Consider the following 1,153,433-nt stretch of genomic DNA (forward strand, 5'->3'; position numbering starts at 1 on the left):
CTGCTGAGTAGCTTAGCTCAGGACAAGGTTTTTTGCCTACACAAACAAGCCCTAGTGTTGAGAATGCTGATTTTTAAGTCATTGCAAGAGGTTTAGTCATTTGCGTTGTGAGGCTGAAACTAAATCTAAAATACTTACCCTAAGTGGAAATGTTTGATTCTTTTATTTGTTGGCAATAAAACAAGTTTGATGATGCTGGTTGTGTTCTGGAGCTATTTACGGCTTTGCAGTGTTTGCCCATGTCATGGGCAAGTCCACTGTTGTACTTTATTGAGGGGTTAGAGCGGGCACTCTCATCCTCTGCAAGGAGCCATGGTAGGGCCGCAATGACGCTATACAGAAAGGGTTAAATCTAAGTGGGGAGCGGTGGGAAAATTAATGTTGAAGTAGTGAACCGTGGTATGGCGTATTAAAATTAAACCGCTGTAACCAACACCGGGCCTAGTGTCATTTATGCGCAGGGCCTCACATGACATTGGTGACGAGGACAGCGTGTTGCTTTGCTCCCCTGCCGGAGACGCGGAATAGGTGGGATCCGTTCCTCATCATCAGCTGCTGGCATGCATGAGGTTGCCGTCCTTATGGCAAGGCCCGCCCCGGACTCACTGCTGCCGCTCAAGATGCTCGCGAGGGCTGCCTGCACCGCGGCTGCTCCTCTGGGTCTCTGCATGAGGATGCCATTGTTACGGCAAGGCCCGCCCCCTGGACGTGCTGCTGCTGCTCCAGGCGCTTGCGGGCGCTGCCTGCCACCGCAGCTGATCCTCTAAGCCACACAGTGCCCTGCCTACCGGCTTGTCAAGCCCATCTGCAGTAACGCTCAAAGAGTGTTCCCTTGACAACGTGAGGCCCAATTTGTCAAGCCCGGTGAAGGAGCTGCCTGACACATGCCACAACATTTTGAGACTGGCTAAGGCACTGTGCCGGCTGTTAACCCCTCGCGCAGCCTGTGAGGGCCCTCCAATACAGTGCATGAAGGTGTGAAGCACCCAATTGACGCCCTAACCACTCACCTGGCACCTATCAGCCCCATGCTGCGTGCGGCGCCTGGGCCCACATCAAAGAGGCCCAAGACATCACCTGTAGGGGAGAAAGAGGCAGACAACTACGCTGGCAACCCTACCCTGCCAAAGGCCCCCCCCCTCAGGTAGCCCACAACAGCCTGCAGCTCCTAGCGACATGGCCAGCATACCAGCGCTTGAACCTTTCACGATTACGGGGACCCCTCCCACACAAGCTGTGAGATGGAAAACCTGGATCGAATGCCTTGAAACTTAATTTGAGGCACTAGAAGTCAAAGATGAACGAAAGAGGCCTTTGCTCTTGCACCTGGGTGGGGCTGACATACATAAATATCCACATCAGTGGTCGAAGCAACCCCCCACAGAACCTTACGTGAACCCAAACTACGAACATTTCCTGCTGCACCAAGCGTGCCAGAAATCGGAGAAGTCTGTGGATGTCTTTTATACATGCCTCAGAGAATTAGCCAGCATGTGCACCCTACTAGGTAAGGAGGACGAGATGAGAGCCCAGGTCATCCAGGGGTGTGCATCCTCAAAGCTCCGTGAGCGCATTCTGCAGGAACCTAATATGCGGATGAGAGATATCCTCACACTAGGGCATTCCCAGGAACTGTTGAAAGCCAGGGCTGCCCACATGGAACATAGGACAACTGTCCAGGTGAAGTCTGAGCCTGTCAATGTGTTAGTCATCGGCAACCCCAAGAGCAAGGCGGCGCACATCGGGCGAGACCGAAAGATTGATTTTGTGTCAGGGAGACCAGATCCTCGGGGCCTGCGCCCGTTCCCAACATGTCCACCACAAGACAGCTCCAAAACTATGATAGAATTGTCACAGAGCCAAAAAGAGTCCAAGTGGGGAAAGGGGATTAGGTAGGGAACAGCTGGGAAGGAGACCTGTAGGAAGCAAAAGGTTAAACAACACAAAATCAGAATATGATCACATTGACTTTCACTAGACTATGGTTCTAAGCATTGTCTTACTGTAACCATGGATAATCTAAGAATTGACTTTAACTAGACCTCAAGAACTCTGGGTACCTGGAATAAATCAAGAATGATTAATGAAATGTTTCATATGAGCTTTTCATAAAATATCACATAATGTCTAGAAATACAAGAACCTTCTAGAATACTGTTTCAGAACAAACACTGCATTTTTTATCACAAAGAACGTCACATTTTGAATTTGTCATCTTCTCATGAAATCCATAGGATCAGGATAAATGTGTGCACTTCAACAAACATTACACATCAAAGCTTTTAATTGCCATTAAACAATCGCGCAAGCCTCTGCTGATCTGAACACCAAGTTTTACGTGCGGGAAATGAATCGCGCACACTGCTGATTCTAACAAGAATATGTAAATGGCATGAAATGAACGCGCAAGGTTTTGCCGATCTGAACACCAAGTTTTACATGCGGGAAATGTGTCGCGCACACTGCCGATTCTAACAAGAATATGTAAATCCCATGAAATGACATCGCAAGCCTTTGCCGATCTGAACACCAAGATTTACATGCGAGAAATGAATCACGCACACTGCTGATTCTAACAAGAATATGTAAATGCCATGAAATGATCGCGCAAGCCTTTGCTGATCTGAACACCAAGATCCACACTGAAAGTTTCACGAGTAGGCCCAAAACTCAAGAGTCTTTTAGAACGGGGTCGGGGGCCCAGCCCGACCTCCGTCTTACCACCCTGCTCAAGGATCACCAAGATAATGCAGGGCAGGCCTGGAACATCAAGGTAGGCCTCCGGAACAGGGGCTCAGGAAATTGCTACTGCTCTGCACAGGGACCTCTGGATAGTGAGCACGTGGAGCTGGGCTGGCTCCCTTATATAGAGTCTGGCCCAGCCCACAAACCACACCCAGTCATGCTGCAGAGAAAGCTTCTAGAAGGTCCTAGGAAGGGACCACACCCCAACACACTCAGTCAGTCTGCAGCAATACCTTACAAATGAACAGTTATTGCAAACGTCATTAATAGTGTTTTTCAAAGTTATAGGGGGTCATTCCAACCCTGGCGGTCGGTGTAAAAGCGGCGGCCAAGCTGCAAACAGGCAGGCGGCCAAAAAAATGGAATTCCGACCCTGGCGGGAACCGCCAACACAGCCCGCCACTTTAACACTCCGACCGCCACGGAGGTACAGACAAGCAGCGCGGCGGTCACTGCCAACAGAAAGGCGGCAGACAATGTACCGCCCACCCTATCACAACTCACCAATCTGCCACCTTTTCCGGGGCGGGAGCCCCGCCGATAAAAACACAGCGGAAACAGACTACGAACGTGAAAACGCTCACCTCTACACACTCCACGAGGAATCTGGACAGCATGGAACCGGAACTACACATCCTACCAGCCATTGTCTACCTGCTCCTCTACCAGGAGCACGAACGCCGGCGAAGAAGACAACGGTAAGTACTGCACCTACGACACACGGGAGGGGGGAGGCAAAAAATTACGGGCACACACATACGCCACACCCCCATCCCCACCCACTACAACACACACATTAATGCAGAGCAACAAGTCAGAGTGACACCCCCCAAACCCTCCGGAAGAATGCAAAGACAAAATAAAATGATCATTAAAAATGAAGTATATTATAGCATACTTGTAGTTAAGTGAAATATGAAATGTATAAATAAAATATATTACATCATGAACAATATATACATAGGTCAAGAGTCCGGCCCATATTGGCTTTCATCCATTGTTTGTGGGCCATTGGGCATAAACACATGGGCAAAGCCCACACACGAGACCAGATTCCATTGGAGAGAACACTGCAGGGGCATCAGATAGTAAAACTACAGGCACCTCAGGGGGAAGGGAAGGGGGGGCACCTCAGCCAGTTGAGTCCACGACGCCAGATCCACGAGGGGCCTCCATGCCCACTGTACCATCCTGGGGAGTGCAAAGCCACAGTCTCTCAAGTCTCTACAGTGGGTGGCTTGCCCACTGATCCATCCTGGGGAGTGCAAAGCCACAGTCCATCAAGTGGATTACAGACTCCACTGGTGCTGGAGGAGGCATGGTGCCCAGAGTGCTACGTGAAGCCCTGGCCGACACAGATCCGGCCCTGCCAATCGCCCAGCGGTGCTTGACAGGAAGGGCCCAGCGGAGCGGTGCTTGAGATGAAGGGCCCAGCGGAGCGGTGCTTGACAGGAAGGGCCCAGCGGAGCGGTGCTTGAGATGAAGGGCCCAGCGGAGTAGTGCTTGAGATGAAGGGCCCAGCGGAGCGGTGCTTGACAGGAAGGGCCCAGCGGAGCGGTGCTTGAGATGAAGGGCCCAGCGGAGCGGTGCTTGAGATGAAGGGCCCAGCGGAGCGGTGCTTGACAGGAAGGGCCCAGCGGAGCGGTGCTTGAGATGAAGGGCCCTGTTCAGCGGTGCTTGACAGGAAGGGCCCTGTTCAGCAGTGCTTGTCTTGAAGGGCCATGTTCAGCGGTGCTTGTCACGGCGGGGCCCTGTTCAGCGGTGCTTGTCTTGGCGGGGCCCTGTTCAGCGGTGCTTGTCTTGAAGGGCCCTGTTCAGCGGTGCTTGTCTTGAAGGGCCCTGTTCAGCGGTGCTTGTCACGGCGGTGCCCTGTTCAGCGGTGCTTGTCACGGCGGGGCCCTGTTCAGCGGTGCTTGTCACGGCGGGGCCCTGTTCAGCGGTGCTTGTCTTGAAGGGCCCTGTTCAGCGGTGCTTGTCACGGCGGGGCCCTGTTCAGGTGCTTGTCACGGCGGGGCCCTGTTCAGGTGCTTGTCACGGCGGGACCCTGTTCAGTGGTGCTTGTCTTGAAGGGCCCTGTTCAGCGGTGCTTGTCACGGCGGGGCCCTGTTCAGCAGTGCTTGTCACGGCGGGGCCCTGTTCAGCGGTGCTTGTCACGGCGGGGCCCTGTTCAGCGGTGCTTGTCTTGAAGGGCCCTGTTCAGCGGTGCTTGTCACGGTGGGGCCCTGTTCAGCGGTGCTTGTCACGGTGGGGCCCTGTTCAGCGGTGCTTATCACGGCGGGGCCCTGTTCAGCGGTGCTTGTCACGGCGGGGCCCTGTTCAGCGGTGCTTGTCACGGCGGGGCCCTGTTCAGCGGTGCTTGTCACGGCGGGGCCCTGTTCAGCGGTGCTTGTCTTGGCGGGGCCCTGTTCAGCGGTGCTTGTCACGGCGGGGCCCTGTACAGCGGTGCTTGTCACGGCGGGGCCCTGTACAGCGGTGCTTGTCACTGCGGGGCCCTGTTCAGCGGTGCTTGTCACGGCGGGGCCCTGTTCAGCAGTGCTTGTCACGGCGGGGCCCTGTTCAGCGGTGCTTGACATGAGTTCCCCGGGATACAGATCGGGCCAATATTTTCCGCTCAGTCGCCATCCGACCTTTCGCTGGCGGGGCCCTCCTGTGCTGGAGTCCTGGGCCCGTGGGTGTCCTCCTTCACACCCGAAATGAGGCTGGTGGGGCCCTCCTGGGCAGCTGGCCTGCTGCCGGACTTGTCCGCCCTGATGCCCTTGCCCTCCTTCGCCGATTCTCTTGGGCCCTTGCCTCCCTTTGTGGATGTGCAAGGTGACGGTGCCAGGGTAGTGACTTTGGGGGCTGCAGTCTCTGGCCTCTCGCGCCGGACCTTCACTTTTTTAGTTTTTTTCCCAGGGGGTGGGCTGGCTGTCCCCTTGCTGCTGGCCGATGTTGCTGCCCTAGGAGCTGGTGGACTCCAATAGCCCTGCACTATGGTCCTTGTAGGTGCAGGGCTTGTGGTGGCTGAGTTGCTGGTTGGACTCTTACGAGATGGAGGGGGTGGGTCAGGTGATGCAAAGAGGTTAAGTTTGGACAGGAAAAACTTCTTAGGAGCAGTGGGAAGGGTAGGTGCAGTGGGTATGGGAGTGGAGGGAGAGGATGCGGTTGTAGGAGAGTCAAGTGTGTTGTCTTTGGGTGTAGGTGCTTGTGACGGAGGCTGTCGTGAGGTGGATGGCTGTTGGGTGGGTGGCTGCCTGCGTTTGTGTGGTTTGGAAGAGGGGGTGACAGACACACTGGGAGAGGACACAGGGGACGTGTAAATGGCAGTGGGGGTGGTGACTGCACGTGTGCGGAGTGTTCTGGTGGGTGTGCTGGTGATGGACGTACTGGCTGATGGTGGTGTGCATGCAGGTGTGAGTGGAGACGTCACTGGGAGGGAGGAGTTAGACGAGGAGGAGGGGGACACAGAGGAGGCAGTGGCTGTTGGCATGTCTGCATGTGGATGTTGCATGTGTGAATGCTTGTGTGATCTGTGGTGCTTATGTCTGGATAAGCTGCCCTTGGGTGTTGATGTGTGTGCAGGCTGGTCTGTAGGTGTGGCTGGGATAGGCAGAGGAACAGGGGAGTGGGACTGGGATGAGGAAATTGGAGGGGGGAGGCAGGAGACAGGGACAATGGCTGCCGTCAGTGCTGAGGCCAGAGCGTTGAATGATCGCTGATTGGCAGCCTGACCCGAATGAATGCCCTCCAGGTATGCATTGCTCCGGTGCACCTCCCTTTCTACACCCTGGATGGCATTCAAAAGGGTAGACTGCCCAACAATGAGCGTCTGGAGGAGGTCAATGATCTCCTCACTGAGGGCAGCAGGGGTAACTGGGGCAGGGCCTGAAGTGCCTGGGGCGAAGGAGATGCCCGCCTTCCTGGCCGAGCGGGCACGGGGCGAACGCTGAGGGGCTGCTTGGAGGGCGGAGCTGGTGCGCTGGGTGGCGGCTGTACCTGTTGTAGCGGTGGGCACGGATGTTTCCGCCACCACAAGGGAGCTCCCTTCCGAGGACGTGTCTGTGTCGCTGACGTCTCCACGGGTCCCCGTTGTGGAGCTCCCCTCGCCCTCCGTCTCACTGGTGAACTCGGAGTCCGTTGCATGTCCCTCCGGGGCCATGTGAGATGCAGCTCCCTCGTGCTCCGATGCCACTTCTCCTCCGCCTGAGGATGCTAATGCACACATGAACAGAAAGACCAAAAAAAAGGGGGGGGGAGAAAAAATGACATGTTGAGTGCATGCATTGGCGACACCGTTGGCGGAGAGGACAGACACAGAAGCCCCCTGCACTACGCTGCGCACTCGGTGTACACTACTCAATTATTGTGACTTGGCCTACAAGCCTATGGACGACAACTGCCCACATAGGTGACCCAGGGCCATGGATAGCTGTACTTAGCACCCTACAGAGGTGGGGGTCGGGGGCACAGGGCCATGCCTTACGGAGGGACTAGCCTACAGAAATCGCCCTGGCCTAGAGATACCCACAGCCCTCCTCCCCCACCCAGACACCTCCACTGTGCGCTAATATAGCAGAATGTGCTGGTACTCAACCCCTTGTGTCTGCTGTGATGTCCTCACGCGCCCATCCAAATCGGGGTAGGCCACCGCCAGGATCCGGGACATCAGGGGGGTCAATTGACGGGAGCCACCCCTCCTACGTTGGGAGGCCATCCCCAGCAGAGCCTCCGCGGTCTTCCTGCTCCCGCGGCGGATGTCCTCCCACCTCTTGCGGCAGTGGGTGCCCCGTCTGTTGTGGACCCCCAGGGTCCGGACGTCCTTGGCGATGGCACGCCAAATGTCGATCTTCTGATGGGCGCTGACCTATGTGACATGGACAGGGTGTGAAAATAAATAACATCATTTTCTGCATGCTCGATGTGAGTGGCCCCCCCTCCCCAACCTTGCCATATGGCACATGCTCTCATCTGTCGTGCGATGCATGCCTCATTCGCTCCCCTACCCACAATCTTTCATCCACCCCACTCAACACAGGCATAGCCCATACAACGTGCTCCCTGTGTACTTACCTGTTGGTCTGGAGGACCGTAGAGTAGCGCATACTGGGGGAGGACCCCATCAACAAGTTTCTCCAATTTACTCAGATGTGAAGGCAGGGGCCCTTTCCCCAGTCGCAGCAGCCATTGTCTCTTCCAGACCGAGGTCACAGCAGCACTTGCAGTATAGGTCCTCTCCTGTGGATGATCAGGTCTCGAGTGATTAAGCAGATAGAAAATGGCGGTCACGCCCGCGGCGGTGCGTACCGCGACCGCCGGCGCACATCGTCATTGGCTCATGAGACCCATAGGGTTTAATGTTAACCAATGCTGCTTTGCGCCGCGGTCTTCGACCGCCTACCGCCACGTTGTGCCACGCCAGCGCATTGACCTCACATCCCATTGTCACACTTCACAGGTCAGGCAGCCGCCATTTCAAGGGCCCACATGGCTTAATTTCTACTGCGTCACACAGGCTTAGGCCTTGCATTGCCAATCATACAAGCCATTCAATGCATAGCGAATTGTGTACTGTGCAAGCTGTGGTTACGTACCTGTGGGTTGCTTGACTCTGTGCTCCATGTTGTCCTTCCTAGGCACCGTCCGCTGGGACTTGCGAGGAGATGGAGGAATCCTCCCGTGTACAGACCGCTGGTGGACCTGTCGACAATGGAAGAAAGACATGTCATACTGACATACAGACTTGACCGAGCCACTATACAGGAACTGTGTGCCCAGCTGGAGCCAGACCTGATGTCCCCCATTCGCCAACCCACAGGGATTCCCCCTCTGGTGCAGGTTCTGTCAGTACTCCATTTTTTGGCAAGTGGATCATTCCAAACAACAGTGGCCATATCATCAGGGATGTCTCAGCCTATGTTTTCTAAGGTTTTGTCCAGAGTGTTGTCTGCCCTGATGAAATACATGCGGAGCTACATTGTTTTCCCTGAGGTGGGCGATTTGGCTACAGTGAAGGGTGATTTCTATGCCCTTGGCCATATCCCCAACATCATTGGTGCCATTGATGGGACTCATGTGGCTTTGGTTCCCCCCAGTGAAAGTGAGCAGGTGTACAGGAACAGAAAAAGTTATCATTCGATGAATGTCCAGGTGGTCTGTTTGGCTGACCAGTACATCTCCCATGTAAATGCCAAGTTCCCTGGGTCAGTGCATGACGCGTACATCATGCGAAATAGCAGCATCCCTTATGTGATGGAACAGCTACAGAGACACCCTGTGTGGCTAATAGGTGACTCTGGTTACCCCAACCTGTCGTGGCTACTTACCCCAGTGAGGAATCCCAGGACAAGGGCAGAGGAATGCTACAATGAGGCCCATGGGCGAACTAGGAGGATTATAGAAAGAACCTTCGGCCTCCTGAAGGCCAGGTTTAGGTGCCTGCATATGACAGGTGGATCCCTAATGTACTCACCAAAGAAGGTGTGCCATATCATCGTGGCCTGCTGTATGCTTCACAACCTGGCTTTGCGACGCCAGGTGCCTTTCCTGCAGGAGGATGGTCCAGATGGTGGTGTTGTAGCAGCTGTGGAGCCTGTGGAGAGTGAAGAGGAGGAAGACGACGGGGACGACACAGACAACAGGGACACAGTGATGCAACAGTATTTTCAGTAGCACACAGGTACGAATCAACCACGCCATTTTACATTTACTTAAAGTCTCCTGCCTCTCTACTGTCTGAGTTTCCCCCCAGTTCCTGTTAACTGAGTTGTGACTTTCCCTTCCGTTTTCAGAGCTGTGGGCCCCACTGCGTGACCTCTGCTTTGTTTGCCCATGGACTACAGCTGTGTGACAGTGGTATGTTGTCATCACAATGTAACTGAACATTTTGGCACCGTTATGTCTAATACATTTGTTCAAAATACAAGCAGACTCCTGATTTTTTAAGTGCAATAAGTGATTTTATTAAAGTGCTAAATTTAGGAACATGATTGTAAAACGGTGATGGGTGATGGTGGAGTAATGTCCATGGCAGAGTCCAGTTTTCAGTCTCACAGGTGCATTGTCCATATGCCTGTGGAAGGATGGAGCAGGGGCAGTTTAAGGTTGGACAGGGTGACAATGTGGGACAGTGGGATGACATCAGGGGGTATCCTTTGCTGGCGGGGGTCTTGGCATCCTACTCTGTCTTCTTCTGAGATCTCATTCACCGCTTGCGGGGTGGTTCTTCTTCTGCAGGAGGTGGGGTTCTGGTGGCCTGTCGTTGTGTGGGGGCCTCCTGTCCACTAGCGCCGGCGGAGGTGGTAGCCTGTTCCTGGTCCATGCTAGTGACAGGGGCCCTTTGTGGTGCCACATGGTCCCGCAATGTGGTGACTATCTGGTTAAGGGCCACGACTATGGTCCCCATTGCGGAACTAATGTTTTGCAGTTCCTCTCTGAACCCCATAAACCGTTCCTCCTGCAGTACCTGGATCTCCTGGAACCTGGCAAGTACCGTAGCCATCGTCTCCTGGGAACGGTGGTATGCTCCCATGATGGAGGAGAGGGCCTCTTGGAGAGTCGGTTCCCTGTGCCTGTCCCCCCCCTGTCGCACAGCAGCCCTCCCAGTTCCCCTGTTTCCCTGGGCCTCTGTCCCCTGGACCGTGTGCCCACTACCACTGCCCCCAGGTCCCTGTTGTTGTTGGGGTGGTGGGTCAACCTGGGTGCCCTGTAGTGGTGGACACACCGCTGATTGACGTGTCCTGGAGACAGAGGCATGGGCCCGCTCGGTGGGAGCTGTGCTGGTGTTCCCAGAGAGTGTTAGGTCTGCTGTAGCCTGTGGCTGTCTGTGGGGAACCGACTGTCCCGAGGTCCCCGATGGGCCGGGCTGGTCATCTGGGTCCAGGGAGACAGAGTTGCTGTCATCACTGGGGGCCTCTTCTGGGGGTGGAATGGACATCTCTGGACCCTCCGTGGTGGTGTGGTGGCGTTCGGGTCCTGCAGGGGTATAAGAGTATGGTTATTGCTTCTGTGTGTGCCATTTCTTGTAATGGGTGGGTGGCCGTGTACCCCAGTGCTGGCATTCCCTTGTGGGGGCTTTTGTGATGGTGGCTTGCGGGGAGATGGGTGTGTGCAGTGGGCATGCTTTGGTGATGGGTGTCCATGCTTTGGGGACGCATGCAGGGCTAGGTTTTGGGATGGGTGGGTTGTGATGGTGAGCCATTTGCAAGGAGTTGGTGTGATGGGGGTGGGGGTGAGGGTGGGGGTATGATTTGACATACAGGTGGGGTGGGGGGAATGGAGTAGTGAAGATTTGACTTACCAGAGTCCATTCCTCCGCCTACTCCTGCGAGGCCCTCAGGATGCAGGATGTGCAAGACTTCCTCCTCCCATGCTGTGAATTCTGGGGGAGGAGGTGGGGGTCCGCCGCCAGTCTTCTGCACCGCAATGTTGTGCCTTGATACCATGGAACGCACCTTCCCCCGTAGGTTGTTCCACCACTTCCTGATGTCGTCCCGATTTCGTGGATGCTGTCCCACAGCGTTGACCCTGTCCACTATTCTTTGCCATAGCTCCATCTTACTGGCAATGCTGGTGTGCTGCACCTGTGTCGCGAAGAGCTGGGGCTCTACCCAAACTATTTCCTCCACCATGACCCTGAGTTCTGCGTCAGTGAACCTGGGGTGTCTTTGGGGTGCCATGTGGTGGTGTGGATGAGGTGAGGGGTGGTGTATGTGTTGTAGAGTGTGGTGAGTGTGGTGGTGTATGGTGTTTTGTGCGTGGATATTGTGTAGGTGATGTTGTGATTTGCCTCTGTGTGATGGTGTACTCTATTCTGTGCTGTCTCTCTCTGTCCTTCAGTCGCAATTGTGGTCGTAGGGGTTTGTGGGTGATGTGGGTGTGTGTTTTATATTTAATTGGGTGTGTGGGAGTGGTGTGTGTATGTGTCTCAGGTGTGTGTATTTTGAATTATCCAATGTGGCTGTGTTTTGTAAAGGTGTGTGTATTTTGAGCGCGGCGGTGTGTACCGCCAATGGAATACCGCGGTTGAAAGACCGCTGCGGGGATTTGTGGGTCGGAATGGTATGGGCGTATTTCTGTTGGCGTGACGGTGGAGGTTTGGTCATCGCCAGTTTCCCGCTGACCTTTGGTGTGGCGGACTTTTGTTGATGTCGGGTTTTTGGCGGTTTGCCAGTTGCGGGTCAGAGTGACCGTGGCGGTTTACCGCGACCGCGGCGGTGTTATGGCGGTCTTCTGATCAGCGGTAAGCGCCTTTTACCGCCGAGGTCCGATTGACCCCCATAGTCTGCAATGCAAAAAGTTAACATACTACATATAAGCACAATGCACAAATTATGCTCTTGCATAAAGGCTGTAGTGGTGGACACACCGCTGATTGACGTGTCCTGGAGACAGAGGCATGGGCCCGCTCGGTGGGAGCTGTGCTGGTGTTCCCAGAGAGTGTTAGGTCTGCTGTAGCCTGTGGCTGTCTGTGGGGAACCGACTGTCCCGAGGTCCCCGATGGGCCGGGCTGGTCATCTGGGTCCAGGGAGACAGAGTTGCTGTCATCACTGGGGGCCTCTTCTGGGGGTGGAATGGACATCTCTGGACCCTCCGTGGTGGTGTGGTGGCGTTCGGGTCCTGCAGGGGTATAAGAGTATGGTTATTGCTTCTGTGTGTGCCATTTCGTGTAATGGGTGGGTGGCCGTGTACCCCAGTGCTGGCATTCCCTTGTGGGGGCTTTTGTGATGGTGGCTTGCGGGGAGATGGGTGTGTGCAGTGGGCATGCTTTGGTGATGGGTGTCCATGCTTTGGGGACGCATGCAGGGCTAGGTTTTGGGATGGGTGGGTTGTGATGGTGAGCCATTTGCAAGGAGTTGGTGTGATGGGGGTGGGGGTGAGGGTGGGGTATGATTTGGCATACAGGTGGGGTGGGGGGAATGGAGTAGTGAAGATTTGACTTACCAGAGTCCATTCCTCCGCCTACTCCTGCGAGGCCCTCAGGATGCAGGATGTGCAAGACTTCCTCCTCCCATGCTGTGAATTCTGGGGGAGGAGGTGGGGGTCCGCCGCCAGTCTTCTGCACCGCAATGTTGTGCCTTGATACCATGGAACGCACCTTCCCCCGTAGGTTGTTCCACCACTTCCTGATGTCGTCCCGATTTCGTGGATGCTGTCCCACAGCGTTGACCCTGTCCACTATTCTTTGCCATAGCTCCATCTTACTGGCAATGCTGGTGTGCTGCACCTGTGTCGCGAAGAGCTGGGGCTCTACCCAAACTATTTCCTCCACCATGACCCTGAGTTCTGCGTCAGTGAACCTGGGGTGTCTTTGGGGTGCCATGTGGTGGTGTGGATGAGGTGAGGGGTGGTGTATGTGTTGTAGAGTGTGGTGAGTGTGGTGGTGTATGGTGTTTTGTGCGTGGATATTGTGTAGGTGATGTTGTGATTTGCCTCTGTGTGATGGTGTACTCTATTCTGTGCTGTCTCTCTCTGTCCTTCAGTCGCAATTGTGGTCGTAGGGGTTTGTGGGTGATGTGGGTGTGTGTTTTATATTTAATTGGGTGTGTGGGAGTGGTGTGTGTATGTGTCTCAGGTGTGTGTATTTTGAATTATCCAATGTGGCTGTGTTTTGTAAAGGTGTGTGTATTTTGAGTGCGGCGGTGTGTACCGCCAATGGAATACCGCGGTTGAAAGACCGCTGCGGGGATTTGTGGGTCGGAATGGTATGGGCGTATTTCTGTTGGCGTGACGGTGGAGGTTTGGTCATCGCCAGTTTCCTGCTGACCTTTGGTGTGGCGGACTTTTGTTGATGTCGGGTTTTTGGCGGTTTGCCAGTTGCGGGTCAGAATGACCGTGGCGGTTTACCGCGACCGCGGCGGTGTTATGGCGGTCTTCTGACCAGCGGTAAGCGCCTTTTACCGCTGAGGTCCGATTGACCCCCATAGTCTGCAATGCAAAAAGTTAACATACTACATATAAGCACAATGCACAAATTATGCTCTTGCATAAAGGCTGGGTTTTTGCATTTTTGTCACCCGTAGAGCGCGCACTGTCCTGATGTTGACACTTTCCAGGTGGTGCGGTGCCTCCCTGCCCCCGCCTAGCGGCTGCCCTGCTCAAAAAAAAAACTGTAGCGCATGTGGCAAGCTCAATCACTTTGGGAAAGTGTGCCGGTCAGCACCTAAGACTCAGCCTACTCCCAAAAAAACCTTCAAAGCCATAGCAGCCCTCGTCGGACAGTGACATGGACGAGGACCAGCAGATTGTCCATGTAGTAAGGGCAGTAGACAAAGGCGCGTCTCACAGTCGACGGTTACCCACTTGTCAGATGACCCTGCAAAGCCAGTCCATTCCAGCTCTGAATGACACATTAACCTCATTGCCGCTGAGGTGTACCACAGCCTAACAACACAACTCCCGCTCAAACCGACCAAAATACTAATATACGCTTTCGGGAACACCCGACCCCTAAAGATAGTGGTCATCTTCACAGCAGATGTCGAGCACAAGGGCACGAGGCTCGCCACAAAGATCTAAGGGTTGCAGGAAGGGTCTGGCTTCCTGCTAGTTTACTTCGCATTCAGCATCCATGCTAGCTGTTTGGAAGACCTCACCAAGGAGTTTGACACCGTCTTCAGCGGCATTGGCTGCCTCAAAGGACCACTCGTCCAACTATACATCGACAACTTTGTGGCCCCAGTTGCCCTCCAGCACCGGTGAGTAGCCTTCCACCTGTGCGCAAAAGTGGAGCAGAAACTACTACTTCTAGAAAGGGCTGGGATCATCAAAAAGGTGTCAGGGCCCATCCCCTGGGTCTCTCCGATTGTTGTTGCGTAAAACCCAAAGCAACCAGGCACAGTCTGCATCTGCATGGACATGCTCCTGCCCAATCAGGCCATCAAGCACGTGAGGCACCTTACCCTGACAATCGATGACATTATAGGGGAACTCTAAGGATCCAAATGGTTCTCCAAAATGAAACTCCGGTCAGGGTATCACCAGATGGTGTTGCACCCGGACTCCCGACCAATCACGACATTCTCCATTCATATGACACTCTGGAGGTACTCGCGCCTGAAATTTGTCATATCTAGTGCCGCAGAAATATTCCAATACACTATTAGAGGAGTGTTAGAAGGGCTTGCAGGAGTTCTGAATGTGAGTGACAATATCCTTGTGCACGCCCCACGCTCGAGAGTCACCTGGCTCACCTGCGCGCAGTGTTCATCCGGCTACAAGAGCATGGACTAACGATACATTGCGAGAAGTGTGAGTTCTTAAAAGACAACATCAGCTTCCTCAGATATCAATTCTCAAAGCAAGGGATTGGCCCGACCCAGCCAAGGTGACAGACATCTAAGAGGCCCGACCTCCGTATCTAGGGTCAGGAGTTTTCTGGGAATGGTCACTTATTGTGGCCGCTTCATGAGGAATCTATCAGATCTCACTGGGCCAATGTGAGACCTCACCAAGGCTGATCATCCCTGGGCATGGGACGAGGAGCAAGAACCTGCATTCAAGAACACCAAGAGAGCCCTTTCTGCCGACACCACGTTGGCTTTCCTCGACCCCAGGCATGAGTCCCAGTTGTCCGTTGGCACCAGTCTCACTGGGTTGGGAGCTGTCCTGGCCCAAAGAGCTGTTCTGGCCCAGAGAAAAGACTGGGGAGAGTGAGCTCCCATAGCCTTTGCCATCAAAACTTTGACATCAACGGAGCAGCGCTATTCTCAAATGGAACAGGAGGCTATTGACATCCACTGGGGGCGCCGGCACTTTCATATCTATCTCTACGGCAAAGCCTTCACAGTAGTCACGGACCATAAGACGCTGCTTCCCTTCTTTAAGGACTCATCATTGAAACCGCCACCGCGGATTGAAGAGTGGATATTCTAGCTGCGGGAGTTCGATTTCCGAGTGGAGTACCAACCAGGGGCTAACAACCTGGTGGATTTCCTGTTGCGTCATGCGCGCCCTCCCACTCCTTGAGAAGCCAAGGAGGCCCTCGAAACTGAGGAATATGTTAGGCTGGTGATCGACCGAGCCAGGCCACTGCCCATGCCCCTTGCCGAGGTAGTAGAAGCCACAAGCCAAGATGGCTGCCTGCTGCTGGCCATGGAAGCCGTGCGATCTGGTGACTGCCCCCCTTTACAACACCCTGCTGGTTTCCACGCGTAGGAAGCCAAGACGGCACTCCAGGTGTTTTTCTACATCCGACATGAACTTTCAGTGAGCGACAACAGCTGCCTACTATGTGGACCCCGCCTGGTGCTGCCTGCTCTTCTAGGATCAAGAGCTGTGTTGTTAGTACACGGTGCCCACCACGGCATCGTCAAGTCAAAAAACAGGCTTCGAAGCAAAGCTTGGTTTCCAGGACTTGACCAACAGGTGGAGGACGTTGTCAGAGGTTGCTCAGTCTGCCAAGCCAGCAGTGCTCCTGATCCCCCTACACCCGTTATCACAGAAGAAGGCCCCATAGCCCACTGGCAGAGGGTAAGCGCTGACTTTGGGAGTCTTCTTGATGGGATCCGCATGCTGGTGGTAATGGATGACTATTCTCGGTACCCCGAGGTGGAACTAGTGCCGTCTACAGCAGCTCATGCAGTCATCCTGAAAATGGAGAAACTGATGGCCACTCATGGCATTTTTGGGGAGCTGTGCACAGACAATGGGCCCCCATTCAACAGCCGTGAGTGGGCTGATTTTTTTAGCTCAAGGAACACACTGCCCACTGCTGGATCACGCCCAGGTGGCCCCAGGTCAACGGTGAAGTGGAAAGATTTGTAAAGGCCCTGTCCAAAATGATCCACATCGTCATGGCAGAGTCACAGAGCATTGAGAGTGCTATCTATATTTTCCTACAGGAGTATAGGGTTACACCCCACGCCACGACAGACGTCACCCCAAGCTAACTCTCCTTAGATAGAACCGTGACTGATCGCATACCTCACCACCCCCTCTGGGCTACTCAACCCAATCCTCAGAGCCAGTCGATGAGAAGGAGATCTTGCAACAACGACTATGCGTCAAAGAGGCGAAGAGCTCGTCGAGTCCCTATCCATGTCGGGGACATGGTGCTAGTGAAGGACCTCCACCCTGGCGCAAGTTCTGTCTACCTTTCGAGGAGGATCTGTGGACTGTGACCGCCTTCAAAGGGACCATGGTCACTGTGACTAAAGATGGCTAGAGTGTTACAAGGAATGTATCCCACTTCACATGGTTTCCCACCTTGCTGTCTACAGACCGCCAGTGGGATGGTTCCACGGACAACCTCACTGTGCGTGGTCAGGAGGGTGCTGCTTTCTCACCTGCAATTCTCCGGCAGTCTGAGCCCACTATCGGGGATGGGGCCACCTCAAGGCAACCTGCCCCAATGCATCGGTCTTCCCCAGCAGCGGAAGATGCGTCAACCCTCGCCGGATGTTTGAGAACTCCCAGTGACACACTGAGTGCACAGTCTGGGAGGTCAGGAAGCGGGCGATATCATCTTCAGTCCAATCCGGGCCCATCCCGGCGCTATGCTGACTTTGGGGGTGATTCTGACCGCGGCGGACGGCGGTCGCCGCCCGCCAAGCGGTTCCCGCCGAAAGACCGCTCCGCGGTCAAAAGACCGCGGCGGTCATTCTGGCTTTCCCACTGGGCCGGCGGGCGACCGCCGAAAGTCCGCCCGCCAGCCCAGCGGGAAACACCCTTCCCACGAGGACGCCGGCTCAGAATGGAGCCGGCGGAGTGGGAAGGTGCGACGGGTGCAGTTGCACCCGTCGCGAATTTCAGTGTCTGCAAAGCAGACACTGAAATTCTTCGTGGGGCCCTCTTACGGGGGCCCCCGGAGTGCCCATGCCATTGGCATGGGCACTGCAGGGGCCCCCAGGGGCCCCGCTGCACCCCCTACCGCCATCCTGTTCCTGGCGGGAGAACCGCCAGGAACCGGATGGCGGTAGGGGATGTCAGAATCCCCATGGCGGCGGAGGGCGCTCCGCCGCCATGGAGGATTCTCAAGGGCAGCGGGAAGTCGGCGGTACACCGCCGACTTTCCGTTTCTGGCCGCGGCTGAACCGCCACGGTCAGAATGCCCAGCGGTGCACCGCCAGCCTGTTGGCGGTGCTACCGCCGACCTCCGCCATGGCGGTAATTACCGCCAGGGTCAGAATGACCCCCTTTGTGTTCGACTGAGCACTGCTTTTTGTTTGCTAATGTTATAGTTGCGTATATTTGGCTGCACCCTTACTTTTCTTTTCCTCCAGGATTTTTCACTTACTTGATTTGATAATATAAAATCTGATGCCCTCATATTTGAAATGCTGCGACCGCTCAAAGAAATGTCTTGGCCTTCTGCTACTATATAGTTGTGAAGCCTTTCCTGGAAAAATTACTATGGCCCTCTTTATGAGTGACCTCTTTATAATCTCTGGCATTGTCCTCACCACGATTATTATTACCGAGGCTCCTGGTATTTTCAGAGGAGAGGCAATAGCGGGTATTGTACGCTTATGATGAATAAAATTCAGGATTTAGATTTGCCACACCTATTTCTGCATGTTGTTCTCCAATAACCTACCTGGGCAGCTTCTCTGGTTGCAGCATGTGAAATATCCAGGTGGAATACTACCTACCAGCAGTGTTACTGCCACACTTCTTCCAATGGACCTAATAACTTGTATTATAGACCCCTCTCTGTGTTAACAGGCCACTCATATTGAGGGCCTAAGTGGCCAGAAGGAGTACTGTGTGATCTGTATAGAGCAGCAGTTTTAACCCGTGTTCTGGGACACCCGGACGTCGGTGGCGCCTGCTTACAAAATTAAATAATGTTAACAGGTTTGACAAAGTACATATAAATACAAAAGCAGAATGTAAAATTGAAAAGTTTCAAATGTTCTGTAAATGGTAAGGAATTTGAAATCGGAAGCTAAGAATTAAGTTGGTATTCTCAGATTGCTTCCTGAGAGCAGTGAAAGTGCATCCAGCAAAATGTATGGGTGGCCTCAATTGAATTTAGAAAAGCTTCAACCTTCCCATTAAAAGTTAGTTTTCTCCCTTTATTTCTGAATTTCTGTGTATTGTTTTGCTGGTCAAGTCATTGAAATTGCTTCAGCTGGGGTCCCCAGCTTCTAGTAATTACTCAGTGGGGGTCCATGGATTCCAATAATGATTCTTTCAGAGTCCATAGAAGTCAAAAGGTAAAGAACCACTGGTTTAGAGGATTATTCTATTTTAAGGGAGTAGTCAGAAAATTAAAATATCCCCCACTTTCTACTAAAGCACTGCTGCCACTAAGTAAGTGAAGTAAGTCAGCTGAGCCCCCCTTGTCTCTTCCATCCATGCATTTATCCATCCATCCTATCACCCTTCTGTTCACCTGCTGATATCCACTATTTCATCTTTACATCATGTTATCCATTTATTCTTTCATTTATCATTCAATCTTTCCCATTCCATCCATCCAAGCTGACATCCATCCATCCATCCTCTGCCATCCATCCATCCTCGGTGCCGCCCATTCATCCATCCACTCTGCCCTCCATCCATCCCTACTGTCGGCCTTCCATCCATCCTCTCTGCCAGCCATCCACCCATCCATTCACTCTGCTATCCATCCATTCAATCACTCTGACATCCATCAATCCACTCTACCATCCATCCATCCTTTCATCATCCATCTTTCCACTGAGGCATGCATCCATCCATCCACCCATCCACCCATCTACTCTGCCATCCATGAAACCAACCAGCCTACCACCCATCTATCCATCCACTCTGCCATCCATCCATTCACTCTGCCTTCCATCCATTCATCCTCTCTGCCATCCATTCAGTCATCTTTTCACCCACTCATCCATCCATCACTTTATGCTGCCATCCTTTCACCTGTCCATCCACCTACCCATTCCTTTATTCTGCCATCCTTCAGAGTGTCCATCCACCTATCTGCTTCCATCCATTTATTCTGACATGTTTTTTTTGCTGCCTGTATGACTACTTAGATAGCTTAGCTTTTTCCAGTTTTCTTGCGCATTGACTATTTTGGTGATTGAGGGTGATTCCGGTAGGCGGGCTGGGTGGGACATGGAGTGACGCCATCTTTTTTGGGCGGCACGCTCTAATGCGCGGGGAAACGTCTTAGAAGGAGGCTTTCAAAAAAATTATGGCTGCAGCATGGATGTGCCTATAAGTTTGAGAGAGTGTTGAAACGTGTGGCGCCTGGTTGCGCTTATCCTTTTTGGCTTGAATACTCTGGTTGTTAATCTTTTAACGTTTTAAATTATTTTTATATTATTTTTTCAACTATAAAGGCCAAATCTGGTTTTGAGTCCGTTTTTAAAGTATCACAATAGAACAATTGTTGTTGCTTTTAAATGTGCTGCCTGTAATTGACTTAAGGGATGTATTTTTTGTACTCCTTTGTTTTTTGTTATCTGTATGAGTGCTCAAATAGCATTGTTTTTTCCCATTTTCTTGGGCATTGACCAGCTATATAATTTAAAGTGTGACGAGGTAGGGACTATTTTGATAATTGCGGTGGTTCTGGGAGGCTCTCATTAACAGTGCTCTGGTCTGACCATTATGTATTGCCCTTTTCGTGGCAGTTTGACAGTGCTAAGGACCCTGGTCCACTGGCTCCCTTAAGTGAGGTTAGATGTTGGGGCAGGGCATCCTCGGCAGCTCCCAGGAACATCCTATTGGAGTCTAAACCAGAATTGTTAGGTTGAGTGTGGAGAGGGACATGGCCATCAAGACATGGTTGAGGAGGGCAGCTGATTCAGTAGCCCCTATTAGAGGCAATAATATGGCTACTAACACTCACTCCGCTTGCTGGTTTTCGTTTGATATAGGTCGGGAAAGAGTGGTATGTAAGAAACTGGAGAGAGTTTGGTAGAGACCCTATCTTGAACAAGAAGCTAACTATAAAGTGGCCTTGAGAAATTATCACAAGAACATTAAGAAAGCCCGCAGCATCTTTTATACATAATGCATTGAAGAGGCGGATACTGACGGGAAGGAGATTTTTAAAATTGTTACCAAGTTTTCTGATCCAAAAACTACTTCTCCCCCACTAGTGCCTAGTTAGGCTCTTTGTGTCCGCCTTAGCGTGTTTTTTTTTATTTTATTTTTTTAGGATAAAATCCTCAGAATTCAGGCCAATTTAACTGGGACAAATAATGTAGCTGTCTCTCCTGCCCAACCCAAATGATGTCTTTACTGGTTCCACCTGTGGAGAAGGTGACATCCGCCATAGCAAAATGTAAATCAGGATCTCCTCTGGACCCCATTCCACATCACATTCTGAAGGTGATTGAGGACACTGTGGACCTGTTTATCAAGATGTGTTCACTGCTTTTCTTCATTTGTGTATTTTTCCAGAGGACTGGAAGCGAACCAATGTAATTCCAGTACTTAAAAAGGCCAACGCTGGTCCGGAATCCCTTGCTAACTTTAGACCTGTCTCCCTACTCCCAGCAGCTGCAAAAGTCTTGGAGAGACTGGTAAAGCAACTTTCCTTTCTAATAACAACTTGCTTCACCCCTCCCAATCAGTGTTTAGAGCTCGCCACAGTACCAAGGCCCTCATTCGGACCTTGGCGGGCGGCGGAGGCCGCCCGCCAAAGTCCCGCCGTCAGGTTACCGTTCTGCGGTCGAAAGACCGCGGCGGTAATTCTGACTTTCCCGCTGGGCTGGCGGGCGGCCGCCTTCAGGCCGCCCGCCAGCCCAGCGGGAAAGAGGCTTCCACGATGAAGCCGGCTCGGAATCGAGCCGGCGGAGTGGAAGCTGTGCGACGGGTGCAGTTGCACCCGTCGCGTATTTCACTGTCTGCGCAGCAGACAGTGAAATACATTTAGGGGCCCTCTTACGGGGGCCCCTGCAGTGCCCATGCCAGTGGCATGGGCACTGCAGGGGCCCCCAGGGGCCCCGCGACCCCCCCTACTGCCATCCGGTTCCCGGCGGGCGGACCGCCGGGAACTGGATGGCGGTAGGGGGGGTCGGAATCCCCTCGGCGGCGCAGCTAGCTGCGCCGCCTTGGAGGATTCCAATGGGCGGCGGTACACTGGCGGGAGCCCGCCAGTGTTGCCGGTCCGACCGCGGCTTTACCGCCGCGGTCGGAATGCCCATTGGAGCACCGCCGGCCTGTCGGCGGTGCTCCCGCGGTCCTCCAACCCGGCGGTCATGGACCGCCAGGGTTGGAATGACCACCCAAGTCTGCTCTATTAGACGCTTCTGAGTCCATTAGGTTTAGTTTGTACTCTGGCCTCAATGTAGCCTTGGTGCTGCTAGACCTATCTACAGCATTCGATACGGGAGATCATAACATTTTGCTGCACAGGTTAGAACACTTGGTAGTGACGGGTTCGACGCTTGGCTGGTTCAATTCCTTTCAGAAGCAATGTGAACAGGTGGTTTGGATTAAACCATATGCGTCGGATGCCGAGAGGTTGAGGTGGGGATGCCGCAAGGCTCCTCCCCAAGTCCCACACTCTTTAATATCTACATGTCCCCTTTGGCATGATTGGTAGAATTCTTTGACATCAGTCATCTCGTATGTGGATGACACTTAGGCCCATATTTATACTTTTTTAGTGCTGCATTTGTGCCACTTTATGATGCAAAAGTGGCGCAAACGTACAAAATACAATTGTATTTTGTAAGTTTGCTTGATTTTGCGTAAAAAAATTACGCAAATGCGGTGCTAAAAAGTATAAATATGGGCTTTAATTCCTGCTCACGTCTGACAGGTATTCCTTAAAGGCCACGGAGGCATATGCTGTTTGTATGGCTGCAGTGTTGGAGTGGTTGAAGGACAATAAATTGTAATTCAACCCAGATAAGACCAAAGTCCTATTGTTTTGTGAAAATCCTCTTTCCCAATGGGCAGGAGCATGGCCTAAGAATGTCTCCCCTCCACCCCCGCCAACAGCAGTGGCTAGAAACTTGGGTGGTGTATTTGACACCCAACTTTCATTTCTGGCTCAGGTGTCAGCTGTAGTAAATTATTGCTTTTGGATCTTCCGCTTGCCCAAGAAATTCTTTCACTATCTGCCACATCGTGCTTAGGTGAATGTGGTGAATACACTGATTCTCTCTAGGTTGGACTATGCCAATGTTCTATATTTGGATCTTCCAAATTACTTGACCCGACAGTTACAAGTGATGCAGAGCATGGCAGTCCAAATATTGTCTAAAATTCCTAGGTGTTCTGGAGTGTCCCCATTTCTGGAAAAACATCACTGGCTGCCAGTGCGGCAACGCATAATTTATAAGGCTTTAACTTTAGCACACTTAGCTTTTCACAATGAGGGGCACAATTACCTCAATGAGAGGATCAAGGAGTATCATCCAGGGAGATCCCTATGGTCTAGCAATGCCAGCTTAATTGTGGTCCCCCCGTTTTAAAAGACACCGTAGAGGTTAGAATCGCCAATTTGTGGAACCAACTGCCCACACATCTAAGAAGTATTGCTGTGGAAGACAATTTTAAAAAGGAGCTGAAAACACTCTTATTCAAGCATTAGGGATGAGCATTTCTGATTAGCCTTAGTTGCTTCCTCCTTCTCCAGTAGTAGAAGCGCCAGGACACTTTTTTTGAGTAGATGTGCGCAATAGAAGATCTTTTTATTCATTCATCCTTTTAACTGTCCATACACTATCCATCCATCCATTTACTCTGTGAACCATCCATCCACCCATCCATCCCTTTACTCTGTCATCCTTTCACCTGCCCATCCATCCCTTTACCTATGACATCCTATCATCTGTCCATCCACCTATCAGTTCACTCACTCATCCATCCACTCATCCCTTTGCTTTGCGGTCCTTTCACCCGTCCTTCAACCTATCATTCACTCATCCTTTCAGCCACTCATTTATCCACATACTTATTCATCCACCCACTCATTCATCCATTATTCCTTCTTTTCACTCTTCATTCTAATATTACTTCTGTCTTTCTGTCTGTCATTTTTAGGTCTCACCTATGGAGTGCATGCGCTGCCTCTGAGACATCTGTATCTCATCTGTGGGCTGAGAGCACGCCCACCGCTTGTAATTCATTCCTTTGTGTGCTCTTCAAAAATGCTTGCTTTTCTGGGGCAATTGCTTACATTTGTCCCTTCTTTGGTGTGTTGGACACGCCCAAGGCGACTGGCCTTGTTACTTGTAGACTTTCACTTCTGGCCATTTGTCTTACAGTTGCACACTATTTTTTTCTTTTTCCGCTCAGCTCACCCTCGGGCAGCAGCAGCAGAAGTAAGTGCTGTTCAACCCAGCATGAGAGCCTCTGGTGGTTGTACACATGTGGAGAGGAACGACTGCAAACTGAAAAACATGAGCAGTATCGTAGCTAAATGTGCTCAGATGATGGTATTTACTGCATGTTTTAGGCAGGGCATGCCTCTGTGTTTTATTGTTTTGTTTCCACGGTAGTGCGTTTCAAAGTAAAAGCGCTCAGTCTATGGTACATTTGAAAACCAAATAGAGTAATTTTTTTTTTTTTTAAATAGCATGTTTCAGTCACAGAAAATGTAACATTTGTTTCATAAAGACTTGGATTGTGTTAACAGATGGTTTGTCATGAACAAGCAGTAAACTAGCAGCAGATGGGACATGTGAGATTGATTTGCAATTCATGGCCTTATCTTGTTTTCCATTGTCTTTGGTTTCACCAGCACTTTTTCACCTTGAGGCTATGTTGTTTTTCACCCTAAAACATTTTTGGTTTCATTAGCTCAAATGTCCAAACATTAAATAATGTACTTTATCTAATGGAAGTGTAGTTTAAGAAGACAACCCATGGTAGGTTCAACCTATTAAAAGTGTGCTTTTCACAGCATGATCATTTGGATACGATAACGGAGATAAACATGCTGTTATTGCTCCTTTTTATGAAAATGGAAGCAGCTTTAAGTTGCACTCCTTCAACTTTTGATGTTTTCTTTTAGGTTTCAATTGTTGGTGAAATAAAAAATATATCAAGGAATTCCTCCTTGTGCTCTCTAAATGCGGCATGTAATGTGAGGTTACTCAACAATATATCCTACTAGTAGACAATGCAACACCACCTCAGCACCACCTCAGCCACAGCGTAGCACCACCTTAGCCCCAGCGCAGCACCATCACACCACCGCAGCACCAGCACAGCTCCACCTCTGCACCACCACCTCACTACCAGTCAAGAACTACTTCAGCATCAGTGCAGCATCCCCACCTCAGCATCAGCACAGAATCACTCAGCACCACCACAGCATTACTCAGCACCACCTGAGCACCACTTCTGCACCTGAGCACCTCCTCCGCACAAGCACACCACAAGTGCAGCACCAACTCAACACCAGTGCAGCACCACCTCAGCACCACTTTAGCATCAGCACAGCATCATTTCAGCATCAGCACAGCACCACCGCCTTATGCGTGCACCACCACTAGTGCAACACTGCCTCAGCACCAGCGCAGCATCATCTTGGCACCATTGCAGCACCACCTCAACATCAGCACCGCACCAACTAAGCATCACTCGTCACCACCTCAGCACCAGCGCATCTCCTTAACCTCACTTAGCACCACCTCAGCACAGCACCACCTCCACATCAGTGCACCACCACCAGCACAGCACCAACTCAGCACCAGCACAGCCCCACCACAGCATCAGTGCAGCACCATCTCAGCACTAGCACAGCTCCACCTCCGCAGCAACTCAGCACCAAAGCAGCACCACTTCAGCATTAGCATATCACTACCTCAGTATCAGTGCAGGTCACCTCAGCACCAACTGAGTATCACTCTGCATCACCTGAGCACCACCAAAGCATCTCTCAGCACCATGCCAGCATCAATCAGCACCACCTCAGTATCACTCAGCACCACCTGAGCACCACCTCCACACTTGATCACCATCTCCACACAAGCACACTAGCAGTGCAGCACCGCCTCAGCACCACCTCAGCACCAGTGCAACACTACCTTAGCACCAGTGCAGTACCACCTGAGCACCACAACAGCACCATGTCAGCATTAGCACAGCACAGCACCATCTCAGCATCAGCACAGCACCACCTCCTTATGAGTGCACCACCATCAGTGCAACACCACCTCAGCACCAGCGTAGCACCACCTCAGCATCAGGGCAGCACTACCTCAACAACAGCACCAACTAAGCATCACTCAGCACCACCTGTGCACAAGCACAGCACCATCTGAGCCCCAACAAAGCATCGCTCAGCACCATCTCAGCATAACTCAGCACCACCTCAGTATCACTCAGCCCTACCTGAGCACTACCTCTGTACAAGCACCCCACCACCTCAGCACCAGTGCAGCACCACACCAGCACCACCTCATGATCATTACAGCACCATATCAGCATAGTCCCACCTCCTTATTAGTGCACTGCCACCAGTGCAACACAACCTCAGCAACAGTGCAGCACCACCTCAGCACTATCACAGCACCACCTCAACATCAGCGCAGCACCATCTCAGCTTCAGCACATCACCACCTCCAGCACAACCCCACCTCAGCACCAGCGCAACCTCACCTCAGCAGCAATTCAGCACAAATGCAGCACCACCTTAGCATTAGCGCAGCACCACCTCAGCATTAATGCAGCGCCACCTCAGCATCAGTGCAGCATCACCCCAGCACAGCATCACTGAACACTACCACAGGACCACCTCATCACAGCACCACCTGAGAACAGTTCCACCTCTGCATCAGTGCACCACCACCAGTGCATCACCAACTCATCACCAGGGAGCCCCATAACAGCCTCAACGCATCACCTCAGCACCAGTGCACCACCACAGCACTATCTCGCATCAGCACAACACCACCTCTTTATCCATGCACCACCACAAATGTAGCACTATCTCGGCACCAGCGCAGCCCCACCTCAACATCAGTACAGCACCAACTCAGCATCACTCAACACCACCTGAGCAGGAACACAGCACCACCTGAGCACCACCTCAGCATTACTAAGCACCACCTCAGCCTCACTCAGAACCACCTCAGTATCACTCAGCACCACCTCCGCACAAGCACACCACCACCTTTGTACCAATGCAGCACCAACTCAGCATGAGCACAGCACCATCTCAGCATGAGCACAGCACTACCTCCTCATCAATGCACGAGCACCATCTCAGCAGCAGTTCAGCACCACCTCAGCACCAGCATAGCGCCACCTCAACATCAGTGCAACACCATTTTAGCATCAGCACATCCCCACCTCCACATTGGTGCACCACCACCACCAGCGCAGCCCCACCTCAGCACCAATGCAACCCCACCTCAGCAGCAATTCAGCACCAACACAGCACTGCTTCAGAATTAGTGCAGCACCACCTCAGCATCAGCACAGCACCACCTCAACTTCATTCAACACCACCATAGCATCACTTCAGCATCAGCACAGCACCACCACTAAATCAGCGCACCACCACCAGTGCAGCACCTCCTCAGAACCATTACAGCACCACCTCAACACCAGTAGAGCATCACCTCAGCACCAGTGAAGCATCAACTCAGCATCACTCAGCACCATCTGAGCACCAGCACAGAACCACCTCAGCATCACCTGAGTATCACTCAGCACCACCTGAGCACCATCTCCTCACAAGCACACCACCACCTCAGCACTCAGCACCAGTGCAACATGACCTCAGCACCACCTCAGCATCGCTGCAGCACCACCTCAGCATCAGCACAGCACCACCTTAGCACCATCACAGCACCACCTCAGCACAGCACCATCTCAGCATCAGCACAGCACCACCTCCTCCTCAGTGCACCACAAGTGCAGCACAACTCAGCACCAGCACAGCACCACCTCAACATCAGCACAGCACCATCTCAGCATCAGCCCAGCACCACTTCCACATCAGTGCACCACCACCGGTGCAACCCCACCTCAGCAGCAATTCAGCAGCAACGCAGCACCATTTCAGCATTAGATCATTACCACTTAAGCATCAGTGCAGCATCACCTCAGCACAGCACCACCTGAGATCCAGCTTAGCACCACCTGAACACCAGCTCAGCATCACTCAGCACCACCTCAGTATATATATATATATATATATATATAGGCCCACATTATGACATTGGCGGTAAATCCCCCTTACAGCCACGTTGACTGCCACCAACTTACCACCGCCGCGGCGGATATCCGTTCACCATATTATGACACACACACCTATCCATCAGTATTCAGCCACATACACAAATCCCTCAGCCCAGAGGTCAGTGATAAAGTGGCGGTATCAAAACCCACACCGTTACACCAACAGAATAACGCCCACCACATTATGACCCACAAATCACCATGGTGGACATTCAATGGTGGTGAACCATTGGCGGTACATACCACTGCGCTCAAAATGGACACACACATACAAAACAACACCATACTGGACAATTCAAACAACACACACCTGACACCCATACACACACCACACCCACACACCACTATAAAACACACACCCACATTACCCACAACCCTTTACCATTTCAAACCATTGCCAGCAGAGAGACATCAAGACCACTCACACAACTAGAGGCACACACTGTTCACACCTATACACCACTCACGCACCACACATCACACACCCCAACACATTACCCAACACACCCTCACCTACACACCTTACACAACACCCATGGCACCACAAAGGCACCCAGTTTCACAGAGGAGGAGCTAGGGGTAATGGTGGAGGAAATTATCAGGGTAGAGCCACAGTTAATTGGAGCACAGGTGCAGCAGATATTGATAGCTAGGAAGATGGAGCTATGGCAGAGAATCGTGGTCAGAGTCAATGCCGTGGGAGAGCACCCAAGAACTAGGGATGACATCAGAAAGAGGTGGAACGACCTATGGGGGTTCAGCAAGACACCAGCTCGCTGTGCAGAGGACTGGTGGTGGACCCCCACCTCCTCCCCCACAACTAACAGCATGGGAGGAGCAAGTCTTGGCAATCCTGCATCCTGAGGGCCTGGCCGGAGTAGGAGGAGGACTGGACTTTGGTAAGTCAACTCTCTACTATTACTACCCCCTACCTGCATCCCATCACGTTCCCTGACCCTTACTCCCATCACTCCACTCCACCTCACACCCCACCATCACATCTCACTCAACCCAATACCAAGCCCTGCATGCTCTACCAATGCATGGACACCCCTCACAGCCCTGCATGGACACTCATCACTAAAGCATGCACATTATAGAGAACTAACAATCCTACCATCCACCAACATACACAAGTGAAAGCTGCCAGGGCAAATCCAACCAAAGAGGGCAAGCCATGGATGCACAATATGTCATATACCGAAACCATAACACATCATTTACATCCCCACAGGTACCCCAGCCAATGTCAGCGGAGAGGAGGTGCCAGCACTATCCAGTCCCCCAACTGAAGAGGCCCACAGTGATGACAGCAACTCTGGTCTTCAGGATGTGGATGCCCTACCTGGCTCATCAGGGACCTCTGGACAGCCGGTTACCCAGGCCCAGTCACACACCATCACAGAGCCTCCCCCATCAGGAAACACCACCACAGCACCCACCCAGCGTACCCACACATCTGTCCCCAGGACACATCAATCAGCAGTGTGTCCACCTCTATAGGTCAGTGGCAGTGGACACACGGTTCAGGGGACAGAGGCACAGGCCAACAGGGAAACTGGGAGGACTGCTGTGCACCAGGGGGAGGACAGGCCCAGGGAACCGACTCTCCAGGAGGCACTTGCAGAAATCTTGGGAGCCTATCAACATTCCTAGGACATGATGGGCCAGATCCTGAACAATGTGCAGGAGAACAGGCAGCTGCAGGAGGGACAGTACGAGGGTATCAGGGGGGACTTGCAGGCCATCAGCAACACCCTGATCTCCATAGCAGGGGTACTGGCAGACATGGCCAATATTATGAGGGAGGCAGTCTCACACCAGCGGGCCCATGCCACTAGCCAGACATCTGAACAGCCTTCCACCTCCGCTGCCGCTAGTGGCTAGGAGGCCCCACAGGACTCACAGGCCACCAGCACCCCTCCCCCTGCAGAAGGAGGACCACCCCACAAACGTTCCCTGTGATCCAGACAGAAGCCAGAGACACTTGCCAAGACACTGCAAGAAAATCTCCTGATTGTCACCCTTGTGTCCCATCCTCTCACCCTGTCCACCTTGAATTGCCATTGCTCCCCTTCCCATGTCCCCTTGGACAATGCACCTATGCTACAAACAGACTGGAGCAATACCCTGGACTTTCATCCATCATCACTCCATCCCATTGCACTTACCTCTCAATATTTTAGCACTTCAATAAACACCCTTGGAAAAAAAGAAGTTTGGAGTATCTCATGTATATCAAATGTGTATTCATTAAAACAGGTACAAACATTGCAAATCAACTGTACAGAAAATGAGCATAGATTAATGACCTGTAGCTGGCTGCAGTTATCACACCAGGAGTATGTGTGAGCTCTCCAACATCTGCAAAATGAATTGCCAGAGAGGACCGGAAATGGGCATGGAAGTGGGAAATATCAGCATGCCAGTGCCACACAAATTAAAACAAATGTCATTGACATGTGAAGTAACACTGTCCTACCTGTGTGTCATTGGAAGTATTGTCTAATCACAGATGTTCTGTTGTCCTCATCCTCTGCCTCGTCATCCTTACTGTCCACAGGGTCCATAGCTGGCACATGGGCATCTCCAGCCTCCTCCTCCTGCAGGAATGGGACATGGCGTCTGAGGGCCAGGTTATACAACATGCAGCATGCTACCACTATCTGGCAGACCTTCTTTGGTGAGTAGCACAGGGATCCCCCTGACAGATGGAGGTGCTGGAACCTGGCTTTCAGGAGGCCAATGGTCCTTTCAATTATCCTTCTGGGTCGCCCATGGGCCTCATTATAACATTCTTCTGCCCTTGTCCTGGCATTCCTCACTGGTTTCAGCAGCCATGATAGGTTGGGGTAACCAGAGTCACCTGAAATATTGAGGGACAACATTTAGCCACACACTATCCCATATGGCCCACACCATACCCATACACCAACATATACTATGTGGGAACCAGGGCTCACCTACTACCCTCACCCTGTGCCTCTGTAGTTGGCCCAACACATTTGGGATGCTGCTAATCCTCAGGACAAAGCCATCATGCAGCGACCCAGGATACTTAGCATTGACGTGGGAGATGTACTGGCCCGCAAGGCCCACCATCTGTACATTCATAGAGTGGAAACTCTTACGATTCCTGAACACCTGTTTATTCTGACAGGGGGAGACAAATGCAATATGTGTTCCATCAATCACCCCAATTATGTTGGGGATATGTCCCATTAGAACCCGGCCTTCACTGTGGCCAAATCTTCCACCTGGGGGAAAACAATGTAGCTGCACATGTGTTTAATCAGGGCAAACAACACTCTTGTCAGCATTATTGAGAATATTGGCTGTGAGATTCCTGCTGCCAAGCACACTGTCACTTGGAAAGAACCAGTTGCCAGGAAATGGAGCACTGATAGCACTTGCACAATAGGGGGGATCCCAGTGGGGTGACGGATAGCAGATATCAGGTCAGGCTCCAATTGGGCACATAGCTCTCTGATTGTGGCCCTGTCCAGTCTATAGGTGAGTATAATGTGCCTGTCCTCCAGTGTTGCCAAGTACACCAGGGGTCTGTACATGGGGGTATGTCTCCATCTCCTATTCATCCGCAGTGGTGGGAATCTAAGGGACACAAGAGTGAGGATCCGGTCACAAACTGAACAATGGAGCTACAACAGAACTTTGCATCCTGTAAACTTGTAATGGGTCAGTGTGATTTGTACAGTATGTCCTAATATCACCAATGATGCAGCATTTTTACAGGGCCTGCCCCCCCCACCAAAATGGCATCCGCCTGTCCCGTGTGTAGGGATAGGTGGAAGTGAGGTAATTCCGCTGACATTGTGCGCCATTGTGGGAGGCAGTCTGGAACTGCTGTGCAACTCCTCATTGGTTATAATTGGGCTCTATCAGGTACAGTGGCCAATGGTGATCTACGCCTGCGTTGACGGTATGCACCGCCGCGGATGTGACTGCCATTTTCTATCTGATTCATCACTTGCTACCTGACCTTCCACAGGAGAAGACCTACACTGCATGTGCTGCTGTGTGACCTGTGTCTGGAACCTACCATAGCCCATGTGACCAGGCAAAGTGCCCCAGCCTTCACTTCAGAGGAGTTGGAGACTGGTGGATGGGGTCTTACCCAAGTACGGACTGCTGTATGGGGCTCCAGAAGAACAGGTGAGTACACTGTGGGCACGATGCATTTGGCATGAATGCATGGAGTGGTGTGTGTGAAGGCCTCGTGTAAGGGTGGGTAGGTGGATGTCCTCTGGGCGGTGTACAGGTTGTGTGCTGGGTCATGTGTGTGTAAATGGTGATGGAAACTGGTATGGCGGACCATATGTTTAACAGGCAGGACTGTTTGTCTAAGTCTATTTTCCTGTGTGCATTGCCTCTGCAGGTCAGCGCCCATCAAAAGAAGGGTATATGGTGTGCCATCGCCAAGGACGTTTGGACTCTGGGGGTCTATGGCAGGTGGAGCACCCACTGTTGCAAACGGTGGGAGGACCTGAGATGCTGGGCACGGAAGATGGCGGAGGCCCATCTGGGGATGTCCTCCCAACGAGGAAGGAGTGCCCATCGAACCCTGACCCCCCTGATGGCCCACCTACTGGCGGTGCCCTACCCAGAGCTGGATGAGCACTTGAGGGTAATACAGCAGCCACAAGGGGGTGAGTACAGTGCCCATCACTACAACTTTCGCATGGTAGGGTGGTATCCTGGTGGAGGAGGTGTGTCAGTGGGTGCCCCGAGGCCAGGCCTGGCATTGCAGCATGGGTCCCCTGGTAGCTAGGGATAAAAAGGGAAAATCTTGCTACCTAGCTTGTAGGTGTCCACTACTGGTCAGGGCTGCGTGGGTCCCATGTGTGCTGCATTTGGCTGTGTGTACCCCTCCCCATGCCTTGGCCGCTAACTATTTCTCTGGTAGTGCAATGGCATATTGTGTATGGTTGTTCCCTGTGTGTGAGGGTGCTGTGTACATCAACGGTGGTGTTGGGGCAGCCATTGACCAAGTCTATCCTTTGTCTCTTCCCCCCCGTTTTTGTTTTGTCATCCTGTCCTTATGTGCATTAGCATTATCTGGCAGAGGAGCAGAGGCACCGGCAACGGAGGGAGCAGCATCCCACAGGACCCAGGAGCCAGAGCCCACCGACGGTGAGGGTACAAGTGGGACGGAAGGTCAGGGGAGCACCACGGCGGACACTGGAGGGGACAGTTCAGACACAAATACCTCCTCTGATGGAAGCTACCTGGTGGTGGCAGACACTTCTGTGACCACCCCAGCTACAGGTACATCCGCCACCCCCTGTACCAGCACCGCCCTCCCAGCAGCCCCTCAGCGAATTGCCTGTGCCCGCTCACCCCGGAGGGTGGGCATCTCCTTCGCCCCAGGCCCTGCCCCAGTGAGCCCTGCTGCCCTGAGTGAGGAGGCTATTGACCTCCTGAGATCCATCTCTGTAGGGTAGTAAACCATTGTGAATGCCATCCAGGGGGCTGGCAGCCCAGATTCAACAATCTAATGCATTCCTAGAGGGCATTCACACTGTATTGGTGGCCCAGCAGAGATCGATTCAGGCTCTGGCCTCCTCTCTGATGGCAGCCATTGTCCCTGTTTCTACCGTCCCCCCTCCAACTTCCTCTTCCCAGTCCCAATCTCCTCAACCCCAAACCATCCCAGGCACACAGGCAGACGAGCATGCACACAAGACAACACCCAAGAGTGTCACAGGCAAACACAAGCACCACACTTCATCCCACAGGCACTCACACAAACACCATCCAGTTGCAGACACACCAACACCCACTATTACCACTGTCTCCCCCTCCTTTTCCTCCACCACCTCCCACCCAGTTCCGTCCACACTCACACCTGCATGCACTACATCATCATCCACTACCAGCATCACCACACCAAGCAGAACACACACCTCACTGGCAGACACCTCCACAACATCCATGCACACGTCCCCTTTGTCCTCTCCCACTGTGTCTGTCCTCCCCTCCTAAAGTACACAAACACAAGCACTCAGACACCCAACAGCCATAAACCTCACAACAGCATACAGCCCATGCACCTGCACCAAAAAGCAGCAGACAAACACCTCAACAACCACTCCCTTATCCTCCACTCCCATTCCTTCTCCCACTTCCTGCCCCAATGTCCCTAAAAAACTGTTCCTATCCAGCATTGACCTCTTCCCTACCCCCCGTCCTGCATGAATTGACAGGGTAGGAAGAACCCAGCCAAGCACCTCAGCCACACAGTCCACGGGCCCAGTCATCCCCACACCCGCTTGTGGAGGAAAGAGATCCAGGTCACATGTCCTGAAGGTGAAGGAGCCTGCACCAGGCAGCCTAAAGGGAAAGGATCCTGCACCAGCAGGCAGGAAGACCAAGGAGCCTGCACCAGCAGGCAGGAAGACCAAGGAGCCTGCACCAGCAGGCAAAAAGGGAAAGGAGCCTGCACCAGCAGGCACGAAGACCAAGGAGCCTGCACCAGCAGGCAAAAAGGGAAAGGAGCCTGCCCCAGCAGCCAGGAAGACCAAGGAGCCTGCACCAGCAGGCAGGATGACCAAGGAGCCTGGGCCAGGAACTGTGACGGAGCCCCCACCACCAACCATGGTTGTGCAGCTGTCCGAGGTTGCAGGGGATGGGCAGGAGCCTCCCCCCACCAGCAGCACCACCACCGTGCATCCGTCACCACCGGCAGACGGTATGTAATCCTGCCTCCATGTGCTGCTTGCGGCCTGCCCCTCCAAAACCAGTGGGTATGACACCCACCTTAGAGACTGTGGCCCATCACTCCCCAGGATCAAGCACAGGGCATGTTGCCTCCTCCAGAACCAGTGGGTATGACACCCACATGAGAGACTGTGGCCCATCACTCCCCAGGATCAAGCACAAGGCATGTTGCCCCCTCCAGAACCAGTGGTCTTGTTACATCTCCTGGCTGAGGTGCCCCGGTCCCCCATCCCCTGAGGTGCCTGCCTATTTACCAACTGATGCCCCTGCAGTGTTCTCTCCGTGTTGAAGCAGGTGACATGTGTGGCCTTGGACTTTGGTCTGTGGCCATGTGGCCTACAAACTTTGTGGACTGGGCTGTGTCCCTTTTTCTGTACATATGTATATATCTATTATCTTGCCTAACATATTTCATACTGTGTTGATCTCATTACATTCACTTTTGGGAAATCGTTTTGTCCTTGCATTATTCAGCCGAGTGACGGGGTAAAATTGTTTTTCTAGTGCATCTAGTTGTGTGTATGGTGTTTGTGTGTGGGGGTGGTGTTGTGCATGTGTGTGTGTCACTCTCTTTTTCCTCCCCCCTGCCCCCTTGTTTGCTGGGTGGCTGTACTCATTGTCGTCGTTGTAGGAGGCTGGCCTGGCTTGTAGTGGGTACCAGAGGTACTTACACCTTGTGCCAGGTCCAGTTATCCCTTATTAGTGTAGAAGAGGTGTTTCTAGAGGCTAAGGCTGATAGAAGGTAGCTATGGCAAGGCAGCTTAGGCTGAACTAGGAGACATGTAAAGCTCCTATTATACCACTGGTGTCATATGCACAATATCATAAGAAAACACAATACATAGAGTTACTAAAAATAAAGGTACTTTATTTTTATGACAATATGCCAAAAGTATCTCAGTGAGTACCCTCAGTATGAGGATAAGATATATACTCAAGATATATGTACACAAACCAAAGTTATGCAGGTAATAGCAAGAAAAGTAATGCAAGCAGTGAAAAATTACAGTAGATTGCAATGGGAGCACATAGGTATAGGGGCAACACAAACCATATACTCCAAAAGTGGAATGCGAACCACGAATGGACCCCAAACCTATGTGAGCTTGTAGAGGGTCGCTGGGACAGTAAGAAAACAGTGAGGGTTAGAAAAATAGCCCACCCCAAGACCCTGAAAAGTAGGTGTAAAATGCACCTACTACCCCCAGAGAGCACAGAAGTTGTGATAGGGGGATTCTGCGGGAATAACAAACACCAGCAATGCAACAACAGTGGATTTCCGGACCTGAGTACCTGTAAGACAAGGGGACCAAGTCCAATAGTCGCGACAGTGTCAAGAGTGGGCAGGAGCCCAGGAAATGCCAGCTGCGGGTGCAAGGAAGCTGCCACCTGTTGGAGGAAGCTTGGAGTTCTGGAAAAAGAGAGCTAGGAACTTCTCCTTTGGAGGATGGATGTCTCACGCCGCAATGAAGCTTGCAGAGGTGTTCCCACACAGAAAGACTGCAAACAAGCCTTGCTAGCTGCAGGGGTCCCAGTAGAGGTTTTTGGGTGCTGCTGTGGCCCAGGAGGGACCAGGATGTCGCCACTTGGATGAAGAGACAGAGGGGGCACCCAGCAGGTCAAGGAGCCCTCACAGAAGCAGGCAGCACCCGCAGAAGTACCTGAACAGGCACTTGGAAGAAGAGTGAACCGGAGTCCAGGCGAAGTCACAAAAGGGAGTCCCACGATGCCGGAGGACAACTCAGAAGGTTGTGCACTGCAGGTTAGAGTGTCGGGGACCTAGGCTTGGCTGTGCATGAAGGAAATCCTGGAAGAGTGCACAGGAGCCGGAGCAGCTGCAAACCACGCAGTGCCCAGCAATGCAGTCTAGCGTGGCGAGGCAAGGACTTACCTCCACCAAAGTTGGACTGAAGAGTCACTGGACTGTGGGAGTCACTTGGACAGAGTTTCTGAGTTCCAGGGACCACGCTCGTCGTGCTGAGAGGGGACCCAGAGGACCAGTGATGCAGTCTTTTGGTGCCTGCGGTTGCAGGGAGAAGATTCAGTCAACCCACAGGAGATTTCTTCAGAGCTCCTGGTGCAGAGAGGAGGCACGCTACCCCCAGAGCATGCACCACCTGGAAACAGTCGAGAAAGCCGGCAGGATGAAGCGATACAAGGTTGCTAGTAGTCATCTTGCTACTTTGTTGCGGTTTTGCAGGCGTCTTGAGCAGCCGGCGGTCGATCCTTTGGCAGAAGGTGAAGAGGGAGATGCAGAGGAACTCTGATGAGCTCTTGCATTCGTTATCTGGTGAGATCCCCAAAGCAGAGACCCTAAATAGCCAGAAAAGTAGGTTTGGCTGCCTAGGAAGGAGGGTTGGCTACCAAGAGAGGTAAGAGCCTATCAGAAGGAGCCTCTGACGTCACCTGCTGGCACTGGCCACTCAGAGCAGTCCAGTGTGCCACAGACACCTCTGTTTCCAAGATGGCAAAGGTCTGGAACACACTGGAGGAGCTCTGGGCACCTCCCCTGGGAGGTGCAGGTCAGGGGAGTGGTCACTCCCCTTTCCTTTGTCCAGTTTCACGCCAGAGCAGGGCTGGGGGATCCCTGAACCGGTGTAGACTGGCTTATGCAGAGATGGGCACCATCTGGGCCTATCAAAGCATTACCAGAGGCTGGGGGAGGCTACTCCTCCCCAGCCCTCACACCTATTTCCAAAGGGAGCGGGTGTTACACCCTCTCTCAGAGGAAGTCCTTTGTTCTGCCTTCCTGGGCCAGGGCTGCCTGGACCCCAGGAGGGCAGAAACCTGTCTGCGGGGTTGGCAGCAGCTGCAGTGGAGACCCCGGAAAGGCAGTTTGGCAGTACCCGGGTACTGTGCTAGAGACCCGGGGGATCATGGAATTGTCCCCCAATGCCAGAATGGCAGAATGGCATTGGGGTGACAATTCCATGATCTTAGACATGTTTCATGGCATGTTCGGAGTTACCATTGTGACGCTGTACATAGGTAGTGACCTATGTACAGTGCATGCGTGTAATGGTGTCCCCGCACTCACAAAGTCTGGGGAATTTGCCCTGAACGATGTAGGGGCACCTTGGCTAGTGCCAGGGTGCCCACACACTAAGTAACTTTGCACCCAACCTTCACCAGGTGAAGGTTAGACATATAGGTGACTTATAAGTTACTTAAGTGCAGTGGTAAATGGCTGTGAAATAACGTGGATGTTATTTCACTCAGACTGCAGTGGCAGGCCTGTGTAAGAATTGCCAGAGCTCCCTATGGGTGGCAAAAGAATTGTTGTAGCCCATAGGGATCTCCTGGAACCCCAATACCCTGGGTACCTCAGTACCATATACTAGGGAATTATATGGGTGTACCAGTATGCCAATGTGAATTGGTAAATTTAGTCACTAGCCTGTTAGTGACAAATCTGGAAAGCAGAGAGAGCATAACCACTGAGGTTCTGGTTAGCAGAGCCTCAGTGAGACAGTTAGGCATCACACAGGGAACACATACAGGGCACATACTTATGAGCACTGGGGCCCTGCCTGGCAGGGTCCCAGTGACACATAGACTAAAACAACATATATACAGTGAAATATGGGGGTAACATGCAAGGCAAGATGGTACTTTCCTACAGTCGTCTTCGCCGGTTTTGGAGTTCGTGGTGGAGCAGAACGTAGAAGATCATCAGGAAAACATGCAGTTCAGGTTCGACGGTGGCGTGGTGGTTCCCTGTGTCTCCAATGGTAAGTCCTTTCCCTTCTGAGCTCTGTTTCCGCCACGCTTTTGATGACGTTGGTACCGCCCCGGAAAAGGTGGTGGTTTGGCATGTCTTAATATGGTGGGTGGAACATTGACTTCCACCTGGCTGTAGGCGGCTACTGCCGTGGTGGCTGTTGTTTCCACCCTGGCTGTCGGTGTGGTACATTGGCTGTCTATCGGAGATCTTTCCGTCATGGTCATAATTTGGCGGCCGTTACCGCCAGCCTGTTGGTGGTATTACCGCCAGGGTCGTAATGAGGGCCACAATGTCTTTTTGGTTATATATAAGGCAAAAATGCTTATTACACTTTTTCATTTGAACTTTTAAACATGCTGCACAGCAGCCACAATGCTCTACAACATAGCTTAAAGACACTGGCAAAGCCAATAGCTCTGGCTAAATACTTATGAGGTCCCAAAGGCGAGAACTATTGGCTATGCCAATGCTCGTTCCTTGCTCCTTTTTCGTGAGGCTGTATTCCGGCATTAATGACCAGCTTTTGCCTGCCAAGTCACAGACTGAAGAGGCCCATAAAGAACCCTCCCAACACCCCAACACCCCCTGTAGCTGCCAAAGAGTGGGTAGGGGAGGCTCACGACGCCCCTATTTGTGTTGAATTATGTCTAACTAAACAGTTGAGTGGATGAAACTCTAAATTCTAGTTCAAATAATTTACGATTTACTTCTCTTTCCAGTGCCTCAGATGCAATAAATATAAGAGCTATCAGGGAAGAGGACATTTCTTTGGTACATTTTGAGAATGTACTTAAAAAGCAATTACAGTTAAAAAGCTTTGAACTAAATTATAAGGAATGCCTGAGAAAAATAAAGAGGTGTGTAGTACTGCAATCTTATCTACTAAGTAATTATCAACCATTACACTTATTAACGAATTATTATACTTATCACCGCCACTTAAAATCAGGATTGAATATGTGTGAGTCTGATTTTGAAGAATTTTCACAATTGTTGAAAAATCATTATAAAATGTATGCCGGATTATATATGCACGAGAAAGTTTGATTCATATTTTATGTTAGCATATTTTTGGAGGAATGTCGTTTTTTAGAATCTTGTTTATGAAGATAGACCTCTTATCAACGTTAAAACGTTATATTATTGTGACATACAACTATCCTGTGTCTTTAATAGTTTATTGAAAGTGATTAAAAGCAAAACAGAAGCATACCTTACAAACCCTGACTATCATATTTTAGCTGTAGTTAAGGATGAGTTTAGAACATCCCACATACATTTGTTTTTGCTTCTCTGGTATTTTCTCCGTAACAACACCTTTTTGGTTGTAGTACTAACTTTACTTATTGAGTATTAGTACTAGAAGGTACTCAGATGCCCTTGGTATGATCTTGTTTGAAACTGTTTTCATTTTTAATGTTTTATGGACAAGTATAATTGTTCATATCACACAAAGAAATAAGATATTAATTCTTTCTGCCTTATGTGTATGTGTTTTTGAGTTTTTGGGTTAGCCAGTGCTTAATTTGAGCCGGTGGTTTCCGCTTAGCCAGTGCTTAATTTGAGCCGATAGTTTCCGGTATTCGGCACTAGCACTTCATTCTCAACACCGGCACTTAGGACAGCTGGCAGTGTGTGTGTATTTAAAGATAGCAGAACAACTGTTATTGATTCAATATGCAACTAAAACAACTACTATCTGCCGCCAAGTCATTCTTATAGCTCTGGGGGACTTGAGACTCTACATTGTCACAGTTGTGGCATTGGATGGTTGGTAATTGAGTAAGTACTGTCGTTAGAAGCGCTGGCAGTAGCAATGGGTGGTGTGAGCTGCCGTGTTCTCCTGAGGAATTCCCTATCACTTATTTTGTTTTACAAATTAAGCACTGGGTTAGCTATCTGTATTGTAGGAGGCTGCCATGAATGTAGAGCAGTGCTACCCCTGGCACTCCTGTTCTCGTGAAGGCAGAACCAAATATTGAGGGTAAACACGTCTCTAAAATCCCTTTTCACTTTCTGCAGTTCGCAATCCTTGCCTTTCCCCTGATGTTTCAGTGGTAAATTAGCACAGTACACGAGTCTAAGAGTAGGGCAGGAGGTCAACAGGGTGCTCTCAATGGGTACGTGATGTCACTTCCGCTTCCCGAGCCATTTTAGTGAAACGACGTCCTTGCGGAGCTTCGTTTGAGATTTTTGGACCTGAGAGTCTCGCATTCTGTCGTCAAAATGCGCCCATTATTCTCCAAATAATGAGCTCGGACCTCCCAGCTCCAATGCTTATACTAAGCACAGCTATTATGAGCACTTCCGCCTCGATGTAAAGGGGCTTTGTTTACAGTCATGCAAACAGTTCAACATTGTATTCAGTTCACAGTAGCCCATTCACACAAGCACTTCTCTGCTGTGATACAAAGTTTGCTTCTAATTGGAAACAAATGTGCACAACAAGTCAATCTCCACCTCGACCTGAATTGAGGGTTCAGCAGTGGCAATTATGATTATATAGGCCTTGTAATATTTTTGCCCCACTCAACAGTGTCGCACTGAACAGAGATGCACTGTGATGGACAGTCTTAGAAACAAAAACCTGAACCAAGATACACATAATGCAAACTGTCCCTGCTTCTAACTGGTTACACCATATGCAATACATTTGCACTGTGCTATTAGATATGTAAATACATTGTGTACTGGCACCATGACACAAAGCCACAGTGCCCTGGAGACACTTGAGCTCCACACTGCCATTGTGTACACGCTAGCAGAACGTACACATTTAGGGCCAGACGTAGGTATATTCCAATTTGCGACTTGCAAATTGCGAGTCGCAAATTGGAATGTAGGATGGTGTCCCTGACACCATCTGCGACTCGCAAGGGGGTCGCAAATGCCTACCTCATTAATAATAATGAGGTGGTCGCAATTTGCGACCCCCTTCAGACTAGCGGTACTCACAGGGATGGTGGCCTTCTGGAGACAGCAGACCACCATGTCTGTGACTGCTTTTAAATAAAGCAGTTTTTTTTGTAATGCAGCCCGTTTTCCTTAAAGGAAAACGAGATGCATTACAAAACTAAAAAATGAAACGTTTTCGTTAAAAAAATTTCAGAGCATAGGACCACTGCCTGTTCTCTAAAAAAGTTTTTACTGCCATTCACAAAGGGGAAGGGGTCCCATGGGGACCCCTTCCCTTTTGCAAATGGGTTAGCATCCATTTGAAATGGGTGCTAACTGCGAATGGTTTGTGACCATTGCACTGCGACTCACAATCGCAAAATGGGTTTTGTGCATTGCATAGTGCAGTTTGCACGTCGCAAACAGTGAAAATCGCTGTTTGCGACTTGCAAACTGTTACCTACATCTGGCCCTTGGTACCTGCTGTCCCCTGTGGTGCAAACTCCAATCTCTGCAGTGTCTACTGGGATTGACCTTCATCTCAAATTAAGGCTAAAATCATAAATTTAACAATATCAATGACAGTGGAGCAGAATGTGCCCCACAGGAATGACAGAAAAGGTAATTGTGCAGGCCATACAATTTTACTAAGAAATTTAGTAGAGTTACAGTCTAAATTCGAATCAGTTAAGCATAACTCAATAGTCACCTGAAAACAGCATGTATGAACATAATCCTGGGAATTCAAAGCGGGAAATGTAAGTATGCGTTAAAGACAGCATTTGCAAAATAACATAACATTCTGTTCCCATGGAGGGAAACTGTCTAAAGCTTTGGGTAAATTGGAAATGTTAAAGCAGCTGGTGTCAGCAAATGTAGCATTGAAGGTAGAACCAAGTGAAGGTTCCAATTCAGAAAAGGAGTAATGAACTTGCTCTAGAAAGTAAGTATATGAGCAGGAATATAAGGAGCATTGGGTCTCCAGAGAAGTGGAGGTAGACAGGAGCAAGTCTTCTGACTAACTAAAATCAGCTTCACACACAGTTAAAACATGAAATTTCATCCAAGTCATACATTTCACAGGTTCCTACCCAGTAAGAAACAATCAAAATTCGGTATTGGTACTCTACTAGGTGTCGGCTTGCTCCTCAGGGATGATACAGTGCCAGATTCTTCTGTCATCACAGCCTCTACAATATCTCACAAAAGAGTATTCACCTCCTCTGTTTCCCATGCAGGTCCTGAGAATCACCGCCACACCAATTATTTGCAAAAAACATGATATTCACACAGTAAGCTAAAAGATTTTTTAGGAGAACATAGTGACAGTGACATTTGTACACAGCAAGCAGAAATGCAAAATTAAATTTAAAATGAATTTGGGTGCATAGAACCACTAATGTCAATGTTAAAATGTGCGTATTCTATAGTCAATGGAAAACATCTAAACCACTTATTTGGCTAAATTTAAGTGTAAATTAACATGTGCACACATATAACTGATGGTTATGCGTGTTACAGGTTCACATTTCATTATGTCAAATACTTGATGCTGACAATGGGTCACCAGCATTCCCTGAGGAAAAAGCTCAAATCGGGTGGTGCATGGGGCCAAGGGCTCTTTTTAGACGGTTCTCTATTTCAGGAGTATGTTTGATTAATCCTTTAGCATGAGATCTGCTGGATGGTAAAGACTAGAAAGGGGTCTGTCACACTCAGAAAAACAATGGTTCATGATGAAGATTAGATGAAGGCTAAACCAAAGTAGTGTTGCAACGTTGAACAATTACTAGAAAGCCAACATAACTTGTTTGCACTTTAATTTGCCCGTCAGAGGTGCTGCATTTGCTAATGTTTGTCATCACTGGCCCAGTGGCTTGATGACAGAGATCCTATGTGTGTGCTGAAAGGGAACTGGCTACACAAACACTCACAAGATGGAGTATTTGGTATAACCACCTTGCATTAAGTCCATAATGCAGCTCAGTGGTAGGATGAAAGGAGCTGCCATGTGCCTTATAAAGTAGCAGCAGTCAGTGTCATGGTAGAAAGGAGATCATATGTGTGCTGAAAAGCAGCATCAGCCCGGTGTCAGGATGATAGTGGACTTTTAAGGAGGCCAATTTCGAGCTATGACTTTCTCATTTAAAATAATATAAGTGTCTGTCTTGGCTCAGGTTCATTCTCAAGGGCTCACAAAATGCATTAATATAAGTGATCATGCAGTAAAATTAATTTAAAAAAGCGCCCACTGCTCTGTCAAACAGCAGTATTAGGAAAGCAGTGAGCCACTTGTCATGCTGAAAGACAGCTTAAACTCTCACAAGATCAAGACGTAACGCTGACCATTTTGGTGGAAATGCATCCTCATTCATGAGCATATAGGTGGCTGTTGTAAGATCCAGCTCATACTAGAGAGCTGACAAAAGGTTTAAATAAAAATTATGATTGTTAGAAAGTAGATTATTATTTGGGTTGAACAAATGCCCATCTCAAGGAATAATAACAATAACTCATCAGGGTGAATCCCAAAAGTCACTAAATTATCCTGAGCTCTACCCACTGGTAGGTATGACATAGAGTAGAAAGGCTTAACTTAGAACAAAATGTAAAGTATTTATGCAGTGTCAAAGCAGTAATAAAGTCGAAACACCAAGCAATAAAATCCACACCAAATTAGAAAACCAGAGTAAATTTTAATAAAAAAAAACTCCAACATGACAAAAATCCAGTCACACAAACCAATAATAGTCAATGGACGAGATAAACTGGGGCTGTCGTGCAATTTCAGGCTGACCAAAATGGAGTGCAGATCCCATAATCTTGTAGCAATACTAGAATGCTTTTCCCTCTATGTCGCCTTTCATGCAACATGGCCATCTGCATAGCATTGGCACCCCTAGCCCTTTGAGGATGTGAGGACCCTTGAAACTTACTATAACAATATAATGCATGCTGCAGAATAAGTGACAGTGACACCCTCTGTGGATAAAATATGTCACACGCTTAGTGATTACACAGGTTAGGTTAGCTTATGGGTCCTCCATGTGTCAATAGTGAGTTTCTTGAGCAGCCAACATGCATCCTGAGAAAGCTAGAGCTATCCTGTTGGTGTTTTCGGCACCAACATATTTAGATTCATACAGCACATTCACTTCAAGTGGGTTGCCACCCTACTCTTTATTTTTGCGTCATGACAAGTCAGAGTTAGACCCCAGCCAGTCCCCACAGTTGCTCAGGATTTCACCTGTCCCTTGAGGGATTAAGGAGCAGTGCCACTTTATCCTAGGCCCTTTCATAATGACTCCCAGTGACCTTAGGCATTCCCTTCTGGCTCCAAGATCTACTATCTGGAGGTATTTGTAGTTGTTTGAAGCTTTAGGCTCACCCTGTAACTCGAGCGAAGCCTAATAGATTACACGACTCAATACCCGAAGCCCCACACCCGGGTTCAGCCCAAATTTCCATTACGTACAGCTGGTCCTTTCTAAGGTATCCCTAATGTTTAGCAAGAAAATAACCATACCTAATTCAGACGAGTGTATTCCATCCAGAGCAAAATTACTGCTCAGATGCCTACTTAGAAAGCTAGGTCTGATGAAACCCAATCCATGCTGTTTTGTAAATTTCTGTAGGGACAGATTCATTATCTCCCTGGACATTTACCTATCCGCAGGTTTTCTATCTCCCTGTCGTAACGTATGTGGGATTATTTCTGATCATACCATTGCACAGCTCCCGATTAGGATGGCCATGTTGGTAAGACTCTGTCTGAAAAGGGGGCCTTTCCCCCAGAAGGTCAGATGAATTCCTCCCCAGATAGATTATCAGAATGGATTATCAGAATGTTTAGGTTAATTATTAGATTCCACTGCGACCCATTCCAGGGTTTCCCATCCAGGACAACCCAATGTTACTGGAAGCATGGTCCCACCTCCTCCTCAGGCAAGGTGGCCTGGCCACAAAGGAGTGACCCATCACCCACACTATGTTAAATCCCAACTAAAACAAGAAATGTACACTTTACCACACCCTTTATTGACATCTGTGATTACACTCAGTTTGTCACATTCTACTACTATTAGCTACGCATAAACAATGTTTGGCATGTGCATTAAATATTCTTTAACACAGTACCACCACCCTTTAACACATACTTCTGCTAAAGTCTGTCGAACGGTGCCAATATTTACAATTCACAGCAAATGTGCTTATTTAACAGCATTCAAGAAGGCTTACTTCTACCCCATTTACCAAAAAGTAAAGGCGTGTTCTGACACTGAGGAGGTTGAAATGACAACCTTCCCCTCTGATCGTCACCTACCAAATTGTTTCATCTCCCCAGCTGGCAAACCCTTCTCTAAAAGCAGTGTTAGCAGACCCAATTCTAAAGGAAATGCTTTGACCATCTGTATCCTTGGAATCTCACCTCCAAAAGCATCCACCCCCAGGATTCATCTGTATTGAAATTGAGTTAGAGGCTGGCCATCCTGGTGAACCAGCAAGTATCCTAATTCTTTGAGACGGAAGGCCATGTCAGCTGAAAGCAGCTCTATCGGGCAACGCTTTGCATCGCTCAATCTTGTCAAACGGACCATTGCTCTTTTCCCCCTTTGGTCAGTTTTGAAATTTCTCACTGTCAGCTCAACAACATACTTACTCATCTTGAGGTCACCACATTTCAGTGCCTTATATGTTGGGTCGTTTTTGACTCTGCCAGTAGCTGAAGTCCTGAAGGCCCAAAAATAGGCTAACGGTGGATAATAGTAACTCCTCTTACTTTGAGCAATAGATGACCAAGAGTGCCCCTAACAACTCTTTAGCATATCAAAACCAATGGGCACCCTCTGATATGGTGCCTTCACCTCTTACCTAGCACATCCCTTCAATGTTGCCCTTACTATAAAACTTGCAGTCGGATCTTCTTCTCCTTCTAGCTTCATAAAAGATGACCCACTGCTGCCAAGTGTCTTTAAACCCATGTATGCGATTTCCATTGTGTTTGGCCCAAAGTACACGCTTCTGCATTCTTCTGACAGGGGGATGACCTTACCCTGATCCAAGGGAATGGGTTATTGACTTGAACATGTTATGACACACAGTATGTGGCTTGCGTTCCAGTGTCCAATGATAATTCCCCTAAAGCCAGTACTCCTTATTCCACCAAAAGTTGTGCCTCCATTTCTGCCTTGAAGGGTGTCACCTCCTCCTTTGCTTGGGGTTAAAACACATAGAATGTCACTCTGAAAACATGTTGTTCAACCCCTATAACATAGGCTGTGAGAATTTCTAAATTTCTCAATAGATAACCATTCACAAACTCCCTCAACAGGCCAACCAAGACTGTTCGACTGTCAGGCAGGCAATAAATGGCCTGCAACACAGCCATGTTGTCTGACCAGAATGTGATCCTTCTATTAGCTAGCACTTGTAGCCACAGATGGAGCGACAATACAATGGAGAACATCTCCAGAACAGTGATGTTTTTTGTAATCCCATGCTTTTGCTATATGTTTGACCCTTTTGCTGCACACCACTCTCTGTCCAGAATGAAAACAAAAACCTTTCTCCCTGATGCATTGGTGAAGAGATGGAGCTGCTGACTGCAACACCATGGTGTGTGCCACAACAATGCAAATTGAACTCCTGCAGAAAGGAAAACCACATCTGCAGGTCCTCTTTCAGTCCCCTACTGAAGCATACTAAGTGATGAGCTTTTGTTATCTTACTATCGGCCTAGCTAACTGCCTGGCAAAGTCTATACCAACTAGTATAATCCTTGTGGCAAAATGTAGTGGGCCCAGCAGGCTCTGATTGGTGGCTAATGTTGCTTTGTTCTTGCTCATACCCTATAGAATGTCATATTTAACAGCATTCACCTTATCTTCCACAGTCTGCAAACCCCTTCTCTAGAATCCATTTCAATGCCTAAGAATGTCAGTCACTCAGTTGGTCCCAGAGTCTTCACTGGCTCTAAGGGCACCTCTAATGACTGACTAAGGTGCTGACAGGCATGGAAGGTTTTGCTGCACTCACAGGAACCTCGCCTCCCAATGAAGAAGTCATCTAGATTTATGTAAAGTGATGCATCTGGCAACATGTACCACTGGAGCTATCACCAAGCCAGAGCACCCACTACACTGGGAACAATAAAATGTCAGATCTCTGCACCTGGCTATCACCAGCTTTTCTAAAGTAGTAATCGGGGACAAACAATAAGGCAGTTGTGACCTAGATACTTACTCACCTTGAACAACAGAAACTGCAGTCCTACTGTCACATCAACCATCCACCACATGTAATGCACAGGAAGAACTAATAAGCAGCCCCTTGCTAAAAAAGTGTTCATGGAATTTGTAAAGCCCTGTCTCCATCCTCCTCCTTTCAGTGGCTAGCTCTAGTCCCTCCAGTCACAGGAATGGAGGCAATACACTTCCACTGACTCGGGAGCTATACCCATTCTCCTTCTTAGTCCATGCTAAAACAGGGGCATCCAAAATGGACCCCACTGGCTTCAGTGTGACTTCCACACACCTAATGTCCTACTACCACATGTGTACTGCATGCATACCCTACATGTGCATGCACTTGACATACACATAGGATATCAGCACAAGGTTATGGGTTGCATTTAACAGTGGAACTTTACACAATGGGTGAGGAGGCCATGCTTTACCTGACACAGATATAATGTGTGGTCACACTACAAACAGCAAAACATGGAATGTTTCCACAACTGTTTTATATGCTACACACAAGGGAGGGACAGTATTTTCAGTTCACTATGACAGCACGCTTAGCGTGCCCTCCAGATCACAGGACCGTTCCTGTACCTCACATTGTCGGGGACCAGCCTAGGGCTCTGTGCACATTCTAGATTAGCATTATGTCAAGGCAAAAAATACGTGAAGATACTAGATTCATAAGCAGTCAGGCAGTCATTACAGTGGTACATCCCATTCCCCACTGGGAAGACATTCCTTCCAACAGATTCCCCTCCCAGATCAGGCTACTCAGATCCTCACTCCCTCATAAGAGAGGTCTGCGTTCTCATGATTCATCATGGCTCATGTTTCCACAGTGAAATCTAGACCTTGTAATGAGATAGACCATTTCAGCAACTTGTCCTTTTTACCGTTTCTTTTTATCAACCACTTGAGTGGTTTGTAATTTATCTGGACCACACACTTGGTACCACACAAGTGCGACTGAAACCTCCTCAAAGCCCTGCTTCAGCAAAGCATTAATTTTCAATGGCCAGCTTGTTCTGTTCTCTAGGGAGTAGTCTGAGGTGCAATAGAACACTATCCTTAGCATTAAGTTGCACCAGTATCATTCCTTTGTCTGAGAGATCAGGCTGCACACTGAAAGGCTGACGCTAGTCAGGTGCATTCAACACAGGTGCAATACATGGTGCTATCAGAAAAAGAAAGGGACTGAGAGAATTGTGGTCCAGTGTACAGTCTCCCACAACCTTAAGTTTTAAATAGAAAGAGTACACTGTTCCAATGTATATGTATGAAGGGATAAGAGATGTCAGTATTTTCAGGAGGGCCCTCAAACATCCACTAGGATGCTGAGCTTCATCATTGGGCAGTCTCCTTGTCAGACTGGTACTGCAATGTCTGGCGGACCACCCCGATCAAGGTGGTGGTACTCAACCGAAGATGGTGTAGCAGAGGTGGTTTAGGTCTGTGGAAACAACTGACAATTTAGGAAAAAGAGGAGAGATAAATGAGTTAAAATTGGCTCTGAGCCTTAAGCATCATAATTTAATGACTCAGGAGAAGGATCAGGCCAAGATTAAAAAAGAGGGGAGTAGATCCGGGGAATAATGTCCCACTGTACTCCAAGGAAGGAAAAAGTTAGTGTACCTAGTCCTAACATAATCGGGTCAATATGTTTTGCGCCTCTCTGGGCAAAAGCTAATCCCTTGGCGCTTCATCAGGACCGTAATAACTACTTCTCCTATTTTATCTACAGAAAAATAAATGCTGGAAAGTCACTTACTGAACGAGGACTACTTGTCACCGTCAATTAGTCAATAGGTCGCCCTGCATGAAAGTGAAAAAATAAACATTCATTAGTGTCAAAAGAAACATCTAAAGAGTGATGCACACAGTCTCACCCTGATCCAAAGTGTGGCACAATGGACATAACAAGGAAGGCTTACCAACCCATAGTAGAGAAAAGGCACCTTAGGAACACGGCAGCCTCAAACCAAAGGAGAGTTACTAGGTGTAAAAATTATTTTTTATATATTATAAAGCATGGATAGAGTACACACTTACAGGTAATTTGAAAGAACACTTAGTCGTTAAAATTGGGTTACCATTCATAGCAAAAACATACTAGTGCAGATACAGTTGTAAATTGTAAACATCATGACCCAGAATAGGTAAAGTTGCTCTTTAATAAACCACTATTTGTGTCACAATATCGAGCATTGTGTAGAGAACAAGAATAAGAATGTTCTTACTATTACCCAAAATAAACTGGTACTCAAGCAGTTGGTAAAATGTTGAGGGAACAACTATTAAAGAGGAAGGCTGGTTCCTGTCAAATCATTGTATTTAACAATAAATATGCAAGAAAAAGTGGTTGCGTTTTAGCCAGTGAAAAACTCGTATGGAAACAAACAGGATCGGAACTATAAACCGGTAAAAACCTAGACAAAGAGGAAGCACTTACTTGCATCTCACTCTGGTCTCTCAGTACACCTGCCCTGAGTAGCGTGCCTGTAGACAATGGCAAAGCGGCTCGGCAGGTTATAAATAGCCGGTAATTGACGCTCGAACACCTGCGTCTAAGCCGGAACTAGTCAATACTAAGTGGAGTCCGATGGCGATCATAGAGATCGAAGACGGACTAACAGTGGACCACGTAGCCGCCATCTTGCTGGTAAAAAAGAATCTATCTATCCAATAAGGAACGAGTAAAGGAAATCTCCCAGCTCATACAGAATGCCAAAAAATTGGTGTTCAATGACAACCATTATGTGTTTAAATGGAAACCACAATGAAATGAATATAATAGCGTGGTTAGTTTTGTGGAACGTAAGATAGTAATGTTTGACCCAGCTGTTATCTATAAAACACGTCCCTAAGAGGTGGAGGACAGGAAAACAGAGAAATGGGCATGATATTGCGAACCCATGTAGATAATAGAAAAACATTCAAAAAATAGAAAAAACAATGCTGGTAATTATCAAAGAACAGGTGAACAGACTATATGGTGGAGCTCATTTACAGGTGAAAAAGTACACCACGGTATCTAATCATTCAAGCCCTCACTAGATGTCTTAAGTCTGAAAATCCAACGCTGTTCTGTACGAAATAGATATTCAGGATCCTGATTATTGTGTCGCGGGACCTGTAGAACGATCCACCATAGATCATCAGGGCTGTGATTGGCTTCCAAAAAATGAGAGCTTAATTTCTTGGTAAAACGTGAACACCTGACGTTACTACAGTGCTCATTGATTCTCTGCTTCACAGGTCTAGTCGTCATGCCCACATACTGCAAATTACAGGGGCAGATAATCATATACACACATTGTCGAGTGTTACAATTGGTATGTGTATTCAGATGCCAGGTCCCAACATATTTCAAGTCCAATTGGTCAACCCGTTTGGTCAAAGCGCAGACATTACAGGAACCACATGGGTAGTGTCCGGTAACTGGCGGTAGGTTCCATAGAGTGGTCTGTTTCGACTGAGCTTTAGGTAGGCGTGGACTAGCATGAACAACCAGGTCTTTAATGTTGGGTGACCTTTTGAAAGCAAAGAGAGGCTTCAGGACCTGAGTCCCACCACACTGTAGAATGCTCCAACGTTTGTTGATGAGTTTTTTCACAGTGTTGGACAGGGGGGTGTATGTAGACACACATGTCAAACGGGCTTCTGTGCCTCTCATAACTGGTGCTAACAAAGTCTCCCTATGGTTGTTCCTGGCCCTATTGTAGGCTGGGTTGATGATGTTTTGAGGATAGGTGCGATTACGTAGTTTACGTTTCAACTCGAGGGCCTGCACGTTGAAAGATTGAACAGAGCTGCAATTGCGACGTAGCCTCAGGAATTGGGCAACAGGAAGATTATCACACAAGGCCTTGGGATGGTGTCTCTCGTACAATAGCAAGCTGTTACTGTCAGTACTCTTATGATAGGTATCGGTAACAAGTTTACCATCAACGATCCTAATCATCAAGTCCAAAAAAGGGACGTGGGTAGTGGAAGTATGCGCGGTAAATCTCAAAAAGGGGTCTAAAGTATTGACCCAGTTAGTGAAAAGATCGACTTGCTGAAGAGGACCGTGCCAAATGATAAGGATATCATCTATGTATCTTCGCCATAGTTTAATGTTGTTATGGAAAGGATTGGATGTAGGTAAAATGAATGATTTTTCTAAATGGTACATGAACAGGTATGGCAGGCTCGGGGCGAATGTACTACCCATAGAAGTACCCTGGATCTGATGGAACAAAGAGTTCTCGAATTGAAAAAAGTTCTGCGTCATAGCTGTAGTAGCACATCGCATCACAAAATGTACAGGGGTCGAGGAAGACCAATTACTCTGGAGGAGAGCAGACTCCACAACTCGTAGGGTAGCGTCTACATTTAAGGTGATCAGTGCCTGGACTTGAATAGTGGCATTGATGGTCTCAATCAGGTTGAGGACATCCTTGGTGTCTTTCAGATAGGTGCTGGAAACTCTCACCAGAGGTTGAAGGAAAGAATCACAAAAAGTGGACAAAGGTTCCAAAACCGAGCCGGTACCGGATACAATAGGGCGTCCAGGTGGGTGGGAGATCCCCTTGTGGATCTTGGGAAGACAGTAGAAGTACGGAGTCCGGGGAGAAGCAGTCTCCAGGAACTCAGCTTCCTTAGTGAAAATCCAAGCGTTGTTAAGGGCCTCTTCAATCATACTTTTAATTTGAGTCTGTAAACTGCTAGTGGGATCACAAGTTAGTGGTGCATAGTATGTAGTGTCACTCAGGAGGCGAAGGCATTCTTGCCTATAGTCAGAGTTGTCCATAATGACTATGGGCCCTCCTTTGTCAGCTGGTTTTACCACTATAGATTAATCTCCGGACAAGGATTTCAGAGCCTCCCTTTCAAGGGAAGGTAAATTGATAAATGGTTGTTTTGGATGAACCTTCTCCAGATCTGATAGGACAGCTTTTTCAAAAGCAAGTACCTCACATGGAAGAGAGTGTGCTGGAGGAACAAAGGTAGAAGGATTTTTTAAACCTGTCATCAATAGTAGGAGTTCTTGGTCGGTCCTTAAAGAAGAAATGAAGACAAACTTTTCTAAAAAATTGAGAAAGTTCGGAATTCAAGTGAAAAAAGTCCTCAGGTGGTGTAGGTACGAAACCTAAGCCTCTGTTGAGGACTCTAGATTCGTGTACCGATAGTTGTCTACTAGATAGGTTAACCACTAGGTCCTCGGTGGGGGAATCTTGCCCTGGCTCCGGGTGACCATTTGTGGTTCCTCCCTGCCCCAGTGAACTCTCCTGCCTCTTCCTCTCCTTCTGCCTCTTCCTCTGCCCTGGCCGCGCCCTAAAAAAGGCCCATACGGTTACATCGGGCAAGGTTGAAAAAATGGATAAGGAGACTGCCAGAAGAAGAGTTGGTTGGCGGGGTATTGTGGAAGGTTATAAAAAGGCTGAGACATGCTATCGTCCGTGCTCCATCCATCGGATGAGGAACTACTGCTGAAATTGCGTGTTTTCTTATTGGACACTGTGGACTCATCTGAAGATCGGGATTGAGCATCAGCATCAAAGTCTTCCTTAATATAGAGATAGACCTCTTCCCGTTCAGACTTGCTGATGTCCTTTTGTAACTTGGAGATTTTGTGCTGGGTGAGGAACGCTTTGGTCTCATTGAGTTTGGAATTAATCTCAAGAAGGCGGCTCTTAAATGCCGCTAGAGTGACTGTTGTTTTAATTGTGCTTTCAACACAATTGATCTGTATGGTGATGGATTCGGCTAAACGTTTTGAGGTGTTGATAACGAGAACCAGCCAGTCCCGGGTGCACTTCCATGCGATCTGTGACCAGTCTTTCCTAAAGGCCAAGTCTTTTAAGAAAATCCTGGATACATTAGAAACTAGTAGGCCGTTCGGGGCAATGTTGGCCCTATATTAAGGAAGACTTTGATGCTGATGCTCAATCCCGATCTTCAGATGCGTCCACAGTGTCTAATAAGAAAACACGCAATTTCAGCAGCAGTTCCTCATCCGATGGATGGAGCACGGACGATAGCATGTCTCAGCCTTTTTATAACCTTCCACAATACCCCGCCAACCAACTCTTCTTCTGGCAGTCTCCTTATCCATTTTTTCAACCTCACCCGATGTAACCGTATGGGCCTTTTTTAGGCCGTGGCCAGGGCAGAGGAAGAGGCAGAAGGAGAGGAAGAGGCAGGAGAGTTCACTGGGGCAGGGAGGAACCACAAATGGTCACCCGGAGCCAGGGGAAGATTCCCCCACCGAGGACCTAGTGGTTAACCTATCTAGTAGACAACTATCAGTACATGAATCTAGAGTCCTCAACAGAGGCTTAGGTTTCGTACCTACACCACCTGAGGACTTTTTTTTGCTTGAATTGCGAACTTTCTCAATTTTTTAGAAAAGTTTGTCTTCATTTCTTCTTTAAGTACCGACCAGGACCTCCTACTATTGATGACACAGGTTTAAAAAATCCTTCTACCTTTGTTCCTCCAGCACACTCTCTTCCATGTGAGGTACTTACTTTTGAAAAAGCTGTCCTATCAGATCTGGAGACAGATCATCCAAAACAACCATTTATCAATTTACCTTCCCTTGAAAGGAAGGCTCTGAAATGCTTGTCCGGAGATCAATCTATAGTGGTAAAACTCGCTGACAAAGGAGGGGCCATAGTAATTATGGACACCTCTGACTATAGGCAAGAATGCCTCTGCCTCCTGAGTGACACTACATACTATGCACCACTAACTCATGATCCCACTAGCAGTTTGCATACTCAAATTAAAAGTATGATTGAAGAGGCCCGTAACAACGCTTGGATTTCCACTAAGGAAGCTGAGTTCCTGGAGACTGCTTCTCCCCGGATTCCGTACTTCTACTGTCTTCCCGAGATCCACAAGGGGATCTTCCCTCCACCTGGATGCCCTATTGTATCCGGTATCGGCTCGGTTTTGGAACCTTTTTCCACTTTTTGTTATTCTTTCCTTGAACCTCTGGTGAGAGATTCCAGCACCTATCTGAAAGACACCAAGGATGTCCTCAACCTGATTGAGACTATCAATTCCACTATTCAAGTCCAGGCACTGATCACCTTAGATGTAGAGGCTCTGTATACGAACATTCCCCAAGACGCTACCCTACGAGTTGTGGAGTCTGCTCTCCTCCAGAGTAATTGGTCTTCCTTGACCCCTGTACATTTTGTGATGCAATGTGTTACTATAGCTATGACGCAGAACTTTTTTCAATTCGAGAACCCCATCAGATCTGGGGTACTTCTATGGGTAGTACATTCGCCCGAGCCTGGCATGCCTTTACATGTACCATTTTGAAAAATCATTCATTTTACCTACATCCAATCCTTTCCATAACAACATTAAACTATGGCGAAGATACATAGATGATATCCTCATCATTTGGCATGGCCCTCTTCAGCAAGTCAATCTTTTCACTAACTGGGTCAATACTTTAGACCCCTTTTTGAGATTCACCACGCATACTTCCACTACCCACTTCCCTTTTTTGGACTTAATGATTAGGATTGTTGCTGGTAAACTTGTTACCGATACCTATCATAAGAGTACTGACCGTAACAGCTTGCTATTGTACGATAGCCACCATCCCAAGGCCTTGCGTGATAATCTTCCTGTTGGCCAATTCCTGAGGCTACGTCGCAATTGCAGCTCTGTTCAATTTTTCGACCTGCAGGCCCTCGAGTTGAAACGTAAACTACGTAATCACCACTATCCTCAAAACATCATCAACCCAGCCTACAAGAGGGCCAGGAACAACCATGGGGAGACTTTGTTAGCACCAGTTATGAGAGGCACAGAAGCCTGTTTGACTTGTGTGTCTACATACACCCCCCTGTCCAACACTGTGAAAAAACTCATCAACAAACGTTGGAGCATTCTACAGTGTAGTGGGACTCAGGTCCTGAAGCCTCTCTTTGCTTTCAAAAGGTCACCCAACATTAAAGACCTGGTTGTTCATACTAGTCCACGCCTACCAGAAGCTCAGTCGAAACAGACCACTCTATGGAACCTACCGCCGGTTACCGGACACTACCCATGTGGTTCCTGTAATGTCTGCGCTTTGACCAAACGGGTTGACCAATCGGACTTGAAATATGTTGGGACCTGGCATCTGAATACCAATTGTAACACTCAGCAATGTGTGTATATGATTACCTGCCCCTGTAATTTGCAGTATGTGGGCATGACGACTAGACCTGTGAAGCAGAGAATCAATGAGCATCGTAGTAACGTCAGGTGTTCACGTATTACCACGAAATTAAGCTCTCATTTTTTGGAAGCAAATCACGTCCCTGATGATCTATGGTGGATCGTTCTACAGGTCCCTCGACACAATAATCATTATCCTGAATATCTATTTCATACAGAACAGCGTTGGATTTTCAGACTTAAGACATCTAGTGAGGGCTTGAATGATGAGATACCGTGGTGTACTGTTTCACTGTAAATGAGCTCCACCATATAGGCTGTTCACCTGTTCTTTGATAATTACCAGCTTTGTTTTTTCTATTTTCTTGATGTTTTTCTATTATCTACATGGGTTCGCAATAATATGCCCATTTCTCTGTTTTCCCGTCCTCCACCTCTTAGGGACGTGTTTTATAGTTAACAGCTGGGTCAAACATTACTATCTTCCTTTCCACAAAACTAACCACGCTATTATATTCATTTCATTGTGGTTTCCATTTAAACACATAATGGTTGTCATTGAACACCAATTTTTTGGCATTCTGTATGAGCTGGGAGATTTCCTTTACTCGTTCCTTATTGGATAGATAGATTATTTTTTACCAGCAAGATGGCGGCCACGTGGTCCACTGTTAGTCCGTCTTCGATCTCTATGATCGCCATCGGACTCCACTTAGTATTGACTAGTTCCGGTTTAGACGCGAGTGTTCGCGTGAATTACTGGCTATTTAAAACCTGCCGAGCTGATGTGCCATTGTCTACAGGCACGCGACTCAGGGCAGGTGTACTGAGAGACCAGAGTGAGATGGAAGTAAGTGCTTCCTCTTTGCCTAAGTTTTTACTGGTTTATAGTTCCGATCCTGTTTGTTTCCATACAAGTTTTTCACTGGCTAAAACATGACCCGTTTTTCTTGCATATTTATTGTTAAATAAATATAATGATTTGACAGCGGCCAGCCTTCCCCTTTGCTAGTTGTTCTCTCAACATTTTACCAACTGCTTGAGTACCAGTTTATTTTGGGTAATAGTAATAACATTCTTATTCTTGTTCTCTACACAATGCTTGATATTTTGACGCACATAGGGGTTTATTAAAGAGCAACTTTACCTATTCCGGGTCATGATGTTTACAATTTACAACAGTATCTGCACTAGTATGTTTTTGCTATGAATGGTAACCCAATTTTAACGACTAAGTGTTCTTTCAAATTACCTGTAAGTGTGTACTCTATCCATGCTTTATAATGTATAAAACATTTTTTTTACATCTAGTAACTCTCCTTTGGTTTGAGGCTGGCGTGTTCCTAAGCTGCCTATTCTCTACTATGGGTTGGTAAGCCTTCCTTGTTATGTCCATTGTGCCACACTTTGGATCAGGGTGAGACTGTGTGCATCACTCTTTAGATGTTTCTTTTGACACTAATGATTATTTTTTCACTTTCATGCAGGGCGACCTATTGACTAATTGACGGTGACAAGTAGTCCTCGTTCAGTAAGGGACTTTCCAGCACTTATTTTTCTGAGATAAAATAAAAGAAGTAGTTATTACGGTCCTGATGAAGCGCCAAGGGATTAGCTTTTGCCCAGAGAGGCGCAAAACATGTTGACCCGATTATGTTAGGACTAGGTACACTACCTTTTTCCTTCCTTGGAGTACAGTGGGACATTATTCCCCGTATCTACTCCCCTCTTTTTTAATCTTGGCCTGATCCTTCTCCTGAGTCATTAAATTATGATGCTTAAGGCTCAGAGCCAATTTTAACTCATTTATCTCTCCTCTTTTTCCTAAATAGTCTGTTTTTTCCGCAGACCTAAACCACCTCTGCTACACCATCTTCGGTTGAGTACCACCACCTTGATCGGGGTGGTCCGCCAGACATTGCAGTACCGGTCTGACGAGGAGACTGCCCAATGATGAAGCTCAGCATCCTAGTGGATGTTTGAGGGCTCTCCTGAAAATACTGACATCTCTTATCCCTGCATACATATACATAGGAACAGTGTACTCTTTCTATTTAAAGCAATACATGGTGCTGTCTTTAGGTCCTGAAAGGCTTTCTGAAATTTCACAGTCCAGATCACTTGCTTAGGCTGCTTTTTAGATGTAAGGGATGTTGAAGTTGCAACTATAATCCCATAGTTGGCTACGAAGTTGCTGTAATAGCTATTCAGTACTATGAAAACGTTCACCTCAGTCTGGGTAGTTAGAACCTCCCACCCAAACACTGAATGGATCTTGTGACTGAAAGAATGGGTCTTCTTGTCACACTCCTAATACACAATTTAGACCACAGAAGACTGTCCCTCCTGGCACTTGGTTTCTTTGATGGTCAGTGTAGCTGTCTGTATCATAATCATTAACTATTCTAGGTACCTTTGATGGTCCTCCCACAAGTTTTTTTAAAGATTGCATTGTCAAATCCCTAGATCTAGGAGAACATAGTTCACTAGGCACCAAAAAGTGACAGGAAAACTCTTAAGCTCAAAGGGCATCATCCTAAACTCAGAAAAAAAACCTCTGGCTTTGAGAATGCAGTCTTCTCCTTGGCACTATGTCTAATGCGTGCTGTCAGTAGCCAATAGTCAGACCTCATCATCTCTGGAAATCAATTTTGCTCCCATTTCCTTACCTCATTAATGACCTGGCGATTGACACCAAAGGGTAATACTATAGATCCTTGCTATACTGTTGCCAATCTTAATTATTTCCAAGTCCAGCATCTTAACAACCTTTACCTTGATGGGCTCCTGGACTAGGCTAGAGATTCTGTGTATGTTGCTGTTCACTAGCAAACTATCCCCTGTTTTCCTCTTCCTCCTCTCTCATCGTCATGACTGTGAAGTCTCTTGGGAGGTATGGCATAAGCAGGTTCACATGAAACACCTTCTTTGACTACCTTGTGGCACCTGTGACCACCAAGTAACCCATTTCAAAAGCCTTCTGCTCCACCTTATATGGTCCACACCACTTACTCTCCAAAGCTCTTGGACAAATGCACTTCAGCATTAACACTTCTTGACCCTCTTGGTACCCAGTCATCGATCTTGTCATATCACTGCATCATCAGATCTTGGCTTGGCTGAAGGTTTTTTCTTCACCAGGTTCATGTATTGAGTCTTCACTTTCCCAAGGCTAATAACATAGTTCAGATCCTTCTGAGGTAACTCTGAAATCCTTCCCACCCTTCTCTAACTAAGGTGAAAGAGACATACACTGGGTGCCCAAGCAACAGTCAGGAGTTGGTGAACCCTATCCCCTCCTGCGGAATTTCTCTGTAGGTGAAGAAGTGACATGGCATGAGAAGATCCAGCTTCCTTCCAAAGTTCCCCTGCAGAGTTCACATCATGTGTTTAAGGGGCTTGTTAAACCTTTTCACCATCCCATTACTTTGTAGGTGGCATACTGTGAACAAGTGGAGGAGTGATAGGTCACACCAACTTGCTCCCACATCTCTAATGTAAGAGGAGATAAAGTTTGTTCCCCAGTCTGAAATCACTGTCTTAGGAAATCCAAGACATTCAAGATCTGGATGAAGGGCACTCTTTTGATGAATTTGCAGAGGAATGGTCTATTGAAGATTGGTTGGTAGCTGGCTGGGTGTGGTGGATTGTGGTTTTGTTTTTTCATTATTGCTCAGCTGGAGGTCTTGAGGCTGTTAGGAAAGACGTCTTTCATTAGGGAGCTATTGATAATTGTTTTAATTGAGACAGTTGAAGTAGTAGAGAATAGGTTGTCCCCGAATGCCTGAGCTTTGCAGAACATTTCATGTGTTTTAGCTAGGCCACTGACCTTGAGTTCTTCCTTGAACTGGATTTTAAATCTTACATCCACAATCTGCTTCACAAAGGAATAGCATCAACCATTTACACTGTTGTTGGGGTAGAACATTGACTGACAGACATGCCAGACTACATCTAGAACAGGATTCTACAACCTTTTCTATAGTGAGAATTAATTGTGCTCAAGGATATTCCTTCCGGGCTAGCAGCAAATTGTATTAATGTAAAACAGTGACCACATATGTTAGCATTACCCAGTAGCCACCCTAAGCAAGATTAACTGTAGTGGTTATCAAGTTCCTTTGGTTGATCAATAGCTTAAAATGTGTTTTGGGAATGCAACCTTTCATTTTCATCATACTATCAGTTTCTGGAAATACACATATTTTTCTATCAAATACCACTTCCCCTGTTCGGCAAACAAACTCAATCTGAGAGTGGAGACAGAAAGTCATGTGGCAGACCCCAATGGCCTACAATGTGTGTTTGAATGTTATCATTAGACCCTGTCATTGATTTGGCTAGCTAAGGGTACTGAGATGAATACTCATTGGAGACCCCTTAAGAAGAGAGCTTGGACACAATCTCACAGAAAACTATCAAAATACATTGGTATGGTATTCTTGTGGTGCAGTGTAATGTTGCTTTAATTGCTGTAAAACAAGGCTAATGAATATATTAATAGGACAGAGATAAACACTGCTTTCTTTCACAATTTCTCTGGTTTCTATCAGGAGAGATGTTATCAGAACAAATTCCCCCACACCTGCAGGTAAAGAGAGAAACCAGGCGGGTTTGAGGGCAACCTAGACCACTGAATGTGTTCAGATAGTGATCCTTCTCAGCTGCTCAAAGGAAGTGCAACCTCAAATAGAGGATGAGAGATTAAGATGCTTCAAAGTAATTCCATAAGTGACTGTGCTTCACTATGGTATGCCTTATACATTTGGTCACTGAAGATGGTTGGCCATCATATTTCATCAGTGCTTAAAAACAAAGCTTTTTGATATAAAAATGAAAGCCCTTTCTCCCACAATGACCTCATTGCCAAATGAATATTGTCTTAATAGTAATGTCATAATATACAATCAGTTGGTGAACCTCCACTTCTAAAACACTATTCTAAATGTTGTGAATAGGGTTATTCTGGAAACAGTAGTCTCTAATAAAGAAAACATATACAGCATGTTAATTCGAATCCCAGTTAGTAAGAGTCGAAGTGGTAAATAAAAACTGCAAAGGTAAACTAATTTTCTGAATCTGAAATGTGCATATTCTAATGTCAAATCTTAAGGGTATGCAATGCTATGAAAAACACCTGACGTCTGGGAGAAATGTGCTACCCTGCAGCTCCCTCATACCTTAGAGAAGAGGTAGGCCACGATGGTAACTGATATCCACAGTTTGTTCAGTGACTGGGCAAAAGAACACTCATAACTCCTGGGGCATTTACTAACTGATATGCTAAAATGACACAGTCTGCAGTCCAGACCATTATACTAATGCTAGGCCTTCAAATAATTCTCAGGGCTTTTGCTAAACCTATGCTTAGTATAGTAAGGGACAATAAACTCATAGCCTAAAATTCATACATTTGCTCAGCAACTGAGAAAAACTTCTCACCTGAAGAAGAAAATATACTAACAGCAATGCAATCATCCATACTGAATGAAAGGGACAATTCACTCTTCTAGTCTATGAGCTACAGTAGAAGGGAAGCTAATAATATTATAGGTGCAGTGGATGTTGTAAATAATGATACCATACTTTATTTAATCCAAGTCACTCCATATAAATGGGTTCAATTAGCCTCAAGTTAGGCCTTTACAGCTGTTGATTTTAATAAATTACCCAACGCAGAGGTCCCTGTGTGCCTACAGTAGCAGTCGGAGCTTGCGGTGCGTGGAAGGGGCGGCATGTGGAGAGGGGGAATAAACATTAAAAAGTTGTTTTTCAAAAACCCCACTTACCTGAATGCCGCTGTGCTGCTCTGCTCCTCCGTCTCCTCTGCTTCATCGCTGCAGGCTGTTCTGCTTTCCTTCTCTTATCTTAGGACCGAGCTTACAAAACTTCTCTGGAATGCACTTCTTAGTTTAAAGAAGACATTTATTGTTATTATTACTTCACCACGAGGTTCCTGAAAGACGAGATTAGTAGGTTGGAAGCACACGTTTAAAAGTAGTCGCAGCAATGAAAGCAAAATATATCAGAGTAATTCTCAGTTGCAATGTACACAGCAAATACATGTGATTCTATTATAGCATAACTTCAAAGCAAAGCATAAAAGTCAAAATGACATCACTGTACGGCCTACCACTCCGCTTCATCTTTCTAAGGGCTGCAAGTTGATGACTCCGGTTCAACTGCAAGAAAGAGATTTGCCACCCAAACGGGAGACAGGCAACTGACGTCCGTTCCTGTCTGAAGTCAAGATCCTTCTCACTGCTGCCCAGGGCCATAGTTAAAAGCAAAAATGCTTGCTCAGTGTGGGAACCGAATAAACTTGGAGAGTGGCCAATTCTCCAAACTTCACTCGTTCCCAGGCTGGATTGAGAGGTAAACACAAAATCTATGCTTTCTTATCAGCTAGGGTTTGGTGTGAATTCAATTTGAAAAACACAGTTTGGTCTATCATGTGGAAAAACACAGCTTGGAAAAACACAGCTCATCTTCAGTGTCTCAACTGCAATGTCTAAGTCCACGTTAAAGCCAATAGGCAGCTAACCTAAATACCAAATGTAATGTCTAATGCCATTTTAAAGCCAATAGGCAGCTAAACTGAATACAGAATGTAATGGCTAATGCCATGTTAAAGCCAATAGGCAGCTAACCTAAATACCAAATGTAATGTCTAATGCCACGTTAAAGCCAATAGGCAGCTAAACTGAATAATGTGCTACTGGTGAACATTGAGCAACTAATATGCGCAGTGGTGAAACACAAAGTCATTGGTCAAACTCAATTAATAGCATAACAAGGCACAGGCCTCCAGCCTGCCCTGCGGCCAGTCCTGATGCTGCTCAGATCAGCATCAGGATTGGCCGGGAGTACCCAGCCAGGGTGCTCCCAGGCAGACTGGGAGCCTGTGCATGCTCTCTACAGCATGGCAACTGTGTTGTTGGGCTGGAGAGAGCCTATTGCGCATGTGGGTTTGGCCGGCCTGAGACAGCCGGCCACACATACATGCGCTCTGAGGGGGACTGCTGTCCACTCCCCTTCACTGTTCGTCACCCCGTGGCCCCTCCCTTTTACAAGAAAACGATAATAAACACAGTTTATTATCGTTTTCTTGTAAAGCTCTTGCAGCTGCCACTGCTGGCAGGGGGGCGACACTCCTCCGCCCTAATGGAGGAGCCGTCCCTAAGTAGGAGATACCTGAAACAACCCACATTATGCCTGTAGCATCAATATTGATTGATCGGCCCAGTAAATAAATAGAGCGCATACAGCTTGTACAACAATGGACGGCAATTCACCAGCACAGGATATTGAAATACAGACCTAACTGTTAGCATTTCGCACCTTGGACCGTAATGCTCTTTTGAGTCTTTTAAATGTGACATCAATACTAGCAACAAAAATGGATTTAAGACACTAAAAGTTTGACAATTTAAGGAAAGGTCAGTTAAGCTCCAATTAAATTTGCCCTCCATATATATGCAACTCACAGAGATGCACACGGAAAATGCAATGCTACATCTGGTGGGCAATCAGGATAGCTGTACTTAACCCTTGAGGATGCTACTTTAATCGAGTCCAACATGAAAGTGGATGCTGATATAAAGCTATAGTTAAACTGTAGATTAATTTTCCTAAGCCAAGCCCACCAAAAGAATAGCATGTGAAGCACATTATGCAATAGGCCGTAACCACACCGCCAGGAATTTGCAGCCTGGGTGGCCAAATTTGTGGGCAAAAAAGCAAAATATGCACCAAAACACCCAAAAAGTGTGGTATTTTTTAGGTAGGCAGAATATATTCACAATAATACCCCGTGACCTGTAGTTTGTCTATGATAGAGAATCTTCTGAGTCACAGTCTGTAACCTGGCAGAGTCTAGGAGCGCCTCGCCTGAAATCTGTTTCCAGAGAGTGCAGATTTTAAATTTGAAAACTTCTGGCACTATATGCACTGGAAATAGAGGTGGTGGGGTGGTTCTGAAGAACCCCCAAAATAAAAATGCTGGAGTTCAGAACGCGAACTAGCAATAAAGATGTCTTTAAATTTTGTTTTTATCTTGTCACATTTGTTTTGCACTCAAAGACAGAGGTCAGATATCAGGCTATGTCTTCTGACAATCTGCTGCCTATTCTTTCAACATGGATCTTGGTGTCTACTTTTCTTTCGCTGGCTGCAAAGATAAAGGATTTTGTGAAATGAGCTATCTGACAAATTTCCCTTTGGCACAGGGAGTGTGAAAGGAAAGGCTGCAGGAAATCATTTTTAACACATAGAAACATTAAAATACCTGTACATGAGCTGCACAGATATTTCAAAATCTTGAGTTATGAAAGCTCAAAGGAAGCACATTTTTTTGTAATTCTGAAGTGTGATGGAAACAGAGATTTTAATAGTATTAAAACAAATTAAGGCACTTTACTTGGTGATATGAAATGTTAATATTTGCAGAAACCCTATTTCACATGTTATCGTTTAAGCACTATACAGTTTTACCAGTAAAACCTGATGTCAATGCAAAATATCTGGCCATTTAAATGACAAATGTTCTGTCTGTAATGGACAGCGCACAACCACACCATGCTTTAGTAATCCATTTGTGGCAGTGTGCTCAAAATTGCTTCATATTACACCATTACCACCCTCTTGATGAATGGGCATGATTCGTTTGACTTGTTCTTTTTGTGATGCTTGTATTTTTCACAACAGTCGTCCTTGTCAAAGAATTAAGTTGTTACCTGTTCTCTAATGGTACATTGGCTCAGGTGAGACAGCAGAACTATTGTCGACAAATGCTACGGTTTTGATTACCGCTGTTGTCCTTTGTGCCGAGCTGCCATTTCAAGTCTTATGACACTTAAATACCCTTATATGTATTATTTCTTGCATCACTTTGACATTTTGAAGTCTTGGTAGATTTCGTGCGGCCTCCATAAACAGTTTGTTAGCGGTTTAGAATCAGTCTATTTTTTTTATTTCAGCATGCTTTTATTTAGTTTCCTTATACAAAAGAGAAAACGTTGCATGAATTAAAACTGAGAAGATAGCATGCTTGGAAAGACTTTAAAATGCTAGATATTACGAGGGTAATACATAGTTTGAGTGGGTTAAGATCAGACTATAGCTGGTGATTATTAATATTAGACACTGATTGGGTAATGGCATTCTTAGGAAAGAAAACTATAGTGTTATGTCTTATAAAGCTATCTCTGCTGTAGAACGAGTGCTCTCCAGTATCTGTCATACTTAAGAATTCAAAAAAGCTTTTACTTTTACATTCGTAGGTGTTTGAAGGCAGGGAGACATTTAAGCATCTACCTAACTTGGTTTTGCAAGATGAAGTAAGCTTAACTTAAGGTTTGATATCTGAGGCTTCCTTTTATAATAATAAATCTAACATTTGAACTTATGATGGTGTGAACTTTCATCTGAAGGCACACATGTTAATAGAGGAAAAGAAACAATCCCCCCCCCCCCCCCCCCAGGACGACTTTCCAACAAGAACTATTTGACATCCTTTATTTTGACAACACCAACAAAGTATACGAAAGGTATAGAAAGGTATAGAAAAGCAGAAAGACAACACATGAAAAGAAATGGGTGAAATAGGGAAGAAATGGAGAGTTTAACTCACTTTTACCAGTAATCTTTTGGCACAAAAACTTCTGCAGAGAGACTGTAGGAGGCTGGCCTGGTGTGTGGTGGACACCTATGGTGTTGGCACCTTTATACCATGTCCAGGCAACCCTTATTAGTAAATGTTACACTGTCTACGAAGCATGGGCGCTCTAGTGGTAGCTGTGTTGAACAGCCAAAACCTATCTAGGAGGAGTGTAAAGCACTTGCAATACCACAGTAGTCACACAGTAACTTATCACACATGAAAGGAACCACACAGTGTTGCAAAAAGAAAGGTACTTTATTATAGTAAGACTGAACTAGAATGCTGTAGGAATCCCCACCTCTCTGGAGGTAAGTACAGACAAAATATACACAGGTAAGTACTGAGAATTAGCATAAAAACATTAGAAATAGCAAAGGCCCTATAAGGGGGCCAAACCATATACAAAAATAGTGGAGTGCGAGAGTGGGTCCCCCACCAAAGGATTTGGAGTAGTTAGCCGCGGGCTGGGAGAGTATGGAACCTCAAGAGGTGAGTAATGAGAAGACCCTCAGTGACCAGGAGAGTAGAGTTAAGTTACCTGGTCATCCTATAGGCTAACATGGGGATTTAGGATTGGAACAATGCAAAAACAGGACCAGACGGGTACAACCCAATGGTGGATTCCAGATGAAGAGCACCTGGAAGCAGCAGAGAGGAGACTGTCCTTGCAGACGTAGAGTGCTGGAGGCTTGAGCTACTTGAAGCCTTTAGATCCCTGGGAGCAGGAGTCAACATGCCTTGGTTGCTGCAACAGTCACTGTGCACAGGGATTCTGCCCTGGAGGAAGACCCAAGGGCTCACCGACTCCCAAGTTAGACTAAAGGCAAAGAGGACCCAGAGGACCCCTCCGAACCACCACCTGTTTTGGAGAATCTTCGCAGATCCAGAGGACAGCAGATCTCAGCATCTGGACATTGTTGCCTTAGGTGCCTGTGGATTCAGGGGAGTGACTCCTTCACTCCAAGGGAGATTCCTTCTTGATTCTTTGGTGGAGCTGAAACCTTGCTGACCCCAGAGGATGCACAGCTGTGGAAATGTTGCAAAGTGCTGACAGGAGCCGAGGAAACAATGTTGCAAGGAGAGGTTGTCTCGGTGTTGCAGTTTTTTATGGCTCCTGTGGAGTCCAGTGGCCAGGAGCATGAGAGGTCATTGCAGAGGAGTCCTGGTGTAGTCTTGCACGTTGAATCTGGGGACCCACCTGCAAGGGAATCCCTAAATAGCCCCAAAAAGGAGGTTGGTCACTTTGCAAGGTGACCACCTATTGGAGGGGTTCACTGATGTCATCTGCATACCCTGACCACTCAGATGTTCCCACTGCCCATCTTGGTTTCAGAATGGCAGAATCAAGTGGCCACCCTGAAGAGCTCTGGGCACCACCACTGGGGCGGTGATGGACAGGGGAGTGGTCACTCCCCTTTCCTCTGTTCATTTTTGCGCCAAAGCAGGGACCAAGGGTCCCTGGACTGGTGCAAACCAGATTATGCAAGGAGGGCACCAAATGTGCCCTTCAAAGCAAGCTAATGGCGTGGGGAGGCTGCCCCCTCACCAGCCTCGTAACACCTTTTTCCAAGGGAGAGGAAGCTGCACCCCTCTACCACAGGAAATCCTTTGTTCTGCATTCCCCTGCTTGAGGTGGTCAGGCAACAGGAGGGTAAAACCCTGTCTGGCAGGCTGCAACAGCGTGGCCTGTTCGCTCATCCTGGAAGACTGCTGGTAGGAGCAATACTGGGTGGTCCTCTAAGGAGCCCCAGAGTGCATTGAATCATGCCACCAATACTGGCATCAGTATTTGGGTATGAGTTTGAAATGTTTGATACCAAACATGCCTAGGTTTGGAGTTATCATTATGTAGCTGGACCATAGGTAGTGTCCGATGGCCAGTACACAGCTAAAATGGTTTTCCCGCACTTACGAAGTCCAGGGAATTGGAACTGGAGTTCTTAGGGCACCTCTGTTCTTGTAGGGGTGCCCACAAACACAGTGACCTGCACCCTGCCCTTAGGGTTGGAAGGGCCTACCATGGGGGTGACTTACAGTGACCCGGTGTAGTGATCAGCAGTGAAAGGGTGCATGCTGCTTTTCACGCAGGCTGCAAATGGCAGGCCTGCAGACACAGTTTGCATGGACTCCCATGGGTGGCATAATACATGCTGCAGCCCATGGGAGACCTCTGGTGTACCAATGCTCTGGGTACCTAAGTACCATATATTAGGGACTTTTACGGGTACATCAGTATGCCAATTGTGGGGTGTAAGGGGTACAAAGACAACCACATTTAGAGGAGAGAGCACAATCACTGGGGTCCTGGTTAGCAGGATCCCGGTAACAAGGGGTCTAAGCCCACTAGACTGCAGTATTCAAGACCAGGCAAGTGTACGTAGATGTGTACAAACGCCTAGTAATTTAATGTGTGACACTATATGCAAATTACAGATCCACTGCAGTCTACCCGCGTCAAGACATATGGACAAAGCCACACTGGGAGACAACAGCCAGAGAGGTACGTAGGGTTCGTGCCTCAATGAGTGCCTAATAGGACAGTTCAATTGGTGGTCTCTGGTGTTATTAAAATCTGCTGAGGCTAGGTATCAATATACACCACTCAAGCTGCACTCAAGCAGCAGACGTTTCAATGAGAAAGGTCAGGAGTTGGTAGTGTCCAGCAACCCGAAGTCAAATGTGGTCAATATGTTGCCCAAAATAGGAGAGTCAAGTATTCAGCAGTTCTCCACAGGTTTATGATGTCTCCTGGGGCCCCCTTCCAGCTTCAGCTCACTTTACCGCCAGTTGAACAATATGTTTCAACTCTGAGGTTGCTGCCAAAACCACCATGTGACCTTCCCTCCCGTTCTGGTGTTGATCACACTTCACCTGGGGCCGGGGCCTCCCCAATGCAGCTCAAAGTGTCCCATGGATCCCAAAGGCGAGCATTCTCCGTGGGCGCAATAAGGCACAGTAATGGCAGTGGTGCAATCAAAGGCGGGAGACGGTCTGTAGATATCAGGTCAGGAAGCGCATGCCATGAGAGGAGGTGGGCTCCTCACAGCAGTGTGCTTATCCAGGTGCTCTGGTATGCTGGCTGCGGATTCTCAGTCAGTTGCTCTCCCCCAGGGTGTCGGTCAGTCATGTGTCCCCCAGGCAGGCACATCTCCACAGGCAGTATGGGCTGAAGGGTGTGCTTCTCTCTCCCCACACTGTGAGTAGCCCAGGCCAGGTCTGACCACCACAGTACATCAGAAGACCCCAGGCATTAAGGAGTCAGCATCTGTGGATGCTACTCAGCAGCGGTGTAGGGCCCTTGTGATTGGTAGGCAGGGGTGCTCCTGCGTATGCTCACAGGAGAGCAACAGTTAAGAGATTCCCAACTCTAGGCCTTCTAGCTGAATCTGTCTGTCCGCTGTGCGGTGGGCCATGGCCGAACGCAATATGTCCCCAGGAGCTGTGCTCAGCGGAATCCCAAGGCAACAGCAGGGATGTCGAGTTTTTAGGGGGGCATGGCGGGGTCAGGCTGTGCAAACAACAGTGCGATGAGAAAAAATTGTTAAGGATATTGCATGCAGCCAGAGGAGCTCATCTAACGTGCAGCCATCTTCAGGACAGACTAGCTCTGCCTCCGCACCCTTTCAACATGTTTGATAAACATTTCATCTTAACAGCCTAGTCTTGAATGAACTTCAACTTGAATTTGTATGCACGCATAACAGATGTAAGCTCATCTTTGTTACTGGGTAGAGGACAAGCGGTAGCAGCTTTTATAAGCCTTAGGCAAGTCTTGATACCTTCTTTGGCGATAACATGGCCCAAGAATTTCATTTAATTCTTCGAAAACTCACATTTGCCTTTTATAAGGAAATGCCTTCCTTGGCATGGTTACCCCCTGCCTTTTTGCCTTTTGTTGATGCCAGTCATGATTTAAAGTGTGCTGGAACCCTGCTAACCAGGCCCCAGCACCAATGTCCTTTCCCTGAACTGTACCTTTGTTCCCACAATTGGCACAGCCCTGGCCTCATAGCTTGTGTGTGCTGGTGGGGAGAAAATGACTAAGTCGACATGGCACTCCCCTCAGAGTGCCATGACCACCTCTCACTGCCTGTGGCATAGGTAAGTCACCCCTCTAGCAGGCCTTACAGCCCTAAGGCAGGGTGCACTATACCACAGGTGAGGGCATATGTGTATGAGCACTATGCCCCTACAGTGTCTAAGCAAAACCTTAGACATTGTAAGTGCAGGGTAGCCATAAAGAGTATATATGGTCTGGGAGTTTGTCAAACACGAACTCCACAGTTCCATAATGGCTACACTGAAATCTGGGAAGTTTTGTATCAAACTTTTCAGCACAATAAATGCACACTGATGCCAGTGTGGGATTTATTGTAAAATACACCCAGAGGGCATCTTAGAGCTGCCCACTGAATACCAGTCCGACTCCTAGTGCTAGGCTGACCAGTTTCTGCCAGCCTGCCACAACCAGACAAGTTTCTGGCCACATGGGGTGAGTACCTTTTTCACTCTGGGGCCAGGAACAAAGCCTGTACTGGGTGGAGGTGCTTCTCACCTCCCCCTGCAGGAACTGTAACACCTGACGGTGAGCCTCAAAGGCTCATGCCTTTTGTTGCAGCACCCCAGGGCATTCCCAGTTAGTGGAGATGCCCGCCCCTCAGGCCACTGCCCCCACTTTTGGCGGCGGCAAGGCTGGAGCAGATAATGAGGAAAACAAGGAGGAGCTACCCACCGGTCAGGACAGCCCCTAAGGTGCCCTGAGCTGAGGTGACTCCTGCCTTTACAAATCCTCCATCTTGAGATTTGGAGGATTCCCCCAACAGGAATAGGGATGTAGCCACCTTCCAGGGCAGTAGACATTGGCTCTTGCCCCAAGACCTAAACACCCTGCTAAGTTTAGTATTTATGGGTGACCCTGAACCAGGAAATCAGATTCCTGCAACTTACAACAAGAAGGACTGCTGACCTGAAAGCCCCGCAGAGACGACGGAGACGACAACTGACTTGGCCCCAGCCCTATCGGCCTGTCTCCAGACTCAAAGAATCTGCATGGCGACGCATCCGACAGGGACCAGCGACCTCTGAGGACTCAGAGGACTGCCCTGAACCCAAAGGACCAAGAAACTCCTGAGAACAGTGGCACTGTTCAAAAACAGCAACCGCTTTGCAACTTTTTTGCAACTTTGAAAGAACTCTCCCTTCCCTCCGGAAGCGCAAGACTTCTCACTCTGCACCCAATGGCCCCGGCTCGAGCTCCAGACAACTAACACCGTAGAGAGGACTCCCAGGTGACTGCAATGACGTGAGTAACCTGAGTCGACCCCCCTGCACCCACACAGCGACGCCTGCGGAGAGGATCCAGAGGCTCCCTCAGACCGCAACTGCCTGGTAACAAGGAACCCGATGCCTGGACCAAGCACTGCACCCGCAGCCCCCAGGACAGAGAGGAACCACCTTCCAGTGCAGGAGTGACCAGCAGACGGCCCTCTTCCTAGCCCAGTTGATGGCTGGCCCGAGAAGCCCCCCTGTGTCCTGCCTGCATCACCAAAGTGACCCCCGGGTCCCTCCATTGCTTCCTATAGCAAACCTGACGCCTACTTAGCACACTGCACCTGGCCGCCCCTGTGTCGCTGAGGGTGTGTTTTGTGTGCCTGTTTGTGTCTCCCCCAGTGCTCTACAAAAACCACCTGGTCTCCTACCCGAGGACACAGGTACTTACCTGCCAGCAGACCAGAACCGGAGCGCCCATGTTCTCCATAGGCGCCTATGTGTTTTGGGCCCTCATTTGACCTCAGCACCTGACCGGCCCTGTTTTTCCGGTGCGGTGACTTTGGGGTTGCCTTGAACCCCCAAGGGTGGGCTGCCTATGCCCAGGAGACTGACTGTGTAAGTGCCTTACTTACCTGAGAAACTTAACCAAACTTACCTCCCCCAGGAACTGTTGATTTTTGCAGTGTCCACTTTTTTTTAAAATAGCTGATTGCCATTTTAACATAAACTGTGTGTACTACTGTTTTAAATCAAAGTTCCCTAATTACCTGTGTGAAGTACCTTGCATTTTATGTACTCACCTCAAATCTTGAATCCTGTGGTTCTAAATTAAATTAAGAAAAAAAAAATTCTATATAAAAACTATTGGCCTAGAGTTAAGTCTTTGAATGTGTGTTCCTCATTTATTGCCTGTGTGTGTGTACAACAAATGCTTAACACTACCCTCTGATAAGTCTACTGCTCGACCACTCTACCACAAAATAGAGCATTAGAATTATCTAATTTTGCCACTATCACCCTCTAAGGGGAACCCTTGGACTCTGTGCACACTATCTCTCACTTTGAGATAGTATATACAGAGCCAACTTCCTACATTGGTGGATCAGCGGTGGGGTCTAAGACTTTGCATTTGCTGGACTACTCAGCCAATACCTGATCACACAACTAAATTCTAAAAATTGTCATTAGAAACAGATTTTTGCAATTGTAACTATTTTTCCAAATTTTTAAAAGTCCTGCTAGGGCCTTGTGTAAGTCCCTGTTAGCATTTCTTTTAGAGTTTAAAAGTTTGTAAAAGTTTGGATTTAAGTTCTAGAAGTAGTTTTTAGAGTCTTAAAAAGTAATCCTAACTTTTAGAGTGATAATGTCTAATACATATGAGATGGTGATGGAACTCAACCTCACCCCTTACCTGCATCTAGCGATGTCAGAGTTAAGGTCTCTCTGTAAAATTAAAAAGATAAAAACTGGGTCCAACCCTACCAAAGTAAAGCTCCAGGAGCTTTTGGCAGAGTTCACAAGGACCACCCCTCTGAAGATAATCCTTCAGATGGGGAAGTTAGTGAACAGGAGGATGAATTCCCCCCTCCTGTCCTAACGAGGGAGAACATGGTTCCTCAAACTCCGACTCCACAAATCATAGTCGGAGAGACTGGTTCTTCCACAGGGGAGACCAGTACCTCTGGAAGCATTGAGGGCAGCCTCAATGAAGATGACCTCCTGTTAGCTAGGAAGGCCAAAAGATTGGCTTTGGAGAAGCAGCTCCTAGCCATAGAAAGGGAAAGACAAGAAATGGGTTTAGCTCCCATCAATGGTGGCAGCAACATAACTAGGGTGAGAGAGAATACTGACATTCTACAAATCACAAAAGGGATTGTAACAAAATATGAAGATGGTGATGATATCACCAAATAGTTCACAGCTTTTGAGAGGGCTTGTGCGACCAGAAAAGTAAACAGATCCCACAGGGGTGCTCTCCTTTGGGAAATGTTCACTGGAAAGTGTAGGGATAGACTCCTCACACTCTCTGGTAAAGATGCAGAATGTTATGACCTCATGAAGGCTATCCTGATTGAGGGCTTTGGATTCTCAACTGATGAGTACAGGATTAGGTTCAGGGGGGCTCAAAAATCCTCGAGCCAGACCTGGCTTGATTTTGTTGACTTCTCAGTCAAAACACTAGATGGTTGGATAACTGGCAGTGGTGTAAATGATTATTATGGGCTGTATAACGCTGTATAACTTGTTTATGAAAGAACATCTATTAAGTAATTGTTTCAATTACAAACTGCATCAACATCTGGTAGACCTAGGTCCAATTTCTCCCCAAGAATTGGGAAAGAAGGCAGACCATTGGGTGAAGACTAGGGTGACCAAGACTTCCTCAGGGGGTGACCAAAAGAAAGGGGTCACAAAGCCTCCCCAGGGGAAAAGTGGTGAGACATTCAAGGGAAAAAGTAAAGAGTCTTCAACAGGGGCCCCAAAAACCTGCTCAGGAGGCTGGGCCCTGAGCCTCTTCACAGTCCTCAAATGGGTTTGATCCCAAGAAGGCCTGGTGTCGAATCTGTAGTCAGCATGGACACCAAACTGGAGATAAGGCCTGTCCCAAGAAAAGTCCCATAACCAGTACTGCTCCAGTTAGCACTAGAATAGCCAGTCTCCAGGTGGGATCAACAGTGTGCCCAGAAGAAATCGGGGTTCACACTTAAGCTACATTAGTCTCTGAGGGTGGGGTGGATTTAGCCACACTTGCTGCTTGGCCGCCTAACATGCAAAGATACAGGCAGCAGCTCTTAATCAATGGGACTAGAGTAGAGGCCCCGAGGGATACAGGTGCCAGTGTCACAATGGTGACAGACAAACTGGTTTCCCCAGGACAGTACCTGGCTGGACAGATATATCCAGTCACTATTTCTGACAATCAAACTAAAGTTCATCCCATGGCAATGATAACTTTAGAATGGGAAGGGGTCACTGGCCTGAAACAGTTGGTAGTCTCCTCTGCAATTCCAGTAGAATGTCTGCTAGGGAATGATCTGGATTCCTCAGCATGAGGTGAGGTAGAGCTCAAGACCCATGGAGCCATGCTGGGTATCCCTGAACTGGTGTGTGTCAAGACAAGGGCAAAAAGCAGGGCTCCGGGTGAAAAAGAAGTGTTGGAGTCTGGAATAATGGCCCAACCTTCCAAGAGGAGAGGAAAGAAGACAGAAGAACCGCTTCAACACAGCAAAAGAAACAAAACCTCTCTTCCAAGGAAAATGTTCTATCCCCTGAGGGAACTGAGTCCATGGAGCTGGAGCCTTACCAGGTTGAGCTCTTGGGCCCAGGGGGACCCTCAAGGGAGCAGCTGTGTAAGGGGCAAGAAACGTGTCCCTCTCTTGCAGGCCTAAGACAGCAAGCAGCTGAGCAAGAAAAAGGAACTGTCAGTGGAACCCACAAGGTCTATTGGGAAGATGGGCTCCTTTACACTAAGGCAAGAGATCCAAAACCTGGTACCACTAGGAGAGTGGTAGTGCCTCAGGAGTTTAGGGAGTTCATTCTGACCTTAGCCCATGACATTCCCCTTGCTGGGCATTTGGGACAAACCAAGACATGGGAGAGATTAGTCAACCATTTCTATTGGCCCAATATGTCCCAGCAGGAAAAGGAGTTTTGCACCTCCTGTGTCACTTGTCAAGCCAGTGGTAAGACAGATGGCCATCCAAAGCCCCCCTTATTCTACTTCCAGTGGTGGGGGTCCCCTTTGAGAGAGTGGGAGTGGACATAGTGGATCCACTTGAACCTCCCGCAGCATCAGGGAACCAGTTTATCCAGGTTGTAGTAAATCATGCTACCAGGTACCCTGAAGCAATTCCCCTTAGGTCGACTACTGCCCCTACAGTAGCAAAAGCACTCATTGGTATTTTTACCAGAGTGGGATTTCCTAAGGAGGTGGTTTCTAACAGAAGTACCAACTTTTTGTCAGCTTACCTATGGCACATGTGGAATGAGTGTGGGGTGACTTATAAATTCACCACACCATACCATCCACAAACCAATGGTCTTGTGGAGAGATTTAACAAGGGGGCTCCCTGAAAAACTCAAAAGGAGATGGGATGTACTCTTGCCATGCGTGCTTTTTCGACTACAGAGAGGTGCCACAGAAGGGAGTAGGGTTTTCTCCCTTTGAGCTTCTGTTTGGCCATCCTGTTAGGGGACAGCTGGCAATTATAAAAGAAGCCTCTCCATGAGCCTAAACCAGATGTGGTGGACTATGTAGTAGGCCTACGTTCAAAGATGGCAGAGTACATGGAAAAGGCAAGCAAAAACCTTGAGGCCAGCCAGCAACTCCAGAAGATGTGGTATGACCAAAAGGCTGCTATGGTTGAGTTTCAGCCAGGGCAGAAAGTCTGGGTTCTGGAGCCTGTGGCTCCCAGGGCACTTCAGGGCAAATGGAGCGGCCCTTACCCAGAACTTGAGAAGAAGTGTCAGGCCACCTACCTGGTGGAACTGGGCACTAGCAGGACCCCCAAGAGGGTGATCCATGTTAACCGCCTTAAACTCTATCATGACAGGGCAGATGTAAACATGTTAATGGGTACATATGAGGACCAGGAAGCAGAGAGTGAACCTTTCCCTGATCTCCTCTCCACTGTCCCTAAGTATGGCTCAGTAGATGGAGTGATCTATTCAGACACCCTCTCTGGCCAACAGCAGGCTGACTGCAGGCAAGTCCTCCAGCAGTTTGCTAAGCTCTTTTCCTTGACCCCTGGTCAGACACACCTGTGTACCCATGATGTGGACACATGAGACAGTATGCCTGTCAAGAATAAAATATTCAGACAGTCTGACCAAGTCAAAGAAAGCATCAAAGTGGAAGTCCACAAGATGCTGGAGTTGGGCGTGATTGAACACTCTGACAGTCCCTGGGCTAGCGGTCTTGGTCCCCAAACCTCACACCAAAGATGGCAAGAAAGAGATGAGGTTTTGTGTGGAGTACAGAGGGCTCAACTCTGTCACCAAGACAGATGCTCACCCCATCCCAAGGGCAGATGAGCTCATAGATAAATTAGGTGCAGCCAAATACTTAAGCTCCTTTGACTTGACAGCAGGGTACTGGCAAATAAAAATGGCACCTGGAGCAAAAGAGAAAACTGTCAACACCAGGGCAGTGCGCGCTCTATTGGCGACTAGAATGCAAAAACCCAGCACTCTCAAGACAACGTAATTTATGCATTGTGCTGATATGTTGTTGTTTAACCTTTTGCATTGCAGAGTTCAATCCTGAAGACTTATTTTTAAGGTGCTTACAAATGCTGTTCATTTGCAATGTATTGCTGCAGGCTTTCAAAGTGTGTTAGGGTATGGTCCCTTTCCAGGGCCTTCTAGAGACTTTCCCTGCAACATGCCTGGGTGTGGTTGTGGGCTGGGCCAAGACTCTATAAAAAGGAGCCAGCCCAGCTCCAAGTGCTCACTATTCAGAGGTCCTGGTGCAGAGCAGCAGCTACTTCCTGAGCTCCTGTCCCGGTGGCCTATTTGATCTTCCAGACATCTGACTTTCATTCTTCATTTGGAGATCCTTGTTCTGGGCGGTAAGACGTTGGTTGGGCTGGCCTCCCGACGCCGTTATCGAGAACTCTCATGTTCTTGGGCCTAATTCTTTAATGATTTGACAGAGTACTTGGCGCGTGTGAAATATGCGCTTGAGTGTTTGTGACATTTGCAGGGTGACTTGCGAATCGGCAAGACGCGCGATTCGTTTCATGATAATTTAATCTTGTTAATTATTGCGCGCTACCATTTCCTAACATTTACATGGTGGCTTAAGAATCTGCAAGACGCGTGATTCGTTTTGTGGTATATTGACTTTGTTGTTCATTGTGCGCTACCATTTATTGACATTTACATGGTGGCTTAACATTCGGCAAGGCGCGCAATTCGCTTTATGGTGTTTTTACTTTGTTGTTCATTGCGCGCTACCATTTCTTGACATTTACATGGTGGCTTAAGAATCGGCAAAAGATGCGCGATTCGTTTAATTGTACTTTGATCTTGTTATTCATTGTGAGCTGTTATTTCTTGGCATTTACATTGTGGTTTACGAATCTGCAAGACGCACAACTCTCTCCTCGAGTTTAATTCATGTTGTTTATTGTATGCCATTATTCTAAGATACTTATCATGTAATATTCGAGTTGACAAGTTATGTGATTTGTTTTTCCTGAATCCATATTGTGTTATTCATGGTGAACAATCCTTTTATGGTGATTAATAGATATATATATATATATACATATATATATATATATATATATATATATATATATATATATATATATCTTCACACCAGTTTGACAATGAAGTAAAAAATGTGACACTCACAGGATTACAGCAGATTGCTTTTATTACATACCAGGACCCCAAAAATACTAACTTTATATATATATATAAATCTACAATATGTGCAATTTGTGTTGAAACATTTTAAGAGTACACAGAAGATCAGAGTGTCTAGATGCAATATTGTATGGTCCTAGTATGCATTCCCAAAAAATAATTTATATAACTGGTTTAAAATGTGTCAGAAAGTTTTTCTGATTCTCATGTAAAGGAAAGTACTTGAATAAGAAAGCTTTCATTTAATCCATCTTGTTTCCCTTACAGGTATCCGGCCATCTTGAAACTTAGTCATTTTAAACTTAATTCTTAGATTGTTCCTGTTTTCAGAATGAATATGCTTAGAATCATAGTCTAGAATTGATTTCAGGAGATATAATTTTCATATTGTGTGTTCTAACCTTTTTCTTACTACAGGTCTCCTTCCTAGCTGTTTCCCTTCCTAATCCCCTCTTCCCCTCTTGAACTCTCTTAGCCTCTGTGATTTATCTATCAGAGTCTTGGAGCTGTTCAGTGGTGGACGTGTTGGGAACGTGCGCAGACCCCGAGGATCTGGTGACTCTGAAAAAAACAGCATTCTCTACACCTGATGGGCACTACCAGTTTACTGTGATGCCCTCTGGCTTAAAGAATATCCCTGCCACTTTCCAAAGGTTGGTGAATCAAGTCCTTGCTGGCTTGGAGTCCTTTAGTGCAGCTTATCTTTATGATATTGCTGTCTTCAGCTCCAATTGGCAGGATCACCTGGTCCACCTGAAGAAGGTTTTGCAGACCCTGCAAGCAGCAGGCCTCTCTATAAAGGCATCTAAATGTCAGATAGGGCAGGGTACTGTGGTTTACTTGGAACACCTTGTAGTTGGAGGCCAAGTTCAGCCACTCCAACCCAAGATCCATACTATTCTGGACTGGGTAGTTCCAAAAACCCAGACTCAAGTCCGGGCATTCCTTGGCTTGACTGGGTACTATAGGAGGTTTGTAAAGGGATATGGATCAATAGTGACACCCCTCACAGAACTGACCTCCAAGAAAATGCCCAAGAAAGTGAACTGGACCGTGAACTGTCAAAAGGCCTTTGACACCCTGAAGCAAGCTATGTGTACAGCACCAGTTTTGAAAGCTCCAGATTATTCCAAGCAGTTCATAGTGCAGACTGATGCCTCTGAGTATGGGATAGGAACAGTCCTGTCCCAAACAAATGATGATGGCCTTGACCAGCCTGTTGCTTTTAATAGCAGGAGGTTCCTCCCCAGGGAGCAGCGTTGGAGTGCCATTGAGAGGGAGGCCTTTGCTGTGGTTTGGTCCCTGAAGAAGTTGAGACCATACCTTTTTGGTACTCACTTCACAGTTCAAACTGACCACAGACCTCTCAGATGGCTGATGCAAATGAAAGGAGAAAACCCGAAACTGTTGAGGTGGTCCATATCCCTACAGGGAATGGACTTTGTATTGGAACACAGACCTGGGACTACCCATGCCACTGCTGATGGCCTTTCCAGGTTCTTCCACATAGAAAATGAAGACTCTCTTGGGAAAGGTTAGTCTCATCCTCTTTCATTTGGGGTGTGTGTGTGAGGAAATGCCTTCCTTGGCTTAGTTACCCCCTGACTTTTTGCCTTTTGGTGATGCCAGTTATGATTGAAAGTATGCTGGGACCCTGCTAACCAGGTCCCAGTACCAGTGTTCTTTCCCTAAACTGTACATTTGTTCCCACAATTGGCACAGCCCTGGCCCACAGATAAGTCCCTTGTAAATGGTACCCCTAGTACCAAGGGCCCTGTTGCCAGGGGAGGTCTCTAAGGTCTGCAGCATGTCTTATGCCACCCTGGGGACCCCTCACTCAGCACATGCACACTGCCTCACAGCTTGTGTGTGCTGGTGGGGAGAAAATGACTAAGTCGACATGGCACTCCCCTCAGATTGCCATGCGCACCTCTCACTGCCTGTGGTATAGGCAAGTCACCCCTTTAGCAGGCTTTACAGCCCTAAGGCAGCGTGCACTATACCACAGGTGAGGGCATATGTGCATGAGCACTATGCCCCTAGTGTCTAAGCAAAACCTTAGACATTGTAATTGCAGGGTAGCCATAAAGAGTATATGCTCTGGGAGTTTGTCAAACACGAACTCCGTAGTTCCATAATGGCTACACTGAAATCTGGGAAGTTTGGTATCAAACTTCTCAGCACAATAAATGCACACTGATGCCAGTGTGGGATTTATTGTAAAAAACACCCAGAGGGCATCTTAGAGATGCCCCCAGAATACTAGTCCGACTTCGAGTGCTAGGCTGACCAGTTTCTGCCAGCCTGCCACAACCAAACGAGTTTCTGGCCACATGGGTGGGTGCCTTTGTCACTCTGTGGCCAGGAACAAAGCCTGTACTGAGTGGAGGTGCTTCTCACCTCCCCCTGCAGGAACTGTAACACCTGACGGTGAGCCTCAAAGGCTCATGCCTTTTGTTACAGTACCCCAGGGCATCCCAGTTAGTGGAGATGCCCGCCTCTCCGGCCACTGTCCCCACTTTTGGCGGCAAGGCTGGAGGAGATAATGAGGAACACAAGGAGGAGCCACCCACCAGTCAGGACAGCCCCTAAGGTGCCCTGAGCTGAGGTGACTTCTGCCTTTAGAAATCCTCCATCTTGAGATTGGAGGATTTCCCCAATAGGAATAGGGATGTGCCCCCCTCCCCTCAGGGAGGAGGCACAAACAGGGTGTAGCCACCCTCCAAGACAGTGGCCATTGGCTACTGCCCCCAGACCTAAGCACACCCCTAAATTTCATATTTAGGGGCGACCCTGAACCCAGGAAATCAAATTCCTGCAACCTACAACAAGAAGAGGGACTGCTGACCTGAAAGCCCCGCAGAGACAATGGAGACGACAACTGACTTGGCCCAGCCCTACCGGCCTGTCTCCAGACTCAAAGAAACATCACAAAACAAAATAAAATGATGGACGGAGTGTTAAAACCTTTCAAACACTCACCCCCAGTCACAGATCTGGGTTTAATCCATTGTTATTTTGCTCGCCACGTCACCCCAGTTTGGACCCAGCTATATGCAAATCAGTCTTGACCCTGTTCCCCATGGAAACAGTCCAGCCCGAACTGCAAGGGCAGGTCCTCCCTGGACAGGAAACAAGCATCCTGGGACCGGATTCAGGGTATCACCCTTCATCAGCCAGGCTAGCTTGAATCCATTGGCGCAGCGAGCAAGGGACCCACGTCTGGGCATACCCCTGCCACTTAGGGCGCACAAAGCAACATCACAAAACAAAATAAAATGATGGACGGAGTGTTGAAACCTTTCAAACACTCACCCCCAGTCACAGATCTGGGTTTAATCCATCGTTATTTTACTCGCCACGTCACCACAGTTTGGACCCAGCCATATGCAAATCAGTCTTGACCCTGTTCCCCATGGGAACAGTCCAGCCCAAACTGCTAGGCCAGGTCCTCCCTGGACAGGAAACAAGAATCCTGGGACCGGTTTCCCAGTCCAGCCCGAACTGCACGGCGACGCACCCGACAGGGACGAGTGACCTCTGAGGACTCAGAGGACTGCCCTGAACCCGAAGGACCAAGAAACTCTGAGAAGAGCTGCACTGTTCAAAGACAGCAACAACTTTGCAACTTTTTAGCAAGTTTGAAAGAACTCTCCCTTCCCGCTGGAAGCGTGAGACTTCTCACTCTGCACCCGACTCCCCCGGCTCAAACTAACACCGCTGAGAGGACTCCCAGACAACTGCGACGACATGAGTAACCTGAGTCGACCCCTGTGCACCCCCACACCGACGCCTGCAGAGAGGATCCAGAGGCTCCCCCTGACCGTTACTGCCTGGTAACAAGGAACCCGACACCTGGACCAAGCACTGCACCCGCAGCCCCCAGGACAGAGAGGAACCACCTTCCAGTGCAGGAGTGACCAGCAGGCAGCCCTCTTCGTAGCCCAGTCAGTGGCTGGCCTGAGAAGCCCCCCTGTGCCTTGCCTGCATTGCCAAAGTGACCCCCGGGTCCCTCCATTGCTTCCTATAGCAAACCTGTCGCCTACTTAGCACACTGCACGCGGCTGCCCCTGTGCCGCTGAGGGTGTGTTTTGTGTGCCTGTCTCCCCCAGTACTCTACAATACCTACAATACCTCCCTGGTCTGCTCCCCGAGGACGCAGGTACTTACCTGCCAGCGGACCAGAACCAGAGCACCCCTGTTCTCCATAGGCGCCTATGTGTTTTGGGTCATCCTTTGACCTCTGCACCTGACCGGCCCTGTGTTGCTGGTGCAGTGACTTTGGGGTTGCCTTGAACTCCCAACGGTGGGCTGCCTATGCCCAGGAGGCTGACTGTGTAAGTGCTTTACTTACCTGACAAACTTAACCAAACTTATCTCCTCCAGGAACTGTTGATTTGTGCACTGTGTCCACTTTTAAAATAGCTTATTGCCATTTTAACCTAAACTGTGTGTACTACTGTTTTAAATCAAAGTTCCCTACTTACCTGTGTGAAGTACCTTGCTTTTTATGTACTTATCTCAAATCTTGAATCTTGTGGTTCTAAAATAAATTAAGAAAATATATTTTTCTATATAAAAACTATTGGCCTGGAGTTAAGTCTTTGAATGTGTGTTCCTCATGTATTGCCTGTGTGTGTACAACAAATGCTTAACACTACCCTCTGATAAGCCTACTGCTCGACCACACTAACATAAAATAGAGCATTAGGATGATCTAATTTTGCCACTATCAACCTCTAAGGGGAACCCTTGAAGTCTGTGCACACTATCTCTCACTTTGAGATAGTATATACAGAGCCAAAGTCCTACACCTTTTTTTTTTTACAAACTCATTATGATCAGCAAAGATGCCCAAAACCTTGTTCAGAACTGTATTATGCTCAGATAATTTATTTTGCAAAAATTAAAGTCGTCTTAAAACGCAACAATCCTGCTGATACCTCTCAGTGGATGTATCAATGATCTTTGAAATACCGAAGCTGCTGATGCCAATTCAAAAAACATATGACAGAACTTAAAGGTATCAATGTGTGAGTTAAAGGCGTTTAGATGTCTGGACTCTTATTTTAACTCAACTTGGTGATAGGCTGCTGCTAAATCAATCTTTGAGAACTACACAGCACCCCCAAGTGCCCCCTTGAAAATCTCTAATGTTAGGCAATGGATAAACATTGATCCAGATTTCTTTGTTAAGGATATGGAAATGAATTAGTATCCTCATTTCACCACTATGCTTATGTGCTATTACTAGTGGTGAAAGCCATAAACTGGATTCTACTGGTTCAATGATACCTTAGTCACAGAGTTTTGTTAACTTCTTATCAAGATCATCTTTCAGGCTGAAGGGTACACTCCTCAATTTGTTTTTAATAGGTGTGGCATTTTTCTTACTCCTGTGATGCTTAAACCCTTTTATCTTTCCTAAACTATCGGTAAACACAGATGGAAATTTGGTCTTCAGATTGTCGAAGGCTTTATCACCTGGTTTAAGTACCATCCCATACAGACTTTGTTGCAACCATACTAGGACTTTAAGGCTGTCTACAACTAGGTAGACCTTTCCATGGATTCTATGATGCTCAAATAAACCTTCAAGTTCAGTGATCCTTCCCTCATTAGAGACAGGTGATCTGTCTGGAGTGAGTAGCTTCCGAATGGACCATGTTTTTTCAAAGAGGTCCTGAGTGATCATAGTCATTCTTGCCCGTGTCAACAAGATTCAAATACTTGCATTCCAACATGTTTTAGGAGTTACCAGACTTTTCAGAAACCACAACCACCATATCCTGGAACTCTGTTGGAATTTGTTGGGAAATGTCCTCCAAAAAATATCCCTGTACTACACAAACAACTTTTTCAGAATGGACAATAGGTCCTTGACAAACGTATGCAAAATGTCATTTTTTGCCACAATGTCTAGTGGTCACATTCTCAGCAAGAGACAGTTTTCAACACTTGAATTGTCTAACATTTATACATCTAAAGTGGATACTTTTCACTGTTTGAAAAAAAAAATTGACAGCCACCTTACTATCCATTGTGACCTTATGTGAAGCATTGTTTTTGACTGCTACAGAGGATGCTTTGTCTTTCGGTGTTTTGTTAAGCTCTTTCACAGGTGCTTGAGACAAATTAAAAACTCTTGGCTACTTTGATTACGTCTTCAAGTGAGGAATTACCCATAGTCAATAATCTCTATTAAGTGAGTTTGTCAGAAGAGTGACCATTAAATTGTTCCTTAGCCAATTGGTCAGTAGAATTTTTAAAGTGGCATGCAGAGACCAGTTTATGTAAGGCTGTTATGAAAGTGTAAACAGATTGATCTTTTAAAAAACGTTTGTCTCACAACCACTAAGCTAGGTTGGATATCAAACCTCAATTTAAGTTTACTTCATCTTCAAGTATGAGAGATGCTGGAGGACACTCCAGTTACCAACATTCTACATCAGAGATGGCTTGAGAAGACAGAACACTACAAAAAGGTAGAAGAGAGTGAGGAAAACAAAATAAATGGTAAATGGAACTGAAAGGGGTGAAATCAAAGAGAGAGATCTTTCTACGCATTATAGACACGTGGTTATCAGCTCTAGAAAATGAAGGTCTATAGCAGTTGAGAAATACAAAAGGCCATGAATGAAGAAAGGAAAGGGAACCGTTTGAGTGATGTGTGATAAGACATTGTAATTTATTAGATATTATGCACTCATGGGTTGTACTCATGATTCACTTTGACTAAATGATATGTCAATTCCAGTCCTACTCTTTGATGACGATACCATTCTAATCTCACATACTCCCATCTGTCTCCCAAATCGGTTACACAAATTTCAATGTTTCTGTGATTCAAAGGGCCTTGAAATTAATATACCCAGGACAAAATATATTGCCATGAATCTGCACAAGACCGTCAAGGGGAGACTAAGGTTTGGGATTATTTGGGTGGAAAGTAGCTTAGCCTAGAAACCTCATATTGAAAAAAGAAGGAATGAATGCTTCACAGAGGTGAAGAATGTATAAAGATACATAGAGCTTCTTCTACCAAACCCATCTCCTGCTTTAGAGAGTTACAGAGCAAAGGTTCAATCAGCTGCCATCTTTGGAGTGGAGATCTGGGGATTTGAAAATATCAATGTACTGAATATAAGGGATAAAAGTTTTACTGGATCATTAGTTAATTTACCACATGGTTAACCCTAAAGAAAATCAAACATGTCACAGTATTTAGACCTCTGTTCTACTGGACAAGACTGTGGGCTACCTATATGATGGCCTTTGGGAGATCTTGAGATCTTGAGTTTGGGCCTTTCCCTGGGTCCACCATGTGAGATTCTGATTGGGTGCCATAGGATTTAAAACCATGTGGTCAGATCCATCTATTATATCTCTACCTTCAAAACCTAAATTTAAAAAAGCAATATTGGAATTTCATTCTGGGCCTTAGTCACAAAAACGTTCTTATGAGCGGCTTAGCAGAAACATTTTTGGAAGTAAAACTAGTACTGGCTTTTGAATTTATTATTATTTAGAAGAGATTTCATTGATTCAGGAGAAAACCTTTTTGCTGAGTTTCGATATGGTACTTCAAGAATCAAGAGCTTTACGAATAAATGGGGAAAAGGTGCCATGCAGGTTAAAGTCTTTAATATATGTAATGAAAGTGCTGTAGAAGATATTGGTCATGTACTATTCTTTTGCATTGCATATCAGGCGGCCATGAGATGGATTCACCCTCTATACCTTTCTCTAGGTTTTAGTAACTATTTGCTGGTGTTAAGAACTTTACAGACCTACACTTCACCTCATTATGGGGGTCATTACAACCCTGGCGGATGGCGGAGAACCGGCAGTAAGACCGCCAACAGGCTGTCGGTCTTACCTTGGTGTATTATGACCATGGCGGTTACCGCCATGGTCAACTGCCGGTTCTCCGACCTGCCCACCAGGGCGGAGACGACAGCCGGGCTGGAGACCTGGGTCTCCAGCCCAGCGGCCGTCAGTATACCGCCGGCGGTCACAGGACATGATTCGCTGGGCGGTGTTCTGTTGGCGTGGAGGTGGAGCAACCTCCACTTCCCTGCCGCCCGCAAGTATGGCTGTTGGCGGCTCTCCATCGGAATAACGACGGAGAGCAGCCAACAGTCATAATACGCCGAGCGGCAAACTGCCTGCACAGGCGGTCTTCCGCACCGAGGTCCCTCGGCGGTCTTGCAAAAAGATCGCCGAGGTCGTAATGACCCCCATTGTGTTTTGTCTGAGCAAATTTTTATATTCCGTATGGATCAAGAGGAAGAGGTATGATATGGATCAGTAAAGATACATTTGTAAGTGCTTTTTTTAGTTTTGGTACTTAGTTTTATGGTTGAATATTTTTTTTTACTTGTAGTTAATAATCTTAGCACCCTTACTTGCACTATGCTTGTTTTTTGTAATTAATATTATGTATTGAATTGTTTTTCTTATGTGTATTCTGGGGTTTGTCCTCGAATAAACATATTGATTTATTATACAGGAGTTTCTCTTTGGAAGGAGTATCTGAATTTATCTTATCAAGGAGACTGATTAATGGACACACTCAGGATTTGAAGAATATAGCAGGTAAGAGAACACAAGGTGAAATGCTGCAGCAGTGTCAGGGACTCAAGGAGGTTTCTCATTTGTGAGGTATAAGTCTATAAGTCCAGTTGATACTCTGTGGGTATTTTAGGGTACCTTAAAGGTGAATACTGAAGAGTAATATTGTCAGTCTCTCCAAACATTAGCCATACTCTCTAGGTGTGAAATAATGCATCGTTTGTGTTTTTCCAGTTGCATAAAATAATTTTGCATCTTAAGTGAGCATCAGGCCTGATAGGTATCTATCAGCCTCTTGTGTGAGGTTCTGATCTAAAGCATCCATGATTAGATAGGAGAAGTCATTAATGGGTTTGATGAGTAGAACTTATTTTATAACATTGAAGATCTTTGCCCAGAAAGGGCCGTTAAATAGCATGCGTGCAAAGTGTCCTATATGACTATTGAAATTTCAACAGTTACGGAGATCTCTTAATTTAATTTTGTAGATGCGTTGTGGAGTCTAGAAGGACCTATTGAACAGCATAAATTTTGTCTGCACCAGTGACAGTGTTATTTTATGTTTATAGAGTGAACTCCAGACCTTCAACCAATTGGTTTGGCAGATCACCGAGGGTCAACCTTTTACCTATTTGGATTGCACTCTATGTAGGATTCTTGTAGCTTTAGGACGGATGGAAGAGTAGGAATTTGAGACTTAGGCCTGATTTAGATATTGATGGACAGGTTCCTCTGTCATGACAGTGACGGATATCCCGTCCACCAAAATCTAAATCCCATTATTTCCTATTGGATTTATATTTCAATAGCCGAGATATCTGTCACTGTTGTGACAGAGTAACCCATCCACCGAAATCTAAATCATGCCCTCCGTCCACCTTTACCTAGTTTAGAGATAACTTGAAGGGCTGATGGATCCTTGTCTAGAACTGGTATTTTGCAAGGAGGCTTTCAGTTTCAGGAATTTATAAAAATTTGAGCTCTCTAAGTCAGATTTCTTCTGTAGATATGCAGACGTTAGTGGGTCTTTCTGGGAACCAAGGTTTTTAATCTAAAGCATACGTTTAGAAGCCTAATGGTGCCAGTCAAAAGAATTGCCCTCTGTTTTAATTTTTTAGGCTTCCAGATTGAAGCTATTTTAGAGCTATTTATTTTTACTGCAAGTTAAAGTGCATTCTTAGGATAGCTTTTCTGTACCCTTTAGTATGTGTTTTGAGAGCAATAGGAGAATTATATTGGATGCGAGATATGAGATTAAGTTGAAATTATGTAAAATTCAGATTTATACAGCTAACCATAGTGGGCAATATGAGTCAACGGGATTAATCCATCCAGTACCTTGTTTAGGCAGGAAGACTGACTGATAGTCATTAAAATTGCCTAGGTTGATAACATCTAGCTCCTTAGTAAGAATTTGTCAGAATGTGATTTGGTGATCATGCTTAAAAAGTAGTTTATGACTGGAGTTAACATTATCTTTATGGTTTCCTTGCTTCACAAACATGATAGGAATTTGGGACACCACACTTCTAACAAAATAAACATGTTTTTTAGTTATCGGTTCATTGTATCTAATCGATTCTAATAAAATGATGTTGAATTAGATACCATTGTATTTTAGGTACTTTGCTTGGTAGGTTAAGCTGAGTTATCGAGAATCTTTTTGGAACATAAATTGTTCAATGATTTGACTTTCAGTTTGCTTATATCATGGTGTAGTCAGAGATAGTTGAGTAAGGTTTTCTAAGTGGGCTTGGATGGATGATTGAGCATTATCTGTCCATATCAAAATATAATCTGCAGCTTTGACCGAGATACTGTCAAACTTTATCCCTGTAATATTGTATTTTTCTCTAATGGAGTGTAGTAATTGCTCAATCGCCAGGAGAAACGAGGGAGTGAGAGTGGACGTTAAAGAAATTTGATAGTGCTTCCATTGCTCTCGCCATAGCTGTGGGCTGAGTATAAAGAGCCATCAGCATTCTTTTGAAGTTTTCCCCTAGTTTACATTTTTGAAGAACTGCTGTTAAGAAAACCTAAGCAACTTTGTCAAGTGTATTTTCTGAATCAAATGTGATTGCTGTTGGGGATGTTGTCAGTTTAGACTTTACGTGGCAAACAAAGCCTAGTGTTGTTGCTGGAGAGGTGGTTCTTCAGAAAGCCTACCTGTGTGGGGCCAATCAGGTTTGGAAGTATGGTTTCTAATCTATTGACTAGGAATGTTGCAGTCAATATGTTTATGAAGGATTTTGGTCTGTATTTTTGGTTTGTTTTAGATCTTTACCTTCTTTAGGCAGAACCACTATTACTACTTCTACAGGTGAACAACTAACTCCCCTGATTTTGAAAAATATAGCAATACTTAAATAAGAGATTATTTTAGGAAAGGCCAGAAGGTTTTGTAAATTTGGGCCATCAAGCAAGCCAGGACAGGTGATATACCAGATTTAGGTTTCCCAATGACTTTACAAATGTTTCCTATTGTTAGAGATGCATTGAGTAATTCTCTCTCTTTATCTGATATTGGTGAGAGGTTTAGGTCGGCTAAGTATGGTTTGCAGTCTTTGAGGTTTATATTTTTGTTATCTGAATAGAGGTTGGCAGAGAAATCATTAAGGGCCAGATGTATCAAAGGATTTTGCATTCGCAAACAGTGTGAATCGATAAATTCCACCGTTTGCGAATGCAAAATTGCCTCTCTCGATGTATGAAAGGCATTCGCTGTGCAAATATAAGCAATCGCTCAAATCAGATTCCTTGCAACTGCGATTCGCAAATTCAGATGTGAATTTGCGAATCGCAGTATGCGAATCACAAATAGCTACGTGAATTTGCGATTCGCATACTGCGATTCACAAATCTTGCCCTGAAATTGCAAATCACATTCTGCGAATCGCAATGCATCAAAAAGTCTCAATTTGTGATTATATGCAGAATGGGTTTTTGCACTTGCAAATTACCACGAAATCAGGTGGTAAACAGGTGCAACCTATACAAAGAGGCCCAGAATGACTCAGCCTCTGTTCGACAATGGCTGCACTCTACGTGATGGCGAGGAGAGTGAGGATGCTGGCAGGTTTGAGGAGAGGGAGGAGGAGACAGGAGCGCATTTTCAGAGTGCGCATTACCCTTTTTGACCAGATAAAGGGGGAGACATATGACAAGTATAGGTTAAACTTAGCCATGATACTCGACCTGATAGCTGAACTACAACCCATACTGCAACAAAATACACACAGGACCAATAGCATACCCGCCCATGTGCAGGTATTATGCTCCCTGCACCTAGGATCCTCAGAGAGCTCTCAAGGGGTCGTAGCAGCAGCTGGAGGTGTGTCACAGAGTGCTCTCTCACGCTTCTTTAATGCATTTCTCAATGCCATGCTTAGTAAATTCAACAGCACATAAGATTCCCCAACACCCTACAGGAATTACTACAAACAAAATTCAGTTTCCACCAGATTGCCCAATTCCCACATGTAATAGGCTTCATCAATGGGACACATGTAGCTATCTGTCCACCATCGGCCACAGAGTATGTTTATCGGAACGGAAAGCGTACATATTCTGTTAACATACAAGTAATAAGCAATGCCTCCAACATTATAACGGATGTAGTGGCCAGATACCCAGGTAGCACACATGACTCCTACATCTTCAGGCACAGTCGAATATACACAATACTACTTGCTGGGGAGTTTGGCGAAGGAAACCTACTTGGTAATGTAATAGTTGACAATGTCGCCTTGATGTATATGTGATGTCACGGATAATAATTACTTATTTTACTCTCCTGGTATTCTAGGAGACAGTGCCTATGCAGTGTGGTCCTTCATACTGATGCGCTATCTGAATCCTGCCATGCCAGCCAAAAGGAGGTATAATGCTGCTCACAGAGCAACACGCAGCGTTGTAGAGAGGACCTTCGGCCTGCTGAAGAGCCGTTTCAGATGCCTACACAAGAGTGGTGGTGCACTACAATACAGCCCCGAAACCACTTTGCAAAATCGTGGCTACTTGTGCCATGTTGCACAACATTGCAACACCGAGAGGCATACCTGTGGAACCCACCGAGCCTGACTCAGATGAGGATGACAATAACTTGCAACCCCTTCAGCCAGCAGACAGAAGAAGTGCAGCAGAGGGCAGACATAGATGTGCTGAGATCACGCGCAACTATTTCTGATGTGATTAATGACAACTCCAGGTATAATTTCATGTATTGCTGCAGGTAGCATCTTTATTGCCTTGATTTCAGGTAATATATGTGTGATTAGGAAATAGGTATGCACTATGCACAAACAGGTGTTAGTTACAGTGCCACACTATTAGCAACATAGTATCACTGCTTTGCTACATGATATGCAAGTTCCCTGTACCTATCAACATTACTTTCTACGTCCGCGCACTCCACTTGACTGATCAGTGGTCCTGGTGGCCCCTCTTGTTGCGGGTTCCAAGACAATACTGTGTCTGGGACTGCGGCGCCTAGGATCCATCACAGGGGCTGTGAGACTGCTAGGCTAGAGAGCTCCTCACTATCCCCACCACCCAGTTCGCTGTTTGTAGCACTCAGTGCTGTCTGCATTGTCTCCAAAACATTGGTGATTTGCACCAATCCTTATGGAACGTCCTGACTGCAATGTGCCATCTCCACTTGTATGTGCACAGCACGTCGTGATGCCAAAGCAGTTGTGGTTGTGAGCCGAATGACAGATCTGCAGAACCCATCCAAACGGCCCATCAATTGGTGATGGCACCTACGGTGGCTGACATGCTCCTGCTGCATCACAGTGCAGAGTTCCCTAATGGCATTTGTCATCTCCTTTGCATTTTCTGCTGCTGTTTGGTGTCCCTCATGCAGCTTGCACATCTTTTCATTGAGAGACTCCAACTGCTTGTGCATTGATCCCATTTTTTTAATTGAGTGCATCCAACTGCTTGTGCGTTGATCCCATGTTGTCATTGTGAGACTCAAACTGCCTGTGCAGTGCGCCCATGTTATGATCGATTGACACCAACTACTTGTGCATTGACCTCATGTGTTTACATTGCAGGTACTGCACTTTCAGCATGGAAGCCTCCAAACAGTGATGGGCCCTCACCTTGCTCTTGCACTGTCTGCCTGCTTCGCATGAGGGAAGTTGACTGACTCTGGGGCAGGGACTGCTGCTGTCAGTGCTTCTAGCCTCTGGGGGTGGTGTGAGTACTTCAGCCGGTATTTCATCAGAGTCCAGGTTATACTCAGGGAGGGGTAGCACTCTTGCCCTGCGTCTAATTGGTGCTTGTATGAAGGACTCACTGGTGTTTGAGTGAGACTGTGGCTGAGTTTCGCCATCCCCCACATTTCCACCTTACGCTGTGTCAGGGCCCAGAACATCTGCAACAACAAATAGTTGCATAATAATATTAAATTTACACTGGCATAGTATCACGGAGAGTCTTTTGTGTTGTTTCTCTGTTTGGTTTTACAATATCATACTATTTATTTGGTAGTTGCACTTTAGGGGAGTGGACTACCACTCCCATAAGGCATTATTCTGTTGTATGTAAGATTTGGCATGGACTACTTATCACACTGCATAGTGCCATTGCTATTTTCTAAGGGACATTTGTACATACACATATGGGGAAACACATAATTACTGCCCTTACCTTTGCTGGTGCTGGGTGTGCCTGAGGTGTCAATGTCAATGACACCACTGACAGCTTCAGGAAGCAGTGTGGACTCCACCATGTCTTCCATTGGTGTAGATGGTGTCTGGGTGGGTGATCCTCCACCGGTGCTCCTTCAGCCTGCTTGCTACCTTCTCTTTGGCACGTGAACGCAAGTCATACCAGCGCTTGCGTATCTCCTCGGCGGAGTGTTGCGCAACATCCACTGTGCATATTTTGGTCTGGATGCTTGACCACAGTTTCCTCTTCTCACTTTCAGATACCTGTAGTGAGTGTTTTCCAAAATGTTTGTCATGGATCCTGACCACCTCCTCTGTGAGCACCTCCAATTCCTGCTCACTGAATTTGAGTTTGCGCTTCCTGTCTCCTTTCTCCTTCACACTCCCATTGGTAGCCATAATCCTGTTTGGTCTTAGCTGGCTCTTAAGACTGCCCCCCTGGTGCTTGGCTGGGTCTCTCTGCCTGCTGCTGTGGGTGGGGCTTCTGAAAACAGCATGGACTGACTCACTTCCTGGTTGTGATGTCATCAGGCTGTTCCAGGTTGCGGTTTTCGCTATTCGCAATTTGCAAATACCGATTTGCTATTTTTTGCAATTCAGTATTTGCAACTCGCAAATTGCAATTGCGAATTTTAAGAAATCGCTATTACCGACTCACAATTTTCATACATCCCATTTTGCATTTCTTAAATAGGGATTTCTTAAAATTTGCTATTTGAGAAATGCAAACTGGGAGCTTGATACATCTGGCCCTAAATATCTTAGCTATCTTTCTGTGGGTTAGTGTGGGAAAGGCCCGAGTTATCTTTGAGGGACCTGTTAAGCTTGTTGTGTTTTTAATTTCAGCGTACCTGCTTTGTTAGCTTTGCAGAGACAAGTGTTTTTTTGTTTATTTACTGAAAATCTTGCTCTGGTACTTAGCATTTTCTAATATTTGTACTTTATGTTATTTAGTCACTGTAGCAGCCAGTTGTCTTCAGAATGTCTGTGTTGGATTTCTAGGTTTTTCATCTTCTCTCTAGTTTTAACAGGGCCTTGTTAGTGTATTTATTCATGCATGATCTAATACAAATATGACCACCTCTAATAGAGGCTTTAAGGCCCTCCCATCAGTGTAAAAAGGTAGATTCTTTTCAGTGGAATTGTGTTCAAAATAGTTGGTTATCACAGGGTTTAGTCTCTCCATATTTTCGTGGGATCTCCTAGTTTCATTGTTCAGTCTCCATAGTTTGTTTTCTGGACTGGATAGGTTCTGTGACAGTGATAAAGTCACATAAATTATCTGAGATTAATCTCAGTTGATTTGTTCTTCCTTCTATGGCCTGTAGGTTGTTTACCTGAGATCATCACATAATAGATTCTTGAGTATGAATTGTAGGATGGGGAGGAAATTCAGAAATCAGGTATCAAGATGTTGCAATCTCCAGGCACCCTTTAGGTTTAAGTTTGTGCAGAGTTTTTCATGGTGTTGTGTGATTATTGGAGGATAAAATTTGGAATTAGAGGATCTAACCATTGAAGAGAGGTCATAGGTAGCAGAGGTTAGGTTACTGTTGACGATTTCTTCCATGAATTTGATAGTTTCTTTTTGGTCAAGGGAGATATGATATTTCCCATTAGCAGTTACTTTTAACTTTGATGGACCTGCAAATGAAAACTGAATATATATTGTTTTAAGTCTCAGTTGCAAGGCTAAAAATCCTTTTCTGGTTTCCATTGTGTATTTTGAGTAGTCTTTTAAGATGTAAATCTTTAGGCACTTCCTGTTGATATGGTTGGTACTTCATACATGATGTAGAAATGCTAATGTGCAGGGCCCTCTTTAGGGCAGTGTGACTGGTGCGACGGCACAGGGTGGTGACCTGGAAGGGGGCACTGATCTGAGGGCGGGCTGCTGTGTTGAGCAATGACTTATAATTTAAAAGCATCTGCTACAGAGTTCTTTGTGTGACCAGATTTCAGGCAGCAAAAACATGTCATGACAACTCTTATGATTAATGTTCCTGCTAGACAAAGAGATCAGAGTTTTATCTAGTGGCAGTTTTGATTTACCGTAAAGCAGCGCAGAGGGTTAATATGCCTGCTGCAAAGAACAGATCTGTATTTTATGTGGATATCTGAGTGGAGTTGTTAAACCAGCCTTTACCAGTGCTTTAAAACAAATTAAATGTATGTGAGAGAGGGGCTATGTAGAGATAGGGGGAACTTTTGGTAGTGAGGTGTCATTGGGGACTCCGAAAAAGATTGTTTCACCAGGCGCCACCAGTGCTAAAGCCGGCCCTGCTAATGTGTGCTGGTATCTGAGTGGTTTCCGTATTATCATTCTGGGGTTCATACTGTTTGATAACTTTTGTGATGGGACTCAATGTGTTCTTTTGAGTTTGAATTCTCTTTTGGAGTTTGTGCCTGCCATTTTTGGAAATAATTTTTTTGAGAAAAGTGATGCATGAATTGAAGTGTCCTCTGCCTTTCCTGAGATGCCAAAGATCTGTCCTCCAAATTGCTGATTCTATTTTTTGCTTCTGCTATTCTATTGGTTAAATATTTCATCTCAGCCAGGCTAGCTGATATTTCTGTTTGTTTGAAGTCCATGGTGGGCTGAATTTCTGCTCTCTATCTGCCATAGTGAGAGTGCCTCTGAGCATTCCCTAAACCCGGATATTGTTCAGGTTTTATCCCAAAGCAGGAGTAGTGGGATTCTACTTCAGCTTGATGTTGGAGCAATGTGTTTAGACTTAGTTCAGAGCTAATTTCCATGGGAAATATCTTCAGACAAGTCAGACGGTGTCTTTATAAGTCTCCAAATTTATGGCTTCTGGCCACATATTCTATTTATTATGGTTTCAAAATTGATATTATCTCAGAGCTGACCCAATATTATCACTACGTCTGTTTTTCATGGCTGCCTGTGAACATTTGGAACTGGGTTGAGCAGTGCCGGATTAAATACTGTAGAGGCCCCTAGGCAGTCGAAATTTGCCCCCTTGCAAATTACCTCCTAATACTTTTTCATTTTACCAAACATCAATTTTAATAAACCAACTTTATTACACAAAACTAAACATTGCAAGTACGAAGATAGCACCAAATGTTTTACAAACTGACAGCTGACAGAAGATGAGCTTTTAAGATACAAAATGTTATGTGAATCTAATGTCTATGTTTTATGTATTTTAAGTTGTTAATGGGTACAATACATTAGTATAGTATTTTCTCTGTATTTAATGGAAGGTTTTCTTTTCTTTGAGTTGATTATTTTTTTTCTATCTTTTGGAACCAATTTAATAAATCTTAATTGTAATTTTCTTCCAAGATCAAATCAGTATACTTTTGATCCATTGTCACAGGCCCCTAAAAAGAGTGGGGCCCATAGGCTGGTGCCTACTTTGCCTATTTGGTAATCTGGTACTGTTGAGATTCTGGTTTAGATTTACATACATTTTCTGCTAGGTTTCTATGGTCTGGAAATATGACCTGAAATGCGATTCAACAGTTTAGGAAGGTGTTAGAAATGGGATCTCTATTTGGCAGTCAGTTTACACTCTGTCCAAGTAGGGACCCTCACTCTAGTCAGGGCAAGGGGGATACCCAGAATAACCTCAGACCTCAGATAACCTCTGCTCACCTCTTTGGTAGCTTGGCCCGAGCAGTCAAGCTTATCTCAGAAGCAATGTGTAAAGCATTTGCACATAACACACAGTAATACAGTAAAAACACTACAAAAAGACACCACACCTTTGTTAAAAAATAGCCAAATATTAATCTGTGTAAAATAACACCAAAACGAGAAGAATCCAACATACAGTAATAAAGATATGACTTTTGCAAGAATTACTTAAAAATACAGGTTCTTGAAGTCAATAGATCCATCTGGGGCTATCATGGTGTTGTGAACAACAAATCGAACAGTCAGGCTACTGTGGGGTTGCAGGCCAGCTATGGGGTTGGGAAGACCCGCAAACAGTATCTTGGAAATGTAAGGCGTTGTGATCCTCGTGATGAGATCTGGAGTGTGGCATCACTGGCATTGGCAATCCATTGGTGGCGTTGGTTCTGGAGGTCGGTGCAGGGGTCATCGGCCCCTTGAAGTCACATGCGTTGCAGATCGAACTCCTGGCTGATGACGAATTCAGGAACACTGGCGTTGATGGTGTTGGGGCTGCGGTGCAAAGCGGGACAATACAACATGTGGTGCCTACAGGTCATGGTGCAGGCAGAGGCTCAGTGATGGTGTCCTGTGGAGTCGGTGAGACCAGGTCTGTGGTGTGAAGCGAGCGGTATGATGTGGTGTCTCCAGGTCGCGGTACAGATAGTGACGTTGTTGTTGCTGAAGCGCTGTCGTCGGTAGGCCCATCGCAGCAGTATGACTCGGGGTGGGCTCCTTGCGGCACCCATGGATCATAGTGCAGGCCGGGATGTCTGTTGACGAGACTGGAGTCAATGGCACTGGTGTCGGTGGACCGGGGCGTCGATGCTGGATGGTGCTCCTTGTACCTCACAAATGGTGTCCTCAGGCCACCGTGCAGTAGTAGCATCGGTGTCAGTGTAGAGTGTCAGCGTCTGGGATACCAAGGCTTTGGTGTGAGTGAAGCTATGCAGAGTGCAGGGCCCACAGGTCACAATGCAAGCAGCGACTTGTGATGGCTTCCTGCGGCGTCGGTGAGATCAGGGCTGCGATGTGAACTGGGGCACGGCTCCGTGTGGTGTTTCCAGGTCTCGGTGCAGCCTGCGCCATCACTGACGGCGTTGGGGTGTTTTTTCTTCTGTTGCAGCACAAAACACACAGTTCCCAGTATTGTAGGCAGATGAACCTTAAGTCTTTGATACCTCTGAGACTTCCAACAGGAGGCAAGCTCTACTTCAAGCCCTTGGAGAAACTTCACAAGCAGGATACACAACAAAGTCCAGTCTTTGCCCTCTTTATGGCTGAAGCAGCAACTGCAGGTCAACCCAGCAAAACACACACAGCAACAGGGCAGTACTCTTCCTCCAGCTCTTCTGCTCTCCTCCTTGGTAGAGATCCCTCTTGATCCAGAAGTGTTCTGCAAGTCTGGGGTTTCGGTCCATTACTTATGCTCTATTCTGCCTTTGAAGAAGGCAAACTTCAAAGGAAAGTCTCTGTTGTTCGCAAGATCCTGCCTTGCCCAGGCCTGGCCCCAGACATATTCCAGAGGGTTGGAGACTGCATTGTGTAAGGACAGGCACAGTCCTTTCAGGTGCAGGTGTTAGCTCCTCCTTCCCCATTGTAGCCCAGGAAGACTTATCAGGATATGCAGGACACATCTCATCTCCCTTTGTGTCACTGTCTAGAGGGAATTCACAAACAGCCCCACTGTCAGTCAGACCCAGACATGGATACCACAGGCAGGCAGAGGCACAGAATGATTAAGCAAGAAAATGCCCACTTTCTGTGGCATTTTCAAACAGACAATTTAAAAACCAACTCTGCCAAAAAATGTATTCTTAAATTGTGAGTTCAGAGACCCCATACTCCATATCTCTATCTGCTTTCAATGGGAAACTGCACTTACAAGATATTTAAAGGCAGTCCCCATGTTAACCTATGGAAGAGATAGGCCTTGCAATAGTGATATGTAAAACACACCAGTACATGTCCTATCTTTTAAATACACTGCACACTGCCCATGGAGCTACCTAGGGCGTGCCTGAAGGGTGACTTGCAAGTGTGTGCACTTTCCAGGTCGACCCGGCAGTTTAAACCTGCACACACTGACACTGTAGTGGCAGGTTTGAGAAATGTTTACAGGGCTACTCATGTGGGTGGCACAATCAGTGCTGCTGGCCTACTCGTATCATTTGATTTACAGGCCCTGGGCACATATAGTGCACTTTGCTAGTGACTTGTTAATAAATCAAATATGCCAGTTAGTAAGTGCTGAGAAATTGTTGCTGTGAGTGTGTTTGTCCTGTTGACCATTGTGCATCGTTTTGTCTGTCAGTGAGAGGAGACAGATCGCAGGGTCAGAGCACAAAAACCAAGTACACCATCTGTTTTCACATACTCGACTGATGTCATGAAACTGTGGCCATTTGCATTGGAATGACTTGTTTGGGCACAGGTCCCATATTGCTACATGCCACCAAGCGTTCTGTGCACACAGTACACGAGCAGCATAGGAGCTTCTTACTTGTGTAGTGCCGAAATTATATGCACACAGCTGCTATGTAGCCTTTCAATTGTGAATGCAGGTTGGTATCGCTCTTTCCATTTTGACCGATAGCAATCCGTTTCTGTCCACACTTCAGCCTGAATTGCAGGTTTATTTTATTAAGTGCAGTAGCAGATTGAGTGTATATTGCTGAATTAAATCTGGGTTATTATTGAATTTATTGCTAGCTTTGTGCTGGTTCTGTGCTGCTTTGAGAATGCATGTGGACATTGTTAAAGAAGCAGAACAAGTTTATACGTGGCCCTTTTCCCTACTCGCTGTGACTTGAAATGTGCTGGCGCGGTTCTCCAGTTGAGCCCTAGAGGTGCGTGGTAAATGTGTTATTAGTCTGTCTGCGTGTGCCGCACTGATCACGTCAGAGCTGATTCTGGAACCGGATTAAGGAGAGCCTTCAGAAAGGCACCGTCATATTGGGGAATAATGCTGCTCCCAGTGGCATCCCTGCAAAATACATGAAGGGGACCAGGCACAGTGTGGGGATCCCTCCCCATACACACTGCTGGGGCTATTGTTATGCAACTGGCTGCTCCCTTAAAGCCACTGTGAGTTTCCTTTTGTTCTTCACAATTCTTAGGAGGCTTTAAGAAGCATGTTGAGCTGGCCTTTCAACATCTAGATGAGAATTGTAGAGTCTTTGCATCTCCTGACTGACATCACCAAATCAGTGCACCAGTGGCACCACGCTAATGCCGGCCATACCCCCACGCTCCGTACCCAGTGAGGCTCTCCCAGGCCAGGGGATACAATGCCTGGAGGGCCCACTGGAGCTCGGGCCCCCCCACACACCGTAAGGGCTACGCAACTGGATGCCCCTTTGAATGCCTGAGGAAAGAGAATCTCCTCTCAGTGGTCATGGTGCCACCCAGCACTTATTAGTTCATGTGAAAGTGTCAAGGGTTTTCTTAAGAGTAGTGGGCAGTGAATTGCGAAGTTGGAGAAATGTTGGCAATTCCACTTTGCTTGTAAGAGAGTTCCAGCCAAATTCCGCCAACCGCCACATGGCGGAACTTTTTCTTGTGTGCGGCTCGCCAATGGTAAGTTGGTGAGTGCGGCACCCCTAGTGTAATTTTCAGGCACTAGGAGGGCACCCAGGGAGATTTTCTGACCGCATGTGGTTGTGATCGTTGACTGTGAGAGCTTCCGCACAAGTAGAAAACTACTCGAACAGCAGCAGAATCAACTTGAGCATCAGCACCCTCTGGTGTGCTATGTGATGCCATTCACGCTGATTTTTCAGCATTGAACGAGCTCCTGGTGCTATAAGTCAGTACAAGCAGCACAACCTGCCAATTTCCACCTGTTAGCTGAACTCCATGGAATCTCATGGAGTTTTTATGTAACTCAATGGAGTGAAACTTCACAAGTTCCGCCCACACCTACTTCGGTGCCAATTAGGAGGAAGGAAAAAGCTACAAGAGTAAAAAGCCTCCTTGGCAGGCTTGTAGCTCTTGCTTGAAAATTAAACAATTCAGAAGTAGATAAGTAAGGCTCCAAACGTCCTATGATATATCAGGAAAGAGAAAAATCAAAGCCAGGGCATCCAACAAAAGATCCAAAGGGAATTCAGCTGCAAGGAGCACGAATCAGGGACAAAAATAGTAGTATGTGGGCAATGATTAAGATGAAAATTAATGCAATGACATGTAGTGATACATCCATTACTTATTAATGCTTCCCTTCTCTATGATTCCATAATGAACTGACATTGTAGGAAAAGATACAACCTCATCTTGGATTTGAAAGTTCAAATCCTTAGATCTTGGAAAGGACATGTCATGAGATTTAACCATGCCCCTTTCTTGCAGACACAGGCCCTCATTATGAACTTGGTGGTTCAGACCGCCATGCCGGCGGCGGCGGAAAAGACCGGCATGGTGGTCTGCGCCGCCATATTATTAACACAGGGAGGGCCTCTGGCCCTCTGCCACCGCCAGGCTACCGCCGACAGGCAGCCGGACGAAGGCGGATTACATTATCCGATTTACGGGCAATGATCTGCTCGACGGGTGCTGCTGCACCCGCCGCACAGCAGCATTGACGGCGGCTCCATGTGGAGCTGTCACCAATGTCCCGGCCCAGCAGAATGTTCTTTATGCAGCCGGCGGGGTCTCAGGGGGGCTGGCGTCTATGAAAAGACCGCCAGCATTAACACAGCAGTGTTTACTGTATTTACTGTGTTTACTGCCGTAAATCGGGTAGTGACCTGCGCAACGGGGCACTGCACGGGGGCCCCTGCACTGCCAATGAAAAGTGCATGGGCAGTGCAGAGCACCCCTTCAGCCAGCCTTTCCCTGGCGGGTTCTGGGGAAACAGGGTACATTATCCGGAGGGCAGCACTGCTTGCAGCACTGCCCTGTCGGATAATGTAATCCGCCATCGTCAGTCTGCCTGGCGGCGGTAGCCTGGCGGTGGCAGAGGGCCACCACAGACGGCCCTCCCTGTGTTAACAATATGGCGGTTCAGAACGCCATGCCGGCCCAGGCTCACCACAAGAATAGAAAAGCTGTCCTGGCCATGCTTGAGCACAGAGTCCTGTGATGCCCTGCATGGCCATGTGATAAATGCTTCCTCATCTACTTGCTCTGTACACCTCTGGCACAGATCTAACATACAACACATTCTGAGAAAATTCCACTTGTTTCCGTTTTGAATGAAAGGGCGTTGTGGCTGTGCTGATAGCCATGTTCACAACACACTAAAAACATGTGATTCCCTGCATTTGATGGGGTTTCTGGAAGTGAAGTATGCTGTAGACCCCAGAGATCCTTCTAGATCTCCAGGATGAGTAGCATAAGGAAAGTAGTCAGGTGGTTAGTTAAAGTAAGTATAGAAGCTGCTCTGTGGTTCAGGAGGTCATTTTTAAGAATTTCAGAACATCATCTCCTTGAATTTGTAAGTCTAATGACTAGGTAGTCAAAATCACAAACCATTTCCAAAGAAAAATCCATAGTTAACATTCAGCCTTTAAACAATTTATGGGGATTAAACAATTTGTTTTTTTATTTTGTGCAGTTAATTTCTAAACTGCAATCATTACAGAACTCAGAAAACCTCTCCAATAAAATGTTAAGGCACACAGGAGTCTTGGATAGTAACAGAGTGTCGCCCACAAAAAGAAGGGCTGGCACTTTTTGGACCATGATAGATTGAGTTATAAATTGGGTCTCGAGCTGGCAGAGGTATGCACTATGTCCAAGCCGGGACCACAATTCAAGTCAGAATAAGTCACAACACAACCTAAATTATACTGTGCTTACTCTCCAGTAGCTTGGCGCAGAGCAGTCAGGCATAGCTTAGAAGGCGATGTGTAAAGTATTTGTGCAATAACTCATACAGTAACACATTGAGAACACCACAAAAAGACTCCACATCAGGTTGGAAAAATACATTTTGCCAATATAACAAAACCAAAATGACAAAAATCAAATACATAGATCCAGAGATATGCAATTTTAAAGAATTAGGTGAAATGATGCATAGAACTGCAAAGCACCAACTGTGGGTATCTGGTCATGCCATACCAGTTCAAAGTCACAAGTTCAGGCAGACCGAAAGGGACCACAGGCCGGCTACAAGGACCCACTTCGGCCCACTGAACACAGTACCTTAAATCCTGGTGTGCGGTCTGAGTGGCGTTGCTTTGCATTGTCTGGCGTCAGTTCAGAGAAACTGTGTAGCGAGGCTTTGTGGGGCTTGGCGTTTCTTTGCATTCATCCGAGGGAGCTGTGAGGTGAGGTTTTTCAGGGCTTGGTGTCCATTTGTGTTGATCCTGGAGAGCTGTGCAGCAAAGCTTTGTTGGACTTAGCGCCTCTATGCATCGGTTCCCCTGCACTGTGAGGCTTTGCAGGGCATTACACCTCCCTGCGTTGAGTCCAGTGAGGCTGGCGTCTGTGCAGCTATGCTTTGCGAGGCTTCATGTTGCTCTGCAGCAATTCCAATGAACACCACAGAAGGTTGAGCACCTTAGGCCCACTTCCAAGGCAGGGCAGATTCACAACTTTTAGAGTTCAGTTCCAGATGGTTCATGTCTTTGATGTCTCGGAGACTTGGGAACAGGAGGAAAGCTAACAAGCCCATGAAGATCACTTGTGGTGGGAAGTTAGAGCCTTTCCAGCAGTCAGGGAGCTGCAGGCAGCAGGCTAACAAGCAGAACAGCAGTCCCTCCAGAAAAGCTGTCCAGTGAGTCCTTTGAGCAGCAATGCAGTCCTTCTGACAGAGTCCAGTTGTAGGTCCAGAAGTGTCTGATTTGAGGGTGGCAGATGCCAAGTACCTATATTCAGATGTGCATTTGATGTGGGGTAGAATTCAAATAGTGGTTTTGAAGCACATTAGTTCCCCTTTCAGCCTAGTCCTGCCTACCAGGAGATCTGTGGAGGGTTATCAGTACTTTGTGTGGGGTCAGGCCACTACCCTTTTGAAGAGTAAGTGAGAGCCCCTCCACCCTTCCTTCCTATGATGAAGCATAAGTATGCAGTTAAATGCAGATGCAGCTGAGTGTCCTTGGTTTATGGATGGAATGCACAAAGGGAGCTGTGACCCAGTACATACAAGACGTGAATTGGAGATCAGCTGTAAGGCACTGAGAGCAGTAAGAGCAGAGAAATGCCTACTTTCTAAAAGTGCCATTTCTAAAATAGCAATGTTAAAAAATCCAACTTTGCCAGTAAGCAGGATTTCTTACTACCATTCCAAACATACAAAACATGACCGCCACTTCTTTCAGATCAGAAATTACCACTTAAAAGTATATAAGGGAGTTAGCAATGCTGGCCTGTGAGAGGAGCAGGCTTCACAGTAGTGAATACGACTTGAGTTTTTCACTACCAGGGTATGTAAAACTTACAAGTACGTGTCCTGGCCTTTACTTACCTAGCACCCTGCCCTATGATCTACCTAGGACCTGCCGTATGGGTGACTGATATGTAATAAAAGGGGAGTTTAAGGCTTGGCAAGTAGTTTTAAATGCCAAGTCGAAGTGGCAGTTAAACTGCACACTCAGGCTTTGCAATGGCAGGCCGTAGACATGCTTAAGAGGCTACGCATGTGGGTGGCACAACCCTTGCTCCAGATCCACCAGTAGCATTTAATTTACAGGCCGTGGGCGGACATAGTGCACTTCATGAGGGACCTATAGGTAAATTAAATATTCAAATTTGGCAGGAGCCAATGTTACCATGTTTAGGGGAGAGAGCAGAAGCACTTTAGCACTGGTCAGCAGCGGTAAAGTGTGCAGAGTCCTAAAACCAGCACAAACAAGATCCAGAAAATGGAGGGAGGCAGGCAAAAAGTTGGGGGAAGACTACCCTAAGTCTGTCAGGTATAACAGAGACTCATTAGAACTGTTCAACAAAAAAACAAAAACGTTTGTTCATAAAAAGTAGAAAAGTATTTGAGGCAAAATCACCTCCATGCTGGATTCCTCTGTTTATATTTATCTGAGATCTCAATGATCCATTCTGCCCCCACGAACTTGTGCATAATTTGATTAAGGTTGGTTAATAATTAAAAAGCACATTCAATGGGACGTCCTGTTTTATAAAACTCCACAATTCTGATTTCAGTACTAGATCAAAAGCTGTCCTAAGGTCCGTAAAAGCGATATATAAGTGCCATTTACTATGGCCAGTGGTCCACTGTACTAACCTTGTCATGAACCCCAGACTGTAACTGGGAGAAGACCTAATTTTCTTCGTCTCACACCAAGAGCTTTTCTAGTACCTGCTTACAGAATATACTTTGCAGGTTAACGATCAATGATCAAGCAGATTGGCCTATAGCTCCCCGAGAAGGAACGTGACCCCTTATTGTGGACTGCAATAATCTCCGCATCTCTCCATTACTGTGGGATAGTGGCACCTTCCCTGTCATATCTCAAAGTTCACAGATATATGGGGCCCAGATAGTTTGTTCCGAAAGAAACAAGTCAGCAGGAATTTTATCAAAAACCAGGAACGTATCATGTTTCTGGGCAGTTATGCCTTTTAGGGTTTACCAAAACTAATGATGGAGTCATATAGAGCGCAGAGCCTATAATTTCTTTACTATTGTGTTCATTTTTATGCTGTATTTGGTGGATTTAAACTCCCCATGCCCTTGGAATTTTACCTGTTCTTGTATTTAAGAATTGCTTGGTTTTAATAGTTTTATAAAGTCTTATTTTATTATGTTTGTTGGTTCTTAGTTATTATTGATTGGTCAGCGCATCCAAGAAAACAAATAAATAGTAATAGTGAAAAACCATTGATGATGATAGAGCCTCAGTTAATGGACTTCCATCTAACATGATCATACCAGCATCTACTATGCCATTCTCATTGCTGGTTGATTCCTCACTAAGTTCTGGGATACCACAACAATTTTAAAGGGCTGGCTGTCAGAGTACAAGGCCTCTGGATCGATGATGGATTTAACTTCAGCAAGCTGATGCAACTCTCAACCCTTTTCACCTATGTTACTTTGTACTATGGACCTCATTCCCATTAAGGCTGTTTCCTAGCGGCCTGACCTTAGGTCACTTATTGGCCTGTTGTCCATTGAACCTCCCTGCTGTCCATTGAACCTCCCTGCTGTCCTTATTCAAAATCTTATGTGACAATCTCACATTGTGGCGTATCTGATGGACTGGTCTAAAAGGTCAGTGTGCAGGCTGTTTTTTGCCTATTTTAGGCCTGTTTTAAGATCTTCTGAGTCGTGTTTTACTGTTGATTTCCCTGACATTAAAACAAACATTGACTGCTGCAAGCTGAAATCCTATGCAGTCTTCCACACCTTTGCAAAATACATATATAGTAGTGATTCTTAACAACTTCAGAACTGACCGTTTACAAACATGGGCACTTTTTTTTTATAGCTAATTTACTAATGAGGGGGCACTTTTATTTTGTTGCCAGACTCTGCCCTTAGTTGCCTTCTGTAGTAGAAGTTCCTTTATTAGAACAAGGAGGCAGATGTTTCCAACATTAATTAATTTGATTAATCTGAATTTCATAATTAGGACATCCTTCCAGACACGTCAGTGGCGTAATCTTGCAAAACTCTATTTCTTATTGAGATAATTCACTTCTTTTTCACATTTGAGATTGTTTTCCCCATACATCTCTAATAATCATACAGATGAAGCTTGCAGCTGCAACCTTTATTAGGAATATAATCCAGAAGGGCTAACACCCAAACAAACTAATGTCACCCAAAATACATAAAACCAAAGTATATGATCCTGTGCTGTCACCTTCATACTATAGATGGCCCTGAATCTCCTGCACTGGTAGATTATTATTGTTTTGGTTGACACATGATTTTCTCATTTATACTTTAACACAGCAGAGTAGTACTTTATTTACTTTGTATTGATAGCAATAATTGTAATCTAGCCTATACCAAATCATGTGTGGATTTTAAATAGTGACTCTGTGTAAGGGCAGACTTGGGGTTAGCATGATGCACATGTGACAGGCACTTCCCAGCAGCCTACACATTTCCAGTCTTGTCCCTTGTTAACACATGTTGGCACTGGAGATAGAGAAAGCTATTCTAAAATTAACAAAAGGGGTCTGAGGCCTGTTCAGCAGGCCTCTCACCCTGGTAGAAGTCCAAATCCATACAATCAAAAGCTAAAATAGATGTGGAGCTATACAGTGAATTGGTGGAATTTTGAACAGCTATATTGCCAATTCTAATAATTTAAATCAATGCATTACGGTTTACGATATTCGTATTAATGGGAATCAAGTGAGGAGCTGCATATTCAGGGTCCAGGGAATCTAATTTCCACTTATGGACAGAAAGGGAATCCTGCCCAAGTGCAAATTCGGGTTTGGATTTCACAAAAAATTTGAATTTATAGTCCTAAAAAAGTGTACTCCCACATAATCTTAAACACGTAAGGCGTAATATGTGGGAGTAAATCTGCTTCTGAAGGTGGGGAGTGAGCGTTGCAGGGTGGGAATTCAAACTAAGTGGTATTCATGAAGTTTTCTAAGGGCAATTCAGACCATTGGTATGATTGGAAATGTACTTCAGGGAGGGAATGGGGCATAACAGAGTTTTGGTATGTGGATAGTAGATGATCCACACTGAAAAATGGTTTCCCCGTGGAGGCAAAAAGTTAGCATGTAGACATACTAAGGATTTACACACACACTAATGAACACATTGTACGTGCATATATGTGTAAATGCTTGGACATGTAGTGCTTCTAGAAAGGTGGGTCTCACAATTTCCTAGGATCACTGGTGTATTTCTTGCTAATTCAAAAATCACTGTAAATTTACACAAAATGCAGTTGTATAACTATGAAAATATGTTAAAATGTAATATGTGAGTCAGTCTGCCCAATTCAACCTTGAGATGAGAGATGTGTATAGAGCATGGCCCCATGGATGGACTAGGATCATGTGCTGCTAAGCGCAGGCAGTGAGACTGCAGGGTACCAAATGAAGCTCGACTTGGACTCCATCCATGTTCCTGGCCCTGCTTGTCTGAATAATGAAGTTCAGAGAGAGGCCAGGGCACCTGGCCAGAAAGGGTCAGCTTAGTATGCCAGTCCAATGCCACATTCCATCGTAGTGCATTTCCACAGAGCAGCAGTTTAGAAAACAGCTACGACCAGCATTGCAAGGGCTTTGTGCGTGACGGGTTCTTTGGACCTGTCCTATTGCAGTGTTGACCATCAACAGTGTGAATCATTGCACGTAGAGAAAACTGCAGACATTACAAGGTGCAGTGTAAATAAGCACATTGATATTATCCGACTTCTACCTGAATCCTACTCATTATACTGTCAACCTCCTCCCCCCATTTGAAAAGTTTCATTAGTCATAATATGTTCAGGAACCTAATAGGGTCAGATGGGCGGTTCACGATCCTTGTTGGAATATTTGGAAGTGAACTGCCAAATTATACATTTTTAGCTTATTAAGAAAGTGACATTTACCACCTACAATATTGCCAAACACATCTCTAACTCTCCTAATCTCTTAACACTAGTCTTCAAAGTCGTATAAGGATCAAATCGAAGGCTTCCTTTCTGATACTCAGGGCCAGATGTAGCAAAGGGTTTTACCCATTCTATGTCTATGGGAAAATGTGTTTGTACATATGGCCCTCAGTCCCAAGAGTTCTCTAATCGCAATTTAAAATCAGCCAAGCAGTACTAAACAGCCCTGTGATTGGGCGGATTCCGGCCCTGTACCTTCTTTCACCCACTCGCTGGAGCGCTTTCTCTCTGAACTTCAAGACCAGCCCAGGACCTTGGGTTTTTGAAATCATACTGAAAAGCCACGTCTTTGATGCTTGAAATCAATGGAGGTTAAATATTCCTACCGAGCGACCCAACAGTATAAATAAATTGATGCCCACAATGCTGATCTCTTAGGGTTGCTTTATGTTGTACAGTATTTTGATGCCTGTTTATCCTTGACCTTCACACAACGGTTTACAAAACGTTTATAGTCACAATGGCTGTTGTAATTTCACTCAATCGTCTATTGAGCAGTGCTTAATTTCTAAAAGAACAAGGACGAGGTCTAAAGTTTTGCTCAGAAGCACGCGACCTAAGCTATAGAAAATCTGGGTGTAGAATACCGAGGCTGCGTAGTCTTGAACCTATTTCATGCCTCTTTAAAACATTAAAACAGCACCATTTCATGCCTACTAAATCCAGCACCAGACACTCCTTGCCACTTTATTTAATTATTTCCCGTTATCACAGTTTGTTTGTCTATCTCTCATTTCCTCCTTTGGTATTTTCTCCCTCTTGCTGTGGATCAAAGTTTGTTGAGTACAAATTAGAGCTAATCTTGAAAATAAGTGCTGGTGGGCCACACCCAAAATCACGATCTAAAGCCATATCGTAATGAAAAGTTGGTCTACTTTACAACATTTCTCTTAAACATGCAACATAATACTTGAAATAAGTAAAAGAAATAAAAAAATTAACTTGATGGGATCAAAAACACATGCTACAGGAGGGTTTGTAGATTTTCCACAGAGACATTAAGTAGTAAATAGAGCATTTTTAATACATGACGGTGGAGCAATGTAGAATTTGCCTCCACCCCTGATGTCACAATTATGACTAAGGCTCCCTGTTTTCCGTTTTTACTGATTTTTACAGATAAATACAGAAAGATCTGTTTCTTTTGAATGACATTCCATACTGTTTTCATGATTTCCAAGCCAACCGCTGGGCAGATAGATGGCATGGAGAGCTAAAAACAAGATGAGATTTCCTTACATTGCAACATATGTCAACATGCATTTGTAGTATAATGATAATATTTACCTGCGGTTGGATTGTTATGTTAAATTTGGCTGCTTAATTTGCTAAAACACAACAGGCGTCAAAGTATAGACGCACGTTTATCAGTTAAATAAATGTGGAAATATACCACTTTACACCTTCATTTATTCACAGAACACAAAATGAATATGGAAAAATCCAGCTAGAATGGCCAAAAAATAAATATGGACCAAAATGTTAAAAAAATAAGTACCATAAAACCTCGAGCCCTAATTATGACCTATATGTATTCATAATAATGGGCATTGCCAAGCGTCTAAGATGGGGGACGCGGCTCCGAACCCAGGCCTGCAAATTATGCTGGCAATCCACCCCAAGATCATCAATTCAATGAGTCCTACACTGTAGAAAAGTGGATCACGCTCTGGTGTGCGCTGTGGCTCGGCACGTCGCTCCGTTCGCAGTGCAGCCACGACGGAGCTGCGACATGGCATGACGGGCTGCAGCCTAAAGCTGGGCCGCTCGCTGGTGCTCCGTCCTCCATCCTGGCAATGCGTTGTCCAGCGGTGAGGTGGTATCTGCTGCTGGAGCGGCCTGACGGTGACGGGCGGTGAGGAGGCGGACTGGGCTGGGAGCTGAACAGGTGAAGGGGAGTGTGGATTTGTGGCGGTGGTGGCGGACGGTGGGCGCTCACCTCAAGAAAAAGTGGGGCGGTGAGCTCGGGTGTCCTGCTGACCGGCACAGGTCTCCACAGTCGACAAGCTGCCGCCGAAGCCCTGGGCGAGAGCATTGAGTTGATCCAGCGCTGCAGTGCCTAGCTGAGTACTGTGGAGAGGCGGCCTGGCCTGGCCTGAGACCTTCACAAGAGTAGATAGCTGGCCACATCTGGACAACGGTGAGACCTGGAGAGGGTATGACAGGGGGGCCACTCCGCGATCAGTCATATTTGCTTGACAGTTTGATGGGTTAAGAAACAGTGTTGGCCACTTACCTTGATCGTGCCCACAACAGTGCAACCCTTCCCTGTCACGTGCTTAGCTTGTGATTAGATACCCCCCGACAGTGTAATAACCGGGACTGACTGACTGGAGATCACGGCCATGTGGTCCCCTGCCTTGAAGTGATACCTGGTTAGCACGATGGGGCGCAATAAAACCAAGTCTCCCGGACTGATGAATGTGCTCAGGCACGCTTCCCACCCTCTGAAGACTTAACTGCCTCAACTCTGTTGGATTGTATTCCCCCCACCTGGGCAGAGCCTCCGGTCGAAAAACTGAATATCATCCTGCAGAAAATACTTGACTCCAGAGCAGCCATGGAACAGAAACTCTGCCTTCTGCTGAAAGATGATCATCATAAACCTGCAGACAGAGTCAAGTTGACGGAAAAAACACTAACTACCTTAACACTGGTGCATGCAGAGCGGGGTTCTGTGATCGTACAGTTGCATAAACAGGTGGAGCATCTTCAGGACTGAACAGAGGATGCCGAAGGCAGGGCAAGCAGAAATAATATCCGCATAGTGGAGCTACCGGAGGGTTCCAAAAGGGATCATCCTATCCAGTTCATTGAAACATGGCTGCAGTTACAGGTGGCTCCTGAGGGTCTGTCCGCTCTCTTCACAATGGAAAGTGTGCACGTCTACCTGCCAGGAAACCCATTCAGCGACCGATAGTGGCAAAAATATTGAACTTTAGCGACCAAGACATGCTACTTTGTGCAGTCCAAGAGCACGTACCTCTCACTGCTGCAGGGTCCAGAGTGCCTCTCTACCCGGACTATACAATGATCGTACAACATAGATGGGCTTCCTTTCAGGAAGTGAAGTGCCAGTTCAGAACCCTTGGTCTTGTGTATTCGTTGATATTTCCAGCTAAGTTTAATATCATACATCACCATCGGCGGTCAGAGAGTGGCTAAATCAGAATTTCCAAGGATCGCATGATGAACAATCACTTGGGTCTGTGCCTCAGGTGTCTGGCCACCAGGCCCGGTGTACCGGGGGGGCTAGGGTCAATTTATAAATGTCACAGGGCATTGGCACAATTGCACAGGTGTCACGCTCATATGGTCTTTCTACAGGAAACTCACTTTACTACATCAGAAGCCCTAAAGTTACAACTCATATGGAGGGGGCAGTTATTCCACAGCTCCTTTTCTGCATTCGCCCTGGGAGCAGCCATATGGATACAGGCGGGGATTCCGTTCTCAGTCCAAGGCACAAAACTCGATACACAGGGCCAATATGTGCTGCTAAGGGGACTCCTAGATGGTGAGCAAGTAGTGTTGGGATGTTTTTATGGACCAAATCAAGAACAAGTCATATTTCTTACATGCCTCTCCACAGTATTGTCAGACTGGGCCCACCTCCCATTGGTTCTTGGTGGGGGATTCTAATGCAGTGCTTGACGTTTTTCTTGACCGCTCCCATCCACCCCTCCCGAATACTGCATCAGATCGATACGCCAGAGCACTGCGACAATGGGTCAAAGGTTGGGATCTCTTGGATGTGTGGGGCAGTTGTAACATTGATTCTAAATTTTGAATATTCCTTTTATTCCCCCAACCCATGCTCAATTCCCACCTAGATCGGTTCCTGTGCACCTCCTGCTTGCAACCCCAATTGTCTACTCCCCCATCTTGAGCAATTATATAATAGGTCACTGGAAGAGGGAATACTTCCTGCTACAACACGTCAAGCAGTAGTGACCTTGCTCCTCAAGCCAAGTAGGCCCCCTGCAAAGATGTCCTCCTATAGACCCCTGTCTATTTTAAATACAGAGCATGAGCTCCAAAGTAAGATACTGGCACGCCGCCTCCTCCCACTCCTGCAGCTCCTACACACGGACCAAAATGGCTTTGTCCCTCGCCGTGGCACGTCGATGAACATTCATCGGCTATTCCAGCTGATGGATGAGACAAAATACCACTATCCTCAGGCCAGCTGCATCTCCTTAGATATGCGGCAAGCATTTGACACTCTCAGCTGGGATTATATGTTAGCATCTCTCGAAGCCTATGGAATACCCCCGGGATTATGTTCGATGGGTGAAGCTCCTTTATACAGATCCTACTGCTAAAGCAAGGACTGGTGCACAGATCTCCGCCTCCTACTGAATATATTGTGGAACTAGACAGCGCTGTCCCCTAGCCCTCATTTATTTGTATTAGCATTGGATCCCCTCACACAAAACCTTCATCATAGTGCAGGGGATTGGGGAATTGTGCTTGGTCTCACCACTCATTCTTGTTCGTTATACGCCGATGATATGATCCTATATTAAAGGGATTTGAGGCAGGACACGGTGAGCGGCACAAATCTCATCTCAGTTCACACTTCTCCCTGGGTTTCAAATTAATCCAGATAAATCCTATGTATACTCCTTTGGGGGCACTTACCTGGAACCCTCGATCCGATTAGAACCGTGACCATTACAACAGCGCCTGTGTCCTTCTATTATCTCAATATCCGGGTATACCGTGATCAAGTAGAATTGCCAGAGGGCAATTTATTGCAGGTGAATACATCACTCCAGTTCCAAATAGATTTTGAATCACTCTGCCCCTTTCTGTGGCAGGTAGGGTAGCATTGGTAAAAATTGTAATGTTACACTGTTTTTCATATGTTATTTTGTTAATCTGCCACTCACAGTACCGACTCGTGTATTTCAGACACTAAATTCCTTGATGATTGACCTTGTATTGGGAAGGGTCTAGCAAAACTACAGTTGCCACACGACATGGGGGGCCCCAGATTTTAAAGTCTATTGCATAGCTGGCCAACTACAATGGTTATCCTACTGGCTGGCTGGCCATAATATGGGGAAATAAATTGTACAGTCGTAATGTTGAGGAAAGGCTTCGTACATCGATTGGTATGTCCAAGCCCACCTAGATTACCTGCAGGTCCTACTTTACAATTGCGTGTTGCGTTAGCATATTGGAAACTAGTGGTGCGATACACAGCCTCATCAGTCCCAACCGCACCAAATGTGCCACTTTGCGGGCTTCCTACCCCCTCAGGGACTATTACGGCTGCCATGCTCCACGATTGGGAACAACAAGGAGCCGGTTCAATGGGAGACCTTTTCGAAGATGGCATGTTAATGCCGCATTCAGACTCTGCCTAAGACTATTTTTGACCCATGCTAAAATACTAGCCTACGTGTGCAGCAACTGGGCTCTGGATGGCACAGAACCGGTAACACATAAATTCCTTCAGGCTCTTCATACGATGGGACACGGTAGACATCTTGTCAGATGGCTGTATCAGGGACTCCGTGCACATCTCAAGCACTCTTTAGATCTGCTCAAAACAAAATGTGCAGTTGATATTGGAAGGGACATCACACCTAAGGAATTGACCTTCTTACTTCAATACGCAGAAAGAGTTTCCCCCAATTCTAGATTCAAACTGATGCAATTTTCCTCTTTCATCGTGCATATCTCACACCGCACAGACTTAACATGATATACCGCATGGCATCGGCCCACTGTCCTCGGTGTCATTCTCTCAATGCTGACCTCCTTCATAAAATCTGGGCGTGCCCTTCCCTCTCACAGTACTGGTCTACAATAGGAGCATCATTAACAGATATCACAGGGGTGGCTATGGAGCTAACACCTGCTTATTTTCTATTAGGACTATACCCTAGAACACTAGGCTCTAAAGTGATTTCACGCTTTGTGGACCTTGCTGCGCTCTTAGCGAAGCAACAGTTAACGAGGCATTGGAAATCATCCCATACTCCATCCATTATCTCCTAGAGAGAGGAAGTATAGCGCTGGGGCCAAGCCAAACGTTTTGCACTCCGAAGCGAAGAATACAGAGGGTTACGACGGCAACCAATATCATTCGAATGGGATGCATTGTTGGAGACATTTAGAACAGAGAGTGAGACTAAGGGGGTCAGAACACTGAAACAAGAGGTGCCACTAACGAAGCATTTTGGGCAAGAAGAAGGCTTAGGTTCTCAGTTCTTTATACTTCCAGACACAGGAAGCTCCATCCTCACCCTCTCCACTTCCCCTCCCATACTAACAAGTGGTTAACACGTAGACAGCCTCATATTGTCCTCAACACGAATAAGCACACAGGCCCCCACTTTGTTTATTTTTTCAGTAGATTAAATTGCACTTGCTATTCACATTAGTTTAGATCCAAATCAGTTGGCAGAAGCGGGTTGGGAGGGTGGGAGGGTGTGGGATGGCTTATATTTTATGGCAATGTTGGATAATGCTGATGATGGTCTGACCCATTTAACTGTCTGATAATCAGAACTGTCTGTTTCTTCTACTATTATGTATACCAACGTACCTGTTGAATACAATGGTTATGGAATTTAATCAAAATGGCAATAAAGTTTGTGTTAACACAATGTATTCATAATGATAATTTGTGTGTTCAACATTTGACTAATATAAAGTGGTGCACTCAGCATCAATAAAAATGCATTCACTGTAGTGTTAGGAAAAATGTTTTCAGTGTGAATGAAGTATAATAATTGAGTGTAATTTTTAACCATCCTTATGTCATTTTAATGTATTTACATTACAAACTATAACAATTTATGTAATGTGTGCAGTAATGTTTCATAGTTTAATGTTGAAATGTTCTTCTCAATCATATACAGACTCATGTATTAATGTTAGCTGCATTTACTTTAACTGTAACATGAAATTCTGAGTGAGAGAATGTAAGTGACATTTATACAAATTTAGAAATTAATATGTGCACAGTTTATAATGAGAAATGAAATGTGCATTGCTGTATAGTGTTTAAAGTTTACTTAACTAGGCCTGAATTTCTTCTAAGGTGAGAAACAGTTTTTCATTTTCTGCTAACATGTCATTTTAGTGCAGATGCATTCACATGAAATATTAGTTTGGGAATAGATGTGCTATTGTTTTACTAATAGAGAATCTGAGATAAAACAAAAACAAGGAGTACACGGAGAGACCAAGAGTGAGATGACTGTCCCGTATTCATACATGGTGAAATGATGTCCAGACTACAAAGGACAACATCATTCTCAGGAGTGTGAATGGGAGTCGATGTTGCAAGTTACACCATGGGACAGGAGAATACAATGGAGCTTGTGATTGTGTGACCAGGTAGGTGTTATCTGATTGGATTTTGTGGTACTAGCTAGGGCTTTCACTGATTGATTGTAGGATACTTCCCTGAGGTCTTTGAGGGGTATAGACCTCTGACTTCCCATCTTATCACAATGTTTCACTAAGTGTGGCTTGGGTTTACTCTTACTCTCTAAGAAGACTCTTGACTGAGCTTCTGAAATGCTGACACCATCTTTTCACTTCCCCCCACTCATTTTTCTCTCATTCCTGCTTATCCTTATGTTTTTCTAGATAGATTTGTTTTTTTAATAGCCTAGACCTTTAGGTAATTTCCCCATAGATCTATAGATATTTAGTGGATTATATTAGCTTCCACTCATGTGTAAGAGGGAAGAAGGACAATTGTTTTTAGAGCATCAGATCCTGCTTTTCGTAGTTAAAACAACTTTATCTCAGCCTCCAGTGTCATAAAAGTAGCAACAGACAAACAGAATACAAAGAATGAAAATAAACATAAAATCCAGTTCAGACAATAAAACATAAACAATTGTTAAGTTATTAGTATAGCCTGCATGCAAATTAAACACCATGTGATCAATGCTTTTGCAAAAAATGTAGCTAATACGATTAGTTAAAAACAATATATAATTACAATACATGAACTATCAAAGGTGCAACAGTAAAGCTACCCAATAACTTCAGACTTTTTGTAATAAGAGGAGGATTTTTCTCCTAAGATGCAACATGGCACCAAGAAAATTGCCAATTGCCGGCTGAGTGTCCGTCCTAAGAATGCGAAGGGCAATTGAGCGGCTGGAAACACCTAAAAGTCTCCATATTTGAGCTAGCTATTTTCTGCAAGGCGATAAATAAACTGGACAAACAAATAAAACATGGGAAAGACTCTCATTATAGATGTTGCAAGCTGGACCTACAATTACTACCCTGTGTGACCAGTAGTACACAATTTTAACAGTAGGGCACAGACTCAAAGCTGGAAATACAGTTTCCTGTCCTTGGCTAGCAGAATCTGATCTCACAACATCTCATATCTGCTCTCACATTTAAATTCAATAAAATCACATGATAGCTTTAAACAAGGAGCACTGCAGAAGTCTTCAGTAGCTACAGCCATCCAATAGTGCTTTTTTAAAATCATCCTTGGATGGAAACTTAGCAACCTGTGGGAGATCCCACAGCTCGGACAGCCCGAGTGAATACAACATGTTTGATGCTCCTGAACCAAGGAACTTTACGAAAGCAGTCAGATTTCAGCACAACCTGGAGGGCTAATACCTAGTGAGCTAACTTGGGAGTAGTCCATAGGCACCTCCAGAACAATAGAGAACGCAATCTTGCTTTGCGCCCCAACCCCTTGATGCCCAAATCCATTAAAAGTGGGTACAAAGGGGTACTCAATGGAAGAGAAATTAAGTTCCTCCCAAAATTGTTTTCTACTTTGGATAACTCCTCAATATTAGAAAATTCCCACAGTTCCACACCATAGAGGGCGGAACCTGAGTCCCTGGCCTCGTAGATCTGGAGGGCAAGTCGAATTGGTTTCATATGTGAAGCAGAGTATTCCTAAATTAAGGCACCCTTGATCTGTTTTTGTTTAATGGAATCCTTGGTGATGTGCGGCTTTCAAGTCATGCCTCCCAAGATCGTTAATTCTAAGTGAGTGAAAGGATTCCTCCCAAATCTATATTCCTTTTGGATGATTTGTGGAGATGGAACAACATTCATTTTGTTTTCTATGTGTTGATCTCTAAGCCATGGACGAGACAGAACTCCTCAAAACGTGTTAGGAGTTTCTGCAGTCCGCTTGGTGCCTTGGAGATCAACAGAGTGTCATCTCAGAGAAATCATATGTGATGCTATCAACTGATGTTAATGACAGTGTGATCCTCCTCTATATGCATAGGTAAGGATTTAAGATCAGCATTCATTGCTCATAATAGGTCAGGATGGGCAGTCACCTAGTGCCATTTTAAATTACGTTTCTCGTTAGTCAAATTTATGTCCCTGACATATGTAGCAGGGCCTAAATCTGTAAGAATATTACAACATAATGCTTACATGTGAGAAAGTAGCCTCTTTCTAGCATGGTTACCCCCATTTGACTGTGTCACGGGGATCCTGCTAGTCAGGACCCCAGTGCTTGTGGTTTGTGGCCTACTTGTCAGTCTGTTTCATTGTTTTTGTCAGTGTGCTTAACTGTGCATTGGAGTCCTGCTAACCATAACTTCAGTGCTTATGCTCTCTCTGGTTCCAAATTTGTCCTTACTTACTGGTAACCCAGTATTTCACTCCAAACTGGCATACTGGACCCCCCTTATAAGTCCTTAGTATATGGTACATGGGTACCCAGGGCATTGGGTTTCCAGGGGATCCTTATGGGCTGCAACATTTCTTTTGGCACCCATAAGGAGCCCATACAAAGGCTTCTACAGGACTACCATTGCAGCCTGTGTGAAATAGTGCATGACCTGTTTGACAGCCATTTTCACTGCACCAGGTCAATTATATGTCACCTATATGTCAGGCCTTCACAATGGTAACTCCGAATATGGCCATGTAAGGTGTATAACCACTGGGAATTGTACCCCAATACTGATTCCAGTATTGGTTTTACAATTCCATGCACCCTCTGGGCTCCACTATGAACCCCCGCCAGTACAGCCATACCAGCCTTCTGAGGTTTTTACTGCAGCCCCAGCTGCTGCCACCTCACAGAGAGGTATCTGCCCTCCTGGGGCTTGAGCAGCTCAATCCCAGGAAAGCAGAACAATGCATATTCTTTAGGAGAGGGGTGTCACACCCTCTCCCTTTGGAATAGGTTTTACAAGCATGGGAGGGTATCCTCCCAGAGCCTCTGGAAATGCTTTTAAGGGCACAGATGGTGCCCTCCTTGCATAATCTAGTCAACACCGTTTCAGGGACCCCCAGTCCCTGCTCTGGAGCGAAACTGGACAAAGGAAATGGGAGTGACCACTCCCCTGTCCATCATCACCCCAGGGGTGGTGCTCAGAGCTCCTCCAGAGTGTCCCTGGGTTTTGCCATTTTGGGTTCCAAGCTGGTGGGGCACTCTGGGAGCATCTGAGTGGCCAGTGCCAGCAGGTGACATCAGAGACCCCCTCCTGATAGGTGCTTACCTTGTTAGGTGACCAGTCCCGCTCTCAGGGCTATTTAGGGTCTCTCCTCTGGGTGCTTCTTCAAATTCAGATTGCAAGACTTCATTAGGAATCCTCTGCATCCTTTACTTTATCTTCTACCAACGGATCAACCGCTGACTGCTCCAGGAACTCTACAAAACTGCAACAAAGAAGCAAAGACGGCTTCTGCGACCTTGTAACTTCAGCTCCTGCCAACAACTGCAACAGTTTCCAGGTCGTGCATGCTCCGTGGGTTGCCTGTCTTCAGCCTGCACCAGAATAACCGAAGGAATCTCCTGTGGAGTGACAGAGTCACTTCCCTGCTTCAGCAGGCACCTCTCTGCGGTAACGACTGGTGGCTTGGGTCCCCTCTCCAGACGACAGACGTGGATCCAGCAACACAAGTGGTGGACTAAAGGGACTCCGACAGTCCCAACGTCCAGCTGTCCAAATTTGGTCAAGACAGTACCCCATGCACTGTGACTTGCAGTTGCTAAGGCTTGTGTGCAACCTTCCATGAAGTTCTTCATGCACGGCACAGTTTAGGCCCCCAGCACTCCATCCTGTGACGCACAGCTTCCTGAGTGGTTCTCTGGGGGCGTGGGAATCCTTTGTGTCGTGCTGCATGGGCCTCCATTTGCACCTTCTTTGTCCCCGTGCCATGGGACTCCTGTGTGTGCTGCCTGGTCTTCTGAGGGCTCTCTGAGTTGCTGAGAGCCCCCTCTGTCTCACCCTCCTACGTAGAGTCGACCTGGTCCTTCCTGGGCCTGGGCAGTGCCATTTTCTGCTAACCGCGAGCAATGCGTTTACCAAGGCTTGTTGGCGGATTCCAGTGATGCAAACCAGACTGCATTCATCCATCCGCCGTGGGACATCTTCTGCACCAACCAGGAACCCGCATCTACCTTCTTTTGTGCAATACTGACTTTGTCTTCTCATCAGTGGTTTTTCTTTTGCACCTTCATCCAGGTTAGCAGGGGCTCCTATTCTACCTGGACTCTTCAGTGCTATATGGACTTGGCCCTCTTCTTCAACAGGTCTTCAGGTCCAGGAATCCATTGTTGATGTCTTGCTGTCTCTTCTGGTTCTTGCGCTGTCTTCTATCCCAACTTCTAGTGTGTTTTAGGAAACTTGCTGTGTTTTATTCCTGCTTTCCTGGGCTCTGGGGTGGGGTATTTCACTTACCTTTGGTGTTTTCTTACACTCCCAGCGCCCTTTTACACACTACACTTGCCTAGGTGGGAAACTGACTTTCGCATTCCATTATTTTACTATATGGTTTGTGTTCCCCCTAGGCCCATTGCAACCTATGTAATTTTCACTGTTTGCACTATTTTCTGACTGTTTACTTACCTGTTTTTGGTTACTAGTGTATATATTGTGTAATCTACTTACCTCCTAAGGGAGTATAGTCTACAAAGTATTTTTGGCCTTGTGTCACTAAAATAAAGTACCTTTATTTTTGGTAATACTGAATATTGTCTTTCATGTGTGTGAGTACTGTGTGACTCCAGTGGTATTGCAAGAGCTTTGCATGTCTCCTAGTTCAGCCTTGGCTGCACTGCTTACAGCTACCTCTAGACAGCTTGGCTTCTAGGTACCGACTACATTTCACTAATAAGGGGTAACTGGACCTGGTACCCACTGCAAACCAGGCCAGACTCCTTCATTGCATAGAAAGAAAGAGTAGATTGTGATCACTCTGTGTCCGGTCTACTACCACCATACCGATAACTGTGGGCCACAGTCTTAAACTGAGTAAACAATATCTATTCTACTTGTGTGATCAACTTTATTATTCAGGTTACATCCCTTTAGATCAGATTTTGTCCTTTTATCAGAGGCCCTTATTCCAAACTCAAAGTTAAAGCTTTTAGTTGGACGACTTCCAGTGACCACCTATTAAAACGAGGAATATCTAAAGAAGGGACAGGCCACAGAGTGTCCTCTTCATGGGTAATATAGAGTAATATAGAGGTCATCCAAGTCAAGGGGCTCAAAGGTAACATTGAAGTCACCAGCCACAAAAGGATGAAAATAATGAAGACACTCCCTAAGAAAACTTTCAAGCTTATGAAGAGCACAAGATGCTGTACCCCTCTGACCCCTCTTGCATGGACATTAACAATGATTATCCCTGAGTTGGGCCCGATCCTGCTTTTGATCGTTTTCATTGTAGTGATATAGGCCCTCGTTGCAACCCTGGCAGTAAATGCCGCCGACCGCCGTGCTGACAGCTGCCAACATACCGTGACCACGGCGATATACCGTTACAGGTATTAGGACCCACACAGAGAAATTCGCCATTATACAGACACCCACACAAGTCCGCCAGCCCAAAGGTCAGTGATAAACTGGCAGTACCAAAACCCACATAGTTTCGCCAACAGAAATACGCCCACAGCATCATGACCCAAGAATCACTGCGGCGGTCATTCAATCGTGGTAAACCATTGGCGGTACACACCGCCACGCTCAAAATACACACACACTAAAAAAACGACACCATATTAGACAATTCAAACTATACACACCTGACACACATCCACACACCCAATCCAATATAAAACACACACCCACAATACCCACAACCCTTTACAACTAAAAAAAATATTGCCAACTGAGAGAGAGACAAGCCAGGAGCACCCACTGAATCTGAGCCACATAACACCATCACCCATACACCATCCACGCACCTCACAGCACATCACAGCACATCACCCCAACACATCACCCCACACACCCTCACACATACCACTCACACCACACCCATGGCACCACAAAGACACCCCGGGTTCTCTGAGGAGGAGCTAAGGGTCATGGTGGAGGAAGTCATCTGGGTAGAGCCACAGCTATTCGGATCACAGGTGCAGCAGACGTCTATTGCAAGGAAGATGGAGCTATGGCGGAGAGTCGTGGACAGGGTCAACGCCATGGGACAGCACCCCAGAACAAGGGATGACATCAAGAAGAGGTGGAACGACCTACGGGGGAAGGTGTTTTCCGTGGTAGCAAGACACCAGGTAGCTGTATAGAGGACTGGCGGTGGACCCCCTCCTCCTTCCCCACAACTAACAACATGGGAGGAGCAAGTCTTGGCGATCATGCATCCTGAGGGCCTCGCAGGAGTAGCAGGACGTCTGAACTCTAGTAAGTCAAATCTTTACTACTATATCCCCCACCCTACCTGCATGCCATCACAAACTCCAACCCCTACCTTCACCCCCATCACTCCACCACCTCACATATACCCCACTATCACAACCCACCCATCCCAATACCAAGCCCTGCGTGCAACACCAATGTATGGACACCCATCACAGACCTGCATGGACACCCATCACCCCAGCATGCACACTAGTGACAATCACTTAGCCAAACCAATAACATCTCACACAACCCAAATGTGCCTTGCTAATAACAACCGTAGAGGGAAACCTATCCATGCACAAGATGGCGCATGCAGATACAATAACACTGCATTTACATCCCCACAGGACCCCCACTCAACGTCACCGGAGAGGAGGTGCCGCCAACATCCAGTCCCCCCACAGAAGAGGCCCACAGTGATGACAGCAGCTCTGCACGCCTGGATCACGATGAACAACCTGGCCCGTCAGGGACCTCTGGACAGTCGGTTACCCTTCCACAGTCCCAACCCACTCCAGAGCCTCCCCCCTCAGGAAACACCAGCACAGCACCCACCCAGCTGGCCCATCCCTCTGTCCCCAGGACACGTCAGTCAACAGTGTGTCCACCACTACAGGGACCCCAGGCAACCCCACAAACCCAAGACAATTAGGGACCTGGGGTCAGTGGCAGTGGGCACATGGTTCAGGGGACAGAGGCACAAGACAACAGGGAAGCTGTGAGGACGGCTGTGCGACAAGGGAGGACAGGCCCAGGGAACCGACACTCCATGAGGCACTCTCTAACATCATGGGAGTTTATCACCATTCACAGGAGACCATGGGCCAGATACTGTACAAATTGCAGGAGACCCAGTAGCTGCAGGAGGGACAGTACCTAGGGATCAGGGAGGGCCTGAAAGACATCCACATCACACTGGTCACCACTGCAGGGTGCTGGCAGACATGGTCAACACCATGAGGGAGGCAGTGGCACACCAACCGGCCCCTGGCACTAGCCACACTGAAGAACAGCCCTCCACCTCCGCCCACACTAGTGGATAGGAGGCCCGCCACAGGACCAACAGGCCACCAGCACCCCACCCCCTGCAGAAAGCAAAACCACCCCCCAAACGGTCCCTGCGATCCAGACAGAAGCCAGAGAACATTGCCAAGACCCTCGCCAGGAAATAAGACTCTCCTGATTGTCACTCTTGTGTCCCACTCTGTCACCCTGTCCACCTAGTACTGCCATTGCTCCCCTTCCTATGCCCCCCTTGGACAATGCACCTGTGATACAAATAGACTGGACTCTATCCTGGACATTCCACCACCATCACCCCAGCCCATTGCACATCCCCCTCTACTTTATTAACATCCATGGAACAAATACAAGTATGGAGTCTGTCAAATGATTGAAATGTGTATTAGTTTAACAAGCTGTAAACATTGCAATTCAAATGTACACTTATATATACATAGATATGATCTGTAGTGCGCAGCCGTAAACACACCAGGAGCCAGAGTGGGGCACTGAGATCTGAAAATAGAGATGCCAAAGGTTACAGTAAGTGGCCATAGACATAGGGAAATCATGCTGCCATGTCCAATGTCTAACACAAAACTGCAATGGAAAGTGAAGTTACAGTGTCTTACCTGTGTGTCACTGGAAGTACTGTTGAATGAGTGAACTTCTGTTGTCCACATCTTCTTCCTCTGCCTCCTCTTCTTCACTGTCCACAGGCTTCACCGCTGCCACAAGACCATCTCCAGGCTCATCCTTCTGCAGAAAAGGCACCTGGCGTCTGAAGGCCAGGTTTTGCAACATGCAGCATGCAACGATGATCTGGCACACCTTCTTGGGTGAGTAGTACAGGGATCCACCTGTCAGATGGAGGCACCGGAACGTGGCCTTCAGGAGGCCAAAGGTTCTGTCAATTATCCTCCTTGTTCACCCATCTGCCTCATTGTAACGTTCCTCTGCCCTTGTCCTGGCATTCCTCACTGGGGTCAGTAGCCATGAGAGGTTGGGGTAACCAGAGTCACCTGCAAATATCGAGGGATACCTGTTAGACACACACTCACCCTTAGGGACAACCCCACACCCATATACCTACATCAACTGGGTGGGGATCATGGACTCCCTATTAGCCACACCCGGTGCCTCTGGAGTTGAGACATCACATATGGAATGCTGCTATTCCTCAAGATAAAGGCATCATGCACAGAGCCAGGATACTTGGCATTCACATGGGGGATGTACTGGTCCGACAAACACACCATCTGCACATCCAGAGAGTGAAAGCTTTTTCTATTCCTGAACACTTGTTCATTTCTCCAGTGGGGGACAAATGCTATATGTGTACCATCAATGGCACCAATGATGTTGGGGATATGTCCCAGGGCATAAAAGTCAGCCTTCACTGTGGCCAAATTCTCCACCTGGGGGAATACGATGTAGCTGCACATGTGTTTCAGCAGGGCAGACAACACTTTGGTCAACACGTTGGAGAACATTGGCTGAGACATCCCTGATGCCATGGCCACTGTTGCTTGGAAGGAACCACTTGTCAGGAAATGGAGCACTGACAGGACCTGCACTAGAGGGGGGATATCTGTGGGCTGCCGGATAGCTGAAATCAGGTCTGGCTCCAATTGGGCACACAGTTCTTGGATTGTGGCCCTATCAACTCTGTAGGTAAGGATAATGTGTCTGTCCTCCATTGTCTCCAGGTCCACCAGGGGTCTGTACACGGGGGATGTCTCCATCTCCTATTCATCCCCAGCGGTTGAACTCGGGTGGAAAACTGTGAGCAGAGGGTCATATTCACACATATGTGAAATTAAAAATGCATTTTTCCTTTTACAGAAACAGCATGTGAATACGAAGTCAGTTGATGTGCCAATGTCTGCTGTGACGCAGTTAGGTGCCATGGCCTGTGCCCCCCTGAAATGGCAGCTGCCTGATCTGTGAGGAGAGACACGTGGAAATTAAGTAATTCCGCTGGCGTTTTGTGCCATTGCGGTCGGCGATCGACAACCGCTGCGCAACTTCGCATTGGTTATCGTTGGGCCCTATGGGTTCCAGGAGCCAATGGCGATGTACACCGGTGGTGACGGTACGCACCGCCCCGGACGTGACTGCCATTTTCTATCCGTTCACTTATTTGCTACCTGACCTTCGACAGGAGAGGACCTACACTGCAAGTGCTGCTGTGACCTGTGTCTGGAAGCAACAATGGCTCGAGTGTCTGGGGAAAGGGCCCCCGCCTTCACTTTGGAGGAGTTGGAGAGACTGGTGGATGGGGTCCTACCCCAGTACACTTTACTCTATGGTCCTCCAGACAAACAGGTGAGTACACTGTGAGCATGATGCGTAGGCCATGAATGTATGGATTGCTGTGTGTGTAAGCCTCATGTGGGGGGGGGGCTGAGGGGTCCTGGACAGAGTGCTGCATGTCTGGTGGTCAATGTCTGTGTGTAAGGGGATGGGAGGGATATTGTGGGCCATGAGTGTAACAGTCTGGACGGTATGACTAATCCCTTTTTTCTATGCATATTTTCCTGCAGGTCAGCACCCATCAGAAAAAGGGTATTTGGCGTGCCATCGCCAAGGAGGAGAAGACCCTGGGGGTCTGTGACAGGCAGAGCACCCACTGCCGCAAACAGTGGGAGGACCTGTGCCGCTGGGCAAGGAAGATGGCAAAGGCCCATTCAGGGCTGGCCTCCCAATGAGGAAGGGGTGCCCGTCGTACACATACCCCCCTGATGTTCCGCATTCTGGCAGCGGCCTATCCGGAGCTGGATGGGCGCTTGAAAGCATCGCAGCAGCCACAAGGGAGTGTTTACAGATTCTGAATCATGACTTTGAGCGCGTTAAGGTTGTACCTGGGTTGGGGATGTGGGCTGTGGGTGCCCGTAGGCCAGGGCGAACTGGCAGGGTAGGTCCCTTGTTGGGCAGGCTCTGAAGCACTCCAACCCCAATAGTGTTGGTGTGCATCTACTATTGGACGGGGTCCTGTTGGTTTCAGGTGTGCAGCCAATGGCATTGGGCAATGTACCCCATGGGCTGCTGACTAGCTTTGTAACTGGTAGTGCATGGCCTAGTGCACAGGGCTGATCCCTGTGTGTTGTGTGCACCAAAGGTAGTGTTGTTGCTGGCACTGACCAAGTGTATCCTCTGTCTCTACCCCCCTTTTTTGTTTTGTCACCCTGTCCTTGTGTGCATTAGCATCATCTGGCGGAGGATCAGAGGCACCGGCAACGGAGGGAGCGGCATCCCACATGGGCCTGGAGGCCCAATCCACCAATGGTGAGGGCACCAGTGGGACGGAGGGCGATGGGAGCACCACGACGGAGACACGATGGGACACTACAGACAGCGACTCCTTTTCCAATGGAAGCTCCCTGGCGGTGGCGGAAACCTCTGTGCCCACCCCAACAACAGGTACAGCCGCCAACCCTTGTACCAGCACCGCCCTCCCAGCAGCCCCTCAGCGTGTTTCCCGTGCCCGCTCACCCAAGAGAGTGGGCATCTCCTTCGCCCCAGGCACCTCAGGCCCTGCCCCAGTCAGCCCTGCTGCCCTCAGTGAGGAGGCTATTGACCTTCTGAGATCCCTCACTGTCGGGCAGTCAACCATACTGAATACCATCCAGGGTGTCAAAAGGCATTTGCAACAAACTAATGCATACCTGGAGGGCATTCACTCTGGCGTGGGGGCCCAACAGAGAGAATTTCAGGCTCTGGACTCCGCACTGATGGCAGCCATTGTCCCTGTTTCCAGCCTCCCTCTCCAACTTCCTCTACCCAGTCCCAATCCCCTCAACCAAAGCCTATCCCAAGCACACCTTCAGACCAGCATTCACCCAAATCCACACATAGAAGTGGCTCAGGCAAACACAAGCACCCCACTTCATCTCAACGGCACTCACACAAGCACCATCCCTATGCAGGCACACCACATCCACTGCCTCCGACTGTGTCCCCCTCCTCCTCATCGTCTACCTCCCTCCCAGTTGTGTCTCCACTCACACCTGCATGCACTACATCCTCATCCACTACCTCCATCACCAGCAGGCCTATCACTACACCCCCCTCACTGGCAGTCACCACCCCCTCATCCATTCACATGTCCCCTGTGTCCTCGCCCACTGTGTCCCAAAGTACACAAACGCAAGCACACACCCACCCAATAGCCATTCACCTCATAACAGCATCCAGCTCATACACCTACACCCAAACACAGCAGGCTGACACTTCCTATAAGCACTCGGTCTTCCCCCACTCCTAAACTTTCACCCTCTTCTCGCCCCAATGTCCCTAAGAAGCTTTTCCTAGCCAACATTGACCTCTTCCCTACCCCTCCCCCCGTCCTTCACCTCGGGCCAGGGTGGCCAGAACCCAGCCCAGCACCTCAGCCACCAAGTCCACGTCTGCTGTGGTTTCTGCAGCTGTGAGAGGCTCTAAGGAGGCACCAGTCAGCCTAGCCAGTGTGCCACCAACACCTGCCAACGCCAAGAAGGTTCCGCCACCTGGCAAGGGCAAAAAGGTGACAGCATCCAGCAAGGAGAAGGAGGCACAACCAGCCGTCAAGGCCAAGTCAAAGACTCCAGCTGTCAGAAGCAAGGAGGCACCTCCATCTGCCAAGGGCAGGAAGGGGCACGGAACACCAGCATGGGCACTTCAGACATCCAAGGCTGCAGGTGAAGGCCTGGAGGCTACCACCACAACCGCCAGCACCGCCACCTGCACCACGGCCAGCACCACCACCTGCACCACCGCAAGCACCGCCACCTGCACCGCCGCAAGCAGCGCCACTGCCAGCAGCAGCAGCCCCAGTGGGCAGCCGTCCGAGGCTGCAGGGGAAGGGCTAGAGCCTCCCCCCACCACTGGCAGCACCGACACCTGGACCGAGGCCAGCACTGCCACCTGCACCGCCGCAAGCACCGCCACCTGCACCACTGCAAGCAGCACCACTGCCAGCAGCAGCAGCCCCAGTGGGCAACCGTACGAGGCTGCAGGGGAAGGGCTGGAGCCTCCCCCCATCACTGGCAGCACCGACCCCAGCACTGGCACTGCCACCACTGTACAGCCGTCCCCGCCGGCGGATGGACTGTAGTCCTGCCTCTATGGAGTGTCATGCATCCTGCCCACAGAAAATCGTGTGGGTCTGACACCCAGGTGAGTTACTGTGACCTTGCATTCACCATGTGCTGCATCACAGGGCACAAAGCCCCCTCCAGAACCAGTGGAAGAAGGCATCCATTCAGCCTCTTCTTGCCAGGATGAAGCACACTGGGCACAAAGCCCCCTCCAGAACCAGTGGAAGAAGGCATCCACTCAGCCCCTCCTTGCCAGGATGAAGCACACTGGGCACAAAGCCCCCTCCAGAACCAGTGGAAGAAGGCATCCACTCACCCTATCCTTGCCAGGATGAAGCACACTGGGCACAAAGCCCCCTCCAGAACCAGTGGAAGAAGTCATCCACTCGCCCTATACTTGCCAGGATGAAGCACACTGGGCACCAAGTCCCCTCCAGAACCAGTGGAGAAGCCATCCACTTGAGAGACTGTGGCTTTGCACTCCCTAGGACCAAGCAGTGGGCAAACCACCCACTTGAGAGACTGTGGCTTTGCACTCCCCAGGACCAAGCAGTGGGAAAACCACCCACTTGAGAGACTGTGGCCCTGCACTCCCCAGGACCAAGCAGTGGGCAAACCACCCACTTGAGAGACTGTGGCTTTGCACTCCCCAGTACCAAGCAGTGGGCATGGAGCCCCCTCCAGGAGCAGTGGCCTTATAACATTTTCTGGCTGAGGTGCCCCCCCCTTCCCCGTCCCCCTGAGGTGCCTGTGTGTTTTCGATCTGATGACCCTGCAGTGTTCTCTCCGTATTGAGGCAGGAGTCAAGTGTGGGCTTGGCCTATGTGTTTTGGCCCAGTGGGCCATGGACAATTTTTGAGTGGGCATTGTCCCGCCTTTTGTATATATTGTATGTATTGTAAATACTGTTTTTGATTTCTGAACGTATTTCTAAGTATTTCTAATATTACACTAATTTGACTCCATTCCTTTTGTCCTTGCATTATTCCAGAGGGTTACGGGTGTATATGTAATGTTGTTTCATGTGTTTGTGTGTATGGTGTTGGGGTGAGGGTGTTGCATGCTGCATGTGTGTGGCACTCTCTTTCCCCCCCTCCCTTGTGTGCTAGGTGCAGTACTCACTGTGGTCGTCGTCGCCGACATTGGTGCTTCTGGTGTATGAGTAGATACACCAGCATGGGAAAGACCTGCAGCTCGGGCTCCATGGTGTTCTGGTTCTTCCTTGAGTGTCAAGAGGTGAGTCGTTTCCCTTCAGAACACTGCTTCTGCTGTGTTTTTGATGGCGTTGGTACCACCCCGGATAGGCCTCTTGTAATACAGTGGGCAGAACCTTGTCTTCCGCCTGGCTGTTGGCGGTGTTTGTTGCTACCACCGTGACGGTCGTAGTGTTAAAGTGACTGCATGTGTTGGCGGTTTCCGCCGTGCTCATGCTTCCATTTTTTTTACCGCCGGCCTGTTGGCGGTGTTACCGCTGCTTTAACACCGACCGCCAGGGTTGTAATGAGGGCCATAGTTTTTAGTTTGTCTTATGCTAAGTCGTCTAAATTTCTTCAGAACAGTTGGTTATCCAATTGCTATTTTGTACCTTTACAGATTGTTTTTGAGATTTGTCTACATTAACCTGAGTGTTAATTTGCAATAAACCCTTTTAACTTTATTTCCAATTTGTTTTTTTCATTGTGTGGCCAAACTGGTTACACTGTAAATTGATGTTGACAGATTGGTGCCTAACTTCTTAGTCCTCTTGCAGGGAAAAATATTGTCAACCTCATGAAAAGAGCCTACAATTGCTCCATCAAATCTGGTAGCGAGAGATGGTTCCCTCAAGGAGATAGGAAGTTAGGTTGTCCCATGGTCTGGTTCCCTTGAGTAGATAGGAATATAGGGAATTATGGTGTCCTATTATGAAATTGCCCAAACCCAGCCCAAAATTCTAAGCCCATGACTCGTTCGGAGGATTGATGGAGTTCCAGCATCATTCCAGCTTAGCAGATGTGTGAGGGGTGAGGCTTGTGCTTGGTATTTGCTTATTCCTAGATTGCAGTGTTTTGTGGTGATTGTGAATTGTTTTGCGGAGAAATATTGCAGTTGTGTGAATGGGGGCTTTATTGCAAAGAAGTAAAGACGGTTATTGCGTCCATCATGGCTTACGATCCTGGCATAGATGAAAGTATAGAAGACACTTGTTGTTCTTCTTGCCTGCTATTTACTGATACTGGTCCTGAGACGTCGACAGTACCACCAAAAAGGGACCTTCTTTTGTATGATGTGAGAGGTTGTTATAGTGAATCGTAAGTGCACAGGGAGAAACTGTTTCAATCCGAATGTGATTCACTGGTCAAGGTTTCTTTCGAAAGTGTTTAAGAGTAGGTCTGAAAGTGAAGCTGTGAACCCTTTTTCAAGTGATTGATTACTGCAAACCTTCAGAGGAGCAGACAAAGTTGTTGAATATTGCTTGCAATTGTTTTTGCTCACAGATTTTTGAGTGAGAGAGAGATCACAAGAGAAATTGTAAAAGAGGGTGTGCCGCTGCAAGGAGTAAGAATAACGTCTCATTATGCTGCGCTGGAATCGGTCAGTTGGTGTAAAGCTGTGATGGTTTTTGTGGACAGTGTCACAGAGTCGCACTGGTATTGATTGTGAACACCAAATGGAGGATTGTTGGTGAAGAATGACTTCCTGATTGTAAACAAAAAGTTATTGTGAAAACTTTGATTTGATTTAAAAATGAAATTCTTTAAGGCATAATGAAGCCTGATGAAGGGAGATGCGTTCATAGCAGTGAGAAAGGGAGTAGAGACTCCACCAGAAGGTAAGCCAGGTAATGATATGGGGTCAAATGTAGGGCTTCACATGTCTTTGGCTTGAACAATGGCACAAGATCACTGAGAAAGAGGGTGCACTGGCATTTCCACATTAAAGAACACATAATTTGATTGACAATTTGAGACAAATTCTGGATGAGATTACACCAACTCCTAGATCAGCACAATTTGAAGCACTGAGGGGTATTTCTAATAAGATCTTACACCATGTTTGTGTCACGAAAGTGAAGCAAATTGCTGCAAAATCTTTTTTCACCTATTTATTTTTCAGTGCAAAACTTGTTTTGCATTGGAAATATCCTAAAAGTAACGCAAAGCAGTGCAAAGCTCTGCTTTGCATTGCTTAGCGCCAAGGGGGCATTACATGGGTGGTACATGGGCATTTCCATGCTACCACTTATGCGTTTTGACGCTAAACCCTATCTACTAATATCAATAGACAGGGTTTAGCACCCACAATTAATGTCACTAAAAAGCAGGCCTTAAAAGGAGAAATTGTTTTCCTACTTTGCATGTGTGCTGAACATATACAACATATACAACATAGGAAACGTTTTAAAGTGAGTCTAAACATAGGATTTTGTACTGGAAGGGAACTCTTCCCCTACAAACCCTACACAAGACTCACACACACACACACACCCTATCACTGTGGCGCTAAGGTGTGTGGGTGGCGCTCAGCAGCTAAAATCAGCACCAGTGCTAGGGAGAGGGGCAGAGAGAGCCATATTTCTGTAAATATGGCGCACTCCTGCTCCCTCCTTCTCATGCAGAGTAGATTTTTTGGCCATTGCGCTGCATGGGAATTTTGTAAATCTGGGCCTTAATGCTTGGAAACACATAGCTCATCAGAGACAGAAAGAGAAATATGAGGGAAAGGTTAGGAAAGTGCTGGGTAGTTGTGCAGATGCTAGATGGGATAGTAAAAAAACCTTGGAGAACAAACATAATTGAAGGGACTAAACTATATCTTCCTGTAACAAGTGAAGAAGAGGGGAAAACTAAATCAAAGGAGAGGAAATAGGAAGAAGAGACTAAATAAACTGAGAATGGGTGAAAACAGTGATCGTGAATCAGATGATGATTCCATGAATGAGCTAGTGTTCAATCATCCACTACCATAACATGATTCAGACAAGAGCGGCAACTGAAAAAATGGGAAATTAAAACTTCAGCATTTCTACCATACCAGTAGAACCAAATTCAAATCAGACATGAGGGAATTTAGAGATAACATTTCCTCAGAGCATTAGTGCTTTAGCATTCTTTAGCTACTTCAGATGTACTGTCTGTTCCTGTTCCAGTTGGTCTTGTTGTTCCATTATATGAACCAGGAGCAACTGGCAATAATACACATACATTGGCTGTTCCTGCAGTTCCTTTAGAAAGGAGTGCCCCAGGTAATGACAATTCAGGGAATACAACAATAAGGAGACTTCCTTCAGTTCCGAGACAAATAAATAATACATGCATTGCAAACTCAGACCCGATGACAAGTCAGACAGGATTTTCCCCCAATGCCCTCAGGGATCACCACCATCATTTTTTGTACCCCAAAACAACAATATTCCAGATGCTGACTGTAGTACTTCTAAAATAAGAATAGCATTGAATATGTCAAATTTTGCAATGTTTGTTGCAAATACACCAGACTATGCTAGTCAGAGTACCTCCCGAGGAGAAATAAGATTGAATTCCCCAGCAGAACAACCAGGTTTTACTGCTCAAGAATTAGTTGATTCGGAATAGACATTCCAAATGAGGCGGGAAGTTCAGGATACATTAGGAGGACATTTCAAACACCAGAGAGAGAAAGGGCAATTGTATTGTATTGTATTGAATTTTTTATAGAGCGCATTCCTGCAGAAGCATCGAAGCGCTAAGCAGACCATCAAAGAAGAAAAACGAGCTCATACTACCCCAAAGATTTAATTTACAAAAAGCCAGGTTTTCAGACTTTTCCTAAAGAGGAAGTGATTCGAGATTTGACGCATCAAGAGAGGCAAACCATTCCAAAACCTGGCTGATTCCACCGTAAAAGCCCGATCACCCCATCTCACTTTTTTACACCTTGGCACCTTGATCATAAATTTAGAAGATGATCTAAGGTGTCTCGGTGGTTGATAAAACAACAAAGTGGATTTCAAATACTCACAACCCACCAACTGAAGTGCTTTGTGTGTAAGGCACAATGCTTTAAACATGATTCTCTTCCTGACTGGAAGCCAGTGTAATGATATCACACATCTCTTCGCAGAGATAGAATGTGGAAGATTTAAAGTTAGACGGGCTGCTGCATTCTGAATAGAAAGGGCAATTGATGTAGCTAAATTGAAATTAGAATTGAATGAGATGATACTGGAAACACTTGACATATCCCAATTAGTCACCCACTGTTTGTATGCAAAGACATTACAAGATGTGCAGGACAAGCTCATGAGAGACGAGCTGAATTAGCCTGGAGATAAGAAGTTGATTTAAGTAAGTCCAAAGCATTACAGAGAAGCTATTATTTGAACTTTAATGATCGAGACCTTGCTAGTATGAAACCGCCAGAACGAAATTACAGATAATGGAATTAATTGGCTACATTCGAAAATGGAGCGAGATAGATAGATGGAAAGGAAGAAGGGTAAAGAAGAAGGGGCCAGATATACGTAGCTATTTTCATGTCACAAATGGCCCATTTCGCAGAATCGGGCTGTTTGGATAGGAAAATTGTATTTTGGCATGCACCAAAGCTATTTTGCGAATCGGTAATCTATCTACGGAATTGCAAAATAGGTTTGTGAGTTGCTATTTGGAAGGGACGTGTCGAGGGCGTCCCTTTTAAACAGCGAGTCGCAGTGGTATGTAAGTTTGTTTTGTGACTGTGAATGCAGTCACAAAACAATCGCAGTTACCTCCAACTTCAAGTTGGTGGTAACCCATTTGCAAATGCCCTATGGGACCCCTTCCCTTTTGTGACTGAAAGCAAAAATAGTTTTCCAGATCAGGTAGTAAACCCACAGCTACTGCCTACCCTGAAAAAAAATGAAAAGAAACTGTTTCATTTTTTTGTTTGAAATGCATCCCGTTTTCATTTAAGGAAAATGGGTTGCATTTTAAAAAAACCTGCTTTATTTAAAAAGCAGTCACAGACATGGTGTTCTGCAGTCCCCAGCAGGCCACCATTCCTGTGAGTGCAGCCATTCACAATGGGGTCGCGAATTACGACCTACCTCATGAATATTAATGAGGTAGGTCATTTGCAACCCCATTGGTAATCACTAAATATGTCTGAGACACATTTGTACATTTCATTTTGTGAGTCTATAACTGCGATTCATAATGAATTTCAATTAGAGACTAGCAAAATGAAATGATCGTACATCTGGGCCAAGGGCCCAAAGAAGGTAAGGCTAGATCTGCCTCTGGCTGGAGCAGATGAGGAGGAAGACATTCAAATTCTTCCAATGAGAGACGTTCCTGGTGGAGGTCATGTTCATGTACCCTGGAAAAGGAGTGATATTGTGCCATTCAGAAATGAGTTCCCAAAGTTGAAAGAGAAGCATGTGGAATGGTATAGACAGGTTCAGCGATTTTTGAAACTTTCAAAGGTTTTGCATTTGGATTTGAACACCTTGCTTGACATTGTTCTAGGTGATTTATGGGTTGAATGCAAATGTCTGTTGATTGGCCTGACAAAAGAACCCATGAGGCATCCAGTGACTAAAACTCCGTCTCCAATAGTGATGAAGAAGTATCATCAGGTGATTTCTTTCTTAAAGATAATGTATCTTTTAAATATATTGATTGGCTTAACATTGACAGAATGACCAAAGAATCTAAAGAGTCCATACATTCCTATAATGAAAGATTGTTGAACGCGTTCAAACAATACAGTGGTACAAAGACTATTGCAGCAAAAGATATGGGACATTTTGGTGGTCATTACAACCCTGGCGGTCGGTGTTAAAGTGGCGGTAAGACCGCCAACAGGCCGGTGGTAAAAAATGAGCAATTACGACCGTGGTGGAAACCGCCAACAAAGACAGCCACTTTAACACTCCGACCACCACGGCGGTACAAACAAACAGTGCGGCGGTCACTGCCAACAGACAGACAGAAGACTCTACCAGGAGCACGAACGCTGGCGGCGAAGACCACGGTGAGTACTGCACCTACGACACAGGGGAGGGGAGGCAAAAAACAGGGACACACACACGCAACACCCCCACCCTCACCCACTACAACACACACACTAAAATGAGTGTAACCATTGTAATATATTAAAAGCAAGCAGGCAGAAATATATATACACCATGTACATAATATATACCAAGCATAGTAGTCCAGGTAGTGCTCTAAGAAAGTCCGTGGAACACTGGGACCACACGGTATGGGCGAGGCCCACACAAGATCCCCGACCATGACGGAGAGAACACTGCAGGGGCATCAGAGAGCAACTAAACAGGCACCACAGGGGGAGGAAGGGGGGGCACCTCAGCCGCTTGAGTGCATGACGCCAAATCTATGAGGGGACCTTATGCCCACTGTTACATCCTGGGGGGTGCAAAGCCACAGTCTCTCAAGTCTCTACAGTGGGTGGGTTGCCCACTGTTACATCCTGGGGAGTGCAAAGACACAGTCTCTCAAGTCTATACAGTGGGTAGGTTGTCCACTGCCATACCCTGGGGAGTGCAAAGTCACAGTCTCTCAAGTCTCTACAGTGGGTGGTTTGCCCACCTTTCAATCCTGGGGAGTGCAAAGCCACAGTCTTAAGTCTCTACAGTGGGTGGGTTGCCCACTGTTACATCCTGGGGAGTGCAAAGCCACAGTCTCTCAAGTCTATACAGTGGGTGGGTTGCCCACTGCCATATCCTGGGGAGTGCAAAGCCACAGTCTCTCAAGTCTCTACAGTTGGTGGGTTGCCCACTGTTACATCCTGGGGAGTGCAAAGCCACAGTCTCTCAAGTCTATACAGTGGGTGGGTTGCCCACTGCCATATCCTGGGGAGTGCAAAGCCACAGTCTCACAAGTGGATAACAGTCTCCCCTGGTTCTGGAGGGGGGCATGGTGTCCAGAGTTCTTCATCCTGCTAAGGACTGAGGTAGTGGATGCTTTTCTCCACTAGTTCTGGAGGGGGCATGGTGCCCAGAGTGCTTCATCCTGCTAAGGATTGAGGTAGTGGAAGCTTTTCTCCACTGGTTCTGGAGGGGGCATGGTGCCCAGAGTGCTTCATCCTGCTAAGGACTGAGGTAGTGGATGCTTTTCTCCACTGGTTCTGGAGGGGGCATGGTGCCCAGAGTGTATCATTCACCCCGTGACGGACTCAGTTGCGTCAGTTCCCTTGCCGCTCATGGGCCAGCGGTGCTTGAGATGGCAGTGCCCTGTCGAGCGGTGCTTGAGTTGGCAGTGCCCTGTTCAGCAGTTCTTGAGTTGGCGGTGCCCTGTTCAGCAGTGCTTGAGTTGGCGGTGCCCTGTTCAGTGGTGCTTGAGATGGCGTTGCCCTGTTCAGCGGTGCTTGAGATGAGACGGCGGTGCCCTGTTCAGCGGTGCTTGAGTTGGCAGTGCCCTGTTCAGCGGTCCTTGAGATGGCAGTCTCCATTGCAGGGTCTCAGCTTCTGGCGGTCCTTCATGGCCCAGCGAGGCTTGTGCTGGCAGTCCTTCATGGCCCAGCGAGGCTGTTGCTGGCGGTTCTTCATGGCCCAGCGAGGCTTGTGCTGGCGGTCCTTCATGGCCCAGCGGGGCTGTTGCTGGCGGTCCTTCATGGCCCAGCGGGGCTGTTGCTGGCGGTCCTTCATGGCCCAGCGGGGCTGTTGCTGGCGGTCCTTCATGGCCCAGCAAGGCTTGTGCTGGCAGTCCTTCATGGCCCAGCAAGGCTTGTGCTGGCGGTGGCCTCCTGGGCAGGTGTGCTGGTGCTGGCTGTGGCCACCTGGGCAGGTGGGCGGGTGCTGGCTGTGGCCTCCTGGGCAGGTGGGCTGGTGCTGGCGGTGGCCTCCTGGGCAGCTGGTCTGGTGCTGGTGGTGGCCTCCTGGGCAGGTGGGCTGGTGCTGGCGGTGGCCTCCTGGGCAGCTGGGCTGGTGCTGGCGGTGACCTCCTGGGCAGCTGGGCTGGTGCTGGCGGTGGCCTCCTGGGCGGGTGGGCTGTTGCTGGCGGGCCCCTCCTGGGCAGGTGGGCTAGTGCTGGCTGGCCTGTCCTGGGCAGCTGGGCTTGTGCTGGAGGTGGGCTCCTGGGCATCGGGGATGATGACGGACTTCTCCGCCGTGCTGCTCTTCCCAGACTTGCCGGGTTTCTTGTGGCACTTCCCCACCTTGGAAGGTGTCACAGCTGACTCCACACTCCCACCGGGACCCCTGGGAGCGGCTTTGGTGGCTGGAGTCTTCCTTCTCTCCTGCCGGGCACTGGCCAACTTCTGATGCTTCACAGGTGGGGGACTGTCTGTGCTGTGGCTCTGTGCCACACTGGCTGCCCTGGTGGCCGGTTCACTCCAGATTCCAGTGACTACAGGCACCACAGGTCCCAGAGATGTTGTGGCTGAGGTGCTAGTTCGGGACCTAGGAGACGGACGGAGTGGGGGAGGTGTGGAAAAGAGGTCAAGGGTGGACAGGAAACATTTTTTGGACACACTGGGAGGGGTAGCTGGAGGGGGTTTGGGAGTGGAGGAAGAGGTGGTGGTTGTAGGAGGTGTACGTTTGGTGACTTTGGGTGAAGGTGCATGCGCTGGAGGCTGTCATGAGGTGGATGGCTGTTTGGTGGGTGTGTGCCTGCCTTTGTGTATCTTGGGAGGGGGCGTCACAGACACACTGGGAGAGGACACAGAGGACGTGTGAATGGTAGTGGGGTGGTGACTGCACGTGAGCGGGGTGTGGTGGTGGGTGTGCTGGAGAGGGACGTAGTGGCTGTAGAGGTAGTGCATGCAAGTGTGAGTGTAGACGAGACTGGGAGGGAGGAGGGAGACGAGGAGGAGGGGGACACAGTGGAGGCAGTGGATGTTGGTGTGTCTGCATGTGTGTGATGCTTGCATGAGTGCCTGTGGGATGTGTGGTGCTTATGTTTGCCAGAGCTTCCCTTGTGTGTTGATGTGTGTGCATGCTGGTCTGTAGGTGTGCTTGGGATAGGCTGAGGTACAGGGGATTGGGTCTGGGTGGAGGAAGTTGAAGGGGGGAGGCTAGACACAGGGACAATGGCTGCCATCAGTGCTGAGGCCAGAGTCTGAAAAGCTTGCTGAAGGGCCACCTGACCAGAATGAATGCCCTCCAGGAATGCATTTGTTTGTTGCACCTGCCTCTCTACACCCTGGATGGCATTCAAAATGGTAGACTGCCCAACAGTGAGGGACCTGAGGAGGTCAATGGCCTCCTCACTAAGGGCAGCAGGGGTGACTGGGGCAGGGCCTGAGGTGCCTTGGGCGAAGGTGATGCCCACCCTCTTGGGTGAGCGGGCACGGGGCAAAGGCTGAGGGGCTGCTCGGAGGACGGTGCTGATGGGGGCGGTGGCTGCTGTACCTGTAGATGCGGGGGGCACAGATGTTGCCGCCACCACAAGAGCGATCCCATCAGAGGACGAGTCTGTGTCGCTGGTGTCAGCTCCTGTCCCCACCGTGGAGCTCCCCTCGCCCTCCGTCCCACTGGTGAACTCTGAGTCTCGCCCTCCAGGTCCATGTGGGATGCAGCTCCCTCGTGCTCCAGTGCCACTGCTCTTCCGCCTGATGATGCTAATGCACACAAGAACAGGGAGACCACAAAAGGGGGGGGGGAACGACAGAAGAAAGACATGTTGAGTGCATGCATTACCGCTACCGTTGGCGGACACGACAGACACAGAAGCCCCCTGCACTACGCCGCGCTCTTGGGCTCCACTCTTCAATTCCTGGGAAATGCCCTACAAGGCTATGGATGGCATCTGCACACATAGATGACACAGAGGCATGACTAGGTGTAGTTGTCACTCTACAGAGGTGGGGTGGGGTGCCACATGACCTGCCTTACGGAGGGGCCTTGCCTACGGAACTCGCCCTGGCCTAGGGAAACCCACAGCCCACCTCCCCACCCAGACACCTCCACTGCGCGCAAAGTCAGCAGAATGAGAGTGTACTCACCCCCTTGTGGCTTAACATTGACAGAATGACCAAAGAATCCAAAGAGTCCATACATTCCTATAATGAGAGATTGTTGAACGCGTTCAAACAATACAGTGGTACAAAGACTATTGCAGCAAAAGATATGGGACATTTTGGTGGTCATTACAACCCTGGCGGTCGGTGTTAAAGTGGCGGTAAGACCGCCAACAGGCCGGTGGTAAAAAATGAGCAATTACGACCGTGGCGGAAACCGCCAACAAAGACAGCCACTTTAACACTCCGACCACCACGGCGGTACAAACAAACAGTGCGGCGGTCACTGCCAACACACAGACAGAAGACAAAGTACCGCCCACACTATTATGACAGGCCAATCCGCCACCTTTTCCGGGGTGGATTCACCGCGGATAAAAACACGGCGGAAACAGGAATCCCGAAGGGAAAACGCTCACCTCTACACACCCCACGAGGAACGAGGACGACATGGACCCGGAACTCCAAATTCTACCTGCAATAGTCTTCCTGCTCCTCTACCAGGAGCACGAACGCTGGTGGCGAAGACCACGGTGAGTACTGCACCTACGACACAGGGGAGGGGAGGCAAAAAACAAGGACACATACACGCAATACCCCCACCCTCACCCACTACAACACACACACTAAAATGAGTGTAACCATTGTAATATATTAAAAGCAAGCAGGCAGAAATATATATACACCATGTACATAATATATACCAAGCATAGTAGTCCAGGTAGTGCTCTACGAAAGTCCGTGGAACACTGGGACCACACGGTATGGGCGAGGCCCACACAAGATCCCCGACCATGACTGAGAGAACTCTGCAGGGGCATCAGAGAGCAACTAAACAGGCACCACAGGGGAAGGAAGGGGGGGGGGCACCTCAGCCGCTTGAGTGCACGACGCCAAATCCATGAGGGGGCCTCATGCCCACTGTTACATCCTGGGGGGTGCAAAGCCACAGTCTCTCAAGTCTCTACAGTGGGTGGGTTGCCCACTGTTACATCCTGGGGTGTGCAGACACAGTCTCTCAAGTCTATACAGTGGGTGGGTTGCCCACTGCCATATCCTGGGGAGTGCAAAGTCACAGTCTCTCAAGTCTCTACAGTGGGTGGTTTGCCCACCTTTCAATCCTGGGGAGTGCAAAGCCACAGTCTCTCAAGTCTCTACAGTGGGTGGGTTGCCCACTGTTACATCCTGGGGAGTGCAAAGCCACAGTCTCTCAAGTCTATACAGTGGGTGGGTTGCCCACTGCCGTATCCTGGGGAGTGCAAAGTCACAGTCTCTCAAGTCTCTAAAGTTGGTGGGTTGCCCACTGTTACATCCTGGGGAGTGCAAAGCCACAGTCTCTCAAGTCTATACAGTGTGTGGGTTGCCCACTGCCATATCCTGGGGAGTGCAAAGCCACAGTCTCACAAGTGGATAACAGTCTCCCCTGGTTCTGGAGGGGGGCATGGTGTCCAGAGTTCTTTATCCTGCTAAGGACTGAGGTAGTGGATGACAGTCTCCACTGGTTCTGGAGGGGGCATGGTGCCCAGAGTGCTTCATCCTGCTAAGGACTGAGGTAGTGGATGCGTTTCTCCACTGGTTCTGGAGTGGGCATGGTGCCCAGAGTGCTTCATCCTGCTAAGGATTGAGGTAGTGGAAGCTTTTCTCCACTGGTTCTGGAGGGGGCATGGTGCCCAGAGTGCTTCATCCTGCTAAGGACTGAGGTAGTGGATGCTTTTCTCCACTGGTTCTGGAGGGGGCATGGTGCCCAGAGTGTATCATTCACCCCGTGACGGACTCAGTTGCGTCAGTTCCCTTGCCGCTCATGGGCCAGTGGTGCTTGAGATGGCAGTGCCCTGTCGAGCGGTGCTTGAGTTGGCAGTGCCCTGTTCAGCGGTGCTTGAGTTGGCAGTGCCCTGTTCAGCGGTGCTTGAGACGGCGGTGTCCTGTTCAGCGGTGCTTGAGTTGGCGGTGCCCTGTTCATCAGTGCTTGAGTTGGCGGTGCCCTGTTCAGTGGTGCTTGAGATGGCGGTGCCCTGTTCAGCGGTGCTTGAGATGAGACGGCGGTGCCCTGTTCAGTGGTGCTTGAGTTGGCAGTGCCCTGTTCAGCGGTGCTTGAGATGGCAGTCTCCATTGCAGGGTCTCAGCTTCTGGCGGTCCTTCATGGCCCAGCGAGGCTTGTGCTGGCAGTCCTTCATGGCCCAGCGAGGCTTGTGCTGGCGGTCCTTCATGGCCGAGCGAGGCCTGTGCTGGCGGTCCTTCATGGCCCAGCGGGGCTGTTGCTGGCGGTTCTTCATGGCCCAGCGAGGCTTGTGGTGGCGGTCCTTCATGGACCAGCGAGGCTGTTGCTGGCGGTTCTTCATGGCCCAGCGAGGCTTGTGCTGGCGGTCCTTCATGGCCCAGCGGGGCTGTTGCTGGCGGTCCTTCATGGCCCAGCGAGGCTTGTGCTGGCGGTCCTTCATGGCCCAGCGGGGCTGTTGCTGGCGGTCCTTCATGGCCCAGCAAGGCTTGTGCTGGCGGTCCTTCATGGCCCAGCGGGGCTAGTGCAGGCGGTGGCCTCCTAGGCAGGTGGGCTGGTGCTGGCGGTGGCTTCCTGGGCAGGTGGGCTGGTGCTGGTGCTGGCGGTGGCCTCCTGGGCAGCTGGGCTGGTGCTGGTGGTGGCCTCCTGGGCAGGTGGGCTGGTGCTGGTGGTGGCCTCCTGGGCAGCTGGGCTGGTGCTGGCGGTGGCCTCCTAGGCAGCTGGGCTGGTGCTGGCGGTGGCCTCCTGGGCGGGTGGGCTGTTGCTGGCGGGCCCCTCCTGGGCAGGTGGGCTAGTGCTGGCGGGCCTGTCCTGGGCAGCTGGGCTTGTGCTGGAGGTGGGCTCCTGGGCATCGGGGATGATGGCGGACTTCTCCGCCTTGCTGCTCTTCCCAGACTTGCCGGGTTTCTTGTGGCACTTCCCCACCTTGGAAGGTGTCACAGCTGACTCCACACTCCCACCGGGACCCCTGGGAGCGGCTTTGGTGGCTGGAGTCTTCCTTCTCTCCTGCCGGGCACTGGCCAACTTCTGATGCTTCACAGGTGGGGGACTGTCTGTGCTGTGGCTCTGTGCCACACTGGCTGCCCTGGTGGCTGGTTCACTCCAGATTCCAGTGACTACAGGCACCACAGGTCCCGGAGATGTTGTGGCTGAGGTGCTAGTTCGGGACCTAGGAGACGGACGGAGTGGGGGAGGTGTGGAAAAGAGGTCAAGGGTGGACAGGAAACATTTTTTGGACACACTGGGACGGGTAGCTGGAGGGGGTTTGGGAGTGGAGGAAGAGGTGGTGGTTGTAGGAGGTGTACGTTTGGTGACTTTGGGTGAAGGTGCATGCGCTGGAGGCTGTCATGAGGTGGATGGCTGTTGGGTGGGTGTGTGCCTGCCTTTGTGTATCTTGGGAGGGGGCGTCACAGACACACTGGGAGAGGACACAGAGGACGTGTGAATGGTAGTGGGGTGGTGACTGCACGTGAGCGGGGTGTGGTGGTGGGTGTGCTGGAGAGGGACGTAGTGGCTGTAGAGGTAGTGCATGCAGGTGTGAGTGTAGACGAGACTGGGAGGGAGGAGGGAGACCAGGAGGAGGGGGACACAGTGGATGTTGGTGTGTCTGCATGTGTGTGATGCTTGCATGAGTGCCTGTGGGATGTGTGGTGCTTATGTTTGCCAGAGCTTCCCTTGTGTGTTGATGTGTGTGCATGCTGGTCTGTAGGAGTGCTTGGGATAGGCTGAGGTACAGGGGATTGGGTCTGGGTGGAGGAAGTTGAAGGGGGGAGGCTAAACACAGGGACAATGGCTGCCATCAGTACTGAGGCCAGAGTCTGAAAAGCTTGCTGATGGGCCACCTGACCAGAATGAATGCCCTCCAGGAATGCATTTGTTTGTTGCACCTGCCTCTCTACACCCTGGATGGCATTCAAAATGGTAGGCTGCCCAACAGTGAGGTACCTGAGGAGGTCAATGGCCTCCTCACTAAGGGCAGCATGGATGACTGGGGCAGGGCCTGAGGTGCCTTGGGTGAAGGTGATGCCCACCCTCTTGGGTGAACGGGCACGGTGCAAAGGCTGAGGGGCTGCTGGGAGGACGGTGCTGGTGGGGAGGGGGTGGCGGCTGTACCTGTAGATGCGGGGGGCACAGATGTTGCCGTCACCACAAGAGCGATCCCATCAGAGGACGAGTCTGTGTCGCTGGTGTCAGCTCCTGTCCCCGCCGTGGAGCTCCCCTCACCCTCCGTCCCACTGGTGAACTCTGAGTCTGTAGTCTCGCCCTCCAGGGCCATGTGGGATGCAGGTCCCTCGTGCTCCGGTGCCACTGCTCCTCCGCCTGATGATGCTAATGCACACAAGAACAGGGAGACCACAAAAAGGGGGGGGGAACGACAGAAGAAAGACATGTTGAGTGCATGCATTACCGCTACCGTTGGCGGACACGACAGACACAGAAGCCCCCTGCACTACGCCGCGCTCTTGGGCTCCACTGTTCAATTCCTGGGAAATGCCCTACAAGGCTATGGATGGCATCTGCACACATAGATGACACAGAGGCATGACTAGGTGTAGTTGTCACTCTACAGAGGTGGGGTGGGGTGCCACATGACCTGCCTTACGGAGGGGCCTTGCCTACGGAACTCGCCCTGGCCTAGGGAAACCCACAGCCCACCTCCCCCACCCAGACACCTCCACTGCGCGCAAAGTCAGCAGAATGAGAGTGTACTCACCCCCTTGTGGCTGCTGTAATGCCCTCAAGCGCCCATCCATCTCCGGGTAGGCCACCGCCAGGATCCTGAACATCAGGGGGGTCATAGTGCGACGGGCACCCCTCCCACATTGGGAGGCCATCCCCAGCGGAGCCGCCGCCGTCTTCTTGCTCCAGTGGCGAATGTCCTCCCATCTTTTCCGGCAGTGGGTGCTCCGTCTGTGGTAGACCCCCAGGGTCCGGACGTCCTTGGCAATGGCACGCCAAATATCTTTTTTCTGGTAGGCGCTGACCTACATGAAATGTACAGGGGAAAGAGAGAAGTTATTACCAACTGCACCGTCAAACTGATTGGCCCCCATCCTTACCCTTGCCATGTGGCACATGCATTCACCGTCTTTCATGCACGCAGCACTGTCCCCCCTTCCTTCTTACATCCAGCCCTCTCCACACAGGCATAGCCCATACAACATGCTCCCTGTGTACTTACCTGTTTGTCTGGAGGACCGTTGAGTAGCGTGTACTGGGGGAGGACCCCATCCACGAGCTTCCCCAACTCCTCCGATGTGAAGGCAGGGGCCCTTTCCCCAGACACTCGAGCCATTGTCTCTTCCAGACCGAGGTCACAGCAGCACTTGCAGTGTAGGTCCTCTCCTGTCGAAGATCAGGTATCGAGTGATTGAACAGATAGAAAATGGCTGTCACATCCGCGGCGGTGCGTACCGTCACCGCTGGCGTACATCGTCATTGCCTCCTGGGACCCATAGGGTCCAATGTTGACCAATGCAGCATTGCGCTGTGGTTTCGACCGCCTACCGCGACGGTGTACAACGCCAGTGCAGTTACCTCACATCCCATTGTCCCACTTTAGAGGTCAGGCAGCCGCCATTTCAGGGGCCCAAATGGCTTCATTTTCAACTGCGCCACACATACCTAGGCCTAGACTCTACACATATACAGGCCACCAGTTCTGTGTAAACTGTGGCTACGTACATCTGAGTTGTTTGACTCTATGCTCGCTGTTGTCCTTCATAGGCACCGTCTGCTGGGACATGTGAGGAGATGGCAGCATCCTCAGGTGTACCGACCGTTGGTGGACCTGTCGACAACGGAGGAGCAACATGTGATTATCACATGCAGGCTTGACCGTGCCACAATCCAGGAACTGTGTACCCAGTTGGAGCTAGACCTGATGTCAGCAATCCGCCATCCCGCAGGAATCCCCCCTCAAGTGCAGGTGCTGTCAGTGCTCCATTTCCTTGCAAGTGGGTCTTTTCAAACAACAGTGGCCATAGCATCAGGGATATCCCAGCCTATGTTTTCCAGCGTATTGTCCAGAGTGTTGTCTGCCCTTCTGAAACACATGCAGAGCTACATCGTTTTCCCTCAGGTGGAGGATTTGCCTACAGTGAAAGTTGATTTCTTTGCCCTGGGGCATATCCCCAACATCATAGGTGCCATTGATGGGACCCATGTGGCTTTGGCCCCACCCCCCACAGGAGTGAACAGGTGTACAGAAACCGGAAGAGTTATCATTTGATGAATGTACAGATGGTATGTTTGGCAGACCAGTACATCTCCCATGTGAATGCCATGTTCCCTGGCTCAGTGCATGACTCCTACATCCTGCGGAATAGCAGCATCCTTATGTGATGGGTCAACTCCAGAGGCACTGTGTGTGGCTATTAGGTGAGCACCTGGAAGCAAGACAATGGGAATGGTTGTCTGGGTCTGGGGATATCCCTCCAGGTTGGTGCGTGTCGAACAGTTGTCTATCACCATTTGCAGGTGACTCTGGTTACCCCAACCTGTCATGGCTACTGACCCCAGTGAGGAATCCCAGGACAAGGGCAGAGGAACGCTACAATGAGGCCCATGGGCGAACTAGGAGTGTGATTGAGCGGACCTTCGGCCTCCTGAAGGCCAGGTTCAGGTGCCTCCATATGACAGGTGGATCTGTATTCTACTCACCAAAGAAGATGTGCCAGATCATCGTGGCCTGCTGTATGCTTCACAACTAGGCTTTGCGACGACAGGTGCCTTTTCTGCAGGAGGATGGTCCAGATGGCGGTGTTGTGGCAGCTGTGGAGCCTGTGGGCAGTGAAGACGAGGAAGCAGAGGAAGAAGACATGAACAACAGGGATTCAGTGATCCAGATTTATTTCCAGTGAGACACAGGTAAGAGTACAGACCTGCCTACTACATGTACTTTAACACTACTACCTCTCTACTGTCTGTCGTTTTCACCCAGTGTATGGTCACTGAGTTGTCACTTTCCCTTACGATTTCAGAGATGTGGGTCCAACTGTGTGACATCTGCTTAGATTCCTCATGGACTAGAGCTGTGTGACATAGGTATGTTGACATTACAATTGAAAGAGCATTTTGTCACTGTAATTGCTAATACACTATTTCGAAATCACAGACAGACTTCAGATTGTTTTGTGCTTTAAGTGTGTTTATTTAAGTGCTCAATATTGGAGGGGGTAGTAAAATGGTGAGGGGTGATGGCGGAGGAATGTCCATGGCAGAGTCCAGTCTATTAGTCTCACAGGTGCATTGCCCATATGGGCATAGGAAGTGGAGCTGGGGCAGTTTAAGTATAGACAGGGTGACAAAGTGGGACAGTGGGATGACAATTAGGGTGGTCTCATTTCTTGGAGGGGGTCTTGGCATCGTGCTCTGTCTTTGTCCTGGATCTCAGGGACCATTTGCAGGGTGGTTCTCCCTCTGCAGGGGGTGGGGTGCTGGTGTGGTGGTCCTGTGGCAGGCGTATTGTCCACTAGCGCCAGCGGAGGTGGTGGGCAATTCATCGTCCATGCTAGTGTCAGGGGCCCCTTGTAGTGTCACAGTGTCCCTCCTGGTATTGAGTACTTCCTTCAGCACCCCTACAATGGTGCCCAGGGTGGAGCTGATGGTTCTGAGTTCCTCCCTGAAGCCCATATACTGTTCCTCCTGCAGGTGCTGGGTCTCCTGAAACTTGGCCAGTACCGTTGCCATCGTCTCCTGGGAGTGGTGGTAGGCTCCCATGATGGAGTAGAGGGCCTCGTGGAGAGTGGGTTCCCTGGGCCTGTCCGACCCCTGTCGCACAGCAGCCCTCCCAGTTCCTCTGTGTTCCTGAGCCTCAGTCCCCTGGACCGTGTGCCCACTGCCACTGCCCCCAGGTCCCTGTTGTTTTTGGGGTGGTGGGTTATCCTGGGTTCCCTGTAGTGGTGGTTACACAGTTGATTGACGTGTCCTGGGGACGGAGGTATGGGCCCACTGGGTGGGTGCTGTGCTGGTGTTTCCAGAGGGGGGAAGGTCTGTGGTGGCCTGTGACTGGGTGAGGGGAACCGACTGTCCCAAGGTCCCCGATGGGCCGGGCTGGTCATCTAGATCCAGTTGGACAGAGCTGCTGTCATCACTGTGGGCCTCTTCTGTTGGTGGTGTGGACATGTGTGGACTCTCCTGTCCTGTGACGTTGGGTAGGGGTCCTGCAGGGGTATAAACGGATGGTTATTACATCTGTGTGTGTCATGGTGTGCAATGGGTGGGTGACCCTGTACCCCAGTGCTTGCATTCCTGTGTGGGACCTTGTGTGATGATGGTTTAGGGGGTTGTATGGGTATGTGCAGTGGGCATGCTTTAGTGATGGGTGTCCATGCTTTGTTGTTGCATGTAGGGCTTGGTGTTGGGATGGGTGGTTTGTGATGTTGGGACATATGTGAGGAGTTGGGGTGCTGGGGGTGAGGGTGAGGGTGGGGGTATGTGTTGGCATGCAGGTAAGGTGGGGAATGTAATAATTAAGATTTGTCTTACCAGAGTCCATTCCTCCACCTACTCCTGCAAGGCCCTCAGGATGCAGAATCGCCAAGACCTGCTCCTCCCATGTTGTTTGTTGTGGGTGCGGAGGTGGGGGTCCGCCGCCAGTCCGCTGAGCCGTCTGGTGGTGTCTTGAGACCACGGAACGCACCTTCCCCTGTAGGTCGTTCCACCTCTTCCTGATGTCCTCCCGATTTCTTGGGTGCTGTCCCACTGCGTTGACCCTGTCCACTATTCTTCGCCGTAGCTCCATCTTCCTTGCTATTGAGGTGTGCTGCACCTGTGATCCGAATAGCTGTGGCTCTACCCAGACGATTTCCTCCACCATGACCCTGAGCTCCTCCTCCGAGAACCTGGGGTGTCTTTGCCGTGCCATGGGGTGGTGTAGGTAATGTGTGAGGTGGAGTGTTTGGTGATAAGTGTGCTGATATATAGTGGTGTGATGTGTGAGGTGCGTGGAAGTTCTGTGGGTGATGGTGTTGTGTGCCTGTGGATTCTGTTGTTCTTGCTGGTGCTGACTCTCTCTGGCCTTCTTTCTGAATTTTTTGTCGTAGGGGTTTGTGGGTGATGTGGATGTGTGTTTTATATTGTATTGGGAGTGTGGGAGTGGTGTGTGTATGTGTATCTGGTGTGTGTATTTCGAATTGTCCAATGTGGCTGTGTTTTGTAAGAGTGTGTTTATTTTGAGCGCGGTGGTGTGTACCCCCAATGGAATACCGTGGTTGAAAGACCGCTGCGTGGATTTGTGTGTTGTGATAGTGTGGGCGTTTTTCTGTTGGTGTGACGGTGGAGGTTTTGTTTTCGCCAGTTTATCACTGACCTTTAGTGTGGTGGATTTGTGTGGGTATCTGAATTTTGGCGGATTCCGAAATGTGGGTCATAATAGCTGAGGTGGAATTCCACGGCCGCAGCGGTGTGTTGGCGGTCTTCTGCACGGCAGTAAGCGGCTTTTACTGCCAATGTTGTAATGAGGGCCTTTGTGTTCAGATTTGTGCAGGGATTGAAGCCTGAAGTTAATAGAATGATCCAGCAGCATTTGATTTGTTGACTAAGTAAGCCGGTTAATGAAATTCTGAGATATGTGAAATATTACAGTAATAAATTGGAGATAAAACATAAAAAAGTGAAAGAAACGTTGATGGTGGCACAAATGAAAGCTGCATAAAGAAGCCATAATCCACAGTTTGTTGGTAATATTGGTGCTATGCAGGGAGTATAGCAGCAGGGAGTTCCGATGATACAAGGAGGTAATGGATTTCAACAGCAGGGTAGAGGATAGGGTGTTCCAATTGGCCAGATTAGATGTGGAAACTTTGAAAATGACAAATCTGTGTCATGTTTGTGGCAAGGTGGGCCATTGGGAGATGGAATGTAATTTGAATCCAAATAATGTGTCAAATGAGAATCAGATACAGAAAGTAGGATGTCTGCAATCTCAGGGAATCAATCTGATTCACTCACAGCATATACAGCTACAGCTAATGTGACATTTTAATGTGCTCTACGGTCAATTGATGAGTTCCACTAGTCTTGATGCCCCAACAAAAGGCAAATGTTCCTAAATCCAGTTTGAATCAAGTCCCAAATGCAAATACAAATCCCCTTGTGAATCAATACCCCATGATCTCAACAGATGAGGATTACAATTCTAATCAATCTATATGACGGTGCCTGAGAGGGGAAGATGAATGAGTACTTGGCGCATCCTTAGAGGTGGACCAGAATGGTCCATTCATTGATGGTGAGGTGAATGGCCACCCAGTGTCACTTTTAATTGACACAGGTGCTACCCACTCTACTTTGAGAACAGCAGAGGTTCCCAACCTACCTTTGTCAGGAAAAAGAAGCCAAATTGTAGGCATAGCGAACAGAAAATGGACTAGCCCTGTCACGGAAGCTGTACCTGTAAAAATAGAGTCATTTTAAGATCATCACCGATTTGTGGTGTGCGATTCTAGTCCTGTCCTGGGAGTCTGCTTGAATGTGACCTCTTGTGCAAACTTAATTGTCCTATCTATTGCATTCCAAGAGGCATAGAGATACTCATGATGAAGATGTTACGTACAAAATTGTGAATCAAACCCCTGTTGTCATACTGTACTCCATGCTGACAGGTGAAGATTTACCTGCAGATCTGAGAGAAACAGTATTACCTGGGACTTTTCAGGAAAATATATAAATCTCATCAAAGGTGTTGAACCTCTATGAACAACTGTAAAGCCAAATGCTGAGTATTCAAGAATCCCATAATACAACATGACTCCTGAAACAACTGATAGGATTATTCTAGTGATCAACTCCATGATTGAGCAGGGAATGCTCGGAGATTATGGGGAGTCAATGTAACTCACCCTTCATGGGACTGTGGAAGCCAATGGAAAATAATGCGTTGTCGAAAAACCTGAGAAAAGTTAACTAAATTGTAGTTCCTTGTTGTCCAATGGTACAGAATCCAGCTGTAATTTTGTTTCATATTCCATGTGAGACAGAGTGGTTCAATGTGATCGACATTTGCCAAGCCTTTTTCTCCATGCCGTTGCATGAGAAAAGTCAATTCCTCTTTGCTTTTCAGTTTGGCAGTCATGTTTTGGCATGGTGCTGTTCACTTCTGATCCAGTATATTGACAACCTATTGGTGGCGACAAATACACGGGAAGCTTGCAGATGAGACACAATTACCCTGTTGAACTGCTTAGCTGAGAATGGACATAAGATATCCTGGAACAAATTGCAGTACTGTTAGAGAGAAGTCCTATATCTTGGACATCACATTAAAAAGGTGCAAGGAAAGTGTATCAAAAGACAGTTTCAGACATTCTGAAAATGTATCCACCAACAACTCAGAAGTCAGGATGTTTCTGGGAATGGTGGGCTACTGTCATCAGTGGATTCCCAACGTTTCCCTTTTGGCCAGGCCGTTACAGAAGCTGGCACACAAGGATGTGTCAGATCCAATATCAATGGATGACACTTGCATGGTGCCTTCTCAGAGCTGAGATAAAGTCTCTGTCATGCCCCTCTTCTGGGAATGCCTGATTACAACAAACATTTTACTTTGTATTTCAGTGAGAGGAAGGGATGCGCTTATAGTTACACAGAAACACTCATAGGCCTGTTGCCTACTTCTCAGCTACACTTGACCCAGTAGCTTCAGCTTTGCCCAACTGTCTTAAAGCTGTTGCAGCGACAGGTGTCAGCATCAAACTGTGTGAAAGCATTGTTATGGGTCGTCCTTTGAATGATTTTATTCCCCTCTCTTTAGAGATTTTATTAATCCGAACAAAAACACAAAACCTCACAAGCAGTAGATTGATGTGCTATGTGCAGATAATATTAGCCACCCCAGATGTACAACATTAAATCCTGTAAACTTGTTGCTGCTTGCCTGTAAATGATGAAAATGTTGATGATGAATTTGAGCATGTCTGTCTAGATGTCACTGAACTGTGCACTAAACTGAGACCTGAAATACAAAATGTGCCACTTTCTGAATCAGATTATGTAATGTTTGACAGTGGCTCCTGCTTAAGAAACCATGCAGAAAACCTGAGAGCTGCCTTCGCAGTCTGTACTGTCTCAGGAGTGATTGTTGCTTCCCCGCTTCAAGGAGTATTTATGCCACAAGTGGCTGAATTGATTGATTGAGAGCATGCTGTGTTTCAGACCAACTGAAGGTGACCGTTTTCACCAATATGTCATCCATGACTTTGGACAGTTATCGTTGCAGAGGGGTTTTATGACCTCCTCTGGCTCTCCCATATGCAATGGTGAGAACGTGTATAAACATTTGAAGTCATTACAGCTGCCTGCCCAAATTGTGGTTGTGGAGTGCTCAGTGTACCCCAAGGGAACTGATTATGTTACTGTGGGGAATAACTCTGCAGATGAAGTAGCCAAATGAAGGAACAGATGAGTCAGATTTTGATGAATCAAAATGAAGGAACAGATTGCAATCTCTTGCTAACTGCAGCAGATACATGGGAGAACCTTAAGAGTAAATAGAAAGAGGTGTTTGAAGCAGAACAGCAAGGTTGGATCAGAGCAGGTTGTTTAAAAAGAGATGAGGATGATATTTGGGTCTCAAATGATGGAAGACCTGTGTTGCCAGATAGTTTGTTACCATCTATGGTGAAACATTACCACAGTCCAGCTCATGTGGGACGTGATGCAATGGTCAGAATATTTAAACAGAAATGGTTTAATCTTAGGTTTAGGCTGATAGCAATAGCATTGTGTCACAGGTGTATTACATGTCAACAGATGAATGTAGGCAAACAAACTGCAGTAACGCTGATTCACAATAACAGATCAGGAGGAACTTTCAACAGTATGCAGTTAGACTTCAATGAATTGTCTGTGTGCAATGGACTGAGATATGTCTTGGTTGTATACATTTTCTCTTGTTGGGTCGAAGCTTACCAAACTAGGAGAAATGACAGGCTCACAGTAAGAAAGTTATTGCTAAGAGAGCTCATTCCATGCTTAGGGTTCCCGACTTCTTTGGAGTGAAACTGAAGGGCTCATTTCAATAATGAGGTCCTGAAATTACTGTGTACAGCATAGCAAGTGGAGCAGAGACTGCATTGCAGCTATAGATCGGATGCTTTCAGTCTTGTTGAGCAGCTTAATAGAACTCTGAAAACCAGACTGGTTAAAGTATATGCTTCCACTTCTATAAAATGGTCTGGTGCATTGCCTCAGTGTTGATGAGTCTTCGCAATTCTCCAAATAAGAGAACAGGACTGACTCCCCATTAAATCATCATGGGACGGGCAACGAAATTACCAATTGTGCCTGCAAATGTGCTTATGAACATTACAGATTACATTGTTCTTGATTACTGCAAAGGACTGGCAGATGTGGTTCAGTCTGTGTCTCATCAGGGTGGAGAGGTTACAGCTCACCTGCAGCAAGAGCAGTGCCATGACCTCTGCCCCAGTGACTGGGTTATGGTGAAGAAGCATGTGCGCAAGACATGCTTGGAGCCATGGTGGAAGGGTCCAATCCAGGTGACATTGGTCATATTGATTGCTGTGAGATGTTGAGGTCTTTCCAACTGGGTGCATGCAGTGCAGACGCATGGAGTCCCGTACCCCCTTGATTATACAATAGCACCTGTCCCTGAAGTGCCGGTTACATTGACACGAAGGGAGCAAATTAGTCAAGATGTTGGGGACGAGCAAGTGACGGGGACAGCAATGTTCGGTCTGAAAGGGGGTCTGAGCAAGTCAACAGTTAAAGTTGCTACAGAAGGGTTGCATCAAGAGACGATGAGTGTGCAAAACTCAGATGCTGATGAAGAACCCAGTGCTATAGCAAAATGAGTTGTGCCTGGAAACCAATGGAAAAGAGAACAGCCTTTGCCTGAAGTACGATTTCCAAAAATGTTTCCAGAAGAGACTGAAGAGTCTGGCCAAAGTGACAGTGATTGTGAAGGTAGTCAGTAGTCTGGAGATCAGAGAGAGCAAGGGTACCCTGTCAGTGGTACACCTCACCTGAATGGACATATCTACCTCCCAATGACTGGGAGAGAGAATTTGGAATTTTTTGTTATAACAATTCAGTTCCAGTCGATCCTCCTTGAATTGAACTTTGTGGCAGAACTGAGCTTTGAAATTGGATTGCCACTAGATAGACTGAGACATTATATCCTGGATGTGATTATTAGTGAGTTTGAACTGCACATATATTAGAAACATCTGATATAATTTGTAGAGCATAAAGAAGAGTACCAAGGTCTGAGACTGCTGAGTTAATCATAGGGTTGTAATTTAGAAGAACATGGAGTAGGGTTAAGGAAGGCTAGTAAAGATTACAATTACATTTTAACTTTGTTGTAAAGACAATTGATTGTTCCTGCTTTGTTAAACTGAGAGACTAAAGGGACTATTGCTATTGCTGCTGCTGCATTTTATAAAACGGTCTCAGTTTAGAGAAATCATGGAACCTAGAAACAGTAATAGTAGATGCAGATACATATGTACATGAGTGTTAGTTGAGACAATTGTAGTAATGATTGCTTTGCTTATAGGATTGAGTTTACCTACACATTTAGAGAACATTAGATCCACAAGTGCCCCTAAACCCTATTTCCTGCTGATAATAGAATGGATGTATTTTACTCGCTTTGAGCATGGAGATTCTCCTCCAAAGCTCTTCCGTCAACTTAGATGGAAAATAATGCATTGTTAAGCCCTTTGTGCCTGCACTATCTGTCAAAGTTGTGTAGAATTTAAAAAACACTTTCTAGTGCATATTTGGGTACTCCTGCAAGCAATTGAGTAGTTATAGGCCTTCATGTCTGTAGTGTTATGAAACCTTAGCCCCCCCTGCAAATTATGGCAAGGAGACCACCATATAATCACTCTGCCACCTGCCATGTTCAAGTACCTCTCCCCTAAATGCCACCATCTGTCATATACACAGGCGTTTCATTGATAAAATTAGCTTCAAAGAGATCAACACAGAAATATATTTTAAATGGTTACTCTCTGAGGACTGTGCAGGTATAAGTCAAGTCAATTCAACAGGAAGTGAAAACTAAACTGCCATCATCATTATCTTCAATCCTGGATTTAAAAACGGGGCCTTCCCCTTGACTTGCCTCACATTTCCTACATTTCCTGCCTTACCTCCCTTTTGCTGATCTATTTTTGTTGGCCTTGGGACTCTAGTCACTTTACCACTTCTAGCCAGTGCTACAGCGCATGTGCTCTCTCTCCTAAAACATGGTAACATTGGTGTGCCTGCAATTGGTATATTTAATTTACTTATACGCTCCTAGTAAAGTGCACTATAAGTGCCCAAGGCCTGTAAATTAAATGCTACTAGTGGGCCTGCAGCACTGATTGTGCCACCCACTTAAGTAACCCTTTAAACATGCCTCTGGCCAGCCCCTACAGAGCCTGTATGTTCAGTGTCACTGACTAGGCATTTAAAAACTCTCCTTTCATTACACATAATACACCCCTAAAGTAAGTCTTAGGTAGCCCACAGGGCAGGGTGTAGTGTAAGTAAACGGCAGAGCATGTGCATCTTAGTTTTACATGTCCATGTAGTGAACAATTCCTAAAGTCATTTTTTACTACTGGGAGACCTACGTCAAAGGATAGCATTGGGGATTGCCTAATACCCTTATTAAGTATAATTCCTGTTTAAGAAGGAGTAGGACTTTCGTTTTTGTTACTAATGGGCTTGTAATAATAAATCCTCTTTAATGCTAAAGTTGGATTTATGATAACAACTTTAAAACTGGCACTTTTAGAAAGTTGGCATTTTTCTGCTTTTAATCCCTGTGTGCCAGCTGCTTACCTCCAATACAGATCTGGGTTGAGTGACAGCTGGACTTTGTGCATTCTCTCTAGACAGTCATGCTTAAAGGGAGCGGAGGTATGCCATTTACATCCTGATTGCCCATCACCAGGATGATGGGCCTTCCTGAGCTTAACGGGAGGGAGGAGCTGACCCTTGCACCTGAACTGGATTGTGCATGTCCCCACACAAAGACCTGCATACCCCCTGTAATGTGTCTGGAGCCATGGCAGGAAAGGGAGGACATGTGTGCACTTCAGAGCCCTCATTTGATGTCATCCCTACTTCAAAGACGCCACTGAGTATAAGAACTAGACTTCTGACCCTACCAAATCAGTTAACTTTTGAACATGAGGATACTCTGCCAGGAAGAAGGACTGCTGTGCTGAAAGTACTACCACTGTTCTGGAACTCTTGTGGACTTTGCGGGATTCCTGCTTTGCTGTGCCTTCCTTGCTGCGCTTCTTTTCTGGGAGCGAGAAGGGCTGGACCTGCATCTTGTGCTCCCCAGAACTAAGTGACTCCAGGAGTTTGCTGGCTTGCCTCTTGTTCTGAAGTCTCAGGGACATCAAAGACTTTTTACAAGTCCTGCGTCAGCTGCTGGACTCTGCCAACTGTGAGTCCTGTCCTGCCAGGAGGTGCCAATCCAGTCCTATTCCTTGAAAGGGGACTGTGCAACTGTCTTTCTACAAAAATAAATGCATTTACAATGTTGTGCTGGTCGATCACTTCCTGCCTTGAGGCCGAAGCATCACCGCTGCTGCTGAGGTCAAGGACTCCACATCACCGGCTCCGGGGCTCAGGATTGACACATCACCCCCAGCCTTGGCACACATTCCTAGCTGCACTGCTCGACGACGATACATCACCTTCATGGGAAAGGGTTTAATGCTGCGCACCTGCTCAGAGATCGTCAACTGCACAGCTCGATGATCACGCATCCCCAGACTGCATGGATTGGAACAGACCCCTCGCCTCCTCTGCTTCTCGCATCAGATCTTCAACGTCGATGCATCCCTCCATCCCAGGTAGTGTTTTAGCAGGACAAGGTTGGACCCTGTAGCCGACCTGTGCTCTATCGGGGTCGGCCTGAACTTTGGATTTATCCCGTTTAATGTGACCAAATAGCCCAGGTTGGCGCTTTAAGTTTCTAAGAACTACACCTGCAGATTTTCTTTAAAAAATCTTATCTCAACTTTTACCTATTGGATTTTTGTTCAGCAAATTCAGATTTATTTTTCAAACCTTGTGTAGATAATTTTTGTGTGGTGCTTTCACTGATTTACTGTATTAAGTTTTTCACAAATACTTTACACATTGGGGGTCATTCCAACCCTGGCGGTCAATGACCGCCGGGTTGGAGGACCGCGGGAGCACCGCCGACAGGCCGGCGGTGCTCCCAAGGGCATTCCGACCGCGGCGGTAAAGCCGCGGTCGGACCGGCAACACTGGCGGTCTCCCGCCAGTGTACCGCCGCCCTTTGGAATCCTCCAAGGTGGCGCAGCTAGCTGCGCCGCCGAGGGGATTCCGACCCCCCCTACCGCCATCCAGTTCCCGGCGGTCCGCCCGCCGGGAACCGGATGGCGGTAGGGGGGGTCGCGGGGCCCCTGGGGGCCCCTGCAGTGCCCATGCCACTGGCATGGGCACTGCAGGGGCCCCCGTAAGAGGGCCCCTACAAGTATTTCACTGTCTGCTTGGCAGACAGTGAAATACGCGACGGGTGCAACAGCACCCGTCGCACCTTCCCACTCCGCCGGCTCGATTACGAGCCGGCATCCTCGTGGGAAGGGAGTTTTTCCCTGGGCTGGCGGGCGGTCTTTTGGCGACCGCCCGCCAGCCCAGGGAAAAACTTAGAATACCCTCCGCGGTCTTTTGACCGCGGAGCGGTATTTCGGAGGGGGGAAGTCTGGCGGGCGGCCTCCGCCGCCCACCAGACTTGGAATGACCCCCATTGTCTGTTAAGTTAAGCCTGACTGCTCTGTGTAAAGCTACCAGAGGGTGAGCAAAGGTTAATTTAGGGAGTGCAACTGACTTATCCTGACTAGAATTGTGGTCCCTACTTGAACAGTGTGAATAATTCTACCAACAAGAGACCCAATTTCTAAGAGAGGGTTTCCTTATTTTAGAAATGGGGTCTTTGGTTGGCAGTCAGGTTACCCCCTGTCCAAGCAAGGTCCTTCACTCTAGTCAGGGTAAGTCACACATAATCCAAATTATCCTGTGCCCACTCTCTGGTAGCTTGGCACTGAGCAGTCAGGCTTAACTTAGAAGGCAATGTGTAAAGTATTTGTGCAATAAATCATACAATAACTCCATAAAGCACCACAGAAATACACCACACAGTGTTTAGAAAAATATACAATATTTATCTGATAAATGCAGGTCAAAACGATTAAAATGTAATAAGTAAATGTTGAGATATCACTGAAAAGTGATATAAAGTGTCTTAAGTCTTTTAAAAGCAAACAAAGTCTCTTTCAAGCACAAAGTACCTGGTTCACATAAAAAATCTCCACAAAGAACCGCAGAGGAGAAGAAGCGTGGAAACAAAGGGGTGTGCATTGATTTCTCGGGCCACACACGGCGATGTATTATTTAGTTTTCATGCAGGGACGGCTGTGCGCCGATTTCCTGCGCTTGGTTGTGGATCCTCTTCGGGTTGCGGGGTTTTCAGACACCCCGGGGACAATGTGTGGATTTCCTGCGCTGGCAGGATGAAGTCACAGGAGCTACGTCAATCCGGTGGGCATTGCGTTAAATTTTGGACCGCACGGCAGGCGCTGTGTCGATTCCTCTCTGGAAGTCAGGCTGTGTTGTTCCGGCTTGGCTGTGCGTCAATCCAGTGGGCCATGCGTTGAATTTCTGGTCGCTACGCTGGCGTTGATCTTTTCATTGCGAAGTCAGGCTGCGTAGTTCCGGTTTGGCGTGCAGTGAAATTTTCACTGAGGTGCAGGCTGTGAGTCGTTTCTGGCAGGCTGTGCGTCGAATTTCGCCACACAAAGACTCCTTCTTGTAGAGATGAAGTCTTTTTGGTTCTGAGACTTCATGGAACAGGAGGCAAGTTCTATCCAAGCCTCTGGAGAGCACTTCTTCACCTCAGCCAGAGAGCAACAAGGCAGCAGGGCAACTGCAGGGCAGCAGTCCTTCACAGAAAGCAGTCAGGTGAGTCCTTTAGGCAGCCAGGCAGTTCTTCTTGGCAGGATGCAGGTTCTGGTTCAAGTTTCTTCTCCAGGAAGTGTCTTTAAGGTAGAGTGTCTACCTCAGAAGTATCTGAGTTGGTAGGGGCTGAGGCCCTGTTTATATACCCAAACGTTCCTTTGAAGTGGGGGAGACTTCAAAAAGTGGCTAAGAAGTGCACCAGGTCCCTTTTCAGTTCAATCCTGTCTGCCAGGGTTCCAGTAGGGGGTGTGGCAGTCCTTTGTGTGAGGGCAGGTCCTCCACCCTCCCAGCCCAGGAAGACTCATTCAAAATGCAGATGTATGCAAGTGAGGCTGAGTATCATGTGTTTGGGGTGTGTCTGAGTTAATGCACAAGGAGCTATCAACTAAACCCAGCCAGACGTGGATTGTAAGGCACAGAAAGATTTAAGTGCAGAGAAATGCTCACTTTCTAAAAGTGGCATTTCTAAAATAGGAATATTAAATCCAACTTCACCAGTCAGCAGGATTGTGTATCACCATTCTGGCCGTACTAAATATGACCTTCCCACTCCTTTTAGATCAGCAGCTACCACTCAAACAATGTATGAGGACAGCCCCAAAAATCTCCACAAAGAACCGCAGAGGAGGAGAAGCGTGGAAACAAAGGGGTGTGCATTGATTTCTCGAGCCACACACGGCGATGTATTATTTAGTTTTCATGCAGGGACGGCTGTGCTCCGATTTTCTGCGCTTGGTCGTGGATCCTCTTCGGGTTGCGGGGTTTTCAGACACCCCGGGGACAATGTGTGGATTTCCTGCGCTGGCAGGATGAAGTCACAGGAGCTACGTCAATCCGGTGGGCATTGCGTTAAATTTTGGACCGCACGGCAGGCGCTGCGTCGATTCCTCTCTGGAAGTCAGGCTGTGTTGTTCCGGCTTGGCTGTGCGTCAATCCAGTGGGCCATGCATTGAATTTCTGGTCGCTACTTTGGCGTTGCGTTGATCTTTTCATTGCGAAGTCAGGCTGCGTAGTTCCGGTTTGGCGTGCGGTGAAATTTTCACTGAGGTGCAGGCTGTGAGTCGTTTCTGGCAGGCTGTGCGTCGAATTTCGCCACACAAAGACTCCTTCTTGTAGAGATGAAGTCTTTTTGGTTCTGAGACTTCATGGAACAGGAGGCAAGTTCTATCCAAGCCTCTGGAGAGCACTTCTTCACCTCAGCCAGAGAGCAACAAGGCAGCAGGGCAACTGCAGGGCAGCAGTCCTTCACAGAAAGCAGTCAGGTGAGTCCTTTGGGCAGCCAGGCAGTTCTTATTGGCAGGATGCAGGTTCTGGTTCAAGTTTCTTCTCCAGGAAGTGTCTTTAAGGTAGAGTGTCTACCTCAGAAGTATCTGAGTTGGTAGGGGCTGAGGCCCTGTTTATATACCCAAACGTTCCTTTGAAGTGGGGGAGACTTCAAAAAGTGGCTAAGAAGTGCACCAGGTCCCTTTTCAGTTCAATCCTGTCTGCCAGGGTCCCAGTAGGGGGTGTGGAAGTCCTTTGTGTGAGGGCAGGTCCTCCACCCTCCCAGCCCAGGAAGACTCATTCAAAATGCATATGTATGCAAGTGAGGCTGAGTATCCTGTGTTTGGGGTGTGTCTGAGTGAATGCACAAGGAGCTATCAACTAAACCCAGCCAGACGTGGATTGTAAGGCACAGAAAGATTTAAGTGCAGAGAAATGCTCACTTTCTAAAAGTGGCATTTCTAAAATAGGAATATTAAATCCAACTTCACCAGTCAGCAGGATTGTGTATCATCATTCTGGCCATACTAAATATGACCTTCTTACTCCTTTTAGATCAGCAGCTACCACTCAAACAATGTATGAGGACAGCCCCAATGTTAGCCTATGAAAGGAGCAGGTCTCACAGCAGTGTAAAAACAAATTTAGGGGATTTACACTGCCAGGACATGTAAACTACACAGGTACATGTCCTGCCTTTTGCTTATACAGCACCCTGCCCTATGGGCTACCTAGGGCATACCTTAGGGGTGTCTTATATGTATAAAAAGGTGAGTTTTAGGCTTAGCAAGTTCTTTTAAATGCCAAGTCGAATTGGCAGTGAAACTGCACACACAGGCCTTGCAATGGCAGGCCTGAGACAAGGTTAAGGGGCTACTTAAGTGAGTGGCACAATCAGTGCTGCAGGCCCACTAGTAGCATTTAATCTGCAGGCCCTGGGCACATATAGTGCACTCTACTAGGGACTTATAAGTAAATTAAATAGTCCAATTGGCTAAGATCCAATGTTACCATGTTTAAAGGGAGAGAGCATATGCACTTTAGCATTGGTTAGCAGTGGTAAAGTGCAAGAGTCTAAAAACCAGCAAAAACAGTATCTAAAAAGTGGAGGGAGGCAGGCAAAACGTTAGGGGTGAGCACCCTAAAGCTGTCAGGTCTAACATGTGTCCCCCCCAGCTGAAAGTGGGGAGAGCTACCCAACCTCCTGGGAGCTCTCATCGCTAAGGCAGAAGTATCTGAAGAGACCATCAGCGTTGGCGTGGTCAATCACTGTAAAGTCCATCCCTTGTATGGAAATGGACCACCTCAAGAGTTTAGGATTCTCACCCTTCATCTACATGAGCCATCTGAGGGGCCTGTGGTCTGTTTGAAAGCGGAAGTGAGTCCCAAACAGGTATGGTCTCAGCTTCTTCAGTTCCCACACCACAGCAAATGCTTCTCTCTCAATAGCACTCCACCTCTGTTCCCGTGGTAAAAGTCTTCTACTAATAAAGACTACTGGTTGGTCTGAGCCCTCCTCATTTAGCTGGGCTAGAACAGCCCCATGCCATGCTCTGAAGCGTCTGTCTGCACAATAAATTCCTGGGAGTAGTCAGGGGCCTTGAGCACGGGGGCCGTGCCTATGGCTTCCTTCAGAGAATCAAAGGCTTTCTAACAAGCCTCTGTCCAATTCACCAACCTAGGTTGCTTTTTGGAGGTAGGTTCTGTCAAGGGTGACACAATTGTACCATAGCCCTTGACAAACCTACGGTAGTATCCAGTGAAGCCTAAGAAGGCTCTCACTTTGTTCTGTGTTCTAGGTGGTTGCCAGGCCTTGATAGTTTCAGTCTTGGCCTGGAGTGGCTGCACCTTGCCACCACCTACTAGGTGTCCTAAGTACACCACGGAACCCTGCCCAATCTGGCACTTACTAGCCTTGATGGTCAGACCTGCCTGTTGCAGAGCCTGAAGCACCTCCTTGAGGTGGAGCAGGTGTTCCTCCCAGCTGGAACTATAGACAGCTATGTCATCTAGGTAAGCTGCGCAGTAGGCATCCTTGCCAGCTAGGACCTCGTTAACCAACCATTGGAAGGTAGCGGGGGCATTTTTCAACCCAAAGGGCATCTCCCGGAACTGGTAATGGCCATCAGGTGTGGAAAATGCAGATCTCTCTTTAGCCCCCTCAATCAAGGTGATCTGCCAGTACCCTGAAGTGAGATCAAAAGTACTCAGGAACTTGGCAGCGCCTAGCCTGTCAATGAGCTCATCAGCTTGGAGATGGGGTGAGCGTCAGTCCATGTGAATGAGTTGAGACCCCGGTAGTCCACACAGAACTGGAGTTCTGGCTTTTCACCGGGGGCAGCCGCCTTAGGTATCAGCACCACAAGGCTGGCCCAGGGACTACTGGACTTCTCAATAACCCCTTTGGTCAACATCTTAGAGACCTCCTCTTTGATGCTGACCTTCACCTTATCCGACAGCCTGTAAATGTTGTTCTTTACAGGGGGACTGTGTCCTGTGTCAATGTCATGGACACACAGATGGGTAAGTCCAGGAGTAAGGGAAAACAGGGAAGAGAACTGCTCCAATAACTCATAGCATTCTCCTCTCTGATCTAGAGTCAGGGAGTCAGAGAGAATGACACCCTCCACTGACCCATCACCTTATTTGGCAGAGAGGAGGTCGGGGAGAGGCTCACTCTCCTCTTCTATGCCCTCATCTGTGACCAGGAGCATCCTGACCCCAGACCTCTCAAAGTGAATTTTGAGTCTGTTATGATGGAGAACCCCTAGGGGGTGCCTAGGAGTCTTGACGTCCACTAGGTTAGTGGCCTCCCCCTTCCGCTCCTTCATCTCAAATAGGCCAGACCAGCAGTCTTGGAGAACCCTAGACTCTACTGGCTCCATTACCCAAACCTTGTCTTCAGGTGAGCACTCCATCAGAGTGGCCTTCCGGTCATACCACTCCCGGCCTCAAGGTTACTCTTGGCCTGCTTCCAGAAGCGTTGGGTTTGGTTGCGGAGGGCCAGCATGTAGCTGATCACATCCTGGGGAAGTGTCTTGGGAGCTTTCTCCCAGCCCTCTTTAACTATGCTTAGCGGTCCCCTGACAGGGTGACCACAGAGAAGTTCAAAGGGGCTGAACCCCACCCCTTTCTGAGGCACCTCCCTTTAAGCAAACAGCAGACATGGCAAGAGGACGTCCCACTTACGCCTCATGGCTTCAGTTAGGCCATTGATCATGTCTTTAAGGGTCTTGTTGAATCTCTCAACAAGCCCATTGGATTGAGGATGATAAGGGGTGGTAAACCATTAGGTCACCCCACACTCATCCCACATGGACTTCATTTATGCAGACATGAAGATCGTGCCTCTGTCAGACACAACTTCCTTAGGGAATCCCACACGGGTAAATATTCCCAGCAGGGCTCTGGTCACCACCGGTGCAGTCACTGTTCTCAGAGGGATTGCCTCTGGATAGCGGGTGGCATGGTTCACCAAAACCAGGATAAACCTGTTGCCCAAGGCAGTTTTGGGGACAAGGGACCAACGAAGTCGATGCCCACCCTTTCAAAGGGGGTGCCAATGACGGAAAGTGGGATCGGGGAGCTGTCAGCTTTTTCCCTGTCTTCCCACTAGCCTGGCAGGTGGGGCAGGCTCTGCAGAACTTATCTGAGGCTACTCTTATTCTAGGCCGATGGAAGTGGTTGACAAGCCTGTCAAAGGTCTTGTCTTGGCCCAGATGTCCTGCCAGGGGAATGTCCTGAGCCAGACCCAGTAGGAAGGCTTGGTAACACTGAGGGACCACCAGCACACGTACTGCCCCTGGGCCTGGACCCTTAGGCTCATTGTAAAGGAGATAATTCTCCCAGTAGATATGGTTAGTGCCAGAGGCTTCACCAACTGCTTGGGCTGCGGCCTGTCACCTCAGTCCCTCAAGGGCGGGGCATTCTTTCTGCGCCTTGCTGATTTTCTGCCCTGGTTGGCCCACCCTCTGCTTGCCAACCAGCAAGTTCAGGTAGGTTGCACAGGTCAGCTATGTCCTCTCCAGTTGGCTCAGGGGCCTCCTCCTCCTCCTCATGGGCCCCGTCCACCACCATGGGAACATCGGAGGCGGGTTTCCCGCACCTCTTGCCCTTCCTCTTTGCAGCTGTCTTGGCCATTGTTCCAGGCTCCAGACACCCTGACTCCCTTCCCGGGCAGCCACGGACCTTGTGGTCATGCAGACCCACTCAGGCAAACCTAACATCGCCAGGTGGGATCTGAGCTCTACCTCCTTCCAGGCACTATGCTCAAGAGCATTGCCTAACAGACAATCTACAGGCATGGCAGGACTCACAGCTACTTTCAGAGTACCATAGACCCCTCCCCCCCCCACTCAAAGGAAACCAGAACCACCGGTAGGTGACTCTCATGATTGTCAGCGACTATGACCTGGTGGAATGTATTAGGGACTATCTGCTCTGCTGACACCAGCTGACTCTTGACGGTAGTCATACTGGCTCCTGTGTCATGCAGAGCCTCAACCCTTTGCCCATCAATGGTGACTCACTGCCTATACTTTGAAGCATTTGCAGGCATGTGAGCTTTAGGCACCATCTCTCTATCTCCCAGGGACACTAGGGAAACCTCTGTCTGCCCCCCAAAGCTAACTGGGGCTGTCTCTTCCCCAAGCGCTACACCAGCCAAGTCTGTCAAGTGGTGTACTGTGCTCTCTTGGAACACTGGAGTCACCCTTAGAGTGTCCATGCTTGTAGCACTCTAAGCATTTGGGGATGAACTTCCCTAACGTTCTGTCAAAGAACCCTGGTTTCTTCCCAAATCTAGAAGAGGAATGGTTACCACCCCCCTCACTTTTGGAATTGTTTTGGGGGCCTTTTGAGAACTCCTTATCTTCAAGTTTATATCTCCACTCTTTCTTCTGGTGGGAACCCTGACCACCTTTGTGGGTGTCCCTTCAGGTGCCTTCTTGGACACTCTGGTGCTAACCCAAAGGTCCGCCTCCTCAGCAAGTTTCCTGGGATCCGTCAGCTTGCTATCTACGTGCTGGCACAACTCGGTAAAATAAATACTGAGCATATGTTCTCTCAGAATCAAGTCATATAACCCTTTGTTATCATCTACTTTGCTTCCCTGCACTTATCCATCCAGTGCCTTATTGGAGAAATCATAACAATCTATCCAAGTTTGTGTGGAAAGTTTGGTGCTGTCCCTAAACCTCTGACGGTATTTCTCAGGGGTCAGCCCAAACTTGGACAGTAAAGCGGCTTTCATGGATCCATAGACATTCCTATCATGTGGAGCTAGTGTAAGAAGCATGTCCCTCCCCATTGCTGGTACATAAAACCACAAGGCCACCCCCCAGTGCTCCTCAGAGGTCCCATGGGCCCTTAGTGGAACTTCATAGGGAGCCAACCACTTGTCACTGTCATCTCCCACCACAAAACTTGGCAGCACATTCTTGAGTATACAAACCTTTTTCTCCCCAACAGGTCCTGCATGTATGCTGCCACCATAACTGTTGGACTCAGACTGTCTCGCCTTAATCTCCTGCTCCTTGAGACTCAGTTCATGAGCCAACAAAAGTTTGTTCTCAGCCAGGGCTCTCTCAGTTGCAGCTTCAGCTCTCTCAGCTTCAATTGTCTTGGCTGCTCTTTCAGCCTCAGCATGTTTGGCTTCTCTCTCTGCCCTCCTTTCCTCCTGGTGAGCCTCAATTATCAACCTTGCCATCTGCAATTGGAACTCTCTCTCCTCTCTCCTTTCCTCTGCGGTCAGGCCTTGATCAGAGACACTGCTCCCTGTTTTGTCAGGGGGCACAATTGCAGTGGTTGCATCATCCACTGATGGCAAAAAATACTCTGAGGGGCAATCCTCTGGGCCCTCTTCCTCCACATCCTCCTCTGAATGGGCTCACGCCCAGGCCCTCAGTGCCATTTGGAATTCCTCCTTCCTGGAGGCACCTTGGGTGGGTACTCCCATATCCCTGTAGAACGCCCTCAGCTGTTTAACTGTGTAGGTCCCCAGCATAGCCAGATCAAAATCTTTATCTCCTGCTTGAGACCCAGACAGAGACATGTTGAATGAGGATTTTAGTCAAACATTGTCAGGAAAAACGTAATTGCAGAAAAAGATTTAAAAAATCTAGTTGACCTTAAACTGTGGGTAGGTAGTGAAATACTTAGCTACTGTAGGTCACTGCACAAATACAAGTCCTATCCTCACCGCTGATCAACAATGTTATAAATGGGGTCTTTGGTTGGCAGTCAGGTTACCCCCTGTCCAAGCAAGGACCCTCACTCTAGTCAGGGTAAGTCACACACAATCCAAATTATCCTGTGCCTACCCTCTGGTAGCTTGGCACTGAGCAGTCAGGCTTAACTTAGAAGGCAATGTGTAAAGTATTTGTGCAATAAATCATATAATAACACCATAGAGCACCACAGAAATACACCACACAGTGTTTAGAAATATATATAATATTTATCTGACAAATGCAGGTCAAAACGATTAAAATGTAATAAGTAAGTGTTGAGATATCACTAAAAAATGTGATATAAAGTGTCTTAAGTCTTTTAAAAGCAAACAAAGTCTCTTTCAAGCACAAAGTACCTGGTTATCGTGAAAAATCTCCACAAAGAACCGCAGAGGAGGAGAAGCGTGGAAACAAAGGGGTGTGCGTTGATTTCTCGGGCGGCACACTGCGATGCGTCATTTTGTTTTCACGCAGGGATGGCTGTGCATCGATTTCCGGCACTCGGTCGTGGATCCTCTTTGGGTTGCAGGGTTTTCAGACGCCCCGGGGACGATGCGTTGATTTCCTGCACTGGCAAGATGAAGTCACGGGAGCTGCGTCAATCTGGTGGGTTTTGTGTCAAATTTTCTACCGCACGGCAGGCGCTGCATTGATTCATCTCTGGAAGTCGGGCTTTGTCATTCCGGCTTGGCTATGCGTCGATCCAGTGGCCCGTGCCTCTAATATCTGGTCGCTACACTGGCACTGCTTGAATCTTCTCGTTGCGAAGTCGGGCTGCATCGTTCCGGTTCGGCATGCAGTGAAATTTTCACTGCAGTGCAGGCTGTGCATCGTTTCTGGCAGGCTGTGGGTCGAATTTCGCAGCACAAGGAGTCCTTCTTGTAGAGATGAAGTCTTTTTGGTCCTGAGACTTCAGGGAACAGGAGGCAAGCTTTATCCAATCCCTTGGAGAGCACTTCTTCACCTCAGCCAGAGAGCAGCAAGGCAGCAGGGCAACATCAAGGCAGCAGTCCTTCACAGAAAGCAGTCAGGTGAGTCCTTTGGGCAGCCAGGCAGTTCTTATTGGCAGGATGCAGGTTCTGGTTCAGGTTTCTTCCCCAGGAAGTGTCTTTAAAGTAGAGTGTCTACTTCAGAATGGTCTGAGTTGGAAGGGACAGAGGCCCTGTTTATATACCCAAATGTGCCTTTGAAGTGGGTGAGACTTCAAAGAGTGGCCTAGAAGTGCACCAGGTCCCCTTTCAGTTCAATCCTGTCTGCCAAGATCCCAGTAGGGGGTGTGGCAGTCCTTTGTGTGAGGGCAGGTCCTCCACCCTCCCAGCCCAGGAAGACCCATTCAAAATGCAGATGTATGCAAGTGAGGCTGAGTATCCTGTGTTTGGGGCGTGACTGGGTGAATGCACAAGGAGCTGTCAACTAAACCCAGCCAGACGTGGATTGTAAGGCACAGAAAGATTTAAGTGCAGAGAAATACTCACTTTCTAAAAGTGGCATTTCTAAAATAGGAGTATTAAATTCAACTTTACCAGTCAGCGGGATTTTGTATCACCATTCTGTCCACACTAAATATGACCTTCCTACTCCTTTCAGATCAGCAGCTACCACTTAAACAATGTATGAGGGCAGCCCCAGTGTTAGCCTTTGAAGGGAGCAGGTATCACAGTGGTGTAAAAACGAATTTAGGGGCTTTACACTACCAGGACATGTAAACTACACAGGTACATGCAGTGCTTTAAATGGGCCGGTACTCACAGGTACTGAGTACCGGCACTTCTTATTTTTTCCACTCTGAGTACCGGCACTTCTCTGCTGCCAAGGAGAGTACCGGTACTCATGAACGGTAGCTCATTAGCTGCTAGTGCTGGTGAGCACTAGGCTGTCAGAGTTGAACCTGCCTCTGACAGCTAAGGTGCTTCTGTAGCCCTAAACTGTCCCCCGCTGAGCTATTCAGCAGGCATTAAGTGCCTAATGTCCAGGTATTCACCATCACGCTGTGTCCATTCAGGCCCTGTGCTGTCAATCACATTTACACTATCGAATGCATTTGTGCAAACACAGGAATAGAGGCAGCCCAGCTGAAAGTGACAACTAAGAAAGCCATGGGAGGAAAGAAGTTTACAATGGCATTAATCCCACCTGAGTCTTTTGAACGAGGGTCTGCTTATGTATGTGTGTTTGCCTGCTTGTATATGCGTGATTTTGTGTGAGAGAAAAGCGAATGAAAGAGTGAGAGAATCGGAAGACTTTAAGGAGGACTGTGTGGAATGCTTTGTGTGTGCGTGTCTGCTTGTTTCTTTCTGTGTGTGCACGTTCAAGAATATATAGTATTGTGCAAAACAACAGCAAATAACAGTATGGTATTAAGAAGCTGCAAATATTACAAAACAAAAGAAATGTTAAAATATCATTGTGTTTAGCTTTCGTTTTGTGTAACGAGTTAACTTGTTTTGTTTATTTAAATACATTTCTCATGGGCCTTTGGGATGTGCTGCAACTGGTATATAAGTCATAAAGTACCCTCGTGTCTTGCTCTAAGCTCCGCTCCTAGCCCCACCCACCACACTACTAGTTCATGCTAATGAGTACCGGCACTTATTTTATCCCATTTAAAGCACTGGTACATGTCCTGCCTTTTGCTTAAACAGCACCCTGCCCTATGGGTTACCTAGGGCATACCTTAGGGGTGTCTAATATGTAGAAAAAGGGGAGTTTTAGGCTTGGCAGGTACTTTTAAATGCCAAGTTGAATTGGCAGTGAAACTGCACACACAGGCCTTGCAATGGCAGGCCTGAGACAAGGTTAAGGGGCTACTTACATGGGGTTGCACAATCAGTGCTGCAGGCCCACTAGTCGCATTTAATCTGCGGGCCCTGGGCACATATAGTGCACTCTACTAGGGACTTATAAGTAAATTAAATAGTCCAATAGTCCATGTTTAAATGGAGAGAGCATATGCATTTTAGCACTGGTTAGCAGTGGTAAAGTGTGCAGAGTCTAAAAACCAGTAAAAACAGTATCTAAAAAGTGGAGGAAGGCAGGCAAAAAGTTAGGGGTGACCACCCTAAGGCTGTCAGGTCTAACACTTATTTTCATGTGCAGTTTCATCAAGCTTTATTTTAGTTTTTTACAGAATAGTTCACGTGTTGTGGTGCCACCAGTTTGCCATTAGTATAGCATTAGTATATCAATAGTTTCTGACTTGGGTAACCTATCAGCTAATAGTTAAAAGGTGTGGGAGAGCTGGGTCCAAATCCTAGCTCATTAATTTACTGTGGGGGGTAATCTTGAGAAATTCAATGCATTTTCCTGTATTTAATTGGGAGTGCCTGGAGTTGATTCAGGTTGTAATCGAGACATAGGTATCACCAACACGTAACTATGAGCGACGCGACATTAGACTTTCCACGAGGTATGTCAGAATTGATGCAAAACGCTGTTGTTTAGAGCAGTTTTCCAAAATAAATTAGCGAGAAATATCTTACAGACTAATGTGTAGAATAAAATACACCAGTACTGGTAGGGCCACGGTGTAGGAAGTGTTGAAAATATGTGGCCACTATTTATTGTTCCCATGCCAGTATTATCCAATGGTACCAAATCTGGAGTTACTTTGTTGTACACAAAAGTTTACACAAGGTTAGTACCATTATCTGCCACAGTGCTTCCAATAACTGTGAGTAGGTTGCCCACATATCCCTGGGTGCTTCTAATCACATAATGCTCAGTGTACTGAACACCCCTTGAAATATACCTTGTCTGCTTACTTTGGCTGGGGATGCCCAGCCTGTCATGGCTAGTGACTTTTAAGATTCAACCCTTGAGAGACAGATGCTACAGATAGACATCAACACGTTACCTCACTGCGACAAACATTCCGGATACCAGTTTACGCGTCATCCTAACACCGTATATTGCCATGCACGCTCCCATAATGTGCACAACGCCCCAGTGGCAGAGGAACACAAAGCCAAACATACAATACAGCAAGGGCCGGACTGGCACACCGGGCACCAGGCATTCCGGTGGGCTGGCAGGGTGGGTGCCGGTTTCACCGCCGGCAGGGGCAGTTTTGATATTGTGGAACTGCCGTGCTTAAAGTACACTTTAGGCGCACTTTAAAACCATTTATTTTTGTGTTCTCAATTTAGAAGCGCTGCGAGTAGTTATTAGCACGGCCGCCAGGCCCCTAGCTGCAAAACCAGGGCTTAATTTGTGCTTGTTGTTTCCGGTGCTGAGCACCGGAACTTATTTTTGAGGGCCGGTGCTTATTCTTCTACCTCAAGCATTTGCTGCGAGCAAAAGACACACGTGGGAAAGACGGAGGAAGGAAAAAACGAACATGGTCACAATGGGAGAAGTTAGAAAACTGCAAGAGTGAGCTGATGGTGCAGGGAGTGGCTTTATATGGATTGAAGAGGCCCGAGATGGCTCCCGCGTGTTTAAGAGGACTTAGGGCACCGGCACCTTTTAATTTACAAATTAAGCACTGTGCAAAACCAACCCCCACGGCAGTGAAACTGACCCCTACCCTGCATATTTGTTCACAAAGGTAAGAGCATTAATGTTCTATGGTTGTTTTCAAGCCTCTCAAAGTAAAAGTGATCTTTGTTCTTTATATCTAGCATATAGGAGCGGAACAAGCCTAAGTATTGTGGAGGCGCTTGATGTGCACGTTTAAAAGTGCTCAAATGAGAAAGCACTGGTGAAGGGATGGGATCCAGGGCACAGGCATGTTGAAAAAATTAACTGCAATGCACAAATACATCTTATGACAAAGCATCTATATCGCTTTCATTTCTCACTTTCATCTTTCCATGTGTACCTTTCATGTAGATCTTCACCTCTCATTATTTCATTACCGTTTCACTCTCTCTCACAATACCCGGACTTTCATTGTTTCACTGTCTCTAACTCTCCCACCAACATCTGTGTTTAAAGCCCCCTCTCATTTTCTTTTTGTCTCATTTCATTTGTTGCCGTCCTCTCACATTCAAGTCTTTCTGTCATTTTCTTTCCATCTCTCCCATTGTTTTTTCTTACCCTGTCCTTCTCTTCTGTCTCTGCGGTTCCCTCAAGATTTCACATATGTTCTCCTCCTAAATCCAGCAGAAGAGTGCAGCCACTCTCACACATACCACAGACTAGTACATGTAGCAGCATTGTAGGCTTCACTCACATGTAACAAACTGCATGGGAAGGAGTGCAAGATCTTTAGTACAAATTGATGGAAAGAGGTGCAAGGTCTTGGAAGGGTTATTTACTTTTTCGTGGGAAAGTTGACCTCCTTTTCTCTGCTAGTAGCTCTTTGCACTGTTTTGTGGCACTTTGCTTCAAGGGGGCATTACATGTCGCGGTGGACGGAACTCGTGAAGTTTTACTTCACGGAACTCCGCAGAGTTACATGAAAACTCTGCGAGATTCTGTAGAGTTCTGTGAATGGGCACAAATCGCCACGTTTCGCTGCTCGTGCTGATTTTTAGCTCCGAGAGCTTGGTCTGTGCTGAATATCAGTGAGAACGGCGCCACAAGGCACACCAGAGAGAGCTCTTGTTAGAGTTCATTTTGCTGCCACTCAAGCAGATTTTTTACTCAAGGCAACTTTCTCACCGTGAACGGTTGTGACTGCCCGCAACCGTTCTTGATGAGAAAATCTCACCTGGTGCTCTCCTGGCACCTGAAAATCACACTAGGGGGTGCCAATTCTTGCACACCAACCTACTGTTGGTGACCTACATGCAAGAAAAAACTGCCATGCTGCGATTGGTGGAATTTGGCTGGAACTCTGCCTTCCAAGCGTAACACGGTGTGGCTAAAATTCCGCAAACTCTGCCAGTGTAGCTGAACTTATCTTCTACTTCCAATTACATGGATGTAGCTTGAGAAGATCAGCATAAGCACTTATAGTTTTAATGCAAAGCCCAATCTACAATGATTGACAGATCATGATTTACATCAATAAGCAATGCCTCCTTGAAGCAGTTTTAAATGTTCACTAACATTTTGCACATTACATGTGTACTGCATTCTACAGCACACTAGCAATGTGTGGAATGCTCTAAACCTTGCCTGGGCATGGAATTTGTTTTGCAAGAGTATGCTTCTAATATAAGTTCTGTGTTATACATCACATCTGCACCATGGTGAAAACATTGTCCTTGGCAAAAGGCAGCCTGTTTGTGCACCAGCACATGTGATGGCAGCAGCAGGCCATTTTTCAAAAATATTGTTCTGGGGTGCTTTTTCCTATTCGCGCAACACAGTGCTGCAACTTTGGCTGCCATCAGTATTAGTAAATCTGACCCTAAGAGTGAGTTCAGCACAGGCAGCAGAAGCTCAGGCTTCTCACACATAAGAAATTCTGCAAAGGCAGTTTCCAGGAGAGCATCATTCTCACGGGAGGGGAATAGCACACAGAGCCTCCCTGGCACTAAAGAGGCACAACAAAGGCAGGACCTGTGCATAGATTACTTCATACACAGAAGATTTACAACATGGGCAGCACATATGAAACCCTTCTCCCAAAAAGTGGTACAACCTTTGAATCGGCTGTGCAAGCCTCCCTAGCAAAGGAAGCATCTCTGCAAGCTTCTTCTGCTAAACTTGATAGCTAAAACAAGTACAGCACATGAAACAATAAGCAATACAAGGCTCTCTCACAAAACGTAGTGGAACATGGGCAGCAATGAAAGAACCGTTGTGCGCAGCTGACACATAAAACAATGATATGTGTAACGCCTTGAAGTCATGGTTTTTAATTAAAAGCGCTTGGGAAAGGGTTTTTTTTTTACTCCATGCCTTTGAAGGTAAAAGTAAAGGTAGGAGTTCAGAAAGCACAATAATATTGACTGAAAAGCTGGAACTGGTTTAGCCAATTAGATGAACAGCGTAGCATGATAGTGCAGCATGGATACTCAATAAAGCTCCAGTGTACATGGGAAGACGGTAGCAGCCATCTACTGAGCACCAAAATTGTAGTGAAAATATCCACATGAGAAATTTGAGAGTAAAGAAGGTTTTATGTAATGCGATATACATCCTCTATAGCAGAGGCTCAGAGTACACTGTCCACCACAGAATGTCAGGAGTGGTTTCATCCAATATTCTGTTGAGATCATATGATTCTAAGATCTGATATGTTATGCTACATCTTCACCACATACTAGTACCACTTTAGGTCACCATTCATGCTACTTCATGTCTCACCCTGGGCCTGAAGAAATATGATCAAATGACCCTCATCCCATTGGAAGTCCACTGTATACACTTAGCAGCCCACACCATCTTCAATCCCAGAGGCATCATTTACAAACCCATCATGTCTAGCAGCTTTACATATCTGGCTAATAAGCTCACCACCTCTGCTGCCTCTTGGAGCACCCACTACCAGGACACTATCAGGCAGGAATCAAGAAAGCGTAAAAAAAATAAAAGAAAATGAAAAGTGAAGGCAACAGGCCTTTGCTGTCTATGCACTTACGATCTGGAACATCAGGCAAGTTTGTTGGATCCCCTCCCCAATCCTGCTCCAAAATAGGAAAGAGTTGAAGATGAACCTCTTTAAGGAGCACTACATCATGATGCGGTAATGGTATACTTCTCCCAGATATCAGCTACCTCTCCAACCACTTTAGTGTGTAGCTATGTGTTATTTACATAACACAAGCGCTCCCCAGCCTTGCGTTATATAAATAACACATAAATACACACTAAATCTGCCTCATTCAAAGTTGGATGTACAGCACATATCTGAAATTCACTGTGACCGAATTCCTTTTACTTTCCAACAAGCAACAACATAAACCTGGGAGCTTCAACTACCAACTATCAACCAATGAAGTCGCTTGGATTCACCATAGATACTAACCTTTGCCTCAAGTAACACATGGTCAGGAAGACTAAGAAGGTATGGCACCAACTCTTGACAAAAGGAACATTGCTGTTTATAAAAATGATTTTAAAAACTACTGTCCGTGCCCTAATATAATTGCATGTGGATAGAAGCAACGTCCTTCTCCACTGACTCTCAGACACCACAATGGCCCCTAAGAAAGGCATTTATACAAAATGTTCTTGGAATAAACACATTTCACCACATCATCCCTACCCTTATGGTACACCACTAGTTCCAGCATATTTAAGAACATCTGCATCAGCTACAAGGCTATCTTGAATGGCACTACTACTTATCTGGCTGAGAAACTATCTCTCTTCAGCAAATTTCAACACACCTGCAGCCAGGACATCACAGAAACAAATAAATCTAAGAAAGAAAAAACCTTTTCCAACATTGCACCCAAGATCTAGAACAACATCTCTATTATGATCAGATCTATGCCAGCCCTTCTCTGATTAAGGAAAGAGATGAGTCCCACTTCTTTAAAAACAGCACACTATGATACCTTAGAAAGTGTATTTTCATTTCCTGACTACAATAGCCTTCCTGCCCCCACTCTGTAAGGGATAGTGCATAGTAACTTTTTCTGCTGCCCATTTGCATCACTCTGTTGTGCTTGGCTAGATTCCCACCTACATGCTTGTATATATGTTTGCAATAAAATTGCAATTTCATGCTGATTGGACTGACAACAGCTAGGTTGGGAAAATTGATGTGGGGTAATCCACATGAGATATAGGGCCTTATTGCAAGTTTTGCGGGCGTTTTAGGCTGTCCACCAAACGTCCGACGGGGAGGTTGCCACCATGTGGCTACCTCCCCACCGGGCCCATTCCGAGTTTCCCGCTAGGTCAGCGGGCAGAAACTTGAGTTTCCACCCACTGGCCTAGCGGAAAACACCCTACAACATTGTCTCCGGCTTGTAATCGAGCCAGTGGCAATGCTGTAGCATGCAGGATGGACCAGCGCCATTGCAATGTTCACTGTCTGCAAAGCAGACAGTGAACATTGCGAGGATGCTGCCCACGGGCACCCCTGCCCTACCCATGTCAAGTGAATGGGCAGTGCTGGGGCACCCCTGGGGCCCCCTGCACCTGTTCTCCGCCAGGCGGTGCTATCGTCATGAAATCGCTGGCAGAGAAAGAGGTCTTAATCCCCAGGGCAGCGTGGCTTGCAGTGCTGCCCTGGTGGATTAGGACCACCGCAACCTCCAGACCGCCGATATTTCTGATTCTGGCAGTGCTGGCGATTTGACCGTGGCATGACCGCAGTGGACATACTGTGGCGCTCAGACCGCCACATTGGCAGCGGAAAGACTGCCACCGTGAGTCTAGCGGTCTAGTGACCGCCAGACTCGTAATCGGGCCCATAGTGTATTTGGTGGATTACTTGTTTCTTGGGATTGTGATGATTGGTGCTAGGATGTATGCACATTTCTTCAGTAACTGTTGCATTTATGTTATTTTTCATCTTATGCTATGGCATGTCACAAAATTACTGTAGCGTACAGTGCTTCCCAAACATTTTGGAACCACAAACCAATTTTTTGAACAGGAACCTTTTGCAACCCACCTAGCTTTGTGAGTGAGGGGATGCCATTTTATATATGTACTGATCATAGGTCACTACCTAGGTCCAGCTACATAATGGTAACTCCGAACCTAGCTTTAATGGACATGAGGTGAGCATTTTTTTATGTGACTAAAACATTGTGTGATAGTGCCCTGTCATTTACAGACAGCACATGTTCCATTGAAATATCCACTAAATGTGCACAGACGTACTATTTTGCTGATAACTATACTGGACACACATGATAATGTGGAAATCATGTTCCAGTGATCATTTATCACTTGTGCGTTAACATCTAAAGTGTTTTGATTTGTTTTGATCCTATTACAATCTTTGTTTCCATCACACTTCAGAATTACAAAATACATGTTCTTCCTTTTTGCTTTCCTAACTGCTGAATGTGTGCAGTTCATTTACAGGAAATTAAATGTTGGTGTGTGTTACAAAAATTACATCCTCTAGTCTTCCCTTTCACACTCCCTGTGATCCAACATGATTGTCAGATAATTCACTTTACTTTTCTTTCTCTGACTGCAAAGTGAGAGGAGTCTGCAAACACCAATCCCCTTGTTCAAAACTAAGCAACAAAAAGACATAGCCTGACATTTGACCTCTGTCTTTCAAGCGAAGCAAACGTCCCAAGATAAATACAGAATTTAAAGGCATCTTTATTTATTGCTTGAACTTCTGCAAACCACCAGTGGATCATGACACTCAGTTTAGGGAACTCAAGTTCAGAACAATATCCACTGTTTCCAAGAGTCATATGGTGCCATTTGGATGTTAATATGAAGGGGATTAGGTCAAGTGATCTTAAACATCACCCTGTGTCTGTAACCGTAATTAAGTGTGTGCTGATTTTGAGATTGTAGGTTTTTCATTGTCCATTGTATATGTCTTGCACATTCTCCCTGTCCATTTGAATGTTGACCTCTGATTGTGGATTATCAACATGGCAATCTCTCTTTTTCCCTTCAAAAGAAGAAAGAACCCAAGACATCATTTGGCTACAGAATTTAAAAACAATCCTCTATTAGGATTACAGCACTTTAGTGAGTCCCAAAAGTGGTTTATCAGTTCAGGTCTGGCCATTCTTCTGTGTGGTTGTCAACCCACTTAACAGAACCCCTTTTCTAATTTTCAGCTCCAAAGCCATATTCGAACTGTGGCTCTGACAGTGTGCTCTGTGTCGTTCTTTGTCCATGTAATTTGTTATTCATTGTGTATATTGTGGGTAAAACAATAGAGGAAGTCTAAATACACGTCACACACCATCGGGTTGACCTAATATGCCAAACTCCAAATACCTCTGTTGAACATGAACAATTGTTCACATAAGGTCTTCAGTGGACAATTTTGAAGTTTTTTAACCTATGTCTTCAGGGGGTAACCTTGAAAAAAGTCACAGCTTGAGGGATTGTGGTCCCATAGGCTCAATATGATAACCAATGGACTCAAAGTGAATACAGAGTGAGAACAACCTATTATAAATTAATCATCAGGACTCATGATAAGCCTTGCAGAATTTCTCTTCTTTGCTACATCTCAACATCATTGTCAATCACAAGTTACTGTGCAGTTGTGCTGTGTGGATGCTTGCAGTGTCATTGATTACTGTATATGGAGAAAGGAATGACTTCCTCAGACCCTGAGATTTTTCTCATCTTTTTCCATTTTTTATTTTTCCTGATTTTAGGTTGCTTTTTTGTTTTTATTTTGTTGCATTTGGTTGCTCTTCTTATCTGACTTTGGCAGCTATTTCCCAATCAGCACTGTTCATATACATTTGACTAATTGTGACAGGTAAACGCCCCTTTAGCCTTTCTAAACCCCTTAGATTTGTAAAATTATTATAATTTCCTTTCTTCCGGCAGTACGGGAGTTATCCTCAGACATCCCTCTCAAACGATGCTTCATCTTTCTGAGGTCAATAAATTAGATAGTAGTAAGTTGGGTAACAGTAACGCGTGATGTTTTCAGTGGTGAGACATTGCAAAACTGTGCTAGTAAGTGCTACAGGAAAAACTGTGATGTGATTATTAAATAGTTGTTGTATCACGGGCTACATACAGCTCCTCACAAGCATCCACTTTCAAAGCCATTCCGATGAACTGCTGTGCCACAATACTTAAGATGCTTGCCTTTTTTCACCCGGAAGGTGTGCTAGGGCGGAAGACTGTGCTAGTCAAATACTTTTTCGTCTTGAATTTTTTTATTATTCCGTTCATTTTGTATTTGCCTAACTATATGATCAAAAGCAGCCATCTCCTGCTTTCTGGAAGTTCGTATGTGTGAGCGAGAGAGCTGGGGGGTGCGCTGCTGAGCACCCAGGGGACAGGGCAGGGACGTGCCCCCCGGTGTTGCACTGCACCATCGGGAAACCTCAGGTGGTTTGTGGTTTTAGTGTCCCCGTGAGGACACCCCGCCGGCGTGGTTCTGTTTGGGGCCGGGGATGAAGCATGCGCCTTCCTGACGGGAGGGATGTTGTGGTTGTCCGTCCTCTGGCAGACTGCAGCATCGCCCAGGCTGCAGCAGGGGGAGAGCAGGTGGAGGCTTCACACACTGCAGTGACGCTGCCCTGGAGACGGAGATGGCGAATTCCTCCTGCCTCTGAATGAGCCGGGGAGCAAGGAGCCCTCCCAGCTCCGCCTGGTGATGCCCCGAGCCACCTAGCCCTGAACGGAGGCCGGGAGGCGATGGCAGGCTAGCGGCCCCATCGCCAGCCCCACCCCGATTCCGCGCCGCGGTTGTCTGCCGGCATCTCCCGTTCACTGCGAGGGGGCGCGAAGCAGCATCCAAGCTGGGAAGGCACCCGCCCGTCACCCTCCCATCCTCTCATCTCTCCATCCATCCGAGGGGGGCCATGGCCGCGGAGGAGGTCCTGCAGACGGCCGAGCACTACCAGGCGGAGATCGAGCGGCTGACCAGGGAGCTGACGGAAACCACCCGCGAGAAGATCCAGGCGGCCGAGTACGGGCTGGTGGTGCTGGAGGAGAAGCTGGCCCTGAAGCAGCAGTACGACGAGCTGGAGGCCGAGTATGACAGCCTGAAGCATGAGCAGGAGCAGCTGAAGGAGGTGGGTGCGCGGCCCCTGCGGGGGCACTGCCCGCTGCTGCACAGCGCCTCGAAGGAGGGCAAGGCAGCGCATGGCATTGCAGTAAAATGCGTGGGCATCTACACAGTACCAGGAAGAGATGCAGCTAGCCGGGGAGGGAAGTCCTGCAAAGCATCCGTCCATTACCAGGACAGTACCTGGAGGCCGGGGCGGAAGGGCTCGGCCCTGCTCTGCTGGTATTGTCTGGTTCAGGGTAAAGCAGTTCTTTACAGGGGAATGCCATGCGTGCCTACCTGCCATTCATTTATTGTGGGCATCTGCCATTCTTCTTGTGTTGTGCTGTCACCAGGGTTGCTGTTTTAGAATGGCAGGTGCTGTCCACAATGACAAAAAATCCTTCATTTAGCAGGCTCAGCGTTCAGGAAAATAATTCGACAGAAATGTGAATTCTATACATTTGATTATACTGAAATAAAGGTGGCTACATTGATGTTGGCAAACAAACACCAAGACTATTCGAAAATCAATAGCAAAATGCGCTTCTTTATTTGTTAAGTCCAGAAGAAGGAGTCTGCCTTTGTTAATGTAGGTTTTATGGTACCTTTGCTGACTTGTGTACGTTTGTGATTTAAGATATTGATTGCAAGGCATAACAGCTAAGAACATGCAACACGATTCGCATGAAACTCATTGGCATCTTTGCCACTTCCTTACCATAGCAAGTACATGTTATGGAGGGCGTCACCCTCGTGTCGAGCGATGCACAGTCGGAGTGTACAGTACCACGGCTTAGTGTGGCGAGCGAGAGTCCATTGTGGGTGAAGTCCGCCCGGATCCAGCATGACTAACACTTTCTAAATATAGACACAGACAATGGTGGACAAGGCCCACTCAGTCTGCCCATCACTCTGGCTGCACTCCACATCCAGACCTTGCACTTGGTAGTATTGCTTCAGTATACCTGATCCATACCTTTATTTTTTCATTTATTTTATTGTTTCATTTATTCGGCTGGGGCAATGATCAAATCCATTCGGTAACTGGTCTAATGTGCTAGAGCCACCCTGGTTAGGTCTCATGTCAGAACCACTCGCTCACACAATACTCTGGCTTTTAAGGAAGTTTGTTTCTCCCACTACTGGGAATGTGAATTTCTCCTTCAAATTCTTCCTTTACCCCCAGTCTGTTCATGTTTACATTTTCAGGCGCCTTTTCCTCTGAAGCATGCATCATTATACCACGCCTTTGATGGACCATTTCCAATCTGTCTTTATTTGCCTTGTGATGAGGCGTCACAAAAAGACACTATAATCATGATGCTGCCTCGCTGGGGTTTTGTTTAGTCACTCAGGTTTTATCAGATCTAAATCGCCATAAAAATAAAAAATAAAAAACATATTTGAAAAAATGTACAGGTAACAGGTGCATACATGGAAGAATGATGTGCTAAAGAAAGATGTATGAAAATTCTTCAATAATTCTTAAATTCAGAAAATTGCTCAGTGTAGCATTCTATTCCATTGTTTTTTGTTTGTCTGTTACTTTACGAAAAAGGGTCAAATATAGGCAAATGCGTCTTGGCATCATCCAGAATAACTAACTGCAATATATGAGCGATGGCTCTTTTTATGGCAATTATACTTCAAGTTTTTTGCCCTTTCCAATGGGCAGTTTTGCACATGATGTTACATTATAGTTAAAGACTGTGGCCCTCCCAGCCTCGCCGTGGCGGTCCTTCTGCCGCAGAGCTGGCGGTAAGGACTGCCACATTAAGAGTTGTGAGGCTTGGCAGACGCCAAGCCTCCACAACCCCGCCAGACTCGCCGGTCCGGTCGCACCGCTGTGGCAGGCGGGGAGCACCTCCAACCCGATGGCAGGTCTCAGCCTGCCATCCAGATTACGATGCTGCAAACCGCCAGGCTTTCTGTGGCAGACACCCCGCCACGAAAACCCTGGCGGTCACGCACCCGGCAACAGGAATCTTCATTCCTGTCGCTGGCACACTCATACACACATGTCCACAAACATGCACTCATCCCCCCACCCGTCCACAACTCACACACACACCCCCACGCCCCTTCAGGCACACATGCATACACATACACACCTATTCAGCATACGCATACATGCACTCAGACACACCCACTCACTCCCATTCATCAACACAGACACCCCCATTCACACGCACATACACACACACATTCAGCACCCCCTCTGCAAACATGCACACAGCCACCCAAACACACAGCCCCATCCCCTCTTTAGATGCCCACTTACCTCCTCAGTCGAGGAGGACATCCGGGAGGGGATGGGTCCTGGCAGTCTTCCCTCACCGCCACCACCAGCCAGCAGGACTCTGCCAAGCCGCATCACAGCTTGTAATTCAGCAGGCGGGGTCCTGCTGGCGTGGCAGTGCCGACGAGGGACCCGCCTCTGCAGCACCGACCACCAGCACAACTGCTGGCTGCTTTCCACCTCAATAATGGTGGAAAGCAGCCAGCACTCGTAATATGACGGTCTGCTGACCGCCAGCACTGGTGGGCGTCTGGCGGGTTGGGCTTTAACGGTCAGTGAAATTGACCGAAAAAGTCCAAATGAGGGCCTGTCTGAAAAAGCAAGCAGATATCCACTGTCATTTTGTAGGACATATTGAAACAGTGCTATTGTGTTTAGAGGGAATATTTATGTATGTTCTACTTACTGCTTTAGCTATTTGTTGTCAAAAGAGCTATTGTGGACACTATCCAAACTGACAGTGAACAGTGGGTTTGCTTCTTATTCAAAGGTTTTCCTTCTTCTTCTTGTGCCTCTCCCTCCCCTGCAGCATGGCTTATTTACAAACCTTTTGGCTGAATGACATCTAACCATCCATTGTTCACATTCAAGGAACAATTCTATTTCCCCTTGTGCTGCTTTTGCCCTCTCACCCTTGCACTTGTGCTGTAAGTATTGTACACACAACCTCTTCTGTTGCTTCCCCTCATTCAGCGTTTCCTTTTTTTGTTATTTAAGCCCCCCCAACTTAGTTCCTTATTGTTGTTGCTGCTCGGCGGTGTTCACTTATCCCTCCACTCTACTCCTCACAGTTGTTCCCTGTCCTCTCTTCGTCACATCGTTTTTTGGGTCAATGCTGCAAGTGCTTTGACCTGTTGTAAGTATTGTGGACTTTTAACCGCACCCACCTTATGCCCATCACTTTCACTCATTCGTGAGCTTGCCTTTCAAAAATCCCTTGATGTCATTGCTAAATGCTTTACTTTTGTCCTGCCTTGGGGCAGGTTTGTTACCGCCTTGCAGACTGACCCTGTTACATGGATAATTGCACGATTGCCGATATACTTCAGCGTGGGTGAACTATTGTTTTCTTTTGTCTCTCCCCTTCATGCTGTATGGCAGTCGTTGCCCTCACAGCACGTATAGCGCCAACAGTGCAAATTCCATCGACGGTATAGGAGCGCTGGTCACATTGTTCACACTGTTACCTAATCAGAGTCGATTCTTTTGGCTCTCCATTTCACATTCCATAGCTTTCACAAAAACACTTGTAATTGATAAATGCTTTACTAAAAAAACACAGAAATCTGCATGGCGGCTGTCCCGGCATAGCAGGAGAGCTGATACTACAATATTCACTGCACTCAGGAAAACCCGACCCATAATGCTTTGCAAGTATTCTTTTTCAAAACATTTTTGCCCATATCTCAACCTGTGGTGGTCCTAGGACAATGGGAGCACCACTAAAGCATTCAGCATGACAGACTCTTTCTGTCAAGGTCAGCTCTGGGTCCCCACACTAGGTTAGTGGGGACCCCAAAATAATAACCCCTCCCACCATTCAGTATCTTTTTATGCTCTCTTATGCTTGGAGCTTTTGTTTTACAGGTTTAAGTAGTTTTTTTTTTTTTAAGGACTTTAGTATTGCAGTATCTTTGCTAGGCCTGAAAATATGTAAGGCCCTATGTTCTCTGGGGTCTAAATATATGGTTGCACTACATTACTTTGTGTTATTTTATTTTCAAGTGGTTATGCTCTCTAGGGTCTAATTATATGGTTACATAAGCATGTTTCTTACAAATTATATTTTTATTGTGTCTGTTCTGAGCATTACAGTCTACATACTATGATATTTCCTGCACTTGGTCATCCCGTAATGCTTTGCAGGGCATTTTTTTACAAATTTTATTTGCTTATAACTCGGCCTGTGGTGGTTCTAGGACAATGGGACCACCTTCAAAATGTTTACCACAACCTACTCCTTCTTTCTAGATCATCTCTGGTTTGCCACACTAGGTTAGTGAGGACCCCAAAATAATACCCCCCATTCAGTGTCTTTTATAACTTCTTTCATGGCTGGAACTTTAGTTTTACAGCTAAGACTAGTTTGTGTTGTAAGAGTCTTGTTTGTAGTGTTATTGCAGTAGACCTGCTAGCCCTCAAAATGTGTAATGCACTACAATCTCTAGGGGCTAAAATATGGTTACATTGCAATGCTTTCAGTTGTTTTCTTTTCTTGTGGTTATGTTCTCTAGGGACTAACTTATAGTAACATGACCATATTTCTTACAAATGCTATTTAATTGTGGTGTTCTGTAGGGGGTGTTCTGAGCATTACAGTCTAATGGCAAATATGATAAAGGTTTCTATTGAGTTTATATAAAAATGTTTTATGTTTTATTAATCTCTCTTTATTGCATTTATGACCAAGATTAAGGCCAACTCAAGATCCTTATCACACTATGATTGCTTGAACACTCTTGATGTGTTTGGATGACCCTTCTAGTTTATTTAATTAGTTACTCCTTCGTAGCTGTCTTGTTTTGGGAATTGTGTTAGCCAGCCAGCCAACTCTGATGGTGGGGTGGTGAAAGTGGTATTCTATTGGAATTAGCATTGCAGACTTAAATTAGGATGCCAAATGGCAACATTTTCATTTTTGGCTAAAGATAGAGGAAGAAGGTAAATGAAAGTGCTTTAGATACATGCAGGTCCACTGGAATTATGTGACAGGAGTCCAGTTATATATTTACAATGCCAATAGCTCTAACTCAAGCAAACGCGAGACCCATTGCATTGCAAATGCTTGTTACAGTTGTTTTTTCTCTTTTAGTGGGTCTGGCAGCTGCAATTTGCTGCCAGGCTGCTCCTTTCTGATACAATGCTTTTGCTCATATTTTAACTTTTGTTTTGTATTTACTGCTCTAAGTTTGTGTTGATGCCATATTTCAAAGATATATAATTGTTTCTAAAATGACAGGAGCATCACAGCATACGCATATTCATGTGGGCAATGCATGCATACGTATGCGTCATTACGCTCATCTGCCATAACTTTATAACTCCTATGATGATGCATTTGCTGTTACGCATCATGTTTGTTTTTGCTAGTGCTGTTCAGTATCATAACCATTTTCCTTATTTTTTTCTGATGCTCAGCTTCCTCAGCAAAAGCATTCCCAAATCTGCAATGGCAAAGCTAAAAGGTGATACCTATTTTTTTTTGTCAATGCTTACTTGCAAAAGGTGTCCCAGAACCACAATGAGCGCTCCAGCAGTATTCTGAATAACATGATCATGAATGGCGTTGATGTTCACTTTTGTATATGACTCCTGGTTTTGGAAAATAGATGAGGCGTGGCACAAAGAGATTGTCCAATGGCACATAATTTTGGTTAAGTTGTGTGTCTAGGATTAAAACGTTGATGTGCTACTGTAACAGCTAAGGCCAAGAAGAGTTTACCCATGCATGGCCACTAAATGACTCTGGCATTCTTTCCTGACTTCCAGGAAATGTGAAAAGATTGTCATAAAATGTCCATCTTTTTCACCTTTCCCGCTGCACCAGATGTTGCTGTCCTTAAATTTCCACTTGAAGTGAGGGGGTATTGTTCTCAGCTAGATTTGGTTGAGTTTCACACAAACTAATCGAATTTGAGTGCTTCAGTAATTCCCATGGGGGCATTAACTATTGTTACTGAAGGGAACCTTAGCGTTACACCTGCAATCCCCGTTAACTTTGCCCATGGAGTTACCCTTGAGGGAACACATTTCCACTGCTTCAAAGGGCTCCTGATAATGGCTCTCATTTTTTTAAATCACATGAAGCAGCGGGTCTTGTGCAACTTGCCACAGTTTATAAAATGTGGGATGTTGCAAGCCTTTGGACAACTCAGCACACCCCTACATAAAATCACAATACTTATTGCGACCAATGGCTTGCAACATCACCTCTACGTATTGAACTCATACCTCAACATTGTTGCCCATTTTGCATGATATACCTCATCAGAAGTTGTCCAATTTTCATAATTCAGTAGCATGCCCTTTCTAGTTTTCAGAATGGTTCAGTTCCTCCCCATTGATCAGTTTCATTAGTACCACCATTGTTACTGCACATTACCCATTTCTGCAATTCACAACATGAAGAAATTGCATATTTTCCAGAGTGCTTCAATAGCCTTAGGTACATATTTTAAGAATGTCTCCGTATGTTCACATTGGTACCTTCAATAATAGTCAAAGTTATCACACCTTGAAATTTTCAGGAACACAGAGGGAATTCCTGCAAGTTTCAGTGTCATGTCCCAGTAACACATAAAACTACATTTACATAATGTCTCAAAGTAAACATATTTTAATATCCCTCTGTAAGCTTGCCACAAAGCGTCTGGCTTATTTTAAGAGGCAATGTGTAAAGTAGTTGTGCAACATTTCAAACAGTAACATAGTAAAACCCCCACAAAAAGACTCCACACTAGACCAGGTTAGAAAACTAGATCTTAACTTAATGAACAAAACAAGACCACAACGGCAAAAATCGAATATGTAGAAGTCAAGATATTAATTTCTAAAGAAGAAACTTAGTTGTAGTGTTTAGAAGCATGAAGCACCAAGCAAGGCTATATGGTGGTGCTATACCTGGTCTAATCTGAAAAGTCCGGCCGACCATGACGTAGTGCAGGTCAGATACAGGAAGCAGCTTTGGCCCACTGAAACAGTACCTTGGTTTAGAGTTGCATCGATGTAGAGAACAAGATGCGAGGAGAAAAGTGAGGTGATGCTTTGGGGCTGATCCTGAAGATGTCAGTGCTGAGCTGCGCACAGTCAAAAATGCTTCAGGAATAGAGAAAATGCGTCATGTAGTCAGCAATGCAGTGCTCCCGATCCTACCAGCAGCAGTGATGCGCCGGCATTGTTGGCAATGCGGCATCCTCACAGCGACGGAGATGCATCAGTGTCGATGGAGATGTGCTGTTCCGATTGGCACAACGTTGTCGATGCCTAGGTTCTGGCAGTTGCAGCACTTTATACCCACTTCCAAGGGTCTAGAACTGGGTTGGCCCACTTGGCAGGGAAAGACTTGCCGCAAGCAAAGTCCAGGTGCTGTTGCAGGATAATGAGAAGTTTTTGATGTTCCTTAGATTTAGAACAGGGGCAAGCCAACATGCCTTTGGAGCCACTCTGGGTTCAAGTGAGATGGGTCCAGTCCTACCTCAGCACAACAGAGGACAGCAGGGCAGAAGAACAGAAAAGCAGTTCTTCCAGAGCAGCATTGTAGAGTTACATTCATTGTAGTAGCATAGCAGTTTTCCCCCGGCAGAGTTCTTCACAGGTCCAGTAATGTGCTGAGTTGGAAGGGCCAGGGGTCCAGTACTTATACTCAGTTGTGCCTTCGAAGTGGGAGTGACTTCAAAGAAGGGTATTTGAAATGCACAGAGGTCCTTTCTTCCTGCCCTGGCTCTAGTCTCACTGCAAGGAGAATACAGCCCACTGTGTGGGCCAGGATACTGCATAGTCATGTATGTCAGCTCCTCCCTCCCATCCTGCACACATAGCCCATCAGGATGTTAATGGCCCATCAGTCACACTTAAGCCACTTTGTGTGTGGCTGTCTAGAGGAAATGCACAAAGTCCAGCTGTCACCAAGCCCAGATGTGTATTGGAGACAGGCTGCAGGCACAGAGGGTTAAGAGCAGGAAAAGGCCAGCTTTCTAAAAGGATCATTTTCAAAATTGTAATGATAAATCCAACTTTACGATTAAAGAGGATTTCTATTTACAGTTTCATAGGTACTAAACATGACCGATCTACTCTTTCTCAATTAGGAATGACATCTTATTAAATTTGATAAGGAATCCCCAATGTTAACCTATGAGAGGTGTAAGCCTCACAGTAGTGAAAAACGACTTTGGGTGTTTTTCACTACCAGGACATGTGAAACTTGAGTACATGTCCTTCCTTTTAATTACACAGCACCCTGCCCTATGGGCTACCTAAGGCCTACCTTAGGGGTGATGTATATGTAATAAAAGTGGAGTTAAAGGCTTGGGGAGGGGTTTTAAATGCCAGGTCGACATGGAAGTGTAACACTGCATTCGGGATGTAATGGCAGACCTGGGACATGTTTTAAATTGCTACTTAAGTGGGTGGCACAAGCACTACTGCAGGCCCAGTAGTAGCACTTCATTTACAGGCCCTAGGCACATGAAGTGCACTTTACTCAGGAATTAAAAGTGAATTAAATATACTGATTAGGTAGCTATCAATCAAACCATTTTTTTAAGGAGACAGCACAAGCACTTTAGCACTGCTTAGCAGTGGTAAAGTGCTCAGAGTCCTAAGGCCAACAAAAAAAAAATCATAAAAATTGGAGGCAAGCAGGCAAAAAGTTTGGTGGTGATCCTGCAGAGAGGGCCATTTTCAACACCATGCTAGAACGCATTGTACTTTTTCAAAATAAGCCCACCTAGCTTAGGGCATAAAAATAGGAACAGAGTTTTCAAACAATATGTGGCCATTACTGTGCCAAAGATGCAGTCAGGAAGGCTTGCCTCTGACCACAATGTTGGCACTACCCAGACCCTGGATTGGCAATGCAGGCAGTTGTCTGTGAGTAGCGCTTGCTGACCTGGCCCCTTTGGTGCTGGATTGCTGGTTTACTTGACTCCTACCTGTGATACTGTCAGGCAGCAGCCTTCTGGGCCCTTCTTCAATGGGGACACCACCAACTGTAGAACCAGGCACTAGGGCTTCTAGGCACAGGAAATGCACATACCCGAGGCTGTGAAGGGAAGGCAGGACTCTCCTTCCTCCACTTGACCTGGTTGGGCAGATAAACTCGTGCCCCAGAAACTGCTGCAAGCTAAGGACAGCCTACATACACCCTTGCCACCAACACCGACCAGTGTTGGATGACTTCAGGGGAGGTGATAAACCCAGCGCACTTAGGCAGTGCAGCCTATCTCTCTCATCACCTCGTGATTTCTATTGCTTTCCATAACCAGTGCAGCTGTAACCCAGTAGAAATTCGATTCAGAAATGTCCCCCAACCCTTAACTTTAGGGAATACAGAAGGGGGCAAGATACTGCACTCGAACATGACCCCTCGCTGTCTAGATGTGCCATCGCTGCTGCTATGCGACCATCCCTAGCAGCTGAGCTTGTTTACCAGCCTTCTTCATTGAACGCTATCAACAGATTTTTATTTTGATGTGCTGATATTGATTTAAAACAGAATTTTAAATAAAATACAGCGTTTTATTGTTACTGGGAATGAAATCTCAGCAGTTTCCGTGCTCTTAAAGATGAAACAGTAGCACTAAATCCTTTTAACAAAAAGCTAAAGCAGACGAGACGAGTGACCCCTGTTTCAGGGAGCGCCGAGCTCCAGGCCACTGATAAACACGATGACCTAATTTTCTGCAGTGCGTTGAAGTAGAAGATGCACACGGGCTTTTCAAGAACTGACTATATCAGGGAAGTGATCGCAAATATAAACTTTAAGCATTAGCAGATTTTACAACCTTGCAAATGCCAGTTGATCCTCAACACAGTGTGTCAGATTCTCAAAGGTTTTTCCTTGGGCGAGCCAGACTGGCACGTGGAGGATGTGTTTTCTAGGCTTAATGTTTATGATCCAAAAATATTCATTCATGTGCTGCTGTACGACATGCACGTGCAGAATATTTGGAGTTGTGCATTGGTAACGCATATGTAGACTTAAACTTAGCGTATTCAGTGGCTGTGTCCATGAGTGTGTCATGAAAGTGGTTACTTAGGACAATGTTCAAGAGTTGAACAACCAGGCGGTTGTAACTGACAAATAGTTTGTTGTGCTTCTTGCACGCTTGACATGACATTGAAGTCACAGTGGCACTTTCCAGGTGAGAGGAGTGCAAAGAGTGAGCGTCTTCTTCCTATTTCAACACAATCTGTGCAAGAAGGGCAGACATTATATAGAAACAACCTTTTATTGAATCAATGTATTTGTGTGAAAAAGAGCAGTCCTTTAGTCTAATTATGTGTATTTTACGATAAGCTTAGAGTGCACACAAGGATGGCTAAGGAAACATGCACGAGTCATCATTCCTGGTGCTGATCATGCACCAATGCCTGTTCACTACAGCAGTGGCGGCTCCTCCACTATGGCGGAGGAGCGTCGCCCCCGCCAGCAGCAAGCACTGCAAATCCTTTAACATCCTTTCATTGTTAAAGGGGCGGGCCATTGGGGATGATGAGCATTAAGGGGAGTACACTCCCCTCAGAGCGCATGTGTGTTTGGCCGGCCGTTTCAGGCCGGCCAAACACAAATACGCAGCGTGCTCTATCAAGCCCGGCAGTGTGTTGGGCGCTCCCCTGGCTGGGTGCTCCCAGCCAATCCTGACTCTGCTTTTAGCAATGTCAGGTTTGGCCGTAGGGGAGGCTGGGAGCCTGTGCCTGCAGCATGAGGAGATGGAAGAGCGACGGTGTGGGAGCAGAGGTAAGTTTTTAATTTTTATTTAATTATTTTAATTTATCAATCTTCCCCCTCATGCGCTGCCCGCCCCCTGCAGCCCCTGCGAGCTGCCACTGACAGCATGCCTAAAGTCGCATGCATAAGATGTCATCAGTGATGTTATTTGAGGTGTCATTGGTGATCTCATTAAGGATGTCCTAGAACATGTCATGAGTCGTGTAATATGTGAGGTCATAAGCAGTGCCTGGCGGGGCGCAAGTTATAGTCAGTTCTGCTAACTGTAACTGGTGTTCCTTTGTTTTTTTAGTTCAAAATGTTAATGTTGTCACTGAGATATTCACCTAACTATAATGTTACTATATCCTTTGTTTTTTCAGTGGATTTCTAAGTTTTCTTTTATAAAACGAAAATGTATCTTTTTATCACACCTAACTAGAACATTGCTTTAACCTTTGGTTTTTTCAGTGAATTCCTAGTTTTTTTTTAACGTACAGTAATATTTTATTACCATACCTAAAGCCAACCCTTTGCCATATGAACTAGGAACCCCAAAAGGTAAGTACCAGGATGTCCCCCAGAGACCAGGAGGAAAGAGGTAAGTACCTGGTTTTTCCTAAACCCAGTAAGTGGACTTTAGAAAAGGACTATGCAAGACCCAGACAAGACTGAGAGAAACCAAAGATTGATCCTGACAGAAAATGACCTGCAAAAGAAGGGGACAATGTCCAGTTTGAGATGGAGTGCCCAGTCGTGGCTGGAGCCACTACCCACCCTTCTGTAAATGCAGGACCAGGTCGACAGTGGACGAAGAAGGTCAGCAGTGCAGCACCAGAGCAGAAGAGTTCCAGAAATGGTGCAGTCAATGTTGGCAGTTGGGTTGCAGTCAGTCAGTCGTGATGGAAAACCACCAACAAGCCTTTGCAAGTGCAAGAAATAATGAAGACGGTTTTGCAAAGCTGAAGAGGACCAGCATGACCTAGGGGACCCGACCAAAGGATGGGGCTCCGGGGTGACCCTCAGCAGCTGGGAAAGTCACAAGAAGAGGAGTCAGCCCCCAAAAGTGACCCACAGACAGCAGGCACAGGAGTCGCATTGAGGCCGACGCAACACACCTGGAAAGGAGTCCCACGTCGCTGGAGCAGCAAGCAGGATACTGTGCATTGCATGGAAGCGTGCTGGGGGCTGGGGCTACACAGAGCATGAAGATACCCTTGGAGGAGGAGCAAACAAGCCTTGGCAGCTGCAAGAGTCATGGTGCATGGGGGTACTGTCCTGCGTGGAGAGGCAAGGGCTTACCGTCTCCCCAGTTGGACAGCTGGTAGAGGAGGTCTAGGGGACCATTCCAGACTATGATCTGTGATGCAGAATCCATGGAGCTCCATAGGAGGGAAGATCCACGCAGCCAGTCGTTGTTGCGGTAGGTGCCTGCAGATGCAGGGGAGTGACTCCTTCACTCCAAGGGAGATTCCTTCTTGCTTCTGGTGCAGGCTTAAGACTCATCACCCTCAGAGGATCCACAGCCAGGGAAATGTTGCAGTTGCTGGAAGGAGCCGGAGAAACAATGTTGCAGAGCAGAGTCATCGCTGTAGTTGCAGATTGTCAGTTCCTTGAGGGTCCAGTTGCAGTTCCAGTGGCCAGAAGGTGAAGTAAACAATGCAGAGGAGTTCTGCTGGAATCTTGCATGTTGATCTGAGGACCCACCCAAGAGGGAGACCCTAAATAGCCCAAGAAGGGGGATCGGTCACCTAGCAGGGTGACCACCTATCAGGAGGGGGCTGTGACATCACCTACCTGAAGTGGCCACTCAGATGCTCCCAGGGGTCTCTGCACACCTTGGATTCAAGATGGCAGAATCAAGTAGCCACGTGGAGAAGCTCTGGGCACCACCCCTGGTGTCATGATGGACTAGGGAGTGGTTACTCCCCTTTCCATTGTCCAGTTTTATGCCAGAGCAGGGAGCGGGGTCCCTGGACTAGTGCAAACCGGTTTATGCAAGGAGGGCACCTAATGTGCCCTTCAAAGCATAGTGGTGGCTTGGAGAGGCTACCCCTCCCAAGCCATGTAACACCTATTTTCAAAGGAGAGGGTGTTACTTCCCTCTCCCACATGAAGTTATTCGTTCTGCCTTCCTCTGCCTGAGCTGGTCAAGCAACAGGAGGGCAGAAACCTGTCTGAAGGGTGGCTGCAGCGCGGGTTGCCCGGAAAACCCCAGAAGACTTGTAGGAGCAATGCTGTAGTGCATGGAATCATACAGCTAATACTGGCAACAGTATTGGGGTATGATTCCAACATGTTTGATGCCAAACATGCTCAGGGCCAAGGTTACCATTATGTAGCTGGACACAGGTCCAGGACACGGGTAAAATGGCTTTCCTGCACTTACAAAGTCCTGAGTAATGGAGCTGCAGTTCGTAGGGGCACCTCTGCTCATGCAGGGGTGCTCTCACACAGAGGTACCTGCACCCTGCCTTATAGGCTAGGAGGGCCTACGATATGGTTGACTTACTGTGACCTGGTGCAGTGGTGGCAGGCCTGCAGACATTTTGCATGGGCTCCCATGGGTGGCACATAAGTGCTGCAGCCCATGGGGAACCTCTGGTGCCCCAATGCACTGGTTACCTAAGTACCATATACTATGCACTTATATGGGGGCACTAGTATGCCAATTGTGGGGTGAGTAAAGTCCCAAGCAACCACATTTAGAGGAAGAGAGCACAACCACTTGGGTCCTGGTTAGCAGGATCCCAGTGAACACAGTCAAAACACACTGACAACATGCAAAAAGTGGGGGTAACCATGGCAAAAAGAGACTACTTTTCTGACTGTGCCTGCCCCTACACAAAGCAGTCTCCGACCCCCTGGAGTGCATCTACGACCAGGGTAGGAAAGGCAGGGTGTTGTGCACTACAAAGACTTTTCTTTGAAGTTTGCCTACTTCAAAGGCAGAAATGTGTATAAGTACTGGACTTTTCACACCAAGAAGTTAGATTCCTTCTGGATTTAGGACATTCTGCCAGGAAGAAGGGCTGGATGCTGTCGGAGAGACTGCCACTCTGCCTGCTGCTTTGTTGTGTTGGCCTTCTGCTTGCTGCGTCTCTTCTGGGACTAAAAGGACCGGACTCTGCTTTCTACATCCTGCTTCCAAAGGTTCTCCAAGGGCTTGGACTGCGTTAAAAAGTCTCAGGGACATCAAAGACTTCATTTGACAGCACCTGAACCCTCTTGCTGAGAACCCTGACTTGGCAAGTGGTGCCAAGTCCAGTTCCTGGGCCCTTTGGGGTGTGTTCTGGTGTAACCAAGAAGAATCAAGCACATCGACTCAACAGTGACTTCAGAACTGGCACTGCTGTCCGACTCCACGGCACTGCCTGCACCGGAGCCGTGGTCCCCACTGAATGCTATGACTGCGACAGATGCCAGAGGCTCGACACCGCTGCAGGGCCTCCGTAGTCCCACCATAGTGTGAGTCCTGAGTGTTGTGTCACCGACGTCTGTGACGCCCCACACCGACTCCTCCGCATCACCTGTGGCCCCATGCTGTGATTGCAGCACCACCAAGTCAATGCCTTGTTGACCTGCTGTGAGGTAAGGAACTGACACTTTGCCACTGATGTCGCAACAGCTCCTCTGCAACCATAAGCATCTGATGCTTCACCGTCCCTGCCTCACAGTAAGAAACCAATGCCTCACTTCCCGCCCATAGCAGTAAGGAACTGACACCACACCAGTTCCAGCGATGCCTCACCACCCCGACTCCCTGCAACGTCTTTGTTTCCTCGTTTTACAAGGTATTGTGCCTGGGGTCCATGCAACTACGTGACTCCCTCGTGACAGACTGCTGGGAACAACTCTGTCAAGCCATCGTAATAACCTCAGCTTTGAACTATTGTGTTTCTAAGCGCTATACTAAGATTTAATCTGTGAAAATTAATGTCTTTGCTTGAGTGTGTTGGATTTTTGTCACTTTGGTCCAGTTTTACTCAGGTAAATATTGGCTATGTTCTTGAACTGGTGAGGAGAACTTTTGCGGTGTTTTCACTGTGTTACTATGTATGTATACAAATACTTTACACATTGCCTCTGAGATAAGCCTGACTGCTCATGGCAATCTACCAAGGGGGTGAGCAGGGTTTAACTTGGTTGTGTGACTTCCTTACCCTGACTAGAGTAAGGGTCCCTACTTGGAAAGGGTGCAAACCACAGCTAACTAGAAACCCCCATTTCCAATATATATATATATATATATATATATATATATATATATATATATATATATATACAAATTAAAGTTCAGAACGGGATTAAGTCCCTGAGTCCTGTTATGGCTGGCAGCAAAAGTTTTCTTTTGTTGCTGGCAGCCAATCAGAGCTTGCACCCAAGGAAGTCTGACTCCCATGGGAGTGAGATGATCCAAGGGAAAAAAAGATCCCTGGGCCACTCAGAATGCTCTGTTTTTAAACTGTCTCTCTCCCAGTAGTCCCTAGGGCAAATATGTTTGTACCTTTATTTTTTATATTTTTCAAAAATTACTGAACGGATTTCCACCAAATCACAAAAAGCACCCTTTCCTGACCAAGGTCTAGCTTCCTGCAAAATTTGGCGTAATTTTGTTACACAGTTTTTGCAGTACTGCTGTCTAAAAAAAAGTCTGTGAAAAATGCATGGGATATTGCATTTTGGTGACCCCCTTTATTCCTGACCCCTATTTGACAGATCACCCTGAAACTTTCCATGCACAAACTAGGCAAAAAAAAGAAAAAAAAGATCACATGTTTAGTGGACGTTCATCAAACGGTGTTAAAAAGTAATATCAAAGTTATTAGCAGCACAAAAAACGCATTTCTTAACCTAACTATAACTACCCAGTAGCGGCTGCCACTCGGTAATATGCATATACAGAATTCCACATTTTTCCTAAAGCTACACTTTTGGAATTTGCATTGTAGGACTGATCTACAAACCTTTCCACCCCTAAGTTAATAAAAAATAATAATCTAATTATAGGAAAACCCGAGTTGCTAATGCAAAGAGGAGGGCTCTATAGACATTCACACCTGCAGACTGAGCGTGTTACTATTAACAGTACTTCTTTATGGAACAGAAGAATGTTAAAGGGCCAGAGGTGGCCATGCAAAGTAGAAATGGGCAGCGGGGCACACAAATAGGATGTGGATCAGCACTAACCTTTAGTTGTGGTTAGACACCTTGGAGATACTCCTACGCAAAGTATTAAAAAGCACACATTCACCTTGAGAAATGAAGAGGAACATTCTGATCTTTTCTTGGTGGAGAAAAAAGAATAAATATGATTTATGAGCCTGCACAGTCCTCTGCATTTTCAGGGATACTCCTGGGAATTGTTGTTAATCGGAAAAATCAGAAGTGCACCTAAGTAGCGTACATACATCTATGGTGCTGCGGTGTCTGTCTTTAATCTAACGTATGTGAAATGGCCCTGGGGAATATTGAGAAAATAGGTAAGACTTCTATGTATGTGAATGGCCTACACGTGCATTTACAGCAGAGTTCCATGGCCTAAATGGAATGTATGTGAATACTCAAACAATATTAATCCACGCACAGGTGTAGGTATAAATTATGCTGGAGTAGTTCATACATCTAAGAACTTACCTTTGGGATTGAACCCGACAGTGCTCAACCAAATATTATTGAAGCACATCTGACTCATGTGCCAGTCCAATAAACAATTGCTTAGAGCACATCCTTCCTGCAGGTTTTTTTGGACTGGAGCTCAAACCGGATAAGATTGCCCTGGAATTTGCAGTAGCTCATAGTTGAAAGCATTTATTGTGCCCTTGGTGCACCACACAGATTGTGCAGTCCCCTTTAGATGAGGACCATCTAGTAGAGTCTTTGCTAATCAGTCCTTTTGGAGTGTAAGCCTGCACACTATACTCCATGTAAGATTGCAGAAGGTGTGCAGGCTTTTTTCACCACCAGAAGCAGGCCTTAAATATGGGAGCCCCGATAAATTCTGATATGTGGGGTCATCACATAATCCCCAAACTCCCTCTAAGGACTCGTAAGGAGGTCATAGGGCAAATTCAGGACCAATTTGTGGCTGTTCTTCATGTTCTGTGCGGGCCGCGCCTTAGATGTTGCTGAGGGATCCACATTGGGTAAGAGAATAGTCTCATTGCTTGCGTCTTCCAATCCACACACAGAAAATGTGCACTGCTTCATATGAGTGCACCGGCGCAATTAGCTTGTTTGAGCACATTCATTAGGAATGTGTGCCTAAAAGAACGTGCATTGGTACATTTTCATTTTTCGTATATAATACATCTACAGGTATGGGGCAAACTTCTGCGACACAGCCTAAACATATATTTACACTTCCTATTTTAAAAAATAGGTGAAACTGCGTTCTGGAAATCTACACCAGTCACAGGTTCCCCAGTGCTCTATTGGACTTTTCATGGGACTTTTATCGGGCTGCCTTTTCGTACAGTTCCACACAGTGGGAAGGGCAGCCAGTTGAGGAAAAACACATTTATTTGTCTTCTTTTTTCCTGTAAAGAAAACCTTTGTATCACTGAAGAAGCATCTTCCCACTACATCTACACCATATCTAGGAGTGATCCATCCTGTAAGAGAAATTATTCCAGATCTTGGCTGTAGTCATTCCAGTGTAGGAGAGGGTCAGATTTCAGTTTCTGAATACCCACAAATATCAATCAATCAACCAATCAAAAAATGTATTAAGCACGCTACTCACCTGCAAGGTTCTCAAGGCGCTGAAGGGGGGGGGACAAAACAGAAGGGGGTGCCATTTTACTGTTCAAAAAGCTATGTCTTGAGGTGTTTTCTGAAGGACAATATACATGGTTATAGACCTTCCCAAAATGACAAGACGGTTCATTCTTTGTTCCACACACTTATGACACTCTGGTGAGATTTACCGATTTATGTGTTCTTGTGGTGGAGACATTCACAGAAATACATAGTGGGAAAATCATATATGCTGCCAGGAATCATTTTTTGTGTGTTCCTGGCCGTTGTAAATTACTGTTGTGCATTGCAAAGAGGCTGGTCTCAAAGATTTTCAGAAATCCAATTTCATCAATATTTATGAGGGGAACTTCCTTTTGAGAGTGTTAGAGCCAGATGCAAATGCCAACCGAGGTGGAGGGCTGAAGGGCTCAGCAGGCCTCCATGTTTATATGCACATTTGCCCTGCAGGTACAGGAGCAAGTCCACAGTTTATGGACTAGGGTAGCAGTGGCAAAACAGTGGCACATTGTAGAGATCATACAGCTGTCTGGGGGCTTACTGTCTGCCCTTTCTAATGCCCAGAGCAGTCATTCATAGAGCGGCAGCTGCCTTTCATGGCCGGCTTAGCTGGGAGAAGGTTAGCCAATTGCCAAGTGCAAACCATTTCCTTCCAAATTCCATGGAAGGTGAGACACGGTCGGACTGGCCTGCTGGGCAGTCAGGGAGTGCCCGAAGGGATGATCTCACACATCAGTGTGTGGGTTCTTTTTTCAGCTGTATTTGGGCCTGATTTATAGCCAGATGGGCCTGTTTTTATTGTTGATTTTTATGATTTTACCACAAACCTTGCCTGCTGCAAACACAAATATATGTAGTCTCCCATACCTTGCAAAATACTCCCATAGTGTCTCTCCGAGTTCAGATCTGGCCTGATTACAAACATGAGCTACCTTTTTATGGGTGAGCACAAAGTGCTCAGCCCATTCTGTAATCTCTCTTTGGGCTTCAAACCACACCCATGCCACGTCAGTCACTTACATTGGTTCGTGGGCTTGCCTTTTATAATCCGCTTGCTTTCATTTGTGAAAGGCATGCATACGTCATGGTTTTTCCGGTGTTTATCCCACCTACACAGCACCGGTAAAGTACCAAAAACATACGAGGCTCGATGTTTTCAGCCTGGAGTCCGGACTACTTTATCTGTTTATTTTCCACGCAGCGCGATTGCGCTGCGTTTTTTTTGCTTTACAACGCTAATAGCTCTAACTCGAATAAATGCGAGACCCGTTGCATTGAAAATGCATGTTTAGCTATTAGGCTTGCTGACCGGGGCTGCTTTTGTTTTGGTGCCTTGTGGCAGCCTAACCGTTGTGAAACGCCCGGTGGCTGCCCCATTTCTGTGCATTTCAAGAGCAATTTAGGATTGTGGTATGCATATTTTGAGTCAGAAAGATGGTTGTGACTTATAATGCCATTTTAATGAATAACATTTCTTTTCTCACCCTTGCAAAACACACGTTCGTAGATGTTAACTTAATTAAGTTAAGGCCAGATGTATGGTTTTCCCCAGAAGCCCCTCACAAACCATTGCAGCCTAAATGTTAATATGTTGTATGTTTTTTATTTTGTAGCAGTATTAGAAGACATCTGACAGCTTGTTAGCTGTAAATAGAATTGTTGTGTTGATTACTTGCTTCCTTGGTCAGGGCTGTGGCAGACGTAGGTGATTAGTGGGGATTATAGAGGAACCACGGGGCTGGCCTCTGGTCATGTGATACAGATGAAGTTTATGTATATGGCAGAAAGGTGACTTATCAACTGAATGTTGCTGTACTGGATGGATAGAGAAATATTATTTTTTCAGCTTGGACTAGTACTCCTTGTGAAGGGCAAGTAAAATGCTGTTTTCCTTTAAGTGGCGTTTCCTGAAAGATCCTTTGTTTGATGAAGATCAACAAACACGGTTTGTGTTTTATTGAATATATTGCATACCTTATTACATACGACAAACGATTGCGTGTAAAACTACATATGACAAACTAATTTGCATTCTGGTGTTTCAGTTATAAAAATAAACAAAGTTTCGATATTTTGGAAGGGGTTTCTAACCGAATGCAGATTCGCGTGTTTGCAAGCAGGGTTCTTGCTTAAGCTCGGCTCTCTTGTGAAAGTAATATCTAGGGGCTGGGCCTGACAGTTTCTAAATACCCCTAAGAAGAACCCCTTTTATTTATTCTCAAGCCCCGTCACATTTTTTACAAAGATTCATGGGAATCAAGCGACCAAGAGATTCATGACATGGTGTGAGTGCTCAAATCTTCTTAAAGGTTGGAGCCACCAGTCAGATGCCTCAGATCCCTGGAAAGATTTGAGACTAGTCAAAGCAGTGGGGTCGCTTGTTCTATGCTGCAGGAGACTTGAGCAGGGGGCTATTTTTATTACCTTTAATAGATACATTAGTTAATGAGTCCCATTTACAGGCTAACAGTAGTTTTATAAAGTTTAACTTAGAATCTAGGGTTTTTTATATATTGTTTGATACGTATGGACGGGTCTATGTTTTAATTTACAGTTTGCTGATCATAAGGTTATTTTACTAAAGTTTTATTTAACTACCTTTGTCATTTGTTAATGCATTTCCTTGTAGCTCATTATTTGCTTTGGGTGTAGGTTATTTTTTGAAGGTACGTCTTTCTGCATTTATAGAAGATGACTGATGGTTGAGGTGGGAGCAAGAGGGTACGGTCTATTCCCTGCCCACTACCTATCGCCACCTGCACAGATCTGTGGTGTACTTCCTAGAAACTATTTATTCTACTTCACTGGCAGGAATGTTTTGAGGTACCACCTTGAATGCTTGTGGTAAGAGGGAATACGGAGCCAAGTGGCAAAGTGGTCTAGGAGCTGGTCGGTGGCAGATGCTCTGAGTTCTAGTTCTGGAGGTGAGCATGATGGAAATTCAGCGTAGGGCTTTTGTGTTCTACATAAAGTACCAATAGCATGCGCCTGTCTTCCAGTTGAACTGTTAGGGGACAGCTGAATCCCAAGGCTGACTAATCTTCATTCCACCACGTGCCTCTTTCATTCCACCACCCCCACTTCATCACTCTTGTAGGTCCTTTTTCATACCTGATTTCCCCTTTAGTCAATTTTTCCCTATCTTTCTCTCAGTCAAAGTCTGATGATGATGTCCTATCCCCAAAAAGAATTGCAGTGATACCACTTGGAACCACTGGCTCAAATTAAGCACAGATGTTGCCCCTTACAAAGCATCGACTCCAGTTGCCCCTGTCATATCTCCATTCCTGCAGCCTCTGGTCACTCTCAACAGATAATCTATTCCACTGAGAAAGCTTTGAAATGCACAGTTTTGATTCTTATTTTAAGGATAACCCTTATGGCCACTTTTCTGAGGAAGTAACTCTGTAATGCAACAAGAGGATGAAAGATTTGCTAAACCCCTAGCAACAAAAAAAATCATTACTTTAGAAGCTCATATCAGCTCCTGTAGAGATCAATAAATATATTTCAAGATGCTGGCAACCATGAAAACTTCAGAATGCAGTATGAGTTTAGTATTGCTAACCAAAGTGTAGAGAAACTCAAGCTTCCCAATAATTTACAGATATTGTTTGACTCATCTACTGAACTCATATTTGTCTGCTCTTTTGTGTGCATGAAGATTTAGTAACAGTAGTTAACTGATGGAGCAGGAACCTTTGGCTACGTATAATTCTGCAAAAGCAGATTTTAAGTAACAAACTGGCCCCTAGTGCAAAGTAAAGACAATGGACTAGTCCAGTGAGACCAGATGATAACACTATCACATATAGGACCTGATTATTAGAGGGGCAGATGGGGCTGCGTTACTTTCAGTACAAGGGATATACTAATACCATGGGAAAGGTACTTAATGGTACTTAATGCTAAATACCTCTAACTCCAAGTTGTCTTGTGGAAATGAAGTATTTTATTCAGATGTTGATAATTCCGCACTGAATTTCAAATGTATTGGTTTATAACCTTCATTTTCCCCCCAGAAAATGTCTAGAAATTTGACCTTCCATAACTAACTTAGGGGACAATTGTGGGAAGTGAAGTAATTCTGATTCTGGCATAAATAGGAGTTTGGTCGGAGATTGGAATATCGCAGTCCACATGTAATCATGATTATACTGTAGTGTAAAATAGCCCTTAATAACTCACATTGATGTTACCTATCTGAACGTGATAGTTTCTTTGGCAGGTCACTGCGACTTTTGCACCTTGAGGCATTGTGCAACTTAGCAATATGGGATCATTTTCATTTGTCAGTGCCTGGCTCTTCTTCCCACTTTGCCCCATCTACATAGGGAAGGAAATTGAGGCTGGAGATTGAGTTATTCAAGGTGTAAAATTCTATGCATCAAACACACAAATAGTGATGGGAAGAAAGCTTTCAATTTGTCTAATCACAGGCAATCATTTGGAGTAGTATTCCATACCATTGTTCTTTTGGCCACTATGCCACCTAATGTTAGACCCAGCTGCATGTAAATCAGTCCTGCTCCTGCCTCAGTAGGAACAGTCAAGCTCGAAATACCTGGTCAGGTCCTTCCTGAACCAGAAGACAAGCTGCTCACGACAGGTTTGCCCTGATTGAAGCTGGTCGGTTGGGTGTAGGGTGGTTCCAGTGGCACAGTGAGCATGGGACTCTCATGTGGGCATTCTCTTGTCACTTTTGGTGGTACGTCAAATACACAAAGGGTGATGAGATGAATGCTTGCTGTTTGTCTACCCACTGGCGATCGGTCTGGGTAGCATTCCAGACTATTTTCCCCACCATGCTAACTCAGTTTGGACCCAGCCATGTGCAAATCAGTCTTGATGCTGCTCCAATAGGAACCGTCCAGCCTGAAAAGCCAAGCCAGTTCCTCCCTGAACGGGAAAACCAGCAGCCCAGGGCAACACTGGCCTTGGAGCTAGTGGCTAGATTAATCGCAATCATTCCTCTCATCCCTTTTTGTGTTTGGTGGGATCCTATATGTAATCTGACTGCTTTATGCTGAGTTCAATAAACAAAGTGAAGTTCCAAAAATGAATTTGCTAAAACAAATGTATTGATTTGAACTGGATTGACCTGGTCCTCGCACTGTACCTCATGATGCAGTGTCCTGGATCACATTACTTGGTATTCACTAAAAACGAAAGAACGGTTACTCGAGGAACTCCAAGCCCATCGTTACCCAAGTAGTATTTTGTCTGTTGTTATTAATGTTCTGCCACAGGGAAAGTAATCCTCGATAACTGAGCACTTACCTCCAGGCTGGAGTGGCACAGAGAAAGGAAGGAAGGGAAAATCCCGTATATTTAACTCAACACCTCAGTATTTACCCAGATCAGCCAAATGTAACCAACCAATCAGTGGAGAATTCCAGATGTCACAGCCAGATTCGCTCACATCCAAGGGTTGAATGACCCGGAAGTGCAGCAGTGGCCGAGAAGGTAGTGTGCTGTTTTCCTGATTGGGCACCTCACCAATCACTATTAGTGTGGCGTCCTGCTCTGCGAGATGCCACTGTTCTTATGAAAGTGGTATTCGTGTTCTGATTGTAAAAGAGGGCGTATAAGTGGCCTCAGACGGGCTCTGCTTTGCATCCAGGGAGCTAATTTCTCCACAGATTGCACAATAATGTACTTTATAATAGAACAGAACTAGCTCAAGCGCCCAAATGAGCATTAGCCAAGCGACACAATACAATAAAAGGAAGGAATGTATGTTCTCTAACGACATGATGTACTGAAGAGTGTTGTGAATACTCGTGGTGTTTGATAATGTGGTGGAGCCAGTGGCAGCCATCCCCGCAAGGGAACCCAGCCGCCCGCAATACCAAGTGTCTCAAATTCATTTTCCATTTGAATGTTAGAAGGTGATTGTACGTGCACTGCATTCGCCCTGTGTCATGGGTTTGAGCCATATCCATAAACGTTCCAATGCAGAAGAGCATCTCTAAGTCAAAGTTGACATTGAAACTCAGAGCCCATCCTCTGGAGGACGTAGAAAGTGAAGAACATCATGTTAAATGTGCACTAAATGAGTCGCCGTGCGTTGAGCACACCACTTCAGTTTAGAGAAAAGTCGTATTACCCCAGAAAGCGAAGCAGTAATACAACTTCATTAATCAAGAAAATAAATCCAACAAGAAGCTGGTGTTAACTTTATGGGCCTGATTCTGACTTTGGAGGACGGTGTTAAACCGTCCCAAAAGTGGCGGATATACCACCTACCGTATTACGAGTTCCATAGGATATAAGGGACTCGTAATACGGTAGGTGGTATATCCGCCACTTTTGGGACGGTTTAACACCGTCCTCCAAAGTTAGAATCAGGCCCTATATCTCCAAATGCAAAAAACATGCAGAAGCCACGTTTCTGCACTTTAATCCCAATTAATACTTATCTGGCAGTAATATCACAATTACAGTGTGGTAATTCAAATCAGGGTATTAAAGTGACCTATCCAACTTGACTTGAAGTGAGTCCTGAGCGCATTGGTAGAGAAGATACTTGTTACATTCCTAGGCCTCGATTGGCTATAACATTGTGTACACTGCACCGTTGTCACTTCCTGTCTCTTTGCCCAGCATTTAAATGGCAAATGTTTTGAACATGGCATAGTTCTACGCATTCAGAGACAAACTACTGCTGCTGGTCCAATAGGCATAGACACATTTGATGTCAGCGAAATTCAGCAAGAATCTCGGAGCTCTTCGATGATCCGTCCAACCACAGGCGTCAAGGTTGCTAGTTTCCAGTGAGTTGATGGAATTGCTACATGGTTTGCAAAGACAGAGATTTTTTCACCTACTAAGCCTTTGGCACAGTTCCTCAGCGAGTAGAATCGTACATAATTTATCTGCATTACAGGATACTAGAATGAGAGCAAAGTCCCATGACAGTCTGCCAGGATTGAGAGTACTGTAATGCATTATGTTAAATATTTATGGTATAATTTAAAGCATGTCACCGTTCAAACGTATAATAGCAGTAATGTGTGATGGTTTCTGTGCCCTGGACATTCAGATTGCTCCAGAACAGAAATCATTCACTGTACAGTAACCTAGATGAGGCCTGCAGTTCTTGTGGGGGCAAGCAAATGGCCTTCTAAATGTAAAGGAAACATCTCATCATTTTTGGAGCTTGTTTTTTAAAGACAAATTTAAGGTTGTCGCTTAGTGTCTTTTAATAATCGTTGTTGCTAAGGTGACATTTCATTTTGCCAAGTAACTGTTCCTCTGGTCACCTACCCTAATATATGATAACAAAGAGGGAGAAGGAGGTTTTGGTGGGGCTGAGTCTGTCCTCCTTATTGCCTTTGTAACATTATAAAAAGGCCAAGCCCAAAGAGATTCCACAGGGTGGACAAGGGAAAGAAAAAAGTTTTTTTGTGTGAAAAAACCTCATCCACCAGGGTTACCTCTTGGTGGCATGCTTCTTCATTGGGTTTCCTCCCGTTCCGCTGCAGAACGGGGTGTGGTACGACCAACGGAATACATTAGAGCACTAATGTAGTTTCATCAATGTGAATTTTGAGAGGGATAGGAGTGGCGCGGTCTTAGGTGAGTTAAAAATACCTGCCTCTGGGTGGTATTACTAATTTAATATGTCTCACAGGGGCAACATGGTTAAAATGTGGCAGCAGAGGTTGGGCATACTATGTACCATGTCTACATGTTTCGTACTCTACGCCTAGACTCCTCTTCAGGACCAAGATGGACGTCCTAATGTCACTCCTTGATTGACTATCACTAGTAAGAGCAATAACAATGAATGCCCTGTGGTATGGTGTAGTACACTTAACTAAAGTAAAATAATACCAAATGGTACTGATGTCCTTCTGAGATACCTGTGGATACGAAAGAGCAAAAGTTATCATGGCCCTTGTATGTGCAGGGCTGCTATTCGTATTGCTTATGGGTGCGGTGCCACTTATTTGTAAACTACACCCCACTCGTGGAAAAAAGCATTTGTGAATATCATGTATTATAAAATAGACAAATACAGGACATACTACACTTAGAAAAAGCGCACATGTGGTACATGCGTGACCTACTTTTTAGTGTCTATGCTCTCATAATATAGATCCTCCGGGAGAGGGGTGTGCTTGTAGTCACACACCGAAAATATATGTAGAATATTAGACTCATCAAATGGCCGCTTCTGTGAAACGTTGTAAAGGGTGGTTAAAGCACTTACTTCGTCAAAGCGACAGTCCCGCCTTGTGCCTAATGCTCACCTTCCCGGGGTCTGAAATACCGTGACTCACATGGGAGTCAAGTTTATAAACTCACTGCAGCTGACATGTCTTGACCTGTTGCAGCGTGTGGGCACTAGACCACTCAATTCCCAAGATGGCGGCCTCCATTAGAAACACTGATACACCCACACACTCACCCATACAGTCACTGACACAGTCACTGACTCATTATTACAGTCACTTACACACACAAACACTCAACTATACAACTATTCATACACAAACTCACTCACATGAACAGGCACTTACATACCCACTCAGTCATCCATACAGCCATTCACACAGCCACTCACTATCCTATATAAAAACTGACTCACCCACTCAGTTTATGATACAGCTTCTGATACACCCACTGACTCTCACATGCAGTCACTGACTCAGCCATTCAGTTATACTTAGAGCCATAAAGTAAATGACTCACCAAGTCTCTCACCAATACAGAGACACCCATTCACTTACCCAGCCAACCACTATGACACCCACTCACTCTCACATGCAGCCAGCCACAGACCCACTCACTAAATGAAATGCAGCTGCTCACACACTTGCTCACCTACACAGAAACTTACACATCCATTCAGTCTCCCATACAGAAAATGATTAAACCACTAATTCACCCATAGACACACTCACACACCCACCGACACATCGATACAACCACTTACACTCACTGGATGATGTCATCTGTGATGCCACTGACCATGTCATGAGTGATGTAATATGTGAGGTCATAAGCAGTGCATTACAGGCGCGACAGTTATAGTTAGCTGAGATACCTATAAGTGCTGAATTTCTACGGTTTTGTACGAGTAAACTCAGAACCTAACTATAATGTCCATGTAATCTTTGCTTTTTTCAGTGAATTTCTAAGGTTTTTTAAATTTTATTTCCTAACTATAACGTCACTCTAATCTTTGTTTTTTTCAGTGAAATTCCATTTAATTACTATACGTTAATCCAACCACCGCAGTGCACGGCCTTTGGCTGTGAGTGGCAGCGGTTGGCCCAGAGACCAACCCCCCATAAGCACCCAACTGTGCACATCCTTCACCCATGCGCACAGGAGATTGCCCGCAAGACTTGGCCTGCAACCAGACCCTGCGGTCAACACTCCTCAACCACCCAACCCATGCTTTGCACAGTCCTTTCACCGTGCGCGAAAGGAGTTAGCTGCAGCTTCTCTTGGTGTGAGAATAGGTGTGAGAGGGTGTATCTGAGGGTGAAAGTGGCTGTCAGATTTGTCTGGGTTTAGGAGTGCGTACATCAGTGTTTTAGTGGGTGCATCAGTCTGTGCGTGGGTCTGTGAGTGGCTGCATGAGAGTGTCAGTTCAGTGGGTCTGGGAGTGGGCGCGTGAGTGTTTGAGTGGGTCTGTGAGTGGGCGCATAAGTGTCTAAGTGGGTGTGTGAGTGGGAGCAATCGATTGAAAGAGAGACAAAAAGAGAGAGCGTGAGAGAGAGTTTTTTTAGGTTTTAATATCTCATATACTTCGAATGAGATATTTGTATTAAAAAATGTAGTGATATATTTAAAAAAGTTAAAAAAAATTCATTATAAAAAAGAAAAAAGGAAAATGAGTCCAGCTGGACTCGCACACCCATAGCTCCATGTGAAGGTCGCAGACCTTCACACTGAGCTATGGGGGCTTTCTATATATTTTTTTTTTAGCCCCTAGAGGGATTTGTAGTGAAAAAAAATATATTCAAAAGTAGGGACCGTGGGAGGAGCCCCTAAGGGCTCTCCAGCGCCCCTACTTTTTTTTTTTAAACAATGCCCTTACCTGGCATTGCGAGGGAAGCCTTAAGGCTTCCCCTGCAGAGCCAATGCCTCCGCAAGCACGGAGCTGCTTTGACAGCTACTCCCTGCTTGCTGAAGCATTTCACCTCTGTCCTCTGCACGCAGATTTTTTGGTATAATTCCATTCAGTAGTTTTTGCGCTATCGCTGTTCAAAATCCCTATCAATCAATCAATCAAACAGGGAATTTGTAAAGCCCACTACTTACCCATGAGGGTCTCAAGGCGCTGAGGGGGAGATGGGGGGGCTGTAGGGCTGCTACTGCTCGAACAGCCATGTCTTGAGATGTCTCCTGAAGGTAAGGAGGTCCTTGGTCTGACGCAGGTGGGTGGGAAGAGTTTTCCACGTCTTGGCGGCGAGGTGCAAGAATGATCTGCTGCTGGTGGTTGTTCTGCGGATGCGTGGGATGGTGGCGAGGGCAAGGTCAGCAGAGCGAAGCTGTCGGGTCAGAGTGTAGAAGGAGAGCCGTCTGTTGAGGTATTCTGGTCCGGTGTTGTGTAGTGCCTTGTGAGCGTGGGTGAGGAGTTTGAAGGTGATTCTCTTGTTGATGGGGAGCCAATGCAGGTCTCTCAGGTGGGCTGTGATGTGGCAGTTGCGGGGGATGTCCAGGATGAGGCGTGCAGAGGCATTCTTGATGCGTTGCAATCTTTTCTGGAGTTTGGCCGTGGTTCCTGCGTAGAGGGCATTGCCATAGTCCAGTTTGCTGCTTACGAGGCCTTGCGTGACTGTTCTTCTGGTTCCAGTGGGGATCCATTTGTAGATCTTCCAAATCATGCAGAGGTGTTGAAGCAGGAGGAGGGGATGGTGTTGACTTGCTGGGTCATAGATATTGAAGAGTCTAGGATGAATCCCAGGTTGTGTGCCTGGTCGGTGCGGTTCCCAGTGTGGTAGGCAACCAGGAGTTGCCCCATGCGGAGGGGGTAGAGCTGCAGATGAGGACCTCAGTCTTGTCGGAATTCAGTTTCGGGCAGCTGTTCTTTCTCCATTCGGCGATGGCCTTCATTCCTTCGTGAAGGTTGGTCTTGGCGGTGTCCTTGACAGGGAGAGGATCAGCTGGATGTCATCGGCATATGAGATGATGTTGAGGTTGTGATATCAGGCAATGTTAGCGAGCGGAGCCTTATAGATGTTGAAGAGGGTTGGGCTGAGGGACGAACTCTGTGGTATGCCGCAGATGATTTTGGTGGCTTCAGAGCGGGATGGAGGGAGGCAGACTCTCTGAGTTCTGCTGGTGAGAAAGGAGGTGATCCAGTCCAGGGCTTTGTCATGGATTCCTGTGTCGCTGAGGCGTGTGTGTAGGGCATGGTAGCAGACGGTGTTGAATGTGGCTGAGGGGTCCAGGAGGATGAGGGCTGCGCTTTCGCTGTTGTCCTGTATGGTTCTGATGTCATATGTGGCAGTGATGAGGGCAGTTTCGTTGCTGTGGTTGCTGCAGAATCCGGATTGGGATGGGTCCAGGGTGTTGTTCTCCTCAAGGAAACTGATCAGTTGTTTGTTGACAATTTTCTCTATGACTTTTGCTGGGAATGGGAGCAGGGAGATGGGCCAGAAGTTCTTGAGGTCCTTTAGGTCCCCCTTGGGTTTCTTGAGGAGGGCATTGATCTCGGCGTGTTTCCAGCTCTCTGTGAAGGTGATGGACTCGAAGGAACTGTTGATGATCTTCCGGAGTTGGGGTGTGATGGCTGAGCTTGCTTTGTTGAAATGTGGTGAGTGCAGGGGTCGGATTATGAGCCGGAGTGGATGGTGTTCATGATTTCAATGGTGTAGTTGACATGGGTGTAGGAGAGCAGGAGGTTGGGGTGTGGTGAGTCTGAGGGGGCGGTGGTTGTGATGGCGGGTTGCCGTTGACGTTGGAGCCGGGGTTGGAGAGCTCCTTCACGATGTTGAAGAGCTCCTTGTGGCTGTGTGCGTTGTTGTCGATGCGTTCTTTGAAGGCAGTTCTCTTGGCGGTCTGGATGAGTTGGTGGTGTCTGCGGATGGCGTTCTTGAAGGCTGTGTGGTTTTCCAGTGTCTTATCATGGCGCCTCTTCTTTTAGAGTCTTCGGCATGTTTGCTTAGATTCTTGGAGATCAGCGGTGAACCAGAAGGCCTTTCTTTTGGTGCATCTGTTGGAAGGATTTTTGATTGTGGCAAGAGTGTTGGCACAGTCGTCGATCCATTGCCTGAGGTTGCGGGCTGCTGTGACAGTGTCGGTGGTGTCCATGGGTGGGTTCCGGGAGAGGGTAGTGATCAGTTGGTCTTCGGTGACCTTGTTCCATCTGCGGTGGGGAATCCGTTGTGGGTGATGGTGTGTTGTGGGTTTCTCGAAGGAGAAGTGGATGTAGCAGTGGTCAGTCCAGTGGAGTTCGTTGGTGTGGCTGAAGGAGACGGGTTTGCTGGCAGAGATAATGGGATCGAGCGTGTGTCCTGCAGAGTGGGTGGGTTTCGTGATGAGCTGTTTGAGGCCAAGGTTGGAGAGGTTGTCGAGCAGGGTGGTGGAATTGTTATCATTGGTGTTCTTGAGGTGGAAGTTCAAGTCCCCAAGGAGAATGTAGTCTGGAGATGCGAGAGCGTGCATGCTGATGACGTCGGTGATGGAGCCGCTGAACTGCTGTCAGGGGCTGGGGGGGGTCTGTAAACGAGGGTCCCTCTGATGGTGGTGTTTGGGTCAGTGTGGATCTGGAAGTGCATGTGCTCGGCGGTGCCGAGGGTGTCTTCGGTGCTGGTCGTGATCCTGAGGGTGTTCTTGTGGATGATGGCGATGCCTCATCCTGGTTTGTTGGAGCGGTCCCTGCGGGTGATCTTGTAGCCGTCCGGGATGGCTATGGTGATGTCGGGTGCTGAGGAGGGGTTCAATTGTTATAAGGGGATTCCCTGAATTAATAAGCGTAGCTCAAGCAGGGAAGTAACCAATGTAGAGAAAAACTACTATAAGAGCTACTAAGATAACCTTGAAGATACCATCATCTTCACATACCAATACTATGATTTAGAATGATACTAACTATATATTACTGACCAGTTATATGCTTATGATGTCAGGCTACTACACTTAGGTACTCGGTTGCAAATAAAGTAATCCTACTATATAATTAATATAAACTTATTTTACAAATACAAATATTTTATTATTCATTAATAATACAATCAGAAAAGATATACATTAAATCAGAAAAATAAGAAAGACATACAAAGCACCTAAATCAAACATACCACATACACACTGGATTATACAAGTGAGAGAACGTGTCTTATTTACAAGTGAAATAACACTTCAAAAAACTAATCCAAATAATAAGATTAAAACAATTTAGAATGATAAGAATATACAGATATAGATTGTTCTAATGTATTAGTATTAATAATCTAATGCACAAACAAAGAAACAATGCTGACATGGTTCTATCCAAGTGGTACCGTAGGGACCGAAGGCCTACGCGCGTTTCAGTGTTATAGGGTATAGTGGACAACCTTCCTCAGGGCCGTTCCCAGTGGTACTATTATATGATACTCTAGTCTTGGCAGCCAAATCTTCTGGTCAGATTGATTATAGGTTTGTTGTGTTCTTTTTGATGATGTAGTCAAGGAATTTGGAGAGTCTTGTCTGACGTTTTTATAGGACAATAATTTTTCCGGCTGTTACTGCTTCACTGCAGGACATGATGCTACCTAAGCATTGACTGATGTCTGCTGCTGAATTAAGGTCCATATAAACCGCTGTATATATGTATGGATCCTCAGAGTCTTGCCGGTACACCAAATAGATTCGGAGAGTAGGTGCCTGGATGCGATGATTTAAACGATCTCGGCGTTCGCTCTTCCCGCGTCTGCTGGCTAGAGTCTGAGGAGGGGTTCAACCAGGTCTCGGTCAGGAAGGCGATGTCTGGGGAAGCTGAGTTGAGTAGATTCCATAGTTCAACGGCGTGTTTGTGAATGAAGCGGGTGTTGAGTAGGATGCATGGAAAAATAAATGGGGTAAATGTGTTTTTGAGACCCCTCTTTTTTTCTCGGCCCCTCTCCTCCCCCTGGACGGATCACCTCAACATTTTTTCATGCAGCAGCTGACTGGAATGGCAGTTCTTTTTGGAAAGTTTTGTGAAGATTCATCAAGTGGTGTCAAAGATATAGTCAAGTAAAAAAACACTTTTTGTATAGAAACGTAATCCTACCTATAACTACCTAGTGGCAAGTTCAGCCAGGGGAGGGGGACATGCGGACCTTCTGCCAACTACCACTGTGCATGGCCAAAGGCTGTGCACATTGTGTTGTTAGGGGTTTGGCCGCAGGGACTAGCCACAGGCCAAGCCCTGCAGCAAAACCCCAGTGCGCACTGCTGGAGGTTGTTCACACTGTGGTGTTGGGTGGTTATGGTGGTTGGTCACAGGGTCTGGCCGCAGCCGTGCCCGGTGGTGGTTAGATTAACGTATAGTAATGAAGATTAAGTTGAAAAAATATCAAAATTCACTGAAAACATCAACAGTTACAGGGATGTTTTAGTTAGGAGATAGAATTTTAAAAATATAGCAATTCAACTAAAAAAACAAAGGTTAGTGGGACATTGAGCTCACATTTTAAATGTATAAAACCATAGAAATTCACCAGTAATAGTTGAAGTTATTTCAAGTAACTATAACGCACGCCTTAAGTAACTATAACTCTTGCCCTAAGGTACCAGTAACTCATGCCCTCGCCATGCACTGCTAATTATCCCACAAATTACGGCACTCATGACATCTTTGATAACATCATTGATAATGTCAGTTGATCACGTCAGTGTAACATCTGCAATAAAATTATTGATCAGATAACTGTGCATGGGGGTGCACGTTATTGTTACTTTAGGGCGAGAGTTATAGTTACCTTAGTGCGCAAGTTATAGTTACTTGAAATAACTGTAACTATAACAAGTGAATTTCAAGGGTTTTGTATGTTTGAAATGTGAGCCTAACTATAATCATGAACAAGGCCCCCGAGGGACCGTAACGTGTTGACGTGTAATGCCTGAATAAATTATGATTGCTGCAAACCTCTGGGTAGAGAGAATGCCGCTTGGTTTACCCGTACAAGGTAACGTTTGGAATAACAATTAGCATGCAGGTGGTCATGCTTAGCGGAGCACCTACGGTGGTTAGAAGCGCGCCAACACTTATGACTTTTACATAAAGTATATATATATAGTGTTTCACTTGCCTGATATGTACTTAATATTTCATTGTAAAGTCATGCATGGTAAAGGCATATGCTTGCTAAAGGCTTGCGTCGTAAGGGCAGTGCATGGTAAACACATTGCATAATAAAGGCATGTGTGTTAATTGTAATTGTATTCATTTAGCGCTTACCACCCCTGACGAGGCGTCAAAGCACTTCTTGGCGAGTAGCACGCTACTCCGGAACCCAAGAAGAATTATTGGTGGATTAGTACAGGGAAATATGAGTACAGTATTAGTATTATTATGAGTTAATTTAAGCAGAGGGTATGTGATTTTGTTAGTTATATTGACTACAGCAATGGAGAGATAGAACAGGGAAGAATCCAGAAGTGTTAACTGGCAGTTTACAGTAATAGGATGAGCCTTGGGATGAGTAAAGAGATGAAGGAGGGAAGAGTCTGTGGAAAGGGTCAGGGAGATCATAGTAGCAGAAGGGGTTTTGGATGAGTCAAAGGTGAGATAAATACGGGAGAATTTAGTGGGGTTGTTTGTGAGATCATGGTAGTAAACTGAGGTTTGGGATGAGCTAGCTTCAATGGAGGAGAGAAGAGCTTAGGCAGGGTTATTTTGGAGATGAAAGTAGTAGAATGGGTTTGGGAGGAGTCAGAGTGGGGGTGGAGGATAGACTGATAGAGACATAGGGTGAGGAGGAGACCGAGTAAACCTTACAAGAGAGCACATTTATATTATTTTATGTACTTATCTGTGTTCCTGGTACTGAATTTTCCACCTCTGAGATCAGGGGTCGCAGAGGCAGTGCCAGGGGTTGCAAAGGGCCCTAAATCTAAATGACCCCTAAATGACGTCCATGACTGTTTTACCATCCTTGTTTTCACCCGTAAATGTCCGTTTCATCTCCACTCTCCCAACAAACAGATGTTTTTTTTTTTAAAAGCGCTATGACATGGCTTGCGATGGCAACTTCATAAAGTTTTTATTTTTTTTGTTGTTCTGCCCCCCCACTCCCCTACTTCTGTTTACCGCCCATCCCGATTGACGAAACCAACAGCTCGTCGAGTCGATAGGGGAGACCTATTTGCTTTTCCAGTGCTTGTATTTTCCTTTGTGAAAAGTAGCTTTAAAGTTCCTGCCCCGCCCCTCTTGCTCAGCTTCGGGTCTTTCGGTTTCATGCCTAATTACCTCCTCTTCACAGTGAGGAAGTGTAAACTGACGTTTCCCAAACAGACAGGCACGGTTGTCTGCATTTACACAGTGCAGCAAAAGGACATGCTCTGTCAAGTTAATGTGTGTAACTTCTGAACCCTTTGGGAGAGGGGCACATTCCTAAATTCATCAGATTTGGGAGCCCTTGCTGCAGAATAATGGCATAATACTCGATTCTGCGGCTTTTCCCGCATAATTATGGACTTGCTACACTCATCATCTTTTGAAAAATTTGCAGAATATTTAAAAAATATTGTTTCGAGCTCATACGGATTAAAAGGTCATAAAAACTTGCTACACATGTTGCTGCACAAGGGTCGACCTTTTCCTAAAGTTAACTGACCATCTTCCAATGGCTGATTGCAGTATTTAGGTGTTAAACTGATACGGAGCTGAAACCTCAGGCCAGAGAGTGTTAACATGTCCAAACATGACATGTTCAAGTAATGCCACTGCCACAAACTGAGCTGCCCTACCCAGCATAATTAACTTATTCTCTCTGCATAATTTATCCAACCCTGCTGTGTAAGTCCAGGGGCTAAGAGTATAATATAAGAATATCACAGGGAATCGAAGGGTTTAGTGACAACTCTGAGTAACAAGGCCAAAGGATAAATAAGTGCCCCACAACGGCCACGGAACACTGAGGTCACATAGTTCCACACAGTAGAGTTTTTTGTAAATAATTTACAATGCATAGTCAAACCATCACCCTGCCACCCACCTGTGCACAAAATTAACACCCTGCTATAAATGTCTGCCTTAACGCTACGGCCTGTGCGCTTTCAGGGAAATTAATTGAGAACAAAGAAGATGTAAACTAGTTATGTCTTTGCATTAGCAGCAGTTCGAATTCTGCCCAGTGACCCCCTTTTCACGCATCTGGCTCTAATAAAACAGCTGTGACAACATCACAACTCAACTATAATATATTATTACAGAAAATAGATGTGTAATTGGAAATGGCCAATGTATAGACTTATGCCTACATTCCTCACAGCCAGGACAGTGCAGAAAGGCTCCCTTCCCTCGGGGAGCTCCACACCAAGGTCATTCTATATGTAGGAAAGTATCCTCCTTCTTGGCATGGTTACCCCCATTTTCTGCCTGTCGGTATGTTTGACTGTTGCAAAAAGAACAAGTGATGGAAGGAATGCTGAACAATGTCAAACATTCACCCCCAGTACAAAGATCTGGGCCTAAATCCACTGTTTGTTTGCTGCCCATGCCATTCCAGTTTGGACCCAGCCATATGCAAATCAGTCTTGACCCATGTTTGACTGTGTCTACTGGGTTCATGCTAACCAGGACCCCAGTATTTTTGCTCTCTTCTCTAAATTGTAACTTTTTCTTCCCACAATTAGCATACTGGACCACACATGTAAGTCCCTAGTATATGGTACCCAGGGCATTAGGGTTCCAGGGGATCCCTAAGGGCTGCAGCAGTTATTCTGCCGTCCACAGGGAGCCCAGGCAAAGGGTTCTGCAAGACTGCCATTGCAGTCTGCGTGAAATGGGTGCATCCACACGTTTTCATTACAGGTCACTATAAGTCACCCGTATGGTAGATCCTCTCAGCCTAAGGGCAGGGTGCAAGTACCTGTGTGTGAGGGCACCCCGCACTAGCAGAGGTGTCCCCACAAATTCCAGATCCATTTTCCTGGGCTTTGTGAGTGCGGGACACCATTTTATTTGTGTACGGGGCATAGGTCACTACCTATGTCCAGCTATATAATGGTAACTCCGAACCTGGGCATGTTTGGTATCAAACACGTCTGAATCATACCTCAATACTGTCACAAGTATTGGAAGTATGATTAAAAGCACTCTGGGGACTCCTTTGCAGCATTGCTACCACCAGTCTTACAAGGTTTTCTGGGCAGCCCCAGCTGCTGCCACCCCTTAGACAGGTTTCTGCCCTCCTGCCGCTTAATCTGATCAAGTCCAGGACGGCAGAACAAAGGACACCCTCTCCCTTTGGAAATAGGTGTGACTGGCTGGGGAGGGGTAGCCTCCCCAAGCCACTGGTTTGCTTTGAAGGGCATATTTGGTGCCCTCTGTGCATAAACCAGTCCACACCAGTTCAGGGACCCCCAGTCCCTGCTCTGGCGTGAAACTGGACAATGGAAAGGGGAGTGATCGCTCCCCTGTCATCACCACCCAACCTCTGTTTCGACATCTGGCCTCCGAGACCGCAACTGGAACCTGGAGGACCAAACAAGCTACTTCCAAGAAGAAAGGACTCTTCAGCAACAATGTTTCCAGGGCTCCTGCCAACAATTTAATGACTTGTAATTTATGCATACTTATCAAGACAATTTATGCAAACTAGCTGAACTGAAGAAATCACACATAAGAGTAGGGCTGTGTCTAAAAATGCCAAACACCCGTTGTGGAATGAATTTCACCGAACATGTAAACTGGAGTCAACATTTAGAGGAAGATCAAACTTCTGTATGTTTATGGTAAGATTACCAGATGACTCCTTGTTACCAAGGACGTGGTTCTTCAATCTTGTATATTCGTTTCAATGCCTAATGCACTCTGGGAGTTGAAGTTCTGGTTCTCTTCAGTTTATCCACTTGAATTAACACATCCGAAAAGTATCTATAAAATACACAAACCAGGACTGGAGTGTTGCATTCTTCGTGATAGGTAGTCATCTGGTAGCCTTAATTTATGGAATGATGTGAAAGCGCCGGGGTGTATTTTAGCCTTCTTGAAGTGTGTGTACGGGTTTCAGAGATTCAGCACATTAACTTTTCAGACGTGTGCATTGTACTCTCATCACAAATTTTGGATACCAGTATAAATATGTGCCAGTTGTTTAAGATTCTCTGAAGGACCACACATCAACAAGACTGCCTGCTTATGAATTCATATCGAAGAATTTACGATCAAGTGACTATGCCCCTTCTCCAGGAAAAAAACTGTATTACATCAACATACAAGTAAATTGTGTCTGATCTACTAGGAGCTCTCTTTACCGGAAATGGAACTGATGATAATACGGACGATATTCAAGGGTAGATTGCGTAACCTTTGACCCCAAGGTCAGAAAGCTCAAATTGACTTTTGCACCATCCTTAGCTAACCTAAATGCATCGATTTTACACAAGGCCTTGTTATGCAAACATTTTTGTACCAAACAAAGAGACATTTTCACAAAAAATGACTCCTCTTATACTTTAAAGTTATTGTACATTTATAAAAAAGTATTCACTAAAGTTGATCTACGACATGGATCAAACTATTTTTGCAGTTTGTGGAAAACTGTAATTGTTTTGTTTTTCTGCTTCGTATGTCAACACAGCACAATAGAAAAATTCAGTTTGATCCATTTCTGTCCTACAGCAAAAATTGTTTATCTAATATGGGCCGAAACAAACACTGTTTTCTAGTGCACAGGGAGAAAACATTTGCAAAAGAGCATTTCTCCATGTTTGTATCAGTCCACAATTGACCTAATCTGGCCCCCGGAGCACACCTATCAGATTTGAAACACTGCCTGCTACACGTTTCAATTAATTAGATTTACTAATTAATATCCCCCCACTTCCAAGTTGTTAAGAAACGTTTTTGCATTTATGCGTATATTTACATATAACATTGATTGCAATTTTATATATAATTTAAAGTAAACGGTGTGCTTAATATTTTTACAAGAAATGTTGGTGGGAAATGTGTATTTTCACTCTTAGTAACAAATTTGGAGGAAACGGGGCAACGTGACAGGAAAAATTAACTGGATAGTAGTAGAGACAGACATATTTAATTAGAGAAATACTTTTTTTAATGCTGCATGAATGTCAATGTAATGTGATGAGTAAATTTCCTTTTCTGAAATGAGAAGTGTAGATGGAAGGTCATAAAGTGCCTGTCAGTAGCGCTGTTCTCAGATTCAGCAAAGTATTCCTGAAGGCTTATGGTTCCAAGATAATTCCATGTCACCGGGTCCTCTAGTTTCCATATCTGGTCTTTCAATTAAACGTGGCAATGCATTCTAGGACTTGTAGTCCTGGGTCACGTCAGCTGCACAACTGGACTAAAACGTCTGACAACAATGAGATGTAAAGACAAAGCAAATGGGAATTGGTCCGGGATCAAAATAGGAAAATCACAGAAATATAGGAAACTATTGTGAATAGGCTAAGGTTTTTTTGTGATGATTATGCTCAGTCTAACAGTAGCATATAGTTTTAATTTATTTAACAGCCTCATGCAGCAGTTTTGTACTTGGAGGTGTTTTGCGATTTTCCATAGAACTCAACTTTTCGCATCATTTTTAGGAGCTGCCTTAGCATTTCCATTAGAAAGACAAGTAGGATGGGCTTAGTTCTGAAACTAAGAGATCGGAAGCTTCAGACAGTTGTCACAAGCTCCAATGAAGGATTGTTTTTGGGCGAGAGATGTTCTGAGTCTCAAGATGCAGAGAGTTTAATCTTTGGAGGCATTTTAGTTCTCTGGACTGGAGATGGGAGGCAGTCCAGAGAGAAAAAGAGGATTGTTTTGATTCCAAACCTTGTGCAGAAGTGTGAATTTGTCCAGATAGTTGGTGTCTGGATATGGCAGAAGAATCCAGGCTATAAACCCGACGCATGAAAGACATCAGAGAGAACGACTGGCATAAGAGCCTTGGGAGGCATGAGTTAATTTACAAAGGCAGATGAGTAAATGGATTTTTGTTTAACGCAAGGCAGACAGGATAGAAGTTTTATGAATTATAAGAGTTCAGTTCTTCAGATTTCATTAGTATGTGAACAAGCACAGACATTAAAGAAAACGAGAATCAGAATTTGAATGATTAAAAAACATCTACCTCCATATTTTTACCCCTCTCGGGATTATCATGTATGAAGGCAAGGTTGCCTCACCACTGAAGATGTAGAAATCTTGAAAGGAAGAGTCTTGCACTCACTGAGAGTTTGCCACTAAAACATGTTAGCTCAAGAAGTAAGACCTAAATGCAGCTTGAAACCCTGACTTTATAGGCAACTCTAATGTATTGGGTGTTTAGAATGTATACCTTCAATTTTAACATCACAGTGTCTCCATTGCACAGAGCGACCACTGGTTATCAACTTGTTTATGGCTGATCTTCATTTGTTATCCTCTCTTGATTTGACAAATCTAAGCAGAGCACAACTACTCCATTCATTTCTGGTAGTTTTCTAATATTAAAACCTTTGTCATCCACAATATTAAATATAATTCATTCCTAATATTACTTTTACCCTTGAGTACAATCAACCTACCAGTTTTATGTATGATAGGGATAGACGGGCACTTGAAAATAGTTAGCTCATCAAATTGAAGTCACATCTTTTCTTGAGTTTGATGTAGTCAAATTCAACTACTCCTAGAAGATGTGTACAAAGCTTGCTGGAAGAAAGGTGGTGTATAAAGGACTGTATGGAGACAAAAACCCCATATCTCTAAATTGTTTGATGAAAATATTTGCAAAACATCCCACCTTTGTTGAAGTTTTAGGTATAGGCTAAAACTGTAAGTGATTGCAATGTATTTGCTTTGTTTATTTGATCAATTTAATGGAGGGAATCTCTTAAGATTATATATATTTTTAAATTACATTTTGATACTAGGTGTGCCAATAATAAATTTAAACTTAATTGCAAATGAAATCAAATTTAACAAATCTGGTGTTAGGCTACACCTAGCCAAATAGGAAAAGAACAACCCACCTCCAGTAAATGCTCAACACAGAGTTGTACGTAAAATAGAACAACACAAAACTTATTGCTGTAGCAAATATGTTTATTTTAATTATTTATAAAACATACGAATATTCCATAATGATTGGAGCATAAACATTTATATATGGTAGCTGCAAAAAAAACACAGCGAAAAAAAAAATCCACTTCACACTAACATGCTGCACACATACCATCCATACCTTGCATACCATCTTTAAAAGGAAAACATTACAAAACATTTAACAGACATTGTACAGCACCATATTGAGTCATGTGAACACCTTTGAATACTCGGGTCTATGCAGTACACTCCCACAGAATCAAAATTAAACATGTATATATGCAATCCCAACTAGTGGATTATCATAATTAACAAGATTATCAAAATTAACAACTGTATACACAGTTTATTTAGACATTATTCAGCAGTCTTTAGGGTAGAGAGAAAAAGAAGGAACATATCATATCAATACAAATGTACACTCTTTTCGTGACCATACAAATGTAGCACAGGTGCCAACACTCGTTTAGGTGAAGAGTAGTCAGCCAACCACACACCTTCTTCAGGGCACAGAAGGGCAAATAAAAACGCGGGGGTGTACAGCCCAACACATATCTTTATACTACTGAAAACGAAAGTAGGTAACGTATCCCAAGTGCGGTCCTAAGAAGGAAAAAGCCTGGATGGATGTATAGAATAAACTCCTGGAATGAAGGTACCGGATACCGTCCTCCTCTCAATCCAGAGGATAGCAAGGCCAAACAAGTAGATAGGGTGCCCAGCTGAGTCATCAAAAAAGGTTAGTAAAGGGGTCAAAAGTATAAGACCTCCAATGTTGATTTCCACATACTACATAGAGTTAGTAAGATGCATACACACATCAGGGTACTTTGGATAAGTCATGGCACCAAGGATGCTGCCTCAAATTCCAAACCTTGAGATTGGGTTTTTGGCAGCTATTATATCTAAATGTTTATACTTCAGTCATTATGGCATATTTTTACATTTATTATTTGAATAAATAAAAGAAATAGACATATATCGTACAGCAGTATGTTTTGTGATGTTCTGTTTAACATACGACTCTGTGTTCAGCGTTTATTAGAGGTGGGTTGTTCTTTTCCTTTTTTTGGCTTGATTTTCCCTGTCCCACTCCATATTGCAATCTTTTGGGGACCCTTTTGTTTGTATTGGCTTAGGTTAGGCCTAACCTTGAGTAGAGTCTAACCTAATTCTGAAACATGAAAACACTGCAACAGTAGTCAAATTACTACTACACATAATGATGTAAGAGGTATTGACTGGTGGTTAAAACATGGTAATCCCTACCACAGCCACTATCACATCATAATAATATAGGTAGTTTGCATGAATGCTCTGTTTGTTTATTTATCTCTCAATGGTACATTAGGAGGACTTTAATTTGCCTAATGTGATATTATGCACTATATATGCAAGATGCACATTTCTCCTTAAAAGCACTGGGATTTAATTTTCCGATTACAGGTGTGTTCTGACATCTATACTTACTTTCAATAATTTATTACAAGCTAGTAGAAATATGACTGCATCACCTACACCACACCTGCTATGTTTGAGGGTACCTCTTCTCCCCTTCCAAAACCTCTTGCACCGGAAGAGGAAGCCATTTCAGTTGGCTGCTAAAGAGAGTGAAAGCTGTGTCCTGCCTGAGTGACCTTTGGACGCCCCCCTACTAAACCTTCTTCAATTTCAACTGCATAGATCTCCATGGTGTGAATCTGACACCAGCCCTTCGTGCCTCCTTCTGTTTTACCAGTCAATAGATCTGCACCAACTAATGCCAAAGCTGCTCTATCTCCACTTCCACCTTTCCTTGAGGAATAGAAATGGTGCAGGAATCTTGATTACCTTTACCACTTCCCTACCCAAAAGCTCTTTAAGCATATTAGGTAAGGCAGCTCGCCTTAAACTGCAGCTCCCTGGTCATTTCTGGTATACACAGGAACAAACCATTTTAGCAATGCTCTTATTTTGTCCCCGGTCAGGCATGAGCTGTGCATTCAAGCATTATTTTTCCTTTGCATTCTGGGACTGTACTCTTGTTTTTGTACAGTAACAACAATACAACAAATCCACAATTCAAGAACAAATATCAGGGATATATTAATTAATGCCTCACCTAGGATGTCTTCCATGCTCTATGCATGAGTGAAATACCCCACATGTTAAAGGGATAAGATGTTTCAATATGTTCATTTTAAAAGGGTATTGCAAAACACCTGAGAGTTGTGTGACCATATAAAGGTTCTTGGCCTGTGGTCACTGACTCTACATGGCCATAGAAAGTCGATGGTGGCTTTTAGTATCTTTATAATGTGCAGTTCTGGGTATGTTATTTCATGCATAAATGTGATCATGTCAGATGCCATTAGGAGCCAGCCAATGGCATAAAGTACCAGATCAAGCCCTCAAGATTAAAAACTTTGCTGAATTCCCCACCTGAGTGTCCAGGGCCGTTCCTGTCATACCAACCAGCAAGGCTGTCTTAGAAAAATCCACTCATAAACCATGGTTGTGTCCAACACAGCCTAAATGGCATGACTCCTAGATTTCCATGCTCGGTTCTAGACTATGGAAAGAGAAGTATAAATATTATATCATGTAAAATGCTTGTCTCTCGTCAGCGTCTTTCACCCTCCCACACATGAACATCCACATCATACATCTCAATCTCACAGTATTTTGGTCAATGTGAAATGCAATTGTTTTTTTTTTACAGCTTTTCATAAAGAAAAGCTATAGCTGTGAGGTAAAACATTTATAACATAAATAAGTAGTCTTTATGTCATGTGGGACTCTAGCACTCCCCACAGATTAAAGCTCTGGTCACTTTCCAGAGAAAAGCATACATTGTAATGTTTAATCTTCAGGCAATTCAGAACTTGGGGCCGGTTGTACTGAACATTTTAATGGTCTCTAGACCCTCTGGTTTGGTGTTTGCGACCATTTAAGTGCTTTTTGGAATGCGCTAAATCCATTTTAATATATATATATTTTGTTACCAACGGCTAAAATGGCTTTTTGAATAGATACCAATTCTCAATTTGGAAGGGGCATGTTGTAGGTTCCCTTTCAAAAATGCAAACTGGTATGTGATGTACCCATGTTTTGCCACCATAATCGGGTCACAAAACATTGAAAAATTACATATTCCTGAGTTGAGGTGGTAATGCTAATGTATTCACAAAAAGGAAGGTGTCCGCTTGGTAATCTATTAAAAAAAGGTAATTTGGGAAGGCAAAAGAATGATTTCTTTATTAGTAGGGAATAACAGAAATGATGGTATGCTGGCTCAAGCAGGCCGCCATCTCTGTCATAGCATCCAATCAGAGTGAGTCTCAATTATCAGCCTACCTCATTAATAATCATGAGGCCGGTCTGATCACGACCCGCTCTGAATCCTTTTTTTTCAGAACCGACCTATACGTACATGGCATACAAACAGTGATGGATGGAATGCTTGAATTAATCTCAGCCACTGGTAAGCACTAGGGCTGCATCCCAATCCATAGTTATTTTGCACACCATGCCATCTTGGACCCAGCTGTGTGCAAATCACTTTTGTACCAATAGGAACAGTCTAACCTGAATTGCCAAGCCAGGTCCTCCGATTGCTGGAACACAAGCAACTTAGGAGGTGGCATAGTGGGTGGAAAATGATGAGGTGGGATGCAGCCCCAAGCGATTGTCAGTGGCTGAGATTAGTTCAAGCCTTCCATCCATCACATTGTTCTTTTTCTATTTGTTCATTGGTCAGTTCACCAAAAACATTCTGGTTGCATGAATACTGCTCTCAAATTGAGACCAGTATAAGGGATCAGAAAGTACATTCATCTGGCCCAATGTGCTTTTTTGATGCTGATGAAAAGCTGTGATCATATTACTTTTGGAATCAAATCATAATAAAGCCGTAGGCGTATCAGCACCATGGCCGTAGCTGCCATAATGCCTTATACAGTAGCAAACTGAGATCACCATCTCTAAATAGATGCAAAATAATGAATAGATACCAGATAAAAGCTTTTTCCTACTGGAGGGGGTGCTCCAATACAAAATTCTATTTTGTCTTGGGCACCAGGCACTAATCTTCCTTGCAGCGTTTCTGATCAGCACAAATCAGCACAATTAGGCAAGCTCATATGTGCAGAAGCAATGTTGCAGTAACAATGACCCTTCACAGAAGACATACTGTGGAATTCTGTGCACATTCACACACGTTGCATTTATTCAAAGCAGGGCGCTTTGCAGAGGTGTTGCAGGCGAAGCATGTAATGCAAGTCTTGTTTTTATTTTCTTGTGTTTCTTTAGACACTTTCAGCTGTTGCTGCTACAAATAAATCAGAAGAGGTCTGGGGCATGCTAGTCCTGAGCCCTGTGGCCTGTCCCGGTTCTAGCCCAGTAAGGTCCATGTAGAATGCCCTTTGTTTTAGAGGATTGTTCGCCCATTAATAGCGGTTGCTCACAACTGCACCTTGAAGGCCACCTCAGCTCTCTGACCCACAGGACTCTTTATCCCTTGATTGTAAAAAGCAGAAGATCCCACACTGATTCTCGTCTTGCTACTCACAGGTCTGCCATTATAGCAAGTTACCCCATCAGCCAGGCCTGTCATTTCAGTCTCAGCATGCTGCATCCTTGGCTTGTAGGTTTGTTCTTAACATTGTCGGTATGGCCTCAGAAAAGGTGAAGCGCCAGAATTGGTAGAATTGGTAGAAGGCGTCACAAGTGGCACAGAGCCAATCTGGATTCTAAAATGATAAATATTCGGCCAATTATGTTAAAATGTATTCCTGTTTGACACACAAAACCAAAGACAAGCTATGTTCAGATGTTTTGTGATGTTCAGTTTTTCTTTCACATCATGCATTTGACAAGTTGACAATCATTTGGGCGTCCCTATAGAGAAAATGCTTGTTCCAGGCTTTATTAACACACAGCATAGTGCAGCCTTCCCTAGCACAAAGGCTAAGCAAAGGACAAGTTGCAGCAGTAGCTGGTGAGGCGGCGCCTACATCTGTCTCTTACACAGAGAAGATACACCACACATAGCACAGTGAAAGCTTCCCTTCCGCTGAAGGTGTGCTGAGTGAGAATCAGCAGTGCAAGCTTCTCTCCCTCACACACCAGGTACAAGATGGGGTAACAGCAGTGAAAACCTCTCTTCTTCATGGAACTTGTACAGCCGAGCAGCAGTAGTGCACGGCTCCCCTCTCACAGAACTGGTACAGTTTGTGCAGCAGTGCTGCAAGCGGCCCTCCCCCTTAAAATTGTTACAAATCAGGGAGCAAGGGTGCAAGCAAGCTGTCGCGGAACAGGTGCAGCCTAAGAGCAAGCTTCCCTCTCTCTCGGGCAACGCAAGAAAAGTGGCACATGGGGACCGATGTGCTACTTTCTCGTAACTATGTCCCAATGTGCCACTTTCTTGTAAATGTGCTACATAGGGGCATATTTAAATACCCCTACGGGGCATATTTACAAAAAAGTGGCGGATCAGTCCCAATGCGCCACTTATCTTGTGTCTCCCATGCCCCACCTAACAATGCCATGGTTGTGCCGTATTTACAATAAGGTGCACCATGGTGGTCGTTAGGGCAATAGCGTCCAACGTTTTGATGCTATTGAAGCGCTGTGCTGCACTAGCTTAAAACAATTGACGCTAGTGCAGCAAAGCACAGGGAGGCCCATTAATTAAAATGAGTGTCTCATTTAAAGCCTGCTCTGAGCAGGCATTAAAAATTATGGAAACAATGGTGCAGTGAAATGTTGGAAATTTCACTATGCCAATGATTCGGGCCTCCCTGCTTCAGAACGCCCCCCCGCATACATTATGCCTGGCACAAGTATAATGTGGTGCAAGGGTTTACAAAGTGGCGCAATGCAAGCAATCTGCCACTTTGTAAATACGGCGTGGGAGAAAGTCCCCCTTAATGCCGCCTTAGAGTAAAAAGAATTATGCTAGTGCGGCGCAAGGTGGCGCTAGGGGCTTGTAAGTATGCCCCTGAGTGTCAAAAATAAACAAAGGCCATGACTGTGCTTCTCATGTGTTGTCTTCGCTCCATTTCGCCTTCTGATCTCTCTTGCCTGTCTATTAGGTATTCCACCCTTTCTCTTTCCCTCTATTTCTCTCCCATCCGTGCTTTTTCTCGTTCTCTCTTTCCGACCCTGTCTCGTGTTCACCTATTCAGCTCTCATTTGTGTCATGCAAGCATCTTCTAACCTTCCTCGTTTCACCTTCACTAGTCTTCTTTCTCATCTTCTTTGCAATTCACATTCCCACCTGCCTCCCTTGACCGCTTCTTCCCCAACTCACCCTCTTACATATACCCTGTCACCACTCTTCCCGTGTTCCCCTCTGTCACTTTTCTTGTCTTCCACCCGCCTCTCTTACTTCATCCAAAGATGTTTACCACCCTAGATGACAGTGCATCATTCTGAACCTCCCTCCAGCAGCCATGCCACATTTGCTGCGTGTAGTGGTGATGGGACACCACATGCTAGTGGCAGTCTGGGGCAATCACCAAAAATTGCCCTGCCTCTCCTCTATTTCGCATACTGACCTTTTTTTCTCAAGCCTCCTCTGTTGGTCTCTTTTCTTTCATTCATCCTTTTTCCTCTTCTTCTGTACATGCCCGCCACTTCTACTTTCTCACCGCCTCTTCCCTTTCTCTACCTCACGTTCTCTTTTCTTACGCCATCTCACACTTTTCGTTTGCATGCTCTGTCCCCCTCTATACTTCAACACCCTGATCTCTCTCTCTCTCCGTCCCTCTCAAATGTCTCCATGACGTCACACACACACCTCCCCCACTCACTTCCTGGCTGTCATCTCGCTATCATGTCACACCCTTTCACTATTTCCTTTTAGATATTTTCTAGGCGTTTTTTTTCTCCCGAAACTGCTCCAACATGTTCTTCTCCCTCACCCACTCCTCTTACCATCACACTTTTAGTAGCAAGCACTGTCACATCCTCCTCTCACCCACATCGCTTTCCATCGCCTCAGTTTTTCTTTCCCTCCCACCCCTACTTCCTTGCCATTCTCCGCACTCTCTTGCCTCTCTCACACACTAACCTCCCCTACGCTCTTCTTTCTCTCATGCAGTATTATGCTATGTGTGTCATTACACTCACACTGCATATTAAAGTGTGTTTTTTTTACTTTTTGCTCATCATGTTGTAACGATGAAGAATTACAAGAAAGACAAATGAAAAGAAAGCTAGACTGAACAAAGAAATGGATTTTGGATGAAAGTTATCGAGATACCATAGCACAGCGGTCTACTCTAAGATCTTCCTTTGAAAGTTGCAAATAAACTGTGAGTGCCCAGGGACATTAAGCAAAAAAAAAAATACATATAAGCAAATGTAATCAACGTTAATTTTACTTTTTTTCTAAGAAAATGAGGACTTCTAGGAAGGCTTGGCAAGCCTTCAATTCATTACAATTTATAATAGAATTTCACATTTGTGTTTGACAGGGTGTCTGAATTTAGGTCCGAATGATGCTAGGTGCGACTGAACGCTTCCATCTAGTCCAAAAGTGTCACCCTTAGCAGATCAGGAATTTCTCACTCTTCCTTGATGCTGTCTTTATTTGTTCATTTTTTTAACGCAAACGTAATTACCTGCATGTTGCAAATATCGACACTTAGCAGCCTATTAAGTCTTCCATGTAGGCCTGGGCAGAGTTTGGGGAGTTCTGCTATGCAGAACCCCATGAAGTACCTCAAAAACTCTGCCACGCTATGTGGAGTTCCGCAAATGGCGGGCTTTGGGTAAGTCACACCGTTCGCTCTGATATTCAGCAACAGGAGTTTCTCCGTCACTGTAAAATCTGTGCGAACGGCATCACATGGACCACCAGAGGGCACTAACTTTTTCTGCTGTTCGAGTAGATTTTGTACTCGAGCAGCAGCTTTCTCAACAACGACAGGCGCGACCTGCAGCTATGGCCCTCATTCACAACTCACGCTCACCAACATAGCGATTTCTCTCGCTTGCCAACTTAATGTTGGCGAGCCCTGTGAGTGAAAAGACTCTGCTCCAGGTCACTTCACTGAGTTTTTGGGAACTCCGGGCACCGGACGGAGTGGGAAAAACTCAACGAACTCCGCTGGCGGAGAGGAATTCTTCACCCACCCCCTACTTCCATGCTCATTGCACAAATTGATATGGCTTGCACACCATTGAGGCCCATGCACTATTGTGTTGTATTATGAAGTATTATATTACATCACTGGGTATTTGTACAGTGCAATGTTTGCAAATTTGTTGGCCTCTTGGTAAGTATACAAACTCTGATTTGTATTTGTGATTCAACCAGAGCAGATTTCCTGCAGGGAAGTATTTTACAGAGTCACTTTTGGCATTCGTATGTGTATGTGTTTGGAGGGTGAGAGGAAATGGGTGGATCTTGCAACCTTCCACCTTGACCCATGTGAATTTGCTGTGTCATGTGGTGATTCTGTCTTTAAGCCCCATGTCTGAGTGGTGTCAGCAGATGATCGCCTGTCTATAGCTGGCGTGGGTAGCTGTACTGTGATAGTTTAATTTGCAAATCGAGTTCGGGAAGGAATTGTCCAGGTGGGAGATAACCATCTAGTCTTTTTATCTTGTGTCCTCTATGCTAGGTTGGAAACACAGTTCTAGGCTATTCCTTGATGCCTGAGTGCCTGATGTTATTCATGTGTGGCTAAATCCTACTACATCCAAAATGCCATAGTTACCATTTGTCAGATTGCCATGTATCCTATAGAGTGCTACAGAGTCACACTGTACAAATCCAATTCAATAAAATACAGTGAAATAAAATATGATACAATAATTAATTGGGTTTGGTGGCTTTGAAACCTATTTAAAGTCTATTTTGACAGTGCAGCTGTTGCTAGACCTTATGTGATCAGCAATAAAATAGCTATTAGAGTACTACTGAAGGAGGGCTAAGACGCCTCCCGCATGTTCCTTTTCCTAAGCACACAAATGGTTTGATTGGGCTGAAGTTGTGTGCTTCCATTGAAATGAGTGCTTGTATTACATCTTTTAGCTTGTGGCAAAGCCCAGACTCAATACAGCAGGTCTAATCTGATTATAGTAGTGTGACAATGAACATGACATTTGGCCTGATCTGCTTATTATGATATTTTATGATACGGGCAGTAGGCCAGTAGTGTTTATTGTGCAAAGCAAAAAATTAACACCAATCAGCATAAGGCGGACTTTTTATTACTCAGTATAAAAGCCTGCAGAGAAGAACTTTTTCACGTGGAATCTCACAGATTAGTGTAGCAGGGAAGGGTTTCGGGCTTGTTATCCCCATTGACAACCCGTGTATATAGAGATTTGCTCTAGGAGAATCCTTGTTAGGCCTTCTTAGGATAGATAGTATTTTTCTTAGCCAACTGTATTTTTATATACCTTTGTAATTTTATGACTGTGTTCCCGATGATTGCACTGTGGGAAAGCTTACACTCAAAACAGTTTGCCAGAATTGGCTATGGCAACAAACTATTAGCCTGATTGGTACACTGGGAAAAATTATGTTCAATGCCACAGTTCTGATCCGCTTATTTGGAATAGTTATAACAAACTCAGCAGGTCTAGCCTATTTATTGTGAAAAGCATTTATTAAGGCCAGTATGCCTTTAACAGTGGATTGTCAAATTTTTTACAGCCTATACACAGGTTTTTTTGTGGCATAATCTCACAGATTACTGTGGAAGGCAATGGTTTTGGTGTTGGTCACCCACTCCAAAAACTCTGGTGGGTTTCAATGTGATGATTCTTGTTGGGCTCTTTTAAGGCGAGGTGAATATTGTTTAGAATAGGCCTCTGTTGGTAATGGTGTCAACCCAATGTTAAAGGCTATAGGTATTTTCATTTCATTAGGGAAAGCAATTCCAGAGTACATAGTTTTGATATGTTTATTATGAAACATTATGACAATGCCAGTGGGCCTGGCTTATTGTGAAAAGTATGTTTTAAAGGAAATGGTCTTTTAAGGATGGATGGTAATTATAGTGTTCTGCCTGCCTGTAGACAGGCATTTTGTTACATGGAAACACACAAATTAGCATAGTCGGCAAGGGTTTTGTTGTTCTCTAACCACTCAAACAAACCATGCGGACAGAATGCAATAATTCTTATTACGGTCTCTTAGGAGTGATTGAGAATTGTTTTGACAAAAGTAATTTTGCACATACTTGTAGTTCTATTTTTGTATACCTGCTGGGTAGCTTGTTGGAAAGTTAATGTCCAATACAATTTGAGTTGTTTATCATGACAACCCGATGATATAGGTTGTATCGTGATGTTTATTATGAAACTTACTATAAAGGTAGTAGGACTGATGTATTTGTTGTGGAAAGCATATGTTTAAGTTCATAGCCATTTAAGGGTGGGTTGCTATTACTCCCTATTAAGACCTACAGAAAAGTATTTTGCTACATGGAATCTCAGAGATTGCCATAGTGGGGAAATGTTTTAGGGTTAGTTACCCCTCCGAACAAAGCGTGATTATGGAAGTTGTGCACTGTGAAAAGCTATATCCAATAATATTCTTTCTCTGCCTCAAAAGATTTTTTATGTATAAACCACAGACTACTTATGTATATGTAGAGATATGTGTATTGCACAAACACACCTAGGAAGCAATGGAAAGTAATCTGTGGCTGGAGCCAAAGAACAAAATTCAAGGTCAGTTACAGAGAGGCTGATAGCAGCTGCCTTCGGACTGTGTGGATACCTGATAGTATTCGAATGAAACGTATCGTATGAGTGTTTTCTGATTGCTTTTGCCACCCTCTGCATGACTTTGCAGCCAATAAATTACTAGAGTCAGTTACATGCTGTGTTTCAGTTGTACTCCCATTCAGTTATATTAAAGACTCTCTAATGCAAGTAAAATACATTTGTACAATTATTGTTATTAATATTCCGTTTAAATATTCTATTTATATCATGTAAAGGCAAAGAGAGAGGATGGTACTGTTTTCCTCAATGTATTCCCTCCTATTCTTTGCAACAGGACCAAAGTGCCTCCAAATCTTGCCTGAAAGAGATGTATTTCATATTTGAGCTTTATCTCCTGTGGCAGCTTGCCAGTCTAGATAAAAAGTGAGCAAGGTCTGTCTGATGATTGTTGTAGTTTAATGAATTTCATCTGACATTACTTGCAATGAAAAAACGTCCTTATCAGACATTATTTTCTGTCTATAACAATCCAATATTGAAATGTTATATTTATACCATGGTTATATTTGCAATTCTTCTACATATATATTCCTATGTGTGGTTGGCTGGATAAGAGAACATCTAAAATGAGATCATTCCTACGTCATATATTAGGAATACATAAAGTGATTGAGCATGAGCATTTGGAATGCAGGAAGAACAGGCAGTAGCAAAGTAAGATCATCCATCCTGCTCTGCCACTATGCCTCGAGAACATGAATTGGAAGGACCACACAAAAGAGGGTTTACCTTACATTCTGTAACCACAGCCAACCCACCTTAGGTAAGACAGGTAACGAATGTGCACAATTGTAACAAACCGGAATGGGGTTCTGTCGGAGGGCTTCCGTTCTGATGAAATGGACAAAGAGCACTTAACTGATTTCACATTCTTTTGAATTCCATTTCAATTGGCAAATACTTTAAAAAAAACAAGAAACTAAATTCAGTCTGGAACAGGTTATTGAGAGGACCATTTGTCAAGTAAATAAATTGTTAGTTTTTTTTAAAGACTTTCCTAAAGGTCTTTCTAATAAAGCTCTTCTTGCGTTTTTTGAAAATTTTAATCATTTACTTAGGTACAGATTCCAAAAGGTATTGTAGACTATGTGAAAATCTGAAGCACATGTTGTCTGTAATAAATTGTTGACCTGGTGAAAATTTCCTAATGCTGTTCCAAATATGTTAAATCTTCCAAGTCCTTAAATGAGGTTCTTTCAACCTTTCTGTTTTTTAGTCTTCCAAATTCCTGTACATTCATTTTCCTCTATAATTTTAATCTATAATAATAACAGCGGTTCCCAGATCAGGTGTTGAGGCATACCCTTCGCTTTAAGAATTGAACACGTAAGTAGAAAGCAGGAAGAACGTGGTTTTCAGATAAGCCCATGAACGTCATCAGTTAGTAAAGGGTATCTATGTCTGCAATTATTTAGATGGACTCACAGCTGCTTCTATCAAAAGAGAATGATCTTCTCTCATTGACACAATGTCTGCTGACACACTGCTTCTCTATGGGTGTCTTCTTATTTGCCTTAAATTATGTTTTAATAACAAATGAATATGGTGTGTAATTTCCCTTCGGACTGACCTTACTCATATCGCATACTGTTTTAGGATCTGGCAGGATATTCTATTTGGCAACTTTGTTCTGTTGATTGATAATTTATTTTTTTCTCTCTTCTCGCACTTTTCTAAATGTATCCAACACTATTATTCCAGGAATAGCATCAACAGTCTCTGTTTCTATCCATCAGTGTAGGAAATGAGGCCCACCCATTATGTAGGAAAGTAGTAAGTGAGTAATATATGTTTGGAGGATGTGTTTTGGAGCAGATTATGGTGTGGTAGTGCCCCATTATTTACCTACAGCACATTTCCCTTTGTAATGGTGTTGCAAAGTCATATTTTTGCCCTGTTCATCCCCATGTTTTTGTTGCTGACTGGTGCTGATGATAACTGACTCTGACTGTGCCCTGGACTCTGTTAGCCAGACCCAGGCCAGTGCTATGTTAAAACACACAGTTGTAGTAGAGTACACTAGGTATTAGGGTACCCTTTTGACTGTCCTGACAGACCCTGTAAGTCCCTAGTATATAATGGGGCAAGGGTGTACAATCAGCCTATAAGCCCCTATATAATAGGGCATGGAGATTAGAGGCCCAGCAGAATTTCTGCACCTGCATGTGTGCACTGCTGTGTGCTTCCTGTCCTTTTAAATGCAGACCTGCCTTGCAGCCTGTCTTTAAAAGTTACATTCCTACCATTTGCATGACAGCCCCTGTAGGTCCCTAGTAAACAATGTGGCAAGGGGGGTGCCAACTACCTATAAGACCCTCATACATAATAGGGCATGGAAGTAGAGACCCAGCAGAATTTCTACCCTTTGCATGTGGGCACTGCTGAAGGTTTTCTGTCATTTTAAAATGCAGCCTGACTCTGCAGACTGCATTTACATGGAAATGGTGTCCCAATTCGACTTTGGTGCTGTGGGCACTTTAAATGTGATGATCCACCTTATTTTCACATATTAGGTACCCCCAGGATCTCCCCTAGGTATCCCAGGGGCAGGGGTCATGTAACCATAAGCAAGGGTCTTATAAAAGAAGTTTTATAAACCCAGGTAAGGGAAAACTGATCATTTCATTTTACCCCACTATAGATACTTGCCTTCATAAGCTATCATTGCTATATGGTATTTTCATGGTAATAATAGTAAGGAAAAGCGCAGAAAAGTAGTTCAAGGACTTAAAAGATTTGTTTTGATAAATCCAGCAAGTGGACATTGGTGAATTTATTACAACTTGTACAGAAAATAAGTTATAAGCCTTTTCTTTCTGTAAGCCAAAATCCAGCCTTCTGACTGTCCCCTCTGATTGGTCAGTGCTAACAAGATTAGCAGAGCTGCTTGATTAAGTGATAAGTGGCTGTCCAGGGGAGAGCACATCTGGTGAAGGGCAGCTCGGGGACTACACAGGAATGCATGAGCAGGGGTAGGGGTAATAAAACATACAGCCTCAAAGGAGAGCAAGACAGGAGAGAATGCCAGATCAATTAACCCCACCTTCTGGACCCCTCAGCCAGATACTAGGCTTAAGGAAGGAATTTGCAGATGTTAGAAGGAGGGGAGCTATGGAAATGAGCCACACTGGAGGATGGTTTAGTCAGCTCTTAGTTTCAGACATCATGGATTTTGGAAAAATTGTGCTTTCTGGGGCAGGAATATGCCACACTTTGCAGGAAGTGGTCATGCATCTGGGCGTCACTCTGCATTCTATTGGTTGGGCGACCTCCTTCCTGATGCCCAGGAGCTGGGAATAAATATGTGAGAGGTGCATAGCCTCTCAGATCTGCTGCCTGAAACTACAAGAGAAAAAAAGACTGCCCTGCTGGAATCTGGATCTGCACCCTTGGCCTGCACTTCTAAGTGAACTGCGCCTGCTGCACAATCTGGTACTACAGCCTTGGGGACAGTGCCTTGCTTCAAGAAGGACTCAGGAGTGGACTCCCTGCAGCTACAGGTTAACAGAGCTTCACCTGCATCATCCCCAGCAAAAGTCCCCAGCCTGGAGTGCATCCAGTGGACTTTTAAGGATTTGGCAAGGCGCATTGCAGGAATTGTGGTCCACCTTTCCAAGGACCATCTAGGAGATTCCGGACCCTTGGATTTGTGTTTTGGACCCTCTGTACCTGCAAGGAGGACTTCAGGGAACGCCTCCTGAAGATTGGAGAAGTTTAGAGAATTTAAGTAAAATTGGCGCTTTGTGTTTCTAAGCACTAGGAAGTGTTTACTCTTTAAAAAATTCATATATCTGGTTCCAAGGACCCACCCGGAGATTCCAGACTCTTGGATTTGTGTTGTGAACCTTTTGTACCTGCAAGGAGGACTTCAGGAAACACCTCCTGAAGTTTGGAGAATGTTGGTAAAGTTGCCACTTTGTGTTTCTAAGCGCTAGAAAGTGTTTATTCTTTTAAAATTCATATCTCTGGTTCCCTACATTGGATTTTTGTCGTTTTGGTGTCAATTTACTCATAAAATGGGATTTCTATTGTGTGTTGTGTCTCACCTATTTACTGTATTGGTGTTTTTGAATGCTTTACACTCTTATCTCCGAAGTTAGGCCTGCCTGCTCGGTTATAGCTACCAAGGGTTGAGCAAGGGGCTAATTTACTGGGACCTGTACTGAACCTATACTTGGTTAGTGGCCTTAGTGTCAGTGGTAGGTTCATAGTTACCACTGCCAGTAACCCACTTTCCAACAAATGACTACTACATTTGCACAGACATGCAGCTTTACTACTAAAACAATATAGGAGATACATAATTGAGATGATTGAAATTATGGTTTCAGTGAATGTTTATCATTTGAACAGCACCAAGTAAAGTGTCTTGATTTGTTCTGATTGTATTAACATATTTGTGTCCAGACACTTCAGAATTTTAAACAGTCTGTTTCATCTCTGCTTTCCTAACTGCTGATACATTTTGAGATATTGCTAGAGTTAATTTACAGACATTTACATTTTGCTGTGTTAAAAACACTAGACATGCTACACGCTTTCCTTTCTTACTTCCTGTGTACACCAGCAAGGCTGGGACATAGTTAAGTTTATACATTCCTGAGAAAGAAAAGTAAATACCAACCTTCATGTTAAAAGAATAAGAAGCAATGTGTCTGTTGGCAGAGCCTGACATTTGACCTGTCTTTGACTACACAACAAATGTGGCAAGGTAAAATCAAATTTTAAAGACATAGTTATTGCTCATTCACCTTCTGAACTTTAGAATTGTTATTTCTGGGGTACTGCATCACCCCCTGTGCCTGTGCCCTTACTTCCAGATCCTATGCCCCAGTTAGGCTTAAAACAAGACCTGCTGGAGCTCAACTGGTTCCCAGGGTTTCAGCTGAGTTATTCTTCATAAAAGCTTGCAGAATGGCAGAACATGCCTGGCACTTAAACAACAGTGAGGATGTCCAGCATTCTTTCATGACTATATACAATGATTAAAAAAGGCCCTTGTTTTGGCCAGACACCATTCCTATTCCTCACAAATCATAGCATCTTCTAATCAGCAAAAGAAAATATTTTAAATTATTGAAGAACTATCTTCATAGTCTGCTTCTTCTGCATTGTTTACCATCTCAGTCACTCCCCTGATGACCTTTCAAAACCTTTTAAAGTGGTAAAGATTTAGAAAGATATTCAGACATTTCAGCTATTGGACAGGCTGTCTGTAAAACAGGAAATGTGCCCTGCCTCCACAGGTCATGAGCCTATTTTCAGTTTCACTTAAAGGCATTTTTTGCTAAATCAAGGGAGGTTCTCCCACTGACTCTTGTCCAGTGGCCGAACAGAAAGTCATCTGTACTATTGCTTCTTTTCTTTGGCATTGGTTATCCATTCCCTACTGTCAGAAACTCTTCCTATGTAGCTGAATTCAACTATGATCACACTATTACTGGCCACTCACATGTTGTCTCACTCCTTTTGCATTTCCTTGAAAGGAAATGTCCTATGAGGTGCCCATGGCTCTTCCTTTTCAGTTCTCGCCTACCTATGTGTCGTCTGCTTGCCAAAGACCTTTTGTGGGCTTATCAAATGATTACAGTGGGATTACACCACACCGATTGCTTATCATGAATTGGATTTATTGCTGCTCTAAAATGCTTCTTATTTGATGGCTTGATTTCATCTTCTTGTTTTTGTTCCTCCCCTGGAGCAAAGCCTCTTTACTATCCTTTTGATTGGCAGACATACCATTCCATTGCTTACTTATATTGAACTACATTTTTCTTTATGATTAAGCTCTCCATGTTATCCCATGTATTTTTCAGCTCACTCCTGTGTGTACTTCTCCCCCTTTGCCAAATCCCAACCCCATGCTACCAGTTGCTGTCTCTCACTTGTGTGATTCTCCTCCAGCCAAGCTCAGCATCTAGTATTGTGCCACATCCTGTGTTGATCTCTCCCTTGTGTGCTGCTTTTCTCCTCCTCCACTCATCGTGTTTTATTTTATCTCTCCCATTTGCTTCCCATTGCTCCCCCTATCTGTTCTCTCCACCCATTCTTTTGGTCCACTCCCCAACCCCGGAGATCCTATGTGTTTTTTTAAAATATTTTAACAGTTTTTTTTGTTGTTTTTTATTTTTGGAAAAAAAAGCACTTTTGCGCTACAGAAATGTCATTTTTTCAATTTACTGTTCCCTGTTGGACCAGTACATTTTAAAAAAATGACACCAGTGTAATTTTGTTGTCGCATTAATGTGTGGTGATGCATGATGACACACGCATTTGCTTAAAGTATGACACGACCAATGGTCGCATCATCATGCTTTAAAAAAAATAATAATAATAATAATAATTTTTCAGCTCGTGGACGCATTGACAAAAAGGCTTGGTCAATGTTTGGTTAAGAATATTTATATGCAGCCCCTAGTTTTCCTGATACGATCCCAATAGATTAATTTCTCTATTTATGCTCAGACACCCACTAGAGCCTCAGCATGGTGGATAATCTGAGTGAGCCAGCTGGCCTATTTTGTGCCCTTTTGTTGATTTGGCAGTGGGTATGCCTGAAATGGCTGCAGGTCAACTTGAGTAAAGCTTTTCAAGGATGCTGTGACTGCCCTCTGGTCTTTGTCTATGTGGCCAGATGAAATGGGTGCTCAGCCTTCTCCTGAATCAATGTACAACTGAGGCTTAGATTGAAAGCCGTCTTTCTCCCCCAGTATGGCATTATTAACATCTTACTGTTTTGTTCACCTTGCAGTCGTGTATAAAATTCTTACTGCACTCATTAAAGGAGACTTTCTGCCATTACTGTACTGGTGGTCTTGGTTATGAGAATGCCATGTATTCAGGCTTTGCCAGCTATATACTCTGGAAGCGATAACAATATTGCTGTAGCAGCCATATATGTCTCAGGAACTTGGTTACCTTTCTCAACAACTCTGTGACTTTCACTGGCTTCTCATGCAACACTGCATTACCTTCACAGTCCTTTGAATAATAATTTGTGAAACTAAAGAGTTGTCTCCTTTTTTGTTCACAGACTGCTTCATTTGTTGTATGTCATTATATTAAGGTCGATAATGAGGATCTACAAATATAGGCATCACTTAGATCGCCTATCACTACAACATAGTCACTATTATATATCCTACACTGTCCACTATGTATTTAGTCACTATTATTAACTCTATAATGACTCACCTAGTGATTGAGTGTTTTGCTCAAAGTAGGGGTGCAATGCTTTTGTCAAGGAATTTAATGCATGCTCTATTGGGGGAGTTCCACATCTACCCTACAGCTCTGCTTGTGGCCTGCATGCTACTATAAGCATTTCCTGAGCTCTATGTATTGCAATGCCAGAGAAGCGGTGTAATGAAATCCTGTGACTCAGATTGTTTGGACACTGTGGTGACTCAGTCAGTGCCCTCTTCAAGAAAGATGCCTAACTCCCAGCGCTTATCATGTAGAAGGATGATCGCTGGAGCTCAGGACTCTGCTTAGAAGCCCAGGGTGGTGCAACTGAATGTCGGTGCACCGAACTCCAACGCTGGATAGTCCTCAATTGACTTCATGCCTCTTTAATCCACTACCAGACACTCCTTGCTCCAGTGGCATAACAAAACGTGAGGGGTTTTCCCTGCAAGGTACATGCCCCCCCTCTGGACTCCTACTCAGGAGCTCCCAGGCCCCAGTTCCGTGCTGAGAGGGACACCTGGAGCTCACCCCCCCCACACCGCAGGAGCTGCAGGGGCCTTTGTTATGCCACTGTCCTTCTTCTTTATTTCACTCTTGTAGGTTCCTGCTTTCTCCTTTTGTGGTGGTTTTTCAGTCTTTCTCTTTCTCCGCCTTTCCATTTTGTGTGTTTTTCTCTCTTGTTGTCTTGTAAATGTCAGATGTGATAAAGAACTGCCGATCCCCAAAAATGAGTGCCACTGGCAACCACTGGTTCAAATTAAACACTGCTAACTCCCCTAAAGCCTAACCTGCCACTTCACTTTAAACCGGGTTTGCTCCAACCCCCCCCGGTTGTCTGAAAAGCTGTTCCTTCCGCTCTCCATGTAGGGCTGTCCTGCTTTACTTCCCCAAAGAAACTAAAAAACGTGCTTCCAAAATACAGACCATATTAAGCTTGCCTACCACCAGCTCTGCTGTTTTTGCACTTCATTAAAAACCCACATAATACAATAAATCATTCTTTAGAACCATGAAGCAAAATATAAACCTGTGTCGGGTCTCCCCAAAAGCAGCCTCTGATTTGTTTGACGTGACTTAAGGTATGTGGATTTCAGGTTACCACGCAACAGTGACATTCCTGTTCTCACTGACAAGGAGCTGTTGCCAGGGCAAGAAAAGCAATCTTTAACTAGTATGACTTTAATTACTGCCACAAATGTAGAATTCAGGCAGCCAGCACTGCTGGTTGATTTTTATGGTCTTCTGTACCTTGCTTTGACAGCCGTGATTTATACACACTAGCGACTGGAGACCTGCATGTGGGCAAAATAGGCCACTATTAGAAGCAGCTGAAAGAAGCAATTGTAAAATGACCAGTTAACCTTTGCAAAGGGCCTTTCACGTTGTAATATTTTTTGTAACTTTTGATCTGTTTGAGGTAGAAACACAGTTTTTGTTAAAAGAAAACTGCAGACTATGCAGCAGATGATGGATTATGTGATGAATCCAGTAAATTCATAATTCTGCAAACAAATCTGCGGAATTTCATTGAATATTCCAGTGACACTATATAAGACCTACTGTTGTGCAAGTGAACAAAAAGAAGCGTGTGCTTTGTACTCCTACCGCCCTTTCAGGGGTTGTACGTCACAATATTGAAGTTAACAATATCGACCCACACATATATTGACTTCAGAATATGAACTTCCAACATATTTAAAATATCATCGAGGTGAGCAATTAATGGGAATAAAATATTTACTCGTCTGACATTGTATTTATATCTAATCCCCAGGCAAAGCATTACTTTCAAAACCTTGATGTGCCCTCTGTGAGGGAAGCACACTTGTTTAGCCTTCGAGCAGCCATTGCCATGTTCAATGAGAGGGGTTAAAGAGCAGCTCATTCTGAACGAAAAAACCCAAAAACATTAGGGCCCATATGTATTATGAATTTTTGCGGTCGCAAACGACCCATTAGGCCTTTTGCGACCACAAAAATGCATTTTGGTATGTATGAATTCCAATGTGTGATTCAGTAAAATGTTACTGAATCACAATATGGAATTGCGCATTCATACCGATTTGGTATTAGGGAGGGGCGTGTTCAGAGCGTACGTTCCCGATACCGAATCACATTGGTATATAGGATTGTTTTGTGACAGAAATGCGGTCGCAAAACATTTGCATTTTACCACCTACTTGAAGTAGGTAGTAACTCATTCGCAGTGAATCGTAGCATGAAGTGCTCTCCAAGGGCTTGGATAGAGCTTGCCTCCTGTTCCCTGAAGTCTCAGGACCAAAAAGACTTCTCTTTTTCATTTGGACGCCTTGTGCGCCGAAAAATTAGATGCACAGGTTGCTCCGCGGTGAAAATTTCACTGCACGCCGATCCGGAAAGACGCTGCTCGACGCGACGCCTGCGGTGCGACCGGAACTTCGACGCACGGCCTAGCCTTCACAAACGCCGCCGACTCCAGAAAGGAAATCGACACGACGCCTGCTGTGAGGGAGAAGATTCCACGCGCAGCCCTCCGGAACGACGCGCAGCCGGAAAACAAGCCTAGGATTCCACGCACAGACCCCGGGACATCTGGTAATCCCACGAACCACAGAAAGAGGCTGTCCGCGCGCCGGAAAACGACGCCCGACTTCCCAGCGTGAAAAATAACAATGCAAGTCCGTGTGTGCTGGGGAGAAATCGACGCACACACCATTTTTCCACGTATCTCTTCTTCTGCGGCCCTTTGCGGAGACTTTCCACTTTAAACCAGGTACTTTGTGCTTGAAAGAGACTTTGTATGCTTTTTAAAGACTTAAGACACTTTAAATCACTTTTCAGTGATATCTTTAGAAATTCACATTGCATCTTTATTCATTTTGACCTGCAATTATCCAGATAAATATTATATACTTTTCTAAACACTGTGTGGTGTATTTTTGTGGTGCGATATTGTGTTATTGTATGATTTATTGCACAAATACTTTACACATTGCCTTCTAAGTTAAGCCTGACTGCTCGTGCCAAGCTACCAGAGAGTGGGCACAGGATAATTTTGGATTGTGTGTGACTTACCCTGACTAGAGTGAGGGTTCTTGCTTGGGCAGGGGGTAACCTGACTGCCAACCAAAAACCCAATTTCTAACAAAATGCATCCAGTTTTCCTTTAGGGAAAAATTCAAACAAGCATTTGCAATGCAATGGGACTTGCATTTGCTTGAGTTAAAGTTATTACCGTTGTAAACTCCTAACCGGACGTTTCTTGCCACATAAACTGAAAAGTAAAACAGTTTCACATAAGAGAGCGCAAAGCAAACAATCAATCAAAGCATTTGTAAAGCGCACTACTCATCTGTGAGGGTCTCAAGGCGCTGGGGGGGGGCTGCTACTGCTCAAACAGCCAAGGCTTGAGGTGTCTCCTGAAGGTAAGTAGGTCCTGCGTCTGTCGCAGGTGGGTGGGAAGGGTGTTCCATGTCTTGGCGGCGAGGTAGGAGAACGATCTGCCACCGGCGGTCATTCTGTGGATTCGTGGGACGGTGGCGAGGGTAAGGTCAACGGAGCGAAGCTGTCGGGTCAGGGTGTAGAAGGAGACCTTTCTGTTGAGGTATTCTAGTCCGGTGTTGTGCAGTGCCTTGTGAGTGTGGGTGAGGAGTTTGAACGTGATCCTCTTGTTGACGGGGAGCCAGTGCAGGTCTCTCAGGTGGGCTGTGATGTGGCTGTGGTGAGGGATGTCCAGGATGATGCGCGCGGAGGTGTTCTGAATGCGTTTACGTTTTTTCTGGAGCACGCCCGTGGTTCTTGCTGATGTCCAGTCTGCTGCTTACGAGGACTTGGTGACCACCCTTCTGGTTCCATTGGGGATCCATTTGTAGATCTTCCGAAGCATGCGGAGGGTGTTGAAGCAGCAGGAGGAGACGGCATTGACTTGCTGGGTCATTGATAGCGAAGAGTCCAGGATGAATCCCAGGTTGCGTGCGTGGTCGGTGGGTGTCGGTGCAGCTTCCAGTGAGGCAGGCCACCAGGAAACGTCCCAGGTGGAGGGCGTGGAGCCGAGGATGAGGACCTCAGTTTTGTCAGAATTCTGTTTCAGGCATCTGTTCTTCATCCATTCGGTGATGGCCTTCATTCCGTTGTGGTGGTAGGTTTTGGCGGTGGCGGAGTCCTTGGTGAGGGAGAGGATCAGCTGTTGGAAACAGACAAAAGGAAACAGAAGTTCACTCTCAGTAAAACATATCGGCAAAAGTGCAATTCTCCATGTAACCAGCAAAAGTACAATTATCCATATAACCTGCAAAAGTGCAAATATCCATGTAACAGGGTCGATGTCATGCAAAGCACTCTACTACTGCCCAACGAGATCGCACTGTCTGTGAAATAAAGAGAAAAAGTAGTGCAGAAACAATATGTAAAACATGGAGCCTCGTATGTTTTCAGTAGTTGGGCGGTGTGCTCGAGGCGGGCTAAGCACCAGAAAAGGCATAGCATATTCATGCCTTTCACTAATTAAATCAAGCTAATTAAAAAGGCAAGCCTATGAACCAACCAAACTTATGGACTTGACATGGGCATGGTTAAAAGCCTACAGAGAGATTACACCAGGGACAGAGCACTTTGTGCTCAAACCTAAAAAGACTGCTGTATTTGAAAGCAATCACAGACATGTAGGTCTGCTGACCCCAGCAGGCCACAATCCCTGTGATTTTAGCATTTCCTAATGGGTCACAAAGTGCTACCTATCTCATTTATATCATTGAGGTAGTTCAATTTGCCACCCATTAGGAAACTCAAAATTAAACTCATGGAGTTTCATACATTTAAATAGTGATTAGCTAATTGTGATTTGCCAAGAATCATAATTAGGTAATCACTATTTAAAATAATGATACATCTGGCCCTTGACCTTTTAAATCATTGAGCGTTCTCATGTGCTGCTGACCTTGCAGAGAGTTCTGTTACTATTTAGACATGTTTGTGCTTATGGCACCTTCAATAGGATGTTTTCAAGCTTGGAGTAATCACAAAGTGAGCAGTTGCCACCAGGGGCATAACACAAGCCCCTGAGGTGCTGATGGGACCCGACCGTTCAGGGTGGCCCCTCATCCCTTGAGAGGGGGTCCCATTCAGCCTAAGGCCAATGAATAGCTGTGAGATATGGGAGACTCAGGGTCCCTCCTTCACAATCTGCAGGGGGGGCTAATTATTTTTTGTTACACCACTGGTTGCCACATATTCCTGGTTACTGGAAACTCTAGGTGTTATTAACAGTGACTCAGATTTCTCTTGGGCTAGAATTTGATTGCACATTTCATTTCTAGTACCTCTAGTAAAAGCACCAGCAAGCAGATGACTGGGCATGACATCACTGACTGGCCCCATAAAAGAAATGCTAACCACCTCCTGGTTTTATATCCATGGCAGGCATGGTAATCGGTGGTTCTTACCTGGTCATCCATATATGACCATAGTTGAACTTTGCTTGTGACTGTGCATTTGATAGGGGTGGCACCTGTGGAAGATCTTTGAAGCAGTGAATTTGCCTCATACATAAGATATCTAAAATGACTAAATCTAAATTTAATTTAGTAAATATGTACATTTACTAGTTTTACAGTAAACCAGCCTTGATGAGTCCGTCGACTGCCACTAATGCAAACCCCGGACTGGCAGGTACTTCTTGGCTGAAGGACACGGTTTACCTCTTTGAACAAACCGCCACCTCTCCTTAACACCAGTAGGACTTAACAACTTCACCTTTTGCATTGAGAGGTCCGGGGAATGCATGAGTCGGGAAAGACACAGGAACATGACTGAAGTATTTGAACAGGGTTTTGTTCACAAAAAGAAAGGTAGAGGTTGTATAGTGAGGACGCTAGGAAACCTAAGAAAACTTAGGGCCCAAAGGTCAGTAAATTCCCACTTAACTACTTCCTTGTCTTGGAGTGAAATAGGAAGAGTGGGGTAATTAGTATTGGTTAAGCACAGGCTAGATGGACTCAAGGCAACTGGTCCACCAATAGAAATAAGCCCTTTGTGGAGGTTTAGATCTAGCATAATAAACAACCCTCGACGACTCACTTGGATTCTGCTTTCCTCTGTGCAGCCACTGCGCTTGCAGTGTGGAGCCCCAATCTGACAGACAGGATCCCTATATAAACTCAGGCCAACTGAACCACAACTGTAAGTCATTCCCCAGCTGCTGTGTGGCTGGCACTGACATGTACACAAACATGAGATACATGCGTAAACAAATATAGTTTATTGACTGCTGGCCTACCACTGACCTATCTGCCTAGACTTGGTCCAGAGTCCCACGCAGTTAAGCCAGCTGTGTAAATTCAACGTTTACAGGCTTTCCGGCAATGCTAGCGTAAAGGCGAATAGGCGTAGGATGTCCAACAGCAGTGCACCTATTCTTTCCTATGATCTACTGGCGGTCCAGCTGACAGCACTGCATGCTTCCTTCACCCAGGCAGAACACGGAGAGCATGGCAGAAGCAATGCAAGCTTCAGTCACACATATACAGAACAGGAAGGGTCGCAGGAGGAGCTTTAGAGGAAGGAGCACATCTTGGAAGAAGGGGCATTGAAAGGGAACAAGGGATCACAGGCAAGATGGACACATGTAAGTGAGGCATTATGAACGGAGAACTGCCAGTGTATATATTTATTTCGTGTTCTCCAGTATTATACCATTTACACAACACGATGGAAGATGAAGTCTGGCCCACCACTCATGCCATTTGCATGCTGTTATCTAACTCCCCTCTGCCTCTTCCTAGGATACAGAAGCTATGTTTCCAGGTACCTGGCCTTTGGCTTTTACTGGGCGCCATTAAGCCGCCATCGTGAGCCCGCTACCAGGCAGCCCTCTAATGGCGTAACTGCTGAGCCTGGTCATGTGCAGAAGAGTAGTTTATTATAGGTCTTCTCTGGTGCTTCTCACCAGCCATCAAATCCATCTTCATATCCCAGCAGGAGGGTCTGTCACCCTGCCAACATACACAACTCAGTTCCAGGCCTGTGCCGCACCTCAGTGGCACCAATGACGAGGAGACACCACCAATGGACGCTGTGGCACGTGGGACACTGGGGGGCAGAGGCAACAACAGAAGTAACCTAGCAGCAGGACCTCCTGTTCAGACAGACTGAAGCATCAGTGCATGTTGGTCTCCATTGGAGGTTTTAGTTTGCATAATTAGAGTCAGTGCTCCTTGAGATCAGCCATAAGGACAGCGACGTCACAGAGAGCAATGCAAGAGCGTCATTCTTTTGCAAGAGAGACAAAACAATGGTAGAAGGATACAAACCTCGACTCACCTCCATGTGTTCAGCCCCCTCTTAATATGACTGCACCGTGGAGTACCACCTAGTCGCCGCAGCACAAGGCTCCTAAATGGAAAAAGCATTGGCAAACCCAGTGGGTTTGCGCTGCTGACTGTGAATGTGTTCTTTTGAAATACAATTAAAAAGCCACAATATATTTAACTTCTGTCCACGCTGAGAAAAGACTGATTTTGGTGAATGAATAGGCATTTATATTTCTTTCAAGACATCTATACTGCACAGTTTCATGGTAGTAGTGTATTTAGCTGTAATAAGAAAGGTTTGGGAATGTAGTTTCTTCTTTGGATTGTATAAAACATCCAGTCCTTTCTGTGGTTTGTGAAATAGCTGCTGATTGTAGAGTTCAGTTTTTCCACTTTCGAATACTGATACGTGTATGAAGCCCACAGGGAGCCAGGAGTATAATCAAGGTTGGATGATGGGGAATCCCGCCCAGTCTACCTTAATTGTTGTAATTGGGAGCCCCTATTACATCTTGGTTCATGAGCTATCACATCCAGAGAGGGGAATTAGGAGCGCTGTGATGGGAATGATTGTTAGCCACTTTGATGTGCACTGAGGAATCATCGTTGCTTCAGTCAAATTAATGTTCAAGGAATGAGAGCACATTAATCTCCAGGAGAGCTAATATGAAGCCGTTCCGCTGCTCTAGGCACCCATTCGCAAAGGTATTTCTACTATACCTTGGAAGATCACAGCCAGTGTTTCAAGAGCTCTGTCTTTTCATTAAGCCTTTAAAGAGAGACATATTTAAGAGAGGATATCAAGAGTGCGCTGCTGGAATATGCAGCCAGGAAACATTGTTTACGGATATTCGGATTTTTCAAATGTTCTCTAATAAGAGCTACTTGTGTTTAATGAAAATCATCCTGAGCTGCTAATATTATTAATGTTGTCATGGTGACTGCATTAGACAAGAATACATGATTTATCACTCAAATATCAACTTCAAATGCATCTTGGAAATCCAACCATATTTCACCAAACGTGAGTTTATGAAAGTACACACAATTCAGCCAAATTAAAGCTTCTAATTTATTAGACTGGGCTGCATGCAGGAGAGCTACGTACAGGTCTCTGGAGGGCTACCAGAAGCTCATGAGCTACTGAGCTAATTGATGAAGAAGCCTGGCTTATGCAAACAACAGAGCAAGCATTGCCCCCTTCATTGCAAGCATAACAGTATTGATAAAAAGTACTGGTACTCAAGTTACAAGACCCTTTGTCTTCTCCATAGCATGCTGAACATTTCTGGTAAATGCAGGGACTGATGCAGTAATTCCCAGAGTGGTTCTGCTATCACAGCTCACCTCAGAGACATTATCAGAGGTGCGTACAACAGCCTTTTCCTGCTAGATGAGTTGAATTGACATAAACAACAGACACAACGCAGGCGGCAGTTATTTCCCAATGTTCTGGAAAAATATCAAATATAACTGTAATGTGGTGACGGTCAGTGGCGTAACGAACCTCAAGGGGGGCCCCTTGCAGAGTACATGGAGGGGCCCCCTCCTCCACTCTCCAGACCTAGTCAGGAGCTCTCAGGCCAGGGGCCCGCTGCTGGTCCATAGTGCCAGCTGTGCTGAGTGGGCCTCCTGGAGCTCGGGGGCCCCTCCGCAGCACAGGGGCTGGGGGGGTCTAATGTTACACCACTGGTGATGATATTACTAGGACCCAGTTAGCTCTTTCTAACATATTTTCTGCGTTTTAAACTTTAATATATCATGCTTTCTATGATTAGCATAGTAGAACATACCGTATTCACGACGTCAGTTATCTTATTTGGGGCTGTTTTGACTGAATTTTAAATATGATACCCAAAGCCCCAGTGATATCGGATTTTAGGATAGAAATGCATGAACATATGTAGTTCTTGCAATGTGCCTGTTATTTTCTGACAGCAGAGAAGGGTTATGATAATTTCAGGAGGGCCCAAAATATCCCAGTTTCATTCCATTTCTAGCGAAAAAGACCCCAGCTGCAAGTGAAACAAGCATTTGCAATGCAATTGGTCTCGCATTTACTTGAGTTGGAGCTATTGGCTTTGTAAATGATAACTTGACTTTTTTGCCACATTAATTGGTCAACCCTGCTGCATATTTTGGTCCTTTCTGCCAGATAAATTCAGTGGCCCTGCATATAACTGAAGAGCTCATGGCCTACTGGAATTTTTTTAAACAAGGCCATTAAAACACAAACTACTACCAGGAGCAAAACATATTTACTTGCCATTTGTTACAGGTGACATTGCCCGTGGGGCAATTAATAAATAATTGTGCTCCATGAATGCATGCTTACTGGAACGCTGTCCCTTTACTGCAGTCTGGGGAGTCAAACAAAACACCTAGGATTTTTCACACGCTTGAGGAGAGCCTTCTCACATGATATTAATGATCCTCAGTTAGACTTGAACTGAAATATTAGTTATAAAATATCGACTGTTGTACAGCATAATCAACTGTAAGCTCTCCTCAAGGTTAGTTTTATAAATACATTCACACAGCTCAGGTTTCGCAGACTCAAACGTGTGTAGTTCATCTAGTCAGGCTTCTGCTTTGTATTTACAGCGTGTATCAAGTTATAAAAATAAAACTACAAGTCCCAGAATGCAAAGCAGAAACATGAACTAAATGAGCGAATCACGCATTAAACTAGGGAGCTGAACAACTCTACGAATATTACTGCAAGGGCTGGTTTCCAGCTTGTATCATGTTATAAAAATAAAACTACAAGTCCCAGAATGCAAAACAGAAACAGAAACTAAATGAGCAAATCACGTTTTAAACTAGGGAGCTGGACAACTCTATGAATACTGCTCCAAGGGCTGGCTTCCAACTTTACTATATTACAGTTGAAATGCCCTCTTGAATAGTAATGCATCATAGTAAAAACACAGGAAAGCCAAGATTTCGGCACCTTACCTGACTGTTTTCGTCACTGATTGCAGCTACAGCTCATGAGCTGGGGTTGGCTGCCTTCACAGGGTTTGGAAGCGGCCGCAGTGCACAATTTTCAAAAGCATTTATTAAGGAGTTCAGTAAAGCTGTAATATTATGCTCAAACAAATAACTCATTATTCCTGGAGGCCCAAAAAAACAAACATCTTCAAAGGAGAAAATAGCTTTAAAGTGCTCTGCAGTAACACGGTTGCTGCATATAAATGTTAAAGCACTAAATACTGAGGCAACTTAATTTTAAAGCTATCTCGGCCCTATATATTCCATGTCAAGCCACTCCCGACCCATTCAGCTCACTGTTACAGCTGTTTTTTTTTCCCATTTGTGACTTTTTCTGTTTAGAGCAGTGGTTCCCAACCTTTTAACTTCTGTGGACCCCCACTTTATCATTACTGGAACCCAGGGACCCCCACTAAATCATTATTGGAATCCAGGGACCACATCGAGATTTGGCGTTTTTTGAACAACCTCCAAAGCATTGACAGGCTTATCATGGTCATGTCTGTTCCACTAAATTTCTACTTGACTCCTACCTAACAGTTTCAAAAAAGTGCACCAATAGGACGTCTTGGTGCATTCGAATTTACTTCTTCAAAACATTTATTAGTTGGAAATTAATTTTCCATTGGCCTTGAGGAAGTCTTGTTGACGAAACACATGTTGGCTGTTATTTCTCTTGATTTATGATGGGCATTACCTCATGGAATTATTTTGGATGAACAATAAATACAACCACACAGCATTTCCGATCTGGAATCTTCATTGATACATACGGAAACAAATTGGATGTACATGGTGTGCCCCAGTATATACGTATGAACCCCCCCCCCACTAAGTCATTACTAAAAGCTGGGGATTTAATCTGTTAATTATATTTAATTTTCTAAGCAGTCATGGGCCCCCTGAGGAGGCTTTGCGGACCCCCAGGGGTCCACGAACCACAGGTTGGGAACCACTGGTTTAGAGTGCTACAATTGTAAAAATGTCAAAATAATTCTGGAGATTAATGTTCTTTCTGGAGAGAGAACATACTTTTGTCTAGTGGAAGCTTGGAGTCATTATAAGGTAGCACAGGGTGTTAATCTGTCTGCTGGGAGGAACGTGTACTACGCAGATCAGAGTGCATATAATGTAAAAATGTAAAAACAAATGTTCTTTCTGGAGAGAGACCGGCTTTGTGTTTCCTCCTCCGGGTCAAATCTCGACTATGAAGTCACTCGAGGTCTCTGTTATGTATCCTGGTGACCCTTTGTTTTGTCCACGCTCCTTACCCCCTGCTTTTGACTCCACAGAGACCTCATTTAGCACACTGGACACAGTGACACCTGCCTACAGCTTGCCTGGGCATGACAAATACATAAATATTTACTAAGAAGGTAATCTGGTAACCTATAGGTCACATAAATAAAAGCCAAAAGCAAGAATGAAATGACTCTTACTAGGTAACAGTGTAAACAATGTGAGCAGCACTCCAATACCACTGATCAAGTTCATGCTCTGAGCGCTGTGAGAGCCATGGCAGCCACGGACTGCAGACAAAAGAAAAAAGTAGTTTGCCCACGCTGAAGTACATCGTCAGTCATGCAATAATCCATTGTGTAATCCATGTAACACGATCAGTCTGCAAGGCTGTAACTAAACTCCCCCAAGGCTTGACAAACATAAAGCATTTACCAATGACATCAAGTGATTTTTGAAAGGCAAGCCCACAAACGAATGAAAGTGATGAGTGTGAGATGGGCGTGGTTAAAAGCCCACAATACTTACAACAGGTCAAAGTCCTTGCGCGCTCAACCTAAAAAATGACATGGAGATGTTTTATATTCTTGACTGAAGGTCCAATGAGACAATGAATGAAGACATACAAACGGGTATTTTAGAGAAATATGAGACATAGATATCCATTCAGAATTGAAAAAAATATTGTGGTAGAGCTCACCATCTTTGAAAACCTTTCTCTTTGCTCAGCTACTTAGCAGTCGACTACCTGTTCTAAATCATTCTTCGGCCCATGGGTTTGCTGTGTCTTGAAATTATTCCTTATCTAAAGTTGCACAATATAAATAAAAAATTAAAGTGCATCCTCTTGATTTGGAAGAGTTTCTCTCATAATACTGGCATGTGAGGCATTCGACTGCATAAATCCTTCTTATTTGGATTATTTTTCTAGTATATGATAAATATCTTTTGATGAACAGATTGCATTGTAAATACATGTCTGGTCTGCAGGACTACCACTCAGAGTACTCAAATTATGCACAAGATTAATTTAAGACATTTCACAAATACAGCAGGCATAGTGCTTGAGCCATTTTGCCCTGAAGTCCTCTTGTGACAGTAAGGATCTCAATAAATTGCCAATTACCACCTCTTTACTAGCAGAAAACCACATCTTATATAGCATCAAGTACACTGTCCAAGTAGGTGTCATTCTTGATAACTTCTGCACACTGTGCTGTCAGCGATGGTGAGCCAACGTCATGAATCTACCTTCCTGTGCTGTATTATTTGTTGAACTATGTTTTGTGTAGAGCCCTGAAGCCAATCAGAATCCACCTAAAACAAAAAAACATCTATGTAACATTATTGCTTTCAGTTTAGGATCGCCAATGAAAACTGTTTACAAACTGCCATCTTACTTTCTAGACATGGAGGCAGAAGTCCAGATCCAACTCTTGTCTTTGGTTGAAGGACGATGAACATGCTTTCCAAATCTTTTATTAGCAGAAAGCCCTCTTCCACATCTCAAATGACTGATATATTGTTGTTTGAGAAGGAAGACGGCACAAATGAGCACCTGCCCGGGAACACAGAGTGAAGGGCAATCAGTACCTTTCAGGAGCAAAGGAATGAGGTGTTCAAATAGCTTTGCTCTTAATATATTGCAAGAACTGTGGAGAAATATAAAGAAATCACATGAATCAATTTTCTGACTTGTGATATAAAGGTTGCAGATCTGATTTCATGTCCATATTATTGCCCAACTTGGTAGATCGTTTGGGGATTTGACCATTTCTTTGCCTAAAACTGATTTATTGACATCCTATGCTAACACTGCAGGGAGAAAATGCCTTCCAGAAGGTGTGCCTTCTTTTCATAACTCCGGTCTAACTTGTCTACAGGGAGTTGGGTTTAGCGTCCAGACTCTGAGCTGGTAGGGCCCTGCACTTCAGTGTCCTAGAGTCTGTGTCATGACAAGACAGCTCAACTCAGTGATGACTCTACTTGTATCTACTGCAGACAAATGAAGGCATGAGTCGAGCCCTCTCGATTCACACGTTTGAGCCATAGTTTACATCCAGATTCCTATAGCAAGGATTCTAACATACAGTAGTGAAGTGCTGTTGGATTAATTGTCAACCTACTATCCTTTATTAAAGTTTGTGGCTGATTATTTGCTCCCAGTTGAAATTGTGAACTTCTAAATAGCTGTTTATGCTCCATGGAAAGAATTAGGAAGGAAAATATATAAACCTATAGCATTGGGATTGTCGATTGACAAAGAAAACACACAAAAACATTTCAAATGACACTGGACAATTGGCCTACACATTACTTCTGAAATTATAAGCAAAACAACCCAATGGCGAAAGCATTGCTTCTCAAATTTACAGGAATCAGTTTGAAACCATATGCCAAGCCTCTGGTCACTCGCCATAAGCTTAATTGGCCCTCATTATGAGTTGGTCAGGGTGAGGTGTGGGAATATTGGTGGGAGATGGCATGGCATCCCCAATTCCGGGTCATAATCTACAAGCCCAAATCCAGTCGTTATGAGTTATAGTCCCCTGATTAGGGAATATGGGGTGAAAATCTGCATGTTTTCCCTGATTCAAAGGACTGTTCCTCTGATACTTGTCAACTGCTCTGAGCAAGTGGTAAATGTCATTAGGGCAACGTGAGTGAGGAATAGGCAACTGAGAGGAGGTGGTTTTCCGGACCTTGACAGTGAGTAGCCTGGCTGGGTGCAGCACTCGCAGCCATTGACCTGCTCTCTATGATTTTTCTGACTGCGAACCAATACACAGAAACCAGGCCCACCATTACCACACCCGCTAATCCTGTGTTCAGGACTGCAGGCCACTTGTGGTCAGCTGAAACTCTGGTCAACTTGTAATGAGAACTGTAGGGTTTATGTTTTCCATTTACACATTAAAATGTAGGAAAAAGGAAAGTAAGACCCTACATACTGTGTTGTGCTCTAAAACACCTTATTCTAGAATAAGCTATCAATCTGGTGGGTACATCACCCGAATAAAAGGACTGGGCTTCCTCAAAAATAATGCGAAAATGGGTTTCCAGAGTGCTTATCCATCATACGTATGGGGCTTAATTCCATACATCCATCAAAGGTTAGTGTGTAGAAGTTCCTTATTTTCTTTTGTCATTATTTTTGTCATAGGTACAAAGGTAGATACATCTCAGCTGAAGTCCTTTAAACAGTATGTCCACACCCAACAATTTCATACAAATGCAAACATCGATTTTATTGTTCCTTTTCATTGGTGCTTATAAGGTACCTTATAAGGTACACAATGAAAAACAGCCAACATCTGTTTCGCTCCAATATGTGGCATGCATGCCTGGGCTTTTCAAGGCTCAGGAGCTCAGTAAATAGTCCGTATCATGGTCATAAGAGATGTCTCCCATGTTTTTGGGCTGATTTATAGTCCGTGAATGAGTGGTCTCCTAGTCAGTCTTCTCGTTCCCAGTCTCATAGTCTCTGTGGTCTTTGGTCTGTTGTCTTTCTGTGGAAAAGTAGAATTAAATTTGATATCCGGATATCAATTGTCAAAACATTTCCATAAGTATCTTGAGCAAAGAATTAGTTCTAGTTTCAGTCACAGTCAATAATATACCTTTTCTGAACTGGCTCGTGCACTGATTTATGGGTACATTTCAACAACTGCTGTAGTACTGAGAACATCACCAGCCAATGGGAAAATAGAGGAGGCAGCCGACATGATGAGCTTTCCAGAAAAACATTGACTAACTAGCCTTGCTATCCTAGTTTCTGCAAAAAAACGTAATAGAATCACAAGGCATGCAGATGATAAAAGTGGAAAAAAACATTTAGGCAAGTCCAGTTGTTAAAGAGGCATATATAGTTTCAGTGTTTTGTTCCTTTTTTACCATAATGTAACATTAACCACAGAGAAAGTGAGATCTAACTTCATCCATGAGGATCAAAGCCCAGCTGAATCTGGGACACCTGCTGCAATGAATGTTATCGGAGCAGCTTCTTTGAATGCTGATGGTGTGAGACCCAGAGGAGATGGCAGATCATCATCATCAAGATTCTTGGTAATGCATTGTCTGCATTTTGAGTCTGTGATGTAAGCAGAACAATGTTTGGCTGATTGAAACTTGTGTACGATTATATTAACTTTGATTCCCAATTATGGTGTTAGACCAGCAGGGTCTGAAGTAGTGAAACGACAGGCTGTTCGGGCACGAGTTATAGTTACTTTATGACACGAGTTATAGTTACTTTATGGCACGAGTTATAGTTACTTTAGATAACTGTAACTGGTGAATTTCAGTGATTTTGTTAGTTTGAAGGTTATATTTTAACAGACAATTTCACCTAACTATAATGTCCTTTTAAACTTTGTTTTTTTCAGTGAATGTCTAAGTTTTTTTTATATAAAGTAAGATATTATTACAATTCCTAACTATAATGTAACTTTAACCTTTGTTTTGTTCAGTGAATTTCTGTGTTTTTTTAAAGTAAGATGTCCATCGACGTGCGCGGCATGGGTTGGGTGCAGGGACTGAAGACAGTGTTCCTAACGACCTGGAGTGAAATGGCCACCTTGGCATCCCCATGTTTGCATGGCAGTCATCCTAACGATAGGTGGTATAGTTTCCCATGGCTCAGTATGCTGGGAGGTAGCAGACTGGAGCTGCTACAGATGGACATCTTTGTAGTCGCCAATGCCAACCGTAACAGAAAAAAGTTAACTTCGGGGAAATGCCACGTGGGGATTATAATATGAACCACACCTTCATTAACACAATGGCTGATAGAGCCTCACCCAAGCAAGCCAATGACCGTCGATATCAATGTACTGCTCATTCTATTCTCAAGATGGTCAACCTGCATTCTGAGCATTTGGGTGTTTTAAGGTGGGTTGCTTTGTAAATCAAGCAGGGACACTTGTATTTACATCTGCAGTCAAATGGGGGACAGTTTAGTATAAAAAGCAGTCCCTGTGTAATCTGATCTTATTTGGGGTGACACAGATCAGCGTGCAGAGTTTCTAGGGTTGCTGGCCAGGTGTTTGGGAGACCAGTGAGAAAGGAGCTCCCTTACACCAGGCTTGGACTGCGACTTTGAAGTCATTCTTAGGGTAGTTCATGGTTCTGTGCGGGCAGAGCTCAAATTGTGTCCTTCTGGGTATGTTTTAATATGCAGGCTATTACCTGCATAGGAGGAAATATACATTTTACTTGATTAATTCAATTTTGTCAGAAGGCTGCCAGCTGACATGCTTTGTATGTTACAGACATAATGCATGCAAGTGTAATGAAGCAATATCCATCTTATCCATAACATTTTGTCAATAGAATTTTAATGGACAGTTGGCAGAAGATGACAAATAAAAAATAATTAAAACAACATATGTATGTAAATGATTTGGAAGTTCTAAGTGTAACCTTGTCATCAACTAAATAAGTGATACTGAAACTATAATTGATAGTTAGGGATGTAGTTTATTTTACTAGTGCTGTCTTTGATAACAAAGAACAAAAAGCAAGGATTGGCAAAGCCAATAGGTCTCGGTTTTGTGATAACTGGCTTTGCCAATGGTTTTTAGATACACTGCGCAGCATCCGGGATACAGGGAGAGAGGAAGCAGAATAGAGGACCTTAAGGGGAAGGGCAAAGCACCAACCAGGAGGTGGGTGTAACGGTGTAACAACATGAGGGGGGGATGGCAAAGCAACACAAAGGGTCAGCAGAGCAACGAAGGGACCGCTGGGGGAAATGCCAAAGCAACATGGGAAGGGATGCAAAAGCAACTGGGGGAGGGCTGGAGGGATGCAAATGCAAATCAGGGGTTGGGGAAAGCTACAAAGAGGCCGTGGGTGGGGCGAGGAATGGGTAGAGTGCCATAGGGAGGAGGGCAGGGAGAAGCAGCCAGGCAACTGAGAACATTACTGAGTCCAGGGAGAGAGAGAGACACACACACACACACAAAGAAGATGGCTTGAAAACACACACTCTAATGGAGTGCTTCACACAAAAGGAAAAAGTAGTGCGTGAAAAGCAAGTAGCAATGCCATCCAATCAAAGAGATTATAATGAGGCAATGCTCTAGGAGAGAGGTGGACACAAGACTAACAAGCTAAGACACCAGAAGCAGGCCATTGAGAGTGACAAGGAAAGCCAACTAATGGGAAATAATGGGCATGCCCCACGCCCCTCTATGTTCTTGGTAACCCATAATATGGGTCACAGCAGCAGACAGAGAATGCACAGTCTAGTCGGCTCAGCCTAATGAGAGGCTGCGTGACCTGTGGCTGGATAATGGAGTCCGGTGCATGTTACCGGCTTGTTACCAGTAAGTGCACACTCTCTTAGGGTGCGCTGGGTTACATAGGAAGGCCCATATTTGTATGGGTGATTGTGCAACATAAGACATCGCAAAAGATAAAGTCAATTTATTTACCATTATGAAGGCCCGCAAGTGCAACTCTAAAGTGTGTTGTGTCATGCAGACTTTGGTAAATTTGTGCTAATGTGTTCTCTCATCTGTTCGTCTGCACTTAAGTAGTGCAGCAGTAAAACATAGAGCAACAGTTCAAACCACTGCATCACCTCTCTGTGCTCTATTGCAGGCAGAATTAGGTCTGCCTTTGAAGAGAGGCATATGAGATGAAGTCAGAGCTTTCACCCTTGTTTGGAGGTGTCCTTGAGACACTCCTAGTACTCGCCCAAACGTCACCAGGTGGGTGCATCTCCAGAGGTGATCTATAGAGGAAGTACCAAGTCTTTAATGTGCCACAGGCAAAACCATTTCCTCATCTGCATAGAGCCTTCACGTCACCGACGCCTTAAATGTGTACCTCTGCAGTGTGTATTAGTAAAGGGGCTGCACAAGAATTTGTGGCCCATTCTGTATTCTGAAAGACCCCAGAGTGCAAATTCCCAACCCAGTAACTTAATCAGCTAATAAGGGATAATCTATTGTGGCACTGCTTTCAAAATCTAAATGATGACATGGAATAGTAAGTTAATTTAGTGATAATGTTATTTACAGTCAGTGAAGGCACACTTTGTACCAAGTCTACAAGGACCGACTGTTATACAGGGCACTCTGGCAGTGCCCAAAGGGCTGGTCTGACAGGTCAGTATTTGGGCCTTTTTTTTTACTGTTTGCAGTCCTGTTTCTTGGTCCGGTGGAATGATTTCTTTCTCTAGTATTACCACAAACATTGCCGGCAGCAAGCACAAATCTGTGCATTCGCCCACATCTTGCATCAAGTATATACAGCTTGTCTTTACAAGTTCAAACTGCTTTCATTTGCAAATGTGGGATACTTTTTTAGCTATCCGATTCTCCTGTGGATGCCACTTTAATTTTGGTGCCCAGGTCTGTTTTTGATCCCAGTCTGACTCTGGTCTGCTGATGTGATACCACAACAACGCAGAGGAATGCACCAGCAGCAGTAGGGGGACCCACACTCTGCCACCTGCCTGCAAACAGGGCAGATGTGTGCAGGTCGTGGATCATCCCAGGGTTGTTTGCCCTCATTTACAAATGTGGGGCTTTTTAGCTATCTAATTTGCTATTGGGAGCTACTTTTATTTTGGTCCCCAGACCTATTTCCTGTCCCAGGATAGCCCTTCTACTCTACAATTAAATGTTACAATTATTGAGGCACAGGATTTACAATTTTTATAGGAGATTCGAGGGGAAACTTATGACCAAATCGATCCATGTAACTAGGAATTTAAATAGTATTTGTGTACATTATTTGGTGGGGAGCCGGTCATAAAAAGGCTGGTAGACAGGTAGTGCAGGGGACCCCAGGGAGGCCCTTGCACTGCCCCGTGTCGTGTACAGTGCAACACCCCCCCTGCCCAGCATTGTATGCAGACAGTGCACATTTCAAGGGTGCTGGTCAGACCCCTCTGTGCTGAGTGTTATCTCGTACAACTGTTCCCGCTGGACTGACTGGCGGGAATGCCCTAGTACAATGTTCCCTCTGGTCAGACCAGTGGGAACATCGTAGTAGGGCAGTAGGGTGGGCTCTACCGCCATGGCAGTAGCATTCTCCCCGTGAGTTTGCCAGCCAAACTCGTAATGACCCGGTTAGTCTACCATAGGCTGCAGAATTCAGAAAAACAAAAATGTCGAAGGGGAAGTGGTCTGCACTTTAGACATCTTGATTTTTTTTGTCTTTTCCATTTTACTACATTATTTTTAGGCATGGTCTGATCAATTATATGGTGGATGCAGTGGCCCATCAACCACCTTTGATGGCCCTACACTGGTCAACTTTGAGGTCAAAAACACGATTAAATCATGTATAAATCTTGGATCAATTTGTCTATACACATACAAACATATTTAACCAACAATTGTTCTGCAATGAATGAAATCTCCGCTAATTTTCTGCGATCCTGTGAGAAGGGATATTTCATTCAAAATCTTCTATCAAACAATCATTACCTGGACCAGAATGACTGCAAATACAAAACAATACTTTTTTAAATCTGTTTATCGAGTTTTGCCACCAACAGACAGATAATAAAACTGTAACATAGGCGCCACATACCCATGCATCCCTCCCTTCTACCCTGCCACCACTTTATCTAATTGTGACTCAGTCCTTTATATGTTCACATTCCCGCAAAGGAGCCCGACAGTTGCGGGGCTCCTTGTGGGGTTTCGCTCCTGCCACAATCCCACAGTTCCTTAATTGAGTGGAGCGCTGCCTCACTCCGGGCCTTCTATAACAATACTTATTGAGTGGAAAGGTATCTATCTTAATTTACCTTGCGAAAAGGAAGGCGCAAACTGACTTACAATGATCTGATGCCTAGTTTATGCATTCTTCATATTAATCTGGCCTCGCGCATTTTGTATTTGCAATGTGAGTTCTGACAAATATGTCTGATACAAAGGTCGATGAACTTGAAAAAATTCCTTTTTTTGCACAACTTCGCTAAAGTTGCAAAGTTTTATGCAACATTTGTATGAAAAGCATGAGTTTTGAGGAACTTTATGTCACAATAGGTACATTTTCAGAAAGAAAATCTGCATATATTTTCCTTTCTACATAGAAAGACACTTTGCAAAATGCACATCTGCCAGACGAAAAATTCCATAAATTTATTTTTATCTTGGTTTGGCGTGATTGGGATAACAATTTTCGTCCAATACAGTGAAACGTTTTGAGAAGGCAAAGTTGAACTGAAAAAAATAAGGAACCTTTCTGAAGGTGAACATTGGAAACCTCACCATAAAAAAAAACCAGAGTTGCTTACCCCTTACTCTGAAATGTACTATTTTTCCAAATTACATCACATTTATCATGTGTAAAATCCATATTTGAAGGGCCATTGTTTTCATAATAATAGTTTGCACTTGCAATTTTTATGAAAAGAGTTTTACAAAAATACAATCCCACCTGGGTAGAACGGCAAATGCTGCCTATTTATGGTTTCTGAATTCCCCTTGTTGTACTGCCCTCTGTGCAAAAAACACTCATAGTGGCAGCTGATTTCCTTGTAAAAGGAGACTATGATGCCTAACTAGATCTACCATCTCCAGACCTAAAGAATACATCTTTGCTGTGCAGTACGCCAACTTATGCGACTTGTGATATTGGCAAGGTAGACTGAAGAGGCTGGCGTGATTTGTGAACTGACCTTAATTCAATACACCTGGGCTATAATCAACATCTTAATTGCATTTATTATATCTAAAATGTAGCTGCACCCCTGTGTTTCTCCTATGCCGCCGCTAAATTTAGCTGCCCACGCAGACTCCCTTGCACCATGTCTGCGTTGAGGGGATGGATTGTTTATGTCCAGGAAGGTGTTCCTTCCTGCACGTAATGTACAATGGCAATTTGGCACTTCATAGAAAAAGCAAAAACGAGGAGGAATAAAAGTATTCCTCCTCATGCCAAGCTAACGTCACCCGGGGGGGAAATTCACAAAAAAGACAAAGGATATAGGGATGTTAGAGTTAGGTTCTGAACTTATAGAAAACCATAGAAATTCAGCAGTTATAGTTAGAATTATTTCAAGTAACTATGACTCACACACTGAGGTCACTATAACTTACTCCCTCACCATGCACTGCTAATTACCCCAGATATTATAGCACTCATGTCAACTTCTGTAACGTCATTAAAAATATAAATGGAACCTTAGCAGTCAAATTATTGAAGAAAAATCTGTGCATGGCAGGGGTGTGAGTTATAGTTATCTTAGGGCGCTATACTCATAGAAAACCATAGAAATTCTGCAGTTATAGTTAGCATTATTGTAAGTAGCTATAACTTGCACCCTAAGGTAACTATAACTCGTGCCGTCATCATGCACTGCTAATTACCCCAGATATTATAGCACTCCTGACAACTTCTGTAACATCATTAAAATATAAATGAAACCTTAGCAGTCAAATTATTGAAGAAAAAACTGTCCATGGCAGGAGCGCGAGTTGTAGTTACCTTAGGGCACCAGTTTTAGTTACATAAAATAACTCTAAGTATAAATGCTGCATTTCTAATTGCTAAAAAAAAAAGTAATTTCAGAACTATAACATCCCTGAAACCTTTGGCTTTTCAGTATATATATATATAGAGCTCTTTCAAGACATCGAGAAAGATGAGACCTAACTTTACGCAACAAGATTGGCAGGATCTAAACACACTGAGGTCGAATTTTTCTATCATCATTAAGCCCTCAGATAAGGGTGGCAACATTGTTGTCATGGATACAATTGATTACACTAAGGAAGCACATCGGCAATTGATGAACAGAGAGCATTATGAGAAATTGAAGATCAGCCCCTTATCCCAATATCAAGGGACATATCATGATATGTTAAATGAATGGTATACAAAGCAATTGATGGATTATGATGAGTTTATGTATTTGAAAACTGACAACCCTAAAATCCCTTGTATTTACTTCCTACCTAAAATTCATAAGAACAAAACCCATCCTCCAGGTAGACCAATAGTTAGTATGAATCGATCATTACTTGAGAACACTTCACAATATCTGGACCTGTTTTTATGCACCTTTGTCACAGAACTATCTTCATATCTACGTGACACCAATGATTTTCTGGCCAAGATACATGACATCCCATGGCATAAAGACTACTTATTGGTCACCATGGATGTAGCATCACTATATACATCTATTAAACATCAATATGGATTACAGGCCTGTAGGTACTTCTTACAAACACGATCCATTGAATTTTTGGAGCATACTAATATGCTCTTATCAATGCTACAATTTTGCCTGACACATAATCTGTTCCTCTTTGATAATGAAAGTTTTTTACAAAAACAAGGGACAGCTATGGGGGCATCCTTTGCTCCCACCTATGCCAATCTATATATGGGCTGGTGGGAGAAGGAGGTGGCATGGTCAGAAAGTAATAACATCTATATGGATAGAGTGATACTGTGGGTGCGATATATCGATGATTTGTTTATTATCTGGGATGGCACAGAACAACTGTTGTTGGAATACATAAATGTTTTGAATAACAATCAATTTAACATTCATCTAGATGCTATTTATAGTAGAGATACTATCTCATTTTTGGATGTCCAACTAAAAATAGAAAACAATCATCTAAAGACATCTATATATCGAAAGCCCACGGCCTGTAATTCTATATTACATGCCAATAGTGGGCATCCTCATGCACTTAAATGGAGCATACCATATAGCCAGCTACTGCGGGCTCGCAGAATATGCTCTGATGAGAACCAATATGATTTGGAATCTAAGGCAATGGTGGACAGGTTTCTAAGTAGAGGTTATCCTCCAAAAATCTTAAATGATGCATTACACAGAGTACGGAATAAAAGCAGAGAAGAGTTACTTTTTAATAACACAGTGACCAGCAATGATTTCCAACATTCAGCACCTAGAATATTCCTGCAGTATAATCAACAACATGATTCACTAAGAACTATACTCCAAAAAAATTGGCATGTTTTACAGAACGATCCCATTATTAATGATCATATAGAGACCCATCCGTCCATAACATTTCGTAAAGCACGTTCTTTGGGAGACTATCTAACCAGAAGCTATTTTTCAGTAAAAACTAATACATCTTGGTTGAGCCAAAAAAGTTTGGGATTTTGGAAATGTGGCCATTGTAAGGCCTGTAAGTATGCTCAAAATACACATAAATACCAAACTTTTGATGGCCGTCAGTGCGAGATCAAAGACCGGATCACATGTGACACTGAATTTGTGATTTATGTCATTGAATGTGGATGCCAAAAAAAAATATATTGGAAGTACCATTCATAAGTTAAAAGTTAGGTTCTTACAACACTTTAGAGCCATAAAAAATCAAGATAAAACCTATCCTCTTGCCAAATATTTTTGGGAAGCACACAAAGGAGAATGTGGTACTCTAGCTTTTTATGGTATCAAACATATTAAAAACAATCCCAGAGGCGGCAATAGAACGCTTGAGCTCAGACAAATGGAATCCAAGATGATTTTACTATTGGGCTCTGAGTCCCCATTGGGGCACAATCTTGATGCTGAGCTCCATGTTCATCTTAGATGAGAATACTTTGTTTATTGTTTTTAGTTATACCTTAAAAAGAGACTCCCTATGTTTTCTAACTTTAAAAACAGTAGTGCTATTTTAGCAGTATGTTACTTACATTGGGTGAAGATGGGTGAGAAGATCATAACTAACTTAGATGAACATGCCATGATGGAATTTGTAAAGTGGATATGACTGATTAACTTTCCTTATTTTGAGTTCATACTACAGTCTGATGAAATTTAGATGGAATAAGTTCGTATACAGATCTGCTCTGTGCCATTGATGATGGCTGTTTGATTTTATTTCCCTGTAACTTGGCGAATGTAGAATATTAAATATCATCTATAGAGATATATAAATATATATAGATTATAATATGGACCAAGAGATTAATAGAACTGGTTGCTTTAATTGGAGTTTTTGCAACACTTTAATGCACTTTATATGCTCTTTTGCACTTATTATTAGTTTAAATTTTCAGCACTTTGCACTTTTTGCTAAGGCCTTTTTTTTAAATACAACCTATCCACATGAGTGTCCATGGAATCACCTATTATACAGATAAGGATAGTGAGGAATCTGATTTGATTATATAGGCATTAGATGTACACTATAGCATTACAATACAATCATTGTTATTGTCAAACATAATTTTAATACAGGATATTAATTAGTTATTAATAACTATTTATACATATAACGAATGATAATTTAAATATTTAAAAATTGAAAAATATGATATTATAGTTCCTTCGTTTATATTTATACGGGCATTTTTCCTGTTATTTGAGTATTGTTCTTATATGATCAAACATTATGAATTATTGGAAGCTATTGTCTTTTTGCCTATTATATTTATTATTTAATATTTATTACTTAGGACTTTCTAATCTTAATTCTGATCTTATCTGTGAAAATTGGTATTAATGTAGGTTCATCCTTTGATTAAGCGTTGTATTTAAATAATTATTATTACATACTTCAAGATGGCCGCCGCTTTTTTAGTACACTATAGTGTTATGGAAACAAATGAAGGACTTAAAAGTTGTATGAAATTGATGTCGGCTGAGTAGCCAAACTGTCCAGTAGAAGGCGTTTTGCCGAAACGCGTTGACAGACATTTTACTTGGGACTCTGGATTACCTGTACAAGAAAATAAACTCATGAACTAAATACGAGCGCTCTGGAATTAATTGATTTCGAGATTTGGGAGATACGTGATGGGATCGGTGCAGCCGTCAGATGGCTAACAGTCCATCTGTTGAAGAAATAATATATATATATATATATATATACATATATATATATATATATATATATATAAGATACATATATGTTGAGATAGGTATAGAAAATCTGTACTTATCTTCAGGTATTTTATTTTTAATATTTTGTCCTTGATATTTCCATACCACTATATTACCATATTCTGTCTTCGATATTCAGGGGGCACTCCCTTGGTTCCACGAGTGGGCTCAGATTGTTCCAGAATGTGGCCTCTGAACCTTTGTTTACTGCAGAGAGGGTCTCAAGGTTGGCTCTTTAGGGTTGGGTGATCGGCTCAAAGAAACTTTGTCGATGATCTCATTGGCTCTGGTTGCTAACAAGGAGGTGCTGAGGTTCTGTCATGTTGGCTGTGACAGATGCTTTTAATAGGTAAAGGTCTCTTGGGGGCTCCTTTGTGTGTGTTTCTCTCTCTCTCTCGTCCTCTCAGGACCATCAGAAGTATTTTCTGAAACTGAAAGTCCATTATGATGGGAAAAAAAATTCTGACAGTGTTCTCTTTTGGTGAGGCAGAGGGCTGCCTACGTTCAATAGGCAGGTGTTTTTCTGCAGTATTAGTGAGCATTTAGCAAATGTTTTTTTGGAAGGGCAGTGGGCGGAAAGTGAAGAGGAGAAACGTGGTAGTGAGTGCCTTTACTTATTCAGGTTAAATTATGCATGCTTGAGAGTTCCGAGTCCAATACATCTAAGGATGGGTTACTCTTTGATTGACTCTGGAGCAGCTCGGGTGTGTTGCAAATTAGATGCGCTAGACTGGAATTCAATTAGAACCAATGTTGTTAATTTCAAAAACAAAATACAGAGCCTATTGCCAATGGAGTTTCAAACGAGTAAAGGAATAAAAGCTCTCTAGTTATGAATGATTTTTAGCCAGAGGAAGACGGACACAGCGCACCCAGAGGCCGATTGAACAGGCTCAAGACCAGTTAGTCTGATTTTATAACATATTTTGCGAACCGTTATGAACTTGTCCTGTAAAGCTCTTTTACAAAAGGGTCATCGTGGCCATGCAGTCATCAGCAAAATCTGATTTGTCTAAAATATACTTGAAAGGACAAACATGGATGGATCTACGTGCACTCCAGCGTCACTTGTGGCCTTTGGCTCTCTGCCAGCTTTGTAGTATTTTTTCAAATTCCTAACAGGGCTTCAGAGGAATAGAAAGCTATCATAACTTCTCAAATGAAATTCAGAGTTTGCAGTATTTCACCGGCATATCTCAGATCTTATCTTTTGTTAAGAGAATACGTAAGCGTGGCATACTGAAGAAAGCTACTAGGTTTTCTTCACTGAAGGCCCGATTCCTAAAACAAATGTTAAACATTTATTTACACATGTTTTCCTACAGTTCAAGAAAATGCACATCTTTTTCTGAAATTCACAAAGGTTGCCAGAAGTACTGCTGTGAATATATGTGCCTCTATCTATTTTCTCCAGAGTACTGTAATCCATTTGTAAATACATTTTTGCATGATAAATACCTGCACATGTATAGTATATATACAGTGTGGTATATGCTTTCTGTCACGATTTTTGATTGTGTGGTGAGACTAAGAATCAGAAAATGCAAACCCTTTAGTGGATTATGAAGCCACTCGCCTTCCTCACAATCATAATAAATAGCATATTTCATTTTATGGATTTGCATATATGGTTTATGGCATGACATATTTTCATGTGTATTTCTTTTTTTTAAATATGGTACTTAAAAAGTGTCTAGATGGAAAGGAAATTGTGTGCAGTATGGGAAAATCACATTAAAGAAGAGTGTTGTAGCACTGTATTGTAAAATACAATTTGTGAGGCAGAAAACTGTGCTCACTGTGCTACTGGGTTCAAGCTAGCCTTGCTGATGAGGGGTGATACCCTGAAACCTGTCCCAGGATGCTTGTTTCTGGTCCAGAGAGGACCTGGTCTGGCAATTCCGGCTGATCTGTTCACATGGAGAGCACAGTCAAGACTGATTTGCATATGGCTAGGTCCTAACTGGGGTGGCATGGTGAGCAAAAGAAAAACAAACAATGGATTAAACCCAGATCTCTGGCTGGGGTGAATGTTTGCATAGTTCAGCATTCTGTTCATCATCTGCTCTTTTTGCTTTTGTCACCCTACGTGGGAAGGGTATACCTAGACTTGGGTCCCGTGCTCACTGTGCTACTGGATTCAAGCTATTCTGATTTACGAGGAGTGATACTCTGAAACAGATCCCAGGATGCCTATTTCTGGTTCAGGGAGGACCTGGCCTGGCAGTTCCAGCTGGACTGTTCCCATGGGGAACAGGGTGGAGATTAATTTGCATATAGCTGCGTCCAAACTGGGATGGCTTGGTGAGCAAAAAAACGATGGACTAAACTGAGATCTGCGAACGGGTGTGAATGTTTGACCTGTTCAGCATTCCATCGATCATCCCTTCTTTTTGCAAACTGCACAATGACTGGAATATTTTCCACAGCAAAATTACAAGGGGGGCAGAACATGTAAAAATGGAGAAAAAATGCATTTTTACTGTTCGAAAAAATCACCCAGGGAAATACCATAATCCGAAAGAGGTGATTGGCGTCTATTACATATGTCTATTTTTAAATAGATGGATAAGTGAGTGCATTTTACAGATGTAATACATATAAATACTATGCTTTTGGCTTGTTCCTTTGTTAACCATATGGATTCATGTCACTTAATCAATGCTCGGAAAATTTGAGCCGTTCTTTTGAAGGAAAGGAAAAAATATATATATTTTTAAGATGGGTGGCTTTTTCCAGTAACATAGTAATACAGAAAACATGTAACTGTTCCTCAAAAAAAAATCAATATTTATCCTCACAGCTCTGAGATGTGCATGGATGGAATTTAATGCCTGCTAAGCATTTTCCGCATTGATTTTTTTCAGCTATTTAACATTTGGGGTTGGATTCCACTGATCTAATGGCGGATGACGATTATTGATATTTTTGTTTATTTATTTCTTAAGTGCTGGATAGAAATTGAAAATGCGGCTGTGCCCCTGACGCAGAGCTTGCTGCTGGCAGACTGACTCGTAGCTTTGTGTCTGAGCTGCGAATAAACGTGTGTGTAATGGATTGGATTCCCTTTGTTGTGCACATCTGCAGGAAGAAGTTAAAGTCTCATACCTTAAGATATCTTTTTATATTATTTTATTTTAGCACACTTCAACAGCACAATCTACGCATCAGAACATAATAAAATCGATATACAGCATCATGGTGACGAGGAAAAAGAATTAATAAAAGGATTTCAAAAACTTTTAAGCATTAATGACAAATCAAAAGTCTGCATTTTACTCATTAGTGTAAAAAATCTAGGCACTAGTAAGTTAACAAAAAATTAAGTCAAAAAGTTTCAAAAGATTCTGACGCAAAACGTTGAGCATTTGAGAGGGAACTTAATTATAGACTCTAAAGGCTATTATGGTTTAAAAACTGATTCCTCCTGTTAATCCCAACGTCTCTGCACCGCCTGCTATGATTCTGGTGCATGGAGGGCTTAAAGGAGCGAGTTTAAATGAGCTGCTGAAATCAGGGGAACCGGGGATGAGCTTTAGGTTTGTGCTTCCCTTCCTCATATGTTTACTATCCTTCAGAAGGTCTATTAAGACCTTCACCATCAATCAACAATTATAAAGTAATTCCTCATCCTATTCTTCAGTTGACAGGTTTCTTATTTGTGAGGGGCTTTGGTCTCGTTTCGGCCCTGGTCCCACTTTGATGCTAAGCCAAGTCAGCATTTTATTTTGAGGTCCTGCAAGATTCACTTCTCTGCGGTCTGGGAACATTTAAAGTAAAAAGACTCTTTTTGTCCGAAACTGGGTTCTCACTAGCCCATCATTTCAAATAGATTTGGGTTACATTTTACACAGGTATAATGTAGTGCAGTTAAGAATATATATATATATATATATATATATATATATATATATATATATATATATATATATGTATATATATCACTTATAAAAACAAGTGTTACAGGGGAACATTATAGTTAGGCTCACATTTCAAATCTATAAAACCACAGAAATTCACCTGTTATAGCTATAGTTATTTCAAGTAAGTATAACTCGTGCCCTAAGGTAACGATAACTTTTGCCCCCGCTATGTAGTTTTTTTGTCAAACGTTTTACTGCAAATATTACATTGATATTATGAAAGATGTTATCAAAGATGTCATTAGTGCAGTAATTTGTGAAGTAATTAGCACTAACTATAACATCCCTGTAGCCTTTGGGTTTTTCAGTGAATATATATACATGTATATATATATATATAGGCGTGTGAATGTGCATTTGAAAAAAAAAATCACCAGGGTTCACAACTTCGTTGAGGCTTTACACAGCGGTGGGGGGGCTGCGCTGAGCATCGGAATGTAGTCGCGGCTCCATGATCATGACAAAAAAAGGGTTTTTAACCTTTTCATTTTTGTGTTGTAAATTTTTTATTCAGAGATTCAATAAGACATTACATAGTCCTTCCACCATGCAAATTATACGAAACTGGCAGCATAAATATAACAGGTCAGAGATGTAAAATCACAATGTACAGAAACACATGAGCCTCCCATCAGGTAAAGAACACAAGAGTCCAACATGGCCTGTAACAGATCAGTCTTGAGGTAGCAGGTGCGGTGAGCCCTAACGCTTTGCACAGTGTTTCCCTAGCTACAACCCTATTCAAGCCAGATGTGGTGCAGGGTCTCCAGAAAGTGGGGAACGATACTGTCAATTGACTCGTCTCAGAACGACACGAGGCTCCTGTGCATTTTGTCTAGGCCCAAGTGGATTTAACAGGGCCAGAGCATACTAAGAAGTAGTTATATAGAGGTGTGGTGGCCAGGTCCTCCAAGGGTCTCTGAGCCTATAAGTGCGGGGGTGGGCAATAGGGGGTTCTACGTTTGCGTTTCGTTGGGATATTAGCACCAAACCATGGGTTTGCGGTAGTTGGGGTCGTGATCCAGCGGCGGGTAAAAGAGCCAGGACGGTAGAAGGAAGGATATAATAAACCAACAGGAGAAAGAAGGAGGGGGTGGAAGAAAGGAAGGAGGAATCGGCAGGGGGCGAGTAGGGGACCAGGGACGGGTGAGGGGGGAGGGAGAGGGGTGCAAGGGAGAGAACTAGGGTGAGGGAAAGACTGGGAGAAGTGCAAGGGGGGAACAAGGAGGGAGAGCGCTCAATCTAGCGGTGTTGAAAGGAAGGGGGCCCACGTCTGAAGGCAGACCTCTACCGTGTCCTGCAGGCTATAGATAATCCGTTCATGAGAGGCAGCTTGATACATTGCAGCGATTCATTTCCCGTGGGTAGGGGCAGTTTCCGAACGCCAATGTCTGAGGATACATAAATTGGCCGTGGCTAATGCTGTGTGTAGTAAACATTGCTGTGGTCAGGACAGGTCACGCAGGACACTGGTATCGTGCAACAATAAGATGGAAGGGGTGAGGGGGGCTGGCAGGGGTAACATCTCCCTAAGGGTGCACCCCACCGATCGCCAGAAGGGTTGGATAATGGGGCAATCATGCAGGATGTGAGGGAGATCGCAGCAAGCGTGAGGGCACCACCAACAGGAGGCGTGGGGCAGTAGCCTCACAGAACGCAGTTTATGAGGGGTCCAGTACCAGTTATGTAGGGTCATGAAGAGGCTAAATTTTAAGCGAGCATCTCGAGCCCCACAAACTCTTGCCTGTATCAGATCCACCCAGTCTTCTAACTCATATTCTATTTGAAGAAGTGTCTGCCACTTGTCCTTGAGAGAGACCAAAGGGGGAAGGAGAATATATGATGGTTCAGTATGGCATTCATTCCAGAGATGACTCCTCGGAAGAGGCCCCAGGTTTGCAAGTGGTGAAGCACTGGGGATTTGGGATGTTGCCAGGGTGGAGTCCCCAAGTGTCTCCCAAGACAGTGATTGAGCTGCAGAAAACGCCACGAGTGATGGGCGGGGAGCTCAAATTCCTCTTGGAGAACTGCAAAAGATTTTAGTTGCCCATCAGTTAGAAGTTGATCAATTCGCAAGAGGCCCTTCGATCGCCACGCCTCCCAAACAATAGTATTTCCCCCTATCTGGAGACCTGCGTTGCCCCAAATCGGGGCATGATCATGAACCAGAGGATTCACTCCCAATAGGCGGTGCGCTTGCCGCCAGGAGTTCCGCATGGCTCTAATCATGGGGTTAAATGACCGAGAGGACCTGGAAGGGCCTGAGTTATAGAACACATTTAGGCCTGGTAGGGTGTGTAAGAGAGTCCGCTCCGTCTCCACCCACAGCGGCGGATCCTGTGCTCCCGGAAGAAGGAAGGACAGTTGCGAGAGGTGTAATGCGAGGGCATAGTGCTCCACGGAGGGAAGACCTAGCCCCCCGCATCCCTGTTGGGCGAGAAGTGTAGTCCTAGGTAATCGGGGGCGTAGCGTCCCCCAGACAATGGTTCGGATGCGATGATCTGTCTCTCTAAGGAGGGCCAAGGGGTTCTGTAGAGGCAGCATGCCCAGGACATAAAGGAATCTCGGCAGTATCACCATGCGCACCGCCTGCGCTTTGCCCCACATAGAGAGACCCAGATGTGCCCATTTATCGAAATCTCTTTTCATGCTGGCTAACAGCAGGTCTAGGTTATCAGCCACCATATTCTCCAATCCTCTGTTGATGTGGATGCCCAGGTATTGTAGACGTGACCGCTTCCACTTGACAAGAAGGCCCTGCACCAACGCGCTTACTGTCACAGGGGACAAGGGCAACGCCTCGCTCTTGTCCCAGTTAATCCTGTAACCCGAGAGGAGTTCAAAATCAGTTAAGATGATTCGTAGTGCCGGTAGGGACCTAGCCAGGTCGGTGAGTGTCAGTAAGATATCGTCGGCATAAAGGTGAATAGTGGAACTACCGCCTGGTATGGGCATTCCGATTATAAAAGGAGGCGTGGGGCAGTAGCCTCACAGACCGCAGTTTCTGAGGGGTCCAGTACCAGTTATGTAGGGTCATGAAGAGGCAAAATTTTAAGCGAGCCTCTCGAGCCCCACGATCTCTTGCCTCTATCAGATCCACCCAGTCTTCTAACTCATATTCTATTTGAAGAAGTGTCTGCCACTTGTCCTTGAGAGAGACCAAAGGGGGAAGGAGAATATATGATGGTTCAGTATGGCATTCATTCCAGAGATGACTCCTCGGAAGAGGCCCAAGGTTTGCAAGTAGTGAAGCACTGGGGATTTGGGATGTTGCCAGGGTGGAGTCCGAAAGTGTCTCCCAAGACAGTGATTGAGCTGCAGAAAACGCCACGAGTGATGGGCGGGGAGCTCAAATTCCTCTCGGAGAACTGCGAAAGATTTTAGTTGGCCATCAGTTAGAAGTTGATCAATTCGCAAGAGGCCCTTTGATCGCCACGCCTCCCAAACAATAGTATTTCCCCCTATCCGGAGAACTGCGTTGCCCCAAATCGGGGCATGATCATGAATCAGAGGATTCACTCCCAATAGGCGGTGCGCTTGCCGCCAGGAGTTCCGCATGGCTCTAATCATGGGGTTAAATGACCGAGAGGACCTGGAAGGGCCTGAGTTATAGAACATATTTAGGCCTGGTAGGGTGTGCAAGAGAGTCCGCTCCATCTCCACCCACAGCGGCGGATCCTGTGCTCCCGGAAGAAGGAAGGACAGTTGCGAGAGGTGTAATGCGAGGGCATAGTGCTCCACGGAGGGAAGACCTAGCCCCCCGCATCCCTGTTGGGCGAGAAGTGTAGTTCTAGGTAATCGGGGGCGTAGAGTCCCCCAGACAAGGGTTCGGATGCGATGATCTGTCTCTCTAAGGAGGGCCAAGGGGTTCTGTAGAGGCAGCATGCCCAGGACATAAAGGAATCTCGGCAGTATCACCATGCGCACCGCCTGCGCTTTGCCCCACATAGAGAGACCCAGATGTGCCCATTTATCGAAATCTCTTTTCATGCTGGCTAACAGCAGGTCTAGGTTATCAGCCACCATATTCTCCAATCCTCTGTTGATGTGGATGCCCAGGTATTGTAGACGTGACCGCTTCCACTTGACAAGAAGGCCCTGCACCAACGCGCTTACTGTCACAGGGGACAAGGGCAACGCCTCGCTCTTGTCCCAGTTAATCCTGTAACCCGAGAGGAGTTCAAAATCAGTTAAGATGATTCGTAGTGCCGGTAGGGACCTAGCCAGGTCGGTGAGTGTCAGTAAGATATCGTCGGCATAAAGGTGAATGGTGGAACTACCGCCTGGTATGGGCATTCCGATTATAAAAGGAGGCGTGGGGCAGTAGCCTCACAGTCCGCAGTTTCTGAGGGGTCCAGAACCAGTTATGTAGGGTCATGAAGAGGCAAAATTTTAAGCGAGCCTCTCGAGCCCCACGATCTCTTGCCTCTATCAGATCCACCCAGTCTTCTAACTCATATTCTATTTGAAGAAGTGTCTGCCACTTGTCCTTGAGAGAGACCAAAGGGGGAAGGAGAATATATGATGGTTCAGTATGGCATTCATTCCAGAGATGACTCCTCGGAAGAGGCCCCAGGTTTGCAAGTAGTGAAGCACTGGGGATTTGGGATGTTGCCAGGGTGGAGTCCGAAAGTGTCTCCCAAGACAGTGATTGAGCTGCAGAAAACGCCACGAGTGATGGGCGGAGAGCTCAAATTCCTCTCGGAGAACTGTGAAAGATTTTAGTTGGCCATCAGTTAGAAGTTGATCAATTCGCAAGAGGCCCTTTGATCGCCACGCCTCCCAAACAATAGTATTTCCCCCTATCCGGAGAACTGCGTTGCCCCAAATCGGGGCATGATCATGAATCAGAGGATTCACTCCCAATAGGCGGTGCGCTTGCCGCCAGGAGTTCCGCATGGCTCTAATCATGGGGTTAAATGACCGAGAGGACCTGGAAGGGCCTGAGTTATAGAACATATTTAGGCCTGGTAGGGTGTGCAAGAGAGTCCGCTCCATCTCCACCCACAGCGGCGGATCCTGTGCTCCCGGAAGAAGGAAGGACAGTTGCGAGAGGTGTATTGCGAGGGCATAGTGCTCCACGGAGGGAAGACCTAGCCCCCGCATCCCTGTTGGGCCAGAAGTGTAGTCCTAGGTAATAGGGGGCGTAGCGTCCCCCAGACAATGGTTCGGATGCGATGATCTGTCTCTCTAAGGAGGGCCAAGGGGTTCAGTAGAGGCAGCATGCCCAGGACATAAAGGAATCTCGGCAGTATCACCATGCGCACCGCCTGCGCTTTGCCCCACATAGAGAGACCCAGATGTGCCCATTTATCGAAATCTCTTTTCATGCTGGCTAACAGCAGGTCTAGGTTATCAGCCACCATCTTCTCCAATCCTCTGTTGATGTGGATGCCCAGGTATTGTAGACGTGACCGCTTCCACTTGACAAGAAGGCCCTGCACCAACGCGCTTACTGTCACAGGGGACAAGGGCAACGCCTCGCTCTTGTCCCAGTTAATCCTGTAACCCGAGAGGAGTTCAAAATCAGTTAAGATGATTCGTAGTGCCGGTAGGGACCTAGCCAGGTCGGTGAGTGTCAGTAAGATATCGTCGGCATAAAGGTGAATGGTGGAACTGCCGCCTGGTATGGGCATTCCGATTATAAAAGGAGGCGTGGGGCAGTAGCCTCACAGTCCGCAGTTTCTGAGGGGTCCAGTACCAGTTATGTAGGGTCATGAAGAGGCAAAATTTTAAGCGAGCCTCTCGAGCCCCACGATCTCTTGCCTCTATCGGATCCACCCAGTCTTCTAACTCATATTCTATTTGAAGAAGTGTCTGCCACTTGTCCTTGAGAGAGACCAAAGGGGGAAGGAGAATATATGATGGTTCAGTATGGCATTCATTCCAGAGATGACTCCTCGGAAGAGGCCCCAGGTTTGCAAGTAGTGAAGCACTGGGGATTTGGGATGTTGCCAGGGTGGAGTCCGAAAGTGTCTCCCAAGACAGTGATTGAGCTGCAGAAAACGCCACGAGTGATGGGCGGAGAGCTCAAATTCCTCTCGGAGAACTGCGAAAGATTTTAGTTGGCCATCAGTTAGAAGTTGATCAATTCGCAAGAGGCCCTTTGATCGCCACGCCTCCCAAACAATAGTATTTCCCCCTATCCGGAGAACTGCGTTGCCCCAAATCGGGGCATGATCATGAATCAGAGGATTCACTCCCAATAGGCGGTGCGCTTGCCGCCAGGAGTTCCGCATGGCTCTAATCATGGGGTTAAATGACCGAGAGGACCTGGAAGGGCCTGAGTTATAGAACATATTTAGGCCTGGTAGGGTGTGCAAGAGAGTCCGCTCCATCTCCACCCACAGCGGCGGATCCTGTGCTCCCGGAAGAAGGAAGGACAGTTGCGAGAGGTGTAATGCGAGGGCATAGTGCTCCACGGAGGGAAGACCTAGCCCCGCATCCCTGTTGGGCCAGAAGTGTAGTCCTAGGTAATAGGGGGCGTAGCGTCCCCCAGACAATGGTTCGGATGCGATGATCTGTCTCTCTAAGGAGGGCCAAGGGGTTCAGTAGAGGCAGCATGCCCAGGACATAAAGGAATCTCGGCAGTATCACCATGCGCACCGCCTGCGCTTTGCCCCACATAGAGAGACCCAGATGTGCCCATTTATCGAAATCTCTTTTCATGCTGGCTAACAGCAGGTCTAGGTTATCAGCCACCATCTTCTCCAATCCTCTGTTGATGTGGATGCCCAGGTATTGTAGACGTGACCGCTTTCAGTTGACCAGAAGGCCCTGCACTGACGCGCTTACTGTCACAGGGGACAAGGGCAACGCCTCGTTCTTGTCCCAGTTAATCCTGTAACCCGAGAGGAGTTCAAAATTAGTTAAGATGATTCGTAGTGTTGGTAGGGACCTAGCCAGGTCGGTGAGTGTCAGTAAGATATCGTCGGCATAAAGGTGAATGGTGGAACTACTGCCTGTTATGGGCATTCCGGTTATAAGACTCGATCTATGGATCACTGCCGCCAGGGGTTCTACGGCTAGCAAAAATATTAGTGGCGATAAGGGGCAACCCTGATGGGTCCGCCTCCTGATGGAAAAGGTGTTGGATAGAAAACCGCCGCAGTTGACCTGTGCTGCTGGTGAGTCATATAACAAACGCACCTTGTTGACAAAGCTAGTCCCAAGTCCAAATCGTTTTAGAGTTTCAAAGAGATACCACCACTCTATACGATCAAATGCTTTTTCTGCATCCAGGGAGAGAGCAAGGGCCTGCTCCCGGGAGTCTCGTGTCACCCAGAGAGCGTGTAGCAAGGTACCTATGTGATTCCTAGAAGACCGGCCGGGTACAAAGCCCACCTGCAGGTGGTGTATGAGGGAGGGGATGACCTTCTTAAGGCGGGCTGCGAGAATTCCCACCAATATTTTGACATCTCCGTTGAGGAGGGATATAGGGCGGTAGCTGCCACAAAGGAGGGGGTTCTTCCCAGGTTTAGATAATACTATTATAGAGGCTTTGTTGGAGAGGGGGTGTAGAGAGCCCGACTGGTCCCCCCCAGGGAAGGCCTCATATAGGGCGTCGATCATATCCGCCCCAGTCCATTTATAGAATTCTGTTGAGAATCCATCCTCTCCGGGAGCTTTGTGGTAACTGAGTTTGGCTATCGCTTGTTGGATCTCTTCTTTACTGATGTCCCCAGCCAGTAAAGCCCTACGAGCCTCCGAAAGACTAGGCAGGTTTGCCTTCTCAAAGAAGGTGGTCAACTTACCCTGTTCTTCCACCGTTTCCGTGGTGTAGAGGGTTTGGTATAAGCGACCAAATTCGCCCGTAATCGCTTGGGGGTGGGTAAAAAATTTACCATCAGTTCCATGCAGGGCCGGGATGGCCAACGCCGCCTCCCTTTGGCGTAGCTGAGCAGCCAATAATCTCCCTTCCTTCTCCCCATGCTCATAGTGGCGACCTTTCAGTCGCTGCAGCGCATATTCCGCTTGTGAGGTAAAGAGAGCATTAAGCTCCATTTGGACCCGTTCCAGGCAGCGACGGATAGTCAGGGAAGGAGTCCGGGTGTATTCACGGGTAGTCTCGACTATGCAGTCTTCCAGTGCTCTTTGGTTGTCATGCCTCTGGGCATTAGCAATGGCAGCGTCCCTCATGAGTTGTCCCCGTATCGTCGCCTTCGCTGCAGCCTATACCAATTGGGGTGAGGAGACCGAGCCCTTATTGTTGAGTTAGTAAGTGGCAACGTGGGTTCGGAGTTGCTCCTTCCTCCTGGGTGTCCTATATCTAGAAGTCTGAAGCCTCCAGGACTTACGTCCCGGGGACGCCAGCCCCAGCTCCAGGACCCGTAAAACTGGGGAGTGGTCAGACAATGCAGCCAGTAAGATCTGGGACTCCCTGACCGTATGCAACAGCCTGTGGGTTAGGAGGAAGTAATCTAGCCTGGATTGGGTCCCTGAACTGGTGAGACAAAAGTGTATTCACGGTCCGATGGATGGGAGAGGCGCCAATGATCCAGTAGACCATGGTCAAAAAGGATATCGCCCATGAGGGCCCGGTCGGCGTTGTAACCTGCATCAAGGCCCCCTGAGCGGTCCAGGATGGCATCCTGTGCTAGGTTCCAGTCCCCACCTAGTAAATATTGGGAGGCTCCGATCTCCGTCAATAGGCGGTTCATAGAGTGGAAAAAAGGACGTTTGGAGCCCGTGGGAGCGTAGAGTGAGCCAATACAGACCGTGGAAGCACCCAGTTTAAGTTTGGCAAGGACATAGCGTCCCTCAGGGTCGGATCGCGTATTGAGAAGTCTGAACTGTAAAGATTGACGAATAAGAATCGCTACCCCACACTGCCTTCTCGAACCCTGTGGCGCACAGTGTACAGAGTACCTTCCCCACCCAGTCTCTACGCAGTTTCTCTGACTCTGAGGAAGAAAGATGTGTTTCCTGGAGGAGGGCGATGTCTGCTCTTTTAAATCGCAGGTAGGATAAGATTTTTTGCCGCTTGATGTAGTGTGTCATGCCATGGACGTTCCAGGAGAGGACCGTTAGTGGAACTGTGGATCCCATGCACAGACTTGTTTAAGCAGATCGGAGTGAAAGTGTAGTCTTCCTAGCTCAGGCACACCTATCAAGGAGTCACTGTGGTTGCGAGGAGACTAAGGACGTGAAGGTGCTGGGGGGGAGGAAGGGACTGAGGGGCAACCCTCCGTCAGGAGAGGGGGGGGCAAGTGACAAGCTGGAGAGATAAAGAGAGAGGGAGAGACAGGAGAAATCAAGATACGATATAAGATACGTGGAGGAAGTAGGGGGCGGGTAGGCTGACTCCGTGGAGAACAAAGTTAGGATAAAGAGGAATAGAGGGGGAGGCTAGGGAAGAAAAGTAGGGATATAGAATAAAAATCAAAGAATACACAGAGGACACAGAAGCGTGGACTATAAAAACCGAGGTGATTACCTCTATTGTAAACCCTATTGAACTGCGGGTCAGAACCTGCATGGCCCGCACGCCGAGCGAGCCCGAGGGGGGAGGGGGAAGGGAGCCCGAAGGGCTACCCACAGACGACTAGGAGTGGGTATCGTTAAGTGGAAAACTCAGACAGCGCAAAGGGGTAGGGAAAGAACATAATGTATCAGGGTAAAAAACAGAGAGAGCATCGAGGAGGGGGTCTATGACAGAACCTGGACGCGTGTAGCGCGGTGTGCCCTGGGCTGGAGGTGAGAGGGCGACTGCCCTATCGGGGACGATGGCATCTGAGAGAAGTTTGGGGACCTCCATGTCGTCGGTATTCCGATTCATCCCATCGGAGTGAAGGTCTCTGAGGGGAGGAAGATGAAGGGGGCCTGCATTAACGAACCGGGGCTGGCAGACGGAGAACCCGGAATGGGCGTTAAGATAAGTTGAGGTAAACTAGGCTAAATGGTGCGAAGTTGGGGGGCTCCGGGATGTGGGGGGTGGGAAGAACTGTGCTGTGTCGCCTGAGGTACTCCCCAGTGTAATAGCTATTAAAGTGGGGGGGGAGGGAGAAGGAAGGAAAGCGGGTCACACAGACTCTAGTAGCAGCCTTCATGACATGGTCTGGTCTCCAGCGGGTTGTGGCAAGTGGTAAGCTCAGGCTGACATGACTGGTGGGGGGCATCGCAGAAAGAGGGTAGGCAGCAGAAGGGGGGTCCCTGCCCCATAAAATAATACTAACAGCAAATTCAAGACAAAAGAGCCCATACACTACTCATAACACTGAGCATATATAAAATACTAGCTGGAGAAAATTGTAACCAGAAATGTAAACAGAGGGGGGAAACAGGAGGCAACTAGCCTGTGACACATCCCCACAGTCCTGTCGTCGACAAAGCCCTAGAAAGGACGGGTAGTGCCCTGCGAGCCAGAAGCGCTAGGAGCTCTGCGCATAGGGCAAACAATATCAACAGAAGCGGTGAAGACAATAGTCACAATGGTTATAATAGTTACAATACTGGCAACTCCTATCATAACGGGGGTAAGAAAAGTTGCAGCTAGTGAACTGGTTGCTTATCTGTCCAGCAGGGAAGTACATGCTTCTGGCAGGAGAGCAGGGGTTCTTGGCTGTGATGGAAGATCATCTCTACAGTCGTTCTGCAGTCGTTAATGGTTTCAGAGGGATCGGGATTTGTCTCTGTCTTGATCTTGGGTGAGGTAATCACAGCCTGAAGAGCATGTTCTCGGCCTTCTTTCAATTTTAGTGTGTGATCGTAGGTCCTTCCTCTCTTCTGCATGGCGCTGTGGTGGTGGGAAGTAGCAACGGGAGAGGGATCCTCCAGGGTCGTAGAATCTGTTCTCGGGTGGGCAGGAGTGTGGTCCATGGGATGCTGAGAGAGGTCATTCAGGAAGAAACTAAGGTCTGCGGGATCAAGGAAGTCTCTTGATTTACCATCCAGGGTAAGTGACCTCTGACCTGCTTTTAGGGTCTAGAGCTCGCTCCCCACGCGCGAAGCTCCACCAAGTTGTGCCTGTGTCCTTCACCCCACACACGCTGCTGTCGCGTGTTCGAGGCCCTCCATCACCCGCAGGCACTTGCCTGCGCCTCATCCCTGGTGTCTAGTGGGCTGCTCTGGTAAGCGTTCCAAGACTTGTGCTTTATTTTCTGTGCTTTGTTTGTATTGTGCCTTATTTCCACAGTTTTTATTTTGTTCTGTGCCCTTTTGCCCCTTGTGCACTCCGAGCCCCTTGCGCTCCGTTGCCGGCTCTCCTTGAGCCGTTTCTGCCTCTCTGCCCCGCCCCCCTCGCGCCCCCATTCGCTCTTCCCTCCCACCTCCCAGCTGCTTCTCCCTCCCGCCTCCCCTTCTTAATGGCGGCTGCTGTGCGCTGCGCCGCTGGCGCACCAGAGGCAAGCCCGTAGGCACCCGTTCGCACCTGGTCTACGGCCAGCGCCAGTCCCCCTGGCCCACGGTGCCCCCGCACCACCAGACGCCGCTACACAGCCAGTGACCTCCACGCCCTCAATCCAGGACGCTCCTCCGTCTGCTTCCAGTCCACTCCTAAGCACACCAAAGGACCCTTCTCCTGCAGACCCTGCAGCTTCACCTACACCCTAACTACCAAGCACCGCTACAGACCCACCAACAACCACCTCAGCTGCATTCTCCTCAACACCCGCTCCGTCCACAAACACGCAGTCGAACTCTGGGACCTACTGACCTCATCAAATCCTGACGTCGCATTTCTCACCGAAACCTGGATGAACTCGGCCTCGGAACCAGACTTAGCCATAGCCATACCTGAATGCTACAAGATCACAAGAAGAGACCGCACCAACAAACCAGGAGGAGGAATCGCCATAGCCCACAAAAGCACCATCAGAGTCTCTACCAGCACCCACAACACCCTCAACTCCGCCGAGCACCTCCATTTCAAAATCCACATCAATGCTAACACCACCCTTAGAGGATCACTGGTCTACAGACCACCAGGCCCGACCTCACTTCTGCAACGCCATCACCGACATCATCAGTGCCCAAGCCTCAACTGACTACATCCTCCTGGGTGACCTGAACTTTCACTTAGAAAACAACAACGATATCAACACCACCAACCTACTCGACAACCTCGACAACCTCGGCCTTAAGCAACTCGTCATATCGCCCACCCACACCGCATAACACACACTCGACCCCATCTTCTCAGCCAGCAACCATGTCTCCTTCAGGCACGCCACCGAACTCCACTGGACCGACCATCGCTGCATTCATTTCTCCTTCCAGAAGCCGGTCACTCACCACCACACCACTCAACCCCCCCGCCGCCACTGGAACAAAATCTCGACAGAACAGCTGATCTCCACCCTCGCCCAAGCACCACCTCCTAGGACCCGGGACCCCAACTCAACCCCACCAACCTGCATCAATGGATAGACGACTGCGCCAACACCCTCGTGCCGCTCAAACAACCCTCAGACATCCACCACAGAACCAAGGCCAGCTGGTTCACCAGCGACCTACAGGCCTCCAAACGGGAATGCCAAAACATTGAGAAGACCTGGCGCCTTGAACCTACCGAATCCAACCACATCGCCCTCCAGGCTGCCATCCGCAAACATCACCAGCTGATCCGCACCACCAAAAGAACCTAGTACAAAAGCTGCATAGACACCAACGCTCACAACAACAAAGAGCTCTTCTGCATCATCAAAGAGCTCTCCATCCCCAGGCCCTGCTCCTACGAACCCTCCCATCACAGGACCTCTGCAACTCCTCAACACTTAATTCCGTCGAAAGATCGAAGACATCCACAACAGCTTCAACCCCCAGACCCACCAGCCAACCATAGACAGCCACGAACTCAGCGCACCAAGCGACACCAACCTCCTATGCACCTGGACCCACGTCAACAATGAAGACACCGTCAACACCATTGCCTCCATCCACTCCAGCTCCCCCTCAGACCCTTGCCCACACCAGATCTTCAATAAAGCCAGCAACATCATCGCCCCCCACCTCCGCGCCATCATCAATAGCTCCTTCGAGACAGCCACCTTCCCGGAGAGCTGGAAACATGCTGATGTCAACGCCCTGTTGAAGAAACCCAAGGCAGACCCAGATGACCCCAAGAACTACTGGCCCATCTCCCTCCTCCCCTTCCCAGCAAAGGTCATTGAGAAAATCGTGAACAGCCAACTATCCCGCTTCCTGGAAGACAACAAAGTGCTCGATACCTCCCAATCAGGATTCCGCAAGAAGCACAGCACTGAGACCGCACTCATCGCTGCTACAGTTGACATCAGGACCATGCTCGATGAAGGCGAAACCACAGCGCTCATCCTCCTGGATCGCTCCGCAGCCTTCGACTCCGTTTGTCACCACACCCTTCGAACACGCCTCCACAGCGCCGGGATCCACAGCAAGGCCCTCGACTGGATCTCTTCATTCCTCTCTGGCACAACCCAGTGAGTCCACCTTCTGCCTTACCTGTCTGAATCCTCCAAGACCATCTGTGGCATCCCCCAGGGATCCTCTCTCAGCCCAACGATTTTCAACGTTCACATGGCCCCTCTCGCCAACATCGCACAAACTCACCACATCAACATAGTATCCTACGCAGATGACACCCAGCTGATCATCTCCCTCACGAAAGACCCTACAACCGCAAAAAACAACCTACACAATGGACTTCACGCCATCGCCAACTGGATGGAATCAAGCCGCCTCAAGTTAAACACCGACAAAACAGAGATCCTCATCTTTGGCAGCAACCCCTCCACCTGAAACGACTCCTGGTGGCCTACCTCCCTAGGAGCCGCACCCACACCCACCACTCAAGCATGAAACCTGGGAATCATCCTGGGCTCAGCACTCAGCATGACTCACAGGTCAACGCAATCTCCTCTTCCTGCTACAACACCCTTCGCATGCTCCGCAAGATCTTCAAGTGGATTCCCGTCAAAAACAGAAAAACAATCACTCACGCCCTGATCAGCAGCCGACTGGACTATGGAAACACACTCTATGCAGGAACTACGGCCAAACTACAAACGAAAATGCAACGTATCCAAACGCTTCCGCCCGACTCATCTTCGACGTCCCACGCCGCGACCACATCTCTGCCCACCTCATAGACCTACACTGGCTACCCGTATCGAAGAGGATCACCTTCAAACTCCTCACCCACACACACAAAGCCCTCCACAACATAGGTCCGGCCTACCTCAACGTCAGCAACCCCCCCAGCCCCTTGAGATCCTGACGGGTGAGTAGCACGCTTTATAAATTACTTGATTGATTGATTGATTGATTGATCTACATACAGGCAGGCACGGAAAGGCCAAACTTGATGTCCAGCTGCCTGGGGCCCTAGTGCCAGGAATGCTTTCCGCTTCTCGTTCGTTACTCTGGAGAAGTCCGCGGCCACCCGTATCTCATGACCCTCTAGAGAGTACAGGCCCTGAGATCTGCCTGCTGAAATGACTCGACGGGCCTGCTCGTGGTGGAGGAAACATGTGATGATGGGGCGAGGCCGCCCAGGGGGTGCTTATGCTGAGGACCAATTCTGCGGGCTCTTTGAAACTCCAACGGCGGAGAAAAATCAAGGCCCGTGAGTTCAGGGAGGAAATTTTTAAGGAAGGCCTTGACGTCCGATCCTTCATTTCCGTTCCGGTATGCCAAAAAAGCAGACATTGTCTCTCCTGCTTCTGTCCTCCAGGTCTGTGATCTTTGTCTGCAGGGAACGTATCTCCTCGTTCTGGGCTGGCAGATCCGCAGAGTGATTCTTGACGGTTGTGAGGCGATGATCGAGGTCCATTACAATTACTTGGAAACGGGCTATAACTGCCCGTATGGAGGTTGAGGCCGCAGAGAGGTCTGAAATCTTCAAGTCCTTTGCCTCCAGACGCCGTCCAACAGCTGTGATTTCCTGTAAGATGCAGTCAGTGGCATCAGCGGGGTGAGAGTCGGCGGGGCTAGGAGGGGTCAATTGTGCCACCATGGGTTTCGGTAATGCGATGGCTTCTGAGAACAGTAGTTGTCGGGAGTGTCTACCCGATGATTTCCCCCCTGGCATCACCACCTGGGAGAAGAAGGGGTCCTGGAGCGGAACTGCAGGAGACCCTCACGATTAAGGGGCTATGTCGTGGCTGTGCAGGAGGCTTAATCGTCTCCCGGGGATAGAAAATCCAGCATAAGAACCCCTCCTATGTGGATGCAGCTGTTCCCGTAGGTGGTAAACCAAGCACGCCGCACTCCTGGGGTGCCTGCTCCCCAACCGTGACCCTCCGCAGTCAGGCCCGATCTTGATGAACAGTGCCAGGCCAGGCCATGTGTGGAGTCATGGGGAGTGAGTGCCCTAGATACGAGCCGGCCACATTTGCAAGCGTGATGTTGAACTGAGGTGGGGTGCTCACACAAAAAGTCAACGCAAAGGGTCAGTCCCTTCAGTAGCACTTAGTTCACACAGGCTGCCACTTCACTACGGTGGACCCCCGTCCCACGGGTTCAGTCGCTCCAGGGGTCAGGCTATATAGGCACAAACCTGCTTAGGAGGCCAGACGTTATCCAGGCTGACAGACGGTCCCTACAACGCGTGTCGTAGATAGCTGCAGCGTGCCTCCTCATGCATGTTGCGACACTCATTGGGCCCCTAGCTATAGTGTACTCCGGTGGCAGAGGAGGATCCGTCTCCCTCTTTCCGCTGCATAGGGCCCACCCCTGCACGGACCGGGAAGCTGCTGATAGTCCCCCTCTGGTACCCCCGTCCCTCGAGGACTCCAGGAGTTCGGGGGTGTCCGACTGCAGGCACTGGGGGGTTGAAAGGTCACAAACCTTGGACGGGCTCCAGTCTGACTTCTACGGCCGGACGCAATCTGTCCCAGCCGCCCGGACTCCTCATGCGCTCTCTGCGCAAGGAGATAATCAAGACCGCGGTTCTTCTGGCATCGGAAGGCCACGAGGCCGCTGCGCTGCACACGCTGGTTTGTGGGGAGAAACGCCCCCTCCGACGCTCGCCGCCAGGGTGAGCAGACTGTGGCCAGCTTGTGGAGGTACTCCCGTCCTCCAATAGCCCCTCCGGCCCCCGGGCTCAGCTTCGGCACGTGGAGCGCATTTACCAGGTGGCCATTTCCCACAACGGGCAGACCACGCCCTGTTTTTAACCTTTTTAAAGTCATAAGGGGTCCCTCAGACACTCATTAATAAATTTCATGGTGTCAGAGTATCTCTACTCTGCCCCCTTTCATTCTTTTCAGCCCCTACTTCCATCCCACAGGACTGTGCACCGGTTCATAAAATGGAGGCCCCCACCTTTCTCTACAGGTTGAGCCCAGCCAATCACATTACTGCTTCTGTCTTGTGGAGCCATGACAGATCCGCATCCTATACATACATATTTTTTTCACTTATCTAACTACAAAACCACTGAACGGATGTTAGAAATGGGGTCTCTAATTGGCAGAGGTACACACCTTTGTCCATGTAGGGACCACAATCCTAGTCAGGGTAAGTCATACACAATCCAAATTATCCTGTGCCCACCCCCTGGTAGCTTGGCACTATGCAGTCAAGCTTAACTTAGAAGGCAATGTGTAAATTATTTGTTCAATAAATCATACAGTAACACAGTGAAAACACCACAAAAATGCACCACACAGTTTTAGCAGTTTTAGAAAAATATATGATATTTATCTGATTAAATTAAGGTCAAGACGATGAAGATTCAATAAGCACAAGTTGAGATATCGCTTTTTCCAAGATTAAAAAGTGTCTTAATTCTTAGACATCAACAGTTGTCTCTTGTTTGCGCAAAGTACCTGGTTTGCATAAAAAATAACACGAACAGAGACTGCAGAGGAGGAGATGCGTGGAAAAATAGGGTGTGTGTTGGATTTTCCGATGCCGCACAGACGATGTGTCATTTCTTTCCATGCTGCAAGTGGCTTTGCGTTGATTTCTGGCATGCAGTCTTGCTTTCTCACTGCGATGCGGGGATCTTTTTGATGCCCAGTGACGATGCGGGGAAATCCTGGGCGAGCGGGAAGGAGTCACAGGCGTTGCTTCGATCCGGTAGGCGATGCGTCGAGTTTTCTGTTGCATGGCAGGCACTGCGTCAATTCTTCACTCGGGAAGTCAGACTGCATCGTTCCGGTTTGGCTGTGCGTCACATTTCTGGACGCAAGGCAGGCACTGCATCGAATCTTCACTCAGGAAGTCGGGCTGTGTCATTCCAGTTCAGCTGTGTGTCGATTTTCACGTCGCAAGGCAAGCTGTGTGTCGTTTCTGGCAGGCTGTGAGTTGGTTTTCGGCGCACAAGGAGTTTCCTCAAGAGATGAAGTCTTTTTGGCCCTGAGACTTCAGAAAACAGGAGGCAAGCTCAATCCAAATCCTTGAAGAGCACTTCTCAGCAAAGTCAGAGGCCAGCAGGGTAGCAGGGCAATAGCAGGACAGCAGTCCTTCTCAGCAAAGCAGTCCAGATGAGTCCTTTGGGCAGCCAGGCATTTCCTCTTGACAGGTTGCAGGTTCAGGTCCAGAAGTGTCTGAGTTGGTGGGGTCAGGAACCCAGTTTCTATACGCGAAAATGCCTTTGAAGTGGGGAAGAATTCAAAGAGTGGTTTTGAAGTGCACAAACTCCCCTTTCAGTACAGGTCTGTCTGCCAGGATCCCTGTAGGGAGTTGGGCAGTCCATTGTGAGAGGGAATGCCACTCGCCTTTGAAATGTAAGCATCAGGGCCTCCGACCTTCCAGCCCAGGAAGACCCATTCAGTATGCAGATGAATAGAGATGTGTCTGAGTGTCCTGTGTTTGTGGTTGTCTGGGTGGAATGCACAAGGGAGCTGTCAACGAGCCCAGCCCAGACGTGGATTGGAGAAAGGCTGTAAGGCACAGATGGATTTTAAGTGCAGAGAAATGCTCACTTTCTAAAAGTGGCATTTCTAAAATGGTAATATAAAATCCAACCTCACCAATAAGCAGGATTTTCTATTACCATTCTGGCCATACTAAACATGACCTGCTTACCCCTTTCAAATCAGAATCTACCACTCAAACAGTATTTGAGGGGAGACCTAATGTTAGCCTATGAAAGGAGCTGTCCTCACAGAAGTGGAAAACGAATTTAGGAGTTTTCCACTACTGTGAGATATAAAACACATCTGTATATGTCCTGCCTTTCACCTACATAGCACCCTGCCCTATGGGTTACCTAGGGCCTACCTTAGGGGTGATTTATATGTAGAAAAAGGGAGTGTAAGGCTTGGCAAGTACTTTTAAATGCCAAGTTGAAGTGGCAGTGAAACTGCACACACAAGCCTTGCAATGGCAGGCCTTAGACATGGTTCGGGGGCTACTTATGGGAGTGGCACAACCAGTGCTGCAGGTCCACTAGTAGCATTCAATTTACAGGTCCTGGGTACATGTAGTGCACTTTACTAGAGACTTACAAGTAAATCAAATATGCCAATTGGGAATGAACCATTGTTACCACGTTTCCGGGAGAGACCATATGCACTTTAGCGCTCGTTAGCAGTGGTAAAGTGCGCAAAGTCCTAAAACCAGCAAAAAAGTCAGAAAGGTGGAAGGAAGCAGGCACAAAGTTGGGGGATGACTACCCTAAGGCTGTCAGGTCTAACTACGGATTTACACCAAAAAACAAAAAGGGCTCTTTTTGGATCAACAGCTACCTTTCTGCCAAATTTGGTGTAATTCCATCCAGCGGTTCGGGCGCTATCACTGTTCCAAATCCCTATTGGAAAATGAATGCGAAAAACACGTTTTAGGACCCTTATTTTCTCAGCCTCCACTTGACGGATCACCCGAAAACGTGAGTGTCATATTTTTTTAGGAAAATTTCATGAAGATTCATCAAACGGTGCCAAAGAAATTAGCAAAACAAAATACACTATGCCTACCTAGTGGCGACCGTTACTAGGTAATATACATATTACCTAGTATATATAGCAGTCACCACTGGGTAGATATAGTTAAGATCCTGTTTAATAACTTTAGCGCAGTTTGATGAATTTCCACAAAACTTTCCAAAAAAGTGCTCTTTTTGCTTGGGTTGCACATGGAACATTTTGGGGTGACCAGTCAAGTGGGCGCCAAGAAAAAAGGAGAGCCCCCAAAACACAGAAATGTTTTTTAAAAATAATAATGTGCCACAAATTCGTGGAGGATCCACAAATTTTCTGCAAAATTTTTAAAAAAATGAAAAATTCAAGCGCAATCTCCTGCACTTGTTTTTTTTAAATCTCCTCTGTTTGGCCAGGTCCCATAGGTACATATATTTCACTTTTGGGAGAGAGTGGTGTGTGTGGCTCCCCTCCCAGGCCGATTTTAGCTTTGGGGAACCCGCCCCCTAGGGTACGGCCATGTTGTTGTTAGGAGGAAGGTGGCATGTGTTGCCCCTACCCAGGCCAATTTCAGCCCCAAATACCACATCCCCTGGGGCCAGGCCATCTTTCAGTAGGGGAGGGGGCACGCCACCCATTCCCCAGGCCAATTTCGGCCCTGGGGAACCCATCTCCTGGGGCCAGGCTGCATCTGCAAAGGGAAGGGTGGCCATGCCCTCCCCCTCCCAGAGCCACTAATGACCTGGGAAACCTAACTACAATGTCCCTGTATTCAGTGAATAGATATATATTTAAAATATTCTAGTGCTCAAGATTATGGATAAAATATTATGGTAGGATGCTATCATGCCACTCGATATGGGAGTATAAATCCACTATCCTTCTCCTCCAAGGTTTTTAAATCCAAATGCTAATGTTTTTGTTCAATGTAAATACTGTTGTAAGAGTTATGATGGTACATTATTTTATTACTAGGATGCATTGAGCATAACATAGTTAAGCACACTCTCTAAATTGGACACAATGAGCAATTGGACACTTGCCCTAATCTTATGCCCGGGGATTATTCACACTGCAGGTAGTCCGTAGGTGAAAGTTTAGGACTAGCAAATTTATACCATCTATGAAAAATATTTAAAAAATTAATTTAATTTTGTAACATTTCTAAAAAATGTATGGCTGTGGAATGTAGAAAACGATGCAATAGTAGCACTACAAATTCATCATCTTCTTATTTTCATGGTAATGCCCTCTGCTGCAACACCGATAGGTCCTGAATCACATTTGGCGACAATCTATTTTGTAGAGTTCTTAGCCCGCCTGTTCTTATGTAGTCATAAAATGCATTTGTACATCGGACTTCCGCATGGAGATCTGTGAATGGTAGACTTTGATTTGAGGTTATTCTTTAAAAATGGATCAGTAGAGCCCCAAAAATAATATAGCATGTCACCTAAAATCAAGTTAACCTTCTAGGCAAACATGGTTGTACATTTTGATTAGGGGCACAAATATGATGACATCCAGAATGTCAAAATTGAGTTATGACATCAGATAATTACACAGCAGGGCAGTAAGTGCTTTTCTGTGTTCTGTGTCCTGGAAGATAGTAGCCTTAGGCACACTTTGCTTTCTTTCTTCGCTAAGGGTTCACATCTATGTTCTAACTCCATGCTGGTGGAAGTCAAATGCCAGTCATTAGGAAAAGCAAACAATGCTATTCAGACTCTGGAGCAGTGTGCCACTGGAAAAGAAGGCATATTATGAGAGATTCAGAAAACTGCAAGAACAAGGTTGAAAAGTATAAATTTAGCCATTAATTTGAGTGTTAACACTCAACCTATTATTTTTTTAGTTAAAATCAATGTTAGTGGCATGTCTTAGATGGAAAAGGGGGAAATAAAAGGGTTCCCTCCATGAACTTAACAGGGGGCCTCCTCAAGTTTCGTTAAACCACTGCTTTACCTGTCAGTTTGTCGTTTTTCACCTACATTTTTAATGCAGTGGGCTAGCTCTGGCAGTAAATGTAGGTAAAAAACACAGGAATGAGTATGTACCTATGTCACAATGGAGATAAAGACATCCTGAACGCACTGTTTGTGTCGCAGACTGAACAAGGACTGTTTAATTAAATTAAACCTATATTAAGAAGCAACCACATTCAGACTAGAAATGCTGCGTTAGGATATATATGAGATGCCAAATGTGCAAACATTTACTATCTACGTTTTAACATGTCTCAGGATTTATAGAGTTTTATTTAATTCATATTTGATCTTACTGTTCTTCACTCAATTAATGTGTAGCAACAAAAAAGTAGAGTATTCCCCTGCCTGCTGATGAAAGGCACGGGTTCACGTGTGTAGTATTTCATTTCTGAACGAAAAAACTCTACACCCTATGTTTTTAATAAAGAGCAACATCATCACGGCTGTTGCTTCTATTCCATATTGATGTATTCAAAAAGCATAATTTGTTAATAATAGCAATTGCTACTCAGCTCAAATCTGGCAGTCCAAAGAATTTCCTTTAATCACTATCTCAACAAGACATACACTCAATTCATATGGTGCATATGTAACAATTTAGCATGACAACACTCAGAGATACAAATTAGCCCCACAATCAAACATCACTCAAATAGTCCTCTTTTTTAAAAACAGGGTCTTTCCTGCAGGACACAGATCTTTTATCTTGTCCGAGAGATACACCATTTAAATCTCTCACCTTTCATATGAAAGAGAGAACATGTTTGCAAATATGAAGTCATAAAAATAGATTCTGTACTTCTAAATCAAACACATCAACAAAGCTTTTAGATATTTGTTGCAAACAAAATTTAAGTCGTTTTAATACAAATCAGTTTAAAAAAAAGACAAAGTAGCATTGAATGTGTAGAAATATACAGAAAGATTCTAGCTGATCAATAAATAATTAAAGAAAGCAAAAAATATGTTGCCATAAATAGCTCCTTTCTGCTTGTCACTGTACATGCAGAAAAACAAAACAGATAAAAGAAAAGCAACATTTTGTTTTCTTTCTTTAAACACCTGCTTTAATTGTGCTCCATGACCTGATTTGCCGCTTCCCTCAGCTTGTGGCTCTGGCAGGCACTGCAACGTCAGAACTCAACTCCAATAAGTAATTACAGTTGAGCATCACAAGTCACCTGTCATAAACTGAGACTGTTTTTTAGATAGGGATAGCAGAATCCCATCTAGTATATAAGAATTCAATATGCATTAATGAATACTCCATGGAGGATTGCAGAATGGATGATTATAGTTATTTCCCATGCAGCATTCAGTTTCACAAGATGACCTATTACTGGCTTTTTATGCCACTGACACTGTCATCATTGTTATGGGAAGCTGAGTATTATGAATAGTGGTATTGTCATTAAAAGTGTACATACTAGAAGTGATGCTATGAAAGCAGTCAGCTGGAGTCCACTGTATATGCAGGGCAGGCTTTGGCGGTGGTGGCCCCCGGTGAAGCAATCTCTTTTGGAGCCCCCACCTCCAACAGTAATCACAAGAGTAATCTTGAAATGTTAATTATTTCCCGCAGGCTGGACGCACAAGGAACTTTTCAGCAGGTTCTTTTAAATTGTAATTTTCGTACGTTATTGTTAAACACAGCGCCCCACTGAGGTCAGCGCCCCCACATCCAGGTCATCACCAGGTGCGGCCGCACCGGACGCACCGCCCTAAAGCTGGCCCTGTGTGTATGAATCTCAGAGGCATGCTGGGTCTGCAGAACCACCTCTTTAGCACTGCTGTCTGATTAAATGCCATTTCCGTGCAGAGAGCTGCTCGTGGTTTTAGGTGTCAATTTATTTGCCCGGAGATATCTGGCCAGAGTTTTGTGAATAGCATTTGTAAGGAAGGCATACAATACTACTGCCGTACTACTTTACATACTCTAAAATGTCTTTGAAAATTTGAGAATAAGTCCCAGAGTTTTCAGGATGGTTGTCATAGGAGTGGGGCAGGTAACTACAAGTACTGGTGCAGACAATCCATTAAATGGTCCCAGATCTGTAGACCATTTACTGTAATACCTGTTTTTCTGCTGAGTGGTGGGCGCTGCGTGTGACCTTTGACTCCCCTAAAATGCATCACTCCATTTTTATGGCCCTATTTCTCCCAGTGCTAGTAAATATCTCACTCCTGCTGATTTGTGCTAATAAATGCGTGGTTGAAATTTACTTGGTTTGGAATAAATCATTCTCCCTTCATCAACACTCTAGGATAACAAGAGGGAAGCCCAAGTCGGACGTTTTACAATCCAAATCACGTAAACCTGGAATCAGACAATGGTGCACCCGTGCTGGTCAATCTTGCAGTTTCATATACACTAAGGACCAGAGAAAAACTACGAATAACAGGGGAAAAAATGTCAGTTCATGCCTATAAATTGGTGCAAATGCCGGTCCAAGAATTTTGCAAAAATGGCCGTAGAAGTGAATAATTGTGCACTGTTGATGAAATAAATGCGATCTGGTCCTAGAATCACTAATGGACACTTATTACTCTCTCTGCCTGCAGGAGCAAAACTTAGTCCCATTGACAGCTTTATCATCACAGTGCACAAACTTTGGAGCCATGTGCTGCTGAAAAATAGATCACTAATTGCACTGTTAATGTTCAGAAAAGCCATCAAGGCGCTACTTTTCATACAATAGGTCTCTGGTTTTCTTGTCTGACTAGCTATGGACACGTCTAGCAGCGCCTATCATGAGCCTGATTGCAGAAACTGTGCTGGGTGGTCCTCATTGATTTTCTTTCATAACAAAATGGTGCAGAGATGTTACTTTTTTATTCCCCAATGTATGATACACTAGATTGGATTGGTATTTATTTTTATAGTTCTATTTCACTACTTATAAAGCCCAACGAGTCTCCAGATTGATGAGCAGTGCATAATTTGCATAACTCTTCATAGCGCATGGAGGATCATGGACGTCCTTTGGGTTCATGGTGGAAAGGGTGTTGGTCATTCTTTCACCTAAATTGGAACATGTGGGTGAAGTGTGTGAGGTTTGAAGGTATGGTATTGTACAATGCTTCGAACTCCACTGCACATAAGCATTGTGTGTTGCAGAATGTGTTAGAATAGACCAAGCCACACTCTTACCATATTTGAATGGGCAATGTTACAAATAAAAGTAGCTGGTGTGGGAAACACTGCAATTTTCACACCTCAAAACTTTATCTCACAAGAACACCCACAATTCAATGCATCAGAGATGGTGTTAACCTTCAGGTTCATGAATCAAGGTGTCCCCAAGGTAAGGCACCTCCCAACACATCGAAATATTAGACAAACAGCCAGTTAAGTAAAAAGGGCCCACTCAATAACTGAGTTCTAGATCAGCAGAATAGTTTAAAGGATTTATTACAAAACTTCAAAAAGAATGTGGTACAGAGTTAATGCCATGAAGACTGCCAGCAAATAGGGCATTAGAGAGAAGTTCAAAAGCAAACACATTCTAAGTCCCAAACGGGCAGCAACATCAAGACAAAAAATGGACAACATCCCTATAAGCACAGGAAAGTTCCCAGGTCATCCCCAAAATGGAGGGTTTTAATACATATGAAATTACTAAAACTGCAAAATCATTGTTGTATGATCAAAAGTGTTATATTCTCAGCAAATCAGAGCACAGTTTTATTAAATGTCATATTGCCTTAGCACCTAACCACTATCCCACTACATGAATATTGATTCTGCTCACGCTATCCTACTGCCATCTGGATTGGTAGAGTAAACTAGATCCACGAACAAGAGCAAGCTATTTTGAATGAGTAGGATACAATGAGCAAGTTGAAGGACTTGAAGTAATGTTACAGTTTTCTGTGTTTTGTGACTAGGCTGGGGAGCGATTCATAGCAAAAAGCATGAACAAAGACAATGGTAATAAAACAAACATTATTCTACTTGACTGTGTATTGCAGAAATAATTAACAATGAAATGTGCAGGGCAAAGACAGAGAAGAGATCCATTTGGTAAAACAGGGCGGCTAGGCCCAAATTGAGGCTCACTTAACAAAGGTAAGGAAAACACACTTCTGCATCTCGTAGGAAATGTGTTTTAAAGACAACAGTATTATATAAGTGTGTACATATAATCAAGTGTAAAACCACATCCGGCACGTTGCTAATAATGCACAAAAACAAGACTGTAAAAAACAAGGGCGAAGGTGTGGTCCACACAGTGAATACTATGTGGGCTGCATCAAGTGGTGAAACATACATTGGCAAAGCTAACAGATTGTGCCTATGCAAGAGCTATTGGCTTTGCTTAAATGTTATAGCCATATTGTACACCAGTGTGGCTGCTGTTTAGCATGACTAAAAGTTAGTGGTATAGAGGAGAGTGGCGTAGATTGGAGTGGCGTAGAGTGGAGTGGTGGGGAGTGTTGTAGAATAGAGTAAAATGTCATGGAGTAGAATGGAGTGGTGTGTCGTAGAGTAGAATGGAGTTGAGTGTCGTGGAGTAGAGTGGATTAAAGTGGTGTGCAGTGGTGTTGAGTAGAGCGGCATAGAGTGGGGGGGCTTATGGGTAGAGGGACGTTGAGTGGAAAGACGTGGAGTGGAGGGACATGGAGTAGAGTGTCATAGAGTAGAGCGAAGTAGTATGTCATGGAGTAGAGTGGTGTATAGTGGCAAGGAGTGGAGTAGAGTGAGTTAAGTAGAGCGAAGCAGGAGTGTCATAGAGTGAAGAGGCATAGAGTGGAGTACAGTGTCACAGTGTGGAGTGGCACAGAGTGAAATAGCCTGTCGTACATTGGAGGGGTGTAGAGAGGCGGGGATTGAATGCAATAGAGTGGAGTATCATAGAATGGAGTAGAGTGTCATGAAGTGGTGTAGAGTGGAGTCCAGTGGTGGGGGTAAAATAAAGTGGAGTAGAGTGGCCTAGAGGAAAGTGACAAAAGTGTTGTAGAGTGGAGTAACGTGGAGTGTTGTAGGGTGGAGTAGAGTGTAGTGGAGTAGAGTGTCGTCGAGTGGAGTGCCATAGAGTGGAGTAGAGTGTTGCATGTCATGGAGTAGAGTGGAATGGAGTACAGTGTCATAGATTGGAGTATCCTGGATTGGAGTATCGTAGAGTGGAGTGGGGTAGAATGAAGTGGCATGGAGTCGAGTGGCATAGTGCCTTAGAGTGCTCTGGAGTGTTGTAGAGTGGAGTGGCGTAGACTCTAGTATGCATTGTGTGGTGGCGCTCTGCCATTACAGACAACACATTTTCAATTGAAATGACCAGTGCATGTGCACAGATATATAGTTTTACTGCTAAAATTCTGCGGTGCAGAAACAATAATGCTGCCTTTTAAGATTACACATTTTCAATTGAAATGACCATTACATATGCACAGTCCTACAGTTTTACTGATAAAATTATACAGTGCACAAACGATAATGTGTGGAATGGCACCACCTAGTGCATTGATTTGTTTTGTTTCCAGTACACTTCAGAAGTACAAAAAATTTGCTTCATTTATGCCTTCCTAATTCTGATATATTCTGAAATATTTTCAAAGTTAATTTGCAGACATTCAAATTTGTTGTGTGCTAGAAAAAGGCCTTCCCTTTCACACCCCATGATTGTCAGACAAATCCTCTCACTTTGAAGTCAGAGAAAGAAATGTAAACACCAACCTGTCTTGTGCTAGAAAAAGGCCATCCCTTTCACACCCCATGATTGTCAGACAAATCCTCTCACTTTGAAGTCAGAGAAAGAAATGTAAACACCAACCTGCCTCAGAAGACAGTCTGATATTTGGCCTCTTTCTTTGAATGCACAGCAAACATAACAAATTAGGACCCACATTGAAAGGCTTATTTGTAGAAAGCAAGCACTCGTGGAAGAATACAGTAAACAGGCTCTACTCCATGTGCGGCACAAAGGTATGTTGAAGAGCTTAAAACAAATAAAGCCAGCAAATAGAAAGCAAATAAATGTTAGTTACAAACCACAAAGCCAATGGTAAGCAATGGGCGGAATGCATTCTTAGGTCAGCTTTCAGAATGTCCCCAAGAGCCTTTAGCAACCGAAGCCATCAATAGCATGTACTTTGCTAATCAGTGCTGCAGGGCCAGCACCTTTTAAAAGTTGTAATTTGTTATGAACTAAACACTGAAAAAGACCCATTATAGCACAAATTTTAGATACACAAAACATTTTACAAAAACGAGAAAACATTCCATGAAAATAACATACACAACACTGGTATCTAAAACTCCTATTGTGGTAATTAACTGCATCATAAAACGCAACACCAAAACATAGTTAAAATCATAACACTTAATAAATATGAGTACTGTTGGCCTGGTAACATTGGTAGCACTGTGTGTGCTGGTTTTATGCTCTCACAATCAGTCTAGGGTAAGTACTGACTACTGGGGTGTTGGTGACACATAATATGCCCAGGACCTCCACTGACATCCTAACATCCCCATCCAAGAGATTTGGCACAAACCGGGCCCTCCCCAACCTTAAATAAAAGGGCAGAGTAGCACAAATTGTCTTGTTATCTGGAGGAAAGGGGCACAAAAACAGAAACCATTGACTTGAACTACACCCTCCTGTATGCTACCATCCTGCTCCAAATCGACAACAGCCCCAACTGAATTCTGACATAAAGGTTACTTACTGCAAGAACCCAAATGTACGAAACGCAGCAACAAAGCCTTGAACTGTAAATAAATCATATCTGGCCCACTGGCGGCTGCTTATACTTTTATTTCTTTTTTCCTGGACTCGATATGCCTCCATCAGCTTTTCACTATTCCCACCTCTAGCGGTTGGCCCTCTATTAAAGAGACCGCAATGGTGGATGCCGGATGGTTAAATCAAGTGCCGACAAAACAGGAACCTATCATTAAAAGGTCTAACCCATTGTAACACTGAGGCCATTGGTAGAAGTAGGTAGCTCAATTTTTCCCAATGTATTGCAGCATGGCAGTTCGTGCAAAGGCCTTTACACAAACCCGTAGAATGCCATTTGTAGAATGGGCAGCCCTTGGACTTAAATACACAGCCTAAGGCAAAAACAGTTTTATATCCATAGGTGTCACTCTCAATTCTGATATATGAGATATAGGGCCTGATTTAGATATTGGTGGAGGGGTTACTTCCTCACACGGGTGACGGATATCCCATCCACTGAAATCTAAATTCCATTATATCCAAAGAGATTTAAATTTCGGTGACATCACCGTTGTGATGGTGTAACCCTTCCGCCAATATCTACTTGAGGCCCATAATGAGGTCTTGGGAGACACGCCAACACAAAAGCACATAATTCTGTTTTCTTCCATCACAATGGGGCTTGTACCCTCACGATCACAGACCTACCTGCCTCCACTGCCCAGAGCTGGTAGTCATGGCATGTTTCTCAAATCACTGACCCTCGAAGCACTGGCCTTTCTATTCCAAAGTAAAGCAAGAACCGCTCCAGTCTCTCTCTCTAAGCCAATGTCTTCCTCTAATTTCCATATCAATATCTGTCTGTCAGTCCGTCGGCCTCCTACCATATCTCTCTCACTATCTCCTTCTTGGCCTCTTCACTGTCATCTCCCCCACTTTTGGCATCTCTCTCATTGCCTCTTGTTCTCTTTCTCACTTGCATATTGCCTCTTTCTATCTATCCCTCACTCTTTCTATCTTTCTTTAATTTCTTTTCCCACTTTCTCTTCCATTGTTTCTTTCTACCCTACCCCTACCGCTACTCCTCCCTCTCTTTCGCTTCCTTTCTCTGGCTCCCGCCCGAACTATTGTTCCAAAGATGCTTCCTGTCACAGTTAAAATAGAAAGTAAAACTGAAGGGATGTTATGTATGTCCAGTGGAACTCCCCTGAAGAATGTGAAGTGGGACTTTTAGTCTCCTATAGCTCACTGATATTGATTGGCCTGAGGGTGAGTGTCGCCCCCTTAGAATGCATGGGGTTCCCCATTCTTTCAAAAACCCTGTGTATGTCATCTAAGGCGTCGGAAGTGACGCTGCTGATTCAAAGTGAGTGAGCAAAATTATATTATGGTTCTACCTGGATAACACTGTTTTTTGTCTGTTGGAACCAAGAGCAGTAGATCTTTAAATTGTACTAAATACCGCCTATCTGTTGTGTAGTTCCAATGGTTAATGGGCCCTAGAGCGACTGGGTTGTATCTCTGGCTTACAGCATAAATAAATATTATGATGTTAGCACCCACTTAAGACAGCTCCACAACTTTGAAAGCATCACAGCCCTTCTTCTGGAGTCAGGAGTGCTTATGAGGTCACTGTTCGCTTGGCCTGGTGCTATTGGTTCCACACTCTCAGGGGCGGGCTTTACAGTGAACACTGTCACTGGTGTCCATCTTCCTGTTGCTTCCAGGAGGGATGGAATTAGGTGGTGTCCTGGATCCACTGGCGTAGCGTTGGGGGTGCAGGGCGGGCCGGCCGCACCGGGCGCAACATCTGGGGGGGGGGGCGCGCTCGCACTCGCGAGTGCTAAAATCCACGGGTTAGGTGGCGCAAATTACTTGCCTTGCCCCGGGTGCTGACAACCCACGCTATGCCACTGCCTGGATCTCCATTAAATTATGTTAGCTACGTCTTCATAAACTCTGCTTCTGCTGAAGATGGGGCTTCGCATGCGGCAATGCATTAATAGCTATTGACATAGTTCGAAGGCCGATGCTATTTTCTTAAGTTTTATCCCGCTTCCTTGTTGATCCAGAATTCAGATAGATGGAAATTGTTTTTTAATGGACTATCAAGTCAAAGGGAATTTACTTATAACATCCCTCCCAGACGAACTAACGTAAACAAGAGCTGCACTGCCGATAGAGGGGACGGAAACTAAATAACTGATTGGATTTATCTTCAGCATGTGTCCAAGGGATCTGAATTATGCACTGCACAACAAAACGGAAAGAACAACCATGTTCATCAAAAGATTAAACGAGCCAAAACACAAAGTCAATAGAGGAGGTGGAAGAGGAGAATTAATGTACATAAAGGAAATAATTTAGAGCTGAACCTAGAATGGAAAAACAATCTTGCCAAGACCCTAGGTAGTTCTTACAGACTTTTGCCAGAGCTGAACTTTTTAAAACTAGCTATAAATGTGCACAGTCGTGTTAAAGCTTAAAAACTAATACATGGTAGAGAAATATGAAAAATAAATGAGTGCAAGAATACACAATTTAGTCCAGTTTTACATATCTAGGAAAAGAGGCCCAAAACGTGATTAAAAAATCTACAGATTTAAATTGAACCAGACAAGTACTCAAAGGTGAACATGAGCATGCACACACCAGAGAGATGAAGTTACCCTGGTAAAACTCTACATGTGTGGCGTAGGAAAAACCTGCTGCAGTGGGCATCCATTGAGAGCCATGTTGGGGACAGCAACTGGGCATGTTGTATGAGGATGTACAAGGCACCACTGGAATGGATGCATGTGGTGGGATGCTAGAAGTGATCACTCCTCTTCTCCCCACCTTATAACGTGTATGCGCGGTAATCACAACATGGACTTTTTTCTGGATTGTTGCAAATGAAGAAATCGTGAGCACAGTCAATTAACTCTCTATAGTGAGAAAAAAATAATTGGCCAAGATGCATGTAGCTGTGCTGGAATAGAGTCCAGGAACACGTATAGAGTCCATGTGAGTTGTACAGTGGGGACCGTGCTTGTCAGCACACTCTTTTCTAGGCACTATATAGCTGTGAGGTTTGGTCCAGCCTACATGCCCTCATCCTCTATGATTTCATTTAAATATACCCCTTGTCAGTGTGGTGCCCTCCTTTTACAGCCTTTTTACTCTAAACTCGATTGTGGCTTGGTCCCTATTCTCATAACTCTCTTTCCTTGAGGAGACCATGATCCCACTTTGTAAAATAGGACAGAAGTGGTCTAGAGCTCTTAAAATTATCAAGAACCTTGCTAGGCACCTCTGCTCCCCCTCAGATAATGTTGTGTAGGTAACTCTCTTTCTTGACAGTGCAGTTATTGTAATTTTCATAGCATACACCGTGAGGTCGACTTCACACAATGGCCCCAAGATCAATTCATGTATCATTCACCCAATACCGTGCAATCCGGGCTATACAGAATATGCATTATGTGCTTTGAAAGCTAGACCCCATCTATTGATCAGGGAAGATTCTGTGTGATAATGACTGATTGTAATGACCAGGAGGCTGGATCAATGCTAAACAGGCAGTCATGCAGAAACTGCAGTGCAATACAGTACTCAATCAGGTGAATCTGCAAAGAGAATTGTGTTCACAGAAGGTCAGCAGCATAGAACATGTGTGTATTATTCAAAAGGGAGGATTTTAATGTGAAGTCAGAAATACATATACTTTCTCACCACTAAGCCTGCATGAGTATTAGCATAGAAGACTATGGGGCCCACTCACACATGTATTTTTCAGTAGCAAAATAGAACTCATGTTGTATTCATTTACTTACTCTTACATCCCTTTGTGAATTGGCCCCAAAGCATCTTAAAATGGAACTAAAAAATGGAACTAAAAAGAGAATATTCTGGAAATATTCGCATAATATTAGTACAAATATGTAATTAGTACAAATGGAAAGGATTGTGCCCTCTTTGCATTTTTAATAAAATAGAGTTGGCTGTTTCACAAGTGCTTCACAAAGGCAGGTAAGTGTGCATAAAAAAGTATACCTATAGTACAACTTCCCATGCTCATAAATACTTTTGTGAATCAACCAGACGTGTACAAAATTAAATCCACTCTCTACAACATAGTGCAAGCCCTTTAGAAATAAATGTAGCACATATCTGTAATGCCTGTAAAAATAAGATACATTTAAATTATTTAATACATTCAACAACCCCAACACTGTTTCCCCTAGCCTGGGGAGGGTGGAGAATGAATTTTTGTTGATTTCTGTTACCGTTTTAACTACAACACCACATGTAAGGCTACAATTTTCTACTACTACTGAAAGCAGCAGAGTTGTTTATAATAAACCTCCTTTGGAGGTGTCCACCAGTTCCCTTGCACCTGCTGATTCTCCGGTTTTCATGCAGACTGCTTCTGGATACTTTGTTGACATTGATGAGTTTTCTTCTGACTCATCTGCCATTTCAGTTCAAGTCACACATAAATGTATTCATTCTTCACCGTTCCCAGCCTAAGGGAAACAACATTGGTGTTATTGAATGCTTAAAGAGATTATTTCCTGTATCGCAGTGAGAAGGGTTGGGGAAGGAGTTAGGGAAGCCTCTTGGCCCACTATTCAGTATCAGCCACATGATGCAAATTAACTTAATCAATGGAGGCAAAGCGGCCAACTCTGCAGCAAGCAGGAGGTGGTAGTACCACAATTCTGGAACCGTGGATTCCAAGGACTGGCACCGGTGCACGATATGAAGGACCAAATTCCTTCTTCACTGGTATTTTTACTTAAACCAAGTCCCCAACTTTTGGAATCCATTCTGTAGATGTCAGCTGCTTCTTCACTCTATCAGTAATGGCTTGTCATAGACCTTGCGTTGTGTAATACCTGTAGCTCCTGTAAGACAGTTAGACGTTAATTTTTGTCAAAAAGTGTTTCTGCTTCCACTGTGCAAGAGCCATCTAGATCTGGGACATACATCTGGACCCCACATAGGTGATGGACCCAACAGAAACCTTAACCTAATACTCTAGCTATTAAGGACTGCTTTAAGTCACAGTTCTTCCTCTCCACAATAGAATTTCCCCCAGGGTGATATGTTGAGGAATAATGCACAGCCCCACCTAAAGTTCCCATGGTGTCTCTGTAAGCTTTGGAGGCAAAAGCGGGGTCCTGGTCTGAGTGGAATGCAGCTACTGCATATGTCCTGATGAAGACTTGCAAGTCTTTAATAACAGTGCGAGCATCAGCTGATCGCTGTGGCCACACCCAAAGGAATCTGGAGCATGAATCTACTGCAGGTAGAATATATCTGAAAACACTATCAGTGTGTAGGGGGCCGCAATGATCCAAGTATAAACATTGAAGTTTTTTGTTGGAAACTAGGAGGGGTGTCTGCGGTGGGCGCTTGATGATGAAACCTTTAATTTGCTGACAGATTTCACAACTAAGGACATACTGCTTGGTCTGTTTATACAGACCACACCACCAATAATGTTTTAGTAATAAAGAAACTGTAGCTGTCACACCAGCATGTGCAGATGCAACTCCCTCATGTGCTGCTTCTATTTATTTCTAGCCTGCGGTCTTGGTTGGGGATAACTCGATCTCCCATACCTGATATTGTTGTATATGGAACGTTTTGTGTACTTAAGTGGTAGGAATATTTTGCTGGATATGCTTTTGGTGATGCACTGTTATTGGCCAAAGCGTTAAAAACTGCCATAATGTCTTCATCCACCCTTGTATGAGAACGAGTAATCACAGCTACTGTAGCAGTCTTGACTTCATCAGCCAGTGAATTCCCTACAGCGTGTATTCCAACATGTTGGTGGTTCAATGTTGGGATAACATGAGCCAGTGGTAGACTAGCATTTAGTTCTGCCACCTTCCCCCCAGAGCATTTTATGCTTGATAGTATTCCCTTTACAGTCTCTGAATCCATTTAGGCACCAGTAATACAAATTTTTGTTTAAAAACTGGGCACAGTAAAATGAATCACACATTACTAAAGTGGGGAATTCAGGGTCTGTATGTTCCAATGCCGGTATTAATGCTTTTAGTGCAACAAGCTGTGCTGTGCAGTCCCCAAGAGACTGTGTGTATATTTGTTGGGAGTGGAACTCACCATCCCTCATTACTCCATATACGCCTGTACAAGCCACAGAGTACTGGTGTTTAGTACTAATAGTAGGTTGTGTGGCCCCATCAGTATATATTATAAATTTATACTGTTTAGGAGGGAAAATGTTTGTGAGTATGGGGTACTCCTGTTCATATTGTGAAACATATGTAAAAGTCTTTAGTGTAGGGTCAAAGACATAATCTACATCAGTGGCAGTCAGGGAAGTGGCTCATTGTATCCATCATGGATGTGGTGCTCTAGCATTTGGTACAATCACTTTAGTAAAAGGCTCTAAGGCTTGGACAGGGGTGACAACAATTATGTGTTTCCCTTGAGCCAATGGTCTTGCCTTTATGTCGGCCGTCTGTACTGCAATCAGTATTTTTTTAGTGGAAACAAAACGCATTTCTGCTGGCGAATGTAAATGATTTATATGCTATCAGCACTGTGTCACCTTCATTAAATGTGACGTAGATGAAGCCAATTGCACCAGGAATTATCTAGATGACTAAATTTGTTTTGTTTACACATATGTGTAGATGTTGTGCTGCAAGCATGTCAGTCTGTGGTGATCTAAGTACTTGTGTATGTTCTGCAGTCCAATACTTACTAGAAAAATCTGGACAAATGGTTTTATGCATTGTGCATAGTCTGGAATGTACGTTCTGCAAAAATTAAAGAATCCTAATAGGGATTGCAATTTTTTTATTGTGTTTGGTAGTTGTAATTGAGCAATACTCTAGGAAGTGTGGTGTCACGCCCTTTTCCTCATTTGATAGAACACTGAAAAAAGCATTTTTTGTTTTTCTAATTTGTAGCCATGTTCAGCAAATCCCAAAACAATGTGATTCACCCTGGCTAAATGGGTGTTTAAGTCATCTTCCTTTAGATTTGTATCATCAACATAGGACAATGCTACTTGGTCAATATCATGCAATATTGATGTTACATAGCAGCAAGCAGGACAGTAATATTACCTCTTGCCCTTGTGGAAGAGTCCAAACAAACGCCAATGGCCAATCCTTCTCAGCCAAGAGAATGTCATGGCATTGTGTTACATTTTCAGAAAATTACCTTAATTGTGCATTTTATGTCACCCTCAATTTGTATATTCAGTTTATACAGTCTATCTGGAGGTGTGACTGGAGGTGTGACCCACTGATCTGGGGTTTCTACTTCTATATAGGCATTAGATGCTGTTGCATGCAAAAACCCTTAAAGATTCTGGTGGGCTATTGTGACCTCTGCTGCACTGTCTAGCAGAGTCACTGCCCACGTCCTGTTCTGAAGCAATGTTCCCAATACGTGTGGCCTATTTTGCCGAAATTCCCGCAACCTTCTTGTTTTATTTATTGTTACTGGGTTTATCCCATTCATAGCCAATTGTGGTTTTACAGCTTGAACAGCCCTCGCTGGTGCTGTAGTTAGTGGGCTCATTACAAATTGTGTTAAGCGTCTGTATAGATTAACTAAATTAGTATATAAAGGACGTAAGTCGGCTGCTGCCAAGTTTTGTTTATTAGGATATGGTTTATAGCCAGCTAACTCTGACCATGTGGCCCCGTCATTGCTGAGGAGACCCAGTCTAACCTGTTCAGTGACATGTGACAGATTCTGTTCCTGTCGCACTGGAGAAACAGACGTGCTAGGATGTGTGCTGATTGGCTGGGGCTTGTCGAATCTGCTGTGAGTTGGGCGGAGACTGTTCAAGCTCAGAACCTGTAAATGAGCTTTGTACACCAGCCATGCAACAAGGCAAGCCCGTCTGCACCTGTCTGTGCCTGGACAGTGCCTGGGGCCGGGACCTCTGGTTGTGAAACTCTGGACTTGGGGCAATATTCCTCTGTGGAGCTTAGGAACTTCGCTAGGTCAGTCCCTCAGGCTTGCTGTAAAACGCTGGACTTGACCTGTTCAGTTTTGAAATGTGATTCTTGTGGGTGTGTGCCTCGGAGTGTATCCACCTCCAATAGTAAGGTGAGCATGTCCTCACTGGCTCCTCCCATGGACAGTTTCTTCTTTGCTAATTGTTGCTCCTTGGTGAAACACAAGCACAAATTGTTTGATTTTATCTCTGATCGGCCATGATGTGCAGTTTTTTAAACTGAAATCTGCCTTACAGAGAGCCCAGAGTCAGATGTTTTGTTAGCTATCCCACCTGGGCATATTATGGTCAGGTTAGATAGGAAAAGTCAACGAGGCAGGGGTATTGCCATCATTTTTAAATAGTCCTTTCCATGCACTTTTACTGAACTAACTATAGCTGGCAGTGAGGCAGCCCTCTTCACTTTAGCCTGTTCCAGTAATTTTTCTCTCTCTGGGATCCTATTCTATCGCCTGCCAGGGTCAGCCTCTAGTTTCATTGCATCCTTGGCTGATGCTCTGCCACCTTTGGTCTTACACTATTCTAACTTAATTATTGTAGGTGACCTCAACCTTCATTCTGAGGATGCGTCTTCTCCAATGGTGGCAGTGTTAGGTGCTGATTTGGGAGACCTTCAGTTATCGCAATTAGTCTCTGCCAACACATATGTGTGGGCACACATTGGGTCCCATTTGCTCCAACTCTAGTGGTTTAGTTGTCGATCCTCCTGTGTTGCTTCCATGGTCAGATAATTTGCTCATTCCCGTTCAGGCACTATGGACATATCGCTGTCTCACTCTGCCCCTGGAATAGGAGTTCTATCTAGGAAAAGGGTTAAGGTCCCTGGGTCTAATGTTACCAGTTCCTTGGCCATGAACTGGCCCAAACTGGGAAATTGTTACATTAGCCAGCTCTCAGGCAGAAGATTTGATATCTGAGGTTTGGGACTTAATTGCTCTGGTAGCTGACAGCACTTAGAACTAAGCCCACCGTGGAATGGTTCAATGAGGAGCTAGCTACACTCAAAAAGAATTGTAAGCAATGTGAGCGTGGTGTAAAGATTTTGCGGAAGCCAGCAAGGACATCTATCGCCCAGCTGTAAAGATTTATCATAGCCACATCAGGCATGTGTGTCAGGAATTTTATGCCAATAAAATTGAGCTGGGTCAAAATTCTTCCCATGAAATCTTTTCTATTGTAGAGTCTTTAACCTCATTAACCACAGGGTTTCTGCACTTATTCTTCCTCTGGAGGACAGATGTAATGCGTTTTGTCTATTTATTCCTCCTTCTAGGAGGCTGTCAGAACTGCTCCATGTTCTGAAGCATGGTTTGAGCCATCTATGGATCATGACAGACTGATGAGCTCCTTCCATTGTTTAGAGAGCTTATCAATAACTCTTTTGTTACAGCTCAAGATGCAGCAAAGTGGAAGCGTGCTTCTGTGGTGCCATTATTAAAAAAGCCTTCTCTTAACCCCATTAAAGCTGAGCATTAGAGGCCGATCTTGTTGCTCCCTTGTCTCTCAAAAGTGACAGAAATAATTGTGAATAAACATCTCTCAATGTTCATTGAAGCTAAGAACCTATTCCATAGAAATCAATCAGGCTTTCCTTCCCATTATCGCACTGAGTCAGCTCATCTGCTCACTTCAGAGTCTATGCGTCAGATTCTGGATCAGGGTGACACTGCAGCACTGCTGCTACTAGACCTGAGTGCAGCTTTCAACACTGTATCCCACAGCCTCCTTCTTGAGAGCTTGTAGAGAGCTCGTGGAACTGCGATGACAGGCATAAGGCACTGCAGTGGCTGGTGTCTTTTTTCTCAGAGCCCTATCCTTTGAGTTTATACTAAATTATTTTCGCTCTCAGGTTCTGTCATTGCAGCAAGGGGTGCCCTAGGGCTCTTCGCTGAGCCCTACCCTTTTCAATCTTAATTTGCACCCCCTGGCTGATATTGTCGAGCATCACAGGTTTGACATCATATTGTATGCCGATTGCCTGATTGTCACCTTGACACAGAACTCTGCCATCGTGGCGGCTTCCCTGAAATCCAGGTTGTCAGAGGTAGCCCAGTGGATGGACCTCAGCTACTTAAAATTAAACGCAGGCAAGACCGAGATCCTTATTTTTGGAAAGCAGCAGTCAATCTGGTCTCCTGATTGGTGGCCACCTACCTTCGCCCCCTTCCTTTTCCAAAGCCTAGGGTTAAACCTGGCATTTGGATTGATGAAAACCTTACCTTTGACAGTCAATTCATGTCCTTGGCAGGCAAATGCTCTAAGATTTTAAAATCCCTGAAGAGTATCATTTGTTTTTGCATGAGTTTCCACAAAAACCTGTGATTCAGACACTTGTTATCTCTCGGTTGGATTATTGTAACATCCTTTACTTGGGAGTCTCTCATTGTTAGCTGAGGAGACTCCAGCGCATGCGTAATTCTGTGACCCGTCTTCTATTGAATCTTTCTGAGCAGGACTCTATGTGCACAGCTCTGAGCAAATTGCACTAGCTCCCAATTAAGAAATGTCTTTCTTTTAAGGATCTTAGCTTCTGCTGCCGAGCCTTTAGGAAGACGGGACAGCTAGTTGCACCCGCTCATCAGGTTTTACTCTCCTACGAGGTGCCTCAGGTACACTGGGACGAATACCCAGAGTTAAGAAGGTCCGCACTGGGGGCAGTTCCTTAAGGTTTTTTGGCACCCAAATTATGGAACTCTCTTCCTCTGTGTCTTAGGCAACCGGAGACAGAGGCTCTGTTACGGAAACATCTGAAGGCATGACTTTTTAGACAGGATATTAGTTCCGTCTAGACTTCCTTAGACTGTCCTTGAGAGTTTCTGACTATGCAGCACAGGGACACTTCTTTGAAGTAGCTATAACACCTTAGAAATCATATTATTATTATTATTATTATTATTATGATTGTTGTTGTTATTATTATTATTATTGTTAACTGCTTGGCAGCCAAGGACGTAACCGTTAGGTCCTTGGCTGCGGCGCTGAGGCGCCAAGGACGTAACCGTGACGTCCTTGGACCGGCTCATGGAGGGAGCGCTATCGCTCCCCCCATGAGCCTCGCCTTGGTGCCCCAAGGGCAGGGGAGGAAGGGGAATCACTTCCCCTTCCACCCCCACCAATCCCCTGTGGCATCTGATGATGTCAGTGCGTGATCGTGCGCTGACCTCATCAGAAGCCTACCCCTCCGCACTGGAAGCTGAGCTGCCAGCGCAGATCGGAGGAGAAATGCTTTTGCACATGGAGGGGGCGAGAGAGGCATGAAAGGAGAGGAAAGGCCTTTCCTCTCCTTTCATGTCTCTCTCAGCATTTCTGCTGCCCGATCTCCATGCAATCGGGCAGCAGAAATGCCCACTAGACAGGGATTTTTTATTTATTTATTTGTAATTGAATAAGGGGAGCAAACCCTTGGGTAAGGGCCGCTCCCCAGTGGGCAATTTATTTTTAGGCCATTTCTGTGGGGTATCATTTTAATGGTTCAAGCTTGAACAACCTGCAGACAAATAAAGGTGCTTCCTATGTAGCTGAGAAGGATACAATCTCTAACTATACAGATGTCTCCGTTTTATGGTGAATAGGGTGCCTTTGGCACACAAGAGAACAAGAGAAAACTACTAAGGAGGCCCATTAAATAACTACCTGACCTAACGTTGGTATCACCTTGTGGTGCAATTCCTATTATGAAAGAGGACTGCACGTGTGGCACTGCAGAACTTCAGAATGTGGAGGACTGAGTCTTTTCACACAGTCAGAAACTGTTGGCCCAGTTCCTTTCTAGCTTGCAGCTCCTCACCTGAACCCTTAACCTTACCTGGAGAAGGTGATTTGTGGCAACCTAAAACATGACACTCCGACTCCCCCAGGGAAGCCTTGGAAACACATCTCACCCTTTTATCATATTACTCCTGCATGCAAAGACAAAATCACAAAGATAGGTGTTGGGTTTTCAAAGCATTTATTGAAACTAATGTAATCTTATATGGAGAGAATGAGCGGCGAGAATGAGGCAGACGAAACAGAGCAACATAAACAGCATTATGAACATGGTGAAACCTATGAACATTCCCTCCATTGTTAGCTGGTTCCAGAAATTCAAGAGATTCCTACCCTAATTCCTTAACTAGGGAGGCTGGTGGGTCAGCGCCAGTAAAGCTGCATTGTCGAGCACAGTGGTCCCAAGCTGGTTGCGTGTGGAGTTCCCCTCTGACCCTTCCGGTCAGTGCACTGCCTACATAATAAAACTGTGCTGTGTTAGAAGATGCAGCTCTGACATGATGCTTTGTCTTGGTATGAGAAGCTATTGCCTAAACTGGCAACACAGCATCCAGAATATCTCATTCTGTATGTAGCCCTGGACCAAACGTTCCTGAATATGAAAACCAACCTGAAGCAAGCGTCCTGTACCCTACCTTCCCAGAATAATATCATGCAAGCTTGTATAAAAATAATATTGCTAAAACTTTGATGTAGCTAAAATATACAAGGTGTAAAATGTGCAGTGTGAAAGGAAGCTTAAGAAACAGGGGAACCAAACTTGATCCAAGACAGACATCACTACACTTGGCAGCATCCTGGGCATACCAGACATGCTGAGTTGATCTTTAAAAGATACATTTTATGTAATTGTAATGACAAAATAATTTTTTTGTTTTTAAATCGAAACAGGTTTTGACAATATATGATTGCTTTGTATAGTTGCCTCTCTGCCATGGAGTATTCAATTATCTTTTGGCCAGCGATGAACCTTCTCTCATAAGAACAGCATGTCTGCAATCTTTGAAAATAATTACTTTAAAGTAAAAACAGATATGTCCCCACAGGCTGTGCTTTCCACTGAGTTGCGTGGAGCTTTTGGGACCTCTGTTAAGTGGCAATGTCACATTCTATGTATTCTGACATATTTTGGTCAATTTGGTGGTAGGCCACAGTGGACCCTGTGGGTTCTGATATATAGAGTACTGTAGTGTATTATTGCAGTAACCGCACAATCCTCTCCTCTAAGGGATTGGAGAAGAGCAGGTTTGGAGATGTAGTGTACAAAAAAGAGCTCCCTCCTTAAGAGACGCAAACGATTCTTCAATTGTGAAGGACAGGAGGAATATTTTGCATGGTTCTTGCTACTACAGAAACAATCAGTACTACCTTTGGCTGGGAGCTCAGAGGCAACTGTATTCAGTAAGACGTTTCTAAAGTGACCCTGAGAGTGTCAGCTAATATTTATGCAAAGAATAGGGAAGCAAAGGGCCCACACTCTTTGAGCCCAACTATGCAATCGATATTTCCTGCACTGTACAATTAAATCTTAAATATATTAGAAACACTATGAAGCAACTATGCTTATACATTAAAAGTCAATTTAATTTATCACATAAGTGTGTTTGGCATCTGTATGCAGCAACAAGAGATCAAGATGTTCACTTATTCTAAACATGGCGTAAGCCTTGTGCTATACTTGCACAAAAATCAGTGAGGATTAAAGGCGATTTAGGGGACTTAAATGGTTGTAATACACCATTTACACAGTTAATTACAAATCAAGAATTTGGAAGAACACTTCACTGTCTTACAACCTCATGCTGCACCAGACATGTACATCCTTTGAACATGTTCCCCCTTTCCATTGCTAGTTCACAACCAGCTTCATGCACCTCTGGAAGATGCTCCTTTACTGTCCACACCTGTTATCGTAAATGCCTGCTCTGCTTAGAGTAGTAAAAAGTATGACCTCACTGCTGATAAATACCATGAGCTAATTTCCAGTATGTAGACACGGTTGGAGGATAAACAAAGATTGGATTGCACTATCAGATTAAAGGTGCCCCAAGACCATGATCTCATCTAGACCACAGGCATATCATTTAACAAGGATTTTAATGATGTAGTATACTTATCCCCTGGGAACCATTCTTCAGAACAGCGCTGGTAAAAATACAAACAAAAGTCAACAGTGCGGTGTTCTGTTTTTAAACAAAACTTAAATTAGGTAAAATAAATTGGTTAAGCCATTTACAAAATTGTCTCTATGATTACTTTTTTTGTTCATCTGTGTTATAATTTAATTCGTATTTGCTAATTGCTCATTGGCTTTGCTCATTCTACTCTTTCCAAAACAAAGTGTGATGTAGCAGTGAGCTCCCATTTCTCCTCTTACACTGATATTGTATTGTTTTTACTGCTATTTGTATATTCTTTTCCTGTGCTGTAGATGGGTGTTCTAGAGGAGACCTTTACTGGAGTGCTAAAAAGTGTATCCATCTTTTTGCTGCTTATAAGCTTGAATTATTAAATTCTCAACTACCCTAGAAGTGCATCTTGATGCAAACTTTTATATCCGGGCAACATTTTCCAGAAACAGTTTCACCTCAGTTGTATAGTTGGGTGACTTTAATGTCTTCATGTCTGGATCCAGGACTCCCTTTGTTAGGCATATGGTCCTTTGTGTCCAGTGGCAGTAAAATTGTTGTATATCAGAACACTGAGAACAAAAACATCAACCTGTCAATATATTCCGGCCAAAATATTGACAACTATTTCACAAAAGTAAATATATATTGGTAATAAAGATATACTATTCTTAACTTCACATCCACATACATCTACATCGATATTAAATTCTGGCTATTTTGGTAAAAAAACAAGTACAGCTAGCTATCTGATCCTTTTTGAAGGCATCATCTGCTATCCATTAAAGGGTCTCTGAAAGACCCACGTGTTGAAGTCAGAGCTGAAAGTGGACTAGCTTGTTGGCTAGAACCCATTTAGAATGGCTCTGGTTGACAGATAATTTTGACTGCCAATGTCTGTCTTTGTTTAATAGATGGTTATAATATGACCTTGTATTGGAGGAAGTGCTTTAAAAGTCTTTACGTTATTTTCTTCCTGGATAATAGCGCAAATCAACAGGTGAATATATCCTAAACTACTGTAACAATGCAAAGACTGGCATTCAGGGTTGGGCGGCAATAAAGCAAATACCATAAAACAGGGCATGTCGGTTGCTAACTTGCTGTTTCCCACCTCAGTTAGTGTTGGGTGGATTGACTTTGTATCTGATGGTGGAGCCTCTGCTGGCCATGGCGTTGGAAGTACTCTTCGGGCAGCACATCCGCCAAATAACTTTTCAGTTTCAACATTAAAAAATGCTTTGGGGGTTACATTTGAGTCAAAATATGCCATGTCATGGCAGCCCAGCCAGGACTGGCATTTAGTGGTGAACATTTACCACAGGTGAGGTGGCAAATTCTGCCTCTCTGGCCATTTGGTGTCCCATACACCAAATTGAACATGTGCACCATGTCTTAATGAAAAGGTGTTTTATTTCCGAAGCGGAAGGATCTCAGGGTGAATCTGCATGATGGATATATTCAACCTGTCCAATTGTTTTTTGCAATATTGTTTGACCATTATTCAAGACAAACATATGTTGGTACTGTAACAAGGGCCAGATGTAGCAAAGGGTTTTTCCCATTCTGTGTCAATGGGAAAATTTGTTCGTACATCTGGCCCCAAATGCCTTACAGTTTCCTACACATTTTTTTCACCAGAGTACAAAATATAAATGGAAGATTGCCAAAATAAACAGTTTGCGCTTGTGCATGAAAATGTTTACCCCAGGAGAGACAGCCACAACTTAGTGATCTATAGATGTTCATTTCTATTATTTTTCAATCTCAATTAACAGTTCTGCCCAATGCACACTATTTTTTGCCACAGGAAATTATTGTATTGCTTACAGTGGTACCAAGTTAGGGTGTGTCACAATTGCAGAATGAGAGGTCATCTGGAAGAAGCTTAATGGACCAGTCCCACAAGTGTTACATTCGTAGAGGTTGAGATTAAGCTGAGCTGAGGAACGAGGACTTTTTAGTAACCAAGGGCCAGATGTATGAACATTTCATTTTTCAAGTTTCTAATTGCGACTTTTTACAAGTCACAATTAGAGACTTGAAAAATGAAATGTACAAATGTGTCTTAGGCACATTTGGCGATTCACAATGGGGTCGCAAAGACCTACCTCACCAATATTCATGAGGTAGGTCGCAATTTGCGACCCCATTGGGAATGGCCACACTCATAGAGATTCTGTGACTGCTTTTTGAATAAAGCAGTTTTAAAAAAACAAAATGCAGCCCATGTTCCTTAAAGGAAAATGGGCTACATTTCAAACAAAAAATGAAAAGTTTTCTTTTCATTTTTTAAGAGTAGGCAGTGGTCTGTGGGACCACCACCTGCTCTGAAAAAATATTTTTGCTTCCTTTCACAAAGAGGAAGGGGTCCAGTGGAGACCCTTTCCTGTTTGCGAATGGGTTACCACCAACTTGAAGTTAGTGGTAACTGTGATTGTTTTGTGACGGCATTCACACAAACCAATCTTACATCCCCCTGCGACTTGCTACGGGGAAGGGATGCCCTTGGCATGCCCCTTCCTAATAGCAACTCGCAAACCTATTCTGCGAGTCGGTAACAGGTTATCGACTTCCAGAATAAAAATTTTACATGGGGAAAAGCCTTTTCCCTGTCGCAAATAACCCGATGGGCCGTTGTGCCCGGGAAAAGGCCCTCATACATCTGGCCCCAAATTTTATACTTGCTTTTTGTATCTGTGGCTGTCTTTTTTACACACCTCGTATCCAGCGTATTTAAATGGTGTCCAACGTATTTAAATGGTGTCTGAGATCCAAAATCAAATTCCTGCACAATAGTGGCAAAACCAGGAAAATCACAGATCAGTTTTTGTGTAAGCTTCAGGAAATATGTTGATTGCAGCAGTCCATATGTATCTTTCAGAGGCAGACTCAAGGAGATCAAACTTTGTTTATATTTTTGGAAGCATTAGCAAATGGAGTGAGCCAGACTAGGAAATTTACCTGCAAAACAAACACATTATATATGTCAGGCTGAACCCTTAATACAACTAACGCCATTATTTCAGCAAGCAGACTAGGGTAAATTCTGCAAGTTAGCACAAATCCACTGTGACAGAGGTCACCGTAATATCACATGAAAAACAGAGTGGCATTCTCCAAGTCCCTGTCATGGTTTTCGCGCCTGTGCCTCCCAAGAATACACTAAAACCATCGCTTACGCTTGGAAAAATAAGCTAAAGGCTTGATTGTATGTACAATTGTACACACAGCATTGTACACACAGCGCGGCAAAGCAAGAACTGACATATTTAATAGTTTCTAAGTACTTTTTTCGCAGGAGTCCAATAGTGACATCTCCACTGACCTCTAGATCAGTGGTTCCCAACCTGTGGTCCAGGGACCCAGAGGGTCCGCAAAGCCTACTCAGGGGGTCCACGACTGCTTAGAAAATGAAATATTATGAACAGATAAGGTCCCCAGCTTTCAGTAATGACTTATTGGGGGTCCCCAGATTCCAATAATGATTCAGTGGGGGTCCCCGGGTCCCAGTAATGATAAAATGGGGGTCCACAGAAGACAAAAGGTTGGGAACCTCTGCTCTAGATTGTAGCACCAACTGCACACTCTAGAATTATTCCACACTGTATCCACACCAAACCCAACATTGCATTTACCAGGTAACCCCCTCAAAACTGTGTTTACCAGACCCTCCCGTTCACCAGGACTTGCTACATAGGTGGCACATTTTTGCAGGAAGGGGGCACACAGAAAACCAGCATAAGCAGGAGTCATTGATTGGGAAAACAGTGTAAAATCCTGGATTTGTAAGCACATTAGAAGAGCCATCAGTGCATTTGTAAGCTCAATAAACCTGTAACATCAGAATAGAATGTGGCAGCAGTAGTGTGAAAAAATTCACTAATCTGAAACAAATTGATTTATACAACACAACTCACCCATGGACCCTTGAATCCCTGTCCACTGAACACGTCCCTTAGAGTTACTAACTTGTGCTTGATAAGGGATTTGTCATAGTGACCTTCTTAGGATTACTACAAGAACTATTCTGAAACCCTTTGGGTGGTGACAGCTTGTAAACATAGTGACCCATCCTTTAAGGAAAACTCTTTTTAACCCATGTTAACAAATGGCTAAATGCTGTGAGGCACACCTCTCTTTGAACTAACTGGACAGAGCACACTTGAAAGCCTTCTGTATCACGCTTGCACAGCATCCTCTATGTCCTTTCTGACATACAGGATTCACTGGACAGAATAATATTGACACCTGCTTCCACTGATCATCATTGCCTTTTTCAGAAGTTAAATCACAGCCGTAAACTTGCCTTATGTCTGACATACAGTTTGCCCAGTCATGAGATAGTTCAAATGGGACTTAAATTCATGGAGAGAAGTTTCCAACTTGGTTAAACACATTAAGGCTAGAAGTGCCTCTGCACGTGTCACTTGTTAAAATTGCGGGTTGTGATAATTTTGCAAAATGAAGAAACTGTTCGCCAAGAAACATTTAAAATCCTTAACACCTCTGCTCAGGAAATAGTACCTACTCAATCAGTAACATTGGAAAGAGGTACTGGGAGCCTGAGGAGAAGAGATGAGTTCCATGAAATAAAGGGAAACTAAATAGATATGTGTGATCTCTAGGAGTGGCTAGTGAACATTAATTAAAAAGCAGACACTATGATCCCAATAATGTAGGTTGGTTGAATAAAAATATTGAAGAATGTAATACTAATTAATAAAAAATGTAAGAAAATAGTGATTTTCAAAGAACAAACTGTCTTTCCTTCCCAGACGATCATTGTCATTGGTACACCTTCCTCTCCTTTCCAGTGGAAATCTGTGAGTCCTCATCAGATCTCCCCTTGCTGTCTTCCACGGCATTGCTTCATTGCCTTGTGCTTTGCGCGTTCAGCATTATAATACTCGGAAAATTGTCAATGCATCATTTCTCCACCAAGGCTCTGATCCTTGCTTTCAGTCTTTCTCACATTGACTAGTGTGCTTCTGTAAGCATGGCTCTTCCTGATAGTTTTTACCCCCTTTGGTAAACATTCATTTCTTTGGTCTGCTTATTCTTTGATGTCTGTGTACCTTGACATTTTTCCACATGACTGATATCTCACCATTGGCTTTTCGTTTGTGTCTCTTTTTCAGTTGTGTTGCTTTTAAAAGCATCCATGGTTTAGCACCCTTTTTAGAGCTCGCCTGCAGCTAGCGCACATTTGCTGTCCCTTGGTGACGATCTATTGTTCCTTAAACAAAAACTCTGAAAATACTTATAGCACACCCATTAATTACCATTGGTTGGCTTTTTCACTCTCATTCCCTTGATCCTCATTGGTCTGTGCATGCAGGTCTGCATGCATCCTCTTTGTGTGTTTGTCCCTCGATGCACTGTCTTTATTGGTGTCCTTCCTCTGCTCAGATTGATGTACTTTTTTTTATTCCTGCATCATGGATGCTGTCTGTCTATGATGCTTCACATCATCAGTTTGCTCCATTGTAACTTGTTCCAGCCTCCATCCCCCTTCATCGATGATTCTGTCTTTGATGCTTCCAGTCTGCAGCTTACCCTCTTGTTACTTTGCTTCCCGTTGTCAGTTTACACCTTTGTTGCTTATGTTCCCCTTGCTTGTTTGATAATGCGTATGTGCCGTGCATCGCCAGCACAGATACGCTTGGAGTTCGGGCTAATAAACCAGACAATAGCCAAAAAAAGCAGCCAACATGAAAACTTGGTATAGAATAAAATCAAATAAGAGAAAGGACCTGTGTCAGGTTTTGTGGCAAGAACTCCACTGAAATAGTGAGCATCCGGCTGCGCTCTATCTGGACAAGAAAATAAATTATTTAGGGCTGCACGAAAGCTGGGACAGTAATCTATCTGTAGCATGTTTCAAAAGAGTAATAGACAACAAAACTAGATGCTATCTCTATTGAATGACAAAGAAATATTATCAGAAAGACCGCATGCCTGGTGGGTACTAAATAATTATAATCGACTAAGACAGCAGCTCTATTTCGAAGAAGGCGGGTCCCCTGCTCTAAGAATAGAATTTCTGTATATTTAACTAAGAAAGTTACCTGGTGATAATAAAGACTACTCAGGGGGGAAGGAGAGCCCTAATGAAACCTGTAGTTTATGTAATAAGGGGAAGAGGAATATGATTCACCTTTTATGTCTGTGCCCTGCCTTAGAGCAAGAGAGAAAATACTTGTTAAAACTGCTTTTTAATCAACGTGGTATAAGGACATGCAGGCAAGCAGTAATAGCATGCCTAAAACCAGGTGACCCAATCCTGAACTCACATATGGTGAAAATTCTAAAGAAGGCTGAGAATACATTTTTTAGGACAATGAACAGAATGATGAGTCAGGAGGGTGACCAAAAAAGACCGAGGTTATGGACTAGTTTCCTTTTAAGCTGTTTTTATCTAAGAGGTGTAATATTTATGCATTTTATATGGAAATGAAATTAGATTTCACACTTGCAAAATGGTACACCATTGTAATGGTTTTTATTAACTGTACAATAAAGATTATTCATTCATTCATTCATATTCATTCATTCATTCACATATTTCAGCAGTGCCTCCAGTCCCTCCTCTTCTGTGTATGTCTCTCTGTCAGTTACTTTGTTTTCAGATTGTGTGGGCCCTACACACGCTGGTGCTGTTCACGGACCATCTTCCCAGAGTATGTCCATATGTCAGTCCGTCCTATAAAGAATGTGCCTGTAACGCATATTGCAGTGCTCCCAGGTTGGCCTCACCTTTCTGTCTGCAGCTAGTGACCCACTCTTCTGTGGCTCAGGCCTGGACCTCAGACATCTGATCATACTGCCTCTTTGTGGGCTATTTTCATACACCGCTCTGAAGGGACACTGCAAGGCTTTCAGATGAGTGTCTGAGAATAGCGCATCCAGTCCATCTGCAAACCAATCCTTTCTGCTGGAGCTGTGTGAAGATAGCTGTCCTTCTTGCCCTGTACATCTCCATCCTTTACCAAAAATACAGATGGTTGGACAAGTGGAGGGGGGTCAAGGGAGAGAGGGGAGGAGACACCAGTGGAAGTGGTGTCTGGTTCTCTTTCTCACACCATTCCAGGCATTCTTTTCCTTTTACCTACCCTTCAAGCTCTTCTTCCTTGCCTCTGTCCAGAACACGCTGAGTCCTGGCTCTTTCCCAAGGTACCTAACCACGGGCCACTCTCAATGCCCTGCTAAGCCTTGGGGTGATCCTTTCCCCGAGCCCACTGAGTGTTCTATTTGGCGTATCCTGCTCCTTGTTTCCTCTGGTAGCAGCAACACAACATGTGTTCTTTCCTGAATAGCTCTTTATTGCATTTTCAGCATTAACACAGGGGTGTAGCTGCCATCAGTGCAGCAGGTGCAATGGCACCAGATCCAAAAGCCCTGAGGAGCCCGTTGAACTCTGCTAATTGTTGTGTTTTACTACCACAATGGCAGTCAAAGTGGACATTTCCCTTTGCTTGCACCAGGGCCCATGGCTACCTTGATATTCTACTGCATTAACAACATGTAAGAGAGTAGTGTTGGTATGAGCCATATTTGAAATTGAGTTCTAACCTTTGAGAAAAAACAGAATGTGGTCTTTTTAATTAACGCTGTCTTTTAGTTGCTCCGTTATTGCATTTCACCTAGACACGTGGGTTTAGTATAATACCGCTGATATCCCTCCCCATGTGTGTTAGTTACACAGTAGTGTGGTTTTGCCTCCTTCCCTCAGAGATCTATTCCTCTTTATTGGGAGGCCTCATTTAACTATTAGTGTCAGATTCTATTGTATTTCAGTGTCTTTCAAGCCAAGCCATAAGAGTCTTGTGCCTCATGTATCTACACTTAAGCAATGGGCATCTGGCGTGTAGTGTTCTCATGGAGTGTGCTCATCTGTTTTTGCTTAAAGAAAAATTTGTATAGTCTCCCATGCCTTTGTGTCTCCCCCTTCCCTTTTTGTTTCTTGTTAAGTATAAATGGGTCATTTTCAGCACTGCCTCTTTTTAGGTCTATATGCCAACAGTGCATGCACTATAGCTGCGAGGAGTATTGTTTACTGTAAGGGGATTGGAGCACGTCCATTGCTTACCATTCATTGACTTTATTGTCTCTTTTATTTGCTGCCTCTTAATTGGTCAGTGCTTCCCGATGTCACTTCCTGTTCAACTACCATGTACTGATTAATTTACTTTTATTACTGTCCTTCCGTTGTCCATCTGCTGCTCGCTGGGCTTCGGGTAATACTGTATTCATATTCTTCCAGCATTGCTTCTACTCCCCTTGGTTCTTCCCCTCCCACCATCCACTTGTGTTGTTCATCCCCACTCTTGTCCGTATTGCTTTATCCCTTCCACCCGCACCATCCTATTGTCTGTGTTGCCTCCTCCTCACCCTCCATAACATAAAAAAGCGGTAAATTGTGGCCAGCATAAGCTACTCTTCCCAAATTTGTCTTGATTAGCGACCCTCACTGCCTTTTTTTCTGTTTCTTATGTTTCTCTGTATTTGCTCCCAAGTACTGGGTTCAACGTCCTTCTGTTTTATAATCTTTCCCACATTTTCTATTTCCATGCCTTCATAAAACAAACATTTCTCTCAGCACCTGCCCTAGTTGATCTTTTGCGGGTTTAAAGCATTGTTCTGTTTGGTATTTTATCAATTTATGTTTACATTTTTATGTTTGTACTTTTTGTTGTGCCATTTTAGGAAGGATTGTATACTGCTTTGCTCTCTGTAATTTTGTACGCATTTGTAATTATATGACTGTATACCAATAGTTGTCTTTTATAAATATTATTCAGACAATGGTTTGCCAGAGCTGATTATGGCAACAAGCCAGTGATAATGGCTATTGGCTGGATTGGTTCATGTGAAAGAGTTATGTCAGAGGTTTTTGGTTTTATATTTTTACTATGTGAATTTACAACAAACACAGTAGGTCTGACCTAATTATTGTTAAATTATATGTAAAAGCCAATAGGTATTTAAGGGTGAATCATAATTACACTGGATTAAACACTGTAGATGGATACTTCACTACATAGATTTCTCACAGATTACTGTGGTAAGCAAGGGTATTGGTGCTGGTTCCCTGCTCTGATATCCCAGCATGATAAACTCTGTGGGTAGAAGATTTGCACTTTGATCATCCTTGTTAATCCTTTTTGGAGAGATTGAATGTTCTTTTGACAACTGTAATTTTGGATATATTTATAATTTTGTGACTGAATTTGATGATTTACAATGTAATAGCCATTATTAGACCCTGTTTAGAGGGGTTAAGTATTGTTTAGCGAATTCTATATTTTCTATAATTTTGTCATTTTATCACTGGTGCCTCATCGTTGCCAATTTACGTGCCATACAGACAGCCTCAGTTGGTAAGGCGATAAGCAAATGATGAAGGCCATATGATTGATTGGTTTACTGGGAAAAAGTATGTTAGATGCCACTGCTCTGATATTTTTATTGTGAAAAGTAACAACAAAGACAAAGGTATGTTAGATGCCACTGCTCTGATGTTTTTATTCTGAAAAGTAACAACACAGGGAGTAGGCCTAACTAACTTGGTGTGAGATATATTTATGGAAGTAAAGCAGTAGGCCTGACCTATTTATTGTGAAAATCATATGCTAAAGCCACTACGCATCACAGGATGAATTACTATTACTCTGTAGTAAAGCTTGCAGGCAGGTATGTTGTTAAAAGGATTCTCACAAATTACCATAGTAGGCAAGGATTTTGGTGTTGATCACCTACTCTAATTCCCCTCCCAACAAACCTTCAAGGTATAAGATTTGTACTTTGATAATCCTTGTTAACCCTCTTAGTAGGAGTTGAATATTGTTTTGCCAACTGTAATGCTGTGAGTAGTTACAATGTTATGCGTCCCTGAGAGCTCCCTTGTGGTAAAGCTTATACAGAGCTCAGTAGGCCTGATTTGGTTTTGATGACAAGCCAATGATAACAACTGTAGGCCTGATTGGTTCTTTTGAAAAGTTTGTTAGGTGCCATATTTCTGATATGTTTAAAAATAAAAGTTATGATGAAGACAGTGAACCTATTGCTAAGTGTTTAGTAAAGCCAATAGGCCTTTAAGGGTGGATTGTAATTACACTGTAATAAAGACTGTAGAAACATGTTTTGTTATATGGAATCTCTCAGATTATCATAGTAGCAAGGGGTTTGGTGGTGTTGTTGAAGAATAGAGGACTGATTTGTTCATTTGGAAACTTTGTCAGATGCCATATCTCTGATGTGTTCATTATGAAAAGTTACAAGAAAAATAGTAAGTCTGACTTGCTTTTGGTGAAATGCAATTACTAACTATAAGGGTGTTTTTTTATTATTTCGCTATAATGAAAGCTTTTGGCTGTCATTTTGTGACATGGAATTTCATAGATTAATTTAGTTAGAAAGGGTTATCCTGTTGGTTGCCCCCTCAGATAAACCCTTGAGGTAGGAGATTTGCACTGTGCTAGTCCTTGTCAAGTAGGGTTTTTAAGGAAGTTGTAGATATTTGTAATTCTGCTGACTGAATTCCTGATGGCTGCCTTATGAGAATGAATATGGTCAATAATTTAGACCTGAATCGCTGATGATGACAAACTAACATAAACCTTTTTGGTTCATTTGAGAATAATATGCCAGATTCCATATCATGATCTGTTTATTTTAAAGTCATATGTTAAACCCAAAAAGGCATTAGTGAGAAGCTTATCACTAGAAAATTTTAATATATGGAATCTCACAGGTTCCTGTAGTAAGCAATGGGGGAAGAAGATTTGCACTGTAACAATCCTAGCCTGAATCTCTATAGAGGGCTGTGCATATGTAGTTGTCTGCTAGGCCATTGTAATAAAAGATTAAAAGAATCTCTACACCCTCATGCATACATAGAAGGTCTTTGGGTTAGCCTTCTTCTGTCTGTTCAAGAATCATTACCATTCTGCTTCTCCTCGTGACAGCTACTGCATGGGGCAATGAGGCCCATTTCTGTCTTTGGCTCTATTACCCTGTGAGCAACTGCATTCTGCCTGGTTAAATGTGCACAGCGGACTGATAATGAAGGTGCTTCAGTGGCTGGGCAATGGCCTTCCTGTTAGTTTGCCATTTGTTCTTTTTAAATGTCTCCTTTTGTTTTGTTCCTTCTTCTTCTTTTTTCTTTTTTTAAAGAGCATCCTGTAGCTTCCCTGACAGTACTACGGACCCCTCGGTTACCACTCATTTCATCTGCAGTGTGCTGAATCCTGTTTGTCCACCATTGCTAAACTGGGTAGAATGTTATTGTCCAAAGTATACCGTTGTTTTACCACTCTACGCTAGCCACCATGGTTAGAAGCATTAGACCTCCTTAGATCAGTACAATCATGATACACTATAAACTTTAACATTTGAAGATAGCTGCCCAGTGTGATGTTTTCTAAGTGGCCATCTTGAAATGATATCGTGCATAGTTAATTATTAGTTTCACCTCTCCAAGATGGCCAACATGTTCCTTGTAAGCCTGGCAGCTATGCTGGATCTTTAAAACAACTATAATCTATTTGCAATGCCATTGCTAGATGACTGCAGCTGCTACATTTCATTTTTGTACCACAAGCATATACTCGCCAAGTTTAGGTGGCGGGATCTTTTCTTTTTCCTACCTTTATTCCTTTATTTTATTGTCCAAAAGCTTGATAGTTTTTTGTGTGTGTTATATTGTAGATGGATACGTGGGTGAATGCAAGAATGAGGCTGAGGGTGGATGAATGATGTATGAGTTCATGGATGAGGGTATGATGCATGTATAATAATGCATTGAGTGCCTATACTCATCAGTTTCTGAAGAGGACTTTCAGTTTAAGGCAGACCTATTGTCTTTGCCAATACCTTTTCATTAGTACTACTGATGCCAGGTGACGTGAAGCAGATGGCATGAAGGGCACAGATGCCTGTGAAAGAAAGACTCTTTGTAGCTCAGATGCACAATCATCAAGCGGTTCTCCATCGCCACACAGTACAGTGTCTGTTCTACTGAGCTCTGATGTCTGCAGTATGCTTTGTGACTCAAAAGCTGCTCATTAAGCCAATTAAAGGCGGCAGGTTTGTCTATTAATTACTTCCCATGCCTGCAGGGATATTTTAGGTCTCATGATGAAAAAAAAAACATGCTGACTAGAAAATCAAGAATAATGCAATGAGACACAGTGCAACTCTCCCGGCCATCAAACAGGGGCTCCCTTCGGGGAACATAAAGCAGTTTTCTTGCCTATGTCCCCCATGCTAGCACCCCTCCTCCCTCAGTTTCAGACGTGGCTCAGTAACTGTACATTTAGATTATATTTTGGGGCATTTATATTCGTGTTATGTGGGACTGAATTACGAGGATATTGGCACACACAAATTATAGAGGTTTAATTAAGAAATGCAGTTCCAGTACAGAAGACCACGATCTATAGCTCATTGAAGCTGTTAGCGGTTGGCTCATGGCGCTGTGTATCGTTCTACAACACGGAAGAGGAGAAAACGTTACCTCAGTGGCCAAATAGGGCCAACGCCACGTGGTAGAGATACTCTATTAAAACCACGTGAGTTGGGGCCAAACAAAGACAAGTGCATTAGTGCAACAATTAGCAAAAGAAAATTGTCAAATTAGGTCATATCCTGTTCTCATACATTTATATATTATCACTCCAGTGAATTGCTCTATTAATTTGATTTCTTACAGAAAAGTAAACACATCTGAAATCCCTGTAAACTAATTCCTTCACATTTCAGTGCATTGTAAAACTGTGTTGTTTTTAAAAATTGTTTTTGTGAGTTTTGGCTTGTGGGTTTGAAATATCATAAACACGGACTAAAATCCACATTCAGTTGACCTTGGGATTGTTCTCGTTGGTGTTCAGCCTGACAGAATGAAAGTGAAGGGTAATTTCATAATTCTTTTTGATGCAGCTTTGTGTAGCGTTGACATGTCCCCTGCCCGAGGGCAGTTGGTTTCAGATAGTCTGATAGTCACATGATAAAAGGATAATGTGTACACGAGCTTCCTGGTGTGAGGCAGCGTCCTGGTGCCCAAGAGAAGGCGGAGAGTAGTGCGCAAGGTTGAGTGATGGAGAGTTTGCTAGCAGGGGTTAAGGAATGTTAAAACTGGCTTCGTCATTCGCAGGATGCTGCATTCTGTTCGGGTAAATTGCTGCTCACCTACTCTGTCCTTGCAGACAGGGTTTGAGGTCAGGTTCCCGTGCGCTTCACTCTTCATTATGTCGCCGGCTCGTGTTTCATGTGGGTCGGTTGTGGCCGTGTGGGTGTCTCACTCAAGGGAGTAGCCAGAAATATGAAATACACCCTACACTGACCCATATATAGTAATAAATGCGCGAGTGAAGTTCGCGATCCTAACCCTTCGTATGGAGTGTCATGAGCATTGTACCCCTGGGGAACAATTTGCAGAAAATGATGTATATTATAGCATGACGTGAAAGGAATTTGGCCAAAAAACTACACACTTACCTGTATTGACCTCTTTCTCTCATTCATCCTATCCATTTTCTTTCTTTCTTAACTTCTTACCACCTTTTTTGTGTTTTATGTGTATTTCATTCTTTCTTTCCTTCTGTCTATTCTTCTCTCATTCAGTCAATATTTTTTTAACTTTCTATCCTTTCTATCTATTTATTCTTTTCACTCCTGGCATTCTTTCACACACTAGTTGCATCTTTTGTTTTTGTATTACTTCCACTCATTAACTCTTTCTTTTCTTTCCTTCAACTACCCATCCTTTCGTCTCACATTTCTTCATTCTATTTGTCTGCTTTCCTTTTTTCTTTTCTTTTCTTTTGTTTTCTTTTCTTTTTCATTTCTTTGATCTTTCATTTTCTTCTTTCCACTCTTCATTCTTTCTTTTCTTTCTTCCTTTTCTCATTTAAACCTTTTTTCCTTATTTCGTGTGTTCACTTGTACCCTCGTTCCTTCATGCCTCCTTTATCCTTTCTTTGTTGTTTGCATCTCACTTGCTTTCCTTTGTGTTGTCTCACTCCATTGGCCTCCAACGTTTTTCTTTGTCATTTTGGTAGTTTGTTCTTCTCTTTGTCACCGTTTAAGGGTTTAAGGCTGATTTTAAAAGGGTTTTCCTTTGGGCCCCCATCCCACAGCTGTGTTATTATAGTTTAGTCTTGCAGTGTTTATTAGTTGTAACTTGTGCCTTGCGATGACCTGCGAACCAAAGATGAATGTTAAGGTGGGCCATACAACAATGTAATGTGCCTCAGTAGCAAGCCCCCTTAAGCTGGGATAGCTGGTGGTTCACTGTGACCTTGGTCTCACTGTTAGATCTCTGCAAAGTGCACAGGATTTTGGAGTTAATCCTGTACTTAAACGAGGGGCTTTCAGGTCTGGCTAACAATGATCCTGCCTTGCATGGTTAAGGTAAAAACTGGCTGCCTGGCTGAAATGTGTGCTCTTGGTCAATAAGTTTGTTTGAGATACAAACGTTATGCCTAGACTTGGAACAGCCGCAGTTGGAGTTGGGAAAGGACCATTGCACAGCGGGTCCAGGGGTGCATGTAGTGCTAAGCTCTGATGCTGAGCGATGGTGGACCGCACTGTCTTGGAATACTCCCACTCTGCACTGTTGTGTACAGAGGCCTGGGAATACCTGCTTACTGCCACAGAGCGCCTGTGGAGCGCAGTGTGGCTGAGCTGTACTGCCATCTCTTCTACTCTACATAATACGTTCACATTCCCGCTCCAGCTTTTGCTTTTGCACTTCATTCCCCAGCATGTTCACAGATGCATATTGTTTTGCATTTTTGGCTTCTTGGCTTCCTCTTCGTCTCCATCTCGTTTACTCCATCTTCATTCCAGGCTGTGTGTGTGCCTGATTCACTTGTAAAGCGTGAAACTCGATAGGGAGCTGGAGTGCAGGATCTGCATTTGTCCTCTGGACCCGTCTGTAATTCTTTAAATTCACCTCTTCACAGTCCCTGCTTTCCTCCCTTCACATTTTATCTTGTTATACATGATGGTCTTTTCGTCTTGGTAAGAATAACTCTTTCATCTCTCAAATTATGTCTAAGGTGGGTGTTGGTCACTAATCAGAATGAGGAGTATTTTTTGTGTTGTATCTATTTGTTGTACTATTAAATCGTCAGTAAACGTAATCCGCTTCCAATAGTCTGAGATAAAGCGGTTATTTGTTTCTTTGGAGTATGTTGTTTCCATACCACAGTCATACCTCTGGGCACATGGCTGGTTGATAAATGCATTAAGATGAGCTCAGGTGCTGCATTATAATTTACAGCCTTTTTGCCATGGATGTTTCGAGAATTATTTTAATGTAGCAGCTAACGCCCATAAAACCTGTATTGAGGGAATCTCATTCACTCATTTTGCAAAGGAATGCTACCTCGTTCTTCCATTTGAAACTGCCATTTCCAGTTTCCCAAGCTAATCTCGTGGGCCCCTGTCCTTTACTCCTGGTGTATCCATTACCACAATCCACTTTTATTTAAATGACCTCAGAACCTATCTGAAACTGGCCAAGCAGCACGCTGCTGGAAGGAATTGTGAACTGCTGCCCATTTCTCTCACCTGCCCACTACCCCCTCGGACACGCAAAGGGGCACACGGTCACTGCACACAAGACATAGCCTTCCTGGCTCTAATTTTATGTGATTCTGCTCCTGTGTGCATTACAATTGCCCCCCTCTTTATGCTACATCATCTTCTCAGCAGTCAGCCCCAGCTCTCTTACAAAGTAGAGTAGAGCTTACCTTCTGATTCTAATTTAGGACTTTTTTCCAATCTTTCCCCAACCTCTTTTCAGGACTTTCAGCCTACAAATTATTCCAATGTCTCTACAACACTTGAATGTTCAAAATGTGGGTCTTCTGACCTCTACTTCTCCCTCACCTGAGCCTTCAACATTCAGACTTCTCACTTCTCCTTAATTATTTACTAAGGATTCCACTTTTTGAATTAATTTCTCCTATTCCTTTTCCAGACCTTTCCACTTAATCACCTCTTCCATTCCCTCCTCCGTCAATTCAACGTGTGGACTATTATCAGTTTTAACAAACTTGTTTTTAATGTTTTACTGTTTCAGACTCTTCCATCACTGTCCAATCTTAGACGTTTGTCACTTGCCCTAAATTTTCTGACTACTGCCAAATTCTTAGTTCACCTTTCACATGTTACAATTGTTTTGCAGCAGTTAAAGTCCAAGGGCTTCCCTCTTCCACTGCTGATTTATTTTTTATCTTACCTAGTAGTTGTTTTGATTTTGTGTATCTACATGTTGTAAATGCACTTTGTCACAATTGTAATGTTTATCTCCTGTAAACGCCATCATCTGAATGCATATCATTGACAATGTTCACAGTCTTATCCAGTCTATGCGTTGGAAGATTACGTAAGCTTTTGATTGGTAATGTGAGGCTTGATTGGGCAAACTGTCAGTTGCAGGCATTGACACAAAGATGTGCACAGTGTACAGCAACATGGGTTGCCCAGGTCGCTGACCATTGTAACTTAGAAACCATTCCTTGCCCTACTGATTTTGTTTTCTGCCAACTGTTTCATAATTTCCAATGTTATGTGCTTCTGTTTGGCCTAGCTTTATTCTGCTTTTGGTGTCTGTTTCAGAGATTCAGAGATTCTTTACTCATTAAAGATGTGTTTTTTGTCTCTACTTCAAGAGGTTGGCTTTAATATTGTGCAACAGATTCATTGTCATAATGTGATGACCTGTTTTACCAGTTCTGTGGCTAATCATCTGATATCATTTTTCATCCTTATCAATGCCTAAGTAGTAGCTTTTTAAGTTGGGAGCACCTATGGCTATATGCTGTTGGCCATCTATGACTTGACTCCTCTACATTCATAGGAGTGTTCTGGTGGGCATTGCCTAAGGCCTTAATTGCATACCAGTGTATTAGTGGCAAGTGGTTATCTGTTAAACAATGATGCTTGCTTTCCTCTTTTGTCTAATTTGAGGTGTTCATTACAAAATGTGTTGGTCTTGTTTGGTGATTTTGTGTTTTGAATGCTACGCTCTTGCTCTTTCTTGCTCAGTCTGCTTAAGCGCTTCCCCTATACTCACACACTAGTCATTGGGCTTCTAAGTAATCCATATAGCTCTTAGTTGCATAACATTTCCCATTTACACAACCTTATGGAAGTAAATGGAGTTTGACTTCAAGGGTACAATGAGAACAAGGAACATATTTTAGATTTTTTTCATGCAGATATAGAAGTGTAAAAAACAAAACAACAAGGCATGAGGACTCTTCTAGCTGTAGCTAAACATCAGGACCACCCCCAATTCTGCTGCAATCCAGTAAAGAGTTGAGGACTCGCCTCTTTAAAAAACACCACATCACAATGCATTAATCATTCACAACACAGCTATCCCTCCATCACAGCACTCCACTTCTCTTTGGCTAGGTTCACGCTATAGAAATACCATATATATCTTTTGTTTTGAGAAAATGATTCTGCTGCAACCATCTGTAGGGGTGGGATGAATCGAAGGTTCCTGTGAAATGCATTTGGTCTTCTAGTGCAGCACTTGGAATAGCGGGTAGCCGTGACCCACTAAGCTCTCACCAAAGAGGGCACTTTGCCAGTGACTGCTGCTACAGACATCAATTCCCTCACAACGACTTCCAAGAATTGGCTTTTTTTGGCAAAAATCCTAGATTTTTGATCAGAGACAATTGAAGCATTGAAAAAACACCTTTTCAAAACCAAGGTGTTTTGAAAGAGGGGTTGTACCATCAGTGCCACTTGAGTGATTGAAAACGAAATGAAACACAGTTGTTAATGTATGGACATGCTCTATGTCTTACAACGTAAGTTTGTTGTTTAATAACAATTACGTGGTTAATGAAAACAAATACTGACTATTGTCAGCTGCGGTGCGATGAATCACTAGTTGGGTCATTTGTTATTCCAGATCTGACCACAAGTGCCGGACTCGTTATTAAAGAGACAGTGCGGCTACAATTCAGAAGTTTAGAGACCCATCCAGCAACACTGGCTTATTCAAATGAAGGCTTAGAAAACTGCATATCACTCTCGAAACCAGCACTGTTTTTTTACATGGTAAAATATTGACAACAAGACAATGAGGTCAAAGATTTTGAGGTCAAAGTGAGCAAACCACATAATTGCAATCCACACAATACATTTCCGCATCATTGCACATAGCTTCAATCAAAGCCATTCCACATAAATCCATCCCATACAGCATAATTACACTCCGGCGCTATTAATTGTCAATGCTCCAAATAGCAAGGTTGCATACTCATGAATCCACCCCTGGCCTCTTTAATCCACTGCCAGACACTCTGTGCCCCTTTAGCTCTCATTTGTAGGTTCCTGCTTTCATCCTTTGTGAGTTTTCCATCTTTCACTTCCTTGGTCTTTCACCTTTGTGTGTTTTTCCCTCTCTTGTAGAAAATGTCTGCTCACTGGCAACCACCAGATCAAATTAGGCACTGGGTGCTGCTCCTCATTCACCAGGTCTGTGCATCTCCAGTGTCGTAAGGTCTCATTCTGATGAGTTTTTTGGTGTGTGTGTATTTGTGTGTGTGTGTGTATAGATATATATATGTATATATATATATATATATATATATATATATATATATATATATATATATATGTTCGATGGCATGTGTAGCTGCAGATACACATGCTATGCATAGTCTGCCATCTAGTGTTGGGCTCAGAGTGTTACAAGTTGTTTTTCTTCAAGGAAGTGTTTTCAAGTCACAGGATCGAGTGACTCCTCTTCTTCGGCTCCATTGCGCATGGGCATCGACTCCATGTTAGATTGTTTTCTTTCCGCAATCGGGTTCGGACGTGTTTCTTTTCCCTCTGATAGTTTGAGTCGGAAAAGTTTTAAAACTCTCTAATTCTCATCTGTATTGTTTCGATCGAGTACCATCTTCCATTGACACTTCGGTACCGTCAGGTCAAACATCTTTACTCGCCCTTCGGGGCGCCTGCGCCCAGCTCGGGCCTGGTTGGGCCAACCGCGTGGAAGCCTCATTGACCGGACCCCATTCCGCTTTTGTCCTCGGTGCCACGCAAAATTTCCCTACACAGACCAACATCTCGTCTGTAATCTCTGTCTTTCCCCAGACCATCGGGAAGAAAAATTGGAGACCTGCAGATCTTTCAGTTCGAAGAAAATGCTTCGAGACAGAAGAGTAGGGAGACTCGAGGTGGCATCCAAGAGCACTGAACGTCTCGACGTCAAGGAGGAGGAGATCATGCACACTGCTGTCTCCGTTCGAGGATCCGACTCCGAGTAGGAGTCCGAGGAGGACAGACCGGTCACGGCAGGACAGCACATGAGTAGGCCTGCCCCAGCCAAGCCCAAACATTAGGCCTTGGGAACGCCACTGCTGGAAGGCTATGGCTCGACCCGTAAAAAGACCTTCGGTGACCAATCAACAACTTCAGCATCGAAAAAGGCCACGCCACCTATGCCTTCGGACTCGAGCCGAAGCTCTGTCTCCGAGTCCACCAAGCATTGATCCTTCAAGTCGAAACCTCGAAAATCGATTTAGAAGCCGAGGCCATCATCCACTCAGAGCCTTTCGATGCCAAAAAAAAACAGCTTTGGAGCTGAAAAGGCCAATTAATACGGAGGAACATGGACTTTCACAAGCACTCAAAGAAAGCCATAAAATGACTGAGGAACATTCACAAATGGAGTCAATAGATGAAAGGCAAGCCAGGATTCACATCCACAAAGACACTGGCAGAATTATAACAGCACCTCCTCTAAAGCCTAAGAGGAAATGAGCCCTTCAAGAAGAATTGGACACTGCTCAGCCACCAGCTAAAGTTCCAAAAACTAAGGAGAAACTCCACCTCCTCAATTTTCTCCTCCTCACTCTCCTCATTTGCTTATCTCTCACCCTACTAGTCCCACACCTGTGCAATCTCCTGTACATTCAATTGATTCACAGCACGACAATGTGGATCCATGGGATCTCTATGATCCAGATCCCATTACACATAACAACCCAGACTGCTATCCCTCTAAGCCATCACCACCAGAGTATAGTACAGGCTACACTCAGGTCATAGCTAGGGCTGCATCCTATCACAATGTCACCATGCACACTGAGCCGTTAGAGGATGATTTCCTTTTTAACACACTCTCCTCTACACATACCACCTATCAGTCGCGTCCCATGCTCCCAGGCATGTTAAAGCATGCAGACCAAATATTCCAGGAGCCAGTGAAAGCTAGAACAATTACTCCTAGGGTGGAGAAAAAATATAAGCTACCTCCCTCTGACCCTGCCTTTATTACACAACCATTGACTCCGGACTCTGTAGTGGTCAGCGCAGCCAGGAAAAGAGCAAACTCGCAGTCATCAGGGGATGCACCCCCACCAGACAAGGTGAGCAGAACCTTTTATGCTGCGGGCAAAAGGGTGGCATCTCAGGCAGCCAACCAGTGGAAGATAGCCAACTCCCAGGCATTGTTGGCTTGATGTGATAGATCCCATTGGGATGAGATGAAAGATATAATACAACTTCTCCCTAAAGAACAATAGAAAAGGGTGCAACAAATAGTTGAGGAAGGGTAAGCTATCACAAACAATCAGATCAGGTCAGCCCTAGACTCTGCAGACACAGCAGCTAAAACAATCAACACTGCTGTCACCATAACAAGACACGCATGGCTTAGGTCTTGATGATTTAAGCCTGAAATACAACAGGCGGTCCTCAATATGCCGTTTAACCAAAAACAGCTTATTGGCCCTGAGGTAGACACGGCTATTGAAAAAATGAAAAAAGATTCGGACACAGCAATGGGTGCTTTGTATACAATGCAATACAGGGGATCCTTTTGTAAGCCCCAATACAGAGGTGGATTTAGAACCCAAACACCCGAGGCATCCACCTCACAAACAAAGTCAGCCGACCAACCTCAAGATCAAAGAGGTGCTTTCAAAAGCACTTACAGAGGCCAGAACCCCAGAGGCAGGGGAAAATATCAGTCAAGCCTCACAACAGCCAAAGCAGTGACTTAATCCATCCCTCCCCAACTCACATCTCACCTGTGGGGGGAAGACTGCTTAGGTTCCACACCAATTGGCTACCCATCACAACAGACAACTGGGTATTATCAATTATCTGCAATAGCTATTGCATAGAATTGGCACAAAATCCACCAAATATTCCACCAAAACCACACAACCTCTCCACACAACATATCGCCCTGTTGCAAGAGGAAGTAAAATCTCTATTACTCAAACAAGCAATAGAGCCAGTGCCACAAAATCAACTAGGAACAGGAGTTTACTCACTGTATTTCCTCATTCCCAAAAAGGACGGAACCTTAAGGCCAATATTAGATCTAAGAACCCTCAATCTTTACATCCTATCAGAACACTTTCACATGGTAACACTATAGGATGTTGTCCCACTATTTCAACAGCACGATTTCATGGCAACATTAGACCTCAAAGATGCGTATTTTCACATACCCATCCATCCAGCGCACAGAAAATATCTGAGGTTCGTGATTCAAGGAAAGCATTATCAGTTCAAAGTGTTACCCTTCGGAATAACAACCGCTCCCAGAGTATTCACAAAATGCCTGGCGGTAGTTGCAGCCTACCTAAGAAGGCAACACATTCATGTCTTCCCATATCTCGAAGATTGGATAATAAAATCCAACAGCCATACACAGTGTCAAAAACATACGCACTATGTAATACAAACCCTACACAACCTAGGGTTCTCCATAAACTACCAAAATTCATACCTACAACCTGCGCTAATTCAACAGTATTTAGGAGCCACACTAAATACGCAAACAGCGTTTGCAAGCCCAAGTCCACAAAGAATACAAACATTTCGCAATATATTGCCACAAATACAGCCAGCCCAACAGCACACTGTCAAATTCGTCATGAAACTGTTGGGCATGATGGCATCCTGTATTGCCATTGTCCCACATGCAAGACTAAACATACAGCCTTTACAACAGTGCCTTGCACAGCAATGGTCAGTCACAGGGTCAACTTCACGATCTAGTGTTGACAGGCCGCCAAACCTGCATATCACTTCAATGGTGGAATTCCACAAACCTAAACAAAGGGCGGCTATTTCAAGACTCTGTGCCTCAGACTATACTTACAACAGATGCATCAATGATTGGCTGGGGGGAGCACCTCAACAATCACAACATTCAAGGACAATGGGACGCCAAAAACACAAACAGTTACACATAAATCACCTAGAATTGCTAGCTGTATTCCTAGCACTCAAAGCTTTTCAGCCTCTTCTCACTCACAAGAACATCCTTATCAAAATAGACAACATGACAACAATGTATTACCTAAACAAACAAGGAGGGATCCATTCATCCCAGCTCTCCCTCCCAGCCCAAAAGATTTGGCAATGGGCAATCCACAACAAGATTCACCTGGTAGCGCAGTACATTCCAGGGATACACAACCAATTGGCAGATGTTCTCAGCCCATATCATCAACAAACACATGAGTGGGAGATTCATCCTCAAGTGCTTCAGCTATACTTTCACCGTTGAGGAACACCAGACATAGATCTATTAGCTACCAGCGAAAACGCAACATGCCAATACTTCGCATCCAGGTACCCACATCCCCTATCCAAGGGCAATGCTCTATGGATGAATTGGTCAGGGATATTTGCTTACGCTTTTCCCCCTCTCCTGCTCATTCCATTTCTAGTCAACAAACTACATCAAAACAAGCTCAAACGTATATTCATAGCACCCACGTGGGCACGTCAACCCTGGTACACAACACTATTAGATCTGTCAGTAGTACCACATATCAAACTCCCAAACAGACCAGATCTGTTAACACAAAACAAACAACTGATCAGGCATCCAAATCCCAAAATACTCAATCTAGCGATTTGGCTCCTGAAGCCATAGAGTTTGGGTATCTACAACAACCAACTGAATGTATGGAAGTAATTAAACAAGCAAGAAAACCCACTACCAGGCAGTGCTATGCAAACAAATGGAAATGATTTGTGTTTTACTGTCAATCTAAACAAATTACCCCTCTTTCAGCATCAATACAAGACATTGTATGTTATTTGCTTCATTTGCAAAAAGCAAACTTAGCTTTTTCATCCATAAAAATACATCTCACTGCAATCTCTGCGTACTTGCAAAATATACAACACAGCTCTTTAGAGTTCCTGTTATCAAAGCCTTCATGCAAGGATTAAAACGCATCAGTCCACCTAGAACGCCTCCAGTGCCTTCGTGGAACCTAAACATAGTTCTCACACAACTTATGGGTCCACCATTTGAACCTATGCACTCATGCCAAATTCAATACCTAACATGGAAAGTTGCCTTCCTAGTCGCAATAACTTAATTAAGAAGAGTTAGTGAAATCCAAGCTTTCACAGTTCAAGAACCGTTCATACAAGCACACAAACATAAAGTTGTACTTCGAACAAACCCAAAATTTGTCCCAAAAGTTATATCACCATTTCATATCAATCAAACAATGGAACTACCAGTCTTATTCCCACAGACGGACTCTGTAGCAGAAAGAGCCCTGCATACATTAGATATTAAAAGAGCATTAATGTATTACATAGATAGAACAAAATGATTTAGGAAAACCAAACAGTTATTCGTGGCGTTCCAAAAAACACATACTGGCAACCCTATTTCAAAACAAGGTTTAGCCAGATGGATAGTAAAATGCATCCAGGCATGTTACCTTAAAGCTGAAAGGCAGCTCTTAGTTACACCTAAGGCACATTCCATACGGAAAAAAGTGGTTACAATGTATTTCTTAGGAAATATACTAATGGCCGAAATTTGTAAAGCAGTCACTTGGTCAACACCGTATGCATTTACCAAGCATTACTGTGTAGATGTGTTAGCAACACAGCAAGCCACAGTAGGTCAAGCTGTATTAAGAACACTATTTCAAACAACTTCAACTCCTACAGGCTAACCACCACTTTTATGGGAGGTAAAACTGCTTTGTAGTCTATGCATAGCATGTGTATCTGCAGCTACACATGCCATTGAACGGAAAATGTCACTTACCCAGTGTACATCTGTTCGTGGCATGTTCCGCTGCAGATTCACATGCACCCTCCCACCTCCCCGGGAGCCTGTAGCCGTTTAAGTTCAACATTCACTTGTACATATCCATATATATATATATATATATATATATATATATATATCCATTTGCATGGACATCTCTTTTCTATATACTCTATCACTCCTACTTTACCCTCTGCCGGAAAACAATCTAACATGGAGTCGATGCCCATGCGCAATGGAGCCGAAGAGGAGGAGTCACTCGATCCCGTTTCTCGAAAACACTTCTTTGAAGAAAAACAACTTGTAATACTCCGAGCCCAACACTAGATGGCAGACTATGCATCGCATGTGAATCCCAGCGGAACATGCCACGAACATATGTACACTGGGTAAGTGACATTTTCCATGTATCTATCTATATAAATATATATATTTCCAACCAAACAATTGTAAACAATTGTAGCCGTTGCACTCCAGGAGAGTTGTATGCTTAATTTTAATAGTGTCCCACACCAAAAATCCACCACCTACACGTTTTGACCAAACGGTCTTGCTCACAGTTTGTGAATACATTTTCAATGTCTCTATTTTAGACTATTTAGTACACATACCATCTTGATGCATTATGGGTAATGTAGTGAACAATAATAAATTAAACTTTAAAAACAGATCTATTAGACCAAAACTTTTCGTGCAAATTCAACGGTGGGAATCACTAAAGATGACATCATTATTACTGTTATCAATAATTCTGATTGTCAAGCAGACTACTAAGATACACTATAACGAGTACAGATGATTACGAACACACCTATCCGGCACCCTGTGAGTGTATGTTAAAAATAGGATATTCACAGTAGATTTTTTTTGATTCTAAGGAACTGAACAACCATTTAAAGATGCATAGATATGAAAATGAGAGCAGCAAAACGAATACAAAGAGCTGAATGTTTTGTTCAGTAAGGAAAAAAGGGAAGTCATGGAAACAACCAATATTTCAGGAGAAACGTGCAGAAAACAATTTGAAATACTTATACATCAAATTAGAAAGATTATTGAAGAAGGAGATAATGAAGAGTTGGGAAATCCTGACACTGGAATATATATAGAAGTGGGGAGAGTTCCAATAGGCTTAAGGATATTTACATTGCCCAACCATCCAGATACTAAATCAGAAATGTTTTAGTAATGGGGTGCGAATAGTATGGAGTGTTAAAAAAAACGATGTGTATTATTATTAAATATGCTAAAAAAGATATTGAAGAGATTTTGAGGAATATAAATGAAGTAGAAGAAAAAATCACATCATTAAGCAAGCAGGAGGAAAGTAATAAGCTAAGAAACGTAATGGAGGCTAACCTAGAAAAATATGAGAAAATGGTGGAAGAACGTAAACAGAGAAAGTTCAAAAGGGATGAGATCAATTATGAGACTGGGAGAATATTAACATTTGCCAAAAGATTTGATGTACTCAAACAACAAACCAGCATTGATGTTGATAAAAAAATGCAATCTCCTGATAAATGAAACTGATCTATATGGATCAGAGAACACCAAAGGGCAGGGGCAGAGGTCAAATATGAGGATGAGGAAGAAAATTCATATCAGATCAAGGAAACACCGAGAAACAAGAAGGGTGATCTGGAAAGAACAAGAGGATATCCATTGAGGAGCAAACAGAAGAGCAAAGTCAACTAGTAGAAGAAAGAATGAGAATTTGATCGTCAATCTCTCGAACCATCAATTGACGAAACAAGAAATTACTCTTTTATACAAAGGCTTAACTTTCTGTCCAGAGAAACATTTTGATTATGTAGAAACTAGGATTGACTTATACAAGTTTGTGCGGAAATTGAAATTTGCTATATTCTTTTCTAAACATGCCCTCAAGGAATGATCACGAGATTAACATGGCCCCTGGATGATTAATTTGACTATTGAACAAAAATCAGATATCAAAACAGTCTATGATCTGATACATGAGTTGGAAGATCATGAGTTATCTGAAACTCAGGTATTAGATGTATTAGAAATCAACACAGGAGGACATTGCCATACTAATTTTAAGCCAAAATCCAAATTTTGTCGAACATTTTCACCAGGCAATAGGATGGACATATTTCATGATCTTGTAGTACAAGAATTAGAAAGATTGGAAAAGATCAAATCAACGAAAAAAGAAAACCTCACCTCACAATAACGGGAGACTCTAAAGGAATTTATGGGGAATTATAATTTGGAAATTAAACCAGCCGATAAGGGTGGCAATATAGTGATTATGGAAAAAGGAAACCACATGGAGGAAGCATATTGTCAACTCAATGTAAAGAATCACTATTTAAAACTTGACAGTAACCCCATAAATGAGCTAACAATGGAGTTGAATCAATATTTGGATATATGTGTTAACGCGTCCGTCTATGTCAATTTATACACATCAGGACTCGTTTTAGGCCAATGAATCTTTGGGCCCAGTGGTGAGACACCGTAGGACGAGATAACTGATCAAAATATCAATCAATATGTCAATAGCATTGTCAACGTTTAACACCAAAATATCTCTTACTTTAGACATCAATAAACATTCGGCGCAACCATGACCTTTCAGTCATGAATAACCACACCTTAATGGAGTTAATAAGTTTTATTCCCTATTGATTACAATCTAGTAGCAAAGGCATTAATCTCAAAGTCAATAAACATATAAGCACGATTACAAGATGGCAACCACAATAAGCTTTTGATAATGCAAAGATCACTAACATAGACAATCAGATAGATATAAGTAGATTATAACACATCGAACTTTCTAAGATACTAGTTCCGCATAGCACCACGTCAGTCACGTCAGTTTGTCAGTCAGAGTTAATACCTCGTCTAACCTCTAATTAGCATTAGCATGTTGGGCGTCATGCAAAACAATTTTGAACACCAATTTGGAAAACATCTAACTAAGGTCTCTATCAAAACATACAGCAGTTGGTACCTAGAAAGAAAGGCAAAATGAATTCTCATTAGCAATTTTATAATTACCCTCCTCTGATTAAGTCAGCATTCAGGATCAGTCTTCGTCTTCAGGACATCAGTCAGATCGCCGTCAGTCTATCTAAGTTAGAGGCAAAAGACACTCTAAACCTTTTTCTAATCTTTCTTTTAATGCTTTGCGTCTATCATCTGTGTGATCTAAAAAACTTTTCTCTACAGGAGACAGTAAGCATGTTAAGTTATTGCGATGTGCATAAGCAGTTCCAAATGTTAGTGTTGGCTCAAAGAATCCTCTAACTAATTTTATATCATGTTCTTTAGCTAACTTATTTAAGAATTCAATAACAGGCACAAAAGAAAACACAACATCCAAATTTGAATAAAAATATTGCACATGCTCTTGATCATAAAATCTTGTTAGTAGCAGGCTACAACTAATCCCATACGTAAGAGGGAGGCTATGATAAGTAACTCCCTCCTGCACAGATGAAGGAATTTTAGTACACACATAACAGTCTTTCGCATTCATAGTTTCCACATACTCATTTAGTAGGCGATAGAAAACATTAGTAGAAAGCTCCCCGTTTGGATTAGTTCCCTCATGCAGATGTTTTGTGTCTTGCTCGAATTTCTCCCATGGTGATAGTTTATTAGTTGTAGTAGTAGTCTCAGGTTTTGAAGTTGCATTAGTAGTTTCACTCTGTCTCCATGGCATTCCTACACTCACTCCCACAATCATTATTGCACATACAGCACCTATCATAAGTCCTAACCAGCCACACACTTTACTTCCCTTGTTACTATAAGCCATGTTTGTATAGAATCAAACAGTAGATCAAGAATCAACTCTGAGTAGCAAACTCTTTCTGTGTAATTTACAGCGTCTTCACTCAATCCAGGACCCTTTTCGTCAATTCAGGTTAGCAGCTTGTCGTAATCAGGTTTCTATAAGTCAAATCCAGGTTTAATGTCACTTTCCGGTAGTTTTTTTTTTTTTCTTCTCTAAGATTCTTTTTTTTTAGCTTTCACAATTTTCAATGTCTTTCTCGATCAAAACAGAACGCTAAGAATTCTTGTTGCCATTCAGCGGTTGTAGCGTATGCCCATTCAGGACCGGTATATCTTCTGTTTGCTATTCTTTTTCTTTTTATTCTTCGTTCACCTTGCTGTTCTCCTTCACTCAGATCGTCTGCTCGTGAGGTATCGCTTTCCTCTATTATTGTTTCATTTGCTATTTCTCTTATTCTAAAGTGTGAATTGTCTGGCCAATTGTCACCTCTGTTCGTCTTACTTCGGCGTTTTCCTTCAGTACCTTGGACAGCACCCTCCTCTGGTAATATGGTGTTTTCTCCTGATAGGCTTGGAACTCGTTCGGCAGATCTTGATTCGTTCTGATTTAAATTTGACACTTCTTCGTCTCTCTCTCCTTGTTCGACACTGTATTCAGTTTCTGAATTGTATTCGTCTGCTTCTGGGAGAACCTCTCCTTGACTTTGTTCTCCTGCTGCCTCCACTGAGATTGGCACTTCGTCACCTCTCTCGAACTCACTGATAGTTTGAGGGACACGGCTGTTCTCAGCGGGCTCTCCTGTAGTCTCAGATCCTTCTTGACTGATCTCTGATTCTGAGACTTCTCCTCTTGAGGTTGCTGCACCGGAATTTTCAAGTTCCTCTTCAACAGGACACGCTACCCTTTTTGTATGACTGGCATGTATCCAGTTGGGAACCCCAGCACTCTTCACAGCAGTAGTGGTCGTCAATATCACTTGATATGGCCCTTTCCAACGCGGCTCAAGACACGATTTTCTTACGTGCTTCTTGACAACCACCCAATCTCCAGCTTGCAGAGAGTGTCCTGGTTCGCCGATTGGTGGTAACGTGTTAGCTTCCACCTGGTGAGAGAAAGAGCGAATCACGTCAGCCAAACTTTTGCAGTAATCCAACACCATATCATCTGTAATATTCACTAGTGCATTTGCAGGTACCGCCGGTAACCTCATTGCTCTGCCCATGAAGATTTCATGTGGGGACAATCCTGTTTTCTTATCTGGCGTGTTTCTCATAGACATCAGCACTAGAGGTAATGCATCTGGCCACTTCATGTTTGTTGCTGCACACATTTTTGCTATTCTTGATTTCAAAGTACCATTCATCTGTTCGACTAGTCCTGAAGCTTCAGGGCGATAGCTACAATGCAGCTTTTGTTCAATGTTGAGTGCGGCACACAGGAGTTTAATCACCTCATTGTCGAAGTGTCTTCCCCTATCTGATTCTATAGAAACCGGAAACCCGAACCTGGGTATTAATTCTCTGAGTAGTAGTTTTGCAACTGTAAGACTGTCATTCCTACGTGTGGGATATGCCTCAATCCAATGGCTAAAAACACACACAATCACCAGCACGTATCTCAGACCTCCACAAACAGGCATTTCAATGAAATCCATTTGTATCTTATTAAATGGACCACCAGCTCTTCCAATGTGGCTCAAAATTACCACAGTTCCTTTTCCAGCGTTCATTTGTTGACAAATGACGCATCTGTGACAAGTAATTTCTGCGGCATGTCTGAATTTTGGATTGAACCAATCAATTTTAAATGATCTGATCATGACATCTCTTCCCAAGTGGGCCTGCCCATGATACAATCGGGCAAATTGTGACAGAAGACTGTTTGGCAACACTAGTTTTCCCTCTCTTGATACCCAAATATCGTCTTCTCTCTGTACACACTGCATTTTCTGCCAAGAACGTTTTTCTTCCTTACCAACGTGGCTTTGTAGTGTCTTTAATTCGTCTAAGGTATCAACCACTCGTAATGCTAGACTTAAGGTTGTGTCATTCTCAGGTTGTGGTAACAGTTCCCATTGTTCTTTAAAATATATACAGTTTAATGCACAAAATCTGGCAACCTGGTCTGCATAACCATTCCCCATTGACACAAAATCTTGTGATCTGGTGTGAGCACTGCATTTCACTACAGCAATTTCAAGAGGCAACTGAATCGCATGTAACAAATCTCTTATCTGTTCTCCATTTTTCACTGGTGAACCAGAGGATGTCATAAACCCTCTTTGTGACCAGAGTTGACCAAAATCATGCACAATTCCAAATCCGTATCTACTGTCTGTATAGATTGTGACCTTTAAATTTACAGCAGCATGGCAGGCTTTTGTGAGAGCTATCAATTCTGCCACTTGTGCAGAAAACACTTTCTCGAGCCAGGAGGCTTCAACTATACCGGATATGGTACATACTGCATAACCAGCTCTCAAGGTTCCTGATGAATCTCTTAGACAGGACCCATCAACAAACATAATGTAATCGTTTTCCTTTAACTGGGTATCTTTTATATCTGAGCGAGGTTTGGTACTGAGCTCAGTTACCTCCAGACAATCATGCTCAAATTCTTCCCCATCTTTTATTTCTGTATTTTCAATGGGAAGTAGAGTTGCCGGGTTCAGTACAGTACACCTTTTCAATGTGACATTTGGTGACCCCAGAATAATTGTCTCATATTTGGTAAGTCGGGCATTTGTCATGTGTTGTGTTTTAGTACGTGGCAGCTGTATTTCAACAGAATGTGGAACCAATACTGTCAGGGGATATCCCATAACTATGCCCTCGCATTGTGAAAGGCTTTGACCAACTGCTGCGACTGCTCGGAAACAACCCGGTAAGGCTGCTGCGACAGGGTCCAAAGTAGCCGAAAAATATGCTACAGGGCGATTTGCATCTCCATGGACCTGTGTTAAAACAGACAAAGAACAAGCATCACGTTCATGACAGAACAACAAAAATGGTTTCTCATAATCAGGCATTCCTAATGCTGGAGCTCTGCACATGCATTATTTCAGCTCTAGAAATGACTCAAGCTCTTCTTTTGTCAATGTGATTGTGTATGGTTCATCCTTAACTTCCTTTCCTGTCAGTTTTGTTAATGGTTTTGAAATGATCGAGAAGTTGGGTATCCACTGGCGACAGTAGCCCACCATTCCCAAGAACATTCTGACATCTCTCTTTGTTGTTGGGGGATTCATTTGTAAAACAACTGTTATTCTCTCTTTGGATATTCTTCGAGACCCTTTCTCAATCAGATGCCCCAAATATTTTACTTCTTTTTGGCAGTACTGCAGCTTTTTAGGTGACACCTTATGTCCGTTTTTTCCCAAATGATTCAATAAAGCAATGGTATCATATTTGCAGCTGTCTTTGGTTTTGGATGCAATCAACAAATCATCAATGTACTGCACAAGAGTCGAATTGTAAGGTAGCACAAGAGGTTCCAAATCCTTCTTCAATATCTGATTGAAGATGGATGGTGACTCAGAAAACCCCTGAGGAATTCTGCACCAACTGTATACCTTATCCAGGAACTTGAAACTGAACAAAAACTGGCTGTCTTCGTGAAGTGGAATCGAGAAAAACGCTTGTGATAGGTCAACTACGGTAAACCACTCAGCATCACAAGGAACCTGGTACATTATTACTGCTGGGTTGGGAACCACAGGGCAGCATTTTACCACAATTTCATTTATTTTTCTCAAATCCTGCACAATTCGAACTTTCCCACAGGGCTTTCTCAAACCCATAATTGGAGAGTTACACGGACTACTCAGGACTTCTTTCAAAACTCCCTGTCTGAGAAAATCTGCAATTATCTGTGTCACTTCAATAAGGACATCCTGAGTCATGTGATATTGTGACATTTGTGGGAACACTGCATTCGGCTTTATCTGCACCTTGATTGGTTTTACTCCCTTTATTAATCCAACCTCCTTTCCAGTCAAATCCCACACTTTCTCTATCACTGATCCTTGCAGATCAGTAGGTAGATCGATCAAGGTGAACACTGGGAAAAGGGTAATTAGAGGGTAATCTTCATTCATCTCTCCTCCTTCTTCCATAAGCTGACCCTCATCTGCCTCGTCATCACTGTTTGTCTGAACCTCTATTCCACCATCGGAACAGGTAATTGAACATTTGGTTTTGCACAATAAGTCTCTTCCTAACAAGGATACTGGACTTGAATCGCACACAACAAATCTATGCAGGCCCTGGAAATTTCCAATTTCAACCTGCACTGGGTCAGTGATTGGATTAGTCAGGTACTGATTAGCCACACCAACCACTCGTATGGTGCGCCCTGAGAGAGGTAATCTTGGTACCTCTGCACTGCGAACAGTAGAGCGTGTAGCTCCTGTATCAACTAAAAATGAGACTTTGTAGCCCATTACTTTTCCCTCCACATATGGGCCTCTCTGGTCTACCTCTAAGGATGCGGCGAGTCTGAACTCTTCACTGTCTGAGCTATCATCTGACCAGTCCCCATTCACCTCATTTTCACCTCTTAATGGGAATTGTTGTACAGTGTTGTTTTGATTTGTTACTTGACCTGTGACCTGTTGAGGAAGCATCACCTGTTGCTGTCCCATCGGAGCTAGGGGTAACTGCATTTGCTGTCTAGGCACCATAGGGATCTGCTGTTGCATTGGTTGTACTGACACTGTTTGGAAACGCGGCATTTGCATTTGCTGCATAGGTTGCACCCCTGTCATTTGCACCAAATTATTTTGATAGTTCTGATTCGGGTGTCTCATTCTTGAACCTCGTGAATTTTGCAATGTACCGGCATTGATACTCTGCTGAACTGTACCATCCTGCATTATATTTGGACAATCCCGTTTCCAATGTCCCACGCCCCCGCACGCATGGCATGGTGACATCTTTTTCACTCCTTGACCATCACCTTGAACAACAACATTATTCATGTCCGCTCCACGGTTCACAAACCCTCGACCTCTACCTCTCGGCTGTGCCTGAAACACACCATTCAATTGCGGTTGTTGCTGTATCATTTGCTGAACACCATTTCCCTGTATTCCAGCCTGTGCAGCTCTTATCTGCATCACCATCACCTTCTCCTTCAACTTTTTCTGCTTTAACTCAATTTCGTCACTACAGTATTTCGCGTACTGTAATACTTCATCAATCGGTTTAGCTTGCCAACAAATCAAATGATTTTTAATCATTTGGCTGACCTCCGGTCTCAGCCCTTCGACAAATCTGAACACAAGATGATTCATGTCCTTCGGCTCAATCGTTTCAGTACCACTGTAATGTTTGAATGCCTTTAACAATCTTTCATAATATGCATGTATTGACTCTTTAACCTCTTGAGAGGTCCGGTCAATTTTCTGCCAATCAGTCACCTTCGGCGACACCTTTTGTTTCAAAAACTCAATTACTTTATGATAATATTTCATCACCTCTTCAGAAGGTGCTCCAGTCACTTTATCCCTTGCTGGTTCCTTTGTGGGCCAATCTACCCCTCTCTTGCATTCAAGCCATAAGTCTGGCGGAACAATAATCTCAAACAAGGTATTTAAGTCTTCCCAGAGACACTTCGCAAGCTTCACAAATCTATCTGTCTGTTGATACCACTCGATCGGTTTTTCTCTTAACCTGGGATAATCATTCGTAAAGGACAAAATGTCTCCCCTGGACCAAGGCACATGCACCAAAACACCACCAGCTGTTTCTCTCATGGGTAGGATTTTCACTGTCTCTAAGTTTGGTGTGACTGTTGTTTCATTAGATACTGGACTATCTCTTTTTCCCTTATCTCTTTTCTTCATCCATCGGCCTTCCCATTTCTCTAGTGCTCCCCAAATTTGTGCGCTTTGCAGCAGCTCTTTCAAATGTGTCTTCATGCCTGCAGATCTCTTGTGCTCAAAATCTTTTGAGTCAAAATCTAATCTGTAACTCCGTTTCAAATGTTTTGTGTTTCCAATGTCGATATTGTATTTGTCTGCCAAATTCGTTAATTTCTGGTGTACTTTGCCTACCTCTTTGGTGATTTTAGGACATAGGTACCTTAATTCTGCCTCAGTGTAAGACTCCAACCTATTTACTCCCATTGTTCCATCCACCAATTCAGCAGCTTCTGCTCCTAGTCGTACTAGATTTAGGTATTCATCGTGTTTCTCTTTCTCAGGTTCGATTGCAGCTGCTGTAGCCCTTTGTGATGTGCAGGTTTTCTCTAACCACTCATTTAGCTGTTGTACTGTAAAACCCTGCAGTGAAATGTTCCCTGCATGTATCATTGGAGTGTATGAGGTATTTGTACTCATAGTTTGGGGAGTCAAGACTCCCAATCCTGCTTGTCGCATTGCCTCAAGAGGTGCCCCTATTGGACTAAGGTCCATTAAGGGTCTTGATTGTTCACAAGCCTGTCCTCCCTGTGTCATTATTTGTGGAGTTATAATAGGCCCTCCTCTTATCGTTTCATGAGTTAGGACTCCCTGTTTACACATCCTTGTTTTCTCCTGTGCATATAACGGCACTGGGGGACCAACTGTAATGGGTAGTGATATAGCGGCAGGTGTCTGGCCTGCTCCCAAGCTTCTTGGAGCTTCAACACCATAGGTCTGATTTAATAATCCTGGTGCAGGTTCTTTTAAAGGACCCGCTACTGGGTTATACCCAGGTATCAGTTTCGGCGGTTGTGACACTAACTGCGGAGTTGATTCAATCTGTATTAACCTTGGCTTTGTATATATCGGGTCTGGCTGCACCACCAAGTTCGTAGTAGTCTCAAGCACTGGAACATCGGGATAAATTCTTTTTATCTGTGGTGGAGGCTGTAACTGTATCGGCGGGTCTGGAGCAGTGGGTACACTGACACCATTCTGTATCAAAGCTGTATCGCTATTCTGCACTGTATCAGTAACACCCTTCTCTTTCGTCTGGTTCCCAAGATCCAAGCTAGTACTTGGAGTATTGTCGTTCACCGCGTAAGGTGGTGGACGATCATGTAACAGCCTATCCATAAACGCCTCATCATCTGAATCGTCCTCTTCTTCCCAAGATCTTTTATTCTCTTTGTGTTTGACTGGCTCTTTGTCAGTTTTGCAAGAAGCTTTCTTTCCCTGTGTTTCCTCTCCCTGGGTTATTGCCGGAAACAGCTTCAACCCATCCACTATTCCTCGTCTCCACATTTTGTTCTCATTATCCCACCTAGCCTCTGCATAGGATTTTTCAGCTCTTGTCAATCTCCTGTGAAATCTTTCTTGTCTATGTTTAAGAGCCATCAGGTCCCAAATTGCCAAAGCCTCATATTGTGCTGGTCGAGGAGGTGGTTGCTGCGTACTTAACATCCACCTCAGATTTTCTAAAACCTTTTGATTAAACGTTCCATGTTCGGGAAACGCTAGACACCCTTCTTTCTCTGTCAGTTTGCGCCATTGTTTTATCCATAAACACGGTGCAACACCCTTTTCCTCCATAACCGTGTAAGCTGGTGTACCCTCAGGTGGTGTAGGTTCCCCATCAGTCGCAACGATATACACATCTCCTTTCAATGTGCTTTTAAATGCCTTAACAAAATTCATTTTATTTTATTTTTTTACTCAGAAACGGCTTTGTTCCCAGGACACTCTTCACCTACCCTTTGCTCAACCTATTGCCTCTCACGGACGGCAGCCAATCCGTGCGCGACCCCTCTCGACATCTGACCTATCCCAGCGCGGCACCACTGACGTCACACTCACACACACTGCAGCTGACAAAGTCTTGCGGCTTGTCCACACCTCACTAACTCCTTACAACTCATACAAACTAATGCAAATTATTGCTAGCACTTGAATGACAACACAAATCTGCCGGTTTACTACAGGAAGGGTAACACATTCGCTTCAGAACTTTACAGAGATTTCACTTGAAGCTTCGGCCGCTACTCTCTCCTTCTCAGTTCCCTCATACGCAAGCAGAATTCGTCCTGCAAATCCTACTCTCGACTTGTCAATGACTCCTTCTAGTGCACTTTAGAACTTGTCAAATCTCCATCGAAGGTTACACGCATGCATCATAACTCGAAACTCGATCTGTCAACCACGCCCGATTGACCTACTAAACCGCACAGATTACAACATAAACCATTTTAACATCATACTCCGGAGTCTTAGACCTCAATAGGCCCGTATACAACAACCAACCACGTGGATAATTTTGAGCAACAAGCGCTGCATTCACATGAAGTACGCCAACTTCCCTACTCTCATGCTGTGGAGTACGCCCACTCCTTCTAAACAACACTTAATTTGGCCTAATCACACTCAAGTATTCACAATCACCTGCAAAGTGCATAAGATTTAATAAGCGCAAAAACCCTATCCACACATACTATGGCGCCGAGAACATTCCCAACTCATTTAGGCAGGCTCCGAGATCCCGGGAAAGCCCATGGCAGATCTAGCAACTCATCATCTTTCCAATTTGCATTATCACAAGAAAACAATTGAACAGTGAAAACTCCGTCCTAGGGCCCCCAAGGGCCAAACCGTACTCTGCTACCAGAACTGTTAACGCGTCCGTCTATGTCAATTTATACACATCAGGACTCATTTTAGGCCAATGAATCTTTGGGCCCAGTGGTGAGACACCGTAGGACGAGATAACTGATCAAAATATCAATCAATATGTCAATAGCATTGTCAACGTTTAACACCAAAATATCTCTTACTTTAGACATCAATAAACATTCGGCGCAACCATGACCTTTCAGTCATGAATAACCACACCTTAATGGAGTTAATAAGTTTTATTCCCTATTGATTACAATCTAGTAGCAAAGGCATTAATCTCAAAGTCAATAAACATATAAGCACGATTACAAGATGGCAACCACAATAAGCTTTTGATAATGCAAAGATCACTAACATAGACAATCAGATAGATATAAGTAGATTATAACACATCGAACTTTCTAAGATACTAGTTCAGCATAGCACCACGTCAGTCACGTCAGTTTGTCAGTCAGAGTGAATACCTCGTCTAACCTCTAATTAGCATTAGCATGTTGGGCGTCATGCAAAACAATTTTGAACACCAATTTGGAAAACATCTAACTAAGGTCTCTATCAAAACATACAGCAGTTGGTACCTAGAAAGAAAGGCAAAATGAAATCTCATTAACAATTTTATAATTACCCTCCTCTGATTAAGTCAGCATTCAGGATCAGTCTTCGTCTTCAGGACATCAGTCAGATCGCCGTCAGTCTATCTAAGTTAGAGGCAAAAGACACTCTCCTCATAAGGAGAAAAGTGTAAGGGGCAGTAATATGGGCAAGGATGGTTTGTCTAAGTCTCAAGTCACAGAATAGTGTGACAGAGTTTCTGGATGTAATCAATATCATTCCCTACCTAATGCACCGTTATTTCCTGTGTCATGGGTTTTTATCCCTTTCTAGTAATTCATTCCCCCAAAATTCTATTGGTTAGTTAATACACCTCATCATTGTTAACCTATCAAATTATACATTAAGTAATGCATTTGTCATCTCTCGATAATATATTGTCTTCTGATTGGTCTTCATAATCAGCCTTCCGTAGGTGGCATATCCGGGGTTACTTCATCAGCTTGGCACACGTCTCAGGTTAAAAGTTCTCGTTCCCTCGTCTCATTGTCCTTGGAAGTATCTACAAATGTTTCGAAGCACAATCATTTTATACTAAAAGATGCTAGCATGCGGATGGGAAGATGTCCCTATGTTTCGAACTAATACAAAAAGAACAATAGCTGGTTCATGATCGTTTGCAAGTTCTGCACACTGAAGAGACAGGAAAAATACGCTTTAATGAGAGCTACACAGCTTCTGCTTGGCTCATGCTAACTTAAGATATACGAGTTTTAATGAATGCAGTTTTATACGTTTTAATGTGCTCAGTTAGGCAAACTATAAACGATTATTCCTTACAGTTGACATTAATTTATACATATGAACGATTCTCCATTTTTATGAATACGCTTTTAATGAATGTTTTATTAATACAGCATTGTTAGACATAAGCATTTCACGTCTATAATATGTAATATCAAAATACGCTCTCTCATATGGTACAAGGAAGGTCTGCTAAATGACGGTGAAAGATCATTTTTGAGGAATCATAGCCTCATTATACCCACAATATACTTTCTTCCTAAAATTCATAAGTGTTTGAAGAAACCACCTGGGTGCCCGATAATATCAAGCTGTGGATCCCTATATGAAAATCTCTCAACATATGTGGATTATTTTTTAGCCCCCATAGTATTGAATCTTAGTTCTTATATAAAAGACACAAGTGATTTTTTGAGATTATTAGCTGGAATAGGATGGGAAGAAGGGTACAAGTTAATTACCAATGATGTAGTATCTCTGTATACTTCCATAAGCCACGAGTTAGGGCTAACAGCAGTACATTACTTTCTACAACAACGAGATATGAAGGAATTGAAGCACTCACAAATGTTTTTGAAGATGATCGAATTATGTTTGAATAACAATGTTTTTCTCTTCAATCATCAAATGTATGCACAAATTTGTGGGACGGAGATGGGAGTTTCCTTTTCACCGAGCTACGGCACCCTTACTAAGGGTTGGTGGGAAAAACATGTACCTTGGGGAGAGGAAAATTAAGACTATGCAGAGAAACCAATAATTTGGCAGAGATATATACATGACTTATTCATTGTCTGGAATGTAACAGAGACAGAATTCATGCAATACTTTGTGAGGTTGATTAAAAATGAGGTGGGTTTGCAATTCACATATAACATGAGTACTAATAGTGTTCAGTTTTTGGACGTACAAGTATATGTGGAGAATAATAAGATTGAAACCACTCTGTATCGCAAAGTAACATCAACAAACAGCTTTTTGCATGGCCATAGTTTTCATCCCAAATCGCTAAAGAAGAGCATACCATATGGTGAGTTTATCAGGATGAAACATAATTGCTCTACGAAGCAGGAAATGGAGCAGAAGTTTGCTGAAACCAAACAAAGATTCATTCAGAGAAAATATAAATATAAAGATGTAAGATCTGGTGAACAAAAAGCAAGGTCTCCAACAAGAATGGAGATATTAAATAGACCAATGATAAAGACAATGAACAAAAAGTCTAATATAAGAATGGTGATCACATACAGTAAAGAAAATCACTTGATTCTCAATGCTCTCAATAAATACTGGGACATAATAAAGAAAGACCCAGACATTGGTAAATTGGTTGGAGCCAGACCGATGATTACATATAATTCCGTCCATCCACTTACGCTATCCCACAGCGTTTGTGTTTTGCTTTGCTTTTGCCGCCCTAAGTGCGCCGGGTATGCCCAGACGTGGGTCCCGGGCTCACTGTGCCACTGAATTCAAGCTAGCCTGGCTGATGAGGGGTGAAACCCCGAAACCGGTCCCAGGATGCTTGTTTCTGGTCCAGGCAGAACCTGGCCTGGCAGTTCGGGCTGGACTGTTCCCATGAGGAACAGGGTCAAGACTGATTTGCATATGGCTGGGTTCAAACTGGGGTGGCATGGTGAGAAAAATAATGGATGGATTAAACCCAGATCTGTGACTGGGGGTGAATGTTTGATTGGTTCCGCATTCCGTCCATCCACTTACGCTATCCCACAGCGTTTGTGTTTTGCTTTGCTTTTGCCGCCCTAAGTGCGCCGGGTATGCCCAGACGTGGGTCCCGGGCTCACTGTGCCACTGGATTCAAGCTAGCCTGGCTGATGAGGGGTGAAACCCCGAAACCGGTCCCAGGATGCTTGTTTCCGGTCCAGGGAGAACCTGGCCTGGCAGTTCGGGCTGGACTGTTCCCATGAGGAACAGGGTCAAGACTGATTTGCATATGGCTGGGTTCAAACTGGGGTGGCATGGTGAGCAAAATAATGGATGGATTAAACCCAGATCTGTGACTGGGGGTGAATGTTTGATTGGTTCCGCATTCCGTCCATCCACTTACGCTATCCCACAGCGTTTGTGTTTTGCTTTGCTTTTGCCGCCCTAAGTGCGCCGGGTATGCCCAGACGTGGGTCCCGGGCTCAATGTGCCACTGGATTCAAGCTAGCCCGGCTGATGAGGGGTGAAACCCCGAAACCGGTCCCAGGATGCTTGTTTCCGGTCCAGGGAGAACCTGGCCTGGCAGTTCGGGCTGGACTGTTCCCATGAGGAACACGGTCAAGACTGATTTGCATATGGCTGGGTTCAAACTGGGGTGGCATGGTGAGCAAAATAATGGATGGATTAAACCCAGATCTGTGACTGGGGGTGAATGTTTGATTGGTTCCGCATTCCGTCCATCCACTTACGCTATCCCACAGCGTTTGTGTTTTGCTTTGCTTTTGCCGCCCTAAGTGCGCCGGGTATGCCCAGACGTGGGTCCCGGGCTCACTGTGCCACTGGATTCAAGCTAGCCTGGCTGATGAGGGGTGAAACCCCGAAACCGGTCCCAGGATGCTTGTTTCCGGTCCAGGGAGAACCTGGCCTGGCAGTTCGGGCTGGACTGTTCCCATGAGGAACAGGGTCAAGACTGATTTGCATATGGCTGGGTTCAAACTGGGGTGGCATGGTGAGCAAAATAATGGATGGATTAAACCCAGATCTGTGACTGTGGGTGAATGTTTGATTGGTTCCGCATTCCGTCCATCCACTTACGCTATCCCACAGCGTTTGTGTTTTGCTTTGCTTTTGCCGCCCTAAGTGCGCCGGGTATGCCCAGACGTGGGTCCCGGGCTCACTGTGCCACTGGATTCAAGCTGGCCTGGCTGATGAGGGGTGAAACCCCGAAACCGGTCCCAGGATGCTTGTTTCCAGTCCAGGGAGAACCTGGCCTGGCAGTTCGAGCTGGACTGTTCCCATGAGGAACAGGGTCAAGATTGATTTGCATATGGCTGGGTTCAAACTGGGGTGGCATGGTGAGCAAAATAATGGATGGATTAAATCCAGATCTGTGACTGGGGTGAATGTTTGATTGGTTCCGCATTCCGTCCATCCACTTACGCTATCCCACAGTGCTTGTGTTTTGCCTTGCTTTTGCCGCCCTAAGTGCGCCGGGTATGCCCAGACGTGGGTCCCGGGCTCACTGTGCCACTGGATTCAAGCTAGCCTGGCTGATGAGGGGTGAAACCCCGAAACCGGTCCCAGGATGCTTGTTTCCGGTCCAGGGAGAACCTGGCCTGGCAGTTCGGGCTGGACTGTTCCCATGAGGAACAGGGTCAAGACTGATTTGCATATGGCTGGGTTCAAACTGGGGTGGGATGGTGAGCAAAATAATGGATGGATTAAACCCAGATCTGTGACTGGGGGTGAATGTTTGATTGGTTCCGCATTCCGTCCATCCACTTACGCTATCCCACAGCATTTGTGTTTTGCTTTTCATATAAGAAGGTACCATCTCTGCAAGATCTCCTAGTTAGGAGCTATTTCCAAATGAAAAACCACCAGATTGGTTAAGGACTCACGCAAACAGGTTTATATGCTGTGGAAAATGCAAAGCCTGTTGTATAGGGATAAACACAAACGAGTATCAAGATCCTAAAGGTAACAAGATGATGATCAATAAAAGGATCACATGTAATACCACTTATGTGGTGTACATAATTGAGTGTTTTTGTGGATTACGATATGTGGGGAGCAAGATATGTCCCCTAAAGAAACAAATTTTGGAGCATATAAGAGCTGTACAAAACAAAGATTTGAATTGTGCCATAGCGAGACATTTGAAGACACCTGATGGAAAAAATTGGACAAATATGAAGTTCTTTGACATCGCAAGTATTGACAAAGATGAGAGAGGAGGAGATTGTGAACTGAAACTAAGGCGATTGGAATCACAGTTAATAATACAGCTTAAAACTAAGACCCCGAGGGGTCTTAATGGAGATGAAGAACTTTATAGTCATTTATAAAAGGAGAATCAGTACACCAAAACTGATCATATAAGATATTTGAATGATCAAAAACAAAAAGTAGTTGGCTGAGTTATAATATAGAGCAGTGATGGAAGAAGAAAAAATGGCAAACAGTCTACTATAATAGGACTAACATCATATAAAATAATAAGGTTATCTTTGGTTAAACAGATATATGAGTGACATATTAAGCACAAAAATGAGTAATGGAAAAATGTCAATGTAATGAACTCCTTGACCATCAGAATTATTGATAACAGTAATAATGATGTCATCTTTAGTGATTCCCCCACTGCTTATATTAAAAGATATATGATTTTCATATTGAATTTGCACGAAAAGGTGTGGACTAATAGATCTGTTTTTAAAGTTTAATTTATTATTTTTCACTACATTTCCCATAATGCATCAAGATGGTATGTGTAACAAATAGTATAAAAGAGAGACATTGAAAATGCACTCACAAACTGTGAGCAAGACCATTTGGTCGAAACGCATAGGTGATGTTTTTTTTGGTGTGGTACTATATTAAAATTAAGCATACAACTCTCCTGGAGGGCAACGGCTACAATTGTTTACAATTGTTTGGTTGGAAATAATGAAGAAGGGAAGGTCTGTCCCTTACGTGTGGTTATGTATAACTCACTATTCATTGTCTTTTTAAGCTCCCTCATGGCTGGAACTTTTGTTTTACAGCTGAGAGTAGTTTTTGGTTTAAGGGCCTTGTTTGTAATAGTATTGCAGTAGGCCTGCTAGGCCTGAAAATGTGTTAGGCACTACACCCTCTAGGTGTTAAATATATGGTTACACAACATTACTTTCTGCCATTCTATTTTCATGTTGTTACGCTCTCTAGGGGCTAACTATATGGTTACACAACCATGTTTCTTACAAGTGCTATTTTCATTATGGTGTCCATTAGGGGCTGTTCTGAGCATTACAGTCAAGAAACTACAATATTTGCTGCACTCAGAAACTTGCCCCATAATGATTTGCTGGACATTCCTTTTACAAAACATTTTGGTCCATAACTCACAGTGTGGTTGTCCTAGGACAATGGGACTACCATCAACATTTTCAGCACAACACACTCTTTCTAGGGCATCTCTGAGTCCCCACACTAGTTTAGGGGGACCACAAAATAATAACCCCCCACACACACAACAGTCAGTGTCTTTTTATGTTCTCTTATGGCTGGAGCTTTTGTTTTACAGCTGGACTTAATTTGTGTTTTAAGGGCCTTGTTTGTAATATTATTCTAGTAAGCCTGCTAGGCCTGAAAATGTGTAATGCACTACGCCCTCTAGGGGCTAAATATATGGTTACACTACATTCCGTTCTGCCATTCTGTTTTCGTGTGGTTATGCCCTTTAGGGGCTGATTACATGGTTACATGACCATGTTTCTTACACATGTTTTTTTTTTATATAGTGGTGCCCTCTAGTGGCTGTTCTGAGCATTACAGTCAAGATACTACACTATTCGCTGCACTTGGAAACTCGACCCAAAATGCTTTGGGCATTAATTTTACTAAACATTTTTGCCCAAAACATCTCTGGTTCTCCACAATAGATTGGGGGACCCCAAAATAATAATATAAAAAATAGAATTAATAAATAATAGCAATATTTTCATTTTTTGCTGAAGATAGAGGAAGAAGGTAAATAGAAGTGTTTAGTTATATGCAGGACCACTGGTATTATGTGCCAGAGAGGACAAAATTATGCTGCAGGGTTGACCAATTTATGTGGCAAGAAAAGTCAATTTATGCATTTACAGCGCCAATAGCTTTAACTCAAGTGAATGCCAGACCTATTGCATTGCAAATGCTTGTTCAGTATCTGCTGAGGCTGGCTCTAGGCTATCAAATGGGTCAATCTGCACTGGTCAAGGGCGGGCCAGTTAATTTTGGAGAACTAGGCAGTTGTTAAGTGGGGCACACAATTTGAGGAGAAAAGTAATTACAAAAAAAGGAAAAGGAAAAGTGGTGACAGCTCCTAGCTCACCTAGGGTGCAGTTTCATGCAGCTGTTCTAGAACTGCTCTGACATGGTCAAGTACATATTTCTCAGGAATATTTTTAATTGAACTTGCACAAGTGCACGATAAACACACAGGAATAAGGCAATTCTGATGGATACAACTACCTGTGGATTCCTCACCTAATGAATACTCCCATGGCGCCAGCATTCGACGGAAATCTTCTTACTAGTCTCTGCACGTCGACGAGGACGTCACTCTAGCCCACGCGACGCCGTCTGACGTCATACAGGCAATAAGAGGTCCTCGACGACGTGCGGACGTCAGTTCCCTTTTTTCCGTGCATTCGAAACGGTTATCTTCGAGGGAGCAACTGTTACTTTTTTGGTTACAGTGTATTTTTGCTGCGTAGTCTTTCGCTGTGGTAATAATGTCGCAGAGAAAGTCTGGATTTAAGCCTTGTCGTGAGTGTGGAGGCAAGATGTCGGTGACGGATCCTCATTCCGATTGCCTTTGGTGTTTGAGCTCCGACCACGACGTCTCGACTTGTGATTCATGCCAGCACATGAATCCAAAGGCCCTCAAGGAACGTGAGGCGAAGCTGTTTATGGCTAAATAGAAGGAGAAGCATCACAAGAAGTCTTCTTCTCCAAGACATTGGCGTCATCGAGACTCCCGGCGCCGTAGAGAATCTCGGCGTCATTCGAAGGAGACTCGTTCCAGGTCTTCGGATCGGCGCCGAAGGACATGGGAGATCAGTCCCACGGTTACGCCGCATCCTTCGACGCCGTTGCCCTCTCCGGCGTCTCCAACTTCACCTGGACAGGCGTCGGTGATTGAGGTATTGGAGCCTCAGGTGTTTTCTCCGGCGCAGACGCCGAGGCCGGCGTCGGGGTCGCCTCCGAGACAGGCACCTCAGTATCCGGCTTTTCCCACCCCTGGAGCCGATAGTTCCGCATTCTTGAATGCGATGTATGCCATCTTCCAACAGATGGCTCCAGGGGGTGCTCCGGCTGGGCCTTTGGCCTTTTCTTTGGGTGATCCTGCGCCTCTTCGGCCGGCACCCTTTATGCCCTTTCTCCCTTTTGGGAACGTGGGCTCGGCGCCAGTGTCGGCGCCGGTGGCCGCTCCGGTGGCGTCAGAAGGATTGGCCCCGGGGATTTCCATCCCGTCGACGTCGAAGTCGGGATTTCGGCCTGTGACTCCGGTGGGTCCATCTGCTTCAGCTGCTCTTTTGTCGGCGCCGAAGTTACCTGTGGCGCCGGACGCGGCGTCGGTGGCTTCTGAAGATCGGCGCCGATCTTCGACTTCGGCGGAGGCATTGTCGACTCCGCGTATTGAACAGCGACTTCATTCCAGGAGACGTGCTCTCCGTGTATTAGAAGAGCAGGAGTACCAACGAGCCCTGGAGGAAGGAGAGCTAGAGGACTCGGGTGATGGGCTGCGTGGACTGGAGTCGGCCAGTGGGCTGGACACTTCCCCTGAGTGGGATCTTTCGTCCCCGGGGGAATATACTGAGGAGGCTGCTTCCTTACATGCAGTGGTACGGAAGGCAGCTAGTTTTTTGGACCTGCCTTTGCCGGTGGTGGAGGCTAAACAAAACCTTTTAACAGAGGTGCTACATCCGGCCTCAGCTGCGGAGGAGCCTCTGTTGCCATTTAATGACGCTCTGCTGGATCCGGTGTTAGAGGTGTGGAAGAGGCCGGCATCTTCCCCAGCAGTTCACAGAGCCGTGGCCAGGAGGTATCGGGCGGCTCCGACTGACCCTGGGTTTCTATCTAGGCACCCTACGCCGGAGAGCTTGGTGGTGCAGGCCTCCTGTTCATCCAAGTCAGCGCCTGGTTCTTTCCCGACGGTGCCTGGGGACAGAGATTCAAAGAAGCTAGAGGCGCAGTCGAAGAAGATTTTTTCATCCTGCAGTCTGGCGTTAAAAGCCACCAATGCAACCTGTATCCTGGGGAGGTATATTCATGCTCTGATGGATGACATTTCCTCATTGTTTACAGAGCTTCCCCAGGGTCTTTTGGATCTTGTCTCAAATGCCCAGGCTGCTGCGACCCAGATTATCCAGACGGGACTGGATACCACCGACTCGGTAGCCAGAGCAATGGGCACAACTGTGGTGGCAAGGAGACAGGCCTGGCTCCGTAACTCGGGCTTTTCTGCAGATGTACAGTCCACATTGTTGGATCTCCCGTTTGCTGGGGACAAACTGTTTGGAGCCAAGGCTGATTCGGCCTTGGAACGTTTTAAGGAAAGCAGGGCCACGGCTAAGTCGTTAGGGCTCCAAGCTCCTTCTTCCACGGCCTCTTCCAGATTTTTCAGGAGGTTTCGTGGATTTGGGCGTGGCTCTTCCTCCTCTTCCTTTCGGGGAAGATATCAGCAACCTGCCTCTTCCCATCCCTATAGATCTTTCAGGGGGAGAGGTAGGGTCCGCACCAGAGGAGCCTCTCAGCAGCACTCTGCCTCTTCCTCATCCTCTGGCGGGGTGCAGCAGGGGAAGCAGCCTTAGGCTTCCACCATTTCCCACTCACTCCTCTCCTGTAGGGGGAAGATTACAGCATTTTCTCACCAAATGGAAGACTGTTACAACGGACACTTGGGTTCTCAGTATTGTGGGAAAAGGCTACACCCTTCCCTTTCGGGAGTTCCCGCCCCTCATCCCGCCCCGCCCTTCTTATTGTTCAGTAGAACACCTCCTGTTGCTAGAACAGGAGGTACAAGCCCTCCTTTCCAAGGGCGCGGTGGAGTTGGTCCCAGAGCAGGAAAGGGGTCGAGGATGTTACTCAAGGTATTTCCTGATTCCCAAGAAGGATGGTCGTTTGAGACCAATTCAGGACCTGAGGATCTTGAATTGGTTCCTCAAGCAGGAAAAATTCAAGATGCTGACCCTACCACAGGTGCTTTTGGCGTTGAACAAGGAAGACTGGATGGTGTCTGTCGACTTGCAGGATGCTTACTTTCATATCCCGATACTCAAGTCACACAGGAAGTATCTCCGGTTTGTGGTGGGATCGCAACACTATCAGTTTGCGGTCCTTCCGTTTGGTCTTACTTCAGCACCTCGAGTCTTCACGAAGGTGATGTCGGTGGTTGCGGCAGAACTCAGAAGGAAGGGGATAGCAGTATTCCCTTACTTGGACGACTGATTGATCAAAGCCAAGTCCCCGGAGCTTGTGTCGCATCATCTGCAGTCAACAACCCAGTTGTTGTTCGACCTGGGTTTTTCGGTGAACGAGCCCAAATCTCACCTAGAGCCCTCTCAGCGCCTCCTGTTCATAGGGGCAGTACTGGATACAACATTGGGTCGGGCCTTTCCTCCGCCTCAGCGGATTCAAGATATTCAGGATTTGGTTCCAATGTTTCAAAATGGAGCGGTAGTTCCAGTTCTCAAGGTCCTTCGTCTGCTCGGTCTTTTTGCCTCCTGCATTCTGTTGGTCACGCATGCTCGCTGGCACATGAGGGCTCTTCAGTGGTGCCTCCGAAGGCAGTGGTCTCAACACAAAGGGGATCTAGAGGGTACTGTCAAGATCTCCAGAGATGCTGCTGTGGATTTGAGGTGGTGGATTGCAAGCAACAATCTTTCACAAGGAAAGCCGTTCCAACAGTCGCCACCAGCGGCCACAGTCATAACGGATGCTTCCACTCTAGGGTGGGGAGCTCATCTGGGGGATCTGGAGATCAAAGGTCTTTGGTCTCCAGAGGAACAGATGTTTCACATCAATCTGTAGAGTTACGGGCTGTACGTCTGGCTCTCAAGGCCTTCCTCCCTTCCCTTCGTGGTCAGTCGGTACAGGTCCTAACGGACAATACTACCACGATGTGGTACATAAACAAGCAGGGAGGAGTGGGGTCGTACCTTCTCTGCAGAGAAGCTCTTCGACTATGGTCCTGGGCAAAGGACCATCAGATTTGCTTGATAGCAAACCATCTGGCCGGAGTCTTGAACGTGCGTGCGGACAGTCTCAGTCGCCATTTCTCGGCAGACCACGAGTGGCGTCTCCATCCAGATCAAGTCCGTTTAATCTTCCAGAGGTGGGGGTTTCCTCGGGTAGATCTGTTTGCCACTCGAGAGAACGCGCATTGTCCGTTGTTCTGCAGCCTCCAGTATCCGATGCAGGGAGCGTTGGGGGACGCGTTTCAAATAACCTGGTGCGGCCAGTTGCTTTACGCGTTTCCTCCCATACCCTTGATTCCTCGAGTATTGAGGAAGATTCGCCAGGACCGGGCTCTAGTCATCCTAATAGCTCCGGATTGGCCAAGGAGGGTATGGTACTCCGACCTTCTCCAACTCTCAATGTGCCCTCCGCTCCGTCTCCCTTTCAGGGCAGACCTCCTCTCGCAGTCGCAGGGGCAGGTTCTACACCCCAACCTCCAGAGTCTGCACCTACATGCCTGGAGATTGAACGGGGCAACCTGAGTTCCTTCTCTCTCCCGCCTGAGGTAGTGGATGTTATATTAGCGGCCAGGCGACACTCCACTAAATCTATCTACGCTAATAGGTGGTCTAAATTTGTTGCGTGGTGTGGAGAGAGGCAGATTGATCCTTTGCATTCTCATCTATCGGACGTTTTGTCTTTTGCTCTGTCTCTAGCGCAGAAAGGTTGTGCAGTGGCTACCATTAAGGGTTATTTATCGGCCTTGTCAGCCTTCATATGTCTTCCAGACCAACCATCTTTATTTAAATCCCCTATTGTTATCAGATTCCTGAAAGGTCTTCTAAATAAATATCCTCCAAAGCCATTCGTTATGCCGCAATGGGATTTGTCCTTGGTCCTGACTTTCCTTATGGGGTCCCCTTTTGAACCTATGCATTCTTGCCCCTTAAGGTATTTGGTTTTAAAAACAGTCTTCTTGATAGCTATAACATCAGCAAGGAGAGTGAGTGAGTTGCAGGCCTTATCAGTAAAGCCCCCTTATACAACTTTTTATGGGGATAAGGTGGTGTTGAGGACCAAGGCTGCTTTCCTCCCGAAGGTTGTTTCACCCTTCCATTTGGCTCAGGCAATTACTTTGTCCACGTTCTATCCTCCGCCTCATCCTTCCAAAGAGGAAGAAAGACTGCACCGTCTGGACCCAAAGAGAGCGTTGAGCTTCTTTATTGATAGAACAAAGGATTTCAGGCTGCAGGATCAGCTGTTTATTGGATACGTGGGCAAGAGGAGAGGAAAGGCAGTCCACAAGAGAACACTATCCAGGTGGGTTGTTCTTTGCATTAAAATCTGTTACTCTTTGGCAAAGAAGGATCCTCCTGAGGGCATTAGAGCTCATTCCACCAGAGCTAAGTCGGCCACTTCGGCCTTGGCCAGGGGTGTTCCTGTGGTCAACATCTGCAAGGCCGCAACTTGGTCGTCCCTTCACACTTTTGCAAAACATTACTGTTTGGATTCTGAGGTTAGAAGAGACGGCCATTTTGCACGGTCAGTGCTGCAGGATTTCTTGGTTTGACCATTTAGGCACCCACCGCCGGGCGTGGTACTGCTTTGGGACTCTATTCATTAGGTGAGGAATCCACAGGTAGTTGTATCCATCAGAAGAACGAGTTACTTACCTTCGGTAGCGACTTTTCTGGTGGATACATTAGCTACCTGTGGATTCCTCACGGTCCCACCCGCCTCCCTGTTGCCTTTCTGGTCTTACCAAGTAATCCTTGAGTGCGCTCCTCTTGGTCTTTGAGGGTGCAATAGATGTTGTAAATAATATATTTATATATATGTATATATGTATATATCTTTGTGTATATACTTGATGTGCATATATATTTTAAAAAGAGAGAGTTATATATATATATATATAAAAGATTTACAGTTATTCATGCAATGTTGTGTATTTTTACAATATAATGGGATGTTGCCTTGCTCTTTCATTGCATTGCCTGGTTGTTCTCATGCACGTAAAAAATAATTGGTACTGACGTCCGCACGTCGTCGAGGACCTCTTATTGCCTGTATGACGTCAGACGGCGTCGCGTGGGCTAGAGTGACGTCCTCGTCGACGTGCAGAGACTAGTAAGAAGATTTCCGTCGAATGCTGGCGCCATGGGAGTATTCATTAGGTGAGGAATCCACAGGTAGCTAATGTATCCACCAGAAAAGTCGCTACCGAAGGTAAGTAACTCGTTCCTCTAGTCTTCATTCCCCCATCATGAAGTCATTGTCTTGGAAGAGACAGCTCTTACAACCTTGGAAACAGCAATCACACTTGAGAGAAAAACAGTACATGCAATTAAGAGTTCAGTGAAAACATCCACACTAGATTTCCAATGTGCCACCAGCTGATCACTAGCTGGAGCCCCAGAATGATGAAGGATCATATTGTTTCTAAACAAACTCAATACTTCTCACTGAGATATTGACTTCACAGCGCTGTAACTGGCCTTTAATGGCAGAAGGTGGTGATAGTCTGAGATCTAACCTCATTCGTTATGTGACATACTTGTGTGGCTTAACTAGAGTGTAGCAGAAGTTATTAAAAAAACGTGCACCTTTGAGTCGAAGATCACACTGTTCGATACAGCAATGATAAGCGATTAGATAAATAGTTTTAGTATACAAATGTGAGAACTGTTGTTGACATGCACTTTATTGGAGGTTCCATTTAAAACCTGTAAGGACAATATAGCCTACGCCAGCATCTCTGATAATCCAGTTGAATATTATATGGCACATTTAAAATAAGGAGGGCTAGCTTTAGCTTTGCCTGATTGTGGTTTCGGGGATCTAAAGCTTCCAGTCTCCAAACAGCTAGTATGCCATAGAAATGAAATAGCTTGTGTAGGGTGAAGTCACAATGACGAGTAAACCAACAGTTCTATGTTAAGTAAAATTTTAATATACCATGACTGTGCACATCAAAGTTACCGGTAAAGCACCCACAAGTCTCCTAAAGCAAACAATACAATAAATCTTGTGATATGGATTATCTTCTGCAAAGAATGATTGTATGTGACAAAATTTGATCATTGTGAACTTTTCACGTGTAAAATAGTCCTATAAGGATGCAGTGGTGCCCGCCAGCTTTAGGGGGGGGCGGGCGGGAAGCACAAACACACACACACACACACACACACACACACTCATTCTTTCACACACAGACATGCATGCACGCACGCACATCCATTAACAACACTCATAACATTCAAAATTGCACGCACGCACCAAACATTAATTTTAAAAGTTCACACACACTCATTCTTTCAGACACGCACGCACATCCATTAACACTCATACCATTCAAACATGCAGGCACACACCAAACATTCATTTTAGAACATCACACACTCATAGTTTTACACACGCACGCAGGCACATCCATTAACACTCATAACATTCAAACATGCACGCATGCACCAAACATTCATATTAAAAGATCACACACACTCATTCTTTCACACACACATGCACTCACGCACATCCATTAACAACACTCATAACATTCAAACATGCACGCACGCACCAAACATTAATTTTAAAACATCACAAACACACACACACACACACACACTTACCTTCAGCCTCGAGGTCCCAGGAGGGTTGGGACTGCTGCCTTCCCTCATTGGCTGACCTGAGGGAAGGCAGCAGTCCCAGCCTCGTCACAGAGTGGGATGGAGTCAGTGAGACTGCTGACCCCACCCCACTCTGTGACGAAGTGTCACTGATTGACACTCGCCCTGGGCGCTTCAGGGCTTAAACCTGAAGCGGCCAGTTCGAAGTCAATGGGTGACGCTTTCCTCGTCACCCAGGGGAGGGCCTCGAGGCACCTTTGCTGAGCCAAGAAGGTCACACCCATAGGAGCTGTGACCTCCTCAGCCCAGCAAAGTTCAGCTCAGGCAGCCAGGAGTCTGCGCAAATGGTGCATGTCTCACTCCTGGCTGTCTGAGCTGAAAATTAAGAGTGTCTGTCAGGCTGACCTTTGTTCAGCTTGACAGACACTGTTCATGAGGGGCAAAAGGTGGGAGGACGTGGCCCCTCCGCCCTAAAGGACGGGCAGCGCCTGTAAGGAGGTGAATAAACAACCAGATGATAGGTAAAATTACATGAGGTATATATTGGCCTCGAGCAGACCCACAATGTGAATGAACAAGACTTAAAGCAATGGCTGAAAAGAGCTGACACAAATAAGCCAATGCCTGTAGGGGCTGACGAAAAGCGCACCTTCTGAATATTGGAAGCAATAGTTAACGGGTAGCTGTGCTGTCAAGCCAGATTTAAAAATACTGCTTTATCGCCACTGTGTTCCTCCAAGGGTGACAAACCGGGCCGGAGATATGTCTTGTTGCTCAGAGCCCGATTCATGAAATTCCAAGCCTGGAAGTCAGAAATGTACTTCTGTAGGCTTACGCTTATCTTTTGAGTGAATTCAAGCTTTTCTGGAATTCTCAAAGTTTTATAGACATTCTCTTGGGAAGTGGTAGAGATTTCCAGTGGAACTCAGGTCTATAGCTGTTTTACGCATAAGAAAATGTATGGGTAGCTTTTCAAGTGAAAATGTCATGCTAAAGTCAAAGTGTTCTACCTACATTTTGTTTTGTTACTCAATGGAAAAACATGTTCTCAGTGGGAATTACCTTGGTCTTACCACCCACCATTTCTGTGAAATGTCCTTCCTATTTGCACACTGAAAATAAAATTACTCATGCCCTTCGAAGTAGTAAGTTTTTAGGGTGGGAAACTGGCAGCAAAAATGTGATAGACACCCTTATGTATTCCAGGTTGTGGGTGTCTACAAACACATTTGGAGGACCCAAGATTAACTGTGAGCAGATTTGTTCATACATAAAATAATTCCACCATACTTGGGGAAAATTCCTTATGGAATCTGCATTTAAAAATGTAGGTATATGTGCACCTAAATGTTCTTTAGGTGCCCCAATTTGTTGTGAATCGAAACATTGCATACTTACTCTGCAACCAAAGGACCATAGCTCTAATCTCCAGTGGCAGCTGGCAGCACTACAGAGAGATGGGGCAGGCAAATGGGTGGTGGGTGGCCGATATATACACTTATTAAATAAGTGTAAGTGAACGTCCTCCTCGCTCCGGTTTTCTTCTTCTCGGCTCAGCCTCCAGAGCGATACCCTCAACCACTCCCCTAAACAATCCTGGCGCTGCTCTCATGCTGTTAACCAGCATGAGCAAAACAGCAGCATTGGAGGGAGCGGCCTCTCTCAGTGCTCTCAAGAGCACTGGAGGCCTGTGCTTTCTCTAACCTAGCTGTCTAGGACAGCTGGGTTACAGAGGTTTAAAATCTGTATGTCTGGCTGGCCGTTGCAAGATAGATGGCCAAAGAGACATGCGCACTTTAAACTTAAGTGCACAGCTCCCTGCTGCCACTCAGCAACAATGGCCCGACCTATCCTGACACTCGGTTAGGGATGGGTTGGTAAGAAATAAAATGGTCATAAATTAATTTTATCACCATTTTATTTTTCATCTCTGAGGCTTTTCTTGGGGGATTGGTAATGGGGCGACGCTCCTGCGCTATAATGGAGGAGCTGCTCATGCTAATCTCTGCTTTGGTACTAATTCTTGGGAAATCATATTATCTCTTTGTGCCTCAAACTGTAAAAAGTAGAGTGCAGAAAATGCACACTGTAAGGCCTAGTACTTTCTCTAGTGAATGTTTCACCCCTTCCTATCAGACCCTTGTTTAACCTTGTATTAAATGAATCCCACACATCATGCTAATATATTTTTTGCACTCATGCACTACTGCTGCAATAAAATTTCCATTTTTAAAGCTCTGTATTGCATCTTGATCCTATACTTGTAAAAGTTTTTAAATTTGCCTGGCAGTCCCCTACCACCATGTCCTTTATCCGTTCATGTGGGACTTGGATATTGCATGAGTGTACTTGACTACACAAGAGGAAGATGCATATATGTGGTCCATGTGGCAATGGCCACAGCATCTTGTATTTTGTATATTTGCACACTCCAAGTGGTACCTAAGATGGAAGGTTTGAGAGAGCCCAGGCAACCATATCAATTGGAGGAGTCTTTTGACTTTACAGGGATATTTGTAATGGGCCAAGGAGAGGATAGGAAACGGTGGATCCCTTTGAAGCTACTGAGTTTCCCCCATCCCATTGCTGTCTCTTTTTTCTCTGGGTGGCTACTCCCCACAGGTTAACAAGTAGCTCAGTTGAACAGCCTGAACATCTTTAGTGCCCTTGTTTTGGGTTTCTCCTGACATTAAATGTCAGCTCCACCACATCTTTCCCCCTCACACTCTAGCCAAAGATCATAGCTGGAACAGTCTCCATGGAAATAGCAAAAGTGCAGAACTAAACAGAACTATCTGCAATTGTAGAATAACATTGGGGTAAAAACGTCCTGTCAGTGTGCCAAGATTTCCTGGCTAGAAGCATGGAATTCCACACCAGTGGAGTCTAGAGTCCTTATGTTGACAGAGTTGGGGTAATTGAAACCAACTCTCTTTCCAGGTTACCTGAGGAACTTTAAAGAGTCTGCCTATAGGGGCTGCCTGAACCCTGCTTCAAGGTCAGAGCTGGTCAACTGCTTAGGATGGACTCTGGAGGTGCCCTCTCATGAGGAAGATGCTCCTGTGAAGGCAAGGGATTTGAAGAAGCTTAGGTAAAATGACTCAATGTCTCCACTATGACAAAGGGAGAGAACAGCATTGCTATCCCATGGGGCAAGCTTGGGGTTGTTGCTGGAGAGAAGTGTCTAGTGCCAAGAAGTATCCAGGCACTTGAGGAAGCAGACTTACATTACGGTTGAAGTGCAAGTGCTATGAATATATTTCACCAGCATAAGTACATCACCTCTGCACCCAATAGCTTATTTTGGTGGAGGGTTGAGACTTGGCCTAAGGCAATACTGGAGCAGTAAGACTGCCAGAACCATAAGCACCAGAACTCTGACACAGCCTCCTCTTCAATGGTGCTGCGGCCTCTAACTTCAATGGCATATGGCTGCACTCTGAATGAAAAAACATGAAACCGTTGGTTGGGACAGGGCAAAGACTGCATCATTGCCACTTGGTGGGCTGAGCCATATGCACATCACTGGTAAAGTGATACCCCACTGACAGTGACACCAGCAGGTGTCCCTTGCTCACAATGAACTACTTGAACCTGGTACCTTTATATTGTGGCCAGATAAGTGGCTATGCATTTTACCACCGGAGGCTGTTTAAATTCATGTGTCTCTCACCCCACATTGCCTACCTGAGAAAGCCTTAGACTTTTCTACACTGAGATGCAAGGCCTGAACACTGGGTTCAAAAATTGGGCTAAACTCAGGACACCAAAGATAAATGGCTCAGATTCACATGAACTGAGCCTAGTAGCCCCTGATTGCCATCAGGAGTCCTAAATAAATTCCCAAAGATGTTTTTGGGTGAAACCATTATTGGTCATGAAAAAGCTGTCTTCGTTTTCCCAGGTCAGAGGATTTGCCACTGCATTTTGGTCTCATCTTCACATTTGTATGATGGGGAGCAGAATGTGGTAGAATCCTTATGTGGGCTTGACCAGAAAATATCATGGGCACTTTTGTGAAGTGTTGAGAGGGTTTGGTACCATAATATCATAACCATAATACTTTCTGACAGAAATATTGGATCTTAAGCATTGTTTAGAAAACTCAAGCCCCGCTGGAGTTGATAGACAATCTACAGATAGTGGAAAATATTTTTGTAAACAATAAATTAGAACTTTAAATTTTTGTCTGACAATAATTTTGTAACAATATTCTGGCATGCAACTGTTGAGAGCACTCAAGCAGAGCCACTCGCCTGAAAAAAAGCCAGAAGTGTTTTGGTAAGCACATAGAGGTGAAATCCTGACAATAAATGAAAACATGCCATGCATAAAACAGTATAGTTAGCCTAAGAGTTGTTGGTGGTGGGTGGTAATTGTTAAGTTCTAAGCTAGGTATTTGTTTTTATTTTTTACAAACATGCCACCTTTCGCCAATTTAGAATGTCATGCATTACATTGGGTAGTAGTGGTGGCTATATCTTAGTTTTGATGTAGTCTAGTGAAAGTTAATATATTGAGGGTTGTAAGTTGGTCGTTGATAGTTCCAGTCAGTGGATCAATGACGGTATCATGCTGTTCTGGCTAGAAGTTAGCAGTGGGTTGTGAGGAAGGGATCTAATGTAAGTGTGGCATTTAGTTTATAGAATAATAGCCTGTGTAAGAAATTGGGTCACTGATTGAAGGGGTGAAACCCTACTCAAGCAGGAACCACAATCCTTGTCAGAGTGACATCACAAGCAACGCTCAAATTACCCTGTACTCAACTCTCTGGTAGGTAAAGGCAGTGTGTAAATTATTTGTGCAACCCTTTAAACAGTTATTAAGTGCAAATACAACACAAGAACAATCTGACACCAAATTAAAAACATAGATTAATTTTTATAAATAAAACAAGATTGAAATGACAAAAATCCAATCGGAAGAACTGGAGGTATGCAAGTTCAAATATTTCAGTGAAAATAGTGCTAAAAAGCACGAAGTGCCAACAGTGGTTATCTGTTTGAGCTGGACTGGGACAAAGTATGAAGTTCAGGATGAATGTGTGACCACGGGCCGGCTACAGGAACCCATTTAGGCTCACTGAACAAGAGTACCTTAAATCCTGGTTGTGGAGCTTTGCGAGGTCCCATATCAGAGATGAGTTGTGCAGCATCAATTCTGGGAAGCTGTGAGATAGTGATACAAGGTCCTGCATCGTTGCCGAGGAGGCTGTCAACAAGGGCAGCTTGTGAGGCAAAGTCCTGTGTCAAGGATGCGTCATGCCCGGCTGGTTCTGACGGAACTGTGGGGCTTGAGGTGAAAAGTCCTGCATCGTCGTTGAGGCTTAGATCAAAAAGGGGTTGGTAATTGAAGGGTCTTGGTAGAGGATGTGTCACTCAGTGGTGGTTCCTATGGGGCTGCAAATGTGATGTGAAGTCCTTGGCTGGAAGACTTCTTGCAGCAGAGGCAATGTATCAGTTCTGCTCAGGGTTGCGCCGTGGAGCAGAGGATATGCGTCAGTTCTGCCGGATCCACAGATGGGATGGCAGAGTACCTTCAGGCCCACTTCCAAGGATCCAGGGCTGGTCTGGCACCAGTTGTAGGATAGGACTCACAGTTGCAGAGTTCAGCTTCTGGTTACAAGAGACTAGCTCTTGGAGTCACTCTAGTGATCCCGGGTACAGGTTGCAGGTCAAGTCTTTCTCAAGCAGGCCTCAGGGCAGCAGGGCAGCAGGGTAGCACTACAGGGCAGCAGTTCTTTTAGAGCATCAGTCTAGCAGAGTGGCAGTCCTTTCAGCCGAACTGCTGTCATTTTTCCTGGTAGAGTCCTCCAAAGATCCAAAAGTGTACTTAGGAATTGGTGTCTGAAGTTCAATATTTATACCTGGTTCCTTCCTTGAAGTGGGAGAAGTTTCTAGAGGATTTCCTTTGAAGTGCTCAGGTTTTCTGTCTCTTCTGCCCTGGCCCCAGACTAGCTACAGGGTGTATGCAATCCTTTGTATTAAAGCAGGACACGGCCTATTCAGGTGTAACTGGGGCTGTGCCTAGCTCCGCCCTCCCACCCTGTCAGTGATGGCCCATCCAGGCCCACCTAAGCTCTCCTTTGTGTGTGGCAGTCTAGGTGCAGTTGGTCTTTCCTATCATGTGACCTAGAGACAGGCTGCAAGTACTAAATGGCCACTTGTAGAATTTAATTTACAGGCCCTGGGTACATGAAGTACCACTTCACTAGGGACTTATAAGTAAATTAAACATGCTGACTGGGGGTAAACCAATGGCACCATGTTTCAAGGAGTGAGCGCACGCACTTTAGTGGTAAAGTGCACAGAGTCCTAAGGCCATCAAAAACGACATCAGCCAAATATGGAGGAGTAAAGCTTTTGGTAGAAGACAACCCTATCCCTGATAGGTCTGACAGCCTGAAGTAGTGGTGGTTGGTAGCCGAGCATCATTTATTTCTTAGAGGAAATCAAAAGGAAATGCAAATCCAGTGGGCAGTATGCCAGGGAATTTCCTCTACCTTAGGGATGGTTAGGTGAAGCAAACACAGCTGGTGGGTTTAGTCTTTTCTCCAAAAATAGGAATATTTTACATTAACAGCCGACTCTAAATCGGGCCCAGAGCACAAAATGCGGTATGGAGTTCGCTTTATGGTTCAGTAGTTTATGTGTTTCACATACACTTCACGAATTTTAACAGTCTCACTTTGCAGAAAAGCGCTGCTGAAGGCCCTCAGTACACTGAATGGAACTATTAATCTAATTTTGTCTTAGAAGGATTACAGCACTCATGTTCTCTTTCTAAACAACTATAAAGAAAAGTAATTAAGCCACCTTCACAATGTTTGTCTCTAGAGGAGGTGGTTGTCAAGTTTGAAGGGCAATCGCTGTTTCTAAATTACAATGCCACATTATTTTGATGAAAGTGGACTGAATTAACATTCAATTACTCTGGGCCCCCAGGCAACAATACTGAAAACACATTGAGTTGATTATTGCAGCATTGCATCTTGTAAATAGGTTGCAGAAATGACCTCCGTGATAATGACAAAGTATGAACTTGAAGTGAATACAGATGTGGAACGGTTGTGAATACAGTTTGTAAGTGTCCATGGATCGAGTAGAAAGGATGTTATGGATTATGGTTATATGTTACGTTTTTATATTTGGACTAGTGGCAGCTTTAGCTCTGTGACCAGCCTCATGTATTCAAAAATTGTTATTTAAAATGATATACATTTATAGATACATAGAGGGGCTTTGGTCGGCCTTCTTCTTCCATTGTCTGTTCAATTCACATTTTACTTCCACCCCTCACTGCATCGGGCTGTGGGTCCGTCCACTTCCGCCATTGGCTCTCTTGCACACTGAGTGACTACATTTTCTCCTGCTCACCAGCGCACATCCATTTAGAAAGTAGTGTACTTCAGTGCCAAGGCTGGTAGACAAACCTCTCCTTCCATGTTTTTTAATTTCCTATGGTTTTTACTTTTGACCTTTTGCTTGCAAATAGAAACGAAAAAAGTAATGCATGCTTTATCCCTTTCCACCCAATCCAGATGCTGCTTTCATGCTATTCCAAGCATGAGAGCAGTGCTGGGATTGGCCTGAGTGGGCTGGTCTGATGCTCACTCAGGCAAAGGGAGCCTGTGCCTTTTATCCACCCGACTGTGTAACACCATATAAATGTGCATGTCTTTTGAGCCAGCCTAAGACTGCTGGCCAAACTGACATTCACACTTACAGTGCCCACCACTCCTCCTCCTTGCCATGGGCCGTCAGAGCCCGACCCTAGATTCCTTCGGCTCAGTCAGTGAGTCGAAAATAAAATGAGAAGCATTTGCAAAGCAATGGATCACGCATTTGCTCGAGTTAGAGCTATTAGCGTTGCAAATTCCTAACTCGACTTTGCTTGCCACATAAATTGAAAATGAAAAGTAAAACAGTTGACATAAGCGTTCTGATTCAAAGCACCACAGCTGCCATGAGCACGAAGGAGACACAAAAGGTAAAAAGAAGTTCGCTCGCAGTCAAACGTATCGGCAAAAGTGCAATTATCCATGTAACAGGATCAATGTCCAAGGTGGTAACAAAGCCGCCCAAAGGAGGGACAAACGTAAAGCATTTACCAATGATAACAAAGGATTTTTGAAAGGCAAGCTAATAAACAAGTGATCGTGATGGGCGCGCGCTGGGCGTGGTTAAAAGCCTACAGATAGATTGCAACAGGTCAAAGCACTTGCGCGTTCAACCTAATAATAAAAAATGTTATTATCATTTTATTTTTCACTGGCTGACTGAGCAGGAGGACTATGCTCCTCTGCTATTACAGAGGAGCCACCCGTAGTCACATCTGAATTTCCATTTTCACTGAAGTATTTTTTTCAAACTACTTGTTGAAGTCTTTTGCACTTCTGCTGTATTTTATACCTGAAGCAAACTGGTCCAAAAGATGTGTTGCTAACATTAGGAGAGTGGTGGAAACCTCTTTCTTTCATCCCTTTTCTCTTACTATTTTAGCCTGTTCTCCGTCGCCTCAGGAACTCCCTTCCCATAATGATGCTGTGGGCTTGACAGAATCTCAATCATTTTTGTGTGATTTGACTAAGGTTTTTTCCCATAAATCACGGACTGAACACATCCGCCTTCCTTTAGGAACAGAATATACCTTGTAGGTCGGTTGCAGTCCTTTTACATAATGTCGCATTAAATACAAAGGACAATCAAACACACTACTTCAGCTGGTACCTAAAGGTTGCTATTGGATAGATAGCAGCTAGCCACTCCAGCACACACATTTGGCAGTGGCTACTGATTATATTTGAACCCAATTCAATCATTTCACGAATCTGGGCTCTAATGACCATAAAAGGATGGCACTCTTTCATGTTGAAGTGACTAACCCTTCCAAACCTGGGGACAAAAGGAGTAGTTTACCATTGAGAGGCAAACATTCAAAGTCATCACATGACACTGAAAGACAGTCTTGTCAAGTCTGCAACCCACCGTTTTTGAACTTCACACTTTTTAGTGTGTAATTTACTGTTTTTACATCACCTCCCACCATTTTAGAACAGTAAATTCATAAGAGTTACATGTACCATGATGCACACGTACGCAAGGGGCACCAAGCATGTGTTGCTACGCCTATGCCATGATACGTATGCATATATCTCAACAGCTCACGCATGCTTCATGACCAACAGGCACTAGGGAATCAGGAACATAGCTGCTCACCTGGTCATGAAGAGAAGGCCCCAGGTTTGCATGCCCAAATTAGCTCTGTGTATGTGGTACATACTGTGTGGTTACCTAGCAATAAACCTCTGACACCACTTTTGAAAAAAGCACTTAGATTTAAATGAATTATTGCACAGGTGCGGCCCATCCTTTAGGGCGGAGGGTCCACGCCCCCCACCTTTTGCCCCTCATGAAGAGTGCCGGTCAGGCTGAACAAAGGTCAGCCTGACAGACACTCTTCATGTTCAGCTCAGGCAGCCAGGAGCGAGACATGTGCGATTTGCGCAGACTCCTGGCTGCCTGAGCTGAACTTTGCAGAGGTCACAGCTCCTGTGGGCGTGACCTCCTTGGCTCAGCAAAGGTGCCTCGAGGCCCTCCCCGGGTGACGAGGGAAGCGTCACCTATTGACTTCGACCTGGGCGCTTCAGGTTTAAGCCCTGAAGTGCCCAGGGCGAGTGTCAATCAGCGACACCTCATCATAGAGTGTGATGGGGTCAGAAGTCTTACTGACCCCACCCCACTCTGTGAGGAAATTGGGACTGCTGCCTTCCCTCACTGGCTGAGTGAGGGAAGGCAGCAGTCCCAACCCTCCTGGGACCTCCGAGGCTGAAGGTAAGTGTGTGTGTGTGATATTTTTAAATGAATGTTTGGTGCATGCGTGTATGTTTGATGAGTGTTGTTAATGGATGTGCGTGTGTGTGTGAAAGAATGAGTGTGAGAGTGCTTCCCTCCCGCCCCCCTCCCTCCTAAAACTGCCGGCCGCCACTGTAATTGCATTCACTATCTCTGCATATCATGAAACTTGAGGGGTGACCAAACCTGCTTGTTCAACTAGTAGGCTCAATGGCTGTCTGTCTTCTCGATTCACCAAAGTGTCAGCATTCTGACACCACCACTGGGCATGTGCCACAATTACAAAAGACTAAAAACTCAATAAGTACAACAAGATTGTTTTTTCTTTCCATTGCTTGCTTTTTTATATCACTATGTTGCAGCAGTGACTTACAGTATACACTTGTCATATCTATGAATGTAAGAATTCACAGTAGATGTACCTACATTGATGCCCAGGATTTACTACTTAACTACTTGTATTCAGGGAGCTGAAATTTGCCCTTTTGCAATGCAAAATAACAGGGCTTCAGTGGCACGCATAGGCCAGACAGCTCTGGAATGACCTTTTAACAATTCAAACATCAGAACTGAAAAACCTTGAACATTTTGGTCTCCTTCGGATATTGATATTTTGGCCTATGGAGGGGATTGATAGATTAAAACAAAACGAGTAGTTGACTGAATTACCACATGAAATTTGGATATTTCACGTGTACAACTTTTAGGTGCACATCGGTCAATCGGCATTAGGCACCAGCATTCAGATGCTAATAGGAACAGAGAAACAGTAGAGACGGTCACACAAATAGAATGAAGACGTTTAGGCCAGTTGTTGAAAAATATATTCTTCAGGACTTGGAGTAAAAGCAACACCAGAGTCAGAATTATTTCAAAAGGTCTCCAGCTACTAGTTAATTTGTCCATCCTGTGCAACCGTTTCACGCTACCAACACGCCAGCCTGTTGTCTGTATTTTGTAGACTCAATAAAAAAGTTAATTTGTCCGTTTGACAAAACTCTTTTTAAAAAATGTGTTGATGTCAATCGATGTCCTCGAGGAGCAATTGCTGATATGTTTTAATAAACCAACAAGGCTGAGAAATAAAGAATCGAAAAAGACTGAAAATTAAGAAGCAACCCGCTGCAACACGTCAGTTTATTTAGATTTTTACACAGCAATACTTCATCTGCTTCCTGAGATATTGAAGAAACTCTGTGGCTTGAATGTAATTTGGATAAAGTTACTCTAATGAGAACCTACAAACGAAATAGTCTCTCCCTCCAGTGCTACATATGCCCAATGAGGTCGGTAATGGCGCAACAGGCCGGCAATGATCTAATTTTGATGGATCACCACAAAATATACTGCGTATCTATACATCATATACTGCAGAAAACAGGGGTTAACTGAAAGGAACACATAATCAATTAGAGCACAGCTCCATAAAAGCTCTTGTTACGGTTATACGTCAGGATAACATATACAAACATAGTGCCTCACATAAATATTATGTCCTAAATAGTGTTTACAAAAATAACATTCCTTTGATGTTTAAGAAGCTGGTACCACACCCCTGGAACAAGTCATGAATCAAGTTCTTTGTCTGATCCATGATACAAGGTAGGACATTCCCTCCATGACCTCAAACCAGTGTATACACAAGTGCAGGACACCCTCAGTTGAATAAAAGCTGGAATTAGTTCACAAGAGTCTGGAATGGTCTCGTTTTCTGTATTGATGGTGTGGCTACTGGGACATACTTTACATCAGCAGTCAAGTTTGTGTACTCCTAAGTCACTCTTTTGTGACTGCACAAGTTAGAATAGTGTATCTTTCTCCATAATGGCAATCCTCATGAGCTACTGGTAGCTCTCCGGGCACCTGTAGGTAGCTCGACTTTGTGTAACCCAGCCCACTAAATGAGAAGCTTTTGCTTAGCTGATTTGATAATTAGATACCGAAATTGAAAAATGTGTATTCAGTATGAAAACATTTGTATTTCCAGAACTCATAAGCTGATGTTTGGAGAAAAATGGTTGAATTTCCAAAATATTTCAATGGCTGATATTTGGGTGATACATCATAGGACGTTGGGGCGATGTGTTACTAATATTGTTACCTTGGTGCCAGGGATATTACAGCTGTGGCTGTTATGTATTGCCCAAGTAGAGACAATCCACATTGACAAAGCCTTTTTTTAACATTGTTGCTGGTCACTGTGCTTGATGCACTGATGTGATCATTGTTGTAATCATGCATGTGAACGTCACTAATGCAACCTTGTGTGATGTGGTCCCTACTACAACACTAATAATAATAGTAGCTCAGGATGATTTTCATTGAACATAAGTAGATTGCAGGCATTGTGGTAAAGAAAAGCAACAAAAAAGCATCTCAGAAAACATGATTTGCTTTGCAGAAAACTAGTGATACTTAATTCCCTCTACCTTGGTTATTGTATGCAAATCACAATGCTGTACCTCCCGTAGCATAAAACAGAATACAGATAGCCCATATAACACCTATCAATGTCATTCAACATATGGATTACAAACCCTGTCAATGTAGTGTAAATAGATGTATTCCATAGGAAATATGAGAGGAGGAAATGAGGCACATTCAGAGCAGTCAAGGGAATACAACTGGAGGGATCATGTCTCAACAAAAGTGACTTTAGATGCAGAAGTTGTGGTATGGAGTTGATGTGGAGTAGGGTATACTCAAGAGGCAAGGTGTGTCAAAAGGTTTTGTGGGGAAGGAGACAAAACCATTTGTGCACTGAAGTGGCAAGGTGTGTCAAAAGCTTTTGTGGGGCAGGAGACAAACATATTTGTTTCTAAATTAAGTAAATGTGTTCTCAGTGGAAAGATGAAAACATAGCCATTTTGCACCACCCAGCAGATGTGCCACATTAGCTGCATTAACAAAGAACAAGATAGGCCTTCTGTTGTATTATTTAACAAGCTTTGGCAAAGCCAATAGGTTTCGCCAATGTGAGATCTGTTGGCTTTGTCAATGTTTTGTAAACATTTTGCACAGCCGTGTTGGCTTCTGTGCAACATGGCTTAAAGTAAAGAAAAAAAAGTTCTATGAGATGGCCAACATTGACTGCATCATAGTGCTTATTTTCTGTAGAGCATTTTACAATAGGTCTCAAAAACATTAAACAAAGATTAATAGCACTTGCATCCACGCAAGTCATTTGGCTGAACTTAATGTTTTTTGTGGTAAACGAGACGAGGCATGGAGGGGGCAGGGGAACCATGTGGGAGAAGCAACCAAACAGACAGGTGGAAGGCAAAAGGGTAAGCACCACGAGGGAGGTGTGGGGGATGAGGCAGGGAGCAGCAGCACAATGGAGAGCTGGAGAAGGCCATGGTTGGTGGGTGGCAAGAGTATGGACGGTGGGAGGAGGGTGGAAATGGAGACACATGCACAAAAAGTGCATATTAAAGTATCTGCAGGAGACTGCAGCCAGTGGAAGGACACTGTACTTGCTCCATGCTCCACGGCAAGGACACACACTGAATCCCCAGGAGGAAGCAGGAGGTGAGCAGGAGGCTGTGACCAATAAGAAGCAAGGAAACAAGAGCGACAAAAAAGCCAACCAATGGTAAGTAACAGTAAGTAATGTGCGGGCTCTAAGCCCATTTAAAGTTTTTTTTGTTTTTTTTACAAACCTTTTGCCATCAGTGCACGTGCTGTCTGAAACAAACCCTAAAATTTGTGGGGCCTTCTGAACAGATACCTAGGAGATGGAGCCCCTCTTGTGACAACCCTGGACATTCCATTAGAAAGAATGAGCTCTCTAATGAGGCAGTAAATCAACGGGACAAGCACATAGAGTTGGAGGGTCAAAACCAAAGGGAGATTGGGAGCTTAAAAGTTAGGTATAGGGGAGTAGTTACAGCGAAGAAATTTGGAGCCCACATCATTATAGTTGGGCTTTGTTGTGGACAGAAAAGATGTCCGTGGATGTTCTCATCTGCTACCGAATTCTGTATACGGAAACCCTATGACGTACATAACCTGCTAAGCTTTTAAAAGGAAACCAGCCTCTGGTTGTTGTCAGGTACATCGCTGGGCTGTTTGTACCTACTATTAATCTTTGTCTTTTGACGTACTGCAGATATAAAATTTTTAATAACGATTTTTTTCAAACATGCCAAGGCCCACATTAGGATGCAATATCCTGAGACGCCACATCCTCTGATAATGTCACTGGGAACTCTAAAAGGAAGTGATATCACTTCCGTTAACCCTAAGATTTGGTGACAACGAGCTTCCTGAATGTTAACACAACAGAACATGGTCTTGTGTGTTTAATATTTTCCCAGGTCTAACAGCTTCCTTGTATGTTTTGGTTGTTCAGATGATATGAATGACTGCCGTGCTCTAATCGCTTTGTTAATTTAATAGCACAAATGAATCAGCCATAAAACTTTCAGCACGGCATCCTTCACTGTCACAGGGTGGCAGCTCGCAGTCCAATTAGCCCGACTCAGGAGTGCCTGCTTCTAACTGCAATCAGCACTTTCCAGTAGAGAGCAGGCTGTCCCAGATAGTTAACCGCCCACGTTCGCAGCGAGCCCTGCTACGCTGCCCATGCACACAGGACATACAGTAGCCGCCACCTGTCACAAAGTGCTTTTTAAGCAATACTGTGGGGTGGGTGATTTACTGAGCCCTGCAGCAGGGACTTGCATTGTAGACCTGGCTCCTTCCAGGGCGTTGAGTTGATTTATGGTCCCTCTAATTGTTCTGGGAATCGCCCCAGCACGAGCTCTGGCTGTTTACGTCCACTCCCACTGCAGCTCCTTCAAACTTGTTCCTGGAAATGAGAAATGGCACAGCAGCCTCCCCTGACCAAGCACACAGAATTGCATTTCACAAGCAAACATGGCCTCACAAGCAAGTGCCTTTTTCAAGACCAGCAGAACGTGTCAGAGTGACTTGCTATAAAGGTTTGAGTGTATATTCATCTTTTGTTTCCTCCCGTTTTATTTCATGTATTTATTTGAATAGTGCTCACTGCTGTGAAGGGACCTCACACGGAGTGGTAATTATCAAGTTAGTGTACTGGAGCCCTCGTGCTGAACCGCTGCCCTCCGCCCGGTGGTGGTTGCAACCGACCCTTTCAAATAGAAACATTCGACAGAACTTTAATGCCCCAAACAATACCAAGAGAAGAGCGCGAGTCTAGTCACGCTCCCAATATTCTGAATTAAGTACTCAACATAACACATCCTTCCCTTAACAAAATGAAACCCTAATTAACAACAACACAAAATCTATTAAAACATTAAACATAACTCATTATGAAGTTACAAATGCATTCAATTGTGAAGATCTTACAATTACACGACCGAATCAGCTGACAAGTGTGCACTCACCACCACCTGCTTGCTCATCCACATCACACAATTACATTAGAATCAACCAATTCACCATCCACAATTTCTGGTTCTTCCATCTACCACATAATTTCCCTTAATGCGTCATTCTCTTTTTTCAAGTCTCTTTTCCAGATAGCATCAAAAATAGGATTACAAACTGCCAGTCTACTGAAGTGCCGTGGCCTGAAATTGCTCAGTTTGAGAGCATTGGTATACACCCACAACATCTAGCGAATGCAAAAACACATTCTCTCCCTTCCAAACCTTACCTGACTTTTTCTAACCTAATCACATTTTTCTAAACATATTCCTTTACTCCCTTCCTTTCATAAACTCACTTCTCATACTTAATTTGTGCCTTCAAGATGTTATCCGTAACAATTTCAGGACACCATTCGACCAACTTGCTACTCAACATATTCTTGGTAAAAGGTGTTCTTCCACACAGAATTGCTAAATGGCTATATGTATTCAGGGTAGGCGTGATACGATAAGCCCAAACCATTTTCTCCACCTCTCTATTCAAATTGAACCCAGTCTTCCTGTCCAACTGCAATGTCTCATTAACGGCTGTATTGAAGCTCTCAATTTCTCCATTACCCTCCAGGTGAAATATTGAAGTATGTTTATGAAAAACATCATTCCTATCTAAAAATTGCTTGAATTCAACTGAGGTAAACTGAACACCATTCTCAGAGATGATTGTTCTAGAGAGACCCTCGCTTCAGAAAAGCTTATCCAAAAATTTCACAACTGCACTGGAATCAGTCGATTCCATAGACTTTACTTTCGGCCACTTTGAAAATTAATCCAATAGTGTAATCACAAATACAGTCGTACCATGAGATTCCCCCACTGGTCCCATAATATCAACTCCAAGCATCTCCAAAATGCTCTATGGGATGAAGCGGTGGTCCTGAAGTAACTTGTGACTTATCTGCTTCTTCACACTCCACACAAGATCTTACTAAAACCCTTTTTTCTTTGTCCAATCCCGGCCACTGTGTCAGCTGGAGACCAGACTCTAGAGACAAATGTTACAGTCACTTTGCTGCCACAATGGTCTTTCTGACTTAATACAGCTCCCAAGCCTTTACTATTTGTGTTAGGCCTTAGAAAGGTTTGCAAGGTATGATCAAAACCTTGTATAGGTTTAGAGGATTAGCAGTGCATAAGTCATTTTTTAACATTAACAATTCCTGTTGGCATGCCTTCAACCACAGAAACTTGTCTCCATTCTTTAGCAACTGTTTCATGGTATGATTTCTTTTCTGCAGATATTCTTAATAAATTTAAAATAATACTCAAGTAACCCTAACAGAGAATTTATTTCATTTTTGTTCACCTGTTTTAGGTCTTATGCATTCATGACTTTCTTCATGACCTAGATAATTTAACTTCTGTGCAGCAAATTCACACTTTGAATATTCAGCAGTTAATCCCTACTCTCTCAAGGTACACTACACATTTTAAGGCATTTAACATGAATATCTTTGTTTTCTCCCATTACCAATATCCAAGGCCTCAGTGTGTTCTATAAACCCATCATTCAAAAGTTTTTCTTTTTTATGATGCACCTCACCATTCACAATCAAAGTTAAGGCTCTTGCTTTATGCACTGTAGATGTTGCATTGTCCTTCAGAATTATTTTATGGGTGAAACCCTTCAGAACACCAACTATGCAAGAGAAAGCACTAGGAGTCTCTTTGAGAAGTTGTTGGTAACATGCCTCTCCTCTCCTTCCCCCATAACCTGTTCTGGACTATTAGGATATACAATTATATCCACAGATCGTTGGCTAGTCCATCCAAGGACTGATGGACGCTTCTCAGCTACATACAATTTCCCAATAGCTTTCCTGTTTTAAACCCAAAAGAAACTGTACGATAAACAATCATAGGTATAGGGTCTCCATTAAAGCTTCCCGGCCTTACATATGACAGTAGTAAATGTTCACCCAGCACCTTGACAAATTTGTCTTTCCATACATTTTTGTCAATATGGTGTACGGAGAGCTAGGATCTGCCACAATAAGCAACTCTACCTACCCAAATTAATGCTACATACAGGTTAATTATGCAATTTCGTATTAAGCACACACTCCTGTTTTCTCAACGCTATTACCTGTGCCAATACTCAAAATACAAAAAGAACAAGTGATGGACAGAATGCTGAACAATGTCAAACATTCACCCTCAGTACAGAGAGCTGGGCCTAAATCCATTGTTTACTCAAAATACAGTCATTTCTCACATTAGATTTGATACTGTCCTCAGAGTTAGACTCTTCTATAATTTTAACCTTATTTTGATTGTTTTTACAAACTCTTGAAAAGTGAACCTTACTGCCACAAAATACATATTTCAGGTTCACAGCTGAACATGTTTTGCAATAAGCCAAATCTCCTTACGCTCACATCTATAACATCTCTATCCATCCCTTCCTCTACTAACATCCTTCATTTTGTAAGTATCTGCAGCGTTAGTAGTGCCTTTACCTTTACTTGTCTCTGCCTTATATTTTACCTTCCCAGAACATACCTTACCAACACAATCCTTACTATCTTTGCTGTCATTAGTAAAGGCCACCTTAGCACATTTGCTTGAAATCTCTGCTTTCCACACGAGAGCCAACACTTCATTTAATTCTTCAATTATGAATCACCATGTACCCATAACCTCGCTTGAACTGATTCATTATTCACATACATTACAATTTGGTCTTCAATCAGTTCATCATTAAGGTTCCATATTTATAGGTTAAGTGCTAGTTTTTTAAGGGCAGATTCATAGTCTTCGGTGCTTTCATCTGGTTTGTGTTTCCTATAAAAATGTGTACCGATATATAGCAATACAAACAGAGGGTGCAAAATAGCCATTTAATGTTGTTTAAGGCAATGGAGCTTAAACATCACGTTTGTGGGGTTTTTCCTATTCTATTGTAAGTTTGTAACCCTTCAGGATCCAAGGACTGCAGTAAAATCTGTTTTTACTCCGGGGAAATTGCATCTTCATCAATTATTTCAATGTAATTAATAAAGTACTCCTTCCACTCAGGCCACTTAAGAGGTGGCTCACCCTTCACTGTGACAAAAGGAAAAGGAGTAGTTAAAGAAACATCCTAGTTACTATAAGGAGTACTATAAAAAGTCATCTGAGCAGCACATGTCTTGTTATAGTAAACCTCTGGGTTTGTAATGAACAGTACAACAGTGCTGTTAAAAACAAGTTCACCATCTTAAGAAAACAGTCAGTGGACATGATTCCAACTTATCAGCCCAGAAGAACAAACCACAAGATGGGAACAATTAAAAATAAACCTTCTTTCAACAATCCAGTTTAACCACTATACATACATTGCCGATTCTGATTGTTCCTGGTTAAAACTGTACAACAATTGCTAAAACTGTACATAAATGGCCAATTCCAATTGTTCCTGGATAAAACTGTACAACTGCTGATTCCAACATCCAATGCTCCAATTATAAATGGCAGACAGAATGACGATTTCCACCTTCTTCAAAAAGACCACCCTAATCCAAGATGGCCACCAGTGAGATGATTGTGACCTTCCAATGCACCGCCACGTGAACCAAGATGGCCGCTCAGGTCCCCAAGGCAACTCGAGTATCCTTTGTTGGCAACACACCACGCAGGCCACCCGATACAGGTTGGCCGCTAAGATCTCTAAGGCAATGCAAGATCCCTTGCTGATGACACAACAAGCAGGCTGCCTTTCGTGTATTACCACCAGTAAAAATATCGCAAATGTGCCGACAAGTGGAGAGTTCTTCCTAATTAATGCATGCCGGCACTTACAGATAGTAGTTAGAAGAACATTCCATCACCAGCGTCACCTCCTGTAATGCCGGACAATTAATCTTGATCTTGATAAACAGTCCAACTAAGGATACAGGAATCTGCATAAATGGGTCCCAAGGTGTTCCGAGGCTGCTGTAGCTCATTGCCAACTTTGCTGTGAAGTAAACTCACCCAAGGTGTTAAGTAACAAGTAAGTTTATTGCAGCCTTGTTAGTGAACTGCTGTCAGCGCAGCAGTGGTAAAGACTGACCCTTTCAAATATAAATATTCTACAAAACTAATATCCATTAAACAATACAGAGAGGGGAGTGCAAGTCTAGCCACACTCCCAACATTCTAAATTAAATACCCAGCATAACACTTACCTAGCCAGAGAGGCAGCAGAGTGCTACACAGTAACTGAATTAAATAACAGGAAGTAGTGTCTGAGTGATAGTAAACATCTGGCAGAGACCAAGAGTAGCTGAATGGATAGTTAGTGTGAGACGAAGAGCCTCTGGTGAGATTCAAGTCCTTCAGAATACCAGGAGATTCTGTTTCAGCCTGTGTTCCAGCATCATGATGCACCTCTGGGGAGGCAAGCCACAGAGCACTTGATTCATTTAAAAAACAATATTTTTATTTAACTGCGAAACAGCCATTGTACAATAAAGCAAGCAACGATTAGACTTCCCATCAATTAGACCCAACTCTGTAAATAGCAAGATGAAGGGTTCACACAGCGCTCAAGCAACTCCCCAGTCTGATGGTCTGGTGTTGTCCAGTATCCGACCGCACCCCCGCCCACACCTGACCCATTCAAAGTCATCCCATGGTTCTATAGGCCTCCACCCATCCTAGATCTTCTCCCATTTCTTGGGGCAGCCCCTGCTCTCATATATTACTTTTTCAGCGCTGCTGCACCAGTCCAGGCCCCTCTGCTAATCATATATCATGGACGGACGCTATTTTGCGTTTGGCTATTATCGCTGCAATGGCTAGCCATAGTGATTGCTGCCTCGACCAGTGTTCCTCCCCTGTCCCATTCAGCAGGAGAAGCTTAGGGTCCAACGGAAACTCCCTCCCCAACACTTGGGCCGCCACCCCAGTAACCCCTACCCAATAGGTATTTATTACGGGACATGTCCATAGAATATGATAGAAGGTGCCCGCCTGCCCACATCGCCGCCGGAACAGTGTGGTCTGCGTGCTGCCCATCTTGTGCAATGCCACCCTAGAGTAATATGCCCTGTGTAGAATCCTTAGCTGGATCAACCAGAGACGTGCCTTGATTGCCACCCCCCAGTCCTCATAGTTCAGTGCTCCCATGTCCGCCTCCCACATGGCGTGCAGGGCCAACATCAGGTCCGGGGAGTTGTTCAATAGTTTCTTGTACAGCAACAAGATGGCCTTCGCCTCCTGAGGCTCTGTCAGGAGGCGGTCCTCGAGGAGGGCTGCCTCTGGCAGCTGTTCTCCCACCGGGACATAGCGACCCAGCGTATGCCTCAACTGCAAATACTTAAACTGTTCTGTTCCCGCCATGGCGTACTCCTTCTGCAAAACCTCAAACGTCACCATTGCCTGACCCATCCAGACGTCTCCTAAATGGTCAATCCCCAGAAACGACCACTTGCAGAACCCACCCATGGTCTTTAAGTCCTCCAACAGGTCGCTGCACCACAGGGGAGTCCTGGCTGTTAAAGTAGTTCCCCACCCGAGGAATCGGATGGCATCACACCACACCCTTACCACAGACACCCTTACCACAGATGCGGTGTGCGCCGGCAGCACCCGTGCGCTCACTGGAGTGTATTGCACCCACTCACATCCACCTCTGCCCATCGTCTGCCTGTCCACCCAAAACTCCGGGTCCCCTTGGTCAGCGAAGGCCCAGTCATTAACCGTCACCACCTGCGTCACCCAGTAGTACCGGCGAGGATCATGAATCGCCAGACCTCCCTATACACCCTGAGTTCCAATTTTTGGAGGGCCACCCGGGAGCAGCCGCCATCCCAGAGCAATGAACTGATGTCCCGGTCGAGGCGTTGGAACACCTCCACCGGGAATCCTGTATGGGGTATTCTGAAAGACGTATAGTAGACGCGGCAGCGTCATCATTTTAAAAAGGGCTGCTCTACCCATAAGACCAAGGCAGCGCCCTCCACTGCTCCGTGTCCCCTCGAAATCCGTTCAGCAGGGGCTGTAGATACTCACTGAGGAAGCGCTCTTGATCCTTTGTCACGTACATCCCCAGATATTTGAAGCCTCCCGTGGAGATCTTTTCATCGCATTCCGGGGGGAGGGCCACTGGGCCGCCGGTCAGTGGGAACAACAGTGACTTGGCCCAATTGATCTGATAGCTAGAATGATCCCTGAATATATGAAATATCTGCAGGATCCTATCGACTGACCAACGAGGGCGGGTGACATACAGCAGAATATCATCTGCGTAGAGGAAGATACTCTCCTCCCATGATGCTCCTGAGTCAATGCCTGCAATCAAGGGGTCCTGTCTGATCCACTCCGCCAAGGCAAACAGTATTGGAGAGAGCGGGCAGCCCTGCCTCGTGCCCCTGTGTAGGGCAAAGGGGCGTGACAATGTCGCCTTGACCCGCATCCGGGCCACCGGGTCACTGTATAACAGCCTGACCCAGGCCAGGAATCATGGACCCATTCCAAACCATTTGAGGACCTCAAAAATATAAGGCCATTCTACACTGTCGAAGGCCATTTTCACGTCCAGGGACAGAAGCGCCGCCTGTCCCTCCGTCCACTGATCTGTCCTGTGTAAGACCCCTTAGAGTCTCTGCAAATTTAAATGCGTTGACCTGGAAGGCATGAAACCCGATTGGTCCGGATGAATGAGCTTAGTAACAACCGCATGCAATCTATTAGCCAGAACATTTGCCACAACCTTGACCTCTGTATTTAATAGGGAGATGGGGCTGGTGGAGGTGCATTTTTCAGGGGGTTTACCCTTCTTCTGGATCACTACAATAGTGGCCGTCCGCTGATCCATCGGTAACACCCCTACCTCCCTTGCCTCCCGAAACATGGCCAACATGTGGGGTGCTATCTTGCTTCCCAGGCATTTGAACAGCTCCACCGGGAGTCCATTGGGTCCTGCCGCTTTACCCGACTGCAGCCCCGCCACGGTGACCTCCTCTTCTGTCAACTCAGCATCCATTGCTTCCCTCTCCTCAGTGGAGAGTCCCGGAAGCGGTATGTCGCAAAGGAGGTCCTAGCAGTCGTCCTCCATCATCCAAGTCACCGAGGTATACACCTCCTCATAGTATGTTGCGAATGCCTCCGCTATGGACTTGTTCGCCCCACCGAGGTCGCCGCCCTTAGTCTCCACCGCCCGACCCATGTTTAGTCCTTGTCTCTCTTGTCCAACAACACAAGCAGTTTATTGGCATTGTTGCCTACATCGTAAAGCCAGCGCTGGGTTGCCAACGCATTCGCCCGTGCATGCTGTTCGGCCAGGGTGCCAAGGTCATATCGCTTGAGTCTTAACTGCAGAAGGTCACTCTCCGCCCCTCTTTCTGGCTCACCGCAGGCCTCAAGAGCCACAATTTCCTGCTCGAGGTCTGACGTTTGCAGATTGTGCTCCTTTTTATGCCCCCCCGATGAAGTCTTGCGCGTGGCCCCGAAGTACATTTTTAAAGGCTTCCCTCAAGATATCCGCTGAGTCCACTGACCCTAAGTTCTCCTCGAAATATTAGGTGACCCTCTCCCTTATTTTATCTGCAAAAACCTTGTCCCACAGGTACCAAGGGTCAATGTGCGGCAGTAGAGTGTAGGACCCCGAAGGCCCCAGCAGGTCAACCCCCACGGGGGAGTGATCTGAGATCCCTTTTGGATAATGGATTGCCTCTCGGAACTCACCTACATGGCCTCCTGTCATGAGTAAATAGTCAAGCCTAGATGAACTACCATTCGGACAGATGAATACGTGTATTGCCGCTTTCCAGGATTGAGTGCTCTCCACAGATCTGCCAAGCCAAAAGAGTCCATAGAGGACCAGAGAGCTGCTGAGGCAGGTGGCCCCTTAGTATGCGAGAGCTTGTCTAACCCCGGGTCAGAGACCAAGTTCATGCCACCCCCTAAAATCAGAAGTCCCGGCGGGAAATCAAGCTGAAGGGAGCCAAGGTCTGTCAGAGTGGCTCCCTGAAGTCTCGGGGGAACATACACCGAGCACAAGTTGAGAACTTGGCAGCCCAAACACCTGAAACTGCCACGTATTGCCCCAAGGGGTCCGACCAAGTGCGCAACAGTATGAGTGGTGTTGATTTTTTTAAGAGAATCCCCACCCCTTTAGAGTCCAATGTATAACCTGCGTGTGCCACCAAAAGGTACCTAAACCTGTCTAGAGCCCTATAATGGTTCCCCTTCAGGTGTGTTTCCTGCAGAAGGACAAGGTGGGGCCGTGCCTACGCAGGTATTGAAGGACTATGGTGCGCTTAATACGACTACTCAGGCCATTCACATTCCATGTCATGTCCCTAAGGGTGCGTGTCATTGTCCCTGCCATGTGTATTCCTTCCTCCCCACCTGGGTCGCTGCGCGGCTAATCAGATCTACTGCTCCTGCCCTGGCCGCTCCATCCCTGGCAGCATCTCTCGGTGGCCCATTGCTGTACAGTGGCTTGGAAATAGCATACAACAAAAAACAGTGTGGTGGTAACTCCAAACTAAACATTCCCCCTGCCCTGCTACCCCACTTAGCAGGCTCAAAATTGCCCACACTCCCAATTAGTGGAGTGCCTGTCGCCCAAAACAACTTCAACTCTAGCATGGGTGGGCCGGCGCCAGCGTCCCACGTCACTTCTAACAATAATGCCAAGATAAAATACATTTCAAGAACCATCCTCCAATGTCCAGTACAGCTATGTGCCTCCCGAAAAATTATTTGCAGGCGCAGCTCCTGCTCCATCCCCAGTGTACACCAGGGACCACCACCACATGAGCCCAGTAGTCACTGCTATGTGTTATGGCCAACATCACCATGTCTGACGACTACTGTCCAGCTCCCTCCACTCAATGTTCCTGTCTCTGGGAGGGGGGTCCTCCTTCCCCCCATCACGGCTGCCCCTGGAGCCCCGGCGAGCCTCACGGCCCACCGATTGGGACCCCTCGAGCCACTCCCAGGCCTCCTGCGGAGTTTCAAATTGCCAGGCCTTTCCCTCTGCGATGACCCTTAGTCTAGCCGGGAAGAGCATCATGTATTTGAATTCACGGTCCCGCAGTGTTTTTTGACCTCCTGAAAGCTTTGACGCCTCCGTTGGACCCTCAGCGTAAAGTCTGTAAAGAAAAGAACAGTAGTGTTCTCATATTGTAGGTCTTCATGTGATCTGGAGGCCTGTAGGATGGCATCTGTCTCAAAAGTAAAAAATTTGTGCAATGATGGTCCTCAGGGGGGCCCCCGGCCTCGGGGGTGGGACCGGAGCCCTGTGCGCTTGCTCCACCATGAAGAACTTAGAGAGTCTCTTGGGGAGCAAGGAGTCTACACTCAGGGTCTCCAAGAAAATCTCGACACCTGGGCCCTCATCACCCTCTTGGACCCCAACCACTCTAATATTGTTCCTCCGGGCCCTCCCCTCCTGATCCTCCAGACACGCCATTATTTTCTCATGCTCCGCAGTAAGGAACCGCACCTGATCCCCCAGCCTCTTAGATGTGGACTGCAACCGGGCAATATCCGTTTCTGCATTAGTGACCTTCTCCGTGACTTTTTTAGATCTGCACCAAGAAGATTTACATCCACTGTGACCGCGTCCAGCTTGGGTTCCAGCGAGCAACGTAGATCCTGGATTGCCAACATTATTGCTCTCAGAGAGGGCTCGTCCGCTGAGCCCCGGTCCTTCTCCTGACCCCCTTCAGCATCCTCCGGTACCACCGCACCGAAGATTTCGGCACTGCATATTTGTCCATTTTGTTTACCTGGAGCAGAGGGCGCCCCTTATTTCTGACCATGCTAGTATGGCGATCTCACCTGCCAACCTCTATACACTTCTAGGACAGGGCCCACAAGTCAGTCAAGCCCCCGCCGGTGCACCGTGGCTGGGTCCGCTCCGCCTCCGGGCACCAGCGCCACCAAATGGTCTTCACTAGCAAGGAAAAGGGGGTAGGAGCCCCTAGTCCGCTTGCACCACACCCCCCAACACGGCCATGGGTCCGTTATCCAGCAGAGGGCCTCATCCGGCCGTTCCACCAAAAGTTCTGCCCAAGGTGCTGGGAAACGGCGGGCCTCCTCCAACCTGGGTCCCGGATGTCTTTGGAGCCACCACCAGTAGAGAGGGACGGGAAGAGGTGGGTCTGGGGAGCGAAGACCCCACCATGCGCCGGCTGCTGTCCCGCCGGCCGATACCATCCCAGGCCAGGCCACACACAAGCGAGCCCCTGACCTAGGGGCCGCCCACGATCGCTGCCCTCCTCGCTCCACCAGCCGGCGTCGGTCCAATGGCACGGCGCACCACCTCTCTGCGGCCTAGACCGCGAGGCGCGCCACTGCCCACAGGCTGCAGGGCATCCCAGCTTTTCTCTGCCGCGAATCTCGGGCCAGGTTCACCCTCAGCCTGGCCGATCCCAGCCCTTCCGCTCCGTCAGGAGTTCGGATTAGATACGGATATGTGGGGGATTAAAGAGCTGAGAGAGGAGCTCTGCTAAATGGCATCCGTCGCCATTGGCACCTAACCACGCCCGAGCACTTTATTCATGGTGCTAGTTTTATTGACTGAGGATATCTCTGGTATTAAGTGGGTATTACTGCCATTTGATCTCTTTCCTCCTGCTGTTTATATACTAGATAAGATGGAGGCCATCATAAAATCCATCAGTGGAATTTCCCCCATCATAGGGATGCATGATGATGTGATTTCACTAGTAGATTCTCCTACAAATGCAGCACCTTTTAGAAGAGTTATTAGCTGTCCAGAAGAAACCTTGGATTTGTTAACACTAGCAAAGGATATGATATCTAATCTTAACCCTGAGTAGGTGAAGTTACATATCTTTTGCCCTTTAAGTAGTCATAAATATCATCAAATACTAAACCTTCATTTTTATTGCTCTCGAACTCTGGCCAGTTGTTGTAATTCCACTGTTTTCCTTAAGTGACACAAAGCAAAACAGCGAACAGGTTTGATCTGAGATTTTTGTTGTGAAATTTCTAATGTGCCTTTTTGGCAAAGTTAGAAACAGTCATGATCAAAATTGTGAAACGTTTTTACCTTTAAAAATATATAATAGTAAGGCAAATAGCCTTTAACTAGTCAAATGCCTCCAAACATAGATAACCCCAATTTCAGCAAACCAACTAGGTGGGGTCATTTTACAGAAAGGTTAGATGACAAATGTTTTTGTAGTTTTAAAATTTTTGATTGTAGAAAAAACCCTCCAAAAAGTCCCTGTAGGCATTGTTTGTGAGCTTCATCTCTAGCTTTGCTTCCATCTTGAGTCACCCCATGTTTGTGTTCATTTTAGGTTTTTTTAATATCTAGTATAATATCCATGAGCACTTAGTTATATACTAAGGTTTAGATTGACTAAACTGTCAGGCAACCCAATGAGAACTTGCTGTGCTGCTTTGAGTGAAAGGGAGAGAGCAGAAATGCTCCATGTTTTAAATGAAATTAAATACGGTATTTATAAAACACAATGTCATTCTAAAAAGAGCATTCTGGCACTTATTCACATAGTCGACTAGTTGCTAAACCTGCTGGTAAAAGGAATGTTAGAACTCAAAAACCAGGATCAAAACCAACCATGAGGTAATTCGGTCAGCCGTTTGAAAACATCATCAGGTAAAGAGAATAGCCAGGTTTTTTAAGATTTCTTAAACGCTGATTCATTCTCAGTGAATATCAATGATCTCAGAAGCTGGTTCCAGGCTTTAGACCCCAATACAGGGAAAGATTTACCTCCTCTTGTTTGAAGCCTGTGAGGAAGAATAGTTATCAAATTAAAATTAGAGGATCTCAAGGTCCTTTGGGTCCTGTAATGCATGAATCTGTCAGACAGGTATTTGGAAGCTTCAAGAAAAAAACACTCTAAAAACTAAGGTCAAAGCTTTCAAAAGAATTCACTTTTGAACAGGAAGCCAGTGCAATTTGTTGAGTCCCGCGAAAATGAACAGTTCAGAGGAAGCATAAGAAAAAGCCTGACTGCAGCATTCTGGACTACTTGGCGCTTATGTAGAAGATGTTTAGTAATACCGGATTAGAGGCTGTTGCAATAATCAAGCCTTGAAGTAATGAGAGGCAGAGCCACTGTTTTCATTGCTGTCAAAGGGAGCAAATGAAAAACATTCTAATGAGAAACAAGTAACTGATACAGATAAACTTTTAGAACAGACGGAAACAGATCAGTCATATTTGGAACCAAAGTTTGGAGCCACCTTAACAGGTGGAGGAGGAGGGGGAAGATTGTCAGGCCATCACATATGCGTGGAAAACAAATTTTTTGAACCAAATAGAAGTATCTTTGTCTTATCTGTGTTCCACATTAGGGTATTATGCTCCATTCAGCTGATGATACTTGAAAGGCAGCTCCTAATATTAAGCTCAGATCCAATTAATTCTTGTTGATTGACAAGATCAATTAGGTATCATCTGCAAAAATTGTGGCAGAAGTACCCAATAAGGCAATCAGTGAAATAAGAGGGGATATATAGATGTTAAATAAATGTTGGCTAAGTGATGAGCCCTTTGGGTCCCATATAACCCAAGGTGTTTTTCTTTTGAGGAGAACTGGTCTAGAGATACCACCTGCCTCCTGTTGGCAAGAAAGTACTGAAATCAGGTGCAAGCCGGGCCACAGATGTCAATCTCCCTTAGATGCTGAAGGAGTACTGGATGAGACACTGTATTGAACACAGCGGACAAATCTTAAGAGAATTATCACTGTGTTCAATCCTTTATCCATTGTCATTTTTATAGTTTCTGAAACTTCTAAAAGAGCAGATGCTGCGGAGTGTCTGGGCCTGAGGCCTTATTAATAGGAATGAAGAATGCTGGACTCTTCAAGAAAAGCCAATGGTTGTTTGTTGACTAGTTTTTCCAACATCTTGATGGGTCTGGGAGGATGGAGGTAGGCCTGAAATTAGAGAGAATATTAGGGCCCACTGATGGCTTTTTCAATAGCGGTTTTCCCACCGCCATCATCCATGTCTCAGGCACCAATGCTGAGAAAAGAGAGGCATTCAAAATGCCATTACTCACCAGATTCATGACCTCAGAGCTTTCCTCAAGATAACCGGACTACATTGGTCAAGAAGGGAACTGGATTTGCAAAGTGATTAGGCACGTTCAATTTGGGCTTAGGATAAGAAGTATACTGCTGGAGGTGGTGAGTAGTATCAATGCAATGCAATAAAGTTCCTTGGGATAGCAATAATTTTCTCCTCAAGAACATTGAGAAAGATTGTCACATAGAGTTTGTGAAAGAGCAATATTCCTCGCAGAAGCTTTGGGTCAAAGAAATTACTTGGAAATCTGAAAGATCTTCTTTGAGTCATTAATAACCAACTCAATTTACGGAGTTAAAACAAGTTTTTTTTGCCTTTTTTTGACAATTTATGATACTGTCTCAGGGCATATTTATATTTGTGTTTGTCTTCCAGCTTATATTGAGTCCCCCACTTCCTTTCAAGCTGCTTGCAAGAAAGCTTAACTTTGAACAAGGCTGTTGTGAGCCATGGTGCAGATTTAGAAGGTTCTTCCAGCCATGCTTCGCTATAGGGGGCAGCTCATTCATTGCTTGCGAAATCCAATAATGGAAGGAACCAACATCCTTCAATAGATCTCCAGAGAGCAGCGGGGGTGACTGATATGGATTTTTACTAAGATATTGCACACCACTGCTGTCTCCTAGCTCTGAAGCACTTGTGGCAGCCTAGTACCAATGCAGGCACCCTTAGGCCATGGAACAAGGGTGTCTGTGATGTTGTCAGAATAGTTTTTTGCAGGTAGGTGCACCTTCCTACACACAAAACTATTCTTAGAGACGCATTTGTCTTTGTGAGTGTACTTCAGAATGCACATAATGCAAAGAGGAAGTAACAAAGAGAAATAAAGACATTTCTCCTTGTTACTCCAGCCTCGGGTAGGCGCACCATTTTGGAGCAAATCCAGGTACACACACTCCAGTAATTCTGGGTTAAATGGGTGCAAAGGACACCCATGCTCCACCTATGTAACGCCTCCCAGAAGTAAAACAACGCACCACAAAACTATTTGTTACATTACTTTTTTTCTGTACAAAGCCATGCGAATCGGCGATGTGCAGCTATATAAATCCTGGTATAAATTATTTGTCAAGGCTGTGCCAAAAAAGTGGAGCATCTGTGATGCCAATGTTAGTAAATCTGGGCGCATATATATATATATATATATATATATAAAAAACACTTCTTAGGAGGGTACTGCCTGGCTTGTGTAATGCTCTATGACTCATATATATACTATGTATACAATTTAATTCCATAGTTAACAAAAACAAAAAAAACTGCACAGGAAGTATAACTTTGGACCAGCTGTGACACACACTAATATCAAACCTTACTTGCATGATAATGTCAGGGCTTACAAATAGGCTGCAATGTGAACACTGAAGAACGGCACAACCTTAATGCACCTTTGGCTTGCTTGTCACATCCCACTCGAACAATGACTTATCCTTCATGGACAGTACTTTCAAAATAATGGGCCTCATTTGGACCTCGGCGGTCTTCGCCGTGCTGAAGACCGCCATTGCAGGCGGTTTTCCGCACAGCGTATCATGACAGCTGGCAGCCCTCCACCCTTTTCCGGACGGAGAGCCGCCAGCAGCCATACTGACGGCTGGCAGTGAAGTGGAGGCTGCTCCACCTCCACCGCCACGTCATCAGAACACCGTCCACCGAATCACATCCCAGGATTTGATGTGGTGGTGTTCTGGTGACGGGGAGCTGGTGGCAGAGCAGCCCCCATGGATCCCTTTCCCTTTCAGATGATCACCGGACAAGGTAAAGTGATTGTCCGCTAGGGGAGGGGGGTCGGGGTGTTGTGTGCGTGCATGGGGGTAGAGGGGGGGTGTGAGTGCGTGTATGCGTACGGGGGATGTGTTGTGTGTTGTGTGTATGGGAAATGTGTGCGTTTATGTATGTGTGCATGTATGTGTAGTAGGTGTGTGAGTGTGCGTGTAGGGGGTGGGGTGTGTGTGTGTGTAAATGTTTTGGGGGGAAGGGATCCTGTCACCTTTGGGTGGTGGTAGGGGGTCGTGGGTATGGGGGAAGGACTCTGGGGAAGGGGAGGCGGGGTTGTGGAGACCCCTATCAGTGCCAGGGAACAAATTCCCTGGCACTGAAAGTGCCTACCACCATGGATTTTGTGGCGGTACAGAACCCCACGAAATCCATGGTGGTATGCAGGGTCATGATACCGCCGGCGGTGTAGTGACGGCCGCCGGGCTGGAGATCGAAGTCTCCAGCCCAGTGGTCGTTACCACCCTGGCGGTCAGAGTGGAGAAGTGGCGGTTTGGCATGGCGGTAACCACAATGCTTGTAATTTCATTTTTTTTACAGCCGGCCTGTTTGTGGTATTACCACCACTTCTGCACCGACCGCCAGGGTTGTAATGAGGGCAATGTCTGGTTCTGGACTAGAGACTATCCATTGCCAAATGTATGCATCTGTGAACAGCACAATTTAACTGACAGAGCACAATGTTAGAAGGGACTATTTATGATAGGATGTATGATGGAACAACGCATGCACCAACCACGCATGCCTGAACACCCGGTCGGAACAACAACCACGTTGTCTCCACGAACGCCTTTACCATGCATGCCTTTACAACGATTTTGGGCTGTAAAGGCATGTGTGGAATGGCATGCGTGGTTTTCGCATGCCATCCCCCTACCCGCCCTAAAAATAAAACTACCCCGACTCCCCCACCCGCCCCTGAAAACTACCCCGATAACCCACCACCCACCCTGAGCCCTAAAACCTACCCTGACCCCCCACCAACCCTAGAAACAACTGACCCCACCCCAAAAATAAAACTACCCCACCCCTAATAACAAAATTCCCTGACCCCCACCCACAAAATAAAACTACCCCAACCCCACCCGCCCCAAAAATACAACACCCGACCCCCCTCCACCCACCCCTAAAAACTACCCCTATACCCCCCACCCACACTGAGCCCTAAAACCTACCCCAACCCCCCCACCTGCCCTAAAAACAACCGACCCCACCCTAAAAGTAAAACTACCCCACCCCTAAAAACTAAATTACCCCGCTCCCCATCTCTGCCCTAAAAACCATAGTACCCGACCCCCCACCCTGCCCCTTAAAAAATATAACATAACCACCCCACCCCTAAAAACTACCCCAAGCCTCTCCCAGCCCAACTTACCTGAGCGTGTCCTACCCCGACCCCCCACCCGCCTTAAATACAAAATTACCCGACCCCCACCCTGCCCCTTAAAACTCAACCCCTCACCCACCCTAATTACAAAATTACCCCAACCCTGCCCCTAAAAACCTGCCCTAAATACAAAATTACCCCGACCCCCCACCCCGCCCCTAAAAACAAAATTACCCCGACCTCCCACCCCACTCCTAAAAATCCACCCTAAATACTAAATTATCCATACCCCACCCCTAAAAAGTGAACTACCTCGACCCCCCACCCCCACCCCAAAAACAAAACTACCCCCAGCCCCACTTACCTGACTGTGTCCTCTCCTGATGCTGACTCCCTTTTTCTCTGCCTTAACTACGCATGTCTGTTGTTGAGCACATGCATTGTTAAGGCAGGGAAGAAGAGAGTCGTTGTTAACGCAAGCGTGATTCCGCTTGCGTTAACAACGACGTCATGGTTCCAGCATCGTTGTTCAGGATGTTTACCTTTATAATGTGCCCGTGCATGTCTGAATTAAGGTTTCTCTAAAAAGGTACTAGTCTTTTGTCTCCTGCTACACTTATCTATAAATAAATAGGAAAAAAAAGTAAAACTCATCGCTCCAGGGAACCTGTGGGTTTTTGTACTGTCCAAGCAATTAACACTATTTGGAAAGAAGCTAGCAAAGATGACAATTTGCTGATGGCACAGAAAGTATTTTCTTGCTGAAATTGTACATCTTGTACTGGTAAGAAATGTGCAGAATAGCTTATTATACAGAAGGCCATTTCAGCTCTATTTTTCCCTGTGGAAATATGCAGCTTCAAATAACATATATTGTTTTATTTATTATACTGTCCCACACATTACCTTATGACTACATCAGGGTGGTTAGATCCTATCTAGTTTTATGTTTTCATGTTTATTCCAATATTCGTCAGTCACCCTTCTTGAAGCCCCGACCCTTAATTAAAGGCAAACTTGAAAATCTCTATATTGGTGACCAGCAGAAACGTAGAATGGTAGGTTCCGCTTTGGACAAGTGTCCACAGTATTTCAGAATGCTGCTCTCAGACATCTACCCCACCGCTCCCTTTTTTTTAAGACTGTACCACAACTGACTGGGCAGTGTTGGATCTCAGCCACAACATAGTAAACTGTTGCTCAACCAGTGTGAATTATGATAAGGGCATTTGGTGATGTTGGCCACGCAATTTGTTCTCCAAGTGAATAGGGACCATCAGATGCTCCTAGACTGCGTGCCGCGCTTCTCTACTCGTTTTTTTCAGGTTTTGACTCAAAGCTCATCAGGGCTTTCTATACCTGTCTTAACCTACGTGCTCAATACTTTGTTCACCTGCTGCTGCTTGGGCAGCCATACTACTCTCAGGTTTACTAATCTAATAAGATAATTTTCACCTAACCCACTTAGCTGATTGTTACCTACCACTCTGGCCAGCCTTGATGAAGTCACCTGTGTGACGAAACACGTGTTGGCTGTATATCTATGATGGCACATTGATCTCTAATACCCACGAATAAAGGCATCATCTACTAACAAGACTTGAGACTCTTCTTCAACCTCATACTTCCTCCAACCTACAACACACCATCAGAGATATTCATCCTTATCATATTATTGGACAATACATTCTGTGTGCTGTGGCCAAATTGTTCCATTTTTGTCCTTGGGTACTTCGATACCCGATTTTGGTGCCTACTGGGTAGTAGGGCACTGGGACAGGTTGCACCAGTCTTTGCTTTAACTTATATACCTGTTAAAAATTATTGTTTTACTGCCTAGAAGTGCGGCATTCTTCACCTTTACTACCCTTGTGTTTCTTTTTCCAGGTTAGGTACTGAAGTGTCATTGGCTTATTTATAGCAGCACCCTCCATCCTGTGCTGGTCGACTCACAGGCCCCCCTCCCCAGGGCCGATCTCAGCCCCACGGAACTCATCCCTCGGGGCCCAGCCATGTGACCTGGGTGCCCCTAAAGCCAACCAGTCACAATGTTGGGAACCATGGGGGGAGCCTGAAGGCCGAGCGGACCCAACCAGCTCCCCACCTCCTGTGAGAGTCGGCATTGCTGTCACAGTGAGAGCAGTTTCCTTGTCTGCATCTCCGCAGGCAGGAAAATGGAGGAAACCTCCAGTTGCATAAAGTGAGAGTCGTGCACGGTGGGGGTGGCCACAGGGCCTGCTGCCAACCCTCTGTAGCACCCAACCCCGTGCCACGCATTGCCTTTGGTGGGAGCTGTAAGCTCCAGTCATGTCACAGCAAACAGCTATGTCCTGGGGGTGGACACCCCGGGACATAGCAGGAGCCGGGCCTGGGTGGTGGCAGTCCAAAGGGCCATCAGTGGCTCTGCGAGGGGGGCTGCGAGGCCCCACCTAACATTTCAAGTAGCCCCGGGAAGGTGGTGGTCCCCAGGGCAGCAGTCCACAATGGACTGCCTATGTTATTTTAATTCATCCCCAGGGAGGCAGCAGTCCCTGAGCCTTTGGGGGGGCCAGGCGGTGACCCGCATTACACATATTTAAAGCCCCAGGTAGGTGGTGGTCCCTGGGGCTGCGGGGTGGGGGGCAACTATGGTCATCAATTCCCCAAAATGCTAGGGGTAGTGGAAGTGACATCATGCGCCCTTTGACCTCCATTTTCATTCACAGACAGATACTTATACCTACACACAAATTCACACTTACAGGCATACACACTCTCTCACATAAATGCACTCTTACACGCAAGCACGCACACAACATACATGTGAAAGCATTTTTGCTTGCCCCATGGAAAGGCATATTCACATTTTTGTTACCCTAATCGTGAATAGTATTTTATTATTCACTGTTAGTGTAATAAAAAATTGACAGAAAACAAAGAGAGCGGAACCCCAACATACGTCCATAAGGAGGAGTTGCCACTGTGTTCCTGGCACTGAATTTGACACCACTGAGGGGGTCACAAAGGCTGTGCCAGGGGTAGCAAAGGGCAAATCAGGGGTCACAGCTGCGACCCCTGATGACCTCTAAATGACGTCCATGCTGGGTACCCTCCCTCATTCTTTTATTTGAAACCCCGGGGAGGTGGTGGTCCCTGGGACTGGGGGGGGGCGTGCGCCCCCACATTCATTTCATTCAAAGCCCCAGGGAGGTGGAGGTCCCTGGGGCTACAGGGGGAGCAGTCGGCTCCACCGCATTTAATGAGATTTTAACCTTGGGGAAGTGGTGGTCCCCAGGGCTTTGGGAGGGGCCGGGCACCCCTCCGCATTAACAATAGCAATGCCCCCTGGACTTGGCCCACCCAGAGGATTCAAAGTTAACAAGCATGGAGGACCGCACTTGTTTTTTTATTATTTGTTGCCACAAATTTGCAGCAAACCTTTTTTTTTAAAGTGTTTTTCTGGCCTTGGAAGGTCCCTCTGGGACTCCACCCCAGAGCTAAGGGAGCAGAGTGTCCTTACCTTTTCCTATTTTTTAACTGAAGCTGAGTTCCAAGATGACTGCCAACACTTCCTGGTTGAAATGTTGGCAGCCAGTCAGAGCTGTGCATGTCTGTGCACGAGCTAGTTATCATTCACGAATCCTTCACACCTCTAGATATCTATATTTCTTTTTCTTTTAATATCTCAAAAACTACTGAACAGATTTACACGAAACAAGAAAAAGGCCTCTTTCTTGACCAAAAGCTACCTTTCTGCCAAATTTGGTGTAATTTTGTTCAGCAGTTTGGGTTGTAGTCGTGTTCAAAATCTCTATGAGAATTAACATGGGAAACGCAACATTTTTGACACCCCCCAATGAATCACTACAAAACTTCCCATGTACAGCAAGATTCCCTGGAACACTTTTTGGAAAATTTGGTGAAGATTCCTCAAACGGCACCAAAGATATCGGCAAGTCAAAAAAACCTTTTTCTATGGAAACATGGGCCTAACTACCTACTGGTGACCGCCAGTAGGCAATATATATATATATATATATATATATATATATATATATATAAATATATATATATATATAACCTACTGTATTGTACTGTATAGTTATAGTTAGGACCTAGTTTATATAGAAAAAGTTTTTTTGTGCTTGCCTATATCTTTGGCGCAGCTTGATGAATCTTCACAAAATGTTTCAAAAAAATTCAACAGTCACGTACGTGAACTGCTGTCTGGAAAGTTTTGGGGAAATATGTCAAGTGAGGGCCAAGATAAAGGGGGGGGTGAAATTTACACTGTTTCCACTGTTAACTCCCATAGGAAAAATTGAACAGGAATAGCGGAAAAACCACTGGACAGAATTACACCACAATTTGCAGAAAGGTAGCTCTTGGTCCAGAAAGAGCCCTTTTGGTTGTATGGTGTAAATCCATTCAGTAGTTTTATTGACAAAATTTAAGGAAATCCAAATTTGTATATCTAGGGGCACAAATGATTTGCAACCCCTCACGATCTTGTGCTGAGATCAGACTGGCTGCCCACACAGGAAGTGTGGCCAGCCAACTTGGGAGCTGGCTTCAGCAGAGTCACACAAAACAATGCAAAAAAAAAAGAAAAGGAGCCAGGGTAGAGTCACCCTGACCCTTATGTCTGGTTTTGGACACCCCCAAGGCTAAAAAGCATTTTTCATTTTTAATGTTTACCACGGAATTACAACGGGGTCGCAAAGCCATGGTAAAAATAAAAATATAATGAAAAAAAAACAAGCGCAGGCTCCCAGGCTTGTTTTTAAAAAAGCCCCCTGGGTAGGCCAGGTCCCAGGGGCACTGTTTACTTTTTAATGGTGGGGCCTCCCTGCCCCCCTGCACCCCAAGGACCACCACTCCCCTGGGACAAAAATGCTTTTGGTATGTGAAGGAGGCCCAATGGCCTCCACAACAGTTCTGGCGACCACCACCTCCCCGGGGCCTCAGTGAATTACAAGTGGGGGCCTGCACTGCCACCCTGTGCCTCAGGGATCACCAACTCCTCAAGGCACATACTAGATAATGTAAAGGTGGGTAATGGTGTTAGGGTGGCAAGGGCATTTTTAGGGTTTAGAGTAGGTAGGGGTATGTATTTTTAGGTTTTAGGGGAAGTAGTGGTTTTGAGGGGAAGGGTATTTGTAGGTTTTAGGTTGGGTAAGGGTATTTGGGTGGCAAGGGTATTTTTTAGGATTTTTGGTGGATAGGGGTAATTTGAGTACCAAGGTTATTTTTAGGTTTAGGGTGGGTAGCAGTATTTGGATGGCAAGGGTATTTTTAGGTTTTAGTGTGGGTAGGGGTATTTGAGTGGCAAGGGTATTTTTAGGTTTTAGGCCCTGTGGTCTACCCCCTATATGCACCCAACTCTGCGCCACTCACAGCCTTTGGCCACGCACGGCGGAGGTAGCCACAGGACCTACTGCCAACCCCCTGTAGCACCCAACCCCGTGCCACGAACAGCCTTTGGCTATGGCAGACAGTGCGCATTCTAAAGGTACTGGGGGCACCGTCTGCCTGAAGGAGCCGAGGCCAATGCCGTTGCACTGCTTCCGCGGCCATCCCGGCAGAAACATTGTAATACGGTGTAATACGGCTGTGGGGAGGCAAGATATACTATCCCCTTTACCAAACCAGGGATCTGAAAATTGCACAACGAGTGGCTGATGTAATTTGTGATGTAATCTGAATGCAAATTGCCCTTTAGCAGGACTGCCTAATGAATATTGATTAGACAGTTCAGTATTTGCAACGCCCTGTTAATGGCTGATAATGTAGGATTGATGGTTGGCAAAGGACAGCAGACCACCATCTTTGAATTTGCTTTTTCAAACAACAAACGTTTATTTTTAAAAGCATCCATGTCCGTTAAAGGAACAGGTTCTTCTGTAAATTACAATGGTTCCATTTATTTCCTAGAGCCTCTGTTCTGTGGCATTTTGCCAATGCCATCAATGCATTTATAATGCTCCATACTTTAACATCAGTTAGATCTACCAATGGAACTGGGTGCATGACATCACTCAGTATCAGGGGTCAGTGTCCATCAGAACTATCACCTGTCAGTATCAGTGTTTCTAGAACCAGTGGCGGCATCTCCGGGCCAGTGAACGCATAACCAGTGGAAAATATTTGATTTCTGTAGCCTTCGTTAGTTCTTTCCAGAAATCAGTTGTGCATCTCAATCCTAAATAATAATGTCTGGTAATCCTTGGACTTTAAAGACTTGATTAACAAACATGTGACCCAGTTCTACGAAGCTGGTATTCCTTTAAGCGGTATAACACATCTTATTATGGTGAATTAATTCACCAAATCCAACAATGTGTGCATCCTCTGTGACATGGGAAGTTCAGCAATAAAATAAAATCCATAGACTTTATTGGCCAAGATTGTGGAGGTGTAGGAAGAGGTTGCAATAATCCAAAGGGTTTGGCTTTCTCTGCCTTAGCCTGCACCTACACTGTACATTGGTGATATGTTCTTGAACACATTTTGATAAAAAAAATATTATCAACAGAGTTTTCATCATTGTTTGTCCTGGATACCCTACATTAGGTGGATCATGGCTTTGTGTCATGACTTCTTGTTGCATTTCTGGATTAGGCAAATATAGCGTATCTTTTTTGACACAACTGGGGTCCCAGTCTCTTCCTGTCTCTAAAAATCGTTTGTAACCATTGTTCTCTCTTGATCTTTTCTTGTCTAGCTTGTGCTTGCCTTAAAAGTGTGTTAATTATTTCAGATTTTTGTGATGTGGCCAGTAAGATATTAGCTTTGGTATTCTTCTTGAGCGAACATCCACCTTGCAATGTTGAGTCCCCAGTCTATAGGTGAATGTATACTGGAATATTGAGAAAAACAAGGCCCATCTTGCATGTCTTATGATGAGACATTCCATTGATTTTAAATATAGGAATTTATATGGTGCATCTAGGTGGTGACCTCATGTGATGCCCCTTCTAAATAGTATTGCCGTTGTATGTAGGCCTCCTTAATAACTATCATCTCCTTATCACAGGTGGTATAGTTTACTTTCAGAGTGGAAACAGTTCATGAATAATAACCCACTGAATACACTGCCTCTGGATCACTTTCCGACAGTACTACCCCAATATTAAATGCTGATGCCTCAGTTTATGCTGTGAAGGTCTTCTGCACATTCTCATATCATATATAGATGCAGATGTAATGCAATATTTAAGAAGTCAATCTAGGCTTCCTGTTATTGGTCTGCAACAACTCAGATCATTACTGTTGTAGATGTCCTTATGAAGGAAAAGCCTTTATGGCTATAAAAGTTTGCAAAATGTGAATATTGATGAACTTCTTTGACAGACTTTAAAATCAACCACGCTGATACCCTGAGCGTGTCTTGAGTCATAGCGATATCTATTTTGGAAAAGCAAAATCACCAAAAAGGTGACCTAATCTTTAAAAAAAATACATTTCTCGGCTTTTGCATATCATATTAAGAGTGCTTTCCCGGTGCTTATGCGGGGTGCTGCGATGGATAGTTGCAAAACTGGTCATAACTGCCACCTGTGTGGGTGCAATAGGTGCAGGTTATTGAGTCCAGAAGTTTAGCGCATCGGTTGTCTCTGATTAATAATCTCATTGTACCAAGGGGTTCTCCATTCTCCAGCATCTCTCCATGTTGGTGGACAGGTGCTGGTGCTTTTGAGAGCCATCAGCTGTAAGTTATACTGTTTCCAGTTTCATTGCTTTCTCTGTTTCATGGACATACCCTTACTGCATACCTTTCTTTGCTATCTTATTGATGCTCAACATCAGTGTTCTTTGTCCGTATTAGTGGTAATGCCCCCATTCCTCCACATTGATAGTACTCCATTGATCCAGGGCCCACATTTTCCTCCTGCTCCACTTTGTAGGACTGCCACCAGATCTCTTTGTTGCCAGTATCTACTGTGCTCTCAGTGCCTATGTGCAACAAACAACTATCAGTAGTGTTTTTCGGTGTCCCATACCAGTCCATCATTTTTTTTACCCACAGCACCATTTTAGATAGAGAACAGCCATTTGCACATCAGTCTTGGTCCTGCTCCAATAGGAACATTCCAGCTCAAACTGCCAGGCCAGGTCTCCTCCGTGCCAGAACACAAGCACCCCCAGACTGGTTTCAACTTACCCAGGCCTCCTGAGTAAGGTTTAGATTTGTGTTGATGTACATATGGCTAGTCTCTTCCTAAAGTGGTATACTGGGCAAATAAATATAGACTGGAATGCAGCCACTGTAATTACCAGTGCCTGAGAATTAATTCAGGTTTCCCTATGTGTCAGAGTGCCCCAGGTTTCCAAAATGCTATTGGCCAATCATATCTTGAAGATCCATATCTCCGTCTAAGCCTGTACCTTGATTGTTGATGAAGTTCATTGCCCAAGGTGTTCCGCAATATAGTGTCCCTCATGGGCCAATGGTCTCAGATGCCACAATGCTCCTGGTCGGGTATCTCTGAACTTCCAGTGAAACATAATCAAACATGCCAATTTTTTCTACTCTTTCACTAGATTCTGACAACTGTTGCCTATTTTTCTTGAAATTGTCTGTGTTTATGTTAGCAGTGATAGAATTTGCATGCCTTCAATCTAATCCACCTCCCCATGTTTCATCCAAATCTTTCATTGTAGATCTGATAATCTTGAAGGTATCAGACCTAATTAAACACACAGTGCCCACATTTGCCAAATGATATAGACACTTTTTGCATGGTCACCCTTTGAAGAACTTATAGCACACTGTCAATACATGGTGAGCTTGAAATGTATTCACTGAGCTTGTGAGTCAGTTCATGTTTGAAGAATGTGTAGGGTTAAAATCAATTATGCATTTTACAACCTCCCCAGGACACTAAAGGCGACTTGAGAAGACACCAAACAGCACAGCTGTCTGGTTTGCTAATGACATCTTGGAGACTATTAGAAAGTTGACCTAGGAATTATTCTGCCTGTTGATTACCACTGGCTTTGTGGTTTGTAACTCACATTTTCTGTCTTTCTATTTATTGGCTTTATGTGCTCTAGGCTCACCAGGTTCAGTTTATCCCTCCAGTTGCCTAAACCATGTTTACAGTATTCTCCCATGAACTCCCTTTCTGAAAACAAGCCTTTAAATCTTGTTCTTATCTTGTCACATTTGCTGTGCAATCAGAGACTGAGGTCAACTTTCACGCGCTGTCTTCTGAGGGCACTTGTTTACTTTTCTTTCTCTGGCTTCTCAGTGAGAGGATAAATGTGAAACTTTTGCCGGATACTGGGGGTAGGAAAGAGGTTTTTTCTAGTGCACAACAACATTTAAATCAACTGTGTATGTATTTCAGAATAAATCAAAATTATGAACACAAATGAAGCACATATTTTGTTATTTATGAAGTGTGTTGGAAACAACTACTTTTATATGATCAAACCAAGTCATTACACTAGGTGATGCAATTTCCACACATTTTCGTTTGCGCACTGCATAGTTTTATTAGTAAAACTATATGTCTGTGCAAATGTAATGGTCGTTTCAATTGAATATGTGTTGTCTGTAATGGCAGTGTGCTACCATACCATGGATACTCTGCTCTACGCCACTCTACATCACTCTACACCGCTCCACTCCACACCACTACACTCTGCTCTGCACCGCTCCACTTTACACCACTCCACTGCACTCTGCACTACTACACTCTACCCGACTGCACTGTCACTTCACGCTACGCCTCTCTACTCTAACCTGTACCACTCTACTCTATTCCAATGAACTCTTTGCCTCTCTACTTTACACCCCTGCACTCCTTGCCACTGCACTCTACACCACTCCAGTCTATGCCACACCAGTCTACTCTGCACAACTCCACTGTATGCCACTATACTTTACTCCACTCTGCAACAATGCTCTCTACGCCACTGCACTCTATGCTAATACACTCCACACCAATTCACTTTACTCTGTAACACTCAACTCAGTGTCCCTGCACTATAGGTCAATTCACTGTATACCACTCTAATCTAATCTGAACCACTGCACTCTACACCACTTTACTCTGTGCCATTACACTCTATTCCACTGCACTTTATGCCACTCTACTCTTAACCACTGCACTCTACGCAACTGTACTCTATGCCTCTGCACTCTACTCTGCATCTCTGTACTCTACACCACTCTACTCCACTGCACTCTGACATTCTACTCTGCAACACTGCGCTCTCTGTCACTGAACTCTACGCCACTCTGCTCTGAATACCTCCACTCTACTCAATTCCAATCTATGCCACTGCACTCTGTGCCACTGCACTATACGACACTATACTCTACTCTGCACCACTCTATGCTACTCTACTCTGCACTACTTTACACCACCACACTTTATGCCACTCAACTCTACTCTGCACTCTATGGTACCCGACACTACTCTGCACTCTATGCCACTCAACTCTACTCTGTGCCATTGCCCTCTGCATTACTCAACTCTATGCCACGCCACTCTGCACCACTCTATGTCCATCTATTCGGCACCCATCCACTCTGCGCCACTGCACTCTACTATGCACCACTCTAATCTACGCCATCTCATTCTATGATGCTGCATTGTGTGCCGCTAAATTCAGTGCACTATACTCACTGCCACTGCAATCTATGCCAGTATACTATACAACACTCTTCGCTAATGCATGCAACACCAGCCTACTCTACTCAATGACACTCAGGTGTATGCCACTCTACGCAATTTCACACTATGCTACTCCAATTCACAACACTCGCTGCCACTCCACTGTACAACAATCTACTCCACTCTTTGCCATTCCACTCTGTGACACTCCACGCGACTCCCTTCTACACCACTTACTTTTAGCCATGCTAAACAGCAGCCACGCTGGTGTACAATATGGCTAAACCACATTGGCAGAGCCAATAGCTCTTGTGTAAGTGAGTCCTATTGTTTGAGTGTGTGCTCAGGTAGGACCTGGCTTAAAAGTCCACCTTCTCATCTGGACCCGCACCCCCACCTTATCTCTTCAATATCAGTGACAGCTCAGAACACCCCCCGAACAGCTTCCTCGCTCATTGCCACAGCTTCCCCTGCCATGCTGAGAGGTCTCAAGGACGACTCAGTAGCAGATTAAAACCTAAATGCAATCAGGGCAAGGGCAGGTTCAAAACTACCTTCTGCACTATCCTGTCATGGGAGGTCATCTCAGAGGCAGAGCGAACATTTCGGCATTCAGGCCTTGCTACCTCCCATGCAAGCATTCATCCGCTACAATGTCTTGCAATGTTCGAGTAAAACCTATCTGCACTAAATTCGCATCTTGATCCAGCACAATTGGTTGTATGAAAATAATTGTTAACTTACGTGGGAAGAATAATAGCTCTTTGACAAATGTGTCGGCATATAACATGCCCACTAATAAAAACAGGCCACTGCAGGCACGTGTGAAAAGGGCCCAGCTCTCTTTGTGATTTAATACCCAACAACAACCCTGCCCTTCATTCTGGCACAAAGTATTGTAAATAAGCACGTGCAGGTGAGAAAGCCGGACGGTTATCAGGCGGGATAGGTGTTCATTCTTTTCCTTTTCCATTCACTAACAGTCTGAGGCGGGTTGTAAGCTGCTTTCTCTTGGGAGTGCTCTAGCAGGAAGGGAGCAGCACTCCCTAAGGGCACATTATCTGCATTGCCAGGTCCTTTGGTGTACTTTTTCAATCAGCAGAGAAATACATCCAGGCAAGGGAATGCATTGCATTAAAGCTCCCCATGTTGAAAATAGGAAATCGGGTTCCACGTAAAAAACAGGTAACAGGAAACAGGAGCAAATTGCTTTGACTGGCAGCTGTGGGCTGATGGCTTCCTTCGCCCGATAGTTGCCACTGCTAAGGTGCGGTGCACAGTCATGAACTGAGCAACCATAAATGATGGAAGATGTATGATTAGCTAATAAATACACCTATCCACATCTTGCTAAGACAGAAGCTTACCAACAACTAACAAACATGAACGGAAAGAAAGCATCCCCTCTATGGACGCAATGCAACAGGGGCAGACACACGCATATGGACTTGGCGAGACGATAGCACTCGATGCTGCCTTTGTTACTTGTTGCTAAGTAACATGCATGCTGTGAGACTATAGAGCGGTTTATGTGATGCTGTGTGTCCGTTACTATAGGACTTTTTTTCCACTGTAAATTTTCATGCCATACTCACTGTGGTAGCTAGCACCTTGTGGTTTGTAGGTACTTGCAGACTGCAGACAGGATCTAAAATGGACGGTAAGTAGACGCAAATGTCTTAAAATACATGGCATTCTGCAATCCCTGTATTAAAAATCAGTTTCTAATTTCTTTATAATCGACGCCTTGAGACACACGTAAATGCCAATTATAAGGATATAACATAGCCACTCAATTGTAATAACTTATTACAGTTGGTTCTGACATCACAATGCCTGCTACCCGAACGAGTAGCTGAGGGGGAAGGTATGTCAGGTCACGAAGCATAATTAAACAGCTATTTAAATTATTTAAAGAATGAAAATAAAATATTGCTCTTCTTTCTTCTGCTCTGTTTTTCTAGCTGCACAGTGACAAGCAACAATACAACAACTTTTTTGCTGTGCTTAATGTTGCACTAGAAATTCTGTTTTTATTCTTCATGTTTGCAAACAGGCTTTCTCATTCATATAACAGAGGTATACGAAAAGGATTTAAGTGGTTTGTGGGGCAGCTGATCATGTTGCCGTGTATTGTAAGGAATAAATACCTCCTGCTGTACATGACAAGGACGTTGCAAGTTACTTCAGAGTTCCAAAACCCTATGAAGGAACTTAGCCTCTGGCCTCAATCCTCTATATAGTCATGGGACTTATCTGTGACATGCAACATCCTTCAAATGTACGCCATTATGATTACCCTGTTCCATCCAGAGCCATGCCTTTAGAAAACTTTTGCATCAGTCAGAGATAATCGACCATTTTGTTTTGGATTGCATCTTATCGTTGATAACATAACCTCCTGGTCAGCGTCTACTCGCTCTCCTCTGCGCAGCTCCACCTGGTGCTGCTGCTGCTGATCGGAATGAGAGCCTGCCTGACTCTCAGTTCGAGGCCCACCTTCACCCGTAGGCACCTGCATGCGCCTCATCCCTGGTGGCCTAGTGACCATCTGTACCTGTCTGTGTGTGTCTCTTTGCTTTCTCTAATCTTTTTTCCTGTCTCCTTTGCTCCTTTTTTTCCACTTTCTGCACCTTTTTCTCCTCTTTTCCACTTTTTGTTCCTTTTTCTTCCCCTTTCCTGCTGCTGCTACCCCTGCGGCCCCATGCCACTCCCTGTGAAGCGCCTTCCCGCCCTCCCTGCTCCCAGCTTACCAGACCCTCCCTCCTTTTCTTAATGGTGGCCGCTGTGTGGCCATGCCACAGGCAAGCCAAAGGCAAGCCAAAGGCAAGCCAGTCTGTGCCCGTCCACGCCTGGACCTCTCCTGGACCACGCCCAGCGCCACAGACCCTAGTTCCCGCACCATCCACCGGTATAACACCAGCGTTCTGCACACCCTCAAACCTAAAAGAACCTCAGCCTGCTACTAAGTGGATCCAAGGAACACCCAGGGACCTTTCTGCTGCCGCTCCTGCTCCCTCAACTGCAACCACACACCACAGCACACCGCACCACCCACAGACCAGACAGACACCTCAATTGTTTACGCCGCAACACCTGCTCCCTTGACAAACACACAGTAGAAGGCTAAGATCTCCTTGACTCAACCGCCCCGATGTCACCTTCCTCACTGAGACCTGGATCACCCCCATCTCACCCCAGACATCGCAACTGCCATTCCAGATGCCTACAAAATCGTCCACAAAGACAGAATCAATCGACCAGGAAGAGGCATCACCATAGGAACACCCTCTGCTTCTCCACCACCATCCAGACGCCGAACCAACCAACCACCACTGAACACCTACACTTCCAAACCCAGACAACCCCAAACACCTCCCTTTGTGGCACGCTCATGTACAGCCCACCCGGACCATGGCCCCAGTTCTTTGAAACCTTCACAGATCTCATCCCCTCCAGGCACTCACCTCCACCGACTACATCCTACTCGGCGACTTCAACTTTTACCTTGAAATCCACAACGACCCCAACACCTCATCCCTCCTGGAGAACCTCACCACCCTTGGTCTCAAGCAACTTGTCAACCTCCCCAGCCACTCAGCAGGCTACACCCTTGACCCCGTCTTCTCGGCAGGAAACAACATCATCATCTCGCACACCTCCAAACACCATTGGACCGACCACCGATGTATCCACTTCACCTTTACGAAGACCACCACACACCACCACGTTGCTGCCCCCCAGGCAGAAACTGGAGCAAAGTCACTGAAACCCAGCTCACTGATGCCCTCCGACACTCCCCCCACCGGATGCCACAAAAGCGAATGACTCAGCATGCAATCTGCACTGCTGGATTACAAAATGCGCCAACTTCATAGCCCTCCTCATAAAACCTGCCGGAAACCAGCACCGGAGGAAACCAAACTGGTTCACAACAGAACTCCAAGGATTCAAACGCAGCTGCAGATGACTGGAACGAAAATGGAGGAACAGCAAACAACTGCAGATCACACAGCCTACAAAGACACAGTCACCACACACCACCAGCGCATCAGAGCCTCCAAGAAAGCTGCCATTCAAGAACATATCAGCACCAACGCACACAACAGCAAGGAGCCATTCACTGTAGTCAAGGAATTCACAAACCCCGGATCAGACACCACAGACATCCGCCCTCCAAAGACCCCTTCAACAACCTTGCCACCTTTTTTCACTGGAAAATCCAGGACTTATACAAAGGATCCAAGAACCAAAACCCACCAGCATCACTAAGGATCCCACGCCGTAGACCCTGAACCTCTGGACCCCTATCTCCATGGAAGACACCCGGAAACTCATTAACTCCATCCATCCAGGGGCACACTCGGACCTGTGCCCACATCACATCTTCAACCTGGCCAGCGCCACCATTGCACCATAGCTCTGCCAGACTATCAACCACTCCATCAAAACTCCCACCTTCCCATCTCACTGGAAACATGCAGAAATCAACCCACTTCTGAAGAAACCCTCCGCTGACCCAAGGGAGATGAAAAACTTGCAACTGATGGAGTTTCTCAAATCAACCCACATTCTGGACTCCTCATAGTCTGGATTGAGGAGCAACAACAGCACAGAGACAGCCCTCCTCGCAGCCACAGACGACATCCGTGCCATACTGAACCATGGAGACACGGCCACCCTCATCCTCCTCGACCACTCCACTGCGTTCGACACAGTCTCCCACTCCACCCTCTGCACCGTACTCCACGATGCCGGCATCAACAGCAAAGCAATGGAATGAATTCTATCCTTCCTGACTGGAAGAACCCAGAGTGTCAGACTCTCGCTGTACACTTCGGCACCCAAAGAAACATGCTGTGGAGTACCCCAAGGATCCTCACTATGCCCGACCTCTTCAACATCTACATGGCCTCACTTGCTAAAATAGTCAGACAGCACAGACTAAACATAATCTCCTACACCAACAACTCCCAGCTGATCCTCTTCCTAACTGATGACCCATCAACAGCCAAGAGAGGTTTCCCCAACAGTATGAGAGAGTCACCACCTGGATGGAAGCCAGTTGCCTCAGGCTCAACTCAGACAAGACAGATCCTCGTACTCTGCTCCACCCACTCTGCCTGGGATGACTCCTGGTGGCCAGACACCCTAAGAAATGCCCCCACTGACCACACCCGCAACTTAGGCATCATCCTAGACTCAACACTCTCCATGACCTGTCAAGTCAATGCTGTCTCTTCTCCCTGCTTCCACACCTTGTGGCTCCTTTGAAAGATCTTGAAGAGGATCCCCACGGAGACTAGAAGGATGGTCACCCATGCCCTGGTCAGCAGCAAATTGTACTACGGCAATGCATTCTATGCCAGCATCACAAAGAAGCTACAAGCAAGACTACAGAGAATCCAGAACGCAGCAGCCAGACCCTTTCTGGACATCCTCCGCCACAGCCACATCTCCTCCCACCTCAAAGACCTCCACTAGCTCCCGGTTGACAAATGCATCTCCTTCAAGCTATTGGCTTACATCTATAAGGCACTTCACAACATCTGACCAGACTACCGCAACCACTGCCTGACCTTCTACACCCCGCCAGGCAACTACGATCCTCCCACCTCGCCCTCGCCGCCATTCCCAGAATCAAGAAAAGCACAGCTGGAGAAAGATCCTTCTCCTACCTCACAGCCCGGACATAGAATACACTCAACCTCAGACAGGCTTCATCACTGAAGCAATTCAGGAAGGATCTCAAGACCTGGCTCTTCCAATGATCAGCATGCCCACCACAGCGCCTTGAGACCCCATGGGTGATAAGCCGCGCTTTACAAGTAATGATTGATTGTTTGATTGATTGATAGCATATGTATCTGGTGGGGTCTACCCACTGATCACGGTGTCATTCCCACGCATTACTGCTGTCATAAAAAACACTAAGGCTGCCCTATTGATTGCAATGTGACACTGCCATTGTTTATTTCATGCATTTATCATAATTCAGAAGTCAGCAGACTTGTACATAAAATAATCTTCGATTTTAACTCATGTCTGTGTATTAAAACTGTTGAATGAGATTCCGCCTAAGAGGTTTGCAGCAGGTTTTCACTCTTTCTACTAAAAAGGCATAATCCAAGTGCAGGGTACGGCAATTTACAAATCAGCATTTTGCATTTCAGGATTTTCAATCAAAACACGTCGGAAAATTTGAGGTCAATTTGCACAGCGGGTGAAACGTCCAAGAGTTTGTAATGAACTCTAATAGAGCAGCATGTAAGAAATAATTGATAATGCGTTAATCAGTATGACCCACTGATGATAATTTATGCACATTCCGTTCAATCTTTTATAAACTCGTATGTGCTATTAAGGAGCTCAGTGAATAATATAGCATTCAGTGGCGGCTGGTGGCTTTTGAAAGTGGTGAGGCATTAATGGCACGGAGTTTTACTGTTGAGTCTCAATCGTGACTTTTGGCAACACGCGCTTAAACACTAGGGATGTGAGCTATAAAGCTGAGGACAGGACTCAGATTAGGTCCCCAGGTTGCAAAGTCAGAAGGTTAGACCAAATCTGCTTCGAGTGCATTGCCAGACACAGGTTGTTTTAGTAAATAACACTTCTTTTACTAGCCCTGAAACGCAGACATTGGTTTCTCTTGCTTCCTATATCTCTCACATGCTTTCCATCTGCTGCCACCCAACCCTTTCACCAGAATGTACAATCTCTGACTCATATGGAGGTTTTGGTAGTTCAGCCTTTGCACAAGTTATTTCGACCATGGCTAGTGGAGACTCTCTCTCCCCCCTCTCCCATGTCCCTTTTTAATGGCAGTTTCCTTCCATGTGACAACGCGCCCATTTCAGGATCGACACTTCCCACAGAAGATTTTCAGGGGCTCATCACACACTTTTGTTCTCTAGGCAGGCTGCAATGCTGGCACTGTTGAGTCAGCATCATTAGTGTCAATCTATGGAATTGTCTCTAAGGAGTTATGTATCAATGAGACGTGGTGTTAGCCATCTCTGAATGCATTCTTAACACCCTTACCCATAGCTAGCCTTCCTCCAAGCTGTTACAGATACTGCCAGGCAAGCAAGTGGGCAGCATTCGAGTCTCTGTTTCTCTCGCAAGCAAGCATGCGCATTAGTGGGTGGGCACTGGGCAGCTCAGGTGCCAAGGCACCTGGGCGTAGCTCATGTAAGGGAAGAAAAAGTAAGTGATCTGTCACAAGGCATAACAAATGAAACAAAAATGGAGTGCTTCTAATGACTAATGGTGATGCTGAGGTGAAGTAAGAAATTTCAATGCAGTCAGAACAGGAAGAGTGTACAGAGGCAACTGAATTATATCAATGAAACACTCAACCTCGGAAGAACTTGTGCGTATTTAGGAGAAATAAGAAACCCTGCTTAAAACTGAGAATGATTGCAGTACCAATCGGATGTCCCATTTGTGCGGATTACCTTAACTGGTGCTTGAGGTGTCAGCGTGAAGAGACAAATGTCAAAAGCCTCATGCACGTATTAACCATCTCCAAACCAGCAAGGGTGCGCTGGAACAAGAAAGGCGGAGCACATCACCTTTTAAGGCCCGTTCCTGATAATTTTCTGCTAGTTCTAAGCGGGAGCCAGGGTTAGCACACTTGCTTCATCCTGTTTTGATCCATGCTGCAGCCTGCCACAATTAGGAAAGCAGCGGTCCCGCTGGGGTTGGGTCTGTCTGCTCCACAGTATAAAAGTGCAGTTTCAATTGGTCATCTAACCCAATCCCAATGCTGCTTTCATGCAATTTGTATTGGTTAACAGTCTGACAGCAGCACCCAGATTGGTTGGAGCAGGCAGACCCAGCGCTCATGCTGAGACCTGGAGGCGGTGTCTAGGTACCCCTCCTAGCTCACTGACACAATGCTAGTGGTTAGGAGAGCTGAAGTACGCATGTCAGGTTGGCCCTGGCTAAAGGAACAGCCCGACTGACACGTGCACTTCATCACAGTGACAGGCAGGTTGGCTGCCAATCATTATGCCTGGAGCAGCCCACGTCTCCACCCGAGTGGAAGAGAAAGTGTAATTTGGAAGAGAAAGTACAAATGGCTATTTTCGTGTATGTGACAGCTTGCTTGCACTGTGCGTAGGGGGTCATCGCCCCGGCATTCCTTAGGACAAGCCGCCCCTGATAGCATTTTAACAAACACAATTGCTCATACAATGAAGCAGGCATGGTAATCACTGGAAGTTTCTTTAAAAAAAACATATTTACAAATCAAAAACATTTTCAGCACTATTCATGAAATATTGATGGTCTCAAACATAAGATAAAAATCGGCCTTGAATTGCAACAGTAATGTTTCCACTACAGTGCAGGGCAGGTGGCATACCACTCATCATCCATGCACAGACCTTTCAGCTGACACGTTGCCGCCATGATCCACACGATATCGGCTATCACCTAATGGTCACCGGGTGAGGAGCGAATATCTCATAGTCTGCACACAAGTAGCTGGAAAGCCCTGTAGGGAGCAGGTTTCTACTAGCTAATTGGAGATTTGTGCAGTTGATGTCCATTAAGGCATCGTCAGCAGCCTCAAAAGCTTTGTTTTATGGAGTTGAAGGGGGAGGCAGTGAATTTAAAATGCCTCGGACTGTGCTGGGCATTAAACCCTGCCCCTTGTTGTCCTCGCCCTGAAATCACATGTTGAAACGTTTTCGTAAGCAGGCAGGTCGCATTTCCTGTTTTTTCCTGTGGTGTTGCGCCCTGTCTCTTATTGCCACTTCCGAGCATCCCAAGGTGACATTTCCAGTTGCAAGGAAAGGAAATGAGGCCGCCGAGTGGTAGCTATTTTGTTTCTTCATGGCTGAGTGCTTAATTTGAGCCGGTGATGCCACCTACTCATGGGGACTAGCACCTATTTTACCGCATCTTTTAGAGATAGCGAGAGGGGAAAAGCACACAAAGCAGAAGGATGTGGATGAGAAAGGTGGGATAACCGAAACAAATGGAGAAAAAAGAAACCTGCAGTAGGGGGACGGGGTACTCGATTTAAGAGGGCTCCAGTGAATTGAAGACTACATAGCTTTGGCATTCGGTGCGTCGACATCTAATTGTACCAGACCTTGGCTTCTGAGCAGATCTTTGAGCACTGGCACTCATGCTTCTATACATTAGGGTCCGGAGGCCCCCAAAACGGCCCATGCTCCCCCGCCAGGAACACACAGAGCGACAACATTGTTATCGTTGGAAGAGGTTATCTTTATTCACAAAGACATATTAATAAAGCATATAATAAATTCAACACGTCAAGTGTGGAAAAATTAATAATTTCAGCAAACATTTTATTTACATGTTAACGAGAATTTATTGTGACCATAAATCAACCTGACAGGATCCCTTCCTGTCCTGAACCACCATTGGACCACACAGGTGACCTGTATCCGTAGGAGGGGCGGTTACCCTGTCTACACTGTACCTTGTCCTCCTGCTTAGGGTTCCGCCCCCCCTCCAACCACCAATCAGCACTGGGGTGTAATGGGAGGAGCTAAGAGCTGAAGCCCTATGTTATCCCCAGAGATCTGAGGTCTCTTACCCCCTGATCTGGTGTATCTATCCGCTGGTTGGCTCAGAACTTCAGGATCCCATCCCAGATGCCCTCCCGGGGGCCCCACCTTGGGGACCCCCTCCTATTGTTTCTAGTCACATTTATATCTCAATTTCCGCCACAAGGGCGACCAGGGCCCAAAAGGTCCTTCGCCCTCCCCACCCAAAAAGAGGCTGCGGGCAAAACCCCACATGTCGCGGATAAACTGATCCGTTCCTTGATCAGACAGATGCACCCGGTCCTTATGAAACATGTGGGCACCCTTCAACAGTTTGTGGGGAATGTTCCATAGGCTCCCTGGCCCCGGGCAAAGCTTTGCCATCTCGGCATTAAGCCGGCGTACTGACACAGTGATGGTCCTGGATCTAATCCCCGGTCCCCATTTACGACGAGGCACCATGTGGGACCAGGCAAATGCAGCCCCTGGGAAATGCTTTGCTACCCTGGTGATCTCCAGGAATATCGTCTCCCTCAGGGCCTTCCGGCCTAAATGGACCAAATCGTTGCCCCCCAAGTGAATGATGATTAGATCCGGAGACTGCAGTCCCACACATCCTCTCGCCATATCAATCAGATGCTGTAATTGCGTCATGCTCCCTCCACCAACGCCGCACCAGCGAAATGCTATGTTCTGCATGTCTGCCGGCTTCGACCCACGGAGCAGTTGCAACCGGTACGCCGCCCGACGAATAAATGAATGCCCCAAAACCCAGACCACGCGTTGAGACATTGAATTGAAAGAGAAAGATAGGAGCGTGAGACATCACCAACAAGCATCTGAATTACCATTACACCAGTTCTGGCCTGATGTATCGCTTGTAACACTCCGAAGACCAGCGACCTATGCCTTTCACCGCGTTCGCTGAAAGGCCCGCTGCCGCCGCTACCGTGGCTGCCCCTATTCTAAATTAATGTGACGAGTATCCTTCTGGGTCCACCCCACTTGCTTTCATGGCTAACTTAAAAACGTCTGCGAATTGGTAGCGTGAAAGGCATTCCCCCCCGGGGTGGACGACCAAGGCCGAGGAGCCTGCCGTCGCACAGACCGCTAGATACCTGTTTGTAAGTGTCACAGGACAGACAGGGGAGCCCGGAGCCGCATATAGCATAATGCGCGTCCCTTTCCTGTGCTGGTCCGTCTTTGATTTGCGCACTGTTATGGATAATGACCCGGCGCCTACCAGCACGTCGCTCTGCTGCAAACCCCCAAGATGATCCCCCTTGGAAAAACCCACCAACTCGCTAATGCGAAAAAAAAGCCCCGTAGAAAGCCAAAGAGAATGCCGTGGAAAAGAGCGCCGCCTCCGCCGGGGAAGAGCAGATTATTAGGGTTTGATATGTCCCCACGCCAGGCGTGCATTGGATGTCTCCTGGGCCGTTTGCTCCATGGCTATGCGCCACCCAAATGTTGGCCATTTTCAGAAAGAAGAACTCCAAAAAGACAGGTAGGAATGTAAACGCGAGACGTGCCAGTTTTAGGCCTACTTCCGTGTGCATATTGAGCACTCAGCGCATGGTCAGTGGATGCCAGGATGCAAGTTAACTTGCAAACGAGTTGGAAATGTCGGCTCTCTTTTGCAAGCTCCAGAGGGGTGCGATCTCCAGAGTGCTGGGAAGCAGCGCTGCGAGGGGCACTAGCTCCAGAGCGCCATGAAACAACTAGGGGGGCGAGCTCCTTAGCGCTAGGAAGCAGCGCTTCTAGGGGTGCGAATTCCAGACTCTGGCTGGGAGGGGTGTGAGGTGCTGGGTCACACAGACCCAGTATCACCCGCATTAGTGCCACGAGCCAGCATGCGAACTAGCGCAGAACATTAACTTGTGTGGTCGATTGTGTGTCTAGAAAATGTGTGTACTCGTTTAACCAACACAGAGAGGAAACACAACGGATTGAAACTTATTTATATACGATTGTAAAGTTGCGATATGTCCCCACGCCAGGCGTGCATTAGAGGGGAGGAGCCACGCGGCCCCGAGATGGGAGTGTCATGTGCACACTGTGCATTGGCACCTGAGATGTGAGTGCAGCACTACTGGCACACTCCGATGCCCTTCACCCAACCCAGCAATGATAAAGCATGCCCACTGACGGAACTAAGAGATATGTACTTGAAATACATACCTATCACCATAAGGGCAAGCAAATGCAAAGGTATCACGTTAGAATGAATATGCGGGGTTCATCAATTCCTGTTCCCACAAAAATCTCTACACCAACTAGGTGCCTGGTGTGAAGCTTTTCATGGATGGGTAGTAACGAATGTTTGAATAAAGTTGAACATCCCCAGCACTGGGGCAGTGTAAAGCGCTTCAGTTCTGTATCATGGTTAGCAATCAATATTTTAAATACCATTACAATACAATATATGATCCATCAGGACCAATACTATGCCACGCAGAGATCATGCTGTTTCTTTGTGGATCATACACCCTGCACAATAATTACCTCCTACTGCTTGCCACTCTCCTAGGAGAACCACCGTTAGTTGGTGGGACCGAAAAAACTGATTCATGCCATGAGGATTCCGCCTTATCAACATCTGCACTTTAACTTACATTAAGGCTGTACCCTGAAAATGACGTAGGTTTTGTTGAACTATACCAGAGCGTATAACCTCAAGAACAGAGGCTCCTGCCACAGAGTCTTGTGGCCCATGGAGGCTGTTGAGAACCCTAATCAAGGCTCCGCCCCCTATTTCAGCAGTCCTAACGGTTCTAGAGTTGGCGGCTCTTTGAGATGCAACCTTCCAGACCCGAAAAACTGAAAAGAGACGTACCACTGCGTAACAAGGTGCTCAAAATTTCATAAAGTTGGGCCCATGCTTTGGTATTAACTGACATACAGTTTTCACTGCAATCTGACCAGTGGTTGAACAGTATGAGGATACCTGGTACTAGCTAGCATGACTAAAAAAGGTCACTGTATCCATTCAAATGCCTTAGTCGATAATGCCAGGAGATGTGAATATAACAATACTTAACACCAGCAGGACAGGCATGGGCAGTGAGAGCAGACTTTTTTGCAGCCCAGGCCACATCTGGGTGAAGTCAGAACGCAAGCGATTTGAAAAGAGTTGCATGCTGCACAACCAAGGAATAGGGAGAAAACATATGTGGAAAAGACTGCTTTAAGAGCATGCAAGACAAAGTAAAAATGTAATAAAACGCGGACTGTATCGCATCCATGGATTACTTCAACGATTCCTGTGTGTGGCTTAGATCATGAAAGGAAGTGAAACAGACTGTTGCACAGAGGTGCGCTCAGGGCGAGTGAATGCCCTACTGAAAGTCAACAGGAGAGGGTGCCCGCACGTTGATCTACAAGAAAAGAGATGTCATAAAATATAAAGTAAACACAAACAAGCATACTAGAGGCGAGGGCATGCACCACCCAAAGGGAAACAATACGAGCAACAAAACACATGTATGAAAAAAGTGGACACACAGTGAGTGCAAGTATAGCCAAAACCGCACAAGACCAACCCTAAGTGTGCCCCCAAGACAGATGTCACCAACTTTAAGAAGGGTCAAAATCCAAAAAACCTCAATGCCATGAGCCAGATAGGACCCGTACACCATGTGTGATTTGATACACTGCACCCACTAGTGGCAGCCTGTGATCCACACTGAGCACACACAACAAACAGGTCTAGGACTAATCAGCCCCGCATGTGAATCAATAAAGGGCACTGCCCAGATCATGCAAGAGGACCACATAAAGTACAGACAAGAGACAGTGTATGAATGAATGCGCAGCGCACCCCATGCTTGCAAGTGCACACCATGGAATACACACAACGGGCAGCACCTGAATCCATGCACGGCACACCCCTGTGCCAGCAGGTGTACCAACCTAAGTACACACGAACCAGTCAATAACTAAGACCCAACAGCAGGGCGCAAACCTCTTTTCAAGGCACACCCGATTCCCAGCCAGGGTACTATGCTATGTACCCAAGACAAACCGGTTCACGACCAAAGAAAGCAAAGTCCTGAGCTGTGCTAGCTCCAAAATGAAGTACCTGAGTTGAACAAAGGCTCAACACGAGCAGATGAGAGGTCCAAGAGAACGTTCAAACTGAGCACGCCAAATACTTATCTCTGGCAGAAATAACACAAGTAGATGTGCAAAAGAGGTAAATGCTAGATATAAACAGCGACAAATGTGCCTTTGCTGAATTGCCAGACAAAGACATCTCCCTTGTATCTACCCACAGCAAGTTTGCACTACATACGACTCATACACCCCTAGAAAAAGGCCCCCGGGGTGAAAAATACCCACATTTCTGATCAGTTAAGAGAAAATCCACCGCCACAGACCAGGCTATCGAGCAGCTCACACACAGTAAATGCCGACCTAAGGTTGCCAATGTGAAAATTTGAAGCATGCTGCATATTTCCAAACAATCCCAGGCGAAACCGAGAATAAAGGAATGCAGTCTTCAAAACATTATTAAACATCTCTGGAGGCCTAAATTCCCAAATGCTACATGTTACGTCCACCAAAAGAGTTTTATTCAATTTTAACCACCGTTTTTTGTTGTGTTTTTTTTTTAAATTATTTTTGTGGACCTTGCACGATGTAAACGTTAATTTAATTTTAGTTAATGATTTAAAGCTTCTGTGCAGCGTCTCATGCTGTCTTCGCCATGATAATCGTTGCATGACATGTGAGTGCCATCTAATGGTTAATCTAAACAAAACATAACTGAACAATCTCACTCTCCTGCACGGACTCCGAGGTCCACAGAAAAACGCGGCATATTAACCACACAAAACAAATAAAATACATAGGCCCTGATTCTAAGCTTGGCGGGCGGCGGTAGCCGCCCGCCAAGCGTGAACCGCCAGAAGACCGTACCGCGGTCAAAAGACCGCGGCGGTCATTCTGGGTTTCCCACTGGGCTGGCGGGCGACCGCCGAAAGTCCGCCCGCCAGCCCAGCGGGAAACACCCTTCCCACGAGGACGCCGGCTCAGAATGGAGCCTGCGGAGTGGGAAGGTGCGACGGGTACAGTTGCACCCGTCGCGAATTTCAGTGTCTGCAAAGCAGACACTGAAATTCTTTGTGGGGCCCTCTTACGGGGGCCCCTGCAGTGCCCATGCCATTGGCATGGGCACTGCAGGGGCCCCCCAGGGGCCCCACGGCACCCCATACCGCCATCCTGTTCCTGGCGGGCGAACCGCCAGGAACAGGATGGCGGTATGGGGTGTCAGAATCCCCATGGCGGCGCAGCAAGCTGCGCCGCCATGGCGGATTCCCATGGGCAGCGGAAAGTCGGCGGTACACCGCCGGCTTTCCGCTTCTGGCCGCGACTGTACCGCCGCAGTCAGAATGCCCGGCGGAGCACCGCCAGCCTGTTGGCGGTGCTACCGCCAACCTCCGCCCTGGCGGTATTTACCGCCAGGGTCAGAATGACCCCCATAGTTCCCAGTGGATCTTGCCCGCACGAAAAGAGGCACAACCACTTCATTACTCCACCTCGCTACCATTCTAGCCGATCGCTGCATGCCCAGCTTAAGAACAGGGATTTCCCAGAAAAGCACTTTCAAAAGTTCTTATTTCCCCAGTATAGGCTCTACGGAGATAACTGGTAATTAAGGCACTCGTCGAATCCCGAGCAAAACACGGCCAAGAAGGCCGAACAAAACAAGAAACTATCACGAAATCTGGTTCTGAAAGGACAAGCTAGACCCACCGCTTGACCGCAAGCCATGCATTACATCATTAAAGAGGCATGCATATGCGCACTCTGAAAAGGCAGAACTCTACTCTCGGTCAAGCCTCCGTGCGTTCGCTCCTCTTCATGTATTATGCACCTAAAGCCCACGTCCGCGCAGAACCGATCAAACCAACAATCCAAAACAAAGGGTGAGCCAACAAGCAAACATTGCGCCACCTCCCCCAAAAGAAACCGCCGCTCTCCCCCGTCGCCCACCCCAGCGCATACCCCCTTACCTCACACATGCCCCCAGCACCAGCCGCCCCCACGAGGGCCCGAGCCCGGCGACGGATTGCACCTCCAAGCAGAAAGGAGGCAAAAAAGGTCCTTCCCCTATCGCCGCATCGAAGCCCCCGGGAGACAGCCCTGAGGAAAAAGGGGGAGCACTCTGGTGCTTGAAGAGGACAAAAATGTCGACGGCGACCGTCAGGGGGGACCCAGGAGAGGTCTAACCAACACGAAGAAATCTGGCCTGACGAAGGGGGGGGAGCGCGTCGATAATCACCAGGAAAAAACAACCACAAAAGCGGGTCGCCGAGCAGGTCCCGGCTGTCGCACGCGGGTAAAGAAGGATTATCCCTCTTTGGGGGGCTCTTAAATAGCCCCCCACCGGTATGCGGCGGCCGGAACCAGCCCAAGAAACCAACGTCGGCCCCACGACGCGCCACCCCTGCCCACTTCCGCCCTAAACACCTTGCGAGGTGTCAGGGCGGAAACGCGGCCGATTCCGCGTATCCCCGGCGAGAGGTGCCGACCGGACAGGAAAGCGGGGGGGAGTGCCCCAGGGCCTTGGAGGCCCCAACCCCTAACGGGCCTCGCCCCCCCACTTCGGGGTGGGCGCTTTTCCCTAAGCACTGCCATTGCCACTCAAGCGACAGCTGGCAAACGCAGCTGCCTCTTTTCCTACGTCTCGACCATCTGACTGCAGCAGTTAAGGGTGAATGAAGTCACACCACCCTGGCCTCTGGTCAAATTCTGCTGTGTGCTAAATTCCCAGACTCTGCCGGTGTAACACGAATGTATCTCTAATTCCAGGTTCTTACCATGGGTCTTCTAAAAGCACTGTTTTCCAAAAAGAAGAATGTCAGAAAAACCGCATGCAATTCAGGCACTTGCCGTGCAAGTGTCCCCTTGAAATTGTACAACAACTTTTAAGTAACCCAATCTTAAAAGAGAAGCACAGAGTGTGGCTTTGTTTTAAATTCTGAGTGCCTTTTAAAGTTACTGCTGCTTGGCAAACATTAAGATGCACAAATGGTAGCTTCATCAGTTAATCATAACAATGAAAGAGTCGAATAACAGCAACATCAGTACAGTATTTCTAATATGTTGCCTGGTCTTTCGCCTTCAATTCATATTAGCATCTGATAGTAGCAGATTTCAAGAATGAGCAGAAAGTGTAAGGGGTGTCATACAAGAGGAGGTCATTTTATGAGCCCACTTTTCTGGGCTTGATTGTGGGCCTCCAGTTCTGCCAAGGTACTCCAACATACTTACTTCACCTTGTGTAGTCTGACAGTGCTTACTCCATCGCATGGATAGGGCATGGTCAGATTGCGCCAGCTGCTTGCGTTCTACATTGGTTTTGATCAAAAAAATATTTTGAGAAAAAAATTGAGGTGATGTTATCATCTCTATACTTCCACATCCATGCGGGTAAATTTTTTATACACTAAGACTGCTTCTGCGCAAGAAGAGTACTTTCTGACCCTAATGCTATCCATACACAAATCATTCTCATACGTTCATACGCGACTGGTTATCCTTCCCTTTCAAAAATGTAGCACTGGCTGGGCCATGGCTCTGTTGGTTGGTTGCATCTGCAGAATAACTTATGGAAGGCCTGGATAAACCCACACTGTATTGAGTATAAATGCGTGATACTTGGTCATGGAGTCACCATTAATATTTTGCAAGGCTTTAAAAGAATTGATCGTCCAGTACTTTGTTGCAAATTATGGGATGGACTCGCAAAGCCATTTATGGGTAGGTGAAGTTCTTCTTGATATACCTATAAATGTGTTTGTGAACTGGCCCCATAGTGGGGGAGTATAGACCAGTTTAAAATGGTTCTCATGCCTGCCACAGCAGCGATCATTAAAATAGGAAGCCATCGAAACGTTAATTTAAGGTTAGTTTAAAGATTAGGAGTAGTACTACTTCACCTACTCATAAATGACTTTTTTGAATTGTTCCCATCTTCAAGGCCGGGTGCAAAGGACGACGTATATTGGAACAGTAGTCCACCTTCAAAGTTATTTGTTCTCAGTTTGTTATAATTTAAACTAAAACAATGTTGGAGTTGAGCAGCTATTTTAATGCTGTTGGATATTATCTCATTGTATGTGTTTTTTATGTGTCTTATGTTATCTTAATGAAATGTAGTAGTTAGATGGGATTTGTGTAGTCCCGAATAAAATAATGCATGATGATGATGGTTCCATTCTCAGTCTTCCAGGATATTCAAAAAATAATGTTGCGAGTTTTGCCATCTGCTTGAATTTATCATGGTATGCCGAGTTACATTATTACAAATCCTGATAATGTTTATCATTGTTGCGTTCTCACTGTGAAATGTTTTAACTTGATTGTTCCATCATCACTTCCCATGAAGTCATTGCAACAAGATGGCTTCTGTGCATCTAGTAGTCGGCACTATGTCTAGTCGTTTAGTAGTCAGCACTAGAACTGAGGAACAGCAATGGGACCTTTTTGTGTGTGTCCTTCACGCTACTAACACTATTGCACAGAAAGTAGATTTCACACCATGGTTTCCATATCAACAAGAGCAAAAAGACATTGCGCTCACTAGTTATTACTACTTTTGGTGACACCAAACATCTCTGCTCGTAAGTGCTCTTGGCCAGCGGCAGGGTGCATAACAATGACCCCTCCTTCAAACTATAGTGAAGCACTTCTGAAATTCCCCACCTGAAGTCTAGATGCACATCCCTGGGAGTATCACACGTTCCACCCGCTCTCCAGCAAGAAATACCCCCAGTTCTAAAGATAGAGGGGGTCATTCCGACCCCGGCGGGCGGCAGGCGCCGCCCGCCGGGCGGAAACCGCCCAAACACCACCCCGCGGTCAAATGACCGCGGGGAGCATTCTGACTTTCTCGCTGGGCCAGCGGGCGATCTTCAAAAGATCGCCCGCCGGCCCAGCGGGAAAGCCCCAGCAAAGATGAAGCCGGCTCCGAATGGAGCCGGCGTATTTGCTGGGGTGCGACGGGTGCAGTTGCACCCGTCGCGATTTTCAGTGTCTGCCAAGCAGACACTGAAAATCTTAATGGGGCCCTGTAAGGGGGCCCCTGCAGTGCCCATGCCAGTGGCATGGGCACTGCAGAGGCCCCCAGGGGCCCCACAACACCCGTTCCCGCCAGCCTCTTCCTGGCGGTGTAAACCGCCAGGAACAGGCTGGCGGGAACGGGGTCGGAATCCCCATGGCGGCGCTGCCATGGAGGATTACCCCAGCCGGGGGAAATCCGGTGGGAAACCGCCAGACCCGGCTGGGCGACAGCGGCTTCACAGCCGCGGTCGGAATACTTGATGTAGCACCGCCAGCCTGTTGGCGATGCTACCTCCGGCCTCCACCCTGGCGGTCTATGACCGCCAGGGTCGTAATGAGGCCCAGAGTGATTCTGGCCTGCTGCCAGGGTCTAATGCCCCGAGGGGGAGTGCCAAGCCTGGGTCCTGGTGTGGTGGCCGCTGGCACTGCATTTTCTGCCAGTCATCTGTAACACTTCTCCTACCCGCTTTTTTTCACTGGAATGTCCAACTATACTGAATGCAGTGAGGAGGTCACTCGGCATATAGCTGCTTGAAGTCTGTGCGGTTCATTGCAGCCTGTCCCAGCAATAGCTCCTAATGCTTTTTCTGCCTTCATTTTAAAGCAGGCAATATCAGCCACTGATATGTTCAGCTGGCTTTATGTGACTTGTGGGCACGGATAACTCTACAATACACATCTACATAAACATTTTTATTTTGTGATTATTAGCCAATGACATAAATCTATACGTTCTGTAAGTCGACTTCCATTTAAGACAATATATAGAAGAATATCCTCATCATTGCAATTTGCTGTAGGATCAAAGGAAGACCATTCTGGTTGTGTTCTCTGGTGTACTTCCCGCCTCCCTCCCCCTTGATGTTTAGTGAAATATAGTCTCACCACCCAATGAATTCTAATAATTGTTTTCTGTGCGTCACACAAAGTATTATCTAATTTTCTCTCTCCCCGGGATCATCTCTTTCTTTGTGTTTCCTTGCACACAGAAAAAATACACCGCACAAATACTAATCTAACACCCACGCTCCAGTCTTAAATATGCATCTGGTTTTAACAGGATTTGTGTTACATCCCACCTTCTCTGCCATCTTGGTCTTATTTTAGCGCTGCTTGTTGGCATTACATCATATCTTGTACACTGTTCTCTTACTAATTAAAACAATTAAAGGTCAAACTGCAAGACATTTAAAGATTTTTCTTTCTCGTTTTCAATGAGCTTGTATAGAGCATCTGGATTATTTAGTATTTCAATATTTCATGCGTGATTTTATTTTTTACAGAATCGGATGGGGTGAAGATGTCCCTGGTATCTGAAACTGGACTGCAGTTTCAGCATATCTTAACTAATTGCCAATTTTTAAGTTAAACAGGCAGATACTAATACAGACTCATCCATGACAAACATATTATGTGGGCAGAGTTAAAAATGTGTGTATCAGCATCGATAGATTTCTATGGGGAAATTGACTAATTTGGCCAATATTTGGCAAAGTATAGTTATTGAACATTGCATCATAAAGATGCCTAAATCCTCTTTTTAGTCAGTTGTGGTCAAAGTTTAATCTAGTCCTTAACTGCAATCCTTTTTTTCCAACCAGAGCTAACTTGTTCTTTGAATTATTGTCTCTTTTATTAAAATCCATCATTCTCAGTAAAATCATTTTTGACGCACCAGAGGGTTGTATGTTTACTTTACCCTAGTAACTTGAGTGCTGAATATCTCTTTAAATAAAGGTTGGCTACAAAGAGAGTGAAAAGTGCTTATCTTATTAAAATCCAATCTATCTCACAGGTCTTTTCTATAATCTATCATGAATCATCAGCTTTGCCACTGCTACAAAATGAGCTTGGGATTTAGGACAGCCAAGGTCATGCCTGTATGGCGTTGTCACTTGAAGGTTTGTCACTGGATAAGTTGCACATTAGTTGATGTAAGTTTCCTATCTGCAATGTATTGTAATGCAATGTTGCTACATCCTGAAATTATCTGGATTAATACTGCTCACCACAATGTCTTCCAAAATGAGATTTTGTTTTTAGGCAGTCCAGGTCCCTTTAATGGGCTTGAAATGCTGTCTCGTTATAAAACCTTCTGGTTTTTAAATACAGTTTATCCCATCTTTTTGACTAGGGAGCCATGCCCTTGTGACAATTTTTCCAAACAAAGTACTTGTCACTTTGTTTTATTTTGTTCACTTTACTCAGTTCCTAGGAAAACTTTGATATTGCCAATTTTGCGTAAACTAAATACTCTTTCTTATAAGGAAGGATTGATTGGTATTCAAAGTCTTTCATCTAAACAAATGTGTAGCTCTGTTTTAAGTTTTATCAAATCAGCTATTACCATCAGAAGTCGATATGAATTAGTTGATGTGACTACCTGTTAATGCAATTTTAAATGCTGTTTTTATTGTTGTATATGATTTTATAAGTATTAACCATTATCTACTGACTTAGAAGGGCTCAGGGATATGTTTAGATTTTTAGTTTTGTAATATTGGCAGATAGAAGAAATTGGCCTTCTGAATTAAGTAACAAGTATTGTATTTTTATGGTGCTATGTTTATATGCACGTGCACTTTTATGGCAATATGTTGAATAAAGATTTTTGACTGACTGACTGATTGACTAGGGAGCTAAATTACTTGCAATTCTCCTGGTACAGACCAGGGATATTTAATTTAGCTCGCGTGATGGCATAGTTCAAATGGACCACGTTCCCTATGCATTTATTACATTTTATCGAGCAATATATTTTTTGCCATTGAATAACCAAACACTTCCTTTAGGTCTTTATTTCAAAGTTTACAAATGTTGGAGTAGTACTCAATTTTGTTTCTAGAGAGCACTGATTCTGCGTAAAACTTGGTAATCAAGAACAATGTTTCTGCATCAAACTAGGAGTGAAGTATTGCTGCTTGAATACCCATAAGCCCTTAAATTACAGTATCCTTGCTACTCAAATGTGCAGTTTTGATATTTACAAATGCACATGTAATGTGTTCCATTACATGACTGAGGATATATTTTACATCTCAAAACTACAATGTACTATCATTTAAAGAGTAGTGGCAAAAACTCTGGCAGAGAGGTGTAGCTCTCCAGCCAGACCTAAAAAGCATTACACTATCACATACTGTTGTTGTTTGATGGTCATTAGTTACAAATAGTGCTGCATGTTCTGAAGTCGGTGAAAGGTATTGAGAAGAAACCGAGGGACGCTTAGGTAGATACCTTTATAGTAATATAACATTGGCAATAATAAGGTTCCCACCACAAAATGATATTTGTTTGCATGCAAAGTATATTTTGTTCATTACAACAGAAAAATGTAATCATGCTACTACCAAATCATAAATTTCTTGTTCTCACTTTAAATGAAAGGTTCTGCATCATTTTATTTTGAGTTGATTAGACCGTGTGTTATCACTAATGATGCTTATCCAGCAGCTTTTACTACCTGTTCTCATGTGTTGGCTGGTTACATTTTCAGGCCTTTGGACAGTCGTTCTCCATCCATCGCAAAGTTGCTGAAGATGGTGAGACCAGGGAGGAGACTCTTCTGCAGGAAAATGCGTCGAAAGAAGCCTACTACTTGGGGAGGATTCTGGAGATACAGAATGAAGTGAAGCAAAGCCGGACGGTGGTGGCCAACATCCAGGGAGAGAATGACAGACTCACAACTGTGGTCCGGGACCTGAAGGAGGTAAATGATTGAAACAGTGGCAAGCAGAGGACCCCACATACCCATGTCTTCCTTCTCAAAACTATTGTAATAACATTTGTGAAAATCCTAGCTGTTCCTCCAGTCTTGGGAAAGCATTGTGCTCATGGTCTCTGAGGCTGGTTTTCCTTCGCTCCAGGTACAGCAGCTCAAAACAACTTGAAGGAATGAAAAAACCTAGCAATACAGACAATGTCAAATACAATTATTCTCCAGTCTTTTTTACAGAGTGTCTGTACGTTAGCATTGCTGAAAGCTCAGTACTTGGTTTTATCTATAAATAAATAGAAGCAGTCATGGATGGGGCAGTCATGATCAAAACAGATTTATAGAAATCTTAAAAACGTTTTAGATACGTACAATCTAGGTGGACAATCTGGTAAAATATAGTTCTTGATAGAATTTTTAATAAATATTAACTTACATGTTTGAATGAGTCTATTAGGTGCCTGGCCTTATCCCCTGTGAGAAAGTGTAATTTGTAGCATTTATGTACTGAGAGATGGTAGGTAAACTTCATAGGTAGATAGACAAGGAATTTGCTGAATACAGCTTTTCACTTCCATTTATTAGGGCAATGGGACAAACAACTGTGCAGAAGGTTGGCTTTACCCGAGAGCCCCAAGCCTGTTATTGCACAAAGTGATGACCTAGTACCAGAAAAGTCATGAAAAAGCATATGTCTATTGAAATATCTCTGTATCATGTCCCATATCAAAATGTTTATTACAGGTGTCTAAAGGTAGTGGTTCTCAGCTTATTAATATGTTAAATGAAGAGGCTGGCTATATGATTACCGTGAACAGATATTTTGCTGTCATATCTTATGTTTGGAACTTGCTAGTTCTCTATATCCTTTCCTTGGCTTTGTGGATTTTGCCCTCACCCCTAGTGCTGGCTCTTTTGCCCCATCTGACCTACCTGTGTCCATCTCGTCGTTCTCTCCCTTCCTCTCATCTGTCTCATTTGCCCAATACACACAGTGGTGTTCAACCTCTAACCATTTTAGCCCAGTACCTGGAGGTACCAAGAAAAGCATTTACAGTTGGTATGGGATTATAGTAATGCTTCCACAAGCCTTACGGGGGCCTCCAGAAACTAAAATGAGTGATTTACCTAATGGTATAACAGCAATATTTGTAAACTTATTTTTGGGCGGTACCCATGACCAGACTGGATATGCTGCCACTCTAGCATTTTCTCTGTGGGTGGCAGGCTAGAGGTAGCTTTCAGAGCAGAATGGGTTGTCATCACCCAACTTTCCCCCATAACCCTATTCTAGTCACAGCCTCTTTGAGTGTGTGGATTTTTAGAACATTTTTGCAAGGATTGTTTTTAATTTCGAGTCCAGTCCAGTCCTGGCCATACCTTGGCACCCACCATGCACCCTGAATTGGATGCTATTATAATGTCTACAGCATGAAACCAACTACCCTCCAACAAGTTATCCCAATAGCAAACTAAAGGTTCTCTGTGATGTTGAGAAGTTCTTTGAAAATAAAATATTTGGGCCACACATAGCTTTGAGGAGAGTGGTTTGCTATTTCAGTTTTCGAAAAGTAGTTATTTTTTCCAAGATCCATGACATACCCATGCTTCATCAACTAAGATGCATCCCAATATCATGAGCTATAATGCAGCCTAGTTCAATCACCAATAGAGGTTCCCAAACTAATTAGCCACAATGTGGTCTAGCGCAATTGACCATAATTTGCGAAGTTCCATCAGCATGACATTTCCTAATGATTATATGCCCTGGTCTTGTAAGCCATGCCTCAAGCATCCATATACTTACTATCTGGTTGGATATGTCCTTATCTCATCAGCTATGATGACTTAATCTCACCTTCCATGACATTCACAAATCCCTTCAACCATGAAATTCCTGACTCCTGACACCCACATGCCTTAGTAGTGGAGTGTCCCATTCTCCCAGCCATGCTATTCCTTATTCCCATTAGCTATGACATGCCCTAATCTCACCATATATGCTATGACTTAATCTCACTGGCTGTGTCATTCACTATTACAATCATCCATGATATGCCACAGTCCCATGCACTTCCCTTCCAGACAGTATTCAGCCATTACAATATCTATTCACATCAGCCATACACTTTAAATCCATTGGTAGTCAGTCACATGTCCCTTCCAGCTCTACCCTTGCCTCTTACAGCATTTGTATTTTTGTAGGTTATTTAGAGTATGACTGGTGTTCAGTCAAGCTGCCGGGACCATATCTTCCACTTTGGCAGGTGAAGGCCATCCACCATACTTACTGATTCCCCCAAAGACTGAACAACATACTTAGTGATCCATGTCAATATGACAGGGCTCTTTTTGGCAAAAGAGCTTTCACTGGAGTAGTACAAGTCCGGTCGGCAAACCTAGAATACAGACAGGCTCTCCCAGCATGTGGGGCGTTGTTGTCTGTTGATGATCGTGAGTTTCCTTGGTGGTCCTGAAAAGGAAAAATATACGGTTGGAGAGCTGACCTAAATAGTGGGGTCCTTATCTCATACAAAGGCTTGTGGCAGATGGGTCATTGGTCAAAGGTTTCCATAGGTTCAGCCAGTTGGGGGTGCTGTCAGAAGAAGCCAGGTGCTCCTCTTACCTCTAAATGGGGCATCCATAATTTTTTAGGGAGGCCTCTCATCTGCCACCCATAAAATGACCTCACTACTTCTTATGTGGAGGTCCTCGGGAATCTTGCAACAGGAGAAGCATGCTGATGGGTCTACATCTCCAAGCTGCTATACTTAATACCTTAGGCCATCTGAAAAGCAGGAGTTTGAGAGGGAGGCAACAAAGACGATGAGCTAAGTTTTCAGCCTGAAGAAGTCTAGTGAGTGGAGCATGGTGCACAAGAGATCTCTTTTCCTCTGTTTTCTTGGATGGTAGAAGTTCTGATTCATAAGAAGGCCAGTTAAAATCCTCCGGCCACCCTATGGCTGGTTTTAGTCCTATGAAAAAGGAGTTGATGATGTTGCACACAGATCATAGATATCCTTCTAAAAGGCACCCTCAGATGTTCTTGCAACGAGCCTTGAACCCACTCAGGTTTCTTTTCTCCCTCTCGCATCGAACACTTCAACAGTCTGACAGCCACTCTCCTATTGTCCATCTGTACTTTCAAAATTGCATCACAGCTGCTTTCTTCCAGGTTTAAATCATATTTAGAGTATGTGTGGCATTTAGTCGCTGGTATTAATTTTACAAATGAATCATCACATCTGATCCCCAGCCAGAAAATGAACAAATGCCAGTAGGCACTCAGCAGATGAAATCAGATTAAACTGGATGCTAAAGCAGTGAAATGATCTGTTTTTGTACACAATGAACATTCACCACATATAAAACGATTAGAGCCTCTCTTCCAGCCAGTTAACAGTAGCATTAGGATTACTAACAGGACTAAAGCATCAATTTAAAGTGCGAAGAATCAATGCAGCTGCTTTACTCTGAACTGACACTGAAGAATGGGAAATAACATACGGAGCAAGACACCAGATCTTAATTGAAAATATATTACATTTGATGTTCTAGAGCACAAGCCCAATGCACTGTAGTCAGTGTTTGAAAGCAAAAGGCTTCCCTTTATCTGTAGGAGAAGTAAGAGGAGTTGCTATTGTTCTGCACATCTCTCTTAAAGGGGAATGTGATTGTAAGTAGCTGGACTGCAGCAGCCATCTTGAAATGTACCAGGAAACAACATGTGGAATTTCAGCACTATTGGCCAAAGGAAATACCTGTGCTGCGGATAACCTGAAAGTACAGTATGAGAGAAGGAATTCAAGAAAAACATTATAGCTGACATTTAAAGAAGATGAATATGGCCATTGCATGCAACCACCTGTCCGAACAAAGCCTCGCTAGCCGTACCTGCGCCGCAGAAAACGTCATAAGACAACATAGACATAATATTGGGAAGCGATTGTTCATAAACAGTCTACAATCAGCAACGATCCTAACATTCGAATATTTGCATGGCTGTGTTTTTTTCTCGTCACAGCTCCACCCACTGGTTCTTGGTGCACTTTGGGGCAAATATCCTTGTTTATCACCTTGCACCGTGTATTCACTTTCTTTACACTGAGCACTTTATTCATTTCCATGACTCGTGTAATATTGTCATTTTGAAGAAAGAGGTTTTCTTGAATTAACTGGCTTAAATCTTTGTCTAGTTGGATGATTGTCTTTATTTGTTCGTTGATCGGTTATTGCTAATGTGTGGCTATTAACATATAAATTTGAAACGTTCCCTGAAATGTACCTCTTGGATACACTCTTGTCATACAAAACAAGTTCTACCTGGTCCCACAGGGGGCCGGTGGGCCAGCTCCGGTATGTGTTTACCTGCCTGCAACTGAAAGGACTCTACTAGTTTGCGAAGTAAATACTATGCAAACGATTGGAGTGTTTTTTTTATGGTCACCAGACGTCATTAAGTTGACACAAAGCACACCAGCAAAGCAAAGCAGTCCTGCATCATCGTCATCGTCCATCACTCTGAGAGGAGGAAGGACCTGACAGAATGACAACACTTTGAAAAGTCCTTTAAAATGTGGATCAGCGAGAGGTGTCCCCGAGGGTAGCTCGAGTATAAAGAAGTACTGACTGAGGAAAGGGGATGATAGAAGGGTGTGAGGTGACCTCTGGCAACTTCGAGGTGCACCTGGAAAAATGCCTCAACTAACTGAACATGGTGATGCAACAAGGTTCCAGCAGGGGCTGCTGTTTAGTGGGGTTGAGCCTTTTGGGGGAGAAGCCGTCAAGGGGTTAACGAGCAGTTTGGAAAGAAACAGCAAAAGGGGTCTTCAGTAGGTTGGCAAAAAAATTTAACATCTCTGGGGAACAACATAGGACAACAGTGCCCCCATCCCGCTTAAGAGGGGGCTGCGCCTGAGCCCCCTAGGCCAAAGAACTGGGGCCTACCTGAACCTTAATAAGTTGTTTATGGGCCGCCTCTGTACGCAGGGCTGCAGACACAGTGCTCGTAAACAAAACTGTCGAGGAATACGGGGACAGAGGGGTGAGAGGTGGATTAACATGAAAAGCAAACGGAGAAAGAGAAGTGAGGAACTGATGACAATCAGAGACTTTACAGAGAAAGAGACAAGTATAAAAAGTGAGCAAAAGAAAATGGAAGGAAAAGTAAATTTGAGAGACTAAAAATGGGTAAAGGAAAGAACAGGAGGAGGAAGGGTGGATGGAGGGAAACGTGAAAGAAATAAGGAAGAAAAGGTGAACACTAGCAAAGAAGGGCAAGAGGATGAATAGATGGATTGCTGAAAGGATAGATGAAAGAGTGTCAGGATCGATAGGCAAAGGAGGGAATGGATGTGAAAGGATGGATGGATGAACGGATCGGTGCATGGATATACTGTATTCATGGGTAATTGCATGAAAGGATGTATGCATATGTGAAAGGATGGATTATGAATGGGTGAGTGAAAAGGAGAAAGAATGGACAAATGAATGGATGACTAAGTAAAAGCGAAAGATGGCTGGACGAAGGATCAGCAGGTGAGAGCAACAGGTTTACTTGGTTCTCGAGCTTTGTCTGTTTCGTGTTATAGTTCAAGTGGGGAGTATTTTACATTTCTGGCCACTCCCTTGTGTGACAATACACCAGGCCATCACCAGATTGAACATAAAGTATAGTTAACAGGAAAATAGCCTGCTTCAATAATGCACGAAGAACATGAAAAATACACCCTCCCCCCACTACAATCAGAATTGCCCCATCCCTCTTGCAGTAGATGATACATGTGATATATTTTCACAATCACCAGTTTTGCCTGGGCAGCTAATATTTTTTCACATTCCTGTCCCTTGCTAACTAGACAATCATGAGTTACCTCGTGCACCACTTACAGCATTCTCATGACTCGGGATATACTCCTTTGCTCTCCGCAACGTTTGACAATATAACTATCTGAAAATTCACATACATCATAAAATAAATCCAAAATATACTTAGATGGACCTGTCAACTGACTCTCCTGTGCACTTTGGGAACAAATAACGGAATCATGTCTATAATTCTATGCATGGCCTTGTAAAGGTGCTTATGTGCTCTGCACCACAACATTTCACAATAGTCATGCAGCAAGCAAAGTCAGAAAGCGGATTATTAATTTGCAAGGGTGTGATCCCTGCCATTCAAATAAAGACAGCTCAACACACAATTCTTTGACAATCTCTGCTCCACCTGTGGTAGCTATGGCAACAGCAGCAGGCAATCCCCAGAGAAGTACGTGTTACTGCAAGCAGTACTAACAATTTCAAAGTAAAGAGTACTACAAAATAAAATTCCATAATCAATTTAGGAATATAGAAAAAAATGTTTTGAGCAAAAGGACACCAAGATCATCATGATTTTCGTAAAGTTTTAAGGCAAAAAGCACCTACAAAAACAGATTGCGATTCAATGAGGCCTAGACACAATTTCACACTGACTATGATTTAGCAGAGATCGAATACACAAAGTGGGTCATCCAGACCCAAGTTTTTACTTTCAAATTTAGGCCCATATTTATTATTTTTGCTGCAAAACTGCGCTAATGCAGTTTTGCAGCAAAAAGTTTAGCGACAGCCTGTGTAATTTAACAATGCCAGCCGGGCGCCGTATTTATTGAATGGCGCAAGCCGGTGCTAAACTTGGGCTAGCATCTTAGAAGAAGACTCTAGCCAGGTGGGGTTGGCAGTAGGGAAGAAGGGGGTTGTGTGTCAGAAAATGACGCTAGCTTGGTTACAGGCAAAAAAAATGCCTCTAACCTGACTAGCGCCATTTCCTGGCACACAACCACAAATAGCATGACTCCTGTCTTAGGAAAGTCAGGAGTCATGCCCACCACCGCAATGGCTAGCTAGTGTCCCCTGGGCATGTCCATTGCACCCTGTGCCATGCAGGGGCCCCAAGTTAGGGCCCCCAATGGCACTTTAAAAAAAGAATAAACAAATACTTGCCCATACTTACCCTACTTACCTGGGATGGGGTCTCCCATCCTCTGGTGTCCCTCTGGTGTGGGTGGGGGTGTTCCTGGGGCTTGGGTAGGACATGGGTCCACAGGTCCCCTAATGCCTGGTCTGACCCAGGCATTAAATAATGGTGCAAAGCAAGCTTTGCACCATTATTTAGCCCCTCCTCGCACCCGTGCATCATTTTAGCACGGGGGTAAATATGGGGCTATGGGGATAGCACCATTTTATAGATGAGAACACCCACCTTGCATCTCATTGACACAAGGTAGGTGCACGCATCCAAAAAATGGTGCAAACTCCTATATTTTGACATTAGACATGTCTAATGTCAAAATATAAATATGGAGTTAGGTTTGTGCCGAATTTGCGTAAAAACAATGATGCAAATTCAGCACAAACAGAGTATAAATACGCCCCTTAGTATCTGTAATGGAAGGCAACATCTCCCAGCCAGGCAAGGATGAATGCTTTTGTCGGTGAGGGTCCTTCGAAACTGGTTACGTAGTCATCGCACTCCTGCTGAAGCCATTGGTTTTGGTGTCAACATTTCTGAGTAGAACAAAGCTGGATTTCATGGCCCCCGTTGTCCTTTATTGGTTGGATAGATTTGATGCCTCACCCCGGATCAAAGTTTTACTTTCAAAATTACTCACTTTTTGGGAAGTCAAAATCCTCCAGTGGGGCAAGTTAGAAACTAAAGCTAGGCAGGGCCCCATGCAGATGAATAGCTTTACCAAGAGGTACAGCTGAACCTATTTTTCAGCACTGCAAAAGAGGTCTGAGTTGGGCAAACCTGCTTTTCTTGTCCACCTAAGATGTGACCTCCCTTTAGCTCCTCAAAGCAGGCTCCTAGGGACAAAGTCTCTCCAACGAGGGCTCCTGCAGGGTTCAGTACTCTGTGATAAGCTGGGCCCTCTTGGGGTCAGGGATCCTTCTGCTTGGTGTGTCCGTGAAGCATGCAAACAGGAGGCTTATCACTTGACTCCTAGAAACCAGTTCCAGTCCCTGAATGCTAGCAGGATTCCTTGAGTGAATCCTCTACTTCCTGCGTAAGTCAGGAGACTTCTTCAAACAGGGTCTTCTTCTTCAAGTGGAGATCTTCCCAAGGCTAGAAATGCCTGAGGGAGGCAGTTGTTGAAATGCCAGATTTATCCTGCGCACTAGCCTGGGATTGCTGGGACCTCACAGGGTCCAAACTAGTACTCTCCTCTCACTGTGACTGCAGCCAGGATGTCTAGTGGGGTCATGGGAAGGAATAGGATTACCCCTTCCTGGTGTTTCCAAGTCCAAAGAGGTAGTGCTAATGCTGTCCTCTGTTATGCCAATTGTTCTTGTCCACTCTCAGACAGCCAAACCAACTAAGTGCTGAGCAGTTAATTCCTCCCTGCCCTTCCTGGGCTCAGAGGCAGGCCATTGTCTTCTCATCTAAGGCTGTTAACTCTCCTAGTCAAGAATGTACACTACAGGTCTAAAAGGATGATGAGTGACAGAACTGTTTTTAGCGAGCTCTGGCCCAAGCAGCCCGAAGTACATTTTCCACAGTATCTTTCCACTGAAGTTATACATCTGATTCCATAAGAACATCAGATATTGAAAATTAATAAGTCCAGGGACATTGCACGCACTGTCCCAAGTGAAGATATAAAATTACATATTTTAGTCCCACCTAGACCTGCTTTATGAAAAATGTAGCTGAACCTGTACAGTGCAATAGCTTTTAGAAATTAGGTTACTGTGAGGGCACACTTTTTAAGTATGGAGTGTGCCATTTTATACATTGAGTACTTTACCTTGTGGAATTACTAGTTAAACGTTAGGGGCGACATAATATACCATAAAGGGTTTTCCTGCATTACAAGACGTTTCCTTGCCATGTATTACTACAGCTCTTTAAAATACAGTAGTGCTCCTGGTAGACAGATAGAGCTGTCATGTATTTGGGAGGTGCAAATACACATTGAAGTCCATGCATGACATTTAACCTTCCCTGCCCTGCATTAGAAAACAAAGCCAAACCAAGAACTTCCTCTCCTCACTCCCAACCCCAGATAGTGGCACATCGATTAGCAGTCTGCTAAGGTCTCTCAAACTTCATAGTACTGGTAGGTTCTTGGCTACAGACCCAGTTGTCTCCCATCTCCATAAGCCACGTAAAGCCCACCCCTATGACAGCTCCTCTTCTAGTCCCCTTCATGAGCCCCAAACTTTGGCAAATTTACCGGAGCATTCCCATTCTGACTATATCTGTTCTTTCCCCATCACACACCAGTCCATATTGGCCTCTCATTGGCTCCCTGCCTTTGTTGAGCTTTGAACACTATCTGCAATGGCCTCGTGGGGAACTTAAATAGGCCAAACTGCTCTAATTGTATGTTTTAGCAGAAAGCACAGGCGCTTTCTGACTGCTTAGAAGTGCTAAAGTACTAGAGACAGCAAAACGAGACAGAAAAAATAGGGGACCTCGATAAAAATAAATTAATTCCTCACATGTATTAATTACTGCAATGACCATTCATATTTAACCAGATATGTTCTGGGATCAATAATAATACATTGTTTTTACACCACACAACATAGCACATCTTCCATTTCTAAGCAATGTACATAATAATTTGTAACAGAAAAGCCCAGGACAGGAAACAATGTTTCCCACCGACGTGGTGCGAGTCTATAAGCCCAGGGAGCAAAAGTACCTTCATGGTGGGGGATCACAAACCTGCTAAGCATGTGCGATCCGTTCTGACCACAGAGGGTGATCTGCGGTCAGGCCCGGAGTGACGCGCGTCGGTCAGCACGCAGGACCGGAGCAGACAGTCACTCGAAGTGCAGACACTGCTGTCACTCCTGCATTGTGTTTAACAAATCCGCGTCTAGGCCAGCAGACTGAAATAAATACACTTGTTGGCAGATGCTGTTTTCATTCATAATTACTGGTTTACACGCTGCACCAGTTCGTGTTTAATTACATAAATAAGTAGAAATTTGCGATAATTAGCAATGCGTCCCAGTTTTGGTAGAGCTGCTTAGATCTGCCAATAAACGAGGCTGCCTATTCATATATAATAATAATAATTGCGACTCATCTGCTCAAAACATTCCTGTATGCCTTGAATCCCAGTGTGCTCTCGCCCTGGAAAAGAGAACACGCAGGCGGATTGTCTGCAAAGTGACTGTGAATATAAAGCAGCCCGAGTAGGGGAAGAAATGTATCAAGCACAGACCATGACTTCATGATTGCTGCAGATGTGGCCAATGGAATACTTAACAAAAAGTGAAATACATTTTAAGTGTGAAGCTGACCAGCAAATATTTGTCCGAAAGACCAAATCAAAACTGGAAAATGCTCTGTGAATGTGCAGAGCCATAGAGAGCACATTTCCCATCATGTACCAGTATGAAATGCGGAAATGATGTTTGTAGTGGACATGCTGTGTTGAATCTTAAAGAATGAAAAACGTGGCGCTATTAGTACTGTAATGACGGTATTTTAAAATACAAGCAAGTCGATAAACCGGCAAGCACATAGATTTGACAACCTTACAGCATAGGCCCAAATGTAGAAAAGTAAAATGCCACTAACACCCATCTGTGTCATAAAAGAAAGTTATTATTATTGTGCAGGGCCCCTTAATCTTATGGCCCCTCATGTTACTTGACCTACTGCACTAAAGATGTCCACGCACCTGCTTACTTGCTTTCACGAGAATGAAACAGAAAAAACAGGTTAAACTGATCATCGCAGGCATACCACAAATGCCTCTCCCACTCGTGATGGCGAAGTGGCCCCAAAAATGATCTAGTGCCCCCAAAATCTGATTTTGGCTCACTACCTGCCAGACATACAAATCCTTGGACCAAGTGCGAACCACTGGTGGGGTGTGGTCCCAACTTTATCGTTAGGTGGGAAGGGGCATTTATGTAAAGCTTCTGCTCAGGATGGGAACCTCTACATTTGTTAGTTCCTGATGTTTGACACATGTGTGCTAGCCTCTCACAAAGAAAAGTTACAGTTGAACCTAATTGAGCCATAGAGAACTCAAGACTGGTCACGGTGGGGATTCTCATTCTGCTCCCAACCCGACAGCTGTCCAGTTTCTGTGGGTGATGATGTGGCGCTAGTGAAAAGAATCCGTTAATGACTTTGTGGGCCTTGGAGACCTTTCAGTAATGAGCTATTAGCGAATTAGGAAACTAGGAGTAGGGAGCCGCAGGAGTAGTGGGCTACCATCTGAAGAGGTGAGTTTCACCACCTCCCAGTAGTGCAGGGTATCTCTCACCACTTCTCAGAGACAGTGTAAGGTGTATTGCTGGGGAAAAGGTTGCATCCTGCTAGAATATGCAAGCCTCAAGTTTTGTTTCTTGAATTTAGGCCGATATTCATTTAGGCAGGTCTTTGTTGTAATTAGCTTGCAGACCTGCCGAGCCAGCACTGAAAAGGACAGCCGGCTTGCAGGATTTATGGAGAATTCAGTTGAATCTGTGGACGAGTGATGACAGCACTGAGCATCTCAACTAGCCTTCGCCAACTTTCATTCACCTTTTTTTTACATATATTTTAAAAACAGACTGCTGTGTGATTTAAAAGATTCCATGGCGAACCCATCATGACATGTTCAGCACATAAAAGCTACCCAATAACTACTAACCAAAATGATGATACAGTTAATCGTGTAGAGTGAGTTGTGCATATGAGTTGAATGAACGGACGCCTGATGTCGGTACAATTGATGCATGCCGTTTTGAAGCCCTGGTCCAAATTCTACAAGTCCTCTTTCCTTTGTGAGAAGTAGATATAGAAAGGGGACAAAGGAACCTCCAGAGCACAATATGGATGGGAAAAAGCTTGGAACACTGGCATCCAGCAGTAGAGGTGCCAAAGCTGAGGATATGGATACAGTTTAGGGGCAAGAAGAGGGGTGGAGGGATCAGAGAGGGAGAATTAAGCAAGATCTCCTAACACAGCTGTAAAAAAAGATGCAATCAAAATATAAGATCCGCTCAGTGTGTATTTGCCAAAGGTTATTTCTACACTGCAGAAATATTTCATTTCACCCACATTCTCCCAAAAAAAAAAGAAGAAGTCTAGTGCTTCCTATAACCATATCTACTTAGGTAGGCAACCATGACAACATTTTCACAAAAAGAGGATTTTTCATGAGCGCTGACACAAACCCTTATACTGGTATGAACAATTATACTATACAATGTAACAAACTTAAAAAAAATACAAGTCCATTAATTTGGACATTGTTGAAAATATAAAATATAGGGCAGTATCTTTTGGTACGTTCAAGTCCATCAAAGCAACATATTTTGAAGGATTATTCTTTATCACGCCAAATCAAACATCGACATTAATGTTGGTTATGTCTAAACATTCATCTTGTGAGATATCAGAGGAAACTGGTTCGAGCTGAAAATGACCCTTGGGCGGGGCACTTTCTCTGCTTTCATGTCTCCTGAGGGTATCTCTTTTTCCGTTAGGTGCACACTCAGGCAAAAAATCATGGGAAACTGTGTAATTCGAAAAATCAAGGACTTTTGTAAATTTAATTTAGTGCAAAAATTCAGGAATTTCACTGGTTCGAATAAAATCTCATCCAGACCTGGTATTTAGGTGTTGTAACTTGGAGCACAAACTGTACACTGTCAATTTTCATGAAACCATGAAATTTCATGAATTTAACCCTCACCTCGCTTTTGCACACTCAGGTTTCAAGGGACAAACACAAAACAAGCACAGTTTACAAGTTTCAGCGATTCAATATTGTTTTAGCTGATAAAGGGCACCAAAAACACCTTATAACTTTTCACATCAGTGTGTGTCCCTTCATCAAATAAAAAACTACAAGATAATACCTTTCCTAACACAGTTATTTACAAATTAGCCAGTAGTGTCCACTATGTGAATGTACCTGCCAATTCTGTGTGCTTTATGGGACATGATTTTTGCACCAAATGTGCGAGGGCATTACAGTGGTGCTCGGTCCCTGTAGGCGCAGCAACACTGAATTTTGTATAATGGTGGTGTTCAAAATAAAACATAACAAATCAGGTAGCCTACAGTACAATTATTGTCTAATGCAAACTAAAAAAAGCACAGCAAAAGGTCACAGACAATTATAATTTCAACTAACTAGGGCTCTCACTAGAAAATGTTAATTTTGAATCCTAAAGTTAAAATATATAGGAAATTAGACGAGAATATATATATATATTCTCTCCTAATACAAGTCAATAAAGCTTAATCAAATTAAAGAAACTTGTTACTCTCAGCGATGACTTAATGTGGCAGAATATTCCCTGAATGGTGTTGAGGAGATGTCATTCACATGTAGGATACTAGCCTAATTGTTAACACAGAATCCCGCTTCCACCTATAACTTTGAAATTGAGGCACAACCCAGAAGCCTACATCTCCGGGCCTACTAGAGTAATGCAATTTAGTAAGCATATTCAGTATTACAGGAATTCTTTAACTACTATCAAAAATATTCATATTTGATTTAAACAGCTGATACATTCAGGGCTATATGTTATTTGAGTTTAAAAGCATACTACAGACAAGATTTAAAACATTTGTTCACTGTGTTTACTGTTTTTGAAGACACTTACAATTAAAATACCAATAATTATAAAGGAAGATTTGATGCACAATAGCCCCAAAAAGATACAACAATGTTTTATAATATTGCATCATGTTAATTTCATTCAGTATATAACAACTGTAACCAATTTTGCTGCTCCTTGAGAACATCTGCACACATATGTAACATGACAGTATTACACCTAGCTTGTAAAATGTAAATATTCATGAAGCCCTGTGGGGTAACACATCAGAATGTCTCAAACCAATAAGGCTGTCTTTCTACAATCCTATTTTGTGAGTCCCATTTTTTTGATGTGCCTTTAAGAGTTCCTGTATCCGTGACCTCAGATGTCTCCCTTCGTTTGTTTTCAATAAAATTAGCACTATTGACGATTTCATATTGATGGCCTTCATAGCAGGTTTTTGTTCTCCTACCCTAGTCATTACCCCGACTTTGAGCTGCTATTTAACTTTATTAGCACATAAATCAGAACACAAGGGGATTCAACAGGCATATTCTTATTTAGGATGGTAATCACTCTCTTTAATTTGGGTTCTTGTAGCTATCTGCAAAGATAAGTTGAATTTATAGGTGCAAAAAAAGTATATTCTTGCTTCTTGGAAGTCAAGCATTTTTCAAAGAGAAAATGTGCAATTGCATGTATGGCAGAATTTTAGCTATCATAGGCATTGGATTAGCAGTGGACCTGAAAAAACTCATCCATGGTTTGATACTGTGAAATATTTCAGGTAGTTTCCCACCGTGGAGATACATGGAAAGTACAAACTGAGGGCCTGATTGAGATCTTGGCAGACAAGTTACTCCATCACAACAGTGACGAATATTCCATCCGCCTAAATATAAATCCCATTATATCCTATGGGATTTATTTTTTGGCAGATGGGAAATCCTTCACTGTTGTGATGGAGTAACTGCCAACATTTCAATCAGGCCCTAAATATCTTTTGATGATGAGACAGGGATGGAAACCCCCCATATTCCATTAAGAGGCAGGAGAATGGGTTTCTCCGGACAAAAACTTTTCCGGTTGACGACAAATATAAGGACTGGCACTTATTCACCATGACTACTTTTTGGATTAGAATGCTTGCAGACCCTTTCTAAGATAACAGATGGAAGAAGAAATCCACAACTTGCTTACATTTCTATGGAAATTAAAGAGGATCTCTGTGAATCCCGGAAATTTCAGTTACCTATGTGAATCAGTGGTTCCCAACCTGTGGTCCGGGGATCCCTGGGGCTCCGCGAAGCCTCTTGAGGGGGTCCGCGACTGCTTAGAAAATTCAGTAATATTAACAGATTAAGTCCCCAGCTTTCAGTAATGACTCAGTGGGGGGGGGGGTACTTGAATTCCAATAATGAATAATTGGGGGTCCCTGGTTTCCAGTATTGATAAAAGGGGGGTCCACAGAAGTCAAAAGGTTGGGAACCACTGTAAATAGTGTACATAACTGTACTACTCTTCCACATTTTCAAGTGAAAGTTTGCACACCAAACCTTTTATCTGGCAGGACAAAAGTTCAGTGACACCTTATGTGTGGGAAAACAAGAACTCATTGCCTTTACATTTCTTCTTACTTGTTTCCATTAAATGTAATTTGCATACCCTGATGATATTCAACCAGGAAAACTGATTAACTTTTGTGTTTTTCTAGGGCCCTCATTGTATAAAAACAGACCCACAAAGATGTGCTGTTTAAGCACAAGCTGGCAGGTTGACGTCTTTCACCTGAAATGTGTAAATTGCTTGGGTACCAGAGAGTGGCCTAAGCTAGTCAGAAACAACAACTGAATTACAACCTTTAAATTATTGCTTAGGGGGCATGGTCTAGCCACGATCAGCGATGGCCGCCTAGGAGACGAGCTCCGCAAGGTGGCGGGTCGCGCGGCGGGGGTGGCGGCGCCAGGGGCGCATCGAGGGCCTCCCAACCACTGCTAGACCGGGCACGGAGGATCGGCGGAGCGGGTGAGCTGCAAGCTCCAGAGGGGGATGCGCGCTCTCCCCTGCGCAACCGAGGAGAGCAGAGGACAAAATCGAGACCTGCGTCGAGACGGTAAGCCACGTCCTCGAGTTGGGAGAAGCGCCTCCCCTTGCAACGGACCTCGGGGGCACCGGGCGTCCGGAGGATCTCCCCACCCACCCTCGCCCACTTACCGCCAAGCTACGCGCCGTGGATTGCAGCATGAAGGAACCACGGACCTGGCCAGAGGACGTGCGCTCTCCCCGAGGAGACGGGACAGAGCGAAGGAAGCACCAGAGGCCCGCGGCAAGCTGGCGAGTTGCAGCCTCGATTAGTTGGGAGATTCGGTCCCGGAGGCGGACCTTCTCCTTTTGTGAACCCTCGGGCGGCGGATGCCCGGGAACACCCCCGCCTGCCCTCACAGCCCAGGGGTGAATTTCAAAACTCTCTTACCCACGAGGGCACCGGCTTGAAACGCCGTGGGCCACGGAGCCCCCCCTCCATAAGGACCCCGGACACACGCACGCTCCTCCAACTGGTCGAGTGAGGGCAATCAGAGGTCAGAGTCGTGACCCTTGCTGCATCTACTCCTCTACCCCTACTTTTTCTCAGAGTGGAGGCCTACAGGGAGGAGAAAGGAAGAAGAAAACAAGAAACAAGACAAAAGATAGTAGGAAAAAAATAGTAAAAAAAAACAAAGACGGAAGTAAAAAGAAAACAAAAAAGAGCGTCAGGAAGAGAGAGAGAGTACGGGAAGGGAGGGAAGAGAGGGGGAAGGGTGCAACATTAACAATTGGGCCTTTGAGCACCACGGAGACTCGACTCAGTGGGTGCACCCCACCTACACTCCTACTCCTTCTTCTCCCCTGCGGACTTTTTCGCTGAGGGGGGGACGATGAGCGACAAGTGGCCTCCTCATCAATGTTCGACCGGACGTACTACTACACTGCCCCTCTTCCTCTCTTAAAAAAGTGAGAGATTACCAGGGACTACCTGAGACTGCACCTAAAAACTGGTCCCATCTTCTGAGGCCGCCCTAGGAAACAAAGAAGCATCCACCTGAACTTGCTAACCACCTGGTGCCCCCCCCTCTCTACTTTTCCAACACTTATCACGTTGGCACGTCAAGGACGAGTATCCTTCGGACTCCTGCCAGCGCGGGGGAACCTGCCATGCCCAGGGGTAAAGCGACGGGCAAATCATCGGGTAAACCAGCCCGCCAACTACTCTTTTCTGAAGCCCTGCGTCAACAGAAACATCCCCCGGCGAAGGACCCTCTACTCCACCCCCACAACACCGGCAACATGGCAGAGGGCACACAAGGAGCGTCAATGGACCATATATTGCAGGAGATAACGGCGGTGGGACACAAACTGGAGGGTATGGACAGTGCCATGGTGGCGCTGACGGCAGAGACAAGATCTATGCGCCTGGAGATAGCGGGTTTCCAGTCGCAAATATCTGGGCTGGACCAACGGGTGACAACAGTGGAAACCCAAGTAGCTTCCTGGACCGACAGAGACCAAGAACTCATGCACCTTCGTAGCAAACTGACTGACTTGGAGGATAGAAGCCGCAGGAACAATATCCGCCTTCTTGGATTTCCGGAAGGCATAGAGGGCACGGTCATACTCTCCTACCTCCGGAACATACTTCCCAAGCTAACAGACATAACATTTGATCCTCCTCTTGAATTTGAAAGGGTGCACAGACTTGGCCCAAAGAGGCAAGACGGAAAGGGACGCCCTCGCTCCATCATAGCCTGCCTACTGCGCCATGGACAGGCTCGCCAACTGCTGCAGGCAGCCCGAGCGCAAGGTCCACTTCGGCTGGGCACCCTGGAAATCCGACTCTCAGCTGATTTTTCCAAAGAGACTGCAGATCGAAGGAGAGCTTTCCTTTCCCTCCGCCCTCGCCTCTGCCATCTGGATGTGAAATTTGGTCTGTTCGAACCGGCCAGGATGTGGATATCTAAGAACGGCAAAGCACGGACCTTTTACGACCCGGAGGACCTGAGAATATTCCTAGAGAGACTTCAGGAACAGGCACAACCCATGGAAACAACAACCCAGACCCTCCAGGACATACGGGGCCTATCCTCGGGAGCCAGCCACCCAGAAACCGCTTCTAACCCAGAGGGAGGAGCAACCATGGATCCCCAATCCAGGGGAAGAGACCTAGTGAGACTCACAAAAAGCCACGACGACAGGGGTCAGGTACTTCAGGCGGTGGCGATGTACACTCCGTTGCCGGACAGGGATAAATCCCGATCCCCTCTGAAGCCCACAGTGGCCTCCACCTGAGGTCGACCGGGCACTAGCGCCCCCTTGGAGTCCTGGTCATCATGAACCTTGGGCTATCATGGTCGCGCCAAAGAGATCCTGTGGCAGAGAAGACCAAACGGAGAGATGAGTACTTGATCTTGTGAACTCATAAGGCACCCTAATACTGTGGGTCTTTATCTCTGATCGGCTCCGCTCAGCGTTGCTGTTGTTTATGACCGTTTTTGATTGCATTTGTTTATTGTCACCTGTTTTTTATGTATCCTTTCTTATTCTCTCTTCACCAGAAGACTCGGAACCCACCCCCCCTTCCTTCTTTCAGTGACACATCCCCCGACCAGACTAGTCTGGTAACTGGAAGGTGCACACCCCCCACCCTTGGTACGGTTGGAATTGTTCCAATGTCCCCATCTCCCGTCAACTCGCCTTGACAGGGTTTGTTTTCAGTGAGTGCTGTGGAAGACCCACTGAGGGCAGCAGAGTAGCGTAGAGTAGAGTATAGTCACAACCGCCTAGCGAGCAGAAGCAGCGAAGCAGCGTAGTGCTCTAGATAAACGTAACAAACACCGCCCCCACGGCTATCCTATCATCCACAAACCCTGCGGATCCACACCCTTCATCCCCTCCCCTTACTTCCCCCTCCCCCCCTTGTTTCACCCCCCTTCTTCTAAAGGCACAATAACATTGCACTCCTGGAACTAAGCTACCATGGGAGCCTCACATGCCCTCTACACAATCCCCACACAACCCCCCCTCGTATCCGTGTCTGTCCATCATATCCTCCCCGTGTCGCCCAGACCCACGCGCAGACAAAAAAATAAGTGCAATGGGGGCTCGGGCGCCGCACGTGTGCTGCCTCCCTCGGCGCAGGCCCCGCTGGCCGGGCATTGGAGCTCAACTGACCTGGGTTTTAGACCCGCAGGTTACAGTTCGAAAACACCGGGACAATAGTCCCGATTTTCTGTTCTTTCCCTTTTCGCTTTCCTAGTCTCCCTCTTCTTTTCAGCCTCGCTCACTTGCTCCTCTCTCTGCAGGTATCTTTCCCTTCTCCTTACCTTCTCTTATCACCCCAAATATCTATTGTCCCCTCCTTCCCCCACCTCACCCTCCTTTTACCCCGCTTTTAGAGTCCAAGCCAAGCCCCTATCATTCTCTCCCCTTCTAGCCCTCCCCGTCCCCCCTGCCCTGCCCTTGGCGGCCACACCTCCGGGTAAGCTTCCTTAATGAGCCGGGATGTCTGATTTGAACAAGGCACCGGCAGTGCCTTTACGGATCATATCATGGAATGTAAATGGCCTCACCCACTTCATAAAACGGGAAAAAGTTCTGTCTTATCTTAACAACAAACGGGCTGACATTGCCCTCTTACAATAGACACACCTGGACAGACTAGAATCCGATAAACTATGACGTGACTGGGTTGGTACCATCCTATTTAGCTGCAGCACACCCTCACCCAATACGGAGAACACCCAGAGAAAATGCGGGGTGGTATTATTGCTACGTAAAACCCTCCCTCACATGGTCACCAAATCATGGATTGACCCCGAGGACCGCTACGTATTTGCCAAGCTAAAGATAGGTGACTCCTCACTATGTGTGGGCTCTGTTTACGCACCAATGGGTCCCAAACGCCTCTTCGTCCTACAAATCAACCGGCTTCTGACTGAGATAGGAGCATCTCGCTATGCAATAGGGGGTGACTGCAACATAGCTAGAGACGCGGTACTGGACAGAACAGGACCCCTGGGCGTAAGTAATAATGCAGACAGAGCCTTACAGACCGATGTCCTTTTGGACAATGGCCTAGTGGATCACTGGAGGCTGACCCACCCAACAGAACGAGAATTTAACTTCATCTCGCCGGTACATGGCACCCAATCCCGACTCAACTACTTTCTCCTATCCAACAGCAAATAACTGGACACCGAAACACCTTAAATACCTGGGAGTGCTAATCAACCCGGGCCTGGCGCATATGGTGGCGGACAACATCGACCCCCTCATTGCACGGATGAAACTCGATTTCGCAAAATGGACCCAACTGGGCCTGTCCATGTGGGGTCGAGTACAGGCGGTCACGATGGTCACGGTGCCTCGCTTCACCTATATTCTGGGACTTCTCCCCTTACAGGTGCCCCTCCATACATAACAAAGCATAGATGCCCTCATCAGATCGTTTGAATGAGGCCCTATGCGACCAGGACTATCGCCCGCCAAGCTCCTAGCCCGCCGCTCCCCTGGGGGCATGGTACTTCCGTCGCTGGAGCACTATTCATTAGCACTACAGCTATCACAACTGTCCCACACTTTGTCCAAAGCGCCTGACCCGCCACAGTGGATCACAATGGAAAGGCGGCTACTATCCGCGAATGAGGGACTTGGGGGACCTTACCGCGACGACCTCCCATCTGCTAACCCGGTGAACCCTATCTTGAAAGTGACCAGAGCAGCCTGGCGAAGGGTAAAAATGTAAATTAGCACTTGTATAGCGCACTACTCACCCATTAGGGTCTCAAGGCGCTGTACTCATACCGCTATGGAACCCCTCCTGGCTTTTCCCTGTGAGGCGCCCACTCCTGAGCACCCCCAGGGTGAAGCCAGGCATCCAAGCGCTGTTGGGGCCGTTGTGGAGATTAAGCAAGCTATTGCCCAGAGTTGCAGAGTGGGACCCATGAATTAGATTAGGCACCGAGGCGAGAATTATCTGGTCAAGGGGAATTGAGCCCAAGACCTGCCGAAGCGGGACTTGAACCCTGGTCTTGAGCCAGATCTCTGCTTCAGGGTCTGCCGCTCTAACCATTGAGCCACACTTCCACCGATTGCTTGGGGTCCATCCTCTCATTCACGCCCAGGCGCCTCTGTGGCGTAATAGCGGACTTCGGATAGGTGGTGAAGTGCTCAATTGGTCACAGTGGAGGGAGGCTGGTATCCACACTCTCTCTCAGATTCTGGAAAACGACGTGCTCAAATCCTTCCCAAGGTTAAGGGAGGAATTTGGTCTACAGCCGAGCCAAGAATGGAGATTCTTAGAACTTAAGCACTGTATCTCCCAAGGGATTGATGCTACCCGACGTGGGTCCCAACCCTCACCCATAGTGGCCTACCTACAGCAGTGAGGACAACATAAGGGAGTTATGGCAGGTCTTTACAACCTAATTACCCGACAGCTCTACTCCCAACCTCTCCTAGATAAACTACACCTACAATGGCAAATCCGGTTACAACAGCCCTTAGACCCAGATGACTGGGAAGACGTTCTGGAAGCTCTGGACAGAGGTACCCGTGAGGCACGATCAAAGTTCTGTCTTTTTAAGGTCTCACACGACTGGTACTGGTCCCCGGCAAAATTGCATAGGACAGGGCTCCTTCCGCATGCGCAGTGTTGGAGATGTCCAGAGACATACTGCGACCTAAATCATATCTTAATTGACTGTCCAACGGTCCGACCACTGTGGGATGTGGTGATCTCCACCCTGGCCGAATCTATGTTACTTCCATCACCGCTCCCCCTTCTCTTATACTTCTACAAGGCACGAAATCTCTCCTAGACCTATCTAGACCGCACAAAAGATTGCTGCATATGGCACTAGCCACTGCAAAAATGTGCATACTCCGTCACTGGGGGCCAGAAATCTCTCCAACCCCAGAAGAATGGATCATAGCTATTACCCGCACGGTCACGCATGAAATAATCATCTACAACTTGCAAGATCAAGCTCAAATATTCACCCAGGTGTGGGCCCCCTTCCTGGCTGGGGGATGACTGTAGACTGTAGACCACCCGAAATCATAAGTCTCTTCCCCACCCCCTCCCCTACTTCCCTTCCCCTCCCTTCCCCCATTCCGTTTCCTACTCCTTCCCCCCTTTCCGTTTTTTTTCCTTTCCCCCCCTTTTACTCCCCCTTTCCTCACTAGTTCCCCCTTCTTTCCCTTTCTTCCTTTCTCCTTCTTCCCAATTTTATCAGAGCAATATTGGGCCCTCCTACCTTCTATTCCCTTTAGCAGACTCCTCTTACAGACTCACCTCCTCGAGTCGCCGGTAGGATACTTGTACTAAGTAGAAGCTGGCTGAGTGCAGACAAAAGATATAAGCCCCATTCTTCTGATGGCGCGATTCCTCCGGCAAATACACTACCGTAGGGTATACTATCGTTTGACGCTATGATCCACATGGCACTGATACCAGGCCTGGCACGGACGCCTCACGGTCCATTTGCCTTGTGACCTATCCCCAATCCAGGTGTCGACACAGCACAGAGCTTGCCCTCTAGCTCTAGGGGGGCAGACGATTTGGTCCTCATTCCCATGCCATCTGGCTAGCTCGCCTATTTGTTTAATTGTTTATCCTCCCTACCATCTCTTATCCCTACCCCGAGGGTCTTATAACTTTATAACTTTATAACTTGATATAACTTGACATTTTGTTTATGCCCCATCTCATATCTTTTATCTCTATTTACATCTTTTCCCTTAACACCCTTCCCTCTTTCCATTTGATTTGATCAGTACAATATGTTTTTTTAAAATCACAATTGACAATATCCCATTGTCCCATCCGTTCCCCCACTTCGTTGATTCATTGTATACAATTGTTGACAAAAGCTGGGACTTCGATCCCACTTGGGTTTTGTACGATATTGTGATGTTCACAATAAAACTTAAAAAATATATATAGATATACATTGCTTAATTTGAGCTGGGGTTTGCAGGGGCTCAGCACTGGCACTTTATTCTCAACACCTGCACTTATTATTGCCTACCACATGGTGTGATTTATCTATCTTTGACGTTAGCACCTCAGCAGTGTTTAACAATTGAATATACATTAATAATGAATAATGCCATCACATACAGGCCATTTTGACAATTTTGATTGGCCTAGAAAAATAGTTTACCTGACAGGAGTTTGCTGATTAGTAGTTGTGTTGGTACTGATATTTGGCAGCACTGGCAGAAGCAGTTGATGGTGCAAGTTGCATTGGGGTCCAAAAAATATCTTGGGCCCTTGCACATACTTTTCTTATTTTTTTTTTTTTTTTACAAATCAAGCCATGTTGCCTTAAAACATATCCCAGATTAAGGGAGCTCACTCTGGCACTCAATTTCAGATTTCACAATTCCTCTGCGCTTGAGTTAGCATCCTATCTATTGGCAGTTTGGCTTTTCTATTTTTTACTGGAACTCATTACTGTTTTTCTCCAGCCTTCTACCAACCCATCAGTGTTGAAACTAATCCTGTGAGGGGATAGTGGAGCTGACATCAGCGTTTAGTAATCACATGGGTATTGATTTTGCTTCCTTTCCCATAGCTCCTCTGAAGCCACCGCACAGTTATTGCAAAGGATAAAAACTAAAAAGAAATCAAAGAAGACTGCCTGAGACTCTGTCGCTTTCTGGGAGGGACAGTCACTGGCCCTGATTACGAGTGGGCTGGGATGAGGGCTACGTATGGCACATGGTAAATACCAGCACTATTCCAAGATTTCCACCGGAAAATGTGGAATTACATGTTTTACCACGTGTTTTCTAAGCTGGTAGAGTTCGGCAGATTTGAGTTCCCAGCATTCACCAGAGTAAAGTTGTGGAGGGGAATTACTGCAGAACTAGGAATTTAGATCGCTGAGCAAACAGGGATTGGGATGTATTGCGTTACTCCTAATTAGAAAGATCTCGATCAGATCCCAGGTCAAGGGTTTGGCAGCATCCTGTGCTGGGTTACAGGATTTCAGTGAACGGCATTGCCCTGTGTTGTTTTGAATAGCAGATAATGCGACAAAAGAATGGTCTACCAGTCTGCAGTGCTAAAGTAGCAATTTCTTTTTCTTAAACCTCACAGATTTGAGGTGTTTTCGTTGTCGCTCGAGAATTGCGTTATTTCGAAGTGAAAATCTCATCAGTGAGATCCATATGCTGTGAATTTGCAGCCTAAGTGTTTTTTTTATTTTGCCTATTAGAGCCGTGTTCACTGATGCCTGTCTGCCTTTCTGTAAATGATCGGTCATCATAGAAATGGACAGAAACAGAAAAAGAGAGAGAGAGAGAGAGATTAAATAGGAGTCAGGAGAAAGCAAAACGTTGCCTTTTTGTGACTTCACACATTTTAACTCCGTTTAGGATTAAATAAATAACTCATTCACTTATGAGTACTAGAAATATCAGTATAAGTAAGTCTATTTCAATGATCTAATGGGAAGAATGCAGCACCAAAAACAATAATGTTCGCAGAGTGTAGTATGGCACCATTATTGAGTGTGGGGAAGGGTCATGACTCCTGAGAGATGAGTCCTCAGTGGGTCATGATGCACATTCCCTCCCCTTCCTCCACAGTGGCATTAAATAGCATATTCTACTCTGCATCCCTGTATAGATGGTTTATGGCACAGGATTTCATGAAGTGCATTTTTTTAACCACAATGAAGAAGCGAGGGGTTACATTTGGGCAATAATCTGAAATCACATCGAAGATCCCTCCTGGCTTTTGGGATAGTTGTTTCCCTGCATAAAGGAAGGAGTGCATGTAATATGTGAGGTAATATATAAATAGTATATATATGTAATATATAAAAAGTATATATATATGTATATATATGTAATATATAAATATATATATATATAAATATATATATATTTATATATATATAAGTATATATATGTAATATATAAATAGTATATATATGTAATATATAAAAAGTGTTTTTGTCAAATCAGTTTTACCCCTCTGTGGAAATAAGCTCGAATTTTACCTTTTGCACTCTAGCAATAAATGTGTGAATGTGCTTTTATTAATAGAATTGCTCTAAAGAATGTGTTATTGGTCTACAATAGTTTTCACTGCCATGGCATAAACATGATATAGTATTCAATCAATCATTGGATTTATAAAGAGCGCTACGTATCCGTGAGGGTATCAAGGCACTGGGGTGGGGGGGGGGGAGAGCTGGTGTTACTGGTCGAAGAGCCAGGTCTTGAGGAGTCTTCTGAAGGTGAGTAGGTCTTGAGTCCGTCGCAGGTTGGTGGGGAAGGGGGTTCCAGGTTTTGACGGCGAGGTATGAGAAGGATCTGCTGCCGGAGGTCTTTCTTCGGATGCGGGGGACGATGGTGAGGGCAAGGTTAGTGGAGCGGAGCGGAGCTGACGGTTGTGGGTGTAGAAGCTGAGTCTGTTGTTTAGGTAGGCTGGTCCGGTGTCGTGGAGCGCTTTGTGAGCGTGGGTAAGAAGCTTGAAAGTGATCCTTTTGTCCACGGGGAGCCAGTGAAGGTTTCTCAGGTGGTGGGAGATGTGGCTGTGGCGGGGTACGTTGAGGATCAGCCGGGTGGAGGCGTTTTGGATGCGTTGGAGGCGTAGTAGGTCTTTTGCTGGGATGCCTGTGTAGAGTACGTTGCCGTAGTCCAGCCTTCTGCTGACGAGGGCCTGTGTCACTGTTCTTCTTGTTTCTTTCGGGATCCACTTGTAGATTCTGCAGAGCATGCGGAGTGTGTTGTAGCAGGAGGAGGAAACTGCGTTGACCTGTTTAGACAAGGTGAGGGAGGAGTCGAGGATGAAGCCCAGGTTGCGAGCGTGGTCGGCGGGGTTCCTAGTGCCGTGGGCCACCAGGAGTCGTCCCAGGCGGAGGGGGTGGGTCCAAGGATGAGGACCTCCGTCTTGTCCGAGTTCAATTTCAGACGGCTGTTTCTCATCCATTCGGCGATGGATTTCATTCCCTTGTGGAGGTTGGTTTTGGCGGTGTGCGGGTCTTTGGTGAGTGAGAGGATGACCTGGGTGTCATCGGCGTAGGTGAGAATGTTGAGGTTGTGTTGTCGGGCCACTTGAGCGAGGGGGGCCATGTAGATGTTGAACAGCGTCGGGCTGAGGGATGAGCCTTGGGGGACGCCGCAGATGATGTCGGTGGCTTCGGAACGGAAGGGCGGGAGGCGGACTCTCTGGGTTCTGCCGGAGAGGAATGAGACGATCCAGTCGGGGGCTTTTCCTTGAATTCCGGTTTCGTGGAGGTGTGATTTCAGGGTGCGGTGGCAGACTGTGTCGAAGGCGGCAGATAGGTCCAGGAGGATGAGGGCTGATGTTTTGCCGTTGTCCATTTGCCGTCTGATGTCATCTGTGGCGGCGAGAAGCGCGGTTTCGGTGCTGTGGTTTCATCTGAAGCTGGACTGGGAGGGGTCTAGGATGCCGTTGTCTTCGAGGTGGCTGGTTAGTTGTGTGTTGACGATTTTTTCAATCACCTTTGCTGGGAAAGGGAGCAGGGAGATGGGTCAGAAGTTCTTGAGGTTGTTGGGGTCTGCTTTGGGCTTCTTGAGGAGGGCACGGATTTCGGCACGATTTTTCAGGGAATGTCGCTGTTTCGAAGGAGATGTTGATGACCTTCTGTAGTTGTGGGGGGCGATGGTGGAGTCGGCTTTGTTGTATACGTGGTGGGGGCAGGGGTCTGACGGAGATCCTGAGTGGATGGAGTTCATGATCTTGCGTGTCTCTGTGTCGTTCACGTTGGTCCTGGAGGTCAGGTGGTTTGCACAGGTGGAGTGTTCAGGGGTGGGGTCTGGCGTGGGAGTGGCGTCAAAACTGTCGTGGATGTCAGTGATCTTCCGGTGTAAGAAGGTGGACAGTGCGTTGCAGAGTTCTTGGGATGGAGGGATGTCGTTGATGTTGGCGCTGGGGTTGGAGAGTTCTTTCACAATGCTGAAGAGCTCTTTGCTGTCTTGTGCATTGTTGTCCAGGCGGTCTTTGAAGTGGGATCATTTGGCTTGTCTGATGAGTTGGTAGTGCTTGCGGGTGGCGTCCTTGTGGGCTGTGAGGCTGTCAGGTGTGCGTTTGAGGAACCATTCCTTTTTTAGCGTCGCGTTTGGAATTTAGGAGCTCGTCGGTGAACCAGGTAGCTTTTCTTCTGGCTTGGTTGTCGGTGGTTTTTTTGAGTGCGCAAGGGTGTTGGCGCAGTCGTTGATCCACAGGGTGAGGTTGTTGGCGGCGGTGTCTGGGTCGGTGGAGTCGGGGGGTGGGTTCTGGGCGAGGGCGTTAGTAAGCTGGTCTTCCGTAACTTTGCTCCAGCATCGGCGGGGTGGTTGTTGGGTGCAATGGTGCTCGGTATGTTTCTTGTAGGTGAAGTGGATGCAGTGGTGGTCGGTCCAGTGGAGTACGGTGGTATGGTTGAAGGTGACGTGGGCACTTGAGGAGAAGATGGGATCAAGCGTGTGGCCGGCGATGTGGGTTGGTGTGTTGACAAGTTGTCTGAGGCCGTGGTTGGTGAGGTTGTCGATCAGGGTAGTGGAGTGGAGTAGTATTGATAGCAGAACAGTCAGAGCCATTAATCTTCAATTCTACTGGGCTATGAACATTGTTAAAGAGCTGTTATATGGAGGTTCCAGTTGGATAAACTATTGCAGGCAGCAGAACATGTTACAGGGGGCTGGAAAGAAAAGGGCACAGCTGGAGACATTGGATCTGATTATGACCTCGGCAGATGGGATAATCCGTCACAAACGCAATGGATATCCCGCCCGCCATTTTACAAGTTCCATAGGATATAATGGAACTCGTAATACGGCGATCCCATCCGCCAAGGTCGTAATCGTGCCCAATGTGTCACTCAACACATAATGGGTTTATCTTGCTTAAATGGCAATGAGGGCTTACAGTTTGGCAATGAAAATGAAAGCCTGTGATAACGCTGGTTACCATTACATAACTAACAGCAGCACCCACCCATCCTCGTAATGGAATGGCCTCATTCAAGCTGTGAGAGAAGAGTTCAGTTACTGCCTCTGGGTGACATCCAACCTCTAGTCCACTTGTCATGGCTCATCTGGCAGTATGGGACCAAGTTAAGATGGGCAAAATGGTGGTAGCATCTAAATTCAACTATGCTTTTGGAAAGCTCTCCTTAAGTACTGTGCACAGATCACTGATGCATCTAAAACCTACTTACTTGCTCTAACCCTAGGTTGAACATGTTTAAGCTGCATGCTGCTGCTGCTGCTGCATCATGGGAGCTGCAGATGAAGTCACTGCTTGGCATCTCAGCACTTGCAAGTGGCACCCCAACTCTTGCAATCCTTGTACCTCTTTGCAACTGTGCATGCAAACTGACAAGGCAGCTAACTGAAGAGTACTTGGTGGGTGGGGCTAAAGATCTCCTTCTCCTTTACAGCATGAAAAAGGTGACAGCACTGACATATAATTTGATCATGCAGCAATGAAAACACTGGAAGCATGTGCAGCTTTCTAAATGTGCAAGCACCACAGTAGAGCAATGCAAAGCTGTGGTTTGGTGGAAGGTCCAAAGACCGGCCTAACTGAAAGCCTGATTGAGTAAACAGCATAGGAAATATCATTAAAGATGTTCAAGAACTCATTGTCCTCATTAATCTTGCTAACTCTCAAATGTAGAGATACAGCTACATAATCGTCTTCTTGACAGACTAAAATCAGCACAACTTATTGAGAAGACTCCAGTGATACATGCCTTTGTACTGAAGCAAGGCGACTACAAGTGTGCAGTCACTTCTCTATACGACACTCATTAAGGGACTATTTTCCACACCTGCTAATTGTTTCCACACAGCGTGATTAAGAATTCTGTCCATAGAAATCAAGGATGGAAATCTGAACATGCTCTTACAAGAACATGATAAAAGAGTTAGAGAAGCTCGAAGCTAGTTTGAATCTTGGCTACTTTAAGATCCTACATAAGTAGCACTGGACCCTGTTATGGCTGTTCATTTCAGCACTGAAACCAGACACGAATGGCAGAAGCTATAAACCTGATTAGTATATTCTTTGTTTTCAAGTTTTAATAATGTTATTGCAAATATAACAACAGACAAAGTCATGTAAAGAGAGACCCAATAGTCCTGCCAATCAGAAGACGCACAAGTGCAGAACAGTGGATAGCAAACATAGGCACGGTGTTGAATTGGCATCGGCACAAAGCAATGCAAAAGTAGAAACTACCTGTACATTGGTCAGTAGGACAGCATCGGCAATAATGGCACCTAATGACTAGGTACACCCTAAAATAATGTACGGGAACTATTGAGCAAGGCAATTATTCAGATTCCACCTGTGTCTGGTCCTCCGCGTCATCCGATGTGTTATGGAGGAGATAAGACCGATAAGTCCCCGTGTGTCTTATGACCGAGATGTAGATGGCTGCAGCAAGGTGTACGTGCAAACCACTATATCGTGAAGTCAATCACGATGTCGCTCAGCCAATCAGCGCCAGTGGTGACTCTAACCCACCCCCAGCTCATAGCAAGTCTTCACTTAGCCAAGAGTAGAGCTATTGCGGTGAGGCATCGGCCCCCTGAGGAACTTTTTTTTAACATAGCCTAGTAGACCTATAGTTGAATCAGGTTTTATCATGTTTTGAGTCATGTCAGCTATGACGAGAAGGACTGCCCTCCAGTAACTAAAAATAAAGGGACATTCCCATGCAAGGTGAATAAAACCAGCATTGTCCTGTCTGCGGCAACAACAACTATAGGGGAGGCATCATTTCTGTGTTGCCTCCGGTAGTACTGTAGGCCCAATACATGAATTTATAATGTATTAACTTATGTCTGTGGTTGATGGTGAGGGTGCCTGTTTGCATACAGCAATGTGTCCAGTGGGTCTCACCTACACACAGTTCTAACTCTCAAGCCATTCCAGCCAATCCGGTCCTTCCACGTTGGAATTGTAATATGGAGCTATACAGCTTGAATCTGGTAATATCTGCTGAATTCATGAGGTGCATTAATGGAAGTAAATCAGCCGGCTCCTGCGGAAACCCTGGTAGGTAGGGCTCCTTTCACAATGTTAAGAAGGTGGGCATATATATAAAGATGTCTAGTGTGGTGACATTGCTCCAAAAGTGGAACAGGTCCAAAGAAAAAAAGTACTATTGATATATAGATGATGTATCTCAAGTATAGCCATCTTTGACAAGGTATTCTGAACAGTGCATTCAGTTGTAAGTGGAAGGTTAGAAAACAGTTTATTAGCTGGGAAATATAAAAAGGGTCCACCGATTTTACAACAGAGGGATCTCTAGGCCCAGCAGGTGATGGTGAGAGTTTTAATTTCCTTCTGTGGTTTAGAAAGACCCATAGGTAAAAGAGAGGCCAGTGGGATCCCATTGGTCTGATTATGCTCCGGAACAAGAAAGGTAATACAGGCATCAGGGTTATACCAAATTTTGGCAGAGAGACATTGCGCTACCAAGTAATACATTTCAGGGTCTAGTATCTGAAACCCCCCTCACACGTATGGAAGAACCAACAAGTCCCATGTGATCCGTAATGGTTTAAGCCCAGATCAATATGATCCGTAGGGATCACAGTGCAGCACAAAAAGGATACTAAGAGGCATGGGGATATTTGTAAAGATATATAATAATTTAGGAAGGATTATCCTTTTAATTAAGACTACTTCGCCTGCTAAAGACAGTGGGAATCGAAGCCACAAGTCCATGTGTCATGATAGTCTAGCCATTACTGGGCCATAATTAAGCTGGGCCACTTATTTCAGCAGCTTTTGTAGGTAGCTACCAGGGTATTTGATGGATTCAGTAATCCAGCCAATAGAGTATTCCAGGGTGACCAGTGCAGTTCTATCGGTGAGTGGGAACACGTTCGATTTAGAACAATTTATGGGACCCCATAATATGTGCCGAATCTAAAATCTTCACGGATCAGCAGGACAAGGCTAGCTTCCAGTTCCTTTACAACCCATAGCATATCATCTGCATACATGGGGAGCAAATGGGTACTCATGATGAAAAGTAAGCCACTATGCATCAGTTTTTCTTGAAGTGCCTGGCTTAACGATCCCTGACCATTATAAACCCTAGAGGAGATAAAGGGCAACCCTGACGCGTACCCCATGCCAAAAACAATTTATCCAATGTGAGGTCATTGACAGAAATACAAGTGACCAGGTATGCATACAATAGAAGAAAAGAGCCAAAAGAATTTTAGGTATACCATATCATCGGAGGGTTTCCAACAAGAAGGGTCATTTGAGGGAGTTGTACACCTTTTCAGCATCAAGCAGCTCAACCGCAGCCTTGACCTCAGGTTTGATCTAGTTAAGCACCGCAAAGACCATATGGGGACCTGTGCAGCACACACCAGGACTATGCAGGGTAAATTATATGCTCAAGTAGCAGGGAGAGTCTGGTGGCAAGTATCTTACCTAGGATCCTATTACCACAATTTATTAATGGAAGGAGCAGTGGGAGGCTCATTTAACAGGATTTTTCCCTGGCTTGGGAAGCAGAGAAATGAGTGCCTCACGCATGAAGCAGGGTAATTCTCCCATCTTAAGCGCCTCCTTGTATAATTGAATAAGATGTGGGGCAAGACTATGTTCATACACTTTATAAAAGTCAGTGGTGAGCCTGTCAGTACCCAGTGCTTCTGATCTGGCTAGAGAATCAATGGCAGTTATGACCTTTTCAGAGATCGGTTGGCTCAGAAACTGCCTATGAGAATCCTCAAGCCACACCAACGCAAATGCCCATGTGATATAGATATCTGTAGGCACAATCACGCTATGTGTACCTATGAATGAACCTCACTGGACATTTTAGCATAGTACAGCTCAGTTGCTCTGGTGTAGTTTGGGTTTAAGGGTTGTGGCTCTTATTCTAATATCTGTGCTTGATATTGACAGAGCACAAGAAACTCGGAGATAGAGCTATTTATTTCATGGTGTACTAAAGGCCCGTCTCTATAATGCTAGTAGGAATTAAGTGTACATAGTGCTGTGCTCAATTTGTAAAATAATAACAACAAAACAGGAGTCCAAAGTTGTTTCGAACCACACCATATTGGTGCTAAATGAACAAGTCTCCCTAGTGTTGAATGCGCCTCATGCCTCTTTCTTCCACCACCCTGCACTTCCTGTCTCTTCATCTCACTCTTGCAGGTTTATCCATCCTGCGTTCTCCCTTTGGCACGGTCTTACTTTCTCTCGGTTCTCCCATCTCTGCCTTTCTCGCTCTCTTTGCGGATCACACTTTGATGAAGAAAAAGAAGCCCTGGTCCCAGAAGAAGAGTGCTGGTGTCCACCACATGCCACCACTCGCACACATTAAGCACTGACTGAGCCAAGTACAGGAAGGCCCAGCCTTATCCGTATCTGCCATTGCAGGTTGGGATGGAAGGTGAGAGTGGACTGAGCAGTGCACGTGCAGTCTCTTCTCAGAAGGTATCTCAGGCAGCTGGCCTTCAAGTGCAGCATTGTGGTGTTCTGCCAGTGGGGACCCTGGGGCTTAGCACAACAGATTCATTATCTTATCTTTTCACTTCCAGGGCGGTTTCAGCCTTGTCAGGGTTTGCATTGCAGGGCCTATAGTACAGCCTGCCGTTCTTATCAGAGAACTCGTGGCTGTTCCCTGAACTGGAGGTCCAGGGTGGATATACTTGGCTGTTGCTGTGCTCCTAAGTTCTAGTGTCAGGAGAATGAAATAATATACCCGATTCTATACCTCTTACTGCAGGTTACTCCGAAGGTTGTATTGTTCAAGTGTCAGTGTTTTCATTTTCTGCAGTGTGGTACCTTAAAAGCAACAGCGCAAGACTTGCTGGTAATCATTAAATTAACACTATGTGCAGAAGGAGGCCTTGGGCTACTGGTACCATGGAATATCCTAAGTTCCTGCTGTTGCTTAAGTCTGGCTTGAAATTTCTGGTAAGAAATTAACAATATGTAAGGGATCTACTCGTTTGGGGAACTCGGCAGTCTAGTGACCAACAAAGCTTAGTGGACTAATGCATCCGATGTAGAAGTCTGTGTACACCATAAAGTTTAAAGGTGTAAAACCTGATAGAGACAACCAGACCCTTCAGTCGTTTATTATATCTCTGAGACTGCTAACATGAATTGCATTGCTTTGAATAATAATAGACAAAATGAATTTTATCGAGTTGATTAATAATAATGTATATTATTATTAGTAGTAGCAGTATTAATATTACTGCTACTAAGTAATAATTCATCCGATACTGGCAAACCTGCTCCTTCCGGAGTTTCCTGCTGATGTCCACCCTCAGTGACACTACTGCCCTTTTATGTACAACTGCCCAACCCAATCCATCTCCTTAAACTAGGCTTCTCGCTTCCTTCATAGGCTGCTTAGTCGTGTGCAAGGAGTAGTCAAAGTGAGACCCTAGCACGTGCATGTTGGGAAATAAAGTGATAAATATTTATTATTCAGCATATGCTACTTCCGGTTTCCCACTGTGTCACGCTGCACATTACAGGTGTTACTGTAACTCTTGCTGGGTCACCGGGAGGGTTATACCTCAAATGGTGACGCGGTGGTGCTGACTGTGCATGGAGTCCAATCACAGCCTTCATCAATCTGCATCACTTCACTGATCACCTGCATTACTCTGCTACAGCTGGTCCTCACATTTAATGGTGAGTGATGGCTAAACCCTAGAAAACCAATACGAGGCTTTAGCGTCGGTAGCATTCTGATAACGTTCTGCTCCACTGCAATCTTATTCCAGGACATGTGGAATCCATTGGCCAGCGGGCAGCACGTCAATAATGCATTACAACTGTAAATTGGTAATTTACTCTGATAAAGAATTCCACGAGGTGATCTATCATTCCTTTTATACTGTTGCAGAATATAACGTGTGAAAAATGTCCTTTGACAAGACAATGGTCAGAAACATCTTGTAGGCACAAAAGGTTAATAAAACGAAATATGTCTAAGGGAAGAAAGATTTCTAAGAAACCTAAAGAAGAACTATCGAATAAAATGTCCAAGAAAGATATGTGCTCACGTATCTTCTTCACACTCACTGCTTAGGCTCTCTTGCAAGAGCCATGTGGATCAGTCCGGTAATACCACACCTGTGAATGCTGATAGTGCAGTACTACTCATCTTTTGCTGTCTGCAGGTTAATGCAGCAATACTATATACGTACCCACCCTGCGGTGAAATTTTTTGAATATGTCATATTTTACCAATGTAAATTCCACCAGATTGTAGCTGTCCAAGATTGTGCGGGGGAATTTCTGCTAGGTGCAGCACTTTTCTAAAAATTGGATACCCTGGTTTGTGGGCAAATTCCCATTTATGATCCACATATTACTTATAAGGGCAGCAATTGCGGCCTGAATCGATACGTTTCCTTTGGCCCTCATACCAAGTAACTCAGCCAGATAAACCACTGACCACATGTATGTCCTGACTTTCTTGGTTTACCTTGGAAAATCACAAGATGTGTCTCTAAGCCACCACCTCACTTCTATGTTAGGAGAACTCTGGCTTGCCTCACATTGGCTCATTTGAGCAAGGGAGCCCACAGTCGGCACTCTCTTGCACACTTCTTGCAAAATCATTCAGTTGTGGGTGACCTGATGGCTGGTCTTGAACTGGGGTGGTGACTGTTAGACCTAACAGCCTTAGGGTGGACCCCCCACAACTGTTTGCCTTTCTCCCTCCATTTTCTGACCTTGTTTTGCTGGATTTAGAACACTATGCACTTTACCACTGCTAACCAGTGCTAAAGTGTTTGTGCTCTGTCCCTTAATTCATGGTAACATTGATATAACCACAATTGTCATATTTAATTAATGTACAGTCCTTTGTAAAGGGACGTATATGTGCCCAGGACCTATAAATTAAATGCTACTATTGGGCCTGCAGCACTCATTGTGCCATTCCCTCCAGTAGCCCCTTAACCATGGCTCATGCCTGCCATTGCAGAGCCCGTATGTGCTGTTTTACTGCCATTTTGACTTGGCGTTTAAAACCCTTTGCCAAGCCTTAAACTCCCCTTCTTATTACACCAGGGCGCTGTATAAGCAACTAGTGGGACATGTACTTTTTAAAGTTTTGTATATCCTGGTAGTGAAAAACTTCCACATTCATTTTTCACTACTGTGAGGCCTACCCCTCTCATAGGTAAACATTGGGAATTTCTTATTACACTCTTAAGCTGTAATTCCTGATACCAATGGGACTATAATGATAAATCCTCTTTACTGGTTAAATTGGATTTAACATTACTATTTTAGGAATGTCACTTTTAGAAAGCAGACACTTCTCTTGCTCCTACAGCTCTGTGTGCCTGCAGCATGTCTCCCATACATGACTGGGGTGGGTGACACTACACTTTGTGCATTCCCTCTAGACAGTTACAAACACAGGAAGGTTAGGTTTGTCTGAGCACTCATCTGCATTCCGATGGCTCTACCTGGGCAGGAAAGGATGGTGATGGCTGGCACTTACACCTGAATAGGCATTGCCTGTCCCCCATGGTCTGATTACCCCATACTGATAGTCTGGAGCCAGGGCTGGGAAGAAAGTACCTCTAAGTATTTCAAAGACCCTCTTTGCAGTCTCCCTCACTTCAAAGTACTGGGTATAAGTACTGGGTCTCTGGACCAAATCAGAACACTTCTTGACCTGTGGATACTCTGTCATGAAGAAGAGCTGCTCTGCTGCTACACAGTCTGTCACTCTGCTGGACTTCTGCCTGGCTGAGCTGACCCTCTGCCTGCTGACCTCCTGCCTGGGAGTAGGAAAGGAATGGACCTGCATCTCTCCACACCAGAACCAAAGTGACTTCAGAGGCTTGCTGACTTTCCTCCTGTTTTCTGGAGTCTCAAGGATAGCAAAGATTTCCAGTACTCCCGCTACAGCTCCTGGACCCACCTTTAGCCAGCTCCTGATCTCCAAGAGGCACCACTCTAGTCTTGGGAACTTAAAGCGGTTTTGTGGCTCCTGAAATCCAGTGTTTGGTCTCTTTGAGAATGCAAACGGGCCTGCTCGCACTGAAATCGCACCGCCTGCATGAAGAATCCGCACAAGTCACTGCAAGTTTGTCTCTTTGCACAGCAAGCATTGCTGCTCACGACCGTGAGGCTCCAGTCTGTCCATCTGCATCAATTGGCTGACTCTTTGTGCCTGCGGACCACCACCAGTGATGCTCTCCTTGCTCTCAGCAAACCTCTTCCCTGCGAACTCTTGGCTCAATTCTAAGAAGGTAAAGGTAAAGCTTCATAGGGTTGGCATGAACTTTTGGATTTACCCAGTCTAGGTCAACCAGATATCTCCTGCTGGCACTTTATGCATTAAGCACTATATTGCATTTTATTCTTTAAAAATTCATATCTCAACTTAGTCGTATTGAAGTTTTGTTGTTTTGGTTTTGTTATATGCATAAAATGAATCTCTCTTTTTCTGACCTAGTGTGGTGTCTTTTATGTGTGGTGTCTTCAATGGGGTACTGTTTGAAGTGTTGCACAAATACTTTACACATTTCCTCTTAAGTTAATCTTGACTGCTCAGTGCCAAGCTACCAGAAGGTGAGCACGGTTTAACTTTTTTTTATGTACTGTCTTACACTGACTAGGGTTTTGGTTTCTGCTTGGACAGGGGACATACCTCTACCAACCACAAACCCAATATCTATCAGCCACATTCAGAAATCTTTTTAAAACTAATTGGAAGTGTCCAACTAATCAATCCCATCATGCATTTACACTACATTCTGGTGACTGTAGGTTGCTATTTTGTTATAAGTGTTGGACTACAAATACTAGAACGCAATGGAAAATCGGCATTGGACAAACTATTTATACTAAACATCATACACCTCAGAGTGAATCTATCAATGAATACTGCTGTTTGTTTCAAATAAAGGGCATATTCTAATGTGCATACTGGTATTTCACATCTGTGGCGAAGCGCCGGAACCAGCGCCGAACGAGGAGTACCCCGGGGGCACTCCAGAGAGTACAGACTCTATCTTGGAGGAGGCGGGACCTCATGGGAAGTGTGACCGCCAGGATGACCCGGAACCAGTAGGAAGCAAAGAGAGTTCAGCCGGAGAGGGAAGTCGATGGAGGACGGCGAACAGGATGGACAGAGGAGTGGTGAAGGCGGGAAAAGGAAGAAGACTGCGAGGAGCGGAGGCTCTGACCGCTACAGAAACAGCGATCGCAGAGGATGCCTTGGAGAGAGGAGATGCGGCAGGGCAGGCCACATTCTTGGAAGAACGTGGCCCATCCAGGTACGAGGTACAGCCTGAACGGGATACGGGGACGTGGGAGATTTGAGAGTTAAAAAAGGAAGGGGGAGTGGGGACTGAGAAAAACCACGGGAAGGCACAAAGCTTATTTTGTTTTATTATTTCCCTCACTGAGCACCGGACATGTTAAAAGAAAAGAATAAAACAGTTATTATTAGTAATAAAAAAAGAAAGAGCAAGTCAAGGCAACCAAGATAATACAAGGAGAGAGATAAAGAGAGAGACAAGGGGCTACAGGACAACCCAGAGTAGGAAGAAAGGAAAAAGGAAACCAGAAGGAAAGAGAAGGAAGAGTATTGTTGTAAAACAGGTCATAAAGAAGGAAAAGGGGAAAAACGAGAAGAGACAGCAGAGAGAAATACAAAGGTCAGAAAAAGAAAGGGGAAAGAGAAATTAAACGAAACATACCTTCTAAAGGCCTTTTCTTCTCTCCTTTTGTCCTATAATCCTCCACGGCTGGTCTGTGAGACATCCATCTGAAAGCCAAGAGAGAAGAAAGAAGAAACAGAGTCAAGAACCAGAATAATCCCGGAAGATATACAAACAAGATATAGTAAAAGAAAAAAACATGAGAAAGAAAGAAAGATAACTGTGTAGAAAGAATATATTTCTAAATAAAAGTGTAGTAGCCCATAGCGATACACCTGAAAACCTCCATTATTACTGACCCTGTCACAGAGGTGTCAGAAGTGGGATTTACTAACTCCCATCTCAAGGACAGACGCAGGCAATGGAGGAGAAACCACCCTTAGCAGATATCATTGCTCAGTTAGCAGAGGGTCAGAGACATTTGCAACTTGTCTGGGAGGAACAGTTAAAAGAGGCGAAGGAGGAGCGTGAAGCATTACAAACCTTGAAAAGTCAGGCAACTATAAATGCCAATAACCAGTTAGTGCATGAAACGGCCATCGGGAAACTGACTGAAACAATAGCCATGACGAGGGCACATCCAAATGTACCTAGTAGCGTTCTACAGAAATACCAGAAGAATGAGGATCCTGATGCGTTCTTTACAAACTTTGAACGAGTGGCCAGCTCTGCCAATTGGCCTATGGATAGATGGGGCCAATATACTGCTCCCCTTCTAACGGGAACTCTGCAGGCAGCTTATCAGGCCATGAATCCAGGGGGTGTAACCCCTTATACAGAAATTTAAAAAAGTGATTCTAGAACGGGTAGGTCTAGACCAAGAAAATTACCGTCTTCGCTTTCGCCATGCGAAATGGGTCAGTCATGAAAATCCCCGGACCCTTTATTATAGGGTCCATCATGAAGCCAGTAAATGGTTGAATCCCACCAATACCACCAAGGAAGAAATGTTCAAAACAATAGTATTAGAGCAATATCTAGATGCATTACCCTCCTCTACGAGGAATTGGATTCGCCAGCATCCTGGTCTCATTAATACCACCGCCATGGAACTGGCTTGTGCATATCACCGAGCACTGGATTTTCAGGGCTCCAATTTAAAGCCATCCCTATCGACAACACAAACAATTCCACCAAAACCTTTCCTGTCTAAATCAATATCAGGTTCAAGCACAGAAAAATCTAGTTCTCCTCGTAGCCCTTCCAAAGAATCCACGATGGGGCCCCAATGTTTTCACTGTGCAGAATGGGGACATATTACATGATATTGCCCTCTAAAAAGAGATCAAGATGAACCCATGGAGATTGGCATGACCAAGAGGAGGGTATTATGGTTAGGACAGTCAGTGACTCAGTACTCCGCCTTTCTGCCGGTAAACCAAAAGAAAAAAAAGACATTGATCGATCCTGGTTGCAGTCAGAGTGTAATTAAACAAGTATATGTCCGGCTAGACCAATGGGAAGCAGATGAAAAAGTGCTGATCACCTGTGTTCATGGAGATAGAAAAATCTATCCTGTCGCTAATATACAAATACATTGGCGAGGAAAAGAAGAATCTCTTTTGGTAGGAGTGATCCCAGACGTAGGTGAAGACCTCATTCTCGGAGCTGACTATGAATCGTTTCCTGAACTCTTAGATACGGTGAATCACAATAACCGAATTGATTCCTGGTGGAGTGAGGCCCCGTTCGTATCCTCAGACATAGAGAATCAGATACCAAAGATAAAATTATCCAGATCCCAAAAGCGAGAGCAAAAGAAACTGTTTCTCAGGGACCCTAGTCAAGCACCCAACCCCCAACCAACCTCCACAAAATAGATTCTATCCATTGCAGGACAGTTTCGACAATCACAGAGGGAGGATCCCATGTTGAAAAATGCCTGGCATGTAGCCCTGACCCACAATGGCCCATCAGTAGGTCCGACTTTCCAAATCAGTAACAATCTTTTAAATCGAGTGTGTCCTTCTTCCACTAGTCGAGCACCTCAGTTAGTAGTTCCCCAAGATTATAGAGAACAAGTACTTAATTTAGCACATGGTGATACCGGGGAAGGGCATTTAGGAAGAGAAAAAAACAGAGGAATCCGTAACCAGGGGTATTTGGTGATATACGGAAACATTGTCAGCGCTGTCCCAAATACCAACTGGTCAATCCCTCCACAGATCCTAAAGGTCCCCTCCTTCCCTTACCAATTATAGAGGTCCCCTTCACCCGCGTGGGCATGGATCTGGTGGGACATCTGATACCATCCAGTAGAGGTCATCAATACCTTTTTGTGCTTGTAGACTATGCAACTAGATACTCGGAAGCTATTCCTCTGGCAAGTATGACTACTAAAACAGTAGCTCAGGCCATGATTGAGTTTTTTTCACGAGTTGGATTTCCAAAAGAGCTCCTAACGGATCAGGGGACTCCCTTTATGTCCCGATTAATGTCCGAGGTGTGTCAGATTCTCAAAGTCCAACAAATACGGACCTCGGTTTATCATCCTCAGACCGATGGTCTGGTTGAACGATATAACAACACCATCAAAAATCTCTTACGCAAAATCATTAACAAATCCGGGAAGAACTGGGAAAAAAAATTACCTTTGGTATTATATGCCCTAAGAACTCACATACAATCGTCCACGGGACATGGTCCCTTTGAACTCCTCTTCAGGAGACAACTGTGCACCTTGTTAGAAATGCTAGCAGAACCATGGGAAGAAACAGAAGAGGAAATAAAAGATGTATTGACATATATCAGTGAACTTAAAGAAAGTTTACACACCATTTTGGAGGAGGTACATAAACATTTGGGAGAAGCTCAACAGAGACAGAAAACCTTTATGATGCCCGAAGTAAAACCGGTGAATTAGCAATAGGGCAACAAGTATTGATTCTTTTACCGACTACTGAGAACAAACTACTGGCTCACTGGCAGGGACCCTATACCATAATAGAAAAAAGTAACTCCAGTGAAATACAGAATAGATATACCAGCTGGGTTGAATCGAAGCCAGATATATCACATTAATCTCTTGAAAGTATGTCATGGAAAAGAAGGACAGGCCAGTAACTTGTACATTTCTACCTGTTCTGAGACAGAAATACCCATGTATCCTACTAGTCCGACAGAGGAAAATGGAATTATTATGCCCCATTTTGGTACCAACCTCACACCTATGCAATATTCTCAATGAGAAAACATAGTACATACTAACCCCGACTTCTTTTAAAAAATACAGGGTAAGACCCATCTAATAAAACATTATATTCGTACTTTAGGCGATCGCGTGTCCCGACAAAGACCCTATCGGATACCAGAATCCAGAAAACAGATGGTTGAAAAGGAAGTTACGGAGATGTTAAAAGCAGGTATTATTGATCCCTCATATAGCCCCTGGTGTTCTCCTATAGGCCTGGTCCCGAAACCGGATGGTTCTATCCGGTTTTGCATTGATTTTAGACAGGTAAATGCCCTCTCCCATTTCGATACATATCCCATGCCTAGGATAGATGTCCTCCTAGAACGGTTAGAAAAGACATGCTATATTACTACTTTGGACCTAATTAAGGGTTATTGGCAGATCCCACTAGAGGAAAGTGATAAAGCAAAAACCGCCTTTGCGACACCTTCAGGTTTATATCACTTCACGGTCCTGCCTTTTGGCCTACATGGAGCACCGGCCACTTTCCAAAGATTAATTGATATGGTATTATGACCCTTTCAAGATTATGCTGCTGCATATTTAGACAATATCGTCATATATAGTGAAACATGGGAGGATCATATTTCACACCTGTCCAACATATTAAAAGCTATCAGACAGGCGGGCCTAACAGCACATCCAGAAAAGTGCAAACTAGGACAGGATACCATCAACTATTTAGGATATGTGATAGGACACGGAACCCTGAAACCACAAATAGAAAAGGTGTACGCTATTAAACAAATGCCTTTTCCAAAACGGAAAAAAGATGTCAGAGCTTTCCTGTGTATGGTAGGGTATTATCGGCGTTTTATTCCCCATTTTTCTGGCATCGCGGTTCCTCTGACTGCATTACTTGAAAAGAACAGACCTAATCAAATACCCTGCCTAGTGGAGTTGGAGATAGAATGATTTCTACGGTTGAAACACTTACTGATACCTGAACCTGTTTTACGTTGCCGAGATTTCCACAAACCCTTCCAAGTCCAAACCGATGCATCCGACCAAAGGTTACGAGCTGTTTTGTCTCAGAGAGGCGAGGACGGATAGTATCATCCCATTGTGTATCTTAGCAGAAAACCTTTGCCCCAGGAAAGACATTATCCCACCGTAGAACAGGAATGTCTCGCAATAAAATGGGCCATTGAATCGCGTAGATATTATTTGTCAGGACGATTCTTTACTTTGCTTACGGATCATGCCCCCTTGACCTGGTTATCTCAACACAAAGACACGAATACATGTGTAGTGAGCTGGTTCTTATCCTTGCAATCTTTTTCCTTCCAGATACAACACTCCACTGGATCCCTTCTTTCCAATGCAGATTACTTATCTCGATATCCATCCGATAAGTGGCTCCAACAGCCACTTTCTAGGGGGAGTGGATGTGGCGATGCACCGGAACCGGCGCTGGGCGAGGAGTACCCGGGGGCACTCCGGAGAGTACAGACGCTATCTCGGAGGAGGAGGGACCTCATGGGAAGCGTAACCGCCAGGAGGACCTGGAACCAGTAGTGGTTTTAAACCCCGTATGGGAAGAAAGCAAAGAGAGTTTGGCCGGAGAGGGAGGACGGCGAACGGGACAGATGGAGGAGTGGTAAAGGCGGGAAAAGGAAGAGGACTGCGAGGAGTGGAGACGCCGACTGCTACAGAAAACAGCGACCGCGGAGGAGGCCTTGGAGAGAGGAGAAGCTGAAGGGCCGGTCACGTTCTGGGAAGAACGTGGCCCATCCAGGTACGGGCTACAGCCTGAACGGGATACGGGGAGGCGGGAGATTTGAGAGTTAAAAAAGGAAGGGGGAGTGGGGACGGAGAAAAACCACAGGAAGGCACAAAGCTTATTTTTTTTTTTTTTTTTTTTCCCTCACTGAGCACCTAACATGTTAAAAGAAAAGAACAAAACAGTTATTATTAGTAATAAAAAAAGAAAGAGCAAGTCAAGGCAACCAAGATAATACAAGGAGAGAGAGAGAGAGAGACAAGGGGCTACAGGACAACCCAGAGTAGGAAGAAAGGAAAGAAGAAAACACGAATCAAAGAAAAGGAAAGAGAATGAAGAGTATTGTAAAACAGGTCAAAAAGAAGGAAAAGGGAAAAACGAGAAGAGACAGCAGAGAGGAATACAAAGGTCAGAAAAAGAAAGGGGAAAGCAAAATTAAACGAAACATACCTTCTAAAGGCCTTTTCTTCTCTCCTTTTGTCCTATAAACCTCCACGGCTGGTCTGTGAGACGTCCATCTGAAAGCCAAGAGAGAAGAAACAGAGTCAAGAACCAGAATAATCCCGGAAGATTTACAAACAAGATATAGTAAAAGAAAAAAACGTGAGAAAGAAAGAAAGACAACTGTGTAGAAAGAATATATTTCTAAATAAAAGTGTAATAGTCCATAGCGATACGCCTGAAAACCTCCATTATTACTGACCCTGTCATAACACCGCTTCACCAATAGCTCATTATGGGAGCACTGTACGTTGCAATGGCGTTGACATAGAAGCTGTGTTTGAGAAAGCATCATAAAATAGTGTGGTATTATTGCTGGCAGAGGGCAGCAATCTACGTTTTATGCCCTGGCCCTTGTTTTCTTTAACACAGATTAAATAGTTGTCTGTAGTTTAAAAGGGACGTTCCACATCGTCCTTCCCAAGCACATATCTCTCTAGCTCAGCTACCTTACAGCGCCTGTAAATGTGCAAGTAAATCCTTCCTTGGTTTGCACAAACCCTAACCTCAAAAGCATGATACGTGCACTTTTCTTGTTTGCGTGAGTGCTCTCCCCTTGCTGTTGATTGAATGGTAGATGAGGTGCCATTTGGGTGTACGCAGATTAGCCCGAGGTAAGTAAGACATTTTACCATAGTTTTTATTTACAAACCATGTTTACATTGGTGGAATTGAGCTGGAACTCTTCCAAGGCAGCTTGGAACTCCTGCCTGCTTAGTTCACACTGCCCCCTCCCCCCCTCCAGCTCTTCCTGTTTCTCATCTCCAATGGTCAGCAGCCCTGGCATCTCTGGAGCCTGCCTCATAACTGCTGAATGTGCCCGTTGCACAGCGAGAGCTAAATTTAAAATGTACCATATAAGCGCTAAGAATCACATGATTCTGCTGCTAGACAGACTTTTTGGGGATTTAAGCACAACACTCAACACATACAAAACAAGCATTGGCAAAGCCAGTAGGTTTTGCCTAGACAAACTCTATTAGCTTTGTCAATGTTTTTTCCTTTTACATGTTGCGCAGCAGTTGAGCTTCTGTTCAACATGGCTTAAAGCACAAAATGTGCAATAAAATGGCCAGCATTGACTGTGCACAGTAGATGTGTATAAATGTATTCCAGTCATTCGCCCTTGTATGCTGCAGTGAGGCTGAAATAACCTGGATTCAACAACATACACGAGTGGGAGGGGGACCAGTGAAACAGCGGAAATGGGAGGATGGTGGGAGGTTAGGAGACAACGAATAGTGCAGGGGATGGGCAAACAAAAACACAACTGAGAGTGGGAGGAGCACAGGGTGCATATCTAGAAGAGATGGCCAACATATTGATCAGACCGTACTGTCATCCAATTTACTGCTTTCTAAATGACAATTGATAGGTGCAAATGATTAAACTTAGTCAAATGCCAGACTTCTCTAATATGTAACTCCTGAATCACACTGGACATAGCATGCTCTCAGAGACACCGACGAGTTGTATGCTGCAAAGGGCGGCCATGACAGTGCCTCTTGTCCCACCAAAGTCCCCAACATGTTCTAACGCTGTAGCCAAATCTCCTAAATAAAAATTCTCATTAACAGCTTATTGCCAAGTTTCCAATATATTTTCAAATCCAAAGGGCTTTTCAGTACCAAACCTTTGTTTTTAAGAGTCTTAGTTTTTATTCAAGCAAATTAATAAAGTTCAACAGAACATTATAACACTCAAAAGCCGTATCACTGTTAAAATGTTTTAGAGAAATCTAAATAGTCTACAGCATAGGTTAACTAATCGAGCCCTTATAAAAGTCCAATAGAATCCGTTATAGAAAAAAACATTCCCACCCTTAGCCAACATTAGTTTTAACAGTAACGTACTGTAATTATACAAAGCATAACAAAAGTATGCACTAAAACTCTGAAGTGAATTTACAGCTTTAGCATCTTAATCCTATATTTATACTCTTCTAATTACCCTCACCAAGAGAGAATTTGAGTCCCATTGGATGAACTGAAGTGCACCAGGACTGCATCTCCCAGAGTGCATTAGGATGTTAACATTCCAGACTTAGATCACAGTGTCCTTAGTGACAGGCTCATCTTGTCACCTTAACTTACAGGCAGTGTTTGGAGAATGGACAGTTGGCGCACAGTACTGAAAGGCCTCATTTACAGCTGGAACGTTCAGCAGTGGTTACGCATGGCTAGACGCTGTGCAGAGGCCATTTTAAATTTAAAAAGTATGTCGAATTGTGAAATAGTTATATCTGTGATTCCAACACCTAACAGGTTTTACATCAGAGCAAAGATGTAGCAAGCATGGTAACATTTACTCAACAGCAATCCACGCTCACAAAAGGACAAAGCAGCTGAAGCACAAGTTCACAGGCCTGCCACCACTCACGTATAAACACCTCTGCAGCAGTACTATCACTGGGAGGCCTTTCTTGGCTTAGTTTTTTGCCAACGTATTTATGTAGGATGTTTTAAACAAAGCTAAACTGCATATTCAGTAAAGCAGTAACAGATATCTGAGCCCAACAACGACTGAAGAGAATACTGAAGGGTCTCAGGAAACCATTACATTTCCAACTCGACAACCTACTCTCAGGCTGTTTTGTTTTTATTTGGTTCTCAACTGCGAAAAATCCAAGCATCATACCCAACAACAATCAGAGGGGGAGGTGATAGGCAACACAAAAGCACAAACAATGTGCAGCGGAAAGACAAACTCATCCATTTGTATGGAGTGCGGTGATAAAATGAAAAAAAAAGTACCTCAAGAGGCGTGCAGCCAGGGGAAAGACACTGGCGGCCATCCACTGACCGTCAGCTGGAAACGGTTCTTGGTCCAGGCTCCAGGGAACAGCAGCCAAAGCCGGGGAAAGAGAGAATGTGCAGCCTAATGACATTAGAAGCAGCTGCTGACCAGTGAGAAGCAAGAAAAGAGTGGCAAAGTCTACCAATGGTAAGTAACATGTGGTCTGTGGGCAGGCTGGAAGCCCCCTTTAAGATTAGTTTTTAACTCAAAAGACTTTGCAAGCACAGCGCAAGCACTGTGCAGGCAAAATCTAGCAAGGGCCACACATGCATCCCGGCAGATGCAACATTCTGTCACCATGTACAGGTATAGCTGTAAACTAGCACCTTTCTCGTGGGAAAATAAGACTGCTGAAAAGCAAATCGACGTGCATCTGTTGTGACTCATTATTTTAAGATCATCAATAACTGTTGTTTATGTACGCTTCATCACACAGTAATTGTGCTTCATAGCAGCGTAGATACATCTTTGTACTGTTACAACCTTCAATATGTTAGCCATGGATAGGTGCAAGGCTAAGGGGTTCACAGACTGATTTCATGTATCCCTCAGCAACTTGCACACTGAACTCTGCAGCACTTGCATTAAAATGCTGGGCTCTAACGTCAAGACAGAGTGATAATAAATGTTATTATATATTAGCTACTTGAATTCCGTGCGCCTTAAAATAAAGTGTTTCACTTGTGCTTTCAATATGGCTAATATTATTACGAAAGTCAATGCTACACAATTTATCGTCACTTAAGTTCAGAGAAGCAATCACGCACTTCAGGATTTCAGCCTGTGAGTCACAGACTACACATGGCAACTGGGCTCGAAGGCACCCTATGTCTTATCGAATTCACAGTTAAATACTGCTCATCGATTCTTATGGCTGGCTGCCTATGAGGTGAAACAGGCGCGTGCATTTTGAGCAGTTTATTCTGGTAGAAATACTCTTTCATTATCCGTACGTGAAGACTGGTGCACCTTTTACCTTTAACCCTGTCCTTGCTCGGCTCGTCGCAGGGCAGGGTTAAATGGGCCTAGCAGCATGGCTTGTTGATCTATCCGGATGCTAGCTATCTAGGTGAGGGAGGTCCCTCAACAAGAAAGCCAAGGGCTCCGCCGAGCGGATGATGTCACAAACCGCAGGGCTGTGAGGTTGTCAGCCCGGCTAATGTTAGGTTGCTGGCGCATGCTCAGTGTGAGAGAAATATGCCTGCTGGAAGCCTGAAGTCTGAGCACCGCCTGAAGTCAAGGTCTGCATGACAGACAGCCTGAGGCAGTTTATCTGTAGCATATTTTGCTGCAGCCTATTTTCTGGTAGTAGCAGTATCAACTAAACAATCAGGGGGCAGAAAAAAGAAGGAGGGTGGGCCGCCCTCAAAGAACTGCTACTGGAGCAACCTACAACATGCTATGTTCATGCAAAGAGGGATACAATGCATCCCAGCTACTAAAAACGAATCTAAACCTTTGGGCAGTTATTTTTGCAATATCCTGTCCAGGGATATCTTAAAGATTTTGAATTTATTAGCCATTTTCAACTCATTCAAGCCCTCACTAACAATGGTCCGATCATTGACAACCCTCTATGTTGGCTCCCAAACTTTCAAAGTGACCCCAGTCCTCAAGGGGCCCCTATTCAGTGCAGAGCCTTTTTGGTATATTTATAAGATATTGGAGACCTGGGAGCCCCTTTTCATATTGTACGGGGGAGGGACATCATTTTTGCATTAAGCCACTGTCTGGGGCTGTCCTGAAAGCCTAATGAAGGGGCCCCTAGAAAGGTGTGGGCCCTGGGCTAGAGCCCACTGTGTCCATGCCTTGAAGCTTCTCTGATCCTGTCTGTTCAGTCTATCATTGCTAACCTCATCCACATTATCAGTTCATCGTTGCGGCTACTGAAGATTTCAGCACTGTGCACAGGTCTGGGCAGCCTGGGACTGAACCTTCAAATCTAATCAACTACCATAGGTGGACGTTACAGTACTATGGATGAAATACTCATTTTCCATAATATTGTATCCACAATATCACCTACCACTATATAGTTAAAGTAAGCAGATGTGGATATGATAATAGTAAATCTCTACGTCCCTATGTATGCTTGCCTTGACAAAATAATGGTAGTCAATTGTGTGGATGGTTTAATTTTGCACGGCGATATTTTGACCACGATATTGAAAGATAGAACCCTACATGCTCACTATCTTCCTGAGAGGAATGGTGTTAAGCACATTCAATAAATAAATGTTTGGCAATAAATAACACAAGACAGCCTGGCCTTCTTTGTTCACAGCAATGAGACTGCCTTGTTAGAAGTCTTCCGGAAGCCTTACCGTGTTCCACTGAACCCTCCCAGGCTGTGCTTGTTCTCATACTCAACGTAACATTCGACCCAGGTGTCCACATGAATCACTTGATCACCATTATCGGGCATGGATCTTTCCTACCCAAATAGATAAAGTTTTGATCACTGAATACTTGAAATCACGCAGTTCTCTAGTGGTGGTTCCACAGGCTTCTTAATGTCCCCCTTGTGTTTTTAGCGCTTACCTCATCCTGCGAACTGACGACATACATGTGCACTGACTCTCATGGCACTTGTACATAGGCAACAATCAACAATAGCTTAGTGTGGGGGCGGCAGAGGACGTAAACCCTCCATATAGTCAATACATATGTTGTTCTCAACTGTTCGGCTTCCCAATGTGAAGATCATCTCTGAATGTCTTGTTTCAACTCTCAGGTACAAATGTGTGCCCCAGATCTGCCTTATAAACTTAGGTAGAATACAATGGTTTACCCCTCTCCTTAATTAATTTATGTGAACTTTGCTATGTAGTAAGCACCAAACATGATTGCAGAAAAAGAAGTACTTGGTAGTGGGGCAGGCACCACACATCGTTTGAGACACTGTCTCCAGTCCTTAACATTTCACTTACAAAATATTGATTTCGGGTGTGTTAATCTAACTAGTTACGTGGTAGAAAAACAAGACTATAACACCCAGATTGCATTGGGCTACTACCACACAAAAGTTTATAACAGGAAATACTGTTGGTAATTATCCAGAGGGAGGTGGTTACTGCTCTTGGTACAGTGTATGCATATTACAATCTGTAATTAAGGTTACTTATCTGTTATACATGCGGTCATTTTAAAGAGAACAAGGAATGGATGAGCCTGAGACTCAAGTCATCAGTCGGCCAGTGAAAGTGATTTCTCCATAGGGTCGCTTATGGTTGAATAGACAGCGGCATCTTTCTCTAGCTTAAATGTGACTCCCTCTGTATGGTAGTTAAATATTAATTGGGAACAGGCCCAAAGTTTAACCTTCACTTTTTTAGTTATATTGTTCCACTGTGTCACTATGAAGGATATTTTTAACAATATTTTAAGGTACTTTCTTTTTTGAATTACTCCTGAAGATTGGATTTCTCCGAGAAAGGTGAATGAACTCCTTGGCACCTCCCCCCACCACCACTGATGTATTCTGCCATCTAGTTTTTAGAGTCCATTGCCACTAAAAATGCAGCCTCCATGCTCTGGCAATGTCCATGCCCACATCTGTGCCCAGGTATCACGGCGTTCAGAAACTGTCAGGACTACAACTCATGCTTTAGTAATTGTTTCGACAAATATACCCTCCATCTCAAGGTAAACTCTAGGGCATGCACAGATTCGTGATGATCCACTTGGTGAGTCCTCTAGGCAAGAACCGCCTTTGGCCTGACAAAAGACATACCAACTTGCAGCAGTGTGGGATGGGTGACATGGACCCTTATGTGTAAAAGGAAAATAGCCCCTCCAGTTGTGTTATTGAAGACAATTGGGTAACAGCGGGGCTACAATGGAGCGTAAAGGGGCAGTGGCCCGCTCAAGCGTGTGGCCTCCAGTGCCACAGTGCCTGTTGCACCAAGGTTAGAAATAAGTCCAAAACCTGCAACTTTGGGGACAGTGTCCCTCCATGTCCATTGGGATTGGGAATGTTTCTGGACCTTAATTAAAACAAGAATTTAGAGCTCCCTCTGCCACCTCCATTGAGGAGTAAAAGACAGCCGCCATTAGGGTGGGTATCACCTCACACCTCAGGGTAACTACCCCGTCTGCACTAATTATAGCTGCGCCCTCACAATTTCCCGTTCATCTGTTTTTCTAACAGATTCATCTTTCTTCTTACACGTCGACTATTTAAGTATTCCTTCGTCCAAGTGGAAACCAAGTAGGAAATAGATGTGGATATTCCCCTTTTGTGTTAACCCTAAATCTCTTGTGCTTAAGGGCCACAGATCTGATGTCCACGAAGCCTGCGATAATCTGTCTGTCCATCCCTTGGCTGTCCTTCCTTCACAACGGCCACTTATGTATATTGTTTTGTGTGAATGTCGGTGTGTTTGTGGATTGTGTATGTGAGAAAGGAGAGCTTCTCTGTGTTGGTCTGTGCCAGTGGCCTAACAAAGGCCCCTGCAGCCCTAGCGGTGCGGGGGGTGGGGGTGGGGGGGGGGCACGAACTCCAGGGGCCCCCTCAGCAGAGTACACTGTGCACGGGCTGGGTCCAGGTACGAGGGGGCCTCCTCAGGTTACGCCACTAGTCTCTGTACAGTCTGTATGTTTGTGTTAAACAACTTGCATGGGTGGCTGCATGTCTGATGTCCTGTATGACCGTGTTCATGGATACAAGTATGTCTACCCTCTGTATGAATTATTGTATCTGTAAATGAGTTGGTCTGTGTGTGCACATATGTCTATTCATGGGTAATTGCGCTTGTTCCTGGATGTTTCCGTATATGTGCATGTATCCGTATATGTGCATGTATGTGCAATTTATCTCAATGCAAGCACGGATGTTGAGTGTCTCTGTGTGAGCACTTTTAAAACAACAGAACTATTGGCGTTGCCACTGCTTGTTTCATTTTCGCTCTAATGTGTGCCAAATGAGAGGGCAGACATGTCTCTGACAGCAAAAGACCTATCTCTGAACACGATACCGGATGGCAACCCATCTGTATTCAAAATAATCCTGCCTTTCTGAAGTTTTGTATTTCAAAATGTGGGTCTTCTTTTTGTGTTTGTGAGGATAATTATATAAACGTAGGTTGAGGGCACCGTGTCAAGAGCAGTGCGTGACCTTGTCCTCGTGCATTGCCCTCGACCAATGTCCAGCAACTAGCAGCTTAACAGGTTCATCTCACTGATGCTCATTCAGCACCTTCCTTCCCGCCTCAGGGTTCTGTCTTTTACATCAATCCCAACCTTCCTCAATGCCACAGCTCGGCTCCTGCATGAGAGCATCAAGGCTTATGTTAGATGTACATTTTCCAAACTTCATTTAGGCTAATCAGTTGCGAGTTATTATTTTGCGCATTCAGCGGATTCTGAGAAGAGCTGTGCTCCTCCAGCTACTGCAGAACTAGCTGACAGCGCTGGTGCCCATTCTACCACAGTCCTTCAATGTATGGCTCAAATGATGAACTGGAGCTTGGGGGAGCCTGAACTCCGAGCCCCGCTCCACCAACCCTGCCCCCCCACCCACCAAACCTACGGTTTTCCAGCCTCATTTAGGGCCAGATGTAGCAAAGGTTTTTACCCATTCTGTGTCTATGGGAAAAAGTGTTCGTACATAGGGCCCTTAGTGTTTTTGAGAGCAGAGCTTCGGCTAGCTCCACCATCGGAAAACCCTTGACATGGCGACCTGACATAACAGGTCAATCAGCCGCTACTTTATTTGTACAAAGATTACTGCAGGGCTCAAAGTTGTTCTTAGGAGTTTACCACTGCTGACTGCGAGGGATGCTGAACAAAGGCTCCATAATCTTGATTAAATCTCATGGCTATTTCTTCCGTTCCATCAACCTACACTTTCAGTCTCTTTATCACGATCATGCAAATTCCCTTTCATCCATGCTTTCTTCTCTGTTTTTCTAAAATAGTTTTCTTCTTCCTTCATCCTTCTCTAGAAATTAAGTATTGACCCCAGGTCACAGTGGTATTAGGTTAGCACTAATAAGGCTACTTAAAGGCTACTGATTTTCCCTGCCCAACTCTATTGTGTGATGCATTGCCTACTCAGATAGGAAAACAGGCCAATGCACCTACAGACAGGGAGAAAACTCCCTGCACTTCATGGTCATGGTTTTTTGTTGTTGTTTTTCTCTGACTCCCATGTTAGGAGGTTGTTTCAATAAAACAAAAACAAACTGCATAGAGAGCCAAAGAAACAAATGGCTGCTTGGCATTCATCGCCATGACTGAGTCCGCTACACCGACCTTGCAGACTAGGATCTCTGCATACGGAGGAGATCCCCATCAGGTTCACTTGGTGAACTGGTAGGCCACCTAATTGACACTCTGTGTTAAAAATAACTAGTCAATTACTTTCAGCTACTTGACAGCTGGAGTTTCTTAAAATGTATCTTTACAATTGTGCATGACCATCATGAAGTCCTTAAATATGTCAATCTCAACTGCTTTGTTTACAAAGGGACCCACCTACCAATACTGTTATTGCTTCCATGGGATTTGTCTCACCTTGTGTGTTTTTTTATTACGGGTTTAATATTTTGGTAACTTTTTTTGTTCTTTATCAGTTTGCGTACAACAGGTGCTCATGACACCCACACTCAAGTCACTTCTGCTCATTCTTATAAAAGTACTCCGGAACGTTGTTGGGATAAAATGGCTGCAGTTAATTTTGTATTTCTTCCCGCGTCCAGGTGGGCTCAATCTTAAAATTCTGTCCTGTCCTTTTATCAAACAGATGTACCCACTAGGAGGTGGTTTCCACAATCTCACTCTTTTTGCATTTCTCCAAGTCATTATTTTTCATACTCAAGATAATAATTTGCTCTGCTAGCTCTTCTCATCTTTCGACGCGGGTGAACACTTGCAGGATTCTAGGCTCCACTTGCTTCCATCTTAGTTTGGGCCACCACTGTAACTTGGCTGCAAGTGCTGTGCCTGCGCCACGGCCCCCTGAATGTCCTTGCAGGCTCCCTGCGGTTGCGCTGCCATTTGACGCCCCAAGACCTGTGGATAAGGGTGGACCGTGTTTCCTGGCCGCCCTTGTGGCCCTTGTCCATTGATTTTGTTCGGTGGCAATCTGTCTTTTCTTTTGCCCCCCTGCACAGCGCCTTTGATTCGTGCCTTGCCATTTCTGTTCCTGGTGTGGGTGGGTGCGATTAAGGTGGCAACAGCTTCTAATATGGCGGTTGCCACTGCTACCTCCTTCTCTTTGTCCTCTTGGCCCTTGAAAATTGGGCAGGTTGGATGTCGTCCCAGCCCCACATTGGCCGTTTTCCTGAGCCCTTTTGTTGGCTTTTCTTCCACTGTGGCATCTACCTTCCTTCCCCTCCCACGGGAAGGGGGTGTAGTCACCCACCCGCCCATATTAGTGTTGGGGGAAGTGGAGACGTGCTGAATTTCCGGCGAGGTTACCACCCTGACCCTCCCATGTCTTTATTTGCCCCCCCCGACCCAGTATCCTTTGCCATTACCGAAAAATTTGCAAGCTATGCCACAGAGAGAGAACCAGTCAATTTGGTTACTGCATTTGCCAAACTACAGAGGATACTAAGACTAATCCCAACTTTCCCATTTAGCTCCAATAATGTGGTTTTGGGCAAATAAGATGTACATGCATATACCTCTCTTTCGTATGTGCCCATACAGGTAAGGCTGAAAGCACGGGGACCGCAAATATTATACACTAAGTAAAGGAACTGAACTTTAACTTACCCTTATATTACCAAAAAACACAGAAATTCCAAAGAACAATAGAGTGGAACCTGTATGATCTTTAACCATGTAGGTCATATCATTCTATATTGTCAATTGTAACACGCAGTCCGTACTTGAGAACATGTGTTATATTACACAATCAGTTGTCTGATTTCATGACCAATTATTGATCACTGATGAGGTAAAGACGTCAGAAAATATTGAGAGCAGGTTATTACTTTAAGAGAAGTTCTGCGCGGGCTTCCTGAACCTAACCTGATGTTGTTCAGCCTGGATGTTGATTGGTGGGCAGTTCTATAGCTGGACTGGGGAGAGGCTTGGACTGAGGAAGCCCTCCTTCTCAAAAGAAGCTCTTGTTACACGAGCTCCAAGCGGAGATGAGTTGCAAGCCTCTAATCTGATGGTAACTGTGTAATGAATAAAGACTGGACCAGAGACATCATACACCAGATGACTAATTCACGGTGTCCTGATTTTTTTGATTTTTTCACCAAGAGCTGTGGAAGACTGCATTAAAAGAAGATGGGTGATAAAATTTTGAGCACAAAACAGGGAGACAAGCAATAGCTTTAATGTGAGGGTGCAAACACAACTGGGGGTCCAGGAGGAATTAAAAATTCCTGGCCATGACCCGTGCCCCGGACAAGGTACTTAAGTTAGCGAGCCAAAAGATGGAGAACCGTGGATTGTGGTTTTTGAAAAGATCACCCAGGATGTAACTTCCTGAAACTGTACTTCTGGCAGTTGTAGATTGCACAATTGAGTACTTAATCTGTGCTGGTGATTGTAGGTGGTGGGCACTTGGGCCCGGGGGAACAGGTCTTATTTTTCACCACTGGGCTTTGACCCAGAGAAAGAAAGAGAAATCCGATAAGCAGAGAACAAAAGGAAGAGAAAGAAAGGAATAGAGTGGCAAAGGGCTTAAGGCTAGAAAGGTGAAAAATGAGAAGAAAGCGAAGGATAGAATAGTGGAAAAGAGGGAATGCTCAGCAATGTGTTTTTAAACATCATCATTTTAAGGTTGAAAGTCCTGCCGAACCCTGCTAGCAGGACATTTGTCCTACTAGCAGGAATTATGTGGGGTGCTTGGAGTTGTTTCATCTTGAGAGGCCCCACTAACTCTTATACCAAAAGAGGAGAAACATTAGTGACCTCTGCTCCAAACCACTCTCAAGCTTCCAAAGGTGGATGAGGGCCAGTTTGGTGAGACCTAGTCAGCTTGTAGCCCAAAACCTAGCCAGATTGGCTCCCTGCACATGCAACGGGGAAACATGAAGTGTTTGGTTAGTTACTGACTCGACAGAGGAAGACTGCATCATGCTATCCTGTGTTACCCTCCTATCCTCGCCCCACCAGGCGAGCCCAATACTATGTTTAAGATCTTCGAGACCTTTCATGATCTTACATGAACAGTGATCCCCTAAGAACTCCAGCCAGATGTTTTGCACGTTCATCATTACCAGGGATCGCTATTTCGGGTTAGTTTTTGGGTAGTTGAAGAAACAATGTGGCGAAAGACTATTTACCAACATAGCATAGATTTATAAGGGGCTTACTTTTTCAAGCCTCACCCACTCCTTTTCTGATCTTTGAGTCTTGCATAACAAAACTTCTAAATACCTTTCCGCAAATTAAGTTTCATTCCTGCACACCTTTCCTGTCCAAATCTACACTAATAATTGCATCCTTAAAGTGTAGTTTACAACAGTTTCTAATTTTTTGTAATTTCTACTGGTGTTTGTGGTTAGTGACTGTATTCATCATGACATAATTTCATAGAAGACGCTCTTTTCACACTATATGAGTCATGTGTTTTGCTAATCCTCTGTCAAGGAGCCCTTCTTAAATCCACTATTGCTATTGGTCCAGAGAGTTTGACTTCCTCTCTGATTGGCTGTGCTCACGACCGCATCGATTTTCGCATAATTACAAATATGTCACATTTGCCACATAATCCATCATCTGCTGCATAATCTGCAGATTTTAACCCCAAAAAATGTTTCAAACGGTTCAAAATATACTAAAAATGCAGCAACACTTGTTGCCGCATGGTGGAAGGCCCTTGGCAAAACTGACTGGTCACCTTTCTGTCGCTTATTTCTATGCTTGGGAGTTAAACTTGTACTATTGAGGTGCAACCAGTGCCCAGACCAAGTTTAAAAATTATGAAATAACCAGTGCTTGAAATGGAAAAATTAAAGTGCCCGGTACTCTGTGCCAGAGTACCTGCTTGTTTTTTAAGAAGTGCCGGTACTCTCCAATTGAAAGTATTACATTTTTCTTGAGATAAGCCGGTACTCTCCCTCTCAAAATAAAAAAGTGCCAGTACTCAGTACCGGACAGTACCGGCCCATTTAAAGCACTGGAAATAACAAAGTAACAGTATTTCAAAATGTGTCCCATCATGCCGCGTAATTTTTGTTTTCTTGCTGCATAATATAGTCAACTCTGCCGCAAAACTTGGCACTCTCCTGCCGCATAATTCCGGTGCCCTCGGCTATGCCCCCAGCCTGACGCGCTGTCCTCTGCAGACACCAAAACACTCCTGTCCGTCCATAGATCATCCCATTTCTGGACCCTTTGCTCTCAGCGCTATATGGAGGCAGTCGGGGGGGGGGGGTGGAATCTAATATAAACAGGGGCTGGGTACACCCAAGGTGCAGCAGACGTGTCAGAGTAAAAGGGCAAACAGAGCACTGACCAAAGGTTAAATTGTATGAGAGAAGCTAGCACTTTATTCCATGTTTCTGGAGTCAATAAAGCACCATTCCCATGGACTATAAAGTGCGTCTGTCCAGGGGGTGGGGAAACTGCATTGTAATATTTATTATTTGTAATAATTGTTTGTATTTTTATTATTTTTTAATACTACACTGTAGAGATAAGCTCTCCATTTCCATCCTGGCAGTGCAATCATTTGCCCCACGAAATACAGTGACATGTTTTCAGAACGAGGCGCTATACTGCGGTGCACAAGAATTTAAACTCTGGGGTGTTTAAACACTTTGAAAGGAGGGGGCCCTCTAGCGGGTACGATTCGAGTTTGCCAGGAAGGAACAAGCCGTGCCTTGTTCCTTTGTAAGTACTCTTCTCTACGAGGGCAAGCAGTGGTAGATGTGTTAATGTGGCCCTTCACTCCCACGCCTTCTGTGCCCTCCTACACTGACATCACTTTCTAGCAGCTGCAACACTAGACCCCAAAAAGTATTATCAAGATTGACTGAACTCGGTTTTTTCATACGAAACATGGCAGGCTGTAGCCCTTGACGTGTTACTCTGCACTTACAAGAGCCACAATTAGCAATGAGACATAGTATGAAACCAATAACAGTGATAATAAACAGAGCAAATTAGTCTGAGGTCAGATTTGAATGCAGATGGAATGGACATTGCATATTCTTGTAAAAGGGTCTGCCAACAACATGGCTGCGGTACTAGTGCTGCAAAGAAGCCGGGGTGCATTTACTGCAGCATCTTATTGTGAATCCGAGGCTAATCATCCTAATACCACAGGGGGAGATATTTCTATATAAAGTGTTCCCTGCTTCTTTGGCCCCAGCTGGTAATAGCTACATTTGCCCTGCCGACATTTCACGGTTCTCTTGAGCTGAGGGAAGCATGAAAAATGGACCCACTTATCTGCCCCAGGAGTGGAACTAATTGCTTGTTCTCCCTGTTTGGAATTGCATTTCTTTATTGGTAATTCATGAATACTCTGCCATCATCTACAGTGCAGCTTGAAGTCTATGGACTCAAGTGCATTAAATCCTAGCATTATTTATTCAACATACTACACCTTGTTTCTTTGAAAGAATTATGAAGGATATTACATTTATAAAAATAAAACATGTATTCTATTAGTTTGATGGAGCTCCCAGTTCAGATAAGTATATTCATTGTTTGTGCCGTGACATAGTGCCCAATCAGAATGGGATGTAGAACTCGGGTGCAAAAGGTATACACACTAAGGGCCTGATTTAGAGTTTGGCGGATGGGGTTACTCCGTCAAAAACGTGACGGATATCCTGTTTGCCGTATTACGATTCCATTATATCCTATGGGCATCATAATACAGCGGACGGGAGGTCCGTCACGTTGGTGACGGAGTAACCTGTCTGCCAAACTCTAAATCAGGTCCTAAATTCCAAAAGTGAAGGCAGGCACATTAGCAGGCACACAATTTGCACTTGAATATAAGTTGTGCACCTGGGATTGAAGAATAATGTGCTAATAGTACATGTTATTCCCCAGAGAAGGATGCATACCTGGAGAAAGAGCAAGTAGGAGGGCAGAGAGGGTATTATGATACTGGCCCCTTGCTTCTCAGAGCCCACATTCCTGCAACTAAGTTCATTGTTAGATTTTCAGGTCTTGATGACAGACAGCTTTAGAGGTCAGTTGTCAAAAGCCCGATATTTACAGAATCAATACTCGAGTGTGATTTAGGTTAGCCCATTCCTTATCGTTGGTTGACTTTTTTGTCAATCTAACTTCCTTGTTTCTGATTTGATGGCTTTCTGTTTACCCCTTCACTGGATCATACCTGGTTTATAGTATTTCTGGTTGGATGAGTTCTGTCATTCCACTGGTTACAATCATGGACCAGTCTTTCCTTTTTATTCAGCACTCTATTGGAGCTCATGTGTTGTCCCTCTCTCTTCCTTGTGTTGCTTTTCATCTACCCACCAGTCGCTCTGTTGATCTGCCACACTAGTCCCTAGATTGCGCTTAGTCCCCCACCCCACTCCTCAGAATCTGGCTGCTAGTACCCTGCTCGTCTCTATCCCCTGGCCTTTCTGTAACCTGAGAGCCTGGCTGCTAGTACTGCTATTGGGGCACTTGCGCATGCATTGGCAGCCATCTTAGAATGTTTATTATTTCTGGAAACCTGCATCATAATGACTGCCCATGAGTGCACATGCACCATCATGCACTGGCAGCCATGTTGGAAGGGGTTTTTCTCATAAAGACCAGACCTTCCAAGGTGACCACTGGTGCATCCCATGTGACGCACTACAAGCCATTTCGATTTTTTTGTCCATATTTTTTACTATACATTACAAACTATCTCTAAGAAAGCGAATTGCCTAGGCCTCACATTTTAAAGGTGAGACCTATGTGCATTGCCAATGATTTCTACTTGGATCATTCCCTATTGCCACAATATCAACCTATTTTGGCACTTGCTTTCCATCCTACTGTCCGCCAGCTATCTTCTAAATTTTATACTATTCTACACCCACCTCCAACCATTTAACAGGGTCATCCCCAAACATTTTGCCTCCTTCCTCCTATTTTTTCTGACCTGTTGTTGGCTTTTGACCTCTGGGCACTTTTCCACTGCTAACCAGTGCTAAAGTTCATATGCTCTCTGTGCAAATTGTACTATTGATTGGTTTATCCATGATTGGCTATTTAATTTACTTGTAAGTCCCTAGTAGAGTGCACTATATGTGCCTAGGGCCTGTAGATCAAATGCTACTAGTGGGCCTGCAGCACTGGTTGTGCCACCCACTTCAGTAGCCCCTGAACCTTGTCTCAGGCCTGCCATTGCAAGGCCTGTGTGTGCAGTTTCACTGCCACTTCGACTTGGCATTTAAAAGTACTTGCCAAGCCTAGAACTCCCCTTTTTCTACATATAAGTCACCCCTAATGTGTGCCCTAGGTAACCCCTAGAGCAGGGTGCTGTGTGGGTAAAGGGCAGGACATGTACCTGTGTAGTTATATGTCCTGGTAGTGTAAAACTCCTAAATTCGTTTTTACACTACTGTGAGGCCTGCTCCCTTCATATGCTAACATTGGGGCTGCCCTCATACATTGTTGAAGTGGCAGCTGCTGATCTGAAAGGAGCAGGAAGGTCATATTTAGTATGGACAGAATGGTAATACAAAATCCTGCTGACTAGTGAAGTCAGATTTAATATTACTATTCTAGAAATGCCACTTTTAGAAAGTGATCATTTCTTTGCACTTAAATCTTTCTGTGCCCTTCAATCCACGTCTGTCTAGGTTTAGTTGACAGCTCCTTGTGCATTCACTCAGACACACCCCAAACACAGGGTACTCAGTCTCACTTGCATACATCTGCATTTTGAATGGGTCTTCCTGGGCTGGGAGGGTAGAGCGCCTGCCCTCACACAAAGGACTGCCACACCCCTTACTGGGACCCTGGCAGACAGGATTGAACTGAAAGGGGACCTGGTGCATTTCTTAGACACTCTTTGAGGTCACCCCCACTTCAAAGGCACAATTTAGTATAAAACAGGGCCTCTGCCCTACCTCATCAGACACTTGCTGGAGAAGAAACCTGAACCAGAAACTACATCCTGCCAAGAAGAACTGCCTGGCTGCTCAAAGGACTCACCTGTCTGCTTTCTCCAAAGGTCTGCTGCCTTGCTGTTGGCCTGCTGCCTTGCTGAACTCTTGTCTGTCTGTAAAAGTGCTCTCCAAGGGCTTGGATAGAGCTTGCCTCCTGTCCCCCGAAGTCTCAGGACCAAAAAGACTTCTCTTTTTCATTTGGACTCTTCGTGCGCCGAAAATTTCGACGCACAGCTTGTTCCGCGGCGAGAAAAACGCCGCACACCGACGCTGATCAACGCGACGCCTTCGGGGCGACTGGAACTTCGACGCACGGACTCGCAAGGACAACGCCGCCCGACTTCCAGAGGGGAAATCGACGCAACGCCTGCCGTGAGAGCGAAACTTCAACGCACAGCCCCGCGGAACGACGCGCAGCCGGAAAACAAGCAGGAGAATCCACGCACAGACCCCGGGACATCTGGTAATCCCCGCGACCCACAGAAAGAGACTGTCCGCGCGCCAGAAAACGACGCACGACTTCCCCGCATGAAAAATAACGACGCAAGTCCGTGTGTTCTGGGGAGAAATCGACGCACACACCATTTTTCCACGTATCTCTTCTTCTGTGGCCCTTTGCGGAGATTTTCCACTCCAAACCAGGTACTTTGTGCTTGAAAGAGATTTTGTTTGCTTTTTAAAGACTTAAGACACTTTAAATCACTTTTCAGTGATATCTTTACAAATTCATATTGCATCTTTGATCGTTTTGACCTGCAAATACCCAGATAAATATTATTAATTTCTCTAAACACTGTGTGGTGTATTTTTGTGGTGCTATATTATGGTATTGTATGATTTATTGCACAAATGCTTTACACATTGCCTTCTAAGTTAAGCCTGACTGCTCGTGCCAAGCTACCAGAGGGTGGGCACAGGCTAATTTTGGATTGTGTGTGACTTACCCTGACTAGAGTGAGGGTTCTTGCTTGGACAGAGGGTAACCTGACTGCCAACCAAAAACCCAATTTCTAACAACACTCTACCCCACTCCTATCATCTATAGCCATTTCTGGACCACATTTTCACAATGAGCCCACCCACTTATCCAGCTACCACCGCTCCAATTATTCAGAAAACCAATCAAACTACTCATAGATTCCTATATGGCTAGTCTTACAAAGTTTAACTTTATTCTCTATTTTAGGGTTTTTTCTCCTTTCCTTATCCACTCCTTCATCTGGGATATTGCATCCTGGAGCTCAGCCTCTCTTAGGAGTTACTTTCCCTCTCATCTTAGTCAGTCCATCTGGGATCTCACTTGCTAGCTCTTGTGGAGCTCTAATCTTATTCCCTGAACCCTGCCCCTTTCCTGAGTAACTACACCTCTGCCACTTCCAGGAACTATCTTCCAGAGCTCTTTCTCTCACGCTTGCCTTCACTGTCTTCCCCGACTCCACCACCCCCTTTATCCTCCAACCTCCCAAGGTTGTTCGCAGCATAGATCACTGCCTACCATAGTGTACACTCCTAAACATTTAGTTCAGTCGCCCAGTTTTTTTGCACCCCTCTACACTCTTTTTTCATCATTACTTCTCTTCTCTTTTTCCTCCTCATTGCTCCCACCATTCAACATATGTCTCCGTCAGAGTCATAGAAACATTTGAATCTTAAGGCATCAGCCTCACCCACTGCGAAACCATGTCAAGCTGTCTGTTACCTCTATCTTAATTCACATCCGGCACCTACCCTACTCTCTCTCTCTTCAACCTCAGCTGTTCGTGACAATCTGACTTGCATTCTTCATCATACTAGATCTGCCAATGCTCACCACGCTACGTCATTGCACCTTATGGCCTTGACGTACTATACGTCACTATGTGTTGGTTAAATTACTTCTTAAGTTCCACTCTGGACTCTCTAGTCCCCCAAAACTATATTATTATTTGTAATAGAAGCAATCCCAACTCGACAGTGGCATTCTAGTCATTTTATAAATGTACTTCCGTGCTCCCTGGTACCAACCATAACATTTTCACCTTTTGAGCACTTCAAGGTCTCTTTTCAAACCTCACGTTCCTCTACACCCTATCTACACATGATATGCAACCCCTTGGCCTGCGTACTTTTTAGCCTCTACATAAAGCCCCTCCCTAAAGGCACGGCTGGAGTCTTTATCCATCAAAGTGTGGATGACACCTAAATCTACCTCAAAACGTCCTCAATCTTCGTTCTGCTCTTGTCAGCATTTATTCCTGGATGACCATGAAATCCCTCATTGTAAATTCCTAAAAATAGAATTCATCCCGTTCTCTCTCTCAAGTTTAAAAAGTCTTTTAACCCAGATCTAGTAAACAATCTGAATATCTCTGAGGTCTGCTGATCACTACCTCTCATATTTTATTTGCTTAGGATCACTTTGGAATCATCCTTAGCCGTGTCCCCCTCCCACCCACTCCCCAAAATCAGCAACTCTAGAGGAGCTAATTTCTACCACTGTGCCCTGAAAAGAATGTAGCTGCATAAGTTACCTGTTAGAAATGGGGTCTCTAGTTGGCAGTGGTGTGCACCCTGTCCAAGTAGGGAGCCTCACTCTTGTCAGAGTAAGAGAGTCACACAGCTAAGATTACCCATGCTCACCCCCTTGACAGCTTGGCACGAGCAGTCAGGCTTTTATTTGTATACACACACACACATATTAACACAGTGAAAACAAAAGTACTCCACACCAGTTTAGAAAAATAGTCAATATTTATCTGAGTAAAACAAGCCCAAAACAACATAAATTCAACATATAGAAGCAAAGATACAAATTTAAAAAAATTTAATCTCAGTAAAGCGCTTAGAAACACAATAGCTCCTACTAGGGCTATCACAACGTCTTGACAGAGTGGTTCCCAACAGTCCAACGTCACTCGCGAGGGAGTGCAGGCCAGTCACGGAGTCACAAGGACAGTACCTTTGGAAAACAATGAAACCAAACCGTTGCACAGAGTCGGGGAGGTGAGGTGTCGCTGGAGCCGGTGTGGCGGCAGTTCCTTACTGCTAGCGGGGAGGTGACACATCGGTTCCTTACTGCTAGGCAGGGAAGGTGAGGCATTGGTTCCTTATGGCTGCATGGGGGGTGATGCAGGGTCGGTGGCGAAACGTTAGTTCCTTATGATCCGGCGAGGTCGATTAATCCAGCTGGTCAAGACATAAGGCGTCAACATCGCAATGCTGCGATCACACCACGGACCACAGGTTCTGCAGTGAAGTCAGGTGTCACGGACGTCGATGGCCTGGCACTCGGGACTCAAGCTTTGGCGGGACTTCAGATGTGCTGCAGTGGCATCAGGCCTGTGGCATCGGCCATTGTTGTTGCACTCAGCGGGAACCGTGGCTCTGGTGAAGGCAGCGGCACGGAGTCAGACAGTGGCACCGGTTCCGAAGTCATTCTGGAGTTCATGTACTTGGTTTCTTCTTGGTTACACCAGAGCTCACTCCCAAGGGCCCAGGAAGTGGTTTTGGCACCACCTGGCAAATCAGGACTTTAAGCAAGAGAACCCAGGTTCTGGCAGATTAAGGGGGTCATTCCGAGGGCCGGGGACGGAGGAAGCACCGCCTACAGGCTGGCGGTGCTTCAGGGGCAATTCTGACCGCGGCGGTAAAGCCGCGGTCAGAAAAGGGAAACCGGCGGTTTCCCGACGGTTTTCCCCTGCCCCAGGGAATCCTCCACGGCGGCGCTGCAAGCAGCGCCGCCATGGGGATTCCGACCCCCTTCCCGCCAGCCTGTTCCTGGCGGTTTACACCGCCAGAAAGAGGCTGGCGGGAACGGGTGTCGTGGGGCCCCTGGGGGCCCCTGCAGTGCCCATGCCACTGACATGGGCACTGCAGGGGCCCCCTAACAGGGCCCCATTAAGATTTTCAGTGTCTGCAAAGCAGACACTGAAAATCGCGACGGGTGCCACTGCACCCGTCGCACACCAGCAACTCGGAGCCGGCTTCATCGTTGCTGGGGCTTTCCCGCTGGGCGGGCGGGCGGCCTTTTGGCTGTCGCCCGCCTGCCCAGCGGGAAAGTCAAAATGACCGCCGCGTCATTTGACCGCGGTACGGTCTTTTGGCGGTCTCCGCCCGCCGCCCGCCGGGCTCGGAATGACCCCCTAAGTCTTTCATGTCCATGACTTCTAACAGGATGCAAGTTCAGTCCAAGCCTTTGAAGAACCTTTGAAAGTAGTATGTATAAAGGAAAGTCCAGTCCTTTCATTCCCAGGACAGAAGCAGCAAGCAGCAGGCCTGCACAGCATAGCAACAGGCAAAGTGGCAGTCCCTCCTACAGCTTCTAGCTCTACTTCCCGGCAGAATGTCCTCAGTCCATAAGGATTCTAAAGTTGTGATCTCAGAGGTCCACTACTTACACTCATTTCTGCCTTCGAAGTAGGCAAACTTCAAAGGAAAGTCTTTGTTTTTTTTCATGAATCTGTTTATTTGCTTTTTATTTCTACATGACAATAAACATCAAACATTAGTGCGCGAGGAGATAGTGTTGTGTAGTTACAATGCTCAGAAATATCCATTCAAACCGAGACGATCAAGTAAAGAAAAATGTGGGCAGCTTGGCAAGCTGCTGCTCAGCCTTCAGTCACACCATTGGTCCATGCAAGGACTGAGCTACAACAGTATACTGTTTTCTAGAGAACCATACTGATACAGAAATAAATGCTCACTCTCATGGCCTCAAGTAATGGACAGCAATGACAAAGGGTTAAACAAAGGCAGAACATGGTAAGACAAGTCAGTATGCCAGTTTCCTCCATTCACACTATAGCACAAACGTGGCTGGCTGGTAAGCTAATGCTGTAAACAGGTTACAAACAAACAATATAAACAATAACAATTGCTAGTTGCTAAACATACATGCAGAGAACTGTCATGCAGGCACATCCCGGCTAGACTGAGGGACACTCTGCTTCAGTCCGGCACACCGGCGGGGGGTTAGAGCCCGTCACCAACTCCAGTCAACAACACACTGTCTAACTCCCGCGCTGCATCAGGCTCCTTCAATAAGCACGCACAATGTCCCATCTCCGTGCACCACACACCTAGCGAACCCCCATCCATGCTAGACTAAGCTCTCCCCTTCCGGAGCCCCATTCATCGTCCGTAATCGCGACATCAGCTCCTCCCAGCTAGCCGACAACGGAAACTGACACAGCCCCAGCACGTCTTCCCTCCTCAGCCCCGCACCCTTAGCCCTGGCCCACACCTCAAAGGGGCATCTCCAAGCCTGCAACTGCGGGGGGTCAGGTGACTTCCATCTGCGAGTCACCAGCCTCTTTGCCGTAATTAGTCCCAGATCCGTGAATCGCACCGCAGCTCTATGCCTCTTTCCCCTAGGAAACAGCCCCAGAATGCACGCCTCCCAAGTACATGGAACCCGCCGAGCCGTGCATTCCGACAGACAGGCGACCACAACTCTCCAGTAGGAGCCCAAAGAAAGGCAAGACCATAACATGTGTAACAAATCCACGCCCACAGCATGACAACGGGGACAAGCGGCATCCTGACGAGCAAAGTATTTATTCACTCGGGCCGGGGTGAGATAAGCTCTGTGGACAATGTAGAACTGAATTAAGCGAAATCTGGAGTTGCGGGGTATGTTACTGTGACCAGATAAGGCTAACCTCCACTGCGCTTCCAAAATTGAACTACCCGTATCTTCCTCCCAGACCATACGCAGCGCATCACTCTCCAGGACCGCATGCGTCCGCAACACATCCGCAAACCAGCTGATCAAGCGACGACCTTGACCCATCACATGTAAGTACTGGGTCAGCAAATGCGCAGGGGGAGCCACCGACACATCTCCCCACTTGGATCTCAGGGCTCTCAGCAAGGAATTATATAGCAGGAACTGCCCGGACGGTAGCCCAAGCTCCTGAAGGCGAGTGAACGACAGCAGCTGGCCGTCCTCATAGAGATCGTCCATTGTGCACAGCTCCACTTCGTGCCACGCGCGCAGCTCCAACTCCGATGTGATCCTGGGACCTCGTGGCGTTCCCAGCAGCGCTAAGGCTGGTGCAAATGGGACCACCCGCACGGTGAGTCGAAGGGATCTATGAAAGCATCTGTTTGCCACCCTGAGGAACACCTGTCGCGGAGTCGGCGCACGCGTAAGCGGATGAAATAAGTGCAGGATCTGCTGCGCTGACCAGGGACCACACTCAGATGCCGTATCAGTGAGGTGGGCACCCACCAACCACCTAGACACCCACTGAAGCTGAGCGGCCAGGTAGTAGTGCTCTAGATTAGGGACCGCCAGCCCACCCCTTTCAGGCGGTAAATACAGCTTCTTCAGGGCAACCCTCCATTCCAAATAAAGTCCTGCAGTTGTGACTCCAGAGACCTAAAGAAGCCTGGAGTGACATAGTACGGTAGGTTTGAAAAGAAGTACAATAATGGCGGCAGAACCACCATCTTTAAAAGGGCTATTCTACCAGCTACCGACAGCGGCAGCGTCTTCCAGAAGGACATCTGTGACTTAATCGAAGACACCGCTCTTGTGAGGTTGCCGTCAATCAGGTCCTTCTCACAATGGTAAACACGAATACCCAGATATCAGATCATGCATGGCTGCCACGGAACAGGACTCCCAGCTAGTATAAGTCCCGGATCCCAGAGCCCCAGGTCAAAGGGGAAGAGACTCGATTTGGACCAATTGATTTTGAGACCGAATATCATCGCGAAGTGCTGTAACAGAGCCCCCACCCTTGGGGGTATCTGCGTGATATCACGGAAGTACAGGAGAAGGTCGTCATACAACAATACTATGTGCATACCGTCCCCCAGAGCGATGCCCCAGTCAGTCCCCTCTCCACGCAGTGCTGCCGCCAGGGGCTCCATGGCGAGAGAAAACAGCAACGGTGAGAGAAGGCAGCCCTGTCTCGTGCCCCTGCACACATTGATCGGCTGCGATATCACACCCCCAAGCTTCACTCGAACCTGCGGCCTAGTATACAGCAGCCGCACCAATCGGGCAAAGGAGGGTCCCACACAAAACCACCGCAACAGGTAAGGCCACTCCAGAGAGTCGAAGGCCTTCTCTAGATCCAGGACTAGGCAGCCCGCCCTCGGCCAGTCCCGCCCGCATACTGCATGACGCGAAACAGCCGTCTAATATTATGCGAGGTGTCTCTGGACGGCACAAACCCGTTCTGGTCAGGGTGGACCAGGTCCGGCACCCTCGGGGCAAGACGCACCGCTAACACTTTAGCCAAAATTGTGTAATTGGTGTTCAGCATCGCCAGGGGCCGGTACGATCCCAGGTCCGCTGGATCCCTCCAGGCTTAGGAAGAGACACCAGCAATCCCTCCCTCTGAGAGGCTGACAAGCAGCCCCTCTGAATAGCTTCTTCATACATGTGAACCAACCGGGGCGCCAACTGAGGTGCAAAGGCCTTGTAATAGTCAACAGGCAAACCATCCGGACCCGGGGTTTTCCCGGATGCAAGCTCACCTATACTGGACTTTATTTCCTCAAGGTCGAGAGGCTCCTCAAGTGCCTCCACCTGCTCCTCCTCCAAACATGGAAGCTCCCCACCAGCGAGAAAGTCGTTGCAGAGACCCTCCGCGGGAGGCGTGTCCGAAGCGTATAGCACCTCATAGTGCTTCGTGAACTCGTTGTGTATTTCCTGGGGCGTATGCACCATCCCCCCACCCGTGATTGAATCTCCACAATCGGTCCCCTATCACAGTCATGGCGAATCAGCCAAGCCAGTAGCTTACCCGACCTATCGGCTGAGGCATGGGTTCTCGCGGAATGCGCGGCATAGTTCAAACAGCGCAACCGCTCAAGCAACGACAGGTGCTCTGCGCGAGCCTCAGACAACCTCGGATCTTCTGTCAAGCCACCAGCCACCTCGTCCTCTGGACGCAGCACAGAACACTCCACTCAGATCAAGTCACGCTCAACTGAGCGGCGCAGACTACACTGGGTCCCCAGGCAGTGCCCGCGAATAAAAACTTTAAACACATCCCATTCCAACAAATCCCGACGAGGCTGTGCTCTCATTGTGCTAAAAATATTCCGGGATCGCAACGCCCAGCGACGCCCGAAAGTCAGCATCTTCCAACAGTACCGGTCTCAACCGCCAGATGGGAACGGCCGGAGGAGCACAGTCCCAGCTCAGACTCGCGAGTAGCGATCTGAGTGCGTACGCCCGAAGTAATCTGTGTCTACGATCACTGGGGCCAGGTCCTGAGTGCAAAATATCCTATCTAAATGCACATGCAGGGAGTGCGGAGCAGAGTAGAATGAGTAAACCCTGTCCCCGGTATGGCGCTGCCTCCAAATATCAACCAACTGCCAATGCTGGGCCCATGACCTCAGGCCACGCGCAGCCGTCACAACCGGAGACGCAGGTAATGGAGGGAAGGAGCGATCCAGATCAACATCAAGGACAATATTGAAGTCCCCGCCTAGCAACCATAGAAACTCACTCCAGCCCGCTAAGAGCTGGGATAATCCGCATAGGAAAGAGGTCTGGTCTGCGTTAGGAGCATAGATGGAGCCTAATACCACAGCATGACCCGCTAGTCGTCCACGGATCAGTACAAATCTTCCCTGCGGGTCTAGGATCTGCTCCTCCGCCGCAAGGGGGAACTCCCGCTTGAATCCAAATCATGGCGCCACTAGCGTACGCCGAGTGACCCGTCGCATAGAGCTGCCCCCTCCAGCGTCTCTGCAATCTGGGGATTTCCGGGCCCACCAGGTGCGTCTCTTGCAGAAATGCCAAATGGATTGAGTGCCTTCTAAGATAGGAGTAAATAGGATATCGGCGCTTAGGGGTGTGTATGCCTCTCACATTCCATGTGATCGCAGTGTATGAAGACATGGCATAACTAACCAACCACCCCCCTCCACAGACACCCCGCCCCGCCGCATAGCGCCATAGCCCGTATTAACAGTGGCCCAACCTCCGACCGGATGCTCTACGTATGTCTTCCAGCATAACCAAAACATATCCAATACCATCAGGGCAGTTAAACAACAGGTCGCCGCCCAAACCCAACAACAAAAACCGTAGCGTGCAGCAACACAACCACTCATTTTGGAACTCCACTGTGAGGTAGGCCAATCCCACAGGCAGACAGTCCCTACGTGAATCGCACTGCCCGGCTATGGCAGATAATAGTGAGGGGGACAGAAAGAGGAAGATCAGAATAGGGGGAGACCACTCTCATCAGCTATAATCATGAGCAGGGAGCGAGGGCAGACTCACACTCAGCATCCACCTGCACAAAACCCCGAGGCCAGGGGTCCATATTCGGCAATCAAGTCCGCCATGTGATCACAACTTCAAGCACACTGACTGGTCTCAAACACATACAAGCCAGGTGCACAACCCTAGTGGTGCATAATTTCCCAACACAGTTCAGGCCACTTTTAAAAAAGTTCATCCGCCATAGCAGGCGTGACAGGTGGGCCCTCAACGATGCCCAATTCAGAGAGTTGATCAGGCGTGGTAGGTCGGTCACTGGGTGGCTGCGAGATTTCAGTCTCCGATTCCGACGCCAGCGGGGAGGCACTAATAGCCGCGGCCGAGTGAATCGCCTCTCTCCCCTCCTGTATGAGCTGCTCCAAGTCTGGTGCATGTTTCGCAGGCCCCGCATCAGCTTCACCTCTCTTCCAGGCTCATCTAGCCCGAGTGCGTTTACCACGCGATACCGGGACTTTCCGTCCCTCCGCACGGCCCGTAGACTCGAGCCACTCCCACGCTGCCTCAGGTGTGGAAAAAAAGTGCGACTTGTTCTCGGCCACGATGCGCAGCTTGGCGGGAAATAACAAGGAGTAATTTAGGCAGAGAGACCTAAGTCTGTGCTTCAAGGGCAGATAAGAGGCCCGATCTCTCTGCACCGCTAGAGTATAGTCCGGAAACAGCAAAATCTGCGCATCATCCACCTGGGGGGGCGGTAAGGCATGCACAGTACGGAGTATGACATCTCTGTCCGCATAATGAAGTAGGCGGATGATGAAAGGACGAGGACCACTTCCCGGAGGTCTGGGCCGTGTGGGTATCCAATGTGCTCGCTCCACAGAAAAAAAGGAAGTGAGCGTGCCCGCTGGCATCAGTTCCCTCAGCCATCTCTCCGAGTAGGCCACCACATCCTGGCCCTCCGTGCCCTCCGATAGACCAACCACCCGAATATTATTCCTCCTGGATGTCCCTCCGCGTTCTCTACTCGACGCTCCAATTCGGCTACACAGGCCAGCACATCCTCCATCTCCGATTTCAAGCGGGAGGTTGTCGGCTTCAGATCGTCCACCTTTGCCTAAATTTCGCCAGTTCTGACCACCAGCTTACGGTGATCAGCATGCAGTAGTACAAGGTCGCTGGTCACCTTGTCTATTTTAGCTTCTAATGACGTGCGGGCATGCTCCAACGAGTCTCCAATGCGCTCCACCGCAGCAAGGACTGCATCTAGCTTCTGACTGTCCTGCACCGTCGTGTCCTGTGTCTTCCCAGCTCCCATACCAGAATGCAAGCGTCCCGTCCCCGCCATGTTCCAGGCCTCAGGTTGATTATACTTGCTCACGGGGCGACGCTCGCCGTCTCACCACCAGTTGCACCTAAAATGTTCCTTCAACGGACCCCGATTGGCACAGAGGGTCCAATGCAAGAATTTGCCACGAAGGGTGCAGCTGTCCGACACTGATTGGTGCAGCCAATGTCCACCTCCAACACCGCACCCCTGAACCCCAGCGACAGCTGGGTCCGCAGCAGCAGGTACCAAGGGTGTTCTTCCACACGGCACCTTCGTCACCGGTAACTGGCGGCTTGCCCAACAGGGCTCCACAGCTTCTCCACTCCCACAGCTGCGCAAGGGGATGTGTCCTGAATCAGGCCGGGCCTACTTGCCGGGGTCACCAGATCCTCACCACCCGGCAGCACGAGCAGCCCGGCCCTCGGGCGCTGCACCCCTGGGGTCTGCACACCCCCACCAACTCTGCGGGTTCCACCGCCTGCCTCCAAGCCCGTAGAGGGATCAGCCAGGTCCAGGGCAGGCATGGCTCAATGCAGCAGTCGTCTCCGGGCCCGACCCGGCCCGATCACCTCACGACCACCAGCAGCATGGGCGTGTCTCAAAAGAGGCGCTGGCCCCGTAAAGCGTCCTTCCTCCTCCAACACCCCTGAGCAGGCCTCACCCAAGGTCCACCGCGTCCTCACCGGGCCCCAAGGAGGCCGCACAGGCCCGGCACAGGCCTCGGGCCGGCCCCAGGTGGGGTGTCCACCAGCAGCCCGCTGCTCTCGCTCACCTCTCTTCCTTCGGGCTGTCTCCCTCTCCTCCAGGGCAGCAGCGGTCGAGCAGCAGCATCTCCACGGGGCCGCTCCAACCCGCAGCTCCCGTCTATGCCACGTGCGCCACTCCACTCAGCGCGGCAACACCGCAGCGCGACCCGGTTCGGCGGGCCCCGGCCCACGCGGCTCTGGTCCAGGCCACTCGCGATCCAGCCCCGGCAGGCGAGCTGCTAGTCAAAAGCAGCCCAGCCCCATCCCGGTCCGAACCCGCGGGGTCACACAGGTCCTGTGCCCCCTGGATTGTGCCGGATAAACCGGGCGCGGCGCAGAGCTCATTCAGCTCGCGTCCGCCATGTTTAGCTGCTCGGCCACGCCCCCCTTCAAAGGAAAGTCTTTGTACTACATAAGACCCTGCCTTTCCTGCCCTGACCCCAGACACAGTCCACGGGGCTGGAGACTGCTTTGTGTAAGGACAGGCACAGCCCTATTCAGGTGCAAGTGTCAGCTCCTCCCACCACTCTAGCCCAGGCAGACCCATCAGGATATGCAGGGCTCACCTCAGCTCCTTTTGTGTGACTGTCTAGAGTGAATTCACAAAAGGCCAAAGTGTCATCCTGACCCAGACGTCTATTCCACAGATAGGCAGAGGCACACAATGGTTAAGCAAGAAAATGCCCATGTTCTAAAAGTGTTTTTTTCAAACTTACAATTTAAAACACAACTTCACCAAAAGATGTATTTTTAAATTGTGATTTTAGAGATCCCAAACTCCATATTTCTATCTGCTCCCAATAGAAAATTACAGTTGAAAGATATTCAAGGCAGTCCCTATCTCCATAAGCCTTGCAATAGTGAAAACCAAATCTACCAGTATTTCACTATCAGGACATGTAAAATACACCAGTACATGTCCTGCCTTTTAAATACACTGGACCTACCTTAGGGGTGACTTACACGTAGTAAAAGGGAAGGTTTGGGACTGGCAAGTGGGTGCACTTGCCAGGTCGAAATGGCAGTTTAAAACTGCCCACACAGACACTTCAGTGGCAGGTCTGAGACATGTTTACAGGGCTACTCATGTGGGTGGCACAATCTGTAGCATTTGGTTTACAGGCCCTGGGCTTACATGGTGCGCTAGATTAGGGACTTAACTAGTAAATCAAATATGCCAATCACGGATAAACCAATCACCAACACAATTTACAAGGGAAGCACTTGCACCTTAGCATTGGCCAGCAGTGGTAAAGTGCCCAGAGTCCTAAAGCCAGCAAAAACAAAATTCCACACAGAATCAAAAACAGGAGGTCAGAAGCCAAAAAGACACACGAAACCCTACAGAAAGGGCGATTTCCAACATTGCCATCTTCTCCAAAATCAACAGCCCTTGTTTTTTATTCTTTTGAGACTGCAACTTAGCATTGATGTACTTCTGAGCACCCCTCAAACACATCTCCTATTCCTATCACTGAAACCTGTTCTCCATGCTGTGACCAAACTTGTATCATCAGCCAATACATTGGACTACATCACTCGAGTCATTGCCATGTGTTAGAAATTAGGTCTTTGGTTGGCAGTCAGGTTATCCCCTGTCCAAGCATGGACCCTCACTCTAGTCAGGGTAAGTCTCACACAATCCAAATTATCCTGTGCCCACCCTCTGGAAGCTTGGCACTGAGCAGTCAGGCTTAACGTAGAAGGCAATGTGTAAAGTATTTGTGCAATAAATCATGCAATAACACAGTAAAAACACCACAAAAATACACCACACAGGTTTAGGAAAATAAATAATATTTATCTGGATAGATTAAGGTCAAAACGATCAAGATTTGATAAATACAAGTTGAAATGTCACTTTTGTAACAATAAGATGAGTTTTAAGTTCTTAAAAGTAACAATGGTCTCTTGCAAGCACAAAGTACCTGTTTGTGTCAAAATTACACACATGAAGACCGCGGTGGAGGAAGTGCGTTGAAAATGGTAGGGGTGCGTTGGATTTCTGCCTGCACACAGACGATGTGTTGATTCTTTTCCACACGGCAAGGGCTTTGCGCCGAATCCCGGCACGCAGGCTTGAATCCTCTTTGGGTTGTGGGGTATTTGGACGCCCCAGGGATGATGCGGAGAAATCCTGGCCATGCAGGACGAAGTTACAGGAGCTGCATTGATCCGATGGGCGATGCGGGGAAATTTCTGTCACACAGCAGACGCTGCGTCGATTCCTCTTGCAGGAAGTCGGGCTGTATCGTTCCGGCTCAGCGATGCGTGGATCCGGTGGGCCGTGCGTCGAAGTTCCTGACGCAATGCTGGCACTGCATCGATCTCCACTCGGGGAGCCGGGCTGCGTTTTTCCGGTTCGACTATGCAGTGATTTATTCACTGCACGGCAGGCTTGCGTCAATTCCGACAGGCTATGTGTCAATTTTCACCGCACAAGGAGTTCTTTGCAGAGATTACGTTTTTGTGGCCCTGAGAGTTCAGAAAACAGGAGGTAAGCTCCATCAAAGCCCTTGGAGAGCACTTCTCAGCAGAGCCAGGGGGCAGCAAGGCAGCAGGGCAACAGCAAGGCAGTAGTCCTTTACAGCAAAGCAGTCAGGTGAGTCCTTTGGGCAGCCAGGCAGCTTCTCTTAGCAGGTTGCAGGTTCTGGTTCAGAGTTCCTTTCCCAGTAGGTTTCTTGTCAAAAATTTTATGAGTTGGTAGGTTCAGAGGCCCGGTTTAAATACCCAAATGAGCCTTTGAAATGGGGGAGACTTCAAAGAGTGGCTTAGAATTACACAAGGTCCCCTTTCAGTTCCATCCTGTCTGCCAGGGTCCCAGTAGGGATTTTGGCAGTCCATTGTGTGAGGGCAGGCCACTGTCCTTTGACACGTAAGTGTCAGGCCCTCCAACCTCCCAGCCCAGGAAGACCCATTCAGTATGCAGATGTTTGCAGGTGTGACTGAGCATCCTGTGTTTGGGGTTGTCTGAGTGAAATTCACAAGGGAGCTGTCAACTAACCCAGCCAGACGTGGATTGTAAGGCACAGAAGGATTTAAGTGCAGAGAAATGCTCACTTTCTAAAAGTGGCATTTCTGAAATTGCAATAATAAATCCAACTTCACCAGTCAGCAGGATTTTGTATTACCATTCTGGCCATACTAAATATGACCCTGTTACTCCTTTCAGATCAGAATCTACCACTCAAACAGATTATGAGGGTAGCCCTAATGTTAGCCTATGAAAGGAGCAGGCCTCACAGCAGTGGAAAATGATTTTAGGAGTTTTACACTACCAGGACATATAAACTACACAGCTGTATGTCCTGCCTTTTATTTACATAGCACCCTGCCCTATGGGTTACCTAGGGCCTACCTTAGGGATGACTTATATGTAGAAAAAGTGGAGTTTAAGGCTCGGAAAGTACTTTTAAATGCCAAGTCGAATTGTCAGTGAAACAGCATGCACAGGCCTTGCAGTGGCATGCCTGAGACATGGTTAAGGGGCTACTTATGTGGGTGGCACAATCAGTGCTGTAGGCCCACTAGCAGCATTTAATCTACAGGCCCTGGGCACATGTAGTGCACTTTACTAGGGTCTTTTAAGTAAATTAAATAAGCCTATTGGGTATGAGCCAATGTCACCATGTGTTAAGGGGGAGAGCACATGCACTTTAGCACTGGTTAGCAGTGGCAAAGTGTGCAAAGTCCTAAACCCAGCAAAACAGTGTCAAAAAGTGGAGGGAGGCAGGCAAAAAGTTGAGGGTGACCCCCCTAAGGCTGTCAGGTCTAACACCATGCTACATTGACTCACTATTGGGGTAAATAATATGTTTAAACTGGGATGGCTGGCCTTTAGTGCTGTCCATACCAACTTTCCAACCCATCTCTCTAGCCTGTTGGAATGGCAAGGTAGCTTCAGAACTTCGAGAATCAAAAATTAGCTACCCTAGTCACCCTATTTCAAACCTGCTCATGCTGTGTCATGCTCATGCTCATCTGTCCTTCACAGGAGCAGACTCCCTTCTATGAAAGCTTTTCAGAGGACTTAGGAACTAACCCCATGCTGCTGTCTGGCACAAGCACATAAGTGTTTAGTTATTTAGACTGTTCCTATTTCATTAAGCCTTGCTAACATTTCAATATCCAGTTTGCTTCATTTGATCCAGGCTCCTCACTATCCTATCTCAATTGGCTCATCCTTACTTTTGTTTCTCTTTACTTCATCTATTCTATGTTGCCCTCTTTTTTCCCATGACTCCGTCCCCTTCTCCCTTCGCCTTACTGCATACTCTCTTCCCACTAGACCGCCCTACCTCCCCTCTGCCTTTAGTGCTTTGACTCCCTCACCTCTCCTTTCTCTTTTCTCCAGCCTTTCCTTAGCTAATCCTTTTTTGTTGCCTTACTTTCCCATTGGGACTTATTGCTCTTTACTCCTTCTCTCGTGCGTTAACTCTCCCCATCTTCTAGGTCCACCGTCTCCCTTCTGCTCCTTGCATCTTCCTTGATTCCCTCTTCACCTCAATACCTTTTCTCACTCTCCTGCTTCCCTTTTGCTTCTTCCTTCCCCACTTCTCTGCCCTTCTTCTAGGCCCATGCACCCGGCTTCCTCTCCTTTCACCTTACCTTTATGTTCCCCTCTTTCTTCTTCACCTCAGTCCGCCCTTGCCTGTTCCCCTCTTACTCCATCCTTTCCTCATTCCTCACCCCTTGCTTCTCCCTTTTCTCTCCATCCATGCCTGTCCAAACCCCTACACTCTTTTCCCTTCCTTCCTCCTCTCCCACCTCCACTCCCTTCCGCACCTTTCACCCTTCTCTCTCCCATTCTTCTTCTTCACTTCCTTGCCTTCTCCCACTCTTACCCACTCACTACCTATCTGTCCTCTCCCGAGCTCTTTTTTCTTTCTCTTTCTAACCTTCTCTTCCCAACTCCAGTTCTTTCCTGTGTTATCTAGTCCTCACTTCCTCGTCATTCTTCCCTCTTCCTTTCCTTTTTGTCTCTCCCCTTGTGTTATCCTTCTCTCTCCCCTGTCTTTGTCTCATTCTTACCACTGTGGACCCTTTTACTTTCTTTCTTCATTCTCTACTTTTGTCCCCTTCTGAACCTCCTTTCGCTTTCTCTCCCTCTTCTTTCTCATGTCTACTACACCTTGGTTGCTGCCAACGTCTCCTACCTGCTCACTCCCTCTTTGTTCACCCTTCCTCTGCTCCCTTTCTCCCCCATCTCCTTCCTCTCACGCCTTCCTCTCACTCACTCTTTGTCTTTCTCCTCCCTGTTCCTCTTGCTCTGTTCTCTGTCACTTTCACCCCTCCACCATCCGCCTCTACTCAAGTTCCCTCACGTTCTCTTGCTCTCAGATTCTCACTTCCTCTTCCTCTTTATCTATCTCACTCCTACTCCTCGAATTCAAGTGAGCGAGCCTGAGTTCTACTCAGAGGGTTCGGGGTGGGGTGTTCACTCACACTCACTTGCACTTGGTCTTACTTTCTCACTCCTTCTCACTCCTTCTCACTCTGCCTCAATAACTAACTCTCATTCACACTTGTGCTCGCTTTTACTTTCTCTAATTCACTCAGTGTCAGTCTGCCCCACTCATATTCACATGTGATTCACTCAATCTCACTCTGAATCATTCATTCGAACTCACTCAATCTCGCTGTGACTCACTCATTCTCACTCAGTTTTAATCACTCTCACTGTGACTCACTAATTTTCACTCAATCTCACTCACTCCCCCTGACTCACTCATTCTCCCTGATTCACTCAGCCGCACTCATTTACATTCACTGAATCTCACTGTGAATGACTCATACTCATTCAGTCTCACTCATTCTCACCCAGTCCCACTAACTCTCACTCATTGTGACTCACTCAAGCTCAGCCTGACTCACTCAGTCATCCACTGTCATTCTAACTCATTCTCACTCCTCAGTGATTTACTCAATACCACTTGCTCTGATTTACTCAGTATCACTCTGACTGACTCATACTCACTCAGTCTCACCTAAACACTCATTCTGACTCAGTCTCACTCTGTCTCACTCAGACTCTATCATTCTTATTCAGTTCACTTATTCTCACCCAGTCTCACTCAGACTGCCTCACTTGTTCTCACTCTGACTCACTGTGCCACTCATTCTATGACTTAGCCATACAGTGACTCACTCAGGGGGTCATTCTGACCCCGGCGGTCTAAGACCGCCGGGGCCAGGGTCGGCGGGAGCACCGCCGACAGGCCGGCGGTGCCCCGCAAGGCATTCTGACCGCGGCGGTTCAGCCGCGGCCAGAAAGGGTAAACCGGCGGTCTCCCGCCGGTTTACCGCTGCCCTTAGAATCCCCCATGGCGGCGCAGCTTGCTGCGCCGCCATGGGGGATTCTGACACCCCCTACCGCCATCCTGTTCCTGGCGGTTCGCCCGCCAGGAACAGGATGGCGGTAGGGGGTGCCGCGGGGCCCCTGGGGGCCCCTGCCGTGCCCATGCCAATGTCATGGGCACGACAGGGGCCCCCGTAAGAGGGCCCCACAAAGTATTTCAGTGTCTGCCTAGCAGACACTGAAATACGCGACGGGTGCAACTGCACCCGTCGCACCTTCCCACTCCGCCGGCTCAATTCTGAGCCGGCATCCTAGTGGGAAGGTTGATTTGCCCTGGGCTGGCGGGCGGCCTTTTGGCGGCCGCCCGCCAGCCCAGGGCAAATGTCAGAATCACCGCAGCGGTCTTTCGACCGCGGTGCGGTGTTCTGACGGCGGTACCTTGGCGGACGGCCTCCGCCGTCCGCCAAGGTTAGAATTAGGGCCTCAGTCTCTCACACACAGTAACAATCAGTTATACTCACTTTCATGCTCCCTCACTCTCATTCTTTCTCACTTGTACTCACTCTTATTTTTTAACCTGTGTTTGTTGGCTTGTAGGATTCTGTGCACTTTACTACCCCCTTGGAGTATTGTACTCCTCTACTTCCCTTTACACTTCTTTCCCACATCTCTGTGTCTCTGTCTCACTCTAAAACCTTACCTATTTCACTACCTCTCTTTGTCTACCTACATCTTCCTCTTTGTATCTCCCTTTCTGGTTACCTCACCTTCCTCTATATTTTTATGCCTCTCTCTACCTCACATTTCCTTCTATATCATTCTTATCTCTATCATTTCCCCTTTACTTCATGTCTATCATTATACTCTTCTCTTTATACCTCTGTCCTTCATAGATATCTTACCCTGCCAGATTTCTCTTACTCATCAGGGTCACAGGCACTTGTCTGGCCAGAGTAGATCACACAGACAAGGAAGAGAAGAAGCACAAGACAGGGAAAGGGAAATTAGGAGACAATTATCTGATTTTAACCAGTGCAATGGTGAAAATCCACAGAGCAGCACTTTAATTTTCACTGTTTGCTGCAAGAATGCTAGTACAAGAATGCCAGTGAAGAAGGGGATATATTTGTGAATATAAATATCCGACAACTGAAGGTCCAGTTCCAAGTGCTGTGTCCATACAGGGAGTGCAGAATTATTAGGCAAATGAGTATTTTGACCACATCATCCTCTTTATGCATGTTGTCTTACTCCAAGCTGTATAGGCTCGAAAGCCTACTACCAATTAAGCATATTAGGTGATGTGCATCTCTGTAATGAGAAGGGGTGTGGTCTAATGACATCAACACCCTATATCAGGTGTGCATAATTATTAGGCAACTTCCTTTCCTTTGGCAAAATGGGTCAAAAGAAGGACTTGACAGGCTCAGAAAAGTCAAAAATAGTGAGATATCTTGCAGAGGGATGCAGCACTCTTAAAATTGCAAAGCTTCTGAAGCGTGATCATCGAACAATCAAGAGTTTCATTCAAAATAGTCAACAGGGTCGCAAGAAGCGTGTGGAAAAACCAAGGCGCAAAATAACTGCCCATGAACTGAGAAAAGTCAAGCGTGCAGCTGCCACAATGCCACTTGCCACCAGTTTGGCCATATTTCAGAGCTGCAACATCACTGGAGTGCCCAAAAGCACAAGGTGTGCAATACTCAGAGACATGGCCAAGGTAAGAAAGGCTGAAAGACGACCACCACTGAACAAGACACACAAGCTGAAACGTCAAGACTGGGCCAAGAAATATCTCAAGACTGATTTTTCTAAGGTTTTATGGACTAATGAAATGAGAGTGAGTCTTGATGGGCCAGATGGATGGGCCCGTGGCTGGATTGGTAAAGGGCAGAGAGCTCCAGTCCGACTCAGACGCCAGCAAGGTGGAGGTGGAGTACTGGTTTGGGCTGGTATCATCAAAGATGAGCTTGTGGGGCCTTTTCGGGTTGAGGATGGAGTCAAGCTCAACTCCCAGTCCTACTGCCAGTTCCTGGAAGACACCTTCTTCAAGCAGTGGTACAGGAAGAAGTCTGCATCCTTCAAGAAAAACATGATTTTCATGCAGGACAATGCTCCATCACACTCGTCCAATTACTCCACAGCGTGGCTGGCAAGAAAGGGTATAAAAGAAGGAAATCTAATGACATGGCCTCCTTGTTCACCTGATCTGAACCCCATTGAGAACCTGTGGTCCATCATCAAATGTGAGATTTACAAGGAGGGAAAACAGTACACCTCTCTGAACAGTGTCTGGGAGGCTGTGGTTGCTGCTGCACGCAATGTTGATGGTGAACAGATCAAAACACTGACAGAATCCATGGATGGCAGGCTTTTGAGTGTCCTTGCAAAGAAAGGTGGCTATATTGGTCACTGATTTGTTTTTGTTTTGTTTTTGAATGTCAGAAATGTATATTTGTGAATGTTGAGATGTTATATTGGTTTCACTGGTAATAATAAATAATTGAAATGGGTATATATTTGTTTTTTGTTAAGTTGCCTAATAATTATGCACAGTAATAGTCACCTGCACACACAGATATCCCCCTAACATAGCTAAAACTAAAAACAAACTAAAAACTACTTCCAAAAATATTCAGCTTTGATATTAATGAGTTTTTTGGGTTCATTGAGAACATGGTTGTTGTTCAATAATAAAATTAATCCTCAAAAATACAACTTGCCTAATAATTCTGCACTCCCTGTATATCTTATTTTAATGTAAGCACTAGTCCACTAGGCATCTATCAAGTCATCCTTGGCATGTTTCCCCACAATGAAAGTTTTAATCTGGTATGCGACTAACCTAACTTAAAAAGAATTGACTTTATCCATGTTTCTTCAAATTGATGGGCTAATAATTTCAAAGTTATTTTCAAACAGAGGGCCCTAAATAATATTTTCCCCCGAACCTCACAAATCCTTAAAATATCCCTGCTCGCAGCAAGCTATAGAGTTTGCCCTGCCTCGAGCCTCCTCACCCCCACACCTCCTCCCCCGCGGGGGCTGGGTTGTGGTCCCACTACCTCCACAGGTCAATATGCGGGCACCGATGTTTACAAACACACTTTATTTAACCCCTAGGGTGCCCAGGACGAGCTAGTCTCGCCCTCGGCAACGGTTGCCCGGTGTCGAGGACGAGACCAGCTCGTCCTGCTATGGGCCCCCGGGGGGAGTGCTAGCGCAGAAGTGGGCAGAAGTGGAAGGGGAATCGCTTCCGCTTCCACTCCCGCCCCCCACCTCTGACCCCCCCTTGGCATCTGATGACGTCAGCATGCTTTTGCGCACTGACCTCATCAGAGGCCTTCCCCGCTGCGCTGCAAGCTCAGCTTCCAGCGCCAGTTGAAGGAGAAATGCAAAAGCATTTCTCCTCCGATCATGTGAAGGGGCAGAGAGGCATGAAAGGAGAGGAAAGGCCTTTCCTATACTTTCATGTCTCTCTGAGCATTTCTGCTGCCCGATCGCGATGCGATCGGGCAGCAGAAATACCACTAGACACCAGGGAATTTATTTTTTCTCTTTATGAAATAAGGGGAAGAGGCCCCTTGGGCAAGGGCTGCTCCCCAGGGAGGCAATTTATTTCTAGGCTATTTCCGCCCCCCGGGGGCAGATCGGCCTATTATAATTAGGCTGATTTGCCCCCAGGGGGCAGAAACTCCTAGACACCAGGGATTTTGTTTTCCTGTTTGTTTTATTTTTTTATATGTGGGGAGCGACCCCTGGGGGCAAAATTAATTCTAGGCCGTTTCTGACCACCCTTGGGGGCAGATTGGCCTATTGTAGTTAGGCCGATCTGCCCCCAGGGGGAGCAGAAACCTCTAGGCACCAGGGATTTATTTATTTATTATTATTATTATTGTATATGTGGGGAGCGACCCCTTAGACAAGGGTCGCTCCCCTGGGGGCAAAATTATTTCTAGGCCGTTTCTGCCCCCCTTGGGGGCAGATCAGCCTATTTTTTTTAGGCCAATCTGCCCTCAAGTGGGGCAGAAACCACTAGACACCAGGGATTTTTTTTTTGGTCAGTTTCACATGAGGGGAGCGTCCGCTTAGGCAAGGGTCACTCCCCTGGGGGGGGCAAATTTGTTTTAGGCCATTTCTGCCCCCCCTCGGGGGCAGATTGGCCTATTGTATTTAGGCCGATCTGCCCCCAGGGGAGGCAGAAACTTCTAGGCACCAGGGATTTTTTTTTATTTTTTTTTTATATGTGGGGAGCGACTCCTGAGGCAAGGGTGGGTCCCCTGGGGGCAAAATTAATTCTATGCCGTTTCTGCCCCCCTTGGGGGCAGATCGGCCTATTTCTCATTTCTATTAGGCCGATCTGCCCCAAGGGGGCAGAAACTACTAGGCATCAGGGATTTTTTTTTGCACCAAATTCACGCAAGGGTCGCTCCCCTTGGGGGGCAAATTTATTTTAAGCCATTTGTGCTCCCCCTGGGGGCAGATCGGCCTATTTCCATTAGGCAGATCTGCCCCCGGGGGGCAGAAACCACTTAGGCACCAGGATTGGTGTGTGTGTATGTGTGTGTTTTGTTTGGGGGGGCAGCCCCTTGGGGAAGGGTCGCTTCCCATGGGGGCACATTACTGTTGGCCATATCTGCCTCCAAGGGGCAGATAGGCCTATTTTTGGAAGGCTCATCTGCCCCCAAGGGCCATACCCCCACCCCAAATAAATGGGGACAAAGTTGTTCTGTCCACCAGTGGGCAGATGGGGCAGTTACCCCCGATCCACAACCCCGGGGGGCAGAAAGTCCACTAAATAGCTGGGAATTAAAAAAACAAAATTGTGTGGTGATGGCTACTAACCAGTATGGGCATGGTTATGCCCCCACCCCAACTGAAGGGGGTAACACTCTTTCAGCTCCCCCCGCATACTAGAACATCTTATCCCACAGCAGGCAAGTGGACATTTGATTATTTGGGGTTTTGGTTTTGGTTTTACATTTGGGCCCTGAGAGCTTGGCTAACTCTCAAAATCGTCCCACTTGGAATGGTGAGGGCTGCACTTTTTGGACTTTGGAATGCTGCCATGTAGAAAAATCCACATACTTTGACACATCTGAAAACTAAACATCTGGGTGAGTCCAAGGTGCTGTGCTTCACATGCAGCTCGCACCATTTTCTTACCCACAATGCTCTGCAAACCTCCAACTTTGCTGGAAATCACAATTTTATTCCGCATTTTTTGTGATGGAACCTTCCGGAATCTGCAGGAATCCACAAAATTCCTACCACCCAGCATTGTCTCATCTATACCGATACAAATTCTGCTGCACTTGTCAGCCTGTTTTGGCTCTTCCCTGTTACAAGCACTTGGCCGACCTATACAAGTGAGGTATCATTTTTACCGAGAGACTGAGGGGAACGTTGGGTGGTAGGAAATTTGTCTGGGTGCTTTTTTGTGATTTTTTAGCTAAATTTGAGGTTTGCTGAGGATTCTGGGTAAGAAAACATTGGGGGATCCACGCAAGTCACACCTCCCTGGACTCTCTCGGGTGTCTAGTTTTCAGAAATGTCTGGGTTTGGTTGGTTTCCCTAGATGACTGCTGAGCCCAGGACCAAAAACGCAGGTCCCCCCCCCCTGCAAAAACAGGTCGTTTTGTATTTGATAATTTTGATGTGTCCAGATAGTGTTTTGGGGCATTTCCTGTTGCGAGCACAAGGCCTACCCACACAAATGAGGTCCCATTTTTATCGGGAGTCTTGGGGGAACGCTGGGTGGAAGGAAATTTGTGGCTCCTCTCAGATTCCAGAACTTTCTGTCACCGAAATGTGAGGGAAAAAGTGTTTTTTTTAGCCAGATTTTGAGGTTTGCAAAGGATTCTGGGTAACAGAACCTGGTGAGAGCCCCACAAGTCACCCCATCTTGGATTCCCCTAGGTGTCTAGTTTAAAAAAATGCACAGGTTGGTAGGTTTCCCTAGGTGCCGACTGAGCTAGAGGCCAAAATCCACAGGTAGGCACTTTGCAAAAAACACCTCTGTTTTCTTTGGATAAATGTGATGTGTCCACGTTGTGTTTTGGGGCATTTCCTGTCGCGGGCGCTACGCCTACCCACACAAGTGAGGTACCATTTTTATCGGGAGACTTGGGGGAACGTAGAATAGCAAAACAAGTGTTATTGCCCCTTGTCTTTCTCTACATTTGTTCCTTCCAATTATAAGACAGTGTGTAAAAAAGACGTCTATTTGAGAAATGCCCTGTAATTCACATGCTAGTATGGGCACCCCGGAATTCAGAGATGTGCAAATAACCACTGCTCCTCAACACCTTATCTTGTGCCCATTTCGGAAATACAAAGGTTTTCTTGATACCTATTTTTCACTCTTTATATTTCAGCAAATGAATTGCTGTATACCCGGTATAGAATGAAAACCCACTGCAAGGTGCAGCTCATTTATTGGCTCTGGGTACCTAGTGTTCTTGATGAACCTACAAGCTCTATATATCCCCGCAACCAGAAGAGTCCAGCAGACGTAACGGTATATTGCTTTAAAACATCTGACATCTCAGAAAAAAGTTACAGAGTAAAACATAGAGAAAAATGGCTGTTTTTTTCACCTCAATTTCAATATTTTTTTATTTCAGTTGTTATTTTCTGTAAGAAACCCTTGTAGGATCTACACAATTCACCCATTTCTGAATTCAGCCTTTTGTCTACTTTTCAGAAATGTTTAGGTTTCTGGGATCCAGCATTGATTTCACACCCATTTCTGTCACTGACTGGAAGGAGGCTAAAAGCACATAAAATCATAAAAATGGGATATGTTCCAGTGAAATGCTAAAATTGTGTTGAAAAATTGGGTTTTCTGATTCAAGTTTGCCTGTTCCTGAAAGCTGGGAAGCTGGTGATTTTAGCACTGCAAACCCTTTGTTGATGTCATTTTCAGGGAAAAAACCACAAGCCTTCTTCTGCAGCCCTTTTTTCCCATATTTTAAAAAAAAAACGAAATTTTCACTGTATTTTGGCTAATTTCTTGGTCTCCTTCAGGGGGACCCACAAAGTCTGGGTATATCTAGAATCCATAGGATGTTGGAAAAAGGACGCAAATTTGGCGTGGGTAGCTTATGTAAACAGAATGTTATGAGGGCCTAAGCGCGCCCTGCCCAAAATAGCCCAAAAAAGGCCTGGCACCTGAGGGGGAAAAGGCCTGGCAGCAAAGGAGTTAAAAACCAAAAAGATTTAATATATTTTCCGATTTTTATGAACTAACAGGATATCACATCACAAATCTTGGCACAACGTTCCAGCATGCCACAATTCAATACATCGTGCAACAAAAAATAAGTCAATATTTTAAAACACACTACAACAAACAAAATGTCACAACGCCATAAAGCATGGAACGGCACACAACATGCAAAACATATCATTGTTGACTTTTTATTCAGGTAAAGTCAAACCAGTCCTAAGGAACCCCTCCAAATGTTCCTTTTTGCAGAAATCCAACTTCTGGGTCATCAGGGAACCCCTGGTTCTCTTATACCTTGATAGCAGCAAGACCCTCCTTTCCTATATTGCTGACATCCCCGTGGAACCCCCGGAGATCACCCTACATGCATCTTCGTACCTCATCAGGGGGCCAGGGCAAGTCACGTATACTGCAATAACATAAAAATTGATTGGCTGCTCCCATAAAACTGCACAGTCAATACTTGGTGCAGCACCAGCAAAGCCATAAGGGCAAAGTCATCTACATAAGAGGCCAACTCTGGTAGGCAGCATCAGAGGCAAAATCAAAACGAAAATGGAAAGTGCAGTAAAGAAAAACCCAGAAACATTCCACGCTGTAAAGTCTCTGCAGCTATGTGACAAATAACTCAAGCCCCACAAAAACAACATTCTCCACAGTCCCTGTTCAGTGGAATCCGGTGGTTCCCACATCAAAATAGCACACTCCCCTACTTCCTTGCCTGATGCGACTTCTGAAGCCTTCCATTACATGCTTCCACCTCAACGAACCCTGTTCTTGTGGTTACCTGCACCTTATATAAATACTATGAAATAGGGTACACCTGATATCAATAGTGTCAGTTGCCAGAACAGCCAACATCTGTTTCACTTCCCTGAGAGCAATGTGGAAGGCAGTGCACTCAACCTCTTTATTATCAAGGTGTTCGTAAAATAAATATAGAAGGAGTGCTGGAACTCCGACCTAAATCTAGTCCTACAGATGACCAAGAAGTGTGGTAAATCACCTTTCTTCTCCCCTCAGCAGTAGCTGCTGCTTCTTTCATGTAAAGAACATGAACGTAAGAACTCTGGCAGCACTACCATGACCAGCTCTATTTTACACGCACCCATCTTTTGTGTATCAGTGACATTCACCTGCCAACTCATGCCTTTATCGATGCTCCACATCAATACATGAGAATGGTCCTTGATAACATTATGAGTGAGATGCTGATGAGTTCAGTGACTTCTGTCACTATCTGTGCATGCATTGTGATAAGCAGCAGTGCTGTGGTGATATTACACCTATCTAGTTCAATATTTTTTCAATACTAGTTTCTATGTACAAACTTTCTTGACCATACTTTTCCCTACAAAAACCTACTGAGTACATAAATTAAATTGTAAGTATTCAAAAATGAATCTGTACTGTTCCCAAAGCACCTGTTCTCAAATGGATCTGTTCCTTCTTCCCGGGAACAACCCAAGGGGTCAGTCTGCCACCCTTCACATCAGAGACCAACAAACTGATATGCGGAGTCCCTCAGGCATAGTCCCCCAGCCCCACCCTATTCAGCATATACAGGACACTCCCCAACATCATCTGATCAAAAGACCTCACCATCATCTCTTACGCTGATGACACCCAACTCGTCCTCATCCTCTCCCTGATAGACAAGACAACTACCACCAGAACCAACTTCACCAACTGCATGACCATGGCAGCAGACTGGATGCAAACCACCTGCCTGAATCTCAACTCCGATAAGACAGATGTGCTGGTCATCGGCAACAAGATCTCCCCAGGGGACTCCTCCTACTGTCCTTCAGAGCTAGGACCAACACCCACAGACCAAGCAAGAAATCTAGGATTCATTCTAGACAACCAGCTCAAGTTGATGGCTCAAGTTAACTCAGTGTACACTTCTTGCATCCACATCCTATGCATGCTGCGAAAGATCTTTAAATGGTTGCCTCAGAACACCAGATGGACCATCACAAAGCACTCATAGTCAACAGGTTGGACTACAGCAACACTCTCTATGCATGAATCTCCAAACAACTCCCACACAGACTCCAGACCATCCAGAATACTGCTGCAGGACTCATACTCGACCTCCCGCACTGCACTCACATCACACTGCACCTCAGGAAGCCTCACTGGCTCCCCATTACAAGCACAGCAAATTCAAACTTCTAACGCACAGATACAAAGCCTTACTCAACACAGGACCAGAAGACATAAACAGCTGCATACACATCCACAAAAGCGAAACTGGAGGGTGCTCATTCTCCTACACCGCACTCAAGACATGGAACAACCTCCCTCAGCGTCTCCTCCTCACTACTTGAGTTCCACAGGAAGCTGAATACATTGCTGTACATAGTTTACAAATATCAAGAAAGGGTTGGCCCCCAACTCCATTTTAGAAGCAGAGTTAACATCATAATCTCAATAAATATGACTTCCAGCTGTCACCACCTCCTCTTTACACACCTGCACATCTCCGATAGTGCGATCTGGCTTCAGTCTGTGCGATATTTACACATTACGCCATTACAATATTGATTTTTGTGAATCAATGCTAGGAATTATTGTTTTTTAAATGGCCCTTTGGAAGTTGATTAATTTAGTAATTTTCCCATTACTTGTGATGTGAAAAGGTTGTGTTATCAACCAACTTACTATCTTTTTTATATTTTGATTGATCGATGTGCCATCCTGCCAGCTTAGGGCACTCTTTTTGAATGTAGTGTATGTGGGGGTTGTTTTTCTACTATAATGATACTACAAATTATTATTTATATAGCACTCTACCACAGATGCCATTAGCTGGTCAAATGACAGTAATAACCAACCTAATGTTACTCCTTTCATCAAATTTAGAAAGATAAAAGGCCAGCCACTGACACCAGGATTTGAATATGGGACCTGGTCTCCTGCTGATTGGCAGCATGAAAGGCAAACACTTTATAGCATAGTTTTAAAAGGTGGAGATGGTAACGTGCTACCAGAATACTTGTGCATATTTGCTATGTGGCATTTGTTGTGATGGTAATGTGTTGTGTTTTTGTGGTGTATTTTGGCCTACATTACTGCATCTTGCTGTTCTTTGTACTGTAATTGTTGTGTTACATTTTGTTTTGATCGTTACGATTTTCTGTTACTTTGCTGTGTGCTATGTCATTGGGACATGTTCTCCTGTTTGCTTTAGAGATGTCAACACATGCTGCTACATTTCCAACAAAAAGCAGCATATTCCTTTAAAGTTTCAATGACAAATGACTATTACCCACTGTCAAAGGTTCTAAAATAGTTCTGCTCCAGGCCTTCAGCAGCTTAAGACACCAGTGAGCTCAATACTGCCAGGGACTATGCTGTAAATTAGAATATTGGAATGCTGAGAGCTCCATTAAAGACAAAGGAGCAGCTTTAGACTTATAATGGCTGGTATTGGCATGGTGGTCCAACATTCCAATGTTTGTCTTCATGTTTCTCCCTTTTTAATTTAGAAGATTGTACCTTTAAGTGGGTGGAATGTTCTAATAGCCTTATAGCCCTTCTGGCTCCGGCTATACCGGTTGCTAAAGGCCCTCTCCCTAGTTACAGGCCCTTGTCTGCGGCTCGGGCTTATAACTCGGGTTCAGGGCCTTTATCAACTGATACAGCACTTGGCAGTAGGCTGCAAGGCTGTATTAGCACTTCGGGTGCTCACTTTATGTGATACAGTTCTGCTCATCTTACCACACCACTGCTCCTTTTTCACGACTACTAGAGCGTAGGAGGAGCAAATACAGTCCTTCGGAAGAGGAGGCAGGCTGCTGAAAGGTTCTGTTTTACTGAAAATCTTCATAGCTCAATTTAGTGTAGATCATTGTCCGATGAAATAATTTCATAAGGCCCGAGATACAGCTAAACATGTTGTACCAGACCTAAATAAAAGAAAGCAGCAAGGTGGGCAGGAACGGGGAAGAGAGAATGCATTTGTTGATGTTATTGGTAATGAGAGTGCCGCAGGTATTTTTCAGCTGAACTATACTTAATGGAAAGTCATGCATGGATCTTTTGCTGATACTCTCTTTGGGAAGTAGAATATAATATTCTATCTGTGTTTTTGCATGTTGGAGCCTCATTGGTAGGAATTCCGTAAGCACATTCCACTGCATTTTCAGTATAGAACACATTTAACTACTTCATTAATTTGAGTCTTTTGCAAAGGGCCGCACATTTTATTGCAGGACTTTGCGGCACTAGGACAGATGCAAGATAGTCTTCATCTCCACAGACAACTTCAGTAAAACCTTGTACAACCTTTGAAATCAACCAACTTATGGGGCATGACCCAGAAGAAGGCTAACTGTGGGCAGAACATTAATGAATGTGGGCTGTATCAAGGGTTATGTTTAATTGGTTGATATAGTGCTACTAACCTGGAGTATCAACGCACTGTATCATCTTCTTCATGGACCATAAGGTTTTAATGCAGAAAGTGATAATGGCTTAGTAATTCTATTAATAAGGGTATTTAGGCCACTTCCTTAGCACAAGAGGACCCTCCACATTGAAGGTTTCTCACTCATGGGAATGGTGGAATAAATGAGCCATGCAGATTTGGCCATACGTGGCACAGCATGTAAGTCCTAGAACCTGGCATCAACTGAGGAGTACTTGATTGAGGAAGGAACTAGATCTCTCCCATAGACCAGCAATTGTGGTCTCCTAGTGTTGGCTTATCAGTTTGCATAACAGAATTGTTTCGTTCATCCCTGCTCCTCATGCAGCAGCAGTTCCAATGGCTTGTCTGGGGTTCTATGGACAATAAAGTGACCTACTATGTACCTCGACTCTTGTAGGTTGGTAAAGAATTTCAAACAAGAAACATATTGTTTGGAGCTGCCCTCACCTAGGATGTTGGAAATCAAGTAAACATATCACATAACAGGCAGGTTTGTACAGTCACTCCCAAGAAATATTGGCACTACCCGCTGATAACAAATGTATGTTGTTACTCCACTCAATGGTAATCATTTTATTGGCCTGTATATAATAAAAGGGTGAAGGACACACACCGGTGATCATGGGGTTCAACATAGATTACTCAGGTAGTCCACCAGAGCCACCAGACAGCTCAGACAGAAACAGTTCCTTGATAAAGAAGCATTAGCAAAGCCAAAAGGTCTGGCTCATTGTCTGGACCAATAGAATGATAATGTCTTCATGGGAACAGGACAGCTTCAGTTGATTTAGCAAACTTAGCAAAGAATGTCCTTGACATAAGATATGTTTGACTACAGCTCGTAACACAATTACCAATTTGGTTCAATCTCTCAACACTTCTTTCCATAAATCAAAATAAGTCAAGGTAAGCATAGCACTTAACTCTATGAGATTACTACCATTCTAATACGCTTCTATTGCCAAACCCTATTCAGAAAGAAACAACCTTTAAAGATTAAACTAACATTTCAATACGTCATTATATTTTATGTAGGTCAAATGAGTAAGAAAGATGAATCTTAACAACTTCTACATTCATTCTGCTGTTTCAAGAATGCATTAAATTCATGAAAAGGTATACCATTATGATCATGACACAGGGCAGAGCAAAGCTAAGCAAATAGGAAAGAAAGAGAAAATTGCATTTGTCAGTGTTTTAAGCTTAATACACATCTTCAGGAAAACTAAATGTGCAAAGCCATTTTTTAGCAGCGTTTAATTGAAGTCTACATGACATATCATGCCGGTTAATTATATCAATATCTGATTAGCAAAAATGCTTCCACCAGACAGCTTATACAGAAACAGTGCCTTGATAAAAAACACATTAGAAAAGGCAAACGGTCTGGTTTTAAATATGCCAACATATGGAAAAACAGGCATTCACAAATGCCATTTACATGCCTTGAATGCACAAATACTGTAAAAGCCTCCACTGGCTTTGCAAGTGCTGGGAAAAGAGTACTAAAAAGGATTGCTTTCTTCATAGAATGCATACAGGTGATAAAAACAATTGACAAATGGTGCGATGAGTGAGTGTACTTTCCAGGTATGAAGTAGTCCATCATACAGTGAAATGTTCTGTTACTTACCGGTAATATTAATCACCCCGATTAGGGGTCCTCCTCGTCCCAGTCCTAACAAATGAGGCTTGTCCTCCACCCGACAGTAGTAACACTGAAGTCCTTCTTTTTTATATATAAATATATATATATATATATATATATATATATTTATTTTTTTTATCATAAAACAGCTCCTCCCCCTGCCTCTTCCTGTATGTTATCAAGCAGAGCCAGACAAGGTGCACAGGGAGGAAGGGAGGGAAGAGGACTAGGACGAGGAGGACCCCTAATCGGGGTAATGAATAAGTAAGTAACAGAACATTACCCCTCATGGGGTCCTCCTCGTCCCAGTCCTAACAAATGAGGAAGTAACCAAGCAGAAATAAAACACGGATACAATAATGTGTCACCAGCAATCATGTTTAATGAGTAAAACAGAATTACTTAGCAGCGGTAGACACACACACACAGAAGGACGGTAATGAGTGAGGAACGTAAGAGGAGACGACCAAGTGGCTGCCCTGCAAATCTCCAAAAGGGAACCCCCTCCCCAGCCTCCACCCAGGAGTGGACCTTCCTTGGATATCAGCAGAAAGAGATTCCCCCACAGCAACATAAGCAGCGGCAATAGCCTGCCTGACCCACCTACTCAGAGTCTGGGTGGAAAACTTGGAACCTTTGGAGACAGAACCACAAGCCACAAACAGGGACTGAGACAACTGAAATGGCTTTGTACGATCCAAGTAAATCAGAAGAGCCCTTCTGACATCCAAGGAGGAGGGAAGGGACGAAGAAGAATCAGAAAAACCAGGCAAAACCACCTCCTGAGAAAAATGAAAGGATGAAGACATTTTAGGAACAAACCTAGGATCCAACCGGAGAACAACCGGATCTGGGAAGAATTTCAGGTAGGGAAAGACTGCCATAAGAGTACCCAACTCACCCAACATCTGGCCAAAGTAATGGCCAACAGGAAAACCACCTTAGCCAAAAGCCAAAGCAAATCAGCCTCTTCCAAAGGCTGAAAATGAGCCCCTTGCAGACCCCTCATGACAATGGACAAATCCCATGAAGGAATCAACCGACGGACAGGACAACTCTGCAACCTAAAACTACAGAGCAAGCGTAACACCAGGGGAGACAAGGAAGACAAGTCACCAGGAAAAGTGCGACAAGCACAGATAGCAGCCCACTGGGCAGACAGAGTGCTGGGGGCCAAACCGTTCAAGAAGCCATCCAGCAAAAAGTCCATGATCCTAAAAGGATCAACGACAGCGGGGTCCACAGAATGGGAACCGCACCAGGAGGAAAAAGACCTCCAGTGCCTATTATAAGACTTCAAAGTAGACTGCTTCCTGGAAGACTGAGGCCCTCATTTTGACATCGGCGTTAAAAACCACCTACCGCTGTGGCGACGGCCGCCAAAAGACCATCGCTGCGGCTACCATCCGCCACCATAATATGACCACAGCCTGATTTCAGCCACAAGAAGGGTGGAAATCCAGCTGTGGCCATACCGCTGCCAGCCGTATTATGACAATAATGGTGGTAGCAGCGCCCCATCCCGTCTCCTGCTGGAAGACCCCCTGGATCCAGGTAAGTCGTGTCTCCGATGGGGGAGGTGGGGGAGGGGTGTTGTGTGTGTGTGTGGGGGTGTGTGCATGTATGTGTGAGTGTGTGCGTGAATGCGGGTGTGTTTTTAGTGTTGATTGCGTGCATGAATGTATGGCAGTGTGAGTGCGTGTATGTATGGAACTAGGAATACATGTCTGCGTGCATGTTTTGAAGTGTGTGCGGATGTGTGTGTGAATGGAAGAATGAATGCATGTCTGTATGTGTGAATGAGGTGTGTCTGCGGGTGTGTGATTGAGGGGTATGGATGTAGGGGGGTGGGGGGTGTCTGGAGAGGTGGGGGGGTGGGGACCTCCTATCAGTGACAGGGAAAGAATTCCCTGTCACTGATACAGCCTACTGCCATGGTTATGAACGCCACAAAAACCATGACGGTGGGCAGGGTCATAATCCCACTGGTGGCACAATGGCAGCCACCAGGCTAGAGATGGTTATCTCCAGCCCGGCGGCTGCTACCGCCATGGCGGTCGGAGTTGTACATTGACGGGTTGGCTTTAGCCAACCCGCCAATGTCATAATGTGGCGGTAAGTACCACCGCCAGCATGTTGGCGGTACTACTGCCACATTAACACCAACCGCCTGGGTCGTAATAACCCCCTGAATGTCCAAAGCAACCTGACAAGAACATCCCAACTGAACCAAACCTACCCGTTCAAGAGCCAAGCAGTCAGACATAACCGAGACGCCTACAAGCCCGTCAGGAGAGGAAGATGAAGGGGAGAGGGCCTGTGAGGGAGTACCAGAAAGCGCCCCCATGCCAGAGAAAGTAAGATGGGAAACCAGTGACGGTGAGGCCAGTACGGAGCACTAAGGATCACATGAGAGTGCTCTACCCTGCAGAACCCGGGGCAGGAGAAGGATCACAGGAACAGCATAAAGCAGCCCCAGCGGCCAAGGGACAGACGGAGCATCCATCGCCCAGGCCAGAGGAGATGGAAGTTCTGTGCAAAACTGATGGCAATGGCCATTGTGCAGGGATGCAAACAGATCCAGCCAGGGAACCGCGAACCTCCGGCAAATCAAGAGGAACAAAGGCCGGGCAAGGTGAAACATCACAGAGGACGGAAGGTTCCGACTGAGACTGTCCACCCACCCCCCTGATGTATACTGCTTTCAGAAGGAGAACATGAGCCTCTGAAGAAGCAAAAATCTCAGATGCAACCTGATTGAGGGACCCGCACCTCGTACCCCCTTGTCTGTTGAGGTAAGCCCTGGCCACCTGGTTGTCCATCCATCCTGACTACCGCATTATGACCCAGCGGATGAGGCTGAAAAGCAAAGAGGGTCTGCATCACTGTCATGAGTTGTGTAATAAAGATATCCGTAGTCGATGCGCTCTGTTGTCTTTTATTGAATCCAAGATAAATATCTCATCCACAGAAAATCAGCCCACAGCTCTCCTCACATCATCTTCCTCCCATCCACCGTCTTAACCATCTCCTCTAGAATCTCCATCACCACATTCCATGTAACAAGAAGCATTCCATGAAAAGAGATGGATGAGCTACATAAACTGCAGATGTAAATACCACACACCTTCCCCCAAAAGAAAACAAAAGAGAAACATGAAGTAAACATCACAAACTATATACATTGAACAATAGAATAAACTATCCCTTAAGATGTGATTAAAAACTATAAAACAAGATTCAGTAAAGAACCCATTGAAAAATCACATATTTTTCCTCTTTGAGATCACAATACGATTGAGATTCCATATACGGCCATCATTAACTTTTACAGCATTTTTGAACAATTTCGTTACACTAAACGGACCCCAAAATTTGGTTTCGCTCTTACCCAAAACAGGTCTCTTAACCAAAACTTAATCGCCAACATTCACTTTCACATCACATACGCGTTTCGTTCTGTCAAAGTATTCTTTTCTTTTTTCCACTGAATTTTTCTCACGCATCCTATAATACTCCCCATGAGACCAAGAGACAGCTTTATCCTTACCCCCGGTGACCCAACCAGGAACAAGCATAGTATTGGGTTTCCTTCCCCTGAATAACTCAAAAGGAACGGATCCTGTAGTAAAATGTGGAGTAAAGCGATAAGCTATCAAGAATTTTCTCAGGCCTTCCTTCCAACATCTCCCTGCAGCTACCTCCAACTGCACAACCTCCTTCACACACCTATTAAACCTTTCAACAATACCATTCCCTTCAGGATGATATAATGAGCACAATTTGTGCTTTATACCCAACTTCTTCAAATAACATTCCATTTCCTTGGACACAAATTGTGGACCATTGTCTGTTAGGGTGGCATTGGGAAAACCCTCTCGAGCAAAAACTTCTTCCAGAAGATTGATTATTCTTTTGGTTTCAACACTATTAACTATACCAATCTCCACCCACCTGGAAAATTGATCAATTAAAACCAAAATATAACTGCTCCCACCTTTACCATAAATTGGTCCAACAATATCCATAGCCTCAACATCCCATGGCCTGCTCGACAAACTCCTGACACTCATTGAAGGTACTCTCGTTTTGTAGATTTTATCGCTATTGCAACAGTCAGGGCAGTCTCTAATTACTCTCTCTATACATAAATCCATCCCAGGCCACCAATAGTCCATACGAATCCTAGCTTTAGTTTTACTTATGCCCTGCTGGCCACTATGACCAAGTTGAATGATTTTCTCAACTAATGTATTCGGTACCACTAATCTCCCCCCACGGAATAGTAAATCATCTGAAACTGACAATTCATCTCTTATCTTACAGAATGTTTTTAAAATATTAGAACTCCTTAAATCTTCAAAGTCCCATTTGTCCTTGAGGAAATTACATACTCTTTGCAAAATGGAATCATTCGCAACCGCACGTACCCAGTCATCATGGCTAATAATCCCTTCTGTTACGCTACACACACTGAAATTGTTTTCCTGGTTATCACACAAATTTTCTTCTGAAACAGATGCAAGTCTGGATAAGCAGTCAGCTGTATTATTATGCGCTCCCGGAACATAAAACATTTGAAAATTGAAATCTTGAAGATTAACCACCCACCTACTTATCCTGGAAGAAATTTGGTCAAGACCTTTTTTCATGAAAACTTCAATTAAAGGTTTGTGGTCAGTATAAACATGGAAGAGTCTTCCCCATACAAAATTCTTAAATTTGTTTATAGTCCAAGAAACACCTAATGCTTCTTTCTCAATTGTAGAATAATTCACTTCAGACCCTTTCAAAGTTCGCGAAACAATACACAACCGGTTTCCAATCATGTCCTTCTCCTTTCTGTAAGAGTACACCCCCTAAACCTCTTGTGCTAGCATCTGTCATGATCACACTCAACTCATTGGGATTGAATGATTTCAGACAACCCACACTAGACAGTTGATTTTTAACAATCATAAACTCATTTTCACACAACTCGTTCCATACATATTCAACACCCTTTCTGAGTAATCTTCGCATATTTTCTGTTTTCATAGCTAAACTAGACAGAAACTTTCCATGAAACTCAACCATACCAAAGAAAGCCTGTAATTCTTCTTTGTTCTTTGGCGAATGTAGTTTTAAAATACTTTCTATTAAGTCTTGTTTCGGGTACAGACCAGTAGAAGTAATTCTATGTCCCAAATATTCTATCTCCTCCTTACCAAAATGACACTTACTGAGCTTTAACGTGAGCCCATGACTCTTTAAGATATTTAACACTCTCCTAACTCTTTCTTCATGTTCTTCTCTAGTTCGTCCAAATACCAGAATATCATCTTGAAAATATTTCACACCTTTCTCAGAACCAAATAGATCATGCATTAACCGTTGAAACACTGATGCAGCCGATACCAGCCCAAACGGCATCCTTATAAATCTAAACGTTCCAAAAGGCGTGATAAACGTAGTGAGATTCCTTGAATCTACATGAAGCATCACTTGTTGATAGGCTGAAGCTAAGTCTAATGTACTGAAATACTTGGCACCATGCAAAAGAGTTACCATTTCTGTGATATTAGGAAGTGGAAATAGATCACTCACAACAGCCTTGTTAAGATTCCTTTAGTCGACACACAGTCTGATATCCCCGGAGGGTTTACGTGCGACAACAATGGGAGAAACCCATTCTGAAGCCTCAACAGGTTCAATGATCCCATTCTGACACAAATTATTCAACTCTTTCTCCACATCATCCCTCACAGATATCGGTATAGGCTGTACCTTACAAGCTACAGGAATTGCACCTTCTTTGAGTTTGATGTGATGTACATATTTGGTGAGACACCTTAGAGTGTCACTAAACACATCCCTGAATTCATGCACAAAGTTTGGTACTCTTTCCTTATTAACGTCCGTAGATATTTCACACACACCACTAACACTCTTAACAAAGTCTTTTTTGAGCAAAACAGGTGTAGAGTTATTAGGATCTAATATGACCTTGAGTTCTCTTTGATGAGGCCAGCTTAAGACGCTGTCCCCTTTTACTGGAACATAGATCTTAGCAATAATGGAGCTTGACCTGAAGATAATTTCAGATTCAAAGTATCTCCTTAGCTCTATGGTTTGACCTCCATAGCCCCCTGGGATTACATCAGGATCCTCCAATTTTATATTGTGACTCAAATACTTATCAAATACCTAATTTGACATTAAGGTTTACCACGCTCCAGAATCAAAGAGAACTTCACACTTAATACCACACCTTGTTACAGTGTCTCTCGGATAATTCTTCTTCTTTCCTTGCTCCTCAACCATCAATATGCAGTCCTGTACCATTTTGACTGCAGAATCCTTCTGTTACCTACAACATTTGGCAAAGTGCCCACGTTTTCCACATACTTTGCAGATAGCATTGATAGCAGGACACTTTTTAAAAGATGCAAAATGCCCCAAATTTCCACATCGAAAGCACTTGGTATCCTTGAATTTAGATCTTTGAATTTGTGTTAGTTTTGTGTCATCCTTTCCTCCTTCAGCTTCCGATGCATGGCTTTCCTGTTGCTCATTTTTAGGAGATATTTTATTTACTGGAGGAAATCTGTTTTTTTTTCAATTCCCCCACACATGCTAAGGTATGTTCCACACTTTAGGCAATTGTCACAACTTCTTGTAGAGATGGATCATCCTTACTCCAAAGCTCTTGTCTAATTTTGTCACTTGAGCACTTAAGCATAAATTGATCTCTTATACGTTCTTCAAGCGTTAATCCAAACTTACATGTAGCCGCTAATTTCCTTAAGGCAGTAATGTACTCTTCAATAGATTCATTATGGCCTTGTTCCAGCATACCAAAGTGATATCGCTCTAAAATCGTGCTAATCTTGGGAAGATAGTGTAGATCTAGTTTTTTCATACAAAGTTCAAATTCATTTCAATCCGTTCCTTCATCTTCCGGCTCAGGTAAAGTTTCGAAAATCTCCAGCCCTTCACATCCTAAACAATGCATGAGAAGAGAAACTTTCCTTTCATTTGATAATGAGGAACCACATACTCTTGTATAGTGCAGAAATGACTTTTTCCATTTTGACCATATAATAGGCGCTTCACCAGGTACTGTCAAGAAAAACGGAGGTGGAGGTATATTTTGCATTATAGTGGTTTTGTAGAGAGAAAAGATAAAATAAATAAATAAATAAAATAAAATAAAATCAATGTTCTTCCTTATATATATTATGTTAAAGTTATTCCCTTATGTGCTTCCTTTCAATTACTATGAGATGTTTTGTAGAATATCACACTCATTAGTAAAGTTCAAACGAGAAGCTCATTTTCTAAGGGCAGTTCATCTTGTATTGTGTGAAAAAAGGCTTCAAGCTTCAGCTGTGGGCTGATGTTAGAATAGCGCCGGTGAGACTGGTGAGTTATTTTCCTGCTTTCCACTTCTCCTCAAGTACGCACTTAAATGTCCAGTATCGAGTATTGGGTATTCCTACAGATACAGCAATTAACGCGCTTACAGTGTCAAGCTGAAGTACGCGTTAAAACTAATGAGAGGGAAGCGCGCGGCTTCAGAGTTTCAGCTCGAGGCACAGACTGGGTGCCGCGCGCTGAAACAACATGAAATCGAACGTGTGAACGCACAGGCTTACATAAAAAAAAAATTATGCACGAAGTGTAATGGAGCGTGACAGCGCTCGCGGGAGGCATCCAGTTTATTTCAAATACCAACAAAGCGCAGAGGAGTTGCACGCGCTTGGAAGGATTAAAGAAAAGTAATTTTCTTGTTTAAAACACGTAATAGGAAATCAGTAATAGATCCAACCTTACGCTCCAATATGCTTTACAACACCATACAGATAAAACTTTTCCACAGGAACTGAGTAGAATAATTGGATCTCATAGTCCCTTAAGACCCATATTTTCTTCCTCCTCTTTCCTCAATATATTTTCTCTTTAGTATATGGAAAGATCCAAAAGATGAGAGAAAAAGGAAAAAAAAAAACTGGAAGAACTCACCAAAAGTAAATTATGAAATTAGTAAGGTAGGATCCAACTGTCAATGTAAATCCAACGATCCAACTGCTGTGTTGAGATATCCTATTGAGCACATCCCATCCTCGTCGCCAGTGTAATAAAGATATCCATAGTCGATGCGCTCTGTTGTCTTTTATTGAATCCAAGATAAATATCTCATCCACAGAAAATCAGCCCACAGCTCTCCTCACATCATCTTCCTCCCATCCACCGTCTTAACCATCTCCTCTAGAATCTCCATCACCACATTCCATGTAACAAGAAGCATTCCATGAAAGGAGATGGATGGGCTACATAAACTGCAGATGTAAATACCACAAGTTCCCTCCAATTCGAGGACTGCCGGCTCTTGCTCGGAGACCAAGGGGCCCTCCTCTCCAGGTGACCCAGAACCGCACCCCAACCCCACTTACTGGCATCCATTGTCAAGAGAACAGGGGGTGGAAACTGGAAAAGGACACCCTTCAACAGATTGACCCTGACCAACCACCAGGACAGGGTACGAGTCTCCTGATCAGAAAGAGGAATCAGAATTTTGTAGTCTTTGGAGCAGGGATCCCAGTGAGTGAGGATGTGATTCACAATCGGCTTCAAATGAAACCGCGCCCAGACGACCACATCAGTGGAGGCCGCCAACAGGCCTTGTAGAACTGTGCAAACAAGTCAACAAGTCTGACACTGCCAAATGAAGAGAAAGAATCCTGTCATCCGGTAGGAAGGCAGCACCCAGGCGAGTATCCAAACGAGCGCTAATGAATGTCTTCAACTTGGAGGGAACAAGGTGAGACTTCGGAAGATTCACCAGGAAACCAAAGTCATGTAGGGCTCCCAGCACCAACTCCGCATGTTGCAGTGCCTTGAAAAGAGATGAAGCAGAAAGTAACCAATCACCCAAATAAGGATGAAGAACAACACCCTGCAAATGCAAGAAAACAACAAAAGGGGCCAATACCTGCGTGAACACTGTGGGTGAAGTGGCCAAGCCAAAAGGGAGGACCTGAAACTGAAAGTGCTGGTCGAAGACCATGAATCTCTGGAATGGCTGACCCTCCACATGGATCGAGGCGTGAAAGTAAGCATCCTGAAGATCCAGCGTGGCCAAGAAATCCCCCCCTTCATGAGAGGAGGAATGATTGAAGGAAGGGACACCATTCTGATTTGTTCCACAAGCAGAAATTTGTTCAGAGCCCAGAGGCTCAGGATGGGCAGAGTAAAATCCCAAACCCCTCTGCAACTCGGGAACTGGAACAATTGCCTGTTTCAACAGCAGCAACTCTTTGCCCACCTGGAGACTGAGACACAGTTCTGGAGACTTTGGAGAAGGAGTAAACCGGAACCGAGGAGGCAGAATGACATCTTTGAACTGCATCTGAAAACCATGTTGCACTTGATGAGACTGTGCTACCACCAGCTATGCAACAGAACACACCACCTCTACTGCAATCACACCAAAACATGAATATTTCAACATCACCAGGAGCCGGAGCAGCTCAATTGACTCAAAGAAGTCAGAGTTTACAAGAGCATGCAAATGGAAAGTCTCCCAGGAATTTTCCCCTTAAGTGGGGGGAATGTTCTATCATCTTTTGTTAAGAAAGATGGAGAGATGTGTAATTTTGTCTAAGGAGGAGGGATATGTGTTGTGGTGACCCTGCTGGCAGCATCCCAGATTTGAGTTGAGCAGGGGACAGCATGGGTGGAGACAAGCTCCCCCAGAAGTAGAGGAGCAACAATGACGGAGAGAGTTTAAGTAATATAGAATAGACTATCAAGACATCTGTGTCAGTGTTTTTATTCACTTGTGGATCCTTGCATCAGGACCTGGCTTTTTGAGTAAGCCCTCTACGACTGGCCTCACACACTGGCTACAGGGTGCCTGGATATCCTCATGGATTATTAGCATGCTATAAAAACACATATAACGTAAAGCAAAGTAAGTAATGTAGGCCATTTTAAACTGTGCTTTTGCTTTGTGGGATGCTAATGAAGTGAGGGCTAGTGCCAGAGTAATGTGATTCATTTTTGTGACATTAAAAGATAACAAGCATGTATCATTGCCCTAAGGAGAGCTTGATAAACATTAGGAAAGCCAGTTAGGAGAAATGTCCGGTAGTCTATTCTGGGAAGCATAGGTGTCTGAACTAAAGTCTTAAAATCCTAGCTATTGATGAACTGTCTGATACCCAAGATTAGTTTGAGTTGATAGTATGCTCTTATGGTTATTGCAGATATTTGTTTTTGTTGGTTAGGTTTGCTGTCGAGGATGATACCCAGGGAGTTGACATTGTCTGTGAATGCTGGTTTACAATAGAGAAGAGTACAACTCAATCCAAACCTGTACTCGCAGTTTGGGCTTTTTGGGTGAGATTAACAGAAACTGTTTTTTTGAGGTGTGGGGTGTTTAAGTGATGGCTCAATATCGAACTTTGAAAGATTTTGAGAGTTTTGTAGAACAGCTAAATGTCATTTAGGGATGAGAGCTTCTTACAGATCTGGTTATCGTCAGCATATTGATGGTACAGTATCCCAACATCTCTGAGGAAAGCCTGAAGATTGTTAAGAGTCAGCAACAGGATGGAGTCTGAAGGGATCACAAATTACCTGTACGGCGGAGTAAGCACACTGGACACGTAAATGCATACAGTAGACTGAATGCAAATGAGCTATTACACTCACACCTCTATCCAGATTTTACGTCTGCCACTTTTGGTTGTGTCTTTGCCATTTAACCCTGGTTGGGGAAGGTCCTTAGTGGATTTTCCATAGGATGTTTTCTTCAATTTATATTTGTTTGAGTGCTTTGTGGGAATGTTTGCACCTGCTGGTACCTTTGATATGTTGTCTAGACAGTTGTTTCTTTTAAGGAGCAGGGTCGCTCCATAAGAGGCATGGTGTGTCATGGGTGCAGCTGGGTCTCTGGCTGTAAAACCATTCAATCACCCATAAGACTTATTAAGACAGGAGTTGGTTTTAAACTATGAAATGCGACCATATGATGCTGTGGTGCAAGGTAACCTGTTGTGGGAACTGTGGTACCATTAGTAAAAGGACAGTGCAGATGAGGTGTCTGAGAGAATGAATTATATTGGTCATCATTTTACCACCATATGAAGAACCTCCTTCTGCAGCCATCAGTTTTTTCTGTATGGAGCACCAAGTTGTGGGGAAGCAGACCCTGGCTGAGATTGAAGCCCTCCCTGGCGGGGTACCCAAAGTTACCAATTGGATTCAGAGATGAGTGAGGGCTCAGGTAATACTGGATGGGCATAGGGCAGTGTCCATTGTGCAGCTTCAATAGCATGTGAATGGAGTTATTTGTGCAATACTCTGTTGACTCCATTTATTGCCAGATGTGTTGTTCCTGCCTGACAGGGTTTACATGTGAATGGGGATCCTGCAACTTAGATCCCATAAATGTCCCCGCAGGTCTTCACTGCATGGCAGTCATACAGACCTGGGACCTTAAGGAGTCAGCTCAGAGTCATATCTAGAGTGCTGAGTAAGGCTCCGGAGAACGTTAAAGAATCCTTGGTAAGAACATTTCATTCAGTGGGCTGGGCAGGTCTTTCCTTCAAAATAGAATAAAATGCATTGCGAAACCCATTAGGTCCGGCTTTGGCAGGCCTTGGTAACTTGGTGCAATGGTTATTTTATTTTATTTTTTTAATGGAAGGATATGCCACAAACATAAATAGAATAAAGAAAAGATGTAGTGACCAAAACATGGCTGCTATATGCTTACAGTGAACATTTAAAAATTTAAAATATTCACTGATGTGGCCATTTTATTGCTGATATTTTTAAAATATTGTGTTGTTGTTGTGCTACGCAGTTTATTGTTATTAGTTTCTATGAAGAATTAGTCACCACCTCACAAAGTACTGAGATCGCAGGCTGATACACAGGCCCTCATTAGCCAGCAAAACTCATACAGCAGAGAGACCGCCAGTGCGGTCCCAACACCACCGGCCCTATTTGGAGTTCACTGCAGGGCCGGCAAGTGGAAACAGCGTTTCCGCCCGCCGGTACTGCGGTGAACATAACCTTAACATTCCCTGCGGCTCGTAATCAAGCTGGCAGCAATGTGGCAGTGCGTCAGGTGCAACAGCACCCATCGCACATTCCAATGCCCATAATTTGGGCAGGGGAATGCACGACGGGCAAGTGCATGGGCAGTGCAGGGTCCCCCAAGGTCCTCCCGAAATCACCATTCTGCCGGCCTTTCCATGGCAGTGAAACTGCCATGAAAATGCTGGTGGTATGGGGACTTGTAATCCGGAGGTCAGCGCTGCAGCGCTGCCCTAGCGGATTACAACCACTGGGACCGCCATGCTGCTGGCTGATGGCAACCTGCCAGTGTTGGCGGTCCAACCGTGGCAGCTCCGCTACGGTCGTAATGTGGCGGTCTGACCACCACGACTGTGGCCGTCCCACCAGCACTACTGCTGTGGTCTGACCGCCACCCTGAGTCTGGCAGACTCAAGAGGGCCAGACTTGTAATGAGGGCCAAAGTCACTATATCACTTAAACATTTTATAATTGCATTTTAAAAAGGAGATAGAACATAAAGCCTCATTTAACTGGGAACCCAAAGGCAAGCAAAATAATTAGCTAGTATTTAAAGTTAATATAAAAAGATAATAAAAAAAAAACACTTTAAACTAGATTTGTCACTGAAGAGGAAGGAACTACTTTTCAGTGTGTGTAAATATTGTGTGTAAGCTTTGTGCGGCCACTCAAACTGAAAGGAGTCAGAGGACTAAGTTGGCGGACCCGTTGTCTGCTGTTGTCTGTTGTTGAGAGCTTAAGCAAAATGTGGGTGACTATTTAGCAGACCAGTGGATGAAGCCTGCTGACCAAAAACCACTCTATGCACTATAATATGTATGAATTAGCTGGAATAATAATAGTCTGGAGAAACTACCACAGTGGCCATACCTAATAACAAGGGGTCTAAGAGCTAAGAGCAGCGATGGCTACAAAGTATGTCTAAGGTTCTTTCAGTTACTCATGAGGTAGGAATCTCTTTGAAAGGGAGCTCACTAAGGTGAGTTAGCCAATGCTTTTGTTGAACATCTAACACCTTTTTTATAACCAAATTACTGAAATATGACATTTATTTATTTTATTGGCAAAACAACATGGACTAATAAATTGATTTGTACACAAGAAACGTGTTTGCCTAGTGGATATGAATGGTGTTTGATTGACAAACTTTTTTCGTCATGTGGTTTGACTGCTTTATATATGTAATAATGAGGCTATTCAATTGTATCCAATTACTTTTTTCACTGCCGTTTGAAGTAATGGCAAAATATAGGCAACAAATCTTAACAAATATTAAATATATTTCTAAATTAACTGTGTATATATTGTCTCAATTGTGTTGTGTCAACAAATAAACCGAATTCGCAATTTTCTTAAAACAATTCTCATCCTTGTTTTTACTTTAGTTGTGGTGGTTCTTTACAATAATGCTATACCAATCTGTAATTGTACTTATTACCTCCTCAAAGAAAAATGTATTAGATTTTGCAAATATTACTACAATTATAGTTAATTTTAAATTCATGTAATTGGTTCACTTTCATTCAGAAACTCGTTAGTTGGTCTAAACATTTTGAAATAAAAGTAAAGGAGGATGTTCCCTCCCTGTATAGAACTATGTAGGTGTTATTATACTAAGGCCCTCTTTTTTGGGTTGCGACTGGCGCCCGATAGTGACCATGGTGCCAGTTATAGCTAAAAATGAAACATTGTGGCACACTGGTAGAATGGCAGTGCAAACCGTGGTACACCTGTCCTTAGTTTGTGGTTTGCATGTTGGGTCCTGCAGATAGGAATATCTATGGCAGCCGAATTGCAGGAGAACCTTTTGAAAAGCCAGGTGCCCATAAATGGACACTCGTTGGTGCCAGAGGCAGCGGACAATTTTGTAGGTCTGGTGTTGGCCAATACCTTTTGATTGTACTAAAATTAAATGTATAACATACTTATAGGGGCTTTCAGCCATCACTCTTTAACCTTTAGTCATTGACTAAAGTATCTGTAAATGACATAATTCTACCTTTTCGAAGGAGCACATCCACTCACAAGGTAGTTCCCATCAGTGCCAGAGACTACTATGGCGCTGTGTTTTTGATACTAAAAAGAATTTTGCTTTTAGCCATTTTTTTGATTTATGAGTGTTCAGTAGCTTCCCCAGCAATAAAGTTCATCAAAATACACGGAAAAAAAATAATAACATTGCTAAAGCCAACGCGAGACCAGTTTCCTTTGCCGTGTTTTTTACACTTCCTAGTAAATCGAGGAGGTTTATACTTACCGAAAGCTATGCCAATTGTCGGTCATTGCTCTTCCTTTATCATTCAGGTAATGTGCTCATGCTCGTGATCAAGGTGCCATTGATAACATGAGATCTGTATTAGGCTTTCCCAGCATCAGCTGAAGGTTACTGGTGTGGCAAGACATGAGCAGCAGTAGTGGTGCCAGAACGGGTAGGAATTGTAGCTGATTTCACTGCACGTTGGCGAATAGAATAGGAGGAGACTGGTGGCGAGAAGGCGGTGCTCCTGAAATATAAAGTTACACATGGGGACTTCTGTCCGTAAATGACCGAGGGTATCCCAGAATTATATGCGTTTCAGAATTTATTTTGAAATATTTACTCCTTAATTCTGTAGCAAAATTGTAATTCTAAGCACATTATTAGCAGCTGTCGCATTACAGAGTGTACACAGATTGCAGTTGCATTGCAAGTGTACATAGCATATTATCCTGTTGTAACTAAGCTCACATCAACCTGCCTCCTTGCCTTGCTATGACCTTCACTTGTCTGGTAGCCATCATCTGCTTCACAGAAGAAAGCCAATCCTCTAAACCCGGATCTTGGGTAATACCAAGGCCAGACCTTTGCCATCAATTCTCTTCACATTTGGAATTCTCGAGCAATCAAAATCCTCACTGTTCACAACTAAGGCTCCTTCTGACATGGTTTGAGAACTTATTTCTAGAAATAACATATCCTTTTTTGCAACCACTTCAGTCTACATTGTAGCCAACTTTATGATGCTCCAAATTTGTTAATTCCGAATGGTACTAATTAAGGTGTAGCCCTCATTTATCCTCACCTTAAAAATAAAATAAGGTATTGTTTCATCAGCGTGAAAAGGCCTTAGATTAAAACAAAAGTATTGTTTATAGTGTTCCAATCCACTGATTCGGGATCAGTCCTTGAATACACAAATTATAATTATACTTAAAGGGATATTGAGATAGTTTTTGTTTTTTAGAAGCTAATATTGGGGAGCATACTGATGCAATTTTGTAGTTTTGTATTGCTCTGAGAAATGTTTCGACAGTACAAAAGAGCTGTAGCATGACCTGATATGCAAATAAGAATTTATGTAGTTTATTAATATATTCATTGGAAATTCTCTGAGCAAATTGAATTTCGTGTGCCTACCATGAGATACTAACCCTGCGGCATTTGCTTTTTCTTGCAGAATAATGAAATATTGGAACTCCAGAGGATACGGATGAAAGATGAAATCCGGGAATACAAATTTCGTGAGGCTCGACTCCTCCAGGACTACACCGAGCTGGAAGAGGAGAATATCAGTTTACAGAAATTAGTCTCCACCCTGAAGCAAAACCAGGTGAGCACGAAGCAAAAATCTGTAAACGGATAGAAAGGATGGAAGATTTTCAGCAAACAAGTCCTTTGCTGTTTTCGTTTGAGCTGTTGATTCTGAAATGCCTGTTGGCCACCTTTAGGATCACCAGCACCGAGGAGAACAGATAGGTCATGTGGGTCAGGGCTGGCCCCATTTTTCTTTCAGAACACATTTTAAAACTTTTCTGCATCTCAACAACCTGTTTGTCTTCTAGTTCATAAAGACTGAAAAGGCTAACACAATAATTAACTATAAAACAAATACCACAATGTAGCAGGAAATAAGATGAATTCTCATGGTATGTACAAAGTGGGGTTTGGCAGTGGAAATAGCAGAGCCTGCATATCCTTTTAATGAACTAGCACTGTCGCTCACTCACCCATGCACTCACTCCTCAGTCACTTGCTTACTTGTGAGTGACTGGCAGATGGGCAAAAGTAAAAAGAGGAGATGCACTAGGACTGAACCTTGGTGGGGTTTGACAGTGACACTGGAGAACACCAGGAGAGTGAGTGACTGAGGAGATAAGGATAGGTCCAATCCAGTCTAATGATTACCACTGATGCTAGAGGAATCTGCTGCAGTGATCAACCACCTCAACACTACCAAAGGCCCCATTACGATTAGCCCGTGGAGGATGTGACAATTATTGCACCATTTAAATCCAATACAGTGGAGATAATTTAATCGATGTGATATTGAACCCCTATTACACGTTTTGCCCTTTAAAATGGGGCACAGCATGCAGATTCCTGTTGCTTTGCACCTGTCCACATTTTGTGGAATATGGAAACTTGTGATTTCAAGTTGTAGTGTGAATGGACTGCTCCTAGTGACGGTCTAAGAGGTCGCGGGGAATAGTAACGAGAGATGTGTTTGGGTGAGGGCGTATAGTCGGCTGAGGAGACTGAAGAAGGACAAGTAAGCAGCTAGTGGGCTAAACATTCTCTTTTATAGTCTTGGCGTAGATGGTAAAAAAGAGAAAGGGGCAGTAAATAAATGAAGAGCAGCAGACGTCTCTTAAAGGTCGAACAGCTGGAGATTAGAAGCATCTCCGCACGGAAAGAAATGAAAAACGGGACGGAGAGGGGCAAGGCAGAGAAATAGTGTAAGGGAGAGGGCAAGAGTTATCAGCCGAGCCAGGTAGGATGGGTTGGCGTAGAGGAGGACAGAGATTCATTCAGGTTCTTACGTTAATGGAGATACACTTTTTATATGTTGGGAGGTAAAGAGCATAATACTTTAATGTCAGATTCAGAACTTTTGTATGGTTTTAACTGTTGTTATGTATTTTTTTGTATTGGTTTGTTTTTTAGTAATCAACAGTATTCACTAGTGGAAATAAGCCCCACTGCAGAGAGTTGTATGATGCTAATCAATTCAAAGAAACTGGAGGAAAAAGAGAAGAAATATAAAAAGAAAGGCTTTTAACATAAACTTTTTATTAACAAGATGGCTCATTAAATAAATGCAGGAAGTTCTATTTCACTTTTCGATGTTGAAAAAAATATGGAAAAATATTATGAGAAGGCATCGACGAGGATGTTTCTGATGCATCTATCCATGCACATTGGATGGCAAACATAACTCTAGCGGTATCTCAACCAAATGATATAAAACAATCTTTAATCCATATACCAGAGCAACTGCATTTGGTGTACATTGTTATGGCGCATGTACAACAACTCTAACATAACATATTTTCATAAAAACTGAGTACATCCCTGGGCGATGATAAGAAGTGAAAAATAAAACAGAAAACATCTATTTTTGTGTTACATTAATAACACTTTTTAACCACAAACAATCTGTCCACTCAGGCAAAACTAATTTCACGGTTGCTGAACACCTTTCATGGTGTTCTTTATTTTCATGTATTACTTATATTGTTTTGTAAGATAAGCATGTGCCAAGTGGATGTTGTAAGGAAATGGGGGAGGAGAGACTACATATAACCCGCTAAACTGATTTAAGACCAAATACTTGGTGGAAGAGGTGGGTCTCCACTCTTTAGGAAATGTTCTGATGTTAGGCTTACGGCAAAGATGAAACGGGGTCCCAGAGTGAGGAGTCGTGATGATGAAAAGATCTGCCCAGCTACCATTAGTATCTCTGTGGGAACATGGTGAGACCTCTAGCAGGCCAATCTTAGCCGTTTGATTAAGTGGCAAAGTGGGACTAATTTAACAAGGTAATCAGGGGCCTATGAGTACAACGAGTTGTTTGATATTCAAAGGTTTTTGAGTTCAGTGCTATATGTGACTAGCAGCCAATTGAAGCAAATGTGAAGCTGAACCATGTGATCAGTATTTTCAAGCCAAAGAATATCCGAACAGTGAAGTTTTGATCTCTTTGCTTTTTAATTATGTAATTTTGGCCTGACGTCTACATGCACTCCATTGCAGTAATCAGAGCATGACAGGGCCACCACTAGGATGAGTATTGTTAATTTCCGAGGTATAGAAGTCCTAGTATCAAATGGGGTATGTAGATCAGCTTCAGGGTTGGGCGCATCAGGAAATGAATAAAAGTAGCTGTCAGGGCTATGACTCTATGGAAAGTAGGAGTAGGTTACAAAGGAGAAGCGTAGGGGTTATATAGTGCTTTCCTGAACGGTGGCAAATAATTGGCCAATTTAGAGGTGAGAAGGGAGGTTTTATATCATTGATGGGGTAGCAGAGCAGAAGACACGTTTCCATTTCCTCTCTTTCTAGCTTTGAAAATTGTTGAGATCAGCTGAAGTGTGCTTAAAGTGGTGTGAGTATTCCCTGAGAAAGAAAGAGAAAGACAGCAGAACACAGAGAGAGAGAGAGAGACAGATCAGAGAGACTTTGTGTTAGATAATGAAGTTAGCTGGTGTTACATTCATCTATGTGTGCATGAATGAGAGTAGGCCAGTAGGTGTAAGCAGAGAGGAAGGCTTTTGTCTACATGGGTTGCTGATCTGATACCAGACTAGATGGGTTTGCCTTATTGCACCATTTTAAAAGCGAAACAGTAGTCAATTTGAAAGGCTAAAGATTTTGTCCTGATGGCAAGGGCCGAAGAGAAACCTGTGAGCTCCATAGCATCATCAGCTAGATCTCTATCTGGTCGGAATTTGATAGACGTGAGGTCGGTTCTCATGGGGTTCAGTTTTTGATATTGCGGTTTACAAAGCAGGTGCTCAGGACTTCGATATTGATGATACCTGTAGATTTAACTTCTTATTGTCTGTACATCAGTGGATTGTAGTGTCTTGAGTAGAATATGGGGTTCTACATAGGAGTTGGCTAACAAAAGTGCAAGGTTGGTAGTTTGTAGGATCTTGTGTTTGACTGGGAGAAGAGAGAGTTTGAGGAATCCTTGGGTATACTGCTGGATGCCTCTTAAGCCACTCAAGGGCAGAGTTAAAGATGTTTGTGAAGGGTTATAGCTCATTAAACAGAATCTGGTTCTCAATGGAATAAGATGAGGTTACCTTGAGTAGCAGTCTAATGAGTATCTTCCATGACGCTGTAGAAGACTGTAGCGACCAATGAGGCTTTGGATTTGGAAGGCTACTACACTTTTCAGACCCTTGCAAAGGGAGGGAGTGTGTGACGGACAGTAGCTGGCTAGATCATCCTGCTTCAAATGCTTTTTGTGGTGTGATATTGAAAGGAGGATGTGCGTTAACCTATATTGGATAGGTCAATGTTGTGAATGGTATCAGTTTTGCTGTGGAAAAAAAGTCTTGATGTTTAGTATAATGTAGTATTTGCCTATGTGAAGAGAGCGTTTACCTTCATGCTCAGCTCCTGTAATTGTGTCGGTGTGATGATCTGATTTGGCAATTTTGATTGTGTCTTTACTAGTGGAGCTTGTATATTGACAAAGAACCAACTCCAAGGACTCCGGAGACTCAAAAACAAACCAAAGCCTGTAAATCTCCTTAATGGCTGGCTAGTGTGATTTAGACCTTAGAAGAAGCAAATGGGCATTGAATTTGACTGAGATAAAGTGGTATGTGGGAATTAACAAGTAACATGAGCACAGTATTGGATGTGTTAAGAAGACAATTCACATTAGATCTGGTTGCTTTTGGAGATACATGGAGTGTTTATTCAAGGAGCCTGGGGCGTGCTACAAGGATGATCTATCCCCTATTGTAGATTTGGTGAACAAGAAGATCTGCAGATTGGTTTGGGCAGTGCAGGCCATGTTCACTCTGGATTGGTGGATATCCCTCTAAGAAACATTTGGATGTTTCTAAAATGGAAATGATGTACTGAAAACACTGTTTATATGTGTTGCCCTTGGGAAGAGCTGTGAAATCTGCTTACATGTTAATGGCTAGCTCTTCCCGATATTAAGCATTATATTTACCAGTGCAATAGTACTAAACCATCAACATGGCTTGCTGTGGGAAGGCCATGATTTATTGCTACAGCGTGCATTAATGTTTTGTGTTTTGTTTATTTCAGGTCGAGTATGAAGGGCTAAAACATGAGATCAAGCGTTTTGAAGAGGATACGGTATTGCTAAACAGTCAGCTGGAAGATGCCATTCGGTTAAAGGAGATTGCAGAGCATCAGCTGGAGGAAGCCCTTGAAACCTTGAAGAATGAGAGGGAGCAGAAGAACAACTTGAGGAAAGAGCTGTGCCAGTACATCAACCTGAATGACAGCATGTACAACAACCACATCAGCATCTCAGTGGATGGGCTAAAGTTTTCAGAGGATGGGAATGATCGTGAGCCCAATAATGATGACAAGATGAATGGACACATCCACGGGCCCCATGTGAAATTAAATGGGGACTATCGGACTCCATCAGTAAGGAAGGGGGAGTCTAGTCTGCACCAGGTCTCTGACCTCTTCAGTGAACTTAATATTTCAGAAATGCAGAAACTGAAGCAGCAACTCATGCAGGTAAGACTTGCTTGAACACCCTATCCCATTTACATGCTTGCCTTGACTTCCTCTCTTTGTATTTTAAGAAATACATTTATATTGTAATTTGAATATTGTGGTTTATTTGTGTTATGTAGTTAGTAACACAGTGGCACCTCATCTTTGGGCTTCTCAGTAGTCAAGAAAGAGATTTGGTTGGCTTTTAGGTTATTGGTTAGTATACCTGTAAAGATCCTAGCACAACCAATGTGCTCATCCCTGGTGTTAGTGAGTGAGAAAATGTATATAGCGCTCACTACATACTTAGGAGTGTCTTGGCACTATTCAACTGGCACTAATCAACACTAATCAACCAAAGCTAATAGGATAGTTAACAAAAGACGTTTTTCAGAGTTTTCCTTTTTTAGATTGTTAATCTCACTGCACAGAGCCCCAGGAATAGGATTCTAGAGCTGGAGTCCCCATACAGAAGAGTCTCCCTCCAAGCACTTTAATTGTCACTGACAGAATGACAAAATATTATAGAGAATATGGGCCTGGCAAAATGGTACCAGCTGACCTTTTTGAGAGAGGTAGATGCAGAAAATGGTCTGGAAGTTTTTGTGAACAAGGCACAAATCCTTAAATTTCTAATTTATTGCCACCTCATCTGGTGTTGTGAACATCTGGTTGTGTTCTTCTTAGCCTAAACAGCAACAGGACAGCCTCACTTACAGTCTGGAAAGGGTATACAGGAGAAGTTAGCGTATTCTAGCTGGTTCCCTGAAAATTATGCGGCATGCATTGGCTGAAAAGAGCAGGAGTAAGGGCTGCCTTCCTAACGGATTTAATTTGTGGAAGAAGTTACAGTGCTGACTTCAAGAGGACACCTACATTGAACATCAGATTATGCACAGGGGTGCAAGAAAGAAAGAAGCATGGTAAGGGCTTCCCTGATAGTCCCTTGTATGAATATTTTTGTTTTGCTTTTTAAGTCAGTTGGAGTAGCTCATTGGCATTCAAGATTTTACATCTTGAATTGATCAGGTATGCTGTACAGGTGGACCAAATTGCTGAGTGGTAATAGAGTGACAAGTCACTGTATTTCTGACTTACTGGTCTGCATGCAGCTCTACCCAAATATTCACTCCTGGAACAGGCCCAGGCCTGATCTTTAAATTCAAAGAAAGAGCATACCTTACAGGAACTTTTCCCACCAAAAGCAATTATGCAGCCCATGTGGCACAGACAGTCTTTGTCATTCTAAATTCCACAAAGCAAAACAAATAGAGATCTCAACCTTTATAGAGGGACATTTTTAATATAACACACCTCCACTCTTTCCAACGCTTCTAGTCAGAAGTGAAAAACCATCATTCTCAGGAAACTAATGTGCCACTCAACAACCACAGAGAGCCAGCACACATCCTCATGAGCAGCAGTTACATCTTCCAAAAAGAGCTCAAACAAAACAGCTTGATCCACAGACATATTATTTCTGTATGCAGCTTGGATGCAATCCACTAGCACACAATTAAAAAGTTCCACTATCCCATTGCTTTGTGGATGATATAGTGGAGTTCTAATATGTCCAATACCACATTTGCTCAAAAACTGAAGCATTTCTGTTGACACAAATTGAACCCCATTATCGATAAAAATTTGTTATGGAAATCCCTCACGAATTAAAATCTTTTTAAAACAATTAATAACACTTTGGGTAGTTGGAAACCTTACAGATTCTACCTCAACCCATCTCGAAATTGATCAAGAATCACTACAAAATATCTCATGTCAGATGGTAATACATGATAAGGACCCAAAATATCAAGACCAATTTTCTGCCAAGCTTTAGCTGGTGATGGAACAAATGATTCCACAACACCCTCCGTGACTAATACTTTATCACTCATACAGCATCTTGTACAGCTTCTGACATATTCATCAATTTCTTTGCCCATTCTAGGCCACCAAAAATGGAATCTCAACTTCCTTTTGGTAATGGTGGCACCCAAATGACCAGAATGAGCCTTAGCATCTAAATCTTTCCTAAGACACTCGGGAGGATAAGCTTGTTACTTCTAACCAACTTATCTCCTTCAATGGATGTTTCTTGGTTCGATTTATTGTCTTCTTTTAAAGAGGGAAGAGTTGTAGTGATGTGGTTTAGAATGTGTTGAAGGTCAACTGAAATCTCATGACATCGCTTGTCTATGATGTCATATGGTTCCATAGTCCTTCACTGACGGTTATTCAGCAGCTGTACTCTGTGCCCTCGTTCATTGGGAAAAGTCGTCGCAACGTCTTATTAATAAACTATTGTGGAATTCACCCGGTGTCTCCATCACTTCACACTCATGGCCGGGATATATGGCTGCCACAGTTTGGGCCAGGAGCTATGGAAGGGGGAACCTGATAAATGACAAACTCTCAGACATACAGTCTATGGTCTCCACTGCTGTGTATACATATTTAAACGAGGGTGGCTTGCACTAGAATATGTACAAAGAAAATCTCATTGTGATGAGCGGGGTCAGTCATTCAGGGCTCTTTAAACTAGGGAGGGTCAAGGCATCCAGTAGGTGTAGCTGAATATGGTTGCCAGTCTCCAGGCCCCCCCCTGGATATTCAACCACTTAGCGTCTTCCAAAGGAGTCTTTGGTAGTATTCTTCTCTATGCATAGCCTCAAATGAGACAGATCTTACTCTTGCTTTTCAAGCTTCATTGGACTAGACAGCCACACTTGCAGTCACTTCCAGCTTCTAGTCTAACAGGAGAAATAAAATATTTTCATCCATCTTGCGGGTTCAGTACTGTTACTTTTTCAGCCGTGCCTGTAGGCGAATGAATAACTCTCATTGTAAAGAAGCACAACTCCTCTACTTTTGTGTTAGGGCCTTCAGTGGGCAGTTATTATTTATTGCTTCCCCAAAGGTCCTTCTTACTTCCATAAACACCCAAGAGAACACATAAGGTTGGGACCACCTCTCCAGTAAGCGCATATTTCTCCATGGAAGGCCGCCAATGCAGCTTTGGTGTTTTCTGCCATCAGGATTTGCAGATTCCTTTTGCCTTGCATAGTAACCCCATTGGTTTGCACATTTCCTGGATTTCCTCAGACCCTAACATGTTGACCATATTTTTTTTCCTGGTATACAAAATCTGGACAACATTTACCCAATAGGTTTTTGGTTTGGGATGTGTGTCTCTGTATGGAATTGATAATATTGTCCCAGAAACGACTTGGCCAATGGCCAAGGTATAAATGCCTTGACTGGTAGACAACTGTGGCCCTGACTGTGTCCCACAAAAGTGTGTAGTGCTGGTTCCTAGACAGGTTTTGATTCATGCTCTACCAATAACACAGTGATAATAAATAAATAAAAGATATATTTGCCCAAAAGTCTTAGTTAGTCAAACACATTACAGATTCTAAAACTCAGAGAACTGTGATTTTGAAAATGTATACAAATTTTGTTTCGGAGGCCTCTTGCTTTTGAGATGTAGCTATTTGTTTAATTCTCAAGGCCACACCTTCCCCTTGTCTTAGGTCCTTATTTTAAAGAACGTTTACACTGTTTACACAAGCAGACCATTTCACCATTATTTACCACGCAGGGTGTATCAATGGTGTTGGAGTTGCACAAGAAATAGAACACAAACTCCTTTGACGGGTGTATGGTATTTTATTGATAAACCAACACATGTACGCCCTCCCCTCCTGAAAAGCTCTCGAGAAGTAATCAGCTATGTGCTGTAGCATAAGGGTCAGCAAATGATGAGGGAACAATGCTGTGAACTAGACACATTGATGAAAGCACTCATACAATCAGGCCTGGCTCAGGTGTGAGGTCTAGGTTGAAAACTGTCATCTTTTGGTGGATGGCAAACTACATTATACTGAAAAGGTTCATACTACGGGATTTGCTGCAAGATACATAAGTGTGCAGGAAAGAAAAAAAGGTGCTGGTCTTAATTGAATTGACATAGCATAAATATGCATCAAAACACAAGCATATCTCTTGATGCAGCATAGATTGACATTGTTTGCCGAGAAATCTCACATCAGCAAAGAGTACGGATCCACTTTTTTGTACATAGCACTCCTTTTATGACAATCATCAAACAAGGATTGACAAAACCAATAGGCATCCCCTATGTAAAAGCTATTGGTTTGCTAATGTGCTTTAGCCATGTTGTTCACCAGCGTGGCTGCTGTTTAGCATGGCTAAAAGTTGGTGGCATAGAAGAGAGTGGTGTGGAGTGTTGTAGAGTGGAACGGAGAAGAGTGGAGTAGTGTGCTGTAGAGTGGAGTGGCAGGGAGTGCCGTGTATTGGAGTGGCATACTGTGGACTTGAATAGAATGGCATATACTCGAGTGGCATTGAGTAGTCAACTGGTGTAGAGTGCATTGTCATAGAGTCTTGCAGAGTATTATGGCATAGGGTGCAGTGGCATTCGGTGCAGTGACATTGAATTCAGCTGCATACACTGCAGGGTTGTAGAATGCAGTGGCATAGATTACAGTGGTGCATTGTACAGTGCAGTGGCGCAGAGTGGAGTGGCGCAGAGTAGAGTAGAGTGGGACAGGGTGCAGTGACATAGAGTACAGTGGTGCAGAGTGGAGTGGCGTAGAATTGAGTGATGCAGAGGGAAGTGCTGCATAGTAGAGTCAAGTGGCATAGAGTGCAGTGGTGTAGAGTGCAGAGTACAGTCGAGTGGCATGAAGTGCAGTGGTGTAAAGTGGTGTAGAGTGGTGCAGAGTAGAGTAGCACAGAGTGGTGTAGTACCATACAGTGCAGTGGCATAGTAGCGTAGAGTGGAGTAGTGCTGAGTAGAGTGGTGTAGAGTTCAGTGGCAGAGAGTACAGTGTTGCAAAGTAGAGTGTCAGAGTGCAGTGGTGTAGAGTGGAGTAGAGTGGCGTACAGGGATGCAGAGAAGATTGCAGTAGCATAGAGTGCAATTGTGTAGAGAGCATTGGCGTAGAGTGCAGTGGTTAAGAGTAGAGTGGCGAAGAGGGCAGTGGCACAGACTAGAGTGACGAAGATTGCAGTGCCACAGACTGGAGTGGCATAGAGTGCAAAGGCGTAGTGTAGATTGTTTCAGAGTAGAGTGAAGTGGCGTAGAGTGGAGTGATGCAGGGTAGAGTGCAGTTGCAAAGTGATGTGTGCATAGAGTGCAGTGGTGCAGAGTAGATTAGAGGGGCATAGAGTGCAGGGGCATAGAGTTGAGTATTACAGAGTAAAATGCATTGAAGCAGACTGTATTGGCATAAAGTGCTGTGATGTAGAGTGCAGTGTTGCACAGTGGAGTAGAGTACAGTGGCATTGAATGGAGTTGTGCAGAGTAGATTGGTGTGGCCTAGACTGGAGTGGTGTAGAGTGCAGTGGTAAAGAGTGCAATGGTATAGAGTAGAGTGGCAAAGAGTGTATTGGCATAGAGTAGAGTGGTACTGGGTAGAGTAGAGAGGCGTAGCGTGCAGTGGCGTAGAGTGCAATGGTGAAGAGTGGAGTGGCCTGGAGAGGTGTAAAGTGGAGTGTGGTGCAGAGTAGAGTGCAGTGGTGTGGAGTGGTGCAGAGTAGAGTGGAACGGCATAGAGTGGATTCCTAGTGTGGTAGCACACTGCCATTACAGAAAAGACATTTTCAACTGAAATGACCATTACATTTGCGCCGACATACAGTTTTACTACTAAAACTATAGAATGCACAGACAAAAATATGTGGAGATTGCATCACCTGGTTTAATGACTTATTTTGATCATATTGAAATATTTGTTTCCATCACACTTCAGAAATGAATTTGATATATTCTGAAATACTTACACAGTTAATTTAAAGGATGTCGTGTGCCAGAAAAAAATCTCTTTTCTACCCCCAGTTTCCAGCAAGATTGTCACATAAATCCCCTCAATTTGAAGTCAGAGAAAGAAAAGTAAACAAGTGCCCTTGGAAGACAGTGCCTGACATTTGACCTCAGTCTTTGATTGCACATGAAAGGTTACAATATAAGAACAAGATGTAAAGGCCTGTTAATAGAAAGCGAGTATGTGGAAGAATATAGAAAACACAGTCTAAATCATGAACACCATCCACTCCTGCTCTCCATCTGACTCAGGCCTTCACCACATCCTCAACAAAGCAAGCTCCATCATCGCACCCCAACTACGGAAGATCATCAACAGCTCCTACGAGTCCGCCTCCTTCCTGGAGAGCTAGAAACATGCCAAGATCAACGCCCTCCTCAAAAATCCCAGGGCGGACCCAAAGGACCTCAAAAACTTCCGGCCTATCTCCCTGCTCCCCTTCCCAGCAAAAGTCACCAAAAAGGCTGTCAACAGACAACTAACCCACTTCCTCGAAGAGAACTGCACCCTGGACCCTTCCCAATCCGGATTCTGCAGCAACCACAGTACCGAAACCACCCTCATCGTCACCACCGACGATATCAGAACCATACTGGACAATGGCCAATCTGCGGCCCTCATCCTCCTGAGCCTCTCAGCCGCGTTTGACACCGTCTGCCACCACACCCGACGCTCACGCCTCAGCAATGCAGGAATCTGCGACAGAAGCCCTGGACTGGGTCACCTCCTATCTCACCGGTAGAATCCAGAGAGTCCGCCTCCCCCGTTCTGCTCGAAGGCCACCGAAATCATCTGAGGCATTACCCCAGGGTTCGTCCCTCAGCCCGACCCTCTTCAACGTCTACATGGCCCCACTCGCTAGCATCACCCGATCCCACAACCTCAACATCATCTCATATGCTGACGACCCCCAGCTGATCCTCTCTCTCACCAAGGACTCCGCCAAGACCAACCTCCACGAAGGAATGAAGGCCATCACCAAATGGATGAGAGCAGCTGCCTCAAACTCAATTCCAACAAGACAGAAGTCCTCATCATCGGCTGCACTCCCTCCGCATGCGATGACTCCTGGTGGCCTGCCACTCTTGGAGCTGCTCCAACTCCCACGCACACAACCTAGGATTCATCTTGGACTCTTCATTATCCATGACCCAGCAAGTCAACACCATCTCCGCCTCCTGCTTCAACACCCTCCGCATGTTCCGAAAGATCTACAAATGGATACCCACCGAAACCAGAAGAACAGTCACCCATGCCCTCGTAAGCAGCAAACTGGACTACGGCAATGCCCTCTACGCAGGAACCATGGCCAAACTTCAGAAGAGGCTGCAACGCATCCAGAACACCTCTGCACGACTCATCCTGGACATCCCCCGTCACTGCCACATCACAGACCACCTGAGAAACCTGCACTGGCTCCCAGTCAACAAGAGAATCACCTTCAAACTCCTCACCCACGCTCACAAAGCACTGCACAACATCGGACCAGAATACCTCAACAGACGGCTCTGTTCTACACCCTGACCCGGCAGCTCCGCCAACCTTGTCCTTGCCCTCTCAACCGTCCCACACATCTGCAGAACTACAACCAGCAGTAGATCATTCTTGGACCTCCCAGCTAAAACATGGAACACTCTTCCCACCCACCTGCGCCAGACCAAAGACCTCCTTACCTTCAGGAAACTTCTCAAGACCTGGTTGTTCGAGCAGTAGCAGCACCTCCCCCCCTCCTCAGCGCCTTTAGACCCTCACGGGTGAGCAGTGCGCTTTACAAATTCCTGATTGATTGATTGATTGAGTTTAGGCAACAGTGGGACAAACTGAACCTGGGGAGCTTAAAGCAAATAAAGCCAGCAAATGGAAAGCGAGAAAGTGTGAGTTACAAAGCCAATGGTAATCAACAAGGGGAATGCATTCCTAGGTCAACTTTCTGAAAGTCCCCAAGATGTCTTTAGCAAACCAGCCAGCTTCGCTGTCTGGTAGACTGTGGCCTAAAAATTTTGTACAATCCGGCTACTTACAACTAAAGGAGAAGGTGGAAATAAATGTACCAAATTAAGAAACACACTGATAGAGGACATTTGTATCTGTAGATAAGACTATCCCCTCTCCTCGAGTCTCCAATAAAAGAGCAGCACTTCAAAGAGCACCAATAAAATATGTTGACAGCAAAACTCCATGAAGTCCATGTCTCAAACCTCGAGATTATCTCACTCCTTTCAAAACCAGAATACAGTTCAAAGGAGCTTCATAGTCCCCATGCTTCATAGTCGTCATTTGTCAGTCCAGATAAACTCTATCACACCTGTAAAAATACAATCACTCAGGCCCTTTTGAACACTCTTTCTCTCCTCTGCCCCTAAAAGGCATGGACAGATTCTAAACTGATTGCACTTTCATCTTGACATTCCATGCCTCCAGGCTGAGAACCTTCTAGAAACTCCCCCACTTCGATTAAGAAATACAAGTATGACTCTTCTTAACACGGTTCTCATTTCAACCTTCACCTGCCTAAGTTTCTCCCAAGTTTACAGGAGGAGACAGTTGAGAAGCAGCTATCCACAGTACAGCTGGTATAGTGAAAAAACGAACTATAAGAACACAATTATGTAAATGACTATCGGTCTCTGCATTTTCTTAGGAAGCAATGTTAACAAATACAAACCCTCTGTGACTTTCTCCCAAATCAGTTGCACAGTCCCATTTATCCTTGAATAGACAGGGAAGGAAGGTTCTGAAGTTTGAATTTCAGACAGCGTTGCTGCTTTCCGTATGGAAAAATTGTGCGTCTGACAAGTATTAATAATAATCATTAAAACATTGAAATGTTAACAGCTCCATTGAAAGCAATGTAGCAGTGCTTGTCTTTCTGTTTCTTCCTGTTTATATTCGAACATTTTGTGGTGGAGTGTTCTAGTAGCATTACAGCCCCCTCTGCCTCGGGCAATAACAGTTGTTAAAGTCCTCCTTGCCTATGACTCAGGCCTGTAATTCAGGGATTTTAACCATCATGCAACCCTTTGGGAGCAGACTATAATGCTATATTGCGCCTGCAATACTGAGCACACATCTGTACAAGCAGGAGTGCCCCCCCTTAACCAGGTCAAGTACAGCCCCCCGCTGCTGATAAACGTAACCAATGCCTGTCAATAGTATCCTGTGTTAGGCTAATATGAGTTATGAGGGTACCTCGAGTAAAATATTCAGGAAAAGGGATGTTTGTGATATGTTCAAGTTATCAGCAGCAATTGATTGCCACCATTATTTACTGCTATTAGACCAGATTAGCACTGAGTTACTGGTCAATGCTTTGATTAAAAAGGGATCTTATTTAGAGAAATATTAAATGAGTTCAACCTAGTTAATTGATGTCTTCTATTGACATCTTGCTTTAGTCTGATGCAATTTAAAGTCAACACAGTTTCTTTAGAATCCGCAAAAATATATCCTCCCCTACATGCGGCAAAATTGACATATAGTGTGACACAGCCTAGTTTATCAGGAAAAGGGACAGGATGGCTCAAGCCAAGCCCCCATTTAAAGCATCACATTATCAGCCTGTAGAACAAGAAGAACAGAAAAGGTTTAACACAGTGCAAAACCCAGACCACACTGCAAACCGCAAACAGTAACTGTTAGAAATGGGGTTTTTGGTTGGCAGTCAGGTTACCCTCTGTCCAAGCAAAATCCCTCACTCTAGTCAGGGTAAGTCACACACTATCCAAGATTATCCTGTGCCGACCCTCTGGTAGCTTGGCACGAGCAGTCAGGCTTAACTCAGAAGGCAATGTGTAAAGTATTTGTGCAATAAATCATACAATACCACCATATAGCACCACAAAAATACACCACACAGTGTTTAGAAAAATATATAATATTTATCAGGATAATTGTAGGTCAAAAAGAATAAAGTTGCAATGGAAAATTGTAGAAATATCACAGGGAAGTGATATAAAGTGTCTTAAGTCTTTAGAATGCAATAAAGTGTCTTTCAAGCACAAAGTACCTGGTTTCTGGTGGAAAATCTCCTCAGAGGGCCACAGGACAAGAGATGCGTGGAAAAAGGGTGTGTGCGTCGATTTCTCCTCAGCACACAAAGACTTGCGTCGTTCTTTTCCACGCGGGGAAGTCGGGCGTCGTTTTCCGGTGCGCAGACAGTCTCTTTTCGTGGATCGCGGGGACTACCAGATGTCCCGGGTCTGTGCGTGGATTCTCCTACTTGTTTTCCGGCTGCGCGTCGTTCTGCGGGACTGCGCGTCGAAGTTTCGATCTCACGGTAGGCGTCGCGTCGATTTCTCCTTGGAAGTCGGGCGGCGTTGTCCTTGCGAGGCCGTGCGTCGAAATTTTGGTCTCACGGCAGGCGTCGCGTCGATTTCTCCTCGGAAGTCGGGCGGCGTTGTCCTTGCGAGGCCGCGCGTCAAAGTTTCGCGTTCACGGTAGGCGTCGCGTCGATTTCTCCTGGAAAGTCGGGCGGCGTTGTCCTTGCGAGGTTGTGCGTCGAAGTCTCGATCGTCCCGAGAGCGTCGCGTTGATCAGCGTCGGTGTGCGGCGTTTTTCTCGCCGCGAAACAAGCTGTGCGTCGAAATTTTCGGCGCACGGAGCGTCCAAGTGAAAGGAAGAAGTCTTTTTGGTCCTGAGACTTCAAGGAACAGGAGGCAAGCTCTATCCAAGCCCTTGGAGAGCACTTTCACAGCCAGACAAGAGTTCAGCAAGGCAGCAGGGCAACAGCAAGACAGCAGTCCTTTGTAGAAAGCAGACAGGTGAGTCCTTTGAGCAGCCAGGCAGTTCTTCTTGGCAGGATGTAGTTTCTGGTTCAGGTTTCTTCTCCAGCAAGTGTCTGATGAGGTAGGGCAGAGGCCCTGTTTTATACCCAAATGTGCCTTTGAAGTGGGGGAGACTTCAAAGAGTGGCTAAGAAGTGCACCAGGTCCCCTTTCAGTTTACTCCTGTCTGCCAGGGTCCCAGTAGGGGGTGTGGCAGTCCTTTGTGTGAGAGCAGACCCTCCACCCTCCCAGCCCAGGAAGACCCATTCAAAATGCAGATGTATGCAAGTGAGGCTGAGTACCCTGTGTTTGGGGTGTGTCTGAGTGAATGCACAAGGAGCTGTCAACCAAGCCCAGCCAGACGTGGATTGTAAGGCACAGAAGGATTTAAGTGCAAAGAAATGCTCACTTTCTAAAAGTGGCATTTCTAGAATAGTAATATTAAATCCGACTTCACCAGTCAGTAGGACTTTGTATTACCATTCTGGCCATACTAAATATGACCTCCCTGCTCCTTTCAGATCAGCAGCTGCCACTTCAACAGTGTATGAGGGCAGCCCTAATGTTAGCCTATGAAGGGAGCAGGCCTCTCAGTAGTGTGAAACCGAATTTAGGAGTTTTACACTACCAGGACATATAACTACACAGGTACATGTCCTGCCTTTTACCTACACAGCACCCTGCCCTAGGGGTTACCTAGGGCACACCTTAAGGGTGACTTATATGTAGAAAAAGGGGAGTTCTAGGCTTGGCAAGTACTTTTAAATGCCAAGTCGAGGTGGCAGTGAAACTGCACACACAGGCCTTGCAATGGCAGGCCTGAGACAAGGAAAAAGGGGCTACTTAAGTGGGTGGCACAACCAGTGCTGCAGGCCCACTAGTAGCATTTAATTTACCAGCCCTATGCACATAAAGTGAACCTTACTAGGGACTTATAAGTAAATTAATAGTCCAATCAGGTAGGATTCCAGGTTACCATGTTTTAAGGGAGAGAGCATATGCACTTTAGCACTGGTTAGCAGTGGTAAAGTGCGCAGAGTCTATAAACCAGCAAAAACAGTGTCCAAAAAAATGGAGGGAGGCAGGCAAAAAGTTAGGGGTGACTACCCTAAGGCTGTCAGGTCTAACATGTGTCCCCCCCAGCTGAAAGTGGGGAGAGCTACCCGACCTCCTGGGAGCTCTCATCGCTAAGGCGGAAGTACCTGGAGAGACCATCAGCATTGGCGTGGTCAACCCCTGGGCGATGTTCCACCGTAAAGTCCATCCCCTGTAGGGAAATGGACCACCTCAAGAGTTTTGGATTCTCACCCCTCATCTGCATGAGCCATCTGAGGGGCCTGTGGTCTGTCTGAACCAGGAAGTGAGTCCCAAACAGGTAGGGTCTTAGCTTCTTCAGTGCCCAGACCACAGCAAAAGCTTCTCGTTCAATAGCACTCCACCTCTGTTCCCGTGGTAATAGCCTTCTGCTAATAAAGACTACCGGTTGATCTCTGCCCTCCTCATTCAGCTGTGCTAGGACTGCCCCTATGCCATGCTCTGAAGCGTCTGTCTGCACGATAAATTCCTGGGAGTAGTCAGGGGCCATGAGTACGGGGGCCGTGCACATGGCTTCCTTCAGGGCGTCAAAGGCTTTCTGACAAGCCTCTGTCCAATTCACCAACTTAGGTTGCTTCTTGGAAGTGAGTTCTGTCAAGGGTGTTACAATGGTACCATAGCCCTTGACAAATCGGCGGTAGTATCCTGTGAGGCCTAGAAAGGCTCTCACCTCCGTCTGTGTTCGGGGTGGTTGCCAGGCCTTGATAGTTTCAATCTTGGCCTGGAGTGGCTGCACCTTGCCACCACCCACTAGGTGTCCTAAGTACACCACGGAACCCTGCCCAATCTGGCACTTACTGGCCTTGATGGTCAGGCCTGCCTGTTGCAGGGCCTGAAGCACCTCCTTGAGGTGAAGCAGGTGTTCCTCCCAGCTGGAACTGTAGACAGCTATGTCATCCAGGTAGGCTGCACAGAAGGCATCCTTGCCAGCTAGGACCCCGTTAACCAACCGTTGGAAGGTAGCGGGGGCATTTTTCAACCCAAACGGCATCACCCGGAACTGGTAATGGCCATCCGGGGTTGAAAATGCGGATCTTTCCTTGGCCCCCTCAGTTAGGCCGATCTGCCAGTACCCTGAAGTAAGATCAAACGTACTCAGGAACTTGGCAGCGCCTAGCCTGTCCACAAGCTCATCAGCTCGGGGGATGGGGTGAGCATCAGTCCGTGTGACTGAGTTGAGACCCCGGTAGTCCACACAGAACCGGAGTTCTGGCTTCGCACCTGGGGCAGTAGCCTTAGGGACCAATACCACTGGGCTGGCCCAGGGACTACTGGATTTCTCAATGACCCCTAGAGTCAACATCTTGGAGACCTCCTCCTTGATGCTGGCCTTCACCTTATCCGACAACCTGTAAATTTTGTTTTTCACAGGGAGACTGTCACCGGTGTCAATATCATGAACACAGAGGTGGGTCAGCCCAGGAGTAAGGGAGAACAGGGGGGAGAACTGCTCCAACAGCTCATAACAGTCTCCTTTCTGATTTAGAGTCAGGGAGTCAGACAGAATGACCCCGCTTACTGACCCATCACCTTCTTGGGCAGAGAGGAGGTCGGGGAGAGGTTCACTCTCCTCTTCCGTTCCTTCATCTGTGACCAGAAGCATGTTGATCTCCGACCTCTCAAAATGAGCTTTTAGTCGGTTCACATGGAGCACCCTTAGGGGATTCCTAGGGGTTTTGAGGTCCACTAGGTAAGTGGCCTCCCCTTTCCGCTCCTTTATTTCAAATGGGCCAGACCAGCGGTCCTGGAGAGCTCTGGGCTCTACTGGCTCCATTACCCACACTTTGTCTTCAGGTTGAAACTCTACCAGGGTGGCCTTCTGGTCATACCATTGTTTCATCACCTCTTGACTGGCCTCAAGGTTATCTTGGGCTTCTTTCCAGAAGCGGGTCATCTGGTTGCGGAGGGCCAACATATAGCTGACCACATCCTGAGGGGGGTGTCTTTGGAGCTTTCTCCAATCCCTCCTGGACAATGCTTAAGGGTCCCCTGACAGGGTACCCATAGAGAAGTTCAAAGGGACTGAACCCTACCCCTCTCTGGGGGACCTCTCTGTAAGCAAAGAGAAGGCATGGTAAGAGGACGTCCCACTTACGCCTCATGGCCTCAGGGAGGCCACCAATCATGCCTTTCAGGGTCTTGTTGAATCTCTCCACAAGACCGTTCGTCTGGGGGTGATAGGGTGTGGTGAACTTGTAAGTTACACCACACGCATCCCACAGAGACTTCATGTATGCAGACATGAAGTTAGTGCCTCTGTCAGACACTATTTCCTTGGGGAATCCCACACGGGTAAATATCCCCATCAGGGTTCTGGCCACCACCGGTGCAGTTACTGTCCTTAGAGGGATTGCCTCTGGGTAACGGGTGGCATGGTCCACCAAAACCAGGATGAACCTGTTGCCTAAGGCAGTTTTGGGGTCCAAGGGACCAACAATGTCAATGCCCACCCTTTCAAAGGGGGTGCCAACGACAGGAAGTGGAATCAGGGGGGTTTTAACCCTTTTTCCTGCTTTACCACTGGCCTGGCAGGTAGGACAGGATCTGCAGAACTTGTCTGAGTGTGACCTCATTTTGGGCCAATAAAAGTGGGTGACAAGCCTGTTAAAGGTCTTGCCCTGCCCCAAATGTCCTGCCAGGGGAATGTCGTGAGCCAGACCCAGTAGGAAGGTTCGGTAACATTGGGGGACCACCGGCATACATGCTGCCCCAAAGCCCGGAACCTTAGGCTCACTGTAGAGGAGATCATTCTCCCAATATAGGTGGTGATCGCCAGAGGCGTCGCCGGCTGCCTGGTTTGAGGCTTGTTTCCTCAACCCTTCTAGAGTGGGACATTCTTTCTGCGCCTTGCAGAATTCCTCCCTGGTGGGTCCACCCTCAACTTGCCAGCCAGCAAGCTCAGGTAAGTCACCTAGGGCGGCGATGTCTTCCCCAGTTGGCTCGGAAGCCTCCTCCTCAGGAGCCCCGTCAGCCACTGTGGGAACAGCGGGGGCCGGTTTCCCGCACCCCTGGTCCCTCCTCCTGGCAGCTCTCTGGGCCATTGTTCCAGGCTCCAGATGCCCTTGACTTCCCTCTCGGTCAGCCATGGACCGTGTGGTCATGCAGACCCACTCAGGTAACCCTAACATCTCCAGGTGAGACCTGAGCACCACTTCTTTCCAAGCAGTGTGCTCAAGGTCATTGCCTAACAGACAATCTACAGGCATGGCAGGACTCACAGCTACTTTCAGAGTACCAGAGACCCCCCCCCCACTCAAAGGGAACCAGAGCCACCGGTAGGTGACTCTCGCGATTGTCAGCGACTCTGACCTGGTGGAATGTATTAGGTACTATCTGCTCTGCTGACACCAGCTGACTCTTGATAGTAGTCATACTGGCTCCTGTGTCACGCAGAGCCTCCACCCTCTGCCCATCAATGGTGACCCACTGCCGGTACTTGGAAGTATTTCTGGGCATGTGGGCTTTGGGCACCATTTCTCCTTCTCCCAGGGACACTAAGGAAATCTCTACCTGCTCCCCAAAGCTAGTTGGGTCCATCTCCCCCCCGAGTGCTACACTAGTCAACCCAGGTGCCTGTCCGGTAGTGGACGGTGCCCTCTTGGGGCACTGTGGATCGCCTTTGTAGTGACCATATTGGTAACACTCCATGCATTTGGGGCTAGATTTTCCTGACCTGTCAAATGTCCCTGGCTTTCTCCCAAATTTGGAAAAGCAAGGGTTGCCACCCCCTCCCTGGGAATTCTTTTGGGGGCCTTTAGAGAGTTCCTTATCTGTAAGTTTATCTCCCCCCTCTTTCTTCTGTTGGGAACCCTGACCACCTTTGTGGGAGTCCCCCCCAGGTACCTTTTTGGACACTCTGGTGCTAACCCAGAGGTCCGCCTCCTCAGCAAGCTTCCTGGGATCAGTCAGCTTACTATCCACTAGGTGCTGGCGCAAATCGGTATAAGTAACATTAAGCATATGCTCTCTCAGGATCAAGTCATATAAACCTTTATAATCTGCTACTTTGTTGCCTCGCACCCATCCATTCAGTGCCTTACTAGAGAAATCAAAGAAATCTACCCATGTTTGTGTGGTTTGTTTGGTGCTGTCCCTGAACCTCTGACGGTATCCCTCAGGGGTCAGCCCAAACTTGGCAAGTAAAGTGGCTTTCTGGAGTGGGTATGTGTTTTGATCCGGTGGATCCAATGTGAGAAGTGTGTCCCTCCCCAATGGCGGCACATAACCCCACATAGCTACCCCCCATTGCCCTTCAGGAACCTCATGAGCCCTTAGTGCAACTTCATAAGCAGCTAACCATTTATCTATGTCATCTCCCACCACAAAACTGGGCACCACATTTTTGGGTATACGAACCTTCTTTTCTCCAGCAGGTCCTGTCTGTATGCTGCCACCATTATTGCTGGATTCAGACTGTCTTGCCTTGATCTCCAGCTCCTTGAGACTCAGTTCATGAGCCAACAATAGTTTCTTTTCAGCCAAAGCTCTTTCAGCTTCCACTTGTTTGGCTGCTCTTTCAGCTTCTGCTTGTTTGGCTGCCCTTTCAGCTTCTGCTTGAATCTGTTTGGCTGTCCTTTCAGCTTCAATCTGTTTGGCTGCTCTTTCAGCCTCAGCTTGTTTGGCTTCTCTTTCTGCCCTCCTCTCCTCCTGTTGCGCCTCAATTTTCAGTTTTGCCATTTGCAATTGGAACTCCCTTTCCTCTCTCCTTTCCTCTGCGGTCAGGCTTTGCATGGAGACACTGCTCCCTGGTCTGGAAGGGTGCACAATTGCAGTGGTAACACCATCCATAGATAGTGAAAATCCTTCTGAGGGGCCATTTTCTGGCTCCCCTTCCTCATCATCCTCTAAATGGGCTTCTGCCCAGGCCCTCAGCGCCACTTGAAAGTCCTCCTTTCTGGAGGCCCCTTGGGTGGGTACCCTTAATGCCCTGCAGAATCCTCTTAGTTGTTTGACCGTGTATGTATCCAACTGGACTAGGTCAAAGTCCCCTGTCTGAGACCCAGTCAGAGACATGTTGAGTGAGGATTTAGTTTTTGAAAATTGTCAGGAAAAAACGGATTTTCAAAAAGAGATAAAAACCAAGTTGACCTTCAACTGTGGGTAGGTAGTGAGATACTTAGCTACTGTATGTCACTGCACAAATACAAGTCCTATCCTCACCGCTGCTCACCAATGTTAGAAATGGGGTTTTTGGTTGGCAGTCAGGTTACCCTCTGTCCAAGCAAAATCCCTCACTCTAGTCAGGGTAAGTCACACACTATCCAAGATTATCCTGTGCCCACCCTCTGGTAGCTTGGCACGAGCAGTCAGGCTTAACTCAGAAGGCAATGTGTAAAGTATTTGTGCAATAAATCATACAATACCACCATATAGCACCACAAAAATACACCACACAGTGTTTAGAAAAATATATAATATTTATCAGGATAATTGTAGGTCAAAAAGAATAAAGTTGCAATGGAAAATTGTAGAAATATCACAGGGAAGTGATATAAAGTGTCTTAAGTCTTTAGAATGCAATAAAGTGTCTTTCAAGCACAAAGTACCTGGTTTCTGGTGGAAAATCTCCTCAGAGGGCCACAGGACAAGAGATGCGTGGAAAAAGGGTGTGTGCGTCGATTTCTCCTCAGCACACAAAGACTTGCGTCGTTCTTTTCCACGCGGGGAAGTCGGGCGTCGTTTTCCGGCGCGCAGACAGTCTCTTTTCGTGGATCGCGGGGACTACCAGATGTCCCGGGTCTGTGCGTGGATTCTCCTACTTGTTTTCCGGCTGCGCGTTGTTCTGCGGGACTGCGCGTCGAAGTTTCGATCTCACGGTAGGCGTCGCGTCGATTTCTCCTTGGAAGTCGGGCGGCGTTGTCCTTGCGAGGCCGTGCGTCGAAATTTTGGTCTCACGGCAGGCGTCGCGTCGATTTCTCCTCGGAAGTCGGGCGGCGTTGTCCTTGCGAGGCCGTGCGTCAAAGTTTCGCGTTCACGGTAGGCGTCGCGTCGATTTCTCCTGGAAAGTCGGGCGGCGTTGTCCTTGCGAGGTTGTGCGTCGAAGTCTCGATCGTCCCGAGAGCGTCGCGTTGATCAGCGTCGGTGTGCGGCGTTTTTCTCGCCGCGAAACAAGCTGTGCGTCGAAATTTTCGGCGCACGGAGCGTCCAAGTGAAAGGAAGAAGTCTTTTTGGTCCTGAGACTTCAAGGAACAGGAGGCAAGCTCTATCCAAGCCCTTGGAGAGCACTTTCACAGCCAGACAAGAGTTCAGCAAGGCAGCAGGGCAACAGCAAGACAGCAGTCCTTTGTAGAAAGCAGACAGGTGAGTCCTTTGAGCAGCCAGGCAGTTCTTCTTGGCAGGATGTAGTTTCTGGTTCAGGTTTCTTCTCCAGCAAGTGTCTGATGAGGTAGGGCAGAGGCCCTGTTTTATACCCAAATGTGCCTTTGAAGTGGGGGAGACTTCAAAGAGTGGCTAAGAAGTGCACCAGGTCCCCTTTCAGTTTACTCCTGTCTGCCAGGGTCCCAGTAGGGGGTGTGGCAGTCCTTTGTGTGAGAGCAGACCCTCCACCCTCCCAGCCCAGGAAGACCCATTCAAAATGCAGATGTATGCAAGTGAGGCTGAGTACCCTGTGTTTGGGGTGTGTCTGAGTGAATGCACAAGGAGCTGTCAACCAAGCCCAGCCAGACGTGGATTGTAAGGCACAGAAGGATTTAAGTGCAAAGAAATGCTCACTTTCTAAAAGTGGCATTTCTAGAATAGTAATATTAAATCCGACTTCACCAGTCAGTAGGACTTTGTATTACCATTCTGGCCATACTAAATATGACCTCCCTGCTCCTTTCAGATCAGCAGCTGCCACTTCAACAGTGTATGAGGGCAGCCCTAATGTTAGCCTATGAAGGGAGCAGGCCTCTCAGTAGTGTGAAACCGAATTTAGGAGTTTTACACTACCAGGACATATAACTACACAGGTACATGTCCTGCCTTTTACCTACACAGCACCCTGCCCTAGGGGTTACCTAGGGCACACCTTAAGGGTGACTTATATGTAGAAAAAGGGGAGTTCTAGGCTTGGCAAGTACTTTTAAATGCCAAGTCGAGGTGGCAGTGAAACTGCACACACAGGCCTTGCAATGGCAGGCCTGAGACAAGGAAAAAGGGGCTACTTAAGTGGGTGGCACAACCAGTGCTGCAGGCCCACTAGTAGCATTTAATTTACCAGCCCTATGCACATAAAGTGCACCTTACTAGGGACTTATAAGTAAATTAATAGTCCAATCAGGTAGGATTCCAGGTTACCATGTTTTAAGGGAGAGAGCATATGCACTTTAGCACTGGTTAGCAGTGGTAAAGTGCGCAGAGTCTATAAACCAGCAAAAACAGTGTCCAAAAAAATGGAGGGAGGCAGGCAAAAAGTTAGGGGTGACTACCCTAAGGCTGTCAGGTCTAACAGTAACATTTAAGATGTTCAAAGGAAGAAGTAACCTAAGAGCTATTAAAATGGATCATCTATAGAAATACTGTAACATCTAAAGTGCTTGCCTCATAGTAAACTCTCCACTGCCCTGTCCAATGTGACACCAGAAGGGTGACCTAGGATTATGGCCTAAAAGAAAGGCTGCGAGAGGACACAACAGGGAGGGAAATAGACCTTACTTCTAATGTTAACAGGAAGGAAATTTCAGATATTTACAGAAGAGTCTTGGAGCCATAGGTGTAAGGATTGTAGAATGAGAAAGGAAAGGTTGCCTGACAGAAGCATTTAGTCCAAATGAGAAGATAGGGCATTTCCAAGTTTAATTAGGGAGTCTGCTTTTGACGCCTGTTGGTGTGGCTAAAGTTTCCTAAATGTTGCGTAAGTGGTAGCATGAAGTTAGAAAAAGGATTAGAAAGGATTCACACGAAGAGAAGCAAGCTCTCCTCCCAGTGATTACCATTACAGAGGAAAGCCTTATTCTGCTCTCATTGCTGGAGCGAAAGAAATGGCATATGAGTGTGCATAGTACTGTCAAGACTGGAGGTGGCATCTCAATACAGTAAATCTAGGTTTTCAGGAGACCAGAGGGCTGACCACAGTAGATGTAGGTGAAAGAGAACTGGGGGCTGTCCACAGTAGATAAAGCTAAAAGTAAACTGTTGAGACAACTGATTTATTCTCTGGGAGTCATTTTGGGCTTGCATCAGAACGTTCCTTCATTACAGGTAGAGTTATAAAAGAGGTTGACTCGTCAATAAAGGAGACACATGTTCATCAACACCCAACCACTTACATACAATAGATTTCTAACAAGGGGTGAAATAGCGCTGGTTGATTTCTGCATTGAAAAACATAATTGCTATTAGTTTCAGTCCTTCTTTAATCAGAGTCCGCACCACCTGGAAACATTAAAGAGCCAACATTTGTGAAAAAGGACAATGGCAATTTTCTATTACTAGACTAGCATTGTTGTCGCAATTCCAAACTGGTTTGTCATAATCATTCTCACTTTAAGATCTTGTTTCCTTAGCCAAAATGATACAACTTACAAAACGTTTTACATGAGCTTTCCATCTACAATGGACCTGACCATATGATCAGGAAATGTATATATCCCTCTTCCAGCTAGCACAATAATGTCACTACTGCAGGATTCTGTCAACTAATTTTTGTAAAAGAACCTTGGAGGTCATAGCTGAATGAATATAGAACAGTTATCTGCAAGCTCTGCATTACAGAAACATGCCTGAACATCTTGATAAGCAATAAGGAAATGTTTGCTTTACTAATAAAACTCCTAGACAAATCAAATTATCTCTGTTTTCTGTGGACGAACCATGCAAACTCTGTGCTGTGCATCTACTATTAGCATAATGTTACAGAGTACAAACCAATTGCAAAATCTCTTTCCAAGGAGATATTATATGCAAAAATGTTTCCACTTTCCCTTTTCTCTGTACATTCACACGTGGCCTCCTCGAAGAAGGACAAGCAGGCGCCATCCTAATGTACTCAGCAATACGATTATGTCACATTTTCTGTGGGATAGATATTTAAACTGTTTTCTGCTAGAAAGGACTCCTTGAAAGGTCAAACATCAGCACTACATTGAAACCTACGCCAGCCTGCGTGAGGGCACACGTCTCTAATGTGAATGATTCCAGAGGGAGTATTCCAGTGCACCGTCAGGACTTCGATTACATGTCTATGCTGATAAAAAGCGTTCGCTCAGCAGTTCTCAGGTTCCTATTTTTGTTGTGTCCTTGCCTTATTTCACACACAGGGGCACATATCAGGATTCAGGGGCACGTGCCTTTCCACAGCACAATTGGTACTTAGCCAAAGACTAAAGAATTGTAAAGGACGTCACCTGGAGAACCTTGAGATGGTGGCTGTCACATCTTGCATGATCTGTCACTTTTTGCACTCGGTTTGTATAGAAGAAGTCCATTAGCGGCTCTTTGAGAACACTTGATACAGAGCTGCAGCCAGGGTAATTGCAAGACAATTAAATTATGTTATGAAAAAAAAACGAGATTGTGAGTTAACTCGTTCACTATTTGAGATACCCCAAGTAAAATAAGATTTATAAGCATGGGTCTCTTGAACAAATGTCTCTCTAACATTGTGATGCATCCTCGAACAGTAATACAACATTTTTACAGTGGTTGTTTTTCTGTTAGTTTAGTCGCTCACTTTATTGCCATTCAAGTGATGGTGCATCTGCTGAGAAATAATTCATAGGCATATAATCTAAGGATTTAGCAAAGCAGGAAAACTGTGTTAGATCACAATTATTATGATAGAGCGAATAAATGGTCCCAGACAAAATGCCTATACAAACTTTCAAGCTCCTTCTCATTCAGAAATATTTTAACAAAGGGATACAATATTTATGTACATCTGTCCATTGATAGAAGTCTCTGATTGTTCAAAAACATGACCTATCTTCAAAGTACTTTTTCATCAAATATTCAACAAATGGTCATCTGGAATAACATATGCCTCAGAGGAGGGTAGGCAAAGTGCTACCCTGGGACTTTATCATGCCATGGTGAATTGTTACAATAGGACCTAACCAGTAGGTGCAGCATCCCAGGACAGATCACAGACGACTTTCATACAGAATCCCTTGTTGAAAAATCAGGGTGCCACAGAAGTTCTCAGCCACAAGCAAGTGCTGCCTAAAGTATTCACAGATCAATGATCGATGTGCCTGGAGCTTGAAGTGATGTATCTCATTCTGGACGCCTGGGTACCTTAGGGGTAACAATGCTTCCTGAAATTGCCTCATATTTTTTAAATACCTTTTTTAACTGGAAACCATGGGTACTAGCCACAGACAACCAAAACCAAGGGCATTTAGGCATGTAAAAGAAACTACAAGCAGTAATATTGTATTCAGACACTTTCTTTGGCATCAGGAATGTCCCTGTCAACTACTATCTCTCATTAATGTGATATAAAACCCTGTCAATATGCCTACAGAGCATGGAAACTAGGAATGATATTCAGGAATGGTGCATCACAATTTATGGTAACATTCAAATATGCAATTAGCAGCATACCTTCCAATGGCAAAAATTTCTTGCAGAAGCTAAGAACTGTAATGGGTACACAAATAACACCACAATGTGTTTCATTATGCCTATCATTGAGGACCTCTTTGCAGTCTAGCAACTCACCACCATTATATTGTTGACATGTTCCTCATTTGGACAGATGGGGGCCTGCCATTCAAATGATTTAATAAAGACTTCAGTAATGTCCACCTTGCATAATGTAAACCAAGGGACATAAAATAGAAATCACTCATCATCAGATGGGTATCCAATGCTGTCACTTCATTTTTTTATTTTTATCATATCAACATTATGCAGTGCAGCACAAGCAATATATTTCACCACCTATTGACTTGACCACAGCATGTAGTCTCTGCCTCTTATACCTTAGAGCTTGACAAGTTAAAGATCATCATGATTTCACATTAGTAGGCGAAAAGCATAGACTGCCACACTGCTGTTTGTATCCACAATGGAACAGTACTGTATTACCAGCCACTACCAGGACACCACGTATGTTATTGCTAATTAACAGAGACTATCATGAAAAGGTGTGGAACGAAGGATTCCTTGAAATGGACATATGAAATGTATAAGAGGCTGGAACATGGATCTGTAATGGGCAAATGTTCATACTTATGTAACGTGAAAGATAATATAATTGTCTCTATGCTATGTCTACAGTGAAGACTTGCTACACTAATTGATTTATTGTGAGCACTGAAAATACCTAGAAAAAAGGTTCAAATACAAACATAACAAAACAATGCAATACAATATTCATACAGCTGCCTGTGATTGTTTACAGTTATTAAATCTTTCAAGACCCAAATTGAAAACAATATTTCTTTGCAACAGACGTAGCTACAAACTGGACCTTACTTTCCTAATGTAACTCAATTCAAAATATACCAACTTGCATGTTCTCAATCCAGTATCGAAGCATTTAAATTAATTTTTTATACTACTGTAATGTTTTCACTCTAGGCAGCCTTGGGTTTGCAATGTTTATTTGATATATTCGTTGATATATATATTAGTGCTTTCTTCTAACACACAGCTCCACTTAATGACTTTTACTCCCCAACACCGGGCACTTTCACTGTGTGATGTAGGTGGCTGTGCTTTATGTTTTTGATCTTCCCTACTTTGACTCTTCCATTCACCATTCATTCACTTGTAAAAAAGGTTATTATTTTTTGTGATTCTGATTGCCATACTTTTGCAAATAAGTGTAGCATTGAAATTATTTGAGCTTGCCACTCATTAACACTCCTCATAGCCAGCACTTAATCTGTGCCAGTGATTGCTGGTGGGGGCCATTAGCACTTATTTCTGAGTAACGGGTCTCATTTGTGCCTCTAGTATTCAACCACAGGACTTCATTTTGAACTTTGTGCAGTGCATAGTGTGCAGGGAGCATTAAGGAGATGCTCTATCAGCCTGACATCCGCTGCTCCTGTACCTGCCCTGAAAAGAGAAGGCAGTGATAGACAGCAATCTGAATGTGACATGGATGCTGCTTTAAGAGGAAATCCTACTGATGTTCACTCAATAACAGCCCTTTAATAATGCATTCAAGAAAATCTTAATCTCACATCTGCAGCCTACCTACACTATAATACACATTTGCTGCTCTCATCTCATGGTCCATGGCAACGGATAGAGGACTGTATATACACGTTCATTTTTAGGTGGAGCTTAGGCTTACAACCTCAAGTATACTTTAGTATACATATCTGTGGACCTAAAGCCTTCCCCTGATTCTCATTTGTTTGTTTTGTTTGTTTCAGTGTCCTTTAAAAATCCTTGCTTGCAAGTGGTCAGTCCTGACTCTTTGTCTTTCCTTTTTCTCTTTGGTCCTCCCACAGAGCAGGGACTAAGTACAATATCATTACGCTTTGTTGTGTTTATCAGTTCATGGGGAGACTATTTTTTTATTTTTCCCAGCACGTGTTACACCGAGGGTGCTCAGGCCCGTAGCTGCTTCCATTCCTCCCTTCGTTTCCCCCAGGTGGCTGACATTCTTTTGTATTCATCCAGAAGGCAGCTCCCAGGCTGTGCTTGCAATTGAGAGCAATTAATTCTTGTGGCTTTAACTCTTCCCCCTTTAATTTCCTCGTTGCGTCGGTAGCCAGAAAAGACTAGCTGCTGTGCTCCGATCGGAGCTACTTTGATGGGGGTGCTCTGCTGCTTAGTGACTGCAGGTACGATGTTGGTATCAGCATGATCCCAAGAGCCTGCATTTAAAAAGAACACCAAAATGCAACCCACTGTTTAGTAAGACAAATATTTCCTGTGAAAAACGAGAAAGAGGCACACAAAAATACTGTGATGGTAGCTCTGGGCCCCACAAGGATATAACTGGCATTGCCTCTAACCAGTCCCCTTGAAACTGCCCTCGCTCTCTTCGTCTTGTTTTCCACAGTAACTTCAAGTTTGTTTTACATGATAGATTTATGTAGTTACTGATTTTCGGGTGTTTTAAGAGTTCTAATTGTTTTGAGTATCTAATTGTGGGCTCCAAAGGATAGGTATTGTAAATCATTTTCTGCAGGGTACAGATTGGTACTGAAAAGTACTGCTTCAATACTGTTTATTAGTACTGAAGGACATAAACTGTAGAATACTGCATGATACCTGTATCCAATATTGATAACTAGGTACGTGGTAATTAAGGGCGCTGAACCTTCATACGGATTGCTGGGTTGTAAATGGCCAGCAACTGGATGGCACTGAGGGGTACTGAATGAACCCTCTCTCACCTCGCAATTCAACTACTCCCTCTCATCCCTACCTCACACTCCCTGTCTCCTCTTTGTACTGCCTGCTCACACATGCTACCTTCCTGTACCACTCTGAGCTGTGCAAAACTCCACCTCTTTCCCCCCGCCCTCTGGATGTCCCCTCCTACTCATCCCTCTCTCTCTCTCTCGCTCATATTCTCTCCCACACCTCTCTCTTCCTCTCTCACACACTCTTCCTGCCACTCTCACATCAGTTCACTTCAGGTCTTGAAGCACAATTTCTTTCCAGTGCCTTTTCAACATTTCCCTCCCTCAAACCCATGCTCTCCTCCTCTTCTTAGGGTCTCTTCTGCATACACCGGCGCTCCCTTTTTATGCATCTGTGGCCTTCTCTCCCCTTCTTTCTCACACACTCTTTCTACTCCTCTGTCTAGAATTCATTCACCACTTCGTGCACAAACTACCTATCCCACTCTATCTTCCTTATTATCTATTCTGTGCCACTCTCACCCCTATCTATTCAACATGTCACATAATTCCACTACACAAATACACTGCACACCACACAGTTCCTCCCCACACAATTCCACAACTAAGAATTCCATTTCAACCCACATAATTCCACACCAAACCACACCCATCCACTCCACTCCAAAATACAAAGATAAAAGACATTGGTGGTCATTACAACCCTGGCGGACGGTGTTAAAGTGGCGGTAAGACCGCCAACAGGCCGGCGGTAACATTTTTGCAATTACGACCGTGGCGGAAACTGCCAACAAAGACAGCCACTTTAACACTCCGACTGCCACGGCGGTACAGACCAACAGCTTGGCGGTCACCGTCAACAGACAGACGGGAGACAATGTACCGCCCACACTATTATGACAGGCCAATCCGCCACCTTTTCCGGGGCGGATTCACCACGGATAAAAACACGGCGGAAACAGGCATTTCAAATGAAAAACGCTCACCTCTACACACTCCACGAGGAAGGAGGACAGCATGGAGCCGGAACTTCAAGTTCTTCCAGCGCTAGTCTTCCTGCTCTTCTATGAGGATCACCAACGCCGGCGGCGAAGAGCACGGTGAGTACTGCACCTACGACATAGGGGAGGGGGGAGGCAAAAAACAGGGACACACACACTCAACACCCCAAACCCCACCCTGACCCTCAACCACTACAACACACACCAATGCTTATCTATACATTACAGTAACACCCCCCAACCCCCCTGGAAGAATGCAAAGACAAAAGGAAATGAGTGTAACTATTGTAATATATCAAACATCAGTAAGCAAAAATATACATACATATATATATATATATATATATATATATATATATATATATATATATATATACACAATATAAACAAAATATACACCACGATTATTAGTGCAGGTTTTGCATCATTCATAGTCCGTGGACCACTGGGCCCAAAATGCATGGGCGAGGCCCACACAAGATACCTGAACATGACAGAGAGAACACTGCTGGGGCATCAGATAGAAATACAACCGGCACCTCAGGGGGAAGGGAAGGGGGGGCATCTCAGCCAGATGAGTGCACGACGCCAGATCCACGAGGGGGCTCCATGCCCATTGATCAATCCTGGGGAGTGCAAAGCCACAGTCTCACAAGTCTCTACAGTGGGTGGTTTGCCCACTGTACCATCCTGGGGAGTGCAAAGCCACAGTCTCTCAAGTCTCTACAGTGGGTGGTTTGCCCACTGTTCCATCCTGGGGAGTGCAAAGCCACAGTCTCTCAAGTCTCTACAGTGGGTGGTTTGCCCACTGTACCATCCTGGGGAGTGCAAAGCCACAGTCTCACAAGTCTCTACAGTGGGTGGTTTGCCCACTGTACCATCCTGGGGAGTTCAAAGCCACAGTCTCTCAAGTCTCTACAGTGGGTGGTTTGCCCACTGTTCCATCCTGGGGAGTGCAAAGCCACAGTCTCTCAAGTCTCTACAGTGGGTGGCTTGCCCACTGCCATATCCTGGGGAGTGCAAAGCCACAGTCTCACAAGTCTCTACAGTGGGTGGGTTGCCTACTGTTCAATCCTGTGGAGTACAAAGCCACAGTCTCACAAGTGGATGACAGTCTCCACTGGTTCTGGAGGGGGCATGGTGCCCAGAGTGCCTCATCCTGTTAAGGACAGAGGTAGTGGATGACAGTCTCCACTGGTTCTGGAGGGGGACTGGTGCCCAGAGTGCTTCATCCTGTTAAGGACAGAGGTAGTGGATGACAGTCTCCACTGGTTCTGGAGGGGGACTGGTGCCCAGAGTGCAGCACTCACCCCGTGACGGTCCCAGTTGCGCCACTGCCCCTGCCGCAAATGGGCTAGCGGTGTTTTCCATGGCGGTCTTTGCCCTGTTCAGCGGTGCTTGACTTGGCAGTTTCTGACCTGTTCAGCGGTGCTTGCCCTGTTCAGCGGTCCTTGCCATGGCGGTCTTTGCCATGTTCAGCGGTCTTTGCCCTGTTCAGCTGTGCTTGCCCTGTTCAGCGGTGCTTGCCATGGCAGTCTTTGACCTGTTCAGCGGTCCTTGCCCTGTTCAGCGGTGCTTGCCCTGTTCAGCGGTGCTTGACTTGGCAGTTTCTGACCTGTTCAGCGGTGCTTGCCCTGTTCAGCGGTGCTTGACTTGGCAGTTTCTGACCTGTTCAGCGGTGCTTGACATGTCGGTCCGTCATTGCCCAGCTGGCCTGTGGCTGGCGGTCCTCCATGGGTCAGCTGGGCTGTGGCTTGCGGGGCCCTCGTGGGCAGTGACGATGGGGCTGGCGGTGGCCTCCTCCTGGGCAGTGACAATGGGGCTGGCGGTGGCCTCCTGGGCAGTGACAATGGGGCTGGCGGTGGCCTCCTGGGCAGTGACGATGGGGCTGGCGGTGGCCTCCTGGGCAGTGACGATGGGGCTGGCGGTGGCCTCCTGGCCGGCGGGGATGATGGCGGGCTTTCTCTGCCGTGCTGCTCCTCCCAGACTTTGCAGGTTTCCTCTGCCCCTTCCCCACCTTGGGAGGAGTCATAGCTGAATCCACACTCCCCCCGGACCCCTGTGAGTGGCTTGGCTGGCTGGAGTCTTCCCCCTCTCCCGCCGGGCACTGTCCAACTTCTGGTGCTTCACAGGGGGGGACTGGCTGTGCTGTGGCTCCGTGCCACACTGGCTGCCCTGGTGGCCGGTGCACTCCACATACCTGTAACAACAGGCACCACTGGTCCTGGAGATTTTTTGGCTGAGGTGCTAGTACGGGACCTATGAGTTGGAGGGGGGTGGTGGGAAATAGGTTAAGGGTGGGCAGGAAAGGTTTTTTGGACACACTGGGACGGGTAGCTGGAGGGGGTTTGGGAGTGGAGGAAGAGGTTGTGGTTGTAGGAGGTGTAAGTTTTGTGGATTTGGGTGCAGGTGCATGTCGTGAGGTGGATGGCTGTTGGGTGGGTGTGTGCCTGCAGGGTGTGGTGGATGGTGTGCTGGTGCGGGACGTAGTGGCTGTAGTGGTAGTGCATGCAGGTGTGTGTGTAGATGAGACTGGGAGGGAGGAGGGAGACGAGGAGGAGGGGGACACAGTGGAGGCAGTGGATGTTGGTGTGTCTGTATGTGTGTGATGCTTGCGTGAGTGCCTGTGGGATGTGGGGTGCTTATGTTTGCCTGAGCTTCCCTTGTGTGGTGAGGTGTGTGCAAGCTGGTCTGATGGTGTGCTTGGGATAGGCAGAGGTACAGGGGATTGGGTCTGGGTGGAGGAAGTTGGAGGGGGGAGGCTAGACACAGGGACAATGGCTGCCATCAGTGCTGAGGCCAGAGTTTGAAAGGTTCGATGAAGGGCAGCCTGACCAGAATGAATGCCCTCCAGGAATGCATTTGTGTGTTGCAACTCCCTTTCTACACCCTGGATGGCATTCAAAATGGTAGACTGCCCAACAGTGAGTGACCTGAGGAGGTCAATGGCCTCCTCACTGAGGGCATCAGAGGTGGCAGGGGGTGAGGTGCCTGGGGCGAAGGTGATGCCCACCCTCCTGGGTGAGCGGGCACGGGGCGAAGGCTGAGGGGCTGCTGGGAGGGCGGTGCTGATAGGGGGGCTGGCGGCTGTACCTGTAGTAGTTGGGGGGCACAGATGTTGCCGCCAGCACAAGGGAGCTCCCATCGGAGGACGAGTCCGTGTCACTGGTTGCAGATCCTGTGACCGCTGTGGTGCTCCCCTCGCCCTCCGTCCCACTGGTGTATTCTGAGTCCGTAGTGTGGGCCTCCGTGCCCATGTGGGATGCAGCTCCCTCGTGCTCCGGTGCCACAGTACCTCTGCCTGATGATACTAATGCACACAAGAACAGGGAGACCACCAAAAAAAAGGGGGGGGGGGCAGTAGAAAGACAGGTTGAGTGCATGGCTTACCGCTACCGTTGGCGGACAATACAGACACAGCAGCCCCCTGCACTACGTTGCGCTGTTGGCCTCTACAGTGCAATTCCCGGGAAATGGCCTACAAGGCTATGGACGACATCTGCACACATAGATGACCCTGGGGCATGAATAGCAGTACTTGGCACTCTACAGAGGTGGGGTGGGGGGCCACAGGTCCATGCCTTATGAATGGGCCTAGCCTACGGAACTCGCCCTGGCCTAGGGGAACCCACAGCCCTCCACCCCCACCCAGACACCTTCACTGCGCGCAGTCAGCTGAATTAGAGGGTACTCACCCCCTTGTGTCTGCTGTGTTGCCCTCAAGCGCCCATTCAACTCAGGGTAGGCCACCGCCAGGATCTGGAACATCAGGGGGGTAATGGTTCGACGGGCACCCCTCCCACATTGGGAGGCCATCCCCAGCTGAGCCTCCGCCGTCTTCTTGCTCCAGCGGCGAATGTCCTCCCATCTCTTCCGGCAGTGGGTGCTCCGTCTGTGGTGGACCCCCAGGGTCCGGACATCCTTGGCGATGGCACGCCAAATATCCTTCTTATGGTGGGCGCTGACCTACATGAAAAGTACAGGGGAAGAAGAGAAGTCATTAACAACTGCACCGTCAATGTGAGTGGCCCCCATCCCTACCCTTGCCATGTGGCACATGCATTCACCGTCTTTCATACACTCAGAACTCTGCCCCCTTCCTTCTTACAACCAGCCCTCTCCACACAGGCATAGCCCATACTACATGCTCCCTGTGTACTTACCTGTTGGTCTGGAGGACCGTAGAGTAGCGTGTACTGGGGGAGGACCCCCTCGACGAGCTTCTCCAACTCCTCTGCAGTGAAGGCAGGGGCCCTTTCCCCAGACGGACGAGCCATTGTCTCTTCCAGACCGAGGTCACAGCAGCACTTGCAGTGTAGGTCCTCTCCTGTCGAAGATCAGGTATCGAGTGATTAAACAGTTAGAAAATGGCGGTCACGTCCGCGGCAGTCACGTCCGCGGCGGTGCGTACCATCACCGCCGGCGTACATCGCCATTGGCTCCTGGGACCCATAGGGTCCAATGTTAACCAATGCAGCATTGCGCCGCGGTCTTCGCCCGCCTACCGTGATGGTGTACAACGCCAGCACTGTTACCTCACATCCCATTGACCCGCTTTAGAGGTCAGGCAGCCGCCATTTCAGGGGCCCACATGGCCTAATTACCAACTGCGTCACACATACCTAGGCCTACTCTCAACACACATACAGGCCACATTTTGTGTATGATTGGTGTTCTGTGTAGACTGTGGGTACATACCTCTGAGTTGTTTGACTCTGTGGTCGCTATTGTCCTTCATAGGCACCGTCCGCTGGGACATGTGAGGAGATGGCGGAATCCTCCGGTGTACCGACCGGTGGTGGACCTGTCAACAATGGAGGAAAGACATTTGATCATCACCTACAGGTTTGACCGTGCCACAATCCAGGAACTGTGTAGCCAGTTGGAGCCAGACCTGATGTCAGCTATCCGCCATCCCACAGGAATCCCCCCTCAAGTGCAGGTGCTATCAGTGCTCCATTTCCTTGCAAGTGGGTCTTTTCAAACAACAGTGGCCATAGCATCAGGGATGTCCCAGCCTATGTTTTCCAACGTGTTGTCCAGAGTGTTGTCTGCCCTTCTGAAACACATGCGGAGCTACATCGTTTTCCCTCAGGTGGAGGATTTGCCTACAGTGAAAGGTGATTTCTATGCCCTTGGACATATCCCCAACATCATAGGTGCCATTGATGGGACCCATGTGGCTTTGGTCCCCCCCACAGGAGTAAACAGTTGTACAGAAACCGGAAGAGTTATCATTCGATGAATGTACAGATGGTATGTTTGGCAGACCAGAACATCTCCCATGTGAATGCCATGTTCCCTGGCTCAGTGCATGACGCCTACATCCTGCGGAATAGCAGAATCCCTTGTGTGATGGGTCAACTCCAGAGGCACTGGGTGTGGCTATTACAGGACTCTGGTTACCCCAACCTGTCATGGCTACTGACCCCAGTGAGGAATCCCAGGACCAGGGCAGAGGAACGCTACAATGAGGCCCATGGGCGGACTAGGAGGGTGATCGAACGCACCTTCGGCCTCCTGAAGGCGAGGTTCAGGTGCCTCCATATGACAGGTGGATCCCTATTCTACTCACCAAAGAAGGTGTGTCAGATCATCGTGGCCTGCTGTATGCTTCATAATTTGGCTTTGCAACGACAGGTGCCTTTTCTGCAGGAGGATGGTCCAGATGGCGGTGTTGTGGCAGCTGTGGAGCCTGTGGACAGTGATGAGGAGGAAGCAGAGGAAGAATACATTGACAACAGGGACTCAGTCATCCAGCAATATTTCCAGTGAAACACAGGTGAGAATACATTTCTGCCTACTACATGTACTTTTACACTTCTGCCTCTATCCTGTCTGTCGATTTCACCCAGTGTATGGTCACTGAGTTGTCACTTTCCCTTACGGTTTCACAGGTGTGGGTCCCAACGTGTGTCATCTGCTTAGATTCCTCATGGACTAGAGCTGTGTGACATAGGTATGTTGACATTACTAATTCCAAGAAAATTTGTCACTGTCATTGCAAATACACTATTTCAAAATCACAGACAGACTCCAGATCTTGGTGCTTTATGTGTGTTTATTTAAAAGCAAAATATTGGAGGGGGAAATTAAATGGTGAGGGGTGATGGTGGAGGAGTGTCCATGGCAGAGTCCAGTCTATTTGTCTCATAGGTGCATTGCCCATATGGGCATACGAAGTGGAACTGGGGCAGTTTAAGTATGGACAGGGTGACAAAGTGGGACAGTGGGTTGACAATCAGGGTGGTCTCATTTCTTGGCGGGGTCTTGGCATCGTGCTCTGTCCTGTTCCTGGATCTCAGGGACCGCTCGCGGGTGGTTCTCCATCTGCAGGGGGTGGGGTGCTGGTGTCGTGGTCCTGTTGCGGTGCCTCCTGTCCACTAGCGCCGGCGGAGGTGGTGGGCAGTTCATCGTTCATGCTAGTGTCAGGGGCCCCTTGGAGTGCCACAGTGTCCCTCCTGGTGTTTAGTATTTCCTTCAGCACCCCTACGATGGTGCCCAGGGCGGAGCTGATGGTTCTGAGTTCCTCCCTGAACCCCAGATTTTGTTCCTCCTGCATGCGCTGGGTCTCCTGAAACTTGGCCAGGACCGTTGCCATCGTTTCCTGGGAGTGGTGGTATGCTCCAATGATGGAAGAGAGGGCATCGTGGAGAGTGGGTTCCCTTGGCCTGTCCGCCCCCTGTCGCACAGCAGCCCTCCCAGTTCCCCTGTGTTCCTGGGCCTCCGTCCCCTGGACCGTGTGCCCACTGCCACTGCCCCCAGGTCCCTGTTGTTGTTGGGGTGGTGGGTTATCCTGGGTTCCCTGTAGGGGTGGACACACTGCTGATTGACGTGTCCTGGGTACGGAGGTATGGGCCCGCTGGGTGGGTGCTGTGCTGGTGTTACCAGAGGGTGGAAGGTCTGTGGTGGCCTGTGCCTGTGCGAGGGGAACCGACTGTCCCGAGGCCCACGATGGTCCGGGCTGGTCATCTGGATCCAGTTGGACAGAGCTGCTGTCATCACTGTGGGCCTCTTCTGTGGGTGGGGTGGAGATGTCTGGACCCTCCTGTCTGGTGATGTTGGGTAGTGGTCCTGCAGGGGTGTAAAAGCTTAATTATTGCATCTGTGTGTGTCATGGTGGGCAATGGGTGGGTGACCGCTGTACCCCAGTGCTTGCATTCCTATGTGGGGACTTGTGTGATGATTGTTTAGGGGGTTGTATGGGTATGTGCAGTGGGCATGCTTTAGTGATGGGTGTCCATGCGTTGGGGTTGCATGCAGGGCTTGGTGTTGGGATAGGTGGTTTGTGATAGTGGGGTATATGTGAGTTGGTGGAGTGCTGAGGGTGAGGGTATGGGTAGGGGGGTGTGTTGGCATGCAGGAAGGGTGGGGGATATATTAGTAAAGGTTTGACTTACCAGAGTCCATTCCTCCACCGACTCCTTCGAGGCCCTCAGGATGCAGAATCGCCAAGACCTGCTCCTCCCATGTTGTTAGTTGTGGGGGAGGAGGTGGGGGTCGCCGCCAGTCTGCTGAACCGCCAGGTGGTGTCTTGAGACCACGGAACGCACCTTCCCCCGTAGGTCGTTCCACCTCTTCCTGATGTCATCCCAATTTCTTGGGTGTTGTCCCACTGCGTTGACCCTGTCGACTATTCTTCTCCATAGCTCCATCTTCCTTGCAATTGAGGTGTGCTGCACCTGTGCTCCAAATAGCTGTGGCTCTACCCGGACGATTTCCTCCACCATGACCCTGAGCTCCTCCTCCGAGAACCTGGGGTGTCTTTGCCGTGCCATGGGGTGGTGTAGGTGATGTGTGGGGTGGTGTGTGTGGTGATAAGTGTGGTGATATGTAGTGGTGTGTGGTGTTTTGTGCGTGGAAGTTGTGTGGGTGATGGTGTTGAGTGCCTGTGGCTGCTAGTTTGTTGATGGTGGTGTCTCTCTCTGGCCTTCTCTCTGTAATAGTGGTCGTAGGGGTTTGGGGGTGATGTGGGTGTGTGTTTTATATAGTATTGGGTGTGTGGGAGTGGTGTGTGTATGTGTCTCAGGTGTGTGTATTTCGAATTGTCCAATGTGGCTGTGTTTTGTATGTGTGTGTGTATTTTGAGCGCAGCGGTGTGTACCGCCAATGAAATACCGCGGTTGAAAGACCGCCGCGTGGATTCGTGTGTTGTGATAGTGTGGGCGTATTTCTGTTGGCGTGACGGTGGCGGTTTTGTTTTCGACAGTTTATCACTGACCTTTGGTGTGGCGGCCTTGTGTGGGTGTCTGAATTTTGTCGGATTTCGAGATGTGGGTCATAATTGCTGTGGCGGAATTCCGCAGCCGCAGCGGTATGTTGGCGGTCTTCCGCACGTCATTTACAATGCCAACAGCACTAACTGTCGCAAATGCAAGACCTATTGGCATTGCCAATGCTTGTTATCAGTGCAATCGCAGTCCTTTGTCTACTCCTTTTAAATAAAATGGACACAAAGAATGTCTACTGTACTTCCTTTTCACAAAAATAGGAGATAGCAGAACGAACAAGCACCAGAGTGCTTGGGAAGTGAAGAGTGTGACTGCTCACTCTCAGATGTTTGCGATCCAGGGTCTCACCAACCCCTCAGGCAGTTCTCCATGGGCGCCTCAGTGCACCATTGTATCATGTTCATGCTCTAGTACAACATAACAGCATCCTATTGTTTTTGTGCAGAACATACCATGCTCACTGGGTGGAGTATGAATTTAAAGACACCCTTTCTGATTTTGTGTGCAAGGTTTTGTGTGCGTGTTAGCTGAGCATTGGTTGTAACGTTACCCTTCTTGTGTTGTTAACCAATGAGTCAGAAAATGACAATTTCCCAGGTAGCAGGGATTGGGCATCGTTCTACTAACAACTTAGAGATCAGAGGTGAGTATTAAGTTCCCATTATTTGAATTGTCCTGTGCTTACTTTTCAGATGGCAGTATGTTTCAATATTTTGAAAGGGCACGATTTTGGGTGTTGTATGTCTGTTCATTGGGTACCTGCTGCCTTGAATGTGGATTTGTATACTGTGGAGTTCGTAGTACTGGTCCCCCCACTGATTTATCTAGTTGTATTATGTTCCTTGCAGTAGTGTCTTGTATTTCCATTGAAGGACATGAGTTCCTACTGCTCTCTTATTTTATTCTACTACATATGCCTGAATCCTGAACATACTTATTTCTGTTTGGAAGGGATATTTGTGATGCTCTATCTGTTTGCTTGTTTTTCAACTCTCATCATAACTTGTAAGTTGACCAGGAACTAGATGTAATCATAGCAGAAAGCAAAACTAACAAATCTCTCCTCTATTATTCCATCTGGGTCCTTGTCAGCTAACAAGTTATGATGTGAGATTAATTTACTGAGAAGCATTGCAGTTGGGCCTAGAGACGAGAGAAAATTGCATCTCTGAGAGGAGCATCCTTTTCAGGTTTGGCTTAACAGTGCAGCTGTTGACCTTATGTGATCAACCTAAATAGAGTGTTAAGGATTAGGACAGCTTGCTTTTGCTCCAACCACAAGTTGGTGGACAGGATTTCATGTTTTGTGGTGCGCAGAAGTTGTGTGCTTCCACAGAAAAAGTGCTTCCCCTCCACACAGCTGTAACTATTTTGTTTGTTTATCCATTTGCCTGAGCCAGCAGCAACATAGCTTGCTATAGAGGGCTCACTAACACAGGGGCATAAACATGACGATGTAATGTTGTTAAAGTATCTGAGAAAAGTGGACCCTTTACTGTGTTTGTTTTCCTCTGGGCACAGCACATATCCCCTTCTCTTTTGTACATCATCTTTGGATTTAAGAGTGCAGTTGTGTGTTTGAGAGCAGTATGGAATGCCTGGGCTTCAGTAATCCACATGCATTTGATGTCTGCCTTGACAGCGAGATATCATAGGACTCGTGTAATCAACAAAAAAAGCTCTTGTTTTACAACTGAGATAGCGGGTTAGGTTCCAAACACATGCATGTTTACCTGGGTAGAAGATTTGATTGGCTCAAAGTTGTGTGCATCCACTATAAAAGAATACTTGTATTGCACCTTATTGGCTTGTTAAGAATGAGTTGGTTATGGTAGCAAGCCAATGATCATGGTTGTAGGTATGATCTGTTTATTATAAAATATTATTATAAAGGCAGTAGGCCTAATGTATTGTGAAAAGCATATGTTTCAGTCAATAGGCATTCACAGATGGATTGTTAATATTCTATATTAAAGCCTACATATATGCATTTGGTTACATGAAATCTCATAGATTACCAAGATAGGCAGAGTTTGGTGTTGCACCTGCCCCCAACAAACAGTAGGTATAGATTTGGTCTGTAAGAATCCATGCTGGGTTGTTTTAGGAGCAAAAGCATTGTGCTTAGACAACTGTAATTTTGTATGGTTTTCTAATTTTATGACTGTGTGTCTGATGGTAGCCTTATGGAAAAGCTTACATTCAAAAAGTAGACCTGAGTTGGTTATGATGACAGGGTATTTTGTTACATGTAATCTCACATATTACTGTAGTAGGAAAGGGTTTTGGTACTGACCACCCACTTTTACAAACCCTGTGGGTTTTCATTGTGTTGACTCTTTGTAGACCTTATTACGACAGTTGTATATTGTTTTACAAACTGTATTTTTCTACATATCTATAATTTTATAACAATGCCTGGTGGTTGCCAGCTTACGTGCGCTTGAATAGGCCTGACCTGGTGATGGTGACAAGCCAGCAACATCTTTAAGTCGGATTGATGTGAGGAGAAAGGTTATGCCAGAAGCCATGAATATGATCTGTTGATTGTGAAAAATTATGACAAAGACAGTAGGCCTGGCTTTTGTGTGAAAAGGAGTCATTAAGCCAATGGGCCCACAACAGTGAATTGTTAACACACTATGCTACAGGCTGTACAAAAGCATTTTGTTACATGTGAGTTTAGAGATTACCATATTAGGCAAGGGTTTCGATGTTGGTTGTCCACTCTAACAATTGTTGGGAGTATAACATTTTCACTCTGATGATTATGGTTAGGCCCTAATGAGAGGGGCTATGTATTGGTTGGCCAATTTTCAACTCTCTACATATTTATAATTTTATAACTGTGTGCATGACGGTTGTTGTCTTATTTGCACCTTAATAGGCCTATGTTGAAATATAGTGTGAAGCCAATAGTTGTTTTTGCATTTGATGCCCTTAGTGAGAAAGGTATGCCCAGACGTAGGTCCTGTGCATGCTATGCCACCAGATTCAAGCTAGCCTGGCTGATGAGGGGTGATGCCCTGAAACCAGTCCCAGGATGCTTGTTTCTGGTCCAGGGAGGACCTGGCCTGGCAGTTCGGGCTCGACTTATCCTATGGGGAACAGGGTCAAGACTGATTTGCATATGGCTGGGTCCAAACTGGAATGGCATGGCAAGCAAAAATAAAATTATGCATTAAACCCAGATCTGTCACTGGGGTGGATGTTTGATTTGTTCTGCTTTCCGTCCACCATCTGTTGTTTTCGGATTTGTCACCCTAAGTGGGAAGGGTATGCCCAGACGTTTGTCCTGTGCTTGCTGTACCACCAGATTCAAGCAAGCCTGGCTGATGAGAGGTGATACCCTGAAACCGGTCCTAGGATGCTTCTTTCTGGTTCAGGGAGGACCTGGCCTGGCAGTTTGGGTTGGACTGTTCCCATGGGGAACAAGGTCAATACTGATTTGCATATGACTGGGTCCAAACTGGAATGGCATGGCAAGCAAAAAAACTGATGGATTAAACCCAGGTCTGTGACTGGGGGTGGATGTTTGATTTGGTCCGCATTCTGTCCATCATCTGTTGTTTTTGCATTTGTCGCCCTAAGTGGGAAGGGTATGCCCAGTCGTGGGTCCCGTACTTGCTATGTCACCAGATTCAAGCTAGCCTGGCTGATGAGGGGTGATACCCCAAAGCTGGTCCCAGGATGCTTGTTTGTGGTCTAGGGACGATCTGGAGTGGCAGTTCAGGCTGGACTGTTCCCATGGGGAACAGGGTCGTGACTGATTTGCATATGGCTGGGTCCAAACTGGAATGGCATGGCAAGCTTAAAAACTGATGGATTCAACCCAGATCTGTGACTGGGGGTGAATGTTTGGTTTGTTCTGCATTCCATCCATCATCTGTTGTTTTTGCATAGTAAAGGTTATAGGCATTATCAATTCACTGGGGAAAATCATATCAATTCCCTGGCTGTGGTCTGTACATAATGAAAACATATGACAAAGCAAGTAGATCTGACTTGCTTATTTTAAAAAAACATGTATTAAAGGCAATAGATTTCTAAGAGTGAATTGTTACTACACTGTGTTAGAGCCCATAGCCAGGTATTTTGTTACACAACATTTTTCAGATTACAGTAGCAGTAGTTTTGTTGTTGGTGACTCACCCAAGCAAAACATGGAGAGACAAGACTTGCATTATAGTAGTCCTGCACCGGCTTTATTAGCTTGTTTTTATATTGTTTTGACAATTATAATTTTGTACATATTTGTGATGTCATTACTATATATTTGATTGTTGTCTTGTGGGAAAGCTTATGCCCAACACCATATGTCTCAGGGGTCTCAGCTGGTTATGGTAACAGGTCAATGATAAAGGTTATAGGTTTGATTATTATGAAAAGTTATGATGAAGACCCTTGGCATGCCATTTTGATGGTGAAAAGCATATGTGAAAGTCAATAGGCATAGAAGGATGGGTTGTTATTAATCTGTATAAGAGCATACAGATAGGTATTTTGTTACCTGGAATCTCAGATTTTACAATATTAGGCTAGGGTTTTGGTCTGGGTTACACCCCTCTGACAAGTTCTGGGTTTAGAAGATTTGCTACGTGAGTATCCTTGTTAAGCCCTCTTATGAACACTGGTACTTTGCTTTCCCAACTATACTATTGAATACATCTGGATTTGTATGACTGTTGCTTGGTGAGAAAGCTTAGGCCCAATACAGTAGACCTGAGGTGATATGGTGACAAGCCTATGATGACATCTACAGGCCTGTTTGGTTCACTAGGAAAATGTATTTCAGATGCCATAGGTTTGGTCTGTTTAATTTTAACGTTAAGACAAAGGTACATTTATTTACTATGCAATATGTTTTTGCAACTTGCTAATCAGCAGTCAACATTTTGTTACATTAAAGCTCACAGATTATCTTTGTAGAGAAGGATATTGGTGTTAGTTACCCCCCTCTGACAAACTGTAATAATTTTTGCTACTGTCCTGCCTGAAGGCCTGACAGGCTTACCTGTCTCCCAGAATCTTGTAATAAAAAATAAATAATACATACATCCTTAAATATAAACGTATATCTATATAGGTACGTAGGGGGCCCTTGGGGCATCCATCTTCTGCCATTGATCTGTCTGAGTATCGTTTACACTCCGCTTCCATCCATGATAATGAGATAGTGGAATGGCTGCATAATCACTGCTTAAAACTAAATGTGGAAAAAACAGGTTCTGCTGTATAATTTTGGAGTGATTTGTGGTGGCCAGCGTTGGTAGGCTCCACACCAAAACCCAAAGAAGTGGTCAAAACTGTGGGTTATCTTATTGATGATGCCCTGTCCCTGCAAGAACAAGTAACAAGGGCTTTGTTTTGGACTACTACGTACCCTTTGGAAATTATTCTGATGGATTCCTGTAGTGTGGAGAAGCAACATAGTTCATGCCTTGATTGTGAGCAGGCTGGATTATGGAAATGTGCTGTACGTGGGCAAAGGCTGGGTACTTGTTCACACGGCTCCAGACTATTCTGAATACAGCTGCCAAACGTATTTGTAACAAAAGCAAAAGGAGCTTAGCCTTGACCTGCCTCAAGGACCTATTTTTAAGTTAATGTGCCATACCACAGAGCACTTTACTGGAACAGTACAACAATACTGCTGAATGGAGTTAACTTTCACAAACCTTTACGGAATCTTAGGTCATCCAATCAGGGTCTAATATCTTGCAGAAGAATCAAGAAATCTTGAATGGGTGGCCATTCCTTTAACTTTCTGGCTTCTACCCACTAGAACAAGCTCCCTCAGAATCTATGCACTGTCAGATCTGGTGAAATTTCTTGAAAAAATCAAGACACGGTTATACCCACTTTACGTTCATGATCAGAACAGGTAACAAGGTCTAGCGCTGGGATGTGCCTCTTTGGGGATGAGTGTGTGCTCTAAAAATACCTAATACAATACAATGTACTGTGTGGGGTAATGGGTCAGTCCACGTCAGTCATTGGCTCGCTTGCGCTCTAAACAATGGTATTTTTTGATGACATATGTACATCCGCCTGAAAATGAGTGTGTTTCAGTGTCAGTGCTGGTTGGCCATGCCTTCAGTTTTCAATTTTGTCATTCCTTTGTTTCTCCTCTTTTTCTTCTAATTTTGTGTAAAACGATACTACATCTCCCAGGCAATACTAACAGATACCTTGCTTGCCGCTCAATTTACCTGCACTTGACCACACCCCATGTGACAACTTCCTCTAAATCAGGAGACCATTATGGAAGACTGTTGGTCATAGTGTATCATTGTTTCACCATTCCATGATGGTCAACACGTTGGTTCTAAACGTGGCAGCCTTGCTGGAACTTTAGAGCAATGATAGACTACATACAAAATCTCTGTAAGGCAGACACCCTCTGCTATGAGTAATTTCATTATTGCAAACAGATGCCCACCTTATTAAGATGGCAGCATGTTCTACTCATATGTTTTTTAAAAACTTTTTTTACATTTCTTGCATATGGTGAGTTTGTGGGTATTTTATTGTGTCTGTGTCAGAGGGTGAATGTAATATTGAGTCAGTGCATGGGTGCATGAGTACAAAGCTGAGTGACCTGGTGCATGTATGATGACCTATTGAGTGCCTCAACCAATCAAAACACAGAAGGCACTTTCATTTGTAAGCCAGATCTATCATTGCCAATGCTTGTTTTTTTATGTATTCTTCAAGCTAACAAAGAAGAATGTAGATTTTTATGCCTGCTGTGATCTGTCTTATTCCTGTACATAAGAAACATTCTTTAATTGGAAAAAAGGCAAACTGACCCATTCAGACATGATCCCAATAAAGGCTGATTTTCATATTAGGTAAATTTGTTTACAGTGTCTGAAGTTTCACCTTAACAACAGCAACTAGGGCGAAATATGATAGATTCCAAATGGAGCATGAAAGCCTTCTGTGGTACATTAAGTAACTTTTTTAAAGTAGCCACAGGTGGTTTTGTTGGGTAGAACAGGGGACTCCAGTGACAGGGTGCTGCTTCTCGTATTGTGGTATTGTGGTAGTGTGGCAGGATGGTATTCCTGAAACCCAGTGGAATAACAAAACATGGGCCTTCACCCTCGCAAGATATGCTGAAAGGGGCCTCACACTCACATCGGTAGGGGCTAAGGGGGCACCCTCCAATCTGGGTAAGCCCGGGGCCACCCCCGCGGGGTCTGCACAGGCCTCTGTTTCACCCCTGCTGAAACCTGCTGGTAGTGTGGCGCTGTTGGTGGGAGTGGGCTGTGCAAGTGGTGGAGGTGGGTGGTGTCCCCCTAAGAAAAAGTGTGGCCATCTTTACCAATGTTTTTTTTTTTTTTTTAACAACTTAAGCACTGTATGGGCATGAAAATACATGTATCAACATTTAACATTCTAACACTTTCCTCTATAAAATGCATTCAAGCTCACAATGCTGGGCATACTTGCTCCAAAATGTTTTTTTTAATATGTACTCCCTAAAACTTATTGCAAAATGCTCACATTATTCTTGTCAGAACCATTCTTTATAAGATTTAGGGATATTAAGAATAGTTATAATAAATGCGTTATCATAAAGCATGAAAACAAATCAGTTAAGGGCGTTCGATCATGCTGCTCTCACTAGAAGGAATGCAACCAACACATATTTACATCAAGTGTGCAACGAGAGTCCTTAATCTCTACATTCATTCATTTGTTCATTCATTCAGTCGCGCATTGCTTTATCAATTAATTTGCTAATTTGTTCATTTAACTTTTAATGTGGGACTTTCAAGTGTCTACACCAACCAATGTCAAATTTGTAATCATTAAAGCATTGGGGGGAACTAGAGTGCAACTTTTAGTAAACCTTTCATATGGGCAGCTATACAGCCCGCATATATACAAGTACAACGCTGTTCCCTATTGAGCACCCAGCACTTTCTTGTTGCCTGAATGCACGCTTGCAGCGTTCCATGAAGGCCTGTAAACCAGCCTTTTGCATCAAACCAAGAATATCCACCGTAGCTAACAGCCAGAAAAGCTTTGAATAGTAACAAGCGGTGCAAGACAACAGTCTGAGTGATTACACTTTTAGATAGATGAGATACTTGATGACTTATAAGTGAGACATCAGCAGATCATACACAGTAACAAATTCTACATAATTACAAGCTGCATATTGCCTGGAGAGATCCGGGGTGAGGTTAATAGAGTGTGGAGATAATAGCTGACAAAGAAAATAGCACTAGTACTGTAAATGAAGTGAAATTGATCCAGAAGGTTGCATCTATCATAATGCATTGCTCATACATCTGGTGTCACGTGTTGGTGCTGCCTGCCAGTTGACTTTAGGGAGAGGTTCTAGTTGGGAATGGAGGGTGCAGTTGGTGATTTGGAAAGGGTAACTGTTTAGTATGTGAAACAATACAATCCCAAGAAGTGCTGATGACATAGCGATTATGAGTGGGTAAAGGGAAAATAAAAATTACATCATGAGCTTCGCATCACACCAGGACAAACACCAACACCCACCCAAAGAACACAATTAGACCGCCAACACCAACGTCGCCCAGAACAACAGCAATGACAGCACCACTACTATCAACCATAGCATCCTCAGCAGAGACAAAATAGGCACCTCCAAGCACGAAAACACAATTTCGAACTTTCAAAAAGTGGTCCTATCATGATTGGTTGGGTGAAATCACATGACAACAAGAATGAGTTGAATTATTTTCTTCTCTAGTACCCTGCATGCTCTTTATATTTTAGGTCTCTCTACAGAGCGTTTTCTGTGTCTGTGAAACCTTTTGTTTACAATTCTTTAAAATATTCAGAGTGTAGTTTGGGTCCACGAAATTGAATGTTTTCACTACCAATACTGCTATCAATCACCACCAACACCTATACTGGCCTCTGCACACAACACCATTATTAACACCTTCAGCAGTACCACTAATATTACCACCAGCCAATACCACCAATATCGTGCCACTTGCACCATTTACAATACCACCTATGTCATCACCACAGTATCAACATCAATGCCCCCACCAGCAGCAATACCACACATCTTTACCAAGAGCACTAACACTAAAACCACCATCAACACGTCCACCATCAACATTACCGCTGCCATCAACATTACCACATTTATACAATAACCACTACCAAGCATTGACAAATTGAATAGGTCTGGCTTTTATGGGTTATGTCGTGGAAATATATTTTTGCATGCCCGCATTTGCCTGTAGTCTCATGTTTAAAGCCAGGGCTGATGCCTGGTTAGTGGTCTTAGAGATACAGTGTGCTTAACCTTATGTTAGATCACAGTTGGTTAGACCTATCATTGCTCATCCGATCAACGTTTGGAAAACAGCTGGAATGCTCAATACTCTGCATGCTCAGGTGTGTTATGGTTAAACCTAAAAGCACCATTGTAAACTCCCTTTGAATGTAGCAAGTTGGACGCTCTATCCGCCATCTTGGGACTACTATGAGCTATAAACTCTGCACACATAAGCAATAGCGAAGTCAGGTGGTCCTCGCTAAATGGGAGGGATGACCTCTTGGAAACCTACAGAATTTCTTGTGTTACCTTCTGACCAAAAAAAGTCTCAAACTCTGTTAGACCACTGACTCTACACACACACAAGTGGAGGATGGGCAAATAAACACTAAACAGCTGTAATAGGTAAAACAGTGCTCGGCATCAGCACACTGCTCAACTGTCACTGCTTTGGGAGCCAATGAGCAGACATGAGACTTTCAGTCAAATATTTGTGAAAATGGTGCAATGATGAGGAGAAGAGCTCAGGTAGGGGGTGCTTATCATCCGAGGAAGGCAATGGTTTATGGTTTAAAACTCCAGGGGTAACAGCCAATCAAGTAAACGGGCTGAGTGCCCGTGAAAGGTCTGTTGTTGTGACCGTCAGAATCATGTAGGTCAAGAGACGATCGCAGGGTGAAGCAGAGGATCAACAGTGCTCTTGTGAGAAATTACTGCACAGTGCACCGCATAGGCACAAGGGGATGGGAAAGAACATCAACTGAAACAGAATATTAGCCTGTCAAAAACTCTAAAGGTGGTGCAAGTAACCATTAGGTTGAAAATTCTGTTCCACCCTTTATCCTCCAGTACCGGCTAGTAAGCAAAAGGGTATTTTTGGGTAACAGGAGCACTGTTACAAACTGGATACATGGGTTGACAACACATAGTGAAAAATCCATAGTGGCAAATTATTTGTTACATTAGAATGACAATGATGAATTCACAAGAATGTCATATTGGCAAAAATACCTCTTGACCTACCTCTGCACCCACCTCTATATCTATACTTACCTAGACCCCTACTTCACCACCTACCTCCACAGCTACATCTACAAATATATTTATTCCTCCCCACTCCAAACTACTCCACTCAAATCCTCCCCACTCCAGTCCACTCCACCACAATCCACCCAACTCCAATCCAGTCCATCACTCCACTCCACCCCACTTCAATCCAGTCCACTCCACTCCACTCCTCTCCACCCCACTCCAATCCAGTCCACCTCACTCCAATACAATTTACCCCATCCAATACAATCCACTTCACTCCAATCTACCCCAATCCAATCCAAACTAATCCACCTCACTTCACTCCACTTCACTTCAGTCTAATGCAATCCACTCACTCAAATCCAAGCCAACCCACCCCACTCTACTCCAATCCATCCCGCTCCATTTAATCCACGCCACCCTATTCCACCCCACTCCACCCCACTCTCGACACTCTGCAACACTACACTCTACGACCCTCTCTGCCACTGAACTACTGAACTCTACTCCACTGTGCGACACTCTCCTCCCCCTACTCAGCTCTATGATACTTTACTCCCTCTACTCCACTCTAGGACACTCCACACCACTAACTTTTAGCCATGCTGAACAGCAGCCACACAACATGGCTAAAACACATTGTCAAAGCCAATAGCTCTTGCATAGACAAGACCTTTTGGCTTTGTCAATGCTTGTTAAACCATGTCCTATTGTGTCGTCTATGAACCCTAATGCAGACTAGCAGTCAATCGGTTTATATGGTGATGCATGTAGAGCTTCATGTACAAGTGTATTAAGGGTTGCAAACCCTCAGATTTGGTAAAAACCTATTTAATGAATCAGAAAAGGTTTCCAAACTGTTAAATGGATTCAAGAAGCAGTAAGCAATCCTTCTTTGGAAGGAACATTTTAGGGCATCCATTCTAAATCCCAATTCCTGTTTTGCAACCAAAGTCCTGTTGCAAAACATTAATATTTTACCACCATCTCATTAAAGGTGGCAACCTGTTCGCAAAGAGAAGGGATCAAAAATATTTTTTGAGAGTAGGTATTGGGCCCAGGGACTAAGCATGTGTGTATTAAAATAGTACAGGGAACATTAGCAAGTTTGAGCTCTATGACTGAAATCTATGTGCCCTGAATCTAGGCTGCCTGGAAAGTTCAGAGAGTTTTGCAAGTATAGTGGGCAAGTATTATATATTTTGGTCAGTGTGCAACATTACTGAGAGCATTGGGCGACAGTGCCAGAACACATGGATAAGAGTGAATTTGGAGTGGGGCGACATGCTTGATGTGTGATGAAATTGGCTAACCTAGGAAATGGCCAGCAGCACAGTACAGAAGACAGGAGGTTGTACTAACTGGGATTGCAGCAGTAGAAGTGGTGCTGCCTCTTAGCAGTGCTCGGGGTAAAGCAATCATTGCGGTTGGGCTGGTGGCAGATCCAATCACTAGGCAAAGCAAGGGAAGCCTGCAAACATTGTGGGCCACAGAGACAATGGGGATGATGGTCACAGAGAAAGAAGGGCACCTCAGCACACTGTCAAAAGGTAGTGGCCACAGGGAGGGTCTTTAGTTCTTCCCGTTCACCTGGCAGTCTTTGTACATAACAAAGATGGGACTCTCTTGCAAAGGAATACGAGCAATAAGTGGCAGTGATTGAAAAATGAGTTTAGTGCATCTGGCCTGGTCTCAGCATTCTGGTCTTTTCAAGGGCACATAAGTAAATTCCCCATATCTATTTTCAGCCATCTCCAAATGCCGGCCATGACAGTTCCAGAACATAGGGACAATAGACACCTATGTTGAGAGAAGGTTTGCCTTGAGTGATCACCATCTCCAGAAGAATTGAGAACTCTGGTGGAGAGAATTCATGGTACAAACCCATGCAGAACACCACTCATGCAATGAAATTAATTCTGAAATGTGAAGCTTACCAGATTCAGGTCAACCAATAGGCGACATAGATCTTTTGTGGCATGGAATGTTGACCCTACCTCTGGCAAATGCAGCTCTATAGACATCAGACTGTGGATCAATTCACAAACAACCAAGAGAAAGGTATACATCCTCATGAAAGGAATCAGACTTTGAGAAGAGTTCCAAAAATTCACAGGGGCTCGTATGTAAATCTACACAGTTATTTTCATGTGTACTGCTATCACCATACACCTACTTCTGCATATAGCCTCCAAGTGGACAGTCTGCAGGAATGGGATTGTTAGTACCAAACAACAGTAACAAAAACAATCTGTACCTTCTTCTTCTTTTTTTTTCCACAAGGGCATTTTCCATTTGGAGAAATGTTTTCTTCTAGACCCCCAGGAAAATATGCAGGGGAACGTTTCTACACCATCAGAAAGTAGGTTATTTTGAAAATATGCATCCTAATCAACTGGACAAAGGCAGCCTGGAAGTTCTTCTCAGCCTGTAGTAGCTATGGCACAAGCAAAAGGCATTTCCTTAGAGAATTACCTTTTAGGTTCACGTAGAACCAACAATTTTACTCCAAAATCAATTTGCCAAAAAAGAGAAAAAAATAATATGTAAAATTCAACAAAAACATTAAAATCAAATATAGGTAATAAGAGCTATGATTGTTTTTCTGAATTCTAAGGGGAAAAAGCTATAGAAAATATAAAGCGCTATTGAAAAGTATCACTGTGCAGCTGACTAGGTTGATCACCATGGTCAGATACATAAGGCAGGTCTCCCTGTCAAACCCTTTACCATCTCACTTTTGGTAAACATTATTACTAATTTTCATTATAACAATGAGGTCAGAGGAATTACAGTTACATATACACAACATGGGAAGGCCAGTCATTGTACAATTGATGAAATCCATAACGGATTGTTGTAGCGGGCACACTACAATAAGAGGTAGAAGGGACTCTACCACAAGAGGCACCCAGAACTCCCTTAAGTGGCAATGCATCTCAGGAACATTGTGTACACTGTTTAATATGACAAGATGTAGGTTGTTTCTTGGGGAACGCATGTGAAGCAGCACACAGTGGGGTTCGCCCCATGCAAATCTTTGGTACAAATTCAAGTACAAGCTGCACTCCTTTGTCTCGAATTGAGGTTTGATTTTAACAGTTCAACAACATATCAATAACAGTGAAGCATATTTTGCCCCACAAGGATGACAGAGAGTAGTAGACTTGCAAACCATTAAGGTTTAGTTGCAGATTAGTAAAATCAAATAAATCAGAATGATCACCTCATTACATCATGGATCAGCATAACCCAAAGCAAGACAAAATCACAAATACAATGGCAAGCTAGTTAAAGATAGTCATATGCAAATTGAATAAGGTTCCATTCCACTGAGGAGAAATTCCCTAATGCTAAGCGGAGGATTCAAACGAGGTTGGGAAAGTCAAGCAGCAGGTGTCAGCAAGTAAAGCCTCCAAAAACAGAACCAATTAAAAGTTCTATCGGACATGGAAAATTTAGACTTGCTTGGGGGGTTAAGCCTATGAGCAGATAGGAAAATCTGAAACTAACTCAGTAATGCACAATTAAGCTTACAAATTCAACTTTGAAGAACAACTCGCTACAGTTCCCAGGAGGTAGGAATACATCTAGCCTTTCTTGGCAAGGTCCCTCTTTCCTTACTAGGCCTCGTATAAAGGAGGCTTACGTCTGCACAGCCTTCAGAAGACATCTAGTAGGGAGTGGTACATGGCAATCAGACCATCCCCAACACAGGTGCCAGAACCCAATTATTCAGTTTCTGTTAAACTTGCAATGATAACAGTTTTCAGGGAAACTAAACAATTTTAAAGCAGTTAGCCTATTCAAACTACTGAAGTTCAGCCCTTGCAGTGAGAGAAGGAGTTAGAGAATCACAGCAGCAAAAATGCGCATTCTAAATGTCAGCATGAGTCGTTCAACTGAGGCTTACATTATCGTTAGCTACCTTAATGTGAACATTCTTTAACTATGGTTAATTATGACACATGAATCCTTAACTATGATGAAAATGAAAAATAGTGACAAGGTGTCACGAAAGAGCTCCTCCAAGCGTCTTCCAGTCTGAGCATCCATTATGTCTGCTCACAGGCATACACCTGTCTAAGTGGGTCTCACATTCTACCATAGTTGGAAGGTCATCCCACCCCATTTCTACACCTCATCTCGCCTTGCCACCACCAAGTCACGGTCCAAGAACAAATTTTGTATACTTGAACAGTGCCGGCCCACTATCTGGATACCTTTACCTTCTGACTTAGGGCCTGAATATGAGTTTGGCAGATGGGAACACCCATCCGCCAAACTCCTGACGGAGTGATTGCCACCGTGCTGGCTACCTCCCTGCCAGCCCCATTAAGACTTTCCCACCGGGCTACCCCACAGGAAAGTGGCAGCAGCATTGTCGCTGGCTCGTAATGCACACTCTGCACCTGTTCTCTGCCAGCCTTTTCCTGGCGGTGAAACCACCATGAAAAAGGCTGGCAGAGAACCAGGTTGTAATCAGCAGCTGATTCCAACCTGCAACAGCCATCAGCCCGTCGGGATCTCCAATCCCGGCGGAGATTGTGGTAGTTTGGCAGGGCTGCCCGCCAACCTTGTAATGTGGTGGTCAGACTGCCACAACCGCAGCAGTTAGACCGCCACTGTGAGTGTGGGGGTCTGAGAACTGCCACACTCAAAATTTAGGACCTGCGCTTTTTTTCTAGAAGTCAAAGTCCTCCAGCCATGCAAGGTCCAAAGATGAAGACCAGTTAAGTTATTGTCACACTCCAGCTGAAGCCAATGGTTTTGGTGCGAAAAGCCTCCAACAGGACAAAGCTGTACTTTGTGGCTGCTGAGGGCAATTGGTCACGGGGATAGCTTTGCCACCAAGCCCTAGTTCAAAGATTACCTTCAGACTTTTTTGATGCTCAGAATTCTCCATTCGGAGAAGACTGGAAGCTGTAGCCAGATAGGGCTTGCAAGGTCATATAACTATTCCACAAGTTCCAGCTGACCCCATTTTCATCATGGCAACAGCTGTCAGTGACCAGCTTTCTTGAATTTGGGACCCTTGCTTTTTGTGACCTGTAGCAAGCAAGCAGAAGGTCACCGACCTAACCCTAGGAGAGCGGTTCAGGGCCTAGGTGCCAGCAGAAATCAGGAGCCCTAGCCTTCTATAGAAGAGCCTTTGTCTTCACATGTACTCTTCTACGTGCAGGAATGTTCTGCGAAGGTAAGGTGCTGCTTTTAACATGTGCACCAGCCAGTAGCTGTAGAATTTTTCCCACCCAATTCAGTTCACTTTCTCTCCCTCTGACCCCTTCTTTGCAGCACTTCCTCTTTCCTTTACTGTTTTTGCTAGAATCCTTAAATTTAAAATCGCTAACCCTTACTTTCATAAGAATTGTCCCTGGCTCTCCATTAACTACTCCTTTACTTAGCGGAGTTTCTTTCTTCTATCAGGGTCAAGAACGTTTTTCAGCCCTCTTCTTGGACTGGAGCCAGAGAATCTAGGAGGGACATGGTAATGAATGGGATCAAACTGTAACAAATCCATTTAACATCTCCAAGTAAAAAGAGGTCATGTGAAAAGGCTGTCCCTTGTCCTGACAACTGTTCCTGTACTGATCCCAGATGATTAATTCATGTTAAGTAACTGGTTGTTGACAACATTCCTGTCTTACCTTCCTGGGCCCAGATCCATTGCTCTCTAGAGAGGAGAGAAGGGCCATTCACATCAGCCAGGAAAGTGACAAATTACATTTCCACTATTCCCAGGTGAAGATACATAGTAAGGATTTTAATACCTAGGCCTTTACATGGAGAACACAGCTGAACTTAAACAGAGAAAACAGCTTTTGGACATTTATGGCCTGATTTAAATTTAGGCGGATGGCCTGCCATTCTGCCATGGGGGATGGAGTAAATTACTCTGTCCTCATGGTGTAGAGAACAAACACCTAATTTATAAATGACCGCCAAGCAGGCAGTCATTTACAAGAGCATTGTCAGGAACCGCCGTGATGGCAGATCCTGTCAGTGCATTTTACTTTTTAGTACAGGGCTGCATCAGAACAACACAGCCCTGTAGCAAGCTGTAATCCTTTTTTCTTTTAAAAAAGAAAATCAGGAAACAGGATTTTCTTTTTGAAAAGCAAAAAAACTCATGTTTCCCTTACCATGGGAGGCTTTTCCCAAGGAGGGAAGAGCATTATAACTATCTTACTGTTCCATACCCCCAGGTGTTACCTGGGGGTAAGGAACAGTAAAAAATGACTACATGTCCACACATCTAAAATGGGTGAGCAGACATGTAGCCATTTCTCTGATGGCCCTTACTCCCAGGGCCATTGGAGAAGTTTGGCCTAGGCAGAGACAGAGAAGTCGCCGCCATGGCCAAACTTAAGGTCCACCCACAATTAAATTTGGCAACAGATCACTATATCAGGCCTTTAGTCACTACGAGGGCACCCTATTCCAAATATGTAGCTTGCCATTTTTGTATATATTAAGCCCCCTACCCTGTGGTTTTGCCTTTCAATATGTCTGTTAGACTTGGCATCCTTGCTTCCTGTGTTTTTTACTGTGTGCTGGACTACGTTTTTGCTGGGTTTTGTACTCTGGGCACTTTACCACTGCTAACCAGTGCTAAAGTGCAAGTGCTTCCTGTGTAATTTGTGTTCATGATTGGTTATCCCTGATTGGCATATTTGATTTACTATTAAGTCCCTAGTAAAGTGCACTAGAGGTGCCTAGGGTCACACCAACCTCCTGCTCTCCTGGACCCACGTCAACGATGATGATACCACCAAAGTCATGAACACCATTCATTCTGGCTGACCATCCGACCCCTGCCTGCACTACATCTTCTACAAAGGGAGCTCCATCATCGCCCCCCAACTCCGGATGATCATCAACGGCTCCTTCGAGACTGCCACCTTCCCGGGAAGCTGGAAGCACGCCGAGATCAACGCCTTACTCAAGAAACCCAAGGCGGGCCCAAAGGACCTCAAAAACTACCGGCCCATCTCCCTGCTCCCGTTCCCGGCGAAGATCATCGAAAAGATCGTCAACAGGCAACTGACCCACATCCTTGAGGAAAACAACACTCTGGACCCGCCCCAATCCGCTTTTCATAGCAACCACAGCACCGAGACCGCCCTCAATGCCGCCACCGACGACATCAGGACTCTGCTGGACAAAGGCAAAACCGCAACCGTCATCCTCCTGGGCCTCTCGGCCACCTTCGACATTGTCTGCCACCACACCCTACACACACACCTCCACGACGCAGGGATCCGTGACAAAGCCATGGACTGGATCACCTCCTTCCTCACCGGCAGAACCCAGAGAGTCCGCCTCCCTCCTTTCCGATCTGAAGCCACCAAGACCATCTACAGCGTACCCCAAAGATCTTCCCTCAGCCCGACCCTCTTCAATATCTACATGGCACCGCTCGCCAACATCGTCCGATCTCACAAACTCAACATCGTCTCATACGCCAATGACACCCAGGTGATCCTCTCCCTTACCAACGACCCCGCCACCGCCAAAACCAACTTCCATGAAGGAATGAAGGCCGTCACCAACTGGATGAAGAGCAGTCGCCTAAAACTGAACTCGGACAAGACAGACGTCCTCATCCTCGGCTCCACCCCCTCCGCCTGGTACAACTCCTTGTGACCGACCACACTGGGACCCGCACCGATGCCCACCAACCACGCACGCAACCTGGGGTTCATCTTAGACTCATTGCTCTCCATGACCCAACAAGTCAACAGCGTCTCATCCTCCTGCTTCAACACCCTCCGCATGCTCTGCAAGATCTTCAGGTGGATCCCCACCAAAACCAGAAGGACGGTCACCCAGGCCCTCGTCAGCAGCAGACTGGACTACAGCAACGCTCTGTACGCGGGAACCACTGGCAATCTCCAGAAAAGACTGCAACGCATACAGAACGCCTCCGCACGCCTCATCTTTGACACCCCCCGCCGCAGCAACATCACAGCCTACCTGAGAGACCTACACTGCCTCCCCGTCAACAAGAGGATCACCTTCAAGCTCCTCACCCAAGCTCACAAAGCACTCCTCAACGCCGGACCAGCATACCTCAATGAACGGCTCGCCTTCTATACCCCGAACCGACAACTCCGCTCCACCGACCTCACCCTCGCCACTGTTCCACGCATCCACAGGACAACAACCGGCGGCAGGTCATTCTCCTACCTCACCGCCAAGAACTGGAACACCCTCCCCATCCACTTACGGCAGACCAAGGACCTGCTGAACTTCAGGAGACACCTCAAGACCTGGCTGTTCGAGCAGGGGCAACTCCCCCTCAACCCCCCCTCAAAGCGCCTTGAGACCCTCGCGGGTGAGTAGCACGCTCTACAAATGTACTGATTGATTGATTGTAAATCAAATGCTACTAGTGGGCCTGCAGAACTAATTTTGCCTCCCACATGAGTAGCCTTGTAAACATGTCCCAGACCTGCCAATGCAGTGTCTGTGTGTGCAGTTCTGCACTGCCAATTCGACTGGCAAGTGTACCCACTTGCCAGGCACAAACATTCCCTTTTTCTACACATAAGTCACCACTAAGGTAGGCCATGGGTAGCCCCATGGGCGGGGTGCAGTGTATTTAAAAGGTAGGACATGTACTGATGTGTTTTACATGTCCTGATAGTGAAATACGGCCAACTTTGTTTTTCACTATTACAAGGCCTACCTCTCTCATAGGTTACCATGGGAATTGCCTTTAAATATATTTTAAGTGTAATTTCCCATTGGGAGCAGATAGAGATTTGGAGTTTGCGGTCTCTGAACTAACAATTTAAAAATGCATCTTTTGGTAGAGTTGGTTTTTAGATTGTTTGTTTGAAAATGCCACTTTTAGAAAGTGGGTATTTTCATGCTTAATCATTCTGTGCCTCTACCTGCGGGTGCAATCCACGTCTGGGTCAAACTGACAGTTGGGCTGTTTGTGAATTCCCTCTAGACAGTAACAAAAAGGGTGTCTCCTGCATATGCTGATGGGTCTTGCAGGCTAGAGTGGGTAGGGAGGGGCTGGCACCTGCACCTGAAAGGGCTGTGCCTGTCCTCACACAATGCAGTCTCCACTGGACTGGAGTGTGTCTGGTGCCAGGCCTGGGCAAGGCAGGATCTTGTGAACAACAGAGACTTTCCTTTGAAGTTTGCCTAATTCACTGGCAGAAATAAGTAGAAGTAGTGGACCAAAAATCCCAGACTTCTGGATCAAGAGGAACCTCTGCTAAGGAGAAGAGCTGAAGAGATGTGAGGAGGAGTACTGCCCATTTGCTGTGTGTGTTCTTTATTTATTGTTATTATTGACTAATGTCTCTAATGACTTGTTGATCTCGCTTCACTTTGTGAAACAGTGAGCAGGGCATTTAGAGCGACAAGAGTGCTTATGCTGTGATTCAGTCAAATCAGGATTTCCAAAATCTCTAGCTGAAAAACATACTGAGATAATTCTATTTATTGGGGGATTCAAAACATTTGGAAAGTTGGGGGTGAGAGGGATGAAGGCGAAGTCCAACCCACAAAGTTCTGCCTGGAAAGGCACCTGTTACCTCACCGGGTTGTTCAGGATTTACAAGGGTGCTTATACAGAATATTGGAAACAAGCATATCATCTGACAAAATATTGTGTAAAGAATATCGAGGGCAAAATTATTGTGAAGGTAAGTTTCTTTATGTAAGCAGCGTTTTGCTAATTACAACTCCACATATATGTACCTTAACCGTATATATATCTTCAAGGTACATAGATGTGGAGTTAAGAATAGAAAATCTATAATGACCTATTTGCACAGACCGTCTCAATATTTTGGTCCTTGATATTTTTGAGACGCTATTCTATCCACACAATATTTTTGTTTCCAATAGTCTGTGATACTTTACAAACAAAGCAGGCTCCTACAGTGATTACCAGTCACTGAACCAGATAAACTCAAATGGTATGTTGGAAGGTCTCTCAGTTCTCACGTTCCCATCCTGTGGATCTGTTTTCACACCAACCTCAGACTTGAAGGCAACCTCCTGAATTCCTTAAATGTTTGAAGACCCATTTATTCCTGGTTGTGTGTGGCTTGCAACCTTCCTAATTCTTGAAGGCTCTATCCATGACAAGTCCACCTTCTTCCCCCTCTTCATGCACTCCGATGAAGTTGCAAAGTGGCGTCACTTCTAGAAATCCATTTATGAGCCTGTTGAGCCACCATTTCATTTCACTATTGTTTAGCCTGATTTTAGGCGTGAGACCTGAAATAACATTATATTTGCATTTGCACATGGATACATGAGATGACTAACAAAGTAGCATGATAGAGAACCTAGATTTTAAGATTAAAGAGACCTGTGTGAAAAAGCATGCATGTGAGCGTCTAACTATGGGAGTCATTACATAGAGCAGGACACAGGAAAACAACATGAGGCTGATTCATAAGGGTTGTGAACTAGACATAGAAATCACGCACAGCTTAGGTCATGCACATACATCGAATATAGTTTATTCTCAAGCCATAGACATGTTTTCCAAACCATACTTAAAGTATGCATGTCATGATATAGGAATTATGTATAAGATATTCACTTATAACAGTGATTCATGCTCTTCTCCCAACCTTACATGAGTGGAATGCATACTTGTACATAACACATGTAAAGTGTTCGGAAAATTTAGCTTTGTTCAAACCACCAAACTCTTCCTAATTCACCCTCCAAATCGACTTGATTGGGGGGGTACTCCCCTTACCTCTTGCTTCTTCTTAGTTCCAGTTTGATTCCTCTCTCCCTTCACTCTTTATTTTTCCTTCACCCTATTCCTTTTTCATTGACCTGTAATGCAATACCTCTACCCCCTGTCTAGGCTAAAGTACTGCTTACCTCTGCCTTTACCAGTGGTAGCTGGGGGCCATTAAAAGTGGTGGCGGTGTAATTCTTGGGTCAAATTCTAATGAGCGAGCCTGATGACTTCTCCATGGTAGATTCAGGGGGTTTGCTCACACTCGCTTGCTCTCACTCTTACTCAATCTCATTCACTTTCTCTCATTCACACTTGCACTCACTTTTATTTACTAGGTCTTACTGATTCACACAGTCTAATTCATTCCCTCTCTGATCCGCTCAGTCTCACTCATTCTCACTTACTCTCACTCATTCCCATTCATTCTCACTCTGACTCACCCATTCCCGCTCAGTCTCACACATTCTCAACTAGCAGTGTTGTATTATGTGATATGATGTTATGTTATGTGGAGTACCTGGAGAATCACTTACCGAAGAGTGTTTCACAGCAACAATCCCTACCTTTTCAATGTTTACTGAATAACAGGTTCAGCAGACTAGCATGGAATCTTGTGGGTGTCGTCTTGAAGTCAGGGAGGTCAGTTGTATTTTCTTCAGTGCTGTGAGAGTGTTTTGGTTCCTTGGGCGGTAGATGGACCAAAGGCCTGAATGGCCATTCTGCCACTCTGAGTTTGATCCAGTGGGCTGTAACAAAGGAATTGCCCTCAGCAATGGAAGAGTTGCCATGAATCAACCTGAAAACATGCCCCGTATTCCCCATTCTTGTTGCAGCCACCTGAAGTCTGGGAAGAAACCTTCCCTGTCAAAAAATGCTTTTTATGTTGTCTGATATTCTGGAGCTTTAATAACTTTTTGTTAGAGCACATCTCTGCCCACAAGAACCTCTCTACTCTGGCGTGTTCATGAATTGGGGAAAGGCTGAAGGGTCATGCCAACATGCAATTAAATGTGTTCCAATCTGTTTAAAAATCAGAAATTGTCTGGAACGTGTTAGACCTTTTTAATGTTACCGCAGCCTGCGATGGAGGACAGAGACTAGGGACGGGGAACTGATAGAAGAGATAAAATCAGATGTCTACACTTTGGCGCTCAGACGTTCCCCCTTTTCTTTCAGGCAGTGTGCTGCTCTGATGATCTTGCTGGTGGGGTCATGCCAGATCACAATCGTGACTCATAGCAAGGATGGAATCCAGTATTGATGTATTGGTTGCAATTAAAATTGTACTCCTCTGGGACTCAGAGCGATAAGATTCAAAATGGCAAAATGTAAATGCGACCCGATGTGGAGTTTTCATGGTCTGTGATGTTCAGTCTCAAACACCCTTAATCCAACCCAGCAAGGCTGATGCTGTAAGGGTTTGTATCAAAATGCTCGCTGCTTCATCTCAATAGTGGGTGCTTTCTGAGTTCCCCAAGTATCGCATGCCAGGGCTGGCACCATTGCGGGAGGATGCTTAACTTTCACCACAACCAAACCCATCTCACTAGCGAATGTGCCTCAGGAAAATTGCATGTCCCCTTGTCATCCGTGTTAGCCAGCGCCACATCAGACATGTCAAGGCGCTGCTTTCTAAGAGATAAGTGGATGGTAATTGCTTTTTGCAATTACCATCCACATGGCTTGTAAAATTGGAAGGGCGAAGACCCTCCACCAGCATCAGGAGCCGCCCCTGGCCATTACCTAAGGTCATATACCCCTAGTTTTAGCTTAGTACTGCAACCGCTGCTTATACCTAGTGTGTTTACCTATACCTTAACACCTATTCGTTTATGTATACCCTAGTACATCTAGCTCTACTTATACCCAAGTACCTCTAGCCTGGCATGTACTTCAGTACTGCTATCTGTACATTTACCCAAGTGTATCTTCCCATACGTATAGCTTAGTAGTGCTACCACTGCTTATACCTATTACATATACCCTAGTACTGACACCTATATTTATACCATAGTACATCTACTTCTATCTATACCCTAGAATGTATACCCCGTCTATACTCTGGTACTGCTATCTTTACCCAAGAACTTCTACCTCTACTTTTAGTTTAATACTGCTACCCTGCTTATTCCTAATACCCCCACCTATACCCTAGTACCTACACATATACTTTTATCCTAATACATCTTGCTGTGTAAATACCCTAGTACCTTAATCACTACCTATACTGCAGTACTGCTACCTCTACCTTTATACCAGTACATCTACCCTACTTTTGGTCAGTAGCGCTACCACTGTGTGTACCCTAGTATAGCTACCTATGCGCTAGTGCATATACCCTAGTACATCTACCTCTGCTTCCACACCAGTAGCTATATCACAACCTATACTCCCGTAGTGCTACCTCTCGCTTTACCCAGTACACCTACCCCTACTCCCCTACTTTTGACTTAGTAGAGCTACAACTACTTATGCTCTAGTATTTCTGCCTATACTCTACTACATATACTTATACTCTAGTACATCTACCTCCACTTATACCCCAGTACATTTAGGGGGTTATTCCAACTTTGGAGGAGGTGGTAATCCGTCCCAAATGTGACGGATTTACCACCAGCCGTATTACGAGTTCCATAGGATATAATGGACTCGTAATACGGCTGGTGGTATATCCGTCACTTTACCGTCACTTTTGGGACGGATTACCACTTCCTCCAAAGTTGGAATAACCCCCTTAGTGTCTTTACTCTAGTACTGTTGTGTTTACCTTTAACAAAGTACATCTACCACTACTTTTAGCTTAACCCTGCTACCCCTGCTTATAACTAGTACATCTACCTATAAAGTAGAGCCTATAGCTGTACTTTTACCGTACTACATCTACCTCTAATTATACCCTAGTACATCTGTTCCTGCTTATATGCTAGCACTAGTCCTTCTACATTTACCCAAGAACATCTACTCCTACTTTTATCTTAGTAGGTCTACCACTGCTTATGCCTAGTACCGCTACCTATGCCCCAGTACCTATACCTATATTTGTATGCTAAGACATCTACCTCTCCTTACATTCTACTACCTCTATTCCTGTCTACACTGTAGTACCTGTTCCCCCACTCAGTACCTTAGTGCCTCTGCACTAACCTATACCTTAGTACTTCTAGCCCTACCTACACTATATTTACCCATACAGTAGCATCTTTATCTTTGTACCTTCTACCGCTGCTTGTACGCTAATACTTCTACTATTGCTGTTACTGTAGTAACTCTTCCTTTATCTATTCCCAATAGTACTACTAGTACCTATCCCATGGTGCATTTACCATGACATACGCCATAGGGATTCTACCCCAACCTATACCGTAGTACGTCTGTCACATCTCTATATTCTACTACCTTTCCCTTCCCTTCTTTTCTTCTGACCCCTTTATCCTTCTACAGGGAGTGCAGAATTATTAGGCAAATGAGTATTTTGACCACATCATCCTCTTTATGCATGTTGTCTTACTCCAAGCTGTATAGGCTCGAAAGCCTACTACCAAATAAGCATATTAGGTGATGTGCATCTCTGTAATGAGAAGGGGTGTGGTCTAATGACATCAACACCCTATATCAGGTGTGCATAATTATTAGGCAACTTCCTTTCCTTTGGCAAAATGGGTCAAAAGAAGGACTTGACAGGCTCAGAAAAGTCAAAAATAGTGAGATATCTTGCAGAGGGATGCAGCACTCTTAAAATTGCAAAGCTTCTGAAGCGTGATCATCGAACAATCAAGCGTTTCATTCAAAATAGTCAACAGGGTCGCAAGAAGCGTGTGGAAAAACCAAGGCGCAAAATAACTGCCCATGAACTGAGAAAAGTCAAGCGTGCAGCTGCCACGATGCCACTTGCCACCAGTTTGGCCATATTTCAGAGCTGCAACATCACTGGAGTGCCCAAAAGCACAAGGTGTGCAATACTCAGAGACATGGCCAAGGTAAGAAAGGCTGAAAGACGACCACCACTGAACAAGACACACAAGCTGAAACGTCAAGACTGGGCCAAGAAATATCTCAAGACTGATTTTCTAAGGTTTTATGGACTGATGAAATGAGAGTGAGTCTTGATGGGCCAGATGGGTGGGCCCGTGGCTGGATTGGTAAAGGGCAGAGAGCTCCAGTCCGACTCAGACGCCAGCAAGGTGGAGGTGGAGTACTGGTTTGGGCTGGTATCATCAAAGATGAGCTTGTGGGGCCTTTTCGGGTTGAGGATGGAGTCAAGCTCAACTCCCAGTCCTACTGCCAGTTCCTGGAAGACACCTTCTTCAAGCAGTGGTACAGGAAGAAGTCTGCATCCTTCAAGAAAAACATGATTTTCATGCAGGACAATGCTCCATCACACGCGTCCAAGTACTCCACAGCGTGGCTGGCAAGAAAGGGTATAAAAGAAGGAAATCTAATGACATGGCCTCCTTGTTCACCTGATCTGAACCCCATTGAGAACCTGTGGTCCATCATCAAATGTGAGATTTACAAGGAGGGAAAACAGTACACCTCTCTGAACAGTGTCTGGGAGGCTGTGGTTGCTGCTGCACGCAATGTTGATGGTGAACAGATCAAAACACTGACAGAATCCATGGATGGCAGGCTTTTGAGTGTCCTTGCAAAGAAAGGTGGCTCTATTGGTCACTGATTTGTTTTTGTTTTGTTTTTGAATGTCAGAAATGTATATTTGTGAATGTTGAGATGTTATATTGGTTTCACTGGTAATAATAAATAATTGAAATGGGTATATTTTTTTTTTTTTTGTTAAGTTGCCTAATAATTATGCACAGTAATAGTCACCTGCACACACAGATATCCCCCTAACATAGCTAAAACTAAAAACAAACTAAAAACTACTTCCAAAAATATTCAGCTTTGATATTAATGAGTTTTTTGGGTTCATTGAGAACATGGTTGTTGTTCAATAATAAAATTAATCCTCAAAAACACAACTTGCCTAATAATTCTGCACTCCCTGTATGTTTTCTCCTGCCCCTATTGGTTCAAAAACTGTGTGTTTTTTTTTGTTTCACAATTCTTTATTTAAGGAGCAAAACAAAACATTACAACAGAGGTATGGAGCGAGGCACATAAGATGTCAATCGCAAAACAATAATACAGTACCGGAGAATACAGTTTCAGAATAAAGCAAACCATTGGCCAAATGGCAAGCTGAGATGGCCAAAAACAAAGACCTTTGAGTGTTGAGGAAGAATAATATCAAGGAGGGCACGCAGGTCCACAATTACATGACATACAACCAAAAAGAAGTGGGGTGGGGTTGAAAAGGGTATGGAAACATGACAAGAGAGAGTTAAGGGAGAAAAAGAAACAAGCAGGGAGTCCATAATCGCACCGACACGTCAGGAGAGGAAGGTGTATATGGAGGGTGGGGGGAAGAAGGAGAAGGGGGTAACAGGGAGTGAAGGAGAATGAAGAGAGAGGAAGGGAAAAGAGAACAAGGAGAGATAAAGAGATGGGAAAGGTGAGTACATAAGAGAAATTGTAAAGCCATGCATCTGCAAGGGCTATGACCAAGCAGGCCCACGTGGTTGATACCAATGGGGTGTAATTTAATGTAGTAACCAGTCAAACTGTTGTTATGGGTGGATGCGCACACTTACACGGACTAGCGGGTAGCGTCGTGGAGAAAGGGCGCCCAGGTGTGGCGAAAGGCCTCTGTTTTGTCCTGGAGGTTGTAGATGACTCGCTCGTAGGAGGCTGGCTGATACTTCGTTGAGTGCCACCCATCCTGGAAGGGAGAGAACGCCAGGCCAGAGAATGCATATCTTAGCTGTTGTGAGAGCTGTATGCAAGAGAAGGCCCTGTGGGCTGGAGAGGTCTGGGGGGGTCTACAAGATCATGCAGAAGGATCAGAGGGTGAGAAAAGGGGGTCATAACAGCATATTGCCAACCGCCTCCCAGAAAGGTCGCATTGAGGGGCAGTCACAGAGGATGAGCAGCAGATTAAAGCGGTCATGGGGATAGAGTCAGCAGGTCAAGTGGGGTAGCAGGCCTGTTGCTCGCAGCTTCACAGGAGTCCAGTGCCAGTCGTGCAATGATTTAAAAAGACAGATTTTTAAGCGTGCCTCTCTTGCCCCATGGTCAAGAACCTTCAGGAGTATGGCCTAATTCTCTGGTTTGTAGTCCACCTGTAGCCTGGTTTGCCTTCAAATAAATGTTATAAGCCAGTTCTAAAGATATTGCCCTAAGTTCAGGTAGGACAGTCCAGGCGTGTTGGTCAGATATGAAGTATGCTCAGTTCTAGCCACACAGCACCAGCAAGCCTCATCATTTAACCCTTATGTGTTTACGTTCAGTACAAATCAAAAGGCATGAACGTGAATTGTGTATTTTTGCTAATACATTTTTCGTAGTATGAAAAACATGATGTGGTCTTTCTTGTGAATCTTTGAGCAGAAACTGCACAGGGCTATATTCTTTACTGACGAACACTTTTCTCATTGTCTCAAGTGATTGTATTTGTCACTGTAGAAAGCAATTCCAGTGCTTCACTCGTGAGATACCCTGAGGGTTACACGTCCGCAAGACTTTAAATGAAATCCATGTCCTCTCGAGTGCCTTCTGTCAGCAGAGGACCTGGAGCAGAAGCTGCATTCCATGCAAAGTTCGAGTTCATCAGCACTATTTCCAAAGAGTATTAAATACTGATTACATTCCTCACATATACCCATTAGCATCCAGAAATAGTGCTTAATTTGTAAAATAATAAGTGCCGGTGCCCAAAGTTTTTCTCAGAAGCCAGCGGACAGTACTGCTGTTGGTGGGGTTGCCAAATACTTCTGCTGTCTAGTCTTCCCCCTTCTTTACTCCATTTCTCTCTTGTTCTGGGCCAAAGTCTGATGAATAAAAAATATGTCCAGGTCCCCAAAAATGAGAGCTGATATGTCCCTCTGCAGCCACCAGCTCAAATTAAGCACTGCCTAGAATAATTTCTTTAGGATCAAAGATCGAATGTTGACCCTTTAGGAAGATGTCTATCACAGGGAGGCCAGAACGTTGTCAAGGAATTAAAGATGTGATTGAAAGTGCAGTTTCTCGAGGAAGTTCTAAAAACCAGGAAACCATGATCACACATGAAATTTATGTTGGTGCAGAAGACTTACTGCGGTTAACTAGTATGACACAACTTATCAGAAATTCAATGTAGGAAATAATCACAGAGCAGCAAGTTGCTGGTGTAACATTCAGGGCTTTTCTAGTCAAACACATGTGGCTGACAAAGGCACCTGGGTTCCGAGGTGCTGGGATCCCATGTGGCCCTCTTCCAAACATCGGCCACTAGACGCTCTCTCTCAACACGGCAACCATGCAACTTTGGAAAGCCGATGCCAACATCTTACCACTTTATTCTCCTCTGGTGAGTTCAAATAGAACCAGTTGTAAGCTTAGCTACTCTTTTTTGATATTGTGTGATCCTCGATTAATTCAAAGGTATCACAGCAAATACAATGTAGGCATGCCAACCACAGAAGACGTCATTGGTGGTTGTTCGATTTCTTCTAGCGAAAGCGAAGAAGTGTTGTTCTTTAATGGTGGAGCAGTTGAAGTTCTAATAAAAGCATTTTTGAGTAGGCCTCTAAATAACTAAGGTTTTAGGTCCTGCTCTAGGTAGAGACTCCCACAGATATCCAGAAAATAGCTCATTGAGGCGGTCTAGCTCGTATTATTGCACTATATGTCACCAAAATCGTGAAACTGAAATGATACGAATCTTCAAACATAGATTTTAGTTGAATAAATAGTTACTGTTTATATTGGCTAATTCCAAACTTACACAATTATAACTGTGTAGCTTATGCTGAATCCCAGAGGGTCGGTTGACCAAGATTTATATAGAACTGTAGCATTCAAGAATGAGCTGTGCAGGTGTGATCTGTATAGAACTACAGCATTCAGGTATGAGCTATGCAGGTGTGATCTGTACAGAACTCCAACATATAATGATTCACAGGACCAACCCCTTATGCCCAATGACAGAACTGGGTAAATATGTAAACAATCAGCATTGGTTCTGTTTGAATCAATGTAGCTCTCTCTCTTTGTATATGAAATTGTTCCATTTATTCTCAGACATATGTATGAAATAAATATCAACAGATTCGAAGTAAGTGCATCTGGCGTAGTGCTCAAAACGTGCAGTGGTGTGCAGTATTTACAATGATACATATATACAATAGGAGGTCTCAGAAATTACGTAACCAATGAACAGTCCGAAATATATCCTCAGGTTACAGTCCACAATTTAATTGAACATCAGACAATCCCTTTTAAAGTCATCAGTGTTTGGACCCTCCAATCAATTTAGAAGCCCTGCTTAGTGCAGAACATAAGCAGGGCTCCGAGGGCACGAAAGCCTCTGAACGAAACGCGACGTCTGGCATTCGCCGGGATTTGAGCTGGACACCAACTAACTTGATCATAACCATACATTACTGAATAACATGTCAAACATCTCAAAGCCATTACAGCCCCTTCGGCAGTGTTGATCCAGACATCTACCAGTGTTTACTACCCCAGCATGAGAAGAATGTACACTGTTTGCAGGTGAAGTATCAGACGGCAGGCGTTGTCCCGAGGAGACTCCTGTGACCTGATTAGAGGGTTTAAACATCCTATTGAAGTCCTATGGAACTGCAGCATTCAGTTATCAGCTATGCAGGTGTGTTTTGTATAGAACTGCAGCACTCAGGTATGAGCTATGAAGGTCTGATCTGTATAGAACTGCAGCATTCAGGTATCAGCTATGCTGGTGTGGTTTGTATAGAACTGCAGCACTCAGGTATGAGCTATGAAGGTCTGATCTGTATAGAACTGCAGCATTCAGGTATCAGCTATGCAGGTGTGGTTTGTATAGAACTGCAGCATTCAAGTATGAGCTATGAAGGTCTGATCTGTATAGAACTGCAGCATTCAGGTATGAGCTATGCTGGCTTGATTTGTATAAAACTGCAGCATTCAGGTATGAGCTATGCTGGCTTGATTTGTATAAAACTGCAGGATTCAGGTATGAGCCACGCTGAGGTGATTTGTACAGAAGTGCATCATACAATTATGACCTATGCTGGTGTGATATGTATAGAACTGCAGCATTCAAGTATGAGCTATGCTGGTGTGATTTGTATAGAAGTGGATCATACAATTGTGAGCCAAGCTGGTGTGATTTGTAACGAACTGCAGCACTCAGGTATGAGCTATGTAGGTCTGATCTGTATAGAACTGCAGCATTCAAGTATGAACTATGCAGGTGTGATCTGTATAGAAGTGGATCATACAATTGTGAGCCAAGCTGGTGTGATTTGTATAGAACTGCAGCATTCAGGTATGAGCTATGCTGGCTTGATTTGTATAAAACTGGAGCATTCAGGTATGAGCCACGCTGAGGTGATTTGTACAGAAGTTCATCATACAATTATGACCTATGCTGGTGTGATGTGTATAGAAGTGCATCATACAAGTATGAGCTATGCAGGTGTGATGTGTATAGAACTGCAGCATTCAAGTATGAGCTATGCTGATGTGTGCAAAACGCAAGCAGCTCACCCTCTACCTGCCAGAGTGAACTCATGGTAGTGTATGTATATGTAGAGCAGTTTACTCCCCGGATTCATCCGTCCCCCTCTCCTTGCTCCAGGGTCCTTTACTTCCTGCCAGCCACTAGTTATTCCAGTGGACCATTGATCTTATCAAGTGAAGGACTAACTAGGCTGAAGCCGCCTTTGATTCACATCCTTGATTTACAAAGTTGTGAGGACCTGTGCAGTAAGTCAGAGTCTGGCGTCTACGGTGAGGCATGTCTCGGGCTCCTGCATGGTATCGTATATGAACGGCTCGCACAGCCCCCCTGAAGCAGGGCGTAGGTGGGTGGGAAGGTGACAGGGGTGGGAGGGGTGCAGTTACCGAATGTTTAATTCTATGCTTGTAAGCTGGCAGTTCACGTTCAGGGACATTGTTAGAAGGTAAACATATCCTGTGCTGTGTAATTATTTTATAAGATTTCTTACTATTATGATAAGGGTAATTTACGCTGCCCTATTCTGTTGATTCTGTCTGTGATTCTCACATTTACATCTCTTTCTGGGATTCCATCCTCCCTACTCTTCTGAAAAAGGCAAGATTGCATTTGGATGTGTTTTTTATGTCACTCTACATACACCGCCTTCCACTGCAATGTGCTCAGACTCCCACCGTATCCAACAAGTGATGAAATAAAGATACAAATGTGGGAAGTGCCTTTCAGCTGAGCAGAGTGCAATATCGGGCACAACCCCCGCCATGCCAGTTACACGTGGCCACGAACCTGCATTGTCCTTCCCCTCATTTCTAAAACTGCAAATAGCGTGTGCAGACGAATCGGGTCCTGTCTTGGGTGCATTTTTAGAGCATTTCTTTAAATGTTGCTCTCCCGTTACCACCAGCTAAAAGCTGGTAACTACAGCGATCCCGTTTTCTCATTCACACATCTCCAAGGCTGAAAGAGGTAGAACTAATAATCAGATCATAGTAACTCAGCATCCCTCCTTTGATTCCCACATTAAAATTCGACAATGTGGGTCTTCGTGTAGGTGTTCAGCGTATTTTCATGTTAAGCAGCCTCTCACAATACTCACAGCTGTGTTTCGGGTAATTCCTTCTCCTCTCACTACAAACAGCATACCTAGGTTTTTAGTTTTCTGCTGCACTTTTATCTATTTAGAATCAAACCTAAAAATAGTTCTGCTGACTGCAGTTAAATGCAAAGGAGGCTTCCAAGCAAATTAAACTTGAATAACATAATAGGTCCTGTCTGATGTGCTGCACCACAGTCTGGCATTTCTAACTGAATATGTATAATAGCACATGCACTTCTGCAAGGTTAAACAGAGCCATATAATTATCTAATGATTTTCAATTGTTTCCAACATCTCTGATTTAAGTGGTTCCTGACATGTAAAGCTTCAGTGGAATTGCCAGGAAAAGGCTTGTGAAATATAACTTACCATCCTACAATGTATAATAAATGAATCTGTGTAAATGCTCCCCTAATCTCTTTTAAAGTGACCACACCACAATGTGCTCTTCAGCCTGTGAGCTCTGTGGTATGAGACAACACCACAGGAGTTCAGGAACACGATCTCCACCAGGATCAAACAATCAGTTGATCAATAGGCTACAGATCACTGAGCGGCCAGAACTGTTGTGCAGCATACCTCAACAATCGCATCTGCTTTCACAAACCTTCCAGATACCTTGCTAGGTCGGACTGCGACTTGCTCACATCCCAGGCATTGAGAAAACAAGATCTGGTGGTTGAACTTTCTCCTGCATTGCTGCTAATACGTGAATGACCTCCAGCTAAACATTGCAACTAAACATCTGTGCCCCCTACTCTCTTGAAATCTGCAAAAAGCTGAATACCTGACCTTTCGACTAGTCATTCTTAGCCCTAGGCTGGCTAGACTCACATCTGCTCAGCACCAACATATCCTCCCGGGAGATAGTGCGCTGTACAAATCAACATACCATAACATATAACATAACATATGACATGACATATGATATGATGTCATATGACATGACAGAAACATAACCTTTCCGTGTATGCATGGACCTGGTGACGCTGCACTGTGTCTGCCTTGTCTACTCTATATGTTGAGACGTGCTAACCAGGTGCTGTATCACTCAGTGTGCTCTGAGAGCTTATTCGTCACTTGCTGCTGGGGTTTGAGACATCCGCCAATCAATCTTCTTGTTCTGCCGATGAGGCGCTATCGAGAGGCCTTGTGCACTGTCATTTCCCATCATGATCCTCCCAAGATGAAGAATCAGGACCAACAATCCCAGCCAGATCTCTTTATTCCCTACAATCAGAAGGATTACATATCACAATACAAAGATTCAAGCATGCACACACGCAGCGTATTATACTCTTTGGACCAGATGGAGGTATAAATGGGATTGTGACTCGCAAATTGAGAGTCGGTGACTCGCAATTTGCGAGTTGCAATCCCATATGCAGAATGGTGTCCCTGACACCATCTGTGAATCGCAAGGGGGTCACAAAGATCCACCTCATTAATATTAATGAGGTGGGTCGCAATTTGCGACCCCCTTGCGATTCCTTGCGCTCACAGGGATGGTGGCCTGCTGGAGACAGCCGAGCACCATGTCTTTGACTGCTTTTTTAATAAAGCAGTTCTTTTTTTTTTTTATTGCATCCCGTTTTCCTTAAAGGAAAACGAGTTGCAATACACTCAGGAAAATGAAACCATTTGGTTTAATTTTTTCAGAGCCATTCACAAAGGGGAAGGGGTCCCATGGGGACCCCTTCCCTTTTGCAAATGAGTTAGCACCCACTTCACATGGGTGCTAACTGCGAATTGCTTTGCGACCGCGTTCGCAGTCACAAAGCAATTCGGCATCGCAGTGCGAATTGCAAATAGGAAGGGGAACACCTCTTCCTATTTGCGAGTCGCATTCCCATTTTGCGAATCAGTACTGACTCGCAAAATGGGAATGTGCATCGCAATGCGTGTTTTGCATGGCGAAAACTGCAAATTTCGCAGTTTGCGCCATGCAAAACGTTACCTACATCTGGCCCTTTGTCTGTTAAAGTCAGTATGTGAAGGCAAAATCTGACTTATCTGCCACAGGTTATCTAATTTTTGATACAAATAGAAAATTGTTCTCAGCATTCGCCTGGGTAGTTTCTGACCTAAACAAAGAAGGTAATTAGGTGTTTTTCTGGCGAGATGTTGTAGAGACGGAATACTCAACAACCCAGGAGGCAGCAGACACTACAGAAATGAACGTTCAGCACCATACAGATACAGTCAAAGCATCTGGAATGCCTGTTGAGCTCAGATGCAGCCAGTTCTAAGTCCAGATCTCAAATTGCTCCTCATAAGGAGCTACATTCAACTAGGCCAGAAGATCATAGTATATTATTTCTAGGATGTTTCCCTAATTTGCTGTCTTTACCAATATGACATTTAAATGTGCAAGATATGTGTTGTACGACCTATGGACCAACCCCATATATCACACATTCATTCAATAATTTAGTCTGGTTGGCACTCAAGAAATCTATCAAGTAAAGAAATCATTAATCTAATTGCTACTTTTAGAGCATCAAAAAATTCGAATCCAGGCAAATTCTGTTCTGCTTGTCATTGAAATAGTGAATAATGTGATTAGCATTGTATCTGTATATCTGCTGGGATTTAGTTGAGGGTGTTCATTTTTCACAATGATTGTAAGCACTGTTGAAGAACATGGCTTGTGAACCACACAACTAAAATGAGTCTGAAATTTCAGTTTTGAATTCCCTTATTTTTACATTTGTCTTTTCTTTGTGTTTCAGGTTGAGCGGGAAAAAGCCATTCTCCTAACCAATCTGGAGGAGTCACAGACTCAGCTCGAGCACACACAGGGGGCGCTAACAGAGCAGCACGAGCAGGTGCACCGGCTGACGGAGCACGTCAATTCCATGCGGAGACTGCAGAGCAACAAGGACCTCAAGGAGGACATGGACTGCGGCAGGGCCGCAGACTCAGGGGAGGGCACTCATGACTATGATGTCGACATCAATGGTTTGGAGATTCTAGAGTGCAAGTACAAGTTGGCTGTCACAGAAGTGATTGAGCTGAAAGCTGAACTCAAAGCCTTAAAAGAAAAGTATAATAAATATGTAGAAAACTATACAGAGGAAAAAGCAAAGTTTGTGAGTAGAGTTCAAATGTATGATGAGCAGGTATCACGAATGGATAAAGAAAGAAAAGAAAGCCATGAGAAACTCATGAACATGGAGCAAGAGCTGCACTTGATGACCAGTGTCGCAAACGAAAACCATAATACCCTCAACACAGCCCAGGACGAGCTGGTCACGTTCAGCGAGGAGCTGGCACAGCTCTATCATCATGTGTGTCTTTGCAACAACGAAACTCCAAACAGGGTTATGTTGGACTATTACAGGCAAAGCAGAGGGACCCGCAGCGGAAGCCTTAAGGGTCCTGATGACCCCAAAGGTCTCTTGTCCCCACGACTCACCCGAAGAGGCATGGCATCGCCAGTCGAGGCAAAGAACCTATCCGACCTGGTCCCAAAAGACAGCACAGAGACCAGTAAAGAACAAAGCTCACCAAAAATGCCTATCATTTCTCCTGTCATCAGTGCACCTCCATCTTCCCCAGTTTCTGATGCGAGCGACATTCGCAAAGAGCCCATGAATATATATAACCTCAATGCTATCATAAGGGACCAGATCAAACATTTGCAGAAGGCAGTGGATAGGTCCTTGCAGCTCTCCCGCCAGCGAGCAGCAGCAAGGGAACTGGTGCCTCTGATTGATAAGGACAAGGAAGCCTTATTGGAGGAAATTTTGAAACTGAAGTCGCTGCTGAGTACGAAGCGAGAACAAATTGCAACCCTAAGAGCCGTTTTAAAAGCCAACAAACAGGTATCTAGCTATTCCACTTCTAACTTGTCTGTATTAATCTAGACATTCACTTTTTTGCAGCCAACAACACTTTTCCCAGTCACAGACATTAGATTTCTCTTTTACTGGTGTAATCCTTTCATTTCCCTATTGTAATTGTGAGGGAAGAATGAAGGTGGAGGACAGCAGGATTCCTAGAATGTTCCGATAAATAATTTTTATAGTTAAAATATCACAGCCTACCATGTGCTTACTCTCTAGAAGTTGTCAACAGGTATTATTTGTTTTCCTTACTCACTGATACTCCTTTTACCAACACTGAATGTTAAAAAAGTAAGTAGAGGAGACAGTTTTCGAACCTGTGCCAGACCTCTTCAATTAGTTCATCAGTCCTTCTCCTAGTGCACTGCTGTACAGTGTGTTGTCTTTCTGGCCGCAATGTCTCAGCCCTGGAAACATCTGCAGATGCCCTTTCATCCTTCATAGGAATAAACGTTTCACTGAGGTCAACGGATCTTTGACCCAGAAAGAAGTGTGGTGAACCACACAAAAATTTACATCAACACCAACCCAACACTCTGGGCATCTTGACCAGTGTGGCTGCAGAAGGAACACTCTATTCAGGAAAAAAGTTCAAAGCTTTATTTTACAGCCACAAAGTTAGTGTCATAAAGACAGTGCGTAATATCAAAGTATAAAGGTACATAAGCACCATAGGCTGCCCAAAGCGGTGAAACAAGTTAAAATGAATTAGCATTGACATAATTAGTCATTAAAGAAGAATCATCCATATCATTAACGAAATTATCTGAGATACAGAAATATATCTTAGGTCTGATTTTATCAACATTTATCAACTTCAATTAAGCAGAATATGACATTTTGGGCTGGACGCAGGTGGTCCCTACAGCTAACCAAATTAGGAAATGCGCGTGTGGGGACAGACATGTCCACAAAAATACAAAAGGAGACAAAAATCATTTTAAAAAATTTATCTCGGACTACAGAATGCTAGCTAGAAAAATAAGAGTGCGTGTCAGCACGATAGGTTCTATTCTAGAAAAAGGGACATGTCAAACGGGCAATGGCAATGAGCTGAGAAGGGCATACCTCTTGAAGGAACAGTATTCAGGGATTCTTCATCAGTAAAGCGTCTGGATCAGCAGCACAATTCTGTCAGGAAATATGCACAGAGAGAGAAGCAAGGGTCTAAAAGTCTGATGAGATTCTGAGGATCTGATCTAAACTTTCAAAGTCTGTCCCTAATATAAACCACATAAATCATCTTGATTCGCTGGATTGATGGTGTCAGGTCACGCAAAAGGGGCATCATCCAATCATTGGCAACATGTGATATTGAAGTTGCAACAGTCCATCAAATTCTCAGACTTTTCCTGAGACTCATCTTCCATCCTTGTGACTCCATACAGTGATGGGAACATTTTATTTCACGTTCAGTATATAGGCCAGGGTGTTCCTTTCAAGCTCACTAAACTAAAAGTCTCTGTACAGTTGAACAATGAACCTATTGCTACTTGCAAAGCTACTTATGCAAACCGAACCTGGTATGGCAGAATCTTGTCCATTCAATGTAAATTCCAGAAACACTCTTAGACAAAAATACATGACTACATTCACTAGTACCAACAAAATGTGTGTCTGTCTTTTACTTAGGTCTATAGATATACATACTTTTTCCTATGTGTTGCCAGTCTTAAGTTAAGTATTCTTCGTTACTGCTACCTGAAGCATGTACAGGGTCTTTTTGTCAGTCGTTTAAAACTACTCCTTTTTCTATCTCAGTTTTCACTGCTTTCCTTCTGTCATCTACGTGTTCAATGAACTCCTTTTCTACTGATGTTAAGAATGCAGGTTAAATTGTTCTTGTGTGCATATGTGGTTCCAAAAGTCAGGGTTGGTTCAGATAAAACCTCCCATAATTTCAGTGCTTTTAGCTTTAGCCACATTACTGAGCGGCTGATTAATAGGCACAGAAGAACACAGTAGGTCATAATTGGAAAATAAGTATTTGATATACCCCTGCTGAGATAACAGTGTTAATAGCAAACTACATGAAATTCTATAGGCGAGAGGAAAGCTGTGATAAGTTATTCCTTCCTGAACTGATGAAGGGATCAGGGTACAAACATAGCAATCACACACTTCCATAGTTTTAATATACTCATACAACAATTTATAATACACATTAGATGTCAAATCTCCCTTAAAACCGACAGTGTGTAACAATCCATCATTCTCATATAAAGGGATCTCGTTCTGCAGTTGAATCTCTAAGCATTGGTGTAATTGTGCTTCAATCTTCACTGGCAGACTCAACCCAGTTATCAATAAAATGCTCACAAATCACACATACTGTTGCTAATCCTACACACACATACTTTCATTTACTCCTTTTACCTGGATGAGGTTTAATGACTTGTCTAGACTCAGAACACATTGTTACTCAAATCTACAAAAACAAAAATTCAAAAATCAAAAATGCAAAAGCGACTCTCAGTTAATTTACGTCTTTTGTTTTTTTCATGTGAGCAAAGCAAAAATTTAAAATGTATCTTCTCAAACATCATTGCGCTTATTTACAAAGTTCTTGATTTTCTAGAAAGATCATCAAGATTTTTCTCTTCTTGCAAATGTTCAAAAATTACTACTAAAAGTTTCAAATGTATCTAATAAAAAAAACATCCAAGTACTTACTTCCAGCAAATAATGTCTCTTTTCATCAAGTGGTGATGAGATTTCAAAGTTCAGTTTCAAAGCAATTGCAAGTTCCAAAATGTTCAGTTGAAGTCAAATTGTTAGCACAAAAGGCAATGAACTCCTTCTCCCAATCATCAGCTGCGTAATAAGTCCATTCGGGAGCTGAATATCTTCAACTTGGCACTCTTTTCTTTTCAACCTCCTTGTCGCACGACTTTCAATATCACTGTCACTTTGATCTGACTCTTCAGTTACTCCAGCAATAGTAGGAGGCACATTTTTCACTTCGTCTGGACTTTTTTTGGGCCACTGTTTTCCAATCACAATTCTTTCCGCAGGAACGACTGAGTCAACTGACTCTGACTCAGTCTTCTGCACCTTTGACTGCAACAGACTCACTCAGAGTTTCACCAGACTGTGCATTTTCCATGACAGCCACTTGTCCAGTCCCCTCAGCTTGGCTGACCTGGACCCCTTCTCTCACTCTACCTTACCCAGGAACAGGAGCTGTTTGGTCAATGGGAGCTGAAACTTTGCAAGTGTGACTCACGTGTATCCAGTTTGAGAGACCATCACACTTCACAGCAGTCATTGTGACTAGGGCAATCTGATGTGGCCCTTTCTAACGCGGCTATAAGCATGACATGCTTCTCCACCAGAACCCACGTTCCAGGACTCAGGTCATGACACAGTTCTTCTTCTTCCTGCAATCTTTTGACTTTAAGTATCAATTGCTGTCATAAAGAAGTTTTGATTTGTCTCATTGATGCTGCTTCCATTTCTACATTCCTCATTGCTTAATGAGATGTAATCACTTGACTTTTGATGTGCTGCACATATGACAACCACAATTTTTGTAGGTAACTGTAATGCTTTCAAAAATTGTTAAACTGTGTCACTTTTTCGAATAGGTGTTCCAGAAGAAGTCATGAAGCCTCTCTGGGACCATAAAGGTCCAAAATGTCCGAAATCATGAACAACACCAAAACCATACTGGCTATCAGTGAAAACGGTCACTTTAAGCTGTTCAGAAGCACAACATGATCTAGTAAGAGCAACTAATTTGGCAACTTGGGCAGAAAAGAGTCAATGAAGCCACAAAGCTTCTATCATGCCTGAGACTGTGCAAACTGCATAACCAGATCTCAGATTTCCATCAGTATCTCTTAAACAGGAGCAATCAACAAACATGACATGCACAGTTCAGTCACATCGAGACAGTCATGTTCCACCTTCTCCTTACCGTTATTTACATTTTCAACAGGAATTGATAAGAGCGTTGCCACATTTAAGACATTACATCTTCTGATGTTGGCACTGGGTGAGCCCAGGATGACCTGCTCATAGTGAATTAAACGAGCATTGGTCAGGTACTGGGTCTTTGTACGGGTCAAAAGGACTTTGATGAAATGCAGCACAAAAATATTCAGAGGATGGCCAATAACAATGCCTTTGAACTGTCCTGCACTGACACTCACTGCAGCCACAGCTTTTAAACAGTCAGGCAGCACGGAAGCTACAGGATTAAGTGTTACTGAACAATATGCAACTGGATTGTTTCCATTTCCTTGCATCTGTTTCAAAACAGAAAGCACTCAACCATCTCTTTCGCAACAAAACAAAGAAACGCATTTGTTGTGATCTTGCATTCCCAGAGCTGGGGCTCGGCACAGGCTTCCTCTCAGCTCAGAGAAGACATGCATGCATTTGTCATCAAATAGTACCGGATCAGGCACATCCTTGTGTGTCAGCCTCTGTAAAGGCTTGGATAAAAGGGAAAATTTCAGAATCCACTGGTGACAGTAGCCAACCATTCCCAAAAACATTCGGACATCTCTTTGTGTTACTAGTGGGTTCATTTGCATTATTGCTAAAATTCTCTCCCGGGACACCTTACTTGCACCTTTTTCTATGTGGTGACCTAAGTATTTTACTTCCTTTTGACAACACTGCGACTTTGCTGGGGAAACTTTGTCTGTTTTCTCTTAAATGATTTAACAGTGCAATTATATCTGTCCAACAGGCTCACATGTATTTGATGCAACCATCAAATCATCAATGTACTGTACCAAAGCTGAATGAAAAGGCATTTTAAGAAATTCCAAATTCTTTTTCAAAATCTGATTAAAAATGTATTGTGACTCCGTATACCCTTGAGGCTTTCGACACCATGCAAAAACACAGCTTCTAAATTTAAAGGCGAAGAGAAACTGGCTCTCCTCGTACAGGATAATAGAAAAGAATGCCTGCCACAAATCAATAATGGTGAACCATTCGACTTCACACAGGATCTGAAACAAAATCACTGCAGGATTCAGTACCACTGGCCAACATGGGACAACAATTTCCTTCACTGTTCTCAGATCCTGAATTATGTGGTATTTTCCATTGGGCTTCCGCAATCCTAAAATAAGGGAATTAAATGAGTTCCTAAGATTTATTTTAGAACACCTTGTTCGATGAAGCTATCAATTACGGGAGTTATTCCTGCAATTACTTCTGGGGTCATGTTACAAGACGGTATCCTCTGAAACAGTGTTTGGCTTCACAGTTATTTTTACTGCCTCCACTCCTTTTATGAGTTCTGTTTTCCTGAAAACTCCCAAACTCCTGGTAAAACTGTCTCTCACAACTCATCAGGCAAATTTTCAACTGTCATCACTGGAAACAGTGTGACAAGTGGGTACTGTTCCATTATTTTACACGGCACACCTTCATCATTTGTTTGAATTTCTGTTCCTTTGGGTGTGCAGCTAATGGAACAATTTAGCTTACACAATATATCACGACCTAACAGACTAACAGGACTTGAATCACAAGCCACAAATTGGTGTCAGTCCTCAAAGAACCTATTATCACTGGGATAGGATTTGTCAATTGCTTATTTGCTACTCCTACCACCTGAATTATTTTTCCTGACAAGGGCAAATTTGGAACTTCTGTGGTTCTGACAGTGGAACTTGTAGCTCCAGTGTCAACCAGGAATGAAGAATTGTGTCCCATAACGTAGACATTTACATAGGAACCACATTGATCTACCATTAAGAATGCTTCTAACATGCAATCCTCATCATCAGAACTGTCACTATTAAATGTGTCTGAAAACTCCTCATCACACAGAGCAATTAAGGGAAACTGTGACACCAACTGATTTACATTTGCATTTGCTCTCTCATTCATGTTTTGCTGAGGAACAATCATTTGCTGCTGTCTCATTGGGGCTTGTGGAACCTGCATTTGTTGTGGGACCTGTATTTGTTGTGCATCTATGGAAGCAATCACATTTTGTACTCAAGGTTGTTGAATTCTCTGAATTCCAACTTGATTATTGCCAATAGTCTGAGAAACACCACCATTTTGCACCAAATTATTCACGTTATTATAAGGGCATTCCTGTCTCCAGTGTCTATAATTTCATGCATGACATGGATGTGTTTTCTTCATTGACTGCATATCAAGCACATTTCTACTCTGATCTGTCCGAACACTGCATCCTCTACCTCTAAACTGAGGCAGGTTGTTAACCTGCTGTTCCACACCTTGCATTCCATTAGTGTTCTCCCTCATCTGCAGACTCTGATGTCCTGTCCGAGCAGCTTTCAATTTCAACGCCATTAACTTCTCCTTCAACTTTTTCTGCCTCAATTCAGTGTGATCACCACAGTACCTTGCATACTGCACGATGTCATCAATTGGATTGTTCTGCCAACAAATCAAGTGCTTTTAAATCATTTCACTAACTTCTGGTTTCAATCCTTGCACAAATCCAAATACAAAACGACCCATGTCTTTCGGCTCAACGTTTTCTGTACCACTATGCTGTTTGGAAGCTTGCAACAACCTTTCAAAATAAGCATGAATTTACTCTTTTGCTTCCTGAGTTGCTCTGTCAGTTTTCTGCCAATCAGTGTTTTTCAGGGACACTTTGTTCTTGAAAAAGTCAATCACCTTATAATAATTTTTCAACACCAATTCAGATGGCACACCTGTTACTGGATCTCTTGGAGGTTCACGATCAGGCCAATTAAGCATTCGCTTGCACTCGACGCACAAATCAACTGGAACCACAATGTCAAACAATGTGTTAAAATCTTCCCACATGCATTTTGAAAGCTTTACAACCCTCTCTGTCTGCTTGTACCACTCTCCTGTTTTCTCTCTCAATCTCGAGTTGTCATAATTTTTGCATTGTCATTAGCTCGATTTGCTCCTGCCGGACAAATTTTACTTTGCGGTCTTCTGATCTCTTTTTTTTGCCCACACCGTCTTTTATGCCTGCTTCTTCACTTTGCACATGCTACGTAAGATGTTCAAGTGGCTACCCCTACACACGAGACACACCGTGACACAGGCCCTCATCACCAGCCGATTGGACTACGCAAACGCCCTCTACATAGGAATCACCACACACCTCCTTCAGACCACACAGGACGCCACAGCCAGACTCATCCTTGGCCTTCCCTCACAAATCCACATCACACACCAACTCAGGCAACTCCACTGGCTTCCTGAACAGAAGAGATGCCAATTCAAGCTGCTGATCCATGCACACAAAGCTCTACACAACCATGGACGGGCGTACATTAACCACCATCTGAATGTCCACCAACTGTTGAGAAGACTGCCCTCTGGCTCCCTTTCCCTTGCCCATACTGCCTGCATCTACAGAAGCAGAAGTGGAGACCGCTCCTTCTCTCACATCACAGCAAAAACCTAGAACAGCCTCCCTACACACCTCCGGACTATCATGTCACTTCCGGAATTCCAAATGGCTCTCAAGACCTGGCTGTTCAGATGAACCTCTGGGACCTGCAAGTGCCTAGATACTCATCAGGTGATTAGTTGTGCTTTATAAATCCTGATTGATTGATTGATCTCCCTTCCCATTTATCTAATGCACCACACGTTTGTATTGATGTAATTAATTCCTTTACGTGCATTCTCATTCTGGGTGATCTCATGCTATGAAAATCTTTGCTACTGAACTCTAATCTATTACTTCCCTTTAAAGGTTTAGATTTTTCTAAATCTACCTCATATTTTTCGGCTAATTCTGCTAACATTCACATTCACATAACATTGTGCACATCTTTGCACATGAATCGCAATTCATCTTCTGTGCATGTTTCTAATTCCTCCATCTTTAGCGTTCCCATAATCAATTTATCTAATTTCAATCTGGGCAAATTCACTCTTCTGTCTCTCACCAGTGTCTCTTCTGATTTAACATTACCATTTGTTGCACCTGTTGCTCCTTGTGGACTCAGATTGTTTAACCAATGAGTTAACCACTGAGTTGAAAGACCATGCAAACTAATATTATTTCTCTGAGGCACATTTTGCAGGGTATTGCAATGTAAATTTGTGATCTGATCAGGTGTGGGCATGTAAGGAAGTGGGGTTCCCTATGGAAACCTCGCATCACCAACTGGTCCTGTATGATTTAACATCTGGTTAGGATCTCCAATCCTTGTAGGAATCAAATGTTGAAAAAGAGAAGCTGTCCTCTCCATTTCTGAATTATTGGAAAAAAATATTGATCTCTGCATACCAACAGGTGATATTCCTGCAGATGTAACTGGAATTTCTGAAACAGTTGTGGTATTTACTGAATGAACATTGCTTCCATAATTACCTGTAGCATACAAGGAAACAATTGGACATATAGTTACAGGAACTGTTAACACATCGGGTACTATCAAGTTTGTCTAATTCTACGGAATTGTCATTCCAGCACTTTGACCGGATAAGGTGGGGGTCAATTCATTAATAATTGATTTATGAATTCATCATCTGAATCACTCTCGTTTGTAATTGTCTTTTTATTCTCATCTTCTGCTGTCTGCTCTGCCTTCTTCTTCACCTGTAAAAGCTCAAAACATTCTCAATCCATCTACTATGTCTCTGCTCTTCATATTTTCTGCTGTGCATCCCATCTAGCTTCTGAAAGTGTCTTAACCTCTTCCCCGCCATGGACGTAATGGTTATGTCCGTGTCTGCGGTGCTGAGGTGACACGGACATATCCATTACGTCCTGGTACCGGCCCTCTGGGGAAGCGCTAGCGCTCCCCTCCAGGGCCACCCCTGCACTCCCCCAGGGCAGGGCTGGAAGGAGAATCGCTTCCCCTTCCACCCCAACCCTCAGTGACGTCTGATGACGTCAGCACGTGATCTCGTGCTGACCTCATCAGAGGTCACCTCCCATCATGCTGGAAGCATGCTGGAAGCATGCTTCCAGCGCGTTGCGGAAGAGAAATGCTCAGCATTTCTCTTCCACTCGAGAGGAGGGGGCCGACAGAGGCATGAAAGGAAAGGAAAAGTCTTTCCTTTCATGTCTCTGCAAGCATTTATGCTGCCCTCTAGACACCAGGGAATTGTTTTGGGTGATACTTACACATAAGGGGAGCGGCTCCTTGAGTAAGGGTCGCTCCCCGGGGGGCCAAATTATTTTTAGGCCATTTCTACCCCCTCCGGGGGCAGATCGGCCTAATATAAAAAAAGGGATATATTTTTTTTGTTTTTTATATATGTAGAGAGCGGCCCCTTAGGCAAGGGTCACTCCCCGGGGAGCAAAATTATTTTTAGGCCATTTCCATCCCCTGGGGGCAGATCTGCCTATTTTTGTTAGGCCAATCCACCTCCTGGGGGGCAGAAACCACTAGACACCAGGGATTTTATTTTTTGTGTCAATTTCACGCAAGGGGAGCGACCCCTTAGGCAAGGGTCATTCCCCTGGGGCGCAAATGTATTTTACGGCATTTCTGCCCCCCTTGGGGCATGATCGGCCTATTTTTATTAGGCCGTTCTGCCCCCCTTGGCGGCAGAAACCACAAGGCACGGGGGATTTTTTTTGTGGCAGTTTCACACAAGTGGAGCAACCCCTTAGGCAAGGGTTGCTCCCCTGGAGGGGCAAATTTATTTTAGGCCATTTCTGCTCCCCTTGGGGATAGATCAGCCTTAGGCCGATCTGCTCCCGGGGGGGCAGAAACCACTTAGGCACCAGGGATTGGTGTGTGTGTATGTGTGTGTTTTCTTTGGCGGGCAGCCCCTTTGGCAAGGGTCACTCCCCATGGGAGCACATTACTGTTGGCCATATCTGCCCCCTTTTATAGGCATATCTGCCTATTTTTGGAAGGCCCATCTGCCCCCAAGGGGGGCAGAAAGCCCACCAGAGACTCCAGAGTGTGGGGGTATGGCCAAAACCCCACCCCAAATAAATGGGGCCAAAGTTGTTCTGCCCACCAGTGGGCAGATTGGGCAATTACCCCCAATCCACACCCCGTGGGGGGAAGAAAGTCTACTAGATGCCAGGGAATAAAAAATAAAAAAAATAGTGGGGTGGTGGCTACCAACCAAAATGGGCCTGGTTATGCCCCCACCCCAACTGAAGGGGGTAACAGTCTTTCAGCTCTCCCCCGCACACTAAATCATCTTATCCCACGGCAAGCAAGAGGACATTTGATTATTTTGGGTTTTGGTTTTACATTTGGGGCATGAGAGCTTGGCTAACTCTCAAAATCATCCCACTTGGAATGGTGAGGGCTGCACTTTTTGGACTTTGGGACGCTGCCATGTAAAAAAATCCACAAGACTTAGACACAGCTGAATACTAAACATCTGGTTGATTCCATGGTGGTGTGCTTCACCTGCACCATTTTCTTACCCACAATGCCCTGCAAACCTCCAACTTTGCTGGAAATCACAAATTTTTCCCACTTTTTTGTGATGGAACCTTCCAGAATCTGCAGGAATCCACAAAATTCCTACCACCCAGGATTGTCTCATCTATACCGATAAAAAAATCTGCTGCACTTGTCAGCCTAAAAATGTTTTTTTTCAAACTGCCCTTTTGGACCCGCTTTTGTTCCCCCTCAATTCCAACATGTTTTTGGCTCTTCCCTGTCACAGGCACTTGGCCCACCTACACAAGTGAGGTATCATTTTTACCGGGAGACTGAGGGAAATATTGGGTGGTAGGAAATTTGTCCCGGTGTGGTGATCCCTCACAGAAATGTGGGAAAAGTTTGATTTTTTAGCTAAATTTGAGGTTTGCTGAGGATTCTGGGTAAGAAAACATTGAGGGATCCATGCAAGTCACACCTTCCTGGATTCCCTTGGGTGTCTAGTTTTCAGAAATGTCTGGGTTTGGTAGGTTTCTCTAGATGGCTGCTGAGCCCAGGACCAAAAACCAAGGCGCCCCCTGCAAAACCAGGTAGTTTTGTATTTGATTATTTTGATGTTTCCAGATAGTGTTTTTGGGGTATTTCCTGCACGGGCACTAGGCCTACCCACACAAGTGAGGTACGATTTTTATCGGGAGACTTGGGGGAACGCTGGGTGGAAGGAAATTTGTGGCTCCTCTCAGATTCCAGAACTTTCTGTCACCAAAATGAGTGGAAAAGGTGTCTTTTTGGCTAAATGTTGAGGTTTGCAAAGGATTCTGGGTAACAGAACCTGGTGAGAGCCCCACAAGTCACCCCATCCTGGATTCCCCTAGGTGTCTAGTTTTGAAAAATGCACAGGTTTGGTAGGTTTCCCTAGGTTAAGGCTGATCTAGAGGCCAAAATCCATATCTAGGCACTTTCCAAAAAACAAGTCTGTTTTCTTTGGGAAAATGTGATGTGTCCACCCCAACTCTCTCAACACCATGACCAATGTGGGAAAACTCCAATCAGGAATAAAGTTCCAAGCTTTATTTTACAACCACAAAGTTAGTGTCATAAAGACAGTGCATAAAATCACATTATAAATGTATGTAAGCGCAATAGGCTGCCCAAAGCACCTAAACAAGTTCAAACAAATTAGCATTAACACAATTAGGCATTCATGCATATCATTAATGAAATTATCTGAGATACATAAATATATCTTAGGTCAGATTTTAACAACATTTATCAAGTTCGATTAAGCAGAGTATGAAATTTTGGTCTGGACACAGGTTGTCCCTTCAGTTAACCAAATTGGGAAACGCATGTGTGGGGACAGACACATGCGGACAAAAACACAAAAGGAGACAAAAATAAGTAAAAAAATATATATCTCCGACTACAAAATACTACCTACAAAAATTGGAGTGAGTGTCAGCATGATAGATTCTATTCTAGAAAAAGGGACATGTCAAACGAGCAATGGCAATCAACTGAAAGAGGGGTATACCTTTTCAAGGAACAGTATTAACGGATTCTTCATCAGAAAAGCATCTGGATCAGCAGCAAAAGTCTGTCAGAAAGGATGTAGAGAGAGAGAGAGAAGAAAAGGTCTAAAAGTCTGATGAGGGTCTGAGGTTCTGAACTAAACTTTCAAAGTTCGTCCCTAATATAAAACACATAAATCATGTTGATTCGCAGGATTACTGGTGCCAGGTCACGCAAAAGAGTCATGATCCAATTATCAACAACAGATGAGCTTGGAGATGCAATAGTACATCAAATTCTCAGATATTCCCTGAGAACCATTTTCCATCCATGTGACTCCATACACTGATGGCAAGATTTTATTTCACGTTAAGTTTACAGGCCCGGGTGTTCCTTATAAGGCTACTAAACTAAGGCCCTCATTACAACATTGGTGGTAATTACCGCATACCGCCACGGCGACGGCCACCAACATACCGCCGCCGTGGCTACCAGCCGTCTACGCGTATCATGACCGCCAACGGTATACCGCCAGAATGCTGGTGGAACACCGCCGACGGTCATGGTGGCGGACGGCAGTAGGGCGGCGCTGCTGACAGCAGCACAGCCATGCCAGCAAAACACTGCTGATGATACGGCCTGGCGGTGTTTTGCTGGCGGACGCTGCTGCTGGCAGCAGCACCACGGACCGTCTTCAGCCAGAGGATCCCCTGCAAGCAGGTAAGTCGGATTCTCTGACCGGAGAGTGGGGTGGGGGGGTGTTGTGTGTATGTGGGGTGGGGGGTGTGTATGTTTTGGAATGCATCCATGCGGGTGTGAGTCACGTTGGATGCATGTGTGAATGAGTGATTGTGAGTGTTGTGTGTTGTGAATGCATGTGTGCGACAAGGTATGTTGGTGTGTGTTGCAGTGTGTGGGTATGTATGTGTGCATGCGTGGGTGGTGGTGGGTATGTGTGAGTGCATGTGTGTAATGGGAGCGAGGGGGGCAGGAGAGGGAGTGGGAGGACTCTAGGGAGGGGGAGCGGGTGAGTGAGTGTTTGTGGATGGGGAGGTGAGTGAATGCGTGCGTGAGTGCGGTGTTTGTGTATGTATGTTAGTATGAATGGGGGTGTATGAAGCAAGGATGAGTGAGGTGTGTTTGTGTGTGGGAGTATGTGAGTGCATGTGTGTGGGTATGTGTACATGTGTGCGAGTGTATCTTGGTAACAGGAATGCTTATTCCTGGAGTCAGGGTGCAACCTCCAGATTTTTCTGGCGGTGCGACCGACAGAAAAATGCTGGCGGTCTCCCGCCTCATGATACCACTAGCTGTATCACGCCTTCCGCCGTACTGGAGGTGCTCACCTCCAGCCCGGCGGAACACGGTAATGTGGCGGGACAGGTGGAGGCTTGGCAGTTTGGCTTGGGCCAAACAGCCAAACTCCTAATTTGGTGGTATTCACCCCGGCCCATCGGCGGTGAAACCGCCATTGCGGTCCTGGCAGTGTTGTGACTGCCAGGGACGTAATGAGGGCCATAGTGCTGATGGGCTTTTTACAAAAAAAAATATTGAGTTTCAAACTGTATAATGTACAAGTAGTCAATAAATTAGGATTTGTGCGGGTACAGCTGCTTGCGTTACAGCAGGTAAATGCCAAGACAGTCAAACATATTCATTACGCCATTTAGTATGTAGCTGATGGAAATGAAATAGTCTATCACATCTAATCACAAACTAGAGATCAATTCAAAATCAAAGATAAATATTCTATCTACTAATACACTTTATGTTTTTCTCTTCAGTAACAAGCAAAACTTGTGCCTATCCACTTCCACCCCCAACCATCTGTCCCTTCTCTTCCCTATATAAGTGATAACATTAAGAAATAGTGAGTAGAAACTCTTCCAGCAAAATAGTCTAGGGGTGGACGGGATTCACAGAGTTCTACAAGATTCTGCTGAATTCCACCAAAAGGGGCAGAAAGTATGCAGCTTGTGCTGAAATTTAGCAGTGGTAGCAGGAGCAGCGCTGAAAATCAGTGCAAACGGCACCAAAGTTCCACAAGAGCACGGAGCCATTTGATTTGAGTTTGTTGTTGCTCAAGTAGAAAATCTACTCTAGCGGCATCAAATCTACTCGAATGGCTGCCCTCTAACTACAACCTCTTGCAAATGCCGGCGACCTCCCGCGTTAGAAAATCGATGTATGGGATGCCAAACTCGCTCACCCCCACCAGCTTGCAAATTCTGGAGCCTCGTAGGAGTAAATTTCTGCCACATGGTGACTGGCAGAATTTGCCCAGAACTCCGTGTTAAAGAATAATGTGGAATGGCCCAAATTCCACCAATTCCGCAGATGAAACTGAATATTTCACCCCCCTAAAAAATACCCTGCTCCAAGTAGCAGCAAATGTGCAACAATGTCTTAAAGTTCATAAATTAGATTAGAGAATAAGTATTAATCACTACATTTTAGATATATTCCCCTTACTTTCATTGTCCATGAATAACAATATCTATCGATAAGTCACCGTGTAGGGTCTGCTATTGTGATTGTCAGTGTGTCTTGAGGAGGTAGCTCCAAATTTTGTTGACAATAGGTAGGCAGTCTTCTAGTTTGTTTATGGCTCATTCATAGGAGGCAGAGACCACCATTTCTCTAAGCCAGCTTTCAAATGTTGGAATAGAATCAGTTTATCAAAAACGAAAGGCACACAACTTGGCAACTGCTAGAGGCATGGCAAACCATGGCTCTAGCAGCCATGGCTGTGTGACTTGCACAGTAACAAGGGTCGTTTTGAAGTTTAATTGTGACTGCTATTATCATTTTGTTGGCATATGTAAGAGGAGAGGAGCCTTTGTGTATTTCATTGAATATCTTGCACAGAATGGGGAACTATCATTTTTTGTTGATTTTATAGTATTCTGCAAGGTTGTCGTCTATGCCCGGAGCCTTGGAAGAGGGAAGTTTGTCAATAGCCTGTTTCCTCTTCAGTGACGTCTTTAGCTAATTGAGCATCCACCTCAGGGGATAGCTGGAGTATCAGCATGCTGAAGAGGAATGCCTCCTCCCCCTGAGTCGGCTCAAAGAATTCTGCCATATACAGTGCTACACAGAAAGAGCGAAAGGCAAGCAACATATCAGTTTGATGAGCAAGCACCTTCCTTTCTTCATTCCTAATGGCTGTGATAATGCAGGCACGCAGTCAGGCAGGTAGGCCGTCGACACTGGAAAGCCACTAAGCGTCCTGCCTTTTCACCCCATTTGTCGTGTCTCTGTTTTAAACTATAAAAATAGATTTTTCTGCTTGATAAGAGTATAGCTCATCAAGTTCAGATTTTTTTCTGCAGAAGTACCTCGTGTGTCTTGTGAGTGTGATGCATTGTAATGTTTAGGTAGGTAGGCTAACTGGTTTTCTAGAGCTATATGGACTTCAAGCGCCTCTCTTTTGGCAAAGGCAGAGTCCTGCATCATCTCCACCCTTATACTCTCCTTTTCAGCCCTGCATAACACATGGAAGGAGGTCACGGAGTGGCAGTTCTTCATTTAGTATGTGTTCACCAATCCTTGCACTTTCTGTTTGGCTACTGGAGTTTAAAACCCAGATTCTTTGAAACTCCATTGACCTAACAGGGGTGTTAGTATGCCTAATGCGAGTTAAACCTGCAGAGCATTGTGAACGGAAGTACCATTCCGGATAATCTCTACTTCTTCAAGTAGTCAATCCCAGTGCAAGTTCCATGTGAGGTAAATGTGTATTTGTGGCTTGAGGTATGGGCCAACCACCATGGGTGAGTCAATTCATTAAGGAAGCACGCATGAGTCTCTTAGAGCATCTAGAGATAATGTGATCATCTGATTTGCATGAGTCTGTTCCAGCATCTAGAGATAATGTGATCATCTGATTTATCCAGTACCATGTTCAAAACTTAATTCCAGTCACCTCCCAGTAGTACTTTATTCCCCAGTATAGAAAGGAGGAAATTAACACGTGCTCTAAGGAATAGCTCCTTATTACCAGTCACTTCGTATTTTGAACCAATGAGATCTTGGATACTACCTTGATGAGTATCAAATGTCCCACTGGATCGGCCCATGTTTAGTGTTTTGGTAGTGGCACCCCTTTTCAGATTCAGATAGCCACACCACCTTTCCGGTAGGGTTTGGTTGAGGGTGCCTCATCCCCCTGTTGCAAGCCCTTGCAAGCTTGGTATTTTCTATCTACCCAGACTCACCTGAGTTTCTCACTTTCTACCTGTGAGAGTGACATTTCCTGAATTAGTGCCATGTTGGAGTGTGGGAAAGACAGGATTTCTTTTCAGTATTTGTAATGGGTAAGGCTGTTAACATTACGGGACATTACTTTGACATTTCTGGTTTGCTGCATAAAGGTACCATTCAAGGTGCATTACAGGGTGTATCCCTAGGGCAATATGATGGCATCTGGGAATCCAAGGGTTCAGGAATTTTTGTGGGATAAATGGAAAAGAGAAAGGGTGAGGTTCTGCTGAAGAGATTATAGTAGGAAGAGGCAGCACTCTGGATGAGAGGGTCTTGAGAGCACTGCCTCTGGATGAAGCAGTAGTCGGCAACAGTGTCAACCGACCTATTACCTTAGCCACTCATGGCCCTGATTGTAAGGGAGTGTACGAGGCAGGGCCAAGTGATGTCTGTCATAATTTAGTTTTGTAGAGGGGGAGAGTGACTGAAGGAGACAAAGGACACAATTGTCTCACTACTCCTTCCAACTTGATCAGTCCAGTCAGGCGTGTGTACAGTTGTGAGGAGTACTCTGTCTGTCAGGTGCTGATGGGCTCTTAACTGGCAGAAGAGCTCTGCCTTGTCATTATTTGTTTGCACTCATCCTATTAGGTGTGAATTGTTTTTAATAATAGTCATTTATTATGAAGTGTATTATAATATGGTTTAAGATGACAACAATAGAGGTAGATCGATTGACTCTGAAATGAAATCTGTTATATGTTTCAGTGTAGGATTTCCTGTTGAAATTTATACAGTGAAATCAAATGTACCAGCTAGGCGATGCATCCCCCAAGGAATAAATATTTGTTGTGTGTTCATGTAGACTTTGATACCTGACCTATAGATTCTATTAATTCGGCCTATTAATTCCATACAGGATTTTTTGCTTTGGTGTACCCTATTAAACCTGAATAAATCAATAACACCCTGGCTGAAAAACCTGTAACTTTGTAGCATGTATTTTTGGATAACTGTGCTGTGCAATGTGCCACCAAAATATCTGGCATGAGTTTTTCTGGCTCCCAAACATCCACTGGAGAGGATCAGTTGCAATTACTATGCTCGCTTGCATAACGTCATGGGAGCTGGTTTAAAATATTTGCTAGGGATGATATGGTTTGTGATCTGGGTCAGGTGCATAATTCTCTTCAACAATTTACCAAAAAGTGAGCACTCAGAAGGGTAGTTGAAGAGTTGAAGTTCACAGAATAGTTGACAAAGAAGCTGTTGTGTGCACTCAGGGTAGTGTGCACCTTAAATAATGTTGTTAGTCATTCAGTCAGTCGCACAATAACTCATACCTCTTCCTGCTCATACCTCCTCCGCAGCCCATCCCACTTCACACATGATCCCTTGCAATAGTCTTGTGTAAATGCACTTTTCACTGTACCTCTCATCACACAGATATTTTTATGAGTATTTCAGCTATAAAATGCTTCATGCAAGTACCCCAGTAGTCACATATGCTGTCCAGTATTGGAGTGAAAACCACCCAATTAGGTCAGCGGGAATATTAATCCAGTTGTTTAGTGCTGCTTCCATACCTTTGACCTTATAGACCACATAGACACGTCCATGTACATTGCCTTCCTCTTTACTGTTATGTGACGCACACACAGGCCATCAAGTTGGCCCTGAAAACCATTCCAGTTACACAAAGAATCTGAGGAGCATTTTGAGGTGTTTTACCTGTCGCTTCCCCACAATGATTTTTTCTCCTGTTTCTTCTAAAAATGCCCACTTTCTGGTTTTAATCCCTTTACCACTTGAGCATGTCTGGCTGATTAGTTATGACCTGCGGACACTGAAGAAACTACAAGGTTGGTATCCTGAAACCATCCTCAAAGAGGAATAGATGTGACGACCAGAGGTGACAGCCAGCTCAGACTAATCTGGAAGGTTTGGAAGACGTTTTGAGGCTCATCTTATTTACACATTGTTACATAGCAAAGGGCTGTTGAAGCGTGCATAGGGCTGAGGCCCTCAAGGAAGAAGGATATGATAGAACTCCCAGCAAGCTCCAGCATAAACTAGGAAAATGAATAGAGCTGCAACAATCCTTATCCAAAGCAGGTTTCAGAAAGTGTGGAGCAAATAACAGTTCAAGACCCAGAAGATTGTCTTCCATGTTGACGATCAGAGAGACGGCGTCTTGCAAAGGGAGAATGACAAGTCATCCATGGTGGCTATCTTAAATTGTGTTGCAGACCAACCACAGTCATGTATTCAGTCGACTATGGGGCCTTGTGAGGTTAACACCAGACAGAGCATGAAGGTCTGGATGCCTTCAGCACCAGTAAGTTACCTTGGAATGTCTCACATGGCGATGCTGGAGATTGTCATGCAGGAAACACCCCCAATGCAATTGTGCCTCAGCACCCATGTTAAGGGCAACCAGTGTCTCCACTGACAATGATCCACAGGCAAGGTAGTGGTAGGGATTGCTTCCCACCAAAAGCAGAAGCCTAAACAGAGGCCGAGAGACAGGAGGATCATGAAATATGTAGGTAAAATTCTTAAAACAACACCTGTGTTGAAAACTTCTCTCTTCAGAAAACGGTTGGTGGGCTTTCTGCCTGAATCTGAAATATTTCCACCAACACTTTATCTACCATCATTCTAAGATGAGTTTCATTTGGATTTCTGATTGTAACAGAGACATTCTCTAGAGTCTGCTATGCTGGGAAACTATGGCCCATATTTATACATTTTAGTGCCACATTTGCATCATTTTTTTACGTAAAAGCGGCGCAAACTTGCAAAATACAATTATATTTTGTAAGTTTGCGCCGTTTTTGCGTAAAAAAGCAGAGCAAATGCGGCGCTAAAAAATTATAAATATGGGCCTATATGTATTAATGTCAGGCAGGCCCATGGGACAAAGGCGTATGAGGGAGTGAGGAATAGGCAGTAGCTATTGTTTCCCCTTTCTTTTTATCAGCCATCCTCCATCTGACAGTCAACATGTATGCAAAGAGGTGTTTGTGTTTTTCTAAGGGTAACTGGAATAAGAGGTGCAACAAAGATGATTGCAATCTGTTAGAAATGGGGTCTTTGGTTGACAGTCAGGTTACCCCCTGTTCAAGCAAGGACCCTCACTCTAGTCAGGGTAAAAGAGAATCACCCTCAGCTAACCCCTGCTTACCCCCTTGGTAGCTTGGAGGAGCAGTAGGCTTAACTTCAGAGCGCTAGGTGTAAAGTATTGGTACCAACACACACAGTAACTTAATGAAAACACTACAAAATGACACAACACCGGTTTAGAAAAATAGGAAATATTCATCTAAACAAAACAAGACCAAAACGACAAAAATCTGACATACACAAGTCAAGTTATGAATTTTTATAGATTAAACTAAAAAATAGCGCTTAGAAACAAAAATGCTTCGATGAGATGTTAACACGGCGTCGTGACGGAGTCGTTCCCAACAAGCCGACACCAGTGACTCCTGCCCTGACAAGTGGTGCCCTATCCAGTTCCGGAGTCGTGTAGACCCCCAAGTACAGTACCTTTAGTGAAGAATGGAAACAAGCCGATGCGCGAAGTCGGGGATCTCGGCGTCTGTGCGAAACGTTGAATCCGTGCACTTCGAGTGGCGTCGGTCACAACGTGGTGCGGCAACTTCCACGGAGTCGCGGACTTCAGCGAGGCTGCTGCGGCGTCGGGCTTGCGAAGAGCGTCGCATTCCAACGAAGGTCACGGCATCGGGTGCAGGCGGCGTTACCGGATTCAGCAGCGGCGTCGGTCCAGAGTCGTCCGAAGTCAATTTCCTTAGATTTCCACCAGCTTTCCTTTCAAGGGCCCAGGAACTGGATAGGGCACCACTTGTCAGGGCAGGAGTCTCTCCAGAGACTCCAGGTGCTGGCGGAGAGAAGTCTTTGCTGTCCCTGAGACTTCAAACAACAGGAGGCAAGCTCTAACTCAAGCCCTTGGAGATTTCTTCACAAGATGAAGGCACACAAAGTCCAGTCTTTGCCCTGTTACTCTGGCAGAAGCAATACTGCAGGAAAGCTCCACAAAGCACAGTCACAGGCAGGGCAGCACTTCTTCCTCAGCTATCAGCTCTTCTCCAAGCAGAGGTTCCTCTTGGTTCCAGAAGTGTTTCTAAAGTCTGTAGATTTGGGTGCCCTTCTTATACCCATTTTAGTCTTTGAAGTCACCTTTCTTCAAAGGGGACTCACTCCTACTTGTGAAATCCTGCCTTGCCCAGGCAAGGCATCAGACACACAGCAGGGGGTTGGAGCCGGCATTGTCAGAGGCAGGCACAGTCCTTTCAGGTGAGAGTGACCACTCCACCCCTCCCTCCTAGCAGAGATGGCTAATCAGGAAATGCAGGTTACACCCCAGCCCCCTTTGTGTCACTGTCTAGTGCGAGGTGAAAAACAACCCAACTGTCAAACTGACCCAGACAGGGAATCCACAAACAAGGCAGAGTCACAGAATGGTTTAAGCAAGAAAATGCTCACTTTCTAAAAGTGGCATTTTCAAATGCACAATCTTAAAATCAACTTTACTAAAAGATGTATTTTTAAATTGTGAGTTCAGGGACCCCAAACTCCACATGTCCATCTACTCTCTAGGGGAATCTACACTTTAATCATAATTAAAGGTAGCCCCCATGTTATCCTACGAGAGAGACAGGCCTTGCAACAGTGAAAAACGAAGTTGGCAGTATTTCACTGTCAGGACATATAAACCACATTACTATATGTCCTACCTTATACATATACTGCACCCTGCCGTTGGGGCTACCTAGGGCCTACCTTAGGGGTGCCTTACATGTAAGAAAAGGGAAGGTTTAGGCCTGGCAAGTGGGTACACTTGCCAAGTCGAATTTACAGTGTAAAAATACAAACACAGACACTGCAGTGGCAGGTCTGAGACATGATGACAGAGCTACTTATGTGGGTGGCACAACCAGTGCTGCAGGCCCACTAGTAGCATTTGATTTACAGGCCCTGGCACCTCTAGTGCACCTTACTAGGGACTTACTAGTAAATCAAATAGGCCAATCATGGATAAACCAATTACATACAATTTACTTGGAGAGTATATGCACTTTAGCACTGGTTAGCAGTGGGAAAGTGCTCAGAGTTCAAATGCCAACAGCGACAGGTCAGAAAAAAATAGGAGGCAGGAGACAAAAAGATTCAGGATGACCCTGCATAAGCAAAAGTCCAACACAATCAATCACCCATCCACACTCCTGCAGACATCATCTATGAACACAGCTATTGCACCCCACACTGCATATTTGTTGCCACCAGTCACGAACATGGCAAAAATGAAGAGGTGGAAACCCCTTAATTCTACAGAATGGGGAGACAAGGTTGGAGGTTTTAACTGTCTCAGGGTACATCAGGGAATGCTATACATAACTAGGTATTCAGTTTGGTGCTTCCTTGAGATCTGTGGTCACTCAAAGTCAGCCTTAAAAGAAAAAATACAAGGTATCATAGGTATAAAAGAGAAAATGTTGTGGATGGACAGTAGAACAGTCAGTTGATGACTTTTGTTATCTTCCTTGAAACAGCTATAATTATTTACTTACCTCATGCAAAGTTGGCCAATGTCAGAAGACTTCACCCTGCTTCACCAATACCTTGCACACTCTAGTTTAAAGTTGCACTGTCCTTTCACTTCTATTTGGCCTTTCATTTCTAGTTGCTCTGCATTGCCTATAGAGAACCCCATAATGGAAATGCAAAATGTAGTTGCCATGGTGTATTTGCTTACAACAAACTATAACAATCATGGAACAGAGAACTGAGAAAGTAAGACGAGATGCAGGACATTGAAAGAACTCTAAAGGACATCAACTACAACTTGACCAGATAAATTTAAAAAATAGATGTACCTCTAGTTTTACATAATTATTGAGCACCCATTACATCTGCATATGATATTTGATCTGTGGTTGCTTAGCATTCGGGTTGATAGGTCCTGTTGGGGCCCAGTAGGTCAACATTTTATTTTGAAACCATAGGGGGCCTCAATTAGAGGCAGCACTAATGGAATATCCTCCAAAAAAGTGCAGATATCCTGATTACCTCCTCTGCAATACATACCCACCTTGGTGACCGGTTGGAGAGAAGAAGTTATACAATGGGGCACGAATGAGGGGAAAATGCTCCGTAGAGAGGAATATTGGGGTCTCAGCAAGAGATCAATAGCAATGGTCATTTCGGTCTTGTTGAAAATGGCCTTTCTGCAGGGTCATCCCCAAACATTTTGCCTTCCTTCTTCTCTTTTTCTGACCTCATTTTTGCTGGCTTTAGTACTCTGCACACTTTACCACTGCTAATCAGTGCTAAAGTGCATATGCTCTCTCCTTAAAACTTGACATTTGCTCATTCCCAATTGGCTGATTTAACTTACTTTTAAGTCCCTAATCAAGTGCACTACATGTGCCCAGGGCCAGTAAATTAAATGCTACTAGTGGGCTGCAGCACTGGTTGTGCCACCTACATAAGTAGCCCCCTAACCATGTCTCAGGCCTGCCACTGCACGGGCTGTGTGTGCAGTTTGACTGCCACTTCGACTTGGTATTTAAAAGTAATTGCCAAGCCTTAAACTTCCCTTTTTCTATATATGTCACCCCAAAGATAGGCCCTAGGTAGCCTACAGGGCAGGGTGCTATGTAGGTAAAAGGCAGGACATTAACATGTGTGTTCTATGTGTCCTGGTAGTGTAAAACTCCTAAATTCGTTTTTACACTGCTGTGAAGCCTGTTCCTTTCATAGGATAGCATTAGGGCTACCCTCATATACTGTTTGAGTGGTAGATTCTGATTTGAATGGAGTAACCAGGTCATATTTAGTATGGCCAGAATGGTAATAGAAAATCCTACTTATTGGTGAAGTTGGATTTAATATTGCTATTCTAGAAATGCCACTTTTAGAAAGTGTAAACAAACCCAAATGATGGACGTCAATTGTGTTTATTTGCTTTTGTCACCATAAGTATGCCGGGTATGCCCAGGCATGGGTCCCGGGCTCACTGTGCCACTGGATTCAAGCTAGCCTGGCTGACGAAGGGTGATACCCTGAAACCGGTCCCAGGATGCTGGTTTCCAGTCCAGGGAGGACTTGGTTTGGCAGTTCGGACTGGACTTTTCCCATGGGGAACGGGGTCAAGACTGATTTGCATATGGCTGGGCCAAACTGGTGTGGCATGGTGAGCAAAAGAATTGATGGATTAAACCCAGATCTGTGACTGGGGGTGAATGTTTGATTGGTTCCGCATTCCGTCCATCATTTGTGCTTGTTTGCTTTTGTCACCATAAGTGCGCAGGGTATACCCAGACGTGGGTCCCAGGCTCACTGTGCCACTGGATTCAAGCTAGCCTGGCTGATGAAGGGTGATACAACCGGTCCCAGGATGCTTGTTTCCGGTCCAGGGAGGACTTGGCCTGGCAGTTCGGGCTGGACTGTTCCCATGGTGAACAGGGTCAAGACTGATTTGCATATGGCTGGGCCAAACTGGTGTGGCATGGTGAGCAAAAGAATTGATGGATTAAACCCAGATCTGTGTCTGGGGTGAATGTTTGATTGGTTCCGCATTCCATCCCTCATTTGTGTTTATTTGCTTTAATCGCCATAAGTGCGCCGGGTATACCCAGACGTGGGTCCCAGGCTCACTGTGCCACTGGATTCAAGCTAGCGTGGCTGATGAAGGGTGATACCCTGAAACTGGTTCCAGGATGCTTGTTTCCGGTCCAGGGAGGACTTGGCCTGGCAGTTCGGGCTGGACTGTTCCCATGGGGAACAGGGTCAAGACTGCTTTGCATATGGCTGGGTCCAAACTGGTGTGGCATGGTGAGCAAAAGAATTGATGGACTAAACCCAGATCTGTGGCTAGGGGTGAATGTTTAATTGGTTCTGCATTCCGTGTATCATTTGTGTTTGTTTGCTTTTGTCACCATAAGTGCGCCTGGTATGCCCAGACGTGGGTCTCAGGCTCACTGTGCCACTGGATTCAAGCTAGTCTGGCTGATGAAGGGTGATACCCTGAAACCGGTCCCAGGATGCTTGTTTCCGGTCCAGGGAGGACTTGGCCTGGCAGTTCAGGCTGGACTGTTCCATGGGGAACAAGGTCAAGACTGATTTGCATATGGCTGGGTCCAAACTGGTGTGGCATGGTGAGCAAAATAATTGATTAATTAAACCCAGATCTGTGACTGGTGGTGAATGTTTGATTGGTTCCGCATTCCGTCCTCATTTGTGTTTGTTTACTTTTAGAAAGTGAGCATTTCTCTGCACTTAAATCCTTCTGTGCCTTCCAATCCACGTCTGGCTGGGTTAGTTGACAGCTCCCTTGTGCATTTCACTCAGACAACCCCAAACACAGGATGCTCAGTCACACCTGCACACATCTCCATACTGAATGGGTCTTCCTGGGCTGGGAGGGTGGAGGGTCTGACACTTACATGTCAAAGGACAGTGGCCTGCCCTCCCAAAACGGACTGCTAAACCCCCTACTGGACCCTGGCAGACAGGATGGAACTGTAAGGGAACCTTGTGCACTTCTAAGCCACTTTTTGAAGTCTCCCCCACTTCAAAGGGGTATTTGAACAGGGCCTCTGACCCTACCAACAGAGACACTTCTGAAGCAGACACTTCTGGACAAGACACTTCGTGGAAAGAAACTGTGCACCAAAACCTGCAACCTGCCAAGATAAGTTGCTTGACTGCCCAAAGGACCAACCTGGCTGCTTTTCTGCAAAGGACTGCTGCCCTGCTGTTGACCTGCTGCCTTGCTGCCCTCTGGCTCTGCTGAGAAGGGCTCTCCAAGGGCTTGGATTGAGCTTGTCTCCTGTTCCTTAAAGTCTCAGGACCAAAAAGACTTCATCTCTGCAAAGAACTCCTTGTGCAGCACAATTTCGACGCACAGCCCACTGGATCAACGCATAACCAAGCCAGAATGACGCAGCCCGACTTCCTGCAAGAAGAATCGACGCAGCTCCTGCCATGCACCAGAAATTTCCCAGCATGCCCACCGGATCGACGCAGCTCCTGTGACTTCGTCCCAAACGCCCAGGATTTCTCTGCATCGTCCCCGGGGCGTTCAGATACCCCACAACCCAAAGAGGATCCAAGTCCGCGCACCTGAAATCGATGCAAGGCCATGGCCGCATGAGAAAAATCGAATTATCGTCTGTGTGCACCCCGAGTAACCGGCACACACTTCCCCTGTGGTCCCTTGCATATAATTTAGATGCAAACCAGGTACTTTGTGCTTGCAACAGACACTTGTTGCTTTTAAGAACTTAAGACTATTTTTATAATTTCCTAAAGTGATATTTCTACATGTACTTAGCAAATTTTTATTCTTTTGACCTGCATTTAATCAGATAAATAGTATATATTTTTCTAAACCTGTGTTGAGTATTTTTGTGGTGCTATACTGCTCAGTGCGAAGCTACCAGGGGGTGGGCACAGGATAATTTAGATCATGTGTGACTTACCCTGACTAGAGAGAGGGTCCTTGCTTGGACAGGGGGTAACCTGACTACCAACCAAAGACCATATTTCTAACAGGTCTCAAACAGAAGAGAACTGAACATCTCTCTGTAATGGCCCTGGGTCCACCAACATTTCCTCTCTGAACCCTTCCGCTGGCAAGCCACTACACTCTTGTCATATACCTGAACTGGCCTTTCGAATCTGCAACACTCTGAGAAAGAGGATAATGCCTCAGAGGATTGTTTCTGTTCAAGGAGGCGCATCTTCTTGCACAAAACAATCCTACCTGCAACACAGGCACCATTGCATCATGGTGCAAAGGTACCTACAATAGTGCAAGGCAGCACATTGTGTGCCAGCGCAAGGAAAGGACAGGAATGCACCATATCATATTAAATACGGTGCATTCCTGCCCTTTGCCTTTCACCCAGCACAGTGCAGTAAGGTGGCTTGCTGCGCTGTGTGAAATAATGATGAATCTGCACCCATGTCTCTAAGTTACATAGGCATGGTTAACTGAGAGGAACCACTGAAAGAGTGTGTCCCAGAGAAAATGTTACAGCCCTACCTCCACAAAGGGGGAATGGGTGACTAGTTGTAGAATTCCTTCTGTAGGTCACTAAAATGGAAATAGTCTCTCTTGCAGTAAGAAAGGATACTCAGAGATTCATCATATTTAAAGGAAGTCAGTCCACATGGTCTGTCGTGGTTTTAGAGCTACCAACGAAAGTGGAAATGAGTTAGATCAGACCTTGTCCATTTTCCATAAAGTTGAGGCTGTCTTGTACACTTGCTTCTTTTTGGGGAATATAGAGTTTAACAAGGCTAATTGTCCACACTCGCCCACTAGACCCAGTTGAACCTCATTTACTACGATCACAAAGATACAAGACAAAGTTCCACAAGACCCGACAGTTCTGTGTTTTTTTTGTGAGAGGTGTGGTGATCGAGACTGTCCATAAATAACTGGGACATTACCATCTTACCTGCCTTCATTGCCACAGTTCTAACATATGAGAGGTACAAACCCCTAATACTATAGTACCAACAAGAAAACTGTTACATCACTTACACAGTGCTTAATTTGAGCTGGTGGTTTCTGGGGCTCGGCACCGGCACTTAATTCTGAACAGCGACACTATTGATAGTCCACCACACAGTGGCGCTGTCTGTCCAGTTTAAAGATGAGCATAACAACAGTGTATAATGCTTCAATAAACATTAAAAATTAATAATACCTGCCGCTAACACTATTCTTATAGCTTTCGGGGGCCTGGAATAGACTGGATTATCACAGCTGTAGCACAGCGATGGTTATTAGCAGTATTGATACTGCCATTGGCAGCCCTGGCAGGAGTAATGGGTGGCAGTAGCTGAAGTGGCCTCCTGAGAAAGGCCCTGGCACTTACTTTGTTTTACAAATTAAGCACCTACGTATAGTGTATGGCATATACGACACATAGGGTTTTGCACTATGTAGTTAGATAACGAAGATTGTGAGGCCGCTTAGAAGTTGGTGGCAACAATTTTGAATTAAATACTATACTGCCCACTTGAGCACTTGGGACATCTAATCTGGAGTCCTGTAATTAAACTCAGAAGCATGGAATCCACAGTATGACGTATTTGATTTCTATCCAATTTCTAAAATAAATGACTCATACAAAGCAACAATAAACAACTCTATACTTTGCACATGTAACTTAGGTAGACTATTTAATCACCAAGGGCGCATTTCTAAATGTAAATTATATATACAGAATCATTAATAACATAAAAGCGAAAATGGAATGTGTGGAATACATCCATAGTGCAGTGATTATCAAATCGATGCTATTTCACAATTTAATTATGTGCCATGTACACATAATTGTAAAATCCATCCATTGGCATGAGGCACTAAAATGTGTATAAAATGTGTATAACACATTCAGTTTAGCCAGAGGCTCTGAATGGGCAATGCATCATCAGTTTTTACTAGAGCGTCTGAAAGTGTGTATTTTACATTTAATTTAAGCTGATTGGTGGCTCGAAGGTAGACTTATTTTCACTTTATTTCTACTTTTAACAAGAGGCTTTAACATTTATGCTGTACATTTAATATTACCCGAGGCTATAACACCACTTTGAAGTAACACAGGTTTTGGGAATACACAATTTGCGGTCATTTTATAAAATGGGATTGCAAGTCTTTTTAAGGGGGGACTCCATAGCTTCGTACTCAAATGTTGTACATCCACTGGACGTGAAAAAGCCTGGGAGCGCCACCCACTGTAGTTTTGAGAAAATGTGGAACTCAAATAAATTAGAGAACTTTGTATTAACGTTAATCCTTTTGTTAAACATAGATATTCAGAAATAGAAATTAAGCAGATTATACAAAGTATTACTTTTGAAACTATTGTTTGCAATAGACGACTTAGATAACAGGCCCTGGGGGCACCAAACACTTGTCACCATAACAGATACAGTTTAGCAACACTGGGCTCTATCACTACTTCAATGTTTGCAATACCTAAAAATCTAGGGAATTCAAATGTTAAGGTACACTTTTACTCTCAGCTTTCACCACCCACATATAATTTTACCCTTTCCTCCTCTCGCCTGTATTATACAGTGTTTAGAACATGAAATTAAAAATGTTAATGTACATTTCTGCTGTGTTTGTGTTAAATGTCAGAATATCGACTACAGAAATGTCGTCTGATGTAAATATTGTGTCCTAAATTTTGTTCACAAAATTATCGTCCCTTGGATGTCGATTTTCTATTAGTAACTTCAATGGGCAGCTATTTTTATGAACAATGGGAAGGGCACAATATTCATGCCCGATGATATTCTGACACTGATTGTCTGGTTATTCCACCGCCTTGACTATGAATAGGGAATAATCTCCTCCCCTTACCTTGTTCAAGCACAGTAGGGAACTGCCTTGGTAAGGGTAGTGGTGGTGGTTAGCAGCCCTTCCTTGCCCAAAGGGGGGTTGTTTCACTCCCCACCTCCTCTGTCCACAGGCAGGTGTGTCAACGTTTTCACACTCAACCAAGGATCGAATGGCCTGTACCCTCCATATTGCCCACATCAACCTTGTCAAAGGATGTGGGTATTTTCTGGCATACACATGTATTGGCCAGGGGTGCATGGGGCTTTATATGTTTTCTCTACCTTACCCAAGGGTGGGAGTTGTGGAACCTCCTCCGTTTGCAAAACGCCGTGTGGTGTGTTTTGCCCTGCCTGCTCTAAAGGCAGGGGGGCTAAATATTGTTCTTGCCCAAAGGTGATCTTAATGTGTAAACTCCTCCATATCACCTCGCCCAAAGGCAAGGGGAAGATTTTTTCGCAACCTTGCTTTGGCCACAAGTGGGAGTGATATGCATCGCCCTACTTTGTAGGAGGAAACCGGGGTACAGTTTCCCCTCTCCTGTATTAGTACCGTCTGGGGCATGTTTCTCTTCCTGCTTTAGTAAAATGTAGGAGAAATACATATTCTCACATCCCCATCTTGGCCAAGGGTATTTCTTGCCCATCAACAGTACAGCAAAAACATGCAGTTTTCGATCAAATTGCAATTTCATCATAAAACCGACCATTTAATTCGAATTTTGTTGAAAGTACATAATACCACGTTACTTGATGTCTGGATGGATAACATTTTGAGACACCCCACAGCCTCCCCCCACACACACACATACCTGGCCAAGGGTTTGTGCTTTAGAAATTTGCGAACTTCAAGAGTTCTAAAAAAATATGCCTCCATTAGGAGCTTTGAAAATCCCCCTTACCGTGGCAAAGTTTGGTGAATGTTATTTATCTCGACTGTTGCGATTGGATGGGTGTAACTTGTAAGAGTACTTAATCAAATGCCGTTCCAAGGACGTGGATCATTTTATCAGGGCAGATTTTGCTGTGCACTCATCCATGGCCAGCAGCAGCACAGAGGTGCGGGCCAGCTGAGACATCTGAAATCTGCCCCTTGCCTATATGGCATGCAAAGTGCTGCTGGCCATGGAGCTGCGCACACAACTGTGCCCTGCTCACTTCCCCGCTTCTTGGTGACCCACGGCATTTCATAGGACATAGAGGAGATGGCAGCTAACACTTCATAGAAATCACAGATATTTTCCCTCAAACTTACAAATGGTTATAGATACCTGAGGCTTCCCCTTACGATGCAGCTGTTTCTGTGCCTATAAGGGTGAACTCAATTTCAATAAACGAATGGTTGATGAACACCAGCTAATTTCAGCTGTCATTTTCGAACAGGCTCCAGAGGACGTCAATAATCCTTATTTTCCATTAGTACATTTCTTTTATCCCTTCAGTGAGCTCCATTATTTGTCTACTGTTAAGTCCACTGAGAGGTACCAGGACTGGAATTAACAATTCCACAGTTTCTTCTCATGGATTAATGAGGATTATGAGTTAAACCTCCCAGAATGGTGAATAACCTGCAGATACCAACATTAGTGGGCCTTTTGCAGGGGTTTTGCCCAATTCTGGAGACTTTAACTCTCCAATATACTACCTTCTCTGGACAGGTGGTAATCGGAGTGGGAACCACAGTGGGTTGTTGTCAGGGGGCCCTAAGGTAGGGAGGGTGGCATGTGGGAGGGCAGGTTCTTTGCTGCTGGGCGGACACTTTCCCTGCTGGTCACTACAGTGGTGAAATGGAGACCTGCCTCAGCCCCTAATCTCTGCTGGCCCAGAAGAATCTTTTCAAGAGCAGATCTGCACCCGGTTATCTTGAGTGCAGGAACTCAGAGTCACTGAGAAGGTGCCAAAATGATACCACCTCGCTTCCCCACTACTCCAGAATGACAGAGTACAATCTTTCTACAGAATAGATGCACTGGCAGCCTTTATATTTCATCTACATTCATCAAAGAATTACAGTGATTCAAGTTACCCTTCATGAAAACCTTTGATATGTAAATCCACAGTACACAACCCAGATTCTCCTCTGTTAATCTAAGCAGCATCTCTGAACTTCTCACACCGTTGATTGATTTGTTCTCCTTCACCACAGTGATAGCAGGCAATCTTTAACTTCTTTAAGATTTTAATCAATGGGCAAATTCCACTTCAGACCCTGCAACAAAGATCTCAAAGTCCTATGACCATGCCAGTAGGTGGAAGATGCAATACACAGTCTTAGGCATATGTTTAGCCTCCGCTTTCAAGCAAAATCCACAAAGACAAGACAAGACAAGATCTGTAAACAAACTGCTGTCTCATTCTTACAAACCACTATCAACGTCAATGTCTCTGCATTGTCTCGCAATAGTTGACAAGGACATTTACACTCTCTAAACAATGACATACTACAAACTAAAAAGTTGGCTGCCACATCAGGAAGAAAGCATAACTACAGCTTGTTAGCCCCTCGGGTGCCCTGGAAGAGGTGGTCTCGCCCTCGGCCAGGCCCATCTGCCCCCAGAGGGGGCAGAAAGCCCACCAGAGACCAGGGAAGGTTTTTCTTTTAAAAAAAGAGGGTGGGGTTATGGCCATACCCCCACCCCAAATAAATGGGGACAAAGTTGTTCTCCCCACCAGTGGGTAGATGGGGCAATTAGCCCCGATCCACTCCCTGGGGGGGTAGAAAGCCTACAAGATGCCAGGGATTTTTTAAAGAAAATAGTGGGGTAGTGGCTACCAACCAGCATGGGCGTAGGAAGTGTGGGGGACGCAGGGGATGTATCCCCCCCCAGATTTTGGAGGGTGGGGGACACGGGGGACGAAGGTGGGGGGGACAACGGGACAAAATAATTTTTCCTCTCACATCTATTATTCAGAGGGCCATTACCGCACAAAAGCGCTGTACCGACCATCCTCCAATCTGATGGGAACAGAATGAAGGTGAGTCCCGAGGCCCCTTGCGCTCTCTGCCCTTTTGTTAGTCCTGTTTATAGCTGTGGGCATTAAGGGTGCTCATAAGAACAAAGGGCGTGAGGAGGAGAAAAGAGTTTTGGATGATTACTGTCTGCATCACCTGCTGCCGCCTTGAAGAGGAGCACTGCAGGATGCCTTCAAGAGGAGCTGCAGGACAATGAGGAAGATCTATAGAGGAAACAGAGTCCCACTCAGCCTGGTGCCTGCAGGCTAGAAAGGAGACTATGAAACACAGTATTTGTATTTGCCTAAGATAACACCAGTTGGTGAAACAGTGAAGTCGAGATTGAGCCCAGATTTTACCTTTTCACACAACAATTTAGCTATTAGAAGGGTATATTTTTCTAACATTTATGTTCAATGTTTTGTTATCTAGGTAATGAAGGGCTTGATTACAGCGTGGCTAACAGGGAGAAGCCATATTTCATTTCGGGCTGTTATGCCTAGCGTTAATATTTATGTTGTTGTTATCGTTACATACTTAAGCATATTGAAGTATATTATCTTTTCTTTATCTTTTATTCACTCTACTCTGAAACAATCTACCCTATGCCACTGCACCCTACACTACTTTTCTCCACTGCAAATTATGCTGTACCACTCCACTCTACACCACTCTTCTCTGCAGCACTCTACACTACGCCACTGCAATCAATGCTTTTCTACTCTAACCATTATACACTACACCCCTGCACTCTGCCAGTGCATTCTTCACCACTTTACTCAAAACCAATACACTCTATGCCACTGCACTTTATGCCAATCTACTCTGCACCACAGCACTCTATGCCACTGCACTCTATGCTGCTCTACAATACACCACTGTACTCTGCGACCCTCTAATTTGCAACATTGCACTCTCTGCCACTGAACTCCACACCACTGTACTCTGCACCACTGCACTCAATGCCACTGTACTCTGCCCCGCTGCACAATTTTCCGCACCACTCCACTCTAATCTACTCTACACCACTCCACTGTAGGGCACTTCACTCTACTTTGAAATCATCTCCTCAATGCCACTGCAATCTATGCAACTCCACTCTATGCTATGCCAGTCTAATCTACCCTGCGGCCCTCCAATATGCTCTTCACCGCTCTATGCTACTGCACTCTACATCACTATGCTCCACTCTGCAACAATCTACTCTTCACCACTATACTGTACTCTGCAGCAATCTACTCTATGCCATGGCACTCTATGCAACTCTATTCTACTCTGCGCCACTGTACTCTAAGCCACTCTTCTCTACTCTGCATCACTCTACATCACTGCACTCTACACCAATGCATTCTATGCCACTCTACTCAACACCACTGCCTTTTATGACACTCAACTCTGCAACACTGCACTCTGCTACTGAACTATACTCCTCTCTACTCTACACCACAGCATTCTACTTTGCACCGCTCAACTATATGCCACTCTACTGCACTCTACACCAATGTACTATATGCCACTACACTCTATGCCACTCTACTCTGCATCACTGCACTCCACCACTGCACTCTACACCAGTCTACTCTACCTTGCACCACTCCACTCTACGATGCACCGCATCACTCTATGACACAGCACTCTGAACCACTGCAATCTATGCTGTGCCACTCCACTCTGCTCCCCTCTACTCTTCACTACTCTACGCTACTGCACTGTACGCTAAACCAGTGCACTCTTCGCCAATGCACTCTACACCACTTTACTCAAAACCAATGCACTCTAAACCACTACACTCTACACCAATCTACTTTGCACCACTGTACTCTATGCCACTTCACTCTAGACCACCCAACTCCACTCTATGACACTTCACTCTGACATTACACTCCATGATACTAGACTCTGACACTCTATTCCATTCAACTCTAACACTTTCTCCACTCTGTAACTCCCTACACAACTCCCTATATGCCACTCCATTCCACTTTACTCCACTCTATGCCACTCCACCCCACTCTATGCCACTTCAATCTATGATACTCTACTCAACACCACTGCACAACCCTCTATGCTACTCCACTATACAACAATGTACTATGCTCAACAACACTCTACCCAACTTTCTCTAAGCCACTTCACGTTACTTTACTCTACTCCAGTTCACTCTTCTTTATGCCTTTCCACTCTATGACACTTTGCCACTCCACTCTATGACACTGCCACTCCACTATACAACACTCTGCCACTCCACTCTACTACACTCTGCTCTACGACAGTCTGCCACTCCACTACGACACTCTGCCAATCCACTCTACGACACTCTGACACTCCACTCTACGACACTCTACTACACACTGACACTACTCCACTCTACCACTACTTTATGGCATTGGCGCTTGATTAGAGATTCAGATCTCCATTGATTGCCTTCTCACTCATATGAGACATGATTCAGATTTATTTTCGCCGTTTTGGTTACAAGCACTCTGTAACCCTTTTAACTCAAGCTTAACAAAGGCTTAGGATGATCTTGGTACTTGTGTAGGGGATCGAAATATCGTCAGCCAAGGTACCTTGACTTGAACTTGTGATATTGTACATAAGTTGGCAGAAGCATAGGTACTATGAGCTAATGACTTCTTGATTCACTATTTGAGTCATTCATGTAAAAGTCAGTGTACAAAAAGCTTATAAATCATTATTGTGGATGCTAACTTTGTAGGAAAGTAGCCTCTTTCTAGCTTGGTTACCCCCACATTTGGCCTGTTTGCCAGTGTGTTTGAGTGTGTCTACTGGGATCCTGCTAATCAGGACCCCAGTACTTATGCTCTCTCCATTAAATTATGGTTGTTGCATACTGGTAACCCATTATTTCACCCACAATTGCCATACTGGTGCCCCCTTATAAGTCCCTAGTATATGGTACTTAGGTACCCAGAACATTGGGGTTCCAGGAGATCCCTATGGGCTGCAGCATTTCTTTTGCCACCCATAGGGAGCCCATGCAAAGGCTTCTGCAGCACTGCCATTGCAGCCTGCGTGAAAAGGTGCATGCACCCTTTCACTGCCAGTTACACTGCACCAGGTCACTTATAAGTCACCCCTATGGCAGGCCCTCCAGCCCTGAGGGCAGGGTGCAGAGTACCTGTGTGTGAGGGCACCCCTGCACTAGCAGAGGTGCCCCCGCGACCTCCAGGACCATTTTCCCAGACTTCATGAGTGAGGGGGTGCCATTTTACATGTGTACTGGAAATAGGTCACTACCTATTCCCAGCTACATGATGGTAACTCCGAACATAAGATTGTTTGGTATCACACATGTTGGAATCATACCCCAAGGCTTTTGCAAGCATTGGTTGTATGATTTCATGCACTCTGGGGGCTCTTTAGAGGACCCCCAGTATTGCCATTCCAGCCTTCTGAAGTTTTCCAGGCAGCCCCAGCTGCTGCAGCCTCTCAGACAGGTTTCTGCCCTCCTGTTGTTGAGCAGCTCAAGCCCAGGAAGGCAGAACAAAGGATTTCCTTTGGGAGAGGGGTGTTACACCCGCACCCTTTGGAAATAGGTGTTACAGGCTTAGGAGGGGTAGCTTCCTTCCCCAGGCTATTGGAAATGTTTGAAGGGCACATTTGGTGCCCTCCTTGCATAATGCAGTCTACACCGGTTCAGGTTTCCCCAGTCTCTGCTCTGGCACGAAACTGGACAAAGGAAAGAGGAGTGACCACTCCCCTGCCCATCACCACCCCAGGTGTGGTGCTCAGAGCTCCTCCAGAGGGTCCGTGGGTTTTGCCATCTTGGATTCCAAGTTGGCAGCGAACTCTGGGAGCATCGGAGTGGCTAGTGTCAGCAGGTGGCGTCAGAGCCGTCCCCTGATAGGTGCTTACCTGTTTAGTTGAACAATCCCCCTTTCAGGGCTATTTAGGGTCTGTCCTTTGGGAGGTTCTTCAGATTGCAAGACTCCAGCAGGATTCCTCTGCATCCTTTACTTCACCTTCTCACCAAAGAAACTGCATCCGGACCCTCTAAGAACTCCACAAACTGCAACAACGAAGCAAAGACGACTTCTGCAACATTGTATCTTCAGCTCTTGCCAGCAAATGTAACTTTTTCCCGGTCGTGCATCCTCAGAGGACAGCCTGTCTTCAGCCTGCACCAGAAGAATGAACGAATCTCCCTTGGAGTGAAGGAGTCACTCCCCTGCTTCAGCAGGCACCTCTCTGCAACAACGACCATCTGCGTGAGTCCCCTCTCCTGATGAGTTGCATGGATCCTGCATCACGGGTGGTGGACTGAAGTGGTCCCGACGGTCCTGACATCCTACTGTCCAACTTTGGTGGAGGTAAGAGCTTGCCTTCCCACGTAAGACAGTACCCCTGTGCACCACGTGTTTTTCAGTTGCCAAGGCTTGTTGGCATCCTTCTATGAAATTCTTTGTGCACAATGTAGCTCCGGCCCCCAGCACTCCTTCCTGCGATGCACAGCTTCCAGAGTGGTTCTCTGGTGGCGTGGGATCCTTTGTTTTTGTGCTGTGTGGACCTCCTTTTGCAACTCCTTTTCCCCGTGCTGGGGGATTCCTGTGTGCGCTGGCTGGTCTTCTGTGGGCTCTCTGAGTTGCTGAGAGCCCCCTCTGACTCCTCCTCCTGGGTAGAGTCCACCAGGCCCCTCCTGGTCCCGGGCAGTGCTGTTTTCCGCTAACCATGAGGAACCGTAAGGCTTGTTGGCGGAATCCAGCGATGCAAACCAGACTGCAATCATCCATCCGGTGTGGGATATCATCTGCACCAACCAGGAACCCGCATCCATTTTCTTGGGTGCAGTACTGACTGTTGTTCTTCACCAGTGGTTCTTCTTTTTCACCTTGATTCGGGTTAGCAGGGGTTCCTGTCCTCCCTGGTCTCTTCTGTGCTTCTTGGACTTAGTCCCATTCTTCCATAGGTCTTTAGGTCCAGGAATCCACCCTTTGTGTCTTGAAGTATCTTCTGGTTCTTTCATTATCTTCTTTCTCGTGTTCTAGGAAAGTTACTGTGATTTACTCCTGCTTTCCTGGGCTCTGAGGTAGGTTCTATTACTTACCTTTGGTGTTTTCTAATACTCCCAGCGCCCCTCTACACACTACACTTGCCTAGGTGGGAAACCGACATTCGCATTCCACTTTCTTAGTATATGGTTTGTGTTTCCCCAAGGCCCATTTGTAACCATTGTGATTTTCACTAATTGCAATGTTTTTTAACTCTTTTTATGCCTATTTCTGCATAGAAGTGTATATAATTTGTATATTACTTACCTCCTAAGGGAGTATAGTCTCTATGGTATTTTTGGCATTTGTGTCATTAAAATAAAGTACCTTTATTTTTGTAACACTGAGTATTTTCTTTCATGTGTGTGAGTACTTTGTGACTACAGTGGTATTGCATGAGCTTTGCATGTCTCTTAGATAAGCCTTGGCTACAGCTACCCCTAGAGAGCCTGGCTTCTAGACACTGCCTACATTTCACTAATAAGGGATAACTGGACCTGGTGTAAGGTGTACGTACCATAGGTACCCACTACAAACCAGGCCAGCCTCCTCCAAATCACTGTACTATATAGGTTACTTTTTACATTTTTCTCGTAATTGGTGACATTGGGTCATCCAGATAACTTGTGTAATACCAGTCTTTCTCGATTTCCCCTGTTGATGTTTTCCCACTACATTTGATCTTTTATATTTTGATTGAATAAATGCATGAAACATTCCATTTGCATACTACTTTAATATCATTGTTTATGGGAGTGGTGTTGCATTTTATTCAGGGGACCCCTGTTCCTTTAAAGGTAGTTTACTGCTTCATTCTAGGACACTCTACTTACTCCATGACACTACGCCACACCAGTCGATGAGACATCATTCTCCTTTATGCCATTAACTTTGAGCCATGCTGAATAGTAGTCTCACTAGTGTACAGCATGGCTAAAACACATTGGTAAAGGCAATAGAACTTGCATAGGCGCGACCTATTGGCTTTGCCAATGCTTGTTTATAAGGTATGAACTTCAAGGTGACTTGCAATATCCTTACGCAGGGGGTATTTTACCTGGTCACACCACCATCTTTCCCACAAACCACTTAAAACCTTAGTACATAGCTTCTGTCATTCCAAGCTTTAAAGTAGAGCAGAAGAAAGAAAAGCAACATTCAATATTTTGCATTAAACAGCTGCATTAATTATGCTCTGTGACCTGATCTGCCTTTTACCTTGGCTGCTAGCTCTCGCAGAAGGCATTGTAATGTCAGAACTCGACTGTAATAACCCTATCATAGTCATTTTCTGATGTATTTTCTTTATAATCAGTGAATGTCTTTTCTTTATACACAGTGACTTGGTGCATCACAACTGACTGCAGTTTATACAGAGATTAGATAATCCATGTTTATATAGCCTGTAACTCCAAGAATGTCTTCAGTTGAACTGCTTCTAGTTATGACTGATGTGGAGCTGAGCTGAGCTGCCCAAGATCACACACAGGAGTAGAAGTGTTATTAGAACTCTGGTTTCCGAGCACAGTTTACAGCTGTTGTACCTGATCGCTTTTGATATCTCCAGTGCGGTTCCAATTGGCATGAGGTGAAGGGCATGATGGGTGTGGGGGCACAAAGGCTATGTTCTTCCTTTTTACCTTCCTACCTTTATTTGCTTGGTGCATGAAGATGCAAGGTTAATCAACATGTTATTTTCACATTTGAGCTAATTACTTTGTGAATGTAAATAACAATAAAAGATACTTTCAGATTGTGAAAACATGCCTTCCTTTCTCCCTATTTCACTTCCAATATATATGGTTGTGTCTATTTATCGGAGCCTGCAGTTCGTAAACAACGAGCGATTTGTATAGGGTTGATTGAAAGTCCCCAAGGCTGTCCCTGTCCCCCCCAGAAATGTATTGTCTCCTACGCCCCTGCCAACCAGTATGGGCATGGTTATGTCCCCACCCCAACTGAAGGGGTTAACAGTCTTTCAGCTCTCCCCGGCACACTAAAAGATCTTGGGCCACATGTAGGAAAGTCTGAGATTGCGACTCGGAAATTGCGAGTCAGTCCGACTCGCAATTTCCAAGTTGCAATCTCGGATGTAGAACGGTGTCTCAGACACCGTCTGCGACTCGCTATGGGGTCACAAAGATCCACCTCATCAATATTCATGAGGTGGGTCGCATTTTGCGACCCCATAGCGAGTCCCTGCACTCACAGGGATGGTGGCCTGCTGAAGTCAGCAGACCTCCATGTCTGTCACTGCTTTTTAAAAAAGCAGTTTTTTTTTTTTTCATTTTGCAGCCCGTTTTCCTTAAACGAAAACGAGTTGCAAAATTAAAAAAATACCGAAACCATTTGGTTTCGTTTTTTTCAGAGCAGGCAGTGGTCCATAGGACCACTGCCTGCTCTGAAAAAATATTATTGTCGACATTCACAAAGGGGAAGGGGTACCATGGGGACCCCTTCCCTTTTGCGAACTGCAAGTTGCTTTGCGACCGCATTCGCGGTCACAAAGCAATTCTGAATTCTGAACACCCCTTCCTATTTGCGAGCCGCATTCACAAATTGCGAGTCGGTACCGACTCGCAATTTGTGAATGTGCATCGCGTGAGGCCGTTTGCACGGCGCAAACTGCGATTTTCGCAGTGTGCGACATGCAAACGGCTTGCTACATCTGGCCCCTTATCCCAATGGCAGGCAAGAGGATTGATTATTCTGGGTTTTGGTTTTACATTTGGGCCATGAGAACTTGTCTAACTCTCAAAATCGTCCCACTTGGAATGGTGAGGGCTGCATTTTTTGGACTTTGGGAGGCTGCCTTGTAGAAAAATCTACAACACCTGAACACATCTGAAAACGAAATATCAGGGTGAGTCCAGGGTGGTGTGCTTCACATGCACCCCGCACCATCTTCTTATTCACAATGCCCTGCAGACCTCCAACTTTGCTTGAAATCACACATTTTTCCCACATTTTTGTGATGGAACCTTCTGGAATCTGCAGGAATCCACAAAATTCCTACCACCCACCATTGTCCCATCTATACTGATAAAAATTCTGCCCCACTTGTCAGCCTAAAAATGGTTTTTGCAAAAACCGCTTCGGTTCCCCCTCATTTTCGATATGTTTTTGGCTCTTCCCTGACACAAGTGAGGTATAATTTTTTACCGGGAGACTGAGGGGAACGCCTCGTTGTACTCCCTCGGGTGTTTAGTTTTCAGAAATGTTTTGGTTTGGTAGGTTTCCCTAAATGGCTGCTCAGCCCAGGGCCAAAAACGCAGGTGCCCCCCGCAAAACCAGGTAGTTTTGTATTTGATAATTTTGATGTGTCCACATAGTGTTTTGGCCCATTTCCTGTCGCGGGCACTAGGCCTACTCACACAAGTGAGGTACCATTTTTATCCGGAGACCTGGGAGAACGCTGGGTAGATGGAAGTTTGTGGCTCCCCTCAGATTCCAGAACTCTGCAGCACCGAAATGTGAGGAAAAAGGTTTTCTTTTGCCACATTTTGAGGTTTGCAAAGGCTTCTGGGTACCAGAACCTGGTAAGAGCCCCACAAGTCACCCCATTCCGAATTCCCCTAGGTATCTAGTTTTAAAAAATGTATAGGTTTGCTAGGTTTCCCTAGGTGGCAGCTGAGCTAAAGGCCAAAATCCACAGGTAGACACTTTCCAAAAAACATGTCAGATTTCAATGTAAAAATGTGATGTGTCCATGTTGTGTTTCCTGTTGCTATCATTAGGCCTACCCACGCAAGCGAGGTACCATTTGTATCGGGAGACTTGGGGGAATACAGAATAGAAGAACAAGTGTTATTGCCCCTTGTCTTTCTCTACATTTTTACCTTCCAAGTGTAAGACAGTGCGTAAAAAAGACGACTATTTGAGAAATGCCCGGTAATTCACATGATAGTATAGAGACCCCGGAATTCAGAGATGTGCAAACAACCACTGCTTCTCAACACCTTATCTTGTGCCCATTTTGAAAATACAAAGGTTTCCTTGATACCTATTTTTCACTCTTTATATTTCACCAAATGATTTGATGAATACCCAGTATACAATAAAAACCCATTGCAAGGTGCAGCTCTGGGTAACTAGGGGTCTAGATGAACCTACAAGCCCTATATACCCCCGCAAACAGAAAAGTCCAGCAGACGTAACTGATATTGCTTTTGAAAATCTGACATGGCAGGAAAAAAGTTACAGAGTAAAATGTGGAGAGAAATGGCTGTTTTTTTAAACCTAAATTTCAATATTTTTTTATTTCAGCTGTTATTTTCTGTCGGAAAACCTTGTAGGATCTACACAAATTACCCCTTGCTGAATTTAGAACTTTGTATACTTTTCAGAAAGGTTTAGCTGTCCGGGATCCAGCATTGGTTTCACACTCATTTCTGTCACTAACTGGATGGAAGCGGCTAAAAACACCAAAATAGTAAAAATGGGGTATGCCCCAGTAAAATGCCAAAATTGTGTTGAAAAATGTGGCTTTCTGATTCAAGTCTGCCTGTTCCTGAAAGCTGAGAAGATGGTGATTTTAGCACCACAGACCCTTTGTTGATGCCATTTTCAGGGGAAAAACCACAAGCCGCCTTCTGCAGCCCTTTTTCCCATTTCTTTTTTTTTAATGACATTTTTGCTGTAATTTGGCAAATTTCTTGGTCTCCTCCAGGGGAACCCACAAACTCTGGGTACCTCTAGACTCCCTATGATGTTGGAAAAAAAGGACACAAATTTGGCATGGGTATGTTAAGTGGACAAAAAGTTATGAGGGCCTAAGCGAGAACTGCCCTAAATGGCCAAGAAAGTCATGGCACCTTAGGAGGAAAAGGCTTGGCAGCAAAGGGGTTAAATGACTCCGCCAGTGCTTTTCAAATCAACCTTGAATCAGCCACCATCCTCATCTAAGCCTGTACAATACCAACCCACTTCCCAAAAATACCATAAAACTATCTGTATTGTAAAACAGAACAATTTCCCCCAAGCTCATTAACATCCAAATTTCCTCTGTGAGATAGACAGAATTATGCCATAGTGTCTTAATTCCAGATTTTCAGCTCAGCATTGAAAGACTTGTAACAGGGTTGGAATAAATTTTCAACCTTCATCATTGAAATTGCTAAAATCCAGACAAACGTGAATTAAGTTAGAAATCCCCACACCAAAGAACTGACAAAACAAATATGAGATGAACAGACCACCAACCCATGCAGTCTTGCACACTCACACCAAAACCAATTGCTAAAACATATTCAGCAACTCCTCAGTCAGAGGCATCATACTCACCAAATTACTTCAAATATATACACACATCTTGCCCCCACCTTTTACCAATCTCATAAAACAATCCTTCAAAAGAAACAGATAAACCCAGCTTCGGACTAGTCATACATACTCCATACTGTAGAAAGCTATATGTGGCCTAGCCACCAGCAATAATTACAGGCCCACCATCTTCACTGAGAACATTTTTGTTGTCTTGCTAAAGATAAATCACATCCATCTCAACATTTTGGATCACCAAGTCCACCTTCCACCCAAGATATTGCAGAGCCAATATGTCCTTGAAGTTCAATCCTGGGACAATGGCTTTGATACTGTAGTTTAAATTATGACACATCTGGTCGTACACCCTGACCGCAGCATTGGGTTCACCACAGTAGAGTGATAGCTCTGTTGCCCTGGTACTCAAGTTAATAGGCATTTTTAATTCCTTGTTCCCTGGTTTGTGTAATTGCTCTTCACTCTATCTCATGGTCTCATACTATACCCTTTAATCTCAAAACTCCTTTCAGACCTCATGTGGAGTCGAAGGCCCTCAAGAATTCTACCTGTCAACAGTGCTCTTCATTTTGTATGACAGCTCAAACCTGAAGACCATACCTGCCTGTGACATGTTTACCTCCGTGCTTAATTTGTGCTAGTGTTTACCAATGCTTAGCACTGGCACTTATTTGTGACAGTCTACTGTGTGGTGGTGCTGTCTGTATATTTTTAGCAGAGCTTATGAACAATACATTCTGTAGACTTAAAAAAATATAAGTACAATGGGCCCAGGCCACATTTAGACCATTAAGTCAATCAATCAAGCAACCAATCAACCTTTACAGCACTTAAGTGACCTGAACTAGTCAAAATGTTACACTTGTATTGTGTGATAGTTGGTATTTGGCAATGCCTGCTGGGACAGTGGGGGAGTGTCAACCACAGATGCCTCCTTAGAAATACGTTGGGCCCTGGCACATAACGTTTCTTACAAATTAAGCACTGGTTTACCTCATCTATGTGAAGGACACTGAAACTACCTAAGCACCATAAATAAACAAAACAAATAGCAATTCATGCATTCTTCCATTTCCCTCAAAGGGCCAATCATTGTTAGTGGGAAAAGCCATGAGCTCCTGACTCTACTATGCCCGCTCAATCCATTCTACCAAAACTGCAAATTACCTATTTCTATTGGTCCTGATCAGTAAAACTGGTAGTTGGTATAAATCCCAAAATGACTTCTACCTGACTCTGAAATCATTGTACAAGCTATCTGTAAAGGCAATATCACTCCCAGGGCATCTACTTCACCATTTAAGCCCCAAAACATTTCAGCATAAAAAACTGCAAACGAGACATGGGCTAGAGGCTAAGCTGCCAACTCTAAAATGGAGAACCTGAGTTACACCCCATCCTCAGACAGTGATTGAAAATCATGTGACTGAGGGCAAATCTCTTAATCTCTCTATGCCTGAAATAAACATATGCAAAATGTACTGTGCTCCAAGGCTCCTCAGCTTCATTTGTGCTACATAAAGTCTATATCTATGATCTTACACTTGCATACAGTGTGATGTATACAAACATGGTGGATCTCAATGGAAAGCAGGCATTTTCAGGTCAAGGACCACGCCATGGAAAGCAGTGTCTATGGCTATTTATTTGCTGTGAATCCTTTTTGCTTTAAAAAACATACCTGAAACGTATCTCTTCTGAACTTCAGTCACTCCTCTCAGTCAAGATGTTCCTTGACGCAACTAGCATGACATTATAGTCATGAACTCCATAAAAGCATAAAAGCATATAAAATAACACAATTATATTAATTCTTAAAAATGCTTGCAGGGTAAATTCACTAAGACGTCTGCTGCAATTCATTAACTTTTCATGATGCCATCAAAAGCACTGAAAGTCAATGCAAACTCTGGCAGCCCCTTTAACTAAAATAATGTGGGTGCCTAGACTTCATCTCATCATATAGTTAGTAATGTTTCACACTCTCGCCTTCCCTGAAGCAGTCTCCGGTGTTCCTCAAGACTTGGAAGAGATATGGAATAAAGTCACAAAAAGTGACAGAATCCAAGAGTGTCAGTGTGGGAAGGATAGCACTTATTCCCCCATCCTTTCATTCAGCTTCCAAGAGTATACCGTTCCATTTTTTCACACATTTCGCTGAATTTCCATTGTCTGAGGGCTCATTTGAAAATAACCTTTAAATTGCTAGGAAGAGGTGTTCATAGTGATTAACCTGAAAGCAAAATTATACATTTTCTTTCTTCCTACATAGGTGAAATCCCAATTGTATTTAATGCTATTGACTGATTTACATGAAATGTGAAGATTTCATATCTCCATGAAGTGACACTAAATCCTAACAAACAATTGTAACCAATAAGCAATTAGCTGCATTTGTAAACACTTTAAATACTTTCTAAAATATTGATAGACTTGTTAAAAGGTTAACAAAATATTTTAAAAACCTGTACAAAAAAGCTAACCTTTTGGGCTTGTTTAATTAAAAATGATCTACAACGACATGGCACTGTCCTGCCCTCTACCTAGCACTGGCAAACCTTTGGCTGCCTTGCACCACCGCACAACGGTATTTGCGTCATGTCTAACATACATTTTGTACTGGAAGACTACCCCTTCAGTACAAATTACGATGCCAAGTCAAGCCTTTCCCACTTAGGATGTGTGCTGTACAGTGCAGTACATGTGCAAAGTTGGAAATGTTTGGAGAAATTATAACATTTCCACAAGTTAACGCCAACCTCAGTGAGGCATTATTTTCTGGCACAATGTCCAATGTTAGAAGAAAGGGCTTTGTATTACAAAATCATGGAATATTGCTTCGGACCGTACAGATACCACCCAATGTACACACCCTTGATGCAAAGCAATGCAAAGCTCCGCTTGCGCTACTTAAGGATTATATCCCAGTGTAAATGAAAGTTTGAGCTGGAAAGTAAATCCAAAATGATCATTTTGCACCATTTTGTTTGTGTCAGTTTTGTGGTGAAACCTCAATGCATAATATTAGTAAATGATAAATGCAGACATTTGGCACAAGTGGCCCCGTGGAATTGAGAATAGTGTGTGGTTTTACGACCAGCTAAACATGATAATTCAGTTTAACTTGTAATTGCACACGATTAGTGGATTTACCACATGGTATCGGTAAATTTTCATGAACGTTTACTGCCCTGCGAGGGCCATGCAACTCAGAACCAGGGCCCAAGGGTCCTTTCTTCGTAGCTTCTACTTGGAGTGTGTTACAATGTTTACACCCTTACAAAATGCTGAACATAATGTTTTACTATTTGGGGTAATCTTTCACTTGGATTCTGACTTTCACAGTGAATTCTACCTTGGGTCTATATTTGGTCACTAATCACAAGAAGATCTAAAACAGAAATGCAAGTCTAGCTCTATTCTATACGCCATAGAACCCCAGTTCTAAATCTCTTTACATTGGGATTGGTAGGGGGAACTATCTGGCACAATCTCTTCAGGTTGGTCTACATAATGAAGTGAGACGAAGCTTCTGAAAGCCAAGTCCTCGCCTCCATTATTTTCCATCGGAGGGTGTTGCAGTACAGGCTGTTGGCCATGTGTGGTGCTGGACTTTCTCCAATACTGAGCTGTACTTTTACTACTGTGTCGGGTTCTTTTAGGCTTTAGTAAATGTAGTAGTGGAGTTTGAGAATAGCAACAGTCTTACTCTTTTATGAGGTTGTCCCTCTCTAACCTCCTTCCTAGCCTGAAACCCCCCTACTCCCCTAAAAACCTCTCCCCTTAGTCATAAATACTTTTTTCCAGCCGCTCTCCCGTTCCTTCCCAAAGTAACTACTAAAACGTAGACGTACAGGTGCAGAGATCTCCATCCGCAAATAAAGAAATGAGGAGGTGAATGCATTGACCTCTGCAGGTGGGTTTGTGAACAGCATTTTGTAGTACATTAGTAGTCCTATTGTAGTGCTACTAAATGTACTGCAAACGCAGTTTATCAATAGACCCCATGCTGTCCTGGTGAAAACACTGACCCAGATTTACTATGGCTTAATCCCAGTGCTCACACAATGGCAAGTGGCACTCGCACGCAATGGCAGCACCAATCAACTTTCACTCTTAAAAGCTATTTAGCACCATCAGTGGATGCAAATGCAGCACCAACTGCCATTGTGTTGCTTAAAGCCAGATCCATAGTAGTATATGGAAAGTGAGCGTAAGGTGGTGATAACCATGTAAAACCTCATAGGCTTCCATATGAAAGCATTCTAGTGCCAAATGGAATCAGGAACAAAGAAAGAGCAATCTGAACAGTGCATGATATTTGAATGTTCAACATGCAAAATCACACATTTACGTAGCATGCCCTTGGATGATTGTGTGTACAATTGTGTACTGGATGGTGTGTTCTGAGTATAAATCTCCCATAAGCCACCACTTGTCCACCTTTATGCCTTTGAGCTACACCTTACGTTTGTGCGAAGACAGCATTATTAGTGCAACCGTAGCCAATTGACACTATCGGTTTGTGACTCTTAGCAAAAGCAGTGCTCCACAATTTACTCCTGTTTTTGCAACAGTGCAGTGCAAGCTCACACAGCGCTGTGATACGCAATTTTTAGTAAATTAGAGCAGCAGTTCCTAACCTGTGGCCCGCTGACCCCTAGAGGTCAGTGACGCCTACTCAGCAGGTCCGCAATGTTTCAAAAATCACATATTACCAGATTAATAACATATAACGGCAAATTTAGAAATGTTCAAGTACCCTGTAAATGTGAAGGCATTCGAGTTGAAGGCTCTTAAGTTCGTATTGAAACTCGAGTCTGGAGAGCAGCTGTAGGACAGCAAACAGAATCTACTATGGGTAATTGGCGACTACAACTGAAGCACCAGAGTGGGTTGGGAAAGAGAGGGCATCATTCGCTTTGGCTTTTAAAAATGATACCAAATTTTGAGAAGCTCTAACCTTCCCATTAAAAATGAAATTTTGATGTTGTCTATTTTTTGTTTGTGAATTCAATCAAATATTTCATAAATTGTGTATTTTGTTTGTATGGTTGTTTCTGTATGTTGTGCTTTGATTTAAGGATCAAATAGTAGGGGTTACTAGGCTGTAATCCACAGCTTCCAGAAGTCAGAAACACTTTCTTAAAAACTTTCACACACTATGCAAGAGTTTTATCACGTGTATCAGTTCAGTTACCCCAAGGTCACAAGTACACTTTGCAGTACCGAAGTATATAATACCTGAATTATTAGCTATTACCTGCCCTCAATATTAAACCTGTTCTCCACCTGACACCACATTTTGTCACTTTTTACTTTCATGTTTATCTCAGACAGCGGAAGTGGCTCTGGCCAACTTGAAAAATAAGTATGAGAATGAGAAGACCATGGTGACAGAGACTATGACGAAGCTGAGGAATGAGCTGAAGGCTTTGAAAGAAGATGCAGCCACATTCTCATCCCTGAGAGCAATGTTTGCGACCAGGTAACAAAACAACATTCTTGGATTAGTATTGACTTTTAAAGATAATATGTGCTTTATAATTGGGACTGTGTTTTAGTTTGTTTAATAATGTCCCCTTAATCAAGGCAATTTATTCTCCGTTCTACAATCCATTAATTGACTAGCTTCATCTATATAGCTCACTTTATTGTCCGGGGCTAAAGCGGGTGCAAATACATCTTGCCCAGGTACCTGAAGGACTTCAAGTTAGATACCCCACTATAAATTGCCTTCCTGGTTGGACAAGCTTTCCACTTCTTAGACTGAAGCATCAGGTAGTGCAGGGTGTAATATGTTATTTATTACCATTGTAGAGAGTGGGAAGAGGTCCTGATGCATGGGAGGCAAGGCCTCAAGTGAGTCATTATTCCCCAGTCCTCCCTCAACAATGATAATAAATAACATATTAATCTCTGTACACTTGCATTTATCAGTCATGCCTTGCTCCAGTAGTTGTAAACAGAGGTGCTTAGCAAACCAGGACACAAGGGGCTAAATCCACGCATTGAGTAGGCCGTGATTATTAGCAGAACTATTTTCCTCTGTAAGTAAATGTAACAGGCATTCTGTGAGACAATATGTAGTGTTTCATCTTGTCCATTATATTGTTCTTTGATAATAACATGACATAATACCTTTGCACTCTAATAATAAATCTGTTAATGTGTATTTATTAGTGCACTTGTTCCAAAAATGCATTATTAGCTCACATATATTTTCACTGGCTTCCAGTCCCGATGAGCTGCTCTGACAGGTTAGTGTTTGGGTCGTGTTTTTTTAGGTTCCGCGTGCACAGCTCTTGTGTTGTGCTTGCGAAGACTTGTGTTATTAAAAAAATATTTTTTTTTTAGAACCCGCCCCTACTTCACCCCTTACTCACCTGAACTTCCTGTTTATTAATTCAAACATCACCCCAACGTCGCTGGAATTTACTTGCTTTTTATTGGCTAGCAGGTCACTTCCTGCTCTTCTGTTCTGCTTTTGCCATCGCGTGGCCGAAGTACACCTTCCGGTTTTTAGTGATTGGTTACTTGTTAGTATTTATTTGTGAAAGATGAACTAAACGCAAGTCAATTCGCATTGATATGTGTGTAAACATGTCAGCCATCTTGCAATGGAGTATTGAGTGCAGATGTAAAGCAAGCAGCGAGTGGGCTCATGATGTTATATTTTTCATTACTTAATAGTTAAATTTCTGATGAATAACAGTTGTAAATATTAAAATAATTTGTGTGCTTATTTCTTAAATTCCCACTCACTCATTTTTAAAGAAAAGTCATTTGTATAATTGGGTGATGTTTTATTTCGAATTGTTGTTCTCTCAGTGACTTATTAACAGGCAGTCAGTTACAAGTGCAGCTCTCTTTCAGGCGTTGGGGTCAAGAGTTGAATGGTGCAACAGGTGCAGTGGCACCAGGGCCAAAAGTTGTCAGAACTCCTCCCAACACCAGATATTGATATATTTTACTACTAATCAGTCACAAGTGCAGTTACCATCCATGCATTAAGGTCAGGATTTGAATGGTGCAGCAGGTGCAGTGGCACCAAGGACACTTGGTGTCAGAACCCCTCTAAACCCAGATTGTTGATAAATTTTACTACTAAAGAGGCTGACACAAGTGCAGATATCTAGCAGGTACTAGGGTCATGATTTCAATGGTGCAGCAGGTGCAGTGGCACTGGCGAACAAAAGCTGTAGGCACCCCACTTAAGATGTATTATTGCTATATTTTACAACTAAACTGGCAGTCACAAGTGCAGTTATCTTGCAGGCAACAGGGTAATGATTTGAACGCTGCAGCAGGTGCAGTGGCACTGGAGCCAAACATTGTCATAACTCCTATCAGAACCAAATATTACAATATTTTGCAACTAAACAGGCAGTCACAAGTGCAGCTATCTTCAAGGCACTAGGGTCATGATTTGAATGGTGCAGCAGGTGAGGTGACACCGGGCCCAAATGTTGTCAGAACTCCTCTGAACACCAAATATTGCTATAATTTACTACTAAACAGGCAGTCACAAGAGCAGTTATCTAGCAGGCACTAGAGTCATGATTTAATGGTGCAGCAGGTGAGGTGACACCGGGCCCAAAAGCTCTAGGAACCCTCTAAACACCAAATATTTCTATATTTTACTACTAAACAGGCAGTCACAAGCGCAGTTACCTTGCAGGCAATAGGGTCATGATTGGAACACTGCAGCAGGTGCAGTGGCACCGGAGGCAAAAGTTTCCAGATTTTGTAATATATTACTACTAAACAGGCAATAGCAAGTGCAGTTACTTTCTAGGTACTAGAGTCATGATTCCAGTGGTGCAGCAGGTGCAGTGGCACCGTAGCCAAACGTTGTCAGAACTTCTCTAAGCACCAAATGTTGCATTATGTAACTACTAAACAGGCACTCACAAGTGCAGTTATCTTGCAGGCACTAGGGTCATGGTTTTAATGGTGCAGCAGGTGCAGTGACACCAGAGGCAAAAGCTCTAGGTACCCCTCTAAACACAGATTATTGCTACATTTTACTACTAAACAGGCAGTCACAAGTGCAGTCACCTTGCAGGCAACAGGGTCATGATTTGTCATAACTCCTCTAGGCACCAAATATTGCAATAGTTTACTACTAAACAAAGGCAGTCAGAAATGCAGTTATCTAGCAAGCATTAAGGTCATGATTTGAATGGTGCAGTAGGTGCATTGGCACCAGGGCCAAAAGTTGTCATAGCTCCTCTAAACACCAAATACTGCTATATTTTTCTACTAATCAGGTAGTCACAATTGTGGTTACCTTGTAGTTAAAAGAGGGATAATTTGAATGGTGCAGCAGGTGCAGTGGCACTTTACTAACCAGACATTACTATACTCTAATACAGTGAATTATTAAATAAGGTACAAATTACGAGTTTGGAACCCTGGGATATTAAATCAACATACATCACAACATAAACAACTATTAATGGTTTATCGAATTTAAAACAAACATTATAACCTCTTTCTAATATTTATAATCCAGTTAGTAAGATAGAATGCAAAAGAAAAAACAAAGGCGAAACCTATTGGCTTTGCCAATGCTTGTTGGATGTTTGTGGGCTTGTTTTATGGTCTTCTGGGCCGGTTATTACTGTTCATTTCCCTGTTATTAAAACAAACATTTCCTGTAGCAAGCTCAAATCCATGCTGTCTTCTATACCTTGAAAAATACTTATACAACATGTTTTTATAAGGTGAAAAAACTGTCTCAGTTTATAAACAAGTGCCACTTGTTATGCTTCCTAATGAACTAATGGGTGCCACTTATATTTTGGTGCCCAGGCCTACTTATTGTCCGATCCAACCCTGCCGGCATTGCGAGGTATATGTGTATTTACAGAAAGAAACAGACAAAATAAAGATACGCTCAGGTGGCAAAACACTGTAACATTCACTGAAAAAACACAGTTAAATTGATGTTATGGTTCCAATGCCAAACCTAAATACCCCATGGACCCTGCTGCACAAACCATAACTTGAAGATACAGTATGATTTCTTTGTACAGATATGTATTGATATTAAAAATGATGTGCAGTTAAGTCCAGTTACTTCTTAATATGAATCATGTGAGTTCAAAAGCAACCACTTTGAGTGTGGGTTATTGCGAATTACAGCAGAGGTATGAGTCGTGGTTTGTGTGACAGATCATAACTGGCAAATGTACTACCTGAATCATAACTTTATTTAACTGTGTTTTTCAGTGAATTTTAATGGGTTTTTAAACGAAACATTAGTGGATCAGGTATATGTGAAATATTAGGTTGCTGTTACATAGAAAAGTATCTGTTAACGGTGGGTTCAAGTAGACGCAAAATGATGGACACCTGTATGTGATGTAGACCAGTGGTTCCCAACCTGTGGTCCAGGGACCCCTGGGGGTCCGCAAAGCCTCCTCTAGGGGTCCGCGACTGCTTAGAAAATTCAATAATATTAACAGATTAGGTCCCCAGTTTTCAGTAAGACTCAATGAGGGGGTCCCCAGATTCCAATAATGATTCAGTGGGGGTCCCCGGGTTTCAGTATTGATAAAGGGGGACCCACAGAAGTCAAAAGGTAGGGAACCACTGATGTAGACGAAAGATGTAAATGAGACAGACAGGGCAGTTGCCCACATAGCAGCATTAAGTTTTTGCTTTCGTTAACACATATATTTACAGTTTAAGTCGCACAGAGATAAAGCAAATTGCTCAGAATAACAAGAGTTTTTGATCAGTTGCTGAAACTGGATTAGAACACAAGCCTTGAGTGCCAAAGTCGGAGATTAAACAACCAAGAGTTGTTTTTTTATTTTGAGTGAGTGCCTGCAGATTACCCACATTGATCATGTTCTCTTTTAAAGATAAAATAGAGCCCAGTTGATATCCCGAAGAGTTCAATGAGAAAGTAATTGCCACCCTTAAAACAATTAATGCAACCCTGTCAGCTAGCATGTTTCAGAGAAATAGAATAGTGTTCCTCTGAAGAATAGTGTGGTCATTTCAAATCACACCGAAAGAACAGACCACGCTTAAAAATAGCCCATATGGAGGGAAGGAATTTGGTGGCGGCTGGGTCACTGCCAAGAATGGATGGAAGCCACGACCCAGAACTGCTTCCTTAAAGCCACAAGGTGCACTGGGCAGGGAGGAGTTTATCCCCAGGATGAGAGCTGGCAAAATCTAAGATAAAGTGACCAAAGCCTGGAAGAGGTAGTTTAGGCACTGCTTCATCTAGCTGAACGGGATACAGCGTGGGACAGGTATGAGTAGGCCAAAGCAGGGAGCAAGAGGTCTTAGGCAAGAGGGCACCACAGGACAACATATAGAACACAGGCAGAAGGGTGGAAGACCTTGACGATCTCCATGGTGGTAAAATGGAGGGCAGACTAAAATAGAGAGCAGAGTACACAAATAAGGTCCACCCTACCCCGAAAAGTAGTGGTGTCTTGTGTGACGCTGGCTCTGCTCCCAAAATCACACATAGACACAAGAACTCATTGATTTCCTGTGTTAGGTGTTAGGTGATGTTTTGGCTACCATTACAAATGACAAAACAGATATTTGTAGATAGGTAATGATTCCTCAGATAAACTGATTGAATGCTTTAAGTCCATGCATTGCAGCAGAAGCATTAATTTGGTAAAATAAGGGTATGACTGGAACAGAGTGAAAAGAATTTGCAATGAATCAACCTTTTAGTTCTTTACAAGCAGCTCTCAAAGATACACTGCAACAATTTTCAACTAGTGTTTCTAAAGTGCCACTATGGATACATTTTGACAGTGAATATCCCTCCACTGTACCCTGATGATAGCCTTGAAAGTGGCCTTCGTACTGCCAAGGCTGATGATGATCAAGCCCACGAGCACAATTAAAAAAAATAAAAAGCAAAATGGCCAAATCATCATCAAATTAACAAGAATGCAGCACGCTAGCACAAATACATACTCATAAGAGGCTACCGCACCTCCCAAGGTTACCACCAACGCTGTGCTCCTACAAGAGCTAGGTGACACTTTGTCAATGTCAATCCGGTGTCAATCCGGTGTCAATCAAAATATAACATAGATTTTTGCTCTGCCCAAGCAACAAAAACGTGAATCGTGCCACAGTGGTCCCAGAAGAAGGGAGGCCAATAGCTTAACAGGCAAGGATGTAACGCAGCCCCCTGCAGTCCCTGCGGTGCAGGGAGGTCCCTGACCACTAAATGCAGCATCCTAGAATGCAGTGGCGTAGATTAGACTGGTGTATAATAGAGTAGAGTGGCGCAGAATGGAGTGGGGCAGAGTACAGTGGTGCAGGATAGAGTAGTGCAGAGGAGGAGTGGCTCAATGTGGAGTGGACTGGCACAAAACGGAGTGGAGTGGTGCAAAATGGAGAAGAGTGGCATAGAGTACAATGGCACAGAGTAGATCGTTTCTGAGGAGAGTGAAGTGGTGTAGTGCTGTAGAGTGGAGTGGTGTAGGGTAGAGTGCTGTTGTGTAGAGTGGCATAGAGTGCAATGGTGCAGAGTACATTAGAGTGGTTTACTGTGGATTGGCGTAGAGGGCAGGGGCATAGATTTGAGTGTTACAGAATAAAGTGCATTAGAGTAGAGTGAATTGGCATAGAGTGCAGTGGTGTAGAATGGAGTGTTGCAGAATGGAGTAGTTTGGAATTGTGCAGAGTAGACTGGTGTGGTCCAGACTGGAGTGGTATACAGTGCAGTGGGGAAGAGTGCAGTGGTGTAGAGTAGAGTGGCAAAGAATGCATTGGCAAAGAGTAGAATGGTGCATGGTAAAGAGGCATACCATGAAGTGGCATAGAATGGAATGGTGAAGAGTGTAGTGGCGTAGAGTGGAGTGGTGCAGAGTGCAGTGGTGTTGAGTGGTGTAAAGTGGAGTGGTGCAGATTAGAGTGCAGTGGTGTGGATTGGTGCAGAGTGGAGTAAAGGGGTGTAGAGCAGAGTATGTATGGTATGGTAGCTCACTGCCATTACAGACAAACATTTTCAATTGAAATGGCAATTACATTTACAAAGACAAACAGTTTTACTAATAAAACTATACACTGCGCAATGTGTGGAAATTGCATTACCAAGTGTAATGATTTGTTTTGCTCATATTAAGGTATTTGTTTCCAACACACTTCAGAAATAACAAAAAAATGCTTCATTTGTGTTAGGTATTCTGATATATTCTGAAATACTTACAAAGTTCATTTAAATATTGTTGTGTGCTAGAAAAAATATTTTTCCTACCCTCAGTATCCAGAAAGATTGTCACATAAATCTTCTCACTTTGTAGTGAGAGAAACAAAAGTAAACAAGGGCCCTCAGAAGACAGCACCTGACATTTGACCTCAAATTTGAATGCACAGCAAATGTGACAAGATAAGATTACAGAAAGGAAGTCTGTGGAAGGATACAGTAAACATGGTTTAGGGAACGGTAGGAGCAAACTGAACCTGGAGAGCCTAAAGCAAATAAAGCCAGGAAATAGAATGCCAGAAAATGTGAGTTACAAACCACAAACCCAATGGTAATTGTTATAAACTGCATTCGCTAGTTGGCGGAGGTATGCACCCGCTCCAAGTAGGGACCACAATTCTAATCAGGGCAGGTCACAAATCAAACTAAAATAACCTCTGCTCAGCTTCGGGTAGCTTGGCATAGAGCAGGCATGCCTAACTTAGAAGACAATGTATAAAGTATTTCTGCAATATTCTTACAGCTACACAGTGAAACACTACAGAAACCATCTCCACACCAAGTTAGAAAAATAAAAGTGATTTATCTGAAGAAATCAAGACCACAACCATACAGATCCACTAAACATACAACGAGATAAACTTTGGAAAAATTATCCCCGCAATGCTTTGCCAATTGGTGCACTCCTTTAAGGAGTGTTAAGGTAAAAGTCAGAGTACGGGCCCAGAGGCTAGAAATGGGTGTCGGAGAGAGGGACGGTGACAAAGCAAGTGGGCCTCGAGTAAATTAGTACCTGTGTGGGCAGTGCGGCCACACTCATTACTTTGCTCTGGACACGATTGGTGAGCAAACACACTCCTCCTTAGATGCTCTTCACAGTCCACCAGGTGGGGTCGCAGCTGCAGACTGGTTCCGAAGGTGCGGGCGGCATCATGTTCATGAAATGGGACTCAGGGTCAATAGGCACCACAGCTGTAGAGCCGTGCAGGGCAGTGATGAGGCACCGCGCTCAATAGCGGGAGACCACACGAGTAGACCCAACTCTTGGGCAAATGGCTTACTGACTGCAGAGAGGCCTGCACTCAATGGCGAGGCTCCGGGGCAGTAATTTCAGCAGACCGGCACGGGGCAGCAGAGAAACTCCATGCTCACTAGTGATAATCTGTGACAAACTTTCAACTGGTGAGAGTGGCACTGGGGCTGATGGAGCACCGTTCACAAGATCTTTGATGTCCCTGAGACCTCAGAGAAAAAATAGGGGAAAGAAAGCAAGGCTTTGAAGATCATTTCTGGTAACAAAACGTCAGAGTCCTTCTTGCAGGGTCAGAGAGTGGCAGGCAACAGGGCAACAAGAAGCAGAGCAGTCCTTTCAGGAAAGCAGCCCGGTTGAGTCCTCTAGGCAGCCAGCAGCTCTTCAGACTAGGTCTTCATGTTTGATCCCGTAGAGTCTGATATGACGAAGGGGTCAGAATCCCAATACTTATACCCAAATGTGCCTTTGAAGTGGGGAAGACTTCAAAGAGTGGTTTTGAAGTGCACCAGTTCCCCTTTTATCCCAGTCCTGTCTGTTAGGAGATCTGTGGGGGTTAACAGTCCTTTGTGTGGGGTCAGGCCACTTCCCTTTGAAGTGTGAGAGCCCATCCACCCTTCCTGCTCAGAAAGACCCATCAGTATACAGATAACTGCAGATGCAGCTGAGTGTCCTGCGTTTATGGCTGTCTGGACGGAATGCACAAGGGGAGCTGTCACCCAGCACAGACCAGAAATGGATTGAAGACAGCCTGTAAGGCACAGACAGCAGTAAGAGCAGGGACATATGTAATTTCTAAAAGTGTAATTTCTAAAAAAGTAATGGTAAATCCATCTTTACAATAAGCAGGATTTCACAGTACCATTCCAAACATAACAAACATGACAACGCGACTTCTTTCAGATCTGAAATTACCACTTAAAAGTATATAAGGGAATTCCAATGTTGGCCTATGAGAGGAGCAGGCCTCACAATAGTGAAAAATGACTTTGGGAGTTTTTCACTACCAGGGCATGTAAAACGTACAAGTACATGTCCTGCCTTTTACTTACGAGCGTCCTGCCCTATGGACTGCCTAGGGCCTACCTCCGGGGTGACATATATGTAATAAAAGGGGAGTTTAAGGCTTCTGAAGTAGTTATAAATGCCAAGCCAAAGAGGCAGTGAAACTGCACACACAGATTTTGCAGTGGGAGGCCTGAGACATGGTTAAGGGGCTACTTATATGGGTGGCACAATCAGTGATGCAGACCAACTAGTGGCATTTAATTTTCAGGCCCTGGGCACACATAGTGTACTTTATGAGGGGCTTATAGGTAAAATAAATATGCCACTTGGGCAGGAGCCAATGTTACCATGTTTAGGGGGAGAGAGCACAAGCATTTTGGCAGTGGTCAGCAATGGTAAAGTACGCAGAGTCCTAAAACGCTGTTTCCAACTGTTGGACAGTAACAAGAGCCAAAGGGCAACAACTGGAATTTGTAATGGCCCTCAGGGGTTGAGAATGCTGGCCTCTCTTTTGCTCCCTCAGACAAGGCGATCTGCCAGTACCCTGATGTTACATCAAAAGTACTGAGGAATTTGGCAGTGCCTAGGCTGTCAATGAGATCATCAGCTCCGAGGCTGGGATGTGTATCAGTCTTGGTGATGGAATTGAAGCCTCTGTAGTCCACGCAGAACCAAAGTTCTGGTTTGGCGCCTGGTGGGGCAACCTTTGGTGCCAACACCACAGAGCTGGACCAGGGACTGTTAGATGGTTCAATCATCACTAAAGCTAACATCTTGGACATCTCATCGTGGCTTCTGGGTCTCACCGTATCTGACAACTTATAAATGTTGTTCTTTACAGGGGGACTGTTTCCCATGTCAATATCATGGACACACAGATGTGTGAGCCCAGGGTTGAGTGAGAACAGTGAGGCAAACTGTCCCAGACACTAGTAACAGTTACTTGGGGTCAGATTGGCAGAGAAGATGACAGCAACCACTGACCCATCATGTTCCTGCGCAGAGAGGAGATCAGGAGATTCACTCTCCTCCTCCACACCCTCATCTATCACAAGGAGCATGCTCACTTTGGACCTCTCAAAGTGAGGCTTGAGTCTGTTGACATGGAGCACCCAAGTGGCCTCCCCCCTACACTCCTTGATTTCATATCGGCCAGTTCAGCGGTCCTAGACAGCTCTGGACTCTAGTGGCTCCATGACCCATACTTTCTGGCCAGGTTGAAACTCTACAAGCATGGCCTTCCGGTCATACCAGTGTTGCGTTACCTCCTGGCTCTCCTCAGCGATGCTCTTGGCCTTTCTCCACAAGCGGTGCATCTAGTTCCAAAGGGCCAACATGTAGCTGACCACATCCTGTGGGGGTTTCCTGGGAGCTTTCTCCCCACCCCTCCTTAACAATGCTCAGAGGTTCTCTGACAGGGTAGCAATAGAGGAGTTTGAAGGGACTGAACCCTACTCCTCCCTGAGGGCAAAGCGAAGGCATGGTAAGAGGACCTCCCACTCATGCCTCATAGCCTCAGGCAGGCCTTTAATCATGCCCTTCCAGGTCTTTTTGAATCTCTCAACGAGACCAATGAATTGAAGGTGTTAGGGTGTGGTGAACTTGTATTTTATACCATACGCATCCCACATGGACTTCATGTACACAGAGATGAAATTAGTGCCCCTGTCAGACACTATCTCTTTTGAGAACCCCACACGGGTAAAGATCCCCATCAGAGTTCTGGTCACCACAGGTGCAGTCACTGTCCTTAGAGGTGTTGCCTCTGGGTAGTGTGTGGCCTGGTCCACCAAGACCAGGATAAACCTTTTGCATAGGGCTGTCTTGTGGTCCTAGGGACCAATGACGTTGATGCCCACCCTTTCAAAGGGGGTGCCAATGATGGTGAGTGGGATCAGGGGAGCTCTTAGCTTCTTCCCTTTCTTCCCATTGACCTGGCAGGTGAGACAGAAACTGTAGAACATGTCTGATGCTGTCCGCATGCGGGGACAGTAAAAGTGGACAGCAAGCCTGGCGAAGATCTTTTCTTGCCCTAAAAGTCCTGCCATGGGTATGTCATGAGCCATATCCGGTAGAAAGGCCTGGTAACAATGGGGGACCACCAGCGCCCATGCTGACCCACTACCCGGAGCCTTAGGCTCACTAGAGAGGAGACATTCTCCCAGTAGATTAGGTGATCACCAGAGGATTCACCTGCTGCATGAGCAGACGCCTGGCACCTCAAGCACTCAAGAGTGGGACACTCTTTCTGCACTGTGCAGAACTCCTCCCTGGTAGGCCCACCCTCTACTTGCCAGCCAGCAAGGTCAGGTAGGTCACCGTAGGGAAGCATTGTCCTCCCCAGTTAGCTCATAGGCCTCCTCATCAGGGGCCATGTCAAACTCCACAGCGGGAACTTGAGGGCCTGGTTTTCTGCACCACTTGCCCCTCTCCTTGGCAGCTGTCTGGGCCATTGTTCCAGGCTCCAGACACCCTTAACTCCCTTCCAGAGTAGCCAGGGACCCATGCAGGAAATCCCAATATCTCGAAGTGAGACCTGAGCTCTACCTCTCTCCAGGAAGATTGCTCCAGCTCATTGCCTAACATACAAATCTACAGGCATGGTAGGACTCACAGCAACTTTCAGAGTATCTGAGGACCATCCTCCCCACTCAGAGGGAACCAGGGCCACAGGTAGATGGCCCTCACGGTTGTCAGTGACTATGACTTGGAGGAATGGGTTCTGGAGGGCCTGCTATGCTGACACTTGACAGTTGTCATGCTGTCTTCTGTGTGCAGAGCCTCCAGTCATTACCCATCAATGGTGACCCACTGCATTTACTTGGAAGTATTGGCAGGCATTTGGGCCTTTAGCACCATATCTTTATCCCCCAGGAACACTAAGGTTACCTCTGTCGGGAAACATCCTGAACAACTAGGTCTAAACCACTGCTTGCCTGAACCACTACTGCTAAACAACTAAAAAGTCTCTACAACTAAGTACTGAACAACTACTGTCTAAACAACAATTGTGCCTGAATAACAATAGCCTGAACAACTAATTTTAAGGTAAGGTTTTCTTTTGGGTTTTTATGGTTTATTAGTTGTTTAGAATATATATATATATATTAGTTGTTCAGGCAATTGATATTCAGCCACAATTGTTGTTTAGACAGTAGTTGTTCAGTACTTAGTTGTAGAGACTTTTTAGTTGTTTAGCAGTAGTGGTTTAGGCTATAGTTGTTTAGGACCCAGTTGTTCTGTCACATATTCCATCTGTTGCCCAAAACCTGCTATGCTAGGAGTACCTCCTCCCCAAGCACTAAACTGGCCAACCCAGGTGTCTGCCCACCAGAGTGGAGGCTGTGTCCGCTTAGGACATTTGGAGTCACCCTTAGAGTGACCAAACTTGAATCACCCTGCACACTGGGATACAAACTTCCCTGTCTTATGGTCCAAGAACACGTTCTTTTTCGAATCAGACTGGGACTGGTGGCCATTACTCCCTTGGGAAATATTTTGGAGGCTTTTAGATAACTCCTTATTTTTCTCCCCCCTTTCTTCTGGTGGGAATCATGCGCCCCTGTGTTGGTGTCCACCCCAGATACCTTTTTGGGTGCTCTGGTGCTAGCCCACAGATCCGCCTCCTGGGAGAAGTCCACTAGCTGTCAACTAGGTGCTGGCACAACTCTGTAAAAGAGATATTGAGCATATGCTCTCTCAAGATTAAATTGTACAACCCAACATAATCAGTGACTTTTGTGCCCTGTACCCAGCCATTCAATGCCTTACTGGAGTAATCAATAATATGTACCCAAGAATGGTTGGGCAGCTTTTGACTTTCCCTGAATCTTTGGTGATAATTCTCAGGAGTCAGTCTAAATTTAGCAATCAAAGTGGCTTTCCTGGGTGTGCACCCGGTCTGATCCCCAACCTTTATTGTTAGAAGTGTGTCCCACCCAAGTGTTGGCATGTGTTTCCACAGACCCACCCCCAGTACTCCGCAGGAACACTGTGTGCCTTTCATTGCAACTTCATAAGCAGAAAACCATTTATCAATGTCATTTCCAACCACATAACTGGGCACCACATCCTTTTGTATACAAACCTTCTTCTCTCCATCAGTTACTCTATGTATGCTGCTACCATCACTGCTGGAATTTGCCTGTTGGGCCTTGAGTTCATGCTCGTTTAAACTCAGTTTGTGAGCCAACACAAGTTTCTTCTCAGTTAAGGCTTTTTCAGCCTTAGCTCACTTGTCTTCCCTCTCAGCCTCCAGTTGTAATTTTGCTAACTGCAGCTGGAGTTCTCTCTCCTCTGTCCTTTCCTATGGGGTCAGTCCATGACTAGATACACTGCTTCCTACCTAGACAGGTAGCACAACTCCAGGGGTGTTCCCCTCAACTGCTGCAGGTAGATCCTCGGAAGAGCCATTCAAATGATCCCCCAACTCATCATCCTCTTGGGAGTGGGACTCTGCCCAGGTTCTAAGCGCCATTTGAAACTCAACCTTCTTGGTGGTTCCTCCGGCAGGTACCTCCATCCCTTTTCAGACGTTTAATCAACTAGTTAACTATGTACTCTTCCTGCTTAGCCAGCTAAAACTCCATGGCTCTACTTGTAGAACCAGCCAGAGACATGATGTAAAGGATGTATTAAAAATGCAGAACAGGGAAAATTGCAGATGAACAAACAAATTGAAATGGTTGTTAAATGTGGACAGGTAGTGTACAAGTAGTTATTGTATGGCACTGCACAAACACAAGTCCTAACCCACCGCTGATCACCAATGTTAGAAACTGCTGTCTCTAGTTGGCAGAGGTAGGCACCCTGTCCAAGTAGGGACCACAATTCTTTCAGGGCAGGTCACAACACAAACTAAATTATCCTGTGTTCACCCTCGGGCAGGCAGGCTTAACTTAGAATGCAATGTGGAAAGTACTTGTGCAATATTCATACAACAACACAGTGAAACACTATAAAAATGACTCCACGCCAAGTTAGAAAATTAGAAGTAATTTATCTGAAGAAATCAAAACCAAAAGGATACAGGTCCACTAAGCATACAACAAGATAACCTTTAGAAAAAATACCCCCCAATACTTTGTAAATCGGTGCATTCCTTTTAGGAGAGTTACCGTAAAAGTCAGAGTACGGACACAGACGCTAGAATTGGGCGCTGGGGAGAGGGTCAGTGATAGAGCAAGTGGGCCTCAATGAAATCACAACCTGTGCGGGAAGTGCATCCATACTCAGCACCCAGTTCCGAACACGATCAGTTAGCAAACACACTCCTCCTGAGATGCTTGTCACAGTCCACCAGGCGCACCCATCTGCAGACTGGTTCTGAGGGTGTGGGCAGCACTGCTCTCATGAGATGGGACATGAGGTCAGTAGACAGCACAGCTGTAGAGCCGCACGGTGCAGCGATGAGGCACCACACTCACTAGCAGGAATCCACAGCACTGGACACAACTCTTAGGCGAGAGGCTTAAGGGCAGCAGAGCAGCCTGCACTCAATGGCGAGGCTCTGGGGCAGTAGGCACAACTTTGGTAGACCAGCACGGGGCGGCAGAGAGGCTCCGCGCTTGCTAGCAATAATCTGTGATAAAGTTTCACCTGGTCAGAACAGCATTGGATCTGATGAAGCTCCATTCACAAGGTATTTGATGTCCTTGAGAGCTTGGGGAAAAACTGGGGGCAAGCCCTTAAAGATCACTTCTGGTAACAAAAAGTCCTTCTTGCATTGTCAGAAATCAGCAGGCAGCAGGGCAATAAGTAGAAGAGCAGTCCTTTTAGGAAAGCAGTCCAGTTGAGTCCTTTGGGCAGCCCAGCAGTTCTTCGGACCAGGTTTTAGTTTTTAGTTTCTGGTTCAGTAGTGTCTGATTTGAGTGGGTCAGAGCCCCAGTACATATACAGAAATGTGCCTTTGAAGTGAGGGAGACTTCAAAGAGTGGTTGTGAAGTGCACCAGTTCCCCATTTAGCCCAGTTCTAATTGCCAGAAGATCTGTGGGGGGTATCAGTCCTTTGTCTGGGGTAGGCACCAATGTTACCATGTTTAGGGGGGAGAGCACAAGCACTTTAGCACTGGTCAGCAGTGTTAAAGTATGCATAGTCCTAACACCAGCAAAAACAAGATCAGAAAAAGCAAAAAGTTGGGGAAAGACCACCCCAAGCCTGTCAGGTCTAACAATCATCAATGGGCGGAAAGCATTCCAAGGTCAACTTTTTGAAAGTTCCCAAGATGTCTTTAGCAAACTGGACAGCTGTTCTGTCAGGTAGGCTGCGACCTAAAAACAGAAAGTGAGAGGTAGGGTTTCCTATGTGTGGGTAATTAAGTGGATGTCTTTTTGACATTCTTAAGTACCGACAACAGCTTGACAAAGGGGTCTTGATATTTGTAGGTGAGTCTAAACTCACATAAGAAAGACTGAGACAAAGACGACAATGAAGTGATACCAAAAATGAGCTTTTTGTCTCCTTTATTGCTAGTCCACTTGCCTAAACAGGAGCACTATCGCAGATATCCAGTGAATGCATTCTAGCAGTCAATTTCACCCTAAATACAAATAAATGTCTTTCTTTTCATCGGTGTGCATGCCCTCTCCCAGACGAGCTTTGCCTTTGCGTTACCTAATTAAATTATTCATCACCAAGACAAAAATCAATACCTGTCAAAGAGCTGACCACTCAGACCGACATTGCTGGTTATCAAATTACTACATTGTTGCTTTTTCCTGCTTTTTACTTTCAGCTCAAGCAGCTGTTTTAGGACTGTTCTAGCCCATTTTTTGCCTTGATGTGGCATTAATTCATAATAAAATAGTTTTTATTTTGTGAGTGGAGTGTCTGTGCAACATTTAACTCTTGGTGTACTTATGAATACACCTACAGTTCAACATAAAGACATATACCCTACAACTGATCTTAATTCAGTCCTTTTTTTATGTGGTTTGTAGGTTCTCTGTCTATACTCCTGCAGCACCGTCAAAGTTTAATGTTCTTTGTGTAGTATTTGAATGTATTTACCATGGAATTTAGATTTTTCTTAAGCTGTGTTTCCTGGAAATTATGTTTTATGTTTGCTTTTAATTGCATCCTCACATAAGTGTTTTTTGCTCCTCGTGCCCCAAATGTCTGTCTGACGCAGAGCAAAATTTCTTTATGAAGTACAAATGTCTGATTCCCCATCAAAGTAACTTACTAGCAGTGTTCGGCCTTAGCATACTTCGTGAACTTTAACAGATTTACACACTTCTGTACAAGTGCTGAATTAAATTTGTTCTTCCTGAAAGCTGGGTCTTTGTTCCTGGCTTACAACTCTCCATCTAAGTAAATATGGACTGTGAGAAGGTGAATTGTTAATTTAGGAGGGCTTGGCCACGCCATCCTAATAAAACACTATCTTGTTCCAGCACAGTTAATTGTAAAAACTCTACTCAAAGCCTAACTATGTACAAGTAGCAGGATTCTGTGCAGAGAAATGGTGCGGAGGTTCAAGCAGAACCTGAAAATATTAGTCATGAAAATAGCACAATTAAATTCCCAAATCTATCTGCAAAAGTAAAGGATTTATACACACTTAGGCCCTCATTTCGAGTCTGGCGGTCCTTGGACCGCCAGATTAGTGGTGGCGGTCTTACCGCCGCCGGACTGGCGGTAAAGACTGCCATATTACAACTTTGCTGGTTTGGCTGAAGCCAAACAGTCGAAACGCCGCCCATACCACCAGGGCGGTTGGACCGCTGGGCTGGAGGTGAGCACCTCCGGCCCGGCGGTGGCTGCAATACTGCCATCCGCATTATGACTCGGCAGTCCGCCAGAATTTTCGTGGCGGTCCAACCACCATGAAAATACTGGCGGTCATGCATCCGGCGAGAGGAATCTCTATTCCTGTTGCTGGCAGACACCCCCCCAAACGACCACACACCTACATGCAGACACCCTCACTCACCGACGCATTCACTTACAAACGATTATATGACGGAACACCGAATTAAAAACAACTACTAACCTTAACAACGAGGTCGGAACACCGACCTCGTCCTTACTACTAATGATTTTACCACGAATGCCTTAACAACGATATTTCATTGTAAAGGCATTCCTGATAAAATCATTAGCAATAGGCACCATTCACCCTACATCCCTCACCCCACCCCACCCCCCCAACCCCACCCCAAAACCTAAAACCCCCTGACCCTCCACCCACTCCCCAAAACACCCCACCCTAAAACCTAAAACCCCCTGACCCCCCACCCACTCCCCAAAACCAAAAACGCCCCACCCCCCCAACCCCACCCCAAAACCTAAAACCCCTGACCCCCCCACCCACTCCCCAAAACCGCCCCACCCCCCAAACCCCACCCCAAAACCTAAACCCCCCTGACCTCCCACCCCCTCCCCAAAACCAAAAACGCCCCACCCCCCAAACCCCACCCCAAAACCTAAACCCACCACTTACCTTCGCCAACTCCCTTCTTTGTACCTTAACCACGCATGTTCGTTGTTCAGAACATACGTAGTTAAGGCACAAAAATACGAAGTTGTGGTTAAAAAAAGCGTTGTTACGCTTTCGTTAACCACGACTTTCGTAATAAAAAAGTCGTAAAAAAGAATGTTTCCCCTTACAAACACCCCCACACACTCACACCCATACACTCACTCAGATATACCCATTCACTCTTACACACGCACTCGAACATACACATTCACTTGCACACACTCACTCGAACATATACATCCACTCGCATGCACGCACTGAGACATACATATCCACTCGCATGCACACACTTAGACATACACATTCAATTGCATGCATGCACTGAGACATACACATTCACTCGTACACATGCCCTCAGACATACACATTCACTCGCACACACGCATTCAAACATACACCCCTTTCCCCCCGCGTTCACACAAACACGCACTCACACACACACACAACACCCCCCTCAGCATTCACGCATTTACACACACACACACAGGCCCCTTTTCCCCCCTGCATTCACACAAACATACACACACACAACTCTCCCGCACCCCCTTGGCATATATGCACTTACACACACACACACAGAAATTGGCACAATGTTGTAATATGGCGGTCTTCAGATCGCCAGCACTGGCAGTCGTTAGGCGCCCGCGGCTTCGGCGGTCTACTGAACAGACCGCCGAAGTCGAAATGAGCACCTTCGTTTTTATAGGATTATGAGTACCAGAGAGATTAAAGTTTAAGACAAAATGTGGCAAGAAAACACAAAACACCAATTGGTGGCAATGTTTGAGATAGACTGGGAAATAGGCCCATGGAGCAGGGGTAGGCTAAACCTTGTGGGCCATACCAGCAAAAAGAATTAACCTGGGACTTCTTTTCTGGAATTCAAACTCCTCCAGAGGAGCAGGCCAGATGGGTGGTTGGCGAGGATCCCTAAAAATCAGACTTATGGTTCTCGAGCACCAGCTGATGCCTCCAGTTTTGGCTCCAAAAGCTCTGAGTGTGTCAAAATTGGATTTCAGATAGGGTAAGGTTGTTTTCACAAATATGATGAATATATTTCATTGCCCCCCTGGTCCCTAGTTATATGTTTGAACTTTATTTTCTCTTTGGTTCTCAAAATGTTCCAATGGAGCAAGCCAAGAGTCTGTAGCCAAAGAGGGCTCCACATGGTCAGATGCTTCTTTTCTGTGGTCCTGCAGTATCCTCAAACTTTTTCACAGGCATGTTATGCATCCTTCTTTGTTCTGATGATTCTTCCAAGTTCAGGCGTGTAGTAATGTCACATTTATCCAGTGTGCTAACTAGTTCACAGACCTAAATTCTGGCTTTTTCTACTGACTATCACCCAATTTAAAACTTATTTGTGAGGTGTGAAACCAAATGGAGATAAAAATGGCCACCCCTTTTCGGAGCTGTGTACACCTCTACCTTGCTGCTGCTGTTGGACACACTTTCTGGTGGTGTAGAGAGTCCATGTAAGCCTCTCTGAGGATTCTGTTATGGCAGAGTTCAGGGATAGGAGGATTCTCCAAGTCACCTGCAATGGACAAACTGGTACTTGGCCACCCATACTGGCAGCCCCGTCGCCCCCCTCCAGGTACTCAGTGTTCCAATTAATTATTATTATTATTTTTCTAGCAACAGGAGGAAGGTAGGGGGAAATGTTTGCCTAGAAGGGTGACAAATGAGACTGAGCCAAGGCCCCCCGTCATCACATGGTAGTAGGACTCCTTTTTGTTGGTGTTTGCCATGTTGAGAAGGCACATCCAGGAGAAAATGATGGACATTTCCAGCCAGTGTGGAAAAAGAAGGGGACCCATATAGAGGGCAAGGCAGAGATGGTGGCTGGAAACCTCATGAAAGATCAAAAGGAAATGAAAACAACCTTCAATGCTATCATACATATGTTGGAAAGGAATGTAGAAATTGAAGTTGATAGTGAAAGGTCATTAGTGACAACGGATAAGAGGATCACATGGATAGAAGCTGTGACAACAGCAATGGATGCACTTTTGCAAACACTGTGGGGGTTGGTGGGTCACACGGAGGAAGAGGCTTGGACCCATATGGACTGCCACACTAGAGTGGCCGGTTACTGCTGGTCTTGGATGACAGGGTGGAGTCTTTGAAGAATACCCTAATGGCAGCTAATTTCAGAGTTCTGAGCAATGCAAGTTGTTTTAAGAACAGTTGCTCCCTGAGTGCAGTCCTTCAGCAGAGATGGTAAAAATAGCCCACAGGCTGTCACCAGGAACCCTAGCTAATTCAGATGGTGGCACCACCATGGTGACCCTCTGCAATGCTGACGTGAGGAAGCAAGTCTTGAAGAAAGCAGAAGTGTTGAAACATACTTTTCAGATACAGGGACAATGGGTTCTTGTCTTCCTGACCATAGTGCAAGTACACAGACACAAAGGAGAGACCTTCAGGAGATGCATAAAGAGCTGAGCCAATTAAGTACTAACTTGTCACTCTGGGACCCCATTTGAAAGAGACAAAAGATGGTAAGACAATTATGCATAGAACATTCTAAGACAACAAAAACACCTGTACAGTATAAAATTGACTTAAAACCCACAAGCCCCTGCAAACATCATTCCCTACTGAAGCCCATCCAAGAGACTCTGTTTGACAGTACGTATAAAACCTGCAATCCCTCCTGCCACATTAAGGTAGTGCATTTCAGACAAAAAATCTATCATCTCCAACCTTTGTAATGTTCTGTATTTTAAAAGCAGGGGTCTTAAAAACTTAATACGAATGGCAATATAAAACCCACAATCCATGAGTGCATGTGATAAGGAGCATTTTACATTCAGTGTCAGGGGCAGAGACAATTACCATCCCAGATCATATTTCACCTGTTGCAGGACAAGTAGATTGGGTTACATCTCACTCGCACCTTACAAATTTTGTTCTGCAATCTGGGATCATGCATCGGAGCCAGGTAGAGGAAAACCGTGTCGAGTCCAAGTGTATTTAGTGAGAAGCTGATGCAAAGTTTCTTTCTCAGACAGGCCAGGACAAGAGACCCAGCAACCATTCCCACAGATTCTTTCAGCTCTTGTTTACTAGGAAAAGGGGACCAAGGGGACCGATTGTACACCACTCGGAATGCTTGTTTTCAAGATTGCTTAACCTTTTCCTTGCTTCCCTTGCCTATCCTCTTTTACTACTCTGGATCTCATCCCAACACAGTTTAGACACCTTTGGGGCTTTAATAGCCACCGAAAGCTTACCGAAAAGTTTTAGGAACCGGTATTACGCCACCAGGTTCCAGGAAATCATATTCAGTTCCCTAAACTCTTCAGCAGTGACAGGAGTCTTCTAGGAACTGCCCCCCAACCGACCCCAATCACGAGAGGGATCAATGGCAAGTGCCTCAACTCCATACAGCCTCATGGGGGCAAGCCTTCATTAAGGGGGTTATGGCTAGGCCTCCATATTTTCAATTAAATTTGATCAGGCAACTTACTTGCAACATGGACCTCTGCTTGATACAACCTACATGTGTGTCCCATTTTAAATTCCTGCTAAAGGACAGACCTAGGTATTTTTAGGAATTCACTATTTCACCTCTCAATGTTTTTTCTCTTACTAGACTGTCCGATGATCAGTGGAAATATTCTCCTTCTGCTTCCAGCATTTCTTTCACCTAACCCACATCCACTTTTACTTCTGTGCCTGTCTTCATCCATGTTTACTTTTCTTCCTTCCCTTTTACCTCCCCACTCTTCCCTTTTTGACTGATGGTGTTGCTATAATGTGGCTAGGTCCATCCTGAAAATGTTTGATAAAATAATATCTTAAACAAATAATACATTCTTAGGTACATAGCTCATCATTGAAAACAAATTAGCACATCCTGTGCTGACACAAATTAGTATGTGTCCCCAATGAAGATGCGTTTCGGAGCCACTTCTTTATCGAGAGTGGTTGCTTGTCTGCCTTAAGTTTGTGAGAAGGAGTCTTGAATAACTGATGGAACATTAAGGTAAAGTTCAGTCATCATGACAAATAGTAGCAGCCCTGGGAACTGCTTCATGGAATAAGCTTCCTAATGACCTCTAGATGCATAGAACCTACTATTTCAGATGACTATTGAGGATGGTCATGATCAGCAGGTTAGATATTTATAAATGTAGATTAGGCAGCAAATATTTAAGCATTGGCTATTAATTTCCTGTTTCTGCTATAACTATTGAATAATGAGGGACCACCACAGTGCCATGGGCCAACCCTCCTGTTTGCAATGGTCCAGGACCGAAAAAACAGACCAGTTGGGACGGCACGCTCAGCCTCTACGTCTCTTCTCGGATCTCCACCTTCTTAGGCAAATCTACTTCACAGTCTTCACTTAGCCCAGGATTGATGTACCTCTTAATAAGTATTAGGTTGCGGTGTGTTCTGTTCAGGTCTTTCACAGAATCGTCTTCTATTTAGGGTAAATGTTATGTGCCAGGGTTCCATATTTTTAAATTCATCATAAGAGTCACTTGCCTTAACTTTCATCGATTGTTAACAATATTTTGAAACAAAGTTCAGACTTATGACAACTTCTGGGAAGAATTTGACTTAAACTAGTGTTGCAAAAGTAAACTAGTGTAAACAGGATTAGATTAAGGTAATTATTGTAGACAATTTAAGTTGCCTCTGAAACAATAGTTATATAATAGTCATATCTCTGTGCCACATTCCAGTTCATCGTTTTTCGTCCATGATGCCACTCTAAACAAAAGTCCTTCTTATGCAAATCTTACTAACTCTTCTCATGGAAACAGTCTGTACCAAACTGCCAGGCGAGTGCCTCTTCAGAAAGGACCACAAGCAACCCCAGACTGGTTTTGACCTACTTTGATCTCATCAGTGAGGTATAGCTTGGGCCTTATGATGCAGTAAGCATAAGACAGCCGTCTGGGCATACCAGGTGCATTTAGGAACTAAACTGCAAAGGCAACAAGGTGATGGATGGAATGCTTGAATTGATCTCTGCTTTTGACAATTGTTCCAGGCCTCATTTTAGTTAATTTTTTGCCCCTCATGCCACTCTAGACAAAGGCCCGCTTTATGCAAATCAGTACTGTCCTTGCTGCTCATGGGAACAGTGTGCCCCAAACTGCTAGTCAAGGGCCCCTTCAAAAGGGACCACAAGGAACCGCAAATCAGTTTGGCCTACTTAGGTCTCATCAGTGCTTAAACCCTATGGCACGGTGAGCTCCGGACCTGTGTCTGGGCATACCCATTTCACTTAAGGCATAAACTACAACAAGAACAAGGTGATGGATGACGTCAATGTTTACTTTCTACCAGTGGTTGCTGGTGGGGCCCACTGGCACTCATTTTTGGGCACTGGCACTTATCTTTCCCTTATTTTCACCTAGAGCGAGAGAAAGAAAAGCACATGAGAACAAGAAAGAGGAAGAGAAAGGCAGAAAATAGTGTTAAAGGGGGAAGGTGGGGATGAAAAAGAACCTGCAAGTGTGAGATAAAGGACCAGGGAGTTTCTGTTTGTGGGAGAAGAGTCATGATGTGGAATCAAGACTATGCAGCCGCGATATTTGGCACAAAGACCTTTGATAGCGCCTGTCACTGGCTCCTAAGCAAATCTTTGGCCCCTGGCACTTATTCTTTTAAAAATTAAGCACTGGATTCCAGCTCATCTTTTTTCAACCACCATGAAATTTTAGATACAGACCCGTCTTGTTCAAATCAGTACTAATCCTGCTCGATTTACTCAGCTTTCAACAGAGAGGTAGCTGGAGGGGCGTAGGCCATGTTATATGGAGAAAATCCTTCTTCCTGTACATGCGCCTGTAGAATATAGGGCCATATTTATACTTTTTGACGCACAACTGCGCCAACGCGCATATATATATAATAATAGGTATAGATATATACACACACACACAAATAAACACACACACTTACCATAAGGCTTTACAACTGCTAGAGTCTTTCCTTAGGCATAAGATGAGTACAGACAGTTGTGGAGATTTTAGAACCTGCACTTTTCAAGTGATCTGTGGGGTGCCGCAAGGTTCATCCCTCAGCCTGACTCTTTTCAATCTGTATGTCACTCCACTAGCACGGCTGATACGGTCCTGGGGCTTTCAGGTGGCATCCTGTGCGGATGACACACAGATCATTGTGACGGTTGGTAAGAATTGGACAGAGGTGGCTACGAGATTCGATTCCTGCATGGCGGAGATTAACTGCTGGATGAAGCTAAATTGGCTCAAAATGAATGGAGAAAAATGGAAATCTTGTTTTTCAGTGTCAACAACTCCATTTGGAATAATAGCTCGTGGCCGGGGGCCTGTGAACCTTTTCCCTTTCCTGAAAAAGGAAGAGAAGAACCTTGGAATTGCTTTTAATAACAAATTGACTTTTGAGTGCCAGGTCAGTAGGACAGTGAGTACCGGCCACTGGATACTCAGGATGCTACGAAATATCCTTCAGTTCATTACAGGGGAGGGGCTGTAGTGTTGGCCCTTATCAGCTCGCGCCTGGATTATTGCAACACCCTATATCTAAATGTTGCTCAATATTCCCTTAATAAACTCCAATTGATTTAAAATGGGGGGGGTACGCTTAGTCTTAGGACTACCCAATAGCCATTCGGTGAGGGAGGGCCTGAGGGCCTTACACTGGCTTTCAATTAGGAAACGGGTTAAATTTAGGGCATTTCATCAGCAGACTTTTGAGATCTGCGATATCTGCAATAAGAGGGTGCCAGATTTAAGAAGGCCAGATGTGGGGATCAGTGGCAGCTTCCAGGCTCTGGGGCAAGCTGTCGGATGACATCAGAAGGGTAGACTTGTATATTGCATTTCCCAGGGCAGTTAAAACTTGGTTATTCAGGGTAGATTAGTATGACTTTGGTCTGGTTTCTGTTGGGATTTTTCTGTACAAGGCTGCCTTTTGGTTGTTTGTCTCCAAACCTAGCGTTTAGATACCTGTTCGGGTTAAATGCTTTGTATAAATGCAAAATACAAACCACAAATAAAAACATACACACTCAGATAAATAAACGCACACACTTGCCATAGAAACACACATACATGTGCAGCACTCACATACACCCATAAATACTACACTAGATAAATACATTTCTAACTCATTAGACAGCTGTGTCTATAAAAGGTTAAAGACCGCCACCATCTTAGTAGTTGTTTGTGAATAATGAGTGAGGGACATATAAGCCATGTGCAAAAGGATAATATGCCCTAAGAAAGGTCAGAAAGCCAAGCAACAAATTGCTGAAAAATCTATGAAAAGGTAAATCTGTTAATAAATTCCCAGCAGAAGGCTATGCTAAATCTGGATCACTTACCTTTCTGGATGAGGAGTTTTGAATCAGGCCAGGTTCCACTTTTTCGAATGAATTCATTTCTATCTACAAATTCCAACAAGCATTTACAATGCATCGGGTCTCGCGTTTGCTCATGTTAGAGCTGATCGCGTTGTAAACTCCTAACCCGACTTTTCACCTATCGGGCAAAAGTGCATTTATGTACATAACCCGAAAAAGTGAAATCAAGTATGTAAAGCGCTCAACTTCTGCCAAGCGAGATCGGGCTCGTAAATTAGAGAAAAAAAAGTCCACGAGCCCGATGGAAAACAGCGAGCCTCGCATGTTTTCTGTACTTGGTTGCTGCGCTGGAGGAGGGCTAGCCACCGGAAAAGGCATGACATATGCGTGCCTTCGACTAATGAAAGCAAGCAGATTTTATTAGGGAAGCCCACCAACCAATAAAAAACACTCATGTGAAGTTGACAGGGTTCCGAGCCCTTTTCTAAATACAAAAGAGTCTCGCTGCTAAACGCATGCTCGAGCGCATGCAATGCAGGCTCAACCCTAAAAAGCACTAGGACGATTGTGGCACAGAAATGTGGTATCTACTTCAGAGTCACAGTAACCTAGAAGAAGCTGCCACCTTGTGGTGGCAATGTAAAATAATGTCTTGAAATAATGTAAAAAGACTACTGCTCTGCCAAGTTAAGCAGCCCTTACAGGTGCGTTGTTTCAGAATTGCTCAGCAGGGCTGGACTGGGAACCCAAAGCAGCCGTGGCAAATGTTGTCACACCAGTCCCCCTTATGGAACATAGGGCCACATGTACAAAAATCAAGTTTGTGACTTGAAAATTGCGAGTCAGAGCGACTCGCAATTTGCGAGTCGCAAAACCTGATGTACAACAGTGTCAATGACACTGTTTGCGATTCCCAATGGGGTCGCAAATGACCTACCTCATGAATATTCATGGGGTAGGTCACAATTTGCGACCCCATTGGGAATGGCCGCCCTCACAGGGTTGGTGGCCTGCTGGGGACAGCAGACCACCATATCTGTGACTGCTTTTAAATAAAGCAGTTTTTTAAAAAATGCAGCCTGTTTTAGTAAAGGAAAACGAGATGCATTTCAAAATCAGAAATGAAAAGTTTTCTTTTCATTTTTACAGAGCAGGCAGTGGTCCTTGGGACCACTGCCTGCTCTGAAAAAATATTTTCACTACCATTCCTAAAGGGAAGGGGGTGAAACTGGTGCTAACTGCGATTGTTTTGCGACCCCATTCTCGGTCACAAAACAACCATACATACCATCTGGATTCAGTATTAGGAAAGGACGCCCTGGTCACGCCCCTTCCTAATACCGAATCGCAAAACCCAAACTGCGATTCGGTAACAAGTTACCGAATCGCGGTTTGGGCTTTGTACATTCCAAATATCATTTTTCAAGTCGCAAAAGGCCCGATTCGCCGTTTGTGACTTGAAAACTGCTTTGTACATCTGTCCCATAGTGAGCAAACTTGACACTACTATTGGGCTTGGGAGGGTTCTCACCTCCAAGAAAATTTAGGGAAAAATGGCAAAAACGGAGCATTCTACAGCACATTTTTCATTATATATATTTAATTACAATAGTTTTTTTTTTCCAACTCTTTTTATTAAACATTCTGGGGTGTCACTGGTACAATCAATCACAAATTGATCAGTCCTGGACAAACATGTATATGCTTCTCATACGTACAGACAATATTATTCAGTATACACAGGTGTTTGTTGTGGCTTGTGTCAAGAGATTGTGTCATTACAATAACATTCCTTAGAATTAAACTCGCGTTGCATTGGTGGTGTCCAGCTAGAGCCCGCTCGGGTTAAGAAATATAAGTGTGATCGTATAAATATGTGTTCCCTTCTGTCCTCACGCCTAGGGTACACACCAGTGCTCTGTTATGTAGCACATGATTTCAAGGGATAAGAATGTGTCAGACGGACCTTGCTCTGTGTTTAGGCTGGCCCCTGCCATGATCATGGGACCCACATGCATGCTTGGTGGACCGCCCGACTGGCCGCCCCATGTGCTCCCAGAGGAGCGCCAGACTAGATCTGCGTTCAGGCCTCTCCAGGGTATAGTTAGTCTATGGGTGGGGAGAAGTCTGTCATTTGTCCAGTGTGGTGTGTTATGCAACCTATTTAAGGAGGGTGTATATCATTTTTGGCCTCCATAGTGACGATGAAGGCGTCCCATGTGTCAGAACCGCCCTGTGCTAGTCCACGTCGCTGGAGCAGACGCAGTGTAGATGCCTCTGCCTGCGCGCTTTTCAATTGCAATAGTTTTTAAATCAGAGTAAATGAAAAGCTTACCGGGCACCCTTTATTGGGGCTTTTCAATGATTCCCTCACCATCACCCTGAAACTGGGCCTCTCATTTCTCCATAGCCCCTCTCCCACATGTATTTCATTTGTTTAATAGCACCTCTCTTACCAGCGTAGGGTGTTTGAGCACTTTACATCACACACACATACAGAGACAATGAATCATACATGCATAAATCATTGTATAGAAAACAAGACTACAAGGTGCAGGATTCACATGTAATCCATACTGGCAGGCATTTGCTTAAGAGTGCTTGGCCTAGGGAGGCATACATTCAGGATTCAGAACATAACATAGTGGTTAGGGTTGACTTTACTAATACCATTTTATTTCGTGATCTGCATAGTACATGGTCTTTGCATCAGGAATATTAACTCTCTGAGCTATCTTAGATGAGTCAAAACTGCCATAAGCCAAATCCTTGGTCTCTTCAGCAGGTACATTAATCACCAGAGTTTGTATTTTCAGCAGTGTATTTTATTTGGTTATCACAACCATCAAAGTGTACATTAAGATCATAATAAAATATTAAACATTTAAAAACATGCAGTAATCCAATTCTCATTACATTCATCATCATAGCAGTTTCGCTGCGAGTGCTCACAGAGTAGCACAAAGCACAAAACAGCTTCATCCACTGGCTCAAGAAGCTAGGCCTACTCAAACTGTGGAAGGACCCAAGTAATATCTGTCAGACTGAGATTGTCCGTCTAAAATCAACGTACAGGGCTTATGTGTGCCAGCTCCCCCGCTGCCTGGTGCCTCTGCCCACTCTGCTAAGTAGGTCCAGGGTGCTGTAGGGCATGTTGCTGCTTTTGCTGCTCCTTGTTGTGCTTCTCTTCCTTGCCCATGCCCCTGTGCCCCCCGCCGCCATCCCACTGTTTTTGCCTATGCTCCCTTGTGCCCCTCCCATCCCAGGACCTACTTAATGGTGGTCTCACAGTGACCTAACTGAGCAGGTCCCTTGCCAGCACTCCCCCCACTGCCTGGTGCCTCTGTCTGCCTCTGCCCACTCTGCAGAGTAGGTGCAAGGTGCTGCAGGGCATTTTGCTGCTTTTGCTGCTCCTTGCTGTGCTTCTCTTCCTGGCCCAGGCCCCTGTGCCCCCTGCCTCCCCCACCGCTACCATACCACCATTTTTCCTGGGCTCCCCTGTGCTCCTCCCTCCTCAGAACCTACTTAATGCTGGTTGCACACAGCGGGCACGCAGCCAGCATGTAGAAGGGGCACCGAAGGCAAGCCCATCTGTGCCCATCCGCACCTGGACTGTACCCACACCGGGTATCCTGGTTCTCCCATCATCCACTGATACTCTGTCACTGAACTCTGCCCCCCAGGAACCGGGACAACAACTGCTGCACCTCCTCCATCGGATCCCAGTCAGACCCTTCACATGCCTCCAATGCCACTTCGCCTGCAACACTGAGACCAGCACCGCTCCCGCCACCCTCCAAGCCTGAGAAGCAACTCCAATGCCTGATGCTGAACGCACAATCCCTCTACAAACACACCACGGAAATCTGGGGCACCCTATCCACACTCAGACCGGACCTCATGTTCATCACCGAGACCTGGCTCACACCCACCTCGGCCCCCAACATCACATGCGCCACCCTGCAGGGATACAAACTGATCCAGAAAGACCGCCACAACAAGCACGGAGAAGGCATCACCATTATGCATCGGGACAAACTCTTGTGCACCAACTTCGAAGCAGAGACATCCCACCGCATGGAATACCAAAACTTCCAAATCCAAACCGACCCCAGAACAACCAACAGGGGAGCTCTCGCATACAGACACCTGCGGCCCTGCATTCTGCAAGGCCATTGCTGACCTCATCGCCCTCCTATCCATCAACTCAAAAGACTAACTATTCCTAGGAGACCAGAACTTCCATCTAGACGACCCAGTGAGCACAACACTATCAATCTCCTGAGCAATCTAAGCAACATTGTACTCAAACAACTAGTCACCAGCCCCACACACACCGCATGCCACACCCTGGACTCCCATCTTAATAGCAAGCAAAAAAAGCAAGTTTACTTCCCATTAACCAGCAGACCAGAGCTGTCCACCACACCCCCACCTCCCTGTCTCTGCAGATTGGGAAAAGTCATAGAGACTCCATGGACCACCACCGTCCAGTCCAGCAAGGTGGTTTACACATGAACTACGCACACACAAGAGATTATAAAAAGGCTAGAAAGACGATGACGTTGTAGCAGGGACCCCACTGACTGCACCACCCTCAAAGATGTGCTGAATGAATATCATCTCCACCTCAGAGAAGCAAAAAAGGTCACACTACTCAGCAGCATTGAGGAGAACACCAACCACCCGAAGGAACTCTTCAACAGCTACTGAACCCATCTGGGGACTCCCCCAGCCACCTCATCACAGACTGGAAGCCACTATCCATTGAGGAAACAGTCACCTTAATGACTTCAACCCACTCTGCTCACCCAATGACTGATGCCTACATTACATCTTCAGCCTGGGTCAGAAGGAAATTAGCAGCATCCTCTCTCCCAGCTACAACACCTCCATCAGGACTGCCACCATCCCTGAAAGAAGCAAAGGTCACACCGCTCCTGAAGAAACCCTCTGATGACCCCATAGAATTAAAAAATGACCGTCCCATCTCTCTGCTCCTCTTCCCAGCCAAGGTCCTGGAAATAACCATCAACAAGCAGTTCTCAGAACACCTGTAAAGACACAACCTACATGACTCCTCCCAATGTGGTATCCGCTCCAACCACAACACCGAGACTGCCCTTATCGAAACAATGGACATCGGGTTCTTTCTTGACCGCGGAGAGCAAGCAGCCTTGAACCTCCTAGACCTCTCTGCCACGTTCAACACCATCTCTCACTTTACCCTTATCGCCAGACTCCACCACATCGAAATCCTAAGCAACGCCCTCAAATAGATCCATGCCTTCATCACAGGCTGCACCTGGGGGTCAGCCTCCCACCTTTCACCTCAGAACCTAAGAGCAACATATGCGGCATCCCCCAGGGATCCTCTCTCAGCTCCACCCTTTTCAAAGTCTACGTGATGCTGTTGGCCATCATTGTTCGTTCCCATGGACTCAACATCATCTCTTACGCTGGCGACACTCAACTAATACCCTCCCTTTCCGAAGACCACACCACCCCCAGAGATAACTTTAGCAACGCCATGACTCACATCGCCAAATGGATGAAATCTAACTGCTTAAAACTGAACACAGAGAAGACAGAGGTGATCATCTTCAGAAGCAACCCTCCCCTTGGGATGACTCCTGGTGGCCCTCCACGCTTGGACAACCCGTGCCCCAACTGACCATGCCCGCAACTTTGGCATCATCATCATCATCAACAGCAAACTCACCTACAAACAACAGATAAACGCAGTGGCCACCCCCAGCTTCCACAACCTCCGCATGCTATGGAAGATCTTCAAATGGATCTCCTTTGAAACCAGAAAGATGGCCATCCAAGCCATCATCACCAGCAAACTAGACTACGAAAATGCCCTCTATCGCCCAGCTCCTTCAACACCCCCAGACCATCCAGAAGACAGCAGCAAGACTCGTCCTAGACCTCCCCAGAAGGACCCACCTCAGAGGTCAACACTGGCTGCCTGTGCACAAGAGGTGCAAATTCAAGGCTCTCACAATCACATACAAAGCCCTCCACAACATCAGACCTAAGCTAATCAACTGTCCAGCACAGCGGAGGATGCTCCTTCTCCTACCTCAGTGCCAAGACCTGGAACAACCTCCCCCGCACCTCGCACACCCTCCTTGCCTTCAGTGAAAAGCTTAAGACATGTCTCTTTGAGGAGTAGCTCTGACGCACAGCAACAACCCAGAGTGCCTGGACACCCTCCAGGGTGACAAGCTGCGCTTTACAAATCGATTGATTGATTGATTCACCAACAAGCCACAAAAGGGACTTCTGGGCAATTAGCTAAACTGTTTCTTGACTTCAAAATAAGCCCACATTTTGAAATATGTATGGACACTGTTAGAAATTGGGTGTCTAGTTGGAAGAGGTATGCACCCTGTCCAAGTAGGAACCACAATCCTTGTCAGGGTAAGTCACAACACAACCTAAATTATCCTGTGCTCACCTTCCGGTAGCTTGGCACAGAGCAGCAGAATTAATTTAGAATGCAATCTGTAAAGTATTTGTGCAGTAACTCATACAGTCACATAGTGAAAACACCACACAAAGTTTAGAAAAATAGATAATATTTCTCAGAATAAAAAAAGACCAAAACAACAAAGGTCCAATATGCACAGGTCAAGATATCACATTTAAAGGTTTAAGTAAGTGTTAATCCATAGGAATTAATGGATGTATCTCTTTTATGCACAAAGTACCTGGGATGTGTAAAAAAAAAAAGCATTGCGTCAATTCCTTACTGCGCAGGGGACGTGATGTGTTGATTCTTCCCACAGGGTTGAGATGATGAGTAGGTTCCTTACTGGCAGGGTAAGTGATGCGTCAATTCTTTCCTTGCAGGAAAGGCGATGCATCGATTTCCGGACACACAGCCTCGGGTCCGCATGGCAGTGCAAGAATGATGAACAATTGATGCACAGGGACGATGCATGGAAAATCCTGATGCGCTGTGATGATGGAACTGCGCTGCAACAGGCGCTGCATCAATTCTGCAGGCATTGCATCAATTTTTAACCCGCAAGACAGGCATTGTGTTCACTGTTCAGGCGTGGCACATTTAGGCATGGATTTCCCTTTTAGGTCAAGTCTTTGATGGCCTTGAAACTTCTTTACAGGGGGCAAGCTGACAAGCCCTTGGAGATTAGTTGGGGGGGGAGGCAAAGTCCCTCCAGCAGGGTCAGGGGGCAGCAGGGCAACAGGAAGGAGAGCAGTCCTTCCAGAAAAGCAATGCAGATGAGTCCTTTGGGCAGGACCGCAGTTCTTCTGACAGAGTCTAGTTGTACGTCCAGAAGTGTCTGATTTTAGGGGGTCACAGACTCACTACTTATACCCAAATGTGCCTTTGAAGTTGAGGAGACTTCAAAGAGTGATTTTGAAGTGCACCAGTTCCCCTTTTAACCCAGCCCTGCCTGCCAAGACATCACAGCGGGCTTATCAGTCCCTTGTCTGGGATCAATCCCTACCCTTTGAAGTGTAAGTGCGGGCCCCTCCACCCTTCCTGCCCAGGAAGACCCATCAGTATGCAAATGAATGCAGATGCAGCTAAGTGTCCTATGTTTATGGCTGTGGGTGAAACGCACAAAGGAAGCTGTCAACCAGCACTGACCAGATATGGATTGGACCGGCTGTAAGGCTCAGAAAGCAGTAAGTGCAGATAAATGCCTACTTTCTAAAAGTGGCATTTCTAAAATACTAATGTTAAATCCAACTTCACCAGTAAGCAGGATTTCTCACTACGATTTAAACCATACCAAACATGACAATGCCACTCCTTTCAGATCAGAAATTACCACTTAAAGATATATAAGGGAGTTACCAATGCTTGTCTTTGAGAGGAGCAGGTTCCACAATAGTGAAACATGACTTTGGGAGTTTTCCATTACCAAGACATGTAAAACTTACAAGTACATGTCCTGCCTTTCACTTAAATAGCACCCTGCTCTATGGGCTATCTCAGGCCTACCCTAGGGGTAACATCTGTAATAAAAGGGAAGTTTAAGGCATGACAAGTAGTTTTAAATGCCATGTCGAAGTGGTAGTGAAACTGCACACACAGGCCTTGAAATGGCAGGCCTGAAACATTGTTGAGGGGCTACTTATGTGGGTGGCACAATCCCCGCCACAGGCCCAAAAGCAGCATTTAATTTACAGGCTCTGGGCACATACAGTGTACTGTACTAGGGACTTATAGGTACATTAAATATGCCAGTTGGATAGGACCCATATTACCATGTTTAGGGGGGAGAGGACAACCACTTTAGCACTGGTCAGCAGTGGTAAAGTGGGCAGAGTCTTAAAACGAGCAAAAACAAGATCAGAAAAATGGAGGGAGGGACTCAGGCAACAAGTTGGAAGAAGAACACCCTAAGGCTGTCATGTCTATCATGTGTCCCCAACAGCTGAAGGTGTGGAGAGCTACCCAATCCCTTGGGAGCTCTCTTCTCTAAGGCGGAAGAATCTGGAGAGACCATTAGCATTCACATGGTCAATCCCCGGGCAATGCTCCACCGTAAACTCCATTCCCTGTGCGGAGATGGACTACCTCAAGAGTTTAGGATTTTTACCCCTCATTAGCATGAGCCATCTGAGTGGCCTATGGTCTGTCTGAAGCCGGAAGTGAGCCCCAAACAGGTATGGCTCAACTTCTTCAGTGCACAGACAACAGCAAATGCTTCACTTTCAATGGCACTCCACCTCTGTTCCTGTGAGAGTAACCTCCTGCTAATGAAGGCTACCAGTTGGTATAGGCCCTTCTCATTCATCTGTGCTAAGACTGCCACTATGCCATGCTCTGAAGCATCCATCTGCACAATGAATTCCTTGGAGCAATCAGGGACCCTGATTACAGGTGCTGTGCACATTACTTCCTTCGGAGAATCAAAGGCTTTCTGGCAGGTCTCTGTCCAGATCACCAACCTGTGCTGCTTCTTAGAAGTCAGACCAGTTAAGGGGGGGCAACAATGATGGCATAGCCCTTAATGAATCTTCCGTAGTGGCACGTGAGGCCTAGGAAGGCTCTCATTTAGGTTTGGGATTTAGGTGGTTGCCAGGCTATGATGGTTTCTATCTTGGCCTGGAGGGGCTGCACCTTGCCACCACCTACCAGGTGTCCCAAATACACCACAGAACCCTGCCCAATCTGGCACTTTCTGGCCTTGACTGTGAGGCCTGTCTGTTGCAGGGCCTGAAGCCCCTCTTGGAGGTAATGCAGGTGTTCCTCCCAGCTGGCACTGTAGATGGCAATATGGTCTAAATAGGCGGCACAGAAAGCTTCCTTGCCAGCCAGGACCCTGTTAACCAACCATTGGAAGGTATCAGGAGCAGTTTTCAAGCCGAAGGGCATCACCCAGAATTGGTAATGGCCCTCAGGGATTGAGAATGCTGACCTCTTTTTTGCTCCCCCAATCAAGCTGATCTGCCAATACCCTGATGTTAAATCAAAGGTACTGAAGAATTTGTCAGTGCCTAACCTGTCAAGGAGCTCATCAGCTCTGGGGATGGGGTGGACATCAGTCTTGGTGACAGAACTGAGTCCATGCGGAGCCAAAGTTATAGTTGAGTATATATACCCAAATGTGCCTTTGAAGTGGAAGAGACTTCAAAGAGTGATTTTGAAGTGCAGAAGTTCCCTTCTTCTCAACCCAGCCCTGTCTGTCAGGAGATCTGTGGGGGGTTATCAGTCCTTTGTGTAGGGTCAAACCACTACCCTTTGAAGTGTAAGTGAGGGCCCCTCCACTCTTCCTGCCCAGGAAGACCCATCAATATGCAGATGACTGCAGATGCAGCTGATTGTCCTCTGTTTATGGCTGTCTGGGTGGAATGCATAAGGGGAGCTGTCAACCAGCACAGACCAGACATGGATTGGAGACAGGCTATAAGGCACAGAGAGCAGTAAGTGCAGAGAAATGCCTACTTTCTAAAAGTGGCAGTGCTGAAATACTAATGTTAAATCCATCTTCACTAGTAAGCAGGATTTCGCACTACCATTCAAACCATACCAAACATGACAATGCAACTCCTTTCACTCAGAAATTACCACTTAAAAGTACATAAGGGAATTTCCAATGCTGACCTATGAGAGGAGCAGGCTTCACAATTGTGAGAAACAACTTTGGGAGTTTTTCAGTATCATGACATGTAAATATTACAAGTTCATGTCTTGTCTTTTACTTGCATTGCACCCAGCCCTATGGGCTACCTACAGTCTACCTTAGAGGTTACTTATGTGTAATAAAAGGGGAGTTTAAGGCTTGGCAAGTAGTTTTAAATGCCAAGACGAAATGGCAGTGAAACTGCCACACAGGCCTTGCAATGGCAAGCCTTAGACACGGTTAAGGGGCTACTTATGTGGGTAGCACAATCAGTGCTGCAGGCTTACTAGTAGCATTTAATTTACAGGCCGTGGGCACATATTGTGCACTTTACTAGGGACTTATAGGTAAATTAAATATGCCAGTTGGGTAGAAGACAAAGTTGCCATGTTTAGGGGGGAGCGAGCACAAGCACTTTAGCACTGGTCAGCAGTGGTAAAGTGTACAGAGTCCTAAAACCAACAAAAACGAGATAAAAAAATGGAGGAAGGCAGACAAAAAGATGGGGGAAGACCAGACTAAGGCTGTCAGCTCTAACAGACATTGGCGGTCATTCTGACCGCGGCGGGCGGCGGTTAGCCGCCCGCCATGCGGTCACCGCCAAATGGCCGCTCCGCGGTCAGGAGACCGCGGATGCCATTCTGGCTTTCCTGCTGGGCCGGCGGGCGACCGCCAAAAGGGCGCCCGCCGGCCCAGCGGGAAAGGCCCTGCAACGAGGAAGCCGGCTCCGGCAGTTGCACCCGTCGCGGTTTTCACTGTCTGCAAAGCAGACAGTGAAAATCTTCATCGGGCCCTGTTAGGGGGCCCCTGCACTGCCCCCCAGGGGCCCCACAACACCCGTTCCCGCCATCCTGTTCCTGGCGGTAAGAACCGCCAGAAACAGGGTGGCGGGAAGGGGGTCGGAATCCCCATGGCGGCCCTGCAAGCAGCGCCGCCATGGAGGATTCCCTGGGCCAGGGGAAAACCGGCGGGAAACCGCTGGTTTCCCTTTTCTGACCGCGGCTTTACCGCCGCGGTCAGAATGGCCCTGGAAGCACCGCCAGCCTGTTGGCGGTGCTTCCGTGGTCCTCGGCCCTGGCGGTCCATGACCCCCATTATCACACCACTGCTTCCAAAGAGTTTATATGTGAGGTTCTGCTTAAGTAGCTTGCCCTTGAAGGCATTTAGCAGCAATGGGGGAAAAGACCAGGCATCTCTGACATGTGCCTAGCTTGTAATTTGCCCCCTGACACAGAGAACCATATTTTGTTATTTTGCCCTGTGTATCGTGGCTTGTGCTGAAAGTGGTCCGACGTGTCTGAACCTGAGGATTATCACTATTTAGCTGCCTCGCGAATTTTAAGAACTGATACTACTGACCCAGTTGTATTCTCGGTCAGTTGCTTCACCAGAGTTATCTTGACACATTTATTGATGCGTGAAAACTGTTAGATACACAAGAAACTCTGCAGTTTTAGAACTGCTGCACTGCTAGAAAACTACCCCGGTAACAAAAGCAGTCCCCCACCCTTCCAGCCTCCCGGGGAAACACCTGATGCCTGGTACGACCAGTCCGGCCTTTTTGCTCAGCCACTACACAATAGTGAGTGTCTGAGAAAGGGAGCATAGTAAAACAAATTACTACTTCAAAAGTATTTATTCAACTACATTGGAGGTTTGCATTTTGAAGTAGTGACTCATGAGCAAAGCCTCTTGTACTTTGAGACCCCCACAGACCTTGTAACCCAGCAACATCTTGCTATATTTATTGAAGTGGTTATATGTTACCATATTGCAGAACACTACATAGCCAACCACTATGAATACTGCATTTTATGTTTTTTTAATTTTAATGTTTATATATTTACTATAGTTGGCCACAATATTACAAGCAACTGCATTGCCTTTTTACATTATTTCCTTATGTTTTTGACTGTATTTAATTTATTTGTAATTAATTTAATTCGGTAGCCTAAATCGCACCATTTAATAATGTTATATTTAGATGTACAACCTAAACCTAACCTTTAAATAATTTGTGTTTAAAATATATTTTAGCTCGTTTGTTAACCCATTCTTAACTTTTATTTGCTTTTTATTACTACTTTTCGTCGTGTACAGCGTTTCATTGTTTTTGATTATATTAAATTAAGGTTAGAATAAAATCTGTAAAGAATAAATATTAGCGGGGTATCCCCAAAATATTCTTTTTTTATGACATATTTATACGTTTTTAATCAGTTAAGTTTAATTTCGATACGTTTTATTTGTGTACATCCTCAATTTAAATGTGTTGCATTATGTATGTGGTGACTGGTCATGCCTTGGCCACTGCAATGCAGTGACCACGACGGAGTGGTCAGGTGACTGTGTTGTGAAGGTGCACCAGTACACCTCACCTTTTGATTCGCATTTCCTGCTGACATGGGTGATACAAAGCCAGTGATTTTAGGAGGTGATGGACCTGCTTATGTAAAAAGGGACTGCAGTGGCTGAACATAAATAAACCAACTCGCTCATATGCGCCTTTCATCTTGAGGTACATGGTATTGGCAGTGATTAGGTCACAGCCTGGCTACCATCTGCCTCACTAGCTCACCCTACTCCATCAATTTGATAAATTCAGAAAATGTATTGGTTTGTTGGTGCTAATAGAGCATTTATCTTTTGATAGCTTCTAGGGGTTCTTTCCAGTCACTAGGCCTTGCAGCAGCAAAACCTTGAGTGTCTTTAGCCATTGCCACTGGAAATGTGGCAATGTGTATAGCGGCATTCACTATCTTTTGTGCTCCCATAATAACACTCGAATCACAAGGGCATGCAACCTCTCAACACCTGTGGCAATAGTTTACCTGTCGCCTTTAAAACAGTGGCTTTGTAGAATAACATTTGGAAATTGATTGATCCATGAAATATTATGATAGACCCTCTAGTTAATGGCTAAAGCCATTTTTCTGTTCCTCTTCGTCAAACTGGTAGTAGACTCTGTCAGCTTGTTTGATTGTTTTAATTCTCTATTCCAAAAAACACCCCGCCTCCTGATTAGACCATTGTATGTAGTTTTCTTAAATCCTTGCTATTCTCCCGAACTTGACTTTAAATTGAATCGTTTCATATCCATGTACGTGCTCTATGATCATGGTCTATCTTTACATTATTTACTCATGTTTGTTTAACGTCAGTAGAAATTAGAGGCAATGACGTTCCTGTGTTTGGTCTTGATGGAAGACTTCTTTGTCACTAGATTTCTACTTTGTTCTTTTGCTTGAGCAGATGTGATGAATATGTGACTCAGCTGGATGAAATGCAGAGGCAGTTAGCGGCAGCAGAGGATGAAAAGAAGACTCTGAACTCCTTGCTGAGGATGGCGATCCAGCAGAAGCTTGCCCTCACTCAGCGACTGGAAGACTTGGAGTTCGACCACGAGCAGTCCAGGCGGACCAAAGGCAAGCTTGGAAAGACTAAGATCGGCAGCCCTAAAGTAAGTGAGGAGGGGCCACCCAGGGCTCCAACCATTGACATTACCCCATGGCATAGTCAGCACTCCCAGTCCCCAAGCTTTTGTGGCAGCAGTGGCACTCAGAGGCAAAGGCATGCTTCTTGCAGTGAAGTTTATGAGCTAATTCAGAGGCCAGGCTTCAATGAAAGCCGCTTACCCGAGGGTGATGGAAAGAGGACAAAAGACACTTTTTCACAATTCACTAGTATCTCAAAATAGGAGCCATCTAAGCTCTGCCCCTAAGATCTTAGTGGGTGGAAATGGTGTCTAAGAACTACATTGATAAAATGTGGGCACATTATTTTTACTCATACACCTTGAAGGTTTCCCAAATGGTAGCTCACTCCAGCAAATTTAAGGACATGTTTCCACTCTCTTCCCCATTTCGAAAAAGTATACTACTGAAAGTGTCAGCTCTCACAGGTTGACTTGGATGTACAAACAAAACAAATAAAACTTTGACATAATTCATAATAATTCAATCCGTTTTAATTTATTGATATGTTAAAGACCTTCCTGTTATTAACAATAGGTGCATCGCCAAAGGAGCAGTCATTAACCTTATACATTGCAAAGGGATCTATCGATGGGAATCCACATTTCTTCTCAATATTTTAGGCTATTTGTGTAATTTCCAAACCCTCAAACACTTTTGTCACCCAGGAGTAGCTATGTAATCATTAAGTTGCCAGATAGTATATAAACAATTACTTTGAAAAAGAGCACTGTAGGAACAGATAAAAACAAGATCATTAAAACAAAAATTCAGTTTCCCAAATTTGAAAAAAATGTCAATATCGTCCCTGTACTATGGAACAAAATGGAATAGCTAATCTGCTGCTACTGAAGTCACAATAGGTCACAGTCGGAAGTGATGCCTGTGGTTGGTCATTGAAGATGGAAGTACCCACAGAAACAATCAGAAGGTTTCACAAAAATACATGTGGTAGTGCAGCCAAGAAGGATCTCATGTTTACAGAAAGGCAAAGCACAGATTTAATTCAAGCAATAGCAGCATAATACACCTTCTTCAAGGCTAATTTAGTGTAACAGAAACCCTTGATTTCCAGTCCATGTTTCCGCGCCCAGAAAAAAAAAACCACAGTATGTTCTAAGTCACTGATCGCATATCTGTGCTACAAAACAAAGACAAGAGGTCACAAAATATGAGCAAATGAAATGACTTCTGATAGAGCGTTCCGTATTAATAATTTACCTATATTCGGACGCTCTTTAGGCCGATGAATCTTTTGGCTAAGTGGGACCCACGACACCCTTAATCAGTCAATTTCATTAAATCAATAATCAATAACGAACATAAGCAATACCCTGATCAATATAACACTTAACAATTAATCCAGAATACATTTCGGCAAACCCTGACCTTTCAGTCAGGAATAACCACACCAGTTTATTCAAAGTTAGTGAATTTATTTCCCTATATTAACAAAGCTAGCACAATATAGATGTGTCTCAACACCAAATGATAAACATAAATGAACATTAATAGCTGTCCATAACGGCGAAACAAGTGCAATCTATGCAGCATTTGAATAACAAGGCATTCAATAATAGCAATGCAAATCACTAAAACTATAATCTGTAATGAACTAATTGCATACATTTAGTCAGCATAACAAGGTCTCAAATTGCATCGTGCAACAAAAGGAATCCTCATCTAACCTCAGATTAGCATCAGCATGTGGGACTTCATGCAAAACAATTTAGCAACATTAATTTAGAAAAAACTCCTAACTAGGGATCTTATCAAAAATCAGCAGTTGGTTACCTAAAAGAAACACAATGCAATTGTACAATTTCCTTTCATATTTACCAATTACGATCAGCATACAAGGAAGTCTTCGTCTCACAGGTACCGTTTCTCGATCAGCATGGGACGGGGCAAAGGGGCAGGGGTGGACGGGGCAATTGCCTCACGGCGGCAAGGTAAAACTACTTCTTCATGCAAAGGGATCAAAGTTAAAGTCTCTAGGGCAAGAATCATATAAAGTCTCTTTCTCTCGATTAGAGAAAGCATCAAAGTCTCTTTCAAAATGGCGTCGCAGCAAGGTGGGCCATAATAGCTACGAAGTCTACAAAATGGCAGGATGTCCGATAATGGTTGCAATGGCAATAATGGCTGGTAATGGCTGCAATGGCTGCTTTCTTCTCGTGCACCTGGTTTAAATAGACAACAGTTCAAATCCAGTAGGTTCTTCCATTGGAGGGTTCATAGGTTGGCTTCAAATTGTCCAATCAAAAACGACAGTTCTCAAGCTTTTACTTAAGCATACATTATCCTTGGAGATGGGTACGCAAGTTGCAACATTTTATACCAATTAACTCACTTTCAGAGCTTCCATTGTCCGCACCTGCAGATCGACCTTGGAGCAAAGAGAAAAATGCCAAGCTGGCACGAAACTTTAAGATAAGCATGTGAACGATCTCAGTGGAAAAGTACAGCTTCAAGCAAAAATACACGTTTAATAGCACATTGGAAAAATACGAACATCTAAACCGTGAGACCGGGCAACTAGGCCAAAGCCTGCACTAAAGTTATGCTAAGCTAAAACATTTCAAACAAGCAAATCGTAGCACACGTTTATGATTATGTCGGATTAGTGCAATTCTAATACATCACGTTATATAAAGCACGCTTATAAATGTTGGCAAACTACTCTGAGGGCACATTTTGTCCCCGTACAATCTTTATTAGTTCGGTTAAAGTCACACATGATTATTTCACACTACGTTTAAGCGCTAATAAATGTAAAACCTTCATTTTCTGCTTCATCAATCCCTCCTCTGATGACTACTTGTCATCACACAAACTATTCCCACAAATTTTATTCCATTAAAATTCTGTCAGTTCTCTTTTCCTTTTAATTCCCCTTGTTTTCGCTTTGTATTCTTCTGCCATTCTTTTCATCATTTTCTCTTCCTTCCTTCTTTTAATTCTTTCCATAATCATTATTATTTCCCTTTTTATTCCCCAAATTCCAAATATGCAAATCAGTACAATTAATATTCCCTGTATTATTTTTAGCAATATTCCATTCCAAATGCCCCAAATCCAATTTCCCACTGAAGCAAGTCCTTTTCCAACCTTCTCCCACACTCCTGGTTCTTTCAATTCCTTCAAATCTGCACTCTCTTTTGTTACATTAGCAAGCATAGTTTTAATTTTCACACTGTTATCTGGAATATACGTACAACAGTGTCGTGCACCAAGCATTTTGCAAACGCCGCCATCCTTTGCTAAAAGAATGTCTAAAGCAAGCCTATTTTGAAGAGTCATAGCTCTTTCCGCTGCAAGTTCAGCATCTATCAGGATTATAGCACCTGAAAACTTTGTCAACATGTTATCCACTATAGTAGACAACTTTCTTATTTTGATGGAATTCAACACAACTCCCAATGAAGGAATCATGGCTCCAAATATATCTCCTACCACAGCAGCTGCGGTCTCTCTTTTCTGGATACGATGGGATCCAGATGTCTTTTGAATCATCGATAGGTCATCCAGTTGATAAACCTTTGGGAACACTATACCCAAATAACATCTCCCCCACCATCCCTTTGGAAGACGATAATAGGCATTATACCCACAAATGTAATATACACCTGGAATGACAGGGTCAAGTCCGTTCATCATGAATGTCCATTTGGCCTTAAAGATAAACGTATGTTTACACTCACTCGCTCCTACAAAAATGTTATCATAATAAGATTCACCTCGATATATACAAAACTTCCCTACATGCCAAGCATCTAAAGCTATTCTCCCTTGTGTTTTTATTGCGGCAAAATCATAATTATCTACTGAAGCCCTTTTATGTAGCTCCTTTTCTAATTTCGCATTCATTTGTGCCCTTCTATCATCTGTACGATCTAAAAAGCTTATTTCTACTGCAGAGAGCGAGCAGGTAAGATTTTCCCTATGAGCGTGAGCCGTTTCAAAAGGTTGCATTGGCTCGAAAAATTCCCTCATTATTTTAGCATCCCAATCTTTAGCAATCTGGCTTAGCTGCGCTATTATAGGAACATATGCAAAGGTAACATCATAATTTGAATAAAAATACTGTATGTTAGTTTGACCATAAAATCTAGACATTACTATACTACATGTAATCCCGTATGTAAGAGGCATGTGGTGATATGTCACCCCTTCCTTTACTGATGTCGGTATCTGTGTACACACATAACAATCTTTCGCATCCATAGTCTCAACATATTCTGTTAGCAGGCGATAGAAAACATTATACGAAAGCTCTTTCTTATCATGCAAGTGTCTCTCATCTAATTCTAGTCTTTTCAATGCAGTTAGTTCAGTGACAGTAACAGGAGCAAAAGTAGAAGCATCGATTTTCTCATTCTCACCCTTTCCACGTGTAGCAAGCACTATTCCCACTATTATTAGTACACATGCAATTATCAAGCCTATACACGCATATTTACAATATTTCACTCTACTGTTTTGTGTAGCCATGATCTCTATAGAATCAGAGAGCTAGAAGCACCTATAAAGAAACTATTTAGCAATTCAGTTACAAAGCTGCACGAGCGCAATGTTCACACAGTTTTCTTCAAGAGGCCAGTCACTTATCGGTTAGCAGCATTTGTCTCAATTCAGCAATAACTCAGTCTTTATCAGTTCAGCAAGTGTCTCATCCGGTTTTGCAATGTCTCAGCTGGTTGTTTGTTTCACGTTATATTGTAGCAAGCGATATCATTTATCACCCTTTCAATCAACAGAGTCCATAAAACTTTTCTTTTCTATTGGTATCTCTTCTTCTTCGTTCTCGAGGCTTAGAGATACAAACTCGTCAGTCCAATCGTCATTGACTGCATATGCCCATTCTGGACCGGAATATCTTCTGTTTGGTATCCTTTTCCTTTTCAATTTTGCTTCTCTTTTCGATTCTGCCTCACTGGTACTTTCCTCTTTGGCCAAGTCTTTTCCTTCACTTGAGGATGGTACCACGACAGTTACTTCTTTTCTTTTCTCTTTCACTTTTGGCCTTTCTCCGTCATTCAAACTTTCTTCAGTCCTTTGTTTTACTGGTGATATACTTAGTCTCCTCTTTGCATCATGTCCATTTGATGTGGAAGCTTGAACCTTTTCGTTCTGTCCTGCCTTGTCCCCTCCTTCTGGGGAATCGATCACGTTCTCTTTTTCTTTTTCTGTATCGTCTGCTTCTGGGAAAGCCCTCCTCTGATCAGGCTCTCCTGCTTTTTCACCTTTTTCGAGCCCTTCGTCACCGTTACTTTCGTCAGGCTCTGTATCACTTTCAGCTGCTTCAGGTTCTTTGTCACCTTCAGCTGCTTCAGGCTCTTTGCTACCCTCAGCTGCTTCAGGTTCTTTGTCACCTTCAGCTTCTTCGTCGCTGTCTGAACTTTCTCCTTGGTCTTCCCCAAGTGAGTTGGTCTCTTCGTCCTCCAAGAATATCTCTCTCTCTTCCGTTCCTGCTTGTTCACTTTCAGTTCGGTTTTGTTCTGCCTCAACACTCAGCACTGTTTTATCAGGCACTGGCAGTTTCAGCGCTTCAACTTCCTCATCTGTGGGACACAACACTTTCTTTGTGTGACTGGCGTGAATCCAGTTGGGAACCCCCGCACACTTCACAGCGGTAGTCGTCGTCAGGATCACTTGGAAAGGGCCTTTCCAACGGGGTTCCAGACACGACTTCCTCACGTGCTTCTTTACCACGACCCAGTCACCTGCTTTCAGTGCGTGTCCTGGACCTTGGATCGGTGGCAAGGTGGTTGCTTCCACCTGGTGAGAGAAAGAGCGGACCACGTCAGCCAGACCTTTGCAGTAGTCTAACACCATATCATCTGTAATATTCAAAAGCGCGTTTGCGGGAACTGCAGGAAGTCTCATGGCCCTGCCCATGAGAATTTCGTGCGGAGACAATCCAGTCTTTCTATCAGGGGTGTTTCTCATTGACATTAACACCAAGGGCAATGCGTCAGGCCATTTCAAATTTGTCGATGCACATATTTTCGCCATTCTTGATTTCAGTGTACCATTCATCTGCTCCACCAGTCCTGATGCTTCAGGGCGATAGCTACAATGCAGTTTTTGCTCAATGTTCAGCGCTTCGCAAAGTAACTTTATCACCTCGTTATTGAAGTGACTTCCCCTATATGATTCTAAAGAGATCGGGAATCCGAAACGTGGTATCAACTCTCTCAACAATAGCTTTGCAACTGTAAGGCTGTCATTTCTACGTGTGGGGTACGCCTCAATCCAGTGACTAAAAATGCACACAATCACCAACACATACTTCAGACCTCCATGCACAGGCATCTCAATGAAGTCCATCTGCATTCGACTAAACGGGCCACTTGCTCTACCAATGTGGCTCGCGTTCACAACTGTTCCCTTTCCTGGGTTCATCTGCTGGCAAGTGACACATCGATGGCAAACTGCTTCTGCAGCTTGACGAAATCTGGGATTAAACCAATCAGTTTTGAACAATCTTATCATGGCATCTCTCCCTAGGTGAGCTTGCCCATGATAGAACCGCGCAAGCTGTGATAAGAGACTATTTGGCAAAACAAATTTTCCCTCATTTGAAACCCATAACTCATCTGGTCTCTTTATACACTGTGATTTAATCCAGGAATCTCTTTCATCCTCCCTGACGTTATTCTGCAATGCTTTTAGTTCATCTATTGTATCTACGACCTTTAAGGCAAATGCTTCAGCTTGTTCGAGTTCTGGCTCACTTATCGAATTCCATTCATCCCTGAGTAATATACAGTTCAAGGCACAAAATCTTGCAACTTGATCCGCATATGCATTTCCCAGAGAAACATAGTCCTGTCCTTTTGTATGAGCACTACACTTTACCACTGCAACTTCGGCTGGCATCTGAATGGCGTGTAACAATTCCCTTATTCTCTCCCCGTTTTTCACTGGGGATCCTGAAGAAGTCAGGAAACCTCTCTGTGACCATAGTTGGCCAAAGTCGTGCACAATCCCAAACCCGTACTGACTATCAGTGTAAATGGTGACTTTCATCAATGCAGACAGTTGACATGCTCTTGTAAGGGCTACAAGTTCTGCTACTTGTGCAGAATAGACTCCTTGAAGCCAGCCCACTTCCAAGACACCTGTTACAGTACATACAGCATATCCTGCTTTCAAAATTCCCATCCCATCTCTTAGACATGAACCATCAACGAAAACAATTTGGTCATTTTCATCAAGCTTAGTATCCTTAATGTCAGGTCGAGGTTTTGTGCAAAATTCAGTCACCTGAAGGCAGTCATGCTCGACGTCTTCAGCGTTCTCAATTTCAGCATTTTCACCAGGAAGTAATGTTGCTGGATTCAACGTAGTGCACCTTTTCAGCTGCACGTTCGGTGAACCCAGAATTACCGTTTCATACCTTGTGAGTCTTGCTCCAGTCATGTGTTGCGTTCGGGAGCGGGTCAAAAGTATCTCAACTGAGTGAGGGACCATGACTGTTACTGGGTGTCCCATCACTATTCCTTCACTCTGAGTGAGGCTGATACCAACTGCTGCTACGGCGCGCAAACACCCTGGAAGTGCTGCTGCGACCGGATCCAAAGTAGCCGAAAAAATACGCTACTGGTCTGTTTATGCCACCATGGGCTTGAGTCAAGACAGACAAAGAACATGCATCACGTTCATGGCAAAACAATGTGAAAGGCTTTGTGTAGTCAGGCATACCTAAAGCTGGAGCCCTGCACATGCATTCTTTTAGTTCAATAAAAGCATCCATCTCATCTCCTTTCAGCTCAATTTGATCCAATGCATCCTTCTGGGTCAGTTTCAGTAAAGGCTTTGCTAGAGTCGAGAAGTTGGGAATCCACTGGCGACAGTAGCCCACCATTCCCAAAAACTTCCTCACCTCCCTCCTTGTCTTTGGTGGACTCATTTGAAGTACACTTGTAATTCTTTCCTTCATTATTCTCCGTGACCCTTTCTCTATTTGGTGACCCAAGTATTTCACTTTCTTCTGGCAGAACTGCAATTTGGAAGGAGACACCTTGTGTCCATTCCTTCCCAAATGGTTCAACAGGGCATTGGTATCGGCTGTGCAGCCACTTTCTGTCTTTGATGCAACCAGTAAGTCATCAATGTACTGTACTAGGGTTGACTCGAATGGCAATTCTAATGCTTCCAAATCTTTCTTTAGAATCTGATTGAAGATGGACGGTGACTCAGAGAACCCTTGAGGAATTCGACACCAACTGTACACTCTGTCTAGGAATTTGAAACAAAAGAGGAATTGGCTGTCCTCATGAAGAGGTACAGAAAAGAATGCCTGTGACAAGTCAATGACTGAGAACCACTCGGCATCGCAAGGGACTTGAAACATTATCACAGCTGGATTTGGTACGACAGGGCAACACTTGACTATGATGTCATTTATTTTCCTCAAGTCCTGCACTAGTTGGACATTTCCACTTGGCTTTATTAGTCCCATTATTGGTGAATTACATGGACTGCTTAACACTTCTTTCAGTACTCCCTGTTTTACAAATTCGTCAATGAGTTGGGCAACTTTCATGAGGGTGTCCTGTGCCATGTGGTATTGTGGGGTCTGGGGAAAGATTGCATTGGGTTTCACAGTCACTTTCACTGGTTCCACTCCTTTCATCAATCCCACCTCTTTCCCTGTCATATCCCACACTTCCTTTCCGACTGTTTCCCGTAATTCAGCTGGAATATCTTCTTCAGTTATCATCGGGAAAAGACAAATCAGAGGATATTCTTCATCGACTGTTTCCATCTCATCCCCCTCTACACTGTCCTCTTCTTCCCCATCACTGCTCGTCTGAATTTTAATTCCCTCGTTCGAACACATAATCGAACATCCCAATTTGCACAACAAGTCTCTCCCTAACAGTGCTATCGGGCTTGAGTCACATACCACAAACTGATGTACCCCTTGATAGTTACCGATGCTGACTGGTACCGGATCTGTTATTGGGTTCGTCAGGTGCCTGTTTGCTACTCCCACCACTTGAACTGTCCTCCCTGAGAGTGGCAAATTTGGTACTTCACTGCTCTTAACGGTTGAACGTGTTGCTCCTGTGTCAACCAAGAATGAGACACGATGACCCATCACTCTTCCCTCTACGTATGGACCCTTTTGATCAACTTCCAAGGATGCTGCAAGCACACAATCTCCTTCTTCTTCTGAACTTTCACTCTCCCATACATTGTTTATTCCACTCTCACTGTGTAGTGGGAACTGTTGTACGGTGCCATTTGTACTCATTACCTGACCCGAGACCTGTGGAGGAACCATCACTTGCTGCTGACCCATTGGTGCCAAAGGTATTTGCATTTGCTGATTAGGTACCATGGGTAACTGCTGTTGCATTGGCTGCATTTGCGTCATCTGCATACGAGGCATCTGCATCTGCTGCGGCTGCATAGGTTGTAATCCCTGCAACTGATTTACGGTCTGAAAATTTGGGTTTGGACCTCTCATTTTTGGTCCCCTCATTGTCTGAAATGCATTGACATCATTGTTTTGCTGACTAACACCTGCACCTGCACCTTCCTGCACCACCATCGGGCACTCGCGTTTCCAATGACCGACGATTCCGCACACGTGACACGGCATCACCTTCTTCATTGCCTGCACACCATTCACAACAGTGTTCAAATCCGGGCCATTATTCACAAAACCTCCTCTACCTCTGCCTCTCGCCTGTGGCTGAAACATCATATTTCCCTGCAACTGCGGCTGCGGTTGCGGTACCTGCTGTTGGAACCCTTGCATCCCTTGCAAACCTTGCAGACCTGTCTGAGCTGCTTTAAGTTGCATCATCATCACTTTCTCCTTCAACTTTTTCTGTTTCACTTCAATTTCGACTCTTTAGCCTCTTGGGCCGTTCGATCGATCTTCTGCCAATCCACATTTTTCGCGGCAACCTTCGTCTTCAAATGCTCAATTACCTTATAGTACAAGCTCATCACCATAGGTGATGGTGCACCCGTCTCCCTGTCTCTCTCTGGTTCACTTGTCGGCCAACCTACAGCTCTTTTGCAATCCTCCCACAAATCTGCTGGAACCACAATCTCAAAGAGGGTGTTCAGGTCTTCCCAGAGACATTTTGCAAGCTTCACAAACCTGTCAGTCTGTTGATACCATTCAATCGGCTTCTCTCTCAGCTTGGGAAAATCACCCGTAAAAGACTGAATGTCGCTTCTGTGCCATGGTACATGTATTAATTTTCCCCCTGCTGTCTCCCTCATTGGTAACATGGTTACTGCCTCGCTACTCTGTGGTCTTTTCTCGTTGAGTTCTGTAGCACTGTCCCTCCTCTTTTCCTTTCTCTTTACCCACCTGCTTTCCCACTTGTCTAAGCACCTCCACACTTGTGCACTCTGCAGCAATTCTCTAAGGTGCGCCTTCATGCCTGCTGACCTCATGTGTTCAAAGTCTGTGGTCCCAAAATCCAACCTGTAGCTCCTGCTCAAGTGCTTCGTCTTGTCTATATCAACCCCGTTTTTGTCAGCTATTTCTTGCAAGCTTTTATGTACCTTGTTCACTTCTCTCGTAATCCTGGGACATAGATACCTCAGCTCTTCTTCCGAGTAGGATTCTAACCTATTCACACCCATAGTCCCTTCCACCAATTCTTGTGCTTCCATGTTCAACCTCATCCTATTCATATAATCTTCTCCCTTCCCACTGGCTGAGCTTTGAGTGGAATTCAGACTGTTGTGCATTCAACCCCATCAGTGTAGCATTCACATCGACTGCCATTGATGGTTGCGGCAACTTTTCAGTATTCGATGACAGCGGTATCATCAGTGGGGGACTTGACCTCACCAGTGTCGACTGAGCACATATGGGACTAAACTCCATCAAGGACCCAGATCCAGTTGGTTGAGCCGCTATCGGAGTTATCCCTGGAGTGTTTTCTATGCACCTCCTTTCTGTCCCACTCTGCAGCATTGATCCCTGACCGCTCATACCCAAGTTAGGCTGACTGTACAAAGGTACCGGTGGACCTACAGTAATGGGTAGTGATATCGCATCTGGGTTCTGTCCATTTCCCATGTTCTGAGACATGTTCATTCCCACACTATGGGTCATCATTGCCGGCATGCCCATCTGACTCCCCGTCATCTGAGCATGTGCATTTCCCCCTTGCATCTGCTTTTGAGGCATCAAAAACTGAGTTGATTCGGCTTGTGCCAATGTCGGGTTGTGACCACTCTGTACTCCCCTTACGGTTGGATCTAGAATCATTCCTGCACTGTTGTCATTGCTATAATATCCTGGGATCTGCGGCTGATAATTTTCTGCTGGTTTCAACATGGGCACATCTGGATATATTCTCCTAACCTGCGGTATCTGCGGGGTGAACAGTAGACTCGGGTCCTTAGATCCCGATGATGCTCCTGAACTCTGAGTTTCACCGTTCTGTACCGATGCCGGAGGGGCAGAACTGGTACTTGGACCTTGTCCACTCTCTGCATAAGGTGGTGGACGGTCGTTCAGCAATTGCATGATTAACTCCTCATCCTCTAACTCCTCTTCTCTTCTCAACTTTTCTTCGTCCTCTCTATCCTTGGAACACCTTCTGTTTGTCTTACAGGTAGCTTTCTTACCTGTCTCCTCTTCTTCCTTAGTAATTGCGGGAAACAATTTTATCCCCTGCAATACATCTGACCTCCACACCTTCTGTGCATTATCCCACCTAGCGTCCGCTAGTGTCTTTTCTACCTTTCTTATCCTTGTCTCGAACTTATTTTGCTGTTGCTGTCTAGCCATCAGTTCCCAAATTGCTAGAGCCTCAAACTGTGCTGGCCTTGGAGGTACCTTCATGTCGTACATCGTGAATCTCAAATTCTCTAATTTCCTTATATTGAATGTCCCATGAATCGGGAACGCTACGCTCCCATGTTTCTCTGTCAGGTTGTGCCATTGCTTTAGCCAAAGGCACGGAGCTACCCCTTTTTCCTCCATTACAATGTAAGCTGGTGTACCTTCGGGCGGCGTCTCCTCTCCTACGCTCGCTTTAATGTAAGACTCCCCCTTCATCGCACTCCTTAATGCTTTAAAAAATTTCATTTTCTCGTCTTTTATTTCACAAAATTTGTAATCAATAGGTGACTTTAATTCCCGGAATACTCTTCGCTTGCCTTTCCCCTTCCAATCGAGCCACACGGACTGCGTCCAATCCGTGCGCGACCCTTCTCTACAACCAACCTATCCCAGCGCGGCTCCTAGTGACGTCACACTCACACACTGCGGCTGACAAAGTCTCGCGGCTAGTCCTCCTTCACTCAGCTCCTCTCGTAACAACTTCTTGCATGTATCGCGAGCTACCAAAAAATAAAACAGATCTGTCGGTTTACTACAGGAAGGGTAACACAATTGCTTCAGGACCTTAGGGATTTTTCACTAGCCTCTGCAGTTATTCCATCTTTCTCGGTCCCCACTTTCGCAAGCAAATCTGACCCGCAGACCTACTCTCAACTTGTCAATGATCTATTCTAGTGCACTTAGAATCTTGTCAAAGCCCGAAGTCGAAGTTTCTTTTACTCCCTTAACACACGCGTACCGACTCGTTGACCACGCCCGATCAACCTACTAAACCGCCCAGACCACAACATAAAACAACATACTCCGGAGTCTCTTGACCTCGCAGGGCCCGTCTCAACAACAACAACCACGTGGACCTTTTTATGCACAAAGCGCCACACGCACATGAAAGTGTTATGTTGATCAGGGTATTGCTTATGTTCGTTATTGATTATTGATTTAATGAAATTGACTGATTAAGGGTGTCGTGGGTCCCACTTAGCCAAAAGATTCATCGGCATAAAGAGCGTCCGAATATAGGTAAATTATTAATACGGAACGCTCTATCAGTAGATGGTAGCAGAGGACGGTTACGCCTTTTGGGACCCCGTATTGTTAAAATACATGGTGTTGAATTAACGGTTACGCACATGAAGTTCGACGACTTCCCTACTCTCACACTCGGAGTCGCACCTCCGCTATTTCTATGAAGTTCGACGACTTCCCTACTTCTACACTCGGAGTCGCACCTCCGCTATCCTCTAAAAAGAAAAAAATTCCTCGCAACCTTTTCACACAATCTGCGGCAATAAGCTGTGCAAGCGCAAAACCCTAATTTCACTCATACCATCACTAGTACCGCCAACGCTGATTCCACACCTCCATTCTCTTCATTCGCAAGCTCCGAGATCCCGGGAAAGTCGCAGTGGACCTAGCCCATCATCATTTTCTCAATCAGTTTTATCCAAGAAAAATCTAATTCAACTTCTCGAGTGGGGGTCTCAAAGGGCGTAACCGTTAATTCAACACCATGAGGGTCATTCTGACCCTGGTGGCCACCGACCACGGGAGCACCGCCAACAGGCTGGCGGTGCTCCAACGAGCATTCTGACCGCGGCGGTTCAGCCGCGGTCAGAAGCGGAAAGTCAGCGGTCTCCCGCTGACTTTCCGCTGCTCGTGTGAATCCTCCATGGCTGCGGAGCGCGCTCCGCAGCCATGAGGATTCCGACTCCCCCTACCGCCATCCTGTTCATGGCGGGAAAGCCGCCATGAACAGGATGGCGGTAGGGGGGGTCGCGGGGCCCCTGGGGGCCCCTGCCGTGCCCATGCCAATGGCATGGGCACGGCAGGGGCCCCCGTAAGAGGGCCCCGCAAAGTATTTCAGTGTCTGCCTTGCAGACACTGAAATACGCGACGGGTGCCACTGCACCCGTCGCACCTTCCCACTCCGCCGGCTCGATTACGAGCCGGCATCCTCGTGGGAAGGTCGTTTTCCCCTGGGCTGGCGGGCGGTTTTTCAGCAACCGCCCGCCAGCCCAGGGGAAAACTTGTAATACCCGCCGCGGTCTTTTGACCGCGGCGCGGTATTTTGGAGGGCGGCATCCTGGCGGGCGGCCTCCGCCGCCCGCCAGGGTCATAATGAGGCCCCATGTATTTTAACAATACGGGGTCCCAAAAGGCGTAACCGTCCTCTGCTACCAGCTACTGATAGAGCGTTCCGTATTAATAATTTACCTATATTCGGACGCTCTTTAGGCCGATGAATCTTTTGGCTAAGTGGGACCCACGACACCCTTAATCAGTCAATTTCATTAAATCAATAATCAATAACGAACATAAGCAATACCCTGATCAACATAACACTTAACAATTAATCCAGAATACATTTCGGCAAACCCTGACCTTTCAGTCAGGAATAACCACACCAGTTTATTCAAAGTTAGTGAATTTATTTCCCTATATTAACAAAGCTAGCACAATATAGATGTGTCTCAACACCAAATGATAAACATAAATGAACATTAATAGCTGTCCATAACGGCGAAACAAGTGCAATCTATGCAGCATTTGAATAACAAGGCATTCAATAATAGCAATGCAAATCACTAAAACTATAATCTGTAATGAACTAATTGCATACATTTAGTTAGCATAACAAGGTCTCAAATTGCATCGTGCAACAAAAGGAATCCTCATCTAACCTCAGATTAGCATCAGCATGTGGGACTTCATGCAAAACAATTTAGCAACATTAATTTAGAAAAAACTCCTAACTAGGGATCTTATCAAAAATCAGCAGTTGGTTACCTAAAAGAAACACAATGCAATTGTACAATTTCCTTTCATATTTACCAATTACGATCAGCATACAAGGAAGTCTTCGTCTCACAGGTACCGTTTCTCGATCAGCATGGGACGGGGCAAAGGGGCAGGGGTGGACGGGGCAATTGCCTCACGGCGGCAAGGTAAAACTACTACTTCATGCAAAGGGATCAAAGTTAAAGTCTCTAGGGCAAGAATCATATAAAGTCTCTTTCTCTCGATTAGAGAAAGCATCAAAGTCTCTTTCAAAATGGCGTCGCAGCAAGGTGGGCCATAATAGCTACGAAGTCTACAAAATGGCAGGATGTCCGATAATGGTTGCAATGGCAATAATGGCTGGTAATGGCTGCAATGGCTGCTTTCTTCTCGTGCACCTGGTTTAAATAGACAACAGTTCAAATCCAGTAGGGTATTCCATTGGAGGGTTCATAGGTTGGCTTCAAATTGTCCAATCAAAAACGACAGTTCTCAAGCTTTTACTTAAGCATACATTATCCTTGGAGATGGGTACGCAAGTTGCAACATTTTATACCAATTAACTCACTTTCAGAGCTTCCATTGTCCGCACCTGCAGATCGACCTTGGAGCAAAGAGAAAAATGCCAAGCTGGCACGAAACTTTAAGATAAGCATGTGAACGATCTCAGTGGAAAAGTACAGCTTTAAGCAAAAATACACGTTTAATAGCACATTGGAAAAATACGAGCATCTAAACCGTGAGACCGGGCAACTAGGCCAAAGCCTGCACTAAAGTTATGATAAGCTAAAACATTTCAAACAAGCAAATCGTAGCACACGTTTATGATTATGTCGGATTAGTGCAATTCTAATACATCACGTTATATAAAGCATGCTTATAAATGTTGGCAAACTACTCTGAGGGCACATTTTGTCCCCGTACAATCTTTATTAGTTCGGTTAAAGTCACACATGATCATTTCACACTACGTTTAAGCGCTAATAAATGTAAAACCTTCATTTTCTGCTTCATCACTTCTAATACCGTAGTATGGCCCAAAGTTTGTTAGAAGGCTTTGGCCCATGATATGAACATGTAAATGTAGGGATTAATGACAAGTGGGTAACCTACACCATTCCAGCTTCCTGTGTATTACAAAGTTCAGCAAAGTCTCAAAGGATAGAAGAATTGTTTATAGTGTGGACTGCTAGTAGTAGAAGAGACCTTGTGCTCTCTTGGGCTCGTCACACGCAGTGTACTTAAAAAGGAGAAATAATCTAGAAAACTGCTTTTACTCTAGAATATACAGTCCCACAGTTTTTGACATGTTAGTGTGTTGTTCGTAACGCACGTTCATAGAAATTATTTTAGCAATGACAGGGTTCTACAGTGCCCAAGCTTGGGAAATTAATTTGTTTATTATTTATTTCTTTGTTTCGGATGTGAATGGCCCATAAAAACATAAGGAAACTACAATTAGGAAATCACATTAAATCAGTACATGGAAAAGCAACTAATAAAACTGCACAGCACGTAATTAAATTTAAAAGAACAAGATAAGCTGAAGATAATGTGAGATTGCATTAGATATGTCCATCTTGTAAAGCTTGATGCAAAAATTAGAACGTCAAAGTATTGAAATAAAAAAAACTATGAACGGGGCATTTATAAACTAGAGGACGAAACCCCTGAATACATAAAAGATAAGAAAAAAATAATGCAAAGGTGCATCAAAAAACATCGTTCCACAGCAACAATACTGCAAGTGGTTTTGGGCATAATGTCTGTAATGTGGTTATCAGAGCCACAGCAATTAGGCAACATATGGATAAAACACGACGTGCCTTATTTGAGATTCAATCAGTATTCTAAGGTATACTCAGATAATTTTGACCATCACTCACTTTAAATATTATGGGCCTGATTCAAGAAGATAAATGCAAAAGTCTAGACAGAGTTCTAAATCTTGGCCCAAATGTAATTTACAATTTTTCACAATTTACAAATCGGGTGCAATAGAACGACTTGGAAATTCATGTCAGGCACAGGTTTGCAGGTTTAATATTGCAGCTGTCGTCCAACTTTTTATAGACTTCCTTTGCCACAGGAGTGGAATTGTAACACCCATTTCCCATACTTTGAGTGGAAGTTACTATTGCCTCTTTCTCCACAATCATGGCAGAAAAAGCTGCAGTAACAATACCATTTACGCCAGCCAGGAATGCTTATGTAATTTGTGAATCAGGCTCAATGTAGATGTGTCACCTTTAACCAGCTTAGTTTATAGAATATTGTATTAGGAGTGTCACGCTCACCACGGCTGCCAGGCATGGTGGCGCGCTTCCTGTGGCCCTGCCTCTGGGGATGGGCAGGCTAGCGACTTCCTGAGGTAGACATTTCGAGTCCCCAGGGCCAGTGATGGTGTCATAATAGAAACAGTCACCATGGTCTATCATTTTAAAGATATATCATATTCAGTGCAGAAATGTCACTGTTATCAAATTAAGAAGATTCAAACATCATTAAGATAATGAACCGGCAATGCTGGACTATTATAACTATATCACTATATTCATGTCACCCAGCCCTTACTATAAAGTATGTGGTCGGGTCAGTTACCATAATTTGATGATTACCACAGCAAGTCATGATGCAACTGTTTCCTCTAACATGTCAACTTACCACTTCTTTCAAACTGACCAAGCTGCTGGTGCCCAAAACACATCCACCTGCAGTTTCATATCACAAAGAATGCTAGAGGAAACAAAATCAATAAAATGAATACATTTAAGATAAGCCATGTGAAAAACATAGCGTCCCCCCAATAACAGTACATTATGGCTGAACTGTGTTTGAAAAGATGCCCATTGTTTGCTTTGACATCCTTAGTAAGGCATTGAGCATCTAGGCTTGTGATTGACCCTAAGATATAGTAATAGATGGCATGACTGATTTCTAGTAATTTCACCCATGACCGGCGGGCTACCGGACAACTGGGGATGAGTCCCCCGCTGCCAGACATTGGCAAATATGTCCCATTCTATGACACAATAGCTGATTGGAAACATTTATAGTCATATTTGTTTCTCAGATTGATGATACGATCCACATTGGTAGTTCAGATTTGTTGGTAGGTACTCGATATCATACATAGACTGCGATGCACACTTGCTGTTTTCAAAGTACTAAAGAATACTCATGAATCCATCAGATGTCTGATTCTTATAGATACCAATACATGTTTGCCATCTCCACTTCTTTGACTATACAAAAGCTGTTGAGAGTATGAAAATATTTCACAAGAATGATTGTGTAATTGGTCTTTCTGTTTGACTCACAAAAGGAGTAAAATGGATAAAATAGAACAATGTTTTCATGAGCTTACAAGTTCTCCTTCAGATCTAAACACATGGGCATCTGCCAGGGGGGAGGGGAAAGTGGCCCAGGAACAACTCAGCAGCATCATTATTTACAGACTCATTCCTGGTCACAGGATGCAATACTGATTTTACATGAGCATCTACCCATGGCTTCAGACATTTCACATCTGCAGATGTGTTTTCCAATCTACGAATAAATATGTAGTCCATTTTCTCTAAAGATGTAAATTACCCTCTTTCTTAATCATTGTGGATATCCTGAAAATCTGACTGGATTTTACTATTCTTTTGGTTACTGAGCCCAAGACTATCTAGAAGGTGGGATAAAGCACAACATATGCGGCTTACACAGAAATACCTAATCTACACCAAAGGAAGTTCCAGCCATTATCAGTGTAGTAAGTGTTGCATCGTCATGCAGAGTGAAACAAAAATAGTAATAAATGTTTGAATATTGTATTTGATAGATAGTAAAAAACAACTTCTAGTCATAGTATTGAAATTCCAATAAGACAGATTCTGCTGTTTGGGACATCGACTTGCTTGAGGTGGGAGAAATGTTGGACACTTCTTCCTCCACCACTGGCCATGGTAGTTTAGAAATTTGGGAGCCAAATTACTTTGCCATTTATCGTTTAAACCTCACATCAATGCAGTGGTGGGATCTTGCTTTTGTCCTTAAAAAAACTCCTGCTGCACTCCAGAAGATCAGTGGCTCATGCCCTGATTATGCCGAGGCTGGACTATGCAAATGTGCTCTACTCAGGTTTACCTGCATTAGTGCCTGTGTGCAGATGATACAAAATGCACCAGCATATTTGCTGTTAAACATTCCTTAACATGATCATAGTTCCCAGCATCTCACTTTTCTGCATTGGCTCACAATTAATAAAAGGATTTTGTTCAAGACGCTGGTGTTTGCACACCAGGCCTATTATGGCTCCAGTCCGCGAAACTTCACAGAGAGATTTATACACTACCATCCCACGACATATGTTACTTGTTCTGATCCCTAAGATCAAACAGACTAGGAATGGGGGCACTTCTTTCTTGGTTCTTTAGGTTGTGATGTGGTTGCTCTTAGACTGGAGTCATTTTGATCCTCACGCTGGGACACTCCTAAGAGTAGCTGTGTGTGTTCATTCATGTAGGATATGACTATACAAAAAAAATAGGATACTTGATAGCTGAGATGTTTAAGTTACCACCGATGGTGGACATTGTTGATAACATTTTAAAATAAAGTGGTGAGTGAGAATTCTAGAATAGCACCAGGGTCACATAGTTGTATTCACATCAGCGTCAACATAGAAGAGCTGCTCAATACAGTATTGATTGTTTTAGTGTTGGTCAAAAAATCAAAGCTTACCTTCACGCTTGAGAAATGGTGTAGGTATGAAGTTTCACCTAGTTTCATTAACACTGACTGATACAGTGTCTCAATCAACATGAACAGACTTTGTAGAACTACCTTACATGCATTGTTAATATTTAAGCATTTTAGGATATGAACAGTAGTCTTTTTTAGTTTTTCATTCAGTCTGAATCTTGATGACATGAAACTTGGAGATACATTAAAGTTCTGAACATGGATTACATTTGTAATAATCTTTTCAATCCAAAAACACAGTTATGGTAAGTTTTAAAGACAGTCCATCGAGCCTCAAAACAATACATATGGGTGAAACATTAGCATTAGTAAGTTTAGATGTTTATCATGTGCTATGCATGATTGTGCCTGGCAGCCATTTATTGCTTTGTTGTTTGTCCAAGGTGTAAGTCTTGTCTTTACTTCTTGTGTAATGGACAATAATAATGGTCTGTGATGGAGCAGTACATTTGGGGGCCCATAAATATCTCTGTTTGATGGTTGAAATTTAGTTTGCTTTACTTTTGGCATGGAGTTTGGCACATAGAAGCAGGCACTTGGACTAAACCAACAACAGTAGTCAACAGTAGGCATTGATGACTTTTGTTGACTGAATGCCACACCACCACAGCATGCTGGAAGAAGGACGATGCCAGTAATTTCATGATAAATGACAAATTTGCAGACCTCAATCCATCATGAACAGTTCAAAGTGCAATGTGATAAATAAGTGGACGTGACTACAACCACAACAAAATGGATTACTACTGCCGCCAGCAGCAGAAACTGATTAGATAGCCCAAGAAAGAAGATTGAGTTAAGTAATGAGGAGATTATGTTGATAATCCACAACTGTACACCACATAAATTACCAGGTTTAGGAAAATGTACAAGCAGATTGACAGTATCAAACAGTTTAAGGAATTTATTCAGGTTAGTCATTTTGTGCAAGGGTGAGTGTGTAGATAATAGAATGGAAGAGGAGATATGCCTGAATGGTTAACGCTAAATTATGGTCCCAACGTCTTGTTTGTCTGGAGCTTGATTTATTTGCTTTTAATTTCTTTGTGTTTGTGATTTTTTTGTCAATGATTGGTCACGTTCTTATTTACAATTTGCCATTGTATGTTGTGTCTTCCATCAACATGTCCCAGATAAGCATTGTGCTTTTTGTTTTATTTTTTGCATAGCTTTGCACATTTCTGAAATACGTCCAGGGCCAGCTAACACTTCATGGGTTAATTTAAAAATCAAGTTGGCAATGTGAAGAATTTTACTTGGATTTTGTCTTAATTTCAGATGTTAATAGCACTGTATACATACTGAGACCTTGCTCTCAATCTCTAAGACAATAGGCTTTGCATTGAATTTGCTAGCAGCATTTCTGACTGGTAGTAGCAAAATGACAGTGCAGGCATTGTTTGGCTTCCAGTTTGGTTGATACACCTTTTCGCCCTGTCCGTGATCTATGTCCAGACCATTCTGTGCACTCAGCATTTTTGTATGGAAAACAGCCAATTATACTTGGAGGTTCAGCTTGCTGAAATATCTTCTATTGTCTGATTCACACAATGTTTTCAGGATTGTGCAATATTGGCTTCCAACCCAATCATTTTATTTGTTTTCATAATTTAGTTAAATGTTTTCTATTCCCCAAATCTGAAGCAACGCATATAATTAACTTAACAAAAGAGAAATACAGAGTCAGTTTCATGTGTGAGCATCATTTATATTATTTGAAAGAGTGACCTCAGGAGTATACATCATTAAAAACACGAGAAACTAGATGGAGAGTGCTTCAAGAGTTAGCCTACAGTAGGTGTTTGCTTCATATCAAGGCAGGGTCTCTAGCTGGGTGACTATTTTTCTAAATGTTTGGGGGGTATTGCCTCTGAGGAGGAGCTTTCAATTAAGTTGATTGAAGTGGATGTTATTGTCGAGGAGGTAGTTTGTCTGAGTAATTTGCTAACTAAGGGAGTCTCTGTAGATGATATGTAGATGATATGGTATGTCCAGGTATGAACACTGATCTGACTATGCAATCAGGGCTGAACTTACGTCTCACTGAAAATCATTCCGTTCCCAGTTAGTGGGGTGGTAGCTTAGCTGTTTGGGCTTTACAATCCCTATTGAGATGTGGGCAAACATATTTGTATGTGGGTGGGTCCTGTCTGTTATGAAACAGACAACTTAAAAATAATATCGTGGAATGATGTCCAAAATAATCAGAAGTTGTTAGGTTTGGTTGGATGTTTTCATCATTTACTTTCATGCTTGCTGTGATGCTGGCTTCGAAGGTAGCCAAAGAAGTGTGGGATAACACAGTGTAATCAATAGCTCCAATGCAGCGTCCTGGGGTGGATTTGACAGGGAGTTGCCTGGAGTTTGGGCAGAAAGGAATGCGTTGATATAGTCCATCCTTGAGTGGATGTGAGCTTGTAGAAGAAGTCAGTTGGGAAAGTGAGGTAGAATTTGTTTGGCTTTTAAAGAAAGATATAGAATGAGAGTTTTGATCTCCTAATAAAACACAAAGTTTGATTTAGGCAAAAGAGGAGGTTGGGGTATCCAGGATGTTGTGGATTTTGAGGCCAGTTTGAATATTTTGGTAAAGGATGGTAGAGGTTTGTATAACAGCTCAACAATAATCACTAATTGATGGAAACCATGATGAAAAGACATTCATATGTTTAAAGTTTACTGTAGAAAAGTAACTGCTTCCATCCAGCAAGACCCTCAGTAGTAAACTACTATGGCTAGAACATTCCATACACAGTATGTTGAATGTGTGGTACCTGCCTGGAAACAGAGCAACATAACTACAGAACATAATGCATCCTCTTTCACTAATAAACAAAGAGTAAATCAAAACACTGCAAACTGAGCAAATATACCAAAATCTAGTGTATCAGCGTCAGAGTACGCACTTCATATAAAACATGGGTAAAGTAACTTACTAGGCATCAACTTACATAATTCTAGTTTGACTCGTCCCCTTACCCTTGCACTTTCCGCCGCTCCTTTGTCCTTCACCCACCTATTTAACTAGTGTTTAACTTACACATTCCTAACTTCACCACCTCCAGCCACCACAGTATTAGTATACCTACAAACTTCGACACATCCTTTTTTGGCTTTCATGCTTAACCTGAGCTAAACCATCTTCCCTTTTTCAAATCTCGTATAGCGAGCCAGACATTTCCACATCTCTAGAACTATACTTCTCCAGCCTTACTTTCATTTTCTCTGTAATATTTTCCCAGTCACATGCCATCTTTCCATACTTGCCCGTCCATGTTGAATACAGCTGTGATTTCTTCCTCTTAGCAAACAAGGTGATTTTCCAACACATCCATCCTTGAGCAAGACTTTCTTTAAAAATATTATCTCATCACGCTATTCATAAATTTAAGCTGAGGGTATTTAGAAAAATAGTCCACCAACTCTTTGACATCTTCTCTGGGGATATTTATATGATACAGTGTCTCTCTCACCACAAGTAACTTATTGCTCATAGCAAAAGTTATACATTTCCTAAAGAAGCTACCAGTTCACCTTTCCTTTCAGTGCCATCGTGCATTGATGACCTGAGAGATACAAAGACCACCAACTTGTCTTCTTTAAGCACTGCTTCACCCTAAAGAGGCAACTCTCACAATATGGTATTGTACATCTGATGCACACTATTCTTTTACAGCACTCTTGGCCATTCCCTTGCAATAAATGTCTTCACTCCAAACTATTCATCATTTCCAGCTATTCTTTCCATCTTCTGTGTTATTGCATCTATGCCGCACACTATAACCCAATCTTCATCCATCTATTCTTCCTTACCTTTCACTGGAAAACACAATAAACAATTTGCTTTCACATTTCTTCGATCATAGAATGTTGTGCCAAATAACTCTTGAATCAAGTAAAACTACGTCACAATACTAACATCCATGGAAAGAAAAATTCCAAGCAATGGCTTATAACCATTTCTAATTTAAAATTTTGAATAATCACACATAACTGGTGAAAGACTGTACACCAACCCCCCAAAAAAGTTGCCTTCTTCACCCGCCCTTTCCTGCATCATAATCAGGCATAATATGTAAGCACTTTCACCTGTAATTGCCTCGGGTTTAGGATCAATTGGTTTCAAATTCACTGCCTCCACATTACATCTTTTATATCACACAAAGTCCTTCACATTTTGTAGACCATATATACTGCACTGCTTCCTTTCTTTAACAATTTCCTCAAGACTTTATTTCTGTCAGCAAAATGATCAATAAAGATTGCATAGCATTCTGACAACCAGAGAAATGATTTCAACTGCCTTTTAAGGACTGTAACCAGCGACTTATCTATAGCCTCCACCAACTTCATCTTAGGAAGAACTCCTTCACCAGATAATACATGAACAAATTATACCAGGTCTTCAAAGCAAATTTACGATTTTAAATGCTTATGGTCAATCCTGGTCCCTTCAGTGGAACAAATACTTCTTGTGGGATCTAGCCAATTCCTAAAGCCTTCACCTCACTCCATCCTAATAATATTCTTCTCTACATACACCTTCCTCTGTGGACGCTTCCTTTATACTCAAGCATCACTTCAAAGTACTCTACAATGTGTAGCTTTATCCTACAATAACGTTCTGGGTTTGAGTCTGACTTCTTCTACTCCACACCCTTAAATTTTTTAATGCATCTTTGTCTAAGGCGACCATGAGTCAGCCCGAATGTTTATCTCCGTACCATGTGCCATGACTATGGTTTGCAGGGACCATTGCAAACCCTGCACCCTGTTTAAAATTGATTTTGTTGATCCTCCCACTCATCACAAACACTTAATCATCATCATCACTCTGTCTTTCACTATCATGCACATTGTTGGCCGTTGTGTTGTCATTATTTACTTAATCCTTGCACACTTGTGAGAAATGTTCTACCTGTTTACACTTACAACTCTTCTCTTTAACTGTACAGCAGTTTGCAAACACTGACAGTTGTCTAACACTTCCACAACAATAACTAGCATTCGCACCCTCCTTCTATTATTCTCTTACTCACTGTTCATTTAATCTTTTCCCTTGTTCTTCACAATCACGTTTGCAATTTTTATCCCCACTTTGCCCTCACTTTTGATAGGTTTTACTATGTTTTAACTTTATCCAGCACTTGTTTCTTCACACAAAAATATATCTTGTATTTTTAAGTTATTGGTACAATTTATAATTGATTGCCTGTTATTTGTTTGAGCAAGATATTAAACTTGCAAGCCTCTGTTACATAATGCTATATGCGACATATTGTTCTACACTTTTTCTGGACATCAGTGCACTGAACAAAAATATATGCTTTTCCAACACACTCATCATTTTATTGCCGGTTGAGGGAGGTCTTGAAGGCTGCTCTGTCAGAGGTGTCTTTGCTGGTGTGCCATCTCCTCTCCAGCTGTTTTCTGTCTCATTTTGCTCTTGGGTGTACCAGCTGGCCTTTTTGGAGGACTTTCTCTGGATGTTGCTCTTGATGGGGACGATTATGTCAGTACTATTGGTAATCCAGGTGTTGAAGTTTTTCACTCCCTGTTCAAGGTTAGTGCGGTAGTGTGGTTGAAGGTGTTGAGGGCATCCACCCAGCTTGTCTGTGAGATTCTGTTCCACCTCCTGTGGGAGGCGTGGGTCATCTTGGGGGTGGAGGTGCGGGGCGGGGAGATGCTGAAGTGGACAATGGAGTGATCGTCAATGTGAGTTCTGTAACATGGCTGTATTTGACGCAGTTGCTGGAGGTGGAAATGGGGTACAGTGCAGGGTCATGGACGATCTGGATCAATCTGAGGCTGCTCATACCATCGAGGAGGTGTGCAGTGTTGTTCTTGTTGGGGTCATTGATGTGGAAATTTAGGTAACCGAGGAAGATGCAGTCCTTGGAGTCTAAGGCTAGGGGCACAATTAAGTCTAGGATGGTGTTGCAGAAGCTGTAGCGTGGGCGTGGGGGTCTGTATGTGATGGTTCCTCTATTGGTTGTTTTGTCATCCATGTGGAGTTTGAAGTTGAGATGTAACATGGGGGTGGTGGTGTTATCGGGGGTGGTGGTGCACTGTATGGTCTCTTTGTGGATGATGGCTGTTCCTTCTCCCGGCTTGTTGGTGCAGTCTATGTGAGTGATTTTAAATGTGTCAGGGATCGCTGTGGCAATGTCTGGGGCAGATGTGGGGTTGAGCCAGGTCTCGGTGAGGAAGACAATGTCCAGTGCGAGGGTGGGGATGAGGTCCCATAATTCAGTGGAATGCCTGCATAGTGAGTGTCTGTGGTTTATTCGGGGTGGGGCTGGTCGGTCAGCTGATTTGTGGGCTTTGGCAGGTGAAATGGCAGTGGGCACATGTTAGAAATGGGGTCTCTAGTTGGCAGTCAGTTTGCACCCTGTACAAGTAGGGACCCTCACTCTAGTCAGGATAAGGGAGATATCCCCTTGGTAGCTTGGCACGAGCAGTCAGGCTTATCTCGGAAGCAATGTGCAAAGCATTTGCACATAACATACAGTAATACAGTGAAAACACTACAAAAGGACACCACACCAGTTTTAGAAAAATAGCCAATATTTATCTATGTAAAACAAGCCAACAAATAAGAAAATTCCAAAAATACATGAAAATGAATTTTGTAAGAATTAACTTAAAAATGCATTTCATTGAAGTCAATAGCTCCATCTGGGGCTATCACAGCGTTGTGAACAACAAATCCAACAGTTCCGGCTGGCCATGTAAGCGTGGGCCAGCTATGATGTCGGAAAAAACGCAAACAGTACCATGTAAATGTAGGGCATCGTGATCCTTGCGATGAGATCCGGAGTGTGGCATCACAGGTGTCGGTTACAGAAGTGCGGGGGTCGTCAGGCCCTTGAAGTCACACCCGTTGCAGATCGAACTCTGGGCTGATGACGAAGCGTCAGGGCTCCAGTGCAAAGCGAGGCTGTGCGACATGCGGTGTCTCCAGGTCACTGTGCAGGCACTGGCATTGTTGTTGCTGACTGCTGTCATCTGTAGGCCCAAGATGTCACGGCGGCATGCGGTGGGCTCCGTGCAGCACCCACATGTCGCGGTGCAGACATGGGTGTCTGTTGACAAAACTGGAGTCAATGGCGCTGGCATCAGTGTACCGGGGCTGCAGTGCAGGACGGGACGATACTCCTCTCTCACTCTAGCCCAGCTGGCCCATCAGGATATTCAAGCTACACCCCAGCTCCCTTCGTGTCACTGTCTAGAGGGATTTCACAATAGCCCAACTGTCAGTCTGACCCAGACGTGGATTACACAAGCAGGCAGAGGCACAGAATGGTTTAAGCAAGAAAATTCCCACTTTCTAAAAGTGTCATTTTTCAAACAGACAATTTAAAAACCAACTTTACAAAAAGATGTGTTTTTGAATTGTGAGTTAAGAGACCCCAAACTCCACAACTCTATCTGCTCCCAAAGGGAAACTCCACTTAAAAGTTATTTAAAGGCAGCCCCCATGTTAACCTATGAGAGAGATAGGCCTTGCAACAGTGAAAACCGAATTGGTCATTGTTTCACTGTTTGGACATGTAAAACACAACAGTAGATGTCATACCTTCTAAATACACTGCACCCTGCCCAAGGGGCTACCTAGTGCCTACCTTAGTTACATGTACTAACAGGGAAGGTTTGGGCCTGGCAAGCTGGTGTACTTGCCTGGTTGAATTATCAGTTTAACACTGCCCACACTGCAGTGGCAGGTCTGAGACATGTTCACAGGGCTACTCAGGTGGGAAGCACAACCAGTGCTGCAGACCCACTAGTAGCATTTGATTTACAGGCCCTGGGCACCTCTGGTGCACTTTACTAGGGACTTACCAGTAAATCAAATATGCCAATCATGGATAAACCAATCACCCATATAACTGACATAGGGAGCACGTGCACTTTAGCACTGATCAGCAGTGGTAAAGTGTGCAGAGACAATAAACCAGCAAAAACAGAGTCTAGCATTCCATAAAAACAGGAGGTCAGAAGGCAAAAAGACAGGGGAAACACACCAAAAGATGCCAGGTCCAACAGTGCAGGTAAAGGGTCCTAATGTGGAGTGTGGGTCAACGTGGTGGCAGTGTTTGTTGCAGCATCTGGGGTCGATCGTGTAGAGCTCGGCGATGGTGTATCTTCATGGGAAGGGAGGGCCAGGGGTCGTGCAGTGGGTGCGGTCCAAGCACGGACGAAACAGACAGGTTTGCCTTTTTAAATCCATCGGCACACCAGAAGCACACCCGCTGCGCGCGTCTCCTGCACGGTCACATTGCAGCCTGCATTAAGTAGGTCCTGGGGTGGGCGGGCTTCTGTTGCAGAAAAAACAGTGAGTGGGAAAAACCGGTCAGGAAAACCCCAGCAGGAAAACCCAGGCAGCAGCGGTGTCATTGGATCAGTCTGGAAAAGCAGGAACTGGAAGCCAAAGGCAAATGGCAGGCTAGGTGTCCTAGGGCCAGATGTAGGTAGGTATAAAATTGCGACTTGCAATTTGCGAGTCATAGCGACTCGCAAATTGCAACTTGCAATACGAAATGCAGAAAGGTGTCTCAGACACCTTCTGCGACTCGCTATGGGGTCGCAAAGACCCACCTCATGAGTATTAATGAGGTGGGTCGCATTTTGCGACCCCATAGCGAGTCCATGCACTCACAGGGATGGCGGCCTGCTGGAGACAGCAGACCACCATGTCTGTGACTGCTTTTTTAATAAAGCAGTTTTTTTTTTCTTTTTGCAGCCCGTTTTCCTTAAAGGAAAACAAGCTGCAAAAAGAAAAACTTCCGAAACCATTTGGTTTCGGTTTATTCAGAGCAGGCAGTGGTCCATAGGACCACTGCCTGCTCTGAAAAAATATTTATTTTGGCATTCACAAAGGGGAAGGGGTCCCATGGGGACCCCTTCCCTTTTGCAAATGTGTTACCATCCACTTGAAGCATGGCGATGCGGTCGCAAATAGGAAGGGAACACCCCTTCCTATTTGTGAGTCGCAGCCTCAAATTGCGAGTCGGTACCGACTCACAATTTGAGGTTGTGCATCGCGTTAAGCCTTTTGCGCGTCGCAAACTGCGTTTTTCACAGTTTGCGAGGCGCAAAAGGCTTCCTACATCTGGCCCTTAGTGCCTTCCATGAGATTTTGGGAATCATCTCTTGTCCTCTGATGGAATGGAGCATCTGAGGCATTAAATGTCAACTTCCTTAATTCCAAATCTTTCACATTCCCCTGAATGTAACATGATATTGGTTGAGGTTTCTGGTCTGTTATTGTTTGTTATATGGTGACTGAGGGCCAGATGTACAAAATTTTTTGCACGTTGCAAACAGCGAATTTTGCTGTTTGCGACGTGCAAAAAGCACATTGCAATGCCCAAACCCTGTTTTGCAATTCGGTAACCTGGTTACCGGATCGCAAAACGGGATTGCGAGTCGCAATTAGGAAGGGGACCACTGCCTGCTCTGAAAAAATTAAACGAACACTTTTCATTTTTTAGTTTTGTAATGCATCCTTTAAGGAAAACGGGCTGCATTACCAAAAAAAAACCTGCTTTATTTAAAAGCAGTCACAGACATGGTGGTCTGCTGTCTCCAGCAGGCCACCATCTCTGTGAGTGCCGCGATTCTCAAGGGGATCGCAAATTGCAACCCACCTCATGAATATTCATGAGGTGGGCATTTGCGCCCCCCTTGCGAGTCGCAAACAGTGTCAGGGACACTGTTGTGCATAAGGTTTTGCGACTCGCATATTGAGAGTCGCAAAACCCAACGTACCTACATCTGGCTCTGGGTGTTTTCCCTGCCTGAAGGATTCATAGATGGTGAATTGGCATTCGATTAAAATCTTGGATGGAAGCTCTCCTGGTCATTTTAATTTAGCTTTTTTCAGTTTTGATAATTGCATAAGTATTGTCTGGTTTATAAATGTGTTTGACCCACCCTCTTCTACCAGTGGGTAACCCTTCCCAAGGCTTTTGTAATCTAATAGCTCACTACAGAGTATGGAAATGTCTTTCATTTTGGTTTCTCTCAAGGTTATAAACTCTCTACCTAGGTTCATATTTTGCCATGAATTATCAGTTTGGGTATCCCTTGAAGATAAGGCTGGTGCATTTACTTGAGACTGGGCTTCTCTGCACAGCCATTTTCTGAATCTCAGACTGAGAAGAGTTCTTGGGAAAGGGTAGCATTTATGACATTCCAGGTCCATCTTTTAGGTTTGATTAGAGTGCAGCCATTACTCAGTTGCTGAACCTCTTCACCACCTCTGTCTGACTGTGCCAACAGATCCCTTCTCTTTAGCAAATGTTCTACAACAACAGCTCAGGTGTTAGTAACTTTTCTATGTTTTCATGCCTGATCTCGTTAGAACAATATTGATACATAGTATAACAAATCTCTATTTAGATGGGATGCCCTAAACATGCCTGTTCCAAAGAGCCAATTTTTGCGCTGTTCCAAACCCATTTTATGCCATTCTAAACTTGTTACTGAAGTGCAAAATGGGTTTAGTGAGTTAAAAAAAATTGCTCGTGCACACTCCGTGATTTTGTGAACCTCCGGCTTTGTGGTCGCAAAATAACTTTGTACGCAAAGCCCTTAGTTAAATTCCCATTGTAAAGCTATTTTACCTTGGATCCTTCAAACTACCCTTTTCTAGTTTAACTTCTTCTATGATTTGAGACCCAATGGCAGGCAATTCTAAGTGTCTCTCTACTTCTGTCAAAACACAGATATTCTTACCCACTTCCTCATTTCATACACATGCCTAAAACAGCTTTTTCCTTTTTCTTCATAGCTTTTTCTGTTTTCTCCTTTGTGCATGAGTCTTCTTTCTGGCTTTCCTGTTTCTCGCTGCCTTGACTTATAAAGATTAGTGTTTATCAGCTAATGCAATTCATGGGAGGTCAAAAATGCTGAATGCTTTGCCATTTCGGACACTAATCTTGAGTCAAATTCTTTTTGTACTAGCTTGCTTGCTAAGCACCAGACTTTAAAGCTTCCACAGCCACTACATTCTAAGAGAACTCCCAGGTTTGAAAAGCTTGATGTCTTTAAATCTAACTGGCCTATTCACAAACTGCATTTTGCAATACATTTTGTAGTACTACAACAGTACTACAAACATACTGCAAAATGCTTTTTACAAACCTACATGCGTAGTTTCAGCTTCCGTCTCTCCTATCTTTTTCTGAGAGAAAAGGTTAGCCACGACTGCAGAGTTTCCACACACGTAGGTATACATTTTAATAGGAAAGCTGGGAGGGACAGAGGAGAGTAGATGGAAAATGGGGAATACTTACAATTAAGGGGGAAAGGAATTAGAGAGGAACAATGAAGATTTAAGGGCGGTTTAGGGAGGTGTTAAGGAGCAACATCTACCCACCCTCAAAAGTGTAAACCTAATGCTAGCACTTCTAAAGTTTCTACAGACAAAAAGAGACCTAAAACAACAAAAACATACCCCAGTTCAGAACTGAAGTGCACCACACACAGTTAATGACTCCCATAGAAAATAATAGAGTTAGGTACTTAAATTTAAACCCCATAAGAAATAATGTAAAATAAGTAAAGTTATTTAAATTGATAAACAAATATAAATAATTATAATTTAATGTAAAAAAATACTACATATATTTACTCATAAAATAGTGTGATAATCATTTTCTAATTTAAAAGTCAATGTAACAATAACTTTTATTAAAAAATAATTAAATTACGTTTTAATTAATTATATACATCAATCCTAATAATTAAAAACGTTTCAGTAAACTTTTTGTTTTTTTTAAATAAATATATTTTGAATACAAACTTCAGAAAAATAAACTGAATTTAATATATTTACGTTAACTAAATAGTTAACATTAAAGATTCACTTCCAAATTAAGTTAGCAGTGCTGAAGCAATTTTTGCTTTAGTTCTGCATGTAACATAAATATATAAAACGTATTCACGTTAATGCTTAACATAAAAATATTTTTACTAACTATTTCCAAGTTTTTCAGTGACACTAAAAGTAGCAAAGTTAATCTAATATGTATAAGTAAATTACATGTGTAAATTGCTCAAACCACAGTTCTTAACTTAAAACACACTGTTTAATGGCCACAAGTCCATTAGTGTTTTCCAACTTAATAATCTGTTGCACTGGCCCCTGTTTCAAGAATTAAGTGAAGTCATTCCACTATGAACGGGCTCTGGGACCAGTTACATGAAGAATACCTTTTGGCTGTAGTAAAGCATATACCTGTCCTAAATACTGAAACAACAAAGTTAGTTAATTATTTAACAGGCAACTTGAACTTAATTACCTGCAGCTCTTCTTTAAATGATGTATTATAAAGAACTCCCTACTCAATCTCTGTCCTTCTGCTCAATTTTAAAGATAGCTTTTATGTTGAGGAATATGAATGACATTCCTTTTGTCATGCTCTTAAGCAAGGCAGTGTCTGTCTCTTCTGGTTTCTCTTGTGCCATATCTCAGTACAACATCCAGCCCATCTCTTCCATCAAGACATGCCGGGTCAGAAGTGCATTACTAGGATTATGAGCATTAACAACTTTATTCAACTAGTTTCTTCATAAAACTTACGCTTGAAAGAGAATGTCCATGAATCATGTATTTAACAAGTTATTTTAGGAAAGATGGCATAGTGAGTTAAACACTAGCTACTGACATCACTTTACAGAGCTAAGTCAGACTGTTTTTCTTGTGTGTCATTGGGCTCGGAGGGATAACTCCATAAGGTTAAAAAGTAATGTTAAACTGCAGAGCAGGGAGATGGAGTGCAGGTACAGTGGAGCAGACAATGGCATACACCAGGAAACAGCAGGCATAGTAAGGTTAACATCAGAATCAGATACACAATTTGAGGCAATCCTTATGTGTACAAGCAGCAAAAGGAACCAAAAACGGATAAACACAATGAGTTACAAAAAGGGTTATACACAGAGAAGACTCAAAACTTCCAACGGCGAAAGGAAAATTCAGCATCTCTGTGCATATTTTACTTAGAGCTACTCACTCTTCAGACCTCATAGGAAAGGGGTAAAAGAGGTGATTCCATATCTGGAACCTATGGCACAAACAAAGATTGTATTTACATAGTCCAGACAAGCCCCTTTAGGTCCAGCTAGAAATACAATGGAGATTCCTAAGAAAAAAAACAATCTCACACTGTTATAATTAAAACACTTAAGGCTGAATATAATACACAACAAAGAATAGAGCAGTGGTTGTCTCCTAGAATGCAGTACCTTACACCTGCGAAAAGGAAAACAGTTAATCCCAGGTGAAGAAACAGTAGCAGCAACACAAGAAATACAAGGAGAAAATTAGAGAGGGAGCCTCCCGTGACTGCAGACTAAAGACAGAAATTAGAGTGAAGAAAATTCTGTGCAGGGCTGGAAGTAATCAGCAGCTAGCTGCAAATGGAATACAACACAGACTCTGGCAAATGCAAGGTAGGAAGTGGTCAACAAGCATGCAACAACAGTTTCAGTACAAAGAGGTTGGCCAATCAATGTATGAACAATGATCTGTAGATATTGCCAGTATATAGGCACTGCAGGTCCGGTCAGTAAAAAGTCCCGGAAGAGTCACATGAAAAGGGTTAATCAAAACTAGTCAAAAGTGTGCATAGTTCCTCATTCTCATTCACAAGTCTTGGAAGAGAGAATCTAGTGCTGAGTAATAGTAGGATTGTTAAGAATGGAAACATTGCACATTGATATTCCGTGACCCGTACACCACAAAAACAAGTGTAGATTTTCAAAAGACTGAAATGACATGCAGGCAGAAGTCATATTGGGGTTCTGGGTGAGTTCTATTGGTGATCCAAGCAGCAGTTGTGCACAACATCTCCTAGAGGCAATGAGTTAGAATCGTAACAATATCAGCTTTAAACACTCAAAACCATTATATCAGCTAATATTAACACCTCCTATTTAAAATGCTAAAAATCATCTTACAGTAGAGATGATAGCCATACAACATATGAAAATGGCAGAAAGGAACATACAAACTGTTTATTATATATTTGGATAGCCTACCACATGATAAAATGTAATGGTTCGGACATGTAAAGAACACACTGGACACTGTTCCCTATGAGCGCTAATCAAATCTACTGGCAATTATAAATCCCATTGTTGCTTGGACCCAATCAATGAAGTCTGATCCCAGAAAGACTGCCTTTTCCACACTTAATTACTCTGAGAATTGTGGATTGGATCCCTATCTGGACCAGAGTGTACCACAAGCTGCCAAAGTACTCTTCACTAAATTTAAGTTAATATTTCATCCCTGGCTAGTTTTATAGCATGATATTTTGGTTGCATTCTGCATCTGTTATTGTAATTTCTTGGGGAAATTATTTAAACTGATGCTCACTTTTGAGAGAGTGACTAGTTTATATCTCTTGTAAACAATGTAAGTGTAGCCAATCAGTTCCATCCATTTAGTCCACCAGGCTTTATCACAAATGACTGGACCCTTTTTGGACTTTTACTGAGTGTCTCTCATGGTAGCCTAGTGCAGAAGAGACTGTGCAGTGATTGGTGTTGGCCCGGGGTAGGCCTCATAATATGAGTGGGCATTCATAGAAGAGGTCTGCAGTGAAAACACACATTGGTGAAAACTGCCCTAAAATACAGCTTTGCTTCACTTAAGCCTACAGGGTCCAGCAAGGTCCCAAACTGGGATAGAATATGCACACCAGGTTTGAATTTGCAGTTCTCAGTAATGCACATCTGCATCAAATAGGACTTCAGGATTTGTCATATTTCTCTAGCTCAACTCATTTTCAGATTACATTTCTCTGTCCCTCCTACTGGGCCAGGTTAATTACTCTTCTCCACAGTTGAGCGAACAAAGGACTCCCCACACAAAAAGAGCAATCAACATTGATTGACTCAGTTCCTGGGAAAGGAAGAGTCTGCATCTTATAATTACCTATAATTATCTCGTTGTACTGCACCTGGGTTAGGACAGCAGCTCAGTCCCACCAGGTTAACAGAGGGAGCCCAGACCTCTGGAGCCAACAAGATAAGGGGCTCACCTTTGAGTTTTTGGCAGAGTTAGGCCTCTCAAGAGACTCCTTACCAGAGAAATGTGAAGTCCTCGTTTTGGATTGACCCAGAATGCTGTGCAGGAGGGTTGGGTCATGGGTGAAGGGATAATATGGCATCACAGGATTGGTCATGGGTGCTTGGCCCTTAAATCTTTCCACCCCACTTACAAAAAGCTGCACGATATCCTGCAAGGATAGACTAAAAATGTGACTCCAAATGACCACTCAGAACTAGAATGGGTCTCTCCATGGCTAGTGGTGCTGGCGTCATATGCCACCCCAAGGGCTAGTTGGGGGAAACGTCTTGGATTCCACTGCCCCTCCCTCAGGTGTTTTTCAAAATGCTGGGAGGCTTTGGGTCCTGGGGAGTGTGGCAAGGTTATTCTGCTGGCTGGTTGTATAGGGCCTATGCAAGATGCCTCCGCCAGCAAGAGGAGAGACCCAGGAGCCAGGCAGAAGAGAAGGCTGGTGCAGGGTGCCAGAAAAATGCACCCCTTTGAAAACCAGGAGGCCCCATGAAAATGTTCCTGGTGTTCAGACCTGACCACCAAAAATGAGCCAAAGATGAAGAAAATCAAAGCAACAGGGCTCAAAATATAAGGCTTCCAAGATGTGCCCTTTGTTGAAAAGAAAAAAACAATATAAACAGGCACATAGTCCTATGCTTCAGGTTTCAAAAAGATCCCACATGGTGAGCCAGGGACATGGGGTTGACAGAAACCCATATTAATTATTTAGACAAGTAGGGGGAGTTTGTGGGGCCACACCCTAGGCCAGCTTCTGGTACTGTTGTCCATGGGACCCCAACCTCAGGACATAACAAAAAATCTGCTGAAATGCCAACATGTTCCACCCTGAGCAGTGTGGTACCTTTGTCGTGGGATTCCTCCCATGGGGATAAGACTGCTTGGTTTGGGGTGGCAGCACCACCGCATATGGATGGCTGAATCAGTCCCACACTGACTGCAAGCTGTCAGCCTGACCTTCTTGGCTAGCTAGCAGCACCTCACCCAAACCTAGAAAGTAAAGGTGATTTCTGGCAGCCTGTGACATGACACTCTGACTCCTCAGGGAAGTCATGATAGAAGACATCTTACCCCTTTCTCTCATTTGCACAAGTGTCACACATGCTAAAACAGACAGAGAAATGCAGGATAGGTTTCAATGAATTTTATTGAAGCAACTGCATTCTATGTAAAAAAGGCATGAGCTGCGATTATTAGGAAGATGAAACATAGCATAATGATGATTGTCACCATTAGAGAAAAACATAAAATAGTACCAGAATCCTGGCATAATCATAGCCGTGAGAATTTCTACCTACACTCTAGCATCTAACATGAGAGCATAGCAGTGTTAGCCCTTTCTGCCCATAATAGTCTATGGAAGAAGCCCCAGACTCCGTACCTGGAGAAGCAGGCGTCCGCCTGTTGTTCTGCAGGCAGTCCTCCCGGTTGGCTGAAGAGACAAGGCCAAAGTTAGCAATGCTGAAACAAAGTGGCACATAGCATAAGATGGCTGGCTGGAGTGTCTCCTTTGCCATCCTGTGGCCTGTGTAACATGAGAGCATAGCAGTGTTAGCCCTTTCTGCCCATAATAGTCTATGGAAGAAGCCCCAGACTCCGTACCTGGAGAAGCAGGGGTCTGCCTGTTGTTCTGCAGGCAGTCCTCCCGGTTGGCTAAAGAGACAAGGCCAAAGTTAGCAATGCTCAAACAAAGTGGCACACAGCATAAGATGGCTGGCTGGAGTGTCTCCTTTGCCATCCTGTGGCCTGTGTGGTGTTTTTAGAACAAAACATGTTCTGAGAACAGGCCTGACGTGATAATATGTCTAGGTTTAGAAGGTTGGCTAAGTAACAATCTCTGCCTGGCAATACTAAGTAAACTATCATGTACAGCCTTGAGGAGAGGCACTGGATGAAATGTTGTGCACAGAAACTGACAACAATGCTTTTGCAGAGGGGCAGTTGATTAGAATATAAAAACAACCCTGCTGAAAGCAAGCCATGCTAAAATATATTAAAATGAATAAAACAACATGAAATATGTATCGAGTAAAAGGGCACAGGCTGCAGGCCTAGAGCTAAAATAAGTGTGCTCAAACACGGCATAAGATGAACCCAAGACACCATCACCTCGTGCTGACCAGGGGCAGGGGAGAGGAACACAGAGCTAGCTCCCACATGTTACACAAGGAGTGCAGTGCACATAGGGAGCTAGTGGAGCTGTGTTGTCTTGGGGCTCTGCTAGCAACTTCCAGTGGAAAAAAACGCACATGGGTGCCCCAGCTGGGACTGAGGCACCAAAGGAAAAAGCCAAGTCCCTAAGAAAAAGACAGCGGCACGAGGCAGAACAAACAAAGAGCGGAGGGTAGGCAAACCCACTCATCAGGTATACAGAGCTCCTGGTAGAAGGCCTCATAATGCCCTGTGAGGGGCTATTTTAGATATTGACTTGAATCTGTGGTGCCCCAGAATGCACAGGAGACGCCACCAACAATGGCCATGTGTCTTGTAGGAGCTGCAGAAGGTGCAGCAGCCAACAAGAATGGTTGCCCAGAAGTTGCCCTACCTCTGCTAGGGAATTGAATCACTAACCCCAGGAGAGGTTTATGTTGTTTTCAAGTAGTTCCAGAGCTGAACCCTTTGCGTTTGGGTGCCGGAGTGTGGGAACCCATAGTGGCTGGTCTAATGGCTATAGATACATGTTCATCTGAATTCAAATGCTGTATTGACAATTTGGAGTTTGAACAATGAACATCTACCGCTATAATGAATGCCTATGACTATTAGCATTGGTTCCTTTGATTTACTACCATGATAGAGTCGAGTTTTACAATGGGGTACTTGGTTCCCAGTAATAGGATAATGGCAGACTGATTACTTGTGAGGAACTCGCATTCGTCTCAACTAATGTCCCAGTTTCGTACAGTAGGTTCTTGGTACCTTTATAACCTTGGGGCAATAAAATTGTGAACTTCCCAGTTTTAGCATGTAACCAACCAAACAATGTCTATTTTATCTCTGCTGTAGCTCTATACCTTTTGTACTTGTGGGAGAGGTGTGGACATGTTTTAATATAATGCAATGCAGTAGTGTGCACTACTGCCTGATGGAATGTGTTTTTTAATATAGTGAGATTGATGAATATGAACATTTGTAAACAATATACTACTGTGTAAGGATATTGAACCAATGACATTTTTGCCCATTTTGATTTTATTGTTTAGAAGTTAGTTTTACTGAAAATTAATAGAATGAAAGGGGATTGGAATAGCATTACACTGTTCTTGTACATAGTTCAGCAAATGTATTTTATTGATAAATCCCAAAATAGTCTAGCAGTCTTAGGGGACATATTCTATCCAAAATAACAACTGTCTCTCTATTCATTTCTCCTGAGAGGGGACCAGTTTTGACCTTCATACTCAAAGTATCAGTTACTTAACAATGAAATATATCTGTTGTAACCATATCATTTACCCTCTAGAGGAATTTACTGAGGATGGGACCAGGTGGAACAGCATTACTTAAGGAAGTGCCAAGTATGAAGTTAATTGTGTGAAGGAATCTGAACTACAATTTTTTGACTCTAACACATTTTCATATTATGTGGCTGCCAGGAGGTCGCTCATTAATTTGATAGGGGCGAAGAAACCACAATTGTGTTAGCTTACATTGCAGTTCACCGAACAACTCTAGTCAATCCCCAATAGCAAAATCAGCAGCCATTTTCCCAGAAAAAAAACAAGTCAATACATTTCCCAAAATAATTTGAAGGAACAAGAAAAATGTAAGATACAACATGACACACAAAATGGATAACAACAGTTTAAGGAAACTGTGAGTTGGGACTGAGACAATGCTATAAGGCAAGGGTCCTGCACAGATATATGCTGTTGTTGAGCTCCTGCTGAAGGCTTCAATTCTGGTGTTTCAGTACCCTGATTGGGACAAAGTTGGATTTTGTAACTGTCCAGTGCGCTTCTCTGCTGGGATGAATTCATCACCTCAAGCCAGTCTCAAGTCCTAGCTTCAGACTTAGGGCCTGATTTACAGTCTGGTGGAGGGTTAGTCCTTCACAAACGTGTCGGATGTCCCATCTGCCGTATTACAAGTTCCATAGGATATAATGGAATTGTAATATGGCGGACGGGATATCGGTCACATTTGTGACGGAGTAACCCCCTCCGCTAAACTCTAAATCAGGCCCTTCGTCTTTTTCTGGCTGTCAGTTTTCTCCAGTGGGGAAAGTAGGAAACTTGAGCTCATAAGGGTTTCATTGTTTTGAATACTTCTTTTCAGCAGCCCCCACAGTAAATAGAATTCCAAACAAAAGCATCAGACTGTCTAATAATCATTAACCAGTGAGGACACACCTTTCCTGGGGAGCTTTTGGTGCTTTGTCCTAGTCCTCAAAGTCATTAAAATTAAAATTACTTCAAATAATTGGTGAAGTTGAAAAGACAAGTCTGGTGTCTCCCAAAGCTATCACATCCTCAGCGCGGGCTTCTAGGATACAGGTATCTCTGCATCTAGAGCTCCTGTGCGGTCCAGTGTAGATAACCCTCAATATAAAAAGCAGGTTCTTCCACACATCTAAAGCCCTTCTTCAGCCTTCATGGCCTTGAAAGAGTTACAGAAGGCCATCTATCTGGCCCTTTGAATTCAGTTACAGTCCCTAGATTAGGCAGTAAGCGGTAAAAAATGAACTTTAATCAACTTCATAATATTTCGTTGATAGGAATAGTAAGATTAGATTTGTATTCATATTCAGGGCCCTCCATAGGAAAGTGCCACTTTACATATAGCATAACAATAAAAACTGACAGCTATTCATTGCAGGGACATAGTTTTCTTTAATATTTAGCATGTCCCACTTTCATACATTATGCACCAAATCCTGCGGTCATGCATGGTACACTTTGGGAAGACTTACCTAATGCATTAAAGTAGTTTTTCCTGTATGGCCAAATACTTTTCTCTGTGTTATAGCAGTGTTTTAAACTGCAGCCCGCCAAGCCACAATGGTGTCTTTGGACGAATATGTTTTAGTCATACTTGTGAGTGGTGTAAGTATTCACTGTAACCCACATGTGAACTTAACCTGTGTAATTTTACCATTGCCTTATTAGAGCATTTAGTAAGTATATTTGGTATAACCAATTTTAGCTGATATTTTTAGGAGTCCCACACATGTACTCTGATAGTTAATGGCAGTTTCACAGTGATCAGAGTGCTAATTCCTGTAAAAATACATTAATGTAAAATATAGAAAGACCAAACAGAAAATGTGATATCGCTATAGTGTCCCAAAGTACCTGTAACTCTACAGATGTAAATCATTTATCAGGAAAACAAAACAAAAAAATAATGTCCTCATTTGCACTTGAGTCCAAAGTAATTGAAAAATCATTTTTGCTGGAGGTATTTCAGATTTATATCTAGCTTCATTGTAGCAATAAATTTCCTTGTGGTTGATCATTTGGCACATTTAATAGCATTATTCATGTCCACTTCTCTATAATCAAAACTAGAGCTATGGTTATCACATATTATTTTTACAGCTGGCAGCCTCTTGTGTTTGTAATTTTGTACCACCGATCCACTTAAAAAACATCTTTAATTGCAATTATTTGTCACCATTCAACATTTCCAGTAGAAACCTTTGTTTTTACTTTTGGGTGCAGGATAGGAGCCAAGCACAGCATGTTTGTATTAAAAGTATGATTCCATCTTTAACTGTAAAGCTTGCTTCCAAAGGCACTTGGCATTCATAGCTGTTGCTAGACATTTCCCTTTCTCCAAGTATGAACGCAACACTAGTTGAAATATTAATGAAAATGGATTGTAAAGCCATGAAAGTATGTCATTTTCAATCCTTTGTTCTTTCAACCAATATTTGTTTAGATCAAATACCTTGTAATGTAAACTTATTGGAAGAAACGTTAACTCTCTTTTATGCCCAGCTCAGGAAGAGTTCACAGAACTCTTGCCTTCATTTATTTACCACAAAAGATTACATGTGCTTTCAGAAACCAAAAGCGGACTGGAAGAAGCATGTTTTGAAACAGACATTTTAGGTGACACAATTATCTTAATAGGGTTTTTAGCTCCATATTTTAATTGTAATTGTAACTGTATTTATATAGTGATTGGTAGACCTGGCAGCTTTTGGCATGTTTCCCGTGTCTTTTTGCTTTCTGACCCTCATGTTTTTATGGTACACTGGAGTCTGCTTTTGCTGGTTTATTGTCTCTGCGCACTTTACCATTGCGAAACAGTGCTAAAGTGCAAGTGCTCCCTATATAAATTGTATTGGTGATTGGTTTATCCATGATTGGCATATTTGATTTACTAGTAAGTCCCTAGTAAAGTGCACCAGAGGTGCTCGGGCCTGTAAATCAAATGCTACTAGTGGGCCTGCAGCACTGGTTGTGCCCCCCACATGAGTAGCCCTTTGAACATGTCTCGGACCTGCCACTGTAGTGTCTGTGTGTGCAGTTTTAAACTGCCAATTCGACCTGGCAAGTGTACCCACTTGCAAGGCACAAACCTTCCCTTTTTATATATAAGGCACCCTTGAGGTAGGCTCTATGTAGCCACATGGGCAGGGTACTGTGTATTTTAAAGGTGGGACATGTACTGATGTGTTTTACAAGTCCTAACAGTGAAATACTGCCCAATTCAGTTTTCACTGTACAAGGCCTATCTCTCTCATAGCTTAACATGGGGGCTGCCTTCAAATATTCTTAAAGTGCAGATTCCCTTTGAGAGCAGATGGAAATCCGGAGTTTGGGGTCACTGAACTCAAAATTCAAAAATACATCTTTTAGTAAAGTTGTTTTTTAAACTGTCTGTTTAAAAATGCCACTTTTAGAAAGCGTGCATTTTCTTACTTAAACCATTCTGTGCCTCTGTCTGCTTGTGTATTCCATGCCTGGGTCAGACTGACAGTTGGGCTGTTGTGAATTCCCTCTAGACAGTGACACAAAGGGAGCTGGTGTGTAGCCTGCATATCCTGATGGGCCATCTGGGCTGGAGTGGAGGGAGAAGTGGTCACTTCCACCTGAAAGGGTTGTGCCTGCCCTACCTCAAAGCAGTCTCTGATCCCCTGGTGTGTGTCTGGGGCCAGGCCTGGGCAAGGCAGGATCTTGTCAACAACAGATACTTTCCTTTGAAGTATGCCTACTTCAAAGGTAGAAAGGAGTATAAGTATTGGACCCAAAACCCCAGACTTTTAGAATCTTTCTGGATCAAGAGAAACCTCTGCTAAGGAGAAGAGCTGAAGAGCTGGAGGAGGAGTCCCTTTGCTGTGTTGCTTTGCTAGGTTGGCCTGCAGTTGCTGCTTCTGCCTTAAAAGAGAGCTAAGGGTGAACTTTGCTGTGTATCCTGCTAGAGAAAGTTCTCCAAGGGCTTAGGGTAGAGTTTGCCTCCTGGTGGAAGTCTCAGGGATATCAAAGACATCAGCTTCATCTGCCTACAGCACTGGGAATTGTGTGTTTTGTGCTGCAACAGAAGAAAAACCACCACAACGCCGCCAACGACACCGCTGGCCTGCACCGTTACCTGCTGACGCTGCACGGAGTTGCACCACCCTACTTTACACCACAACCCTGGTCTCACCGATGCCGCCATCCGCCGCCGCCACCGTCACCGAGCCACTGCTTGCACCATGACCTGTGGGCCCCACACTCTGGCATCGCCTTGCTCACACTGCAGCCTGGGCATCCCCGATGACACCGTTCCTGCTGACACTGGCACCGCTGCCTACACTGTGGCCTATGGACACCGCTCACGAGGTACACAGAGCACCGTCCTGTCCCGCACCACAGCCCCGGTCCACCGACGGCAGCGCCATCGACTCAAGTGTCGACAACAGATGCCCCTGTCTGCACCGCGACCCGTGGGCACTGCACTGAGCCCACCCCATGCCGCCTTGGGCCTACCAATGACAGCACTTCAGCAACGCTGATGCCGCTGCCTGCACCGTGACCTGTGGGTACCACACGTCACATCCTTCCGCTTCACACTGCAGCCCGAAGCGATCCACACCAGCGCTCCTGTCTTCATCATCAGCCCGGAGTTCGGTCTGCAGTGCATGTGACTTCAAGGGCCCGATGACCCCCGCACCGACCTCTGGAACCGACGCCAGCGAAGCTGCACTCTGGATCTTATCGCCAGGATCACGACGCCCTGCGTTTCAATGGTACTGTTTGGGGGTCTTCCTGACACCGTAGCTGGCCCATGACACCACAGCCAGTCTGAACTGTTGGATTTTTTGTTCACGATGCTGTGATAGCCCCAGGTGGAGATATTGACCTCAAGGAACTGTATTTTTAAGCTAATTCTTGCAAAATTCATAACTTTATTACTGTATGTTGAATTTTTCTCATTTTGGTCTTGTTTTAAATCGATAAATATTGGCTATTTGTCTAAAACTGGTTTGGTGTCCTTTTATAGTGTTTTCACTGTATTACTGTGTGTTATGTGCAAATGCTTCAAACATTGCTTCTGAGATAAGCCTGACTGCTCGTGCCAAGCTACCAAATGGATGAGCAGGGGTTATCTAAACTGGGTATCTCCCTTATCCTGACTAGACTGAGGGTCCCTACTTGGACAGGTTGCAAACTGACTGCCAACTAGTGACCCTATTTCTAACAGCGCTTATTATCCCTGACAAGGTGTTGAAGCACTTTTTGGTGGGTAGCACGCTACACCAGAAAACAAAAAGGATTAGTGGTGGATTAGTATAGGGGAATATTAGTTAATCTGAGCGGTGGGCATGCAAGTCTGTTAATTGGATTGAATAGGATAATAGAGGGATCGCAGAGGGAAGAGTCTAGAAAGTGTTATTTGGGAGATCATAGTAGTAAGATGAGGTTTGGGATGAGTAAATGCAGAGATGGAGGAGAGAAGAGGGATTGGGGGATCATAGTAGTAAAATGAAGTATGGAGTGAGTCAAAGGAGGGATACGTTAAGGAAGAATTTAGAAAGGGTTGTTTGAGAGTTCATAGTAGTAAAATGAGGTTTGGTGTGGGTCAAGGAGGGATAGAGGAAGGAAGAGTCTAGAGAGGGCTATTTTTGAGAGCATAGTAGAATGAGGGTCCAGATGAGTCATATAGTGGAGGTAAAGGATAAACTGAGAGAGGTATAGGATGAATTATGGAGTAGCACATTGGAGAGAGTCAAAGTTGTGTTTTTCTTCTACAGTAGGAGTAAAGTAAAAAAACGTAGAAAAGGTATACATATATAACGAAGATAATATATCAAGATTTAAATTTGTATTGTACAAACTCAGACTTTCAAGTGTTGCTGTACCTTAAGCTAATTCATGTTTGTATATTATAACTTTTTTATTTTCCTTTTTTATTTCCTCAATGTTTCAGTAGTGAAGCACTTGTAGAGAAAATAGTTATACTATTGTGATATATAAATAGACCAGAGACCCATAAGCATCTAATCAAATCACTTATATGAATATTTAACCAGACGTGGTGTATACATTTGCTAATCTGGCCTAAGGCATATCTATATATTTTAAAAACCATTGTTGTTATTCATAATTGTATAAAGAAATACACATATCTAGATACATACATATAATCAAATTATAAGTGTTTACATATACAAGGGTATTATGTACATTAGTGTTTGAATATGGTTGTTATGTAGGAAAGATCTACTTTTGAGTAGTCTTCCAAAAATAAGATAGTTATCCGTGGATCCTATGTTTGGGGTAATGAACTTCATAGTTTGGCTGCTTGACCTGAGAAAGATGTACAGCCTATGTTTTTTTCTTGTATGGTGGGGTTTTGAGGCGAGGTGCTAATCTGGACGGGAGTTTCTTTTTTTGAATGTATTTGGTAATTGTATTCCTGATGAAAAGTGGTCCTGCTCCATGTATTGCTTTATAGGTGATATAAAGAAGTTTGAAAGTGGACAACTGGTAGGTCCCTCATGGCAGATGAGATATGGGCTTGTGGCTTTACATGTCTGTCAGTAGTCTGACAGCAGAGTTATGAATCTGTTGTAGTCCTTTCATAGTTGCTAAAGATGATCCTTGGTAGAGGACATTGGCATAATCAGGTTTAGACAGTAAGAGAGATACTAGCCTAGACCTTGTGTGATAATTCCAGGTGGGGAAAGATATGTTGCAGAGTTTTCAATAAATGTTGCGCTTGCTAATTTTTCCATTCATTGATAACTTGGGGTCCATAGTAGTTCTAAGGTTTCTTACGCCCTTAGATACTTCAGGGGGTCGTTCCAGATCGTCAGGCCAGGCGCAGAGTGGATCATCATTTTTCCAATTGGCATATGTGAGTATTTTAGTTTTAGAAGCATTCAATTTGAGATGGTTCCATGTCATTCACTGATCATCGAGGCAACTGAAGATTTTTCAGTTTCCAATGTCTTTAGATCATTCCAATTTAAGGAGTATTTGTATGTCATCTGCATAATTATAGCATGTGTGCTGAAATTCATTGATCATTGCCGGGAATGATTTCATGTAGATGTTGAAAAGCAGGGGTGAGATGATAGAGCATTGAGGGATGTGATTTGTTCTGTTTTGAAGGTATAATATGATCCAGTTGAGAGGAGTCCCCTCGATACCGGCCTCGTAGGGTCTTTGTATTACAGTGTCATGGTCAACTGTGTCGAAGGCAGCTGAGAGGTTCAAGAGAAGTAGTGCAGTGACCCCGTTCCAGTCTACTGTGTATTTAAGTTCATCCCAGATGGTGGTCAGGGCAGATTCTTTGCCTCTTCCTTGGCAGAATCCTGTTTGGTAGTCTGAAAGTATGGGGTTATCTTCACTGAATTGTGACTTGACTTCTGGGTGAATACTTTTCTTTCTATCAGTTTGCCCAGGAACGGTCCATTTGTAATTGGTCTGTAGTTGTTGGGGGTCCTGCGGGTCCAGGTTGGTTTTCTTTAATAATGGGTGTATGTATGCCTTTTTTAGATTTTAGGTCTTCTCGAAAGTTTCCCATACTTTAAGAATTATTGATGATTCTTCTTACTGGTGTGGAAGCAGAGGTAGTTAAAAGAATGTTCCATTAACAATTAATAAGATTTGTGGTGGACAAGGGTCAGAAGGGCAGCCGACTTGACAAGATCACTAAATTCAGTTTGTGATAGTTGTTTGAAGGATAGCAGAGCCTGGGTTAGCCTACTCTTGGGGGGATTTTTCAAAATGGGTTGGTGCCCGTGCTTTTCCTTTATTTTAAATGGGAGTGAACCGTGTCTGCTTTGTGTGTGTAATATTTTCCAGTTTATCCGTGAATTCTTGATTAAGGGGATGAGTTTGTTCTGTGCATTTAGGTGTAGAAATTCAGTGAGAATTGTAGAAAATTCTTCATTTGCACATTTAGCATTTTGAATTCTGTCTGAATAGTACAGTTTTTAGCTTTTTGATTGTTGACATGTAAATTATTTTAAGTTTCTGTAGGTGAAGTTTGTCTTGATTGCTGTTTGTTTTGAGCCACGTGTGTTGCAACTTTCTAATTTGTTGTTTTATTTTTAGTATTTCTGTATTTCTCTAAGGTGCTCATCTTCTTTCGTCTTGTTTTGTTGTGTCTTGTGCTATTAAAATATCAAAAGCTTCCTGTAGCCACTCATAAAGTTTTTTAACAGAATTTATGTCTAGATCTGCATTGGATGTTAAGGTGTAATTGGTCCCATCTAATGCAATCCGACTCTATCTAGGCTGTGTAAGCAGACTGCTGGTTTCTCTTTACAAAAAATAGTAAGTGGTATCATCCCTTGACCAATGAATAGTGCAACCTTGAAAGTAGAATGATAAATAATTTAGGAATACTGGGTAGAGTTATGTTATACATCAATTATTGTGTTGGCTTGTTGATCATACAAATTATCATGCTTCTTTATTATATCTATCAGAGCAGAGACAGAAATGTCCGATTTAATTAAACAGATGAATGTAATTTCCATGTCTAGAACCTTTTGCTCTCTATATTTAATTTTGAGCATGCCAGGGCACTGTCAAGTATTAGCTGTTGTACATTTTGTTGCCTGGTAAAATGAGCACATGGCCTTAACATAAACACGTTTTTAAAAGGGAACAATCAGATATCACACTGTTAATGCTCAGCCTTCCCCACTCTAAATAACTTAAGAAACAAAGTAAAATTTGGCCAGAGTAAATTCCATATTCTTCCAACTGTCTTACTGACGTCTTTCTTTGAGTCCACAGAAGTTATGGCCATAAGTACATTTTTGCCTGTATAAAGCACACTTAAATATATTAACAGCATATACTATCACTACCATGTCACCATTTTATAAATCCAGTTTGAGCCATGTCAGTTCATTTCCATATAACATTTGATTAGTGATTAGGCATGGTAGGTAGCAACTAATCTTCCATTAACAATTAAAAATGAATCTTGCCTAAGGGCCTTATTATGAGTTGGGCAGATGAACTGCCACAACTCCAATACGGTGGTGGTGAGGCGGCTGTCAAGCCGGCAGCCTCACCAGCATCATATTACGATGTTTCCACCAGGCTGAGCAGTGGAAACATCGTATTACAACATTTCTGCCGGATAGCCTGGTGGAAACAGTGCGACGGCATTGGCCTTGGCTCTCTCAAGGAGCAGAGGTCAATGCCGCCGCTCACAGCACCCTTGGAGGGTGCTGACAAGGGGGGCCCCTGCACTGCCCATGACTTTGCTGTGGAAAGTTCAGGGGCCTCTTGTGGACCCCAATGCTGCCTTTCTGCTAGCCTTTTCATGACGGAGACCCTGGCGGAAAGAAAAATCGTGATCAACACAACGGTGTCAAACTCAGCACTGCTGTGGCTGACCACGACTTTGACCGCTGCCAGCCCTTCGGGATCCCTGATCCTGGCAGAGGTTGTGGTGCATACGCGAGCAGAAGATAGCAGTTTTCTCCCAGTCCACCTCGCATATAAGAAGGTGGTGCACGCCACCTTCATCCCTAACATAATATTGAATTAATTTCCAGGTTTTTAAAAACGTTTTATGAAAAGAGGATATTCATATTGGGTAAAAAAGTTTATCCTGTCTGTGCTGGATGTAGGCAATATTGATAATGGTTTTGTTTGGGTCTGGAAATTAATTTTGTGGCAGTGGACTGCATGCATTCACAAAGATTTGCTTATGTGATTTTGAGGAACTTTCAGGCATCTCACGTTTGTGCCAATTCATTTCTTCCAGAGCAAATGTTTGAGATTACAAATATGAAATCCGAAAATACGTATTTGCTGTAACTAAATTCTATATTTGTTTTTATTTGATTCCTGAATTTCTAATGTTTTGCTTTGAAAACATACCGTAGATCATGGGTGTATTGTCCAATGCAGGTCACAAAAGGGCCTGATCGTTGTTAGTATTTTTGGACAACCATTGGTATCATAAATGATAGCCTAAAACGTTGGCATGGGTCAGTCCCCCTCTGACTCTATTTCACCATCGCTTTAAGAAGAGGTCCATTGACCACCATGCAAATTAACTCTCAAAGTGGGAAAGCCAATTACTGAATTTGAGACCATGGACCCCGAGGGGTATGTAGAAGCTTGGAATGTTCAGAAATACTTTTTTCTGCTTGATGCTTGTTTAGAAGGTGGAAACAGTCTGTCGTTCTGCTCTTTTTCAGCAAACATATTTTTGTTGGTGAGAGCTCGTCTCCTTATAGTGTCCAGGACATCTATGATTAACCAGCTTAAAGCGCTTAATGAGCTTATCCATGCTGTAGGCATTGTATCGTCAGTTACGCACTCTTCTTGTACAAGAAAGGACTCATTGATATATGAGTGGAGCCCCCACCTCACAATCCAGATGCATATCACTTGAAGTATTCACATGCAGATTCCCATCCCTATAAGCCATATTTTTAGGATGTAAATGGCAAACTCACCTGGTACCACTGAGAACTATTAAATCAGTGGGAATACAGCAATTTGGTATTCATGGTTTAGTCAGCTATTTTGTATGTTTGCAGCAGGCTGGGCGCCCTAACCCACTTAGAATTCAGGCTGTTATTGGCATGATTGTCATCATACAATTATCTTACTGTTTGTTTATGTAAACTTCAGTAATGTGTTTCTAGTAACCATGAAAACAGTACTTTCTTGCAGATAACCAGTGCAGACCCCTGTAAACGGAATGCTTTTTGGAGGTTGTTTTTTGATCTTCAGGTACACATTTTCCAAATTGGAACACAAACCTGCTAAAGCTGCTGTGTCACTTCCTGACTGTATAGTAAATGTCCTCATTACGATGGACATGAAATGGGCTGGTAGTTCCCCTAGCACAGAGTTGACAATTCCAGTAGTACTAGTAACTCCAGTGATCCAGAACATTCAGTTCATAATAAGCTGGAGTCAAAACCTCCACTAAGAAATAAGAATTTACCAGAAAATGGCAGCACCTCATTTTTGCCCAGACTACCACTCCAAGATTTTGGCTGCTTTTACATTTGAAAATCTCTGAGTAAAACTAAAGAGATCTACAGTGTTTCCATGGATTTCATAATTCTGATGTGGGTGGTAACTGCTGTTACTGCCCCTTCAGAATTAAGTGACCGCTCACAATGAAAGCCTTAGTTTCTAAGAAGATAATATCCACTAAAGTGAGGTAAATTTCAGATGTGCATTTTATTATGGATAGAGCATTAAGAACATTATAATATTTGGGAAGATGGGGGCACAAGTTTCTGCTGAACACCCACACAATTTTCCTGAATAGGAGACTGTTTAATTGTTACATGAAAATATCTTCAGTTTCAGCAATATGTTCAGTTTTCAAGCACACTTTCAAAGACAGTTACCTGAACGCTAATCTGTAGATGCCATACATTTAACAAACAACAGCACATTCTGCCTACTTTAGTAAAATACACCCTCTTCAAAGCTTGTGTCTTTGCCATCTTTTTCAAGCAAAGTTTAATGCAGATAAAGAAGATTGTGGACGTAAAGAATACTGCCCACTGTAGAGACCGGATGACACACCCAGAATGGAGCATGATAACTCAAGAGCAAAAAAGGACATGGAGTTCAAAGCATTATACAAAGGAAAAACAGCTCTTACGTGAACATTGACAGTCTGAGGAAGTCCCAACATTCATATTGGATATCTCACCAATCTTTATCATATGAATACAATGCAGGAAAGAAGTCAAGTTACCATCTACAAGAACTTTACATGTCTTTTGTGTGGAAGAGTCGTTCTGAAGTTTCAACCCAAATGGATCCTACAAAAAGACACAGAAAATCTTATTCCGGCACCTGTGGCATACATAGAAGCCATCACATGCCAAATGTCAAGCATTAGACCGATCTATACCATATTAATTTAATTCAAGAAAGGGGCAAAGCCACCATCTGCAAGAACTTTCCTATTGTGCAGAAAAGTCCTTCTAAAACGTCCAATACAATGAAATAATATCTGGATTCTACCTGGCCATTCAAGGAGACAAAAGAAGGTCTTTGACTTAGGGCCTGATTTAGAGTTTGGCAGTTCGGGTTACTCCATTGCAAGCTTGAAGGATAGCCCATCCACTGTATTATGATTCCATTATATCCTATGGACATCATTATACAGTGGATAGGATATTGTCATGTTTGTGATGGTATAACCCCTATGCCAAACTGTAAATCAGGCCCTTAGTCTAGTATCTGTGGCATTCGTAAGAGCATTCACAGGAGCCATCACATGCCAAATGTCAAGCATCAGACCAATGTACCATATTGCCATTCATGCAGGATCTAAGATAAAATTTGATTCAGCAAAGGGCAATAAGTAAAATGCCTTGTAAAATCTGCCCATCTACATTTGAGACCTGTATTATTGTCCATTCAAGCTGTGTAAATGTAGCCTACGTGTGTGTCATTTATATAAATGTATTCTGTTGTTAGTTATCATCACTCTGACCTTTGTTATTAAGATTCTAAACAATTGTATACACGTATTTACTTGTTTCATATTTGTTTTAATGAGCCAAAACACACATCCCTTGACAGGCACCCGTGAAGCAGTTCCCGGTCCCGATTGACTGATCACCCCTCCCAGAAGACACACTCTTTTAATGTCATAAAATTCTCTATTTTAATGGCATCTTGATGACTCTCGTCCTTGTCACACAAGGCTCATCCAGCAATCTAACAATATTATACTTTTTTTACAGACAGCAAGTGGATATCCTTTGTAGGACCTAAGAGCACATATAGAAAAAAATTGGTTTAATGCCATGGACCTTGGACTAACAAAGGTTCAAAGGTTCTAGAAAGCTTAATTAAAGCACATTGGAGTGACATCTTGTGTCAAAGAGCTAATTAATAGAGAAGCGTAACATATGAATAGGCCAAGAGCACACAAAAAAAGTGCTTCGGTATAGTGAGGAGGTGCAAAGCAGCTTTAAGATCAAATCTAATGCAGCAAAACATTTTGTTGAGAAAGGCTTAAAGTAGTTGTAAAGGCCTTCTTTCAAAAATATTATTGTGCCCATTTTAGATGGTGAAAAAAGGGGAATCTATTAACACAATGTTTCTTTTTTGAAACTTTATCAACGAAATACTGTTAACTTATGTTTCCATCTCATCTTCTGTAGCCAGTTACATTTAAAACAACATTTGAACAAATGTATCAATCTAATTTTTACCAAAACATTTCCTTTAAGCACTGTCGTTAGATCAATCCTTCATAACACTTTTAATGGTTGTTGCTAGTGCATAGGCTGTTCAGCTAGGAAAAAGGGAATTTGATTTTATTCATCATCAGTTCCCAACTAACCACATTTTGTGATACTAGAAAACGCTTTTCATTTGGTGTCTTCATTTCCTTTACTTATAAAAATGGTTTTGCTTGGCATAACCCTCTCCCCACCTCACCCACCAAACATGAACAACTGCAGAAAAAGAACTGGACACTGGCATGTTAAAAGTTATAATATTAAATAGAAGAGCTAAATTGGAAATTGGAAATAAAAGAATAGTGCCAATAGCAAGGTTAAGAAACTCTTTTTGAAACATCTTATATTTTTAGAAAATTGAAATTTGACATTTGTGAAAATGTTCACAAAAGTTTCAAAATGTCACTTTGTCCCATGTTCTCTTCATGGAAGGTGAAAGTTCATAGTGACATAAAGGTGGTAACCCAACAATGATAACTGCTTGATGCTGTGCAGTGGCCTATAAAACAGTTTCCCTGAACTTTTTGTCAATCAAAATCCTTAGGAAAAAAACTAAAAAATCCTTTGGCCCCTGAAATCCAAGATCATCCAAGCTTTCCAACTGACCTACATTTTGTACACAACCATTTCTGTGGTTAATTGACAGATCTGTTGGCCTTAAAGTTAGCTTTGAAATGACCATCAGTTTGTACTATAGATACATTTCCTTCACGTTAGTCATCAGAGAAGATAGGAGAGCCCCACAGACTTCTCAGCAAATGTGAAGCTGCTGGCAATGTAGCTGGTCTTTGGAGACATTTGCACAGCCAACCACCACATATCAGCTTTACACTACATACTTTCGTGAACCTACACAGCAAGCCACATTCTCCAGGTTGTTTCAGATAATGTCAACTTCATGCCTCAGATAACATCTTTACTCTGACAGCAAGGCTTCCTTCCACTGCAGATGCCAGGTAACACATTTGCTGTCTTTGCAGCAGTTCCCAGCTCCAGTTCCACGGACGCCGCTTCCATCCTATTGCAGCAGCAGCAGCAACAGCGGCCACCCGTTCCAAGCAGCACAAGACACCATTCTTCTCAGGACAGCAGCAGCAGCAGCATCACCATCATCATCACCCCACTCCAGCCCCCAGAAGACACCTCTTTCATTTCACTCACACCAGTTTGGAACAGCAAGCAGTCCAGGGCAGCATAAACCCTCTTGCAGCAGCTCTCCGCTTCACTCATCAACAGAGCACAGCTACTCACAGACTGCAGCAGCAGCTAGATACAGATCACAGAAAACCATCTTCAATTTTCCTTCAAGAGCTCCTCCCAGCACCAGAGACCCTGGTTCTCTTTCCGCAGCAGCACTGTGCTCCAGGCAAAAAGGTAACAGTTACTATCTTGCTGCAGAAGCACCCAGATTCATGCTGCAACATCCGCAGCGACCCAGTTACAGCCTAAACTCAGCAGCTCCAAGATCCATATACCAGGTACAATCCGCATTTTCTCCACACACTTATGCTCTTCCAAATTTGATAAACCGCTCACATGTTACTTCAGATGCTTCCCATACTGAAAATCAAAGTAAATAATTCAATATTTTTGTAATTGAAACCATTTATCAGAATATAGAGACCGGGTCTTCTCTAGTAGGTTGACGTACATTATGGAGTTTACAGCAGGTATCCTAGCACTGGCAAAACCCACGCCCCTCAATGCAGAAATATAGGGTTCTGCAAGAGGAACTTGCACAAACGGGGTGGGATTCATCATGTTGCTACTTTAAGGTATTGGTAGGCAGAAATCTTAAGGACCAGTTGGACAAATATGCTGCAGCTTTTCTAATTTACATTTTTTAAGTATTTAAAAATAAGAAAATATTGATGGTAATGAAAACTACCCAAATCTGAATGTTTTGTTATAAAGTGTAATTCGTTAATATTTTATAATCAATAAAAGAAAAATACTTATATTTACCAGAAGTATTTACTGTTTGTAATATTGTGAAGTAAATTAAAAATGCTATTTACTTTGAGAGGCCTTAATCCTAACAACTGTTTTTGATATGTCTCTAAAGCATGTGTGTATTGGGAATATTGCAGCGTTTTTTAATTTTATTGTGACATATTGCGTAATAATTCAAATATCTATGCATATTACTCAAACTACCTGGGTAACAACATATGTGATTTGATATTTGTACATGTGTCCATTGAATGTGATATGTACAATATCACAATAGCATGCCTGTTAATCAATCAATGTCTAACACCACATGCAATTGTGAAGCAACACAATTTCTGGATATAAGGACATTGTCACACCACTAGTTATATTGTGCTTTCAAAACAGGTTATCTAGGTGAGAATGCTATGAAGCAATGACTATACAAGAGTTCTACTGTTGTCAGGGAGATGGTGATGAGGACACTCTGTATAGATCAGGGGAATTCAGGGGACACATGTCCATATGTGTCAATGTGTAGAACACAGGCACAACGTTTTAACGGTGTCTTACTTTACTCACCTTCCCACAAACTTTGAACGTTAGCAACATATTGTTCCCTTAAAAATGTTGAAAAGAATTTACATGTGATACCTTTGCCACAGTGTAAGGGTGGTAATAATTTTCTATGTGCCGATTGCCCATAAAAAGGGTACAGGGTCAATGAGACCTATGTAAATGCAATTACTGCACAATTCAAGGCACTATGAAGAGAAGGGAGAGTGGTGTGTGCACAAGGTAGCGCATGCCCACACGGAGCTGTGAACAGCATGAATAGGACACTCTGCCACAGCGGACACTATTGCCCTTTTTGAGGACAACAAAGCTAAAATCCACACCACTGGGAGCACACTAATGCCTGAGATTACGCCTGATGCTGACCACGCATGAAAGAAGATGTAGAGAAAGACACGCGAGGTTGACAAATATCCATGATGGTTTATCATTTCTATTGCATGCTCAGAATTTAAGGGCTTGTGAGAGAATGCAAAGCCTTACAAATCTGTGCACTTTTGTGCACAATTACAGCAGATTTGGGTTAACTGCCTCCTCTGTGATTTTCTCTGTTGATAGTCTACCTTTGAAAAGTGTATTTCATGGTCACGTTATGCCTTTAATAGCCTTTGAAGTGCACAGGTCAGTAGAAGCTGGTGCTAGGAAACGTTTTCCACAGTCACATCCCTGGTGTGTCAGGCATGTGCTCTGTGTGATCCCCACATTGTCCCTCCCACAGTGTGTGTGTGCTGTGATTTACAGATGACGTCAATCTGCGCCTCATCAGGTTAAAAGAAGAAAGATATGGATCACAAGGGTAGGAATGGAGGCCAGGAGAGAAGACACAAAGGCCCTGATTCCTAATGATGTGATATGTAGCAATTCTTGTTAATTTCTGAAACGTGTAATGTTGGCACAGAGGTATAATTTCATATCTCATAGTAGCTAATGTTGGCACACTACAATTGTAATTTAGTATACCATTGCAGGCTTCTTAATTTACAAAGAAAGAGTAGTTGACAATACTTACACGCACAAACCTGCCGATTAGAGCAAATTACGAAGTAGAAAAGGTGCCTTCATTCCTTTAATCAATGCAAATTGCTGGTGAGATGCAAATTGTTTCGGTACAGCTTTGATTTACCATAGGGGTGCAGGCTGGTCTGCTCGCCTGATATTTAACGAGCCAGGTACTAGTAACTGGGAAGTGGAAAGCCAGCTAGGTATGAAAAATCTAGTGAGAATTGGCTACAGCAGGTTCCTGGAGATGCCAGTTTCGTGAGTTCAGATAGAAAGATAGGGCTAGGCTCAACTGCAGGCCAAACAAGTTCCAATCTCATCAGGCACTCAATGGAAAACTACTCCGTGGTTAAATGTTTGCTTATGACCATGGTGCAACGGTGCCTGCATTGGCGCTAGGCATTCAATTGTGCGCATGGCAAAGGGAAAGGACAGGAATGCATGGTATTTTATGAATACCATGCAGCCCTGCCCTTTCACAGTGGGGTATGGCAGCACAGCAAGAAGACTTGCGCTACCCTACGCCAATTCTTCATAAATATGTGCCACAATCTCCCTGTGCCTCAAAAAAAGTGTAACATATTCTGGTGATCATGTAAAGTGCTCTAATGCCCTCTGGTCAGTTTCATGCTATAAAACTGCAAGAAAAGCTTAACGCTTCACCATGCTTTATAAATGGGGCCTATCTGAAAACAATGTAAATATAGCATGGTATGGATATGAAGAAGTGTAATGATGGAGCATATAATTAGAAAATAGCTCATTGGTTCAGGTTGCATTGTAAACCTAGTTCCCTGACTGTCCAAGGATGGCGCGCAATCTGCGTCCATGATATTATTCGCCAGATCATTCTAATCCTCTCTTTTTAAGTCTGGCTACTCTCTGCCAGTACTCTTATCAACAGGCAGAGGAGGACCTTGGGTCAGCCCCCAATAAACTATTGCTTGTGTATTGCTTGTGTAAAGTGTCATTGACATTTGCATCACTGTGCTGTGATGCTTGGAAACCAAGTGCCTCACCAGCATACCAGATACAGTGCAAAGTGAAACTGGGCAACATTGGAAAATGCAAATGCAAGTCTTGTTCAGCAACATACTTGAAGAGAAAAGATGGGATTACAGCTGAAGCATGCACTTTTCCATATCCAATTACACATTTTAAATACATTATTTGTGAGAAAGAATGGCAATTTACCGAAGGAAAAATACAAGTGTGTAATCCAGCCCAAGGCATCATGAGTAATCACATAAACCCTTCCTTGGATGCTTTATTGTCTTGGGAACTGCTTCTTTCTCGTCCTTTGCAGTTTACAGTAAAGTAAAACCAGAGTGCGAAAAGAAATATTATTTCCATGTTTTGCTTTTATTTTATTTAGTAAACAACTAATTTTTTTCTTTTGTGGCTAAATGTGTTTCAACGCTCCCATTTACGTTGCAGGAAAATGATTTTGCATCAGAAAGTAATTTTGCACCTAACTGTATCTTTCGGACACACAAGTGTTTGAAGGCCCCCTGTTGACACTGCAACAAAGATGATTGTGAACAGAAACGTGGTTTTACTCCTAAAAGTTATTTTGTACCTAAAGGTGGTTTTTCGTTTAAGTTTGATTTTGCACAAAATTTGAGATTTGTGTTCTGAAATGGTTTCCACACTCACACTGATGTTAAGTCAAGGATAATTTTGCACTTCAATGGGCTGTCAACCTAATGTGATGTCAGACTGATGCACATCTTTTACACCTGATGTAACATTTCACTACCACATTTCCCATCTGTACTAAGGGACTTTTCACCTGAAGGTGATACTAGACTCTTACTGACTCTGCTTTATGGGTAATTTTGCACTTACATCGGATTTTGCACCTGAAAGTGAATTTGCATCTAAATGTTTTTTCACGTACATAAAATTCTTGTCATAAAATTGATTTCACTTGCACAGAGAGTGATTTTCCACTTAAATGTGGTTTTGCTAGTAAATGTAATATGCACTCCTGAAAGGGTGCCCACACTCTTGCTGATGTTAAAGTGGGAAAGAAATTGCACCGAAATATGATACTCTACATACATTTTATTTTGCACCTTCATGTGAGACTACGGTCCTGCCAATTGTGCATACAATGTGACTTGTGTTACTAAGCATTTTAAAAACTCATGCTTATAGTGCACCAATGTTGATTTTGCATCTTGGTGTGCTCTCAAACACATGTAATGTCCTATTGATGCACATGTTGTATAAATCATGTAACATTTTACTACCACATTTTCTCTCTCAAAATATTGTTTTTGCCCAAAAATGAAAAATCACACAACTACTGAATTTGAACGTAAATGTTATTATGCACCTTCTTGTGATTTGATCTGCTCCTTAATTCGCCAATGGTGACTTTGCACCTAAATGTGTGTTTGCAGTTATGTGTGATTCTTCCTTTTACAAGTGTTTCCAATCATCCGTTAGTGTTTAACTAGGGTGTTTTTGAATACAAATGTGGATACCACCATCCTGCTTACTTATAGCAAGAGTGATTTTGCGCTAAGGAATTTTTGCACCTAAAAATGCAGATGGTGGATGTTTCTCCAGGAGGAAGTTTGCATCTCACTGTGCTTTCAACCAAATATGCTGTGATACTGGTGCACACATTTTAGACCTAATGTGCAATTTAAGACTGCATATACTTTCTCTGCACCGATGTATACTGCCTGACTAGATATTGAGGCCGTCTGTACTTAATCTACTTCTCAAACAGAAATAGCCTACAATTCCACCAAACCTAAACCAAAGAGAGCTTTGTATCAAATCATATTGCACAATGCAGTTTGCAACATCGCAAAGATATTATTTACCCCTAGTCTTACCACCAAACATACTACTGAGAGCTTCATGTTGCAATCGAAGACGTATACTCATAGGTTATAAAAGAAGTAGGTTTATTGACTTAGTTGTAGGTTACAGATACGCCCCACCAGGAACAGCATCCTGCCGCTCAGCCCTTCTCAGTCCAACTGTCCACTCTTCCAGGCACAAACACTCTCAACATTCCAACCATACAATGACCTCACTCACTGGCTGAGCAGCAGAGAACATTAGGTTTGTGGGGAGAATGCATAAGATAGCAGGAGGCCACAACACATCTCCCCCCTTATGAAAACAATAAATAAAATCAGCAGAACAAAATACGGCAAGACACCCTCACAAAACGTCCTACAAAACTATAAGTACCACCCCAATTAAATAAACAGAAAAGGTTAAACAAACACTCACTACATAACTTCAATACTCCAGTGGGATGCAAGATGTTAAAAACACAGGCAATTAACACATTATACACATTACAATATAATTGTACATATAACCCAAAACCACCTTGGGCATCCAATAGAGAACACTAACTACCTGTTGCCCTCCACATCACATACACTCTAACAGTACCAGCCGGTTGCCCTCCACAATCAAACACACAAACAGAACTTAGGCTTCTTCCACACTCTACTGCATTGTGGTGTAATCACGTGCCCCCATCACCATACACTCAAACAAGACCAGGGTTTCACTTCCCCTCTACTGCTTCAGGGTATAACACGTACCACCATCACCATTCACTTAAGCAGAACCAGTGTTTCACCTACCCTCTACTGCATTGGAGTGTAACAATGTGCCCCTTAATCTGGGGCTTAACACACTGCCCCCACATCCTTAACCACTTAGGAAGGATTGACATATATCACAGGGGTGTAAAACACACCCCTTTAAACATTGGGCTAAACCCATTGCCCCTTCATCCTACACCCCTTGTGAAGAATTGTAGTTCAAACCTCTGGGCTTAACACATTGTCCCTACATCCTAAACCCCTTAGGAAGGATGGTAAAGTGAAAAGTCTTCGTTTTGAAGGTAGATTTATTGAATTAACTGGACAATACAATTAACAAGTCTTCCCCGCACAGCTTCCTCCAACCGTTTCCTCGCCGCATCTCCATTCCAATTCTGTTGAGTCTCGTACCTGATGGTTTGACAGCAAGCATGAGACTCAACAGCACGGGCCCGCAAATATAGACTCAACACATCTTCCCTGCATAGCAACGAATACAATGTGATAAGCACAATAATAAATAATGACATAGAAATATTTACATTAACTATATAAAATTACACAAAAATACATTTTAGTGGTAACACATTCTTCTAGAAAAATAACATTGAAAGCTTGAAACGCATCTAGTCAAATGAATAAAATGAATATTTGGAACACATCTAGTTAAATGAATAACTCATAATCTCGATATTTGCTAGGGAACCTCCTATCCCTAGAAGATGCCCTCAGTTTTAGATCTTCATCTCGTCTTCAACCTTGCTTGTACCTACACTTTTTCCTTTATCCTTGAGACCTTTAAGTTCCACATGACGAGCTATGGACAATTTCTCCTTATTCCACCAATTCCCATCATTTAATTTAACTGCATTTTTGCAAATTTTTTCAACTTTCTTGGGTACAGAAAATGTTGATTCTCCTTTCTGAATGAAATGTGCACTCTTAACCATTTCATAATCTCCCACCTTCACACTAACTGTCCTTCCCGGCTCCCTCTTATACTTATTTTGAGCTAACTCTCTTATTTCATTAACCTTCTCAATCAAGTTTCCGTCAATGACAAACTCACCCATCCAATGTCTTGTTAATTTGGTTGCTGGAACTCTACCTCTCAATAATACAAAAGGAGATACTCCTGTATCAGTATTGGGGGTGGTACGCACTGCCCACAACAATTTCTGCAATTCTATTGTGCAATCCAAATGACTGGCCTTGGCTAACTGCCCATTCTCCTTAATCACCCGTTAAATCGTTCTACAAGTCCATTACTTCTAGGATGATACAGCAACGTTGTGGTATGCTTAATGCCCATGTGTATCAGGAAATTGGCAAATTGAGTTGAAGTGAACTGACAGCCATTTTCAGTCAATATTTCATCAGGGATTCCCTCCCTATCAAAAACAGATTCTAAGAATTCAATGATTGTTTTTAGAATTCAGCACTTTAACAAATTTAAGCTCGGGTAAAACTGTAACTGTAAAAAATCAATTAATACCACACTGTATTCAACCACTCCACTAGACAGCACTATTGGACCAATAATGTCTATAGCAATTTTACTGCATGGTTTACTAGGTACCTTTATTGCCTAAACAGGAGTAGGTAAAGTGACCGGAGACTTGTCACTGATAGCACACATTAAACAATCTCTCACAAAGTGTTCACTTTTATCCAACCCTGGCCACCAAATATTCTCACAAATTCTCCTCTTCATAGCCCGCATTCCTATATGTCCTTCATCGCACAGCGTTAGTATCTTGTTCTTCATGCTCTCCGGCACAACCAGAACATCAGATTGCATCAAAATTTGATTAATGACTGATAATTCTCTAAAAACTTGTTTGTAAGCTTCACTTACTTTTTTACTAGTTTTACACACAGACCACCCTTGAAGAATGCCTTTTTTAACTTCACTTAATTGTTCATCCTTTTCACACGCTTCTCTCCACTCAGCTTCTGTCACAGCCCCATCCAGTTGGCAATCTATGGAGCACACCAACTCATCATCCTCAGCCATTCCTCCCTCATCCTCCTTATTTTTACATTCACTAGGAAGACAAGAAAGGCAATCTGCAAGTACATTTTTAGGCCCAGGCACATATTCAATGTGGTAGTCATACATTTGTAATCTGTACTGACATTTTGCTATTTTGGGAGTAGCATGTTGTGCACCACTAGTGGAAAACAACTGCACCAGAGGTTTATCATCCACTCTGACTGTAAAATGCACGCCCCACAGGTACATTTTAAAATGCATAATCCCCCACCAACAAGCAAGGGCTTCCCTCTCTATGGTTGAATAAGTACATTCAACCCCTCTCAAAATTTGTGACACAAAAAAAGCAATCACATCGTCCTTACCAAATTTACGTTGCAGCAAAACAGCACCTAATCCTTTCTGGCTAGCATCAGTCATAATTACTATTTCATCCCTTGTGTTAAAAGATTTCAATGGAATGGCATGTGAAACATCCTTTTTTATGATTAAAAATTCCTGCTCACACTTTGAACACCAATCAAACTTGACATTTATTTTAAAGATTCCTTATGTTATAAGTTTTTTCTGCACAATTAGGAATAAATCTGGCATAAAATTTGATTAATCCCATAAAATACCTATCTTGATCCTTATTACATGGAGATTGGAAATCCTCAATAGCTTTAACTAAACTTGCCTTCTGTTCTACACCCCGTTCTGATATCTTGTAACCTAACTAATCAATACATGTTGTACTATATTTACATTTGTTTACCTTGAGAGTGATACCCTTGTCTTTTAAATGTGCCAAGGCTTGCCTCATCCTTTCATCATGTTGTTTTTGATCCTTTCTAAAAATCAAGATATCATCCTGAAATGCCATGATTCTCTCCAGATTTTTGAACAAATTATCCACAACTCTTTGAAATACGGCAGAAGCCGACACCAAACCAAATGGCAAGCGTTTGAATTGGAACAAACCTTCAGGCGTAATAAAGGCCGTTGGATGTCTTAACTCAGGATGTAAATTGATTTGGTGGTACACAGAAGCCATATCCAACAAACTAAACCTACTAGCATTCTTAAGGGTTGACAACATTTCAGTAATGTTAGGTAAGGGGTGACGATCTACCCACATTTGTGCATTAAGATCTCGCAAGTCCACACACATACACATTGATCCGTTAGCTTTGCGTGCAATCACAATTGAAGCAATCCAATCAGAAGCTTCTATTCTTTCAATGACATCCTGCTCCCACAACTTGTCAAGCTCTTTTCTTAACTCCGCTCGTAAAGCTAAAGGTACTCTCCGAACCTTATGCACCTTAGGCACAGCATTCGCTGCCACTTTAATCTTGTGTGTGAAACCCTTGACCATCCCAAGCGCACCGGTGAATACGTCAGGAAATTCATCTTGCCATGCGTTATCCTTGACAGAAAGTACATGTTTGTAGTTCTTGCTCAAGATTACTTGCTCAGGGTTGTAAGGATCAAGTAAAATTCCCAAACTTTTTTGATCGTTCCAACCTAATAAACATGTATCATCCTTTGCAACATACACAATTCCTTTTGACGTACTTCCCTGAAAATTGAATTCGACTTCACACTCACCCAACACCTCTGGGTTTTCCTCCATATCCCACCGGTCTTACTTCAGACTCCTTAAGTTCAATGTGATCAAAATATTCCTTCAACTTCCTTTCACTCAAGAGAGTATATGGTGAACCTGAGTCAGTCATAACTCTTACTTCATTCCCATTAATGAACGAGTTACAAAAAGGTCTCCCAGACTTATTGGAAGACACTCCACAAATATTTTCCTCGCTCAACTCAGACAAGTTTGTAATGGTTAGTATTTCATCCTCCTCACTGGTGGTTGACTCCAAACCACCACCAACATTATAATTAAGTATCCTGAGAACTTTGCCACTTGTTTTACACACCAATTTACCTTTAGCTTTGCATACCCTAGCAAAATGACCTTTTTTGAGACACTTGGAATTTTTTTCATCCAATGCCGGACACACACTCGCATTTCCCAAACGGAACAGGCTACCTCACCTATACTATTTAGATTTCCTAAAATTCTCTCTTTTACTAGATGTCTCTGGTCTAACTCTTGCGTGACTTTCCTTAGGTCTCTGCTTAACCAAAGATACACTCTGGTGTGAGCCTTTGTCGTCAGACGTTCATTTGTTCCCTATAGGCTGTCGTATTTTCTATTCTAGTTGCAATTTCTACCGCCTTATCTAATGTTAAATTCGGTGTTGACAATAGAGTTTCCTGCACCTTTCTATTGTTTGTTTTTTCAACAAGTTGATCTCGTATCATTTCATCCTCACATGCCTTATAATCGCACAACACAGCTAAAATTCTCAAGGCACCTACAAAACTTGCGACAGATTCACCAGAAATTTGAACTCTTTTGTAAAATTTGTGTCTTTCCATAATGACATTCTTACATGCTTTAAATCTAAGATCAAGAGACTTAATAGCTGAAGAATATTCATCAATTCCTCTTCTCCCTCTCCTTCCGCCAAAGGTACAACTACTTGAGGAAAGTGTTTCAAGATTTTACGGCCTTCTGATGCTAAACAATTTAGAAGAATGGCAAACTTTTTCATCCTCTTCGCCAATAAAAAGTCTTCGATTTGAAGGTAGATTTATTGAATTAACAGGAGGGTACAATTAACAAGTCTTCCCTGCACGGCTTCCTCCAACCGTTTCCTCGCCTCATTTCCATTCCAATTCTGTTGAGTCTCGTGCCTGCTGGTTCGACAACAAGCACGAGACTCAACAGCACAAGCCCGCAAGTATAGACCCAACACAAATCTAACCTTCTGGCTTAACACATTGCCCTTGCATCCTAAACCCCTTAGGAAGGACACATCACAACTCTAGGGTACAAACCAAACACTTACCCTATAGCGCACACCTAACAGGACCAGGGGGTGCATACTCATATAACATCCCTACCGTCAGCATGGCAATGCTACAAGCATTAACATATACAGGCTACACGGTATACCCCCTAGAGTGTTCACCTGGCACGACCAGGGGTACATAGCCATTCTCCCCCCTCCTTCTGCCTAATCACAGTACCAGGGTAAATACTCATAAATACACTTCACTCACCACCAAAACCCTTGAGTCACAACCTTGTAAAACACTTCTAAGGTTCAGCATGGCAATAACAAAAATATACATATGCAGCAAATTCAGAGTAGCACTGTAAATCTACTCGGGCAGCAAACTCAACATGGCATTGATAACATCCACTGATAACACTAAAGTACCCGGAGAGCGATCTCTCCCGAAATTACATTCAACTCTCAGACAACTGGAGGAACTTCAGAGTTCTTCAGGTTTGTAACAGAATTTCCAGACAAATCCTTGTGTAGCCACAAATTCAGTGGAAACAAAGATATTTTTTTGAAAAATGACTTCCTTACTGTCAACCTCCTGCTTTGATGATATACTGCTCGCTGCTTAAAACGTTACTTCTATCATAGGAGTGGTATATTTCCACCAAAACCACAGGTTGAAGAGTCATGTCATGCACTTTGATGTGTTGAGGCAGATGCCGAAGCATTGCCAAGCGCATACTCTTCAGGAATTAGAACTTGTTTGGTGAACGTGCTGTCTTTCATCATGCCCCAATTTCCAATGACATGTTGTCTACACAGGCGCCTGAACCACTCTACCAGTTCTGCCACATGCGCGCACACCTCCATGGAAACAGCTCATGACAGCCTCATGGGCCATTTAAGAACCCTGCAGGTCCCTTGTAATGCCGCATGACCCCTCGCGCACCAACAGCCTGCATAATGAGGTAAGAGGCTTGAAACTGTTTCCTGATAATGGTGAACAGTCTCACGCGCCAGGCCACACAATCAATTGTGAAATTTGGCAGAGACTTCCATTTTGGCACATTGTTTGGCCCAATTATCTACTTATAAATCATCATAAATACCCAGTCTTTGTGCTAATGACAGTGCCCTGCACAAGTTAATCGTTGTTTCATGCATTGGTCGCTTTCCCTTCTGTGTTACCTTCACACATGGCACCGCTTAAGGAGGTCTACTGGCTCTTCTCTTATCTTCATTACACACACTGGCAAGGTGTCTTTTAGAATAATAATAGCACCCACAGCCGGAGACTTGCATCTTAGCGTATGCTTTTACTGTCACTTGATTTACAGTTTGTCAGTGTTGCGGTCTTTTTAAACTTTAACCTCAACTGTTGTAAAGTGCTTGTGGCAAACAGTCACAGCACATCAGGGGATCTACAATCCTGCCACTATACAAAACAACTAGAGGGTTGCACTAACATAAGCCCCCTCATGTCCACAGACTCTCACTGCCATTCCTTAAGCCCTTCAAATGGCTGCTGTTACTCACTTCTGGTTCATTCATCGCCATGAATGCTGTACAGACAGTTGTTCTGTGAACGTTAATCAGGCCATCCTCACAGTCTGCAGGCTGTCAGATTGTTTGAGACACTAGTGGGGTTCAGGGTGTCAACGTTTCCTCTTTAAATGTCTATTTTCCTCTTAGATTTTCAATTTCTCTTTTCTTGGTGTTTCTCTGTAATCTACTTACTCCTTAGTTTCTCTGTAGGTTTAGTTTCTTTCTTTTCACTGGCTGGTTCTTTCTTAAATCCTTGCCAGTGTTGCAATGGAAGATGGATATTTGTAGGTTATAAAAGAAGTAGGTTTATTAGATTAGTTGTAGGTTACAGATAAGCCCCACCAGGAACAGCATCCTGCTGCTCAGACCTTCCCTGTCCAACTGTCCACTGATCCAAGCACAAACACTCTCAACAATCCAACCATACAATGATCTCATTCACTGGCTAAGCAGAAGGGAACATTAAGATTGTGGGGAGAATGTATAAGATTGCAAGAGGCCACAACACTTCATTTGAAATCATACTGCATAATCATGGTTTTAACATCTCAGAGATCCTATTCACCCCTGACTTATCCACAAGTAACCTCAAATGCCACAATTATACAGGCATGCAACTATCTAGATTGTGCACACTTGCACCACCACTGTATACAAATTCAACTGCTGTTACATTCACGGTAGGAGCTTACCTAAAATGGCAAGTATTTGGAAGACAAAAGTGCACTTAACAGTCAGTCAGCTCTGGATTCTGCATTCGGCATGTGACAGGGTGTCATTGCTGCCTATACCTTGTACATGTTCTCCATGACTTGTGTGGAGGTTTGGAGGAAAAGGTCAGGGATTGGAGTACAGAGATTTGCATTGAATTAGAGATGTCCGTCTTGTGGGTGCTCTTTCTGTACCTAGTTCAATGCCACGTGTTAGAAGAATGGAACATGGCCAAGCCTTATGAATGGCCCTTTCTAAGATGATGGTTTTTCTAGAAACTATTACCTGAAGTTCACAAATAAAGATGAGGTTTTGGTGTTTCCTGTGATGTCAGTTCCCTTTTGAACCATATACATACAGGCATTATCAATTGATGAATGTTTCACAACACATCTGTTCCCTAATTTTTCATCACATGCTTTACCCATGTGTACTATTTTTGTCCCTGTTGTTTGCACCTTTCAGCTAGATTGGATTTCTTCTGGATGGTTTTGCTGAGCTCTCCTCTCTGCCCTGTTGTTCAGTGTTTGATGTTTTGCTTATCTACTTCTGCATTTACCATTATCTTCACTCCAGTTCTCAAGATACTCTTTATGGCTTTTTCCTTTTACTTGGAGCCCTTTACTGAGAACTATGACACTTTGTGCACGTACTAGTAAGTATAGGGTGACACTTTGGCTGCCTGGAGCAGTCAACCTTTCGTCAGAAAAGGAAGTAGGAAAATTGAAAGGCCTTCAGCGCATTCAGTCCATGTTACACCCACTATGCGCACAAACATCCACCATTTGATAACGCTTAAGTGTCTTAAACATTTATCACACCATAATATACTTTTTAACGGACACTCATCTCATCACAAGCATAATCAAGCAGAGTTGGAAGTTAAGGTTAAGTTAGGGTGTTGAGGTTGGGATATGAAGTGAAGGTATCACCTTCACCTAGGGATTTCAGTTTTTTTGTTAGTTCCCCTTCCACTGTAGTTGTTAGGGAATTTATTTTGTTTGTTTTTTAAAAGAAATGTTGTAAAATAAAACCACTTTCTCCTTTTATGACACATTACTATGGCAACCTCAATTGCTACATTTTGTATTACTTTCAAAAGCTTAAATTGAAATACGACATTGTAGAGCACTGGTAAATGCTCGTTGTGAGTAGATGACAGTGTATTTGCATATCATGAGGGAATGTGAGTGTGTGATGCTCTATATGTGTATCTGCAGTGGTGGGTGATTGGAAATATGATGGTAGGTGTGTTGGTGTATGATAGTAGCTGTGTGGAAGTATGATGATGGTTGTGTGGGCATTTGATATTGGGTAGATATGTTGGTGGTGTGGGCATTTTAACATGACTGGGTGGTTGCATGGTAGAAGGTGTGTGGATATATACTGTTGGTTTAACCTGAGATATGGTGTGTGTGTATTGGTTGTGGTAGGTAAGCAAATTTGATGGAGGTTGTATGAGAGTATGCTGGTGGGATTGTAAAAGATGTGGCTATGTTGGTCTGAGAATATGTCTGCCTGTATAGTGATGGTTGTGCAGACATGTAATGGTGGGTGTGCTGTCATATATGAGGCTGTGTGGGTGGCTGTATTATGGTGGTGTGTTTCCATATAGGAAAGGTGGACATAAATGTGAAGTGAGTGTGTTGGCGTATATGATGTGGTGTGAGTTGATACATGAGGTTGCTGGGTGGACATATGAAGGTGGGTGACTTGCCATATAATGGAGGATAGGATCATGGACATCATTTAGGGGTTACAGGGGTTGCAACTGCAACACCTACCTTTGCTTTTGCGACTCCTGCCCTCAGAGGTGGCAAAATCAGTGCCAAGCACACAGGAGCAGCTCATTTATTTGTCTTTGGGGATCTGCTCTCATTGTTTTCTCCACTTTTTTTCTATAACATTAAAAGTGAATAATAGTATGTTATTCACTATTAGTGTAATAGAAAATGGAGTACAACGAGCGGAAACAAGACTTTCATTGGCAACGGAGGCGGTATTTCGAAAAATGCGTTTAACTGTTTGTTGTGTGCATGCTTGCAGATAAGAGTTTGTGTGTGAGAGTCATGGTGTGTGTATGTGTGAGCATGTGTTTGTGTGAGTGAACTAGTGAGTCAGTTGCAACTAGTGAGCCAGAATTAGTGGGATTGAAAGTCAGAAAGTCAGTGAGTATGAGCAAGTCAGAGTATGATTTTACTGCAGTTGTGTGAGAATGTATGAATGAGAAACAATGAGTAACAACGAGTGTGAGGGAATGTTAAAGAATGTGAGTGAAAGTGAGCAACAGAGAGTGAGTGCATCTGTGGGTGAGAATTAGTCAATTCGCCTGATTTGGAACTCATCAGACAGGCTTCTTCATCACAATGGATATCCCATCTGCCAAAATCTAACTTTCAGAGTGACTGAGAATGAATGAGTGTAGCAAGTGTAAATGAGTGAGAGTGAGTGAGAATGATTTTGAGAGATTCAATGTAAGTAAGCATGAGTAAGAATGTGGTGTTATGCTTACAAGTCTGCCATTGGTCTGGGGATACTGAAGGTTTGTGGAGGCTACCATGGCAGAATACTGGCATTGGCATACTCAAGGCAATTCTTAGCATGTCATGCACCTGCAACAAAATACTGACACTGGCATAGTAGGCAAACTTAGCATAATGAGCAACCATGGTAAATACTTGTTCTTCCACACTAGAGATAATTCTTACTATATTAGCCACATGGGAAAAAGTTCTGGCTTTGACACACTGGAGGTAATTCTTGTCATAAGGGATGACAACTATGGCATATGGGGGGGGGGCATGACAAAATACTGCCACTGTGATACTAGAGTTAATTTTTGACATACAGTACTCTTATAATACACAGATGGCATTAATGATGAAATCCTGTCATTTGCTTATTGTATTTAATGTTTGGCATAAGGGACACCCACAGCAAATGAATGCCATCCATGAAAACATTCTGGCCCTGGCAGAGTGGAGGTCATATTTGGCATACGGGTTGTAGACAGCACATTTTAGAAAAAAATGGACTCAACTCGTGGGACACCATTAAAGAATTTGATTATTTAATGAGTTCCTTGCAGAGCCCAGGCTCTGCCCTTTTAGCAAATTCATGTGAAAACTGTGCTTTAAAATGCAATATATCACCCACTTTTTTCTAAATGTTGTTGTGAGGAAACTTCCTTGAGACCTCTAAAAGAGGCCTGGCTCACTTGCTTCGCTCATTCACTACAAATCAGGATAAGTATAATGTCCCACCAATTCCAAAGATCATGTAAGTGCCCTAATATACGTGGCATCTAAAGCACACCTTTGCTGTGTTATGTTGTTATATTAAGCATAGAGTTATTATGGAACTTCATCAGTGAACATTATCTGATTTCAGACCATGTAAAATCACTTTCTGGGATGATTCTGGGTTATATGGTTCACTTTCCCTAGATGTTATAAAGGTCAAGGGGTGTGTGAAGCCATTTCCACTACCCCTGGTTCCATATTCCATGTTCCATGATACGGCCTGGCATGTTTTGCTGCCGGATGCTGCTGCTGGCAGCAGTGCTGCGTCCCGTCTCCTGCCGGAGGACCCCCTGAAAGGTGGTAAGTCGGGTTCTCTGACAGGAGAAGGGGTGAGGGGTTGTGTGCGTGCGTCAGGGTGTGTGTGACTGTGTTTGAATGTGTGCATGCGTGTATAATGCGTGTGTGCATGAGTGGGTTTGTGTGTGTACGTGCATGTTGTGTCGTGTGAGTGTGTGTGTGTGCCTGGATGTATGTTTGTGAGTGTTGCTGTGAGTGTGTATGAATGTATGCATGCGTGGGTAAATGTGTGTATGCTTGTGTGTATGGGTGTGTGTGTGTATGTGTGTATATGTGGGGGGTCATGAGGGGGAGGATGCAGGAGGACTCTGGGGAGGGGGAGCGGGCGGTTGTGACCCCTATCAGTGCCATGGAAAGAATTCCCTGGCGGTACAGAAACCACGGAAATTATGGCGGTGGGTGGGGTCAAAATGCCATGAGCGGCCTAGTGACGGCCGCCGGGCTGGAGACTGAAGTCTCCAGTCCGGCGATCATTACCGCTGTGGCGGTCAGTGTGTTGACTTGACGGTTTGGCTTTGGCCAAACTGCCAATGTCATAATAGCGGAGGTAGGTACCGCCAGCCTGTTGGCAGTAATACTTCCACTATAGCACCAACCGCCAGGGTCATAATGACCGCCTAAGTGCCCTAACATGGAGCTCTTTCTAGAGGACTGGAACCGTACAACAGTGCTGGGGGGGCAAAAGATCCACATTCTTTTCTGTGGAAAGGGGCAACAGAGTTCTGTGCTGAGGCCCTCCACCATGCCCTACCTAGGCCAGTGGTAGACGGCCTTTTCAACCACAGGGACCATGACCATATCCTGCAGGTACCACTGACTAAGGGTCCCTAGCACCTGACAAATGGGCTGGTGAACATTTACCCATACTATACTGCTGAAGTGCAGAGACTTAGCTGCTCCTTCATGCCAGTCAAGTAATTGTTGCAACACTTAGACCTAAAATACTCCCTCATGTTCCCAGCCAAATGATAGGAGGTGAACAATGGTACTATGCACTTCTTCACGACACCGGATGCTGCCTGCGAATGGCTAGAGATGAAAGTAGTGTCCATGTTGCCTCGTGCGACCCGTCTGACTGGGGGTGGAGGTAGCTGTGATTGGGACATCGTATGCACAGGGCACCCAAGAGTAAGTCCACCAGTGAACAGGCAGTGCAGGAACACGCATTGGCTGTAGCAGGAGTCTTGCTGCTGTTTGTCTCAAGCATCAGCCAGCCATGGAACTGTGTCCCCTGAGCATGGCTTGGCTCTGGCCATGGCGCACCTCCCGGCAGAACTTCAAACAGGTATTCAACTCACTGCAATGATGTCCAACCATGTGATTTGATGCCCTGAACCGAGGTCTTTGACTTTGAGACTCTTCTCATTGTGGTATTGGATTGGAAGGGTGGGAAGGTGGAAAAGTGTACTAATTAAATGTAGGCTTGCCATGGTTACCGTATATCGAACTATTTACTGCTGCATATATTGCCCCTGTTTACAGATGGAAACACTTGCTTGGTTACTTATTATGGTGTCAATTTTGGTTGAGGAACGTTTATGGTCTTGAGCAGAGAATGGGAGTTTTGAGTTCACATGCTGAAGAGCTATACTATTGTGATACTGTTATAATCGGGGGCAGGAGGGTCTTCACTGGGCTCAGCAGAGGTTGGGCTACTAGGGGTGGAGTGAGTTGGACATTTGATGTACCATGTCATCGCCCACATTACACCAAGTACCCTCATATAATATTATCTCCTGAAACATGCAGGGAACGCCCAACCCCGGGCTTCACCATTTGATCTAAGCCTACCTGCTATGCCGTCACACTCATATTGCTCTCCAGCAGGAAACCCACATGACAACACCATAACTAACTAAATTGCAGTAAAGGTGGAGAAAGAAAATTGTTGGTACCTCCTATTCGGCAATATGCTAGAGGAGTTCTTATTTGGTAGCCCCAACGGTCCCAATGATCGTACACTAGTGAATCCAGAGGGTAGATACGTGGTAGAGGGGACGCTGGATGGAATACCAATTGCCTTGGTGATGCTTAATGCACCCAGTAGTAACCAACTTCAATTCCTAACACAATTACCTCAAATATTATTGCAAGATCCGGAAGCCCCATGCCTGTGGGTTGTGAGACTTTGATAATATCCTCCTCACATCTCTTTGCAGGTCCTCCCCGCTCTTCAATCAATCAGAACATTGATAGAGCGTGCTACTCACCTGGGAGGGTCTCAAAGCGCTGGAGGGGGGGGAGTTACTGCTGCTCGAAAAGCCATGTCTTGAGGAGTTTCCTGAAGGCAAGATGGTCCTGGGTAGTTCTTAGGTGTGCGGGGAGGGAGTTCCATGCTTTAGCTGCCAGGTAGGTGAATGATCTTCCTCCGGCGGTGGTTCTGCGGATCCGTGAGACGGTGATGAGGGCGAGGCTGGCTGAGCGGAGCTGACGGGTGGGCGTGTAGAACGAGAGGCGGCTGTTGAGGTATTCGGGGCCCATGTTGTCGAGTGCTCTATGTGCGTGGGTGAGGAGCCTGAAGGTGATCCTCTTGTTGACGGGGAGCCAGTGCAGGTGTTTCAGGTGGGCGGATATGTGGCTGTGGTGAGGGATGTCGAGGATGAGGCGTGCGGAGGCGTTCTGTATGCGTTGTAGACGTTTCTGAAGCTTTGCGGTGGTACCTGCGTATAGGGTGTTTCCGTAGCCCAGACAGCTTGTGACGAGGGCCTGGGTGCCTGTCTTTCTGGTTTCGGCGGGGATCCATCAGAAGATTTTTCGGAGAATACGTAGGGTGTTGAAGCATGATGACGAAACGGCGTTGACTTGCTTGGTCATTGTGAGGAGGGGGTCCAGGATGAATCCGAGGTTGCGTGCGTGATCCGAGTGGGTTGGTGCGGTGCCCAGTGCCGTGGGCCACCAGGAGTCGTCCCAGGCGGATGGGGATTGTCCGAGGATGAGGACCTCCGTCTTGTCTGAGTTCAGTTTTAGGCGGCTGAGCTTCATCCATTCCACGATGTCTTTCATTCCTTCCTGTAGATTGGTTTTGGCGGTGGTTGGGTCTTTGGTGAGGGAGAGTATCAGCTGGGTGTCGTCGGCGTAGGAGATGATGTTGATGTTGTGTTTGCGTGCGATGGCGGTGAGGGGGCTCATGTAGATATTGAAGAGGGTTGGGCTGAGCGAGGATCCTTGGGGTACGCCGCAGATGATCTCGTTGGGTTCTGAGCGGAAGGCAGGGAGGTGGACTCTCTGGGTTCTGTCGGAGAGGAACGAGATGATCCAGTCTAGGGCCTGTCCTAGGATTCCAGTGGTGCGGAGGTAGATTATTAGGGTGCGATGGCACACGGTGTCGAAGGCAGCCGAGAGGTCCAGGAGGATGAGGGCGGTTGTTTCTCCGTTGTCCATCAGAGTCCTGATGTCGTCGGTGACTGCGATGAGGGCGGTTTCTGTGCTGTGGTTGGCTCGAAATCCAGATTGGGAGGGGTTGAGTGAATTGTTAGCCTCGAGAAAAGTGGTCAGCTGCTTATTGGCGGTCTTCTCGATGACCTTGGCTGGAAAGGGGAGGAGAGAGATGGGGCGGAAGTTCTTCAGGTCATTGGGGTCAGCCGTGGGTTTTTTCAGGAGGGCGTTGACTTCTGCGTGTTTCCAGCTCTCGGGGAAGGTGGCTGATGCGAACGAGCTGTTGATGATGTTCCAGAGATGGGGGGGGCGATGACGGAGTCGGCTTTGTTGAAGATGTGATGGGGGCAAGGGTCCGAGGGGGAGACGGAGTGGATGGTGTTCATGATGCTTCTGGTATCTTCTGAGCTGATAGTGGTCCAGTAGCTGAGTGTAGTGGTGGGGGCTGCTGGTTCGGTGGTAGGGGGCAGGGTCTGGGGTCCGAAGCTGTCATGTAGATCTGTGATCTTTTGATGGAAGAACGTGGCGAGGGAGTTGCAGATTTCTTGTGAGGGTGTGATGTCGTTGGAGCTGGCGCTGGGGTTGGAGAGCTCTTTGACGGTGTTGAAGAGTTCCTTGCTGTTGTGGGTGTTGTTGTCTAGTCGCTCTTTGAATGAAGTCCTTTTGGTGGAGCAGATCAGCTGGTGGTGTTCACGGGTGGCGGTCTTGAGGGCTGTCATGTTTTCTGTGGTTCGTTCCCTGCGCCAGGTTTTTTCGAGGGTTCGGCAGGATTTTTTAGATTCTTTGAGGGCGTCCGTGAACCATGGGGGTTTCCTGATGCTGGTCCCGCTTGGGGGGCTTTTAAGTGGTGCGATGTTTTCGGCACAGTTGGTGATCCACTGTGTGAGGCTGTGGGCTGCATTGTTGCCGTCAGTGATGTTGGCTGGTGGGTTTTGGCTCAGTGTTGAGAGGAGCTGCTCTGTGGAGATTTTGCTCCAGCGTCTGTGGGGGATTTGTTGTGTGCGATGGTGGTGAGTCTCCCGTTTGAAGGTGAAGTGGACGCATCTGTGGTCGGTACAGTGTAGTTCGGAGGAGTGGCTGAAGGAAATGTGGTTGCTGGCGGAGAAGATGGGGTCGAGTGTGTGGCCAGCGGTGTGGGTGGGGGTGCTTGAGTCCGAGATTGGCGAGGTTGTCGAGCAGGGTGGCGGTGTTGTTGTCGTTGTTTTTCTCCAGGTGGAAGTTCAGGTCCCCAAGGAGGATGTATTCTGGTGAGGCTAGGGGGTGTGGGCTGATGAAGTCTGTGATGGTTTCGCTGAATTGGGCGCGTGGGCCCGGGGGTCTGTAGACGAGTGTTCCTCTGAAGGTGGTTTTGGGGTCGGTGTGGATCTGGAAGTGTACGTGTTCGGCAGCGAGGGGGGTGTCTTCGGTGGTGGTCGTGATGTTGATGGTGTTCCTGTAGATGATGGCGATTCCTCCTCCGGTTTGGTTGACGCGGTCCTTCCGGGCGATCTTGTAGCCGTCGGGGATGGCTATGGCGATGTCTGGAGCCGAGGAGGCATTCATCCAGGTTTCTGTGATGAAGGCGACGTCTGGTGCTGTTGTGTCCAGGAGGTCCCATAGTTCGACGGCGTGCTTGTGGACGGAGCGTGTGTTGAGGAGGATGCACTTGAGATGGTTGTTGTTGCGAGGGCCGGTGGGTGGTCTGCAGGTTCGGCGGAATGTGTATTTGCAGGCTTGGCAGGTGAAGGGTCCATGGGTTCGTTTAGGGCTGGCTTGGAAGCAGGTGGCTGTTCGTCCGGTGTTGAGGGCGTATAGGGAGGCGGCGGCGTATCTTAGTCGGGTGTTTTGAGTGCGGTGGGGGCCAGGGGTTCTGCCGCTGGGTGCGGTCCAGGCGCAGACGGGCGCAGACGGGCTTGCCTTATGGCCACTTTCACAAAATTGGCGTTTTCCTGCCCTCAACTGTCTGAAGCCTCTTATGAGTTTCTAGCTGCCTAGGCTTGTTAATTTATCCCTCATCAGGAGTCCATATTGGCTTGAGACAATGAACAATAGGATCTCAGTGTAGATGGAGAAGGCCATCCTGCCACAATCGGAGGGGCGGACATGTTCCATGATTCACTTACATTTAAAAGGAGCTGCCTCGGCACACTCACAAAGAACTTCACACTAGGCTTTTGTCATCCTAGACATCTTAGGACCTGAGCAGGGAAGAAGAAAATTCCAGAACCATCTGTGGGTGGGGGAAACTCCAGAAGTTTCTTCCACTTCAAATCTGGCACCAGGTATAAATAGGGGACCCTCAGACCAACACACTTCAGCACATTCCTGGACCTGTGGAAGACCACAGAAGAACTGCATTGTGCTCCAGCTGACTGCCCTACTGCTACCAGAGGTCCTGCTTCAGACCTGCCATGTCCTTTAGTCGACTGCCCTGCTGCTTGAGGCCTGCCTTGTTTCTCCGAGGAATGCCCTTCTGCTACCTACTAGAGGACTTCCCTGGTGCTTAAGGCCTGCCTTGTTCGTAAAAGAACTGCCTTGCTGCTTGAGGCCTGCCTTGTTTCTCGAAAGACTGCCCTGCCGCTACTAGAGGACTGCTCTGCTTCGTGAAGCCTGGCTTGTTCTTCAAATAACTGCCCTGCTGCTTTAAGCCTGCCTTGTTCATCAGAGAACTGCCCTGCTGCTTGAGGCCTGCCTTCCTGCTTGAAGGAGAAAGGATAATTTCCTTGAATCCAGAGCTTCCAGAGGGGCTCCAAGGGTCAGTTGGCTGACCTCCTGTTCTGAGCTATAGAGACACTACAAGCTCCAGAGGCCTTCCTGCAACTGCCTAGCTGACCTGCTGCAACTGCACCTCAACCTGCAATTGTTACTACCTGATCCATGCTGGCCCCTGCTGGAGTGAGTTCCTGATCCCCAAGAGGTGCCTGCCCACGTCCTGGACTCTTGGCTGGAATCAGTTGAGATTGTCCTGTGAAATGCTGAAGTTTTGAACTCTGCTTGCGTGAAAGTAACTTTTTGAGTGGGACTAACCTGGCCCTTGTATCCGGTCCGCACTCCATAACGGTCGACCACAACTTGTGACTTTGTGCCAGATGTATGAAAAAAAACCTTTGCGAATCGCAAATAGCGATTTTTAAGAAATCGCTATTTCTGAGTCGTAAAATGCAATGTAACAAAATTGCGAATCGGAAATAGCGATTTCTTAAAAATCACTAATGCAATTTGCGGGGCCCAAATACTGAATCGCAAAAACATTTGCAATTCGGTATTTGAAAGTCGCAAATTGCGAAAACGCACACCTGGTACAGCCTGATGACATCACAAGCAGGAAGTGAGTCAGCCCAGGCTGTTTCCAGGTGCCACACCCAAAGGAGCAGTGAGAGAGACACAGCCTAGGGAGCAAGTCTGTGAGCAAGGCAGGACTTTACATCACCATGGCCAATGCTGCAAATGGGAAGGAGAAGGGAGAGAGGAAGAGAAAACTTAATTCCAGTGAGCAGGAACTGGAGGTGCTCACTGAGGAGGTAGCGAAGAGCAATGACCGGCTTTTTGGGAAAGCTCACTCCAGGTCCCAGAGAGTGAGAAGCTCAAACTCTGGGCGGACATGCAGACCAAAATCTGCGCAGTGGGGGTTGCGCAGCGCTCAGTGGAGGAGATAAGAAAGAGGTGGTACGACCTGCATTCCCATGCCAAGGAGAGGGTGGCCAGCAGACTACAGGATGCAAGGAGCACAGGAGGCGGACCATCCACCCTGACACCCTCCACCCCCATGGAAGACCTAGTGGAGTTGACACTGCTCCCAGAAGCTGTCAGTGGGGTCACTGACATAGACACATCCGGCACACCCAGCACCAGTAAAGGTAAGTGCAATAATGAAATGTAACCCCATATGTGTATGTACAAATGCCCCTTAGGAATTAGCAAGTAGTGCAAAGCATTGTGATAAGTAGTTCATTCCACATCTTAGAAGTTGCACAACAATGCCTTATGGGAGTGGTAGTCCAAAACCCAGAGCTGAAAGTAGCACATAGAATGTAATTGCGTAGAGCGACACCCAGAAGAACACTACACCCACTACATAGTGATACGATGTAACTGTACATTTATTAGCATTGTGCAACATTTGGTGATGCATACATAAATGACATGCTGTACATTGTCGTTGCAGATGGCCTAGGCCCAGCAGCATGTGCCATTGTGGCGGATGCTGAAACACAGCCTCCATCAGACTTCAACACCAGTGAGTCAGTGAGTCAGTGAGTATTGCGCCAATCAGACGCAGGGCAAGGGTTGTACCTCTCCCGGATTTGAACCAGGACTCGGATGACATGCGGGATGAAGGCCACACTCCATCCCCAGAAGTCAGATCCACCGTAAGGCAGCAGTCCCTGCCCCAGCATCACTCAACACCCCGCAGAAGGCCTCAGGATGCAGGCACACAGCACATGGAAGTAGGTGAGGGCCCATCATTCTTCGGTGGCCTGGAATCATCTATGCTTAAAGTGCAGCGCCTGCAAAACAAGAACATGAGGGCAATGCACAGGCAGATGCAGGCCCACAATGCCAACATGAGAGGGCTACATAAGCAGTTGGAGTGCCTTAATACAAACATTAGCAAGCTGCATGAGGGACAGCTTACAGCTGAGGAGAACACCAGGGAACTGACCAATGCAGTGAAGGAACTCTGTACAGAGATCAGGCATGAGAGAGTCAGCCACTGCAGGCATGAAAGGCGATTTATGGGGATGTTTAGTGGATTTTGTAGATCTGTCAATCGCCTTGCGACATCTACTGCCCTCATATCACGGCGTGCTGCGGCCGCACAGGTGGAGGCAGCCCACAGCAATTGGGATGTAACCCAAGGACTGGTCCAGATTACAAACATTCTGGATACTATGCTGGCTAATCGCAGTGCTACACCCAGTGAACTTGGACAAGGGGATTCTGAGGAGTCATCTAGCCTCAGCAGCCATGCAGTGCCCACGACGGATCCTAGGCGTCGCAATGCCAGGCACAGCACTGTCACTGAGGCAGATACAAGAGGTGCCGGCGAGGCCACTGCGCACTCGAGTGGCATGCGTGGCAGTAAAAAGTGACTTCGATGGCCACAGGGAACTGACTGCAAAAGTTGATTTACAGTAAACTATGAAGACAATAGTGAGACACTGTAAATGGCTCATTTATGACACGTGTTTTTTTTTTCCTAGTGATACGTATGTTACCTGAAGTTAAGGTAATAAAAGTGCTAACTACCAGAACACATGTCAGTGAGGTTGTGTTGTTATTACTTACATCTGAAATGGTTGTGCATGATGTCAGCACACCTTTGCCTGCCCTCTGCTGCCCTGGTCCTGTCTGCTGGTTGTAAGGGTGGTATGGGATCCTCATCCTCATCTGAGTCTGGATCTGATATTTCCACAGGTATGCCCCTGGTGTTAGCTATATTGTGCAGGATCGCACATGTGGCCACTATTCTACAGGTCTTGTCCGGGCTGTACTGTAGTGCCCCTCCACTTTTGTGGATGCTCCGGAAGTGACTCTTCCGCAGGCCAAAGGTGCACTCCACCATATTGCGGGTTGCCGTGTGTGCTGAATTGTATCTCCGTTCTGCTGGTGTTGTAGGATTTAGGTAGGGCGTCATTGTGTAGGTGCGCACTGCGTAGGCACTGTCTCCTGGAAGGAACAGAGGGTATAATGAGTAGCTGAGCCATCTGACCTCACACTGCCATCTATGCACCAGTGTACAGAGGAAAAATACCTAGTAGATATCCTTCACCAAACTCCCCAGCTAGCAGTCTTGTGTGAATCCCGCTGTGGCGAAAGATGTACGTATCATGTGTGCTCCCTGGGTACCTGGCCACGAGATCAGTTATGATGTAGGAGGTATTGCATATCACCTGTATATTCATGGAATGTTTGTATTTACGGTTGTGGTACACATACTCTGTGGCCGATGGTGGACAGATTGCAACATGTGTCCCATCTATGGCACCTAGGACGTGGGGGAACTGTGCTATCTGGTAGAAATCTATTTTTGTCTGCTGTATATCCTGTGGAGTGTGGGGGAATCTGATGTACTGGTGTATCCTACTCAGCATGACGTTTAGAAATGCATTTAAAAATCTAGAGAGGGCACTCTGTGATACCCCTCCAGCTGCTGCTTTGACCCCTTGATAGCTCCCTGAGGCAAGTAGGTGCAGGGAGCATAATACCTGCACATGGGTGGGTATGCTATTAGTCCTGTGTGTTGTGCGCTGCAGTATGGGTTGTAGCTTAGCTATCAGGTCAAGTATCATGGCTGAGTTCAACCTGTACTTCTCATATATTTCCTCCTCAGTCTGGTCAAAAAGGGTAATGCGCACTCTGAAAATGCGCTGCTGTCTCCTCCTCCCTCTCCTCAAACCTGCCAGGATTCTCATTCTCCTCACCATGACGTAGAGTGCAGCCATTGTGGAAAAGAGTCTGAGGCATTCTGGGCCTCTTATATAGGTTGCACCTGGTTACCCCCTGGTTTCACTCCGTGGTAATTTGCATGTGCAAAAGGCCATTCTGCGAAAATCCGCTATTTGCAAATTTTTGGTGCATCGAATTGCGACATCGTTTTGCGTGTCTCATTTTGCGTCTCGCAATTTCCGACGTGAAATACCGAATCTGTATCTGCGAGTCGCTATTCCGACTCGCAATTTGCGAAATGCTAATAGCGATTCGGTATTTCATGTCGCAAATTGCGAGACGCAAAATGCGACACGCAAAACCTTGTCGCTTCGCAAAAAATAGCAAATTTAGCGATTCCTTGTTTTTGGCCTGCGAATGCCTTTCATGCATCGCAGACCACGTTTTTGCATTCGCAAACGGCCAAATTCTGCGATTCGCACCGTTTGCGAATGCAAAATGGCTTGATACATCTGGCCCTTTGTCCCATTCTAACATGACCAAATATCTACAGTTAGCGCCTTCTGCTTAAACCTTTAACATTCTATTTGTCTGGTTCTATTGACTGGATTTTTGTCATGTTGGTCTCATTCTATTTATTAAATGGTAATCTATTTTTATAAATTGGTGTGGGATATCTGCTGTGTTAGGTTTTCACTTTATTGCTGTTTGTGTACAGCATAAATACTTAACACAGTGACTCTAAGTTAAACTTGACTGCTTTTGTGCCAACCTACCAGAGGATTAAGCAGGTTAATATTTTAACTTTTGTGGTTCACCCTGACAAAGATTGTGGCTGTTGCTTGAGTAAGGTTTTCACCGCCCTCAATCAAAAATCCAAGCCCTCACAAACACCTAACTACATGAGGCCTAACACATTTTTTGGATCAAGTGTAGTAATAAACACGCATTTATAATGCAAAGGAATCACCACAGCAGAATGTAACTGGTTTAAAAAAAAACATTGACTAATGCCTTAGAGATTCCATTCCACAATCACTGCCCTCCCCTTCCTCTACCACTTCCTGGCATTTATAAAGATGCCTAGTGTTTTCTACAGCTGGCAGGCGTATTGGCTGCATGGGAGAATGGGCAAAACCTGACATAGGGAAATGTTTATCAGCAACGAATTCATCACTAACGCTTGAATGGTATGAGAGTGCCACCTCGTGGTGCCATACAGTTCTGTTCGAAATTGTTCAAATTAAACAATTTCGCCTGTATTTTTTAATTTGTCGGTCCTAGCTAACATTTGTGTTTAAACTCTGTTGTGAACAGTGATTTCGTGTGAACTTGTTGTGTTTTTATTAATGTGTCGTCAGAAAATGCTGGCGCCCTGCAGCATTTAAAAAAAAAAAAACTCCATCTAAGTATGACTTTATTTAGATCCGAACCTATACGAGTGATTAGCCAATAATTTAAAAGCCGTTTTCTTTGAGTTCCAGAGACACGCTGGAAATAGTATTGAACATATCAGTTCTAGCCAAAAATTGTGGAAGCCCCAGGTAAAATGACATTTGGCCCTTAGACCTTCCATCTTCCCTACCGACAAGAACATTTTCGGCTCCATTTGCAGAAAACGAGTATCCTTCTGTGGCGTCCTGCAGCAGCCGCGATGTAAGAAAGCTGCCTGTAGCGCCTTTAATATATAGTGAAAAACACAGTTAAAATGTGGGGTATGTTTGTTGCTTAAATGCATAAAACCACTGAAATTCTCCAGTTATGGTCCACAGCACACACAACGCATGCCATAATTAATGTCACCCGCCATGTATCACTTTTATTAGACTACCTTATGTTTTTTCCTGGTTGTTTTGAACATAGCGGGTGGTGCAAATTATGTTGTTTGTTGTGTGCATTGCTAACAGTAACTGGCAAATTTTAGTGGTATGAGCCAGAACCATAATTCACTTTTTTAAATTGTGTATTTCCCCTGAATTTCACTGTTTTCTTATGATTTACTGAATGTTCAATCCATATATATATATACATATAAAAGTCTCGTGCCCTAAGGTAACTATAACGTGCGCCCCCGCCATGCAGTTTACCCATCAATACGTTTTCTGCAAATGTTACATTGATATGATAAATTTTGTTTTCAAAGACGTCATGAGTAATGTCATATGTAATATGTGGAGTGCTTAGCAGTGCACGACAAGAGTGCAAGGTAGAGTTACCTTAGGGCATGAATAATAGTTACTTGAGGCAACCATAACTATAACTGCTGAAGTTTTATGGTTTTATGCGTGTAAATTCAGAACCTAACTATAGCGTCCCTGTCACCTTTGTGGTTTTTTTATTGAATTTCTATGGGTTTTTTTAAATTCCATTTCTTAACCATAACATCCCTGTAACCTTTGTTTTTTTCAGTGAATTTGTATGTTTTTTTTAAGGTTTAGTCATTTTAATTAGTTTACGTTAATCCAACCACTGCCGCAAACGGCCTTTGGCCGTGCACAGTAGGGGTGGCCGCAGGCCCTGCATCCAACCACCTATAAGCACCCAACCCTGCACCACACGCAGCCTATGGCCAGGCCCTGTGGCCTACTCCCTATAAGCACCCAACCTCGCACGGCCTTTGGCTGTGTGTGGCGAGGGTTGGCCACAGGACCTGGCCTGGGCCAGGCCCTGCGGGCAAAACCCCATTAAAAAGTCAACCCTGTGCTACACATGGCGCTGGAAAACAAAAGAAAGGGGGACAGGGTAGGAATATCCTAACAGTCAAACCTTGGTGCTGGGGTCCCCCTGGCATCCTGCTATGGCAAAAAAATGTTTTTTTTTTAAAAAAAGGTTTTGCTGCGAATCCACAGTGAATTTGCAAATCCAGGGCAAAAAAAAAAAAACAGGCACATGGGCTCCCCCCACTTCTGGGGCTCTTTTTGGCCCTGGGGTACCCCCACCTCCCTGGAGTATTTTTAAGAAATGTGTGTGGGGGCTGTGCAGATCCCCTTCCATTGGGCTTACTGAGCCCTGGGGATCACCACCTCCCCGGGGCCTTCTTTAATAATGGAAGGGGGGGCACATCTACCTCCCACTTGGGGCATGGGCATAGTTTCAGGGTATTAAACCCCCTAATAAATATATTTTCTGATAAATAGTTGGGTACAAGTGGTTTCAGTCAGGTATGCTGAGGTGCCTGTCGGATTTCACCCTTTTGTACATACACACACAGACAAAAGCACACATGTGCACTCTTTCTCTTGTCTGTACTGAAGTTCTTAATAATATTGCTTACTTTGCAAAATATTGTGTTTTAAATGCCCCTAATAATCTGCACTCCTCTCGCTCTCCCCTAATTCGTAAGCCCCATCATGCCCTGATTGTCACATAATATATTTTAATGTGATATGCCAATATGATTGCTGGGAAATTTGAAGCTCAACCCCCCTAATCTCACACACTAAGCTATGACTGTGGTTGCTGGCAGATGTCTGCGATATGGGGTAAGCTTGGAATTTCTTGCAGAAGACGCAAGGAGACACTTAATGGATTGTGTTTGTCTTCGTCTCTTCTGGAAGGTTGTAGTTTCATAACATTACTCAGTGAATATATGGATCTGTTGTGCTTGACATGGAAACATAGGGGGTCATTCTAACCCTGGCGGTCCAAGACCGCCAGGGCTAAAATGACGGGGGCACCGCCAACAGGCTGGCGGTGCCCCGCTGGGCATTCTGACCGCGGCGGTTTGACCGCGGTCAGAAGTGGAAAACCGGCGGTCTCCCGCCGGTTTTCCGCTGCCCATTTGAATCCTCCATGGCGGCGCAGCTCGCTGCGCCGCCATGGGGATTCTGACAGCCCATACCGCCATCCTGTTCCTGGCGGTTCGCCCGCCAGGAACAGGATGGCGGTATGGGTTGTCGTGGGGCCCCCGTAAGAGGGCCCCACAAAGAATTTCACTGTCTGCATTGCAGACAGTGAAATTCGCGACGGGTGCCACTGCACCCGTCGCACCTTCCCACTCCGCCGGCTCCATTCGGAGCCGGCGTCCTCGTGGGAAGGTAGTTTTGCACTGGGCTGGCGGGCGGCCTTTTGGCGGTCGCCCGCCAGCCCAGTGCAAAACCCAGAATACCCTCAGCGGTCTTCCGACCGCGGAGCGGTATTTTGGAGGGGGAAGTCTGGCGGGCGGCCTCTGCCGCCCGGCAGACTTAGAATCACCCCCATAGTTGCAGAATTTCAGTACTGAGCCACGGTCGGCTTCAACTACTCTAGTAGTTAATTGTCTATTTGCTACAGCAGACATAGGCTTTTTAATCATGCAATCGATTTTGTCCAATTCTATCAGTAAGGTGCTTGCCAGTGCTTAATTTGAGCCATCAGTTTTTGGTGCCCAGACCCAACAATTCATTCTTAACACCAGCACCTATACCAGTCTACCACATGGTAGCGCTATTGCCTAATTTTGAGATGAATGCAACACAGTGTTTAATTTTATTATAACATACATTAAAAATTAACAGTAGCTGCTGTCCACATCATTCTTGCAGTTTTGAGTGGCCTGGATTAGTCTAAATGATCACAGTTGTAGAAGTGCGATGGTTAGCAGTTGGTGGTACTGTCATTGGCAGAGCTGGCAGCGGTAATGGGTGGTGCAAGCTGCAGTGGCCCCTTGAGAAGGGCCCTGGCACTTACTATTTTTTAAAAATTAAGCACTGGTGCTCACAGACCTTTAGCACACCTCTAGGTCCTTGTTCAAGTGTCACCATTATTAATGACTTCGAATAGCAGCATCCTTGAAATGAAAGTTGCTGCCATTACTCATATGTAATTGTAACAAGCATTGACAAAGCCAATAGGTCTCACCTTTGAAACTATCAGCTTTGGCAATTTGTTTTATTAGTGCTGCACTGCCATCAGCAAAAATGTCCATGCTGTACAGCATGAACCAAAAGGTGGAGCATTAATCACCTCTTACAGCACACAGACTCTCAGTTGATGTGCAACGTACACAGCGGCACTCTGTCTGAGACACCTGTGGCAAAGTGCAAGGTGGAGAGCAAAGCCATGACTTTGTTTGCATTACTTTTACTGACCAGAAAATGAAAATGCAGTTTCTCATGAACCTTGCTGCAATCAAATTCCTTCAGGGTCTAGACAATCTTTTCTTTCATTTATTTAAACAACACGATGGTGAGGGGCTTGGACGCAATCAACACAAGAGTGGGTGGTTTCCAGGAGTGGGGAGCGGGTGGGACAGCAATGAAGGATTCTCTTGAACATGAGGTTTAAACCCAGACAAGGGTTGATGGGGGAGTGGGAGAAGCAACATGCAATAAGTAATTTTGTAAACAGACCACCAGGCACCTAAGTCTGCTCCCCAGTGCTCCCGAGTGCCTTATGAACCACTTTCCAGCACGTTTGTGGAAACAAAGTGTATGCTTCTATTACGAATTTCCTTTTTATGAAAGAACGCCAGCTGCAGCTCTGGAGCCCATTCAAAAAAAAAATCAGAAACAGCAAAAGTCAAATGCTGTGGCACCCTGCAGATACAAGGAGCAAACTTCAAACACGGGCATGAGCTCATGGACTCTCTTCATGCTGTTCCTGAGTTATTGTGGGGGCAGCCCAGCTGTACTGTTGCTTCCCCAAGCTGGGCAGCAACTCTGCGGACACATGCGCTGTTTATCAGGCACAAAAAAGGTAAAAGAAAATAAAGATTGTGGGAACCAACACCCAATGCAAGAATGCTGACAACAAATTCAAAAGCTCCCTTCCTTTGTCGGGTCAAATAGGCACTCATTTTCGACCACAGCAAAAATAGGAAGGATGGTCAAAGGTACTGACAGTTGAAAAATACATAACAGCACACATCAAATTGTTCTAGAGATCAAGTAAGCCCCGCCTAGACTGGTGCATGAAAGCAACAGGGAGAGTAGAAGGAGGATGGAAAGCGTACTAGGGAAACATGCTGAAAACACGTGCACTCTTGTGGACTGAATAACCATACCGAAGAAAAAGGTAATTCCCTAATAGTGAGCAGTGGAAGGACACAAGTAAAGAGGCTATGCTCCAGGGGCGGGACAGTCACACGTTGGGCACGGCAAGCCATTGAATAGGAGGCAAGCAAATGACAGTAACAAATCTAACCAAAGGTAGCAATGGGTGAGCTGCACGCTCCTCTATGTTATTGGTGAGCCCACAATATATCTTTAGTAACCAGACAACCTACGCTGTTTGGTAGGCTGGACCTAAAAAGTGCTGTATAAGGAGAATGCATTAACAAAGTGTTCAATTGGAAAACACAATAAGCCCTTGCAAATAAGTAATATTAGAAGTAGAGTTTGGGAATTTGTTTACAGATATGCGTTGCCATATTTTAATGTCACAGTTAAATCCCTCAGGCCCACTTGAAGAACATTAAAACCGTTTGTGTGCTAAAAAAAAGTAATAGTCTGCACAGTACCAGTGTTGATGAGGGGTGGACAGACTAGGGTGCTGAAATTACAAAGCATTTACAGCAGTTGCAGTCACTGTTGTTGTGACAGTTGTTGCTGCTGTTGTCTTCTGTGTCCCGCTGTGGTAGCAGACGTGTTTACTCAGTGCTTAATTTGTAAATTAAATCTGCCAGTGCCCAGTGTTCTCCTCTGAAACAGCGGCTGCTGCAATTCAATGTCCCAGCACAGAATACTGTGGCAGCTAATCCTAAACCATCTCAGGCCTCTTCAATCCAGTTAGAGCCACTCCCTGCCCCTCCAGCTCACTCTTGCAGCTTTCTGCTTTCTCCCTTTGTGACGCTTTTTTGTTGTTCTCTTCCTCCGTATTTCCCATATGTGTCTTTTGCTTGCAGTAAATGCTTGAGACAGAAATATAAGTGCCAGCCCTCAAAAATAAGTGCTGGTGCCCCGCACCGGAAACCACTGGCTCAAATTAAGCACTGCTGTTTACTGCTGTTGCCCTGTTGAGGTTACAGCTATGATCGGTGCTATGACCGTGCTCTAGTGACAACTGTTGTTATTGATATGGGCCCTGCCGTGTTCAAAGATGTTATTGCTACTGTCAATTTCTACGCTTTGGTCACTACCGCTGTCCCTACCCAGGTAGCAGCTGTTGGTTTTTGTGGTGGTTTCTGCTGTGGTCACTACTTTTGTACCTTTTATTGCAGTAGCTGATTGCTACTGTGTTACCTACTGCCATTAAAGCTGTGGTGGAAACTGGCAATCATGTGGTCCCTGTTGTGCTCAAACTATTTCTGTATTTGTAGTTGCTACTGTGATGGTCGCAGTGGTTACTCTTGATGTTGCTGCTGTGATCCCTGCTGTGACAGGCGCTATAGTTGTTTCTAATACTGCCACTAGTGTGTCAGCTCTGGTTGATGCTGTGGCCCCTGCTCTGGTTGATGCCGTGATGGAAGTTGTAGCCCTACTGGCAGAAACTTTGGTTGGTGCAGTAGTGAATGCTGTTGTTGCTGCTGTGGTCCTTACCTTACTGTGATGGTAGATGTGGTTTGCTCTGTAGACTCTGATGTTGGTGCACACCAAGGACACGGGGACAGCTGGGTGCAGGATTGTGCTTTGGGAAGTTTGAGTTCAAGTGTGAAGTGAGGTTACTTTTTAGCCACTTCACAGATGCAAAAACATAATGGAAATTTTATTTGCTCTTTTTACATTGCAAAATATGCTACTAAAACCCACTATCTATATTCTGTTTCATCTAGCAGATGAGTTCTAGCAGACAGCTAATGTTGTCTGTAAGGAGACCTAAAAAGTATCTCCTGCATTTTCTGGTACCTTAAATGAATGTCAAAAGATATGTTGTTCTAGAATAACCTGACACATCAACATCTCATGTAAAGTAGATAAAGCTGTCGCAGTAAATAGCTCTAAATTACGGTGCTACAGACCTCCTGGGACCTTACCCTACCTAAAGTCTGGTAGGTTTACTTTTCTACTTCCATAATATTGTTGCTCTTTATCGTAGTTCTGTCTGAGCACAGCCTTATTGAAAACAATTGCCCCTGGTGTCAAAGTCCAGAACAGGAGGCAAAGGCTTGCCGGTGCCCTCGAAGAACAATGGGAAAAGGTTAGGACTGTTACCATTGCTGTGGAATGCTTTGCCATTTGGGAAAACTCTGAAGACCTAATTGAAGTAGTGTATATGCTCGTCTACCTCAAACTTCTCCTTCATACCTGTTGACTGCCTGTTTCTGGCTGTTTGCCCCTACAAGCCATCAGTTGACTGCAGAGTAGGGCAACTTTCTTGTTCGGATTTCCTCTTGTTTCATGAATGTTGTGAATTACTTGAGTGCAGGTGTAGAACTGCAGTGCTTTGTTGAAGCTCTTGAGGGGAGGCAGAGGTTGGTGGGTAGTGGAGGTGGGAGAGGAAAACAATTGTACCTTCTACAGTCAAGCCCAGGGTCTTCACATTACTATCCCAATCATGCACCAGATATAGGAGGGCAAAGGAAGTTAATAGAGAAATATTTGCCTCTTTGTGGAGGACAAAGATTGTGAAGCTTCAATGATTTTGAAGTCCTCTACTGATGAATTCATAAATTGCCAAACGATTGATTGCAATGGTGAGATGAAATAGGTAAAAATAAAACAAAAAGTACAATAACCCTTCAAATTACAATTCCATTAGTTTGGGAGAAACAAAATGTGGGCATACATATATTGAGCATATCATGGTTGAGGAAATGAAGTGATCCAAAACTGAAAATGAAATGTTTGACGCCAAACTCATCATTGTTCAATACAGCCTTAAATCATCACCCCAATCGTGTTATCTGTATTTGCAAGTCATCATAATATTGAAGGAAGGAAACCTATCATGAAACATTTAAAAATGTTGATGGCCTCTCATCTAAACATTCTCTCTTTCTCACTCTCTTCTATATCACTACCAACACTTAGAAAGTAAGGACAGGTCCGAGTATAAAAATATAAGGGTTAAATATTTAAAACTGTATTGAATTACGTACACACTGGTAATGGGTAGGACTTGTATACCGTGCATCATTGTGCATTTAAAACGAAGAAGCTACACGTACCAATGTCATTAATTATGGAGACAAAATGTATTGGAATGAGTTGGTTGGCACGTCTAGACCAACAGTATCTAGCTGTGGCAGTGGATTTGGGGGATAGCGCTTCCAAAGAATGGAGTAGGACTTATTTTCCATCATCCAATTTTGACTCCTAGGTAGGCAGAGAGAGGCAGAAAATGGAGAAGGATGGTGAAAGAAAAACATAGGTACTCAGTGACAAAAGAAGAAAGGAGGGGTGAAGAAAAACCTGTAAGAGTGAGATAAAGAGACAAGAAGTAATACACATGAGATCAAAACCAGGCCCTCTGCTGCATCAACAGTGGACTTCTAAGTCCACTACGCTAAAAATTTTACAGAGTAAACACTAGCTACTGGTTAACGGCCCCTATTAAACGACATCCTGATAATGACTAACCAATGCAGTCTATTTTTAGGCCTTGCCTACTGGACAGGTTTTACCTGTCAGTATAGGGCATACCCAAAATTCACAGAGGCGTACAGCCCTCCCATTGATTACTATTGTTTGGCTTTATTGTCAATATAAATTGCTTGCTTCTTCATTGATGACTTGTCTTCCTCTTCTTGATTTTGTCCTTTTTTGAAGCATAGCCTCTTTACAGTTCTTTTGATTGGCTTACATGTATCCACCCAGTGCTAAATTTCAGGGAACCACTTTTTACTTTTTCTCTAAGGACCCATGACAGTGCATGTGTTTTCCAGCTCTCTCCCCATGTTCTCCTCCACCATATACCTACCCCCCACGTTCTATGCCGTACTTTTTCTCCTGTTCTGCTCTCTCGCATGTGATTCTCCCCCACTAAATTTCCCGTGCCGCGTGTTCATTTCTCCCTTGTGTGCTACTTTTACCCTTCTTATTTTTATTTTTATTTAATACTCCCACCCCCTACTGTCTGTTGCTTCCCTGCACCCGTTCCTCCTTTACTCGGCACCCTCTCAGTCCTTTGAATTGTTTTGATTTTTTTGATTTTCTTGAGGGCCTGGCAGCTCCTATTTGCTTCCTGGCCGATCCACATCTAGAAATGTTCTTTCGTGTAGTTGAAAATGTATTTATCTATTGCACAAAAAGGAAGCTGCCATTCTGAATCAGTAAATAAAATAGACAAAATGGCACCTGTGTTATTTAGCAGGTGAGCATATGGATGATGCTTCATTCATGTACGTCATTACACTTGCACACACCTACTGAAAGATGCAAATATCAGTAACCTCATGACGTATGCACACTATGCGCACATTGAGCCATAATGCATTTTTTTTCTTCTTTTCTTTTTAAAAATGCTGCACAGCATCGGCAAAAGCATGTTGCTTTTCCAAATGCTATACAGCATCACCAAAAACCACTGGCAATAGAAATAGGTTCTAAAGGCAAGACCTATTGCCTTTGCAAGTAAGTTTTCCTTTTAGGATGGGTCACTCACACAATTTCATGCACTTAGTTCATTAACTTGTAATGAACAATAACATATTTTTGGACTTCATCAAGCCAACTAAGAATCTTTCTTGCAAGACCGTTCTAGCAGCCGTATGGCCGACAGTGCTCAGACTATGGTTTTGAAACTTGAAGTACGAGTGTTTCTGACTTTTATGGTTAGGAGGCAAGAGCACCCAGCTACGTCAAAAAGTCTAGAGTTAATATTTTGTTGGTGAGAATACTCCTCCTTTGGAGGAGAGATAGAGGAACTTGATCGTATGTAATTGTGGGTTAAGTTTCAGAAAACAGAGATATTTTAAATGGAGTAGAAGGTAGGCTTGATATTTGGAAATGTCTGTAGTCTACTGTGGCAGAGTGATGCTTGCAAACAACAAGGTCATGTCATATCAAGTCACAAGATATGGAGGGCCAATATTGATCAGGACAATCCAATGCCATTGGTCTATCAATCATCTTTTATTTTAGTTTCTATAACTATGAAAAATATAGATAATTTCATTCACATTGCTTCATTAGTAAAGATTTACAAGGAAAATTGTAATTATAAATCAATGGCACTAAATCTCAAGGATGAAGGTCTGCTGGTCCAAAGGGTGAAACGTCAGCGGTGTGCTGCTAAAGTGGTTTTTGCTGCCTAGCATCAAACTGCAATCATGCATAAGTCAGCACTGTGAGGTTTCAGTGCATAGCAACGAACAGAAGCCATCTAGAAATTCTTGTAAACAGAATGAGAGGTAATGTGAGTTAGAACTTTATCAAGAAAGGCAGGAGTGAGAGAGTGATTGAAGAGTTGATCTGAAAACCGGTTCAAGTATCTACCTTGCCCGTCAGTTAGCTGATGGTATGATAAGGGCATAGATGTATGCCAAGTCAAATTTCCAGGTTAGCTATGGTTCAGTTAATCACTCAAAATGGTGAACTTCTTAAGTAACTTTCTCTCACAATTTTGGAAGTTGACCAAACACATGGCTGTGTCCATAGAATGTGATGAGAAAGCAGGCTCAATACACTTCAGTGTTAGTTCAGCGGTTGCTTAGAGAACAATTGTTGAAATGTTAGCGCTCTGTGAATTTCAGGTAACATAAAATCACAAAACATGGCTCACTGTGAGTCGCTTTAGAAAAGAGCATGCGGCGCACCACAAGGGCACGGCTTGTCCCTCTTGATGCCCACCGCCTGCACACAGCATAAATTGTCAGAGATTTTCAGTTTGTGAACTGTTACCTCCTATGGTTAGAAGTCTACTACAAACCCATGCTTCGTGACTGCAGGATCAGTCACAAAGCACTTGTGCAAGACTTGAGCCACAATCGGAGGGACACCCTTTAGCCACTCGCTGCCCATTGGCACTAATAAGGGTTTGCTACGTTTGCATTCTGACTCCCAATGATAATTTTGAAGTGTGGGGCATGTTAGTTCATTGTAAAATGGTACTTTGCATTTAAATATTGTGGCTGTTTTTGCAATTGCAAAGTGCCTGATTAACAATGAAAGGAAGGACAGAAAGATGAGAGAAGGCAACTTGGAGTTGGAATTCCCATGAACCAGGAAACAAAAGCAAAAAAAAATATATGAAAGAAAATGATTGTTTACTTGGAGACAGCACTATATTCTGAGTGAATAAGGAAGGCAAACAACAAATGAGCGACAGAACACCCCAGAAAAGGTGAATTGGTCCGCTGCGAGTAGTGACAGTCATTTACCTGCCGGAGACAAGGAAGAGGCTCCACATCAAGGCTCTTTCTTTGGGAACTGATTCTTACTGGGCAGAATTAATGAAAGGGTCATTAAATCTCCCATAAGATGAATCGCCTATGGCTTCAGAGTGGGGACCTCCAGTCCGCCTCACATACCCACAGAAATATTCCCATTAAATTTCTCTGTAGGGGATTAGATCACGTGCACACGCATCCTTGTCAGGCCAATAACCAGGGGTCAAGCACAAGATTTAATCTATCCATACTAACACGTAACAGAAACATGTAGGATTTAAGGCTTGTAAACAGATGAAGTACACAAAATTGAAATGTTCTACGAATTAGGAAAAGACTAATGCAATGTTAGAAGCTTTGGCATTACCCTTCCTTTTCAAAAACAAATGCGCCCTTGATGCTATTGTAAAACGTCAAATAGCCTGAAAGGTGGTTTCATTCCTATGAGCTGTGTGAATGTTTGTGGTGGGTCACTAACACAATACAATGGAAAAAATGTCACTGATAAAAATACTGTATCAAGAATATTCGTTACCACAATATTGTGCTCATATACGTATAATGGTAAGTACCAAAATGTTGCAAAAAGTATCGTTGGCACTAATATCATCCAAAAATATACAAAAATATTGATTAAAAAAAATATATAAATAGAGTTTAAAGTAATAAATGTTAAATACTTAATAACTAACTTTAATATAATGTACATTAAATGAATTCCACTAATATTTAATACTATATATAAATATATACTTATATAAACACACAAACGCACATATATGTATGTAGTGTAAGACAATAAAAATATTTATCTTACATGTGTGGCTATATATACATATATATTCATAGTAATGAATTTAAAATAGTAAATACATTTATATAATCTAAAATTCATTAATTATATTACATGACAAATAGATAACATACACTATAAAACCATACAAATATAAAAAGTATATTAATTAATGTAGACAGTAAATAATATATTAATAATTGAAACTCCTAAAAACAAATTTACTAAAAAATACTATAAGCATTGAAAACATTTAAAAATAAAAACAAATAATATAAAATAAAAAAAATAAAAACGTAATGCTACAAAATCTAATTAACCAATAATATGAAAACTATTGGTATCTAAGAATATTAAAAATACTATTTTCACTCTATTTTATGCAACTGTAGGGGTATTGTTGGACTTTGGAGGGGTAGCTTTACAATTCCTACTCAAGTCACTGCTATAACAGAGAAATTATTGTACTTCAGAGGAGTTATATTTACTATTCCTTCTCCAGTCAGTGCAACAATACCGAAAGCGTTGGGCTTCAAAGGTGTGATGTTTACTATTCCCACTCCAAACAGCACAACAATAGGGAAAGTGCTGGACTTCAGAGGGGTAAAATGTATTATTCCCACTCCAGTCTGTGCAACAGTAGGGAAAGCGTTGAACTTCAAATGGGTTACATTTATTTTTCTCACTTCAAACATTTCAACAGAAGGGAAAGTGTTGGATTTCAGAGGAGTAAAATGTACTATTCCTACTCCAGTCTGTGGAACAGTAGGGAAAGTATTGGATTTTGGAGGGGCGAAATACATCATGCCCATTCCAAACAACGCAACACTAAGGAAAGTGGTGGACTTCAGTGGGGTTCATTTTATTATTTCTACTGCAATCTAAGCAAGAGTAGGGAAAGTACTTCAAACACATTACACATTTATGAGTAACAGTAGAAATGAAGAAAACAAATAAAAAATAAACTTTTAATATAAAGATTATTCATTAACATATGGAATATATATATATATATATATATATATATATATATATACATATTTATATATTAAACAATTAAAACAAGTAATCAATGAACATCATTACTATTCAATAATTATCAAATAATTATAATTGTTATACAGTTATTAATTAACTTCTCACCCTATACCTCTCCAAACCTAGCATCGCAAATATAAGCAAAATAAATTAGTATTCCATGGTTTACATAGTTAGGTCAAATAACTAATTGACAATTAGTAATTGTTAATTAATTTTTAATTAACTTCTCACTATAGACCCCTGCAAACCAAGCAGCCTGCAGCCAAAATATAAGAAAAAATAATAATTATTCAATACATTATATAATAAAACATCAATTGAATAATTAATTGATGATTATTAATTCACTTTCAATTAATTATTAATTAATTAACTTCCCAAGCTATATGGTCAGGCACACATATGATGTCTTTCCATGCACTCCAACAAACCCACACCCTGCCCACTACACAATTGTCATACAATCTAACAACTACATCACAAACTGAAGACGCACATCCCCAAGGATACCCTGAATTTAGCCTGATGGAAGCGAAGGTGGTTATGGGAACATTGGGTGGGGGGAGTTTCTCACATATATCGATCCCTGACATTGAATGCCTCTGGGACCCTCCAGCCCCTGAGATCCTGCTCGGAAGCATGGCTTGGTCCTCTAGAGGACGATGACTGGCAGGATGCATTAATGGCACCACGCAAAGTCACTATCTCAGCCAAGTTGCGAGTGGTGCAATTATATTACCTGCATTGTGCCTATCTTACCCTGGCCAGACTGCACCGAGTCAGACTCTGGCCATCACACCAATGTAATTGATGTTCTCACTCACCTTCTGATTTTTCCATGTGTTGTCGGCTTACCCAGTCATTGCACACTATTGGACATGGATCCTGACTGAACTTTCTACAGTGCTGGGTCAAACAATTGAGCCTTCCCCCTTGGTGGTTCACCGGGTGTCATGGAAGGGGTAGGGAATTCACGAGCATCAAAAGCCTTGATGGGCATGGCCCTTCTTTTTTCTTTTTTTTTTTTACTAGTCATTTATAAAGCACACATTCACCTCACATGTTTCTTCACGCTGAAACCATTAACAAAACAACCGGAAAATGCAGCACAGCAGCCAGAGCTCTCCACTTAAGATCTTATCTCTGCTAGTTTTTAAGAAAGAGCCAGGTGTTTAGACTTCTGAAACTAAATAGTTTTTCTTCCTTCTTAAGAGTAAGCCATAATTTATTCCACAATTGAGCAGCTTTCACCTAAAAAGACCTGCCCTCATACTTCGGCTTCCTGAATCTGGAAACCAGGATCAGATTTTCCAAAGCCGAGCATAGCTGTCTCTGCGGTCCATAGTGGAACACCTTCTTCTTCAAAAGTGCCGGGCCACTTCTCTTAACAGCTCTATAAACAATACACAGAGTTTTAAACACAACTCTTTCCTTTATTAGCAACCAGTGCAGCTGTCTCAGGGATTTTTTAAGTGCCAGATTTGCCGCCATTTTTTGTACCCTTTCTAATCTTTTCAATAGATAATCAGGAATTCCTAACAATAACGCATTACAATAACCTAGTCTACTGAGTATCACACTTTGTATCACTAGCTTCCTAGCTGGTTGGGGTAGGAGGCCAACAATTGTCCTCAAATTCCTCAGCAGCTCAAAACAAGTTGCCACTGTTTTATTTATGTAGGTTTTCAGTGTAAGGTTATTTTCCATTTGCACTCTAAGATTCTGTACACTTTGTGCAGTGTCCAGACTTTCCTCCACATTCCAAGGCCAGAGACTTCCTGGAAGAGGAAGGGTCAGTTTTGCCAGCCTGCAGCATAGAAATTCAGTTTTGTTCTCACTGAATTTTAATTTGGTCTGTTTGAGCCATCTAGCCATTTCAAACAAGCAATCATGTAGTCTCTGTTTTTGAGAAGTAATTATACTATTCAGAGATAGGATAATCTGAGTGTCATCAGCATAATTAACAAAGGAGATCCCATGTGATCTAATCAATTTCAGTAAGGGCTGTAAATGTATATTAAAAAGAATAGGACTTATCGCTGATCCCTGTGAGACCCCATATTTTAATTGTATAAACTTAGATTGAAAAGGGGGTAGTGAAATGGCCTGGGATCTGTCACTTAGGTAAGACTCCAACCAATCCCATAATTTGCCTTTCACTTCAATTTCCTTTAGCTTATCCAAGAGAATCCAATTGGTTGACAGCATCGAAGACTGCTGACAGATCTATTAAAATCAACACTGCCACTTTTCCCTCATCAACTGTCATTCTCATCTCATGTAGTGCATGAATTAATGCTGTCTCAGTCCCATGTCCAGGTCTGAAACCTGTTTGTTAAATTTCCAATATCTCATTGGTCTCCAGGAATTTAGCTGATTTCCTGCTAACCTATTTCTCAATTTCTCAAGACTTTTTACTGAATATGGCAGTTGAGAATGCGTCGATAGTTACTAGTGTCAGTGATAACAGCTGTTGCTTTTTTCAATAAGGTTTAACAAGTGCTTTTTTCCACATGAGCAGGACCTCACCTGCAGTCAGAGATTGATTACACACCTTTAATAGACCCGGGAAGAGGTCATCTGCCTTACCCTTCCAGACCCAGTGTGCAATAGGGTCTAGCGGGGAACTGGAAGAAATGGCCATGGTGGCAAAAAGAATATCGTGGTGCAGTGGACGGCGAGCAGCCCATTCACTCTCTCAAATGGAGGTGGGGGTGGACTGGTGTGCCCAGATGGAATGGCCCGTGTACAGGTCATGGGGGTGCCAAAACAAATGCTAAGATTTGTTCTAGGTGGAGGGGGGATATCCAGTCTGGAATAGACTCATTTTAACTCTGGATTGGACTGGGCAACATTGAAGCCAGTACTGACTGGAAAATAATCTGGGCTCTTCTGGGCATGCAGGATATAAAGATGTTATGCTTTACTGTTTTAGCTCTGCCAATGTGACATAATAATGTATGTATAAAACAATAAAATGTGGTTATCAAAAACAGTAGTAACAGAAAATTAACATACCAACTAAAACACATTAAAATACAAACACTATTATAAAATCAATATTATTTAAAACAATATTACTTGCCTCAAAAAACAATATTCTTGTCAACAATATTCTTGCATCACAATATTATGTTCCACAATATTTTATTTATAATATTTCTGTCTCCCAATATTTCCAACTCTTTATTTTGTCCAAACACCATTTGTTGCTATTAGTCTTATGTTTCTGACTATGAAAGCATTGAGTAGTGGTTGTGACAAGAGGGCTACGTGGAGGTGGAACTGCAGAAACTTGAGGTGAAATTGTGTGCATACACACCCCATGCATAAGCGATTTGTGTTTGCACTTTATTTGACCTATACAATAGTTCATGGGTAGATTTTCATACATTATTGTCTTGTTGATCCACATATCCCACAGGAAGTTACCTTCTAGCAAAACTTGGTGTGTGCCTGTCAGCCAAAAAACAAAGCTACTGCAATGTGCACTTGCCTCCTACCACCCTGAAGTTCCAAAATGAGTGAAAGTTGCAATAATGCTTCCTGGAAGGAGGTTTTCTGCATGAAGATGGGCTCCAGGCTGTGAAAGCTGTTTTTATGAGTCTTGCCTACTCATGAACCTTGTTTAAAAGAAATTGTTTTAGCAGATAATGTTGATCCTATTCAGAAGTTGCACAACTTGTTACCTCTCGAAGTTAGATAGAAACGCATCAGTCTCAAGTTTTGGACATCAGTAAATACCCTGTTTTCAGTCTTTTTCACTCTGTCCCAGTACCATCCCTATTCCTGCTGCAATACAAGTATGCTTTTATGTAGCTTTTAGTTGTGTTAGTGCCAAAAGGCAATTCATTTTTCATTCACACCCTATGAATGAATGAAGGAAGGAAGCGCAGGATAAAGCCATAGTCCTAAATGGTAGCAGAGGATGAATCCAACCAAATGTATTTCCCAAAATAGGAGTTTAGTACTTTGGGTTGAGGTGGACCAATGAGGAAGCCATTTGAATGGAAGGGGCCTTGGATCAACAGTGCTAAATGAGAATATCTACAATGTTTGTTCTGTTCAGGTAGAAGTGGTGCATTTCTCCACCTGAGCAGTAAAAGAGTGTGCAACTAGATGACATTTCCAAACATCCTCATGTAGCTTGAGAGAAGGAAGCTTGGTTTTGCCAAGATATATGTGGTACCTTGACTTCTCCGGCGGAATCGCAAAGCCAGTTTGGCCTTCTGCACATTAAAGTGGACAGGTGACAAGGCTGTCCCATGGTGCATTCCGAAGGTGATGGTCATAAGTGAAGTTGTGTAGGGTACAAGTTTTAGCTGGTGGATATGGATGCCATCGAAGGATGCCAAGGACTTTGGAGCGATGCTGCTCAAGTAAGTGTTTCCGCTGGTTGATAAAAATACTGTGGTCAACTGTATGGAAGAGCTTGGAGAGGCGGAACAAGATCAGGACCGAGGAGAAATCCTGTTTTCATTCTCGAGATCCATGAGCGTGACTTCTGTGCTATGTTTGTGGCAAAAGTCTGATTTCTAGTCACTCGAGAAACGGTTTTATTCAAGATGAGAAGAAAAATTGTTCTATCTTATTTTTTACGTGAACTTGCGTTATGGGAGTTTCCGGTGTTAGCAGGGAGGCAGATGATTAGAGTCTGATCTTGATCATCTTTGTATTGCTGATGTCGTAAAAAGGAGGTGAGGTTTTGTAGGACTCTATTGTTTTATCAACATTTTATCTGTTACAGGAGTTCTGTAACTAGGATCAGTTCATATTTAATTTTCCAAAATACAATATGTGCCATTATGCAAAACTTAACACAATGACAAATTCATTCATGGATATACACCATATGAATCTGTAAAGAGCTATTTTTCAGGTATACCTCTCACACAGTGCTTTGTGCAAACCACAGCAGATGCCCAGACCTCCGTAAAATGGGAGAGTGGGAGTAGTAAGAGTGTTATGAGTTTGCTTTTATTCCACAAAATACAGGCATATAACACCCCGTATTTCACAGGAAACTATGAATCATGGAAAATGTTTAATAGTTTCCTGTGAAATACAGGTTTCATCATCTTCATTATTACAGTCCCAAAATCACATTGGAGAGCTTTACTATTGTCAGGGCTACTAGGATTATGCAGCAAAGTTATCTAAATTATATGGCAAAAAACGTCTACTTATGTAGTACATTCTACGACACTAGTCTTTTCATCGGTATGAGCTAGAAACAGCACCTAGTAAATGGGCAGACAGCACTAAGGGCAAGAGGTATTGAGTAAAGACTAAACCACCTAAAAGGACAGAGTAAAGATAAAACCACCTAAGTAAATAAGGGGAACTCAACAGTAAGATGCAGTGGCAGCATTAATGATCCCAGTTTATTTGCATATTTTATCTGAGAATATTCCATTAGATTATTGGTTTCCACCATTAGTAGACAGATACCACAACCAAGCCAGATTTTCAGGATAACCACTCGCTAAAGCAATGGTATCTATGCAAATTTGTTGCATGGAAATTTATTTCATGAGGAGATCCTGAATGTTGGGTATGAATCTATAGCCTTGTGGATCAGCCTTAGATGCTCCTGCTTTAAACAATCCTGGAACACTGCTTGCATTTCATTTTTATTAACTCAGCTGCCAATCAATGCCTTGCCTCTTAGCACAGAACATGGTTTGTCATTGATTTGAATCAAGTAAAGTTCATTTCAAAGTCACTCATTCAAGAATCTAATTTCAGCTGCCTGTGTCCTGGATCTGTTCTCCAGACCGTAAATGAGGACAAGCTTGTAGACCATTGTGAAGACAAGACATTAACACTGGCTGACCCGTCTGTGTCAATCTGTAAACCTCTCCATGGTTGTCTTAGTCCTCTACAAACTAGTAATACTTAAGCTTCCATAAACTCTGGAACATGCACCTCCTCTGAGCAACTAACTATATGTACTGTTTGCTTCCAGACAGAACATTCTTTGGTACCATATCCTCCAGGCTGGTCCCTGATTTTCATCAGACATGTAAGATGAACATATAAACCACTGGTTTTTCGGCACAAATGTTAAGTTTTTTTCTTTGAACAATGAATGCACATTTGATGAAGAGACTCTACACGTCAGTGTTGCTACAGTCTACATGTGTGATGGATTCAAATGTACAGTTGGTCAAATGAATCAATTAGCCCTGGATAAGATCAGCTAAAAACGTCCAAATTCCCCACTTTAGTCTTAAAAGCAGCATTATTCGGGACTGCGGAGCGCACACAGGGTAGAATAGTTAATCTACAGGACAAATCACATTATAAAAGCATTGCTAGAAGGTGAAGATTGGGAAAGCAGGCCTGGCACCTTCAAAAACCTGGGAACCCTTTTCAATGAAGACTGTGGCATGTCCTGGAGGTGTACCGTCTAGCATGGCTGCAACATTATCTTTTAATTGTAAACAGCAATACCCATTGCCCTTTGCAAAGAAAGACCAAAGACAGCTTGCACAGCTACTTTATAGAATTAATAAACTAATCACAGGGATGAGCACTAAACAGTATTTAACTGATACCACACTTTTGTGGGCTTTAAACCCTTGCCTTAAAGTATACTGGAAAAATGATCTTCAATGCATTTGGAAACATGTGACCCAAATCTCAGTCTTATGTGTTGATCATTTACCATGCCTTTTTGCACTGTTACTTGCATACATGTTTTTGTATTTATCAATGTATTGTCTGGTGCTGTTTAAATGTTCTGTGGTTTTGCATTTTTTTCTTATTTACATTTTCATCCGCTTTGTTCCTTTCCTCTTATTATGAGCAGATGGGATGTAGTAAATTTGAAAATAAAAGATTTAAACTATACTGAAGAAGCATTTGACTAGATCAGCATGTTAATTGGAGCAGTCATTTTGATTAGCAACTCATAAGCATTGGCAAAGCCAATAAGTCTGGCTTGCATTTTGTCTGGTAGCTAAAATATTCTCAATACACCTGCTGCAGTGAGAGCAAAGTAAAAAGCAATTGATTTCTGTATACAATGTAACTATGGGATAAGAAATTCTATGTTTGATGATTAAGAGAACTTTTGATATGTTAAAACATCTAAGAGCTTCGGCTGAGTGTTATACTCGTGAAGGTTGGAGCAAAAGCCCACTCTAAATATATGTTAAAGAGTTGATAACAATAGGTACTGCACATAGGAGAGCGTTCAAGCCAAATCTAAAAAGGAGTTGACTATATCTGTCATAAGAGTAAAAAGACAAATATCACATATGACCCATATTCGTAGCCTTTCCATCAGTAATAGTAATTGGAGTGTGCTGAAGACTTCAATCACATTTGAAACAATTTTAATTACACTGGGTAAGATGTACAATCCCAGCCAGGCACTGGCACCCTATTTGCTTGTTTATTTTTATTTTCAGATTTGTCTACAGTATGGACATAACCAAAGAAGGAAGTTAGAGTACACATAGCTTATATGAAAAGTATATGAAGTTGAACACAATTGAGATACATAATAAGCAATGGTCAGGGCGTACATATTTATCTTCATCTATGTTACATATGGAGGGAAAACGCAAGTGAAGACTGGAGGACCAGGTAGTGAGAAAGGCAGTAATGAATTCTAGGGGTTAAGGGAAATAGGCAAATAGCTGGGTTTAGCATCATTACAGATAGGTTGAGACAACCATCACAGAGGGTAACAGAGATACATTTTGACTGAGTGCAAAAGTCCATTAGCAGGTGGTTGGTGGCATTCAGAATTGGTGTTTTTTCAGGTTAATATAGCAGATATATAGACCAGCAGTTCCACCTTGGGCCAACCAGTGCTTTCATGACCACTGAAACCAGCGGTGACAAGGATTTTGGCAAGGATCCTAAAGGGTAGGCTGTGGGTAGCATATGTAATGGCTGGCTGAACTGAAAGCCACCTACGTTATCTGTGCCAAAAGAAAGACCAAATAATGACTGTTATTATTCTTAGTGTTGTTAGTGGCAGCTTAAGGTAGGTCAAGTTCAGAGTCATCCATTTGCAGGATGGCTGCAAGAGAATCCATTGTCTTTACAGAAATTACTGATTGATCAGTCTAAAAAATGACTTTCAAAAAGGTCAAGTGGAAATTTGTTAACATGATTGCGAATGACAAATCTTGTCTTCTAAAATCACGCAAACACCTTTTTCTACTAAGTGCAAATAGTGCAGGTTGAATTATTATATAAAAATATTGCCAGCAAAAATATTGTCTGGCTGAAATACTATGTACAAAAGTGTCATCTGATTTGATGTATTTGGTGTAGATTTGTATTAACTCAGACGGGACAATATTTTTGTAAAATAAGTTTAGAAAACACTATTATTGCCAAATAATATTTTTGTTAAAATATTCTGGTACCATTCCAATGTGTGATCAGACAAATGGCAGAAATCAAGGCATAAGGCCAGATGTCCTTAGAGGCTGGTCATAAAAGTGGTCACAGTTGCGATCTGACTTTTTGTGATCATTATCTAATTTTGCAAACCAAAAGGGTTTGCATAACGAAAGGCAGGTAATTGGTGACCTCAAGTGACTGGCTGCAATAACAGTGATGGGGGCCTGCAAGGGTGAGCAGGCCACCAACCTTGTCATTTTATTTCAAAATTTAAATGGATCTGCCTTTAAGAGAAATGTTTACAATTTTTTAATTCTTTTGTGAGTGTTGGCAGTGATATGTTAGACTACTGCCTACTCCCTCTGAAGTTGCCACCCTGATATAAAGGGAAAGTGTTAGAAATGTTAGAAATGGGGTCTTTGGTTGACAGTCAGGTTACCCCCTGTTCAATCAAGGACCCTCACTCTAGTCAGGGTAAAAGAGAATCACCCTCAGCTAACCCCTGCTTACCCCCTTGGTAGCTTGGCAGAGCAGTAGGGTTAACGTCAGAGTGCTAGGCGTAAAGTATTTGTATTAACACACACAGTAACTCAATGATAACACTACAAAATGGCATAACACCAGTTTAGAAAAATAGGAAATATTTATCTAAAGAAAACAAGACCAAAACGACAAAAATCCACAATACACAAGTCATCAATTAAAAATCAAAAAGAGTCCTTAAGTAGTTTCAAACACACACTAACGCTGTCAGCGTGAAAAAAAACCTTGGGTGCATCAAAAATAACCCTGCACGTGTGAGGGCGCTTCAAAAAGGGCTTGCGATGCGTTGATCCCGCTCACGAGCGGGACCTTGCGTTGTTTCTCCTCTCGCCGGGTCGGGGTGCATCATTTCTTCTCTCCGCAGGAGAGCGATGCGTCGATCCGGTCAGCACTCTCGGGTCCGGGCAGGCCTTGCATTGTTTTTCCATGGCCAGCAGTACTTGATTCGGAAGTCCCGCTGTACGATGATCTGAAAACCCCACAGTGCAGGTTGTGATCTCCAGCCTCTGTCAGCGATGCTGCATGTGGTTTCTCCTGCTCTGTGCGTTGATTCTTCGGTTGCGTTTCCTGCGAATGTCGTTTCTCAGCTGCAGAGCTGGCGGCGCGTCGTTTCTTCAGCCGCAGATCGGAGTCGCGTCGATCTTTTCCCCGCACTGCACTCTGTGCTTGGATTTCCTTATCTTTAGGTTGCCAGCTTCTCCTTTTAGGGTCCCAGGAACTGGATGGGCACCACAGGGCAGAGTAGGAGTCTCTCCAGAGACTCCAGGTGCTGGCAGAGCGAAGTCTTTGCTGTCCCTTAGACTTCAAACAACAGGAGGCAAGCTGTAAATCAAGCCCTTGGAGATTTCTTCTCAAGATGAAAGGCACACAAAGTCCAGTCTTTGCCCTCTTACTCTGGCAGAAGCAGCAACTGCAGGATAGCTCCACAAAGCACAGTCACAGGCAGGGCAGCTCTTCTTCCTCAGCTCTTCAGCTTTTCTCCAGGCAGAGGTTCCTCTTGTTTCCAGAAGGGTTTTTAAAGTCTGTGGATTTGGGTGCCCTTCTTATACCCAATTTCTCTTTTGAAGTAGGCCTACTTCAAAGTAAAGTCTCTTTTGAATGTGAAATCATGCCTTACCCAGGCCAGGCCCCAGACACTCACCAGGGGGTTGGAGGCTGCATTGTGTGAGGGCAGGCTCAGCCCTTTCAGGTGTGAGTGACCACTCCTCCCCTCCCTCCTAGCACAGATGGCTCATCAGGAAATGCAGACTACACCCCAGCTCCCTTTGTGTCACTGTCTAGTGTGAGGTGCAACCAGCCCAACTGTCAAACTGACCCAGACAGGGAATCCACAAACAGGCAGAGTCACAGAAATGGTATAAGCAAGAAAATGCTCACTTTCTAAAAGTGGCATTTTCAAACACACAATCTCAAAATCAACTTTACTAAAAGATGTATTTTTAAATTGTGAGCTCAGAGACACCAAACTCCACACGTCCATCCGCTCCCAAAGGGAATCTACACTTTAATTAGATTTAAAGGTAGCCCCCATGTTAACTTATGAGAAGGGCAGCCCTTGCAACAGTGAAAAAGGAATTTAGCAATAATTCACTGTCAGGACATATAAAACACATTACTATGGGGGTCATTACAACCCTGGCGGAAGGCAGAGAACCGGCGGTAAGACCGCCAACAGGCTGGCGGTCTTACTCTGTGGAATTATGACCATGGCGGTTACCGCCATGGTCATCCGCCGGTTCTCCGTTCCGCCCGCCAGGGCGGAGATGACCGCCGGGTTAGAGACCTGGGTCTCCAGCCCGGCGGGCGTCACTATACCGCTGGCGGTATTTGGACCCGGCTTACCGCCGTGGATTTCCAGCGGTTTGAACCGCCATGAAATCCATGGCGGTAAGCACTATCAGTGCCAGGGAATTCCTTCCCTGGCACTGATAGGGGTCTCCCCCACCCCCACCCCAAATCCCTCCCCTACCCCCCCACCATCCCTGCCACCCCCCAAAGGTGGCAGGGCCCCCCTCCCCACCCCGATCCCCAACATCACTTCACCCATACCCACACGACACGCACACAGGCACCACCTACATACTTACACGCACACACGCCGACATACATGCCTACATCCACACACACAGTCATACACGCACACCCACATTCAAACATGCACGCACACATCCATACAGACATACCCACAGACATACACGCACTCATTCCCATACACACAACACCCCCGCAGGCATACACGCACTCACACACCCCCTCTACATACACACACGCCCACCCCCATGCACCCACACAACACACAACACCCCCCACCCCCCTCCCCTCACAGACGATCGACTTACCTGGTCCGACGATCCTCCGGGAGAGGACGGGAGCCATGGGGGCAGCTCCGCCGACACCACACCGCCAACAGAACACTGCCACGGCGAATCACAGGATGTGATTTGCTGGGCGGTGTTCTGTTGGCGTGGCGGTGGAGGTGGAGCAACCTCCACTTCCCCGCCTCCAGCCAGTATGGCTGTTGGCGGCTCTCCATCCGTAAAAGGAGGGAGAGCTGCCAACGGTCTTAATAGACCAAGCGGCAAACCGCCACCAATGGCGGTCTTCCGCACTGCGGTCCCTCAGCGGTCTTCAAAAAAGAGCGCTGAGGTCAAAATGACCCCCTATATGTCCTACATTAACCATACACTGCACCCTGCCCTTGGGGCTACCTAGGGCCTACCTTAGGGGTGTCTGACATGTAAGAAAAGGGAAGGTTTAGGCCTGGTAAGTGGGTACACTTGCCAAGTCGAATTTACAGTTACAACTGCACACACAGACACTGCAATGGCAGGTCTGAGACATGATTACATGGCTACTTATGTGGGTGGCACAATCAGTGCTGCAGGCCCACTAGTAGCATTTCATGTACAGGCCCTGGGAACCTCTAGTTCACTGTACTAGGGACTTACTAATAAATCAAATATGCCAATCATGGATAAGCCAATTACATACACATTTTGTAAAGGAGCACTTGCACTTTAGCACTGGTTAGCAGTGGTAAAGTGCACAGAGTAACAAAAACAGTAAAATCAGAATCGAGCACACATCAACAACCTGGGGCAAAAAATTAAGGGAGACCACGCCAAGGATGGAAAGTCTAACACGTGTCCCCCCAGCTGACAGTGGGGAGCAACTACCCAACCTCATGGGAGTCTCATCACTAAGGCGGAAGAACCTGGACAGACCACCAGCATTGGTGTGCTCTGTACCAGGACGGTGTTCCACCGTAAAGTCCATCCCCTGTAAGGAAATGGACCACCTCACCAGTTTGGGATTCTCACCCCTCATCTGCATTAACCATCTGAGGGTCCTATGGTCAGTCTGAACTCGGAAGTGAGTCCCAAACAAGTAGGGTCTTGGCTTCTTCAGTGCCCAGACCACAGCAAACGCTTCACATTCTATGGCACTCCACCTAGGTTCCATGGGAAGTAACCTCCTGCTAATGAAGGCTACGGGTTGATCTAGGCCCTCTTCATTAAGCTGTGAGAGTACAGCTCCAATACTATGCTCTGAGGCGTCTGATTGCACAACAAACTCCTTGGAGTAATCAGGTGCCTTCAGCACAGGTGCTGTGCACATGGCAGCCTTCAGGGCATCAAAAGTGTTCTGGCAGGCCTCTGTCCAGATCACTTTCCTGGGTTGCTTCTTAGAAGTCAACTCAGTTAAGGAGGTAACAATGGTACCATACCCCTTAACAAACCTCCTGTAGTATCCTGTGAGACCTAAAGAGGCTTTCCTTCAGTCTGGGTCTTGGGAGGCTCCCAAGCCAGAATCGTGTCAATCTTAGGCTGGAGGGGTGCCACCTGGCCACTCCCAACCTGGTGTCCTAAGTACATCACAGAATCCTGCCCTATTTGGCACTTTCTCACCTTAATAGTGAGGCCTGCCTTCTGCAGGGCCTCTAACACTCTCCAGAGGTGTTGCAGGTGTTCCTCCCATGTGGAACTAAACACAGCAATGTCATCCAGGTAGACGGCACTGAACTCATCCAGTCCTGCCAACACCTGGTTGACCAACCTCTGAAAGGTGGCAGGGGCATTCTTCATCCCGAACAGTGAGGGAAACTGTCCCACCACGTGGCAACACTCACCTTGCTGCTCCTCAGTCAGGGAGGGGGAGAGGATCACCCCCTCCACTGACCCATCTTTTTCTCCTGCAGACAGGAGGTCAGGAAGAGGCTCGCTCTCTTCCTCTACCCCATCATCTGTCTCAAGGAGCATTGACAGCTCAGTCCACCCAAAGTGTGGCTTGAGGCGGTTGACATGCAGGGCCCTTAAAGGGTTCTGAAAAGTCTTGGATTCTGGTAAGTATTATTTATTTTCAGTATGATCCACAATACGCAGAACAGCAATTCATAGCTCCGCCACCGTCGCCCATCCAACCGTTTTCCCCGTCCTATGTCGAGTCTCGAGACAAGGTTCTCGAATCCTCACAAGACTCGACATAAGAACAGAGAGACAACCCAACATATCCTTCCCCTTAACACATACAAAGTTACATCCAAACCTTCACAAAAACACAAAACACATTTTGTTAAACTGAAAGTACAAAGTCACAGAACTTCGTAGGAAGCCTCTTATTCCTAGTTGAGGATTTTCTTTTCATGTCCATCGACTCACATTCCTTCTTAATAGGACCTTCCAAAACCTCGTCCTTCCGTGGGTCCATTCTTGCTTCTTGATTTACTTTGGTGGACTCCTTCAAAGATTTGTTCAAAAGTTCCACATCACGAGCCAAGGACAACCTCTCCTTATTCCACCAATTACCATCTTCCAATTTAACAGCATTTTTACAAATTTTTATGACTTTCTTAGGATAAGAAAATCTTGATTCACCTTTCGGAACAATGCGGGCACTCTTGATTTTGACATAATCACCCAACTTCACACAAACAGTTTTTCTAGGATCACCTTTGTATTTATTCTGAGCAGAAATCCTTTTTCCACTCACTTTCTCAATCAATCCCTCATCAACTCCACTTTCACCCATCCACTTCCTTTTCAACTTAGTTCCTGGAACTCTTCCCCTCAATAATACAAAAGGAGACACACCAGTATCTGCATTGGGTGTGGTCCGCACAGCCCACAACAATTTTTTTAGTTCACCCTTACAATTTAACCCTCCAGCTTTGGCCAACTGCATATTCTCTTTTATCACTCTGTTAAAGCGCTCAACAAGACCATTACTCCTAGGATGATAAAGTGAAGTCTTAACATGTTTAATGCCCATGAGCACTAAAAAATCAGAAAACTGAGAAGATGTGAATTGACTACCGTTGTCGGTAAGTATCTCATCAGGAATACCCTCTCTGAGAAATACAGATTCCAAAAATTCAATGATCTTATGCGAATTAGGTACTTTCATAAACTTAAACTCAGGCCAACGACTATAAAAGTCTATTAACACTATACCATACTCTACTTGCCCATTGATCAAATTGACAGGTCCAATCAAATCCATTGCAACCTTACTCCAGGCTTTCCCAGGCACTTCAATAGCTTCAACAGGGGATGGCAGGACAACCTGAGACTTGTCACTGATAGCACAGGTCAAACAATCTCTCACAAAGTGTTCTACATCTCTGTCCAGTCCAGGCCACCAGAAATCCTCTCTTATTCTCCTTTTCATAGCCCGCATACCTATGTGTCCTTCATGTCCCAAGGATAATACTTTGTATCTTAAATCCTTAGGTACAACCATTGCATCCGCACGCATTAACACGTTATTTATAATTGATAACTCCCCAAAAACATGTTTGTACACTTCACACTGTTCAGACTTGCATACAGACCATCCCTGTGCTATGCCCTTCATGACCTCCTTCAATTGATCATCATTTCCACACGCTTGCCTCCACTCATCTTTCGACACCGCACCACCCAATTGAAACTCCATAGAGCATACCAGGACATCATCTTCTTCCGGTTCCTCCTCATCTGGCCCATTCTTGCAAGGAAGACGGGAAAGGGAATCAGCAAGTGTATTCCTTGCACCCGGAACATATTCCACATGAAAGTTATACATTTGTAATCTGTACTGCCACTTAGCTATTCTGGAAGTGGCTCGATGCGCACCAGAGGTAGAAAACAACTGCACTAAGGGTTTGTGATACATCCTGACTGTAAAGTGCACACCCCACAAATACGGTTTGAAATGTACAATGCCCCACCAACATGCAAGGGCTTCCCTTTCAATAGTTGAGTAAGTTTCTTCGGCACCTCTCAGACTACGCGAAGCAAAGGCTACCACTTCATCCCTACCATTTCTCTTCTGCATTAAAACAGCACCTAATCCAAGTTGACTGGCATCCGTCATTATTACTATTTCGTCCCTTGTGTTAAAAGACTTCAACGGAACTGCCATTGCTACTTCTTTCTTAATGGCTGTAAACTCCTGTTCACACTCCAGACACCAGTCAAATTTGACATTTTTCTTTAAAAGAGACCTAATTTTATGAATTTTGCTTGCACAGTTAGGAATGAACCTTGAATAAAATTCAATCAGACCCATAAAAGATCTGACTTGGTCTTTATTACTAGGAGACTGAAAATCTTCAATAGCTTCAACCAGCCTTCTCTTTGGGTCCACTCCACATTTAGAAATTTTATACCCTAGATAATCAATACTAGACACACTAAATTTACATTTGTTTGCCCCTAGTACAATCCCTTTTTTATTCAACAAAGATAATACCTGTTCCATTCTTTCATCATGCTGTGCTTGATTCTTGCCAAAGACTAGAATGTCATCCTGGAAAGCAATTACACCTTCCATACTTCCAAATAAACTATCCACCACCCTTTGGAATACCGAAGAAGCTGAAGCTAAACCAAATGGCATGCGTCTAAATTGGAACAAACCTTCTGGAGTAACAAAAGCTGTCAAATGTCTTGACTCAGGATGCAGATTAATTTGATGATAAGCCGATGTCATGTCCAACAAACTAAACACGCTGGCCTCATCTAAAATGGATAGTATTTCAACAATGTTAGGCAATGGATGGCAATCCACCCAAATTTGTGCATTAAGGTCACGCAAATCGATACACATGCGAATAGAGTTATTGGCTTTACGAGCAATTACTATGGGGGCCACCCAATCTGATGCATCCACCCTCTCAATTATGAGTTGATCACATAATCTGTCTAGCTCCTTTTTCAACTCTGCTCTCAAAGCTAAAGGTACTCTACGTACTTTATGAACCTTGGGAACTGCATTCTCCTTTAACCTTATCTTGTGTGCAAATCCCTTGAACACACCAATTCCTTCTTTAAAAACACCTGGAAATGCATCGACCCACACAGAACTAATAGATAACACTTGGTTATAATTCTTGCTCAGTATAACTTGTTCTGGGTTATTTGGATCTAACAAAATACCTAACTTTCTTTGATCTTCCCAACCTAAAAGACATGTATCATCATTAGCCACGTACACTATCCCCTTAGTCACATTACCTTGGAAACTCAACACAACTTCACACTCCCCCAAAACTTCCACTGGTTTGCCACCATATCCCACAGGCTTGATGCTCGACTTCCTGAGCCCAACATGGCTGAAATATTCCTTCCACACCTTTTGACTCACAAGTGTATAAGGTGACCCAGAATCGGCTACAACAATTATTTCATGGCCATTAATTGACAATTTACAGGTAGGCCTTTTAGTGTTGTTAAGCATAACAACGTCTCTCTCATTAGAATAACATACAACAGTAAGAATTTCGTCATCCTCATTAGAGGAAGAATTAGATCCATCCAAATCGTCATTGTGTAACTTAAAAACCTTGTCCCTAGAACTGGAACTTGACATGTTAACAGCCCTACACACTCTGGCAAAATGCCCAACTTTGGAGCATTTTGAACATTTTTTACCTACTGCAGGGCAATTACTTGCATTACCTAAATGGGTGGAACTACCACACCTAAAACATTCCCTTTTCTTGTAATTATCCTTCCTAACTGATGTTTCAGCTCTGGTAATTGCTTGAGATTTGTTAGATTTCTGTTTAATTATAGCTACTTTCTGATGAGAATCTTTCTGACTAATTATACTCATCTGTTGCATATACGTTGTTGTATTCTCGATTCTAGTGGCTATTTCTACAGCCTTTTCTAATGTTAAATTCGGTGTAGACAATAGTGTCTCTTGAACTTTCTTATTACTGGTTTTCTCGACAAGTTGATCTCTAATCATTTCATCCTCACATGCCTTGTAATCACAAGAAACCGCTAACATCCTTAAAGCTCCCACATAGTTAGCTACTGGTTCACCAGGAACTTGCACCCTTTTATAAAATTTGTGTCTTTCCATAATAACATTTTTACACGATCTAAATCTGTTATCAAGGGACTTAATGGCAGAAGCATATTCATCCATACCGCCATCACCTTCACCCACATCTAATGCAACAGATATCTGTGGAATATGTTTTAAAATTTTGCGGCCCTCCGGACCTAAACAATGACGTAAAACAGCAAACTTTTTCCTATGAGTAAAGGAGTCACCGTCAATGGCATCTAAATATGCCTCGAAACCTTCTTTCCAGGAATCCCAATCCGCTTCTGATGAAACAGGATCCGGAGAGAATACAGGAGGAGGCAGAATGGATTGCTGCATTTTAAATGTAACCACAATAAATGTTAATGATATGCGTGTCCTCTTAATTTTTCAAGACACACTGCTCAAGGTGTTTGAAATGCTTGGAAAACGTATCTTTTTTCCACTCGTTGATGACTGATGAATACTTGACCCAACGAATGAAGGAAGCGAGTAAAAGTGCACTTGAAGTATTATTGGACTAGTCAGCTATACCTCAGCTGTGCTGCTCCAAATATTTGAAATAAATGTCAGATTCACTCGTTTCCTGGCGTCTCCGTTGCCAGGAAACGAAGTAACACATAAGACGCGTATTCGGCGTCTTCGTTGCGTAGCGGTACACGAGAATAACAACAGGAGGACGCGCGCGCTGATCCGACACGCGCAGAAACCTCCTGTGTTAAACTGCCCCAAAAACAGCCCAAAAATCGATAAAAGATTAAAAACAGGATGTAGGCTCCTAGACGAACGGAGCTGCAAAGACTCCCCTCAGCAGGGTCGAAACACTGAAGGCCGGTTGAAGACGCCGCGCGATGAACTCCTCACAAGGTGCACACATAGGTCCAGCTGTCCTGCAGTCCCTCGTCGCCAATGAAAAGTCTTGGATTCTGGTAAGTATTATTTATTTTCAGTATGATCCACAATACGCAGAACAGCAATTCATAGCTCCGCCACCGTCGCCCATCCAACCGTTTTCCCCGTCCTATGTCGAGTCTCGAGACAAGGTTCTCGAATCCTCACAAGACTCGACATAAGAACAGAGAGACAACCCAACAGGTTCCTTGGAGACCGCAAGTCCACCAGTTAGGTGACTTCGCTCTTGCGCTCCACCACCTCAAATGGTCCAGTCCACTTATCCTCGAGCACCCTAGGCTCCACTGGTGCCATCACCCACACTTTTTGTCCAGGTTGAAACTCGACCAGAGTGGCATTCTGGTCATACCAGCGTTTCATGTCCTCTTGGCTTGCTTCCAGGTTCTCCTGGGCGAGACTCCTGAAGTGGGCCATCTGGTTTCTTAGAGCCAGCATGTAACTGAACACATCCTGGGGGGGTTTACTAGGAGCTTTCTCCAAAGCTTCCTTAACCAGACTCAAAGGTCCCCTTATAGGGTGGCCATAAATCAGCTCAAAGGGACTAAACCCAAGTGCCTTTTGAGGCATCTCCCTATGGGCGAACGGAAGGCATGGCAAGAGGACGTCCCACTTCCGTCTCAAGGGCTCTGACAGGCCCATGATCATGCCTTTCAAGGTGCGGTTGAATCTCTCAACCAGACCATTACTTTGGGGGTGGTAAGGGGTGGTGAACTTGTAGGTTACCCCACACTCCTTCCAGAGGGACTTCATATACGTGGATATGAAGTTGGTACCCCTATCACATACCACTTCCTTGGGGAACCCCATGCGGGTAAAAACCCCCATCAAAGCACGACCCACCAAAGGGGAAGTGATTGATCTCAACAGAATGGCTTCCGGGTACTGGGTGGCATGGTCCACCAAAACCAGGATAAACTTGTTGCCCATGGCTGTCTTGGGATCCAGAGGCCCCACAATGTCAATGCCTACCCTCTCAAAGGGAGTACTGACAAAAGGCAAAGGCTGGAGGGGAGCCTTACATTTCCTTCCACTCTTGCCACTTGCCTGACAAGTCTGACAAGACCTGCAATATGCATCTGAGTGTCTGCACATGAGGGGCCAGTAAAAGTGGGTGACAAACCTCTCTAAGGTCTTGTCCTGTCCCAAATGTCCAGCTAAAGGCACATCATGAGCCAACCTCAGTAGGAAGGCCCTGAAGCACTGGGGTACCACCAGCACATGGGCTGACCCAGGCTCAGGATCCTTAGGCTCGCTATACAGGAGGTCATCCTCCCAATATATCAGGTGTGGTCCTGGCTCCTTGCCAGCAGCCTGGTCTGCAGCCTGCTGCCGCCAACCCTCCAAAGTAGGGCATGTCTTCTGTGCTGCACAGAATGCTTCCCTGGTGGGCTCCCCTTCCTGCTGCCACTGCGACAGCTCAGGGACCTCCCCCAGTTGAGCCACCTGTTCCCCTGTAGGCTCCGGGGCGTCACCCTCAGGCTCTTCCTCCTCCTGGACCGTGGGAACTTCTGGGGCCAGTTTCCCGCGCCCCCTGCCCTTCCTCTTCTTAGCGGTCCCCTGGGCCACTGTTTCAGGCTCCAGGGGCTCTTGATTACCCTGACGGGCTGCCATTGACCGGGTGGATACGCATACCCACCCAGGCAGACCCAACATCTCCAAGTGAGACCTGTGCTCCACCTCCTTCCAAGGGGAATCCTCCAGGTCATTGCCTAGCAAACAATCAACAGGCATGGTTGGACTCACAGCTACCTTCAAGGAACCTGAGACCCCCCCCCATTCAAAGGGAACCTGCGTCACTTTGCACAGGCATGCTGATTTGTCCACTGCAACTACTTGGTGAAGTACCCGGGGATCTATCTGCTCTTCAGACACCAGCTGACTCCTCACTGTAGTCACACTGGCTCCTGTGTCTCTCAGAGCCTTCACCCTCTGTCCATTAATGGTCACCCACTGCCTGTACTTCTTAGTGTTTTCAGACACTAGGGTTCTCTGGACCATCTCACTGTCGCCTAGTGAGACAAGGGTCATCTCAGCTGGTTCCCACCCACCTGAAATCAACTCCACCCCAAGAGCTACACTGGCCAAACCCCGAGACGACGCACCAGTGGGTGCCAGTGTACTTTTGGGGCATTTGGGGTCCCCCTCACATGACCCACCTGGTCACATGCATAGCACTTACGTGGGGGACCACCTGCCACTGGTTTCCCTTTGGAGAACCCTGGCTTCTTTTCACTGGGGGGGTTGGGAATCCTTACCCTGGGAATCAGTTTGGGGCCCTTTAGAGAACTCCCCCTGTTTACCCTTCCCCCCTTTCTTCTGAGAGGGACCCTGCGCACCCTTGGCGTGGCCTCCCCCATACCTCTTCTGGACCCTGGTGCTCTCCCAGCAGTCCGCTTCCTGCGCAAGCTTCCTGGGGTCAGTCAGCTTGCTGTCAATCAGGTGCTGGCGCAGCTCTGGAAAACATAAACTGTACAAGTGCTCCCAAGCAATCAGATTGTAATGCCCCTCATACGTAGTTACATTACTGCCCTTCACCCAACCATCCAGTGACCTGCAATAAGAATCAACACATTCCAACCATGTTTGGGATTCCTTCTCTTTGTAGGACCTAAACTTATCCTTGTACTGCTCAGGGGTAAGACCATACCTTGTAAGCAAGGCATCCTTCATGCTAGAGTAGGTGAGATTCTGAGCATCCCCTAAGGCTGTCAGTGTATCCCTCCCCTCTACCTCAAAGTGCTTCCACAGACCGGCCCCCCAATAAGCTTCAGGGATCAGATTCATGTGGAGAGCAGACTCATACCCCTTGGACCACAGGTATGTGACATCCTCCCTCTTGTAATCTTTCACAAGGTATTTAGGAATGTTCACCCTCCTCTCAGGCTGCACTGTAGGGTTGCTGCCACCATCTCAACTGGCCTCGCTTCTATGATCCATCTCTCTCAAGCTAAGCTCATGAGCCATCGCTAACTTCCTCTCCTCAAGGGCTAGCCTTCTCTGCTCCAATTGGTACTCCCTTTCTGCCTGTCTGTCCTGTAACTCCTCAGGTGTCCGACCCTTAGATGAGACACTGCTACCTGACCTGGAGACCTTCTCACTGGACATGACAGGCCCACCCGCAATACCATTGTGTACGGAACACTCTTCCTCCTCCTCCTCATCTCCCTCATCCTCTGTGTGCCCTTCAGTGCTCTTGGCTGTCACCCAGGCCCTCAGTGTCTTTTGCAGCTCCTCCTTCCTGGATGAGCTCTTAATGGGACAGTCAAAACTCTTACAGAACTGCTTCAACTGAGCCTTGGTATAACTCTCCAATTTCTCAAGGTCAAAGTCAGCTCCAACTGATGCATCTCCTGCTTGGGACATGATGAAGATTCAAAAACAAATGCAAAGTTCCAAAGGCAGAAAAACAAGTTCCCAAATGAAGTATCAAAGAAAGTCAATCAAGGAATCATCAAACGAATGGAAGTAGAACAAAAACAGTCCCAAAGAGAAAAAATCAAAAGGTCACCAAACAAGTAGTATGTGTCACGCTGCGACCGCCGCGGCTCCTGCGGCGGCCGCGGCATTCTTTACATGCCGCGGCGTGTGTGCGAGCCGCGGCAGAAGCCGCGTCTTGCACACAGGCCGCGGGGGAAGCCGCGGGGGAAGCCGCGGTTTGCGCGCAGGCCGCGGGAAACACCATAAGCCTGGTCAGGGGTCGCGGCACTCGCCGCACCCCCTTCTTTCAGTTCTGCCGCAAAAGCAGACGCGGCAGGGCTTGAGACCCCGAGTGGGTTTCAGGCCTGACCGCGCATAGCGCATTTAGTGCGCTTTACATTTCAGTCTACATTAGGTACACATCTGCTCACCACTTACCAATGTTCAAAGGCAAAAGCCGAATACTTGCACATGGTGGTGTTTTTATGCCTGCCTTTTCCCTTTCCCAGCATGCTGCCCACTTCCTCTCTTCCCAGCATGCATTGTTTCTTTTTGTTTGGACACGTGTACTTTTATTCACTATGATATTCTTTTCCCCAATCCAAGATGGTGGTGTTTCTACTTCCTGTTTCCTACTTCCTGTCTAGAGGTATATAAGGGGAATTCAGCTGCTTGTTCATTGCGTTGCAACACTCCTTTGGTGGTAGTTACGTTCCGGCTGGTTTCTTCTTGTGAATCCAGTATTTCCTGACCTGTCTTCGTCTCCAGTCTTCCTGTACCCTCGGATCTTCAGCTCTAACGCCTTGGTGTCCTCCTTCTGTTTCAGGGAGTTCCTGTTGGAGGTTTTTTACCCTATTGGGGTTTTTCCTCTGGGACTCCTTCTGGAGGGCACGGACTGTAGTGGCTTGCTATTGTCAAACAGCACTCTGGCTACCGGAAGGGGTCGCCCCTACCTCGGCCAGAGCAGAACCTGCCGGAACCGGGGTCGTTCCCTAACCCTCATCAACTTCGACGGTAAGCCCATTGAAAACCGTGACAGTATGTGGTCACGTGGTGGTCTGCACTCAAAATAGTAGCGTACACTTAATCACTGTATGTCAAGTACAAATACAAGTCCAAATCACATCCGCTGATCACCAATGTTAGAAATTGGGTCTTTTGTTGACAGTCAGGTTACCCCCTGTTCAAGCAAGGACCCTCACTCTAGTCAGGGTAAAAGAGAATCACCCTCAGCTAACCCCTGCTTACCCCCTTGGTAGCATGGCAGAGCAGTAGGCTTAACTTCAGAGTGCTAGGTGTAAAGTATTTGCACCAACACACACACAGTAACTCAATGAAAACACTACAAAATGACACAACACCAGTTTAAAAAAATAGGAAATATTTATCTAAACAAAACAAGACCAAAACAAAACAACACAAATCCACAATACACAAGTCAAGTTATCAATTACGATGATCCGAAAACCCCGCAGCACAGGTTGTGATCTCTAACCTCCGTCAGCGATGCTGCGCGTCGTTTCTCCTGCTCCGTGCGTCGATTCTTCATTCCTATTTCATGCGAGCGTCGATTCTCAGCTGCGGAGCCGGTGGCGCGTTGTTTCTTCAGCCGCAGATCGGAGTCGCGTTGATCTTTTCCCCGCATGGCGCTCTGAATTTAGAGTTAAAACTGCACACACAGACACTGCAATGGCAGGTCTGAGACATGATTACAGAGCTACTTATGTGGGTGGCACAATCAGTGCTGCAGGCCCACTAGTAGCATTTCATTTACAGGCCCTGGGCACCTCTAGTGCACTGTACTAGGGACTTACTAATAAATCAAATATGCCAATCATGGATAAGCCAATTACAAACACATTTTATAAAGGAGCACTTGCACTTTAGCACTGGTTAGTAGTGGTAAAGTGCCCAGAGTAACAAAAACAGTAAAATCAGGGTCCAGCACACATCAACAACCTGGGGAACAGAGGCTAAAGATTAAGGGAGACCACGCCAAGGATGAAAAGTCTAACAGAAAGGGATCCAAATTACCACCCCAACTTGGGAGACAGTAACTGATCAATTGTTTGCTAAAGGAATTACAGTCTCAAATCAATGATCTAGATGGCACCAATTTGTAACTTGGAAGGAATGCCCTAAACATGCCCCTTTCAAATTTTGAATCAGTAATCATCTATAAACCCATTTTGTGAAATGAGAAACATTTTCAGACTCACAAAATGGGTTTAGTAAATAAGAAAAAATAATTTAGCAGTACCAACTCTGTGTACGCAACAGATAAATAATGTAGTACATCTGTGGCAGGGCCCAAATGGTGCCTTCTCTGATTGAATTTATTGTGAGATCAAATTGTTAGGGTATGTAAGACAATTCTTGCATTATATAGTGTAAGAAAATGTCTTTAATGTGCTCCTAAACAATTAAACAAAAATACCTTACCCCTGGCTCAAGATGTGCTGGTTGTTTCTCGAATTCCCTTTCTTGCTGATTGAGCAAGTGTCCCATGTCTTGATTGGGAGTCTCATCAGGACCATATTACTGCATTCAGGTTTCTGGTGGTTTCTGTAGGGTGTCATGGGGATGGGAGTCTGCCAGGGCTGTGGCAGCTTGTGGGTAACAGGCAGCGCAGGCCCCTCTCCACCTGTAACAACGCAGGGATGATTACCTTTTGAAGAAGTACCTGTAGTATAACTCATCAAACAGCATTGAGTTTCCTTGTAGTTTATTCAAATAAGAAAGCACGCCAACACCAGTGTCTGCCTGTTCTCCACCCTGGTCAACTCCAACTGCCCCTTACTCCAGTTCTACACATCCTCCCCATTCCATTCTTTCAACTACAAACATTCCACTAACTCTACATTCTAAGTGAGAACAACATTACACAACACATCTTCCCCCTTTGGAAAATAAGCAATAAGTAAAACATAAATCACAAGGAAAGGAAAGGAAGGAAAATGATACAAAGTAAACTAATTTACAATACAGATCCTAATTTACAATGTAGTCATTTAAATGCAAAGGTTTCTTAATCATTCTACCCAATCTGCTCCTGTAGGTTACATTCCTTCCAAGATTGCTCCAGAGAAAGGGGGTCATTCTGACCGCCAGGGCCAACGACCACGGAAGCACCGCCAACAGGCTGGCGGTGCTTCCTGGCCAATTCTGACCACGGCGGTAAAGCCACAGTCAGAAAAGGGAAACCGCCGGTTTCCCACCGGTTTTCCCCTGGCCAAAGGAATCCTCCATGGCGGCGCTGCAAGCAGCGCCGCCATGGGGATTCCGACCCCCTTCCCGCCAGCCTGTTCCTGGCGGTTTACACCGCCAGGAAGAGGCTGGCGGGAACGGGTGTCGTGGGGCCCCTGGGGGCCCCTGCACTGCCCATGCCACCGGCATGGGCAGTGCAGGGGCTCCCTAACAGGGCCCCAGCAAGATTTTCAGTGTCTGCTTGGCAGACACTGAAAATCGCGACGGGTGCCACTGCCCCCGTCGCACCTCAGCAAATCCGCCGGCTCCATTCGGAGCCGCCTTCATCTTTGCTGGGGCTTTCCCGCTGGGCCGGTGTGCGATCTTTTGCAGATCGCCCGCCGGCCCAGCGGGAAAGTCGGAATGCCCCCCGCGGTCATATGACCGCGGGGCGGTGTTTGTGCGGTTTCCGCCCGGCGGACGCCGCCCGCCGCCCGCCGGGGTCGGAATGACCCCCAAAGTGTCTTCATAAACAAGGTCTAGCCACAAATAATTCTTCATAGGTACAGTGGAATTAGCCCCAACAGCATCACCCAATAACTTAGCACTACGACTCATATGCCACACACGACCATCACTTAATTTGGGAGAGTTTTTGTATACTTCAAGAAATGTTTTAGGCTCTGAAAACTTAGTATCACCTTTTTTAACTTTAACTGGTAGTTTAACTCGAACAACATCACCTTTCTTCAGACCAACATCTCTTGCCCCTTTTTTTAAATCCACATAGGTTTTATAAAACTCATGTGCTTTCTGAATATTCTCCTTAATTTCAGCAGGTGACCATTCTTTTACTCTAGATTTGCTTAACCAACCCTGATTATCCTTTGTAAATGGAATTCTACCCCTCATAACTGTAAAAGGGGTATAGCCTGTTACCATTGGGGTGGTTCTGTACATCCACATCATTTTCTTAACACTAGTTTTCCAATCAACATTTCTAAATTTAGCTAGTTGTACAGAATTTCCAATAACCCGATTAAACCTCTCCACTTCTCCATTTCCACTAGGATGGTAAACAGAAACTAAATTGTGTTCTATGTCATTTCTCTCAAAAAATTCTTCAACCTCCTCACTCTTAAATTGCACCTTATTATCAGTTATTATCTTCCTAGGCAGCCCTTCCCTTTGAAACAGTTCATCCAAGAATTTCAGAACATTCTTTGAATTAGCTTTAGAAACAATTTTAATCTCTGGCCACTTTGAGAAGTAGTCTACTGCTACTATAATGTACCACTGCACATTCTCCTCTACAATTGGTCCCATTATATCCAGACCTATAACTTCCCAAGCCATCTCAGGGCAAGGCACGGGATGTAAAGTAGGTTTTAAGGTCACCAGCGATTTGTCAGCATTCATGCATAAATCACAACTCCTAACAATTCTTTCAATATTGACATCCATACCAGGCCACCAATAGTTCTCTTTAACTTTCTTTTTAGTTTTGACAATGCCAAGATGTCCTTCATGATTTATTTTAATAATTGAGTCCCTTAATTTCTCAGGTGGAATTATCATATCACCCCTCAATACCTTATCCTGTTCTACAGATAACTCATCTCGTAACTCAAAGAAAACTCTGAGTTCTGCTGGCATTCCATTTTTCCCTGGCCAACCTTCTTGAATATACTGTTTAAGCGTGGTTAATGTTGGGTCATTTGCAACAGTTTCATTCCAAACCTCAGAACTAATGGCCTTCCAATCATAACTCCCTGACCAAGCGACCATGAACTCTTTGTCATCACCCACTAATTCTTTAAGTGGTAAGGGCAATCTGCTCAAACAGTCCGCTACCTTATTTTTAACTCCTGGAACATATACCAAATTGTATTTGAAGTCCAACAATCTTATAGACATTCTAGCTATTCTTGCCGTTGCCTTTAACAAACTTTCTGTAGTCAACAACTTGATTAGGGGTTTATGATCGCATCTGATTTCAATGTCAAAGCCCCACAGAACATTTCTGAAATGTTCTAATCCCCAAACAACCTCCAGAGTCTCTCTCTCAATAACTGAGTACCTCTCTTCTGTGGAAGAAAGCAATCTAGAGGCAAAGGCTATAGTAACTTCCTCACCAGTGATACCTTTCTGGCTTAATACAGCACCAATACCTCTATTTGATGCGTCAGTAGTGAGAATAGAAGCAAGGTTAGGGTCAAACCCTGACAACGCTTTACCCTCACAAATCTCTCGTTTTATACATTCAAAATCTTCTTGTAACGCATCCGTCCATGCAAATTTACATCTTTCTTTCAGCAGTTGTCTTAAGTTAAACGTTTTCTCAGAGAAACTCCTGACAAACCTTGCATAGAATTCTGTTAACCCAAGGAACAACCGTAATTCATCCTTATTGCTAGGAGCTGGGGCACCCCTAATGGCTGATAACAACTCCTTTTTTGGTTTAATCCCCCTCATAGTGATTTCATGTCCTAAATAATTTAAGCATTGAACTCCAAACTTACATTTTGAAAATTCAGCTGTCAGGCCATTCTCTTTTAAGATACTTAATACACAATTAACCCTCTTATCATGTTGCAGTCTGTTCCTTCCCATAATTAAAATGTCGTCCTGAAAGACAACTACACCTTCCATATTCTTAAACAGTTTGTGCATCAGTTTCTGGAAGACCGCTGCCGCTGAGGCCAGTCCAAAAGGCATACGAACATAACGGAAACAACCCTGAGAGGTCATGAACGCAGTCAAATTCTTACTATCTTCGTGTAATCTCACCTGATGGTAAGCGGACGATAAGTCAATGGAAGTGAACCATTCCATGTCCTTTGTCAGGGCAAGCATTTCAGAAATTTTTGGTAAAGGAAACCTCTCCACTACTATGTTGTTATTTAGGTACCGCAAGTTGATGTATAGACGAATCTTCCCATTGGCTTTGCGTACTGCCACCAAAGGTGAGATGCATTCAGAGGCATCCACCTCTTCAATAATACCCCTGCGTAGAAGAGACTCTAATTCTTTATTCACTTCGTCTCTTATCACCCAGGGAATATCACGTGATTTGTGGACTTTCGGTACAGCATTATCCTTCAACACAATTCTATGTGTAAAATTCTTAAGGGCACCAATATTCCCCAAAAAAAGTTCTGAAAATGTGTTCCTCAAAGTAACACTATAACTTTTATAGTCACCCACTACCTTAACCTGTTCCACACCGTTCCAAAACAATATTCAGGGCCCTTTGATCCAACCAACCCAATACTGCTGGTCGTTCTTCAGCACCATATAATTTGCCCACGGTTCTCCTGCCCTTGAATTCAAAAACCACTTCTCTAAAACCAATCATAGGAATGGATTCACCTGTAAAACTCTCTGGAGACACATCTGTTGGATTTAATGTGGAGCCCAGAACCTTTTGAAATGTATGCTCCCACATATTCTTGTTTATAATTGTGTACGGGGAACCAGAGTCTGCTACGATCAGTACACGCACTCCACCCAAGAGAATTTCACAAACAGTCTTATTTCTTGATTGTAAACTTAAGTGTGATATACAAGAATTTTCTGTTTGATTTACTTCCACACAATCTTCTACATCAAAATCACTGTTAATACCTAAGACATACTCATGGCCCTTTGAATCGGCACTAGAATCAGAATTCCATTCCGAATCTGATTTACTGATCACCGCTGCAACTTTTCTACCTCTCCTACACACTTTAGCGAAATGGCCCTTAATGCCACACTTAGCACACTGTTGGTCTCGCGCCGGACATTTCTTGTAAAATGCTAAGTGCTCTTTACTCCCACATTGAAAAAAATGTTGTTCAATATTCTTTGTTTCCACCTGTTTCCTATGTGTTTCTTCCTTATTCCTTTTAAATTTAACCTTGCTAACTACTTCATTCTGTACTTCTGTTTTTTCACAATAAATGGCCTTTGCACATTCATTCGAAATTTCAGCTTTTTTGACTAGAGCCACAACTTCCTCCAACTGTGACTCTCCATGTACCCACAATCTCTCTTGAATGTGAGAATTATTAACATGCATAATGATTTGATCCCTGATAAATTCATTATGCAACCCACCAAACCTACAAGTAAGTGCTAGTTTTTTTAGCTCGGAAACATATTCTTCAATAGATTCTGTTTTCTGTTGTTTCCTACTGAAAAAAAATGGTATCTGTCAATTGCAATACAGACTGATGTTGAATAATATCTGTCAAGGTCTTCTAAAGCATGAGAAAACAGATTCAAATCCCCATCTTGTTGAACTTTTTTTTCTATTAAGTTATACACCTTCAGACCCATAGGACCCAAGCAGTGTAATAACATTTTCTTCTTTTTAGTTTGAGTCAAATCTTTGTCATCAATGGTATCTAAATAGTTCAAAAAGTATTCTTTCCACTCTAGCCACTTGACATGTTGATCTCCAGTGGAAGTCAGAAAAGGTTGTGGAGGAGTAAGAGTAAATGTTTGAGCAGCACTCATTTTTGTTTCTTTACTTTACAAAATTATGAAAGAAGTCTCTCAAAAAACAAAAAGGTACATCCAATATGGCCGCCGAAAAGACACCTCAAAGAGTTCTAGTGTCCAGGAGGACGTAGCATTTAGTACACGCCCTGATCACATCACCAAGATCACAGTGAGTGCGAAGGAGCGGGCGTGTGAAGTAGAGGAAGGTAAAGCAGACACTTGGGCTTCTTTCCTAGCTATTGCTGCAGAGCTTTGTTGTGGACTGAGCGCTGTATAAGACCTCTTTTATTGCCTCGGCGCGTGTGTAGCGGTGGGAGCAGCGCGCTCCTCTTTAAAAAAAACACCTCGCGCCCTTCACCGAAGCTTGAGCGTGAGCATTGTATGTGCACGTGCACCACAACACAGCCGAGAACGCACAAGAGCGACGGTTGATGCCTCGTGGCATTTATGTCTCGCGACTTGAGACAGCACAGCGCTAGTCCGTTCGTCCACAAAAAAAAAAAAACACACGGTGCAGCGCAGCGGTACGGGCGAGCTAAACTGCTGGCTATTCTGCTTTAGAGATGCCCAGTCACAAAAAGGGGAAGGTGTTGGCACGCTACTCACTCAGGGTGGCCTCAAAGACGAGAAGAGTCAGCAAGGGTTTCAGACTTGAAATGTAGTCGTCGCCAAAATTCTTGTAGTATAACTCATCAAACAGCATTGAGTTTCCTTGTAGTTTATTCAAATAAGAAAGCACGCCAACACCAGTGTCTGCCTGTTCTCCACCCTTGTCAACTCCAACTGCCCCTTACTCCAGTTCTACACATCCTCCCCATTCCATTCTTTCAACTACAAACATTCCACTAACTCTACATTCTAAGTGAGAAGAACATTACACAACAGTACCATCCAGAGGGTTACGCAGTGATGCAGTTTTAGGGTAGTCTTGGAACTCAGGAATAAATGGGAGGGCAGGTGGCATTATTTCCTCATTCAGCTTACTGGCAGTTTTGGCTATTGGCACCTGTCCTCCAGAGAGTACCTTTCCCTTTTTATTACCTTGCACGTTGCTCATACACCAGGTGTATGTCCTCTGGGTGGTTATGAAAAGCTTTACAAGAAGTCGTAATGTTCTGTGACCTGACTTGACAATCTGGTAGCCCCAGGACCAATAGGCCAAGCTAAAAATTGGGATTACGTCAAGCCAATTATTATCATCTGCTCCTCTTGCTTTTCGTTTCTGGGGTTTAACTTATTTACGAAAGAGTGAGTTTTTGTGCACTATACCTCGAAAGGAAGTGGCAGTAGGTAAACAGTGAAAAGTGTGTTACATTGTAATTTCATGGTCTTTATGTACTGCAGCATCTCTATGAAGGCCTCCTTCTGGTGGTTGATAGAACTAAGTCTAACCTGCGATTGCCATCACATAGGTTTTCCAACAATGTCAGCAAAAGTGCCTACCCTCAACCCTTGAACTGAAAAATGGCCCTGGTTTAGTGGAACAGGGGCTGACTTTATCCAACCAAACGCTTCCAGTCTATGCCTGATCTTAGAGAGGTAATTGACATGAATAATGAGTAATGAATATGTGAATTTAAAGTTAAATACAGTACAGTCCATCTCCTCTTAGCGTTTTCTGGAAAAAAGACAAACACTATTTGCCCTGTCTTCGGAAATAATTGAGTTAGGGCCCGATGGGAAGTACTAACCACTTTATTTTCTAGGAAATATTTTGATATTGTAATTGCAGTGGCAAGATATACAACGCCGATTCCAGAAACATAACGCTGTTGCTTAATGCTGGGGCTTGTTTAGTTGACTATATACCAGATACCACGAGCACTCTACCTGTGTGTTATTCTAGATGGATGGCACGCTGAACCATTGCATTGTTTAATTTTATGTTGATTTGGTTCCAAAGGAAATTGTATGTGTGTATTATCTTAGATTTATGGCACTCTAACCTACTAAATTATTTATTTTATGGTGAGTTGACGTTGAAGGAAATTGTTTTATACATTGCATAATATTTTAATGTTTTATATTTCTGTAAAATAATTTTTGGGGGAGAAACTTCACAAAAAAATAATAATAATTGCCATTAAAGATAGTGAGATGATGTACTCTTGAACTCACCCCCAGATGCAGAATTTGGATGAAAATTAATAAATTCAAACTCTGATTTACTGTGGATATATGAATGATGAACTCTTGTAATTAACCCACACTGTTTGATTCCCAGTAAAAAAGGCTTCATTTTGACTGCAAGGCAAATCCAATTGGACAAGGTAACCTAAGCACTACTTTCGAGAAAACGCCAACATTAAGCCATAACCCACCTTTTTTACTGTTCAGAGCTGTCTGACGCTTCTTGTTCTGCTCTTCAATGCATCCTTCCATCCATGCCCTCACCTGTGCCCACAGATTCAACTATCTGCCCGCCCATGTCAGTGACAGTCTCTCTGCTTTTGTGTCTGCGATCTCTGTTATTCCTTTGCCTTTCAGCAAGCCGGCTCCTTGGTGGGCTGGCTGGTTTTCTGACTGGCTGTCTGGTGGGGAGTTTGCCTCCTTACAATTTTCTGGCTGACTGACAGGTCTGCTATCTGTCTGGGTGGCTGCATGCTGACCTGACGGGCTGATAACCTCGGATAGGAAGCCTGTCTGGTTTTCTGGCTTGTTACTTTCCAGGCGTCTTTCCTTATGTCTCTCTGACTGCCTGTTTATGTTCTTCTGTCTTCCCATTGGTCAGTACAGAAATGTCCGCAACTCCGCTTCATTTAGTTACCCTGCAATATAGTTTGAGGTAAAATTCATAACATTTTACTTTGAAGATCCGGGAGTAGTCTCAGTCAATCCATTTCACTATGTTCCTCAATCCTTCTCATTCTTTGTAAAGCATGCGTACACTCTCTGGCCCAAAATGTGACGTCACTTAGGTTTACGGAAGCTGGACAGGAAATGAAAGGTTGAGTATGAAGAGTATCTGAAAAATCTTGGCTCAGAAATAGTTTAACATGATTGCACTGAGGCGGGTGACAACATTGCAAGAACTGATGAGGGAGCTTTAGTGTCCCATGTGCAAAGCATTTCAGGGTCACAAAGGTGAAATCAGAGCCTTTGCAACTGTAAAATGGCATTTTGAAATGTATAGAACTCAAAGAGTGGTCCGATAACAAATCAAATTCAGGTTTGAGAGTAAATAGCAAACTGGTATTTGGGAGGGACATGTAAAGGACATCTTTCAAACATCAGTTCCTTAAGTTATGTATTAGTGTTCTGGGACTGAAATGTGGTTCTATTTTACACTCTTCAAAGGAGGTGGTTAGTCATGCGCAAACAAAAAGGGATCCCCAAGCGACCCTTCCCTTTTGTGAATGTGGACAGAAAACATTTGTTATCAGAACACAGGGCCCCTGGGCCCTTTCAAGAAAATGTATTCCATTTAATAAGATAGGAATGGTTTATTTGAAAGCAATCATAGATATGGGGGTCTGCTGACCATAGCAGGCCACCATGCCTGTGACTCTAGTCAATCATAGAAGGCAGTAATTTCTAAAATGCCAATGCATTCGGTGGAAGTCACTGTACAATTTGCAACCATTTCTACATAAAACATTCCAATTTAGAAATTGCACATTGTGAATTACTGTTATTGGCAACTTTCGGTTTCTTTTTTGGAACATCAGCAGGAGAGGCCCCCTATTCCTCAAAAGGACTCCATATGATGCACGTGACTGCTTTCTTATCCTGTAGACTTTCCTCCCAGAAATGAATGTAATTTAGTGTCCTGCGAGTGCTTTCCCTGTGCCATGCTGCTGTTTGAGAGGCTCGTCATTACTGCTTTGCCGGACCACGTGCTTTTTTATGATTTGCCCTGTGAAGTTTCGGCCACATCCAAGTGCTCTGTTGTTTCCTTGTACAGCAATGTGGATGTGCACCCAATGTCCCTGCTTTAAATGGAACAATGGCAGCATGAGTCACACAACTGTTTGCCATTTCATCATATTGTCAAGATTGTAACCTTTTGAGAACAAAAATAGGCAGTGGTAGTTGTGTTTTGTTTACATTTTCCATGTAAAATGTGTGGGCTAAATGTCCCTTTAATTTTACCGTGTTTTATAATGAATGCTTGAGATAATTCTGACAGAATGGAGAATTATGTTAGCTCAGCAGTAGTTTGTTCTCAGCTGCAGGGACAGGAGTGCTTATGTCATGTTTGTTGCCCCTGGAGACCATCTCAAAAATAGTAACTGAATGCGAAATGCAAAGTATATCACGGAATTCACTAAATTCTGCATTTTGATTGGTTGATAACTTGAGCTGACCTGTGGAGTACAACGCCAAGTAAATCATTCATACGCACTCCATCTCTGCAAGTGGAGGGCAAGAGGGAGTTTCAAACAACCTTGTGCATTAGTACACGAAAAATGCGAGATTCATTCTGAACTGTGGGTAGGTCTGGGATAGATTTCACTGGGTGGGCACATCTACAGCCGACGGCGCGTGACAGAGCTGAAAACCTGAAGCCGCAGATTGAGGATTGAAGCACATTAGTCTCCGAGTGAGGCACAGGATGGCAGGTGATCACACAAAGTTAAATACTTTTCAGGTAGTTTGTTGACTCGTAAAGCAAAATTCTGAGAAAATGTGTGAGGGTCTTTTTTTAACAGACCAACAAAACATCAATACAAAAAAAAAATAATAATATACAAGTGTATGCTACACCTAAGTGACTGGCGGAAAAAATATAATGAAAATAAAACAGGACTGAAGAACATAGAGGTGCTAACATTTTAAGTTAAAAAAAAGTCCAATTGAAAAGACATGTAAAACATATTGCTTTAAAGTGAATGGAAAATGCAAAAGAAACCAAATTCCTCCAAAACTAAGACATAAGCCAAAAAAAAGTGTAACTGACGTTAGTAGTTGGGCTCAGTCAAGATTTTGATCTAATTTTGGAGCAAGAGGAAGCAAGGGGCACTGACCTGGAAAATTAATCTGAGCAGGGTTCCCACCTAGCCTGACATGCAAAGTGGGAGGACTTGGTGAACAACAGCTTATCAATCAATCAATCAATCAAACATTTATACAGTGCTGCAAATCACCCGTGAGGACCTCGAGGCTCTGGAGCTGTATGCTGCTGAGTGGAGGAACAATCATTCCAACATCCAGGTCTTTAGTTCTTTTCTAAATCGCTGGAGTGATGGTGCGGTCCTGAGGTGCAGTGGAAGGTTGTAATTATGATTTGTACACCAAATTCCGTTGCCATTTCAAAAATTCAAATAAAAAATAATAAATATTTTTCTTATGAGACCTGGGCCCTGCAGGAGAACTGCTAGATAATCAGTTTGAATTGTGTGGAAAAACATTCTGCACCACCACGTCTGCGTAGCTGTCTAAGATGCAATGGACAGGGTACCCTGCTATTTTACTGGGTCCCTTCTTGGGTTAGTTAATAATATTTTACTATTAGGCAGAGCTAGCCTGAACTCCTGACAGTCTCCCATGGCAGTCCCTCAGTAGCAAGAGCTGCAGTGGGAGAACAAGGGGGTGATGTGTTAGCAGAGCACATGAGGATGAGGTTTGCTTAGCAGGCCCTGGTCCACAGCAGAAGTCATCATTCCAGTGGATCAAAATGAAAACGCAGGGGAATCACACTATACAGACAGCATTTCTTTCCACATAGTGCTTGTGCATGAAGTATAAGACCTTGCCTGGGTATGAAACTATATTGGGATGGAGTGAAAGATCTTAATGATACGAGGAGCTGAATGAAAGCTCTGGTCCTGGTTGTACTGGGAAGTTTGTTGCATCTGCCTGGACCTCTGCATCTTGCTGTATTAAACGGAATCTTGGTGATGCACAATTGGAAGGTGGCTGTGTTCAATTTGCTATGATATTGTTCTTAGTGTGGGGTTTTCTAACTTGTCTTCTTTGTATGTGAACTAATGAATGACATTTAATAAGAATAAAGCACATATATTATAGTACAAGACCTGAATAGACATTAGGCATGAGAAATTTACCAGATATTAGCAATGCCTTTCTTGTAATGTACAGCTATGCAGTAGGAATGGGGAGCATGTGTTCGTATGATGTAATGTAACTAAGTGATGTAACTAAGTTAACATATGTACTAGACTACAATAGTTCATTCAACATTCCCCAATTTGTTTCCATTCACCGAATAAGTAAGCAATTTACAGGCAGGCCTTTGTTCTCCCAGGGCAGATGTGGAATTTGGCAGAGTCAAGAATACAAGCCCGCCCAAACATTGTATACTCTTGAAGGAGTTCCATAGCTCAGTGGAAATTGAAGGGGAATGATGAAACCTGCCTGTATAGGTTTGTTCTCCTGGTTGGCGGGGCTTCTTATTGTGAAAGGATGAACTGTGTCAGCGTTGAACTAATTCGCTTTTGCTCACTGCGTCTGTCATTGACCTGTACTGTCTGCTTACGACTGACCACTGTCTCTGTCATCTCTCTGTACACCGTATATGTCTAATGTATCAGTCTCTCGTAGATTGTCAGCAGCCTGCTGCCTCCGTACCGCCACACCTCCCACAACTAGCCAGAGGGCCAGACTGCCCGGCCGCCAGGTAAAGTTCAGCGGACTCTTTGCTCTCTACTGCATGCCAGCTCTGTGGTCCTGCCCCCGGCATCCACCCGTCCTCTCTGCATGCCAGCCCTCCATGTCACAGCAGCCCCCTGCACACAGACTGTAGGGAACCGTGGCTACAGAAAGCACCTGTGCTGGCTCAATGCGTTCAGACACAAGACCTACAGCTCATCCTCTAACCTAGCATTAAACATGTGTAAAACATGGAAAGGGAAAATGGTGAGCAATGATCACAATTGTGTTGGTAATAGTGAACATATTAAAAGTAGTGAATATGCTGAAACCAAGCAGGATATATATATATTTCCTCCAAATCCTAGATATAACTGTAACTAAGTTCAGCCATCAGTGGAAATGAGATAGAGACTTTCATACCTGGACTAATCTATGTACATCGTTTTGTCTGCTTGGCCAACTTGCAAAGCCGGGCGATGTCTTGGGTGGTTGCTAGATGTGCTTGCCAACTCCCTAGATGCTTATGGTCCTTGCTCTCACCATATGTGAGAAGGATTGGTTTCTTTGTATTGTTTCTCATGGAATTCATGAGAGGTTATCCTACAGCGTAGCCAAGTGTGGTGAGAACAGCATAAGAATTTGTAGCCTAGGAATTTGTTGCGCGTGTGATTGACTTGGGAACTTAATATATTCGTCATGTATACCTTGTAGGGAGAGTGTCAAACTGTATCTGCAGTACCTGATGTTACCACTCATATGTTGTGTACACATGGTGCATTATCATAGGTAACATTAGTTAACAACAATGAACATACGCATTCCAATTGTGCATAGTATAGATCTTGTGTATGACCTTGCAAACAAGAAAATAGGTCAAATGTTAGAAATGAAGGCTTAAGTCATACATCAGAGAGTACAAAGGGCTCAGCCATCATAAATAATGCTGAACAAGCCTCTAGGCATATTACATGCCCCCTCTAAGACTGCAAATGGCAAAATCGCTATTGTACTTGGAGCATGCCATTTGTGTAGTCATATAACTAGCTTTTCACATTCAGTGCACATCTGTACACACCAGAACACATCTGATCAAGCTACCCTCTTTGGCCATTGATAGTAGATTATTCTGTATTTGAAAATCGTTGCTCAAGTGTGGACGCTTTTAAAGTCCCTATGTGTTTTTGTTGTTCTCACAAAGTTTTGGCACCTTCTTATTAGTAGATGTCATGGCTTATTTTGACACAGAAACTCCAGGTTTACTGCCTAAGTTATGAGCATGGTCTCCACACATCCAAGCAGGTGATCCCAACCATCATACTTCTCAGGAGTTAGTCCTGTCTGTGGAGCCATACTAAGCTGGTACAATTGTTTTCACAAAGTTGTAGTACCTACTTATTAGTAGACATCATGGCTTACTTTGACACAGAAACTCCAGGTTCACCGCCTAAGTTATGTGCAGACACCAAACATCCAAGCAGGTGATCCCAGTCATCATACTTCTCAGGAGTTAGTCGTGTCTGTGCTGGTAGTCAATACTAATAAGTGCCCCCCCTAATCTGATATCCATGGCTTCGACTTCGAATCTACACCACTTGCTCCTCCTGAGCGGTCCAAATTCACTGGGCCCAGTTCATGGCATATGGCATATTGTTCCCTTCAGGTCATCAGAATTGTTCAGAGGCTATGTTCATTTATTATTGAGCCACCTAAATGAACAGTCAGGCCTCTCCTATCACCCTGCATGCAGTGATCCCAGCCTAAGAGAATCACCCAGGAGTTTTCATCTGTTCTCTACTCAACTAATTGTCTTTTCTATCCCCATGTGGACAACTTTAAGATGTTGTACCTACGAGCCCTGGTCTTGTTGGGGTGTGTCATTTAATGCACATCTAGAGCACCTCTTATCACCTCTGCCCCCCTACTTAGGATGCCTCTTATGTGCCTTAGCCAGACATGCTCTCTTATCCCTCGGTGCAAGTTTACAGTGCTGGGAGTGAAATGAGCAGCTGTCAGCAAATGGTTAGACAGGTAGGTTCTTCTTCATTAATCTATGCGCAGTCTGTTAAGTCAGCCCTTTCGGTGTCCTTTATTTATCACAGGTTCTCGCACCACATTATACTGCTGTTCCATCACACAACAGCCCACAGTAGAGTGCACAATATAAATAGGAGGTGTTGGAAGATCTGCATCTCAGAACAGTTAGATTTTGAAACATCAAAAAATATTGTAGCTAAATGAAACGTTTAGTAAAGTGTAAAAATGACATGATGAATAACAGGCTTAGGATAAAAGCCAACTTTATTTGGCTCACCAATCCTCAGCTGTCTCCTTGTCCTGCTTTACAGAACATCGGTAGAACAATCCATTAGAACATTTATCAATTCATTTGTTTTGCTTAAAGTGAACCAATGTGTCAAGCAGTGAAATAAAATATCAAAAAACATTGTGTTTGTATACAATGTAAGCATCAGCTAAAGAACTCAATGTGAGAAAATCTGTGATGATTCAGTTTACTTTTCAGATGTAAAATAATCTATCAAGCTTAAGAGAACCACCCATCAGTAATGGATAGTTCCTAGCTAATACATTTCCTGGTGGCAGAATTATACTTATCACAACCACTAGCATAATGGTGATGACTACAACACTGCTTTGAGCTGATCCAAGACGTGATTGACAATGTCTCAAATTAGTGGCTGAAGAGCACTCACTCACGAAAGCCAATGGCTTGTAGGGGGCACCCTTCAAAGTTACTATCTGAGTATTGAATATAAGAGGCTGGCTTTGCCAGACCAAAAAATACTAATCAACATTTCAATTTCAATATTATAACAGAGAAATTAGGGAAAACGAGAATCCTATTATTACGAAAATCTAAATATGAAATATTAATAGAAAATTAATACAATGTGAATTTAAAGATAGAAATAGGAACATCATTTGTGGTTATGATATATCAATATATGTCACAGTACTAATGCATAATAATTAAATGCTCATGTTACCAGGAGACACAGAATTAAATGCCCACTGTCTGTGATTTGTGAGTCGGCCCAGTAAAAAATAGAATTTGACCACTCTTGCAGTGCTTATCCCCTTCTCCATAACTTCATAGCTGATATTATATGACATCACATATGCCATCACCAATCAAGATATGATATCAAAGAAGTAAAATACTCCTCAGATAATTTTTTAATGAATTATGTATGCTTTTGTCCATGACTAATTCTCAGTTAAATCTCTTCGAGAGAATGTAAGGTGTATCTTTATAAGTATTAATAGCTCTGATGTTACATTACCTAACTGCTTTCTATCAATCAGATGTCTTAGTCTTAGACTGTAGTGTTTTCCAAAAATTATACAGCTAGTGTAACCATAAAATTACATCAAGTAAGGTCCCAAGTTTAATAATTTTAATAGCTTTCTATTTTATATCTTTGTACCTTGATGTGCACCAGAGTCAATATATTGACACATAATATTGTGCCTTTCATCACACATTCAAAGGGACAGAGCGGTGAACCTCCAATAGACAACTACGAGGCCACTTTGTATCTCACCACTTTGTGTCTCCAATAGACATTTCGCTTTCTACTGGTGGCTCTAATGAGGTCTTGTCACTGAGACCTACTGAAACATGTATTAAGGTATGTAAAAGGGCACTGCATGATCCCTTCTCCTTGCCTTATACAAGATTTACTACATCCTAGATCATAGAAGAGGGGAAGAAATGGCCTTCTTTGCTCCTCCAGTTAAATTGCTAGTTTCAATTGATTATCAATTGACTTCCTCATCACCAGGTGAAAACAAATTGAGATGCTACAGTAATCTTTCTCCTACATTTGTTGGGCACCTCTGCCTCATTGAACCCTAATCAAGTGGTATTCAAGTATATGCTGGACCATCTATCTGCTGAACATAGTATCACTGATTACCATTCCTATATTAATGGACTAGATTTTAGTAAATGGAGAGTCTCCTCAATATTTAATTCTTAATCACAGTAGTTTTATATTCCTCACCATTAGCAAAAAGGAAGTCAGAGATAACATCCTTAGTGGGCCCTACAGCACCCCACCCACCAAAGGCAACTTGAAGATGTCATGGAACAGAGATATGCTTTTCTAGCCCCTGACTGCATCCACACATTCTCTATTGGTGACCTGTAGGAAAGTACCATCTTGCCTGGCATGTTACCCCCATTTTTCACTGTATATATGTTGTTTTAGTTGTATGTGTCACTGGGACCCTGGTAACCCAGGGCCCCAGTGCTCATAAGTGTGCCTGAATGTGTTACCTGTGTAGTGACTAACTGTCTCACTGAGGCTCTGCTAATCAGAACCTCAGTGGTTATGCTCTCTCATTTCTTTCCAAATTGTCACTGACAGGCTAGTGACCATTTTTACCAATTTACATTGGCTTACTGGAACACCCTTATAATTCCCTAGTATATGGTACTGAGGTACCCAGGGTATTGGGGTTCCAGGAGATCCCTATGGGCTGCAGCATTTCTTTTGCCACCCATAGGGAGCTCTGACAATTCTTACACAGGCCTGCCACTGCAGCCTGAGTGAAATAACGTCCACGTTATTTCACAGCCATTTTACACTGCACTTAAGTAACTTATAAGTCACCTATATGTCTAACCTTTACCTGGTAAAGGTTAGGTGCAAAGTTACTTAGTGTGAGGGCACCCTGGCACTAGCCAAGGTGCCCCCACATTGTTCAGAGCCAATTCACTGAACTTTGTGAGTGCGGGGACACCATTACACGCGTGCACTACATATAGGTCACTACCTATATGTAGCTTCACCATGGTAACTCCGAATATGGCCATGTAACATGTCTATGATCATGGAATTGCCCCCTCTATGCCATCCTGGCATTGTTGGTACAATTCCATGATCCCAGTGGTCTGTAGCACAGACCCTGGTACTGCCAGACTGCCCTTCCTGGGGTTTCTCTGCAGCTGCTGCTGCTGCCAACCCCTCAGACAGGCAGCTGCCCTCCTGGGGTCCAGCCAGGCCTGGCCCAGGATGGCAGAACAAAGAACTTCCTCTGAGAGAGGGTGTGACACCCTCTCCCTTTGGAAAATGGTGTGAAGGCAGGGGAGGAGTAGCCTCCCCCAGCCTCTGGAAATGCTTTGTTGGGCACAGATGTGCCCAATTCTGCATAAGCCAGTCTACACCGGTTCAGGGACCCCTTAGCCCCTGCTCTGGCGCGAAACTGGACAAAGGAAAGGGGAGTGACCACTCCCCTGACCTGCACCTCCCCTGGGAGGTGTCCAGAGCTCCTCCAGTGTGCTCCAGACCTCTGCCATCTTGGAAACAGAGGTGCTGCTGGCACACTGGACTGCTCTGAGTGGCCAGTGCCACCAGGTGACGTCAGAGACTCCTTGTGATAGGCTCCTTCAGGTGTTAGTAGCCTTTCCTCTCTCCTAGGTAGCCAAACCCTCTTTTCTGGCTATTTAGGGTCTCTGTCTCTGGGGAAACTTCAGATAACGAATGCATGAGCTCAGCCGAGTTCCTCTGCATCTCCCTCTTCACCTTCTGATAAGGAATCGACCGCTGACCGCGCTGGAAGCCTGCAAACCTGCAACATAGTAGCAAAGACGACTACTGCAACTCTGTAACGCTGATCCTGCCGCCTTCTCGACTGTTTTCCTGCTTGTGCATGCTGTGGGGGTAGTCTGCCTCCTCTCTGCACCAGAAGCTCCGAAGAAATCTCCCGTGGGTCGACGGAATCTTCCCCCTGCAACCGCAGGCACCAAAAAGCTGCATCTCCGGTCCTTGGGTCTCCTCTCAGCACGACGAGCGAGGTCCCTCGAATCCAGCGACACCGTCCAAGTGACCCCCACAGTCCAGTGACTCTTCAGCCCAAGTTTGGTGTAGGTAAGTCCTTGCCTCACCTCGCTGGGCTGCATTGCTGGGAACCGCGACTTTGCAAGCTACTCCGGCCCCTGTGCACTTCCGGCGGAAATCCTTTGTGCACAGCCAAGCCTGGGTCCACGGCACTCTAATCTGCATTGCACGACTTTCTAAGTTGGTCTCCGGCGACGTGGGACTCCTTTGTGCAACTTCGGCGAGCACCGTTTCACGCATCCTCGTAGTGCCTGTTCCTGGCACTTCTCTGGGTGCTACCTGCTTCAGTGAGGGCTCTTTGTCTTGCTCGACGTCCCCTCTCTCTTCAGGTCCAATTTGCGACCTCCTGGTCCCTCCTGGGCCCCAGCAGCGTCCAAAAACGCCAAACGCACGACTTGCGTGTAGCAAGGCTTGTTGGCGTCCATCCGGCGGGAAAACACTTCTGCACGACTCTCCAAGGCGTGGGGGATCCATCCTCCAAAGGGGAAGTCTCTAGCCCTTGTCGTTCCTGCAGTATTCACAGTTCTTCAGCCTAGTAAGAGCTTCTTTGCACCAACCGCTGGCATTTCTTGGGCATCTGCCCATCTCCGAGCTGCTTGTGACTTTTGGACTTGGTCCCCTTGTTCCACAGGTACCCTCAGTCAGGAATCCATCGTTGTTGCATTGCTGATTTGTGTTTTCCTTGCATTTTCCCTCTAACACGACTATTTTGTCCTTAGGGGAACTTTGGTGCACTTTGCACTCACTTTTCAGGGTCTTGGGGAGGGTGATTTTTCTAACTCTCACTATTTTCTAATAGTCCCAGCGACCCTCTACAAGGTCACATAGGTTTGGGGTCCATTCGTGGTTCGCATTCCACTTTTGGAGTATATGGTTTGTGTTGCCCCTATCCCTATGTTTCCCCATTGCATCCTATTGTAACTATACATTGTTTGCACTGTTCTCTAAGACTATACTGCATATTTTTGCTATTGTGTATATATATCTTGTGTATATTTCCTATCCTCTCACTGAGGGTACACTCTAAGATACTTTGGCATATTGTCATAAAAATAAAGTACCTTTATTTTTAGTATAACTGTGTATTGTGTTTTCTTATGATATTGTGCATATGACACTAAGTGGTACTGTAGTAGCTTCACACGTCTCCTAGTTCAGCCTGAGCTGCTTTGCTAAGCTACCATTATCTATCAGCCTAAGCTGCTAGACACCCTATACACTAATAAGGGATAACTGGGCCTGGTGCAAGGTGCAAGTACCCCTTGGTACTCACTACAAGCCAGTCCAGCCTCCTACATTGGTTGTGCAGTGGTGGGATAAGTGCTTGAGACTACTTACCACTCTTGTCATTGTACTTTTCATAAGAGAAAAATATACAAAACGAGGTCAGTGTATATACACATAGCCAAAAAGTTTTGCATTTCCTCTTTTCACTCTTTTCTAAGTGCTGAAAAGTACTTCTAAACTTTCAAAAAGTTCTTAAAAGTTTAAAAAGTTTTTTTCTGTCTTTCCAAAAAGTTCTGAAAACTTTTTTCTCTTTGTCTATCACTTTAACTCTCTCTAAAAATGTCTGGCACAGGCCAAAAAGTTGAACTGTCCAAACTTGCATATGATCACCTTAGCTGGAAAGGAGCAAGGAGTCTCTGCATAGAGAGAGGTTTGAGTGTAGGGAAGAATCCTTCCTTAGAACTGTTAATTAATATGCTTAGAGTACAGGATAAGGCCATAAGTGCCCAATCTGTAGAAAAAGTAGCTAATGGTTCTCAATCTGATCCAGGGACTCCCCCAGGAAAAGGTTCAGGAAAGAAACTTCTCAGCCTGCCCATTACTAGACAGTCTAGCATAGTTGGTACAGAGGTTGAATCACATCATACTGATGATGTGCTCTCACATTATACTGGTAGCCAAGCTGTTAGGGTGCCCTTGGTAAGGGACAGGTCTCCTTCTGTTCATTCCCATCATACCTCTGTATCTAGAAATGTCCCTCCCACCCACCCTGATGACAGATTGTTAGAAAGGGAGCTCAATAGATTGAGAGTGGAGCAAACCAGACTGAAGCTCAAGAAGCAACAGCTGGATTTGGATAGACAGTCTTTAGAAATAGAGAGGGAAAGACAGAAGATGGGTTTAGATACCCATGGTGGCAGCAGCAGTATTCCCCATAGTCATCCTGCAAAAGAGCATGATTCCAGGAATCTGCATAAGATAGTTCCCCCTTACAAGGAGGGGGATGACATTAACAAGTGGTTTGCTGCACTTGAGAGGGCCTGTGCTGTACAGGATGTCCCTCAAAAGCAGTGGGCTGCTATCCTATGGCTATCATTTACTGGAAAAGGTAGGGATAGGCTCCTTACTGTAAAAGAAAATGATGCTAACAATTTCCAAGTTCTTAAGAATGCACTCCTGGATGGTTATGGCTTAACCACTGAACAGTGCAGGATAAGGTTCAGAGATACCAAAAAGGAGTCTTCACAAGACTGGGTTGATTTCATTGACCAGGCAGTGAAGGCCTTGGAGGGGTGGTTACATGGCAGTAAAGTTACTGATTATGACAGCCTGTATAACTTGATCCTGAGAGAGCATATTCTTAATAATTGTGTGTCTGATTTGTTGCACCAGTACTTGGTGGACTCTGATCTGACCTCTCCCCAAGAATTGGGAAAGAAGGCAGACAAATGGGTCAGAACAAGAGTGAACAGAAAAGTTCATACAGGGGGTGACAAAGATGGCAACAAAAAGAAGGATGGTAAGTCTTCTGACAAGGGTGGGGACAAATCTAAAAATGAGTCTTCATCAGGCCCACAAAAACACTCTGGTGGGGGTGGTGGGTCCAAATCCTCCTTTAATCAGAACAAGGAAAAGAAACCATGGTGCTATTTATGTAAGATAAAAGGCCATTGGACAACAGATCCCAGTTGTCCAAAGAAAGGCACCACAGCTCCTACCACTACAACCCCTACTGCTACACCTATTGTCCCTACTAATAGCAGTGGTGGTGGGAGCAAACCTACTAATAGCCAATCCAAGGGAGTAGCTGGGCTCACTTTTGGTAATTTAGTTGGGGTTGGTCTGATTAGGGAGACCACAGAGGCTACTTTAGTCTCTGAAGGGGCTATTGATTTAGCCACTTTGGTTGCTTGCCCCCATAACTTGGAGAAGTACAAGCAACTAACCCTAATAAATGGTGTTGAGGTCCAGGCCTACAGGGACACAGGTGCCAGTGTCACAATGGTGATTGAGAAACTGGTGCACCCTGAACAACACATACTTGGACACCAGTACCAAGTAACCGATGCTCACAACATAACACAAAGCCACCCCATGGCTGTTGTAAATCTCAACTGGGGGGGGGGTATCTGGTCCAAAGAAAGTTGTGGTAGCTTCAGATTTACCTGTAGACTGTCTATTAGGGAACGATTTGGAGACATCAGCTTGGTCAGATGTGGAGTTGGAGGCCCATGCAGCAATGCTGGGCATCCCAGGGCATATTTTTGCTTTGACAAGGGCTCAGGCCAAAAAGCAAAAAGGACAGGGAAGCTTGGATCCTGGAACAATGGACCAAGTGCTCCCTAAAGCTAGGGCTAGTAGAAGCAAACCACTTCCTACTATCCCTCCCTCTACAGTGGATTCTACTTCTGAGGAAGAAGAATTCCCTCCCTGTGCAGAACCTACACCAGAGGAGCTGGAAGCAGACACTGCTGAGCTTTTGGGTGAAGGGGGGCCTGCCAGAGAGGAGCTGAGTGTGGCACAGCAAACCTGTCCCACATTAGAGGGTCTCAGACAGCAAGCTGTCAAACAGGCTAATGGGGATGTCAGTGACTCACACAGAGTTTACTGGGAGGACAACCTCTTGTACACTGAGCATAGGGATCCTAAACCTGGAGCTGCCAGGAGATTAGTGATTCCTCAGGAGTACAGAAAGTTCCTCCTAACACTGGCACATGACATTCCCTTAGCTGGGCACCTGGGTCAAATGAAAACTTGGGACAGATTGGTACCACTGTTTCATTGGCCTAGGATGTCTGAGGACACAAAAGATTTTTGTAAGTCCTGTGAAACCTGTCAAGCCAGTGGCAAGACAGGTGGCACCCCAAAGGCACCCCTTATCCCACTGCCTGTGGTTGGGGTTCCCTTTGAAAGGGTAGGGGTTGACATAGTTGGCCCCCTTGACCCTCCTACTGCTTCAGGCAATAGGTTTATCTTGGTGGTAGTGGACCATGCCACAAGATATCCTGAAGCTATTCCTTTAAGGACCACTACAGCTCCTGCAGTGGCAAAGGCCCTCCTGGGAATATTTTCCAGGGTGGGCTTCCCAAAGGAAGTAGTATCAGACAGAGGAAGCAATTTCATGTCTGCATACTTAAAGGCCATGTGGAAGGAGTGTGGTGTAACTTACAAGTTCACAACACCCTATCATCCACAAACAAATGGACTGGTGGAGAGATTTAATAAAACTCTCAAAGGCATGATTATGGGACTCCCTGAAAAACTCCGCAGGAGATGGGATATCCTTTTACCATGCCTCCTTTTTGCCTACAGGGAGGTACCCCAGAAAGGAGTGGGCTTCAGCCCCTTTGAACTTCTTTTTGGACACCCTGTTAGGGGTCCACTCACACTTGTAAAGGAGGGTTGGGAACAACCTTTAAAAGCTCCTAAGCAGGATATTGTGGATTATGTACTTGGCCTCAGATCAAGGATGGCTGAGTACATGAAAAAGGCCAGTAAAAACCTTCAGGCCAGCCAAGAGCTCCAGAAGCAATGGCATGATCAGAAGGCTGTTTTGGTTCAGTACCAACCAGGGCAGAAAGTGTGGGTCTTGGAGCCTGTGGCCCCAAGAGCACTCCAAGATAAATGGAGTGGACCCCACACAATTGTTGAAAAGAAGGGTGAAGTCACCTACTTGGTTGACTTAGGCACTGCCAGGAGTCCCCTTAGGGTGCTCCATGTCAACCGCCTGAAACCCTACTATGACAGGGCTGATCTCACCCTGCTCATGGCAACAGATGAGGGACAGGACGAAGACAGTGATCCTCTACCTGATCTCTTCTCTTCCACAGAACAAGATGCTCTTGTGGAAGGTGTAGTTTTGGCTGATTGTCTTACTGCTGAGCAGAAAGATAATTGCATAAATCTCCTAGGACAGTTTTCAGAACTCTTCTCCATTGTGCCAGGCACCACTTCTTGGTGTGAGCACACTATAGATACTGGAGACAGTTTACCTGTCAAAAGTAAGATCTATAGGCAGCCTGACCATGTCAGGGACTGCATAAAGCAAGAAGTTCAGAAGATGTTGGAACTAGGAGTGGTTGAGCACTCTGACAGTCCATGGGCTTCTCCTGTGGTACTGGTACCAAAACCCAATTCTAAAGATGGAAAGAAGGAAATGAGGTTTTGTGTCGACTATAGAGGTCTCAACTTGGTAACCAAAACTGATGCTCACCCTATACCCAGGGCAGATGAGCTCATAGATACACTGGCATCTGCCAAGTATCTAAGCACTTTTGATTTGACTGCAGGGTATTGGCAGATCAAATTGTCAGAAGATGCTAAATCTAAGACTGCATTTTCTACCATTGGAGGACATTACCAGTTTACTGTAATGCCTTTTGGTCTGAAAAATGCACCTGCCACTTTTCAGAGGTTGGTGAACACAGTCCTGCAAGGGCTGGAAGCTTTCAGTGCAGCATATTTGGATGATATAGCTGTCTTTAGCTCCAGCTGGGATGATCACCTGGTCCACCTTTGGAAAGCTTTGGAGGCCCTGCAAAAGGCAGGCCTCACTATCAAGGCTTCAAAGTGCCAGATAGGGCAGGGTAAGGTGGTTTATCTGGGACACCTTGTTGGTGGGGAACAGATTGCACCACTTCAGGGGAAAATCCAAACTATTATTGATTGGGTTCCCCCTACCACTCAGACTCAGGTGAGAGCCTTCCTAGGCCTCACTGGGTATTACAGGAGGTTCATTAAGAACTATGGCTCCATTGCAGCCCCTCTTAATGACCTCACATCCAAGAAAATGCCTAAAAAGGTATTATGGACAGCAAACTGTCAGAAAGCTTTTGAGGAGCTGAAGCAGGCCATGTGCTCTGCACCTGTCCTGAAAAGCCCTTGTTACTCTAAAAAATTCTATGTCCAAACTGATGCATCTGAATTAGGAGTAGGGGCAGTCCTATCACAACTTAATTCTGAGGGCCAGGATCAACCTGTTGCTTTTATTAGTAGAAGGTTGACCCCTAGAGAAAAGCGTTGGTCTGCCATTGAGAGGGAGGCCTTTGCTGTGGTCTGGGCTCTGAAGAAGTTGAGGCCATACCTGTTTGGCACTCACTTCATTGTTCAGACAGACCACAAACCTCTACTTTGGCTAAAACAAATGAAAGGTGAAAATCCTAAATTGTTGAGGTGGTCCATATCCCTACAGGGAATGGACTATACAGTGGAACATAGACCTGGGAGTAGCCACTCCAATGCAGATGGACTCTCCAGATATTTCCACTTAGACAATGAAGACTCATCAGGTAATGGCTAGTCTTATTGTCCTTCGTTTGGGGGGGGGTTGTGTAGGAAAGTACCATCTTGCCTGGCATGTTACCCCCATTTTTCACTGTATATATGTTGTTTTAGTTGTATGTGTCACTGGGACCCTGGTAACCCAGGGCCCCAGTGCTCATAAGTGTGCCTGAATGTGTTACCTGTGTAGTGACTAACTGTCTCACTGAGGCTCTGCTAATCAGAACCTCAGTGGTTATGCTCTCTCATTTCTTTCCAAATTGTCACTGACAGGCTAGTGACCATTTTTACCAATTTACATTGGCTTACTGGAACACCCTTATAATTCCCTAGTATATGGTACTGAGGTACCCAGGGTATTGGGGTTCCAGGAGATCCCTATGGGCTGCAGCATTTCTTTTGCCACCCATAGGGAGCTCTGACAATTCTTACACAGGCCTGCCACTGCAGCCTGAGTGAAATAACGTCCACGTTATTTCACAGCCATTTTACACTGCACTTAAGTAACTTATAAGTCACCTATATGTCTAACCTTTACCTGGTAAAGGTTAGGTGCAAAGTTACTTAGTGTGAGGGCACCCTGGCACTAGCCAAGGTGCCCCCACATTGTTCAGAGCCAATTCACTGAACTTTGTGAGTGCGGGGACACCATTACACGCGTGCACTACATATAGGTCACTACCTATATGTAGCTTCACCATGGTAACCCAGAATATGGCCATGTAACGTCTATGATCATGGAATTGCCCCCTCTATGCCATCCTGGCATTGTTGGTACAATTCCATGATCCCAGTGGTCTGTAGCACAGACCCTGGTACTGCCAGACTGCCCTTCCTGGGGTTTCTCTGCAGCTGCTGCTGCTGCCAACCCCTCAGACAGGCAGCTGCCCTCCTGGGGTCCAGCCAGGCCTGGCCCAGGATGGCAGAACAAAGAACTTCCTCTGAGAGAGGGTGTGACACCCTCTCCCTTTGGAAAATGGTGTGAAGGCAGGGGAGGAGTAGCCTCCCCCAGCCTCTGGAAATGCTTTGTTGGGCACAGATGTGCCCAATTCTGCATAAGCCAGTCTACACCGGTTCAGGGACCCCTTAGCCCCTGCTCTGGCGCGAAACTGGACAAAGGAAAGGGGAGTGACCACTCCCCTGACCTGCACCTCCCCTGGGAGGTGTCCAGAGCTCCTCCAGTGTGCTCCAGACCTCTGCCATCTTGGAAACAGAGGTGCTGCTGGCACACTGGACTGCTCTGAGTGGCCAGTGCCACCAGGTGACGTCAGAGACTCCTTGTGATAGGCTCCTTCAGGTGTTAGTAGCCTTTCCTCTCTCCTAGGTAGCCAAACCCTCTTTTCTGGCTATTTAGGGTCTCTGTCTCTGGGGAAACTTCAGATAACGAATGCATGAGCTCAGCCGAGTTCCTCTGCATCTCCCTCTTCACCTTCTGATAAGGAATCGACCGCTGACCGCGCTGGAAGCCTGCAAACCTGCAACATAGTAGCAAAGACGACTACTGCAACTCTGTAACGCTGATCCTGCCGCCTTCTCGACTGTTTTCCTGCTTGTGCATGCTGTGGGGGTAGTCTGCCTCCTCTCTGCACCAGAAGCTCCGAAGAAATCTCCCGTGGGTCGACGGAATCTTCCCCCTGCAACCGCAGGCACCAAAAAGCTGCATCTCCGGTCCCTTGGGTCTCCTCTCAGCACGACGAGCGAGGTCCCTCGAATCCAGCGACACCGTCCAAGTGACCCCCACAGTCCAGTGACTCTTCAGCCCAAGTTTGGTGGAGGTAAGTCCTTGCCTCACCTCGCTGGGCTGCATTGCTGGGAACCGCGACTTTGCAAGCTACTCCGGCCCCTGTGCACTTCCGGCGGAAATCCTTCATGCACAGCCAAGCCTGGGTCCACGGCACTCTAACCTGCATTGCACGACTTTCTAAGTTGGTCTCCGGCGACGTGGGACTCCTTTGTGCAACTTCGGCGAGCACCGTTTCACGCATCCTCGTAGTGCCTGTTCCTGGCACTTCTCCCGGTGCTACCTGCTTCAGTGAGGGCTCTTTGTCTTGCTCGACATCCCCTCTCTCTTCAGGTCCAATTTGCGACCTCCTGGTCCCTCCTGGGCCCCAGCAGCGTCCAAAAACGCCAAACGCACGACTTGCGTGTAGCAAGGCTTGTTGGCGTCCATCCGGCGGGAAAACACTTCTGCACGACTCTCCAAGGCATGGGGGATCCATCCTCCAAAGGGGAAGTCTCTAGCCCTTGTCGTTCCTGCAGTATTCACAGTTCTTCAGCCTAGTAAGAGCTTCTTTGCACCAACCGCTGGCATTTCTTGGGCATCTGCCCATCTCCGAGCTGCTTGTGACTTTTGGACTTGGTCCCCTTGTTCCACAGGTACCCTCAGTCAGGAATCCATCGTTGTTGCATTGCTGATTTGTGTTTTCCTTGCATTTTCCCTCTAACACGACTATTTTGTCCTTAGGGGAACTTTGGTGCACTTTGCACTCACTTTTCAGGGTCTTGGGGAGGGTGATTTTTCTAACTCTCACTATTTTCTAATAGTCCCAGCGACCCTCTACAAGGTCACATAGGTTTGGGGTCCATTCGTGGTTCGCATTCCACTTTTGGAGTATATGGTTTGTGTTGCCCCTATCCCTATGTTTCCCCATTGCATCCTATTGTAACTATACATTGTTTGCACTGTTCTCTAAGACTATACTGCATATTTTTGCTATTGTGTATATATATCTTGTGTATATTTCCTATCCTCTCACTGAGGGTACACTCTAAGATACTTTGGCATATTGTCATAAAAATAAAGTACCTTTATTTTTAGTATAACTGTGTATTGTGTTTTCTTATGATATTGTGCATATGACACTAAGTGGTACTGTAGTAGCTTCACACGTCTCCTAGTTCAGCCTGAGCTGCTTTGCTAAGCTACCATTATCTATCAGCCTAAGCTGCTAGACACCCTATACACTAATAAGGGATAACTGGGCCTGGTGCAAGGTGCAAGTACCCCTTGGTACTCACTACAAGCCAGTCCAGCCTCCTACATGACCTTAGATCCCGCTCACACCTATGAAATGAACCCCAATCTGTTTAATCTAATAGCAGCCTCAGAGTCAGCTGCTCTGAGATTATGCAGGAAAGATACAGACAACAGCAATGAAAGCCTTGTCTGTAGGTGCTTACAGGGCAGCAGTAGCCCTTCTCTAAATATTTAAATTAAAATAACATATATACCATACTTACTACCCTTGATGAGGCATTGAAACGCTTTATGACAAGCAGCATGCTACACGGGGAGCCCAAAGTTAGTGGAAAGTCCAAAGTTAGTAGTGTGGCGCTCTCAAAGAAACCATTCTACACATTTACTCCAGTTTCTTTGTGGTACATTAATGACTTTGGTGTGATGATTAAAGGTAGATATGTGAGAAGCAAGTGGTTGAGGCAACTAATAGATATTGTTAGGTTGGAGGGATATAGTTTAAAATGAAGAGAAAATTAAGTACAAGGAAACTAAAAAAAGAAAGCTAAAGTTAAGGTCAATTGTTTATGCAGGATTTTAGGAATATAGCAGTGATATTTATTGGCCAGAGCATGCAATTTGTGGATGTAAAACTGTGAAAACAGCTTTTGAATTGTACACTAAAGGAATGTGGTTTTTAATAGTCTTTGAAGAGACTTTTTAACTTTCAAAGAGGTGGCAGATACTTGCTTCGGTACAACAAGCAACCTCAGTGCTTGTGGAGACACCATTACGAGTGACCTTCAGGCATTTTGTATTTATCTATTTATTTAGCAGTTGTATATAGCACACTGGCACCACACAATCATGACACCATCAAACTGGAGACAAAGAAGTGTTAAAAAAAGTAGAATCTAGGTAACAGGCTTCTTCTGACTGTGTACCCAGGATCTGGAATACTATCCCTGTATCCATCAGGAACACCCCAACATACCTTCAGTTGAAAAAGAGTTGGAGACGCACCTTTTAAAAGAATCACTATGCAGTAACAGTACACGTCTCCACCCAGTAGTTAGCTACCTCGCAATCATTGGTTCATTTTATTGCTGCCTTTGACCAGAGGCTTTTCCAAGAAACCTAAATTGAGCACATCATAACTAATTTAGTAAAGTTAATTATTTGTACAGCACACAAATACCTTAGAAAGAAGTACCTTGGTGCTACTAAGGTAACCATGAAACAGTCAAACACAAATACTATGTAAGTCGTGAATAAGTGAGCCTTTAGCTATTTTCTGAATATGATGAGAATAAGTTGAGCCCGAAGGAACAGAGGCAGTGAACTTCAAGCTTGGGATGTCACCACTATACTAACCAACCTCCAATCTTGGCCGTTTTGGAACTAATTAAAACCATCTGATTATGCGATTTGGAGCAAAGAATCCACACAGAAAAGAACCAGGAAAACAAGAAAGACATTTAGCTTCCTCGTGTATGAGCATGGAGGGCCTTTTTACACATACAGAAGGCCTCTAAAAGACTTATTTTAGAAAAAGGAAGTTAGTGAAGCTGGTGCAGGTGCCTAGAAATAGGGCATCATCTACTTAAAACAAAGATTAGGCAAGCTGCTGCATTTTAAACCATCTGTAGCATTGCAACAATTAACCAGGAAGGTATACCAGCACAGAGCTGCAGTGATCAAGCCTAGATATGACCTGAATGAGACTTTTCCTGGTAGAAGATGGCACATATGGAAGACATTTCTGATTATGCTTGAAAGAAGGAAGCAAGTTGAGGTTGGGACATAGGAAAGCTTTGGGTCAATAATGACCCCAAGATCTGCTGTGTTGGGCAGAGGTGGAAAGGCTATTTGACTACCATTCAATTGTCCACACAGAAAGGTTAATAAAGATAAGGACCTCTGATTTTTTGGCATAAAGGACCAGAGAATTCCTCCAGAAGGCCACTTCTTTAATACAGACCATATGGCACCCCTTCCCCTTTGTGAATGTCGCTAAAAATAATTTTTCAGAGCAGGCAGTGGTCCAATGGACGCCTGCCTACTCTGAAAAAATGAAACCAAATGGTTTCATTATTTTTTTGTATTGCAACTCGTTTTCTTTTGAGGAAAACGGGCTGCAAATAAAATTTAAAAAAAACTGCTTTATTAAAAAAGCAGTCACAGACATGGAGGTCTGCTGACTTCAGCAGGCCACCCTCCCTGTGAATGCATGGACTCGCTATGGGGTCGCAAAATGCGACCCGCCTCTTTAATATTCATGAGGTGGGTCTTTGCAACCCCATAGCTAGTCGCAGAAGGTGTCTGAGACACCTTTCTGCATACAATTTTGAGAGTTGCAAATTGCGAGTCGGTTTGACTCGCAATTTGCAACTCGCAAAATTTTCGGTTGCTACATCTGGCCCCAAGTTTTGCCATTCAGTCCAAAAGGATGGAGTGGAAAATAGTATTGTAGGCATCCAACAGGTCAAGTAGTATCAAGAATGATACTGCTCCATCAGTAATAATTAGAAGGATGTCATTAGTGACTTTAGCCACAACAGTCTAAGGACGTACGTTTTTGCAAAACCCAGATTGTCCATGGTGTACAAAATGGTGCTTTAACAGGTCATAAAATGATGATTAACTATGTTAATTTAGCGAATAGAGGGATTAGGGAAATTGGCTAATTTGAAGGACTTGAGAGAATGGCAGATGAGCCTTAGACTTTTTCCACCAGTAGGTAATCAAGGTTGCATTACAGGCCATTTGTACCATCCCAGAACAGAGTAAGGAGTTGCATAGGATGGCCTTTTCTTGGTCGGTATTGTTAGGGGCATATTTACAAGAGGTGCGCATCACTCTTGCACCACGCAAAATGGTACATGCATGATGCAAACGTCTAAGTCAGATTTTGTAAGCCACACAGAACCACTTTGCATGAATGACTTAAAACCTAGAGTAGTGCAATGCAGGACAAATTTTTGTTGCATTACTCTGCTCAAGGGAGGCATTCCATGGGCATTGTGTTGGTGTTCCCATGCTTTTTGATGTAGTTCTAGATTTACCAATCTTTGTGATCATGAGAATGCGCCACAAAGATACGCCTCCCCAGGCGAGGCATAACAAGGAGAAATATCCATATTTCCCCTCATTACTATCTATTTCTATTTCTACGCATTCTGCAGCACACATAGATAGAGGAATATGCCTCTAAGGATTGTTTTTGTGCAGGAAGATGTTATGTTATGTTAGGTTATGTTAAATTGCTTATATAGCGCATGGCTACCCGAAGGCCTCCCAGCTCTAAAAGACAAATCTCTACAACAATGTTTGAGAACAGGCCCTAGAACAGCCAAGTTTTGAGTGCTTTCCAGAAGTTAAGTTCATGACTGGTGAGCCGAAGGCTGCGGGGAAGGGAATTCCACAATTTAGCTCCGAGACATGCCATTGTAGTACCTCCCCATCTAGATTTTTTTACTCTGGGTATATTAGCAAACACCACTGATATGGACCCGAGATCTCTGACAGGTATTTAAAAAGATGCTTTAACAGAGGAGGACCTCTATAGTGTGATGACCTATGGATACAGCAGAATGTTTTGAACTCTATGCGCTGTTCCACTGTGAGCCAGTGAAGTGAAGAAAGAGCGGATTTAACAGAAGCATGCCTAGGTATCTCTAAGAGAAGACGAGCCACAGCATTTTGAACCAGTTGTAACTTCCTTTTAACATACTTGGGGGAACCAAGAAATAGTCCATTGCTGTAGTCCAATCAAGAAATAATGAGAGCCTGGATGATGAGTCTTTTTGCCAAGAGCAGGAGAATTGCAAAAACCTTCCTTATAAGTCTCATTAATCCGAAGCAAGTAGCAGAGACTTTGTTAGCTTGATGTTCCAAAGTAAGTCAGGGATCTTGCCACACTCCTAAACTTTTGATATAATTCTTAGGAGGAGGCAGCTCCCCCAAGGAACTAGGCAGCAAGGAGTTTGTGCCCGGACGGACACAATGTCCCAGTATCATTACTTCTGTTTTGTCTCCATTTAATTGGAGCATGCTTTCAGTCATCCATCTTGACACTGCCTGTAAACAGATAGACAATGAAAGTCCATCGGTACCTGAATTAGTAGAAAACAAAACCACTAGCTGTGTGTCATCTGCATAAGAAACTAGTGAAAGTCCAAATGGCTCCACTATCTTAGCTGGGGGGGCATATAGATATTAAATAAAGTAGGACTAAGGGAAGATCCCTGTGGCACACCACAGTTACATTTAATCCAGCTGGAAAGGTAAGAACGGTCAAGGACCTAAAATGATCTCCCCCTCAGAAACGATGAAAGCCAACTTAGTGCCCCTCCCTCGATTCCAATCTCCTTCATCCTCTGACGTAGTAAATGGTGATCAACTGCATTGAAGACAGCACTAAGGTCGAGGAGTACAATCGCCGTTATGCACCCCTGATCCATACGATTCCTGGCCTCTTTCATGACGCCGATCAAAGTGGATTCAGTGCTGTGAAGAGGTCTAAAGCCCATCTGGGTAGGATGAAGGATGTTATTGTCCTCAAGAAATGTCGAGAGTTGAGCGTTAATGTATTTGTCTAATATTTTAGAGGGGGATGACAGCAGTGAGTTGGGTCTATAATTGATGAGCACTGTTGCATCCAGATTAGGTTTCCTAAGCAGGGGTTTGACTATGGTATGTTTCCACTGATCAGGATCTGTGCTCTTGGATAGTGAGGAATTTAACAGTTCAGTCAGGACAGGGACAATGACTGGCGCCCCAAGGGCTGATATCGAAGGAGGAGCAGGGTCCAAAGGGGATCCTGACTTGAGAGTTGAAAGGAGGGAGGCAACCTGGTCCTGTGAGAGAGGGGAAAATTGCGAGATAGTAGCAGCACAATTGTGACGGTGATCCACCGGAACTTCCGAGTGGAGCCTACCATTTGGAAAATTCTAATAGATATCGACAATTTTTTGCTGAAAAAACAATGCCAGATTGTTACTGTGCTCTTGAGAGGCTTCGAGTTATTCGTCATCAGAGGGTGATTGTAAAATTTCTTTAAGTAACTGAAAAATCTCTTTGGAAGAGTTGCAAAACTGTTCAATTCCAGCAGCATAATCGGTACTTTGCGCTGATTTGATTTCAGTGTGATAAAATCTAATAGCCTTCCTGTATTCTTCCTTTAGTGCAGGGTCGTAGGATTTTCTCCATCTTCTTTCCTAGACATCTACATTTGCTTTTGAGAATTTGTAGATGAGGGGTAAACCACAAGGCGCCAGCTTTCCGTCGACTCCCAGTTTTCGTACTGTAGGGGAGTAAGGTATCTGAACAATCGATGATCCATTCACTGAATTAATCTATCCCAATGTCATTCCTATCAAGGAGGAAGGGTTTACGACTTTTCAAGATACTGATCCAATCGCTGGTGTTAAGTTTGTGCCAGCGCCTAAAAGTTTGAACTATTGACTGAAACAGACTGCATATGGTGGGATTGGCTAGACTTAAAGAGATCTGACCAGGCCAAAGGGAGAGGAGGCATGGAGACTAAGCCTGCTAGATTACTAAAAACTCAATGTCAAGTCAATGGTGTGTCCTTTATCATGAGTGAGGCCTCTGACAAATTGACCCAGTTCCAATGCCTCCATGTCAACAAGAAGGATTTTCGCAGCCAAGTTATCTACATGAATGTTAAAATCACCTAAAATAGTAAAATTGTATCTTTTACATATTAATTCAGCAAGCTGATCCGAGAGAGAGTGTAAAAAGTTATCCGAAGGGCCAGGAGGACGATATACTAAGACTCCAGAGAATGTAAATTGGAGATTTAATGACATCGAAAAGAACATACTTGCACAGTCGGTTAGCTGAAGAGGCGGGAAAGTAAGCTTAATTGATTCCTTGTAGATAATAGCAATTCCACCCCCCTTTGAGGTGGCTCTATCTAACCTCGTTATTAGATATCCTTGGGGTAACGCCAAGGTCATATCAGGGGAAGACCCCTCATGTGGCCATGTCTCAGTCAAGAACAAGGCTGTTGGAGTAACATCACTTATGTGAATATTAATGTTCAGTTTATGAGCCGACAGCGAATGACAATTTGCCAGCAGAAAAACACTGTGTGGATCTGCCTTGGATGATGGGCCCACCCTCACTCCAGGATGGGGAGGTCACTGGCAGAAAGAGCAAAACCACTTAGGCCCATATTTATACTTTTTTAGTGCCGCATTTGTGTCATTTTGTGACGCAAAAGCAGCGCAAACGTACAAAATACGGTTGTATTTTGTACGTTTGCGCTGATTTTGCATAAAAAATGACATAAACGCGGCGCTAAAAAAGTATAAATATGGGCCTCAGTATTACTTGGTTCTAAACAGGGCTGACAAACTTCGGAGGGAGGCGGCCCTAAGTGAATAAAGAGCCTTGGAAGAGTAAAAGAACCCCTTTCTCCTGACGTGACTAAGGGGTCTGGCTAAGATGTCCCCTCCTGCACAAAAACAATTCTGCATTCAATGTAGGCACCCTTGCACCATGTTGCAAGGGTGTCTGTGGTGGCACTAGGCAGCCCATTGTGCACCAGCAGAGGTGGGAAAAGTCAGGAATGCATTTTATGCCTTAAATATGACGTATGCTTGTCTTTTACCAGTGACGCAGTGCAGCACAGCAAGGCTACTTGTTGCATTGCACAACTATTCATATAACTATGCCCCTAAGTGACTTTCTTCAGGAAGAAGAGGTGAGTCAGACCAATTTCTGGTTGATGATATCTAATGTGAAAGAAGGACAGGAAAGAGAGTGTGTGCCAAAAGGAAATACCATTTATGGGAACATTTCAAGATTGTCATCCAGGTAGAACAATGCCCCAGTAAGCTTGACTAATTTATTGTGAGAAAAATCAGACAGGTTATTACAGAGTTTCTGGGAGGGTTCAATGTAGGAGGCATCTGTTCATCGGCGACCATGTTTATATAAATAATGAACACTACTCAGATGGGATGTTTTGTACTTAGAATGCAATTCGGAAAGTAGGTAGCCCTTGCTTTCTTAACCAACTTTTTACAGGTGCAATTCTATTACTACAGGTTGTTTTTTCTGATAGGTTGTAGTCCTTCCTCCATTACCTTTCTAGATTTCAGAATACTCGCCTTGAATCATCTCTGGAAAATTATTACATTTAAATTTGATGTTGTAAAATTTGTTTGGGTAGTGGGTGAAAAACCCTCAGTCAAAAGGATGGTCTGTAGTGGAGTAGCAAATAAGCTGACGCATCCTATCTGGTATGAGCATCATGGATCTGAGTGTTGAATTGATCTAAGGAATTTCGGATACAGGATAAGGATGTTGGATGAGTCGTTGGCATCATTATGGTCATTGACAGCAGTCATGTCTATGTCAACGTCTAGTAGTTTACAACTTATTTGATCCTATTAAGAAATTGTGGAAGACAACTGCTTGGTTTCCAATATAATTAAAAAAATCCTACCTTATCTTGCTCAAACTGAAATGCACTAATTTATTTAAAAGTGTACAGTCAATACCATCAGGAAACCGTCGTTGTGAAACCCCATCTGTTGCATACCAATATATTTTCTCATGTACAATTATTCACTGCTTGCATCTTTTATTCATTTACCACTGTAGTACTTATTCCAACATCATATAATGACATTGGTGCTATTCTCCTTCCTTTGTTCATGCAGTCACATTTGCAGACTTGTGCAGCAGGGGTAGGCTGAAAGATCTAGCCTATTACATGTCTTGCTGTGAAGTCTGAGTGCAACCCACCACTGGTGGCAAGCTCCCACTGCACTTGGGTCCTCCAGCTGTATGCAGCAGGAATGGCCGCAGGGCCTGGCTGCAGCCAGGTTCTGGGCCCACCTGCCATCGGCGGTCAACCCCTTCAGGTAATGCCTTTACGAGTTGGCTACAGACCATGCTCCCAAGCCACCTTTGTGTGGCAACCACTACATGTGGCTTCTGGCCAAGCACTGCCATTTGCAGTGAAATATTTTTTTTTTCCATTCCATGTTTGTAAGTCCTATGCAGGATTTCCACATTCAAAGGCATGGCAGGGTCTGCAGGAACCATGGTGGGCCCAGGATTAGTAAATCCTGCTTAGAATTACAAATCCACAGTGGCAATATTTTTTAAGACAATTTATCTTATTGCTGGAGATCTCTTTGCGTTTACCACTCATGAGCATGGGGGCCAGGGTGGTTCATCCTGCCGCTTTATACCCTTTTTCTTTTTCCCCAACATGGTGCTTGGTGATGTCCATCCAGATCCACAAATCCACTGCTGGTTTCACAAACCCGCAAGGCACGAGTGAAGAAAAAGTTCCTTCTCCAAAGGTGTGCCTTTATGCTTTTAAATGGATTTGTGAATTTCACAAACCCTGAAAGGTCTTCAAATTAACAGTCTAAATATCTCTAAAATGTAACATCTTCATGCCCACAATGGAACACTTTTTAACCCTAATTTCTCAAATATATTCAATGGACTCACACCAATCCAAGCAAAAGCACTTCCTTGGCCAAAGTTCTACTTCATGCCAAGCTGATGTTATTCCATTCAGTCATTTTTCTGTATCGAGGAGCATAGAACACTATGCAGTTAAAATAGGAAATGTCATTTTTAGGATGCCACATTTTTTGTACCCTGCTTGACAGAGCTGCATGAAATTTGCCAAGAAGAACCTAAGCATACTCTGTTTTAGAAAGTATTGTACAGATTCTTTCAATGACCCCCAAATTTATTCAGAAAGAAAACAAAGCTTGTAAATTGAAACTCGGAACTAACCATAACCACCTAACAATAGGTACAGACGCTCTATTGCCCACCTCTGTGTGTATATATATATATGTATATATATATATACACACACGCATAAATAAGTAGATGGATAGATAGATTGATAGATAGATAGATAGATAGATAGATAGATAGATAGATAGATAGATAGATAGATAGATAGATAGATAGATAGATATGAATCTTCATGAAACTTTCCAAAAAAAACACAATTTTCATATGCTGTTTTCCATAGGAAATTCTGATTTCTTGTGAATACGTTCAGTAACCTGTGAGGACTAAGATTAAGAAACTTAGTATATCTGGACAACCTGGTTTGCAAAAGGCTTACAAGACTTTTGAAATCATAAGTTAGAGCAGTCAGATTGACGAAGGGGGCTTTTTTCACTTTGTCATCCTCGCTATTGCAAAGACCCCCAGGAGAGCATGTTCTGGTTGGTCGCAACATCAATAGAAATGCTATGACCATCATTTCAGGACACGGGACCTCATTCCCTGTGTCCTGAACATTAAAAAACAAAAAGATATAAGGTGACAGGATAGGGCTACCCTGACCCTCTAAATCTAGTGGGCCAAGTTTAAATAATATATTTTTTGAGTTTCCATGATCCTGTTGGTGTCCTTTGGGAGCCAGTGTGGCCACCTGGACTCCTGCACGAACCCCCAGGGGAGCACAGGGGTCCATGCTGGCTCCCATGGAACACCCGCGGGATCTGATTTTTTTTGTTTAAGGCCGTGGCGGCCTGAGTGTGCTGTGAGTTGCCACGAACACGTAAAGGCCATGCACGGAGAGAGGACTGGCTGCTTGCAGGGGGCTGGCCATAGCCTTGCGCAGCGTGGGTTGGCCTTACATATAGTAATAAATCTTACTTTACATTTAAAAAAACCTAAGAAATTCACTGACCAAAACAAAAGTTAAAGAGGCTTTATACTTAGGTATGGTAATAATATCTTACTTTGCACTAAAAAGAATGAAACCTCACAAAGCCACTGGAAAAAACAAAGGTTAAAGTGGTTTTATAGTTAGGTAAAAATTTGGAATTGCATATATTCTTTAGTAAAACGCTACTTCCTCCCAATGCGTTTCAGCCATAGCCTTGTTCACGGATGGGATGGCTGTTTAATTTACATATTGACAAAAACACAAACAACAGACTAACACAAAAGTGTTCACATATTATATTGAAGGGCGGCCGCCATCTTAAGATGTCAAACCCTCTTACTGTTGTTACTCTTTACCTAATGTTTATCTGGTGTGATAATCACAAACGATCTAGCCGGTACAAGATCTACAAATATTTTTTTATATAAAGGCTGCTGTGTATTATTATAAAACTAAAATATTTCCACCCATAATGTTCCATCATACATACAATCTCAAAAACTACCTTACCAATATAAATAAGTGTCCTCTGGCAAATTACATATTGCCTAAATGTCACAATTTGCTTGAAATACAACTTCCTTCAATTTAACATAATTTTCAAAGAGTTCTTAGTTCCTATACCATATATACACAAAGGCCACACACTACAACCATGTTCCTAATGCTAGTCTCTTCGATCCTACGCCTAACTGAGCTGTTGTATAACCATACATTACTTGTACCTCTATAGACAGGATTCTCAACGTACTTCTATGTCATGTGAAGTATAATGTAAACAATTTGACTTGCCTTTCTCCACCCAACTGTCTATGCCAGACCTAAACATACCAACAGCCACACATAAAAACACCTAAATCAATAAGTGCAAAACTAACAATTCATAAAACCAAATCGAGGTCCAAATATGAATTTTTCTTCCTTTGTTTATTTTAACCCAAGTAGACACTCATTTCCTCACTCAAGTTCAACCCCAAGGGAATTAGAGTATTAAACCTAATTATCAGTGTAGACTCTAATATCCGTAACTTTCTCTCTCTATCTCCCCCGCGTACACTGGGTTTGATCTGGTCAATTACCACAAAGCTAAGCAACTTTTCATTTCCTTTATGCATTTCATGAAAGTGCCTAGCCAAAGGATAATTACGATCATAGTTACAAATTGCTCTTAGATGTTCCAAAACTCTCTTTTTACCCTTGTGTATCGTACTCCCTACATAGATCTTATTACAAAGACACCTCAAACAGTAAACACAGAAATAAGTATTACAGTTGTAATGACCTGTGATCTGATGGGGTTTATACCCATTATTAATTAGCACATAAGTGCAATTTACACTTTATTTACAGGATTTGCACTGAGTGCAACAGTAGAATCCAGCCGGATTATTTAAAAGCGGCCTTGTATCCTGTGTAATTGTCACTAAATTCTGACGCAAATTGTTTCTTATAGACCTACCCTTACGAAAGGTCACCAGTGGCATATTGGTAATATGTGTGTCTAGGATGTGACCCATCTGCAGGATATGCCACCTTTTAGTAAGAATCTGTCTCATTGATCGTGCCTGATTAGAAAATGTTGTAATAAATCTTAAACCCTCATCCGGTTTGTATTGCTTATGTGTTTTGTATAAAAAGATCCTCTCTCCTGATGTTATCAACCTTACTTTTGGCCTGCAAAATGACCTTATTACTATATCCACTTTCTCTGAATCTTTTGCACATCACAATACTCTCATGTTGGTAATCTTCCCATGTACTGCATATCCGTCTAACTCTTAATAGTTCTCCATAGGAGATACTCTCATCAGTCTTGGTGGATGTGCACTCCTAGCATTAAGTAAACTGCTCCCTGCAGTAGCTTTCCTGTGTAGCCTGGTGCTTAAGGTGTCCTCGTGAACTATAACCTCTACATCCAATAATTGGATTTGCTTATTAATTTGTTGCTCACTCAACTGTAAATTATATTCATTGTCATTCAGATAGACAATGTGATGAATTGAGATAGACAAATCTTGTCCGACTCCTTTTAGATCAAAGTCTATGTTTGTGCCAAAAGTACAGTGCGATGACATAGAGGTTTTTGAGAGGGATGTTATAAAACAATTGAAAATAATTAGATATGAACCAAGGAATAGGAAACTTGATAACCTTTCTACCTCTCAGAAAGTGGCTCTACAGAGTTTGAAAAAAGGCACTAATATAGTGATTCGCCAGTCTGATAAAGGAGGCAATGTGGTGATCCTAGATACATGTCAATACTTAATGGAAGGAAGGAGACAACTAGAAGATCACAAATGTTATGTACAAGCTAGGCTATGTGATGTGAAGTTAGCTAATGCCCTATATCACAAGTTATTACTTGATTGGAGAGAAAGGGACCTATTGGAATGGGAGGAATATCGATTTTTGAAGTGTGAATATCTTATAGTTCCAATAATGTATCTCTTACCTAAGTTGCATGAGAACAAAGAAACTCCTCCGGGAAGACCAATTGTGTCTGCTATGGGCACTCTACTTGAGAATACTTCAAGATACATAGATTTTTTTCTTAGACCATTTGTAGAGGGCCTTCCACCTTATGTGAGGGATACTACTGATTTTTTAAAATGTATTGATGGTTTTAAATGGGAGGATGAATATTTGCTCCTAACATTGGATGTTACAAGTCTCTATACATGTATTCAACATGATTTAGGGCTAGCAGCTGTTAGACATTTTATGAGAGCAAGATCAATCTCATTCTTGCTACATACCGAAAGGGTCTGTGATATGATCAGTTACTGTCTCAAACTTTTTCTTGTTTGATAATCAAGTATACAGACAGGTACAGGGGACAGTGATGGGTATCTGCTTCACGCCCAGCTACGCAAATTTATTCATGGGCTGGAGGGAGGAGCAGGTATCCACGAATATAGCAGACTTTGATGACAAAGTAGTGATGTGGTGCCAGCACATTGATAACATCTTTGTGATTTGGAAGGGTGATGAGCGGTGTGCAATGCGTTTTGTGGCAGCCCTGAATGACAATTAATATAATTTACAGTTGAGTGAGCAACACAGTAATAAACAAATCCAATTTTTGGATGTAGAGGTTATAGTTCACAAGGATAACTTAAGCACCAGGCTACACAGGAAAGCTACTGCAGGGAACAGTTTGCTGAATGCTAGGAATGCACATCCACCAAGACTGATGAGAGTATCCCCTATGGAGAACTATAAAGAGCTAGACGGATATGCAGTACATGGGAAGATTACCAACATGAGAGTATTGTAATGTGCAAAAGATTCAGAGAAAAGGGATATAGTAATAAGGTCATTTTGCAGGCCAAAAGTAAGGTTGATAACATCAAGAGAGAGGATCTTTTTATACAAAACACATAAGCAATACAAACGGGATGAGGGTTTAAGATTTATTACAACATTTTCTAATCAGGTACGATCAATGAGACAGATTCTTACTAAAAGGTGGCATATCCTGCAGACGGATCCCATCCTAGACACACATATTACCAATATGCCACTGGTGACCTTTCATAAGGGTAGCTCTTCAAGAGACATTTTGAGTCAGAATTTAGTGACAAGTACACAGGATACAAGACCGCTTGTGAGGAATCCGGCTGGATTCTACTGTTGCACTCGGTGCAAAGCCTGTAAATAAAGTGTAAATTGCACTTATGTGCTAATTAATAATGGGTATAAGCCCCATCAGATCAGGGGCCATTACAACTGTAATACTGATTTCTGTGTTAACTGTTTGAGGTGTCCTTGTAATAAGATCTATGTGGGGTGTACGATACACAAGGCTAAAAAGAGAGTTTTGGAACATCTAAGAGCAATTCGTAAATATGATCATAATTTTCCTGTGGCTAGGCACTTTCATGAAATGCATAAAGGAAATGAAAAGTTGCTTAGCTTTGTGGTAATTGACCAGATCAAACACAGTGTACGCGGGGAGATAGACAGAGAAAGTTACGGATATTAGAGTCTAAACTGCTAATTAGGTTTAATACTCTAAGTCCTTTGGGGTTGAACTCGAGTGAGGAAATGCGTGTCTACTTGGATTCAAATAAACAAAGGAAGAAAAATTGATATTTTGCCCTCCAGTTGGTTTTATGAAATGTTAGAGTTGCACGTATAGGTTTAGGTGTTTTTAGGTGTGGGTGTTGGTATGTTTAGGTCTGGCATAGACAGTTGGGCGGAGAAAGGCAAGTCAAATTGTTTACATTATACGTCACATGACATAGCAGTACGTTGAGAATCCGGTCTATAAAGGTACAACTAATGTATGGTTATACAACAGCTCACTTGAGCATAGGATTGAAGAGACTAGTATTAGGAACATGGTTGTAGTGTATGGCCATTGTGTATATATAGTATTCATTCCACTAATAACTCTTTGAAACTTATGTTAAATTGAAGGAATTTGTATTTCAAGCTAATTGTGACATTTAGGCAATATGTAATTTGCCAAAGGACACTTATTTAGATTTGTAAGGTAGTTTTTGAGATTGTATTTATGATGGAACCTTATGGATGGAAATATTTTAGTTTTATATTACACAGTAGCCTTTATATAAAAAAGTATTTGTTGAACTTTACCTGCTAGATAGTTTGTGATTCTCACACCAGATAAACATTAGGTAAAGAGTAACAACAGTAAGAGGGTTTGACATCTTAAGATGGCGGCCGCCCTTCAATGTAATATGTGAACACTTTTGTGTTAGTCCGTTGTCTATGTTTCTGTCAAAATCAGTATTTATTATGTATATTAAACAGCCATCCCATCCATGAACAAGGCTACGGCTGAAACGTGTTGGAAGGAAGTATCATTTTACTAAAGAATATATGCAATTCCAAAGGTGTCAGAGCATTCACTTTTGATATATGACGATTTTGTGTGATATTTATTTGGAATTCCGGGTCCACACTCGGACCGCCACAGTTGTAAGCTTCGGGTTTTCCGCATTTTGGCTTGGCAGTAGAGATATATATATATATATATATATATATATATATATATATATATATATATATATATATATATCCTCCCTGGGGGCTCCTACCTAGGTCTTAATTGTGTGCGGGCGAGGCAGTCCGCACACACATATAAATTAAAGTTTGACATCATTAGATTGATAATATCACCCTGCTGGTGTTTTAAAGCGTGAGATTGTTTCATAGGACAGAGAAATATTGGAAAGCATTTTCCCAAAATATCTTCTTTTCTTGTGCTATATCAATTCATATAGGGACATTAAACATACGGATTGGATTGAAATTGTATCTGACAGTGACATCCTCAAATCGATGATATCCTGGTGATGTTATCAAGTGTATTCATTCTCTCATGGTGTTATCAAGAGACTTATTGGAAAGCATTTTTTTGTAAAACAACTTTGGCATTTAAATGTGTATATTTTGAGTTCACGTTATAGCTTCATTAATGATCTGAAGGAGCAATGTGTTTTCCCACAAAAGCTTGCAAATAAATGATTGAACTGTCTATTTGGAGCATTTGGACAGAAGTGACTTTTTTGTGTATTTACGGAGAAAATCGTAAGCGAGACATTTCAATAAATGCACATGCAAACAGATGTTTTATCATTGCAGATCCCAAAATATAGAACTAAAATAAAAACACCAGTATCTTCTGTGTAGTTAACTGACCTTTGCTCTGCAATTCACCACCAGCGCCAAGGTGATATCCATGCTTTCAGAGCTGAATTTTTGTTGCATGTGCTTGAGTGAGTCATGAGCGTATATTTTTTATAGTATTTTTCTTCCCTTTCTCTTTTTTCAGTCCTAATGTAGCTCTACAGGAAGAGACACCACATTCCAGCTCTCCGTGTGCCCCTCTCAACTGTCTCTCCAACACTCCTCCTTGTCCGTAACCTTCCAGTGCCATGTAAGAGAACTGACAAAGTAGCGACTGGCAACAGTTCACAACACCGAGGTGCTATATGGTCTGACGATAAGGGCTCTAGGCCTGGGCATTCCTTCTCCAAGGTTCCAGTGGTGAGTTGGGGACTGACTGCAACACCATGTCTGGCGACCACAGAGGGAAGGTTGAGATGAAGAACACAAAGCACAGAGCCAAAGTATCAAGGAAATTCTTTTTACAGTTTTCCTACAAACTTTGGAATTACAGAAACACTACAAGGATGGACAAAAAAAATGTCTGGGCAGCGGTGAAGCTTCAGCTCTGATATACAGTGTTACACCAGACATTGGCCAATATGTCTGACATGAACAATTGTTTCCATGTTTCCGAGGTCAGCGATAAGAATTTATTTCAATTGTATATTTTCGTTTGTTTCATTGAAGCATGATAGATATTTATTATTTTATTTTCTACCACTATTTGCATTATTTTAAATGCAGTTTGTTTATTTCATAGCAGTTCTGTTGAATGTATTTATCAATTTATAAACATACCGACAGAGCTCAGTGAACAATAGTTTTCAGTTTACTGTAGTGTTCACTACAAGGCTCACATTGATGGCCGGGGTGTCACCATTTCTATTGCACAAATGTTGAAAGTAAGATGAACTGGATATTTAACAAATGCCTTTGTATTCCAATGTTGCTGCACTGATATAATTATGCACTTATCTCTCATTAACAGTAATGCAGCTGCTGGTTTTGTTGCAGTTCTATTATGATGCTCTTTACTAAATGTAAAGATATTAAACAACTAACAAAATGCATTGATTTGCATTTGATTTTTTAATCAACTTTAGAAGCTGGTTTTATTTACAGATGTTGAAACTTTGGATTAGGGTTTTCACCCATCTCGCGACGTGAGTTGTACCAGCCTCCCTTTTAGAAACATGCTTTTGCCAATCAGTGGTAGCTTTACAAGTCATTAATGTGTTATTAATGACTACTGGTACCCAGATCCATTATGTGTTGCTGGAGATGGCACGATGACAGAGAATTCACTTCTCCCTCCCTTTGTGTCCTTCTGTTTGTTTTGCCCCTGTACTTCTGATTTGGAGGTACATTATAAGCTGAGAATGACCTTTCGTTAGGTCAGTAATTCTTGAGCATAGAGAAAAATATCAAACTGGCATGGGCTAAGGTGCTGCATATAGACACATGGGTATTAAAATGCTAATCTATATATGTTTCAATATATCTTTTTTCTCAAGTCTTGGCAATAAAATCTTCATGCCTAGGATTGAAGTGCCGGGTGCAAAAGTTTAGTATACTGTGCTAACGTGGGGAGTCCCAAAGTTCTTAAAAGGCGATGTGCCTTTATGTCCTTGGTGAGGAAGAGATGTTAAAACTTAATGTGAGATTTTTGTGGCATTGTGAAATCCAACAAATTTCTGTTTTGATCTCTTAAATCTAATAGACTAGTTTAACCTGTGGAGGGTTAGTCTATGTTGTGTTATTGACGACAATACGCAAATGTGTGCTGGATTTGTACATTAAAATAATTAATGGAAGGAGAGACTTAAAAATGTATTGTCTCGATTTTATGCACCATATGTTTCTGTCGACCTGATAATATGTACTCAGGATACTTTTTAGTACCTAAACTCTATTGTGCAAGAGCACTACCTGCAATACTCAATTTATAAATTTGAAGGAAAATGTTTAACTATGCTGTGCTGAAATTACTAGGATTTTCCAAGATTTTGAATAGATGGGTGATTAACGTTTCGAGAAGCTGGAATTGGAATTATGGTAAATATATCTGACAACTTCTGTTTTCAATCATCAAATAGGAAGAAATGTGAATAACTTCTCTTGCTTGCCAAGATTTCACTTTTTTTCAGGAAGATGCCTAATGTAGCTTTTGAACACACTGCTGACATTACAATGACGTGCCTTGATAATGTCCTAATAGTCGTATTACAGCCTAAATGGTGCAGACAGTGACAACTTAGTTACATACGTACTCTTCCAGTTCTCCCGCTTTCATCACATTTTCTATCCCTGATCTCTGGTGTGGCAATATGATTCTCTCCCCTTCTTAGGTCTAGTCCGTGAAGTTCCAAGGGCCCACCTGTACAGCTGCATGCGATCCACTGCTCCAAAAATAAGGACCATCTAATTTTAAAGAGCATGCGTCACAACCTCCATACTGCCCCGCTTATTATGCCTGACCCACGTGACCAAGACAGGCTCCAAGAGTGATTAACCTCAAAATATGTATCCTTGCATCCCTGCTCTTCTGCTGCAAAGGAGAAGAACGTAGAAGTTGTAATGTGTCTTGCATGGTGCAAACCCTCCAATTAGAAAGACGGTCTCCCAATAACTCACAAGCATGATGTGGAATTCCAAAAATTATAGCAGTCACTCTACGTCGTTAATACAGAGGAAAGTTGATTTTCCATGAGGTACTTAAGCACTTAAACGGACTTAATGTTATCCACTTGCTGTGCTCCCTAAATGAATGACTGTGTTGAAGAAATGACTAGCCTATAAAATATTGCCTCAAATCAGTAAAGTATAGTCATGGGTTACAAATAAAACACAAATACCGTTTGAAAATGTGTTTAAAAATGACAATCAACTGTGACGTTTTGATATAACAGTGTGTACACTTCTTTAACAGTGTAAAACAGTGTATGTCACGCGAGTCAAAACACTTTAAACATAAACCACATAGCTAACCTTTCCCTAGAACTAAATAAGCCCCCATTTTAGAGAAAAAGAATCGACAATTTAAATTCAAGAAGTTTCCTAGGAGTGATGGTGTCTCATGTTCAGACTAGAAGTGAGAAGTGTTGGGGAAAAAAGTGTCAGGCATTTCTATATCTACCACTTTTAATTACATTCATTTTCATGGTGCAAACGTCCAAGTTTGGCCATCACGTCTTAAGACAGACATTGTGAACAGTGATTTGTAAATTAATTTTGTTGGTTATCAAAACAGTTTTATTTTAACTAAGTAGAGTGGTGCTAAGCACACACAATCTACTTAATTGCAATGGAGAACTTGAAGTATTTCACATTCTGTGACTGGTTTAATTTGAGTGTTGCGAGCAGGCATCATCGCTACAGAAAACAGTCAAATCAGAACAGGAGCATATCTACTGTCAAATCTATTTGGTGGCGGAAGTATCAGTTTTGCATGTAGTCTTTCATCGTGGTCAACAGACACTTGAGCGGAAGTATGACAAGTCATTAATATAATTGTATTTCTCAGTAACTAGATGGAAAGCTATGTTAAACAAAAATGTTCACTGAATACGTAAAATTAGCCTTCATTACGAGTACATTCATATTCTAAAAATAGTTATTGAAAGAAATTATCAGGTTTAATAAAAGAATGGTTAAATTTGGATTTTGGTCTAGTAAAGTTCAATAAGGAACTCTAAATAATGATGGAACACTGTTTTTTGCTTCTTGTTCCCAAGTTTCATATAACCCCAGTGTTTTAATTCAGGCCATAAAAATAGGATAGGCATTGAAAAAAAGATCTAGTTTCTTTGTAATTGTCAAATACTCTATGTCAAATATAATCATTTTTCATGATTGTATGTATTAGCTTACTAAAAGGTGTACTGATACAGGGGAACTTGGAAAGATGTAGTCACTGCCCAACCTGTGGAAAACTCAATTTGCAGCGACCTGCCCCAGTGGAGTGATGCTTTGGTTAGTGCAAATCTCAGTGAAAAATGCTCAAGCGCATATATATATTATGTATTTTGACCTGTGCTCTTTTAAAATCAGACACAATAATTATTGGAGAGTGCAGTATAGAATACACTTTTGTTGTATTTGAAGATTATTTTATTCCTTTATAATAGAAAAAGCATCTTTAACCAACATGCTGCACTATGCATATGTGTATCATCGCAAAATATGTGTGCATACACAAACATGCCGGGCAATGCACTGGATGTTGACTTTGACTTTCATGGTCTCTTAATGCAAATTTAATTATGTTTGTTTACAGTGTATTCATTTTGAAATGTCATTTCTAAAACATTTATGTAGGAAATCTGACCTATTGCACTGGTATATGCTGTACACTAAGACAAATATACTTTAGAAATCTTTCATAATGTACAATCAATTTAAAAACTATGCCATGTAACACAGAAATAAATGTGTTTTCAAATGTTTTGGGATTATTTCGTTGCTTTGGAGGGTTGCAAATGTTTTCAATTCCAAAAAATTACCTTCTATTAATTTGCAAATAAAAACAGGGCAGGACATAGATTAAAGATAGCAATGATTTTTATTATGGAATTTGTGTCACAATACACACAATGTATTTGGAAACAATTAAAACAGTGTCAGAACCCCTTTTAGAGGGCCACAGGGCAAGCAGTAGTTACTGGGCCAAGCCATGGGGGCTGAGGCCATGTACTCCTGATGTCCCGGGGCCTGGCCTACTAAGGATCCTGAGCAACTCGACCAAATACCCATTCAGCACTTGACTCTCAGTGATAGCATGGTCTGAGCAGTGCAAAGTCCTCTCTGGGGAGACTGATACAGGTGGTAAGCACAGGTTCACAACTCAAAATACAAGCAGCAAAAGCCTTAAATTATCATTCAGCCAAATACTTACTTTTATGAAAAAGGAGATTTATTTTTTAACCCATATTACAAAGATAATTATGACATTCACAAACAACTAGACAGTCCCCATGAGATCGGGGCTCTAGTGTTTCGTAGAAGGTTCCCTGTGACCCACACCCTCCTTGCTCTAGCAATATTGGTTATTCCCTAGTCACTAAAGGCAACATCCAGGGTAAGCCCCACTAGTGATTCCACTCCAACTCTGCATTAAAGTCAAAAGTGTTCCAGCACCAAAGTACTATCCAGCAATCAAGCTCCTCAGTGGCAGACTGGCCTGAATCTGTCATACTCGCACCTACAGGGTTAGAGCCTCCAGAGTTCCTGAGTGTGTCCCCTCTAAGGGTGCTGGAGTGGCAGTGACTTGTTCAGGTGAGTTCACGCTATGCTGCCCAGGTGGGCTTCATTTGGGTGTCCTTGAGTTCCTCACACACAGTGGTACAGCTGCAGTGAACAGAGGTTCTTCGCAGCTGCTTCTTGCGTGTAAGTCTTTTGTCCGTCTCCACAATGGGGAGGGTGGAGGAAGTGCAAAGGTCCTGATGCTGATCTCTCCTTCTGGTGAAGTTAGTAGGGGTCCCTACAGAAGCCTCACTCTTCTGGTGACGATCACAATCAGGTCACACTCCTTGCTGTTACTGGTGCCCCTCTCTGGCATACAGGGTCACCGTATCTCCATTGCACAACCTGATTGACACAGCAGATTCCTTAACGCTGGCCCTTTCTGGCACAGCTCTTCTACAAGCAAGGACTATGGTCCGCTCTGCACAGCAATCTATTTATGGCGGCTCCTCCTAACATACAGGATCACCGATTCCTTACTGAACACAGGCTCCATCCCGATCGGCACAGCGACGATTATAGTTAACTTTGCGGTGGCCCCTTTTGCATACAGAGTCGCCGATGCCTTACTGCCCAGTGCTCCAGCCCAATTGGCACAGCGATGTCCACGGCTCACTTCTCAGTGGCCGTTGTCTGTTATTTAAGGGTCACCAACTTTTGGCTGCACAAGGGCCATGACCCAATTGATGCTGCAGACTTCTCCTCATACCTCGCAAAGGTATTCCTCACTGGACCTTGTTCCATACAACGTTCTACTTTTCCTCACAGGGCACCCTGGTCTTGGCAAGCAGGTAGGCGCTGGAGCTCCAGTGCACGTGGCCTTGGATTTCCTGAGTGATGTCCACTACCCAGCTAGGAGACTAGCAGGCTTTGGCATTGAGTCCTAGTAATAGGGAGAAGCTTTGCAGACCTTCTCCTTGCGCAGCTCAGCTGGCTGCATGACAGTTGACAATTTTTAGGGTCTCAAGCTCCCTTTGTATAGTCCATTTGCAGGCACCAAATATTATCTAGAGTCTGAGACTTTAAAGTTTATGTTGGGGGTCTGCTTCCTTTTGAAGTGCTCACTCCTCTGACCTCTCTTCCTCCATAAATGTGTGTGTCACAGCATCAGTAATTCCAAAGCTGATAGCCTCCCACCACAAAGGCCATGGGAGTGACTAGATTTAACACCTTGATGTCAGCCACGGTGATATATGGATCAAACGGTTAGCCCAGGGCCTCAGACTTACTTGTTATGATACTTTAATCAGCCCCACCTCTTTCCTGAGCAGTACCAAGTCCCCCTCCTTTTCACCTCTCTCTGAATCAAAAGGCACCCGTTGAACTGTACTGGTGGAGGTTGGCTCTCCCTTCTTAAGTGGGGCCCACCCAGCTTACAGGAATTCAACAATACACAAATCTGCCTTGGGGATTCCTCTACCTTCACACCTTATGTTCCACCATGCAGCCCTGGGTCTCCAACAGTGGAGCCCAGAGTCCTCCAAGCATTGTACCCTTTATAGGCACACATGCACCCAGCACACATATTGAACCTACACACACTGCACAGCAGTGTATCCTTCATGAATGATACTACTCACAGACACACATCCAGCACATAGATTCAATACAGAGTACTACACCCTTCATTTGTTGTACCATTCACAGGCACACATACACCCAGCATATGCATATAACATTCATGCAATACCCAGAACTGCATTATCCCTTCCCGGGCACACACTCAGCTCAGGTATACCACTCATGCCCTGCACAGCACTCCAGACCAAACCGGTGTAGGCCAAGAGTGAATTAAGCTTTTAGCAGCAGAACATTAAAAAGGGAGGCCCCAGGCCTCACTCCAGTGACACATGTTAAAAAGGACTTGTTCACCCCTACTGATTACTGCATTGTATGCTGCCACCACCAAGCTGGTGCTGCTTAACTCCTGGTAAAGGTGGTGGCCTTTCACCACTTTAAGGGTAGAACTTTGGGCTCCACATGAGGTAGTACTGTGTTATAAATCAGACTCTGTGTTTATTCAGTCATCTATGTATATCACGTATACCACAGAGAAAGAAAGAAAGTGTTTGCATGTGTTGCCATTGACTCCTTCCATTCATTTTATTGCTTTCTCTTAGTGCTGCACACCACTTCGGCCACTGAATAGGACTTTCAAGGAGAGGCTACAGGCTGGGAATGCATGGGTGCTATATTTCTTGCCAGACTTGATTCAAGATGCTCTTTGTAGAGTCAGGGTGTAAGCAAAACAAATGTTTTAATCAATACTGTCACCATACTGAGTAGGAAGGATGGAAAAGCCTTCATAGTGGCGGCCCAGAAATGCCTCTCTAGTGTGTGGCTGTGTGTGTGTTTATCTGGAAATAATAATATATGCTGATTATAACTTGCTGATATGCAGTGCTAAGATAAGTGTGAGTATACTGCTTCAGAGGTTTTGGTAGATTAGGTTTTGTCAACATTTTTAAATATATCCTGTGAAGTCAGTGGAGATTCAGAAATTAACCTATTAGTTACTGGTAATGAAAATTACCAGTATGTAATACTTGCATTACCCTAACGTCACATTCATAATAATTTGAGGAGTTACCCAAGCAAAAAGTGTATGCACTAAGATACAATTATGCAATGTCAACAAGTACCATTTATTCAATATCTGATCAACTTAAATGGTGGTTTTAATATGGAACCTCCTAAATTATCATACCCATTTGAAAATAAATGTAATCAATTATGAGACAAAAAACTTTGTGGTGTAGCCTGTGCCGCTGCACCTCATATTTCTTATAGAGAAACCCAGATGCTTCTGCCAACCTATGGCTAAGGCCTGTCCTGATCATCCCTGTAAGTTATCAAAGGCCTCCTGTCCTGCGGGTACCTAAAAGTGAGCTATAGCTTGCCTCACCTTTCTGATGAGTGTTGCTGAAGATCCCTTTTTACTTTTTTTGGCTGGCCCACCAAACACAAATAAAGAGCAAGTCTTTTTTCACAAGTAGAATAACAATTCTCTTCTAATATCCAAAGATAATGGAACAGCACTATCATCTGTACCATTAAGAGTTGGCAAGACAATCTTTTATACATCGTGGAACTTTGACTGAGCCTTAGGTTGGTATTTAGGGTTTGTACAGAACACTACCCTGTCTAGGAAGAATGTTAAGCAGAGATACATTGTGAGCTACTCTCCCAGTTCCCTAAACTTTCTAGATTAAGTAATGGCTAGGATGGAAGCCATATTTGCTAACAACTAAGGGCCTCATTACATGTTTGATGGACTTCAGACCACCAAACTCGCAGTGGTGATTGGACTACTGCACTCCTGGCAGTCCGACCACCAGATTACGACCCTGGCAGTCGGACTGCCAGGAGACCACCGCCAGGATCACGGATCCCGATGTGGTGGAGGTGGTTGAAGTCGTGGTCAGCCACGGCGGTGCCCATGGCAGCATCGCCATCCTGATCATGACTAAACTTTCCACCAGCCTTTCCATGGCAGTTTCACCGCCATGAAAATGGCTGGCCAGTGCTGGGGACCACACAGGGGGCCTTCTCTGCCCAGGACCATGTGCGACAGCATTGGCCTCTGCACCCTTACGGAGGTCAATGCCGCTGCACTGTTTCCACCAGGCTGACTGGCAGAAATGTCATAATACGAAATTTCCAGCAGTCAGCTTGGTGGAAACATTGTAATACGATGGGAGTAAGGCTGTCTGGTTGACGGTGGCCTCATCCCAGCGGCTTTGGCTGTCTGACAGTCAGACCTCCAAAGTCGTAATGAGTCCCTAAGTGATCCAAGGTTCCTTCAAAGGTTCAAAAGACCTCAAACACCTGTGAAAGAATCCATGAAGTAAGGGGAGAAGCAATCTCCAGTTGTCTTCATCTGAAGCTCTTCAATACACCAGCTGCTAACAGAATTGTCCATGAAATGTTTCATCTCGATTCTCTACAACCTTGGCTTGCTGACGACTGAGCCGCTAAGGTGGAAGGAGACAAACCTTTCATAAAATCTTCTCTTAAGAATTGTATTATTTGGAAATTAGATCCCATGAATGCTTGAATTCCTTTCTCTTTAGACCATAGCTCAAAATTCTTCCAATGTTTAGCATAAAAACAGTGTTGATTGTTTCCTGGAAGCCTGGATATCACAAGCACCTTGCAAGTACTTCCTCACTCTTGCAGTGCAACCTTCAAAGCAAAGCTGCAAGACATAGGTGAAGAAACTGCTTGTGAGACATTGCTGAATATTGTTAAAGAGCAGGCTGTATTTGAAGTATAAAATGATGGTCCACTGACATCAGTGTCAAAGTAGTGACTTTAGGATAGTTTTTGGACTCTGACACATCTTGTATTCTATGTTATCCCTTGTAGTGACAGTCTAGACAAGGTAGCTGAATGCTAGCCAGCCTCTTGCAGACACGGCAGAGTTCCTTTCTGAATAAAGTGCCTTGCTTCATCACCTTGACCTGATCAGTAATAGAAAGGACGGCACTGGCAGCAGCATGTGGGTATTGACTATCTTATGACATACATTTAGGGCGTAAAATTCATTTTCATTTTCAGGACAGACCACAAAGCACTGCTCAGAGTTATAAAGTCTAGTGCCAAATATAGTAGTTCTGCAAGGCTAGCTAGACTGGCAGCCAGGTTGCAAAGCATAAACTGTGACGTGGAATACATCATGGGCTGGCAAAATCATCATACTGATTGCCTTTCCAACCTACCTGACACAAGTGTAATGCAAGATGAATTTGAGACAAATGATACTGCTGCCACTGTCTATGATGTGATAGGCGTTTGGGTGAAATACATTTTTGGTGGAAAAGGGTATTAGCCATGAGTAGTAGATGAGAACATGAGAACATGAAGGTTGTGACTGTTTAGACGCGTAAAGGATCAAAAAGGACCTTGTGTGGTGAATTTGTGGTTCTGAGAGAAGATAGATGAGTGCCTCTTCAGGCTTTGTGGGACAAGCTCATCACTTTGGTCCATTAGGGGCACTTCCTGTAAACCACGATGAAGAGGCGGATAAAAGAGAAATTGTGGTAGCCTAGTCTTAAAGGACAGATTTCCATGACAGTGAGTGATTGCAGAGTATATAAGGACACAAAAAAGTCTAAGAGTAGTGTGGGGAAGAGTTATACATCACATTCAACACCCTGGAGCCTCCTGAGCCAGGTTGTGTTTAGATTTCATTGGGCCCTTTGTGGGCTTCCTGGATCATCTATAGTGTGCTGCTGTTCTGGTGGGCTTACACTCCAAATGCTTAGAGGTTATTTTCTTTTGTTCCATAACCAAAGCTAGCACCATCATGATTCGTAAAAGGTTTTTTTTTGTACAGAAGGGATTCGGTCCTACATTTTTATCAATAATGGAACTCAGCCTCAAAGGAAATGAACGTTTTTGGAGGGGAGTGGGGCAAGCATGTGATGACATCTCTTTATAGTCCCCAGCTACTGATTAAGAAGAAAGATGAAATAGAATGGTTAAAAGTGTAATGGAAATAGCTTTCAGAAGCGAGCTGGATGTAGAGCATGTTGATAGAGATTTGGTCTGGGGTTATTGCACCACTGTTTACAAACAGACACAGAGGTCCCCTTTTCCCTGTCTGGGAGGGGGGGCTCCCGCATTCTAACCTCTAAAGTCTAAACTTGTACCTCACTTTTCGAGGGTGCAGGTTAGTGTACATGTTGTCAAGGAAGTTGAGCTCTATGATGATCACAGAAAACCTCAAGATGTTTTGGTGAAGGTCACGCTAGTAAGAGTTACTGGAGTTCCTCCAAGTTCAGGGGTTCATGCAAGAACTGGGTTGAGTTGACAAATTGGCAAAAGTGCAATACAAGGCATGTGGCACTGTCTTAGGGACTGTGATTGTTTGAGAAAACCAGAGAAGATGGGTGCAGTGGGTGGATGATGTCTGACAGTAAGATGAGACAGTGTCTGTTCACACGTCAGTGAGACTTGACCTGGAAATGGCTTGGTCACTGTCTACAATGTTAGCAGAAGTCTTTTTCCCATGATAAGATTGATAAGAGTCCCTACATGGATGTGGGATTATGGCCCTCTTTATTACAAAGCCGCCCGCCAACATCTGACCGGCGGGTGGCTGCCAATGCGGCCACACTCCCACCGCGGTCATTTTGAGATCCCCGCTGGGCCGGCGGGGATCTCAGCCGCAACACAGGAGCCGGCTCCAAATGGAGCCGGTGGTGTGGCGGCTGTGCGACGGGTGCACTTGCTATGCAGAAAGTGAAAAGCATCACGGGGCCCTGTCAGGGGCCCCGCGACTCCCCGTACCGCCAGCCTTTTCCTGGCGGTTCAAACCGCCAGGAAAAGCCTGGCAGTCGGGGACTCGTAATCCCCTGGGCAGCGCTGCCCTGGCGGATTATCACCGCCGGGGCAAATGTGGTGGGAAACCGCCGGCCCGACCTTGGAAGCACCGCCAGCCTGTTGGCGGTGCTTCTGTCAAAACAGCCCTGGCGGTCTTGGACCGCCAGGGTTGTAATGACCGCCTATGTTTGGTAAGCACCCTCCATTTGGTTGAACTCTGGCAATACTTGCATATCCGCTGCTTAAGGAAAAGAACAAACCAAAGGAAGGCCTCTTGTACACATTCTCATTTATTTGAAATTGCCCCAGTTATTTTCATTTCTTGTTTTTGTCTCCTTTATTTCATTTTAAGGAAAGGTGACAGGTTTAGACTTTAAGATTGCCCTGGAGCTCTGCTGCCTCCTGCATTCTATTCTATTGGTAAGATAGTGGCATTCTAGATGAAGCAGATGAATCTCAGCTAGCTTCATAGAGATACCACAGAAACCCTATTGCAATAAAATGTATTGCTTCATCACCCTGCCCCGTGTGTGAACATCATTCAGACCACAGTTATTGTCTATGTGACCAGAATGGAACTATAAGACTTCTGTAGCACCCTCTGACGGAGGGGAAGTGAAGGGAAGACATACAGAATCCTTTCTGGTCACAGAATTGGCAAGGCAGCCATCCCCCAAGCTTACTGACACCAATACAAAACCAAGGGCATAGAGCATTCAATTGGGATGCGAGTAGGTCTAAGCAAAGTTGACCCAAGTGCTCCACCACCAATTGAAATGCCTACCAGCTGAGATGGAACATGGAACAATACTGATAACTTAATGTTTTGAATTTGACTGAAAATTTGGTTCCCCGGGAATAAACAAAGCTAAAAGATAAAAGATGTGTTTCCTCCCAAGCTAATCTAACCTGTACAGAGGTTTGTTTTTTGACCCTCACTGGTGATGTATGTAATTGTTTGCTTCCCGATTGTCCTTTCTGATATGACTATCTTCTTGAGAAAGTCTGCCCTCCAACTCCTTATCTCTAACGTGGGCACCCGCAAAGACTTGTTAGAACTAAAGGGAGTGGATTTTGAATGGGATAGTTTTTTTGTTTTTTTTTTGCGTGTTCTCTGGCACCAACCACCAACAGAGATCCCAAACCATCTCCAATGAGGCTGGAATTATCATTTTGAAGTGTTGTGATACTGGTGACCAGTGTTCCAACAGATAAATTGCTAGTGGCATTAGATGGTAGGGAGTCCACAGAACAACTTCCATGGTTGCTGGCATCAGTCCCTTAATACTTAACCAAAAATTTTAGCGACTCAGAATTGAAATAACTATTTACAATTTCAGTCTTCTCTCCTCTGGCAGAAATATTTGACCCATCTTTGAACAGGGCACCAATAAACAATTATTCCAGACACTGGCAAGGCATCTTCCTGCTGGATTCGAGAAGAAGCAGAAATTAACAAAATGCAAACATTTGCACCCCTTCTAACTGCAAAGCTGCCACCACTGGCACTAATGCCTTTGTGAACATCCTTAGGGTTAATGAATAGAAACAGGAGTGCTTTAAATTGGAAGTGTTGCTACGCCATCACAAAATAAAGAACTCTTTGACTGTTCCGATGGACTGGTACATGAAAGTACACATCTTGCAGATCCAGTGTTATTACATAATCCTCTTCTGAGACCAAAGGGGTTACAGTCTGCAGAGATATCATTTTGAAAGGAATGCATTGTATGTATTTGTTCAGGTTTTTAATGTCTCAGACTTGGTAATACTTGCCATCTGCTTTTGAAAAGTCAAACTTTACAATCGAACAAACCAGTTTGACTCTTATTACTCTTTCCCAGTGGGCAAAAACCTTTCTGTTTTTTCCCCACCATGGTACATTGATTGCCAGGACTTATTGGCCTGGTGCTGAGAGTGAGATGATAGAGGCTGGGTTTTCTCAGGCACTGTGGGCCTCCTTCTTCAAATCCTTACATGGCTCATTTTTGAATGAAGGCTTTTTATTTAGAAAAAGGCTGAATGGCTCCACCATCACCTTCTCATCTGCAAACTTTTACATCAGATCATTCAGCTGTGAATCAGTTTATCCCCTAAAAAAGAAAGTCTATAACAAAGTGCTGTTTGTGAAGGCTCTAATCTACAAACTTTCATCCATAACAGTCTTTTTCGCGGTATCAAGGCTCCTGCAGAAGTATTAGATGACCAAAGAAGGTTGAACCTGGTGTCAAAAGGAAACTGGGCTAACAGTTCCATGTTCCTTGATATAGCAATTGGATCACTGCCTTCTTGTTGACCATCGAATAGCAACTGAAAATCCAGCACAAAAGCATACGTTGCATAGACCCCATACTGACAATCTTAAGGAAAAATGAGACGCTGCATAAACTCTTTGAAGAGTATCTTCCACTTTTCTATCCACAGAATGCAGAAATGGGGAGACTTCTGAAGCTAATGCCGTGTTAGCCAGAATTGTGTTCGCCTTTGGAATTTGTTCTCAACATTTTCCAAAGGATATCTTTTCAACAGAAAATGAGTAAAATGGAACTTATCAACATCTTTCAACACCGTAAGTACCATATATGTTATGGCCTCAAACATAGTCACATCATCTGATGAAGAAGAATAGTTTTCAGCAAAGAAATGTTCTTGTAAATTCTGCTCCTTAGACTAAAATCCCAGTAGTTATCAGATGTGCTTAAGCATATCGTATAGCTGAGGATCCTCTGCATATATTTTTCTAGTGCTTCCTTCTTGGTCCTCAACTTCATCAGACCTAACATTTTGCCTGTTTGCAGCTGTGTTTGTTAAAACTGCACTCACTGCAGCCAAAATCGTAGTTTGAACATCAGACCTACTTACGGCCAACAACTCAACCTCCTGAGGCTCAGTTTCAGGTGAGGTATGGTGGCACCTCTCCTGCACATTTCTGCCTTCATTCTACCTTACAGGCCTGCGCTTAAGCAGCGGTTTCCTGTTTTTATATGGTCTAAAAACCTCTTTTATTCTTCTCCCAACCATAGTGCATTGAATGTCAGGACTTAGGGGTTTGCCACTGTTGCAATATCGACTCACAAGATTGCCTCTGTTGTTAAGAGATCATGTGCATGCCTTCTGCTGCATATGAGTCTAAACTGGCACAATATAGGAGCAGAGAAACTCTAATCATTTACTTGTCACACAGTGCGACACAAATGCTCTCTTCAGTCTCCCACCCCAACTAAAACTCTTAAACTGGAAGAGCACCAAAATTGCTGCACCAAGTTAGTGGTTTGCTATAGCTGATGGCAAATACAAGTGAGTTTACCTTACTGCTAAAAGCATGTTGGTCCGTTCTTGAGACAACAAAAGCAGGATGTTAAGGGAAGGGTAGTGGGGTATTAAACGGAAACCATGTGGTGAGATAGTGGAAAACTGGATCTGTTTTAAGGGGTGGGGCCACATCAAGTTGTTATGGCTGTTGAAGGGGTAATGAATTACCAAGTAAATTCCGGATGTTCACTGTCTCATTTTTGTTGTCATGACCCAATCAGTTCTTTGCAATAGTCAATTAACTGCTAACAGTGACCCACTGACAAATATTGTTTTCAAGGGTTTATGTTAGATAGTGATAAACATTTCAGTTCTCATTCACACCAAAGCCACACCAACTGCTAAAACCTTCACTTATTATATTTGCATTTTTATGATGAGGAAAACATTCATTTCCATGAATGATTCAGGGTTGTGTTTTATTTGCTTTAAAATAATAATTTGAAATGTTATTCAACTTAAAATACAGCAATACAAAATAGATCAGAAATATGAGTGTTTGACTTAAATATTCATGTTTATTAGTGTTAGACCTGACCCTATTTACAGGGTCATCCACAAAATTTTGCCTTCCTCTTATTGCTGAATTTTTTAGTGGTTTTAGGACTGCTAACCAGTGCTAAAGTATTTGTGCTCTCTCCTTAAAACATGGTAACAATGACTTATACCCAACTTGCCTATTTAATTTACCCATACGTTCCTAGTAAAGTGCACTACATATGCCCAGGACCGGTAAATTAAATGTTACTTGTGAGCCACAGCACTGATTGTGCCACCCATTTAAGTCGTCCTCTAACCACGTCTCAGGCCTGCCACTGTAGACCCTATGTGTGTGGTTTTACACCGCACGGTGACCTGGCCTAAACCTTCCATTTTAAAACATATCAGTCACCCTTAAGGCAGCCCAGATGGCAGGGTGCAATGTATTTAAAAAGAAGGGCATGTACTTTTAAGTTTTGCATGTCCTGCTAGTAAAAAAAAACTGAAAATGTCTTAAATTATTTTTTACTACTGCAAGGCCTATCTCTCCCGGAGGATAACATTTGGATTACCTTATTACACATTATAAGTGTAATTCCCAAATGTAAAGAGATAGACTTTTGAAGCTTGGTGTCCTTGAATCATAATTTAAAATCCAAACATATGCTGAAGTTGGATTTTAAATTGCAATTCTGAAAATGTCATTCTTAAAAAGTTGGCATTTTCTTACTTTAGCCATTTAGGGCCTGATTTATATATTTTTTGCATCATTTTTTGACGCAAAAGCAGCGAAAACTTACAAAATATAATTGCATTTTGTAAATTTGTGCAGCTTTTGCGTCACAAAATGACGCAAATGGAGCGCTACAAAAGTATAAATCAGGCCCTTAATGTCTGCTGCCTGTCTCTCATCACGTCTGGGGTGGGTGACAGCTGGGTTTTGTATATTCTCCCAAGACAGCCACACACAACAGAAGGTTAGGTGTGACTTGATGGGGGCCATCCTGGCAGAATGGGAGGAATGAGCTGGACCTCACTTACACATGTATAGGCTGTGTCCTGCCCCATTCAAATGGCTACATACCAGCTTAGTGAGTCTGGAGTCATAGCAGGAACGGCAGAACCGCTGAGCACTTCAAAGGTCTGTCTTTGAAGTCGCCCCCACTTTAAAGGCCCAACTGGGTGTAAGTACTGGAATTCTGACACCACCACTTCAGTACACATCTGGACCTGTGAATACTCTGCCAAGAAGAAGGACTGCTGTGCCGCTGAAGGACTGCCACTCGGCTGGACTGCTACTGTACTGGACTCCTGCCTCGCTATGCTGCCCTGCTGTCTGCGATTTCCCTGCCTGGATGAGAAGGACTGGACCTGCATCACTTGAACATAGAGTGACTCCAAGAGCTAGCTGGCTGGCCTCCCGATCTGAGGTCTCAGAAACATAAAAGACTTTCAACCATCCTGCTTCTGCAGCTGGACTCATACTTCTGTGAGTCTGCCCTATCAAGTGGTGCCACCCCAGTCCTGGACCCCTAGAAGTGGGTCTAAGGTGTTTGCTCCAATGGAACCAACACATCCTCTGCTGAATCAATCAATCAGGATTTATAGAGCATGCTAATCACCCATGAGGGAATTCAGATGCTGCTAAATGATGCATCTCCAAGCTGAACTGACGTATCGCCCCAGCTGAGCGGCGAATCTTTGTGTAGAACTGATGTATTGCCGCTGTTGTGTGAACAGGACCAGACATATCTCCTTCAAAACAGCCACTGTGCAACACTTTTCCTGGCACGAGGTCCTTGCATACCCCATCGACAGCAACCTCGATTACAACGCCTGAACACCACATCGCAGCTTCACTGCTCATTGGATCCAACACATCACCTCGACTGCACAACGTATCCTCAGTCTTCGCATCGCAGGCCCTGCCGACAGGATCCTTGATGCATCAGGATCTTCCACAAAGACGTTCCACATCTTGGAACCAGTGCATCACCTCTGGAGCACGACCACACTTTTGACCGGAATCTACGCAATGCTCCACGACTTCAGATTAGGGTTCCTTTGTTCAGCGAGCCTTACTGGGGCTCCGTAGCTGGCCTGCACTCTATCTCAGTCAGCCTGAACTTTTGATTTTGTGCCGATCCAGCGCAACCAGATAACCCCTTTTAGTGCTTTACACTTCTTAGTGCAATTTTTGCATAAATCCTTTACAAATTAATATCTCAATTTCACTGCTCTGTACCACGATACCAGAGGGTGAGCAAGGATTAATTTAGGGTCTCCATGACACTTACCCTCATTAGGATTGTGGTTGCTGTTTTACTAAGGTTCTCAACCAACAATCCCAATTTCTAACATTGGTGCTCAGTGGTGAGATAAGGACTTGTATTTTTGCAGGGCCATACAGTAAGTTGGTGTACACTAACAATCCACATCCAAGACCAATTCAAATGTTAAATTCTCCCTAATTGGCTTTTTTGATTTTTCTCCAAAGTTATGTCTCTGGTTCTACAACCGGAAGCCAACCACCTCAGAGACTTCTGCAAGGAGTTTGGGCTTCATGCCGAAAGTGCTGCCAAGAAGAAGGGGTTAGAAAATGCGCAGATGGCATGGGCAGAAGCTCAATCTGGACAGGATGACAACACAGTTGAGGATGATGGATTAGTGGAGCCTTAATTGGTTATGAAAACCCCCATAAAATAACGCAATCACATAAATGTACATTTCAACTAATCAAATGTTTCTCTGTTGCCTCAAAGGCAGACACAACTAAATCCAGAAATTCGATTATCTTCTGCATCAAAATAAAAAATGTTAAATGGTTTTAAGTTCAACCTCACAAATCTTCAAAGAGGCTAATACTCATTTAATCCTTCTACTGCCCACACTTTGGTAAGCTCAAGACCAAAGAGCAGGAACCACATTGATTCTGTTGGATAGCTATGGCCTGTTAGATACTTTTGCTGATGCTCCAAATCAGAGTCAAAGGTGTAATGTACCTGGGACCTTTTTCATTAGGTTATCAACATCACACTTTTTGATTACCGGTGCACTATTGATGCATTTTAAAGGGGAGGCATGGTAAGTCTTATCGTTTTACCATGTTTGTAAAAAATAAATAAACTTTGATATGAATGACAACATGAAATATTGAATGACCCTCTAATCCTTAATCATCCACTTTGCAATGTCACGAGTTTAAATATGATCCCTCCACTATGCAGCAAGTACTTCCCACTGAAAGTTAGGTAACTCTGAAAAAGTTTGACCCCGCAGCACAAAATATGTAGGTGAAGCTGTAGGGCAGCCACTGGAGTAAAATTACAGAAATGTAGTTCATCACACTTAAGACTTGCATTTATACTGCACATTGACATTTCAGTATTGTCGCCCAAATAGGGAAGACTTGCAATATACTAGCTGCAGTCGTGTCATTATGTTAAAGATAGAGGCAAGATATAGCTCTTCCTCAATACTCGTTATTAAATACTGCAAATCATACAGATTTGTAGTAGCCACAGCCCCTTGGAAGCAAAAGTGTGGTCTAAGTTATTTTTCTTGATGAAAATAAACAAAGGGTATTTGTATGCTTTCAGTATCCCAGCCTTCTTGTCATACTTTTCAAAACATTGTAACCACCAGACCAAACCAAACACCATTATTTTCTTTGATCGGTTGATTTTCAATACCCATTAGACAACACTCAAGAGTGGCCTTATAACTTCCTCAGAGACTAACTTATGGCTGTTTAGGATTGTATCATAGGCATACATCACATATGAGATGTCTTTACCACATCTCCACCTTAGGAGAAAATACATTAACCTTAAATAGATACATAGGAGCTTACGCATGGGGCCACATTTACTAAATATTCATACAACACAGACCAGAAAGCAAAGTTGCACTGCTGCGTTGCGTGATAGGGAGAAGAGAGAAATGTACCATATTTACAAAGATATGGAGAATTTCTGCTCTCTTCTTGCACTGGTGCATTGTTTGCAGCCTAGCACCAATCCAGGTACCCTGACACCATAGTGCAAGGGTACCAGCTTTACAGGCAGGACTGTTTTGTGCATAAAAGGACTCCTTCCTGCACAAAAATAATCTTTAGAGTCATTTTCTTCTTTGTATGTGTGCTGCAGAATGCAGCACACGTGGAAAGAGAAAATACGGAGGAGAAATAAAGGTATTACTCCTTGTTATGCCTCACTTGCGAAGCCATATAATTTTAACACATTCTCAGGATAACAAGTCTTTGCAAATCTGGGAATGTACCAAAATCCATGCATGAATACATGGGAATGCCATGCTTCACCCATGGAATGCCTCCCAAGTTGAAATGTAACATAACACAGCACAAGCAGCTATCTTGCATTTAATTTCTTTACGAAGTAATGAAAGGCCACGCAAGTTAGGTCTTGCGTGGCTTTGTAAATATTATTCAAGCCTTATCATTGGCCTTGCACCACCTTGCATGACGCAAGGACAATGCAAAGGCTTTACAAATATAAGCCTATGTATAAATTAGAGTGGGGGGCGTGCCTTGGCGCCATGGCAGTAGCAGCTTCTTTTTGAGGCTCCCGCCTTTCTCTCCTCGCCCCCGGGCTATAATACTCAATTTGGCTCCAGATTCCGCACAGAGGGAGCGGAATACGTGGTGCCCCCCCGGGCTATCGATGTTCGGCTTCTGACCCCCAGAAACCGCCGCTTGGGCTACGATACGAATGGGCTAGAATCGGAAGAAGGCGCGAGGGGACAAGATGCCGGCGGCCATGCACTCCGGGACCTGGGCGGCCGGGAGAACACCCTTGGGCATCACCTCGGCTGACTGAGAGAAACACAGAGACCTAGACCGAACCATACTGAGCCAGAACGAGTAGAAAGAAGGAAGAAATCGGCTGATGGGCAACGCTGGAGGAGACGGCCCGGCACAGCGGTGTCGTTATAAGAGGAGGTGAGGAGGCCTGGCGCCAAGAGGGGATCGAGGGCGCAGCAATCCGACACAGTAAACCGTGATAGGCTCATCGGGGGGAGATGGCCCGGGGCGCTGTAATCTGGAGACCCGAATAGCGAGAAAGCAACCGAAGATGAGAAAGGGCCTGACGTAACGAGGCTGAAACCTAGCGAGGCCGCTTAAGAAGGGGTGGGAGATCGGCCGGACCAGTGATACGGGGAACCAGAGCAGAGGGACGCCTCCCCAAGCCAGAACATTGAGAAACGGCCACTAGGAAGACACCGACCTAACAATATCCAAATCAGACTTTTCTAACAGATAAATCGACTAGCAGTCGAATAAAGAAAGGAACGGTGGCGTAACTTAAAAATATAGCCCGGCCCCACGCATTACCCCTAAACTCCGACAAGTAACACAGATTATTCGCCAATCCAGCTTAATAATCTAAGACATTTGGCTCAATAAAAGACAGGCCTCCACCCCCCAGGTGCAGGACCCAGGTGGGCCCATCCAGCAAATTTTGGAAAAACAGATAAACACTATGATCGGCTCTATACTGCCTATACACTATCAAGTGATCATCAGCAAAAACGCCGCACTACGCCAGAGATGGGCAAACCAAATAGAAGACGAGAAGACGATAATACTAGGGATATAACAGACAATGCACCCCCAGAACAGGAGGTTGCGGGGAGATTTTCCTCTGTAGAAGAGGGAGCCACAAAAGAGCCTACTCTGCAAGATGTAATACAGGCTATCGCGGCCTCCAGAAACGCTCTTGAGATGAAAATAGACTCCCTCGCGTCAGACCTTACAGTACTCAGAGACGATCACCGGCGCCTAGCAGAAAGAGTGACCTCGACAGAAAAACTGCTGAATGAACTGGGTCCAGAGCTTCAAGGCGCTTCCAAAGCAACTGGACAAATGGAGAAACGAATAAAAGACTTGGAACTGAGGGCGGAAGATGCAGAAAACAGATCGAGAAGAAATAACATCAGAATCATGGGATTACCGGAGAAAATCGAAGGAAACAACATGGTTGACTTCCTTGAAAAATGGCTGAAGGAAAATATAGCGAACGAGGGACTGTCCCAATTTTTTGCAGTGGAAAGAGCACATAGAGTCCCAGCACATCCTCCTCCGCCGGGCGCTCCTGCTAGACCGGTGGTGGCCAAACTATTGCACTATAAAGACAGAGACCATTTACTCACCCAAAGCAGGAAAAAGGGAGACTGCTTACTGGACAACCAAGTGATTCGGATCTTCCCCGATTTTTCGCGAGAAGTATTAAGGCAGAGGGCCTCTTTCAGGGAGGTCAAACAGAGACTCAGAAATCTCGGGGTCCAATACGGGATGCTATTCCCGGCCAAACTCCGAATAATAACCACAACAGGCACACAGTTTTTTTAACTCGGCGGAGGAGGTTTGGAACTGGATGGACAAGCAACATCTCAACGAGAAACGAATTAACCTTGAAAAACACCAACTAAACCTTAAAGGAAAATCTAACAGCAGAAACACTACAAGACGCACTAGTCCATCCCCTCTGGAGATTTTAAATGACCGTCAAAAAGCAGTGGAGGCGGCTGCGTCCCTCGGCTGTTCTGAACAGAGTTCACCTAAGCAAACGCATAGTGACGTAAACCAATCAGACTCGGAACATGAATCAGATTTGTCGCTCACGCCTAACCAAAAGGGCCCGGAAGTAACCCCATGGACGTCAGACACCATAATATGAAGTACATCCTTGAAGTACAAACAGAACTCCTGGGAGATCTGATGTATGTAAACCTCAGGGACAACTAGGAGTACACTTACGGATTCTAAAACCGAATTAAAAGTCTGCATGAAGAAACTAACCCACTGACGCCCGATAATCGAAACCCTGGAGCCACTGAATTTCAGTCCTTCTTCCACCCGGAGGCTGAGGAGAGATCGCCCTGCTGAGCTTCGGTTTGCTAACTGAGGCACCCCCCACGTGGTTGGACAGTTAACTTTTTCTTTATTTCACACAAGTTTGGGCGAGAGAGGTTCGACTTTTGTCCTAGGGATGGGGAGTTGGGTAGTTTTTATGTTGGGGAATTTGCTAGGGTTTAATATAGGTCCGAGAATTACCACAGAAAGTGCAAAATGGAGCAGGGAGCAAGAAATTACCAGGGAACCTATCATACTACTAGGCTACCAGGAATCACCCCCCAGTAGAACCACAAAACACTACTATGGCTACACCAAAATCGTATAAGGTCCTTACCTGGAACATCAGGGGTATGAACTCTTTAGTCAAGAGATATAAGATATCTTCTTATTTGCAGAGAAGGGGTATTCAAATAGCTATGTTACAGGAAACTCACTTAACATCGAAAGAGGGCAAAGCCTTACAAAAAAGATGGAGAGGTCAAGCATTCTATACTACTTATTCAGCATACTCGAGGGGCACTCTGATTTGGATTCGAGCAGGGGTCCCGTTTCAGTTGACAGATAGCCAGGTGGACCCAGGGGGGAGATTCGTAGCGATCAAAGGCAGACTGGAGGGGAAGGACATAACACTAATCAATGTATACGCCCCTAACACTGGACAGGGCGACTTCTTCACTCGACTATCCAATACACTACCGACATTCCTGCAAGCACCGGTAATAGTGGGTGGTGATTTTAACTGTGTAAGTGACGTAGGTGCAAATAGATCACATCCTCCCCTACCACACTCTCCATTAGTGAAGATAGCTCAACAGTTCACCACATGGCAGGCAAATTGGGGCCTCATCGACACCTGGCGTAAACTACATCCTAGCGCTAAAGACTACTCCTTTTTCTCTGCCCTCCACGAGCTCCATGTTAGATTAGACTCCTACTTGTGCTCACCAGACATACACTTACTTGTATTAAACACAGAATACTTGTCTCGCACAATATCTGACCATAACCCCCAGTTGCTGTCATTAGGATGGGGTCCCTCACCCCATGCATACCCACATGGAGACTTAGACCCGAATTACTCGAAGACCCCCCCTTCCGAGATGATATCCGACAAGCCATAGAACGTTATTTCGAAGAAAACAGCAACTCCACGACTAGCGGGCTGATATAATGGGATGCCTTTAAAGTAGTAATAAGAGGGAAATGCATTGCTGAAACAGTAGGGATACGTAGGACCTTACTGGGAGAGACTGTGAAAGCAGAGGATGTATTAAGAGAAACAGAGAAAAATAGACCTGGAAACCCTCATTTACAATCCCAAATACAGGAAAACAGATCAAAAGTAACACACTGTGTCGAACGTCTCAGATGCTTCGACCATAAGCAGTATCTCGCAAGAGTGCATGGCGAAAGAGATAAAGTGAGTAAACTGCTTGCCTGGGTAATATCGCAGTCAGAACCCCCCCACCCCCTATAATGAGCCTGACCACAGGAGATGGGACCCAAATACACGCCCCTAAACAGATTAATGCCCAGTTCCTGGCCTTTTATGAATCACTATACCAAAAAAGATCTAACCTAAGCAGAGACCTAACTGAGCATTACCTATTAACATTAAACTTAAAACCCTGGGAACCAATATCCACCGATACATTAGAAGGAAACATCACACCAGATGAGATCAAAGGGGCTGTGAAAGACCTGGCAAGGGGAAAAACACCTGGAACTGACGGCCTGCCTGCCGAATTTGACAAAACCTTTACTGAGATACTTGCACCTCGCTTGGAAAAAATGTTTAAATGCGCCAAGGATCAGGGCCTATTGCCTGAAACCACTAGGGAAGCCATTATAGTCCCGCTGCTCAAGCCCGGCAAGGACCCAACTGGGATGGGGGCATATAGGCCCCTCTCCATGCTGAACCTCGATTATAAGATACTCAGCAAAGTCTTAGCAACTAGACTCCTTCCTCTGATGCCTTCTTTCATCCACCCAGACCAAGCAGGCTTCATTCCAGGCCGTAACACAGCGGGAAACATACGCAGGCTCTTCGCAGTCATGAACGGAATAACTCCCTCGACTGAATCTCCGGGCATATTGGCAGTAGACATTGGAAAAGCCTTTGACAGCCTAGAGTGGGACTTCCTTTATAAAGTTATGGCCCAAATGGGAGTTGGCCCTGATTAGATTGCATGGGTGAAACTGCTTTGCACTAACCCTGCACCTAGAGTCCGTACGGGACGAATTATATCATCCAGATACGCAGTGGAACGCGGGACGAGACAGGGTTGCCCCCTTTCCCCCCTATTGTTTGCTCTAGCCATGGAACCTCTGGCTGCGGCGGCCAGGGCGGGACAGGGAGGACCTGGAATACTGATTGGAAATGTAAGACATTTCATAGCCTTATATGCAGACGACCTTCTGATATTTTTGGGTGACATGCAGAGGGATCTCCCAGTAGCTCAACTAATGCTGTCCAACTGCGAAAAACATTCAGGCCTAAAAGTAAACTGGGACAAAACAGGTCTATTCCCCCTAGTGGAACATCATCAACCCCCACTGACTTTGGGAACGGTTAGATGGATACCTGAAGGGCTTCCATATCTAGGAGTAAAAATATACCATGAGACTAGAGACATTTTTGATGGAAATCTGGGCGGCGTATTCCGCTCCATAAAATCCTGCATGACATTCTGGCAAACACTCCCTCTTTCGGTGATGGATAGCATCGCGATTCTTAAAATGATAGTACTACCTAGACTGTTATACCATTTCGCGGCCCTTCCGATATGGATTCCTAAGTCCTTCTTCAGGGATATGAATTCGGCAGCAAGCTCATTTATATGGGGTAGCGGCAAGAAAAGGGTGGCTTTAATAAAGCTCGAGAGACAGCTGTCAAATGGGGGCCTAGCAACTCCTGACTTTGAGTCATATTACATTGCGGCTCAACTACAGTGACTGGCGCTTTGGATCTCTAACAGTCTGGTGTCACAACCTAATGCAGAGTCCTCCGTGCCACAGAAAACAAGACTGTTTGAAATACTGCTGGACCCCACAAAAGAAGAAAAGCAGGACAGCCCAGAAGTGAAAATAATAGCTAAATGCTGGAAATCATACTTGCACAATACTAAAACTAAAACTCCCTACTCAGCGGAACTTCCTCTCAGCGCGCTGCAAGCAATAACTCAGAAAAGGGCTGAACTTGAACTTAGAGACTGTCTGGAAGCCGGGGTTAATACGTTAGACACATTATATTATTCGAGAACAATAAGTTGAAATCGTTTGAGACCCTTAGAGCACAATATGACATACCGGCGAAACACTTTTTAACTTACGGGACTATAAGGGCTAGCATAGGCAACCACTGGCGAACAAAAAATTCTGAACCATCAGCGCAGGGTATGTGCACGTATCTGGCATCCCCAACTCCCAAGACTAGGGTTATTTCTAATTTATATGCATTGATTAGAACAGATAATACAGCCCCCCTTCCATACCTGAAACAACAATGGGAAAAAACCTTTAACAGAGATATCTCTGAAACAGAATGGGAACATACATTACAGAACTTACCTAAAGCATCACAGAATGCCAGATTTAAACTGATCAATTTCTATGTCTTACATCAAGCCTACCTTACACCCGCCCGTATTAACAAATACTTCAACAAAACCGCAGAGTGCTGTCCAAGATGTAGGACAATAGATGCAGAATTCAACCACATGCTTTGGGAATGCCAGACACTGACATCTTATTGGTCTGAGATTTGCCAAAAATTATCCCAGATACTAGGTAGGACTGTGTCATGTTCAATTGACACCTGCCTCTTGCACACATTTACACATTCTACTAAACATAAAGCCTCAGACAGATTCCTAGACCTAGCTCTAACCCTGGCGAAAAGAGAAATAGCCAGCAACTGAAAAAACCCGGGGGTCCCTAAGCTGACAAGCTGGAAAAATGAACTACTTAGGTGGGCTGCTGCTGAAGGCACTCTGCTACAAAAAGAAGCCAGAACCAGGATCAGACCCCCTGAAGTATCAGCTAACTGGGAACTAATAATGGATTCACTAAAAACCTAACTAACCATACAGCACCCCCCCAACACTCCATAATAACACCCAAGTTGCCTATACAAATACACCAGAGCAGTCAGCTATCAAAAACAAAACATAGCTTTCACACAGACAAATTCAGCAGACCCCTACACATGCAAACTACCCCCAGAGACACAATTAAGTTAATTGAAAGTCTCCAACTTTCCTATTGCAGAAGTACTATCATTGAATAAGCATTTGGACCGAGGGGTTAGGGTGGGAAGAGGGAGGGGGGGAGTTGGATTTCGATAATACCAAATAAACAATGTTTATTAAAATTGAATCTCTACCAGTTTAAGCGTGCAAATAAATAAAACTAATGTGATATACAGAAAGATGGAGAAGAAGAAAATACAATGTAAACTGTTTTGAATTATGTATAAAATCAATAAAATTTGTTTTAAAAAAAAATGTATAAATTAGAGTGACAAAATCACATCCCTGCCATATACCTCATATGTAGTCACCCTAATTAATTAAATCTTGTAACCAAGCAGGATCCTCAGGTATCAATTTAAAGAGCCTTCAATATTAACAATAATGGCAGAGGTATATACTGTGGCAGTAGCTTTACCCAGGTGAAAATGTAATTACCGCAAATTAATACTCTGCTATTCTCAAAGAAATCTCCCTTGTATAACCTGAATGTCTAACAGGATAAGCATAGAGATGATTTATAACTGAATTTGCCAGAGTCCTGTCTGAAAGATTATTATATTTTTGTTAGCTAAAGCTAAAAGCTCCTCCCAGAGAACTGTTACAAAGATTTTGCTAACCACATCCAGAATTGCTAACAGTTTATAAGTCAAAAGATTAGTAGCATCTAATTTTTTTAATATAGGAATCAGTACAAGTATAAATAGAAGAACAGCAATCGGAATATTTTTTAAGAAAGAATCGTTTGTATATGCACAATAATAACCTATGTGAAATACTTAATCATGTCAAAGGTGTAGTTTCACGAGTGGCACCTGCACCTAAGACAAAAAATTTGGAAGTTAAAAATAAAGGTGCCTCTAACAAAGTCTATTATCTATCCACAAGAATTTTCAAATCGCTCTGATATTAGGACTGCCGTAAACAAACCTTGGAATAACAGTAATAGCAATACTGAATTAATGTTTTGACAATCATACAAGGATAAAACACAGAAATTGTATACTACATCTTAGTTTCCAATGCACAAGCGCAAGAAAACACACAAAACAATCCAGATGAAGGCAAGACACCTACACAAGAAATAGAGAAGACCTACTAAATGTAACAAGGAGATTTACTGAAGCATTGGTTTTCAGAGCAGCAAAACGAAAACAAGACTTTGGGTCTCATTACGAGGCTGGCGCTCTTGAGACCACTAGCCTTGCAGTGGCATGGGCAGTGTAGGGGTCCTCCTGCCCAGCATGCCGCAATGTTCACTGTATGCTGTGTGGACAACTTCTGTTTTCAATCATCAAATAGGAAGAAATGTGAATAACTTCTCTGGCTTGCCAAGATTTCACTTTTTTTCAGGAAGATGCCTAATGTAGCTTTTGAACACACTGCTGACATTACAATGACGTGCCTTGATAATGTCCTAATAGTCGTATTACAGCCTAAATGGTGCAGACAGTGACAACTTAGTTACATACGCACTCTTCCAGTTCTCCCGCTTTCATCACATTTTCTATCCCTGATCTCTGGTGTGGCAATATGATTCTCTCCCCTTCTTAGGTCTAGTCCGTGAAGTTCCAAGGGCCCACCTGTACAGCTGCATGCGATCCACTGCTCCAAAAATAAGGACCATCTAATTTTAAAGAGCATGCGTCACAACCTCCTTACTGCCCCGCTTCTTATGCCTCACCCACGTGACCAAGACAGGCTCCAAGAGTGATTAACCTCAAAATATGTATCCTTGCATCCCTGCTCTTCTGCTGCAAAGGAGAAGAACATAGAAGTTGCAATGTGTCTTGCATGGTGCAAACCCTCCAATTAGAAAGACGGTCTCCCAATAACTCACAAGCATGATGTGGAATTCCAAAAATGGTAACAGTCACTCTACGTCGTTAATACAGAGGAAAGTTGATTTTCCATGAGGTACTTAAGCACTTAAACGGATTTAGGGGCATATTTATACTCCGTTTGCGCCAAATTTGCGTCGTTTTTTTCGACGCAAATTTGGTGCAAAACTAACGCCATATTTATACTTTGGCGTTAGACGCGTCTAGTGCCAAAGTATGAGGAATGAGCGACATTTTTTTGCGTGAACGCCTTCCTTGCGTTAATGAGATGCAAGGTAGACGTTCCCGTCCAAAAAAATGACTGCGACACAAATGCGTCGTATTTATACTCCCGGGTAAAAATCACGGCCGGGAGTGGGCGGGGCAAAAAACCCCGCATTTGCGCCTCTTTTTAACGCCTGGGTCAGGGCAGGCGTTAAGGGACCTGTGGGCTCAAAATGAGCCCACAGCTGCCCTCCCATGCCCCCAGGGACCCCCCCTGCCACCCTTGCCCACCCCAGGAGGACACCCAAGGATGGAGGGACCCATCCCAGGGACATTCAGGTAAGTTCAGGTAAGTATAATTTTTTATTTTTTTTATATTTTGTTTTTGGCATAGGGGGGCCTGATTTGTGCCCCCCTACATGCCTCAATGCCCAATGACCATGCCCAGGGGACATATGTCCCCTGGGCATGGCCATTGGGCAAGGGGGCATGACTCCTGTCTTTACTAAGACAGGAGTCATGTAAATGGCGTCTGGGCGTCGTTACAAATGGCGCAAATCGGGTGGAGGCGATTTTTTTGCGTCAACCTGACTTGCCCCATTTTAAGACGCCATAACGCCATTTTCCCCAACGCCGGCGCTGCCTGGTGTACGTGGTTTTTTTCCACGCACACCAGGCAGCGCCGGTCTGCTAGCGCCGGCTAACGCCATTCAATAAATACGGCGCCCGCATGGCGCTTCAGAATGGCGTTAGCCGGCGCAAAACTTTTTGACGCTAAACTGCGTTAGCGCAGTTTAGCGTCAAAAAGTATAAATACGGGCCTAAATGTTATCCACTTGCTGTGCTCCCTAAATGAATGACTGTGTTGAAGAAATGACTAGCCTATAAAATATTGCCTCAAATCAGTAAAGTATAGTCATGGGTTACAAATAAAACACAAATACCGTTTGAAAATGTGTTTAAAAATGACAATCAACTGTGAAGTTTTGATATAACAGTGTGTACACTTCTTTAACAGTGTAAAACAGTGTATGTCACGCGAGTCAAAACACTTTAAACATAAACCACATAGCTAACCTTTCCCTAGAACTAAATAAGCCCCATTTTAGAGAAAAAGAATCGACAATTTAAACTCAAGAAGTTTCCTAGGAGTGATGGTGTCTCATGTTCAGACTAGAAGTGAGAAGTGTTGGGGAAAAAAGTGTCATGCATTTCTATATCTACCACTTCTAATTACATTCATTTTCATGGTGCAAACGTCCAAGTTTGGCCATCACGTCTTAAGACAGACATTGTGAACAGTGATTTGTAAATTAATTTTGTTGGTTATCAAAACAGTTTTATTTTAACTAAGTAGAGTGGTGCTAAGCACACACAATCTACTTAATTGCAATGGAGAACTTGAAGTATTTCACATTCTGTGACTGGTTTAATTTGAGTGTTGCGAGCAGGCATCATCGCTACAGAAAACAGTCAAATCAGAACAGGAGCATATCTACTGTCAAATCTATTTGGTGGCGGAAGTATCAGTTTTGCATGTAGTCTTTCATCGTGGTCAACAGACACTTGAGCGGAAGTATGACAAGTCATTAATATAATTGTATTTCTCAGTAACTAGATGGAAAGCTATGTTAAACAAAAATGTTCACTGAATACGTAAAATTAGCCTTCATTACGAGTACATTCATATTCTAAAAATAGTTATTGAAAGAAATTATCAGGTTTAATAAAAGAATGGTTAAATTTGGATTTTGGTCTAGTAAAGTTCAATAAGAAACTCTAAATAATGATGGAACACTGTTTTTTGCTTCTTGTTCCCAAGTTTCATATAACCCCAGTGTTTTAATTCAGGCCATAAAAATAGGATAGGCATTTTGAAAAAAAGATCTAGTTTCTTTGTAATTGTCAAATACTCTATGTCAAATATAATCATTTTTCATGATTGTATGTATTAGCTTACTAAAAGGTGTACTGATACAGGGGAACTTGGAAAGATGTAGTCACTGCCCAACCTGTGGAAAACTCAATTTGCAGCGACCTGCCCCAGTGGAGTGATGCTTTGGTTAGTGCAAATCTCAGTGAAAAATGCTCAAGCGCATATATATATTATGTATTTTGACCTGTGCTCTTTTAAAATCAGACACAATAATTATTGGAGAGTGCAGTATAGAATACACCTTTGTTGTATTTGAAGATTATTTTATTCCTTTATAATAGAAAAAGCATCTTTAACCAACATGCTGCACTATGCATATGTGTATCATCGCAAAATATGTGTGCATACACAAACATGCCGGGCAATGCACTGGATGTTGACTTTGACTTTCATGGTCTCTTAATGCAAATTTAATTATGTTTGTTTACAGTGTATTCATTTTGAAATGTCATTTCTAAAACATTTATGTAGGAAATCTGACCTATTGCACTGGTATATGCTGTACACTAAGACAAATATACTTTAGAAATCTTTCATAATGTACAATCAATTTAAAAACTATGCCATGTAACACAGAAATAAATGTGTTTTCAAATGTTTTTGGATTATTTCGTTGCTTTGGAGGGTTGCAAATGTTTTCAATTCCAAAAAATTACCTTCTATTAATTTGCAAATAAAAACAGGGCAGGACATAGATTAAAGATAGCAATGATTTTTATTATGGAATTTGTGTCACAATACACACAATGTATTTGGAAACAATTAAAACAGTGTCAGAACCCCTTTTAGAGGGCCACAGGGCAAGCAGTAGTTACTGGGCCAAGCCATGGGGGCTGAGGCCATGTACTCCTGATGTCCCGGGGCCTGGCCTACTAAGGATTCTGAGCAACTCGACCAAATACCCATTCAGCACTTGACTCTCAGTGATAGCATGGTCTGAGCAGTGCAAAGTCCTCTCTGGGGAGACTGATACAGGTGGTAAGCACAGGTTCACAACTCAAAATACAAGCAGCAAAAGCCTTAAATTATCATTCAGCCAAATACTTACTTTTATGAAAAAGGAGATTTATTTTTTAACCCATATTACAAAGATAATTATGACATTCACAAACAACTAGACAGTCCCCATGAGATCGGGGCTCTAGTGTTCCGTAGAAGGTTCCCTGTGACCCACACCCTCCTTGCTCTAGCAATATTGGTTATTCCCTAGTCACTAAAGGCAACATCCAGGGTAAGCCCCACTAGTGATTCCACTCCAACTCTGCATTAAAGTCAAAAGTGTTCCAGCACCAAAGCACTATCCAGCAAGCAAGCTCCTCAGAGGCAGACTGGCCTGAATCTGTCATACTCGCACCTACAGGGTTAGAGCCTCCAGAGTTCCTGAGTGTGTCCCCTCTAAGGGTGCTGGAGTGGCAGTGACTTGTTCAGGTGAGTTCACGCTATGCTGCCCAGGTGGGCTTCATTTGGGTGTCCTTGAGTTCCTCACACACAGTGGTACAGCTGCAGTGAACAGAGGTTCTTCGCAGCTGCTTCTTGCGTGTAAGTCTTTTGTCCGTCTCCACAATGGGGAGGGTGGAGGAAGTGCAAAGGTCCTGATGCTGATCTCTCCTTCTGGTGAAGTTAGTAGGGGTCCCTACAGAAGCCTCACTCTTCTGGTGACGATCACAATCAGGTCACACTCCTTGCTGTTACTGGTGCCCCTCTCTGGCATACAGGGTCACCGTATCTCTATTGCACAGCCTGATTGACACAGCAGATTCCTTAACGCTGGCCCTTTCTGGCACAGCTCTTCTACAAGCAAGGACTATGGTCCGCTCTGCACAGCAATCTATTTATGGCGGCTCCTCCTAACATACAGGATCACCGATTCCTTACTGAACACAGGCTCCATCCCGATCGGCACAGCGACGATTATAGTTAACTTTGCGGTGGCCCCTTTTGCATACAGAGTCGCCGATGCCTTACTGCCCAGTGCTCCAGCCCAAATGGCACAGCGATGTCCACGGCTCACTTCTCAGTGGCCGTTGTCTGTTATTTAAGGGTCATCAACTTTTGGCTGCACAAGGGCCATGACCCAATTGATGCTGCAGACTTCTCCTCATACCTCGCAAAGGTATTCCTCACTGGACCTTGTTCCATACAACGTTCTACTTTTCCTCACAGGGCACCCTGGTCTTGGCAAGCAGGTAGGCGCTGGAGCTCCAGTGCACGTGGCCTTGGATTTCCTGAGTGATGTCCACTACCCAGCTAGGAGACTAGCAGGCTTTGGCATTGAGTCCTAGTAATAGGGAGAAGCTTTGCAGACCTTCTCCTTGCGCAGCTCAGCTGGCTGCATGACAGTTGACAATTTTTAGGGTCTCAAGCTCCCTTTGTATAGTCCATTTGCAGGCACCAAATATTATCTAGAGTCTGAGACTTTAAAGTTTATGTTGGGGGTCTGCTTCCTTTTGAAGTGCTCACTCCTCTGCCCTCTCTTCCTCCAGAAATGTGTGTGTCACAGCATGAGTAATTCCAAAGCTGATAGCCTCCCACCACAAAGGCCATGGGAGTGACTAGATTTAACACCTTGATGTCAGCCACGGTGATATATGGATCAAACGGTTAGCCCAGGGCCTCAGACTTACTTGTTATGATACTTTAATCAGCCCCACCTCTTTCCTGAGCAGTACCAAGTCCCCTTCCTTTTCACCTCTCTCTGAATCAAAAGGCACCCGTTGAACTGTACTGGTGGAGGTTGGCTCTCCCTTCTCAAGTGGGGCCCACCCAGCTTACAGGAATTCAACAATACACAAATCTGTCTTGGGGATTCCTCTACCTTCACACCTTATGTTCCACCATGCAGCCCTGGGTCTCCCACAGTGGAGCCCAGAGTCCTCCAAGCATTGTACCCTTTATAGGCACACATGCACCCAGCACACATATTGAACCTACACACACTGCACAGCAGTGTATCCTTCATGAATGATACTACTCACAGACACACATCCAGCACATAGATTCAATACAGAGTACTACACCCTTCATTTGTTGTACCACTCACAGGCACACATACACCCAGCATATGCATATAACATTCATGCAATACCCAGAACTGCATTATCCCTTCCCAGGCACACACTCAGCTCAGGTATACCACTCATGCCCTGCACAGCACTCCAGACCAAACCGGTGTAAGCCAAGAGTGAATTAAGCTTTTAGCAGCAGAACATTAAAAAGGGAGGCCCCAGGCCTCACTCCAGTGACACATGTTAAAAAGGACTTGTTCACCCCTACTGATTACTGCCTGGTATGCTGCCACCACCAAGCTGGTGCTGCTTAACTCCTGGTAAAGGTGGTGGCCTTTCACCACTTTAAGGGTAGAACTTTGGGCTCCACATGAGGTAGTACTGTGTTATAAATCAGACTCTGTGTTTATTCAGTCATCTATGTATATCACGTATACCACAGAGAAAGAAAGAAAGTGTTTGCATGTGTTGCCATTGACTCCTTCCATTCATTTTATTGCTTTCTCTTAGTGCTGCACACCACTTCGGCCACTGAATAGGACTTTCAAGGAGAGGCTACAGGCTGGGAATGCATGGGTGCTATATTTCTTGCCAGACTTGATTCAAGATGCTCTTTGTAGAGTCAGGGTGTAAGCAAAAAAAATGTTTTAATCAATACTGTCACCATACTGAGTAGGAAGGATGGAAAAGCCTTCATAGTGGCGGCCCAGAAATGCCTCTCTAGTGTGTGGCTGTGTGTGTGTTTATCTGGAAATAATAATATATGCTGATTATAACTTGCTGATATGCAGTGCTAAGATAAGTGTGAGTATACTGCTTCAGAGGTTTTGGTAGATTAGGTTTTGTCAACATTTTTAAATATATCCTGTGAAGTCAGTGGAGATTCAGAAATTAACCTATTAGTTACTGGTAATGAAAATTACCGGTATGTAATACTTGCATTACCCTAACGTCACATTCATAATAATTTGAGGAGTTACCCAAGCAAAAAATGTATGCACTAAGATACAATTATGCAATGTCAACAAGTACCATTTATTCAATATCTGATCAACTTAAATGGTGGTTTTAATATGGAACCTCCTAAATTATCATACCCATTTGAAAATAAATGTAATCAATTATGAGACAAAAAACTTTGTGGTGTAGCCTGTGCCGCTGCACCTCATATTTCTTATAGAGAAACCCAGATGCTTCTGCCAACCTATGGCTAAGGCCTGTCCTGATCATCCCTGTAAGTTATCAAAGGCCTCCTGTCCTGCGGGTACCTAAAAGTGAGCTATAGCTTGCCTCACCTTTCTGATGAGTGTTGCTGAAGATCCCTTTTTACTTTTTTTGGCTGGCCCACCAAACACAAATAAAGAGCAAGTCTTTTTTCACAAGTAGAATAACAATTCTCTTCTAATATCCAAAGATAATGGAACAGCACTATCATCTGTACCATTAAGAGCTGGCAAGACAATCTTTTATAAATCGTGGAACTTTGACTGAGCCTTAGGTTGGTATTTAGGGTTTGTACGGAACACTACCCTGTCTAGGAAGAATGTTAAGCAGAGATACATTGTGAGCTACTCTCCCAGTTCCCTAAACTTTCTAGATTAAGTAATGGCTAGGATGGAAGCCATATTTGCTAACAACTAAGGGCCTCATTACATGTTTGATGGACTTCAGACCACCAAACTCGCAGTGGTGATTGGACTACTGCACTCCTGGCAGTCCGACCACCAGATTACGACCCTGGCAGTCGGACTGCCAGGAGACCACCGCCAGGATCACGGATCCCGATGTGGTGGAGGTGGTTGAAGTCGTGGTCAGCCACGGCGGTGCCCATGGCAGCATCGCCATCCTGATCATGACTAAACTTTCCACCAGCCTTTCCATGGCAGTTTCACTGCCATGAAAATGGCTGGCCAGTGCTGGGGACCACACAGGGGGCCTTCTCTGCCCAGGACCATGTGCGACAGCATTGGCCTCTGCACCCTTATGGAGGTCAATGCCGCAGCACTGTTTACACCAGGCTGACTGGCAGAAATGTCATAATACGAAATTTCCAGCAGTCAGCTCGGTGGAAACATTGTAATACGATGGGAGTAAGGCTGCCTGGTTGACGGTGGCCTCATCCCAGCGGCTTTGGCTGTCTGACAGTCAGACCTCCAAAGTCGTAATGAGTCCCTAAGTGATCCAAGGTTCCTTCAAAGGTTCAAAAGACCTCAAACACCTGTGAAAGAATCCATGAAGTAAGGGGAGAAGCAATCTCCAGTTGTCTTCATCTGTAGCTCTTCAATACACCAGCTGCTAACAGAATTGTCCATGAAACGTTTCATCTCGATTCTCTACAACCTTGGCTTGCTGACGACTGAGCCACTAAGGTGGAAGGAGACAAACCTTTCATAAAATCTTCTCTTAAGAATTGTATTATTTGGAAATTAGATCCCATGAATGCTTGAATTCCTTTCTCTTTAGACCATAGCTCAAAATTCTTCCAATGTTTAGCATAAAAACAGTGTTGATTGTTTCCTGGAAGCCTGGATATCACAAGCACCTTGCAAGTACTTCCTCACTCTTGCAGTGCAACCTTCAAAGCAAAGCTGCAAGACATAGGTGAAGAAACTGCTTGTGAGACATTGCTGAATATTGTTAAAGAGCAGGCTGTATTTGAAGTATAAAATGATGGTCCACTGACATCAGTGTCAAAGTAGTGACTTTAGGATAGTTTTTGGACTCTGACACATCTTGTATTCTATGTTATCCCTTGTAGTGACAGTCTAGACAAGGTAGCTGAATGCTAGCCAGCCTCTTGCAGACACGGCAGAGTTCCTTTCTGAATAAAGTGCCTTGCTTCATCACCTTGACCTGATCAGTAATAGAAAGGACGGCACTGGCAGCAGCATGTGGGTATTGACTATCTTATGACATACATTTAGGGCGTAAAATTCATTTTCATTTTCAGGACAGACCACAAAGCACTGCTCAGAGTTATAAAGTCTAGTGTCAAATATAGTAGTTCTGCAAGGCTAGCTAGACTGGCAGCCAGGTTGCAAAGCATAAACTGTGACGTGGAATACATCATGGGCTGGCAAAATCATCATACTGATTGCCTTTCCAACCTACCTGACACAAGTGTAATGCAAGATGAATTTGAGACAAATGATACTGCTGCCACTGTCTATGATGTGATAGGCGTTTGGGTGAAATACATTTCTGGTGGAAAAGGGTATTAGCCATGAGTAGTAGATGAGAACATGAGAACATGAAGGTTGTGACTGTTTAGACGCGTAAAGGATCAAAAAGGACCTTGTGTGGTGAATTTGTGGTTCTGAGAGAAGATAGATGAGTGCCTCTTCAGGCTTTGTGGGACAAGCTCATCACTTTGGTCCATTAGGGGCACTTCCTGTAAACCACGATGAAGAGGCGGATAAAAGAGAAATTGTGGTAGCCTAGTCTTAAAGGACAGATTTCCATGACAGTGAGTGATTGCAGAGTATATAAGGACACAAAAAAGTCTAAGAGTAGTGTGGGTAAGAGTTATACATCACATTCAACACCCTGGAGCCTCCTGAGCCAGGTTGTGTTTAGATTTCATTGGGCCCTTTGTGGGCTTCCTGGATCATCTATAGTGTGCTGCTGTTCTGGTGGGCTTACACTCCAAATGCTTAGAGGTTATTTTCTTTTGTTCCATAACCACAGCTAGCACCATCATGATTCGTAAAAGTTTTTTTTTTGTACAGAAGGGATTCGGTCCTACATTTTTATCAATAATGGAACTCAGCCTCAAAGGAAATGAACGTTTTTGGAGGGGAGTGGGGCAAGCATGTGATGACATCTCTTTATAGTCCCCAGCTACTGATTAAGAAGAAAGATGAAATAGAATGGTTAAAAGTGTAATGGAAATAGCTTTCAGAAGCGAGCTAGATGTAGAGCATGTTGATAGAGATTTGGTCTGGGGTTATTGCACCACTGTTTACAAACAGACACAGAGGTCCCCTTTTCCCTGTCTGGGAGGGGGGGCTCCCGCATTCTAACCTCTAAAGTTTAAACTTGTACCTCACTTTTCGAGGGTGCAGGTTAGTGTACATGTTGTCAAGGAAGTTGAGCTCTATGATGATCACAGAAAACCTCAAGATGTTTTGGTGAAGGTCACGCTAGTAAGAGTTACTGGAGTTCCTCCAAGTTCAGGGTTTCATGCAAGAACTGGGTTGAGTTGACAAATTGGCAAAAGTGCAATACAAGGCATGTGGCACTGTCTTAGGGACTGTGATTGTTTGAGAAAACCAGAGAAGATGGGTGCAGTGGGTGGACGATGTCTGACAGTAAGATGAGACAGTGTCTGTTCACACGTCAGTGAGACTTGACCTGGAAATGGCTTGGTCACTGTCTACAATGTTAGCAGAAGTCTTTTTCCCATGATAAGATTGATAAGAGTCCCTACATGGATGTGGGATTATGGCCCTCTTTATTACGAAGCCGCCCGCCAACATCTGACCGGCGGGTGGCTGCCAATGCGGCCACACTCCCACCGCGATCATTTTGAGATCCCCGCTGGGCCGGCGGGGATCTCAGCCGCAACACAGGAGCCGGCTCCAAATGGAGCCGCGGTGTGGCGGCTGTGCGACGGGTGCAGTTGCTATGCAGAAAGTGAAAAGCATCACGGGGCCCTGTCAGGGGCCCCGCGACTCCCCGTACCGCCAGCCTTTTCCTGGCGGTTCGTACCGCCAGGAAAAGCCTGGCAGTCGGGGACTTGTAATCCCCTGGGCAGCGCTGCCCTGGCGGATTATCACCGCCGGGGCAAATGTGGTGGAAAACCGCCGGCCCCGACCTTGGAAGCACCGCCAGCCTGTTGGCGGTGCTTCTGTCAAAACAGCCCTGGCGGTCTCGGACCGCCAGGGTTGTAATGACCGCCTATGTTTGGTAAGCACCCTCCATTTGGTTGAACTCTGGCAATACTTGCATATCCGCTGCTTAAGGAAAAGAAAAAACCAAAGGAAGGCCTCTTGTACACATTCTCATTTATTTGAAATTGCCCCAGTTATTTTCATTTCTTGTTTGTTTTTGTCTCCTTTATTTCATTTTAAGGAAAGGTGACAGGTTTAGACTTTAAGATTCTGGAGCTCTGCTGCCTCCTGCATTCTATTCTATTGGTAAGATAGTGGCATTCTAGATGAAGCAGATGAATCTCAGCTAGCTTCATAGAGATACCACAGAAACCCTGTTGCAATAAAATGTATTGCTTCATCACCCTGCCCCGTGTGTGAACATCATTCAGACCACAGCTATTGTCTATGTGACCAGAATGGAACTATAAGACTTCTGTAGCACCCTCTGACGGAGGGGAAGTGAAGGGAAGACATACAGAATCCTTTCTGGTCACAGAATTGGCAAGGCAGCCATCCCCCAAGCTTACTGACACCAATACAAAACCGAGGGCATAGAGCATTCAATTGGGATGCGAGTAGGTCTAAGCAAAGTTGACCCAAGTGCTCCACCACCAATTGAAATGCCTACCAGCTGAGATGGAACATGGAACAATACTGATAACTTAATGTTTTGAATTTGACTGAAAATTTGGTTCCCCAGGAATATACAAAGCTAAAAGATAAAAGATGTGTTTCCTCCCAAGCTAATCTAACCTGTACAGAGGTTTGTTTTTTGACCCTCACTGGTGATGTATGTAATTGTTTGCTTCCCGATTGTCCTTTCTGATCTGACTATCTTCTTGAGAAAGTCTGCCCTCCAACTCCTTATCTCTAACGTGGGCACCCGCAAAGACTTGTTAGAACTAAAGGGAGTGGATTTTGAATGGGATCGTTTTATTTTTATTTTTTTGCATGTTCTCTGGCACCAACCACCAACCGAGATCCCAAACCATCTCCAATGAGGCTGGAATTATCATTTTGAAGTGTTGTGATACTAGTGACCAGTGTTCCAACAGATAAATTGCTAGTGGCATTAGATGGTAGGGAGTCCACAGAACAACTTCCATGGTTGCTGGCATCAGTCCCTTAATACTTAACCAAAAATTTTAGCGACTCAGAATTGAAATAACTATTTACAATTTCAGTCTTCTCTCCTCTGGCAGAAATATTTGACCCACCTTTGAACAGGGCACCAATAAACAATTATTCCAGACACTGGCAAGGCATCTTCCTGCTGGATTCGAGAAGAAGCAGAAATTAACAAAATGCAAACATTTGCACCCCTTCTAACTGCAAAGCTGCCACCACTGGCACTAATGCCTTTGTGAACACCCTTAGGGTTAATGAATAGAAACAGGAGTGCTTTAAATTGGAAGTGTTGCTACGCCATCACAAAATAAAGAACTTTTTGACTGTTCCGATGGACTGGTACATGAAAGTACACATCTTGCAGATCCAGTGTTATTACATAATCCTCTTCTGAGACCAAAGGGGTTACAGTCTGCAGAGATATCATTTTGAAAGGAATGCATTGTATGTATTTGTTCAGGTTTTTAATGTCTCAGACTTGGTAATACTTGCCATCTGCTTTTGAAAAGTCAAACTTTACAATCAAACAAACCAGTTTGACTCTTATTACTCTTTCCCAGTGGGCAAAAACCTTTCTGTTTTTTCCCCACCATGGTACATTGATTGCCAGGACTTATTGGCCTGGTGCTGAGAGTGAGATGATAGAGGCTGGGTTTTCTCAGGCACTGTGGGCCTCCTTCTTCAAATCCTTACATGGCTCATTTTTGAATGAAGGCTTTTTATTTAGAAAAAGGCTGAATGGCTCCACCATCACCTTCTCATCTGCAAACTTTTACATCAGATCATTCAGCTGTGAATCAGTTTATCCCCTAAAAAAGAAAGTCTATAACAAAGTGCTGTTTGTGAAGGCTCTAATCTACAAACTTTCATCCATAACAGTCTTTTTCGCGGTATCAAGGCTCCTGCAGAAGTATTAGATGACCAAAGAAGGTTGAACCTGGTGTCAAAAGGAAACTGGGCTAACAGTTCCATGTTCCTTGATATAGCAATTGGATCACTGCCTTCTTGTTGACCATCGAATAGCAACTGAAAATCCAGCACAAAAGCATACGTTGCATAGACCCCATACTGACAATCTTAAGGAAAAATGAGATGCTGCATAAACTCTTTGAAGAGTATCTTCCACTTTTCTATCCACAGAATGCAGAAATGGGGAGACTTCTGAAGCTAATGCCGTGTTAGCCAGAATTGTGTTCGCCTTTGGAATTTGTTCTCAACATTTTCCAAAGGATATCTTTTCAACAGAAAATGAGTAAAATGGAACTTATCAACATCTTTCAACACCGTAAGTACCATATATGTTATGGCCTCAAACATAGTCACATCATCTGATGAAGAAGAATAGTTTTCAGCAAAGAAATGTTCTTGTAAATTCTGCTCCTTAGACTAAAATCCCAGTAGTTATCAGATGTGCTTAAGCATATCGTATAGCTGAGGATCCTCTGCATACGTTTTTTCTAGTGCTTCCTTCTTGGTCCTCAACTTCATCAGACCTAACATTTTGCCTGTTTGCAGCTGTGTTTGTTAAAACTGCACTCACTGCAGCCAAAATCGTAGTTTGAACATCAGACCTACTTACGGCCAACAACTCAACCTCCTGAGGCTCAGTTTCAGGTGAGGTATGGTGGCACCTCTCCTGCACATTTCTGCCTTCATTCTACCTTACAGGCCTGCGCTTAAGCAGCGGTTTCCTGTTTTTATATGGTCTAAAAACCTCTTTTATTCTTCTCCCAACCATAGTGCATTGAATGTCAGGAATTAGGGGTTTGCCACTGTTGCAATATCGACTCACAAGATTGCCTCTGTTGTTAAGAGATCATGCTGCTGCATATGAGTCTAAACTGGCACAATATAGGAGCAGAGAAACTCTAATCATTTACTTGTCACACAGTGCGACACAAATGCTCTCTTCAGTCTCCCACCCCAACTAAAACTCTTAAACTGGAAGAGCACCAAAATTGCTGCACCAAGTTAGTGGTTTGCTATAGCTGATGGCATATACAAGTGAGTTTACCTTACTGCTAAAAGCATGTTGGTCCGTTCTTGAGACAACAAAAGCAGGATGTTAAGGGAAGGGTAGTGGGGTATTAAACGGAAACCTTGTGGTGAGATAGTGGAAAACTGGATCTGTTTTAAGGGGTGGGGCCACATCAAGTTGTTATGGCTGTTGAAGGGGTAATGAATTACCAAGTAAATTCCGGATGTTCACTGTCTCATTTTTGTTGTCATGACCCAATCAGTTCTTTGCAATAGTCAATTAACTGCTAACAGTGACCCACTGACAAATATTGTTTTCAAGGGTTTATGTTAGATAGTGATAAACATTTCAGTTCTCATTCACACCAAAGCCACACCAACTGCTAAAACCTTCACTTATTATATTTGCATTTTTATGATGAGGAAAACATTCATTTCCATGAATGATTCAGGGTTGTGTTTTATTTGCTTTAAAATAATAATTTGAAATGTAATTCAACTTAAAATACAGCAATACAAAATAGATCAGAAATATGAGTGTTTGACTTAAATATTCATGTTTATTAGTGTTAGACCTGACCCTATTTACAGGGTCATCCACAAAATTTTGCCTTCCTCTTATTGCTGAATTTTTTAGTGGTTTTAGGACTGCTAACCAGTGCTAAAGTATTTGTGCTCTCTCCTTAAAACATGGTAACAATGACTTATACCCAACTTGCCTATTTAATTTACCCATACGTTCCTAGTAAAGTGCACTACATATGCCCAGGACCGGTAAATTAAATGTTACTTCTGAGCCACAGCACTGATTGTGCCTCCCATTTAAGTCGTCCTCTAACCACGTCTCAGGCCTGCCACTGTAGAGCCTATGTGTGTGGTTTTACACCGCACGGTGACCTGGCCTAAACCTTCCATTTTAAAACATATCAGTCACCCTTAAGGCAGCCCAGATGGCAGGGTGCAATGTATTTAAAAAGAAGGGCATGTACTTTTAAGTTTTGCATGTCCTGCTAGTAAAAAAAAACTGAAAATGTCTTAAATTATTTTTTACTACTGCAAGGCCTATCTCTCCCGTAGGATAACATTTGGATTACCTTATTACACATTATAAGTGTAATTCCCAAATGTAAAGAGATAGACTTTTGAAGCTTGGTGTCCTTGAATCATAATTTAAAATCCAAACATATGCTGAAGTTGGATTTTAAATTGCAATTCTGAAAATGTCATTCTTAAAAAGTTGGCATTTTCTTACTTTAGCCATTTAGGGCCTGATTTATATATTTTTTGCATCATTTTTAGACGCAAAAGCAGCGAAAACTTACAAAATATAATTGCATTTTGTAAATTTGTGCAGCTTTTGCGTCACAAAATGACGCAAATGGAGCGCTACAAAAGTATAAATCAGGCCCTTAATGTCTGCTGCCTGTCTCTCATCACGTCTGGGGTGGCTGACAGCTGGGTTTTGTATATTCTCCCAAGACAGCCACACACAACAGAAGGTTAGGTGTGACTTGATGGGGGCCATCCTGGCAGAATGGGAGGAATGAGCTGGACCTCACTTACACATGTATAGGCTGTGTCCTGCCCCATTCAAATGGCTACATACCAGCTTAGTGAGTCTGGAGTCATAGCAGGAACGGCAGAACCGCTGAGCACTTCAATGGTCTGTCTTTGAAGTCGCCCCCACTTTAAAGTCCCAACTGGGTGTAAGTACTGGAATTCTGACACCACCACTTCAGTACACATCTGGACCTGTGAATACTCTGCCAAGAAGAAGGACTGCTGTGCCGCTGAAGGACTGCCACTCTGCTGGACTGCTACTGTACTGGACTCCTGCCTCGCTATACTGCCCTGCTGTCTGCGGTTTCCCTGCCTGGATGAGAAGGACTGGACCTGCATTACTTGAACATAGAGTGACTCCAAGAGCTAGCTGGCTGGCCTCCCGATCTGAGGTCTCAGAAACATAAAAGACTTTCAACCATCCTGCTTCTGCAGCTGGACTCATACTTCTGTGAGTCTGCCCTATCAAGTGGTGCCACCCCAGTCCTGGACCCCTAGAAGTGGGTCTAAGGTGTTTGCTCCAATGGAACCAACACATCCTCTGCTGAATCAATCAATCAGGATTTATAGAGCATGCTAATCACCCATAAGGGAATTCAGATGCTGCTAAATGATGCATCTCCAAGCTGAACTGACGTATCGCCCCAGCTGAGCGGCGAATCTTTGTGTAGAACTGATGTATTGCCGCTGCTGTGTGAACAGGACCAGACATATCTCCTTCAAAACAGCCACTGTGCAACACTTTTCCTGGCACAAGGTCCTTGCATACCCCATCGACAGCAGCCTCGATTACAATGCCTAAACACCACATCGCAGCTTCACTGCTCATTGGATCCAACACATCACCTCGACTGCACAACGTATCCTCAGTCTTCGCATCGCAGGCCCTGCCGACAGGATCCTTGATGCATCAGGATCTTCCACAAAGACGTTCCACATCTTGGAACCAGTGCATCACCTCTGGAGCACGACCACACTTTTGACCGGAATCTACGCAATGCTCCACGACTTCAGATTAGGGTTCCTTTGTTCAGCGAGCCTTACTGGTGCTCCGTAGCTGGCCTGCACTCCATCTCAGTCAGCCTGAACTTTTGATTTTGTGCCGATCCAGCGCAACCAGATAACCCCTTTTAGTGCTTTACACTTCTTAGTGCTATTTTTGCATAAATCCTTTACAAATTAATATCTCAATTTCACTGCTCTGTACCACGATACCAGAGGGTGAGCAAGGATTAATTTAGGGTCTCCATGACACTTACCCTCATTAGGATTGTGGTTGCTGTTTTACTAAGGTTCTCAACCAACAATCCCAATTTCTAACATTGGTGCTCAGTGGTGAGATAAGGACTTGTATTTTTGCAGGGCCATACAGTAAGTTGGTGTACACTAACAATCCACATCCAAGACCAATTCAAATGTTAAATTCTCCCTAATTGGCTTTTTTGATTTTTCTCCAAAGTTATGTCTCTGGTTCTACAACCGGAAGCCAACCACCTCAGAGACTTCTGCAAGGAGTTTGGGCTTCATGCCGAAAGTGCTGCCAAGAAGAAGGGGTTAGAAAATGCGCTGATGGCATGGGCAGAAGCTCAATCTGGACAGGATGACAACACAGCTGAGGATGATGGATTAGTGGAGCCTTAATGGGTTATGAAAACCCCCATAAAATAACGCAATCACATAAATGTACATTTCAACTAATCAAATGTTTCTCTGTTGCCTCAAAGGCAGACACAACTAAATCCAGAACTTCGATTATCTTCTGCATCAAAATAAAAAATGTTAAATGGTTTTAAGTTCAACCTCACAAATCTTCAAAGAGGCTAATACTCATTTAATCCTTCTACTGCCCACACTTTGGTAAGCTCAAGACCAAAGAGCAGGAACCACATTGATTCTGTTGGATAGCTATGGCCTGTTAGATACTTTTGCTGATGCTCCAAATCAGAGTCAAAGGTGTAATGTACCTGGGACCTTTTTCATTAGGTTATCAACATCACACTTTTTGATTACCGGTGCACTATTGATGCATTTTAAAGGGGAGGCATGGTAAGTCTTATAGTTTTACCATGTTTGTAAAAAATAAATAAACTTTGATATGAATGACAACATGAAATATTGAATGACCCTCTAATCCTTATTCATCCACTTTGCAATGTCACAAGTTTAAATATGATCCCTCCACTATGCAGCAAGTACTTCCCACTGAAAGTTAGGTAACTGAAAAAGTTTGACCCCGCAGCACAAAATATGTAGGTGAAGCTGTAGGGCAGCCACTGGAGTAAAATTACAGAAATGTAGTTCATCACACTTAAGACTTGCATTTATACTGCACATTGACATTTCAGTATTGTCGCCCAAATAGGGAAGACTTGCAATATACTAGCTGCAGTCGTGTCATTATGTTAAAGATAGAGGCAAGATATAGCTCTTCCTCAATACTCGTTATTAAATACTGCAAATCATACAGATTTGTAGTAGCCACAGCCCCTTGGAAGCAAAAGTGTGGTCTAAGTTATTTTTCTTGATGAAAATAAACAAAGGGTATTTGTATGTTTTCAGTATCCCAGCCTTCTAGTCATACTTTTCAAAACATTGTAACCACCAGACCAAACCAAACACCATTATTTCCTTTGATCAGTTGATTTTCAATACCCATTAGACAACACTCAAGAGTGGATTATAACTTCCTCAGAGACTAACTTATGGCTGTTTAGGATTGTATCATAGGCATACATCACATATGAGATGTCTTTACCACATCTCCACCTTAGGAGAAAATACATTAACCTTAAATAGATACATAGGAGTATACGCATGGGGCCACATTTACTAAATATTCATACAACACAGACCAGAAAGCAAAGTTGCACTGCTGCGTTGCGTGATAGGGAGAAGAGAGAAATGTACCATATTTACAAAGATATGGAGAATTTCTGCTCTCTTCTTGCACTGGTGCATTGTTTGCAGCCTAGCACCAATCCAGGTACCCTGACACCATAGTGCAAGGGTACCAGCTTTACAGGCAGGACTGTTTTGTGCATAAAAGGACTCCTTCTTGCACAAAAATAATCTTTAGAGTCATTTTCTTCTTTGTATGTGTGCTGCAGAATGCAGCACACGTGGAAAGAGAAAATAACGAGGAGAAATAAAGGTATTACTCCTTGTTATGCCTCACTTGCGAAGCCATATAATTTTAACACATTCTCAGGATAACAAGTCTTTGCAAATCTGGGAATGTACCAAAATCCATGCATGAATACATGGGAATGCCATGCTTCACCCATGGAATGCCTCCCAAGTTGAAATGTAACATAACACAGCACAAGCAGCTATCTTGCATTTAATTTCTTTACGAAGTAATGAAAGGCCACGCAAGTTAGGTCTTGCGTGGCTTTGTAAATATTATTCAAGCCTTATCATTGGCCTTGCACCACCTTGCATGACGCAAGGACAATGCAAAGGCTTTACAAATATAAGCCTATGTATAAATTAGAGTGGGGGGCGTGGCTTGGCGCCATGGCAGTAGCAGCTTCTTTTTGAGGCTCCCGCCTTTCTCTCCTCGCCCCCGGGCTATAATACTCAATCTGGCTCCAGATTCCGCACAGAGGGAGCGGAATACGTGGTGCCCCCCCGGGCTATCGATGTTCGGCTTCTGACCCCCAGAAACCGCCGCTTGGGCTCCGATACGAATGGGCTAGAATCGGAAGAAGGCGCGAGGGGACAAGATGGCGGCGGCCATGCACTCCGGGACCTGGGCGGCCGGGAGAACACCCTTGGGCATCACCTTGGCTGACTGAGAGAAACACAGAGACCTAGACCGAACCATACTGAGCCAGAACGAGTAGAAAGAAGGAAGAAATCGGCTGATGGGCAACGCTGGAGGAGACGGCCCGGCACAGCGGTGTCGTTATAAGAGGAGGTGAGGAGGCCTGGCGCCAAGAGGGGATCGAGGGCGCAGCAATCCGACACAGTAAACCGTGATAGGCTCATCGGGGGGAGATGGCCCGGGGCGCTGTAATCTGGAGACCCTAATAGCGAGAAAGCAACCGAAGATGAGAAAGGGCCTGACGTAACGAGGCTGAAACCTAGCGAGGCCGCTTAAGAAGGGCTGGGAGATCGGCCGGACCAGTGATACGGGGAACCAGAGCAGAGGGACGCCTCCCCAAGCCAGAACATTGAGAAATGGCCACTAGGAAGACACCGACCTAACAATATCCAAATCAGACTTTTCTAACAGATAAATCGACTAGCGGTCGAATAAAGAAAGGAACGGTGGCGTAACTTAAAAATATAGCCCGGCCCCACGCATTACCCCTAAGCTCCGACAAGTAACACAGATTATTCGCCAATCCAGCTTAATAATCTAAGACATTTGGCTCAATAAAAGACAGGCCTCCACCCCCCAGGTGCAGGACCCAGGTGGGCCCATCCAGCAAATTTTGGAAAAACAGATAAACACTATGATCGGCTCTATACTGCCTATACACTATCAAGTGATCATCAGCAAAAACGCCGCACTACGCCAGAGATGGGCAAACCAAATAGAAGACGAGAAGACGATAATACTAGGGATATAACAGACACAGCACCCCGAGAACAGGAGGTTGCGGGGAGATTTTCCTCTGTAGAGGAGGGAGCCACAAAAGAGCCTACTCTGCAAGATGTAATACAGGCTATCGCGGCCTCCAGAAACGCTCTTGAGATGAAAATAGACTCCCTCGCGTCAGACCTTACAGTACTCAGAGACGATCACCGGCGCCTAGCAGAAAGAGTGACCTCGACAGAAAAACTGCTGAATGAACTGGGTCCAGAGCTTCAAGGCGCTTCCAAAGCAACAGGACAAATGGAGAAACGAATAAAAGACTTGGAACTGAGGGCGGAAGATGCAGAAAACAGATCGAGAAGAAATAACATCAGAATCATGGGATTACCGGAGAAAATCGAAGGAAACAACATGGTTGACTTCCTTGAAAAATGGCTGAAGGAAAATATAGCGAACGAGGGACTGTCCCAATTTTTTGCAGTGGAAAGAGCACATAGAGTCCCAGCACGTCCTCCTCCGCCGGGCGCTCCTGCTAGACCGGTGGTGGCCAAACTATTGCACTATAAAGACAGAGACCATTTACTCACCCAAAGCAGGAAAAAGGGAGACTGCTTACTGGACAGCCAAGTGATTCGGATCTTCCCCGATTTTTCGCGAGAAGTATTAAGGCAGAGGGCCTCTTTCAGGGAGGCCAAACAGAGACTCAGAAATCTCGGGGTCCAATACGGGATGCTATTCCCGGCCAAACTCCGAATAATAACCACAACAGGCACACAGTTTTTTTAACTCGGCGGAGGAGGTTTGGAACTGGATGGACAAGCAACATCTCAACGAGAAACGAATTAACCTTCAAAAACACCAACTAAACCTTAAAGGAAAATCTAACAGCAGAAACACTACAAGACGCACTAGTCCATCCCCTCTGGAGATTTTAAATGACCGTCAAAAAGCAGTGGAGGCGGCTGCGTCCCTCGGCTGTTCTGAACAGAGTTCACCTAAGCAAACGCATAGTGACGTAAACCAATCAGACTCGGAACATGAATCAGATTTGTCGCTCACGCCTAACCAAAAGGGCCCGGAAGTAACCCCAGGGACGTCAGACACCATAATCTGAAGTACATCCTTGAAGTACAAACAGAACTCCTGGGAGATCTGATGTATGTAAACCTCAGGGACAACTAGGAGTACACTTACGGATTCTAAAACCGAATTAAAAGTCTGCATGAAGAAACTAACCCACTGACGCCCGATAATCGAAACCCTGGAGCCACTGAATTTCAGTCCTTCTTCCACCCGGAGGCTGAGGAGAGATCGCCCTGCTGAGCTTCGGTTTGCTAACTGAGGCACCCCCCACGTGGTTGGACAGTTAACTTTTTCTTTATTTCACACAAGTTTGGGCGAGAGAGGTTCGACTTTTGTCCTAGGGATGGGGAGTTGGGGAGTTTTTATGTTGGGGAATTTGCTAGGGTTTAATATCGGTCTGAGAATTACCACAGAAAGTGCAAAATGGAGCAGGGAGGAAGAAATTACCAGGGAACCTATCATACTACTAGGCTACCAGGAATCACCCCCCAGTAGAACCACAAAACACTACTATGGCTACACCAAAATCTTATAAGGTCCTTACCTGGAACATCAGGGGTATGAACTCTTTAGTCAAGAGATATAAGATATCTTCTTATTTGCAGAGAAGGGGTATTCAAATAGCTATGTTACAGGAAACTCACTTAACATCGAAAGAGGGCAAAGCCTTACAAAAAAGATGGAGAGGTCAGGCATTCTATACTACTTATTCAGCATACTCGAGGGGCACTCTGATTTGGATTCGAGCAGGGGTCCCATTTCAGTTGACAGATAGCTAGGTGGACCCAGGGGGGAGATTCGTAGTGATCAAAGGCAGACTGGAGGGGAAGGACATAACACTAATCAATGTATACGCCCCTAACACTGGACAGGGCGACTTCTTCACTCGACTATCCAATACACTAGCGACATTCCTGCAAGCACCGGTAATAGTGGGTGGTGATTTTAACTGTGTAAGTGACGTAGGTGCAAATAGATCACATCCTCCCCTACCACACTCTCCATTAGTGAAGATAGCTCAACAGTTCACCACATGGCAGGCAAATTGGGGCCTCATCGACACCTGGCGTAAACTACATCCTAGCGCTAAAGACTACTCCTTTTTCTCTGCCATCCACGAGCTCCATGTTAGATTAGACTCCTACTTGTGCTCACCAGACATACACTTACTTGTATTAAACACAGAATACTTGTCTTGCACAATATCTGACAATAACCCCCAGTTGCTGTCGTTAGGATGGGGTCCCTCACCCCATGCATACCCACATGGAGACTTAGACCCAAATTACTAGAAGACCCCCCCTTCCGAGATGATATCCGACAAGCCATAGAATGTTATTTCAAAGAAAACAGCAACTCCACGACTAGCGGGCTGATATAATGGGATGCCTTTAAAGTAGTAATAAGAGGGAAATGCATTGCTGAAACAGTAGGGATACGTAGGACCTTACTGGGAGAGACTGTGAAAGCAGAGGATGTATTAAGAGAAACAGAGAAAAATAGACCTGGAAACCCTCATTTACAATCCCAAATACAGGAAAACAGATCAAAAGTAACACACTGTGTCGAACGTCTCAGATGCTTCGACCATAAGCAGTATCTCGCAAGAGTGCATGGCGAAAGAGATAAAGCGAGTAAACTGCTTGCCTGGGTAATATCGCAGTCAGAAACCCCCACCCCCCCTATAATGAGCCTGACCACAGGAGATGGGACCCAAATACACGCCCCTAAACAGATTAATGCCCAGTTCCTGGCCTTTTATGAATCACTATACCAAAAAAGATCTAACCTAAGCAGAGACCTAACTGAGCATTACCTATTAACATTAAACTTAAAACCCTGAGAACCAATATCCACCGATACATTAGAAGGAAACATCACACCAGATGAGATCAAAGGGGCTGTGAAAGACCTGGCAAGGGGAAAAACACCTGGAACTGACGGCCTGCCTGCCGAATTTGACAAAACCTTTGCTGAGATACTCGCACCTCGCTTGGAAAAAATGTTTAAATGCGCCAAGGATCAGGGCCTATTGCCTGAAACCACTAGGGAAGCCATTATAGTCCCGCTGCTCAAGCCCGGCAAGGACCCAACTGGGATGGGGGCATATAGGCCCCTCTCAATGCTGAACCTCGATTATAAGATACTCAGCAAAGTCTTAGCAACTAGACTCCTTCCTCTGATGCCTTCTTTCATCCACCCAGACCGTGCAGGCTTCATTCCGGGCCGTAACACAGCGGGAAACATACGCAGGCTCTTCGCAGTCATGAACGGAATAACTCCCTCGACTGAATCTCCGGGCATATTGGCAGTAGACATTGGAAAAGCCTTTGACAGCCTAGAGTGGGACTTCCTTTATAAAGTTATGGCCCAAATGGGAGTTGGCCCTGATTAGATTGCATGGGTGAAACTGCTTTACACTAACCCTGCACCTAGAGTCCGTACGGGACGAATTATATCATCCAGATACGCAGTGGAACGCGGGACAAGACAGGGTTGCCCCCTTTCCCCCCTATTGTTTGCTCTAGCCATGGAACCTCTGGCTGCGGCGGCCAGGGCGGGACAGGGAGGACCTGGAATACTGATTGGAAATGTAAGACATTTCATAGCCTTATATGCAGACGACCTCCTGATACTTTTGGGTGACATGCAGAGGGATCTCCCAGTAGCTCAACTAATGCTGTCCAACTTCGAAAAACATTCAGGCCTAAAAGTAAACTGGGACAAAACAGGTCTATTCCCCCTAGTGAAACATCATCAACCCCCACTGACTTTGGGAACGGTTAGATGGATACCTGAAGGGCTTCCATATCTAGGAGTAAAAATATACCAATATCTGGGCGGCGTATTCCGCTCCATAAAATCCTGCATGACATTCTGGCAAACACTCCCTCTTTCGGTGATGGATAGCATCGCGATTCTTAAAATGATAGTACTACCTAGACTGTTATACCATTTCGCGGCCCTTCTGATATGGATTCCTAAGTCCTTCTTCAGGGATATGAATTCGGCAGCAAGCTAATTTATATGGGGTAGCGGCAGGAAAAGGGTGGCTTTAATAAAGCTCCAGAGACAGCTGTCAAATGGGGGCCTAGCAACTCCTGACTTTGAGTCATATTACATTGCGGCTCAACTACAGTGACTGGCGCTTTGGATCTCTAACAGTCTGGTGTCACAACCTAATGCAGAGTCCTCCATGCCACAGAAAACAAGACTGTTTGAAATACTGCTGGACCCCACAAAAGAAGAAAAGCAGGACAGCCCAGAAGTGAAAATAATAGCTAAATGCTGGAAATCATACTTGCACAATACTAAAACTAAAACTCCCTACTCAGCGGAACTTCCTCTCAGCGTGCTGCAAGCAATAACTCAGAAAAGGGCTGAACTTGAACTTAGAGACTGTCTGGAAGCCGGGGTTAATACGTTAGGCACATTATATTATTCGAGAACAATAAGTTGAAATCGTTTGAGACCCTTAGAGCACAATATGACATACCGGCGAAACACTTTTTAACTTATGGGACTATAAGGGCTAGCATAGGCAACCACTGGCGAACAAAAAATTCTGAACCATCAGCGCAGGGTATGTGCACGTATCTGGCATCCCCAACTCCCAAGACTAGGGTTATTTCTAATTTATATGCATTGATTAGAACAGATAATACAGCCCCCCTTCCATACCTGAAACAACAATTGGAAAAAACCTTTAACAGAGATATCTCTGAAACAGAATGGGAACATACATTACAGAACTTACCTAAAGCATCACGGAATGCCAGATTTAAACTGATCAATTTCTATGTCTTACATCAAGCCTACCTTACACCCGCCCGTATTAACAAATACTTCAACAAAACCGCAGAGTGCTGTCCAAGATGTAGGACAATAGATGCAGAATTCAACCACATGCTTTGGGAATGCCAGACACTGACATCTTATTGGTCTGAGATTTGCCAAATATTATCCCAGATACTAGGTAGGACTGTGTCATGTTCAATTGACACCTGCCTCTTGCACACATTTACACATTCTACTAAACATAAAGCCTCAGACAGATTCCTAGACCTAGCTCTAACCCTGGCGAAAAGAGAAATAGCCAGCAACTGGAAAAACCCGGGGGTCACTAAACTGACAAGCTGGAAAAATGAACTACTTAGGTGGGCTGCTGCTGAAGGCACTCTGCTACAAAAAGAAGCCAGAACCAGGATCAGACCCCCTGAAGTATCAGCTAACTGGGAACTAATAATGGATTCACTAAAAACCTAACTAACCATACAGCACCCCCCCAACACTCCATAATAACACCCAAGTTGCCTATACAAATACACCAGAGCAGTCAGCTATCAAAAACAAAACATAGCTTTCACACAGACAAATTCAGCAGACCCCTACACATGCAAACTACCCCCAGAGACACAATTAAGTTAATTGAAAGTCTCCAACTTTCCTATTGCAGAAGTACTATCATTGAATAAGCATTTGGACCGAGGGGTTAGGGTGGGAAGAGGGAGGGGGGGAGTTGGATTTCGATAATACCAAATAAACAATTTTTATTAAAATTGAATTTCTACCAGTTTAAGCGTGCAAATAAATAAAACTAATGTGATATACAGAAAGATGGAGAAGAAGAAAATACAATGTGAACTGTTTTGAATTATGTATAAAATCAATAAAATTTGGTTAAAAAAAAAAATGTATAAATTAGAGTGACAAAATCACATCCCTGCCATATACCCCATATGTAGTCACCCTAATTAATTAAATCTTGTAACCCTAGCAGGATCCTCAGGTATCAATTTAAAGAGCCTTCAATATTAACAATAATGGCAGAGGTATATACTGTGGCAGTAGCTTTACCCAGGTGAAAATGTAATTACCGCAAATTAATACTCTGCTATTCTCAAAGAAATCTCCCTTGTATAACCTGAATGTCTAACAGGATAAGCATAGAGATGATTTATAACTGAATTTGCCAGAGTCCTGTCTGAAAGATTATTATATTTTTGTTAGCTAAAGCTAAAAGCTCCTCCCAGAGAACTGTTACAAAGATTTTGCTAACCACATCCAGAATTGCTAACAGTTTATAAGTCAAAAGATTAGTAGCATCTAATTTTTTTAATATAGGAATCAGTACAAGTATAAATAGAAGAACAGCAATCGGAATATTTTTTAAGAAAGAATCGTTTGTATATGCACAATAATAACCTATGTGAAATACTTAATCATGTCAAAGGTGTAGTTTCACGAGTGGCAACTGCACCTAACACAAAAAATTTGGAAGTTAAAAATAAAGGTGCCTCTAACAAAGTCTATTATCTATCCTCAAGAATTTTCAAATCGCTCTGATATTAGGACTGCCGTAAACAAACCTTGGAATAACAGTAATAGCAATACTGAATTAATGTTTTGACAATCATACAAGGATAAAACACAGAAATTGTATACTACATCTTAGTTTCCAATGCACAACTGCAAGAAAACACACAAAACAATCCAGATGAAGGCAAGACACCTACACAAGAAATAGAGAAGACCTACTAAATGTAACAAGGAGATTTACTGAAGCATTGGTTTTCAGAGCAGCAAAACGAAAACAAGACTTTGGGTCTCATTACGAGGCTGGCGCTCTTGAGACCACTAGCCTTGCAGTGGCATGGGCAGTGTAGGGGTCCTCCTGCCCAGCATGCCGCAATGTTCACTGTCTGCTGTGTGGACAGTAAACATAGCGAGGGTGCTGGTGCACCCTGCAGGCAACAGCATTGCCGCTGGCTCGATTACGAGTCGGAGACAATGCTGCTGCCACTTTCCTGCTAGGCTGACCGGAGGAAACCTTGGTTTCCACCAGTCCGTCTAACGAGAAAGTCTTAATGGGTCTGACGGGGAGGTAGCCAGTGTGTTGGCGGAAGTTTGGCGGATGTATCCATGTCATGTTTTGGGGCATTTCCTGTTGCGGCCACTAGGCTTACCCATACAAGTGAGATACCATTTTTATCAAGAAATTTAGGGGAATACTGAATAGTAGAACACGTGTTATTACCAATTGCATTTCTCTGCATTTGCACCTTCCAAATGTAAGACAATATGTGAGAAACAAGCTGTTTAATAAATTCCCTCTAATTTACATGCTAGTATGGGTGCCCACAAATTAAGAGATGTGCAAATAACACGCTTCTAAACTCTTTATCTTGTGCCCATTTCGTAATTACATACGTTTTCTTATTTTTCACAATTTATATTTAACCATATGAATTGCTCTATGAAAAACCATTGCAAGGTGTAGCTCAGTTATTGGCTCTGGGTACCTCTAGTTCTTTAAAAACCTACAACCCCTTTTATCTCCACAACCAGAAGAGTCTAACATATGTAATAGTATATAGGTTTTGTAAATCAGCCATCGTGATGAGAAATGAAAATGCACAAATACCTGTTTTTTCCTACTAATTTTCAATATTTTTTTATCAACATTTGATTTCTTTGGGAAAACCTTGAATGATCTACACAAATGACCCCTTGCTGAATTCAGAATGTTGTCTGGTTTTCAGAAGTGTATAGCTTTTTGGGACCCACCATGGGTTTCACAACTGTTTCCGCCACAAACTGAAAGAATGTTGAAAGCACGAAAAACAGGGGGAAAAATGGGCTATCTCCCAGTAAAATGCCAAAACTGTGTTAAAAATATGTTTTTCTGAATCAAGTCTGCCTGTTCCTAAAAAGCCAGGAAGATGGTGATTTTGGCACTGCAAACTATTCATTGATGCCATTTGCAGGAAAAAACAGACACTTTCTCCTGCAGCACCTTTTCCCCATTTTTGCCAAATAAAACAAAATGTAGTTATATTTTACCTAATTTCTCAGTCCCCTCCAGGGGAACCACACACCCTGGGTAGTTTTAGAATCCCCAGGATGTTGGAAAAAAGGACACACATTTTGCTTTGGTATCTTATGTGGACAAAAGTTATGAAGGCCTAAGCGCGGACTACCCCAAATAGCCAAAAAAACGTCTTCACACTGGGGAGGGTTGTTGGTTAAGGCCTAGCAGCGAAAGGGTTAACCGAACTAAAGTTTCGGAGCTCTTTTATTATTAACCTGACAAAGGATGGTCATGATCTGCTCTTGCTTAACTGCAACTTTGGATCTTTCCCAAATAAGAAATGCATATCTCATAGTTTACTTATTCTTGTTTATTTGTCTGCATGACAAATGATCTGTCTCATCCCTATTGTGCAGAAGGTTCTGTGATCAGGCAGTGACGAAGCACCTGTGAGGTCATCAATAAAATGTTGATGCTGAGGTGAAGAGAGTGTGGGACAGTTTAGAGTAGGGAGCAGAAAGGATAGCATTTAAAAGTGAAGTAGGAAATGGGCCAAAGTTTTTACAGGTAGGCCTGCCAGAAAGAAGCCTTTGTACAGATATCGCCTGAGGTGACTTGCATTTTGAAAGCTGTCCAGAGCTTCTTTTAGGCTTCCCCTGAAAGAGCTGCAGGATTCCTGAAAGCTGAGATGGTTTCAGTGTACGTATCTTACTCATCAAAACATATATGCAGATGAAAAAACACCATTTAAATGGTATTTCACGTCACCTACAAGACTTGAAATGACCATCTAGTAAGCATCTTTGAAATAACAGCATAATTTCCTTGTTGCCTGTAGTAATTGCAGTGTATTTCCATGGGTTAGGAAAGGTATAAGGATTTCAGAATGGGGTCTCAAGAAGACACCTGTATGAACAAGTACCTATAAATCCACCAAAATGATAAGGAAGTATTCAAGCTGAAGCAGTTTTGTTAAACAAGATCCTGTGCATGACAGCTTTTTACCTAGCAAAGCCACATATTAAGTTCTAATTCACAATACGTATGTAGTTGCTCAAGTCAAACGTGGTAACATTATGCTCCACCCTGATTGAGGTGCACACAAAAAAGAAATTAGAGTCTTGAAGAAATGTAGGTCCACCATGGTTTGTAATCTGTATCTTTCAGTTACCAGCTAAACTTTCAATAAACAAACCAATGTTTACACCTATGTTATGTTTTCTAAAATGATTGGAGTCAGGGGCCCGGCCTGACTGCCAAAGACAGCAGACACAAAGATCTGAGCTCCACTTGCCATCCCACCAAATATTTGTCTTGATCCGTACAAAGACCGCAGATTTGGGGCCAAGGAGAGGAGGTGACAATCCATCACCCCCTGCACTGCTCTCCGATACGTGCCAGCCTAGAAGACCTCAAATGTTACTCCCAACTGGACCGTGGTCTGCCTGGAGGATGCAGTGTGGCCCAGGGAAGTACAGGGACAGGAAGGGTGACGGGCACTGCAGCTGGCAACAACACCCGTGACAATCTGGGAGGACAGGATGCTTCCCGTCACCTGATCACCTACTGGTCACTGACCACCTACTGGCCTAAGGGACTTCCATATGCCCAGGGGGAGACATGCTCAGCCTGGGAGGCCCTGATCATTGTCACGGACTGGGGCTGCCCTTAGCTGTATCGAGTGGTGTGGAGTACCTGCCTGCTAGCCAGAGGCGCTCCCATATGCACCAGAAAAGAGGTGACCTGCAGGGAGTGGTAGGGCTGAGGAGGGGCCCTGTCCATCTGCTCTGATTGGGGGCTGCCCCTGTGGTCACAGCTGCACTGAGAGGTGTGGAGTGACCACCTGCTGGCCTGTGGCTCCTGGGTACTCCTTTACCGCAGTGGGGGCTATAGAGCCCCATTGGGATGCTGGGTGCCCATGACCTGTCCCCACACCAACTGTGCAGCTAAGGCTCCCAGATCAACTTTGGCCTTGGCCTGGCCCTTTGATGGCAGATTGAGCACCTATTGCTTGTGGGGCTGCTGGGCGGCAGCTGGGCCTTCTTTGCAGCTCCCCCTCGAACTGCTCATACAGCACCACTGATCTAGGGGACCACCCATTGGCAAGCAAGGTTAGTACCCACGCTATGCAGATCTGTATGACATTGGGGTGGCGTGAGGGTAGTCCGTAGGGCTGGTGATTGCTGCCTGTTTGGCCACAGAGGAGTGGGAGAAGGACATCAACCCAACGGTGTGACCATGCAGACGATGTTTCAGAGGAGCCCCTGTCTGCCATGGGGTAGGTGAGATGTTGCAGCCCACCCCCTGACACCTGCAATAAGACCTAGGGGCCTCCATTCCAGCCTAGATTGTGGGGAAAGACAAACCACCACTACACACGGGCTAGGGCTGTATCAAATAGTTCATAAAACCCTAAACACTGGCCAGGGGTGTATCGAATAGTTCACAAAACCCACACGGGGACCCAAGTGAGACCCACCCACCCTGCCACAATCCCCTGTAGACCAAAAAGCAGGCTCCACAGCAATGATACTGCAGGCAATCCAATAATCCAGAATGTCCTTGGAGGGAAAAATAATGGAGCTCGGTGTTGATCTATCTATTGCGCATTTGTCAGGATTTGTGAAACACAGTGGACAGAGTCACCAGAGCCAAAAGCAGCATTTCTGAAACAGAGGATATTGTCCATACGCTTCCATAAAATGTCATGCAACTCCAGAAAACAGTTCATATACAGGAGAGCCTGGCAGAGGGCTTCTCCAGGCAATAAGATCCGCCATGGTGGGCTTCCCTGAGGGAATGTAGGGGCCCGACCCCACATACTTTATCACACAATGGCTGAGATCCTGGTTTCTGGTGGACCACTTGTCCCCATGCTTCCTGGTTTAGTGAGCCCATAGGTCAATGCCTCCCTTTCCGCTGTGACCGGGGGCCCTGCCACATCAAATAATCACATGCATCTTCAACTTTGCAGATAAAGATGTAATTCTCCGGGCCTCGTGCAAGTGTGATAGCCTTTCTCACGACTCCTCAAAAACCACGTTATTATCCGATTACACACTGAAGGTGCAGCAACATCATCGCTCCTTCCTCAGCATCAAGCAGAAACTTGAGAGCCTTGCAAATACAATATAAACTGCTCTTCCCAGTCAGACTTAAAGTTCTATTTGCAGAGAAAACCCTTTTTTGACTCCCCAGAGAGTGCGTTGTATTGGATTGAGGAGCGCTTGGACTGGCGTAGGTGGTTTATTTATGGGTGTGTGTGGGGGAGGAAACCCATATCTGGCAGATGCCTCGGGGTCTGGTCACAGATGCCACATAGGACCAACAGGGCCAACAGGTGGGCCTGGACACAGAGAACCATGCCCCTGGTGCCAAAGATCATACAGTCATTGTATCCGATGACCCATAGACCACAGGAGGCTCACCACGCTCTCTCCCTGGGCGTGTGAACTATGGATTGTGTCACTGTTATGTTTCCTTTCTCAGTGGGATATTCTCACCCCGACTGACTATTGTTTTGTTGATGAGTTGTTTCCAGAGACTGTTAGAGCGTTGAAAGATAGGGATGGATTAGTCATTTAACTACTCTGTGGGCAGTGTCTCTAACACTATTCGCAACAGATGCTTCCAGTTTTGGGTGGGTGGTGGGGGGTTTTCTACACACTGTCCAGCAACTTTCCACTACCTGGAAACAAGCCAAGGAGGCTACACCACATGGCTACACCCGTCCCCGAGGCTCAACCAGAGACTACCCCACGCACATGACATCCCCCCTTCACCACCTCGGGAGCCCCACCTGGTGACCAGGACCAACATAGGCCCCTAACTTGGAATGTTAAAGGCCTCCTGGATAAATGTAAGAACGGGCAGTCCTTAAAGTCGCATGACATATTGGCTCTGTTGTGCTTATGCTTACCAGGCAATCACTATCTCTCCCTGACCCGATTTGGGTTTTCGCAAGTCTTTCACACAGGCTTCACCCACATTTCCGATAGTGTAGCTATATTATTCTGCAACAAATCATGGGTCTGGGGAGATAGGTGAGGAAGATACGTGGCTGTTTCGGGACAGCTACAGGGGATATACATTTCCTTCCTCAGCATCTACACTCCACCTTAGTGTTCCGCAGAATTTCTCAAAACCCTAGGGAGGTCCTACTACAGATTCCTCTGGGACCATGGGTCTTAGGAGTACCTTTATGGAAAGCGATGGACAGGTCCTCAGGAGCGAGAACGTCCCATACTCCCCGACACACCTTTCCACCTTCCTAGACAACAGGAAACTGACAGATGCAAAGAGACTCCACCACCCTGACATATGATGTCATAGCTTCTTTTCAGGAGCGCATAAGGCATTCTCCCATTCTGACTACTTCCTACTCCCCTCCTCTGAGGCAGCCAGGATAGTAGACTCACGCATCCTGACCCAGGGTATGTCCGATCACTCCCCCAGTTGAACACACCTCATGGCTTGGGCAGTGAAGTAAGTACACTGGCTCTTCTTGTTCTTTCCTTAAAAGTTTATTTCCAGTTATAATGTACAGACAGAGATACATGAGCTTGCCATCCCCAAACCGGCACAACTCTGACCTTTTTCACATGAAAACATTCCAATCCCCAGTCACAGCCTGCCCCAACATTCCACTGCCCCAACATTCCACTGCCCCTGATGTCATAGCATTCTTCTTTTACATACAAACCAATACATCACTACACATCCCGTTCCCTTAAAAAAAAAAAAAAAAAAAAAATAATAATATGTATATAAATATATATATATATTTTTATTTAATCACACACAAAATTTTCTAATACCTTAGGTTTTCTCAAAACCCTGCCGAAACAACGTTTCTTCACTTCACCACAAACTACATTTTTATTCTTTTCATGCTCATTCACATTACATTCAAATTCTCCCATATTAATACGAGTCTGGACACCTTCCTGACAGCCCCTAGCTCCCAATTCCCCAATAACTCTAGAATCTATGTTACCATCAATATCACACTCCAACCACCAATATTTGTTATTATTACCTTCCAGCAAATCATACTGCACAAATTGTTGTTTGCAAGGCTTAGCAATAGCAATGCGACTCATGTGACATACACTGCCATCATCCAAAATGACAGTATTTCTCATCACTTTCTTAATTCTTATAGGCTCGCCAAACTTGCTCTCACCTTTAGCCACTTTCCTTACGGATTTCACTCTCACCCAATCTCCCACATTCAAATGTGCTTCTTTAGTGCCATATTTATTATTAAAATATTCCTTGTTCTTTTCTTGTGAATTCTTTATGCACTTTCTTACATGTTCCTTGCTCCAAAGTACTTGTCTGCTTCTTTGCATCCAACCAGGGTTAATCTTCGAAAATGGAATTCTACCTCGCATTATATCAAACGGACTTTGACCTATTGTCTCATGAGGTGTCACTCTATAAGCCCATAACATTTTCCTTAACTCAGAATCTATATTACTTTTGTTTCCATGCTTTGCAATTTGAATGATGCCCTTGAAAATCCTATTTATACGTTCCACTACAGCATTCCCCCTGGGATGATATAAAGCTGTAAACCTTTGTTCAATACCAGTCATTTTAGCAAAAGTTTTCATTTCCTCAGATTTAAATTGAACACCATTGTCCGTCAATAAAATTCTGGGAAATCCTTCCCTCAAAAATATTTCCTCCAAAAAATTAATCACTGCCTTGGTATCAATTTTTTGTAACACAGAAAATTCAATCCACCTTGAAAACAAATCAACTAAAACCACAATAAACTTTGAAGTCCCATCATGCCACGTAATAGGACCCATAATGTCTAAAGCAACTTCTTCCCATGGTATATTAGGACAACTTGAAGAAGAAATTGGCGGGTTAAGTGTCTTTTGAGATTTGTCACTATTCTCACACTCCATGCAGTCACGTACATATCTCTCAATTTCTACATCAATTTTTGGCCACCAATAAAGTACTTTAATTCCTCTTTTGGTGCGAGATATTCCTGAATGACCTTCATGTCCAATGGCAATAAGTTTATTTCTAATACCACAGGGGGGAATAATCTACCCACCTCTACACACAAAATCACCTTCAATGCTCAATTCATCTCTCACTTCCCAAAAAGCTCTTAACATATCACTGCTTTTGACTTTCTTGTCATTATACCAGCCGAACATCACTTTGTTTTTAACTTCTTTCAACACTTCGTCTTTCTCATACTCCATGATCCATTCTTCTTTTTGCAATGAGCTTAAAGTATTCTCATCAAACACACCAGCTACACACCAGTCATTCCATGGATGTTGATCCAACTCTCTTAAAGATAAGGACATTCTACTTAAAAAATCTGCAGTAACATTTTTTACCACAGGAACATACTGCACTTCATATAAGAAATCTTGTAGTCTCATAGATAGTCTAGCTATTCTCGCAGATGCTCTACATAAACCTTCTGTAGTTAACAATTTAGTAAGAGGCTTATGGTCAGTCCGTATGATGCATTTTTGCCCCCAAACAAATTTCCGAAAGTGTTCTAATGCCCATACACATGCCAAAGTTTCTCTCTCTATTACAGAGTATTTTTCCTCTGTGGGAGACAAAGAACGGGATGCAAATGCAACCACATATTCTTTACCCCCATTGTCACTTTCTGTTAATACACTACCAAGGCCCTTACCACTCGCATCCGTAGTGATAATAGAACAAGCTTTCGGATCGTACCCATGCAACATTGGAGCACTCACAATTGCATTCTTAATTTCCTGAAAAGCCTTCTGACAACTTACATTCCATTCAAATGTCACTTTGTTTTTTAGTAACAGTCTCATTTGGTAGGTTTTAGCTGAAAATTTTTCTACAAATTTCGAATAAAACTCGGCTAGACCTAAAAAGGATCTCAAATCATCTTTAGATGTGGGGCATGGGGCATTCTTAATAGCTTCCACCAACTTTTTTTAGGTCTTATGCCTTCATGATCAATCTCATGTCCTAAATACGTTACTTTTCTCTGTGCAAATCTACATTTACTGATCTCTGCGGTCAAACCTTTTTCTTGTAAGATGTTCAAAACATTCCTCAATTCCTTATCATGATGTTTCTTGCTACTTCCCATAACTAAAATATCATCCTGAAAGAATGTAACATTAGGCAAATGTCCAAATAACTGCGCCATCAACCTTTGAAAGACGGCAGCCGCCGACGCCAAACCAAATGGCATACGTTTGAAACGAAAACAACCCCATGGTGTACAAAAAGTTGTAAGATGTCTGCTATGATAGTCCAACCTAACCTGGTGGTAAGCAGACGACAAGTCCAAAGTGGAAAACCATTTAGCATCTCTCGTGGCAGACAACATCTCATCAATACGAGGCAAAGGAAACTGATCTACTATGATATTATTGTTCAAACCTCTCAAATCCACACACAAACGCACTTTGCCATTAGCTTTACGCGCAACAACCAAAGGTGAAACCCACTCAGAAGCTTCAACTGGTTCTATAATCTGTGAATTTTGTAACCTGTCCAACTCTTTTTTTACCTCTTCCCTGACAATAAACGGAATATTCCGTACCTTATGAATTTTTGGTTTGGCATCCTTTTTGAGTCTAATCTGATGTATAAAGCCTTTCAGTTGACCTACTTGCCCATTGAACACTCCTGGAAACTCTTGTGTGACCCATTTCTTTGTGTCTTCTTCATCACACATTACTAAGACTTGCTCTACACTGTTAGGTTCAAGCACAATATGCAGTTTCTTTTGGTCTTTCCAGCCTAATACCGACGGACCATCCTTAGCCACATATAATTTACATACGGCTTGCCTTTGCTTAAATTTGAATACCAGCAATCTAAAACCAATAATATCTATTCTATCACCAGTGTAACTTTCAGGCGAAATGTCAGAGGTTTCTAAATGTTCCCCTAAACTATGTACAAAATGCTTTTGCCATGTGCATTCTGAAACAATACTGTATGGGGAACCAGAGTCTGCTGCCACCTGCAACATAACTCCCCCAAATGATATCCAACACAAGGGTTTGTTTGACGTTTGTCCTGAAATGTTCAAAACCACAGTTTTGTGACCCCTCAGTTTATAATTTACGTCTTCATCACTGTCATCAGAACAGTCTTCCACCACTTCCTTAATGCAGGCCACTTTACTGTTCACCTTCTTCAGTTGTTTCTTCCTGCACACCCTAGCAAAATGGCCTACAATTCCACATTCCAAACACTTAGCATTTTTAGCTGGACACCCATCAAATTTTGCAGAATGAAAGGAACTCCCGCAACGGAAACACTCATTTCTGGATCGATCAGGCATGTTAGATTTTTGATTTTTTGCAAAAGTTTGATTTTTCTCTTTTTTAAAGTCATTATCCCGCTTATCCATGGACCATTTGTTGTGCTTGCGATCACTAACTTTGGCAACGACTTCTTCAAAGTTCTTATCCTGTGCCAAAGTGATTTTCGCACATCTTTCGGATAATTCTGCTTTCTTTACTAAAGCAATAATATCCTTTAGACTGGATTCGCCTTCAATCCACAACCTCTCTTGAATAGATTTGTTTTTAGTATACATTACAATCTGGTCCCGTACCAGTTCATCATGTAGACCAGCAAACCTACATGAGCTAGCTAAATGTTTTAAAGCAGAAACGTAGCTCTCTATGTCCTCGTGTTTCTCTTGTTTCCTGTGGAAAAATGCGTGACGAGTAACCGCAATGCAAACAGCAGGAGAAAAATGATAATTTAAATCCAAAATAGCACTTTGAAACACATCTTCATCGCCTCTATCGTGTTTTTGTAGTTGATTGTAAATACGAAGACCTTCAGGGCCTAAACAGTGCATTAAGATCCTTTTTTTTCTTTCAGCAGAGATTAAACCATTGCAATCTTCTAAGTTTGCGATGTAATTAAAAAAATATTCCTTCCACTCCTTCCATTGTACAGCTGGTTCACCAGGAGACGCTAAAAATTCCTTTGGTGTACTCAACTGCAAAGAAAGCGACGTCCCTGTATCAGAAGAATCTCCACTCGAAGACATGGTGTACTAAAAATTATAGCTGAAAAATATAACTCTTTAGCTTACTTCTTCAGCAAGACATGTATCTCTGTTATAATAATTTCTGTTAGTATTCCTTTGTGCCGGATAAACTTCAGCAATGAAGTTGCTAAAAAAATTAAGAATAGTAAAAATAATACCATGTACTTGGTACTAATTAACATTAAAAGGGCGCTGTTCCTGCTCCCATGTAACTTCCAGCGCAAGAACCAGCACGTTCACAAGACATTGTTATTAAGCATTATGTTGTCCAGACAACCAGTAACCAAGCGGGGGTGCACGCGAGGACCGAGGCGATGAAAAATCTAACGTTTGAGCAGTACACGCGCGCCTCAAACAAAGTAAACAAACGGCAACTGTATTAGAGAAAGAGAAAAATAAATAAATAATAATAAAAAATAAAAAAAACTTCCCTCACTTGCTTAAAATAAGTTGCCTTTAACAAAGCAGGTCCGAAAATAGCTGCTCTCCAATCCTCAGTCTGATGTCTGTAGCGTTGCCTTCCAATAATTGCAGTTTTCTCAGTCCAATGCTTGCTGCTTTACGATCCTGCTCGTCGCCATGTGAAGTAAGTACACTGGCTCTTCTTGTTCTTTCCTTAAAAGTTTATTTCCAGTTATAATGTACAGACAGAGATACATGAGCTTGCCATCCCCAAACCGGCACACAACATTCCACTGCCCCAACATTCCACTGCCCCTGATGTCATAGCATTCTTCTTTTACATACAAACCAATACATCACTACAGGCAGCTACAGACCAGGTTTGGATGGCACCTTATTGCTTGGCTGTTAAAGAATCCACATGGAACTTCGGAATAGAAATAGACTTTTCACATAATAGGGAGATTGTTACCTCATGTAAGGTTCTATGGGAGAGGTCAATGCCACATTGAGAGGGGTAATTCTAACTTACCAAAAAGGGGGGAAAACTGAAAAAAACTGGCAAGAGGTCGCAGACTGACAAACACACTTGCTTGAAATGGAAAAGAACTACATGGTATCTTCAGACCCGACCCTCATATGCAACATCACACACACCCAATGCCTGTTAAGACAGACCCTAAAGGACGAGGCTTGACTAGCATAGTTTGCAATGCAAAGTCACATCCATCTATCGTTGGGGGGACAAGGGCAGCAAAATTCTCCACCTTTTCTGCTTCTTTACTGTCACAAGGATATCTATAGGCCATTTAGTGGATGAAGTGTGCACCATATCCATGAAGAGTCATTAATGGCAGACACATTTTCTGCCTACTATGCTAAGCTTACTTTTTGGGCAGACGGACCCACAGATCCAAAAATGGCCCCTTTTATGTCACACCTACCATCCCGCCATCATAGCTCTGGAGACAGGACAGAAGTAGAAAATAGAAAGTAGAAAATCTGGGGGAATCCCTCTCCCAGCTTCACTCTGTTAAGACCCCAGGCCTCAACGGATTCCCGGTGGAGTTCACAAAAGCATTCTGGACACGTCTAGCTCCAGTGATTTTAGAGGTTGCACCTGACCTATGACTGGCCGACCTTACAGTCGTCCCCAACCCAGGTCTGCCTCCCACCTGCTGCTCCTCCTACTGTCCAATTTACCCCCTAAATGTAGAGGTGAGGCTCTGCCAACTAGTTGCTAAAGGTGGTGGTATCGTTGGTCCTTCCTGACCAGTCGCTATTTATGCCTAGCCAAGATACAACACATAATATCCAGTGGGTCCAAAATGCCCTGGCACTAGCACCAAGAATACCAGGGTAGAAGGTGCTGCTCCTGGTCAACTTCCACAAGGCATTTGATGCAGTGGGATGGGCCTGCTTCTTTATCCTTCTTACTAAAATGAACTTTGGCCCCGGTTATATCAGCTAAGTTAAACTACTTCACACAGACCTCATGGCCCAATTCCATGTAGGAGGAGCAATCTACCGTACATTCCCTATGCAATGGGGTAAGCAGCAGGGGAGTCCTCTGTCCGCTCTGTTCTTCATGCTGACAATTGAGCTTCTGGAGGAGTGATGGCCATAAACACATTGGTCGGATTTTGAGTGGACCCCGGGAGTTTCGGAAGAGATCACTTTGTATGCAGGAGATGTCCACATCTTTCTTCAGACCCGTAATAGTCAAGCCCACGAGTTCTCCCATCTTGCAGATCTGCAGTGATCACTCCGGCCTGCACACCAACTTTATCAAATCCTCCCTGTACTCACTAGAGCAACAGATGCAGTCATCTAAATGGGCGGATGGATCACAGGTGTGTCTAACTGGCTTTAGATACCTAGGAGTTTACATTACTGAAGACTGTCAGAGGTCCTGGGATGAAAAATATCTAACCAGACTATATAGGTTCTTTGACTTTCGGTCCTCACCTCCACTCTCCTTTATGGTTAGTTCGGTGATCTATGAGATGACTGGGCTCCTCTGCCTACTATATCAATTGCAAAACTTCCAGTACCCTATACCTGCAACCTTCTTTACCCATCTGAATGAGGCTCTATGGCACTTCCTCTGGAGTGGACGACCATCACACTAGCCAAATGTTTTAAGACTATGGGGCATATTTAAGAGCCTCTAACGCTACCGGAGCACCACTTTTAGTGAAGCTCCGGTGGCACTATGCACTGCACTGCACTGTATTTACAAGGTTGAGTTAAGTCACTTTTTGTGGCTTAATGCCACCTTGTAAATATGGCCACTTCACACGCAGCACTTTGCGTGAAAGGGGCATGCAATGGGTGTTGCTGTGGGCATGCCACAGCAACACCAATTGCAGTTTGACGCTGCCCCAGATTTATGAGTTTTCACCAACCTGAGTCAGCCCCAAAATCTAACGCCACTCCAGGGCTGGCATTAGAGTGGCACAACAAGGAGAAATGCTTTAATTTCTCCTCGTATTTTGCTCTTTCTTTGTATGCTGCATTTTGCAGCACACATAGAAGGAGCAAATTACCATTGAAGATTTTATTTTGTAGAGGAAGGTGCCCCTTCCTGCTCAAAAACAATCTCCCCCTCAACGCAGCCATCCTTGCACTATGGTGCAAGGGTAGTTGCGTTGGTGCACAGCAGCAAATTTTACACCGGTGCAGGGGGAAACACAGGGCTACGCCGTATTATTGTAAATACGGCGCATACCTGCGTTTTGAAAATGACAGTGCACAACGCTGCCAAATTTGGTGAAGCCCCATGCACCATAATTCCATAATTGTCCATTAAATCTGGCCCTATGTTTGATGGTAGTTTGGCCATGTTAGACATCCTTTCATATTATGGAGCTGCAAGCCTAGTGGGTCTTAACGAGTGGTGGTTTGGGGGTCCTTAAACCCTAGTGTATTTCTCAGAAAAATGGGCCATGCAGGACACCCCCAATCGCACATGCCCTGTATGGTGGTGCACTTCCTCCTGCACTCTCTCCAGCAATGAGGATGGTGTTTCAAGTTTGAGGTGACACTCTTCAGGTGCAGGGTTCGAACAACCACCTACCAAGGGAAACCCCGCTGTGGATCGGGTGCTGGCTTCCACAGGTAACTGAACTGGAGACTTTTGGTGGCTGGATACTCATTGAGATCTTAATTCTGGCGGACATTATGACAGGGCCCACTATTAAGCCATTCACTGACCATTCAACATAAAATATTTTCAGGTCTCCTGGGGGACATGGATGTGAGCAGATAGATGACTACGACTGTCATGAAACCTTGAGTTCCCAGAGGGAGGCGGCTATCGCCGTTCAATGTCATCTCATGCAGTTTAAATACCTACGCAGAGTCTACCTCACATGCGCTATACTATGGCACGTGGGCGTGATTGACTCCGTGATGTGCTTGCATTGCTCTGTTCATCAGGGAGACTTCTTTCACACAGTATGTGGATGCCCAGTGCTTGCCCCATTGTAGACAGGGGTCTTGCTCTGCCTGGGCAAGATTTTGGGGTGGCCCATTCTCAACGACCCCAAGTTGGTTGTATTACACATCTCTGATGGAGTTGGAGGCAACTGATATAAAAAAAAAACATTTGTGGATCAGGCAAGTGCTGGCAAAGCGGGATATAGCCAGACACTGGATGACAGGGGATCTCCCACCCCTGGCAGAGTGGAAAAAAGGCCTAGACAGATGCATGAATCTGGAGAGGCCAGTGCTTAATTTGTGCTTGTTGTTTCCGGTGCTGAGCACCGGCACTTATTTTTGAGGGCCAGCGCTTATTCTTCTGCATCAAGCATTTGCTGCAAGCAAAAGACACATATGGAAAGAAGGAGGAAGAGAAAAACGAAAAGGCGTCACAATGGGAGAAAGCAGAAAGCTGCAAGAATGAGCTGAAGGGGTAGGGAGTCGCTTTAAAATGATTAAAGAGGCCCGAGATGGCTTCAGGATTACGTTGCCTCAGTATTCCGTGTTCCCACATTTAATTGCAGCAGCCGCATGTTTAAGAGAAGGGCTTTGAGCACCGGCACGTTTGTATTTAGAAATTAACCACTGGGAGAGGCTGATCTATGTCGCCAGACGTGGCCCACAGAAATATAGGACATTTTGAGGTGACTGGGCCTCTTACCAGAGGATCATACTTGCACCACACACCACTCTGTCCAGGCCCAGAGAAGACGAGGTGCAGACCATCAGGGCTTGATGAGGGTATTACTACAAATTCTAATACTGGAGAGTAGGACCCAGGCATCTCTCACCTCGTCAGGTAGGGGGCAGGGGTAGAGTCGCACAACAGTCATTCTCTTGCTCCTTTGTGATCAATGTGGCAATCGGGGATGTTGCTGTATGGATTCATGATTACTTTGCTGGACAATGGACTATTATTATCTTTGAAATGGCAATAAAATATTTTAGAACAAAAATAATGGGGTCACACTCTGTACATTTACTACCCCCCAAAATGAAACTATTATATATATATTTATTTATTATATATATAATATAAATATCTTATATATAAAAGTGGTTGGTATCCTTTACCACAGTTGAAGAGCTAGTCAAAGATCTCACATCTGCAGTTAATATTGCAGAGCCCCAACTCAAACCCCAAAATGAGTATACGCATGCATGTGTTGGTATTTTACAACACACTCATATTTATTATGTGCTATTCTTCCTCAAGTAACTGAATAATTGATATCATAGTTATTAACAAAAAGTTTTTTAGGCAGAGTATACCGTCACATAAGTGATGGAGTACACTGTCTGCCAAACCCTCAGTCTCTGTAAGGACAGACCTTACGTTTTCTGTTGATGGAGCCCCTGTTGGTTCTGTCAACAGACGATTTCCTCTAATAGCCCAAATATGTAGGGTCTGTCAGGAGTAGGGCATTACATCACTCACCCTAATTAGTGTGGGCAGTGAAATAATGTCTTTCTTCTCCTCTCCGTCACCACCTGGAAAACCAGGGGCGAGGGACAGAATAAAAATGGCCCCCACGCCCTCGGTGTGGAGGTCACTAGGGGGCATATTTATACTCCGTTTGCGCCAAATTTGCGTCGTTTTTTCGACGCAAATTCGGCGCAAAACTAACGCCATATTTATTACTTTGGCGTTAGACGCGTCTAGCGCCAAAGTATGAGGAATGAGCGACATTTTTTTGCGTGAACGCCTTCCTTGCGTTAATGAGATGCAAGGTAGGTGTTCCCGTCCAAAAAAATGACTGCGACACAAATGCGTCGTATTTATACTCCCGGGCAAAAATCACGCCCGGGAGTGGGCGGGGCAAAAAACCCCGCATTTGCGCCTCTTTTTAACGCCTGGGTCAGGGCAGGCGTTAAGGGACCTGTGGGCTCAAAATGAGCCCACAGCTGCCCTCCCATGCCCCCAGGGACCCCCCCTGCCACCCTTGCCCACCCCAGGAGGACACCCAAGGATGGAGGGACCCATCCCAGGGACATTCAGGTAAGTTCAGGTAAGTATAATTTTTTATTTTTTTTATATTTTTTTTTGGCATAGGGGGGCCTGATTTGTGCCCCCCTACATGCCTCAATGCCCAATGACCATGCCCAGGGGACATAAGTCCCCTGGGCTTGGCCATTGGGCAAGGGGGCATGACTCCTGTCTTTACTAAGACAGGAGTCATGTAAATGGCGTCTGGGCGTCGTTAAAAATGGCGCAAATCGGGTGGAGGCGATTTTTTTGCGTCAACCTGACTTGCCCCATATTAAGACGCCCTAACGCCATTTTCCCCAACGCCGGCGCTGCCTGGTGTACGTGGTTTTTTTCCACGCACACCAGGCAGCGCCGGTCTGCTAGCGCCGGCTAACGCCATTCAATAAATACGGCGCCCGCATGGCGCTTCAGAATGGCGTTAGCCGGCGCAAAACTTTTTGATGCTAAACTGCGTTAGCGCAGTTTAGCGTCAAAAAGTATAAATACGGGCCTAGGTTTGTTATTACTCTGAAACAAGCTCCTGCACTGGGAGAAAAACATAAAGTTTGAAAGGTTTGGTGATTGGCCGTCAAAACCGATGGCAGCCATCTGCATTACATTAAAAGCAACCAAAATGACGGAGGTGCCTTTCACTGAACAGACATCACCCCTGGCTGGAGGACATCTCTAAATTTGATGTATAGTAGCCCATCAGGATGGTGGAGGTATGCCTCTGCCATCCTGACGGACAGCTTACCGTCGGGCGCATCACAAATCAGTCCCTTAGTGAAGAACACTGAAAAAAGAATTAGCACTAATAACATAATAACACCCAATCATATTTCATCACACATTCCTAATCAATTAGTGTAAATCCGACCTGTGTTACAATTAGCTGATTTACAGCTTGCTTACTTCGGGTTATGTTATGCCAAGTCATGTAAATCCCCTTCATACCTATATCCCACTAGGCCTGAAGTCAGAGACCTGTTTTCAGCATTCATGTAGCAACCAGTCTATCTGCCTCACCCCACTCCAATGACTAGTGTATTTTGTAACTTTTACAAATATGGTGCTTTATGGCGCAAATACGGATCTGCTAATGCTCTATTCCTGTGTTGTTTACATTAGATAGTAAATAATGACATTCGTGTTGTATAAAGTGTACAGACGTTGCTGCTGTTGCATCTCTCTAGATCCTCTTTGAAGGGAACATGCAAGGTCATTTATACTTGCAAATCATATCTACAGAACTCTGAAATGGAAGATTCTGCAGTGAGTGAAACAAATCTCAACTCTGGCTTGTAATCTGAGCAAAAGAAAAATATCTGACAGATTGAGCTCTTCCAATTTCTAAATTTTCATAAAGCTGTGACACTCACAGTAGTAATGTCCAGGTCTCTATTCCAGTAGTAATGTCCAGGTCCATTGTCCCCCAATTAATTCAATGTACAATGACCATGTTAACATACAGCAAGGCATGTTTCATATGTAACTTTATCTAAATATATAATACAAGCCGTGCTACATATGTCACCAAAATATATGTTATGGACATCCATTTCCCATATTGAACACACTATGGTATGCAATTAGGTTGCCTGTCTTGCATGAAAACAGGGGTCAATAGATGTAGGGGTTGGTTATGACTACAGCGGTCTCAAGACCACCATACCAACTTTGGCAGTGCGACCGCTGGGACCTTGGCAGTCCCACTGCCTGATGTCGGACTGCCACAAGACCGCTAACACTGCTGGCTCCTGACCTACTGCGGTGGCTGCGGTCGGCACAGCAGCAGACAATAGAGAAGGTGCCAGCAGTGGCACCGCCGTCCATACTAAGATCTCCCTCGGGGCGTGGCTTCGGGCGTCAAGATGGCGGTCGCACTCTAAGAGTGCTCTGGACCCCTCCGTCATCCGCCCTACGAAGCTGCCGCTATTCACACTACTGGCGCTGCCCTGGGGGTGCCCATCGGCTCCTGGACCCCAGAGATCCCCCCTGGAACCACCTACGGCATATTTGAGCCGTAATAGCACCAGCCGCGGCTGACTCGAAAAATTCAAGATGGCGGCCGGGACCGCGGCGCTCGGCCGAACCCGAGGTGGGAGGCTCCCCTGCTGAGGCGGCCGCTCGGTGGAGGACGCCGCAGACGCCGGCCCTGCGATCCGGGGCCCGGGCCCCTTGTGGGCCGATGTGAGGCGAAACGTGTCTGCGGTGAGGAGAGAGGCTCCTGGCGGCCTGGACCCCGCTGCGCATTTGCGCGGGGGCCCGGGAGAAGTGGGGGATATCCCGAGACGCGAGGAGGTCTCCTCCGTCCGGATTGAACGAGGCCCGGGAGTCAAGGAGGGGCCGTGAACGCGACTCCGGCCGCGCTCCTGAGGGGAGCTGGCTCGCCCGGCGGCCGTCCCGAGTGGAGGGATTGGCGCCGGGGACACCGACGCTGTGCCCCGGGATCCGGGCCCCGGAGGATTGGACCGTGAGCACACGAGCGGCGGCTGAAGGACTCTTGGGGGGTCGGACCCTCTGTGCAGGTATGCGGGGCCCCGAAAGATAAAACTGATCTCAACAAAGAGGCTGCCAAGTGAGACATTCCTGCTCCCAGTCATTGACTTTGAGCGCCTGGGGCGGAGTAGGTGGCCCCCCAGAGATCGCTGGCGTTGGGCCCTGGAAGGCGAGGGAGATCCCCCGCCTCTCGGAAGAAAACAAAGGCACCCCAGCACGAGCTTGGCGGGGAGGGAACTCCCGATCAATACAATACAATACAATACATCACAATGGGCGCTTGAATCCAGGAAAGGACTAACCCCACCATCCTGACTGATACCGAGAGACCTCTCAGGCCCCCTGGGGGCGCAGTGCAGGCAACACTTTTCGACTGGCCCCGGACGAGGGGGAGCCGCCGGAGACGCCCTGGACTGCAGGGAGGGCAAGGAGTCCTGCGAGCCCCCGATGACCTGGAGGCACGAGGCGAGACCCGACGCAATGCTGGGCAGTCGCCTGACGGTGTGAGTTAACGGAGTGGAGAGGATCGGTTCCCGTTGGACCCCGGGGGGGTGACTGGGCTGTGCCCACCAGCGTGTGCTCTGATACCCTGCCGGTAGACCCCCTCCGAGGCGGTCCCCTGTCGAAACGGCCCGGATGCAGGAACCTGGACGAGGTGGATCTGGGTGACAACCGGACACCCCCAACTTCCTGAGACAGAATGGGAAAGGACAAAGCAAACAAACAACCCCCGACCTCCCAGCAAAAGATTGACCAGTTCACGATGCCAGCGGGCCCCAGAAGAGAAGGGGAAACCGCCAGTGGCGGCCCAGCGCTTGACGGAGTGAGCGCCATCCTCCAAGCAATTCAATCGTCGCAATCGGCTGTGGAGACCAAAATTGGGGAAGTGCGTGAGGACATGGGCCTTATCAGACAGGACCTCAGAAATGCAGTGAGCCGAATTACTGAGGTGGAGGGCCGGGTCTCCCAGACCGAAGACGAGCTGGCCGATCTTAAAACGAAAGTGGCCCAGCTACAAACACGTACCAGCGAGCTACACCGCCGTGCCGAGGATGCAGAAAATCGATCAAGACGCAACAATCTGCGTTTTATCGGATTCCCGGAGGGCACGGAGGAGGATAAAGTATCAGAATTTTTGGAGCGCTGGATCAAGACCTGGATACCAGACCAGGCCCTCTCACCCTGGTTTGCAATTGAACGCGCTCACAGAGCCCTTGCACCGCGCCCCCCTCCGGGCGGCCCGAAGCGCCCAATGATCGCACGTTTTTTTAACTTTAAAGATCGAGACAACATCCTTAAAGAGGCGAGACGCTTGGAAGATCTTAAATGGGAGAACCACAAGATCCTGATATTCCCAGACTACACACGGGAGGTTCAGACCCGCCGCCGATCGTATGAGCAAGTCAAACAGAAACTCAGAGCAATGCAACTCTCATACATGCTCCTCTTCCCGGCACGGCTTAAGGTCATCATGGCTGGTTGGGCGTATTTCTTTGAATCTCCGGAGGAGGCATGGGACTGGCTGACCGAGGAGGGTGTTGGAGCCCGAAAGGGAGCCCTGAAACAAGGAGGAGAGCCCGCTCGGGATAGACCCCCCCTTTTGGGGGGAACTCGAAGGAGCCGGAGGCGCACCAGATCTCAGAAAGGGATGCGAGATGGTCTGGCTGCTCCTGGAGGTGGAGGGATGGCTGGAGACTCTGGCTCCCGGGTGGGGGATATCTCCATCGAGTCCCCAGAAGGGCAGGAACAGATACAAGCCGAGGATGATAGACGTCTGAGCCAGTCCCCGGTGCTTGGCTGAACTGTTACACTGAGTTTTTGCTGTGACACATGGAGGGGATCGGGGAGAACGATCCGCCCTTGCGGGGCCCCTGGGGCGCGTCGTCGGATGACTCAGCGGCCCCCCGGGGTTCGCCAAACAAGATTTGAAGACTTTTCACTTATGATTGCAGAATGATCCGACTGAATGGAGGGGTCCACCACTCCACTCCCAAGACAGTCTTACTGGCTGTTATGTTCTGGTTGGGGTTAGGGGCGACAGATGCTTCCGGGGTGGGAGTATGGGGTGGGGGGCAGTTGGGGGGTGAGAAGTTTGAGTTGGGGTTAGATAGTAGCACTCGGTACAGGTTTAGTACCTCAATGTTATGTTTTAAGCGGTCATCCCTGTTTCCACTGACAGCCACCCAACAAGATATGATACCCGCGCAGCCCACGCCTGGTCCTCACTGACACAAATCATCTCCTGGAATGTAAACGGGCTCTTAGATAAGATCAAACGATCTGCAGTTTTTAACACCCTCCGCAGATACTCCCCCTCAGTGGTCCTACTGCAGGAAACTCATCTCCTGGGAACTAAATGCCCTATGCTCACACGGGGAGGATTTGATAGGGTTTACCACGCAGGTTTCTCCAGGGGATCCAGGGGAGTGGCCATTCTACTCAGCCGCTCTCTACCTATGGTGATAACATCTACGCTGTCTGACCCACAGGGCAGATTCGTAATTGCTTCAGGGATGCTTCACGGTACACCGCTGAACCTTGTATGCGCATACGCCCCCCCAGCGGGATTCGACGCCTTCCTACTCTCACTCCGCCAGGTGGTAGCGGGACTCCCCCAGGGAACCACATTGATAGGAGGGGATTTTAATGCTGTTCTGGACCCCAGACTGGATATATCCGGGGACATTACCACTGGTAGGGCCTCTCGGGCTGCGAGTCTTAACGGATGGGTGGAGAGCCTCGGCCTCTGCGAGGTATGGAGAACCTGGCACCCTAAAGAACGTCAATACACACACACATCAGCCGCCCACTGGACACATTCCAGAATTGATTTAATATTTATGCCTGCATTAGACGTCATCGGTGTCACAGGGGCTGATATACTGCCACGAGGGGTCTCAGACCACGCACCTGTACGAGTCCGACTGGGTGGGACGGACCCCACCAGGCGCCCATTGTGGCGCCTGAATGCATGGTGCTTACAAGACAACGAATATACCCTTGAAATAAGAGACCGCCTTGCTCAATATTTTGAGTTGAATTTGGGAACGGTCCAGTCCCCAGGTATAATATGGGCTGCCGGCAAAGCCACACTAAGAGGGCATGCCAAGTGTCTTCTTCGTGCACGTGAACGCGCTCGGGACTCAAGAGTGTCTGAGTTGGAGGCTGAGGCGCTGAACCTGGAGCGCCAACAAACGACCTTATCCTCGGCCTCTATTCTGAGGCAACTTACTAGGACCCGAGAGGAAATCAGACATTTGGTCCTTGAGTCAGCAAAACACATTTGGAGAGCATCGGCCGCCCGAATATATGGCTGGGGGGACAAGAATGGAAAACTCTTGCATTGGCTAGCCACACGCCCCCTGGCCAATAGAATCATACCTGAGATTAGAGACGACTCAGGGGCTCTTTCCAAAGCGCCCATCGAGATAGCTCAGAGCTTTGCCTCTTACTATGCACGCCTATACGCAGAGCACCCTCGGCCCACCACTGAAAGGGAATCCCCCCTCCTGAACGACATAACTCTTTCCAGAGTCTCCCAGACGGCCAGGAGCAGTATGGATGAGGCAATAAGCATCACAGAAATAACCAGCGCGATTGCCAACTTGGCATCAGGCAAGACCCCAGGTCCTGATGGATTCCCACCAGAGTTATATAAGAAATGCAGCGATATTCTGGCTCCACATCTGCTCAACATGTGCGAAGAAGCTGAGCGGAAGGGCCACTTCCCTCCTGGGATTGACCTAGCGACAATAGTAGTGATCCCCAAGACACAACCCCCGTCGCAACACTGCTCGGCATACCGACCCATTTCACTCCTGAACACTGAAGTCAAGGTCCTAGCCTCAATCCTCGCCTCAAGACTAAGAGACGCCATACCCACACTGGTGCATCCTGACCAATGTGGCTTTATGCCTGCCCGTAGCACTAGACACTGTATTAGGAGATTACACCTAGCGTTGGCGCATCAAAAGACCCTGTCTCGAGCCCCTCTGGCTTTGCTTCTACTCGACTTCGAGAAAGCCTTTGACACGGTAGACTGGTCTTACCTCGAAAACGTCCTACAAAGCAACAGCCTTGGGCCCAGATTCCGAGGATTGGTGAAGCTATTTTATTCTAATCCCACAGCACATGTCCAAGTAAACGGAGTAATCTCAGACCTATTCCCTATCGGCCGTGGCACCAGGCAGGGATGTCCATTATCCCCCTTGCTTTTTGCATTAACAATAGAGCCTCTGGCGAAAATGTTAAGGGAAGATCCGCTGATAGAGGGCTGGTCCTGGCCCGTCTGCCAAGAGGACCGCGTGGCACTGTACGCGGATGACGTCCTGCTGTACATCTCAAACCCAGCCAAAAGTGGCCCCGCATTCTACAAATTCTAGATCTCTTCTCGGATGCCTCAGGACTGACCCTGAACCCTAGTAAGTCCTTGCTGGTCCCTCTCCATCAATCTCGAGACTGCATAGACTGGCAGCAAAACATTCCAATACGAAGAAATAGTTTTAAATACCTGGGCGTGCATGTCTCCTTGCTCCCTGAACTAACATGGGAGCTTAACATCACACCATTAACCAAAAGAATAAAAAATGACCTCCAACGTTGGAGTGACCTCCCCCTTAACTTGTATGGGAGAATCGCTCTTTACAAGATGATGGTTCTCCCCAGACTTCTTTACCTCCTCCAGAACTTCCCTTACCCTATCCCCATGAGATGGTTCAGGGAAATGGACTCACAGGCACGCCAATTTTTATGGAATGGCTCCCGTCCTCGATTGGCGCTTAAAACATGCCAGAGGGACGTTTCTGAGGGGGGATTGGGAATGTCCAACATCCATTATTACCACCTAGCAACGCAAATACTAGTGATAAATGATTGGGTAGGGGGTGGATGGACAGATCCGGCGTATCGATTAGAACTTCAGACCATGAGTTATCCAAAGATCTTTGATGCTCTGTATGGAGGCCCGATCTCGCGTGGGACCCCGGAGGTGACCGGAGTGGTACTGCGGGGTTGGCGGACGGCCCAAAAGGTGACAGGGTGGTGGGGACGCCTCACCCATCAGACTCCACTATGGCAGGGAATACACTTAAGAGAGATAGCGAGATTGGAGGGATTCCAGAAGTGGGACAACATTGGTATTTCTACACTAGGCGATGTATGGGATGGTTCACATATGCGCTCTTTTGAAGACCTCCAGAAAATTTTCTCACTAAATAAGACGCAATTCCATAAGTATCTCCAGATCCGCCACGCCTTGCTGACAGAAATCCGGACAGGGGATAACATACCTGAATATAGCCCTATGGAGGCGAAAGCCCTGATGGGGAGCCTAGGTAGAGGAGGTGTCTCCCAGATATATCGCTCGTTGGTTGCCACCACTGGTGCTGCCATGGAGGGACTCCGTCAGAGATGGGAAGGGTGGGTGGGTCCTATGGAAGAGGTAGACTGGAACGAAGCATTGGCAGCTCCACACACTTTAACGATGACGACTCGTCTCCGTCTAATACAGACTTACTATCTCCATACTGCTTACCTAACACCCGTCAGGTTGTTCAGGGCAGGTCTCCGTGACGCAGCTGACTGTCTACGATGTGGGGACCCAGACGCTGACTTTTTCTACATGGTATGGTCCTGCCCAATTATTAAAGCTTACTGGGGGGCTGTTATCATGGAGATCTCAACGGCCTTACAATCTGACATCGAGTTGACGCCAATGCTGCTCCTATTGGGGATCATGGGTGACACTGGACTGAGGAGAGCGGAACGGACCTTTCTGGGGGTGGCATGCTTAGTGGCCAAAAGAGACATAATGACGGACTGGAAAGCCCAAAACGCACCAGCTTTGACTAAATGGAAAAGAGGAGTGGATTGGTGTGCTCAACGTGAAAAACTCGTTTACGAGGCCAGAGGGTGCCCGAATAAATATGATAAGGTTAGGGGGAAATGGGATGCCACTACACTCAACCTCCCTGCATTGTCGACTGGCCCAGCACCAGAAAGAACCTAAACGGGCTTCCCCCTCCCCCCTTTAAAGGGTGGTAACAAGCATGGGATACTTTACGGAGAGATGCATAATCTTCACACACAGTGTATTGTCTGAGACTAGGGATTGACCATTGTTTGGTGCACGTTGGCACCCAATTACATGTATGTATTTCGCCTTATTTTTTGCAAAACCAATAAAAATGTCTTTATCAAAAAAAAAAAAAAAAGATCTCCCTTTCCGCCAACCTTTTCATGGCAGGGACATCGCCATGAAAAGGTCGGTGGAAAGGCCGGGAAGAAGCCCCAGGGGGCCCCAGAACAGGAACTGCCCATGACGTGGGCAGTAGACTCTCCCCCTGGGCCTGAGCTGCTGGCGGCGCAGTCAGTGTGAGCTCTGTCTGCCGTGCATGACATTGTGCATGGCAACAGTGGGCCCGACCTGCTGGCGGCGCAGTCAGTGTGAGCTCTGTCTGCCGTGCATGACATTGTGCATGGCAACAGTGGGCCCGACCTGCTGGCGGCGCAGTCAGTGTGAGCACTGTCTGCCGTGCATGACATTGTGCATGGCAACAGTGGGCCCGACCTGCTGGCGGCGCAGTCAGTGTGAGCACTGTCTGCCGTGCATGACATTGTGCATGGCAACAGTGGGCCCGACCTGCTGGCGGCGCAGTCAGTGAGCTCTGTCTGCCGTGCATGACATTGTGCATGGCAACAGTGGGCCCGACCTGCTGGCGGCGCAGTCAGTGTGAGCACTGTCTGCCGTGCATGACATTGTGCATGGCAACAGTGGGCCCAACCTGCTGGCGGCGCCGTCAGTGTGAGCTCTGTCTGCCGTGCATGACATTGTGCATGGCAACAGTGGGCCCGACCTGCTGGCGGCGCAGTCAGTGTGAGCTCTGTCTGCCGTGCATGACATTGTGCATGGCAACAGTGGGACTGACCTGCTGGCGGCGCAGTCAGTGAACGATCCGCCCTTGCGGGGCCCCTGGGGCGCATCGTCGGATGACTCGGCGGCCCCCCGGGGTTCGCCAAACAAGATTTGAAGACTTTTCACTTATGATTGCAGAATGATCCGACTGAATGGAGGGGTCCACCACTCCACTCCCAAGACAGTCTTACTGGCTGTTATGTTCTGGTTGGGGTTAGGGGCGACAGATGCTTCCGGGGTGGGAGTATGGGGTGGGGGGCAGTTGGGGGGTGAGAAGTTTGAGTTGGGGTTAGATAGTAGCACTCGGTACAGGTTTAGTACCTCAATGTTATGTTTTAAGCGGTCATCCCTGTTTCCACTGACAGCCACCCAACAAGATATGATACCCGCGCAGCCCACGCCTGGTCCTCACTGACACAAATCATCTCCTGGAATGTAAACGGGCTCTTAGATAAGATCAAACGATCTGCAGTTTTTAACACCCTCCGCAGATACTCCCCCTCAGTGGTCCTACTGCAGGAAACTCATCTCCTGGGAACTAAATGCCCTATGCTCACACGGGGAGGATTTGATAGGGTTTACCACGCAGGTTTCTCCAGGGGATCCAGGGGAGTGGCCATTCTACTCAGCCGCTCTCTACCTATGGTGATAACATCTACGCTGTCTGACCCACAGGGCAGATTCGTAATTGCTTCAGGGATGCTTCACGGTACACCGCTGAACCTTGTATGCGCATACGCCCCCCCAGCGGGATTCGACGCCTTCCTACTCTCACTCCGCCAGGTGGTAGCGGGACTCCCCCAGGGAACCACATTGATAGGAGGGGATTTTAATGCTGTTCTGGACCCCAGACTGGATATATCCGGGGACATTACCACTGGTAGGGCCTCTCGGGCTGCGAGTCTTAACGGATGGGTGGAGAGCCTCGGCCTCTGCGAGGTATGGAGAACCTGGCACCCTAAAGAACGTCAATACACACACACATCAGCCGCCCACTGGACACATTCCAGAATGTATTTAATATTTATGCCTGCATTAGACGTCATCGGTGTCACGGGGGCTGATATACTGCCACGAGGGGTCTCAGACCACGCACCTGTACGAGTCCGACTGGGTGGGACGGACCCCACCAGGCGCCCATTGTGGCGCCTGAATGCATGGTGCTTACAAGACAACGAATATACCCTTGAAATAAGAGACCGCCTTGCTCAATATTTTGAGTTGAATTTGGGAACGGTCCAGTCCCCAGGTATAATATGGGCTGCCGGCAAAGCCACACTAAGAGGGCATGCCAAGTGTCTTCTTCGTGCACGTGAACGCGCTCGGGACTCAAGAGTGTCTGAGTTGGAGGCTGAGGCGCTGAACCTGGAGCGCCAACAAACGACCTTATCCTCGGCCTCTATTCTGAGGCAACTTACTAGGACCCGAGAGGAAATCAGACATTTGGTCCTTGAGTCAGCAAAACACATTTGGAGAGCATCGGCCGCCCGAATATATGGCTGGGGGGACAAGAATGGAAAACTCTTGCATTTGCTAGCCACACACCCCCTGGCCAATAGAATCATACCTGAGATTAGAGACGACTCAGGTGCTCTTTCCAAAGCGCCCATCGAGATAGCTCAGAGCTTTGCCTCTTACTATGCACGCCTATACGCAGAGCACCCTCGGCCCACCACTGAAAGGGAATCCCCCCTCCTGAACGACATAACTCTTTCCAGAGTCTCCCAGACGGCCAGGAGCAGTATGGATGAGGCAATTAGCATCACAGAAATAACCAGCGCGATTGCCAACTTGGCATCAGGCAAGACCCCAGGTCCTGATGGATTCCCACCAGAGTTATATAAGAAATGCAGCGATATTCTGGCTCCACATCTGCTCAACATGTACGAAGAAGCTGAGCGGAAGGGCCACTTCCCTCCTGGGATTGACCTAGCGACAATAGTAGTGATCCCCAAGACACAACCCCCGTCGCAACACTGCTCGGCATACCGACCCATTTCACTCCTGAACACTGAAGTCAAGGTCCTAGCCTCAATCCTCGCCTCAAGACTAAGAGACGCCATACCCACACTGGTGCATCCTGACCAATGTGGCTTTATGCCTGCCCGTAGCACTAGACACTGTATTAGGAGATTACACCTAGCGTTGGCGCATCAAAAGACCCTGTTTCGAGCCCCTCTGGCTTTGCTTCTACTCGACTTCGAGAAAGCCTTTGACACGGTAGACTGGTCTTACCTCGAAAACGTCCTACAAAGCAACAGCCTTGGGCCCAGATTCCGAGGATTGGTGAAGCTATTTTATTCTAATCCCACAGCACATGTCCAAGTAAACGGAGTAATCTCAGACCTATTCCCTATCGGCCGTGGCACCAGGCAGGGATGTCCATTATCCCCCTTGCTTTTTGCATTAACAATAGAGCCTCTGGCGAAAATGTTAAGGGAAGATCCGCTGATAGAGGGCTGGTCCCGGCCCGTCTGCCAAGAGGACCGCGTGGCACTGTACGCGGATGACGTCCTGCTGTACATCTCAAACCCAGCCAAAAGTGGCCCCGCATTCTACAAATTCTAGATCTCTTCTCGGATGCCTCAGGACTGACCCTGAACCCTAGTAAGTCCTTGCTGGTCCCTCTCCATCAATCTCGAGACTGCATAGACTGGCAGCAAAACATTCCAATACGAAGAAATAGTTTTAAATACCTGGGCGTGCATGTCTCCTTGCTCCCTGAACTAACATGGGAGCTTAACATCACACCATTAACCAAAAGAATAAAAAATGACCTCCAACGTTGGAGTGACCTCCCCCTTAACTTGTATGGGAGAATCGCTCTTTACAAGATGATGGTTCTCCCCAGACTTCTTTACCCCCTCCAGAACTTCCCTTACCCTATCCCCATGAGATGGTTCAGGGAAATGGACTCACAGGCACGCCAATTTTTATGGAATGGCTCCCGTCCTCGATTGGCGCTTAAAACATGCCAGAGGGACGTTTCTGAGGGGGGATTGGGAATGTCCAACATCCATTATTACCACCTAGCAACGCAAATACTAGTGATAAATGATTGGGTAGGGGGTGGATGGACAGATCCGGCGTATCGATTAGAACTTCAGACCATGAGTTATCCAAAGATCTTTGATGCTCTGTATGGAGGCCCGATCTCGCGTGGGACCCCGGAGGTGACCGGAGTGGTTCTGCGGGGTTGGCGGACGGCCCAAAAGGTGACAGGGTGGTGGGGACGCTTCACCCATCAGACTCCACTATGGCAGGGAATACACTTAAGAGAGATAGCGAGATTGGAGGGATTCCAGAAGTGGGACAACATTGGTATTTCTACACTAGGCGATGTATGGGATGGCTCACATATGCGCTCTTTTGAAGACCTCCAGAAAATGTTCTCACTAAATAAGACGCAATTCCATAAGTATCTCCAGATCCGCCACGCCTTGCTGACAGAAATCCGGACAGGGGATAACATACCTGAATATAGCCCTATGGAGGCGAAAGCCCTGATGGGGAGCCTAGGTAGAGGAGGTGTCTCCCAGATATATCGCTCGTTGGTTGCCACCACTGGTGCTGCCATGGAGGGACTCCGTCAGAGATGGGAAGGGTGGGTGGGTCCTATGGAAGAGGTAGACTGAAACGAAGCATTGGCAGCTCCACACACTTTAACGATGACGACTCGTCTCCGTCTAATACAGACTTACTATCTCCATACTGCTTACCTAACACCCGTCAGGTTGTTCAGGGCAGGTCTCCGTGACGCAGCTGACTGTCCACGATGTGGGGACCCAGACGCTGACTTTTTCCACATGGTATGGTCCTGCCCAATTATTAAAGCTTACTGGGGGGCTGTTATCATGGAGATCTCAACGGCCTTACAATCTGACATCGAGTTGACGCCAATGCTGCTCCTATTGGGGATCATGGGTGACACTGGACTGAGGAGAGCGGAACGGACCTTTCTGGGGGTGGCATGCTTAGTGGCCAAAAGAGACATAATGACGGACTGGAAAGCCCAAAACGCACCAGCTTTGACTAAATGGAAAAGAGGAGTGGATTGGTGTGCTCAACGTGAAAAACTCGTTTACGAGGCCAGAGGGTGCCCGAATAAATATGATAAGGTTTGGGGGAAATGGGATGCCACTACACTCAACCTCCCTGCATTGTCGACTGGCCCAGCACCAGAAAGAACCTAAACGGGCTTCCCCCTCCCCCCTTTAAAGGGTGGTAACAAGCATGGGATACTTTACGGAGAGATGCATAATCTTCACACACAGTGTATTGTCTGAGACTAGGGATTGACCATTGTTTGGTGCACGTTGGCACCCAATTACATGTATGTATTTCGCCTTATTTTTTGCAAAACCAATAAAAATGTCTTTATCAAAAAAAAAAAAAAAGATCTCCCTTTCCGCCAACCTTTTCATGGCAGGGACATCGCCATGAAAAGGTCGGTGGAAAGGCCGGGAAGAAGCCCCAGGGGGCCCCAGAACAGGAACTGCCCATGACGTGGGCAGTAGACTCTCCCCCTGCCAGCACAGTCAGTGTGAGCTCTGTCTGCCGTGCATGACATTGTGCATGGCAACAGTGGGCCCGACCTGCTGGCGGCGAGGTCAGTGTGAGCTCTGTCTGCCGTGCATGACATTGTGCATGGCAACAGTGGGCCCGACCTGCTGGCGGCGCAGTCAGTGTGAGCTCTGTCTGCCGTGCATGACATTGTGCATGGCAACAGTGGGCCCGACCTGCTGGCGGCGCAGTCAGTGAGCTCTGTCTGCCGTGCATGACATTGTGCATGGCAACAGTGGGCCCGAGCTGCTGGCGGCGCAGTCAGTGTGAGCTCTGTCTGCCGTGCATGACATTGTGCATGGCAACAGTGGGCCCGACCTGCTGGCGGCGCAGTCAGTGTGAGCTCTGTCTGCCGTGCATGACATTGTGCATGGCAACAGTGGGCCCGACCTGCTGGCGGCGCAGTCAGTGTGAGCACTGTCTGCCGTGCATGACATTGTGCATGGCAACAGTGGGCCCGACCTGCTGGCGGCGCAGTCAGTGTGAGCACTGTCTGCCGTGCATGACATTGTGCATGGCAACAGTGGGCCCGACCTGCTGGCGGCGCAGTCAGTGTGAGCTCTGTCTGCCGTGCATGACATTGTGCATGGCAACAGTGGGCCCGACCTGCTGGCGGCGCAGTCAGTGTGAGCACTGTCTGCCGTGCATGACATTGTGCATGGCAACAGTGGGCCCGACCTGCTGGCGGCGCAGTCAGTGTGAGCACTGTCTGCCGTGCATGACATTGTGCATGGCAACAGTGGGCCCGACCTGCTGGCGGCGCAGTCAGTGTGAGCTCTGTCTGCCGTGCATGACATTGTGCATGGCAACAGTGGGCCCGACCTGCTGGCGGCGCAGTCAGTGTGAGCACTGTCTGCCGTGCATGACATTGTGCATGGCAACAGTGGGCCCGACCTGCTGGCGGCGCAGTCAGTGTGAGCTCTGTCTGCCGTGCATGACATTGTGCATGGCAACAGTGGGCCCGACCTGCTGGCGGCGCAGTCAGTGTGAGCTCTGTCTGCCGTGCATGACATTGTGCATGGCAACAGTGGGACCGACCTGCTGGCGGCGCAGTCAGTGTGAGCACTGTCTGCCGTGCATGACATTGTGCATTGCAACAGTGGGCCCGACCTGCTGGTTGCGCAGTCAGTGCAGCCGGCATTGGTTTTGTCTCTCTCTTGGAGCTGAAGCCAATGCCGCCACACTGATGGTGCTGTGAGCCCCGCGGGAACATCGTAATGCGGAGTTTGGAAGGCTGCCACCTTGGCATTATGGCGGTCCGACTGCCAGGGTAATAATCAGGCCCGTAGCTACCCAGGAAGCCAAAGTGGAAGCACTAGCTATATGTTCTAACAGTGCAAGTTTGATATGTCCAATCCAAGCTATTTTATTTTGCTCAGCAATATACATAGCTCTTCGCGTGGGAGTTTCCAAGATTTCTGATCAATTTAGCCTTAGACATTTTTCTGAGAGAGAGAGAGATCCCATCTATTCTCCTGACATCAAACACCTAGGAGAAAAATTGGATGGTTCATGTTCCATTGCTGTATAACACATATGTGAAAGCACCTATATTTCAGTGAGAAGAAAGCTGCTGCAAAAGGAAGTAGCAAATACTGCTGAGATAGGGCTTAGAGTGTGTAATCTTGCTGTAATCTACACTTTGGAAAAATGTACAGTGTTGAGCAGAGAGAATGGTACTGGAAATGTTTTAAAGGCTAGCATCCCACCTCACAAAAATACTTCCTGTTGTAAATCTACAGACATCCACAGCTAAAAGTATCTTCATTTACGCCTGCCAGGAATTCACATAAAGATTCCATGCAGGTGTAAAAGGGTATACTAATACAGAAATCCCCACTGAGTGTAAGAACAAATCTGCGGGAGTAAACGCTATGCAAATAGCGAGAAATCTGTGTTGCAAGGTGCAGTTTGCCTAGTAAGTTTGTGAACACCCACAAACATACATTTGGAACATTTGCATTTCTGATTTATCGCTTTTCCACCCTGGAAATGGTCAGAAACTTACTCCATAATTTCCATTTCTGATGACAAGTGCAACCTGTCACGACCAGATTTGTTGGGGGTTAAGGAGGGGGACATTCTCCAGTTGGGGAAAATGTTTTTCCCATGGAGAAAAAAATATATTGTAATGTAGTTGATAACAACTGCATTTATATTTCATGATGCATAAGAGCTAGTTATAAGTTGTGTGGAAGTGGTTATCTACTGGCTCCTCTTGAGATTTCCTGTGGAAAAACTGCCCCATTTTGTTTCTACCAGGAATGGAATGGCACCTGGTAAGAGCAACTGCATGCCCAATCACATATTTCACCTAATACAGGTGAAATAGAGGGCAGAAAAGAGCCTGTAAAGTGGAAGACTACATGGTCTGATCATTCTGTGAAAAACATTGTTCACCATACTGGTCCTCAAAAGTGTTATTGTTAAATACAGAAATGGTGATGACAATAATAATTGACAGCAAAGCAGTGTGCATTCTCGTGGTGCTGGGTGGGGGGGGGGCTGTGGTCCCCTGCACTTGTTCTCTACCAGCCTTTTCATGGTGGGGAAATCACCATGAAAAGGCTGGCGGAGAACAAGGTTGTAATCAGCAGGGCGGGCTGAGTTCAGCGCCGTCCTGGCTGATTACAACCAAGACTGCTGTCCCCCCATCGGGATCATGGATCCTGGTGGAGACAGCGGTCAGTTGCCGGTCCAACTGCCAAACTCATAATGTGGTTCTGATGCAGACTGTGAGGCCGATGTCGAGCCCTTGTATCAGGAGAACCATCGCAGAAGAGGTGATGTGTCAGCTCTGCTCTGGGTTGTGTTGCGGAGCAGAAGAGATGCATTGGTTCTGCTGGATCCAAAGATGGGCTGGCAGAGCCCATTAAGGCCCACTTCCAAGGGTCTAGGACTCGGGTGGCACCATTTGGCAGAGTAGGACTCACAAATGGCAGAGTCCAGGTGCAAGGGTCAAGGTTGTTGGAGCCTTCTGTCCCAAGGCTCTAGTCAGGAAGCCAGCAAATTAGCCCTTGAAGTCACTTTGGAGTCCTGGGTTGAACAAATGTAGGTCCAATCCTTCATACCCAGGCAAGAGGGCAGCAGGCAGCAAGTAACCACAACAAAGCAGCAGTCCTTAAGAGCAGCAGTCCAGAAGAGAGAGTGGCAGTTCTTTCAGTAGCACAGCTGGCTTTCTTTCTGGCACAGGTCCAGAAGTGTACTGAAGAAGTGGTGTCTGAATTACAATATTGTATACCAGGTGCTCTTCCTCTGGGAGGTGGAAGGAGCTTCAAGGAAATTCTCTTTAAAGTGTACAGGCCTCCTGCATTCCCTACCCTGGTTCCAGACTAACTACAGGGGGTAAGCAACCCTTTGTATAGTGGCAGGACACAGCTTATATAAGTGTAAGTGGGCTTGTGCCCAGCTCCACCCTTCCATCCTGCCACTGATAGCCCATTCAGGCACATCTAAGCTCTCTATTGTGTGTGACTGTGTAGACAGAATACACAAAGATCAACTGTCAGCTACACCCAGTCATGTGACCCAGAGGCAAGGTAAAGGCACTAAGGGCCATATGTACGAACACATTTTCCCATAGACACAAAATGGGTAAAACCCTTTGCTACATCTGGCCCTTAATGACTAAGGCAGGAGGAAAACAGCAACATGACATTTTCAAAAATGTAATTTAAAATCTGACTTTACGATAATAGGAGATTTTTCATTACAATTCCAACACACTAAACATGAACTAGTCACTTGCTCCCATTTGGAGATTATCACTTATAAAATGTGATAAGGTAACTCCAATGTTAGCCTATGGCAGATGTAGGCTTTGCAGTGGTGAAAACGTATTTTAGGAGTTCTTCACTACCAGGACATGTAAAACTTAAAAGTACATGTACAACATTTTGAATACTCTGCACCCTGTCATCTGGGCTGTCCAAAGCCTACCCTAAGGGTGACATGTACACTAAGAAAGGAAGGTTTGGGCATGGGAAAAGGTTTATTATGCCAGGCCAAAATGGCACGGGCTGCAATGGCAGATCTGAGACACATTATAAGGCTACTTAAGTGGGTGGCAACATCAGTGCTGCAGGCCCACTAGTAGCATTTAATTTACAGGCCCTACATGTAGTACCACTTTACTAGGAACTTACAAGTAAATTAAATATGCCAGTTTCCACTCGTAGAATTGGTGGAATTTGGCCAGAACTCCACATCTTAAAAGTAAAACAGAGTGGCCAAATTCATCCAGTGAATCAAATTACCGCATGGTGGAATTTTGCTCCCGTTCGAGCAATACGATGACAACAAGAACAATGCGATGCTCCAGCAAGCAAGCTGGCAAGTGCTAGCGACATTTGCTGTTCCCTAGCTCAATTTATGGTCACTATGAAGCTTTCCACTACCACTTTCTAACACAGATAAATGCAAGGTGTCCCGGTCAGACAGTAGATTCTTGAGTAGATTTTCTACTCGAGAAGCAGCAAAATGAACTTAAAATTGGATTTTCGAGTAACTATTCTGAATTGATGGTTTTTTAGAATTAACTCTTTTTTATTTTCCTTTTTTTTCAACAGGAAGAAAGTGTCACATATGTGTCAGAGTCACCAGATCCTCGGGGTCTGTGCACGTTCCCAACACTTCCACCACAAGACAGCTCCAATACTCTGATTAGAATTGTCACAGAGTCTAAGAGAGTCCAAGTGGGGAAAAGGGGATTAGGAAGGGAACAGCTGGGAAGGAGACCTGTAGGAAGCAAAAAGGTTAAAACACACAATATCAAAATTACATCATATGAATCAGTACTAGGCTATGACTCTAACCATTGTCATTCTGAAAACATGAACAACCTAAGCATAAACTTAAAATGACTAGGCTTCAAGATGACTGGATAACTGTGAGGGAATCAAGAAAGGTTAAATGCAATTTTCAGATTCAAGTATTATCCTTTGCATGAGTATTAGGAAACAATCTGAATGGTTTTCTAAAGCATCATATGAATCGTGTTTGAGAAGCATATTAAGAACACATAACATTCCATCTAGAACTCTGGCTTTTTGTTCTCTCTAAATTGCCAGAACATGAATTGAGCACTTTGCAGATTTTCACATTAATAGTAAATACTATAGAATGATTGTGCACCATGAATAACACAAATTAGACTCATGGAAAAAATCATGCGACTTGCCAACTCGAAAGCCACCAAGTAAATGCCTTAAAATAGTAGCGTACAATGAATAACATGAATTACACTCAGGAAATGAATTTCGCGTGTTGCCGATTCGAATATCACCATGTAACTGCCAAGGAATGGTAGCGCACAATGAATATCAAAGGTTGAAGCACAAGAAAACGAATCGCACGTCTTGCTGATTCGAAGGCCACCAGTAACTGCCAAGGAATGGTAGCGCACAATGAATATCAAGGGTTAAGGCACAAGAAAACGAATCGCACGTATTGCCGATTCGAAGGCCACCATGTAACTGTCAAGGAATGGTAGCGCTTAATTATTTAACATGAATTAAGCACGAGGAAAGAATAGTGCGCCTTGCCGATTCGAATGCTACAATGTAACTATCAAGGAACGGTAGCGCACAATTAATAACATGAATTAAGCACAAGGAAGGAATCGAGCGTTTTGCCGATTCAAACGCCACCATGTAACTGCCAAGGAATGGTAGCGCACAATGAATAACATGAATTAAACCCGAGGAAAGAATTGCGCGTCTTGCTGATTCGAATGCCACCATGAAACTGCCAAGAAATGGTAGCGCACAATGAGTAACATGAATTAACACACAAGAAAAGAATCGCGCGTCTTGCCGATTCGAACAACAGCATGCAAATGCCAAAAAACGACCAAGCGCACATTTACACGCACAAGTTGTTTTGTCATGCAAGATTAGGCCCAAGAACTTGAGCGCCCTCGATAACGGGGTCGGGCGCCCAGCCCAACCACCGTCTTACCGCCCTGCTTAAGGATCACCAAAGTAGTATGAAAGGCAGAGGCGTGGAGGATCAAAGTAGGCCACCGGAACAGGAGCTCAGGAAGTTGCTGCTGCTCTGTACCGGGACCTCTGAATAGTGAGCTCGTGGAGCTAGGCTGACTCCCTTTTATAGAGTCTTGGCCCAGCCCACAACCACACCCAGGCATGCTGCAGGGAAAGCTTCTAGAAGGCCCGGGAAAGGGACCACGCCCTGACACATTCTGAAAACCTGCAGCAATACATTGCAAAAGCACAATATTTATAAGCACCTTAAAAATAGGTCTTCAGGATTGAACTCTGCAGTGCAAAAGGTTAAACAACAACATATCAACACAATGCATAAATTAAGTTGTCTTGAGAGTGCTGGATTTTTGCATTCTAGTCTCCCGTAGAGCGCGCACTGCCCTGGTGTTGGCAATATGCTCCAACTTTCTTTTCATCTTCCCGGTACTTTGGTCGTCCCTTGGTTACTTTTCAGTTGGATTTTGAGGGTAAAGAATCACTCTCTTCTTTGTCTGCTATTTCTGCTTCACATAGCATTGGATTTTCAATGACTGTTTTTGAGAAATCAAGTAAGTTAAAGAACATTTGTGTATGTCTTTGGTTTGATGGATGATGTATTTTGTACGTAATACAATGGCTGATTCTCAAAGGTACAGTAAGTTGCACTTTTGATGGTACTTTACTTTTGCAGTCTAATTATTCGACTAGCAACTTGTCCATCAGTAACTTTACGAGTAGTAAATTTGCAACTAGTAAGTAACACTTATTACTTTAAAAGGAGTTACTTTTACTATTAGTTAGTTACTACTCATAAAGTTATTGGTAGTATAGTTACACTGCAAGCAGTGCTTAATTTGTGCTTGTTGTTTCCGGTGCTGAGCACCAGCACTTATTTTTGAGGGCCGGAGCTTATTCTTCTGCCTCAAGCATTTACTGCGAGCAAAAGACACACATGGGAAAGATGGAGGAAGAGAAAAACGAAATAGCGTCACAAAGGGAGAAAGCAGAAAGAATCAAGAGTGAGGGGAGGAGACAGGGAGTGGCTGTAAATGTATTAACGAGACCCGAGATGGCTTCAGGATTACACTGCCTCAGTATTCTGTGCTTCCACACCTAAATGCAGCAGCTGCGTGCTTAATAGGAGAGCTCGGACACCTGCACGTTTTTATTTATAAATTAAGCACTGACTGCAAGAGTAAACTTACACCAAAAATGTAATTTTACCTTTGTGAATCAGGCCCCATACTGCACACTGGTGCTACCTATCATAGGATGAATATGGTTCTAACTAAGACTCTGCACGATGATGATGATGTCCCTTTCATGCCTGGGTAAGTAAGTAGGGCTGCCATGGGCTATTGTTTAGCTAAGAAGATCCTGTACAGTCTTTTGGCATTTCTTTCACTACATCCGTGCTGTCAAGTATTTGGTCCATTTATGGTGTAAATTATTAAGTCACACCTCAATAGGTCACACAACCTGGGGGGAGAGAGTTTGGGGTTTAATGAATGGAAGTGAAAGGGGAATTGGGGAAAGGTGAGACAAATACAACATGAAAGTCAATGAGCAGCACATCATCATCATCACAAATGTGGTGGGAGGAAATCAAGGAATTACATAGTTCAGTTACTAAATGCATTACAAATAGTCCTTCAGCCCCAGAGTCCCATGTTATCTAATCGTTCTGTTACCAAGGTTTGAAAAATACAAAATAGAGAGGATCCACACAGTTCAACACATTGTTATTGTTAAGAACAGAAAATAAAAATTATACTATATAAATGCCAAAATAAACAATGCCTCTGCATTTTTCTTCTTAAAATGTCCTTCTTGGGTGCAGGGCGAAACAGGTCCAATAAGCAGGTGTGTTATGGAGCTTTCGTGCAGAAGAAGATTACGCCTGTGGAATGCAAAATGTAAATGTCGATATTAAAGAGTCAAGGAGAAAGTAAGCTTCACGGTGAACAAAGAAATAGCAGTCGTGCAGAGGCTTGTGCTGTCATGTGCGATTAACTGAGAAGTGACAACTATCTTTTACCATCAATCCCAGACAAGTAGCTGCATGTATCCGGCTGGTCAATCTCACAAATGCCAATTGTCATAACATTTAGCTGAGTACGTCAATCATGTGACATGTGTCCAGTGACAGTCCCCCCAAGAACACAACCACTTAATTAGAGGGGGCACACTACTCAGAATTTCCCAAATCAACGTACCTCACACCAGCCCACCGGACCGAGAAGGCCTCTTTGAGGCATGTTGTTTCCCATTGAAGTAAATAGGCATTGCCCCTCTTATTCTGGTTGTTGGAGTAGTCCCGCTCTGACTCTGAGTCCCCTCCCAACCCAAATGAGATTGAGTGAGGTAGACCTGTAGTGGTGATGAACAAGAAGAGCAAAATATTTTGAGCATTCTGTGTAGTTTTGTTGAATACACTGACTGGTCTCTGAAGAACCTGAAATACAGAGGTACAGGAAAGGAGTGGGCCGTACAAGTAAAATTATAGTGAAGTATGAAAGCAAGGCAATCATTCAGGCAGAATCATCCATCGAGTGCCAAACTTTACAAATCACACTTAAGTTAGTTGAACATCCTCCCAGCCACCACATGGAACACCACTCACTCAATATATCACTCATTGGTACAACAGTTACCTGTTCCAGGCATGGTGCACATTTGTCAATTGTATCTTATATTTTCCCATGGAAGCAACAAACATGGTAGCCTTGTATAATTAATACTATTTAGTGGCAGACCAGCTAGGGAATGGAAAAAAGCATAGGGATGGGAAGCATTGTCGTCAGGTCCTTTAAGCGAATGGGAAGGCACACACCGGTCTACCTCCACTCCATATATGTGAATAAATGGTATAGCTGCATAATTCAAACACAAAATATATAAATGTTCTTCTGTGTCCCTTTTTCTTTTTTGTCTTTTCTTTTGCAAAGCAGTTTGATGATAATAGATGAAAGTTCTGCTGTGGCCTACTTACTCAGGGAGGTAGAGTTTGTCCTCAAACCCAGGTGGTTGGTCTAGAAGTTGATCAGCTAAAATACTTTAATCTGACCAATCACCTTCATCCTCCTCTTGTGCTGTTTCAGGAACAGTGTAATATTGTGGTATCAAGTGTTGGTTCATTTTGATCATGGTCAATCTCTCCATGTTTTTGGGGAGAGACTCATCTTTCTAATTGTGATAACTGCGCCAGCTGCACTGAACACGTTCTCAGGAGAAAACAATGGCTACTGAACAAGCCAGATACTTTATCGCCAGCCTGCTGAGCTCTGGCCTTATCACACCTTCCCCTACCACTAGACCAATGGGTGTTAGTCAAGGTAAACCTCTTTTAGGTTATCCAGATAGTCTTGGACCATCTTCTGAATGGTCATTGTTTCTGCAACTTGCTCGATCTCTGTTTCTTTTGCTTCCATACTTGACCTAAACCCTGCCACTTGAAACCAAGCCATTGCAGAGGTTGTGTCTGATTCTTCTGTTGCTGGTGTTGCTGGTGATAATGATGATGAATGTAAGACAGTAACACTGCCCTTTCTGGAGGCTGCATGCCAGAACTTCTGCCAGGGCCGGTAACTTCCAGCCATTTTTTTCTAGGTCTCTTGCTTGATCAACAGTACAAATCTTGTAAAGTGAAACATCCCATGCTGAAAAAGGAAAGAAAGTGGCTAGTATTTTTTTGTACCATCAATGAAGAATTGTGGCACATGTGTGCTCTTTGGAGGACACAATCTCTCTTTGCAGCCTTGGATTAATGACCAAGCAAAGGATTAATCTCTGAACCAACTGATATGCTCCTTCGTTCACACCAGCAAACTTTTGCAACATGCTTTTCAACTGGTCCTATAACATATGTAGAAAGAGGATTGCTTGGCTCATCATACTGTCCTCGTTGTTTATTTCCTGTGTGAAAACCTCAAAAGGAAGTATCATTTGTGTCAGGCATTTGGCTAGTCCCTATTTGTCTACCTCCATTGTCATGTTTTTCCCAGTTGCATCCCCTCCTCTTTGAAGGACATTGTTGGCGATCGGTCCATACTGCTCAAACTAAGGTTACAACATGTAGTAGGTTGAGTTCTAACATGTTGGCACCTCCTGTATGACAGCTTTAACTGGGACTCTGTTAGCACACTGAATGATCCTAAACTGCTTCCAGTCTTTAAAAGAATGACTGAAATGAGTGCAAATTCTTTGGTTGATGGTCAGTATGTTGCTAACTATGTCTTCTTTTTTCCGGGGAGAACCAGAAGGTGGTAGACTTAGTGTGCATCTTGGGGGAATCCCTGAATGTTTCTGCATCTGAGTCTTGTGTCATTTGGAGGTTGCAAATACAGCTGTTGCTGGCACAGTACAGAGACAGTGTTGCCTTGTGTAACACCATCATCATCTTCTTTCACTTGACCACCACCTTCTATCACTGTGCACCCACCTGCTTTCCCTCTCTCATCACCACAACCAACTATGTTTTTAAGATGTGTTAATATTGGAATAATCAATGCTGCTGCGCACAACAATACATTCACAAAATAGAACAAAGGCACATCACCACTATTAATGTCTCCCGTCATGAACTCCCCATCAACCCCAGCATGAAAGTATGTGGTCAGGCAGGCTCTGAGGCCTAAGCCAGAGTTTACAGATTGACAGGTCACAAATAGGGTGATGTTTAGCCAGCAGACAAACGCGCGAACAGGAATCTTAGATCAGTCCCACAAATAGATGCAGAAACACAACAATGGTCCGAGGAAATTGGCCCCAATTAAACACATATGGTCAGAAGAGTGCACACATTCCCTAAGACACCATAAAATCAGATGCCACATGAAGTTAGGAACACTTAGCCAATCAGAACACAGCATGCACAGCAACATGCAGCAACCATGCACCCCTCAGGCCGGACAGCTGGACACGTACTCGCTGGCCCACATTGCGTCCACACAAGGACCCACCTGCATATGTTATCAGGACCTTATTTATGATTTACCCCAGAAAAGAATGTTATAATCATTTTATTGTACCCTACCCAGAGAATTGTATAAAACACAGCTCAAAACCACTGTATGTTGAGACAGTCCTCCGACCCCGGTTCTGTAACTGTTTTCTTGCCCGGAATGTTTAATTAAACTATCTGTTCCTGCTTTGCCAGATGCCTCTTGTCTTTTGTTTTTTAAAGGTAAATTCACATTTGAGCAACAGATGTTCCTCCCACTGGATTATGTGATGTCTTCTCAGATGGGATGCTAGGCCTAAAGTACCATATTGCGAAACTGCCATACCTCAATGAACATTCACGTGACAAATGGAGCACATTGCAATGTTATCCTCCTGCTTGCTAACCATAAAAAAGTCCCAAACTGGGAAGAATAACTTTTTTAGTGTGTCATTTGCCCCTCTTTGGGGCATGCTTTGAATGTGGTAGTGGTAGATACAGATTTCGACGAGGATTTTACAAATATGGATGGCAGCGGTGGTGGTGGTAGAACCACATCCCTCTGAGTAGGTTGACTGAGAGAGGTCATCTCTGTGTTCTCTGAGCTGCCAACCATACTGACAATCACTGGCTTGTCATCATCACTGTCACTTTCCATAATTCTAAGGCTTTCAGGAACTTTCCTTTTCCCTTGTGTCTTGGGACAGGTCTCTGGGTCAGCGGGGCCAGTTCATGTCCAGATCAATAGAAGGGGGGCTTGGAAAAAATGATGGAGTAGCCTTTCTTTTTCTTGCTGGAGATTGTGAAACCAGTGATTGAAGAGCAACGTCTTGCTCAGGAGGAAGCTGAACTTCCTGTTCTGCTCCTACTTTATGAAGAACTATTCATAGCTGTGGTTCCTGTTGTCCACTTTCCTGCAATATTTCAGTACTAGTTTGTGGCTGGGACAAATCCAGTTCAGACTCACTGCTCTTCATCGTGACTGCAGTGGCTGTATCACTAAAAAACATGGGCTTGGGCTTAGCCTTAGTTTGGGGTGCTAGTGCTAAGGATCCAGGAGTGCTGCCTCCAGCCTTTTGCTGCCCAGTGGTGGGTGTAGAAGGTACACCATGTATCCTGAAAAAGGTGGAGGATGGCAAACCAGTGGTGGCGATATCTTTCTTCTTCTCCTCCTCACTGGCCACTTTATTGGTAGAAAAACCCTTCTTTGGGGCCATCATCTTCTTAGCTCTGGCTGTTTCCACTTAGCTGCACAAACGGAAGGAAGGGAAGGACTCAGGTAGTGTGCGTCACCACCTGGCTGTACTGTAAGTGATGATATCTCTTGTGCACCTAAAATCAAACAAACAAGTACAAAATTCAGTGAAACGTGCCATTTGCAGTTTGAATCTACAGACAATATAATTTAGTGAGGTCACATCACAAATAATTAACAATAGCGTATCCATTACAAAACATAAGATAATATTTCAATAACAAATAGATGAAAACGATTACTTTATGTGCCTCTAAGGCATGTTACACCTGTGGCAGGCAGGGGGTGCATCGGAAAAATTGAATAATCCCTAACAAAATATTGCTGGTGTGCACCTGTGGCATATGGCAAACAATAGGTGCAGGGGGGAAATGGATTCATTCTTAAAATAATATTGCTGGTGTGTTCTTATGGCAGAGAAGGGCAGAAGGGGAAAATTGAATGATCCTTAAAATAATTATTGCTGGTGTGGTCTTATACCCTATGGCAGGTGGCAGGTGCAGGAGGAAAATTAAGTAATCCTTAACAAAACTAGTGCTGGTGTGAGCCTATGGCAGGCAGAGGGTGCAGGGAAAAATCAAAAAATTGAAAACAAATATTGCTGTTGTCTCCGTAGGGACTATGAGAAATCCTATGGGAGGCAAGGAGGCACAGGGGAAAAGCTATGAAGTGCATAAAAACACTCTACCTACATACTACAATCATCATTAAGTACATTAAACTTACATCAGGAAACAAATTTAAAAATAAATGTCATATGCTTTCTAATGCCTTAAAATGCCTTTGAAAAGTGGAAAAAACACACTGGCTACACAAAATGAATGCAATGTCGCATGGTCACCAAAGGCAAAGGCATGGACAACAAAGAACACATTGAGGCCCAATGCAGAAGCAAAGCACACTGACTACAAAATGGCTGCTGGACACATGTCCACCAAGGGCAAGGACAAGGACGAGAAAGAACACATGCAAGACTATGGCAAAAGCAAAACACACTGACTACAAAATGGTTGTTGGCCACATGGCCACCTAGGACAAAGATATGAACAATAAAGAAAATATGCAGGCTTATGGGAAAAAGCTGACTACAAAAAATGAAATGGCCACCCTGCCACATGGCATGGAGATCAAAGACAAATGGTTGCCTACGGCAAACACATACACACAAAAAATGGCGTGGAGAAAAAGAAGGCATGGAAAACAAGGGAAAAGCAATGCTATTAATTCAGCAATGCCAAAAACGAAAATTATCTGTCAACTTTAAAAATTCACCAACCACAAAAAGCTTGCTGCATCAGAAATTACCCCACCAAAATACTTTAACACTTCTCAGAAAATCGTTAAATACAAAAAAACACATTTTGCATTTAATCCGAGGCCACCCCTAAATCAATAGATGTCTTTGAAAAAATGTACCACATAAACAGTTATTTAATATCTACCCAATGCCCAATAATAGCTGGCTGGCCATGGCCCTTGGGGAGAAAAGGCCCGACAGTAAAATGAGGAAAGTATTGATACAAAATTCCCAAATAACACAAGAAAATAGAGAAAAAGTGCTTTAAAAGTTTTAAAACTAGGCTCCCAGCCCACTTAAACCTGGGCAATTGTTTTCCCTTAAAAAAAGATACAAAATACCGGTTTGTTATGGTGGACTGGTCTCAGTTTATGAGTACCCACTAACTCTATGTTCTTTCAGTCTAGCCTGTGGTGGTTAATCCTTCAGTTGGAATTCACCTCATTCAGAATAGGTGGGAGTGCGACCTCGCTTTGTGATGTCTTTCATATTAGCTCTAGCTCACTACTACCACCAGTATTATGAAGCCCGTTTGGGAAACCTTGCAATAAGGTTTGAGAAAATAGGAGAGGTAGAAGACATTGCTTAGTCAGAATGATGATGAGAAAGGGGTGGGTGGTGTGCCAGGTGAAAGTGGGCCCCAGCTGCAGGTGGCAGCAATGCTGATGGTGGTGTGGCCCGGTTGGAGAAAGACCTGGTTAGCAGCCAAATTTACTATAGGCTTGTGACTCCTCCTCTTCCTCCCCTAAGGCCACCTGCCAGCGATGTTCAACTGCCAGGGCCTACAAATTTTGGCTGGCCAGCTCCAGCAGCAGGGGTAGCAATATAAAGAAAGCAAAAACAAAAACACAAATTGTGATGCTCAGCACAAACAATTGTTTATACTATCTATAGTCTATCCAGGGCCGGCTTTAGAGCGCTGCAGCCGCACCGGGTGCTGACCTGGATTGGGGGTTCTGACATCAGGGGGGCACTCTTTTTATTAATAACTTTGAAACTTGCGATTTAAAAGCACCTGCCAAAAAGGTATTTTTGAATCTAACCTTCAGGAAACAATTAAAATGTCAAGATACCTCTTGTGAGTAATGTTCCTGCTAGGGAGAGAAATTGGAGTTTTGTCTAGCAGCAGCTTTGACTCGCTATAAAGTAGCGCAGAGGGTTAATATGCCTGCTGCAAAAAACAGAACTATATTTTATGTGGATAGTGTGTGGATTAGTAAAGCCAGCTTTTACAAGCGCTTTAAAACAAATTAATGTATGTGAAAGGGGGGCTATGGAGAGATGAGGGACACATTTGCCGGGTGGTAGCGAAGGAATCCGAGGAGGTGGTCATGGGTTGCGGGGGCGCCAAAAAAGACTGTCGCACAGGGCGTCACCAGCACTAAAGCCGGCCCTGAGTCTATAATCAGTGAGGTGTATATATGTTGCACATTAATGTTGACTATGCAACATTAACTGAGCAATGCTGGCAGTCTGATTACTCTGCAACATGTTTTGGAGCAGCTGTAGCATATGCTGCTAAACTTATAATTCCAATGGCCCTGCTCTTCTCGAATCCCTCTTCGATTCCTTGAGTCCAAACTTAGGGGCTGATTGAGTCTGGAAGATGGGATACTCCTTCACACATGTGGTGTATAATGGATATCCTCTATTCTGTATTACATAGGACAGTGCATAGAATGCATAGAATAGAATAGGTGCATTGAAGTTGAGTGAACAGGAAATGCATTGTATTTTTCATGTTTGTCACAGAGTATCCAATCTGCCAAACTCTAAATCAGGCACTGTTCAACAAATACCTTCACTTGACAGTGGGGAAAGTTAGTCTACAGGAAGGCAAGGTATTGGAGTTAGGCTATGTAGAGGTGTAGCTATGGAATGGTGTCACTGATCATGTACTACATTTTTGCTTAGTCACATTGGTTGGCAGAAGAGAGATTGGAACCGTCAATTCGTAATGAAAGCCATGAAAGTCACGTGGGCAGAAAAATGTGTCACATACCAAGATAGAATGAACATTTTTGGGTAGGCTGGGACATAAAGAAAGAATGCTGAAATGAAGTACTAGTAGGTGGCTGAGTAGGCACTGGGAAACACATCTTCACTTCAGTTTGTATGCATTGCAGACTTTGTCATGCCACAGCAGATGCACATTTCACCACCTGCACTGCAGCGCCGAATTGAACTGTGCTGCAGTTTTAGGTGGTGAAATGCTGTGGCAGGGCCTGGAGGTGATGGGTTGGATATCTGCCTTGCTCAACAAATGCAATACTGTCAATAAGAAAGCTAAGTGACTTACCACTTGTCCCTGCCACCACTGGGACTACTCACCCTCCCTCAACCGGCTGGGCCTCTTCCAAAGTCCCTGGCTGGATGAGGCTTGCTGTTGCGGCACAGGTGGTCTGTGTGCCTACAGAAAAAATGTAAGGCACCTATTTTAGATACCAAATTAGACACCTAAGTATTTATTTGTTACCAGGCACAATAACAATACCTCACTACAGCTAGGTTAGCTAGCTATCAATATCTTCTATCAAAATTATCAATTTGGGAGGTTTGTTTGTTGGTTGACAACATTGCAAAAACCGGGAAGTCATTGAGTCCACCAAAAAACTTTTTCTCCTAAGGGAGGGATAAGGGCATAAGGCTACGAAAGGAGAAGAGTGAAACCCAGTGACAGGGTAGGAGGGAATGCAAAGCACTTACGGTATTGGTTGGTAATGGTATATATTCCTGACATGCTGCCCTGTCATGGAAACTGCTAATGCAAGACAACATTGGGGGACCATGACTACTTATATCTCTGTACCTTTTGACTGTTTGATCAAGAAAGCCTTCTCAACCAACATGTTTGATGAATAGAATACTTGGACCTGGCTGTGATCCTCTTTACGTTACCAAAAATCTGTTAACTGTACTACACTAGGCATATAAAAGAGGGGCGAGGGAAAGCTTACTCAAAAAGGGAGAAGAAGAAAGCTACAGACAAGAGAACGTCAGCTGTGGAAACAGAAAACATAGAAAACACTGAGAAATAAACATTAGAATGGGAGTTGAAAAAAATAAATAGTAAGTATACACAATGCCATAATTTTACTAGTGGGAATAGAAAGTAAGAAATAATAAGCATGACTTAATGTGGTCGTCCCACCAGCAGCTCCACTGGTGGTGGTGGCAGCTGCTTACCCAGGTGCCCTTTTGCCCTCGGATGCTAATGAAAGAAAGAACTTAAATAAAACAATGATTGGTGGTACTCTCTACAAACCATTTTGACAGGCACAGGATTATACTTTTAAATCTGACAGCCTACTCCTAGTTTCCTAATCCTAACCTATTCATGCATTTCAACGTATGATCTTTGCTTCTCCACTCCCTTTCAATGGGTCAAGCCGGTCTTCCTTTGTGTACTGCACATCAAGGAGATTGGGACTAAGAGCTATATAAAGCCATAGAGAAGAAAGCTAACACCCCTGCTAAATTACTATTGTAAGAATGAGTGACAAGAGTTGACATCCCTTAAATCAGCCCAAGTGAGTACCTGGCTAGCTTACAGTGGAACAGAATCCTGGCAGTATTATTCACTTGACGTCCACTCTACTCCTACATTCCTACACCCTCTCTGTGAGGCTGGCACCATGCACCACTACTCTTATCAAGGGTTTGTATTGCCCTTGTCTCTAAGGGTTGTTTTTGTGGAGGGAGGTGTCCCTTTCCTCACAAAACTATCCAGAGTGCTATGTAACCTGCTGCTGTTGCACCATTGCGCAAGGGTACCTGCATTGTTGCTAGACGGCACTTAGTGAATCAAAGCAGGAAGAGAGCAGGAATGCGACATATCTTCACAAATAAATATGCTGCATTCCTGCCCTCAGCGCAGCTAGTCGTCTTTCTGCCCTGTGCTGCATGAGATTGTAATAACTCTGGGCCCAGATGCACTCAGCAGAGTGTATAGATAAACCCTGGTATATTCACATGTCCACTCCTTTTGGAACAAAGACGGTGGACATAAATGCAAGCACTCTAAGGGGCAAAAACGTGCATGTATTTAAGTGAGTGGCACACTCTAACATTAAAAAACTTCTTGTCTGAACATGGTACCATGCTCATATAAAATGTCTTTTTTGCACCACAGGGCACACATGGCAACAATCATTTCTGTAAATATATATATATACTGGAAGATGCAGGATCACAAGAAAACAACAGCCAGCCAGGGCAAAAATCTGGATCCCAAAGGATACAATGAGCCACAAGAAAATATAATATCCAAGAAAGAAGTGACTCAAACAGATGATCTCACTAAAGAACGAAAAAAAAATATTTCTACTACAACGTTTCAGCTTCCGCCTTCCTCAGGTAGTACAAGATTGTTTGCTCAGTGGCTGCACAGCTGACACAGCATCTTCCAGTATATATATATATATATATATATATATATATATATATTTATATTTATATATATTTACAGAAATGATTGTGAGCCACTGAGCAAACAATCTTGTACTACCTGAGGAAGGCGGAAGCTGAAACGTTGTAGTAGAAATATATTTTTGTTCTTTAGTGAGATCATCTGTTTGAGTCACTTCTTTCTTATATATATATATGTGTATATATATATATATATACATATACATATCTATGTATATACACATATATATGTATATGTATATATATATATATATATATAGTCATTGGGAAAAACAAAGGTTACAGAGGTATAGTACAGGTTCACATCGTACCCTCACAAAACCATAGCAATTCAGCAGTTACAGTGAAGTCTGCTTTCTGACAGCGGGAGCACTGGTTGGATTAAAGTACAGTAATGAAAATTACTCTACATTAAAAATATCCATAAACATTCATTGAAAAAAACAAAGGTGGCAGAAAGTGGAGTTTTCATCTGTTTCCCTGCACGCATATTTGATATTTGCGTGCAGGGAAACAGATGAAAATATTGCTCCTGCAAGCAGGGAGCTGCTATGTAAAGCAACTCCCTGCTTGTGGGAGCAACTCTGGCTCCCTCATGATGCAGGGAGCCAGCTAGGACCGTGTGGGCCTTAAGGCCCCCACCACGGTCCTGTCATTCTTTCTCTCTCTCTCTTCTATCCCATAATGGATGACTAGCAAGATGTTTGGTAACAGTGTTATACTTATGTTTGAGGCAAAGGAGAACAGTCACTACTGGCCCAATTATCAAGGTCTGGTGCTGTCACTCAGTAGGCTGAAGGCTTCAATCTTAGTATGGCTTGGCAGTGTTTTTGTTTATTTACTAGTGCTTTGACTGTTAAACCTTCCTAAGTGATGGACCATTCATGTTTCTTTCCAATCACATGTGTGGGTTGACTGTCATAGGTATGTCTGGAAGCATCACAGCAAGGAGCTATTTATGGCCTAAGGGCTAAGGTCACAGACCTTCACGCAGAAAATTAAGGGTTCTATTCCAAGTGTGTCTGTGATAATTTTCCTTCTTTAATTTGTTTTAAACTTCAAAAGTTTAAGGTTCATACTGAAAGGTGATCTCACTCTTTTTAATTGACAAATGCATTTTTCAACTCAATTTCTCAAGAAATTTCTCATTCTAAGTATATCATTCATCAAAGCCTAAAAACTCTCTCTCTCTCTCTCCTCACTCTCTTTCTCTCTCTCTCTCTCTCAATCTTTCTCTTTCAATCTCTTCCTTCCCCCCACGCACCCACTCATAACCTTATGCACCCACTCACAGACCCACTCAGACCCTCACGCACCCACTCACAGATCCACACAGACTCACACACCCATTCACAGACCCACTGAAATTCTCACGCACCCACTCACAGACCCACACAGACACTGACTCACCCACTCACAGACCCACTAAGGCACTGATGCACCCACTCTCACTCAGACAGACACTTTCACAGCCACTCTCACACCCAGACACACCCTCTAACACTTACTCTCACACCCCTAGAGACAGGCCATGCCCAACTTTGCCACAGACACCCAGGGCCGTGCGCAGTGTGGGGTTGGGTGGTTAGGGGGATTGGCCTCAAGATCTGGCTGCAGGCCAGACCATGCAGCCAACCCCCTCTGCACACAGCCTTTGGCCATGCTTGGGGCTGGGTGGTTATAGGAGGTTGGCCGCAGTGCCAACTCCCACTGTGCATGGCCTTCGGCCCTGCACAGCACTGGTTGGATTAAAGTACAGTAATGAAAATTACTCTACATTAAAAAAATTCATAAACATTAATTGAAAAAAAAAAAGGTTACAGGGAAATTATAGTTAGGAAATATAATTTTTTTTAAACACAGAAATTCAGATCCTCTCAGACACTCACGTACCCACTCATAGACAGTGGGTGTCTGAGGATCATCTCATCAATGATTTCCTAAGTGAAGCCATTTGTAATGTCATCAGTAATATCACTGACCATGTCATGAGTGATGTAATATGTGGGGTCATAAGTGCATTGTCCCCAGAGCCATCAATGGTTTCTTGAGGAGGGCCATGTGGCCATCACCCAACAAGCATAGCCCCAGGGACGTGGTGGTCCCTTGAGCTGCGGGGGTCCTATACGGACCCCCTTCACTCTTTTATTATAGCCCGGGGGAAGTGGCAGTCCCAGGGGGAACCGTGGCCCTCATCATATTTGTTTTGAACCCTGGAGAGGGGGTCGGTGCCCTGAGGCAGCGGGGACCCGTGGCCCCCTGCATCATATTACTTAATAGCCTGGGGAGGTGGCCCCCTGCGTTGAATCCCTAGGGGAGGGCACTAAAATAACAATGCACCCAGTACCTGGCCGACCCAGGGGCTTATTAAAGTACAAGCGCGGGAGCATGCGCTTGTTTTTTTTTGTTTCATTTTCGGCTGATCCGCTGCAACGTCTGCCAAGTTTTTAAAAAAAAAATGCTTTTTACCCTGGGACCAAACCACCAGTGCTAAGGGGTCAGGGTGTCCCTACCCTGGCACCTTTTGTTTTTTTCACATTTTTTTCTGGGACTCGACTAAAGTCGTGTCCCAACATGGCTGCCAACACTTCCTTGTTGAAGTGTTTACAGCCAATCAGATCTCAGCACGAGATGGGGAGGGTTTGCGATGCCTTTGCATACCTGTATATAAAATTTGGATTTTCTTTAATTTCTCTAAAACTACTGAGCAGGTTTACACCACATACCAAAGAGGCCTCTTTCTGGACCAAGAGCTACCTTTCTGCCAAATTTGGTGTACTTCTGCCCAGTGGTTTGGGCACTATCGCTGTTCAAAATCCCTATGGAAAAATGAATGGGGAAAATGCGTCTTGAGACCCCCCTTTTTCTCAGCCTCATCTTGATGGATCACCCCAAAACTTTCTAGACAGCAGCTGAAGTGAGTTCCATTTTTTCTATGAAACATTTTGTGAAGATTCATCAAATGGGGCCAAAGTTATTAACAAAATAAAAGACTTGTTTTCTATAGAAACTAGGGTGGTCATTACAACCCTGGCGGTCGGTGTTAAAGCGGCGGTAGAACCGCCAACAGGCCGGCGGAATTTTTTTTTTTTCAATTATGACCGTGGCAGAAACCACCAACATAGACAGCCACTTTAACAATCCGACTGCCACGGCGGTACAAACAAACACCGCGGCCGTAACCGCCAACAGACAGGCGGAGGACAATGTACAGCCCACACTATTACAACCCACCAATCCGCCACCTTTTCCGGGAAGGATTCCCCGCGAACAAAAACACGGCGGAAACAGGACTTCGAAGGGAAAACGCTCACCTCTACACAACCCACGAGGAATCAGTACGCCATGGAACCCGAGCTCCAGATCCTGCCAGCCTTTATCTTCCTGCTCCGCTACCAGGAACACGAACGCCGGCGGCGAACACAACGGTGAGTACTGCACCTACGACACAGGGGAGGGGGAGGGAAAAGAGAGCGACACACACACGCAACACCCCCACTCCCACCCTCACCCACTACAACACACATGCTAATACATATTGATACATAACAATTACACCCCCCAAGACCCCTGGAAGAATGTAAGGACAAAAGGAAATGAGTCGAAAAATTGGGATATATTCAATTACATACATCAAAAATATTTACAAATACATACATTTATACTATATACATTCATATACAACAAGAACACAAGTCCAAGGGATTCCACCATCATAGTCCGTGGATCACTGGGCCCAAAAGGCATGGGCGAGGCCCACACTCCATACCCGATCAAAACGGGGAGAACACTGCAGGGGCATCAGATAGAAATAAAACAGGCACCTCAGGGGGAAGGGAAGGGGGGGCACCTCAGCCGGTTGAGTGCACGACGCCAGATCCACGAGGGGGCTCCATGTCCACTGTTCAATCCTGGGGAGTGCAAAGCCACAGTCTCTCAAGTCTCTACAATGGGTGGTTTGCCCACTGTGCAATCCTGGGGAGTGCAAAGCCACAGTCAGTTGGTGGTTTGCCCACTGTGCAATCCTGGGGAGTGCAAAGCCACAGTCTCTCAAGTCTCTACAGTGGGTGGGTTGCCCACTGTTCAATCCTGGGGAGTGGAAAGCCACAGTCTCTCAAGTGGATAACAGTCTCCACTGGTTTCTGGAGGGGGCCTTGTGCCCAGAGTGCTTCATCCTGCCAAGGACTGAGGTAGTGGATGTGATACTCCACTGGTTCTGGAGGGGGCCTTGTGCCCAGAGTGCTTCATCCTGCCAGGGACAGAGGTAGTGGATGTGATACTCCACTGGTTCTGGAGGGGGCCTTGTGCCAATAGTGCTTCATCCTGCCAAGGACAGAGGTAGTGAATGTATCTCTCCACTGGTTCTGGAGGGGGCCTTGTGCCCAGAGTGCTTCATCCTGCCCTTGGCAGACTCAGTAGAGTCAGAATCATTGGCGCTGACTGGCCTGTGGGGCTGCTGGCGGCAGTGTCCTGGGCAGCGGTTCACAGTCTTGTCCTGGCCTGCGGGGCTGCTGGCGGCGGTGTCCTGGGAAGCGGCTCAGCTGGTGGCATTCTTGTCCTGGCCTGCGGGGCTGCTGGCGGCGGTGTCCTGGGCAGCGGTACAGCTGGTGGCGGTCTTGTCTGTGGCAGTGTGGCTGCTGGCGGGCACTTCCTGGGCAGCGGGGCTGCTGCTGGCGGTCCTGTCTGTGGCAGCGTGGCTGCTGGCAGTCGCTTCCTGGGCAGTTGGGCTGCTGCTGGCGGTCCTGTCTGTGGCAGCGGGGCTGCTGTCGGTTGCTGCCTGGGCAGCCGGGCTGCTGCTGGCGGTCCTGTCTGGGGCAGCGGGGCTGCTGGCGGTCGCCCCCTGGGCAGCGGGGCTGCTGCTGGTGGTCTTGTCTGTGGCAGCGGGGCTGCTGGCGGTCGCTTCCTGGGCAGCGGGGCTGCTGCTGGCGGTCTTGTCTGTGGCAGCGGGGCTGCTGGCGGTCGCCTCCTTGGCAGCGGGGCTGCTGCTGGCTGTCTTCTCGTGGGCAGTGTGGCTGCTGGCGGTCTTGTCCGCGGTGCTGATCTTCCCAGACTTGCCGGTTTTACTGTGCCCCTTTCCCACTTTGGATGGTGTCGCAGCTGTCTCCACACTCCCAACTGTACCCCTGGGAGCGGCTTTAGTGGCTGGTTTCTTTCCCCTCTCCCACCGGGCACTGGCCAACTTTTGATGCTTGACAGGTGGGGGACTGTCCGTGCTGTGGCTCCTTGCCACACTGGCTGCCCTGCTGCCTGGTGCACTCCAGAATCCGGTGACTACTGGCACCACTGGTCCCACCGATGTTGTGGCTGAGGTGCTAGGTAGGGACCTGGAGAGTTGGGCCCTAGGAGACTGACGGGGTGGGGGAGGTGAGGAAAAGAGGTCAAGGCTGGCCAGGTAAAGTTTCTTAGGAACACTGGGACTGGTAGCTGAAGGGGGTTTGGGAGTGGAGGAAGAGGTTGTGGTTGTAGGAGGTGTACGTTTGCTGACTTTGGGTGAAGGTGCATGGGCTGGAGGCTGTCGTGAGGAGGATGGCTGTTGGCTTGGGTGTGTGGCTGCGTTTGTGTACCTTGGGAGGTGGCCTCACAGACACACTTGGAGAGGACACAGGGGACGTGTGAATGGTAGTGGGGGTGGTGACTGCACGTGTGCGGGGTGTGGTGGTGGGTGTGCTGGTGATGGACGTAGTGGCTGAGGATGTAGTGCATGCAGGTGTGAGTGGAGATGAGACAGGGAGGGAGGAGGGAGATGAGGAGGAGGGGGACACAGGGGAGGCAGCGGATGTTGGTGTGCCTGCATGTGTGTGATGCTTGCATGAGTGCCTGTGGGATGTGTGGTGCTTATGTTTGCCAGAGCTTCCCTTGTGTGTTGAGGTGTGTGCATGCTGGTCTGATGGTGTGCTTGGGATAGGCTGAGGTACAGGGGTGTGGATCTGGGTGGAGGAAGTTGGAGGGGGAGGCTAGAGACAGGGACAATGGCTGCCATCAGTGCTGAGGCCAGAGTCTGAAAAGCTCGCTGAAGGGCTGCCTGACCAGAATTAATGCCCTCCAGGGATGCATTTGTCTGTTGCTACTGCCTCTCTACACCCTGGATGGCATTCAAAATGGTAGACTGCCCAACAGTGAGGGACCTGAGGAGGTCAATGGCCTCCTCACTGAGGGCAGCAGGGGTGACAGGGGCAGGGGCTGAGGTGCCTGGGGCAAAGGTAAAACCCACCCTCCTGGGTGAACGGGCACGGGGCAAAGGCTGAGGGGCTGCTGGGAGGGTGGTGCTGGTAGGGGGGGTGGTGGCTGTACCTGTAGATGCGGGGGCACAGATGGGGCCACCACCACAAGGGAGCTTCCATCAGAGGAGGAGTCTGTATCGCTGGTGTCAGCTCCTGTCCCCGCCGTGGAGCTCCCCTCACCCTCCGTCCCACTGGTGAATTTGGAGTCTGTAGTGTCGCCCTCCAGGGCCATGTGGGATGCAGCTCCCTTCTGCTCTGGTGCCACTGCTCCTCCGCCTGATGATGGTAATGCACACAAGTACAGGGAGACCACAAAAAAGGGGGGGGGGAAACAGAAGAAAGACATGTTCAGTGAATGCAATACCGCTACCGTTGGCAGACACGACAGACACAGAAGCCACCTGCACTACGCCGCGCACTTGGAGTCCACTATTCAATCACAGGGACATGGCTTACAAGGCTATGGCCAAGTTCTGCACACATGGATGTCACAGGAGCATGACTAGGTGTAGTTGGCACTGTACACAGGTGGGGTGGGGTGCCACAGGGCCTGCCTGAAGAAGGGTACTTAACTAGCAAACTCACCCTGGCCTAGGGGAACCCACAGCCCACCTCCCCCACCCAGACACCTAAAATACGCGCTGAATCAGCAGAATCAGAGTGTACTCACCCCCTTGTGGCTGCTGTGATGCCCTCAAGCACCCATCCAAGTCCGGATACGCCACCGCCAGGATCCTGAACATCAGGGGGGTCATGGTGTGACAGGCACCCCTGCCATGTTGGAAGGCCATCCCCAGCTGGGCCTCCTCCATCTTCTTGCTCCAGCGGCGAATGTCCTCCCATCTTTTCCGGCAGTGGGTGCTCCGTCTGTGGTAGACCCCCAGGGTATGGACTTCCTTGGCGATGGAACGGCAGATGTCCTTCTTCTGGTGGGCGCTGACCTACAGGAATTGTACAGGGGAAAAGAGAAGTAATTACCAACTGCACCGTCACAGTCATCGGCCCACATCCCTACCCTTGCCATGACGCACATGCACTCACTGTAGTTTCATGCACGCCTCATTCTCACCCCCCACTATCTTTCATCCACCCCACTCCACACAGGCATTGCCCATACAGTATGCTCACAGTGTACTTACCTGTTTGTCTGGAGGACCGTAGAGTAGCGTGTATTGGGGGAGGACCCCATCCCCGAGTTGCTCCAACTCCTCTGTGCTGAAAGCAGGGGCCCTTTCCCCAGACACACAAGCCATTGTCTCTTCATGACTGAGGTCACAGCAGCACTTGCAGTGTAGGTCCTTTCCTGACGAAGATCAGGTATCGAGTGATTGAACAGAGAGAAAATGGCGGTCATGTCCATCACCGCCGGCGTACATCATCATTGGCTCCTGGAACCCATAGGGTCCAATGTTAACCAATGCAGAATTGCGTCACGATCTTCGATCGCCTACCGCGACGGTGTACGTCAGCGCAGTTACCTCATATCCCCTTGTCCCACCTTACAGGTCAGGCAGCCGCCATTTCAGGGGCCCACATGGCTGTATTTTTGACTGCGTCACACATACCTAGGCCTTGCCTAACCACTCATACAGGCAAATTTAAATTTATGAATATGTTCAGAGTAAGCTGTGTTTACGTACCTCAGAGTTGGTTGACTCTGTGCTCGCTGTTCTCCTCCATAGGCACCGTCCGCTGGGGCATATGAGGAGATGGCGGCATCCTCCGGTGTACAGACCGCTGGTGGACCTATCGACAATGGAGGAAAGACATGTGATCATCACCTACAGGCTTGATCGTGCCACAATCCTGGAACTGTGTGCCCAGTTGGAGCCAGACCTGATGTCAGCTATCCGCCATCCCACAGGAATCCACCCTCAAGTGCAGGTGCTGTCAGTACTCCATTTCCTAGCAAGTGGGTCCTTTCAAACAACAGTGGCCATAGCATCAAGGATGTCGCAGCCTGTTTTCCAACGTGTTGTCTAGAGTGTTGTCTTCCCTGCTGACACACATGCAGAGCTACATCGTTTTCCCTCAGGTGGAGGATTTGCTTACAGTGAAAGGTGAATTCTATGCCCTGGGACATATCCCCAACATCATAGGTGCAATTGATGGGACACATGTGGCCTTGGTACCCCCCGCAGGAGTGAACAGGTGTACAGAAACCGGAAGAGTTACCATTCGATGAATGTGCAGATGGTGTGTTTGGCAGACCAGTACATCTCCCATGTTAATGCAAAATTCCCTGGCTCAGTGCATGACGCTTACATCCTGCGGAATAGCAGCTTCCCTTATGTGATGAGGCAACTCCAGAGGCACCGGGTGTGGCTATTAGGTGAGCACCTGGACCCAAATCAGTGGGAATAGGTGTCTGGGTCTGTGGATGTCCCTATGAGTTAGTGTGTGTCTAACAGTTGTCCCTCGCCATTTGCAGGTGACTCTGGTTACCCCAACCTGTCATGGCTACTGACCCCAGTGAGGAATCCCAGGACAAGGGCAGAGGAACGCTACAATGAGGCCCATGGGCGAACTAGGAGGATTATAGAGCGGACCTTCGGCCTCCTGAAAGCCAGGTTCAGGTGCCTCCATATGACAGGTGGTTCCCTATTCTACTCACCAAAGAAGGTGTGCCAGATCATCGTGGCCTGCTGTATGCTTCACAACTTGGCTTTGCGACGACAGGTGCCTTTTCTGCAGGAGGATGGTCCAGATGGAGGTGTTGTGGCAGCTGTGGAGCCTGTGGACAGTGAAGATGAGGAAGCAGAAGAAGAGGACATCGACAACAGCAACACGGTGATCCTGCAATACTTCCAGTGAGACACAGGTAAGAAGACAAACCTGCCTGCTACATCTAATTTAAATCAACAACCTCTCTACTGTCTGTCATTTTCACCCAGTGTATTGTCACTGAGTTGACACTTTCCCTTACGATTTCACAGACGTGGGTCCCACTGTGTGACATCTGCTTTGTTTCCTCATGGACTAGAGCTGTGTGACATAGGTATGTTGACATTACATTTGAAAGAGCATTTGGCACTGTAATTGCTAATACACTATTTCGAAATCACAGACAGACTCCAGATTGTTTTGTGCTTTAAAGGAGTTTATTTAAGTGCTCAATATTGGAGGGGGTTGTAAAATGGGCTGGGGTGATGGTGGAGGAATGTCCATGGCAGAGTCCAGTCTATTAGTCTCACAGGTGCATTGTCCAAAGGGGCATAGGAAGTGGAGCTGGGGCAGTTTAAGTATGGACAGGGTGACAAGGTGAGACAAATGGATGACAATCAGGGTGGTCTCATTTCTTGGCGGGGGTCTTGGCATCGTTCTCTGTCTTTGTCCTGGATCTCAGGGACCGTTTGCGAGGTGGTTCTCCCTCTGCATGGGGTGGGGTGCTGGTGTGGTGGCCCTGTGGCGGTGCCTCCTGTCCACTAGCGCCGGCAGAGGTGGTGGGCAGTTCATCGTCCAGGCAAGTGTCAGGGGCCTCTTGTTGTGCCACAGTGTCCCTCCTGGTGTTGAGGTGTTCCTTCAGCACCCCTACAATGGTGCCCAGGGTGGAATTGATGGATTTGAGTTCCTCCCTGAAGCCCAAATACTGTTCCTCCTGCAGCCTCTGGGTCTCCTGAAACTTGGCCAGTACCGTTGCCATCGTCTCCTGGGAATGGTGGTAGGCTCCCATGTTGTTGGAGAGGGCCTCGTGGAGAGTGGGTTCCCTGGGCCTGTCCTCTCCCTGTCGCACAGCAGCCCTCCCAGTTCCCCTGTGTTCCTGGGCCTCAGTCCCCTGAACGGTGTGCCCACTGCCCCCAGGTCCCTGGTGTTGTTGGGTTGGTGGGTTAGCCTGGGTTCCCTGTAGTGGTTGGCACACTGCTGCTTGACGTGTCCTCGGGACAGAGGTATGGGTCCGCTGGGTGGGTGCTGTGCTGGTGTTTCCAGAGGGGGGAAGCTCTGTAGTGGCCTGTGCCAGTGTGAGGGGAACCAACTGTCCAAACGTCCAAGATGCGCCGGGCTGGTTGTCTAGATCCAGTTGGACAGAGCTGCTGTCATCACTGTGGGCCTCTTCTGTCAGTGGAGTGGACATGTCTGGACCTTCCTGTCCGGTGACGTTGGGTAGGGGTCCTGCAGGGGTGTCAAAGCATGATTATTGCATCTGTGTGTGCCATGGTGTGAAATGGGTGGGTGACCATGTACCCCAGTGCACATTCCTGTGTAGGACCTTGTGTGATGATGGTTTAGGAGGGTGTATCGGTATGCGCAGTGGCCATGCTTTGGTGATGGGTGTCCATGCTTTGGTGTTACATGCAGGGCTTGGTGTTGGGATGGGTTGTTTGTGATATTGGGACATGTGTGAGGAGTAGGAGTGATGGGGGTGAGGGCGAGGGTGGGGGTATATGATGTCATGCAGGTAGGTTGAGGGATGTAATAGTAAAGATTTGACTTACCAGAGTCCATTCCTCCAGCTACTCCTGCGAGACCCTCAGGATGCAGAATAGCCAAGACCTGCTCCTCCCATGTTGTTAGTTGTGGGGGAGGAGGTGGGGGTCCGCCGCCAGTCCTCTGTACCGCGATGTGGTGTCTTGAGACTACGGAATGCACCTTCCCCCGTAGGTCGTTCCACCTCTTCCTGATGTCATCCATATTTCTAGGGTGGTGTCCCACTGCGTTGACCCTGTCCACGATTCTTCGCCATAGCTCCATCTTCCTTGCTATGGAGGTGTGCTGCACCTGTGATCCAAATAGCTGTGGCTCTACCCGGATGATTTCCTCCACCATGACCCTGAGCTCCTCCTCAGAGAACCTGGGGTGTCTTTGCCGTGCCATGGGGTGGTGTGGGTGATGTGTGGGGTGGGGTGTGTTGTGATGTGTGGGGTGATATTTAGTGGTGTGTTGTGTGAGGTGCGTGGATGTTATGTGGGTGATGGTGTAGAGTGCCTGTGGATGCTCGTTTGTAGATGGTGGTGTCTCTGTGTGGCCTTCAGTCGCAATTGTGGTCGTAAGGGTTTGTGGGTGATGTGGGTGTGTGTTTTATATTGTATTGGGTGTGTGGGAGTGGTGTGTGTATGTGTATCAGGTGTGTGTCTTTCGAATTGTCCAATGTGGATATGTTTTGCATATGTGTGTGTATTTTGAGCACGGCGGTGTGTACCGCCAATGGAATACCGCGGTTGAAAGACCGCCGCATGGATTCGTGGGTCGTGATAGTGTGGGCGTATTCCTGTTGGCGTGACGGTGGAGGATTTCTTATCGCCAGTTTATCACTGACCTTTGGTGTGGTGGACTTGTGTGGGTGTCTAGATTTTGGCGGATTCCAGCCTTTGGGTCATAATGACCATGGCGGAATTCCATGGCCGCGGCGGTGTGTTGGCGGTCTTCTGCACGGCGGTAAGCGGCTTTTACCGCCAATGTTGTAATGACCCCCTAGGTCCTAACCTTAACTGATGTTAGATGTTTTCATTAGTATGAAGTAAGAGACATGAATTGGATTTTTTTTGCAAATAGGAAAAGGGGTCAGCAGTGAAAAGAGCAATCCACAACCATTACCACACCACACGTTTGCTTCATAAGATCAGAGCTGGTCTCACTAACAAAGGAAGACTTATTTGGCTACCTCTCTGACCTCAGAGAGATACCAAGTATGGGTTTATCAGACTAACTGCTAGCCATGACATCTGAGCTGTTCTCCAATGTGATAGAACTCTCTACCTACGTGGCTCTCGATGATACTCTTTCTACTGTGGAAGACATGTTGGAAGTAGTGAGAGAACTGAAAAATAAACGTGGCAACCTAGAAGCTAGATCACTCTGACATAACATAAAAATCAAAAAGGTGAGAGAAACTTCAAAAGCATGATAACGTGGAGTGATTCTGTCAGACTCTCTTTAGACACATTTTGAATTAGAAATAAGACTATGGCCCTCATTACAACCCTGGTGGTAAATCCCACTTTCTGCCGTGCAGAAGATCGCCAACATACCGCTGCGGCCGTGGTATTCCGCTACAGGTTTTACAATCCACAGCTTGGAATCCGCCACAATACAGACACCCACACAAGTCAGCCACACCAAAGGTCAGTGATATACTGGCGATACCAAAACCGACACCGTCATGCCAACAGGAATACGCCCACACTATCAGGCCCCTCAAATCAATGCAGCGGTCTTTCTACCGAGGAAATCCATTGGCGGTACACACCGCTGCACTCAAAATACACACACATTTATAAAACACAACCCCATTAGACAATTTGAAATACACACACCTGATACACATACACACAACACACCCACACACCCAATCCAATATAAAGCACACACCCACATCACCCACAAACCCTTACAACCAGAAATTTGAAAGAAGGCCAGAGAGACACTACCTCAAAACAACACCAGCATCCACAAATACACAACACCATAACTTACACAACATCCACGCACCTCAAACAACACACACCAACACATCCCCTCACACATCACAACAGACACCACCTCACACATCACCCACACCACATCATGGCACCTCAACAACACCCCAGGTTCTCTGAGGAGGAGCTCAGGGTCATGGTGGAGGAAATCGTCCGGGTAGAGCCACAGCTATTCGGTTCACAGGTGCAGCAGACGTCCATTGCAAGGAAGATGGAGCTATGGCGCAGAACTGTTGACAGGGTTAACGCAGTGGGACAGCATCCAAGAACACGGGATGACATCAAAAAGAGGTGGAATGGCCTACGGGGGAAGGTGCGTTCCATGGTATCCAGACACCAGATTGCTGTACAGAGGACTGGCGGTGGACCCCCACCTCCTCCCCAACAACTAACAACATGGGAGGAACAAGTCTTCGTGATCATGCATCCTGAGGGCCTCGCAGGAGTAGTAGGAGGACTGGACTCTGGTAAGACTTATCTTTACTACTTTATCCCCCAAACCCCACCTGCCTGCCATCACATACCGCCACCCTTACCCTCACACCCATCACCCCAACAACCCACAGATACCCCACTAACACAACCCAGACATCCCAAAACCAAGCCCTGCATGTAACACCAATGCATGGACACCCATCACCAAAGCATGTCCAGTACAGAGACTCACTCATGCCCCAAAATCACCAATCACACAAGGACCAAGCCAATAATGCAAGCACAGGAGTAGAGGGTCACACACCCATTGCACAAGATGGCACACTATGCATTTACAACCCAACAGGACCCCTACCCAACGTCACCGGACAGGAGGTGCCAGACATATCCAGTCCCCCCACAGAAGGTAACCACAGTGATTACAGCAGCTCTGCACGTCTGGATCAAGATGACCAGCCCGGCCCATCAGGGACCTCGGGACAGTCGGTTCTCCTGACACTGTCACAAATCACCACTGAACCTCCCCCCTCAGGAAACACCAGCACAGCACCCACCCAGATGGCCCATCCCTCTGTCCCTAGGACACCTCAATCAGCAGTGTGTCCACCACTACAGGGAACCCAGGCAACCCCACTAACACAGGACAATCAGGGACCTGGGGGCAGTGGCAGTGGGCACACGGTTCAGGGGACAGAGGCACAGGAGAACAGGGAAGCTGGGAGGACTGCTGTGCGACAGGGGGAGGACAGGCCCAGGGAACCCACTCTCCACGAGGCACTTTCCAACATCATGGGAGCTTACCACCATTCCCAGGAGACCATGGGCACGGTACTGGCCAAGTTTCAGGAGACCCAGCGGCTGCAGGAGGAACACTACCTGGGGATCAGGGAGGACTTGAAGTCCATCAACACCACCCTGGTCACCATTGCAGGGGTGCTGGCAGACCTTCTCAACACCAGGAGGGACACAGTGACACACCAATGGGCCCCTGACACTAGCCTGGACGATGAACAGCCCTCCATCTCCGCCGGCGGTAGTGGACAGGAGGCCCTGCCACAGGAACAACAGGCCACCAGCACCCCACCACCTGCAGATGGAGAACCACCCCGCAAACGGTCCCTGAGATCTAGGAACAAGACAGAGAACCTTGCCAAGACCCCCGCCAGGAAATAAGACCCCCCCCCGAATGTCACCCTTCTGTCCAACTTTGACACCCTGTCCACCTTAAACTGCCATTGCTCCACTTCCTATGCCCCATTGGACAATGCACCTGTGAAACAAATAGACTGGACTCTGCCAAGGGCATTCCTCCACCATCACCCCAGCCCATTTTACAACCCCCTCCACTTATTTGCACAGAAATAAACACACTTGAATCACAAAACAATCTGGAGTCAGTCTGTGCTTTCACAAATGTGTAATTGCAATATCTATGGAATATAGCAATGTCAAGTTACTTGTTCCCATACCAATGTAACACAGCTGTAGGCCAGGAGTAAGCATAGCAGAGGGCACAAAGTGGGACCCAGATCTGTGAAATGGAAAGTCAAAGTGACATGCCAGTGTCCATACACTGAGTGAAAATGACAGACTTATGCTAGCTCCAGCAATAGTATGAGATGTGGGAAGCAGTGACATCTTCTTACCTGTGTCTCACTGGAAGTATTGCAAGATGATGTTGTTTCAGTTGTCGATATCCTCTTCTACAGCCTCCTCTTCTTCGCTGTCCACAGGCTCCACAGCTTCTACAAGACCACCATCTGGCCCATCTTCCTGCAGAAAACGCACCTGGCGTTGCAAAGCCAGGTTGTGCAGCATACAGCAGACCACGATTATCTGGCACACCTTCGGTGAGCAGTATAGGGAACCACCTGTCAGATGGAGGCACCGGAATCTGGCCTTCAGGAGGCCGAAGGTGCGTTCTATTATCCTCCTTGTTCGCCCATGTGCCTCATTTTAATGTTCCACTGTCCTTGTCCTGGCATTCCTCACTGGGGTCAGAAGCCATGACAGGTTGGGGTAACCAGAGTCACCAGCAAATGTCGAGGGAAAACTGTTAGACACACACTAACCCTTAGGGACAACCCCATACCCATACACCTATGACAACAGTATTGGGACCTTGGCCTCACCTATTAGCCACACATGGTGCCTCAGGAGTTGACCCATCACAGAAGGGAAGCTGCTATTCCTCAAAATGTAAGCATCATGCACAGAGCCAGGATACTTGGCATTCGCATGGGAGATGTACTGGTCTGCCAAACACACCATCTGCACATTCATCGAATGGTAGCTTTTCTGGTTTCTGTACACCTGTTCATTCCTGCGGGGAGGGAACAAATGCCACAGGGGTACCATCAATGGCACCAATGATGTTGGGGATATGGCCCAAGGCATAGAAATCACCTTTCACTGTGGGAAAATCCTCCACCTGAGGGAAAACGATGTAGCTGCACATGTGTTTCAGTAGGGCAAATAACACTCTGGACAACACGTTAGAGAACATTGTCTGGGACATCCCTGATGCCATGGCCACTGTTGTTTGAAAAGATCCAGGAAATGGAGTACAGACAGGACCTGCACTAGAGGGGGTATCCCTGCGGGATGGCGGATAGCTGACATCAGGTCTGGCTCCAACTGGGCACACAGTTCCTGTATTGTTGCACAATCAAGTCTGTATGTGATTATGATGTGTCTCTTTTCCATTGTCGACAGGTCTGTACACCGGAAGATGCCGCCATCTCATCACCTGCCCCAGAAGACGTGCCCTATGGAGGAGAACAGCGAGCAGAGAGTCATCCAACACTGAGGTATCACAATGTGTTTTATTGCAGAAACGTTAGTAATCCGCAATGTGCTGGTATCTGTCTGTATTCCCTGCCTAGATAGGTGTGACGCAGTTTTCCTCCGTCCCATGTGGCCCTCTCAAATGGTGGCTGCCTGACCTGTAAGGTGGGACAAGGGGATATGAGGTAACTGCTCTGGCGTTTCTGCATTGGTTAACATTGGGCCCTATGGGTCCCAGGAGCCAATGACGATGTGCGCCGACGGTGGCGGTACGCACCGCCGCGGACATGACCGCCATTTTCTGTCTGTTCACTCACTTGATACCTGACCTTCAACACTGCAAGTGCTGCTGTGGCCTGTCTGGAAGCAACAATGGCTACAGTGTCTGGGGAAAGGGCCCTTGCCTTCACTTCGGAGGAGTTTGAGAAACTAGTGGATGGGGTCCTACCCCCTGTACACACAACTGCACGGTCCTCCAGACAAACAGGTGAGTACACTGTGAGCCTGCTGCATGGGGAATGCCTGCTTTGAGTGGTGTGGATGGAAGATACATGGGGGGGGCTGAGGCCTGCATGTGCGGATTGTGAGTTAATGTGCGTCAGGGCATGGGTGGGAACTGGTGAGCAATGAGTATGACAGTCCGGATGGGTGAGTAATTTCCCTTCCCCCTGTACCATTCCTCTAGGTCAGCGCCCACCAGAAGAAGGGTATTTGGCGTGCCATCGCCAAGGACGTCCGAACCCTGGGGGTCTACCACAGACGGAGCACCCACTGCCGTAAAAGATGGGAGGACCTGCGCCGCTGGAGCAAGAAGACGGCGGAGGCCCAGCTGGGGATGGCCTCCCAACGTGGAAGGGGTGCCTGTCGCACCATGACCCCCTTAATGTCCCGGATCCTGGCAGTGGCCTATCCAGAGTTGGATGGGCGCTTGAGGGCATCACAGCAGCAACAAGGGGGTGAGTACACTCTCATTCAGCTGACTGCGCACATTACGAGTTGTCTGGATGGGAGAGGTGGGCAGTGGGTTCCCCTAGGCCAGGGCGAACTTGGTAGGCAAGGTCCCTTGTGAGGCAGGCTATGTGGCACCCCAACCCCACTAGTGTTAAGAGCCATCTACACCTAGTCAGGCTCCTGTGACTTCCAGGTGTGCAGCAATTGGGCTTAGGCCTCGTACCCCATGGTCAGGTGAATTTTTTAGGAACTGTTAGTGCATGGCTTAGTGCTGAGGGCTGCTCCCTGTGTGTTGTGTCCGCCAATGGTAGTGGTGTTGCATGCACTGAACATGTTTTTCTTCTGTCTTCCCCCCCCTTTTTGTGGTCTCCCTGTTCTTGTATGCAATAGCATCATCAGGCGGAGGAGCAGTGGCACCGGAATAGGAGGGAGCTGCAACCCACTTGTCCCTGGAGGGTGAAGCAACAGAGTCTGAAGCCACTAGTGGGACGGAGGGCGAGGGGAGCTCCACGGCAGGGACAGGAGCATACACCAGTGACATCGACTCCTCCTCTGATGGGAGCTCCCTGCAGTGGCGGGCACCTCTGTGCCCACCGCATCAACAGGTATAGCCACCACCCCCACTACCAGCACCGCCCTCCCAGCAGCCCCTCAGCGTGTGTCCCATGCCCGCTCACCCAGGAGGGTGGGCATCTCCTTCGCCCCAGGCACAACAGGCCCTGCCCCAGTCAGCCCTGCAGCCCTCAGTGAGGAGATTATTGACCGCCTTAGATCCCTCACTGTTGGGCAGTCTACCATTCTGAATGCCATCCAGGGTGTTGAGAGGCATTTGCAACAAAGAAATGCATACCTGGAGGGCATTCATTCTGGGCAGTCGGCCCTATAGAGAGCATTTCAGGCTCTGTCCTCAGCACTGATGGCAGCCATTGTCCCTGTGACCAGCGTCCTCTCCAACTTCCTCCACCCAGACCCAATCCCCTGTACCTCAGCCTATCCCAAGCACACCATCAGATCAGCATGAACACTCATCAACACACAAGAGTGGACCTGGCAAACATAAGCACCACACATCCTACAGGTGCTCACACAAGCACCATCCCCATGCAGACACAGCAACATCCACTGCCTCCACTATGTCCCCCTCCTCCACGTCCTCCTCCTCTCTCCCTGTCTCGTCTCCACTCACACCTGCATGCACTACATCCTAAGCCACTACCTCCATTACCAGCACGCCCATCACCACACACCGCTCACTTGCAATCACCACCCCCACTACCAGGCACACGTTCCCTGTGTCGTCTCCCAGTGTGTCTGTGAGCCCTTCTCCCAAAGTACTCAAACGCAGGCACACACCCACCCAACAGCCATCCACCTCACAACAGCCTCCGGCCCATGCACCTTCACCCATTTTCAGCAGACGTACACCTCCTACAACCACTACCTCTTCCTCCAGTCCCAGTGTGTCTAAAAACCTCTTCCTGGCTAACATTGACCTCGTCCCTACACCTCCTCCCCCCCCGTCCTTCCCCTAGGGCCAGGCTTTCCAGGTCCCAGCCCAGCACCTCAGCCACCAAATCCCCAGGCACAGTGGTGCCAGCAACTGCGGGGTCATCGAGTGCGCCAACCATCAGGGCTGTCACTGTGCCAAGTAGCAAGGCCAAGGACATTCCGCCACCTGCCAAGGTGAAAAAGGTGCCCACATCCCAGAGGGAGAAGCCGCACCTACCAGCCACCAAGGGCTCAGCAAAAACAAAAGGGGATAGTGGCAAGACAACTGCGGCGCCATCAAAGGTGGGGAAAGGACAAAAGCACAAGAGCAGGTCAGGAGAGGGCACGCTGGCACCGACTGAGAGACCAGTGTCACACCTTCTCTCCACAACCATACCAACCTATACGGCGGGGAACACCGCAAGCTGCCCCGCCACCTGCACCGCCACCTGAACAGCCACCGGCACGTCTACAGCCTCAGTGACAGTCCCCAGCCTCTTCCCCAGTGGGCAGCCGTCCGAGGCTGCAGGAGACGTCCTGCTGTGTCCCTCAGCAGGTGCTGACCCATGTGACCCATGCACCACCACCAGCACCGCCACCAGCTCCGCGATGTGCTCGGACAGTGGCACTACCGCTGACATGGCTACCTTACCCAGTGGTCAGTCGTCCGAGGCTGGAGGACACTTCCTGGACCCTGGCCAGCTTCCATGAGGCATGACTTCCATCACTGTTTGCACATGCAGGTGGAATGCGAAGCCGCAGCAGTCACTGCCTCCATGGCGTATCATGCTACCTGTACCTCGGCAATCTCGTAGCACACACACCCAGGTGAGGGAATTGTTCCGCCCACACTACATGTGGAGCACTGTGGGCACCAGGCCCCCTCCAGAACCAGTGGAGGTTGACATCCACTACCTCAGTCCTTGGCAAGATGAAGCACTCTGGACACCAGGTCCCCTCCAGAACCAGTGGAGAGATACATCCACTACCTCAGTCCTTGGCAGGATGAAGCACTTTGGGCACCAGGCCCCCTCCAGAACCAATGGAGAGATACATCCACTACCTCAGTCCTTGGCAGGATGAAGCACTCAGGGCACCAGGCCCCCTCCAGAACCAGTGGAGATTGACATCCACTACCTCAGTCCTTGGCAGGATGAAGCACTCTGGGCACCAGGCCCCCTCTAGAACCAGTGGAGAGATACATCCACTACCTCAGTCCTTGGCAGAATGAAGCACTCTGGGCACCAGGCCCCCTCCAGAACCAGTGGATATTGACATCCACTACCTCAGTCCTTGGCAGGATGAAGCTCTCTGGGCACCAGGCCCCCTCCAGAACCATTGGAGATTGACATCCACTACCTCAGTCCTTGGCAGGATGAAGCATTCTGGGCACCAGGCCCCCTCCAGAACCAGTGAAGAGATACATCCACTACCTCAGTCCTTGGCAGGATGAAGCACTCTGGGCAACAGGGCCCCTCCAGAACCAGTGGACATTGACATCCACTACCTCAGTCCTTGGCAGGATGAAGCACTCTGGGCACCAGGCCCCCTCCAGAACCAGTGGAGATTGACATCCACTAGCTCAGTCCTTGGCAGGATGAAGCACTCTGGGCACCAGGCCCCCTCCTGAACCAGTGGAGATTGACATCCACTTGAGAGACTGTGGCGTTGCACTCCCCAGGATAAAGCAGTGGGCAAACCACCCACTCGAGAGGCTTGAGAGACTGTGGCTTTGCACTCCCCAGGATAAAGCAGTGGGCAAACCACCCACTAGAGAGACTTGAGAGACTGTGGCTTTGCACGCCCCAGGATAAAGCAGTGGGCAAACCACCCACTGGAGAGACTTGAGAGACTGTGGCTTTGCACTCCCCAGGATACAGCAATGGGCATGGAGCCCCCTTGTGCAGCAGTGGTGTTGTGCGTTCATCTGGCTGAGGTGCCCCCCCCCCCTACCCCTGAGGTGACTGTATATTTTTGACCTGATGCCCCAGGAGTGTTCTCTCCATTTCCAGTCAGGTATCTAGTGTGGGCTTCACCCATGCATTTTGAGTCCAGTGGCCCACGGACAATGATTGGTACACTATCTGGACTTGTGTAGATGGTGTACATATTTGTATATACTGAATTTTGATTTGTGACTATCAGATTTTTAATGATTACACTTGTTACAATCATTTCCTTTTGTCCTTGCGTTCTTCCAGGGGGTGAGGGGGTGTATATGTAATGTTGCTGCATTTATTTGTGTGTATGGTGTTGTGGGTGAGGGTGGGGGTGAGGGTATTGCATGTTGCGTGTGTGTGTGTCACTTTCTTTTCCCTCCTCCCCCGTGTTGTAGGTGCAGTACTCACCGTGGTCGTCAACGGCGTCAGTCCTGCTCCTGATAGAGAAGGAGGAAGAGCAGCATAGGCAGGACCTGTAGTTCGGGCTCCATGTCGTCCTGGTTCCTCGTTGGGTGTCGAGAGGTGAGTGGTTTCCCTTCTGTGTACTGTTTCTGCAGTGCTTTTGATAGCATTGGTTCCGCCCTGGAAAAGGTGGCAGATAGGCCTCTTGTAATACAGTGGGCGGTACTTTGTCCTCCGCCTGTCTGTTGGCAGTTACTGCCACGGTGTTTGTTTCTACCGCCGTGGCGGTCTGAGTGTTAAAGTGGCTGTCTATGTTGGCGGTTTCCGCCATGGTTGTGATTCCATTTTTTTTCCTGCCATCCTGTTGGCAGTATTACCGCTACTTTAACACCGACCGCCAGGGTTGTAATGAGGGCCTATGTACTGCTAGGTGCCCACCAGAAGGATATGCATGAAGGACCGACTCCTTAAAGAAGCGTGATGATCTGACAACATAACTTAATATAGTTGACTGCACTGTCTAGCTATATCAGGACTTATCCTAAACACATTGAACAAGAAAAGGATCTTACATGAAATCACAATGGAAGTGAGAAGGAAACAGAGTATGTATGTATGGGCCTTTCTCTTAGCATTGCCGTATCAATGCAATTCAAACAATTATACATTTACATGCCCTGAGGAAGGAAAACATGTTTTGGTCATGTTGAACAGCATTCCCCTGGAAGAGCAATACAGCAATGACAAAACATGACCTAGGAACAGCGGAAGAGTCAAATGTGCTGGAAATACTAACAATAAGGAACTTTGAACCTCAGTAACTAATTGATTTGAGTAACAGGCAGCTTCAAAACGGTATTCTAATGTTTCTAATGTTGCAGCCAAAGACAATAAGAAAGATGCATAGACGGAGGCGAATGGGGCGAGAGAAGGGCCCTTTTTGTTAGACATCATGTTTCTGATTATTGTTCAGATTGTTGGGAGCGTTTGGGGTGGTGAGACAATGAGGCCAGGGAAAAACAATAGAAAACATCACAAGCCCACACTGAGGTGTCAGGGACGTTTGTGGTAATGCTACTAAACAGGTGTACTTTTCTTGAGGCAATGTGACAGCCAAAATCTAGAGCACAAAATCACAGAGGAGGAAGTATGTAAAGTTATTAAAAAATATACTGGTAAATAAGGCTCAAGGGCCTAATTCATTGATTTCTCATTTTTTGATTTTGTTATGATTGACTGTAATACCACAATTAGTGCAGTTCTAAAATAAATGTAAGAAACTAAGGGTGGTTACGCCTTCAATGTTAAAAGCTGATAGATTATTGATACAAAAAGTTGGGACCCTAGGGAGGGATGTTAATCCCATAGACCGACTAACTTACTTAGGGCCTCACTACGAGTTTGGCGGGCCATGGACCGCCATAACGTAGTTGGTGGTCTGACTGCCGTCTGGTTGGCCGTAGCACCGCCGTATTACTAGTCATTGGGGCCTGTGGAGCAAAGACCGCCGCAGTCCCGTCGGCACCGCCAAGCAGCACAAAACACTGGGGTCACAAACAGGCCAGCGGAGCCTGTGTTGCCACTGGACACATTATGAGGTTGCACATTGCCAAAGTGACCGTGGTGGTCCAACCACCATGTATCAGCAAGCGGAAACAGGGAGTATAAAGGGAGACACTCAACTGCAGGCAGCCTTACACATCAGGTGCCCCCATAGAGCCCATCACGCACGTTCTGCCGCTGCTGATGATCATTGATGAAGCACAAAATCCACGCACTGTGGGCACAACTTACTGTAAGTACACACACCTACCTATGTCATTACGCTCAACAATAGATCGTCGTGCTGTCAGCCACATCATATGGGGGTCATGCTACAGGCACGAAGTACACTTGTCATTGTGTCCTGCATTGGAATCAAGCATAAAGAAGGACACATTCACAGTCACCAAATGCCCCCCTTGGGCAGGTCACTCACACAGCACTGCAACACCACACAAAAACAGATGTCTGCTCATCTAAGGCACAGGGACGGTGAAGTGTACACAAAATTGTCTCACTCAACACCAACAACACACCAACATCACATCTACAAATACAACTCACACATTCACATTCCTCACGTGCCATGGACTGTCATCATATTCAGCACACATATGTATGGAGGTGGCATGGAACACAAACACCACTCCTAGTAAACAGCCCTGCAATGGACACACACATCACACTCATTGCAACACAATGAAAGGACAATGGGATGCACAATAGTCAGAGAGACAAGTATCCCAAGTTCACTATGCAAACAATACCTGCACAATACGGATGGGGCCATCAGGAGCGCTCAGGGAAGGAGGCTGTACTGGGTCACATATCACTTTGCACATGCCCCTTAAATAACATTTGCAAAGGGACTGGCCCTACATGTATCTCAGAGACAAACAATACTAGACCTAAATGGCATGCCTACCTGCACAATGTGGAAGTGCAAGTCAACAAAGCACATACACCTCTAACTGCAGGGGACATACCTCTACATGAAGTATCTGTAATGTACACACAGCTAAATGGACACATGCACAATCAAATGCAAAGGAAGCTAGCACAATTGAACACACTCCATGTCTGCACAAACAAAACTCAAGCTGCCACACATTAGATTAACCCATATCAGGGGGCTCATATTGGACCACACAAGATGAAATACTCACCATAACAAACAGTACATAATGCCATGAAACCAACATTGCATTTATACCTACATATTCATACCGTCAACATATACCCTTGTCTTGGGGGACACCACCACAGTCCACAAAGTCAGATACTGCAAACAACAGCCGTCAGTAAGCAGGCTGAAACACACACAACTGTAGGCAGACAACACAAGTCACTTAGGAACAACATAAAGGTAGAAAAGGAATTCCAGGACAAATGTATACGCACAAAAAAACTGTTTGGGTTTATTAAAGTCAAACTTGAAAACTCCAAGGCCATTAGCCAGTCCATTTTTTTCACACAGGCACATCACTGTGCTGTCACTTGACTCCTTACTGCCAGGGAACCTCCATGGGAAGTGGCATCAAGTGGGTGGGCAGGCACCTCAGGGTCCATTTTTAGGGGCACAGAGGGGAGTAGGATTTGGGAAGAGTGGGTTGGGGTTAGGATTTGGGAGGGATCAGGGGTGGAGGGAACAGAGGAAAGGTCAAGTCAACTTTCTTAGGAATTCGGGAACAGACAGCAGAAGGGGTGGGGAGTTGGAGCTTGAGAGAGTGGTTGTCTGCTATGTCGGTGTGGATGTCGTGGGTGAGGTATGCTTCTGTTTGGGTAGTGTCTGTTGCGTGGGTGAGTATGTGCATTTGTGTGTCTTGGTGGCTGGGAGGGGGAGGGGTAGGGAGATGGACTGGTGGATGTGTGTGTGTCTGTTGGAGCGATGTCTGTGGGTATGTTTTTAATGGTGGATGTGTGTGTGTCTGATGGTTCTGGTGGATGTCTGTGTGTCTGTTGGGGTGGTGTCTGTGGGTATGCTTGATGTTGTGTGTGGGCCCGTGGAGGTGGGGGGTAGTCTTGTGAAGTATTGACTGATCCTATGTGTGTGGGTGTCTGTTGTTTGCTTGCATGCCGTGTGTTTTGTGGTGCTTGTGTCTGTGTGTGCTGCTCTTGTATGTTGAGGTGGGTGCATGCGGATCGGTAAAGGGGGTAAAGAAGATGAGGGTGACTGGCTGCTGTCAGTGTGGAGGCCAGAGCCTAAAAAGATCTCTGTAGGCCAGATATTGCACCATGAATGCCTTCCAGGAATGCATTAGTCTCCTGCAGTTGGGTTGCTAATCCCTGGATGGCATTCACAGACATACTCCTCAGAGGTGCCTACGGCAAAGGAGAAGCCCACTCTCTTGGGTGAGTGGGCACCGCCAACTAGGTGGGGAGCAACAGGGAGGGTGGTGATAGAAGGAGGATGGCAGACAGGGATGGTACAGGGGTATGCCACAATAGGTCAGCCACCAATAGGGAGTGTCCACTGGAGGAAGATTCTGATGATGAAGATGATGTTCCAGTTTCCCCTGTGGCACTCCCCTCACCCTGCGGGCCACCGGGTCACTCTGTGTCTGTGGTGTCTTGATCCAAGGTCCCGTGGTCTGATGCGTCCCCACTCAGCTGGGCCCTGTCTCCTTTGCTTCCCTGGGCTGATGCTGCTAATACAAAGGGAAATAGGTTCATCACATGTCCATCATCACACTTGAACAACAGCTCTGATTAGCAAACATTACAATGATATCAAGTAGGCCCCAGCAACAAACTCCACCTAAGTGGCCCCTACATGTGCCACAACATATGCATGCATGCCATCTGAACTGTCGAAAGTTGCCCACAGGAAAATCAGAATCTCAGACAACTACAATTGTCTGAAGCTGAGCAAACACGGTAACCATTGAACTAGCAGGAGACCTCATCCCCTTCAAAGCTTTGCACCATGGAGCAAACCTCAGTTACATGTTGTCATACAACAGTAGGTCAATGCCAACTGCATTCCCACAAATCCCCCACAAGGCCATGCACTCATCTATTTGTTACATACAAAATGACCGGGCAACAAGAAATGATGCTCCAAAATCCAGCCATTTTGCTGGAAAAAGTAAAATAGCCTGGAGAAGGTGACATGGAAATACTCATGTCACACACTGAAAGCAGTTCCACAATGCACATTTCACCAAGTGATATGTGTCCCAATGGAGTCATGGAGGTAGTAGTAAAATTCATAACACAACGAATCAGCAAGCCCCAAGGAAATCCCCACTAGTGACTGGAACCCCTCACAATGACATACTCTGAGTGCATCAGTAGATGTCGTTAGTCCCTTGGATTTTGGAGAGGCCCAGGGATTTGTGAGTACGTGTAAAAGGCCCTCAACATGTTGCCCAATTGGCAGCTACCTCATTGTCTCCATTATGGTCATCCAGATGTATGTGGATGAATGGTTTTACCCAAAACATGTGATTTCAACATAACTGAAAGTCACTTCCTAATGCATGCCAACATTCAGGTTACAAACCTTACCCATTTCACATGTGCAGTACACTTTGCTACATGATGCCACATCAGTGGAATAGAAATTCACATTGTGGCTCAAAACTCTAGGCATATCTGCCATGTCCCTCATTGCTACTGCAGTTGTACATGCCAAATGACATGCAATTAACCATGAGGGTATGTGTCAGGCAATAAACAATGGTGATACACTCCGGTATGTGGCACAACATTAAATGTACCCCCATTGTAAAATGTCTTATTCCACACACAGGTTGCCATGCACCTGTGTGAGGGAATACAGACATCAACCCATCAATACAGGTAGACCATGCATGAAACAGCAGCTCACAAATGTTTTGCTAATGAGAAAGAGACACATGCTGACATGTAGACACAAAGAATGTTGGCAACAGTAATGGCACATTAATCATGTCAATGGATGTCCCCGCTTACCAAGAGAAAGTATTGATTTGTATCTGCACCCAAGGTACGATGAATGCTCTGTCACATGTATGATGGCCAACTTCACATTACAGACTGTAGTGAGGCGCCAGCACACGTCATATGCTGAAGACAAGTAGCCAAAATACTCATTTACTCAGATACATGGCTGAGGACAATGACCCATCACTTCCTTACCTTTGGCCTTTAACATTGAGGAGTAGTAGTCTGTTGCATAGAATTTACACCCACTACCACAACAATCAGTACTTGATTGTTTACTGTACACAGCCATATGTTGTCCTTGGAAAGCAAGTTCTATGTGGAGTGTACACAGTTGTGTCCTGGGTCTCTGGGCCAATAGGCAAGGCACATCAATCAGTCATCTACTGTGTTACACATGGCTCATCCCTAATCATAAGGAGGAGCTGTCAGAACCTAACACATTCACTTGGCAATGTTACAGGCAGGACTATGCCCCGTACTCACCCCCTTGTGGCTGCTGTGCTGTCCTCAAACACCCACAAGGTCTAGGTAGGCCACCACCAGAATGTGGGCCATTAGGGGGGTCATTGTCGGACGGACACCCTGCCGACGTTGGGGGAACTTCCCCAGATGGACCTCTGAAATCTTATGGGCCCACGTCTCAGGTCCTCTCACCTTTTCCTGCAGTGGGCACTTTGCCGGCTGTGGACCCCCAGGGTCTGCACCTTCTTGAAAGTGGCTCTCCATAGTGTCTTTTTGTGATGGGTGTTGACCTGCATGGATGCAAAAGACAAATCAAGAGATTACAATCACAAATTTGATCACAAATGGTTCAGTCACATACATGTCAATGACACAAAGCTAGGACTTTTCTATTTGTTGATACTCCCAGCTAGGACTTTTCTGTTTCTTAATACTCCCCAAGAGTGAAACACACAAGCCAATAAGTACAGGGACCTGACTACAGACATTGTATTTGCATCTGCAGACTAACCCGCTACCTGGCTCATGGCCTACAATGACTAAGTAAGCTTACTGACATCAGGTAGCACATGCTCTAGCAACCTGTTCTATGATGTGAGCCACAGTGAAAAACTACACACCTTTGTGGCTTATGAAGGGTAAACTCCTTAGGCACGAATGGTCCAACACATTCACACTCTCTGAGATTGACTTACTGCATACAGTCCCTACAGGCAACTGCCACAGTACAAACTACAACATTACACGAGTAACAATTAAGGGGCTGGCATGGTGGGTACAGAAAGTGTCTTCCTTGTGCATGTGTGGAACATATGGCCTACCAAATTCAGACTCATGCCACTTCAGGGGGTGGGGTTCTGTGTTATGTACCTCTACATCAGAACACTCCTTTGGACATATATGTCTATCCTACAGAGATGGCATCCAACAAACAAAGGCATGCATTGTATAGTTTCTGCTATGTGACCAAGCTACTCAGTCACATATCATGGCCGCCCAGGAATCAATACACTGTCTGCACTGTGGGACTGTCATTTATGTAATACACCTGTGCAGGACAAATATGAGCTGTGTGAAGGTGACAATAGAGCTGTGTGAGTAAGGGATATGTCATGAGTCTAAGACACACATTGACAATGATGGTAAATACACGTATGGACTAGATTAATGATTTACCTATGAACCCATTCCTAGTCTAGTCAAAGGAATGAGGCATTCAAGGCAGGTTTTGCCACCAGAGCCTTATAGTGGCCACATGACAGGATCTGCTAAGGTACAGGGATTAGGCACGGTGCCACAGTTGCATTGCCACAGTGACTCTACCACAGTCTAGACTAGGTCCCATACTGGGAGATACATTTTACAGGCAGTGCTCTCTGCAGGCTGAGCAGACAGAACCTACATGACACTCCATTTCCATCACTTCCACTCATGACAGCAGATCATGAAGCCAACAGCAATTTGACATGTGGTGTGTGTGGTAACCTGAACAGCAGAGTGACTCATGATGTGCCTTCCACACAACTGTTTAGCATGGCCAGAAGTGGTTTGAAAGATCTGTAGCTCTATACATAGGGTCACATGACTCTCAACTGACTCATACGACATATATACACAGCTCATGCTGTCAAGCACATACATGTTGTCTGACATTTAGAACAATCATGAGGAAAGAGATGCCCGTGTTTATGGCAGTAATGTCTCCTTACCTAGTTATGTGCATCCAACACAAGGAGGATCTGGTCCCCAAAAACCTCACACAACACAATGTGACTGAACTTAACATATGGCATTAGCCACCAATACCTGCACATTGACATCCCAATAATGCCACACTCACTGCAACAACAGGTGCACAAGAAGTCTAACGGCACACATGGGCACATTCTAGCATGTGAGGAGGGAAAAAATGGTGAAGTATAGACAAAATGGTGCACATGAGGTACTTACCTGTTCCTCTGGTGAGCCGTAGAGCTGTGCATACAGGGTAGGATCTGTCACCAGCCTCTCCAGCTCCTCTGGTGAGAACGCAGGCACCCTATCACCTGCTAGATGTGGCACGATTGCTCCCAGATGTGGCAGACAGCAGCTCAGATCATGGAGGTGTTGCTTGCAGCAGTGTCAAGAGTCAAGTGAGTGAATCTGCAGAACATGGCAGTCGGATCCACCACATAAGCGTTCGTCACCGCCTGCAGACACAGCCATTGGCCCGCTACCGCCCATTGCAACAACTTTAGCCTATGGCTGTGTCTGCTGCAGTTGCAATCACCTACCGCCATGACGACTTCTGCCGGTGGTCACAGGCGGTTCCTAATGTCCAGATGAGTAGGTCAGGCAACTGTCATTTTGGCTGCTTGAAATGCTATATTGGGCTTTAGAAACTGTGTCATACCTGCAAAAAAGGATTTTTGACCTCACAAACATTGTTATCCTGTCTTATCATGTAGGTCCTATTACTCAAACACCATTGTAGTATGTTGCAGGGCACATATGGCATTTAACAGTGGGGCACAGCACACCACTGCCAACGGTCAATTTGGTGGTCAAGATATTTCGAGGGGCAATTGTGTTGCACATTTTTGAGTTTGGTCCATATACATGTTGTGGACGCATGTGGAAAACCATGGGGGTCACATGTGACCCTTGTGTTATTTGCTGCTGTAATGTGTACTGGTTGCCATGTCTATCCATTTAGAAATGCCTTGTTATATGATATCATTGACATGCATCATGTATGTTGCTGTGGACACACTGACTAATGTTAGTAATTATGTCTTGTCATACATAGGTACGGAGGGAGAGGGAGGATGCAACAACCTCCTGTCTACCGTCCACTGCCAGACCTTCAGACCATGGAGCAATGCCACATAATAACATACTACTGCCTGGATAGGCAAACAATAGTGGACTTATCTCATCAGCTAGAGCCAGATCTGATGGCAGCTATCAGTTATCCGACCAAGATACCACCCATTGTACAAGCCATGTCAGTATTGCACTTCCTAGCCACAGGATCCTTCCAACATACAGAGGCCCTATCTTCTGACATGTCCCAACCTATGTTCAGTCTGATGTTGAAGGATGTCCTCTCAGCAATGTTGAAACACCTTGTCAGCTATATCTGGTTTCCCCGCTGTGAGGATTTAGCCCATGTGAAGGCTGACTTTTATGGTTTTGCACGCATTCCACATGTGGTGGGGGCCATTAATGGCACACATGTTGGCTTGGTCCCACCACAAGTCAATGAACAAGTATATCACAACAGAAAGAACTTCCATTCCATCAACATGCAAGTTGTCTATTTGGCAGATCTCTACATTTCACATGTCTGTGCCTGCTATCCGGGTTCAGTCCAGGATTCCTTCATAGTGCAGAACAGCACCATACCCCAGCTGATGTCACAACTGTACACAGAGAGGGCCTGGCTGGTTGGTAAGTCACATCTGTCCTGTTTGTGCGATTGCAATGTCTGGTGCTATAATCATGAAGTGAGTGACTCATTGTTGCACATATGTCCTATTACTTAACAGAAGTCTCCGCATATCCAAACCATCCTTGGTTGTTGACACCACTAAGGAATCCAACTACGCCAGGGGAAGTCAGCATCATGGAGGTCCATGGAAGAACACAGTGGGTAGTGGAGTGGGCATTTGGGCTCCTGAAGGTCAGATTTAGGTGTCTGGACAGGACTGGTGGAGCCCTGCTCTACTCACCTGGAAATATGTGTCAGATAACTGTGGCATACTGCATGCTTCACAACATCGCCCTGTGGAGAAATATCCCATACATCCCAGAGGAGGGTGGGCCTGCAGTGCCATCAGGTAAGAATCCTGAAATGCCAAGTGAGGATGACAGTGGTGAAGAGGAAGGAGCTGACTTGCGGGAAGATCTCACCAACAGCTACTTTTCATGAGTGTATGTCATGTGATGTCATGCCTTTGACTGTACAATGAACTGTAGTTGTGAGAATGTTTGGAGGTGAGTGTTTTAGCATCAACTAAAGAGCTGATACTCTGCAATATTCAGCCAAAGGCTGCTTTAAGAGTTACCCTTTGACATATCCCCACCTTGATGATGTTGCTTTGTTTGTGTCAGTTTCCTTGCAATGTAATTACATGTTCAGTTGTTTGCTGTAGGAGTCTGACCAAGTGTGTGGAGGACACCTATGGTGTTACACCTTATACTGGGTCCAGGCAACCCTAAGTAGATAGTGTTACGGTATCCATGCAGCCGGGGCGCTCTAGTGGTAGCTGTGGTAAGCAGCTAAGACTTATCTAGGAGGAGTGTGAAGCACTTGCAACATCACACATAAAAGGAACCACACAGTTTTGCTAAAATAAAGGTACTTTATTACAGGAACACCAAACTAGATTACTATAGGTAAATGCCCTTCTGGAGGTAAGTACACACACAATAGACACAGGTAAGTATTGGGAAATAGCATAAAACAGAAAGGGCCCTATAGGAGGCAAAACCAAATATTTAAAAAGTGGAATGAGAGAATGGGTCCCCCACCGGAGTATATGGAGTAGTTAGCCAAGGGCTGGGAAAGAGTGGAACACCAAGAGGTAAGTATCTAGAAAACCCCCAGCGACTGGGAGAGGAGAGGGACGGTACTTGGTCGTCCCATAGGCTAACATGGGACTCGTAAATGGAATATTGCAAAACCAGGACCAGGCTGGTTGAACACAATGGTGGATTCTGTGTGACAAGGAGCTACAAAACAAGGGGACAGAATCCAGTCCACACAGGAGTGTCCAGGTGGGGCAGGAGGCAATGCCCACCCTTCTGTGGGTGAAGATAGGGATCAATGGTGATGGATGAAGTCCAGCTACGGTGCCCAAGAGTTGCAGAGGAGTCTCTGAAGTCACCTAGGATCTGTCCCTCATCGGTCGCCTGACTGCAGATGGGTCAGTGGTCAGGAAGACCAAAAACAAGCACAAGCAAATTCAACTGGAGCTGCTGGAGATTTGCAGAACTAAAGAGGACCAGGAAGATCCTGGGGACTTGACCCTTGGAGGGGAGTCCAGGCTTACCCTGAGAAGATAGAAGAGCCAGCATAAGCAGTCAGAACCCCCACGAGCAACCCACTGGCAGCAGGCACAGTAAGTCACAGTGAGGCCCAGTAAGGACACCTGAAGAGGAGTCCCATGTTGCTGAAGCAGCAGACAGGAGACTGTCCTTTCAGAGGTAGAGTACTGGGGGCTGGGGCTACTTGGAGCCTGAAGATCCCTCGAAGCAGGAGTCAACAAGCTTTGGTTGCTGCAACAGTTGTGGTGCACAGGGGTTCTGTCTTGGAGGAAGAAGCAAGGGCTCACTGTCTCCCAAGTTAGACAGAAGGCAGAGAGGACCCAGAGGACCCCTCAAAACCACCACCTGTGTTGGAGAATCTTCACAAATCCAGGGGACAGCAGATCCCAGCAGCCAGACATTGTTGCCCGAACTGTCTGCAGATGCAGGGAAGTGACTCCTTCACTCCAAGGAAGATTCTTTCTTGCTTCTTTGATGAGCTGAGGTCTTGCTGACCCCAGAGGATGCACCGTCATGGAAATGTTGCAAGTTGCTGACAGGAGCCACAGAAACAATGTTGCCAGGAGAGGTTGTCTCGGTGCAAGCCTGTCCACGCCTGGATCAGGCCCGGCGGCACGAATCCTGGTTCCCGTGCCATCCACTGATACAAAGGCCAGCACCCTGCATGCCCTCAACATCAGATGCTCCACCGCCTGCCACCGCGCTTCGCACAATGAAACCCAAGGCCCGTTCTGCTGCCACAACTTTACCTTTTCCTGTCCTCACACCTTAAACACCACCTCCGCTGGACCTCCCAAACACTTCAGATGTATACTACTCAATACTCCTTCATCAAACATGCAGTAGGAATTTGGAACTTCCTTGACTCTATCGCCCTGACGTTGCTTTCTTCAGGGAGACCTGGATTACCACCTCCTCAGCACTAGACATCGTCACTGCCATCCCCGACGGGCACAAGACCATACATCAAGACCATGTCAACCGACAAGAAGGAGGTGTCACCATTATTCACATAAACTCACTTCTCCTCATGACCATTGTCGTTGTCCAGACCCCCGTCGCTGAACACCTGCACTTTCAGATCCAGACTAATCCAAGCACCACCCTCCGTGGTAACCCCAGACCCTGCCCACCCTTCAGCGAAGCACTGGCCAACTTCATCGCTCCCTATGACTTCACCTCAACAGACTACATACTCCTCGGCAACCTCAACTGTCACCGCGACAACCACAGTGACCCGAACACCTCCACCCTCATGAAGAACCTCGCTTCCCTTGGACTCAAGCAGGACACAGCCTCAACACTGTCCTCTTCACCTGGAAACCACATCCCCTTCTCACACACCTCTGAACTCCACTGGACCAACCACCACTGCATCCATTTCTCCTTCAACAAGATGGTTGAATGGCACCACACCTACCGCCCCCTCACAGGAATTGGACCAAGGTCACCGAAGCTCAGTTCACTGCCACACTCCTACACTCCCTACCACCAGACACAGCGGATGCCAAAACCTCAGCACACAACCTCCACCAATGGATCACCGACTGCGCCAACACCCAAGCCCCCCTAAGGAAATCTGCCAGCAATCAACACTACAGGAGACCAAGCTGGTTCTCCCCGACCTCCAAGAATCCAAGAGCTCATGCAGCCGACTTGAGAGAAAGTGTCACGACTCACGTGCTGCTTGCGCCTGGAGTTTGCAGATCTTGAGGCGTGGATCTTGAGGGTTCGACTTTGTCCCAAAAAGGGGCGACTCTTTCTGGTAGCCACGGTGCTGTAGGCGAGGAAACGCCAAGGACAGACCGTGACCGTGAGAAAGTAGCGCCAGAGGGAAAAAACCCCTTCAGAAGAAGAGGAAAAAACCTCCCAGAAGATTCGCAGGGGATTCCTGGAACAAGAACAGAGGAACAGGAATCAAAGGAACTGACGTAACACAGAAATGGCGAAATCCAAAGCCAAGGGCTAGGAAATCAGGAGCGAGGACACTAACTGAAACAGAGAGTGTTGCAGCGCAAAGAGGGAAAGAAAAAACACCCTTAAATACCATAAAACAGGAAGTGACCCACAGGAAGAAAAAGGACACCATCTTGCATAGGGAAAAGTAGATAGAATAGACTGGAGCAGAAACCATAGAGAATAGGGAAGGAGGAATGCTGGGAAGACAGAGGTAACCTGGGAAGGGGAAAAGACATAAAGGACAGAGGAGAAAACAGACCCAAAAAGAAAGAAAGACAGAAAAGAAGAAAGAGGAGTCCCCAAACAGGTAAGAGGGGTCAGGAGACCCCAACAAGACGGAGGGAGAGCGCAGCGCGAGGCCCCTAGTAAGTCCTGGGGCCTCGCAAGGTGCAAGAAAGGCTCGGGGCGCGCCGCGTCTTAGAGACGCGAAGCGCGGCCCGAGCCGAACGCGCGGCTTGTGCCGAACGCTCGGCTCGCGCCGCGCGGTGCGGCGCGACAGTAGGCCCCCCTCCCGAAGGCCCTGGTTTGAAAGGAAATAAACGGTGAAAGCGCTGAGTCAGAAGAGGAGCATGAACAGAAGATGCATCTTCCCAAGAACACTCACTGAGAGGATAACCCTTCCAATGAATCAGATACTGCAGACGGGTGTGAAAAAGACGAGAGTCACAAATCTCCTGAACCTCATATTCAGGAACATCATCCACTAAGACAGGAGGAGGACAGGAAAACTGACGGGAGTACGGATCTGGTACATAAGGTTTGAGTTGGGAGACATGGAAGACTGGATGAATCTTCCATGTGTGAGGCAAGTGAAGACGGACAGTGACGGGATTAAGCAACTGGAGAATACGGAAAGGCCCGTAATAGCGAGGTGTGAATTTGTTCTGAGAAAGACGTGAGGGTAAGAATTTAGAAGAAAGCCAAACTTTATCCTGTGGAAGGTAGTCCGGAGTTGCCCTACGTTTCTTGTCTGCTACTTTCTTCATATATCTCTTGGTGTGTAAGAGATTAGAACGAATCAGTCTATGGATTTGTAGAAGACGTTTGGAAAAATGAGTAATAGCGGGTAAGGGAGTGGGAGACAGAGAAGAAGTAGGAAAAGAGGTAGGATGAAAACCATAAGAACAGAAAAAAGGAGTGGTCTTGGAGGCACTATGGACTGAGTTATTATAAGAGAACTCAGCGATAGGGAGATAAGTGTTCCAGTTGCTTTGAGTTGAGTTGCAAAAACAACGAAGGTATTGTTCTAAGCCCTGGTTCAGACGCTCGGTCTGTCCATTGGTCTGGGGATGGAAGCCCGATGACAAAGCTCTATCGATGTTTAGTGTCTTACAAAAATACCTCCAGAACCGGGAAATGTACTGAGGACCTCTATCAGATATAAGAGTATGAGGAAGTCCATGAAGACGGAAGATATGTTCAATGAATATCTGGCTTAATTCTTGGGATGTAGGTAGTTTTTTCAAGGCAGTGAAGTGAGCCATCTTAGTAAAAGAGTCCACAGTGACCATGATTACCCGGTTTCCTGCTGAGAGTGGTAACGAACACATGAAATCGGTGGAGATGGTGTGCCATGGAGTTGGCGGAACCGGCAAGGGCTGGAGTAAACCCGCAGGCCTGGTTTGGGGAATCTTGACTTGAGCGCATGTGGGACAAGCCTGAACGTATGTTTCAATATCTTTTTTCCAAGTAGGCCACCAGAAAAATCGGGATAACAGTTCTTGTGTGGCCTTGATGCCTCTATGACCAGCAACCGGTGAATCATGACACATTTGTAATGCCTTTTCTCTCACTCTGTTAGTGGGGATGAATAACAGATCGTGATAATAATAGTATCCTTGTCTCTTATGTAAAAGAGGCCTTAAGTTCTATATTTCATCATCAGATAGATTGGGGTACTCCAGTTGTACCTCCTCCAGAAAAGACTGGGCTACCCCAATGATCTTACTAGGTTCCAGTAGGGGTTGAGCTGGGACAGGAGTACAATCTGGATAACGACGCGATAGAGCATCAGCCAGAATGTTTTGGGAGCCAGGAATATATGTAATGTAGAAATCATACTGGCTGAAGAAGAAGGCCCAACGAGCTTGACGACTATTTTGGCATACGAAATTTCGTAAACATTGTAAGTTTCGATGGTCTGTTCTCACTTCAAAAGGTTCCTTGGAACCCATCAGAAACTGCCTCCATTCAATACAAGCTGTTTTCAGAGCCAACAATTCTCTTTCCAATACTGAGTAATGTTGTTCTGCAATAGAGAGTATATGAGATAAATAGAAAACAGGATGTTCAAGACCATCGTCTTCTTGTTGTTGGAGTAGAACGGCACCAATGGCTTTTTCAGAAGCATCGGTGACGACAATAAATCGTTTGTTGGTATCTGGATGTCTTAAGATGGGAGCTTGTGTAAATGCCTTCTTTAATTCTTGAAAAGCTGTTTCAGCAGTTTTAGTCCAGACAAACCCTTTAATAAGATTTTCCTTCTTTAAAGTGTGAGTTATGTGGCTAGTTTGTTTAGCAAAGTCTGCGATGAATTGTCGATAGAAGTTCGCCAATCCTAGAAAGCATTGTGTTTCTTTAATGGAGGATGGAGAAGGCCAATCTAGGATAGCTTGCACCTTTTCTTGATCCATGGCTACTCCGGTGGTACTTAAATGATATCCTAGATATTTGACTTCCGTCTGGTCAAACTCACACTTTTCGGGTTTGCAAAACAGTTGATGTGCCCGGAGTTGTTGAAGAACTTGTTTAACATGGGAAGAATGGAGTTTGGGATTTCTGGAATAAATAAGAATATCATCAAGGTAGATTACAACTGTCTGATTCAGGAGATCCGAGAATACTGAGTCCATAAATCTCTGAAAAATTGCCGGGGCATTAGTAAGACCGAAAGGCATTACCCTGTATTCAAAATGACCAAATGGAGTCCTAAAGGCCGTTTTCCACTCATCTCCTTCTTTAATGCGTAAGAGGTGATAGGCTCCCCGTAGATCTAGTTTGGTAAACCGTTGAGCCCCTCTGACTGCCTCTAAAATGTCCCTTATGAGAGGCAAAGGATAACGATCTTTAATAGTTATTTTATTCAGGCCTCGAAAATCCAGGCAAGGGCGAAGGTCCTTTGTCTTCTTGGGTACGAAAAAAAGAGAGGAGCCCCAGCCGGAGAAGACGATGGAACAATAAGCCCACTTTGAATATTTTCATCCAAATACTCCTTTAGTACTTCCTTTTCAGTTTCCGTGAGGGAATACATCCTGCCAAAAGGAACGATAGTGCCAGGTTCCAAGGGAATAGCACAATCGTAATCTCGATGTGGAGGTAACACAGGTTTGGAAGGTTTTTGGAAGACATCTTGAAATTCCAAATAGTGTTCAGGAACTCCTTGGACTGTATTTATGGTCGAACCGGTGGTGCCCTCCGTGATAATTGACCTCTTAGGCGACCAATACTTGTCTGAAGCAAAACAGTGCTCGTGACAGAACTGTGAAGACAAGGAAACCGTCCGGGTAGCCCAGTTCACATATGGATTATGTCTGATGAACCACGGGATTCCAAGAATGATGGTATGGTTGGGGGAAGTTATAAGATCAAAGGAAATGTGTTCCTGATGGTTACTGATCTGTAGATTTAGCATCAGGGTAGTTGTATCTACTGGACCCGATGATATCAAAGATCCATCCACCGTGTGAACTTGTTCTGGAACCTCCTTAGGTTGTATAGGAACTTGTTGAGTGGTGGCCCACTTCTTATCCATATAAATGCCACTAGCTCCACAATCTAGTAGTGCCATAGTCTTCTCTAGACGGCCATCAGGTAATTGTAACATTACTGGTAAAGTGAACAAGGATGTGGTATTGTCGTTGAAAGAACTGATGGAAGGTATGGCTGCTAATCCCGTCCCCTCCCTTCTTACAGAGGACGGGAAGCGGCGTTTCCCGATGGCCTTGATGGACGTACTGGACAGGTACGCAGTATGTGGCCGGCAGATCCGCAGTATAAACACAACCCCTTCTTTCGTCTTTCTTCTCGTTCGCTAGGGGAGAGAGGGCCTCGAGTTGTATCCACCTGCATGGGTTCTCCTTCGGTGTCTCTGACAGGAGGGCGAGGTTCCTCAGAACGATGTGGAAAAACTCGTGAGGTGCTTGGTTGAAAAGACCCTCTGCTTTTTCTCTTCTCTGCTCTCCGTTCCTGAAGGCGATACTCGATGGAGAGGGCTTGATCCATCAGGCCGCGAAGATCCTCCACTCTGGTGGAATGTACTAGTTCGTCTTTGATCTCTTCTTTGAGTCCTCTACGAAACAAAGTCACCAAAGTACGTTCCACCCAGGTGGTCTCTGCCGCTAGTTGACGAAAGCGTGTAATGTATTGAAGGACTTCTTGTGAACCTTGATGAATATCGCATAAGGCCTCTTCTGCTGAAGCCTCCAATCCCGGACGACTAAACATCAGCTTGAAACGGTTCACAAAGGCAGAATAGTCCGACAATACCGGATCGTTAGATGATACCATCGGGGTTGCCCAGGCCAAGGCAGGACCAGATAGGGCACTGATGAGATAACCCACCTTTGTTCTGTCGTGGGAGAATTGGGTGGGTCGGAAGGCAAAGTACACTGTCAAGGAGTCAAGGAACTCTCGCAGCTTGGTTGGTTCACCCGAAAAACGATGGGTAGAGGCGGAGAGCGTCGGAACATCACCACTACGGAAGGCCAAGGCCTGTCGCAACGCAGCATTCTCACTGCGTAGTTGCTGTAATTCTTGAGCTTGTTGCTGAATTGTAGTTAGCAGAGCTTGATCCGGATCCGCAGCAGCTACCACAGTGTCTTCCATGGTGTTAGAAGACGTCGGGATGGTTGGGCGCTGCAATCTGTCACGACTCACGTGCTGCTTGCGCCTGGAGTTTGCAGATCTTGAGGCGTGGATCTTGAGGGTTCGACTTTGTCCCAAAAAGGGGCGACTCTTTCTGGTAGCCACGGTGCTGTAGGCGAGGAAACGCCAAGGACAGACCGTGACCGTGAGAAAGTAGCGCCAGAGGGAAAAAACCCCTTCAGAAGAAGAGGAAAAAACCTCCCAGAAGATTCGCAGGGGATTCCTGGAACAAGAACAGAGGAACAGGAATCAAAGGAACTGACGTAACACAGAAATGGCGAAATCCAAAGCCAAGGGCTAGGAAATCAGGAGCGAGGACACTAACTGAAACAGAGAGTGTTGCAGCGCAAAGAGGGAAAGAAAAAACACCCTTAAATACCATAAAACAGGAAGTGACCCACAGGAAGAAAAAGGACACCATCTTGCATAGGGAAAAGTAGATAGAATAGACTGGAGCAGAAACCATAGAGAATAGGGAAGGAGGAATGCTGGGAAGACAGAGGTAACCTGGGAAGGGGAAAAGACATAAAGGACAGAGGAGAAAACAGACCCAAAAAGAAAGAAAGACAGAAAAGAAGAAAGAGGAGTCCCCAAACAGGTAAGAGGGGTCAGGAGACCCCAACAAGACGGAGGGAGAGCGCAGCGCGAGGCCCCTAGTAAGTCCTGGGGCCTCGCAAGGTGCAAGAAAGGCTCGGGGCGCGCCGCGTCTTAGAGACGCGAAGCGCGGCCCGAGCCGAACGCGCGGCTTGTGCCGAACGCTCGGCTCGCGCCGCGCGGTGCGGCGCGACAGAAAGTGGAGAAGCACTAAGAGCTCAACAGACCACAAAGCCTTCAAAGATGCCATAACTTTAGACACCGGCTCATCAGATCAACTAGAAAATCAGCCATTCAGGAGAGAATTTAATACCAAACTGCACAACAGCAAGGAACTTTTCACCATAGTCAATGAATTCACAAAACCAGCCACGGAAACCACAGACATCCCACCCTCCCAAGACCTCTGAAACAGCCTTGCCACCTTCTTCCACCAGAAAATTCAGAACATCTATGAAGGATTTGCAGGCAGATGCCCACCCCTCCCCACCAGCACCACCACAGACGCCAATCACCAATCGATCCTGAAGCATTGGACCCTCCTCACCCTGGAAGACACCCTGAAGCTCATGAACACCACCCACTATAGGGCACCTTTGGACCCATACCCCCACCACATCTTTAATCAAGCTAGCGCCGTCATTTTACCCAAACTATGCTGTACCATCAACCTCTCCATTGAGACTGCCACCTTCCCGGATGCCTGGAAACACGCGGCGATAAACCCCCTACTGAAGAAACCTTCTCCAGACCCAACGGAACTGAAAAACGACAGACCTATCTCATGCTCCCATTTCTAGCCAAGGTGATTGAAAAAGTGATTAACACACAGCTCACCGAGTTCATCTAAGCCAATCCCATCCTCGACCCCTCCCAATGTGGATTCAGGAGCAACCATAGCACTGAAACCGCACTCCTAGCAGCAACGGATGACATCCGCACCCTACTGGACCGTGGCGAGACAGCTACCCTCATCCTCCTCGTCATCTCCGCCGCCTTCAACACCATCTCCCACACCACCTTGTGCACCAGACTACATGATGCATGCATCCGCAGAAAAGCCTTAGAGTGGATCTGCTCCTTCCTCAACAGCTGAATCCAGAGAGTCAGGTTCCCATCTTTCACCTTGAAGCCAACGGAAACCCCAGGGCTTCCCCAGAGTTCCCCAGGGCTCCTCGAGAGCCCCACCTTCTTCAGTGTCTAAATGACCCCGCTTGTAGGGTCACCATGGGCTCAACATCATCTCATACGCCAACAACCCACAGCTCATTCTCTCCCTCACAGACGAACCATCAACAGCCAAAAATAACTTTCACAACGGAATGAAGGCAGTCGCCGACTAGATGAGGGACAGCTGCCTCAAGCTCAAATCGGACAGGATGGGGATCCTCATCCTGGGCCCCACCACTATCACCTAGGACGACTCCTGGTGGCCCAGTGCCATCAGAATTGCCCCACCTCTGACTGACTACGCACTCCACCTCAGCATCATTCTCCACTCATCACTGTCTATGGCCCACCAAGTCAACGCTGTCTCCTCCTCATGCTTCCTCACTCTTTGCCTGCTCCGGATGATCTTCAAGTGGATCCCCATCGGTGCAAAAAGAACAGTCACCCCAGTACTCATCAACAGTAAACTTGACTACAGCAACGCACTCTATGCAGAATCAACAAGAAACTAAAATCAAGACTCCAGAGAATACAGAACTCCTCTGCCAGACTGATCATGGACATCCCTCGCCACAGCCACATCCCTGCCCACCTGAGAGACCTACACTGGCTCCCCATCAACAAACGCATCACTTTCAAACTCCTGATCCACACATATAAGGCCCTCCACAACATCAGACCTGCCTACCTCTACCACTGCCTCTTCTTCTACACTCCCTCCAGGCAACTCCACTCTGCTCAACTGGCCCTCACCACCATTCCCAGGACCCAAAAGAACACGGCTGGAGGAAAATCTTTCTCCTACCGCTCAGACCTGGAACACGGTGCCGTCCACCTCAGGCAGTCCCCATCGCTGGCTCAGTTTAGGAAAGACCTCAAGACTTGGCTCTTCAACTGACCCGCGTTCCCCTGCTAGCACCTTGAGACCCCCTGGGTGAGAAGCTGCGCTATATAAATGATGATTGGATTGATTGTAGGAGCAGTACCGAGGGGTCCTCTAAGGAGCCCCCACTTGTTATGTGGTTTGTGTAATAGGTATGTTTTCAAGCCTGTACTCCTTGTTTTGTCTTTGTACAGGTGCCTTCACCATGACATCCTCATGTGGGCATTTCAGAGTTGTGACAATGACAGGTATCTGATGCTGTTATGACATACAAAGTGGACATGGATTGTTCCAGGTAATGTAGTTCAGAGATTTGGGGTGTACGAGATCTGTCCAAGGCAGTTTTCACAGTATTTAGGTAGAAGGTCAGAAGTCCACATTGATAGAAGAAGGTGGTAAAGTCCCACTAATGATGTGTGTCATCATGTGGGCATGAAATATGTAGTCATCGATTGCGAGAAGGTTATTCACCCTTCACATTGGCTAAACACTATTCTTGTATGACCTGTATGTAGCTGTAGACGTGTTTCATCATTGTAGGCCACAGTGCTGTGCCGTAACACTGACATATGTTTGTGTCATACCACCAGGTGCATGGTCATTGGATTATGATGGGACTGTGATCAAGGACTGTTGTACTGCCATCTGTCTGTATTTTTGATTATGTGATGTTGGATTACTTTGGTGTGGTATGTGATAAGGCTCACACTGGTGACATCATCCACTTTAATGTTTGCCTATTCCACAGGACAATGTCTGACAAATCCCTCCCTTCTGTGATCTGGGTGGCTGTACCCTGGAATATGTACTTAGACTCAGTATGAGTCTCATATTCTGATGTCAAAAAGGTCCAGACATTTGGACAGCCTATGTGCTGTATACTGGATTAAAATGTTTGGTGTGACCAGACACTTGTATGTATGTGTTTGTGTGTAATGGTTGTAATCCTGAGCACAACACTGTGTACCTGTAACATATCCCTCCTTGCACAAGTAAGTTATGTCTTCATCATATGGTTCACATGGTCTTACATCTCTACATAGCAAAATGCTGAAATTAAGCAAGCAGACAATTAGTTTGTGATGGGTGAATTTATAACAGTGCTAATGCAGTAAAAAAATGTTGACAGAAAAGAAGAAAAATAAGAAAGTTAAGGTGTCAGTCATGGTGAATGAAATCATTTGAGTAGATGCCACACGACTGTGAATCCAAAATCCAGAGTACTCCTCCCATTGGAGCTGGTAGGTAGTTCAGGATCAGTCAACAGAGTGAATGTGTGACACAAAATCCCTTAGGAAGAGATCACTTGCTGGTAGTGGTGGGTGTCTTACCATCTACATCTCCTGGGTTCTTCGCTGGATGTCCCCACTTGAGTGGTGGCAGGGATCTGCTGCTACAGAGACAGAGGTGTCTGGGGCTTGTTCCTCTGGCAGGGCCTCCCTTCCAGTGGCTGGCATCGATAAAGAAGGGCCTGGTGTTGATGCACAAAAGGAAAGAGTAGAGTGATGTTGTAAACCCCTGCCCAGGGCGGTGTTAATGTTCCTCATCACCCCTGTTGGTATTGTCAGCCACCCATTGTTCACGCATATCCCTATGGATGTCCCTCTGTAGCTGCTTGATTTTCCAGAGTTCAGTCAAGACCTGGCCCATCACGCCTTGGGACTTCTGACAGACCCCAAAGATCCTGCTGATGGTGTCCTGGCCAGGAGCAGCCCCAGTGGCCTCACCCTGCTGTCCATCAGCTTCCCCCCTATGCACCCTACCCCCACGGGCTTGTACCCTAGTCACAGGGTTTCCTCTCCCACTGGGTCCTGTAACCTCATTGTCTGAAGTGTTGCGCTGCAACTCAGGATCCAGGACTGGGTGGCATGAGATGGTAGACACTGTGCTAGGGACACAGTTTGGGGGACAAGTAGTTGCCTGTGATTTTGCATCAACTGTGCTGGGAGGTGTTTATGTGGCCACAGTGAGACTCAACGTTGGAGTCTGACCAGATTGCCCAGATGGGCCAGAACCGTCTTCCATGTCCAGGAGGGTCTTCTTCACTGAGGGCTTCATCCAGGGGCGTAGTGGCAGTCTCTTCTGTGGCCTCTGCGTGCCTCGTGGCAGCTCGACCTGTTAACGTAAAAGCTACAATGTTGATGGTTGTATTGTGACATCTACCTCCAACACTTTCGTGGTACATTAAGCATAGATCTTGTACAAATTTATTTAGCAGGTAATCTTATGTGGCAAGAAGCCATGATATTGGTTGTATTGACATGACATTTGTGAAGCATGCCAATTCCATCTAAGTCAAGCAACTGCTAAAATGTGCAGATCATTAGCACTTGGGAGGATGTCCTGAGAATGCCATCTTGCCAACAGTGCTGGCAAAACAGTGGCTCTGCAAGATATGTCTTTGGCCATATTGTGGCGTAGTTGATTATTATTCAAGTAGACCAAGGAGTTTGTTGTAAATGTGACTAGAGTTATCATGTGGACAGTGCACTGTGAATGGGTCTGCTGCCAATACCATTCTGGTGATGCAACTTGAGGCTTTTGGGATCATTGCTTTACGTACTGGGCAAGCTGCCCTTCCAGTCCTCAATAGTTACATCTTGGGTTAGTTGGTTAAGATGGAGCTAGGTGGCCAGACACATTTCAGAGTTGAGCAAGATTTGAATCTTAGTCACTCACAGGTGAGTAAACCTAAGTTGAGGGTTAGCGGGCAAACGTATTTGGACACATGACCACTAGTCTGGTGTTTGGAGTTACTGAAACAATGTCCTGGGAGCTGCAGTCAGGTCACTTTCTATACTACACACACTTGACTAATGGTATCCAGGTGAGTAAACCTCAATTTAGAGTTAATAAATAGATAGACTTGGGCAAGTGAACATTGTATTTGTGGTTGAAGTTAGAGACACAGGGCCTATTGGGCTTAGCATTTCGGTCACTCCCTCTACTTCCCACCACCATACAAATGCATGAGCATGAGAACACTGGGCTTGTGTTTGAAGTTAGAGAGACAGAGCCTCCTGGCCTTAGCAGGCATGTCACTCCCTCTACTTCATACACTTGATAAATGTCATCCCTATAGGTGACTACACTTCATTTGTAAGTTTTGAAAGAAGGGTATTTGGAACTAAACACTGCACTGGTGCTTTGAATTAGTGAAACAGTGCCTCCTAGCCTTACCAGTCAAGTAACTCCCTGTACTACACACACTAAACAAATATCAACTTCGCAGGTGAGTACACTTCAATTGAGAGTTAAGACACACAGGTCTTAGGACAAGAGTACACTGGGCTGGTGTTTGGAGTTACAGAAACAGTGCCTGCTGGGAGTTGCAGTCATGTCACTCTCTCCGGTATACACACTTGACCAATGTTCTCCCCAGGTGCAGCTCCTCCGCTAGGGCAAGGGAGCGTCGCCCCACTGTAATCAGCAACATCAGAAAAACCTTTTCATACAAAATGATAATAAACCATGTTTATTATCATTTTGTATTAAAAGCGGTGGGGCATTGGGGGTGATGAGCACTGAGGGGAGTGCACTGTGCACTCCCCTCAGTGTGCATGTATATTTGGCCGGCCATCTCGGGCTGGCCAAACACACATGCACACATGGGTGTCCCCAGCCCGGCACTGTGTTGCCGGGCTGGAGAGAGCCTGCACAGGCTGTGGACTCCCAGCCAATCCTGATGCTGCTGTGAGCAGCGTCATGATTAGCCGCAGGGCAGGCTGGAAGCCTCTGCCTGCAGCCTGGAGCGACCATGGAGGAGCGGAGAAGCAGAGCACAGTGGTGCGGCATGTAATTAAGGTACTTTTTTCTTTGTTATTTTTTTATGTTATCCTTCCCCGCCACTGTGTTGCGCCGCGCCACCCTTTTTACCTCCAAGAAGCCGCCACTGGTTCTCCCCCCAGGTGAGTACACGTCAATTGAGGGTTAAGACACAGGGGTCTTTGGACAAGAGGACACTGTGCTAGTGTTTGGAGTTACAGAAACAGGGCCACCTGGCCTTAGCAGTCATGTCATTACCTGTATTACACACACTATAGAAATGTTATCCCCCAGGAGAGTACATTTAATTTGTGAGTCACCAAACAGGAGTCTTTGGAGGAAAGGACACTAGGCTGGTGAGTGAAGTAACACTGACGGACCACTCTGGCCTTACCAGTCATGTCAATCCTTCTACTATACACACTATATAAATGGTATCCTCCCAGTTGTGTACATTGAGGGTTGCCAAACAGGGGTCTTTCAACAAATGAACACTGTTCTGGTGTTTGAAGTTGGAGAAACAGTGCCTCCTGTGAGTTGTAGTCAGGTAATTCCATCTAGTTCACACTCTTTTCCAATGTTCTCCCCATAGGTGAGTTAACAAACAGGGTTGTGTAGGCAAGTGACCACTGTGCTGGTGTTTGAAATTAGAAAAACAGGTCCTGTTGGGAGTTGGGGTCATGTCAGTCCCTGTACTACACACACTATACAAATATTATCCCCCCAGGTGAGTACACTTCATGTGTGAGTTACCAGACAGGAGCCTTTGGATGAGAGCATACTGGACTGGTGTTTGGAGTGACAGTAACAAAGCCTCCTGGGAGTTGCAGTCATGTGACTCCCTGTACTACACACACTAAACAAATATCATCCTCCCAGGTGAGTACTCTTCAATTGAGAGTTAAGACACAGGAGTCTTTGGACAAGAGAACACTGGTCTGTTTTTTGGAGTTACAGATACAGGGCCTGCTGGGAGTTGCAGTCATGTCAGTCCCTCTACTTCCCAACACTTGACACATGGTATACTCCCAGGTGAGTGAAGAGCATTGGTGAGATTACAGACACTTGTATTTGGGCAAGTGAACCCTGTTCTGGTGTTTGGAGTTACAGGCACAAGGGTGGCTGGTAGTTGCAGTCAAGTTACTACCTGTACTACACACACTATACAAATGTTATCCTCCCAGGGGAGTCAACTTCAATTAAGAGATCACAAACAATGGTATGCGGACAATAAAACAATGGGCTGATGGTTGGTTTTACAAACACTGGGCCTTCATGGCCTTAGTAGTCAGGTCACTTCCTCTACTTCCCACAGTTGACAAATGGTATCCTCCCAGCTAAGTAAACTTAAATTGTGAATTGCCAGACAGTGGTCTTTAGAGAAGTAAACACTGTTCTGGTGTTTGGAGCTGCTGAAACAGTGCCTCCTGTGAGTTGCAGCCAGTTCACTCTCTCTACTACACTCACTTGACCAATGTTCTCCCCCCAGGTGAGTACACTTCAATTAGGAGTTCACTAATAGATGTATTGTAACATGTGACCATTGTGCTAGTGTTTGTAGTTACAAGAACAGTGCCTGCTGGGAGTTGTAGTCATGTCACAGCCTGTACTACACACACTTGACAAATGTTATCTCCCAAGGTCTATCCCCTTAAATTGACAGATACCAAACAGGGGTATTTGGAGAAGTGACCACTGGTATGGTGTTTGGCATTATAGAACAGTGCCTGCTGGGAGATGTAGTCATGTCAATCCCTGTACTACACACTATACAAATGTCATCTCCCCAAGTGAGTACACTTCCATTGTGAGTTGCCAAATAGAGGTCTTTGAATGGGCTGGTGAGTGGAGTGACAGTAAAAGTGGGTATTGGTGAGCTGTGAGCATGCATGACATTGCATTTTAGTGACTTGTTTGCATTGTAACTTACCAGACTCCACTCTCGCAGGTATTTCCATCAAGCCCTTGGGATGCACAGAATGGAGACACTTTCTGATGGGCTCGAAAGAACCCTTTGAAGCCCGGACAGACCACAGAAATCTACAGTGCTTAAGAAACTTTCAGTGTCAGAATAGCCGGAAGGCTCGATGGGCTTTCTTTTTCAGCCAATCTGACTTTTATATCACATACATCCCTGGTTCTCAGAACATCCTGGCGGATGCCTTGTCCCGACGTTACCCTGAGTGCAGCGATTCTCCTGTACAGAACCTAGTTGACAATAACAAGATCATTGGTTTAGTACAGACTTCTTTAGACCAAGTCAAGTCCGAATATGCCCGGCTAGAAGATACAGAGCTGAATAAGTTGCGTCCGCAACTTCATATAGATCAAGGGTATTATTATCATGATAAGGCCTTGTTCTTACCCACTAAACTAGTACAGACTGAAGCCTTACGTATGTGCCACGATTCCCCCATCGCAGGTCATCGAGGAATGAAAGCTACCCAAGAACTTCTGCTTCGCTCCTTCTGGTGGCCAACTCTCAAGACAGATACTGAAGAATATGTATCATCCTGACCTATATGTGCTCAAGCCAAGACACCCCATACTAAACCAGTAGGATTACTTCGCCCACTACCAGTTCCCCCAGGTCCATGGCACACTATCTCCACAGATTTCATGTGCTCATTACCCTCTTCAATGGGAAATCACGTAATAATGGTAACCGTGGACTCCTTCACTAAGATGGCTCACTTCACGGCCTTAAGAAAGTTACCAACGGCAAAAGAATTAGGTCAAATCTTTACACAAGAAATCTTTCGACTTCATGGATTACCTCAGGTCCTTATATCGGATAGGGTTCCTCAATATATCTCCCGATTCTGGAAACAATTCTGTAAGACCTTGGGAATCGAAGTGGCCTTATCATCAGGGTTCCATCCTCAAACTAACGGACAGACGGAACAACTCAATCAAGGTCTCGAACAATATTTACGTAGCTTCTGCAATGCTACGCAGAGTAATTGGGCTACCTATTTACCGCTTGCAGAATTCTCCTACAACAACTCAATACACAGCGCCTCGAAGGTCTCCCCTTTCTATAGCTCCTACGGTTTCCATCCTAAGGCCTTTCCAACTCCCCTGAAAGATACTTCCAATCTTCCTGCCATCTCCTCCTATGTTCGACAGCTCTGGGGTGTCCAACGTGTTATCCATTCCAACCTTGTGGCCACTAAGTCTTGCATGAAAAAGATAGCTGATAAGAGACGTTGTGCGGCTCCTCACTATCAGGTCCATGATAAAGTTTGGCTCTCCTCTAGATTCCTACCTCTCCGACTTACTCAGAACAAATTCAAACCCCGTTTTTATGGTCCCTTCCTGATTCTCAAAAAGATTAACCCAGTGTCTGTGCGTCTTCGCCTGCCCCCGGACTTGGAAGATACACCCTATATTCCATGTCTCTCAACTTAAACCTTACCTTCCTGATCCTTTTCACAGACAATTCTCCTGTCCTCCCACTCTGTTGATTGATAATTTGCCCGAGTACGAGGTCCAGGAAATCTGTGACTCTTGGTTTTTCCATGGACGCCTCCAATATCTTATTCATTGGAAAGGCTACCCTATGAGTGAGTGTTCCTGGGAGGATGCCCCTTCAGTTCATGCCCCTCTTTTGGTCCGTCGCTTTTTTCGGCTCTTACCTCACAAACCTGGGGCCTCGGGGGGGGGACCTACTGTCACGCCGCCGCCGCCGCAAGCACAGGCCGCCGCGGCGCGGCATCTGGTGAACACCGCGGCCTGCATGCAGGCCGCGGGGGAAGCCGCGGCTTGCGGGCAGGGAGCGGGGCAAGCCGTGAGTCCAGCCAGGGGTCGCGGCACTCGCCGTGCCCCCTTCTTTTGTTTCTGCCGCAGGGGCAGACGCAGCAGGAGATAAGACCCCGAGTTGGGTCTAGATCCTGCCGCGCATAGCGCATTTAGTGCGCTTTACATTCAGGCATTAATGTAACCTTCTGCTTCACCACTTACCAGTCTTAACAGGCAAAAGCCGGACCTGCACATGGTGGTGTTTTTATGCATGCCTTTTCCCTTTCCCAGCATGCTGCCCACTTCCTCTCTTCCCAGCATGCATTGTTTCTCTTTGTTGGACGCATGTTCTTTATTCAATGTTACACTCTTTTCCCCAATCCAAGATGGTAGTGTTTCTACTTCCTGTTTCCTACTTCCTGTCTAGGGGTATATAAGGGGAATATTCAGCTGCTTGCTCATTGTGTTGCAACACTCCTTTGGTGGTAGTCACGCTCCGGCTCGTTTCCTCTTGTGGATCCAGTATTTCCTGACCTATCTTCGTCTTCAGTTTTCCTGTACTCTCGGATCTTCAGTTCTAACGCCCTTGTGTCCTCCTTCTGTTTCAGGGAGTTCCTGCTGGAGGTTTTTTACCCTTTTGGGGTTTTTCCTCTGGGACTCCTTCTGGAGGGCACGGACTGTAGTGGCTTGCTATTGTCAAACAGCACCGTGGCTACCGGAAGGGGTCGCCCCTACCTCGGCCAGAGCAGAACCTGCCGGAATCGGGGTCGTTCCCCAACCCTCATCAACTTCGACGGTAAGCCCCGTGAAGACTGTGACAGGACATTTGGAACAGACCAAGATCTGGAACAGGCTTTTCAACCATTTTTATTGGCCCCAAATGTCAGAAAACGTCAAGGAGTTTTGCAGCTCCTGTGTCACCTGCCAAGCCAGTAGCAAGGCAGGGGTCCAGCCAAAGGCTCCCTTGATATCACTGCCAGTGGTTGTGACTCCCTTTGAGAGGGTGGGGATTGACATTGTTGGTCCCCTAGACCCACCAACTGCCTCAGGCAACAGGTACATTTTGGTGGTTGTGGACCATGCCACTGGGTACCCTGAGGCAATACCCCTCTGGACAGTCACTGCTCCCACAGTGGCTAGGGCCCTACTTGGTGTGTTCACCACAGTAGGATTCCCAAAGGAGGTTGTCTCAGATAGGGGCACAAATTTTATGTCTGCCTATCTGAAAGCCATGTGGGATGAGTGTGGTGTTACTTATACGTTCACCATCCCCTATCATCCACAGATCAATGGTCTGGTGGAAAGATTTAATAAGACCCTGAAGGGCATGATCATGGGTTTGCCTGACAAACTCAGGAGGAGATGGGATGTTCACCTCCCATGCCTGCTGTTTGCCTACAGAGAGGTGCCACAGAAGGGGGTTGGATTCAGCCCCTTTGAGTTACTGTTTGGGCACCCTGTAAGAGGCCCATTGTGCTTGGTGAGAGAGTCATGGGAGAAGCCTCTCAAAGAGTCCAATGAGAATGTGCTGGATTATGTGCTGGGCCTGCGGTCACGCATGGCTGAGTACATGAAGAAGGCAAGCAGAAACCTGGAGGCCAGCCAAGAGCTCATGAAGCTCTGGCATGACCAGAAGGCTACCATGCCTGAGTATCACCCAGGACAGCTAGTGTGGGTTTTGGAGCCCATGGCTCCTAGGGCACTTCTGGCCAAATGTACTGGGGCCTATCCAGTTGTGGAGAAAAAGGGTGAGGTCACCTACTTGGTGGACCTTGGCACCCCCAGGAATCCTTATAGGATCCTGCATGTCAACAGGTTGAAACCCCACCAGGACAGGGCAGACATGGCCATGCTGATGGTCACTGATGAAGGGAAAGAGGAGGAGAGTGAACCTCTGCCAGACCTCCTGTCTTCAAATGAACAAGATGGGTCAGTGGAGGGAGTGGTACTCTCTCCCAAGTTGACAGACCAGCAACAAAAAGACTGCAGACAAGTTTTGGAGCAGTTTGCTAGTCTGTTCTCCCTGACTCCTGGACTCACCAATTGGTGTGTCCATGACATTGACACTGGTGACAGCTTACCTGTCAAAAACAAGCTGTACAGGCTGTCTGACCAGGTCAAGGCCAGCATCAAAGCTGAAGTGGCTAAGATGTTGGAGCTCAAGGTAATTGAGCCCTCTGATAGTCCTTGGTCCAGTCCAGTGGTACTGGTGCCCAAACCCACTCCCCAAGGTGGGAAGAAGGAATTGAGATTCTGTGTGCACTACAGAGGTCTAAATGCAGTCACTAGAACTGATGCTCACCCCATACCTAGAGCTGATGAGCTCATTGATAGGTTGGGGGCTGCACAATTCCTGAGCACATTTGATCTGACCTCAGGATACTGGCATATTGCCTTAAGTCCAGGAGCTAAGGAGAGGTCAGCATTTTCCACACCAAAGGGACACTTTCAGTTCAAGGTGATGCCCTTTGGCCTGAAAAATGCTCCTGCCACCTTCCAACAGTTGGTGAATAGAGTCCTGTCTGGGTTGGAATCTTTCAGTGCAGCTTATCTGGATTATATAGCTGTATTCAGTTCCACCTGGGAGGACCACCTGGTCCACCTGAAGGAAGTGCTTCATGCCCTGCTTCAAGCAGGCCTGACTATCAAGGCAAGCGAGTGCCAGATAGGGCAAAGCTCAGTTGTGTACCTGGGCCACCTTATTGGTGGAGGCCATGTACATCCTCTCGAGCCCAAGATCCAGACTATCCTGGATAGGGAGGCTCCTAAAACCCAGACTCAGGTCAGGGCCTTTCTTGGCCTGAGTGGGTACTACAGGAGGTTTGTTCAGAATTATGGGACCATAGTGGCCCCTCTGACTGAGCTTACCTCCAAGAAACAATCCAAGAAGGTAATTTGGACCCCAGAGTGTCAGAAAGCTTTTGACACCCTAAAACAGGCTATGTGTTCAGCAACAGTGTTACTGGCCCCTGACTATAGCAAGGAGTTTATAGTGCAAACAGATGCTTCAGAGGAAGGGATTGGGGCAGTGTTAGCACAAGTTAATGAAGAGGGTCAAGATCAACCAGTTGCCTTCATCAGCAGGCGACTACTCCCCAGAGTGAAAAGATGGAGTGCCATTGCGAGGGAGGCCTTTGCTGTGGTCTGGTCCCTGAAGAAGTTGAGGCCATACCTGTTTGGCACTCACTTCAGTGTACAAACTGACCACAGACCTCTCCGATGGTTGATGCAAATGAGGGGGGAGAACCCAAAACTGTTAAGGTGGTCCATTTCCCTACAGGGGATGGACTTCACAGAGCAGCACAGACCTGGGACTGCTCATGCCAATGCAGATGGCCTTTCCCGGTTTTTCCACTTAGCTGATGAGGACTACCAGAGTGTAGGTTAGTACCCATCACCTTTCATATGCCTCTCCTACACCTTTTCTAACAGTCAGTATTCGTTTCAGACCTAACTGTATCTGCCATACAATCTTCGGTATAGTACCACTGCCACAACTGGAGTGGTCCGCCAGACATTGCAGCACCGGTCTGATGAGGAGATTGCCCACTGATGAAGCTTGGCATCCTAGTGGATGTTTGAGGGCTCTCCCGAAACCACTGACTCTTCCCAACCCTGCATGCATTTACTCTTTGGAACAGTGTACTATTTCTATTCATACGCCATGTAACTATAAACAGGGACCTTATAAAAATAGTTTTATAAGCCCTGGTGAGGTAAAACAGCCAAATTCGTTTTTCCCTCATTGTAGTGAATGGCCTCCATAGGCTAGAATGTGGAGACTTTATTTTAATTTTAAAAGTCCCCTTAAATGACAGATACCAAGAGTTTTGAATCAAATTAATTGTTATAATAAATCCCACAACTTCTATTTGTTGGATTTAATATAACTTGTTCAGGTAAAGAGTTTTAAACTTTACCTAAAAAGTTGCCAACTTTAGCCCTGCAGTGTTTTTGCTGCTGTGCTCTGATTGGCCTGCCTCTGGCAGCCTGGCCAGACTGCCTTGATGAGGTGTGAAGTGGCCTGGTTTCACACAAAGAGCTGTGCCTGTGGGAGGGGAACTCCCCTCATCAGATGGTGAGGCAGGAAGGGGGAGGGCTGACAAACTGGTCTTCAAAGACAGAGAAGGACATTTGGAGCAACACAGCAACACCCCCACATCCTGCAAACCCAGACAGTTAGGTGCTCCCTTGATTAGATTAGGAGAGGGCAGGAGAGGGGTGTGTTTAGGATTTTTAGCCACATCAGTGGGTGGGCTCAGCCAGATGTTAGCTCCAAAAATCATTTTCAGCCATGATGGATTTTTGAGGAATGTTGCATCCTGGGATTGATTTTTGCCACGCTTCCCAGGAAGTGGTCATCACATGGGGAAGGACCCTACAACTGATTGGAGAACCAGGACCCCCCTGTTTTTCACCCAGGAGCAAGGATAAAACTGGCAGACCTGCACCCACACCTCAGATCCCTATCAGATTCCAACAAGGAAGACCCAAAGGAGAAGAAGGACTGCCCTGCTGGACCCCTGGCCTGCACCTGGACCCTGCACTCTGAAGGACTGCACCAGCTGCACACTTGGGCTTCACCACAAGAAGGACTTTGCCTGGCTTCAACTGGTTCAAGGAGGGACTCCCTGTTTACTACAGATGAAAAATTGCTAACCAGAGTCCCCTGCACCAACTCCTGAAGAAAACAACCAGCTGACCACTGTCCAGTGGGAAAAATTGAGTTTGCGCCAGGTGCATTCTGGGAGTTGTAGTCCACACCCCCAAGAATCATCTCAGAGCTTCTGGAACCTTGGGGTGAGCTGTGGACCCCAAACTAACCTTAAAGGAACATCTTGGAGAAGATCCAGAAGTTTGTAGAAGTTTGGATAACTTTTGAAAAAAAGCTCCATAGAGGGACCGACCCACCGCGGCAACTCTAGCCGGCTTGCCTCAACCGCAACTCAGCCTGACTTGCAGGTTCATCCCGGTGAAGAAAATCTCCAAAAAAGAGACTAAGGGCCTGATTACAACTTTGGAAGAGGGTGTTAATCCGTCCCAAATGTGATGGATATCCTACCCACTGTATTATGAATTCCATGGGATATAATGGACTCGTAATACGGCGGGTGGTATATCCGTCACATTTGGGACGGATTAACACCCTCCTCCAAAGTTGTAATCAGGCCCTAAGTCCGAATGTAGGAAGTTGACTGGGACCTCCCAGCCAGCGTATCCGAGGAGGGCTCCAAGGACGTCGGATCAAGATCCAGGTTTACCCCGGTCGAAGGATTTTCACCTCGAAAAAACGACTAAGTCTGAAGGTAAAAATCTCCACTGAGGGCTCCCGCAACGCATATCCGGAGAAGATTTCCAGGAGGTCTGATTGGACTGGCAGGTTCATCCAGTTGAAGAAAATCTTCAGAGAAACAACTGAGTGCGAAGGTAAACTTTTGACCGAGGCTTCCCGCGGGCTGTAGTCGAGCCGGGCTCCATCGCGGTCGAGGTGCAACCAGATGACCCGAATGGTGCTTTTTTGTTTCTAGGTTCTAGAAAACAATAATTCTTTAAAAAATCATATCTCTGGTTCCCCTTACCCGATTTTATTCTTTTTTTGTGTCATTTTAAAGAAAATAATGTAATCTATTTTTATAAGATGGTTTTGGATTTTTAAACTGTTTCCTGTGTTTTATTTAATTACTGTTTTGTGATATTTGAATGCTTTACACTCTGTTTCCTACGTTAAGCCTTGTCGCTCGTTGCCAAGTTACCAAGGATTGAGCTGGGTTTAATTTACTGAGACCTAACTGGGCCTAAGTGGAGGTTAGTGGCCTATTGCTAAGTGTAGGTATGTACCTGCCCTTACCAATAACCCATTTTCCAACAGATGGACAGAAGTGATATTATGCTGGATTGAGAAAAACTCTCAATGTTGTAGAAAGGATGTTTGGTATTTTGAAATCTTGTTTTAGATGGGTGGATCAGTCAGGCTGAAGACGGCTGTACTCACCTCCAATGGCGTGTAAAACCATACGTGTGTGCCATTCAGCGTAACATCTATTTGAAAACTCACTCCAAAGGGACCTAGACTTTCAAATTACATTTGAGAATGAGGAGGAAGAACAATCACTATCTGAAATAGTACACTCAGTGGCAAGTCGTGTCAGGAAGGATGAACTAATATAAAACATTTTTGCATAATCAAATAAAAAAGAAGCAAATATCTTAAGGTAATTGTTAAATGTGAATAAAGATTATTTTTGAAAACAACAAATACAAAGTAATGGTATTATGTCTCAGTGAATATCAACCTATAATAATTGATAAGTATGTTCAAAACTACATAAACACTTGTACAAAAATTACTCAGGTTGCAAAACTTAGTTAAAATTATTGTTTGTAGTGTTCTTGTTGTAATGTCATATATCAGGATCATGAGGCAAATAAGTGTAATCTGTGGATGTATGATGACAGATGAATAAAGGTACTTTACAAACATCAACCTCAGTATGGAAAATAATGTTTCAAATTACAATGGCATTACAGTACTGTACCTCACAGTGCCACCATATATATTTAAAGTTCATAAAATAATTCACACTTAATGAGTTGAGTAAAGCACAATGGCCATTACAATTGCACAATTGTAATGGATGATAGGTGATATATTAGTGTTCATATATCAAGTATCCATATTAAAAAACAACAAATAACATGTTTAACACATAGGGGGTCATTATGAGTTTGGCGGACTCAGGACCGCCATGTCAATGGTGGCGACTGTACTGCTAACAGGCTGGTGGAGAAGACCGCTAAATTATGACCATGGTGGTATTCACAATAGAATACAGCCAAACCACTGCCGGCGCAGCCGCTGCGGTCAGACTGCCACGGTCGACGGTAGCCACCTCCAGGCTGGCGTAGACCATGTTCCCGTCAGACATATTACGAGGCTACATACTGCCAAGGTATTCGCAGAGGTCGCACCTGCCCGTCCAGAGCTGCCACACCCGCACAAACATGGTACACACACTACAGCCATCACACACACATATATGCCAATAACACACACCCACCCCTCAATACACAGCACCGGCAAAGTCACACACAACAACACACAGCACCACCAAACGACACACCTACTCCACAACCGCAGCACCACCAAAGCACCATTAAGCACCCACAATACACACCACCACTTGACTAATCATACATACAACACAACGTAACACCAGAGAACTAACACACACAATCACATATCCAAATGAGGCATACGTTATACCCCGCAAACACACCTCACAACGGATCTGACATACCAATCCCCATACACACTCACGCAGACAGTACAAACACACAAAGGCACACCACACTGCAAATAACACGTCAATACAAACACCACACAGTACCAATACAATAACATATCCCCAACATACACATGCCCATCACACAATATACACCCATCACTGGGGGACAAATGGTATGCACACAACCACACATGCTGCCCAGACACAACTGATAGCACAACCACCACTCACACAAAACTTAATCAACTTACTCAAACACAAACAAAATCAGCCAAGACCAAAACTCCCCTAAGAAACTACAAGCAGGACAAACTTGTAACCTTTGAACCAACAACTCGTTGGCCGTGAAATATAATGAGTAAATATAAATATATAAATAAAAATATACTAAGAATACGGCCATAGGCCAGTCCAAATAGAGAAGTGCAACTTGCACATATGGAAATAGTAAGGAAGGTGGTGGAGGTGGAAGAGCTGGACTTGGGGAGGGACACAGACCATTTGGGGTCACATGGGGTGGGAGAGGAGTAGGGAAAAGGTTCAACTCCAAGAGGAAAAAATTCCTAGACACACGGGCGGTCATGGCAAAAGGGTTGGGTGTGGAGGGAGAGGGAGTGATTGAGGTGTTTTGGTGGATGTCTTGGCTGCATGTGTGTGTGTGAGGCATGCTTGTGGGTGCTGGGTGTCTGTTGGATGTGTGAGTGTTCATGTGTCTTGGTAAGAGGGGGGTTGAGGAGCTTGGAGATGCTGTGGTGGATGGGTGACTGTCTGTTGGGGTGGTGACTGCAGGCATGTGGATATGCTGCATGTAGGCATGTCTGTGGTTGTGGTAGCTGCGGATCTGGTGAGCGAGGTGAATGTCTGAGGGTCTGCTGTTGTGATGTCTGTGGGCAAGATAGGTGTAGTGGCTGTATCAATGTTTGTGTGGTGACTGCAGGTGTGTCGGGTGTTGTGTATGTGATGCTGAGGTTGGTGGGGGTGTCAGGGCAGGTAGTGACTGTTGATGTGTCTGCAGGTATATGTTGCTTGTGTGCATGCCAGTGGTGGGTCTTGTGATGCTGTGTTTGTCTGCGCTACCTTTGAATGTTGAGGTGGATGCATGCTTTTCTGTTTGTGTGCTTTGGCTGGGTTGGGGAAGAGGTGTTTGGGATTGGGAAGAGAAAGTTGGAGGGGGGACGGAAGACAAAGGGTGACTGGCTGCCATCAGTGTGGAGGCCAGAGCGTGAAAGGATCTCTGTAGGCCAGCCAATGTACCATGAATGCCCTCCAGGAACGCATTACTGTGCTGGCCTTGAGTTGTCAGTTCCTGGATAGCATTCATGATGGTCGACTGACCTACAGAGATCAACATCAGGAGGTCAATAGCCCCCTCATAGAGGGCAGCAGGGCTGATAAGGGCAGGGGCAGAGGTGCCTGCGGCAAAGGAGACGCCCACCCTCTTGGGTGAGTGGGCACGTACAACTGGGTGGGAAGCTACAAGGATGGCAGTGGTGGTAATTGGGGTCGCAGGCAAAGATGGTGCTGGGGTGGTTCCAGATGGGTCCACCACCTCCAGGGAGCGTTCACTGGAGGAGGATTCCGAAGATGAAGAGCAGGATCCTGTCTCCCCCGTCGCACTCCACTCACTCTCTGGGCCACTGGGTCTGCTGTCGGTGGTACCAGCACTCCAGGTCCCTTGGCCGGCAGCATCCCCACTCACCCGTGTCCCGTCTCCTTCGCCTGCTGATGCTGATGCACACAAACAGAAAGAGAGGGAGGGAGAGATCGAGAGGGGGAGAGAGTCATCACATTCTTCACATACACACATTACAACATGCACAACTGTAGGTATACATCTCCTGGCTAAGGAATCATATATAGAAAAACACAGATCCTACATCATGTCAAAACATATTACTTCTATCCACCCCTTATTGTCATCTCTCTCACCAACATCATTATCCATGTAAGGTAGCACAACTGGTGCATTCCAGCAAATGACCTGTATACCTGTGTCAGCATGCTCATGATGCCCTGGCTAAAGCTAATATTCTGTCCTAATCCAGGTCATAACTCTCCATGATCTTATCACCTTTAGGACATACAGTTGACTGATAACACCATATCATGCATGTTCAGAATCAACACATGACCAGTCCATGTCCACAAGTCATGTTCCATGCAAGTAAATACAACTCTATTCACAAATGACACAGCACCTGCCATTGCAATTACATGCCTAGCTGATCTCTCAATACATAAATGACACAGTGGATACTATCTCTGATGAGAACACAACATGTGGCACTCCCATACAGGTGCCATCACAATTTTACATTCCATGTCTGGAGAACAGCTATTTCACAACATGTACCAAATCTTGGAGGAATAGCTGCAGTCACTATTCACAGATACTCCATATCACACCATACATGCATGTACAGCTACAGTGGCCTGCCTAGCACACATGAGACTTCCACTGACTATCACAGAGAGCAGTGTTACAATAACTAAACAAAGGACAGCCTGCTAATTCCTAATTGGACACATCACATTCCACCTGACATGCTGATACAGAGCCATGTCATGACAACATGAGTACACCAACATCACTCACACCCTTCCTGACGTGATTTCCAGTAGCCAAGTCCAGACAACACACGTCCCACTGAAAAGACATGTACACATGATGTACACATGGACCTACATGACTGCCTTTGCACTGACAACATATCCCACAACATCTGTGTAATAAGTAGTGGTACAGCTAAACAATGACATCTCGAAATATGAGGTGAGCCAAAACCAATTCCTGTCCAAACTGGCCACATTAGCTAGACTGAGGAAGGCAATGATTGTCCCACCCAACAAGATCTGCCCCCAAGTAACCATTGTGACATGATGTAGCCCCATGTTGCACTATTATTGGTAGGGAATTGGCACATATAGGATGGACATTGCACATTGTCAAAGGGTAGGACAGCCTAACCACTTACCTTTTCAAAGGCATTGGGATAAAAGTGATTTGCCCACATTTCGATGACATGGAAATGCATGCTAAGGGCAGATAGACAAAATCAGACACCCATAGTTGGATGTCCTTTCGTTACAACCTTCATATACCCCATTGTATGAATATGAAGGGACAATGGGGACACCTCCACAAACCCACATGAACAGCCCAATACTGGCCATACCTATTTACTGAATGAGATGCCAGCCTCACATGGATTCAAAACATGTACCAGGTGTACCAGAACAAAAGGTAACTAGGCCTTGTAACAAATATGTCAGGCACTATGCAGCAAATACAGCTGATCTTCACAGATGGGAGTGGTCAGACACCAAAGAGATATATATACATATATTCAGAATAATGGCCCTGGAAATACTAGATGGGTAGGATGATACAGCAGCTTATATACATATATATGGCTGGGTAAAGTCACACATGTGGCACTGGGAATTGTGCATCTCCACATGCAGTCATAGGAATTCCTTGTCACAGGTGATCTAAATATACACATGTTCAACCCTGAGGCCAGATCTCCATCTTTTAGTCAGGCAACTTGAGTACTATGTATTCCCAGTAGTCAACATACACATACTACAGTGTCACAGCTGCTAAAGTGTGACAGCAGACACCTAACCACCAGAGTAAAGTACTTGGAGTCAGTCAGTACTTACCCCCTTGTGGCTCCTGTGCAGCCCTCAAACGTCCATCCACGTCAGGGTAGGCCACCTCCCTCATTGGGAGAACATCCCCAGCTGGGTCTCATCGGTCTTCTGGGCCCAGCATCTCAGGTCCTCCCACCGCTTTCTGCAACGTGTGCTCCGCTGGCTGTGGATCCCCAGGGACCACACTTGCTTGGCGATGGCACGCCAAATCCCCTTCTTCTAATGGACGTTCACCTGCATGGATGACACAGACAAAAGGAGAAAGTCATGTACACATGCGCCATACCAATATGAGTGTTCCGCACACACCAGTTTCAGCAAGTAGGCACATGTACCCATCGTATCGGAACACATGCTTTCATATCATACCATCTGCATGCATCAACACTCTCACAAGTTCACATGCCAATTGCAACGTCACACAGAACACCTATCACACAGGGCTAGGACATTGGACTACCCTGCTCCTCTGGTGCCCCATATAGCTGTTCATACAGGGGTAGGACCTCCTCCACCAGCCTCTTAAGCCCTTCCAGGGTGAAGGCAGGGGCACTATCACCTGCAGGACATGGCATGATGGCAGTACAAAGCAGCTCACATCGTGGAGGTCTTGCTGGCAACAGTGTCAGGAGTCAAATGAGCAATTGTGCAGAAGATGGCGCTTACGGCCGCCACGTACATGACCGTCACCATCGACGGACATCGCCATTGGCCCAAGTCCTCCAAAGGCAGCAATGTTTACCAATGGCAAGTTACACGGCGGTTGCGACAGCCTACCGCCATAACAACTTTTGCCGGTGGACTTACGTCACGTCCACCTGTCCAATACAGTAGGTCCAGAGCCTGCCATTTTGTGCACTTTTCATACATGGCAGTGTATACTAATCTGCGTCATTCACTTACTCCCCTAAAATGCTGTAAATCTGTATGTACTGTCATCATGGTTATGTAACATATTGTGCAAATGTGAAGTAAAAGTTGCATTGAGTGAGTCCATATTGGTGATAACTTTGTACATCTACTCAGAGGTACATAGTTAATGGGAAGATATTGATCTATTCAAAGACGTATGTGTGATTACTGCTAGACAGCTAAGTCTTACACACATAGGGCCTGATTCTAACTTTGGAGGACGGTGTTAAACCGTCCCAAAAGTGGCGGATATACCACCTACCGTATTACGAGTTCCATAGGATATAATGGACTCGTAATACGGTAGGTGGTATATCCGCCACTTTTGGGACGGTTTAACACCGTCCTCCAAAGTTAGAATCAGGCCCATATTCTCTAACATTAGCATCATATGTACAATCCCATTGTCATAGTTGCCAATGTACACCAAGGAGGGTGAAATCATTGCATATCTATGGGCTGTACTGTATATGTCAGATGTGCTAGGCATCCTCCACAGATGTTACGTCTGAGATAATGAACAAAGTGCACATGATTTGTGCATACTGCATAACTCATTGTATTTTCATTTCTCCCAACATAGTTATGCTGCAATGAGGAGAGTGAAACAACCACCAGTGTATCATCCACTAGTAGGCCTGGACACCATGGAGGAAAGGCATGTCATCCAGACCAGACATATTGGCCCTCATTCCAAACCTGGCGGTCGGTGTTAAAGCAGTGGTAAACCGCCAACAAGCCGGCGAAAAAAAAAATGGAATCACGACCATGGCAGAAACCGCCAACACAGACAGCCACTTTAACACTCCGACCGCCACGGTGGTACAAACAAACACCATGGCGGTAACCGCCAACAGACAGGCGGAAGACAATGTACCGCCCACAGTATTGCAACAGGCCAATCCGCCACCTTTTCCGGGGCAGATTCACCACAAACAAAAACACGGCGGAAACAGGACTTGGAAGGGAAAATGCTCACCTCTACACACCCCACGAGGAACCAGGACGCCATGGAGCCGGAACTCCGTATTCTACCTGCCTTTGTCTTCCTGCTCCTCTATCAGGAGCACGAACGCCGGCAGCGAAGACCACGGTGAGAACTGCACCTATGACACAGGGGTGGGGGGAGGGGGGAGGGAAAGGAGAGTGACACACACACACGCAACACGCAACACCCCCACCCCACCCTCATCCACTACAACACACACACTAATACATGTTGATACATTACAGTTACACCCCACAGAAGAATGCAAAGACAAAAAGAAATGATTGTAACAATTGAAATTAATTAAAATCCAGTACTCAAAAATGTATGTACACTATTAACAAATATATACACCAAGAATACAAGTCCAGGTCCTGCACCATTTATAGTCCGTGGACCACTGGGCCCAAAATGCATGGGCGAAGCCCACACAAGATACCCAATCAAAACGGAGAGAACACTGCAGGGGCATCAGATAGAAATACAACAGGCATCTCGGGGGAAGGGAACGGGGGCACCTCAGCCGGATGAGTGCACGACGCCAGATCTACAAGGGGGCTCCATGCCCACTGCTGTATACTGGGGAGTGCAAAGCCACAGTCTCTCAAGTCTCTCCAGTGTGTGGTTTGCCCACTGCTTTATCCTGGGGAGTGCAAAGCCACAGTCTCTCAAGTCTCTCCAGTGGATGGTTTGCCCATTGCTTTATCATGGGGAGTGCAAAGCCACAGTCTCTCAAGTGGATAACAGTCTCCACTGGTTCTGGAGGGGGCTTTGTGCCCAGAGTGCTTCATCCTGCTCGTGGTGGCCTCAGTAGCGGAGGTGCTTCCGGCGCTCATTGGCCTGCGGTGCTGGTGTGTGGCTCAGTGAGCGTGCTGCTGGTGGCGGTGTCCTGGGCAGTGGTGCTGATGGCAGCGGTGTCCTTGTCAGCGGTGCTGGTGGCGGCGGGGCCCTTGGCAGCGGTGCTGCTGGCGGTTGTGTCCTTGGCAGCGGTGCTGCTGGCGGCGGTGTCCTGGTGTCCTGGGCAGCGGTGCTGCTGGCAGCGGTGTGGGTAGCGGTGCTGGTGGTGGCGGTGTCCTTGGCAGCGGTGCTGGTGGCGGCGGTGTCCTGGGCAGCGGTGCTGCTGGCGGTGGTGTCCTGGGCAGCGGTGCTGGTGGCGGCGGTGTCTTTGGCAGCGGTGCTGCTGGCTGCGGTGTCCTGGTGTCCTGGGCAGCGGTGCTGCTGGCGGCGGTGTGGGCAGCGGTGCTGGTGGCGGCGGTGTCCTTGGCAGCGGTGCTGGTGGCGGCGTGTCCTGGGCAGCGGTGCTGCTGGCGGCGGTCTCCTGGGCAGCGGTGCTGGTGGCGGCGGTGTCCTTGGCAGCGGTGCTGGTGGCGGCGGTTTCCTTGGCAGTGGTGCTGGTGGCAGCCTTGTCCGCCGTGCAGGTTGGCTGCGACTTTCCTTTCTTTCTGTGCCCCTTCCCCACCTTGGATGGTGGAGCAGCTGTCTTCCCACTCCCAACTGTAGTCCTGGGCGAGCCCTTGGTGGCAGGTGTTTTGTCCTTCACCCTCCGGGCAGTGGCCAACTTCTTATGCTTCGGAGGTGGGGGACTGTCAGTGGTCTGGCTCTGTAGTGTGGTCATTTTTAATGTAGCTTTTTGCGCGTTTGCTTAAAGTAATAGGCCTCTGTGCACTTTGCCCTAGATGAATTTTATTTAGCCTCGCACTGTTATTTTACAATAACCAGTTTCACTGCCTTGTTTTTTTTTCTTCTATAACACTGTTTAGCTTACTTCAGCACTGTAGTTCTCAAACAATACATTCTTGTTCACTCTGTGCTTCAGTCAAGGATACAGTCTGGTACAATGCCGATAGACGTGGTAGAAGGTTAGTCTTTATGGTTCGTAGACAGTACACATTCTTACGCAGGAACATCGAGGTGTTAGTTCACATCAATAGTATAAAAACACTTTCTAGTCCCAGTACACGTAAGAGGGAGATTCCGACCAGGAACCCACAACTAGATGCTGACTGCCCTATTGCTGATCCAGATCACAGGCTTTTGCTAAGGTATGAGGGTTGATGTCCTCACGGGGGAACCTGAAAGGCAGGCTTAGAGCTTAACATGCTGTGCTCATAATATAACTTGGAGAGAGAACGTAATCTAGTTGCACTATGATAGCATTATTCTTATGTTTCACTCTCCTTGTTACTATTTCAATCCTACTGTGTTGTATGGTTCTGGTTATTGCGGCTCACGTCTTGTTATCTAAAATGCAGTTGTTTTATTAAACCAATCTTTAAAACTCAAACTGCCTTTGTCATTTATATATGAGATCACACTTTGTACAAGAGAACTGGTTGTGACCTGAGTGACCACGACTTCCCTGGGAAGCACTAAGATGTCATGCGCTCGGCTGCCCAATTGTCTCTTCCCTCTGAGAGAGATAGGGCACTGCTAGTTGGCTGGACCACAACCTGGATTCGGGGTGACAAGGGTCCTTCGCCGTGGGTCAGACTTAGTCCCCCACACTGTGAACGATCTTGCCACCCAATAATCCAGTAGTCTCCTTAGGATAATGAGAGCCTACGCAACAGCTCCTTGGCACACTGGCTGCCCTGCTGCTTGGCGCACTCCAGAAGCCGGTTACTGCTGACACCACTGTTCCCGCTGATGTGGTGGCTGAGGTGCTGGGCTGTGACCTGGAAAGGCGTGCCCTAGGAGACTGAAGGGGTGGGGCAGGTGAAGGAAAGAGGTCAAGGTTTGGACAGGAAACGTTTTTTAGACACACTTGGACGGGTAGATGGAGGGGGGTTGGGAGTGGAGGAAGAGGTAGTGGTTGTAGGAGGTGTAAGTTTGTTGACTTTGGGTGAAGGTGCATGGGCAGGAGGCAGTCGTGAGGTGGATGGCTGTTGGGTGGGTGTGTGACTGCGTTTGTGTACCTTGGGAGGTGGGCTCACTGACACACTGGGAGAGGACACAGGGGATGTGTGAATGGTAGTGGGGGTGGTGAGTGCACATGAGCGGTGTGTGGTGATGGGTGTGCTGGTGATGGACGTAGTGGATGAAGATGTAGTGCATGCAGGTGTGAGTGGAGACGTGACAGGGAGGGAGGATGGAGACGAGGTGTGTGCATGATGGTCTGATGGTGTGCTTGGGATAGGCTGAGGTACAGGGGTTTAGGTCTGGGTGGAGGAAGTTGGAGGGGGAAGCTGGACACAGGGACAATGGCTGCCATCAGTGCTGAGGCCAGAGTCTGAAAAGCTCGCTGTTGGGCTGCCTGACCAGAATGAATGCCCTCCAGGTATGCATTCGTCTGTTGCAACTGCCTCTCTACACCCTGGATGGCATTCAGAATGGTAGACTGCCCAACAGTGAGGGATCTGAGGAGGTCAATGCCCTCCTCACTGAGGGCAGCAGGGCAGACAGGGGCAGGGGCTGAGGTGCCTGGGGCGAAGGAGATGCCCACCCTCCTGGGTGAGCGGCCACGGGGCACACGCTGAGGGGATGCTGGGAGGGCGGTGCTGGTAGGAGGGGTGGCGGCTGTACTGTAGATGTGGAGGGCACAGAGGGGCCCACCACCGCAAGGGGGCTCCCATCAGAGGAGGAGTCCGTGTCGCTGGTCTCAGCTCCTGTCCCCGCCGCTGAGCTCCCCTCGCCCTCCGTCCCATGGGTGGCTTCAGACTCTGTTGTCTCGCCCTCCAGGGCCATGCGGGATGCAGCTCCCTCCTGCTCTGGTGCCACTGCTCCTCTGCCTGATGATGCTATTGCACACAAGAACAGGGAGACCAAAAAAAAGGGGGGGAAAGACAGAAGAAAAACATGTTGAGTGCATGCAGTACCACTACCGTTGGCGGACACTACAGACACAGAAGCCCCCTGCACTACGCCGTGCACTTAGAGTTCCCAAATTAATCACAGAGACATGGGGTACAAGGCCTATGCCCGATTGCTGCACACATGGAAGTCACAGGAGCCTGACTAGGTGTAGTTGGCTCTGAACAAAGGTGGGGTGGGGTGCCACATCGCCTGCCTTAAGAAGGGACTTTGCCTACTAAACTCGCCCTGGCCTAGGGGAACCCACAGCCCACCTCCCCCACTCAGACACCTACAATGCGCGCTGAATCAGCAGAATGAGAGTGTACTCACCCCCTTGTGGCTGCTGTTATGCCCTCAAGCGCCCATCCAACTCCGGATACGCCACTCCCAGGATCTGGAACATCAGGGGGGTCATGGTGCGACGGGCATCCCTCCCAAGTTGGGAGGCCATCCCCAGCTGGACCTCCGCAGTCTTCTTGTTCCAGCGGCGAATGTCCTCCCATCTTTTCCAGCAGTAGGTTCTCTGTCTGTGGTGGACCCTCAGGGTCCGGACTTCCTTGGCGATGGCACGCCAAATATCCTTCTTCTGGTGGGCGCTGACCTACAGGAATAGTACAGGGCAAAAGGAGAAGATATAACCGTCCAGACCGTCACAGTCATTGGCCCGCTTTCCTACCCTTGCTATGACGCACATGCACTCACTGTCGTTTCATGCACGCCTCATTCTCCCCCCATCTTCCATCCACACCACTCCACACAAGCATTGCCCATACAGCATGCTCACAGTGTACTTACCTGTTTGTCTGGAGGACTGTAGAGTAGCGTGTACTGGGGGAGGAACCCATCCACTAGTTTCTCCCATGGTGAAGGCAGGGGACCTTTCCCCAGACACATGAGCCATTGTCTCTTCCAGACTGAGGTCACAGCAGCACTTGCAGTGTAGGTCCTCTTCGAAGATCAGGTATCAACTGAGTGAACAGATAGAAAATGGCGGTCACGTCTGCGGCGCTGCCTACCGTCACCTCCGGCGTAAATCGTCATTGCCTCCTGGGACCCATAGGGTCCAATGTTAACCAATGCAGGATTGCGCCGCGGTCTTCGACCGTGACGGTGTAGAACGCCAGCGCAGTTACCTCATATCCCCTTGTCCCATATTACAGGTCAGGCAGCCACCATTTCAGGGGGCCACATGGCATTATTTTTAAATGCGTCACACATATCTAGGCCTTGCATACACATTAAGACAAGGACATAGCGGATTGAAAAATGTGTGCAATAAAGTTGTGTTTTCATACCTCAGTGTTGGCTGACCCTCTGCTCGTTGTTCTCCTCCATAGAGCATGTCCGCTGGGGCAGGTGAGGAGATGGCGGCATCCTCTGGTGTACAGACCACTGGTGGACCTGTCGACAATGGAAGAGCAACATGTAATTGTCACCTACAGACTGGACCGTGCCACAATCCAGGAACTGTGTGCCCAGTTGGAGCCAGACCTGATGTCAGCTATCCGCCATCCCACAGGTATCCCCCCTCTAGTGCAGGTGCTGTCAGTACTCCATTTCCTGGCAAGTGGGTCTTTTCACACGACAGTGGCCATAGCATCAGGGATGTCCCAGCCTATGTTCTTCAACGTGTTGTCCAGAGTGTTGTCTGCCCTGCTGAAACACATGCGCAGCTACATCGTTTTCACTCAGGTGGAGGATTTGCCTACAGTGAAAGGTGACTTCTATGCCCTGGGACATATCACCAACATCATTGGTGCCATTGATGGGACACATGTGGCCTTGGTCCCCCCCACAGGAGTGAACAGGTGTACAGAAACCGGAAGAGTTACCATTCAATGAATGTGCAGATGGTGTGTTTGGCCGACCAGTACATCTCCCATGTGAATGCAACGTTTCCTGGCTCAGTGCATGACGCTTACATTCTGAGGAATAGCAGCATCCCTTATGTGATGGGGCAACTCCAGAGGCACTGTGTGTGGCTATTAGGTGAGGACATGGACGCTATACAGTGTGACTAGGTGTCTGGGGTTATCCCTAAGGGTTAGTGTGTGTCTAAAAGTTGTCCCTTGACATTTGCAGGTGACTCCGGGTACCCCAACCTGTCATGGCTACTGACCCCAGTGAGAAATCCCAGGTCAAGGGCAGAGGAACGCTACAATGAGGCCTATGGGCGAACTAGGAGGGTTATAGAGAGGACCTTCGGCCTCCTGAAGGCCAGGTTCAGGTGCCTCCATATGGCGGGTGGTTCCCTATTCTACTCACCAAAGAAGGTGTGCCAGATCATCATGGCCTGCTGTATGCTTCACAACTTGGCTTTGCAACGACAGGTGCCTTTTCTGCAGGAGGATGGTCCAGATGGAGGTCTTGTGGCAGCTGTGGAGCCTGTGGACAGTGAAGACGAGGAAGCAGAAGAAGAGGATATTGACAACAGAAACACGGTGATTCTTCAATACTTCAAGTGAGACACAGGTAAGAAGACATCACTTCCTGCTACATCTGATACACTTGTTCTACCTCTCATCTGTCTGTCACTTTCACCCAGTGTATGGACCCTGAGTTGTCACTTTCCCTTTCGATTTCACAGATGTGGGTCCCACTGTGTGACATCTGCTTTGTTTCCTCATGGACTAGAGCTGTATGACATAGGTATGTTGAAAATACAATGGATATTGCATTTTTCCTCAGTTATTGCAAATGGACATTTTCGAAAGCACAGACTTACTCCAGATAGTTTTGTGATTTAAGGGTGTTTATTTAAGTCCTAAATAGTAGAGGGGGTTGTAAGATGGTCAGGGGTGATGGTGGAGGAATGTCCATGGCAGAGTCCAGTCTATTAGTCTCACAGGTGCATTGTCCAAAGGGGCATAGGAAGTGGAGCTTGGGGCAGTTGATGGATGGACAGGGTGACAAAGTGGGACAAAAGGATGACAATCAGGGTGGTCTCATTTCTTGGCGGGGGTCTTGGCATTATTCTCTGTCTTTGACCTGGATCTCAGGGACCGCTTGCGGGGTGGTTCCCCATCTGCAGGGTGTGGGGTGCTGGTGTTGTGGTCCTGTGGCGGTGCCTCCTGTCCACTAGCGCCGGCGGAGGTGGTGGGCAGTTCATCGTCCAGGCTAGTGGCAGGGGCCCCTTGTTGTGCCACAGTGTCCCTCATGGTGTTCACAAGTTCCTTCAGCACCCCTACAATGGTGCCCAGGGTGGTATTGATGGTTTTGAGTTCCTCCCTAAACCCCAAATACTGTTCCTCCTGCAGCCGCTGGGTCTCCTGAAACTTGACCAGTACCATTGCCATCATCTCCTGGGAATGGTGGTAGGCTTCCATGATGTTGGAGAGGGCCTCGTGGAGAGTGGGTTCCCTGGGCCTGTCCTCCTCCTGTCACACAGTAGCCCTCCCAGTTCCCCTGTGTTCCTGGGCCTCTGTCCCCTGAACCGTGTGCCCACTGCCACTGCCCCCAGGTCCCTGCTATTGTTGGGGTGGTGGGTTAGCCTGGGTTCCCTGTAGTGGTGGACACACTGCTGCTTCACGTGTCCTGGGGACAGAGGGATGGGCCCGCTGGGTGGGTGCTGTGCTGGTGTTTCCAGAGGGAGGAGGCTCTGTTGCTGCTTGTGCCAGTGTGAGGGGAACCGACTGTCCGGAGGTCCCAGTTGGGCCGGGCTGGTCATCTAGATCCAGTTAGACAGAGCTGCTGTCATCACTGTGGGTCTCTTCTGTGGGGGGAGTGGACATGTCTGGAACCTCCTGTCCGGTGACGTTGGGTAGGGGTCCTGCAGGGGTGTTAAGGCATAATTATTGCATCTGTGTGTGCCATGGTGTGCAATGGGTGGGTGACCCTGTACCCCAGTGCTTGCATTCTTGTGCAGGACCTTGTGTGATAATTGTTTAGGGGTGTTGCATGCAGGGCTTGGTGTTGGGATGGGTGGGTTGTGATAGTGGGACATATGTGAGGAGTTTGAGTGATGGGGGTGAGGGCGAGGGTGGGGTATGTGATAGCATGCAGGTAGGGAGGGGGATGAAGTAGTTAAAGCTTTGACTTACCAGAGTCCATTCCTCCAGCTACTCCTGCGAGGCCCTCAGGATGCAGTATAGCCAAGACCTGCTCCTCCCATGTTGTTAGTTCTGGGGGAGGAGGTGGGGGTCCACCGCCAGTCCTCTGAACCACGATGTGGTGTCTTGAGACCACGGAACGTACCTTCCCCCGTAGGTCGTTCCACCTCTTCCTGATGTCATCCCTAGTTCTTGGGTGCTGTCCCACTGCGTTGACCCTGTCCACGATTCTGCGCCATAGCTCCATCTTCCTAGCTATTGTGGTGTGCTGTACCTGTGATCCAAATAGCTGTGGCTCTACCCGGATGATTTCCTCCACCATGACCCTGAGCTCCTCCTCAGAAAACCTGGGGTGTCTTTGCCGTGCCATGGGGTGGTGTGGGTGATGTGTGAAGTGGTGTGTGTTGTGATGTGTGGGGTGATGTTTAGGGGTGTGTGTGTTTTGTGCGTGAATGTGTATGTGTGATGGTGTTGTGTGCCTCTGTATGATGGGGTTGTCTTTGCTGTGCTGTCTCTCAGGCCTTCGTCTAAATTTCTGGTAGAAAGGGTTTGTGGGTGATGTGGGTGTGTGTTTTATATTGTATTGAGTGTGTGGGAGTGGTGTGTGTGTGTGTATCAGGTGTATGCATTTGGAATTGTCCAATGTGGTTGTGTTTTGTAAATGTGTGTGTATTTTGAGCACAGCGGTGTGTACCGCCAAAGGAATACCGCGGTTGAAAGACCGCCGCGTGGATTCGTGGGTCGTGATAGTGTGGGCGTATTCCTGTTGGCGTGACGGTGGAGGTTTTGTTATCGACATTTTATCACTGACCTTTGGTGTGGCGGACTTGTGTGGGTGTCTGGATTTTGGCAGATTCCGAGCTGTGGCGGTGTGTTGGCGGTCTTCTGCACGGCGGTAAGCGGCATTTACCGCCCATGTTGTAATGACCCCCATTGTCTTAATCGTCATACAATCATGGATCTTTGTACTCGGTTGGAGCCAGATCTGATCCCTACCATTTGCAATCCCTATGGCATACCTCTCATTGTTCAGGTCATGTCAGTGCTACACTTCCTGGCCACAGGCCCCTTTCAGAATACAGTGAAAGCCAACAGTAGGGATGTCTCAGCTATGTTCAGTCTGATTTTGAAGGATGTACTGTGTACATTGTTTAGACACCTGGATAGCTAAATCAGGTTTCCCCACTGAGCAGATTTGGCCTATGTGAAGGCAGACTTTTATGAGATGGGACACATTCCACATGTGGTACGCGCCATTGATGGCACCCATGTAGCCTTGGTGCCTCCCAGTGCCAATGAACAGGTGTATAGGAACAGGAAGAACTACCAATCAATCAAAGTTCAGGTGGTGTGTCTGGCAGCCCAGTACATCTCACAAGTCACAGCCAAGTATCCAGGATCTGTGCACGATTCCTACATCATGAGAACAGCAACGTCCTACAGCTAATGGCACGGCTCCAAAAAGAGAGGGCCTGGCTGGTCGGAAAGTTTCCATTGTAATGTGTGTTTGTGAGTTATGTCTCATGTCATCACAATATAGCCAGTACCACATATATATTTGAGAAGTTCAACCATTATGTTCACAGGTGACTCTGGCTATCCAAACTGTCCTTGGCTGTTGACACCAGTGAGGTACCCAACCACGCCAGGGCAACTCCGTTACAATGAGGCCCACAGGAGGACAAGGCGTGTAATCGAGCAAACATTTGGACTCCTGAAGGCAAGATTCAGGTGCCTGGACCTATCTGGAGGAGTCCTTCTCTACTCGCCCTACAAGGTATGCCAAATAATCGTTGCCTGCTGCATGCTCCTCAATCTAGCCCTGAGATGTCAGATACCACTGATAGCTGGACCAGTGACTGGAAATGCTGATATGGCAAGTGATGAAGAGCCTGAGGAAGAAAAAGTAGGTGACTCTAGGGCAGATTTCATCAATCAGTACTTTAACTGACATACAGGTATGTGAAGTAGTGAATGTGCACAACATGAAGTAGATGGCTGCCATTACACCTACTTTCTAGCTTCACCAGTGGGGGTGTCATGTTCTCCAATACCTATGTGTGAGTTGTGGTTGCAGACTGATAGTTTGTAATGTGTACAAGACAGTATGTTCTGCTTTTCATATATTGTCACAGCAGATGCTAACATACACTACTGGTAATTACTTCTCAGATTTGAGGTGTGTTTTGTGCACTTTCCTGTCCTCTTTTCATTCCACACATTGATTTAGCTATGTAATGTTTGGCTCTGCAATCTAGTCTTGAGGTGTTCACTGTCAGTAGCCAATGGTAATTGCTGACAGACATGAGAGGTGTACCTGACAGATACCTGGTAAAATGAGTTTAGTTTCAGTGGTGGTACCTTGATAGTTTTTCTTCCATACAATTGGCGAGGTAAATGCTTAGTCCTTTTCATTTACCTGTGGGGTTGAGGAGGATGTAAAAAGGTGTATGACGTGTCAAGTGAAGTTTGTGGCACATGTGTGAAGGTTAGATTGTGGCCTCTCGCTTCACAATGGGTGGAGTACTTTATGATTGCCATGGGACGAAACCATGTTTGTGTTTTAAAATTGCTGTCGAAGGTTCATGTAACTGTATACTGACTGATATAGGTGACTGACAATCCTACAGGTAAGGGGCCTATGTAAGTGTATGTTTTGAGTACTGGGTTCCTCTGTCATGTTCTTTGTGTGTTCCATGGGATATGTGAATTTGTAGCTATGGTATGGGTATGTGAATAGCCACTACCTGGTGAGATGGAGGACCTATCTGCGTGCCCCTACTTTGTAGGTCGTTTACCATAAGCCTGACTTCTAAACCCTGTATACGTGCATTGTATAATACCATTGTTTACACTTGATGGTACTCTCTGTCATGCTCTATTTGCAGATTGGAATACTGACTAAACAATTGTGATGACCTGGATTTAAACCTCTCTGACATCTGTTCTGTGACATTTCTGTTGTAATGTGTCTCCTGCTGAAGGAGCCTCAGTCTGATGACATTACACTGGCTGTTCGATACAGTAGGGCATGACAAGACCACAGTTGGCAAGCATGACTATTGTACATGCATTATAAAGGACACATACACAATAGTTGTGCTTAAGTGTGATTTATTGTGCATATCAAAAGACTATCAGAAACAATTAAAGTGCACAAATGAAACTAAAAGTGATGAGTGAAGCCATGGTTGATGTATTCATCAGGGTAGCTACTACACAAGTTGGTTACATAAGTCCTGTGTCCTTGTACCATAGGAAAATGGAGTTTGGTCTCTGGACAGTCAACAGGGTATATCTGTGGCACACAAGGGTGACAAATCAGGAGAGGTTCACTTCCTAGCCGTGGGTTTGCCCGTGGCATCTGCTCCAGATGGATGTCTGGAGGGACGTCTATGTTTGCAGAGGGGTTCTTCAGCTACAGAGGGAGAGGGGGAGGGCTGTCCGAGGCATGAGGTTCCCCTGTCAGGGCCTCCATTCCACTAGCTGCCACAGATGTAGAAGGGGCAGATGTAACATTGCTAGTGGAATGGGCCTGATGTTGTGTAGAGAAGATCATCAGGGTGGTATTGATGTTCCTCAGTAACCCTGCAATGGTAGTCATGTGGGCGTTTTGTGCCTACCAATGCTGTATGACTTCCTGATGGTGTTCCCTCTGCAGAATTTGATTTTTCCCCCAGCATGGGGATGATTTGGCCCATCCTGTCTTGGGAATATTGGTATGCTCCCAGGACGTGAGAGATGGTTTCCTGGTCAGTTGTGTCCCTTTGCGGCCCCATCCTCTGGCTCAGAGTATGCCACCCACACATCCTAACCCCACGTGCCTGTGCCCCTGGCACAGTGTGCCCACTCCCAGTGGTTGCAGGTCCATAATTGTCAGGCGTGTCAAGGTTAGGCTCAGGTCCCTGTACTGTGGGGCACACAATAGATTGAACAGTCCTCGGGACATAGGTTGGGGGGAGAATGGTTGCCTGTGATGTCGATGCAACAGGGATGGGAGGGGCTGGGGTGGGCAGAGTGAGCCTGAGAGTCGTAGACTGACTGACCAGGTATCCCAGATGGGCCAGGTTGTTCGTCAGTGTCCAGACATCCAGAGGTGTTGTCCTCACTGGGGCCTTCATCCTGAGGGGGACTGATAGTTTCAGGTAGAGACACAGAGTTCAGGTTACAATGAGTGTTTGGTTGCTTATTTGCAAGATGCAGACAGTGGCTTTACATGATTCCCTGCAATGACATTGACAAATGCAGCACAGCAGACGTTAGTTATACATACGACTCTGTGACTTGTTTTCATTAATCCATGTTCTGAGCTGTCATACTATTTGGGTAAGGATTTTTGTGCTGATGCAATTTGATTATGTCTGAAATATGACAAGACTGTTCAGCTCTATCACCTAGTGAATTGTCAGGCTTGCTAGTTGTCTCACATTAGAGCTGCACAATGCACCATGGTGTCCTAGTGGGTACACAATATGTGAGTATGCAGGGGAAATTGTCCAGTAACTAGATGTTGTGCATGTGCATGGAGTCTGCCATCTTACTTTCCAAACCAGGTCTGTATATTTCAGGTTTGGGATCTCTCATGTGTGGCCATTGGGAATGGTCACTGAGCTGTAGCTGTATTTAGCTTTGGTTGCTATGTATGTGCCATTGCATTGCTGCCATTGCCATGTACTGGTCCTCAGTAGAACAATCTAGTTGGTGTAGCTAGCACATTAGTCATACATGCATGAAATGTGATTTAAGGTGCACAATCCAGGCTTTCACAATGATGGATAAGTGCATTATGGGAGTCGTAGTGATCTGATCAGCCTGTAGTTAACGTCCCAACATGCCGGTCTTTTGACGGCCGCCACTGTGGCGGTCTTCTCAAAAGACTGCCAAAGTCATAACAAAGCCCAAAATCAAATGGATGCCTGACAGAATATCAGAAGAATAAATATAGAGACACACAAATATTGAGTCAAAAATATTGATTACAAAAATATTGACTCCCTATACTTATAACGGTAAGTACAAAAATATTGTTAAAAAAATATCATTTACACTAATATTGTTAAAAAAAATACAAAAATATTGATTTGCATCATATATATAGTATAATAATAATAATTAATAAATCTGAAATATTGTAACATATACCATTAATATAATGTAAATTAAATAATGTTAACCCCTTGGGTGCGGCCACTGGTCGACGCCCGCACTACCTCCATGGTGGGGGTCACGACCAGTGGGCGTCACCAGGGAGGGTTTTCATTTTCTTTTTTACAAAAATCCAGGAGACATGGAAGAGCTTCCATGTGTCCCCTCACCCGCACCTTTATGACGTCACTCTTGTTTACCCCACCGAAGCAGGAAGCAGCAGGTAAGGCCCCTTCCTGCTCCAGTGGGGAAAACAGGCCCAAATGTCCACCGTTTGGGGAGGCCTCTTTTGAAAGGGGAGGTTCTCCCCTTTCAAACGAGCCTTTCCTGAAATTGTTTCCAGCTGAGATTGAGGGCCAGGAAACCCCACTAGACTTCATCTGGAAACAGGCCGCCGGGGGGGGGGGGGGCATATTTTTATTAAAAAATTATGTTTAACCCTAGAGGGGCGCAATTCCCCCTCCCCCCCCCCCCCCCAGGGTTAAATAATGTTTTGTTTTTTTTTAATTGTTGTTTTTTAAATGAAATTGACAGGGGGTCGCCCGTGGGCAGGGCGACCCTCTGTGGGGGCAATTTTGCTTTAATAGTTGTATGGTTTCCCTGGGGGGGCCACTATGGCTCCCAGGGAAACCATACAGCTATTAAAGAAAATATAGATCTATGGGGCGTGGCTAACCCAGCCAAGATGGCAGACGTATATTCCATCGGCTCCGTCGGGGCCTGCTACAAGATCCTGAGACACAACTCTCCCCGGGGACCAACAAGGGAAAATACTCAGACCAAGACGGTCTGACCCGGTGAGAATCGGCAAAGCCGGATTTGAGTCCCCCGGGGCATCTCTGTGCGGCAGAGGAGGAGCAGTCTCGGCCCGACCGGGGCATGACCCTGAGGCCGGGAGCGTGCATAGAGCAGAGCATGGTGGAGTTCCTCGAGGAGTGGCTACGCACAGTGGTAGCGCCAGAGCGCCTGACTCAGTTTTTCTCCTTGGAGCATGTACACCGGGTGCCCTCGAGACCCCTAGAGCCAGGGAGGCCGCCACGGGTGGTTGTGGCCATACTGCTGCACTACAAGGACAGAGACGCACTGCTTCAGCGTGCCAGCGATGCTGGACCCTTCAGGGTAGCGAATGGTGAGGTGACGCTGTTCCCAGATTTCACACTGGACGTTCAAACTAGACAGGCCTCCTTCCTGACTGTGAAGAGGGCACTCATGGAAGAAGGGATTCAGTACTCACTCCTCTTCCTGGCCAAGCTGAGGGTGAATGTCGATGACAAAACCATGTTTTTCCAGAAACCGGAACAAGCATGGGAATGGCTGGAGACGCGCGGAATAGAGGAAGGGCACCGAGGCAGAAGCGACCAGGCAGAGCGCGGACACCGTGGGGGACAGAGGAGAAAATGGAGCAGGCGCCACCCACGGGCTGAACCGACCCAGGGCCCAGAAAGACCTGGCCAGGAGAGCGGCACTAGAGGCAGCAGCATCCATAAACAAGAAGGCGTCCTCGCGGACGGTAGCTGAGGAGAATCGGACCGTGCCTCTGTGTCCTCGGTGGAGGGCTCGGGCTGCTGCGCGCCCGCCCCGAGGGTGACCCCGCAAATGGCGGACGAACTGGGCTGAGCAAATCCATAGTCTGGACCCGAGGTGAGGAGCACAGCACAAACAGCAGGCCCGGAAGGGCATGGAGTCACCACCCCCACAGGTGTTTCGGCCAATCAGCTTAAGATGGCGAGATCTATACCTAACTTGTTGACTAAGTTGCACTGTTGCACATTTCTGTGGACTACCCACAATTGGAGAGGTGCCCTGGGGACAGGGAGTTGGGAGTCACAGTTTTATGTTTTGATGGTGATGTCGAGGATGAGGGGCACATTTCTACAGGAACTGCAAGTGAGGGATGGGGTACGGGGTCCGGGCGGGTGGAGAGGGCATGGCTCGCTGCAGATACATCAATATGACAGAGTATAATTTACTAACATGGAATATAAGGAGGATGGGGTCACCCACTAAATGACATAAAGTATTAGCCTACTTGAAAAGACAGAGTATTCATGTGGCCCCATTACAGGAAACACACCTCACCGCAAGTGAAATTGAAAAACTGAGACGCAGATGGAGAGGGCAGGTATTTGCCACCAAATACTCGGCTTACGCTAGAGGGTCACTGGTGTGGGTTAGGGCGGGAGTCCCTTTGAAGCTACTTCGACTGACATAGACCAGGAGGGCAGATTTGTAATAGTGAAAGGGAAGCTACATAGCGCCCTGATTTTCATGAGTAGTGTAAATGCCCCTAACCAGGATCAGATCCCCTTCATGCAGCGCCTATTGAGTCATCTCACCCACCAACAAGGCGAAGAGCTACTGATTGGGGGGGACTTTAACAGCATAATGGAAATAGAGCTGGACCGTTCAACTCACTTGCTGGCAGGCGCAGTAACACACAAAATAGCTAAGCACCTGAGGGACTGGCTGCGGGCCTGGGAGTTGGTGGATGTTTGGCGCAACCAACACCCGGGGGAAAGAGATTACTCCTACTACTTATGCTTGCACCGGGTCCATACCAGGATAGATAGGATAGTATGTTCGGCCTCTGTAGTGTAGGAGATGACACACTCAGAATATTTAGGACGCACCATCTCTGACCATAACCCTTTAATGCTTACATGGAGGGTGATCAACGATAGACCCCCCCCCATACCAGACGTACAGGGAAACGCTCCGCTCTTACCTAGCGGGCCACATTGCTACTAATGAGGGATCCGCCTCGGATAGACATGTGGAGTGGGAGACACTTAAGGTGGCGACCAGGGGTTACTGCCTAGGCCAGACAGTTGGAATTCGACACACGCTGGAGTGAAAATTAAACAAGATAGAGAAGATCATACATGAAGGAGAAAGGGGGGGAGTGTAGAAGCGATTGAACACGACAGCCACGAGGAGGCAAAGAGGACCCACTCACTGATCGAGGAGTAGTTGAGATGCCATAGTATACAGAGACACTTAGCCTCCGTACAGGCGGAAGTAGGCAGATCAGGCAAGATGTTAGCTTGGTTGGTGAGACCGAGAGGGGGGGCACCCATCATGAGAGTGAGTGATATGAAAGGGGAGAGCAGAAACACACCGGGGGCCATAGATGACGCCTTAAGGGATTATTATACTTTCCTGTACAGGAGTCCAGATGTACATGAGACAGAGCCATTGGATGCTTATCTGCACCCAATCCCCTTGAATAGACTAGAGTATGAGGAGAGGGACAGACTGGGTGGACCAGTGACCTTAGGTGAAGTCCAGGAGGCCACGGGCAACTAGCATCAGGGAAGACCCGGGCACAGATGGTCTCCCGATGGACTTTCATAAGAGGTACTCTGCCTTGCTGTCTCCCCAGCTGGTGGAAATGTACACGGAGGCGTTCCAACGTGGCTTCCTACCAGACTTAATGAGGGAGGCCCTGGTAGTCCCTCTCCCCAAGCTGAAATCGGGGGATGTGTCTGTGACGGACTTCCGCCCACTGTCAATGTTGAACAGTGACTTCAAGATTCTCAGCAAACTTATGGCCAACCGACTGCTTCTACATATCTCCAATTTGATCCACCGGGATCAAAACTGGTTTGTACCGGCACGCAACACCTCGCTAAACATTGGACGCCTCTTTGCCATCCTGCATATGCCACGTGAAGAGAAGCTCCTTGCAGGGATGCTCCTCGCGATCGACTTTGAGAAGGCCTTTGACTCAATTCGATGGGACTACCTGAGAAATGTAATGCTTTGAATGGGATTGGGGGAAAGATGGGTGAGATGGGTGGACTTGCTATACACAGCTCCCCTGGCAAGAGTAAGAACTGGCAGGACGGTATTGGAGGTTTATCCCATATGTAGGGGCACTAGGCAGGGGTGCCCGTTATCCCCATTGTTATTTGCTTCGGCTATTGAGCCTCTAGCGGCCTGGCTACGAACGGAGGGCAGGGGCAGAGGAGTGGAATGGGGTCAGGATGAACATATTATCTCACTCTATGCCGACAACATCCTAATCTACTTAAGGGAGGGTAAATTGGGGCTGCTGTGGGCTCTAGCTAATCTGGACCACTTTGGAGGCCTGTCCGGCCTGCGACTCAATAGGGGCAAGACCTTTGTATTCCCCTTGATAGCTGGGGGGGGGCGCCCCTCATCCTGTCTGGAGGATATGGTATGGGCACCACATACTTTCAAGTATTTGGGCATACAAGTGTTCCATGACCTCAACGACCTCTGCAAGGGTAACGTAAGGAGGGCGCTTCGATCGCTTCGGGCATCTGTAGGGTTTTGGCGGTCTCTTAGGCTATTCATAATGGCCAGAGTATCATTATCCAAGATGATTATGCTGCCCCGCCTCCTTTACTATTTCACCAACCTACCGGTGTTAATCCCTCTGACATGGTTTAGAGAGCTGAACAGCCTTCTCAGGGACCTTGTTTGGGATGGGGGCCGCAGACACACCGCGCTAGCGATCATGTGTAGACCGACTAGTTCAGAGGGATTGGGAGCCACAGACTTCTAATTTTATTATCTGGCATGTCAGCTGCAGTGGATCTCCAGATGGCGCGCTGGGGAAGGTCGCTTAGACAGGTACACTGCTAATGGCGAGAAGAATAGTGAGTGGGTCAAAGCACAGATGATAGGTCAGCGAGTGGAGGTGCAGGGGTGAAGTGTCATGACGACTGTCCTCCCAGACCTAAACACACCCGTAAATTCAGTATTTAGGGTCTCCCAGAACCGAGGAACTTTCTGCAACAAAGAAGAAACTTTTAAAGACCACACATTTCCCGCCGGAAGCATGAGACTTTCCACTCTGCACCGATGCCCCCGGCTCAACCTGCGAAAAACTAACACTACAGGGAGGACTCCCCGATGACTGCGAGCCCGTGAGTAGCCAGAGTTGACCCCCCTGAGCCCCCACAGCGATGCCTGGAAAGGAAATCCAGAGGCTCCCCCTGATCGCGACTGCCTGTAACAAGGAACCTGACGCCTGCAACCAGCACTGCACCCGCAGCCCCCAGGACCTGAAGGAACCGAACTCAAGTGCAGGAGCGACCCCTAGAAGACCCTCTGCCTAGCCCAGGTGGTGGCTACCCCAAGGAGCCCCCCCGTGCCTGCCTGCATCGTTGAAGAGACCCCCGGGTCTCCCCATTGATTCACATCAGAAACCCGACGCCTGTTTGCACTCTGCACCCGGCCGCCCCTGTGCAGCTGAGGGTGTGTTTTCTGTGCCTGCTTGTGTCCCCCCCCCGGTGCCCTACAAAACCCCCCTGGTCTGCCCTCCAAGGACGCAGGTACTTACCTGCTGGCAGACTGGAACCGGGGCACCCCTATTTCCATTGAAGCCTTTGTGTTTTGGGCGCCACTTTGACCTCTGCACCTGACCGGCCCTCAGCTGCTGGTGTGGTAACTTTGGGGTTGCCTTGAACCCCCAACGGTGGGCTACCTTGGACCCAACTTTGAACCCTGTAAGTGTTTTACTTACCTGTGAACTTAACATTTACTTACCTCCCCCAGGAACTGTTGATTTTTGCAGTGTCCACTTTTAAAATAGCTTATTGCCATTTTGGTCAAAACTGTACATGCTATTGTGATGATTCAAAGTTCCTAGAATACCTGAGTGAAATACCTTTCATTTGAAGTATTACTTGTAAATCTTACACCTGTGGTTCTTAAAATAAACTAAGAAAATATATTTTTCTATATAAAAACCTACTGGCCTGGAGTAAGTCTTTGAGTGGGTGTTCCTCATTGATTGCCTGTGTGTGTACAACAAATGCTTAACACTACCCTCTGATAAGCCTACTGCTCGACCACACTTGCCACTATCTTACCTCTAAGGGGAACCCTTGGACTCCGTGAACGCTATTTCTTACTTTGAAATAGTATATACAGAGCCAACTTCCTACACCCTGCAAAGGTGAAATGTTGAATAAAAACTCAAATTTTTCTTGCATTTCTGTCACACAAACTACAGGAATATGCTGGGATCCACAAAATTCCTACCATCCAGTGTTTCCCCACCTATCCTGATAAAAACGAGTGCCTGCACGTGGTGCCTGCGTCAGGAATGGATCACCCCAGTGTCAACAATTGCCCTTCCTAACATGGGCACTAGGCCTACCAACACAAGTAAGGTACACTTTTTATTGGGACACTTGAGGGAATGCTGGGTGGAAGGAAATTTGTGGCTCCTCTCAAATTCCAGAACTTTCTGTCACCAAAATGTGAGGAAAAAGTGTTTTGTTTTTTTTGCCAAATTTTGAGGTATGCAAAGGATTCTGGGTAACAGAACCAGCTGGTGAGAGTCCCACAAGGCACCCATTCTGAATTCCCCTAGGTGCTAGTTTTCTGAAATGTCCAGGTTTGCTAGGTTTCCCTAGGTGCTGGCTGAGCTAGAGGCCAAAATGCAAAACTAGGCACTTTGCAAAAACAGGTCAGTTTTATTTGGGAAAATGTGATGTGTCCATGTTGTGTTTTGGGGCATTTCCTGTCACAGGCACTAGCCCTATGACAAGTGAGGTATCATTTTTATCGGGAAACTTGGGGGAATGCTTGGTGGAAGGAAGTTTGCTGCTCCTCTCAGATTCCAGAACTTTGCAGCACCAAAATCTGAGGGAAAAGTGTTTTTTGCCAAATTCTGAGGTTTGCAAAGGATTCTGGGTAACATAACCTATTGACAGCCCGACAAGTCACCCCATCCTGGATTTGATTCCTCTAGGAGTCTAGTTTTCACAAATGCACAGTTTTGGTAGATTTCCCTAGTGCCGGCTGAGCTAGAGGCCAAAATCCACAGCTAGCCACTTTCCAAAAAACAAATCAGATTTCAATGTAAAAATGGGATGTGTCCGTGTTGCGTTTCCTTTCGCGGGCACTAGGCCTACCCACACAAGTGAGGTATCATTTGTATCGTGAGACTTGGGGGAACACAGAACAGAAGAACAAATGTTATTGCCCCTTTTCTTTCTCTACATTTTTTCCTTCCAAATGTAAGACAGTGTGTAAAAAAGAAGTCTATTTGAGAAATGCCCTGTAATTCACATGCTAGTATGGGGACCCCGGAATTCAGAGATGTGCAAATAACCACTGCTTCTCAATATCTTATCTTGTGCCCATTATGGAAATACAAAGGTTTCCTTGGTACTTATTTTTGACTACTTATATTTCACTAAATGAGTTGCTGTATACCTGGTATATGATGAAAACCCATTGCAAGATGCAGCTCATTTATTGGCTCTGGGTACCTAGTGCTTTTAATGAACCTACAAGCCCACAACCAGGAGAGTCCAGCAGACATAATGATATATTGCTTTCAAAAATCTGCCATAGCTGGAAAAAGTTATAGAAAAAACATTTTCCATCTCAATTTCAATATTTGTTTTATTTCCGCTGTTATTTTCTGAAGGAAAACTTTGTAGGATCTACACAAATAACACCTTGCTGAATTCAGAATTTTGTCTCCTTTTCAGAAATGTTTAGCTGTCCAGGATCCAGCATTGGCTTCACACCCATTTCTGTCATTAACTGGAAGGAGGCTAAAAGCACAAAAAAATAGTAAAAATGGGGTATGTCCCAGTAAAATGCCAAAGTTGTGTTGAAAATGTGGTTTTCTGATTCAAGTCTGCCTTTTCCTGAAAGCGCGGAAGTTGGTGATTTTAGCACTGCAAAGCCTTTGTTGATGTCGTTTTCAGGGAAAACAACACATGCTTTTCTCTGCAGCCCTTTTTTCCAACTTGTCCGAAAAAAATGAAATTTTAGCTGTATTTTGGCTAATTTCTTGTTCTCCTCCAGGGGAAAACACAAACTCTGGATACCTTTAGAATCCCTAGTATGTTGGAAAAAAGGACACAAATTTGGCCTGGATATCTTATGTGGACAAAAGGTTATGAAGGCCTAAGCGCAAACTACCCAAATAACCAAAAAAGGGCTCAGCACTGGGGGGTTAATATTTAAAAATATATATCTATACTCATAAAAACACAAACATATACATATGTTTATATATACTATATATAATGTAACACTATTAATTAAAATGTATATTTAATTTCTATTGAATATTTAGATTTTTTTAATTTACTACTATAAAGATCATAAATATATATGTACACATATATATTTATATATATTAAAATTAAACATAAAAATAATAAAACACAAGTACAAGACATTAAAATAAATTACCAAATTAATTAAATATAAAACCTATAAAATTAAAAAAATTACAAACATTCTAAAAAATCTACATACAAATAATATAAAATTAAACAAAGATATTATAATAATATATATATTTAAACAATATTAAAAATAAGTATTTTAGTCAGACAATTAAAGTTACACAATTCCCACTTCTGTCTGTGCAACAGTAGGGTAAGCATTGGACATCAGAGGGGTAACATTTACTATTCCTACTACAGTCTGTACAATAGTATGGAAAGCGTTGGAATTCAGAGGGGTAAAATTTACTGTTCCCACTTCAGTCTTTGCAACAGTTGAGAAAGTGTTGGACTTGGGAGGGGTAAAATTCACTATTCCCATTCCAGTCTGCACAACAGGAAGGAAAGCTATTTACTTTGGAGGGGTTAGATTTACTATTCCGGCTCGAGTCTGCTCTATAGTAGGGAAAACATTGGAGAGGTAAGATTTACTGTTTCCACTCCAGTATGTGCAATATTGGGGAAAGTGTTGGACTGTGGAGGGATAAAATTTCCAACTCCAGTCTGTGCAACAGTAAGGAAAGCGCTGCAGTTCGGAAGGGTTACATTTACTGTTCTCACTCCAGTCTGTGAAACAGTAGGAAAAGTGTTTGACTTCAAAGGGTTAAATGTACTATTCCCTTTCCAGTCTATGCAACAGTACCGAAAGTGTTGAACATCGGAGGGGTCAAATTGACTATTTCTACTCCAGTCTGTACAACAGTACGGAAAGTGTTGGACTCCAGAGGGGTAATATTCATTATTTCCACTTTAGTCTGTGCAGCAGTAGGGAACGTACTTCACTTCAAACACATACCATATTTTATTGACCCTATTAGTTGACCAGAAATATAAAACTCTTATTAAGAATAGTATATATAGAAAAATAAAAAACAACTAAACAATTTACATGATTATTAAAAAATTTAATAATTATTTATTAAGTAAAAATGTTATTAATTTATTATTTAATTAAGTTCCCACACTATACTCGCACAAACCTAGAAGCCCACACTTAAATTATTATTTAAATAAGTATAACACAATTGACAAATGTAATAATCAATTCAATAATTATTAACGAATGAGTAATTAATTGTTCAGTATTATTGAAATACCTTCTCACCCCATGCTCCTACAAACACAACAGCTAGCACCTAATATAGAGCTTAAAAATATAATTATTGCACAAGTTAGATAATTAATAATTAAAATCAAATTAATAAATATCTGTTAATTATTACGTAACTTCCCACCCCACGCACATACAAACCTAACAACCCGCACCTAATATTTAACCTAAAAAATATAATTATTACACAGTGTATATAGTTAACAATCAATTAAATAATAATATTGAATAATTGTAATAATTAACTATTGATCAATTACTTTATAATTACCTTCCCACCATATAGTTCTACAAACCCATCAACCCAACTAATATATAACTTACAAAATATAAAAATTACACAATTTACATAATTAATAATCAAGTAAATAATTAACAATTAAATAGCAGTTCATTAAGTCCCCACCCTATACTCTTACAAACCCAGCTAATCAGACCTAGTATATATAACTACACAAATTACACAGTTGATAATCAATTAAATAATAAATATTTATTTGATAAGCAGTTGTTAATTACTTATGCTTAATTAACTGCCCACCCTGTACCTCTACAAACCTCACAACCCCGTATAAATTACTATTAGCAATTAATTACAAATTATAAGTGACATACAATTTAAAAATGTCAACAATTATACAAATACTAATTAACAGAAAATGAATATATTAACTAAAACACATAAAGATAATTAAAAAATGATTTTTTACAACTATAGTATTGAAAACTATATTAACAACACAGATATCGTCGAAAACCACATTACTTACCTAAAAAAATGATATTCTTGTCAACAATATTTCTGCATCACAATATCTTTGTATCTAATTTTTTGTTTTCTGATACTTCTGGATCTCAATATTTAAAACTTAATAATTTATCCACATATCAATGTAATAGTTGTTAGAAATGGGGTCTTTGGTTGGCAGTCAGGCTACCCCCTGTCCAAGCAAGGACCCTCACCCTATTCAGGGAAAAAGAGAATCACCCTCAGCTAACCCCCGCTCACCCCCTTGGTAGCTTGGCACAAGCAGTAGGCTTAACTTCAGAGTGTTAGGTGTAAAGTATTTGTACCAACACACACAGTAACTTAATGAAAACACTACAAAATGACACAACACAGGTTTAGAAAAATAGGAAATATTTATCTAAACAAAACAAGACCAAACCAACAAAAGTCCACAGTACACAAGTCAAGTTATAACTGAAAATGCAAAAAGAGTCTTCATGTCATTTTAAACACATACTAACACTGTTAGCGTGCAAATGTACCTTGGGTGCGTCAAAATAACCCCGTAAGGGCGAGTGCATCGAAAAGGGCTTGCGATGCGCCGATTTAATTCACGAGTGACACCTTGCGTTGTTTCTTCTTTAGTCGGGTCGGCGTGCGTCATTTCTTCTTGCCGCAGGAGAGCGATGCATCGATCCAGTCAGCACTCTCGGCCCGGGCAGGCCTTGCTTGGTTTTTACAGACCCAGCGGTGTTTGCGTTGGAAATCCAGCCGCACAATGATCCAAAAACCACGCAGTGTGGGTTGCGATCTCACCAGCCTCCATCTGCTATGCTGTGCGTCGTTTCTCCAGCCCCGGGTGTCGATCTTTGGGTCGCGTTGCAGGCGAACATCGATTTTCACCTACAAAGCCGGCAGCGCGTCGATTTTTCAGCCGCAGATCGGAGTTGCTCCGATCTTTTCCCCACACAGCGGTCGATGCGTAGATTTCTCCCTCTTAGGCTGCCAGCTTCTCCTTTCAGGGTCCCAGGAACTGGATGGGCACCACTTGGCAGAGTAGGAGTCTCTCCAGAGACTCAAGGTGCTGGCAGAGAGAAGTCTTGGCTGCCCTGAGACTTCAAACAACAGGAGGCAAGCTCTAAATCAAGCCCTTGGAGATCTTAACAAGAAGGAACAAGTCCAGTCTTTGTCCTCTTTCTCTGGCAGAAGCAGCAACTGCAGGATAGCTCCACAAAGCACAGCCACAGGCAGGGCAGCTCTTCTTCCTCAGCTCTTCTCCAGGCAGAGGTTCCTCTTGGTTTTCAGAAGTGTTCTTAAGGCTGTGGTTTTGGGTGCCCGTCTTATACCCATTTTCTCCTTTGAAGTAGGCCTACTTGAAAGCAAAGTCTCTCTTGATTTTGAAATCCTGCCTTGCCCAGGCCAGGCCCCAGACACTCACCAGGGGGTTGGAGACTGCATTGTGTGAGGGCAGGCACAGCCCTTTCAGGTGTGAGTGACCACTTCCCCCCCAGCACAGATGGCTCATCAGGAAATGCAGACTACACCCCAGCTCCCTTTGTGTCACTGTCTAGTGAGAGGTGCAACCAGCCCAACTGTCAAACTGACCCAGACAGGGAATCCACAAACAGGCAGAGTCACAGAAATGGTATAAGTAAGAAAATGCTCACTTTCTAAAAGTGGCATTTTAAAACACACAATCTTCAAATCAACTTTACTAGGAGATATATTTTTAAATTGTGAGCTCAGAGACCCCAAACTCCACATGTCCATCCTCTCCGAAAGGGAATCTACACTTTCATCGTATTTAAAGGTAGCCCTCATGTTAACCTATGAGAGGGACAGACGTTGCAACAGTGAAAAACGCATTTAGCAATATTTCAATGTTAGGAAATAAAAAACACATTACTATATGTCCTACCTTAACCATACACTGCATCCTGCCCTTGGGGCTACCTAGGGCCTACCTTAGGGGTGTCTTACATGAAGGAAAAGGGAAGGTTTAGGCCTAGCAAGTGAGTACACTTGCCAAGTCGGATTTACAGTTAAAACTGCACACACAGACACTGCAGTGGCAGGTCTGAGACATGATTAAAGAGCTACTTGTATGGGTGGCACAACAGTGCTGCAGGCCCACTAGTAGCATTTGATTTAAAGGCCCTGGGCACCTATAGTGCACTGTACTAGAGACTTACTAGTAAATCAAATATGCTAATCATTGATGAACCAATTACATACACTTTTTGTATAGGAGCACTTGCACTTTAGCACTGGCTAGCAGTGGTAAAGTGCCCAGAGTAACAAAAACAGCAAAAACTGAGCCCACACACATCAACAATCTGGGAAACAGAGGCAAAACGTTAAGGGAGACTACGCCAAGGATAAAAGTCTAACAATCAATAACTTCCTACACTGTACAGGAGGGCTAAAGTTGATGAGGATGTTCTAGTAAAGTCGAACTGTGTGTCAACAAAGAGAGTCAGGCAGCACAGTATGTCCATATTGGAAATCATTCTTCCTTCATTCTTACATTGTAATATTATCTCTATTAGGTACCTTTCCTGAAACAGAACAAAACTTAAACAACATTCACATATCACACAACATATTGAAATATTTGTCTGTGTCAGACACTGTCATGGCGTTGCCACACCATTGAATAGCCAATATTATATATATTCTGCTAAGGTATATAGCTGCCCATCTATAACAAAGAGATGCAAGAAATTTAAAAGCTTCCACCTGCTGTGATAGGCAGGGTACTAGGATATTGTTTGAATGCACCGTATATGTACATATATGGCTCATTTCACACAACTTACTGCACTGTGCCAATGAGTTACAGGTATTGGCATTGACGGACAAATTTCTGTTTCTGGCAGGATTATCTTTTTTGTATGAAGGGACACCTACCTGCACCAAAACCAAAACAGAGGCATATAATTATAACCACAGGACTGCCAAAACCACGGGAAGGACGACACCATCATACCAGTGGCGTCCCCCCAAGTGTATTACAATGTTCCCGCCGGGCCGACCGGTTCGAACATTGTATTACATATTCCCAGCAGGCTAACTGGGTAGAACAGTGCTACGATATTGGCCTTGGCTCCTTTAAGGAAGCCAAGTCCAATATCGTAGTATACCAGCGCCATCGGAATGCACACTGTCTGCAAAGCATTCCGATGGTGCTTGGCATGGGGGCCCTGCCATGCCATGGAATGGGCAGTGCAGGGGGCCCGTTGTGGCCTCCAGCACTGACTTTCCACCAGCCTTCCCATGGCAGGGGCTCCACCATCAAAAGGCTGGTGGGAAAGCTGAGTTATAATCAGCCAGGTGACTCTGAGTTCAGCGCCGCCGAGGCTGAGTACAACTCAGACTGCCGTCAGCCCATCGGGAACCGTGCTCCTGGCGGGGACGGCGGTCTCCTGGCGGGTCCCCTCACTAGGGTTGTCTATTAGGATATGGTGCATTCCTGCTCTCTCATGCACATTTGCAATGAGAGCTGGCTAGCGCCAATGCAGACACCCTTGTACCATGGTGAAAGGGTGCCTGTGTTGCAGGCAGGAATGTTTGTGTACAGGAAGGGACACCTTCCAGCCCAAAAACAATCCTTAGAGCCGTTTTCACTTTCAAAGTGTAGTGCAGAATGCTACACACTTAGAAAGAAGAAACAAACAGGAGAAATAACTATATTTTTCCTTGTTGAGCCTCTTTAGAGAAGGCGTACTAATTTGACACATTCCAAGGTTTATCAGTCTTGGTAAATCTGGGATGTGACTAAATGTATGGGTGGAGGCATGGGAACACCACGCTCCACCCATGAAAATCCTTCCCAGCGCCTTTCCCCACATCCACCCATCAATTTTGATGCATATTCTGGTGTGCGTGTGTGGGTGTGTGTGTGCGTGAGTGTGTGTGTGTGTGTGTGTGTGTGTTTAGACAGTGAGTGTAAATAATATTCTTAGTATTGGTTAGAAGTAGTTTTTGTTAGGTAACCTGTACTTTATTTTCTATTTTTATTATTAGTAGAAGTAGGTTGGTGAGCTGGGGGACTGATGTTATATGTTTATATTTATTAATAATAACAAAATAAAGCATTCAAAAGAATCTTTACAAAACTATTACCAAAAATATACATTTGTTTAGTTTATTAAGTGTACTGAATATATGTTTAGGAGATACGTCATGTATGTCTTGTGCCTATTCAGGTATACTAAGGGGGGCAAGAAGTTAATGTGTATCATGTCATGTCCTATTAATAGGTTAAGATTTAGCTTAGTTGTGATAAGGTAGGTTTTAGAATAGGTAGCATAGGTTAGATTGTGGCAGTTAGGTAGTCCGAAGTGTGATATTTTGTTTGTAATAAAGTTTAATTTTTTACAATATTTTAGACTTTTTATTATGCCTTTCTATTTGAACATGCATGTTTAAAGAAATGTATCTATTACCTTCTATAAAGGAAGTTATTGTGATGAAACATTGCTTTGTCACAAATAAATCTGCTAATATGCATCTTCTGTACTTTCAGGCATCTGTAAACACATATTCAGGCATTAAACACATGGTTAGATTTTTAATACTATGGGGCAACACAGCCCGGTTCATCATGTTAATAGCAAACTTTATGTGACCAATTGAGCAAATAACTTATGTTTTCATTGTAAGTTAAGTACCTTCTCAACATAGTTTTGGAACAGTTACACTAGTGAAGTTTTAACCTCTACCTATCTGTCAATCCAGATTAAGTTGACAGTTGATATATTCAAAAGTGTTTTAGGGCTCAAATATGTACTATGGGGGTCATTACAACATTGGCGGTAAATGCCTCTTACCGCCGTGCAGAAGACCGCCAACACGCCGACGCGGCCGCGGCATTCTGCCACAGCTATTATGACCCACAGCTCGGAATCTGCCAAAATTTAGACACCCACACAAGTCCGCCACACCAAAGGTCAGTGATAAACTGACGATAACAATACCGACACCGTCACACCAACAGGAATACGCCCACACTATCACGACCCACGAATCCAAAAGGCGGTCTTTCAACCACGGTATTTCATTGGCGGTACACACCGCTGCGCTCAAAATACACACACTCTTACAAAACACTACCACATTGGACAAATCGAAATACACACACCTGATACGCATACGCACACCACTCCCACACACTCAATACAATATAAAACACACACCCACATCAGTCACAAACCCCTACAACAAAAATTGCGACAGAAGCCCAGAGAGAGACACCACCAGAAACAACACTAGCATCCACAGGCACTCAACACCATCACTCACACAACATCCACGCACCTCACACAACACACCCCTAAATATCACAACACACACCACCCCACACATCACCCACACCACCCCATGGCACCGCAAAGACACCCCAGGTTTTCTGAGGAGGAGCTCAGGGTCATGGTGGAGATAATCATCTGGGTAGAGCCACAGCTATTCGGATCACAGGTACAGCACACCACCATATCTAGGAAGATGGAGATATGGCGCAGAATCATGGACAAGGTCAACGCAGTGGGACAGCACCCAAGAACATGGGATGACATCAGGAAGAGGTGGAACGACCTACGGGGGAAGGTGCATTCCGTGGTCTCAAGACACCACATTGCAGTTCAGAGGACTGGAGGCGGACCCCTACCTCCTCCCCCAGAACTAACAACATGGGAGGAGCAGGTCTTGGCTATACTGCATCCTGAGGGCCTCGCACGAGTAGCTGGAGGAATGGACTCTGGTAAGGCAAATCTTAAATACTTCATCCCCCACCCTACCTGCATGCTATCATATACCCCCACCCTCGCCCTCACCCCATCACTCCAACTCCTCACAGATGTCCCACTATCACAAACCACACATCACAAACCCAAGCCCTGCATGCAACACCAAAGCATGCACACCCATCACCAATGCATGGCCACTGCACCATTATCAAACAAGGTCCCACACAAGAATGCAAGCACTGGGATACAGGGTCACCCACCCTTTGCACACCATGGCACAAACAGATGCAATAATCATGCCTTTACACCCCTGCTGGATCCCTACCCAACGTCACCGGACAGGAGGGTCCAGACATGTCCACTCCACCCACAGAAGAGGCCCACAGTGATTACAGCAGCTCTGTCCAACTGGATCTAGATGACCAGCCCGGCCCATCTGGGACCTCGGGACAGTTGGTTCCCCTCACACAGTCACAGGCCACTACAGAGCTTCCCCCCTCTGGAAACACCAGCACAGCACCCACCCAGCGGGCCCATACCTCTGTCCCCAGGACACGTTAAGCAGCAGTGTGTCCACCACTACAGGGATCCCAGGCAAACCCCACACTCCAACAACACCAGGGACCTGGGGGCAATGGTAGTGGGCACAAGGTTCAGGGGACAGAGGCCCAGGAACACAGGGTAACTGGGAGGGCTGCTGTGCGACAGGGGGTGGACAGGCCCATGGAACCCACTCTCCACGAGGCCCTCTCCAACATCATGGGAGCTTTCCACCATTCCCAGGTGACGATGGCAACGGTACTGGGCAAGTTTCAGGAGACCCAGCAGCTGCAGGAGGGACAGTATTTGGGGTTCAGGGAGGAACTCAAATCCATCAATACCACCCTGGGCACCATTGTAGGGGTGCTGAAGGAACTCGTCAACACCAGGAGGGATACTGTGGCACAACAAGGGGCCCCTGACAATAGCCTGGACGATGAACTGCCCACCACCTCTGCCGGCGCTAGTGGACAGGAGGCACCACCACAGGACCACGACACCAGCACCCCACCCCCTGCAGATGGAGAACCACCCCACAAATGGTCCCTGAGATCCAGGAGAAAGACAGAGAACAATGCCAAGACCTCCGCCAAGAAATGAGACCATCCTGATTGTCATCCTTTTGTCCCACTTTGTCACCCTGTCCATCCTTAAACTGCCCTAGCTCCACTTCCGATGCCCCTTTGGACAATGCACCTGTGAGACTAATAGATTGGACTCTCCCATGGACATTCCTCCACCATTACCCCTGACCAATTTACAACCCCCTCCACTATTTTGCACCCTATCTGGAGTCAGTCTGTGCTTTCGAAAATGTGTATTTGCAATAACTGTGGAAAAATGCTATACCCAATGTATTGTCAACATACCTATGTCACACAGCTCTAGTCCATGCGGAAACAAAGCAGATGTCACACAGTGGGACCCACATCTGTGAAATGGAATGGGAAAGTGACAAATCAGGTCCATACACTGGGTGAAAGTGACAGACAGATGAGAGGTAGAAGAATTATATCAGATGATGCAGGCAGTGTTGTCTTCTTACCTGTGTCTCACAGGAAGTATTGAGTAATCACTGTGTTCCTGTTGTCCATGTCCTCTTCTTCTGCTTCCTCGTCTTCACTGTCCACAGGCTCCACAGCTGCCACAACACCTCCATCTGGACCATCCTCCTGCAGAAAAAGCACCTGTCCTCGCAAAGCCAAGTTGTGAAGCATACAGCAGGCCACGATGATCTGGCACACCTTCTTTAGTTAGTAGAATAGTGAACCACCTGTCATATGGAGGCACCAGAACCTGGCCTTCAGGAGGCCAAAGGTGCGTTCTATAATCCTCCTAGTTCGCCCATGTGCCTCATTTAAGCGTTCCTCTGCCCTTGTCCTGGGATTCCTCACTGGGGTCAGTAGCCATGACAGGTTGGGGTAACCAGAGTCACCTGCAAATGTCGAAGGACAACTGTTAGACACACACCAACTCTTAGGGACATCCCCAGACACTAGTCACACTGTATTGGGTCCATGTCCTCACCCAATAGCCACACACGGTGCCTCTGGAGTTGCCCCATCATATAAGGGATGCTGTTATTCCTCAAAATGTAAGCGTCATGCACTGAGCCAGGGAACTTGGCATTCACATGGGAGACGTACTGGTTGGCCAAACACACCATCTGCACATTCATTGAATGGTAACTCTTCCGGTTTCTGTACACCTGTTCACTCCTGCAGGGGTGGACCAAGGCCACATGTGTCTCATCAATGGCACCTATGATGTTGGGGATATGTCCCAGGGCATAGAAGTCACCTTTCACTGTAGGCAAATCCTCCACCTGAGGGAACACGATGTAGCTGCGCATGTGATCCAGCAGGGCAGACAACACTCTAGACAACACGTTGGAGAACATAGGCTGGGACATCCCTGATGCAATGGCCTCTGTTGTTTGAAAAGACCCACTGGCCAGGAAATGGAGTACTGACAGGACCTGCACTAGTGGGGGGATTCCTGTGGGATGGCAGATAGCTGACATCAGGTCTGGCTCCAACTGGGCACACAGTTCTAGGATTGTGGTACGATCAAGTCTGTATGTGACAATTACATGTCGCTCCTCAATTGTCGACAGGTCCACCAGCGGTCTGTACACCGGAGGATGCCGCCATCTCCTCACCTGCCCCAGCGGACGTGCTCTATGGAGGAGTACAGCAAGCAGAGAGTCAACCAACACTGAGGTACGTAAACACAACTTAATTCCATAAGTTTTTTAAATCGATATATGTCTGTATTAGTGTTTATGCAAGGCCTAGATAAGTGTGATGCAGTCAAAATTAATGCCATGTGGCCCCCTGAAATGGCGGCTGCCTGACCTGTGAGGTGGGACAAGGGGATATGAGGTAACTGCGCTGGCGTTGTACACCGTCGCGGTAGGCGGTCAAAGACCGCGGAGCGATCCTGCATTGGTTAACATTGGACCCTATGGGTCCCAGGAGCCAATGACGATGTACACCGGCGGTGACGGTACGCACTGCCGCGGACGTCACCGCCATTTTCTGTCTGTACATTCACTTGATATCTGATCTTCGACAGGAGAGGACCTACACTGCAAGTGCTGCTGTGACCTCAGTCTGGAAGAGACAATGGCTCATGTGTCTGGGGAAAGGGCACCTGCCTTCACATCGGAGGAATTGGACAAACTAGTGGATGGGGTCCTCCCCAGTACACGCTACTCTACGGTCCTCCCAACAAACAGGTAAGTACCCTGTGAGCATCCCGAATGGGCCATGCCTGTGTGGAGCGGTGTGGATGAAAGATAGGGGGGGGGAATGAGGCGTGCATGAAACGACGGTGAGTGCTTGTGCGTCATGGCAACGGTAGGGATGCGGGCCAATGACTGTGACGGTGCAGACGGTTATATCTTCTCCTTTTCCCCTGTACTATTCGTGTAGGTCAGCACCCACCAGAAGAAGGATATTTGGCGTGCCATCGCCAAGGAAGTCCAGACCCTGGGGGCCACCACAGACGGAGAACCGACTGCCGGAAAAGATGGGAGGACATTCACCGCTGGAGCAAGAAGATGGCGGAGGCCCAGCTGGGGATGGCCTCCCAACGTGGGAGGGGTGTCCGTCGCACCATGACCCCCCTGATGTTCCGGATCCTGGCGGGGGCGTATCCAGAGTTGGATGGGCGCTTGAGGACATCACAGCAGCCACAAGGGGGTGAGTACACTCTCATTCTGCTGATTCAGCACACATTGTAGGTGTCTGGGTGGGGGAGGTGGGCTGTGGGTTCCCCTAGGCCAGGGCGAGTTTAGTAGGCAAGGTTCCTTCTTAAGGCAGGTGATGTGGCACCCCACCCCACCTTTGTTCAGAGCCAACTACACCTAGTCAGGCTCCGGTGACTTCCATGTGTGCAGCAATCGGGCATAGGCCTTGTACCCCATGTCCCTGTAATTAATTTGGGAATTCTAAGTGCACGGCGTACTGCAGGGGGCTTCTGTGTCCGTAGTGTCCGCCAACGGTAGCAGTATAGCATGCACTCAACATGTCTTTCTTCTGTCTTCTGCAAGCATCATTCCGATGCAGACATACCAACATCTACTGCCTCCACAGTGTCCCCCTCCTCCTCGTCTCCCTCCTCCCTCCCAGTCTCATCTCCACTCACACCTGCATGCACTACATTTTTAGCGACTACCTCCATCACCAGCACACCCACTACCACACCCCGCTCACTTGCACTCACCACCCCCACTACCATTCACACATCCCCTGTGTCCTCTCCCAGTGTGTCTGAGAGCCCACCTCCCAAGGTACAGAAACACAGCCACACACCCACCCAACAGCCATCCACCTCACGACAGCCTCCAGCCCATGCACCTTCACCCAAAGTCAGCAAACGTACACCTCCTACAACCACCTCTTCCTCCACTCCCAAACCCCCTCCATCTACCCGTCCCAGTGTGTCCAAAAAACTCTTCCTGACCAACCGTGACCTCTTCCCCTCACCTCCCCCACCCCTTCAGTCCCCTAGGGCCCGCCTTTCCAGGTCCCAACCCAGCACCTCAGCCAGAACATCTGCAGGAACAGTGGTGCCAGTAGTAACCAGCTTCTGGAGTGCGCCAAGCAGCAGGGCAGCCAGTGTGGCAAGGAGCCAGACCACTGACAGTCCCCACCTCAAAAGCACAAAAAGTTTGCCACTGCCCGGCGGGAGAGAGGCAAAACATCTACCACCAAAGCCTCACCCAGGAGTACAGTTGGGAGTGGGAAGACAGCTGCACCACCATTCAAGGTGGGGAAGGGGCACAGAAAAACAGTCAAGTCGCCGAAAAGCTGCACAGCGGGCAAGACCGCCACCAGCACCACTGAACAGGACACAGCCGCCACAAGCACTGCTGCTAAGGACAAGACCGCCACCAGCACCACTGAACAGGACACTGCCGCCACAAGCACCGCTGCCAAGAACAAGACCGCCACCAGCACCGCTGAACAGGACACAGCCACCACAAGCACCGCTGCCAAGGACACCACCGCCACAAGCACCGCTGCCAAGGACAAGACCGCCACCAGCACCGCTGAACAGGACACCGCCGCCACAAGCACCGCTGACAAAGACACCACCGCCCCAAGCACCACTGAACAGGACATCGCTGCAACCAGCACCGCAGGCCAATGAGCACCAAAAGCTCTGACGCTACTGAGGCCGCCCGAGCAGGATGAAGCACTCTGGGCACCAAGCCCCCTCCAGAACCAGTGGAGACTGTGATCCACTTGAGAGACTGTGGCTTTGCACTACCCAGGATAGAGCAGTGGGCAAACCACCCACAGGAAAGACTACTTATGAGACTGTGGCTTTGCACTCCCCAGGATAATGCAGTGGGCAAACCACCCACTGGAGAGACTTGAGAGACTGTGGCTTTGCACTCCACAGGATACAGCAGTGGGCATGGAGCCCCCTCGTGGACCTGGCATCGTGCACTCATCCGGCTGAGGTGCCCCCCCTACCCTTCCCCCTGAGGTGCCTGTTGTATTTCTATCTGATGCCCCAGCAGTGTTCTCTCCGTTTTGATCGGGTGTCTTGTGTGGGCCTCGCCCATGCATTTTGGGCTCTAGGCCCAGTGGTCCACAGACTTTAATGGTGGAAAACCTTGGACTTTTATTCTTGGTGCATATATTTGTTTATAGTGTGTATATATATTTTTTATTACTGTATTTTAATAGATTACAAACGTTCAACTCATTTCCTTTTGTCCTTGCATTCCTACGGGGGGTTGGGGGTTGTGAATGTAATGTATCAACATGTACTTGTGTGTGTGTTGTAGTGGGTGGTGGTGGGAGTGTTGCGTGTTGCGTGTGTGTGGCACTTTTTTTCCCTCCCCTCTTTCCTGTGTTGTAGGTGCAGTACTCACCGTGGTGTTCGCCGCCATCTTTGATGTTCGTGGTAGAGGAGCAGGAAGACAAAGGCTGGCAGTATCTGGAGCTCGGGTTCCATGGCGTCCTGGTTCCTCGTGGGGTGTGTAGAGGTGAGCGTTTTCCCTTCCAAGTCCTGTTTCCACCATGTTTTTGTTCGCGGTGAATCTGCCCCTGGAAAAGTTGGCAGATTGGACTGTTGTAATACAGTGGGTGGAACCTTGTCTCCCGTCTATCTGTTGGCAGTTACCGCTGCGGTGTTTGTTTGTACCGCCGTGGCGGTTGGAGTGTAAAAGTGGCTGTCTATGTTGGCGGTTTCCTCCACGGTCGTGATTCAATTTTTTTTACCGCCGGCCTGTTGGCGGTTTTACCACCACTTTAACACCGACCGCCAGGGTTGTAATGACCACCTATGTGTGTACACACATGTATACAGAGAGGATAGTAATGTGTACCAGTTTATAACCAATGTTTTTACCCTTAAGAACATAATGAAGTAATGAATTGTGATTTCTAAATTTCTACAATGTAGCTCAGATATTTTATAGACAGATGTAGCCTGCTCGCATATGTTGTATACGACTATGACTAATATATAGTGTGTCCAGGAGTAGGAGATGCAGAGTCTGCTATTTAAGTCACACTAAGGGGCTCATTACGAGGCTAGTGGTCATGAGACCGCCAGCCTTGCGGTGATGGTTATATCGCCTTACTCCAGGTGGTCCAACCATCACATTTCGACCCTGGCGGTCAGACTGCGATTACCCACAAGGAACATGGTTCTCGATGGGCTGACAGCGATCTGAGTTGTGGTCAGCCACGGTGGAGCTGCACTCAGCACCGCCGTGTGGTTACAGCACAGCTTTCCACCAGCCTTTTCATGGCGGGGAACCCGGCATGAAAGGCTGGCAGAAAGCCAGTGCTGGGTGCAACAGGGAGGCCTGGCACTGTCCATGGCATGGGCAGTGCAGAGGCCTCCCTGCCCAGCTCCCTCAGAATGTACAATGTCTGCATTCCAAAGGTGCTTGTCTGCTATAGTATTGGCCTTGGCTCCCTTAGGGGAGCTGAGACCATTACTGTTGTACTGTTCCCACTGGTGAGCCCGGCAGGACATCGTAATACATCGTCCCTGCCGGTCAGCCCAGCGGGAACATTGTAATACAACGGGGGTAGGGGGGGACACATCCAGTATGACGGCAGAGGCTCGTTCAACCACCAAACTCATAATGAGGCCTTTAGTTAGGACTGTTCAATAGTATCTTAAGGTTGAGCTGTGTGGAATATAGTAGGTCACACTGATATTTCATATGTTTATTCATTAACTGTCTAGGACCTGACATGGAAGTGGGCCATAGAGCTGGCATGTGGGTAAAATATAGTGTATTCTTTATAAGGTATTGGTATATTTGCCGACAGAAGTGTGTAATATTTAGTAAAGAATTATTACTTCCTGTGAGGGACTCCAAATTAACACATTATAATTCAAACAACATACTTGCACATTTTAGTGATGTTTAAAACATCTAAACATTTATTCAAACATCAAATATATCTCTACACTGTATTTCTGCCCCTTAATGGTACAGGGTTAAATTCAATGTTGATAATGAGTATTAATATAATACAAAGAAAATGTTCGTTGGCTGAGAGCTCAGCATACTTTACACTTTTTTTGCAAAATTACCATTTGGATACAGGTCACTTTTGGCAAAGAACAGAAAACTAAGATCAACTACATGTCACCAATAGAGGACTGCTGTTATTTGCAAATTTTGGGGTCATTACGAGTTTGCCATTTGGAAACATCCGACCGCCAAACTCCCGACCAGGATACTGCCACTGTGCTGGCAGTCTTCCCACTGGCCACATTACAACTTTCCCACTGGGCTGATGGGCGAGAATCAAAGTTCCCACCCATTAGCCCAGTGGGAAAGGTGTGGCAGCATTGTTCCCGGCTCATATCTGAGCCGGCGGAAATGCTGCCGCACGCAGATTGCACCAGCACCCTTGAAATGTGCGCTGCCTGCACAGCCCCCTGCACTTGTTCTCCACCAGCCTTTTCATGGCGGTCAGACCACCATGAAAAGGCTGGTGGAGAACAAGCTTGTAATTAGCAGTTCGGCCCCGGCTTCAGGGCCGCCCACAGTCTCTGCCAGGATCTATGATCCCGATGGGATGATGGCGGTCCTGGTTGTGATCCCATCGGGATCAGAGATCCTGGCAGAGACTGTGGTCCCCTGGCGGGCAGCCAGCAGTGTTGTAATGTGGCGATCAGCCCACCACAGCCACGGCAGTCCGACCGCCACTGTTAGTCTGGCAGTCCATTTGATTGATGACACAGATACAACTATCAATGCAACATTTGTCTGAGTCTAATGTCTATTTTTCACAATGTCAAGGTTAAATAGGTACACATTCAGATTTATATATCCAAAATAGTGTACCTGAATTGATATCCTGTTACCTAATATGTACAGAAGAAAGCCTGTAGGACGCACACCTTCATGGACATAATCAATGTTAGACATTCTTAAGCTTAGATCACAAATTCCAGTTTCTGATAATGTTTAGTATATAAGGACAGCTACTTAACCACTTGTCAGGAGATGTTCTTTGCCCAGATTATCACCCAAAATTCTGCAAGAGATTGTTTCACCTACTGCCAGTGCACTATGCAGATGCTACATCTCGCCTGAAGCTGATAAAACTGAGTCTAGGACGAAGACAGGAGCGTGTGTTTGCCCTTCGCTTGGAACACATTCTGTCCCAGTTGGACTCTCACTCCGAGGCGAGACTGCTTGTTTAAGGATGATAGCACTTTTGTTTGTAGGCAACTGAGTCACTCCTAGAACAAGTCGCAACGGTGGGCCCAACCCTCCCAGCTCACTAGCAGTACCTCACCAAAAACCCAAACAGTGAAAGGTGATTTCTGGCAGCCTTACGCATGGACTCTAGATTGCGACATCTCAGTGGAGTTGTGGTTGAACGGAAGTTATACTTTTCTCACAGTACCAATAAGTCACACACAGGCAATGAAGGAGATAGAGGAAAGTTTTCAATAGGTTTATTAAAAAGACTGCAATCTACGGTACAATGCATGAGCTGCAATGATTAGGATAAAGAACAACAAAAGAAGCATAATTGTGAAGATGAGAGTCGTGAATACAAAGAGCCCACCATCTTGCATTAAACATGAAATGTAAAATCCCTAACATAGAGAACACAGGGGTCATTACAACCCTGGCGGTTGGTGATAAAGTGGCAGTAACACTGCCAAAAGGCCGGCGGTAAATACCGCCAAATTATGACCCTGGCGGAAACAGCTCAGACACACAGCCACTTTAACACACCGGCCGCCAGGGCAGAATCAAAAGGCACCACAGCGGTAACCGCTTACAGCCAGGCGGAAGACAATGTTCCACCCACCATATAATGAGAGTCCAATCCGCCACCTTTTCTGGGGCGGTACCAACAACATCAAAAGCCTGGCGGAAACACTGCGCAGAAGGGAAACGACTCACCTGTGGAGACTCAGGGAACAACCATACCGCCATGGAGCCAGAGCTGCATGTCTTCCCCATGCTCTTCTACGTGCTGCTTTACTACGAACACCAACGACAGAGAAGACGACAACGGTGAGTACAGCCACCTAGCACACAGGGGAGGGAGGGAGGAAAAAGAGAGTGACACACACACGCAACACACACCCCCAACACCACACACACAAGCAGATGCTGCAACATAACATACTGACCCCATACCCCTCAGGAATAATGCAAGGACAAGTACAATAGAGTAAAAAGTGTAATAAGGTAAAATAGTAGCAATACGTGCATCCAAATCAAAACGTACATACATAGTTACAAATGAAGGGCCACTGCCCAGTCCTCGATGTTTGTGGGCCACAGGGCCACATTACCAAGTCCAAGGACCCACTTCACTCCTGCAACAACACGGAGAGAACACTGCAGGGGCATCAGTTAAAAAATAGGCAGGCACCTCGGGGGACGGGGAACTGGGGGGCACCTCAGCCGGAAGATGGTACAATACCACTGGTTCTGGAGGGGGCAAATGCCCATTGCTTTGTTCTGGGGAGTGCAAGGCCACAGTCTTTCCAGTGGGTGACTTGCCCACTGGCTCTGGAGGGGGCAACATGCCCTGTGCTTGGTCCTGGGGAGTGCAAGGCCACAGTCTCTCAAGTGGATGGCTTCTCCACTGGTTCTGGAGGGGGCATCGTGTCCAGTGATCTTCATCCTGAAGAGGATGCGGTGAGTGGATGGCTTCTCCACTGGTTCTGGAGGGGGCATTGTACCCAGTGATCTTCATCCTGGAGAGGATGGGGTGAGTGGATGGCTTCTCCACTGGTTCTGGAGGGGGGCATCGCGCCCTGTGATGCAGATCTTGGGGAGTGCAAGGTCACAGTTTCTCAGCTGGGTGTCATACCCACAGGATTTGCATGGGCCAGGCCGCTCAATAGCCCATGGACGCAGGACTACACATTGTCCGCCGGCGGTGATGGCTGTTCAGTGGTGGCAGTGGTGGTGCTGCTGCTGCTGGTAGTGGTGGGGGGAGGCTCCAGCCTATCCCCTGCAGCCTCGGATGGCTGCCCACTGGTGCTGCTGCTGGTGGTGGTGCTTCTTGAGGAGCTGGTGGTGGTGGGGGAGGCTCCAGCTCATCCCCTGCAGCCTCAGACGGCTGCCCACTGGTGCTGGTGGTGCTGCTGCTGGTGGGGGGAGGCTCCAGCCCATCCCCTGGAGCCTCGGACGGCTGCCCAATGGTGCTGCTGCTGCTGGTGGTGGTGCTGGTGGTGGGGGAGGCTCCAGCACATCCCCTGCAGCCTCAGGCGGCTGCCCACTGGTGCTTGTGGTGGTGCTGGTGGTGGGGGAGGCTCCTGCCCCTCCCCTGCAGCCTCGGACAGCTGCCCACTGGTGCAGCTGCTGCTGGTGGTGGTGCTGGTGGTGGTGCTGCTGGCGGAGCTGGTGGTGGTGGGGGGGAGGCTCCAACCCATCCCCTGAAGCCTCGGACGGCTGCACCACCATGGTTGGTGGTGGGGTCTCCAACCGAGTACCAGGCTCCTTGTTCTCACTGCCTGCTGGTGCAGGCTCCTTCCCCTTCCTGCCGGCAACCGGGGCTGGCTCCTTGCCCTTCCTACCTGCAGCACCTGGGGCTGGCTCCTTGCCCTTCCTTCCTGCAGCACCTGCGGCTGGCTCCTTGCCCTTCCTTCCTGCAGGACCTGGGGCTGGCTCTTTGCCCTTCCTTCCTGCAGGACTTGGGGCAGGCACCCTTTCCATCTGGCTGGCTGGTGGTCAGGATCCTTTCCCACCTGGAGTTACTGGGGACACTACTGTGCCCGTGGACTGGGTGCCTGGGGTACCTGCCTGGGATTTTACCACCCTGGCCTGATGTGTAGGGCGAGGGGGGAGGGGCAGGGAAGAGATCAATAGTGGAGAGGAAAAGATTCTTAGGGACATTGGGGAGGGAAAAGGGAGATGGTTTTGGAGTGGAGGACTAGGGAGCAGTTGTAGGAGGTGTCAGTCTGCTGTGTTTGGGTGCAGGTGCATGGGCTAGATGCTGTTGTGAGGTGGATGGCTGCTGGGTGTCTGAGTGCTTGTGTTTGTGTACTTTGGGAGGAGGGGGCACATACAAAGTGGGTGAGGACACAGGGCACATGTGCATGGATGTGGGGGTGGTGACTGCCAGCGAGGGGTATGTTCTGATAGGTGTGCTGGTGATGGGGGTAGTGGATGAGGGTGTAGTGCATGCAGGTGTGAGTGGAGACGCAACTGGGAGGCAGTGGATGTTGGTATGTCTGCATCTGGATGGTGTTTGTGTGAGTGCCTGTGGGAAGAAGTGTGGTGCTTGTGTTTGCCATGTCCACTCATGTGTGTTGTCTTGGGTGCCTGCTCGTCTGACTATGTGCTTGGGATAGGGTGGGGTTGAGGGGAATGGGAAGTTGGAGGGGGATGGGTGGAAACAGGGACAATGGCTGCCATGAGAGAGGAGGCCAGAGCCTGGACTGATCTCAGTTGGGCCGCTAAGCCAGTGTGAATGCCCTCCAGAAATGAATTGGACTGTTGCATTTGGGCCACTAGCCCCTGGATGGCATTCACAATGGTTGACTGCCCAACGACTGCCCAACAGAGATGGATCGCAGGAGGTCAATAGCCTCCTCACTCAGGGCAGCAGGGCTCACTGGGGCAGGGCCTGAGGTGCCTGGGGCGAAGGAGATGCCCACCCTCCTGGGTGAGCAGGCACGGGCAACTTGATGAAGGGCTTCTGGGAGGGCGGTGCTGGTACAGGGGGTGGCGGCTGTACCTGTAGCTGGGGTGGGCACAGAGGTGTCCGCCACCACCAAGGAGCTTCCATAGGAGAAGGTATCCATGTCCAAACTGTCCCCTCCAGTCTCGGCCATGGTGCTCCCTTCGCCCTCCGTCCCACTGGTGCCCTCACCGTTGGTGAATTCTGTCTCCTAGGTCCTATGGGATGCAGCTCCCTCCGTCGCCAGTGCCTCTGTTCCTCTGCCAGATGATGCTAATGCACATAAGGACAGGATGACAAAACAAAAAGTGGGGGGAGACAAAGGATACACTTGGTCAATGGCACCAACACCACCGCTGGTGTACACAACACACTCACACACAGAGAACAGCCCTACACACTAGGCAATGCACTACCAGTTACAATGCTAGTCACCAGGCAATGGGTAGGGACAGATACCACCAACTGCAGCATACCTGAGACCCACACACCCCTGCCCAGTAGTGGATGCCTACTAGCTAGGTTGGAGGAATTTCACATCAGAACCCTTCCCAACATGGGACCTACTCTGCAATGTCAGGCCTGGCCTAGGGGCACCCACAGGCCCACATCCCCCACCCGGCTACCACCCCGCCAGGCGTAAGTAGTAATGAAGGGCACTGTACTCACCCAATTGTTGCTGCTGTGATGCCCCCAAGCGCCCATCCAGCTCCCGGTAGGCCACCGCCAGTATGCGGGCTGTCAGGGGGGTCAGGGTTCGACGGGCACCCCTTCCTCGTTGGGAGGCCATCCCCAGCTGGGCCTCCGCCCACTTCGGTGCCCAGCGTCTCAGGTCCTCCCACCGTTTCTGACAGTAGGTGCTCCACCTGCCGTAGACCCCCAGGGTCCGCATGTCCTTGGCGATGGCACGCCATATACCCTTCTTTGATGGGCGCTGACCTACAGAGGAAATATACACAGGGAAAGGTATTAGTCCGACCGTCCTGCCTGTTACTCTCATGGCCCACCATGCCCCTTCCCATCCCCATTAGCACATCCATGGCCCAGCATACATGCTGCACACTGCCCAGGGCCCATCTACCAACCCCCCTATACGAGGCCTACACACACAGCACTCCATGCATTCATGCCCCATACATTGTACCCACAGTGTACTCACCTGTTGGTCTGGAGACCCATACAGCAGTTGGTACTGGTTAGGACCCCATCCACCAGTCGCTCCAACTCTGCTGAGGTGAAGGCAGGGGCCTTTTCCCCAGGCACACGCGCCATGGTAGGTTCCAGACATAGGTCACAGCAGCACATGCAGTGTAGGTCCTCTCCTGTTGAAGGTCAGGTAGCAAGTGAGTGAACAGATAGAAAATGGCGTTCACGTCCGCTGTGGTGCGTTTTGTCACTGCTGGCGTACATCACCATTGGTCACAGTATCCCTTAGGGCCCAATGATAACCAATGAAGAGTTGCACAGCGGTTCTCGACCGCCTCCGGCAAAGCCACACAGTGTCAGCGGAATAACCTCATTTCCACCTGTCCCTCCATACTGGACAGGCAGATACCATTTCGGGGTGGGGGGGGGAGCAGGCCATGGATCCTAACTGCGTCACAGTTCACAATTTCACATTCTGGACATATGCCACCAAAATATTGTAACAATCACAATATGCATTGAACTGTAGTGGTTACAATGTACAGATGATGACCAGCTGCTCACTCTTTTACCCCATAGAATGGAACTGCTGAGGATGAAAAGGAGATGGAGTCATCCCCCGTGTACAGACCCCTGGTGGACTTGGCAACAATGGAGGACAGGCACATTATCCTCACCTATAGACTGGACAGGGCCACAATCACAGAGCTGTGTGCCCAATTGGAGCCTGACCTAATATCTGCTATCCGTCACCCCACTGGGATCCCCCCTCTTGTTCAAGTCCTATCTGTGCTCCATTTCTTGGCAACTGGATCTATCCAAGTGACAATGGGCTTGGCAGCAGGAATGTCACAGCCAATGTTCTCAAACGTGCTGCCCAGAGTGTTGTCTGCCCTGATTAAACACATGTGCAGCCACATTGTTTTACCCTAGGTGGAGGATTTGGCCACTGTGAAGGCTGACTTCTATGCAATGGGACATATTCCCAACATCATTGGTGCGATTGATGGGACACATATTGTATTTGTCCCCCCCCCTGCAAAATGAACAGGTTTCCAGAAATCACTAAAGTCATCACTCTATGAATGTGCAAACAGTGTGTTTGGTGGACCAGTACATCTTCTATTCAATGCTAAGTATCCAGGCTTGGTGCATGATGCTTTGATCCTGAGGAATAGCAGCATCACAAATGTGATGGCCCAACTCCAAAGGCACAGAGCGTGGCTAATAGGTGAGCCCTGGTTCCCACCCAGTGGATGTTGGTGTATGGGTATGTTGTGGGCCATAAGGGTTAGTGTGAGGCTAACAATTGTCCCTCGATATTTGCAGGTGACTCTGGTTACCCCAACCTCTCATGGCTACTGACCCCTGTGAGGAATCCCAGGACAAGGGCAGAGGAATGTTTCAATGATACACATGGGTGAACCAGAAGGATAATAGAAAGGACCTTCGGCCTCCTGAAAGCGAGGTTTTGTTGCCTCCATCTAACAGGTGGATCCCTGTGCTACTCACCCAAGAAGGTCTGACAGACCATCGTGGCATGCTGTATGTTGCACAACCTTGCCTTGCGACGCCATGTGCCTTTTCTGCAGGAGGAGGCTGGAGATAGCCGTGTGGAAGCAGTGGACCCTGAGGGCAGTGAAGATGAGGAGGCAGAGGATGAGGACAACAGAAGTGCAGTTATTCGTCAATACTTCCAATGACACACAGGTAAGACAGTGTTATTTCACATTTCATTGACAGTTTGATGTGTGACATTGTCATTGGCAGGCTGAGAATTCCTACTTCTATGCCCACTCACTGTACCCATTGGCATCTCTTTTTGCAGATGTTGGTGCCCCACTATTGCTCCTGGTGTGTTCAGTGCAGCCAACTACAGGTCTTTCCTATGTAAACATTACTGAACATTTGAATTGCAATGTTTGAACCTTGTTAATTGAATACATTTTGAAATAATTTCACATACTCCATACTTGTATTTTTCCAAAGTGTGTTTATTGCACTGCTCTGATGACAAGGGGAAAGTGCAATGGGCTGGGGTGATGATGGAGGAAAGTCCAGGTTAGAGTCCAGTCGATTTGTAGCACAGGTGCAGTGTCCAAAGGGGCATAGGAAGGGGAGCAATGGCAGTTCGAGGTGGACAGGGTGACTGAGTGGGACACAAGGGTGACAATCAGGAGAGTCTCATTTCTTGGTGGGGTTTTTGCAATAGTATCTGGCTTCTGCCTGGATCGAGGGGGAACGTTTGTGGGGTGGTTCTCCTTCTGCAGGGGGAGGGGTGCTGGTGGCCTGTTGGTCATGTCCTGTCTCCTGTCCACTAGCGGCAGCAGAGGTGGAGGGCTGTTCAGTGGTCTGCCTAGTGTCAGGGGCCCGCTGTTGTGCCACTGTCTCCCTCATACTGTTGGCCATGTCAGCCAGTACCCCCGCAATGGAGACCAGGGTGGTGTTAATGGCCTTCAAGTCCTCCCTGATCCCCAGGTACTGTCCCTCCTGCAGCCACATGTTCTCCTGCATCTTGCCCAGGATCAGGTGCAGTGTATGCTGGGAATGTTGGTATGCTCCCAGGATCGTGGTGAGTGCCTCCTAGAGGGTCGGTTCACTGAGCCTGTCCTCCCCCTGTCACACAGCAGTCCTCCCAGCTTCCCTGTTGTCCTGTGCATCTGTCTCCTGAACCGTGTGCCCACTGTCACTGACCCCAGATCCCTGATTGTCCTGGGTTTGTGGTGTGCCCTGGGGTCCCTGTAGTGGTGGACACACTGCTGATTGACGTGTCCTGGGGACAGAGGTATGGGCCCGCTGGGTGGGTGCTGTGGTGGTGTTTCCTGAGAAGGGAGTCTCTGTAGTGGCGTGAGACTATGAATGGGTAACAGACTGTCCGGAGGTCCCTGCTGGGCCAGGTGCGTCATCCAGATCCAGGCGACCAGAGCTGCTATCATCACTGTGGGCCTCTTCTGTGGGGGGACTGGATGTTGCTGGCACCTCTTCTCCGGTGACATTGGGTGGGGTACCTATGGAGATGTAAATGCAGTGTTATTGTTTCTGCATGTGACATATTGTGCATGGGTAGGTTGCCCTCTATGGTTGTTATTTCCCTGGCAGCTTTGCCTTGTGTAAGTTGTTATTTGGTGGGCTAAGTTATTCTCTCTAGTGTGCCTGCTGTGGTGATAGGTGTTCATGCAGGTCTGTGAGGGGTGTCCATGCATTGGTAGAATTTGCAGTGGGATGAGTGGGTTGTGATGGTGGTGTGTGTGGGAAGTGGTGGAGTGATGGGAGTGAGAGTAGGGGTCGGGGTATGTGATGGCATGCAGGTGGGGGGGTGATAATAGTATAGAGTTGACTTACCAGAGTCCAGTCCTCCTGCTACTCCTGCCAGGCCCTCAGGATGCATGATTGCCGAGACTTGCTCCTCCCTTGTTGTTAGTTGTGGGGGTCCACCGCCAGTCCTCTGTACTGCGAGCTGGTGTCTTGCTGCAACCGAATGCACCTTCCCCCGTGGGTCATTCTACCTCTTCCTGATGTCATCCCTTGCTCTGGGGTGCTGTCCAATGGCGTTGACCCTGTCCACAATCCTCCGCCATAGCTCCATCTTCCTAGCAATGGATATCTGCTGCACCGTGATCCAAATAGCTGTGGCTCTATCCGGATGATTTCCTCCACCATGACCCTTATCTCCTCCGCAGATAATCAGGGGTGTCGTTGTGGTGCCATGGGTGTAGTGTGAGTGATGTGGGTGAGGATGTGTAGGGTGATGTGTTGGGGTGTGCTCTGTAAGGTGCGTGGGTGGTGTATAGGTGATGGTGATATGTGGCTCTGGTTGTGTGAGTGCTCTTGCTGTCTCTCTCTCTGCTGGCAATTATTTGTATTCGTAAGGGGGTGTGGGTAGTGGGGTGTGTGTTTTATAGTGGTGTGGGTGTGGTGTCTGTATGTGCATCAGGTGTGTGTACTTTGAATTGTCCGATGTGGCGTTGTTTTGTATGTGTGTGTGTGTATTTTGAGCGCAGCGGTATGTACCACCAATGGTTTACCACCATTGAATGTCCGCCGTGGTGAGTCATAGGGAATATGTGACAGAACAACTAGGTCTTAAACAACTATAGCCTAAACCACTACTGCTAAACAACTAAAAAGTCTCTACAACTAAGTACTGAACAACTACTGTCTGAACAACTATTGTGTCTGAATAACAATTGCCTGAACAACTAATATATATATATATTCTAAACATCTAATAAACCATAAAAACCAAGAGGAAAACCTTACCTTAAAATTAGTTGTTCAGGCAATTGTTATTCAGGCACAATTGTTGTTTAGTCAGTAGTTGTTCAGTACTTAGTTGTAGAGACTTTTTAGTTGTTTAGCAGTAGTGGTTCAGGCAAGTAGTGGTTTAGACCTAGTTGTTCAGGATGTTTCCCATTCATAGGTCATAATGTTGTGGGCGTACTTCTGTTGGTGTAACTGTGTGGGTTTGGATACCACCAGTTTATCACTAACCTTTGAGCTGGAGGATTTGTGTGTGTGGCCGAATAGTGACGGATTGGTGTGTGTTTCATATGGTTAACGGATATCTGCAGCGGTGGCAGTATGTTGGCGGCAGTCAGCATAGCAATAAGTGGAATTTACCACCAATGTCATAATGAGGGCCATAATCTCTAACCTAATGAGAGCTAGGTGTGAAAATCATAATCTGACTTTAGCATGTCCATGAGAAGCGCCCCCCAATGCTCGTTACCTTTGAATAAAGTCTCTAGGTCAAACTCTGTGGTGACACAAAGGCTGATTTCTGCAGAGAGGTGACATGCAGCATAGATGGCATAGATGACATCTGGAAGGACTCTCTCTGATAACCTTGTCTTTGTGAGATGTATTTATACAGATCATGTAGGACCCCTGACGCAATGATAATGAGGCAGACTTGTGGTGGCAATTATGTAAACAATCCCCAACAAGTGTACATTGTGTTCCTGTCACACATAAGTAAGAAAGGGACATGATGTGAATACCTACGTACATCACTTGATTATGACAGTGATAGTGACACCTTCACAGAGTGGCAAGGATAAAGCAAATCAAAACATTATTATAACTATAAACAACGGCATCCATCTTAAAATAAATAATAAAATTAATGGACTAACACAGGTTAAAAGTCACTAGGTGACGGGGGCACAGGCCTGCAAGCCAAAGGGCTAAGCTAACAGTGGCGGCCTATCCTTTAGGGCGGAGGGGCCACGCCTCCCCACCCCATGAAGAGTGTCTGTCAGGCTGAACAAAGGTCAGCCTGACAAACACTCTTCATGCTCAGGTCAGGCAGCCAGGAGCAGACATGCGCGATTTGCGCAGACTCCTGGCTGCCTGAGCTGAACTTTGCTGGGCTGAGGAGATCACAGCTCCTATGGGCGTGACCTCCTCAGCCCAGCAAAGGTGCCTCGAGGCCCTCCCCTGAGTGACGAGGAAAGCGTCACCCATTGACACTCTCCCTGGGCGCTTCAGTTTAAGCCCTGAAGTGCCCAGAGCGAGTGTCAATCAGTGACACTTCGTCACAGAGTGGGGTGGGGTCAGCAGTCTCACTGACCCCATCCCACTCTGTGACGAGGCTGGGACTGCTGCCTTCCCTCATTGGCTGACCTCAGGTCAGCCAATGAGGGAAGGCAGCAGTCCCAACCCTCCTGGGACCTGGAGGCTAAAGGTAAGTGTGTGTGTGTGTATGTATGTGTGTTATGTTTTACATTGAATGTTTGGTGCGCACGTGCATGTTTGAGTGTTATGAGTGTTGTTAATGGATGTGCGTGCGTGTCTGTGTGTGAAAGAATGAATGTGTGTGATCTTGTAAAATTAATGTTTGGTGCGTGCGTGCATGCTTGAATGGAATGAGTGTTGTTAATGGATGAGCGTGCGTGCGTGTCTGTGTGTGAAAGAATGAGTCTGTGTGTGTGTGTGTGTGTGCCCCGCCTGCCCCCCTCCCATAGCTGCCGGCCGCCACTGTAAGCTAATCTCCTGAGTCCCAATAAAAGCTAATATATATTCACTACAGTTCTTCACACCTCGATCTCGATTGATAAAGACAGCCTTAACTGTCAACAAAGTATGCAGTGCATCCCTTTTCCCTCAGAAACTCTAGACCTCAAGTTACTCTGCCTTGCATGCTCTCCTGATGTAGTGGTGCATAGAAGTAGGCATTGGGGTGTTAGGTTTTAGATGACATTTTAAAACATGCTAGAAATGTTCCTTTTATCCTCGTTATTTATAACATGCCTACTTGCTTTTTTCATAATATTCTGTGTAGTTGTTTTAGATGTACTGAGTAACAGATTGTTCCTGTAGTAATAAAAACTTTGAACTTAAAAGTATTTTCTACTTAGTACAGTTTGTGTGATTCTGTGAGTAACGAAATAAGGTTTGTTTCTGTTTCCACGGTGCCCCAGATCCCTCCATGACATTCATGGGATGTGATTGTTACTAACCTAAAAACGATTCTTCTGTCTCAGTTACACATTAAATGGGGTTTTGTGGGGCTACAATCACTTGTCTTTCACATTCATCGATGGTGCACTGAATCAAGTTCTGCTGTGTCACCCGTGAGTTGGAAAGCACACCTTTGGAGTTACACCAAAGTCAATCCTTATGCAACAATGGATGCAAGGGTAGTACATTTATTACCAATGTGATTTGAGAGTGCTTATACATTACATCAACAATTGTAAATTGTATTCATAGAGAAGTTGTAAGGTGTCATCCAACATCCACATTTACAGTACACTGACACTAATTTTCAAATGATATACATATGTCATATATCTCAAGTATCATTGCCTTTGGTAAAAGGAGAGTCTATGTTTCCTTGCATCACATCTATGTAAAATCCACCTCATAAATGTAGCAAGCTGTATGTTTACTTCTAATGCACACCCATACTTGTGTCATTATGTATATGTCACACACATGTAGGTAGATAAGTGTTTTGTGACATGAGTGAAGATAAGTGAATACATTCTTTGGTTCTTAGACGAATGCCATCTGTGTATCTTTGACACATGTGAGATGCGAGTAGGTATACACAAAACCTACACACACATACAAGCATGCATGACAATGACTCTTGTATTTTTGATATAGGTGGGTTTGAAGTGTAAGATAGCACCCTAAAATGCACAGTGTCTATTGGCTTGTAGGACTGCTGCCTATATATTTAATGGTGATTTGGAAAGAATCTCTATTTTTCAAAGGCAGTCACACTCCAGTTGTACTTGCTGGCGCACATTACTGGTGTATTTGCTAGGTAGGCCTTAAGTTAGCTGGAAGGCATACTTGTATGCCTCACTGATGGCCTGTGGGATGTACATAAGTGACACAGAAAACCTACTAGTCTGTCATGTATGTTTGCATACCGCCCTAAATATACAAAGTTATTCACTGCGGATGGTATTTCTACAGTTTATTAGAAGACAATCTCAGTAACAGGCAGTATATGTTTAGGCAGACATTTTCACTCACTACGTTGGCCTATGTGTGCTTAGATGTAATGTTTATTTTACATCATATTTTTATGGAGGTTTTGCCTTGTCGTTGCGTGACACTTCAGTAGTCAAGAACACCACAAAGCCTTACTTTATGTTTACAAGGCCATGCAAGGTGTGAGTTGCATGCTTGTGTGTATGTAAATGTTTACATATTACAATAGCCACTTAATTGTACTTCATTACAATAACTTTTCAATGGCAATGTGTCCCGTTGCTCGTTCAAAAGCATGCACCCATTAATTCTGACAGTTTTGCAGGTTTTAACATATTTATACAAATTATATTGCATTACGTTGCTTCCTTTTCCCAATGAACCAGTGCAAGCAATATCTTACAATACACTATATTGTCTTACTTGTACAGTCAGCATTATGGTACAAATGTCTGTCCATGTGAAGTTGTGAGCAGTTAGGTTTACCTTTCAAAACAAACACTGCAACCTGGCCCACTTATACTATGATGCACAATAACTGTGTTGTCCCTAGTCTTCACACACTGCTGCAACACACAACATAGTGTGTTTATGATCACTTTTTACCAGACATGTAGCCTTTGTTCTCTTTATCTTTCACGCAGCACAGTAACACACTTTAAATGGCCTTCTTGCGTTGCGTGAAATATGTTAAGACCCACCCTGCACGTTTTATTGGCCCTCTCTGTCAGCACTGTCCTGGCCCTTGAGTCCAGCAACCAACTCAGTTGGAATGAGGGATGCCACTTGCTGCTCCTGGAAATCCGGTTCTCATTACAACCTTTGTGTTCTGTCGGTTCTTCTTTTGTCCTGCATTTGCGGTCGTGTAAACTCTTTCTGCACTCCACATCAGCCCTTCTTGTTGGTGCCACACAGTTGGCCTTGTTCACTATGCGTTTGTCATAAAGCAGCCTTCTTTACCAATGGTAATGTTGAGGTGACAAATAATGAATGCTCATTTTTAGTCACATCACGTATGAGTATTTCGCTTTCCTTCTCTGTAAAGGCAGACTTCCTTTTGCGAAGGAATTCTGGTAGATCTTCTGGGATGGTGGGCCCCTGGTTTGCTGTTGCTTCTCCCATAGTGGAAACTATTTAGAAGTGCCACAGTGTTGCGCACTGCGATTTTTTTAGACATTTCCGCAATGCGTTGCACTCCTGCTTGACGCAATGCTGATTTGTGGCACATAAAGGTGTCTTACGGCACACAATTCAGTTGTGCGTCATGCAGGTTGTAGTTGCGTTGAGGCGCATTGCGCCAAAACAACCACTCTGTGTCACGTTGTGTGACGCATCTCTGACCTTCGTGTCATGGTCGCCGTATGGTAAATACGGCACATCCATGATGCAGGAATCTGCCGCAACATGGCCTAACCATCCTCACACAACACTGCACAATGATTTTGACAACAGTGATCGTACATTGAGCGACACTTATGTTGTTATAATTGATATACAGATTGTTTGCTGTCTATACAGCTCCACTAACTAATTCTGGCCTGGCTGTACAAATGAAGAGATGGACCTCACTTCAGAATAGCCCCTAAATTGAGGAGGTGGTCTCTGCCAAACTAAGCTACTTTCTAGTGTGTAATTTCTAGACTCGCTCACTCTGTGTAAGATGGATATACTTGTTGTGCAGGGTGTATCCCAATCTTGGCAATTAAATATTCTAGAAAGGTTTGACTTCACATTGTTGGCAGTTCATTGTGTGAGGATAAGTTGGGGCAAGTTTGATTCCTCATATATAATTTTTTTCACTTGTTATCCAATACTGCGTTGGCTGCGTTCATATCTGTAAATATTTTTTGTTTTAATTCACAAAAATAATATTGTTTTTTTTTCTTTATTCGGTTACTTAGTGGAACCCGCAACTGGGAACACTGCCCACACAGATGAGACACTGACTCACATGCTGCAGGGTTCTTTTACCCCTCCCATGACTTGTCCTTTCATGTTGACTATGCTCAATTTTGGAAAAAGCTAAGTCGTAGTTAATTTGCTAAGTGTGAAGTAAAAGTTTCGCAAATTGCTGAAAGAAAAAGACCCGATGGCCATGCAGGCTCCACTTTTCATCAGCTTTTAAAAACATGATTTTCTCACATTTTATTGTGATTACTAGGACGTTGTGTAAATGTGCAGGTTAGTGTCTCTATAAATTATAAATCAAATCATTAAACTACATCAAGTATACTTATACAACGTAGCTATTTGTCTGGTTTTGAGGTGCTCACCACACGTGATCCCCCAAATCAATGGTACTACAGTTTTCAATAGCGGAAGGATGAAAGGCTGAGCAAACCCACCAGGAATCTAGCCTGGGAGATTATACGCAGGCCTCTACAATCGCATGTCAGACTTATTACATGTACATGAGCACAACCAGGTGTCACAAAGTATGGCAGTTTAAATAAAAAAAATAAACAAACTCCATATAAAATATCTTGCATATTGCGCAGTGCATGTTCACCCTTACGGGTATTTTGACACCAAATAACAGATATTTATGGTTACTTGATGTATTGGTACTCATGAGTGGCTTCGCAGAGATTAGAATCCGGGAGCAAGGGCTCAAGCACAGATCACTGTAATAGATGCATTAGTGCATTGAGCCTTCAGACAAGGCTGTTCATTCAAAAACCAAAGCATCCTGCTGTGTCTGCTCTACTGGGCGCACACATCTGTCTTCGACTCTGGTCCACCGAGATGCAAGGCTACGCGATGCGACTGGATAGACTGAAAGAGGTGGCAGGGTTCTTAGACAATTCCATTGAGTGGTTTCGATATGTTCAGGCTAATATTGGATGTCAGGTCCAGCAGTAAGGTTTAGTGGCCTCTCCATCAGAACGCAGAGTAGGTCCGGGCTCTTGACAATGGTGTGTACTGATTGTTTTTTTGCATGAAATTCATCCCAGGAGCTTCTGGGAGGATGGGGAGGGGGGCGGGGGGTGGGTAGAAGATAGTATCTAGTTCTTCATCCTTATGAGCAGCACAAGGCCCAAGGTACCAAATTGATAAACAACCCATTGAGTAGACGGCTTCTATGGGATAGTGCAGCCTTTATGGAGAGATAATTTCTGGGAGGAAGTCCCCCGCAAACTGAAATGTTTTCCAGATGTCTCTGTAGGATGAGGTAGAACATTTCACAGGACCAACCACACAATGTATCTGACCCAGTGCACTTGCAGGCCAGCCATGGGAGACTCCCCGGTGGACACTTAATAATAAACCTTTTCATTATTTATTCACTATGATTAGTTTTCAATGTAAACGTTTTTGGATTTTGGACTGTACCCAGAAAGTGTACTCAGTGCTTTGCTGCCTGAACTGGGACTGGTGGATAGGACTGGCCTTGGATGACTGAAGCTCTCCTCCTGCCATTGTTACCATTAGAGGTTGAAACGACTGGCCCAAGCCAAGCCTTGTTACCTTCCTTTTATGGTGGCTATTTATTCTGCATAATAACTTGGTTTTGATTGCCAAGGGTCATAAAAGCACACATAAAAACGCATTAAATCTATCACATCATTCTACAGAGAGAGTCACATTAATGAGAGCATCAAAAATATAAATATCGTAAACGAATTTCAGATTTATCACATGCAAAACATCCCAGTGATCCCCTGATCTGCTACACAAATAGAACTGTGCAAATTGGCAGTAAAACGCAGGCTTCATGTATTCTCCTCATGAGCTCGGACCATCACGTCATTCTACATAAAAAAGTTATATAAATTAAAACGTCAAAAATGTAAACTTTGCACAAAAGGGTCAGATTAATCCCATGCAAGGCATCCCACTAATCCCCTAGTCTACTTCAAAGATAATCGTGTGAAAATTAGCAATAAAGGCATATTCTTCATATATTCCTCATAACAGCTCATCCTAATAATCCTTGTAAACTCTAGAACCATGTGGAAAATAGCAGTAGTCAAGTTAGGAATAAAGTGCAGATTTTTCAAACTGGCTCAACCTATCTATCCATTTAGATCCTATGAACAAGTGCAAAATAGCAGCATTCTTGACACCTTTGTAATAAAAGATAATATCAACAAATACTTTCTGGCTTGAAAACACTTGCTTCACCAAATCCAAGCCAATCTCAAAATGGAGCATACCACAGATCTAGTAGTGTCAGTGCTGAGAACCCTGTAAGTCTCAGTATGCTGGCTTGTGCCCAGTTTCCTACAAAGGGCGCCATCCATTTTGCTCTTGATATCCATAGGCTGGGCAAAAGGATAGTATATGTATTATTGACTCAGAAGCCACTTCACAAGCAGGACAAATGTCTCTGGTAAGCACTACATCGGCCCACTTGCTACAAAAGGGATTTTTTCCTAAATTGCATATACAATTTACTAACAAGTGGAGGAGTAATTTCATCAATCCTACTCTCAGACAAAGGAAATGGTTTAAAATCAATAAACTCCACTAACAGTGATCCTTTACAACTGCAAACAGTTTGAACAGACACATATTCCCAGTACACTGCTTATGAAGCCACATTGGACAGTAAAGTTTACTCTTCTGAGGTTCTTAAAATCTCTCCAGGCCTCCTTTTCCCAATAATGCTTTAACAAAGCCAAACTATAGTATTTTCTGGACACAAGCAGGGGACATGAGATCACTTAGACCCTCTTGATATACTCCTAAGCCGTCGAGGTCCAAAAACAGTGCCAATAAATTGAACGCCTACACTCAACTTTCTGTCTGATTCTCTTGATTGCCATCTAATACATTTGTTTTTTTACCACTGTCAAAATTGTAGTGTTCACACCCCACCAAATTTTTGACCCATTCAGGGCTGCCCCCAAAAGCTTTACCATTATAAATCTCCATGGCCGGAACAACTATCTTAGATACAGTCTTTTTGTGAATCTTCGATATGTTCGCAGTATGCTGGATTAAGGATAATTGTGATGTTTGCATTTGCAAAACCCAGTTTATATTATAGGTTCATCTTAACCCTAGTTATTCGAAACTGGAGAAAAGTTCAATTGGATCCTCACTCACATACATACTGCGTTTGCGATTCTTTAACTTTGCAGGGCTAAAAATCATACCTTTGGTCTTTGACCTATTTAGCTCTAACCCACACTCTACACAGAATACATTAAAAATAGTCAAGAGCTGCTGTAAACCCTGAGGGGGTTTAGAGAGAAAACCGGTGTCATCACCAAAGAGCAGGACAGGCATCCTCTGCCCAGCCCATTTTTGGTGAATCACACTCATCTCTGTCCAGCCATTTCACAACTCCATTTATATAAATGAAACCAGGGTAGGGACCAGGACACATCCTTGCCTAACTCATTGCTTGATCCTTATTGGGTCAGTTAGTTGGCTTTGCCACTCCCCCGACTCCCCCTCTTGACTCATGCAAAGTTTTCTGTTTGTAATCACACAAGGATAGCCAACAGATCTGAGGGAATATCCATCCTATCCAAAATCATCCAAAACTTTCCCCTGGCTACCAGGTCCAAGGCTGCATGCAAATCAACAAAGGCGACATACAGACTTTAAATCTAAAGACCTTGTCAATAGTACTTATATCACCTCCGAAACCCGCCAGGAATTCCATCAACACATCATTATTCTTCATCCACTCTTGGAAATTAACTAGCACCTGTTTGCAAAAGATCTTCTTTAGCGTTTCTACCAAACTAATTGGCAAATAGTTACTTGGATCATTGTGTTGGCCCTTCTTATACATAGGTATAATCTCCCAAGATAGTAGTATCTCCATACCTTTCAAGATTGCATTAGATAGGCGCTTAATATAAGGATCCCACACATCCGGATGGGCCAGGTAAAGGTCATATGGGATCTTGTCAGGCCCTGATGCTCTGAATGGCAGGCTAGTCTTAATGGTCACCAAGGTTTCGCTTAGCTCAAATTTTTAAGTATTTTGATTCTCCAATTTGGTAGCCAGGGACGGATCTATAACATCCTAACATGACACCTCTTTACCCAAATATAGGTTACTAAAGTGGATCACCCAATCCTGGGGTTGACCAAAATATTCCAGTTTCCTCCGGGTACCATTAGCCCTCATTGCAGCTATTTTCCAAAATGTTTTGCTATCCTTTGTGTTCATGACACAATGTAAATGTTCCCATAAGGTGTTCTCCCAGTCTCTCTTGGCTTTAGCCAACTCCCTCCTATATACTGCCCTCAACAACACCAGATCACTCATACACTCAGTTGTAACTGCAGCTATTAAGCCTGCTTTTGCTGTCCTTCATGTTTTATTGTACCATTGTACATCTTTCAAGTTTTTAGTATCACCCCTTCTTCCTTGGGCTAAAAGATCTTTGATCAATGAGAAAAGTGCCTCACGGTCATCTTGAAGGGATATTACTCTGTCCTTGACGGAGCGGTCATTCAGTTTCCATGCCTCCTTCTCAAATCCTCAGCGTTCTTAACTACCCATTCCCGTCTGATGGCTTTTCAGTTAATTGTATGGGAAATGCCTCCTAGCGATGAACTTCCTATAGTTAAAGGTCTTTTCATTGTTTCCCAATAGAGTCAAGCTGAGAGCATTCTGATCGCTATTGAGTCTGTCTATTACAATCAAATCATATAAAAAAGCTATAGCTTCATATAAATTAGAAAGTAATCTATTCAGCTACAGTGACTCAGTCTATTAAAAGTATACCTGCCTTCGCTATCTGAGGGCGTTCTCTCATTTGCTGCTCTTAGTCCACAGCTTAATGCCAGAGCCAGCCATTGCACTGGCTTAGGCATCCATTTCACCAGAGGCAGCTCTAACAGGGGAATTCTCTTCTTACTTGTTACGTCTGACGGGACAGCCACCAGCAGTGTATTTAGATCTCTGGCCATTATTAATTTTCCTTTCCCAGTGAACTCTAGAAGGGTGTTCTTAAGCATGTTTATAACCGTGGACTCAGAATTGTTACCATCCACCCGGTTATATACATTGAATATTTTCAGAGAGTTGCCCAGGGGAAGGTCCACCCTGATGGCTATGACATCTGGAGAGTCAACAAGGATAGGTCTGATTTTCCATCGGAGTGCTGTCTTAACCCAAATCATCAGGCCCCCCAATGGTCTTCCCCTGCCTAACTGAACAGCCTATGTACAATATGATGTAAACCCATTCCTGAATATAGGAGCTGTAATCAAAGTCCCCTGAAAGAAGCATACATCGTGGCCATCTATGAACAGCCAGCTTTGTACTAATCCCAGCTACATTCTCAGACAAAACTTTGATCTGTTTGGACGGGCCATCTTTGGGAATTAAAGGGTTAGATAGAATAGAAGCACAGCTACTAATGACACTGTTTTCATTCACCACTGGATATATACCATCAATATTCACCAAGAAAGTTCCCTACCCTCTCTACGTTCTGCAAAGTTGCTCTTACATCCTCTCTATGTGGCCAAAGCACTACTGCTACCCCTAAACTCTGGATCCTTCAATTACTCCCCAGCACTGCTCATATCCAAATTTTCTCTGGATTCACTGGTTGCACACAGTCAATCAACTTCACTAGCCCCTCTTTTGCTAGATATCCTCTGATCATCTAGATTCTCCCTGTATTGGTGCTTTAGCTTGGACTTTATACTTAATCTGAATTTGGGTTTTAGCAGTACAGAGTTTATGTGCATCAATAGACAAAAGGCCATTCACCAAGTCTTTCTGCTTGAAAACAACTCTCAGTGAACTCACTAGGGTTTTTAATCCTCTCATCTCTTAAAATGTTACACCTCATAATCGAGTAGCAGTTCCTAACATCCTGTAACAAAAGAATTACTTTGCTTATGAGGGAGTCTTGACCTTTCCTTGAACGAGCTGTAACTTTTGGCAACTGAATTAAAATTATTTGGCCTGGGTTGAATACAGCCAAAAGAATGTAAATCCAACTATGCACCCTCCCCCTGTGTGAATATGATTGGGAACGATGTGAATAAGGTTTTTCAGGGATGGACCAACTGTCACTATGTACACCACTCTGTCTTTCAACTTTGGTCCTTTTTTTCCACCTCATAAAATTTCTCCTTCTCTTACATCCCCCCATTTGTCACCCCGAACACCTCCTCCCCTGTTACATCAGTCTGCTTGGGGGATGGCTCCATCAGCATATTAAAATTTGGGGTTATGTACTCTCTCTGAGACAGAGGTTGCGTTACATTAGATCTTTGGGCTGAGGTTTCCCTTTGATGCCTTTCTACAGGAACACCGCTGAACCCACTTGTTACCAATCCATTCTGCCTAGTTTTATTTAGCCCCAATGCTTCAGCAACATTTCCCTCTAAAACATTTATGACCTTCTTTAGATAGTGGACTTCATCCCTTAGGCCAAGTTTAATATCCACCAGAAACAATGGGTCACCTAGGTTCTCATTGGTTCTCTCACTGGGTATAATATCTTTTATCCCCTCCTCCAGACCATGTCTGCCCTCCTCTAATACATAGAAGGCGGGAGTATCTGTTTTGACATTGGATAATAGGATTGACATACTCAGACAACTGTCTCCCTAGAGTTATGTCTGGGATAAGTGCCTTCTGACAATTCCATATTTGGACTGCTTGCATGACTCAAACAGGTGCCTTTAACGTCTCAAAGATTTTCGGAACACACTTATTTTCTTTGCCCAGCAGTGTACAAGGGGGAACAGTGAGTGGTACAGTGGGGGAGGGTACAGCAGTGGTGTTAGACTAGTCAACTCCAAACAAATTGTCAAGCCTATTCTTCACAGAAATTTTCCCTGACGGCGTAAGGGGTTTGTTCACTATAGTAAAACTTGCAGCCACCAAACTGGGTCCCTGTAGCCTGCCCATGCTCGATCGCGATTGGGCTGAACTCTTGACTTTTCTCCTGGTCCAAAGCGACCAGATATCCCAGGTAAGAGGGTAAAGTAAGACAATGCTACCTTTCTAAAAGTGGCATCTTCAAAATTACAATTTAAAATACAACCTCACCATCAATTGTGATTTTAACTTGTGATTCCAGAGACACCAAACCTGAAAAACATATCTCTTCCAGATTGTGAATTACACTTATAAGATGAAATCAAGTAATACCAATGGTAGCCTATAGAAGAGATAGGCCTTGCAGTAGTGAAAAACGACTTTGAGAGTTTTTCACTACCAGGACATGTCAAACTTAAAAGTACAAGTCCTACCTTTTACATATACTGCACGCTGACTCAGCCTACCCTAGGTGTGACTTACATGTATGAAAAGGGAAGATTAGGACTGGTAAAAGGGTTATTTTGCCAGGTTGACATGGTAGTTTAAACTGCACCCACTGGCTCTGCAATGGCAAGCCTGAGGCATGTTTAAAGGGCTACTTAAGTGGGTGGCACAATCAGCACTGTAGCATTTAATTTACAGGCCCTAGGCACACTTGGTGCACTTTACTAGGGATGTATAAGTAAATTAATTGTGCCAACTGGGGATAATCCAATTTCATCATGTTTTAGGGAAGGAGCACAAGCACTTTAGCACTGGTTAGCAGTGGTAAAGTGCACAGAATCCTAAGGCCAGCAAAAACAGGAAACCTGAAGGCAAAAAGTCAGGGGAACCACACCAAGGATGCCAGGTGTAACACATGTCCCCCCAGCTAAAAGAGGGGGAGAGCTACCCAACCCCTTGAGAGTTCTCTTCACTAAGGCAGAAGAACCTGGAAAGACTATCATCACTGGTGTGGTCTGTTCCATGATGATGTTCCACCGTAAAGTCCATTCCCTGTAGGGAGATGAACCACCTCAACAGTTTGGGATTCTCACCCCTCATTTGCATCAACCATCTGAGGGGTCCGTGGTCTGTCTGAAGCGAGAAGTGAGTACCAAAGAGGAATAGCTTTAGCTTCTTCAGCATCCAGAGCACAGCAAAGGCTTCCCTCTAATGTACTTCACATCTGTTTCCTGGAGGGTAATGTCCTCCTGATGAAGGCTACAGGTTGCTCCAGGCCCTCTTCATTAAGCTGTGAGAGCACGACCCCTATGCCATGCTCTGAGGCTTCTGTCTGCAAAATGAATTCTTAGGAGGGGTCAGGGGCCTAGAGCACAGGTGCTGTGCATTTGGCCTTCTTCAGGGAGTAAAAAGCTGTCTAGCATGCCTCCATCTGGGGCCCGTTGTGCTGTGGGTCTTACAAGCTGGGCTCATGTCATCATTCCCTTGTACTGCCTCCCTGTCTCGAGCACTCCATGGTCCCTCCTCCCAGAAAGCTTGAACCACTGAACCTCCTGTACTGTTGCTATGCACGTTTAGTCTGTTTTTGCACTTGCAGTTTAATCACGTCTTTTGAGCAGGTAACTATATCAACTCTGACCCACTAAATTGCATCATCCTGCTCTTGGGGTTCCATTACATTTTGTTAATTGTTTCCAACTGTCATTTGCACCTGCCATCTGCAAGGCCTTTATCCATTGTATGTAACACATGATTTTCTCCAGGTTTATTCCACTCTTCCATGTGGGACACATGCCTTCTAGAAAAGTCTCTCTTTCCAGAATAAATACTCCATCTGAACCTGCATCGGCGCTTGGCTCATCCCAGTCCTGTGGAAGCATCATCCCTGTGCTTACCTCCTGAGTAGGCCCGAACTTCCAGAACTCTAGTCTTCCAAGCCTTCTTGATGATCCTGTAATACTGGCTTCTGTGACACTTCTGTGTCTTCCTCAATGATCTACGATTCCACCTCCTCTTAGATAATTCCAAGGCTGATTCTCATGAAGGAGTGAACTCGTCTTTGGACATTGTCCCCCATAAGTATTAACCCCCATAAGGCCCAGTGCTCTAGACTCTTTTCATTGCAGTGCTATTAACTTTATTATACCCAAACTGAAAGTTTTGCTACTGTCTTTCTTGACAAGTTGTATCTAGTATTTTTGGAGAAATGTCTAGAGCTTGAAGTTGTATCTGAGTTTTATCTGAACATTGTCTGTTACAGAGTGCCAGAAAACTCCAGTTTATTCTTGAAATGGTTTCTGCTCTTTCTCATGAAATAGTTATGATGAAGTCTTAATTAGCACCTGGATCAATTATAATGCTGTCCAGGGAATTATGCCACTATTAGGCAGTAGTGCAGGACAGAGGAGCAGCCCCCCTCCCTCCCAGTGAACCAAGTTCATATTTTTGTGTTTTAACCCATCCCTCTATCCCCCTGCAGCCAGAGTGCATGTGAGGGTGGATGTTACCTTTGTTAATTTTCTATCTTGGGAGGGAGAGGAGGTCCAGCATTGTCTCCGGGGTTGTAAAAAGGTGAGTGTATGAGAGCTTCATGGAAGTCAGTCTGTCAAGGGTGCAACAATGCTGACATACCCTGTGATAAATCTCCTGTAGAAGTCGGTAAGGCCGAAGAAGACTCTCACCTCTGTCTGGGTCTTGGATGGTTCCCAAGCTAGAATTATTTAAATTTTGGCCTGGATGGGCTGCATCTTTCTTCCTCCTTCTTGGTGACCCAAGTGGACAACTGAGCCCTGCCCTATCTGGCACCTAATTGCCTTGATAGTCAGGCCTTCCCTCTGCACAGCCTGTAGCACTTCCTTGAGGTGGCACAGGTGGTCTTCCCAGCTAGAACTGAAGACCGCAGTGTCACCAAGGTAGGCAAAACTGAAGTTCACAATCAAGCCAGGACCTGATAGGACCTTTGGAAGGTGTCAGGGGTGTTCTTTAACCTGAAGGGCATGACCCGAAACTGGAAGTGCCCTTCTGGGGAAGAGAATGCAGACCTCTATTTAGCCCCCTCAGTCAAGGCAATCTGCCAGTACCCAGACATTAGGTCAAACGTCCTGAGGAACTAGGCTGCTCCTAGCTGATCCATGAGCTAATCAGCTCTGGGGGTGAGGTGTGCTTCAGTCCTGGTTGCATTGAGCCTGCAGTAGTCCACAGGGAACCGCAGTTCTGGAGTGACACCTGGTGGTGCAGCCTTGGGGACCAATACTACTGGGCTGGTTTGAGGACTCAATGGCCATAACTTCTACATTTTGGAAACCTCATTGCTGGACCTCACCTTATCAGACAACCTGTAGACTCTACTCTTCACAGGTAGGCTGTCCCTTGTATCCACATCATAGTGAGTCCTGGGGTAAGGAAAAATAGAGGGGCAAACTGCCCCAACAACTGGCAGCAGTCCCTTGTGTTGATCTAGAGACAGTGTAGGGGAGAGGCTGACACCTTCTACTGACCCATCCTGCTCCTTGGAAGAAAGGAGGACGGGTAGAGATCCACTCTTCTCTTCCACCATATCATTCATGACTATGAACATGATTACTCAGACCTCTCTAAGTGGGACTTGAGGCGATTGACATGCAAGGCTCTTAAAGGGTTCCTGGGAGTTTTGAGGTCCACCAAGTAGGTGACCTCATTCTTGCATTCTTTCACCTCATAAAGCCCAAACCAGCGGTTTTGCAGGGCCCTGTGTTCAATGGGCTCCATCACCCACACTTTTTGACCAGGCTGAAACTCAACCAGGCTGGCGTTCTGGTCATACCACACTTTCATGTCGTCTTGGCTGGCTTCCAGATTCTCCTGAGATAGCTTCTGTAAGCTCCTAGTCTGGTTTTGGAGTGCCAGTATGCAGCTGACCACATTCTGAGGTGCTTTCTTTGGAGCTTGCTCCCAGTTCTCTTTCCCCAAGCTAAGAGATCGTCTCACATGTTGCTCATACAGAAGTTCTGAGGGGCTGAAGTCAACCCTCTTCTGTGGTACCTCCCTGTGTGTAAACAAAAGGCATGGCAGGATGCCCCACTTCCACCTTAAACCTTTATCATGCCTTTTAGGGTCCTGATGAACATTTCAATAGGCCCATTGGTTTGGGGGTGGGAAGGAGTGGAGATTTTGTAGGTTATCCCCCACACTCCTTCCACATGCCCTTCATGTACCCTGACATGAAGTTGGTATCCTGGTTGGACACCACCTCCTTGAGATCCCTACACTGGTAAAGATCCACATCAGTGCCTTGGCCATGGCAGATGCAGTCACAGTTCTCAGAGGGACTGCCTCAAGGCACCAGGTGGCATGGTCCACCAGGATCAGGATACATTTGTTCCCCATGGCTGTCTTGGGGTCCCGAGGAACAAAAATGTAGATGCCTACCCTCTCTAAGGGCCTACCAAAGATGAGAAAATGTTGCAGGAGAGCCTTGCTCTTCTTCCCTGTCTTGCTACTGGCCTGGCAGGTAGAACAGGACCTGCAGAACGATCTGAAGTCTTCCTCACTTGGGGCCAAAAAAGTGGTTGATCAGCCTGTCAAAAGTCTTCGTCTGCCTTAAATGACCTCGAAGGGGCACATCCAGGGGCACATTATGAGCCAGTTCTAGCAGGAAAGCCCTGTAGCACTGGAGGACCACCAACACACTACTGCGCCAGGATCAGGAAGCTTAGGATCACTGTATAAGATATTGTTCTCCCAATAGATCAAGTGATTATCAGAGGTGTTGTCAGATGCCTTAGCCTCAGCCTAAAAGGGTAGGGCACTCATTCTGCACCGTGCAGAACTCTTCCCTGGTGGGACCCCCTTCATGCTGCCAATTGGACAGCTCAGGTAGGTTCGTCAGATCAGAAACCTCCTCCCCTGCAGGTTTCCGGACATCCCCCTAAGGGTCCATGTCCGCTATGAATGTGGGAGTCTCAGGAATGGGTTTCCCACACACCTTGCCCTTCATTTTCTGGGCAGGCACCTGAGCCATTCTTACAGGCTCCAAGATCTCCTGACTACTCTCTCGGACAGCCATGGACCGAGAAGCCAGCCTACCCACACAGGCAACCCCCACCATCGCCAAGTGGGAGCTAAGATCCACCACCTTCCATCTGGTGTGGGTGTCAGCTGTGCTCCTGACTATTCTCCCCAGATAGCCACACACAAAGGGAGTTTAAGTGTGATGATGGACCATGAACATCCTGATGGTCCATTCTGGGCAGGATGGGAGGGAGGAGCTGACACACCTGAATGGGCTATGCCCTGATCACACACAAAGGGCTGCATAACCCCCTGTAGTGAGTCTGGAGTCAGGGCAGGAAGGGCAGGGACTGTGTACACTTCAAAGGCCTCGCTTTGAAGTCTCCCCCACTTCAAAGACACCACTGGGTATACGAAGTGGACTTCTGATCCCACCAAATCAGTACACTTCTGGAACTGAGGACATTCTACCAGGAAGAAAACAGATGCGTCGCCTCCTCTGCTCCACGCGTCGGGCCCCGATGACAGCACAACAAGGTATTTTTTCAGCAGGACAAGGTTGGTGCCTGTATCCGACCTGCGCTACTTCGCGGTCGGCCTGACTTATCCTATTTCACCCAGACTAGTGTGGCCAGATAGCCCCAGTCACTGCTTTTAAGCACTATGTTGCCTTTTAATCTTTAAAAATGTATATCTTGACTTCTACACGTTTTTGCTGGTTTATTGTCTCTGCGCACTTTAACACTGTTAATCAGTGCTAAAGTGCAAGTGCTCCCTATAGAAATTGTACTGTTGATTGGTTTATCCTTGATTGACGTATTTGATTTACTGGTAAGTCCCTAGTAAAGTGCACTAGAGGTGTCCAGGGCCTGTAAATCAAATGCTACTAGTGGGCCTGCAGCACTGGTTGTGCCACCCAGATTAGTATCCCTGTAACCATGGCTCGGACCTGCCACTGCAGTGTCTGTGTGTGCAGTTTTAAACTGCCAATTCGACTTGGCAAATGTAGCTACTTGCCAGGCCTAAACCTTCCCTTTTACTACATTTCAGGCACCCCTAAGGTAGGCGCTGGGTAGTCCCAGGGGCAGGGTGCAGTGTATATTTAAGGTAAGATATTCTAGTGTGTTTTATATGTCCTAACAGTGAAATACTGCCAAATTCAGTTTTCACTGTGCAAGGCCTAGCTCTCTCATAGGTTAGCATGGGGACTGCATTTAAATATCCTTAAAGCACAGATTACCCTTGAGAGCAGATGAAAATGTGAAGTTTAAGGTCTCTGAACTCACAATGTAAAGATACAACTTTTATTGAAGCTGGTTTTTAAATTGTCTGTTTGAAAATGCCAGTTTTAGAAAGTAGGCATTTTCTAGCTTAAACCATTCTGTGACTCTGCCTGTTTGTGGATTGTCTGTCTGGGTCAGTTTGACAGTTGGGATGTTCACACCTCTTCTCCAGACAGTGACACAAAAAGGGGCGGGGGTGTAGCCTGCATATCCTGCTGAGCCATCTGAGCTAGAGGGGAGGGAGCAGTGGTCGTTCACACCTGAAAGGACTGTGCCTGCCCTCCCACAATGCAGTCTCCGACCCCCTGGTGTACGTCTGGGGCCTGGCATGGACAAGGAAGGATCTTGCAAACACTTGAGACTTTGCTTTGAAGTTTGCCAACTTCAAAGGCAGAACAGGGTATAAAAAGAAGACCCAAAACCCCCAGACTTTTAGAATCTTTCTGGAATCAAGAGGAACCTCTGCCCAGGAGAAGAGCTGAAGAGCTGAAGGAGGAGTACTGTCCCTTTGTTGTGTTGCCTTGCTGGACTGGCCTGCAGTTGCTGCTTCTGCCTGAAAAGAGTGCAAAGGGTGAACTTTGCTGTGTGTCCTGCTTGAGAAAGTTCTCCAAGGGCTTGGAGTAGAGCTTGCCTCCTGTTGGAAGTCTCAGGGACACCAAATACAGTTTCCTCAACCTGCAGCACTGGGAACTGTGTGTTTTGTGCTGTTCAAGAGGAGAAGCTACTGCGACGCCGCCAACGAAGCCGCTGGCCGCACTGTGACCTGCCGATGCCGCACAAAGTCGCATTGCCCCACTTCGCACCGCGACACTGGTCTCACCGATGCCATCATCAGATGACTTCACCGAGCCGCTGCTCACACCGCGACCTGTGGCCCCGCACTCCAGCATCGCCTGCTCACACCGTAGTCCGGACCTCCCCAACGATGACACTCCTGCTGACACCAGCGCCGCTGCCTGCACTGTGGCCTGTGGACACCGCTTGTGAGGAGCACGAAGCACCGTACCGTCCCGCACCGCAGCCCCGGTCTACCGATGCCAGCACCATTGACTCCAGTGTCGTTACCAGGCATCCCTGCCTGCACCGTGGCCTGTGGACACTGCTCATGAGGGTCACGAAGCACCATCCCGTCCCGCACCGCTGGCTTGGGCCTACCAGCGACAGCGCTTCAGCAATGACAACGACGCTGCTTGCACCGTGACCTGTGGACACCGCATGTTGCACTGCCCTGCTTCACACCGCAGCCCTTGTCTCACTGACACTGCTGGATGCCATCACCAAGCCGATGCCTGCACCGTGACCTGTGGGCACTGGACGTCGCATCGTCCCACTTCGCACTGCAGCCTCGACACCATCCAAGCCAGCGCTCCTGAATTCATCAGCCCAGAGTTTGATCTGCAACGCGTGCGACTTCAAGGGCCCGACAACTCCTGCATCAACTCTGGAACCGACACCCCGACGTCAGTGACGCTGCTTTCCGGAGCTCACCGCGAGGATCACCACACCCTAAAAATCCAAGGTACTATTTGCTGGTTTTCCCGACACCCTAGCTGGCCCGCGACGCTGCAGCCGGCCTGAACTGTTGGTTTTGTTGATCACGATGCCGTGATAGCCCCAGGTGGAGCTATCGACTTCAAGGAATTGTATTTTTGAGTAAATCTTGCAGAATTCATATTTTTATTACTGTATGTTGGATTTTATCATTTTGGTCTTGTTTTACACAGATAAATATCGGCTATTTTTCTAAAACTGGTGTGGTGTCCTTTTGTAGTGTTTTCACTGTATTACTGTGTGCTATGTGCAAATGCTTTACATAGTGCTTCTGAGATAAGCCTGACTGCTCGTGCAAGCTAGAAAGGTGGTGAGCAAGGGTTATCTGAGCGGGTATCTCCCTTATCCTGATTAGAATAAGAGTCCCTACTTGGACAGGGTGCAAACCAACTGCCAACTAGAAACACCATTTCTAACAATTGCTTCTTAAGTAAAGTCTGCCTGCTCTGTGCCAAGCTACCATAGGGTGAGCACAAGTCAATTTATGGTTTGTATCTGACTAGGATAGTGGTTCCTGCATGGAATAGAAACCCTATTTCTAACAGTAACAATAAATTTACCATTAAATAGGATTTATCATTACAATTCCATAGGTACTAAACATGATATGACCAATGGGGAGTTACATCACATTAAATGTAATATGGAGTTTCCAGTGTTATACTATGAGAGGCGTAGGCCTCACAGTACTGAAAAACAAATTTGAGAGCTTTTCACTATGAGGACATGTAAAACTTATAAGTATATATCCTGCCTTTTATTTACACAGCACCCTGCCCTATGGGCCACCTAGGGCCAGCCTTAGGGGTGACATATGTAAAACAAATGGACATTTAGGGCGTAGCAAGGGGTTTTAAATGCCAAGTTGGCATGGCAGTGCAACATTGTATTTAAGCTGGAATGGCAGGCCTGGGACTTGTTTTAAAGTGCTACGTAAGTGGGCAGCACAAGCAGTGCTGCAGGTCCACTAGTGGCATTTAATTCATTTAATTTACACGCCCTGGGCACATGTAGACTTTACTAGGGACTTATAAGTAAATTAAATATGCCAATTAGGTATCTGCCTGTCAAACCATTTTTTAGGGAGAGAGCACAAGCACTTTAGCACTAGTTAGCAGTAGTCCTAAGGCCAACAAAAACAAATTCAGCAAAATAGGCAAGCAGGCAAAACGTTTTGGGGAAGACCACCCTACGGCTGTCAGGTCTAATACAGTACCTTTGTAGGTGACCCAGCCTAGCCTCTGAAGGGCTCCAACAGGCGTGTTCGGGGCCCACCCGTGGCCCAGGCTTTGCCCGGGCATGGCCTGGATTTGTCCTGCTCTGCAGCATTCCCTGAGGCTTTTTGAATCTCTGAGCAGGCTTCCTGCAGCCGCCTCCTGGCAGAAGATAGAGCCTGAGGCTTATGGGGCTTATAGTTTCTCTCTGCCCTGTCAAGTATCGCATCCCATGCTGTGGAATTCCCTGAGGCCTTTTGAGTCCCCGAGGGGGCTTCCTGTAACCACCTTCTATCGGGAGATAGAGCCTGAGGCTCATGGTGCTTGTCGTTTATCTCTGTCCCATCGAGTATACATACCCCATGCACTCACCATCAATGACTTACCCACACTACGGCAACTGAGGTTACAATATACGCTTTCACCAACAACAAGGATAGTCTTTTTAAGGTGAGGCCAGGGACTCCACGGATTAAACCACGAGACAGGCGGGGTTGTCCAACAGGAAGAAGAACAGAAGAACATCATGCAGCACGATAAACAAACTCAAACATGGTGAAGAGCTATCAAACTTAGTTCTCAACCTAACAAACTGTGAGATCTCATCTGCACAACAAAGTGTCCTAAAGAAAGGTCTGGGTTTTGTACCAACACTCTGCTTCAACAACTTCAAACTGTTGAGCGAGGCGTAAGCATAAACTATGCACATACCAGATGAAAACAGAGGAGATACTAGACTACATAACAAGTCCAAGTTTGTACCAGCTACTTTGACCATCCAGGTACAGATTCTGATATTTGAAAAGGCAGTGCTAAAGGATATTGACAATGTTGACATGAAAGATAGGAAGACCTTCAAAGCCATAGCAAGGCAGGAGAGACAGGCTCTCAGTGAGCTCAAACTGAACCAAACAATAACTACTAAACCCACTGATAAAGGGAGAGGGATCATCCTTCAGAATGCCACAGATTACATGGCAGAGTGCTGGCGACTGTTGGGGACACAAATCTGTCTAGTACTCCATTCTAACCATACTGTGAGCTTGATCAAAATAAATGATAAAAATGATGGTAGATAAAGCAAGTGGGAACCTTTGGGTGTCCAAAGGGGAGGCCCATTTTTTGGTCAACACTAGCCTCACAATACCATACGTCTATGCCCTTGTGAAGGTGCATAAAAATGCTACACCGCCACATGACGACCCTTTGTGTCAGACAATGGCTCTGCAGTAGAGCCATTCTCAAAGTTTTGTGACGCATTTCTGCGTCCAAACTATAGGAAACAAAAACACCTACCTGAAGGATACAAAAGATGTCCTCGTACTGTTGAGAGACTTTGCTTTCAATCCAGAGACAGACTAACTTATCAGCCTAGACATTGAAAGCCATTATAATCATCTGTCCCATGACGAGGCCCCGGAGGTACTGGAGAAAATCTTGTTTCAAAGCATTTGGCATTACATTCCCCCCACAATATTTTGTCCAGTCTTGCGCAAAGTTAGCCTTGACAGAAAACTACTTTAAATTTGAGGAAACCCTGTACCTCAAGAGACACGGGCCCAGCATGGCAGGTACCTTTGCACCAGGTGTGGCTGGCCTTTATGTCCACAATTTGGAAACCAGCAAAATCCTGACACCTGACAACCTCTTATATAAATATATATAGATGACATCTTCATCATTTGGGTAGGCGCACAACAAACAGCTGATGATTTTCTTATTTGGTGAACTACCAAAACCAGCATCTAAAATTCACCCACTCCACCTCCCCTGAGAGCATGGTTTTCCTAGACCAGTGGTTTCCAACCTTTTGACTTCTGTGGACCCCCACTTTATCATTACTGAAACCTGGGGACCCCCACTAAATCATTATTGAAATCCGAGAACCCCTCTACTGAGTCATTACTGAAAGCTGGGGACCTAATCTGTTAATAATAATTAATTTTCTGAGCAGTCGCGGACCCCCTGATGAGGCTTTGCGGACCCCCAGGGGTCCGCGGACCATAGGTTGGGAAACACTGTCCTAGACCTTATTATCATTGCAGATCAGGGAGGCTGCAAACCACTCCACACTTTAAGACCTTGTTCAAAAGCGACCTACTGTTTTTTGATCTCCAGTACGGCCTGTTCCTGAGATTGCAACAGAACTGTAGTAGCATCACTGTTTATAAATTGCAGGCAGAAGCTCTCTGTCTGAAACTGAGAAACAGACACAAGCGACAGTCCGTCATTGCTAAAGCTAAGAAAAGGGCCCACAACAACAACAGGGATGCCCTTTTAGAACCACCTGTCAGGAACAAGGAAGACCAATAACTGATCTGCATGACCACGTACAATTACCACTAACCCAGTTGGAAAAATTATCAACAAGCACAGGGGCATACCAAGTGAAGGTGCATTGAAGTTTAAAAAAAAAAAAAAATCAACAAATAAAAGGATATCAAGCCTCAATGATTGTCTAGTTCACAGATGCCTAAGACACAAATCTGTCTGGGTACCTTATGGGGTCTACCAAAACCTTCTGGGCACTACCCCTGTGGGTTATGCAGTGTCTGTAACTCAACAAAAGTAACAAAAGAACTAGACCTCAGTCTGCCTTCCAAATCGGAATTAAGTAGCCTGACAAAATGCAATTCAGAGAGATTAGTTTACATGGCTACATGCCCATGTGGACTCCGTTACTTTGGCATGACCTGCAGGAGGGTGAAAGCCTAAATTTGTGAATATGGCAATAATAAAGATGTAAAAGACAAAACTTTCTACACATTTCATTAGGCACCCTCACACAACCGAGGACTGAACTGGTTGTTTTGAAACACTTGGAAAACAGTTGCAACTCAGAGAGTATCCTCTTTGAAAGAGAACAGCCCTAGGTGCATAGACTACATACACATAAGAAGGGCCACAATGATGAGGAACCATAGAGTTACTTTAGCTAGCAGGACCTATTGTTTTTTACGCCACCTGATGTACTCAGCATTAACTCTCTAGACCATAAATATTCTGCTCATCAACGTTTTTATTTATTATAAAATGTTTCAATTCACCTTTATCCATCATCTTACCCACTAATTTTTAACACATGAGATTCGATTTAATTTGCCAATTATGGGTCAGATGTTTTTATCTGCCACTTAGCCAAAACCTAGAGGTGTCATCTCCTCTGCCAGAAATTCCTGGTATTGTCGGTCTGTTTAGTGTTTTTTATGTTTTTGTGCGCTTCTAACATTTTATAATGTTTTTACATTTTAGGTGCTTGGAGAGTTTTCGGAATTTTATGTACCTTTATGTACCTTTCAGACTCTTTGATAACCGCCGTTTTTCAGTTTTTAACCAATGCCTCCTGCACCATATAACATTTATGGCGAGCCTGACTGGGAACCATGAAGTGGTTCCATCCCTGGTGGCCATCTTGTAATGTGCGCGGTATAGTGTTTGACGTGCTCGCTCCAGGAAGGCTGTTTCTCCCTGCAGTGTGTGACCACTGAGGACACTACCCATCAAAGATCCCGATGAGGCACCATGCGTCCACTAAATAAGTAGGAATTTAACTATCCATAAGGTTGTACGTCTGAAGTATGCATTGCACCTCTCACATATTGCCTGTGCTTGCAGTGTTTTCACCTTGTATTGGCAGAAAGACAATGACACGCACCAGCTTCTGTTTTAATGTTATGGTCTCACGGTACATACAGTACCTATCTCTTTTTTCCCACTTATACAGGTCGTACCAGAACAAACGACTGGACCATAATTATGGTCCCCTGCTGTGGCTAATTGCGTTTCTTATCCTCAGGTGGACTCTCTTCTGAGAAAGGTTATTACAGTAGTGTAAAGTGTATGGCATGGTATGAATGACTAAATAAGTAACCAGGCATTCTTTGCCAAAAGGGGATTAATCAGGACATACTGATCCTGACGAAAGCCACTGGATTTGGGTATGAGGCAGAAACCAGCTGATCAAACTTAAGGGCCTATAAGTGATAGTAACTCCAACTAGCCCATTTTGCCCAGTTTTTAACCTTGTCAGAGTGACCCATCAATAAACACTGATTTGGGTACCGCCTAGGCAATTTTTGCAAGATTACCTCATATAGATCCCACACCCTTCTTCTTTAAAAATTGCTCCCTTGTAAGGAAAGAGGTTGGAGCAATAACTTCAGAGGCGGCTTCTCCGCTATGGTGGAGGAGCATCACCTCCCCCCCGCCCCACCAGCAGCAGCAGCAAACCTTTTACTATGAAAAGATAATAAACTAAGTTTATTATCTTTTCATAGTAAAAAGGGTGGGGCTATGAGGCTGTGACAGGGACGAGGGGGAGTGACAGCACTCACCCTCAGTGCGCATGTATGTTTGGCAAGCAGTCCTGGGCCAGCCAAACACACGTGTCCTGGGCTCTCTCCAACCGAACAATGCAGGCACTGTGTTGCTGGATTGGAGACAGCAGGCTGAGACTTCCACTCTGCCTCGGAGTGCCCTGGTGGGTCGCTCCGTCCAATCCTAACAGTGCTTTCATGCTGCCAGCAGCATGAAAGCAGCGTTAGGACTGAAAGCAGGGCAGGCTGGGAGCCTGTGCCTGCAGTCCAGTCGAGGATCGGAGAGGCGAGCCTCGGCGTGGCACAAAAGGTACGTTTTTAAACAAAATATTATTATTATTTTTTTTTGTCGTGCCTCCGCGCCACGCCATGCGCTGCCCCACCCCTTTTCCCTCCTGCGAGCCACCACTGAAGAACTTGATGATGAAGCATGTCACTGGATAACATTCAGTGAGTGAGAGTTTCTATAAGAAAAAGGTATTTTCCCTATATCCAGTGAGTCTATCCTAGATGATTCGAGGTTGACTCTCTATGATATCCTGAAGACGTGAATCAGATGCAGCTTATGAAGTAACAGGGGCAGATTACATACTAACTGTCCCCTGTTCCCTATGCTCCATCATATCTACAAGATGCAGCGCATTTCTGTTCTCACCCCCACGATGGCGCACAATGGGCTGCCTAGCATCAACGCATGCACCTTTGCACCATGGTGCAAGGATGCCTGCGTCGCAGACAGGATTGTTTCTGTGCAGGAAGGGAAACTTTCCTGAACAAAAAGAATCTGTGGAGGCTTTTTCCTCTTTTTATGTGTGCTGTAGAATGAAGCACACATAGAAAGAGGAAAACCAAGGAGAAATAAAGACATTCTCCTCTTTGCACCTAACCTAGGGAGACATAAGATTTTGACACATTCCTAGGTTTACAATCTCTTATAAATCTGGAAATGCACCACAACCAATTGGTGTTGCATGGGAAAACCCACCTCAACGCCCATGGAAAGCCTCCCTGCCGCAGTGTAAGGCAATGCAGTAACTTGCTCTGCATTGCCTTATATCACATCTACAAGGCCATGAAAAGCCATGCAAATTGGCTTTGCATGACCTTGTAGATATGGGCCTGCATAATGCGTCACTGGTATGTCACAAAAAGTGACGCACCAGTGGTGGACAGGGCTTCTAAATGAGCCTGAGTGTTTACCTACTAAAAGCAATTGGTTGCTAGTGACTCGATGTATGTTAATTGTAAACATCTATAGCTCATAAGGGTAGTATTATTGCTCTATTATAGTTTCCATTAAACAGTTCAGCTTCACTCATATTGCATTCTAAAAAGCTCACTGGCTTTGCTAAATTCATCACAGAAAATAATTATTTTCTTTTTGATGGTCAATATTTTTATACAGGGAAGCAATGGCACTGCCTTTACACCTTAATATGCTTCCCTGATGATAGGCTTATTTAAATTTACCTTTATGTGGTGTCCTGAACTACAAAGACAGAATGTTTGTGTTCCATCAGATGATCTACCAGGGCCAACCACTCGCTATGGTGAGTCATATTTCATCAGGTCCAGCTATTGTTTGGACTTAATCACCCCTTGACAAAGAACAGGTGTTCATCAGAAAGTGGAGTGGCAAAAAAAGATGCCTTTAAATCTTGTTCTTGTATGTCACATTTGCTCTGTTTTCACAGACAGAGGTCAAAATTCAGTTTGTCTAACGATTAATTTTTCTTCTGATTGTAGAGTTCCAGGATTTTGTAAAGGGAACTGTCTGACCTGCTGTGTATAGAGTGAAATAAAAGGCAACAGGGTGTCAGGTTTCCCCTAACACACAATATTTAAATTACTAAGTCAACTGGACAAACATTTCAAAATATATATCAGTAGTTTTGAAAGGCCATTTTTTGTATTTCTGTGTGATGAAAAAATATTTTAATAGGATGAAAAAAAATCTGAATACTGTACGTGTTGATGTGCAAAGGATCTGTTTTCTGAAACCCAATTTTCACAGAGCGTTAATAGACTATATAGTTTTATCAGTACAGCTGAAAGTTAATGGAAAGGGTTTTGGACATTTCTTGGAAATGTACTGTGTGTAGATGACAGTATGCTACCACATCATGGCTTATTAATATATATTTTTTTAAAGTGAGTGTTTAAAACTTATGGCAATGCTATTGGTAAACTAAAAGCAAGTCATAGGTCATGTGTCCCCTATATGTGGGCTAGATTCTTGTGATATATGCAGCAAACTTTAGTCTACTTAATCAAACAAAAGAGGTTTTTTGTGCTGCAGAAATGCTGAGCTCACATATTTGAAGGTGCAGTCATATGTGAAAATGAAGAAAAAGGCAACTCTGTAAACTATTTGTCTACGATCACACAATTTGAGATCCGTTCACGGGTCAAGTATATTACAGTTAGGTCGAGTAGATTATTCAAGTTACTGAACCTGAAGGTCTAGTAACTTTTTTATGATTTTTCAAGGTCTGTCTACTGATTATCTGCAGTGGAACACAGGAGCTCCCACTGGAGTATAATACATAGGGTCTTCAATTGCGCACCATGGCCCATGACAGTACAAATTTTCGGGGTCTAAAAATCTCTATCATTAATCAGAGTCTTTTCATGCCTTTTTTCATGAAATGACTGTATTTAATTCAAATTTAGGGACAGAGAGTGACCATGCTCACTGTATCATCAACGCCATCCCGTAGAGATAATTCTTTATGGCTAAGAGAAATTACATTTATGAATCAACATATAAAGCAACAGCCGATGATACTAATTAGAAATTGTGGGTAATCAGCAAAAAATTGAAACTAGTCAGAAAAAAGTCAGATGTAAAAAAAAAAACTGTCTGAGTTATTTCCTTCTAGAAATACGAAGGGAGCGTACAAATGGAATTTCAGATGTGAAGACTAGACTTCTCACACAGTATTCTAAAAAAAAGTCCTAAATTGTGGGAGATCATCAATAAACACTGGTATCTGTTACAGGCCGACAATGTATTGAAGAATTGCTGTCCGCATGAACCAATATGACCTTTTTGAGAGCAGAGAATATCAAAGACAAATAAACTGGTGGTCTCTTTATATCCATTATTCAGACAAAAAAAGTGGTTGACCTGTACAGGTCCCTTAAAATGCAATGAGTGCAGTATCTATGACTGCCATTGAACAGATGCAACCAAAACACTGGAAATAACGCAGAGATTTTTACTAGACCCTTCATCATCTGTAAAAGCATGTTTTCATGTATGCGTTTGAGTCCCTTCATATCACAGACTGGACCTTGTTAGATGGCTCAAAGGTGCACTCTGTCTATGTTTTATAATTGATCGCCCCAGCTACCAGTTATGTTATGTTGACTTTAAGTAAGCCACTAAGCCTTAAAAATTCTACATTGGAAGGAACAACGTTGAGTTTTGAGTGGCTTCCATCACTCACTCTCTTTTCTTTTTTGCGCATGAGAACTAGCACCTTATGCAATGTATTTTCCACAGTGAAGGAATTAATTTTTTGTATCGAACATGGGCTCCTATTAGTTTAAACTAATTAGAGATTTGTGAGATGGTGAGGATTACCTTAATGACTTTCTTTCACTCTGTGGTCTACTTGTTTTCTTTGTTAAACCATAAATGGAATAATGTTAAATATGTTCAATGTAACAATATACTATATTTAAAATCTAACATATTTAATAATATTTAATTTTGCAATATATATCTATATATATATATATATATATATATACCAATGATACCGTTGTCCTGTAAATCTGAGAAATCTCTGAATGACAAAAACCGACGAGCCGTAACTCCGTGTGTATACAACGTGCGCTTTTATTATTGCTCTGGCAACAAAAGTGATACAAAAAACCTGACATGTTTCGGAGCAAAAAGCTCCTTGATCACAGGTTACCACATTTGCGTCTTACAACTACGTTAAATAGCCACTTGCACTTTCTTATCTTATAATAAACATAAACAAAGGACTTACAAAAACAAAGCTCTCAGAAGACACACATAAAAGTATTTAAACAAATAGTGTTGAAGACAATAAGAAGTTAACATGGCAACAGAAAGAGAACTGAGAAGAAAAACAGCAGCAGAAAAATTATTTATACCTTCTACTGGAAAACAAACGTTTTCCGATATGACTGGAGGACAACAGGATGAATTAATGAAGAAACAATTATGGGACAATCTATGGAAACTTTCAAAAAGAGAACAAGCTAAATAGTGGGAGGCCACCACGTTACAGAAATATGTTGATGTGGACCGAATTCCACGTGGTTTAAGGATTTTCTTATTACCAACAGTGTATAATCCAGACCCACAAATGATAGAAGAATGGGCAATGAACAATCATAATTGCTCTTTAGAAATGCTTAAAATATTGATTAAATATGCTAAGAAAGATGTTGAAATGACAGCTGCCGAAATCTATAAATGTACCTCAATATTGAAGGATAAATGTAATGCAGAGGAATTCAGAAGTGAAATGGAAAATATACAAAAGAAACTTGAGAAAGTAGAGGGTGAAATTATGGCTAAAAATAGCGTATATTATTTAGGGATGAATGTGATTATGAGAGAGGCCAAATGCTAACATTTGGAAGGAAGTTTGACAATTTAAGAGGCAACATTATGGAGAAGAGCCAAAATAAACAGGTATGGAACTCAACGAGTGCATCAACATCAGCAGTTTCAAGTGAGATCTTGAAACAGGTGGATACTACGGAAAGCAAGAATAGCGAAAGTGATATATCAAACCAGTCAGAAGTGGAAGGAGTAAAATCCCAAATTTTAAAGGAGTTCGACCTGATGGCAAAAGGAAGAAGGAAGGCCCAGCGAGGCAGAGGTGCCCAAGGTTTCAAAGGTCGTGGAAGAGGAGGCAGAGGAAGTGGACCGCGACAAAGAGATATCGAAAGCTCATGGGGATACAACAACTACAAATGTATGAACAAAACAGTAGTCAATTTATCTAATATTATTTTGTCTACGACACAGGAAGAAGTCTTATCTTTAGGACTATCTTTTTGTCCAACTGCATCGTTTGATTTCACCACCGTTAGAATTGATCTATTTCATTTTATCAGAAAACCTAAATTGGAATATTGGCATGCAACAAAGACTGTGGGACCACAGATTGCAGCAACAGTTGTGAGAAGTCCATCCAAACTCCAAATAGGAGATTTAGAAGTATTTCAAGCTATGGGTCAATTAATGGAGGATGATAGTTGGGTTAATGATCCTATTGCAGATTTGCAACAAGAAGGACTAGAAACCGATTGGGATAGTGGGACAGCAAAAACTTTTAAATCTAGATCTACATTTTGTCCCCAAATTATTAATGCATCCATCGACGTATTTGAGAGATGTATGATTAAAGAATTCCGTCAGATTGAAAAGAAGAAAGAATTCTGCCACAAAAACCTCAACAAGAAACAAGTAGAAGCAGTAAGGGAGTTAAACAAAAATAAAAATACAGTAATTAAACCATCTGACAAGGGTGGCAATGTTGTTATTTGGCCACTAGAGAAATACCTGCAGGAAGGATTAAGACAGCTAAACAATACAGAGCAGTATGAGAAAACATCCATACATAAATATTGTCAATCTAACAAAGAGTATTTAATGAAATTACAAGGCTGGTTAGATAAGAAAGTCATTGAAAAAGATGACCATCTATTCTTGAAATGTGATCATCCTAAACTCCCGGTGTTATATCTATTGCCCAAATTGCACAAGAATTTGGTTAACCCTCAAGGTAGACCAATTGTTTCTTCAAGAGGTAGTTTGTTGGAGAACACGTCAAAATATGTGGATTATTTCTTGCGACCATTTGTAGAAACATTGCCATCATATGTCAAAGATACCTGTGATTTTTTTAAACAAATCAATGGTGTTTGTTGGGGAAAGCAATATTTACTGTTGAGTTTAGATGTAGAGAGTCTGTATGCATGTATCCCGCATGAGTTAGGTATCAAGGCATGTAAACACTTTCTGAGAGCACAGTCTATTTCTTTCTTACAACATATGGACATGTTACTACGGATGATGAAAATTTGTTTCAAAAACAATTTTTTCATCTTTGATAATGAAATTTACAGACAAATTCAGGGGACAGTGATGGGGACTTGCTTTACCCCCAGCTATGCAGGACTTTTTTTAGGCTGGTGGGAGGAGCAAGTTGTATATAATAATTACCTTTTTAAAGAACACGCTGTCCTATGGGCCTGATACATTGAAGATATTTTTTGTATCTGGCGGGGCAATGAGAATGAAGCAAGAGCTTTTGTCCAAAAATTGATTGTGAATCAATTTAATCTTAAATTTACAGCACATGTCCACATTTCGGAAATTTCGAAAGTTTTTAGATCTTAAATACAGGTAAAAGAGACAAGATTGGCTAGTACATTATATCGTAAGTCAACAGCAGGAAATAGCTTGCTTCATGCAAATAGCTGTCATTTCAGTAGTCTAATTCGCAGTATTCCGTATGGGGGAATTACTGCGAGCTAAGAGAAATTGCAGTGATGAAAAAGATTTCCTTCAGGAAGTAGAAATCATGACGAAGAGATTTTTGGAGCGAGGGTATTCGTATAAACTTATAGACAATGCATGTAGAAAAGTGTTACCCATAAATCGAGAAAACTGTTAGTGCCCCAGTTTAAAGACAAAACTGAAGAACATCAACCAGTAAGATTTATTACAAATTTTCATAACAAAACGTGGGAAGTTAGACGTGGTTTAAGCAAATAAGGGGGGATTTTAAGAATGTAAGAACAATTAGCAGATGCTATAGCCAAGAAACCTCAAATAACTTTTAGGAGATGTAGCTCCCTGAAAGAGGATTTATATCGAAGTTTAATCCAATCTACAGGCAAAACAAGACAGTCATCAACACGGGGTTTCTTTGTTTGCGGAATGTGCAAAGCTTGCAAGGGTAGTAACAACTGTCAACAAGTCCAATTATCTCCACAAACATTACCATTTATTATTAAAAAAACATTTGACATGTAATACAGATTTCTGTGTTTACGCTTTAAGTTGTCCGTGTAAAAAGTATTACATAGGCAGCACAATCCACAAGACTAAGAGGCGTTTGTTGGAACATATGAGGGCTATCTCCAAGGAGGACAAAACCTATCCCGTTGCAAGACATTTTGCAACGGGATATTCCATCAGAAAAATGTGAATCTTTTAAACTTTTGTGTTGTAGATAGCATTCCAATTTGTATAAGAGGAGGTAACAGAGAACAGGAGTTAAGAAGACTAGAATCAAAATGTATAATAAAGTATGCAACTACTTAACCTGGGGGTTTAAACCTTGATAAGGAACTCTCAGTACATCTGGGATAATATAAACAGAAGAATTTTTGAAGCATTTGGGTGGTATATAAGGGAATATGTGGGTCAGTATTCTCAGATTTAAAATGTGTTCTAGTTTGGTTAGTCTCACTGATTAACTTAACAAATAGTGTAAAGGAATGGGATCTTGTAAATTATCCTCCAGTCTTTAGAAAATAGCATTATAGGTATTAATCCTGGGTGTAGGAATGGGTATACATATGTTTATATATGCACAGTTGTGTTTGGTAGTTTGTGAAAACACTGAGGTATTTAGAAAATAATAATATATATCTTTTTATTTTCTTTTTATCTTTTTATGATTTTACACGCTGATTTGTCGGCACCTGGACAATAATATGAAAAGCATAAGATCTATTATATTCCACTTGGGTTAGTGCCATTTAAATAATTTATAATTATGGTCTAGTTTAAATCAATATGGAAATTGGGTAAAATATGTAAAATATGTATTTCAATTTGATATTTGACGATAATATTTTTGATGGTATAGCAAGGATAGATGTAAACAGGATAAAATTGTTTAAGTTTATTTGTTTAGGTTAGTAAAAACAAATTGTTGTTGTTATTTTGTTATAATTAATGTTATATTTACTTTTTATTTAATTTTTATTTAATTTTTATTTTGCACCATTATAAGTGTATTAGATGAATGTGGTATCAATAAGATGCCAAGATAGATGATTTGTGTATTGTTTTAAGATGGCCGACACTTTTCAGCAGTGCTGCACTGTTTTTGTAAGTACTTTGTTTATATTTATTATAGGATAAGAAAGTGCGAGTGGCTATTTAACGTAGTTGTAAGACGCAACTGTGGTAACCTGTTATCAAGGAGCTTTTTGCTCCGAAACACGTCAGGTTTTTTGTATCTTTTTTGTTGCCAGAGCAATAATAAAAGCGCACGTTGTGTACACTCCGAGATTTCTCGAATTTACGGGCCGACGGTATCAGTGGCATTTTTAATAAGGGTCGCTCCCTTGCCGTGAACTCACCGCTGTAAAGCGGCCGGAAATTCAGCGTATATTACTTGTGTGTTTGTATATATATATATATGTGTGTGTGTATATATATATATATATGCTTCACACTTCTGTCAGTTCATCTGGCTTCATCCACCAAGCGAGGTCGTTGCACAGCACGGGCGCAGGACCCGCTCAATATTTTTAGGACACCTTTCTTACTGATATCAAGAAAGGAAAAGCGGCACTGCAGACAATATAATCAATATTGTTTTATTTCGAATCGGCTAACGCATTTCAACCATTACTGTCTTCCTAATAGCCAGTGTCTAATTCCAATGCCCCATCTCCCTTAGAAACTATATCAAGCAGTTTCATAAACATAGAAGAAAAGCTACACTGCTTCAGATATGGAAGGTCGTTAATAATTCCTATTTACATTTATACTTAATAAAAATCAAATCAAACTTTATGATATTTTGCAAAATCATAAATGAACAGAAGTTAGCATTTATTTAACAGTTGTTGTAAACACACCTTGGCAAAATAGCCATTGTATTTAATTTTTAAATCACATTAAAGGGGTCTTAATATATATCACTCAAATGTATACTGCCCAATGGCAATTAAACATCCCTACCCTCAAATTACCTTACAAGGGAAAGAATGGAACACTGTAATTATTACAAAATATATAACTCAATAATATTGAGAGAAAAGACCAAAAATATAAGCACATTTTCTATTGTCCTCCATCCTTAAACCCACACCATCTAATTTTAGTTCTGAACCCACAAGTACAAAAAGCTTTTCAACCTGGTTCAGTCCATCTGTATGTCTACTGTTTAATCTGATGATGTATTCAGATTCCATCTTCCTAAGGGTGGATTCCCTGTCTTTTCCTCTCTGAGTCAGCATCACCCTGTCAATTCCAAAAAAATACAAGCCATCAATTTTTCCATTATGCACCTGTCTACAATATCGTGCCACAGGATTAGATTACATCATTGTTCCTGATGGCATGCCAATGTTCCAAGATGCGTTTTTTTTACAGGGAAGGTAGTACTCCCCATGTACAGGAGTCCGCACGGGCAAGTTATAACATAAACAACAAAATCAGAATTGCAATTGATGAACTTTCTAATCTTCACTTCTCTGCCTGTGGGTAAATTAAAAGTCTTATGTTTAGTACTGTGTACGCAGGCCTTGCATTTAGTACATCTATAAAAGCCCTGCTGCCCTCAGAACCATGTATCCTTCTGCTTAGTCAAATAACTGTGTACCAGCATGTCCCGCAATGCACTACTCTTTCTATATGTGATTTTAGGACTGGGACTGACCAATTGACCTATAACTCTATCTGCTCTGATCAGATGCCAGTACTGTTTCATAGAGAACTCTGGGTAGTTCCCAATTTCTCTTTTTTGCATAATTTATGCGTCACTCTAACCCTGAAAGGGACTTGTTTTGACTTATACTGGGTGCTCCCTTGTGTCTGGACAAAGCTATATCTCTCTGACGAGCTCTAATGAGAGCGAAACACGTGTCAGGGGTTGCTTTTACTCATTGCAGGTTGGTTTGGACGGTACTTTACCAGTCCAAAGCTGTAATACTGTGCCTGGAGTGGTAAATGGCTTTTGTCATTTTACAGCTCGGCAAGGCTGACACTGTGTCAAACCTATGCTTAAAGACTTTGCTGTACAAATGGCAAAAGACTTTGTCACTATCCAGCTCGGCGTGGATAGCACTGTGCTGATCCTATGCTTAAAAACTTTGCTAGATAAACAGACATTTGAGTTGAGCAAATCTAGAGTTTCGCTGGTGCTGCAGGGTGCTCCTTACTAGAGCTGCTCTCCACCTAAACTTGGGAACTACCCAGAGTTCTCTATTCTTCTTTTTTGAATAATTTATGCGTCACTCTAACCCTGAAAGCGATTTGTTTTGATATATATATATGTATGTGTGTGTATATATATATATATATATATATATATATATATATATATATATATACATATTTAATCATGCGTAAATATACATTTGTTAAACAGGTTTAAAGAATATGTGTGTAATTTATTGTTATGACATAGTAGCGATACATATTTACTAAAGAACTATACATTTCTAGAATATACACATATTCAGATTGAAAATACTTATCAACACAGGCATATGCAGTCCATTGCTGTTTTAATATGGTGGTTATGAAGTAAAGAACCAACTCTTGAGTAGTCTTCTGAAGACAAGTTAGTTATCCGTGAATCTTATATTTGGGGGTAATGAATTCCATAGTTTGGCTGCTTGAACGGAGAAAGGTGTACCACCTATAGTCTTTTTCTTGTATGGTGGTGTTCTAAGGCAGGGTGCCAATCTTGAGCGGAGGTTTCTTTGTTGAATGTATTTGGTTATTTTGTTTCTGATAAAAAGTGGTCCTGTTCCATGTATAGCTTTGTGGGTGATACAAAGCAGCTTGAAGATGGATCTTCTGGCAACGGGTAAGCAGTGTAGTGCTCTCAAGGCAGGGGGGATGTGGGCTTGTGGCTTTACATCTAATAGTCACCTGGCAGCGGAGTTTTGAATACGTTGTCGTTTTTTCATAATAGATAGAGATGATCCATGGTAGAGGCCATTGGCATAATCCAGTTTGGATAGTACAAGAGAGATAGTAGCCTACACCTTGTGTGGAAATCCAAGGTGGGGGAAGAGGCATAGCAGAGTCTTCAAGGTGATGAAGCCTGTTCATGCTAATTTGTCCACTTGGGCATTCATTATTAACTTGGAGTCCATGGTAATTCCAAGGTTTTTAACTTCCTCGGATAGTTGAGGCGGTGGTCTGAGATTGTCAGGCCAGACACACAGTGGGTCATAATTTTTCCATTCACCACATATGAGTATTTCCGATTTGGAGGCATTTAGTTTGAGATGGCTCCAAGTCATCCACTGATCAATAGCTCTGAGGTAACTGAAGATTTGTGAGTTTTCAAAGTCTTTGGGGCATTCCACTTTAAGTATTACTTGTGTGTCTTCTGCATAGATGTAGCATGTGAGGTGAAAATCATTGATGAGTTCTGATAATGATATCATGTAGATGTTGAAAAGCAAAGGTGAGGTGATTGATCCATGTGGGGACCCCTGCTTTTGTGAGGTAGGGTTTGGATGAGATGGGGGAGAATAGATAATATTAGTTCTGTTTCGAAGGTAGGATGTAATCCAGTCGAGAGCAGTCTCTTCTATGTCGATTTCGTGGAGTCTTTGAATCAGGGTGTTATGGTCAACTCTATCAAAGGCAGCTGAGAGGTCCAAGAGAAGTAGTGCAGAAACTCCATTGCGGTCGACCAAATTGCTATGAGCGCCAATTCAGTGCCTCTTCCTGGGCGGAATCCAGTTTGGTAGTCTGAAAGTATGGAATTGTCTTCAATGAATTGTGACATCTGGACGAATGCTGCTCTTTCCATCAGTTTGCTCAGGAAAGGTCAATTTGTGATTGGTCTGTAGTTGTTGGGGTCCGCAGGTCTAGGTTTGTTTACTTTAATAATGGACGTATGTATGCCTTTTTCAGGTCTTCAGGAAAAGTTCCTGTAGTTAAAGAGTTGTTGATGATTCTTCTTACAGGTGTGGCAGTAGAAGTAGATAAAACAATGTTCTTGAAGATGTGTGGTGGACAAGGGTCAGAAGGGCAACTGGAAGGCCTGCTTGCTTTGACTAAATCCATAAATTTACCTTGTGATATTTGTTTAATGGACTGTAGAGGCTGGATTGGTTTATTCTTAGAGGGGATTTTAGGAAAGGGGTTGGCGCTGATGGTTTTCTTCTGTTTTTAATAGCAGTCCAATGTGTCTGTCTTGGTTGTGTAATGAGTTGCCAGTTTGTTTGTGAAATCTTGAGTAGTGGAATGACTTCCTTCCATGCATTTAGGTTTTAAAATTCATTGAGAATTTTATAAAATTCTTTGGTTGGAGATTTAGCATTTTGTATTCTGTCTGAGTAGTAACCTTTTTTTTAGCTTTTTTGATTGATGATTTGTATATTCTGTTAAGTTTGTGTAGCTGCAGTTTGTCTTGAATGTTGTTTGTTTTAAGCCAGGTCTGCTGCAACCTTCTGATTTGTTGCTTTTTTTTTAAGTCCTGTGTTTCTCCAAGGTGTTGGTTTGCTTTTGTCCTGTCTAGTTTTTCTGAGTGGTATTAGGATATCAAAAACTTCCTCTAGCCATTCATAAAGGTTTGGAACAGAATTAATTGTATCTAGATTTGTGTTGGCTGTTAGTTGTGTTTCTAACTCATCAAAATTGAGTTTGCTCCATGGTCGATATGTGCATGTACATAAGTAGTTGTGGGATATGTTGATTTGTGGTATTTTATGTCAGAAAGTTATCAAATGGTGGTCTGACCATGTGATTGGCGTGATGCTATAAACAGTAACTAGTTCAGGTTTAGCAAAAATGACATCTAGGATGTGTCCAGCTATGTGTGTGGGATTGTGTACAATCTGATGTAGGTTCAATGCAACTAGGCCAGTGGTGATAGCTTTTGGATGGGGCATATTGGGTTTGTTAAACCAGATATTTAGGTCCCCAAGAATGCATAGGTTTGTGTATAATTTAATACGGTTTGAGACTGTATCTAGAAAAGCATCTGGGAATGTTGAGTTGTTAGGTGTAGGTCTGTAAAGGAGGAGAAAGTTACAGGAGGAAGTTGGAGTAGGGTGGCATCTGGTGAGGAGGGCTTCACAACCTTATGGAAATGTTGTCCGTTTTACTGAGATGTATTGCTTGTTTGAGTATAATTGCTAGTCCACCCCCTCTCTTGCCTATATGGTTTTGTGTGATGGTTTGATAGCCCAGAGGAATGGCTTTGTGCAACACTGGGGCCATGTCATCTCCCAACCATGATTCTGTTCTGAATAGTAAGTCAGGTTGCGTGTCTGTGAGCAGGTCGTAGATGTGGTGCTTGTTTTTTTAGAGTGATCGTGCATTTATAAGCTGGCAGTTTAGAAAAAGTGTGTTAGTGGTGGGGTTGTTTTGTTTAGGAGAAGGGTGAGCATTATATTTTGAGCTTGTAGCAGGTGTGTTGTTAGTTTTGAAAACTGTGTGAGGGTCACAATAGTCCTGTTTTTCAATAAAGTGTTCCTCTTTCAGCAGCCTCAGTAGGCATTTTGTCGGGTCTGTGTGTGTTGGTGGTGGACTTAGTGTCTGAGAGAGACATGAAGAGTGTACATTTTTTGTAGGTTAGCTTTATTATGTAACAGACAAGGGGATGTGAAGTTGTTAAGAGTGGCATGTTGTTTATATGGTCTGCGTCTGTTTAGTGTGGAAGGAGTATGGGTTAGGGGTGGTAGAGGAGCATGTTGATCATAATGTAAGGCTCTAAATTGTGCAATGGATGAGAGGTGGGTGAATGAATGTTGCTGTGTTGGGGTGCTTGTGGTAGATGTTTGTGAAGAGTGAGAAAGTAGGGGTAAAGATAGGTCAGGATTAGTATTTTTTGTGTATTCAAGAGGGTGGGAGTGGGTGTGACGGAAAGTATGATGAAAATGTGTGTTATTTTGATGTACTGATGTGTGTGGTCTGTATTGTTTTGTGGAATAGTGAGAGGGGATATTGATGTAGTGGTTTTCTGTGAAGGATTTGTATGAGAGTTAGTGCTGGTGATTGGTATTAGAGTATAACAGGGGGTGTTGCTGTGTTTTGGAGATGAGTGTATGATGTGTGTAAGAGGGGATGAATGTGTGTCAGGGGAGTTTGTGTTAGTTGTGATGACTCGAAGAGGTAATATGTGTGGTGGAGTGGAGTGTGAGGATTGTATGGTTGTGTGTAATTGGCAAAGAGAGGGGAAGGGTGTTTGTAGATGGTGTGTTGGAAGGCTGGGTTTAGGTATTGTCATGATAAAAGGGGGTCTTTGTGGAGCAAATAGAGGATAGTGCTGTTGGTCTGTATGAATAGGGAGTGTGTACCTGGATGGCTGAAAGTAATGAATAGTGTGGTTTTGTGTTGTGTGGGCGATGGCAGGTTGTGTTAGTGGAAATGGACAGAGTTGTGTTTGCTGTAAGAATGAAGGTGTTTTACTGTTGTAGTTGTGGTGGATATGTGTATAGGTGTGGTATATGGGGTTTTGTAGCCTTTTATCTTATATCATTTAAGAACTGAGTTTGCTTAATTTCAGCAAACCCATAATAAATCATGTGTGAACAACGTATTATTACTAATTCCATAATGAGTCTAAACTGATCAGTTCTGTCTAAAAGTAAATTCCAATCTACATGCTGTGGAAATTGGTGTCAAAACATTATTGTAACAGACATTCACACATTCTAAATGATCCAGAGAAAGTTAAACAAGTGAAATATTTTTAAAACGGCGTAAATGTAAACAAGAGGCAAGCTATGAGACTGGGAGTCAGAAAGCTAAAGAGTGGGACAAGAACTGATAATGTCCCTGGAGGAAGTGAGGCTGTACACTTGGCAAGCCTGGAGAGAGAGGTCATGGAGCTGGGTCAAGTAGAAATGTCCTGGGATGCTTGGAAAAAACACATCATCAGAGCAGTGCTATGGGTTGTGGTTAAGGAAGGACAGCTGCCACCTGCTGATGGAATGACTGTGGGAACTAAATGTTCAGTAATAGACAGGAAGACAGATGTTTAACAAGCAGAAGATTCCAAGGACCCTCTCTACGGGCTTTAAGATCCGCTTTGAGGCCTACTCCAGTGTTAAAGGCCCGAGCCCTAGGCTCGGGCCTTTAACACTTTAGCAATCGTTTAATGGCTGGTATAGCCTACTACAGCAGTCTCTAAGGCTATAGCAGTGATCCAGTTGAGTTGATCAATGACTGCAGATCTTATATGTTACCACACATAGGCCCTCATTACGCGGACCTGGCGGTAAAGACTACCGCATTGCGAGTCTGGTGGTTTGGCTGAAGCCAAACCACCACAATGCCGCCAGTCCCGCCGGTCCGGTCGGACCGCCGCGGCCAGCGGTGAGCTACTCCAGGCTGGCGGCAGGCCTAAGACTGCCGGTCATAATAGGAGGCAGCAAACCGCCAGGCTTTTCGCGGCAGTCCCTCCGCCACAAAAACCCTGGCGGTAATGCACGTCCTGACAGGAATCCCCATTCCTGTCGAAGGCACACACACACCCACCCGTCCACACACTTGCAAACACCCTCCCACCCGACCGCACGCATACATACAAACACCCCCACCCGACTGCACACATACAAACACCCCCACTTGCTCTCACATTAACATACATGCATCCCCACTCACTCTCACACTGACATACACGCACCCCCACGCATCAACACACCTTCAGACATGCAGCCCCACCCATCAACACACCTTCAGACACACACCCCCATTCATCAACACACCTTCAGACACCCCCCCGACTCATCAACACACTCCCTGACATACACCCCCACTCACTCACACCTGTACAAACACCCCTACTCTCATGCATCCTAATACCCACACCTACTCACTCGCACCCCGACACCTCCCCTCCCGTCTGTTTCCATTCAGACACACATACCCTCCACACACACATACATAAACACACGCACTCACGCACACCCATTCCCCTACACATACACGCACACACCACACGCATGCACACAACACCCTCCCGTCCCCCCTTTCGGATGGTCCACCTGCCTGGGTGAGATGGTTGTCCGGGAGGGGATGGGTGTCAGCGTTTCCACTGCTAGCCCCGCACCGCCGTGCAGGAACTGCTGTGCCATATTACATCTCATAATATGGCGGGTGGAGTCCTTTTGGCGTGGCGGTGCTGGCAGTGGAACTGCCTCTCACCTGCCGTCAATCAGGCCGACGGTGTCAGATTTCCATCCTTAAATAGGTGGAAATCCTTGGGTGACTCCAAATTCAGCAGGCTTTGGGCTGCCAACAATGGCGGCCTTTTGGCGCCCACGACTTCGGTGGTCTTTCTAAAACACCGCAGAAGTCGTAATGAGGGCCATAATGTAGAATATGGACTCCAAGGAATCTGGATTCAAATGTTTCAGTGCTGGTCAGACAATCCGATGAAAAGAAACAAAATACACATAAAGTATATTTTTCACACAGCTACAAGATTGGGAATTAGTCCAGAGAATCTGGCTTCCACAGTCTTACACGGGTAGTAAAGTACATTGCCATATGCCCAGGCTTTTCTATGATAGTGCCAGTGTCAGTTCTATTCGACTTAAAACAAGATTTGGTGACTTGATATATTGAGTGCTAGTATTTTTTACCTTTAATGTCTAAGGACCATCTTGGTGCATTGTCAAGACAGCTGTACCTTCCCAGGTCCAACACAGTTGCATACAAGTGGTGAAACGTTAATGCTAGTTATAATTGCTGTAATAAAATGTTTTGTTGACAGAAAATTATCCTTCCGTGGTGGCTCCTGGATACATGATTGGTCCAGAAATGAAACCTAAATTGGTTGTGTTAACATTTTATCTGGATTTGATCCATTTCTTTCACAGCACATTCAAGAAATGCAGGAAGCAGACAGGTTTTAAATAAACCCGATACATATATTAAGGTGTAAGGATTCCAGCATAATAATTGAAATGAAAAAGATAATGTAATATGGACTAATACTGAACTCCTGATATTAGTGACAGCGATCAGTGGTTTCTCGTTTAGTACTTAGTAATTGAAATGTGGCTGAGCGTATTTTACTGTTCATCCCCATTGAGCAAAATGCCTGCTTTATCTTTCTTAGTGCCCTCTCAAAGTTCAAGGCATAGTGCTTGCAAGCTGTAGTGAACATATGATAACACTAGAAACACGAGTGCCATTTATTCAGGGCTACAAGCAAGGTTTAGTGAAACGTACAGCTTGGTTGAAATGGTTCTATGCATGGGTGCTATTGGCTGCCTCTGGTCTGGATGTGATTTCATCATCTGCTACTGGGTGTTGTCTTAGCCGCCAGCCTTATTGCTATTTTGCAATCACTTTCTATGATCATTTTCTGCTTCGCCTCAGGGTGCTCTAAATGCGTTGGGAACGTGAAGTAAAATAGGTTTGTTGTACTAAGTGCAAGGTTTCCTCAGACACTGCCGGAGGTTCATCCAACCACTCCCACGTGAGTTTTCACTGCTTCCTTCTCTATTCATGCCGTGACTCAACCAAAATGCCATTTCTGTTGTGCCCATGGCCCTGCTGTCTGTGCAAGATTGAAAATTGTTCCTATCGTGAGGACACAGAGGAAAGAATAAATGCTTCTTTCCTTTGCTTTTTATTACAGTAGCCATTTTTAAACATCTTCAACATTCAATCAATCAATGCTTATAAAGCACGCCTACTCACCCTTGAGGGTCTCAAGGCACTGGGTGGGGGCCTCAACTGAAAGCCACCAGGGGTCCTGGAGCTGGGCGTGGTCTAGGAGCTGAGAGGCGCAGATGGGCTTGCCTTTGGCACGCCCGCTGAGGCTGCCATTAAGAAGGGGAGGGGGCAGGGGAGGCAGTCAGCTGGGAGGCCGGAGGGCAGGAAAAATGCTTCGTGGGTGGGGGGCAGAGGAAGAGGGGAGAAAGGAAAGAGCACTAGGGAAAAACGAGTTGTGATAGAAGAAAAAGGCAGAAAATACAAAAGTGAAAGAGCGACAGAGAGAAGAAAAGAAGAGGCAAATGATAGAAGAGAAAGGCAGAAAATGCAAGAGTGAAAGAGTGACAGAGAAAAGCAAAGAAAAGGAAAATACTTAAATGTGATGGCCACTAGACCACCAGGGATGAGGTGCAGGGACGAGTATGCGGGTGGAGGAGGGCCTCGAACTGAGAGTCAGGAGACTCTCAGTTCATGCCTGGCAAGAGGCAGAGCCAGCAGCAGCCCGAGGAGCTGAGGAGGGCAGCAGCCACTGACCAGGAGGTCAGTGCAGCTGCCCTCCTCAGCGCTGCAGCCGCCATTAAGAAGGGAAGGAGGGTGGGGGAGCAGTCAACTAGGAGGCGGGAAGGCGAGAAAGGTGCTTCGCGGGGAGGGGAGCAGAGGAAGAGGAGAGAAAGGGAAAAGCACTAGGGAAAAACGAGGGGTGATAGAAGAAAAAGGCAGAAAATGCAAAAGTGAAAAAGCGACAGAGAGAAGAAAAGGCAAATAATAGAAGAGAAAGGCAGAAAATGCAAGAGTGAAAGAGCGGCAGAGAGAAGAAAAGAAAAGGAAAATACTCTCTTGTAATGGCCACTAGACCATCAGGGATAAGGTGCAGAGACGAGCCTGCGGGTAGAGGAGGGACTCAAACTGAGAGTCAGGAGACTCAGTTTGTCCGAGGCAAGAGAATCAGAGGCAGCAGCAGCAGCCCGAGGAGCTGTGGTGGGCAGACACCAACCATGACGTCACTGCAGCTGCCCTCTCACAGCGCTGCAGCTGCCATTAAGAAGGGGAGGGGACAGCGGGAGCAGTCAGCTGGGAGGTGGGAGGGCAGGAACGGTGATTTGCGGGGGAGGGAGGGGACAGAGGAAGAGGGGAGAAAGGAAAAAACACTAGGGAAAAACGAGGGGGTGATAGAAGAAAAAGGCAGAAAATGCAAAACTGAAAGAGCGACAGAGAGAAGAAAAGAAAAGGTAAATGATAGGAGAGAAAGGCAGAAAATGCAAGAGTGAAAGAGCGACAGAGAGAAGAAAAGAAAAGGAAAATACTTACTTGTGATGGCCACTAGACCATCAGGGATGAGGCACAGGGACAAGCTTACGTGTGGAGGAGGGCCTCGAACTGAGAGTCAGGAGACTCAGTTCATCCCAGGCAAGAGGCAGAGGCAGCAGCAGCCCGAGGAGCTGGCGAGGGCAGCAGACATCAACCAGGAGCAAATAACTACCAGTCCAAAGTGTCTCTGGGAATGGTTCAGAACAACCAATCATGTAAAAATAGTAGTCCCCAACTGTGAGAAAGTCCTTTTAGCAGTTCACCCCATGTTTTCTGACTGATACTGGTGGTAACTGACCATGACTGTGCCCTGGGTTCTGCTAACCAGGCCCATTGCCAGTGCGCCGAATTAAAGGTACATGGTAAAAGTGGTAAAATTACAATTGGCAGTAAGTCCCTAGTAGATAATAGAGCAAGGGGGGTGCAAACTACCTATAAGTCCCTAGTGTATAACAGGGCAGGGACATTTAGAGGCCCAGTAGATTTCTTGCTATGGAGTTTGCACTGCTGTGTTGCCTACTGTCATTTGTAAAGGCAGCCCTGCCTTGCAGACTGTTTTTAAAAGTAAAATGTGTGTAAATTTGAGTTTGGAATTAAAGGGATTTCCAAAGCGATAATCTACCTTACTTTTACAACTAAGTCAGCCCTACAGTCTCCCCTAGGTGTCCAATGGGTAGGGTGCCATGTAACTATGAGCAGGGGCATTAAAAAAGATGTTTTATATGCCCTGGTAAGGGAAAAACAGCGACTTTCATTTTTCCTCATGGTAGATACTTAGCTCAATAGACAAGGCTAATGCCTTGAGACCCTCACGGGTGAGTAGCTGCGCTTTACAAACAGTGATGGATTGATTGATTGAATATTTTCCATAAGCATACGTATTGCTAGAAAGGAAGTCAATTTATCATGAAAGGACTCACATGATTGGTAATGATAAATTCAACAACTTGCCACTGTTGAATTAATCATAACTAATACTGAAAATAAGTTACACAACTTTCTTTTCTGTAAGCCAATTTCCAACCTGCTGGTGGCCTCTGCTTATTGGTCAGCTTTAACAGGATTTGCCAGGCTGCTTTGATGAGGTGAGAAGTGGCCTGCACTGAGCAGAGATTACCTGATGGGGGAGGTCTGCAGCTGCAGAGGCCAGGCCAGGAAGGGGCTAGGTAAATCAAACTGGGCTTCAAAGGAAGCAGGACAGAAAGGAATGCCAGCCAGGCCTACCCCCTCACCCTGTACCCCACAGATAGATAGGAGGCCCAGGAAAGGAATTTGCAGATGTCTAGAGGGAGAGTGTTAATGAAAATGAGTCACACCGGTAGGTTGGTTTAATCAGGTCTTGCTCCTCTAGAGGAAAATCATCCATCTTGGATTTTAAAGTGAAGTGTTTTATGAGACAAGAAAATGTCATACTTTGGAGGAAGATGTCATACATTTGGGTGGCACCCTGCAGCTCATTGGATAAGACTGCCCCTCTGCTTATCCCCCAAGATGATTGAATAAAAGTGGCTGACCTACATTGTAACTCATATATGCTGTCTGAAATTAAAAGAAGAAGAAAGACTGTCCTGCTGGAACCCTGGTCTCCAACACCAAGGACTGCACTCTGAAGTACAACAGCCCTAAGGACTTTGCCTTGTTTCAAAAAGGACTTAAAAAGGACTCAGGAGTGGCCTCCCTAAAAGCAACAGGTTAACAGAGCTTCACCTGCACTATCTCCATCAAGAAGACCCCAGCTGGACAGCTTCAAGTGGCCTTTGAAGGAAGGGTACTCCCATTACTGAAATTAAGATACGTCCAGATTCCACCCTATACTCTCAAGAAAAAATTGATGGGACTTTCTATGGATCCTACAAAACCTATATAAAAGCATGAAGAGACATTCCTCCAATGTAATGGAAGAATCTTTAAAGGGGTGGGGAGGGTGAGTTTGCCACAAGTGTCCTCGGGGCACAGCGAGGAGATGGATGGAAATGGATGGATCGATTACTGTTCAGGAAATGAGGAGCCCTGTGGGAACTGGCAGCCAGGAAGAAACTGGGTTTGGATGGGCTCAAAATAAAACTATAATATAATACTTAAGCAGACTGGCTGGCCCCAAAACTCATCTTTATATGGCAGCTTCTGAGTCAAAATATTTACTTCCTACCACAAGTGAGGCTCATTTTGTGTCACTGCCAAAACTAGTGCAAGATCCCATGGACATTCCTCTTCATATTAAACACAGATTATAAAATCCTGAGTAAGATATTAGCTAGGAGGTTACTACCGGGGCTGCCCGAGTTCATCCACTCAAATCAAAATAGATTTGTTCCAGGTTGCATTGCTTCCCTAAAGATGAGAAGTCTATTTCCGCTGCCTGATGAAGCTCCACCTCTTTGTCCTAACTGAGCTGTTTTCACCCTCAACCTAGAAAAGCCCTTGACACCTTGAGCTGGCAATATAGGTTTAAAGTTCTCAAAAAAACTGGCTTGAGAGAAATATGATAAAATGGATACCATTGCTATATGACGGGCCAGTGTATGAGTAGGTAACCAGGTCATTGATTGAATAGGTAACCAAATATCTTCTCATACCGGGTAGAAAGTGGTATGGGACAGGGATGTTTGTTGTCTGTCTATGCTATTTGCCCTAGCAATATTGCCCTTCACTGTTAGAATGCAGCTAGATAGGTAAAACGGGGATTCCCATTCTCAGGGGCATCCAATCAGTGTGCTAATAGCATGCTAATTATAGATGTGAGTACTGACCTGGAATTGATTGCCCAGTCCTTGTAAGACTTTAAATAGGTTTCCAGAATGGGGAGATGTGAGGCGGTAACCAGAGAATGCAGACCAAGATGAACACCTTTCGATAAAGCTCCAACGACTGGAGGTGCCACCGCTTCATACTATCTCTTTATAATGCTCATTTAACTCTGAAATAGCACAGCCCAAAATCCAGAGGGGGCTAGGACCACAGTGTTATGGGATCCAACTTATTCACTGGTGGAGGAGCTGTAGGGCAAGCCAGAGGACGTGTTGCTTGATTTAGGCCTGCAGGCTCTCTGTGTCCGTATGTCCAGGAGCCTGGGTTTAGGACTAGGAGCTCTGTGACACGCACAGCCCCTGTCAGAAGTAGAGATCTATGCAAGCCAGAGTTGGACCATATCGGTCAGGGGGAAGCAATTGCCAGCCAAACACCAAACCCCTGTGTTGGCACCGGTCATTAGATCAGGCTGCAAGATCTTCATTGCTGTAGCCCTCTCAATGCTCCTTGCGAGTCTTGCTGCCAGCACACTGGGGGATTCTGCCAAAATGGCTGTGAACTCTGCCCAGTAAGACTGGTCACCACAGCAGCCCCTTTCATCACATCACAGCTGTTCTGTTTTAATATTACCTGAGGCCCCCAATTTGTTCATATTATCTCCTCTAGATTTTACAGATTCGACCTGCCCTCCCTTCATAATTCATTATACTCACATTATACAATGAAATAATAGAGTCCCCAATTCGTTCATATTGTCTCTTTTAGGTATTGCAGATTCGACCCATCCTTCCAGATGCTCCAAAATGTCTGCATTGCCCCTATTGTACGTGCATAGAGTTTCTCCCTTAACTGTAGTTTTTTCATGTTGCTTTCCTAAAGCTCATATGATGTGGGTAATTACAGTTCTCCATCTTTGTAATATTAATGACTATGCTATTAGGGATGCTATGAAAAAAAGGCTGTTTATGGTGTACAGAAAGGTTTTCGCATCTCGGGGTTCTGAAAAGAGCCCCCAGGGAGTCTGGAGTTTAGCGCTCTGTCACTGAAATACTTTCTCCCAAAAATCTACTAGTGTAGGGCAGGTAAAGCATACGTGTAGCCAGTCTCCCATATTATGGCTACACTTGAAACATTCTCCCGAAACAGATGGGAGCATTTTGCTAATACGAAAGGGTGTATAGTACAGCAAACTGTTTGCGAAAAATGCCGTTCTTTTAAAATTGCCCCCTTATAGCTTTATAGGCTCATACATTATACTGTTTCTAAAGACTATGGTCGATCTTACATCCTGTGGGGGTCTCAATCTCACCCAGAGCCCTGGGGACACTTTTCGTATAAAGTTGTTGCAGCAAAATACGATATCAGTTACCCACCCGAATTAGACCCTTCAGATAGTATGCCTGAGTAATGATAGCAGCTAGTGCATCTGTTGATATCTGAACTGATTGAATAAAATGGTGTACCTGTAGGTACAAAAATTATAGGGAATCCAGAATAGTCGAATTATTTGCCTTTAACTGGTCCCATGATTTTATTTTCCCAGCCAATAGAAGGTCGTTGAACTGAAGAATTCCAACCTTCTCCGATGCTTTAGTAATATTTAAGCCCACCTGTAAACCCAACATCTCAGATTCATGTAGCAACATAAAGGGATGAAACTGAGAGAAGTGGTACTCTTCTTTTATCTGGTGGTACCTGAAGTATACTAAATGGGAAACTTATACCTAGTGCGCTTTGGTAGCCTCTGAATTTTGAGAAAATGGGGAATCTGTATATTATCCTCTATCAGCATCTGTTTGAGATAGAAATTATTGCCAAGTTTGTGGGATGTTGCGGCTCTTACAGCTCAATCTAAAAATGCAGCTTCATAGTGTTTTGTGGGGAAGTGCTAGACCACCGTCCTCAATGCCATAATGAAGTGTTTCCAGTTCAGTATGGGGTGTCTTCCTTGACCCTATAAGCTGACAAAACATCAGATCCATTTCCCCAAAGGATTTTAATGATGATATTCGAAAAAACGAAAAGAAACAGTAGGAGGATCATCATTTTAATTAATGAAGTGCGCCCAATGTCTGTTAATGGGAACGTTTGCATTGACGAAGGAGATTTTGCACTTTGTTAAGAGTGGACAGATAAGTTAAATGATAAGAATCTGAGAAATCATGAGAAACATATATGCCCAGATATCTAATGAAGCGTGAGGCTTGGTAGTGAGCCCGCATATCAGCTGGCTGGAATCTTTTCATGCTGTTAAATAAGAGAGTCTCTGACTTTGAATGATTCACTGTATACCCTCCTAGGTCCGTGAATATTTTCACCTTTATGAATGGTCTATTCATATTTTGTTCCACTGCTTTTAGACACAGAATCATATCATCTGCGAACAATTAAACTTTGGGTGCATCCTGTAGAGGTGGCTGTATCTGGTAATCTTGGCGTAGTGCGGCCGCTAAGGGCTCTATGAAGAGGGCAAATAGAATTGGGGACATAGAACACCCTTGAGGAGCCCCTCCACAAATTGACACAGTTCCGGCTATACCTGTGGGAATTTGAATTTTAGCCTGAGCTTTCTGGTACAAATTTTGTATTAATCTCACCAGTTTCTGAGGAAATTTAAACCGGCATAAAATTGCAAACAATACTTCCTATTGGACTAGATCAAAGGTTTTCTCGGCGTCCAACATGATAATAGCGGTCTTGACCGTATTCTTTGTGAAGTAAACTATCACGCAAAAAAATTGTGTTGGTCGAAATTGTTGTACCCAGAAGAAATCCACACTGGTCCCTATGGACTACTGCTTGGACTAGTGGGGTAGTCCTAAAAGCCATAATCCTCATTCATAATTTGTAATCCTTGCTCAAGAGACTGAGAGGGTGAAATTAGCTTGGCTTATCAGCCAGTATGTCCTTCTTCAAAAAGCTACTGATTACCACCTCCGTAACGGAGCTAGGCACCTCACCCCTATTTAATATTTCATTAAACAAAGTAACTAAAAAACTACTGATCTGTTCCATCAGAACTTTATATATCTCAGCAGGCAGTCCCTTACTCCCACTAGACTTCCCATTAGGGGAGTTTTTAATAGCCTCTTTGACTTCAATCAATGTGATTGGCACCACTGCAGATATCTGAATCTCTTCACTAACAGTAGGTAAATTTACTGACCCCCAAATACTCATTTATTTGCTCTGCAGTGGCCAGCAATATAGACATATAAAGATTAGTACAGTGTCTTAAGAATACCCTCCCTATTGTGTCTGTTTGATCAACTGCATCTTATCAAAATTAGATTTAATGGCCGCATCATTTCTTCTCTTCTTGACCGACCAGGCCAGGAACCTCCAAACATGTTTGTTCTCTTCATAATATTGCTGGAAGCATGTAGTCTGATTTACTATTTCCTGGGACATGTAATATTCCCTCAACTTCTGTCTTGCCTCAACCATTCTATCACGGGAGGCCTGAGTATGGGCAAGCTGATGAGCCTATGTTGCCTTGGCCAATTCCTGTTGCAAGGCAATAGAGTTGTCCCTTCTCAGCTTGGATATTTGCATTTTATAGGCGATAGCTTCTCCTCTAATAAAGGCCTTGCATGCCTCCCATATCACAAATTTGGGGACCGAGCCTGCATTTCTAAAAAACAATTCAGGCACAGAAGACCCCAGAGTCACTATCCATCCTTCATCTGTCAGTAAAGACCGGTCTAACAACCAATGCAGGGATTCAGTTAGTATAGTTAGTATATTTAGTTCAATCAGGGGGACTGTCAGAGTCACCAGATCCTCGGGGTCTGCGCACGTTCCCAACATGTCCACCACTGAACACCTCCAAGACATTGATAGATAAGTCACAGAGGCTAAGAGAGTTCAAGAGGGGAAGAGGGGATTAGGAAGGGAAACAGCTGGGAAGGAGACTGGTAGTAAGAAAAAGGTTAGAACACACAATATGAAAATTATATCTCCTGAAATCAATACTAGACTATGACTCTAAGCATAGTCATTCTGAAAACATGAACAATCTAAGAATTAAGTTTAAAATGACTAAGTTTCAAGATGGCCGGATACCTGTAAGGGAATCAAGATGGATTAAATGAAAACTTTCTTATTCAAGTACATTCCTTTACATGAGAATCAGAAAAACATTCTGACTAAATTTTAAACCAGTCATATAAATCCTTTTTTGAGAATGCATACTAGGACCAGACAATATTGCATCTAGACACTCTGAACTTCTGTGTACTCTTAAAATGTTTCCACCCAAATTGCGCATATTGTAGATTTATATATATATATATGTATATGTATATATATATATATATATATATATATATATATATAGTAAACACCATAAAAGGATTGTGCACCATGAATAACACAATATGGATTCAGGAAAAACAAATCACATAACTTGTCAACTCGAATATTACATGATAAATATTTTAGAATAGTGGCATACAATAAACAACATGAATTAAACTCGAGGAGAGAATTGTGCGTCTTGCCGATTCGAGTGTCACCATGTAAAAAGCCAAGAAATGGTAGTACGCAATGAATATCAAAGTCAAATCATCATTAAACGAATCGCGCGTCTTGCCGATTCGTAAACCACAATGTAAATGCCAAGAAATAACAGCTCACAATGAATAAGAAGATCAAAGTACAATGAAACGAATCGCGCGTCTTTTGACGATTCTTAAGCCACCATGTCAATGTCAAGAAATGGTAGCGCGCAATGAACAACAAAGTTAAAACACCATAAAATGAATTGCGCGTCTTGCCGATTCTTAAGCCACCATGCAACTGTCAAGAAATGGTAGCGTGCAATGAATAACAAGATTAAATTATCATGAAACGAATCGCGCGTCTTGCCGATTCGCAAGTCACCCTGCAAATGTCACAAACACTTAAGGGCATATTTCACGCGCGCAAAGTACTCTGTAAAATCATAAAAGAATTAGACCCAAGAACAAGAGAGTTCTCGATAACGGCGCAGGGAGGCCAGCCCAACCACGTCTTACTGCCCAGAACAAGGATCTCCAAATGAAGAATGAAAGTCAGATGTCTGGAAGATCAAATAGGCCACCGGGACAGGAGCTCAGGAAGTAGCTGCTGCTCTGCACCGGGACCTCTGAATAGTGAGCACTTGGAGCTGGGCTGGCTCCTTTTTATAGAGTCTTGGCCCAGCCCACAACCACACCCAGGCATGTTGCAGGGAAAGTCTCTAGAAAGCCCTGGAAAGGGACCACACCCTAACACACTCTGAAAGCCTGCAGCAATACATTGTAAATGAACTGTATTTGTAAGCACATTAAAAATAAGTCTTCAGGATTGAACTCTGCAATGCAAACAGTTAAACAACAACATATCAGCACAATGCATAAATTACGTTGTTTTGAGAGTGCTGGGTTTTTGCATTCTAGTTGCCAATAGAGCGCGCACTGTCCAGGTATTGACAGGGACTGAATGGTCTGAAAAGGGGTTTAGCACAATACAAGAATTCCCCCTAGCCCATTGATGAGATATAAGAAAGAAATCAATCCTAGAGGTGGAGTTATACCTTTTAGAGAAACACGTAAATTCTTAGCTCTGGAGATGATCCATTCTCCAGTGACCTATTAAAGCTAAACCTTTGATGATTATTGCTAGGAAACAAGAGGCCCTAGGTTCATTCTGTGACTCTTTCTTGCACGATGTATCCAGCCTTATATCCTGTATAACATTAAAATACCACCCTACCACTAAAAGACCTGGAAATGAAGTCAAAAGATGAAATAAACCCTGTAAGGAGGTTTTCTTATCTTCTATTGGACCATAGAAACTAGCTAGGTGTAATAACTGACCTTCAGCTTTTATGCTAATGACTATCCACATGATGTGTGGATCTCTGAAGCATGGTATATCTCCCGCTTAAATTCATATGTAAACAAAACAACCACCCCTCACACTGCTTCACTGGCTGATGCGAAGAAGGCCTGAGAAATATAGCTAGGAGTTTATTCAGATTTGCCGGCTGCTTAAGATGGGTTTCTTGAAGTAGAATTACCTGAGCCTGAGATGTCCTGACACATTGAAGTACAGCCCTAAATTAAACTTGATTATTTATCACATTCACATTGCAAGAAGCTATTCTAAATATTTTGCTGACCATTTTACTGGAACTGAATAGTCTGTATACCAAGCTCCCTATCGATTTTCCCCTTAAAGCCTTGCCTGTTAACCACTACCTCTTCTCCCTGCTGGTCAAGCCACCTAGGATTTGTAGACTCTCCTAGTCTCGTATACACTAAGGAAATAAAACCGTACTCATTCTTCCTACTTGAATTTTCTCCCACCCCCAAACTCAACTTCTGAGTGATCCAACCCATACCTCCCGATACCACAATCTCTGACGCCCCACCCGTCATGGGCTCCATCCCCGGTTCCCTCCCCAGCAGTAGCGATCCCCCCTTTCGCCCTTGATCTGCACCTCCCACCTCGCCCCCCACCTCCCCTGAAGATGAGTGCCTTGACATGGCCATCCTTGAGCCTGCATTTTGCGCTAGCAGCAGAAAAACATAGTTATGTTGAGGGCGCTACTTCTCTTATTAAGCTTACATAATCGTATGAAAATCTTATGAAAGAAGGACCTTTCACAGCCTGCTAATTCACTATAAGGTCTCTCTCAGCCTCCATATCTATGGTTTAATTGAAGAACAGGAAGAAAATTCATTGAAAGTCTAGACACATCATTTGACCTGCTGGAATCCAATTCATCTTGAGTAAATAGTCTTATAGCATTTGTGCTTATAGTGATGAATAAAAAACATCCCAATACAAACTATTTCGTCCTTTACCCCCTGCCCCCTCCCCTTTTTATTGACTGTAGGAATCTTTTGGCTTGATTGACTGATTGAAAGATATGTGCTTGCCCTTTAGAGAACACCTTGAGTTTTGACTGCTATATGATACCGGCAGGTGCCTCTTGGTGCCTAAATTCAGGGATCATGCTTACAAATTCCTTACGGCGCTGTGCTGTCATTATTGACATGTCAGAGAAAATCCAAAATGTAACATTATCAGATGTGTTGCAGTTTCTGGCTTTATTAGCATGTGATAGAATTTGCTCTTTAATTCTAAAGTCACCAAAGTTCACCAGTATCATACGTGGGAATTTTGCATTTGAGGATCTGTTTGCTAGAACACAATGTGCAGGTGTGTTTGTTAAATCCATGGCCTCTGAACTTTTGTCCGGAAGAACATACTTCTGAACAAGGTCTGAGATCTCTTTATTTACTGTGGATCCTGCCTCATAATACTCAGGTGCCTCTATGAACCTTAGAATAGAGCATCAAGATCTGTTCTTGATATCATTCAATTTTAACTGAAGTTCTTCCAGTTCTGTTTGAATTCTAGGGATTCCAGTTTCATGTTGATTGTTAACATCTTCCAGATCCGACACCCTTTCCTAAATCTGGGACATGCAAGAAGAGAGCTGCAGAATACAACCATTTATTTGTCCTAACTGATCATTGGTCTTTCTATGTGCCTCTTCCTGAGATAGTTTCAACTCGCGAAGTTCCTTTAAAATCTGATTGAGTGTTGTGATTCATGATATAGCTGATAGATGTTCTAGGGGTGGTAGAGTAGTTGGTCTCCTTTTGCGTGAGTCAGGCTGTATTAACATTGGTGTGGCTTGCTTTGAATTGGTTGTTGCCTCAAGCACCTGACCTAGGGCGGTGCCAGATTCGTCAAGGATGCCTCCCCAACTCACAATCTGATTCTCCTGCTTATCTGGGGCTTGGTCAGTTAGTCCTGTTGATACACTTTATTTTGACTGCCTCTTAGAATTACCCATTATAAACAAAGGATACGTTGGATTTTCTTTAGGAATTTCTCTGATTATGGGACTGGATGTTCGGGGGAAGTTCCAATGCCTGCTCGCAGCTTGGAGTAGTTTTTGGGAGTGAACCTATCCTCCTCCAGTCCGGGGATGCACTGACCCTGGGGTGGTTCTGGGCTACTAACATGGGATAATTCTGGAGCTTCCTGGGACACAAGGAAGGGACATAACATGCCGGCCCACCTCCTGCCCCAGCTCGCCTAGTATAATAGATAAGAGCACATCCATATTTGTAGAGGTTCTAGGATTTTGGCTTAATGTAGGTGGTTTCCAACTTGTAATAGGCTTAGAGGGTTTGCCCACAATACGTGACTTAATTGATCCGTCTCTGGAGAGGCAACTCATTTCTTTGAGTCTGATCACTTGATGTGGGATGCTGAAGAAATCACAAGAGGGCAGCAAGCCACATCTGTGCTGCACAGACCGCTTCTGCTGCACCCCTTGATCCTCTCCAACTGTGGGATGCCCTAACGACCCCCCATGGGCTGCACCCGACCTCTGTTGTTGTACTGTTGAGTGAAATTGCTTGCTGGACCCCTGTTGTAATTCTGTTCGGTGCAATTGCTTGCTGGAAAAGCTGACTGGAAGTTATACTGATCATTAGTACTTAATGCCACCTATGACCTGTGCTTTTTGTTATGGTGAGATTGTGGCCAAAATAGACCTCTCATGATCCCTTACTTTACAGGTAAAGAGTAGAAAGATGTACATCGCTTCTTGTAAAAAATGTCTTGCTTGCAAGTAGGGCTCCTCAGCCATTCCCACCTTCCGAGGTAATCTTGCAGTGGTGCTTCAGTGACTGCCACAATAGAATCACTGCAGCAGCTATGGGCCAAGCACCATATTTGTTTTGCCCACCGTGCCTCTCTCCCTTCCCCTCCTGCCAGTCACGCTCCTGCTCTCACAGGGGCCCCTGAGGGATACGCTCCTGTCCATAAAGTTTTGACAAGCGGTTAAGGACTCTAGTATTCCTGCTAATGGCACAAAGTGAGTATGCAAAGAAAGGATATGTCTCTGTTTCCTAGGCAATGCTCCTGAGTGGAGATCATGCTGTTTTGATGCACCAGTCAATCTCCTTCTCCTGCCTTGGATTAGGCTCCCCCGTCTCCCTCCGTCTGCCTGTTACCTTTCACAAAATGTGCAGGGCATGTACCAGCAAGGTGTCCATTCGACTGGGCTGTTGTCTTGTTGCTGTGCCGGTGGAAAGGCGTCATTCACCCCCTTATTGCGGACTCTGTCTCAGGAGCTGTCATCTTGACTCCTTGCGACGAGCTCCGATGCAGGGTTCTGCCTCACCGCATCACTCCATAGGAGGTCGTAAAGGCCGACCGATTCTGCCGGTGTCGACACTCACACCTCGGTACTTGCCCAGAGGCAGCCTCAGCCACAGATAATGACGGGAGCCCTACATGGCTCACATCACAGCTATTCATTGAAGTTGCACAGAGGGCTCTGTGTAGCAAAAGATACATGGTGTTTTTTTTTCTACCTTCCTTGCCTGTAAATGCATAAAAAGATGTGCAGACTGTAGCACACTGAAAATACCTACCTATGCTCAGAGGTGCTGAGACCAACTCCTGATATCTTAAAATTGTGGTGACCACTCTGGTGTATAACTGGCCTCAAGCGATCCATGATAGCCTCCATGAGCTGGCAAACCTGAATACACAACATTGCGCAGTGAGTGAGCTGGTGGCAATATTTCTGTTGTTATGTGGGAGCGGAGCACCCCGGTGTGATTGGTGCTGCTGTGGATGAAGGGCCCACAGCCCCTTTGTTGGAGCTCATTACCATGCGTAAGCCAAACACCAAATAATCAAGCCTGACCTTCGACCTTCACAGAAGTGTATGTTGGGACAGGACCCTGCTTCTATGGAACTTCAGAGACAAAGTGCAAGTGATGCAGGGAAAGGGCCTCCACTTAGAAACAAAAAATGAAAAATAGCCTGGCCACAACTAACACTATGATTGACTTCCTCATTAGACGTCTGAATGACATGAAACAAAGGTTAGATAAACAGCACACACAAATAGACATGGTGTAGCAATAGATGTTGGATATAGACGATGATACTGTGGATCAGTCTGAGTTGGTAAAAGAGATGCAGGTGGAGATTGAAAAGATCCAAGAAAAGAATGAGGAGGCACACCCTTGAAGAAGTAACCTTTATATAGCTGGCATTACAGAGTCCATGCTTTTGGGGCGTGTTAAAGACTATATAAAGCAAATGCCTATTAACATATTCGGTTGTGACGACCTCACCTTGGTCTTTGTAGTGGAGCAAGCTCTACCCTCTGAACCTGTCCCTAATGCTCCGCCTCATCCTATTCTTGTGAAACTACTGAACTAAATGGATCGGGACAATATCTTAAAAGTGGCAAGAGAATAATCGAGGTCCAACACACAGATGCCTCAATTGTTTTCGACCCTGATTTTACTTAGAATGTACAAGAGACAAGAAGGAAATTGATCCCAATGGAAAAAAACACTGCAATTTGGGTATCCACTGTGCTATGCTATACATGGCCAGGCTGTGGTTCACTATACATGGCAGGGCACATGTATTCACTGACCTTAAAGAAGCCTCCGCATTTATGAACCGGACCTCTCTGATACTGCTCCCTAATGGCTACAAACAACATGTGACACACGGAAGCTGAATGCAGTATGCAGTAGTAGAGACACACACACACATTGTTCTAGTCACACGCTGAGATCTACAGAAGGAATATTTCTGTCCAAAGGATTATTTCTGTGTGAATTGATTGTTGTTGTTTGAGTCATTTCAGGAACAGGAGCCATATATGTTTATGTAGCTCAGTTGCTTTAGGCAGATAACAATGTCCTGATGAGACCCGACAAATAACTTTGGGTTGAAACAGCGACGCCTCCTCCCTTGGTTGCTTTTGAACAAATTGTTTAAGCCTACGTTGATGTATTCATATAGCCCTATGATTGTGTTTGCACAATCTTGGGGATCAGTGTCTATGTATATATTTTTGTATATAAGATTGCACTGTGTCGTCTGCACTATTGTTTCACTCATTCACGTTTTTCAAATAATAATGAGGTTGAGAGTATAGCTTTAGTATGTATTCATCTTTAGAATCAAACCATACCTAAAATGATTGCTGAAGCTAGCTGAAGGAACACCTATGAGTGATTAGATTACCCAGGAGTAGCACAAGGTGATCGCTTGAATGAGTTCCGCAGAACAATTCTTTGAGTGCAATTGTTTACCCTAAGCCCCATGGATATACACGGTTGTACTTGTTTTGTTTACGTAGTTTAGGGCACTTAAGCCAGGCGTCTGTTAAGGTAAATGTCACAGAAAAGGTTGAGTTTGATGCGAGTGGGGGAAGAAACGAGACAGCGTTAATGGCAATGTTATGATGGCACATTTTTGCTATGTTTGGGGTAGTGCACATAGTTATGTTGGGTGTTGACATGCTGAATTAGTGATGACTCAGCATGGCGGCCTCTGGTGAAAAGCATGTCCCTTTGCCTGCCTGCACATCAAAGGTGATGACATGGAATGTGAAGGGTCTGAACAATCATCGCAGGCAGGGGCGGCTCCTTCGCTATGGCAAAGGAGCTTCACCCCACTGGCTGAGCCAGAAGAATAAAACAATAGTTTAGACTAGCACTCTAAACTTGCTAAATTCATGGATATAACTGTGAGTGAGCTTAGATTCCTGGGTAATCATGCAGCTGTCAGGCACTATATGGAGGGAGAGTTCCTGGGCCACATTCTTGCAGGGTTATTCGATCACCATGGGCTGCAATGGATATAAACCAAATAGAATGAGGACAGACTGCTATGTCATCCTAATGGTATTCTAAATACATCTGTAGCATTTTACTCTGTGTTATACAATGACTAGTCGGACTTGAACCCTCCCAATATTGCCAACTACTTGCACAGAGCTACATAAGGTACATTAGCATGGCTGGAGGACAATGAACGCGAGGTGATGTGATACCCTATTTTCTTGAAAAAATAAACATTTTCAGCAGGAATATGAGAAATGGGAGTTCCTCTTCTAGGGACCTGCTCCCACTTGAATCCTACACTGAAGAGCTTGTCCCTTTCCTGCTGGTAGTATAAGTACTCTGATGGGTACTACTGCCCTCATCGATGTGTGAGGCTACAGTCATAAGTTTACTTAAGCCTGGAAAGCACCCACATCACTACGACTCATGATTACTGTGGATCATAAAATCCTGGCAAAAGTTATAGCTAATATGTTGCTCACACTGCTGCCAGACCTGGTTAGACTGGACCACTCTGGATTTATTCCTCCTGAAAACCTGCACACCCAGTTTGTGGCAACCCATCAATTTGACAAAAACATCTCAGTGGTAACTACCTTCTTAGATGATGCCAAGGCTTGCTATTCAACCGAATGGCCATATTTACTTGCAGTGATCCAGAGTACAGGCATTGACAGGGCATTTCTCCAGTCAATTAAACTCCTTCGTACAGCACGACAGCTAGAATCAAAATTAATAACTAACTGTCCTTTCCAATTATAATAGGTAAGAGACAAGGCAGGGATGCCCCCTGTTTCTGATCTTATTTGTCTGGGCTCTAGAACCCCTTGCTACCTTTATTAGAGAATTTCGTCATTCATGTGGCATCAAATTTGGATTCCATAGGATTTTGCTCTGCATGTATGCAGATGATATGCTCGTGCTGGTTAAAGACCTGGAACACAATTTGAACTTTATTGTCACATGGGTTCTCATTAGGGTAATGAGGCTACTCGATTCGGGCGGTAGGATCACCTAGGTAGTGGGTACTAAGTACAACTCCACACCTGGTGACACCAGTCAGCCTAATCAGGAGTTTCCAGCTAACTAGCAGCACCCCATCTCTGACCGAGATAAACGTGGCAACCAAGCTCATGGTAAAATAGACTCCCCAGGGAATCGTGGTATGTCAGATCATATCCCGCTCTCTCAATTCCCAAGATTTCACTCAGGCAGAGACAACAGAGGCAGAATATATTTGAATAAGCATTTATTAAAATATCTGCATCCTAGATAGAAGCAGGTGCATAGCAAACGAGAATCATAACAAACAATAGGAGCAGGCATGTGACTAACAATGTAAAACACAAGAACAGTTCTACGATGCTGTCTAAACATAAAGTGGGTCTATAACCCCTCACCTGAGCTAAGTATGAGCACAGCATACTAAGCCTAATCTGCCCTTTGGGTTTCCCCTGGGAGAACATCATCCCTCATACCTGAAGAAGAGGCCTAAGGGCTAAAAAGACAGCGTCCCCATCTGGATCAGGGCTCGGTCGTCTAAGCAGGTAGCCGTAGCGAAAGCTTGCAGCAATCAGCATACAGTCGTGGTCATCTGGCTGGAATCTCCCTCTAACGTGTAATAACAAAGTTGACCTTCTAAGAAATGGTCCCCACGTATGAGCGTGTGTGTTTCTGAGAATGCAAGAGACACGTTTGTCGGCAACCCTATCTTGACTGTAGCCTTGGAGAAAGCATAAAGTGAACTGTATATCCTACCAAGAACATGGTGCAGTCCTAGGCGAAAGGCCAATAAGATAGAGGGAAATAAAACAGCACTGCAATGTAAGCTATTGCTAGAAAAGTAATGCAATGCCGTGTGAAATGTAATAGGGGGCAGCGCACAGCATCCAGGTCTTTTATTTGGTAGGCTAATTATAACTCACCCACAACCTTTTCTCTACTGTCTTAGGAATGATGTGCCTAGCTCTCTCCATGTCCAGGCATTTGAGGAACTAGGTGATGTTATTATCAGTTCCCTTTCGAAGCCTCCAAAGTCAACTGTTGTCCAGCTGAAATGGTATAATTCAAAGTGCTTGACGGCTAATAGACAACTGATGGGGGCCCTCACATCAGTTCTAACTGACCCCAAGGCTTTATAAAGAGTGTCTGAGGAAGCACAAACTTGAAGTTAACATACTAATTAGGAGTGCATGGCATCTGCAGTTAAAAATATAAATCCAAGGGAATTTGAATAACGGCTAGGGTTTGCATTGCATCTGGCAGCCAAGCCCCCTTTTGCCATCATATCACTTCAGCTGCCTGGGCTTCCCATTTTTCAGTACTGTATGGAGTAGGGAGGGATAGATTCTCGTCCCCAATTGGAAGGCGCATTTGCCTCGAACTTCAAGATGATCTTTGTGATAGAGGAAGTAAAGGAGCTGATTATCTCCTGCCAGGGGCACCAGACACCTGATCCAGATGGCATGTAGGTTGATTCAGTTAAATGCAATACTTATTTCTTGGCACCCTTAATGGTGAACCTTTTGAAGAATGTAGCCAGTGGCAATCTCCTGAGTTCCTGGACTTTGTCGACCATCATGCCATCTTTAAAAAGGGTGACAGAGGGAATCCTAAACATTATCACCCAATATCTTTCATAGACACATCTGCTAAAATTATAGGCAATGCAATCTACAATAAAATGTGTTCCTGGGTAAGTAGTAACAATATCCTGCACCCTACACAATATGAATCTAGGGAATGGATGGTACAGTGGAGCAGTACCTAAACCTGCATTTAGTCCTAGCAAGTATACCATAGCTAGATGCTGTCCCCTGTAGCTTGACTTTATGAATCGGTCAACAGCCTTTGATTCAGTTAATAAATCTAAGCTGTGGATCTCCTTCTTAAAACTGGGCCTGGATCTTTCTCTTTTCTATGTTTTGCTTGCACTTCACACCAACTTAAATGCCAGGGTGTGATATGAAAGCTCTGGGAAGCTCACGGAATCTTTTCCATTGTCTAAAGGGGTGCATCAGAGCAGTGTGTTAGCCCCACTCTTATTCATTTTAATGTTAACAACTTGACCCTGTCCTGTTCCACCAGAGAAGTTGCTTTCATTGGCAAAACCCCACTGCCGACGCTGTTATACGATGATAACGCTGCACTGATTGCGCATACACCCAGTAGACTGTGGTTGTTAGTTTCCATTTTTGCTCAGCAATTCCAACGCTATGGTTTGTGGCGGCAAAAAAAAAGATTTCCTGTCATGTCCCTTGGGTCAAATCGTCTTACAGCTTCTCATCAATTTTTTTTAAATCGGTATCTGCCTCTGGGTCATGGTCTTCTCATCTCAAATACCCAGCTCAAGTTAACTAGAACACTGGGCTCTTTGCTAGCCATCTCTCACCTTCCCAGGCATATGAGACTTAACCCTTATTTTGATGTGAACCACAGTCAGTGCATTGCTACAGCTGCCTATGGTACAGGGGTGCGGGGAACCACAGGCAGTGTCATCTTACAGACCATGGAAAACGGTTTATATAGGAATGTATTATACATCCCACCGACCTCTTATTATACATGAGGAACTGGGCTTTAGATGCCTCGAAGACCAGATTAAATGGGCTCCCATAGCTGTATGGCTGTTGGTGTGGTCTATTCCGGAGGCCGCCCTTACACTGCCATTATCAGGGACCATTTAAGCCTCAATAAGGATTCCAATATCCAATGGTTGCCATATGTTTCAGGAGCCCTAAAAAGGCTGGGTTTTGATCAACTATTTCTTAAATCTTCCTTAATTCGACTTCAGGATAAGAAAGAAGTGAATGCCCATTTCCTACAAGGTGTATGAATGAAGAGGGAAGATACCAAAATGCTGAAACCCACTGTGGCTATATTTTGCACTCTAAGATGAGCTGGCGGAGTTGTGTTTTATTAGTGGTTGGTGCTAGGTAAATCATGGACGTCATTTAGGGGTCGCCAGGGGTCACAGCTGCGACCCCTGACTTGCCCTTTGCTACCTCTACCACTACCTTTGCGACCCCTGGCTTCATGTTATGTCATGGGACCATTTCCAAGTACGGAGGGGTGACCTACTGAAGTAGGTGCCACACCCCTAGTGGGGACGGTGCAATGGATTTCCCCTGACGTAAGGAGCTGAGTAAACAAAAGGGCCTGCGGCTTGGCGCCAACAGGCTAATGACAAAAACTATGCTCTGTGTCAGTGTGATTATTCTATGCACACACCAAACTACGCAGGTGGCCTACCTGAGTCTGTAGGACCCAACAAACTGGAGTTGAGGGTCAAGGCAACGACCCACCTCCACTTTTCTTCGAGGGGAGACCCGCTGTGTCCGCTCCTGCGACCTCCTTCCCTATCGCAGCCCTAAGTGAGCCGACTACACCGACTCGTCACTGCACCGCCGATCGGGTGCACTAGCCTCAGGAATCCCTGGCAGCCTGCGGCCAGGTCTGATGGCGTCTCCTCATCCAGGGTGGCGGTGAGAGGTGATTACTGGAGAACACCTCACTGCACGCCAGGACAGGGCAGCAGACACTCAGAACGCGCGCCTCACGATGACGAGGCTATAGCCACGCCCCAGCAGGTCAAAAGGGACGTGGAGGAGTGTTGGTCCCTTCAAGCACATCGCTGAGGCACAGAGCGGATTGAAAACTCCCACTGGATCCTCACAGCAACTCCTGAAGGGTAAGCAGGCCCCATGCACATGCCGTGCAGAACAAATAAATACAGACTGTCACCTGTTTCATCGTCCAGAAAATCCCCAGGGAAAGGTGGGATGCCCTGCTACCACAGCCACCAGTGAGCTGGGAAAGGGCACTTTTCAAAACAACAAAAAAATGAAAAAATAAAGGGGAGCCTAAAAGGTGCAGGCCACACCTATATCCCAAATAGCAGTCTACACACCCACTGCTGACCACTGGGGAGTACAGGACAATTACCTACTGCTCACTACCCACCCAACAACCTGCACTACCAGGCTTCCCGTGCTGCCGCGCCATGGTGTCCATCCCAGCACTAGAACCATTTGTGGTCGACGGACCTCCCTCAGCTCAAGCTGCGAGATTGGAAAATGTGGGTCGAAAGGTTGGAAAATTATTTCGCAGCTGTGGCGCTGGACCCTGACGTGTGATGGCCCATGCTCCTACGTATAGGAGGTGCAGCGATCCACAAATTCAGCAAGGCAGTAGCGGAAGAAGGCCCACCTTACACCTATCAGTCCCTAAAATGGGCCCTTATGGGTACTTCTAACCCCTTGCCAACACGGACTGTGAGAGGTTCCTTCTTCGTCAGGCCCGGCAACTCTCAGAGGAGTCAGTGAATACTTTCTATGCCGGACTCAAGGACCTAGCCAGCAACTGCACACTGCCCGACACAAATGACGAAGTAAAAGTGCAATTCATTCAAGGGTGCCACTCAACCAAGCTGAGAGAACGCATCTTGCAGGTCCCGGGTATGTCCATGGCTCTAAGGAGTTATCCAGGGTGCACGGGGCGCACATGAGGTTGGTGCTGCAGAAACCGGTGAAAACGGAACCTGTGAACGAGGTTACCTCGGGAACTGCCACAAAGAAAAAGGACAGACTCAAACTGTCAAACACTGCCCGCACCTGCTGCACATGCGGAGGCCCGTACCAACACCAGGGGAAGTGCCCTGCTCAGGGAAAACAACACACGAATTGCCAAAAGCTCAACCACTTCGCCAAAGTTTGCCGATCCAACAAGACTGTCTGTACTGGCCAAGTGCTTCCTCATCAGGAGGAAGAGGGCGACATGGAGGATGACGACATGGAGGGGGCCATTCATATCATCCACACTACACGACCTGGTGACCTCCCTCGGAAAAGGATCCCGAGATGCAGTGTCAGACCCGTGGGTCAGCCAGTGTCTGCCCTCATTGACACGGGCGCCTCATCAACATTCTGGCACAATCAGTGCTCCAAACATTGTCCATTCGCCCAACACTTCGCTCTACAGCTGTGCAGGTATATGCGTTTGGGTCATCGATGCCACTCCCACTGGAGGGAGTTTTCACGACGGACATCACACATGACACCAAGACCACCCGAGCCAAGGTCTGTGTCACCAAGGCCGGGTCAGGAATGCTATTGAGCTGCCGTACTGCGGAGGAACTCAACCTGGTTTTGTTTGCCTTCAGAGTTCTTCTAGGGGGCCTTGAAGAACTGGTAAGCGAATACTCATCGCTGTTTGAGGGCATTGGGTGTCTCAAGGGACGGCTTGTGAATCTGCACATTGAAATCTCCATTCAATCCGTGGCTCTAAAGCATCAGTGCATCGCTTTCCACCTACGGCCCAAGGTGGAGGCTGAGCTGAGCAAGCTGGAAGAAGCCAACATCATCGAGTGAGTGGAGAGACCAACACCGTGGGTCTCACCTATTGTCGTGACTCGCTAGCCGAAACAACCTGGTGAGATGAGAATCTGTGTGGACATGCGCCTCCCCAATCTGGCCATCCGGCGGGAGCGTCTCCTCATCCCGACTGTGGATGACATCATAACAGGTGTCAGTGGGTCCCGCTGGATCTCCAAGATGGACCTCTGGGCGGGGTATCAGCAGCTGCTCCAAGCACCAGAATTGAGAGCCATCACAACATTCTCGACACAGGTAGGACTGCAGAGGTATGAACATCTTAGCTTTGGAGTGTGGAGTGCTGCAGAAGTGTTCCTGGACACCATAAGGGGTGTGCTGGGTGGACTAAAAGGGGTCATAAACGTGAGCGATGATATCCTGGTGCATGCTGCTACCATCGAGGAGCACCTCAAAAGGCTGCAGGCCACATTCCAACGCCTGCACGAACGTGGACTGACCCTACACCGATAGAAGTGTACCTTTCTGCAGTTGGACATTGCATTTTTTGGGTACCACTTTTCCGGAGGCAGAGTCAGAACTGACCCTGAAAAAGTAAGAGACATTCAAGCAGCACCTGCTCCAACCTCTGTCACGGCGTCCATAGCTTCTTAGGAATGGTCACCTATTGCAGGAGGTTAATTCAAAACTTGACCTCTCTCACCGCCCCCCTGAGAGATCTGACCAAAGCTACTGCAGCATGGGAGTGGGGCCCCTTTCAAGAAGCTGCTTTCAAGGCGACCAAACAAGCACTGTCTGCGAGCACCACCCTCGTATATTTCAATCCAACAAAAGAAACAGAACTATCGGTGCATGCCAGTCCCATGGGCCTAGGGGCTGTGCTGTCGTCACGAGGACGGAGAGGTGAGTGGGCCCCGGTTGCGTATGCCAGCCGTGTTCTAATGGATACCAAGCAACGGTATTCGCACATTGAAAAGGAGACGATAGCCGTATACTGGGGCTGTCATCATTTTCACCTCTACCTGTATGGCCAGCCATTCACGGTTCATACCGACCATAAGCCCCTCATCCCTCGGTTTAATGGGTCGTCCTCAAAACCAACTCCCCGGATCGAGAAGTGTATACCGCCCGGGAGCCCAAAATCCAGCAGACTACCTCTCGAGGCATGCCAGGCCTGCGACAGCCAAGGAAGAAGCCAATGCTGCGGATGTTGAGGAATACATGAGGATGGTTGTGGAGAGGTCATGACCCCTTCCCATGTCAGTGGACGAAATCAGGACAGCCACGCAAGCAGATGAATGCCTGTAAATGGCTATTTTGAGTGTCCTCACGGGCCGCTGGCACATGATGATGCACTGTTTATCACGGAGGATGTCGGCAGCCCAGTCCAAGCTGTCCTCTTTGCATCATGATCAACAGGAGCTGGGAGTGTCTCCGGAAGGGTGCCTGTTGCAAGGGCCAACTTTGGTCATCCCTGGTCCCTGCAGCAACAAGTGGTTGACCTGGCCCATGAGGCTCACCAAGGCATAGTGAAAACCAAGGCCAGACTACAATGCAAAGTGTGGTTCCCTGGTCTGGACGAGCGAGTGGAACAAACTATACAACAATGCCACGCCTGTCAAACAGTGGGGACCGGCTGATCCCCCATCTCCCATCGTCATGGAGCCATTCCTCCGATCCCCTGGCATCACGCCAGTGCACACTTGTGAAGCATGCCAGACGGGCGTCACATCCTTGTCATCATTGACAAACACTCCAAGTATCCGGAATTGGAGATTCGGCAATCTACCACTACCAAACAAGTCATTCCCTGCGTAGAAAAAGTACTAGCGTTTGCCCAGGATCATCAAGGAGCTTTGGACTGACAATGGTCCTCCGTTCTTGAGCCAGGAGTTTGCAGCTTATCTGGCATCCCATGGCATTCGCCACCATAAGATCACTCCTCGATGGCCTCGGGCAAATGGAGAGGCTGAGCATTTCATGAGGACCCTCAACAAGGTCCTCCGTATTGCTGTGGCTCAAGGAAAGAGCCTTGCCTGTGTTCTGTTTGCATTCATACGGGAATACCGGTTTCCCCCCATGCCACAAGCAAAACCACCCCTAGCTCTGTATGCATGTGGCGGCTGATAGGGGACACTATTCCACACCCCAAAGGGTCCACCGGGCTCCAGGACCAGGTGGCGAAGGAACTGCACAAACGACATGTCAGTAACGACTGGATGTCCAGGAAGAGACGCGCCTGTCTCAGGAGTCTACATGTGGGTGATATGGTGCTGGTGAAGAATAGACTTCTGGGGGGGGGGGAGTTCAAACTCCCTTTTGAACCCAAGCCGTGGACAATCATCAAGATGAGATGAACTCTGGTCACAGTTCGGAGTGGTTCTGAACTCTTGACAAGGAATGTGTAATTTTTCAAACAATACTGCCAACCCCTTGCTGAGGTCATTGAGGACCCGGAGCCAGACTTCCTAACAGGAAGTACTGGGTTGGAGATAGTTTCCCCTTCCCCAGCCGAGACGGAGGGTTCTTCAAGCGAGGTACTCGTGCTGAGTCAGCCCAGTCTGGGCCCTGATGTGTCGCTCGAGGCAAGGAATGGCAAAGGAGAGGCTACCTCTGAAGATGTGCCGCTCCCTGGTGCCGGGAGTGCTGACTCTCCATGAAAAGGGCGGGAAAGGTATAACCTACGCCCTCGTCCTCTGACATCCACAAGGCTGAGAGACTCTGTATTGATCTAAGCCGGCCTGGCGAGCGTTTCAAGCATCTGGTTCTTGCCAGACACCCTAAGTAGTCCTATGTGATTTTGTTTGAGAGTACCAGTTAGTTATTTTGTTTTATTTTGTTTGTGGGTGGAGGAGGAATGTTATGTTGTGGGACCACTCCAAGTACGGAGGGGTGAAGTCCCACTGAAGTAGGTGCCACGCCCCCAGTGGGGACAGCGCAATGATTTGCCCCTGACGCAAGGGGCTGAGTACATAAAAGGGCCTGTGGCTTGGCACCAAAAGGCTAATGACACAAACTACGCTCCGTGTCAGTGTGATTATTCTGTGCCTACCTGAGTCCGCAGGACCCACAGAGGTGGCTAATTCTATGCCTGGAACACCGGGGCAGCTCGTCCTTCAGTTGGGGCTCCAGTCTCTGTTTTCTATCAATTTTGTATCACACTAATAGAGAAGAAGAATAATAAACAATATTATTCACCATTAGTGTAATAAAAATGTAGTACAGTTAGCTCAAATATGCCCTTCCATGGCAGCTGAAACAAGTAAGAAATGCATTTAAATGTACGTTGTGTGAATGCGTGCAAGTGAGAGTGTATTTATCTGAGAGAGTGTGAATGTGTGTGGATATGTGTGTGAGTCAAAGTGGAGGTCAAAGTGCATGTGATGTCACTTCCGCACCCCTGGCATTTTGGTGAATTGACGTCCATGACGTAAATGTGAAAGGTTGTTTTATTTGAGTTCTGGGGCTGGGACTATTGTCTAATTATTATGCTTTCCGTTAGGTTTTCAACATGCTCTGTCGTACAAAATCTGTCCTTGTGATGGGAAGTCTTCCCAATTTCTCGTACATTTTATGTTTTTTCACCAGTCTTTTATGTTAAACATCAAAAGGTTTTTTATTCCTTACATTAAAAAACGTAGTCCTCTACCTTGTAGAGTAGCCTATGAGCATATACAGCTTCTTGAAAACGAAGCAGTTTGTTTAAGCGCCAGTGCCTTTGTTAAAAGCGCAGTCTGTTCACGGAAAGGTATGCTCCAATGATTTTATTGCTCTATATTTGTAACTATTTCTCTGATTTTAAATTGTACATTATTGAGCTTAGGCCTCGCTGTGTTGTTCCCTTATGTGTGTTTCACATGTGAATTAAAATTTTATGACATGACCCAAGACAAAGCTTGCTGTTCCAGTCCCTCTCAACACTACTTGATGCAAAACCACACAGACCTAATAAACACCTGCACACTGCAAAGTGTGCAATCTGGGTATGGTCTGCGTGGGCTTCTCTCAGCAGGGAGCTCTGCTAGTAAAGTCACTTTTAATCTGCTGTCTAAATTCTGGCCTCTCCCTACCCAGAATGAGATTTGTCCTGCGGATAGAGTCCTTAGGGATAACATTTGACAATAATCTGTCTTTTGAAGCCCACATCACCAAAGTAACTGGAACTCACTTTTCTTTGATAAGGGGTCTACGTAAAATTCTCCCCCTGTTATCCCTATTGGTTACACCCATGGTGGTACACAGCGTGATTATGAGCAGATTAGATTACTGCAACGTGCTCCTCCTGGGAGCCCCAGACTACCTACTACATCGAGTTCAGGTAGTGGCTGCAAAACTGTCTTTGGATAAATCAAGGAGATCATCCGCCTCAGAGGCCCTAAGGGAGCTGCACTGGCTCCTGGTCAAACAGAGGGTGATATTTAAAGCTCTCTGTATAGTACACAAGGCCCTTCAGGGTTCTGGCCCCCTGTACTTCCAGAATAAATTCCAGAAATATATTCAGGGAAGATGTCTTCAATCTTCCTTACACAATTTCGTATGAATTGCAAAGTTCAAGAAGACTCAACAGGGTGTACATGTCTTCTCAGTGAAGGCAGCCAAACTCTGAAACTAGTTACCTGCTTCCATTAGACATCAATCCAATCTTCTTGGCTTTAGAAGGGCTTTGGAAACCTGGCTGTTTTCCCAAAAAATCCAGTAAGTCTTTTGAGCTGGGGCTGGGTTGCCTAGTTTATTGGTATTTAGCCCCAGGATATCTTCCAGGTGACAGTTGCAATCTATAAGTGTCTAACATAAAATAAATACTTCAATTGCCGCAATACATTGTAAGTGTTGCCTCGTTAAATTTGAAATTAAAAGAGGTGTATGGGTTAACTAAGTAAAAACCTATCTATTCCCACAAGCCTTGACAACGAACTTTACAGTAGGGCTATGGGCCAGGGAAATAAAGTGGAGACGGTCAAATTTTCCCAACCTGGTGTTTAAAGTGTGCCTTTCAGAAACTGTCTTGTTAGAGGGAAACTAAGAACAGGCGCCACAAGATCTCAGTTGGTACTCTAGAAAACATTGCTTTTGACACTGATAGGGAGAACTGCTTTAGCCAAAATGGTGATGCTACCTTGCCTTCTTTATTACTTTGTGAACCTGGAACTTATATTGCCCAAGTTCTTTGAAGACCTTGATGTGCTCCTGGGTGACCGAGTTTGGAGCTCTGGTAGGTGCAGGGTTGCTCTGGCAAATTAAATCTTCCAATAGTACAAGGTGGTTTGGGAGCGCTGGACTTCAAACTATAGTTGTTAGCTGTCCAGTTACAGTGGGCAAAACAATAGCTCTCTGGACAGCCATGGTCAGACTGGGAGAAAATACAGGCACAGGCACCAAAATAAAACTATCCATCATTAGCTAAAACGTAGTCCGCGTTTGCAAATCAGGGCGGTTTAGAACCTGTAAAGATTGGTGTTTTGCAAGGTGTAGGAGTCTGCATGCATTTGTGTTTGCTGAAAGCAATGTTTATGGTAACATCCGGGAAACAATAAAAACTGGTCTATCTGGCCATAAAACCGGTCCCAAACTGCTAAAAACAGTCCACACATTAATCTGCCACACCAGGCCATCAGGCACTACCTGATTGCCTTATAGGCCAGTTTGACCCTGCAGACATCATCTGACAAACAGGCATGGAGATAACCCAAATTCAAGCGGGATTATTAAACAAATTGTTTCTTTTGCATGCCCATCAAATCTACATTGTCTGTTGCTAATAACCCTGGGCTGCCTCAAGAGAGGTTTGCAAGTAATACAACATATTGAGCCTTATGCAGAAGCACCTCATCAATACAGGTGTGTGGTCATGCAGTGCAGGTTACCAGGGCTGGCCACAGGGATCTCAGTCTATCAGGCACTGAAGAATTAAATAACTATATGGGAAATTTACAGTTGCTTCATTTGCCTAAATGTGCACTCCAAATCATTCGCTGCAGAAGTAGACTAGGTTTCCTTCCATGAAAAGCACTAGGAATAAAACACTTTATTATAAGAGGAATATTGGGTGAACGTGCCTAGGAAAAAGAAAAATGTTTTTTGCAACCAGGTTCATACCTTAAAGGGCCAAAATATTTGAGTCTTAATTTGGAGGGTCTAATGGATGGGGGGTCGAGGGTTAGCAGAGTATAACCAGACCATGTCAGCAACCGTATAGGAGTCGGTCCATTCTTACATATTCGTTAGCTTGCTGACTTTGTCAAAACTAGTTTTAGACTGTTCATTTTATGGTTTCTCACAACATGTGTAGCATGTCTTACAGAGTCTCATTTACAAAGGCTAATGTCAGGATAAGCTTAAGATAGAAACTGTAATTCACAAAAAAAGAAGCTGAACTATTTGGAACAGTGAATAGCAGAATTATATACATAGTCAGCTGGTCATAATGCACAAGTAGATCAAGTACAATGAGAAAATAACATAGGTATACCTTTAGTGTTTCCCTTTCATTTTTTTAATGAATGAGGGTAGTAACCTGTAGTAAGCCATTTGAACTATTGGTATTTTTGTGGTAAAATAAATGAAAACAAAAACAAATAAATAAAACACATCTCACTACAGACTTTACTTTTTCGACTCCTTTTACTAGTCTATACTTTAAAACAGATATACATCTGTATTGCAAGACTCCAAAAGCCAGTGAACACTTTTATTCAAATATTAGGTCCTCCTTATCCATCCTGAGAAAGGTCCATGAAATAAAGAAAGGGCTGAAACGTGATGGCTACAAGAAAAGGAAGATGTAGGAGTGTAATGCAGGGTATTGTTAAGTGGAAGAAACAGTCACTGGAAAAATCACAGATGTGGCAGCAGTACTGTCATCACCAGGAGGAGGAATCGTACTATTAGCTTCCGATCCAATAGATTCAATGTCCTCATCACACTCAAGCTCCATTTTCTTTATTTTAGTGTCTTGAGACACAATGTTCTTCTGGGACAAACCTAGTAAACCTGACAGTAAAACTGAAGCATATAATAAAACAAGATATGTTGCTTTGATCTGCAGTGACAATACATTAAAAAGGTGACGATGGTGTAAAATGACAAAGTAGAACTAAAAAACTGTCACACCGAGGCAAATTCTGAGATATTCCCACTAGCACTCCTGTCTACAATGGAAGTGAGTCAAAGAGAAATGAATTTGCCCAGGATAACACAATTAGGTCATGTTGGGGCCATTATTATATTTTAGGTCTTGTGCTTTCACGGTGTGAAATGTGCAAACTGTGCACCTGATGAAGAACAATAAAAAGCTTTCACTTAAAAAAATTAAGTGGATGGACATTAGAACCATTGCTAAATATATACCTCATTTGCCGCTTGTAAGTTATTTTACGCATGTTTCAGAAATTTAGTAAAGAAATCCAAGTCCAAAATAAGCTTCTTTTTAAATTAAGTACAGAAAACTCATTTTGCTCAACATGTGCCACCTATAACAAAAAAGAACTAACCTAAAACCTAGCTACTATAAAGATTGAAAAATTGACAACTTGTGCTATGTTTATTTAGCTGCACATACTTTTGCATGGAAAGGAGTGTCAAGGGTGCTGTCTATACTGTTTAAGCAGCACTTTACGTAGGATGCGACTCCAGAAAAATGGTGAAAGCAAATGGAAATAGGCATGGCAGAACTTTTATGTAAAGCACATCTGTTTGACAGGACACTGCTGCCATGATGTTTTCTTTACAGCTAATTACAGTACAAAGTAAGATATTTCGGCTAAACAGTACAAAATGAGACGAGTATTGTAATGTTTGCATTAGAGTCCCAGCCGGGAAAGACATCCATGATGGTCATACAAAAACAAACCACAACATGTTTGAATGCAAACATTAATATTTGCTTTGTTGAATCATATAGGCCCTCATTATGACATTAGGGGTACATCACACTTACCGCCATGCTGACTGCCGCCAACATACCGCTGCCACCACAGATATCCGCTAACCATATTATGACACACACACACCAATCCATCACTATTCAGCCACACACACAAATCCACCAGCCCAAAGGTCAGTGATAAACTGGCGGTATCAAAACCCACACCGTTATGCCAACAGAACTACGCCCACAACACTATGACCCACGAATCACCACAACGGACATTCAATGGTGGTAGACCATTAGCGGTACATACAGCCACGCTCAAAAAACACACACACACAAACAAAACAACACCACATTGGACAATTCAAACTACACACACCTGACACCCATACATACACCACACCCACACCACTATAAAACACCCACCCACACTACCCACAACCCTTTACGAATACCAATAATTGCCAGTAGAGAGAGACAGCAAGAGCACTCACTAGAGAGAATCAGCTAGCCCTCCAAATAGCAACTCACACAAGGCAAAGCTGTCAGGGCAATAACAACCATAGAGGGCAACCCACCCATGCACAATATGTCACACACAGAAACAATAACACTGCATTTACATACCCACAGGTACCCCAGCTAATGTCACAGGAGACGAGGTGCCAGCAACATCCAGTCCCACCACAGAAGAGGCCCACAGTGATGACAGCAGCTCTGGTCGCCTGGATCTGGATGACCAACCTGGCCCATCAGGGACCTCCGGACAGTCGGTTACCCAGGCACAGTCTACACCACCACAGAGCCTCCCCCCTCAGGTAACACCACCACTGCCCCCACCCAGCGGGCCCATACCTCCATCCCCAGGACACGTAAATCAGCAGTGTGTCCACCACCACAGAGACCCCATGGCATACCACAAACCCAGGACAATCAGGGACCTGGGGTCAGTGGCAGTGGGCACACGGTTCAGGGGACAGAGGCACAGAACAACAGGGAAGCTGGGAGGACTGCTATGCGCCAGGAGGAGGACAGGCCCAGGGAACCGACTCTCCAGGAGGCACTCACCGCGATCCTAGGAGCATACCAACATTCCCAGGATATGCTGGACCAGACCCAGGACAAGATGCAGGAGAACACATAACACATGGCTGTAGGAGGGACAGTACGTGGGGATCAGGGAGGACTTGAAGTACATTAACACCACCCTGGTCTCCATTGCAGGGGTGCTGGCAGACATGGCCAACAGTATGAGGGAGGCAGTTGCACACCAGCAGGCCCCTGACACTAGCCAGACTACTGAACAGCCCTCCACCTCCACTGCCGCTAGTGGACAAGAGACCCCACCACAGGACCAACAACCAACAGGCCAACAGCACCCCCCGCAGAAGGAGAACCACCCCTAACATTTCCTGCGATACAGGCAGAAGCCAGAGACTATTGCCAAGACCCCCACCAGGAAATAAGACTCTCCTGATTGTCACCCTTGTGTCCCACTCTGTCACACTGTCCACCTTGAACTGCCATTGCTCCTCTTACTATGCCCCCTTGGACAATGCACCTGTGCTACAAATAGACTGGACTGTAACCTGGACTTTCCTCCATCATCTCCCCAGCCCATTGCACTTCCCCCTTTTCTTCAGAGCACTTTGTAAAAATACAAGTATGGAGTATGTCAAATGATTTCAAAATGTATTCGTTTAACAAGGCTCAAAAATTGCAATTCAACTGTACAGTAATGTTTACATAGGAAAGACCTGTAGTTGGCTACAGTGAACACACCAGGAGCAATAGTGGGGCACCAACATCTGCAAAAAGAGATGCCAATGGGTAGAGTGCATGGGCATAGAGGTAGGAATTCACAGCCTGCCAGTGACAATGTCACACATTAAACTGTCAATGAAATGTGAATTAACACTGTCTTACCTGTGTGTCATTGGAAGTATTGACAAATGACTGCACTTCTGTTGTCCCCATCCTCTGCCTCCTCATCTTCACTGTCCACAGGGTCCACTGCTGCCACACGGCCATCTCCAGCCTCCTCCTCCTGTAGAAAAGGCACATGGCGTCGCAATGCAAGGTTGTGCAACATACAGCATGCCACGATGATCTGGGAGACCTTCTTGGGGGAATAGCACAGGGATCCACCTGTTAGATGGAGGCACCGAAACCTGGCCTTCAGGAGGCCGAAGGTACATTCAATAATCCTTCTTGTTCGCCCATGTGCCTCATTGTAATGTTCCTCTGCCCTTGTCCTAGGGTTCCTTACAGGGGTCAGTAGCCATGATAGGTTGGGGTAACCAGAGGCACCTGCAAATATCGAGGGACAACTGTTAGCCACACACTATGCCATATGGCCCACACCATACCCATACACCAACATCCACTGGCTGGGAACCAGGGCTCCCCTATTAGCCACACCCTGTGCCTCTTGAGTTGGGCCATCACATTTGGGATGCTGCTATTCCTCAGGATAAAAGCATCATGCACCGAGCCTGGATACTTAGCATTGACATGGGAGATGTACTGGTCCGCCAAACACACCACCTGCACATTCATTGAGTGGTAACTTTTACGATATCTGAAGACCTGTTCATTTTGCCGGGGAGGGGGAGACGAATGCAATATGTGTCCCATCAGTCACACCAATGATGTTGGGGATATGTATAGAAGTCAGCCTTCACTGTGGGCAAATCCTCCACCTGGGGGAAAACGATGTGTTTAATCAGGGCAGACAACACTCTGGTCAGCACTATTGAGAACATTGGTTGTGACATTCCTGCTGCCAAGCCCAGTGTCACTTGGAAAGAACCTGTTGCCAAAAAATGGAGCACTGATAGCACTTGCACAAGAGGGGGGATCCCAGTGGGGTGACGGATAGCAGATATCAGGTCAGGCTCCAATTGGGCACACAGCTCTAGGTGAGGATAATGTGCCTGTCCTTAATTGTTGCCAAGTCCACCAGGGGTCTGTACATGGATAGATGTCTCCATCTCCTATTCAACCGCAGCGGTTGCAATCTATGGTGTAGAGCAGCTGGTCATTATCTGTACATTGTAACCACTACAGTTGAATGCATATTGTGATTGTTACAATATTTTGGTGGCATATGTCCAGAATGTGAAATTGTGAACTGTGACGTATTTAGAATCCATGGCCTGGCCCCCCCCGCAAAATGGCATCCTCCTGTCCAGTATGGAGGGACAGGTGGAAATGAGGTAATTCCGCTGATGTTGTGCGCCGTTGCGGTCGGGAACCGCTGTGCAACTCCTCATTGGTTATTATTGCGCATTATGGAGTACAGTGGCCAATAGTGATGTACGCTGGCGGTGACCGTACGCACGACCGTGGACTGCCATTTTCTATCTGTTCACTCACTTGCTACCTGACCTTCAACAGGAGAGGACCTACGCTGCATGTGTTGCTGTGACCTGTGTCTGGAACCTACAATGGCACGTGTGACTGGGAAAAGGGCCCCTGCCATCACCTCAGCGGAGCTGGAGCGATTAGTGGATGGGGGTCTTACCCCAGTTCAGACTGCTGTATTGGCCTCCAGACCAACAGGTGAGTACACTGTGAGTACAATGCATGGGGCATGAATGCATGGAGTGCTGTGTGTGAAGGCCTCGTGTAGGGGGGGGTTGGTGGATGGGCCCTGGGCAGCATGCAGTATGTATAAAGGATCATGTCTGTGCTAATGGGAAGGGACATGGTGGGCCATGAGTGTAACATGCAGGACTGTCTGACTAATACCTTTCCCTGCGAGTATTTCTCTGCAGGTCAGCGCCCATCAAAAGAAGGGTATATGGCGTGCCATTGCCAAGGATGTGCGGACCCTGGGGGTCTACGGCAGGCGGAGCACCCACTGTCGGAAACGGTGGGAGGACCTGAGACGCTGGGCACAGAAGACCGCAGAGGCCCAGCTGGGGATGGCCTCCCAGCGAGGAAGGGAAGCCTGTTAAACCCTGACTCCCCTGATGGCCCGCATACTGGCAGTGGCCTATCCGGAGCTGGATGGGCACTTGGGGGCATCACAGCAGCAACAAGGGGTGAGTACAGTGCCCTTCATTAGTACTTACGCCTGGAGGGGTGGTATCCGGGTGGGGGATGTGGGCCTGTGGGTGCCCCTAGGCCAGGCCTGACATTGCAGAGTAGGTCCCGTGTTGGGCAGGGTTCTGATGTGAAATTCCTCCAACCTAGCTAGTAGGCATCCACTACTGGGCAGGGGTGTGTGGGTCTCAGGTATGCTGCAGTTGGCGGTATCTGTCACTACCCATGGCCCAGTGACCAGCATTGTAACTGGTAGTGCATTGCCTAGTGCGTAGGGCTGTTCCCTGTGTGTGAGTGTGTTGTGTATGCCAACGGTGGTGTTGGTGCTGCCATTGACCAAGTGTCTCCCCCCTTTTTGTTTTGTCATCCTGTCCTTATGTGCATTAGTATCATCTGGCAGAGGAGCAGAGGCACCGGCGACGGAGGGAGCTGCATCCCACTGGACCCAGGAGGCAGAGTCCACTGACGGTGAGGGCACCAGTGGGACGGAGGGCAAGGAGAGCACCACGGCAGAGACTGGAGAGGACAGTTCAGACACAGATACCTCCTCCTATGGAACCTCCCTGGTGGTGGCAGACACCTCTGTGACCATCCCAGCTACAGGTACAGCCACCACCCCCCGTACCAGCACCGCCCTCCCAGCAGCCCCTCAGTGAGTTTCCTGTGCTCGCTCACCCAGGAGGGTGGGCATCTCCTTCGCCCCAGGTACCTCAGGCCCTGCCCCAGTTAGCCCTGCTGCCCTGAGTGAGGAGGCTATTGACCTCCTGTGATCCATCTCTGTTGGGCAGTCAACCACTGTGAATGCCATCCAGGGGCTGGCAGCCCAAATGCAACAGTCCAATGCATTTCTGGAGGGCATTCACGCTGGCTTGTCGGCCCAACAGAGATCGGTTCAGGCTCTGGCCTCCTCTCTGATGGCAGCCATTGTCCCTTTTTCCATCCTTCCCCCTCAAACTGCCTCTACTCAATCCCATTCCCCTCAACCCCAACCTATCCCAAGCACACAGGCAGACGAGCATGCACACAGGACAACACACAAGAGTGGTCATGGAACCACACTTCATCCCACAGGGATCCAGATGCAGACATACCAACATCCACTGCCTCCACTGTGGTTCCCTCCTCCTCCGCCTCCCTCCCAGTTGCATCTACACGCACACCTGTATGCACTACATCCTTATCCACTATTCCCATCACCAGCACACCTATCAGAACACACACATCACTGGCAGTCACCACCCCCACATCCATGCACACGTCCCCTGTGTCCTCTCCCACTGTGTCTGTGCCCCCTCTTCCCAAAGTACACAAACGAAAGCACTCAGACACCCAACAGCCATCCACCTCACAACAGCATCCAGCACATGCACCTGCACCGAAACACAGCAGACTGAAACCTCCTACAACCACTCCCTCTTTCTCCACTCCCAAACCATCTCCTTCCCGCCCCAATGTCCCTAAGAAGCTTTTCCTCACCACCACTGACCTCTTCCCTACCCCTAACCCTGTCCTTCACATCAGGTGAGGGTGGTCAAAACCCAGGCAAGCATCTCAGCCACCCAGTCCATGGGCACAGTAGTGTCCCCAGCAACTCCAGGTGGGAAAGGATCCCGGCCACCAGCCAGCCAGACGGAAAGGGTGCCTGCCCCAAGTGCTGCTGGAAGGAAGTGCAAGGAGCCAGCCTCAAGTGCTGCAGGAAGGAAGGATAAGGAGCCAGCCCCAAGTGCTGCAGGAAGGAAGGGCAAGGAGCCATCCCCAGCTGCCGGAAGGAAGGGCAAGGAGCCAGCCCCAGCCGCAGGAAGGAAGGGCCAGGAGCCAGCCCCAGCTGCTGCCAAAAGGAGCAACAGGCCATCCCCAGCTGCAGGCAGGAAGGGCAAGGGGCCTGCACTAGCAGGCAGTAAGGACAAGGGGCCTGGTGCTGGGACTCAGTCGGAGACCCCACCACCAACCATGGTGGTGCAGCCGTCCAAGGCTGCAGGGGATGGGCTGGTACTTCCCACCAACACCACCAGCACCAGTGGGCAGCCGTCCGAGGCTGCAGGGGATGGGCTGGAGCCTCCCCCCACCACCAACACCAGCTCCGCCAGCAGCACCGCCACCAGCACCAGTGAGCAGCCATACAAGGCTGCAGGGGATGGGCTGGAGCTTCCCCCCACCAGTAGCAGCAGCAGCACCAGTGGGCAGCCATCCGAGGCTGCAGGGGATGGGCTGGAGCCTCCCCCACCAGCAGCAGCACCACTGCCACGACTGAACAGCCGTCACTGCCGGCAGACATTCTGTAGACCTGCGTCCATGGGCTGTTGTGCGGCCTGCCCCCTGCAAATCCAGTGGGTATGACACCCAGCTTAGCAACTGTGACCTTGCACTCCCCAAGATCTGCATCACAGGGCACGATGCCCCCTCCAGAACCAGTGGAGATGCCATCCAGTCACCCCATCCTCCCCAAGATGAAGATCACAGGGCATGACGCCCCCTCCAGAACCTGTGTAGATTCCACCCACTCACCCCATCCTCCCCAGGATGTAGCTCACTGGGCACAATGCCCCCTCCAGAACCAGTGGAGATGCCATCCACTCACCCCATCCTCCCCAGGATGAAGATCACAGGGCACAATGCCCCTTCCAGAACCAGATGGGATGCCATCCACTCCCCCCATCCTCCCCAGGATGAAGATCACAGAGCACGATGCCCCCTCCAGAACCAGTGGAGATGCCATCCATTCACTCCATCCTCCCCACGATGAAGGTTACTGGGCACGATGCCCCAACCAGAACCAGTGGGAAAGACAATCACTCGAGAGACTGTGGCCTTGCACTCCCCAGGACCAAGCACAGGGCATATTGCCCCCTCCAGAGCATGTGGGCAAGTCACCCACTTGAGGGAATGTGGCCTTGCACTCCTCAGGACGAAGCACATGGCATGTTGCCCCCTCCAGGATCAGTGGGGTTGTACCATCTTCCGGCTGAGGTGCCGGCTATTTTCGAACTGATGCCCCTGCAGTGTTCTCTCCATGTTGTTGCAGGAGTCAAGTGAGGCCTTGGACTTTGTAATGTGGCCCTGTGGCCCACAAACATTGAGGACTGGGCGGTGTCCCTACATTTGTAAATATGTATATACTTTTTGATTTTGATGCACATATTGCTACTATTTTATCTTATTAAACTCTTTTGAATCTATTTAGTTGTCCTTGCATTTTTCCTCTTGGGTACGGGGTAAATATGTTATGTTGCTGCATCTGCTTGTGTGTATAGTGTTGGGCGTGGGAGTGTTGTGTGTGTGTGTCACTCTCTTTTTCCTCCCCCACTCTCCTGTGTGCTAGGCGGCTGTACTCACTGTCGTCATCTTCGCCATCATTGGTGTTCGTAGTGGAGCAGCACGTAAAGATCATGGGGAAGACATGCAGCTCGGAAGCCAGACGCGCATGGTTGTTCCCTGAGTCTCCACAGGTGAGTCCTTTACATTCAGAGGTCTGTTTCCGCCAGGCTTTTGATGTTGTTGGTAACGCCTCGGAAAAGGTGGTGGATTGGACTGTCTTAATACAGTGGGCGGAATATTGTTTTTTCCCTGGCTGTGGGTGGTTACCGCCATGGTGCTTGTTAATTCCTCCCTGACAGTCGGTGTGTTAAAGTGGTTGTCTGTCTGAGCTCTCTCTGCCATGGTCATAATTTGGCAGTAGCTACTGCCAGCCGGTTGACGGTATTGCCACCACTTTATCACCAACCGCCAGGGTTGTAATGACCCCCATAGTTTTCTATTGACCAAGTCTTAACATGCATGTTGTACAGAGATCTACTTACCTAACAATTAAGCTACTGTGCTACCTCACTCACATTAGTATACTGCAAAATGTACAGAGCACCAGTACATTAAAAGGAAATTTAAGCCACTGAGACTAGTTTTAGTGAACGATTATCAATCTTTTTTCTAAAATATGGCACGGCATTATCAAGAGTACTCCAGATAGCTTACTTAGATGCAAGGATCTTTGCAAGGCCCAATAAAGGTATGCGGCAGGGAAGGATCAAATTGTGAAGCAATGTCGATTAACTTATAAAGAAACAAATTTTGTATATGGCAACACATTTTGTGGTAGTATTATTACAATAGTTTGTCATTTTTACATACTAACTCTTTCTGAGCAAAGGATTTACCTCACCTAATTAGTATCAGTTTAATACCTAAATACTGCAATCAGCAACTGAAAGAGGACCAGTTAATCTTTGCCAATTGCCTGCCACAGTGCAGCCATTTGTGTGGTAGCATTATTGGTAACTGTAGGAAAGTCCACTTTCTTGGCATGGTTACCCCCATTTTCTGCCTGTTGTCAGTATGTTTGACAGTATCTACTGGGTTCCTGCTAAACAGGACCCCAGTAGTTTTGCTCTCTCCTCTAAATTGTCAATTTCTCTTCACACAATTGCCATACTGGTCCCCCCATATAAGTCCCTAGTATATGGTACCTAGTTACCCAGGGCATTTGGGTTCCAGGGGATCCCTATGGGCTGCAGCAGTTAAGCAGTTATTCTGCCACCAATAGGGAGCCCATGCAAAAGGTTCTGCAGGCCTGCCATGGCAGCCTGCGGGAAACGGGAGCATGCACCCGTTTTCACTGCATGTCACCACACCAGGTCACTATAAATCACCCCTATGGTAGGTCCTCTCAGCCCAGAGGGCAGGGTGCAGGTGCCTGTGTGAGAGGGCACCCCTGCACTAGCAGAGGTAGCCCCCACAAACTCCAGAACCATTTTCCTGGACTTTGAGAGTGCGGGGACACCATTTTACACGTGTACTGGACATAGGTCAGTACAGATGTCCAGCTACATAATGGTGACTCCGAACCTGGGCATGTTTGGTGTCAAACATGTCAGAATCATATTGTTGCAAGTATTGGAAGTATGATTCCATGCAATCTAGGGGCTCCTTAGAGGACTCCCAACATTTCTAATGCCAGTCTTACAGGGTTTTCCAGGCAGCCCAGCTGCTGCCACCCCTCAGACAGGTTTCTGCCCTGCTGCTGCTTGATCAGATCAAGCCCAGGAAGGAAGAACAAAGACTTTCCTTGGGAGAGGAAGGTAACACCCTCTCCCTCTGGGAATAGGTGTGACTGGCTTGGGAGGGGTAGCCTCCCCAAGCCACTAGTTTGCTCTGAAGGGCACATTTGGTGCCCTCCGTGCACAAACCAGTCCACACCGGTTCACTCCCCTGTCCATCACCACCCTAGGTGTGGTGCCCAGAGCTCCTCCAGAGGGTCCCTGGGTTCTGCCATCTTGTTGGCAGAGAACTCTGAAAGCATCTGAGTAGCCAGGCCAGGCAGGTGACGTCAGAGCCCCCTCCTGATAGGTGCTTACCTGGTTAGGTGACCAATCCCTCTTTCAGGGCTATTTAGGGTCTCTCTCTTGGGTGGGTCCTCAGATTTGGCATACAAGATTCCAGCAGGACTCCTCTGCAACCTCTGCTTCAACTTCTGGCCTCTGGAACCGCAACTGGCCCTCCAGGAACCGACAAACGCTGCTACAATGAAGAAGACTCTTCTGCAACTTTGTTTCCACGTTTCCTGCCACCATTGCAACATTTCCCTGGCTGTGCATCCTCAGAAGCCTGCAACTCTTCAGCCTGCACAAGAAGAAGAAGGAATCTTCTTTGAAGTGAATGAGTAACTTCCCGGAAACCGAAGGCACCTACAACAAGCGATGACCGGCCATATGGATCCCCTCTCCTGCTGAGCTGCATGGATCCTGCATCACGGGTGGAGGTCTGGAGTACTCCTCTTGGTTCTCTCTGCCAGTTCTCCAACTTTGGTGGAGGTAGGCCTTTGCCTTCCCGCACAGGACAGTACCCCCTTGCAACATGTCTCTTGCAGCTGCCAAGGCTTGTTTGCATCTCCTCCAAGGGATCTTCAGGCGGCGTGTAGCTCCAGCCTCCAGCACTCCATCCTGCAAAGCACAGCCTCCTGTGTGGTTCTCCTGCAGCGTGGGATACTCTTTTGTAGTGCTGCGTGGGCTTCTTCTGCGACTCCTATGTCCCCATCCTGTGGGACTCCTGTGGGTGCTGTCTCTGCTCCTGTAAACTTTCTGCGATGCTGAGGGTCCCCTGTGACTCCCCCTCCTGGCCCTTGCTGGTCCCCAGCAGCACCTCTTTTCCACTAACCGCGTGTTTGCCTTTGCCAAGGCTTGTTGGTGGAATTCCTGCACCGACACCCATCTGCAATCTTCCTTCCAGCGTGGGGCTTCATCTGCATCCATCAGGAACTCTTCACCGGCTCCAGGGCTGCAGTGCTGACCTGTTCTTCATCACCATCGACCAACTCCTGCGTACACAGCTGGGTGGGTAGTAGCTGGGTGGGGACTTGGTCCCCTCTCTCCACAGGTCTTCTTTCTTCAGGAATCCACCGCTGGTTTTCTTGCAGTCTTGTCTGGGTGTCTTCTTTTCTTTTATTTCCTCCTTTTGAGTGGTTTGGGGAAAATCCAGTATTTTACTCCTGCATTCCTGGTCACTGGGAGGTTACTGTGTTGCTTACCTCTGTGGTTTTCTAGTACTCCCAGCTCCCCCTACACATTTTACTTACCTAGGTGGGGGTACCTTGTTCGCATTCCATTTTTTTAGTATATGGTTTGTGCTCCCCCTAGGGTCACTATTGGCACTGATTTCTAATCTTTTCTATGCATGTTTCTGATTATTAGTGTATATATTTTGTATATTACTTACCTCCTAAGGGTGGGTTACCTGTCTGGTAATTTGTGGTGATTTGTCCCAAAAATAAAGTACCTTTATTTTTGTACAACTGGGTGTTTTCTTTCATGTGTGTAAGTGGTGTGTGACTACAGTGGTATTGCATGAGCTTTGCATGTCTCCTAGATAAGCCTTGGCTGCTCATCCACAGCTACCTCTAGAGAGCCTGGCTTCTAGACACTGCTTACACTTCACTTAAAGGAGAGACCTAGACCTGGTATAAGGTGTAAGTACCTTGGGTACCCACCACACACCAGGCCAGCTTCCTGCACTAACTTTTGATCTGATTGTGGTAGAAGCAATTGTTAAAAGCTGCAATTATGCATAAAATTATGTGCCAAGTGCATCCTCCTTCACCTAACTGAGAAACCTTGTACTTACAGGTTACACATCTTGAGAAGAGCAAAATACATAAGTCACATAACAGTTATCCCTCAGAGGAAAAAAAATACAGGATAAAAGGACAAAAAGGAAACCAAAACTGAAATATATTTAAATTAATTCACAAATAGAAGGAAAATAAATATGTGATCATTGAAGTGTGGCAATATGTTGGAAATGTAGTTATTGGTTGAGGGGGATGAAACCCTACACAAGCAGTTTTAGAAATGTTTTTTTTTGGGTGGAAATGGATGCACCCTGTCCAAGCAGCAACCACAATCCTCACCAAGTTAGGGTAAGTCAGACACACACGATAAATTAACCTCTGCTTCCCCCTGGTAGCTTGGGGAACAACAATCAAGCTTAAATTAAGAGGCAATGTGAAAAGTATTTGTGCAACACTTTAAACAGCAACACAAAGAAAAAACCACCAGGTTAGAATAAATGAAAATAATTTTATAAATAAAACAAGACCAAAATGACAAAAATCCAATAAGTAGAAGTTGAAATATGAATACATGTGAAAATAGCGCTTAGAAGCAATAAGAGCCTATTGGGGTATTTGGTCACGCTGGACTGGGACAAAGTGTGGAGTTCAGGCCACCAGCAATGGAGCGCAGGCTAGCTACAGGAACCATGCAGGGCCCGCTGAGCAAATATACCTTCACTCTTGTGCAGCACAAGATGCATTGATGGTCCCACTGCAGTTAGGGTGCTGTGCTGGATTTCCCCATGCAACTGTGGCGATGCGTCGGTTTTGTTGAGTGAAGCGCCGGTTCTGAGTGCAATGTTCTGGGTTAATCCACGCTGGAGGGGGCGATGCATCGATCTTCTCCACATAGTGGCGGTGATGTGTTGATTCTGAAATAGAGGTTCTGGTGGCGATGTGGCAGTTCATAGTGCGATGGACTGGGTTTTGCACACAACAGTGAAGATGTGGCAGTTCCGATGAAGATGCGTGGGTTCTGATAGTTGCAGCACTTTATACTCACGTTCAAGGGTCCTGGACTAGGTTAGCACCACTTGGCAGAGCAAGACTAGCAGCAAGCAAAGTCTAGGCGCTGTTTTTAAATTGGAGAGGTATTTGAGACTTCAGAACAGCAGGCAAGCCAGAAATCCCTTGGAGATACTTTGGTTCTGGGATGTAGAGATTGCAGGTCCAGTCCTTCTCACTCCCAGGCAGGAGGCAGCAAGCAGAAGGCCTACACAGAAAAGCAAATCAGCAAAGTGGCAGTCCCTCTAGCAGCATAGCAGTCCTTTTTCCTGGTAGAATGTCCTCTGTCCCGAAAGTGTTCCGTGTTTGTGGAGTCGGGGTCCAGTACTTATACCCAGTAGAGCCTTTCAAGTGGGGTAGACATCAAAAAGGTGCGTTTGAAGTGCACATGTCTTTTTCTTTCCTGCCGTGACCCCAGACTCACTACACAGGGATATGCAACCCTTTGTACGGGAACAGGACTCAGCCCTTTCAGGTGTGTCAGCTCCTCCCTCCCATCCTGCTCAGGATGACCCATCAACATGCAGATGGCCACTCAGTCACATCTACTCTTCCTTTGTGTGTGGCTTTCTAGAGGAATGCAGGAAGCCAACTATTATCCACCCCATATGTGTACTGGAGACAGGCAGAAGTTAACAGATGGTTAAAGTAAGAAAATGCCATCTTTCTAAAAGTGGCATTTTCAGAATTACAATTTAAAACCAACTCCATCACTTGTGATTTTAAATTGTGAATCCTGAAACACCAAACTTGGGGGTCCCCTCTCTTCTCAAATGGAAACTACACTTGTAAATGTGATAAGGTAATCCCAAAGTTAACCTATGGCAGAGATAGGCCTTGCAGTAATGAGCAGCAAATATAATTACGAGTTTTTCACTACCTGAACAAGTACAATTAAAAGGTACATGACCAAACGTTTTAAACACACTGCATCCTGCCCTTGAGGCTATCCAGGACCTACCTTAGGGGTGACTTATATGTATTAAAAAGGAAGGATTGAGCCTGGCAAGAGGGTTAATTTGCCAAGTCGACACAGCATTTTAAAACTGCACACACAGGGTTGGCAATGGCAGGCCTGAGGCGTGTTTAAAGCGACTACTTAAATGGGTGACACAATCAGTGCTGCAAGCTCATTAGTAACATTTATTTATAGGCTCTGGGCACATGTAGTGCACTTCACTAAGGATTTATAGGTGAATTAAATATGCCAATTATGGATACGTCAATGTTACTGTGTTTTAAGCATATAGCATACTTTAGCACTGGTAAGCAGTGATAAAGTGCCCAGAGTTCCAAAGCCAACAAAAATGAATTCAGCAATAAGTTCAGGGAAAAGGCAAAAAGTCTGGGAAGTCCTGCGGCATCATCGAGGATGCTATCGATGAGGGCCCTGCAGTGCGAAGTTCTGCGTCAAGGATGTGTTGCACACTGGCAATTCTGAAGAAGCTGGAGGGCTACGATGCGAAGTCTTGCATCCTCATCATATCTGAGGGTCTAATCAGGAGGCCATCCGTCTGGCCACTGGAGTCACTATGGCGGCTCTGGGTTCAAGATGTAGGTCCAGTCTTTATACCTGGTTCCAGCATTGAAGTAGGAGAAGGTTTTGGAGGTTTCCATCCTCAGGGGTGTTTAGAATTTCCTGCCCCGCTTCCCTTGCCCTAGCTTGTCTGGGTCACAAAAGACTAGTGTAAAACCCTTGGGAGAGTGCTTAGGCAGAGTCTTTGTGATGTGCAAATGAGGTAGCGACACCTTCTTCCCCCATATCAAGTCAAACATGGCCCAACCTGTCAACACCTATCTTCCTTTGGTCTCATATCTGGGTGCAATACACAAAGATCAACTTCCAGCTACACCTAGCCATGTGACCCTGGATGCAAACTTCAGGCACCAAATGGCTAGGACAGGAAAATGCCAACTTTCTAAAAGCAGAATTTTCAGAAGTGTGACTAAAATCCAACATTATCATTAAAGAGGGATTACAATTACTTAGACACTAAACACAACATTCCCTACCTGCTCTCAAATGAAACTTATCACTTATTAAATGTAATAAGCTAACCTACCTGCTCTCAATTGAAACGTATCACCTATTAAATGTAATAAGGTAACCCAATTTTATCCAAAGGGATAAGCAGGCCTCACATTAGTGACAAAATTAATTCAGGAGTTTTTCACTACCAGGAAGTGTAAAATTTCAAAGTACACATTAAACTTTTTAAATAGACTGCACCCTGCCACCTTGTTCACAAACTGCTTACACTGAATACTGTAGTCACAAAGATGGTTATACTAAGATTTGGAGATAATATTTGGGCATCTAATCTACATGGAGGGGTTCAAAAGCTACAATATATTTGGAAGGGAAACAGCAGGTGAGTACTTCACAGTACTGCATGAGGCTTTCATGTAGACAATAAACTGCCAAGTACCTTTCAGACACTCTTTATTAGTCAACCAAGTTAAAGTCATGTAAGTGGTGCTCTTCAGTATGAGATGTGAAGATTTTAGGCCCACAAGTGAATAGCTCATCCACTTCAGGTTTTTGCTTTGCATTCTGGTACTAGTCCTGATTTATATGACAGTATAAATGGGACTGCAAGTCCCAGAAAGCGAAGAAAAAATCTGGATAAGATGGTCTGCTCATTCTGTTGGGCTCCTCTGTGGCTACAGACAATCCCCACACATAGGGGGTCATTCTAAGTTTGGCGGGCGGCAAACTTACGCCGCCAAATGACCGCTCCGCGGTCAAAAGACCGCGGGGGCCATTCAACTTTCCCGCTGGGCCGGCGGGCGCCCGCCAAGGGAGCACCCGCCGGCCCAGCGGGAAAGGCCCTGCAACACAGAAGCATGCTCTGAATGGAGCCGGCGGTATTGCAGGGGTGCGACGGGTGCAGTTGCACCCGTCGCGATTTTCACTGTCTGCTATGCAGACAGTGAAAATCATGCTGGGGCCCTGTTAGGGAGCCCCTGCACTACCAGTGGCATGGGCAGTGCAGGGGCCCCCAGGGGCCCCAGGACACCCATTCCCGCCATCCTGTTTCTGGCGGTGAAAACCACCAGAAACAGGCTGGCGGGAAGGGGGTCGGAAGCAGCACCGCCATGGAGGATTCTCCCAGCCGGGGCTAATCCGGCAGGAAACCGCCAGACCCGGCTGGGCGACTGCGGCCGAATACCACATGAAGCACCGCCAGTCTGTTGGCGGTGCTTCCGTGGACAGCCACCCTGGCGGTCTATGACCGCCAGGGTTGGAATGAGGGCCATAGATTTTAGTGAAAAAATAGAGGTCATGAGAGGGCAAAGTCCGTCCACAGTGCTCTACAGCATGTAGCATAGATCCAGTTAGTACTCCAACTGCAGCAATGCCAGTTTCAAACTTCTGGGTAGAACTGAATTTGTACCAGTGTGATTTGTTAACACTGGGACACAGAAAGGGTTACATAAGGGCTACATGAGGGTTACCAACATAAAATACTGAGGGTTGCAAGGCGTAGGAATCATATATTATCCGTTATGTAATGGAGAGCATTGGCTGAAGAAAACACTAAGGCCCTCATTATGACATTGGCGGTAAAAACCGCCTACCACCGCTGCAATGGCTGCCAAAAGACCATTGCTGCGGCTACCAGCCGTCTGCCATATTATGACCACAGCCGGATTCCCACCAGAAGGATGGCGTAAATCCAGCTGTGGCCATGCCGACGGATGGCGGTAAGGTGGCACTTCTGCCAGCAGCAGCGCCACGCCACGCCAGTAGACCGTCGCCAGCTGTATTATGGCCAACAATACGGCCTGGCAGTTTTCTGCAGGGGAACGCTGCTGGTGGCAGCAGCGCACCGTCCCGTCTCCTGCCGGAGGAGCCCCTGCGTAGGGGGGTGTTGGGTGGGTGTGTGTTGCATGTCGTGTGTGCATGTATGGATGTGTGAGTGCGTGTATGTTGAGTTGTGTGAATGCGTGTCTCCGTGTATGTATATAAGTGTGTGTGGATGTGTGTGAATGTACGTATGCATGTATGTATAGATGAATGTTGGAATGGGTGCGTGTATGCGTGTGTGAAGGGAGGGGCGTGAATGAAGGGGGGGTCTGAAGAGAAAGAGGGGATGGGGAGAACCTTGGGGGGGCAGAGAAGACCCACCATCAGTGACAGGGATGGGATTCCCCGTCACTGATGGTGCCTACCACCATGGTTTTCGTGGCAGTAAGGATGCCACAAAAACCATGGCGGTAGGCGGGTTCATAATCCCGCAGGCGGGCAAGTGACGGCCAGTGAAGTCTCTAGCCCACTGGTCGTTACCGCTGTGGCGGTCGGTGTGGTACATTGGCGGTTTGGCTTTTGCCAAACCACCAATGTCTTCATATGGAAAAAATTACCGCCAGCCTGTTGGTAGTACTTTCCTCCATATTAAGGTCGACTGCCAGGGTCATTATGAGGGCCCAAGTCAGGGTTAAAAACATAATGCAGTGGTTGGGGTTGAAGACTTTATTACCCTTTTTAACAACCTTAGAATAATGAAAGCATGAGAAAAAAGAATAAGGTTCTAAACCAGTTTGTGTATGACTTTGATATAGGTTTATAGTTCATCATTCTATATTAGGAGTCTACCTTATGAACTCCAAATAACAAAAAGATCCCAGTGAAACAGCAACAATTCACTAAGCTATCTAAATAAAATACAAAGGCCCATATATATACTTTTTTAGCACCGCATTTGCGCCGCTTTTTGACGCAAAAATGGGGCAAACTTACAAAATACAATGGGGCAAACTTACAAAATACAATTGTATTTTGTAACTTTGCCCCGTATTTGCGTCAAAAAGCGGCGCACATGCGGCGCTAAAAAAGTATAAATATGGGCCAAACTTATTTGAGATCTGCATGTTACACATTATGGCCCTCATTATGACATTGGCGGTATTTTCCCAATAACTCCATGCTGACTGCTGCCAGCATACCGCCCGGGAGGTGAACATCTGTCCACCATATTAAGGGTACTGCCAGATTTCAGTCACACTGTGGTCGGATATCCGGCAGTAGCCATGCTGGCGGGAGGTGGTGCTCTGACATTGCTACAACCTGCACCGCCCCGCCAGTGTCGTGCTGGGGAAGCATTGCTGGCGGTGGCAGTGCCCCTTCCTGTTCCCTGACAGACGACCTCCTCGCCGGACAACGTAAGTCAGCTGTCTGGCAGGGTAGGGGGTGGGAGGGTGGAGGTGTTGTGTGTGAGTGTGTCTGCGTGTGTGTATGAATGTGTGTGTGCATGTGTTAATGCGACTGTGAGTGTTGTGGTGTATGCGTGGTTGTACGCATGTGAGAATGCATGTATGAATGAATGTTGAAGTGAGTGCATGTCTGCATGTCAGTATGTATGCGTGTTTGGATGTTTGTGTGTATGCATGTATGAGTGTGAGTATTTGTGAGTGGATTCATGTATGGATGAGTGTGAGTATGTGTGAATGGATGCATGTATGGATGAGTGTAAGTATGTGTAAGTGGATACGTGTATGGATGAGTGTGAGTGGATGCGTGTCTGGAAGTGTAGGTGAATTGGTGTATGCATGGTGTGTGTGGGTGTCTGTGTGCATGTATGCGGGGAGGGGGCGTCATGTAAGTAGGGGGGTGGAGGCGCTATGTGAGTAAGGGGGTAGGGGAGCTGTGACTAAAGGGGGGGTCAGGTGCTTACTTGGGGAGAGGGGGAGCCGTCTACCGGTGACAAGAAGGAATTCCCTGTCACCAGTAGCCTTACTGGCATGGTTTTCGTGGCGGTGTTACCGCCGTGGAAATCATGGCTGTAGGCCAGCTCATAATACCGCCGGCAGTATTTTGTGGCCCGCCAGGTCGGAGATGAACATCTCTGGCAGTTCATACCGCCATAGCCGTATGAGTGGAGAAGTGGTGGGTTGCCAGCAGCAAACCCGCCACACTCATAATATGGCAGTCTTCACTGCCAGCCTGTTGGCGGTGATACCGCCACATTAACCCTGGCGGTCGGAAGGATCTCTCCAGCAAGTACGCTAACCACCAGAGTTACCTTTCCTTTCTTACTAGCACCTGAGAATTGAGGGGCACACAAAGATCTTTCCAGCAGGCGCCTTAACCCCATCATGTATTTTAAAATGTAGCCTGTATGTGAGCAACTGGAACAGTTTTCTGTCACATTTGTCCTTGTTGACAATTTCTATGAAGTAGCGTTTTTCAAAAACATAAATATAATTATATTGTCAGACTCCATTTTTCATGACTACGCCCACCCCCTTTCTGTATGCACACCCTGACCCTATATTTAAGGGATCCCAGAATACTCTTTTCCATCAGGGGTTAAATATTACTGGCCCAGTTTTATTTTCACAGGCAAGCAAGGGCATTAAGTATTGCCCAAAGTGTGCCATATTCAGATCCCTAACATCAAAATCAATTCAGAGAATGCTCCAGTTCACCTAATCTGAAGGAGCCTTGTGAGTGGTGAGTGAATGGGTGGTCCAGCTGCTGTGGGAATCCGGTCCTGGCCCCATAGGAATAGGATGGTGATGAATTAATGGAGATTCCTTCTAGTGCAGGAATCCATTCCTGGCTCCCTGGGTCCTAAATGTCGCTGGGTGGATGAAGGGTCCAGCTGCCGCAAGAAACCAGTCCGAGCTCACTGGGTCTTGGAGGACACTGGATACCGGAGGGTCCTGCTGCTGTTGTAATCCAGTCGCAGCTGCCTGGTTCTTGGATGGAGCATGATGGAGGAAGGGTGAAGTTGCTGCAGTAATCCGGTCCAGACTCCTTGGATGGACAGGATGAATGCAGGTTCATTACTACCTGGTTCCTCGCTGGTGTTAAAGGGTTGCATCCTGCAGGAATCCAGTCTTGGCTGCAAGTGGTCTTTTCACTAGGTCCTCCTTGCTGACTCTTCAACCTGGCTGGAGCGGATGGCAAGAAACAACTGCTCCTTGGCAGTGCTCCTCACTGCTGTACTGACAGAAGATTGGGAACACCATTGTAAAATGCACTTTTGAAATGGCTTCCCTTTTTCCTCCCACACATTGACCTAATGATGTCAAATGACACTGCATTGATGCCACGCCACTACTTGTATGAAATGCCCATCTTGTGGAGTATGCACCACAGCAGAGAAATGCCATGCATGCTCACATGACCATTTCTTTCAAAATACCGATATGATACAATGAGTATTGGTACTTTCCTTGCTCATTGATAACTTTCAGGACTCACAGGGAAACAAAATAAGTGTCAATACCTAGTATCTGTGAGCACTAGCCCATATGAAAGCACATCTCTTGAACGCATTAATACTTTTTCACACCAGAGTAGATCATACAAGAGAGAATGGGCTTAATTCTGCATTGAAATAGGGTCAATCTCCAAGCTCTCTGGCTTCCCACATCTACATGCATCTCATTCAGTCAAGGTTTTCTGCTTTGCATTTTGGTAGTTGCAACAGGTTTTTAATGGGATACACAGGTGAGCAGGTGATGAAAGGCACTTAGACTGAATGAGCTCCTGATGCATGGAGAGGGGAAACCTTTAACTATAGTTTTACAGATGGGTTTGCTGGAGTCCTCATTGTGGCTTTGTAAAATGGAGAAGCCCTGCCCTTGTACATTTTCTGTTGACCCTGTGTATATTTCATAGGCAGTTTTTGAGGACGCGGACTACTGTTCCTTTTTCGGGCCGTGGTCAGGCCGGCAGTCCGCATTTTGGGACGCCGAAACCGCTGCAGTCTGTTTTCTGGCAATCATTTGGCATTTTTTGCCACGGTGAGGCCCAAGGAGGCACATTTCGTGCTCCGGGATGCGCAGCAGCCCCTGACAACCTCCATGACTTTTCCTTCCCACTTACCTTACTTGGTTCCTTTTTCTTTTCTTCTTTTTTCTTCTTTTTCTTCATGTCTTCTTTCCTTCTGGTTGTCCATATAGTCTTCTTCTGTGGTGGCTGTTTTCCCAGCATGTCTTGTTCCTTTTCCACTTGTTTTTTGTTCTCATTCATTTCTATGTAGCTTTTCCCAATCCAAGATGGTGTTGTATGTTCTTCCTGTTTTGTCACTTCCTGTTTCTTGGTAAATAAGCACTGCAGTTCCCTCCTTCCTTGCGTTGCAACACTTCTGTCTTGGTGGTAATCATCGCTCCTGTTTCCAGTTTTCTGCTCGTTTCTGCCTTTTTCCCTGCAGAATTGACTTCTATTTTTCCCATTTCATTGTTTTTTCCTCTTTTTCAAGAGATCCTGTGTTAGAGTTTATTTCCCATTGCTTGGAGTTTTCCTCTGGGACTCCTTCTGGAGGGTGGAAGTCTGCCTGGGCATTTTTCTAGTCAGCAGGACCGTGGCTAGTAGAAGGGGTTATCCTTATCTTGGCCAGTCCAGAACCAGTAAGAAACCAGGAGTACCTCCAAGTACTGCAGTCTATGGCAGTAAGAGACGTGCAGACCGTGACACAGTTCAACAATGATGAGAGCCCAGTGACGCTTTTCCTGTTTTGATCTGAGATGTCCAAGATGGACTCTGGTGTTGAGGGGGCACACATCATGCGCAACCTCTCTTTATCAGGGGAGCTATAGTTCCTTCTACTTGTCAGTGTGTGGACTGAATAGGTGGCAGCTTGGTTATAGAGAGGGTTACCAGTCTTTTGACTACCTTTATGGGGCAACTGTTTACCCCAGGAAAGGCATGTTCTTTCTGATGTAACTCGGGGGCATGGCCTTATTTATGCTTTTCAGATTCTGTTCTTCTAATGTTATAGCCATGGAAAACCAAAGTCTTCAGCTGTTTATAGTAAAACGTTTTTATATTGAACTGTTGAGGTGACGTATAGGGAAGAAGGAATCTGTATTTTACCCATATTCAGAATTAGCTTACATTAAACTGCTTAAGAATATTTGTTTCCAATACATTATTAAAGGTCTCTTACTGTTTATAATTTTGCAGTACAGATTGCACATGTCGTGGCATTATCTGCAACCAGAAGATGTCAGTGATAAGGAGTAAGGATTTAAATGAGGGATTCTCAGGGAAAGTATAGTGGAGAGGCCATGTACCATAAGAACACCATTGTCTCTACAAACAGCAGCTCGCTTGCAGTGCGAAGAGTGGATCCAAGTAACAAGATCACAACATTTGGCAGCCATGTTTGTGATGAACATGATCTCATACTATTGAGACTGTAGTGTGGTCTTCCTCTGGTATACACAAATAGCAGCCAGGTTTGCCCGAAAGGGTTCTTAGAGAAAGCGCTCACACTCAGAGAGAAAATTTTAAAACAAAATCAGTAGGAAACACAGAACGTAAATTGAACTTCACAAATCCCATCTAACTAAAGGGCCAGTGTATGTTAAGGGGGAGGTACTAAAACTCTGATTTGGAAGCATTATCCGTTACATACCAGTCATAAGACTTAAATGATTCATTGCTTAAGTAATGCACTTGTGGTGATGAAACAGGTGCTGTATTCATACATAGTGCACAAGGAAAACCAAGGTCTCAAGTACATGAGCTAAGGCTATGACAAGAGACACTAGGTAAGTGTTAGAGAATAGAAACAGGCTCAACTCATTTGATTTAAGAAGTCGTAATTAATGTACTCAAACATACATGTAGTCACTGTATCTATTCTTGTCCATTACACGGTTGCAGAGCACCGCAAAACATTCAGAGACAGATAAGCCGAGGTGGAGGTGGGCAGCAGTGGTCAAGCAACGCCAGTAGACTGCAATCTCTCTCTTTCTGTCTCAATTCCCTCCTTCACCTCAGTGTTCTCGGGGAGGAACATATAGTTGTTCATGCTGAAGAGCGCAGTTGGAGAACTAATCATCGCTCCTGCTGGGTTCAAACTCTGCATGTGAGTGCAACTGTAGACTTGTGTTCTGACAGTAGCATTGCCTTCTCACTACAAGCCACCAAATTCCAGAACTCAATACCAGCCAAGATTCAAAGCATTCAGGAGCACTTACAGTTCAGAAGCAAGGTGAAAATATGGCTTTTAGAGAGTCTGCCTAGCGCGCACACGTCACAAGTGTGCATCCTGATGCCAAGTGCAGCATAAGGGATTCAACTAAAGGCACTGAGACACTTGAGCCTCAGTTCTGGCCAATTATTACACTATGTCCACTTGTCCCTCTGTCAGCTGCTCTCTATACTGTTGCACCGCCAACCATCAGCCATCCTCACTTCTGGAGCAGTGCTGCCTGAGAAGCACTAAAGCCAGAGAGACAGCACCACTAAGTTGGTAAGCCAATGCCACATCTTCTCATCCATCAACTAATGCCACAACAGTGCCACCAACTAGTGAGCGAGCAACAATAAACCAGCAAATTTGAGCGCAATGGCCTCAAATTCTCAACTAAGGCACTGCCATAGAAAACATTTTTTAAGAATAGGAGCAAAGGTGGAAGCAGCAATAAAAAAGGCGTATGATCAAACAGATGGGCAGAAGCTCATAGAAGTTGTGGGCCAGCTCAGCGTTTGGACAGAACTAGTTACCTCAGTGGCATTTCAGTAAACACAGAACAATAGGGGGGCAGCCTGCTACAACTCCTTCAGCCAGATTCTATGGGCGGTGTGCATGAACAACAAAATATGTGAATAACAGCACTGGGGACATCTGATCTTCATCCACAATGAGATTGATCAGCCACACTCATGCACAAACAACCTGAACAGCCTTTTGACCCCCACCACTGCAGCCACCATGCAATATGAATGGCAACTCCCAACTTTTATATAATCAGCAGGCCAGTACGTGAAATCTCACTATGTCAGGCATAACTAACCCGGAAACAAGTATAATAAATGGATGGAGACAACCTCTAGAAAAGCAGGACCGCTGTTCCACCACCCCATCAGCAACACCTGCCGCCCCCCCCCCCCAACTCACAAATTCAGACCAACAAATTGGGTGGAGGGGAACCAACCAATCCAACCCACTTTGGCATTTTAGTAAACTCTGTGATTCAGTAATAGCTACTCCCAGATGGTGGGTGTGGGTCACCCCCTTGAATAGTGACATCAAAGCAACAAATAAAACTTTACTCCTCCACTATGCTGGAGAAGAAATATTCAAAATATTGAAAATGGTGTCAAACAGCTCAGAATATTAAATCGAAACTGGTACCCTAAATGTACCCAGGGGTCACCTTAGAGGAGCCCCCTGAAAAAGCTAACCCTAACTTTGCAGAGTTTGTGCCTGGTTTCATCCAGCCTGCCACTCCGGACGGCCAATATACAAACTTGGGGGAGAGCCACTACATAGAAGGCCAGCCTCCTACACCCAGTATTTTCACAGATAAAGATTTAAATACCACTATTTTGTTTTATTTATTTTATAGTGCTTTTGCACCATTCATTCCAATGCAGGGTGTAAGAGCGCTTTACATCACCCGTACATATTATGCATTGACAATAAATCATATATGTATAAATTAATGTACAGGATGTGTTGCATAACAGAGTGAGGGTTACAAGGTGTAGGAGTGACATGTCCTTCATAGCTCACTGTGACTTACAGTTTATGAACTGCAATTAACAAAAGGATCTTAGTGTTACAAGCACTGACCCACTTACACATTAACATAAAGTTAAAATCTGTAATCTGCGTGTTACATAATGTGCTTTCCAGGAGACCTATTAACCCACTATGCTACTGTGATTCGAAACTGGGATTAGACAAACCACAGGTCTCGCCAACAAACATGTTAACCCCCAGAGTTATCTTACCATTATTATTGTTCCCTCAGTGCAGTGCACTGACGTCATTTCACTGAAACTGAAAGTGAAATGAACCGATCGCTCATTTCACTTTCACTGCCTTGGTGCTTAGGGAGCTAGCTCAGCCCTCCCGAGCACCGAGGCAGATGGAAGAGGTATCACAGAAAGGGGAGAACCTCCCCTTTCCAATGGTACCCCTCCCTAGTGGATCTCTGCTTGGGGATTGCCTCAGAAGGACAATCCCCAAGCAGGTATCCATCTACTAGACACCAGGGAGGGGGGGAGCAGCCCCTTGGGCAAGGGATTTTGCTCCCCCAGTTTTTATCTGAGCATATTCAGTCTTTCTGTCCGCCCTTGGAGGAAATGGGAGCAGTAATCCCAGATCTGCCCACTCCCCGCCCCCCCCCCCCCCCAGTGGTGCAGAAAGCCTGCTAGGAACCAGAGATGTATTTTTATATACATCTAGTGGTGAGGGCTGCCCTAAATGGGCATTGTAATGCCTCACCCCTCCCAGAAAGTGGCACAGTCTTTCTGCCCTCCCCCGAGGGGCAGATGGAGGCAATAGCCCTTGATCTGACACCCCCCCAGGGGTGGGGGAGGAGGCAGAAAGCCCACTAGGCACCAGGGATTTTTTTTTCATTCCTCTAGAGATGGGGGTTTGCCAGAATAGGCATTACAATACCCCCATCCCTCTCCGCAAAAAAATCAGCACATTCTTTCTGCTCCCCCCCAGGGGACGGAAGGGGAAATTAGTCCCCAATCTGCCACCCCACCCCCCCTCCGGGGCGGCAGAAAGCCCACTAGGCACCAAGGATTTTTTTGTATTCATCTAGGGGCGGGGCCCAGAAAGCCCAAGCCCACTAGGCACAAGGGATTATTTTGGTAGTGTAGGGGCTGCTCAGATCCTAAGAATGGGTATAACAATGGCCCCACCCCTCCCCAGAATATTTTGGCACAGTCTTTCTTCCTTCCCCCTCCCCTACCCCCAGGGGCAGATGGGGATTATTACCTCCTGTCTGCCTTCCATGGTGGGCACAAATCCCACTAGACACCAGGGAAGCTTTATTATAAAAATAAGGGGGGTAGAGGAAGCCACCTCCATGTGCATGGTTACGCCCCACACCCAAACTGAATGGGGTAACAGTCTTAAGTCTTTCTGCCTCCCCTGAGGACTAAAGCATCTCATCCCAATGGCAAGCAAGATGACACTTGACTCTTCTGGATTGTACATATGGGCCAAGAGAGTTTAGCTAAACCCCAATATCTTCCGACTTGCAATAGTGAGCGGCTGCACTTTTTGGACTTGGGTGCGCTGCCACTAGGAAAAACCCACCAGACCCAGAAATGTCTGAAAACTAAACATCTGGTGGAGTCCAAGGTGGCGTGCTTCACATGCACTCAACACCACTTTCTTACCCACAATGCCCTGCAATCCTCCAACTTTGCCTGAAATCATGCATTTTCCCTACATTTCTGTGATGTAAATTTCCGGAATCCACAGGAATCCAAAACATTCCTACCACCCAGTATTGACCCATCTGCATTGATAGAAAACTCTGTCCCACTTGTGGGGGTGCCCAAAGCAGAGTCTCCCTAAAAACATATGAAAAAAAACTGGCTTTTTGGACCAGCTTTTGTTCTCCCTCAATTTCTACACATTTTTGGCCCTTCCCTGTCACAGGCACTTACCCCAACTACAAAATGGAGGTATCATTTTTATCGGGAGACCCAGTGGAATGCTGGGTAGTAGGAAATGTGTACCGGTGTGGTGATCCCACACAGAAATGTGAGTACAATGTAATTTTTCTGACAAAATGTGAGGTTTGCACAGGATTCTGGGTAAGAAAACAGTGGGGATCCATGCAAGCCACACCTCCCTGGACTCCTCTGGGTGTCTAGTTTTCAGAAATGTGTGGGTTGTGTAGGTTTCCCTAGATGGC

The 1,153,433-nt window shown here is 45.3% G+C and overlaps 1 protein-coding gene across 4 annotated transcripts; it reads left to right on the plus strand.

The window, feature by feature from the left end:
• The first annotated feature begins 175,144 nt into the window (after positions 1-175,144).
• BICD1 (BICD cargo adaptor 1) lies at positions 175,145-849,226 on the plus strand. 4 transcript variants are annotated; one of them, XM_069228219.1, is made up of 9 exons: positions 175,148-175,938; positions 419,522-419,734; positions 525,634-525,786; positions 530,250-530,696; positions 599,301-600,395; positions 647,398-647,549; positions 685,461-685,668; positions 814,073-814,148; positions 844,945-849,226. In XM_069228219.1, the coding sequence occupies exons 1-8, from the start codon at positions 175,726-175,728 to the stop codon at positions 814,118-814,120; spliced, it is 2,529 nt and encodes an 842-aa protein (XP_069084320.1). In that variant the 5' UTR covers positions 175,148-175,725; the 3' UTR covers positions 814,121-814,148; positions 844,945-849,226. The 4 variants fall into 4 exon arrangements, with proteins under 4 accessions (XP_069084321.1, XP_069084320.1, XP_069084322.1 ...); XM_069228221.1 differs by having other exon boundaries at positions 814,063-814,148; positions 844,945-849,218; XM_069228220.1 differs by lacking the exon at positions 814,073-814,148 and having other exon boundaries at positions 175,145-175,938.
• Positions 849,227-1,153,433: the final 304,207 nt, after the last annotated feature.

Source organism: Pleurodeles waltl, chromosome 4_1 (genome assembly GCF_031143425.1).
Source record: "Pleurodeles waltl isolate 20211129_DDA chromosome 4_1, aPleWal1.hap1.20221129, whole genome shotgun sequence".
NCBI lineage: Eukaryota > Metazoa > Chordata > Amphibia > Caudata > Salamandridae > Pleurodeles > Pleurodeles waltl.

Bases quoted from the DNA above. Each gene is read 5' to 3' on its own strand.
- BICD1 (XM_069228218.1), top strand. From the start codon at position 175,726: ATGGCCGCGGAGGAGGTCCTGCAGACGGCCGAGCACTACCAGGCGGAG. The intron at 525,787-530,249 runs GTGAGCACGAAG...TGTTTATTTCAG, and splicing joins CCACCCTGAAGCAAAACCAG to GTCGAGTATGAAGGGCTAAA. The intron at 600,396-647,397 runs GTATCTAGCTAT...TGTTTATCTCAG, and splicing joins TTTTAAAAGCCAACAAACAG to ACAGCGGAAGTGGCTCTGGC.